This window comes from Apis florea, unplaced genomic scaffold, assembly GCF_048593485.1.
Source record: "Apis florea isolate Af1SG1 unplaced genomic scaffold, ASM4859348v1 contig_3203_pilon, whole genome shotgun sequence".
NCBI classification, from domain to species: domain Eukaryota; kingdom Metazoa; phylum Arthropoda; class Insecta; order Hymenoptera; family Apidae; genus Apis; species Apis florea.
The window spans coordinates 1334097-2460248 of NW_028256723.1; the positions used below are offsets into that span (position 1 = coordinate 1334097).

Below are 1126152 nucleotides of genomic sequence, written 5' to 3' on the forward strand. Positions count from 1 at the left end.
GCCGTATGGATCTCGTCGAACTGGTCAAATTTTCGAGCAGACTTTAGGAAAACGATCGACTCTTTTATGGCTCGTGAACGCCGCAAGACGTTTCAAGAAGATCCGTTTGAACCATTTGCTTTGTGATTCGAGATTTCTCATTTCCTCCGTTCGAGACAGTTGTTTGAGAGAAAAGCGGATGCGCGCTCATTTCTATGGAAGATATTTCAAAGTTTGAATAAAATAATTTAAAAAAGTAAAATAATTATTCCAATGATGAAATTTGAAATATCTATCTCGAATTACTTCGAATATAATTCTTGAAAACTTTTGACTTAATGATTTCAATGATCATATAGTGAATATTCTGCAATCCTTATTACCCAACGTAAAAAAAGAAAACGATTCTTGTCACCGAATTTTTATCAGGACAGGCGTTGCAGCCTATTGTAAACTCGAACACACTTCTCCACAGAATCGTTAATATTTGTTTCTTGATTCGCGCGTAAGCAGGTGTTGGCCACAAGGACGGCATTGTGCCGGATTTAGAATCGCCCACGCGCTAGCCAAATCTACGATCTTACGATTTAACAGAGGGCGATATTCGTGCTTCCGCATCCTGTCCTCGGCTTGGCATAATTTTACGTAATGCCGCGACGCGTTGCAGGATCCTTTGTCGTTATTGCTCGCGTTTTTGATCGCGTTGTCAAAGGTGACGTCTGCATTTGGCAAATTGACAGCTGCCAGCGTTTCCTCCTCCGATTCCTTTATACGTGAAAAAGATCACGGGTCGAGGCGAACCATTTTGGAGACGGGATTTAAATTATTTGATTTCTTTTTTTATGGAAATACGAATTTTCTATTCTTTCATTTTTTTTTTTTATATTTCTCGCGTTTGAGAGAAATATTAATCGTCTTGACGTTACGATATCAATAGATGTAGATAAAATTTGTCTCTTTCAAGTAAGATAAGATATTATATTCTCGTATCTACGTAAAATTTATCTTTTAATATTTTATAATTAATAATGAATGAATATAATTATAAGTGAAAGGTAGTCACAAATATTTTTGAAAGTCACGAAAAGAGAAGAAAAAAGTACAATATTTTTCGATTCGAAGAAAGTCACCGAATCAAACCGTTCCACCTCTCTTCTCCAGATCTTTTCTTAACAATGAAGTCTATTTGCGGCACGCGTTCGGATAGAATGAGAAAAGAGTGGAAAGAAAAGAAAGAAAAAAAAGAACCATCCACAAAGCTCGATCCCCGATACTGTCAAATTTATCCTCGAAGATTCGAAAATCCTTGGATCCAGAGGCCAGATGCCGGCATGCCTCGATGATCAAACTTAATGATATTTATGCAACGTGCGTGTGCCACGTACGTTCCTTCCATCTCGTCCTGGATTTTCAACCTCCTTTATGACGCTATTTTTTTTTTTTTTTTTTTTTTTTTCAATTTTTCTTTGTGGGTGCTACGGTTTCATGGATCGAGGGACGAAAATGAAACTCAAGGATGTTTAAAAGCACAAGTTTAAACTCGTGATTTATTGGCAATGAAAATTTATCGCACCCCGACAACTCAATCTCCATTTCTTAAAATTGATACAAGGATCAAATTTATTGTATTCTATTATTGTAGAGACAAGAAAAATTACCAGTTGTCCGTAATAAACGCTTGATTAGGATTGTATGGTGATTTTATTGTATGTTTGAAGAAAGTCATTTACCGGGACTGTTAACATTCAGATCTGAAATGGGTTTACGATTTAAGAATTGCCATCTAAGCCGGTTTCTGAATTCATCCCGCGAAACAACACTTTTCATCCTAAATATCCTAAATCTTTCCTGATAAAATGTAATTTCCTCTCTTTCTCTCTTTCTTTTTCTCTCTTTATACGCCAAGAATATTTTCTAAGCACTTAGCCATTTAATGGATGGTCGTTAAAAGGGTTAAGCTACGGAGGGACGAAAGGCGCTCTGGTAGAAGGATAGAAGGGGTGAAAGGTACACGCCCCCTTTCCTCCTTTTGACCAATCCAGCGGCGAAAGCTCGGCCGGCATGCATAATTACACGAAAAAAGAAGCAGACTCGACAGATGCTGCAAAGGGTTGGCGAGCCACGGTGAAGTCGGGATCGAGGAAGGGTTAAATGAATCGAGGCGTTTTGATTGGTCGAGTAGGGATAGGGTGGACAAGAGGAAAGGGTTCGGTGAATTGAATCGATGCCGCTTGAATCGGCCATCTTAAAATCGATCCTTTTTATATCAAGTTTCAGCGCAGACACTTTTTTTTTTTCCAATCTCTCTTCAACACCAATACCTCTCTGTTAATATTGATTTTTCGTTCAAATCGAAGAAAAAAGTTTGTCTATTCTTAAATTAAAAAATTGGATTGGATCTTTCTCTATTTTAGGTGGAATTATGTTTCGTCTCGTGATGTGCAGTGTGCAGTTGTGATATGTAAATTGCACGTAAGATAAGTTAATTTTTAAAAATACAGATAAAAAGTATTTTTAGATTCATTTCGTTATAGATAAATATATATATATATTTTTTTTAATTATTATAATCTTGTTCATCTCACGAGAGATAAGTTTTTGGCGGTTTTCTCTTCTCGTGAAAACTACAAAGAAGCCCCATAAAGCGCGCGACCTTACAGAGATCGAGTAAATGGTGCTTTAAAAGTTTTCGGTGCGCGATGGTGCAAAGTTTAAACGCGGGGCACATGATTAATGATGTCTAGATAATCGTAGCTGAGCCACTGGATCCGAGAAAGCCTTTAAAATAATCCCCATAAAATTACACCCTAATGCCGCGCCCATTAATCCTCCATCTTATTTTCCAACAGGCAGCCGTCTCACCGTGGAATTTTCAACCTCGAATTGTTGAAGCCGCGTAACAGTGCCGACGAAACCGAGATTAGTGATTCCCTCCCCTCTCTCCCGTCAACAATTTTCAATTTATTCTCCCTTGCCGATTTTTGGCATCTTTTACTCATTCCATTTCATCATCATTTTGAAAGAAATCGTCTCGTCAAAGAAATTAATAAGTTTAGTTAGAGAATTAAAAGAACGATAATTTTCTTCCTCTATATATTTCTCCGTATTTATTTATCATACATCGATCGATTCGGAAATTTAAAAAAAAGAATTCCCCCCCCCCCCCAATTTGTCGGCTTCATTCTTTTCCATTCCTTTTCCGTTCGAAAAACGCACGAAATTGTGGATAACTCCATGCGACGGATCAGCATTGTTGAAATATTGCTCGATAATGCCCTACGAACAACCATCGATCCAACCAGAATCGAGCGGAGGGTGGTTGAAAGCGGCGATGGCGGTGGTGGTGGAGGATCTCTAGACACGTTCTTGGCATCGAACTTTTCCTCCCCAACGCGTTTAAGCCGGCGGCACTGCCGGAATTAATTATTTAGGGGACAGAAATGGCACCCCTTGTCCACCCCCTCGATTCTTTCCCGCCCGCTGTCTCACCGTCTTCGACCCTCTCCCCCTCCTCCCCTCGAAGATCGAGCCTAACCCGAGGGCGAAGATATAATTATGGGCGGTGGGTGGGCTTCAAGTATTCATGTTTTCATTACGGCATCGGCCTTCTCAGTAGCGTCCAAGAGGAGGAGGAGGAGAGGAGGGGGAAGGAGAAGGGAAGAGATTTCCACCCCAACACCCTGTGTCGCGCTCCTCGTTTTGCGAGGAGAGATTCTCTCTTTCTCTCTCTCTCTCTCCTCTCCTCTCCTCTTTCATCCTTTCGTTCCATTTCTTTCGTGTTGACACGCGTTTAATCTGCCCTTTTGCAATTAATTTCTTCGAGAGTTTGGACTGGGAGGGATCGGTGTACATTACGGCCGAATTGGAGAGAGTAAATTGATTCGGTGTTTAAAATAACTGGGGATCCTGTTTCTCGATAATTTCGATTTCTACGATATGCGCGTGTGTATATTTCGAAAGTGAATGAAGGCAACGAGTTTATCTTTTTAAATTCCCAATTGATCGGAAACAAAAGTATCTACACCATTTTTATTTTAACGTTCAAAAATATATGGTTTTAATTAAGAATATATATATATATATATAATGAAACGTAACTTGTGTTTTCTGGAAAGTAAAAATATATATACCCCATTTGATAAAATTTCCAAATCCCAACGAATGGAAATCATTCGTCAATTTATATTTTCACTGTGCTCCACTTACGAGGCATCACCTTAGTCTAAAAGAAAAAGAAAATATCGAGAATATTCGATCGAGTCGCGAGAAGCTTCGTCTTCGTCCCGCGCGAGGGAGGAGGAAAGAGAGAGAGAGAGAGAGAGAGAGAGAGACGTTGGAAGATGGTTGGCCGGCCACAATTTTTCTCACCAGAGGCGAACGCTTTGACCGAAGGATGGCCGAAGGGGGGTCCTTTTCCATCCCTGCTCCCGGTGTTTTTGCCCGGCTCCGTTATCTCTCCTCTTTGTTCCACCCTGTTCTCGCACCCTTTGTAACTCCCTTTTGTAACTTTCCACATCTTCCGCCCATTGTCTCGGGCCTCGCCGCTTTTTGCAAAACGTCGCTCGGCCCCCCATCTTCCCGGCTAAATTAATCGGCGCCGTTTTCCTTCGCCATGAGAATGCGACCAGGAAAGGGGATCAGCCATTAAAAATTCCTGAATCAGTGCCTGCTTGCCGCTGATTAACGGCCTATCCGACTAGCCAGCCCCTCGCCAACAATTCCGTTGGAAGATGGTGTTGAAGAATTCTTGACAATTTATAGCTCGCCTCGCGCTTTTATTCCATTCTTTTTCGTAGATCGTGGAAAATTCCCTTTCCTTCTCCCCTCTTCGACCCTTCCTTTTTCTTGTTTTTGAAATTTTCCATGATGGTGTACGGTAGTAGTGATCGTGATAGCGTTATTTTTCTCATTTTAGATAGAGGAAATTTTAGTGTAATTTTATTCAATTTAATTTTGGGAGAGTTAAAATTTTTCAGATTCTTCGTAATGATTTTGTAATTGTGTTTTTTCTTTCGTAATGGACGTTTATGAATCCGAAATTAAGTCGTTGTTTAAACTGCAGTTTTTACGGGCAATATTAATTATATCTGAATTTCTTATTTGCCGTCGTCGGCAAAATTCAACGAAGTCCCGGAGTGGGTGGTCCGTTTTAATAGGAAACTTCTATCTCGAGGAAGAAAGCCGGCTGAAAGTGCAACGACGCAAAATGAATATCTTTTTAAAACCGCGTGTTTACTTTTCTTCTCCCTTTTAACTTCGAATTATTTTCCTTGATTAATTGGAAAACTTTTTCGAAATATCCGGGGGAGGGGGAATTCTTACACATCTTTGTTCAATTTTTCAGAAACGAAATTATTAAACATTAAAAAAAAATTAAAAAAAATTGTTAAAGTTACCTCGAAGAGCAAAATTTAAAATAAATTCAAATTTCCTTTGTAATTTTAAAACCTTTTTTTGATATCCTTCTAAAAAATATCGAAATAATATGAACAACTTCCTTTCAACAAAAACAAGTAGAAAAAAAAAAAAAATTTTTTTTCATAAAATTTCCAACATTCTAACAGCTCTTCCAATCGCTCTTCATCGCTCTCACAACTTTCCATAAACCGACAACGGCAATAAAAAAAAAAAAAGACAAACAAGAAAAATCGAATCACGCGAAATACGTGTATTTCTGTGCATCTCTTCTTTTTTCTTTTGCAAAATCCACGTCTACCAACCATCAAGACCCGTTAATATTAGACAAGCGTTGTTCGATGTCGTGACCATCAATCTGTCTCCCGATCCCGAGCGAAACTTTCCTCGAGGAAACGTATCATTTGCGGGTCTCGTGCCGGGAAAGGAAAAGGGGATGAAAGAAAGAAAGAAAGAAAGAAAGGAAGGAAGGGAGGAAGAAAAAAAGAGAAACAAAGATGGATACCGCTATCGATCGCGTAGGCACAGTCACGAGGGGGGTGAAACTTATTGGTCAGTTGCATCGTGCACATCCTCTGACGAGGGGGTTAGCCGCACGGGCTAGATGGGGGAGAAGAGATCGTGGAAGGGGGTTGTAACTCTGTGTAGGTTGTGGGATGTCCCCGCGACGATATTCATTTTCCGGAATATTATGGCTACGGGCTGATGCTACACGATTTCCCCCTCCCCTTCGTCCGTTCGTCACATCGTCCCACCGATGGGAAAAAATTTAATAGCTGTAATAAGCGAATAAAGTTAGTTAAAACGAGTTGTTAATGATAACTTATCGTTCGAAATAATAACAATAATGAAAAGTTAATTATTCAGCTATACGAATATGTTTAATAAGCATTTTAAGCGATTGTTCAACTTCATTCGAAATTTTTGCGACTCACTCACTTTTTGTAACGGCGAGTCATGTAATTGCATGAATTAATAAGAATGTATAATATCTGATATTTTTTAGTAATATTCGTATAATTTCTCCATCCCATCAAATTCTCACTTTAAAAAGGAAACTGGCAAATCGTTAAGAAATATTCGGGAGAAGATGTATTCGTTGAAGAGCGAGGAAGAAGGATCCGGTGAAGACCGCGGTGTAAAGTTGGGCGGTAAAAATTTAATACGGAAATTTTCTCGTTTCCCTTGGCGAGCGTTGGTGGAGCGCACAAAGCCGCCTCTGAATTCATAGAATATTTGATGCCGGTAACCGACGATGGACTCTCGTCGCTGGTTTCTCCAACTTTTTCGAACTTGCCGCCGAAAAAAAAGCAACGGAGAAAGAAACAGAGAGAGAGAGAGAGAGGGAGAGGGAGAATACAGGAGGAAAGAGACAAAAAAAAGGGAGGGGCGAAACTTTGTTGACCCCTGTGTGATACAAAAGTTGCAGAGCTCCATCGTGACCGGTGGATATCTTCGGGATCAAGGGTGTATCTCTGCGTTGCATTATTCCCCGCGAGGGACCCTTCGCGAGAAGATCGATAGGCCACGGTATCGCGAACAACTTTTGCTTCTGTTTCCAACTGCAACCGCGGATAAACCACGGTGTGATGGAATAATGGCGTTTCAACCACCACCACCACCTTTGTCGCCGCGTCACTTTCCGCCATCTTCCTCTGATGGGATTAAACCCTCGCACGCCTCGATCTGACGCGCTGCTGAAAACTTTTTTTCTTCCCCTCTTTGATCTTTCGAGAGTCGATGGAAGGAGTGCCTTGTTCGTGGAATATTTATCGTCTCACTTTGGATCACGAGTATTTTGATGAATGTGTCGAAGCGAATGCTGTATCTATGGAAAGACGATTATTTAGTATGCGTGTATATTTTGAGTATGATGAGCGTATAGTTGAGCTTATGTATGATATATTTGATTTTCAATGCGTTATAAATAAAAATTATCGCGATGAATAAGTCGAAATCTCTCGAAACTTTCGTTCGAAATTTGCGATACGATTTAATTCGGAGGATGGTGGGTGTTTAACGCATCGCGGGGAAATGGGTTCACGCCGATCTTGAAACTAATTAATCTTTCGAGCTTTCCCGTTGTTCCCGCGGAGACGAGAAGTTTCCTTTAAGCAAACCGCCGACGAAAAATCGATTAATCTTCCGAGTTCTTGGAATCACGGAGGAAACACCGGCGTAAAATTAGCTAACACCATCAAGGGAGTCGATCCTTTCGAACGTGATGCTGCAACTATGGGACCGAGATTGTTTCCCAACGGGCTACCAAAACTTCACGCGTCTCCAACCCGCGTTGCGTCCTCGAGCTCTGGAAATGCACACTCATGAACACCTCGAGAAGTTTCGCGCGAAAGTAATCGGTTTAGCCGCCATTTCAAAACTTTTCCTTCTGTTGTAATTGAAATTAATTGAACGAAATATACATCTTGATGTATATTTATTTAAATTACAAACGTAGCAAGTTGTTAAGAACGAGGCATTAAACGTTTTTTAATTGTAATAATTCTTCTCTATATATAATATAGTATGTATGATAATTCTTCCTTATTTCAAGGAAATCAAAATTAGACGGAACAAAGGGAATAAAAAAAATTTTCATCCAAAACTTCTCTCTTATGCAGGTCGAACAGGTCAGAGATTACTCAACGATAAAGGAAAGAAGCTTTGTAATTCAATTTGGGGTTGAAAATCCGAAACAGCGTGGAAGGGGCGGTCCACCAAGGACTAGTTTTACTCGTGCCAAGTCGTTTCTTGTTGACCAGCCGAGGCTTACGTGGTAAGACTTTGAAGTTGGAAAGCTTCGCGAACGAGATTACGCGCGTTGGAAGAAGCTTTTCGACACTTGTGCGGTTTTTTTCCATTCCGTTTTGCCCTTCACCTCTCTCTCTCTTTCCTCTTCTCTCCGCTCCACGCAACTTTACGACCGTCGATTCTTCTTTTACAACGATCATCGTTGCTCTTCCCTTTGCTCTTGTTTTCTTTTTTTCCTTTTTTATTTATATACCGCGACTCGGCTCGAACAGAGCAGTCTGTGAATGACCTTTGCTAATTACGGAAGCGAGTTAAGTTAAGTCCGTGGCGGTTGTCGTGAAATGTCATCGATACGATCGATGGCGAGGAATGTTTAATATGGAAGGGTATAAATCTAAAGTTGGGAATAATTGTCTGATGTTAATTTTTAGAAGTTTCGTTCATTGATTTTTTTTTTTTTTTCTTAAAGGGAATATTTTCTGATAATATTTCGTTGATAATATCGAATAAAGTGAATAAAAAGTTAAATCTTTTTTGAATAAAAGTAAAGAAAATTGTATTTGTTCGCTAATTAGAGAATATTTAAAAAATTCAAAAAACCATTAAACCAAACCTGTTTCGGCGGGCGACATAATTTGATGTTAATTTTGATGTTAATTTTTAAAAGTTTCATTCATTCATTTTTTTTTTCAAAAGGAATATTTTCTAAATTTTAACAATTTTACCTTAGCTTCATCGATTTTATTTCGTTGATCGAACATCGAATAAAACGAGTACTCGTTAATCGAATCTTTTGAATAAAAATAAAAAAAGGACTACATTTGTCCACTGATTAAACCAAACCTCTTTTGGCGGGCAAATAAATGCAGTGAGGCGGAATCCAGATCACGGGTCGTCCAAGATCAATCGGATGACGTCAAAAACTTTGTCAAAGCTCTCTCGATTTCTTCCATCCCTCTCATTCCTTCTCCACTTTTTCCCTTCATCTTTGCTTCAAAAATGATGATGAAGGAACACAGAAGCAGAGAGCACCGGCCTCTCTCATTATCGGTACCGGCTAATTCACGAGTGTGTTCCAGGTTAAACGCACGCCCTTTCATTCACTTTCGTGCGGAACGCCACCTACTTCCGCCGCAACCATCATCGCGTGCACCGATAATTATCGGCTTTTAGCCGCGCTCCTAGTTTTTCTAAAAAAGCGATCAGCCACCCCTCCCTCATTTTCCCAGCCCACGTTTCGATCTCTATTGTTGTTGTCGTTGTTGTTGGACGTCGGTTTTTCAGAATTGCGAAGTTTGGGTTTCGGGAGGATTGTTGAAAGATTGGATCGATCGAAGAGGTGGAGATGTATAGGTATAGAAAAGTCGAGGAAATATGCGTGATTTAGAGCTAGAAATATTATAGGATAGAATATTTGCTTGTTACTGATGTAATGCTGTATTTATGTTAACTAAGTTTTTTATACTTGTATAATTACAATTATATTGTTAAGTAATTCAGAAAGAAATGGAAGAATGATTGTGAGAATACATATAGACTTATGTAAATCTTCGCTTATGATTAATCAATTAAATCCAGCAAGAGTCAAGCTATTTCTTACCACAACCCCGGAAAATCAAAAGCACGGAATACAAAAATGATCAAACTCCGATTACACTTTTGTGAACAAGAAAAAAGTAGAAACTGCATAAAGAGAAGAATCTTCTTCGATCCAATTTGACAATTGATTTGATAAAATTGAATTTATCGATCGCTTTCAACCCATACGTTATATTTCGATGGTTAACCAATCGTGTATACAGACGCCACAAAAAAAAAAAAAAAGAAAAAAAGAAAAGAAAAAAAAAGAAGAGGGTTTGTATAAAGAGAGGAATTTTCTGGGCCACGAGCAACCATTATGAAAGGGGTTAGGAACCGATCCCAACCTGTTCCCTCGAGTTTCCTTTCCCCCTCTTTCGCGGTGGGAGAACGTTTAGCGACATAATGCTGGACCCGGTTGAAAGGGTTGCTTTTCGACGTATTGTGCGATCTCTCGGTCGCAAGGTGCCAGTGTACGTACGTGATCGTATACCTGCGGTTTCATCACGGAGAGAGAGAGAGAGAGAGAGAAAGGGACAAAGAACGAACGGGACAGAAGGGTTACCCAAGGTTCCACTTTGGGTCTCTCACCCTTTCGAACCCTCTCTCTAAACGATTCTGACCCTACGATCCATCCAATGTGCCAATGCGTGTAACCGTAACAGGTGTCGTGCACACGCATGCATCGAAGAGAGAAAGAGAGAAAGATGGCGAGAGGGTTAGAGAGAGCAGCCAAGGATTAGCACCCCTTCGAGACAGGTGAATTTAACCCGGAGACGAAAAAAAAATATAATCTTGAGATGTAATCATACGTGGGTCGAAGGTGGAAATGGAGGAGAATTTCTTGGATCGAGGAAAATTTATTGTTTTGCAAATCGTGCGATTAATTGAAAAATTAAGAAAATTAAGAAAATTCGTCGTTGATCGATTCGTTAATTGTTGTGCAGAAAAAAATTCTCCGCCAACTTAGCTTTATCTCAAATTCCAAGAAATTTCCACAATGATCGAAGCAAAATATTCATTAAGATTATATGTTAAAAATAATTACTACGAAATATTTATATCAATTTGGGCAGCTGAGATCCAAACTCGATCCCATCAATCGACTCAAGACCTTCGAATTCCCATCAATCTAATCCATTGCTTTAATTAAACTCAACGATCCCTGGCTCGATCGACGGAAGCATCGCACTAAACGCGTTAATAACCCACCCACCTCACCTCTTTATTTCGTCGTATACTCGTGGCCTTACTCCGTCGTAAACACCGCCGACGGTGTTTTTATAGCGTTTTTTCCTTTCCCAACCTGTCAGTGTGTCTGTCGCTCGTTCTTCCTGGCTTTTACGGTTCCACGATTTCGAGCCACTTCATAAAGCATCGATTTTCATCGCGCGTGCAACGATATATCGCTTTTCAATTACTGCGGTTTTCGGGGTGCGAGCACGGAAACAGAAAAGGAAGAATAAAAAAGAAAGATCGATAGGGTAGCCAACCCCTTCTTCCATCCCATCTCCACGAACGAATACGAGTTTTCGTGGATAGATTTTTTTCCACGAGCTGAAAATTACGCTCGTATGGTGTCTACGCGTCCCACTGTGAGCAGGTATACATCCGATCATCGAGAGAGGGTTGCGTGAAAAAAACGTAGGGGTAGCCCTTTAGGCTTTAATCCATTACACGACGTATTAATTCATCTCCTGAATGATCCAGGTAGCGGGCCTTTAAAAAAAAAAAAAAAAAAAAAAGAAAAGAAAAGAAGAAAAAAGAGGAGAGGACGGGCCAAAAAGCAGAAACGTGCCACGCACGCGTTCAGGTAGCGCCGAAAGGGGTCCGCCACGAGGCTCTCGTAAAAAAGTCGAGTCGAGAGAGAAGAAGGGAGGAAGGAAGAAGGAAAAGGAGAGAAAGAAGCGGGAGACTTGATGGAGACGCGACGAAATTGTACATCGTAAAGTACCTGCTGCTGAAATTGTTTTTTTTTTTCTTCTTCTTCTTCTTCTTTCTTTCCTTTATGGTTCTTCTTTTTGGGGAGAGGGGAGGGGGACAATGAAAACGTCGGATTGGAATTTTTTTCGTCGTGACAAAAATTACGATTATGGCTGTTATGGCTGTTAATTTGATCATCTCATTAATTTTGATAATCTTGCATATAATTTTTATTATGTAACTGTACGAAAAACTGTGCGATTTGCATTTGTGAGTAATTGAGCATAAAATTTATGAATTCTCTAATCGTAGCGCGGAAACAATATTTAGAAATCTATGGGAAAATATTGGATAATCTGAAAGGGATAAAGATCATTTTCCACCTTCATGAACGAAAGAGAGAAAGGGAAAAGAAAACGAGGAGGAGGGAATGAAATGGCAGAAAAGTTGTTTCCGCCGAGCGTAGATAAGCAGAACAATTCCTTCGAATAACACAGGCGAGAGAAAGCTGTGGAATACAGAAGCGGAAAGATATCTAACGTTAAAACTTTAGAACATGGAGAGAGAGGAGCGTACAGCTGCTCTCCGACTCATTCTGGCAGGCTTCATACCTAAATGACCGCCATTGTGGTTACTTGTTTTATCTGGTGCTTCAACCACTTGCTTCTCCCACGACTAAAAACACGCGATCGTTCTCTTCTTCATCGCTTCTGCTTATTATTCAACCAAAAGAATCTCGTCCATTTGAAATTGATTATAACAATTCAACTACAAAATTTTAAAATTACTTTACCACTACGTTATATTGTTACGAATAATTTTAATACAGAAAAAAAAGAAAAAAAAAAAACGCTCTATCCGAAATTTAAATTTTCTTTAACTTGTATCTAAGGATATATAATCGAAACTGGTGCTGCATACCCCGAACGACACTCACCAGATGCCAAACTCACCCTTCTTTTCACGCAACTCGTTTCACGAGTTTCTTCTCTTTCCTCCACCCTTCTTCTTCGCCCATCCTTCCCCAACTTCTTTCGCGTGTTCCAACGCGATTTAATGGCAGCGCACGTACGGCCGGCCAGTGGCAAAAGTAACGGCTGGATGGACACCTTTTCTTCTTCAACCCTCTTTTTTCGGGTCAGATCGGACCTGGTTACGTATTATAGGCCCTTTACGACTCGGACGTCCACCCTGTCGGGGTCAAGGGGTTGGCCAGCTGGCGTTGGACGGTTGTGCAATCTGCACACGAGGACCCCTCCTTTCTCTGACCATAGACGCAAGCCTAAAGGGGGCTGTTCGATGGATAGATTGATAGAGAGAGAGAGAGGTTGGCAGGCTGTATGATCGGGGGTTGGTTGGCGTCGCCGCTAACGTTGCTCATTGTCCAAGCTCAATGGCCGTCTGTCCACCGCCATTGTTGCGTCTGATTTCGGCCAGGCATGCGAGTTATATCTGCCTGCCCTCCAGATAAACTTATCGCTCACGCTTGCTCGATATGCACGAATGCAACAACACCCGTGATCCGTGATTTATGTGGGAACATTATCGGCGATGTCGAAGACTCGTGACCTGATCCGATGTTATCCGAAAGATCAGAAGTCGGTGTGTAAATGGACGAGTTGATCTGGTCTGATCGATTAATTATTTGTAAATGATCGAGTGATGTGACGATGAATGCATGTCTTTAGATATAATTAAATCATGTTTGTGAAAATGTTATAGAATTTATGTATTAAAAGATGTCATTCGTTTGCTCGAAAATGTTTGCAGGGCAGTTATTTCAGTTTAGAATTTTGATTATTTAAGTCAAGCTTGTCGTTCGTGATCAATTGGTTGAAATATTAATCGATATTTCAAGAATCGATTTATAACAAAATTAGTAAGGTATAAAACTAGAATAAAACTAGAATAGTAGATTCAGTTTGAAGTCGAAATAATTGGACTTGATGTGATTAAATGTGAAAAATGTAACATTAATTTTCTCAATTATAAATACTGAAGAATTTATTTGTAGAAAAATTGTATTGTCGGACTTTCAGAATAAAATATTTAATTGGATTCTGCTATTTTCTTTTTTTTTTTTTTTTATAGATACCCCGTTAATTTCACCGTTGCATCATTAATTAATATTGCCAACAAACTGTTATTATTTTTCCAAAGATATAGAAATTGAGAGATACGCTTTTATCCACAATACCACAATTGTTGATCTTTCAACTATTTCGAGTTGGAGAGGAAAGGTGAAAATTTCGCGTGTCCTTGAGGGATACCGTTATAACGGAAAAGAAAACGTGTGAAACAAAACGATGTCGCGAAAGATTAAAATGCTCGATGCTCGTCGGGAGCATTTTAAGCAGGCCGAGGACTCATTAGGCAGCCAGCTTCGCACCTTTCCTGCGCGGAGATGACGTTTCCGGTGAGTTACGGGATCTGTGCGTTGATATTTCGGAACGTTTTGAAATTTATGCCTCGGCCCACCAACGGATATACGTATTTTTCTAGTGGACAGGAAACAAGTCACGGGCCTCTACCAGGAATATTCATGTTCAGAAGTAGATTGACGAAGCTATTGTTCATAAAGATTGGAGAAGGCAGGAAATGGAAGGAGCTATATGGCGGGAATATTAATCAGGAATATATTTTTCGAAATTTTCCTCCCAATAATTTTAAAACTTCATCGACGAGTTGTTTCTCTTAATTATGTAATTTTTTTTTTTTCTATAATTAGAAACGCGATTATCCTCAATTAGATTATATATGCAAAAATCTTAATTAGATAATTTCTTTCAAAATAAGTTTAAGTAGGTTTATTTTATCGCAATTTTTATAATTACTCTTCAACAAACTACGAAATTAAATTTGTCTTTAATCAAATATTATCTTGAATTCATCAATGGATGAATTTTATTATTAAATTTTAACTTTTGTATTTTTTCTATCTTTCCAAACATTTTATTATAAAAATATTGTCTTGTTTATCCAATGAATTCGTATAATGATAATGATTCGATTCGTTTATTTCAATATATATTATCGCGGACAAATTGATCACGTAACCGTACACCACCATTTTGAAAAGCAACACCGCCATCGCTGTGATTCAACCCTTGCACAACCCTATCCCTGGAAGGGTCTCTCGTGTTCAGCCACGTCCGCTCACCCCTTTATTCGAAGAAAAAGGCCGCTGTTAATTCGTCCCGCTGTCACAACACGGCCATTCTGCCGTGCATCAATCTGCTTCTTTATTGGCTGAAATTTGGATCGATTCCCGATCTAGCTTCGATGTCGTTTGAACGACAGGATTAATTAATTGCAACGCAGCTGTCATACGAAACGAAGATTTAAAAAAAAAAAGAATTACTCTCAAGAATGAAAATTATACGTTCAATAGAATGATAAACCGTTCGATTAAAATGTTTTATCTTTTTTTTTTTTTTTTATTTTTTCAAGACGTATCAAAATATTTGAAACTTTTCACGGAAATTCTAGAATTATATATAATTTATTTTTCCTCGAGAGGAAAATAATAGAAAAAAATGCTAGATCTTACACGCAAAGATGCATCTTTATGTTAGAATGCGTTAATTAAGGCTGAACGATCACACGTTGTAACTGCCGTATGCTACCATAGGAAGCATAGCCGACATCTTATATATTCGAAAAAGTAAGGTGAACTACTAGAAGCAAAAGCCGGTTCTCGATTTTCATATATTACACGAGACACGTGATTCTTACGACAGTTATTCACACGTGTTCTCTTCGAGAATTAATTCTTTGTCGATCTGATTCCGAGCAGGCTGCACCTGAACATTCTTTCGTGCACCTTTCTACCTGTCTGTCGTATATCGAGACATCTAACAGGTTTCGATAACGTTACGAAGGTGCGAAAGAACATCGTTACATTTTTATGGCTCGTAGAAACGGAAAGGTGATCAGTAAGAATTATAGTAGTCACGTAATAACTTAGAACCTGTAAATTAATATATTATCAGTGTATATTTCCGTGTAAACTTTTCCAACGAATATTTATTTATTTTCAATTTAAATTCAAGTTATGCATATTTTTTTTTTCTTCTTTTAACAATTTTTTGGCAATTATAAATTGCAGTCAACGCGAAATGTCAGCCAATTTAATAGTTCGATTGAACTATGAAATCGGATATATATATATATTACATCTTACGCGAGTTGTCATGGAGAAGTGACAATTCTCATTTTATAGGATATAAGGTTGATCGAGTGTTGTTTATATTCTTCGATTGGTTACTTATAACGTCGTTAAGGTAATAACATTCACGATTAACATCGTTTCACGTCAATGTCCTCGATTTTTAACTACATCGATTTTTAAACATCGATCACCGCTCTTTTCCAACTGCCTTGAGCGGAATCAATACACACTTTCTACACACACGTTTTAATCATTTCGAAGCAACAACAAGAAAATACTGAAATTTATATCATAATTTACGATTTATCTGTTATAAAATAAAAAAGAAAATATTTCCTTAAAATTCTAATACTATCAAATATTAATATTAACATGTCATTAATAAGATAAATAATGATACAAACGAATCATTATCCCGAAAATTCGTTGAAAAACTCTCGACGCAGAAAAATATTCGATCGAAAATTCTCCTCCTCCATTTCCCTTATAACTAACCCAATGATCCTCGAAGAAGATCTGAAACGGCGACAAAAACGAGGTAAACCGTCTCATCGGTGCGATTGCCAGCGTGAAGGAGTACGTACATCGTTCACGCGTTTTTATACGCGAGCAACGAATCGAACGATGAAAGGATTCGAGAGTGGATATATATAATATATATATATTCCATCATTGTTCCCGCACGCGCCCAACGTAAAAATAAAAGAGCGCCGTGGCTCGATTCTCTCGAACCACCCCATTCTGCTCTTCCTGCGCCCTCCCTGTTAAATTTTCACTTTTTTTTTTTTTTTTTTTTTTTCAGAAAACAGTTCCCTACATCCTCGCTTCCTCCAAACCATCATCCATACACGCAGATGCGTGGTTTTTCCCTTTTTTCCAACTTTCGATTCTTCGCTCGATAATCCGCCCTCTCTCTCTCTCTCTCTCTCTCTCTCTCTCTCTTTTTCCAGATTTTCAAGCGCCGTTTGCACGCTTCGTGGAACGACCCTCGCGCGTGTAACGAATCCGCGCTTTTTTCGTTCTTTTTTCCTGCCAGAAATATCCAGTTTTTGGGGTGTAGCGTGTGCGCGTGCGCATTGAGACCGTCATACAAGCCGTCGAGGTGGGGCGAAAGAGAGAGACGGATGGAAAAGAGGGAGAGAGAAAGTAGCGCACGAGCGCCGGATTCGAAAGAAAAAAGTGGTTAAAAATATGTAAACCGACGGGATAGATAGCACGTGGAGACGGGAAAATGGGGAGACAATGTGTCATCGGCACGCGCTTGCCTCCTTCTTTCGGGGTTTCAATGATCCAGCGGAGGCTTTTTATGGGATAGTCGAGGGGAGGGGGATCCTTGTGCAGAAACAGGGAAGGTTGGTAAAGTTGACTTTTAATTCCGATTGTTATTTGGAATCTTGCAACCATCTCGCAAGATGGATTCCAAGATGAATTAATCAAGTTCTTTCTCTCAAGTGCACAGTTTTGATTAATTCGAACGAAACGATGGATAATAATAATTTTTGTCAAATGTAATCGATTGACGACCGGTTAAAAAAAAAAAATTACAGTTCGAAATCTGGTAGCTCTTTCATTCTAAGAACAGACGATTAGCAGCAGATGTGGATGAACACCAATTGTAACGGAATTAGTGAACTGTTACTCGTTACACGAAACGCTACTGGTTAAGGATTAGGGAGAGAATACCTTAGATTGCTTTAAGGAGAGACTTTATGGCGGGGGTGTTCCGGTATTTTTAGTTGTTCGACGTGGTGGCACGCGCTTCCTTTTTTCTCTCAATACCGACAAAGCATCATCTGCCCTTAGCTAACGTCTCTCCCTTTTCTCCTCACGCGTACACGTAAACATACTTAGACACACGTGTACAATGCAACGCATGGTGGTTTATTGTCTCGGTTGGGAAATGGGATTAAGTTACTCAAAAGGAGAGAAAGCATAATATGGGCGTACATTTGAGGGAATAAGAAGACTTCGTTCATCGACCTAGTGTTTTCATATTATTTAGTTAGTCTGCAAATTTGATGTGTGCGCGTATTATTGCATCGATTATTATTATTTAAATAAAAAGAAATTGCTCTACTTGGGGCAGTGATTAGACTTACGTATCAACATCATTATTCAGACAGTTATCCGACTAAATTTCCACGAGATAAGAGATCGCATTGGAAACGATCAGGATCGTCCATTAAGGTAACCCTAACCCTCTCGAGTGGGTTCACGGTTGACGATCGTCCATCAGACGTTATCCTCGACCGGTAATTGGCGAACTTCAGACGAATAATTTTTCATTCATCGGTATACCAGCCAGTAATTATATGATACATCGGATTCGGCTAATGGGGAACACTCGAAGTCTCGGAGACTCGGTGTAATCGATGACATCGAGCTAATCGATTCACGATGCAAACCCCTCGACGAAACTCCTCCCGCCCTATTACTATTCCGTTTCTCCTCTTCCTTATTCGATATCGAGATAGAATTATTATTAAAATTTTATTTAGAGAAGAAGAGAAGAACGAAAAAAAAAAAAAAGACCAAGAAGAAGTGAAGATTCGGAAGAAGAAGGAATTAGAAAAATTGAATTGAAAATTTTGCAAAGCTTGAAAATACAATTGAACCAATACGAGGATTAATCCCTCCTCGTCGATCCCTCCTCCTAATATCTCCATTCAAGAAATTTATCTCCTAGAAGCACGTGTCAAACGGGGGGTTGTGGTGTGCAAAAAAGAAAACAGAGAGCCGTGATTCGAGCCAAGATCGTGGGCATATATTACATCGATACTTTTTTCCTCCAAAAGACTTGGTTCACCCTCGTGTATCAAGGTGTGGCCTCGAAGACCCCGTGATGATCATCATCGTCATCTTGCCTCTGTGGCCAGCCATCAACGCGTGCTAAGCACGAGCTCTTTTTTCCTTTTTTTTTTTTTTTTTTTTTTCTATTTTCCACACTCCTTCTCACCGACCATCGTACGCCGTTCTTCTTTCCACGAGGGGATCCCCACAACAACGAGACCGCCCCTTGTTTTATCTAAATTCCCTCCCCTGTTACCCACTCGTGGCTCGCCGATCTTTTCGGTCTATTTGGTAACATTTTTTTCGAAGGGATACGATAATTCGGGTAAAGATGGGCGAGAGAGATGATGTAGAAAGATTTTCCATTACCGTCTATCGGTGCTCCTTTCCTATTGAAACTGCAATTGATGCGTTTATATATTATTCATTCGTCCAATAAAGAGATTGTTATTAAAAATTATATACGAATTGATCGTCTTTACCTCTTCGATTGCCTAACGCATCTTCCAAATAACAAATTTCTTCTTTCTCCGCACGAACAAATCGATTCGAATCCACTCGAAGATAAAAATATACCAACATCGTCGATATCGACTCAACGCGTCCACATCTTCCCGATACCAAAGTCTTCGGGCAAAATATCTGAAATTTCGCATTTCGAGAATTCGACTTTGGCTTTCGTCAAGATTAGGGTCAAAGTGGACCTTGGCAGAAAAATGGCCCCTCCGTACACGCGAGGATAGGGTGTTCCCCGAATATTTTTATTACCGTGATCCGATCTGGATTGGTCGACGAACGCACCCTTGCACCGATCCCAACCTCCAATCGGAATCGAATTCGCGCCAGCGGTGCAATAAATCCCCACGAGTGGATTCTATCGTAGATTTATCATAGTCACGCATTCGCGTCTGCTCGACGATAATTGCAGGATGGTGTCCCTGCATCACACAGATCGTTGGTCGAGGGTGAGAAAAATAATGATTCCTGGCATTTTTTTTTTTCAATAGATCAGGGGAGTGAGAGGGGTTCTTGCGGTTCTTGTGTCGAGAGAGGAAAGGTTTGATTTACGTTCTTTCTCTCTCTCTCTCTCTCGCGACGACACGTACAACCGCGATGCCGCACCTGTTCGAATGAAACTCGAATGGAAACAGACTGAATAGGTCGTACGATACGATAGATTGGAATAGTAATTTTGGGCCTCTCCTTTATTGTTTGTTTTTATTCGAAGCACTTGTACTATCGTGTTGTAAATACACTTTCGTGTTATCGTTTCATTAAAATGATAATAACAAGAGAGTGGATAGAGCGTATTGGATCGAATGTATTGAGGGAAAAATCGCAGGTTTGATAATATTTGAACGTTGCGACAATTTATGCCGAATTAATTATTAATTTCGAGTTAATTTCGATGATCTCGTTTGTATCTCAAATAAATAAGTAAATTTGATTTAATCGTCTCCGATATAAATTTTTGCTCGAAGCGTGGCCAAAATTACGCGAGACGACGAAATTGCAATAAGGCAATAAGATTAAATTAAACTCGCGTCACGGATATATATTTTCATCTGTGTCACGCAGTGGCACGATTCATAGCGTTTTCTATTTACTCGCGGATAGCTCTACTTCCATCGAATTAACTCGCTAAGACTAATAGCCCTGGAAAATAGAGCGTGGACCGTAGATTTTCCCGAATGATGGCTCGGGTGTACCCTCCAGGTTCACGCTGCAATTGTAATGGCTACACCCTCGGTGCAATCAATCGCCAATGTTTCCCGGGGTTGTGGAAAACATCGTCTTTATTTCCACGTGATTCACGTTGATCGCGGGGAACGAAGCGTGAGATTAAACGTTCGAATGCCCCGCGCTTGGCTAAATTTTCCTTTGCCTTCGTTAGAAATTATTCCCCCTTCAATCCAATTCGTCCACATTGATTTATTAATTTGGGGACGTGACTAATTCTGTAACAAAAATAACCTATGTATCTAGATTCGAAGATCTACTTGTAAGCTTAAATATTTTTTAAAAAATTAATAAATTATGAAATTTAAACTATTGTATGTATTGTAAATTATAAATTTCGTATGCGTGCCTAAGATTGAATGTTTACGTATTAAAGAGAAGAATACACGAGGAGTAAGATATATTTTAAAATATGTAAGAGAAAGCTAAGTACTAATTTTAAGAATATTTTATCGTGTTACTTGATATTAAATTCTAAATTCACGACCGACATCCTTAAGTGGATCATCGATTATTTGTAGAGAGTTTCAAAACGAATTTTCTTTTTTTTTTTTTTTTTATACAAACGTTACATAATCATACGCGTATAAAATTGCGAAGGTAAAGAAAGAACATCCGAAGAATGATTGACATTTAACCACGAGCGTGATATTCCCATAACACCTTGCGAAAACTAGTATTCAAGCAGAGAGTACACGATCGAGAGGGCTTCTCGCGCGAATGACGTATCGAATTTTATGCCAACAGAACTTCCGGTGACACTTTTGTGCTCCGACTCTGCCCGGTTATTCGGCCGACCTTGCCGCAGAACGCGGCAAACGGTTCGGCTGTCGAAAAGCTCATGATCCTCCCGCTGCCAGCCCTTTTGTCGTTGACAAAGGAGTTGACAAAACATGACAATCATAACAGCCATAACTTCTCATAACTGACGTGGGTGGAGCGCGTCCCGGCGACGAGCGTCAGACCGACAAAGCTTGCTGCCTTCGCTACCGAGGCTTTCGTGCTAGACAAACATTATTTTGACAAGTCTTTGGAGAGAAACACTCACCCCTCTCTCGGTTTTATCGCGGTATTACGGAAGAATTATGCGTTGGCCGTAGGAATTCTTCGAGATCCTTCTGTTGGAAATGGAAGCTTGAAGAAGGGGAGTTTTCGCGTGAAAAAATTAACGCGATGTTTGTGAATGGATCGTTTGCGATGAGAGATGAATGAGAAATATTTTTTTCCGAGATTATATTCAATATAGCAAACATATATACTTTTCACTTTATGACGTATGAACTTTTGTAAAAGATGAAAAAGAGTTTTCTCACGTATCTGACTTTCCTTTATAAGAAGAGTGTCGTCCTCAGTATGCACAGCCATTTTGGATCTCCGTTCTATTTTTATTCATCGAAAATCAATATCCCATTTTTTGACGCTGCATCAAATGTTAAAAAAATCAATTTACTTTCATGTAAGTTATAAATATATATATACGAATGATCGAAATTTTATTTAAAAAAAATATATTTCACATGCATCGAATAAATAATTCTAGTGTCTTTAAGCTTTCAAACTTAACCTCAAAAATAGACGGATGGCGCGCCATCTACGTGAAGCGTTGATCGAAGCTAGGTCCGAGTGAAAGGTCCGAGTGGACACGTTAAAAGGTTTCTTTACGAGGTCGTAACGAGGATCACGGTGCCTGTTCGTAATCGTAAAGCGCGGTGTTACGTCCTACGAGGAAAAGCGAAAGCCACATATTTCCTCTTCTTCTTCTTCTTCTTTTTTCCTTCCCTCTTAGAATTCGTTCTCTTCTCGTTTCCTCCTCTTTTTGTTCCTACATAAAATATTTTTAATACAATGGATAGGGGGATGGACTCCGCGAAATGGAATCTTCCAATGCTCCTTTTGATACGGAGAGTCATTACTCCTCGATACGGTAACGAGATTCGTGGAACGGTTTGATATTTCCGATCGATGACATAATATCGAGGATATATCTGTGCTACTGCTGTTTTATTGCTGTTGAAACGATCGAAAGGGTGTACGGGGTGAATACTCGCCTTTTTTTTCCTTTTTCTTCGAGACCAGTCGAAGTTTTCGTTCTCCTTCTTTATACGGCGGTGATGATTGGACCATAACAAATGACTCTTCTTCTGTTCTATAGATGTCGAATTGTTATTGCTCATGAACATGTACACACGTATTCTTCTTTGAATTCACTTTTCTTTTTTCTCTTTATCGTATCTCGATGCTTTGTTGTATTTCTTCCTAGTGTGATTAAAATAAAATAGAATAAAGTTCTTAATACATCTTATATATAAATGCACATTTGCTGATCTCTTCCTTAAACCAACCTTAAAAATTCGTCAAGAAATTTCATTCTTCAACATTCACATCGATCAAACGGAACGTTTAACACCGGCCTCATCCCGATTCTTAGGCCCTGTATAAAATTATACAGAGAGCGAAGTTACACCAACTTCTATCTCCTCGTCCTTTGTCCCATCAATCTTTCAAGCACTTTCCATTATGATTCGTTTTCTTAATAACGAGTTTCGCTTCGCATTTTTCCCCCTTCCCTTCTCCCTCCCCTCCGCCACCTTTAGCCCGCCAAGAAGTCGTTTTATCAAAGGATAATGCGATCTGTCCTACACTTTTCGTCGCTTCTTTTTCCTTTCGCATGGAAACTACGCTTTCCAAGGTTCCATACCTAAGCCGGCCACGTTAAAAGTTAACCGTTTTACCAGTCCGTAAGAGGGCCATTTACGGTCTGAATTATATATTTTCGAACGACTCTTCGTCCCTTTGACGAGTCCACCATTTGCATGCTCCTCGTTCGAAGTGTGCGAGCGAAGGGGCCCTACGAACCAAAACTGAAAAATCTTAAAATGCGGTTTATGACTTTATGCTTCTCGTATTTTAGCGATATTTGGAACAATGAGGGACCAATACTGACCTAACTGTCTTTTCGGTACTTGTACTTTCACTTCCTTGTTCAATGCGATTTTGTTCTTTACTGGCAGATTGGCCAGTTTCAAAAATTCGGTGCACGCATAAAATATCTCCTAAAGAAAAAGTTTCTTTTTCCTCGTTTGTTTAACCAAAAACTAGGAAGGACTCGAAATATGGAGAGAGAGAGAGTTTTCAAATATGGTGAAACTTTGGGTTGTTCCAATTTTTAAAAAATTTTTAAATATCTTGTTTCTTTTGTTCCTTTTTTCTTTATTACGATTATTTCTTTGCAAATATCAAAATTGATATCGTGATCAAAATTTATATAGCAATGGTTTCTAGTTTTTAAATCTATCGCGTTATAATTTCTCCAGATTTCTTATCTTAACATTTTATTACGATATCTCCTTTAAATCTTTACAAGATTTAAGATTTACAAAATATTACAAGAATTGTTTTCACAACATTGAGAGGATTGTAGCGATACCGATCAATTCTCGATACAAATCCTATCTTCATTTCGAGTGCCGAAATATGCAAACAAGCGTGGTATCGATGGGTGGTGTTCCATGTTCGTATTCTGTTTTTCGATTTCCACGACAGAAGTAACAAATCACTGGAGTAATTCCCATAGAGATGGACAGAGGTATGCAGAGGGAAAAGAAACGGGACTGCTCCAGATTTTCACGGGTGTTATGGAAAACAGAAAAAGGTTCGCGATGTATCAACTGGTGTCCAGAAAATTGTCGCATGGTTTAACGTTTTTCTGGAGCATGAAGGTCAATTTTAAAAACTGTTGCTTCCATTCTACAGAAAATCTCTTTGTTCTTTCGTAGAAGTTGACGCGATACCAATCTCCGGTTAAACTGAAAAACCAGAAAATAAATTGTAACGATAAATTGAATTTTCGGTAACAATAATTAAATTATTTGTTTGAAAAATATATATTCTATAGATTCTTTCTCAGTGGGCAAAATTTAATAGTTGAATAAGTTACTTCAATAATTTATTGTTCAAAACATAATAATAATTGCAAATAATTGTAATGCCAAATGGTTGAGGTTATATGAGAAACAAATTAACCATAATAGCTACGAATAAATTATTTAAGTTATTTTAATAAGTAATTATTTCAAGTAATTTTTCGAGATTTTTAACTAGTTATTTTTTCAACTTAATGTCCAACTCTGTTCTTTCTTTATTTTTTTATTCTTATTCTTATTCTTTTTTAAACAAAACATCGATTTATTCATTGATTATATTTCGATTTAAAATACAAATTTTTATGAATTATCGAATTGCATATCTCTTTGCCACGAAGATTTCTCTCATTAGACAATTTGAAACGCGAAAAATGCTCGCTATTTTATTTTATTAGCTTTGAATTTTATTAGCTTGATTCTGAGAAGCGCAGAATATTAGTCTGTACAATCATGCGCTTCGAGCATTACTCAGCAAATTTATAAATCTAACCTCGCATTAATTTACAACAAAGAAAAATTACCTCATATTTACTTCGTTTCAAAATTATTGATTTATTGATTGATTATATTTCGATTTTACAAATTTTTATGACTTATCGAATTGCATATCCTTTTGCCACGAGAACGAAAATTTCTCGCATATAATCGTTAGACGATTTAAAATACAAAAATTACTTGCTATTTTATTTTATTATCTTTGAACTTGATCCTGAGAAGCACTGAATAACACAGTCTATACAATTATATATACACAATTCACACAGAAAATTTATCAATTTAACTCCGCATTAATTTACACAAAGAAAAAAATAACCTCGTAGCTACTTCGTTTCGAAGTACACTGCGCATATCTAAAGCGCATCTAACAGAGACGCAAATGTTACTTTGTCTTCTTCTCACGAACGAGCATAGCATTGTACATCTATTCACGAAAGATTCGGTATCTACGTACGGAAGAAGATCAGATCTCGAAATCAGTTGCGAGACTAAAAATACGTGGAACGAGTTCATCCAAAGTATATACACTTCGGATACCTCGCGAGTTTTCTCGATGATCCTATACAAGCAACGCGTGTTCCTGAAGGTGGTGGGATATCTTCGTAAGCCGTAAGCCAAACAGGACTAGCCGGTAAACCACTCGGGGTCGCGCGTTATCTGTTTGCAAGCGGACCCACGAGCACAAAGCGTGGCCCGAGCTGGTGCGTGTGTCTTTTCGAAACGATAATATTGCGACAACGGTGCACAATATTTGCACCCTTCGTCACTTCGCCTTCTCTTCGTCCCTTTCTCGTAGAATATCACCGAGCACACGTCTATCTAGACCGGGTGAAACATTGACAGGAATTACGCGTGTACGTATGAAAATCCCTTAATCTTTGGAGAGTTTTCGGTTGAAGATAGGATTCAGATAGATACTAAGCGTGAAATTCGAGGCGGAAATGGATCGAAAACAATCGAGTGTTATACTGTTGAAGGAAGTTATATTGGAAATGTCAAAGACAGAGATCGATGTGCTGGTTGTCAAAAGATTTTTTGCTAAGTCATCAGGTCAGCTTAGTACTGACCAGGTACTTAAATGCTAGTTCTAATGTTCACTGGTCATAATTTATTATTTATAGGCATATAAAAAGAAACATCTTTGATGTCGACTATTAATGTATAGTTAAATTACTTGGAAGGTAAAAGGTTAACAACTGAGAAACTAGAATTTTTTTTTATTAATAATTAAGTTTTTCCATTAATAATTTGAAAATGCTCGAAAATGTATTTTAAGCCTGTTTCTAAAACTACTCGTTTTAAATTTCGTGTCGATCGATGTCTTTTCGAAGTATAGTTTAAGATCTTATAATAATATCAATTATTATATTTATATATTATATTATTGTTATATTATACCTAATTTCAAATCGTCGTATACAAAAAAATATTGCAGTCTGATATATCTGTATAAAAAAAAAAGTTTACAAAATTAATGGAAATTTAAGTATGAAAAACAATAGAATCGTGCGGTTAATGAAATTTACTTGTTAATTCTATTTTTAGGAAAAGTATACAACATCATATTACAACATAAAAATGACGGTGGCAAAAACATTTTTTCGGTGAACAATAGAAAATCGTAAATCCGATGGAATCCTGTGCTTGATTTTTATGACAAGTTCCTCGAAAGTCATTGAAATAAAGTCAACTTGTTGAAAATTAAAAATGGAATGGTTTTTGCCTCAATCCAACCTAATGTTATTAGAATGAATAGATGTAAAAGTAGGTAGCATTTTTGTTTTATTTTTTTTTATTACATGATTATAAAAATAGGAAAAAATTTAAAAAAAAATAGTAATATATTCATATTATATGTAACGTGTTGTATAAAATAATTATATATATATATATATATATATATATATATATATATATATATATAATTATATATAATTAAATATATATAAAAATCGAAAAAAAATATTTTTTTCATTTGAGATTTTATTTTCGAAAAAATTGAATTAAAAAATTTTTCAAATAATTTATTACGTAATATAAAGTTGAAAAAATTGAAAATATATAGAATAATGTTTTTTTTAATGTTTTTTTTTAATGTTTACAACACAAGAAAATTAAATTTAAAAATTCGTTAAGTATATACTAACTATTGTTCAATTTTGATTTTTTAAAACAAGAATTTGAATAAAGTTTTATTACATATTTTATTATCCGCATGTAGAACAACTTTTTACTAATAATTTCTTTTGAAAAATATTCAATAAAAAATTATTTATTTTTATACATTTAATATTTTTTACGTAATTCTATTTTATTCCATGCATCATTATATTTATTTTCTATGACAATTTAAAATTCATGTTCTTATCTTCATATTCATATTTTATTTCTTTCTTTTTTTAATCCTGTAAATTTCCTGTAAATAATTCTGCTTTTCCTCATTTTTTTTCTTTCATCCTGTAAAATCAATTCGTGTTCATTAATCTTTTATAAAAAAAATTTTAAAATTCAATTCTTGAAATGGCTGGCATTTGTTTCTAATATAATTTTTTTTATTTGAATTTCACTACATAATTACAAGTGAAAATAACCGTAGGAATACTTGTTTTTCTTCATAGTTAGTCAAATAATGCAGTATACCAAACAATATTGCTTCGAATCTTAACTTTAAGTAGTAGATACTTTCACGCAAGGGTTATTTCAGGAACGATACCCTAATAAAATGAATAAAACTGAAATTACTTTGTAAAAGTCATAAATACTTTATTGTCATATTTTGAAAATATTTTTGTGTATTAGTTTTTATTTTCTAGAAATTTAAAATTGTAAAGAGAAAAGTAAAATTTATATGTACTATAAATTTTTATAAATTTATCAAATATTTATACTTATACATTTATTTACTTGAAGATATTTGAAGAGAGATTAAAAATTATTATTATTCGTTAATTTGAAAATTATCTGAAAAATTGAAAAAAATTCTATTAATTTTTTATAGAATTGTTTTGTTCTATTTTTTAAATAAATTATTTTTAAATATTTTGATGAATTTAAAATTATAATAATAAAGAAAATTATTATCATAGTTAATCTAGAAAATCAACTTGGCTTATTGAAATGAAAAATAACAAAAATAACTCAATTAAACTAAAATATCCTATTAAATGATAATCGATGCAATTCATCATTTTGACTTCTGCATATATTATCGAATATTGTTAATTTGAAATTTCTAAGTTTATATTGTAGCTAGCTTGCTTGAATTGTCGATTAAAAAGTAGCCAATTCAGGTTACTTTCGACTCGTATTTAAGTTATAAACATTATTTATACCAGCTTGAATGAGCAACAACTATATATACAATACAATAATATTAGCGTGATCTTTGAGTACAATTTCAATGAGATATTGATATATTATAAGTAATTTCTTCATTGTTAAAATCAAAAATTCATCATTTGGAAAATTCAAAAGAAAATTTACATATTAAGAATTTTATAATGTTAAAGACTTACTTATTAATGATCATTAAAAATATTATTTCAAATATTACAAAAGTTTTCACAAAGGAAATTAATCTTTTAAGAATCCTTGTGTCGGTTACAAAATATCAATATCACTCGAGTTATGACGATCAGTTAGCGATCTCCCTATTGGATAAGCAAAAATGAACAGATTTCCCTGTACGAAGTTGAAACGGTTTAGTAATCCTTTAACATTCCCCGAGTCATGTTCCGGTTTTGTTCGCCGTCTCCGGGGACATGACGCAGTCCCGTGGGAGAGGCTTAAAGAGTTGCAAAGCTCCATTCCTCTCGACACACGGAAAACCATTTCTGAGATCGGATTCTTTCCCTGAAAGATGGTACAAAAATTCGCTGGAATCGAAATTCGTGGATTCACGTAGGATGCTTGTAACTATGTCCTCAAGATTTATTCAGGATATCCTGTTTACGGGAAAATCTTGTGCAAATTTAAAAATACAATTCGTATATAATATGATAAAAATATATTTTCGAACAACGAAATATTTGTGATATGATTATTAGAAGATGGAGAAGATTTTATTCCAGTTTTTCAATTTTATTCCACTATCCAAGTTTTATTTTATTCTTCAACATAATATCACAATTTTCTTATATATTTTCTTACATATCAAAATCATTTTATTTTGCATCATTTTCATTTTTCATTTTTAAGTAAAATGTTATACATTTTTCGATATTTCCCATTTTTGTTGTATGCGTTTAATTTCTCATAGCTGTAAAATTAAACAAAATTTTAAATTATCTATATAAAACTTAAATTAATTTAATTTATAATAATTTATAGAACTTAAAAGCACATAAGAGAACTAGATATAAGAGTAATGTCAGAATTATTGTCATGAAAATTTGAATAGACATTCAAGACCATTAAAGGGATGCAAAAACAAATAAATAACATAGAAGATATGAATTGAAATGAAACGTAAATAATGTTTGTATAGATTTGTTTTCATTTTCAGAATAATAAAAACCTTTCGAATAGGATGTTTGCCTGTCTGCCTAATTACTTCTTCAGACTTTACGATTGGCAATATCGGCTGGTAATGAATAATAACAGGTAAAATGGCAATAATAAATAACAAAGGATGACACGACAATTTTTCCATCAACAACATCGCCCTCATTATGTGGTATAATCACTCTATCTACCCTTTACCTGTGATCAATGGAATTCTACAAGACTTTGTATATACCTGGTCCTCAAAATGTGGACAAAAAACGGGAAAAAAAATGGCAATGGACTAGAACTATGAAAGGATTAGTAGTAAGAAATTTTTGAATAGAAAACAAAGAATTCTTATGCTTAGTTATGAAATGAAAATATTTCTAGTTTGATATTGATGTTGTTAATGCAGATATTTTATTATATTATAAATAAAGTATATCGATTTTTTTTTTAATTTTGTTGTTCATTTACTAAAAATAATAAAAATTTTGGAGTACGAATCAGTAAGTTTAATGGATACATAAAAATGATTTATTTGAATTTATAGGAAAGAATTAACAGACTTTTGGCTCTTTTCTTTAATTCCTTAATTTCAGATTATAATGTTATACAAAAATTATGTAAAATTTTTTAATAATTTTAAAAATCTTGAACCGTTTTATAATCTTAAACATTCCATAACAAGATACAAAAAGAAAAATCGTAAAATCGTTTTAAATCTTAGGATTGGTCGAAATGGAATATAAATTTGAAAATCTTGTCAAATTGGACAAGTTGAATGTTTTTATATTGATAAATATCTTCTTAAACCCGATCCAGCATACTCGTTAACGTTTATGAATTGTTTATTTTAATTTTTAAATCAATCAAAATCCTTTTTATATTTCTACAAATTCATTATGAATAGATAAAAAAAAAAAAAAAAAAGAAAAATGATCATAATAGATCCATTTTGAAATAGCTTTGAATTTAGTTTTTGTACAAGGAGCAGATTTGAAAAAAAAAAATAGCGTATTATTATGCCCACAAACGATTATTCGGACGAGAAACTTGATATTTGGACTTCTTATAGGTGGGCCGACCAGTTTCCCAGTATTTACGCAATCGTTTCCCGGTTTTTACCTCGTCGAAAGGTGAGGGAAAGGCCGGAAAAGCTCGTTTCATTCCGTCACCAAGAAATGGTCAAGTAGGACGTGGGTTGAGTAATATTATATTTGTTAATTGTGAAATACAATCCTGCGGTCCAGCTGAATTCTACCTGTGTGACGTGGGAAGTCGGTCTTCGATTTTCCAGATGTAATCTCGATGCGGATTTTGATCATCGATATTTCTGATAGTATCGTGTCTTGGACAAGGTATTTATAAAAATACTTTACAATAGGAACAAGCAAAGAATTTTGCAAAATTAAAAAATATAAACACTTCTGTCTAACATTATACACATATTTCTTATATATAATTTTATATAAACTATGCATTTTGTACATAGTTATAATGAAACTTGTATAATATAATCAATTACGAGAATATTAGATTCTTATAATTTACGAATCAAAAGAGATTTTCGAATATTTTGTTAATTCTATTTCAAGTTTATATAGAATCTTTAAAAATTTGGAAAAGCTCTTCAAAAGAAACTCTTTAAACAATTCTTAATTTCTTAATAAAAGTATTTCGTGGAAAAATCGAAAACGTGAAAAAGCTCGAACCAGGTGGATACACACATATGTTGCTCAAGTTCGACACTGTGGTCCATAACCGGATATGAGTGGACGGTGCACGCAACAGTTTCCCTTGAAAATAACATGTTCAGGGTGCATCGTTCACCGGCTCATCGATGTTTTGCAACCCGAAGCGTGGGAACATCGATCGCCACGGTTCACCCCCATTTTTACCTGTTCCAGGGATTTGCCAGAAGATGAAATACTATCTAGACACCGAGGGATGAAATTAGGCAGCTTAGCATTCAGAATGGACAGGGGCCTTTCAGCCGGTTTCCAATCATTTTCAAAACGTAATTCTTTCCTCCATCGGACCGGCGATCGTTCCTCCTAACGTTTTCGTAAAGGGTATTTCGAATGGATCGCATTATTACCAAGCTCCTCGATACACAAAACGTTGTCCTGTAATAGGATTTTCATCGATCTTGAAGGGGAAACGGATCTCGAAACACATCGACGGAGATCCGCGATTAATCTGTGAAGTCACTCGCCTGTTCAGAAGTAGCTGGAAAATGGGGAGAACTTGTTATTAAAGATATTATATAGAAGTTTCGTGGAATTTTTTTTTTTGGACAATTGAAATCGATATTGATCATTATTTCATATTCCATGCGTCTAGTCTTGCATGAAACTAATATAATAGATTTATAATAAAAGGTAGAAAATATAAAAATTATTTTATTTTTTGATTCTTAGATAAAGTTTTTATATATTAGTGTAGTGTAGTAATAATCTTAGTTAGAAAAATATGACATTAGAGAATCAATAACATTTCTAAAGATATCACTTTAGAATATAAATCAGATGGTAAAGTACAAACTAAAAAATTTATAAATTAAAATTTCCAATATAAATATACAACATAATTTACCTATTCATTATTGAATTCCAAATAATAGGAATTTGTCACTACACCAGAGATCTATCCATCACAATCTCCATTCCATAGGGATAAAGGGTAATAAAAGATTGGCGTAACCCTTTATCCTATTCTCAGGTAAAGGACAAGCGTAGAGAGATGCGTGGCCTCTTATGTAAACGTCCATTCAAATATCGATTCCGATCGTGTTACCTGGCTCGACCTGGGAAACTGTGAAATGTCCATTGAGGGATGCAATTTTAAGGGGAAAAAGGATGGACCATAGTGTGTGCATACGCGTAAACCGTGGGATCGATCCTCGAACTCACTCCTTTCGGAATGCATGTTGATCGTTGCGCCAAGAATTTCCATCGTCGATATTTGAATAGATGGAAATCCAACCGTGGGAGTGTATAAGTGATCGAGAATTTCGTAACATAGCCGAAAACTGAATCTTCTGGTATTGCAGATCACCTGCGTGGCGAACCAGGTATACATAAGTGCAGGATGACACGGTGAATGTGTCAACCGGACTGTGGGAATCGTATTCCCTTTTTCTGCACTATTATGACCATGATTATATATATCGTTGTATGTGGAAGAGTCTGAATTGATCCAGCTGAAAGTGAAATAACTTTTTCTTTTTCTTTTGAAAGTTGGTGAAAAGGGAAAAGATGGAATGAAGGCGAGTTCTATAATATATATAAATGCGTAGGATGATATTGATGGATTTTAAGTATTGATTTTTGTTATTTCAAAAAGTTTGGATGATTGCAGAAATATGTAAAATACCTGGAATTTTTTTTTTTAATAATACATTTTTCTTGATATTATTCTAAAATTCATCATTAGTGAATTTTCACTGTTTGTAATTGGAATAATTGTATGAAAAGAGTCAATCTATCTACATATTATAAACTCTTTAAAATTTAATCTAAATTAGCACTAATCGTTTTTTTGTTCCAATATCAATCCAATGAAATTTTAATTTTGTTACATCAGTTTTTAACACTGAAGTATCATTCATATTAAAAAAATTGATTAAAAGAAATATATTAAAAGCGCATTTCTTGTATTAATTTCGAAATTTTCATCTGATTATTTATTTTCCTTTCATATTCTCACCTTTCGCAGTGATGCTTTTTCTGTACATTGTCATTCGATATTATTTACATTTGACCACTTAAGGATGGAAGCAATAAACGATCTTCGGCAAATGCTCGAATTAAAATCGAGGGATGTTCCTGATTTTGAAAATAGTATCTACATTCGATCAATCGGACACTGAAAAGTTTCACACGAGGCGTCATGTGGTACAGTATTTGCTTTTACCCTCTCAATGTCCATCCGGTCACTTGTTCTTGTGTCTAAATTTGTATTTTCTCAGGAAAGAAACATATCCATATTCCTTTGAGATTAGATCAATTTTCTTTCCTTTAGAAAACTATAAAAAAAAAAAGAAAATAAAAGAATCTTATTGAATCTTATTGAAGAATTCTAATAATTTCATTTGAAATGAAAATTTTATTTTTACAAGTTCACTAATTAGATACATAAAAACTAAAGAATATATACTTTCATTTATAAAAATGAAGATATACGTTACGCAATCATCATTATGAAATGCACAAGAGAATAAAAAAATGCTTGGCAATTTTCAATATGGGTCAACATCTGAGTTTAAGTATAGAGAGTAAATATCGCTCATGTGAGAAATTACCAATAAACGAGTAATCTTTGTCTCCTTTTTATATTACCTCATTATCGACTCGTGAGATGATAGTCGAAGGATTTTTACAACCTCGGATAGGATAGAGAGATCGTAAGATTTTACGAAGAGGTTTCATCCTCTCTCATGAGGGGAACATGTAGCCTGTCACGGAAGGAACAAACCACATTTCGCCCTAAGTAAACAACTATAGAGGGTTCGCATTATGCAACCTGATGTGACCGGACCATAGATATTTCCTTTCGCTTCTCGAGTACCAATATATTCTTTTTTTTTCTTCTTTCTTTTTTCCTCTCTTCTTTTCTTTACACGAAAATTACGGATATTCATTGGTTACGTCCGGATATGTTTTCCAAGCCTCGTCCTTTCCTTCTGTAACACTATACGAGAAGAAAAGCAAACAAGAGATTATTCGAAAAATCGGGTGAAATCGCGATGATTTTTATTAATATTGATAACCTTGAAAATTTTCAGTTTCATTATTTTATTGAAAGTTTCGTATTTTATTAGAAATTTGAATGTAATCATTTAAATAATTAGTCTTTTTAATAAAATCCAAAAGGTATAAATCCAAATAATTATTTTAATTAAAATTTTGAATCTTGACCAAACATAAAGATCAAACATCAGATCAACAAAACACGTATATCATCATTAATAATACCTTAGGGACATTGACCGGAACTGTTTCGTTTCGCATATCGTGCACGAGGGCGTTTATTTCCGCAAATGGACGATTCATCCCCTCTTCTGTCGACAATACCATATGCATTAGAAAGTACGAATGATATTGTTCGTCCTTCATTAATATTAATACTCTATGATCGCTATTTAAACTCTCACGCCCTCAAAGATGATCAATGATAGACCTGAAATCAAGAGAGGTAAATAATTAAACATATAATGATGTACCTGATGTTATATACTGTGAAGAGGAAATTGTTAATAAGTGTGCTTTCGAATGATTAAAATTAATGTAATTTACGAAAGGAAAAAAAAAAGGGTTCCTTTTGATGGATGATTTTCGACCGTCCAGGTCGTCATCATTAATTCAATCCTTTCTCGACATGCTCGATCGGAAAAGGTCAGACGATTAATACGATACGTCCTAATTAAAATGTAGAGATATATTATGACAAGATGGATAGGTATGCTGATTAACATAGTATAATACGTTTAATGACCGGTAAAGGCAAAACAATCTCATGGATATTATCTATCGTTAAACACGTCAAGTAGATTAATACTGGTCTTTCCATGGTGTATTATAATATTTGTCTTTCCATTATGGTGAATTATTATCTTTATAAATGAATGAGTATACATTTATATTCCTTTTGAAGCATAAATTCATTAGAATCAAAATATATGTATTAATTTTCCTAATTTTTCTAATGAAGTGGCAGAATTATATATTTTTATATAATTATATCAACTCTGAAACAAAATTTTTTTCAATTCTTCCCTTCGCATTCTAAAAATTCCTCAAAGACTGTCCTCGAAATTTCTCACGTGTTACTCAACAATAACGAGTAACTCGTTATCGAAACAGCGCATCCACATTCGAAGAGTTCGCGTACTCCTTTCTTGTAACAAACATTCCCGAAGGAATGTTCCGTTTCTACGATTACCCTTCTAGTTTATGAGCAAGTTACGCTCGAAAATGGTCCGCGTGGCTTTTTCCCCTCCTCTTTTTTGAATGCCTCAAGAGAAGTTGGCGATAGTCGGACGAGCGTGGATAAGGTTTATCGTGGTGTACGGCCGTGTACGGTTGGAAACACGGCGGTTACTCGCGCGCGAGTAACGCGCTGTTACTCACTCCCCTCGTAAAGTATACAGATAACGGGTAACTTTAGTCGCGGCTACAGAGGTGATTTAAATGGCCACTTTGCCTAATTGCGTTATGTTTACGAGCCACGGAAATCGTAGGCCGGCCTGATAGCAGTGTCGCGGAAGCAAGAAAACGCAATGCATGCAGCTCTTGGAGACATTTTATAATGCCGCAGTACTGATGGCCGCAGATTTTGGTATTTTTTTTTTTTTTCCTTTCCAAGAGGAAGTCTTGCTGTGATGTGTTTTTTTAAGATAATGTTGCGTTGACGTTTTATCTGTGAAGAAGTTTTGTTATTTTTAAAAGAAGCTTAGGATATATAGGCTTTGGTGATAGGCTTATGCTACATTGCTGATGATTGCAAATTTTAGTATTTTTTTTTTTTATTTTTGAAGAGAAAATATTATACTAATTTTTCAAGATAAAATTATGCCATTTTTTGTTTATGAATATTTTTTCTAAATTATAAACAATTTTCAATAACTATTCTCATTTTCATTAAAATCTTATATTCATTTAAATATTGAAAAATAATTAACCTGGTTGATTTCTTTTTTTCCATTTTTGTATCTATGTTGTTATTCGCTCGAGGCTGATTTAAACAAGCATTGATGGCATGTGTTCATGGGAATACATTTTAATTATCGCTTCTATCCTTGTTTCAATCTCGTTGAAGAGATATATCGAAAGGCGTATAGGCAAAAGAGGCAGGTGCCGCTTCTTGAATTTTAAGGCGGTCTATTGGCTCTCGATCTGCTTCAACCTGTTATTTTAAAAAAGATAATAGATATTAATTCGATTTAGTTTTCAAGCATATTATTTAATTCTTTAATGAATCAATATATCGCAGTGAATGAATCATTTCATCGTGTATTATATAATTTTATCATATTTCAACATAAATAACAAAATTAATATAGCAATCATTGCAAACATATTTTCTGTATATTCGAATTTTTATTCAAAAATTATCAATCTTTCTTTTCTTTTCTTATTAACATTAAATAATATATATAAGATATAAATTTATTCAAATTTATTAAATTTATTATTACATAAATTATATATATAAGTTTTTAAAAAAAATTTTTTATAAGACAAACAATTTAGACAAGATTAAAAATTTTAAACAAATATGTAACGATCATTCAAAATGGCGTATCGAAATGATAAGATTTGAGAATAAGAAATTGAAAGATCGGTAAAGAGGTGGAAAGAAAAGAGGAAGAAAAAAGCAAAAAAGAAAAGATAATTATAAAGGTTCAGAGGGCTGTAAGGGCAGCTGTGCTTACTCTCACCTGGCTCTCTCTCTGCACCATCGGCGACATCGCAGTCCGGAAGATACGATGAAGAACCAATAACTCGAAGCTTGTTCCAAGAGATACCCGAAGAACACACAAATACTTAACGATGAGATAATTTTCTCAGGTTATTGTTTGTGTTTTTTTTATCATAGCCATAGTTCGTTCACGTATATCTTTGATAAGGGAAACATTCACTCTAGACACTCTTTTATAAGACACTTTTCTTTTTAGACAATACGATCATTTTTTTGCTATTGAATAATAATATATTCTTTCTTTCGTTAAATTCATAACTGCATAAACGAAATTTCTTATAAAAATTTATCATTTCAAATTATATAGAGATCAGGAAATTCTTTTTTTCTAGTTATTTATAGTTTTCTGTGTGGCGTCTACCGAATGTCGGCGTTAACAACGTGGTCAATATAAATCATTGGTTTTTCAGAATTTATCGGTATATACGACAGACGGCGCTGATGCACATCTATCGCCTAATTAATCGGATTATCCGAATGACATGCGCCGGCATTTTAGTGGCGTTGCACATCTGCGAAAGTGAAACAATAGATAGATCGATGCAGCTGTTTCAAAAAAAAAAAAAAAAAAGATAAGAACTACACTTGAAAAAGAAAAAACAATGTATTTATTATTTGATGAAATTACTTTATTATCTTTGTCTTCCTCAAGTGCCAATCAATGCATAATTTAATTCTCTAGCATCGAATGTGAAAATCATATTCCACATATTTTATTAATTTTCATAGACAATATAATCTCATATTGAGTTTTTTTTATATCTAAATATTAAATGCAGATCCAAATTTTACAATAATTCGCTTATTTGTTGAATTTTTTTTATTTATCAGATGTATACTAAATAATATATTTTTTTTATATTACATTTCATAACTAAAAAATTATAACTCAAAAATGAAGTTGCATTTCTCTTGTAAAATCTTCAATTTCATTCGCGATTTTATGAGAAAAATTGCTTGCTAATATAATTTACGTATTACATCTAACATAACCTAATATCTTATTATAGTATCCATCATTTAATGTTACAATCAAATCTGTAACATTATAATTAAAATGATTTCATATTTTTTGTTTTACGATTATGAGAACATGAAAATAGTTTTATCAAAATTTTATATTTTAGTATTATATTTTATCGAGAAATATAGTTACTTACTTATTTTCATGAAATCACTTTAATTAATCATTTATATGTAAAATAGATATTTATTATAGTTCCAGTGTTAAAGATTATATAAGATATTAGTGAAATAAAAATAAAAAAAATGTGTATATATATATATAAATGTTATATACATGTTAAAATCTAACCTGTGGCACCATGTCTTAATAACATATGTAATCATAGGACAAATAGCATACTATACACTTCTTTCAACGGCTAAATACAGTATACGAGAGATATTTAATCGAAAGGGTCTTCTTTATTCATCCTTCGAGTTGTCGGATTACATTTCTTGTAAGGTAGCGATCGTTATCACGGTTTGATACCTCTCTCATGGCAAATTACACGGTTAAACACGGGTTGGCGACGAGAGGGGTAGCAATCGGCGCGCCTTTAAAGATTCCAATCTCATCGGCTGTAACGAGTTGTGACACGCTCCGTTGCCCTCTTCACACTCTCGCCAATCCTTTTGCCCGCGACGACAGCGCCAACGAGGGAAGGATAAGTCGTTGCTTTCGAAATCGTTCACTCGTACGATCCTAACCTTAAAGGATAATGTTTCAACGGGCGTATTATGCGCAATATTTCGAGATTCTTATATATATACGAAAGTTTAAATTGCATGGTTTCGATGTGCATCGAAGTGGATTAATATGAAGATACTTTTTTTCTATCTAAAGGATTCGTAAGGATAGTTAAGGTAATCCACGATTGAGTTCAAAAATTTTCTTCGGAACTAGAAATACGAATAATTAGTTTGACAAAATCTGCTTTTTATGAAAAACAATGATTTTGTGAAGGAATAAATGAAAATTTGATGAGAATTACTTAAAAAAAATTAATTTAGTTTTCAAATTATATAAATAGATACAATATTAAGAAAATATGATTTGATATGAAAATATTGTAATTCTATGTTAAGCAAAACTATCGAATGTTATTATTATTTTTTCTTTTATATAAATTTTCTCAATTAACTAAATGATATACAAAATAAATTAATATATGATTCTATTGGCGGATAGAGATCAAAATAAATACAAAAGTTGTTTGTTCCTGTGTAGTTTATTCCTGAAATTAGCAACAAGTGCGTTAGATGAAGCGAGATAGAATCGATAGAATCAATAAAATCGATAGAATCGATAGGATCGATAAAATCGGTAGAATCGATAGAATCGATAGAATAAAAAATAGAATCGATTAGATTAACGAACAAAGATAGAATTGTCAATTTTAATTACTTATAAATAATAAATAAGTTTCAAATGGCATTTTTATATTAACTTCACTCTCTTACTTTATCGACTATCATCTAAAATAAAAAAATTACATTCAGTGATGCTTCAAAGATTTAAAGAATTAAAAGCTTTTTCAGATTTTATCATTCAATGTGACTGTAGAGGCGAATGTGTACAGATACTATATCGGACAAGACATCTTGCCAAATACAAAGTGTTCTTACCTAATACCTATTCTTATAATTCTAATTCTGAATAAATTCTTTTTTACCAAATATATATCAAGTTGAACTAAACATAAAGTTTCGCAGGTATGAAAAACAATACATTGTATTGCGTCACACGCAATTTACGTTTTATGTTTCCGCCATATTTTTCGTATTTATTTTTCGATTGAAATCTATATCTTTCGAAATGAAATTTAAAACGGGAATCTCATTGCAAAGCTTTAAATTTACTCTTTTCATATTTATAACTAAACATTCTTTAACTCTTTATTTCAAATGTTTTATAGGTTACTTCAATAAATACATTTGATTTTTTCTGTGAAAACAATTTCGCGAAAATAACTCTAAAAATTTTACATGGGCAGATTATGAAAAATGTGATACTTGAAGCGAATATTCCAATAAATATGAAAATAGTCATATAGAAACATTCGAATGATTCATTTAAAAAATATATTTATATATAAAAATTGAAGATATTTGAAATGAAATATTTAAATTAATAAGTAATATATTATAACCTTGAATGTACGTAAAAATTATATCTTTTTAAAAAATTAAATTTAGAATACAGTGGAACACATTTCTTCAAATTTAAAATAATCCTTCCATTTTAGTTTCAAAGGATGCACAACCTTCCCACAGAAAGGATCGCACGTCGACTGTTCCATTTCCGATTGGAAACGCAAGAATGTGTTTTACACGGACGTTACTTTGCGGTAACGACACCGGTTTCTATAACTTATGGTCAGCCTTGACTTTCTAAGCAATCTAAAAAGCGGTAACGATGCAGCATCCGTGAGCTAACGGTCCTGTGTCTGTAAAGAGTTTAACTGGTGGGACGCAATAATTCAGGTCCGTCTATGGTCAGTGTGGAGCCAGCTGAAAGGGCTAAGATATTTATGGGTTGCAGCTGATCTTGGTCCATGTAGAGCTTTTTCATAGTGAGAATAAAACTAGCCTCGATGTCATCCATGAGATCGGTGTCTTTCTCTCATTGATCTATATACTTAGTATTGTTACTATATTTTTTTATAATTTTAATATTAGTTTATGTAAAGGAATCTAATTAAAATTTTTTTATTAACCATGATTTAAATCTGAAAAACTAATTCAAAGAAGAAACCATAGTCACTAGAGCTAACTTTCCAATTCTCTGTTTATCTCAAGAACTGTCTCTGCAGCTCTATATCAACGCATGATCGCATATGAGCACAAAAACGTCCCAAGCCATCGGTAATCCTTGGAAACTCGGTATTGTATGGTATATGTCTCTCGGAAAAACCCTTTCACGGCCAAGAGAATTCTTTCACCGCAAGTATAAGTACAATTCGAGCAAATCTGTTTTGTGGTTCACCTAGTGAAACATACATAATAAATGGCGTATATAAAGGGTGTTTCTGGAATCTAGGCCAAACATAAAACGGCAAAAAACAAATAAAAAATTCATGAAACAAAATTAGGTTCAAAAATTTCAAGGAATTGTATGTTCATCAGAAAATGTGATTCTTATTTTCTTTATAGAAAAAATTTAAAATAGACAAGAGAATAAAACACTATTTATTTCTTATCTTTCTAAATTTTTAAATAACTTTATTTAATAAAATTTCCACTTTTAAATTATTTCAATTATTTAAATTTCAAAATTAAATTTCATCAGTTTCAAGGAATACTTTATATATATATATATATATACACACACAACATTAAGTTTCAGATAAACTACAACATCGAAGCATCGAGTCACGGATCCTTTATCATGCGGTAATGCCACTAGAAGGAAAAAAAAGAAAAACAAGAAACAAGTAACCCCTTTGAGTCGAAGAGGGTACATGCACCGATGGTTAGAGAAGAGAAAAGCGGTGTTTTGACGGGATACGAAACGATACTCTGGTTTCGTCTCTCGGTAGAAAGTTTTCTTTGACCGGATACCGTAGGTAACGCTAATGGAAGTTGGTGCAACATTCGAAGGTGGTAGCTCGTGAAACGCGATCAGGATTTAACCCTCCGCGATTCCCTCCCCGCCAGCTTTGCTATCCGTAATCCGCCTACGTCGAGTGGACACAGTGAGCGCACAATATCGAAGAAATCCCTCACTCGCTTCCCTTGTTACTCACGCCATATGTGGTCCAATTCGAACAGGCTTGTGGCAGTATTACTATTTTCGTCACGTGTCGTTACCTGACGCGAGATCGAGTTTCGCCGTTAGCTAACTTAGATTGTTTCTTTTTCCTCTTCCTTTTTTTCTCTTATTTTCTCTCTTGTTTTGATTTGAAAATATTATAAAACGGTGTTTTCTAACAGTGTTTCCCGAGCCGCGATCCTTTTTTTATAATATTTATAATTTTTTGAGTAACTTGCGTTTTTCTTCTACCAATAGGAAATTGGAAAAATTGATAGTAAGACAATTAGATATTAAAAAAATCATTTTAGTACTTTTGTAGAATATGGAAAATTATATTGAAAGTCATTAAGTAAAAATGAGAATAATGACTTCTTAAAAATACTTTGCGATTAGATTAAAAATTTGCTATGATAGAGATTGCATAAGAAGCACGTGTTTGTTTCTTGTCGATCAAAAAAAGTCGATGTGCAAAGAACTCGCATACAAACTCAAATGTTTATATAATTTTACGTTTATCGTGTTTACATACGAAATATATTTAAAGTGATTTAACATCTAAAGGAAGAAGAGAGCAACATTTCCGCAGTCGTTTATTGAATTTCCGTGTTATTGGTAAGATACGTGTCAAACGAAGCAAAGTTAACACAGATTTAAACTAGTTTGCTCGTTGACCAATGCGTAATCCTCAGGGATTTGACACGTTCGAATCATGTGTTGGGGAAATAACCACCGGTCTGGCAAACGGAGAATCAACTTCCTGTGTTCTCGTCGCATGCGCTCGACCTGACCAGTCGTAACGTATTTAAATGAGATTGATGCATCGTTTCCTCTTAAACGACCACTGATTGAAAGAATGTGAAAAATTGTTTTCACGTCCAGTTATGCCTGCAAACATTCGGTACGTTTACAATTTTTTTTTTTTTAATGAATTTTTTCTAAATCACATCAAACTATTGAAAATTAGATTTTTTAAATCAGATTATATATTTACAAAATAATTTCTAAATTATTATAAAAAAATTTTATCAAATTATAAATTTATCATTTTAAACATATTTTATTTATACAGTATTACATTACATCATAAAGAAAAAAACCAATATCGACCAATCTTTACAAACATGATCCTACACAAAAAAAAAAAAAAAATAAATTAAATTCGTATCTATTATTACAGGTATTATCACAAAAACCAACGAAATAAAAATATCAATGATCGTCCAAACCTGTTAGAAGCTCTAATTAGTAAGAGAGAAAAGTTACGAAATCTTTGCTCATTCATCCGCTTACAAGATACCAAATATCTTTCAACGGTACGTTGTAACACGTGTTTGGTATTTTAACAAGGATCGAATACGTCATCAGGTGACCAGATTTTGTGCGACAAAGAGATCTGGAATTTAGAATTTCAGCAGGCGGACAAACGATACGACCAGTTACAAGATTTCAAGTTAACGCGCATTTGATTTATTAGGGCACTGCAAAAAGTTCACCCTTGACTCGTAACCCTTATTTGACTCACAAGTTTTAACTCAGGTCATCCTTAAAGGAAATCGTGGCTCAGTGGTACCGCAGCCAATAACGAGAACCATTTGAAATGTCTATTGTGTTAAATCAGAAAACGTTTCTTTCGCAACAAGCTTCTATTGCAGCTTCAGTTTTCGGAAAGGAAACCATCATTTTTAACCCAGCATGAAACAGCCTGTGTCCTTTTGTGCACATGGTGAAGGTATTGCATCAATAATAGATCGAGTTCTTGTTTCTAAGTTCGAGAAATCTGGTGTGATCTCGACACAATGTTCCTTATTCTTTTAATAAGTAGCAAGTTGATTGTAAAATATTTTCGTTTTGACTTTATTGGGATAAAGCATACAGTATGATGAGTCTGATGAATTGATCTGTCTTTATTTTATTGTTTATTTTATTTTTGCTATTTTTTAATTGAGATTGGACGAGACGAATGACAAGATAAGATGTTTGAAAAGAGATTATTTATTAATTCTAAATTTGGATGAATAACCTGTTTAAATCTCATTTTCGCTGATAAATATTTTGAACATTTGACTGGATGAATGAAGAAGAGATTTAGATTATTGCAAAAAAATATACCTATGGAGAATAAAAGTATTATAATTAGTGAAATTGGCATAAATAATAAACTTAGATCTTAAATCATGAGAAATTTATATTTCAAACATTGAAAGAATCGACTGTTTTTGGATTAAATATAGATACTTAAAAGAAAAATATAATAATGGGTGCAAAATCGTGAAACAGAAACCATAAATGCTATGCACCGCGATGTGTCGTGCATATAACCAGCATTTCAACATCTGCCATCAGACCACTAACAGGCTGACAGGCTGACCACGCATTTGCGCAACTGTCGCCTCGTCGCTTCTCGGCCTGATCGTTTATAAGCTGTCCAATGACCGATGATAATGATAATTTTCAGCTTCCAAAGAGGTGTCACCCAGATGTTACGCGCTATCGAAGCGCATTATCGGCTGCGTTGGATAGAGGCAACGAGAATTACATATATAGAGCTCGAGTTTGTATAGCTATGAACGTGTGCCAATTGTAAAGCCATAGTTGTAAAGGATGAATTCGATTATTTTGATTTCGCGTGCGTTCGTAATTTTTTTTAGTATAACGATTTGTTTTTAAAAGTGTTTATATCGTGGCGCGTAGAATACATTTGATTTGTTGCAATTTTTCTGGTATTGATTAATTATTTAAATGTCTCGATTCTTTGCAAACGTTCGATCGAAAAATATCGAACAATTCCATTATATTTTTTGTCAAAGAACGTCGTATGACGCGATTTTCATTGAAGACCAGTGCAGTCAATTTGACTTCATGGCATTTCTAGGTTAGCTTATCGGTCCATAGATCGATCACGCTTGTTTGCTTTTCAAATGGTTAACAAGAGACCTATTGAGATATAGAATCGTATTAGAAATGAAATTTCACATTTCTATTCGAAAAATTAGAAACTGTTTTTATCGAACGATAGGGCATTGTCTATCAGAAAAGTTATTAATTGCCATTTCTTTTTATCTTTGCACAAGATTCTTTTGCAGAGGGTGGCAAAGACAAATTTATCCGAGGAAAAGTTAGGTGTATGCGAGACACAAGTTCTCAAGGGGAGATAGCAGCTCGAGGATAGACGCAAAGCTGTCTAATGGTGTCACCTGAGATCATAATGGATGGCGGTCGAGAATAAAGACTTACTTATTCCATCGAAACGACGTGTTCTCGTGCATTTCTTTCAACTCTTGATGAAACAACAAATGGAAAAAAAAAAAAAAAATGAAGATGGTGTTGGTTTTTCGATGCAATTTCATGTTATGACTTATAATGATCAAATGATCTCATAGTCTGTTGAACGAAATAAAAAAATATAGGTGTCCATTGATATATTCTAATATTAATAATACAAATTGAATAATTATAATAATTTTTCGAATTAAGATCGTTCAATTCATTTTTAAATTTTCACTTATATCGATCGTATGCAAGAAATTTTCGTAGAAACTTTCATTTGAATTTCTCTTACCTATGCTTTTTGTCGTTGCAAAACGATGCTACACCGATGTGAGACTCAAAGCTTGACTTATAATTTCCTGTCCTCCCTTTTTTTTTTTTACTACCACCAGTCCCATGGTCAAAGGGTCCGACTTTTCTCCACGCATCTTTGAGCTTTTCTTCCTTTCCCTTCTTTTTTTTTTTTTTTTTTTGTCTTTTTCGAACACTGTCGTCGAAGAAATTAGACCTGTCTCGTGTTTCAGCCATACGAACATCCGGTTCGTACGAGAAGTTACGCCTTCTTGACCTATACCAGCCTTATAATCTCACATTCGTAGGAAGCAACTGCTTTACCTCCATTAGTGAACTTGTTAACTGTATGTTACAAGTTCACACATCTATATGAAAAAGTTTTTCCTGATACGTACTTTATTTTACGCTAGTAAAAAAAAAAAAAATAAAAAAAAAATAAAAATTGTCTAAAGCAACAAGATCAAAAATTAAAAGGTAAGAAGCTAAAATTTAACTCGGTAAGAATCATTATTTCAAATCTTATCCCGTTAATCTATTCAAATTCACAATAATTACGAAGCTAAGCAAACTACACTTGGAGGGTGTAGTTTTCGATTCCCTGGTTGGAAAAGAATCTTTGAATTTTACGATATTATTTCCCGCTAAGACGATGATATTTCACGATGCTCCTGAATAGAATAGGATCCCTCTCCTATCGTAAATGTAAAGATCAAGTGAGCGAGATTCTCCCCCTCTTCTCGCAAATTCTCGCTCTAATCTGTAAGTAATCGTCCTCCACGGCTACAAAAGCGAGAGAATTCTGGCCGAATTCTCCTCGACCCGACAACGCGGACCCTTTTTCTTTCTTTTTTTTTTTTTTCCCTTTCGTTGCATTTTTTTGGCGATCAACCTTGACACCCACACCCACACCGACGATCAATCTTCAATTATGGGGCCGCTGACAGCCGTACTCGTAACACTTTTATAGCCGCCCCTGGAATAGATTTCCCGCACGGATCCACTGAAATTTATCCACCACCATCGTGCACGTACCAAGGTGTTCCGTGGTCGATCCTTCCGGGAAGAGGATCCTTCGTTTCGTTCTTTCGCCACGAGAATTTATTTATCCAAATACATTAAAATATTATTATGCAAATTATTTTTGTGAAAATAGTTCTAATTATTCCTATATTTTTAATCCTTTCGACTATTCATCACTTTGTACACTTAAGCATTGGCCTGTCTTTATATACCGATTTTGTCGATCCTACATAACGATTATTATAAATTTTTAATTTTACCTGCCACGAGCAAGGATTCCTCCTATTTATATCGATATGAATGAATAGACCTTTAATAAAAATCGCGAATATAAAGAAATACCGGATTGCAAGAAACAAATGTGAGACGAACACTGGTCGTCGATACCGGGAAGAATAAATTTTTCTTAAGCTGTTGACCCTTAATCATCTGTTGACATTGTGCAACGAAAAATAGTGTCCTCCTCGTGGGTTAAAGGAAGGGTATTATTTCGGGCGTATATAGAGGAGGAAAAAGAAGAAAGAAAAAAGAAAGAAAAAATCCTAAGGCGATCGGGTCACGGATGATCGAAGGACTGCGGGGCAGGTATTGGTCCTCGAGGTGGCGTCATTTGTATCGGCAAAAATATGTGGCATCCGACGCGAGGATATTGATGCGCATCGGGAGGGGTTGTCATTGTTGCTTAGCCACCCCCTTGAACCGCGCTCCACTCCCTCTTACGCTTCCTGAATCATCTCCTCTTCGTCTCTCCTCGACGGGACGAAAGACTGCACTTGATATATTGGAACTTTTGTAACCTTCCAGCAAAAGGAAGAGGGAAGGAGAGAGAGAGAGAGAGAAAGGTTTTGCGCAACAGCCGGCAACATCCTTTTATAGAAGCCTCGAGGAGGATCCAGACCCGCGGATAACTCACCTGCCCGCTGCTTTTCGTGGAAGTTAATGCACTCTGTCGTGTATCCGTTTCGCGCGAAATCAACCTTTCTGCGATCGAAGAGATAATTCGTCGAGTTCGTCTTACGAATGACGGAAAGGATGGATCGGATAAATATTAATCATAGCTGAAAGAATTCTTATTAATTGAAGTTGACGTAGATTGCACGCTGTTAAATTTTTTTTTTTAATCATTTTCCAACGAATATAGTAAATATATGATAATTTTTAAACTTCAAATAACGCTCAACAATAATCTCGAATAAATGATTTACCCTCGAATCTTCCAATAGAGAAAATTCTTCGAAGGGAAAAGTTTCCATCCGCCATATGGAACTTTCACTTTCAAAAGTTCTGGAAACACCCAAGAATCAGAATCAAATTCGGGGAGGACCACCGTGTTCGCGATTACCAAGAATAAAACGCATCAAAGTAAAGTTTCTATCTTTCTACAATAATGGCTTCCTTTTATAACGTCTTGGCACGATCCATCAATATAGACAATGGGCGAAATCGTTAACACATCGCCGGCCGCTCGAGTTTCATCTTCTTGCGGAGAGGGGAAAGAAGAAAGAAGGAGGGCCGAAACCGCAGAGAAACTGTAAATCATTTCCAAGATCATTACGCTCCTCCCCCCCTTGTTTCCTCCTTTCTTCATCCACGTTCACGCTTTTTGCGAAAAGCGTTTTAACGCCGGCATAAAACGCATCGTTAAGCGAGAAAAAGCGGGATACGTTTCTCGACGAGGGGAGGGGGCGATTTTAGACGGCTCGCCCACGCGTCTGCCCGTCCCGATACCACGCGTAAATGATGAATGCCTTGGCCAAGATCTTCCAGGTTTTGAGGCAGTCGTATCGCGGAAGAAATTTCCAAGTCATTCGCGCACCTTACGGAAGCCACTGCACGAGATTTCACGGTTAACATATGGCGCGTGAGGTTCTTCACTTTTGGAGAATGTGGCCGTTGATTGTTCGAGAAGGTTGTTTCGACAACTTACGAGTCATCGTTGCGAAAATTCTTTTTTCTGAAAATTTCTTCTCGCCCTCCTGACGGAGAAGGAAGGAAGGACGGAGGGAAGATGACGTGGAATTTGGAAATATTTTTATTAAGGTAACTTTCGTTCGTAATAAAAGATTCTAAAATCTACGATTAAATATTTAAAACTTTCTTCGATAAAAATTAAACTCTTGTTGAAACGAATTACGTCGGGATGTAAATTAAATAAAATTAAATTAAGTAATAATATTCAATTTCGTCTGAAGATTTATCTAATACAATTTTCAGAGATTTTACGTCTAATATTTAGAATATATTCCTGAGAAAATATTCGTCCGCAAAGGATTAACGGATTCGTTCCATCTCGAAAATTCACGCATCAAGCGATAAATGTAAAATCTTTAAAAAAAAAAAAAATGCACTTTCATCGATTCCACATCTTTCGGAGTCTCTTTCTCCATCGATTAACGACGCATCATCGTCCGTTTGAAGGACGAAGTTGCAAGTCAGTGTAGTCCCAAGAGTATCGGTTAATTCGTCACCAAAAGCTGCGAAAAAGATCTCCCCGTCGATCTGTCTCGGGAATCGAAGGAAGGATCGAAGGATTTCGAGAGACTCAACAATGAACCGCGTCGTGCAGCTGCCATTGAAATCGCGCGGGTGCATTAAGATCGACGTGTGTGCATTCAGAATAATCGAATAAACAGGAGCGCGTGTCTTAAGATCAATTGTGTCGTGCACAAGGAAAACGCATTGTGGCTCGTGGCCGAATCGTCGTTGATTTTCCTTCGAGAGAAGTGGAGGAACCGACTGGTATCTTATGAATTCAATTCTTTCAAATAATTATTATCATTGAGACTACGTGGATAAAAATTTTAGTATGAAATTTTACAGGATGTTTACTCATTCTCTTCCATTTCTTAAATTCGATAAATAAAGAAAATTGTGCGATATTGTGCCATTTCACGATTGTTAATATTAAAAACTTCATTTTTCTAGTCTAATTTAACATTTTCCATCTTTTCCCAAACGATAGCATTTATATGAAAACTAAAAAAAAAAAAAAAAGGATTCAATCCAAATACGTATCCACAAATAAAAATGATAACAACTGATACTCATATATACATACAATTCTAATCTTTCGACAAGTCGTTCGTCCATATTCAAAAATTCAATTCGAAATAACTTTCTACCCCCGAAAAACGGATACAATACGTATCTCTCTCTCTCTCTTAAACTCTCTTAACACTCACAAAGAGCACCGCGTTCGATCCCTCTCGAACGTTTCATTTTCCGCAACCCCCTCCTCTTCCTTCCGCGTCAAGTCGATCGTTATATATATATATATATACGCGGCGAACTTTCGACGACTCACCATTTCGTTGTTTCGCATTTCCAAGCATTTCCTCGTCCGCCGACGATCCAAAGGCAAATAACTTCACGGTTATTAGTGCAAAATGAATAACTCTACGCACGATGCTCACCATGGTGGTTAGGGTATTTCCCTTTTGTTCCGCAGGAATCAGATCCTTGCCTGGATATTTCCTTGGCCTGTCTCGTCTCTGACTCCTTCCATGCGAAAAAAAAAAAAAAAGAAGAAAAAAAAGAAAAATATCGGTGGAAAGTATCGGTGAGGCGTGCGCCGCAGCTCGTCGTTGCGCGTTGGATAATCCACAGATTGCCTTCTTCCCTTCTGCGTGAGAGAAGAGTTTTTCTTACCTGGGCCCTGATTGACTGACGGATTCGGCCAGGTCGAAGTCATCAGGGCCAGAAGTGAAGAGAATCAGTTATTATCCGACGTGGAATGCGGGCCGCAAGTGTATCCCTATCGACTTCCACGGATGCGGATAGAATGATATAATTGCCGGGTAGTTGTACGACCCTTTTGGACCGCGCCTAGCTCGAGGAGAAAGGAAACGTAATCTTTTCCGAATCCTTTTCCAAGGTTATCGACCACCCTTCGTATAATTTTCGTAATTTGTTTCGCTTCAGCTTCCTCTTTCCCTTAAACTAACTCCTCCAGTTTCTTTGTTTTAGAAAAAAAAGAAAGAAAGAAAAAAGCATTCTCGCACGTCTAGCATGTTTATTTTTAATTTTCGAAGAAATTGTTGATTTTGAAAATTACTTGTTTAGAATGATTGGGATTATTATCGCATAGAAACAAATAATTTTTCCCTCCAAATAAGAATGTTGCAGAGAATTCTTAAAAATTTCTTCTTCCTTTTTATCAATTACGATATTTTCAATTTTCGCAAATATGCAATCGTATGTTATCGTTTCCTTCCTCTTGACCACCGGTTACGTAACCTCTACCTGTTCAACCCTCATTTTTTCAATTTCTCTCGTCTTTGAAATCTCTTTCTTTTTTCTCTCTCTCTGCCGGGATTGCCACATCTTTCAGAAACCATTTGTTAGGAGGGCGAGGAACTCAAGCGAGTATAATGCAAGAACGGCTCGGTTCGCGGAAACCACCCCCGATTTCTCCTCTTATTCAACATCGAGCCGACTCTCTATCCTCCTATTTTGCATTCGATCGTAACTAATTTCATCTTCCGCCAACTTGTTATACAGACGCAATTTTTATTATCTATTTTGTCTTACACGCCCTTCTTCACTCGGAATTTTACAAAGGAAAGCAAGGTATATTTACGTATTAAATTTTCAAAAATTGCCAAGCATTTCTCAACTGCTGTAACTTCAGAGAGAAATATTGTCGAAGGATAAACGTGTTCTACTATTCATTCAAAAGTGATTCAATTAAATCCTCTCCTTTCGCTACGCGTAAACTGTTCGTTCTTCTGAAATGTATTACATACAATTCAATTTCACAGAAATTTTTAAATATCCACGTGATCGACTAAGACCAAGAAACTCGGAATCATTCACATCTCTCGGTTACGTACAACACGCACAACAAGTTACAACTCGAGTGGAAACAGGTACGCTCGGCTACATAAGGGCGCACACCCCCTCCTGTTTCACTTCCTCTCGTTCATCCCGACGCTTTCTCGAAGTGTGCACACACACACACACATACAAGCGTCATAGGATACCTACTAGGAGTTCTGCAATATGTTATTGTTCAGCTTGAGCGAGTATCTTAGAGACCTCGCCTACCCCTCACCCATTGTCCCGGCCCTTACAGATATTGACAACCCGCAGAAGAAATTGGCGGGATATCTCGAATCTCGAATCTTTCCGCATCTGCTCTCGAGATTCCTCGAGCTCCCTTCTCGAGTTCCATAAACGCGGCTGGGATTAAATTCGTTTCTCGTTTCCATGCACCATATCTATCGAGGGACTTTCGCGCGAAAGGGCTTAAATTTATAACGGGATGCACGTTCGAGAGAATTTTTGTTTAGTTTCTGAAGGAGGAGAATATGAAACGAGGTGGCAAACTTAATCGAGAGATTATTGTTTAAATATAGTGTGTTTGGGGATGATGGAACATAAGGATATAATGGAATTCAAACCATTTGGTTTGGTTTAATTTCCTCCTATATTTTGAACTTTGCTTCATTGTTTTTGATCAATGATTCAAATCTTCCTTGTTAAAAGTGAGAGTTAATTGACTTGATTAATTTCAATTACCAAAACGTAGTCAGAAAAAAATATGATTTATACTTTAAGGATTTTCAAGGACGTTTATGGAAGAAGACGCGTGCACAGATTTGGAGGAGAGAATCGTATAAATATATATTAACAGTCAACTTTGATAGAGAACGATCCCAAAAGGATGAGACGTAATTGTAAATGATCGAAGATTTTTGGAGGGGAGGAATTAAATAGCGGATGATATTTCGTTCATAGAAGATATCGTGAGAGACACGAGAACGGTATCGTTAAATTAAAAATTTTCTGGATCTGTTCAAACAGATGTTTATTCAAATCCCATTTTTCTATTTAGTTTTGTTCATAAAAAATTTTGATAAACGCATTCCGATTATAAAAGACGTCCCTCTCTCTAAATCTCTCGTCAATCTGCCAACAAACAAAATTCCCTTTTCCCTCGCAAGAACAATGCTCCGCAACAACCATAAATTCAAAATTTCAATTTGCTTATTACGCCGGAGCGGAAGGAAAATTCTTTCAACCAAGTACGTTGCGTAAAATCCCAAAGTGGACCGAAACTGGACTGGAAAGTACATTTGCCCCGAGACGTTGCGTTTTCGAACACCAGATGCAGATGCCTGGTCAACGATCCCAGTTTGCAAATTGTGCGGCTACGCGGCGATGGTCAGGGTCGTGGGTAAAATGGTTTGCAATTTATCGCGTCGCAACACGGCCATAAACCCATTGTGAACGTTGCTCCAGTTTTAGCTAACTTGTAGATTTACGACGATGCGTCAGGGACGCTGGTTAATTTCCCCGAGAATACCAAGGGTGGAAAGGTTTTTACACGAAATTGCACAGAGTTATTCAAACTCTGGTCCTCCAACTCTCTTGTAAATCAGAAGAAGGCCGAAGAATTTACAGTTTCGATCGAAGAATCGGTCACGGCTCCTTCCTCTCCCTTGGCCTTCGCGTTCCTAATATCGAAAAATGTGTGTGTGTGTGTGTGTGTGTGTGAACCGTCCGAGGAGGAAAAACGAGAAGATGGAAAAGGAGAAAGAAAAGAAAAAGAACAAAAAAATGACCGACTCGTTTCGTTTCGAAATTTCACCAGGATTCTATCTTTAAAAGAAAGCGAATGGTTTACGTTAGATTGTTCGAAATGCTCCTCTCTTTGTTATTTCTCGAAGAAATTTTCATATCCAATATTTCTATAAATATTCGAACTATCTTTCGAAGAATTAACAAAAGATTAGCTCGCAATCTTGCAACTCGTTAACTCTTATCGATACTCGGTTAACAAAGAAAGGAAAACTAGAAAAAAAAAAAAAAAAAAAGAAAAAGAAAAACCGCATCTGTAACTCGAATCGTAACCACACGAATACACACGCCAATAAACGAAAATAACGATTGAAAGCCGTTCCGTCCCGCGGAATATTTTCCAAAGCGGGGGCTGCTCTCGCGTCTCTCCTCTTCTTCCTTTTCAAACGAACTTGTCGACAACAGACGTCTTCTCTTCTCCAGCGAGCAGAGAAAGGAGAGCAGAGAGGAGAAGCGAGCCTTCGACGAATCGTTAAGATTGCGTTCTCGACTTTTTCCTCGCCCTTTTATTTTTATGCACGCCGCGGAGGTAACGAGGGGCTTGTCTGAGGGAGGAGGAAGGCCTCGAAGGGGTGAAGCGCGAGAAAAGGAGACGCGGTAAGATCCGAGCAGAGAGGAGGAGGAGGAGGAGGAGGAGGAGGAAGAAGAAGACTCTTGCGAGCGAAGAAGCCGAGAGTTTAATGATATTCCTGATTACGCCGGCACGTGGAGAGAGAAAAGAGGGAGGGGAGGAGTGGGGTGGATAGCGAGGGAAGGTGGATGGAAGGTTGGTGGGCGAACCAAGAGGGGTGGAGAAGAGGGTAGGTAGCGCAGAGGGGTAGTAGAAGGTTGCACGACGAAGGGGGTGAGAGAGAGAGACTGCTCCACCTCGGCGTGCCTATCCCTCCCTCCCTCCTTCCCTCCCTTCGTACTCATCCGAACGAACCACCCTCTCTCTCACCCTCTCTCTCGTCCCAGCCTCCACCGTCCGTGGTTCTCGCATAAAAAGTATTGATCTGAGAGCTGCTGCTGCTGCTGCTTGGCCCGTGGAGCAACCCCACGAGCAGAGAGGGTTGAATCCACCCTAACTGCTTGCCCTGCCTTTATATTCATCATCCCTCTAGCGCCCTGAGAACCGGCCCTGTCTTCCGAGTCCTCGGTCTTCCGACTTCCTCTCCTCTCCTCTCCTCTCCTTTCCTTTCTCTTCCTTCCTCTCTCTTCCTCCTCCCCCTCCCCTCTTCTTTCTTCTTACCGCGTCGGCCGTGCTCGTCACCCCCTTCGTTCCTCTTCTCGGGGAGAGGCTATTTTTTATGCGGTCCACCCGTCGAATGCCAATGAGCCAACCCTGCCCTGGCCCCCTCCCACCTTATTTCCCCGGGCTTGTATTTCTTTGTTTCTTATTTTCTTTTTCTTTTTTTTTTTCTAAGCTGATTTTTTTACATCTTTGTGAAAAAAATTTTTAACCGCCCGATTGGGGGTTAAGGGAAAGAAGTTTCGGAGGCGAAAGGGGGTTAAAGTTGATTCCTTCTTTTTTTCTCGATTTTATATCGAGAGAGGGGGAGGTTGTATTAAGAGGTGGGGGAAGGGGAAAGGGAAGGGGAGAGGGGAGTTTGATTATGGAAACGATCGAATTCGGAGAAAGAACGAGGAATTCGGATTTATGGTAAAATTCCAGCGACCCTTGAATATCTGCCGTGTTGCCAGAGCAAACAGCAATTAGCATTGGGAGAGAAGAGAGGCATTTGCCTAATTTCTCTTCGCCCCGCCTCGTTAACTTATCGTCGCGACGCGTTGCTTCGGCGAGAATGTAAAATCGAAGAATCGATGTCACTTCCGAGAATCGAGTCAAATTTCGAATCTTTAAATAAGAAATAAGAGAAATAATCGCGTTAATCAAAAAGATAGATAGATAACATTTCGACGATCGAAGAATCTTTTTTTCTTTTCTTTTCTTTTCTTTTTTTTTTTTTTTTTTTTTTTTCGTGAAAGGTTCGGACACAGGCTGGTTCGTCGAGCGTAAAAATAAACCCCATAGCGTTCGAACAATTATCGAAACATTTTCTCCTTTCTGACTGGCGATTTACACGGGCCAGAAATAAGTGGCATCCGATCCTGTACCCTTTTCCAGATTAACGGGGGGAACCCTTTTCGCCCTTCGTCGTTTTCGAGATCTTCGAGGGAAGATCTCTCTGGTTCTGCTATCTCTCCAAACATCGGAGATCCACTTAAATATTTCCAAAACGTGAATCGTCCGGTGATTTCGAATCCTTTCCAAGACGTGGAGTGTTGTGACAGGTCATCTTTGTCGTCCACCTCTCTATCAGATCGTTATTATTTATTTAAATCGTGGCCGAACGATCGGCCACCACCATTGTGCCGTTTAATGCGTCCTCTGTCGAGGATGACAATGAAACGATTTTTTCACAGATCGAGATTGGAGGTGAACGAGGCAACAGGATGGAAATGGGGAAAAAAATACGTGCCGTGGAATTTGTGTTTCGATGGGAATATATTTTATTTCGAATGCAGATACCGGTGAATATTGTGCGCGAACCGTATTTAATTCTACGTTTTCTTTCTTTTTTTTTTTTTTTTGAAAGATTAAAATCCTACTTTTGTATTTCTTGAATTCATCTTTTGGTTATCCGATTTTCAAGAGAAAGAAAAAAATGATTTTTAACTTTTACATTAATGTAATGGTATAAAATATGGAAAAAAAAAAATAAAATACACGACCTTTGAAAAAAATTTCGTTTCGTTACATTTTATTCACATTTTATTCAAAAATATTTTCAACAATAATAAACTTTGGAAACTTTTTCCTAGTGTTTTTTCCAAAATATTTTTTCCAAAACAGGAAAGAAGAAAATTTCCCAAACAACAATTTCGACAACAGCGTGCATAAATACACCGCGTACCAACATTACCATAATTATATTCCAACAGAAGAATAATATATCGTTGTCATCGGTTTTCCACGACAAAAGGAGCTACCACGGGAAATACAGAGTCGTGGTGGTTTATCGCCTTGGGGCGGTAGTCTTGGAGGGTGGCGGAAGAGAAAGGGGAAGAGCGCGAAGGGGTGGAGAAGAAAAAAAAAGGAGCGGACGGTTTTGGGGGCGAAGCAACGTCACCTTTTATTAAAGTTTCGAATGCAAAATGTGTCGCGGCCGAGCGTTGTTTCGAGCCCAGGGACCGACGAGGTTCCCTTATTAACCCTCCTCGTTTCGGCTCTCCTTCGCGAAAGCGCAAAGGAAAACGCCGCTTCGACTTTTAATTTCTTCCCTTTCTTCTTCTTTTCTCCTTTTTTCTTTACAGTCCCTTCGAGTTGCCGTGTATAAATTCCGGGAATTGATCGGCTCGATTAAATCGGACTTCTCGCCTGGAACGAGATTAAATTTCTCTTCCGATTAGGTTAACGATACCCGACTTATGGCTTCCCTCTAATTGCGCGCGGATATTTCGCGGCATTCGATAATTTCATAAGCGTTTCTTTCTTTCGTTTATGCCTGTTTTATCGACCAAGCAAGTCGTCTCGATCGTTTCATTCGTTCGAGATTTATATCAACGAATACGAGATAAATGCGTTAAAAAGATAATTTTCTCATCCAATATCTCTTTTCGAGATTTCATCAATTACGCGAAGACATATTTTTTGAACTTTCTATAAATTGTTATATTTTCAATAACAAGACAAGGAATGAAACGTTAAAAATTTCGTTCGTCACTAATCGAATTTAAATTTCTTCGCAGGTACGAACGTTGTTTTACCGATGTGATCCGAGCCATAACTGCGACGTCACAACGGCACAAAATAAAGGGTTAAATGGCCGAGCATGATACACCTTACGATGGGATCAAGTGTAGCAGGTAAAGCTGTTGCCATTGGACACTGAGGAAGGGGATAGCGAGCGAGGAAAGGAAGGGTTTGCTCGTTGCTATGGCTACCAGGAAGGGTTAGAATTCCGACCCCTTTCTGAATTCCATGTAGTGAAGGGTTAATGAGATTGGACGAGTTCGGTGCGAGCTTCGCCCCTCGTCCGAGCCTTTCTCTTCTTTTTTCTTCTTCCACTTCTTCTTCTTCTTCTTCTTCTTTTTTTTTTTTTATTATTCCAAGCATGGCTGCCAACGAGCTGCTTCGAAAGCTGCCATAAAAAAGGTGGTTATTTATAGATGTATCGAACGATCGAAGTTGTTAAATTTTTATTTCGCGAAGAAAAATCAATGCTTTTTCATCGAATCAGTTGTTAACCGAGAGAAGGAAGAAGTTAAATCAGGAAAAAGTAGCACGCGTGTTCAATTAATTTTCATTTCCTAATGTGTTTCTCCTCCGATCTTTTTCTTTTTTCCTTCTTTTTCGATTCGAACAACAAGACACAATGTGAAAAAAGATAAAGATAAACGTGACAAATTTCTTATTTATTTTTCATACTCTTCTCCCCCAATTTATTATCTTCTTTCGATAGATTAGAAAAAGAAATATTCCATAATTTCCAAAAAAAAAAAAAAATTCCTTCCAACGATACAACACCTTTCTCGACACCTTGATCGTCGAAACATCGTCGAATCGTCGACGATGCAGCGCAACAAAGTCATCCTCCACGTTTCCCGTCCTCTCCACGGACAAAACACAACGCCCCCCGTTTCCTTTTTTTCCCGCGGTTCCTTCCGCCCGAAAAAATATTTTCCTACTCGATTCGAATCATACCTGCTTTCCCCCCTCCCTCCCTCTCTTCCTCTCTCTCTCTCTCCCTCCCTTTTGAAGTTCGCGCACGAATTTATATCGCGCTCGACGGGGTGACGGACACGCAACCCGGGCACGCTGGTGTGCGTGCGCGTGTCTGCGTGGGCTTTACGCTTTGGCGCAGGGAGCATTCTTATTTCCATACAAAGCCGTACGATTTCCAGCGGCTCGACCTTTGAAGAAAACGAGAGAAGGGTCCCCTCCCTCCTTCTCTGCTCCACCCTTCAACCTTCTTCCCCTTCTGCTCGCAGGTTGCTCCAACGTTGCGATTTTTGAATATTCCCACTCTGGGAAAAATTATGTAAACGCATCGATACCGGCCTGGAAAGGTGAGAAAAGATGATCCGTGCAAAAATACGGATCCATCTGAACCAGATCTTTGTCGTGTATCTAAGTATCGATGTCAACGAATCGAGGAAAGGTATACGTAGCTTTTTTTTTTTTTAAGAGATAAATTCTGTTGTTATTTGAAACAATTAGAAATTACCAAATATAACTTTTTATTGCGTAAAAAAAGTTAATGAAAATAATTGAAATCATTTATTTATTTCGTTAACCGATTTATTCTTCGAATCGTTTTTTGAACGATATAACACATTAAAGTAGAAAAGGAATACAACGAATAACGGACAATTTCGCCACTAATCCTAATCGAATACCGTCTCGAAAGAACACGCGAGACTGTATTGTTCACAAACGAGAATTTTACGAGATTGTATACCCAAAAAGCGTTTACAACATAACCGATCCTTTCTTCGCCGATCTTAACAATCCTTTCACGCTTTTCCTATCGATCTTGGTTCACGTGTCCCTAATGAATGGGAGCCCGGCCTTTCTCCAGCCGATCTCGCCTTTTAAATCGCCATTTTTATTTCGAACCGAGTGTTATTATAATACTCCGTCGCGATTCAAGGCCGACACTCAACTCCTTCGCGTGGCCTCGCAATTGTCCAGATCGATCGGAGGAAAACCAGATCTGTGCTGAGGGGAAGGGACGAGCAGTGGTCCTCGCACCGGAAGAGTGGAACAATCGGGGCGGCAGTTGGCCTTTGTCGAAAGAAAACGGAGTCCAGAGGCGTTAACATTATTCGAGGCAGGAAAGGACATCGTGGACGCCGGCTAAATACCCCGCCACGCCCTCCCGACTTTTTTTCCACACCACCCAGTTTCCTTCCACCAGTTCTTGTGGATGCCTCTTGGTCATCTCTTTCGTTTCCTTGGAAAACGAGGCTCCCCTCGTTCTCGACGACCGTTTGTCCGTTTCTAGGGCAAAGCCTTCGAAAGGATTCCTCGTGGCCGAAGAATTTCGTTGGAAAAAGTTGATCATATTTTGGCTCGAGATATTTATATCCATGTTTAATGAATATTACGTCGAACGATTATGTTTATCGAGATTACGTGTTTGGTCGTGTGAAATTTTTCGAAGTATGTGAAATGTAAATCAAGAATTCGTAAATGTCGAGAAAACGAATTTCATCAGTTTTATAATTTTTAAACGTACAAGCATCACGATCCAATAATTTCTTTCTCGAGTCGTAAATTTGAAGCCACTTATTATCCGTTTTAACGTTCTTCGTGCGAACATTCGTGATACAGGGCCCGCATATCTGAAAAAATCATTCTCTCTCCAAGTGAATAACTTATAATTTTCCACGAGAACGATTATTCTTCGTGGCATCAATTACCCTTCCTCTCATCTCTTCATCATTCCATTTCATCGTTTCATGTCCACAATTTTATCATCGTACACACTCCTCGCAAACACATTACATTGGCTTTCTCGCATTGGCGGAAGAGAGCGACAGTTCAGGAAGCGGAGAGAGCTCAAACAAGTTGTTCGTCACCGCCATCTGTCTTCCCCGAAAATTCAGAGACCTCTCGACCTCGCTCGAATCGAGAGAATCACGGAGAGAGAGAGCCAACGGAAATTCTCCTCCCTTCCTTTCCTCGACACGCGTACAACGCCTCGCGAAATATAAGTATTGGCAACAGCCCGTATGAAATATTCGAACGAAATAACGTTCGTGGAAGAAGGGCGTATCGCGTCCCTGACGATTGTCTTTCAATAATACGGGGACAGCCTCTTTGTTTGCCATCCTCTCGATTTATGCCGTTTCTTGTGTGCACGACAGATACACACGCGGAGGGTTGGAATTATTATTACCAAAGAAATTTCGTTCCTCGATATTTGGCATTCGAATCTATGATATGAAAATGTTCGAATAGATTAAACACTTCGTTTAATCTATTAAAATTTTTGCTCGTGCAATTACGTAAGTATTCCACGAATGTATTAACTTGTTAATTTAATAAAGTTATTTAGTCCAATCATACGTTTATACATTTCACGTTATTTCATTTAATGCATTTAACATTTATAGATTTTTTGGATCGTATTATATTACGGTGTTGAATCTGGATATTGTAAAAATATTCACTATAAAAGTAATAAAAGCCCAGTTAATCGGATATTATTAAAACTTTTTGTATTTCAATTCAAAAATATATTAATACTATATAACGAAAAATATTCATACAATATTTATACCTCGTATAATTTAATAAAATTATTTAATCCAATCTTTATAAACTTTACATTATTTTATTTAATGCAAACTATATTCGCCCCCACTATATTTATAGATTTTGCATTTCGCATATTATACTTATTATATGTTGAATCTAGATATTATCAAAACTTTTGCAACAACTTTAAACTTCACTTTATTATTTTATCTAACGCAAACATTTGTTATATTATAATTTATAATCGCGCGAATACCTTCACAGATTTCCAAAACTCGCACAAAAGAGGCACGGTGTACCACGAGAATTGGACCCCGTCCCAAATCCTCGATCACAATCCCACACCACGATTATGCATCGATTCGCCCATCCCGCGCCGCGGGACATTCTATTTTCGAGACGAACATCGTTCCGATCCGGTGCGAATTTTCGTGCCCCAACCCAACACGTTATGTAAAACGAAAATGTCCGGGGAGGGCCCGACTTCTCCGCGCCATTGAGAATCCAACAATGAAGTTTTCTGCATAATACGCGCGCCACCCGAACGTTCGGACCCGAGGCTTGACGAGCACCGATGGGGATCGCGCATATGCCACCCGTTTACTCGATACACCACCAAACTACGAATGGCTTCTCTCCCACGCGTGACATCCGTATTTCGCGATGAGTAAATTAATTCGACATCGCTCCTCCTTTTATTTCCCCTTTTTACCTTTCTCTAACACGAACGAGAGATTTCGTTTCTTGAAAATTTTGGGAACGATTTTCGTTACGATTCGTTACGAAAGTTAATCGTTAAATTTGTATGGAGAGAATATTTGTTGATTGATTTTTTAAGACAACTTTTGAACGAGTAAGTAATTAAAAAGCAGAGGAACATCGTGATATTTTTCGAATTCCGAAGATTTGAGAAACGTCGCTATGTACGTTTCGATGAATGATAAAGTTGGTTGAAAAACGAGCGCAATTAATAAAGGAGGGAAGGAAGATTCGTAATAAAAAAAGATCCATCTCATCACGAGGTCGTAATGGGAGGAGTGAAAGTTAAACGGAGGCGAAGGATCACAGGTACGCGTCGCACACTCGCGTTGGAGGAGGAATAGCCATCCTCTCTGGTGATAAACTACCGCCCTAGGAACAAAGCTACGCTCTCGTAAACATCTTCTCACTCCCTCGACGTTACCTCCATCCGAAGGTCTTGTCTCATCGTTTTTTATCGTGCCACGAACGCCAGCAGCAACAGGCAGCACGTGTCTCTTTCTCTCTTTCCCTTTCCTTCCTCCTCCACTTTTCCACCTCTTGATCGCGAACCACGCGTTTCTTCCTTCCTTCCTTCTGGCTCAGTGAGGCGAGAAAAATAGCTTGGATTACGTATTTCTTTCTACGCCACGTACGTGCACGTAAATAAAAAAAGAAAAAAAAAAGGAGAAGGTATATCGATCGAAATGCGCAATCGAGACGATTACAACGAGGATCATGTATGCTCGAGCGTATGGAGTCGTTCGTCGAATTGTGGAGATTCTTCGTGGATCTTCTTTTTCTTTTCTTTTTTCGCAACTCGACCTGTCTCTACATCTCTTATAGAAGTTGTTTTTTTTTTAAACGAATTTTCGACGAAAATAAAACTCCAATTAAAATCAGGCAGAAAAAATTGGAAAGGAATCGAGGGAAATTGTGAATTAACGAAAACGAAAAGATATATTCGCGTATATAAAAAGAATAAAAAGAAAGAAATTGTATAAATATTTCCACGCGAGACTTGTTGAGGCTAATGATCGGGATGTCGGATTATTGGAATTTTACTCTACTGTCGTTTGGTAAGTGCGATATGTCGGAAAGGAGAACGTGCACACATAAATCAAGCTAATCGCGCAAAGAAAGTGTCGGGCGACATTTAGAATTGAGGAAAGAATGAAGTTCTCGAACAGATGGGTCATCCGGCCGTGAAGAATCGCACGCGCTCGAACTGATTTATATTTCGTCCGCGTGGGTGGGCCCTGCTCGCTTTCGGTAGCGAACAGGAGAAAACTCTTTGATAGTTTCACGCGTGCTGCGGTATCGGTGTCTGGTACACAGAACTACCGACCTGTCAAAAGGGAGGAGAAAAAATAAGTAAATGGTTCTCTAAAATCATTAATCTCGAACGGAAACTAAACTTCCAATTTTTTAAAAGGAATACGAGAGTAATTTTTTCCCTGTTTCTTATTATATTAGATTTGAAATATTCTGTTTTCTATTTCTCTCCTCTCTCTCTCTCTCTCTCCCTTTTTTTTTGAATTTGGAATTTTAACGATAGAAAAATATTAAAAGAGTGCAGATGTTCGATGTTCGATCGGCACGCGTCAGAAAGGTGCAACAGCCACGAAAAAAACATGGATCGAGATTCCGAATAATTTAAATCGACTTACCTGAGATTTCGTCTTCTCCTTTTTTTTTTTTTTTTCTTCTTTTTCCGCCAAACAACTAGCAGATGCGATTTCAACCACGCTTCGATGAACATCTTACTCCCCATTCAGGATGGTCACGTGCTGTTTTGGATTAATTTTTTTCGTCATCCCCTTGGACCTCGTTCAGGAATGCAGGCTAGTGCCAATAATAATGCTCTCCAACATTACCATGTGGATCTTGTAAAAAGCGATTTCAAAAAACTTGACTCGATCTCGGAATCTATGTTCATAAACATATAAATGTGGGTAAAAAAAATCTAACTTAATAATTCATATAATAACAGTATATAATTCATAAAAAATGATACGAGAAAGTGTCGAGTCAAACAACAGATAGACAAGTTTTTATTCCTTCGAATGTTGAACGGCACCAATTAATAAAATAATAGACGAAGAAAATGAAATTGTGGCGAATTTCCAAAAGTTCTCATCATCGTTGGCACTCATCACGGATACAAAACAGCTGGGATTATTGAAAAAGCGATGGCGGTCGGCGCGAGATATATGAAACTGGGGCAGGAAAAGGGGGTTGGTCCGCATTAATTGGCGCTTCACCCACTAAACGAGCAAAGTTTCGAACAACTGATCAAGTTTCCTGCTGGATGACGGTCGCCCACCGACCCTTACAAGCCGTCTAATGAAAGAATAAATACTTGATGCGGCTTGGATCCTAATTACATCGCGACCGGATCAACTTGGAGGCGACCACCGCTACGATGATGAATTCGAAAGCCGTGGAAAGAGGAGGGAAATTCGGAAAAGAGGGATGAGGTAAGAGGGTGAGCGCTTTAAGAGAACCCTTAAGAAGGTTTCACGCTTTCGATCGGTGAATAATTGATCCGAATATCGGGCCTTTTCTTTCCTCGAAAACGTTAGCTGCTTTAATTTTCGCGCCACGAAAAAGAGAGAGCCGATGAGCGGTGAGATTCGAGAGCGTGGTTAATAAGTAAAGAACCGTAAGCGTTGAAATATGTCGAGGAATGGGGAAGGAGGAGGTGGATCTCCAAATGGATACTTTGTTATTAAAATTCGTTTCCAATGAGATAAGTACTTTTTACTAGGGAGAAAATTTTTTTGTTATTATCCAGATCGTAATTTGTATTATTTTCAGATACGCGAATGTTTACTCAAAGCTCGAAGAAAAATATTCGAAGCGAAGAATTCTTTACGTGATATTTAAGGAATGAAACAAATCGTCCGTTGCTCGTCCTCTTTTTTTTTAATCCTGTTCATAAAGATATGTATATTTGCACAACGCATCGAATACGTGTAATAAAAATTGAGTATTAAAGAACAGGGTTGAATTGAATCACAGCTCGAAAAGAGAGTATTTCAAACTCTCTGATAAATAGTTGTAGATCAACGCCGAAGAGAACGGTTGCTGATCTCAAATTCTGATCGAATACACGAAATACAGCTGGAAAATGAACCATTAGACGCAGAAAGAAGGATATTGCTTTACCGACGGAGCAGCGCGAGAACTAATTTCCAGTTTCTCTTCAACGTTACCACACGGCATGATCAAAAGGAATATTAGATTTTCGTCGAAGCTTAAAGGGCACGAGCAATGGCCGCCAAAGCAGGAATATATATATATATATATATATAGAGAGAGAGAGAGAGAGAGATCTTGCACCCTTCATCGTTCCACCATAATTTCCGAGAATGAGATAAGCTACATCTCGCTGGACCCTCTCGTACGATGTTATGGGGGCTGCAACCCCCTCGGTCCTTTGGGCTGGGGTTGTATCCGAAGAGAAGCTTTCGTGCAACTGACCAATGCGCCATTGGCTGGCCCGTACTAATCAATAAATCGTTCTTTGCAGCGACCAAGCGAAAGCGCGCTTAGACACCCTTCGTTCTAACAGTGTCTTTCCGGTTCACCATTATCGCGAACGAGGGAATGGAACCCACCCACCATTTCTATCCCACATACGTTATGCTCTCGTTCGTTTACGACATTATATCTTAATGCGTTGCGTTTTTATCCCACGCTTTGTGTGCGTGCCATTTTTATCAATTTTGAATTCGTCGTTTTTTTTTTTTTTTTTTTTTTTTCATTTCCTTGTAAATTAATCGATTATCTCTTAGAATTATTGTATCTCGTTAATATCTCGAAAATATAGAAAGATTGTTCTCATCTCTGAAATTTTGTTCCATTTATTGTTGAGAATTTCATTATGCAGCTATATATTCGCATAAAAATCAACCAAACTCGACGAAACTTTAAAAAAAATTTTACCGAAAGTAGGAAAAAAAATTAATGTTATTTCGTTGTGATAATTTTTTCTAGATATGGTGAATATCGGGAAATAAACCATCTATCCGGCAAGAAACAATAGGGATAGAGGGGAGAGGGGATGGGAGGAAGGTGGAAATGGTCAAATGGATAAGGAAAAGTATTCGACTTCGTGGAAACATCTCCTTTCCCATCGTCTTTCTTCCGTCTTTACGAAAAGCCCGGGGCCATTGATCGATGGTGATGGAGATGCGAATAAACAAAAGTTCGGTGCAGGAAGAGGGTGGCCAGCATCCATCAGTCATCGGTTTTGTCATGTGTGTTTCTGATCCCGACATTCTATACCACGTCCTTCGTATCGTGGCTTTTTTTCAAACCACGAAGGGTGTAATGGGAAAATATCTACCCGTGTTATCGAACTTTACGTATGCATTTAGAGATGATGTAAATTATCTTTCCTTTCCAATCTTCTCTTTTAATTGTAAAATAATTTTCAAATTTTTTTCTACTTACTAAATTAATTTGTAAATAATTTTTTCTAAACAATGCAACTCTAACTATTTGGCAAAATTTTGCATATTGATGGAGATTTCCTATTGATTGATATCCTTTTCTATCAATTAATTTGAAAATATAGATTTTCTGATAGAAGGAAAGATTTTGAGATCGAATTGATTATGGTCTTTTCCATAAAAATTTTATTAGAGCTTGAGAAAATTGAAGCAATCTGTTTTAAAAATTTTGCTTTCTTCGCCTTGCAAAAGGATCCTTTCTATTATAACAATAATTATAATTTCCATTAAATATTATATCGATACCGATAATAAACGATTGATTACAAAAAAAAAAAAAAGAATAACATTCATACATGGACGGGGACATAAACCTTCTCTCATGGTCCCAGAAATTGAAAGGCGTGTAAGGGATGGTTTCGTCGTATCGCCTCGCAGTTGCACGTGAGCTCAGTTTGCACAATCGGCTGCGTTTTTCTGAAAAGTGGAGGGTCAACAATAGGCTACACCCTGGCCAGGTAAGGCCATTTTGAATACGCATAACGATCGCTCATTGTGATCCCCGGCATAGTAGTCCGTTCCTTTTTCCAAGCTTCTGGAAAATTGCGGGAACATTACGCGATTCCAACGAACGTTTCCGCGATCGTTCTTGGGAAGAATGAGATCGAGAGAGGATAAAAGGGAAGGCGTTGAATTTTTTAACGAAACTTACAAGATGGACGTTTCAAACTTTCCCGCTTGTTTCCCAAATTTTCTTTTTCAAATAAATGGTAAAAAACTTTAGGAAAAGCGATTGTTAAATTAATTTAATTCGATCGAAATCAAATTTAAAGAATTGAAACGATGGATAAGATCGGTTAAGATTGTAATTGGAAAAATTGGCGAATTAACGCGATGCCTTTTAACTCTGTTAATTGAATCACACGGTGGTTAAAAGGCGAAAGGGCAGATTTATATTTAGACAAGGGAAGGGTCGAGGGGTGGGATTCGAGCGAGGAAACAGTAATCCATTCTTGTAAGTAAATTTCTTTCTTCCTGTTTTTTCTTTCGCCTCTCGCGCTCGCCTCCCTTTGGGCATTACACGTTGTTCTACCGACTCGAAGTTTGTTCCGGCAACTTAAGAAGACATCTAGAAACGCTCTTAGGACTCGGGAGGATGAGATAGGGTCCGGTTGCCCCTGGATACCAAGTCGAATTTTCTTCCACGGTTTACTTACCCGTTTACTTCCATGCCGAATATGAAAACTTGCGGTATTATTGCCGTGTAACCAGACGTTCTAATATATTTAAACGTGAGTCGGATGCTCCGATATCCAGATTGAATCGCGATCGTTCGCGATATTTTAAATGTGTTCTCTAAAGATCTTCCTCTAAGAGAGAAAGAGTAGATTGTCGAGTGTAGATTTTCTTTTTTTAATTAATTACACAGAATATTTTATAATATAACAAATTCTTGCGTTCATAAAATTTGAAATAAAATATCCAGATTATTAAATTTATTTCGATTAATAAAAACGATAAAATTTTACGTTTCGAGTTGTAATATTTTAATGAAGTATTGTATATTGCATCTCTCGAAATAGAGACAATTATTTGTATCATCAAAATTGCCATTTTTCCCTTAACGTTTTCCCTGGTATTCACTTCCTCTCCATCCGTCTCTGTTTTAATCGATCCTGTTCTCTGCGACGAAATAGAAGGATACAATTGTTCTTGCCGAAAGACGATCTTTCTATCCGGCGACATTCATCCCGACAAAAGAGAAACGAGGCAGACGCCATTTTCATTATGCCCTTTACACGCGTCCCGTGCTTTCACAGACAGCTTCGATTCGAGTCTTCAAAGACAAACTTTGGAATTTTTTTTCTTTTTTTTTTTTTTTTTTTTGTTTCGTCCTCGGTGAACTTTATCCAAGGAGAGGGCAACTATTCGTATATATCAGCGGTGAATCACACTTTCGAATCGAAAGTAGCCAAGAGTTGTAGTTGAGAAACACTGTCTTAAATATTCCATACGATTTCTTTGCGTAATTTTGATCGAAATCTCCTTAGACACTTTATGGCATATTGAATTGTAGCACCTATATATTTTTACAAATTTTTAATAATTTAATTTCATCCAATCAATTAATTTCCAACATAATTCGATGATTTTAAACGAAATATAATTCCTTAATTTCTTTTTTATTTCATTTTATTGCATAAATGGATGATAATTATTGAAATAGAAAATTGGTATCGATTGAAATTGAACGACATCTATGAAATATTTCGCGTGTATGGATTCCGTTTAGAATTAACACGACACGAAAATTGGAAGCCTGTGCCCTAAATGTGCGGTTAGTATATCACGCGTAACTTTGATAACGATCGGAATAAGTAATTTAGGGGAACACTTTTAAGGATTGCGAGATCGTTCGATTGCATCACGTTTGAAGGGATTCTGAGCGCAAACCCTGCGGCGAATTAAAACTTAAAGAAACACCTTTAAACAAAATCCATTCCCTTTCAGAAGCCCTCCCCCTCCATTTTCAAGCGAAACGACGAAAATAAAAAATTGGAAACACCTTGATTTTGATCGAAATTTTTCTCTCCAATGATCGATTTGCGACAAAATTGCAAATCCTATCCCACTCCATTTATTCTCTTCCCTTAATTTCGCTTAATTTTTTCCATCCTCGAAAAATGAAACTTCGCCGGATCATTATTAAGATATTATCATTTCGCCTGGTTCCTCGAATCTTATCTCGGACGAAAGGCTCGCCGAACGAACAATTAAAATCGCTCGCTTAAGGTGGCCGGGTATAAATTAAAAATAAATTAAATTCTCCTCCCCATCCCCTCTGCCGAGGAAAGAGGCAGGCCGTACACAAAACGTGGCCGAAACACAATTATACGTACGGAACGGTTTTTTCTTTTTTTTTTTTCTTTTTCTTTTTTTCTCTCTCAAGAGGGTAGATTGATAGAAGTTTAATGAAAAAATAACAAAGATAATTACGGGCTACGACTGCGGGGGTAAACAGTCGCACCCACACAACTCACGATCTCGGTACCTCACCTTGATATTCCAACCAAGACGTATATTCCTCCTCACCCGCCCCCTTTATTATTATTACATCGTGCACCTGCATTACTCCTCCACCAACGAGATCATCACTCCGCTTCTTTTAATCGTTGTTCAATTTTCACCGGGAACACAGGTAGTCTTATAAGGGCAGGAGAGTCGTAATTATTTTCAACTCCGATTAAAACGTTCGCCAAACCAGTCACGAGATATAATTCGTGGAAGGGGATCCTTCTTTCCTCTTCCTCTTCTTCTTTTTCCCTTTTTGGTTCGAGGTCTTCCTTCCTCTCCGATTCATCAATTTTGGATTTTGACATCGATGAATCAGAAATTTTTGGGGACAGAATTTCAAGATTTCATCGATTTATGAAATTTAAATTCCAATCGTATATTGCACAGTGGATGCGAATTGAAATTAAATTCGACCGTAATATTTCTACGAAATTATTAATTTTATCTCTCGTGAAAGAATACGAATTTTCTTGAATCGTCTCTGAATTCTAAAAAGTTGGCAAAAGTTTGCGTTTGCTTTGCGGGACCATTAAAATGGCGGTGTTCCGCCATCGTTGCTCTAACGATCCCGCGCGCACGGATTACGTAACAGCGTCGAACAGGGGTTTGTTCCTCTTCTCGTTCCCCTGCTATAGGAGAGCGGTCAGCTCGTAGGGGTGAAAGGTTTCTTGGTCGCGCAGCTGTTAAACCCTTGACCTTCTCGCAGTTGCGTTTTCGTGTAAAGGGGGGCAGTGGGTCCGATGAAAAATTTTGGAAGGTGAAACGCACAGGAAATGGAGAAAACGGACGTTGCCCGACAGAGTCCATCCGGATGACCGATTGTGTTGTTCGGGGATGAATTCGTGATCACGCAGATGCGCGTGATCCTCGTTTCTTCTCTCGCGATTCTTGACCAGTTTTTTCCCTTTTCAAAGCACAATTATAAAAATCACGATTCGAAAATTTTATTTGGAAACTTTTGCTTTTTCCTTTTTAATCTTTATTTCTTGGAATGATCGTAGAACGCTCGAGCTCTTTTTCAAATATTTTAATTAGATTTTTTTATAGATAAATTCTATTGTTATATATCGACCAAGTTTACAACGTGTATTGGTCTTATTCTTTGAAGGATATAGGATGAGTATCACCCTTCTTACATTCAACGGTATAATTATATATTTTTGAGGAATAAACAATAATATTTGAACGATAAACGGATAAGCACCATTTTTTCAATCGTGTTGATGAAAATTTCACATGACAAAATTAAATGATTAAATTAAAAAATTAATTTCACTGTAGAATGAAATCTACAGAATAAAATTTATTTAACTATCTATTCTTTTCTCAAATCTTTTTAAACTACGTTTAATCGAAATAATCGATAATTTAACATGCCTTTAAAATCTCTTTCTCCCTATTAAACCCAATTAAATACCGATCAAAATATAAGCTATAACGCTGCTATGCAAAAACACGAGGCGCAACGATAATTTCGACGATTAACATCCGATTCCCACGAATAAGAAACTTTTCACAGCCATTACCGTGTAATTAGTAACGATGATCGCTTCCTGTTCGCACCCTCCTCTTTATTTTCACTCGCCCCTCAATCGGCGAGGTAAAAAAGAGAACCCACCCCTCGGAGGCAAACATGGTGGCGACAAGCATGGTGTGTCGCGATGGAAAAAAAAAAAAAAAAAAACCAAGAACGGCTGCGTGGCAACAACGATTGTTTCCCTCCTAGACATCAATCCGGCAAAAACCGCAAGAACCGCACCCTCTCACCCTCCTTGACCGCGCGCACGCGCATGCTCCGCGTATTTTTAAACGCGTACTCTCCTTTTTTCCCTCTTTTTTTTTCATTCTTTCCAATCTTTACGTTTGGCACGAGCCAGCCTGTAATAATGCGTATCTCTAGGATTTCATCGAGGGATTTCTTAAGATTCTTTAATCACCTTCTCTTTCTTATCTTGCGTTGTGTTTGATTGAAAATAAACGAATTAATTGAGAAATGATAACGATAAATATATCGAAAATTCTTCTTTCAGAAATTCTTCTTTAATACTTTTTTTCTTCTCTTCTTCTTTCGCTTTAGAAGATATTTTCTGTGTATCAATTTAAACGGACCAAATGGCGCGAATTTTAAACGTTTCGCTTCAAAAAAAATGCATCTAGCGCATCGTTGGGATGTCGACGCCCAAACGGCCAAATGTCACGCGAACTACCACGTGCGAACCATAAATTGTTTCTTGCCTCTCACGCAACATCCCATCGAATAACTATCGAACGATAGGCATCGAGGTACGATATTAACCGATAGACCCCTCTATTGATTATGCGGTGCGTTACGCTGGCAATAAATTACGTTCCTTAATCCATGAAACTGCGCGTGGAATCGACGCGGCTAACACTTTGCCCAGCTCCTTCCCTCGTACAAGATAATCGTCAACGACGAGACGATTCGAGCGAATTTTATTATTCCCTTTTTTATAAATTTTTTTAAATTTATTTAATCCATTCAATTCTTTCGTTATAGATAGAATGGATATGCGCGAAAAGCTGCAAACCGAAGTGACAATTTTTTCGTAGAAATATTCTTTAACGAAGATAAACGAGATATCGAGCGTTCGTCCTAGAGAAGAAAAACAAGATATAAAAAGTGGAGAAGAAGTAGTCGTATTAATCCATTTATCTTACCAACTTACCAAACTTTGTATATTTATGTATACCATTGCTATATTCGATTAGAGAAAACTAAACGAGTCAATCGAAGCAATCCTTCGATACATCCTTCCCAACCAACTTGCCACGATTCGCCTCTGGAAAACTGGAAAGAGAAAGAACTCTCCTCGAGTTGAAAACGCAGTATTACGAAAGTGTGCATCGCCACAAAAGGCCGAAATAAGAGCCGTTTCCTCCTCCACCAATTCCTTGGAATTTTGCATTCTCCGTTATGCGGAGAACTGGACAATGACGGGTTTACGATCTGTTTGCTATAAACAGCTCCATTTCCAGGAGATTAAAGGATTAGGTGTAAGGAGTATACGCCTGGGTTGCTGTCAATAATGGAAGAACAATGGCCGGCCCGGTAGTAAGACGAGCCGCGCTTTCAACGATTGTCTGTTTCCCTAAACAGGCACAGATTCCTCTCCCTGGCAAGGAGCAGAGGGAACAGGAAGAGAAGGCTGAGAGAGATGCCGTGTCCATTCTGCGCGTCCACGCCTTCGAATCCCTCTTCCTCTCTTGGAACTCTCTCGCCACCATCCACCACGCTCCAGTAGCCAAAGGAGAAGGGATTGTGTCGCGGACCTTAATGCTTCTTACTGTCACTGTAATACCGGGCTAATGGGGGAAGGGCAGGGAGAAAGGTATCGACGCAAGGTGATCGGTTCGCGTAATTTTTCTGCCCGACCACAACGCCGTTTGTGCTCCCCCCTCCCCCTTTGTCGTCCCGATACTGGAGTGTAAAATAGGATCTCGCTTCCTCCTCTATATTCTTCTTCTTAACCGCGTTGATGCGCATTATCGAGCCCACGGCGTGTTGGAATGGACGAGAAGGTTTATCAGTTCTTCCCTTCGTTGGAGGAACTCGCCTCTCTTTATTTATTTGGAAAAAAAAAAGAAAAAGAAGGAGCGTTTAAGAACGGGTGGATGATCTTCGCACGAATATTTCTCCTCGTAACTTTGTAATGCCACTTGTCGTCGTTGAGAACGAAATTTTGGACATTTTAAGTTGGGGGTCGTTTTCGGAGGGGGCGACGTAAGGTTTTCTCGTTGAAACAGTTGGGAGCAGGGCGGTTAAGGAGGGCTCGTCTTCGAGTGACGCGTTCTATTTCGGTAACGCAGGTGGGTGGAGCGGAATCATGTGTTGAGTGTGCGTTATGGACCGCAAGTGCCGCGAAAGCCAACCCTTCGGTCGTCAATCATCCCCGCCTTGCCGATACACTTCCTGCACGGAATTGAAAAACGAGCCAGGGACTTGCTTTCGGGACGTATGCCCTCGAAAACGAGTTTAAAAAAAAAAGGAAGATTATTATTCTTTTTTTTTTTTTAATAAATCTCTAAAGAGATCGAGAGAGGTGAAAATATTTTAAGATAATGTCAGGGACAATTTTCGAGTAAATCTCATGATGATCGTCAATTCGATTATTTTTCCTTTCTCCAGTTTCTCGTAATTCTTAAAAAAAAAAATATATATATACAGAGCAACAACGTTTACACACGGAAAGTATCGTATCCGGGGCGAAAGATTGTATTTTTCCAGGACTTGGGCGCGCGTGACTTTTCGATATGTTGATCTTGGATTTGGGTATCTGTCCCACATTGACCACTTGATCCCTTACCGGACGTCCGCTTTCACCGCCGTCGTAACGCCGAGGAAGAGCACATGCAACGACCGGGCCGGAATCGAATTACGAGGAAGATCCACCGTGTTTCCTTCAAGGAGAGAGCATCCTCCTTGTATTCGTAATTTGCCACGTGGTCCACGACGCGGTAACGTGAGAAACTTCTAAAAGGGTGCCTCAGTTTGACGAGGATCAAAATCGATAATTAGTCGAAACGGTTGAAGAAAATAAACTTCTAATGAACGCGAGGTAAAAAAGACGCTCAGTTGGATAATAAACGTTACGATTAATTGCGAATAGAATAACAATATTTCAAAACTTGTTAACTTGATTGATTAGATCGTGGATGTTTAGAAAATTGATTATAAAATTCACGATCTTACGCACCATCTTCGTGTCGAAATCGAAAGGGTTGGAACAACAACAGCATCGAAGAGGACAAGTGACAAATATTCCAGGTTGAATTGTCAATCGTACAATGTTTCGAATCGGTAATTTCGAATGGATCGGCCGTGAACTCTGCCCCAACATTTGGAGATCGCGTTTATACACACGGAAAGGATAGGGAGTCGCAAGGGATTGGAACCGTGGCGGTAGTTTTAGAAGGTGATTTTTCGGGCAAACGGGTCGCCACGAGTGAAGAAACGGCGGCACGCTTGATCGAATCTTTCCTCCCTCTTTCCTCTTTCTTCGTCGCGTATAATGGCGATGTTTGGACACACGGACGAAAAGGCTTGGACTTTTCCCTGGCTCGGGGACAAATAAACAGCCGTTTATCTCATTGGACCGCGAATAAGCCTGGTCGGCCGGCTGCCCATTTTTCCCTATTTTTTTCGCTTGCAACCGCGTGCATCCCGTTTGCAGATCGTTGTTGCCTCCATTCTTAATCCAATATCCAAAGAAACGAGCCTTTAACTGCGAATAAACTCGGGGAATCGTATTTGCTGTTTGGAAACGAAATTGACGATGGGATCGGGGGAACCATCTTTGTCGTCGAGATTTCCCTTTTTCCTGAGTTTTGTAAAAAGGTTCTTCTTCTTCTTCTTCTTTTAAATTTGAAAGGGTTGGAGAATTTTTTTCGCAAACGATTCGATCGTTCAAATTGTAGCTCAATTGGCATTGCAAAGCAAGAAACTCGTTGTACATCGCTTCAGTGATGTGCAAGCGAAGAAATAATTAGACGGGCGATTCATGGAAAATCGTTTCAATTTCTTGTAAATTTGTTGTTTCGAATATATAATATTTTCATAAAAATGCAAAAAAGACATTACACTTTTAAAAAATTCAATTTCTCTCCAGCGAAAGATATTTCATTTTATCGTCGTTTCCCGAAATATCGAGGTAAACAAAATTTTGCACGTAGACTCGTGTGTTTATTTCTAGAATCTAGAATATTCCAAAAGAATATCTCGTATCATTAATACCCTAACATATCGAAAATCCATAGCCAACGATGATGAACCCCAAAAGTAGCTATCTGTATCTGAAAACTGTGAAGAATAAAAGACGGTTACGAATAAAACGACAAAAAAACCGTATTTACGAAGATGATTAATAGGAAGCCTTTTTTCATCGGTCGGTCAGGCGTTCCGTTTTTACGTGAGCGTGGCACACGCCACGAATCTTGGACACGCTTTCGAGGCACGCGCGCCATATGCTCTCCTCGATAACCGCGTGGCCACGATAATTTGCGAAACCGCTCTCGAAAAACGATTCCCGATCCTCCTAATCCACCCTACGAAGTTTCAACGAACCGTCACTCGATTCGACAAGTTCTTCTTTCTCCAATTCGATGGATACGATTGCGAGTTTTCACTTTTACTTTTTAGGGTAATTTCCTAATTTCTTCGCTATTCTAGACACTTTTAGAAACTCAAATTTAAATGTAATCTATTCAAGTCTATTTTTAACAAAATAGATGAAACGTGCCACGCCTCTTCCTTAACCAAACTTCAGCGAATATTTATAATGCTATCAATGTAACATTATCAATATTGATAATCTCTCAACCTAACCTCAAAATAAAACATACCATATCCATTCCTTTCACGAATAAATCCAACGTGGATCGTATCGCGTGTTTCCAGGCACCGACAATTGTAAAATTCTTCGCAATAAAATTAGAGGAAAAAAGAAAAAAAAAAGAAGAAGAAAGACGACCACGAAAACCACGAAAAACCGAGGGAAAAAAATCCACTGGATTTCAAGAGTGGTCCGATTCGGTTCGAAAGAGAGAGAGAGAGAGAGAGAGAGGAATATGTAAAAAAGCATACGCGGAAGCTGTCAAACGTAATCAGCGTCAACGGTATTGGAAATTCCTCTTTCTTTTTTTTCTCTCTCTCCCTTCCCCTCTTCCACCCGATAAAAACCGCCGGCGAGGCGGCGGAAAAAAAGTGGGCGAAGGGTCGATTCGAATCGGCCGCGTTTCCACTTTTCTTTACTTCCTCGTTGCGGTTCGCACGCGGTAACGTTACCCTTGTATCGTGTTACTTTTCGAATCTGCTATGGGCAGGGTTACATAAAGGTTAAGAGAAGTTGGACAAAGTCTCGATCGACTCTCTCTCGAGTGAGAGACGGATGGACGATCCGTATCACGGATTTTTAAGGAAGGATGGTCGGTCGGTGGAAATTTTACGAAAAACCGGGCCACCTGACGACACTCGACGTCCCTTCTCGCCTTACTTTGGAATTTTTCTCGAATCGTTCTTTAACCGTTCGCAGAAACTCGAGCCGCACCGTGTGACGTAACAATGGCGATTGCTCCTTTTTTTTTTTTTCGAGGGGGACAAAACTCCTTCCGCCCACAATACGTGCCGATCTCTTATCTCGATTAGGTATCCTGGATATTCTCCTTTCGATCCTTCCATTATTCCTTGCGTAAAAGTTGCGTCAATGGGATAATTCGTGACAGAATTTTTTTTTTGGTTTCTTTCTTCTAGAAAGAAATTATACACGAAACTCGAGTGAAAATTTTAACATACGCGTGACGTGAATTTTTCTACGCATAAAAAGTATAAAAAGTATGATACGATAGAATCGTTTATATTCGATCGATTTATATCTAAACGAGATGTGATGGAAGGAAAGAAGAAGAGGATAAGGATTTCTCGAAAAGATCTCGAAAATGATCCTCGAGACGACTTCTCGTCATTTGTCCAATCTTTCCCTTTTATCGTCTCGTCAAAATATCGTAAAGACTGTGCTTTGGGGTTAAAAAAAAAAGAAGAAGAAGAAGAAAGAAAGAGAAGAAAAAAAAAACGATCCCCATAAAGTCATCATGGACCGTGGCTACCGTGAATTGGTGAAAAATTCAAAGCCCTGGCTGAGTCGGGTCCAAGAGAAGGATAATAGTAAAACTTTGAAAGAGACATTACGAGCTATTGGTCGGAAAGTTTCTTCTTTTCGGTTCTTCCGATTAAAATCGTACCGCAATGTTCGTTGGGGAGGAAATTTTTATTCAAATTGAGAGATAGATGGAAAGGAAGAAACGATACAAGCGTGTTCAACATTTTATGAGTTGAGGGTGACCACGTAAAAATAAACAGAGACGAACCCTTCCGATATTTACCAAACGACTTCTCCAAAATATCCATATTTTCATCCCTTCATCTTTCATTCGACAAGGAATTCGAGACGAGGAATTCAGATCGCAAATTTAGCCCGCCTCGAAGATTTAGGCAAGCAGTTAAACGATAAACGGACACGACAGCTACCGCAATTTCATTCTTCCTAGAGACACTGTCCCGTGTCCGTTTACCCCGGTGCAGCGTTTCCTTTTTTCCCTTTTTTTTTTTTTCTTTCTTTCTTTCCCCTCCCTCCCTTTTCCTGAAACGCGCCCTTTGTCTAAAGCATTCGAGCGTGCTCTGCCCCGTGAGAAGGATGGAGAGAAAGAAAAAGAGAAAAAAAAAGAAGAAGAAGGAGGAGGAGGAGGAGAAGGAGAAGAGAGAAGAGCGGTTGGTCGCCGCTTGCGACCAACAAAAGGGCCAAGGGCAAGAAAAGGAAAATTTATGTATGTACCGTGGCGTAACAGCGCCATCTGCGTGGAATTCCTTCTGGCCCATCAGCTTTTCGGTTTTCCGAAAGATTTGGGTCAACCGGACAGTTGCGAGAAACCCAGTCGCCCCTTTTCTCCAACTTGGCCTAAGTTCGCCTAATGATCCCCGATTTCTCGCCGAGTTAAGACCCTTTCGAGAAACCCACCCTCTCCTTGTACCGCGAATTCGCCATTAATGTATATAATTAGATCCATGCTTCGAGCCATGATTCGAACAAATAAAACGAAGTGTCGAAGGCAATGAAGAGTTTATATTATATACAAGAATATCTTAGAATCTTTCGAATTTGAGTAAGGGTTTGTATACGAGAACAAAAGAATTTCTCGAGAATCGCTTAAGGGAGTGGAATTGTTGGACAGTCAATGAAAGTGTCCACTTGGGAAAAGTAATTATTCTCGAGGGTTTTCGTATCCTAAAGATAAGAATAATATTTGAGAATAATTTTTTAACGCGGTTGGGAACAATATTTTCGAAAGCAATATTTGAAGGTGTGTACATATACAGTGTAATGAATAAGTTAAATTCAAGGGGTTAATAGAAAGGTTAACTTCCAAATCTTTTGAATAACCTCGACAGACTACTCTCCAACGATCTTCCATAGAAGAATTTCTCATAGGAATGAGATGTGAATCGGCGATATTTATTCGTGGACACGTGGAAAATTTGCGTAAAACTACTATTTTGTTGTAAAATTGACCAGGCCCAGAGAGAAGTAAGAGAGAGAGAGAGAGAGAAAGAGAGAGGACAGTTGGGCCATAACGACGATGGAACATTTATCTCGAGTGTCACTTCACCCAACTTTCACCGGCACAATGTCACTCCGTTCGCTCCTTGCCCTTCTTCCGCCCCCGTTCTTGTCCACGTCGAAGTGGCGGCCCTCCAAAATCGTCGTAATGGAGCTTCATTCAAGCGGTGTAGCAACGTCGTTTGCATTTCTTGTTATTTATCTTCGTCGTTGGTACTCCCTTGAACGGGTGGGGCACTTCTCGGCCCTTTTGTCATAATAGATCCGCGATGATGGTAGCCGGGATCAAAGTGATCATCAAAGTGATCGTCTACGCTTTGAAGGATATATCATGTCGAATATATTTTCGTTGAACGTGTTTACCTCTTCTTCTTCGATAAAAATATCTTGTAATCATGTTTTCGATTAGTTGGATAATTGAAATTTCTTTCAAAGAGAGAGATAGAACAATTTTTATGAAATTTTAAAATATCTTCCATTTCGTTACTTGTTAAATTAATTAATTAATGAATTAAATATCTTATATCATACATTTTTCATTACTTGGATTAGAATAGAATTTCTCAAGTATTTTTTTAATAGAAAGGAAAGTTTGTATGAATTTTAACAATATCTTTATCTATTTCATTATTCAAATTACGCAATTTTTTAAAATTTTCAAATTTATTGCTCAGAATGTAATATGACTAACTATTATTATCCGTATTTATCTATATATTTCTATATATTGTATATTCGTATTATTATTTAAAATATTTTTTTGTTAATCGATAAGAAAATAAGATCTAATATTCAAGGAAATGTATCCATCTTGAAATCGAGCATTTGTGGATCGAACATTTCAATTACTCTGGTCACGGCGTCACTTTAAAGGAAAGAATTATCTTCATCCAATGTCCGCTGGAAAGGATTGCGTTTTACGAAGCCGACGATCTCTGTGGAACGAATTCTTTAATGCGTAACTAACACGAAGCCATGTTGCTCGTGATGACTATATAGAGGGTTAACAATGCCATCCAGGTCGCTTCATGAACGTTCACCCATAAATAATTACAAAAGCTGCGACTAAACTTTGAAAATAACCACTTCTTTCGGGAAAAAGGAAGAGTTACCCTTTATTCATTATCGAGATAAACGTTTGAACATTTCTAGAAAATCAACTTCTATTTTTCGTATATCATAAAATTTAAGTCGAATTTTTTTAGCACAATATGTAAGTATTATTAAAATAATTATATTATTCATCTTATAATATAAAATATTTTTTTTTTTTTGAATTATAAATTGAATACGAAGTTAATTAATTTCGTTATTTTTTTAATTTATGTTATATGAAATTTATCAATAAAATGATTTAAATAATCCCCGTTATGAAGTACAATATTATAAATATAATAAAAGGGATAATAGTTCAAACGAGGGGTGGTGTAGCTGCATTATCTAGCGGGGAAACTTAGAATTAAAAGTGATGATAGTGATTTTACCCATAGAATGAAATGACGAATAATTGTGAACCGAGAAAATTCTTGTTGCTCTTTCCATTTTTGTGTCATTTCTACTTTATCGATTATCACAAATTAAGATCATGATATTAGCAATAGTTGATATAGTTTTTCGTATAAAAAACTGTTTCATTATTATTATTATAGATGGAAAATTGCAGTATCAATATATTATCTACAAATAATAACTATGCATATTTTTTTAAAAGATAAATTAGTTTAGTTCTTTAAAGTTTTACTAAAATTAATTTATATCAATAAATCAAATTCTTATAAAATACTTTAGTTATTAAGATTGCAAGTAAAACACATATATAATATAATATGCATATAATCAATATATAAAAAAAAAATTTATAAAAATATATCCAGAAAAAATCCATCATCACTTCAGTTTTGACTATTTTAAAGAAACGGAAATAAATTTTTTATTCTTACTTTTTCTTATGACTTTTAAAATAACATCTTTAGTGTTCCAGAGATGGCGTTTATGATCAATTCTTATATCTTTATCTCTTTCTAAATTTGAGGCTCTTGTTTTTTATATTCATAATCATTGTTTATAAGAAATTTATGAAACAAGCCAAATTATAAGAGAATCATATCTAATCTGTATTTTGAGATTGCCAGACTTATCAATAGAATCATGTTTGACAATTCCTGCTTTAGATATTGAAAGATATGTTGTTGTATTTAAAGAAATTTTAAGTGACAGATATAAAATAAAAAAATCTGGTATTCATATCTTTCCAAAGCATATCTTAATTATGCAACATTTTATTAACAATATCCTACCAGAAAAATTATATTTTGTTAAGTAATACGAGATACATTTATTTCTTTAAATCATAAAAGATATATTAAATAATATTTTGTATAATATTTTTTTACAAAAAAATTTTATATTTTATAACAAATCTATTCATCTGTTCTATGATTTCTATTAATATCTAAAGTTGATAAATAAAGGAAAAAGTTCTTACCGAAATTTTAATTTCCTTTTTTACCATCATCTCTCGCATGTTCGATATCATGATTAAGTTTCCTCCAATAGATGTCACTCTAATACCATTTAACTATCTCGATATTTCATTTTTATATTAAATTGCAATATTTCATAGGATATCTGTTATCTACGTATAAGTTTGAATCATTTCATATTGTTAAAATTTATTTTTTAAATTATTTTTTAAAGACAAAACAAATTACTTCAAATTATTTTTCTATACACGAGTATTCTTTGTAAGTCTATGTACACTTTATTGTACTATTAATCAAAAGAATAAGCTTAAGATAACCTTTTAAATAATCTTATTACATAACGGCTATCTTTATTCGCTTTTAATCCTTATTCCTTACAAAGGATCTCCTTTCTTTCATCATGATGCTCCACGCGGAACACGAATGTGAAATAGTTGAAGAAGAAGATGATATACTGTTTCTTCCTGGTAGAGGCATATTTGAAAGATTGAGAGACATTTTACGTCTCTCATTGTTACCCTCGCGTAAGAATCCAGCCGCTTTTTATTATTTGCGAAGCAGTGCTGCCATAATCCAAGAGAAACGTCGTCAATGGCGAAATTTCCCGAATGTCATTCATCCATTCAGCTTATTCAGGTATACAATCTAAGATACGTACCTACAAGATACGTGTTATCATCATCATGCCATTTCAATGACATCCATTCAGAAAAAATCTTCTGAAATTTATTAATTTTTAAACGTTACTGAAAATTAAATTAATTATTGCTAACAAGAATTCGAGATGTTAATTTAATTCTAAATGATATTCCTTTCCTTTATTTAATAATCATATGTTGTTATAAAAATTCTTTTTTACAAAAATGTGAATAAAGTTTCGCGTATTTTATTTTTTTCAAAAAATTTTTACATAACAAGAAATAGATATTCAAACGAATATACTTTATATATTAAAAATGAAAAGAACGAAACGAAATGCTAAGTCTGGTTTGAAATATATATATATAAGAATGCAAAAGATAAATCGTCTCAATAATTGTTCGCGCATTCGGTCTATCTAACACGCGCATTATGCTTTGGATCGTTATTACAGGCACGTTTGGGACATCTCGATGATAATCGTAATATCCCTCGTACTGATCATGATCCCCTATCAGGCTTCCATTGGAATAAAGGAAAAGTTAATGACTTGGATCATTATAAAGAACATCATGTTGTTAATCTGTTGCTGCGACATACTAGTTAATCTTAGAACAGGGCAAGTATCTTAGTTATAATTAATCCTCTAGAATCCCAAAAAATTTAAAAATCTATCTCGAGTAAGATAAGATTCTTTTTTTTTTTCTTTTCTTAAATTCCCTCCACCAAGCAAAGATTAATCGCTCGAATAAAATTAACTTGTTAATTTTTTTTCAGCTACTTCGACAAAAACGTGCATTCGACGGAGTTGGATCCAAGGAAAATAGTTGATAATTATCTAAAGCATGGCACATTTATCGTGGATTTCATCGGTTCCTTCCCAACCGATATCTTCTATATAAACATGTTCGAGCTAACAATAGCTCGGAAGTGGACATCCCTATTATGCATCTTTCGTGTTTTCTCTCTCGCTAATTACATCGAGAAGATAATAACCCTCTACGATATACCTCTCGTCTTCAAACTGTTGTTCGTGTTAATCTTCTGGCTGCTGCTGTTCTTCCACTGGCAAACCTGTTTGCAGTGGTTGATACCCATAATAACCAAGTCGCTTTACGAGCCGAAACGTCCCAGTAACACATCGTGGATCGAGGTGGCGAACTTGTGGGACGTTCCAAGGAGAGAGCAGTATCTGGGCAGTTTAATGCGTGCCATAACCACGTTCATGAGAATCGGCCTCGTTTACACATCCCTGGACAACATGGGCGAAGTTTATATGATCATATTGGTCCGAATATTGGGCATGATCTTGCCCTGGTTCATAGTCGCGTCCGTGTTGAACTTTCTCAAGGGTGAGCACAGCTCCCGTTTGAAGTATCAGGGTACCGTGGCCCAGCTGAAACATTTCATGAGGCACAAACAACTGCCCTATCCCAGCCAGAAACGGATCATCCAGTATTACGAGTTCCGTTTCCAATATCGATTCTTCCGCGAGTCCGAAATAATTAACTCGATATCGACCCAGATGCGCCACGAGATAAGGATGCACACGTGCCGGAAACTGGTCGAGAACGTGACGTTCTTCAACAATTTGCCGTTGACGTTGCTCGGCCAAATCGTTGCGTTGTTGAAGTTCGAGATATTCTTGACCAACGACGTGATCGTGCGGGTCAATCAGCCCGGTGATTGTATGTACTTTATAGCCTCGGGCACGGTGGGTATTTACACGGACTCGGGGAAGGAGGTGTGCCATTTGGACGACGGGGCTCACTTCGGCGAGGTCGCCCTCGTCATGCCCAACGAGTTGAGGGTGGCGAGCGTGGTCGCTGTCGAGATATGCGAGTTGTACCGGTTGAATCGTGCCGACTTCATGAGAACGATACACCCCTACCCTATGCTGTGGGAGAGGATCAAGAAGATCGCGATCGAGAGGCACGAGAAGACCATGATACTCACTACATAGCAGATTATCCTTCGTTTAGTTATTTTATAAGAGAAATATTTGCGTGATCGTCGAACATTGGAATCGTGTTATAGAAATAATTTCCGTTGTTATTTAATTTTTTAACAGATTCGAACAACAGATTACCGAGTAGATTCGTATCGGTATTGCTACACGTTAATGATAAGTTGCATAATTTGTTGAAACGTGAGATTGCATTTTCGATTTTTACAATTTCTCCTTGTAATTTGATTAATTGCTTGACCGAGCGTGTATAGAATTATTATGAAAGTGTGCGTGTAAATCTCGATAAACTGTTTGACGTAAAGTTCAAATATAACGATACGTATTCATTTTCTCAATTATCTTAATTTTCCTATGGCGATATTACATGGAATTAAAATTATCATTTTCTTCCTACACAAGATTAACGCCAGAATTATTAAACAGTTATTTCCTTCTTCAATCTTTTAATTAACCTCTCGTCCAGCTTGCCAATGCCTCCAATTTAATAATTTACCTTTCCCGAGAGTCCTAAATTTTTTAATTTCCACTTGTATATTATACATCGCGCTACCTTCTATATATATAAAGATTAAAATCGATCAATTTTTCTAAATCCACCACCATTAACAGAAATCGCTTAACGAACCAAAAGAAACAATATGTCCCATTATACGTCGTAACGAATCGAAATTTTCACCAGAAACAAAGCTATTAACTCTTACCAATGTGAAAAAATTCTAATAATCCGATCCAAGCTTTCTTAACTCTTAACCAACAAATTTCGTCAACTTTGCAATGCAAACGCAACTATCCTCCAACGTGGATGAATCGTATCTTTTCTTCTATCCGTAAACTCGTCCAATACATTCGATATATCGTCAGCGAGGCCAATTCCAGCGAGGATGGAACCCCCGTTATATTCATCGAGAGTGGAGAGCGAATCGTTAATGAGCGGCGAGCATAATAGCCGGGAAATTGTTAAAGGCGCATCGCGTCTCGATCCGATAACTGTTCCTCTCGGGGCTTGGCATTAGCGCGGAAGATTTATTGGCGCAATTGCGACGATTTTTGCGCGGCGTAACAGTAGGCTGAGGCGGCGCGCTCGTGAGGAGGGGGTTGGAGGGATTGCAATTTTCAACGCGAGCGAGCTTAGGGGGAGCCCCGTTAGCTCGAACGAGCATGGGAAGAAAAACGCGCGTTTTTTGATCCACCGGAATGGCCTCTCGAATCTCGACCGATTTGCAAATGTAAAAAAGTGCAAGCGTGCGAATAAAGAATAAACAAAGGAATTGGTCAACGCTGATCTCGAAAAGGACGATGTTTAAAAAAGATTTAGAGATCTTTTGTACATTGTAATAAAATTAGTGAGAATTTTATTTTTCTCCTTTTTTAAATTCATAAAGATCCTCCTAAAGAATCTCGATCGATTTGCAAATGTAAAAAAGTGCAAGCGTGCGAATAAAGAATAAACAAAGGAATTGGTCAATGCTGATCTCGAAAAGGGCGATGTTTAAAAAAGATTAGAGATTAATATTTTTTGTACATTGTAATTGTGCATGTAAATAGATTAATGTCCAGAATGGTCTCTCGATCGATTTGAAAGTGTAAAAAAGTGAAAAGAGGAGAACAAACGAAGGACTTGGTCGATGCTGATCTCGAAAAGGGCGATGTTTAAAAAAGATTTAGAGATTAACATTTTCTTAGACGTTGAACTAATATATATTTATATTACTGTGAGAAATTTTATTTTTCTCCTTTTTTAAATTGATAGAGATTAAACGAAGCAGAGGATGGTTATAATCATTCCAAACGATAAATTTATCTTTGGCTGCGATTTTTCCGAGTTTAAGTTTCAAGTATTCTTATATCCCTTTAGCAAAAGTCAAGAACCACGCCCACCAACCGTTAATTCTAAATTCTCACGAAACGTATCTAAGCTGGACATTATCATTAAACGATCGACTATACACACATATATGTATATACACTCATCGAGTTTACTTTTCTCGGATAAAGTACCGTACAATATTTTACACCGGTTTACCGATTATCGGATTTATAACCGCGTATAAAGTCAAATCGATGCGTGAGATACGCGTTGTTTGCAACGCGTATAACGCGAGCCTACGTGTATCTGAATAACATTTCGCCACGAAGAAAGATTCGATTGTAGGAGAAGGCGAATTTTTATTTACAAGTCGCATTCCAGGACAATAGACTCATTAGCCAGCGGAGAACAAGTTCTGTTCAACCGCGAGAACAGTGGACTGCCTGCCACTTTGTCTTCTATCGTGGAAAATTTTCCACAACAGCGTATAAACAATTTTAACAAGTACAAAAGATTCCAACGAAATTTTTCTTTTTTTCTTCTTACTTTCCCCTTTTTAAACAATTTTCTCTATAACAACGAATGATCGAGACTGTAAAACATTCTCTTAAAAAATTAACTCTCAAAATTTCGAACGATATCAATAGTAATTTTAAATTAAGTTCTTCTTATAATTCACGAATCTCTCTCGTCTCTGTCGCGAACCGATATTCGTTAGCCAAGTTTTGGCGCGACGAATGAAACGATGACGATGAAACAGGATCCACGATTTAACCTGATTCACGATGAAGTCATTTCGGGGAGAGGACACGTTCAACTAGATCCGGTTATTATAAGGTTGATTGTCCGCGGTGTGTCCTCCGTGCATTACATCGAGAATGCACGCTCGCGAGGGGAGAGAACGGATCTGATTTACTTCACGATGCCCCCCGTGCTTATCTGGCGAGATTCGCGTGTCGAGTTATCCACCGGCGACCGGTTCCAACCTCGGCTATCTACGTGCTGCGATCCAACGATACCCGCAAGCCCGTTATTAATGAATACGGTTTTCACTGGGGATTCGTTCGTTTTGTTCCCTCGCCGCGTAACGAGATTTCGTGCCGTGCCGCTGTCGCCCGGCTCCTCCTCGCGCAAAAATCGCGCGCAGACCAGTAATGGATTTCGGATCGCTTTGTCCCGCCAAGGTAAAAATCTTCCTCGCGAAAGGATTTATCGATCGAGTTACGAGTACGAAAGGGGAATACTTTGAAATCTTGGTGGAAATGATCTGGAAACAATGAAATTAGCCGATGCGTTTAAATTGATGCGTTCGTTGTTACGTAGATGAGCGAAGTGGTTTCGTTTCGTCGAACTTTTATCGAATATTGTCATTTAATTGCACGCAACGATTGTGGATCGTTGTGAGTAAAATGTTTAAATTGAAAAAAATTTTGAGAGATTAGTTCATTGTTTAATTATTATAATGTAATGAAAAAAGGTAATTGATCGTTATTATATAGAATATAATAAAAGAGATATAAAAATCCTTGAATAAGGAATTAAAGTTTTGCACACATTTGTACAAAAATTGCGGGGATCATTAATAATAATGAAATATTTGTTTGTAGACGATCGAAGAATAATGGCGTATAGAAGGAGAACGAAAAATGAAATTCGCCCGTTCGCTTGTTTTTATTTACGTTGAATTATTAAATGTTATTTCGCGGCGGAAATGTCGCGCTCGAATGATCAGCCTGTTTACGACGTTCCACCTTTTTACGCGGACCATGTTTTCGATTTAATGCGCGGCGCTTGATCTCCTTTTTTCGATTTTTGTCGCTTGTTTGTTACAACGGTAAAATTGGCACGATGAAATGGGTCCGCATCGAGAGAACGGCGTTGTATAACTGTAAATTGTTACCGATGCATTCGATCCGGTTTTTATAGATTTTTTTTTTTTTTACATTGTGTGCACGAAGTGGCGATCGAAGACGTATCACGTGGCTTTCTTTCCACTTCAACAATTGACAAACCTTGGAATAACGAACGTTTTTTCTCGATCGAACTGTTTTTAAAATTGAATTCGAGAGAAGAGACGACGATTTTTTAAACTCAATTTTTTTAAAACTTTACGCAGAATCTTCAAATACTGTATTATTTTATCCAAACGTTCGAAAGACAAATCGTAAAACCAGTGTCTTCCGTGAATGCGGAGGATGCGCGTAAAGAAAGCTCGTGCTTACGTTACGTTTCATGAAAACGTTCTTTGTGGTTGCTAAAACTAACTTTGTTCAAGGTGTATTTTTAAAAAGTCCGGCGTTCGTATTCGAAAAATGCTCCAAGCCTTAATTCAGAGTTTTCTGTTCTCCTGGTCAAGAACGAGCAAAGTGAAAGTGTCAAAGTAAAAACACGGAAACACTTTGGACCGAAAAAATAAACTTGTTCCCTTCCTTTACTATTTCAGCTAGAGACATTACATACAACAAAGTTTCCGAGTTCAAATTTCAAAACGTAATTGCACAAATGAAAAAGAATTACACGTTTTCCGATTCATTTTTGATCCTCACGGAGATTCATCTCGAAGATTTCTTTTCGACAATTCTACATCGTTCATTATTCCATAATAACAGATGATATACACGCGTTCGAACGAGTATCCTCGACAATTTCGTCGTAATGGGGCGCATAACCAATCATCGCGAAAGATGGAATTTCGATCGAATTTCCATATACATTCCACCGAGCTTTCTCTTAAAACTTTCATAAACCGCCAAATAATAAAATCATAATCACTCCTCGCACGTGATTTAAAAACACTCTCCTCCTCTCCCTCCCCCATCCCTCCCTTTCTAATTGAAAAGAAAACGAGAGGTTCCCATCTCGGGGGGGAAAAGGAACGCGGCAAAACGGCGCGCACGAGCGGGGGAGGCCGATGGCGCAGAGAGGGCCGCCCATTCCGGGCGAAACAATGGTTTGTGCGCATGGACGCATGGGCAGAGTGCGGCACGGCCGATGACAATGAAACGCTTAGGAGGGCCTGGCCATTGTAATAGGTCGGCGATGCGCCTGCTTGGTAGAGTCCCTGGTGCGGTACGCGTTATCCCTACCTATCCTCCTGCGAGCCTCCTCGCGAAATCCACGAGCGGAAAGAGGGACCCGCGCGAGCTCGTGGGAGCGCGATAGCGCGTGACGGAGCGACGGAGAGGGAGAATTCCTATTGTTATCAGAGCGCGTGAACTGTGTGAGAGCGTAGGAAGGAAAAGGAGAGAGACAGAGAGAGGAGGCCGATCGCTGGTGGAGAGGAACGAAGGAAGACGGAGCGAGACAAGGAAGGAGGGAGAGAGAGAGAGAGAGGGAGGGAGGGAAAGAGGAAGCTTGCGGAGAGAGCAGGAAGAGAGAGATGGGTATGGTTGTGTGGCCACACCCCGTGGAGCCAGCCAACGGGCTCTCCGCCGACCGACGACCCATCTGACCCCACAATGGCCAGATCCACGCTCGGTGGATGCATTGTTCTTCCCTCCTCACGGCCACTTGAGCGGCGGACCGAAAGGGGATGCTCGCTCGGGCGGATGGATGGATGCACCGGCTGAAAGAGACGCGAGAGAGGTAAACCGAGGGTGTGTGAAAGGAGGGGGTGGCGAAACAGCACGCGACGGAACGAGCGAACAACGACCGCGAGGAGGACCACCCTGGCTCGTTTTTAACGCGTTTAATGGATCCTTCCGCTTACACATCCGCGTATTTTCGCAGGAGGAGAAATTTCTTGGAATGAAGGGACGAAGAAATTCCGTGGAGATTCCGTAGAGATTGGTCCGGCTGGAAAACTTGTAAACTTTTAGGGGGGAGACGTGGAAAGACGCGGAGGTAATAAGATGTTTTTTTTTTCTTCTTTTAAGAGCAAAGAAACGGGTTCAAACGCTTCGCCGTTTGATAGAATGCGGGTGGCATTTGTATCATATAGCAATGACGGAGAGCGAGAGTTGTGGAGGAAGTTGCGGCATTTCTCGGCCGAGTGTCCGGATCTTCGAAGGTCTTCACGCAGCCTCCTCGTAGACGGGAACGTGGAGCAGAGCTATAGCAACAAAACCCGGCGACGGCGACCCTAGCTACCTTCTCCTCCACGGTGGGTCGATACTCTGCGGGCCACCACCCTCCCCCCGTTCCTGTTCCGTACTCTCTTCCCGTGCACTCTTACCCTCCCTCTCTCTCTCTTCCCCGCCCTCTCCTCCTCGTTCCATCGCAGCAAGCGTGATCTCTCTTCGTTCTCCGTCCTCTTCCCATTCCCACCCCTTCTCCTTTGCTCGGTCTCGCGTACCCATCTTCGCCCGCCGTCCTACCTCTCTCTCTCTCTCTCTCTCTTCCCGTCTCTCCTCCTATCCCCGTTCCTCCTCTTCTTCCACCTCTTCGTCTAATCATCCAACGTCTCCCCGCCGGTCACCACTTTTACCCTTCTCGCTGGCCCGCTCCATAGGTGTACCGGTTGATTGATCGTTTATCGATACGGGGAGAGAGACGGCCACGTCCCCCGCCTCCCTTTCAAGCATACGCATTACACATTTATAAGGGCGTTAAACACGAGCCACGGCATAGAGTGGTGCTGTACGACATACATCTATATACGTATAATACACACACACGCGTGCGCGTATGTATATATATATATATATATATATATTCGTTTTCCTTCTACCAGCCCGCGTAGTCCTTTAGCCCTGGTATACCCCCTCAACCTCTTCCTCTTCCTCTTCCACTACAGACCACCATCCTCCCCCGTCCGTCCGTCTTGCCTCCCTTTCCCTTGCCACCCTTTGAAACCGACCGGCCGCCTAGCTAACGGAGCCCCCTGGATTGGTTTTCTATAGGAAAGGGCATGCTCGATTGGTGTCGGTGTGTTTGTAAGCGCGCCGGGCAACATCAATGTTTCGACTCGGGGCTCGTCCGCCCCCATTATTTCACCCCCGGCCGCGGAACCGCTACCACCCAGCCTGCCTGCCTGCCTGCCTGCCTGCCCATACACCAACCCCCCTACTTCGCGACCACCGTCTCTCCTTCGTTCCCTCTCTGTATCTGTCTCTCGTTCCAGCCCCCCCTCCCGTTTCTCCATCCTTTCCCCGTACAACGCGCAAAGCACGGCGCAGTCTCTGTCTAACTTTCACCCCGTCGTGCCGCTTCGCTACTCCCTTTCTCTCCTTCTCTATCGATCTCGAAACGATACGATCGGTCTGTCGCTATCATCGCGCGCTCCTAACTTTCTCCACGTATGCGCGTACACACATTCCCAACTGTACAAGCGATACTTATCGATATGGGCTTCCGTTTACCGTTGACTACATACGTAACTTAACCCCGTGCACTTCCGAAACTACTGTATCAATTTTTAACTGCGCGCCGGATTTATCGAGGCTTATATTCCGTTTGCTGGGCGGCCGCGATGTCTATTGGATCTTGGGGATATTTCAACCACCGTTTCCCCCTTTCTTCCTTCCGTACGGGTTTTTGCCTGCCTCGTTGTTTTTCCTCCTTTTTTTATTCCCCCTCTCCCCCCCCCCCCGATACTTTTTCTCCTTTTCGGGCGTAGCAATTCTGCGTAATTGGATCGATTCGGATGATCGGGCACAAAGGATTAATTATAATGGATGAATAGTAAATTTGCATCGTGAATAACGTTTGTTAAAAATGTTTGTTATAATTGTGGGTAATTAATTCGGAGATGTTTAACCATTTCGTGAATTAAAATCTAGGGGGGGGGGGGAGGGAGGAGAGGGAAAAAAAAAAAAAAAAAAGAAAGCATTCGTGAAAGAGAGGATTAAACGTTTGAGGAATGTTATGTAAATGTTAGGATAGTAACGATCTTTTATTAACAAATAGGGGGAGAGACTGAAAAGTACCATCGACGATAATATTTGAAAAGAGATCGTTGAGAGAATAAAAGGAACAGGAAGAGAAATAATGTTTCAAATGGAAGTAAGATGCTCGATTATTTGTTGTAAGAATCAAGATGAGTGAGGAAAAAATTGATGATAATTATTATGAAAATATAAAATGAAAAATGAAAGAAGAAACATCAAAGAGAAGGAAGAACTCTAACCCTGGCATCAAGCCAAATAGAAATTCCAAATCTACCCATCATCATCATCCCGTAACAACCTATAAACTCAAATCTGCAAACCTCTATCCCCTGCCATTTCACTTCCCTATTAAACCATTCTCAACCGCACTATACATTACCGCCCTCTCGTTCGTTCATTCCCTCTATCCAATCTCCCCCAAACGCGTAACACGACCTAATCCTTGACAATTATCATCGACGAACAAAGTGCTTCATCGATCAATTAAAAAGCTGATATTTTTTTTATCCAATCTGCCTATAATTATTGACAAACAAAGTAATCCTTCCATTGTTACATTCTTTCTTATCTTCATGCACACAGCCAATTGATTAAATTTTCGAAAATCGCAAAATTAACGAAAAGGACGACATTGTCCTCCATCTTTCTCAACTCTTCTCAACTCTCTTCAACGCGTTATCAACTTTCCTTCGCTAACAGTCAATCCCTCTATTTTCAATTTCTCTACTTTTTCCATCGTCGAATTTTCATCATTCCTCTTGTCTTCGTAACGTAATAAATTAAATAACGGGCGGATAATTATCGGTGGAAACGACGACATCGGCTGGTACAAAAGGAATCGTTTCCATCCCTATATATATATATATATATATATATCGAATCTCGGCTTCCAACCGTGATCACCGGCATCACGGTGTTGACCGTACGTCACACATCCCCGATCTCGAATGACGACGTTTATAAGGTAGTGTCAACAACGGTGGGTAATGATGTGCGGCCCCCACGGCCGGCCAGCATAGGAGGCCGACAGCGGGTGGCCGGGCACCCGCAACGTATCATCTCGTCACGCTACATTGAGCGTCATTGTCCGAACTAAAGTCGCCGTTTATCGCTCAACGGGTGACGGGCTGAGAAAATCGACCGAAGCTTTCGACCTCTTTCCTTTTTTCCAGATTCTTCTTCTTCTTTCTCCTCCTCCTCTTCCTCCTCTTCTTCTTTTATTCGACCGGACAGAAATTGCGGAAGGGAGTAGAATAAGAGGAGAGTTATGGCGCGAGAATTCTTCGTTTCGAGAATTTGTTGGTTCGAGAAGTGCGAAAGATTTTCAGTAAATTTCTTCTTCTTCTTTTTCTTTATTTGATCGAGCAATTGCGGAAGGGAGCAGCCATAGGAAGTAGAATAGGAAAAGAGTTATAACAGGTAGTAGTAGTAGTAGTAGCGGAGGTTCTTCGTTTTGAAAATCTGTCGATTCGAAGCGATGCGAGAAATTTTCCGCGTCGCTTTCTTCTTTTTCCATTCGCTCGGACAAAAATTGCAAAAAAAGAAAAAGGAGCGGTTGGAAAGTGAAGAAAATTGAGAATTTGTCGATTCAAAGAGATTTTCTGCGTTTAATGCGGAGTACAAGTGGAACTAATGGAAAAGGTTGAAGCAATTACCGGGCAAATCAGCACCTGGGAGTGATAGAAATTAATCATGCAATCAGTAGAAAACGTTCACTGGTTCACGCTGATTCACCTGAAACGATGGATAATTGAAAAAGATATTATACGGAATTCGTCGGTAGATTCTGTGTTCTAACAAAGATGAGAACGATGGATGGTAGAAGATCGTTTGATATCGAGTTTTACGAATTTTGCTCGAACTGGCTTCGAGTCGATTCTTCGACCAGATTTAATTCTCGTGTTTGAGAAGATCGATCAAAAGATTATTAGATTGAATTATTCGAAATCAATTTTTTTTCTTTTACTCGATATATATATACATACATATACTCTCCATGGACAAATTATTCCTTTCAGTTCCGATTTGCAAATATCAACGCAACACGAGAAATTAAACTGTCTCTCTTCAAAGCGTCCCCGGTTCGTAACAACGGTTTAAGAGCATCCAGAGTTACGTACTACACGTAATACGTCGAAATCAACATCAACTACTCGGTAGACAAACGTCGTTTGTATCTGGGGACGCGGCGCCCCAAGCCGTGCCAATTGATCTGCATAATTCGAGCCGGGTCCCTCCTTTTGCAGCAACCACCCTCCGCGCTAACGAGACCGCCCCGTCACAGGGACGGGCGGATTTCTGCAATTCACCTTCCGCCCGTGCCGCGCAGCCAACACTCGATTATCTTTCGCGGCTGTTAAAGCATTCACTGCAACTGGTGGGTAAAACGGAAGATATGACCGAGGCATGATTTGCAAGAGGGGGGAATCCGCTTTAAACGGGGCGTCCTCCCCTTGGTGGTCCGTGTAAAAGAAGCGGCGGAGGCTGGGCACAAAAGGGATCGGTTATTAATCTATGTCAAAGTTTTCATGGATCGCGCCACTGGCTCCCGTCCGCCATTCGACCGCTCCAGCTTTTTTTCCGCTCGCGTGAGCGCAGGTTATAATGGGGTCAAATACGAATAATTCGTTGGCTGGTACGCGTTAATGAAGTGCTCCTCCTGTTTGAAACGTCATAATCGAGCCTGTTGAATGAATGAATATTATCGCGACTCGACGGTCAACCATTTCCTCTTTCTCTCTCATTTTTGCTTCTTTTCCTTTTTCTTTCCGCTCCCGAGCTGGAAAAAATCATCTAATTAAAATTGTGTACCGAGTTCCACGCGATAACGAGGCAGTTTGTATAATAGCGCGAATTCCCCCCTTCTTTTTTTAAACCACGAATTTTGCGGTTTACCGTAAATGACGCGATATCGCGAGTTGGTATGTTTGTGAAGATATATTACACGTTTTGTGCGTGTTATATAGAATAAGGTCACGTTCGAGGAGAAGTAGTTAATTTAGTGGTGCGAGAAAACCGTGAACAGTCACGGGATAATTGGATCGACATCGTGATTCGTATAAATTTACAAAACCTTTTTTTTTTTAGGTCGAGAAATAACGTGTAGAATATTTTATAATTGCCGGTGGAAATTTGTTGAATTTGTTTTGGTGGAATATAACGATGTGTTAATTCAATGTGGTATTAATGTCCCGATTTTTTGACTAGAGTCACTTTTGTGTACCGATTCCATCGAGCGTTTCTACGACTGGAAAATCTTGTAATTAAAAAATATTTAAAATAAATATACAAATATAAATAGGTATACGTGACTATGCTGAATTGTTAATTACCGAATTCTTGCGATTATTACTTTGGAATTGTAACAAAACTGTGTATCAAAAATCATATCATCATCAATTATCTAAATGATACTGTATTTGTCACTAACATATTTAATTTTCACATTTACCTTCTCGTTTTTTCGAAGAAATCATTAATCATTATTTCGAATCCTTTTCAAATTATCGATTCGCAACGCAACATTGGCAATATATTATCCGAACCAAATATTCTTCCATTTCATTTCTGCAATTTCCATTTTCCAACTTACAGCGAAGTAGCAATTAAAACGCAAATGCTCTTTGAATACATACTCTCAGAAATTCTCTGGACCCGTCATTCGCCAAGATTAAGTCATAGATTACCATCGATCGGCAATGGAATGCCTATCGACCGTGGAATCGTAAATGAAGTCATTTAATCGACGTATGTGCGCCACGAACGGAACGAGAAAAACCGCGTGATCGACGAGACAACTATCTTCGATCCTGATTACTTTCATCTCACGTAGAGATCGTTTCATTGGGAGCGCGCGACAGAAATTACCGGTGTCGCGGTGATTTTCGTTCTGAATGCCCGCACTCGTATATAAAGGAGGAAGGAACGTCGAGAACGAGGGTTCGCGAGCGTTCGCGAAAATTCATAAACAGACTTTCTCCCCACTTTCTTCCTTCTTCCCCCTCCAACTCTCCCTTCCTTTCTAGTTCCTTTTCTTCGCGTCATAATGAACGCTGACGGATAACCGACCGAGCTCTTTAGAAACTATGACTTGCAGTACCGTAACGCCCTCTGAACGAGTGTAATTCGCCATTACAAATGGCCGAAGTTACGAAGAACTTTCTCTTTCTCCGTCTCTTTCTCTTCGTTCATTTAGTTCATTATCGACTTCTTCGAAAGGAGTTCTTGCCTGCTCGGGATACGAGATCTGTTGCGACGGTTACGGAGAATTCCTTGGGCGAAGCTGCTTGTTTCGGGTCAAGAGATGACGTTTCAAGGAAATCGTGGTGTGTTCGATTGTCGACGGAAACACGGTAATTTCTTGAAGGCTTGGAGAAATATATTCTGTATATGACGTATGCGTGTGTGTATGTATGTATATGTATGCGTGCTTGTTACTCGAGGATCATTATTCAGTTGAAGTTGAATGGTTCGTGGTAAGAGGATTACGCTAAGGAGATAGCTCGCTGTTGGACATGTTTGAGTTTTGGCGGTAAGTTTGAGTGGAGGAGATTACAACGTTCCAACTTTCTTTATTGTATATACTTGAATGATTTTTAAATAGAGCTCGTAATTTTAAAAGACTTAAGCGACCAAATGATGATCACGTAAATTATATAAATAATCCAGAGGAATATCGATATAAGTATGTATCATCACAGAATCATAATAATGGACAGTTTCAAATTAAAAAAAATTACGCACAAAGTTTTCAATAGTTCTAACGTTGCAACAATAACTAAAACTTTATTATTATTATTATTATTGTTCTATTCAATACAATACCTAACCTAACACTTTTAATATCTTTCTTAACTTTTTTCACGCGACACCAATAATCAAATACTTTATACACTGGGATTATTTTGCACACTTTCAAAAGAGAGACGAATTCCTGAGCTGAATATTGGAGCGGACGGTCAATTGCTTTCGGCTTATCCCTCGTCAGACAACGCGCGTTTTCTTTCCCCGCGGTGCTCGAGCGTGTTCCCATAACTCCTTTCGACGGTTCTTCCCCTTATATCGTGCGACTTTATTTCACGAGCATGCATCACCACAGTACATCATCCTGTGCGAATTCGTGGCAGCGACTGCTGTGCGGATAACGATGCCCGAGGTGAAAAGAAGAGTCAAAACCGAATCGTCGCGGAACTCCACTGTTTCTTCATTGCTTGGATACACGAAATCTGGGATTCTCCATTATTCGTAACTAGTAACGATTAATCAATTTTGATTCTAACGAATTATTATTGCGATAAGTCAACGTACAATTTTCAGTTCGTCGATCCTTGAATGAATCTTATAAAAATATGACACGTTCGTAATTAGAAACTGTTTCAAATGTCGCACGCGTATGATTAAAACGGTCAAAACGCTTCCGGCAACGACGTAATAATTAACGTGTAAATTCAATTATCAATGACACCTGTCCGTTTTGTAACGTAGATCATGACCGGATAATTTGATGAACTTTAAAAGGGGAGTCTGTTCTTGTGCCACAAAAGCCTGTTTGACTGGAGGCGATACGACATGCAACTTTGTTCAGATGCGGCTTCAGTCTTATCCGGGCAAACCTGTTTCCAGGCAGGCGCAAAATTTACTTTTTGATGTATATTTTAAGTACGGGTTTAATATCCTTATTACCGTTCAGATTTTAAACGTATTTGATCGCTTTCTTCTTGGACAAGTGACATTTCTCAGATTCAATATTCGAATTTTGTTCGAATTGTTTATCCTCGCACAATGACTTCGACTCAAGTATTTATTTACTTCGCGAATTTAATTGTCCGTGTACATTATTTCTTTAGCACATTTATTTTATTTCGATCACGTAGATTTATAAATATTTTGAAAAAAAAAAAATAATAGTCACAGTTATTAATTGTTTTTTTCAAAAAGTTCACCCTATAATTTCATAAATTACACTCCTTTTAAAGTTTATTGCCAACGACACTATCGATAAAAATATCGCGGTATTTAAAATAATACGTTCACAATAACAGGCCTCTTTAATTCAAAATTAATGTCCATTATAATTCTCTACGTTCCATTACGCAAATAGCAATCAACAGTTATATGCGCGCGCACATTCTCGCCGTATGCGTGCCTACCATTTCTGCCAACAGAAAAAATTCCCCTATTCTATCGAATAATTTTCTCCACGCATTTCCAACATGTAACTCCTTCGGGTATCGACTTTCGCACGTAATGGCGCGTAGCGAGGTTAATCACACGACTCCAAACACCGGCCAACAAATTCGGCTCTTTACAATGCACGTGTTGACCCTAGCCAGGGATATCACGCGGAAGTTCATTCGTTTTCTCGCGTCGTCTACCCGTGAATTTACCACACGGAACACGGTACAATCGAACGATAGATAGGAAAGGTCGTCGACACACGCACCCAAGCTTCCTCGTCGATTCCTACTTTATGTTGAATAGCGTGTACTTATGGAGCCTTGGCTAGGTTAGGGGCAATGGCAGTCACGGACGAGAGTATTCAGTAAGTATATACATCGTTCGTGCTTCAAGCTAATCGGGTGATTCCTCAGAATCGATCGTGTATTGAGTAACGAAACATTTGTGTTCTACGATATAGTTATTATTAGATAGGTTAGGTGGATCGTTTTATATGAATGACTGGTTTCATCGTGCGTACAGGGTGTCCCGCGACGTGTAATGCGTATAGGTTATGATTCTTTGTGAAAAAAAATAAATGGAAGGATAAGAGCAGTTTTTGAACGTGGGTTTGTTTTTAAAATGAACGATTTTCAAAATGTAGTGTACACGTAGGTAGTAAGTATAGCGTACATTTAACTTTCATATCAATAAATCAATGATAGTTCGTATGGATAAGAAACCAGTAGGTAATAAGTAAACTGCAACATAAATCACGTTTACGAACGTATCTATGAATAGAAAGAGATATACGTAGATTAATACAATTTATTAAGTTATTATGTGTTTAACGTGCACCTGGTACAGGTTCAAAGTTGATTTTTTTCGAAGATGAAGACATATTTAAAAATATTCGTACTTCATATTTCATCATGGAAGATCATTTTGTGCTAGATAATATGGACTATACATTACGAGCCATCCTGTATAGCGACGTGCAAAAATCTGTAGTTGGATGAATCTTTCGCTATATTCTCTTCGTGCGTAATTTTCAATAATTTTTTAAATATAATGATAGACGTTATTTTCATTGATGATATCATCTTTTTTTCTGCGCGATATGATAATTCGTACATTGATTAAGGTCTATTTTGAATCAAATTAAGACTTTTACACGCTACTGTAGAACATACACAGTAGAAAATAATTGAAGTTTCTGGGCTGCATAACGTGGATAACTCGATCTGATCGTAAAACTTAATGCGTAATCGATTCCTTTTTGTTTTTTATGTAGAAAGAAATGTTTCGGTTAGAAACAAAGATCATTAAATTAGCCCATATGATGTTATTGTCGAATTAAATTCACAGTATACGAAAGTGTTGATGTTATAAAATAAATAATTGATATCATAAAATGTACCATGTACACCAGTTATAAATGTATTTTATACGTTAAATTGTAATAGTTTAATGAACGAGGAAAGAAAGAATGAAATTAATTTTAGTAAATAATAATAAACTTCTGTATTACGATCCTGATCACTATAATGTTCCGCGTTGTAAGCAGATAACATAATCGTTAAACGATTATTCTGCTTCTGGAATTAAACCATTTATAGTGTGTTTTATCTCTTTTATTTTGAGAATCTTTGAAATTGGTATACCACTTTCTTCCTTATTTTCCTTCTTGTGTATCGATACATGCATTATGAATTCCTTGCCAATTCGTTCCCTATTTTTAACATTGCCTTCTACATTCTTAACATCTTAAAAATAACATGTTATATCAATTATATTAAATTAATTACAAAATTTAGAGCAAAACAAATCTCTGTATACATAATAAATATTAATTACACAATATATACGCGTGTAATATTATAATTAGTTTAAGTTCAATTTTTGCAATGAAATACGTGTCCAAAATTATATCTCGAGTATCGAGAGAAAGAGGTTCTCTCGACGTGGCCTCGCATCAACCCCCGCTGAGGGTCGTAGTGTTAAAGCAGTAGCGTGACTCCGCTTGGCCATCCCCTCTGCTCGATTGCCAGGGACAAACAAAAGCGTCTTGCGGTCTAGCAGCCAGGTTCCGTGACGATGCGGCACAGCCGCGAGACCACAGGACCACCCGATGTGCCGGGCATCCGAATTAATTATTTGTTTTAATATAAGATCCGCGGGGTGTGATTTAGTTGGCCGCCACGGGGCCAAGCGGACGGGTTGCGGGCATAAACAAGCCGGTCTGCAAGTTAAAACCGGCGAACAAAGTGCATGCCGATCGTCTCTTGCTCTGAAACGAGTCACTGGCCTCTGAAACGAGCGCAAGGTGATCGGGGTGCGAGACGTTCAATGGTCCGAATATGGAATTATGATCGAGCCGAGATAAAGTTGGTGTTGGAAGTCAACGGGTTTGATACGGTAAAATTGGCGATCCTCGAGTTGAAAGAAGAAATTTAATTTTAGATTCTGATCTAATTCAATGCGTGTATGCATGTACCGAATGACTGGAAAATTGAGAAAATATCGATTGTAATGTGAACGGTGTAATGTGATTGATGTTTGATTATATTTATGCTTGTTCGATGATCAATTGACGATTGAGATTTGCTGAAATGTGCAAATAACACAGTCGCGACATCTACGATTTTATCGTAGGATCCATTCGGCATGCATGAAAATATCGAAGATGGAATGTTTTGAAGGCGTTTCCAAGATTTCAAGTTTGATTTTATATCTTGGAATATCTTGTTTTAAGGATATTGATTAATGATAATTTATGGAAGTGTAATAAATTATATTTTCTTTTCTAACGGTATAAATTTTTAGATATTCGACGCGTAATTAACTCCTACATTTTTTCTGCGGTATCTTTTTCTCTCTCAAGAACATGTTCAAGTATTTATACTTTATTATTAGTAAAATAATTTTTCTTTTATTATTATTTTTAATGATTGAATACGCTAAAAGAGACACTCATTTGCATATCTGGAATTTTATCCTGCTCTTTTTACCGAGATGTTGCAAAGGATTAATTTATGTAGAAAGTAGGAAGGTAAAAAGATATATTCCTTTAAATCATTCAACTGTTTCCTCTGCTATCTTTTTTTCCTTTTTTCTTTTTCTTTTTTTGTTTTCTTTATGAAGCACAAGGAAGAGACATAACTTGTTCCAGTTGCGTGACTTGTCCTGTGCGTTAAACTCGTTAGTAAAACTGTCTATGTAGCACACCTGTATCAAGAAATATTTGATGTCGGGATAAAAGATTTATTTCGAACCACCGATGACTGAAATTAGGACTTACTATAAAACCTGTCTAGATTTATCATGCAAAACTCAATAATAAACTTTAAAGCCTTCTTATTTAAATCCAGCTACTTCTTTCTTTCTTTTATAAAAATAAAATTCAATACTTTTCGTAAAAAAATTTTCCTTTTAAAAAAACCATTCAGATTCTTCTATCTCCATTCTTTTCATCAGTAAAACAATTGATTTTTTTTTTAATGTTCCAATCTAACAAAATTCCAAATAAAAAATTATAATATAATAAATAATATTGAACACAAAGTTCAAACGTTAAATTCCCCTTTTTGAATGACTTCGTGAAATTTTATAAACTCGACATAATTTTACCCTGAATCATATATAATCCATTTAACATAACCTCGACCGAATATCCAACCCTCAGATAGAATCGTTATCCAAGAAGATCAGACAGAGCTTTCTATCGATTCAAAAGCCAACGATGATGGTCGTCGACAATTACGAGTCAATTAATTAATTACGACGGACACACCGCCGGTTGATCGTACGCGAATATATTCCCGGGTCCAACTAGTCAAGACCATTAAGCGCGTTTATACTGAAAGCGTATAAATTCCACCCTATCGGACGATCGACGCTGAAATCGAGCATAAATAAACGGCAAACTGCCTCACCAGCTGTCCGGCACGACGCGTTAAAAGGCGCTCGTAAATCTCCCACGTAGCTGTCAATAATGTAATTAGCATAAGAAACGTGGACTCTTATCCGCGGACACGATACTCGCTAATACTTATTGGCATTTTTATATTAATGAATATTAATCGTTCTTATATGCGTGACGATCTGATTGCGATATCGCATCTCGATCACTTTTACAATATGATGTAAATCTTCGTTTTGACGGCGGAATTGTTTCACATTTGAAAAACGAAGGGAGAAGATTAGAGATTTATTAAGAAGATGGGGACATTAAATGTAAGTTGAGTTTAATTTATCGAAAGTTATTAAATAAGATTTTCGAATTTTTATTTATGTGATTATTATACTTTTGTCTCAATGTTGTCGAATATAATATATATGTAACGTATATATTGCTCACGTTAATACTATTGTAATAATAAAATAACTTAAAATATTTATAAATTATATTTTTTAAAATCATTAAAAGTATCTTCACCTTCATCTTTGCCCTTCATCTTTTAAATAAATTTTTATGAAAACAAGAGATGAATACTACTTACGGCATAAGGTATCGATATCCTTGTTGAGAAGCAACAGAAAAAGGGGAAAGGCCTAAAATCAGAATCGACCTCGGCCTGGGAAGCTCGTTAATGGAGGAAAGGTCGCGTGTAGAGGAGAGTAACGTTCAGAGCTATTGGCCAGCATCAGGAGGTCGGCAGTCCACTAATCACCGCTAATGTTAATATTATGCAGCGACCACAATGCTCTACGTGGAACCTCGATAAACCACAGGCGGATCTCGTCGAGATGCATGCATCGCTCGCATGCGAGCCCCTTGTTTCAGCCATGGTATATCCGTGATTCTTCTTCCTCTTATTCGGCCGTAACACGATGGACTTGAATCATTCGACGCTTCCGTGTTTCAGTCAGCTTGAAAGAGTTTTTGTTTTCAGTTAATAATTGCAAGTTGCATAGAGATATAATTTCGTTTTGACTGATTTCAAAATAATTATTTAACTTTATGTGTTATGTTACTTTGAACAACGAGATTGAATTTATCTTAATCAACAATCAAAGAAGAAATATTTATTTTTGTCACATTAACAAATTTTGAACTATAAAATAGTTGAATAATAAAATGAATACTGAATACTTGAATAATAAAATGATGGTTATTTAGTTTTAGTAATATTTATTTGCTTAATGTTACTTTGAATAACGAATAAAAGGATTAAAAATTTATCTTTATGAACATTTAAAGAAGAAACGTTTATTTTTATCATATTTATATTTTCTTAATTATGAAAGAATAATAAGATGAAATTAAAATTTTGTATATTTTTGTAACACTTTGATATTACTTTCTTAGATAAATCACTACAAAACGAAAATATTCCTACATCAAACTTTCTGTCATCAAATCCTACCAACATAATGCTCATTCTCATCATACCTTTGTAACTTTCCATCAAGTTTCGCATGTACACTATTATCTCGAAGCGTAACTCTATTACAACATCTCGTCTCGTTATCTGCGGGAAGAATAAAGGGAATCATGGCTTCCGCTTGTACGTTGAAGCTCGGTTCATAGATCAGCTTGCGGTTTCTATAATTTCAGAGATTGAACGCCGCTTATACGCACCCGCATCCACGAAATCGCACTGCTCTTGCAGAGAAGGGAGAAATTAATACCCAGGCGAAATTACCATTTATTTCCACGTCCCCGGCAATCAGGGAATGCGCGGCTAAATGTTAATGGATGACCACTGACAGCAAATTGAATACACGCATCGATTTCAAGGCGATACTCTGCGTGTATACCGCGACGCGCCACTTGATCAACCGTTGACCTATCAACTCGTTCGTTCGTAGCGACATCGCCCGGACAAGAGATAGAATACACATTTCAAAAGAGACTCGCGGGACACCGTATTGCCACGGGTGGCCAATTAGAAATGCGCCAATAGCCGTGGTTGCGCTAGTGTGCGTGTGTGTCGCCGTTCATTGACAAGGAGTGCGGGTTTTATTCGTTCGATGAAGTATCGCGAATCGTCACGCGATTACCGTCTAAAAGGTAATAATAGCGTGCTGCCCGTCACACGTAATCGTGCAAACGTATAATGTTAATTACGCGGTACAGAAGATTAATTCGATTCGCGGCTGCCTTTTCAGTGTGGGAAACAGCAGGCGGAGTGTAATGGCTGCGCGAAGATGTATTTGCATCCTTCGTTAAAGTTTATCCTGATTGCTTGTTACAGTTTTAGTATATCTTTTTTGAAATCGTATTTGTGGGAAAAGAAAATGCAATTGGAATATTTAGATATTCAAGATTGATAATCTGCAAGTAAGTCTAACATAAAATATTTGGATATTTGAGGTTAGGTTAAGTTAGTTGGCTTTTAGAATATTGTGTAAAGGATTTTTTTTAAAAATATCATGTATTTGTATATTTAAGTTATTATTTCAGATAGATCTAATAGAAATAGATATCAATATTTAAGATATATCTCTAAATATCAATAATCTCTAATCTTAAAAAGAAAGTTGTTTCTGCATTGCTTCTTTCTAGACTTGTACTATAATAATTGATCATTCTGTTTTCATTTATGTTGTAATTATTGCCTAAAATTATTTAGCAGATTAAATAATTGAAAATTTTTTACTTTACAAGATATTTAAAATAGAATATTTAAGAAAATAGCTTGTTTAACTTTAAAAAGCTTTACTTTTCTGTAAAGCTAAAATTTTCTTAGAAAGAATATAATTTTGATTTATTGCTTTTAATAGTATCAATGCTAAAATAAACATATTTAGCATAATATAATTATATCATATTTATAAAGTATCATTTTGTAAATATCAATTGTTTCTCCATTGTCTTTGCAGATTTGTACTATAATAATTGATTTTAACATTTTGTGTTCATTTATATTGTAATTATTGTTTCAAATTATTAATTAGATTAACAATTTCTTATCTTATAAGATATTTTTAATAAAAAATGTACATGAATAAATGTACATAAATGTACATGAGTGCTTTATTTTTAATGAAAGATATAATATAATTTTTTTTGAAAGAATATAAATTTGATTTATTATTTCTGATATATAAATTCAATACAAAAACAAGCAATACTTAGGCAATATTTAGGCAATATTAGGCAATATTATCAAATATATCTCATCTATAAATATCAATAAACAAAAGAAGGATACTTCTTATATATATATAATACTTTCCTTATAGTTGTTTCTGTATTACTCCTTTTCATTATAACAATTCATCATTTCACGTTTATCACATACTTGGAAGATTTAATAATTGAAAATTTCTTGAAAATCCTGTTTTCATCTACAATTTTTTCTTCAATTCAATCTGCTGAAGAGAATATACCACCAATTTGTCGCCTTTCCAAAACATCCAATCAACATCCAGTGTTTTCTATAGAGTGTGTTGAAACATACGATGTGTGTTTGAATCTGTCAACAAAAATATCAAAAAGACAGCCATCAACTAGTACAAGCGAACACAATTAGTCATTTGTAATCAAACGACACGCTTCAAAAACATGTTCGCATAATACCACAATATACTCTCTGTTTCTCTTATACGCAGGAATTACGTTTCACAATACTCTTTCGAGTCAAACTGTCGGTTGCGACACATCCTCGCCTGAAATATATTCTCCGTAATATTAATTTATTGTACGTATCGGGCATCTACCGAAACAAGAACGAGTAGCAACTCTGTTGCAATGGAGAAGATAAATCGCGAAAAGATTCAAACTTATACCGTTCCAAGATAGCATTGTGATGTGTAATAAGAAGTTTGACATCAAAGGAAATTGCAAAGGATTTTATAAACGTCATCGCCGCACTTCAACTCTTGTTTGTTTGTTGGATACCTGTTTTGTGTATATCTGAACACATATGTCAGAGAATGTCTGAAAGAGATCTCTTCGTCTACATGAATAATTTCTTCTGGTATCTAAGAATATTCTTCACGTTGATACATCGTGGAATTCTATTTGATTAACACGATTATTGAAATGCATTGATCGGTATCGTGCGTGTTTGGTATTCAAGTTTAAATTTTTTAAAAATTCTTCCAATATCATTTTTTTCTCATGATTAGTTTGTGCAAGACTTAAGAAGCAAGTTAATAATTTTAATAGGTTTTTTTTTTTTCATAAAAGTGTTATTGAAATAAATGCTTTCAGTCATTTTCGTGATTAATAAACATTCAGTATGGCGTAAGAACGAAATATCATTAATGAGAATGCGAACAGTTTCTTCAATAAATATCTTTAAAAAACATTCTGTTTTACTTGATGATATAACTTCGTGATATTAAGTTATGCTGAAAGCAAAAAAATGATGGAATGGAATTTTAAATATTTTTTCATCTTTTTAACAACGATAGGAAGAAAATACGATAAGTTGTACATAATGACAAACAGAGGAGTTTTATATATATATTTTTTTTTTTTCATCAAATTGCACTAAAAAAAATTATAAATAACGATCATTATGAAATTTATTCATATGGTAACAATCTCATGATGTATTAGTTAATGCTTGGTATTCAGCTTTGATTGATTTACTTGCAAATTTCCCCTCTAATAACATCTTACGCGAGTTTAATCGCCATTTCATATACATTTAATTTCCGATTGCTCAAGATGCACTTTTCCAAGTATTTCTCCCTATCCATCATTGCAATTTTCCACGATTCCACTATACACGCCTCAAACATTTACCAAACATTTAATTCGTCGTCAAATATTCGGAACATCCTTTAATGGATCCATTATCCCGTGACTAATGAACTAACCTCGACAATTTATCGTAAGAATAGCAGGTATCACGGTGATCCCCAACGCCATCTATCGAGCCGGCTCGGCGCGCCGATAAATCTAACCTCACCGATCGAACCGGTAGCCTCTTCGAGAGATCGTATCTTCATTTTCTACGTTTCGTCGGGAGCCCGAGAAGAACGGCATAACAAGAAAGAAGAAGAAGAAGTTCTCGGTGACTATGAAAGAAGTTCGGAGAGCCGCGCGCGTCTTAATTAAGGCGGCGCAATGACAAAGCGGTGCGCTTTTTCTCCGTGTCTCGGGCTGAACGTGAACGTCGTGCGTTTCTGTGCGCGCGGAAAAAAGCGGGGGAGGGGTGACGGAGGGGCGCGTAGAGGTATTTCGGAATTGGGCTACCTTAATTGGGGGGGGGGGGACACTCGGTGGGGCGCGGGATGCGCTTTGTCAACGTGGCGCTTCCGTATTCACGTGATCGGGGCGTGAATTCCGCGTATTTAAGTGTCCGCCACGGCGTGCTCGCTTTCTCCTGAACCCGGGTAATGATCCCTTTGTCCGAGCCGAGTTGAACGCGACTTTAACTGAAAACGTCCATTCACCGAACGACAACGACGCTTTGCACCCTGAATATATTGCACCGATTGCGAGGGAAAGATAAGTACCGAAGACTGAGGTCCGTCGGAGCATCTCTCTTCCGGTGACCAGTCTCAGAGGGCCACCTTTTTTCCCACCTATCTCCTACCTTCTCCTACCTCCTGCACTCGTCCTCTTTCTTTCATTACTTTTCTTCTTCTTCCTCTTCTTCTTCTTCTTCTTCGTCGTTGTCGTCGTCGTCTTTCGTCATTCTCGCTTCTTTGGGAAGAAAGGAAGATCTGGAAATGGAAGGGGACAACGAGTTTATTCATCGAGCGTCGAAACGATGGAATACGGTCATAATAAGAACTCGAGGTTGGACGGTGGCGTTCAGTGGCACCACCACGACACGCGTTAAAAGCCGATTATTATTCCAGCTGCCGCGAGATCGCGCGCCACGCGGTTCTTCGATGGCGGACGAGTCACGTGGAAACCGTCAATTGAACGTGGAGAATGTATTATGCGGATGGTAAAATTGTGTTTGCCTCCCGCATGGGGGGATCTTCAATTGATTGTATACCCATGATTCGTTCAAGCATTGTCTTTTGTCTCGGAAATTGGATGGAAAAGTGAATGAAGCGAAGAAGACGTCTCCTGTGTAACGCGGTTTGAATGGAGAGTTTTTATCGATACGAAAGGGAAAATGTTTCTTCAAATGTTTTATTTGTCGAAGAATTTGTTCTGGATCGATACACGAATGGAAGATTGTTGGGAAATCTGATCCGTTCAGAGTGACGGGTGTTATGCACGTAACACTTTCCTTGTCTTTCAACTTTTTCCTTTCGATATTTAGTGAAGTGCATGCGGTTGAATCGAGTGGTCTTTTTATACGGTGAATTGATTTTGCGAGAGTTCCGATTAAAGAATGCTTTGTGAGGGCAATAAAACGCTTCTCTTAACAAGTCGAATGTTTTCTGTTAATTAAAAAGTGGAATCATATATAAGGGAATATCCCACTCATCCTCCTCGTATTATACGTATTCACTTTTGTATACCAAGAGATTTAATTTTTCCTTTTGATAACATATTCCAAGATTTTTTTAACGCGAAGTGAGAATTTTAAACGTCAAACAAAACAAATTAAAAGAAGAAAAAATTCATATATAAGATGTTTAATTAATCAAAATTAAACAAAATGAGGATCTTAATTATCTAAGATAAAACTTTCTTTAAAAGATAGTCTTTTCCTCAAATTTCACGAACCAGCCATTCTCACCCGCCGCGATAATGAAGTGATTTTCGTACTCCATCCAACCAACATTCCCAACTGCTCAATTTATTCACAACTGTTCACATTTCTCTCCCCCGCACATACCGATTCAACGATCCCGTTACTGCACACTGTACCCACTCCTAGAAGGCCGAGCAAAGTACGTGCAAAACGGCCGTGCAAAACAGATCCTTGAAACGACACACCGATCTAACGGCGGTTACTCGACGTTATCAGGCCTCGACCAGACTAAATATCGCGAGGAATTTCGTTCTTTTCACTTCCCTCCCATATAAAACTCGCCTAGATTTACTAACACACCGCGTTATCTCGTGCCGCTGTTTTTGCCGCGCATTTAAGCAACACCGACCTGTCTTCCCAGCCAACGAGAGCCAACGAGAGATCGATTCTCGACGTGTTTATTCGCGGATATGGAGGGAAAAAAATTAATTAACACCCTCCCACGGATAAGCGGCTTATGTTCAGATAATATTGGAAGCGGCCATCACTATTTAATAGACTGGTCGTGGTGGATCTAGGCGGGAACCACGGGTGTAAATAAACGCCTGGCGAGTGGCTCTATTAATAGGATTCCAGAGTGCTTAGCAGCACAGGCTGGAACGCTTTTTTTCCCCCCTCCCTCGTTGGAATCGTGGATAGATAGGGACGTAGTATCGGTGTTCTCGTTGCCGATCGGTCCAGAAGCAGATCTCGCCGCGAGATAATCGCGCGAAGATCTTAAGACTGTTAAGTACGAAGAGGAACACTCGAATGTGCCGTCAACTAGTCAACGACCGAGAAGTCGAGCCGATGGCGATGGACCTGGATACATCTTTCAGATTTCGAATCGAGGTTGCATCGATATGAATTTTAATCTATTTTCCGTGAATGTTGTTCCTGGCTTATCGAGACGCGTCGTGTACAGGGTTAATAATATCAATTTGTTACCAACTTGTTCCAGTTGTATCCGGTGAAGTTTAAAATTTCGTTGAATATAAAAAGATATGGAAGAAATATTTGGATTAAAAATGTGGAGATAATATAATGATGTCAAGAGAGAGAGAGAGAGAGAGAGAAGATGTATTCAAAATATATTCTGGATTTTTAATATTCAAGCTTCATATATAAAGTGAGAGAAGATCAAGAAAAAAGAGAAGGAAATAGATGGAATAAAGATTGAAAGAAATGAAATAAAAGAAATGAAAGTTTCACTGTTCGCATAGAAGTACGAGAAAAAAAAAAATAAAGAAGAATCTTCTATACGTTATGGCAAGAGAAGAACTTTTTGAAATGAAGTACACGTATGGTTTGATGGAACAGTTGAATGGAAAGGGATCCCGAGGTGAGAAGGTTGGAGGTTTTGACCTGGTGAACCAGATGTTTTTACAGTGATGTAATTGCTGGTAATGGAATGGATTTTACACGTTGAAAGATGAATTGTGACGATATCTTTTTTTTTTTTTTTCTTTTGTGAATAAGTCAGCAAAGTAATTTGTACCTGATCACTAGTTAATTGAGGAAATGTCAAAGGATTGTATTGTTAGGAATAAGATTATATAAGCGGGGAATTCTTGTACAAAAAGTTTGTACAAGTTATTATTAACTAATTATTAACTTTTTTGCAGTTGCAAACGTTGAATACGATCTTTAATAATTGCATAAGTGCTTATGATGTTAGAATGAGTTGTAAAATGTTATGTAACCTCACCTGTTAAAAGTTACAAGCTGTTGCAAAGTCATCGCACGTACAAATTATACACGATGTATTAAATATTTCTCCCAAATATCTCAAATTCAAATTTTATATTTCCATTATAATTTTTAATTTCCAATTGTGCTGTCTCTTCATTTCAATGTACACACTACTATAAACCATGAATTATATATCTACAAACTATGCACATTGAATACAAATTCAAATCAAAAAGGAATATCATTCAAAGATACTTGTGCAAGTATACAAGTCCTTCATCATTTCGATAAACATTAACAGTTTCCTAAAATAAATAAATTGTTCTTTCATCAAATCACACCCTCTACATCTTCGAAGCATTAATTTAAAAGGAAAACCAACAAACAAATGAAAACATGGGTCATAAAAACCTCCAATCAAACCCAGACATCAAAGAATCCAATTAATCCGTTTCCTGTCAATTCATCACAACCAAGGTGCACAACATAACACAAGCACCAACGTTCGCCACTAATTCACACCTCGGACACGATTACTGAAACATGTAAAACAACTCTTCACTTATCATAAAAAGAAAAAATAAAAAACAAATAAATAAATAAAAAGAGAAGAGAGAGAGAGAGAGAGAGAGAGAGAGAGAGAAAGAGAGAAATAAACCCAATCAAAGACACCATAATCATCAAGGATACTCCGATAGCCAACCTGTTGAGGCAACCGCGGGAAGCGTTGCATAAATCGCGGATGATAAAGCCAGGACTTGGGACAGAAATGGCCGTTAATTCAAGCATTATACGTTTAACGAAGGACTATTAATAGAGGAGGCCCGGTTGCAAGGGGACAAGCTTTTGAAAAGCGGCCTGCAGCGGCTCGCCACCACATATTTGCACGTAGTCGCAGATACGCGTATACCTGCCGTGACTCTGGCGGTAATTGCGGATTATATTACGGCTTAAAATAATGAAAATCTATTAGTTGGTAGCGGTCTGTTGCAGGAGACCACTCGTTTCGAACGCGTGTGTAATGAAACGGGCAAAAAGAGACAACGTTCTTCGATGGGGACGGGTAGATTCCGTTTCGCATTTAAGTGGACGTTTGTTAAATCGACCAGGGAACTGGAGCGCCCTCTCGAACGGCCATTTTTGTTTTTAGATCTACGAGGGAACACGTTTTCATTAACGCGATCAAACGCGTTTTTCTTTTTTTTGAAATCGCCGCCACCCGTTTCACTTTTTTTCTTTTTCCTTTTCGACGAGTCGATTTTTTCGTTCCGACGTTTAAAATGTGATAACTTCAAACGTTAACTATTTCTTTTTCAATCATTATTCACAACACGTTTAACGCTTGAAAACGCCGAAGAGAAAAGTCGCAAACACCTCTAACCCCATTACCCTTCATCATCAGCACCTCCCTCTTCATCAATCCCTCCCTCTATATAAAACGACCCCCGAACGCTCCCACCCACGCGCCATCCTCTCGAGCCATATATAATCACACGAAGCGTACACAGCGCGTTTACTCTCGTAAAACGGTCTATAGAGAAAATCTCTCGAGTCGAAGATGGAACGTACGTACACTCCGTGCATAGGAAGGAACGGGTGTCCCGCAGGAATGCGCGCACAAAGGAGGAAGAGGAGGCCGTCGTCTCGACGACGACTCTGTCGACGATCACCGAGGCCGGTGGGCCTCGCGGAGGGATCGAGCGAGCGGCGTCTCGGTCGGTCGGGGTCGGTGACTCGAACGGTCGCCGATCCGTCAGTCGATTACTCCGGGGATCTTACGTGAACATGGAAACAGGTTCTTGGAATCCGGTTCTCGATTCTACATACGACTCTAATCAACGCGGCTAGATTGCTGCATCGTATAGGCGGCCTGTTATATACCTGTACGTACGCCGCGTTGCGTTCGTTATTCCCTTCGTTATTCTCCGAGGATCGCCCGTTCGTTTCTTTCTTTCGCCACGAATCGGTTCGTCCGCCATGCTGGAGAGATTAGATTTCGGATACGCAGAAATAGAGAGATCCTCTTTTTTCGGATGGTGACGTTAATCATAATAATGAATTTAATGAATTAAATATACGAAGAAGCATCTTTTATATATATAAAAGTTCTCCAGGTTGCCTCGTCTCAATTTACAATCGTATTATGCATCTTCGGAACCGGTCGATCCCGGTTTCACCCCGAAAAAACACCAACATTGTTGCCAATCTCCCTCTCGATAGGTTTTAAAGGAAATGGCTGTTGTTTGCCGCTGATCGAGCAAACGGATAGCGATTTTATGCGAATGATTCGGCCGGCCACGGTAGCCGCCAATTATCGTTAATTGAGATCCCGAAATTGCAACGCGGAGGCGCAGCTGCCGCGATGGATACCGATCGAGGGATCCAGAGAGACGAGAGAGGATCGAAGCGGTTCTTCAGCCGGGGTAGAAGTGATCGAGCTCTCGTCTCCTCCTGCGTTTGTCTGTGTGGCATCGTAAACGCTAATTTATATCAATCATAGCCTCTGCCTACAACGTTGTCGCCACGGGAGGCTATCGATTTTACTCTTTGCGTACGAGGATACTCGTGCGGTGCGATTATTGTATTGCGCGGTGGATGGGCGAGATAAAGCAGAGGTTTTCGGGTTTCTCGCGGATGTTGGGGGACGTTTAGTAGGTAGGTTTTGAATTTATAGACATAGTTTCGGTTCGTACCTAAGAGGATCGATGATCATGTTGCAACAACTGCTGAGACGAGGATAATATTATTAGCTTAGGAATTTGAAACGAGTAGCTTTTAGGCTGATGAGTTTATCTTATTTGTTGAGGTTTTAATCATCCCGCTTCTATAATTGAACGGTTAATATTGTCGAGGTTTTTTTCTATTTTCTGTTCAACGCGTTGTTTCGTGGAATGCATCTGATCAAGAAGAATTACGGTGAATCTGGCGCGCATATCGAAAGTCCTTATTAGTTATTCGATCGAATGAAAAAGAAACGTTCGCTTCTATTAATGATAAGTGTACACTGTCAGCGTGAAGCATTATTATAATAAGCATGCACAGTGCAAGAGGTGAAACTCTGTCTTGTTGTAACTGTTTCAAGCATAGACAGGGTGAGACCATTGATCGAAAGGGACTATATAATCTCTGACAGAACGAAGGAGTACGTACATTGAACGGTTGTGGAAGAGTTTATCATAGCGCGAGATCATATTTCTTGTCCCAACCCCCCTGTAATTTCTTCTTGTTCTCCATATTTAAACAAGTCGACCGAGAATCCATTGCGTGGACGTAGGATCGATTAAAGAGGAGAATCAGCTTCGAGCAGTGCAAAAGCTACTGCTGCTTATGCTACATAGTGTGCCGGATATCCTTTGATCGTTCAAGGCCACGATGTTTCTCATGGGTTTTCTATGATTCTAGAACAAACAATATAACTCGAAATGTAAAAATATTGGTTTAATTTGATAGGTATGTTTAATCTTCTGATGATATTTTTCGCTTGAAAAAGCAGAATTTTGTAAGTATTTCGTAGTAGAAATATTAATTTTGTATATTTGATTAATTTTACAAACATTTTAAAAGTACGTAACGAATATTTTATAAAAAATAAAAAAAAAAAAAAAAAAAAAGATAATTTCGATTGTAATTTTCGAGTTAAAGATATTCCCAATATTTTAAATTCTGTTGAAGTAAAATAAACATTGACTTTAATTAGATGAAAAACACACACAGTAAATTCAATATAAGTGTACGTAGGTAAACTTTTCGATATATTTTAGAACAGATTTCATCGACGTGTAAAAAACGAAAAACGAATTTGATTCAAGTGTAACACTCGATTAAAAAGATACAAAATATGTTATGAGAACATGGAAATTGCAGCGGTCTTTAATCAATACAGGATATCAAAAATATTTGCCTCCAAGTATTAGTGTATTCAGCTAATGCAATTATTTACACAGTTTGCTTAATATGGATTTTCATAGGTCGTGTAACAAGGTTTACAAGGTTTGTTGAACGTTGTTGTTCAATAAGATATAACAAAGAATTACCTGTTTTAAATAACCTGTTTAGCTTCTATATATAAATATACACACACACATATATATATATATATATGCTATGAGATCGTAAATTAACTAAAATGCATCCCGAACGTAAAAATCATTTATGACTTAATTTATCTGAAATTTTTTTCAAGATATAATCCTCACCGTGTAAAAACAACCGCTTATAGATTCTACTTTCCAGGACCTGTTTCTCCCAAGCCTCTCTGTTTTAAATATAACAAAAAAAAAAAAAAATTCTTATCTACTTGGCTCGATACTTGTTATCTCTCCTTTACACGTTTCAAATTTTCACTTGAAATATGTAAATTTCTTTTCACGATTGATTTCAACGACTTCGTTATTTTATAATTCCACCTGCTTATGCGTCGCGCTGCATTACTTACGAGTACATTTTAAGAGCATGAAATTATTTATCAGTAACAAAGAAATTAACCGGTGATATACAACAAACAAAATATGAAATGTTGCGCACGTACGTGTTCGTCAGGTGTTGGCCGAGGTATATATATACACTTTGTGTTTACCAACCGTATAAATATAATGGTAACGAGCAATTATCGAACGCAGGTCCGATTCCCAGGAAGAAAAGCGGCCCGACAAAGAAGAAAAAAGCGATGGTTTATCGGTGTCAATGAGACGCGTGCGGGCCAGAGTCCTGATCCAAGGTTGTCCACCTGCTGCGCTATCTATCCGATGTACACACAGTGTGTCCAACGCCCCGGCACGGGCGCGACTGCCTCGAGAAGAGACATCTTGTTTGGATGGAGAGTCGTGGGATCTAAGCGGAAATCTGTAACAAGAGGAGAAATCAGATTGTCCTGAACGCGCCGCAAAGATAAGGAAAGTCGAATGTAAAGAGAGAGAAAAACTTATTATATAAATCAACTTGAAATATTTACGAAATACGTATAGCATTAACGGGTCAATGCGCTATATCTTGTTCGGGAAAACATTTCGTTTCCCCCTTTGAGTAATTAATAAGAACAATTTATAATTCCTTCAAAAGAATTTGGAAAGGTTAATCAATTAACTTTTTAACAAGTATAATTTATAACCTGTAAAGGAATTTGGCGAAGTTCGATCGCTTTTAATTTTTTTTATCGAGATGGATTTTCAAGGATATCTTCGCGCGATAATTATTCTTTATTTACTTAACCGTTCACAACCGACGACTTTTATCAATTTCCATTTACATCGTGACACGTCGTAACGATGAAACGATCGATCGGGCGTACGTGTCGCCATCTGTATCGCCGTGACAAATATTTCGTATTTATCGGTGGATTCTTTTAATTTGCAGTCAGGGAACGAGTAGTTTCACCTGTTCGAAACGCTTCCACGCGGCTCACCTGTTGTTTTCGATCCCGAGACCCGTCACGGGATTATTAAGGATTTCGTGGACACGAGAGGGCGCAGCCAGCAAGAAGACCAATTAAATTTCGCCCGTCACGAAGCGAATCCCTCGGTTAAAGAAGCTGCTTGCTTAGGGCCCCCTCGAGAATAATGTACCGCATTCCAAATGAGGAGATTTACACAATCGGGGCGGCGGCGGACCCTCGCCCGAAGCAACAAGTCTTTTTGCCGGAACCGTTCCAGCGATCGTTCTTCCCTGCATTTCTTTTTTCCCACCTGGATCCACCGTCGCGGCAATTAGGAAGTCCCGATTTCTGAATTACGTTCACCCGCCGTTTTTTTATCGCTCCTTAGATCGCTAAAGGCCCGCCAGAGTCGAAACAATCCACTTGTTCGATCACGGAATGGAGAAACGAAGAGGAACAATCGAACGACGGAATCCAACGACAAAGGTTGGTATATTTGTATATTGGAATATTGCGTAGAAATTTTAAATTAATCGTTGCCACGATAGTTAGCGATTATTAGCACTAAAGGAGGGGGGAGGGACTCTGATTATCTTATCTCTTTTGATCTCTTTAAAAATGTTCGCAAGATGTTGTTTGCCAGCCACGGCGGAACAGGTTTGAATATTAAATGTTTGGAAATATCAGTCGCTTTATTCTGCCTGATATTACAGTCAACGTAAATTCACGTATTAAACGTAAAGTGGATTACGATTATCGCGAGCCGCGCTCATGTTCGCGTAAGCGTTCATTGCTTTGGAATGTATATTATATAAAGGCGGATTCTTACTTAATCGAGGTGGAGAGAAATAGATGAGATGCGAATGACACGTTTACTTGGAAATACGTACGATTATTAAAGCCCTCGTGTTTTTTCTTTTTTTTTTTAATTTGAAATTGAAAAATTCTTTCTATCGAGAAAGAAACGAAACAGAAAAAAGTTCAGACTCGCTTGATACATTTGATCGATATCGGTATTCTGAAATATCGTTGAATATTTCATTGAATTTTCCTGTATATTTTATTTTTTCACAAACAACCTGAAACCTGAAACTTGAAGTTGAAGTACGCATTTATAAAGATAATCTTATTGCGCATAAATCGTAAAATGTTAAAAGTCAAGCTGTTATTAGACAAGTTATCGAGTCATATTATCATTTTCTTTTTCTTCTCACATTTAGATCTAGATTTTTCACAGATTGTCATAATTTTTCTTCTGTTCTGTCCAACATCCATCATCGTAACCTGACCGTTCCAGCAAAAGATTGCCTTCTCCCTAGCTATATCGATTATAGCAGCAGGGTCATTCGAAAAGCGGATACGTAATACATCATCGTGGGGGAATTGCAGCGACCCGACGAGATGCAACTCGATTCACGGTACGTGAGGGCAGGTGTTGCCGGTTTATGGCAATTTTGCGAACCGGGTTGCAATTTCGAAAGGCAAATAACCGACACAGGATTCGGTGGGCATGATTGCGATAAGTGCATCGGTACGAAATCCATCGGGACGCCGATCGAGGCCGCATAATCGCGTCGATTCCGAGTACGACATGTCTGTAACACGTTGTTTGCAACACGTTGATGGCATGAGCCGGATGGAGGATCGAGGGCACGAGTGTCGATGGATTCGAAAATATAATTTCCGCGTTGTGATTTATCTTTCCTTCGAAACTTGAAACTTTGGCTGAACGAATTATGCGCAATGATTCGCGATAAGGATTGAGAATAATTATGATTTAGAAATGATTTTGAAGTAAAAAAAAGATACTAAATCTAAATTGAATATTTTAACGATAATTTAAAAGGATATTCATATGTACTGTTGACACGAATATGAAGGTGCTTCAAGCGTTTTAAAGCACTTCCTTAAGTTTTTATCTAAATTTCAACTTATTCCATAACTTATCAATTGAATTAAATCGATATTTTAAGTTGCAATATATCGTGAAAAATATAATTTAGTGTATTTTTAATTTTAAAATTATATACATTTATATGGTAATATTGAAATCGTATGCGTGGGTTATGATAAACGTTATGATATAAACGTTGAAAACTTCCAATCTTTTTTTAAATTGCAGGTAATCATGCGTGAAACTCGACATTCTTGATTTCTTTGATTTCTTTCTGTATCTGCCTCGTTAATTATCCAACATATTGTCGCACATTGTGCCATATGAATGCTGCCTCTAACATACTTTTCATTCAAGTGGAAATCGTATTATCGATTCTTAACGATCCAATTTAAACGATCGAATCAATGGATCGAATCGAATTATTTCTTAAAACGTTCAAGAAATAATTAATAATCCATCGTTAAAAATAAACGATTTGAACGTCGATTAACTTATAAAATTTCTACATGAAAAAAAAAAAAAAAAATTGTGACACGTTTTCTTTCTTTCTTATCCACGTACTTCTTTCAAGTGTATAAACATCGAACAGCTCCATGCATTTCCTATTTTGATTCACAAACGCGCATCGAAATAAGAGTCTCGTTTGCGGTTTATATAACCGAGCCAGGCCGATTCCTTTTCCAGATCAGAGATCGAAAAGGCGCACGACGTTGTTTTTTGCGCGGCTCACCGTCCATCCAGAGGTGTGAAACACGATTACCACGGCGCTTCGCGTCGAATTTGGTATCAATTAACGAGATCATCTAGATACCGTCGTATATGGCCAAGTTATTCGCGATCGGCGCTCTTTTCCGTTTGGAAAAGTTCGACCTCTTCCGCGTTCGACATAATTCTCGTTAAAATGTTTATTTCATACCTGCCTCTACGAGGGATTCAATTAATTTCCTTCTCCTTTTTTCCCCTCTTCTCGCACGCGGCCCAAGTTCCTCGATAAGTCGAGCAGATTTTCAACGAACGAGATAAAAGAGGATCATTAAGAATTTAAAACCGGGTTTCTCCTCTGCCGTTGAAACGTATCCACCTCGACTCGACTTTCTCCGGCTCTGTGTAGTGGATCGCTTTTAAGAAAAATCTTTCGAAACGGATTGTAGTTGCGATGCGGTTGCGGTCATAATAATCGTTTAAATCGGCGTTTCTTTTCTTCCCCTCCCCTCCCCATTCACTAAAAGTGTCTCAATTGCGTGCAAAAATTTGATAGACTTATTTCTCGATATAAAAATATTAACGCGACCACGATACAAGTGACGATTAAAAAATCGTCGTATTAAATTCCAACCGATCTGTTATTAACAACATGGTGGTATTGCACGGCGCCACACCTCCGTTTCATTAGGATCCCCTGTTACGATCCATCCGCTCTACTACCGCCACCATCGTCCATACGGTAAATCATAAAGGACACAGCTCGTCCGGCGCGCGCACGTAAACGCGACGGGAAACGTAAAAGTGAGACAAGCAAGTCGGTCGAACCGAGTGTTAGTTTCATTGTCGTTGACACAGGGACGATCTGTGGAAAACACGTGCACGGTGTTGGCACGTTGGTGTCGATGCATTATTGCATACCTCTGCAACACGGTAGACGGAGACAATAACAGACGTAGCAACGCGGCGTGCACGGTCGAGGATGTGTTCGACGCGCGCGCGCACACACGACGCGCCTTGGTTCGCACGGGGGGCGACGAGGGGTGGAGGAAGACAGGGGAGTGCGAGGCGACACACGGCGGACAGAGGAGAGCAGCACGGTAAACTCGAGACACAACACAAGGAAGAAGAGAAAAGAGAGAAAGAGAGAGAGAGGGAGAAAGAGGGAAGAGAGATACGTTCTCGGTGGGAAAGAAGAGGCCTGTAAGAGTGGATCGAAGATGTAAGGAGGCCCGTGCATCACCTGTGTCGGCCCATGGCTATTGCCGCTGGCGTGCCGATGCAACCTGGCGGCCCGAACGAGGGGTGCAACAAGGGAGAGAGTCCCTGGCGGAGGGAGTGGTGGGGGGTCAGGCTGTCAGCCGGTGGAGGGGAGGTGGACCGCGCTGCGTGTGTGACAAGTGAGGCCCCGGGAGGTATCAGTAACCACCACAATCGCGTACGTGGGGATGTGGACCGACAGAGGAATCAGTTGGAGGATAGAGGAAGAGGCGGCCATCGAGGATAGAGGCGAGGAGGGAGATGGAGTGATCGAGTATTCTCTGTTACCTCTGCTGGGGCAGAGGGTGGAGGAGGGAGTAGCGTTCTGGAAGCGAGAGAGAAAGAGAGAGAGAGGAATCGCGCGCGGCTGCCCTCCGGCGCTCGTCCGACGGCATTCCTTCCACAGACCGAGTCGCCTCTTCATTCTTCTTATCGGCTCCTCTTTCTTTCTCCCCTTTGTATTCTCGGCCGCCTCTCTCTCGTTCCTTGGCGTTCGATAGCTCGGGTCCCAATTTTAACCTCGAAAGACGCCTAAACACCCGACTTTGTCACCTGCCGCCCCTGCTTGACCCTCCTGCGTTCCTTTTTCTCTTTTATCGTTTGTGCTTCACGACCACACCGAGATTTCCATCCTCCACGATGATCTATCGATATCCAGACGATGTTGTTTCAGGCGACGCCATTTTTTGGGGGTATCGTTTGGCTTTGGATAGCATTTTGCATCTGGTATCCCTCTGGCGGTGGAAATTTGAGTCGGGAGTAATGGCACGCGTTCTAAGTAAATACCGAGTTGGTATAGGTGCATCGTGCTTCCGAACACGGTGACCAAAACGCACACTTTTGAAGGAGAAAGTTGGAGGGGAAAAAGAAAAGTTCGATTGTCCAACTGGTTTCACCTATCGGAGAATTTATGCTCGTAACAGCTCATGTTTGGATAGACAAAGACAGGAGATATGTAATCCTAAACTAACGAGATATAGGTTGGAACGGAGTAAACAAATTAAGGCTGACTGGTGAGATTTTCTACGCTACGCCGTGGCTGTAAATGGCTGGTTGTAATGTGTATCTAGATAGATCGATAAAGTAGAAGAATGATTTTCTATTTATTTTATGGAAATATCGAAATGACATTAATATCATCGAATTCGAAATTGGAAAGTAACGGCAAACTATATTTCATTAACGGAATGTTCGATAAAACGCGAAAATATATATATATATAAAATATATAAAAGTTTGTCGAGGTAAGATGATCCAACGTGATAACGCGAGAATCGATCAACATCCGAGTAATAGCTCGTGACAAGAATGATTTCCCGACGATCGCGTAATAGATTCATGGAGGGAGAGACAGAGAGAGGGAGAGAGAGAGAAGAAAAAAAAAGAGAAGCGGACAGGCCAATGAATCTCTTCGGTGTAATTAAAAGTAATTTCCTTAAGCAGCCGGGTATCGGTCCAGGCTGAATTTCAACGCGAGATAACATCAACGACGCGCATAATTTATACGAAGCGCAGAAAAACAAATACATTTCCGACGGTCGGGTCATTATACGTTGCGTTATTTATCCTTGATGATCATGAAATACCGGTTCTCCGCGAGCCGACTTACAGTACAATAATTAACGTACGATAGTAATAACGATAATTTCGAGATCTCGCGCAGCATTCCGCGCTACTGGACGCGGCTGTTGGCACATGACCGCGCGGCCCTTCATTCATCGGTGGATCCTAACCTAGAACGACCGTTCAGCATTTATTGTGCTATTGTCGTGTAAATTTATCCATCGAAAGTATGCGCGACGAAATGAAACGTGACAAGTGTTCTTTCATCGACGAAAGAATCGTTCCGTTGTTGTTAACAACTTTATCCTTAAAAGAACGTTGATGAAACGTTCAACATGGTAATTGTTAACTGAACATTTGTTGGAAGAGCCTGTTTCGCTTTTTTTCAAATTCAGATACAGTTTGCTGCCCCGTGGACGTCCTCGTTTTCTGTGTACAAGAGCTAGAGGCCATAAGGCCCCGGTGATGCCCTGCTATCGTTCTGACGCGTACACCACATGTATATAGCAGGGAGCGTTGCTGGAATGAGCGCCGCGGGTCGTTTCCTCGGCGATTTTTACTCGCGGCAAATAATAAATTATCGGCCGGCCGTGCGTAATCGGGCTTGGAATATAATCTGCGCATGGACAACCGTATCGCGCTGCGGTAGCTACGGAGGCTCCCTCTTAGCCTACAATCTGTCTTACATATTCATTATGGCTGCAGGCTGAGCAGGTATTATCTTAGATGGTCGGTTTGGAACAACGTATAGCTTGTAATTTTCAGGGGGCCCCATGGACTGCCCCTCTTTGCTCTTCCTCCTCTTCGCCCTCCCCTCTTCCTCCCTCCCTTTTCTCCCACACCTTCTAACTTCTAACTTCCCCGCTTCTCAATCTCGTCCCCTTTACCTTCTTTTTTTTTTCCACGTTCTATTTATGGAGATGTATAAATTGTACGTACTGCTATGCTTGGTACAAAGGTATCGAGAAGATATGGAAATTTTGGAATAAGATTGGAATTGCCTGTCCCCCCCTTATTCATCTAATTTACTGTAATCATAAAATTACAAACAATATTACACTTTGATCTTGACTAGTATCAAGATTTTTATTTTTACTCGATCAAGTGATCCACTTGTCGATTAATCAATCGTGACACGAGACGATTTTGTAGTTATGCAATTCAGCCATATGGGTGAAAGAAAGGATCCTTAAAATATTGAAAATATTACCATGGAACCATAAATATAATATGAAAAAACCATAAAATGGTAAATGGCCAACTTCTTGATGACGTTGCATAGGAATTTCTCTTTTCTCTTGATCAAGCTATACGCTTTTTAAGTTGCGGTCGCTGATGTCATTGAGCAAGTAGACTTAACGACCCGTGGATTTCGTGCGTGGTTCAGCGTATACACGCATGCCACCAACACATGATATCGACGGTTAACCGTAATTGCCGACCCTGCGCCCATCGTCTACCTGCTACTCGACGATCCTGGTATTCCCGGAACTCTGAGCGGCGCCTTCTCCGGAGAACAATCACCGTCCACCGGCCTTGCGATCGTATTACCCGCGTCACGGTTACTCGTGACGCGCGCTTTGCATTTAAGAGGCTGGTACCTCGCTTCCAGAACGATCGAGAGGACATCTGGTGTTCTTATTGGCGGTCAAGGATCATTTGCTCGTTTCTTGAAATCATTTCTGTTCTTGTTCAATTTGTTACAAACATTTTCTTTTTCTTTTTTTTTTTTTTTTTAATTGACGGTGGATTTTATCGATAAATTATTAATGTAATTAAATAAGAGAGAAATAATTATAATAAAAGTATTTATTCGAAGATCCGTTTCGATTGAAGCTATCTTCCTTGAATTAGACGAAGAGTATGAGATGGAGAACGGACGTAAAGGATGAAACACTGAACGCTATGATTGGCCCCTCCCTCCTTAATAGCTTTGAACGGCTAATTGATTTCAGACGATCTATAATCTGTACTATAATTAAAGCCGAAGTTTCTGTTCAAGATTATTTCTCTGGCTATAAATCATATCAAATATGATTTCTCTAATCTAATATTAATTGTTTTATCGCATGCTTTTTATTATGCACGTGACACTGAATCTTCTCCTGTACCCCCATATTTTTTCTCTTTTTCGCTTCAAAAAGAAAAAAAAAACTAATTCATCATTTATTAATTAAAAATAGAACTAAAATCAAATTGTTACATTCAAAGACGTGTAGAACGCAACCTAACCTAAAACAGGAATAATTATATACTCATCGGTACAAAGATGATGACTCGATCGATAATGTAGGCTTACCTCTGCTCGTGAGGATTCTTCAGTGATCTGTCGAGCGCGAATTACGCTTCGATTCCTGATAGCGACATCTCTTTTTCTTGACATCTCGCAGCCGCTCGTGACTCTTGCTGGGCGGTTACACGAGCAGACAGGAAGAGAAGGTGTGAAGAGAAAGGAAGACAGAGAAAGGGAGGAAAGATCCGTGGCACAGAGAGCAGGTGGCACGTGAAGTGAATGACTGGAGGGACGATGGTGGTGGCTGTTGGTCCCGAGACGGAGAAGGGGAGAGAAGGTTTACCGTGAGTGAGGTGTGTAACTCGAGTGAGCGGATAACGCGAGTTTGGTGAATGAGGCGAATGAAGTGAAACGCTCCAAGTCGACGGCGCGTGCAACGAGTGGGTGATACGCTTTCTAATTATCGAGATTAATCCGACGGGAAATAGAGACGGCCGTGTGCCAGGTTCGCGCGCTTTGCTCGAACCATGCCGTTCTCTCTCTCTCTCTCTCTTTTTTCTTCCTTTTTTTATCCCCCTTCGGCTGCCACGCGCTTTGCGCCGCCACCAGACTTGACACCGATTCCGTTATTTTCCTGCATGCAACCCCACAACGTAACCCGCATTCGAGCTCCACGTTTATCCACTTTGATGGAAAACTGATAGATACCTTTGGTCCTTGCTACTTTGTCACGCTTCCGTTGGATCAGCGAATCGTCAGAAATGAAGTTTGAAATTTATTTAGGACGAGCAAGATGATATTGATTTCTCAGAAAATTTGATTATTTTGGGAAAAACGAACTTATTGATCTTCTTTTTATAAGATTTTTATAAGAAACACGAAAGAATAAGAAGAATCTGAAACGAACAAATTTTCAAGCAAACGCAATACGGATCCTTTTTAATCCTTTTTAACCAAAATTAGATGCACGTTCCGGATACACAGCGGCATCGAAGAAAAGGCAAGATCGAGGAGACAGACTGGAGGCGCATTAGCATTGTTTTGTAGCTGCGACGGCCTCTTACAAATTTCCTAACATGGAATGTTGCCGGTACGAAACACCTTGCGACTGCCGCCGCCGCCGCCGCCGCCGCTGGCTTGCCTGGGACCTGGAATCAGGGCATACTTGTCGTTCGCCAAAGGCGGGGTAGGAAGTGCACCGGCAACAATAATCAATGGAGTTGCTGCATTGGGGTGTGGCGCGCAGTACCGGCGCCTCCTTGCTGTCCGACGTACTACTTCGATCGTACCCCCTTGCCAGCCAGCCCTGCCTTCTTCCTCTTCCACCTCTCCCCTCGTCCCTCCTTTTCTCGTTCTTCCCCGGCTCCTCGCCCACCCCTCCCCCTCTCCACTATTTTCGCGGATATCGACGAGCCACCTTGTGCCCTTCTTTCTTCCACTTGGACGCTGCCGGATGAAAGTCGGCTAGACGTCTTGGGAAGAGAGATTGATCGACTTTTTCGCGTGTTTCCTGTTTCTTTATTCCTTCCCTTCTCGCGGTTCTCTACGTTTTTTTTTTATGCGATACGATCAACCTAAGTTCTCTAGAGATGTGATACGAGTAATTTCAATTTATACAGTGAAAAATGATTTTTTCTCGTGTATTTTTCTTTCTTTTTTTTTTTTTTAAGGACAAATGCAAGATTTTTCTAAATCTTCTCCTCGATCGGTAAAAATTAGACACATACTTATCATTAGCCGATAAGTATTCTGAACTCTGGAACTTAAAAATTAATTATTTCCGATTAAAAAAAATTACACGTCGATAAACCTCCATCTCTCTCTCTCTCTCTCTTCTCAACGGTTTCCAAAAGCTTACCAATATTCACCACTTTCCCCGGCTATAAATATCTCTCCTGATCACATCTGCATCACACGCTCGATTAATTAAATCTTGGTGATAATTAGCCGCTGACCAATGCCTGAGCCTGAGCGGCGGTTATCAGGCGGTATTAAGACGGTCATAAACACAGGTTGTCGCCGGCCCTATCGACAAATACGTGGTGGTTTCGAGCGGGCCAGGTAAAAGTGGCGGGCGTTTTCTTCGCCCGGATTCGGGACTGGTTCCATCCAACCTGGCACGAGGGGGCACGCGTGGGTGGAAGACCAATCACGGTAGCCGTGGCCGGCGGTGTGCATTGCGGAGCGTGTGCAGGTGCACCGGGACGGAACAGTGGCAAAAGAAGCGCGGCGTTGCGCTGGTCAGCGCTGACACGCCCGGTTGCCCGCGCTTCCGGCGCCACCGTCGAACGAGCCACGCTCCACGGCCTCCCGGCGCCTTACGAATTTGCAATTGCTCCGCCACCAACTGCAAGTCACGTTTCTCCGTCGTGAACACGAACGCGTGTGTGCACGCCTGTCCCCCTCCCCCCAACGTGTGTACTAAACTGTCCATCTTGGATGGAGATTTGTCGAGGGGGAGGAGATTCGGAGAGAAGCGTAACAATCGTGATTCGCGAGTATAATAATCCGTGTTGATTAATGGGTGGAGGAATAGCGAAGAAGAGGGAGAAGGAGATTTGAATAATTGGAATCGCGAGAATTTTTTTTTTTTTTTTGAAACGATACAATCTTTCGTTCATTTCTTTCCATGGCCGATTTTATTTTGTTTTTATCGTTAAAACAAAATCGGTGAACGAAGATTCAAAAGATCGAGCTCGATCGAGGAAAGGAGAAATTTCATTGGGCAACTAATTAAAAACATTCTCGAGCGAGAGAAGAATGATTTTATTTAAGCGGAAATTTGTTCTTCGCTTGAAACGCCACCAAACGGAGAGCGGGATATTTGGACGCGGAGCGCGCGTTTCGTTTCTAAAATGCCGCGGTTAATTAACATAAATAACGCGTGTTATTTAGGAGGAGAGGGGAGGAGATGCAACGCCGTGCCTCGTCTCGGATATGTTATAACGTTTGAAACGACAACGTTTTCTCCGACAATTTATTCGAGAAGCAATTACCGGCTCGGTTAAAGCTATACGTTATTACGGCTAATTGGAAATCGACACTATCTAGAGATGGACAGAAGGCATCGTATCTTATAATTCCTGCGTTAATCACTTTAAGTGGAAGTCGGTAATTAGTACTAAGCGCGGCAATTTCGCCTTCGGATGTATATTTACTACAGCGGCCGCGATTCACTTTGATAAAATTAATCGCGATTACGAGGCTTCTATCCCATTCCCCCTCCCTCCCCCTCTCCCCCTCTCCCTCCTCCCCCGTCGGTTCGATCCTGCGCAAACTCTTTGCTCTTTTCAACCACGGTCGCCATTGTCGATCCGATGCAACGTGAATTTTGCACGGTTCCCTCGTTGCCGTCAATTGAAAATTGTTTCGTTGCGTTCGAAACAACGTTAAGTAAATGCGCGATAATTGACAACCACTAGATTAGTTACGTGCGTGGCGGCGCTAGTGTTTCCTGCTCGATTCGTTTCGGGGAAATTTTTCGAAAGAAGGATGGAAAAAGAAGCCTTTTCAAGGTTATTATGTTTAAATTTTATTCACTGTTCAACGAATTTTCATCAATCAAGTTTGTTTCACGCTAAGCAAAGTTTTATCTTTTTCGTAATAGATATTTCTGTCATTTGTAGCTCTGTCGTTTCGGTTAGAATTTTTATAAATATTCGATCGGCATATAAACTGATAGCAGCCCGTGTCATTTGCATGCCATGCAAATCGATTTTCGATCGATCAACAAGATTGTCGAGATATTCTCGACAATGAACAACGAGACGCAAATTAATATAATATGAAATGACTTTGGAAATGACTTTCTTGTCCGTGACGAGGCAAAGAATGATGATTCCAACGATGCATAGATATTTTTTTTTTTTTTCTTTAAAGAACTAATAGAATCTGTAGTATTTAATCGAAAAATTATCTAAAATTTTTGCCGATTCATCAAAGATCAATGGCACGAAAATATTACACACGCTGTGTGCAGCACACGATACGCTCGCCGATTGAACGCTCGAATGCCTTTAATTTATAATCGATGTTCGTGTTCCGATCTTTTTCCCCGACAAGTCTTTCATTTCGATCGTCCCTTAATATTCCACCATTGTAGAATCTCGAGATAACGTTGCCATTTGGAAAAGAAACACGACACGACATACGTAAACATGGTGGCACTCACGTATTCTGTAACGATTATTGGCTTTAATGATATAGTCGCAGCTTTTTTTTTCGCCGAGCAATGCATATCACACCTCCCTTCTTGTCACAAAATTAGTTCAAAGGAACTAATATTCTTTTACCAAGTAAACGTATCGCCTCTCGATTCTTCTAAAATTAAACTTGCTTAAAATTTTAATAGAAAAAATATCGTGAATTAAATTCTTTTATTAAATTCCTCTATCACAAAAATAGTAAATATTATTGATTAAATATTTATCAATATCTGATAAGTCGTATGTTTTGAAAGAACGATAAACAAATTAAAAAAAAAAAGTTATTTTTACAATTATTACACTGTTATTCTATTATCCGGACCAAAAATATGTTTCACAATAAATTTACATTATTATCGAATAATTATACTTATTTTCTTTTGCCAAGTTCTCGAAGAGGTTGAGCATGAAAAGCACGGAGAAGATACGATAATCCTAAGCTAAAGGTGGTTCGTTCCCACGTACACTCGAAGAGAGTAGTTTTTCCGATTCACGATGAGCTTGCAAAGCTAAATGCTCGGTAGCTCGAAATCCCAGATTGTAACACCGGCCGCGCCATTGTCCGCTCATTGTCCCGTTGAACGAGGAACATTTTTAGACACCACTTAGGCGCTCCTCCATGGGGTGACACGCAACTCATCCTTATCTCCGCGCCGCCTTTTTTCGTTCTCACGCGCCTCGTGCCCATTGTGCCCGACACAGGCTTTTAGAACGGCACGTCATCCGCATTCTAAGCGCGCGTTCATCCGAGGAAAAGTGCAGACAGATTTCAGCTCGTGTTCTATCGTACTTGTCTCGTCTCTGTTTATCGAGATTACAGAAAGTTTAAATCGCAATCGTTTCGATTGTACAGTTTTTTCGAAAAAACAAATTACAAATTGCTGAGAAATTTCATTCTTTCTATCTATCTATCTATCTCAATATGAGAAAGTTTAAAGAGTCAAGTTAGTTAGCAAGGTCGAAATTTTATTTAACACGTTTGTAAAAAAAAAGAAAAAGAAGAAACGAGCTGTAACGAATATATAATAATAATTCCATCACAGGAGCATATATATATATTCGTAATTTTTATTGCCTGTAAGAAAATCACGCGCGGCAGGATGCAAATTACCGATTATCGAAGGTTACGGTAGTTGGACGACTGAGATTCGATGATCGAGGTTCGACGAATCGATAAACAACGAAGAAGGCGGGCGAATACACGGGCGATCCATTAACGATCGATCAAGGGATCAAACAATATGCAACCGAGCGAAGTGGATGGCGGCGTTTACGGTATCAGGCCCCATTTATATCGCGCGCGGTCTACAATTTCGAAACACCTTGCGCGTTTCTTTTCACGAGGGCCCGCGCGTTAATTGCCATGCGCGCCCGTCAAGCTGAATAAAGTAAATTACACGAGGCGATGCTTACGTGTCGTGAATTCCATATAACCGGCTTCACCTCTCGTTATTCCAACGGTACTATTCGGTTACTCTATTGTCCACCCCTCTCCTTCTCTTCGCCAACCAATTTATTTAGCTTTCCTTCCTTCTCAAGGATGATACATATTCAACGAGAAATCCTAATAAACACGATATAAATTCGTCACGATCGAAATTCTTCCTCGTCGACTGCACCGTTGCGTCAATTTCACAGGGCTCTCGAAAGTCTGAACGCAAAGCGGAACGATTCGCGGGTAAAACTTCGTTTAGCATCGCATCGGGGTGAAACAAAACCGGTCGCGTGCGTGTTCGCTGCGTACACGGGCGAGCGCAGAGGGGCCAGAGGGTCAATCTCCTCGCCTCTTCTCATTCTCCTCCTCCTCCTTCCCCTTCCGCGTAACTATCTTCTTGTTTTCCCTTCCTCTCCTCTTCTCCTCACCCCGCTCTTCCTCCCCTCTTTGCACCCGCTTCTACGCTTATTGGCATCGTCCAGCCTTTTCCTCCTCCTCCTTTCCTTACCCATCTTTTTGATTTTCTTCTCGTTCTTCTCCGACCACCCTGTCTCTCGGTTGGACATCACTCCCTCCGCGTGTTCGAAAAGGGAAAGTTGGGGAGGGGAATCGGCTACTTCCGGCTATTGAACGCGCGTTAATTACGATTTTATATATAGAGCGCGCTGGAAATGTATTATTATTTATTTATTTATTATTATTATTATTATGTCTCTATCGACGGATACCGGCTAGGAATTGTGAAAGCAGAACGTGATAAATATCAGATAAATAGGATAGTTGGATGTATTTTTAATTTCCAACGAGGCCAGGGGAATGGTAATCGCGCCGGGTAATTAATTGTTCTCTAGTAGGAGCGATAACGGAATAATTGGATAGATTTTTAAAAACCAAATTGCTTGGATTTACCTGGTTGGATAATAAGCGTTTTGCTTTGGCAGTCATCGATGCGATTAATACCGTTATGAGAAATATATTATAAGAATCGATGATACGATTATGATACGTGGACGATCAATTTTTAAGAAGGAGTTCAGTTTTGTTCGATAGATGTTCGTGAGGTGTCGTTTTCATGGGGACGTGTCAAATGTAGTGCATCAAATACGTAAGCTGTGTGCGCGTAATGATGGAATTATTAATTTTTAAAAATCGGATATTTTGAATTTTTGTCGTGAGTTTTAGTACGCATAATTATCGACATCAACTATCGAATTCGAGCGTAATGATGGAGCGTAGTAATGGGAATGATGTGTTAATTTTTAGAATTCAGATTGCTCACCGATGTGTTGCAGCGAAAATATTAATTCGAACGTACGATGATGGAACAAGATAATGGGGGACTAAGAAGAGCTCTATGATCTTTGGTTTGTGTTTTTTTTTTTTCTTCTTCTTTTTTCTTCTTCTTCGACGATATCTCTAGACCTGATTTAAGAATACGATATCATAATTGGTTTAAGCGATTTGATGTAAACGATGATCGAGCTATGAAATTATAGGGGAGTGTTTATTTTTAGAACGTATATGTGTGTGTATACGTGGATTTGTACGCGTAAATGTACAACTTAACGAAAAGAAGAAAGGAGGGAAAAAAAAAAAAAACTGTTCGATTAAACACAGTTCCCGTGATCATTTTACGCGCATATTTTAATATAATTTTAAACCGATTATAAATCTTCGTTTTCAATTTTTCGGAGGTGAATATTCTCAAGTTTTTTATCGAATTTTCTTAATGTGACATTAAAATATAGCCTATATCGATGTAAATTCTCGTAAATACTTAATACAACTTGGGACATAATTTGTCATAAATACTCTTATAAACGAAAAGATAAAGAGTCATAAATCTTGTTTAATTACTAATAAAATTCTTTACTGTGATTTTCTCACATAATTTGACATGACATATTATAATATAACTACTGCTATAAACTTGGAAAAAATGAAAAAAAATAAATTTTAATTACTAATAACACTGGAAACACGCAAACATTTTGCGTGTTCGGATAATACGTCAAAAAGTAATAAATATAATTGTTATACCTAATCGAAATAAATTAATAGTGATATAACCAACGGTAATATTCAACAGTTTACACTTCACAAATTTATGTATAAAAATCATAAAATAAATAACTACTCGTTTAATATTTTCAGTTTTTGTAAAATTAGCGGTAACAAAGAAGCATAAAATACCGTCAGCTATAAGGTTGCCCGGAATAGCCCATTCAACGTTATTATAGCTTCTCATAAGTCTCTAAAACAAATTCTGCATATCCTCTCCGCTTGCCCTCCCCGTTGCGCGAACGATCATTAAATTAACCTTGAGATTACGCGCTAAATTTCACGGAATACGCTGAACGTTCCCGTCGCCTGGCTAATTCATACTATTATCGCGAATGTATCATCATAAATTTGCATACGCTATTACGACAATCCACAGGCGTCACGCGAAACGAATCTTCTTAGCCCATTAAGGACGATCTTTCCAACATGTTTCCGTCCAAAGAATGGATCGTTCTCAACGAGTGTTGTATAAACGTGTTAATTCCGTTTGTTATATTTATTTTTATACACATTATTAAAAATCTTTTTTTATCGATATTAAAACATATCATTCTTATTATCCATCAAGTTAATTAATCATTGTTCTGTTCAAAATTAATAAAAAATTAATTCTTCTATCGACGGAACAATCTGATTATATAAATCTGGAATTTTCACTTTCAAGAAATTCCTTCCAACCGAAGAAGAAGAAGAAGAAGAAGAAAAAAAAGAAATCTTCTTCCAACAAATCCATTTTTCAGTTTCTCACAGATATAAATATATTGGATCGAGAATACGAGATTGGATGGAAAGAGGAAACGAGGATCCTTCGAATGGATCTCTTTTTCTCCCAGATGCATCGACGAGAAGTGATCGTTGTTACACGCACGTGAACAGAGGAATCGCCGTGAAACGCTAACGTTATAATAACGGTCGTAACAACGGCAAGGAGTCGTAATTTAAATTGAGTTTCTCGGTTGTCTGGCCGTAATAGCTCTATTGCACGCTACTTGAACGGAAACGCGAAGGAAAGACGGACGAGGGTCGAGACGTGGGGAGGGAAAGTGTAAGAAAGAAACAGTGGTTCGAGCCGAGAAAATGAGACGGTGAAGGCGTGTTGTCGAATTACATGGAGAAAGAGAGAGAGAGAGAGAGAGAGAGAGAGAGAGAAGAGAATGAATCGTACTGGGTGGGTGTGAGTGATATCTGAACGATCCAGGTTGGGGTGCGCTGATCTAATTGATGGCCGTGCTGGGGACAGAGCCAGGATATGACGCGAAACCATTGTGGCCCACATTATTATAATACATATATATATATATATATTATATATATATTATGTATATATATATATAATATATATATATTATATACATATCCTCTGCGAGATCGGATACAACGAGCGAGAAACACGACACGGGGAAAGAAAAGAGACAGGGTGACGTGGTCGGCCGGTGTAATAATCCGGCGACATTGTTCGATGCGACAGTTAGGGAGAGAGGACGGTAAGTGTCAGACAGATCGCGCGATATATCGACGATTAGGTGTTGTCTGTGGTTACGCTTCTCGTGAAAAGTGAGACTCGGCGGAAGAGGTTCAATTTGTAAAAAAAATATTATTATTGCGTATCGTATTTTGAGTTAAGTGCGAGGTAATGGAATTAACAGTGCGTAATAAATTCCTTGTAGCAAGAAATTTTTAAGTGAACAACTTTCTTGAGATATCACGTTTGGTCTCGAGTGAAATTTCAGAACGAAAGTTTCGGGGAATTTTAAATTGGAAAAACGAATCAACGCTTTCTATTAACTCTAAAAATTATTGAGAACTCACTTGTGCCAAACTTTTTCGCGCGATAACCATCAATTTGCACCAATTATCAACGAAACAATTTCCTTTCAAAGAAAAGGAAAGTATCAAAGTTTACATCTCTTCGTCGACGCCAATGAAACAACATTCAAGTTGGTCCAGAAAAGAGCAACGATCGTATCCATCTCGCCCTCTTATCGAGCAGGTCGTAGTTGACCCTCGGCGCGCCCTTGGATGTCCCCGAGGGCGGCGCGCGCGGTCGGCGCATCTTCGAGGTGGCAACTGCCGATCCCCGGCCGTGATTCGTTGAAAGACATGCCGGTAAGTCGTAGCATGCCTTTTTCGCGAAGGGAAAATTGAAGCGCAACCACTCGACAACTCGCGCGCGTTTCCTGGAAAGTCTGCGTTTCGACGTCACCCGTTCTCAAACTTATAATGAAGAAAATCCTCGAGACGATCGGATGATACATAGAGTTACTAAAGCGAGAGCAACCGTGGAAACTATCCTCCTCCCCCTCGACCTTCTTCTCCCTTTGGAACCGCGCGCACCCTCCCGTTTCGTGATTCAAAGTGTCCTCGTTATAACCGAGTGGATGTGTCGCTTGGAGCGAGGCCGGCGCGCGCCGCCATCTAACGTTTAATTGCATTGGACTTTAGCACCGGATATAACTTCACTGCCGGAAATTAACAGGCTTTAACTATTGCCCGTGCGCGCGGACACACGCGTATAAATTATAGAAGCGCCAACTCGGTGTGGAGAGAAAGGGAGAGAGAGAGGGAGAGAGAGAGAAGGGAGGGAGGAAGAGAGAGAGAAGGGAGGGAGGAAGAGAGAGAGAGAGAGAGAGAGATTTACAGGGCCGTGGGTAGGTGTGGAGGCATGTAGGTCTGCAATTCGTGGCGGAGGAGGGTTCACACGTGTGAAAATTAGGCTGTGGGAATAAGCGTGCACGTTGTGAATTGGCTTATAAGCGTGTCGTCCGTTCGTGGACGCCTGTTATTAGAAGATCGGCGCGAAATGTCACGGCGCGATAATTAATGTTCCGATACGGTAAGGCGAGTCGATCGGGAGGGGTTATTACCGATTATGCAATATGTGTTTGCGAGCGCATTTCGCCGCGATCATCTTCCCTCCGAGCTTTTGCTCGTTTCAATTAGCTTAATCGGAGGCAGGCGTTCTTCCGTTACAGCAATAAGATTTCGCCACCCATCCCCGTTTATTTCACCCGAATTTGTTGATAAATGCTCGGCAATAAAGGGTGATTTACGACGACGAATCAAGCCCTCGCTCGAGACGAATTTTAAGGTAAAGTGCTAAAGGTGCTCACTTATTCACTTGACGGAGAGTCTACTTATTATTTACGGGCCGTCTCTGCCGACGTTTCGTGGCAATTGTTTAATAATAATGCTCGGTACCGGTTCCTCGTTCTTTCTTTTTTTCACTGCGTTCGTAAAACAAAATCAAAAACAGTCCGACCAAACCAACTGCTCGAACGTCTGTTCTCGATCCACGGGGTTCACGCGTCTCACAAACGACATATATTTGCAAAAATCCTGCTTGAAACTTAGAAACGAGATTTCAGAAAACGACACAACGATTTCGAGCCACCAAGAAAGTCTAAAACGAAGAAATCGTCTCGATCCGTGCACGGGGTTCACACGCGTCCCGCGAAGGACGCGTCGGTTTATCAGATCCTTGTTGCGGAATCAACAGGAGGAGAGCTAGCGGTCTCGATGGTTTCGAACTTATCGGACACCCGATGGGCACGGTCGGGGCCCGAAATAATTGCCCGCAGTGAAATATAAATGATAGCAAGATTGTGGAGCGGGCCGGGGGATGGGTGTCCGTGGCTCCTTTGCCACGTGTGCGTGCGTGGCCCGTCGACTGGCTACTTGGTACGCGAGACGTACGCGCACGTAATTGCGTGCCCGTCCTGAAATTATTCATCTCCCCGGCCACGGCTGATCCCAGCCACCGCACAGACCGGCCAGCCACCACCGGGGCCAGCCCCAGCGGTATGATAATGCATAGAAGTGCCAGTCATTATACTTATACGTAGCCGGTGTATCCGCTCCCCATCCCACCTACTCGCAAGCGTAGATTACACCACCTCGAGACCCCTGCTTCTACATTCTTCTCTTTCTCCATCTTTCTTCCTCGCGATCTCTTTTGCCCGCGATTGTAGACGGCCACGATTGTAGATTGCAACCGTGTTTCGCATTGCATCGATGTTTCGAACGTGTTGTGAACCGTATATAAGCAGTCGAGATAACGTAGAAATGTTTTCCTTATATATATATATTCGAGATAATTGAGAGATAGATAAAAGATGCATTATATATCAAACAAAATACGAAACAAGAAATAGGAAGTATCCTACATTCACGAAAAAGAGCGGGGGCAGCGGCAAAATTCAAGGCGCCAAGTTCGAAGCAACGGTTAGCTTTCGAACAACATTAAACGCCCTTCGTTAACCGTAATCTGTCGATTTCCAGCCGCACTCGTCCACCTAGTTGAGCTTATACTCTTCAACCGGGTTGGTAACGTGCAATTACACGCGAGCGTTTACTTGCGTCACGGGTTGGATGTCGCGTTCCGGGGCACAATGTAATACCCCCCTCCTCCCTCTTTTCCAGAAACTTCAATTACACGCGGAACAGCAGCGTGCAATTACGCATTCTCGCGTGCGCGCACCACCGAGTCGTGTCGTTCCGGACCAGTTTACTCTCTCTCTCTCTCTCTCTCTCTCTCTCTCTCCCTCTCCTTCCTCGCTCTTTTCTCGTTAAAGGTGGACAACCGTACGATTAACCGAATTTCCAACCAAGTTTCTTCGTCGTGTATTCCTCGCGGACACGGTGCCACGCTCTGATTCGAGCCATTAAAACTCACTTAGGATAATGCCAGGGTGATTCGTTTTTAAACGGGACACGCTCTTGCCCTTCGAGGCAATTTTATCCCCCGAAATTTCTCGTCCCCCGTCCTATCCCAAAAAATGATATCGCGCCCGTGGACGGATACGCGGGGAACGGCAATTTTCGAGACCTGGAGAACTCGTAAAGCGGAGGAAAGAAAGGGTTTTATCGCTCGGCCGAAAGATATTCAAACGCTGTTCGAGTTAATGGCGAACTGATTGCGGGAGGGTTAATCGCATTCGGTGAAGCGCGCTGCTTCTGCGGGGGGATAATTCTCTCTCTCTCTCTCTCTCTCTCTCTTCTTCGTTTTTACACCGATAATCTGGTGCAGTACTGTTTGACCCGACAAGAAGTTTCAAAAGGTATACACTTCTTTTGCTCGTCCGTCTATTTCTATGAATGTAGATCAATTTCCATTTCGATCCAATCCCGAAAGGAAGCGAGTAAAGTGAATTCGATACGACACGATAAATACTAAATAATTGTTGCAATTATTAAACGATACAATTACTTTAAAAAAAAAAACAAAAAAAAACTAGGACACACAACTGTTAAATAATTACGGGATCACAGAAGAAACAGAGGCATTCGAAATCTCGAGGCAAGCTTTCCGTGTCCACTGCACCCCGGCGAAACCGAGAGTTTTCCGCTCGCGGCGCCACTGTCCTTCCCTCCGTGGCGTCCCCCTTTTGTTCCAGGGGAGAGAAGGCCTGAAGATAATGAACACAATTACGGCGAGCTTTTTGTTCTAGAAATTACACAGTGGTGCTCGCAGATGCATGTCTGCGGCTGATTGCTATGCCTCGCCATCCTCACGGCGATCGCATCGTGTCCATCGTCGTCGTCCTCCCTCTCGCACACCTCGTACGTATTCCTCGTACGTATATATAACCGCGTCTCCCGCTTTCTATAGAGAGACACGTTTATCCACCACCACCACCGACACGCAACGAGAAAGGGAAACGTTGGTGTTGTGCCTCTCGAAACCGCCTCGCCGCGAGACAAGACGAAGAGGAGGAGGAGGAGGAGGACGAAGGGAGTCGTGCTCGAAAGGGGCGAGGCGGGAGGGGAGGCAGGGACACGGAGTAAGCTCTAATTGCATTCAATAAAGCAAATAATAGCAAGCTCATTAGAGCAGAGAGAGGAGCTGGCGAGTTGACCGCGACTCGTATGCCAACCTGCCTACGCTCTCCCCGGCCGAAGGAAGAAGAAGAAGAAGAGGATGAGGACGAGGAGGAAGGCGGAGGAGCGAGAGAGAGAGAGAGAGAAAGAGAGAGAGACGGGGATCGGAGGCAGAGAAAGGCAGAGAAGCCGGGTAGAGGAACTGGCGGTCGTGCCGTCGTATCGTCGCGAGAACCACGGGTCCAATGTCATTTATTGTCCCTGGTGGACAAGCGCAGTTTGCCAGAGCGCGCACCCCCCTGGCCTGTTCGCGGCAAGGAAAGAGGAGAGAGAGAAAGAAAAAGAGAGAGAGAGAGAGAGAGAGAAAGGCGAGCCGATGGCCAGACGGCCCGGCCTATATGAATGGGCAATAGCCATGCAACCATTCGCGTCCTTCGTTAGCTATTTATCCCCGTTTATTATTATTCGACCGCATCCCATATATACTCGCGATCCGCGCTCAACACCGCGTACACCGCGTAATCGATGAGTAGCTATTCCCAGGGAATGTCTGTCATCCCCTTTCCCTGGCCGTCCGCAGCTTTAAAATTCCCCCGACCGTGAAAGAGTTCGTTCGCGCGTCATTGTTTCTTCTTTATTTATTTATTTTTTTCTTATCAACGTTGTATTATCATGTATTACATTTACACGCGTCTATTAACTCGCTACTTTGGTAATTTTATTGTTCGCGCGAGAGAGCGAACGAGACGATAGCGCGACGATAGACCGGAACCGATGGCGCGAAGATTATTTCTCTAAGAGTTGATAAAAATCTCTTTCTCATTTAAGAATTAAAGAGGGTTAAAAGTTCGAGGTATAAGCGAGAAAACGTATTAGATCGTACTCGATCGTATCTAATCGCGCTCTCCTCCTCCCCTTAACCGAATATGAATCCAATCTCCGTTGAGAGACAAATTAATCTACACGAGAGACACAATAACGAATGCTTAAAGGAAGAAAGGGAATCGGACATTCGGGCTCGGCTCGCTTCGTTTTTTCGTCCTCGGCCATAAAGGACAACACCTGAACCGGATCCTATTTCAGCTTAACAGGGAGCGTACAACGAAGACCGCGGTCGTGCCGTGTCGTTCAGGGACACGAACAATGAACCACGCATGGACAGGAAAGCTCGTTCCGAACAAATCGAAGCGAGGTCCTTCGTGGAAGGAGCGGTGCCGCCTAACGGCGGACAAAGAAACGAAGAGAGAGAGAGAGAGAGAGAGAGAGAGAGACGGCGAGGAGGCGAGGCGATGGAAGGAGACGGGAGGAGAGGGATCGGCCGCTGTCCCCTCCCCCTCCCACTCGCCCCGCGCGGGTAAACGCCGGTAAGAATGGCGATTCGGCTAATGTATTCCGCGGTTGTGCACGCTCATTATTCAGCGATAATTAATTGACGGCTATAAATAAGCTGCGCGTCCCGGCACCGCGTAAATAAATGGTTCGCGCGAACCGGAATGGTAATGGTGACTTTGACGGACCGTTTAAACTGGAATAAAGCTTGGGATATACCTTCTCGTTCCCCCTAACCCCTTGCTTCCTCGAGCAGTTCCACCTAACGAATATAACTCACCTGCCCAAGTACCTGTATCCTGTATGCCCTTCCTGTAATAAGGTGTGTCGTTCGTGTGGCAAAATTGGTGGATATTTTTGCTGCGTAAAAAGTGTAATAAAGTGTGTTTCAACATTTGTGACGTGCGATGGAATTTTCTTCGTTCAATCGGACTCCTGTTATCTCATTTATTACGGCCAAGTGATTTCAGAGTTTTTAAATTTCTCTCGGATGATAATAACGCGTTCTTCTTTCATGTACATTAAAGGAGTAATGTAAAGTAGAAAAATATTACGAGAAATAGTTTGTTTCTTAACTTTTTTGTACGGATATACGTAAATAATAGGCTAATGTGTAATCATCGATTGGAAAAATGCTAAGCTAAATATTCCTGCTAATTCCAACAATTAGAATTAAAATTAATGAGGATAATCTGTTTATTAAACGAAAAGAGATATTTCCAATAAGAGAGAAAAATGAATGATAAGCTTGTTTCCATACCTTAAATCTCTTTGTCTTTCGTGAATATTCACTCGTGAAGCGACAGTTCCTTTAAACTGTCCACCCTTCTGTCTTCGAACTGTCCATCGAAAGAGATTTGCGCCGTTTCTTGGTTCGAGGCTCGGCTTACACCTTCGCGATCCCTGATCGTGTTCCTGGAGAGGACAATGAAACTGCGATGTAATCGGTTGTGATTCTCGTGTTGCATTCGTGAGCGGGGAGGATTGGAAGTGGATGATTGGAAGTGGTCGAGGGAGAATTAGAGAGGATACTGATACCTCGAGAGGCAGATAAACCGATAATTATCCGTAAATGTTATTCGATCCTCGTGATCTGCGATAACGATTTTCGATCTCTTCCTTCGCCGTTTTCCTTTAAATTGTAAATTTTATAATCGATCCATTTGCAATATTCTTTGAAAATGTAATCGCGCAAACAAACCGACGAGAGAAAACATCTCGATTTCCTTCCTTTTTCAACAAGGTACACTTTCTACAGCATCACTTTTAACGCGTAAGAACTGCATTCAGAGAAATTCCAAAGAAGAAAAAAGAAAATAACTCTCCGTGATCGAGGAGAGTCGAGTCGAGGAAATCTTCTCGATTGTTAACGATCCATAACCATAATTAAAACGTTCTCAAACATCCCCCTCCCCGATAAAATCCGAAAAGAGAGAAAAGAAGAAAAAACAATAACACGCGGAGAAGAAGAATCCTCCTCGCAGTTTCCCCGATCCGTCCAGTATCGCGATTACTCGACGAAGTCGTAATTTAGAAAATTGTAGTTATCAAGCAAGTTTCTGGCACTGCAAACAGCGGTTAATTGATCGTTATTATCAACGGATTGCCCCGGGGATGCTGATTACGGGTGGAAACCGTTCCATTCAGCCTCCACTGTTCACCACAGCCGTTGCTGCCTAATTCTATTTGCAACGTGAACGCGGGAAAGAGAGGAGAGGCGCGGTTGCAGGCGCGAGAGGGAAAAGGCGAGGCTGGCTCATGAAAGCGGTACAAGTTATTATGGCCCCGGAGTTCGTAATAACCGGTGGCTTTCCTCCGCTTCCTCGTTCACGCCCACTGTTCTAACGTTGGACAGTGCACAATTAATTTCCAGCGCAACAGTAACTAATCGCGGCTTAATTCCTCCTCATCGCGTACACACACGGCTCGTGAACACGGCGAGAACCTATTCGACCGGTCATCCAACCGACGATTTAAGGGATAGGGTTGAATCGTGCGAATTCGATTGTCGATCGAGCAAGAAATTTTTCACGAAATTTCGAATAACGATGTATGGAATAATTGTACATTATTCTTGGTAGGAAGATTCTTCTGGCTCGAAACAAGACGAAACTGTTAAGTCGTAAGAAGAGTTTCGTTTTCGAGGAGAACAAGTTAATCCTAATATGGAATGAATTCAGAAAATTATTTCAAACGTAAAATACACATTTTATTTTCCATTCCAAAAATTATCACTTTTTAAAAAAAAGATCGATTCCAATTTCACTTCGAAAAATTTCGACTTGCTCGAAAACGAAGCCCTCCCATTCCCATCACTCTCTTATTTTTATCGAGTAAAATTATTATCGCGATCACCATCGATACGTAGAGTACAATTTAAAAGTATCGCCTCGCGAACGATATTATACCTCGAATCCAAAGCTCTCGAGAGCCAAAAAAAAAGAAAAAAGAAAAGAAACAGGGCCCGAAGATATCTCGATATCCTCTCGCCGAAATTCTTCGAGCAACTTCATCGGTCTACTTCTTGCCCAAGGTCGTATCTTATGCTACATTGCTTGAATCCAAATCCCGCGTTCGCTTTCCTCCCCAACGATATTCTCCCCCCTTCCTTCCTTCTTCTTCTTCTTTATCGGTGGCGAAACAACGTCAAGAATGTTCGTTCGGCCCCCTCCTCCTCCCCTCGCTTAACGGAATGGCGGACCAGCGGCGAAGATGCGATATCTTCGAATCGGCGAAAAAAAAAAAAAAAAGATAATGCAACGGAATGGCGAGCGCCCCCCTCCTTTTATCGGGCGCGTAATCTCGAAACGGGACGCGGAATAACTCGCCTAATAACCTTTTCGTCGATCGACATTGTTGTGGGCCGGTCATTAAGGCAAAACCGCCGCCGCAACCCTGTTCGACGGACGCTCTCGCCTCTTCTGCTACGTCGCTTCTGCGTCGGCGATGTGTTGTGTGCAGCCAAAAAACGTGGTGGCGTCGTTTATCGAGGGGAGGGGAGGGGAGGAGGAGGAGGAGGGGACCATGCGCGCCGTTGGCTTTCATCGGCGTGCACTTATCTCAAGGGACTTGAAAATCCGGTCGCATTAAGATATCTATCGGAACAACGGATGTGCGCCATTAAACTTTTACTTTATTTAGCGCTCGGAGCGGCCTCGCGCGCTCTCTCGCCGCGAGTCAAACAGGGGAAAAGAGACAGGTCGAGAGATAGCAAGGAAGAATAAACGGATGGAGGACGGTGGGAATGGGAAAGCGGGAGAGGAGGGGCGGGGGGAGGTGCCCCCGCTCGTGCAATAATTTACTTACAACTATTGAGAGGGGCCGGTTCGGAAATAAATTGATGATTTTTTTTTTCTTCTTCTTTTCTTCTTCTTCTTTTCTTTCTCTCTTATTCGGAACACGCGTAACGCAACTTTGTCGATCAGATTTTTCGATACGGAAAATCCTTTCGTATAACGATGTTGAGCAGAAAGTATAAAGTGGAGTTGCCTCTTTTTCTCACGAAGAATTACGCGCGTAAGATGTATATATGAATATCGATATTGTTGCGCTAGAAGAGAATTTGTAACACTTCGTCTCTCGAATTAATTGATTCAAATTAGAGAGAAGATGAATGTCGAAGAGTTTTTTTTTTTTCTTTATTTGGAACTTTCCATCCGTCAGATTTTTCGATATTCTAAAATCTTCTATTAACGAACGATTATGTTATTAAGTGTAAAACATAAGAGAATCGAGATGCTTCTTTTTTCAAGAATTATAATTAAATACGCGAGACGTATCGGGACGTATTGTTGCGCCGAAGAGAATTCGTTACGATCGTCTCGCAAGAGGGTTAGAAATCAGAAGACGAAACAAGAGGCAAAAGAAAGGAGGAGAGTTGGCATACCTGCATCCTCCGTATGATTGTTCTTCTAGCTTCAGAACGTGTAATTATTATTTACGTTCAGTCTTAATGACCGGCTCTCGCACGACACCATTTAGAATTGCTAATGGCCGCGCATCCGTGCTCCACGGCCACTGTCAATAGGTAAAACTCATTACCCGGCCGGACTAACTAATTGGATACATTTGGATTGACGGAATGCCCGGGCACCAACGATCGGTTATTAAATCGCCGACTCTACCGTCCAAGAGTAGTATCCTTATGTTAATGCAACCGTGCCACCATTACGGAATAGAAGCGTGTATACACACTGTTCCCGAGGATCGTTTACGTTACGGAATGCTTCTTGCCATCGTACGAAGAAGTCGATGGTGGAAGCGAAATAGAAACGGAACGGAAAACGAGGAACGAGAGGCAAGGGGAAAAAAGTAGAGGGAAAATATATACATCTCGTTCGAGTAAGATCAATCTTGCTTCGAATCAATTATTTCCCTTGTTAACGATTCTTCCATCTCTCTCAACTATTCTCTCGATCTCCAACTCTATCTTTTCTCGCAAACTATCCTTTCTCTTCGATTAAGCCTTCAAGGAAAAAAAAAAAAAGATACTGTAAGAGATACTTCAACTTCTTGACTCGTCCTTTTAAAAAGCCAAACAAGAACGAAACCAAAAACACAATTAAGCAAATCGCGTCCATTAGATGATCCACAAGAAACAAGCAGGCTCGAAGCTTCGCTCGGTTTAACCGGAAAGTTACGATCCTCCAACTCGTTACGCATGCATAGGCGCGAGCATATAAAACACTGGAATCGTCCTCTTTCCGCCTTCTTTGCAATTTTTCCAATCTCTTCCTTCCTCCCTCCAACCGCATCGATCCTCGACGCAGAGAGACACCTCGAGAGAGATCTCCTCGTATAGGCGGATTTTTCGTCTGTCCGTGACGCGCCTTCCGGCTATACGAAGGGCGAGGGCGACGACGGGCGTCGTTACTCGCGCTGATTTAGTCGAACGCCGCGAATTTACGGATCCACCCTTTTTTCGCGTGGAACGAACTCTCTCTCTCTCTCTCTCTCTCTCTCCACGGTCCCTTTCTCGTTAGCCGCCTACATTATATTACCGATCGAGGTGCATACATCATTCCCTCTTTATGTAAGTATCTATAACAGGCCGAGAAACATTTGCAGCTCGCGCTCGCGAGGGAGAGACGGCCGCGTGGGCCGGACGCGGCTCGCTTCGAATACGCCGCGGAATTGATGTACTGCGACCGACGAACAATGCCTCGTACCTCGGACGACAGGTAAACCGTTGCCTTGGACCGAGCCCACGTGCCCCTCCCGCCGCCCCGCCAACACAGCCTTCCAGAGACCGCTCGAGACTGGAAATTACAGCTCTTCTTCTTTCCTATCCTTTGGTGGTTGTTCGATCGATGATGCGAGAATCCTTCATTTTTCAACTTTCGAATACGAGAGGATTCGTTTTTGTTTCGTTGTCCGTCACTCGATGCGATAATTTTTAACCCGAGACGCGTAATATTCGATTGGCTAGTGTCGGTATTTTCGTTTTTTGGAAGAGGTCCACGGTGTGGCAGGTTTAATAGTTTGGGACGATCGAGCACGAGGGGACGAAATTCGAATTTCACGATTATTGAAATTGAACGCGCAATACAAAAGAAAAAGAAAGAAACACGAGAGTTTTTCGAAGATCAATAAAATCAGAAACCCGTACTTTTCTAAACAGTGGAAACTCACCCCGTTAAATTTCGCATTTGCAAGTAAATGAAAGTAGGAAACGCGTGATAGAGGTAATTAAGCGTTAAAACGGACTGCTGCTCCGCGATTACGCCCTTCGATTCCATCTCCCGTTCCCGCGTAATCAGCATGCATACAGGAACAACATGCACAATGTTAGCGTCTCGTGTAATTCCCGATAGAGCGACGCGATCGTATCTCCCTTCACGGAGATTCATTGTCGTGAATCCTTACTATCCCGCCCTTTTACAGATTACGCAAGAGCTATAATTATTGCCTCACATCGGCAGAAAAAAACGATAATTACTTTACATGCTTAATTACGCTCTTTCTCTCTACATACCCTCCTCTCTCGCGGAGGGTATGTCCAACAGCCGGTAGGCGCGATAGCGCTTTAATGGCAGAAGAATTAATTATACCCTGCACGCGATATACGAAGAAAGTATCTCGGCCCTTTTTACCCGCGGGGGGAGGGGGCATTAGGGAGCTTAATTGAGCGGACATTGCGTTAACGAAGATCAATGGCGGCCACGCCATCCGCAATCGATTCGGATCGCGTAATAATGGTTCAATTATAATATTATTCCTCGATACGTTTCGCGAATAAACGATCGTTATATATGAAAATTAAAGAGCGCAACGAAAATTTTACGAATATAAATATGCGACTATACGTGTATTCATATATATATGTAAATGAATTTTATATTAAAATTCTCACGAGCTTCTTATGATGGAAGAAATAAGGGAAAAATTTGCTTTGTTCCCGAATCTCTTTATTCAAACGCGTAGATGCTGATCTTTTTTCAAATATTTCCATAACTTTTCGTTCGATCTCGATATAAAGGAGGGACTGTTAGAGAAAATCTCGGCAAAAACGTATCGTGGACGTATGCATCGGGCGGCGCGCATTGTTGCGAGCTGGCCCCGATGCTATCTGGGCCTGTGACGTTGTCGTGAATTGTAAGACACCGGCCGGCCGGCGGACGGAAACGAACGGATCGAAGGAAGCCACGTGAAATATACGTCCACGTTTCGCCTTCTATCCGCCCGATTATCTCGGCCCCGCTGTCGCTCAACCGGTAATTGTCTCTGCCCCGGCGGGGCCCCGCTTCGATACTTAATGAGACGTACGATTGCTCCCAATTTGGTATATACGTAAGATACGAAACGAGGATCCCGTAACCCGGCTGAACCGATCTTACCTCTCTCCAACCACCGTAAATCTTCTCGTCCACGCAACTGTCGCGGCTATTATGTCGGGAAAAATTTACGGTAAATTGGTAGCCGATCCCTTCCGCAGTTTTGGAAGATTTTTTAATGTCTTTGATCATCGGATCCAAAAATTATTTGCGATGTTTCTTCTTGCCTTCGTTTCTTGGCAATGTCGTCGAGATTCAAGTTGGAACAACTTGTTCCGATTCGAGCGGAAGGGTAGAGGAGGAAATCGAAAATTGGTGTTGACAGAGAAAGTTATATATATATATGCATATCCATCGATCGTTTAGAGGAGAGCTCGTCGTTCGTTTTATATAGTGACGAACGTTCGACAACGATTCTTTCGTGGATCCACGATGAACACGCGTTCTAACAATCGGGAAGAAGAATTGGGACGAGGCTTGATTACTCTTCTTGGAGTAATTTTCTTTTAGATATTGGATATTGGTGGTTTTTTTTTTTTAAGAAAACACGCAATGAGAAACGTCTTGTTTCTTGTTTATATTATTACGAACAGGAAGAAACGGGAATCTCGTAGGAAAGAAGAGAGATAATTTTCATAGAAGAAATATGTTGTATATTATAAGTTGGGATTGAGTAAGTAACAGTACAGCAGCGAAAGCAACGGCGTCTATGCTGAACGAATCTTTCCGCGTATTTTATCGAAAATTATTATACAAAGACACGCGTTTGCTTTTTTTCAATTATTACGATGTAAACGATTTGAAATTATGATTTTGAAACTAACAGTCGGCTAATATATTTTTCTTTTATAAGGATAGTTTAAACGAATTCTTCTAATTTAGCATTCTCGTTCGGTAAAGAAATCATCCGGTGGGGCGATGGATTCGTTTCGCAACGCAAATTCTCATAATCTCGAGTGTAGCCTGAAGCTACGAACGATTGAATTCTTTCGACAATTATTTCGAAAAAGTTGTAGTTGTAATTGCAGAGAAGTAAATCAAGAGAGAAAGAGAGAGATTCGAGTCGTGCAATCATTTCTTTTTCGAACGATCTTCCGAAAAATTTGAAATTCTTCTTTCTTTTGGTGTTGATGTCGTCCAAACGATTAATTAATAGCAGAAAGTCAGCAGTTGTATGGAATGGACTGGACTAATCATTTGTATCGTCGATTGCTCAATAAAGCAATTTGTCACTGTTACTCGATTCTTTGCATCTCAAGTTACTCGCGATAAAAAGACAATGTCGAAATGTTAATCTCGCGTGTCAACGTCACTTCAACAAAGACAGAGAGAGAATAGAAAGAAACAAAGAAAGAATAGCAATAAGCGAATCTATGCACGAAGATGTCTGACCGATATCGTTGCCTGCTAGTTGGCTTTAACAAATTAAACGTGATATCTGAGTAAGTGGATTAACACGCAACGTCTCTTTCTCTGTAATTTTTTAACAGGTGTTAAAGGATATATTCGTGTGATTTACGACGTACACACACACATATATATTAACGAATAAATGTATAAATGAGCGCATTCAAATGTAAACGATATAGATCAACATTGCGATAAGAGAAAAAAAAAAAAGAAAAAAAGAAGGAAAACAAACAAATAAAAAATCCAAACTTTATTACACCTCGCAAAATTTCAAGAGAATTTCGCGTAACAGATATTATCCTTCCACGGAAACCTATGATTACCAACGAAAAAACACGTTTCCTCTAAGTGAGTCGCGAGAAGCATATCGCGTTACGACAGGTAACTCTTCGCTCAAAATCAATTAGTATCTTAAACCCGCTCCTCGAGCCAGCCCCACGGGCATCGCGACTCGTTATCTCATCCACGACTTTACTACTATTTTCCCATAAAACATTCGAGATACAAACAAAGATTAAACCAACAAAGTAACCAAACCTCGACCATCGTTTACGACCAAGCGAGACGCTTCGAAACATCGGTTAATTTGCCGCGAAACTTGGAAGAAGAAGAAGAAGAAGAAGAAGAAGAAAAAGCAGGAGGAGGAGAGGGAAAAAAAGAAAAGAAGAAAACGGCTTCAATTACCCACCGTGTACAAATCAGCCGACAGCTCTCGTCACCGAGGGCGCGACACCCAGGATACACGGTCGACCGGTTAAAAGCGTCTTTCGACCGTCCGTTTTATTAAAGGATCGCGGTTTTATGATCAACGCTCGATCGGGGTGACGCGTCGTCCACGCTGTAAAACCCAAGTATTTACGACGAGTGAGCGCGCGAAACGCGTCGCGCGGAATTCGTAATAATTCGAGAGGCGTTCGTTTTTAATGGTTGCTCTCGACCGCCGCTTGTGTATCGGCGCGTATTAAGAGGCGAATGGAATTCGTCGTGGTATCGACGCTAATGCACGCGCGGCGGCGCCTCTGTCGCGCCACGTGTTTCCGGCGGGCGCCATTATTGCGTCAACGCGAAGATATGCGAGAATTATCCAGCCAATCTCGCCAGTTTCTCAGCCTTTCGCCAGTGTGTTTCTCGCGGCAGATAAGGGAACCGGGTGTATATTCCCCTCCCTCCCTCCCTTGACTTCGAGGAGGACCGGGTACAATTATTAAAAACCGGTAGAATCCACGCTTGTTCCAACGGGCGAACATCCCATCGGGCCTAAGTACCTATTTGTTGGTGTCGTGCGTGGAAGTGACTCCGACCGTGGTAACACACGGTCCCTGTGTTCAGTGATAAATTTCATCGGAACGACGAATGGTTGTTCGGGATTTGTACTTCCTGGCTACGGGGAAAAGTCACGGCGAGACGGAATTTACCATACCGCGCGGCTCTTGTGTCGTAGCAGGCGCGCCAATGGTTTAGGTTAGGTTTTACCTTCTCCTCCTCCCACTTCGCTCGAACCGATCATGCGCACGTTCAGACTCGATACGTTGCCCATCATCCTACTACCACTTTTCAGATTCTTCTTTCTTTCAATCTTCAACCACGAAATCTTCGAAAGAACTTCTCTTCTCGTAACTCGAAACGTATCCACTCGAGTAAAAAAAAAAAAAAAAAGAACCATTCATCGTTATTCATATCGAGCGAAAGTTAACAAAAATATATAATCCAGTACGCGTTGCAAACCAGTCGCATATATACGAGACATTATTTTTTCGCGTCATAACGCGTAACACCACCATCCATCCCTTGATTTCTTCTCCTTCGAACAACTTTCGTCAGCGGAACGAACCAGTGCGGCCTGTGAAGGATCACGGAAGGAGCGTGACACCGAAAAGGATCGCAGGAAGGGAGGACAAGAGACGAGAGAGAAAGAGAGAGAGAGTTACGGGAGACTGGAGGGCCGACTGACAGTGAGGTGTCGGGTGGTCGGGGTCCGGCTCGCTGTCAGCTTGTCAACCTGTCAGCCCACGCACGTTGGCACCGCGCCAACCAGACCCAGTGTGGATTCACACCGACTGTGTTCGCGCGGCGCGTGCACACAGCCGCGCACACCGTCTTTGTCTCTTTCTCTCTCTCCCCCCTCTCTCTCTCTCTCTCTCTCTCCTCGACACGCATTGTTCCGGCCGTATAAGTGTAGTATCTGCGCGTAGAGAGGTGGGTGACGGCGTCCGATCCGCGGCTTACATGGCCACGTCATTAGTCGCGGACGTCGTGTCTTCGATCCGCTTTAACGAGCGCTCCTCGAAAATTCCACGCGCGGTTCTCACCCCTAAAGGCAGGATCCCTCCCGATTCCGGATGCGAGCGTGCCGCATCTGGATTCCGACACGGTGCCGATAATATGCCGTGGATTAACCACGTGTGCGTTGCTTGCGAAACGGGCAACCTTTTCTTTTTCTTTCTTTCTTCCTCTCTTTCCAGAGGATTTTCTCGCTTGATCGGATTAAATTTCTCGAATCGATCGCGTTTGGGAAATTACGAAACGAGTTATACGAGGCTGACAGTTGGAGAGGCTTGAGTGGGAAAGAATTTGCACGCGTGTGTTGTTGGTGTGCGTAATTATTCAGCTTGGATCCAAATAAACAAAAGGGAAAACGGCGCGCATGCAACGGAATGCACGTAGCGAGGAGAGAATGGCAAAAATATGTAAACGGGTGAAAAACACGAAGTACGCGAAACGGAAAAATGTATTCGTAGTGATTAATTTAGAGGTAGTTTTATAATTGGCTAATTAAATTTGATGGGTTACAAATATAAATATTATGATGCGTTATCAAGATCTGGTTCCAGAATGGCGAACCAGAAACGAAATTCAATGATTCCAACCATTGAGCGATGAGACTTGAACCACGAATATATATTAAATAAAATTAATAGAATTGGTAATAAAATTCCATCTCTATAAAAGTTAACGTAAATTTAATCGTAATATAAATAATTGGTAGCAATTAATTACGACAATCCGATTGACCGTCCTTTTCTTTAAGAATAATATTTGATTATCGAAATATATCAATTATAATATTTTTATTTATTTTGAGGTATTTGTTATTTTTTTTTTTTTTAAAGCTTCGTTACTTCGTTACCCAGTACATAAAGTTGAACATTAATTAACTCCTCAAAGCCACTTCCTTCATATATCACAATTTACTTCCTCTTTTATAACATTATCACGCACTTCATACAACATTTAAGTTTATTAATTCGTAAGAGAAAACGCGCATTCTCAGACTTGTACAGTAGGATTCGAGGTACACGCTACCTCATAATTGTTAATTACATACCTAGATTCCGAGTGGTTGATACATGAATTAAATTTCAATTTTTAGAGACAAGACTTCTATATATAAAACACCGTTGATTACAACTGATTTATGGATATTCAGATATTCAAATTTCTTAATTAGGAAAACTGGGAGGAGGGAGGTGGAAGTGAGATAATCTCGATGAAAATAGATAAATGGGTAAATCGCGATACATGGAGATGCAAAATTTTTCCACTCGTAAAAACAAACTACTCGAGCAAACTACGTACGACGTTGAAACGACGTTGACGTTCTCGATCAATTAATTTTGACGATCAACATGCGATCGATGATATTTTCCACCGTTATTTCAATCGTTCAATTGACCGCTCACGCAAACAGAAATCGTATCGATGTCACGATGTCGTCAAACTCGAGGCAAAACGATTTGCAACAACACGGCGATCGTAAGTCGTTACGAAACGCAAACTGGCAAAGCTGGAACGCGCCCGCCGATAAGGGACCCTCTCGATCGCCGCGGGCATCTATCAGCTTACTATTGAATTATTTAATTTATATATAAGAGTCCCGTTTCTCAAAGTGCGCCGCGACTCGGCCGCGCGCCAATAAGTCACGGCTGGAGATGATTTACGCGCCGATCCACAATGATAATGCACGCGATAATTAATAAAATTCACGATAATTTACGATCCTGCCCGCTCGCATGAGAGCGTCACGTGTACTTTCGTACCTGCACACACACACGCGCGCGCGCGTATCCATATAGTTATAACCATCGCGAGCAGCAGATTTAGATTTCGATAATTTTAATGGAAATATGATGTATTAATACCACATCATACGCTTTAATAATAATATTGTATACCCGTAAATATCAATCGTTTCGTTTAAAAGAAAAATAAGATAGATTTCTATTTCATACTTTTACAAGTATTTAAAAAAAAAAAATATATATATATATATATAAAATTAACGCGAGAAATAGAGACACACGTTTCACACACGATCCACTTTTCTACCAAAGTATAAAAATAAGAAGAAAAGAAAGTAAGTAGAAAGATTTCGAAGTATTCGCGGCCGTTGATTTCTTCCTTCCCTTCCACGCCGTCCTTCGAGCTCTCTCCATCCCGAGAGTTCACCCCCGAACGTATCATTATCCGGTAAGTCATCTTAATTGACCTCACCCCGTGCGTGGTTGGCCGGTAATCGGCGCGATTAAATCGATCGATCGCAGCCTTGCGTATATATATATATGATAATTCAGTGGGTAACCAAAGGCGGCGGTCAATGGTCGCGCACCTGTTCTCTAAACTCTCTATCCCGTCTCTCTTTCTTGCCGAGCTCCGTTATCCGTCCCTGTCCCTCTTGGCCAGCCTCTCACCACGCTCACCACGCTCTCCCTCTCTTTCTCTCTCTCCTATAGGTCACGACGCGTCTAGGCTGTTGGGAGGCCGTTTACCCCTTGCCACCATGCACAACACACCCGTCCATCTATCCCCCTCTCCTCTCTTCCTCCCTGCTTCTCTTCCCCCCCCCTCCTTTTATCAATTCAAGTCCTTGTTCAACGATTGATTATTTGTATATTTAACGCGAGAAAGGAAAAATCAACAAATTAGAGAATTACAATTATGCAAAAATGGATTCTCTTATTATTCCGGAAAGGGAGGGAAGAGTTGGGAAACGCCACCCAACTTTATCGATATATATATATAATCTAATATAATCTCGTTTCGATCGTTGTTCCGTGGAAAAGATGGGAGCGGATTGGAGGAAGGTTGGCTTTTAGACCGAGTATTAAATGCCTGGATGCGTGAAACGCGCGAACACGGACCGGGCCCGGCTCTCTTCCGGAGATTAATGGCGGCGCGCCGGCCCTCGGTCGCCGTGGAATTTAAATAGCTTCGAATTGATGTTTGCTTTAAGAACTATTGATACGTGGCTCTCTCGTCGTGTAATCGTCGTCCCAGGAATGGGAGGTGACGGTGAAACCGGAATGGAAAATCGGGATGGAGAGTTAGCCGTTACGTAGGGGTGGCTTTTAGGCGGAAGATTTTTTTTCTTTTCGACGCAAATACAAAAGTGGTGCACGCGACAATTGGAATAATCTATCGAAAGGTGTTTCGATCCGACAGTTATTCGTTTCGATTCAACTTCGATTCCGCGTAAACTGAAAAGAAAGAAAAAAAAAAAACTATCGGTATTAATTACGATAGGCAAACAAGTATCCGACGGAATGCGCACTAAAACCTCGGCGCAAATAAAATTTTTACGACTCCGAATATATATATATATATGAATATATGAAAAGTATCGAAGCCTCGATAAACGGGACGTAATATTGCATCGAGGAGGGCTCGAGGGGAGATAAATCTGGCCACGAATAAACAATGGGGGAAGGAAACCAATTATCCGTACATCTTCACGATCCATACGTCATCACGATCGAGAATTCGATTTTTTTAAAACTTTCCAACCTCTCCAAGAAGAGGGGAAGGAGGAGGAAGAAGCATGTAACGATAATAACTCGAGTGAAAATATAGAAAATATCGAATATTACGCGCGTTCCATAAACGCACGCTCCTCCTCACCGTTATTTCCCCTCGATATTTCAAAGGAGACAACGTGCAAAACTTATTACCATCGCCTCTTCCTTTTCTTCTTCTTCTTCTTCTTCTTCTTCTTCTCCTCCACCGATCCGATCTTCGATCCACCAGCGAGGATCGGGTTCTAATGCGCGGGCCTCGCGAGGGATAGCTGGGTGAAAGGTGAATCACTTCAGATGCGGAAATGTGTCGCCGGATCGCAAGGTTCCGGTCATCGTGACACAGTCGTCCTGCTATCTCCTCGACGGACGAGCCTTATGCCTTTCACTGGCCGACGTTCCTCGAGATTTAATAGACAAATAGAAAGACGTTCGCGCGCGTAATATATGATTATCGTCGGATACTTTCCGGCTAAACTGCCGTAATACATGGTTGAATGGTAAATAATTGCGGCGCGCGCGCGAGCGAGCAGAGAATAAAGAGGGAGAAAAATGCGTGGTTGAAGCTCGATGGAGAAACTACAACGGCGCAATGTCGAGTATAATAGTTAATAAATACCTCGGCAGCCTATCGAAGCCGCGCATCGCGTACAGCCGCAATTCTCTCGGCCAGCATCTCCACACGCGATTAATTATCTTTGACGAAAGCTTTTCACCGACAACTGTTCGAAATTAATTGCTTGTTCCCCGATCGGCCGCCCCGACGACAAGGAGTGCAATGTCACTCCGATACAAGGTCATCTTTGAACGGGATGGGAACGTTCGTCGAGCGTTTCTCTCCGAACGAAGAAGAAAGTAACGGGTATCGCGTATATGTACAACGGTGGCGAGTAAGATTCTCGAACGATGTTCCATAATATCCGATTCGATCGATGCGTCCTTTTCTCTACGATCAACCTACGAGTATATATATATATATAGAAGAGAAGAGGAATATACGTAGAGAAAAGGAAAAAGGTATAGGATATTCTCGCGACGACGAATCGCATGAATTTCGCGTATTCGAATTATCCTATTCCCTCGAGGATTCCTTCGAACAGTTACAATTAATACGTCTAATTTTCACTGTTGCTCGGGGATCGAAGCGAATATTTGTTCGGGGGGAGGGGAAGGGAAGATCGCGAAAGCAGGCTGCGCATCGCAGAAACGTAAAAGCGTTAAAGAGATATCGACGAAGAAAATTAATTTCCTGTGGAACGCGCGCTGGCGTTGGTCTCTGTCGGGCGAAAAATAAAAACACGGTTTCCACGTTTTATCCGGGAGCCAGCATGCGGCTACGCACTACCAATTTGTAGACGCGTGCATGCGTGGCGTGGACGGTTCGCAGGTAGACAGAGAGAAGGAGAGAAAGAGGAGGGCAGGAAGGGAGGAAGAGAGATGGAAGGCGGCCTTCGCCACGGTGGTGGTGCGTACGCACGCGAGAACACCTACACGACAACGCCCGGTTGCGCGTATCCCAGGCCCGTTGTAGTCCCCCGATTTCTCTCTCTCTCTCTTCGCGGCATGCGTTATAATCTCGATATCCCATATATCCACGTACAAGACATGCCTCCCATTTTAAATATACCATCGTGTAATTCATAATAAATGACTTATAAATGCAATGTACTTTTTGTAGCGGGGAATCGCGCGCCCGTTGTGCGAGCAACCACGCCGTGGCTCCTCCTTTTCTTGCGGTGCGCGGCGCCGCGCATGCGCGGCAGCGTCCACGCATGCGCCCCAGACACGCTCGCAGCACGGGCGCATGCGTAGCCGCGTGACGCGATCGTTCCTCCGCTTTTTGTTTCTCCCGTTGTGGCGGTCGTGCGCGTGTAGCGGCGCATTTTTATCGCCGCGTAGCGCTTCCCTCTTTTTCTTCCTCCCCCTCCCCGCCTCGTTCCTCTCCTTTCTTTTCTTCTTATGCCCCGATGATTTAGACGAATTAAAAGTGTATCGCGTTTTATTTAAACCTCCGCATTCCAACTCCTTCCCCGACGGTATCGCGCTCGTTTTCTTGTTCCACCGGTTTAATTTCGTTTCTAGAGCAAATTACGAGTCTCGTAACGCGAGGTCTCGTTTAAGCGTCCGTGTTGGCACACGGGATGATATCGTCGCATGAAGAATCAAACATCGAAATCCTTATTTTTCCATTCTTCCGCTTCTATAATAATTCTATCAATCAACGAAGAAACTTATCGTCCTCTTATTGTTTAACGACTCGAGGATCTCTCTCCCTCTCTCTCTCTCTCTCTCTCTCTCTCTCTCTCTCTATCAACGATCGTATACCGTTACGTGGGCGTATTAAAACGAGCACTCGGAAATCCAGACGCGACCATGCGACACAGCGTGCGATTCGAAAAGGAGGAGTAGTGAACACACGGAGGGCGAAACGGAGGAGGGAAACACGCGACAACGGAGGACGAAAAGCCGTCTATCGGGCCGTGATCTATCTCCGCCCAGTTAAACGGTTGTCGCCGATACGAATTACCGGGTAGCCGAGACCCCATGGATCTTTGTGTTTCTCGTGTTATATCGAGTGGGTCGAGAGAGAGAGAGAGAGAGAGAGAGAGCCGTGCTGCGTGACCGCGCGCCTCCTGTAAAAGACACGGGGAAGATTTATCGAAACCCGATGCGCCGCGAATGCGCCGATATATGTGTGTCGAGGGGGGGATTCCGCTCGAAAACGCTCGAAGAATCGTTTCGTCGATACGAAAAATAAAGGATCGTCGCGCCTCGTCGTGGTCGCCCGGCCGTGGGTACCAGCAGGGGTGCGATTAATCGTCGTAAGCAATCGCTTATATTCTGGAATTTTAATTCGCAGTCAGTTAACCGAGCTCGCGGTTGTCTACGGGACGAGCAAAACGTCCACGCGGGTAGTTGCCGAGAGAGAGCCGTGGATTCAAGCGGCGGACGTGTATCTACGCGGCCAACAGCTTGGGATCTAGCCGGAGCCCCGACACCTGCGTCGCACAGGCGGTCCAGGATTCGAATCGACGGTTTCGAGAGCTCGGCTACCACCACCTCTGATGCGGCGAAAATGGAAGGATCTCACGATAGATTGGACGGATGTTGAGTAACGTTGTTATCAATCCGTTGGCGTTAACTTTTGACGAGGAAATTACCGGTCGGACGATTCTCACCGGTGGTGGTCGAGGGGGGAGACCCCTATATCACGCCACTGTATACCATTTCCACCGTGTTGGTCCTCGCAGGGAGGACGACGGGCCATGCCTCTTTTTCGCGTGGAACGGCAGGAAAGTACGCGAGGCATGTGTATTATACTTATAATAGCCAGGTATATACGCCGGTGGTGTACAAAGATGTAAAACGGCGAGGTTGTACCCAAGCCAAGATTCCACGTCCCTCCCCCCAGCGGGGAGCCGCCGCTAAATAATGCAATAACACAAGAATTATGGCAACTTAATGATACTTTATGTATAATTATACGGCTGCGTTACAGGTCGCTCTCGGCCATTCTGTCCTCGGCGGATCGCGGGTGGTTGGACCGCCCCCTATTCCCAATAAATCCCGATTCGCTTTGCGTCGCGTGATTTCCCGCTCGCTCCGCCATTTTGGTATCTATCTACACGCGCATTCCAATTTGTAGGATTGGTAATTCGATCGATCGATCGATTCTAATATCGGTGTTATCGATATAAATTTTTGAAATTTCGTGGCCATTAATTTAGATAGATAGAGGTTTGAAAATCGATGAAAATCTTCTCTCTTCCAATTCCGAAATTATCGAAATTCACTCGAGTTTCTTCTTCACCGATTCGAGGAACGTTTTTAGCATATGTTTCGTTTGTTCGGCCGGGAGAAGAATGTCTTCTTTCTTCTTCTTTTTTTTTTTTTTCCATTCGTCGTATTATTCCAACGTAATAACGTAGCAACATTAACTTGGCGTTTTCGAGTGAAACATGGTTGCCTCGAGTGAGAAGCAAGGATGGGGTACGCGGTTAGACGCCCCACGGCGAGCATAATCGCGGCAATTTGGCCCAAGAATCCCATTCTACATTGTTACCCGACAATGTAGCGAGTGAAACTTAATGGGGAAGCAATTGGGAAATCTCGATCGAGCGTATCTCGATATTTTTCTCACGGAGTCGCGCAACCACCCCGCGTCACCTTCGTCTCGACGCAGCGACACGCGACGAGTTATGACGAGTTACTCTCGCCGATGCGTAACTTTGTACAGGTTTTTAGGTGGCGAGCGGTTAAAAGCGGCACGGACGACGATTCATTTAAAACACGTTATAAGCGGAGTGGTAATGGCCTGTCGACCATAATTGTCGATCCTCTTAAACATCTCCTCGATGCGTGTTCACGAGTTTCGAGAGAGAGAGAGAGAGAGACGTTTTTTACTCGCATTTATTAACTGCAGATATATCGATAAGCGCGTGCAAGCTTCTTTCTCGGTTTTTTAACCGAACACGAGAGGGAGATTCGCCTGGAGATCAAGCCTGGGCGCGAATGCTTCAAGGTTTTGTCGTCATAGTTTTTTTTTTTATCATTGAAACGTGATTGATCGCCGCTTCCGTGACGATTAATCGGAATTTCTGGACTGCGATGTCGGCCATGATTTTAAACGGCTGGAAACAAAAGACGAGGATGAAATATCGGTTCCAACGAATTAAATTTCTTCTCTAAGTTTTGATTATAATAAGAGTAATAAGAGTTTATTTAACTTAGAATTAATCCTATTTCTCCTCGATATTTTCACAATCACGTTCGAGATCCTGTTCACAAGTTACCAGGATTACTACAAAAGATTAAAGTCGACTTATCGAGCGACTACCGTGTTGTCCCCGTTGCAGTTTATCTAAATTATAGCTCAGCGGTTCGTAACAACACGTTAGTTCATTCCTCTCTTCTCTCTCTCTCTCTCTCTCTCGCCAACAAATCCGTAAACATCGATCTAACGTGCGCGGCAGAAAGTTGCAGCCAAGAAGTTCAGCCGATCTTCGATAACGAGGTGTTATTTTCTTAATAGATTTCCATTATATTATTCTGTGAACCGTGCTCTTCGTTCGAGAAAACGAGCACGAGCGAGTAATTAAATCGTGGAAGGCGATCGAGATCAAGGATCGAAAAATAAAAATAAAAAAAAAAAAAAAAACAAGAGGAAGAAGCAGAGAGTAGCAAACTTTTCCAATCTCTCCTCCGATTGCTCTCTCTCTCTCTCTCTCTCTCTCTCTCTCTCGTCTACCTGTGGACAGGGGGAAGAGATAACGAGAGCCGGTGCCCTTCGAAACGTTTGACGAGTGTTTCGTGCGAGGCCACGAGCGAGGAAGGATGCCTCGGCCCTAAAAAGAAAAAGAAAAAAAAAAAAAAAAATCAGCCCACGGAACGATGCAGCCGCCTCGTGTGGGGTGGGACGAACCGTGGAGCAGAAGATCCCAGGGACAGAGAAAGGGGGAGGGAGGGATAGAGAGAGAGGGAGAGAGAGAGAGGGAGACTGGTAATTTATAATGTGTAATATGTAAAGTGGTAATGGACGGCCGGTTGTAGTGGTCGCGTTCGATGCAACCTGGAACTGCAGGTTGAGAGGAGTCTGGAGGCGAGTCGAGAGGCGAGCCAGGCAACCGGCCACGAAGATGTGGCCCCGCGAGGGGAGGGGGAGGCGTCGTATGGGGTACCTGGCCCCGTGAGGGCAACGACGACGAGGGGGATGAGGGAGAGAAAGAGCGAGAGGGAGCGAGAGGAGGAAATCGGACAGGGAGTGAAAGAGAGAGAGAAGAAGGAAGGGAGAGAGAGGTGGTGGTGTGGGCATCGAGGGGAAGAGCGAAGAATACGAAGAAAGAAGAGAGAGAGAGAGAGAGAGAGAGGGAGGGAGAAGATCAACCGCCACTGCTTGCGTGTCGAGGCTTAATGAATGCAAACCACGATCCGGAGGCAGCCCGCTCGACCTGTTGTTTTCCAGTCCAGATAGCCTATAATTTTTATTGTCACGGGAGAAATAGCAGGCTGATGGAGGCACCGGCTTATCTTGCTCCTCGTTTTGCGTCCCGGCGAACCGTGTTCCACGCGTTTTGTTGCCCTCCCTCCAGCCCCTCCCCTCGATTTCTACTTTCTCACCACCCCCCTTCCCTCGGACTAAATCTACCCTCAGCCGATGATCCTCTCGCTTCTCTCGAAATCGAGGGGATCGTCCCACGCGATCCTTGCAAGGATGCCTTGCGAGGAGGAAAGGGAAGAGGGGTAAAAGAGGAAGCTCTCGATAATGGGGAAATCGGCGCAACGATTCCATCTCCTCTCCATTCTAATCCGCGATCAACAATCGTCCATTATTCGATATATCGATTTCGATGCGCATCGAAGAAGCAAGAAGAAGGGAGGAAGAAAGGGGGGGGGGGTATCGCGGAATACAGAAGAATTTCGAGCGTAGCCGGGTGCCGCAGGTGCAGCGCGATCGGCAAAGATCGAAGAAGACTGGTGTAATCGGCTTCGAGGAATCGGATCGTGGAGCGGAATCGATGAAGACACGTCGGATCGCCAATAACGATTATCCCGGCTACGAGAATCAGTGATGGTGGTGGTGGTGGTATCATCGTGCTCCCCGCGTGGTATTCAACGAGCCTTGTTATACGCTCGTTGCGGCGGCGCGCATTGTCGATCGAGCTCGAATGGTTTCGCGGAATCCCGCCACTGCTACCCGCGGTAACATCCGCGACGCTACTAGCGAAATCGATCTGGTACAGCGGCAACCCGTGAAACATTATCCTCGACGCGGGGATTGAATTTGAGGGAAATCGTGTTGCGAGATTCTCGGCTTTTTCTTTCGAATATATATATATATATACATATATATTTTCGTCGTCTCCTCACTTCACTTTTAAAATATAGGCTACGAAAAATTAAACACGAAATTAAAAGGATCGTTGTTATACTCGATTTGTTAATACGCGATTAACATCGTTGTTCGGAATTGTTACCGATTCCGGCCAGGTCCTGAGCGCGTGGAACGGGCGTCATCATCATCATTATTATCAACTTGTGCCTGGGCAAGAAATTCCGAACGGTATAGCGACCGCAGGGCAATCAGCGTTAACAATGTTTTATTGTTACGTCACGGATCGGATCGGATCGGATCGGCGTGCACGTAGCCAGACGGACGGACAGCCGTGCATTAAGCTTATCATAACGGTGTGCCGTTAAGTCGCCGTCAGTCCGAGAACTGCTCGCGCGAGCGAGAGAGGGGAATAAAAGAGCGGCGGCAAGATGGTTGGAGAGTGAAAAGAAAAGGCGCGTCGAAAGAGTATCCGGGCGGGATTCGTGAGCACGAAAATTTCAGACAGGAGAAAGTTCGGTGGCCGTGAAACGATTATTCGACCGAATCTCTCTCTCTCTCTCTCTCTCTTCTCTTCCGATTCGAAGTGCCATTGAAAACGCGACCAAACGCGGCTTTGGCTCATTGGTCGGTTCGTTTCGTCGCGGATGTGAAATTTGTGTAAGCTGTAAGCAAGGTCGACGATGATTGGTTGTAAAAGTGGCGTATTTTAAGCGTGATTTTCTGATTGTGAGAAGAATATTTGGATATTTTTTTTTCCCCCTCTCCTCTTTGAACGAGAGAAAGAGAGAGAGAGAGAAAGAGAAATAGCATTATTTTCCTTCTATTTAATGAACAATAAACAGATAATTATTCATGAGTTGTTTGAGTCGAGTTAAGTACCAATAAATGTTGTACACGCGGACACAGAGCCGAAGTGCACTTAATGTAATGACTGTACGAAAGGTTTCAAATAGAATACTCAGGCGATCATTGGATTGATCGAGGTGAATAACTAAAATGACTAGCTCGTTCCTCGGATCCTATCTTTCGCTTAGATTACACGTGATCACACGTATAGCAGGAAGATATCGTTTCGTATCAGCGACGATCCATAACGTATCTAATAATGCATCGACAAAATAACGAGTTACTTCCTCTTACTTTTTTTTTTTTTTTCCTTCTTTTGGAAAAAATATACTCAAATAAACTCCTAGGATTGTTATCAATTTTCATCATTATCATTCCAATTAAAAGATAATATATCCAGTTAAAAAACATGTAAATGATTCGCCACGTTTCCATTCGAGCTACGATCTTTAAAAAATTGCACGCGCGTGCAAGGGGAAAGGAAGTAACACCTTTGGGCGCTTTAATGCAACCGAACGTTTCAGTTAACTGTACTCCTATATGATAGGTTGTTCGTTCTCTCTTAGATCGACTAATATATGGCGCATGAAATGAGCAAAGCCGTGAGCCGTACCGATGGGATACGTTGTACGGTGGGGGAGTGGATGTTGAAGAGGGGTGAAGGTGTAACGGAACCCCGATGATCCACGTATTCATCATGCGCGACCTTAAGCGAGAAAAAAGTGACAACCAATTTATAACCGAGATAATTACAATATCAAGTGGCTGGCTTTTAATATATGCTTAATAACCAATAATGAGCGTGTCGACCGTGTTCCTTTCTATTTATGAATCCCTTCCTTTCTTTCCTTTTTTTTTTCGTCGACGAGAAAAGCGCGAAGTTTCCACTTGAAAATTGATTTTGAGATTTTTCTTTTCTTTTCTTTTCTTTTCTTTTTTTTTTTTCAAGCAAAGAAAGCCTGAAGATTTTATTCGCCATTGATAGAAATATAATATCGTTTCAACATGGTGTATTTTTATCGAATTTGGAAAATACATATCCACCGTCGAAAGAGTTTAGAAAGTCAAAGAGGCTAAAAACTTTAGGAATATTATTTCTTCTCCCGATAAGAAGTAGGTAATGATTACACTCTTTTATTATGTACAATACATAATTACGCTTTCGACTCGTCAACCAGATGTAGCTTCATCAAATTCCATTAACTTCTTACGATAAATCATTTAAGCTAAACGGGACGTTTTCGAAAAGGAGAGAGAAAAAAAAAAAAAAAGAAAAGAAAGGAAAAAAAAAAACATACGGGTTTGTAATAGAAAGTATCGAGTTAAAAATTGGAGAGAAAGAGAGAGAAAGAGAGAGAGAGAGAGAGAAAAAAAAAGAATTGCAATCCATTCTATTTGTTTTCTTATTACAGAGAATTATGGAAGTTACTCGTAAAATCCATATAAAAATTCATATCTCGTTAGAAAGATATTTTTCAAATTAACGATTGGTAAATCTGTCTCCTTTCCACCTTTGTACAATCCCGATGCTTTCCCCTGGCTGGAAACCAGTATTCCTTAGCTACACGGCTAATATTGAACAAACTACATCCTCCCATTTTTTTTTCTTTTTTTTTCTTTTTCTTTTTTTTTTTTTTTTTTTTTTCTTTTCTTAAACGCAAGGATTTAAAGTAGTTAGTTCTAACGACAGTGTACATTAGAGAGGTTCAATTGCATCATACAACAAACAACATAACATTCTACAAACACAAGGTACAAAGTGTCTTAGCAATAACTTTCTAAGAAAACATTTTCAAACCCGTACTTAAGAGATTGTTTTTTCTCAGAACGGCATTTCCTGTCGCATTCTAAGCAAACGCCTTTGGGTTTGACGACACCTTAACCCAAGTAACCGACCAAGACTGTCTCTTGGCAGTCTGCAAAAAATTTTTTTTACCTCCAATAAAAAAGAATACGAGAATCGCTAGGGAATATTTATGAAACGGAGGGAAAGATATTACTTCACGCGTCAAAATTGTTTGAACTAACTAACTTCGTTTCCAAGTAACCGCGCTTCGATCCACGCAATTTTCGTGTCCACGGAAAACGCGAACATCGCCGCGTCCGTTAAATACAACAAGTGTGTCACCGAAACGAGCGAATCTCGCGGCAGAAGACTAATTGACAAACATTGACGGATCGCCGGTGTAATGGCCGAAGTGGCCTTTGTTGACACGAAGACCTTTACTTCGACAACGCTTCCCACAAAAGCTCTACACCTTCCACTCCATTTGCTCGTGTCGCTTCTCTCGTCGCTCTCTTGCGACACGAAATCTATTTCCTCCACGCGTGAAACGTACCCTTGATCAATCAACCATCTCCTTTACCAACCACCCAATTTGAACCACTGTAATAATTTGAAAAAATTATCTATCTTACGTTTAGGATTCAACGACGTTGGCCACGAAAGAAAAAGAAGAAGAAAAAGAAAAAAAAGAGAATCATGTTTCCAACCTCATTTCTCATTTCTCAAACCTAACTAAGAAGATACAAAAAAAAAAAAAAAAAAAAAATTCTGAAACTTTGAAGAAATTCCGAAACTTTTCAAATAACGATACATCGAGAAGATACATTAAAGAGAGAGAGAGAGAGAGAGAGATTGGCGGGAAATTCAAAGTTATCGAACGATCAGATGGGATCAGAGGCACGGGGAGAGTGCGAAAGGATGTTTATTTGCATGAGGAAGAAGGGGAAGGCGGCCTGGCAAGGATTCGCCGATAATCTCATGCAAATTGTTAAAGTTGTACCATTAGCGGGGAACTAATGTCGCCCTCCGTTGCAGGAGGAGGAGAGGGAGGCGCAGTGTAATATTGATGGGTTTGACATGGGGTTTTGGAAAACGTTCGATTGGCCCGATTGGAGGCGAGGGCTTGCGTGAACCCCTCATTATTTATTAAATCATCGTCGCGAACTCGTGGGCGGCCTCGCGCGAAATTCGTCTCGGTTGAATAAGGCGAGGACGATTTAAAGATTATGGGACGGGAGAGCATTATGCAAAACGATCACCGCGAGAATAATAGGCGCCGCTCTTAGCTCTGAGCGCACCTGTCCTCGCAATGTGAATAGGGGAAAGAAGAGGGGGGGAAAAATGACGTCCCATCGTTTTATTATTAATCGAAGGGATGCGATTCTTTTCTCTCGAAAAAAATATAAATATAATTATTTTTATATATAAATATATCTATCGATCGTGGAAGTGGAGAGTTACAGAGAAATGAATAATTATTTTCAAGATTGTTCGAGGATCACTTCTTTAAGTATTCTTTAAGGTTTAATAATTGGAGCAATAGAAAGAGTATTATTATTATTATTGTATTATAAGAAGAGAGAAAAAAAAAATACTCTTTTTATTAGTAATTATTCCAAATGTTTCTCGAAATGAAACTCTCGCGATAAAACAGATAATTATACATCATTCAAGATCAAGATGATAAAATCATTAATTAAAAAACGGTTTTTAATCATCCGTAACACGTACGAGCGATCGAACGAACAAGCTATGCAGATCACGTTTGTCCAATCTGAAGAAACGAAACTTTTATTTTATTAACCGAGGCTAGCAATCAGCCGAGCATCATCATCATCATCCTCCTCCCCCTCCTCCTCCTCCTCCTCCTCCTCCTCCCGCTTCTCTTCAATCGCGTGATCCAACCGAGCATCCTTTTGCACCCACTTCCTGCTCCTCCTCACGGTCCACACACGTAATCCTGCACACGTCGCGATCCAGATGTTATCAATCATTCGTTTTAATTGCCGGACAAATGGACGTATTAGGCTACGTCCCATGAATATAAATAGTACGCTCGTGCGTTTAATATTCTATCGACTTGGCTCGCTCTTTCTCTCTCTCTCTCTCTCTCTCTCTCTAACGCTTCTTCTCCTTCTCCAACTGTTTTCCATTAGTTCGGTGTTTAAAGGCTGAAAGAGGCGAGCTCGTTGCACAATCTTGGCAATACAATAGTTTCGTTGAAGCTGGAGAGAGCGAGCGAGCGAGCCTCCGTCTTCCCTTCCCATCGTTTTCTCTCGTGGTCTCTTTCCAACGTGGCTGCCTCTCGAATCCGGGAATCTTTATGAAAGGCATAAACGGCCATCTTCGGTAACGGTACCGGGCCGAGAATGGTATTCATAATTATACAGTTGCGACACACGCATTATTTGTTCAGAATTGTAATGGCCACGAAGGTCCCCTTTCATTGAATCGAGCTGAGCGGCCGGTATAAAACGTTAATCGCCGTGCCACGGCAACGATGTCCTTTACGACCGATTATAAATCGTCGCTTTCTCACCGCGTTTACATCCGACTCGATAGAAGAGAATATAATCGGACCGAGATTCGGTTTTAAACGCCTCGGAAATTCACGATTCGATCGATCTTTTAGGCGATCGGGGAGGGTATTATTATCGTTACGCGTTAAGGTATGCGCGTACGAATCGGAATCTCTTCCATTCGCGGTGTTGGAATGTTCGGGTTAAGGAGGTGAGGAGAATCGTGTTAACGACACGCGTGTATTCCTCGATCGTGGAATTTTTTTTCCTTTTCCTTTTTCGATTTTTCGAACTTCGATTTGGAATTTGCGCGGAATGCGATCGATTCGAGATCGAAGCGAGAAACGATTTTTAATTAACGGTTGCTCCTCGATGTAGGATTGTAACGACGTGGAAAAAAATATCTGATAAAGTATATACTTTTGAACTTGTAAAAATTTTCTTCCTTACGTTTCCATGTTTTTCCACAACAAAGTTTCCATCCCGATAATGTAAGAAAATCTTTCTTCGAAGAATTCGTTCGACGAAAAATTAATTTCCAAAATCAATGTTCAATTCCGGTTCATTTCCGTTCGTCTCGATACGAAGGTAAATCGCAAGAAAGAAGAAAAAGAGGGGGGGGGGGGGGAGGAAACGCATCAAAGCGTGTTGTACACACGCGTTGCAAACGTTTCAAAGAAACGGCGATGGCGCGTCGATGGGTTTAATGACAGTGAACGGTTCGTCCCATCTTTTCATCGCCGATAGCAGCGCCACCGTCTTCTCCCGTGTAATCGCGTGCGTGCAAAAATTCGCGTAAATAAAGCGAGGCGGTTTTGAGGCCGTTTCACCTCGGCCGGACAATTTCGTTGCCAATCGAAAGCAATTTGATCGTAGGCAGCCTCCTTGGCCGGCCCACCACCGTGGCGAAAATACACAGCCGGCGCGAAACAGTCGCGCTTCTTCTCCCACAAATGATGCAGGTTCGTTGGCCAGCCGAGCCAACGAACGTTTCTTCTCTTTTCCTCCGTCGCTCGTTCGTTACACCTTCTCTGTTCGCCCGTCCCGCTCCCGCTTAACCCATCGCCCCGCGCTCCCTCTCTCTCTCCGACACGACTTGGCTGGAACGGAGAAGAGCCGAGTTTTTTGTCGCCCCATTGTGTTAGCCAGGGTTGCTGCCACTTCTGCTCTCCTATTGTACGCATTCATCAGCGTATTCATTCATTTCGTTCGCATTGTCTCGTCGACTGTCCTCGCCTAAGGTCCTCCCTCTCTCTCTCTCTCTCTCTCTCTCTCTCTCTCTCCTTTCCTTTCTCCTTCTCTCTCGCCTGCTTTCCCATCCTCATCCTCCTCGACTCATCGGGTCCGGCATTATGCTCCACGTTAACGATGCCCGTACTCGTGAAAGGCGGAGAGGAGCGAGCGACGAGAAACAAATTGCGGCGTGCGTGCAATTTGTATTTTTTTTTTTTCTTCTTTTTTCATGCTAGCTTCCCTTCCTATTTCCCCAGCTTTTCGGATTTCCAACGTTTCTCGCGTTCCAAACGTTATGTGGGTTAGCGATAGCCAGGTTAGGAATGCCAGCCGATACTAGATGCCTCGCCTCAACCAGATATTTATTATTTCGAACTTACGCGGGGGCATAAGTCTTTAGGGAGGTTAAAGCGTAACTCGAGAAATATCGAGTGTATATCGAGGATATATATTTCAAGTTTAAATTAGAAATTCTTAAGGATAATAACACTGCCAATATATATGATATTTCATTTGTTTCCTACATTTTTACCTTCCTTCCTTCGATTCGAGAGTTTAAAATCTCGTCGTCGAAATTAATTCGAACCCCCTCCCTCCTCTTTATCGATCCTTAATCGATTTCCAAACCCAACCCCCGCTACATTGTCGCCGGCTCGATAAACAGTTTACATCCCCCTCTTCCGGAATTCAGCCGTAGGTGTGTAACAACGTCCGCCGTTCAACTTCCTTGGGCGAATCTCGCTCCCCCTCGTGTTCTCTCTCGCGCGAGGGTGAAGTAACAATCGCATTTCCCCCCCGGCGGGAATTATCGAGCCCGTGCAATATAGTTGCGGATATTGTTTCGACTCGAGGCGACGAGAACGACAATGGACCCACACCCCTCCCTTCACTGCGCGATAGGAAGAGGAGGAGGTAAGAACGAAGGGAGGAGGAGAAGAAAACATCGTGGGAGGAGGTTCATTGTCCGTGACCATTTTCCCATCAACGATCGGCACCGCTCACCAGTCAGTCAGTCAGTCAGTCAGTCAGTCATTCAGCGAGGACCTGGTGGTTGCCGAGCTGACTGCCGAGCATGGAAATACAATTACCACAGGCGGTGAACACTATGCCTCGCCGTTGGCACGAGGAATGGCGGCTCCTATTCAGCTCCTGCCTCCGTCCGTAATGACGTTTGATTGTGCGCCACCGACGGATATTCGATTAAATAAACAATATTAGATTCGCAGCCGGAATTCGCGATTCTCGTTGCGGATTTTCGAGGGGAAGGAGGAGGAGTAATTGGAACAATCTTTTAATCTTCGATCGTCTAATTTTTTTCTCCCCCCCCAGATATATGAATGTATCTTGGCTCGTCATTTTCTTAATTCTTATTTTTCCATCGTTTTCGTAGGATGTTGGAGAAAAAGAGTTAGCTACGGTCTGGAATGAGAAAGGATATTTCTAAGGTTTTTAAGGATTTCGCATATAATAGGAATAAGGAACTAACGAGGAACGGCGAGGCGTCGTTGAAGCGCGAGGGGTGGAGCGATGGTGGAGGAGGCAAGGTTGCTCGTCCCGCCGCCAACTAGGGGACCGGCTTGGTGGATAGCACTCGACGTGGTACCGTTATACTCGTTAATGTAATATCACCTTGTAAAAAATATGATGAGTTAATAGCGATGCCGGAGGAAAACTTATGCCCGCGTTGCTTGGACACCGTAATATAAATATACACGCGACGATCCATTGAAGAAACGCGACGTCTCATCTCACACGCGATAATTTCCATCATTTATTCCATTCCCCTCCCCCATTGTCGATATTACTCGTTCCAATCCGATCGTTCGGGAGATCGATTCCCCTTCGAGCTTATCCTTAAGGAAACATTCTTTCGATTAAGTGATATACATTAACAAGCATCAGAGAGGGCGTTTTCGATCGAATTCGAGCTTTTTCACCGGAAAGAAAAGCGGATAATAAAATTTCGTTATCGACCCAATGGTTTATTCTCGAATAGAAAGTATTTCTCGATTTCGAAAGTATCCCGCGGAAATCTGTTTTCAATCTCTCGATCCGAGGAGATTTCATTTTTCAGGGGGGAGGGAAAAGTGCGAGCGACAAGTTTTATCGAATGGCACAAGGATTTGCATCAAGTTTTTATCGGGCGAGAGAACAGAGGAGGAACTGCGGGAAAGTAATCTCAGTTGGTCTCAGAGAGACAGAGATTCTCTCCGCAATCCTTGTTTGATTGAATACAGAACTCGATTTCGTTCGCGGCGCTCGCTCGCGGAAGTTGCTCCTTTGCCGGATTCTGCACCACGCAACCACTGTTCACAGGGCATAAGCGAGGCTAAATTCGTTCCCGAGTCATATCCTGCGAGCAGGATGCCTGCGGACGGGCGGAAATCCCAAGATTGGCCTGTCTCTCGGCCGCGTTTTTCCTCGCTCGATCGCGTTCACAAATATTTTCTTCTGAATCTCTGTTGAGATGGATCGAGCGTGGAGTAGGGAGGAAAGAAGAAAATTCGAAAAGAAAAAATATGTTATCTTACATCCGTGTTCACGGTATTTGTATATGAGTACAAATGAAATTTTGATTACGCGTATATGGGGGAAAGAATTTCGAATTAAAAGGGAAGATTAAGTATATATATATATATATATATATATATATATATATATATATATATATATATATATGCTTTATTTCTTCTTCAAATCGTTGATTAAAAAATGGCGGATAATGTTTTGATATCCTTTCTCTTCTCATTCCTTCGTTATTTGATCGTAACTGTGGAAAGATCGATCTTTTTACAACTTTGATAGGATGGAAGATGGGAAGAAAGAAAACAGAGGGGGGGAAAAAACGGTTAATAGATAAATCATAATTTATGCGTAATCTTCTCGTAAAGATAGAATTGCCCTATCATTCTCCGAATTATACATTAATTAAACGCCCCAGAAGAATATTTTACGCGCATAAAATGCCCGTCCAATGGATTATCAAACGTTTAATTGCTGGCCTGGTACACTGGTTATTCCAGGAAACGTGTCCCTTAAACGTAAAATCCCATAAACGTATTCCTTAAACGTAACAAGTTTCGTATTCCTTATAAGCAGTCCGCGTTAATAAACGGTCGCGAAACGCATTTAACTTGGCCGATAGCTTCGCAAAAGAGAGAGAAAGATGCCGGTTAATGAGCCTTTATTACGTACTCCTTGTGTACATTTTTTCCCTTGTGTACACCCTCCTCCTCTACCACCAATCTGAGATCGCGTGTAATCAATGTAACGTAACATTCAATTTTTCGAGTTTATTATCTTAAATCGAAAACATTCTATTCTCTCTTCATTTCTTTCTTTCATTACATGGAATGTATATTGCATTATCGAAATATAATCGCATTTAATTCCAAATTAACAGAATTGCAATGTTAAATGATCTAAAAATATAATATATAACAGATAAATATTCTAATTCAACCTGAAGAAAAAAATGAGTATATTTTAGTTAAAAACCTTTCACGAATTTATTTCGAAAAAAGATGCTCCCCGATTAAAACTTTTACGTTTAATAAAAAACTTCTACTCTCTCTCTCTCTCTAAACAAATAACCAGATTACAGGTTCTCGAAACGAAAATAATTTGACGGTGGAGGATTTATAGCGCGATATCGATACAATGTTCTCGATCAACGTATCGGCCGCTTTGTGTTTACCAATAAGCACGCCCCGTGTTTTCGTAATTTTAATCCGTAACTACGGGACACAATGTTGTCCAGGAAGATACGGTATTACAGGTATTTACCGTCGTTACTAAGAAAGACGTTCATAATTCAGAAACACGGGCAAAAGTGTGTTATTTGCGCTACCACTGACAGAGGTTGCGATTACATTAAACGAATGCGCGAGGAGGAAACGAAAAGACCTTAGGGGGACCTTAATTTGCTCGTTCGTGAGCATGCATCAAGCTCGATTAAGGTGTGCAAGAGGAAAAAAAATTCATTAGGCGATTGGACGTTTCGGGAGGAAGGGGAGGAGGAACCAGTGACAGCCGTTATTTTCGTCGAACACTTTTCATTCCTCCGATTCGTTTAAGTTCTCGTTATCCGCTTCCGTGAAATTTGGAATTTTTGGGGGGAAATTTTTCGGAGAAAAAGAAAGAAAGGGAAACAGATGTTCAAATTTACGTATCGATCAGAAATTCTCAATTATTTCTTCGGCAAACCTACGATTTACTCGAATCTCATATTCCGTCAAATTAGATCAAATTTATCAGAACATTCACAAGTTTCTAATCTTATGGGAATAGGTTCTTGACAAAACGATGAAGGATCGATACGATCGACCTGACAACGTCCAAGCTCGAAAGCTTAAAATCGACTTATCTTACCGAATAAATATTACATAAATATTAATAAATATTACATAAATAAACAAAAAGAGAAATTCAATTCCACGATTTCAATTCCACGATACTCTCGCCAGTAGCTTCGCCCTTAGCTGGATGAATAATTGAAAAATGAATGGGTCGAAAGTCGCAACCCGAGATGACAGGTTCTTAGACAAGAGGGTCTAATTATTGTCGACATTATTAGCGCTCGCGGTAACAGAAATGTGGTTGGAACGAAGGCTGGTTGAATAGGTGTGTCGAGGGAGGAGGGGTGTGGAAAAGCGATAGATGGGCGATTCTGAGACTCGAGGAACTCTCGAGACGAAGGAAGCCAGGAGCTATATAGACGAGCATTATGTCTTCGTCCGCCTTGCACCGCGCCGTGTGACGTGACGTGAGTGTTCCAGACAACCTAATTACATCACAACGTAGCGCCACGCTGTGGCCCACCCTACACTCTCTCAATACCTATAAACCACCTTTCCCTCCCCCTCTCGCAACCCCCAACCTCTTCCTCGCGTTTGACTGCGTACCCTTTTGGAAATAAGCACGCTCCATTTCTACATTTCTTCTTTTTCTTTTGGTTGTTCGAATAAATGGAGGAGCGTGATCGAGTGGAAAGATTCAATTATTCGAATACAGTTCGTTTTGTTTTACCGTTTAAATGGAGCTTGATGTACACTATTCCCTCGAATTTCTAATTAGAAACTTTGATCAGGTGTGCGCAAATAAGTTTTTTCTCCTTTTTCTCTACGATTGTAATTTCTGACCGAATTACTTTATCGTGGCGCCATCTGAAAGAGTTCTTTCGTTTCTTTTTAAGAATCGCGATAAGCATTCATGAAATCAGCCGTCGAAACTACTGAAATGATTTGACTGGAAGTGACTGAAATGAATCGTGCGAAAAATTGTGCCAAAGATTCAAAATTTTAATTCGTTCAGCCGCACGAGAGAAATTCGACGACGATGAATCAGAGGAATCGAGAGAAAAATCCCAGAATAAAATCTTGAATTTGGAAAAAGAAGAAGGGGAAAGGCACTTATTCGCACACCTAACACGTATTAAACGCGACATTACAATCGTATCGCCGTCTCATCGAAAACTAATCCCAAAAGAAAAAAAAACTTCCACGCGTGCACGGAGCCAACCAGAGCCAGCCACCCACGACAGTCATTCATAAAAGCGGGCGAACGAGAGCGTTCGATGCGCGCCCTTTCGCCCGCTACTTTCACCGGCGCTTGCACGGAGAGTCAAGGGCGCTTGCGGTACGATTTAATCGACGCGTTACGTAGCTCGAAACGATCGCCTCGGCCGATCTCGGGTGGTGGAAGGCAGCCGGTACACCCACCAAGGCTAATCGGCCGGTATCGCTATCGGCGACGCGCGCACGTTTAAACTACTCTCGCCGTTTAAACTAGCGACGTACCAATTAACGGAGGGGACGTTTCAACAGATTGCACGGGAGGAACGACGCGATGCGGCCGTCCGTTACAACATTTTTACCTTCCCGTCCACGATAAATCGGGATCCTTTCGTAACTCGAAAGCTCGTTCCGTGGATAGCGGAATCCGGCCGTTACGAGGAGAGCCCCGATGGGGGATTAACGACGCGAGTTAAGTGGAACACGAACTCGTAATGATTGAAGGTAACCCGAGTTTTCGTAGTGTTTTCGATCAGAGTTTGAATTTTTGACGCGAAAGTTGGAGAGATGTATAGGATAGGAGGATGAATAAATCGTTATTCGAAATCCAGACTCTGAATAAATTGTGAAAACTGTAGGCGAATGCTTTTCTTTTTAAAAAGTATCTTTTGTTCCAACGCGATTGACGGATAGATATCCGTGAGAACGTATATTATTTCTGATGAGAGAATAAACAAAGTTGTTCGAAATCCAGTCTCTGAATAAAGTTATCGTTTTAAGAAACTGAACGAAAAGATAGAGTAAGAATTTATAATTTGCAATACCCATACTTTTCTAATAATTTTTCTCATCGTCCTCCTTCATCGTAAACTTCGAAGATCTAAAAATTCCGAGATCGAACTTATTTCGTCCTTATTCATCGATTATAACAAAAATGAAAAAAACTTCAGACTTTAGGAACGCGTAGTCGCTGAATGCGAGAGATTAAACTTGGAATGATATAAAGGTTAACGATTGAAAACTGACCAGCCAAGCTGGGTATCAATCATTCCCGTCACGTACGCAACGATCGAGGCGGGAGTGAAATTACGAACGAGCGACGATTTTCTGCTCATTTTTCAGATTGATCCACGTTTTTCAGGAATCCCTCGCCCAGCCGAGCATCTTCGATAGGTTTCGCGATTTATCTCATCGACGTTTAATGTTATTTATGGACTGTATGCAATCTCGGCATAATGCCGAGAGAATCTTCTCGTCGCGGATACAAACAAGTTTTGTGGCAAAGTCGCCACCGCTTAACTTGTTGCAGAAACTCGTACAAACACGTGTCACCGGATCTTCTCTCCCACCAGTCTTTGATCAAGCGGAAGATTATCATTCTGGAATTAATTCTAGAATTATTATCCACGCTATCTTTTTCATTGGCGTGGATATCGACCAATTACGACGAGAGAAATTATTAACTTTTTTCAAAGAACATTATTAAAAACATCCGCGCCAACGTAGAATCGTTATAAATAATCGCACGATTTTTACTTTTAAATCGGAAAGGGAAAGGGTTCACGTTGAAGGAATCCTGTTCTTTCGTTCTCCACTTCCCTCGAGCCCCAACTTCACCTCTTAATTAGATAAGCTATCTACCGGAACAAAATATCGGGAAAAGCTTTCATCGTTCGAAGGGGATCCGTATCTAAAGGGGGCGATATCCGATCCACAGAGAGAGAGAGAGAGAACAAGATGTAAAACCTTGGAGAAACATTCGAGATTAACGCGAGGAATCGCGAGGAGGAATCTCTATCGCGACTATAACAAACGGACCTTCCCTCCTCCCGAACAGACGATCGAATCAATTAAGAGAGCGAGTTACACCGGCCACCCCACCCCTCCGGAATCCATTAGACCAATTAGACCTACCAGGTCTACTGCTGTTGCCGCGGATGCCAGCCATCCTGCGCGTATAATTAGAAAAGGAAACGCGGCGGCGCTGCGAGCCACTTCTGGCGATTACCACCATTTTCCTCGGCTCCTCTACTTTTCCCGAAACGGTCTTTGTCGGTGCCCATTACCGTGAAAAACCCCCGACTGTTCAGAGGCCGAGTGAAAAAAAAAGTGAGGAGCGGATAAGTAAGGAACTGTGACTAATAATGAAAGGTGGCCGCCGTTACTCGCTCGCTCCTCCACTCCTTATGCAATGCAAATAAACACCGCCATTTTATTACGAGCGGGATAATATGTATGTATGTATATATGTATATACGTTTGGAAAAGGGGTATTACGAGGAGAGAGATTACGAGGAAGGGGATCGAGTTTTTTTTTTTTTTCGAACGAATTAATAGCGTGAAGTGTTTTAATCTTTTTTTTTTTCTTTTTCTTTCTCTCTCTCTGTATGTGTATGCTTGTTTGCGTTTAGACGTGCGCATTCCATCGACGATTCCTTTCCTGTTTACGTTGTGTGCTAATTGAGATATTCTTTCGGAATGAAATTTATTCGTTGCAATCCGCACAATAATTTTCAAGGCTGTTTTGCAGATATATCGCGTTAATATATTATTACGTTTCCATTAACATTGTATAAAATTTACGAGCAATGCAATTGAAAAATAAATATTTTTTTTTTTTTTTTTTCCTCGACTGCTGCTTGGCACGCTAAAAATAATTACTAGACTTCTTCTTGTTGTGGATGCTTTTATGCATTTATTTGATGAAATTTAAACATTGTAAAATGTATATAGAGAGAGAGTGTTTACGCACGGATACTCGAAGAATAAGGAAATCTCTCTGTTTGAATTTCTATTTAAGCTTCAAGTACAATTTTCATTTTGCGTAGAAATTCGCAATAATTACGAGGTTTAATCTTAAAATCCTATAAATAACACTCGTCTATGAATAAATATCACTTAACGCTAACTACCTTAACCCTTTCGCTACTATAAGAGACTATAATCTGCCGCGTACGAGCGATCGGAGTTATCTTTCTCTGGAAACGATATTTCTTTTCTTTAGCAACTCGAAACGTGATACCGTTGACGATCTTTCTCGAGCGTTGTGCACATTTTTCGTGCGGCGATTCTCATCGATATCCACCGTCCATCTCGATTCATCCGAAACAACACGATCGTTTCCTTTAACTTTTCTCTCGTCGTTAGGTGGAAAACAAACGATCGCATCGTGTCGATCATTTATTTCTCGCCGATCGTTGAGAGAGAAGGCAAGGATACAACGTTTGGACTCGAGAAGAAGGTCTCGTCATTAGGCAACGTGGATATCGCGACCAAGAAATTACATCTTTGTTTCGATTCGGGGAATTGGGGATGGCTCGGGGCGAGGACCCGGCAATTTCGTTTTTCCACGTTTCTCGGCCCCTGAATCTCGGGGCGAGAGGCGGCTTCGTGCCACGCTTTTTTGCTACGCGCAAGGGGGAAGATGAAGGGTGTGCGCGTAAAAATCGCCTCGAACAAGATGATGGTTCGAGGATAACGCGCAATTTTTACGTTAATACGCATGTGGGGCCAAAGTATGTGTACACGTCGAGTGGCAATGAAAAGTTTCGGAGCCACCGATTTTACACGGCTCTTCTTCTTGCGACGCGCGCAGTAAGACGAGCCTCACCGCCAAATTGAATTAATTTTACGAGTCATCGTACGAGAGGGGCCAACAACGGAACGGAACAGAAGTGGAAATTTCGTGAGAGCGAATTTGTAAAGTATAAGTAAACAGGATCGAATACGTTCGCGTATTATACGTTTCCAGCTCCGCGTCCAGATCTCTCTTAGAAAGTCTCTCGAGAAAGCATAAATTTGCATCTCTCGAAACGAATAATTAATTCACGAAACCGATGAATTTAGAGATTAATAAATCTCGAACCTCTATCTATCCATCCAGTATAAATTGGACATCCTTCTTCTTTTCTTTATTATTGCTCGCAACTCGACGATCCTGCCCCCTCCCTCTCTCAAATCATCCTTATTACACCTCTGAAATTAAACAAACGCGTTGAGGAGAGCGAGTTTAGAAACTCAACTCGTCAAACGGTTTTTAAGAGTCCATCGTGGCAGGCTAATAAAACTCACCGCTGAGAGCAACGATTAGTTTACTCGCCGCCGAGCCTGTTTTCCAGCCTCTCCGAGCGGAGCAACGAGACAATCGGTCGGCCGAACGTCGATCGCCGCATAAATTTATAAATAATCGCATAAATTTCACCGGCGTTCGACGGTGCTCTCGTTCCTCTCCTCGCTTCTTACGAGGTCACGCGAACTCGAGGGCTAAGTTGGAGGGAAAATTTCGGCGGACCAGCCGTTCCTTCAACCGGCCGCTCGTTCCTCCAAAAACGGGCAACCGAGCGCAACGTATCGATCGATCGATCGCATTCCACGAGATCGGTGTGCGCGGAATATAATATGTAGCCGCGGCGTATAGTTAGCCAAGCGAGGAGCAAGGGGGAGAGCAGCAAGAAACCGCTGCCATTCCTGAATCAGGCTGCCCGTACGGTAGCCGCACGTCCCGACAGCTTGATTAATAGCCTTAATTAAGATATTTAATTGCTTTTTATTTTTATTTGTGGCCGCCGGAAACTCGGACGACGACACGAGGGTGAGATCGCCTCGAGGGGGATCGAGTGTGCGCGCAGAAGAAGAAGGAGGAAATATTGGAGGAATCGATCCGCTCGATCGAGATTATCCGGTCGTTTCGGGAGAACAGAAGAATCCACGACTCTCTGGAATTTTATATCGGGATTAATCGCGGCCGACCTCGGTATCCAACAACCTCACGCCGGCACGTTGGCGGGGGATTGTCTTGAAAAGGGGACGGCGTGATAAACCGTCGGCCCATTGTCGGGCCGGCGGCGGCAGACAATACGGGCAATCACGTATGAAGGAATCGGTGATTGTTTCGTTTTCGTCTCTGCCGCCAGACGATGGCTGCAGAGAGGGTTGTTAGGTTAGGCGGCCCGCAAAACCGTCACGGAAGCGGACTCGCCACTTCCTCCTCCTCCTCCTCCTCCTCCTCCTCCACGTGTATACGACGCGACACCACGGGGATATGCATATATATGTATATGATGTGTACACGAATCGACGGCGGACACGGATGGACGGATGGTTTTCTCGATGCGCGACTCGAGTGTGGAGGAGACTGGAGGGAGGCGGGGGGAGGGGGTGGTGGAACTCCGAGAATGGAACAATCAGGCTAGAATCAAGCGGCCGCTTGTTCCATATGCGGGGACCTCGCCGCTCCCTCCTCCAAGTGGACGAACAATACAAACCCGCGACAATTATTGCAATTACTCTGCCCGAAACTCGAGAGCGCGCAAGGATACGTTAAGTCGCGGCCATTTCCATGCGAATGCCCGGCTCGCGAGATTCCACGTTTGCCCTGCTTCGTGTGCTCGAAACCACCACCATCACCACGTGTCTGTATGCGGCATGTGTATTTCGTCGAAACTTGCGTCGAGGTTGGCGACGAGGTCTTTGTCTTAGTGGTGAGGAATATATATATATATATATATATGTAAATTAATTCGATGTGGATATACGGCTGAAGGGTGTTTGAATGATGGTATTCGTGGGAGAGAAGGTGGAGGATTCGGAAGTGTTTGTTTGGTCGTGTTCGAAAAGAGATAGAAATCGTCGTTGAATTATTAATATAATAATAAAGTGGGTATGATGTATTCAGAGCAATTTCAATTTTGCGACGATATTGAAACTAAGAAAAGAAATCGTTATGTACTTGCGCTATCTGTATATACGTACGTTTTTAATTTGTAGCTGCTGCGTTCGAAAATGTGCACGTGAGCAATCGTGAAAACGCGAAACCAAACGTCAACCCTTGAGATCAAACCTGTGAAAAGAAAGCAGGTGTGTAGCAGAGCGTTTCGTCGAAACAACGAATCGCAAGATACGGGGGGGAAAAACCATGACCGAGTTCGTAAAAAAAAAAAAAGAAAGAAAAAGAAAGAGACTTGGCAGCGATCGGCGGGAAAATGAACGCGCTCGCTCGCGCCCATTCCCTTCTCTAAGCGTTGTAGCCACGAATGCCATTGTCGAGCCTCGACATCATCCACCCCGGTCGAGAGCGAAGGGTCACGACGAGGCGAACGCTCTTTCTCCTCTTTTCTCCCTCCCCCCTTTTTTATTTTACGTGGCGCGCGGATTACGCGAGCACACGACGAGAACGGACGACGTTCAACGACGTCGACGACGAAAACGATGGCAATGACAACGGACAAAGGGAAGAAAAAAGAGCGTGGCCAGACAAAGAAACAAATTTCTAAAGAGGACGTAGTAGTAGTCGTCGTTTCGTTGCTGGCGTTTCGTCGCACGCACGCGATCGCGACTAACGATGGTTAGGCCGTGGTGGGACAGAGAGGATGCAAGAATAAACGAGAGAGAGAGAGAGAGAGGAAAAAGTCACAAAGGGCGTTGCGCGTATCGCGCATATAAATGACAATGCCGGCTGCCTGTGGAACTGATGAAGTGTCGTGTCTGTGCTTCTCTCACTTGTCCTCCGCCCCCTACGACAACCCCGTGAGACTTTGTCGTGTCGTCGAAGGGGTGTGGTGTAGCTTCTCATCTCGTCGCCTCGCCCTCACACCTCGACGTTCGTGGAGGGTGGCTCCGACCCTCCACGAACCACGGTTATTGTTGCGGTTCGCCAACAGAGAGAGAAGCCCTCCGACGACGGAGTTAATTGGGCGACGATTGTGCCGCCGCCACCGCCGCCGCTTTTCCTTTCTCTCCTCCGTGATACACGCGCGCGTTGACCTCTCGCGCCGACACGACCCTGACCGAGGAGGGGAACAAAGGTTGCGTGGATAGCGCTTCCTTCGAGAAATCACCGAGGTGTGTGTGTGTGTGTGTATCGTGAGTTGAGGTCAATGTTGTTGGTAAGAACGAAGCGTTGTTACTTTTTGTCGTTGGAATTTTGATGAACGTTTGTTGAAACGAGGATTGTTGGAATGGTTTCGAAGGGAAAGCGTTTTATTGTCGCGAGTTTATTTGCAATTTGGAGGAACGAATGATAAATTTTAAATAAAGTGTTCATTTTATACAATATATATATACATATATATTCGCGATCTTTTTTCAACATCATCTTTTTTCAAATTCGAATATAGACGATTTACGTAATACCTTTTTCTTTTTCTTTTTTTCTGAAATAAAGAGGAGATTGTTACCTGCTAATTGATATACATTAGGTAACGAGCTATTATTGAACGAAGAGAAAGAAATATAATGCTCGTTTCAAAACAAAGCTTCGTTTTTCCTATTGTATTCCGATTTAATTGGTATAATCTCGTGATTAAAGAACGGGTCTCGGTGTGTAGTATTTGCTCGAAGAACAGTCGAAACTCCTACGCATTGTCCTTAGAGTGTTACAAACAGTGACGTAACACCGATTAGCAATGCTTCTTTTGTGCTCGATCGGCCAACTCCGATGGAAATAATGGCTTCTATTTTTTTCTTTTTTTTTTCTTCTTTACGATTAACAGAATAATGGCTCAGAAATGAAATGATAAAAAAAGAGTGAGAGAGAATGAAACGTTCACAATCGTTCGACGTAATTAAGATAATTTTTCGAAGCTTCGTCGTTCGATTCCGGGCAAGAGTTTCGCGCGAACAAGGGGAAATGGAATTGAATTTTTGTTCGACAGTTTCTGCAACGGAACTCCTATTACGGCCCATTCAAAATCGACGATAACGGTGGGCCAATAGTCACGTCACGCCGATCAATACTACACGAGCCCTTTCATTGATTTCACCCGTAATTGCATTTACTTGGGCGTTTTCGCCCAGAAACCTAGTGACATTGACGTTCACCTTCAGGCTATTCATCTATCGCCCACCACGCGCCCCTGCCACCCCTGTAAGTGAAGTCAATGAAACTGACCTTTCTCATGTAAATGCGGCGTGATTGGCAGCGCGTGTCCCGTCACCGGAGAATTAAAGCTTTAAAGATAAACGAGACGTGAACCGCATGTATGCATGTACGTGGCATACCCGCCCCGGGGAAAAAAGCCACGGTGATGGAATTTTTTTTTTTCGTCGTATCAAATGGATTAAATGAGATTTTTTTTTTTTTTAATTAAATTAAGCGAGATTTGAAATTAAAAATTATTTAATCTTTTCTTAATTATATAACCTTCGAAGCCGAGGAGTGGAGCATAGGCGAGAATAATTTTTAAAAAGTCGCGTGTATGGAAATGAATTTTGAAGAAGTGATTTTTTTTTTTTTTTATAAAATGTAAAAATGATCGATTTTTCATCATTGATTGATATTTAATCAACACGATGAATACGCTTCAAGAAATTGGATATATATATAATAAGTTGAATATAATATGTGAAGTTTCGTTAAGTGTGTTTTAAATTTCCGCAATATTATATTCAGGTTTTATCTATTTTTTATTCGCGGCCTGTCACAATAAACTTTCAGCGAAAGAATTAATATAATTTATAATATAATTTATATAATTTTATATAATTTGTATAATTGATACAATTATCAATTTATCGAAATCTATCTCGAAAAGGAACTGCACACGAGCTAATAAATTTTCAAGTTTCCAATTCAATGTTCGACATTTATGCTTATATTATCCGGTTATTCGAAAAAAAAAAAAAAAAAAACATATTTTCACTTAATTTCTACATATAACAAGATTATTAACGAGGTGTAAATAAAAAAAAAATTGCAATTATTCAAGTATGCGTGTAATTAAATTAAGTGGAAAAAAAAAAATAAATTAAAACTTTTTTAGATAAATGGAAAGCGATCTTTCGTATTCGGCGCAACTTGAAAAGATGGCTATTAATTTTCTACGATAGTGTGAAATTGTTATCAAGTCAGACAGCTGAAATTCGCATTATGCCTCGTTAATGAAACCAATTATTAAAAATTCTTCGTCGATTTAGATTTAAAAAAGCATCGCTACATCGCACGGAATAATTAATTTAAAATTAATTACCCTTCGAATCGGTGGCAAGCGAAACGTTAGCGAACGAACGAGAGCGGTGAAAGCATCGGCGGTCCGATTTTTCTGCGTATTTCGCCAACGAGCAGGAAGCAATTTCAACGGGGAAATCGTTGATATAATTCCATCAGGAAAAATAATAATGCGAGACAGCCCTGAAACCGTCCGAAACCGGTAATCGCACAAAACGGCCAGTCGCTGCATTTCCGTAGATTCCTTAATTGCGTTTCGCATTATTCCGTTCAACGGCAAATTCAATTTGATCCGTACCGTCCTCCTTAATTATTTCAATTACAAAACCAACACGAGCAACCCCGAAATTACGCAATTAACGATAAGACAAAAATGCCTGACTTTTTTCAACGATTTGTCTTCATTAAACGGACGTCGTACACGAGTTTCAACTTACGAAAAAGAAGAAGAAAGAGTGAAAAGAAAGAAGAGGAATAAAATATCGAAAAAGGAAGAAGAAGAAAAAAAACCAAGCAAAGATACAAATAGCTAGATATCGAACATCGATATCGTATCGGTTCCACGCTATTTCCGTTTCACCACAATGCAATTAATCACGGTTATTCGCGCATTTATACATACATCGATAAAAATCAGACAGATACGGTTTGCACGATGAAAGAGCCGGCCTATTACCGGCAAACACCTGTCCCCTCGATATATAGCGCGATCAAAAATTCAAGTTTCGGAGAGAACGAAAGAGTTGCTACGTCTCTAGAGAACGAAACCAACCTTCGAATCGCGTCATACGTTTCGCGTGCACGTTTATACCTATACACACACACACGTGCGCGTGTGATACACGCATACGAAGGATCGCACACGAGCATGCGCAGCAGAGGGCCGATAATACCTGCGCGGCACGCAACCAGCACACGGACGCTGCGTCCGACGACTGCGCATTGTTCTCCGGGGAGGCGCTCCCGCTAATTGCGCATTGTATACCATTGTTGCTCTCTGCCGGTTAACTCCTATCGACCTGCTATCTTTATATAAAGTAACACAAAACAACGTAATTAATTACCAGTCTTGCGGCCATTGTTAGACGATAAATAACGCGCGGCGGGGCCTACGTCCAATTAAAATATTCAGCAAGACAAACAACAATGGGACGATACTCGGCCGTGCAACTCCACTCGGCCGCCGCTTCCTCTTACGGGGAGGGGGAGCGATCTTGCCGTATACTTGTCTCCTTTTTCTTGCCTCCCTTTTTTCTCTGCCAGTGATCGTGTACGATTCCGCTGTTGCGCGGCTAGATAACGCGGCCTGTGAATGTCTTTGATTGAATGCGGATTAACGCGGAAGGAAGAGGACGGAGAGAGAGCAACAACAGACGGAGTTGAAAAGAGCGTGAGTTAAGAAGAATAGTTTTCGGCTTGGGAGGATATGTATCGTATAATTTGTGATTTTTGAATTTCGTTAAATTCAAAAGTGAATTTAAGGCTCGAATGATGAATAGCAGCATCGTGGTCGGTAAGCGCTAATTATACATCATCCTAGATCGGTGATATTTAATTAACGAGATTCCTGAATAGTTTCCTTTCCAATTATTGTTTTCAAGCTCGGATTGATCTTATCTTGATATAAAACAAAACTCTAATGATGAATAAATAACGGCAAATGAGAGAGTATAAATCCCCGCTACTATTCGTACTTAGATGAATAGTGAATTTCTTCCCCCTTTTCAATTTAATTAATTCCAAGAAGTAGTTCCTTGCATAAACACGATTATAAACACCATTCATACAGAAATCAATGGCTCTAATTCGACTTTTTCCTTTTCTTTCTCTTTTTTTTCTTTTTTGCAACAAATTACACTAAACTAACAAAAACAATTTCCTTATAACTTTAATAATAATACGCGATTCGCACGCGATTTATAATACGAATTTTATATATAGTCCGGTACGGATGAAGTTTCACTCTCTTTAAAAAAAACTCTTTCGACTCGAAAGAGTTCCAACTCTTGGCAATCTCAACATTTCCCGATCGAGGACTATCAATTACGCACAATATTTCAATACTGTCGTCTAACACGGTTATTACGACAACACGCTCGAGCACACCGGTTAAAAGAGAAAAAAATCGTAATAACTTAATGTATAATAATAACACGCAATCTGGAATACTTTAGACTCGACATAAATCCAACTGAAACCGCTTCGACCACCCTGTATACCTTATCTCGGTGCATGGTCAAAGCGGCATCGGCCGGAGGCGATCGCAGAAGACCGCTTCTGGTCACTGACGATCGCCAAGCAACCGTGTTTCGCGGAATACGCGGCACAAAGCGGACAGTAGGGAGAGCTCGACGATCCGATAGAAGAGATCGTTACGCGTGACTCGTAGAAAGCAATCGAACGGCCATTGTGTCCCGAATGGATACGAGTGGAGCTGTGCAACGTATCGTAATTTAAATTGCTGAGAACATCGGGAGAAAGAGAGAGAGAGAGAGAGAGAGAACGAGAGAGACACATTGAAGATCCATAGAAAGAGAAAAAACAGGAGAGAAATATAGATAGGAGAGGTCGGTTAAGCTGAAACGCGCTCTATCTGCAACGACCGATCATGGTGGGTATTTAATAATAATCGGTTGCCAGCCACCGATTATTCCACCAAGTCTATCCGCATGGACACTTTTCCCGCGTCTCTCGATATTCTCGCATTCTAGACGTCTTGATTACAGGTTGCCCGCCACTTTCTAATGCATCGCTGCAACACTTTTTTTCTTTTTCGTTTCCAAGTGAAATCGGCCACACCGATTCGAGCTCGGTAGTTCCTCAACAGTTTCCACCAGTAGTCTACATTTCGAGAGTCTACATTCGAACATTCTTCGTCCGCCTTCCGGCTGTAGTATATCGACCAGGGGCCAGGTAGCGCAGGTAGCCACGCGTCCGTCTCTCCAAAGTGACGGCGATATTTCACAAGGTTGGGCCACAAAGTGACTGATGACCCTGACGAGCGGCGCAGTGCAATGGAAATCACGATCTAGCCCCGAACGACGAGGACGACGCGACACGTTGCTCGGTGGGCTCCGTTCGTAAGAAGCTTGGTGCGCTCGAACTGGACGATGACAAATGCTCGAGGACGCCCCGGACCGGCATTTCTTTCTTCCTCCCTCGAGAAAGACGAATAGAGGTGGCCCTCGAGCCGACTTAATGCCCGTCTAATTTGCCTCGATGACAGTGAGAAAGTAATTCGGGACACGAGCTTCGAATTCCTCTCGCTTTCGACCCCTTCCCGATTTTCCTCTATCGGGGATGGAGTACTCGCGCCGAGCAGAGTAATTGCGGGCAATCGTTCACGCGGTCGTGGCGCGGCAATTCGTTTGTAACCGGCCAGCCAGGGAGAGCCTGTGAGGCGAGTTGAAAGAGAAGAGGAGGGAAACGATTCCATCCGGCACACGAGATGGGATGCTAGTTTCTCTAGTGGTAGTTGCTAGTCCATCGCTTCCCCCGACTTCGACTTATCAGCAAGAAATTGCCTCGGAGAAAACAAGACGTCGCTGCATTCTCGCACGCTCTAACGACGCGGCTCTCTTTCAGGGGAGGGGGAGGGAGAGAGAGAGAAAGAGGGAAGAAAAGGAGTGGCCGCTCGCATATGCACACGTACGTCCATTATTACGCGTTTAAAAGAAGGTGAGACGGATAATGTAAATCCGCTCGGCCATTGTGTAACGCTCGCTTTTAACTGTGTTGCTCTGTCTCTCTCTTTCTCTCTCTTCGGCAAACATCCACGCGTGATACAAATACGCAAATAAAATTCTTCTTCATCTGCCAGCTTCGCTCGGCCACAGCTTCCTATCCGCTCCTGTTCCACGCATCGGTCCTTCGTCGTCCCCTCCTTTTCTCCTCCGCTCTTCTCCTTCTTGCTCGGTCTCCTCCAGTTTCGCTCGATCTCTTCCCTACACGTCCTCTCACTCCTCTTCTCTCTCTCTCTCTCTCTGTCTCTCTGTTTCTCCTTTCTCCGTTCGTCTTCGGCGGCCGACCGCGTTATTTATTGCCAGCAGCGCAACGGCCGCAAAACTTAAACCCCGTACACGCGTGTACACTTTCTGGCCGTGGCGGTTTTTACACCGTGCATTACAATGCGCGCGCATGTACGCATTATACTGTCCGCGTGATTCATTACCGGCCGATCCTCCGGCTGCTTAAGAAAATACGGAAACTATAATTGCGCGAGACTTATGATGCCCCGGCCGTGCGCACCATGGCGACCACTCTCGCTTCGCCTCGCCAACGAACGAGCGGATAAACCGATGAGGAGAGGAGAGTGTGCGAGAGAGGGAGAGAAATGAGGTTCGTATAGGCAGAGAGCGTTTATGATCGCCGAGAAACTTGGCGAGATCATATCGCCGGATCTCTTCATCCGTGGAGCCCCGTTCCCTCTCCATTGAGTCGTCCATTGTCGTTGATCGTGACAGTGCGTAATCGTTGCTGTTTTATTGGCGGTTGTAAAGTAATCAGTCGGATGGAATGTTTAGTATTTAATCCCGTGGACGATGATGTATATACAGGTGTATATACGATTTCACGAGTGTGTATAGACACGGTGTAATGGGTATTGGTATGCTCGCGTGAACGTTCATAGACGATGGTATTTCGTAGGAAAGTTCCTGTTGCCACGGAGGATACTCGTTTGGACGGGAAACGGTGATTATAGATAAATGTGAGTTTAATGGCCGCAATAATTGCGGTTAAACGTAGCCTGTTATTACTGGCAAGAACGTATTTCGGCGCGACAGAAAGAACGGCTGCGTCTTTTATCTTTATATGGGTTGATTGCACTTTTTATCTTTTATTTTTATTTTTATTTTTATTTCCTTTTTTGCTCTCTTTCCTTCCTTCCTTTTGTTAAGCCCCTTTTTCCTTTTACCTTTCGAACGGAAGAAAGGAGACTCGATCGATCGAGTTCACGTGGGAAAGAATGTTCGAGGAATCGTCGATCTTTTTAAGCATCGGTGATCCAATTTCGTTTCAATAGTATCTTCGGTGATCGACGAAAGAAAGAAACCGACGATTCGTACGATCGTTACTGCCGATAACGAAGCATTAATTAACGAAGCGATGCTTCCAAACGCTTGCGAAACAATCGCAACAATCCTAGCTGGACACGAATTCTATCCCTCGACCCATCTTTCTTAACCGTTGGTTTCTTAAGAGTCAATTTCTGCGAATGCAGGAAACGTTCGGTGGGAAAAACGATACGATGGAAATTTTACTTTCAACTTATCTTTGCGAAACAAATTTTCTGAAGCGAACAAAAACTTCATTGCGATATAGAATTATTATCTCTCTCTCTCTCTCTCTCTCTCTCTCTTCCAACAACGAATTCGAACATCGTCACGTCTCGACGCGAGCATTATTATCCGGAACGAGGCAAGGCATATTCAGAGATTCGTCGAGCAATTACGCGACAGATGTTGGCCACCGTACGTTACGCACGAGTACTCATACTTTCCTCTTACCACGTATCTCCATAATACATCTATTAATCAAACTCTTACGACACGCATCCCCGTTTACAATTACTCGACAAGTATCGAATTAAATTGCTTAAAAATCCAAAGCTGGACACGAGACTCCGCGCGGGGAGGTATGGCGCTCGCGGGCCACGGTGGCGACATAACCTCATCTGGCCACGATCTAGCCTGCGGACAAGTCGTAAGCGAGCAGAGAGATCTCTCCGCTCTGTTACGTGGCCACGCACACGCGCGCGCACGCGTATCTCTGGCCGGCTGCTGTCCGTCCAATTCTTTCTCTCCCCTCCTCCTCCCTCTCCCATTACCTCTCGCTCGCTCTTTGTCTCTCTCCCCCCCTCGCCCTTTCTTTCTCCGGCACGTTCGACCAGTGATCAGCATTGCAGTCAGGTGCCGCTACTTGCACAACCTGATGGATTCCATCTCGGGAGCCGGATGGAGAGGAGACCAGAGGGCCTCCTCTGGAACGGTTTCTATTTTCTGCCATCCCGGTGTGTTCGACCGATTTGATCGGCCTCTAAGCCTATGTCGATTTATAGTATCGTGGCCCATTAGAGATAATTGTCGGGGCAATGGCTCGAGCATGGACCAAGATCGGTTTTTCCAACTGTAGCCGAGCTGTGTTTCTTGCACATGCGCGCGTGTTATGGATCGCGTATGCGCACAGGTTTGCTTTATTATGTGCGAAATTTTTCTTCCACCTGTTATCCACGGTTAGGCGCCGGTGCCTAACAGGGCTCCCTGTGACTGACGGAAGAATGCCGCGATTAAACTATTATAAAATGACTCGAGTTTTATTTTATTCGTCGATCTTGCGTTTTCTCCTCGCCGATCGGGAAGAATTTCTTTTTATCTTGATGATTCTTCTTTTTTTTATCTTTTGAAGCGGTCGAACGAAGCGTTTACGCCGATTGGAAAGAGACGAGTGGATTAGTGTTTTAAGAGGATAAGAGAGAAATATTCATAAATTAAACGGTAGAAGAGATATTGAATTCGGTTTTTCGAGGAAAAACTGGAAATCAGAAGTTGGATGCGAGATACTGGTTTATGTCACACGTGAGTTATTTTACGATTTACTGGTAATCATCTTGTTTATTATTTTTCCCCCCTTTCTCCGCCATTTGTCAATTTTAATATGAAAAAGATATGTTATATATATATATAAAGAATTTTTATATCCATTAATTTAAGATTCAAACGATTCAAACGACTTTAATCGAGGTTTCTCTAATCGTAATCTCTAATCGTTGAAACGAGGTATTGATTCATTAGAATCGTGAAATCGAGTTCGCAGAAGTGCATTAATCGATCAGCCGAAACGTCACGATGGCTCTCCGTTGCCTCCTCCTTTATATCTTCCGCATTTGTTAAACGTAATAGAACGTCATAAAATGTCTCGATGACTAATTATCTACTTCCCTCTGTCCAATCCGTAATTCGTTTTTACCAAGATAGTAATGGTAACTGCACCCGACAAATTGGTTTGTCATCGAAACCAGGTGGAAGATGATGCGAAACTGTATGTTCGAAAAATTTTTTCTAAAATCTATCTCGTTTCGATTATTAATGAATTCTCAATTCTAAGTTGGAATATAAGAAACTACAGATTGATCAATCTTTAAATAGAAAATAGCAAGTAAATTTTTGAACAAAATACTAATAAACAAATATAAATGGAGAAATTTAACCTCTTTTCAACAATTCAAAAATTGTATGATTGGAAAACAAATTTTTCAGAAAAGTGATTTACGAATCTTATTCGAGATAATATCGAACAAGATCGATAAAAAGACTCGGCTATCGATCTTACGCAATTCATCGTACGAGGCGATTTTTCCAAGATTCCGTTCCAAACACGAGGAAAGAAACGCGAAGCGAAGAAACGTCTGCAATTCATTTTTTCCCCCAGTCTCGTGGCGTTTCGTATAAATTCCGAACGTAATTTAGATAATTTTCTCGTCCGGTTAATAGGTTGACGACAGGGGAAAAAAAGAGCATCGAAATGTTTCTTAGATATGAATGAAACGAATGAAAATTTTATTTCTTGGAACGAGAGTGACCAAGAAATTTCTCGTAATTTCTTTTCCGTTTAAAAATTCCTGATATTTTTTCGAAGCATTGTTATTTGCTAAGAAACTTACCAAACGTTGATAATTTTAAAATAAATTTCTTAAAGAAAGGAATTTTCGATTCTTATTATTCTTATTTTATATTGAAAAATACTAAAAAATAACGGAACGGAATCCTGAATTAAAGAAAACTTTTTTAATCCTTCGTTGATCCACGAACATGCAAGAACAAATCGCCTTATACAGGATATCCAGAGAGAAGAGGTAAACAAGTAAGATGGACGAGATTGATGAGATGGAAGGTAAGAAAGAAAGAATAAGATCGTAAAACAGGATTTCTTATTAACTTATTACGCGTTGCGTGACTCTTGTATCGCGATCATCGACTTATTCTTGTTAATTCCAGGGAAACTGTATCGACCGAATCAATAAACGATAACGATAACACGCACGTTACGACTTCCCGTTAATCACATTTGAAATCGAAGCAGCTGGTATATATCATTAAGATCGCGATTCTTCTACGTTTCATCGCAAATAATATATAGGCGAGGCGTGCATTTCAATTTTGAATTTCGTGAAAAATGTTCACAACATGAACGTGCTTTTTTTGTCATGAAATATTATATTCTTTTGGAAAAGATATACTCTTAACTTATTATTTTCGATTGAAATTTTATTTCCTCGCAAATATTTCTCCATCCAATTCTTTCACACATCTAAATTCTTTCGCTATACCCATCTATCAATCTACGTAACACACATATTAACTTAACCTATTAAAAAATCTATTAGATCGTGTGAAATGATTCGATTAAAACGAAGATTAAAACACAAGTTAAAAATATTGGTTAAAATACAGTAAAAAAATATATATATATATATTTAATAAAGGAAATAAAAATGAATTACGTGATATAGATGTGAATCGTGCCGATGTCTTCGTTGTACTAAACTACGAACTCTATTATTATTACGTCGCACGCGGTATAACGCGTTCGAAAGGACAAGAAACAAAACAGAATCGAAACGCCGTATCGCCGTGTGTTAATTCTCCGAATTAAACGTGCGCGTAAATATACAATATACGAGTCGCACTTTATAAACTCAACGTAATCTAATCGAACACGTGGAACACATAATTTTTCGCCGATACTTTTTCATCTGTTGCGTCATCTTATCTTTCTTACAAACCAATTACACCACCTAACCTAATCAAACGTGACGCTCTTTCGTTTCATTATCCAATTCTTTCCAACAATCTCACTAATGATACTCGAACGATTCGATCATGCTTCCCTATTTTCCTCCCTGTTCCTACCACTTCAAAAGACGATGTTCTCGAGCACGCACGCACGCACTTGGCCATGTGGTCGCAACTTACTACAACGATTCTCTTAAACCGGGCCGGTTTACGTTCCGTGGCAGCCGCGATGCTCGTAAAGGGGCGACGATTGATTGATATTCCTTCCGCGGTCGTCTTTACCCCCGCACATTTTCACGCAGCTTTGTAACACACAGGGGCGGCCATCGAAATGTGCCGTCTATTCGGCCGACGAGTGATGCACTCCACGCACCCCCCTCCCTCCCCTCTTTCGCCATTCTTCGCGCCCACGTGCGCCTCGGCACAAACACTTCCGTCTTTCCTTTCCACGCACGATGAAAGAACGCGCTCTATCTTTCTTCGTTTCAACCTACAGAGTCTGTCTACAGGAAACAGACACGTCTCTTTTCCAAACCTGAATTCCTCCTCGATCGGATCTGGTTGTTTCTTCTTCTTCTTCCTCCTGCCTCTCGCGAGAGATTTAAAATGCGCTTCTCGAGCTGTTTTTTTTCTCGAGGTTTCGTAAGTGGCCGAGGTATATATATGATGAGGAGAAGGGGAGGAGGATGGCTTTTTGTTTTGAAAACTAGGCGTAGTCGAGAATAGATCGTAATTGATTGGAACGTTGACGCGCCTCTACCCACACTGGTTCGGATCTTTTGTTTACCACTTTGAAAATAGTATTTTCAAACGGTTCGTTTGAAACACAATTTGTTTTTCGTTACCTTTTCACGAACGTGGCGTTCGGGGAAAGGTGTAGTCGAGGCGATTAGAAATTAACGATAACGTTAATGATCGTCATCGTTCAGGTTCGATTTTTCTCGCGGCCATTTCCTTCCCCCTCCGGTAGAGAGGTGGTTCCCCGCATTAATTACATTGGAAATGATATATCGAGTGGAAAGCTTACGCGACAGCCAGCGCAGAAAGGGTTCATTAAATCGGGTATACGATGGAAAAAAGTCATAATTGATTCGCGCGTTTCCCGTGATTTATATGATTTACGCGGTTCATTAAGGAAGCGTCAAATAACTTGGCGCGAGTCGTGGCGATTGTGGTGGTGAGTATTCGCGAGCCGAACGGCCAATCTTGAATACCATTCCAGACAGAGAGATAGGGAGAGAGAGAGAGAGAGAGAGAGGGGGGAGAAAGAGAAAAAGTTTTAAGTTCGTTTTGTCGCGCGAAACGTGTTCCCTCGAACGCTCGTATACACAAGGATTCACATGCAACGGGGCGAACATTGCATCACCGTGGACTCGCCACGGCCTTATACGTTTCTTTGCTTCCACTTGCTTCCTACATCTCGTGATAACGTGCTTATAAGGCTCGATCTTCGAGAAACCCGGCCCGGCCGTGGTGCTCCAGCCGATCCCGGCCAGAAAATCGCTTTCCAACTCGTCCATTCGAACAATTTCAATTCTCCCATTTCTTTCGATTGAATTATTTCGGAAATTTGGATCGAATTTATTCAGAGAGAAAATGTTCGGATTCAATTCAACAGACACTCTTCAATTCAAGTCGAGTCGTCGAAAAATTTATCGAACGATGAAACGAACGAAGATTTTTTTTGGTTATTTGATAATTTTACGCTTCGTTATTCGACGAACACGAACAAACAATGTGTTTCAATCAATTAGATTTAGAAGATAATCAATTTTGCAGAATCAATTTTCTTCTGCTTTGAGGGATTAAATACATTTCCGGTTTTTAATAATCTCTTAATTGTTTACTCGCCAATACCGTATTTCTTCGCTAATGAAGCTGCATTCTCTAAACTCCCCCCTCCGGTTGTTTCGTATTTAATTGCTGTATAGTTAGCATAACGCGTTTCCGACTTGGCGACATTAGGACTGCATGTAACGGTTATGTAAACCGTCCCGCCGTTAGATTCAGAACAGTTGAATCGTGCAGTTGTGTAAACCCGCTTACGTTAACCAACAATTCGGGATCTCTTGTTTAAATCGAAGAGAAAGAAATCAAGAAGAATTGCAATTGTTCGTTATAATAAAAAAAAAAAGGAAGAAAGAAAAAAAAAAGAAGATTCGATTTCCAAAAATAATTCCAAATTTTTCCTTCGATAGAATCCATCTAGAATACAACAACAACAATAAAACGTTGGAACAATAATATTCAAGTAATATTAGGATAAGAGGAGTCGTGTTACTTACACCGGTCGAATCACCAATTAAAAAACCAATTTTGATATTATCAAACGAAACAGTTGCTCGCTTCGAAAGCGGAGGAAACGGCGAATGACAACGCGTGCTCGGTTCGTGGAAGAAACAGTGGGAAAAACAGTTGGAAGAGGAAGAAGGACTCGTAAGAGAGCGCGAAGGATATCTGGCAGACACATTTGTACGGTGGGGCCGTAAAGGCTGCTAACAGTGGCGCAGCAAAGTAAATGTTATAACAAACAAACGGTGAGCCAGAGGCAGCGACGCCCCGCTATTTAACATTATTTAGTTTGCTTTGTGGCACGTTTAAACAGTGCCTGCCTACTTTTTCTATGGATATTTGATGTGGCACGGCCGGCCTCGAACCCGGGTGTATATACAAACGAGGATCGCGTGTTTGTTTTCTAGGAGGCACTCTGGTGAACCAAGGATGCCCGTATACCTCTCTGTCAGAGTTATGTCAAACGTGTACGCGCACGGATCATCGTCATGGCGAAATTGTGTTCCCACGTTTGCTGTTTCAATCGATCTCGGAATAATAACTGTTCTTTCGCTCGTATTCGAAATATTTCACGTACGTTTGGCAAGGCGTTCGATTATTCGATTAGATAAGACGGGACAAATTATCGATCGCAAGACGATATTGACACGATATGGACGACAAGGAGCGAGGTAAATTTGAGTTTGTTAACGAAGCACGGAACAACAGCGAAACAATTACTGTTTTAAATCGAGCTTCTAAAGTGGCTTAAGTGGCGAGCGAAATAATCGCAGCGACAAAGTGGCTGTGAGAGTGTGAATATCGAATCAACTGTGAACTATTATTATTTTAATGAGCATTTTAATATCGAAAACCTTGACGTAAACCTTATTCGATTAATTTTTAATTTTTCAGTTTCAACTTTTCCAACCGTGGCTATACCGGATTTCCAGGTACAAAAAGAATGGCGACCCGTTGCAGAAACGAGGGGGGGGGGGGGAGATTTTTTCGAAAAAACGTTTCGCTGGGAAAGCAGCGGCTCTTCCGATACGAAACGATAGCGATATATTTTTCCCCCGATGTAAAGAACGCGGTTGGCCGTGGCCGGGAGAAGATTTACACGCGTATTAAATTACCCCGCGACTTCGTGACACGCAAAGCGGCCTTTTCTGGGTGGAGCGGCACGACGAGGCGTGTGTTTCGTTGTAAGAGTGCCGCGGCTCGTTGTCCGGGAGAGCATAGAAATCAAGATAGAAAGCTCGTGTATACCTGGAGACGCCGGAGACAAATGGTTGTGACGTACGACGGCGTGGATCTTCTCTCTTTCTCTCTCTTTTTCTCCTTTCTCCGACTCTTCGTTTAAATCACACTCGGAATATTTACGATACGGCGTATCACGTTTCAATATATCTTATTGTAGGTGTCGTGGCCCGCATCCCCCTGTATATGCAAAAAAAAAAAAAATAACGTTTATGTAACGTGTCATATTCGCCATTTTTTTATTTTCAACGGTGGAATTTTTTGGTAACGGGATAAAATTTTGATAGTCGTTTACAAGTTCTTGGAAACGAATTATTCATTAATTATTAATTCTCAAAATCAAAAAATGCTAACGTATCACATTCGCCATTTTTTCATTCGTGTATCAACGGTGCAATTTTTTGACAGTCGTTTACAAGTTCTTGGAAATGGATTTTTCATTCGTTATTAATTCTCAAAATCAAAAATGATAATGTGTCACATTCGTCACATTTTTTTATTTTCCGTGTATTAACAGAAAAAAATTTGATGGTAGTTCACAAGTTCTCGAAATTGGATTTTTTATTAATCCTCAAAATCAAAAATGGTGGAAAGAAAGTCTCCGAAGGTACTTTCTTTATTGCAATAAAAAAAAAAGAAAAAAAAATAGAAAGAAAAAAAGAAAGGGAAGGTGATTTTTGTTTCAATACGTAGTAATTAATTAGCTACGAGACTTTTTTTTAATTATATAGGCATTTATCATTACGACATTATCTCGGATATGCGGCATACTTACGCGCTATACGTTCGATTCGTGTATATAATATATTAAATAAATTTATGCGTTGGATAATTTAGCGAACAAAGCGTAGGTAGGTATTAACTGTCGGTTTTTCACACGCGGCAAAGCAACGCGTTAATTGGTATCTCGCAAGAAAAATTATTTATTTCTATTTAATAATACCTGTCAGATGTTTAACCAGCGAGCGGAATGAATACGCGGTTAATTTCATTAGGCCTGGCTAACGATCGAGGTGACCGTGATAAGATCGGCGTTCGTTATTAACGAGAGGAAAAATGGGCCTCTTGTTGCGCAATGGATCTAAATATGGAGGCGGTGTGTCACGATAGTTGATGCTGGGCCGAACGGGAAATTAACCTTTTGCGGCGTTGTAATTGTACCCCGTTCTTGGATCGCCGCCGCGCCTCTGGATCTGGATCTCGAGAGATTCCTAAAACGAGATTTCGAACGAGCTAACCTTTTCGAAGAGGTTTTCAAAACTATTTTCAAATTGAATTTCAAATTGAATTTCAACAAACGAAAAGGATTACCATTAATTCTAACATTTATTATTCAAGAAGAAAAGAGAGAAAAAAAAAATACCGACCGAATAAATGCTCCTTGTAAGAACGCTAATCAGCCACAAAAATGGAGCTGTTTCCACAAACTGTTGAACCATACCATGAACACGAGTCGGAAATAATAGACAAAAAAGAAAGAAAGAAATTGCCCTCTCGATTCGCCAACTTACGTTTAAAGGCAGGACGTAAATGGAATATTCGAATCGGTTCCGAAAACGTCGAGAAACGAGCATAAGGATAGGCAAGCGCCCGCGCCTTGTCTTACGCGGAAAGTCTGTCAGGAAAGGAGAGGACGTCTTCCGAATCGTGGAAGTTGCGAATGGCGGCAAGAAACGGCGATCCGCGTATGCAGCCGGCGACGTTACGCGGTTCTACCGTAACGGGATTGCAGTTTCCAGAGAGAGAGAGAGAGAGAGAGAGAGGCCATTCTCGCGTTACGCAAACCCTCATTAGACATCCTATTCTCGAGCTCGATTTAATCGAGCCCGTATGCGTGCTCCGCCGTGTCCTTTCAATCCCGTAAACGTTATGTTATGGACGTATTACAGAATGCGATCGGAAAGAATTTGAAAAGAGAATTTTGAAAGAGGAAGCTTAACTTTAATTTTTTGCACGATGAAATAAAATTACAAATTGGATAAAGGAAAATTGTTTCGTGAAAATTCTATATCACTGATCGACCAAGTGTATCGAAATCTTATCAAATTGATATCGAGCAAGAATGTTGTTGCATTTACGCGATTCTTCCAGCTATTTATCAATCAAAGATTTTTTGAGTAATAAGGAATCCACCTGTGTATATCTCATGCGAGTGAATGAGTACACGGGTAAAACATGGGGGAATAGTCGGTTTGAGTAAAGGAGGGACCTACTTTCTATCCCAGTTAGCCTACTCGCTCGAGTATCCGGCAGCGCCCCAAGCGATACTCTCGCTTCCACACTCGAACGAGATCACGATGTTCCGTGTCCATCCGCGTTCAAACTCCTTCTTTCTATGAGATAACTTCTTCGTTGAAGCAAGCAACAATAATAATACCGTGAAATTCTATTTTCTCTACCTTAATAATAAATCGATCGCATAAATCCTAAAAATAGATACACCGTTCTACAACTCAATGAAGAAGTAATTATCGTACTCGACGAATCTACGCCATATACTATGATTGTTATAATAATTTATCGAACATCCTGGATACCAATTATCCTATTTGACGTATAATTGCCAAATTACAAGGGGGGAAAGTCTGTCTTGCAACTTATATCTTGGGACGAATGGGACGAGAGTAAAGATCTCTGGCGGAAGATTAATCGCGCAAGTGGCACGCGTTCCTTATTTCCGATTCACGGTGCGCGCACACCGACCGTGCGTCAGATGGCCGCGTCGACATCGAAGAAGAGTTGCGTAACGGCTTGGATCCACGTGCCGGAGATCACCGGATGCCCTTCGTTGGAAACCTTGCCAAGGGTTATCGCGAGTACTTCGTTGACTGAATGGTTAATTGTCGACGAACGGAGGTACACGATCCTCGGCAGCGATACGGCGTGCACGAGCAATTCGGCCAAGGGATTGATGCGTTTCGCGAACACTTTTTGCCCGAACAATGGAATGCCGGCCGCGGATGGAAACGAATACCTTCCCCACGATTTTGCTACCAAGATACTGTTGTATATACGATTTCACAAAATGGAAAATTATCGTATCTTTGAATTATCACGCTCCATTCAAACCGCTGATTGAAAATTTGCAAATAAATCGGATATTTAATTATATATCGTTCAAGTTTATCAAACGACTGCGTTCGAGGCACTAATAAACTCTGCTTATTGGGATCGAAATTGTTAGATATTAAGGGAAGAAGAAAAGAAAATTCCAATTATATCGGCGAAAAATAAAATGCGTTACAATACCGGTAGCCGGTACGAAACGACATTCCACCGTTCCACGCAATTTCCACTATTAATTAAAAGCTTAAACACCTCGCGATTAACGCCTCGCCGGTTTACTGGTTTCCGACGAGAGGCTGCGTAAATCGAATCGTTTCCACCTGCTCGAAGGCGAAGGCAGATCGTAAAGAAAGGGAGATCAAGGGGGAGGGGGGGGACGCACGAATCGTTAGAATCGCTCGCCGTATTCGCGAAACGGAGCGCTCGCCATCCGCTCTCGCCGTTACAACCGGATCGTTCCCTTCGTTGGCCGAAGTTAATCCAGTTGACGAAACCCGATCCACGGCGTTCCATTTACCGAGCGAACACCGACAATCGATTACGCCAACACATCCACAAATTTCAGAATCGGTCGCGTGTCTACCGATCTACCTGTTTTTCTGGTTCGTGTTTCGTTCACTTGCCCCCTCCCCCCATCCCATTTCTCGGTTAACCCGCTCACGCGTCGTGAACACGCTTCTCGTCTCCGCGCGGAATTCGCCAAGTATCAACGTGTACCAGGCACGTAGACGCGTCACTTGCCTCGAGTGGAGGAGCCAAAGGGTGATAATCGCGGGTGAGCATGGAGGTGTAAATAGGGTTTTAAGATCGACGTGGCTGCGAAGTTCGATCGATGAATGCGCGTTTTATGCGCGTTTTATGCTTGTTCTTTGCAATCCGTATGCTCACACGAATTGTGATACATTTTTCCTGCGTGCACGAGGCTATCTAAAAAAAACGCTCTTCGTAACTCTCACAAAAATTTATTTCAACGACGCAATAATAATACGCGAGAAATTTCAATCGCAGGCGTCTATCGACGTGCAATCCCCTTCTTGTAGCACGGTTTATTCGAAGTTGTTTGAAGAACCACCGTTACTCGTTTTCCACGAGCAAACAAAGTGCGACTGAAACATCCGAAGCCCGCATCGAATCTTAATCGCGGATCGACCGTTGTTGCGCCGATTCGAGATTCGCGTTCGAGCCTCGCTGCATTCCGCGGGACACGAATTCGCGGAATGCGAAAAAGGGGGGAGGGGGGAGGGAGGGAGAGGGAGGGAGGTAAGGCAGTTACGCTGGTAGCAAACAGACGTACGCGTACGCGTCAATGTGTTAACAGAGTTCGGTTGATGGAAAATGGCATGGCATGCCCGGTTGGTATGCCCGCCAGGCCACAAAAGCCATTTCGACGAACCACAATGCTCGCCAAGTTGCTACGATACGCGTGCATGCCCGGCCTCGTCTCGTTTAGATGCGCGCAGCAATATACGCGCCACCGCAAGACCCTAAGGAAAAATCATTCCCCGAGGAAAGTAGCGGAGTAACCGCACTTATTAAGACGTCGTTGCTCGGCCGGAATCTAAAGTGGCTGCCGGTGGTCGAGCACGAGCTGATGGCCTGCCCTCTGGCGGCCGACCGTTTTCACCGTATCGCGTCTCTCTCTCTCTCTCGCCGCTTTGATGCTCGCGAAAGGGATGGAGGGAAAATAAAAAAAAAGAAAAAGAAAAAGAACGAAGGGTCCGATTTACGTGAAAAATTAATGTTCTCATTAGAATCCCGATTATCGGTCGGATGAGTTCGAATGTGAGGGATGGAATCACGAGGTGGCGTTTAATGGTGTCTCCGCTAGTTTTTTGCGCGCGCGTCGCGCGGTTGAAAGGTGGCGCGGCAGGCAACCTGGTTGATTTAACGGTTGTTGAAATCGCGGGGATCACGAGTTGTAAACACGCTGATGACATCGCTCGCTTTTGCATACTTCTTTTTCTTTTTTTTTTTTTTTTTTTTTTTTACGTAGCCGCCTCACGATATATTCCTGATATGTAACGAGATTTTTATATCTCGATACACGCATCTGTATATACATATATTTTTAAGCAAGATTAGAGATCCGTTTCGTCAAAGTTGCTTTCCACATCGAACTTTTTACTTTTGTACAACATTTGCAGAAAAAACAGAGAGAGAAGAATGTAAGAAAAGAGGAGGAAAGGGGCAGGAAAAAACGCGGGAACGAAGAGGAAGAGGAGGAAAGTTTCAGGACCGCCGTTGCGAAGGGGCGACGAGCAAACGCTTCGAGAGGGTGGCCGTTTCCCTCGTTTCATTGGGGGGAGGGGAGCTTGGAGAGTTACTAAATTACTGGAAACAAATAGCGAGAACTCTGGGTGGACCGAGGTATAACGCGAAAAGTGAAAGAGAGGAAGAACCCCTTTCGGGGATGGGGTTACGTGTGCCTCGATCCGGAGGGGAGGGAAGGGAGACAGGAGGAGGAGGAGGAGGAAGCAGGCACACGGTAGACACGGTAGCTCACATCAAAGAGTCGTCTTAATAGAAAGCCTTAGAGGCGTTTGTTCGAGTCTCCTCATCTGACTAAATATTCCTGGCTGACTGAGGAGGAGATATCGGCGGGCCAAGATACACAGAGAGCGCGGATCTTACGTATAGAACAAACAGCCGCGCGCGCGCGCGCCCGTGCCCCGGGATTACGGGCTCCCGTGTGCCTCCTGGGTAACGATCCCTCTCTCTCTCTCTCTCTCTCTCTCTTCTCGCGTAAGTTTCTCCGAGTTTCTGCAATCTACGTGTATACATATCGGGAAGGCGAAATCCCCGATAGCCGTGTTTCGCCGCGGAATAGAGAGAGCGGATCGGGGGAGGCGATCTATATAAGGCGAGTGGTTACGACAAGGGATGGGATGGGATCTCGCGAGATCTCGAGAAGTGTTCGAGAAGCGAAGAATCCAACTTTCGAGCCGAATTCCGGGCTAATTGATATATCGTTCGTCGAACCGCGACATCGATAAACGTACTTGTGGGTGGGGAGAGTTGAGATTCGTTTGGGTTTGGTTGTGTTTATGAGTTGAATGTTTGAGTTATAGTTTTATATATGTATATAGTTGTACAGGAAATTTACGGATTATCGATCGAGTTTCTTTATTTGTAAGGCTTCTCCTTTTTTTTTTTTGTATTCGGTCTGGTTGAAGGGAAGTATCAATAAGTTTAATATTTGGTTTGTTGCGAATGTTAAGGAATCGAATAAATAATTTAATGTGGTGGCGACAATAACGATGGTGTAATAAAAATATTCAGCGTTCGGTGGAAATATACCAGGTAATAACCAAACGTTATAAATTTCTGCGTACTTCTTTACTTGTTCTTAGTGTATTTTGAAAATGTAGTTTATTTACGATTGATAATAACGGTAATTACTTAACAAATATAGCAAGATATGAATGATGGAAAAAGCAAGTGAATAGCTTTAAATGAAATGTAAAGTTCCGCGATGGGAACATAAATAAGGCGAAAAAAAGATGCTGCCTTCTTGTGTGAATGCCAGTCTGAATGACAGACTTGACATTTCTATATATTTACGTTCCTCGCCGGAAAAATTATTGCCCATTAATTTTAATTACAGACTGCTTGATCAACCTTTAATAGAAACATTCCACGTAAAATATCATTTTTTCAATATGCTAATCAGTCACGGCGAATATTTCGCGTTATTATCAAAATTTTCATAATTTAATACACGCATATCCGTTTAAGATTATAGACAAACACGTCTAATATTTACTTACTTTCCTCCAACAAACTGTATATTCGAAATTTTTTAATACCAGAATTCTCTCTTCCTTTCTTATTATTCGCAATCAAAAAAAATCACTTAAATCTCGCTTCCATTCCATCCCAAATCCCCGAAACACGAATTTTTTAAAAACCTTAAAACGCGTAATAAATTCCATCGATCCAACCGAAAGAGAAATATCTCGAAACCAAGATTCCTCCTCCTTCCCTCGAGGATCCTTCCACACGCTTCCTGGTCTTTCACCCACCCACCCACGATTCACAGCACGGTAACACGTCTGCTCCCGTTGCACATTGTCGATTAATACCTGCGGATACGAGCCGCGTTTGATTGATTTAAATAGCCCCCCTTATCCCCTGACAGATATAAATGAATCGGATGCGCCCGTTACTAAGCGCCATACAGATGTAATCCTTTAAAGGGATATTCGGCCTGTGTTTCGCTTCGGTTAAGCTGTACAAATAGACGTGGGATGTTCGCAATCAGCGTTTCCCCCCTCCCCCCCCCTCTCTCTCTTCGGCTACGTATCGTCCGCTATTTATAAATGAATCGTCGCGCGGGACACACCCCTCGGCGAATCGCCATCCTTCCGTTTATTATTCGACCGGTTTCTTCGAGGACTGTTCCCGATTATATATCCTTTCCGCGGCAGCTTTGCCCGCGCGTCTTTCGCCGGGGCTGACGCCGGTCAAAGCGAGGTTTCGGTTCAAAGGACGAATCTTAACGATGGCGATGAAACGAAGGAGGAGGGGAGTGGAGGTTACGTCTTTCTCTCCTCCAAGGTAGAGAAAAATTCGAAGGAACGTCGAGGATCAAAATTTTCGAGGACGAAGAATCTTTGTCTTTGTTCGGATCGCTAAGCGATCGGAAGAAGCTCCTCTTGTTATTTCGATATCGAGCGAGAGAATGATATTCATTCTCCTCCCCTTCCCTGTTGGAACAAGAATACGTATCGATTTCTCGAGAGACAAAGGTATCGTATATATATATATAGGTCAATTTGATCGGGAAACTAAGTAATTTTTCGCGGTCAGAAGCGATTAATTAGATCCGGTAAACGGGAAGGATTTAGGTCTTTAATTCGAGCATCCCCGCATCGAGAGAGGGAGGAACATTACGGTTAACAATTATTCGAGCACGAGGCAAGAGGCGGGACTCGTGAATTTAACAAGATCTATCAGTGCCTCGTTCCTTCCCATCCTCCCTCCCATCCTAAACCCACGGCGCACTCCAGTTCTCGCAAAGATCTTACTGCGAATCATCGTGCCAAACGACCTCGCCGGTAACGACGAAGCTTCCGTCGCTTGTTTGTACGCTTACTTTGCTCCTCTCTCTTCCTTCTCTCTCACTCTCTCTCTCTTTTCCCGCATCTCTCTTTTTACCCTCCCTCCCTCTCTCTCCCTCTCTCGCTCGCTTCGAATCTTCCGCCATTGTTTAAATACAATTTTGTCGTTTACTAATTAATGCGCTGTACATCAAAGAAGATGTTTATTGGTTCATGTGATACTAAAGAGACGGTAACGAAGAGGTAACTCGCTAAGGGAGCGGTTGAAGGAGCGAGGAGGAGGAGGGGGAGGGGGTTGGATCGGTTGGTCGGAGAGACGCGACAAGAGAGAGAGAGAGAGAGAGAGAGAGAACGGCCATGAAAATATCTATATAGAATGTGCAAGTGGTGTTCTCTTACTTCAACCGACGCGCCCCTTGTTCGTCCTTCTTTCGCCTGTCGGTCTGTTCCCAACCTCCCCCTTATCCCTCCTCCGTTCCACCCTGTGTCGCTCTCCGTCCTTTTATCCCCCCGACAAACGACGCCAGCCACCCACAGACTCATCAGCTAACTCTGTTTCAGAGTTACAGGACTTCTCTCTACCCCCCCCCCCTCTCCCCCCTCTCCACCCCCTCTTTCTCGTGTCCCGGCCGTGTCTCGCGCTTCACGGACCTCGCCTCTCGCTCGAAAACCCGGGGGTTGGTATCGTGCCGCCGAATCACCCGTAGTTACCTACGCCAGTTTCTCTCTCTTTTCCCCTCCTCCTCCTCCTCCATCCATCCACCATTTTCCTTTTCCCTTTCTCTTTCTATCTCTCTGTTCCTCTTTCTCTTTTCGTAGTCGAAACGAAAAGCTGAGGAGGTACAAACATCGTCGTAGGCGCTTCGCGAGGAAACCGACCAACTTGTTCGAGCGTGTAATTCGAGCGCGACCTTACCTCACCCCCTCCTCTCGATCCGTTCGATCCGATAATTCAACCCCGAGCTCGTGCTCACTCCCCCAACTTTTGTTTCGTTCGATGGAATCGTTCGGTCTCGGAGGGGTGAGAAGCAGTTTCTTTTTTTTTCTTTTTTTTTTTAACGAAAGGAAAGGGGGAGAGAAAAATAAGCTTCGATATTTTCCCATCGGTTTGTCGTGAGATACGTGTACAGATTCTTTTTTCAATGAATGTCCCACAGGTTGTATCGAGATTAAGTACGGAAATCTCGAGCGATCCGAGAAAATAGGTAGAGATAATCTTAACGTTCGTGATATTTCTTTTTTCTCGTTGCATTCCATTCGTGCTTATCATCCTGCCGATCGATCGCTTTCTTGCACGATGTCTTGCGATATCTGATTCGGTTCGCTCTTCTCACTTAATCACTCATTTAACAATATATAATTACTTAATAATGCAACCCATTGCAGCCGTGTACTCGTCATCCCCTCGTTTCCTTCTCGTAACAATTCTTCTACCTCCTCGCTTTATAGCGGCCTTGTAGATACCGTTTCCGGAAAAGTTGGCGAAAACGAATCAATTATTTACGACACGAACCCCGTACAAATTCAATTTCTCATAAAATAATATAGCTTTCTATTCATCGATTCATTTTTTTTTTTTTTTGGCCGTATAACGAAAGAGTTTGGCCATAATTAAACAAGATCGCGTTGATTTGTTTCTTTTTTTTTTTTTTCTCAAGAATCAATATACACGTACGTAACATACACGTTCGATCGAGTTGACGCGGAATACCGTGGAGCGTCATGTAAATTTCTCGCGTGACGGGGCAACCGGATCGTTACACGCGGCGTGCACTATACGTCTCCGATTCTTCTCCTTTCTCGGCGCGGCCCAGGAATTCCAAATGGACGAGCAGAAGCGCCACGCTCTTTCCCTTCCTTTTCACGCTGATCAATCCTCCCTCCTCCCCCCTCTCTCTCTCCCTCCCTCTCCCTCTCGTCTCGCCTCGTCCCGTCTCGTCTCGTTTCGCTCATTAATTTCCCGTTCGCGCAAGAGAACAGTGAACCGGGTCAACCGCACAATGCGCAACACCTTGCCCGGCATATAATGCAAAGGGGTGGATTAGAAAATGCAATCTTTCCTAATGGATCGGAACGAGAGGGAGGGGAGGAGGACAGAGAGAGAGGGAGGGAGAAAAGGAAAAAAGCGGACGAGCCGGAGGGAGAGGGGACAGGGAGAGCATATAATGAATGCGGGGATCATAGCGGTGGTAACGTGACGATATAAAGGAGGCTTAGAAAGCCCGATGGAACAAAAGAGGCCGGTGATTGATCAGCCCTCTAGATGCAGCCTGTTGATACTACCGTTCGAGAGCCGCCGATCCATAGAATTTCTCGCTCCGTGTTTCGGAGCGGACGCTGCGCGATAAAAGGAGGGCCGAAAAAAGAAAAGGGCGAGAGCGTGGGGGAAGGAAGAAGTCGGGGAATCGAAGAAGGGAAGGCGAGGAAGAGGAGGAAGAAGAGGTAGGGTTGGAGGCTGTTGTAACGCGATGACTTACGTTATTTATCTTACGAAACGCGAAAGGATCCGGAAAAGGGATCGACGCGATGATTTATGTCGTGTACGTGTCATTTTGCCAACCCAAATGATTCGTATAAACGGACCGCGATCGTTTATTCAATCCTCCGATCCTTCTTTCGAATTAGTTTTAAAATTAATTACGATATATCGATTTCGATTATTATTATGGAATTATTCTGGATGGAGCTTTGTTCTATGAACCAGTTTACTCTTGAACGAATAATCTTTGTCGTATAATAAGATATAAATGATGGGCTAAAAGCATAAATTCTTCCCCTAGGTTTTTTTCAATATCGCGAATATCTAGGGCATCCACCAGACTGTCTCTTGTTAAATTATTCGCAAGCCATTTCTCTACGAAATATTCAATATTCTCACACGAGAAATATTCGTGCCCTCCCTCCATCTGTACATTCGTCGGAGGACATAGAACGAAATTTGCGCGAAGAATAATAAAGAGTTACACGTCGAGTTACAGCGGAGAGGAAAATCAATGGTATCCGTACCCCTCGAAAAGAATGAACAGTACGAGCGAGAGAAAGAAAAAAAGAAAGTAAGAGGGTAGGCATAGGTGGACAGACACGGGCTGTGATTTCGGGCTGGATCCACGGCGATAATGTTATGCTCGACGGACCGAACGAAAAACCGAAAAGGGAGCGGTGGGTTTGGGGGATCGTCGAACGGGACGTATTATGCTGGACGGAGAGCGGGCCGAGTCCATCCAGTTGCCCTTCCTGTGTCAATAGGCTCGATTTCCCTTTCAAGTTGTCAACTCTTTTTGTGTGCTCGGCAAATTGTCGCCGCCGGTATATACAGAAGCGGAGGAGAAAGCAGGGATGGAGGGGAGGGGGGGGGAGGGAGAGGAGATGGGGTGGTGGGGTTAAATTAACATTATTGTTGTGACAAAGGGAGGGGGCGGACCCTGGGCCACCCAGGACGCCGCGCGCACCCCGGGGGACTCGTAGCTAGGTAAACAATTCCACTTGATGATCGGCTCGTTTGATGTCGCCTGATTACCCTCCGCAAACAATCGTTGATTCTCCATGGAAAGAAGGATATCTTCTCGTTCGAGAAGAATCCGCTTTCGCTCTCTCGCGAATTGACCATGCCCTTTCTGCATCATTTCTCCCATTTCTTCTCTCCTCTCTTTCCCCTCTCCCTTCTGTGTTTTTCCTTCTCCTTCTTTCCTTTTTTTTTTTTTTTTATTCTGTGAAAGAGATATCGATTCGAGGGCATAAAAGGGAAGCGAGAATCGAAGGGACCTTTTGTGGAAATTCACCTTTGACTGGGGGGGGACTTGAGCTGCTGTTGGAGAGAGCGATCCTCGAGGACCAAGAAAAGGCGGGAGTGGTTTCGCGTCGACCTCTTTGTCGAAGCTCTTTTTTTTTTTTCGCATTGATTTCGCGATGATCAACGATGAATTTGATATTACAAGCATCACACAACAAGGTATAATAGGATGGTAAAATTTTTAGATCGTTCCGTTTTTCATAAATGATTCCTGGATCGGTACGTTAATTATTTACCGATTTATCATTAACGTAAGATAAGAAGATGGAGTGATAAATTTATGATTTTAGAAAATTCGTTTAATAGATACGAATGGTGTAGTAGCACGTTTGTTCAAAGTATGCGTTTCATTCAAATATATTCTAAACTGATAGTCGAAAAATAGTAGCTGTAATAGATACGGGTTTAAAATATAATTACAATTCAACCACTGTGTTGTTGAGGCTAGAATTTAATAGAATTGGTTTTGCCGCTGCGGACACACCTAACTAAACTCTTGAGATTCCAAAAGATGTAATTTTCCAATGGAATTACGTATGATTTTGTTTTTCAAGTTGAGAAAGCGGATTCGGTAACATTTTATTCGCAGTATCGGAACAGGAATTCACAGAACCGGTATAATTAGTTAAAATTCACTGCAATCTTATTTATAATTTAATTTAATATCCGTAACACTATATTCCTACATATATACATTTTTTTTATTCTTTCAAGAGTTTCTTTCTACCAAAGAGTTTGTCGCACGCGTGAGTTAATTAACGATTCGATGATTGAAGCAAAGCTTACTTACGTACATATCTTTATTATCGAAACTATTTTCTTTTCAAATATTTTCGCATATACTTTATACTCGCACCAATAATTAAATAAAATTTCAACGAGACACAACGTTTGATGATTTTATCTCGACACGAGATAAATCACCGTAACATATAAGATATATCTAATATATCCACCGTGTTAACTGTCAATCAACGTTCACACGTCTCGACACGTCGAATCGTTTCAGTCTCGTTTTCGATTCGTTCGAAAACGCGCACGCTCGAAGAGTTGTTCTTGGCCGGACAAACAACCTCGAGGAAGATACGTACACATCTCTGTACTCTTAGACAGCAACCCTATCCGACAAGCCAGCCACTTACATATCGAAACCTGTTCCTACGTTCATACTTCGTTGATCAATCTTATTAATTAACACCCGAGCAGACCGCGTATACGCCGATACCGTACGGAATTTTCATTTCGCCGCCCCATCTTTCATCCATCGTTTGATGGGTTTGGAGGGCCGCCTTCCAAACGCGACTTCTTCCATTCCTCCTCGATACAAAGCGAAAGAAGAAAAGGAAGAAGAAAGAAAGAACCGAGGGAAAATAAAATTGGACAATCCTTCCTTCCTTGCTTGGCAAAGGCAAAGAGGGCAAATAACGTGGAAGTCGGCTGGCAAGATCCTCGGATCGTTAATTAACCTTGTTCGCCCTGTGCCGCCCTTACGTAAGCCCTGTCATCCGGTGACAATAGTCGGCGATTGGCAATCATAAAGAGATTCGCCGTTTTGCGCGAGCGTCGTGCAATCTGAATAAAATATACGATCGAATCGATAGATAAAGGACAATGCTCTTTTGAACGGCGGGTGGAAGGAGAGGACCGCGAGGAGGACTGCTGCGGACGAGCAGAGAGGGTGCACGCGCACGAAGAAACGCGGAAAAGAGAGGGAACGAGCGAGCGAGGAGGCGCTCTCAGCCAGAGTCGACAAAGAGGCTCCTTCTATGCAAATTAAATGCTGTTTCCATAACCATTCGTCCGTTCCATTGAGTGAGGTTCGGTTCGCCCGGTTCTTTGTCATCAAGGTAAAGGGAACTTTCACAAGGGGCCGCTCTTGCTCGCTCGCTCGCTCGCTCGCTCGCCCGACCAACCATCCAACCAACCGACCCAATCCACCCACTACCAGACCACCACCCAACTACCCTCTCTCCATTTCAATAACCGAAAGCACGAATTCTCTCTCTCTCTCTCTCTCTCTCTCTCTCTCTCTCTCTCTCTCTCGCTCTCTCTCTCTCTCTCTCGACTATATATGCTATTAATCAAAAGAACTTCCCCGACTTTTTCGCCCTGTCCCCCCATCACCCTGTGTTTTTCCTCCCTCGTGCGACCGTTTGTCTCTACTTTGCACTCCCTCCCCGCTGGAAAATAAACGTCTCGTTCTTGCTCCTCGAGTTTCGCCGCGATTCCCCTTCACCCCTCTTCATCGTGAACAATGACGAAATTGGATGATTGGACGGCAGAAGATGGATCGATCGGTTGTTTCGTGTTGCAAAGTAATTGTTGAGCGAGGAGAAGAAAAAGTTGCGGAGATTTTTAGATTTAGAAAATTCAGGAATTTATATACAACGATTTCGATGAATATGTATATATATATATATATATATATATTTTTGAAACGATGAGAGAAAGAATCGTTGCGAAGCGATAGAATTAGTTAAGAGGGAAAATCATTGATGAAGGAACATTGGCTACCGGTAATACACATTTCGACAGGTTACTGGAGTTTCCAACGGAGAAATCGATTTCGAAGCGTTTTAGTGGACGTTCATAAACTAGCATTGAGAAACGTACGAGCTTAACGATCCACTAAATTATCGTACGCGCGCTCGTTCGCCATCATAAGTCGCCCCAGCGCTCGTTGCCATTAAATCCAATGTCCGGATTGTTAGCGGTCATTAATGGCGGGTGTCATAACGCCTGGCTCAACGGAGCGGAAGAAAAAAAATGGGGCAGCAGTGTCGATACTCGAACACGGATGCTTATGCAATATAACCTGTCCGCTTTTGCATCCGTGTGTATATATATATATATATACATTTATTTGTTATACGTTTAATATCCTATTTATTTATACACCAACGGATCGACTGCCGTTCAAAGATCATGGACATCTCTAAAAAAAAGCTGTCGTTAAAAGTAATCGACAAAAACGCTATTTTCTAAGTTTACTAGAAAATTTAATAGAGGTGAGGTTATAAAATTATATACGATTTGATATGGAAATAAATATTTTCCTTAAGTGGAATATAATATTATTTCCTCCGCTTTATTAATTAACCAAGTCCTCAACTGAATGGTCAATGCATTATACTCTGTTGATTTCCACACACACACACACACACACATATACGTTAAAAAGATTAAGACTAAAAATTGTACATCGAAACACCGAACATCGTACCAAGATATTTTTATATCCAAATCCATTCCCCCTAATAATAATGACAAACCATCCAATCACCTTCTATCCCAACTAAATTCTATTAAACTCGACTGTGCTAATCCCCTGTCGCGGGCTAATAACGACGAGGCAAAGATTTCCAGCGTCGGCGTATCGGATTTGAGCCGCGCTCTCCTGCACGAGCGAATGCACGCCGATAGCAATGAAATTACGCCCGGCACAAAGAGCGCCGCGGGCGCACCGTCCCGTAATGATGCAGCGCGTTTATGTTAAGAGCACGCCAGTTGCCTCCGAACGGAAGCAGCCACCTCTTACGGCTCATCGGCTCATACACGAGCCGTACGCTTCGTTCGTAGCACGCGTGCACACACGGGGCCGATCCCTCCCGCTTTGCGTGCCAGGCCTTATTCTAATTTGCAAATGTCGTGCGGGCCTGTAGGAAGCTGCCGCCAAGATTGAAAACTATTAGTCTGGCCGAGGAGAGGAGGGCTGCCGTTTTTGCTTCTGCCATCTTGTTCGTAAATACGGTTCGATGTGTGCTTCGATTCTAATTTATTAAATTTCAATTTCGTTCGATTTCATTTAATTTGTAACTTCGATTCGAGAATACGCGGATGTTTATGCGTTTATTATTATATGCAATATTTGTGGATGTAAAAAGATACTCGAGTAGGAATTATGATATTTGAAGAATAGGATGATGCATATGTTTATTGGATTGTGGATTCGACTAAAGGATTATCAAAATTAAATAATTACGGTGTTTTAATAAGAAACTTTGTAAATACGAAGAACATAATTGATTATAGAAAGTGTTGAATAGGAAGGAGGATAAAAAATATAAAGGATGATTCTAGTGACTATAAATAAATACTAAAGTTAATATGCAAAAATTAAGGCTCATTTATTAAATTATAAGTTTATTTTGTGTTAAATGAAGTGAAATGAGAAGAGCGTGACGATGATAGAGTTGTCTGTAAATATGCAAATATTGTCGTAGCGAAATCCACTCCATTTAAGTTTCTAAAAAGTGATTATTTATTCGCTGCTTAAAGCTAAATCCACACTGTGACATTGAATAATCACGAGATATCTTTACACGTCAGGGGCTAAGTATGCTTAGCAATTATTACTACGGTAATGGGAAACTAAATGAACTCTTGACTGGGCATGCAAATTATTGAACGTTGTATCGTAATGTGAAATAAATTCCACACTGTCACCGGTGTTATAATACTTTTTATGAAAATAAACTTTTTTTCGTTTTCAGTAGTAAATATTTTTTACCTCGTCAACGAGGTAGTAATTCAATAAACTTGACACGAGTCAAGATTCGAGGTTATCTAAACGATCGTTCGATTAGTCACGTATGAAATCGCACGCTAAATATCACGATTAAACACGACAGATGAACAGATGACGTATTAATTCGACAAACCCTTTATCTTACCCTTAAATCTCCCCCTTAAATAATTTTTACAAAAAAAAAAAAAAAAAGTAATAATAAATTACTACGGGATTCCTTTAACCCATCCGGCTCTTCAATTAACGGGACTCTACCCGGTTGAACAATACTGACAACAGTCTGTGAGAAAATTCCACTCCTCTCCATCATCCTTGCCAAGCCTCCACCAAGGTTAAACCCTCCCCCCGCCCCACTCCTCGCCCCGAACGCCTCGATCAGAGACAAGTGGTCGATAATTAATGGTCGATTATCGAAAAAGGCTCTGGGAGCGTGAACAAACGAGAAAATGAGAACGGGGGCGCGGGGGGTTGAGGGAAACAGAAGGACGGCTCGTTAAGTTTCTATCAGTAAACGAGGAAAGGAGAGAGAAAGGGGCTATCTTGGAGGGAAGAGCGAGGCGTTGCGAAAGGTCCAAACTACGGGTGAAGCCTTTAACCTATCACCTGGCACGCCACGATACCTCTGTGATAGTATTCTCGAAGCCGAGTACCGTACACCGGTGACGAAAGGTTAACCCGTAATTGGTACGTCCGCGAGTTGCGGATAATTCGCGAGGGCATCTCTTTTCGCGCGTTCCTTCCCTCTCTCGAAGCGATAAGATGGCTCCATTAAATCAGGAACGCCACGATGCGGAACACGATCGCATGGAAATCGAAGGAAATTACAGAAGCCAGCCGGCCGCGTATGATTTATATTCGCGGGTTCGCTCGAGCACGACCCACGGCCCACGAGAAACCACCGTTTCCCTATTTGCCGTCCCTCGCCCCTCGCCCTCCGACTGAATGGGTCCTCCGCGGCCGGTAACGCGGTTGAAAACGTTATTAGACACGCGCCACGTTGTGTGCTCGTCGAATCGTGGCCACCCGTAACCTTCCGCCGTGACGTTATGGCCACTCAACAGAGAGGCAGAATATCGGTTAGTTGGTTCGCTGCACTCGGCTTCTTTATCGTCGAGCATTGTTACGTGCCTGGCAAGTACACTTACTCCTTGCTTCTCGGCTGGCTCGCTAATTGGTGGGAAGTACTATGGTTGATTTAACACGGGAACCACCGAGCTGGATGTAATAAAGGCGGTTTTATCGCTACATGTAAATTATTAAATTGATCAATTTATTTTCCATCCTGTGGCTTTCAAGTGATTACACGGAGTGCTTCGTCTAACTATGTATCAGAGAGACGTATTTCTGTTATATCGAAAGTATTATAAGAACGTTCCCTCGATCGAAAGTTGTATGGTTTTGCGGGGGCTAACGTATGGAGAGAATTTGGGTCAATTTAATTCTTTTCTTTTCTTTTCTCGATGGAATGCTATATTATCTTTCTATCGAATTCACTCGGTAACAACGAATATTTCTGTCTAATTTTCAGGATCATTATTTCTGAATTTATGAATTGAAGTTTGAATGGAATAAGAAAGTATTCGTTAAACTTTTAGAATTAATTTTCTGTATTAATTGCATTTGACTATCACTGATCTAACCATTAACCAAAAATCATTTTCAAACGACTATTAAATCATCAGAACTAACGATATATATTATTTATCCATCTAAATGGTAAACTACGTTTAATTTACCTTTTAATTTTTTTCAAATAGCATGCACGAGGCAATACATTTTCTCGTGACAAAAACCTAACCTTTTTCTACTTGATCTAATCAACCACAAATCTATCGTAATCGATAAAAAATTATAAAAGCTAAGACGTGTCGGGAGATCGGGCATTGTTTCTTCAACGATAAGAAGAAAACAAAGCCGCGGGCGAAAATGAGAATCGAGTCGAAAGAACGAAGAAGAAAAAGAAAAGTTCGTTTATTCTGTTCGTTGCACGATGACTGTCTTGCAGCGAGCATACGGCCTTGCGCGCAGGCGCATTCAACGTTCAACATCCTTGTTTTTATCGCGGTGAAGAGTTGCTCGTCAGCGAACCGCATCATGCAAATCCGGATTTAAGATCAACTACAAATTGAAATGCGATCGACAAAAACTATTATAACAATACCTACATAAGATATATACTACGCAATTAGTTAGTGAAGCGTTTCATTAGACAGATAAGACAATCAAGTGAGAATGTAGTTCGTTGAATTGCGCATGCGCGTTTGCAAACCGACGCGACCATATTTATTTCGCATCCTTAACCTTAACATTACATTAAATATATTACAACTATTTTAATAAGTGTTGCTTATGTTTCTCTATCGAATTGATACGTGATGTATCATTAGAACTTATGAATGTTTCGAAATGCTTAAAGATTATTAAATACAGAAATTGTTCAAGAGACGTGTATCGATGTATCTGTGATTTTATCGAGAATATAGGTAAGTGAAATTTAATAGCATAACGTGAATAATAATAGATTATTGATAAATCTTATTTACGACAAAGTCTATATTCGTTTCTTATTTTTAAATTTTGATTTTTATTAGTGAGAGAGAACGACCAAAAGTACGATCGAAAATACGATCGAAAGATTCTGTGAAATAAGAAGTGAAATAAGAAATAAATTATTACCTTTACTTTTTCGTGACGTTAAAAAAATGCGTAATCCATTTCCTGGAAGAAAGTCTAAGATCTGCTGCACCCACTCTTTCTCACAAACTTTCAAAAACACTTATTCTCACCCACGCACAAGTTGTTAGAAGCGTTAAAGACGCCATACTAATTTCCTCAATTCACGCATGCGCACTTTCGAAAACGTTCAATTTCGTAAAAGATCGTATGTATCGCGAATGAAACAAAGTTGAATTTCGAATATTTATTTACCGCATGAAATCGTATAAGGTTGTATGAGATAAACTTGTTCGACAATGGCAAATCGGTAGCTGACTCGGTTATCCTGTTACACGAAGACACCCCGTGCATCGCAGGATTGTACTGATATCTTAAAGTCGGCCCACGTGCGAGACTGTGTCAGCGTGTTACGCACTTCGAAACGAGCGCGCGGACCGGATATCTCGAACGTCCTACGTGAAAAGTTCGACACGTTATACTATTTACGTATGTATACATTTGTTCGATTTGTTCACTTCCGTGACTGTCACGCGAATATATGATTCGATATGATGTTTGGAAGTAATTAACTCGTCAGATTTAAGTGTGTTTCTCTTAAACTTTGATAAATTTTTTTCCTTCTTTCGTCTTCCTTCCTTTTTTTTTTTAACGATTTAAGATAACGTTTGACTTTAATTTATCTCTAGAACAAAAAATTATATAAACAAACTCGATATTACTTATAAGTAGATTCGAGATGTTATAATCTGATTAAAAATCAATTCCATCTTTTCTTTTAATCCATCGATTATCGATTTACGGTACGTATCATAAATCCATATTAGAACAAGCGTTGCAAATAGTCACATCCAATCATCAAACTCGATAATTGTACCGTTTCGCTTCGTAACCACCGATGATTCTACTTCATGCTCGCCTAGTTTGCACTGACTAATTAGAAAAGCTGGTGCGATTCTAAACGTTGGTCGGTCGCGTCGTCGAATAAATCTTCCGATTGATTACCACCTGTCATTGACGTATATGCGTCCACGCACCTGTTTCGTGCAACGTTCGACCTCGCTAGAATTGCTGAAATGTAGCTGAGCGTAAAAACGTGGCGAAAGGAGAAGAAAACGGACACGATTAAATGCAATAAGTTGTTTTAAACTGTTCGTGCAAATGTATTTTCTTAATATTCCTATTATAATCTACCGATAATTAAAAACAAACGTAAATAACATATAATATTAAATAATATAAATAGAAAGACACCTACAACCTCTATTACGATCTTCAAATAATTACGACTCTCATGCATTAATCTTTATTTGATTTTGAATTGAATAAATGTCGTCTACTTTGGCCTTTAAATAAATTGCAATAAGTCGAATAGTCAATGCTCACACGAGTAAAAATCATACGATATATATATATATATATATACAACGTACAAAAACAACTTTGCCAACCAGTTAATCTTGTAATTCGAGTAACATCTAACATGCAACAAAATCCATTCCCCCTTTCAACACGAAACTTGTAACACGTCCGGTCCATCGAGATCGCTAGTCTTCGATGAAACGAGTCTTTCTAAGACTTAATAAAGCGATTCACTCTCTCGACGCTCCGTCCACCCGTAAGAAGATCGACGAGCAAAACAGAGCGGCGAAGAAACTCGTACAAGCGTGCATACGCACCGGTATCCACAACTCATTTGCGCCCCGTCAAACCAATCACCTGCCTTTTTCCACGAAATTCGCAGCCTGCCTGCACACGCGTATAATTAGACGGCACGGTTATCATCATTTTTGCAGGAAGCAGATATCTCGTGTCGATCGTTCACCGCTCTCGCGTAATAATTACAGCCACGTTGTTGTCTCGGCTCTCTCTCTCTCACTCTCTCTCTCTCTCTCTCTCTCTCTCTCTCTCTCCCCCCTCTCTCTCTCTCCCTCTCTCTCTCTCTCTCTCTCTTGACATCATTATATTATCTCCACATTTTTAATCCAAATATTTCTTCCATATCTTTTTATATTCAACGCCACCGTGAAATTATCGATGTCGATTTTCAGGTTTTTCGAGGAACGCTCGATCCCTTTCACGAATTTTGTCGGCGATCTATCGTGCGTCTATTGTATAGACGAATTTAATTAGAACGATCGACCGTAACGGAACGAAAGTGCGAAAGTCATTGAACGGTGTAACCGTCGGTCGAGTTATCGTCGATCGTAACACGTGATAGGTTTTGGGGATAAATTTGGAAAACGATAATTAAGGGTTGTTATTATTACAAGATGGTGTTAATGGGAAACGTTTCCTCGGCGGATGGTGCGTGGAGATAGCGTGCGTCCGTACATCGCGTATGATGCGGTGCCGAGTGAGAGGTTGGGAAACTGTTAACGCTTGCGTGACGGGTAATAAGTAACCGATCGTTTCGAACCGATGATGACGCCTGCGAACGTGACGCTTTTAATACGACGGATGAAGCGAGGAAAGGTGGACGCTCGTTCCAAAAATTATGTAAAAAGAAAAACAATATCGCTCGATAAATTAAAATAAGAGACAACTTTGGCGCAATTTCTCGAATGAAATTAGAGAATTAGACGCCGCTCGAAAATCTATAAATCTATTCACCGATGTTCTTACTCACGTTGGTCGTGAGAAACGTAACCTCGAACGTTTACGTTTCTCGAATGGAAGGCGCGTGGGCGGCGAAATTTCACAATTGTTTCACTTGCGATCGGATCGATCGCGTGGCGGCCGAGGAGGACGGTTAATCGCGATTTCTTTTCAACACCTGAGAGCGGCTCGGTAAATCACGCCTCGCACACACGTGGGCAATTAACGTGTATCCACGGACGATTAGGCGCGTGTTCAGGATTACAAGCGCCTCCGGGAACGGAGTAGGGTGCGCGTGGGCGTGCAAACGGCCGGCCACTGCTGCCAACGTGGAAAGAAACTCGTCGAACGGTCACGTTTATCGCCCCGGATTAATTCGTGCATCCTCTTTTTCAGCGTTTTCATTCGACCCAGCGTTATTCTATCTCAGCACCTTCGTCCATTTAAAAAAAGGAAAAGGAGATTGTTTAATCGTTTGCAACTGAAAGCAAGGTGGAGGTAATTTTGGAATTGCGCGTGGTCGCGATTGTCGAAACGGTTTATAGCGAATAGAAGAATTTGGTTGGAATTTTTTTTAGAATTGGAATATTTCTTTCGTAATTTTCTTTTTTTAAGGATTTCTCTAATTTCGGAAACGCTCTCGTTCGCCTCGTCCATTTGCTCGGTGCACTTGGAACGCGTTCTCGCGGCGCATTTCACGTTTAACTATCCACCAGCACAGTGGAGCTCGGATCGGTGCAAGAGTCTCATTGGTCGTTTGGCAGAGAGTGAGGACAGCACAAAGCTGAGCGCGAGCGTAAAGGCGCGCGACCTTGCTTCCTTCCAGACTTCGTCCCCGACATCGGGCCACGACGTGCCGCGCACAGGGAGGGAACGCACATATATTTTCTCCTGATCTGGAAAACAATACGCTAAGCGTGGATTTATATGCACCGTGTCCCGAGGCAATAACTTACGCGCGAAACACTGCCTCTTCTTTGGCAGCGTTTCCCCTGCACTACCCCGGACGTGTCCCTTCTCTAAATAAGGAGACGACGGAAATGGCTTCCCATTTCTTTCTCCTCCGCGTCTTCTCGCCGATAATCCACCGTCTCTCTCTCTCCTCGCCGGAACTTCACCACCCTCCTTCCCTTTCAGGGAAGATCATCCGCTTTTCTAAAACTGCTATCATCCCCTCTCCTTTTATCTCTCTTATTTCCGAAATTCTTTCAAACGCGAAAATTTCTCTCTTCCAGCGCTGAGCTGAGATGTTTTGTGTATTTTCAAGGAATTCTCCACGTTCTCGAGTTTCTTCCTCGGGTTTATTTTCCTGTTATTTCGACTCGTTTTGTTATCAACAAGAGGGATAAAGTCGGATTAAAGGTAAAATTTAAAAATGTAACATCCCCGAAATCCGAAGGAAACGCGAGGAAGCGAATGACAAATGAAAGCTATCGAGTCGATCACAATTTTTCCGTGTGTGTATCGCGCGTGTTTCCTGCCGTTTCGAAGGATATAAATTCGGATTATCGGTGATATTCGGGCGGATAGACGGCCGGGCAAACGGGACGCGATAAATCGAAGAGGCGCGCCGGGCCGGCGAAGAATGGAGTTTCCCCGACAAGCGTCGATTTGTCAAGAAGGGCTTCGAACGCCCTCTCAACGAGAAGCGGAAAGCTTCACCCCTCCTCCATTCCACAATGCCTTCTTCAATGCCCTCTTTATCCCGCCCGCGGAAGAAAGCGGCGATCCGGGAATAAATTCGAGCTCTCCTCTCGCCCGATCGGGCCGAGAAGCCTACAAAATTTACTTACCTACGAGGCCCCGCTCTTTCTCCCTATTCAACCCGCCGGATAACTGTATTACGTCTCATTGTGCCTGCCCTCCCACCCTTTCGCCCATTGTCGGCTCCCCTCCCCTCCTTCCTTCTTTCCTTGCCTCCGCGCGTCGATCGTTTGCATTTTTTACCGGTGACCCAGTCAGTTTGCCGCTTCAATTTCATTCTCCTGCTCTCTTTGTGCCCTTTTTCTCTCCCCCTTTTTCTTTTTGCGCGCGACGACAAAGCGAGTGTCCAGTCATCGAGCGAAAACGTGTTTTGTGTTTTTTGGGAAATTGGAATTTTCTTAAGATGAAAAAACAATGTTCAGTTTATCGTTACAATTGCATCAACGAGTTGATTTCGTTTCGCAAGATGAAAGAGAACTTATTATTTTTGTCTCTGATGAATCGTCGCGATGTTCGATTTGTAAATAATAAAAGGGTTGATCTTTGACGATTTATGATTATTCGAAGGCAAAGAATATTGCGTACGTTCGATAAAACGAAAGCAAAATCGAATATGATTAACAAAATTAATCAATTTCTTGTTATTAAAGAGAGAGAAACAAGAATTGCCTGTCGGATCTCGATAAGTAATCTCTCCTCAAACTCGATACGCGGATAATGACATGCGACGAGCCGAGCAATTATTCACCCAACGAGCACGTTCATACTCCTCGCTCAGTATTTCCAGATTCCGGGTGCTCAAAAGCATCGGTAATCCCTTCTGCTACTTTGTCGTTCCGTTCCCGGTACCTGCTTCCTCGAATCAACTTCTACTTTCCTCTCCAACGTACGCATGTTACGAAACACGTCGAACGAAAGACAGGTGACTCTTCGTTTCAAAGCGTATCCTTTCAACCAAACTACTGAAAATCTTAATGAATATATATCTTAAAAGAATATCGATTCCTATCTTAATCCGCTTTCAATCTGCATATTCGAATTACTCTCGAACCGAATATTTGAAATTCTGTATAATAATTACCCAATTCATAAGGATTATTGTAGAAATAACGCTTAAATAAAACATTTTTACACTTTTTGCGATTATTCGTCCACGTCGTATTCTAACAGACAAGATCAGAAATTTCAATTTTCCTCTCTTTCAATTATATACTCTCGAATTGAATATTCGAAATTCTATAATTCATACCCAATTCATAAGAAATAACACGAAACTTTTTTACATTTTTTGCGATTACTCGTGTTCTAAGAGATAAGATCAGAAATTTCAACTTTCCCCTTCCAATTATTTCTCTCGAACTGAATATTTCGAAATCCTATAATTATCCAATTCGTAAACGTTATTGTAGAAATAAAACTATTTTTAAATAAAACTTTTTTACACCTCTTATTATTCCCACAGGTCATATTCCCCTTCCAACTATTTCTACAAATCGTCAAAAATTCCAACAAACACCTCGACGATTTCTCGCTAATCGGCGAATCAGTCGATTCTCGATGCAGGGGCCAACTTATCCCTCTCGACACGAGGCGAACGCGACCAAACGGATCCATTACCAGCCATTGTCCCAGCCTTACCTGTCCCCTGACATTTCCGCGTCGATTGTCGCCTTCGATAGATCGATTTCGCGCCGCGTCCCCCCCCCCCCCCGAGGAGATTTATATCGCGGCTCGGGATCTCGGCAACCTATAATAGGTTGAACGACCTCGACTTTATCTCGCCACTTGAACCTGCGCGAACAATCGATCTCTCCTCCGCGTGATCTCTCTCCTCCACCGCAGAAGGACGTGGCCGGTATCCTCTTCCACACACACACACACACACACACACACACGTATACACACCTCCTCGCGCCTCGTGCGTGCGAAAGGTCAGGGAAGAGCCGCGGAGAGCTCGATGCCCCGACGTTTTTTCCCGCTTTCTAATGCGCCTTTACCACTCGCTCGCCGTGCGGGGTTAACGATAACCACGATTCTCCGCCACGGGCGACGCGACGTCCCCTCTCATTCAACGCGATTACCCGCCGATCGACCGATCATCCAGGCTACCACTACCAGCATCCACCGGTTTCTCCCCCTTCAATCTCTCTCTCTCTCTTTCTCTCTGTTGCCGAGTCACGATACGAAGAAACGGATTACGTGCAGGGAGTCGATGAAGAGGAGACGAAACACATTGTTAATCTTGCCTTGTTTGAAAATCGAAGGTGTTTTTCTTCTTTTTTACTTATTTCTATTAGGCTCGCGTTTTCTCGCGAGATTCGGACGGAAGAAATAACGGATAAACGGAGAGGATTTCGATGAAAGATTTCGAGGATGCGAAAAAAAGACATCGTCGAGAGAGAGAGGATCAAAGGAGATTCACGATTCGGAGGGTAAGGCGCGGCAATAGCGAAGTGAACGGGGATTGAAAGGAAGAGGAGTGTAGCAATGACGACGACAACGACGAGGCTCGATTAATTACGCGAGGCTCGCGACGGAGTTGGAGGCAATTCGTGGCAACAAAGGAGGTTGGAAGAAAGAGGAGGAGAAAGGAGATGCTCCTTTGTGAACGCTAACAAGCGTCGACAATTTAATGGTATAACGTGGTTACAACGACGCGGGGAGGCGTTGCGCCGCGATAGAGATATAATAGGACTGGCGCTAATTAATAATTAATAACCCGGATCCGAATTAAATGGCTGTAAGGGTCGAGGGTGGCCGCCGCTGACACGGGGCAATGAATGCCGCGCGTATCGGAAATAGCGTGTGTATAGGGTGGCCGTGGAAGGCGTGCAGACGTGGAGGGTTGCGACGGGGTGGGTGGCTGGCTGGCAGCTCGAACGGCGTGTTCCAAGGGTTGGCGGCCAGCTCAGAATCGCAACACCGAGGGGTGTTGCATTATTTATGGCCGCCATCGATCATCGTCCAGCTACGGGGAACCGCCGCCGACACCCCACTAATCGCCATATGACAACCGTATTTATTTTAAAGTCGACCTACGATGCATTAATCCTAATTGTTTGATCCTGTTTGACCGAGATCAACCTCCTCTCCTCCTCGTGGAGAGGGGTTGGCGTCCACGTTTATATCCTCGTTAGAAGGGGTTGGGAATTTATTTTTTCGGAGCGGATGCCGAGAGATTTATGGGAATTTCCTCGTTGGGGATTTTACTACTTGGGGACGATCGACGTTGTTCCGTTCCGTTTCGAAACAGTTTCGTTAGATCGAGTGTTCTTTTTCTGAGTATACCTTTTCTTTCCTGGAATATATTATAAAAATTAGAAAATAGCCGTTTCACCGCGAAACTTTACTATACTTTACGCTGCTTAGATATTAAATTTCTCTCGACTGGCGCGTATCGTTATTCGTGTATTTTCGAGATAATTAATTCGAATTAGCTGTAAACACTTTTTCCCCGCTTGACCTTTATCCATCGGAACATTCTAATAAATTCATCTGATAAATTTAATGGCACTTCGATCCACGTGTATAATTTAACAGCAGTTTAAATCGCGAGTAGATTTATGCTAGAACTTCCATCGCATCGTTCCAAGACTTTCAATTATTAAAATTAACTTGGAAGAAAAATCCTCGATCTTCCTCCTTGGAGAAATCTAATTTTACATCCTTCGTCCCTCGTCTTTCTATATCCTTTATAAATAAAACTATATATATACAACCGTGCAATTGTAGAATAAATCTACAATTGGAACAAGGAGAAGGGAAACGTGGAAGAAATTTATAACACGATATACGATCCTTCGAGGCAAGAATTCGTCCTTCTATTCGCGGTAATGAAACGTCAATACCGATATCTCGACGGATCGTCCGGCGCGGGGCGTGCGCTCTTTGACCCGTAGCCAGGGTTAGGAGGTAAGACTCGAAGCGAAGGAGGTCGATGATGCGACAGGGTGTGGAGAAGGGTGTATCGCGAATAGTGCGATGAAATATGCATATAGGGAGAAGAGGTGATACACGGGGTGGAAAAGAAGAAGAAGAAGAAGAGATGTGGTAGTATTCGAACGAATGGACGAATGGACGAGACAAGGAGACATTGGAGGAAGGGTGGGAGGCTAGAATACCGCCTGCAACTAAGGGGGTGGAAAAGGGTTGCCTCGAAACGCGGAGTTGTCGTAGAGTTGTCTGGAGGAAGGAGGGGAGGGCATTTTAACCCATTCCACGGCGTGGGTCGTCCGTTGACCCCGCGAACGAACCTGTGACGCTCCACTGTGATCTCTTGACCGTATATGTTCGCCGTGTATGGCGGAATATGGGTAATGGATGTTCCGTTAATGGGTGGAAATGTATCGATTCTTTTGTTCGTCGATGAATTGTTGCGTTTTTTTTTTGGAGGGGAAAAAAAGTTTCTTAACTACGCGAGTTTTCCTCGGCCACACCGAGTTTGAAATTATGAATTAGCGGCGGTATTTCCGAACTCTCTGCCTACTTATTTTTTGAAACATCTTTCTTCACATCTTAATTGCTGTTGCTCGAATTAAGAAGCGAAAACTTTCTAACTTAACCGCTAGTTTTTTTCCTTTTAAACATCGTCCGCTACTCTTCCTTTCTTTAATTTGTACGTATCGACGCGAAGGGAACTTTTTATTAATGGCATTTATCTACTTTTATTTAACAATTAACAGAAGATTGGATAAATCATGTATATAAACATCTATCTCAACGAATCTACAAAGATACAACGAAAGTCCAGCATTATTTGAAAAATCGAATATTTCCTAGAATTTTCATCGATCATCCATAACTTCATTCACCCGTCCGAATCTCTAAATCCGTAAAACCCTCGAAAAGATACTTAATTAAATAATCCTCGAGATTCGGCAATCCAATTGTTCGAAGGAGAGAGAGAGAGAGAAGAATCCTCCTTCCACTTCTCACCACCCACTCGCCTCCTCCGCTCCCCGTGCAACCTGTTTATATCCACGGTGGCGGATCGGCCTTCGCTACCAGAATGAAATCGATTTCCGCCGTCTTCGATGTGTTTCACGCTCCATCGAGCACCGTGTCTCGACACAACGAGCGAATAAAGGAAAAGGAGGAGGTGGAGGAAAGACGAAAAGGTACGATGGAACACCGATTCTCGGGCAAGAAGGAAGACTCGAGGAGGAGGAGGCGGCTTACGCCGCGATGCGCGAGTCGAGGACCGTGTCGAGGAAGGCCGGCATAACTTGTTCAACACGTTTCTGAACGCGCGATGGGGTCACGAGAGATGCATCGAGCAGCGGGGTCAGCACGGGGTTGCGGTGCACACGTGGCAGCCTGCCGCCGCCGGCCAATTCGGCCCCCGCCAATACCATCCCGGCCGGCCAACTTTTGACCGCCGAGGCGCGCGCCGCTCTCCGCATAAATCACTCGAGATAATCGCGGCCGATGCCCGCTTAATCGTAGGATGTATCACCGGGCCGCGGGATCGAGCGAGAGCTTCGTTCAACCTTCACGCTCGCAATTAGAGCGGGACGAGAGGGATCCCGAGTAAAATTATAAAATCGATATTCCACGGTTATTGGGTTGGTTGCGCGAATTTTTCTTTTTTCTCTTTTTTAAGCAAAGGAATGACGATGGAAAGTCGCGTGGAATATAAACGAGGGGCGGTTGTAATATCGGGCGAAATCTCGTTAAAAGGGTAAACGATTGTGCGGAATGAACGAGCGATGATGGTCTTGCGGGTCTATCGTGGACAGGCCCGGATGAAGATCGCACCGAAATCGTGATTTATTGGCCGGCGCGGAAAGTAAACAGCGAGAGGCGGCGATGACGTTGGAATTGATTCGACGGTTTAAATGGAATTGTCGTTTACTAATGAAACGAGCCGATAGCTCGATACCATCGAGCCGGTTGAAAATTCATTTATAATTCTTTGTGGCGGGATAGAAACGTTATTTATCTCGAATTCGAGGCTTTTTTATTTTTTCGTATTGGCTCGATTCCTCGATCGATACATACACCTACGTGTACGAGTTAATTTTCCATTTACCTTCCTTCTTCCAGTTTTTTTTCTTTCTCTCTTTTTTTTCTATGCATCCACCGCGAGAGAACGGTTAAATTAATTTCGTTCACAAAAATACCTCTCTTATCAGACACCCTCGAAAAAGAAGAAAAAAAAAAATGTATCGATAATTCTCAATGCGTATTCTATCGAGCCCCTTCTCTCTCGTATCTCGCAATTAAGTCCGGTCAACAAGAACGAAGAAGAGGAGGACAAAGATCGCAGAGATGCGCGGAGGTGTCACGGGTAATCGAGTTTTCCAACTTGCTACTTCAGATTCTTTCCAATCTCTCTCCCTCCCTCTCTCTCCTTCCAGATTTGCCCTTTGCGAATCCGGATAATATGAGAGCGGGGAATCCGGAGGGCGGCCGCCTCCGGTTACTTTTCTAATGACAACGGCGCCAATCGGGGCGACCCGCGACAAAAGCAGGGTAATGAGAGCAGAAGTAAATCATGGGCCATTGTGAGGTAATCCTCGGGTATTGTCTGCCGGTACGCGCGTGATGTATTATGTTATCGGGGGTTGGAGAGAGAGAGAAAGAAAGAGAGAGGCCGTGCCCCCGTCACGGAGACGCCGCACGCTCCTCTCCTCCCCCATCTACTCCTCTGTTTCTTTCGTTTCTTCCGATATCCGGGGTATTTATATCGGCCTTCTTTCAAATCCATGGCGGGACATCAACGAGGTTCATCAACCCGCGTGTTTATATTTTTTAAGAAGGTTACAGGAATCGGAGTAACAAGAGAATGCAATTATATTAATGTAAATATATGTATGATAACGAAACGTGGGATGGGGAGGAGTGGTTGGGCAATGATAATAATAAGAGGAAACACGGGAAATATTATACTATCTCGTATTTTAAGATCGTGTAATCGATGTTTCAGGCGTAAACTTAATTAGAAGAAGAATAGGGCGGATTGTTGAATTAAATTTTAAGGTTAAAGAAGCGAGTAAGTAATTCGATCTTGAGATTGCTTACTTTATTGCAATGGCGGTGTTGTTCGATATTTTTTTCCTTTCCTCTTGTTCCGTTTGTTCGATCGGCTAATTGATTTGTCGGTTACGCTTTCGCGAATCGCGAATCGAGTTCGCGGAAGAAGTGATATTCGTGATATATTTTCGTTGGAAGAGAGAGAGAGAGAGAAAAAAAGGTTGCAGTATAAAGAGAAAAGCGATTAACAAGACAATCAAAAAGTCGGGGATATATTAATCCGAGAGTACCGTAACAAATCGATGATCAATATATATAGATGATGTTTCTGTTTTCTCGACCGTATCTAAAAACAGAAAATTAAACTATCAGATACGAAGAATGTTTTTTTTTTTTTATAAAAAATACATTCTCCATTACCTACCACAATCCTCTTTGAGAATTTCACGCGGCCCCGGCCTAACCCCCCACTTCGTCGCAAGTTCATTTCATGCCGATGTCATGGCCGACTGAACAGCAGTCCGTGCCACATCGTTTTTTCTCGGATCAATCATTCCAACGATTACACGGTATCCATTTGTTTCAATCTCGCGGGTGTATCGATATAAATGGCGAAAGCATCGACGGAACAACGTCGTGACCGCCTCAAGGGCTCGTCAAATTGACACAGAGGGGATACTCGCGACTATCCATCTCCGTTCTCGAACGGACAATTCGAAAATTCGAAAATTTCAAAATCGTAGAGAAATTGTATCCCAATGATACCAGTATCAAGGTTAAACCCACGTCGATTGATAGTTGGATAATTAATTGCTCGTTAACACGGCATGTTATCGTATATATATATATATATTTATTTATTAATTAAAGATTCTCTTGAGTTATAATGATCAACAGGCATTATACCGTTTATTAAATAACGAAACAACTTGCTCGCACGAGAACGAATTAATAAATTCGAAAAGCATCGTCCAACGAACCAGCCACGCTGCCGGAAGTCGTCGTCTCGGTTCTGCTCGAAGATTTCAACCGTCTATCGATCAGCCAGGAGAAACATGACCTCTCGGCAGCCGATTCAGACTCGTCAGACACCTACGCGAGCCTCGATTCTTCTCAAACGCGCGTTCACACCACGAACGATATACACCAGACCCGCTTCCGTATCTTGGCCGTGGTAAATCGAAAAGACAACGGCTCGTACGACCGCCATTACCGTGCACACGCCTCGCTCCACAGATTCCACGCGATAACGATCCTCCTCGATCAATCTGAATTTCTCTCCTCCTCCTCGAGGAATCGACCATTTTATTGCGCGGCTAAATTTCTATCCTTCGTTCGTTCTTTTCTTCCTTCCTTCCTTCCTTCCTTCGTTCCTTCCTTCTTTCGTTCTTTCGTTCATTCGTTCTTTCGTTCTTTCGTCCGTTCGTTCATTCGAGAGAGCTTTTAATCGCGGTTTTTCCGTGCACGTGATTTCGCTTCACGCACAGTCGAGGGGATCGAGCGGTGTGCAACGTCGAGATGGACGATGGTGGACGGGATGATCATAACGGGTCTCGGGATTAACAGGTTGGCTTTTCCGCAATCAGGATCCCGGCCAAGTAAAGTATTAAACGCGATACGTTTCTCGAAGGTTGCTTGTTAGTCGGTGAGTCGGTTGGATAAGGATTTTTTTCCAATTCTACGTTCGTGTGCCGATGCGCTCGTTGGCTTCCGGGGGAGTTAAGTGCAGTGTGGGCGAAACGGGTGAAACTTCTGTTCGGGGAGATAGGGGGTTTATTGGTATCATAGAGGGAATTCGAATCGTATTTATAGACCTGTTCGCGGTCTCCGGAGCGAGGCGCGGAAACGGTTTGAATGGCAACCAACCGTCTCGCGAGGATTTGAATACGAATCACGTATTCTCGGCTCGTTGAGTATATTTGTTGGAATGCGCGAATAAGTTTAAATTTTAATTCGAAGATAAGCCGGGTATTTGCCTGGAAGAATTATTTGCGAGAAAAGGAGATCGCGGTTGGAATATTATATTATTTTAATAGACAAGAGTAGAATTAGACCTATCTTTTCCGCTTTTATAAAACCAGAAGAAACGTGTAATATTCCCTTTCTTCGGCTACCACCCCTCGTTATTTTAACTTCCAATTTTCTCTTCTAAAATGAAATACATTTTATATTGCAAAACTTAAGAATCGATCTCTCGAACAAACGAGATTCACCTTTTCTAAATAAACGCAGTTCCATTGAACGCGGCGATCCGATACGCGATTCACAGAGTTTCTTCCCGAAGAAATCGAAACAGCATCCGAACAGCTCGCATCGTTGCTCACATTTCCCGGAGAACATTGACCGAGGCGAGTCGTACCGACAGAAAGCAGCGGCGAGCAAATCTATTACCCCGGGACGCGTATCCCGTTTCGGTTTCTCGAACAATTGACAAGACCTTCAGTGCGTTCCCGTTAGATCGAATTCAAGCATTATGCCCGCCGATCTTTAACGACCGCGAGATAACGATGCACGATATAACGATCCGAAAGATCGATCCCGTTACTGTCTCTCAACCAGCCACGATTGTAGTAAGCCTCTTCTTTGCAAACGTTTCTTGGTGAGTTACTTTTTACTTTTAATTAGAAACAGACAAGAGTTTTTCTTCCTTTTTCTTCTGTGCTTCCATTCGATTCGACGTATCGTGAAATTATAAATCGATCTCGATTTCCGATTTTCGTTATTACAGAGGAATTAATTGGAATTAAAAATCGCGAATAAACGAAATATAAATTTCCTTCTTCCGATTCTTTCTCCACCCAAAATAGAAGGATGTTGGAGCGCCATGAGGCGATCGCCGATCGAGTACCCCCACCGCGTCATCGAGACCAAGATAAATTCGTCCCGTTTATTCACCTCCTTATCCTCGCTCGTTCCGCCCGAGAATTCCAACCCAGGAATCTTCTCCCCTCCCAACAAGGAGATCGAAGCCGGGCCCGATGATTCCATGCAAATGGATCGATTCTTCACGCGGCCGTTTTCCACCTGCGAGTGGCCGGCCACCTCGAACGTGCCCTTAACGAGCCACGAGCGCGTCGCCTCTCGTCGTCCCGAAATGAGATTCGAATCTTGGGGGAGGGGAGGGGAGAGGAAACGACAGAGGGAGAATGGGTCTCCTCTTTCCTTCTGAATCGTCTCTCTCTCTCTCTCTGAACCGAGAGAGAAAGGGAGAGTACAAAGTGCAGGACGCGGTCCGTTAAAGGAGAGGCGAGGAATATCTCGTCTCTCATCTCAGCGCGCCCGTTCCGGGCTATCTTTCGTTTCTTTATCGCGCCCAGCCTCTTTATACCCCTGCTGCTTGTCTGCGTTAATCTAAAAAGTCATACGGGGGAAATGCAAATACGCGCGCCCGTCTTTCACCCCTTTTTCCTTTCTTCGCCTCCACGTTTCTCTTTTCTTTTTTTTTTTTTTTTTTTTTCTTTCCACGTTGGAGAAAAATGTCGGCCGCCCGACAAGCTACAAGGGGTTCAAACGAGCTTTGAGCTTATACGCCTGAGGCTACGTACGAAGAAGCTCTCGATGATCGAGATTAATCCAGCCGAGGTCGATTAAACTCCGGGCGAGCTCTCGTCCGATTGATTGGGTCCGATGATCTAACAAGAGATCTGGAAGCAAAGTATCTATATATTTTCTTTGTAATATCTCTTTTTCTCTTCTTGATCGATACGAAAAATTTCGTCGATCAAGTAGCGAAACACAGCTCTTCTTTGCCTGCTCTTTTCCTTTCTTTTTAATCTTCCTATTATTACGGGAGCACAAAGGGGTCATGAAAGGGCTGACCGGTCCGAAAATCACTTTATTATATACGGCAACGAGAGGAAGGTTTGTCCGAGCTGGGCCCATTAATACCTTGTTTACGAAACGACGGCTCATTTCCAGCGGGGAAAATCCAGCTGTGCGTTTATGTAAATCGAGACAAAGAGTGGCGCGCGCATCGATACGGGTTCTTTGAACGAGAGCGAACGACTGCGCCTCTGAGTGAATGGATGTTTCTGTACGAGGGATATTGGCGCAATAACGGAAGGAGTGATTGAAAAGTTAACGAGGGGATATATTTATGGCGCGTACCGTTATATCGTGTTTAATTGGATTTTTATTTTTATTTTTATTTTCGAGAACGGGACAGAGAGCTATTCGATAAAAAAGTGTTTGAAATTTATGAGAATAGGTGTTCGAGTAGGTGAGATCGCCCTTCTAATGTGAAATTTAATGCTAAAGTTGTAAAGGGATGGATGGATGGATATTTTAGACTGTGTGAAAAATTGTGCGTTCTTTCCTCGACGATATGGACGATAAAAAACGGATTTAATATAAGGGAAACGCGTACGCGATAATTATTCTACGTATGCGGGTATAAATCATTTACGCAGAGACACACAGGCGAGATTTCGAAAGGACTCGCGTTCCTAATTTGCATTTACCAATCAATGACACGATCGATAAATCATTCCGATCATTTGCCCTGTTATTTGTACTCTGTCTCTAGTATTAATTTATCAACCGTGAACGCATTAATAATACACCTCCCCCCATCGAGCCTTCTAAAATTCGAATCGCTACCATTATGCGGCGTTTCTACCAATTTTCTCTTTCGCGCCTTCCGTCCAGTATCAAAAATAGAACGATCACGAAAATACCAATCCTTCGATAAGATCGTGCGTTGCTCTTCGATTCGTCTTGCTATTTAAAACGCGCGCTGCTGAAAAACCGGTCGAACCGATTTTTTCCACGATCACTTCCCACGTGGAAGTGGCGCATCTCCCGATGCGACGGAATCTCGTATCGATAATACGCGCCAGAATCGTCTCGATTTTCAACGCGTTCGTGTGCGCGCAGAGCAGGGAACACAGAAGCGGAGCAGAGGGATCGGGTAAATTTAAACCGATGCACGGATACCGTTACCGCTACCGACCGGCCGATATAGTCGTTGCTACTGAAACCGCACTCGCCTCTTCTCGCTCTCTCGCACCCGTCCACTCTCCGCACCCGTTTTTCTTTTTTCCCCCGAGCCGCGCGCCGTTATCGCCTCCTCCGCCACTTGTAACGTTACAATTTGTCTTCGCCGCGACTCTCTCCTCGCTCTCCCACTCCCACGTGTCTCGCCCGCCCCGCTCGATAATCGAGTATCGACGCGAGTTAATAAATCGTTCTTTCACCGAGGTTGTTGCGAACGAAGGAGGGACGGTCCTCCGCGCTTCGAGAGATGACTTTGGAGAAGTCTCGGACAACGATCTATGGACGCGAAGGAGATGAAATTTTGGATAAAATGGTATTTTTTTCTTTCCATTTCTCGTTGGAGCGCTTCGTATCGGGATGCCGAAGAGGGATATCGAGGGAAAGATGTCGGGTGGGAGGAGGATAAGGAAGAGGAAACGGCGGCGAGGGCAGAGGAAGGCCGGCGGAGGCAGAGAGGCAGGGCAGAGGAACGGTAGACTCGTAACGTGGGCTAAACTACACAGCCTCGGTGGGTATAAGTCGGGCTATTATCGGGCTATGCGCTGAGAGCCCTCCGCTTTCATCCGCTAATGGGCAGCTCTCCGCCCGTCTGCTCCTTTACTGCGTCATTAATACAAGTTGCACATGTCGAGAGTCGGTGCGCTACAATAATTTACATGAATGGAATTGAAAATTTTCTACTTCGCGGAGGAGAAAAAGACACGAAAGAGCGAGAACCGACACCGACCGACAGGCAGAGAGAGAGAGAGAGAGAGAGGGAGGGAGAAAGAGCGGAAGAAGGAGGAAGACGGTCAGAGAAAACGGACATACAGAGAGAGAGGTGGAGACACACAGAGAGGAGAACGACAGGGGCGGAGAGAAATTCAGAGGGGGCGGGGGAGAGGGAAGATGATCGAGAGAGCGCGGGGTTGCGTAGGTGGAAGGGGGAGGAAAGGAGAGGGCGAAAATCTTCTGGCATTTTATGTCAGTAATTACACGAAAGATGGTACGACCTATCCGACCGGCCGATCCTCCCCCCCCCCCTCCCCCACCCCGTCCCGTTCGCAGCCAGCCAACCAGCCAACACGCGACCTCCTCTTTTCAGTAATCCTCCTCGGTTACTCAATCCCTCTTCAACCCCCCTCAGGTCTTCGCTCCTCTTTCCAACTTTGTCCTCTCTCCTCCCTATCCCCCCGCTAACCGGATGGCAAGCAGCTTTTTTATGCTTTAATTTGTGCGCCAAGTGTGTCCGGCTGAGCGGAGGATTTTACCTACGCGGTGTACGCCTGAATACCGCAGTACGAACTCTCCCCCTTTTTTTCAAGACAGCCGCTTCTCGTTTCCACGCTGGCGCCCGCTCCTCGAGCGGAGGATCGGCAAAGCCACCTCCTCCCCCTTCCTCCCCTCCCTTTCCCCCCCCCCCCCCCCGCTATCGTTGACCCCGTGCACTTTATTATGCGCGGTGCCGCGGCTTCGCGGCGCGAATAATGCCGCGCGATCGTGCAACCCCCGGCCATCCCCCATCCCAACGGCTACGCGCCGCGACTCCCAACGCGTGGTCGAAGAGAGGGCACCGCCGAGAGGTGGTGTAAATATCGGGACGCGGCTCGCATATGTTACACGCGCGTACAGCGCGTGAATTAACGACCACCGAGTATCCCTTCCCGGAATAAAACCGCTACGTGAGCGCGTCTACGTGTCCCTCCGATTCTTAACCGGCCGGCTGACGGAGCCAGCTCTTTGAACCTCTTCCGCGCGCCACTGAATCGTGTATAATAATATCTCGAATCGAGTTACGATCTCGAACGCCACCTGTATCGTGCCGACGATGCAGGTAAATACCTGTATGTTCGTGTTCGAGTGAAAATAACGACGATCTTCGATTCTATTCCCTCTATTCCCTCTAACTCTGTTCTATCCGAGTCGAGTTTCGTTCTTCCACGAAAGGAGGAGGGGACGCGTGTCTAAGACCCCTTCGAAAACGATGAACGTCCGAAATTGCAGGGAGGCCGATCGTGTCTAATTTTCACGAAATTACACGCGCATCGAATGATAATCGCATCGCGCATTCGAAATATGGTTTGGACGACGATCCTTCGTTCGTAATTGACTCTCGATCTATCTCGGGAATACGTACTTCGGGCACTCCCTGTACATGGAAGGTCGTTGCCAAGTACTTGCGAGGCATGAGCGGTAGCTGTGCCGGCCATACGTCAACGTCCATTACACTTCCACCCTGGCTTTAATGTTTTCGACTCGGCCACTCTTTATCCCACCTTGCAGCTAATTAGCGAGCCGGATACCGGACACGCGCCCTCCCCATCCTCCCCTTGTTCGTGTGCACGTACGTACGTATACAAAGTCGCGCACTTGCCTTCCTCTCCTCCCTTTCTCCTTTCCCTCCCTCTCCCTCCTCCATCTCGAGGCCCTTTTCCTTCCCCAACCCCTCGGTCACATCTCGGCCATCGCGAGCCGGACCAGACTCCACGATTATTCCAAACTCATTTTAACTCATTACACGGAATGGCGAATGCTGCGCCTTCCTCTCTCTCCCTTCCCCTCGAAACGGGGAAATTCGTAGTTTTTTTCGCTTAAATAATCAGCCGAGCGATTATATTCGACCGATTATAGGGGATTCGACTCTATTCGCTCTTTGATTTACCGATTATATTTGTTTTTGCTCGTTCTTTCGCCCCTTCTCTTCTATATTTCGCCGTTCAGAAGTCAAATCAGTCGAGCGTCGTCCGTTGACGGTTAAAAATTCCGTTCATCCGATTTCATCCCTGTTAACCGCTTTCGGAGGGAATTTCGATTCTTGAGGGATTTCGATTTCAAGTTGGAGTTAAGAAGAGACAGAGAGAGAGAGAGAGAAAGAGATGAATTTCTCTCGGGGGGGTGTGCACGCGGATAAGTTTCGAGGTTGATCATTAGGTAAGTTTAGAAAAAGGGCCAATCCGAGGAGGTTTCATTAGGAAATGGATGAAACAGTGGTGGGATATAGGAGGATTGGAAAGGAGGCGGTTCTGTGTGGAAAGGGAATGAGTAGAGCTTTGAAGCTCTCGCGATGACTCGAACTGATAATCCATTAGGATCCGTCTACTTAGAGTATAACATCTATTTGAATGCAAATCAATAGGGAATGGGAAAGGACGGTAGCCAGTAATTGGTCCGGCTTTATTGGAGCTCTCAGTGTCTCAAAGAGCATCTCGTTCGGTCATCTCCTCTTCGGCTCCGCTTCGGCCTCTCCCCCCTCGCTCCCTTCCTCCCCTTCCTTTCTCGCACTGCGCACAGTCCACCTATCGTTCTCTCTTTCCCGCTTTATATAGTCGGCCCGCTTCTTCCATCCTTTAACTTTAGCGAGCCTCCTAGTCGCTTCCTCCTTCACAGAAGATTCGCCCTTCTTCTGTAAAATGTACTTATGTGTATATATATATATATACACGCGTATAACACACTTACGCTACATTTACAGGCACGCGTGTAAATACATAAGACAGAGGCAAGTAATTAACCAAGAACTTGTCCTGTCTGGCCACTTCGTTCAAGTGGTACGAAACGCGTACGGAACGACTCGAAGGCTACCTTCTCGATGCGGCGGACCTTCGATTCGACTTCGCGTGTTTTCCCTCGAAAAGAACAAACAAAGACACGCTCGTTTGGCGTTTCGTTGGCCACGAAATTTTTAAGCACCCAGTACCGAGTAAGATAGCATCGGTAGTGTAGCTTCTATTAAGGGGGGAATAATTGGACGAGATATAGTTGCGTATGAACCATTTATGAACGGTAGCCGATGAATAGAGAGTACTGTGCAGCTGAATGTAACGTTAGATTTCGGTACTTCCGTGTCGCAATTCTGTACCCTCGTATATATATATATATTCATCATGACTTATCACGTGACCGATCACCTCCGATATCTGATTTTCGAACAGTTTCTTATAAATACGAACCGAAAATAATCCATCCCCACGCGAATCTCCATCTCCATGAATACATGTGCGTGACCGTTAACGAAGCAAATATCCGTCGTATTGCTCCGTTGTTTTGATTGTCCTTTAAGCAGGTTGCGGAAACCATCGATTCGTCGGCAAGAAACGGAATTAATTCCGGCCACGTCCGATCCCCTCTCTTCGACTCTCGTCGACGACGTATCCTCGTTCGGTAATGGCTTGTAAGAGGAAACGGGCGAAGATTTATCGATTCGCGCCGAAAATGTGTGCGAGTCAACAATAAGTCGATACACCGTACGATATATAAGGGGCCGAGAGGGGGTCCGGATGGCGGTCGTTGTTGTTGTGGTTTACGTACACGCGGCGCCAGACCGCGCCGACAAAAAACGCGTTGCGTGCACGCACAATCTCCTTTCTTTCCTTTTTTTTTTTTTTTTTCTCTCCTTTTTTTGCCTTGGCCGCATGATTAACGATCGAACGCACTCGACTTCCGATCCCCGACATCGGTAAGGAACGGCTCGATCCCCGTGTTCGAGTTTTATTTCTCCCCCCTCGCCGCTCTTTGTCCGTTTCGCGCCTTCCACTTCCTTGATTTATCGCCACCCTCGATTCGTAACGATTCCACGCGGAATCGCGACTCTAAGAATTCGATCGGTCGAAAGAATTGTTGGAAAAAGAATTTTGATGAGAATTCTTGATCGTTCGACACTTCGTTCCAAAGGAATCGTTTGACTTGGCAGAAGTGGGGGTTTCTTAATCAAAAATATGCACGGCGCTCGAGAAAGTTGGTTTGACGGTGTTTATTCGACGATAGAAATATCGTTTCCAGGGAAAGACGCTCGTTACAATTCCGATCATATCGTACGATGCAGAGCTATTTACTATAGTTGCAACGAAAGGGTTAAGAACTATGCAACGTATACGCGGCCCGAGTTCAAAGGGCGGAGTGTATCATCGGGGTAACGAGCTTGATATCCTGTTACGTAAGCGATATTAAAAGGAAGAAGAATGGGATCGCTATTAAAAGCCGGGTAATAACGTCTTTATTCTTGGCGTGACGAGCACGCTCGCCGAGTTTTGCGACGTGTAGCGTATTAGTTATGATTTATTAATAGTTTCTAGCGGCTTCGATGCCGCGACAAAATTAGTATTCCCTTCCGATGAGGCGAGCTCCGCGTGTTTCCATATCCGCGTGCACCTGAGAACCCATCCGCAAATTAAACCGTAATTTCTTATGCCGCTCGCTAATCAAAAAGGATACCTAAGAATAGGTTAGTTATAAATCAGAATTTTTAGAGAATCGTGTAATTATTTGTTAACCTTCCAATCGTTCGACTCGGTTCGAGACAATTCGAACGACGACAATATTTATTTACGTTTGATTTCTTTTAAAATATCAAATATATTCTTAAGCTCCTTACGTGTAATCTTGTGTAATAATAAAGGGTAGAATAATGTACCATCGAATGGTTAGATTTATTTATTTCAAATTAGACCGTGATGATAGAAATATTGTTTTCAAAGTTTTCGAGTTTTGTAAGAATACGGAAATGGAATTGGTTCGAGCGAAGATGAGTTTGATTTTTCGTTATTAAATAACGAAGTTATTTCTATTCGTCAAGAAACTGACTGATAGAGGGAAGGAAAATAGCGATGAAAATAGAGATGTAGTATAAGAAGATGGACGTTATTGAGATTGTAAGGTTTATTCTCAATAAAATGAGAAAGATAAAAAACGAAAAATCGAACGACATTTCATTATGATACTTGTCCTGACGAACGAAGGATGCATCTTGATAGTTACTTTATTATTAAAATATCGCACGAAACAACGATATAGACTTTAATATTCGACAAATTTTCTTTCTTTAAGATACGTAAAATGTTAAAATATAAAATTTTATTACGTTAATTTCTGCGTGAATCATTTCAAATTGACTAAGAAATTCACCGAACGGGTGCGGGAAATCGTCTAAAGTTGTTGATTCGACCGAGTGCAAAGAGTTAATATAGCGGGTGTGCAATTCTTTAAGGATCGATGTTTGAATTTAAAAGTATACCAATCTAATTAACGTCTGTGATCGTTTCGTGACGAAACACGTGTGAAACCGTATCGTCACCAGTTTCGAGCTGATACACCAAACGCTTTCCAACAAGCTCGAGTTTCGCGTGTTTCGCAAGAATCGGTCAATCAGCATCCACGGTATCGATCGCGACACGGCTGCAGAATGTTAAATGTTTTAAGCACGAGCGGAGGCTTGATTTAAACGGGCAATAAGATATTAATTGGAGGCTGGATTTCGATAATTCGTACGAGCACGATTTACATAAACAGGGAGGGACAAGCTAGAATATCGGGGAGACGTTCTGGACGTTCAACCAGATGTTGTGCTCAGCTTGCGGTTAAATTATTAGGACGAAAATTCGAATTCTATGAATGGCTATTCAACGAGACCCGTTCGACAGATCGATCCGTGGAATTTCCGCCGCGGGATACGAGCTCGACAAGGCACGGGGGCAATCGTTCAACGTACAATTTAATCTTAAGCGGTTCTTTTCTCGACCATTATGAAATGCTAAAATGTTACCACCATGTATCGAGTCGACTTTGATGTTTTATGCCAAACAGAAAGTTTTCAAAGGGAAAATCAATTCGATTCTCGATTTAATGGTAACGAAATAACATTGACAAGTCGTTCGTTACCGTGAATATAATTAAATAATGCTTCCTTGAACGGAGTAAATACGATATTCAGACTTACGGTAATCGGATTTATTTATCATTACCTTGTATAATTAAAATTTATAGAAGGAAATACAGTTTTTAAAATTTATTCAAATGATTCACCTTTTTTTTTTTTTTCTATTTTCGGAATGGAATATATAACAGATACGAGTTGAATCGAATCTTTTCGTTACTCGAACTCATTGAGTATTGTCGTTCGCAGCATTCCCTGCCAATAACAACGCGAACGATTACGATCGTGAGAAAAATCGGATTTGATAACAATAGCGCGCGATACACTTTCACGACAAAGGTTAATCCGCCACGTAATCTGGCGGACATCGGCGCCATATTGTATCGCGATTAATAAATTACTCTCGTACCCAGTCGCGCACAACGGTTTTTCTCAACAAGCGTGGATCGAGCAACTCGGTCGAATTGAGATATTAATTCTCGAGATGGTTGGCATTTAGCGCGGGAAAATGGGTAATCTTTAAAAGGTATCGCGCTATTATTCCTCCCGAGTAATTAAAATATAAAGCCGTCACGGGTGGGAGAAAAGCGCGTCGAGTGGACGAAAAGTCTGTAAAACGTGGGTATTATTCCCACTGTAAAATAGCATGACGTATGGACGTGCGTTCGTACAAATGAAACGCCATTCAAATTACACTTTGAAACGACAACGGCCTCTGGTAAGTGTCTTTAAGGAGACTGCAAAGAGATCGTTACTTCCACCGTATAATTTGCCGGTTACGCAAACAAGCGTAACTACTTGGAAATCTTGTCATCGCTGACTGTATAAATCACTGCGATTGCGTGCCACGCGCGTTTCCCTCTACGTCGAAAAATGCATGGATTCGCGTGGAAACAAGGAAAAATGAAATATTTTATATATATATATATACACGCGTGCAATCTTTTTTCCGTTCTATTCCTTCGACAATTCGATGAAAATTTTTTTAAACGAGCTGAAATCGATACAACACAGGTCTTTGTATTTTTATAATTATCGATCTCTTTTGAAATGGATCGTCGTTTTCTCCTCTCACGTACGCTATCAATATTTATTAACTTTATTTCTTACAATACTTAGCTAAAATGAAGATCGAGATTATCGAATCTCTTGTTGACGATACGAATAATTCATACTCGTACCGTAAAAGATCAATAATTTACTAAAAGAAATTTGCGGAATTATTCCAGTCCAGGCCGAGAATAATAATAATAATAATAAGAAAAAAAAAGCAAAGCAAACTAAACTAGAAAACTCACCGATCTCCACGCAAAGAATAATCGCTTTCCTTTCCACGGAAATCGACGACGATTGAAAAAGTGAAGGTAAAACGACTCGGCCAATAAAGAATCGCGCGTTATACCTCGACGAGGTTATCTGCTCGTCTGCACTTTGCCGTCTCTCGTAGATTTCCTCGAGGTGTGCGCGACTCGTTCTCGTCGCGTGTGCGCTTATTCCATTCGAGCGCCGAAGTGAAAGTTCCCTTCTGCTAACGTATCTACCTCGTACCCTATTCCTCTCTTTCTCTTTCTTTCTCGATTGTCTCGTCATCGAGACGCGAACAAGGAAACAAGAACCGAAGGAAGAGAGAGAGAATGGAAAACGGCGTCGTTGATCCTGAACGATCTCCCGATCCAGTCTCCGCCGAGACAAATTCTCACGGTACGCTCGCGCGCGCAACAGCCATTATGCAGGTTAATAACGGCCGGCTTCGCATCGTTCGCGATATAAATTAACGCCTGACCCGGACCGAACGATCCTCCTCGATCTTTTACGCGCTCCATAACCGTGTCCTCGATCGCTCGAAGGATTACGCCTTACGTGCGATGATAGTCTTATGCTCGCGGCTGTTGGACGGATGATGACGATGTATCGGTGTGGAAATCGAACAGCACCCGACTTTTGAAGGGATCCTGTTCGTGTTCCTTTCATTTTTACGTGTTGTGAGATTTACGTTTTTTATCTCATCTCTTATCGATGCATTCCTTCGGTATCTAATATAATGTTGTTTCTCCATCCATGAAAGAGGGAAGGAAAGTCGTGGCGTGTCATATGCGCGATTGAATTAATCATCGACTTTCTCCGTTTAATTTAATCGGAAGGTGTTCTCTTTTTTTTTTTTTTTTTTTAGGACAGGTGTAAAACGCATCAACAATGGACGTAAATATGATTGAGACAGGTGGGTGATCATGAATAAAGATGAGCAATATGCGTCTTGAAACGAAACGACCGATTCGAGATAAATAATTTAATGCATTCTTTTTTAAATTTATATTATTATAACGTTAAATCGATTTGAATTATTAAGATACAACGACGTAAGTTTGGAAATTTAAAAAATTTATATCCGTAAATTTCGACTCTTGTAATTATCGTTCATCTTACTTATCATAAAATATCGAGAAATTGTACAAAAATCTTTTGTAAGAAAAAAAAAAAAAAAAAAAGAAAGAAAGAAACTATTATTTATCGGTACAAAATAAACTTACCTCATTACGATTCTAAGCCGAACACGTATCCCGTAATATCTCGTATCCCGTATTTAATTGATTTACATATTTCCTATCGACAAACTAATAAACTATGTAATTAAACTGTGTCTATATGCGGACCGTATCTAATTCCGACTTGACATTTGAAAATATTTGCCGAGTTCCCGTAAAACGACTCGGGACACTAAACTAAAGCAAATCGGCCGTTAATCCCGGCCCTGTAATCAGCGCGCTCGACGTTAGTTAGTGGAAGCAATGCATAATCGAAAGTGTGGAAAAAGAGAAACGTTTGGAGGCGTCGTGGTTGGAGGGGTCTGGGTCACAGCGCGGGCCGGTCGAACGCTAACGATCCACGGCACGCCGATAGATTTTCGTCCCGACCGATTTTTATCTTCCTCGAGCCTCCTCGAGCGGAGGGCAAAGCGAGAATTCCGCAAAACAAGGTTTCGCGAGAGAACAGGTCTCCTCGTTGTGCTCACGGCTCTTACGTGCTTTCTAATGTAAAGTATGCGCCCGGCTAATGGCTCGGAGAGGAGAACAGATATTGCATCGGGACGCCGGAGCCGTGGTAAGGTGCCACGGCAGGCAATTAATTCCTCCGGCAGACTTCCGTATCGGAAAGAGATAAACGTTGGACGCTCTCGGTCGAGACCCTAGGATCGTATATTATGCCGCTGGTTTTGCGAAGAGACTTTTTCCAAGCCGATCCAACGCCGGCCGTGTGTTCAGCTCTGTGAGAGCTTCGTGGCAAGTTCGAGCTCCGTGAAGGAAGAAGCCGCGGAGTTACGCGTCCTCCTCCTCCTCGTTGTCCGTTCGTGCTGCTCTCCGGCCCTCCGTGTTCTGTCCTTTCCCTCTTCGACAACGTATACGAACGTGTCGGGATGGTACGCTTGCAGAACGAGTGGACTGGCGCCAAGTAGATGTCGCCACTACCTATTTGGCCACACAAGGACGCGATGTACACGCACGCGAGCTGCCCCGGCCGTGTCCCGTACCCCCTATTCCCAACTCCCCTTTAATCGGATGCCTTAGATTCCATTCGGCTAATTAACCGAGCGTTATGCTAAATCTCGCTAAATTTAACTCGAGGATCGGTGCGCGGGAACCTGCACCCATTAATTGCACACGACCTATTCTAAACGGAGACACGTCGCTGTTGAAAAATCTAGGGAACTCTTCAGAAATCGTACCGACGCCGTAATTACCGCCGTAATGTCTTAGTTGTCGCGGCGATCTGAATCACCGATCGTTCCAGCTATGCCTCGAAACGTCGTGCGACGAGCAAGTACGTGAATCGATTGAACAAAGTGACGCGGGAAAGTTGTATGAAAAATATTGCGAGAGTATATATATATATAATATATATATATATAATATATAGCACAGAAACGATATTGATGACAATATGGAAGAAAATAACGAGAATTATCTTTCGAAATCTTTGCGTATGTGTGAGTGTTCTCCGTGAAAATCAATGTTTAATATTAATACGTGTATACGTGCCGCCATTCTTAGATGACTCGTTAATTTCAAATGTTAGAAATAATGTATTCGAGTCATGTTTACCCAATATACAATTTCAAATGGTAGAATAGAGAATAAAGTAAAATAAGGAAATAGACATCTTTATTGAAATAGCATACATTACGTTTGCAAACGATGATGATGATTCACCTTTGTAACAAGAAATTATTTCATCTATTTCAACGTCACGTCGCAATAACGCATGCGCTATAATTTCGAATTTTACCGCTAGAGAGATCGGCGCGCGTCACTTGTCAGTTAGTGAACTAATATGGCTGCGTTTTAGTGGTTGCCGCGAGTGTCCGGTCAAAAAAGTTTCGTTTTTTCCATAAATAGTTCTTGTGACGTGCTAAATAACGTGTACGTAGTGACCGAATCAAAGTTACATTCGTACGTTAATAAAATTCGTACGATTCGTTCACGTGAAAGTTATTATTCGTCGTTTATCGATTGCATTCCGAAATGATCTCCGAAGTAGCTAGGGTGAACAATCATCTCAAGGCGCATGCGCGGCACCATGTTCACTGAGTCAGGCACATGCTGTTTACGAACGACGACTGCGAACATTTACAAGAGATTTTCACCGATCAACGACGCTGGTTCGGCACCGGTAAGTTCTCATATTCTTTTACTTTCGAATGAACGATCGTTTTAGACGTTCCATCAGATAATAAGACCGCGGGTTAGTTCTTCTGAAACGCTAACAAAGAAATCAATGGTAAAGAAATATCGTATCGTCTATATTGACGAGCTGACACGTACGACAGTAGAATGCAACGATTGTCTCTAAGGCGAGTGTGAGCCGGCTTTCTCGGCACCGACTTTAACATAATTCAAGTGCTCCGGACAAAAGTCAAGGCGAATCGTGGAACGTTGGCATTCAGGGACGGCGCGTATCTTTACCCAAGGGGGAAAACGTTTTCGCGCCGACATCGCGATAGACTCTCTACTCGAGATTGTGCGATAAACGGCGCGAAGAGAGGCTCGCACGCGTCGATGAATTAGAGAATCGGCGCGGATTCGACGTGGAATATTGTCGAATCGAATGTCGACTGTCGTTTGGCCGTGTATACGAAAATTTTTAAAACTCGCAGTAATGGTCAGGTTTGTGATTAACGAGTTCCATACCGCGACGTATTTTTCAGTGGCAGTCAGTCCTGTTTCGCCATTATGTAACGGGAACGGTGTGCCAACGGTCGCGTGGTGGGGAGGGAAGAAGGGGGGGGGGGGGAAACGACGCGAAACGCTGCGCGCGCGGTCGAATTATCGCGCCTCACTATTCGTTGTATATTACTAGATGCGGAGATAAGGGAACGCGCGTTAAATGTTTCATTACCGGCCGGGCTCGCGCAACGTATGCCGGGATTGAATGTCCGGGACATTGATACAACTTATAGCGCAGATTTCAAGCAATATGCGTGTGCATACGAGCGAGCTAGCGACTTGTCGGTGCACCGTGATTCTGTCTTCTTAATAAGCGTGAAAGTTTAGTGTAACCCTTAACTGGCGAGGTGTATTTAACGGGAAAATTGCGGTTTTCGATTCTGACACGTTCTCCCAGACAGGGGGGACGGCTACATCCTGATGCTAAATGAGGTTTGTTGGTTACTTATTAAAGCAAACGTCAGTGTGAAAAATGACGTCGAGTGAGTAAGTGCAACTCGACGAAATCGTTTATTGTAGCTCAAGGGTCGAGTACATATATATACTTCGTTGCATTTAAAATGATTAGGTTTAGATTAGTTTAGTATTGGCATCTTGAAAATTGGGTATATCGTAGAAACATCTTCAAGAGTTATAGGCAATCAAAAGAATATGTTTGAATTTAATGAAGCGTCAATATTGTAAACTTATTTGAATCAACGATATTTTTGCCATATATTTTTTGCCACTATAGCAAAGAAATAGATATGATAATTTTAATAACATTTTATGTGTAGTAATATAAATGTTAATATAATATATTATTTTTTTTTTAATTAATTTATGCGTCTCGTATACATTAAGTAATACATTAAGATACACAAGAAGGAAAGTAAAAAAGGAATCAAAGAAAAATGTTTTCTAAGATGGAAAACATTCTAGAAATATTGAAATATTCCAATGAATTTTGAAACTAGGAGAATCATAGATATAAGCACGATACTCAAAACACGAAAATAGTGATAAAATCCTTTCAACAATAAAACGAATTATAAACTTCATAATTTCCTCGCGTATATACTATAACGTGCACGCACAAGAAAATCCATTTCCAATGCTTATCGGCGATCAAAGAAGAAAAAAAAAAAAAAAAATACAATTCCCCATTAATTCATTTCATTTGCCTGTCGACCAACCTCCTCCCTTCCTCTTCGTCCACTGTTGTGAAAATAGGAATCAAATCTCGTCCTATAACTCGTTGCAGCGTTAACAATCCGGCATTGCATAAGTACAATAATAAACACCTGTAATCGGCGTGAAACCGGTTCTTTAAAAACAGTTCAACGTTGCAACAGTGTAAAAACCGGCGGACAGGCGTTTCACGCGGTCGCGGTTAAACCCGTTGGAGGAACGATCCCGTGGCGCGATGGTATATTTCGCTTTGTCTTATCCCGCCGGGGTGTAGGGTGTAAAATGCGTGTGGAATACGTGCCAAGACAAGGGTCACCGATACACCTGCCCTGGAGCTTCTAGAGCGCGATAATATAGGATTCTGATCCGACAACTGCGACCGGTATCTTCTTCTCTCTCTCTCTCTCTCTCTCCCTCCTTCCCCTTCGCGCTCGTTCTCTCAACCCATCCAGAGAACATAATGCCGTGTAGAGCAGCCGCTCATAACGCCCGGCGTACCTGTTGAGATATAGCCCGGCTAGTGTTTCAATCGCTAGGCCACGGAACGTCGACAATGATACGTAAGTACGCGCTCGGCCGTATATACCACGTATGCAAAACGTATTACAATATTGGATAGCCGGACCATGCATCACGATAGTCGAAATAAATCAACCGCGAACAAGCACAGACGTGGCCGGCGGAGTCTTAAATAATTTACTAATTTTTCAATGGGCCGACCCTAAAGGTCGAGAGCCCGCGCCGGCCGTATACCGCGTAAATCCCTTTGGCTATGCCTCTCCCGGCGAGCCCTTGCTTGCGCGCCTCGAGTTCAATCCCAACAACCCGTGGAGGAAGCCTCTCTACGAACGAATATATATATATATATATATACACCTCTCTTGGTTGTATACCTGGTCCATCGGAAACCGAGGGAAATCGCGCGTACCGGTTGAAAAAAAAACTCGAGTCTTCGAGTCGCGTATCCCATGCGTGGTGTACTTACGAGGCAGCGATAAAGAGAGGCCCAACCTGTATCCAACCTTCTATCTATCTCGCTAGGGGCCGCGAAATGCTTCCGCAAAGGGACCAACAAAAACTCTTCGCTCTCCCCGAATTCGCCGTGTGGCATTACGACATAATGTAAACATCGAAACGAGGGAAAAATCTTTACTTATTACCTTCTACGCGTTTTCCTGGCCCAGGGTCACGGCTGGCATCCATTTCCAAGAGGAGGTAAGCGACATTAGGTGAATTCGTTCCTCCGGATGGTTTATCGTCCCCTCTTCCCTCTCGCGCGTATACCAGGGAGGCATTTCGAATCGCCGGCTGGCAGCGATGCGCGAGATCTTCTACAAAAGCATCGTCGTGGCCGGACAATGCCACTTGATCCCTCAGCCAGTGGCTCTGCGTCTATTTCCCCACCCTACACGTGTTCCTTTTTGTTCCATCCCCATCTCTCGTTTCGTCTTTGTCCCCCTCCCCTTCTTCCAAACCATATATATATATATATATATATATCTCCCCCCCGTCTCTCTCTCTCTCTCTCTCTCTCTCACCCGTTATAATGGGCAAACACATAATAAAGAGGGTAAGCGCGGAACGCGTACGCGATATGTGGGGCGTTTAACAATGGAGCACACCTGAGCACGGGCCGGTGCGTTTGAGATGGCTTTAGGGAGGCGGAGAAAGAGAGAGAGAGAGCGAAGATACCGCACGGTGCATCGGTATGAAATGTGGTGGGACGAAAAACGAGGGACTCACTCACTGTACGAAGCGGAGGGACGCGGAACAATGCTTTCAACCTCTTCTTCTTCTTCTTGTCGTCGTCGTCGTCCTCGTCGCCGTCGTCGTCGTCGTCGTCGTCTTCTTCGTCGTCTTCTTCTTCTTCTTCTTGGCGGTGGTGCCCCTTTTCCTCCGGCATCTCCTCGCCGCCGAGGCAGGGTGCCGGCACGATGCTCTCCCATTTGTTCGCGAAACACCGAACACAGGCAGTCACCTCGTACGCACGTCGTCGTAGCGCAGCTTGGCATTGTCCGCCACGCTCCCCCTCGACTGTGTGCGCGTGTGTGCGTCACGTATCTCTTTCAACTGCACCGGCTTAGCCGGTGCGCTGGAAAACTGCCACCTTCGAATGTCCAGTGTCCGGTGTAGTCTCCCTTCGTTTTTCTTTCTTTTTTTTTTTTTTCCAACGTCGATTCTTCCCTTCCGTTCCGTTCCGTTTTCTTTTTTTTTTTTTTCATTTTGTCGATGTTTCGCGTGTTTGTAATATTATAAAGAGGAGAATTAGAGTTGTATGTAGAAATAAGAGAACGAACGAGCGATTCAAGATAATGGAATTAATGGGAGGGAGAAATGATCAAGATGGATTAACGTTACGTCGAAAACAGAGCGGAGTATAATTATTATAAATGTAATCAACTTATTAATTATTTATACTTTTATTAATATATTCTGAAATGAAACGATGGATGTCGGTATAAGTGATTTCTTTTTCTTTCTTTCTTTTTTTTCCAACTTCAATTCCAAGGAATTGTAAATAACAAAATATATCACGCAATAGAAATATGAATATTAAAAGGGAGATTAAGAAATATTGGTTTACGAATGATATATTTGTTCGAATTGCTAATAATTGTATACATTTTAGTTATATGTTTACTCGTATCACAGAAAGAGACGTAAATTATTATTATTAATTCATCGAATTATCATATTATATATGTTTATCAAAGCGGCAGAACAACACAAAAAGCAATATTATGAATTTATAATAAAAAGAAAGAAAAAAAAAAATATGAAAAAAAGTAAAATAATCGTGTGACTGTCGTTACTCGTTGTTCGTGACATATTAAGTAATGACATTTTTGATTAGAAAGATCATAAATTATCGCGGAGAGAAGATGATTTATGATTTATATGTATTGAAAAATATTGTTTAAATTAATTTAAAAATCTCACGTATTGTAATAGAAGAATTCGCGAATTTAAAAAAAGATTTTCTCGATATTAGATTTCTCATTGCATAACGACAAATATTTATAACATTTGTAGCACTTTTATTCCAGCAAAAAAGTCATTTAAATATTAACTTGTTTATCAAATAATGTTTTTCGATTTCTAAAAGAACTTTTATCTCGCTAATAACTAATAATAATAATATCAATATTATATATTTTATTACACTTCTTCGATCGATAAATAATAAATAATCATCAGAAATCGATGGTTAATAATATGTTTCTAAACTATCACGAACTGGAACACAAATAGCTTAAATTCAATTCGAAAAATTGAAATCGGAAATCGAATGGAAATGTAGAAAAGCAAAAAAAGGAAAAAAAAAAAAAATTAAGACTAGATCAAACTTCGATTCGTTTATCGAACCTGTATCAACGGCGGAACACGATCATTATTGCTAAATCATGATAACACGTAAAAGTCAGGAACGGCACGCTTACGTTGTTCGTTTCGCGACGTCTTATTAGTCTTATTCGTTACGTAACAATAAATCGAATCGTTGATCGCGTTACACATTAACGGAATGGAAACACACTGCCTCGTCGCTCAAAGGATAATGAACCGTTTCGATCTCGCTCCGTTCCATTTTTCTCTTTTCGTTGTTGGTTACGCCGCCTTTTATTCGCTTTTTCCGCCTAAAAGAATTACCATCGATCGGTTTAGGAACGATTGTTGCGTAAACGCGTGACCGTATTCGTGACAAAAAAATGCGCGTACGATTTTCTATTCGCCGTAAAATAAAGGCGAAATAAAGGAACGGCCAAGATTCGTTTCGTGCGTAATTATATTTTTCTTAATCTTCGGAATAGAATATAAATTAACGCGCGAAATCCTTTTTGAACTTTACTACGTAATAATATCTTTTGAACACGTTTGAACAAGATTATTTAAGAAAGTGCTCGAAATATTTTCTCAAATTTTTTACAAAGCGTATAAGGATTCTTAAACGTTTATTTAAACGTCAGAGAAATATAAGTCGGAGTATATCCGAGCTATCTTGATATTATATATTTAAATTAAAACAAAAAAAGATTTATAAAATGCCGCAAAATTGAAGGACAAAATAACTCTATTATCGGTTATATTCGTTTTACTCGTTACGATGAAACACTGCCTCTCTTCTTCTTCAACCGATCAAAAAAGCGTTATTATATTCACCTTAGATAAACACAAATAAACGTAACGTAACGTCGTCCTCTTTCACGGTAAGATTACCGGGTAACGAGCTGGTTTTCTACCGTTGGATTTCTTCCCTGGGACAACGAATGTTTCTCGTTGTCGAGTTTATTTATATATAACATACACACGCACACACATACGTGTGCACGCGTATATAGGAGGCGAGCTTCTGCTCTCGTTCGAAGCGTATCTTTAACGACGAATATCGCGGCGGCCCGGGTCGTTTCACGTTCGACAAAACCGGTGACGACGTTAAACCGCGTTTCGCTTTGATCTGCTCCACAGGCACTTTCAGCGTTAATTTTTCTCTCTTTCTCCCCTTACGGGAGTCCCCTCGCCCTGTCGCGCTCACCGCTCGTGACGAGAGATCATTAACCGGACTCGCCGCGGTCGGGCATTAGAATTTAAATCGTCGCTGATATAATTACGAGCAAAAGCTGAATATCTCGGCCGCGGAAGGAATTACGGCGGCGATCCGGCCTGGCGAAAAATTAATAAGGAGGTATCCCATGGGGATATTTTACACGGCCACGATGCCAAAACACGGGGATGGTTAACGTCGATATTAACGCGTATTCGATCGCCGTATTTCTCGATTACCCTCTACTCTTCTTCTTATTTTCGCCCGCTCGTTACCTCGCGTCCCTCTCCTTATCTTTAAATGATAATAACAACGATAATCAAAAGCTAACACACGCTCGAGAGCTTCTAAAATCGATCAGTCGAGGATTCGATCGGCGGCTATTATAAATCCAGGCCTAATTAAGGTGGAGCGGTGGAGCGACTCGAAGAGAGAAAGAGTGAGAGGGATCATCTCTCGGGAGGCAAGGATTTTCCACGATTGACAATGTATTCTGGCGCGTTTAACGCATCGTTGCGTTGATTTCAACGACGAGTCCCCCTTTTCCCGTCTTGATCGCGGAATGTTATTTCGTGGACGATGGAAAGGCGTATCGATGTAAGGAATGCGCGTAATCTAACGTCGATTCGAGACGAGATGAAGGATGCAAGCCATTATCGCGCTAATGAACAAGCTCGGCCAAGTATGGAGCGTTTCGGGACGGATTCGAGGGCAATAAATCCCGATATCACGGAATATTTCCGCGGGTCGATCCTTTATTCGGAGATAACATTCACGAGGAATCGTCTAGTCATCGTTTGAAACGATCTGGAAAGTATGAACTAAAGAGATTAATTCGTGAAAATTTTTTTGTCCAATTCAACGTCTGATATTCCAACAGCGAATTCAAAATACGAATTTGAAAATATGAAAAACATATATGTATAACGATATTTGTTACGTGGAAGAATTCGTAAAATTCGAAATGCTTGCGATTTGTTAAATGTTATTTGAGACAACTGATTTCTAGTAAATTTATCGAAGAAATAATGCTTCGATGTTGCAAGTTTCAAAATAATAATTGGATATTATACTTTTGTACTGTATTGTATTTTTTGGAAATACAATCTCAAGTATCGTTCCTGAAAGCAGTCGATCAATTTGTGCACGCTTTCATTTGCCGATGGAATGCTATGTGCTTACTTCTCTCGCCCGTATAAGCGCCCCGTTGAACCGCTCAAGGCCGCAGAGGTGAACGGATGAATGGATTTGTCAGATGAATACCCGCCATATAGGGGCGCATCTTCTTCAATTACCGTTCGCATGTGTCCAATCCGACGTGTGTTTCTTTTCTCGCCGCTACCTATGGGCCAAATGTTTGCCAGATTCGAGATGGACGATCGGCGTTGAGACAGTCGTTTGAGATTTGGGACCTCGATACCTTCGTTTTCTTCTCTCTCATTTCTTTTCTTCTTTCTTCTTTCGATGATAAACACGATCTAGGAGTAAACGTAAACTCTTCGCAATTGGACAAACACTGTAATTCTTTGGAATATTTTTATATTTATAATAAATAAATAAATTTATAAAAATAATAAATAATATTTATAATAAATAAAAATATTCTAAATATATATATTTATATATTTCTTTATATATATATATATTTATACATTTCTTAATATACGTAGAAAGATCTTTCGTGCCTTAAGCAAGTGAGACAACAATTGCAAATGAATCGAGTAAGAATGATGTCATGTCCTGCGATCTGGGGGGGGAGGGGGGAGGGGGGGGAGGGGTAAAAGTTGGAGAGAAAATTTGGATCGAAATTTGAAGAGCGAGATTAAGAATAAGGATAAGCCGCGTCGAGGTGTGTAACTGTGTCGGATAAGCGAAACGACGTTTAGCGTGGATCCGTGAATGTTATGCGGCTCCACGTGCCGTGACCACGTCTTTGAAAGAGAGTGATAATCGTCCTGGCTAGATGAATTAATTCAACGTTTTTGCGCGCGTGTCTGGAAATGTTGCGTGCTGGTCAGATTATTTTTTTTTTCTTTCTTTCTTTTTACAAGAATTATCGTCTTTTCCGCGGCTATTTAATAAGCCGGATTAATTCCACGTGGATCGACATTCGAGAAGATATTCCGCCGCGTGTACACGGTCATTAGCTACTTTGTTAACAGTAAATTAGATTCATCATCGTTAAAGATGGAAATAGAATGTATCTCATGGATTTGAGATATGAAGGTAGGTAATGATATCACGGTTGAAGAGAATATGATAATAATTTATTCGAATGCACGCGTTGGATTCGTCTTCTGCGATCCATTCTTTATCAGATTTTTCCGCATAAATTTTTCACGTTGAATTTTCTTCCAAATATAAGTTATAACAACTTCTCACGAATTTTCGAATTATTGCCGAATTTTTACTCGATTTCGATACCTTACGATGATAATTTATATGATAATTTATGTTATTACAATCTCCTCTTACGAGTCTGTCCAACTCTTCCTTAACTTGTACAACTTGTAATAAACTGTTATTAGATAGTTAATCTTGAAGCGGGTAGATTAACATACCCGACATAGCGATATATCCAATGCCGATAAGCTCAATTTCCAATAAACATTTACAAACGCGCGAAAGCGTCAAGCAACTCTTAATAAACACGCGATCCCCGTACCGCAAATTACCACGATACAAAGAGAAAAAGGAAAAGAAGAAAAATTCTCATCCCCTCCTCCCGAAAAAAATCAAAAATCCCGCACGAACAAGTCCTGTGTTAAAACAGTTCCACCTGTCTCGTCGAAACTTCTGGGACTTCTTCGAACATCTGCCCCCTCCTCCCGATAGAGAAAATCCTGAGAGCAACCTGATCCGTGGGCCTGGCGCATAATGGGGGCGGCTCGACAATCGCGATGGAAAGACGTTTCGGATCGAGGGATATCGGGCCATTGTCGAAGCGGCACCTAGCCCTAGCTGCGTCGACAATGGGAAGCCCGCGTTGTTGATCCCGAGCTGTGGGAATATTTTCGTTTCGGTGGGGGTGAAGGAACTCTCTCTCTTTTTCTTTGTGCAATTCCCCTTGCATTGTTGCATCATCGCCTCTGACGATCCATCCACTTCTTCCAACTTCTTTTTTGTAATTGCCGTGGAGGAAAGAGGACCGAGGCGGCACGCTTGCTGTTCGAAATCGATGAACGAAACGAGGGATCATTTTCCATTTTCACTATCGATCGACTCGCGGCGAGTACGCGCGAGATAGTGGAGGCGCGATAAGGGTCGCGCGAGTCGAGGGGTTACGCTTAGAGGCGTTTCTCACGCGTCTTTTCTTCGCGGATATATATGTGTGTGTGTGTATTTGTGTGTTTGTGTGTGTCTAGGTATAGGAGAAGAGTTAGGCCGAGCAAGAATCGAATCCTGTTAGGCGAGATGGAACCGTTGTTTCTTGGTAAGGAAACGTGTTCCACGGGCTATGGAATTCGGGATGCTGCGTGTGATTTATTTCTAATATCGGCGCGTGGGTGTGGTGCTGGTAGGGTAGAGTTATGCGCACTAATTGAGGTTACTGCTGCTTATAGAGAGAGAGAGAGAGAGAGCTTGATCTTTTATCTTGATTATAAATATAATAGGTAATGCTATATTGGTAAACATGCATAAGAAAATTGATTTCGTCGATTTCCTTACTAGGACTAATTTCCTGCTAGGACAAATTTAAGATTTCGAGCCATTAATATTGTGACAGTATCCGAGGCAACCGTGTATCATGGAAGGAAAGTGGTATATCCAGTAGCAAAATCACTGACACCGAGGTAGTCTGTATAATGTTTCGTGTTCCTCCTCTCGGGATGTTGACTCCTCTTTGGACACCGTGAAATTTGAGAAGAAGGAGGGAATCGATGCCGCCGAAACATCATGATCCTTGCCCCGTAAACGTGGCGATACCTCTTCAAATTTCTAAATAAAATAATTATAATATCGACTCGAATTCTCCGATTCGTAATAAATAAAAACACCGATTATAAAGGATTTAAGATGACGGGGGTTAAAAACGCATTCCGTGTTCAAAAGAAGAAATAAAAAGAAAGAAAAGAAAAGAAAAAAAAAGTAGGCACCGATGACGAAAAGAAAGAAGAAGAAGAAGAAGACTCGCGGCCCCGTTCTGGTAGCAATTTCTGTTTTCTCCTTTCTCGTTCTCGAAGGAGGCGCATGCGGCCATCGCCTCGTATCTCGCCTGCAATTTCATCCTTTCGGTCGAGTGGTTTCGAAATTCCAGCTGTGACGGGCGACGCCAACGACGCCGTTCCGCCCGTTAAGAGTCCCGGCTCTAATCTCGAGAGCCGGATATCGAGCCGGTGTACGGTGTCGTCGGTGATCGGTCAGGGGATCGGTCTCTCGGAAAAGTGGCCGGCCACTTTTGTAGGCGCACTCCGGCGAACGTGGGAATGATTTTGAGAGAAGGGCATGTGCCGTGGCGGGATCGAGATGAACGGAGCTCTCCGGGCGGAGAGGGGAGGATCGAGGAGATAAAGGAAGACGATGAAAAAGAAAGGAAAAAGAGAGAGAGCGTGTGGACGCCTCTTCGAGCCAGTTCCGTGGCGTCTTGGTCCCGAGCCTGTGTGTCCTCCACAGCTTCCATCCGTACGTATATGTACATATATACCTCTGTATGTGCACACCTGAGATGAAGGGAAGGAGAGAGGGTGGAGCGAGGGAGATCGAAGGATGCGGAGGCAACACACGTGTCGTCCCGTGTATGCGCGTTCATGCAGTTTGTAACGCGCGGAACAGGTATTCCCCCATTGAAATAAGGTAACGTCGCGAATATGAAATATACCCCCTTGTACAACTTGATAATCCGTGGTTACCATAAATCCTGAGTGATTATCCGCGTGTCTATTTATAAGCCTCGTGGCGTCGCCCTCGCCCCTCTCCTCCTCCTCGCGCCGTCCGTGTACTACCTCCTCCTCCTCACCCTCTCCCCCTTCCTCCTTTGTTCGGATATTCCGTTCCAACCCTCCCAACCCTCCTCCCCTTCTCTCTCTCTCTCTCTCTCCTCTTCGCGGAGGAGGGCCCCGTTCTCTCTCCGTCGCTATTCTCTCCTTCTTCTACGACCAACTGGGAGGATGATCGCGCCCAAAGGACCCTCTCGCGCGAGAAGAGGTTTCTCCTCTACCTACGTGCGTGTCACGCTCTTCTCTTCCTCTTCGTGTGTCAAGAGAGAGAGAGTCGGTTGGAGATACGCTCGATAGGATTAATCGGCTTACGGCCTCGCTGCCAGTGCCCCGAACAACACGGGAGGATATGATTTGTTGCCGAACATTCGTCCACACCTGCGACAAAAATGGTGTGTCTCCGTTCTCGACGAGGAGGAGGGAAGTGCGTCCTCTTCGGTGGACGACGCGTTCGATTTAAGATCGTTGGTTAATTTGTCGCCGGGAAAAAGATGATTTTGTACGACGAATGCGCCGATAAAATTGACGATTAATAGGGTACCGCGGGCAACGGTAATGAGGGTAATAAATAACGCTAATAATAATAACGATAATGATAAACTTCGTAATCCTCGTCTCGATCGATCTGTAGTAGCCAGTTTCTTCGTAACCCAAAATACTGCGCGTTGCAACGAGGACGAAACTTGCGTAAACATGCATTAACATAAGAAATCGTACCTGTTACCTGTTACAAAAAGGAAAAATTCCCCTTATCTTTGAGAATGAATCAGCATTTACCTTATCGAATATCGATTTTAATACAACGCAACGACAACGATCGATCAACTTTGGTCCAAACGGTTGAAAACATTATTGAAGAAAAAAAGGGGGGGGGGGAAAGTAATAATGACGCGAGAGTACAAGTAATAATAATTCCATTAACCATAACAATCGCGGTTGCCGCGTTTGATCGAATGGCGCGAAACGCGAAATGGACGTGCACGTATGCACGTATATACGCGTGATACGTTGCTCAATATGCCCGCCGCGCGAACGGACAGCCGGAAATGGTCGAAACACGTCTGTGCACTGTCAGATTAATTGCACCCGTTTCTCTCTCGATCGTTCGAACGTTAATGCACGGAACGAATTAACAGTTTGCCATGCGAGAAAGAAAAGAGACAGAGAGAGAGAGAGAGAGATAAAGATCTCTGATTCGAGATCCGCTCGTTTCGATGTCAAACGGAATTCCACGGGCTCGTGTTACGGCGGTGCGAGCAGATGCGCGCCTTTTCGCGATAACAAGTACGCTTCCGGTTTCTCGGCCGTCCGGAAACCGCGTCGGCCGCCGCGTTTCGTTGCAGCGCCGCAGCCGCGTTTCGCGAGATCAGCGCGCCGTTTCTCTTTTGTCAAACAGGAAACGCATTCCGCGAGAAAGGTATAATATTATATCTCGTAGCAGACATCTAATCTTCGTATCGCATCTGTAATATATCATTCCGGACGGGCCATGCCTCGTTGCGTAATTCCGGGTTTTCTTGCGAATGAAATTGCTCGCGATCTTAGCGAACAAGCCCGCTTTCCTATATGCCGTACCTATGGTTACATACGGTGGGCAACGTACGGCTGATTTCTTCATTAACCGCTTTCTTTAAATTCCATCCGTGCTCGAGGATCGTCCAAGTGTGAGACGATGCTTTTGTGTGTGAACCAAGTCGAATGTTTTTTTCTTTTTTTCTTTTTTTTCTGGAAATTCATTTAATCGAATTTGGAGGGAGTGAGTTATTTTGATCGATTATCTTGAGAATTCAATTATCATGGAAGAAGCATTGAAGCATCGGGTCTTCTTTTATTTCGATAGCAAGACTTGCCGCAATTTTTCTTTTTTGATTATTTGGATTATTATCGCGAGGATTAATGAAAATGGATTCGAAGAATTTATAGGGCCGTGAAAATCTTGATAAAGTTTTCAAGTTAGCTGATACACGCGATATTTCGCCTGGTGCACCTGGTGCAATCGATTCGACGTAGGGAGGCTGTATCTCATAACGAGATGTATGTTTTTTGATACGAATCCTGCCTTAGTTCCTTTCGAAGGAAGATTTAACGGAACGGTGTTCAATGTCGGTGCATACGTGTATTATTCGTCATTAAAAGCAAGAGTATTTTAATACATTGGTTTTTGAAGGCTTAATAAATTTTCTTTCGGTTCGAAGGGTGGTTCTATTCGAGGCGAACGTGCTATAACTTTAGTCACGCAATTCATTATTTATGTTCGTTTTATCTTGATACATATATTTCGGAATTACCCAATATTTTTGATCCTTATTTTCGTATCGATTTTGTGAAATCGATTATTAAGATTACAAAACAAGAAATTCAAATGTAAAACATGGTTTGATAACGTTTCTGTACAAAATTATATCATGTACTGTAAATAAAAATCTGTAAAAAAAGTTTAATTTAAAAAAAAAAAATAGTATCTCTTGTAACAATTTTTCTGTGTACATTTTTTTTTCAAAAAGATAAAGATTACTTTTTTTGAAATTGAATAACAACAAACGATAAGGAAAGTTCGAATTTAAAAATTTCGATTAAAGATTTCGTTCGAGATTTCGAAGAATAAAAGGAAAGAGATTCTACAAAGTCGCAAGGACGAAGAAATCGGGGCTATCCTCGAATCAGTCGCCAAAGGCACTGCGCGTTATGCTGCGGCAAGCTATTAAAAACCCAAGTTATGAATGAAAGCCGGGCTGAAATAGAATGGCACGCTGTGCTCCGCCCACAAGAACAGGTACAAACACCACGAACGATAAGCTTAGCTCAAGTCCAATGTCAGAAGATTCTCTAGAGGCCAGGAACGGATAAATCGTTCACAGAAAATTATCGGTTTCGATCAGCTTGACCGGTTGACCACGATTCGCCCATTTTATGCTAGAAAAACGATTAATCAGATGATTATACTTTTGATTTATACTCGATTTTTTTCTTTTTATCTTTCCCATTTAATTCTCTATCGCTCAATCGAATCGTTTTAATTTAATTCATATATAATTTGTTAATCAGAAAGAATTTACGTAATTACAAAAATTTAAATTAATCGTTGTTGCGTTCTAGTTTAATCGAACGCCTGTTCCAAAAATTCCGAACTCTTCCTTTTCAACGAAGAAAGAGCATAATTGATTTACACAAATGGGAAAATAAAAATTTCAATTCTCCTTTGAGATCGAATTTCAAAAATTTCCCTTCGAAAATCTTCAAGTATCTGTTCGCTTTTACGAAAAAGGACGAGGAAAATTAGGAAAGAATATTAGGAAGGATAGGATTTGAAAGATCGGTGAGGTGGTGGCGACACGCCGTTGATTTAACTCGGTTAGAGGGGTCTCGCGCGTCGTAAACCCAAATCACGGCGTAGCAAATTATGCGTAAACGAGGTGGACGGCCAGCGACAGGCAATACATCGGAACGGGTCGTTGGAGGTTCGACGCGGAGGGATCGTGAAAAGGGCACGATGCCCGACTGTCTGTCACATTCTTGATGTCAGCGGGCCGGAGAAGGGCCGGTAGTCGGCCCATCCTGACGATTCAATTAGGATTCAGGCATGCAGCGGAGGCCCCCGGATCCTCTCCACTCCGCGTGTTGTCCCTCCTCGCCGCCTTGCCGCGCCAGCTTCCTTTCCAGACCCTCCAAACGCTATAATCGATCGTCGATTTCACCAGAGATCGCCCGCCTGCTCGTTCGCGTGGCCCCGATCGATGCCGATATAGAAAAATACAGGGAATTCTCTGCCTCGCGGAACGAAACCTTTTACAAATATTACCAATTTTCCACGAATCGAATGAATAAGCGAAATCGTCGATGGAATCGTCTTACGATTCTATTCGTAGCCTAGTCTTTCGATGTTTCTTGTCATTTCTTCCTGCTCAAATCTTCCTCCTTTCGCGAAATTTTACAGAGGGGGATCTACTATAAAAAGGAAGATGCAGGAAGATTCGTATTGGAAGATTCGTTTTTATATTTGACAGGATTCGCATGATTGCTAGGCCAGATTCGAATATTGGAAAATTCACGATTGAAACGGCGAAACACGGCGTTACACACGCTCGACAACGTTATATTTCGAGGATACGTGGGAAGTCGAATCGGTTAGGCTCTTCGAAAATTCAATAGCCCGTTTCGCTATGATCAACGAAGGCTGGGAGGAGTGGATCGATAGATAGAGAACTGCTATCCCTTTTACGTATGGAAATATCGTTATAATCGTGTAGACACACAAACGAGTCCGCCGCGGTGGGGGCCAAGGAAGAGGAAGCAAAGCGTTGAACCAAGGGGGTTGAAAGCTTGGACGAGAGAGGCCCCGAGAAGCGTCGCGGGACAATGGAGCAATCAATAGGGTAATGTGAGGACACTTTATCGAATTATCGATGCGGTCGACACTGGCGTACCTACGGTCAATGGACACGGGTACCCTGCTTTTCGAACCAGACCCTTCCCCCCTCCCACCCCTCCCCATCCCGGGGCCATCTTGCGCCCGTCTTTCTCTCTTACTTCTGGCCCAATCGTTCCTTCTTCTCTCGCCTCGCCTCCCCCTCCCCCCCTCCTGTTAACGTTCCTAACGTAGCCGCCTATCTGCTTTCTATCTGCCTATCCGTCTCTCTCTTTCTCACCGTTTCCCGTCAATGTTCGCCCGCTGATAAAGTGAAGCATCCGCGCCGTAACAAGCTCAGTCGCCCTTGACACTTTGCCCAGTTAATGTCCACCGGGCACGCGATAAATCCGCCCCCGAACGCTTTAATAATCCGTGTCCGTCGTCGTTCTCCGTGTCTACCACTCGTGTGAATGTGTGTCTCTCTCTGTGTGCGCGAGTGTCTCGCCGAATCCATTATCTCCCCATTATTATTGTCTGAAAAGGTCCTCTTCCTCGAATACTTTTCGATCCAAGGATTAAAGTAGAAAAGTTGATCGATCGGAAGTACGATGTTCAATGTTAGTCTGGTTACATGGTTGATGGAGGTGCTTAGAGAATGTCGATCCATCGATGGAAGGATACCGGTGGAACGTTGATCGAGTCGAGGCACACGCGCGCGCGACACGACTCGATCGTTGATTAATCGATCAAAAATGGAATATTAACCGAGTCGAAATCGGATGATTAATCGATGGAGGTAAAACGTCGACCAAAGTATACGATCATCGGATTTTTCGATCGAACCGGAATATTAACTGCATGATCCTTGATTAACCAATAAAAGTAAACGCGAGATATATATATATATATGTAGATCGAGTCGAAGTACGAAGTCCTTAATCGATGGAAGCAGAATGTCGATCGAATTAGAATACGCGGCATTAAGGATTCGATCGATAAAAGTAGAAGTAGTTGGCCAAGTGGAGGCGCACGATCATCGATCAACCCGGTTAAACTCGAGGCGGATACATTGTCGAGGGGGATACGAAACGTGGAAAGTACAATGATCGTTTCACGGAGGAAACGAGTTTTTTGTCCCCGGTGAATCGATCGGGGGATCGGTAAGAGTTCGTGCGCTCTTAGACTCCCCTCCCTCCTCCCCTCTCCTTCCCTTCTCGATGCGGAGGCGATCGCACGCACAGGTTGCACGGATCCTCGCGTGGTGTTCTCGGTTCTCGTTTCACGGATTCTCGATCCGGAGATCATTAATCACGCCGGTTCCCCCGGACGAGCTGAAATCTCTCGGCTCGCGACGCAAAAGACTGCGAAACGCAGCTAGAGGAAACCCGGTCGCGAGTGGGTTTCGCGGACACTTAACAGGGACGATGGTGGGCCGATACTTTTTACGCGAACAGGATCGCATATTTCATGTCACTTTTTCTTTTTTTTTTTTTTTCATACCTTTTTTTTTTTTTTTTTTTTCATCCTTCTGACAGCTCTGCTCCTGTTTCTTCCACAGAGAATTCTCTACAGGATGGAACGAAAGTAAGAACAAACAGGAAACGTTTAGTTCTTTTTTAGTTTTGTGCTTTTTTCTTTTTTTTTTTTGAAAAAGGTATAGTCAGGCGTGAACGAATTTTAACTTCTTTCTCGCTCGAATTGAACCGATTAAACGAATCGAAATGGAAAAGAAAAGAACGCGGTGTATCGTTGACATTTACTCGAAATAACATTCTTTTGGATCAATTTAGATTAGAGTTAGCAATTATTATGCAAATATCTTGATCACAGTTCGCGTATGATTTACGATATTGGATATAATTGGAGCGAAGGAATTATTCACGCGACAAGTTGTAGTCGTGATTTGACCGAATTCAAAAATTTCCTATTCGCTTTCCGTAACGTAGGATAATAAATATCTACCACTTTGTCAACGCGTACAATTTTCCAGGAAATATAATATATTCTATATTCTCCGTCTCGACCGTGCGAGAATTCTTACAACATATAATAAAAATAAAAAAGAAGAATACTTCTTCGATTCTTCGCAAATCTTTCGAAAAATCTTTCCCTTGCTTTCGCGTCATGCGGTATGCGTATATCGGTGGAGCGTGTTGCAGCAAATACACGCAGAAGCGTATGCAGTTGTAATTGCCACGTTCGTTGTTCGGCTGTGTTGTTATCTGGCCGGTTATGTGTCCGGGGCCTAGTCTCGTCGTCGCGGCCGTGTCTCACTCCGTGTCCGATTGACCGCGTGTGAGAACACGATATCGCACGAATGAGTTATGATCCTTATTCGAGGATTTGCATACCGATTCATTATACACCTTGGTGGAAGTCAAAATTGGAACGCGACGTGGCGCAACGCGCCACCTCGAGCCGCGCGGAACGCGACCGGACGATAAATCAAACACCCTCCTCCCCATGGCCCCAATTTTTTCTCTTTTCTCTCTCTCTTTTTTCTCCCCTTTTTCTCATTCCTTTCCATCGAACCAACCATCGCCTTACCATCCTCCTCCTCCTCCTCCTCCTCCTCGTGTCGCGTAGTAGAACGTCGAGTAGAACGATCGGAAAGAAGGAGAGAAATATTTTCAAAGAGCGAAGCGAGCGCGAGTTTTCGAGAACGTCCTTCGCCGAGTGTGTATTATCACGAGCTGTGCCCACGACGAGCTTGACGGCTCGTCAAGGACGTGCGCGCAGATGTTCTAAATTACGCGCAAACAAATCACTTTGGTACCATCGAGGCACGCAAATACAGTTGTGCAATGACTCGGCCTGTTAGGTAATTCGATTTATGTAACGGTGCCGCCGCTATTGTTCACGCGTGTCGCTATTCCACCTCGCGAGGATCTCTCGATTCGACAGTCAAGGAGAGGAGAGAAGAGAGAGAGAGAGAGAGAGGCTGATCTTCTGGTGTTACGTGCCGTGTAGTAGTGCTAGTGTACGCGCTATATATATATACATATATATTTATTTATCCCTTGTGTGCGGGGGGATATCGATCCAATTAATTTCACGATTATTCCATGGATGGACCGGATGACGAGCTGGAACGGAGAAAAACAAGAGCGGCGAACGGTACGAAACGGGTGAGCGTCCTTTCTCTCGGAGGGCGGAGGGAAGGGGGAGGCGAAGAGACGGATGAACGGATTGTCCGAGATAAGAAGAGATGACAGGTAATTCGGCCGATGGAAACGAGAGACAGCACGACAGAGGAGATCGTCCTCTCCGCGCGTCTTAATCCTTGTTGCGCGCCCCGCTTTTATCGATCCTTGCCCGAGATAAAACCGGATACGTCTCGAAACCGGCGACGGATACTGCTATACGCGTCCTCCTCCTCCGATCGATCCGTCCAAGTTTCCAAAAATCCTATCCCGAAAATACGGCCTAAGTGGCGACGAGATATATCTATCCATCCCGTAATCGAAAAGCAAAAAGTGAGCTCTCCATTCTTCCTCGAACAGTTTCGTAGACGTCTTCGCTTTACTACGCCTTGACCGGCCGAACCCCGTAACCGAACCGAATCGAACCGAGCCCGATCAATGAACAGAGGAACACAGGCCCCCGATACAGAGGCGTCCTGCTGGCAGCCGCCAGGGCTTTACCCCACTTTCATCCCCAGAACAGAAGTTCTAGAAGGTTGTTGGCGAGCCGATGGGCGGAGGGAGGAGAAAGAGAGAGAGAGAGAGAGAGACAGGGAGAGATAATACTCGCGCGACTGGCTTAAAGCGTGCGTACTCGCGGCTTTAAACAGCAACAGCAGCACCGACAGCAGCCACCAGCACCAGCAGCAACGGAGCACACACACACACGCGCGCGCACTCACGCACACACATACGCACACCCCTCCACTGGAGTCTCTCCTCCAGAGACCGTCTTTCTTCTCTTCTCTCGTCTCTTCTCTCTGGTCACTCGTCGTCTCCTCTCTTACCTCGCTAGTGGTTAGTCCTCGCTCCCCCTTCTTCTCTCCCTCTACCCTTCTCGCTCCCTCCTGCCCGTGCACGCTTGTCTCTAGCGCTCTCTCCTTCTCCCTCCCTCCCTCCCTTCCCACCTGGCTCAACCTGCGTCTCGGCCCTCTTTCTCCGTCTCTCCTCCGTCACCATCTCGGTCCCGCCACCACGACTTCTCTCCCCGCGAGTCTCTTTAGTTTTGTGCGCTACCTGCCTGCCTGCCTGCCTGCCTGCCTGCCTTGTGGCTCGCTCGTATCGTATCGTATGTAAGCGAGGCGAGGTGCCGTGGCGGGACGAGGCGAGGCTGGCCCGATGCTTGGGTATTATATACCTGTGTGTGGCGCGGTATGGCGTTGTCTCCTCGCGTGTAGGCACACACACTGCCCTCTTTCTCTCTTTTCCTTTCTTCTTCCCTCCTCTCTCTTTCCCTCGCTCGCGTGCGCCCGTACGCGAACGCGGCTACGCATCGACGCGGCTACGCACACCGTCCCTCTCTCTCTCTCTCTCTCGATCCACGTTCGTATTATATCGATATATATATATGTATATATACACGTAAATACGTATCGAGCACAAGAACACGGGCGCGCGTATTATCCCGTTCGTGTGTACAGCGAAGGCACGTTGGCGCGCGCGAGAGAGGCGATCCGCCGCCGATTCGACGCGAGAGAGTACGCTTCGGGCCCCGAGAGCCTTCTCTATGTATGGAGGCGAGACGCGCGATTGTGTGTGGCCGGTGCACAAGAGCGTGCTAGCTCCCCTCCCTCCGGAGCCACACTCCACCTCCTCCTACCTCTCTCAGCCTCTACCTCCTTCTTCTACCTGTCGGCCCGGCCGACACACATGTGTATGTGTACCTTGGTCTTCAGTGTAAGATCTGAACCAGCGGAGAACGCACGCTATTGTTATATCATTATCATTGTCATCGTCCGTGGCGATTCGCGCCGTGTCCCCACCGTGCTCTCTCTCGCTGCCCCCTGTGTGTTTTCGACCGTGTGTTGCCGCCTCCAGGATTCACCCCGCCGGGGGGGGGGAGAAGAACCGTCCGTCCCGCGTCGGAAATTCGGGCCTCGAACGAGCGAGGGCTTCGAGGAAGAAGGATCGGGCGCCAATTCGGTGGACAACGCGTGACAGTCGCCGCCTCAGTCGACGGCTCCTCCGAGATTCCTCCGTGCGCTCGATCGGGGTCAAAGGATGACGGGACGCAGCAGCAGCGCATCGTCGCCGCGCCCTCTGACAGCGAGCCGCGCACGGGGCGGCCCGCCCGTCTGAACACGTGGGAATTCGCCGCCGTCGTCGCAACCACCCTGCCTCTTCTTCGTCCCTCTTTCTCCGTCCCATTTTCGCCCGACGAGTGTCATCCGGTCTCGATAGTTTCTCCAGTGGAATATATACATATATATATATATATATTTATCTTGGATCGTTCGGTGTGTGCTGGGATCGTCGCCGATATATTCGGGATATCTCGCGTACGAGAGAGGGAGGAGAGAAGAAGTTTAAGAGGAGGAAGGGAAGTGGTTGAAAGTATAAACTGGTGATTGGCAAGGGTGATCGATCGATTGGTTTGGCCCCCCCCCCCCTCGGCCGATTCCTTCGTCCCGAAAGAAGACGTCGACCGGTCGATTAGAATCGAGGGGAGCCGATGACGGGGAGGAGGAGGAGGAGGACGTGGACGGGCGAGATGGGCAGGATTGATCGGGAGGAGGCTATGCTTGACGCCTAATTAAATCGATTAGACTTTGGGGTTAATTGTTCTGGAACGTGAGCTCCCCGAGGAACACGCGCGCTGTCTGTCGCCGCTACCGTCATCTTTATTGTTCGCCCTGCTCGTTGGTGTATCGCCAGTGGTGGTGGTGGATCGTGAGAAGACGAACGGAAGGACGGAGGGAGGAAGGAATCGACCGATCGTATCGAAACTATCGCGGAACGGCCCAGCTCGAGAGGCTGGAGTGAGTTTTGGGAAGAAATTTTTGGGTGCTAAGTGACGTCTCGTGTCCTCTCCGCTCTCTCTTTCTTTCTCTCTTTCTCTCCTCTCTTTTTCTTCCCGTCCTACTCTTCGTCTCAATTCCGGTTCCCTTTTTGCTCCGTTCCCCAGGTCAGAGAGAGCATCTAATCGTTCCTTTTCTTCGGGCCCCCCCGCTCCGATTGAACCGTCCACGGCTCTCTGGACGTGGTTGTCATCGGCATGTGAGTCAAAGTGAACAACACCGTGAACAACGACTGGTGTCCATTGTTGCGTTCAGTGCTCCCTCTTCCTCTCTCTCTCTCTCTCTCTCTCTTCGTGTGTCTTGCCTTCGTGACAAACAACACGGATCTTCGTACCCTTCGTGATCGTGGTTCCGAGTGACAGAAGACCGGCTTCGAACGCCGTTTGCCGCTACCGATCTCGATGATCGCTCAATTAGTTCGAAACTCGTGCTCCCACAGTGCAACGATCGCGAAACGATCCGACTTGGTTCGAGGTTGGTAACGCGTCGTGCTCGTCGTGTCAGTGTGAACCGGGATTGTTTCAGGGAGCATTGTCTCTTGTGGTGTCGTCCAAATATATATATATATACGTACGAAATACGTAGCAAAGGTGATTCGAGCAGAGTGGAAACCGATTATGCGGACGAGTAGTCGCGGTGATCGATGATCATCCGCGCGATCCTCCACGCTCCTCGCTCCTCGCGGAAGCAATCAGCTGGGACCGAGTGGTGAGTCCATTAACGATATTTCCACGCATTTTTAACAACCGGCCTTCGAACGCGGTCTCCGTTAGGCAGAAAGAAACTTTCCAGTTTCCTCTCGAAGCGGTAACAACTGGTGTCCCGGGTCTGGTTTAAACGTGGCAAAAAACGTGGCCTGGTGCATCTTCTGTCGAAAGGTATCTCCTAATAAAGCAACGTAGCGATAAGTGAAGAGGAATCGGCACGCCGACACGGGTGCAACGTTCCATCGCGTTGTCGGAGATGCCTCTCTCCCTCTCTCTTTCTCTCGCTCTTTAAGGAGCGTTGCTCCCCTCGGATCTCTCGTTCCCTCTCGCTCGGTTTCGCGAGTCGTGAGCCACCGCGAATTCGACCGGCAAATGGAACGATAAATCCTTCGATTGTCGAACGTCGATAATCGTTCCGCGGCGGCGCTCCGTTGTAGACAAGCCGGGTGAACAAACATCGTCGGATCCGACCTGTTATCGGCCGCACGTGATCGGACCCAGGCCGATTTCTGCCTGGTGAAAATATTGCCCGGCTGCGCTCGGTCACGTTTATAACGCAACACCGTCGACACATAGACAGACACGTTCGGTGAAACTTCTTCGCCGGCGAAATTCGTCGAAAGCAGAAAGCTCGTGTGGAGCGTTTTGCGCGCGGATTACACGGAAAGGTAATCGGTCCAACGATGGAATTTTATTTCGAGGATTCGACAGCGCGATGCTTTCGACGCGAAGGGATCGTTCCGTGGAAAAGTTTGTAATGGGAAACGTCGTCGTGTGGAGAGATAGAGTTTGAGACTGTCGAAGATTCGAGACAAATTGTTACAACGTATCGCGGTGCTTCGACTCATCGAACGAAGGGTCGAAATAAGAATTTTTCCGCGTTAAATGATAAAATCGAGCGAATCGGCCACGTCATTTCCGTTGCAGCGGAAGAAAATTAATTCGAACGGTATGGCCGACAGGATTCACAAATATGCAAACACGCGTCTATTTATTGACGTTCCTTTGACATTTTCCCTGAAATTATCTCGAGATATTATTCGCTGGCGGATGCGATTAAAATACAATGGTACCGGAAAAATAGGAATAGGCGGAGATTCAAACGTAGGCAAATTAATCTTTCTTCTCCTGTCTAATGCACGATGTCACGCTGTCACGCGTTTTTCTATATTTATCTCCGGTTAACATCCAGGGAATATCGTGAATCTATTCACAATGTGTCTACAATCTTCGCACGAGAAGACATATTTTAATTATTTATCCAAGAAATTCCTTTCCGATTAAAATTCAAATCATTTTAGAATATTTATCTCTTTCGATAATTAAAAAATTCTAAAATTCGAACTATTCTTAAAAATAATCGTTTGGGATAAAGAAATTTTTCTCACGCGTCTTATATCAATTATATCAATGCCTGACTTCTAATGTCGAAAATTTATATTCGAGTGGTAGTAGCAAACTCATGAACTGTGTCTTAAGTTGCAATTACACTTCTCTCTCAATTTGTTTCTTTTATCCTTCCAAACGAGCCTTCCTCCGCGCATCTCCGTGAAATATAACGCGACGAAGGAGTTCCTGGGGAGAAAGCATCCGTTCCGCGGGACGAGCCGCGTGGATAGTAAATTATTAATCAGCGCTGCTAATTACACGTTTCCATCGCGAATAGAAATTCCCTATACGCACGAGCAACTTGTTATTGATCTGAGCGAGACACCGACCTTTTCTAATACATTTAATTAATCCAGTTGCGTAAACCGATCGAACCGTTTTCGAAGTCACCGATAGAACCATTCGATCTTTCTTTTTTCGATTCCCGCGCGAGAATCGATGAATTTAGACTTTCTTCTTTTTTTTTTTTATTAATATCCGTCAGAAATTTTCCTCATTTCGATCAATTATTCCGAGAATATTAATTAAACTGCGAGAGTATCGAGCGTGTCAAACGTTTCAGACACTTAAAACTTTTCGACACTTTTTTAATTCTCGCAAACGATGCGCGATTATTAGACTTTGTTTATAAGGGAAAGAAACTGTCGGGTGAACCGAAATTGCTGGAAGGGCGGCTATCACACCTCGGCCAACGGAAATGATATTTTCCGTTCGAACGGTGGCCACGTTTAGTGGCCATATTTCCAACTTAAAAGGAGGTGCTGTCAGCGGTGATTTGGGTGGCGAGTGAAGTGCCGCTTTTATAGTACGCACGGGAGGAGACAGTCCAATTAAGGGCACATTTGTATACTTAAGTGCACCGATATCGATGTATAAATCGGTCCGCGTTCCACGATTTATGGGCAAGCGGCGAGCGTCGTAAAACGTCCGGCAGCCAGATACCGGTGAGGAGTCAGGCCAAGAAAGTCCTGGGGGCCTCCGCGTTCCTGGAACCGTGAACCCACGTCCCGCGAATCTTCCGAACGAACTCCACAATCGACTCTCCTTTCTTTCTTTCTTTCTTTCTTTTTTTTCCCCTCCTTTTTAATTGCTGAAAAAAACCCATTCTCGACCGTCAAACTCGTATCGTTCCGGTCTCTCACTCGTGAATGAAATATCGAGATGAATCGGAAGGGGGACGGGCGACGCGCGACCCTGAGGACCGCTCCTCCTCTCCCTCCTCCTCCTCCTCCTTCCCCTCCTGTCCCATCGATCGCGTAAAACTTCTCACTTTCTCGAACTTTCTCCCTTTCTGCCTTGGATAAATATTTTAATTGAATCGAGCGATATTAAAACCGGCCAAAGTGGCTTCCTGCGAATAACACGTAACACCGTTTATTTATTTTTTTCTTTCGCTTGCCGTCCCCCCTCCCCACTCCCCTTCTTCATTTCCAACCGCGTGGTGCACGCGTTCATGCACCTGCGAGCGTTCTAAAACGGCTGGAGAGGGGAGGGGAGGGAGGGTTAGCAACGTTTCCACGCAACGTGAGTTCTCGAGTCGCTCGAGGAGGAGAGGAAAGAAAACGGGCGAGATTGCTCGAAATCAATTCGTCGGCGCGTCACGTCGTAAAGAGACGGGCTGAGATCCGCCCGGATTTTCTAAATAATAACGAACTAATGATGTTGAGGAGGAGGAGAAGGAGGACGTGGACGGATCTCTGAACAGATGATACTTTCTATCTGCTAAATACGGTTTGGAAAGAATGGAAGTTTGAGATTTGTTAAGTGCGATGGTAATTGTTCTTCTTCGAAGAATTTCACGGTATGAAAAATCACAGTATCCTCGAAGTATGTTCAATCGGATTTTCAGACTTTTGACACTTTTTAAGAATTTTCCATCGCGTTTTTGTCACTGTTTTAACTGTTGGTAATTATAGCTTGGCCGATAAAATATCCATAAACGCTTAATCTTGCTGGCAAATTGCATATATTTCTGTGTCTTCCGTATAAATACATCGCGCGTATAAATATCTTCTTTTATTTTATTTTGTGCGTAGCTGCGTTTAAACCGTACAATTAAGACATAGTAATAAGCGATACGGATTCGAAAGTCGCTCACTTACCACCGTGATAATAATTATGCAAATTTTACAACTTCGATTATTGCTCCAATTAAATCTCCGAGAGATAAGGAAGGGAAAAAAACAAATAAATTTTCTTGAATTGTAAAATTCCACAAAAAAGACTCGTCTGATTGGTGAAAAATCAAAAATGTCCTATCCTTATATTATTATCCCGTCGTTCAAAGTTCAAAAAAACCTACAGAAAACTCATTCTTCTCCGATTCACACCCTCCAAAAATCAAAGATGTCGATCCTCCATAGATACTCTTCCCAAGATTTCAGAGAAGAAATTACCAAACGCAAAATTCGAAGAGACGAACGAAGAAAAACTTGTTCTTCCTTATTCTTCTCATTGTTCGAAATCAAAGATGTTGCGCAAATCGTTTTGGGGAGGATAAGAAGAAGATTGCGGACAAAGAGAGAAGGGAAAAGAGAAAGAAAACTCGTAGTGGGCGAGTGAAAAGTACGCGCGAAGAAGCGTGGTCGTCGTCGTCTGGCGGAATTCGCCGGGCAGAATCGGAGGGTTAAACCCTTTACGCGCTACGTCACAAAGGAGAGCGAGTTTGCATCCCCTGCGACGCAGCCAGCCACGTTCCACGCAGCCGTCTCTCATTCTTCTTGGGACGGAATTCTCTCTTCCTCCTGGTGGCTGGTGCACAGACAGAACCGTGCAGAACCGTGGAAGGTATATATTTTCCCTTGTCGTAAATCTTCTTCGCTTGTTTCTCGCGTGCTCTTCAACGATCGCCGTTGAGTTACGCTCGTCTCGGTGGCTCAAAGCCCCGCCCCCGCAAAATCCCTGTCGCTACGTGTGTTAGCGACTCGTAAACGCTCAAAATGAAATCCTTTAAACCGCCTTATATTCATTTCGCGTCTACCAATTTGCATACAAATCTGACATGTTCGCGAGAGCGGCTATTGACGTTTCGCGCTCCGTTATCGGCACGTATGCTAATTCACTCCTTCGCGATTATTCTTTTCTCTCTCGAGCCTCTCTCTTTCTGATTTTCGTCGCGTTTCGTTTAGAATTTTACCTGCTCCTGCGTATCTTACAATGGTTAGTAATGATGGTCCTTTTTTATAATTCTTATAAAATGGATCGCGAGCGAGATCTCTGGCGATAGTACTCCCTGGCGAAGTGTTTGCATGGAAACGAAATTTTTTCCACGAATGCGTGCGTCGCGCATTAAAGCAATCGCGCAATCGAAGATTGCATGGGTTTATTTGAGAAGAACGCGGAAAAAAACGAATATTTTACAAAAACGTTACGAAACTCGCTATATCATGCTTTATATTGGCGGAATAGTTTAATACTTTTAAATATTCAATAGCGATTGTTAGTACATTTTACTTATCATTTCTTATTCCAACACGCTGCTCAGATTTCTCGGCCGATTTATTGCGCGTTTTACGGCGCAAAAAATTCCACTTAAAACAAGATATTTAGCCATCGTGATAACCTATTAAAACTCTACTTTCTATCCAATATATACATACATACGTATATTCTCTCGATTTTAATTTTTAAACTCTTTCCTATGAACCGCACATTTCATAAATACACGATCATATCTACAATCCAAATACGATCTGAATAATTATTACGTAAAAAACCGTTGCTTGAAGTTTCACCGGTCCGCGAAATGATGCGAAAATCATATGCGCCTTTCGACGATCTCTCGCCCAATCGCCACGCGTAAGCAGCCGTAATTTCTCCCCCGGCGGGAAATGCAAATATTAATTATCTAGGATCGGTCGGGCGCGATCTTGAAAAACGGCCGTGTAGCGGTGGTCGTTGTCGGCATAACTCGGCGGCGATAATCGGATCCGCGCAAAGGGAATGAAAGTTACGTTTCTCCGCTACGTGGTAGTTACACGCTGTATGTACGATAGAACGGATTTGAATATGTTTACATTCTTGTTTTGTTTATCGGGCCTCGATCTCGGGGAAGGGAACGCATCTGGGGAATCGCCGATGGCGTTTGACTTTTGCGAAACAGGTGGTTTTCGCCATATAGGCCGGCCGAACACAATGAGACGTGTCTCTCCGCCGTGGACCATAATCCATCTTGGAAGTCAATCCAGTTAGCCTTGGCATGGAAAATGCCCGGCTATCCCTTTCGACCAAACTCTCTATTGTTGTTCCGAGGATTCTCTCTCTTTCTTTTTACGCGTGTGTGTAGAACAACGTGGTCGACAAGAGCGAAACGGTTGGACGATCATGCTGGCTGCGCCTCGAATCGATCGATCAATCCACCGACTCGAGGACGATCGCAATTTAACCGATTTGCATTGGTCGGATGAGTAAAGATGGGAGATCTTGTTGCGAATCCAACGATCTCGTTGTTGGGGACAGTTTTACACGGGATTGAAAATGTTTGCGTGAAAACTTATTTAAAGAAAATTCGATGAGATAGTTTCTTTTTCTCGATGGCTGTTCGAATAGAAATGCAAGTACTTTGTATTTTCTCAGAATTGAAAATTTCGAATCGCGTAAGAAACGATCGATCAAATGATCCGGAATTTCCTCAAATCAATGGAAGATAATTTCGATGTGTGTAAATATGTAAAAATCGGAATTCGTGTTCTTTTTTTTTTCAAAGCATTTTTAAAAAATACCTTTGCTCCGTTCAAAGATCGCAAAAGTTCAAGACGCGAATAACAATTCGGATAAGATATATTTAAAAAAATTGCGCAGACCTAAATATAGTAAGTGATTTTTCATCGAGTTGAAAGAAAGTTTCAAATTTTAACAGACGCGTAAATCTCTGCTCTCTTTTCTCTTCCAAATCCAAACTCGTCTCTCGTTCCAATCGACTTTTCTCTTTTCCTCGTATCGACTTGAAACACGTTCGCTTTTATCCCCTCGAACGTGAAGAGAAGTCGCACGCGCGTTTATCATTCGCGCCATATGAAACAACACGCGCGCGTTCCCAGAGTCATCTCGACCCGTTCGCCCACTTAATCTCATCGGATCCACGCTTCTACGAACCAAGTATAAAAGATCAAAGCGTTTCGGGGGTTTAATGCTCGCGTAGAGGATTCGGCCCATAAAACGGCCAACAGCTGAGAAATAAAGTAAGGCAGAGACGGCTTCCCGAACCGATTCACCCGAAATTTTTAATTTCGAAGACAACACCGCCCACTCGAACTATTCACGAGATAAACGGCATCATGCGCGACTCAACTCGAATTAACCCTTCGAATAAATTTCTCTCCCTGCATTCGCCGCTCCTTCTTCTCTTTGATCGACCTTCTCCTTTCGATTCGCGAGAAATCGTAAGTTAATTAACTCGAATCCACCGAAGCCCGAAGGAGAGATAAAATATTAACCGGTTGCACGCTCGTATTTATATTTAAAAAGGTTATCAATCAAGAGTCCCTATAATGTAATTATTTGCTAATGTAAATAGTACAAAACGATTATAACGATTATAATCTGAAAATTGTAATAATCGTATAATGATGGTGTGCTAAGCCATCAAACGGTTGAACCCCCACTTTCGAATCGAATTTCTAAAATCGGGGCACATCTACCTGAAGCGAAGCCGAATCGTTTACCGGCAGCTGCCTCGCCGCGTCGATGGAACGGTCATCGACCCCCACGGCCAAACACTTTCGTCCTAACAAGTTTCGACCTCTTAAAGGGCTACGCCACGTCTACGAAGGTGTCCAGGCCAAGGATCGAGCGGTATCGGTATCTTCCTCTAGGATCTACCGCGTCTTGTCCTCCCTTAATTTCTCCACCCTCCCTTTCGATGGACATCGAAAAGGGCTTGGAAAAAAATCGCGGCGCTTCTCCTCCGACAGAGAGAGAGAGAGAGAGAGAGACGAAACTTCTCCGTTTCACGTGAAAGATCGTAAAAGAGCGGAGGAACACGGTGGAGACACGCGTGGATCGTTTTCGTTGAAGAAGAAAAGGGAAGGAGGAGGAGGATGGGCCCTGTGTGCGTGTTTAATCGGGTTCCCTTTTTCGTTTCGGGGTCCCTCGAAACGATCGTTGTTCCACGGATGCACGGGCGACGACGACGACGACGACGACGACGACGACGACGATTTCTTCAAGAAGAAGAAGAAGAAGAAGAAGAAGAAGAAGAAGAAGAGACGAATTCCGATGGGTGGGAGGTCGATATCGTGGCGGAGGGGGAGGGCGCGAGAACGCGAGAGAGAGCCGATTGTGCGGGCAGGGAGGGAGGGGGGGGAGGAGGGAGGGAAGGCGACGGTGGGCCTAATTAGTCAGGGATATATCTGGAATCTCATGGAGGCTGAGTTTTGTAGGCCTCCTTCAGTTTTATGTACGCAGGCGGATTTCTCCCGTGGATTAGCATACAAATCGATTTAAACTCGAGATAAATAGCCACTCAAAGGCTCCTCACACGGAGCCGACTCCGGGCATTATCTTGTCCACCGGTGAGATTAACGCTTAATGCTTTATACTTTACAGCCGGCCAACTCTGCCTCCCCGCGCTGCCTCCCGCGGTTACCGGTATATGCGTGTGCTTCAACTATACGTACAAAGCCGTTTTACCTACCCGCGATCGAGAGGAAACCTTTTATCCTCCCCGTTAACTCTCTCTCTTTCTCTTCTTATTTACCTCTCTCCCCCTGCTTCTCCTCCTCCTCCTTCGTTTAAGAAGAGGTAACGAAGAAGAAGAAGAAGAAGGCAAGGAAGGAGCAGCTCTCTCGATCAAATACCGACTCCGTTTCCGATTAATCGAAACGACCGGTTATCGTTGGCGCGATATCGAGCCGTCGATGCCCGGATCGTTTACACTTTACACCCCCGATGGATTTCACGAGGAGTAGTAGCGCGTATACGGTGGCCAAAGGGAGGCGGATGACTAACCGAGGGCGATAAAATCGCCATCTTTCGTCCTCCCTCCCCTCGAGGCCTGCACACGCGAGAGAGGCTTCTCACAGAGTGTACAACGCGCGTCACAATTAACCTAACGCGCTCACCTTGCCTCTCCCCTCTCGCTTGTTAAAAGGGCGAGGAGGAACCAGTCGTTGCGTACTTTTCTTTAAAAATACGTTTATTATGGGATTTATATATTATATATACGTGGATCCTTCCTTTTCGCGGGATAAAAAACTCGCCTTCTTCTGCGTTCGTGCGAAGCTGGCTTCCGCTGCACACCGCGAATACTCTTTTCGTGGATTATTTCGTTATTATTATTATTATTGGCAAACTTATTGTTTGTGTTTGCGTCGATGACGTAATTAAGGGAGGAGAGGAGTGCGTTGGAGAACTATAAGCGCGAAAAGGATTGTGAAATGACAGTTGTTTAATCCGCCGTTTTAAAACTGGCCTCTTTTGAAAAGAGATTTTAAAGCGATTTTAAAAGATTCGAAGCAACGAGTGGCATCAGCCTAGTTTCTTGCGCGGCAAAGGCGCCACGACGGCGCCAATGTATTTCTTGTACAGTTCATTATTTAGGAGTTTGTGGAGTTGAAAGCGGTTACAAGAATCTTTTCATTTAAGTCTCGTTAATTATCCCGACGCCCGTATGCACACGTTTTCAAAATGGGAAAGAGATTCTTCCCGAAATAAATTCCCGGGTTTGATTAATTATTCACAAAATGTTTACAACGCAAATCCGAATACGATAGAATCGAATTAAGAATCGACAAGCTACTTCTCGAATTTTCGACGATATGATAATTTTTACTTCCTTTTTTATTCAACGCCTCTCTCTCTCTCTCTTTCGCGGAGTATCAATTTTCGCACGAAATCCGCGTGTCCCGTCCGCCGTTTCGCGGTATTTATGGAACACGCGGTGATTACGAAACCGACGATCTCTCGAAACGAGCGAACAATTATGACGGGCTGTAAAGCGAAATTTATAGCGCGCCTATTGTGTTCCGTTCTTTGAATCGCCGAAATCCGAACGCCAAAGGTTTACGATATTCCTTTAGGTCCCGCTAATTTATTCTCCTCTCCTCTCGATCTACGATCGCCACGAGAGACGCGAACCGAACGTTTCGTTTCGCCTACCGAAATCGCCTAGAGAAAACGAGTTTCGGGGGAATCGTTAAATGCACGGCCCTCTCTTAGTTTTATCGAGATATTTCGATTATTCATGATTGCTCAAGGCCCCTCGAGGAGAGCTCGAGAATCCCGGTCATTAAGCCGCGCGGCGAACACGTGGACGACGACGGGGCAGCCGAGTGAAAATCGAGACTCTCCTCGAGATTTGTCCCGTATCGTCTCGTTTGCCGCTCGTTAATCCTTGCCGCGAGTTTTATCCCTAATTTATCCCGTTATTCGTGCCTCGCCGCGTTTAATTGCCTCTCCCGCGTAAGCTCTCGCGTAATTTAACCACGTCGAACGATTTTTTTTTTTTATTTATTCAGCTTGCGAAAACTTTATTATATATCGGAGAAAAGATGTTGTTTTCAATCAATTGTTCAGTTATCGAGAATGAATCAATAATAATTATAATTAAACCGAACGCGATTTTTTCAAAGCTCGAAAAAATTCTGCCAACTTCGTGGTTAAATCGTGGAAGAGAAAGAGAAAGAGAAGTAATACGAAAGAAAGGAAATTAAAAGGAGCAGCTCTCCCCTCGACGTATCGTTCTACGACTCGAAAACCAAGGGAAACGTATCGGGATATCGTTTTCTTCCTCGCGTGTGCATAAAGCCGTTCCGTTGGACTAGACATCCACGACTGAGAAGAGCCATTAGAACAATTAAACGAGACGCGCCGTTAAACGAGAATTATAAATACACGGGAAAGGCCATTACCAACAGCGCTTCGTTCTAAATAAACGGTTAACGACCGACGATTGTAATACCCCGTGTATACCCCGTGAAACGATGTTCGACGAAAGATGGGCGAAAAAGCTCGTTCGAACGAACGAGATTCTAAATAATTACTATTACGAAGACGCTCGTTACCTTGATCGTTCTATCAACCGGCGGATTACGTGTACGTGATAAATCGATAGAAGTCAGGCGATTCGAGTGGAAACATCGTTCCATCGGAGGGGATTGGATGAATGAGAAGAACACTTTGCTCTTTTTCTTTTCTTTTTTTTTTTCCTTCTTCGATCGTCAAGCGTTTGGAAATAGAAATTGTGTATAAACAATAGGACGAGTACCAAGAACACGTTATAATATAAAATTGGCAAAAAAATTCGAACAAACGCGTTTATTTGATAGTTAGATGTTAAAATTGGCGTCTCGGTTAATGGTCGCTCTACAAGAAAATAAGTATGTTACACACGCGGCACGGTAATAATTGCGCGCGTTTTTATAATGCTTAATTTACATTAAGTAAGACATGTGTGTATATATATATATATAAGGAAAGGAACTAAAATTCCCCTCCAACCTCTTTTCGTGGTGACCGTGGCTGTTTTAGCAATTACCATAATTTAGTTAATTAAGATGCATTATCGGAAACTGAAAGGTAGTTTAAAGGGTATCCACGAACAAGAGATGGTATCGTATCGCCATGCTTATCCGCCGTAACGATACCACACTCGTTATTAAGCAGTTATCACTCTAATTACGTATATGTTTAGCAAAAGAGAAATTTTCATTAGCCGGTACTCGTGTATGCACGCCGCCGCCATGTCGCTGGCTTGACCATTGCTGTTCATTCATTTTTATCACCTTTAATGACACACGACGAGGCAGAACACTACGATCGTTGAAATCGTGAATTCCTGAGAAGGGAAAAAAAAAAAAAAAAAAGAAGAAACAGCGTACCTCGCGACATTGTTCTCGTTAACACGTTCCGTTAAAAAAAGCAAACGAGTTTGCGTTTCTTTTTTTTTTTTTTTTTTTTTTTTTGCTTTCAATTTTTGCGCGTAACCGTATCGCGCAAGCGCGCCGCGCATGCGTATAGCGGGAATGTCTCGCACGTGAGAGCACGTGATACAGTTTACAGTATTAGCGGGAGATTAGAAATAAATTCGATGGATCGCTTGATAATATAACAGGTGAAATGATTTTAAAAGTATTTCTTTCTTTCTTTCTTTCTTTTTTTTCTTGTTTGGCTCAATAACAAATGTAAATGTAATTCTACCATCTTATTTTCTTGTAACGTTGAAAATATATCTGATAACGAAATAATAGTAGTGGAATACGTTTAACATTGAAATAATAATGAAGTATACCTATAATTCAAACTAATTATATCCTCAAATGCTTAATAATTTTCCGTTCGAAAAATTCGAAATTATCGGTTTTCGAATAGGATCGTTATAACAGTGATTAATCGCCTCTGTTGTTATTAACGGCATGATAATTTAAAACGAGAGAAAAACAGTGGTGGAATGGAAACACAGCGCGAAGAGATGAAACTATGAACTTTCATTTATGAATCTAATATACTATCCACTCTATTAATTTCGTACGTAGCATCAAGTTTCACGTGGAAGGTAACCACCACGCACTTTCATTTATCAAAACTATAACGTTTAATGTGTGTATTAAAACACAACATATAAATCCCGAAGCATAAATCTGTCACTTTCTCCTTGAAGCTTGAAAATCTTTGCTAGAAATCTTATTATTATTCCATTCTTATCCCCGAAACATCGAAGTAATTCCACTCTCGAGAGACTTTTAACAATTTCTCGCTAATTTTATCTCGTTCTATCCATTCTTTTTCTTCGTTTATTAGTCATCATCGACTGGCTTGGCTCGGATTCCACAAACTTCACAGAATGCAACAAAGTAGAAAGAGAATTCTCGAGTTTTGACGGGAGATTGGGCCAGCTGCGCGGCACTCGGCCAGATTATCCTCCTCGTGTGGACCGCGCGATGAAAACCGTGCCGCTAAAATTTCCCAAAATCCCTTGAATCCCCTGATTTACGAGCGAACTATTGTTACACACAACGCGACAACTTGCCGACAATCGGTTGAATAATAATACCGAGTCCCGATTTTAGAATTACGAATAACGTTTTACTATTTTTAACGCTTCAATTTAATTTCAATCCACCGCTTTCGGGAAGAGATTCGAATTTTCTTTATAAATAATTTTTACAACAGGCCATTAATCGCCTAATCTCTCCAGTTTTATATTTTTTTACACTTTCCACTTCCCTCGAAAATCGACACACAATGGCGCCTATTCCCTCTCCCTCCGTTTCATTTATAGTCAATTACGCATCGCGTAAACGATGCCGTAAATTACAGTTTTGCACGATGTCTTATCAATAGCGCATAACTCTCGTCTCGGGAGCGCATTACAGCCGAGAATGCAACCGCGAGATTTATTAGCCGGGACGGTTCCCGCCTCGATTTAACATCGAGCTTCCCCGATCATTCATTCCCCGTGCAACATTGGCGGGAGAGTAGCCGCCTCTTCTTCCACGGGGGAAGGCAGGGGACGGGACGAAGAAGATCCGGGGAGGTCGATGGTGCCATCGGAATGGATGCACGCGATTTCGAGGTAACGCGAGTAAAACGATATTGTAAAACGACGGAGGATAAAATCACACAAAGCTATTGTGAACGCTATTGTATCTCTCTTGAGAAGTTTGTTTCTCCTTCTTCCATTCTCTTTCTTCCTTCCTCGTTTAAAATTAAAATGAAAGAAAATTTTAGAGTTTCTTCTGCTGAAATTCTGTTTGCTCGAGCTGCTCGAATAGGAAGAACATTATTTAATAATTGGTGGTCACCTCGAGAGCAAGCGAGAATATCATCCTGTTGCGCACAATGTCTAGACAGGAGAAACTGACACTAACGGGGTGTAACGTAATACCTAATCCAGACGTAGCGTGGAATCGTGCTCGTGGATTTATGCTAAATGAAGCATAAGTGATAACGCCGCGGGTATCGAGTGAATATAGGGGATTTGACTAAAATTCAATTCGCCTATATATAATTGAACGCGTGTAATTCACGCGTAATAGTTGGCTCGAAGAGGGCGTCGATGTACAAGTGTTATCTTGTCACCTGTAAAAATAAAGCTATATACACGAGAAAATTGACGCTTAACTCGTGTAACGTAATACTTGATCCGAGCATAAGTCAAACCGAGCAACTGATAGCGTAAGCACGCAGGTATCGTATAGTAGCGAAAATAGTAGCCTAGCTAATGTAATCTAAATGGAAAATTCAGATTTAATTTAGAGCCAGATTAGAGCGAACTTAAACGCGGCGTGATAATACCATTCCAATTAATTAAATCGAACGACTCGAATTAATTTAAATTAATAAAGTCTCGACGATAAACTCTCTCGTGCTTTCTTTAAAAAAAAGAATTCCTCGTCGAACCGACAATCATTTAATTAAACGAACCCTTCGATCTCTCTCTCTCTCTCTCTCTCTCTCATGGCGTTCGAAACAATTCCCGAATTATTTGCGGTGGTGGCACCTTCTCCTTTCTCCGTTCCCTATTGACAGTACAATGTGTGGAAGGAAGGGAGAAAAAGGGGGGGCGGTGTCGGAGGGAGAACATCTTAGCCGGACAAAAGGAGGCAAGCCCTTATAGGCAGAAAATCTCGACGTCGTTTCATAAAGATAGGGATTTATCGCCAGGCAGGCCGAAAGGATTTTGCCGAGGTTCGCGGCGACAAAAATACGAGCCTTTAGCTTCAACACCTTGCCGCGATTCAACGGTGTCACGCATTGCTATACATGGCGGGCCGAGACCGGACACGGCCATTCTAAAATTAAGTTCCATCACGCGAGAGATGCGCCACGCGGGGAGCGTTCGATATAAAAAGTCGCTTCTTTGCAGGGGTTGATCTCCCCTCCTTTCTTTCTTTCTTTCTTTCCTTCTCGACCGAAAATGATTCGAATTGGCTATTTTTTTCGGCTAATTTTCTACGTTATTTCGAAGGGATCTTTTAACGAATTGAAAAGAACGGCTCGAATATCGCAGTGTTGACGCATAGACTCGAATGTTGCAATTCCGATCTCGAAGATCGAATCGAGCGTTCACAGTCGATCCCTGGCGAAAATGGGTATCGTAGGCGAATTCAAATGGCGAATTCGCTATTGAAAAGAAAAGGAAAGGAGGAAAGAAAGAATGATCGAGAAACAAATAGTAGAAGGGAAACAATGGAGGCTCGAGCGTTTATAAACAAAATATTACCGTAATCAGTTGGCGCGAACGAGAATCGAGCCCTCGCCGCGCCGTTCCGACCACCATAAATTTATTCTCATTGGTCACGGTCCAGAACGTCTCGTACAGAAAGGAAACGCATTAACAACGAAGCTATCCCCCTTATTATTGTCTTAAGGTGTCTCGAACGTGATCGGTCGGAAGGGAACCGAGAGTCGAGGCCGCGTACAGAGAGAGAGAGAGAGAGAGAGAGAGATCGACGTCCGCTCGATATCCACAAGTTGGACAGAGACGAGAATCTTGTTTCGCGCGTAGGAGCCAACAATTTATTGCCCATCGGCCGTCGTAGTTGCACAAGGCGATGCGTACGTAGGCTTTAAAGGTCTACGAAACGTCTGGTCATTACTTTCGGTGATTACCGTCATTCTTTGATTAGGAGCCCTTTTCAATCTCTCTTCCATCGCCGCTATCATCGTCCACACACTCCTTTCGAGCATAGTCGTGCTCTCCTCAGGGCTCCACAGCTGATCAGGATGAGTCGAGCTTCGTGGCTACACGTCTCTACCCGTGATTAGTATAGTCTATTTCCATATGGAGTTCTTTTGATGACAACTGAGATGATCAAGATCGCTATACTAATGAATAAAATTCGCTTACATTCCCATTTCTCCACGACGAAGTCTCTGCTCACAGTCGGCCTGATCAGAATTAGTTATAGCCGCGCAATATCCAGAGTCGAATTCCATTCGACACTTTTAGGGAATAGAGCGGTGAAACAAAGAGGAAAAAGAAAGAGGGGTATTTCGAAATTTTCGTGGGGATAATTTATACGAGAGAAAGAGAGAAAGAGAGAGAGGTGGTCCTCAGCAGGGTCTTCGTCACGATAAGATTGGATCGTCAGGGGCCTCTGCACGGGCACAATCGAATACCTAAATACCGGATAACACAAAGGAGGGACGCACAAAGGAATAGAGGAATACTTTATTTCGACGAGGAGGATCGACGTTTCCTTGTAATCTCAAAATTCGATTTACGATCGGCCCGTATCTATTAAAGCAAATCCGCCGGTATATATTATCCATGTGTTTGTAAGTAAGTGTTCACGTTGTTGTCGAGAGTTGAGAAGCTGTTCCCCACGGGGAACGGTTCGTATCAGTGGTTCCCAAAGCCGGGGCTAATGGGGCCCCCTGTTCCAATTTTGACTCTCGATATCGTGCTATTGCTTTTGCTCCTTCCTCGATTTCCCTTTTCCGAACTTGGAAGCAACCGGTTGCTTGCTGCGGAGGAATTTTTATCGTCGGGCAGAGACACGCGAACAAGTTGCATGCCTTGTCTTTTTTAACCAACCATTTCGATAAATGTAAATAAACTGTAAAGTGACGCGTGGCGAATAACGAATTCGAAAAAAGGCGATAGAATTTTTCGTCGAATTCGAGAAAAATATTTCCAATTTAATCGAGATTACTCGAATTTTTTAGTCTTCTGCACACTTTTTGAATATTTTTTAGTCTCGCTTTATTTGGAATATAAAGATCGTTAATTAAATTGTGATATTAAATGGAAATCGTAACAAGATTCTGAATCTGACAAGAAACGTACGTATTTAAAATAGAAGGAGATTTATGCGAAAACGTTAAAAGAATATTGATTAATATCGGTAAAAATTTTTAGTTGCGCGGAAAAATTAGTTGTTAAAGCAAACGTTTCAAGAGTAAAAAAAAAAAACGATAAAATTCTACCCGGTTTGCGATTTATCTTTCGATGATTTTTCGTGACATAATCGGGAAAACAAGTATCGAAAAATGCATTAACGAGAGATCACCTATAATAAATAACACCTATCCCCAAAATATATACAATTTCTACGACTACAATTGAATTTTGAAACTGCGGAAGAACTTAAATTAAGTTACTTGTAGGATTTATTCGCTTATAACAGATAACACGACGTTAGATTCCTTTCCACGCCGACTTGTTTGAAATTAAGCTCGCCATTGAGCCCGTATTCCGGATTATTCGCGCGTATAATTCATTTCCACATTTTCACATGAATGGGGCGCACGTATACATTCTTCGTGGAAACGTTTGTCACAAAGGCGTTCAACTGCACCGATAAATTCGAACAACGAAGCCTCGTTGCGTGACTTATTATCGTCTCGTTCTTAGACCGTTGTTAGACAATGGTGTTTAAAACACAAGTGGAAATTTGAATTTGAATCGGCGCGTCCGTTCGAAAGTTATTTGTAACTGTCGACGACTTTGTTTCGCTCGACGTCCCTCGTCTCGAATTGAGAGGTTTCGCGAATCGCAACGCCGGCCGAGATTATTCTCGTGGTTCTCTCTATCCTCTAACCGCCACGTATTATTGCCCAATCGAGCGGCGGACAAAAGGATCAAAGAGGGATCCTCGTTGAAATACGCGTAGATGCGTAGCGGTGAGAAACGTAGGTTAGATGAAAAGGAAACTTCTTTTCAACGCGAGATGTCGTTCGTGCAATACGTCGTTGGACATCGTGGAGAGCGTTAAAAAGGAACGTTAAAATGCCCCCCTCCCCCCCTTGTTCCATATACACGTAACGCGTGAATCGAAAATGCGTTTCGTTCTTGGGAGCAACAAGAAAATTGATGCCTAGCCTGAATTATTGTGTCCTATAAACCCAAGCAAGACGAGAGCATTCGGTCGAAAGTAAGGGGGATATAATGGAGGCCATTTTCTCCATTTTTGTTTATTCGCTTGTTCCGCACATTTCATATTTCGCTCGACTTTTATTATTATTTTCACACTCGAACGTTTCGTTAAAACTTTCCCCTTTCGATCCCTTTCGATTATTATCCTCATCACCAGATTCGATTTCGAATTCGGATCTTCTCAAGCTTACAAAAATTTCAGTATCATCACAAATTATTAAATATATACTTCGCATCATCCACACCTACTCGCGTGCATTAATATTTTTATCCATTATACGAAACTTTTTCCTTCACTTTGCATCGCGGCCACTTAAGACGCGCAATTATCGGGCTCCCGTCCGCCAGGACGGGATCGATAGAGAAGAAGAATTCGTAAAAGGGGCGCCAGAAGGAACGAGAGAGAAAAAGAGAGAGAGAGAGAGAGAGGGGGGCAACGCAGATGCGACCGATACCGTTACCAGAGTCTGTAATAAAGTAAATAAAGAGCCCGTTCGACAAGTTGACTCGGGCGTTCGGTTCGGCCCCGCACTTTTATTTCCTTCCGCTGGAGCCTCGTGGCTGCGCGGCCCAGGGGAAAAAAGAGGGGGAGGAGAGGAGAGGGAAGGAAGAAAGAAAGAAAGAGGAGAGCACACCCTGGGACCAGTTTCGAGCGCCAACGTACCACGTTGGCCCCGTCCCTCGTTATGCACTATCATCCTCGATATCGTTCGTTGATTATGTAATTGACGTGCGCCAAGGACCTTGATCTATACTAATTCAGCGACACCTGCTGATTCCACCGCGACTGGATTTCTCCTCCCCCTTATCTCTCTCGTCTACTTTATTCCATTTCTCCCTTAATTTTTCTTTCTTTCTTTTTTTTTTTCCTTCTTTTTTCCTTCCTCTCGTTCTTGATGTTCTTCGCTCTGTCCGTTGTTGCTTTCGGTCAGATGATACGTATCGTTCGTTGTATGTACAGGGTGTCTCAGGTTTTAATTCGGCAGATAGTTCGGCTCTAAACGAGAAAATAATTACGAAAATATATATATATAGATCGTTTAAAGTTCTGATTGAAAACGAAGCGAAAGGAAAATTGTGTTTACTAATTATTATTATTATTCGAGATTACGTATAAAATATCGATAAAGTGTTTCAAAAAGTGTTCAACGTTTCTTCGTATATTTCGTATATTTCTCGTCATGTTCTTTCTTTTTTTTTTTTTTTGCAAAGAAAAGCTTTCAACCACCTCAATGCCTCGCAACATTTTCCGCTCGTTTAAGCCTCGTTTAAAATTGTACGCAAAATTTGGCTTTTTTAAAACCTTGGAACACCTTGTATACATGATAAAAGCGATCCCATATTTTATAGATACGCCTCGACCATACATGACACATCCCGAACGAAACGATCCAACCGGTCTGATAATGGCGAGACACGTCCATCCAAAGGTTGACGTTGCTCGAAATTAAGATCGACTCGGGAACGAACGTGGACGTCTTTTTCCAAGAGATCGTTCGCACGCAATTAAGAAAACATTGATGCGATCGTTCTCTTTCCCTCCCCTCCCCTCCTCTTTCGCGCAACCCCAAGTCTTCCCTCTTCCCCCCCCCCCCCCAGATCGCAACAATGCGATCGCGCGCGCCTTCGACTGCACTTTTTCCACTGCCACGATTTTAATTATAAAAGGTAAATACGATTTCACGGCGATAAGATAATCTCTCTCTCTCTCTCTCCCCTGTCCTTTTTCTTTCCCTTCTTTTTTTTTTTTTTCCCTTAACTGTGCGAGCAAGCTGCAATTTATTAATTAGCGCGACGACCGACTTGATAAGTCACGGAATGACCTTCGTTTTTTTTTTTTTTTTTTCGTTGAATCCGTTCCTCTCTTCTTCCTTTAAATGTTAACAGTTAAAACAAGGGTTAAACAGGAAGCGGAAGAAAAATTTTTCACGCTGAACTATCGCGTGTAAAAGTTTTTAATCTTTATAGAAAAGAAAAAAAGAAATAACGACGCTTATTCTTAAAAATTTTCCAATCCCTTTCAAACCGCGTTTCGTGAGCGGCTGCGTACGCGATCAATATCGTTCGAATGTGATATTCAAGCAAGCAACGTTTTCTATATCGGTGTCATTACGGGACCGGGCCCACAAGCTCCCACCACGAGCCCACCGCTCACACAATTTACAACCATGCGGCGAATAGTGTGGACGGTTTCCGGGTGAATAAGTCATTCGGATAAATGTCGTTGCTCGAAATTACAATCTTCACTATCCATCGAGTAATTCTCCTCGTTAACGGTAATGGAGCCAAGACGATCGGCTCTCTATACACACTCCGGATATATTTTATTCTCCGGCGGAGAGAAACGCACGGCCGGATTTTCCTGCGTTAATTAAAACCGACCGATCCTTTCCTATCCCTCTCTTCCTTTATTTCCATCCGACTTCTTTCTTGCAGGGATCTAATTGGCCGGCCGTGTTCAGAAAACGCGCGGAAAACCGAGCCCGCTCGCAGGAAACCGATTGTCCGGCAAACTGAGAGATATCATCGGATCTCTCGGTGAGCAGTTAGACCGTCTCGAATGGCCGGGAATATATCTGATATCCATCGAATACCGACGAGCTCGTTTATTACGAGCATAGGCAGACCACGATGTTTCCGGTGAAAATGGCTTCGCGCGGTTTTATTATCCTTGCTTCGTCTCGATTGACGACTTTTCACTCAAACGTTTACGCGCATTTGATTATTCCAACAAATTCTATTGGATGGAGATCTTTGGTTGGATGCGTGCCTTCGCTTTGGATGGAGATGCAGCTCGACCATTGGCCGGGATACAGATGATATTGTGAGAATTGTTATTCATTTAGAATAAGAAGAATTTAATTTTTCGTTAAAAAAAAAAACTGTTTGATTTATTTGCGAAGTGTTGAAATATTTTGTAACGAAAGATGTTGTAGCTATTTGCAAGAGTGAGTGCGGGTTTTGAGGATGGAGGTAAATATACGATAGCTGATTGCAAAACTCGAATGACCGTATACTATATTCCGTGGCGTGAATGACCATGCACTTTGGATTTATCTTACATCGACAATACAGCTTCTATGTTTCATGCCGGTGGACGATGCAGTGGGTATAATGCACAATGACAAAACTCGGTACGTATCTCGTAGTCTATCTTTGCGCGATAGGACGCGAGTTAAGATTCTATCGTCGAAAACACGAAATTCCGCGTGTATGAGTTTGAGAAATGAAAAATCCACGCACTCTGATAACGCTATCGTTGCATATTTTTCTAAAGATCGAAGATCGAAAAAGTAGAAAAAAAAAAAAAAAAATACGAGCGTACAACCGGATATGTAAAGTTGATTCGACGCATGTTTGCATAAAAAAAAAAAAAAAAAGTAAACGACAGCCAAACTCTGTTCGAAAGTGACGTCTGAAATATATCAATTTCGATCTACTTTTTACTCATTTTACTCTTGCTCTCTATTATTTTCTCGCTTACTATCATAAAGAATATAAAATGCGTACGTAATTAACACCTTAATATCTTCCTTAAGTTAATTAAATTATAATGTCGCTATCGGGATCGATATATAGCCGCGGTAGCACCGCTTTTACCTAATTCCAAACTAGTTTCATCGCCTCGGATACGCGAATTGGCCAGCTGCACGCCAGCTGTCATCGCGGGAATCAGCGATTATTCCCGATTATTGCCGAGCTCTGCCGATTATCCCGCCACCTGTAGGCCACGCGACCGAGCTACGCGTCCTCGAAAGCGCTGTGACGTTCCATTGTTTCGATTTGGAAATAGGGCAAGAAACGGAACAAGTGCACGACGACACAACAACGAGGCGCACAAGGCGGCCGCGATAATCAGCGGCCGAGGCCGAGGCGCGCATCTGCATACAAGCAAAAGGCAGCGGTAGTTTTCGAAGGCAGTGACACAACGGGTAAGGGAATCAGTCCGTAAATGTAAAGTTGAACGAGCGGTGCAAAAACCGCGAGACTCGTGCATCGGCCAAGAGGGCCGTTTGTTTGGCTAGAGGCCGGAACGAGCCGAGCCTTCTACTCTTCGACCGTGTATATACGTATACCCCTGTGTGTTCTTCTTCTGTTCACCGGTGTGCTTTCCGCCGGTTGTGTAGTATGTCTCCTCCTCCTCCTCCTCCTCCTCCTGCTCCTCCGCCTCCTTTGGCATCTCCTGGCCCTCATCCTACCCCCGTCCCGGCCAAGCTGTTCTTGCGCGTACTCTCATCTCCATTCCGTCCACGCTCCCTCTTCTCTTTTTCCTTTGGCCGCGTCCACGATCCCGGAAAACACGCTCGGCTCGGGATCGGCTCGCTTGCTCGTCCGCTCATCCACGCCGCATTATCCTCTCTCGCGTCTGGCGAGACTTTCCCCCGCACACGGGTTTTTCTACCACTTTTTTTTGCTCCCACTTTTTCTTTCTCTCTTCTTTCTCTTGTCTTTCTCTCGCTTTCTTATTTTTTTCTCTTTTTTTTAAAGAGAGAGAGAGAGAGAAATGAAAAGAGCGGAGATAGACAGCGGGAAGGATGATGTTTCGAATGTTTTCACCTCGGTGTTTTCAGTATGTTGTGTTTGTTCCGTTGATCCGAGTATGGTCGCGAGTAGTTTATGGCTACGAGTATGTTATTTATGTTGAGAAATAATTTAAAGTTATCTGTCTAAAGGGAGGAGGTCGTAAATAATCGGTTCCTTTCAAAGACGTTAACAATGATTTTTTCCCTTGTGAGTATCGAGTATCGGGGAAAAATGGAGTTGAAAAGTTAGTTTCACGATGGAATTGATGTATTTTCACGAGTTGTTAAGGGAGAATCGAATGTTTCGACGCGCTCCTTAAGCACGCGTGAATAATTACTCCGGATAAGGAGTGGCACTGTTACCAGCCTTTTCTCTTTACACACTTTATTAACTCTGTAGCCTGAACGTGCGAAGGATCCGAACAGAAGACCGATTGTAAGCCGCGACGCTGTCACTTTTTCTGCATTTGTCGGCTTCCGGTTGGACGGACGGACACCGGCCATTCGTATTAAAGTTACAAAATTGCGATAATTTTTCTCTTTCGTTCTCTACTTATTTGTTGTTTATTTTTTTCGATTTACAAGCATCGCATAATTATTAATTAGAGATTAAATATTCATAAAAAAATCATCGTTATAATTAACACCGTCTCAAGAATTAAAATTGCAAACCACTTTAGGTGTAAATCATATCAGCATAACTTCGAAATAATTAAATTGCGGAATAATCCGAATGTTCTTCATAAAAATTTCTCGGCAGCGATACGGTTTTAATTTTCTCGAACAAGTTTCACGATCGTGGATTCTCAATGGTTAAATTCATTCACGAACACCCTAAGAGGATGATTCTCGTTTCATGGTATTTACAATTCATTCAACTCCGTTCCTTCCTCCCTGCTGAATTTTAATCGAATTCAAATGAACACGGTTATACGATATTACTTCAAATTACCTTTGTTCTCTCCGCTTTCTAATAAGAAACTGATACAAGATTACCGCGACGCGATTCATGTTTTTTTCCTATAATTGCATCATATTCGCATACACGCGGATAGATTCGAGCATGCGATTCTGTCTAATTTATCGGCTCACGTACACGCATACGTACGGTTAAATTAACCGCGATATTCTACTTGACTTACAATCTGTACAATTTTTTTTTCTTTCTCTCCTTTTCTCTTCTTTTCTTTGTACTGTATAATTTATCGATGAACACGGTTAATTATCAATATAGCGCAAACATTTCGATATCTGTTGCACTTCTTGATTTACGCTATACCGACATTCTGCTAACGAGCTATATGGAGATTTTTTTTTCTTTTTCCATTTTATTTTATGAAACCTTGCCGCTTGAAAAAAAAAAAAAAGAAAGAAATTCCTTTTTTTCGGTATTCGTGAAAAGATCGATATTTCGAGTAGAGAATTTTTGTACATACACCCTTTTTTTAATTTTTTCACGTATACCTTCTTTCTTCTTCTCTACGTTTATGAGAATAATTATTATTTTATTTTATTTTTTTTAATGAACGATAATAAGGAATACTTTTGAATAAATTTTCATTAAACTTCATTCATCGTCTCGTAAATATCGATCAGAATTGTTTGCAGAATTAAACTTTTCTTCGCGCTAAAAAAAAGCTTCAAAGTTAATATTAATATTAGATATTAGAATTTATAAATGTGCGATAAAATCTGATGGTTTATTAAAGATCGTGTTATTCTATATAGCCTTGAGTCACGAATAAATTAAAATTTGATTTCTAATATTTATTTAGAAAGAAAAAGAAGAAATTGTATCGCGATTAATATTAATTGTTTACAAATAAAAATGCTAAGCAATGTAAATTACAATATAAAAAAAAAAACGAAAGAAATACAAAAATCACAATATTATGATTACGTAAAACTCTTACGTAAAATAACACTTTGACCATCTTTCTCCATCCATCTCAACTATATCTTGATTTACACGAAAGCAAAGTAATAAATCCAATAACGCAAAACTACGCTCACTTTGTCCAAAACCGGTCATCCGTGGTTTAAATCTTAAAAAAAAGAAAAAAAAAGAAGCAACCCGGAAGCACATCTCGACCCGTCCAAAAATTAAGAATAATCTCCCAATTACCATTAAACCCCAATCCTTTCACCTCCCTACGATCGATCACGGAATAATCACCTGATCATCATAAATTAACTTTCCTCCTCCCATTTTTATAGCAGCATCAAAGATGAAAATTCCACATTAATGAACGTGTTCTTGTAACGAATTCGAATCATTCGCTATGTCTCGACACTTGTTCACATCATATCTACCTGTTAACACCTTCAAATATAAATGAATATAGGGATTCCCTCTATAGCGATTGATACGTCGCATACACTTCCACTTTCTTCAGAAATGCATATAGCATCTTCCATACATTTAGCTTTTCTTTTCTTCACAAATGTAAAGCACGATACAAGAATTTCAACGTTATCCAAAAAACCGAATAATCCGCACTGTCGAGGATCCCCTTCGACTTCTGGCGTTTCTTTCGTCGACGAAAATTTCATTGAACAAAGTCTCGACCGTGTCCAATCGAAAAGGTGGAAGAGAGAGAGAGAGAGAGGAATACAAGGTACAGCGCGCGAATTCTTTCGCTTTATCGTCCGTTGATCCTCGAGCGGCGGATCTTGTTCCGTGGAGAAGGCAGCAAAAGGCGATGCCTCGGCAGAAGGAAGCATTCGGTGAATTGAATTATTTAAAGGCCGCGCAAGAACAGGCGCCTTTTATGAGTTGTCCCGCACAATGGCGGCTTTGTGGCCCTGTTGCGTACACGTGTTGCGTGCACGCGCTCACGTACATGGTCGCAGCGCGTCGGTGGCCACGGTGGCACCGCCGTGAATGTGCTAATAATGAAGGTAAATTTGTCCCGAGGAGTCATTAATTAAAGTATTTTGTAACAGAAGCCGTGGTGGAATGGCGACGCGACCGGCCGTCGACGCACCGTCGACACCTCCTTCACCTCCTGTTTGTCTGCGCGAATTTCACGCGCCTCGACGTGTCTCGCGCCGCGTAATAAACACCGGGCGTTGCTCGGCCACTCTCTTCTCCATACAGCCGTGTAGCGATCCGCGTGTATACCGCGCCCGTCTGCGTACACGGAAGACGGGCGAATAGAGGAGGCGAAGAGCGAGGAGGCAACGAGGCACACGCCATCACCCGACGCAACGCCCGGTATAAATAAAGGTGGCGATCATAGAATTGCTAATGTTTCAAAGAGAGATATTATTCTTTTCAGCGGGATGACAGGGCATGCGACTCGGGGCGTACGAGACCTTTCACAAGAGGGTCGAACAGAAAAGGGGTAGGGGCTCGAGGAGAAGGAAGAAAGAGAATTAGAGAGAGACAGGTAGCTGCCCCTGTGACTGAGCCGGTGGTGGATGACGGTGGCCTCTGTCTCCACGGATAACTCTCTCTGCCGCCTCTTCTTTCTCTTGGCCCGTCGTATATATACATAATACACCCGACTTTGCCGGATTCGCGTGTATATAAGTCCATACAGGCGGACCTCTCTCGCCATACTTACACACATATATATATATATATTACTCGGTGAGACGCGCTCTCTCGCCCCTACCACGCGAACGTTCTACACGCGGAACGACCGTGTCCAGGTCTGCGTGAATACGTATACATTATGAGTCTATACAAAACAAGCAGCCACCAGTAATTCAAAGGCCTCCATTCAAGGCTCCGTCTCTATTCTTGCTCTCTCTCCTACGGTTTGTAAACCGTTTCGTTCGAAGCCCCCCCTCTTCCTCGCCCCTCTGGCCAACGACGCCCGAGCGAGCCGTACTAATAACTAATAAGGAACGGTGGAGGCTCGGACCTTTCGAACCGTTTTCCGCCAACAGCGACCGAGAGTCCCCTGGTCCCTGGAGGAGAGGCTGTGGCCTCATTACCACTCCACACATACAAACGTACACGGGTGTATATATATATATATACGTATAAGGAAGATCTATACAAAGGGAAGAGAAGGCGAATGCGGAAAATAACGGCTTTGATATTGTCTCTCCTCGACTCGGTGGCGGAGTAATGGACAATGAAGATCGCATCAAGGCGATTCAAAGAACGATCCCGAGGAGAGGATATCAGAAGCGCGGAGGACAATGAGGGCGGAATGAAAGCGGAATAATCCGTGAATTAATCTTCATTCCAGGCAGCGCGAGCGTGTAAGCAGCCGCTTGGATATTGGTCACAACGGTCTCGCACAATTGCCGTTTTTCCATCTTTCTTCTCTCCGTCCCATTGTCTCGGGGTTTCAATCCCCCGGGTTTTTCGCGCGGGAACAGGAAAGTGGAAGAAAGGATGGATCGTAATTCGCTCGATTCTCTCTTTAGAATTCTCGTTAAATTCGAAGGAACTGTGACACTTTGAACGGGTCGTCGAGTTCAAGTTGACGCTATACGTTGATCATAATTATTCGTTCGACGGAAAAGAGTTTAGTGTTATTCGTTACAAAGAGGGAAGGAAGGGAAAACGATTGTTTCCGTTCGTTCCCGCGAGAAGGAAACAACAATTGAAGGATGTAATATAATGGAACGTTTTCAGAGATTTTTCTATACTTATACGGATGGATAATTCTCTCTCTATTTTTACAACGATGCCGCTTAAACGCCGCTTTCATTCCCTTTCAACGTGGCTTCTTCGCGAGACAGAACAGTTATCTATTAAAAGTCATCGAAGCTTTGGAAAGGTATAATCAAGCGGCGATAATAATCAACTAATGAATCCATTAGCGGATAGCAGAGAGCCGTGAAAGGTCTTTTTTAATACGCCCTATAATTTGTTTCGGAATAAATTTGAAGGAAGACTTAGGAATAATGAGACGCGGTCACGAGATTACAGTTTATGTAATATTTCTTTTTTTTTTTTTTTTTTTTCATTATCTTCTCTAATACCTCTTCGTCGAGGTTACGATACGAAAGATAATCAGAAAACGATTTCGCACGCTACATTTTCATTCAGACATTATTCATTGATAATCGAAACTTTCGATGACAGAGATATATATACAAACACACACACACATATATATATAATTCATATTTTTTACTTGAGGTTAACTTTCATTAATTCTGAAACGATCATAAACGTTCATAAAATTATTGATGATCGTAAGATTATTAATTTCTCCTTTTTCCGTCGATAAATAACAACGAAAAAAAAAAAAGAAGAAGAAGAAAAAAATTGATTTTGCAGTTGGAGAACGCAACGAACGCATTTCCTTTCACGCAGCGAATATATTCTCAAACGCAATCATCCGACAATCGCCGTGCTTTCCTATGAAATTATAAATCGCAACCGAGATTACCTTAATTACACCTCGAACATCAAATCGCTTAAATTTCCTAGATCCAACGTCTGCAAGAGAACGATGAGTTTCACGTGTACCTTGTATTGCCAATATGGAAAAGAAAAACGTCGCTTACTCAGATCTTTCTTAAAGAAAATTTTTGACGGAGAACAATCCTTATCATCCGTTCAACACTATATCCAGAATGATCTACCAATTTCAACGAGTTTACTCTCGATTGAGTAATCGTGTCACATTCGATCACGACTCGATTCTCGTTAACTCGCGTCCAGATATGATCTACAGGGTGGCCGTGTAGATCTATCGACGCGAACTAAAGAACAGACAAACTACGATCACTCGTTAATTTCTTCTCCACCTCTCGGAGTGCTTTCGTCTCCTCTGATCGGAACCAGGTCGCGTACTCGCGCGCGCGTACGACTTTTTTACGTTCCTCGTTAACGATCCGGTTTAATACTGTTATTAAGTATTTCATTAGGGCCCCGGGACTACAAAGTAATAAAGAAATTTATTCCACGTCGTGGAACGTACGCGCATACGCGCGTCGAACCGGCGGCTCGTAAAACTTGATGAGGGTTGCTCGGCCGAGAGGCAAGCGAGTGGCAACCGTTTTTTCCCCACTCTTCGTTTCACACCATCGATCTTGCTCTCCTTAGATAGATTTCCCTTCCAATGTGGGAAATCCTCTTAACTTTCGTTTTTTCGCGCCTTCCTTCCATCCGCGAAAATTCTTACGTATTTATTGCGATAATAACCTTCGATTCACAAACGCTTTAGAATATTAGAGCGTGCATGATCCGGTTGCTACAGTAATTTCGATATTCGAAATTCTCTGAATACTGAATAGAAGGAAGGGTGGAAAATTGAAGAAAGAAAATGGAAATAGTGGAAGAAGGGATCGACTCATCGCGATAACGTTACGTGAACCAAGATCGTCGTCCGAAGACAAGATCGGTTCCCCTCTCGGGCTGAACGAGGAGGTGTCCTTGGTGGACACCTGTCAACGGTGTCGGTCGACAGAACGATTACCGAGTGACGAACGAGTCTGCGTTACACAACACGGCGTGCAGGAAGAAGGGATCGTGGACGAGGAGAGGAAGAGAGAGAGGCAGTCACCCTCGACTTACACACGGTGGAAGGTCGATGGAATTTCAGAGAGTGTCGGTCGAGAGGAGAAGATCGGCTACTAAATTGGCGAAGGGCGAGCAAGGGCCGGAGGCGTCCACCCTGTTTCTCCCCTTGACACGCCACGGCAACCCCCTTTCTGCACACCCCTTTCTGACGCGGCCAATGCAACGGGGCTTGACGTCAGACAGAGGAAACAGGTTCAGCGTGATTGTCATTTTCCGGCCTGCATCCGGCCCATGTTGCTTTTTCTCCGCCGCCTCTTCTTCTCTCCTACTTTCAATTATTTTTCACGATCAAGTATCATCCTAGCCACCACCTATCTATCCCCCCTCCCAGCCGACGTGATTGCCAGGCCCCGATTATCCATCGGTGGACAAACGATCTGAGGAGGAGGGGGTTAATCTAGTTTCTCCTCTCTTACGAGGATCGTTATCGAGGATTCGTAATTAGACATTCGTGATACGGAAAGTTTTGGAAAGGGTATTCCTTGCTCGTTCGATCGTCGAGATATAAGTGAGTGTAATTTTTTAAAAATTGTGAAAAAAAAGAGGGTGAGGTAGAAGAGAGTCGAAAGGTCGAAGCTTGTACACGTCCTCCTGCTCGTCGATTTTCCGATTCGTTTCTTCGTCCGGTTACGGAGGATGATATTCGAAATATTTTCCGCCGCGTCATCTCTCTCGCCGCCTCGATCATTCGCTGCCTCGTTTGCGTAACAGCGGCGAGGAGGTGGAAAGTTGGCCGGTAGAAAATTTAAAGGAAACACGATCCACACGCTCGAGTCCACGCACAGGTTCCGTTCACCTGTCTCTCCTCTCCCTTCGTCCAACGCTGCATCCGAATGGTCGTCTAACGGTCCAAATTCCAGACAACAGAGAGAGAGAGAAGGTTTGGAACGCGATAATAATGACGGTACTCCTCCTCCTCCTCCTTCCTCTCGATCGGCTGGATCGAGGAAAAGATCGAATATCTCTTTCTCTCGCCTTATCGACGAGAGTTTAATTATAATCGGTAGAGAGAGCCGGTTTAGTTTGTTTGGTTTCGTTGAAAGCGTCTCGAAGACTACAAGGAACCCTTCGAACAAGGGCTAGAGGCTCACCCTTCGTCCGGTTCATTGTAAATTAATTACCTGGAAATGAGAAATCTCCGGTATACGCTCGCTTCCGCAACCGAACGAGCTCAATGGGAGGTAAAAAAGTGTTCTTTAAGCCGCTCCTCGATGCGACTGATTGTCTTCCTCCTCGCCCTTTCACCGCCTATCTCCCCGCTTACGTATTTATACACACCACGAACGAGGGGTTGAACTTGCTTAACTGGAGTAATAGTGCGATGAAAGTGAAGTTGTTTATCGGTGATTTCGAAATGAATAGAGGCGGTGATCGATTTATGGAATCTTACAAATATATATATATATATATATATATATATATATATATATATATATATATATATATATAGCTAAGATAATTATTCGAATATATAATTTTTTTTTTTTTTTTACAAATATCAAAAAGAAATATCATAAATATTTATAAAAGTTGAATTTTTATAGTAATACTTTTTTTTCTTGTATACTTTAAATTCGAGTTTACGCTCGAAATAAAAACTCGTGAACTTTCAAGAACCTTTCATTATTATTGCTCGTGAGAAGAGAATGGTGTAAGTTGAAGCGTTCCATTTATCGTTGTTAAAAAAAAGTGTTTCATGCAAAGATCATGTTAAATTATACCCGTATCCTATGAATGGGTGTAATTTAAACTATCGCAAAAAGGGGAATGTACACAACACTAGCCTCCAAATAGAGCTATCTCTCGTTCGATCTTTCACTTAATGGCCGACTACCGTGACCAATTAATCAAGACACGCGATCGAATCTTCCTGCTCGAATCGAACGTTCAACACCATCGTCTCTTAAAATATCACGGGTATCAAAGCCCACGTAACCATTCCAACGTTCATCGAAAAACGTAAAAACATAATTAATTCGAGAAACGATCCTTTTTTACGATCCTCTGGCATTATACCATTCTTCTTAATTAATCTCACCTTTTTCTTTCTTTCTTTCTTCCTTCCTTCCTTCCTTTCTTTCTTTCTTTCTTCAAAATATAATATAAAAGTAAAATCTATACTTTCTAAATATTTACGACCAATTTATCTAATTTATACCTCCTCGACGAACAAACGCGCCTCGAGAAAGAAAAACAAAGAGATCTCAACAACGCTTTTTTCCTTTTTTTCTACGAATAGATAAACCATATATATAAGTACACAGCAGATCAAGATATCGAGCCAATTATTCGCTAGAACTTACCGGTTCTTGGATAATGTATTCGTGTCCGTTTCGAAATGCTTAAATAAGATATTCGAACCGACAACGGGAAAGTCAATATAATATTTATCCCATTTGAACGGGCGTTCGTTGTTCGAAAGAGTCACGAAAATCGCGTGATGTATACCCCGCGTGAATTTATCTATCACGAGGTCGTTTGCCAGAACACTTGTGACGCCGCGAATAAGTAGACTCAATTTGCAAGTAGCGGCCAAACCGCGAAAGATCGGGCTCGTCTTGGCACATAATAGCTAAGATATCCATATGCATATACCGCAAAAAAAAAAAAAAAAAAAAAAAAAAGAAAAAAGTCTCTCTGTCTCTCCCTCTCTTCCTCTCTCCAGTCCAGAAGTGGAACAGAGGTGGCCGTCCACGGAGAAGCAAACTCTAACGATTTGCTCGGTTAATATTTGTTCAGCTATATGTTCCTTTTCGAGTCGCTTCCTAAATCGAGGTTGACGCATTGTTACCGCCTTCGTTGTGATTAACATAATAATGCAAACACAATGACACGGCGAGGCCGGGCTCTATTTGACCAGGTGAAAATTCTTACGTTGGCGAGGCGGTTCGGTTGCGTGGGTGGCGGGAGGCGGGCGCGGGTGCGTTCGTTGTCCGTCACGGACAACGCGTGACAATTGTTTTCTAATTCAATTAGAAGGGATTCGCGAATTTTCGGTGCCTTTTAGGGATACCACTCTCGCCTCGCCTCGAGGCTGATCCCCCTTCTCTCCACTCTCCACGTATTTTTATACGGCACGGGAAAACATTCTGGCGACTCGTCGGCCACATTCGCTCTTCGCGTGGCTTCTACGCGAGAGGATAAAGAGGACGAAGTTGATTTTTACGTAATACACGCGTGTAAAAATCTATATATATATATATATCCTACGCCTCTTACATTTCATAATTCCAATATTTATAAAACGTCGAAGAATGTACCGTCCGATCCAATCCAAGTTTTTCATTATAAATTCGTGAACCTCGTCGAAGATCTCTCTCTCGAAGTACGCAGGAGCGATGAATTTCGAAGCCTCTCGTCGAGAACGAGAATCGTTCGGACTCTCGAGCGACAAGAGAGTTGGCCGAGAGCTGTGAGAAACCGATCGACTCCACGAAAAACCTCGAATCCGCATGGAACAAAGGGGGATGGATCGTATTATTCGCGGGAGCGTGCTCGATCGAGGAGCGTGCTCGTGCCGCTAATAACGTTAGCGTAGCGCCGCCGCCTCGAGTGGTGGCATCGAGTGGGCGGCCGAGTGGTGGCAGCCCATCGACAACCACCCGCGCGAGAATGTCGCGACACGGCCCCGTTTCCCATCGCCCTTCCTTCCCAACGTAACGCAATCACGATTGTTGTTTGAATGAACAATCAAGCGCCCTCGAGGCGACCGCCTCCCCCGATCATTCAATTTCCGTTCGATCGACTTTGACCGCCCCCTCGAATCGCGCGAGAAGGAACAGCAAAACGCGCAGACTTGGAATGGAACTGGAAGGAACGAAGAGTGGAAAAGTCGAGGCGGCGGTTATTGTTGCCAGCTGACGTACGTGCTCCTTGTCGCCCTGCCAGTGACAGGGCGCGCATTATGGGCGAGGAAGAGGCTAATAACAGCCGGGCGAAACGTTGGTCGGCTACCTGCTTTGACGCGCGCCCCGCAGAAGCCGAGGAGGACAGCGGCGTGGAATCCGGCTTTCTTCGCGCGTGCACGCCCGGACACGCCTCGTGAAACCCGGTTATTAGTTCCCCGCGGGAGGGCTGCTCCCCTTCTCTCTCTCTCTCTGTCTCGATTTCCTCGTCTCGATCTCTCGCGTCGAGGGTCGTTCGTTCAACAACGCGGACAACTGTCGGGGGCCTGTTGTTACTTCACCCGTGACGTCATCCACCGTCACGACGGATTTCACCCCGATTCCACCGTGTGGAATTCGTGCACGCGTGAAACGCCACGGGAGAAAGAATGAAAAAAAGAGAAAGGCTTTCTAATTGGAAAGCTGGGCTTCGGGACACCCGATGGGATCGGGCGATAACTCGTTGCGCTCGAAGACGCGAGGTGGTCTTTGGAGGAAATTTGTATAATCTTCCAGTTGTATAATAAGTATTTTTTCTTTTTCTTTTTTTTTTCTCAATTGGTATTATTACGGTTTTCCTGTTTTTATTTATTTATTTTTTTTTTTATTAAAAATAGAGAAGAGAAGAAAAGAATTTGAACGGTTCGTCTTTCCTCGATTTCGTCCATAAACTCGAAAGCGATACCTAACGGTACATCCAATAATAGCTCGGTCGCTAATAATACCGATCGAATGTTCGATATCTCCGACGCGATGCGCTGACAATAAACTAATAGCCGGGAAAAATTCCTCGGCTAATCCCCGCTCGTGGCAACGGTTAATCGTGGAAATAATGATTATTGATCGGGAAACGAGGGGGCCTTGAAATACGTACGGCCAGCATCGTCGATGGGAGGTCAACTCGAGCAAGGAAGCGTACGAATCGGCAGCAAAATCCGTTTCACGGATCGTTATCGCTCTCCTATTCCACGATTCACGCGAATTTCAGGGGAACACAGGGTTTACTTTATTAACCGACATCGACTCGTTTCCACGATTTACGATACGGTTGAAAATTGCGAAACCAGTTCCTTTCGATCGATGAAATTATCGAATCCTGTCTCTGGAGACGCTTGAACGGCGGATATTTATTGAAAGAGAGGGAGGGGAAGTGTTTCGTCACAAATAGGATCGATTAAATATTGCGATCGATCGAGATTCTTTGTGTCGTTCGACTTAAGTTAAAACTTAACTTTGATGATTTATCGAAATTCGTAACAATTATCGCAAATAATTGCGATGCCAAGCATTTCGAAAAATATTATTCGAAATTTTTAATTACCCACTTCATGTATACTGCCCAGTTCGTCGAGAATCTCGAATCGAATCGAAGATGACGACGATCGAAACACGCTCAACCCTCCGTGTTACCTGGCCGAGCAAAACAACGAAAAAGGACGAGTTTTGCCAGCCGAAACTAATCCGGCCGCGTCATCGGAAAATAAAAGAGACGCTATAACCGCGGTTTTTTTCACGGTTTCCGCGTAACACGCCAATTATCGTGTTTACACGAGCACGAGTGGCCGCCGATCCGATCCAAAGTATAAGTAAATAACGAACAACCGGTGTAACTTAGTTAAGCCTGTGTGCCTGCGCCCAGAAGACAAGAAGGGAGACAAACAGCCCGATGAACCTCTCCCGATCGGCTCGGGAGGAGGGACGAGGAGCAAGAGACACCGGTTTTGTGGGACGAAAAGAGGAAGAGGAATCGTGGAAGAAACAGGTGAAGAAGAGAGTGTGGAAGGGGCAAAGCCGGCGAACAGGAGAGAACCACTAGAGAGGCGAGGTGAGGCGGCGAGGAGAGAGAGAGAGAGAGAGAGAGAAGAGGGGAAGCAGGAGAGGAGGGAACGGGTGAACGGGTGAACGGCCTGCCGCGTCCTTGCGAACCACCTGACCACACCGGCCGTGCCGCCACCACTCGGCCTCTCCAGCATCCTTCCAGCGGTCCAGACTCGCCTTCCAACCGGCAAACGCACTCGGCTCGCCTACCGGACTCCTACCTGACCGATCGCCTGCCTCGATCCGATCCTCGACACCATTGTTCCCGAATCGCTACTCCTTTGCCTCTCCCTTTGTCCACCTCTTTGATCAGCTGTTCATCCGCTGCTCCCCCTGTTGCACAACACGTCCCGACACTCGGCCACCTTCCTTCGGCGATTGCTGAAAAATGGAACGAATGAAAAAGAGATCAATTTTCATCGATCGTCAGCTTGGTTGACTTATTACGCTACAAGAAGAATGGAGCTTTTTATTTTGAACACGAGTTTTTGTTATTGAGCAAGGTTTGAGGAAGGTTTGATCTACAAGAGATAGGTATAATATCGCGTTACGAAGGTGCTGGACGAAACTTGTATTTCTACTATCCTGTTTCCAAACCCGTCCCGTTCAACCATGCAGCAATCCTACACGTCGTCGTGCATAACGTACTACGATCTGTCTCCTTTTAATTTAATTCTGTTGGACGAAATCGGTGGATAATTTCGAAGAACCGAGAGAAGAAGAGGTAGCGTAGTAACTGGAAGAGCGTTGTCACACACACGCGCGCGGCAAGAGGATGTAAGAGAGGATGGAAACGAGGTTGTTCCACGGCTATCAAGCTGTGATGCATGTGGGGCTGGAATATGGAGGTTCGGGCCCCATGCAGGAAACACAAGAGTTTTCGAAGCGTAATGTCACCATCGCGTTTTCGCCCACGCCCGTGGACTACAATAGGCGTAACAATGATCCCATAAATTGCCACGCGTGTGTTCCTCGCGATGTCTAGAAATCGGAGCACACCTGAATTCCTCGGCCCAATCTGTTCGCCCAGATAAATAATGGCGCTTTGTCCCACCGTTTCGTTTATCAACCGGCCATCTGGACACCGGTAACGACCGCTTCCGCTGATAACGCTCGCTCTTGTTGATTGGGAGAGGAAAAACGACGACGAAAATAATCGAAGAGAAAAAGAAAGAAGCCTGCTTCTTCGATCGCGGAAAGGAGACTCGTGTGACGGGGACCAAAAATGGTTGGCCGCTAGATTGTCCACGCGCTTCCTTATTTCTTAACAACGCCCACGCCTTATTAGCATATTAATGCAGTATAGCGGAAACTCGCGGCGACCCGCGCTTTCTGGAAGATCTGAATGGCGAGAACGGTCTTTTCATCGTTGTAGATCAAAAGAGGATTTGTATCTTGATTCCAGGCGAATGGCTCGCTCTTTGTGCGCTTGAAATAATCGATGACGTTGTGAAACGCTTCGTAAATTTCCTTCCTTCCTTTTTTTCAATCTATCCTATATAATAGATTTCTTTTTACTCTGCAATTTTACTTCGAAGGAAAACGAACGATGAGACACAATGATAATTAGACGAACAAGACGCTTCTCTTCTCGTGCAACGCAATGCTATCGAACCTGAAACCGGATTCAAAGTTCAATTCTTTATTCGCAATAAGAAAGAAACGGATAGCCGGCCGATTTCGACGCGCCATTACGCTAAACGTTATTACAACTTCCCTCTTGTTACGACTGCTGCCGGCCAATACGAAACGCGCGCGATCGCGCCAGAAAAACCCGCTGCCCGCATGAAATATGGCCAGAAAATATGATTCTTCCTGCCGGTAATGGCGCGAACGTTACATTTATCAGGAAATAAGATTCGCCTTACGGGACGCGCGCGTGGTGGTGGAAGAGGAGGAGGAGGAGGAGGCGAGGAGGAGAAGAAGAAGAAGAAGAAGAAGGCGGGTGCATTATCGTCGATGCGTTCGCCATTACCGCCGGGCCACTTCTCTTACGTTCAACGAGTTGCAACGTAATACAAGCCGAGTTTCTGCTTGTATTTTTCCCCCGTCGTGCTATGCGTGGCTGACTAACACTTAACCACACCGTCCAGTGTTAATGCCCGAACATCGCTTTCCTAGCAGCTCGAAAGTGGCCGTTTAACGCCTCGTGCCGCCTTCGGCTACCGTGGTGGAAGCCTACCACCAGGCGCCGCGATCGACGAATTTATCGACCGCTCTATTAACGCGGTTACACCGAATCGCATTCCTCGGATAGGATCGTTAGGATTGTTCGCGCTCCGATGCGGTGTTCTTGTTGCGCGCTTCTCTAATGATCTGATGGGGGACTTAATCGAGGGGGATCGGGCTTATTGGAATATTATTACGTTGGAAACAAGAGCAGAGTTGTCTCGAAAGAGAGTTTCGAAAAGTAAGAGGTAAGAAGGAGTGACGCGTAATAGGTGATATTATGTTGTGCGTAAATAATAATGTTTATTTGAACGTACGTACAGTGGTGTTGGGAATTGAAGTGTCTCGCTATGGTCTCTGTGGATTTAAGTGGATTTCTATAGCGATGCGTGATAAACTCGATAGAAAAATTGACCACTATCGGGATTCGTGTTTGTTTAATCTCTACTCTTCCCACGGCTGATCGAAAAGCTACATGTTTATCTCTCTGTTGAGAATAAAGTAGAAAGTTTATCGGAACGTAATCGTAAAGTTACAGATAAGATTTATCGGCGAGGAAGGATCGTGCGTTCGATCGTTCGTTCGTTCATCGCATCTTGGTTGTTCCCCGATTCCTGGACCGTTTGCTTTTCGACAAATCGCAGGTACGCGATGCTCCTCGCCAGGCACAGGAGAATCATTCCTGGCTAATGATCCATCATCTCCTTATTTCAAAATCCGAGGTGGCTACTTAACGACTTTGCGGCTCCCCAGGAACGCCCACGTGCCACAGGTTGAATTGATCGGCTGCTCATTTAAGAGGGCGAATCGCCGTCGTCGAGGATGAACCGAGACGGTATTTCGTTGAAATCTCGGCGAATAATTTTAATCGTATCTTTTAGTGGCGTGATCGCATCTAAAATTTTCGTCGCGTCGAATTTATTGTACAAAATTATATTTCTTGGGAATCAAATCGACCAAACTCGTCGTTTGAACATGCGATTTTAAACGCAAGAACAAAATTGAGATTTCGTGTCGCGCATCGAATCTCTTTTGCACGTAAGAAAATTTCCACTTTCAACACATCCGAACAAGAATCACCCGTCCGTTCCCATCCTCGCGCCCAGTTTCGTTCGTTCCCTTAACGAGAACGAGAAACGAGAAGAAGAATCTCCCCGACAATGTCGCACCTGCTGCCCCTCTCCCCTCCCCGAGGAACGAGTTCTCCCATTCTCGTCACCGCGCTCTTCTCTCACCCCGATCAGTCTCGTCGGCGTCTCTCGTATTCAGGTGATTTCGGCCGGCCGTAAATTAAGGAAGAACGGGGGAAGAATGTTTAGAGGACATTATATTTCCTCGCGGCACGGTTCATTTAACATCGCCGGATTCCATCCGCGGCGGGAGGAATGCCGGGATGTCTCGGGGACGAAAAGAGTGAGAAAGAGAGAGAGAGACAGTGACGTAGTGCCCACCTTCTCGTGGAATCTCGTGTCATCTACCAGGTACTTCTCCCCTTCCCTTCCTCTGAATCATCGTCCTTTGTCTTCGGGCCAGGAGTCCTTCGTATCTGTCGGTCGCGACTCCTCTTCGACCTCCGTGCAAATCCTTCTCCATGGCTGCTGCCGCCGCGTTATCAATTATCGAGGAGGGAGAGGAGGGAGGATAATGGTGTCCGCCATAGGCGACGCGTTGTTTAAAGGGTTGTTTAAAGGGGGAGAAAGAGAGAAGGAATGATGAGCGGATTTCGAGTGGAATGATGAATTTGATACGAGTTGTAATTCTTTCTTGATTACTCGATTTTAAGTTTATCGATTTGGCTTTGAAAAATACGAAAGGGAATATGTATATATATTGATGTGGAAAAATTTTGTTTTGCGCGTGTCTCGCCGATAAATCGAGCGAATATGTTTTATATTCATAAAAGTGAAAGGAATGTTTGTAATTGAAACGGTGAATTGGCTCGATCGTATGATCCTAATCTCTCTGGAAGCATGCATATTAATATTAATGGATATAATGGATTCTTTACGTAACTACGATTAAAAGAGAATAACATGAATGGGACATAGTACACCATCTAAGTCCACTTACTATTCGTGTGTTTGATTTGCAACAAGATATCCTTTCTTCGATAACTCTTCTTATCAATCCTCCAAAGATATCACTTGTTTCAAGGATGGATATATAACCGGTACTACAAACACTTCGACAAACAAAAATTAAATCTATATTATATATTCGTGTGCGCATCGCGTGTTGTAATAAAAATTTTTATTTTATATTTTCGCTTATTTACTTTACTTCTTTTAATTTAATCCTTATTATTATTATTATTATTATTATTATTATTACTACTACTACTACTATTGCTATTATTATTAAAACGATTTTCTTGTGTGCAGAACGGTGTGCTTCCTGATGTTCGCCGTAATTGTTCGACGGTGGATGGGGTCGTCACGGCCATAAAGCCGATCAGCTGGAAGGAGATTCGAAGCCGGTGAGTCGAGCACACTACCAACCTGCTTATTGCCCTCGTCCATTCAGGACGTGGCTGCGTCGGGAGGGGTGCCCAGCCACCTATTCACCTTCCGAAACGCGTCCCTCGACCTCTTCGTCTATCGATACCGATCAAATCGATCACGATCCTTTTCAATTTTCACTTTCGCATCCGTCAGTGAAAAAATTCCACGAAATTATAATAGCAACAACATCGCGTAAAATTGTGCAAGTCCAAGTGTCGTTGTCCAATCGTTCATTTACTTCTCGTAAAAATTCTCTTTCGACAATCGAAACGATTCTGCTCGCGGAGTCAGAGACATCATTTCGAACGTGGATTAATTCGAATTGTTCCAAAATCGATGTTGCTGATGCTTAAAGAATCGATGCCCAATTTCAACTTCGGTCGGAATCACGTTTCTCTAATTTCAATTTTTTTACGTTTGCACGATTTCACGAGGTCGGAGTCGTTTCCGCGACAAGGCACCGCCCCGTTTGATCTGCCCCGTTCCGATTATCCGCTACAAACTCGTACACGGGGACCCAGATCCGCGTTGGACCCAGTCGCGTGGCGGCCAACAATACCCATATTTCTCCATTTCACCGTGTAAACTTCACGTACACGACACGATAATTTGAATCACCTTGAGTCCATTTCCATTGTTTTCAACGGGATAATACAATGGAGGAGACAGTGGCGCAACGATCCTATTGCGAATAACTTTTGTAAAGTTTCAAAATCGGTATCTTCGAAAGGACAATATAACAACAAAGCAACTTTAAAAACTTTCCACTTGTAAAAGAATTCTATTGCGTTTCAACTATACGATTCAAAGTAACAAAGTGGATAAAAGATGTTTCGTTTCAACTGATTCGTCACTATCCACCTATAAAACTTTACCGAATAAAATCCTTTCGTATCTCTGCCAGAGGATAGCAACAAAGTGGACAAAAGGGATCCTTGCCTTTTTCATCTTTTCCATCTGTGAAAGAATTCTAATATTTCGTTTCAACTGTGGTTTATTATTACCATCCACCGTGGAAATTCTCCATCCCATAAAACTTTCCTAAATAAAATCCTTTCTCGTATCTCTCGTGCGAGAGGATAACGAAGAAGACGATACGACGATTCAAAGCGGTGGATCAAAAAGGAACGGATCCTCTTTCATCTTTTCCACCTGAGAGTGTAACCACGATTCAAAGTTACCAAGTGGTGGATCCCGATCGTTTAAAAAAACGCGGGCACGCGTTCGCAATTACACGATTTTACAATAACTCAATTCATTTCTCTCCTTACTACTCGTTCGTTAAGAACGCGGCAAAAAAGCGCGGCTGGATATAGTTATTGCGCGCGAACAACAGGTCGGTCCGATCGAGCCTGTACTGTAACGACGCGTTGCAGTACACAGAGAGAGAGAGAGAGAGAGAGAGAAAAGGGAAGGGCAGAAGAGAAAAAGGAAAGAAACGAGAGAGAGCCGAATGATGGAATCAGGTGGGAATGAAAGAATGCGAATGAACGTGTGGAGGGAAGTGGCGAGGGCGACGAGGTTGTGCAAAGTCGAACGGTCGGAAGGGAGAGATAATGCGGGGAGGGAGAGGAGGAGACAGGGACATAATCGAAGCGTCCACCGCGGTGTTTGCCAAAGCCGAAGATATCTAATCGGCGAAACGCTTGTCGAAAAGTAAACCTATGGAGGAAACAGGGTGGAGCGCTCACATGCCGCGGGTGAAGCAACCTCTTCTCCTCGTACGCGCGCGGTCTCGTCGTTTCTCGCAACGGTAGGCTTCCACGCGCGGCCCAGATCCTTCGAGGAAGGAGAAGACACCTCGACGAGGGCCTTACATATATATATATATATATATATACGCGTACCAAGGGCTTGGCTCGACTCCTCGGTGGTGGACCCTTCGTTCGCGTCTCTCCTCGCGTTTACATTCACACGCGCGCGCGCCACACAAGCTCCCTTCCTCTCCCTCCTACCTTCCTCCCTCTCCCCCCCCTGGTATTGTATAATGCAACCATTGATAGCCGTCCTCTCTTTCACGCACGCGATCTGTTGCAGTCGCTGCAACCCGTGTCCGGTGACAGCGTCCAGTGTCCAGTCTCCCTCCCGGTGAGTGTCCGCAAGATTTATTTTCCCATGCGATATACGGGGTGGCTCGGTGAAAACTCGCCTCGATCCATCTCCTCCCCACCCCTCCCTCCCTTCATTCCTCCTCTCGAGATTCCACTCGTTCGCGTAAAGTGTTTTTTCCGTTCCCAAAGTGTTTTCGAGCTGTGATACCACCTGTGATACCACCTGTTTCGGTGCGGAATCGGAACACGCATCGTCGAAGAGAGCGGAGAAGGAACGTTTCGCATCCTCCTCATGGATCCGATCGGGTACGTAGAGATCGGCCGATCGTTTCGAATCGACGCGATTGTTGTTGCATCGTGTCGCAACCGCTCGCTCGCTCGCGAGCTGGGAACGCGGTGGATCGAGGGGAAAAGGAAACTGGATCGCGGCCGTGCGCGGGATAACGTCTTCCCCTCCTCCCTCCCCCTCCCCGTTAATTGCGACCGCGTCACGTTTTTTTTATCGCGTTATTTTCTTCGATCTCGAGCCGCAGGATCACTTTCCACGCCGCTTAACGAGAGGGGCCGCGATCGATTTTCAAAAGTAGGGGGAAGATTCGAGGAGGGGAGGGGACTTAAAGTTTGGACACCCGTTAAGTGGCGAGGAGGCGAGCCTCGAGTGGAAAACCGCGATTCGACGAAATTGCGTAAAAGGGGATCGAATTACGCGGGGCAAGATTCGTCGGTTAGGGAAGGGGAGAGGGAGGGGGAGGGGAGAGAAGGAATTATCTCGGCTACGGCCACGATTTACGTGTTCCTCGAACCGGTGACTCGTGTCTGCAAGGGGGAATCGATGGGAATAACGTGATCTTGTTCTTGAATGTGAATGCTTTGTTGTTTTGCTTCTCTGCTTTCAATCGACCGACTGATTTTTTTACCGCGATTTTCTTTCCTTTCGCAGAATTTTCTTCTCCTCGCTTTTCAACTCGTCGCCGGGATGATTGTGTGTCAAAATCACGATTGTAGAGAGAGCAATTGCTTAATTATTATCTTTTTGCTCATATATATTTCTTTGTCTCATTTTCATTCCGATATCTGACAATCTAACGTTTGTTTCTTCCTCTACCTTCGAAGAGTAGTAGATACAAAGATATCTTCTTCCCTGTTTCATTGTAATATTATCCTTCCCATGTTTATTTCTTTTTCGATGTTCCGCTGCTATCTGTTTCTTTTTATCGCGTAACATAAATTGGTTTTTAATATTAATCAAGCTAATTTTTGCATCGGTATTTGCACGCGCATTTTTTATGCATATTATAATCGCAGGATAGCAAGCAAATCGTCACTTTGTCGGAGTACACGAGTAAATATGTAATATAAACGAGCGGCATTGTTCAATCAATAATCAATATTCAGTATAGATATAGAAGGAGAAACAATTATTATAATCTGAGACAAATGATCATTCATTCATGTGTTCTTTGTCGCGTACAAATTTTTTTAACAAAAATATCACTGGTATACTGGTATAACAATTTAATTAGAATCTTCGTCAAGATTATAATAACGTTACGCACTTTTGCCAAGAAAAAAAAAAAAAAGAAAGATTCGAAATTCCACAAAACTCCAATATTTACCCGGCCGTCCTAATCTCGCAAACTTTTCCGAGGATTATACGTCCTCGGAACGAAAGCAAACATCTGCAAGATAATTGCACGCCGCCAACCTTCAAAATCAAAAATCGACCGACTCATCGGTATTTCCCTCCTCGTACGCACACATGAAAGAGAATAAAAAAAAAAAAAAAAAAAAAATCTAAATATTACGATATCACTATATCCAAATATATTTCGCATCGAAAGCGTCGACAAACCCCTTCTCCCCCTTGTCTTTTCCCCCAATCTTCGAGAATACGTTATCTCGACTCAGATATCGCGAATCGAAATGACGAAATCCGCGAGCGCGTCCGCGTAATCGCGAATTCCCGAAAACGAGAGAGACTCGTGACTCCCTGTTAGCGTCTTCGTTTTTTTCTTTCTTTCTTTTTTTTTTTTTTTTTTTTATTTACGAAAGGAACATTCTGTGAAGTTTTTCACGCGCGACAAGAACAAAAAAAAAAAAAAAACAAGAAATCCACACGCTTGTTTGCCCTTTCAATTCGAGCGGTGCTAGCGGCGTGCCCCACCCTACCGGAAGTGGAGGAACGATGGAGCGACGATGAGCGAACGTAGCCACAATGATGTAACCGCAAGAGAAGGGATCTCTCGAATCGTCTCTCGAATCGTGCGAGATTGCGTTGTGTTCGTGAAAGATATTGGCACGTTACGAGACTACCAAGAGAGAGAAAGAGAGGGCGGCGCGTGCAAATAATAAGTGCTCGTCTCCTCCTCGCCCTCCTGTCAATAAAATCGCCGTATCGTAACCCGATAAAATGCCCCCGCGAGAGACCGATTTTCGACGGTGGGAAAAGGAGGCTCCTTAATCTTATCTTTGCGCAAACAATCGAACGATGTTCCGCGACCGGTTACCGGTTTCCCGTTGCCCGACCCGCGTTCCGCCGAGTTTTTCGAGAGAGCGGAGCCCGAACGAACGGTTCAATCCCCACCGAATCGGGGGGAATTGGAGTTGGAAGAAAATCGAGAAAGGTTTTTGTTTTTTACTATCTTGCTTGTCTTTTTTTTTTTTTTTTTCTTTTATTCAAAATTATAGAAATCAGGGAAATCAGACGCGTTTATAAATCGTGAATGTCGAAGGAACGGTTCGATTCGAGGAAGCAAATCGAGGAGGAGAGATCGACGAATGAAAATATACACTGTGAGATGAAAGTTAGTTTTTTTGAGGATAATATGAAATATGATTTGATCGAAAATTAAAACCGTACGACTTTCAGTCTCCTGTCACTGTGATCTTGCGATCGATCTTGCGTTGTTTGAGTTGTGTATAAAAGTTCGAGTCCAACTGTATTATTTTCGTCGAGCCAGAAAAACAAACGTTTCGCGATCGCACAAGCAAACGCTCGCCTATTTTCTTCGTATTTCTGTAACGTGTCTATACATCATCGACACGCAACAAGATATTAATAACAACCAGATAAGAAAGAGATTTCGCGTAAAAATATAACTATGGAAAAGCAAGAAACTACGAATGATGGGCACAGTCAGATTTCCACTCGAGAAAAGAAAATCTCGTATCAAGAATTCACCTTCGTAACGGAGTGCAACTCGTAAATAAAGCTCCCTGCTTTATCGAGAAAATTGAGGATGGTGAAAAAAGCGTGGACGAGGAAGAGAAGAGAGAGAAAGGGTGGGCGCTTTTGTCGGTACGTCATTACGACATCCGGTCACCGCCGCGAGAACGGTATTTCGAAAATATCGGATGAAATACGAGGATCGCGGAAAAAGAATAGAGGCAGGTTTCTATTATGCTCGGCCGCGTATTTCATCTTTCGTTTCGTTTCGATTATTTTTGGACGATTCTATATTTTTCTCGACACTTCTTCACGTAAAGGGAGGAGGAGGGAGAGGAACAGGGAGCCGACAGAGGCGGCGAGATCCCTTTCCTTTAGACCATTGTAATTTCGATATTGAACATTGGATTGAATTTTGTCGAATCGAGCCCCGTTCAAAATTGGATGCGTTTGTAGATGCGCAGTTGTTAATTTTAGTTAGAAATCGAAACGATTTCTTCACGCGTGTGAATATTATTGAATTATCTCATTGAATCTTGCGGAGGGATCTTGGTATAGTTTGTATTTGTATTGTGAAGCATACGTTCGTTCCGAGAAAACTTCTTTCCGTTCGATGTTCAGAATGTGAAAAACTTTTAAATATAGTTAGCGTATGAAAGAAATATATTTATAGTTCTATAAATATTCTTCGAACAATTCGTTCTTTGTCCCGGGAATATTTCTCTAATCGGATTGTTAGAAAAAAGCTACACAACTTTTAAAAAAATTACATAAAGCATCCTTATAAATATATGTTTATAGCGCAAACATTGATAAATATAAATATTTGTCGCCGCATTTATGAATTTACTTTTAACGACATGTGTACATTTACATCGCGTTCGTTTTGTATTATCCTTCGCGAAATTGCGTAACAGAAGAATAATCGCAAGGAAGTTATTTAATATTTTATTGTATTTACTTTAAAAATCAACGAACGCTTACTTGTGAACAACCATCGTGCCAAAACAGATTCGACTGTCGATTGACATTTCCCAACGAATTCCGAAAAATGTTATTACTTTTGCGTGATATCTCGCAAAGGACACGCGTTTTATTAATTATCGCAAGACAAAGAGAATCGAATCGAAATAAAAATTTCAAATTTCAAGAAGGACCACATTCGATCGACGCATCTTGGCACGCCAACAAATACATAAAAATTCAAGGAGACGCTTTTTCCATTGTACACGAGAAGTTTAAAATTTCTCGATATCCGATTTCTCTGACTTCGTACAATACACCACGCCTCGCAAAACTTCGCCGTATCTTTCCATCTTTCCTGTCTCCAATTCCAAAAAAAAAAAAAAAAAAGAAAAAAGAAAAAGTCCATAAACAAATCCGCCAATTCTAAAATTTCATCGAGCCGATCATAAAAACCGCGTACACCGGAAACTGCACAATGGAGGAAGGCGGAGAGCCTAATTTATTCGTCATAAGAACGCGTATGCGCGCGCCACGCCAATAGCGCTACCGCCTCCGGTCGAATAACCGCGGATTACCTAGAGATCCTCGGCCCCTCGGAGGATTAAAACGGCGGGATTCTACGGATGCTAAAAGCTTGCCTATTTAATTCAAGGATCTCGATTTATGTGGAACTCGCCGGCCGTTGAATACTCCCTCCCTCCCTCCGCGCAGGCTCCGTGCGAGGTTGTGTGCGAGAGTCGAGAGAGCCGATCGTGAATCTGTCGTTGACACCGAGCAGCCAGGCTTGGTTGACAAAAAAAGTAGGCAGGCATAATCGTAAAGTGCGAATGTTATTCTCTGGGACGATGAGCGAACCTGGGGTTGGGAGGGAGGGGGGGAGGAGAGAGAGAAAGAACGAGGGGACCACTATATACACGGCACCCATACACGCGTGTATTCACACACGTGTGCGTGTGTGTGTGTATAAAGCGCGCGACACCGGTATTATAAGCGTTCCTTTTTCTTCTTTTTTTCTTTTTTCCTCCTTTTTTTTTCTTCTTCTTCTTCTTCTTCTTCTTCTTCTTCTTATTCCTCTTTTATTTTCTCGGTTTTTGCCCGAACCGTATAATGGGACGGCGGATATAAAATAAGAATTCGTAGCGGAGACAAAATTCTTTAACGGTTCAAGCCGAATTAGGACGGTTCAACGTTCCCGCGAAAGCGATATAATTGCGTCATTAGCGAATTTCGCCGGATATGAAACCGGTCCCTCGAGATCGAAAGAAGCGAGGAATGATCCCGAGGAAAGGTGGTATCCTCTTATAAATATATCGATGCTCCTCTCGAGAAGATCGCTCGCCGCCCTTTTGTTTCGCGGATATTGCGGGAATCTCGATCGAGGGAGGATATTGGAAAGGGAAGGGGGAGATATCGGCACCCTTCGATTTCCATCGAAGACGCGAGGAGAGAGGACGTCGATCCGACGTAGCGACGTAGATTCGATGGGAATGGGGCGCAAGGAGACGAAATTCGGTGGCTCGAAATTGTACAAGCGGATTATACGTTTTCCTTCGTATTAAAATACGGCGGGTCTCAAAGGGAAAATAATGTCTCCCTGATTACTCGCTTCGGTTCAACTCGAGCCACCCCTGCGCCTCGTTGCTCTGTCCCGTTCCTACACCCTCCCTCCTCCCTCGGCCTCTGCCCCTTCGTTTCGCTCGATCTTCCATCCCCGTCTGGGTCGAACGCTCCGCACCCAGCCAACTCCTGCTCCGAAACGGGGATTAAAATGATGTTTGCGTGAAAACCAAAAGCATTACCGACTTTATCTTCTGAAGTGCGTCGTATTACTCTCCCTTTTATCCGTCCTCGCTTCCACAATATTTGTTCTCTTAATTTCCAAGAACGCCAGCTTCACGATTTCTTTTCCACTTTTCTTTTTCTTTTTCTTTCTCCCCCCCCCCCCCCCTTTCTCGTTGAGTCGTCTTTTTTAAACGGTTGGTTCGATTACAATTTTTCGTTTTCTTTTTTTTTTTTTCTTTCTCGTAATCCTTTCGCCGATATTTCTTCTTCTTATTTTCTCGATTATTCGAATTTTTCTAAGGGTATAACTTGATTGGAATTCTTACTTTCAATTTCTTTTTTTTTTTTTTTGCTCGTTTCTTTGTTAACTTTTTCTCGTCGAGATTGAAATAAGGTTTGGAATTTATTATACGCCTTTGTTACTTATTTTTCCCTTTATTATTTTTTTTTTTTATCGGCAGTGTTCGTTAGCGTGACAGAATGCGCATGATCGTTAGATAATTTGTTCTTTGGAACGGAGTGTTGTACCGTTTGGCGCAGTGTCAAACGAGTTGCAGCAACATTGGAAAAATATCCGGTATAATGACTCGGGCGGTATCGCGGCCCGCCAGGCCAATTATGATAAACCGGTTCATCGGTGAATGTGAAATGCCACTTTCTAAAGTCGTTGCACCGCTGAAAGGAAGAAACTCTTGTTTCCCTTCCAGTTTTTTTCTTTCTTTCTTTCTTTCTTTCTTTCTTTCTTTCTTTTCTCGATCGATCCGCTCGGTTACGTCGATTTCGACTTCTTACGACTTCATTATACGGGATGAGAAAAAAGGATTGAACATCGAAGCGAATATCGAAGAGCTGAAAGATCCGAATTTTTAATTTGCCGTCACGATTTATAACAACAAACTTATACAAGATCGAAATGTGACAGGGATCAACCCCTCCATTCGATATCGATCGGACTTTGGCTAATCCTGAGATTAGAATGACAAACGACTGGTTCGACATCTCCTTTTTTCCACGAGATTTCGAGAAACGTTTTTTCCATAACTCGAGATCAAATTACAATTCCATCGATATCGATAAATCCCCTCAAGGAACACAAGTTGTTGAGGGAAATACAAAGGGAAAATTGGATTAGCCAAAAATCAGTGATCGAGAGAGGTGGATACGTAGGCGGATACAGATTGAAGCCGGATACCGAACACAAGAAACCGGTAGCTGCTCCTCCATAATATATGGCGGCCGCGCGAACATAAAATTCTCCAATTGCAAAATTGATGCGTCCTCCTCCCCTCCCCTCCCCTCCCCACCTCCCTCGCCTCCTCTTTACGATGTCTCTATCCGTCCATCCAGACGCCACCACCCTCTCCCTCTCCCTTATTTCTCGCAGTGGAGGTGGATCTCCCGGGATCCCCCTCCTCTCTCCTCGTTTTACTGTAAAGCAACTCCTCATATTGTACAGGGACGCGTAATTCATTTTTTACCGGCTCAATTATTTATAAATTGCTGCTCCCTCGGGAGGAGGACACGGCCAACCTGTCATCCTCCCCTCCTCCCCTAGCTCTCTCTCTCTCTCTCTCTGGTTCTCCGATTGGAGAAAAAGGAGAGGGGAAGAAAGAGAGAGAGAGAGAGAGAGAGAAAGAAAAAAGGAGGAACGTGGACAGAGAGATGGATAGCGAGCGAGCACACGGAGGGATGGAGGAGAAATGGGGACGGGGGACGAGAGAGTACTTGACGAGAGCGAAACGTGCACCGCCGAGTACGAGGCACTTTGGACGATCGAGGCAGAGGTACAATTTACCGGTTTGCCTCGCTCTGTTTATTTTGTTAGCGTGCTAATGGAATGGTTACGATTCCGAACGACGAGCGAGGGGCGAGAGAGGAGGGGCAACCCCCCTCCCTTTCCCGCCGATAAGGCGAATTATAAAGATTGTCGTGGAATAAAGTTTGACAGCCGCTAATGGTGATTCGGCCGAAACACGCGGGTCAATTAGGAGGAACCAGGGCTAAACGTTCAACTTGCTAATAGCCGATCTTTCTCCGCACGTTTTCTTCTTTCCCCCCTTTTTTTTCTTTTTTTTCTTTTTTTTCTTTCCCTTTCTTTCTTTCTTCGGATCTTGCGTTGTTGCGGACCGAATGACGGGTGGCATTTCGTGGCCTCCCCCTTCACCGACGGTGATGATTTGTTGCGAACGAGGAACGTTTCGGGAATGCGGCGAAGAAGATTGTGTACGGGGCTTTTTATCGAGTCCTTTGTGGCGCGTTATGAAGGTGATAATGAAGATGAACCGCTGTGTTCAACTGCTGATATTTGGATTGGGAAAAAGTAATTTCTTTGTTTTTGTTCTTTTTTAAATTCTAATCTTCGATCGATCCAACGCTGTCGGCAATTTAAAACGTTTATCTTTTTTAGTATTCAAAAATTCTATCTTCCTAAGTGTAGTAATTCGTTCCTTCGAAAAAATTTAGGAATAGGAATTTCTAAATCGATTAGAGAAAATGATTAATCCAACACTGTCAATAATTTAAAAACGTTCGAGTTAAATGATTTTTTCAATACACAAGAATTCTATTTTTTCTAAATGTAACAAGAGCAACAAGGCAACTTTAAAAAACTCACTCGCGTCGATTCCATCCCTTGTTTCGAATTTCCAATTTCCATATTGTTGAGTATAAAATTTCCAAATAACGAAAAAAAAAAAAAAAAAAGAAAAGAAAAGAAAAGAAAAGAAAAGGGAAAGAAGAATAAATTATCACGCGCGATCTTGCAAATTAATCACGGCAATCCAATTAAGCCGATCGAATATGTCGCCGTCGTCGGAGGCCCCGAGGAGACCATCCTCACGGAAAATCGCGACGAGTCGAGAAATCCAGCGCGTAATCCAGCGGCGGAGCGTATCGCGCGTAATTCGCGATCTTAATGACCCGGCCGGTCTTCATAAATTCGCGTGTAATTGGAGGCTTCTTCGCGGCGGCGCGCAAATTTAAGGCCGACGCGCCTCGTTTCGCTCGCCAGTCTTTGAGAAATTAAAAATCTCGAAATATCGCGCGACGATCCCTCGATCCCCGACCCGTAACCGGCCATCCAAACACATTTCACCTGACGCGTTTAAGGGATCGCGTCCGCTTTGTGCGGCCACGAGTTATGGGCGGATCCGCGAATGCGGTTTTAACAAGGGAGTGGAAGAATAGAGAGGGAGATAAGGTTTCCCCGTCTTTTATTTCTCTTTCTCTTTTCCTTTCTCTTTTTTCCTTTTTCCCTTCCTTCCTCTCTTTCTTTTCTTTTTTTTTTTTTTCTTTGAAGGAGGGAGAGTCACGGAGATGGTGGAAAAGATAATTTACGGTGCTTGAGTTGGTTAGTTATGAGAGATGGAAATGAATGGGTGGGGTGTGCAACGACAGTAAGATTGATTTATTTATGGTAATTCTTGGAAATTGAAATTGAAGAGTAGGTGATGAAAATGAAGATAGAAATTAATAATTTATATAATGAGTTTCGCCTAGTAATAGTTTCGAGGAGAGGGGGGGGGGGGAGGGGGGAGAGAGAGAGAAAAGAAGCTAATGAAATTGTTATTTACGCTTTTTAAGCTTCTTAATAAATATAAACTTAATATAGACATTTATTTCCGCGATGTCTTGATAAATTTTTCTCATATTTATATATGGATTATTTTTATCTCGTGGGTAAAAAAAAAGAGAGAGAGAGAGAGAGAGAGAGAGAAATTACTCGATCGAGATGGAGAAAAAAAACTCAACACTCGAGGAAAAATGAAAGATGTTATTCAAAAAAAAAAAAAAAAACGGATAGAGAAATTCCAATTCGTTCATAGATAGGGTTGCACACGGTTGCATCAATAATTATCTATTTCCCAGGTGCACAATTTTTTAAAAATTATTATTCGTGTACCACTCTGTAGGCTCTCCTTCGTGATTATAAGTTTGCCGCATATATTTAAAGTAAGTAACTAACCGATTAAAATTGCAGAACAAGATAATCTGGCTATCGTGTCTTAATTAGACGTGTAATGCATCCTCGATTTATGTAAGTTTTTTTCATTTTAATTTCGATTAAATGGTGATTAGATTTTTCTGTTATTCCTTACTGTGTGCGGGCACGCAAAACTTTTGATAAACCTTTGATAATTAAAGTATGAGATTTTATGGTTTGCTGCGGAAAAGTGTGTAAACCGGGTTTATTCCATTAATTTTAATGAGATTTCATGCCGGCTGGTCGAGAATCGAAAAGCGTTCAATCATAGTTGATCGTTGTTTACGAACTTTTCGTGATTTTATTTAACAAATTGGGAATCAATTTTTCTTTTCTTAACAAATCTAATCTTCGATAATCTTCGATTGTCTTTTTTCAATTTTTTCTTTTGACGTATCCCTCTTGATCTTTTTCATGATTCAGCTTCGTTAAATTTATTAAACAAATTATTTATAATTCGCAATATTATAATACTTATCTCTCCGGCAAATAAAAGATAAACGCATCCACGTACATTTCTCCAATAAGTCGATAGATATTGATTTCACTATGTATAATTCACAATATTATTCGATGAATCAGAAAAATTACATAATCGAGATGTATTATCCTGCAGCTTCGTGTTTAATTACGAATTAATCAGAATTGATCCGACAATAAGGATAACATCACTTCCACTCAATCACAATATATTATCGTACGACTCTGCCGTAATAAATAAATAAATCCGTAAATAATCAAGGTTTATCAAGCGTAGAAACGTTATTAAGTTTTTAAGTCACATATGTGTCCAATATAATTAATAAAACAAATTGCATCGAGCAAAAAGAAAAAATAAATAAATATCGCTATTCAACTCGGTGTATATAAGTTATTGCAACTTGAATTCACGAGATGAGATGTTAATGCAATGATTCAACCTTCGAACATCATCGTGCGTAATACACTATTCATAAGTATCTGCACATTTCGATCAATTTGCAGTGATAACGAGTCGATAATTGAAAGTCATTATTTTATTATTTCTTCCATGTGACATAATACTATGACAATTCACAAACCAAAAGAATTTCCAAAAAAAAAAAAAAATAACGAATCAATGTAACCATCGATCATGAGTTAGCAAAAAGAGAGTCTAATTTGAATACTAGATATCCAATTATTTGTCTTCCCTTACTCGATCGCAACTAGAAAATCTGAGGATATTCCTTGCCCAAGAATTGCAAGGGAAATCTAAGATATTGATAAAGGGAATCTTTGCTCCTAGACACACTTCGCTCTATCCAAGATCAATCGAACATTTCCTCTTTGTCTTCCCTTATCTAAAATCGCAATCGAGGATGTGCTATAATGCGACAGGCCATGTCGGAGTGGATCAGTTTGTTTGATGCCACCGTACGTCGTGACAAGGGCGACGTTACTTTGACTACTCCCCTGAGAACGAAATCTCCCTTTCTACGCTTATCCCTCTTTCACCCCTCTCTCTCTCTCTTCCTCCTCTTCTTCTTCGCAGTCCATCCTCGACGCCCTCCCGCACGAATTATTCCAATTCGATACGCCTCCCGTTTTGCAAATCGCCTATCGAATCATCGGTTTCTGCCAGGCAGCCGTATGATTTTTGTATAATAAGACCTCGTGGGAGAAAGAAGAAAAGTTTCGAAAGAATCATCGCGTCTATTTGTATTACGAATCGAATCGTTTACACTTAATTCCTTTCCCTTTTTCTCGATCGAGCAGATGTGGAATATTTCGAAAAGATACATGTCGTCTACAACATCGATGTCGTCTAGGAGGAGGGATCGATGGGATGCGCGATGAATTTATGCATCCGATTACATTCTTCAACTCGTCGATGGTGTAAATTCTTAGCTCGAATTGCTGGCAATTTGTTCGATAAGATATCGGGCTAAGTGGTGCGCACCTCGATTAGCGAATTAGAAGGGAGAGAAGGTGCGTCCTGTGAGAAGAATCTCGAAATGCAGGTTTTCGAAAAGAAAGTCGGAGGAAAGGAAATCGTTTTTATTCTTCCCTCTTCTTCTTCTTCTTCTTCTTCTTTTTTTTTTTTTTTTAATCTATCGAGAAGGTTTTCAGATGTTGTAATTTGTCGAATGTCCTGTGATTCTGTGTCGTGTTGTGGTTTCGCTATCTTAATTGTAGTGTTGATGCATGGGCGTACTTAAGTTTCTCAGGTGCAATAAGGAAAATCGAAGTGTATATATATTCTCATTCATTAATTTATCTATTCAACGTATCTACGAAACGAAGATAGAAAGGCCGTGCGATGGTAGGAGGAAATTCCTTACACGTTTGATATATTATCCTACGTGGATTTCGATGTGCTTGGGAAAAATCTTCTAAAATTCTTTATAAATAAATTGCCGTGGATTATTAATTCGTTGAATCTTTCAATTATAAATTATATTTTTCACAACGTAATCGATATTATATACGATTATTATACGCGAGGTTGGCAATCGTATGGAAGTATATTTCTCACGATGATAAGTGTTTGAGAAACGTATCGTTGTACAATTACGTAATTATGCGTGAGATTGTGCGTGGATTCAGAATTTTCGACCCAATAGGTAACATTTAACGAAGAATTAACAGAGGCGTCTTCACCGTGTTTTATATGGTCTATCTATTTCTGAAAATATATACCACGTCATAGAGGCAACACGGACTAAATTTAATGCGGATAATTCATCAGAGAGTAATAGGCACAGCTGCGTGGATAAGTCGGAAATAAATTGAACTTTTGACGTAACAATAATACATAATCTCGAGATCGAATCAATCGATCATAGGGGGCCAATGTAAGTTCGTTACGAACTTACATTCAATATACCGCTTAAAATAATCTAACCGAAATCTCCAATAATCGACAAATACTTCTCAGATACTTACTTACTTACCGATTTACTTGCCAAATTGATTTACGTTCAAAATCCACGAAGATACACGATGATCTGAAAAATACCACCATTTCCACATGTTTCCAAGATGTCCACGTTACGGTCACGTTTCGAAAATATATCAAGACAGCACCGCCTCTACAGCCATCCGAGTCAAAGTCGTTGAATCGCGGATTCCGCCACCGGAGCACGGATCTCGGCCGCCACCCTTCAAAGAACCTTGATATTAACCAGCCGCGCGCGGCCATTGTTGGCCCTCGACCATGGACATTGTGCTCTTTGAGCGTGCCACAAAGAAGAGAGCAGCTCGCACGCTCGGTGTGCGTGCGGCATTCATCCGCATGGATCCTCCGTGGTGGCCGTAGTTAAATCGCCTCCTCGCCACCATTGTGCGTATATACATATATATACCCCTCTCTCGAAAATTCGCCTTGTCTAGAAATTGTGTTGAAGCGTTCCATATCCGTTTAGAAGAGGAAGAAACAATAAGTCGAAAGATGAAAAAGTGAAACGGACGAGGAAATGAACGCGAGCAGAAGGTGGCATGGGACGGCCATTTTTCAAGCGCGTCGTCCGCCCACGCGCGGGAAGAGGGCGCGACAATAGGCCGGAGAAATTTCCTGCGGCGGAGATTAATTGGTCACGAGGATTTCACGGGCCGCTCTGAATTCGAGGCATCCTCTTCGAGGCATCGAGTCGTTGAATAACCGAAGAGAAGGGAAGAGGAGAGGGGGGCGGGGGCGTTGGCGCGACGTTCGCACGAAGCTCACCCTAATGCCTTAAGCTCCTTGGCCGGCGAACGCGGCCACGCATGCGTACGAGAGACTAATGCAACGCCGGTAGCACAATGCCCGTGGTCGTGGACCGCGATGAATGTGGGCATTAAATGATTATAGCCGGGGATTTGTACGAACAAATGGATGACAATGGGGTAGCGGAGAGCTCGTTTGCCGACGCCGCGGCCTTGGCTCCTTCTTTCCGCTCGATCACGCCGCCCCGATCAAGGGTTAGAAGACGCCTCGGTCTAATGATGCCAACAATGCCAACCAGTTGGAACACGGCCAACCGAGAGGCCAACGGCAACGCTTCGACGCTGCGAAGAAAATCGGAAAAACAGAGTTTTTTAACGAGTAATGGAATGATTTTGTTCTCGACGATCGATATTCAACCGTGCTCGAAGGCCTAATTATCCCAACCGTTAAATTCCAACCGTAAATTGATAGAGCTACAATTATACAAATCGGTTATTAGAAATGTGAACGGCAAAAACAATTTTGAATCATGTGTTTTCAAAGGAGAGAGACGCGTTATAAGATGGCTGGCTGTAATAACGAGGAAGAGAAAAGAAAAAGAAAAGAAATGTTTCAAATGGAGTGGAGGACAAAAAAAAAAAAAAGAAAAATATTCACTATCATCAGTTTCTTTTCCACCACATGAACACGATCCACATCTAATAATCAACATCGCATGGACAAACGCTCCTCTCCTCCCGGTTGCTTCCGCGAATAAACGCGACGATAACGACCGGTTCGCAGGAGCAAAAGAAGTGGTGGACTTCGAAGAAAGAGCGGACGTTGGATGGAATCGGTCGGTCGGGACCATCTATCATGCAGCTGTTGCTTCCATTGTGTTGTTAGTCTTACGTTACGACTCTTAAAGAGAGAAACACGGGCGCGGAGGGACAAGGACGTCGAGCAGCAACGGCGGGAGGGGGAGGCCGAGGGTTGTAGAACGAAAGAAGTCAGCAGCTTCCCCAACGAGTGTGCAACATGCGTTTCTCTCCATCCTTCCTTCTCCTTCGTCCTCATCCAATATCCCTGTCCTTCTCCTTCTGCCTCCCTGCCTCTGTTATTCTTCTGGCTAAACGGCTAAGAATAGTAAGAATACACGATGGAGGAACGCTGAAACGCGTCTAACCGATACAATGGACGCCGTATCTCCCATCTTTCGTCCATCCGCGAAAACTCGATGAAAAATTCTCGCCTCGTTCAATTCCTTCCAATCATTTCCACGATTGTCCCTGTGAAACGAATAATTCGAATTACGAATTTACACTTTGCACCATAACTTGTCTCGCCCCTTCTTCTAAAAAAACGATCAATCAGCGACAGTGAGAATGACTCCCTCCAATATTCAATTTCTTTCGACCTTTCGTCATCATCATCAACGCTGCAGGAATTTCCGTGCCCCCTGCGTAACTACATTATTATTATTATTATTATTATTATTATTCTCATCATTACTATTATACAATAAAGAGCCAGGTTCAAATTCAAATCTCTCTCTCTCTCTCGCCTACCATCGCTCCATCCAGAACGCTTGGCTTCCGGCGGCGTTTCCATCGTCACCGGCCGAGTATCGTGGTCAAAGAAAGGCGGCGGCGGCGGCGGCGGCGGCGGAGTAATTTACAAATGGTCATTTCTCGGAAGCCCAAAGCCACGCGCGGAACGGGATCGTTGGCGAGAAGCAAGCCGTGGAGGAAGGAACGAGCGAGGGAGGAAACGTTGGTAGCCCGGAAGGGAGACGCGGGTAAGAGACAGGGTAGGGAGGGAGGGAGGGAGAGAGAGAGAGAGAAGGGAGGGAGGGAGGAGTGGATCCGCTAAAGGCCACGGGAAGAGAAGAAGGAGAGAAAGAGAGGCGAACAGGGAGAAAGATAAGTCTTTGATGTCTAGCGGAGATATGATGATAATCACGATGTAGGCTTCCGCTTGCATGGTACAGCGGAATCCGCGCCTCCTGCTATACCTCCTCCCTCCCTCTCCCTCCTCCTCCTCCCCCTCCCCCCGCCCAGCCATCGCGCGCGCGCGCGCGCGCACACGTGCTTTCATGCCAGGTATATCTTCTGTGTTCTCTCGCAATCAATATAGCGGATGTACCGAGACGTTGATGTATTCGAGGCTGACTTCGTGTCCAAACAGAGCCGCGAGCTCTGGAGGACCGATGAGTCAATTCCGAGAAACTGGCAACTCGTGTTCCGCCGATTGGTGTGTGTATGTATATATATATATATATACAAAATGTGCCTCGTGTCGGAGAATGCGATACTAATCGAGGAGTTATATTCTATAGACCAATAATCTCTCGGTGTTCTTTCGATGTTTACGATGTTTATCGAGGGTGAAATGAGATACGAGGAGGAATAATTTTGTTTAATTTTCATCGCGCCAACTTTCGAAAATTGGAAATCTTTGTTGGAAATATATATATATATATATGTATATGGCATAAATGAAACTTATTTTTCTTAGGAAAATTTGGAGGTTTCTTGGCCTTTCTTAGAGAGATACGGCTGAACGTTTTAAACATCCGCTCGAACTCAAAGCAAAGTGTATCCGCTTATTAAAAAGTTTAAGGCTTGTTCAACGAACAAGTCATACCATACTTTCCCGTCGAGTAAAATTTAAAATCGACCAAGTGACTTTCAGGAACTCCTCCCCCTCCCTTTAAAAGATAAAAAGATATTCTGCGGAAACAAGAAAAAGTACAGGATCCTCGAATCATTTCGATTTTCCAGCTCGAAACTTGATGAAACGCTGATGAATTTCGCGATCCCGTACCATTGCAACTAGAATAATTCACGATGGAAGAAAAGAGATGGAAAAGAGAAGGGAAAGAGAGAGAGAGAGAGACGAGAAGATTGGACGAGATGGCAGCATTATACGGAAGGACATACCGGCAGAAGGCCGCTATCGCGAGCGATAAATTGCTCCGTCCTTTTTTTTCCCCGTCCCTCGGGCTACTTTTTGTCGTCGTTGCGTGCACCGATGTGGACGACGTGTTCGTCTTCCAGCCTAAGAAGACACAACGATGGCCAACACAATAAACACCTATGCGCCCATAACGGTGTGTGCGTGCGCGCGAGCGCACGCAAGAAGAAGAAGTGCGTCCTGCTTTCACGACAATCCAATGCGGGCACGAGAAAGTAGTCGGTCCATCCGCCTTTATACATACCAATGGAATAGAAAGCCGAGATAAGTTTTATAGTCGATCGAAATCGTAAAACGGGCCGAGCGGTTTTAACGAGCGGATCGACGCGGTGTCGCACGAGCGAGATCCCGCTACGCCTACCCTGGCCATCCTCCTCGATCTTCACAACCCGAGTCGAGGCTAGGATTGTGTGGATACGGTGCGAGTCGAGTCGTTACCGTCGAGGTAAAAGATAATTTTAAAGATAAAGGGAAGAATGGAGAAGGAGGGGCGTGAAACGAAAAGAACGAGATCGAATCGCGAATTAAGTGAGCGATCTTCAATTCCTTTAACTGTTATTTTCTGGAATCTGTATAATATAGCCGCGTAAAGGCTTGAGGTGAGAGTAGACTAGAGTCCTCTCTATGAAAATTGCGAACGAAAGAAATGTTGAAAAAAAAAAAAATTATAAACACGAGGCGGATAGATATTTTTAAGTAAAGTGTCCACCATCTCGCGAGAGATTTACGAGAGATTCGTAAATTTTTCAATATATAATATAACATAAAATTTTGTACTATATTTATATATATCTAGAAGTGTACATCACCTTCGAGCAATTATGCAAATATCGTATCACATTTCTCGCCCCTATTTTGAGAACTTCGTTTTCATAATTCAGGCATTAAGAGGATAATGATAAGAGAAGCTTCCAAACTGGTCTTTCGCTTATCTTTTATGTATTTTTTTCTTTTTTTTTTTTTTTTTTCCTTTCCTCTCTCTACTCGTAAACTATCGCTATACATTTCGCGCAAGTAAGTGTAAAAATATTGCGTTTATCGCTCGTTCGACGATGTTTATTAATTAACCGATCGAAATCTGATCGAAACGTCTTATTACAGACTATTTATAATTCGTCCTCCTCTATGCTATGCATCATTCAGAGGCGATTTACAACAATTTACACCCGAGCTTATCTTCCCGAATAAATTATTAACTTTTTTTTTTTCCTTTTCCTTTCCAAATATTTGGCAAAATCGATTTTGGCCAAGGAATCCTTTCCTCTCCGAAAAAGTAACTCGATATCATGGAGCTAGGATCGACACCACTTAGGACATAAATTATTCCCTGGCTAATCTCGTTCTATTATGCAAACTTTGTTCAGGAATGTTTCTTTCATTTTTCTAAATTTCTGTGAAAGAGAAGATGAAGAAGATAATGGATCGGTGACGGACCCAATGGATCGTTATATATTGCAGTCGATGATCGCTTCGAAACCAGCTTGTTCGGGCACGTGTCCTAAGTAGGCAATTAATAAATTGGATATAGAGAAATTTCGTTTGCATAAATATGCCTCTCTTTCTTTTTTTAACGAATTTTTATTCGCAACATGCATTATTAACGCTTCTCCCGGAGTATCGACCTGAAGTTCATTGGCCCACTATTATCGTCTACTATTAAAACGATAATATTCTTCGTAACGATCGTAGTCGATGATCGAAGCGAATGAAAAATAACCGCGTATCGAAATTTTCATTCGTCAATTCGAATTCAAATGTTATTTCGTATCAAAAATATTGTTTATATATCGGAATTTTTGCCGGACTATAATTATTAACGACTCGTAGATAAACCCGTAGAAAACGTGAGATCGATTCGTCACAATTGCCTTTAATCGTCTACTAATTCCAATCGATTGACTTCGCTTTAATTCTCTGTTCAGACCCATCTATAATTATTAATTCAAAACTGGATAAATTTTGATCGATCATTGATATAACCTGATCACCAGAGTTGACAATAATTTAATTATTATATCGTCAGAATTACCTCGCTCGCTATTATTATTTCCCGCCATTACAATTTCTATTTATTGTTTCCTTTATTGATCTAATTCTAAGGTGCGGAACTTAAAACACGATGTACGTGCAAGAATAAATAATTCTCGTGACGAAGTTTCGAGAAGAGAAAAGATAGCAATGGACACGTAACGTACGAGAAAGACACTTTCTTTGAAATGCCGATGACGAAGGCAAACGTTTAAACGAAGCTCGGAGAAGAATTTCTTTCGAGCGGTCATCGCGAGTCGCACGCTTTCATCGAATCGATGCCATGAGCTGGCTAGTTTGAATATCTATAGATAAATGCATATTTTCAAACACGAACAACTCTCGTACACGGGATTATATTGAATCTGTTTCCGGTGATTTCACCTGCGCGGGGATTTCAGCCTGTCCACGTCTCCAATTTTTACGCGCTCCAATCGTTCCGCGAGAGAATAATAGAAAGTGCACTTTCGAGACGAGGAAAATCACGCTCACGCGGAAAAGTCGTGAACCGTGAGACATATGCACGTACGTCTGCCTCTCTTTGTCGATCAGGACTCGAGAGGAAGAATACCCCGTGGAAGAGATATTTGAGAAATTTTGAATTACCTATCGATATTGTTTTCCAGACATTAAATATCTAATCTCATTTAATCGACCCCCTTTTCGGAAATTTGAATTTGTCTTCATTTCAAATTTTTTTTTTTTTTTTTCTTCAACGTAATTGCACTTACGTTGTACATACTTACGTGTATGAATATAAATAGTATTATTAGAAAGTTCGCTTTCGAACGACATGTCGCAAGAAGAAGAATACCATTATCATCAACGTTTTTTATCACGGACAAAAATCTCTCCTCTCAGCTACATTCTCTTCCGTTACATTTTTCATTCGGGAAACTAGATTTTCGGAATAATATTTCTTTTTGTTGACCGGATTCTCTCACGACTCGATATTTCCAAAGGTAAATGCGAATGGCTGTCGCCAATAAATCCAATCGACCAATTCACCCTCCAAAAAAAGAAAAAAGAAAAAAAGGGTTAACGAGAAGCAACATTCTCCTTAAAGGGCGTTTGAACCGCGGATAACAGGAAAGCAGGAGTGGTAGAGGAGGCGCAGGAGAGGGTGGTCCAGGCACGTGCTCCGGACGTCGTTATTAAAACATTAGGCGGCCCCGTATAAATGGCCGCAATAATCCGGGGTGGTGTTCGATTGTAGAGTAAAAAATCGAACTCGAGGCTCGCCCTCCCCTCCTCCGCGCGCCAATAAATGATCGCTCTCTTCTTTCTTGGCCGCGTTTATACTCCACGGGCCGATAAATACGGGTCCGCGGTAGGGCGAAGGCGAGACTCGGCCACGAATTATAGGCGTTTTAAAAATATTGTTCCATTACTTATTCAACGGGCAGGCTAAGGTATCGCTTTCCAATAGTATCCTTCGATCACAATTTCCCACCGCCTGTATTATTGAAGCCTTTGCCCCCGAAACTCGGATACAGGATAGATAGGAGGGGAGGATCGGTTGTACGGCGGCGGTTGGGGCGGCGCTCGACCGGGTAAACGGATGAAATACGTATATACGACTGTGGAGAGAGGGGGAGAGAGAGGGAGATAGAGAGGAGTCGAGGTTCGATTGTTGTCCCGTTTCGAAAGTGCATTTCTTCTTCGATTCGAAGAAGAAAAGAAAAAAAAAAAAGGTCGGTTTTCACGAGAATTCCTCTTCTCGTGGTGGATTTAATATTGATGAGGAAAGGAAATCGTTGGATGAGAAAGATTTATAGGAGGAAGGGTGGAATTTATAGCGATTGTATATTCGGTATCGGGGTATCGGAAGAATAATTTCTTCTCGCGTGAAATTATATTATTATTATTATTATTATTATTATTATTATTATTATTATGGATAAAAATGCGCTATTGAGATGATAAATATATAAGAGAGAGAGAGAGAGAGAGAGAGAGAGAAAATAATGCCGAAGTTTCTTTTTTTTTTATCGAGTTGACGCAGTTTATCAAACAGCTTATTTTTTGCGCATTTTTTACCCCGTTTTTGTACGCTTACATTTGCATATGAAACGGAAAGACCTTCCTCAAAATATTGTTTTAGCTTATTGGAATATTTATAACATTTTCTTCTTCTTCTTCTTCTTCTTCTTCTTCTTCCTCATCCTCCTCCTCCTCCTCTCCCTTTTTTCCAATAAGACACTTATACTTTTAACGAGAAGAGAATAATACTCGGGATCGATTATGTATTATTCATTATTTCTTTTTTTTTTTTTTTACTTCGAAGAAGTCACGGTTCAAACGTGGAATGTCGAAGAATAATAATTCAAACGTTTACGAATTGCATATTTTTATCTAGTAAATATTTTAAATACGCACGATCGTCCGTGAAATAGAAATTATTTCTAATATAAATTATCCGCTGAGCAAACGCTTTTTTTTTTTTGCAAAATCCATCGAATCCGTCCGTTACGTTTCAATTCGACGTATTTCGAGACGGATTATCCGCTTCTAATCTCTCGCGGAACCGAAAGTTTCGATAATTTCATCCGAATTTTGAAATCTATTTGCCGCGTAGATCGATGCAAAATTATCGCGACGAATAATGATCGGATCGTTCGTCGTTCTTTTTTTCTCGGATAATAATACTTCGTGTCAAGAGAGAAACCTTGATTTTTAACGAGCAAGAAGCGCAAGAAAGAAAAGACAATGATCTTATGTATCATTCATCGCGGCAGTGCTGTAACTGTCCAGGCCAGAAGCCTACTTTAACGACTAGTTTTTCTATTTCCCATCCCTGCGATACATAATCGATTTTTCTTCGAAAGGAGAAGAAAAAGGAACTCTTTCCACGCGAATAGAAAATAAGATAATATTTTCGAAAGTAATTAACAACCATTTTAATCTAAAAGCCAATATTTGTCAATTCGCGCCACAAGTTTTCAGAAAAGAAAAACCTGTCTTCCTTTTTTTTTTTTTTTTTTTTTTAATAGATTCCAATTACAAACACAGCCGTTGTGCAACTCCTCCGTCCAACTCCTATCTCCGCAACCTATCTTCCCCTCCCCTCAGATTATCGAGCATCCTCGTCCTTCCATCTCATCCTCCTCCTCCCCCCTCGTTCTTCCCTGCGTTTAAAGAGCGTACGGTCGAAGGACAAACCATGAGGTCTCTATATCGCCGATTCCCCCGGTGCGCGACAGGAAAAGGGCCGCATTCTCGAAACGTAGGACGTATATATACGTGTACACGATCCTTGCTAGACCCGCGTCTCCCTATCCGGGCGTTAATGAGCAGAGGCGGTGTGCACGGCGGCATGCATTAGGATCACGGGAGCTTCTCTCGATCGGATCGAGAGAGGCAGGGAAGGAGGAGGAGGAGGAGGAAGAAGATTCCTCTTCCGTGCAACGATGCGAGCGCCGCCACTGTCGTACGCGGTGGATCCATTCCGATCGTAGTCCCGTGCAGGAAGAGAGGAAGAGGAAGAGGAGAGAGAGAGAGAGGGGTTGGCTACCGGTGGCATCCGCGCAGCAACCGTGGAGGAGCAATATAGCGGCGGCACCAGCCGCCGGGAATGGGAATGAGAAGCTCAAGCGGCGCTTTCAATTATTCCCTTCGAACAATCCCGCCGCTTGTTTCCTTCGCCGATTACATCTCCGAGTATTTATTCGCTGCTGCCTCCCGTTCCAGCCATCCCACACCTCTTCCCGCCCTTCCCTATCTATCCGCTCACCCCCTTTCCACTCCTCCTTTCGGCTGCCACGACTCTCCACAAGCAACGGCTACCGCGCCGGTTTCTTCTTCTTCTTCTTCTTCTTCTTCTTCGATTGTTGGCCTCTCTACTCGATCTGACGCCGCTGCCTCCACCACCACCAGCCTCGTTCAGGAGTCACTGATCCTCGGCCCACGGAATACTCCTTTACTCGCGCTTCCCATCTATCTAATCGAGGTCCGCTCTCCTCGACTCCCTCTAGGGGAGATGCAGGCGGTCTCGAAACCGCGAACATCGTGAAATCGCCTCTTAAAAGGATTACAAGGTTTCTAATTCTTGCGCGTGTGGTGGATGGTGGTTTTTCTTGGGGGAGAGGAGAATCGTCTTGTGTGAATTCTCGTCGAGTTTTGTTTTCTGGGAAGGAAAACAATGGTGGGATCCTCGTCGATTCTCGACGTGAAGTTTCAGTCAATTATAAAGATAGCGTTAATTTTAGAAAAAAACGAAGAACACCGTATCGTTCGGTGAATCGATCACGGTGAGAACAACCACTAGAAAATCCCTCCAAAGTCTCTTCTCGGTTTCCAAGCCGAATTTTTTCCACGACGGATGGCACAATTCTTCCGCCAACCGTGTTCCTAATTTTAATCGCTGCCACGTCCGATGATTTACTTTTTGTTGATGTTGGATGCCTCGATCGGGGGCCTGCAATCTCGCCAGCGGAATAATCAGTCTGTATTTATGTAGCCGGCCGGGCAATTTATAGGGCCGTTACGCGAGATTTACGAGATTCGGTAACAATATGCGCCCAAGTATTAATTGCCACGGTGGATAACGCGGCGTAGAAACGAAGAACCTTAACGAAGTATGCACGTGTACGTACGCGGTTTGATATTGCAAACGAATTGATGTTCCATTAAACGGCCGGCAATAAACCAGCTCGAAAGAAGAATACCACCCTCCTTCCTTCCCCCGTTCGCTTTCAATGCAATCGTTATTCTTTACGCGATTCATTAACGAATTACCCACCCTCGTCCACCGCGCATAATAATCGTTCCTTCGATCGAGAGGCGAACGAGAGGATCGCGAGAGATCCGAACGATCGATAAGAAGCACGCGAATTATTAAGAGTTAATTGCAAACTTAATTAAGGATAAAGGGGAAGGAAAGGTTGACGAATTTCTTGGAACGAGAACGAGTATTCGAGATTTCTTCGGAAATCTTGAGATCTCTCCGGATCTTTGATGGAAGGGTCAAGGTTACGCGATTGATTACCTGGAAAAGGATGAAATTTATTTGTTAAGGTAAGGTATATATAATACGTTCCCATGATTACACGTGTGAAATCGAGTCGTTACGATTTTCAGTAAAAAAAAAAAATTGTTATGATTATACTCTAATTCGTTATGCGGCTACAATGTTATCTAAAAATTATCATATCTCTTTTTTTCTCTTTTTTTTTTGTACAATCTGAGATTTCTCTTAGGATTTCGAATTGCATCGCAAGTTACAAGTCAACATTTTTTATTATTCTTTTTCATTTCCATCTACGATACGTAGCGATACGTTTTTATTACATTCAACGTTATGTGATATATTTATATATATTTTAGTTACAATCGTACGTAAAACTTGTTTGACTTTTTTCCATCTACATCCGCCCCTTTAGAATCAACGACTATTAACCGCTAAAACGATTTAAAACAATCGTAAACGGGGCGGAGAATAAAAACACGGAGATGGAAGAATTGAGATCGAGGAGGCGGAAGTGTCGGCGCGTTTTGGTCTCGTTGATCGAAAACTTGCCGTCAAGTTATACAGCGTTCGTAAGTCGAGCATTAAGGCTGCAGCATAACCGAACGGTAGCCTCGGTACTGAATCCCCGTCGGGTCTATCTATCTGCCGGCCGGCCACGTATGGTCCACACGTGTCTAAATTATTATTGTCTGAAATACGCTCGATGCACGTACAGAGGTGGGCGTCGCGTGTTGGTGTCGAACGCCGTTTAGAACTGGTTACCTTGCTCCGTGGTAGCCATCCATCTCGCGATCCTACAACGATGTTCCATTAAATTATGACATCCTCGATTTATATTTCGCGCGAAGAACAGGGGATCGGTATGGGAGAGGAACGTTAATCATCAACGTGCGATTTTTTGTAGCAAGAGAAAGAGTCATTCTCGTTGTTGTGAATAAAGTTGATTTTTGCAGTTACTCTCTTTTTTCCTCTCCCTTTCTCTCTTACAATTGGTTATTGTGACGTGAATAAAACCACAATGCGTGCATTAATTATTGGTTTGATCTTTGATTTTAGAAAGCGTTTCTTCTTCTTTCTCGATTCTTCTGAAGTGAAATCCTTTTGATTATTAATGATGAATATTTAATACGTATTCTCGAGGAGTAATTTATAAACTTACGTCAAACGCAACATTACGAAAGTTCACAATATTTCCTTCCTACAGGCAATAATCTATTTCTCTCCATCGTATTCAATCCAATCATTGTTTTTTCTCAAATTTTTCTCTACAATTTTTTTTTTTTTTTTTTTTTTTAATTTCAAACAGAATACGTTTGAAAGAAATCTGTCTGCTACTCTCGCCGTAACTATTCTTTGTTTTTCTCAATTTTTAATTCCACACGCGCAATTTCCTCGATCGCAAGTGGAGGGCGCTACTACAGTCTTAGAAACATGGCCGAAATCTGTAAACGTCACTGTGCAACAATAATTAGAGACAAGAGATTTCATCTTTTGGCACGCAATAACGTTGCAAGCGAATGTCGAGCATTCGTACACCCTACTCAAGAAAGGGATTCTCGATTTATTTATTGTGTGCGAGGGGACTAACGCGCGTTTCATGCTGGCAAAGATGCATGCTACTCGTCGCGCGTCGCATGCGCGGCTCTCGTATTATACATCAAAAACATCGACGCGTTGCATCGTTACATCTCTAAATTTACTTACGTTTACATTGTCTCGTCGCTATCCTTCACGCGATTCTTAACAGCGTTGTGTCTCTGCCCGATAATCTCTTGTCCGAGATTAGGATATGCCCGCAGAGTCTATGGGCCGCGAGACACCATTGTTCACGGTCCGAGATTGCGACATCTTTTTCGAACTTGCTTCGTTTCCACACATACACACATACACACACACTGTTTCTAAAAGTGACGTTCGTCTAATCGTGTTAACTACTACGAATCTTGAATAGCAATAGTGTTCATCGGGTATGCACTTTGTTATTGTCGAGAATAATGAGACAATTTCTACATGGTGATATGTTACGTCAAGGTAAGATAAATTTGGCGAAATATTCTAATTGTAAGTTCAAGAGACGGATATGGTAGATGAGATCTTGGTAAAGTTTTACGCGGGTAATTGAGCGTTACATACCGAGACTAATTGTACTAATTAAGTATGCTGATTGTTCGTGAAATATTTGGTGACAAGCGATTACAGGACTTTTTTTCGTCTCTTTTCGAAACTTTGACGATGAAGTAGGAGCAAAGATTTCGATGTTTATTTAAAAAGGGATATTCTTCTTCGATCCCAACTGATCTTGACCGAACAGTCAAGATTTTAATACATAGCATAAATATTCGTAAGAAACTCGATTATGCATTTCATTGACATATAAATTTTTATTAGTCGAACCATAATCGAGAGTTCATCGAGTCAATATCATAGTGCATCGAAGTCACGATTTGCATCGAGGCGAGTGCATTCGTTTTTATGCATCGTGCTGCGACATCATTAATAATGAAAATGTATTTGTATACACAAGGCAATAGTCATACATCATCCTCGTTACCTCTTAATTGCTTTATTTGCTCATTCCTCGATATCACGCTCTACATGTATCTCTACTACCTATATCTCTCTTCTCGATCGTTGAGTAACGCAACATTGTATTAAAGATCTCTCGAATCGCACATTCCACATCACAACTTATAAAACTTTCTTTCTAAAGATTCTAAAAAGAAACAAGATTCACACAAGATTCTAACCTACATTTCCGACAAACAAGTCTTCCATTCGAAATTTAAAAAGTTCTGCATTACGAAATTCGTGTATAACAATCGCTCAATGTCGTTGAAAATTGATATGGAAAATCATTGATATGGAAAAAAGCGATTTTACCGTTACCGATCGCGCACACTTTTTGCAGGTTATAACCGCGCGTAAACTAAACCGTTAAGCGTTTCGATCGCGCGTCAATTTCCCAATTACGCACGCACGTGTTCCACATCGCGGTTATCGAACAACGGTATACCCGGCAGCAATGAGGAAACGTTGTCCGTGTTTCACGAACAACCGGCTATTACACCGGCTCCACGCATCTCCGGCTAATGATTTCCGTCAGCGAAGAAATCCTCGCGGCCGATTGGACAAGAGGATTCTAGGTGGCGCGCGCGACGTCTTACGTTGCAATCGTGACACTGCCAACGGGATATAGGTTAGGAAAAAAAAATATTCACGATGGGTATGATACATTCTTGCTACTTTCCTCCGCCGGATGATTGCTGATTAATCAATTATTGCCACGGTGATCGGGACTTTCGCTCGGACAGAGAAGAATAATGGTAGACGTTATTGGATTTCTGCGTGATCATTTGCATGAATTACTGCGCGATTCAGCGGCGTAAAGAGGAAGAAGACGGTATAAAGGAATGTTTGACCCTCCGCAATATTCATGGATGTATCGATTACTTATTTCGTATTTTATTGACTGGAACTTTCATATTTGTCTGTATAGTAGGATTTTTGGAATGCTACAGCCTCGAAAACAAACAAAATGGATTCAACCGAACAATTATTATTTAATATTTATAATCCTTCAGTAAAGGATTTTCTCTTCAAAGAACTCGATTCAAAGTTTGTTCTCCCGACATCTGAATTGCGAGAACGAGTTTTCTGGTAAAAAATTTCATGCGAGTTCCTAACAAGTACGACGTAACAGGCATTTTCCCAGTCGCGAGGCGTTCCAGGAATGCCGCTTAATCCTGGAAAACGAGAAGAGCGATGAATCAGCGGGAAGGTGCGAGATTTAACGGCCGTTGCTGGCATCTATCCACTTTAACGAGCAATCGTCGAATCGGGCGAAACAACACGCGAATCGTTAAGTTCGCCGCCGGATGCGCCCCGTTAACTCGCGACACAATCGACGTTTTCCGCGCTTCCACGCGCTCGATCCAACTGTCCCTCAATTAGCGACGTCCCGTACGAGGAACTGAGGTAACAAATCACGCTGATTCGTTCAACCGTTGTCACGATCCTCCGATTCTATTAATTCAACCCTGTCCGGGGAAACGCGGTGTAACCGCTTACGACGATATTTATACGCGATAATGTTGGACGTCTAGTAGTTTGTAAATGTCAAACGATACACGCGACGAATGATGAAGATCGTTGAGAAGTTGAATGCTTCTGAACAACCTACGCCTTTCGAATTGAAAAAAATTTAGAAAGTCTTTACAATTTAACAGATTGTCGAGAAAAGAGAAAGAAACAAATTTAATCTTATCTCGCAGGCTCATTAACTCTACCTAATATTTTCCTTATTATTTCGAATACAAATAAATTATTAAAAAAAAGTCTTAGTAATTCCAGTTCACAGAAATCCACCCGATACTTTTATTCGCACTTATAGCGCAAAGTCCAAGTTGAACCGTGAAACGCTTCTCGCTGCGCTTATTAACTTAAAAGAGGGGAAAAAAAAAAAAAAAAAAAAAAAAAAAAGTAGCCAAACGCAAAACCGCGTGAAACCGCGTACAATCATCCCCTCCCACGAGGGTTTCTTTGGCGGCGGCAATTAATAGTAGATTACCGGCTCGTAGGTGGCGCGAGAAGGGCAAACGAGACGCGTCTCGAAGCGAAATCGCAAATCTAACCAGAGACACGGGGAGGGGATAAAGGGAGGAAGGGGTGGAATCGTGCAAGGACCGACGAGAGTTGGTAGGGAGGGAGAGGGGTTGGCAAAGGCGCACGGGATGGAGGAGGGAGGGGGGGGAAGAGACTGAGATTACACACGCCGCCTCGGGGATTACCGCACTCTGATTCTCCGATAAGAATGTCAAAATAAGCTGCCTCCGCCACGTGTAATCCCTCGTGTCTCCCCCCCCCCCTCCTCTCCTTTCCCTTCCTCACGAGCTCACGAGCCGCGTAATTACATTGTCAGCCACGCGTTTTCCAAAGATCGGGCCCCGAAACGATCGACGTCGCGAGAACGAGATTCATCGTCGCGATTCGAAAGTCGTGTGCTCTCTCTCTCTCTCTCTCTCTCTCTCTCTCTCTCTCTCTCAAAAAGGCAGTGCGCGCTGGATGACTCGCGCGTTTCTCTTCCCTGCGGGGGATGGGGGAGGGATTAAAGCGTAAATCACGTTTAACGCCCGCTTCTGTCGCGCGAATAAAGTCAACGGACCTTCGACCTTGCGTTACGCGACCGGAATTCGGAATCCCGAGCGAGTTCGAGCGATGAGAGAGGGAGGGAGGGAGGAAGAGGACGATTGAGAAGAAATGGATTTAGTTTGAAATGCGTTTCCTCGTATTCTGAGAGAACGAGATCATCGAAAGATTTTTGGAAAGATGTGGCTTAATTTTAAAGATGTAGAATATAAATATACGCCTTAACGAATACGTGTCTTGATACAAAAAATGTAATTATTTTAGAATTATTCATATGTAAAATAGACACTCAGATGCTAGCTGTTCTTCCAGTCGATTCTCTACGCGATTCGTTCCACCGGAACAAAATTTTAATCAGCGTTTTCGATTAACGTTAGACCGTCTGTATTAATTGAACGGCACATTTATATCGAAACGAATAACGAAGATACGATCGATGTCGCGTTAAAAGGAAAAATTCTCAACATCTGCTACGATATTTTCTAGGGACAGAGGAGGCGACCCTAAGCGACTCGATCACCGTTCCAATTGCGAGTCGCGGGTCGCCTCATCTCCCCCTCGACAGCCGTGACAAAACTTTTCATTCAGAAACGGTTGTATCAATCGAGGCCGAGATCGCGGCCCCGAACCGGCCGCAATGAATACTTATAATCAGTGGACATGTGCATACAATGCGCGCGCCGATCTTCATCCCCAAAATCGCTCGAGGGTTTTACGAGGAAACGATACAATGCTCGGAGAATGGCGATTATTCGGCTTGGGGTGGATTATGGGACGCTTATTGAGGCTAGCTGCTGTCCCCAAGCGGATCCCGCGCGCCGAGTCGATGTTGACATTGGCAGATCTGCTCGCGGATTAAAGCTTTGTCCCGCACAAAGCTTTGTCACAATGGGCCATTGGGCGCGCGACCTTACGCCCAGACCCCGCCGCCACGTAATAACTCCGTCGATTTCCTATTAAGGATTCAGGCGCACTCGAGATAGCTATCAATCCCTGCCCCCAACGACTCGTGTCTTGTCCTCGGACCCGTCCCGTGCAAATTCTGCTCCGGCCAAATTCTAGTTTGCCACGGGTTTCGATTATGGGCTGGTTCGAATCGATTCATTTTGGCTATTTTTGGATAATCTGGCTATCAATTATACCTCCATCGTCTATTATATCGTCTATTTTCTGTTTCCATCATGGCAATTGCTACGTATACTAATCCAAAACGATGATCTGTATCTAAATGCATTAGACATAGAATCCAGGATATTCTAATTTTGTATCGATACGATACAAAATTCTTTTTATTTCTTATATCAATATGTGCAGGTTAATTACGATTTGTAACAATAGTTTATAATTTAGCATATTGGTTATAACAAAACCAATCGCATAATCTCCTGAACACTGCGTTTTCACAAGGTATATAAGAACGAAATGTAATCCGATCCAATCTCGTTTTTCCTAAATTTTCTAACCATTTCTTCAACCAACACGAATTGAGCTGGCTAATTGCTTCCCTTCCTCGATCTCCTCGATCGTCCATCGAGTTACATCCGAAGGTAACCGACCAAGACGGGCTTTAGTCGCGACCTTCCATCCCCGGTAACCTCTTCAAGGGGAGGGGTGACGAGATGCAACGATCTTTCACAACTCTACCACCACGCTACCGCTAATAACCGCGATGGCCGTTTCTCCCTCTTGTATTTTTAGTGTTCTCCGTTATGATGAAGTTGCGAAAAGTGAGATGGGCGAGGACGCGGACCATCCAGCTCCGTAATATCTCCGTAAGCTCCGTCTTTTATGACAGGGCTAGAGAGAGCGCCTCTCAAGGATATTGGTAATCTTCGGGCTTGCTGTAATATCGGCGGCGCAGTGATCTCTCGCCCCCTCGAACACCTCCTCGCCGTATCCTCTCTGTCGTCGACGTCTCGTAGCTCGCAGCTCGCCACCCCGTCTGCTCGCCAACCCAAGTCCGTTACCCTCTCTCCCACACCCGCCCAAGAACCACCCCATCCAGGCGCGAGCGTAGCAGCCACCCTCTCGCCTGCACATCATCCCCCGCCCCTGGCACAGGCAAGCGTATTGACGCGGCTTTGCAGCCACATTCCGGGCTAAGAACGTGGAACGCGGATGTACGTGGCCCAGGAGAGGAGAGGAGAAACTCCCTCTCCCCGATCTTTGCCCTTTTATCACCGCCAGTCAACGTTTCTTGGATTTCGCCTTTCGTTTTCTTTTCTTTTCTCGTCTATCCCTCGCTAAGACGGCAATTTGTGTTGGATTTCTGTTCGACGGAAGGATAGGATGTGGCCAACGATCGGTTGCTCGGTTCGCTTTGGGATGTATAGTGAGTGGTAATTGTTGTAAATTCGATAAATTCGCGTTCTTTTTTTGGTTTTCGAATTTTGCAGGTATCGTGCAGATTAAAGAGAAATATTCGGGATCGATAATTCGTGGGGAAAAATCAATTTAAATTCTGTGGAATAAATTGCGAAAGGGTTTTCGTGTTCGAGGGATTGTTCGTTCGACGTTTAATTTGGATGAATGATCTAACTGGTATGGGATATTAAAATCTCCTTGGTGGTTCCTTTTACAACTACTGCGAATAAATAATCCTCTTCTTCTCTAATAGCTAATATTTTCTATACCCCGACTTAAGTCGATATCTGAATCGCAAAACTGGCTGGCTCATCCCGAGGTCGTAAAGTTTCACTGAACTTAAGGAAAAGAACGAAAGGCCGTTTACTTTAGCATGGCTACGCCATGGAAAATAAACAAAAAAAAAATATTTATAATCCTCCCGAGGGAACAACAGAAAGATAAACGTGCCATACATCATTGATTTTTGAAAGAAATCTTTAAGAAGTGTCGGTTTACACAACCATTCCACGTTTTAATCTCTCTCGTAAAACATCAAGGTTGGCCACGAAATTTTCTCGCAGCGACATTCTCCGTCTTTCGCGTGTATCGAACAAAATTTATTATCATCGCCTCGAACGCGAAATTTCCAAAACTTTCAATCTTTCGAGTTTTATTATCGCGCGTACTCGAAACGAAATTTCATTATCTTAATTATTATAAAACCTGAATTATTTCCGCTCCCTTTTTTCTTTCTATCTCTTTCTCTCTCTCTCTTTTTCTTTCTTTTTTTTTTTTTTTTATTCTTAAGTACAAAGTAATATCCCGTTCACGCCACTCGTGGTACGCGCTGCCGCTCACTCGGCAATTCATTTCGTCGAGCTTATTGTGGGCAAGAATTATGGCCTCCTCGTCGTAACGGGGCGTCTATCGGTTCGTTATACTGGCTGGCACACCGTCGAAGATAATTGGATAGTACTCGCCGAAGTGCTCGACCAACAATGGAACCGGGAATAAGAAGACTTACGTTCACCGTTCTGTTTTTATTATTATCTCGAGCCTCTAACGTCACTTGCGTGTTCCTTGCGTGAATGTGGCGTGGCCCCTCGACACCGAGCTCGGTGAAACCACTTGCAAAGTAGCGTGAATGGAGGAGCGGTGTGCGCGCGGTGAATCGTCGGGGAGAGAGAGCGAATTGAAATGTTATCGACAATATATTCAAGGAAATAACAGAATTAGAGGGGGCGGAGGTGAGGAAAAGCGCTTTGAAATTTTCCACCGTGTGAAAAACCGCCGCGTGTATACCGCCGTCTAACCATTGCCACGTTCAACCATTCGACTATTCACCAAGGTGGCGACAACATTTGTCGAAAGAAAGAAAAAGAGAAAAAAAAAAATCCAACGTGTAAAGAACACTTCCTTCTTCATAATGGCCGGGGACATGTTGATAAACAAGTTACATCCGCGAACGTTTAAGGCGAAACGCGGGTAAGATCTAGTTATTCAAATAGTCGTTCCGTTCGTTCGTTCATCCATCCGAGCGCGGTTTATTCGCATTAACGCGTCTTCTCCCGGACACCGTGCTTGCACCACGGAGTTACATTATTTAAGCCGCGATTCACCGAACAAGAGGCTTTTTCTTCGCGGCGTCCGCTCGCGCGCGGCAACCGCTGTTGCGACCCTTATTTAGCGCGAGACAGGGAGCCGACGAGGCCGCTTAATTGCAAAAATTAACGCCGCGCGCGCGGCCACGGCCCATTGTTCAAAACTAATTAGGGCCGAGATTTTATTACGCGGGAGCATATAATACGACTTTCCGTTTGATAGCCGCGCTTCATAAAGGTCCAACCCTTGGAAAGGGTGATTTTCGCGTCCTCTCTCTCTCTCTCTCTCTCTCTCTCACCCGCCCCTCATCATTGTCGTCGTGGTCGTCTTTGCCGTCTTTTCTGGACTCTCTTTCTCGTTCCCGGGCCATCTCGTTACGTCCATCCTTTTCCCATCTATTTTTTCCACCCTCTCGCTCCCCCGCACAGGTTGGTTGCGAACGGAGGCGGGCGACAGTGTGTGGTGGATGCCCGGTAAGCCGGGAGCGCAACGTGCGCGAGATTAACACGAGAGTAAAATAAAGGCTATTGAATCCCCCATGGGTCTCTGAACAAAAATAGCCTCCAATGAGAAAAGGAACCTTACAGTTTCTTTTCAACGCTTTCATAAAAATTTCTGAAAACTAATTTTCCTCTTATACGGACGGCGCAGCGGGGTTCTCGTGTATATAAGGAAAGGAAGGAACGGCCTTCGCTTCGTTCAACCCCTCCTCGCTCTTTCTCTCTCCCTTCCCCCTCCCCCGCTGCCTCTTCTTCTTCTTCTTCTTCTTCTTCTCCTTCTTCTCCTTCTTCCTCTTTTTCTTTCGTTCGGTCGGTATTACTCCCACCAAACTCGATACGTCTTTGTCGATCGTTCCCCCTTTCTCTCTCCCTCTCCCACGTTCACCCTTTCTCGCCCCACCACCACCACCACCATCACCACCACCCTTCCTTCCCTCGACAACGTCGCCACCTCCACCACCGACCTCCACCGTGTCGTCGCCACCTTTCCCTCGAGTTTCATTCCCACTACACCACTTTTATACGAGGTGCTAATCTTCCAGACAAGCCCCCAGCATCCCCCTTCCCATCCTCCCTCTCTCTCGCCACGTTTTCCCTCATCCCTCATCCAACGCTTTTTCCATCTCTTTCTCCCCGTCCTTCTTCGAGTTATCGCTGCCTTACCAACAACCTCGCCTCGCCTCGCCTCGCCTCGCCACCCCCGTCCACCCCCTTCTTTCATAGCCTCCACTAAAGTCACTGTCGGGATTATAATATAATATTGCGCTTACAAGGGTGAACGCGAGCTACACGCTGGCTCGGGGGATAGAGGGGGAGGGGGAGGGGGTGATAGGCAATCTGTCGATCGTATCGGATTTGCTAACATTTTGCTTTTGTACTTTGTCACTCTCCCTTGGCAGACGGTGGAGAGAGCGAGGAAAGTGGGAAATGGACGGATTGTTCTTTAATTTGTAATACAAACGAGGCTATTTAGACGAAAGTGGATTACCATGTTGTCGTTCGATACATGCTTTCCTGTTATCAAATTCGAATCTTATATCTTCGTTCGTTTGAATTGTAAAAAAAGAGAGCGGCGATGGATAAAAATTTAATAGTTGAAGCTACGAATAAACAACACGCGAGCAAGTTGATCATATTATTAAAAAGTAACTTTGTTCGAAATTAATTTAATTATTTTTCCAACGAGTTGTCTTGCTGAAAATTTGCAACTTTTCCATACACACTGGGAAAATAAATCGTCATACGCGTAACTATAGTTGCGAATAATGCGTAGGGAATTTCCGTATCACATTTTCACCGAATCCAATTCTTGCTGAAACCCCCTCCATCAGACGAGGTAACGTTTCACATTCAGCACATCGTGTCGAAATGACACAGAAATTTCTCTACCAGCGTGACGGTGTTTCGTCGTCGTTCATTCTCTGGCACGGGTCACATAACTCGTCATTGCTCGAACCGTCCCGTGATCCCACGAGACCCGTCGTATCCACGCCGGCCACGGGAACAATGTAGCCGCCTCCTGAATTATTCCCTTTGATTGCTCGCTTTCGTCTCGGTTCGCTCGACACGACCACTTCTCCTCATCTTTCTCTCTCTCTTTCTCTCTCACTCTCGTTCACGCTGTGAAAAGAGTTTCACCGATACCTCTGCTGCGCGCACAAAGTTCGAGGGATATATATATATATATATTTTTTTTTTTTTGCCCTTTATCGGGAACAACACTGCAACAATTTTCATGCTTTTTCGATATCAAAAAGTAAAAAAAAAACGTTTTACTAAATTTTTGTCTACAATTTTTTTTTTTTCTCCTTTTTTTTCCTATATTGAAAATCCACATCGGATATACTATTTCTACTATTTTCACGAACATGGAAAATAAAGCGGTAATTTTTTTTTGTTTTTCAACATTTTACAACATTGCACGTACATTTTTACTTGCCGTTTTCTCTCTTTTTGCTATATATATATATGTGTGTGTGTGACAAACGCTGCATTTATTTTTTCCCTCGATATCGAAAAACAAAGAGAAACATGAATTTTCGTGAATTTCGATACACGACGACAGGCGACGACATGTGGACATAGAGAGGGGCGCAAAGGGTCACGGATGGACAGGGTTGGCAATCGAGCGAGCCATTAATACGGCTAAATGGACAGGAACCTATGTGCCGCGCGATTCAACCTACGTTTCCTTTTTTTTCCACTCCTCGTGCACGACGAGCAGACGTCGTTGTTGCCACTTGCCTTTCATACTTTGATGTCACCGTACAAATTTCCTGCCGATGTTTCTGATCGCGTTCCACCCGATTTTTCGCGAATGGCGAAATCTCGTTGAGCAGACCGTCCTTCCCGAAACAGGTGCGCCTCGTAACGATTACAAACCTGTGTCTCAAAGGACGTGTAAGCACGCGAACAGACTCGTAACGAATACATTCTGTGTGTACACTTTCGTTGGGAAATTTCGAGTATTCGATACACATCGATTACGTTACGATATTTATTAATCGATACAGGTGGGGCGATTGGGACGATTAAAAACTCGTGACGAATTCTCGGCGTGGAAACGACGGCGGTGCTCTATCATACGGGACACAAAAAGACCTTTTATTGCACGACACTGGACCCATTATGGTAGGCGAACGCGTGATCCATCTCGCAGGGACAGCCGGACAATGGGTCGATAACGCTCGAATGTTTGATCGTTTTAAGCCTGCGGAATTGGGGGAGGTGTTCCTATATGACGAGGAATCTGAGATTAATCATAATAACGACAAGTTGCAAGTATTCGTAAATATTTATATATTTATAATATATCAGGGATTTCTTTGCCGGATGAGAAGATGCTGGACAACTTTACAACTCTCCGTTCAAACGTTTCCCTTCGCTCCCCTTTTCAGCTAATTAAGACGCGACTACTACTACAGAAGTCTTGTTCTTATAATTAGCAGATTGTTGAGAAAGTCCCGCATTTTCCACCTATTTTCCACCTTAATTCCTTCGAGAAACTTCGTTTGATAGACCTGGCCAGCTCGATTAATTGACCCTTTGAGAGAACGTATTCAAATTATTCGAATACATTCGAATGGAAAACTTTTGACGAAATTTTGGGAACGAAATAATGGAAGGTGATGATAAGAATAACGGAGAAGAGGATTTCTCTTCGAAAGTTTTCTCGAGTATGTCTCGTTCAAATTTGTTGCGAGGAAAAATCGTGGGGCGAAGATCGAAACCGACTGGCGGATAGATAAGCGGCTAATAAATAAAAGAGAAATGAGTAAGCTAGAACTAGTGATGGATGAGTCAGCCTTTCGTCGAGCTTCGTGGCGTGGTATTATTCGCGAGTGCTCCTCTCTCGTTCAACGTTTATTAAGAGGAGATCGCGTGAAATCGGATAGAAAGAAGTCGTTTTAACGATTCGATGCCGGAAATATGTTGTGTGTATACGCTTATCGAACCGTTTAATTTTATCTTCGAACGAAGAATAATCGTAGTACGAAACGTTCTAATCTTCGATTCAGGTGAAATCAAATTTTCGAAAACGTACGCGTTGAACAAGAATTCATAAACAAATACAGGATAAACAAATTCGATCAGATTAGTCGAGTTTTTTGAATTTTAATTTTACGACTTCGATTGGCCTATCCTACTCAAAGAAACAATGTAATAAAAACTCATTGATTATTAATGCTAACGATATGAATTACAATTACATTGAAATTCAAGCTGGATATAATATTACCTATAAAAATATCCTTTCCTTCGATATCGGAAGAAAAAGAATTATCACAAACGCACCTTCTCTCTCTTCCATCCATCCAAAATTCTCCCTCTTTGAATCGACCTTTCAACAATTAACCACGGCCAGCACGAAAAGCTTTCGATCCGCGTCTGATTTCGTTCGATGTTGCGATAGCGATCGGTCTGAATCGGTTCAAGGGCCCCGCGCTCTGAAAGCATTTACGCGATATTTATTGAACGTGTTGCGTTGGCATAGCGGTCGGGTCGCGATAGTAGCTCCCCGTGAATGGGGAACGAAGCCAACGGCGCGGAGAAAGATAAAGGTGGCGAAGAACAAGCGGTGGCAGAACAGAGACAGAGGATCGGGTCGAGCGAGAAAGAGATCCGAGTGGATGGGGGCAGCCCTCGGGTGAAAGCACGGCTTTGGCAGTACACGAATAGGCGAATCAATCATCCTGCGACTCATTAGCCCCGCTGGTGTGCCCTCCTCGCACACAGACACCGCTCGCTCCACCTGTTCCTCTTCTTCTTTCTTCTTCTTCTTCTTCTTCTTCAACTTTTTCCCTCCTCGCTCTTTTCCAGGATACCTTCTTCCTTTCGACCGGCTATTTAGCTAGAAGTAGAACAGCTTGCGAAATCGACGATCGTCGACCAACTCTAAATGACCGAAGCACCGAATTTTAAAGGTTCGAGAAGCGACATTATCGAGGATTGTTCGTCGATACGAATGATGAAAGGAAAAACGTATATTATATTATATATGTCGTGTATATATACGAAGATATGGTTTATTTTATTTTATTCGGGAAGACGCCTCTCTGTCCAAGTCATTTCTCGAACGTCAACGTTTTCTTTCGACCGTGTACCTTATGGGGGGATTATTAAAACGTTAATTAAGAGGAGAGTGTGTACGAGGGGAGGGGGAGGGAGGGAGGGAGGGAATAACCTTCGGTCATGCAATTAACGCCACGCTGTACTGGCAACGATACACCTTCCATCCGTGAGAAGGAAGGTGATTACGTAACGCGCTCGTTGGACACGACCCGTTATTCCCCGCCGATTCGTTCACGTTCAGGGAAACCGATAATCCCTTAACCCTGCTCTTTCGTTTCTCGACCAAGCCCCCCTCCCTTTTTTCCCTCACCCTTCTTTTCTCCCTCTCTCTTCCTTTCGAACCGAGTTCGAAATAAACTGAAAGAATCGTGTATCTCATTCGAAGGGACAAAAGTATTCTTTTCACTCTAAAAATCTACTCTGTTCTTTCTTCACGATTTATTCCATCTTGTTATCGTTAACAACAACGTACGATACATTGCTGCGTCCTTCTCTCCCAATGAATCTTCGTTTCCAGATTCGCGTTAACTAAATATAAAAATTACGAAACTCAAGAAACTTAAGAAGAAGACGAGGAAGCGGGACTCGAATCGAGTTGCGAGAAGCATCTCCCCTCTCCCTTACCCAACAATCATTAACGTTGGCGAGTAATTGGCTCGTTAAGTTGGGCGCGATGGACGTCCATATGGCAGAGAGAGAGAAAGGGGAGGGGGTCGATGGACGATAAATTCATCGTACAATAATCACCTTAATGAACTGTGGGAGGAGGGGAGGAGAAGTTCGGCCCCGGCACGCTATGAAATATTCAGCCGGAATCAATCCCTGGCCCGGGACGAACGAACGAACGAACGAACGGGGCCACCGCTGTCGAGAAGGGATGAGGGGTGTCGAAGGTCGAATCGAGGGAGCTGGAAGGACTGCTGGGCGAGGAGGGGCGCGAGGACTCGCGTAAAGCGGGAGGAACGGAGGCTCGCTTAACCCTTGAGTTTGCGGCCGGGGCTAAAGTAGTTATGTTTGTCCTTTGAGTTGACGGGAGAGCCGCTGCGGGGCAACTAGGGCTAATCCTACGGGACTCGATATATCCTGCTAATGGGCTGTACGGCCCCCGCCATGTTCCACGCGACACCGTCGAGTCCTTCCTCTTCCTCCTCATCTTGGCTCGCTTTTTCTTCTTTCTTGGCTTGGATGGAACGTCGTTAACAACGATCAAACGTTCGTACTTGTAGCCTTAACCCTTTCGCTACGGGTTCGAGAAACCGAGTTTCTTTGAAAAGGTGTTTATTGGAAAAAATATCTAAGAGAAAGACACTCGCAATAATTCTGATCGTACAGCATCTTATGCGAAACGAGTATAGTCGCAGCGAAATCGAAATACACCCCCCCCCTCCCCGAATTCGTAGGAGTTTGCAAACCGCAAACCGCCGCGATAAAACACGACTCGTTCGAGTCGTAACACGTGCCATTTAACGTATAAACCATTGACCGGAAACGGCATCATGTCGTTTAGAATAAACCCATTCTGGCCTGGCGTAAATACTGATTAAACGCGGATACGGATATGTAGCGGGCCCTGGTGGATAGCGGAGGGGTGGGTGGCAACGAAACAAAGAGGCGAAATTCGAAAAGCGGTATCGGGCCAGCTCGGCTCGATGGAAAAGGTCGATTATTTGATATCTGTAAGCTTATCGAACCGTGAACGCGCGCGGGGGCAATCTAATCAATAGGACAGGAGGCGGTTGCTAGGGCAATGCGGTGCGCATCGCTGCAATATCGTAATTATAATTATTAGCTAAACACAGTATAGGGAGAGGGTGGTACGCGCGCGTTTCGGTGTACGCGCTCGCGGTGTTCGACTATCTCTCTGCAACCTCCCCCCTTTTCCGCGCTTAGCCGGGGGTTTTACCGTGGGATATGCGCGACTGCGATATATCCTAGGTATGCATTATGCACGGCATCCTCTCATTGGCCCGTGCACCCGGGTGCAGTCGATACACTCTCTCTCTCTCCTCTCTCTCTCTCTCTCTCCGCATTCAATAGCTATCTATAGGCGAAACAGTCTGCCGCCGCTGTTCCGTTTTGTTGCGATCTATTAAGCGGAAATATTTCGGTCCACGGAACTAGATTTTATTTACCGTGAGGTGAATGAGCCGCGGTTTTCGCAGTGAACCGCAAATAGGGGTGGCTTTCTCTCTCTCTCTCTCTTTCTCTCTCTGTTTCTCCTGTGATAGGATGTCGCGAAATACGGTACTCGAAATTATGCGCTAATATTGACGAGAGATTCGAATTATTTGTAAATTTTTTTCGCGCCTCGAGTACAGTCGAATACAGTTCCGTTGAGCGTATTGAAACGTGTGGATGAAATATCGCGAGGATATTGTCGCGTTTCATCAAATGGAAGTAGGCTAGAATGGTCCTCATAATTTCGAGAATGGTAGATTTTATTTAGAAGTCGCGAGTTTACAAATGTCTCGTGATCTTATTATGCGTATATACAAATTGGAGAATAATGATGTTCTAATTTTAAGGAGAAAACGTGATAAATTTACGTTTTGCGGCTCGAGTACAACCCGGTATTCGTATTGAATCACTATGCGTGGATGAAATATTGCGATGACGTTGTTGCGATTTATTATAAGTGGAAATATTCAATCTTATCCGAGTTTACTTTATTTTTCTATATCATTATTCGTGACAACCGGAAGTCGTGAGTTTGATGAGTCACGGTCGGAAATATGGTACAGTTACGCGTTAATTTTAATGAGAGAACGCGATGAATTATAATTTCTCACAGCTCGACCTGCTAAAAATCAAAATTGTATTTCTCGAGCAGAGTCGAAGAAGACAGGTACCATTAGTTTGATAGTTGTGTATTAATCTTAGAATATATATATATATATATAGAAAGAGAGAGAGAGAGAGAGAGAGAGAGAGAGAGAGAGAGAGAGAGAGAAAGCATTGAAGTCTCCGATAAATGGTTGAACGCATACGTAAAAAAAAAAAAAAAAACGTGGTGGTAAATTATTTATAAAGTGGAGATATATATGCGGGATGTTTCACGACTCGTGTTGCAACATTGTGCAACATTTATCACTTCTTGACTATTGAATTTCACACTTAACTCGATACATATGCATGACCATGTACAATATTTTATGCGTGTATTTATCGGTGTGAATTCTGAACAGCTTGCACGTTATGATTAACATTATGATTCATTTTTTTTTTTTTTCTCCAAGAGTAAATAAATGTTCACACCTCTACCTTTTAAGTAACATACCCTAGAATAATGGAATATTTATTCTTTGTGTATATTTCTTTGTGTACACTCGCATCGCAAATCGAAATACTCTAATGAAAAAAAATGCTAATTCTTTTGAAATACTGCTTTCAAAACAAATTGTACAAATAAAGAAACGAATTCCCTACGGATACAACTCTCCAAAGCGATTCGAAAAAAACCCCTGAAGATCGATCGATCGCCGTTCAATCAACCGGTGGGAAATTGCCACTCTGCCGAGCACCGTGGAATCATAGAAAATTACAAAACTCCGTCCGCGTAACGGGAGGAAAAAAAAGAAAAGGAAAAAGAAGGACTCGCGAAAATGGAAAGCGTGGTTAAAAACCGCGGTCAATTTCAGAGACAAGCAGGTTTTTCCTCGATTTCTTCGAGCCTCTCCAAATAGCCGCGCGAGAAAGACACTCAAACCCCCTCACACCCTCCCCGTTTCTCATTAACTTTTTATTTTGAGAACAGGAAAACTTCCTCCCTCCTCGTCCCTTCACCTCTTGCTTGTCCACCATCCACCGCCTTCTTCCACCCTCCTCCACCCCCTCAATTGCCATCCTCAGACGAGCTCCCTTGAAAAATTCGCGAGAGGAGAGGAATCGCAGGGAAACAAACGCGAGATCAAAGCGCGCCACGGCGCTCATTGGACGAAGCTGATTATTTTTATGACGTTACACGACGAGGACGATGAGATGGCTGTCCAGAAGATGAGATGCCTCAGCCCCTCGAAGGGAGGAGGAGGAAGAGGAGGAGGAGGAGGGAGTCCTTTGCTCGAAGGTCGGCCGACCCCTTCGATGCCGTTGACAGCAGTTGCCACCACCACGAAGCCCCGTGACCGGAATACCATCCGCGTCTCCCGCTTCCGCCATGCGCCGCCTTTTATTCCGCGCCTTTCTTACGTTATTATACGTTCGTGGCGGCCTGATGAATTAATGGACATCGGATGGGGATGGGTCGGTTATCGGGAGGGGCGCGTTCTTGGGATCAAAGGGGATTCAACGGGGTCCGGGAGAGAAACTCCCGGCAGATTTGGGGGATGGGGCAAGCTGGCTCAAGAGTTGGTTATTATCGCCTTGGATATTTTTTTTTTTTTTTACAAAAGTTTGGCTGGAAAATTTTGGATCAAAAATTAGTCCCCTTCCTGGCTTTTGATTACGGGGGAAAAAGAAAGGAGGAAAAAGATCGTCACGATAATAGTCCAACGATTCGAAATCAACATCTCCTTTGTACGCTCATAGAAACAACACGGTTCTTCGTATAATTGGAAAAAGGAAAATAGAAAAACAGAGGGAACGAGCGAGTGTATAATCTGGCACGACGATGAAAAATGGTGTTCCAGGTTACGGAAACGTGTCCGGGATTTTTAAGAATGTCGGGAAAAGGCGGAGCGAGAGAGAGAGAGAGAGAGAGAGGTTTGTATTACTCAACCTGTCAGCCGACACACGGTGGTTATAACGGCGGTTTTTGCGTCGATATATTCTCCGCCTCGTTACGTAACAACTAAAAAACTGTGAGGCTTCTGTGTGTTGGGGAATGAAAAAAACGAGGAAGGAAACCCATGTGCGCGTATTATATATTATTATTATTATTATTATCATCGGTTATTGTATCCACGATGCCTTATTATATTCTTAAGCAAATGAACAAGTTGACAAACGGAGGCGGTATCCCGCCTCCGCCTTCTCGAGCCGTATCGAACGGCTCGTGGCGAGCATGCTGGAATAATAATATCGTGCACCCCGATTTGTCTCGAACAACAAACGCGGAAACTGTTGTGCTGAAGATCGGGCTTCGTGGTTCGAGAGAAAGGAGCGGAGGTCGGCATTGTGATCGTTTCGGCGTTTCTCGAACTCTCGTCTCTCGTCCAACCTTGAAATCGGGTGGAAGAATACGCGTTTGGAATATTTAGGATTCTAGCCAAAGCTAGCAACTGTGACGGTATAATCCGGCAACGTGCGGCAATTTAATGTGCAATTTAAATTTTTGCCTGCTTTGCATGAAAGCGCGCGCGCGCGTGTTAATTTTTTCGACTTTTAAACAGATGGATAAGTACATAGATATTGTTTTGCGTTGTAAATCTTTGGTTATGGAGATTGAATTTTTTTTTCTCTCTTTCTCTTTCTCTCTCTCGGGCATTGTTCTTGCGACGAGGTTACATTTGAGAATGTTTTATTGGTTGGAGAACGGTGTTGTACGAGGTCGGTCAAGGTCGTTTCAGTACTTCTCGTGTTTTTCTTTTCCCCCCCCCCCCCCTCTTCTTTATTGGCCAACTTGGAAATTTTTTTTTGGAAATCTCATCGTGTCGTTCTTTAATATTTTCATAGGTTTTTTTATATTTGGAAAAGCTGGCTAGACTTCGATATGAATTATCCATGATACTTGACGATAATTCCGAATATCGAAATTATAGGATTTTTGTTATTTAATTTATACACCAAAATATACTTCAAATATTGGTTACTAATGAATCGAGTATCGGTTTAATCCTTGATTCGAGATCAATACGAGTCAAGAATATTTTCAGACCGAGTTGTGTAACCATTTAAGAACAATTTTACTTGATTTATAATACTCGATTCATAAAACATCGATACATAATCGAAATGTGAAAAAGAGCGAGGGATATCTCTTCGCTTATTTCCATACAAAATGTCACATAGATACGTTTAAGAAGATTAATGGAATAATTATAAACTCGGTGATAAACAACTGTCTTGATGAAAAAGAAGCAATTCATTTATATTTTTACAGATATAAATTAATTTCTATAAATATATTTATACCGTAAAATGTCGCAAAATTTTACACACGAATAAGAAATAAAAAAAAAAAAAAGAAAAAACGTTTATTCCTTAGAATTTCGATTTATCTTCTTGCTGAGGGTGTATATCATTTCTAAAAATGATATCCATGATATTCTTATTTTTTTATTTTTTTTTTTTTTTCACTCCTTCGCACAACGTCAAGATTGAAAAAAATTTTTCCTCAGAACTCAAATTCTACTCTATTCCTCCTCGCCCTAATATTTTTCTTCCAGAAGAAAATGACGATCGCCCAGTAATAATTCCTTTGTCTCGAGTCGCGGTCGAGGGATGCGCGTCTCGAATGGCAAACAGAAGGACAAAGAGTACGTGGAGAGTTGCATAAATTAGCGGGGGAGGGCAGAGGGGGGATGGTCGTTCGAGCCTCCGGGGGTGGAAAGAAATGAATTACGCCTCTCAGCGGCGCGTTTCGTTGCGACTGGGCCGCGTTTATATGCTCGAATGTCTGCCGGTATTTCTTCTTCACGAAAATAACGCGCGGTATTTATAGGCGTGTTTTTATGTGAAAAGCTAAGTGCTAGTCGTAAAGTTACATCAAGAAGCCGTGCACCGTGTATCAACCTCTCCGCCAGATTTCGTTTTCTTCGACCCGTGCAAAATACAATCAACCCTCCTACAACACGAAAACGATCCACGAAACATACATTTTCATATTAGCATGGCTCATCGAACTTGCATGTTTCCATTACAATATCGTTTTTCTAACGACACTTTCAACATTGGTTTTGATAGAGAATTGACTTTGAATAAATATCTTTGCGTGGTAAATAAAAATTGCACGTTTTCGTATCATCGTGTGATCGCGAGTACCGTTAATTGATAGGCTAATCGGCGACATCGGCGTATCGTTTAATGGATACGTCGTTGGCGAAGTTTATTTTGCGAACGCTCGCTCGCTTCGTATCTTTGAGAAACTGGTTCCCTGTTATCGTTCCTGTTCGCGCGGTAAATACTCTGTCATTTGTGGTGGCGATTTCAGATCATTTCCTCGACGGTGGCAATTAACCGCGGTTCGAGGAAAGCGGTGTGTACGGTGAACGCGTGGATAACGAGTGTCCAGTGGTGTTTTCTCGAATCGATAACGAGGCTTCGAGAAATCGATGTCGCGAAACGTTGTTTCAAAGGGTTATTTCTTTTTTTTTCTTCTTCTTTTTTCTTTAAGGTTTTTTACCTGGGAAAACAAGAGAAGGATCGATCGAAAGACGTGACGCGAATAATTATACGCGAATTTATCTTCTCGATAAAAGTGTATACGAATGTTTTTAAGAATTTTGTTATAAATATTGTATTGACGAAATTATACGAATTTAATATATAAAATTTTCTCCTTTGACGTTTAATTTAAAATAGGAAAACGCATGATCCACGTGGAGTATGCATACCTTTCCACGTAATAAATGGATTTAGTTCGCTCTTAATTATCCATCGTGTATTTACGATTAATTAATACTTAAAATTAACTGTAAACAATTAAACGCCATTTTATGACAAATTGTAAAATCGCATAAGTAAATTGCATCGCTTTCCTCTACATCGAACTACCCTAAATAACAAAAATAATAAAAAACTAGCCTCATCATTGATCAAAAATCGATATTCTTGATCCTCTCGATCTCGAGCCGAAAACAGGACCGCTCTCAATTATCACTTATACCCCGCGAATCGCATCGCAACCCTCGTGACATTTTCCACGGATCGTTAACCGATGAGCGGAGAACGATGCATACAACGATTCGTAGTAATTGAGGCTGGTCACTCGAGTCGATCTCTCTCTCTCTCTCTCTCTCTTTCTCTCTGTGTACTCTCGAGCCTTTCCCCCTCCCCTTCCCTTCGTCCAAACCATTATTCGCCTATCCCGCTAATACGGACCACGTGTTTTGAATAGCGCTGCCAGAAGACGAAGGGGGACGGTTCGAGCACGTGCACCGTTCCTCCGACCTTCGACATCCTTTCTCTCCTCCCCCTCCTTCCGTTTCCTCAACCACCTATGGCTGGCCATTAGCCTTTCCACGTCAAACAACCGTTCTGACCGTTTATACACGCGCACTTGTTCCACGATTTCGCGCACGCTTGCCTCCCTGCGACCTGCGTTGCCAAACGCAGATGATAATTGGGATGTTACGATTTATAAAATATAATCCGGGAGTAGTTAAGCTTTTTAAAACTAGAGATTTAAGTTTAAATTTCTTTAATTACTCGAGATAAAAGAAGGAAAAGAGACGAGATTCTCGAGATTCTTCATTCGTTCAACAAATTTTCATCCAACCTTGCCCGATCACCAATGAATTTCAAGCCAAGGTGATCGAGGTGTATATATATATATATACATATAATTATACGGAATATTTAGAAAACTGTCGCGAAGAGTCGCAATTAAACGAGCGGGGGACGAGCGGCAATTTCTCGTTTGAAAGGGAAGATGGGGAGGGAGGGAGGGAGGGAGAAACGTTAAAAGGAGGCCGCGCAACGTTGTAACATTGAACCTTGCCGGTCGATTTCGCAAGAGGGATTTCACATTCGGATGCCCGGGGCGCGCATCCTCGACCTTTATCTACGAAAAGTCGAAGACAGCTGTAAAGGCAGGGGAGGAGGGAGGAGGTCGAGGGAATGATTCCTATAGAAACGTTAATAATAATAATCATAATAATTCCCTTCTCTTTTCACCGATGTCTGTTCGACGCGGCCTTTTCATTCCGGGGCCATGAATGGGCCGAACGAGTTGAGCCACATCCTCCTCCTCCTCCTCCTCCTCCTCGCTTCTCCCCCTTTTTCCAACCTCCATCGCCATCTCTCCCGACAAGGAAGGCATCCACGGGATGCTAGACTGCAAGACCAATTGTACCCCCTCGGCCACCAACCGATCTAGGAGCTCACGTATGAAAAGAGCCCCCGAGTTTCTCTATCTTCTCCCCTCCTCCTCCTCCTCTTCTTCTTCTTCCTATCGTCCCTCTTTCTCGAGTGGCTTCCGCCTTTCTTGGAAATTTCGTGCTAGGAGAAATGCCTTCCTCCCCTCTTTCTCGCGCCCTCCTTTCGATCCAATTTTATCGCGATATTCCGCTTTCAAACGCTCCAACGCTACGCGCGAGAAAGAGAGAGAGAGTCAAGAGCGTTATAGCGTTTCGCGCGCGTGTTTGTTGGTTCTGGCGTTACGATTGGCGGTAGGGTGAGTGATGGAGTTGGATGTTGTTTGGTCAGTGTTCGGGTGTTGCGTGAAGATGTTTGATGTAGTAAGTAGGATTGTTTGATGGGCAGGGGAAGAGGGGAATGGGGGAGTGATTGAAAGGCTTTTTCGGGGAGGAATAATCGTGGACGTTAAAGGGCGTTGAGAATTGGAAATTGTTGGAAAGTTAAATGAGGGAAATTGGACGAAAGTAAGTCGGTTTTCTAAAAAATGGATTTCCAAAAAGAAAAAGATGTCGCTTGCGATTACATCTCGTTACTACGATCGTGAAAATTGCGTCGAGAAACGGTACAATTTTCCTTTATATTCTAGCGTGTCTCTAATGCGTGAGTAAGGACAGCACAATCGGTCGCGGAAATCAAGAATTTCTTGAATTCAAAGAAACTAAAGTCGTTCGAGGAATTGTGCAAGCACCGTGTAACTTGAGCAAAAGAATGTCAACAGGTCTTGCGCGCTTATCTGTTGAAGAAAAGGAAAAAAATCTCCTCAAGGAGTACTACCTCTTTAATCAACCCGATGACGCGTTATAGAACCTTAAACTCGTTTCCATCTATCAACAAGCATCGTGTTATTGATTTATACGATTCTCTTTTTTTGCGAATAAAATGTCTGAAAATCCAATAAATGTCGTTCTACAAAATTATATTATCCATTCAAATTGTTCCATACGATATTTTCAAATTCTATATGCAATCTAATTATCAAGTGATCAAAGTACCGCGAATATTTACATTCAAATAAATCTCGCGTCTAATCTACGCTTATATAGATATATAGCAATGCAGGAATTCGAGTAGTAAATCTGGCTGGCAAAAAGCGGCAAGTTCAGGTTCTACACGGACTGGATAAGGATATCCTAGAGATGCAAATTCAAATCCTCTATAAGATAATGACAAACTTTCACTAACTTTCTTGCTTCGAATGCGCGCAGAAATCACTTCGCGAATCGTAGGACGATAACGACAATCTAATCCGTAATAATCTTTCCACCCAAATTAAAATAAGCAAAGTAAAATCGTAACAAAAAAATCCAAATCGTGGTCAAAAACAACGAAACGAAACGATCGAATCCTAGTGGATTCCAATCTACGTCGAATCCGCGCGAGTTCGCGGCCCTGGAAAAATCCAAATCCAGAAATTCCCTCTTAACTCCCCATCCCCCGAACCTGAGAAATCAATCGAATAGTAATAACGTCACCGCGAGGAGGAACGAAATCCGCGGCGTGGCGGCTGGCACACGTGGTTTGATTCACGAGGCCGAGGGAAAAGAGGCCTCGAAAGGGTACATAAGAGGCAGCGATGCGAGCCGTGGCCGGGAAAAGGAGGAAGAGGAGGAGGCCTCGTATAAAAAGACCCGCTTCTCGAATTCGCCCTCCGCCAACCTCTCTCTCTCTCTCTCTCTCTCCATCCATCCGTGTTTGCGATGCACCAGTCGGTTTCGTTGCACGCCGTTGCACGCCGTTCCTATCCTATGGATATTCGCGCACGCGAATGTCTGCCGCGGAGAAAGAGGGCTTCTGCCGATATCGTTCGCGTATTATACCCGAGAAGCGGCTCTCTCTCTCTCTCTTCTCTCTCTTTACACACGTGTATATACACCAACTGTGGGCACACACATCGGGTAATCCGATCAAATGGCAAAGTGGATCGGAACAAAAAGAGGAAAGGAGAGAGAAAAGAAGCGAAAAAAGAGGAGGTGAAAAAAAGACGATGATCCGTATATCGCTGGCCCGTCGAATATTCAATATGGGCCGGAAGGGGAGGGGAGGGGGGCATGCCCGAATAACCACGTATCCCGCGCGCCAAGGTATATTCGTACCGTGTTACGGTTGAAAGGCGTATCCGGGGAATCCTTTGCGCCGCGGGACGTGAATACGGTCGCGTGCGCGCTCGCACGCGAGACCCGCGCTGGACCCGATACAGAGAGGCCGACAACCCTCTCCGATTGGTCTGCGCCTATACCCCTCCCCCTCGATCCAAGAGTCACATTGACGCGGATAATTATACCGCGCGCGCTCTCTTTCCACCCGCAGGGGTGGAAGGCTTCCTCCATCTCTCGTCGAGGGATTTCGAGGGTTTCCTAATTGCGAAATCGGCAGGATCGCGATTGTTGCGCCGTTGTATCGGGCGCAGAAAATGGATGAATGGGCGGCGAGGTAGGATGGGGTGAGTCGAGGCGTTGTTGTTTCGCGGAATCTATGTACTTGGTCGAGTTGGATGGATATCCTTGCCGGGGAGTTTCGCTTTGATGTGGTCGGCTTTTGTTTCTTGTCGACTTTGTTTATTGTCGATTTACCGTGGATTTTACGTGGATTTGGAAACGCTGTTTGGGTATACTGTTTCGAGATGATCCAGGGAGAGGTGGTTGATTATTGCGAATGCATATGCCATTGAATCATATGGCGTGGAACGGCTAGGTGTTGTTTCGCCTGAACGTCGAATTGGACGAACGTCGATTTACGAGGATTTTACGGATTTATAAGTTTTCGCTTAAATTTGCAATGTAAATAGTTTTTTCTTTTTTTCTTATAATAATATATAATCGGTTTAACACGTTTCAAATACAATTTTATCCTGGAATAATATGAGAAGTAATAATTTGCATGTTGTTACACTCTATTTGCCACGACTGGTAGACTTGTCTTGAAACCAAGTCGATTACTGTGCAGCTCGATCGCAATCAAAAAAAAAATCCTTCCCTCTTTTAATCTTTGTATATATATGTTTGTTATATTATCAAAGATAAATCCAGCTCACAACGACGTATATATATATATATATATATATATATATATATATATATATATTCTACGAAATCGAAAACATACGTCCCATTCAAACACCTTCCTACTCTCTGATTAAATAAATTTCACCTGGAACAAATTTACGCAGCAAGATTCAAGTAAAGCCTAAGCGATCCGTGGTAACAAATTAATCGAACAGCAACGAGGGCGAGGCAACGGAGCATTTTCATTAATGATCCTTCTCTCTCTCTCTCTCTCTTTCTCTTTCTCCCTCTCTTTCTTCTCGACACACACCTCCTTTCGATCTACGCGGGGAGACTCGATTAGCCCGTCTCACAGTGGCAATAAAGATTTCAAACGATTTATCCTCGACGTTAATAAAATCGTTGTAGGTAGGATAATTAATCGAGCTATCCGTGGCCATTAATAACTCGAATTATTTCTTCTCTCTCTCCCTCGATTCTTTTTTTTTTTTTTTTTTTTTTCGTCTCTACATCCAGCGTGGAGTACTTTTCTTAAAGAACGACCGTTCTTTCGTCGTGATAGAGCGATAATAAAGATTGCGCAACATCGATCCGAGGGAAAACGATATCGAAAGGTCAGTTAAGTTTCTTTTTTATCGAAGGCAATTAAGTTTGAAAAGGTGTTCCCGCGTCGATACCCTCTTTGAAAATTCCCCGGTTACGGACAACGTTGTAGAATTTCTTCCCTTCCTCCCTCCTGTTAAATGTCAGTGCCGCGCACCTGCCGTTAATCGTCTCGAGTCGATTCCAATACGATTCGCGCTCATAAACGGCCGACCACGATCTTCTCGCGACGGAATATCTATGATCTCGGGTCAATCGTTGGCTCAGGATGGGACGCGGCGCGTTTTTTGGAGGATAAAAGTACAATCTCTTGATATCCATTTGCGCGTATTCGTTTCGATCTGATTTGGTTTTGCGTGTCATTGACTGAAATATCAATTGCGAATTAATGAAATTTTCGTGCGAACTTGTATCGATGGATCTTATCGACGTAGATCCTTTCTCTACATTTAATTTATCTTACATCTGTATAAAAAAAGAGTGAATTGAAGATACACAGCAGGAAAAAATTTTCCTTTTCCGTTTTCAGAATTTATTGTACGATACATAAAGAATGTATTATCGCAAAATTAATGTGATATTTATGTTAATCGACTTCTTCCTATATATATATATATAAAAAATATTATTTCCACAAACGCGCGTTCTTCTCGGCTAGATTCGAAAGGAAAAGATTAATTCGATATTGATTCGTAGTTAATTCGGTCGTGAGCAAGAATCGGAACAGAAGCTACTAGGTGAAAGTGATTGACGTGGATCGAGATTGATAGACATCTTTGCGCGGGGATTTCCGCGCTGCATTAACATGAGAAAGCTCTAAGCGAATTTGCATTCGATGCGAAAGGAGAAGCAAAAAAAAAAAAAAGGAAGAAGATACTTGTTCTTCGATTGCACGCCGTTCATCGATTTATACATCTTGCAAAGACGCGTGTAAGACCTTTCGCCACAACAAATCCAAAGGACAGTTCGTTCCATCCACGGGAATTTCTTCTTGGTGTTTAAAAACCGATAGCAACCTCTTCGTCGAATATGGGGTGTTGAAATCGGGGGGAGGGAAAAAGAAGAGGGAAAGGAAAGGGCGGTGGAACGAGACAGACACGTAGCACGTTCAGAGTAGCAGGAAGACTAGCTGCTGCTACGTTTTTTGTCGTCGTCGAAAAGGGCGTCGAGATGGCTATTTTCTCTCTCTCTCTCTCTCTCTCTTCTTTCTTTCGTCGAGGCGGCGCATTTAAGAAAGCGGCCCACCCTCCCCCTCGCCTTTCTCTCGTTTCCTTTCGATCTCTCCCCCCTCCTTTCATCGCGGATACGTCTCCTCCCCCTTCCCCTGCTCGTTGACGGGATCGAGGAAGGCGCGAACCGCAGCGAGGGTGGACGACGAGGAGCGTGTTTGTCAATAGCCTGTTAATGCGCTAAGCCATTAATCATTGCGGCCGCTCGCTCCTGTCACCGCGAGAACCTCGACGCCGCCCCTCCTCCCTCCCCTCGTGGCAACGTCCTGGTAGGAAACTGCGAAGAAGAGGTGCGCCTCACCCTCGGATCCGGACGCGTCGTGAGAGCGAAACTGTGCTCGCCCGTGTTCTTTCCTCGGCCGAACACCGTCCCACCGCTCTTTCAAAACATCGCTCGGATTAAACGCCTCGCCGCTTACCATCCTGCGTTCCGTAATTAATTATTGGCGGCGGCTACCTTCGAATCCGATGGATTTTCACCATTGGCAACGGAGAGGTTGGAGCAGAGAATTCGAATCCTATTCTCCTTTTTTTTTTTTTAATAGGTGGATTGGATTTTCGATTAGCTTTAGCTTAGGAAATAAATAATCGATCGTTTCGCGATACGAATTCGTCGGTTGTGATCACTTTTATTGAATCGGGGACGAGCACGCTTTCACTTTCGAAATAAAACGAGTGATTAATATTTATTTACTTTATTTAATTATTGCAGAAAAATTCGTGGAATCGATCACGAGATCCATCGAAAAGATCGGTGGAAAAGCGCGTAATAATATATTCCAGACACGGGTGCGGAAATTCGCTCTCTGAAATAACCGCGCGTTTGCGGGCGCGCGCGTGTAGACGATGATCGGGCCCGTGTCTACTACTACGACGAAGACAAAGCTAGAGAGAGTGGAGTGGCAGGGTGGGAGAGGCGCGCGAGAGAGAGAGAGAGGAACCCGACTATTTATAGCGTTCTATTCGTTTCGGGTGGGTTTCGGTGGCCGTAAGGGATCTGGCATGATGGAAGGCATTATTATGGTAAACCAACGGACGGCGCTTCGTTTATTATCTTCGAGTTTATTGTGCTTCCGTGGCCGATTAACTCGTCTAGTCTCGAGATCGGAACCGCTCGTGATCCCGCGTTTACACACACCGCCTTTCTCTAGCCTTTTGATCTTGTCCCTAGTCGCGTCTCCTCTCGTCCACCTCTAGATCGAGACGAGCTACACGCGCGTGTGTACATTGTGCGAGATAGCGTCCCTTATTTATTTGCAACTTGTATCTATGTAAACTTAAATTTCGTATAATTTACACTCTTAACCTAGTCGATCGTTGAAGAGAGGAAAATTCTTGAATCTTGTACAATCGATATCCTCAAGATACCAGAATCTTCGAATTATTCTGCAAATCGATGTGCAAACCTCTCCCTTCCTCGAAACTTGCTCGTACGCCCCAACCAGACTCCTCCCAAGCATCGAATCCTTCGATTCCCCGTAAACCCGTGTCCGAGAAACAAAAAAAAAAAAAAAAGAAGAAAACAACGAAGAACAAACATCCTACTAACGTTTCCCCTGCCCGTTCCTCTTCACTTCAAACGGTGTCTCGCGCGGGATGAGTTTGCGGAGCGAAAACGAGCGGGATCGCCACAAAGGCGGCGATTCAGGCTCGGATCGACCTCTTCCTTCGACGGAGGGCGCGCGTTCGACAAACTGCTTATTGTTTTTCACGATGATCCACGCTAGCCTGATCCACGAAACGTTCGTACGTTTGCGAAGAAGGAACGTCCGGAGGACGAGAGCCGAGACGATAATAATAGCCGCGGATACGGGGGAGGAGAGCATGAATCTCGTCGAGGGACGAACGGGCCGGTACTCGGCTCGCCTTTATGAAATATCCTCGCCATTCTTTCCGCACTGACTCACCGGCGGCCCGCCGGCTTCATTCATGAGCATCACGCCGCGGAGAACAGTGATCCGCACTGTGCCGCTTTAATTGCGCGTGCACACGCGCGCGTGTGTCGGTAGCGGATACGGCGTTTTTATCGTGCCAACGAACCGATATTTCTTTTGTCTCGGAAAATTTCTTGCAATCTTTTTCTCTTTTTCTTCCTCCTTTTCTTTTTCTTTTTTTTTTTTTTTTTTTTTTTAGGGCCGATTGTATTGTATCACGGATTTGTTCGGTTGGGAAATTTCTTGGAATTTTTCTTTTTTTTTTTTTTTTCGTCGCGCACATATTCGAGCAACTTGTGACGAGAAATCAGCGTCTTCGAATCGGTTAGGGTTCTAGTGTGATGATGTTCCTACGGAATATGGGAATGCAATTGTATTAGAATTAACGAGAAAGATTAACGAGAAGATCTTACGTTACTTCGTAAAAAAGAATTCCACGCGTTAATTGCGAAAAGAAACGTGGATATATAAATCTGTAAATCTCGAAACAGTTGTTTCTTTTTTTCTCAGATATGCCTGTTAGACGCAGTCCACGTTATCAAATATTGGGTTTAGAATGATATGTATACACGTATACATTGGCATTTAAATGATGTTTGAATAGATACTGTTTAATTACGATTACTGGCATTAATATATATATATAGTAGTATATATACGTACCTATTGATTGATCAATGAGGACCTATTGCGTAATTTCAATCCTTTGAATTTCCCCTTGATATATCCGAGATTATTGTAAATATCGCTTCGAACCAACTTTGAATCGACAAGTCAAAATTTTTGTCACGATACGTTGCTTTCTAATACCCTGAAAAAAAGAAGAAACAGAAAAAAGGAGAAGAAAATTATTCTTAAATAAAGAATCCGCTCGATCGATTCTTTCCTAATTACTCGTTGCAATATCGATCGAAAAAGCGATTTTTCCAATCCCTGCGCGCAATGACGTAAATAAAACGCGTATTATCTGGGATAATGGTCGAGCGTCACGGCCAGATAGACGCAGCGTTACAAGAGGACCATCGAGATAAATTCCTTCTACATTCCAACCTCGTATCTCGTAATTTCGGCGAGACGCCATTGTCTGGCCAGAGAAAACGAACAGCAATCATATATAAAAAAGACGACTTCAGAATCGGTAGCGCAAAAAGTTTCTTCAGGGATCGATTCAGATTAATCTCTCATTTCAAAAGAAGAAAGGATACGTTTTCTTTTTCTCTATTCGAAAACTGCGCGCCGTGAACATCTTCCAATTATACCGAACGAATATTTAACCCGCTCGTAAGATTAAATCATAAGTCCAGAGGCTTGTAATGGACGTTTCAAGATGTCTCTCGTGGAACGTCTGCACAAAGTGCCCGTACTATGCTCGAGAAGAAGCGCGCATCTTCTGTTTTGCATCTCGCATTCCGCGAGACCCGTTTTATCTAGCATATGGTCCCGCCGCCGTTGGGACACCGATGTTATTAATAAACGAACAATAAAATCCGCCACTTCAGTATCTAACCCGCGAAAGCGGCGTTTCACTGTCGCTCGAGAGAGAGAGAGAGAGAGATCGGCGACGCGGCCGGCCTGTGAGAACGGATGCGTACGATCGAACAAAGGGTCCAGTCTCCGCACGATCTGATTTTCTGTAAGCGCTACTCTGCGCCGCTGTTCGCTTCGTGTGTCACGATTAAACGAGCCATTGAAGTAGGGGAATGCGTGGCGGCGAAACAATGATACGCATGCACTTCGAGAAGAGTGGAACAGAAGGTTCTTTGCTCTCTCGAACTCGGTGAGAAAGAGAGAGATTTGTTGTCCGTCCTCTGGATATTCGATATTCCTCTGGCGTTGTCGTCCTCTTTGCACGCTGAGTCGAGGAAAGTGGCGAGTGGAGAACACGCGAGGAAAAATACAGAGTTGGAGATTTAGAGGGGAGTAAGAAAATCGAAGGAGAAAATTTATTTGCGAATAATGAGGTGTAATGAGGTGCCGTTGGATACGATACGTTAACGTTGGGAATAAATGATTTATTCGAAGTCCGATTGTGTTATTGTGCAAGAAAAATTGCATATGATAATCGTCAGGAAGGAAGGAGGAGGGAGAGGTAAGAAGGAAAAATAAATAAATAAATAAAAATTAGATAAGAATTCGAATATGTTGATCAATCGCATTATAATATCATTTATCGTCGACACAGGTGCTGGTTTCAGAAGAAACATTCAGCCTTGCATACATGTATATTATCGAACTTCTTATTCTAATAACTCAACGTCACGCGTATTCCGATTTCCAAGCGAATCTCACATGACAGATCGAATCGGGAGCTTACCTCGAACCAGTTTCTAAACACACTTCCCTACATCTATCCGCGATTTCATCAATGATCAAAGAATGATAGCAAGCGAATGACAAAAAAAAAAAGAAAAAAAAAAGAAAGAAAAGAGGAGAAAAATTCTAATAGATGCATATAAACTCTTCTCTCGCGTCCAAAATATACACTTTCGCGAAATTCTGTAACGAAGATTAAGAAAAAAAGAGAGAATAATCCTTAACGAGACAATCCGTATTTTAAACGAGCACTCTCGCCTAATGCGAAACACACGCGACACCGTGGTCGTTGTACTCCAATTAATCCGCTCCGTTCCAGATTCCTTGGAGGCTGGCCGCGTGGTATCTTACGAAATTGCTGTCAATCAAGCGTCAGGTAGTACAACACGCGCCCACCCGATCTCACACCACGCGAATCTCCCGAGTAAGTGATCGATCATCGGCCTTCGAGGGCCGCCAGTCTCTTTTCCGCGATAATGCAGGCGGTCGTGGTCCGCGGGTTGCAGCTATGCAACGCCCACGCGTGCACTCGTCCACCATGAACGCGATTACTACGCTTCGATCTTTATACTTTTCCATCGTCCGTCACCTCGGCGAAATTTCATTTCGCTCGCTGCAGATAAAAAATTTCTTCTTCCTTCTACTTTTAAATTACAAACAGGCGGTAAATTTATCGACAAATTGTAAAACTTTTTCAAATCAGTAGATTTTCATCTCGTTAAATTCCGTTCAAAATGAATATATCGTACGTATAACGAAGGTGGACGCGATGGAGACAACGACGATGAAACGATAGAGGTCCAAAGAAAAGCGTCCGACAAAGGTTACTATTTATAATCAGCGGGACTCGGATCACCGGATGGATGGTCCGGGCGGGGGTGATGCTTGCGCGAAGAAGAAGGCAGGCAGAAACGCAGGGCGTAATAGGAAGAGCACGACTCTCCTCTCTCGACAAGAAGACGACTACGACGACTACGAAGAAGAAGAAGAAGCAAGGTGAAAAAAAGAAAGATTAGAAACGATCCGGCCGGTCACGCGCGGCAACAGCGATATATTAATAATGGGAGCAACAAAGCGGCAAGGAAGAAGAATAAGGGACACCGATGGTGAAAAAAAAAGGAGAGAGAAATAGAATAGAATAAAATAAAATGGGATAAAACAAACGACATAGAGGGGGACTCTCTCAACGTACTCCCCCCCTCCTTCGCTCTCTTTCGGTTCCTGTTCTAAATTCGTCGCAGGCCTCCGTTGCAACCGTTTCGCTTAAGGCTAACGGTCCGTTCCTTCTCTTTCTCTCTCTTTCTCTCTCACTCCCTTCCTCTCACTCCTCGAGATTCCTCTGAACGTGTCCTCTCCTCCTCCTCCTCCTCCTCCTTCTCCGTCGTTGGGATCGCGGCAGAGCCTCGGCGACTCTCATTCATTGAGAACAGCACCAGCGGAGGACGCTAGAGAGAATCCGGCCGAAGAAGGGACGAAGCCGAAGGTGGCCGGACAGAGCGAGACGGAGAGGAGATTACGGGGCCCGAGAGGAAGAGAGAGAGAGAGAGAGAAGGCCGGAAACGGTCGCGAGCCAATGTTCATTCACAAGCGGCCACGACTTGTCGGCCGCCCGTCTTCTTCTTGGTCCTCTTCTTCCTCTTCTTCTTCTTCATCATCGTCATCCACCTCCTCCTCTTCTTCCATCGTTGCACTCCACGGTTCTCCTTCTGCCTGAGTCGTGGTTTTCGTGCTGGTCGTCGTCGACGTCCGGAGCAAAACGTCCCGACGCCACCGCCGCCGCCGACGCCGTTGTCGTCGTCGTCGTCGTCGTCGTCGTCGTTGTCCTCGTCGTCGTGCATAAATCTCGCCCCCTCTCGCTTCTACACCCACTATACAAGTTGGAGGATGCACACCGAACCCTCATTGTTCTTGTCTTCTGCCCGCTCCCGGTTACCGGAATAGAAATGCTATCCCACCGCCTTGGTTAATACGCGTAACGATCGCCCACCCGTCCTCCTCCACGGCGAAACGAATCGTTGCGGAGGATGGTCTAAAACGCAAAACAACGGCCTCGCCTCGATTTCGTTTCCGAGAGGAAATTTAGAGCGCGTTTCCGCTTGAGACAAGTTCGCGCCTGCCACTTTGCCCAGCCTTATTGCGGTGATAATGTCGTCTGGAAGGGAATGGACGTCTTTGTCTGGGGCTGGGAATGATGAACGGGGATCGGCAACGACGAGAGGGGATTAAAATTGGATTGTTGGTGGCCTGTTGATTTATCGCGGACCGGTCGTGTTCCAGACGTGTTGATATCGTGAGAGACGTGGATACGTAACGTATCTGTACACGCGGATAGATAGGTGCAATTTTTATCCTTTTGTTTGTCGTATGGTTGCGTTGGATATCGAGCGAGGAGGGGAAAATCTTAAAACGGAGAAATGGAATTGTGAGTATTTTTAAACGATGTAAATCGTTTAATATTCGGGATATGGGTAATTTGATCGAATTAGCAAGATTTTGCTTATTTATATATTCTCGATTTTCATGTTACAATATTTCGAAAACAAGTATTAATCATGAAACGAATTATAAAGGATAGGCATGAATACTTTCAAATACGCCTTAATTCTGGCAATGAGTTCGCGGAGGCTGGCAATCATTTATCGCGTCGAGTTGTCATCGACGTGAATAATTTTCGAATAAAGTGGATATTTGTTCCACAGACAAAAATTCATGCAAGAGGATACAAAATTTGCAAACGAACAAATATAATTCCTCACTCGCGGAAAGAATATCGTACGAAAATTTTAACAGCCTCACAACAATGATATTTCGAACGAGTTAGAAAATTATTATTCGATCGAATTATTTGCGAGCTACTTTTATTTTCATTTCTAAAATTTGAAGAAGATAGCAATCGTCACACTTCATCATCCTCTCCTTTGGAACGCCAGTTGGCTGACCACTAACTGCATCTAATCTACTTAATATGTTTGCGAAGCGTTACATAGAAATAGAAACCTATTTCTCTTTTTTCTGTCGTTTTATTTATTGGAAAAATTCTCAAAAAAAAAAAAAAAAAAATCCAAAATATCGCGTCCCACGATATCCATTATCTCTCACTACTCAAAATAAATATTATTCGCGCAATCTAAAAATAAGAATCTTAGGAAGAATCTGTTTTCACGATGAAAGAATTTTCAACGAATATTCGATTTAATGAACAGAAGATAAATATAAGAGAGCTGCATTCCTTGGTGTCCATTTCTCCGTTGAACGACGATATAGGTTTCCTTGATGGCCACGCATCGTCCGCTAATCGCAATAAAAATCTCAATTAGATACGTAGAACCGCGTCGCGGAGCATATAAAACGTTCGCGCGCTCCCATCAGAAAAAGATATTTCACGTCGTAAAACGGTTGTCGTGGTAATTAAGTAGGTGGCGCAATCCGGTAAAACGACGATATTCACGTGCAATATCGCAGCACGGAAATAGCAGAGCCTCCATTTAGTAAGTGGAACAGGAAACGGCGATTCTTCCCGGGTTCGGGAAATCGGTTCAAAATCCGCGTTTCCAACGAAAATCGACAAAACGGATGTATTCTTCTCTACTCTTCGAACGAGTTTCCTCGCCAAGCAGCGTTATGAGAGGATCCATCCAGCAACGATTAAGAATTTATTCCCAATTAAAAACCCACGAATAATCCTTCTTCTTCTACTTCTTCTTCTTACGACGTTTTTGCCCGTCTTGCGTGACCGCTCCACCGCCATCACGCGAGAAAAAAAAACACCATTAGCGTAAAAAAAAAGAAAAAGAAAAAAATAGAGTCGGCCCGCTCTTTCACTCACGAGGGAACCGCGTGTATGCGCGTCTCGAGTGCGGCGTTCAGCGCTCTGAATCGGGATAATGTTCGCAAAACGGTTCGAGGACCGCATTTTGGAGGGGGGAGGAGGCGAGTGTGCAGGTAGTGCCCCTGCGGAGGAAAAAGCGCATCGCGGTGTTTTGTGGCCTTCGATAAAAAGGGTGCATCCACGAAGTGGACGACGAACCTTGGTTCTCTTGCACGTGCACGTAGAACGTACAGAGAAAGAGAGAGAGAGAGAGAGAGAGAGAGAGAGAGCAGAGACGGGAGAAAACGCGTAGCATCGCGCGCGAGATTCGCCAATATTTGCAGGGAACGTGTGTGTGCGTTCTCGTGCACACGCGTGTACGTGGCCGCGTTCTGTTTAGCGTGACGGTGGGGGTTGGTAAGGGGCGCAAGTCAAGGGTGCATTGGTGCGGAGGACGAGCAGCAGCTAAGAGAAGGGGAGGGGGGAATGGGTTTTGCGGAGGACATGAAAGGGATGCGCGCCGACGCCATTCTCGTCCATTCCTCTCGCCGCGGTAGGAACAGCGAGGGTGGCACGAGGAGGAGGGTGGGGGAGGGATGGGCGCTCTACGATCTCCTCCGACATGGAACGAGCGGTACATACGAAGAAGAGGGGTGGAGAGGGAGGTGAGGTGTATGTATAATACCTGTGCGTGCGCGATGGAGACGAGACAGGATATTCTATCTGACACGACGAAGGTAAATGCAAGCTGGAGAGGGAGAGGAGAGGATCGAACGAGACTCGGCTGAAACTGAGCGGCGGTGGCGGCGGCGAGAGAACCAAGGAACCCCTCTCTCGCCGTGCTTCTCCTCTTCCTCACGCACGTAGGCTTTGAGCTCGAGGATTTCGTGGACGCGGATTCGAATTGTGGATTTCGGAGGGAATAGACGGGGGAAAATTGATAGATTTTTTTTTTTTTATCGTCGAAGGAGAAGGAGAAGGAGGAGGATTTGAAATTGGCGAAATCGAGATTTTGGATTTTTCTGAAAGTTTTGCCGATTCCTTATTCTCGTCCAGAGGTAGTTAATATCTAAAGTAGATCAATCTTCTACATTACTGCATGTTAATCAACGTCTCGAGAAACAGTAGAATAGAAATAGAATCTTAGTTTTAGAATAAATTGATCCAATTTATTAATCGTACAACTAATTGGAATTCTGTGTATTATGCAAGAGATTGCAGTCGTTCCTCGACGTTCTAACCAGTTGGAAGATTAAATTAATATCCGACTTCCAACCTCGAATATCAAATTGATTATTGATCGATTCTTCGAAATTAATCAACAATTTATACCTCGATAATATTTAGATTAACTGCAAAAACTATTGGCGAATAACAACGACGAATTTTATTAAAAAAAAAAAAAGAAAAGAAAAAAGAATCAGAGTGGCATACGTGATATTACACGTATAGAGCATATCACGTACGAGGAAGGCATAAATAAAAACAATAAACGAAAGAAAAATTTTCTCTACGATTGAAAAAAAATTTGCAAACCAGAATTGACGGATATAGAAACGGAACGGAGCAATGGCGCACCTGCAGAGATTTCTACCTGACCGAGCTGCAGGAGTTGGCGCCGGGCGGAGGTGGAAGAAGCGATCCAGGGATGTGGGCGGACAGCTCGGCGACAACAATAAGCATTGTGATTTGCGCGGGTGTGCCTCGCCTCCCATTGGTCGGCTTCCAACCACCTCCACGTCCCCGTCGTAGACCCGTCGCCGGCGGCCGGGGGTTGTGCCGCGACCGCCGCCTCCGTCCGAAACAATAGACAATGCGCAGCACACCGCACCTGATCCGACGGGATTCGACCGCCAGTCGAATCACCGCGCTCGCATTCGCCGCCCCACGGATGATCGAAGGGGATAACCGATTGATAACTGGCTCCACGATGAACCGGCGATTCGTATCGAGCGCTGGAAATCGTGGACGAGTTATTGGGAAAATTAGTTTTAATATCAATCTATAACGTACGTATCCGCATTTATTTATTTTATTTACGCGTATTATGGTTATTAAGATCGATCAGATATAAAAAGTAAGATTTCGAATGGGCGGTATCCGTTCACTTCGTGCTCACCCAACACGAAACAATATTCGAAACTCAAATATCAAATATCTCTCGTACGATTTAGAGATATTCGAAATGGTCGGCGAAACGTGTACGCTGCAGCCGCGTGTAATAATTTCATCGTGAATCACAAGTGCAACGATATTATCCATCAACCTGGAATAAATAATCAGTCTGACAAATTCCGGTTAAAAGATACCGCGTTGCATCGTCAACTTTCGGTATTCTCGCGCGTCACGTGATTCAGCTCCTCGTCCCTTCCGTTCTCCGCGAAAGCCGGGAGCTCTGAAAGAGAGGAAGACGACGAGAGAAAGAAATAAAGCGAAAAAAAAGGGAATAATAAAAAATAAAAGCGGAAAAAGCAACGTCCAACACGACTGTACACGATGCTGCCCATCCATGTCGCTACTACTACTACTACTACTATTACTACTACTACTACTACTACTACTACTACTACTACTACTACTACTACTACTACTACTACTACTACTATTACTACTACTACTACTACGCCCAACTCGACGACCGTGTCCTCGAAAAGGGGCGGAGGGGATCCTCTCGTTACGCGTCCTAGGTAAGGACAACGGGCAACAAGGTTGGAGGGGGTGGATATCGGCGGGCGTGCACAGGTGAACGGAGCGAGATCCTGGAGCGAAAACACGACGACAACGGCGCAACACGACGAGGACCACGACAACGAAAGCGTACGTCGACGACAGAAACGAAGGCGTAGACGAGGACGAGGACGACGACGACGACGACGACGACGGTGACGACACGACGACGACGACGACGACGACGACGACGACGACACGGTGGTGGTGGCCCTGGCAGTGTCGAGCAGAGCGCGCGCGTTCGCGTGGGTGTCGGAGGAAGAGGGCGGGTCGTACGGCCCGTAAAGGGGCGTGGCGGCCGGGAGAACCCGCCGCCGCCGCCACCGCCGCGGCGGCCGCGCGCCGCACACCGCCGCCGAGAGACCGAGACGCGGAACGAATAACCGGCGGAACGACAGAGAGAGGGAGAAGCGGGCAGAGCGAGAGGCTGGCAACGTGCATCCCGTAGATTGGACGGAGACGGAACGGTACGCGTCGACGAGCGATCGTGAGTAGGTTGGGTGGAAGAAGGAAGGGGGAGCCGAGCGCGACGAGGAGGAAGCGAGGCGGTTAACAAAAGCAAAAGGAAGAGGGAAGGAGCGCGGGAGACCGAGAGAAAAGACTAGCACGGGTGGAACAGTAGCGGGGAGGCGAGAGTGGGTTAGCGCGGGCGCCGAAGCGGCGCGGAGTGGCGCGGCGCGCCGCACCGGCCGCCACCAGAGGCAGCGCCTCCGAATCTCATCCCGTTCGGTCCTCGGGGGCTTCAGTCAGTCAGCCGACGCTCCGAGACGCGGTGATTATTCCCATTGTATGCCCGCTGCTCGAGGGGGGGTTTTCTTCCACCACTGACTCTCGCTCGCCTCCTCTCTCTCTCGCACGCTCACGGCTACGCGATCATCCTCGCGGCCTACTGCTGCTACCGCTACTACGGCTACTGCTACTACTGCTGCTGCTCGTGGTTGCCTACATCGTCGTGTCCACGTCGTCCTCGTCGTCGTCGACGCGTTCTCGCGCGTTCGCGATAGTGTCGTAACCGCGATTACGGAGCGTCGGTGTTTTCGATCGTCGAAAATTTAATCGATACGCGTCGACGATCGTTCGTTATTTCCTCTTCTTCTTTTCTTTTTCTTTTTTCCTCCCCCCTCCCCACTTTCTTCTTCTTCTTCTTCTTCCACTTCCTCTTCCTCCTTCTCCTCTTCCCGCTCCTCCTCGTCTTCCACAAGATCGAAAGATCGGAGGATCTCGGCAACACGGAACAACTGGATTTCCAATCGTGCGTGCATGTGTGCGCGCGCGCTCCCTCCGCAGCTACATCGATCTTGCTGCGAGTGAGATCGGTGACCAACGTCGCGACGGAACATCCGCCGCAGGACCGAGGACCATGACGTGAACCTGGTGTTGGGACGTGAGCCGGTGTACACGATTCTTCCAAGACATCTGGTGTATACATATGTATATATATATATATGTACAACGATTGTTCACGATTGTGTACATCGTGGACGAGTGAAACGTAATAACCGTCCTCCGTATTTCGTCGCATCGAGTGTTCCTTCCTGAACGGTGGATCCGCGTTACGCTCCGACACGCTCGCAAATCTCAAGCCTCGGATCGTTGCTTCTCGTTCAAGTGCCGGTTCTGTGCGGGGGTGTCAAATACACATATAATATTACATATTACGTGACAAGTGCCGCGAGGAAGTCAAAGTTCGGGGTAGTCGAGGCTACCAGCGCGCGAGCAGGATGATATGAGCACGCTTGGCAGGTGAGTGAGACGCACGAGCACGTGACCGACAACCACGTACCGGTATACAGGCGCGACAGTGTTGTTACTTACTCTCTCTCTCTCTCTCTCTCTCCGTTTCTCCTCTATCGACGATTCCAAACAATCGCGTGTCTGTAAACACTCGACCGACACTCGTGTATCATTCCTCCGTTTAGCTTGCCGAGTGAAAAATTCGAACGCGCGATTACAAGGATACGTCGTGGATCGTCGTGAAGCTTAAACCGCAACCGTCGTCGTAACGCCACGTAACGTAATCTGTGCAACGCTCGGGCGATAACGTCAGCGCGTGTTGGCGTGTGTGCTGCCAGACAGGGCCATGTGTTCTTCCCGGCCGTGAAAGAGAAGGAGATCGGCACAGGAGAAAGTGACAGTTCGACGGGGAAAGAGAGAGGATGAACGAGGGAGAGAATCGGAAGGAGGGTGGCAGAGAAAGAGAGGGAAGCGTGCAACGCGTCTCTGACCCAGTGACCCTCCCTTGCTTGCTGTGCGTTTCTCTCTCTCTCTCTCTCTCTCTCATCGTAACCGTACCTACCTACCTACCTACCCTCTTCCTTGAGTTTCCATTTACCACCCGTCTCTTTCCCCGTCCTGTGTATTCCTAAACTTGGACCCTCCTTCGAAAATCTGGAACGGGGATTCGCCTTCGAGCTCGGCCACTTGACGCTTCCTCTCGCCGATCCTCTCTGTCGCCGTCGTTTTCTTCCACTCGCCGCACCTCCACTTGTCCGGAGAGGGAAATTTGCCTGGGAAACAAAGTCGTTCTCTGGAACGTGACCGGATTACGGTTATCCACCCTCGGCCCTGGGAGGGTTGGGAACGGTTTCTTTTGCATGGGAAAGAAACGGTCCCGAGACGGCCTCGTAGACGTAGGGGGTGACGGATACGTGATTGGAAAAGCGAGGATTCGAGGTTAGTTTTCGAGTCGTTTATAATCGGAGGCGAGTGCCATCCGAGCAGAGAAGAGGGGAGGTTCGTTTCAATTTTCCATCTTTTCGGTTAGGCGGGTTGTAAAATAGGTAGGCTCGAGATCGAAAGTGCGCGGCCTGAAAACGCGCAGCAACGTCGACATCAAAGGGTGAAATCGGTGGTTTGCATAAACAGGAACCGTGAGGGGTCGCCGATGGGACAGGGATAAATCTTTCATCGTGTCCTTAATTAAAATCGGCGTAATGGTATTTTTATCGTAGACTCGTTTGGGACAACCCTTCGCGCTCGAGTTTTCGTCGAATATATAGCGCGATGATTCCAAGCCATTTCCTTTTTTCTTTTCTATTCTTTTTTTTTTTGAACCGTTTCAGTGTTTCGTTGTCTTTGATCTTTCCGATATTTCAACTACCATCCTCTTCGAGTAGCATCCGGTGCTCGATTTATTATTGAAATTATTCGTAGGATTTTTTAGTCTCGATATTTCATGGTATTATTATCTTCAATAAGGTGATATTCGATGTGATATTTCTTTTAAATTTTATCATTTTCTACGAATAATTATCCTTAATATTACCACAATTTATTTATTTTTATTTTATACCCGGATTTATACTCGTATCCGTATCAATAAAATTGCATAATAAAAATTATTTTCGAGCTTCCATTTCGCAATTACTGCAAAATATCGTCCAGAGACAATGGAGTGTCTCTACAAAACGCGAAAACTCTGAATAGCATAGAATTTCACGCGAGTTGGATTAACTATCTCCCGAAATAAAACGCGGCTGTCAACGTTACATTGTCTCACCGAGGCCACAATGCCCGTTCTTGTTCTTACATGCGGCCAAATTCCGAGAATTAAACAGCATCCATCTTCCAGAGGATCCGCGCTGTGTTGTTTCACGTGGAATGATATCAGAATAGAGATGGCCAAAGCGTGTTTCACTCTGCGTACTTTGCGCCACGCACAATGTGAGGAGGGAAGCAAAGTTTTCGAGTGCGCGAGGAACAACAGAGATTCGAAAATAGAAATTCCAGGAGAATAAAAAGGAAACGGTCTCGTTATTCGATGGCTCGTGAAACAATTATTTTCGCGCCATTAATCCTTTCTCTACGAGACAATATCGTCGGATATTCTCACCGTGTGAAGAGAAATTTGGCTATTAAAACGTTTCCTTCCTCTTTGGATAGAGAAGAAAACATGAAGAAGCTAGATCGTATATGTCGTTGGTCAAAAGAGAAAGTGGAAACAAAGGAAGTGTATGGAATTATCGTCGTTGAATTATCGGAGATAATTTTCAGATTGAATTTGTCGCTGCGTCTATTCATAGAGTTGTTGGCTCGTTTCTAAATTTTAATATCGAAAATAAATATGAAAATCCAAAGAAGATGAAATTAAACAGAATTCTAGTTATAAGTGGAATTCGTCGATCGAGAAATTTATTTATGTAAAGACAATGATTGACGAGTGAACAAAAGTGACCTCGATGATAGAATAGACTCCAATTTACGCGAAGTGAAAATAATTGGAAAGTTTGAAAGTTTGACGGGAATATTTCTTTATATTATACGTAAAAAAAAAAAAAAAAAAAAAAAAAATATGGAATAAATTTTGTTTATTTTACTCGAAATCGTGAAAATTTAAAGATCATTTTTGATTCGATTATTAAAACGGATAATTTTACTTGCGGATATTTTTATACGTGATTTGTAAATGAAATTCATATTACGTGTATATCATTCGTGAAGTGATTAATGAATTTTTTTCGGATGCTATTGCGATGACAATGGCGGAAATTTATGCGAAAGAGAGAACATTTTCGTGGATTAGTCGACGTGATACATACTACGAGTCGTTTGAAAGTCAAAACTGAGTTGAATAATTACTCGGATAAAAACTTATCTTCCATAAAAATAGCTACACCAAACAAGCTATTAACGCTCAAGTATTTAAGAAACTCGACGGTTCTAAATTCACTGTCGCCCAGGACTCCTTAATCCTTCAATTTTTCCGTGAACCGAAGCAATGAAACAATGTTAATCAAAATTATCCGAGTTTAAAATTAACTCATTAACCGCAACTTAACCTAATACAACTAATAACAAGAATAGTTTCGCATAAACTATTCATTCACGCGACATTCCCCTCTTTCTATGCAGACGGTCATCCACTTTATATATTCCCCTCACTGTAATACCTTCTAATCGCAAAACGAAATAAAACTCTCTCTCTCTCTCTTTCTATCAAAGAGGCTCTAAATATCCCCACAAATCCTCTCCTCGAAATTCCTCGATACGTATTTCATTATATCGATCACGTCTTCCCGATCAATTACACGACCCGTTTCCGCGTTAAATTCCGCTACCAAGAATAATCCGCGGATGCGTGTTGCCATGGCCATACTCCATGGTTCACGCCAAAAATACCTCGATAATCTCGAGAGGAGATAGGATGATAATTAACAGCGGACGCAGCGGTGTCGAGTAACGTTCGAACATACTACGCATTGTTGCACTCACGTGTCGTTGCGTAATTGGGATCCATCGATATCGGCGATCGAGCGAAAATAGCGAGATCCGATTCGAATTGTGTTCCACGACGGTTCGATTTTTATCGAATCTCAGCAAAAAAGAGCGTAAAGGATATCGGTTTATTAAATACCTGAAAGCGACTCTTTGCTTCCAAATAAGAGGTTCAAGTAAAACTGAATTGGGTCAACAATTGGTTCCTGTTAAATCGAGACTCGAGGATACAGATGCTCGTAGCTATAAGCAAGAACTGAGATGAAATCGTGAAAGAAAGAAGAAAAGATTATTTCTTCTTCTTCTTCTTCTTCTTCTTGCTCGATTTTTTGAAGATTGATCCTCGAGAAGCGAGTGACGTTATCCGTTTTTCGATTCTTCTTCACTCTTCCCTTTCTGTTACGCGAAGTTAAAAAAAAAAAAAAAAGGAAGAGAAAAAAAAGATGACACAAAAAAGAACAAAGAGCAACGAGAAAAAAAGTAGAGAGAGAAAGAGAGAAAAGAAAGAACAGACGTTTTCTTTACGTAACAAGCCGCGTTCGTGGCAAGTGCGTTCGTCCCTGCATTTTTCCGCGTCGTTCATCGGAGTAAAAAGGCGGGAAAAAACTCGAATAGAAGAGATCGAATGACTGCACAGAGGCAGACTTTGTTATCGAAACGTTTCTATATTTTCCATCCATATTCATCGACCGCCTTTACATTTCTACGATCTCTCCGCTCCCGGCGCATAATAAATGCCCCGCGTTGCATGGATTATAGTATCTGGGCCTGTAGCCTCTCGCCGTGTATTATACCCTGATCAATAACCAGAAACGAGATAGAACATACCTGTGCAGGCAAGCACACGAGCTTTTCCTCCTCGCCACTGGTAAATAATATCGTAATAATAACGATCGTTCAAAAACCGCGTCTCTAATCGGCCGCGTATATATGATATTGTAATGGCGCCCGTCTTTTAGAAGCTGAACCGCTTTCTGAACACGTGAATGCGTGCGTGGTGCGATGTTGCGATGATAATTGGAAAAAAAAAAAAAAAAATGATAAATAGTATTATTTAGTAAATAATATGGTAATAATGATCATTAGAATCGTATAATAATCGTGTTATATTTTAATGACGTCCGTTTCGCTTTTTCTTCTTGTTTTATTTTCAAATCGATCAAATGAATTAAATTTATATTTTTCAGCAATTTCGTTAATTTTATCATTTATCATTTCTTTCTCTCTTTTTTTTCTCCTTTTTTTTTTCTGTTACTGTCAATTTTTTATTTTGACATTTTCGATAACAGATATATAATAATAAGTAGTACCGATGAATTACTTATATGTCATGCATTGATCGATCGCTCGTTCTTGTCTGTCACGTTTCAAACACGCCGATGTGTATGCCAATATAATGAAGATAGTTTGGAAATTATATAAAGAAAAAAAAAAAAATAAAAAAAAAACGATAGTCTGGATACAGTCATTCTTAACGGCGCAAATGTGACCATTACTTTTTTCGTTGTATTTCAAAATATTGCGTGCAAACGACTTGATAATGCTTTATAAGAGCCATAATCTAATCGGCGGGAGGTTATATAATTATTAGAATGGCATTATTTAGCGTTCCTCTCAGATACGATTCTTCGAGTCCAATAAATTGAGTTGAAGCTTTGATCGAAATAATGCGTTATTCGAATTTCATCTTTATAAGTGCGAAATATAGTCGAATTAATATCCTTAACTCCCTTATATTACGTGTGTATCCTTAGAAATTGAAATTAGATTGAGATAAATTACTTTGTCTCGATGTATCTTAATAAAATTTGAATAAATTGCTTTTTCTCAAATATGGTCAAATATGATCCATTTAAAATTTTAAATTTCAAATATAAATCCAAATAGCAAATTTGTCAAATAACAATGATCCAATTAAATTTTGAAAATTATTAGGATTAGGATAGCTGTCTGATAGTTTCCAAATAGTTTTCATTAGATTTGGAATATGTAATTCGAGGTGATATGTTAATTGCCACTCGATTCATATAATACTGTAATATTATTTGTTCTCGAGGATATGATGATTCATTAGTCAGTGATTAGAATCGTCTTCTTCTTTTTTTTTTGTTTTTTTGTTTTTTTTTGAATTCGAGAAATACTTGTTTTCGAACGCAAAACATGAAAAAAGAGGATCGAGACAAACGTGAAACGAAAGATTCTAAAAATTTAGATAAGGGTAACAATAGTTAAAATTAAAATTGGATTTATTTAGAAGATTCTTGATTAATTTTTTAACGCAAAAGGAACAGATGCGTATTATGATATTTAGAATAAACTAGAAATATATCATGGAAAAAAATCATATTTATTTAAAATTTCAAAGTATAATTTAATATTCATATTTGTATTACAAAATGAAACATAATTTCATTTAAACGAATTCATAAACTGCTGCATCAAAGATCGTCGAATTACGAATTCCGTCGAATTTGCATTGCAAAAGTTACACAGGTCAATTGTTTTGACTTTTAGCAACTTAAATATATATATATACGTTTATTATTCTGATTTTTTTTTTATATTTCTTTAAGCAAAATATAACGTATAATTACATCGATAATCGACAATAATGTTACAATCTAATCACAAACCAGTTGTATAGCGTGATGCGATTATATTATTTAATTATATTCCAATGTTGGAAAATTTTAAATTAAGAATCATCTATTTTTCTAAAGCTTAAAACACACGTATATATTATTAGAAACATAGTTTATTTAATTCGAAATATAATCTATCGAAGATTAAATAATTAATATTTTACATATCGATGCTATCAATTTATTATTTAAATCTCAAACTACTATCTTTTTAATAAATAATAACATTGAATTAAAACTATTGTATTATATATAAATGAATTAAATTGAATGATAATTAAATTATATAAATTAGATAAATGTGCAGAATTCATATATTCATATATTAAATTATAATATTATATGCAATATATTATAAAAATTGCACTATATTATTAATATTTAATTTAATACTATTAATAATTAATATTTGATAATATAATTTAATAATATGATAATTTTCGGAAAAAGTAGCTGAAATAATATTTATTCTAAAATGCATATTTTAAATCTTTGTTGATTATTTCAATGAATTTATTTCAACGAATTATTTCAAGCTCATAATACGTAATTATTATTAATTATTTTCACAATATTCATCTTCATAATGAGAAAATCTTTTTAGAAATTTGAAATGTATATTTCTCCGATGTTCTTTTTTGAAATTAAGATATTGATAATAAGTTATGAGTTTCTCACTGTGTTTCTATATATAAAAATAAAGTAAAAAATCTTCTAAAAAATTTTGTAAAACGTCATGCTTATTGAGAATAAGTGACACAAAACTCGAAGACAAAGTTCACGATATCTATTGAACAATATTGAAACGAGGAATTTTTTTACAGCGAAATATTACTTATTGTAATTGACGCGTTAAAAAATGATAGACTCGTAAAATATTCGTAACATTGAAGCAATAAACGTTTTTTTCGATAAACGATTTTCTTATTCAAATGATATTGAAAATTCCATAAGATGAGATTCTCCATAAAATAAATATGCAATCGTATTATCAGCAATGCTAATTGTCCACTGACGAGCCGCATTATTTTAATCGTAACTTATAAATAAAATACTTATAAATAAAATTTATAAATCTAAAACTCGACTACAAAAATTATGATAATTTAAACTGTATATATGTTTATGCGGTTACAAAAAAGTTAAATGAGTTAAAATGTAAAGAATAATATGCATAATATGCAAAAATATACAAAATGTCTGAAGTGAAACGTTCGTTATAATATTTAAAAGATGAGAAAAAAAAAAAATACATCTCTATTTCTAATTTATCTCGTAAAAAGAAAAAAATATGCTCGTAAAAAGAAAAAAACGAAAAAAAAAAAAAATTCATTTACGTAAACATCAACTAACGATAACGTTCGTAATATCCGCGATGCCGCAGGATCATATACGAATAGTGAAGGGTTCATTCATCAGTCTTCGTGCCGATAAACTCGAAAAAAGGCGTGGGCGGTGAAACGAGAAGTGCTCGACTCGAGACAAGCGGCACGATTCCGGGTGAGATACGTGGACAGGTCTATAATTACGTGTGACACCTCGGTCCACATGAATTCGGAAACGCGTGCGTCTTCTCGACAATGTTTCTCGCGCGATTTCGTCATTGTCGAGCGAACAATGCGCGCACACGATCCCCTCTCCAGCCGAATGTCAAAATGCGCGAGCGTGATGCGCGTTCCAGTGTGAATGGCGGAAAAAATTATCACGATAACGTGGTCCAGACTGTATAATATCGAGAATAACGTATAACGAGTTGTCGTTGCGCAATGGACATATTAACAATATGTATAAACGTAGTAACGACAGTTGTATGAGTGATGATACTTTTGATTTGATGATTGAAATGTGGTACCTTCAATGGATGAAGTAAGTTTAAAAAAGAAATTTTGTTGATCAGTGTGAATAAATGGTGAATCTTTGTCGATGGTAAGATGAATTTAATATGATATCATCCTCGAGAAATATATATTTAACTTTTTAGAGATTAGTAACGTAGAGTAGTAGAATAGAATAGGAATAGGTATGGTTTGTTGAGGTTATGTTTGAGATACAAAACTTTGTCACGTGGATTTAATGTATGTGTTTAGAATTGTATCGATAAATATATTTTTAATATAAGATTATCGCGAGTTGAGGTTTAGAATAATTTATTTCTAGATTTCAACACGTAATTATGTTTTTATCGTTATACATTTTGTATTTATTCAGAATATTGAGAATCAGAAGGAGATATTTTTAACATTTGATATAAATTTTATCTCATAGTTTTAACTTGGATACATTTATGCATTTTTTTTTAAAAAAAGCACTTTTTCTTTTCAAACACCATACACATATAGATACATATAGATGAATTTTACAAGAGGATATTCTTAACACAGGATAGGATAAGATGGATCGAGGTTATCGCAGCGGATTTAATGCGCATGATGCTCGAAAAATAGATGGATAAACTTTAGGCAGATATTCTGCTTTGTTATGAGATGAAGAAAGGTCATACGAATATAGGTCTTGAAATACTTTCTTCGACAGCGATAAACAGCGATCGTGTTTATGAATTTTTATTTGTGGAGACATGTCAAGATTCCCGTTGATGAGTTTTAGTACTGACAAAAATGTTTTGAAATCGTATTATTAAAAAAAATAATAACTTTTTTTTACATTGCGATATCTCTCTAAAAACACTGTCATATTTAAATACTGTTTCAAAACAGATTTCACTAATCTATATTAAATCTATATTAAATAATTATATTTTATATAAATGAAAATTTTCAATATAACTAGTTTATTTTAATTACACGAATATCTTACGAATTAATTTATTTATTAATTTTTCTGATAAAATAGTCTCGAATAATTTTTAAAAGTGAATACAAAATTATAATCTATTCTGAATTAATTATTTTCTCGATCGTCTCTGTAATATTCGTGAACAAAGACGTGTATACATAAAACAACAACGAGTGATACAAACCTTACGATTCTTTCCGCATAGAAATATAAAGAAATAATAATAGTAATAATAAAATTGTCGAATTGCATCTCAGATCTCACGATTCATGGCGATGAATAGTTAATTGATTATAGCCGCGCGCACGATCGAAGCAATTTTTAACATTAATTCACGCGCCGTTTTTCTCTCACGCGCTCGTTAATGAATTACTAAGTAACGCCGATCGTTTTACACGATATGCCTTTAATGTCAGCAATGTGTTAATATGTATATTCCACAAGATACGCGTATGTACCTTACGTGATGTACCATGAATGATAATTAGATCAGATAACGAAACGTGTATGATATTGACATTATCTCGAATAGTTAGCGGAGAGAATGAACGAGAAATTGTGTTTCCTATGAGATATTAATTGTTGCAGTTTAACATCTCTTGACGTAAACAAATTATATCTTATTTAGAATCGAACGATACTCTAATTATCATTTAATTCGTCAATATGAGAATACTTTTGTTTCATTTGAATTCTTGACTGATGATCTCTCTCTCTCTCTCTCTCTCTCTCTCTCTCTCTCTCTCTCTCTCTCTCTCTCTCTCTCTCATTTCATTTGCAATTTTTTTCTTTCCGTGTAAATTATTTAAATATGAATATACTGCGATCAAGATGCGATTAATTGTCATGTGTATTAACTAAACAGCATTTGTGACGTTTTAAAATAAAAAAAAAAAGAGCTCCTTCTTCTCGTTTCGAACAATAATACACTTGTATATTTTCAATATTCCGTTTCGATCATTTATATATCGCTTGCTGCAGTAAATGAAATAATTTAAAAAAGTAAATTTTTACAAAATGCCAAATTAAAAATTCACAATTTGGATATTCACGATATTATAATAATTTATATTTTTCATTTTTTTTTATTCCTCTAATTAAATCCAACAATTAATTTTCTATTAATTCAACGACTTAATTCAGAACAATATTTCACGGTTAATTTTATCCGGCAAATATTTTTACGTAATATGCACGTACATTTACACACGCATCTCAATCGTATACAAATATCCATAGAAAAACATCCTCGCTTCTCCATTTTTTCGATCACGACGAATATCTGGCAGGCAGTTGAAAAAAGTCTCGTCGCACGGCTAATTAGCCCCGAAAACAACGGCAAACTCTCGCAGAGAACCGGAGGAAAAAAATTTGTGCCTCGATTATAACGTTTCCCGTGAGATCGATGGATACGATCGTATTTTTTTTTTTTTTTTACCATGATCCCAAAGGCAAAAATAAAAATGAATAAAAATAAAAGAGAAAGGAAGGAAATGGAAAAAAGAAAGGGGATTTCCAGGCTGCAATCACGGGTTCCGTTTCTGCATCCATCGACGGCGCGTGCGTCGCACGATGGCGAATAATCGTCGATCGTTTAGTGGATACGTAATCCTTATTTATATCGAAATTTTTTTCTTGAAAATTAAAAATTATAGCGAATAATATTCGAATTTTGCTTAGATCTTGGTCATCTTAGAATAATTGATGATCATTTCTTCGATAAAATGGTTTCTTTTGATCACTGATAATTTTCCAATCAACGTTTGAATTATCGACATTCAATTCCCCGATGTAGAACCCTTTCAAAAAGGATAAATAATCTTAAGATTATCAATCCCGATAATTTATTATTCTAATAATTCTAAATTTATGTTTTCCAATCACTTTATGTTTGTAAAATTTTCGTCTCTCCTTTCGTTCTCTATTTAAAATAAAAGATCATCGTTTCGATCCAATTTATTTATCGATACATAAATTTCTCGATATACTATTTACAAATATTTTTTCATACTATAAAATTTTATATATACGTGTTGCATCGTAAATTATTATTCTCCGCGTAAATTGGCTCGGGTGATTGTCGAAACGATTCGTTGGGAGGATGCAGTCACGCTTCATTCCAGTGAAAATCGCACTGTAATGATTTTAATCTTGCTTTTGATAATGCTCGTGTATGGGACAATTGCGCATGGGAACCGGCGAATTGTCATCGAGAAATCGTACGACCTTTTCTCGGAAGGTAATGAGGTAAGAGGCCGATTACGCTATAATCGGCGTGCTCGTTGTGCCGTTACAAACCGCGGCACAATATGCTAGAGTAACAAAGAAATAGAACGAGTTCGTCGGTGTGGGGTGGTGATACCGTTGTTGGGCCTTTTGTGGACGTCGCGTGTTCTCGGTATTCTTTGTGATACCTGATTAGAAACGATCTTAAAACTAATTTTTTCATACGGACGGCGGAACATTCTTATTGTTGGAACGGTTTGAATGGATCTCGAACGTAATTAATCGATCGTAATTAATTAATCGACTTTTGCTCGAAGTCCGTAAGAATAAAACGTTCTCGCGATGCGAGATTTTCTTTTTCCACTTTAACAGAGAGAAATGTTGTAATTTGTATTTTTATATTTATATTCTTATATTATTCGAGGACGATAGGGGAGAAGAATTTTCTGCTTTTTGACCCGGAGAATATCAAAGTAACTGTAGGTAGCTGTAAATAAGAGATTAACGCGAGAAACCTCCGGAAATTTCGTGTGTAATATGCTCCATAAACGGAAAATGTAGAACTCGCACTTTTTAATCTTTTTACGTTTTTTCTTTTTTTCCCCTTCTTTTCTCTTTTTTCTTTTTTTGAAGTAGAAAAAAATCTAATCTCGCTTAAAATGTCTTGGAAATTTTTTGCACACAAATTTTCGTCGCGTGAAATATTTCTCGATCCTAAGTAGATCTTTAATCGATAATTTTTAGAAAATTTTTATAACGAACGATTAGAACAAAATAACGCGAAAATAATAAAGATTCAGAAAGGAGACGAGAAGATTAAAGAAAAAAAAAAAGAAAAAAAAGTGAAACTAATAAGATAAAATATATTAAATATTAATCGTTCGATTTTATTTCCATCAAAGTTCCGCTGATGATTTCGTATCACTATTAATAATTCTCCGTTCGAAGATATCTGCTCATTTCATGCATATTTAAAAAGTCTAAATTACAATCTGCCGATACCTCGGTGTTATATTGCACCGGCACCGCGATTGCTTTCGATTTATCGGCGTAATAACTTTCCAAGACTTGGAAGCACCAGATATTGATTATTCATACGCGCGTGCGGTGTATCGGCTCGCCGAGGAACGATTGATCATCGTAATTAATAGAAAACTTAGGAGATACTGTTCCTATTTTATATCCTCTGATCGTTCTCCGTGGTATCATCGATGTTAATTTCTATTCCTTTATACGAAGGAGTAGAAATATAATTTTGTTGCTATAATTTGTATTCAAGATTTTTAAATTTCTAAAGAAATGATCAAATTATTCTTATTTTTTTTTTCTTTTTTTTTAATTTTCACAAACGAAGCGACAAGATTTTTCTGTATTTTCATCCGTCGATCTCGTCGGTAAATGTATCCTATTAAAGTATTCGAATAAAATGACAATTCCTTTTTTCTGTAATAACAGTAATGATAAAAAGATCGTTGACATTCATTTGTGACAAACGGGATGATATTTCTACATTCGCGGAAAGAAGAAAAAAATTGTTATATTGCACAACATAATTTTACAATGTTTACATTACCAAATTGATTTCAAAAGGATGTGAATACACACACGACGCTAACATCGTGCTAAATTGATTATCTTCGTTACTTTCTCACCAAACACAATAACAAATAAATCTTATTTCCTAAATGTTAAATATACAACAACATTTAATTCATCTTTTCTAAATTCTACAGAAGTCGATACAATACACTTTGAGAATCGAAGAAAAGATTTGGTGGAAAAATTTCTCGATTCACGCTCTGTTTACCCCGCATAAGAAAAAAGATCCGCAGGATCGAGCGGTAAATCGGCCGATAAATTGCCCGTGACTTGTAAATATCCTTTAACGCGGCTTCTGTAAATCCGATTAAATGGCTAAGTGTTTCGGAGTTACGACATACCGGGCCGGTTGTGTGATGTGGAACAACGGGTTAGGTTTAAAAATAAACGAAATAATGTACTGCAACGGGGAAAACAGATGTCGCTTTTCAGCCACCGGAATAGTGACTTCCAAATGCAAGCGGCGAAAGCGGCGCGTAAATATCATTTATCGCCGGCCGTTTTACCAAAAGTCATCTCTAAGACGTAGCTTTTTCACTGTCTTCGTCCCCCTCTCCCCCTCTCCTTGGCGAACAAATCGTTCGTGGGCCGGTTCGGTGTTTTAAAATTGCGCCTCTCTCTCTCTCTGTGTTTGAACACTGAAATAACGTTTCAAAACGTGGGTATTAATACAAAATATTACATTGTTGTTGTTGCCGCGTTCAAAGGAAGGATCGGTGGTTGATTCACGATCAGAGTAATCGAAAAAAAGTCGAGCGAGAGTTAAGAGGGAATTCTTTCTTTTAACGGGATAAACGAAGAAAAAAAATTTGGAACAAATATGAGAATTACAAGAATTATCTTTTTGGTTAATTATTAAACTGACGAGGCAATTGATTAATTTTAATTATCGAGGGTGCGTGATCAAATGTAACACTTTGTAATGCTTGGAAATTTTAAGATATTAATTTTTCAAGAAAAGAAAAAGAAGAGAGAGATCGAAATAAATATCAATATTTATTATTAATTTAAGAATAGGATACTTTTTTCTTAAAAATTTTCAAGAAAGTAGTAGATGTGAACAGACGCGGCACGTCATATCTCACTCAAACAAAAGCTTAGGAAATCAGGGGGGAAAAGTTCTAAGACGGGCTTTATCGGACGAGAGAGAACAGAATTATTAGGGATCGGAACAACACATGGCTCGAAACAAGAAAAAAAAAAAAAAAAGAAAAAAAGAAAAAACGAAAGAAAGAAAGAAGGGCACATTCGACTGGAGTGAAACTATTTCTTAAGATAGATGGTATACTGAAATTTCAATGAAAGCAAGAAACAGGAAGATGCATCTCAATAACGACCCTCGAAAAAACTTTCGAGTCACTGTCTCCACCCCAATCCTTGGCAAGAACAAGGGAACTCCATGCCAAGGGAGACACGCACAGCCGAAGAAACACAGCCTTCCCCTATACACAGCAACCTATATTTACTATATTTCTCGATATCCTTCCTATCTTTCTCCATCTCTTTGCATTTATTCCATTAATCCTCTCATTCTCGAATTCCATTCATATTACACCAATTATCACGCGCCACATGATACACGTACCCACACAGATTATATAGTCACATTCCTTCCTTCCATTCGATCTATCATCATCATCCACCATCCAACGTCCATGTTCCATCACGATAAAAACACTCTCGTCCTCCCTCCCTCCTTCTCTCTCATTCTCCTTCCTTCCTCCTCCTTTTCCTTTCTTTCCTTCCTTCTTTCGAGCAGCACACGCACGTGGCCGTTCCACCCGCGACGACGAATTTTCGGTTCGCGGTCCTTCTAGATCCGTCTCGCGGACACGCGTGCGCGTGTGCGTGCTCTAGAGAGAGAGAGAGAGAGAGAAGGGGGGGGGGACGAGGAGGAGGCCTAAAGACGGGGGCGGTTGGCCGGAGAACACTAACGCGTTCCAGATGCTGCCCGCTTTGTTCCCATCGATGCTTTCTTTCTCGCAATGCCCTCTCGAATTTTCTCCCCTTCCCCCCCCTCGTCCACGCCCAATCATCGACATCCTTCTTCCCGCCTCGCCGTTTCCTCGGCATGTGCAATCCGTTTCACGACCTTAAGTATTTCCGTTCGATTGTTTTTGTATATTTACCCTTCGGTTCGAAAGCCTTTGTTTGGTTACCCGCGGGGAGAATTTCCATATACTGGCAATTCTGGAAACGCGATTCTGTCGTACGATGTCGCGAAGTGATCGTGGTATCGCGTGACACGATAAATGGTTGGGGATGACATGTACATTCGGAGGTAGGACGGTTGTTGTGTGATGTGCAAATTGTGTATTTCTTTGTGATGTATTTAATTTTAGGGACAGAAATTGTTTAATGAGGTTGTATAAAAAATTTGAGGTTATCTCGGTTGTTAAACGTGTATAAAAAAATTAATTAGGTATTTAATTAGGTAATTATAAGATGTTAATTAATAATTTCTTTGTGCAATTAGTTATTTCAGTTTTGCTGTACAAATGTTGTATATTTGATTATCTACGTATCTTCTTTTTTTTTTTTTTTTTTTTAAATTATGATCATATTTTTAATTCTATGAATTAAATTCTATGTCTAAATTCGTCTCTTATTAACGAAAAATGTTTCAACTTTTTTGAAAGAGGAGGGTAAGAATGTGAGGATATAAATAAATTCGTGTCCACAAATCTGAATATTACTCGCTCGATAAATCCACAACGCGAGCCAATTGAAGCTTCTTCTTTGTGAGCGCGTATAAGGCACAGCGTGCGAAGCAGGACGAAGCGGAGGACCGGGCTAAAGATTCGAGCAACTTGACACTGAACACATGGCCCCACTTCTCGAGCCCACACTCAGCCAGAAGACCCTCCGGTCTCTTCTTGCTCTTTCGCCCTTTGCGTCGCCGTTGCGCCGGTTTCCTTCACTTTTGTTCCATGCGATGCACGGCCCCTGTGTCGTGTTCTTCTTTCTTCCACCGATTCCCTCGTGCCCCTGCATACCGATTCCAAGGTTTTTCCACAGCTCTTCTGGGGCTGGATGAGGGAGAAAGGTCGTGCGAAGTGACGATTTCAGTGACACAGATTTCTCGTCCTGTCGTTGGAGAAGGACACGAGTTGGGGTTTGATGACTCGTTTGAGAAAATATAGATGGATTTCAAGCAGAAATTTCTTTTTTTTTTTTTGGAATTTTAAATATTTTAGGTGAGATGAAATAGAAATGAAATAGAATGGGTAAATGTAAGATTTTAGGAGCTAAGAATATTAAAAAATTATTTAGATAGATAAAATGAGGTATTCTGTGTTATTATGGAAGAAACGTGAAAATAGTTAAAAAAGAAAAGAATTTGAAAGGAATAATGTAGAAATAAGTTGTCATTTGAGATATTTCAATTCACCGAGAGAACTGAGAGAATAGAACTTTGTTATAGTTATTCATGAAATTATACACCTGTGAAGAGAAACGCGCTATGGTCACGAATAAATAATATTCGTGCATAATTAAATGATACTCTATCCGTTATGATTATCGTATCGATATATTTCTCATTGTAGATCGTAATCTTTTAATCATTCGTTTCATTCCTTTTCCTTTAGACCGCGTTGACATATGAAACTTCTATCTATTGATACTTATCGCTTTGACATTTTTCGTTCCTCATTATGTCATTTCTATTTAAGAAATCTATTAGGCCCCTTCATGCTTGAACGATCTTTATTAAAACCAAACATTACCGAAATTATCTTTGATTGCGATATTTAAACAGTAATTTAATAAAAATAAAAGTAAGAAACCGTATACGTAAACAGAAAGTTAGCGAAACTTGATTTTAAAAATTATGAAAATTCTTACACATTATATAATACATGTTGTGAAGTACGAAGAAACTAAAAAAAAAAAAAAAAAAAAACAGCTACTTTAAACAATAAAATACATAAATTAAACATTGACGATCACTTCTGAATTTTTTTTCTTCGTCAATGTTGAAAAAAGTCAATCTTTGATGCACGTAGTTGAAGCACGTATCGAAAGAAGCCATGTTTAAAATGCAGATTATATCGCATAAAGAAAGCTGAATAAAAAAGAATTGTTGTTTCTTCCAACGAGAGAGAGAGAGAGAGAGAGAGAGAGAGAAAAAAAACTTAAACACGATATAAATTTTCCGTAAAGTTCCGTAACATAATTTATCACAATGCCCCAGAGCGCATAAGTGTCACGAAGTTGCAGCATCAGCGGCGTTTCTCGGTTACTCGGAAGTCGAAATATACTTCTTGCGTTCCGGAAGACGGTTACATTTCGTTGAGTCGCCAGTTCACTGTGCTTTCCAAAGCGGAAACTCGAGGGTCGCGGCCGTCGAAATCCGATCCCTTGCCCCCCGCGGGAAAAATACGATGATCGTCCACAGCAGAGTTTACCAAAGGTCGGGTCACTCGTTGTTTCTTGTTATTCGCTCGATTAATTGCTCCTTATCGACTTGGTCGCGTTTTTCTTCAAACGATATACAAGCGATATACGAGATATCATTGATATACATATGCATGCATAGGATTGTATGGGATCCATCTTGGAAATTGATGACCGATCTTTAATAATAGTTTGCTATATTTGCTTCTCGAGAATAAAATACGTATATCACGTGATATTTTGTTTGGCTAGTTCATACTTTGAATTATGAAAATAGAAATGTACGATAAATATCTATAGAAAATACGTACAGTTGTTTGCAATAAATGTTGATAACGGTGATTTTTTTCTTTTTTTTTTTTTTAAATGCGATTTAAATAGCGAGTGATGGACAGATATAATCATACATTCGGTCGGTTAGAATTTCTTTGTACGTGTCTTACGAAACGTTAAGCGTTGAAATATAAGAAAAAGAATCTTAAAAAGAATGGGAAAAAAAACTTTCTGTTACTATCGTGAATAAACGATGAATTTTTTATTAATGTTAAAAAAGATAAAAAGCGTAATACTTAGCAAATCTTTCAATTAGCAAAGTCTGAGTTCAAATATAGGTGAACAACAAATCAAATTGTAATCTTACATGTATTAAAAATCACGTGTTTATTAAATCACAATTTATTTATTACTTTAACTTACAATGTGTCAAAGTGTAAAGATTAGATTCTGGAGTAATATCAATTGCAAATTAAACATGTAATTTTTAAAAGTGTTACCAGAATATTAAGATATTCGTTTTGTGAGAGCAAGAGATATTCTATTTCGTAACTTTTAACACGAGTAAATCTTTTTTTTTTTTTTCTCGCGTAATTCCAATTTATCGATTAATCATTATAATAACTTGATTAAACTCGATCGATTAATCATTAAAAAATACACTTAAAAATAAAAATATTTTCTCTCGAACTCGTTGATTCGAAATTCAAAACATACTCGACAAAGCGAGCGAATTATTTGATTTATAATAAACCGACGAAAAAAAGAAAAAAAAAAAAAAAAAAAAAAAATTAACTCCAAAACGATATATACATGCCAATAATTTAGAAGCCAAACTCGGGGATTCGACAAAATCGGCATCCGCAACCGACCCTCGAAACTTGGACCATCGATCAGAAAATCACCCTACACTCGAACGAACGTTAAAAACCTTCCCTCCTTTCATCCCCTCGCACGATCCCCCCCCCGTTTCTGTTTCGCAAATCGAGTTAACCGATCGACAGTGGACGCGAGGCGCGATTTTTTAAACGAATAATCTCGACGTGGCGTCGATGAATCGATCGTTTTCATCGCGGAAGACAAAGAAAAAAAAAAAAAAAAGTATCGAATCGAATCGTGCACTTCGGGTTGAATGAATGTTTCCCGAATCACGACGATGTGCCGCGACGCGCGATTTCAATGCACGTGCTCGCACGACGAATCGTAATCCACACTGCTCCACATACGACGATTATGACGATGAACATGGCGTAGCGACGCTTTTCGAAAAACAGCGCGCGAGATAAGGGAAATTAAAGGAATTAAGTAACTGGAAGATCATTTTTGATTACTCTATATCTGATCGAGCGGTTGAAGAGCGATGTTTCGACACCGAACGAACTATTTGTTTCTTCAGTAAGCTTGATCTCGAGCTTAAATCTTAGATTTTCGACAGAATGTTGGAATCAGATAAAAGCGATATATCACGTGTTTATATAGGCCAGGCCTATATCACGGGGTCCAGATGCAAAGATGCAGAGATACGTATTATTATACGTGTGCAATCTGGTGGAGCGAGTGAGTGAATGAATTTATCATTGATGTATTTAAGGATCTGGAATGTGAAAATTTAAAGTAGAAAAAAAAAAAAACATTTTGCGAAAGAAAACGCGTTTCAACTTAATTTGCATTTTAAAAAAACGCAATTTTAAAGATTATTCTACTCTCTACACGTTAGGAACACGTGTAAAAAAATATCATTTTTCCAATTATATAATACTACCGCAAAATGATAAATTATTCTTAACTTCCTAGATTATTACCAAACAAATATATCATATATATATATATATATACACACACACATAGAAACTAATTTATTACAAACCTCGAAGCGTTTAACCCTTACTGGCCATTAATTACCCCAAAGATAACTCCCGGGTGCTATAAATATGTCGTTCAATCATTTCAATCAGTCTCGCTATTATATCTCTTTCCCATTATACTTCTTCTTCTTTTTTTTTTTTTTTTTTTATTATAAAAAGAAAAAAAACCTAAATAATAATCGTAATTTTATGGTCACGTAAAACGTTAAAATTAACAGTAGGTGAAAAAAGAAAAAAAAAAAAGAAACTTGTCCAGAAACTCTATTATCAAGGAACCAGACTTGGTACCAGACATTCTGTATATACTTACATTTTAACACAATACATGCTCCTAAGCAATGGCCATTACAATAACAAAGGTCTCGTTCGCTGATCGGCGTAACGAGACGGACAAACCGGCTGACCGCGAATATCGAGAGACCGGTGCACAAAAGGCGCGGCAGGCGTCCAAAGGCACGACAATAATAGTTGCCGTATCCGAAACGTCTAAAGGAATACATCAACTGTCTCGCAGGCCGGCTAAACAAAGAACCCCTCTAATCTATCTAAACGTCTCCTCCAAAACCTGACAATTTTTCAAAACCAGCCATCATGCTCTTCAATCTCATTTTAACGTTCCTGTATTAATAGCAGTAAAAAATTTTCAAAAGTCTCGAACGAGATCTTGTCACTGACTACTTATTTTATATTTTCGCAGGATTTTCAGGAAAATTCGAACAGATATTATTCGAAAGGTAATAAGGATTTTTTTTGAAGAATTACGATCTCGTAGCATAACCTGCAAGATTTTCGCGGGAAATTCAAATATTACGAAAGATAATTTTTAAAAATTAGAAGGAAAGATCTCGTTGCAAACGTATGATAAGAGGTTGGAAGAAATGATAAAAAAAAAAATGTTATATAACAATTCGAGAAAGATTTTCACGAACAATTCAAATATTAACAAGGGTGGTGATAAAACGTGAAAATGAATCGCGTAACTTTTGCGGAAAACTCTGTCGCGGAGATGGAGAGCGTGGGAGAGTGGAAAACCGTGTGTGGATAGGGGACGACTGTGGTTCGCTGATAACGTATTCTCGGTACAAGGAGGAAAGACTGACGGAAGATTGCTTTTACAGTGGCGGACACCGTTGTCGGTTCCTGGTGAATGTGCCTGTTCTCGTCGCATTTCTCTGTCGTCGTCGAGTTCGTGAAAACCGACCAAGACTCGTAGAGAACAGCTCCAGGCTTGCCTCGGCCTTTCTATCTCTCTCTCTCTCTCTCTCTCTCTCTCTCTCTCTCTCTCTCTCTCTCTCTCTCTCTCTGTGATAGCGTCGCGACGACGACATGCCTCACGACGACGCCCCGTTCACGTCGTCTGGCCGTGTCGGTGTGGCGCGGGTGTGGTCCGCACCCGCTCATACATAAACAAGAGATCGGTCGACGCGGCTTCAAAAGAAGAGACGCTAGCTGGGACTCCATTATGTAGAGCATATCCCACGGCGGTCCTATAAAGAATACTAACGATATGGCTTTTCTCTACTCGCCAAGGTTTTCCTCCTTCGGTTTACGAGACGACGAGTTTGAGAACCCCTGACTTCTCTTCTCCTCCTGAGAAGAAGAGTTGCCGTTAAGAGAAACATGCTTGTTTTTCTTTTCTTCTTCTTCTTTCGCTTCTGTGAATTTTTGTGATCGCTTTCCTTCTTTCTCTACATAGGATTGTTTTCTTTAAAGGTTATTATGGTTTCTTAATGCGCATCACAATACTTTCGAGATTTTCGATGAAATTGGGGGAGTAGTTAATCGAGTTCCGAGTGAACGGATCACACGTGCGGACCGTTTGTGATTCCTTTGATTTTTGGCAAACATGATATCTCGAGAAACATTTCTAAACTCGTCTCAACACTTCCTCTTGTTCCACGACGACGAATAACAAGTTTTCACAAGAGAGAGAGACGGAAGGGATTCTCCATCGGCCGATCGTTCATCATTCTTTCAACGAACCACGTGTAAACGTTGATTTGCCTCCGCCTCCGTCCGTATTATTATTTCTTCCTATCCTCCCTCCACCGCCGCCGCCTCGAATCGGCGTGGAAGCAAAAGAAGAAGCAATTGAGATAACGAGAACAGAGAAAGTAAATTAATGATCTCTTATCGGTATTGTACGGGCGCCTCGAAGGGCCTTGGAGGCCTTCGACACCGCGAAATTAGTCAATGGCGCATACCTTCGTTCCTCCTACTATATACTATATATATCGGCGTAATCAGCGCCTTGCTTGACTTAATTATAAAGCACTCGGCGTACCGCTTCCATCATCGGTCCACGCGGGATATAATGAATTTAATATTTAAGCCCCGATCGCTTTCCCTCGCTTCCCTCTCGGAAATTAGTTTCGCGCCTCGAACCATTCCGTTCGCATTTATATATTTCTCTCTTTGTTCCCTATCCCTTCTTATTATCTTGGCTTCGATTCTCTTGGAACATGGAGTAAAAATCCTTTTATCGAGGACACACGAGAGTATTCACGGTTAAAGTTTCTATGAGATTTATTTTTTACAGCGGTACGGATGAATAATTAAATTCTTAAATAATTAATTCTTCTTCTCCTTCCTTTTTCTTTTTGTGGCTACGTTTTATCGCGAATGAAGAGTATAATAAATAAAAGTAATAAATCGATCGATCATACACTTTGGAATAAATTTTTTTTCAAACTGAAATTCAACACTATTTTATGTTTGACACACGACACATTATTCCAAATGAAATGCTTAGATGAGACTATTATATTGGAAACAATACTAAATCGGCTTGAAAAGAAAAAAAGATTTAATATCACCTCGATGATTTTTTAATATTTCCTATTTAATCTGCATTTCACGATGCAAAAATTAATAGAATATATCTTTCGACCAACGAACAAAATATCGCGCGATCTATGATTCCATAATTATAAATCAGATCATAAATCAGACCAATTTGAACCTTCGATCTCTTTACGATCTCCAGATTGTTCTTCGACCCGCTCAATTTTCTCTTCCGTTCCCCGAAGGTCCACTTTTCAAGAAACGATACACTCTCCGCGTCCCTTATTAGACGTCCCACGGGACGTATCCGAAGTCGCAAGAAGGACGGAAGTCGATCTCCAAGTCCTTCCTCCCCCACCTTCTTGCCCCAACTGGAACACACCGCCACCCCTGCGCGGCCACTCGAGCCCGAACAGATGCTGCATCCCCAAAAAACCACGCTCCCATTGTGCCACTAATAGAAAGTCAAGCGTCGGCTTGCGCGCCGGTCGCCTCGAAAAATTTCACCGCCAGGCCCTTTAATTGGTCTCGACGACGGGCTAGGGGGCCGAGAAACCGATTGTGAAACACGATTTCACGCGCTCCAGCGTTAACTCGATTGTTTTCGAACGAGAATGACGCTCGTCGTTCACCCGTGGAAAATTCACTGATACGAGTTTGATTTATTCTCGAGAAATTGGTGTTGAATTTTTTTAGATTATTGGTGATCCTCGAAGATACGAAGGCGTTGAAATGTGAAAGTGTTCGAAGTCGCGCGTTAATCGTGAGATTTTGAAGAAATTTGGCAATTGGAAAAAATGGCGTTAAGTGACGTTTTAAAAGTGAAAGCTTTTTTTATCCATTTCTTAATTATTTCGAGGAATCTATGCGTGACGACGGGAGGAAAAGAGAATTGGTAAAGGAGTTTAATGAGTTTAAGAGTGGAATTGTTCTTTTAACTGGTTTGAAAAGGTGAAAGTTTTACCGTTTCTCGTTACTTTTTTTAGGAATTTTCGTGATACGATATGAAGGGATGTGAGGAGAAAGTAAATGAATAAAATACGGAACGAAACGAATATAAGAAATTTGGAAACAATTTTGAGAGATGAATTTTATATTTCTGAATTGGTAAGTTCAAGTTTCGAGTCAATGTTGAAAGTTTGTCAAGCGTCGTTGAGAATCGAAATTAGATGATTAGATTATTAGTTCGAATTGCAAATATGCCCGTGCGAAATGATTTTCAATTTCCTTGAAATTGAATCTAGCTTACTTTATCGAACAACTTTATTAATTAAAATCTTCGATGCTCAGAGTAAGAATCACTTCGATCTAACGATTCGAAGAGTTTTCGATCGAGGAAAATAATCTATCTAATATTTCAATTAAAATTCAAGCTTGAATCTTTTTCCCATTGAAAAAAGAACTTCTCTGCTATCAAAACTACTTTCTACATAATTCTACATAAATTCCATTCTAATCAAACTGTATTATCAACCATCAAATTACACGCTCGAAGCTTCAAGTGTTAAGCAAGCTTAGATAATAATTTCTTTATTATTCTTGAATGATTATCGATGTTCAAAGCACGATCTGCAAAGCGCTTTCTCTGTAAAAAAAAAAAAAAAAAATACATTTTTCCACTCTTCGTTCCGTTTCATCATCATCGATCTTTGAATACGTAGAAATTACAATGCACGGATCACGAGGGAGCCGATAACAATCACATGCCGTCGTAAATGGAAATAGGGAAAAACACGTAATAATACAAATACTCTATCTCTATCCTCTCCTCTCATTAATCTCGATCTCGAAAGAAAGAGATTATTGCACAGTTCCAATACAACGAGTCGATTTTCACTTTTTTTTTTCTTTCTCATCCCGAATGCAGGAAGTAGTTATTATATAGCTCGCGAGCGCCGCAACGATAACAAGGAATTACGGTCGCATCCATCGGTGATAAGAGGCAGGCACAATTTTAAATGCAGCCATAACATTGGTGTACAAAGATAAATTATCTGTGTAATAAATGTAGCCGGGATGTTCGACCTTTCCCGATAAGTCGGCCGAGCATTGTGTTCGCTCGTACGCGGGGAACCAGATAAATGGCGTCTCGAAACCTCTACGATTCTAGAACCGGCCAATTTCATAATGAATCGTTAACGATAGTCGTAATAATACGAGAGATATGAAACCGTAACGCGTTCGAACTCGGCTCACCGCTATCTTCCATCCCATTATATTTCTTCCGTACAATGCAATCGTGCAAACCGTTATTTCTTACCTCCATCTGATGCTCGAAAAAAAAGAGTGGACAGATGGATCGTTTGTGCAAAAGAAATTTTTACGAATGCTCATTTATTTCAAAATCGAACTTGCGTTAAATCGATTTATTCGATTTGTTCCATTAGATGTTATAGATCGTCTGAAAGAATAAAACTTTCTTTCCCATACGAGGTGAGAAGAAAATTTTAAAAATGGACGAGATTGGAATAATACGATAAATATAACGAATTATCTAGTTCTGTGAACGAGAAACTACAGCCCTAGTCGTTCCATCGATTACGTAGATAACCGAACTAACGGTCTCCTCCTTAGAATTTACGATATTGTTGGAAAAAGAGGGAACGATAAAGGAGGAGAGAAGAAACTCGAAGGGGGAGAAGGGTTGAAAAAGGTTGATTTTTAGAAAAAGAAAAGGAAAAAAGAATAACAGGAGGAGGTTTGTTACGGGGCTTTTGTGCAAAGTTTCTCTTTCATCGGGAATAGAACGCGACTGACATTTTCATCGGTTGGAAGATCGAGAGATGGTTGCATGACATGGATAAAGTCGCGGAGGAGAGAAAAAGAGAGAGAGAGAGAGAGAGAGAGAGAGAGAGAGAGAAAAATTACTCGTGTAATTGCTCATTTCAGCAAGTTAATGAATCGGTATCTGAATGAATGGAGATTGCATGGCGGCGAGTGAAAGAGCGGCGCAGAAAGGGGAAAGTGGGAGAGAGAGATGGAGCTGTTGTCGAGCAGAAAAGAGGGGAGGGGAGGATTCGCTGATTTATCTTCGCGTTCGCGATGGATGAGACGGTTTATCGATGTCGGCCCGTTATCAGAAACTCGTAGCTCTGTCGAGGAGCAGAGAGGCACGTTGAAAAGCGCGAACTCTGAACTTCGAGCCGGCTAATTTCTTCGCACCGATTGGCCGGATGTCGACTCACCATCCTACACGTCCCGGAAACTTTGGTTTCAATGTATTCCTCGTCCATTGAAATTCATCTATCATGGATCGATTTGGCATGGGTCGATAGGAGGATATTTTGTAAAATATCGTTTGATTAGTATGTACGCTTATTGTTCGTGTTTTGGGGAGGGGGATATCGAACGTTGGTTATTTTTATCGATATTAATGATATCGTGTCTTTTCTCAGAGAACGATCTTCGAATTGATCTAGTAGTGATTCCGTTACTGAAAAAGAAGAAAGATCGTGATTGAGGAAATTGGTTTTGATTAATGGGATAATTCATTAAGTCTGGTTTTAACGCATTAATCGGTTACTATTTTCAGTTTTCTTGTTGTCTTTTCTTGGATGGAAAGGAACATCGGTTGTGCTATCATAATTAGTATACATTGATACAGAAATAGCAAATTGTATTCATCAAATTTAAATATAATGTGAAAAAGTAAAAAAATGAATGATATTAAAATTACATAGGCTTCGAAGAATTGATTAAAACAATATAATTAGACGAGTTGATGTCTGACTTGGGATAGCTTTATTGTAAGATTTTCCTCATTCTATTTTCATTTTTGTCTGACATACATTCATCATCATTACCGTGTTCCACAAAAAAAATCAACAATTTCCACAGTTCTTAATTTTCACACTCGAACAGGAAATCAATTTTCCTCGTTCTATTATTAGACAAAAAGATTTCCATTTTTCTCATATATCATCACGCATCCATCATTTTATCCTATGTATAAAAATTCAATCTTTCTCCATTCTAAATGTCACGCTCAAATTCCTATTTTTTCTTTTCTTTCTTTCTTTCTTTCTTTTTTTTTTTTTTTTTTTTTTCACTTGTCATCATCATCAATCACTATCCCGTAAAAATTCAATTCCTTTCTCCATTCTTTCAACTTTCACTTCCAAAGATACGTACATACACGTACATACTTATGAAACGAGAGAAAAAAAAAGAAAATATCGACCAGATATCCTTCCACGAAATTCGTCCATCCGAGAGAACACCGACTCTCTCCCTCTATCTCGCGATTTTGGTCCTTGACAGCATCTGGCGGTTAAAAATATTTTTCCCCGTGTTTTCGTTCCGCCTCCTAGACGGCCTAGGCGATCCATGTTTCGCGAAGTAATTACGCGCGTGTCCTCTTCCTCCTCTCTCACTTCTTACCCGCACAAGACAGAAATACACACGCTTCCCTTCTTCTTCTGTTCTGGCGAGCGAGAGAAATCTAAAACGCGCCCTCCACTCGTTCGGACAATGGAAATGCAGAGACGAGCAACGCGACAATGATAGACACCGCCTCCGCGTGAAATTTATCTCCCGATTTCACGCGGTGTGCGACCTGTTTCCCGCCAAACGTCCTCTCCATATTTATATACATATACACGCGACGAAGCATTAATCGCGACATTCTCGTTGTACGCCTCGAATCGAACGGTTCGAAAATATTTTCTCCTCCGTCGAATTTAAAATCGCGAGATTTTAATACACGGATGGACTCGTATTGTGGATTTTTACGATTTTTTTTTTAACCGATCGTATATCCCGATCCGGTGTTGAACCGATTGCGTGTTGGAAAAAGGATGATAACGAGTCACGTAAGGATAAAGATAAGGAAGAAATCATTTTTGGTGTAAAATTATAGAAATCGAAATTTCGGCGCGTACGATTTGATTATTCGAAATCTGAAATTCTGGATAAAAGAAAATTGAAAAATTGGCGAAAGTTATTGGGTCGAACTTAGTTAGAGGAGAGTTCTTAATTATTGTTATTCTTTTCTAAAAATATGCGTTTAAATGACGGCAGTCAGATATATTTCCTTATCCAAACAAATCGCATCTGTTGGCTCGAATAATAGAAATCCTACGAAGAAATGACGAAATTGCGTATAGCGTATAACTATTTTCCTTCCTTTCAGAATGTTTGAAGTAAAAGCATTTCCTGTTCTTAACGAGATAACCTTCGCGATCAAAGTTTCATTCACTGTTGATGCATTCTCACTAATGAGTTCATATACGCTCTCGCTCTTACGTGTATATTTAATAGCTATTTTTTTTTTCCTTTTTTTTGTTTGTCTTCGCAAAAATACTTAGATGCGATAATTTATCAACGATAAAATGATTCTTTTTCTCACTCACTGGTTGAAAAAGATTTGACGATATAAATAGATCCATTGATTTTATCATCATTTTCCATCTTGTGTACGCGGTATACACGATTTTGAACAGCCTATTTGCACTTTTTTAATGCGACGAAATTTTGAGGTCGGTTTTTTTTTTTTTTTTTACGGATTTGAAAGAGTTTATGCTTTGTACGAATGCTATGTTCAAATTATATCTCGGTCTTTCCTCGGTTGCCCATGCTTTAGCCGAAAGAAGTCGAGTTTCCGTGCCATCTTTTTTTTTTCTTCTTCTTTTTTCTTTTTCTTCTTATTATTTTTGCGTTTTACTCTCGGAGATACGGAGAATCGTAACAAAAAAAAATCGTAAGAAATTTTCGTTTCGAGGCAGAAAATCGATAAGATTAGCAATTTGTTCATTCAACAGTAATTTTTCGTTCATCAAAATATACGTATGTAACTGATACCATTATAATTATGCAATGATTCGGAATTATCGAGTTTGCGATACTCGCTTAAAACTTTATATTTTTACTTTCTTTTTTTCTTCTTAATCGAAAATTTAACCATCGTATATACGTTTTATTTTTTTTTTATTATATCTCACTCTTCGTTTCACTCTTTGTAAATATTATTTCATAATGTACAATTGAATTCTTTTCTTTTTACGTTTTCATTATTATAAACATTATTATTATTATTATTTGACCATGTAACTTTTCCATTTAAAACTTTAAAATTTCGGGACGTAATAACGCGTCCCGAAATTTCATTCTCTGACGTAGTGCTACGTCTTTCGCTACGTATATCTTATCTGAAGAGGCAAAGGCTAAAACGAAGGATATTCAAACGAACGAGTGTATACGTGTTTACGCAATCGATTCTCCGCTTCAAGAAGAAGAAAAAAAAAAAGAAAAAGAAAAAGAAAAAAGAAGAATCGGATTCTCGCCAGTGTACTTAACGCAGGCGAATAAGAATGATCGTACGTAAGAATATTCAGAGGTTCGACGCTGAAAACGGATGATCAGCGCAAAAATATCCGCCTCTCTTGTGTCAAACGCCGTCAAAGTACGCACAAACCGAGAAGAAATTCGGCGTCTGTGACCACGATTATCTCGAGTCCGGGATCAATGAGGACACGCTATGGACTTTCGACCGCAATCTCCTCATCCTAAATCTCCTCCAATCGCTCTAAACTTGCTCTAATTGAATCAAGAAGGGAAAGAGATCGTCCTTACTTATTTATTTGCATAAAATTGTTACGATTTCGAACGCAATGAATGATTGTATCGCGATTATATCGAAAAATTATTTTGAATAATTCTATATCTGAATCGCGATTAGGTTCTTCTTTGGTTAGGATTTTGAAAACACGACACACGATGATCCTTTATCCAGTGACATGTGACATTGGCTACGGTGAACTCGCGAGAAAGCACGTGTGGCCAATCATCGCACGAGGCGCGCGTGCATTCGTTAAACGACGAATTTTATCGTTGATGACGCGGTGTCGAGACGATTTTTGTAAAAACGAGGAAATAAAATCTTTTTGAAATGGGATGATAAGATTTTTTTTTTTTTTTTGTTTCTTTCTTTCTGTGTTAATCGGAGCGAATTTTTATTTGAATTTAATTCGTAGCACGTTGCGATTATGCGGATTGAACGTAAACTTTTGTTTCGATACGAGTTTTTTTAAAACAATTCGAATCGAAGAATCCCTTTATTTCGAAGTCGTAACGTTGAAAAAAGGAAGGAAAAAAAAAAAAAGGAAAAAAGAAAAATGTTAAATGATAAAATTATAGACGATGAATTTATATATAAAATAATCTGATGATAATTTGAAAACGAGGTATTAAATTACCGAGTTATTAAACCTTGTTTAAGGTTTTAACTAATGCGTATTGTTGGAAATAACCGGTGAAGACTAACAATAGATTTCTGCGTTTAGATATATATTTATCGCAGTAAAGATGCTAACATGGTAGCACGAGGTTGAAATAGAATATGATACAAAGTAAACTATAGTTAGAGTGGTTGGATTATGAAGTCTCACACAATTGTGCTAAATATATATAGTGTGTATATATAAAATCTTGAAATGTGAAACATGAAATGTAAAGAACAAAATATTATTATTTTCACTTAAATACATTTTTAGATATGTATTATGAGATATAAAAGATTAATCTGATATCACAGATAATACCAATTAGCAGACCAAGTATTTTGCGCGTAAAATAAATGAATTGTATAATTTTCTAATTTGCAACTTTTTTTTTCTTTCTCTTTTCTTTCTTTTTTTTAATCTGAGAAACTGATCTCTTTGAAATCGCTTCATTTCCGGACATATTCGTGATATTTATACCGTGACTGCTTCCTAAAATCAGATATAATTATATATATATTATTCTCCTACTATACAAAAGACAGATAATACTCATAACTATAATTTTTGTTTTCTTTTTGTTTTTATCTGCAAAAAAAAAAAAAAAAAAAAGAAATACTTTTTTCCGCCCCCAGAAATTTTTACTTTCAAAAGAATATGAAGAATATAGAAGGTAACGAATAATATTTCTGTTCTTCTAGAATTCTTCAAATCTATTGCGTCACGATCATTGTTAATCTATAGAGCCTGATCTTAATTCGATCTATCTTCAATCAGTTCCCGATCTTATTCAATTGTTTTATCCGCGTAATAAAAAAAAAAAATTACGCATGTACATATTATTATTTCTATACAAAATATAATAAGAAGATAACAATTAGAAATAACAGCTAGAAAAATTGCAATTACCTCAAACGCTTTATCCAGACTTAATCCCATTCACACTCTTCTACTTTAATTGGAATAATTCTCAACTTCGCGCTATTGCAACCTTTGTTCATAATTGAAGCGATGATTGATCGTTTCCAATTCTTCTTTGACACAAATATAAATATTTATTTGTATCGTTCGATCAAAACGACCACCATCTGGCAGCTCGAACCTCCATGACCTCTACTCGTTTCTCTGAATTAGCAGATTCTTTTTTTTTCTTTTCTTCTTCCCCCCCCCCCTCCCCCCTCCCTCAAGAGAAACGAAGAGTTTCGAATAAAATCAAGCACCACGATACCTCAAAAATTACCTCAAAATGAAAAACAAATACTCCACTTCCATCGACGAGATCCACGAATCCAAACAAAGCGCGACTCTCGATCAAATTTTTCGACAAAAGGCCAATCTCTGGAATATCGTCTGGTGATTTTGGACGCCGCTAGGCGCTGACCTCGCAACGACCTCCGCTTCTTCGCCACGAAGACGAAGATAATCGGAGCTCTTCTTCCCCTCCCCCTTCTCTCTCCTGATTGATGGAATAGAGAGCGTGGCGATTACAACACCCGCGCACACAACAATAATCCACGCTCGATATAATCGCGGCTCGATTATTGCGCCTTATGTTCGATTATGTAATCGGTGACAGAGCGGCGGGTCTCGGCTAAGGTCGATCGCGAGATTTAGATTTAGATTCGGTAATTTGGAGACGGAAATTGGTGGACTGGCCGGGGCCAAATTAGCGACAGATAGAGTTTAGACGGTGAATAGACGCAAGGAGGCGATCTGGAGACCCTTGGACGGTGATGGTAGGTGTAGGTGCCCGTCTGTCTTTGAATTGAGTTTGAGGGGGTGGGCTAGGTGGATCGGTAATAGGGAACGAGGTATTAGAGATTCGACAGAAATTGTTTCGGCAATATACGTTATTTTCACGATTAATGTCTCGAGTAAATTTTTTTTTTCAAGGAGGGGAAGATAAAAAGCGCGGGAATTTTACTTCGATTAAGCGTAATAAAGCGTATAAGGTCACTTGTTGTGAGGGAGAAAAGAAATTGATTAATTAGATGTTTAAAATGAAGTTTAATCCGTTACGTGCCAAACGGATTGGTTGGCTCGGAGATTTAATAACAATAAATAATGGAAAACGAAACGAGAATGAATCGCACAACAAATAAACGATTCCCGGTTCGTGTAACACCGTAATAATTCCATTAAGAAAAAGATCTTTTGACTTTGGATTATTGCAACCTCGTTAAGAAGATATCGTTACAATAAGTGTTGCAATCGTCAGCCTTTGAATTGGACTTGAGAAATAAAAGAGATAAATGATTAATAAATATTAATATAAGAAGGGGAATCCTTAAAGCAGCGAGCATCGTCGTTGCTCTTGAAATCGTTAATGTAATCCCTTCCCAAGACAAAGAAGACGGACGTCCCGACTTCTCTCCGATACGTTACATTCACGCTCGCGCCTTGCCATTCTTCCTCTCCCCCTCTCCCCCCTCTCCCTCCTCCTTCGTTCGAGCCTCGAACGAAGAATAGTCTCTCGCGATCGCTTATCGGCAACACACGTGATAGCGTTACAACCGCGCCGACGGTTACGTTATGAATTATAACGAGATTCGTAACTGCATCCAACAACAGCCGCAGAGATAAATTCCATGACCCGTCGCTCGATGCACTTGCAACTTTGTAATCGTTACGCAACCTGTGTCGCACATGGGTATAAAGTGCTCTCTACGCTTTTTCCTTGATGTTGAAGATCGAAGGGAAAGAGAGAGAGAGGGGGAGGAGGAGAGAGAGAGAACAAAGAAAAAGTTCAGCATTGTCGTACGTATGATGAAATCTCGAACGTGTAGCATCTCTCTATTCGAGGAAATGTGTGGAAAAAATTGTGTTTGCACGTGGAGCAGAGTTTCGATTTAATATACGCGGCTTTACCCGCTTCGAAAAATTTGCATTCACGAATAAATAATTCTGGATAATTCTTTCGATCGGGGTTCAGTTTCTAGAGATCAACTAAAAATTTCATCTCTTCGCGCGATGAAATATTACCACAGATAGGCGATGCACCGTTCGAGAATAATATCTCGGGTTCCGGCAAGAAAGTGCCGCTTCACGCGTCGTGCGCGTGTCCCGCTGAAAAACAGTCGAATGTGTGAAGCGTTAACAAAGAAAACAAACGAACGTATCGACGTTTTTTTTAAAAGCTACGTTAACTTAGATTATTATATTGACAAAACGTATACTCCCGCGATACTTTGCAAGAATTCTACTACTACTGCCATGTCATCGCGTTCAACGAATCGATCGACTAAGGGGAAATCCCCTCCCCCTTCCCCCCTCCTCCTTTCTTTCTTTTAATTACACACACTAGTGACAAAGAATTCGCGAAAGAACAGAGGGGGATACAGAGATCGCTTTTATGCGTTTCAAGCGTTATACATTATAAGCGTTCGAATTTTTGCACGCTCGAACGTTTCCACCAATTTTTACACCATGCATGAACGCGACCCGTTTCCGGCACATGTCGATCCACGCACGTCTCTCGAATCGTGTCATATCGGGGAGCGGAAAAAGAATTAATTCCTAATATCGGTTGCAGATTGAGGATGTCCTCAAAGAGGAAGTCACCACCAACGAAGCTATCGGAGGGCGGGGGCGGCACGGGTACAGTGGCAGGCGCAAACGAGGAGGAGGAGGACACGACCTCGTCGGTGACCGGCGGTCCCGGTGGCGAGGTAGCCGTGGGTGAAGAGGGTCCCACCACCCCCGTCGACATCGAGGACTGTTACCCTCACCAGAGGGGAGGTGACTGCGAGTCGTCCGGCTGCTCGTCGCCGGCGACAACCAGCGAGCCCGATCTCAGGGACTCGCCCTCGCCATCGTCGAATTCCTTGCGGACAAGCAAGCGGCAGAGGATCGTGTTGACCGGGCAGGAGGCCCTGGCCTACCACCACTATCCCCCCCACCACCACCACCACCACCACCACCATCACCACCACCATCACCACACGAACACATCCTCGTCGTCGGGCGGCGTCGTGGAACCGGCCAGCTCCTCCGAGTGCGGCTCGCCCCCCACACCCTTAACCGTCGACCCCTACTACCCGACCCACCCCCATCACAACAACAACAACAACACCGTGACGCAGAATAATAACAACAATAACAACAACGGGGGGAACGCTACCACCGCGACAACCAAGAGATCCATGGACGACGTGCTGAAGAGGTTAACCTTCAAGATGAACAGCGAGTCGCTGTCGCTCCAGGACGACACGAGTAACAACAGGCGGAACAGCCCCCCGCCCACCTCCACGCCGACCGGGCACAACGCGCATTGGTTAGTCTCCTTTTCTTTCTTTCTTTCTTTTTTTAATTGGATTTTTTGAGGGGTTGGCCCGCGATTCCTCGAGAGAACGCAAGTTTTAATAATTTTATCTTCGCGAATAATCGAAAAAACTAAATTTTTATACCTTCGAATTGCCAATAAATTGGCGTTACGCGCGTGAATTATCTTGGCAAAAAAAAAAAAAAAAAAAGTATTCATCGTTCTTCGAGCCACAATGGCGAAATGGAGATTCGAGGGTTTTCGAGCAGCAAATATTCCGGCCATTGGAGAAATAAAGTAGCTGTCCAGCTGTCGCGTTATTCGGCTATTCACAGTTCTCGTTCTCTCCCCGTCTTTCTGCCCGCGATAGTGGACGACATTAATTAAACGGCGCCAGGAAATGGCCGGTCAGCCGGAGGAAATGAGGCCTGGCTCCATTGGCCGAGCCGTTCCTTCCTGTTTTCCCCGAATTCGCGAGATCCACGGTTTATCGCGTTTATTACGATTCGGTTCGTGTTACGTAATCTCTCGTTCTAATTAGCCGATATTGTCCCCTCGAATCCCCCAAACGGAGGCGTACGTTGATTCGTTCCTGTGATGTTGCAATCGCCACGCCTTTTAATCTCCCTGTTGTTTGCCATCGATGCCTTCAATAAGAACGCTTTACATAACCGGTAAATACCGAGTTTAAAAAAATGATCTTTTTTTCTCTTTTTTCTTTAATATCGCTGTGAAACGATTATCTTCCTCCATCCAACGATATTGAATCGATATATAGCGGAACGGAGATCGGAGAATTTTGATGGAATGAATTGCTCTTTTTTCAAAAAACGAATGTTGAACCGGAGTAGAGCGAAGAGTTAGCTTAGGTGGAGATAATTTTTCTTATAATTCTATTGGAATTGTGAAATCAAGGTTTAGGAATTAGTGAGATCTTGGATTGCGGATGTTGCAAGAAGTTTAACAAAAGTATAAAGTGCTGTTTGGTACTCGACAATAATAAAAAATTGTAACGAAAGTTTTTATGCTAACAAAGAGTATTCCCTATATTTTACGCCGAGGTTATCAATTTTTAGATCGCTTAATCGGTTCAATAATATTTTATTCGTACATTTTCGGCATATTTTACTTATTGACAAGACAAAGTTAAAATAAAATTTTCATCTAGCGGTGTTTAAACGTCATTTTTTTTTTTTGAATAGATGTATCGATATACGTATAGATTTTCTTCTCCTCTTCTTTTTTAATTCTGTCCAACAACGCAGAGCCTATTGCTATTCAAACGTAAAAAGTGTCAGGCAGAACGTTGGTCGTTGATTTCCACTTTTGAAATCTGCTTATATCAAAGTTCGATCCGTGTACAGCTCGAAAGAAAACTATGCACACGAAAACGTAAACGGTCCAGAAAAATCAATTTTCAATTCGTATCGAAAGAAAATAAGTACCTACGATTTATGAATCGGAAACGAAATAGAGACGTAAAAATTCTGAAAGATTCAGAAGGAAATATTCCCTGCTCGAATTTCCGAATCGATCGAACGAAATTTCACGCAATATTTACGGGGGATATTTAAATCATGAACGAATCAAAAGAAATATGAAAATTGGTGGACGAGAGAAAAGGTTCGGAGGACGGGTTCGATACGGGACGCGAAGAGTTTAGCAAGCCTCTCCATTCTGCTCCTCGTATCGGCAGCGGTGAATAACAACGCGAACCGCTTAAATTTGGCCCCGCGAGTGGGCCACAAAAGCGACCATTGTTCGTCGGAACGACAAGATCCACAGATTCCAGTCGTAAACCGACTCTTCGTTACCGAACCGAGATCCATCCGTGAAATACAAAGAGGAGCGTGCGTAAAGGAAGTCGTCGGGAGCGAGGGCCGAGGGCAAAAAAACAAGGGGTCCACAGTGAGAGAGCCTGAAAATATCCGACTTCTCGGCTCTGGGACAAAGAAACGCGTCCATGGAGAGGACGATAAGAAATCGGACGAGTCGACGTTTCATCCTTGGACTATGCCTGCGCTCTTCGCCTCCATCTTGGCGCGGTCTAAAAAAAACGAGAGCTCGAGAGGACCGAGTGTCACTGGTTGATTTTAATGAAACGAAACGAAAGATGGATGGACGAGGAATCGAACGTCGTTACGCTATCGATAATCGTGGCTACGAGTGTTAAAGAAGGTTTTTGCTCGTACTTTTTTCCACTCGATTCCAGCTCTTTTTCCTTTGATAAGCCTAGATGGAATAGATGAGATTGATCGATCTTGGCTTAAATTTTGGCGTTTTGCGTCATTCGAGAACAGAATCAGTAAAAATGTTTCTATTATTATTTGTTATTATTAATCGATGAGAAGAAAATCTGATAAAATGTAAAAAGGATACGTAATTTTTGAAAGGCTTAACTCGTCGTTTGAACGTTCCAAATCTTCGTATTTTCATTTTCATTGAAATCACTTGCACACGTTAGATATGCATAAAACAAATACCACAAGAATGATATAATCAACATTCTCTGATCGATTATTTAAAAAGTCTTATTTATAATCTTCCTTTAATTATAAAAAGAATCGAATTTAGCGAGATGAACGATAATTCTAGAAAAACTGTATCTAATCCGTTTTACCTTAACATAAATCACATCTTTCTCATCTTTCCTCTTCTTTTTCTTCAACCACAATCAACTGCATCGCAGACTGAAAAGAAAGAAAAAAAAAAATTTGTCTCGTCGCCAAAATTATTATTCATCCTGTCACGGGGGTGGGAAAAAGCGGGGGAAAAATCGTGGGGAGGAGAGAAAGAGGAGGACAAGTGAAAAGAGCGAAATTTATCGCGGATACGAATAGAAGGATTGTGTATAATTTATCGCGGACAAAGTCGATATCGCACGGTCACGTAATAATAATTGCTCCGTGTAATCAGTCCCAGAACGAATGAATCGATTCTTTGTATCGGCGGTGAGACGCCCGCACGTTTTTCCGTCTCCGTTCAACATCCCCGGGCACAATGTATAATGCAACGTCGGGGATACAAAGTGAAGATTATCCCCGCACGTGGCTAATTACGGATCGCGTGGATCCATCTCGATCGATGATTGCTGCCCGCTGATCTCACCCAACCTTCCTTTAAGAAAGTTATTGTATACGTACTTCTTCTTCTCCTTCATCGAATCCTCTTTATAACGCACGATATCAATAATTTTCACGTTTCTTAAACCGCGTACCGAAGATGGAACACAAGAAGTGTTATTATTATTAATACATTTTCGTTCAAATAATTCTTGCTCTTGATAAATTAATTGAAAGATATCGGCTCTCGTCTTCGAAATCGTGCGAACCGCGTTAAGAAGACCGCTTTTCCGTGCAAGAATTTCCTTGCTGCGATCCTAAAATGTATTCGAAATAAATTCCAAGTCTCGTGAAAAAAGAAAGAGAAAAAGAAATAGCATCGATCGGGGAAAATTGAAATTCAAACTCGCGACCTTTCCGACCGAGAGAGAGAGAGAGAGAGAGAGAGAGAGAGAGAGAGAGAGAGAGAGAGAGAGAGAGAGAATCATCCAAAATATTCGTGTTCTGTAATTTTCACGTTTCTGCCCGAGGCGGAAAATCCGAGGGAACGATTGAAACAAAACTGTCGGGCGGGATGGTTGGTAACATCCGAAGATGTGGAACGTGGTGCAGAATGCGAGGTCCCGGGTTGTAACCATTGAAAGCGAACCGGTGAACTTGGCAAGCGCGCGGCGGGAGCGGACGGAATCGTGCCAGGCTGATGGCCGCTGCCCACACGCCGCGTGCTTATCGGGGCCAAAATTCTTCCAAAATTTCAGCCAACTGTGCGACAACTCGCACTTACGTGACGTTCAACCCGACTTTTTGGAACGCGTTCAATTCTGCACCTGACCCCTTTCCCGCGCGCCCCACCACCCTTGAATAGAAATACACACGCTTGTTTCGATGATCGAGGAGAGGGGCATATTTCGAATCGATTGATTATGACGCATGATGATCTGCAAAGAGTTGATTAATTTTTTTTTCCATGAATTGGCAACCTCGAATTTAATGGCAGCCTCGTTTTTCGAAGATTTTTGAAATTGTTCTCGTTACAGGTTGATTAATAAAAAGAATAGAAAGGTTGGAACGAGGATGTTCGCTTTTTCTGCCACTTCTGGGAGTCTTTGTTCTCGCTTCGATGAAAATATAATTCGCATCGTTAAAAATAGTTACGAATTTTTAGGTCGATCGAAGGCGAGGATTGTAAAAGGGAAGTGTAGATGATCAATGTTCGTTTGTTCGATAACAAGAGCGTTGCTATTTTGTAATCATTCTCTGCTTAGATACTCGGCAATGGCTTTTCAAACTAAATCAAACAACACTGGCATTATTCGCCGGGCGAAGCGGATCGCAGCTGCTATACCGTGAATCATTAAATCGTGAAAAGAAATGAGAGATTGCCAATAGGCAATAAATTCGTTATACTTCCTTTACAATTTAACTTCTCTCACATTTGATATTAAATTCAATGGTTAAAGAAAGTTTGAATGAAATAGTGTGTTATCAACGTGTATATAAAAGCTTCGATATGTAAGTGTTTCAACAAATGGAAGAGAAAAATGTATAGGATGGAAATGGAGGATGGGTACTAGCGAAATGCATAAAATTTATTCAATAACATTATTGAATAATGAAATAAAACTTAATTAATAGTCGGAACGAATGGAACTGTGAGAATATAGAATGACTCGCCTCGCAAGATAAGCGGTAGTGTCTAAAATTGTCTAAAATTGAGCACAAATTGGCAAAGATTAGTTGCTAAAGTTTATCAGACGATGGAATAAAATGCGATAATTTGATAAAAATAGAATTATAAAATAACATCTTAATAATATCTTGATATTAATGTAAATATTAATTTTTTAAAACCGTAAATCGAGAAGAGATTCCTGATTCGATTCAAACGTAACGAGACGTAATTTATAAAGCACGGATATTCTCCAAAAATAGTGACGCGGGTGGGATTAAAACGGGCGCGCCGCGTTTAAAAAATCCGTGCATTATTATTATTACACGCTCCACTTTTGATACTAATACTCTGCTTGCCAACTTCCACCATACGTGTCGCGCGTTTACAAACGTTTAACGATACAAACCGGAGAATACGCTTCGTGGATAAATGTACCGTCAATTTCATAATGAACGTACGTCTCGAGTCCAAAATTACAATTTAGCACACGCGATGAAACAAGAAGAAGAAACACGAGTACGAAGGGGAGCGAAGAAAGAAAGAAAATCGAAAGATACTCAATTTTATTCGTACGTATCTACGAATAATCCTTCGTCCTAACGATAACCGTATCGCGTTGTGGCTCCGTCAAAATTAATTTTTTCAATCGATGAACGGTGTCACAGAACGTGATAATACCTTCTTATTTAAAAAGAAAAAAGATATTAAGAGATATACGATTTATGAAACACGAGATATGAGATAAACACGAACGAGAAAAAACACAAAACGAGAATTCGTGTGAAGAATTGGCGAGGTTAGATAGATATCGCCTAGCTAAGGGTTGAAGAGTTCGACGAATGGCCGATGAAAATTCCACGAACGAAATTAACGCGCCCTCTCCTCTTATCGTTCATTCAGCTCCGTGGATGACCTTATTTTTAACCGCGCGTTCGCCAAAAATAACAGTATGTCGCAAAATTGGCGTGACAAAAGGAGCAACACGGGTAGATACGGTCTATTTTTGGTGAGCCGGAAAGGCTAAATCCTACGTGCACCGTCCACGGAGGTAGGAGAGGAGGGGGGAGGGGAGGGGATGATAATAGGGACAGAATGAGCCTTTTGTTGCCTGATACCGAGGTCAACAGGCGCGAATAGAATCTTGTAGCCGGCCATCGAGCGTTATTATCGGTCGTGAAAGAAAGCTACGCGCAGCAACGGTCTTTCATCTGCCGCGCGAGGATAAAGGGACGTCTCTCTCTCTCTCTCTCTCTTATTTCATTTTCGATCGGCAACGTTTTGGACGACAGTTTCAAATTTCAAATTTTTCTGAATAAACGCGATTATTCCCTTTTCTTCATATTTTTTCCCTTTTATTTCGTCGCAATTTTATTTTCCTTTATTTTATTTTTATTTATTTCGTTCAATCGTTTATTCCTGCTCTGATTCCTGACCAAGATCGTGTTCGATATTATATTATTTTTTCTCTTTTTAGTTTTTTTTTTTTAGTTTTAACGATAACGGAAACGAAGTTGTACGTATATATATACGGCTCGTTTGAAATAAAATTCAAGATTTAAAGGGTAGATAGAGTACCTTGCCACGCGGTAAGAAAATACTTAATACAGTCATATTAAAAATGTTAAACTTCAATTATGGAAGCTTATATCTTACTATGTTTATTAAATATTCTACAACGTCTGTATTTTTAATTATACTTTTGAATTTTAAAATCTCCGGCTCGCCTCCGATATCAGCGCGTATATATATATATATATACACACTTAACGCGCACGTTAATAATTAATTTCGAAATTCTCTCTTCCTCAAAAATCACATCCCATGCGATTATCCTATCATCGTCCTATCATCGTTGATCGGGGCAGGAAAAAACAACAGGAAATTTCTCATCCGACAAATTCTCATCCGCAAACAATAATTAGCGCGTCCAGAACGGGAAACAGAGAAGAAGAAAACCATCATCCCCTTTTTCATCAAAATATATCGCGCTCCATCTGAATTTTCGCCCGGAAAAAAAGAAAAGGTATTTTAAAATTCGACCACCCCTTTAACCGTTGACCCCGTAAGAAACGCCATGCAACGATACACCGGAGAGAAGGAGAGGAGAGAAGCCTCATATTATTGCCCCAGATCCGGAAGCCGCGCTTCTTTCAATCCTCTCTCTCTCTCTCTCTCTCTCGTCCTTATCCTCTCGTTTTCGCGATGTCCTTCACTTCACATCTCGGATGTATTCTCGAGCCCATCGCTCCACCACCGGGTTGTGCGCACAATGGGTCCGGTATCACTTATTCGTGGTCCATTTTCCCCGGTATAAAAGAGGAATGGAACGAGAGCTCCGGGCGTAGACGAGGAGGGCAGTTTTCGGGGAAAGGGAAGAAACCGGTGCGCGAACAGGGACGAGGTGGAAACAGAGAGAGAGAGAGAGAGAAAGAGAGGGGCTGGCTGGAGAAGGGGAAGGAGAAGAGCACCCCATCACGGCGGCAAACACTCGGGCTACCGTGATTGCGCGGCCGCGACCCTATCTATTATTCACCTGGCTCCCGGCCCTATGTACGCGGACCACTATCCCATTCCAGAGGCTGGAGCCACTGGAAACTCTTGCTCGCACGCGAATAGCCATCGTACGTGGTCGATCCGCTCGCCTCCTATTTCTCCCTCTTTCTCTCTACCCATCTCGTTTCCATTCTCCCTCCTTGTCTTCGGTCTATGTTTCTTCTCTCTCCTTTTCCGTTTCTCTCTCTCTCTCTCTCTGTTGAGAGGGAAAGGAGGAGGAGAGGGAAGAAGAGAAACGTGGCTCCCTTGCTACGCGTGTAACGAATAAAGCGTAATTGACCGTGGTCTGTGATGGTGTGCGTTGCAGCGGAGGCGTCGCCAGCGTGGCGAACAGCGTGCCACCCTCGCCCCCGGCATCTGGCAGGATGCAGAACACGGATGGACAAGTGCAGCAGGATGGCGCGTCGGCCTTGCACAGGGTCTTCTGTGCGGAGAGCTTCGCGGAGAAGGAGCGGAGGCTGTCCGAGATGATCCTGCAGCTGCAGCTGCTCAGGGAACAATTGCTGCAACAGCAAGATCAGTCGAAGGTAGGAGATTTTTATTTTTATTCTTTCGAATTTGGTTCGTTTAGAGGCGGATAAGAAGGGACGAGTAAGAAGAAGAGATGCAAGGAGTGTATAACGAATGCTTTTGCCGAGTCTTTATTAAGGGGAGGGTAGTTAGTTATTCGGTTTTGTTTACAGACTTGCCAAGATGATCGTGTGACAGTTTATAGAAATTGAATTTAAGGGAAGAGTAAAATTGTGGTAAAGATTATTACTTAGTTTAATTCAATTCTTCATTATTTTTTGGATATTTTTTGCAATTGTAATATATAAGATAACGGCTTCTTCCCAATTTCGTGCATTCCAAAACGAAACTAATCCCGACCACTCATCGAACCATTGCGTTATATATATATATATATTCTCCTCGAATGTCGAAGACACGAGACACTGCTCGCTTACCTGAATCGCGAGCGCGTACCTGTTTCGAACGGATCGATTTTACGCGGGTCATGGATCTCGGCGTAACTAACCGCCACGGTCTGGGATTATTTTCGTCTTATAATCGAGGCCAGCAGAGAAATTGATTGTCTGAGACACACCGTTTGGCAATCACACGATACAAAATTGAAAACGACACCCGTGATTGGTTAACGATGCTCGCCTAACTCTCTTACGCGAGATTTATCGATCGGGCGAAGAAAGGGGAGAGAGAGAGGGATCCCTCTAAATTTACATATTGGCAGAATTTGCGGAGAATCGGAAATCTGGCTATCAATAGCCGATAATTTGTCTCGTACTATTAAGCCGTTCCACGATCCAACTAACTCGCCATCGTGTTACACGGTGACATTTATTTCTCGCGGGACCCGTTAATCCGTTGCTGATCAATCTAAACGTTTCGCCCGGGCTCGATCGTGGCGCGCTGCTAACGCGGCCTATTTAATTAGCATAAACCGAGTGGCCGTGTTTATCGATGAAAATCGTGAGAGTCGTTGACGAGGGCAGCCGCGTTGAGAACGCGTTCGTGTAGAAAAAAATAATAGAGGACAAGTTATTGGGGAGGAGAAGGTTAAATGGAATAAATCGGTAGTCGTTTCGACGAGCACGAATGAGAAATGTTGTTGTTGCGCGATGACGATAAGCGCGGATACGTTTCGAATTGGTTGGTCGCCACATGGTCGAGGACATATCGAAATGCGATGAAACTTATAGCGTATGATCGAAATGCTCGATACGAGGGCGTGCTGCGGGAATTATTGAGGCGATAAAGTGAATCGTGTTCTTTGATATTATCGCGGTAATAGAAGTCAACGTTTGTCAATGTTTGTAATGGATGCGCACGTTCTAGCCACGGTCAGAGATGTCGCGATTTATTAAAATTTCATCTCGATGAATCGTTTCCGTAATAAATATTACGGAATAGGATCGAAAAAGATATCACGGATCTATTTTTTTTTTTTTATTTTTTTTATCATAGTTGTCCAATATCCCGCGACAAGATTTTATTTGGGATTGAAAACTTTTTTTTATCGAATTGAATGGTACGAATTTTAGAAGAGAATAAAAATTATAATTCATCGGAGTAAGAAAAAATTCGTGATTAACGTAACGGAACAAACATGATAGTTACAAATGAATGTACCTCGTCTAATAATATACCTTGCTTTACACATCTAAAAAAAAAAGAAAAAAGAAAAAAGGAAAAAAGTCACTGACTCGTTTCTACCCTGTTGCGAGGTTAAACAAATATACAAGTTGCGTTACAAGTTGGTCCAATTAAATCTTAGAAAGCGATCGTGTAATTAAATTTAATTATATTCTCTTACTGTTTCGCTAAACGGGATTATTAGTCTCGCGCGACGTGGAAGGATGGACACGTTTCAGTGAACCACTAACGAAAGAAACGAACCGATAAGAATCGGTGGGGATATTTTTAACAACGATTCGCGTGCAGTTGGGCTGGGTTTAATCAGTAATTATATATAGACTAATGCGATATCGGGAGTGAAATCGCTGCCAGCAAAATTGAATTTGAAAAAGGAAAAAAATGGAAAGAATTTTGTTCCACCATAATGAATAGGTGGTGTATCGATCGTTGTTTTGGTTAATTACCCGGTGCTAACGCCGGGATTTATTTATTACCTTCGTGATAAATATAATAAAATTTGGGGAAATGGAGGAGACGGATCGAAAATTTTCTTTACGATTTCTTTTCCAAGAGATATCACTCGTATTCATTTATTTCCAATATCTTTAGAGAATCGTTCGCGTGAAAGTTGCAGGATATTATATCCGAGATACTTCGAATGAAATTTTCCCCCTTTTACACGTTGCCCAGAATATTTATTTAAAAAAAAAAAAAAAAAAAGGATATACATTATATTACGCAAATAAACCTAGATAATTTTCGTTTCTCTTTAATGTGTAAAATAAAATGAGCATGCAACTTCAATGAAAAAAAACTTCTTCAAGCGTAAAAGAAATAATGCAGACGTAACGATCTGACGCGTAATCGATTGATCACTTCAACTTTAACTCTTTTTTTTTTTTTTTTTAATAAAAGAAGTTGAAAAATAACGTGCATAAGTAAATCAGAATAAGATCGTATCGGAATAGAATAATCGCCAATCATGCTAATGTATTTATATTATTCTTCGATAATGCACGTTATTTTTCATTATTTTACATTGGAATAAAATCTCTAACTCACGAACTCTCGTAAGTATCGTTGCAACAACTCAAAGAACGCTGTAACCATATCCGTACGTATCTACGATAAAGTTAATTTTTAAAATCGTCATATAACTGATACATACCCACGTTCCCCTCGCCAATCATAGCCCAGAATTCGTTATTCATCCAATCTCGGAGAACAGCGTCGCACGATCTCGCATAGTCATCCGATGGCAACCTCGAGGACATGAAATTCTCGAGGACAATGCTCGATTCGATCGACGCTATCATCCTATCTACGATGCATCGACGATGACTACTACAGATTGCGCGACCCGAAAAACCGTGGGTCATCGCGTGGAAGAGGGAGATAACAGCTCGCGGGAACAGAGAGCTCGGCGAGAAACCTGTCTGCCCGCAAAAATGCGAGCGCGTGCAGATAATACCCGGACGGTATTACCGTTATTATGCCAGTCATTTACGTGTTGCACACGCACGCACGCCCTCCCTCCCTCCCCTCTTCGCCCCGCTAAATTCACCCCGAGGCGGGATGATGAACACGCTTTTAAGCAAACACGCTCGCTCTGGCGTGGCGTGGTGTGGTGTGGTCCCCACCACTACCTGGACCGGCCTCGTGGGATCACCTGGTAGCTGGAAGCGTGTCGGGAGAGTTGGGTTGATGGGCAGTGATACCGGGGGTCGATGATAGATTTTCAATTGACGGTTGTGGCTGGGGGAGGGGGAGGAGGGGAGAGAGATGATAAGGCTTCTTCGTTACTCGTTGATGACGTTAATGACGCCCATCCGGCGAATCGATCGCGAGTAGATTGGATTCTCCCTCGGCTTTCATTCTTCTTACCGGTTCCGTTGAATTTCTTCTCGGCCGTGTAATCAGCGGGGGGGATCGATTCTTAGATCGGTTTAACGCGATGAACGCGTGCGCTTCCTCGAACGTATATTTCTCTTTCCTCTGCTTTTCGCGAATTTGGTAAAGAAAAAAAAAAAAAAAAGAAACGAAAGAGAAGGAATAATTATGTATAATTAATAATTATATAATAACTCCGTCCATTATCCAATTTTTTCTTTCCCCCTCTCTCTAAACAAGCATCGGTAAAAATTTCTCCCTCGAACAAATCTACTCTGTTTCTCAATAAATCCAGAATAATTATGAAAAGAAGCTCGACGAGACGGGGGCGAAAGATCGAGGATCGCCTGTTAGCCGGAAACCAGGACGAGTCAGAGAGATGTCGCCACGCTCGCTCCGATCCTCCGCTCGGCGACGGTGTCGCGGCGCCTCTCGCAAGGGTGGAGAACGTTTTCTCGTCGGCCATTTCATCGGCACCGAGTGAAAACGGCGGCGTTTGTCGGCGGCGTTTGCGCGGCAGCCGCCCGCCTCGAGAGTTGGCCGACGTTAAAACGGAAGTGCGACCGTGAAGGAAAGGTGGAGGAGAGGAGGTGGCGTTGGGTCGAAGCTGGAGGAGGGAAGGGGACGGGGATGGTACGAAACGAGTGCACGCTAGTAGGAAAGAATGAGATGCCAAGGAGAGAGAGGGAGAGGGGCGTAGGAGAGAGAGAGAACGTAGGAGGAAGGCGGTAGTCTGAGCGTTCTCCTCCTCTCGGGTCCCGGAGGGCGTATAGTAATGTTCGAGTTGGCAGACTCGGGGTCGAGTGGGGATCTCCCTCTCCTCTGTTCCCCTCTCTTGCTCTCTCTCTCTCTCTCCCTCCCTTCCTCCCTCTCTCTCTCACCTTTTCCACCTGTTATGCGACTCTCCTGTGCCATGCTGCATTGGCACAGGTGTGCGGCCACGTAGGTACTCGAAAGCGCGCACACCACCTTCCCAGCGGCTACACCTTTCGACCTTTCTCTTCCTTCTCTGCACACGCCACTCTCTCTCTCTCTCTCTCTCTCTCTATGTGTATCCTCCTCGTCGACTCCTTTCCACAGGAGGTCTCCTCTTCCTTTCCTTTTCTTCTCTTTTCTTCCCTTCCCCTTCGCGTTAAGAATTCCGCGTCTCGCTTCTTCTCGAACGAGCCAGCTCCCTCTCTCTCTCTCTCTCTGGTTCGGGGAACAGGGAGAACGGAGCGATCGCGTGGGCGGCGAGAGCACTTCTCGCTCCTCTTCCCCGAGGCGCCTATCCGCGGACCTCTACCTTTGCCCGTACACCTGTGCAGGAGCATATTGTCACGCCCAGTGGCTCGGGCGTGCGGGCAAGGTGCACCGCTCCCGACGATCGCTACTCTTTTATTTACAACCCCTACGACTCCAAGTGACGCGCGCGACCCTTTGCCACGAATATACATGTATGTGTGTGTGTGGATTGGAACAAAGATGCGGTTGCGTTTATGCACGTTTAAGTTTTCATGGGATGGGAGAGAGGGTGCGACCTGGGAGAGGAAGGGTAGGTGGATTATATTGCATTTATATGATAGGAATAGGATGTTAGGACTGTTTTTTTTTTTTTTTTTTTTACAGGTTCTATAAGGTTTTGAATGGTATTTTGTATTCCTCGTATGGTTGATTCGAAATTGAAGCGGGGGAAAGATCGTTGATTCGGGATTTTAATTTTCCAATCACGTTTTCTTTCGATTTTTCAATATAGACAGATTTACGAATCGATTATGAATAAATGAATGATAAGTAAGTCGCGAATGAAGACTCGAGCGACATTAAGTATATATTTATCAATGAAGGATCTATAATAATATAGTATAAAAACGTATTAGACTGTTATTACATATATATATAGGATATGTAATCTTTGTGTTAAAACGAGTTTGTTATTTTTAACTTTACACGTTATTTTTTTGTAAATAGTTTTAGTAGAAAAAAAAAAAAAAAAAAAGAAACTGAGAATCAAAGAATAATTATCTTCGTGAAATAATTTCCGTGAAAACTTCTCTGTCTACATTTCAGTATATAAAAAATTTAAAGTAACATTTTCCCTTTTATGCCAACGAAAAATTATTTCTCAGAAACGGTTAGAGTTAAAAAAAAAAAAAAAAAAAATACCGAGAAATATAGTATCCCATTATAGTATTCTAGAATTAACTTACATCTCACGTTCAAGTCGTTATCATACACCAAAAAGTACAAACCGATGCAGATTCTTATCGTTCCCGGCGAACCTGTTAAGACCACTAAAACTACCAAACCTGCCGTCAAATCGACAAGTTTCAGATCTTTCGCGTTTTCAATCATTGAAGACACGCAGATGCTCTTAACAAAACAAATAGTAACTTTTATTGGAATGGAAGCATAATTATACGCGTATACCCGACCTAATCTATTTTCATATGGTGTATTCAGATACGCAATTTAAATTTGGTAAATTCTACCGTATTATTAATAATTTCCTTTCTGAGAAAGATGGAATTTGAATCTTGAACGTATCCTCGATAAGGATCCTCGAAACGACGCGATTCATATTCATTCATAGGTGTTCTCATTCAACAATCTCGCGACCTATCTTCTTACAAAAGAAGATCCGGTCGGACACGTACGACCTTCCTCGTATACCGATATTTGATGACTCTCCACGAAATTGCGGCAGGTGAGCGTGAAATTTCTGCGGTGCCATCCGAACGTTCTTCTGTCTGCGGTTAAAATTGACTTCTTCAAACTCGCAAAACCGCACTCGTGCCATTTTTTTTTTTTTTTTTTTTTTACAAAAACATATGACACGTTCGTGCAATAGAAATTTTCCTTGTTTCGTACAAATTAGCAGCGTTTGATTGTTTTCATTTCGAAGTAGAATAAGAAGGATTCGAAATTTTTTTTCGAATCGCGTTCAATAAGAATATTTCGATAATTTTTGATAAAGTTTATAAGTGAATATAAGTATTATATTTTAATCTTTAATATCTCGAGCCATTAAATTATTCCATTTATTATTTTTAACGAAATGCAATTCAATTTTGAATAATTTTATTATAAAAATTCATAGGAAATTAAAAAAAAAAAAAAGAAAAAAGGATAAACCGCTTCGAAAATCGTCGATGTGTAATTTGTGCGAAGCATCCGCATAGGCTATTCTCGTTATTTCGCCTCGAAAAGTTGAGCACTTAGTCGGGGAATAAATGCGATTAATACACGATAGTCGTTGAATCGAATAATCTTGAATGAATTAACGGACTAGAATATTCATCCGATAACTAAAAAAAAAAAAAAAAAACCGCCCATTTAATATCCAGCATAAATTTCGCCATTCCATCACCATCCACCAATTCCTAATCCAAAAAAAAAAAAAAAAAAAAAAGAAATCGCAAACACGGCGAACGAAAACCTTTCGAAACGTGAAAAAAAAAAAATCATCCCTTTATCATTATTTATTCCAATTACACACCCTCTTCCAACCATAATCGCGTTCCGAAAACAAAAAAAAAAAGGAAACCCAAACCTCCTCTCAGTCTCAAGTAGCGAAGAAAAGCTCGAAACGGTGGAACATCACGGCGCATTTTCGCGCGACCGTTCCGTTATTACACGCATAATCTACAAAGACAGAGGCGGGAATCATGAACGAGAACAAACGCGAGATACACGAACAGAGAGAGAGAGAGGGAGAAGGAGAAGCTTGGTCCGCGATATACAAGCTGCGAATGCCGGGTTAGAGAAGAAGAGGGAGGGAGGAGGAGGAGGGGGGGGGGTGTATGGCGTGCGGTGTTTGGCCGGTCAACGAGAGAGGCCAGGGGCGCTTGTGCGTATGTCCATACGTTTGTCCATTTGCGTATCGGTCGGCGCTTTATGGGAATTAGCGGCGTATTGTGGGTCGCCGGTGGGCGGTCTGTGTGCACCGGTGCACGAGAAGCGTCCACGGGAACGGCCACCACTCCCCGACGGGAGTCGGTTGCAGCGGCGCATACACCCGTGGGGGATGACGATCGAGGGGGAGGAGGCAAGGAGGGCTAGTTGGGTTGGAAAGGGAGAGGAAACGCGCGGACGGAGGGTGAAGCGGCGTCCGGGAATGGGGATGATTCTCCATCCCCCTCCTTCCTTTTCTCCGGTTTCCCTTTCTACTCCATCCTCTCTCCTTCTCTCTCTCTCTCTCTCTCTCTCCGTCCATCCGCCTCTGCTTTGTGTATATGGGTGTTTGTATCGCTGTTTGTCAATATACGAGCGATATGATCACCAAGTATAATCACCGGCGGACCGGAGAGCGTCGAGCTCTCTGTCAATAGAATGCTACTTTGTGATCCCCGCACCCCGCCACCGTTCCGACCGCTTATATATTGTATCAAACGTATCCGCGCGTTTCCGCTTCTCTCTTTCTCTGTCTCTCTCTCTCTTTCTCTCTCTCTCTGTGGAAAATGCCGCCGCTCGTGAAATCCGTATCGACCGACAATACAACGTTCGCGGGACGCGTTGGTCAGCCGCGCAAAAATGCTCTATCCCTACCATATCCCTACCTACCTATCTACCTACACAGGTAGTATCTCTCACAGGCTCCACTGTCCTGGTAATATCGAACAAAACCGCCTCCCTTCCTTCCCTCTCTCCCTCTGTCAAGGGGGTGGCGCGTTTTTGTTCTCCGCCAATATGGTGATTCGTCGTCTCGTCCTTTATCATCGATACCTCTATCGGTTTCGCGCGAACCGATGTTGGGAACAGAAAGCTCTCCGCTATCTCGATATTTCCTTTGTTTTCGGATTTTCCCTTTGTTTTAACGGTGAATGGGACGCGCTCTTTGATACGCCCGCGTGGATTACGTTTGACGCATCCGGTGTAATTTTTGTAGTGCAATCGATCGAATCGATGAAGGGGTGGTCGATCCGATAGATGGAGTAACGCGTTTCGCGCTATTTATAATAGTTTTATAAATGGATCAGAGGAGACTGTGAGAAAGAAAATTTTTACCTAGTTCTCGATTGAACAATAACTCTCTTCTTTGTCAAACGTATTATCTCGTAACGTAAGAATCGAAAAGAATCTTTTAAGAGAATGGAGAATTCATTTCAAAAAAAAAAAAAAGAAAAATAGGATAAATCGACGCGTAAAGAAGCGTTCGTTTTCCCGGAACAAAATGGCATTCGTGGCTCTTCGAGGGCCAGCGAAGCGTACGTCGTCGCGTGATTTCGTATCTTGAATTCGTGCGCCTAAACGGGGGGGCTAAATGAACGTACCCGTTCATTTTTTTTCCCTCTCTCTCCCGGTATGCGACCTCCTCCCTTCCTTTTTTTTTTCCCGCGCTTATCCGATTCACCAAGTCTCTCTCTTCCAGATAGGGACGCTCCTCTCTCTTTCTCCTCGCGGTAGAAGAGAGAGAGAGAACGGGGCGGCGGCAGAGAGGGTTGGCTGTGCTCGACGTGTATCTTTTCGAGCGATCAAAGAATTATCGCAGCGGAGCGGCAAGCCGACGGTGTTTGCCGTTTGATCGCGAGGCAACGACGCGTGAGTTTGCGCGTTACCTGCCGCGAGAGACGAGGCGAACCGCTCCGCTCGGCTCCGCTCCGCTCTGTGCCGTACGAATGAGCGCGCGGGCACAGTGAACGGGTAACGCGTTAACGCATTTCGAGGCAACCGTCGTACACCGACGTACAACGTCGTTTCTTCTTCCACTGCTCTTCTCTCTTTTCTTCTCTCCTCCTCGACCCTCCACCCCTCTACCCGCCCTCCTCTCCTCTCTTTGTATCTCCTTTGCACCGTATCGCGGCTCTCTCCACTCGTCCTCCTCCTCGCGTTCCACCCTCTGGCCACCCTTTTGCCAGGCTCATACATCGAATATCTCTTGCAGAGGACCGAGGTCGGGTCCGCTGCCCTCGTCATGTCGTACTAATGCATGTAATTGCAGCTAACCTCATTAAACCCGCCGACTGATGCCACTCGCTCAAATTGCGCCTCCCCACCCCACCCCTCCCCTCCCTATATATCCCGCGTCTGTCGCGTTCGCTCCTTTCCACAATTTATATCCCCCAACTCACTGGATGTCTCTCTGTTTCGACCGACTCTTCGTTTCGTTACCATACCGCACCTCCACGCCGCTTCTCTCCACGTTTTCTCCTCCATGTTTTTATCCCCTGCCCTCCCCCCTCCCCCTCCCCCTCCCCTGTCGTTTTATCCCGTCTGCGTTTCACCGTTTCTGTTTGCTCCCCCTCCCCGCACACCTCCCGGAAACCGAACTCGAACATTTCGAGATATGGCTACGTACTCGGCTACCTTCGAGTTACGTTCGAAACCCACCCACCAATTTCGATTGTTTGGTCAATCGAATGGTGGAATTCGGAATTTTCGGCCCGGCGAGAAGAGAAGATTCCGCGAAATACGAAATTACTCTTACGTACACGTTGTGTTGCACACATTTTAACCGAGATCGCCTTTTAATTAGCGATTCCGTTTCGCGATTAATATCAGTTGGACCGAGTTTAGTCTTTGAAAGTGTAAACACGGCATAATATATAATTTATAATAGAAATGTAACGACGCGTTAAAACCGGAGGATTTCCCGTTAAATAAACGATCGAGTTTCGGGAGTTTGACTAAGCCGCGCGAGTTCAAGCTTTCCGAATAACAGACTAATTTCTTATATACGCGTGTATTAATTATTATTTCCAATTATTGCCCGTTTCAACTATTACCTGAATTCCTTACAATTTTATCAAACTTTAAGTTTGAACGCGATAAAAAGATCCAAAATGTCCAAATATGTTATATTAATTTTCAATGTCGTCAAAAATCACGAACCATACCCTCCTCCCCCTGCCCAAAGTTCGATTTTAAAAACAAAAATCACCGCGGACGGAAAGGAAACGATCCCATCCCCGTCGAGATCCTTGCCCTCCTAGCCTTTCATTTTCAAAAACGGAGAAGGGACAGACATTCCAACGCATCCTCCCCCCTCGTGGAACATCTCTTCTCTAAATAACACTCGCGTACGCAAACACCCGTGGACGGTCGAACGAACACCGGAAACGACCTGTGCGTTTTAATCGGGTAGCGATATCGGGCGGGAGGGGGTGGCTACCCCCATGAAATAGAGTTACTGTGCTTGAAAAACGGTGTACGTATTGATCCGGCACGAAGCCCCCCTCCTGGGGGCAGGGATATCACTTGTAAAATGTACCGAGTCAATTTCGAACATTACGGAATCCAATATATCGGCCGCGATATATTGAAACCGATATGTGCCGTATGCGCGCGCGAGCGATATGTGTATATATTGGCCGGGGCGAAATCTGGCGAGCGCTCGAATTCCCGTCATCGTTCCCTATTCAAAAGCCTCGATCGAATTACTTCTGCGGCCCGTAACCCGTTCATTCTCCGGCCCGGATGCCTCGCCGATACCGCGATGCCTCTGCACGCGCGTCGCGTTTCCTGGCTGGCTGGCAGCCGGAAGTGGCGATTTCGGCTTTCGGCTCACGCAAACGCCGACGTTGCAATTGATGCCCGGTCACGTAGATTTATTTCGTTAGCCCTCCCTTTCTGAACGCGGTAATAGATGACGCGAGTATATGAGTATAATCGGGCTATTCGTCCGCAGAGGAGAAAGTAGCTTGGAGAGGTGGCTTCCCTTCCGTGGACCAGTTCGAGGAATTGAAATCGAAAAGGTTAATTTTACTTTTTGAAAATGTAGAACGATTGTATATATACTTCTTGATATATTTATGAAGATTAGATAGTCTTGCTTTTAAAGCTTGTTGTAATATAAACGGGGGAATTGATCAAGTTGATTTTCTTCCATCTGTCGAGGAAAGGTTCGAAAGTGCGTATAATATTATATTCCTCGGTTTCTCGTTTCTCCTTTGACACGCGCTTATATATATATATATATATACGAGTGCTCCTAATCGCGAGGTAGGAGGAGGACGTTTCCGGCGGGGCAGTATCGCCACGTACAGCGTTAATTACAAAACACTTATGTCGAACGGACGTCTTAACGCGTAGAAGGAGGTGTTCCGCTTGTGTTAAGGGTGAAGGCGTCGCCAGTAGTGCATGCACGACGACGTCTGGACCACTTGGCGCTCGCATTACGGACCCCTTTCTACTCTTGGTACTCTTCCTTCCGTTGGAAGGAAGGCTGCGGGGGTGGCCACCACCACCATCACCATCACCACCTCCTCCTCCTCCTCCTCCACCAGCCTCCGCATCCGATTTTCTGGAGGAAGAAAATGAACTCTCATATAATTATTTTCCTCATTAACATTGTGGCCCATTGTTCCGACCTCGATGAGAGAGGCATAGTCTTGCACCGCGCGGTATTTTAATTACATTCCTATGTGCACCCAGGCCTCAACTCAAAGGCGATCGTTCCGCCATTGTACTCTCTCGCGTACTTTTCCCTCCCTTCTTTATTTCCTCCTCTCTCTACGTCGAAACCGCCGCGGTTATCATCCGATAATAATTTTTTGTTGTCTCGTTAGAGGGACAATCCTTTATTCCTCTTCTTCACCGAGAATTATTTCTCGTTGGAGAGAATGAGCAATGGATCGATCTTTCTCGATTCGAATAATAATAATAATAATAATAATACGATCGATATTTTAAGAAGAATATCAATCGGTTTTCAATTTTATCGCATAATTGCATGGACACGAAACAAAGTGATGATAAAATAATAATATGTTATGCGTGCGATCGAAAACAAGAGATGACGATGATCGATCACCCGTTAAAAATCCACGAATAAAAATTCTCTCGAGGGAATGCCAACTGTCAGACGCATCTTTTTGATCAGGTTCGCGTACCGTTGATAATGAATTCTTTGATACACCGTATTAAGTCGCGGGCGGGGCTGTTAATTTCGATGGGTGCACATTCTTCCAAGTACTCCTTAGATCGTTAGCGTTCGAATACGCGTCAAAAATAATAACACGGCCTTTAAGCTAAATTACACGTGCTTCCAATTACGAGTATTATTCACGCACGACACCCCGCGCCTCTCCTTCTCGCACCCGTCCCCGACCATTCAACGAAACGAAACGAAACGAGCACGGGCCCAAGGATTTTAATAATTTTTTCCCAGGAAAGTATGTTCCGTCTGTCACGCCTCTTAATTATCGACCATCGTGATAAACAAACTATTAAACAACGGCGCGTATGCGATTGCGAGGTAAAAAAAAAAAAAAAAAGAAAGAGGAGATGAAGGGCTGGTCGAAGAGGTTCGTCGTCGTCAATTATAAAATTTTCCACGCTTTCCCCCCTCCCTTCTCTCCTCTGCTCCTTCCTCTTCCTCCTCTCCTCTTCACTCTTCTCCTCCTCTTCCAAAAAAAAGAAAAAGAGAGAAGAATAATCGTTGTATCTGCTCCTCGCGAAATAATGGAACGAAGAGTTCGTGAAAATCTGGTACAATGTGTCCGTGCTTGCGCCATTACCACGCCATTTCCATTATTCCTCTTTCTCCCTCGGTGAATCAATTTTTCTTCTGCGTTTCCTTTCCTTTTCTTCCCTTTTTCTTTCTTTCTTTCTCTCCATCCGATTGAAAAGAAAAGGTTCTCGAAGAGAATATTACGAGGCTGTGCACCGTCTCGACAGTCTTATCTAGCGCGTCCCCATACTCGCGACACGGATTGTTAACTGAATCCGGCAGCCGGCATTGTTTCAACCACCGAGAGTCCCGAGCACAACAGTGCTCCATTGTATTATATCCAGCCTCGTTCATTCAGCTTTTTCTTCCTCTTCGACGCTCGTTTTTTTTTCCCCGTTTTCGTCGTTGTTTTTTTTTTTCTTTTTTTTTTTTACAGCAGGTGGCCTGACACTCGTCGACAAGCGGGATTCTCGGTTCAGTTTTAGGCTTGACAATTTTCTGTCCTTGTAGTAGATGATTCGAATCTAAAGTTAATATCCTCACGTCGAAAAGATCACATGTACATATACAACTTGGAAAACTTCGGTTTTAGAAATTCCTCGATTCGAAAAACTAATCTCAAAAATAATAATTTCAAGTACTCAAGAAAAAGTACATTTTCTTGGAACGACCTTGAAACGAAAATTTCCCAAATTTCGACGAGGAGTTGGTTGCAATCACGCAACCAACCCCTTTGATCAAGACGAAACCATCGCAAGACAGCCTCAGAGCGGCCTCTTCCTCTTTCCAAGTGAATGGGACCGTTGCACGGCGGATATTTTCGTGTCTGGGCATCGTTTATCGAGGATATCGGTCGGTTTCCTTGGATGATGCGGCCTGCTAGCCGCAAGTACACCGTCGTCGTGGCGGCGGCGACGGATAATGCGTGTTTCGGCCGCGGTGCCGAGAATAGTTCAAAGTAAATAGCATGCCGTGAGTGGTGCCCTCTAATCTTCTTCTTCTTCTTCTTCTTCTTCTTCTTCCTCCTCCTCTTCCTCCTCCCCTCCTCTTCTTCTTCTTCTCCTTGCCACAGGGGATATTCTGATTGCATTATGACCCACCACGGCCAGATACCACTTCTCCAAAGGGATATTCGAGCTGATGTAACGTGCTACACGCGCCGTGTACTCCGCGAGGCTACCAAGAACGATGATAGCGGAACCTGGGACGATCGTCCGTTGTGCAATGGAAACGAAGATATTCACGAGATAATCACGTTTTAATTTTTCGAATCGAAAAACGATCCGCGGGTTTTCTTTTTTTTTTTTTTTTTTTCTATTACTTTTGCGATGGAGTAGAGAGTTGCATGGAGTAAACGAAACGAATTTGAATTTTATTTTATATTATTTTTTAGTTATAATTATATCGAACGAAAGTTGGTTATTATTTGTATTGTTTAAGTTGTATTTAATTCGTAAAAATTAATGGTTTTATCTTTCCGTTCTATTTTATCAATCGATATTCTTTCTTATTTTTCTTTTTTTTTGTTCTTCTGTGTGCAACGAACAATGTTTCTCCACTCTGGGAGGAAGAATCGCGCGAAAGATATTTTAAAGATATTATCTCCGGTATGACGAAGCTGAAAGAGTTTGGAGAGGGAAGGATTATATGTAGCATAACGCAAATGATAAATAGGCTAATAATAAAACAGATCCATTTGCTAATGCTCTCTTTAGATCCTAGAAATTCTCTGTCTAAAACTCTCTCTCTTTAGATCCTCGCTCACTCGTCGCTCACTGTTCCTTGAGAACCTCGCGCGTATATTCACAAAGTACCGTAATTTATGCGTTCTTTTAATTAACACATTGATACTCCGCGAACGAGATTCGCAAATTTTTCTCTCTCCATTCGTCACGAATTATGTAATTACACATAATTCTTCTTCATTCTTTAATTATTTACTTACTTTCAAGAAATTCGACGTAACGATTTAAAAAATATAAATTCTTGTACACCCATAAATAATATTAAAATTTGCGTCACGAGATAAAATTTGCAACAACAACAGATTGAAATTCCGCTTCAACGGTTCCGTTAAAAAGTTACGAATAGTTTCTAGAGTTCTATACTTACCCTAGAGATTTCTAAGCCTACTTTCCAAACCTAAATTTCCAAGATGGCCGACACCCACGCCTAATTCTCTCAAGCAGTGCGAATCGCGGAAACGTGTTCATACTCGTGGAAAAAGAAACTTCTCGAATTCTTCTCGAGAAGAAAGAAAAAAAATTAATAAATAACCCGTTGTTTCAAACGCGTTTAATAATATCCTCGCGTGGAAACGAAGACGCAAAAAAGAAAATGAAAAAAAAAAAAAAAAAAAAAAAAAGAAAAATCGGATCCTGTTCGTTAATTAATGCCAGGTTGTTCCAGCGCGAACAGAGAAATCCCGAGTTGAATTTATCGGTTTGCGAGGAAAGAAAAATCACCATCGACGCATAGTACGGATACCTTTATTCGCGTTCAGCTTTACAAGATCCGCGTGCAGACATTTCATACGTTCGTTGCCACGGGATATAATATATCGCGGCTCGGTTGCAAGGTTAACGCGGATGCGATTAAAGTAATCGGCCGTGGAATCGATAAGGCGTGGCTTATTTAGGAAGTGATAATTGCAATATTTATGCGAGGTTGTGCGCGGTCGTTAACGTTCCCGGTTAAATATCACTTAGTTGCTAAACCAGCTCGGCGGGCCCCCCTTATCTCTCCGCCGATAAAAATGTTTCCGGCCCCGCGGAATTATTACTGATCGGGGCAAAAAGTGGAATTCATATCCCGTGAAATTTGGATAAACGGTATTATCCGAGGGAATGACAAAATAGATTATATAATATTGTCAAGCACAATTAGGGGAGATAATAATCACGGGTTTGATAAATGATAAACCTATCATTTATCTGTATATATTTATTCTTTACGATTTGATCGGATAGAGTAAGATTTTCTGATATTGAAATTCATTTGTGGATAAATGAATTTAGAATCTAGATTCTAATGAAAAATTTTTTCTCTTATAAATGAACGATAGCAGCAGAGCGAGAAAGAAAGAAAGTGTGTAGACAAGCGGAAAGTTGTGAGTATTTCAACAGCGTTGAAATTCATAAGCGGTGATAAGCTAATCTGCTACATTGCTTGATTGATTATATATTTTTTTTCTTACTAGTTTCGAGCAGTAAACATGATTTTCTCGCCGTGTCGATACATCATCGCGTATTATTCGTAATTATTCGATATTATCTGTATTAAATATACGCATATACTTTTTTAACAAATACATTATCCATTTCCTTGCACCACCTTTCTCGCCCGATCAACGAATCCACCACTCTTTCTCCACCCCGTATCGAATTCCTTCCTAATCGCGCGACGGATTGGAAACACGTTGTACAAACGTTTGCAAACGTTCTAGAATGAAATGGAAGTAGGTACTGGGCGGGCATTGAGTGCGGTTATACTTGTAACTTGGACGGCGACCCCGGGGGAAACCGCGAGAGAGCGCGGCGCGGTAGTAAGAATTCCAGTGCGCGCGGATGTGAATGAGCCCCGCAGCTGCTACATTCCTGTGTGCCATCGCCGGGACCCGCGCCGTTTTTCTTTTATTTACGTTCCTCCTTCCAATATTTTAGCGCGCGCCACACAGAGAGAGAGAGAGAGAGAGAGAGAGAGAGAGAGAATGGCCGGCGTCAGATTTTTACTCGGCCCGCGTCCAAATCCTCCTCGCTTCCTTCCTCGCCCTCCCCCCCCCCTTGTTGCGAACTCGTCGCCGCGCAAATTTTTCGTCGGCCTCGTTCCTCCGCTCGTCCGTTCGCGGAGGAACAAACACCCTCTCTCCCTCCTCCTCCTCCTCCCCCTTCGCGAAAGGCGGCCACGGCGGAATCGTTGCTAATCGTTTTAAACGTTTTCGCGGGGGCTGGAAAAATATTGGCCGTGGTTGAACGGAGATCGACAGATATTTGTCGAAGAGGGTTCCTCCTCTCGAAACGCTAAAATTACCTGGGATGATGCTCGTACGGGATGGCAGTCGGAGGCGTACGCCGATGCTTTGATTATGAATCGAGGAGATGGCAGTGGGAGGGAAGTAGTGGAGATAATTTGGGGAATTGGTGAGGGATATGGAATAATGGGTCGGGTGATAATGCGTTCCTGGTTAATCGGACGAGAGGATTATTGCGAATAAAATTTAAATGCGTTCCTGGAGGAAGATAAATCGAGAGAACGGATTTAATCCTTTCCACTGCCGCTGAACGAGCCGTCGTATCAAAAATGTGCTCGGTGTTTACCGAAACAAAATATATTTCGAGAGAAAGATACTCGATGAGCAATAACTCCAATCGTCAACTCGTCATATCATATCATATCATCTTGTGCAGAGCGAGTGTAGTAGCGAAAGGGTTAAGATTCCTGGGGCGATCATTCCTCGGATGCACGAATCATTGGAGGATCGAGTTATCGCAAGAATTCGAGCGGGGCCGACGTCTCGAACTCGTTAACCGAGTCACATTGTGTGTCCGAGGGTGGAACGCTTGTCGCGGCTTGTATCGTAAGCCGATATGAGCCAGGCGCGGCGCATCCGTACAGAAATATGCAATATTTATTTCGGCGCACGCGCCTCCACTGGCCGCGGCGAAACGTGAGAACCGAAATAAAGATTCGCGGGACGACACGAGGTATAAACCAGAAATACGCGTGAATCGAAACTCTGCATCCTGGCAGAGGGAACACCGGTGTGTGCTCGTTTTGGAATAGCGCTCGTTAATTGCACCTCGACCTGTTCGAATTACGCTTCGATTATCCAAATGCTGGTCGAGGATCGATCGAGGATTTCCTTCAAAGATCTTCGATTCGTTTTCTTGAATTTCAAGAAAAGAATTCGGATGCTCGCTTCTTTTCTTAGGTCGTGGCATTTTCCAGACGCGGATCTGTCGAAAATTTGGATCTTGATGGATTTTGAAATTCTGATCGCGTCCACTTAATCCACTTTTATGCGGATATTTGAATCCCTTCTGTTGGAACGAATTGGGAAAAAAATACTCGACTTGCTCTATCACCCACACGGTATACTTTCGATCGAAATTCTTTTTGTCATTGACTTGTCCACGAAATAAATTGTGGGAACAAGAAGTTAAATCACTGTCTGCCATCTAATGTGTCGTTACCAAGCAATTCCTTGTTCTTTCACAGTTGTTGTCACTCAGTGACTACTTGATACTCGACGAGATTTATGAGGCAAACGGCCAATGATATATCGCAAATAAGAATGTTGAAGAAACGTTTCAGGCATGCGTCCTATCACGTTGTATCTTTAGCTCATTCTCAAATCGAATATCATATTTAAACTATCGATCCGTGAACGCTATATATTCTATATCTATATTTAAACCACTTACTCGATACTATTAGATATCTCCAAGGGAAATATCCCCTCTTTGAGAACTGTTACGTCAACTGTTTCGAACTGTCGATTAAACAATATTATTATTATTAACCATTACAATTGATAATAATGATTAGAAACTTTGATTAACGAAAGATCAATAAACGGAGAATTCCACGTATCCGATACCTTTCGATTCGCAATTTGCAAAATTCTCATTCTCTCCTTGGAACATCGGAGAAACGATCGTCAACGTACAATCGAATACGTCTCGGAACTCGGTTTAAGTAAAAGCGGGGAGGGAAAAGAAAAAAAAAAAAAAAATAGAAAAGAAATGAAAAGTAGAAAAAACGGAGGGAACGCTTGGCGCATCAATTAAGATCGCGCAGCGCGATAGAATTGAACGAAGGAGGAGCGAGACTCCGCGGCCGATTAACCGATCGCTAGCCTCAATCAGTCGAAAGAAGAAGCATTCCCTCGGAGCAATGTCGCATTCATGCCGGATCTAGCGTACGCATAATTTCCTTTCGAACGTAGCCGTTCCATCGTACTTGATTCTTCGAGACTTCCCTCTTACGCGAATTTTTTTTATCCGGAACGGACACAGCATGTCTACGCAGAATCTAATTAAAACCGGATCGAGCTTGGATCGAGTTCAATCGTGGATGGAAAGATTGTTTCCATTGCAATTGAAAAGAATAATAAAATATCCTCGTATCGATCTGTGCGCAAAGAAAATAAGCGTCTTGAAAAATTCGCTTTGAAAATTTCCATTCATTGAAAATCGCAAAAAAAAAAAAAAAAAAAAAATAAAACACGAAATATTTCGTTTCTCCATTACTTTCCATCCGGAACAAACTAGCCTCGCTCCGTGTACACAAACCTCTCGAGAGCGACGATAGATGATAACCCACGATCGTGCCTGGCCACGCACGATTCACCCGCCCCCTCTGAGGGGAGTTCCAGTTGGAAAAAGTGGCTGGCGCATAAAGAAAATCGCGAGCGTCGCGGAACGATGAATTAGAATCGCGGTTTACCAACGAGGAGGGAGAGGAGGGGTCGAACCGTGGCACGTGCATCCCGAGTATTATTCTCCTTCCTCGAGTGGCGATTCCCCGGAGCGCTCTCTCTCTCTTTTCGCCTGGCGCAGAGCTCACTCGAGGAGGAGAGAATTACAGGGAGAGAAAGGCCGGAGAAGCGACTGTACGGCGTATCGAGGGGGTTGATGGAAGGGGTGGAGAATAATGGAGGAGAGAGAGAGAGAGAGAGAGCGGTGGTGACTTCATTCTCGCGGCCGCGTGGCCGCAACACATATAAAATTAATTAAAGTCGGCGGAACCCAAGGGGCTGTTTATTGTACCTCTCCCCTCGGCAGGAGAAGGAGAAGAAGCCGGCGCGGTGGGCTGCTAGGTGGGCGGCCCGCATTGTAGTGTTTTTACACCGGCCCTCTCGCTCCTTCCTTCCTTCCTTCCTTTCTTCCCGCCATTCTTCGCCCGTTTCCTCTTCGCGCTACCTCTCAACCCCGGCCGTGTGCCGCGGTGGTCGCTCAAGTGGCGAGTGCAAACCTCGCCTTGTTAGGAATTAATCACTTTCTAGGCGGCGGAGACGAGAGGAGACGGAGATCTTCCAGCGTTGTTTTAATTGTAAGCAAATTACCGGGAATCAGACTTGTAGGGGAGGAGGAAGTTGATATATTCGTAGGATGTAAATTAAGAATTTATAGAAGTCGAAGAATTGATTGTTTATCGAATTCGAACCGATATTTTTACGTATCAATTTTTGTTTTTTCCTTTTTAAAATTGATTCTTTGTCTCTCTCTCTCTCTCTCTCTCTCTCTCTCTCTCTCTCTCTCTCTCTCTCTCTCTCTCTCTCTCACGAATATATCAACATTTTGTACACGCTTTCGAGATAATCTCGCGTGGATACGTTTTCTCGCGTGATTCGTTTGCAATAAGTAGTAGCAGGGAGACACGGTTGTATGTACTCATGACTTGCCCACTGATTAATCTCTGGATACCGGCTGGTCGTGGTTGTTATTTGGGGAGGCGCGTACACGATACGAGGCGAGAGTGGAACAATCGAGTTGGATGGAACGTGTAGAATCTAAAACAGTTACTGTTCGTTCTAAGCTCCGGGGCTTAAGAGGCTTCCTCTACTTTGTCTTTGTTGAACGTTAGAACGGTTGATTCCTCGGCAGTGAACGACGTCACAAGTTGAGCCAATCTGTAACGATTTCTGTTCCTGGGACAGCTGTTTTCGAATGCTATTCCGACGTTGGTGAGTGGTAGTAGCAGGTAAATGTGGAACGAAAGAATAAATGGCGTAATGATTCGATAGAAACGAGCGTGTTAATAATCGATTGCCGATCGATTTGATCGAATTATAGTTTTTAAACGACCGATTTTATTTGTATAGATCGAGCCAAAACAATCTCCGTTGTATATCATATTTCCTTCTCAAATAAATATTCGATGAAACGAATAAATTCAAAGGAACGAAATCAATTTACCTAATATTTTATCTTTGTTAACGTGGCAAACAAATTTTTGGCCATGATACGATAGAATTACGATAGAGATGACAAGTACGAATGTGACAAGGTTAATTCGTCGTTCAAATCAACAATCTATAATTATTACCGATATTCACGAATCATTCTCTTCTTTCCTTACTCGTTCTTCCATTACTTTTAAACACAATTTAGGCGAAAGCTATATATCAACGAGCCCCCTCCTCCTCCTCCTCCTCCTCTGAGATAAATGAACGAGAAAGACAACAAACGAAGAATAACCAAGTAGCCAAAATAGTGTCGCGAAATATACTCCTTTATGTCCTTGGATGATTATTTTAGATTCGAAAGATTATTTTCGTCCAATTGGCTATATCACTCGAAACAGCGTATAAAACTATAAGCATAATAATTCGAACCGATGCCAAGTTATACGCGAACAATCCCTCAAAATATGCGAAATACCTTCTCGATAAATCATCAGCTCGCCGCATCAACTCATTATCCCGAATGCGAGAGAAAGAGAGAGAGAGAGAGAGCCACGTTTCGAGTAAATATTTTTTCACAAATCGAGTCACCAGAACTGTCGACACGCTCGCGACCTCCGACGATAGCCGTGACGACAACGAGCCACGTCGCCACGTTCCCATAAACCAATCGAGGTGTCGAAGCGAGGGGTTGACGGGCGGAAGGAAGCGTGTATCGACGAAAGAAGGAATCCTCTCGAAAGAAGAGGCGAAAACGTTGACGGGAGCGACTAGACGGAGAGATAAAGACAAAGACGAGAAAAAAGAAGAAGGAAAAAAAAAAAAGAATCGAGCGGCTGCCCGTTGAAAAGGGGTTGGGCGCGGAAAAGAGTATCTCTGGTAATACGCGTCTGAGATGGATCGCTGTCGAGGCGAGATGGAACGAGAGTAAAAGGCGAGGGAGAAAGAGAAGGAGAAGTGAAAGAAGCGGGAGAAAAAGGATCAACGGAGGAGGATAAGCAAAAAAGGAGAGAGAGAGGAAAAAGTGGCAACGACAGGGAAGGGGAGGAAGGAGCGAGCGATAGGACTGCTCAGTTGCTCGAAGCTGAAGGTGACGGGGTTGGTTTAGTCGCGACCCGACATCCCCCAGTCCCAAGGGAGCCACGTTTCAACGTACGAGGATCTTCCTTGCGGAAAGAGCACGAGAGATAAGAAGCCGAAGACAATAATCCTACTGACAGTCGGGTCATCGCTGCGGATTATTTCGGCCGACACACGCCTCCGGCTTTGAACCGTTAAGAGGAACACGCTCCTCGATGTCCGTGCTGTCATCCGTATACATCATTGCCGTGCGATCTTTAATGCCGTTAATGCAACTCCGCATCAAACCAGCATTGAGCCATTCAGATCCGTGGAAAAAAAAAATTGAGTAAGATAAATGAAACAAGGTGGAAATAAGAATAGAATGTTCTGAAAATTTATGAAATTGTTGTGGACGAATGAATGTTCAGAGATAATCATTGTCAATAGAGAAAATAATTGGAAGGAGATTTTTTTTTAGCAACGTGTGTGTTCATTTTGATGAATGAATATATAAGATTCGTGGAACTTTGGAAGGAAGTTTGGATTAATGTTTTTTTTCTCTCTCTCCCTTCAGTTGCAATTATGTATTAATTTTGTATGTTTATGAAGATTATATCTTGTGACAATTTAAAAAGGAAAAAAAAAAGGATGAAATTATCGTGGTTATGTGTTAAATGTATGTGCTAGTTTAAAAGTTTAAATAGAATGAACATCTGATCAACAAGGATGAAATAACCAAGTGGACGAGTATTTAATTATTCCGAGCAGGATACCATGTATGAAATATTCAATATTTTATCACTGCGCTACAATTTCGCATAAGTAATCTCATTACCTCTAATGTAGACAGAAACTTTATTTACATAAAAATCTTCGACCGTATACCGGCCTGCCGGGATATTCAAACAAGCTTTCCTAATAATATTTTGTTTCTATTGCTTCTCGAATTAAAATTAAATGTTTTCATCTCTAACATATAAACTACTTATCATATAATTTCACTTAATATTAAAGTGTCATTAAACGTTCGTTAATAATTTGCATTGCTTAAAAACAATTAATCTTTCGAGAACGATAAATCTATAATTATGTATTTCGCAAAAGTTATTGCGTTATTGTGGCACGAAAGAGACATCGTATCATAAGTTATTCGATCAGTGTCCACCAGTGAATACAATCTACATGGTCGATGGACACGTATTTGCATATTAAAAGACAACAAATCTAATTTAAATAAAATGATACCATACCTGAAAAATATTAAAAACATCAAGTTAATCTTTTCAATCTTTACTATTTCAAAATTTTTGCCACTGTTCGTTAAATCACGGTCAAAAAATAAGATTCGGTGATAAAAAGTGATACGAGCTTAACCTGTACGCACGCAACACTCGTTACACGATAAAACGTATGTAACAAAACGAAAAATACACTCCCCACGCGAAATTTACAACTTGTAAATCTTTTCCATTGATCGGGTTGTTTAACAATCCACTTCACGATCGAAAATCAAACAGAACGCTTACCTAACCTCACATCGACGTCATCCATTGTTCCACTTGAATGCACGTTTCGCGTAATGTTTACGAGTGGCCGTGCGCGCGCTGACAAACATCGTTTCGTGGTTGACGTCGATTTCGAGAGTGCGAGAACGCCACTCGAACACGGGTCCCTGTCGACCAACGGTATTCGTGCCAGTTCGTGGTGGACGAGGTGGAGAACGCGTGGACAGGGAATCGTAAAAGATAAGAGAACGTGGCATTGGACAGGGAATAAAACGGGGTACGCCGGTTTAAGGCGATGAAACCGGCACGCTTATAAAGTATTCTCGAAGCTGTTAACGTCCAACTCGGTGTTTGCGGTACACGTTGAACACACGATAACTCTATTCGCAAACGCAGTGTGGTCTGGTCGTACAGTACTTGCCATGTTACGCGGTTAAGGAGTTCTTACGAGGAGAGGTTGTGTTTCAGATGGAAACTTGTGCGAGGTTAGGTTAGGTTAGAGGTTGGATAATGGTAACTGTTAAGTTGATCCATGGCAGTGTTTCTCAATCGTTTTTGGACAATCTTTCCGATGTTTCGAAGATTTTGATCCTTATTTTGTAAAATTTCAGTGCGATATATCGGTGATGTGATAAATCGGTTGAAAAAACGATGCTTTAGTGTAATAATTTTTAACGCGTGACGGCGACGAATCATTTTTCAATGTTCCGTAAGATTTTTTTAGAAATTATCCTTTTGTTAGATGTAAAATACCGATTTATAGTTAAAGAGAGATCCTATGTTGAACTGGTTTCATATTATATTATATTTTATTCGATTTTGATTGATAAATAAATCGAGTAACGTTGATATTACTCGATCGAAACGACTCGCTTTAAATAATATGATTTTTTTATAAAAAAAAAAAAATTCGTCCTTTTTTTTGAAGAAATTCAACGATTCATTGATACATTCTGTCGATGAATTATGAGCTTCGTGCTGTACAGACGCCGTACATTTCCGGAAGCGTAAATATTATTTCATGCTATGCCGCCTCATTTAGTTTCCGCGTCACTAGAGAGTTCAGTTTTCATTTAGAATAAATTGGAGAAAGATTTGCTCTATCCTTTTGAGACTGTTTTGCAAAGAGATCGTCGTGTTTATTTTTCGCGAAACGGAATAAATATTCATTATTGTTGTAAAGATATTAATATAATTATTGCAATAAGAATAACATAAACGATGAAACGAGAATTCTACGATTCCTTCGAATTCAAATATTTATCCGAAGATAAATAGTCTCATTGTCAGCACTTTATATACACTTCACTGTAAGTATTTATGACACACTGTTTCTTATAACAGAATAACGTCACTCACTTGTATTAATATTAATTCAACTTGTAGTCATAATACTTCTATATAATTACAATCATAAATCCATTTTTTATTATAACTTTAAATCTCTATTATTTTTTCATATTACTTGTTTAACCAATTAAAAACGCGTTAATAAATAATCTGTCCAACTATATGAAATATAGGTATATAATGTATTTTTTTTGACATTGTTTTGTAATGGCTTTATGAATTATATAGAAAAAAAATTCACAATATCGTACTTGTGTGCAAATGAGAGTTCAAGATTAAATATTGATGTATTATGCATATTGCATAAATTATCTATGTACGATCGGTGAAACAGAGATCTATTAGTAATTACGAACTACCGATCTGTGTTATATAGTCGTGTATCATTTTTCATAATATTTGATATATTATAAAAGATGGCAAAGACAATCGATACTGCACACATGATTCACAATGGATCTATGGATATTTATTTCTCGCGATAGAATAAAATTTAAAAATTATTTATCTATAATAATTTATATATTAAAAATCAGATATTTATACATAATCAAATTTTGTATAAACACGATTATACAGAATAAGAATAATTATTTTAAATAACGATTTTATTATTCTTCAGTTATTGTATATATTTTATCTGTAGATTTTTGCACAAATGTTACTTATTACAAATTTAAAGAAAATTCGTTAGATAAATTAAATTTTTGATTAAAAGGAAGGGAGAATCAAAGAAGAATCATATAGAGAGCAAACACTTCCAGGGTGTACCGCTACACACTTTATTCAACTGTTACCACATTGTATCCATATCTAATCCATCCAAAAGATTCGCCTGTTCTCCAGACACACGATCACAATCGGTCAGTGGCGGCGACGCGCCAGATGAAAACGAGACAAAGTCGTCTTTGTAGACACGTTTGGTTGAAAACCGCTCGTGTATAACGTCGTATACTGCACCAGTATGAAAGACGGGCACGCCTCGTGGTACGCTCGTGTAATATTGTAGTCGATACAGTTGTGCAAAGGGAAAATTATTGATATTATCCCGCTTTCGAGAAGCTGACCCCGGGAAGGTTTCGCAGCACGCCTCGCGGTGATCGGCGCAATTTGTTTATCCGCCGATGGGGAATATCAAAAGGATTAGAGGCGGCGGAATAGATAATAAACATCGGCCAATAAAGTCGCCCGAAAATATCTTTGGTTGCAGCGTATCGGCCAACGTTGGCCTACACGGGGCCGCCTTCTACGTGTGTGCGCGCTCTCTGTGATCTATGATTATGGATTCCGCGATGTCGATACCAAACGTATAGCCTCTGACGCGTGCTCTCTACCGCGTTTCTTGGAACCCAGAAGACTCGACGTTTGTAGTCGAGCGATGCGTTTGCGTTTCTGCGATTCTGGCTTAAACTACATTCTTTGTCCGTTGGATGTTCCCTCAAAGGACGGAGGAGGGAGGGTTTGGAAAATTAATCCTTCGTGACAGTTCTATTGTTGATATAACATTGCGCGCGTCCATCTTTGTGAATATATTTCGCTAGAAAATTTTTTCTCTCTTTCTTCTCTTCGATGAAATTGCACAAATTGAAATTGTATTAAATTCACAATTCGTATACGATAGGATATAATGAAACGCGTTCAACGGAGATTAAATTCTTCGCTCAATTATACAAAAAAGTTACAAATTCTATACGATACAATCTCGGATTAAATAATTCCGACGAATTATTGAAGCGAACTTCCCTTAAAAGCGAGATAAAAATCGGAGAAAGGGAGGAGGCGGAAATGCACGAGCATCTCGACCATCATCGAGATCAACGCGAAGGCTCGGCTTTTCACAATTTTCCCTCGGCGAGGAATTCATCAGGGGTGCTCGATGCCCCGGATGGACCTTCTCGGCAATAACGCAGCGACGATCCGCGGCTCTCCTGTTTCCACGGGTGGAAAAGCCCCGGCCACGAAAATACCGCTTCCGGTTGCCCTAGATTCCGCATTCACAAGTTTCATTGCAGAGGCGCGGCAACGGGTGAGGCAGCGGGCGAATCCCGTTCAAAGCGGTCCATAATTTATGTATCTCCCCCAGGCCACCCCTGCGTGTCGTCGAATTCTGGCTTCGCTCTTTTAAAATTCCATTAAGAGTGCAGGCCAACGGCTCCTCTTTGTCGCCGCCTCTTCTTTCTCTATGTTGGCGCACGTTTGTTTCGCCCTGCATATTTCACGAGGGAATCCGCGCGTTTCGTTCGAGTTTCGTTTTCCGCGCGTTCGATCGATTCCGTGTTTTTCTTTTTCTTTTTTTTTTTTCAAAGCGTGCATGCCAACCAACACCGTCGCGATATCGCGATACAACTCGAGCAGAACGATAGATGGATACTCGAGCGAACTAATACATTACGAAAATTGCATTGTGCATCTCGGGAAACGATGCAAGGGGATGTAAAAATTCGTACGTGTTTGGTATTCGTCTCTCGGAGGTTGATGTAAGAATATTACGAGCGTATTGTCCAATTTATGAAAGTTTGTTTTTAGTAACACGAATATTTTTGTGCATCTGAGTATATTGTTGACGCAGTGTCTGAATGATACAAAGATGTTGTAATAGCGATGGAGAGTTTTATTTAAAAAAGGAAAGGGATTTTTATTTATATTGGAAATCACAGATGTATCATTCAACTCAAACTTGTACTTTTCTATACCCGTCAAAGAGTCGAAGGATAAAGTTGGAGTGGAAGGAAAGGAGAAGGAAATAAAATAATATCGGTATATCGTCCGGCGGACATTGTACCTTCAATCCAGCTTTCGGTAGGCTTGTATTCAAGCCACTGTGTTGGCTGGCCCGTCGTAATTTTAGACAGTGCCACAGTGACAGTCTTTATAACGCACGTGAAGTATGAACCGCTTCCGGTGGATCTACGTCATCCCTGCTGTGCATGTCCCCTTGCACTCCAGTGGCTCCGATTCTAAATCTAGATTCAAATTTCGTGGCCTTTAGCCTTCGTCTTTCGTTACCGGCCGGCCGCGACCAAAGACCAACCGCGACCGCCATACGCGATATTCCCCCCCTCATCGAACTTTTCTCCTCGCCCATCCGACTTTTAATCCGTTCCGTCCAAAGAAATGCTAAATTCAAACGATCGTTCCTTGTGCGCAAAATTAAACGAATCATACGTTTCTCGCTCATCAAGTTTTTTTCAAGTCGGTCGAATCAAATTGATGTTCTTCAAAATTATATCCAAATCGAGATCTTGGTTCAGAGATGAATTCGAATAGTGCAGAAGGATCTGATTCCCTTCGGAAACAAATGAAACGGTGCGGGTATGCAAACGAATCCGCGATAGGCGGTGTGTTGGTCGATGGAAAGAACCGGTGGCAGAGATAACCGGGAGAAGAGCGATTATGGGGGTAGGTATGTTTCGGTAATTGCGCGGCTAAGTTTAGGCGGTGCAGTTGGCGTCAATGCGCGGATGCATATTCAGAACGGGGCTCCTCATATTCTTATGCTCACTTACTGAACCGGCGAGCGAGAGTCGCCTCGTGTGTGGATGTGAATGTGAATGGAACTTGCTGGCACCCCGCCTGTTTATATTTAGCCACTGTGGGCGGTATAGCTGTCATGGATACGTATCATCGGCATAACTGAACTTTGCAAATGAATAATGAAGTTCCATTGGCTGTGGTGCCGGTATGCCGATTATAGCCCCGTCCGTTAGAATGGTTCCTGAAATTGCACAGCCCGTTTATTGTCCGTCGTCGGACATTGTTCGCGTTTACGTATCCGACCACGAGTACCGGCTCGACGAGTCTGTTAATGAACGCTCGCAGACCAAACTTCCAGCAGAATTTATCTTTTCTATCTCGAAACAAATTTAGTTGAACTCGTTTCGATAGGAATATATATTTAATTAATTAATCGTTACGTCAATTTTTGATTTCGATGATTTCTAAATATAAAATAATGGATAGGATATAATAGACGATACGGTTGAAAGAGAAATTTTTAAGGATTAAGTGATTTATTTCTTCGCTTGAAATGAAACTTTTTTCCGCGTGATAATTATCCTCATGATCGAAATTAGATTTGAAACAGGTTAGATCTCTCTCTCGACGGAGGGGAATTAGAAAATTCATTGGAACGAAGCAGGTAAAGTGTCCACGCTGCCGATGACGTATTCAGAATATATCGAAAATGTTCCACGCGGAATGGGCTTCGAATGGAAAAAAACTGATTGTCCAGTCAGTTTTTCTCGTGATCTCCACAATGTTGTTTTTTTACGGCGTACACAACTGGGCAATTAGTTGGTAAGAATAATTAGCGCTAACGAGTGCATTTCCATACAGAGGTTGTTTAATATGCGGATCCGGCCGATAGACGCGAATATCCTACCGTCGATACCAACCGTTGCTGGCAAAACAATGAAGTCTAACACTAAACACGCGCGTGTGCATCTACGTACGCGTCGATGTATTCGATATCTTTTTTCTTCTTCTTCTTCCTCTTCTTTTTTCGTAGATAATTCACAATTATTATTGCGAGTGTAATGTTCACGAACGACCACGTTTTATTGTTTTCCTATATTTAATGACGAAAAATCAATGATCAATGGAAATTACAGGTATTTTTTTTTTTTATGTTTCTTATGATCCTCAACGATGTTAAAAATTTCAGTTCCACCGTATAGGAATAGTCTTAAAAGTATGGAAGATTAATAAAAAAAAAAAAAAAGGAGGAAATTTTAAGAGATTTATCAAGGGTAGATTATGTTCATTAAGCATTCATCAAGAAGCAAGAATGCGAATAGCGATATTTCTTGATCGTTCCACCAGTTTTTCACGGTACGATATTTTTGGAGTTGCACGCCCTTTATGAAGTGGCCCAGCTCGGTTCATTCAAGAACCGTGCCCGAGAAAACTGGTGACTCGTCTTTCAAGCTCTAACAAATAACCGGTATCGCTCAACGCGTTCGTGCTCGCGCAGCGAATAAATCTGCTAATTTCCGTGTCTTGCATTTTTCCCCATTTTCTTCACGTTTCTTCTTTCTTTTTTTTTTCCCTGCGAATCCCTCTCCAAATCCTTAGATATTTCCAATGAAAATATGAAATAAAAAAAAAAAAAAATAGAAAATCCATAATACCCAACCATCGTTTCGTTTTTCAACCATCCATTATAAATAACCCGACCGAAATTACCGCGTTAAATTCTTTTCTTCTCCCCGCGACATGAATCATCAGGCTCTCCCGAAAAAAAGTCACATGGTAACGTTCTCCGAAGGAAAGGCAAACATCGAACGCGTTTCGCCTCTTCCTTTCTTCTTCTCCTCCTCCTCCTCCTCCTCCTCCTCCTCCTTCCTTCTTCCTCCCTTACATCCAAGGGAATATAAAAAAGGGAAAACGGGAGGCGAGGAATAGGTTTATCCTCCGCGTGTGTCCTCCGCACGATCGTAAATCACGTGCCGCGATCTTCCACAATCCGCATCGAGGATTAATAATCGCTCGTCGAAAGGCAAGCGGATAGAGAGAGGGAAATAGGAGAAAAGGAAGAAGAAGAGAAGGCTCGCCTAATATCGTGCATGTGTGACGTTTCAGCTGGTGCCCAGGCTGGATGAATAAACGTCTTCCTTATCGTCCAAAATAGACTTTAAACTTCAAGCATATCTGGACCAAAGCCAGGTCGTAGGAAAATACAATGATATTAACCACGTTGAATTGTTACACTACTGGTTACTATACGGGGGAGAGAGAGAGAGAGAGAGAGCCGCGCTGAAAACCTGTCCCCCGTTTGAATTAATAGCGCCACCTTCGCAACCGGCTCTTGACTAATGGACGCCGCTGGAAAAGAAATAATTCCATCCGGCCACCTTAACCCCTGGCCACCACCACCAGCGTGGCTGGCCGTGTATTTCCGTCCTACATACGCGGGAAAAAGGGTCAACGTGGCCGGTTTCCGATTCTTGAAAACCGTCCAGAGATGATTGGTCCACTCTTCACGGAGGGCGGCTATCTGTTCTCGTTGTCCAAATTTGTGTTTAGCAGAGAGTATTAAAAGATCGAGAGAAAAGTGTGAAGAAGCAAGAACGTATACTTATTTTAATACGATCTTTTTTAGCAGAGATTGTGCAAAGATTTAAAAATAGTCTTCTTTTTTTTCTTTTTTCGAAAGAGACGCGTAGAAAGAGACGCGACGAAACTTTCCGCGAAACTCGAAAAAAAAAAAAAAAAAGAAACGAGTCGTATTTGTAAGATAACGACGGAACAATCGAAAACATCGATTACACGATTTCAAGATCGCTCGTTACGCGTTTTCACGCGCATTCAATGCAAATCGGCGGAACAATGCGTCGAAACGAATCGTCGCGGCGGCGAGCACATCAGGGACGCGCGAAAAAAGGAAAGAAAAAGAAGAAGGAAAAGGAAAGAGAGAGAGAAAAAAAAGGAGAGAAAGAAAGGGTACGTTACGAGCTCTCGGGATTAATAATGCGCATAATACACGGAATTTTCATGAAGCAACGCGCAAAACCGTAAAAACGGTTCCGCGCTATCTGCGTTTCATAAGCGGAGTCGGAAGTTTCGCGAGAAATAAACCGTGAATATCGGCTCGAGTCGAAAAACTGTTCGATCGAATCGGCCTCTCGCGGCCAGACATCTAACGACCGTCATCTGTGCTGGCCGAGCAGGTTTATTAGCGATCTAATTACACGAAAAGAGCGAGGAGCCACCGAGACGGTTGAGGAGGTCCCGTGGTTAAAACAGAGGCGTTAAACACGTTAAAAGGGATACGATGTGTCGTGTTATCGCGACACTTCGTGGCAATAACGTTCCCTTCTTTTTCTTTTTTTTTTTCTATCGCGCTCTCTTTGCTCGCCAGCTCCGTGCCAGCTTCCGTTTCACGCGGCCGATAACCGGCAATTAAAGTTGGTATCACGCCCGATCCCGCGTCTTTTATTACGTTTTCTGGGAAAGCTCGGCGTTGAACTGGTTCTAGCCGCGTCGTCGAAGAAAAAAAAAAAAATAAAGAAAAAAAAGGTGTTCGAGTCACGATTGGAAAACGTGCGTAGAACGTAGCAGGTATTCGATATTCTATCCATGGTAGCTCTGGTAATGATAGATGAAGATTCGATGGTAACGAGATTAAATTATAGTTTAGATATACATATATATATATATGTTGGGGAGGCGAGTTTAGGCGAGCGCGTAACGTTTTATCGGCTGTTACAGAAAGAAAATTATATAGATGATATAAATAATAAGGCGAATACTTGTGTATATATCAAGAAAAAAACTCGATGATTCTTCTATAATTCGTATTTGCCAGTTTAGAGGTTATGTTCGTTTAAATCGTTCTCGCGTATACGTACATTCGTTTCTGGATATTAATATAATATCGGGCTCCGTATCTTTATCATTTGTTTTTGTATTCTTTTTTTTTTATTACATATGGAAGGAAAAAGTGATGGAGTTTGTGTACACGCTTCTTCAATTAGCGGTTTCCCTGGAAGCTGTAAAATCCTGGAAGAAATGAGTTCGTAAATGGGAAATTTGATATATTTTAAGATCCAGCTAACGTTACGTATTTTCTCGCGATAATGATATAATTATAACTTCGGATATTTAAGTATGCATAAAGTGTACGTAAATATATCTTATGCTTATCATCGAGTTGTACTTCGAGTTGTGTATCTATTTGATTTAAATTTTTATCAAAATACTACACACATATTTCCGGGAATTACTTCCAGAAATAATCTAATCTCTAATTTTTTTAATAAGTACGTACATAAAACTCCATCATTTTCTAGCAAAACTTCTTCTAGAAAAGGAAATAAAAAAAAAAGCAGGAAATGGGGAGGGAAGATAGTCATTCGAAATGTCAAACCATCTATGGATCTAACAATTTTCCCACATTACGTTTTCATCATTCTTCTCGTTCCAACTGAAAAGCAGAAAATGAATATCCGAGCCGAGCCAACAATGGCTGGCTTTCGTTCCGTTGGAAAGAAAGAAAGAAAAAAGAGAGAGAGAATAGGGGAGGGGTAAATTTCATTCTCTGTTTTTTTCCCGCGACAACGGGGTTCATCATCCCTCTAATTGCTCGTCCCATGGCTTTGCAGTCGTATCCTGCGCACATGACCGTCGACTCGCAGAAGCAAATCGAGATGCAGCGGCTGCAAACGGAGCACTTGAAGCGGCAGCAAGAGCACATCATGCAGCACAACATCCAGGAGCTACAGGCTCAGATGACAAAGAACCAGCTGAGCATGTCGGGGCCGCAATCCTTGATGTTCCTACCGTTTCTCGAACAGCTCAGAGGGTTGCCGGTGCAATCGCCTATGCCGCCACCGCCGGTTACGTCGACGTCAACAACCACCAACAAACATATCAATTCGATCGCTAACGTACGTAAACCCAACCAACGCAAATCCCAATTTCCCCGTTCGTTTCCGCGCTCCACTTTGATTAACGCTTATAAACGTTGCTCGCAACCAAGCACGCGGCGGGAGCGTTGAAACTTTTAAAAGGGAGACAACCTCGTTTCGAGATGAAAAATTCAGACGCGTAGGTGGCGCCACCGACAAGGAAGGATTGATAACCGCGTGAAAAAAAAAAGAAGTCGAAAAAGCGGGAAAAACGCGACGAGTTATTGGCTCTCGAGGAGATGAAGATCCTCCTGTCATCCCCCTCGGATGAAACGTCACTTTGACGATGTCTCCTTTCCTTTTGGGGGAGAAATTATTTATTTACCGAAAACTTGGATCTCGGCGAAGGCGATCCAAAGTCGGATATAGCGAACAGACTCGTTGCTTGCGAATGGTAGATCCACGAATTGCATTGGCAACAGTTAGTGTATGCGTAGTTTTGATTTAGATTGGTATTTTAAGCATTCGATCATGGTCCCTCGAAACTGTATTAATTCATGGATCATCGGGGGAACATCGCTCCCTTTTCGAAACTCGAATTTTCTTTCTCGAAAGGAAGGACAATTTCTCCATTTTCGACTTGTTTTTTCATCAAGTATCGCGCCATATATCGTTTCGATCCATATCGGAAACATATGTCGCATTAAAATTAGCGTCACAATTCCATATCCGTCACAGGGCTATTTATCTACCCGCAATCGAATTCTTTCCCATTCGATCCAATTATTTTTCCAAGTAAAAAATTCGACCGAGTAGTAAAGATCGAAACGAATAGAGATCGTTACGAACCCGTTTACGATTTCATTGGCTGTAAAAGAAAAAATGAGAGAGAGAGAGAGAAAGGAATATTTTTTTAAGTATTTCGAGAATGATGCAAAACGCGTATTATTGTTAAACGACGCACGTATTGTCATTACAGATGATCAGCAGCCACAGGGAAGGGCCAAGCTGGGCGACGGCGCATCTCGCGCAGATGACCACGCAGATGGAGAAGGAAGCGTCGCCGACGCCGATCTCTTCCGCCGTGGCGCCGACCGCAGCCCCTTTGCAGGATCTCGACGCGCCCCTCAACCTCACCAAGCCCAAGTCCTCGTCGTCGGGGGCCACGGCGTCCTCCTCGTCGCCCGGAAGCGACTCCCACTCGACCGGGGCCGGAAGCAGCGGCCAGCAGGAGCAGCCGCTCGCGGCCACCGCGCCCAAGCTCTTCCCGCCAGGCCTACCGATGCCTCGAAATTATCTCACCACCCTTCCTTACGCGGGTCTTCCGCCTCACCTCAGCTCCATCTCCTCCCCGAGTAAGTGGACCAACCAAGTAATTTTTGGAAAGTAGGAATTTTAAGTTTTGACTTTTTTCTTCGAAGAAAAAGGATATGATAGGGGAGGATAGGATTTTTTTTTAATAGTAACATCTCGTACCAGTATCTCGTCTCTTCTCTTTTCTCTTTGCAAAAGGAAGAAGCAAAAAAAGAAACAAAACGAAATAACTCAATCAGCAATGGATCTAAAAATGTAGCAGATACGCGCCGATATTTAAACATCTGTTGCCTTTATCTGTTGCCGTCTCGATGGCCGCTCTAACGAGGCAAAAGCCGCGTGGAATCGCGATGAATTTCATCATTAAACGTGTGTACGCGTGTACTGATAGAAATTCCGATCGGGGAGAGGGACGGAAAGTAGAATATCGATGTTCGATCGAGATCGGTTCACGAACGCAATTCACCGATCTGTAACTGCCCGTTTGTTTGAACGGGCGACAAGGTGTACCCTTTTCGGGGGACAGACGGGGCCAGGCTGGAAAAAATTCGATCAATACCCCATAGAATACGCGGCCGGATCAGAAACGCACGGTTAATTATCCTCGGGTATGCGCGCGCGTTTTACCTGATTGTTCGGCTTTTTCCTTCTCCCCCCCCTTTCCTCCTTGCCCGAAGTAAACCTGTTTCCTTTCGCGGCCGGTTTTTGCTTTCGGTTTAAAGCACAATCAACGACGCGTAACGTGATTCTAAGATAAGAGCCGGTGCACCTCGTATCCTCGAGGGGGAAAAGACGATGGGGATAGAGGGAAAGGAAAGGGGAGAAAAGAAAGAAATAAATAAGTGAATAAAAAAAGAAATGGAAAAAAGATTGACGGCAGAGAAGAAGAGAGACGAAGAAGGAACGAGGAGGAGTTGCGCGATTCCAGGAGCTGTCATATTAGCGATATTAGATTGCCCCGGAAAAATTCCTCTCCTCGATTTCCCGAATCACGAAGAAAACAGTGTTGAATTGTTTTCGTAACGTTGTTCAGTTGATTCGGTAATTGGCACAGAGAATGAGAGTAAGAAGCGTGAGGTATGATGTGAAGTATACGAGATGTTGGAAGAAAAATATTTGACTAGAGATGATAAAATGAAAAGAAAGTAAAAAAAAAAAAAAAAAAAAAAAAAAAATGTTAAAAAATGGAATGAAATGCATATAGGTCAAAGACGAAAAACAAATTCTTATAGTGGGAAACAAAATTCGTATAAATATTCATTCGTTATCACGAACAAAGGTGTAAATTTACATGTAGTCGTGAAATGTATTGCTTGAAAATCAAATTAGATTAATTGCAGGTTTTCAGAAATATAATTGTAGGTTTATAAAATGAGATTTTCATGTAATCATTATCAGATCATGAACAATCAGCTCGTCAAGATCTCGAAATGAATACCGGGTAATACGCGGTATAATAAACTCATTTATTTTTGTCGAGATCGTTTCCAATAACTCTTCAATTATTTTTTTTCTTTTTTTTATCAAACTTCTATCAATCAATTCATTCTTAATTATTATAATTTGGAAAAGATATATCTTCAGGAGCTGACGATATATTTTATTATACGAATTATATACCTGAAACATAAAAAGACAAAGCTAGCCAAGATAAATTTTTAAACTTTTGAATATTGAATTATTTGTAAAACGTTTTCTCTTACGCAATGTTTCAAACACGGCATTGGAGAAGCAACCAGTGATATTTTTTGCAATATATCATTGCTGCTCTTTGCACGATGAGACGATATTATTAGCTCGATGCGTTGATTTCCATAATTTTTTTCCCCCCTTACTTATCTCTTTGGCACTTATCATTGCAGTGGGCAAGGTAATGGCCAAAGAGGAGGCGGCTGGACCTGGAGGTGCCGTGGCAGCAGCCGCGGTCGCCGCCATGGAGAAGCACATTGCAATGCACAGCATTTACGCGATACCACCGAGTGCTGGTGCGATGCCTCCATCGCCGCAGACTCAACGACCCGGCGGTCTCAAGCACTCCAGTTCTCGGGAAGAGGCTGCACAGGAGGAACAGGACTATCTGTCGACACCTCACAGTAAATATTTCTTCTCTAAAAATTTATTTCATCGTCGATGATGGTTCGGATATCACATAATTAATGCAATAGAACGAATATTTTTTCGAGAAATTTGTGTAACGCAGGATGGATCGAAAATCTGAAAGCATCGTTTGTCTATTGATAAAAAAAAAATGTTAGGAATTTTTTCTTCTTTAAAAAAAAGGGGGAAAATTCTACGTATAAAGATAGGAGATTTAAAACGAAATGTGGATTGGGTTTTTATTATTGTTGCATGTGTTGGCAATACTTCAGTGTGACGCACGATGCATCTCATGAAGACAAGGGAAACAATTAAAGATTATTAATGTTCCGCTTGGTAGCCGATTAACATGAACTCTAATGATTCTCTAATGACTATGTAATTATGAGTAATAGAAAATACGTACGGACGATATTTTTTAATATTCAAGTTATTATTTATCAATTATCAATCTGTGCGATCAAAATTTAACGTAAACTACGAAATAATTTCGATTATTCTTTCAAACACCAATGATTAATCACCTTTAAGATTCTTCTTTTCTTCCAAATACAATTTTAATTCGCTCACGTTTTTTTCATTCGCATTCTTTAAATAATTCATTCATTAGATTTGTTGAAAAACGCGAAGACGCGCGTTCACATCGATAATAAATGTGATTAAAAATAGATGCTATTATTAAACTCTTGATTAAAATTTTATAATGCCTTTTTATAACTTAGGATAGAATAAAATTGAACGTTTCTATTTCTTTCGCGCGATTCTTGATCCGTTCCCTCTATTATATTTATATCGTATAAACTTTTCATTCTCTTACACGGGGAGAGATTATAAACTAAAGATGAAAGAAACATTTTTTTTTCTGATAAGCATATATTCATCCTCCACTTTATTTGTACGTAACGAAGCGTTTAAAATATAGGTCTCGGACGCCTGTCGACGAGCAACTCGACCATACAACCGACCTGCCTAATATCATTAATTATTGCTGAAATACAAATTACGCGGATGAAATACAGTTTATGCACAAATGTTTACGGAGAAACAGAGATTTATACGAATAATATGAATAAAAGATGTTCTCTCTCTCTCTCTCTCTCCTCCTCAATCCCCTCCCCCCCTCTCTCCTCGTTCAATTATTTATCTATTTTTTTTATCAACCTATTACGTATCCGAATGATAATTCTATATTTTTTTATAATAATAACAAAAAAAAAAAAGAATAAAATCACGAATGCATCCGCATTCGATAAATGGTGTCGCACGATTTCTCATAATCTGCTCGAACTTGCTGTTGCAAATTATAACATGCACGATGTTCTGAAATTACAGTGTGGCGGGAGCCGGGTTACAAGGTACCGGAAGACATAACGGAAAAAGGTAAGCAGTCTTTTGACGAGCCACGAGGCTGACGTTTACGCTTTTGTTTCGAGAGCGCCAGGTGATGCTCACGAAATCAGATTCGCTTCTCACGGGAGGGAGGCAAGCACCGGCTCGTCGACATCTAACACGTCTTCTCTCTGTCCAGCTAAAATGGTGAGACAGCAGAAGAGGGAGGGTGAGAACAAGCCACATATCAAGCGGCCTATGAACGCGTTCATGGTGTGGGCCAAGGACGAGCGTAGGAAAATTTTGAAAGCCTGCCCGGACATGCACAATTCGAACATATCCAAGATACTCGGTGAGTCGTTCGAGCAAATCCTCCTCTCTCTTTCATCTCTCTTTTTTATATTATATCAATAATAATAACGATAACCGCGCAAAGTTTATCGCCTCCTTTCTTTCCTTTTCTTTTACAAATTGTCTGGGAACAGGAGCTCGATGGAAAGCGATGTCGAATTCCGAGAAACAGCCATACTACGAGGAGCAATCGCGATTGTCGAAGCTGCACATGGAGAAACACCCCGACTACAGGTACAGGCCGCGGCCCAAGCGCACCTGCATAGTGGACGGGAAGAAGATGCGCATATCCGAGTACAAGTCGCTGATGCGGCAACGGCGGCAGGAAATGAGGCAGCTGTGGTGCCGTGACAGCGGGCCAGAGATGAGCTTCTTGTCCCCGGTCGGCTCGGACCTGGCCACGCAACACCATCCGGGCACGGGGGCCGGGCCATCGGCGAGGCCCAGCGTGTCGCCACCTGCGACCATGTTGAACGGCGGCGCGGCCGGGCCCAGCTCCGACCATCCATCCTTCTATTACCCGCAGGACAGCCTGTCGCCCACGGATATGATGAACTTCTCGCCGGAAAACTCGGGATCGATCGGTGGCTACGACGCGAGTCCCCGGCACCACGACGAGGATTGAACCGCGGCTCCGGGTCAGCCGCCATGGCCGCCCGGAGCGTCATCGTCGTCGTCAACAGCAGCAGCAGCAGCAGCAGCGTCCACCAGACTCGGCCACGAGTTGTTCTGGTAAAGCAGAAGGAAAAAGAAAAACGAAAGAAACTTGCGTGAAATACAGATACGATGATATATGAAATGATAGTAGGCCGGATGTATCGAGACGGATAGGAAAGCGAACAATCGGAGGGACGAACGTTCTCGAAAAGGTGACTGAGCGTTTCGAAGCCTCGCCCTTGGAGGTTGTGATATAATAATAAAAAAAAAAAAAACGATTCGATTTATTCTGTGCCATCGTACGACGCGTGGAGGCCCTCCCGCGGATTCGAGCGGCGAGTCCATGCCTTCTTCCTTCGATTAGCCGTCGTCGTGTCGTCGTTCGCGAGGGCCACTTCGTTGCAGCGAGAGATAGTAGTAGTAGTTGTGCAATCGCGCCGCGCCTCTTCTTCGCTTTGGGACAATGCAGAGTCACGCGAGCCCAATGTCCGGGCCAACCGACCCCTCCCCCCCCGTTATCTGTCGAACGAGATTCACGAGACACCGGTGAATGAACGTGAGCTCTGACGAAGGATAAACGCGAGGAGCTTATTATACCGTTACTGCTGGGGGGAGGGGGAGAAGTAGGCGACGGTTGGTCCACGCAGGGGGCTTAAGAACGGGCACGACGGCGGCACGAGGAGTACTATGTGGTGTATTCCGTTGGTGTAATCAAAAGGCGCAAATCTTCGAACGATAAGGCCTGATCGTCGTTAGGTAACGTTCTAGGTAACGAGATTATGCGCGTGAGTAGAATTCTCGAACGTGGGTAACGAACGTCGATTCGCGTCGTGTCAACGTATATATATATATATATGTCGGTATCCATCTCGCGGGTGTTTTCCGTTTTCACGCGGGAGCGCAGAGCAACAAACATATGAAAGCTAGAATTATACATAAAATAAAATAAAATAAATATAAATATAAAAAAAAAAATATATATATATATATATACACACAATTATATATATATACATACCTGATTTTTCGTAAGACTGCCATGTGTCACGTGTGTGCGCGCGTATCAGAAGGTATCGATCCGATGCAATCTCCCGCCGATGCTCGACGATCGAACTCGTTTCTATCGCGTTTCGTGTTATGAACCGCGTTTCAACACACCGCGAGACGATCGCGACACGTATTTCAGTGTGCACGTGCGTGAGTGTGTGTGTACGAAGATACGGTGAGCGGCCAAAAAGAAAAAAAAAAAAAAAGTCTTGTTCCTATTCCTTCTAGTGTGTGTGTGTGTGGTCTAATAGCGATACGCCATTCCGGTCGGCCGTGTCGATACGTGAGAAACGATGATAGAAGTGACGTTTAATTAAAAGAAAAAGAAAAGAGAAGAGAAGAAAGTAAAGAAAGAAATTGAACGTAAAAAGGGAAGAATGAGAAAGAAAGAGAAAAAACTGTGTGGTCCGTTGATTATCGCGTCATTATTAGATCGTGTAATATTCCAGGTTTCACGGCGGACGCTCCTTTTTTTCCGTATTCGCATGCGATCACTGTTATCCGGTATGTCGCACGAGGGCCGGGACAGAGGATGAAAGAAAGATGTGAAATCTCGTATTCCGTCACACGCGATTTGCACCCGCTCGAGTCACAGGGATATGTGGCCACTTCGTTTCGCGTCTTTAAAAAAAAAAAAAAAAAATGGAAAAAAAAAACACTTATAGTACTTATAGTATTTTTCGCAATTAATTTATGGACCGTGACGTTAATCGACGATTAATCAGGGCAGGGAGAATGAGAAGATGAGGGTATGGATCGACGGTTGAGCGAAAGAGAGAAGAGCGTGAAGCGCAAGACACGATAAAGAGAATGTTCTTGTTTTGTTTTTTTTTTTTTTTTTTTTTTTTTTATAATAAAGAGAAATATCGAATAATCTAAAAAAAAAAAAAAAAAAAGAGAAATAATCGAAGCGTATTATTATAGAAGGAAAGGAGGTGTGTGTATGCATAGGAGGAATGAATAGCGAGAAAATGAGAGAAGGACACGCGCGACGTCAATTTTAGTACAATGTTACAAATGTGTAAATTACGGACGGGGAAAATTAGCGTTATTTATTGTAAACGATGTAAACGAACGAATAATCAAATTCTAATACGACGTTGTGTGTTTTTGTTTTTCGATGTTTCCGGACACACGCTGTTACGTTTTTTTCTCCGTTTTTTCAATTTCCTTGTGAATTTGTGCGAGTTCGTGAAAGCACGATAAACCTGACGATCGAGGGGGTCGATCGAAAGAGTAATCTAAAGATCGTTGATTTACCGTGGTGTTGATGAATGTTACAGAAAAAAAAAAAAAAAAAAAGGAAAAAAGAACGAAAACGAGCAGCGTTTTATAATGGGCAAAAAGAAAAAGAAAGAAAGAAAAAAAGAAGAAGTATTAAAATCTGTAGGGCGTAACATTTTGTTCGGGGAAAACGAATTGTACCGAAACATGGAAAAATCGGGAGCTCGATGTGATAATATTTATGTGCCAAATAACGTTTTCGCGGGCCGGAAGTAGAGGGCGACATGGTGCCCCTTTCGGTTCCCGGGTCGGCAGAGTTGGCTCGACATGAAAAACTCGATAATTTCTACGTCTCCTTTTTCATCATATTTTCTTTTCTCTTTTTTTTTTTTTTTTTTTTTTTTGTTATTTATAATCAGTGCAATTCTATACAAGGTACCTAATATAATTTTATAAAGAGAGCCAGTATCCTCGATATATCTGCGCCCGTGTTTCGTCGGGTGCTTTTCGAATACCGCGGCCGGCGGCAGATAGGATAGCTTAATGTTGATAATAATTTATTTTATGTATATACATGGATTTGTACAACTGCGTCGGCGGTGTGTTCGACAACCGAAAGAGACAGAAAAAGAGAGAGAAAGAGAGAGAAAGTGAAAGAGCGAGAGAAAGGGAGTATGAATGAAGATGAGAGAGAGAGAGAAAGAATGAAATCGACCGACGCAAAAAAAAAAAGTGTCAATACTATTGAATGTACAGTGTAACTATATTGTGATGTATCTTGCATAGCGCTACATATATGTAATTTACTCGAGAACACGTAGATTTAACGAAATGTTAAAAATGCGATGCATATCCTTATTTTCATTTGGTCATTATTATGTTTATTATTATCCTTAATATTATTATTGTCACATCAGTTTTATTTAGTACTATTATTATTATTATTATTATTATTATTATTATTATTATTATTATTATTGATTATTATTATTGATTATTATTATGATTATTATTAATATTATTATATTATTTCTCTCTTCTTTTTTTTTTTTAATAATTATCCTTATTACGCAGTAGCAATAGAGGTTGTACGTGCCAGTTCAAGATGACAACGATGACGACAACACGAAGATCGTGATCGTTTGCGTGCTCGAATAACTCAAAAATTTTCGATGTCGTATCGTTCACACAACACAATTAGATGCTTTTTCTTTTTTACATATACACCGAAACGTATTCTTTTTCTTCTTCTTGTCACATTCTGAAAAATTTAAATATTATACTTTCTTTAAAGCTATTCACATTTTCCTCCATTTTCGTTTTTCTGCTTCCTCTTTCTTCGCCAGTTTGATCTCCAAAGACCGATATTTCAACCTTATTCATCTTGTTCACTGAATCATTCGACAAATTAATTCATTATTCAATGCGGAAGATATAAACGCGCCTTGTATGTTATTTTCTATTGTGCCATATCTTTATAATCTTTCTTAAAAATAACTTGATTTTCCTAATTTTTTCCTTTCCTCGATTTCTTTTAATCTCATCTTTATTTTAATCAAGAAGGCATTTTCGAATCGCGTATAATTAAGCTCGGCTCGTATCTTCCTCGTCCAATTTTCATCAATTTCGATTAAATCTTATACATCGTTTGTTTTAGCAGTTAATTTTAGTTCCATTTATTTCATGGATTACAACTACAAAAATCGAAATAACGCATGAATTTTCCTTGGATCTTAGTAAAAAAAAATTTGATATTTGATATTAAGTATAGACGTAATTCTAATTTTTTCATTTTTTTTCTTTTTTTTTTTTTTGTTTGTATACCTGTAAACGAAACTTTTTCACGATAATCCCGATGCACTCGCTGTAAATTCATCGAATTTCAAAAGAAAACAAAAAAAAAAAAAAAGAAAAGAAATGCAATCAGTGCAAATGCAAGGTGTAAGAATAGTAAATTGTAAAACGAATACATTACTAATACTATAGTGTATCTAACGTAACGAAGAAAAAAGTGAACACTAACATCCAATTTCAATATTCCAACAATTCACTTCATTTACATGTACGTTGTTGTTAATGGTATGAAAAAAAAAAAATATATATATATATATATATATATATATATATATATATTAAAATAACGCTTTACCGAAATTCAATCTTAGTTTTAGGTATACAACGTTATTTCTAGCAGAAACTTGTATGTACGTGCAGTGTACATAGTCTATGCAGAACCGTGTAAATGAGAGAGAAGGGAAAAAGTTTGAATGTGTGTATGTATGTGTATATGTGTCGAAAGAAAGAGAGAAAGAAAAGTATAAAATCAGTCAAATGCATGTTTGGATGCGATTACACGCTTACGATCATCTTATCACTATTTGCGATTGGCTGTACACATTAATTGGTGTCAATAGCATACAATCAAAATATGTATATTTAAAATCGGTGAACTGTTCACTGTTAGACCAAGACTATTTGTTTTAAATTTTCATTACCAATAAGTAATTTAGAACCGAAGAAAATCGTTTCCATCGCGGTAGTGTTGAGATGAACGTACAAAGCATATAATAGGAATTAAGGGAAAATCATACTTGGAAGTAAAACGTACGTTAATAGCGACACACTAAAAATGATGGTCTCCAATCTTTACATAAGATAATGAAATTACGTTTTTAGCTAATTATAAATAGCATTTGCAGCGTTCGATTTATTTACTGATCCATAATGGCACCTTGAGCTGGCTGTGATTCATAACTCTAATAATTTGTTTTTAATCAACTAACATACATTTATATCGCATCAAAAGATATAATTACACGAAGTTTGTCAATGGTAGAACATTTAAAGGTGTGTACTCCAAGATCATTTTCCCTGACAGATAGTGACATCAAATGCACTGTATCACATAGAGAGCAGCACTATTATAAACATAGACATATGATTATATTTATTACAATAATTTGAAAGTTAGGTATTCTTTGTTGTTTGTATTTTACAAGCGTAACCATTATTATACATAAATAAATAACTATATAAATGAATGAAATTTTATGTATTTGTTTTTTGATGGATTTACGCATTGACTGCGTACTTGAATAAAAATGAACAGCGTTATTATAATATAATAATCATGATAATGTCATATTTTTACAAAATATGCCTTCATTTAATGATAACGTAAATACATCGTCAACAGAAATAGAGTATCATCAATCTGTAATTCAGTGATACCCAATTTCTTAATTGTATTTTGGACTTTTTCTAATTGTTGTTTCTCAGTTGGAGTCATCATTTCTGCAATCTGTAAATGATTTTGACATAATTATTTTATTATATAGTTAAAAATAATATAATATTATATGAGTATTATATGCACCTCTGCTAACTGTTCTTCGGGAGCACCATGTTCTTTTAAATTACTTGTTAATGTTTGCATTCGCAATTGTTTATCAATCATACGCTTATTACTATTTACTTCATATTCTCGTCTTTGCATTATATTGTATAATGCATGATAACAGTGTTCGATTTCCATACGAACCACCAAATTTATATCAATATGAAATAAAAAAAATGTTTTTATTGGTGCAGCTGATACTCCACTTTTTTTTATTTCCTGCATTTGTAAATAATTTTCTTGCAGTAGAGTATATGTCAAATGTTTTGCTTCTTTTGCTGGAATCATAGCTAATTGTTGAATTTGTTCTTGTTCAATGTACTTTCTAGCACGCACTAACCTATTTAGTAAAATGAATATAATTAAATTATCAATATTAAATATTATAAAATATTAAATTTTGTATTACCTAAAAATTCTAGCAGCTTTTGAACCAAATCGTTCCATTACAATATTTTCTAAAGATGCCCATGCCAATTGATTAAATGCTTCTTTCATATTAACACTATATTGACCACCTCCAGAATCTCCAACTCGTTTTAAAAATTGACTACTATCTTCCTCTGTAATAATATATTAATTGAGTTTTATGCAATATTATTTACAGTAGTTAAACATTTTACAAAACCTTTTTATGTACACCTATTATCCATACCAATGAGACGTAAATATTGATCAAGATGCTGAGTAAGTAATGGATAATTGAGTTTTTTAACTGCATCTTTTATTTCCGCAAACGGTATTGGATTGGACGTATCTTCCCATGATGCTGTTCTTAGATACATAAGAAATAATAATCGCCTCATCAATTCCCCTGCATTTTTATCAAGTCTTTTGCTTATAGACGATACAATAATTTGATCCCTATAGATCGCAAATTTCTTATCTGCTTTATGATATTCATAATATTTTTTATAATATTTATATGAATCTTACCTAAAATCTTGAGTAAAACGATCAATATTGATTTCCCAATAAATTTTATCTTTAAGATTACAATTGTCTCCTTCCAAGTATTTTGCAATAGCAGCTAAATCCAAATCTGGTAATGTAAAATCACATTTTGAATTTCCTTCTTCTTCACTTTTGTTTGTACTACGCATTAAAAATTGATATTTGATAAGCAACTCAAACTTCTCTTTCAAAACTGGAATTGATGGCTGTATACTAGCTAAAAAATATGAATAAATAATTGATAGAAATTTTCTTAAAATTATCGTAATATAATTATTTTTAAAGCAAAAGTTCAGAATATATACATACAAGGTAATTGTTCCATTCTTTTATATGTTTTTATAATCACTTCAGAAGCTGTTATATATCCATTTTTTAATACTTGTTCTAACATCATTTCAGCTTCATTTCCACAATTTGTTTTTACAAAAAACATATACCTATTAAAATTAAAATATTTTTTTAAAACTCTTATTTTTATTCATACATATGTAAAATAAAAATTAGATATAAAAAATTTTATATGAAATTATATATTACTTTGGATAACGAAGAATATTTAAGACTCTTTCATAAATTAAAATATATTCCATTCCCTTTTCTGTTTGACGATATTTTACAAGACCATATTTTATTAAAACACATAATGCTTCTTTGATCTAAAATAGTATTAAAAATTTGTTAATTGTTAGAGCACATGTTCATTGCCATGTTACCCATATTTGGGTGATGAGAATGTATTCGTAGGTGCTCCAGTTGAGAAACTCAACTGAATCATGCTGGGCGACGTGTTATTTTACAATATTATTTTGGCAATAATTTTTAAATAAAAATTACAAAGAATAAATTAAAAAAAAATATTAAAAACAAATTGTTACCTTTGTTACAGGAAGATGTGTTGTATGTCGAATTAATACTAATGGTTTAGCACCATATTTAAATAAATCTTCACCTACACATTGTACAATCTGTCCAAAATGTTCAAATAAAATAAAAGAACATAGTTTTCGACATATTAACGACATATTGTCATTTGACGTTCACAAAATCTGATAAATATATATAATTCAATTATATATAAATTAATCTATTATCTCTAAATTTTTAAATCTGAAATATATTTTAAATAATTTAAATAATTTATAATTATTCAAAAAAATTGTCTACATAACCTTTAGTATATACATAATTACGAAATAAAATCTGAAATCATACCTAAATTGTATAAATATTGCTTATATTTAATAAAACTATGCTTAAGAAATATAAATTATTTTCTTCTTAACTTTATATTTCATATTTTTGTATATTACATTATTTTGAAACATTTATAAATCTACTTAATTAAAATCCATGTGCTTATACAAATAAAGGATTTGTTTCTAAAAACAGACAAATCATGGTGTACTGTGATTTATAAATAAGACTTAAGATTATTAAAAAAATTTGAAGGATATGTATAATTTTTAATAATAAATATATAATATATAAAGTATATTTAAAATAGATAAATTAATCATATACATATTATAATAATAAGTATTTTTTCCTGTATAATTTAAAGAATATCATATTTTGTGTAATTTTTATAATTTCATAGAAATGCTCCTTAAATATCGTTAGTTATCATTACTTGCAATTACGTATTTCATGCAATTCCGAAAAAGGTAAAATCATCGAATGCATCAAAGAGAACGTAATATAAACGTCAACGTAAAGGAATAAAAGACTATTATTGTTAATAAATTTGTAAAATTCATAAAATTTATTAAAGTGTGCGGCACCGTGAATGTAGAACTTCCGGCGGAACAGCATTGTCGCAGATGATCACGTGATCGAAGATCGACTTCTTCGTTTGTGGCCACGAGGTTTTGTGGTGAAAATTAAGTTTACCGGGTGGAAAAGGCCCTATATTTTTGTATTTATACAAAAATGCCCTCCAGCAATCCCTTACCACCCAAAGAAAATGCCTTGTTTAAACGAATTCTGGTGAGTAATATGCAATCAAAATACTCTGTTTTGGACCCCACTCTCCGGCTAATAGAAGTATTCATCATGCTCTAATGATGAAGCACTCTTTGAAAAATTACAAAAAATTCACTGACAATCACAGATCATAAAAATTTTATCAATGTTATGAATGAAAACGTGATTTCTTGTTTGCCTTTCACGATATTCTATAATGCCAGTTTATTCAAATACATAGTATTGAAATCATGAAAACGTTTTATTCCATGAAACGTATTTATGTTTCTTACAGAGGTGTTACGAACATAAACAATATAAAAATGGGATAAAGTTTGCAAAGCAAATTTTATCAAACCCTAAATTTAGTGAACATGGAGAGACCTTGGCAATGAAAGGTCTCACTCTGAACTGCTTAGGTCGCAAGGAAGAAGCATATGATCATGTCCGGAGAGGTCTTAGGAATGATTTGCAATCTCATGTTTGCTGGCACGTTTATGGACTTTTACAACGCTCGGATAAGAAATATGATGAAGCTATTAAGTGTTATAGAAATGCCCTTAAATGGGATAAGGATAATATTCAAATTCTTAGGGACTTATCGCTGCTTCAAATTCAAATGAGGGATCTGGAGGGTTATAAGGTAAATCTTTAATATGAAAATCTATTTCTTGTTTATTATTTACACATAATTTGATTAATCCTTATATTAATTTCTTATAAGTTTGTATTGCTAACCTAATTTTCACTTCATCCAATATATATAATATTTATATATTAATAATATATGTGATGTATAATTTATATTAAAAACATTAATAAAGATATAAATAAATTTAAAAAAAAATTAAGCAATACAATACATTGCGTGTATTATGAGTATACATAATTTAAATTTAGTTTTAAAAGTTTTAAAAATAAAGTTTATTATTTTGATTAATATATTATTAATATATGATACTTTATATTTTATATTTAATGTTCATATTCATATTTTTTTTTAGGATACAAGATATCAATTGTTTATGTTGCGTCCTACACAGCGTGCTTCGTGGATTGGTTTTGCTATCTCATATCATTTATTAAAGGACTATGAAACAGCTCTTAAAATTTTAGATACATTTCGAAATTCTCCCATGGTATGTATTTCAATATTATATATCTTTTATTGTTTTTCTTTTAATGTAAAGAAAAAAAAAATATTTAAATAATACATTATGTAGATTTATTTTTCTCATAATGGTATATATTTTAATTAAGTATTAGATATGAATCTATAATCTAGAAACTTTTTTTAAATTTATAGATTTGTTACGATTATGAGCACAGTGAATTGTTATTATATCAAAATATGGTTATCCAAGAATCAGGAGAATGCGAACAGGCATTAAAACATCTTGACAAATATAGTGATCAAATTTGTGATAAAGTTACTGTAAAAGAAACATATGGTAAGTTATAATTTCTCTATAAACTTATTCTGAAAAATATTAAATATTTTATAAAAATATCTTTCTATTAATTTCATTATTTATAGGTAAATTAAGATTACAATTAAAACAATATGCAGAAGCAGCACAAGTTTATAAGGAACTTTTAAATATAAATCCAGAAAATACAACTTATTACGCTAGGCTAGCAGAGGCTGAAAGACATACTAAACCTGAAGAAACATTAGCTATGCTCCAAAGATACGAAGAATTATTTCCTCGAGCGTTAGCACCGCGTCGCTTACAATTAAATTATGCTGTAGGAGATGAATTTAAAACATTAGTAGATCGATACTTACGAAGAGGTTCGATATGATTATTTCGTTCAAAAATAAAAAAAAAAAAAAGTTTTTAAATTTGATTTAACTATATCTTATTTATTATAGGTCTCCATAAAGGTGTACCACCTTTGTTTGTAAATCTTCGTTCCTTATATACAGATCAACAAAAGGTTGATATTATACAGTCTTTGGTTTTGGAATACAAAGAAGCATTAAAAGCTCATGGGCATTTTAATGATCAAGAGAAAGATAATCCGCGAGAACCTGCTTCGGCATTGTTATGGACTTATTATTATTTAGCACAACACTATGATCATCTTGGACTTACAGAAAAAGCACTAAATGAAATTGATGCTGCCATAGAACATACACCTACACTTATAGAACTTTTTGTTACCAAAGGTCGCATTTATAAGGTAAGTTTTGTTTTTGTAATGTATATATATATGCTTTTAATAATATAATTATGATATATTTTATCCTTAGCATGCCGGTAATGTTCAAGAGGCTTATAAATGGTTGGACGAAGCACAAGGATTAGATACTGCAGATCGATATATCAATTCCAAATGTGCCAAGTACATGTTGCGAGCGAATCTCATTAAAGAAGCGGAAGAAACGTGTAGCAAGTTTACCAGGGAAGGAGTTTTAGCTATGGAGAATTTAAATGAAATGCAGTGTATGTGGATTCAAACAGAAGCAGCCAACGCTTATAAACGTCTTGGAAAATATGGGGAGGCATTAAAAAAATGTCACGAAGTTGACAGGGTAAGGATTCATGACATGTTTGCAAATAATAATTCACTATTATGTACTCGCTCATATACGAATTGTATCGATTATAGCATTTTTCTGAAATCATAGAAGATCAATTCGACTTCCATACCTACTGTATGAGAAAAATGACTTTGAGGTCTTACGTGGGTCTTCTAAGGTTAGAAGATGTGCTTCGAGCTCATCCATTTTATTTTAAAGCAGCGAAATGTGCAATGGAGGTTTATTTACGACTACACGATGAACCGTTACCCGATCCAACGCAGGCGCAAGAAATCGACACCGGTAAGTTTGCATTCCTTGCTTCATTTATTTTTATCAATCAATTACTAAATATAAATAACTTTAACCGTTGTAGAGTTATTTATATTTAATATCTGTTCGTTAACAATATAAAGAATATAATACTCGTAATTTATTTTTATCGCGACTTCAAATAGAAGAAAGTTTCATTCATAAAGTTTCATTTGTACGAATTTTTTGGTTTTAAACGTTACATTTTATTTTTAAGTCCAAATAATCGATTTTAAAAAAATTCATTTGTCACTACATTGACACGTATCGTTTAAAAAAGTACTTTACAATCTAATCCTACAATAATAATATCATTTATTAAACGTATCTCGTTAAATATTTACATATACGATAAATCTTTTGATCGATTCATAAAGCATCGTATAAGAAATACAAAAGAATAAAAATCAATGTCAACTAATCGATACTGTCCGTAGAAACTATCGTATACGTTGATTATCGATATGTAATATTTTTATTGATATTTTTTCTTCTACACAAGGAAGGAAACTTGGTGATACAAACAAAGTTTATTCCATGCATGCATCGGTTATTAACATATTCTGTTTAACGATTTATAAAAATGCACTCTGTGCGCTCTACGACAGAATCTAAATATCGTCAATCATAATTATATGTACACAATAACGCGTTTACTATCGATCATTAATCACAGACAAGGCGCGAGTACACGACTGTCTTTCAAAAGGACCCGCGCTTACCTATCGTCGCACACGAGCGGCGTTTATACACACGCGCACGCACACACACACACACCACACACACACACATACATACAACACATGCATATATATATATATATATCGTATCTAAAGCAGGGATAGAGTTAGATCGCATAAATTAAGCATTTAATATAGCATAGACGAGGCGTCGATAATCATCTATCTTAATCATACATACAATAGATACACGTTATATATATTTACACGTACAATAAATATCCTAGTAACGGTACAGAAACGTTTCGTCGTCGTTCGATTCACGCGTTGCGTTCTATATGACACGCATTTCCATCGTGCGTCCTCGACGATTGGTATATGGCATTACGTTGGCTGCCTCGCCGCGTACAAAGTATCACACGTTGCCCGGCCTCCGTCGACGTCTAGGCAGCCTCGTTCCCACTCTCGAGTAGAGGTGGCCGGCGCTACGCTGCTCCGGCCTCTGCGTGATCGCCTGCGGCGTTAGGAAGTAAAAGTGACCGCCATCGCCTGGCAATCGGTACGCGAAATAGGCCTTCGGTTTTTCCGGCTGGTTCTCGCGCGCAGGGAGGATCGGCTCGATGAATTCGGCGTCCGGGTTTAGGGTAGGTCGCGGATCCCGATAGTTCACTTTTATATCGTCCCCCAGATCGATGAGCTCTGCGTCCGGATTTATCGTGGGTCGTGGATCCCGATAGTTCACTTTGATGTCGTCTTCCAGTGATATGGGTAGTTGGGGATAGGCCACGTCGTCCAATTCTTCGGGAGACTCGACGACCGGTACGTAGTTGTTGTTGGGTGGGCCGATCCTTTGACTCACGAGCGGCTGGGACGGATAGGCGCGAATCGGTGCCAGCGCTTGATTGTCCCTAGATTGGTCGTGTATACCATAGTTGGAGGGTTGTCGCTGGTGGTCGACCACGGTGATAAACTCGCTGTCGGGATTGATCGGGGGCAGAGGTTGCCTTTCGTTGACGAGAATGTCCTCTTTGAGGGAGTACGGCTTTTGAGACTGATCCCCGTAGTGCACTTTGACATTGGGTATCTTGTACGACTGTTCGGGGCTCTTGAAATTCTCCGCGTAACTATTCACGTTGTAACTCGGTGTTTCGGTGACGCTCTTCAATTTGGAGTACAAGGGTGTGGTGCTCGGTACATTCTTCCCGATCTTCTTTCCAAAGATCGTGAAGTACTCTTTCGTGACATCGTCCAGCAACTTCTCCTCCTGGCGAGTGTAATAACGTTGTTGAGGATTTTCCGTAGTGCTTATCACCGAGTGAGCGGTGCTCGATTGAAAGATCGGATGCTGATTCTTGTACACCTCCGTCCTGATTCTCTTTTGGGGAACCGATTCCTCGTAGTCGTATCTAGGCCCATTGTTATAATTCCCCCCAATTTGAACGTTTTGATAATCGTTCCGGTATGCAGCGTTGCCCTGCTGCCTCCGGTTACCGCCTCGCTTCGAATAATCGGCCGCTTCGAAACTGTACTGATAAATCGGCTTCGGTTTCGCCTCCTGCCTGTAATAAGCCTGTACCGGCTTCGAGGTGGTGTAATAAGGCTGAACGGGTGGTGGCCGGGCGGATACGGTCTGATAGTAGAGAGGCGCGTGATCAGGTAACATGCGTTGACCGTGAGCTCTCGCCGAGCTGCTCTCGTACTTGGACGAACTTTGCGCGATCGTCGACTCGCCGTAGCGAATGGGTCCCGAATTTTTCACCGGCGAGCCTGAAAACCTGACATCGTCCTCTCGCGACGGAATCGCCTCTACCCTGTAATATTGCTTCCTCCTCTCCTCGATACCGTGTGGTCGAGTCTCGTAAAACGGCGACTCCGTCGTAGTTTCGTAATAAACCGGATTCGGGGGGGTGGTGCGGAGGGGTTGCTCGTTCGACTCCTCGTAAAAATAGTACGATGCTTGGCTGTGCGATCGTTGCGGATTGCCGGTAGTAATGATACTCTTTATCGAGGCCGGCGTCACTTCCACGGGTCTCTCCAAGGTGGACTGCGTCGACGTGGCGTAGTAGGCCATTACAGGAATCGTTTTACTCGTTACCAGGCCCGACCAAGCTTCCTTCTTCCCCTCCACGCCCTCCCCCCCACTCGTTACCTGATTCCCCGCCAACGGGCCAATATTGAAGAATTCCGGATTCTCGAGCGTGGTAGATTTATCGGGCGTCGATGTCGTAACTTCCACGTACGGGACCGTTCTTAATTCGGTCCTTGGGCCGGCAGACGGTTTCGTATCCGTATAGTTCTTTCTCGAGATTATCCTACCGAACACTTTCGTCACACCCGACGCACGATGATCGACGATTGGCACCGCGGTCGTCGTGGTCGTCGTACTCTTGTACCGTTTCGTGGTGAGTTTTCTGGGTGGCAGGTAAGTGGGCCTGGGCCTGGGCGAGGGAGTGGTTTCGGGTCGTTTCGTGTACTTCTTCGTCGTGGTCTTCTTGCTCTCCTCGAGAGCTGAGAAGAAGTCTGGCGGGGGCGGCAGAATGATTCCAGGGACCAAAGGGCCCGGCGGTACCGCGGTCGCGTTGTCTTGCTGATAATGGAAGCTGTAGGGCGGTGGATAGTAAACGGATTGATCCTCCTCGTCGTAATCCGACTGATTGTTGCTAGGCGGCGGTACGAAGACCGCGCCGGGCGGTATCGCGTGATAAAAAGGTGGGAAACCAGGTGGCGACGCGTCGGGCAACCCCTCCTTTTCGCTCAGATTTCCATCCTCGGACGACGCGTTCCTCGAGTCGGACGTCACGACACTCCCGTTGGCAACGATCGTGAAAAACGGCCCATCCTCCGACAATAGGCCCTTGGTGAGAAACGAGTCCCTGTAGTCGACGGTCCCGTTCCCCACGTCCTTGGTCCCGTTCGGGCCGATGATCTGTACGGGCCCGCCTTCCGAGAGTTGTACCGGAAACGGTGGCGGAACCTTCGGTTTGGAGGGTATCTTGACCTGTCTCCTGGGCGCCTTGTAATCGTCGATCGGTGGCCAGGTAGGCGCATTGTCCCCGCCGTTGCTTTGCGTGGCCTCGTGGCCGGGAAATTTCCCTCCCCTCAACACGAGCACGTGGTTCTCGGCCAACCAGATCTCTTCCTCGTCGAGACCGCCCAGATTCTCTATCGTGTCCTTGGGCACCTCGGGATTACCCAAATAGCTGATTATCCCCGGCCGTTTCGGGGATCCGTAGATCTCGTTCTGGATCAGCCCGTATTTCCCCTCTTTCACCTGTTGGGAGAGCGACTTCTTCTCGTCGTCCTCGTCTTTGCGGCCGGGCCTCGTCTCCTTCCCGTTTCCAGAGGACGAGGAGAGGATATCGTCGTCCCAGAACGCTTCTTGCGTTCTCGTCTTCTCCTCCCCCCTCAAGTGGCCCCCGATCAGTCTGTGCGACACTTTCCTTCCGACTTCCGTGGTTATCTCGTTGTCCCTGCCGGTCGATGACTTGAAACTATCGCTGTCGCCGGCCAACGTCCTCCCCGCTCGATGAACGGCCTCTTCCACGCCGACGTGCCGCCTTTCCCTGCTCGTCGATGATGCGACGATCGAGATGCTGCACGTCGCCGCTAATATCATTAAGAGGAGCTTTCGCGCGGCCACTCTTTTTTGCATCATCTGGAACAGGAAATGGAACGATTCTTTACTTCTTATATTGTATTTTCATCTTTCTCTCTCTCTCTTTCTTATATATATATACATGTTCTTTGAATATTTTCGATATTCAACCTCGAAGAAGAGAAAAAATTGATAACTGCGCGTGTGTCGATTATTTAACGAGATTTAATAATACCATTCGGCCTGGCAATCATCGGCTCGTGCTTCTTTTCAAAGCAAACTCGTATCGAGTTGTTCGTCGCGAGACGTACGGTGACTGCCACCTCGGCTCGAGGAAAGTATAAGTTTATTCTGCGGAGGTGTTTCCGTTCCACGAGAGTGGAACTTTGCTTTCCCCATTGAAACGGCAACATTTTCTCAACTATTGCATGGAAATAATAATTCCCGTTATTAGAAACTGATATATCGGAGATACGAGTAATTTTTTCCCGGACAAATTTCAATTTATACATATATATATATATATATATATCGAAACTTTGGAATTGGAATCGATGAAGTTTTGTTGTTTCCTTCGAAGCTGTTTTACTTTTCGAACGGAAAAATGCTCGCGTTACCTTTCTTCTTTCTATCTCTCGAGAATAAACTCAGCAGAAACGATGGAATTTTATGGATGAGGAAGAAAAATAATTTCCAATTAATTTTCGAAGAGGAAAATTCGTTAAAAAAAATTTCACGGATGGCGGGTGAAATTTCGCGAGTTTAACGTTGGAAAATAATATAAGAATGCAGGTCCGGAGGGGAGGGAGGGCCACGCCTTTCCCTCGTGAACAGCTGGTGAACGGTGGTCGACAAACATTCACGGGTCACTGGAGTACCCAGGTCTTTGCAACGACTTGCAACCGAGTAAAACGAACCTAAGCCCGATCGTTTCGCCGGTGCACGATGCATTAGCCTCGAAATCCGCGACCGAGTCGTCGATCTCGCGGAAGTAACTCCGCTTCGTGACACGTTTCCGACAAGAATCTGAATTTACTGCCTTTATCTCCGCCTTTTACCTCTCGTCAGAAGGAAGGATGTTTGAAACAAAGATAATTGAGCCTCGTAATTTATCACCGGCGGAAAGGATAACGAAGTTGTTGTACTTGATTTTGTTAGATGGATGTGTGGCAATGATAATAATCACTAGTCGTTTCTAAATCGAATATCGAGTAAATTGTTGAACGAGCACGTATAACAGGATTTTATAGCGTTTTCCAAATTATTTTCAATGGCTCTTCGAAAATAATTTAAAATAATAACGACACTTGGAATTACCGTGATAAATCGCTCGAAATTAAAACGAAGCGTTTGTTTTAAAAATTGTTGGAAAGATCGCGGAAAACAAAGTTTTGAAACGGAAACGTCTGTTTAACCCAACAAACATACCGATATAATACGTCGTTGAGGAATGAAAGAGTACCTTTCTCTCGATTTCCGGGGCAGCCAGCCGCGATCGCTCGGCGTATAATCGTTGAGCACAGGACGTCGTCGAATGGCCTGTAATCGAGTTGGCACACGCAATAATGCGCTTCTTCCGAGGGGAACGTCGAGTTTGCGCTCAGCGGTTCACGACGATATTCCACCGCGACGAGTGGCAACGATTTCTCTCCGCGTGCGGCTTTTTAATCCTGCCCAGGCGAAAACGTGACGGAATCGTGAAATTCCTTCTCGAATATCGACCATCGGTTACGCTCAATCCCGCTTCCTATCTTCCGCTCGGATCGTCTTCATCGCCGCGAGAATGATTCGCGTTTTCGCCAGCCGATAACACTTAATCTAATCCGCGTTGATAGATCGGTGGTAATCGCACGTAACAACCGCGTATACTTGGCTTTCTCCTGCTTCGAAGCAATGACTTTGAAAATAATCGTCCACGAATGCACGCGTCCATCGATTTAAAAAGCATTAGCCGGCCGTTCCAACGTGTCAGGTGTTCGCTTTCCTCCCGATCCCACGAGGAAGAAGATCCTCCTCGCGCGAGCAACACGAAGGTCAGTCACGTCTGCGTCTCTTTTTCCTTGAGAGACACTTTCCACGAACTAACACGCTGATTGCATTCTGAAACATCCGTTTTTCACCGGTTATTCGAGAAAGGAGTTTATCGAGTTTGCTGCTCTTTTTTTTCTTCCCCCCCCCCCCCCCCGCCCAACTTGTCGAGGAACGAGATTATCGAGAACTATAAGCTATAATTATTCGAGTATCTTTTAAAGAAATCTTTTAAAGAGGACAAAAATTTAATTTTGAACTGTTTAATTTTATATACCCGAAATATATCGAAGCTCCGCTTTCTGTCTTTTCGTTATTTTAGAAAGTTCATACGTAATTTGTCAGAGGTCTGGAAGTAGCGTAACGTGTTTGTCTTGGAACGGGAAAAAGAGCACGATAAAACCTCAGCGTTTCTCGAACGTTTCGAAACGCTAGATAAAACGTTACAATTTAAAGGGAGCAGAAAATGAGTAGTAACCTAAAATCCTCACCAAGTTAGCCACAAAAGACGCGAGAAGAACGAGACGGTTTCGATATTTGTCCTATTGGCACTCGATTGACTTTTTTAACACGCGATCGAACGAAATTGAATGAAAATTGAACGTACACAGCGTTTAATTCCTCGAGAGATGAACGACAAAAATTCTTGGATGCACTTTTAACACGGTTTATAGACGCTTGTAGGCAGGGCGAAGATCGGTGAGAAAATCACTGAAACGCGCGACGAGAGGGCGAAGCTGGCGCGAACAACCGCTCGCGTTGGCATGGTACACGTGACTGGCCGGTTTTCATCGCCTTTCCCGGTGCACCGGTTCCTCCAAGGACGCTCGTTTGGAAAGGTGGAGCCATTTCCACCGGGCGACACGTCCACCTGGAAGCGAGGAAGTCGTTGTTCTTGATTAAGATTCGCACGCGATTCCCCGCGACTATAATTCGCACAATGCGCGATGAATCGTCTCGATCGGTTTTGCAGGCGGCACGAATTCGCTTTGGCTCGCGTTGGCGAAAGAAGAAAAAAGAAGAAGAAAAAAAAAAAGATTTCGAAACGAAGGCTTTCACTTTCGTGCACAGCGTTTGTGGACTTTTTACTCGATAAGGGATTTGAAATGACAAAAACCGGATCAAGAGGACTTTTTTTTGTCGTTGACACGATGAGTGTCGATCTTTGAATATTTGTAGTTTTGCAGAGAAATATGGTATAATAATCAATTTGTGGGCTTATTTTAAAGAGTAAAACAGGGTAGGAAAGTAAGGATAATTTTTTCGTAAAATATATTTCATAAATTCAAGTTACGATTAAATTTTATAGAGCCGAGAAATTAGATGATTATCTGGTATTAATAATTTCCTTTGAATTTGGCAAGATTCTAAAAATATCTACCGTAACGAATTGAATTTATTGTTGTTCAAACAATTCTAGAATTTCGTGACATGACACCATCATCACGAGTTGTAGAAAAACAAATTTAAAAGAATGTCGAAACGAATGACGAATGGTACAGAAAATTTAAATTCTTCTCAACCGTAATAACAACTATAATATCAAATCATATGATACCTTTCGTTATACACATATAATCCAACTTTCTCATATTTCATCCAAAGTCTAACGAGCGAGTCTTGAATCAAGACGCGCGTAAAATCTCAAACGAATAATTAGCACAACCGTTCATTCGATATGACTGATTTCAAACCGTAAAAGTGATTCGAATTCTCTCACCCTGTTAAACGAAGAGCCTTGGTTGCTCTTCTCTTTGTATTTTCGCGCGCGTGAAGGGTTAGACAGGCTCGGAGGAGGAGATATTGCAAAAGGAGGAACGTGATTCCGCAACGCGAATCGCCGATTTTTCGCGACGTGACGTAAGAAGAGCGATACCCATGGCGTGGCAGGTGCCGTTACGCTATCGTTACGATCCAGGGCCTGCCGTAATATCGTTCCTCGAAGCCAGATTTTCTTTTTAATCGCGTGAGACTGCGTTAGATCTGACCGATTTCGTTTGGAACGAGAGCAATAAAACCACACGATTCAATCTCTGGCGTAACGGTACTTACGTAGGTGTAAATAGCTAAATGAAAGAAAATCGAAGGTTAAAGATGACTGACCGACTGCTCCTTCTTCGAATCCACGCGGCTCTATTCTGCAAATTAGCAAGGTTAAATTTTTGTTCCATCAAAATTTCTACTGCGGGGTAAAATTAAATTACGACGTAGAAATCGAGAAAAAAATTTTCTATGCCCTCCAATGAAAATGATATGTTCGGGTATCCATCTTGGTTCTATAACCCTGCAATGGTATCAACGCGCTATTTTTACCTCGACCCACAATTTTATAAAGATAAGCTCTTAACGCGTTTTTAATATTCTTATCCCGAAATTTCGTGATTCGAGCGATTTTCGTTACGATTATATGCGCGCGCGAGCACGCGGCCTTGAATGCAGGTCATCAAAAGCGCGCGGCGACGAAATGGCATTGAATCGAGGCGAGGGAACGGCGGTTCCCTCGAGAAAAGAGGCGGTGAAAGGCTGAGCGCCGAGTTCGAAGTGCCGATTTATCGGTTGAATATCGATTCGATCGAAAACACTCTCGGAAACACTCTCTTCGGGGAGAGAGAGAGAAAGAGAAACAAGGAGAAAGAGGCATTTTTTTCGAGGCAACACGTTGCACAGCTCGTGCGACGTACGTACGCGCGTGCCTCGCGTAAAGGCCCCCGTGGCGAGTTATCCAATTCGGTTTACGCTTTCAGCTACTTTCCTTTTTGTTTCGCGTCGTGCTCGGTGAGCAGCATTAATTCCTTAACGCCTCTCAGCCAACTTTCGGCGCGTCCCTAGTTTTATTATGCTTCCTGTTATGACAGAGACACCTGCCCTCCTTTGTGTGCCCTCATTGCCACGGTGTTGGTAACCTCTTGCGCTCTGGTGCAAGAGTAGAATGTATAAGTCCTTTGCTTCGGGGAGTGTCAGGCATAGGAGTGTAATAGATTTCTTTACAATTTCATTGCTTCCATAGCGTTTAACCTTTTCGATCTTTGCTTTGATTTTTTGCTCGAGCAGCGTTTTTTTCGCATTTTCGTGAAGAAACACGAAAGAAGAGAGATTAAAAGGGAAGAAATCACGTCACGAACAAATCGTACACGTCTGATTGTTAATTGTTTTCGATAAAACATTTAGATTCGATTCCAGTGTGTTCCCTATTATAATCGTAATCGTGCAATCGTTTTTTTAAAATGGAATTTTATGATACAATTGTACGTGAGTTCTTCGTGTCATGAATGCAAGCCATTTTTCTTTTTATTATTATCGTTATCGAAACGAGCGTGCGATTCGATGTTAAAAAGGTTATTTAAATAATTGGATGTTGAATTGTGTAAGTGGCGGGCGCCGACTGAATTGAAACGATTCCAATGAAGTACAGATCTGCGTGCGATTTGTGGGTCATTGACTCACGAAGTCTGCTTTTTTTAGTCGCAATGATCCAAGATCAATTAGACGTGTCGCAAAGCATTTTTTCATTCTTGCGCTTGTAATTTTAGTTTTTGACTTCTTTCATCATTTATCCTCGTGACTAATTTCATGCTTGGGATACAGAATAGTTACTTCCTCTTTTCTTACATTACGCGCTTTTTCTTTTATCTTTTAGTTTTTGTAATTTTGCATTCTATTCTTTTTTTTTTTTTTTTTTTTTTTGGTTTACTTTCACTCTTCTTTCTGCCCGTAGCAATATAGTTGTCATATTTGTGTTTCGTGTTTAACATTGTTCGTGTCTAAATTGATAAAAATTTTGTTTCTAGTTTATCTCCTAATTTCGTTTGCTTCGAAGTAACAAAAGACTCGGTGGACAGAAATTTCGTAAATTCCCAAATTTTCAGACCATTCACGTTGCTCGTAGCTTCGCGTTTACGTAACGCAGAGGTGAAAGCTGAAACGTAGAGTTCAACGCTTATCTTTGTCGTTTAAAACTAAACTCGGTTATCTGATCCTCGAATCGAGAAACCTTTTGCCACTTTGCCATCGTTAGAAAGAAAAAAAATTACATGCAACGATGCAACGAAGATTTGAAAACGTTCTCATTTTCATCCTTCTCCCAAAGTATACTCTTCAAAAACAAGAAGATTAAAAAAAAAAATTATCTTCTTATCGAATAATAAATAATTGCGGTGCCAATTTTAGCCAAATTTCTAATTCAAACGTTTCAAATAATTATTTGCCGCTCGTTCGAGCAATTATAACGTAACACGAGTGTTACACATCTGATTGTTAAAAATCAGATTAAAACGTTTGCCCAACGAAACAGTGATGATGAGCAGATGCATCACGTCTCCGCGTGTAATACTACCGTTAAAGGAGTGCACAGGTGGCGCGAAGAGAGGAGAGAAATAATCGAGCCGCGGGATGAACGAGACGAGCATATTATGCAAGCGAGTTGCCTTGCAGAGCAAGCAAGCCGGTCAATGCCAAGGTGTACCACTACGGTCGCCGATACTCGTCTCCGTGAGTTGAGCCTCGAGCCGGCAACCTCATCACTGATAATTTCGCCTCGCGGCGAACATGGGCCTCTATCTCGATTCTTCGTTCACGCGAAGGCGAATCAACGGCGGCGATTCAAGAGCGGTTTGATTTTTGATGGATTTGGTGGTAGGAAGATTTCGAGTCACAGGATTATTAGAATCGATATCCTCGAATTGATCGCTTGTGAAGAAAAATTGGGATTTTCATCTTGGGACGAAGTTTGTGTATTTTTTCGAATATTTTTGATTATCCAGCGAATGATTATTTATTGTTTGTTTGGTGTAAAGTTTGTGCACCGTATAGGATCGTAAAGTATAGCAATCGTTCTTCTTTCGTAAAATTTAGTGGAATGATGAGATTTAATTAGGAATTTCAAAATGAAATGTTGTCATGTTGTCTGTTGAGTTAGAAGATAAGATTCGAAATTTAAAAAGAAAGAAATTTTTTAATGAATTAAGAAATTCGAAGCATTGATGATGTTACATGTTGGAAATTAATAAAAGTTTTAATAATTCGAGTAATTTAGCGATATTTTTCGTAGGCAAATGTTTTGTTCACATTTTCATTAAACGATCAATCCTATGAATAATTAATAGAGCGGTCAATAAAAATCATTAGCTAAATCTTTGGAATTTCATTTTCGCATATTTATTCGAGAATTAATGAAGTAATATAAATTTTTCAAAAGGCAAATGATGTCAGCCTATATATCTTCTAAGAAAGTAAATCATAGGCGACCTAAAAACCGAAAGTGTTTCTGAAGGTTTTGAAGAGCTGTTTTCGATTATTTTTCAAAACCTTGACGATTATTTCAAAAATTAAACAGATATTGTGCAATTTTTTAAATGTCTCGAAAAAATTTTCAATTAGAGATTATGAACGATCTCCTTAAACTTTAAAATTGACTTGTGTGTGATGTATGAAATTTAAAAATATATCTTTGCAATCTTTCGTCGAAAACAAAAAAAAAAAAATAAATAAATGAAATTTTCTCAACAATACGATTAATCAAAAAAAAAAAAAAAAAAAAAAAATCTTATTGAGCCACGATTGTCGTTTCGTCAAAGATATTCCGACAAGCATTATACAAAGCTATCGCAACGCATATGGCGTGTTCCATCAATACCGGTTTACATTTTTGTCGCGACTATAAAAGCCGGTACCGGTCAGACAAGGTTAACGGCCCAATTTTTTTTTCATCGCGCGAACATCGTCATTTTTTCGATTTTTACCCCCTCCTGTATTTATTGTTACAAACAAATGACGAAATTTTTCGTGCCGCAAGGATATGCAAATTTCTCCTACCTTGAATTATATCTGTGACGTCTATTTCAATATACATATATACTCTTCGAAAATATTAGATGAACGGTCAAAAGTATTTATACGATGAATGTAATTCTTCTTGAAATTGGTTTAAAATTTTACCACGTTATACGTTTTTTCAAAAATGTATAATAAAAATCACGATCAAAAAGAATTCGATCGACCCCCCCCGAAAGAACATTTCTCGTTTTGAAGCAATAATTCAATGATTAAATTTATTCGTTTCTTCGATCGATCTTGGCTTATAGAAAAAATATTTTCGAACCTCGATGCCGAACCTTTGCTCGACACTGGCTCGTGAGCGAAGCACAGTTAAACCATGGACTTATAGGTATAGGTATAATAATTCGTATGATAAATACAGCATCGCTAATTTCATAAGCACGTTCGCGATTTTTCTTTGTTCGCTCACCTGTTCGTCTTCGTATGACGAACGTATCGTGAAATCAGTGCCATATTTTAAGAAAATACCTCGATTCGACGTGACCTTTCGTCGTTCAGCAACATCTGAAATAGATGTCCCGGTTAAAGCATCCCGTTTTAGGAAAAAATCGAATCCCAAGGACTGTTGTGTCCACCAATTAACCGCCAGTTTCCAATTAGTCACCGATTAGTCGGCTGTTCAACAGAATTTTTAACATTTAATAAGCCTCGTTTCGACTCCAAGGACTCCGTAAGGCCGCATAAGTTGAAAATACAGTTTCAGAGTGTTATAATTCAATTGATCACAGTTGGAAAACGCGATTATTCCTCACCTGGCTTCATCAACGAATCATAAACTTGGATTTGGTGCCAACGATTCATTTTACACGTCCGACCATAATATTAGAGAACTGACCTATTAAAACAACACGATAAAACTTGTGATGTTTCATTATGCAATTTCGTCATCGTAACATTTACATAATAATTGTATATTCAATCTTTTCAAATTGTTTAATCCTTCCACGTGATTTGAAAGTTACGCTAGTGGATAGTTAGGCACATGTATATTTTTAAAATTTTATTATTTTACCATTGTATACGATTTATTTCGCGACAATTTATTTTTTTCTCGCGAGAGAAAAAAGAAAAGAAAAGAAAATTTCATTTATTCATCGATACGCACCGATACTTTGTAATCATGACTCTTTCAATAATTATTTATATTAATATTAACAAATATCAAATATTTTCGTGTTTAATAAAAATCTTCTCGTGCCCGAAACATTATCACGATGCGTCGACGATGATGACACATCAGTTAGGAAATTTTAGACGACAGTGTCACCTTTTATTCGATCTTGCCTATCATTCAACCGCGAATTTTTTTTTTTTTTTCACACGTCGAACAAGTTTAGTCTCTAGATGAATCATCATCGTCATCATCGAGATGACGAAGTAAGTTAACTTCGAAATTCGCGTTTCGTTTATATATGACGTTTCTCCCATCCGTATTATTCCCGTTTTATTCCCACACTCGACTCTCTCGACCCTCCTTATCACGCCCGCAACTTTTGATAAACGCAATTAAGGATCGGTGGAGGGAAAGCGCGAGCCAAGGTTAAGCCAAGGCCCCCGTGCATTCGTATTTTTACTACCCATCCAACGTGCTCCTCTTCCCTCTCGCTACTCCAGATCGCGAGTAAAAATTTATCGCCGACACGATGCGCCTCGTGGTCGTCGTTCGCTCCGTAATTTATTAACCGACGGGACGAGTTTTATTCCAAGCATTTTTTATCTGATAACAATTCTCCCCCCAAGATGAATGTAACACGTGAAACTTATTTAAAGCCGTTCAGTGATTCAATGTTGATGTCGCACAACCTCTCGGTTCTGTAAATAATTGTAAAGCGACGTTAAGTGCAAGTCCGCTTCGTGTAACTAGTATCGAAAAATCTTTATGGCGTTTCGTCCAAGTGGGTCTTCATTTTTTTTTTCTCTCTTTATCAAGGAATTCAAAATTTATCGTTTTATACGGATATAAGTGTTAATATAATACGATGCATCTTTTCTTATTGAAACAACGTAAACAACACATGCTTGTGTTGTCGAAATTGCGTTGAAATTACCGAGAGTGTGGACAATTTCCTTCTAAAATCCGTTCAAATCGTAATGTAGAATTTATCGAAAGTTATACTTTCCCTGTTTTAATTATCATTTTTTTTTTTTTTTTTTTTTTACAACTTCCTTCATAAATAGCGAATTGCGCAAGTTGATAAGTAGTTTGCGGTTCCGGTGCTCCGATCGACTGTGATCGCCGCGCTTGCGACAGTGCGACGAGATCGTTACGAGTCTATCGATCTCGTGGACCTGATTTCTTTCTCTCTCTCACTCTCTCTCCGTATCCCACAATATGGGATAAATATCCGAGAAATAACCGATGGAAATCAGATTTCTAGATCGTAACTCGCCCCGCCTCGCTGCGCCTATCTCTGGACGATTAGACACACGTCGAAGAAACAAGGACGCGTTGCTCAACCGATGTTTGCCCGTCCTCACGACGGTGATAATGGCGAAACGAGCAACGATCGTTTGTCACAATTTCATTTAATTGCTCGACGATCGGCAAACGGGACGATCATCATCATCATTATCATCATCCGTTGACACGCTTAATTCGAGTCCAATCCAGTTATATCCTTCTGGCTAGGTATTTAAAGTTTAATAACGTTGATAATCACGAGATCCTTCTTCGTCAAGGAAAGCAAACTTTTTTTTTTTTTCGTTCTGTATCCTCCTTCAATAGAGAGATGGAGAGTCTGGTCGTAGAGAAACTCGATTATAAAATCCCGTGGGAGGCGCGAATTTCTTCTTCCAATCTAATCTTGGAAGCAACCAACCATTCCCGCCAAATGCTTCGTTTCCATTCATCCCGCGATCCGCCCACTCAGTGGATCGTTCAATGCTTCTTTCTTCGATGGTTGTTCTCTTCAATCGATCCCTCTCATGAGAAAACGGAAGAAGAGCGAGCAGAGACGAAGGAATATATCCGGGTTAAGAAAAAGATATCGCGGTGAATATTCCCGCGTTATCGTTATCCGTTCTACTCCGATCCCTCGAGCTAGACCCGGTTATCTCGACACGTTTCGAAAACGTGTCCCCGCTTTTTGCCTTCGTTTTCATCGATGCGGTTATGTCAAAGTGAAAGCCTCGAGTAGGAAGCACGCCGATCCCCTCCCCTCTCCCTCCCTCCCCGCGTCAACGACGAATCCGCGGTGTAATTAAGCGGACACGTGAACACCGGCCTCACGGTTTATTACACCGCACGCATCGATCACGCCGGAAATCTTAACTTTCGCGGGTTGACCGGATACGAGAACTCGAGGATCTCGTTCTGGAACGAATTCTTTTCCCCTTTTTACTCGTTTCAAGAGTCTTAGAGGAGTAGAATTTTTTCGATACGATATGTATCTTTTATTATCTTATTCTTTCGAGTTTTGGGGAAGAGAAAAAAAAGTGGCTCCCTGTTCGAACGAGCAATAATAATCTACATCCAGTCTAGGAGATAGTAGGAGGAACGTGTTCCTCAGAAGTGTCATGATATTTCTGGACGTCGAAACCATTTGTTTCAGATATATAATTTTATACCGTACATTCGTCGCACGATGTTTCGAGGAAAAGATTTTATCCGCGAAAGAGCAGCGTTTATTTCATGCATCGTGTATTAGAAATTTGATAAATCGGCAGCAACAGTTTTCTTATCGCTACGCGCGTCTAAATGTCACGAGTTGCACGAGAATATTTTCTCCCGTGAAAGCACTCCAGTTTGCTCGAGTAATCTTGGTCGGAGCAGCCCGATCGTTGGTTGCTACCACGAGTCTCACGATCCCTCCCATCAACCGTGCGTTGGCACGCGTTTCGATCGAGCGAAATGGCTGATCACACTTCGTTTTCCCATCCATTCGATTTTTATCCCTTCTTTGTCGACCGACGATTATCGCGTGCATCCGCTCGATAAAACAGAGAGAGAGAGAGAGGAAAAAAAGTCGATAAATATTCATGCCGGAAAACGCAAGGACTCCCCGATCCTTTACCTGGCCTCTTGGCACGACACGTGAACCGCTATTCGACGATGATTCACGGGAAGCTATGCCGCGATCGTGTCTCCGTTATATAAATTTCCTGAACGCCGTGCATTCGCAAGAAAACGTGCGAAAGAACGGAGAGTAAACCGATTCGATTATCTGGAAACGAACGCTGCCTTCCGCAGCTCTACCCGTTCCTTATCTCAATTGTCGTAATTGAATATCGTGAAAGTACAACCTCTTACCACGAACCACCAAGCTCACGTCACTCCAATTCCCTTAATCGAAATCGAAAATTCATTACATACGTCTTGCATTAGCCGCATATGCAATCAGCACACATCCATCCGTTCGAAATTCACTCGAAATGATAATTTGAAATGGAACTCACTATTCTCTCTTCTATCCTCCGATCCGAACGTGATCCAAGAGTTAACAAAAAATCTCTCTCTTCCCCTCTTTCGTTTCGTTTCTAATCACCGTCTCATCTACGCGACACCACGCGACACCACGCGTGCTCCTTCGAGGTCTCCCCTCGATGAAAAAAAAAAAAGAAATCCTCCGATCGATCGAACGACACAACTATGCGATCCAACCGTGCGTTTATCACCGACGACACGAGCCGACATAACACGAGATCAGAGCTGCTGGAGTATTACCACTCACTGTGCGTCCCTCCCGTTGCACTTGGACGGCGATGAAGAAACGAGTAACCTCCCGGCCAGCGCGACCGCAGATCTTTATATCGGTGGATCCTACTGGCCCTGCGCCAGTCTGTCCCTCCACTCTCTCCCGCGCGAGAGACAACAGGAGGAGGCCCAACGCTTCTCTGCATACACGCTTCGATGTATTCGGATTCGTCGCGAATCACCGCGAGCAAGAACAGGCCGTGATATCTCTCGCGGCGAAAAAGCGCACCAACTGGATCGTGTGCGTCACGAGGCTCTCCTACGACTGGCCGCGGCCAGCCGGACGATCACGCTTGCACGCCTCTTCCTTTTTTTTTTCCTTTTTTTTTTCTTTTTCTTTTTCTTTTTTTTTTTTTTTTTTTTTTGCACCCGATACACGCTCTCCCCTCTCGAAATCGGTCCCCAACGGGACGAGGAAAACGCGCTTTCCACCTCTCCGTGCACTTACTCCTACTTGTTGAGACTTTGTGCCCGAAGCGATTCGAATTTCTCATTCGCCGAGATGGATGGATCGAGAGTTGTGTCGTTGTCGAGGAATATATATATGTTTTGTTCGATGGGTATTTTAGGGTGATTTCTTTTTTTCTTCTTTTTTACGATGCGGTGGTGGTAAGTTGAAATCTTACGAATTTAATCTGATGATTTTGATACGTAACTCGTATGGAGCATCAATTTTTACGAAATTCCTTCGCAAGAGTTGTTCCTTAATTTTTTTAATTATCGCGTCGTTAACGATATTATCGTGACAAAATAAATTCAGGTAATATTTCATACCTGTAAAAGAAAAAAAAAAAAAAGAAAGAAAAAAACGTCAGACTGGCTGGAAAGGTTAATCATTCCTGATACGAGTGTAAAAACAGGCGTCGAAACAGGATCCTAAACCGAGAATTCTCTCATTGCCGGCCGATATTTCCATCGACACGTCCAATTAAATAATTTTTCCGTAATACCCACTGATGCAACACCGATACAATCGCGCGCGCTTGTCGTAAACGGAAACGAGCTTGGGAAAACCTGCTTTTTATCCCGATCCGATTCCGCGCGGTGACTCCATGAAAAAGGTATTCGCGACAAATCTCCTCTTTCCACCAGATTTTTCGTTCGCCTCTACTCGAAAATAAATCCTGTTATGCTACGAAGACTCTTATGCGCGCGTTTACGTAAATCCTTACGTGTCCCCTCGTTAGGCCGAGCTCCATCATGCGTGGCGATTCAACGTCTCAATCGAGGCAAAGGGATTCTTTCGAGAATAAAAGGCGTAAAATGTTGGAACGTTGGCCGCGAGCTTGTTGGCTGAGTGATCGTGTCACCCGGGTAACCAGCACTGGAACGGATACTGTCGAGCTCGTGGAACAAACGTGCCACTCAGGAATCACCTTGCGTGAACGCGAACAGGCCTGTTGCATGTTAATTGACGTGGCCGCTGATCTCGGTTAATAACTATCGTGTGTTTACACCTTTTTTTCTTCTTCTTCTTCTTTTTATCCTCACCCGTTTCATCGCCTTATTTATTCGAACAATGAAAGCTGAATACATCGTCGGATGACAATTTAAGGTTTAAGAATTGGAGATCGAGTGATTTGCTTGGAATTATGTATTGGAATTTTGATAAAAATGATTAATCTTAAGGATTTATTCTTTTATTTTAATAATTGCCGAGAGAAAAAAGCAAATCGAAATTTATTCTCCCTCGAAACTCTCACGATAATTGTATGTAAGAATTTTGAAAGAGGATCTAACATTGTGAGAACGTATAAAAAGTATTAATGGTGTCAATGGAAAGATGATGTGTAATAATCATTCCTATACATCCTATATAATTGAGTAATTGAAACTGTCGTCCATCTCTGAGTGACGGGCCCTTGCGGAAGTTCGGCGGCGAATGTGACGGACGTGATGGTCAAAATGTCAAAAGATCCTCCGAAATGTCCATTATCTTTCTTACCTTCGTTATTGTGAAATAAAAAAGGAAAAAGAAATTGTCAAAATTATTAACTTCGTAATTAAAACAAATTAAAATTGCGCGTTGATCAATTTACTCATCAATTTGTTAACTTATTCGAAGTGCAATTCGAAGATAAATTATTCCGCGACCGTTGATTAAAAACAAACAACATAAAATTTTGCAAATTTTCTCTTCTTTACTTTCGCGTGGCGGAACGAACTTTTGAGGCACGCGCGTGCAAATCTGTATCGGCGCAAAAATGTTTCGCGATGCTGGTCACGTGCAATAAACACGAACGTGCGCGGAAGTTTGGCCCACTTGTCGGGTTCACGAAATTTCCATCGACATCGTTGATAAGCATCGTTGCTATCGTGGCGATTCGACGCGAGGTCGGTTTCTTTTTTTATATTTCGGGCCAGTTTCTCTGGCTCGGGATTCGCGAAATTACGTGTTTTTAATACTTTATGCACCAAATCTTTCGAAGTTTTTTTTTTTTTTTTTTTTTTTTTTTAAAGAAATGAAGGAGAACTAGAGGAGGAAAAAGAAAAAAGGAGAAAGTGTAGTAATGTTTTTTATACGTTTTAAAAAGAAAGTTTTATTTTTTTCGTTAAATTGTATTACTGTTGGAGGATCGTTTAATAGTATTCTAGTTTGTGGGATTTTATAAAAAATTATCACGCAAAAAAAAGAAAAAAATCTTATATCTGCTATTTTGTAATTGAAATTTGACCGTAATGAGACCGAACTCTCGTATAATATCTTTATTGCGTATAAATATTCAACTTTATTTTCATCCATTTATTCATGTATTTATTATACATACGTGACACTTTGTGTGAAATATAGATAAAAAAAAGAGATATAAAAAATTTATCAAAGGAAAAATGTCAGACTTGAACTTGAAGATCAAACCTGTCGCATAAAACGTGATCTTTGATTATATTACAACTCGTTTGTCTACTTCCGTTCGTCTTGCGTTCGTACAGAAGATTAAGAACATAAAATTGTTTTCCTTCTCCTCACCTTCGTCTGCATAAAAAATAATTTTAATGCATACATATATATCTTTTTTTAACAAAATAAAAATTTCCAATGCGCGAGATATGATAATTTATTAACATCTTCGATTCGACGAAATTTATTAATCCCAACAACGGAAAGCCCGTTTCCTTTATTAAAAAAAAAAAAAGAAGAAAAAACATCGCGAGCAAAAACAAACGGGAAGGAAAAAACTCATTCCCGATGCCACGAACCAAAAACTGCATCCCAATCAAACGCACAACAAATCCTACTCGCCAACGCTCCTCATACATTAACATTTTCTGCTCACCTGAGATAACCCCAAAAACATAACAACATTCCATCGCCGTCTTATTTAGCATATCGCCCAATAATCGTGCATCGTCCCCAAATAAGATCGAAACCGGTCGAATTTCTGCCATCGTTCAAAATTCCCCCCTCCCTCCCCCTCTCCTTCTAATCTCGATATCTCGTTAATCCTGCGTTAAACCGATCGCGTAACCATATTTGGCCGAAGCTCGGATACGATGACCCATTCTCTCTTAACCGTTCGTTTCTTCGTCTCCGTCGTCACATCCCGAACGCTATGCACTTCTCCGATGACCACGGTATTCTTAGCCGTCTGACGACACCTTGGTCGTTGAATAGTGACGAACAATCGCGTGACGCACATCCTGGCGCACAGTATCCACGTAGTGTCGGAAGATGGAACGGTCACGGAGGAGATATTTTTAAGGATTTCGATCGTTTCATTCACGTTTTTCCCAAGAACCATTTATTGAATCATCGCGCAACGCGAAACTCAGGCACGTCTCCTCACGAGAGAGAGAGAGAGAGAGAGAAAAGAAAGAAGAAGAATTCGACGTTCGATCGAGAAGATCGCCGGCCGCATGAGGATGCGTGTTTATTTCGAACTGGCGCGGCGTGTCTTCTAGCGTGCGTGAGTCATCGGAAGAGATTCCCGCCGCTATCAAGGTCGTGGATGGCCGCGACCTTCGCGGCCACACGTCGTCGTTACCGATTTTCTGGCGCCAACTCGAAATATTTTTGACTACTTTTTTTTTTTTTTTTGCACGATCGAGGATAGAGTCGGTTTAGAAAGGATTGTTGTTTGTTCGAAGAATTTCTTTTTTTTTTTTTTAGGGATTATTAGGTAAGGGAGAAAGTGGTTATTAAATTGACGTGTCGCAAATTCAAGGGTTCGAATGGTTACAGGCAATTTGTTTTGGATTAAAATGTGATTTTTGAAAGTGCTATATATTTTCTGCCATTGATTTGGACTGGTTGAAATATTTCAAAACTACTGGGAATATTTTTTCGAATTTTTTAAAACGTAGAAAGAAATGTTCTGATTTTAGATATTTATATATTTTTTTTAATAAGGTGATAAGCAAGCGTCCAATACAGGAAACAGGAAACATGTTTATCAATTTATCACTTGCTACACCATATAATCATATCTGTTATAATCAATTCTGCAGAAATTCTATATTTACAACATTGTTAAGATCCGTATCGAATCCTTTTAATTACGTCTAATTATCGAAGTGTGTCTCGAACTTCACGCGTTCGAGCGAGGAAAGAACAATTTTACGAATAATGCACTTCTTCCTGATTTTTTTCTCCCGTCAGAGAATAATGCTAAAAGGGAAACTCGAGAAATTTTCTTCGTTGTAATTCCGTGAGAAACGTGAGCCATACACACTCGAAATCGATCCTCTCATTAAAACGTTCTCGCATGATCCCTCGATTTATCCACTCGCGAAGATCAGACAAAACGCTATCACGATTTGACTGACTGTTCAACAATGAAACGACGAACTATTAAATAAACTTGTCCAATATTCTCGTCGTTTGAATATATATATATATTTCTTTTTTCTTTTTCGTTTCCTTTCCCCACGACACGCGTCCATTGTCATCGAGCTCGCAAAGCGCGAGCGTATTTTCCCGCAATTTCGCACAAGAATCGAGAATGCAGTTTCTCACGGATGGCTTATCGTTATGAATCTTGAGAACCGGGACAGGTTAGTTAATTTCAAGATCACGGCGAAAAGGTTGTTCGCCGGTGGCGTATGGCGCGATGTCATGGTCTTCAGTAGTCGACTAATGGTGGAAAGCGAAAACAGGGACGTAATTAATCGTTAACTGGAATAATTGAATTGAATTGAAGTATCAGTTGAAAATTCTATCATATTTAATTTTATTCTATATATATTTTATTTAAATTATTAGAATTTTATCATTAAAATGCTTATTGAATTGTTTGAATTTACTATTTATACACAAATTGTTGAACTCTGTAATGTATAGATATTATAGAGATTTAAAAAAAAATTTTAAATTTAAAGAATATAAAAATCCAGATCCAGACACAGTCGTGAAAAGTCATAGAGAAACGTAATTTAATAAAACTTGAGAGGAAATTGAAATAATTTTAAATCGAAAAAGATAAGTCAAATATACTTGACTTCTATAAATATTGTTGGATATTATATTTTAATCTATCGTGATCATGCGTGATATAGATTACGATCAAAGATTCCCGTATTCTCTCTTTTTCGCTCAAATTTTGGACGTCGAAATTTCTCGTCCCTTCCCTTTCCTTATTTTTTTCGTTTTATGAAACGTTTGTACCGGTACAATCGTCCACAACGTGAACCTGACCGGAATAAAGATGAACAGTTGCATTCTTTTTCTCGGAATTCCCCTCGTCTGTTCCGGTGATTTTAACGATGGGATAGAAGCGAATCTGAGATTCTCGTACGGTTTCTCATTCAATGAGCATTGTACGAAACGGTATACAATAGTGTATAAACATTTATTAAATCTTTTTTTCCATCGATGAGAAAGAAATTCAAGTTAATAAGTTTCGGCCTTGATTATTTATTTTTTTTTCTCTCTCTCTTTGCATTTCAATTGGACGAGTGAAAAAGTGGTTATCAATGTAAACTGGTCGATGCAATTTAATGGATATATATTCTTAGAAGGAAAGAAAATCTTACAGCAGTTGTTACGATGTAGGTCTCTGATGATGATTGTCGGTAGTTGAATGGTAAGTACAAAATTCATGGTTCGTTAGTCTGCAATTAGAACCAATCCATTTAACGTGGTTGTAATTGAGTCAACGACAATGGAACAGCATGAAAGATCTTGATACGAGCGCAATTTGCTGATTGCATACGGTTGAGGACACTGTTTCCTTTATAATAAATCCTTCCGCCTACTAATTCTTCTTTTTCTCTCTCTCTTTTTTAATATCTTTATTTTCTTTCAGACAAATTTTATTCACTTTTATATTTCCAAATTTTATATAAGTAAGTTTGCCGAACATTATTAAAAAGATAATGGAGTAAAAAATGACGAGTTTTATTAGCTTATGACAAATCTTCGAGGAAAGGCGCGATGAAATACAGCTATTGTAAAAACTAGGATTTAAAAAATGTGAGTTCGATAACGAAATGGGAAGCAAAGCAAAGCAAGTTCGTAGAGTAAACAAGAATTAACGAAAATAGTTTTATAGCGTTCCTCGGGCCGTGTTAATGCAAATTCGGGGATTCTTTGGTAAAATGAAAGATTGCTCGAATATTCGTCGTCTAGAATCGAACGTTGTTGGCATCATGAAGTTTTTAACTTCAATTGTTGCTCTCGAGGAGAGAAGCTTCTGCTCTATTTTTAAGAATAGATCATTTATTCTATTATAGAGAGTTTTGCTATCTCGAGACTCGTTATTGCTAACTTCTTTTTGCCTCGACGTAACGAAGCAAGGACGTCTACTTAATGATATACCACAGTGCTTACAAGGCGTGCACTGATGAAGGATGCAAATTGCAAATTAACTTATCACATATCTCCAATGTATAACAAAGTTTACAATGTGATTTAATTATTGATCAATTACTTGTATTCGTTAACACGGGTATCAATGTAATAATACAATACCAAAGATACCGACAGAATGTTGTAAAAATTGTTGTAAAATTTTAATTCATTGTGCATGAATTGTGTATGACACGTATTTTCACAGGAATTTATGTAAAGTATTGCGATATATAAATAGATTTTGTGAAAGTTAATATTTAGAATAACGGTAAGTTTCATACTTTTTGATCGCTCGTAAAATAGTTGATTTTCAATTTACTTTTTTTATGATATTTCTTAACTCCTGAATTTCGTACGAATCATAAATTAATATATTATGTTATATCTTAGTTAGATACACGTCTGAATGTACAATTATGTACATAAAAATCTTAACGCTTCTATCTTTTCCTATGTTCTAATCTTATCAGTCGAAGTTTACAAATTAATTTAACAATTTCACAGATTCATTTGATTTCTCAAGCACCATAAATCCAACTGATTGTAACTATCTCTATACATTCTTCTAACTAAAAACGTATATGAAAATATATATTTTCAGTGCAAAGATATATATACCAATAATTTTCAAAAGATTTCGAATCGACTCGATTTTATTTTCGACAAAAAAATTATTCACATCTCGAGCGCATCATCCATTCAATTAATTCTCTGCCTTCACGGACAATTAACATTGAAGAATCATTGTCCTCGTTCCAATTAACTGGGACGCAGAACAAGAAAGTAAACGCCTGATTCGACTTCCCGGCATCTTCGTTATCCCGAACAAATCTCGCGGAGTTCGACGTTCATTTGCTTAATAATGAAAGGACGCCATCTGCGTCCGTTTCGCGATTCGATCGACATCGCGAGCGGGAATTTTCTCCGGCCGATTTTCCCTTTCGCTCGCGGAATTAGAAATTCGACTTAAATACGGCCGCTTGTTACGAATTCTCTCGACGTTTTGTCTTTATTCTCTTTCTTTCTTTCTTTCTTTTTTCTTTTGCACGTGCAATGACATTCCATAGAAGAAGAAGAAGAAGAAGAAGAAGATCGAGCAGCGAAAGTGTTCGTTGCTCGTCGCCACAAATTAGCGCCAACATCCGTCACTTTCGCCGCCATTCCGAGCCAGGACGCGTGTCCCTTTTCTTCCCGTGTTTTTCATGCCCGTTCACGCTTGATTTTCACACTTCAATCGTCCCATTGTCTTTGCGCGTTGCGAGTTGACATGCGGCTGAATATGGGGACTGTCGACAGAGAAGAAATAGAAAGATTGGATTCTTTAAAAGACGAATAACGTTGCAACGTCCACTTCCTCCACTCTCTTTCAGGATTCAGTTTTATTATTTGTGAAAGATGGTTATTCAATTAGCAGTGTTTTCAATAAGACGTGTATTGAGGAAACGAAATGTTACGTTGCTTTTATTGATCGAGGAATGGATCATTTGATATAAATCGGATAACAGAGATAGGCTGTGGATATTTATGCGAAATTTGTGTGTACAAAATATTTGATTATATTTATTTAAACTACATTTCTTTACTGAAAAATTTGATTTTCTGCGAAATCTAGTAAATTCAAATTTCAAAGTATAGGAAAGTGTTGTTTTTCTTCTGATTATTCGATTTATTACTTCGCGATTTCTCGTGTTTCAATAATTTCATTATTAGAAAAATTCTAGACCATAAGATCTAACAAGACCACCAGTCTTTTTCAGTCAGTTTCTCAGTCATTTCTTATTAACTATTCCAACTTATGGCGAAGCGATACAGCATAAATCTCTGTATTATCATTTCCACTTTAGCAATTAGCGTTCAACAAAAGTTTCTTTTCATTCTCCACTTATGACGTTACGATTCCTAAAATTATTTCCAATATCTCGAGTTAATTATCATTGGATAAATCGAAATCGTTTCTACCCTATATAAAGGAAATTCGTTGTGCTCTGGTAAAAATCCAATTTACAGAAATACTTTTCAACATGGGAAACACGATATATCGGATTCGCGTCACAACCTCGAAGTGGAACGAAAGAAAAGAAAAAAAAAAATGAAAAAATGCAGAATGTTGATTATCGACGAACATATCCTTAATTGTTCGATCGATTATATACGTGAAATATCCGTATTTAGCTCATTTCCCATTCGCGGAATTTATCTATTCATGATAGATACCTGTGTAACATTCTCGTGTTGAACATGGCAGAGAAACCGCCATGAGTTTGTCCATACATTATTGGGAAAAAAGATGGCATGAAAAATTAAGCAGTATAGGCAGATATAATACAATATCCTCAATTTACTTTTTCCAACAATTTATTTATATTTTTCTAGAATTAATTTCCTTTCCTTTTTTTAATAATATTTGCATAAGTTGTTAATTTTATAGATTCTATGAAATTATGCATCATTATCCATGTATATATTATCCAATACTATTCACGTATATATAATACATCGTTATCATTAAAAAGGGAAAAAATAGAAATACTTCCTCACTTTCTTCGAAGTTACTTCACACGAAAGTCACCCATAGAAGAAATTATTTCACTTTTAAAAGAATACATGCATACTCGTAACCATCATTTCCACAAAACATTTTCTTTCCCCATTTGCAACGCTTTCACGGATAGTAGCACGTAGAATAAGATCGTATTCTCATAATCGAGCTTCCCAATCAAGAGATCCTTATTTTTAGAGAATCGAAGAAACGTTACTTTGCATTTTTCCTTTTCTCAGATATTTGCTCGCTCTCCTTCGTATGCTCGCACGTAAACATCGATGGAAAAGGCGTATCGATTCATGATATCGTTTACGTAAGGATGTCCGAGTTTTCGTCCAAAATGAAACTGATTCGGACGAAATGCGTTTTGCATTCTCCTCTTGATTATAATGCAGGTTGAGCCACGGGCAATGAACATTAATATTCTACCGCGGTTTCGTCATTCAATTTCTCGTATTCGCGTTCCTTTGTAGCGAAAATGCCTAGGGAACTGTTACGTGGTGGCGGTAATTCATGGCGCGAGCCATGAATACTGCGATTATATCGGCCAGAACGATTCGCTCGGTTCATGTATTCTCGTTCGAATTTTTTTTATAAAAGTTAAATTCTATCATTCGATCTCCATTTTTCCGCGATTTGATAAACATAGATACTTCAGTTTCTCAGGATTGATACTGAGAATGATTTGAGAATGAAGGAGAAATTATTTTTTAGAAAGATGAAAAAAATTAATTGTGTTCAATCATATTTTTAATTGAATAACGAACGAAATGGAGGATATTAAGAAAAAAGGAATTTTAATATCTTATAATGTATTTATTAATTTTGTGAACTAGAATTATGTAATTGAAACATATTGAGATATTTTATTTTAATATTTACAATTTCGGAATAAATAATTCACCTCGTAATGATCACAGTGTGATTAAAGTCTGATTTAAAACAGTATGCTTAAAAAATATGGAATAATATGGTGAAATAAAGTATTCAGAAATATTAATGGAAATTCAGGAAAGGAAAATATAAAACAGAGATTATCACATATTTTATTTCCATATAAATGAAAATACTTTCCATATAAATGGAAATAGTTTCCATTTATTTTCTAAATAGAATTAAATTTATCGCTACCTCGGTTATTACACAATTACCGCATAACGATTTACCTCACTTATCAAAATATTGCTAATGAATCTTATAAGTATGCGGAACAAATTCAATTTTACAATAGTGAAATACAGGGTGCAAATCGTTGAAAACAAACGATTTTGCAACAAACGACTTCTTCTTTTATAGATATTTCAACAATATCTTTTTCTACTTTCTCAATTCTTTTCGACTCGTAAACAAAATTGAAAAGCCTTGCACTCTGTTTACGAATTTATAATCGCGTCTAATTTATTACACATATTTCTTTTTCTCATAACTAACCGTAACTTTTCGTGCTTTCACACAAATTCCACGACTAACCAACTAACTAACCAACAAAAAAAAACGTAAAAATTGTATTCTTTCTAAACCTTCCAAATCTCTCCTCTCATCTTCTGTACGATCAAGCTCAAAAATAACGAACAAGTCACGTTCGTTCAAAGAGGAAGGGTGTCAAATAAGAAGCAAACGAAGAAATACTTTGGCAGGAGGAGGAGGAAAGAAGAGAAAAAAGAAGAAGAGCATCGGTCGAAAAAGCATCATCCCGCCGATAGAATTTCAAAAAAGGATCGCCGATGCAGAGTTTCTGGTTAAGGATCACGACCTTGCCGTCACGAATCCGGGATTCGATCACGCTCGCTTTGCCCGGTCGAAACTGGCCTTTTCTTTTCGTGCGTCGATCACGAACCCCGCCATGGGAAGTTAACATTCCGGTGGCGTCGATCCCGACTTTTAAGGCCTTTCCAGCTGATATAGACCGGCTGTGAGATACCGTGTTGTGAGATACCCTTTCTTATTTCTTCCACGAGCCACGCCTACCACTTGCCCCGTGGTACCATTCGCGCACACCCTTCACCACATATAGAACGCCGTTAGGAAACGTTAAGGAGAGGTATCTGCGATGTATCTCGATCGATGATATCGTTATCGGGAACCAAGAGAATGAAATCGATGATGCGTGCACGTCATTTGTTTGAATGGAAGAAAACGGATCGATTTGCATGTTGAAGAGGATTGTTTTCGGTGATTATAATCGAAATAATAGGATGGTTACGTAGAGTTAAGTTGAATAAAGAGAAAAGTTATTTAAGTTTTATCATTTGTTTCGATAGTTGTTTTATTAATCTTTCGTGTATCGTGTGATTGGTCTTGGAAAATACTTTGAGAAAATACCTTTATGTATCGTAACGAAAGGTCATTATTTTTCTACAAGTTATGTGCTTATTTTATGATTTCTCATTAGAAGTGGAACCGCCTTCTTATTGCTGCAATCCTTTCAACTGATGTTTGATCATTAAGTGGTCTTAACCGTTTCGAAGTCATGGAATACTTTTGATTATAAGAACGATTTACGGAACGCCGAGATATCATCAAGGTAATATAAACATATTTTTTTATTAAAAATTGTAAAAAAAAGAAAAATAGCTAGTGCACCGCTTTCATAATTTCTCGTAGAATGTTAATAATCTTTCATCTATTCTTACCTCTTAAGTTTTTAAAATTGGATGATATTAATCCTCTTGTGAAATCTAAAAAACTAAATATGAAAATATCTGGATTCAAATTATGAATATAATTTTTAAAAATATCTTGAGTACTTACACAATAAATACTAAACAATTCAAGACTCTCATCGATGATGGTATCAACTTTATTTAAGCCTCGGATATTCGCTTCACGAATCTTGTATCCGTTCCAGCAATTGGTATCTGGCGTTATTATTTCTTACTATTTAGAAAATCTGATGCAATTTAGAGACTGCTAGTCACTGAACACGTTTCTATTTCAAATCTATTTTTCCATCACTTTGCATTCGCTTCATTATGAAATGAATCGGTCGAAGCGAAGAATCAGAATCGATTCGAAGAAAAGCGGATGAATTCAATCTCGATTTGCGTCATAGAGGGGAGTGGATCGATGCACTTGGAGGTGATCACTATAGGAAGATTTCTTTGGGAAGATACTTTTCGTTTTTTCTTCGTTAAACCTGGATTATTCTTTTTTTAGATTTCACGTGGGTTTTATATATTTTTTTCTTCTCTTAAGTTTATATTTGAAATTCGATATATAGGATATGGATAAGAAAGAAAACATTGAATCGATTTTACGAGAATAAAATTTATAAAAACAGAATTTTAAAACAATTGTGAGTTTGATTGGTGCGAAAATTTTTACGTTTGAGCAAGAATATGTAAATTTATGTTAAAATTTGTCTTAGAAAGTTTTTTTATAAATTAGGGTAAAAAATTGAATTTGAAGATATAGTGTGATACTTTATGTGTGTTAATGGTCACAGTGCTCTCGATAAATATCGTTAATTGTACTTCAACTGGAAAGAAACCTTGAAAATCTTTCTAACATTGATAAGTACAAATACTAATGGAAACTTTCACTTTTAAGAGTTAAGAACATTTGAAATTTACCGACATTTGGTCGTATTGGTTTCTATTTTTAATGCTTTCAATCAGAACTTTCCAAATTGTATTTCATTTTGTAGTAACTGATTGGTAAAAAAAAAAAAAAAAAAACCTTTGTATGTACTTACTCTATTATTCTTTTGAAGACGGTCGAACAATTGGTCCGAATTGAAATCACAATAGAAATCTAGATCCACTGTTGACATTTTGCCTAAAGTTTATAACAATGTACTTCCTCCTTGTGCATGACAATTTTTCTTTACAATAGTTCCCTAACTTTCTACAAGCCACCATATATATCCTTATTTATATTATTCACGTTTTAATCTATTACATAATCATATGCACGAAAAAACACGTCACAACTTCCTTTCTTCGCAACATCGTTCCCGATTGTTATAAATTCATTCATATTCAACCTGTTGTCACGATTCTCGTTTCAATGCAATCGTATAAAAATTTTATACGAAATAACTTACGGATTAATACTTATCCACAAACGCGTACTCTTTCGACTCTTCTCACAAAAAACATAATCATCTTCCTCTTCACGAATTTCAATAATCGAAGGAAGGAACGCCTTATATATTTACCACCCGATCGGCGCTTATCGATCTCCGTGACGCTTGGACCAATTATAAATCATTTAAACGTCATCGTCGAACAGCAACGCCGGTATCGTATGCATGTCGAACGATCGGGCGAAGTCGGCACGAAGGCGTGTGCCGGGCAAAACACCGGTCGAAACCAACGATCGAGCCGATCGATGATGAATCACGATTCTTGACCGATCCGTGAATAATCGATCGCCGCTTTCTCAGCGTGGACAGCAAACGAACGAATACACACGGCCATTGGAACCCTCGAGTGGTGGCCACACGTCGATCGTTGTTGCGTCCGGTTAACAATACATTCGTCACCGGTGCGTTCGCACTGTTAGCCGCCTCATACACGCCATTACGGTCACGATACTCTTCGAATATGTAATTTACGACTGAACCGAGAATACCGCTCGTGTTCTTCGATCTGCATACAATAACCCGGCGAGATACGAAAGAACATTGTTGTCACAATTATTATCGGCGCGCGTGCATCGGTTTCGATTTTTAAATATTTCGTATCGGGATTTTATTCCTTTTTTTTCTTTCTTTCTTTCTTTCTTCTTTTTGTTTGTTACATGTGTATAACAAACGCTTGTTGCGACGAGGAATTTAACCTTTTCCTATTCTTCTCGAAAGCTTGTACTTGTACTTTGGATTTGTAAAAATGGACGATCGCGATGAACGAGGATCGTAGTTAATGATAGAGGAACAAAAGGGTGGAGGACAGTAGAGAATTAAAAAGTTTTTTGATTATTAAGATCATAGGTATCGAAGAATCACAAATTCTTGGAAATTAGTGGGACGATTAGAAACAATTTCAAGTATTAATTCGCTCTAATAATTGCGGATGTTTAATAAAAAAAAAAGAAAAATTTCCCGTGGGAAGTGAAAGCTTAATGAAATGGTGCGATGCTATTGGTTATTAGCAAACGCGTCAGATAGCCTTTTAAAGTTACATCAATGCGATAGATCGAGTATAAATCTTCGAACGTCATCGCGATTATCATCATGCTTTAAAAAGTCAATCTGTTTCTGTATTCATTGTTCCTTCCCATATACTTTATATACTTTTGGTATGGATTTCAATGTCTCGTTTGAGGAATTCTTTTGTTCTCTTATAGACATTTCTTTTTATTAAAGGCCCGTTTATTATTCACGTATCAATAAAAGAAGACATTTAGAAATTACCTATAAAGAATTCAGCTGTCTACAATTAAAACTTTTTTCCACTTTTAAATATCTTTGTTTTTTTATCGCATATATTTATTTATTTTTGATTGCTCGTTAAAACCCGTCAGAAATTTAAAATCTAACACAAGTTACACGATATTACCAATGGCAAATAACGTTCACAAACACCACCTTGATGAATCTATCACCTTGCTCGTGTATACGTATATCGGATCAGGATCATCCCAAAGTGTCAAGAAGAAAGCTAAAAACCCTAAAAACATTTTTACATCTCAAGATCAGATAGGATAATTTCTGTCAAGCTCGATCAGACAGCCTTAGTATCTCATAAATATCTGTCAACACGAGGACGAGATGGTATACCACTGCACCACCGCTTATATAATATGTTTTCGCATAAATAAACAGAGCTCGCAATTACTCAGACTCGAATGAATGAGAAAGCATCCCGTTTATCTTATAACTCAATAAAGTAGCGACATTGAAATAACATTAAATGTAAAGTGCAGCTGATCCACCTGCCAAGAGTTCCATGCCGAAAAAAACAACGACGTCATCGAACGCATAGTTTGACTCCCTTCGAGTCTTATTCCCGTTACACAAACATCGTTGTTAACGAGCGAGTGATAATTTTTCCACGAATATTTCTGGCTAATATATTGAACGAAGATAATTCCTTGACATCGATTTATTTCTCTTTATTCCGATGATTCTTTTATTCGAATGGAAAGACGATGATCGATTTAGTTTGTTTTATTCTTATTCTTCAGATCAAATATTTTGATGACGAATCTTTCTATATTTAGTAGATATAGGAAAAATTTTAACGTCCAATCTCGACGAATTATTAAATTATAACGTGATAAATAAATTTGTTTTTTTTTTAAATATAAAAATAGTTAATTTATAAATATTAAAAATTCATATTTGACGCAAAAGTCATTTTTCTTGCGATAAAGGAAATTTATCGTGCCCATGGATCAAATTTAGATTATTACACGCTTGTTCTTCAAAAGGAGTACCATACATTATGTCATTGCATTAATAAAACTCTGTCATAACTCGTCATACTTCATAACTACGCGTTATTACAAAAGAAAAACATGGATTACAAAATGAAAAAAACATGGAGGGCGGATCTAGGATCGCCAAGAACGATCATAGAGAGGCGACTTTTTCTCTATGATTACCAGTCATTTCGATGGCACGCTCCTCGTAATCGCGAAACCCGCTCAAAGATTCCTATGTCATCCATCACTAATGCACGGTCTCTTGTCACTCGGTGTATGAATGTGTATCGTATATTATGAAAACTGGATGGAGGAAATATCGTTGGGCGGTGTTTCTAGGACGATATTGTGTAATCTGTAAGTGGCCTCTAATCGTCATTTAAGTTTTATTTTGATTTTGTGTAATTGCGTTGTTAATAAACATTTGTAATGTCCCGAGGTTGAAGATATATTGCATTATAATTGAAATTCCTTGTTTATTGCTCATTAAATTTTTATGACATGTTTTTTTTTCCCTTCTTTTTTTGTCAGAATCTATCAATTGTTCTTATGTTGCATGATTATACGTTTATAACGATTTGAGGCTAAAAAAAAAATTATTATATGGAATTAGAATTCCCTATTATTTGTTTTTCCTTGCTTTTTAGTTGTGGTTGATCAATCGTACTTTTGTACATACGATTAATATTACGGCTGTTAGGTTTCTGAATATCACGTATCATAGAAAGTATGACGTGATCTAGAGGTTGCTTCTAAGATAACATTGCGTAACCTTACTGTGATAACTTAAGTGATTAGATTTAATTTAATTATTATCGTTTTATCATTTAAGCAATTTCGCGTGAAATATCGATGTTACTTTTTAAATGAATCCATTAAAATACTTTTGAAATATAAATAATTAATTTTTAACATTATTCGTTACAAATCATTTTAATCTCAAACTTCTAAGATATACTATTAATATACTACGTGCTGTTATTATTATGTTTCTAAGTATCGTAAATGATTCAAGACGTGTATGAATGATCTCGAATGTTTCTTTAGAATTTCATGAACTCAGTGTTCATGAAAATAGATTTCAAAATATAACTTATGATATCAGTAATTATTTAAATCGATTCGAACTAAAATATAATTTTAGATTTTCTCTCTTTCGTAACCAATTCAATTTTTTAAACAATTCATAATATAGATGATAATCAATATAACCTCATATATAACCATTTGCTGGTAACGTAATCATATGGAAATGTCGATGGCTATTGTATCTGGTACAATATCGTGTAATTCGAAGAAATATTATTGCCTGTAATCATCAGTCATTTTAATGTTCCCCTTGGAGCCATACATAATTAATATCTCCAATTCTTTCAATGATATATAAAATATTGAAAAGTTTAACATCTTTACACAAGATATTCACTTTAAACAGTATTTTTTTTTTTCTTTGATAGCCTATGCAATCGATTCTAACGATAAATAGCAAGTAATTTTTCTTTATTATATCGTCTATTAAATAATATCAGTCTTTCAATTATTACTGTGACTATTTACATATAAAAAATTAGAAATTGTTTATGATTTATTCATGATACGATCAGAATTGTACCGTGTATAATAAATCTTTAGAATCTGTATTCTTTTTCTTGCATGATCGATATTGTTTACGCTTTTTTTTAGAGATGCATACTCTTATGTAATACAATTGTGTAATTGTAATAAATTTTGTCATTAAATTTCATTTACACGTTTTTCCACTTTCAGTTTCATATAATCAATAATTCCGGTATTATCTCGTAACGTCCAATATTCCGTATCATTAGATTTCATTAGCGTTCATTAAAACGCTAGAGAGACAGGAAATAACCGTTCAATTCTTAATTCTCGTAGAACTTCATATAGCATTTTTATTTATACCTCTGAGGTATATAATTTAAACATGCATTTTCATTTTTAGCTATAAATCATATTTTCACTGTGTATTTTCGTTTCTTAGAATTCAACGTTGAAGAAATTTTAAACGAAAGTCCCTCGATTTGAATTAATTCAATAAAAATTTATAATAAAATTTAATTCAATATAAAATTTTATATCCAAAGATATTTCTATATTGAAAGTGACAGATTACGCATAAAAGAATGGAAATTATTTTTAAATTATTCGGAAAAAAAAAAAAAATTCTCTCTGAAAGAAAGAGAACGGTCAAACAGAGAAAAAAAAGAAAAAGTTTTACATCATAAGAAATTTTTAGGCTTCCTTGCAAAATTTATTCGAAATAAACCAAAGAAACAGAAATTCGATTGTTTCGATGTAAAGTGGTAAAAGTGGCCAGGAACAGTTACGAAATGTGTGCTCGTTTTCAATTCACTTGAATTTCTATCAAGCGAGTGCCTCGAAACTGACAAACACGCGCATCGTTCCATGCATTCCGTCTCCTTGGCCATATGTGCGTTCTTGAACTTCCGCTTTTCTATCTGCACCTTATATTTATATCCCACATATATTGCGATTAACTCGTTTTATATTTCTAAAGCGAAAATTATCTGCTCGATTTAAAATTAATAATTTTTATTTTTATTTTTATTTATTTATTTTTTTTTTTTTCTAATTCTAATATACGATCGCGAAATACCTCACATTTCTTCCACTAAACTTCCAATTATGAATACCTGGAAGAAAAACTGCACGGTTATTAACCATTGAGCGGGTAGAGCAAAGTATTTGTTACATAACTTATTACGGTAAATTTAATTTAATGAACGAGTGTCTCTATAAATATAGAACAAATCAATTAACGTTTTTCTTAACATATATTCAATTTTCAAGACTATATTTCCCTATTAACCTATTGTTAATTTCTTTTTCCATTTCTATTTTCTTTTGAAAAAAAAAAAAAAGTAATAGAAAAAATGGTGAAATTAAAATTATCAATTTTCGGCAAAGCTGTTTGTCCAATATCGTCGATGAAAAATCAATCACGATAAGATTTTCTTACGTATTTAATTTCCAGGATTTAAATTTACTCTTTCAAATGGCGCACCTTGACACGCTTCACGACACTATTAATCACTTGTTGTCGTATACAGTACTCGGTTTAAAAAAGAAAGAAAGAAAAAATCAAATTTAATTCTTCACCCACTACTTGTTACGTTAACAGCGCGATCCTTTTATCGGCTATTAAGTAACGGATTACACCGGTATCATTTATCCATTTCCGTGTTCGACTTTCACGAACGAAGGAAAACACGATTGCGGCATAAGACGTACAAGGGCGCGAGGGAATGAATGAATGAATGCAGCGACGCGTCTTCCCGCGGCAAAAAAATTAATTATTTATTGCCTCGTTATCCGCCGGACTCTTTTAATGCGCCGCAGCTAGCGGTATCGTCAACGTGCGAATTAAAATTCAATCGGTAATTTTATCGTCGTTTATGTCGATTTTCTTAGAAGTGTCGCGAATAATTTCAATTCCAATTTGTTTGCTCTTGCGACACGATTAACAAAGTTGTTTGACAATTCGTCGAACACGATCGATTTTATTAAATGTTCGTCAATGGACACTGTTAAGATATTTGAAACGTAATTTTTTAATTTTCTTATCGTCAGTTCTTCCCCCTGAAAAAAATTATGGAAAAAATGGAAAATTCGTTTCAGGAAACGTTTTCTAAGGTTTTTTTCTTTGGAGATTCGATATATTTTGAAATAGAATTGGAATTTTATTAGATAATGCAATTAATAAATAACGTGTTACTTCTTTCAATGATTACTTCTTTTTACGTTCATCGATACATATAAGTTTTTGAAAAATTTATCGTCTTTTATGGTAATTTTCTATGGAATTCCTCTTCGGATAGCTTTCAAGGTATTCAATTTCTTGTTATTGAAAAAGTCGTATAATGATAGCATACCAGAGAACGGAAATTAATTTTATGATGATTAAAATGACGTCAGAAATTCGACATCTACTACGGACGATGACAAAAACTACATCTATCTTTATTGGTTCAAGTCAAAAGAATGTTTGAATTGATCAACAAATCTTTCTACGAGAATATATCATGATTGTATTTGCAAAATTTTAACGTAAATTTTGAATATTATGCATTCATTAACGTGGTCAATGACGTGAGAAAAATTTTCATTTAAAAAAAAAAAAATTCAATTTATTACTCATAATTGGCAAATGACGTATTTCCAAATATTAATAAACAAAATCTATCAAAAAATCTTTATATAAATTATCATATTCAAATTGTTTTATAAATTAGTATCCGTCTTGAATATCTTGAATTAATATCTTTGTACACGAAACGTATAAACAAACCGATATTTATAAAAATAAGTTATATCAAAAGAAGTTTACAAATCTTGCAATATAAAGTGCATCGTTGCATTAAAAAAAAGAAAGAAAGAAATAACAATTTGTCATAAATATGTTTCAAAATCGTTCAACCATATTTAACCTTTTCCTCTTTCAAATGAAAAACATCGTTTATTTCATGTCTCGTAAAAATCATTAAATTTCATTAATTAATTTATATTAGATTGGTTTGCGCTCGCGATAATCTGGTAAACCGGAGACAGAAACAGAAAGATCTTGAAGACGCCACGAGGATGTGGGCGAATGTTTGCAACAGCGTGTTGCTAGTTAAATCGGAATAACAACTGGCTCTTCTGCGTACTCGATTATAAAGATAAAAGCGTCATTTAAAACATTATTCTCCTTATTCTCGCTATTCTTTTTTTTTCCCCTCCCAGCCGTCTTAATGGCTGTGATTTAAGCGAGACGCGCTGGCTTTTTACATCCATCGACCTTGCCGCCCCCATCATTTGCACTACTTGGAGCGTTTTACCTAACCGCAATTATTTCACCCAGGGAATGTGGATCCGTTGCACGCGTCGGGCGCGTTTTATACAAAGCGAGGATTCCGATATTTTTAAAACGCTGACGACCGTGTTCGCCGATGGCGAAAGAGGAACGTAAAACGATGATAGATAGTTGGATTGATCGGTGGCCTATTTCCCAGATGTAATCGAGATGCGTTGCTTTATTGAAGTGACCTGATTCAGAAATAAATCAAGTATACTTTGAAACAGAATTTTTAGAATTGAAAAGAAAGAAATAAAGAAAGAAAGTTCGAAGTGTCACGTTGAACATGTTACATCGAAAGATTGAATCCAAAGTAAGTAGGGCAAAGGCTTTTACAAGAAATTTGTTTCTTATTTGTCCAATTCCGATACTACAGTACTACTAACGTTCATGCTACAAAGATGGAGAGAGTTCAAGAACTTCGATCCAATCGAATCGTGTCGATCCAATTCCTTCAAACTTGATCTTACGATCAATCAGGTTACATGCTCACGTACTGTCCACTCGCATGCTTCTCGATCGATCCTTTGCAGAAAAAAAAAAAAAAGAAAGAAAGAAAGAGCAACATTTAAGACCACGATAAAAATACCGAACATATCTTCTTAAAAATGAAAGAACACGATCACGTAGCAAATGCGATCGTGTTTACCAACGTTCCAAGATTGTACATCGTGGCAAGCAGTGCACGTTGGGAGCCGAAGGGCGTGACGGAGCTGCTGCAAAATCGGCGAACCAACCCGTGCCACTTTCCAACCAACCGTTACCAGAATCGTGTGAAATTCGTCGAACGCGATCCAAATAGAAATCATCGATCCGCGATCGAGAGGCGATTCGGCCGTACTTTTTTTGCATCGGAATTCGACGCGAAATCGAATGCAACCGCGTACGACGTCGCCACTTTCGCAACGGAAGGGGGAGGAGGAGGATCCTCCTCGACACGATCGAATCTTCTTTGAAAGGAAATCGGGAGTGGAAACGAGATTTCCTCGCGGCGTATTAAACGATCACAGATGCGATTTGCATAAACGGTGCCGGTAACGCCTGTTGCTCCACATTCCGGAGCGCGGTCGTAATGCGGCAAGGTCCACCTTTTGTCAAGGATGAAAAATACTGCTAGCCACGTGCAGCCTCCTAATTATCCACGATATTTTTCCGCGTCACTCGGGTCAATTAAAATCGACGGATACGCGTCTTCCGTAACGAGTTAGGTGATTGATCGTTTGAAATAGATGAACCTTGCGTTTGTGGAATCGCGAGTGATGAATCATTAAATATGAGGTTTGAAAAAATTAGGTTAAATTGGAGTAGAAACGAGTTATCGTAGGCAAAAACCGATTTGATTAATTCCATGTTTGGTGGTTCTTGAAAGATTAAGTAGTTTAATATTAAAATTATATTTTGAGGAATACGAAATTGATCACTTCTTAGAAATAAATTCTAATCCAAATTCTTAGTTATATAAATAATTAGGTAATAGAGGATTTCGATTTTAATTGATTCATAGTCAAATATATATTCACGAATTTTTATGACTTTATTCATTGGCTATTTCCACAAGATAATAATTACATCAAAATATTTGATTATCGTCTTCATTATCTCTGTTTTCGTCCATGTTTTCGTATATCAATATTTTATCGTCGTGTGTGATTATGCAATGTTTAGTGTAATATTGTTTTAAATATACAGTCAATGATAACCTTCATTTTTGCATGCTCAATATATATAATCGTATAAGGAAGGAATCAAATTACAATCTAATTAAAATCTAAATAAAAGTGAATAAATTAAACATCTATTATCACATGCAAAATATTATCATCAATTCTTATTCTTTGATTTTTTCTTCGATTATTTCATATGATATTTGCAAGTTCTTAATGAAAGGAAATATAAAACATGATTCTCCAAGAATAATTACAAAACAAATTGCGTAAATGTTAATACATTTCTATTTTGATACTTCAGATAATCGAATATTCTTCTTTTCTATAAATTCTTCTCTTCTTTATTCAACAATTTAAGTAATTAAAATTAATTATGATAACAATTAATTTACGACTTTAATTATTGATTAAATTAAGTTTGTCCAATGTGGTAAAGAAAAAAAAAAAAAAAAGAAAATCGTTCAGAGAAATATTCACGAATTTATAAAGCAGAGGACAGAGTCTCTTTCTCTATCATGTTTTAATTAAAAAATGCATTGACTATTCCTTACATAATTGGAAAGCGTGATTTTTCGTGTTATAAAACTGCATTAATAGGACTGTAATTAAAATGTTGATGCCCACTGAGCAAGTTAAGTGTTGAAGAATTAGCGCAATAAACTCGAATTTCTTCGACCACCTCGAACAGTACTTTCCACGATTAATTATAAATCAACGTGATCGATGGTAGGACTCGTTGCAAATTTTCATCTAATTAAAAAAAGAAAAGTTTTCGTCAGAAGCATTCCTGTTACGTGGTGTAGATTTTATTGATAAAAAAACGCTGTTGTAACAATCTCTTCTGGCATTCTCATTTGAATACTTTGAGCCAAACTATTTTCCTTAAGTAATTACTTAATTCTTTACATCATTATAGAACATTTTGATTATTTTAAAATTATATATTCTTCCAATTTTTAAAAGATACAATAAATATTAAATATTAACTTTTGTTAATATTGTTAAACTATAATTATTTTTTAGAATTTACAAGACTCAAAAATAATCATCTATTCTTTTTTTTTTTATCTATTATAAAAATAACTTACATTTAAATTATATTTAACTATTAAAAAAAATTCAAAATTAATACTAATTTTGATCTTTAAATAAATTTCACAAATTTGATTTTACAATCGATATTATGTCCAATCAAGATTGATCAAGATGGCGATACCGACAGGTATCACCTTTTCCTTCGGTCGATCGCCGTCTCTCTAAAGCCGGTGCGGCTGCACGTGACTGTGGTGCACGCGTGACACGTGCATGCATGCCAGACCTACAAACAACTGTCAGTAGGTCTGGTCAGAACCAGAGGCAAGGAAAAGTTAGAAAAGGCTTTGCGAAACTGGGCGGAATCGCTTTTACCACCCAACTGCGGCATAAATGTTTGACCTTGCTCGATGCAGCGCGCGTGCGCGCAAGCACAAGTCGGTAAAAGTTTCGTGCCTGTCGAAATCACTTTGGGGACAGTTCTCGTTTACTATTGCCACAATTACAATGATATTACGGTGGTTGAAAATTCAGGACAACGCAGAATTCATGCTGGTTAGAGCGCAATTTACTTGCGCTCGGTGGAAAACGGCGGTTTGTTAATTCATTAACCCTTTCTGGAACTGAAATTTGTTGTTCTTCCTGTTTTCGTTCATACGAACGATATTTTATGGAGATTTACAATTCCTAAAGAAAAAATTGTATTAGTAAATTTATTTAATAAAAAAGTGAGAAAAATACGGTTAGCGATGATCATTCTTAAGTATTCGAAAAGTATTATGGATTTATTATTTTATCGTTAAATAAAATTTTACGATAAAATAATAAATAGGAATAAATCTTAACCTATATTTATATGAAAAATAATACGAATTTTTATATTAATTTTTATATATTTTATATTTTTATATTATATATTTTAGATTTGTAAATGTAGATATATACGATGCATTTTAATTCTGAACAAAAAAAAAATAAAATTTATGATGATAGAGTAAAGGTAAAGTGAAACTGGGGCTTGGATTCTAAAATATTAACATAATTTCTTATATCCATATATCTTATATACATGCATGTATTTCTTTTTTTATTATGATTATGACTAATATTCCGTTTTTATTTTCGTTTACAGAAAATTTAGCGCCATCGGAATTAAAAAAATTGAGAAACAAGCAGAGGAAACAACGTAGAAAGGCTGAATTGGAAAGACAACAAGCTGCTCAAGCTCAAGAAAAGAGAGAACAGCACAATAAATCACGACAACAGACCGATCCTGATTTAGAACAACCTACGCTAGATGAACTTATACCGGAGAAACTGGAGAGGGTTAGTAGACGTATTAATCGGTTGAATTAATTGTTCGAAATAATACGGAATTTGATTCAAACTAAATGATTATTTTTTAGGTCGAGGACCCGTTAGAGCAGGCAATCAAATTTTTACAACCATTACAAGATTTGGCATCGAATAGAATAGAGACGCATCTTATGGCATTTGAAATATACATTCGTAAAGGTACGTAAATCATCTTCGAATAATTATTTCGAAGAAAAGGAGGTTATCTTTGATAAGAGGAGTTATTTAAATAATTTGCTATTTATTACATTATGTATAATAATCAAAAACATTGTAATATTTAATATATTAACAATTATTTTTAAATGATTAATCATGATTTTAAAATATAATACTATAATTTCAAAATTTAACTCCATTAATCAATTTTTAATGCAAATTTTAATAATCAAATGCTTCTTTCAGGTCGTACGTTGTTAATGTTAAGGTCGATAAAACGTGCACACGGTTTAGATCCTAATAATCCAGATCTTCATACATGTCTGGTACGTTTCATGTTATACATTAACCGTTCACCGTTGGAAGGACCCGTAGGCGAAGTAGTGAAACGGCAAACAGCAGGAATTTATTCAGCTTCAACGGCTACTCAATTGAATGCTGAATTCCTAAAAAAGAATCGAAACTCACTGCCGCATCTACTTCAGGGTGCGAGGATGTTATATGTCCTGGATCCCTCTGCTCAAACAAAAGCTCTCTCACTTATCACAAACATTGATGGTCTTGAAAGTGTAACACTCCAGAATTGTACAAAAGTATTGGAGTCATTATGCAACGGTGATTTTGGCCATTGCGATTCGACGATCACTGATTATATGGTGAAATGTCATAAATACTTCCCGTACGCGACCGCTTTTCGACCGCCAGAAACGAAAGTGACGGTAACAATCAAACATCAAGAAAAAGAGAATTCCATCAAGAACTGATCCAGGCACGCGCTGTCCAGCGTTACTGAATCGTTATGTAGTTAGACGACGAGGCAAGTGAAGGAGTATGCTAAGATATGTTTCGATCTACGTTGAAGAAACAAAAGAAAAAAAAAAAAAAGAAAAGAAAGAACGAAATTAAATTAAATAAAAAAAAAAAAAAAAACGAACTTGAACGATGAACATATATAGTGAAAGAAGAAACGAAATTGGCGGATTTAATATTAATAATTATTAAACATGTATTATACACGAACTGTTCCTGGAACGTTTCATGTAGTGTGAACAGTGCTGGATAAACAGTCTTTAATAATAAATTATAACATGATGGGGCACAAGAGACAAACGCCTCTGAAGCGGTCCCGAATTTTAGGTGAACGAAGAAAAGAATGGCTTTAGCTAAATATTAATTAACAATTGGTACAGAACGAATTAAATGAGCGTTCTATCGACAGAATGTTCACGTTAAGAAGGATTGACAAAGTGTGAAAATGTTTAGTGCACGGATGGGATTGGGGCAGGGTGGTGAGGAATGGGGTGGAGTACAGTGTGTAAAATATATGACGTGCGTAAACTAACACATTGGTACAAAATACAAGACTTGTATACATTCATATGCGCGCTCTATGAATATTTCTACTTGATGTTAAGGTGTACTATTTTCAGCGATGTCTACATAAAATACTCTACTATGTAGAGTTTGAAAACTAGACGATCATTGAGCACCGATAATTGTACCACATATGTTCGACGCTACTTTTTGAGAATAGACTTTGTTCCAAGTCACGTAATTTGTCTGGTTCACTTCATTCGTAAAAACCGTTCAAATTTGTCAAGTGAACAAATACAATCTACCGTTTTCCTTCTAGAAATATCATTTTATTCCTATGTTTAAAACCAGGGTAATAATCTACGTTTGGATTGGAGCCCTGATATTCCATCGAGAGAACAGTCAATATGGAAGTAATGTCCATTTGCGAAAGTCTCTGTACGAAACTTATTATAAGAACGATAAAAGTGCGTATTGTATACGCAAATTACCAAAGTATATGATAAATTGAAAAATAAGTGTCAATAGCAAAACAAACAAACAGAATAAAAAAACATATATCTGTATGTGATCAGATACACAAAAATTTTAATAAAAGATAATGTTTAAATTTACAGATATAAATCGAATGATGTTATGATTGCCTTGTTTATTTTTCAAAATGCCAATATATACTTATAAGTTGTGAGTTTCCTTGAATGAAAATGAAAAAAGTTCAACAAAATGCAGATATTACAAACTAGTGATAATGTTTGTATATATTTCAACTATTACGTTAACAATATATATATATAAATATACATACCACACTTCCTATTTTATTTAAGTCATAGAATATAATTTTGCGATTAGTTAATATAATAATATGGCAGTGTTGAAAGCTCACTAAATATCATCTTAATGGTAATCATAAAAATAAGATATTTGCATCAAGCGATATTCATAGTAATATATATTTAATATTTCAATTTGCTCCTAAAACATGCCGAATAAAATTTCACTACATGCAAAATTAATCGATGGAATAATCTTCTATCAAAGTATAATGAACATGATTATATTGTTTAAATTCATACCTTCTGTAAATGCATGGAATGTTTCTCAGGGCTACGTAAATAATATCGTAACATAAGCGATAATGTAGATGTTTTATTCATTCACTTTGCCATTAGTCATTTAATTATTGTACAATGCAAATAAAATATATGATTACTATACTAGTCTATCGATATACGAAATGTAAACAATTTACATTAGAAAAAATAATGCACATTATCATACATCACTCTATCATACATTACAACTTTTTGACCATGCATCTACCGAAGCGTTTTTATCTTTTAATACTATTTTTTTTTTTTTAAATATATTATTTACATTTTACGCTTAAATTCATGCATAATTACTAAATTTTGGAAAGATAATGTGTATATATATATATTAGTTGCTCCAATCTTTACCGGAGGTTGTTACCTCGATATAAAAATTTCTATTTCGCTCGTAAAACTAATTATCAAATCTTTAAGAAATAAATAATGTTGATTAAGGATGGTATATCAATCTTTAAAAGGTTTCAGTTCAAATTTGCCTTTAAGTCCTTTATTTAATCAAACGAGCAAATAATAAGTGCATGGATACCTCAACTCACATCCTCTTCCATCTCCTCATGTAAATGAATTCATCATATAGATTTTATATAAAGTTTATAACATATACGTAACTTCTAAGATGACCTGTTACTAATTAAAAGGATTTGAAAATCGAGCAAATTAATAATAACATATAAATTGCGATTATTTATTATTTTAATCATTGTACATTTACTAATATAATACTGCCATTTGCAATAAGCTATTACAGTAAACTTCCGTATAACGCGATTGTATAAATTTGCGTTATAAAAAATCGTGCTATACAAGAATTTGTCTCGTATAATACGAATAATATAAAGTAACATATTTAGAATGATTATTGTCATATCAATCTTTATTTTCTATATTCTTTTTATTTTCTCTTTTATCAAATAGTTTTAATGAATAGTATATATATGCTATTGATTAAAAAAAACATGTACATATCGCATTGTACGAGGAATCGCGTTATATGAAAATAGTAATCGTAATATCTTTGATATATTATGGTACCTCGCATTATACGGAAATTTACTATTATATTTTCTGCAATTGCTATTTATACACTGTATAATTCATTGAGTAATATATGCGAAAGAAGCTCAAATAATATATTCCTAAAAGATAATACATATAATGTTAAATATGTTTTTTACAAATATTAATATTTTTGTCTCTTTATAAAATTTCTATACATTTTCATAATATTAATTAAATATTTTTCTATATGATGAATTCAATCACCATGTATAATTACTTTCTTTATGTAATTTTACTCCATAGTTGTGACTACAAACGTAAGTGAAATAATATTTTAAAGACAAAAACATGGATATGTATAGTATGTACATAGACGTATTATCATTATCATATATGTCAAAACTCTATGTTCAATTTCTGTTTGTTGTTATATTAATAACGAGTCAACAAAAAAATATTATCAACAATCGCCCTTCCTTCAGTTGTTTTGTAAAGAATATTGAGATCATTTTATCATTTCAAAGAAATGATAGATACTTGTTACATGTTTTTATCATGCCATACTTTATCGTATCACTGTTTACACTTGTACAGTATATTGTTTGCAATATAGTTGCAAATAATATTATCTTGATAACACTGCATAGTATCTTTGTATTATTGCTAAAGTTCTTTCACTTTCTGTACATTGTTTTATTTATTTTCCATAATATTATATAATTAATGTTAAAGGTAAAAATAGACTTGTAAAAATTTAAAATAAGTAGAGATATTCTTACTTTCCGTCTGTACCTAATTCAATTTTATTTGTAAATATTGGTAACCATAATTTTTCAGTAAAAATATTCAGTAAAACTATGCCATGTTTGTGTTACCAAACAATTAATATTGTTTACAAATTTAAACCTGCAAAATGTCATGAAAAAAATAAAATAAAACATAAATACATATATAAAAAAATTTTTCATTATAGACTTTATCATTACTATACATATTATACTATACTTACATTATTTTCATGAAAATTTGTTAATTATTTTCATTGTTACTATCTATTTCAGTGAAATCAATTATTATCTGTTTGTTTTTTGGACAATATTGGCTTAAAAAAGAAAATTTATATTGTTAATAAATTTAAAGACGCATAATAGAAAACATATGCTAAATATTGTCAAAGACTAAAAATTTTAATTTTAGGAAATACAAATTTAAAAAAATAAATTACTTTAAGTATCAGTAAATTCTTATATGGTTTCTTATATTTTTGACAAGTTCAATATAAATATAAAAATAAATATATAATCCAAATATCTAAAATACCTGTATGTAATACCTGCTGCATCAAACATTTTTTTTGCAGCAATAGTTTTTTTCTTTGTTGCATGTTTATCCGAAACATATTTAACTAATTTTATTCCAGATTGTATTATTACTTTAGCACATTCATTACATGGAAACAGTGCAACATAAATGGTACAATTTTTAACACTGCTACAATTCTTATTTAAAATAGCATTAACTTCAGCATGACATACTGCAAATTTCATATTATCATTATCATACAATATTAAATTATATAGACATATATAACAATAAATTACAAAGTGTTATCATGATACCATATAAAGATTTATTTTTTAATGAATCATCATTGGAATTTTTGCACCAAGAAAATTCATCATCATTACAACCTTTAGGCATTCCATTATATCCAATACCTACAATTTGTTTGTCTTCATTCACAATACATGCACCAACCTGAGTACGAGGATCTTTGCTACGTTTTGCACTTAAAAAAGCTATAGCCATAAAATAATCTTCCCAATCTATATAATTTTCTCTTTTACCACTATCTTTATTTAAACTATGAAGGTATGAAATTATATGTTATATGAAGATATTATGTTATGTTATATTGATTAAATAATTATTTAATTTAAATTAGTAAATGTTAAAATAGTTCAAACGTTCTTACCATTTAGAATTGATTTCCGAATTATTAGTATCATTTAGTGCCATTTTTATAAATTTTTTATTGATATAATATGACATAAATAAAAAAGTTAGAATTAACATAAAGAACTTAAATTTTTATTTAAAAATTTAAATAAAATTTATAACTTTAGCTAAAATAGCACGTGTGCAAATTTTTCTAACCTTAATATATTATTAAAAAAAATTAAATATTTATAAAAGATAAAATTGTAAAAGTGATTATTAAAATTATGTTTTTATAATTCTGTGATATATTAAATTTATTTTACACAAATTTTATATATTTAATAAAATTATCCGTAAGTACGCGCCAAAAGTATAAACAAGGAAAATAAATAATGGAGAAAGATAAAGATAAGCTAAAAATTAGGAAATTAGTGCCATCTAGAGTATTGTTGATAAAACATATAGACAAAGAGAAGGAATAATAAAGAAGGAAACAAGATAAAATAAGAATTTACCATCAGTGCCATCTCTCTTAAAAAAAAAGGACTAGTCTTTGTCTGTGATAAAAATATTTAAAAAATAGCTCGCAAGATGGCAGCATCAGTCAATTCTAATTCTATTTCTATCCTTTTCGTATTATTTACTCTCTTTGTCTATATATATTTCATCTGCGACACTCTAGAGATGGCACTGATTCCCTAATTTTTACCTTATTTTTATTCTTTTTCTGCTATTTGTTCTTTTTATATTTATTATAAAAATTTATCTTTTTAAAAGAGAATTTTGATTAACTTTTATTGACATTTTTGCATATTTTTTTGTTGATTTCAATAAAGTACATTTAATCCAATTTTTATTTATCATAGTTATATTATTCGTATTAATTATAAATATTCATTTTATTCGATTCGTATATATTAGTCATATTAAAGACTTCTACAAAATCATTCCTAAATTCATTTCTATTAGAATAATTTTTGCAATCCATAATTATTATGCAATCTATAATTATTATAGATATGCTTTTGTCCCGATTTTTTTTTTTTAAATTCGGAATAGATTTTTTTTAATCCATTCCAAAGTTCGTGATTTTGAATAATCAAATAATATTGTACCTATCAAATATTTTTTTTGCATTGAAATAAAATATATATGATTCTATTTATGTAAAGTGTACAATATTAAATGAAATTGTTATATTGGATAAATTTAACAATCTTACATTTCAAATGTAAGATGATATGTGTATTTTATATATATTTTATATATATTTAAATATAAACTCCATAAGAAATATTGAAAATAAATTGTTATGTAATAGATAACAATATCTTACAAATATCAGAATAGGGCAATCATATTATAAGTATAATTTAAATTTTGAATTGAAAAAAAAAATAAATAAAATAATAATAATAAAATAAAAACTAATTTATTAAGATTAGAATGAAATTGATCTCAAGAATAATATGTCGAAAATATATTCTGAAATATGATCGATAAATGTAATAATCGGTGCACGATGGAGCTTAGGACAAACTTCTTAGACACGGCAATAGTGGTTCCTGGTACCGATAAATCATTTCTTCAATTTTAAATGTATTTATTACAAAAATCTTTTGTCGTTATCCATAAAAAAATATATATAAAAAATATATATATCCTAATATTTTAATTTTTCTCTAGAATCATATTTATATATTATTTTGCATGGGAATTTCATTTAAGATATTATATTTCTTTGGATAATATATTATCGTGAAAAGCTAAACAAGTAAAATATAGATACGGATAATAAAAGCGAGTTACACGCGAAATTGGTAAAGACGTCTGTATTCCGTGACATATTTCGTGATTTCGATGGTTAAATTGAACTTACGAGATAAAAATAATATCTTCCAGTGTGAAATTATCATCGTAAAACGTGACATGAATTTATCGACATTTATTGATAATCTCTCTTATTAAATTAGAAATTTAAAGATTAGAAATTTAATTTGTTTAATAATATAGGAAATACAAATTTTTTTTCAACATTAATTTATAAATGGTTTTTCAATTATAATAAATATTACATATATGTGTAAAATTTATTCAAAAAGATATTTGCTTCTTGTAATTTAATAAAATTTCAATTACCACATTTTAGACCAAGGATTTATTTCTATATATAAAATTGAAGATTTATCGTCGATAATAAATGATAAACGAGGTAAACCGCTCGAAATCCTAAGCTGAAAGCTTTTTTAAACGCTTGCTACACAAATGAGTATACTTGGGCGCGGCACTGTAGACACGTTTTTCAACCCCCAAGTATACTTAGCACTCTCTGTAAAAAGGGCTAATAATTCGTGGATTACGGCACCCTTTGCGTAATCAGGATATTACGATTAATTTTTATATTAAATGAAATTACACATATATGATTTTTAAAATTATAAATTTTCAATATTTTCCATTTTAAAGAGAATAATCTTTTTCGATGATAAATTGTTATATATCGAACGATATACATTTAAATCTAAATTTCAATGAGAAAAATTTACATATTAAAATATTCTAACTGTATCCTATATCTGGTAATGAAAGTATTGTTTTCATTGCACGCTTATTCTAGTCTCGAATACGCCATAATATTTTACGATACATCTGTGCGAGTAAGAGTACAGCTGCTGAATGAAAAGAGGTTTCTTCCGCCAAGCAACGTGGCTAATAAAATAATTCGTAGGATTGTGGCGTTAGTCCTCGGGGAACCATCGCGCCCTCGGAATTATCTTCACGCACACTGCATTATCGTTTAATTGTAACTCCCCACATCCCTGCTGCGAGCATTGCATTTCCCTCATCCATTCGCTTCGTAAAAAAATTAATAAACCATTATATAAAATTCCATCAACTAGAACGATTGATTGTTCGCAAGATTCTGCGAAAAGCGAGTAAAAAAATTTTCTAACGATTTCATTTACGTTATACATTTATCGATGATCTTCGTTTTTCCAAAAAAAAAAAAAAAAAAAAAAGAAAAAATTAAAGTTCTCATCGTGCAATATTCGTGCATCGTGAACAATGGGCGAGCAAAGCGAAGAATCGAATTTATCTCACCGCTACGAAGCGCAACGATAAACGCCGTGGACGATGCCGAAAATTGGTCCAGGGAGGAGGACACGAAGGATGGTATTCCTGGCCGGCAGAGAACGGCGAGTATTGATTAAGGGGTTCGCCGGGAGGTATCCTCGTAGTCGAGGGGATTTGCTCTGTGAATGTGGAGCTGAATGGAGGGGGATTGTCGTGGGGGGTTGAAGAACGCCGACACAGGCCGAGGGTGGTGTTTGTACTTGCTCTGGGGATTGCACGCAATGGGTGCGTGTGCCGCGCATGCGTGCCGCGCCTTCGCTCTTGCACGCATGCACATTTTTGCGTGTATTTACAGTGCACGGTTGCCGAGCCGGTATACGCATTGGCGATTTGCACGTGGCGTTCCCGGTGATTGACGAACAAAAGAGAAGGGAATCGGGTTGTGAAAACTACGAAAATAAAGGAAAAAAGAAAGAAAGAATATACGATTCGAAGAAAGATAACCTCCCTCGCAACGTATGTAATCTTTCGTAAGATAATATATCTTCGTAAATTCGAACTCACGTGAGAAAGATCTTTCGTCTCTGTTCAATTTGTAGTTCGTAACGAGAGTGATCTTCGTCAAACTCGCGTCTCGTGTGGCGTTTAGTGTATTATACGCCGGTATACACGAAGTATATACAATAGTGGTCGTCAGTTCGGAGTGGCCGACTGGAGAAACAGCAACGGGAGGCTCGTCCGTCTCGATAACACCTCCTTCTCGCTCTCTTTTTTTTTTCACATCCGTCCGTCTTGCTTTCTCGCGGTGTGGCTTCCCTCCCTCTCTTTCTCTCAGCCAGCAGCAACAGAACCGGCACTGGCACCGAAGGGCTGCAGTTGCGATCGGATGATCGACGAGTACGCGTCTGTTGTGCGCATCGTTGTGTGTTCGCCCGGAATGTCAGGTGTCTTTTCGATTCTCATTATCGCCTATCCTCGATGAATCGAAGCAATAGCGAGGCTGAAGCTCTGGATCAAAAAACGAGAGTGAGCAATGTTCACGAAGATTCGTGAGGTAAGGCAATTTTTTATGAATTGTACATGTACACAGTGATTAGCATATGTCGGTCGATTCGGTAGACGCGAACGATGCGTGACGGGATTAGTTTACGTTTATTCCCGAGAAAATAATCGAAGTGGGAAAAACAGTTGGTAAAATGATATCATTATATTATTATCGATTGTATTCTTATCTTAATTTTGTCACGTGTAATTGTGATTAAGATGAAGTTAATATTTCATCGCGAATCTGAGAATGTTCTCTTTCGACCGTTGGAATCGTTGTCATATACGAGATGTAACACGAATCGCGAGATTCTCGATTCTTTCCGACTCGATCGATATTCGCGTCTGAGTCGTAAGTAATTAATCGATTAATGATATAATAACATATTTCATATCGTGAAAGTGCAACAATAAGTAAGAATTATCTTATTGACAATCACTCTTTTTATTTGCGTGATAAAATGTTTAAAATTGAATGCAATGAAGACGAATTACGAAGAGTTACCAACTGAACGGGATTAATGAAAAATCGTACGTATATAAAATAAATTATCCGTATATTTCAATTGATACGACAAGTGTCGTTCTTTATGCTTGTATTAGCTTGTTTATTCTAACTGTTTGACGATGATTGTAATGAACAGAAGTAGTAGTCTCGTCCCCACGTGTTTATCCGTTATTTGAATTGAAGCCTTACGTACACTTTATTAACACTCATTGTTGGCAAGTATTTACCTCTTTAAATGTGAAAATTACTCATTGATTGATATTAATTATCATCGGTTCGTGGCTTATTATACGTTTCGATACGATTTGTCAACTTTAAGTAACACAGTTTAGATAAGATTAAAAAAAAAGAAAAAACAATTAATTCAAGCTTCGGCTTTAATTTTTTAAGCATTTCGACTTGATTCTATGTAATCTGAATGCTTTGTTTACATTCGAATTTACATACACGAAATTTGTATAAATAGAAATATCTATTTCTATCCTTTTTCACAAGGAAAAGGAAGTCAATACCTACCGAATACAATATTTACATTTTTATCCTCAATATTCTTTCTTCACTATATTTTCGATAATTTCATACGAATTATAAAATCTCGAGTCAACTGCTACAATTCTTTATCGAATTTTTTTATCGATAGTAATTTTTTCATAAAAATTTTCAAAGGTCGGATAAAAAGATTCCTCGCGACACAGATGCACGATCAGGTTATAATTCGAAGGTAACATCCATGCCGGTTCCCACAGCGGGGCGATCAGCTTTCCTTCGACCGTGAACATGCCGCGCCGTGGCGCGGCAAGATCGTGAAAAGACGACAGTCGAGAATACGGAGATACAAAGCTTAAACTGCGTTTATTCGTATGTGTCGTGCGACATAAAGTCATTAAAGAATTTCTAAGGCGTCGGACAACGGCCTGCCTTCGTGAACTTCATTACACGCTATAGACGACTGTACAGTACACGATGTAACAAGAATTCACACATATTTTGTCTCCTGTAATTAGATGTTTACACCTAACCTTCATTTGTCAATTGGACGTAACACGTTTAATATCGTTGTCAATGATTTCACACTAGGTTTTTTCGAAAACGATGCATTAAATGACAAGATTTTTTTTCAATTTTACATTTAATTTTGTAAAATAGTGTCTAATTGCCAATCACGATACTCTGTAGAGAAATCCGTATAATTGAAATTTATTATTGAAATTGAAACAAAAAAATTATTTTTTAATCTGGTCTCGAAAAAAAATTTTTTTATTAGTTAATTGATTAAATTTCGTTTTTAACATTTTTTATGATGCTTTGTTATATGATTATCTTCTTATAACGGATTTTAATTTGCTTACGGGAATGTAATTGCAGTTGATTACGGTTTCTTATTTTAAAGCGTGGAATAGATATTAATTAATAAGTGGTATATATTAAAAAATAACGAAAAATAAAATGCTTGATAATAAAACAATTGCGTAAGCATAATAAAATAAAATAGGACTTGAAATACAAATTAATATTAATTATGAAATAAAATAAATTTATTAATATATGTATTATTACGTAATGTTATGAAGTTGATATGAATAATTAATTTTTAGTATTTAATGATTAAGAGGTCAATTCTCACATTTACTGTTATAATATGCAAAAAAGCAGTAATAGGATTAAGAAAATGGTTTACTGGTTCAGATCAGGCAAATTTCATCATTAATATTTACATGATAGTAAATGAATAAAACGTATAATCGTATCGTATTTGTTTCTTTTATTATTACCAGAAAAAATTGAAAGAAAGATGATCAGTAGTATATTATAATATAACTATATCAAAAAAAAAAAAAAAATTGAAAGTTTGACAATAAAAAAGAATTAAAAATAATTCGAAACTATCGTTATGATGAGAACAATTCGATTATAGCGAATTTTTTTTTACATTTCTAATCATCTCATTACTTCTTTCTCCGTCTTCTTTCGAAAGCTATTCAATAGTTGCATTGCATATGCATACAATTGCTGTTTTCGATGATTCACAGAAGTTACATTTTCATTAGCGTGTATAACTAAACACATGATCTGTTGAAATCGGTGTTCTCGGAATCGATGTAATTACTCAATCGAAGGCTTTCGATTTATCGATTGCATAATATTTTCTCTGAAATCGTCAACTTTGCCATATAAGCGCGAATCTACATATCTAAATTGGAAACTAGACTGGTGAAAGAAATTTTCTCTTTTTCTTCTCTCCTTTTCGTGATTTTTTTTTTCATCAAGTTTGAAATACTATTTAAATTGGTTAAAATTTTAGGGGTTGAACGTGTATTTACAATGAAAGTACCATGTATAGTAACGAAGTCACGACTTTGAATCTACACGTTCCAGGAATGCCTGCTGCATACAAAGCACTGCAAATAATAATAAACAGGTTTACAGTGAAAATCGATAAAGCATTCGATTGTTGGGAATACACTCAGTCAGTCTGTATTTAACGAAACGATAGATAAGAATTATCTTCGAAACTTAAATGTCTTTTAAATTAGATTTATTATTTTAAAAGAAAAAAAGTTCTACTTATCCATATTATTTTCTTGGATTGTCCTCTTTGTTCATCGGATAGTTTAATTAGATTAGAATGTCTTCATCTTTTAGTAAAATGTTTGATACAATATATACATTTGAAAAAAAAAGAAAAAATTGAAAAAAATTAGAAAAATCAAAATTTATTTATAAATTGAAGAATATAAGAGTATGATGAAATAAATAATGATAGAATATTGTATGAGATCTCAGGTGTAACAATGAACGAATCTCTTTAAGGTTAATTTTTAACCTGTGAATCATACAGTTCATATTTAATTGACCTTACTTTTTTCAATTTATAATCGCATTTAATCTTTACACTTTAACAACATGAAAAAAAGAACTGTAAAATTATATCGAATATAATTAATAATATATAATTTATTGTATATAATTTCGATACATTATATAATTTTGACAATATTAATTATATCAATCAAGTTCTGTAAGAAACTTAAGAAGATCTTTAAAACACACGAATTTTCGTAATTTTGCATCTCGCGAGAATACCTCTACTGCACTAACTCTCTGATTAGTAGAACGTTCTGTAGCACATCACACGTAAGTAACTTACCTACACACGTTTGTAATGGTCACGCTCCAAAACTGTTACTCATTACTTCCATCTTATTACCGCTAACGGAGCATTACCGCACTTTAGAGTTATATGTATCTCTTTAAATCCTCTCTAACTTCGACCAGTTATGTATATATTTCTGTATTGAAAAAAAATCTTAAATTTATCGAATCCTTTTCAAAATGATGGCTTATTTCTATTGTGTCAACGATCATCTTTTAATATATCGCAAGAAGATCTATTAAGTAGGGATTAATGGAACCAGTCGCAATCGAGAGGGTTAAAAGCTTTTAATCAACGGGTCGGTCACGTTATTGTGAACTTTAATTTTCGTCTCGTCTGTTTTCTCTGATCTTTGCCAGACCCTTTCTCGTTCGATGGACTTTAAAGGGTGTTACAGTTGGTTTGCATTAGGGCTATTATTTCGAATGCTCATCAAATGGACAAAAATTATTCTAATACACGATGATATGTGTATTCGATAATTAATGATACAATTTTTTTTTTAATAATTTTCGAACAATTAATTAATTAAAAAGAATTAAATTGATCGATCTTATTTTTTTTTTTAAATAATTTGTTCTTTATTCCAATATCGAAATCTATAATTAGTTTTCCAATCTTCTCGAATCATATCAATTAGATGGAAATGATTAATCATTAACTTCTATCTAGTAAATTTTTCATTCTAATCGAATTAATAATCCTTAATTTATTACGCATTGTATTAAGTCAACGACCAAAATATCTTCGTTTCTTTTTTTTTTTCTCTCTCATCGTTGTACAGGAACGATCTGAATAATTCTAGGCGTCAAACGGCGACCACGATGCCTCAAACCACGCAGAAACGTATGGCCTCGTGGAACAGATTGGACAGGCACGCTCTGTTTATGCGATTTAATTAGGCCCCTAGTGCCGCTTCCAATCGTAATCTGGAATTCCTTCGATCTCTTTTCTCACTGACTGACATTGAAATAAAAAGTGCGGCGTGTACGTGTTCTGGAGCGTCACCGGTACTTATACCGGCTTTCTACGCTTCTGAAATCGAACTCGATCGGAAACCGATGGCGGAAACTGTGATGAGTCTTCCAGGTCGATCGATAAATCGATATTCCATTCATCAGCCTCGAGGATGATTAATTGTTTTATTCTATCGCGGCTGAGGGAATTGGAGGGATTATTTCCTTACGTGTATTTTTAATATTTGGATAATAATTCATGTTTTTTTTCTTTTTCAAATTTGTAGAGAAAATTTTCTGAAATTTATTTTAAATGTATAAAATTAGGATTATTAAACTGAATGCTTCGTGTGTAAACAATTTAATTTCTTAATTGCAGATTTAATTATTTATAAAGGAGTTGATAGTGAATCTTAAAGATTTATTTTTTTCATCTTAAAGAGACATCTTGAATCAACGTCGTACTTTGTAACTTCATTTAACTTTTATTCATCGGATATGCAGCAGAGTTCTTCTTTTGTGTTATGAAGAGATTCCCCAGATCTTTAGAAGGTGAATATATTAAGAATCGAGTTAGCAACCAGTCAACATGCTTAAAACATTAACTCCTACGATCGGATGTTTTATAAGTAATTCTTTTATTATTCAAATCACATTTTCTTTGGATCGTTTCTTAGCAAATTTTTATCACAGCTTTTAGATTTTGATAATTCTTAATATTTTACGAGTAACAATGAAATTCATTATAATTTTCAATTATTATTGTTATTAAAATTAATATTTAACGAAAAGTTAAAATTAACGAAATACTTTTCTTTTGAAAAATAAAAGTTAAAAATGGCTTACGCCATAATTGTCGCCACACTGAACACTTACGTGTTTTAAAATTTTCATATTTGACCTGCACATTCATCACTGTAAGTTTACTTTATATCCTCTGTGTAGAAGAAGTTTCTTGTATGAAAGTCGGCACAAAGCCGGGAATTTCAACAAGGAAACGTTTCGTTGATGCGGTCCAGTTCGCTCGTTGCATTCACCGTGCTGATTTTTTAAAAGCATCTTTTCACTACCCTTGCGAAGAAGGAAAACCCTTAATTAGAGCAGGCGTGTAATTCTTCAAGAAGCTTGCCTTCCCAACCGACACTGAAACGATATTGAAACATCGTGTTAAACAGACGATGAAATGAATATCGTGTTTCCAATTTTAGAGGAACATTGAATGATGATACAAATTGTGCAATATTTTTTTCTTCGATCACTTAATTTTTTTCTCCCTTAATAACAATGCTGTGCTTCGATATTCCAATATTTGAATTTTCAATCTTTCAATTTTAATATTTGGAAATTTAAATAATTGAGAAATTTTAGAGAAATACATAAATTTAAGAATTTAAAAATTTTATAACAATAATGATTGATTATTGCACATGAGAGAATCATAGTTGATTGTTAATTGCGAAAGATATGATTAAAAAATCGGAAAAGCTTTAAAAAAATATCATAATATTATTTCAAGCATAATCAAGATTTCTTTCAGAAGTTTCACAATAAAAAATTTTTCACGATAAAGTTTATTATTACAGAGACAGAACTCGTCCTGCCTTGCAACTACAGGAAAATATCTAGGAAAATATCTAAATAAGGAAATAAATCATAGCACAATTTCTATTCATACTTGAATCTATATTGATAGTAATAGGAGTAGCATCAAATAACATTCTTGTAATATATATAATCATTTAAGATACTTGTATTAGTTTCATAGATCATTAATCACCTTACCTTTCGTAATTACCCGATCGATCGATCTCAATGACACAATACTTCAGATCATTATTATATCATTACATAAAACTAAATGGCACTGAAACGAAAAATTTATTAATATTTTGAAGATTGAATCATATGAAGTATTCCTTTTATATTTTATTATTTCATACTTATTCCACTTCCTGCCTGTAAATTAATTCGGCCACATACTTCGCGTCTATATCAACAATGAAATATGAATCGAGTATTTGCTGAATTTTCTATCCACCTACGAATACTCTTTGAAATTTATCAATGACATTCCTCACGGCCATTTAATATAATGATTTCAATCTGCTTCATCTTATGAGGTCATACCTTATCTCTTATTTTGCAATTTGAATTTCTGAAACGAAATTAAGTAATAAGATTGCAAATAGCATTAATGAATGGGAAAGGAATTCCGTCTCATTATGACAATGCCCCGTTGCACAAAAGCGAAAACGATATTATATAAAATGTAAGAGTACATATCTAATTAGAAATATTGCATTTACTATATCTTTCTTTAAATTTCCTTTTAATGCAAAACACGAATCTTGATTTATTTTGATATTTTATCATTGCTATCAAATATAATTATAAAGATCAAATAATTTAAACGAAAGATCCGAAGAAAGTAAGAAAACTTATCGAATCGAAATGATCCAATCTTATCCAAAAATTAAAATTAATACTTAACCAAAGTTCTTTCTATCGGTATCCCTCGAACAATGATCCGAACAAAACACTCGATCAAAATCTCCTCCATCGAAAAGAAAAAAAAAAAAATTTGACTCGATAAGATCACTTTTCGAAATGACATTATTCTTCGTGTAACTCAATATTACCCAAAATTAAAATCATTGAATCACATCTCTTCCACCATAGAGAAAAGACACAAATACCACTTTTTCAAAGTTACATTATTCCTCGAGTGAAATGACTTGGATATTATCCTTGGAAACAGAATTAAAACCAGACACCCGACCAAAGTCTTTTCCATCAAAGAACTTTAGACTTAACAAAAACTCGGTACACTCTTTTACCGTTCTTTATTCCCACAAGCCATCTCTATATCTCCTCCGCATCGTCTTGTTTTTACCCGCGGTCACAGATTCGCCAGACACAGGAGAACAACAGAAGGCGAAGTGGCGCGCTTCCGCCGGATCCACCCGTATCGCTTTCATCACGTTTCTCCCGGGCACGCGACTTTGTCGGCGCCTTTTACGGATCACCACGACGCTATCTTCCCGCCTAATCCGCCACCCACGTGTACAGAGAGAATTTACCGCGCGAACGTAAACACCCAATGTGGATCCATCGATTCGATTATCCTCTATTTTCCGCATAAAAGTCTTAACGAGTCTTTAAGAGTCTTTGAGGGGATATTTGTCCCGATAACAATTCGTTCGATGGCTGACAAGGAATCGATATCGATATATTGTGTATTTCAATAAATGAGAAACACGAAAAAAAAAAAAAAAAGAAAAATATGTTTGTGAGATTATGAACGAAGAAGAGACGTTAACGAAGGAAAATTAGGACAAATTTTTCCCCTGTTTAAGAAGTTAAGATGTTATTGGCTTAATGCAAAAATGTTGTGTACCACTTTTTTGTTAGAACGAGGAATTTATGATATAAATGTTTATACTCATTTTTCACAAGTAAAAAGATTAAGAGTTTTGCGCAAAAGTGTAGCTAAATGTATACTTATAATTATGTTAATTCTTGATGTGCAATTAAGTCTTCGTTAACATGATATTATAGTATAATATTCTTTCATGACTTGCAAATGACTCACCACTGACGCAAATTTAAATTTTTTTTTTCTTCTTATGATTTATAATTGATTTGCAACCTAAATTATAGATGAAGCGTGAGGTAGATTTAATAATACGCAATTTGTGATTGTTGTATCGATATTGCTAATTTATAATAGAATATAAAATTGTGTAGTTGCGTGTATATTTGAATTTTTTAACAAGATTATTTCAATTAAAATTAAAATCAATTAATATTTTTGGAAAGTACGCATATATATTATTAACGTGAAATTAATTAATTAAATAACACTCATTAAATATAAATATTTATGGAATGGCGTGTCTTCCTCACGTTTATCGCTTATATACGTTACATTTTTTTATTCAAATATACAGTTTTAACCTATATAATTACATATTCAAAAAAAAAAAAGATTATACAATTTTTACAACCCCAATATTGATATCATTGAAAGATTCGCTACAAATTTCGCCCCATTTCAATAACACAACAATCAACCAAATTTTAAAAATTCTAAAAATGATGATGACTTATAATTTACCTTTAAAATCCATTTTTTTTTTTTTTTTTTGCGTCAAAATAACAGTAACAAAGATCCTCCCTGATAATCAAGAACCCCTATATAGAATTTAATTTTCGTTAAACGAGCATCTTACTGAAATAATCAAGCGTGTTACTATGTTACACAGTTAATGCCGTACCATTGTAGAATCGCGTACCCTGTGTCAATGTGTTAGACACGTGGTCCGATCATCCACGCGTGAGCGTGATTACTTAGAGTAGTTGCTACGTACCGGACGTGCACACGCCGAGGTTATTGGTACGATGCGTTTTCGCCGGTTGAACGAGCAGTCGAGTTTTCTGAGAAGCGTCCGGGAAGCCCGACGACCGATCGACGATCCAATTCAACGATTATCCGAGCCGCGGGTATGATTGTTAACCGGTCGTTGCTCTCTGTGCATACACCAACTTTGATGCGGTTTTCTATGATTGAATAACGAGCCGTTTGTCAGCTTGATTCCAATGTTGATAGACTATACTACGATAGAACTTGTTTAATTTCGCTCTTAACGCGGGGGTAATTCGCTTCAAGCCGTGATGGATTATTGGAACGCTATGCCAATATTTATTCGATGTTATCGTTTATCATCGAATCCGTACACCTACCTGCTCCTTCCATATTGTACTTACGGTGTATCGTGAGATCAGCGATTTGTATCGGTTTGCCGACTTGAATCGGTGTGCATTCACTCGTGTTCACTTTGAAGTGAATGAGCATGAATGGTCGTCGTTGAACGAACGAGAGATTGAAATAAAAAAAAAAAAAAAAGAATGTGACTATCGAATGTTTACAACGAGTAGTCGTTGTAAAAATGTTGATGATAATTGGAGAATATTCATTGAGTTATTATTTGGATTTTTATTTTCATTTTGATCATTTTTAGGAAGGAACAATTGCTTTATTGGACGAAACGAGAAAGTGAAAAGAATTCGATGAAATTACGTGTTTTGTTATTAACGAATGCACACAGCGATTTTTTCTGAGGTATACTTTGAATTTTTTGCAAAGAAAAAAAAAGAAAAAAAAAAGAAAAATTAAGTTACGATGATATTTGAAAAGTTGGGTTATAAAGGAGGAGTGGAGAAGTTTAATTTCGAATTCTGGTCGAAAGTGATTTTCTAACTGTGTGTACGCACACGATTCAGCACTTTCGAATCGCGAACCAACGTGATTGAAGTATCTTAAACGTATCGCGTTGGAAGCAATTAAAACTAATTTGTCGAGATGCGTGTAGTAATTACGCGTTAAATTTCATATTCGATATCAATTTATTTCCAGTCTGTTTGTAAAAGTGTATCACGTTGCAATTACGAGTTCAAAGATAAGACTTGAGTAGTGAAACAATTTTTTTCCTTAAATGAAATTTTATAATCCACGAGACCTATTTGCGGAATAAATTTAGATTTTGTATTTTTTTATTTACAATGTAAATTTTTCGAATTCTCCTATTCTCCTATAATTTTCCAAGGAATGAAAACCATTGTTCTACAACAATTTCTTTCGTCAAACCAATTTTATAGGAATTTCGATGCATCGTAACGTTTACCCATTTTGTTACATCATTTACTTTAACAAAAAAACGAAATGTTAATGGAAGAATGTTTGCAGAAATTTTTCCCCTTTCCCACAATACTTCCCTTTCGATCCTGTGTAAGCTACATCCGTTCTTCGAATATTTAACTGCGTTTTAAATTCAACGAGAATTTAAATTTACGCGAATAATAACTTTATTAATTAAACAAATTAAAATTATCAGATTGTATCTAGACACATAATTACACGTATGATCATATATTTATAATAATTTAATATTAAAAAAAATATATATATATATAAACAAAGCTAACATCACAAATTCAAATATAAGAATACGATAAAATTCTCACGAGTTGCTCCCAATAACAACTCTACTTTAATAACAAAATTATATTTAAAAGTAAAAACTCTCAATAGTTACTCTCATTCTTATATTTCTTTAATCCAATCATTATTAAATTAATATAGGTTAGAAATACAATCATTCAGGTTACAATTACTCTTCACTCTCGAGAATTTCCTCTACAAATATATATTTTTCGCAAGAAGAAGACGCAATTTCGTTTGAAAATCGACCCGAGAATTTAACGATCAAAACGATCGAGTAGCGAAAAGTGAAAATTCGAAAATTTAGTTGCAAGAGAGACGTCACTCGATACAACAACAATAAGCCGCGTTTCCAATTCAGCGCGGTTCCGCTCGCGTTAAAGCTTTAATTAAAACCGGCATAATTTACTAGATAGCGTGGGTTGTGTCGTCTCGCGACGACAGTGCTTCGAAGATTCGAGCAATCGACGATTATCCCTCGGAACACGGTAAACATACGGTTGCCGCGAATCGTTCAGCTTTGTGTCACTCTGTGGGCGAGGATCACGTGCGTCCCGTGCTAAATTGATTGGCCACGTCGCGAGAACGAATTGCATCGGGGGGGGAGGGGATCGAAATCGTTTTACGGGCACTCGATCGTTTCGTGGTTATTCCTTTGATTGAACTTGGGAATCGACGGATGTGATCCCCAGCGACACGGGTGTTGGATCGTAGGACGTGAGTGCAACGGATCGGGTAAAAGAATATGTGGTTCCGCGCGGGATAGAGTTCCTGTCTCACGGTGATTAAAGAGGTATAAGGAAGGTTGTGAATTATATATTTGTTGTTGGGTTTGAGGGGATTGTGGTGGATACACTGGCGATCAAGTCGTTCGGGAAGTTTGGAAAAGTTTGAAAAAGTGTAAGAGGTATGGAATCAGATCGGAAGTTTCTTTTTTTTCGTTAAATTATCGTACATCGGTATAAATTCTGGAAGCATTAGATTTTGATTTAATTGTTTATTCGTAAATTGTATTAAATAAATTGAATTACTTTCGTTGATAAATGTTTATGGAATATAATTCTGTACAAAATTTGAGTCTTTAAAATTATTATGTATTGGCTGGTAGTTGTTTGTTACACGTTATCAGATGACTGATGTCATGAAAACTTACGTTATATCGGTATAATTAGTGAATAGCCTTCAAATAGAGTTTGAGCATAGATTATTTCCATCTGCAAATTAGACTATTATCAAGATCGGTCGCAATACCACGCAATTCAATATAACTTTCGTAAAGAATTTATCTATTTTTTGTAAATTTTTTTTAACTTTATAATTTCTCAAGAACAAATAAATGTTATTCATTCAAATATTTAAAAATTTAACATATTTGCAATAACTTTGCTCAATCTTTAGATAAATAACTAATTAATTTTAAAATATTTCCAAGCAAAAAAATTATCTTCCCCGATTAATCGTAATATGCTATGAAAATTTCACAACGAAATTATAAACAGCATATCTATCGTCCCATTTATACAATGTAAAAGGAGGGATTTCCGATTTCCAATTTCTCCCGTGTGTTATTCTCGATAGAATTTTCTTAAAAGAAGAACACCGACACGGCGGATGTACGCATAAATTAAGAGGCAAAGTAAATACAGCGAACTCGATTCGATTCCTGTTGCATCGACTTACCTTGAAGCCGACATGTTCGCTTTTCTGCTCCATTTGTCACGATAACGCGAAAACGCTATTAATTGGCCAGCTGTCGCCGGTAATAATCGATCACCAGCTGCTTGATTTACGAACAACTCTATCACGAGACTCGAGCTGATATCTGCCGCCCACGTTCTCGTGTCACCTATGAGAGAACTCGATAATAATTAACCAAGAATTCTCTCTGTCCATAAAATAAGTGCATTAAAACGTATTTTATATGGAAGTATCAATATCGTTCAGATTTCTCATTTACTTCGTGATTCGTACGAATATTAATTTCTTAAATGTTAAACCGTTGATAATATATAGAGGTATCGAGAAAGATTAACATTTATTGTACATTTTTTCATTTCGTTATAAATGATTTTTTTTTTGAAATTGCGTAAATTTCACTATCACTTTTATCTATATATTTTGTCTAGGTTATCAGTAAATTTTATTATCAGAATACATTATCGAAACGACCCCAGTTTATCCGAATAATCGATGTTCCACTGTCGTCGTAAACTGCAATTCGGTATTTTCGTGGGGATTTCCGTGGTTTGTTTCTGTGAAAAAGTTGCTCACCTTGTTTCGATCATTTCGAACTGCAACATTGAATTGCTGCTATTGATAAATACAAGGTGAAACTTAATCATTCAATATTTAACTGAAAAAATAATTAATAATTCGTGAATACTTAATCACGTAACTTTATAACAAAATTCAATTCTCTAGATTTATTCAACGTCATTATCATTAATAATCATTTATATATATATTTGCAAGATTAATATTCACATAAAATAAAATAAAAAAAAAGAAATATTAATTTTTTCTCAATAAAACAAATCGACGTGTTTACAAATTCTACTCGATATCGCACTCGTCATTTACAATTCTCGCTTTTCCAAATACCAGAAACGACACACGCGACACCACGTGACCCGTCCGCAATTGCGTTAACGAATCACGTATATCCACGCAAAAGTGGAAAAGAAATGTGCAAAAGAAACGAATAATGTTACCTGGACACGCGGTCGAGTCGTCACCTGTTTACAACGGATTGCATTACGTCGAACAGCCAACGACAGAGCGTTAATAGATCGACGTCGAAGGACACACGTAGGTTTGTACGTCGATCGCCAGACTATTATTCGGATTTTCATTTCATCGATTCGTATGTATCCGCTAACCTCCATTGCACGCTTGCATCAGACCATGTTTGTTGCATTTGCGTCACCAAGAGGCGACAGTGTCCTCCGTGGAAAATCGAAAGGATTTATGAAGATTTAGCTTTATTTCTCTCTCTCTCTCTTTCTCTTTTTCTCTTTCCTTTTACTTCGATCTCTTACTCTTGTATTTTTCTATGGTCGATCGTTCGAATCCCACGCGGATTCAGCAAAATCGCGATGCTTCTGCGTAAGACGCGTCTCTCTCGCGTTCCTTGGGGGCTGCCGATGAATGTTAATAGCGGCAAATGTCGTTTAAATACAGAGGCGTTTGTGAACATTGAGAGAACACGAGCCTCGTGGAAATTTATGTCCACTCCTCGAATCGCGATCTAACAATTACGCTTACTATTTTTATCGTTTCGATTCTTCTCAAATATTTTGCACGAAATTTTTATTTGTCTGTCCTGCCTGTTATTTTTGCCAGTGATATTTATTTAATATTTATTTAATAACATTAAAAATAAAATAATGATTATTTGTCAAATAACTTTTATTTTGAATTCAATATTGAATTTTTTTTTTTTTTTAATTTTTTCTCTAAAGGATAAGATAAATAATAATATCAGACATACGTTATAAATGAGACATTCTGTATAAGACGTACAATCGTACAAACGATATAAACCACGCTATTTATCGAACCCGCAGCATCGCATTATTAAATCGAGAAGTCTCATCCCTCTCAAGGTTATTACGAAACATTGTCTGGCTGGATCCTATAAACAGCTTCTAACATAAAATCCATTCATTCCCGAAAACACCACTCGAGGCTCGTTTTCCTTGCTGCCAGTCATTCGTGTCGGAAATCTCTCGACCAACATCTCTTATCCCGTTTATGGTTACTGTTCGCGTAAGTACACGCGTCTTCCGGCATCGTTCCTCTATCCCTTTGATCCCTCCAATTATTTATACCATATTAAACCCACTATAACATGCGAAAATAGTTTGATTCCATACTTTTTTTTTTTGCGATATATACTTAATGATTTAGCAATGTCATAATCTTTTTTATATTTTGAATACTTTTTGATTCGAGGAAAAATCACTTTTTGAATATTTTTTTTTTTTTTTCCTTACAGGTAAAACAATTATTCCAATCTTTTTACATACAAAAGATATATAATATAATAATACGAATAAGCATCGTGATATACGTAAATCTCGCTTTAACCCTTTAACTCCACATACCTTGTATGGCATACGTTCCCTATTATTCTTTATGATTATAAGAGAAAGTGGACCTTATTACACAGCGTACGATCTCTTGCTAGAGAGACTCAAAGGGAGTGCCGCCGATCTCGTTTAAATTTCGTGCAGCCTCGTACAATCGTCTCGACAATGACCTCTCGTATCACCTCACGAAAAATTCTCTAAATCACGAAAACGTACGAAACAAAAATGTAAGAACGACAACAACCGACCTCCCTTTTCCCTCTCATCCCTCGTTTTACATACCCGAAAGACTTTCACGGTCTCGTCAAGATCGTTTGCGATCCACAGCGGAGGCCATATTAAGACGAGGCACGATAAGACCAAGAGAGGATTTTGCTTTTCAGGCTCGCGTAATCGACAGACGTGCCGGATCGCGCGGCGTCGCCGGGGCTCTTCAGTAGCAGTCGAGAGGATCCTGCGGTGAGGAATCTGCGGCGTAAAAAGAAAAAAAAAAAAAAAGAGAGAAAGAAAAAGGGGGAAGGCGATAAAGGAGAGGATTTGGCGGAGGATCGACGAGAGGAAGTGGGGCGCCGGTGCTGGCCACCGGGACCGATCATCCTTTCCTTCCTCCAGGATGTCGTACGCCAATCGATTCCCGTCTTCGCAGCACACCCGTTATCGAAGCAGCTGGGGACCCTCCTCGGTCACCGTGTTCAATCGAGCCGACGTGCCCAGGCCCTCGCCGGAAGAGGAAGAGTACGCCGAGTTCTATCACGAGCGTCTGCACTCGGCACAGAGCAGACAGTTGCTGCCGTTGCAGGAGGACCTGGCCGATTGGATCAATAAAACGTTGAGTGAGTAGCTGTCTGATTTTATATCGGGAGGTTTTGCTGGATTTTAGGGGTGTGAGAGATTTGGAAGGGATGCGTGTGCGTGTGCGTGTATGCTTTGATAATTGAGAGAGATAAGACGGAGTGGCGTGTTCCTATAACGTTTTTGACATGGAATTCTTCCGTTTGAGGATATACGGGGTGGGTATCGTGTTTTTGCTTCCACTCGAGATATTTGAATAGATTTGAGGGGATGGATTGATGTGAAGACAAAGTACAAAGTTTGAGAATATGGTTGTGTTATTTGAATAAATGATTTAATTGGGGTATATTGTAATTTGTGTTACGATATACAATGATGAAATGGTTTGTAATATATAAGAAATTAATTATTGGGAAAGGAACAGTGAAATTTCTGAAAGGGATTGTAGCTTCTTTTTTTTTTTTTTGTTTGCTTTTTATGGGATTTTGTTCGTAAACCGTGAATCTTTGCAATTATGTTCGCGGACCGTGAAGAATTAAAAGTAGGAAATACTGTTTTAGGATTTTGAAGTAATTGTGTTTCTAATTAATATATAAGGTAATTTAATTGAAATAGTTTCATCGAATTTCACCTTTCGTTATAGATAAGAGAAAATAAAATATCTGACGTAACTGTTGGATCACCCCGTGTATTCAAATGAAATTTTTGATCGATAAACCTCGTTTACTGTCGACGACTGTTATTCACACACTTTCCGTGCAAATTTCCGATAACCATCAACCAATAATTTTCTTGACTTATGAGATGTTGACGCGGAAATTCGCCGCATCCGCTTCGAATAATAACATAAATATACTTTTACCGATCAATCAATCAGCCTTTTAATCCGTTTACAGAACTTTCTTACGATCTTACGAATACTTCAGAAAATAGTTCAGAATTTATATATCGCGTTTTTTTCTCGTGAAATTTACACTTCATTTGTTTGAAAATTTATCGTTCAAATTCTCAATATTCCATGTTTAAATTTAGGAAAAAAAAAAATATCCAACTCAGAATAAATACGGATCTTTCAAAATTAATAAATTAAAATTAAATCTTCTAAAATACGATACTAGTTAAAATAGAAAGCGTTTTCGAGTTTTTTTCTTAAAACTCTATAATATTCGTTAAAAATCAAATTAAGAAAAATCTTCAATCGAATAGCAATCTTTCTCGATCGATCTCGATGAATATTCGACAAAAGGAAAAAGTCAAGTCGACAATTTAACTGTTCAAAACTTTTCCTCGTTCTAATGAGTAAAGTTCTATTTTTATCGCGTTCCTCGTTGCGAAAGTTTACGAGGTGCAGAAAGGAATCGCCGTGATGTAATGAGGATTGGAGTTCCGCACGTGTACTCGGCTGTCTTTTTTTTTTTTTATTTTTCCGTGGCCGCGTGTTCCCTTCGCGATGTGGATTCGCCTTAAAGGGACGAAGGAAAGAGCTGGTCACGCTGGTGTTCATGCCGTGCGTACACGACTCTTTCGTACCGCACAAAAGGTTCGCATCTGGCACGACGTGGGAAAGGATATTCGTAACATTTGGCCTTTCGTTTAGTCATGTTTTTGACGGATGTTGCGGCGATAAAAAAAAAACCGTGTCCGTTTTGTTTCTTTCTCGATTCACGAAAATTATTGATTTAATCGTAGAGGATGATTTTAAGAGCAGAGCATTTGTTCGATGGAATAAAAATTAAATAGATTTTTGAAAAGTATTAAGAAGGAATGTATTCTGAATTTTCTCGTTTATATTTATAAAAATAATTCGCACGAAGAGACTGATTTCCTTTCTGAATTCGTGGAATTTATTTTTCTTTGGAACTGCGTGTGTGGTATGAATTGGGTTTGATTAATAATGCCGATGGATAAAATGTGCATCAACAGGCATGGATTTATTGTCGAATAATTTGCATTGGTAAAAAGGAATTCATTATGGATTCGTTTTGCATTGATTGCGATCCTTGGGCGTATGCATGATTCAAGAAATCATGTGAGAATTGATGATCAATGTCGTGCCATATGTCAAATTTATATTATAATTTATAACATGGAATAATGGAGATATACGATGATTTTTTAAAATCTAGAAATGTGACGAATTTTTAAAATTAGAGATGTGAATAAAACATTGCTGGAATAATCAATGTGATAAATATACGAATCATCTTCTACTAATATCAGATCTAATAAACTTTTTTGAATAATTTTGCACATTCTATCTTTTGTCTTTTTTTTTTTTTTATTAGAATTTTATTTCTTTCCTTTATTTCTTAAATTTATAGTTTCATAGTTTCTCCATAGTTTCATAGATCAAACTGCGGCATGAACAGCCATCGACAGGTAATTCGCGAGATAGCACGATACGACAAAGTTCAACGAACTTCAAAGTTCTTTCCATTAACCGAATTACACGCGAAGACTTCTCAGAATCAAGATATGTATAGCCAACATTCGAACTTTAACACTCTTTTCTCGATTTCGTTCTTTTCTTATGACACTTGTTTTATGAAACTGTAACTTCGAATTTTACTTTTCTAGAATTCTTCTGTTTCTTTTCTTTCAATCTCCTTAAAATTAGAAAAAAATTGTAAGATTAAAGGAAAAATAATTATTCTTTGAAGCAAATAAAAATCGTGCAACTATTGGAGGTTGATTTAATTAATTTTTCACGAAAGGATCAATCCAAGAAATATTCTTTATCGTAGAAATTTCTATTTTTTTTTTTTTTTATGAACCGACAGTTCATAGAAAGTCTAAGACCTTTTTCGTTTCTTCTTAGTAGTACGACCGCCTTTCTGAACTACTACTTTCCAAATACGGTGACGATACGGTAAGATAGAATCGATGCGTAAAATAGAACCGTCCCGATCCATCAAACGTCGTCGCTAAAGTATATTCTAATCTTACGTATTCTACTTTTACATTCAAGAATACATGAAAAATTTATAGAATATCTAAAACGAAATTTTAAACGAAGAAATTTTATTCCACATTTCCATCTATCTTTACATATGGAAAAAACTTCAAATCCCGTTTTATCGATAAGGACACCTTGTGATATACGAATTTTGTCCAAATATTAACTCGAATCACCAATATTCCCAATAATCGATTTCAATCTGATTCCATGTACAAACAATGATTCCACTTTTAACATAAATTCGTTTATCTAATTGGTGATCCGTGTAATGTTTCTTCGTGCAATGCCGATTCATCCTGATCAAGGATGAATCTCGAAGCGAAACGGTTACAAGCAACCGTTTCGACTTTAATCTTCGATTACCGGATACGTTGTTATCGATGTCAAGGAAGGTTGTTACCGTACGAAATATCTGTAACGCGTGGCCATATATTTTTTGGTGAACGGTGCGCCCGTTGACGATCGCGGTTTCATGCGACCTCGAAGAATCCAGCCGCAAGATCTGGACCACCATGAAGGATTACGACACGAGGCGGTCTCTTGGAGAGAAACGAGTGATACGAGAACCGACGTGTCGTCTTTCTGGGATGCAAACAGATTGCTTTGAATTACGCGAAATATGGTCGCTCGAGATTTATCGAGGATGTCGCCTTGTTAACAGTTCGACGACGAACTTGTGTACGCTTTTCGTGTACGTAATTTGAATTTTTGGCTTTATGGAAATTAACTGTTGATTTCTCATTTTATTAAAACGAATTATTAATCGGCAAATCTTGTTTTAACTACTTATTTTTTTGAACATGTACAGGTACAGGATGTATTAAATTGCTATTGCCAGCTGATGCTATTATTCCTTCCCTTCGTGGAAGCATTGATATTGCGTGTAGGAAGTTAGTACTGATTTCAAAAGTAGTTTGATAAATATTTGCGCTCTTACGTGGTCGTGCAGATACGCTTGTGTACTCATAAAACATCGTGCACTTATGGAAGTAGGCAAAAAAAATGATCAATACAAATCCACGTAGAAATCACTGTGACAGAAATATTCAGTCCTTCGAATTAATAATTCAAAAATGACTTGTGTTATAAAATAAGCAATATATAGATAAAAGTTTCTTCGAAACAAATCGCAAACTCGAATTGAAATATGAATAAAAAAAAAAAAACCTTAATCTTAAAGAAAATTCTTCTACTTCGAAGCACAACAATATAATTTTCTTAAGAGTAACGATAATATCATTAACATCGCAATAACCCATCTCATCTATTTTAATTAATAATTCAAAAACGATAGATAAAAGTTTCTTCGAAACAATTACAAATCGCAAACTCGAATTGAAATGAATAAAAAAAAAACCTTAATCTTAGAAGAAAATTCTTCTACTTCGAAGACAATACAATATAATTTTCTGAAGAGTAACGATAATATCATTAATATCGCAATAATCCATCTATTTCTATTTTATCCCGATATTTACCGATTTTATTATATTTATATGCGGCACGTAATATCCGACCATCGAAAACCAAAACAAATCCGATATTTCTCCGTTATGTCGATGTTGACGACTATACGGCTCTAATTATATCGGCGTGTAATATCACATGGCCGGTCTCCGTCCCAGCTTCAAAGCTGCGGAGCAACGGGACGAGAGATAGGTCGGCACCCTTTGCCCGTGGAATCGTGTGTGGGTACCTCTGCCGTGTAGTTACTATTCTCGTTCCGCCCGGTGTGTACGATTGAAGCGTGCACACCCACACCCACGCGAGCGTTAACGCTGGGGAGGAGGAGGAGGAGAGCCGCTTGAAATGCAGCGTGGCGGTCAACTCTCCCGTCTGCATTCAATCGTGGAGGGGGGAAGTTAATGCGCGAGGGTGAGCGACAACCGGGGTGTTTGCGCCCGGGGAAAAAATAACCGATGACGTTTCGCTGTTTGAACTGAATTATTTCGAGTGTGTCCACGAACGTTGCTCCAATTTGGCGTCTCTCGTTCGAAATGTAAAAGTGTCGATTGCGGTTCGAATATGATCCCAAAGTGATATTCGATGGTCGGCGATACGATAGTTGATACGGAGTCGGTTTAAGAACGAAATAAAACGTGGATTTTTTTGTGTGGGTAATTTTTTTTACCTCGTGGTGATTGGGTTTTTTTTTCGGTTGAAATTTCGAGTTAAAGTTTCGTAAACGAGAACTCTTTTTTTTTTTTTTTTTTTTTTTTCGGTCGAGAAAAGGAAATTGGAATTCGTTACATTTCGGCGATCGATTTCTTGTATAAAATAGACTGTGGTTAGTTAATAGTACGCGATTATTCTGTGCATTTTGATGCTCGTACGAAGTGATATAGATTTATTTGTTAATTATGTTACATCCTGTTAAGAGGAAGCGAGTAATGTCCAGACACTTCTCTGCAATAGCATTACTTAGGGGAGTGTCGTAATTGATTGATTGGATATGGAAGAGGGTTGTTTGAATATCGATGTTTTGTAATCGAAGGTTTTTTCTACTCATGGATACATCTCTGTCAATTTAAAAGATTCTCAGATTAACATTTTCAAATTTTGCAAAAGTCAAGGAAAATCCTTTGCTCCGCGTAAAGGATATAAAAAGAATCGATTTGATCCTATTTATAGTTTGAATGATGTACACGCGATGCAATTCGAAAGTGATTTGTCCTAACCGATGCGAACATCTAAACGATCTTAGAAACGATTCTCGATTTGGTCATTCAAGATTAACGACATCGTTTCGCATCGTGTTGCACCGGAGGAAGAGGCAACGTTTTCCAACTGTACAAAGATACAGGCTCTGCAAAGCTATTTAAACTATGTACCTCGAACAACTATCCCTATGTTAAATCCAACAATCCTGAATAACTTATCCGCGAAACAATCATCCTCTCTGTCCCACACGATTTCAATCATCCACTGTTTAACACGTGTCAGCCTTTCGTGAATCATCAAAGATCCCATTAAATCCTCGCAAAAACCTCGTAAGTAACCAACCTACGCTTTGGATTCCCGTACTTGTGGATCTCGACCCTCGAATAGGATCTCGAATATGTTTTTCTTTTTTTGAACACAATTCTTCTGATTAACTCTTATGAAAAAAAAGTGTATCGTATTAAGATAATCCAATATTTGGAATTGAAAGGAAGGGGCGATCGATTTATCTCAACCTTACTTCTTACTACAAAACAAAAGGGTCGCGATTCTAAAACTGTTTGATAGACATCTCAATGGAACGATTCAGTCTAGCATCCGGCACTTGAAAGAAAAATCAACCGAATTATTTCCTCTATTAGCCACGATTATTAAAATAATGCGAAAAGATAGGAGCTTTCGACCCACACCCTGTGTCTGGGCCGGCTGCAGCCGGGTGTCTGACTCAACCGGAAGTTGGCCGGGCACCCCTCTTCCTTCGTGCCACTTCTTCTCTCCCTGCATCGCGGCTACCTGAAGCCGCATTACGCATAATGGGCGTACAGTGTATATACGCATAGACGAATATGCTTGCGCTTATGGGAGGGCTCGGTTGGGATCGTGGATGAAAGAACGAGGGACGTTTGCGAATGGGTCGCTCGTTCGGCACGGGCCATGGATCGCCACCGAACCGTGAATCGCACGAGTCAGATCTCCGAGTTCATCTACGGTGCGCGAAATTAAGCACGAAACGATTCAGATATATACGATTTTTTCTTTTCTTTTCTTTTTTTTTTTTTTATGTTTTGTACATTAGGAAATTTCTAAAAATTTGTTTTCGATTCCTTTGATTGTCCATTTATAATGAAATGGATACAAAATAGAGGTTTTTACTTGAATATACGGATAGAAATCGCTGTATATTGTACGTGTGTAACTAATCGTTGTGATTCTCATAATTGACAAATTTCCATATCTGGTATGTACGATTTTGTTTTACAATAGTGGCACTTATTAAGGATCGTGATTTATAAGAAATCTCTTTGAAGGAATGAATCATGATTAGCTATTAAATATCAATTTAAGAACGACTGGAAAACGTCATTTCTTAAAAAAAAAGCGTGCAAACCTCTCTCAAGAAATTACTTCAAATCTCATCAATCTTAAACCTGTTATATTCGTTCCATCTTATTTTTCATATCCCTACGAACATTTCACAATATACGTTACGTTCACACCGAGCGTTTTCGATTGAGCAACAATATAAAAGACCCGTGCTTTCCTTGCTTCACGAGCAATTCTGATCAACGCGATGAATGCAGCCTAATAACGAATCACCCCGTGAAAAATGCGGGGAATAAAACCGCTCTCACACCAGAAGAACCATAATAGAACTCTTCCGAACGATAACAACCTGTCTACGTAAGTATAATAATCCATCCAATGGATTTTATTTCGCTTCGAGAAATGACAAATTCTAGGATATCTCGTTCTCAGAGAAGAAATGACACAACATATTTCCAAGATGCGAGCGGGTGAATGAATTTTTCCCGCTGTGGTCTCTGTGGATTCTTTTCATTTTCATCTCTCCGCTCGGGGACAAAGTGTGTGGGGTCCGATAATGATGAAATAAAAGTTGTCGCGGCATGTTTTATGGCAACTGGTTATTGGCGGTGATGTATCGTGTTCGAATTAATGCATCGATCGAACAATGCCAAGGACGACATCTGCGGCGTATTCTGAAAAAGGATCGGGATAAAGAGGTCGAATGTTAAAATCGAAGGGTAGCGTATCAAGGATGAAAGAAGAAAATGGAGGCCACGCTTGTTATCGTTATGCATAATCATCGTGTTATTAAAGACCATCCAGGGGAAGAAGGATGGATGAATTTGTCGGAAGCGTTTACTTTTTACAACAAGGTCATAAAATTATCCCACCATATAAGTTATCCATCCTTGCTCAATTTTCATTCCAGATCGAGCACATATATGCAACATTGAAAGTATATACAACATTGTTATTGGTGCATAATAATTTCCAAGTCGATTGCATCAACCACTGGTATATTATGATATATCAAATATGGGTCATTGTGTAAAAAGGCGCGCCCAAGTTTATGATATCTAATAACTTTTACGAGATACTTGAGCAACGTTTAAAGTACAAGATGGATTTTTGTACTTTTCGTCAAAAAAATATTTTCAATCACTCGATCACGGATCACAATTCTTATAATATTTATACATCAACAACAATTTACCAACAAATCAAAATTAATAAAAACCACACCTATCAATTTATATTCATTTTTTCCACCACTATATCTATCTACACATCACCGAATGTAAATTACATTTACAAAAAAAAAAAAAAACAAAACACAAAAACTTTATAATAAATTCTCCTACTGTATCCAGCCAGAATTTATCCCGCATCGAAATTCACACGGAATTTCTATATACCCTAATTATCGAATACCCTCCGCGCAGCACCTTTTCCTTAAACGGCGCCGCCGCGTTATTGGGCCCCCTCCTCCCCTCCCCATATATAACGTCGAACATAAATTAGATCCGCGCCACCCGGTTCCGGGTGATCGAGCCGCCTATTGATCGTCGCAAATACGCCTCGTGATCTTTCGCAAGGGATTAGACATCCCGCGAGAGCGAAACGAAAGCGTCGTTATCACGAGCTCGCTTGTCCCGGCGGCCATATTCGAACGATATTCGCCAGCCAGATCCTACATAACCGTCCTCGTCCCCGTGCCAACGTGTTGTGTACGTACGTGTTACACGTATACGCGCGGTAAACACACGACCGAGTTGGGGAGGGGGAAAGAGACACACGGAAAGCGCACGTGTGTCTCCCGTACACAAGGAGCAACGTGTGATGGACTTTACTACTCCGCAAGCCTGCCCGTTAACAGTCTTTTTTTTTTTTTTTTCCCTTCGTTCTGCCCCGGGTGCAACCCTATTGTTACCGGGTCGAGTCACGAGCAACGACGCTGGTTCTCATTACCATCCGTATCTACGAGGCTTTATCGCTCCGTCAGCCCAACCTAGTTCCTATTTCCCATCGTATCCAGCCTATATCTATATGTATATATACGTGGCACGGAATACGTGTCGCGGCCCGATCGCGGCTTTTCCTTAGATTCCCTGCCCGTCTCTCGATCTATAACAACAGCGTGGGAGAAACGTGGGTGCATTTTACGTATTGTTTCTCTGTCAAAGTGCGCGCCCTGTATTTATACAGGGTGAGTCGTTCCCGTTTTTGTTGCGATTATGCGGTTATGTCATACGTCACTTTTGCTTTGAAATATTTTCTCTACTGCTGCGAGTAATTAGGTGATGCGTGTAGATAAAGATATGAGTAGAATTTTGAATTTATCAGAACTAGTTAATTTTTTACCCCAATTTTGCTTCTCGAATATTCTTAAAACTCGAGGCTTGTAGAAAATTAGTGGAATTTGCATGCTCCAAGTCTTTATTAACTTCGACCAATGTTTCATTATTTCCATTAAGAAAAATAACAGTAGTTATCTTCTCTATCCTTGATAAATTCATCTCTGTTTACTGAATCATTCGAAATGGCCAAGTCAGGAGGTTCACCCTGTACATATTCATCAGATTGCTCCAGCTACCGTTTCGAAAAATCTCATCCTTGATCCTTACATTTTACAAGCCGGCGAACGAAATTGAAATGATTTCATTCAGTCACGCACGAGTTGGCCTATCGTGAGAGTGTCTCGGCTAGATCGTTTCTCGGTTGACCGAGCATACCGGCACCGCGAACATACCGGCATGTTCGATTTTTCGTGGACCAATATATAATGATGTACGTGTACGCGAGAAGGTGTGCTAGTGGAAAAGATCGAACGAGGAATCGAGCTCTTACCACAGATAAATCTGAAGTGGTCGATCGAAAGGTTTCTCACGTCCCCTGATGGTCGTGTGTCATCTCGAAGACCTCTGTCGCCTTCGATGAGCCGCGATAGCGCGTCAACACGCCTTTCGAGGATTAATTTGCTTTCCCTTCCGCGCGATAATGACGTTAAAGTGGTTTTTCAGCACTGCGATGGAAACTTTTCAAATTTATAATTGGAAGAAACCGGTGGTAACGGATTGACGATACAGCAAAGATAGATGGCGCAATCGTCGTCGGAGTAGCATTTGGATTTAATTCGAGTTTCGAGCGATTTGTGTGATTTATGCGAGAGTTAAAGTGATATCTATTACAATTTTGTAATTAAAAAATAAATAGGATTTTATCAATTATTAAAAATTGTTGACAAGTTTTCACGAGTTCCATGCCTTCTAAAATTCTTCCCTTGAGAACCTGTACGCGATAAATTCCGCGACAAAGCGAAGAGAATTCACCCTCGTTTCGTCGAAAAGAATTCGACTTCGGAGAACTAAAAGGGGGATCGCCCCATTGTTCCCAACAATGACGCCACTTCGTCGATGCTCTTGACTGCTTTCGAGTGACCGTTTACGCAATACCGTTGAGCAGACGCGAAGATTAATACGTCGTTCCGCGGGAACGTGTTTCGAGAGCCACGAGAAGAACAACAAAAATTTGCATTCGTGCGGTGAAAGACTTACGATCGTTTTTTTTTTTCCCCCTTCTTTTTTTCCACGTTTCAGACTCTGAAATTGTATCGGGAGACAACTTCTTCGACGCTTTGGACAATGGCGTGGTGGTGTGTCGACTGGCGAGGGTTATACAGGAAAAGGCGAGGACGGCGATCGACGCTGGAAGAGCGAAAGGGGTGAGTAATTCTCTCGTTAAGTGAGCTCTCTCGACAATCGAAAATTGGATACGAATGTGAATTGGTATTGGATCGAAATGTAGTGCGATTTTATTCGATCTCTTTTTTTTGTCTATTTTTTGACTTGTTCTCTTGTATAGTTGCATTTTCTTTTAAATTTAATCATCGTAATTAATTCCATTGAAATTCCATTCTCTTTTTATATTTTTATTTTATAGAAAAAGAATTACTTTAGTTATTAGCATCGTTCAGAAACATAGATACGTTCCATACATTATCAATATTAAACTTTAAATTTTTCATTATAAAAAGTTTATAATGTTAATGGAGTATTCAATGATTTATGATCCACAGCTGTGTGCATTAATAACAAAAAGATCGGATTAGATTCTCTGTTCTATCATTCTTATCACATATAGATTAATTTTTTTCTTCAACTTTCCAGCCCCTACCGGTGATAAAAGGTCGTTGCTGGGAGAACGCAGCGCGTCGCAGTTTCTTCTCCCGCGACAACATGGAGAACTTCATACAATTCTGCAGGCGTCTGGGCGTGCACGAGAATCTTCTATTCGAGAGCGACGATCTCGGTAAGGAAGATCCGCCTAATCAATCTTAATTCCCTCGCATATCAACACCCGTTCCCTCGCCACGAACCATATTCAGTGCATATTCGACCATGTTCGAGCCGATTAAAAGCGAAATCCTGTCAATTACGCCAGCTCACTGCCGCGCGTCGCTTATGCAAATTCAAATCGGCCGCTAAGGGAGAGCAATCGGCGCGAATTAACCGTGTCTCGCGGTTTTCTTTTCTTTTCTTTCCATCGAGTTCGAACGAAACGAAAAAGCGAAATAAGTGTTTGTGATGCAACTCCACCGGAAGCGGAGGAGTTTCGGGGTTGCGTAAAAATCGGCTCGAAGAAAATGGATCGTGGGCGTGAAAAAATGTTTGGAAAAAGTATGAAAAGGGCATGGATCGATGTGAAGATAGCAGATTTCTTTGTTAGAATTTGTATTTTATGTCGAGTGTTTTTTGTGCAGTGTTGAATATGTTGGTTAGTGAATATGACTAGGAAATATAAAGGCATTCTTATATTTAGAAATTAGAATTTTTACAGAAGTTTGTTGTATTTTTTTTTTTATTTTTGATGTCAATTTTTTTGGAAAATTTTTCTTTCGACCACTTTTGTGCTTAATTTTGTGTGTCGTGAATGTTTGTGCAGGATTGTGGAGAATAAGTTCACTTTATTTCGAAATTTACTTTCTTCTGCTTTATGATAAATTCGAATTTTCGAAGCTAGATGATCTGTGTATTCCTTTGTAGATATCTTTCCTCTTCGATAGTCGTATTGTATATAATCACCACGAAAGTGACTTTTTTCAACGATAATTATATTTATTTCAATCATTAATATTAAGCAGGATTTTAAATGATGTTACGTATGTTAATGTGTATTTTGTACGAAGAAACACACATGGCGTGTCAAGAGTTAATTTAATAGATTCTATTAATAACACACGTTTCTCACATGTGGCGGACTGAGAATCGTAGAAGTGTAAGTGTCATATCATTGCATGTATACATTATTATGAAAATTTCATTATATCTTTTCATATTATGAAGAAAGTGAAGAATATAATATCAAATGGATGATAAACATATTAATTCAACTCACTATTTTTTTTTTTTTTTCTTATTGAAATAGATATTTTATACTATTAATACAATGAAAAAGATTTCTAATTTTTAACTCGATACATATTCATCAATTCAATACATTCATATGATATGATACCTGAAATAGAATGTCGTGGTATTATTCAATCTGGACATAAAATTCAGCAGCTCGATACATTTGGACAAATATAATGGCGGAGCTTCTCTTTTTCGTCTTTGTTTCGTTTTGTAGAACACGTCGTGTTTGAAATTCTTCTCCATTAGAACATGAAACCGTGAATCTAGATTTTCGTGTCAGCTCGCCTCGTCGTCGAGCTAGAAACATAAAATCATCAGAAACGTACTTTTATCGTGGAACAAAACTTTTTTTCGTCACTTTACAAATCCGTGGATCACAAAAAAAAAAACAAATGGCTCGAGGGAGTAATTGAAATGGATTTAAAAAGCCTTGATAATCTATCATTCTCTCAAGAATGAATTTGTTTGAATCTCCATTAAAAACAGAGAGTTTTTTTTTTTTTTTTTTTTAATTTTGATTTACTTTTTAATTAAGAAAGAAAATATTCTCTTCGATTATTTGAACGTTCATCCCCATTTTCCTGGAACAGATGTAGTTAAAATTTTATTATGACGAATATAAAGACTCTTTAGTTTGGTTAAAGTGATCTACTTGAACGAATAAATGAGATGTACCACGAAATGTAGGCTGAATTGATCAATTACAATTGGAGTTGAAGAAGGTCGAGGGTGTCACCGCTTATGTTCTGTAAATAGAATCTACATTTTTTTCTCCCTAGGGTAGATGAGACGGTCGTAAATTCTACTAGGTTTCTAGGCTGACTTGCGATTTTATTCCGTGAATAGCGTATTAAATAATATTCTGTAAATAGTGTAACAGCGATACATCGATTTTCAAATAAGATATTCTAAATGATAAATTTAAAATAGAAATTTTTTCTCAACCTGTACGTTTCACCTGACTTTGAATGCGAATTGTAACGATTTTTATGCTCCAATAATCTCTCTCGTTTCTTATAAATAAATATGTAACCGGTTACTGTATAAACCGTTTTTTGATACATTCTAAATCAGTGTATCGTAAATAAATATCTAATTTGATAAATAATATGCATCAAAGTTAAATGCATTTTAATTCCTTTTTTAATTAGCGATTTTAATTTAATTCCAATTTAAAATCAAAAATGTAGAAATTACGTGTACCGTGTTATTATTACCAATTTAGTAATATCATTTATTACATAAATTTGTTATTTAAGCTCATTTTTTGAGGAAAAATAGTTAAAAGAAAATCGATTCTCCATCTTCTTCCGAGTTCTTCCCATATGTTTCAACCGCTTATCGTACGATGCTGCAAAACACTCGAGGGATACGATAAGCTAAGAGGGATGCTCTTTGAGAGCAATAGCTCTGATAAGTAATAGTAATACCCTCCTCATATTGATATAAATTTCCATAGAGTGAAAGAAAACTTAATAACATGTGATTTTAACAAGGATTACTTTTCACATTAAAAATATCCCATCGAATAAAACTTTCTATTTGACGTTCCATTTTTATTTATCCACATTAAAATAAAATTAAAAATATGGTGTCATAGATGGTATGCTATATTGTGCCATCATTTTATTTTTGTTTAATTTTAAAGTTCTACACGGGCAGCCGAGAAACGTTGTGCTGTGCCTGTTGGAAGTGGCCCGACTGGCGTCGAGGTATTCCGTCGAACCACCAGGACTCGTGCAGCTCGAGAGGGAAATCGCCGCCGAACAAGAGCGGGATCTTCACTGTCTGTCCGATAGCGGTATATCCCGCAGCAGTCTGGTTTCTTGGCAATTTCAATCACCGTCACCGACCGCAACGCCCAGACCTCCTTCAGAGAAGATCAAACACAGCAGGTACGTGCGTTTTGATTTCCCTATTTCCATTTATATCCTCTGCTCTTGACAAGGTTGTTACCGTGCAATCGATACTTCCAATCGATACATTTATCTTTGGATACGAGATTACACAATTAGCGACAACGCGATGTTTGTCTAAATAAACGTTAAAAAGTTTCCATACGAATCGACGTATGCACAGATTCGGTTAAAATGTAAAAAATAAGAAAAAGTAAGATTTTATTCGAATTTATATAGATCGAACGACAAAATCGTTATTCTAATAATAATAATCTTGAGAAGAGACGTGACGCGTATATGAGGCAAACGTGTGAAAAGAAACGAAAAATCTGGTGACAAAAGAGTTTCTCGAGAGTGATCGATATCTCGATTCATTCAGAGTCTCTAGCGGTTGAAATTTAGGTAACGAGACAAAAGAATCCCTCTTCGATCGCTGTTCAACCCAATTTCGGGGTATATTTTTGCAGTTCAGCATCAGAAGTCGCGTTGACGGCGACAGGATGGCTGGATCCGAGCAACGGTGTGACGCACGAGCCCGAAATGAGAAGATCGATGAGCGATAATGGGCCGCCAAAAGGTAGCGATGGGGAACCGAGCGACACGACCGAGGATGACTGGTCACGTGGAAGCGCGGAGGATCCGGACGAGCTTCCATCGCCGACTAGTTCACCTTTGCCCTCGCCGGCCGAGCCACCGGAGCACACTGGTCCAATAACGGAACTCGATCGCAAGGTACGCTGCATTTCGAAGCATTTTTTTTTTTTTTTCGTTCGATAACAATGATTCATTGTAAGCTTGGAAAATGTAAATCGAGAAATCTTGATTTAAAAAGGAAAAAAAAAAAAAAAAACTAAGTAAATTCTTTCATTTTTTTCTCGTAGTAATTATACCGATACGTATCTAGAATCGTAAATTTTACGATGAATGAATTAAATTGCAACACATATTTTATTATACTTTATCAATGGTATAGCATAACAGCATATGAATATTTTTTTTTAACGGGGGTTTTAAATTATTAATGACGAATTTCAATTAAACTTTTTGTTTATCATCTTCTACCATTATTGATTCAACTATTCATGCAGCAATTTAAACTTTCTATTAATTCTTATATTAAAAGCTATAAATAAAACAGCAATTTATTTATATCTCGAGTACACGTAATCCAATTTCAATAATCTCGAGACAGATTTGAAAGTACTTTTCAGTATTAAAGGTCGTTCAAATACCAGAAATTAAATCAAGGGAAAATCAAAATCAAAATAAATTCAGTTGAAATTCATCCTTCTATTGCATTCTTCTTTTTATCTTACATAATATATAAAAAATTGCATTCGTCATTGTTCTAACGCAAAACCCTTCTCTTATCCAACGAACAATGGTCGCCATTTTTTTCTTACCTGTAATTTAATTGACACACAATACCAAGCATTTTATCTCAAGTGTTAAAATTAGTGTTCTACATCCTTCGAAAAAATTAATTGCATTTCTTACGTAAGAAATACAGGTAACATTGACCACGAGCGTGCAATTTACTGCACACGAGCATCGTGTCACGTTCACCGTGAATGCCGGCCACGAAGAGAGGGAAAGAAACAATGGAGGCGAACGATCGCTTTAAGCTTTTTCACGTATGCGTTTGCACGCTCGTGGTGGATCCTCGGATTCCTACATGCAACGGAGCGGATGTTCCGAATGGTCTTTGCATCCACTTTCCCCGCGACACGCCGAACCGATTTATCTCACGGTGACAGACGATCACTCTTCTTCGTCTGTCAGAACGTAGAAATATATCGCCTCGATTCCGTGGCCAACTTTTACATCGTGATACGGCATGCTCCCTGTTTTCAGGTAAGAAGAGCTACAGAGGCCGTGCAGAGACTTTGCCAGTGCCCCTCCGAGAGATGCTCCAAACTGAAGGTGCGAAAGGTTGGCGAAGGACGGTATCATATCGCTGGACGAAATGTCTTCATCAGGGTACGTAATACAATATACGTTCGTTTAAATAAATAAATAAAGTTTAAAAAATTGCGAACGGACAAAAAAAATTTCGTTCGAACCAGAAGAAACTTCTTGAATTCTTTTAACTCGGAATTAGAATTGAAAGCGCGTCTCTAATTACTAATAACAAATATCCGACTTGTTGGCAGCTTTTGAAGGGGAGACACATGATGGTCAGAGTAGGCGGGGGCTGGGACACCTTGGAACATTTCTTGGCGAGGCACGACCCTTGTCAGGTGAGGACTCTCAACGCGAGCACGCCGCCTTCTCCTCACGGCAACAAGCACACCAACTTTCTTCCCATTCGCGCCAAGTATCGCAGTCCTCCGCCGGAATCCGTCTCAGCCCGCTAGCCTAAAAGCACAGTGCCTGTTACAAATCCACGCTACTTCACGTTCATATTGCTGTTGGTTCGTTTCGTACAAGTAGAGAAACAACACGTTCGACAGGGTCAACTCTCGTTCCGCGTTTCTGTTTCTGAAATGATATATAAGAGGTTGCAAGGATACCAAGCTGATAGATCAATCATATGCGAAAACCATATGCATGCTTGAATTCTTTATGGAATGCATAAAGGTCAATAGCATTTTTGATGAAAATGATATCTTCCTTCTTTCCAACCACTGTTTATAGCGTGTTGACGATATCGAGGGTTTTTTCGGATATCATTTGAAAAACTATCAGCCAATGTATCTATGTGCTACTCTCATGATTTATATATATATACTATATATATTATAGTATATTATAGTATATATATTATATATATATATATATACTAGATTTGTGTACACACCGCTATCTGTCACATATGTATAAATTATACAGAGGATGGCACTATTTTTTCTTACATTTAATACGCCTGGGAAGCACTAACATTTCACGTATATTCTAACAAGCGTGTTAATATGTTATCTTTCTTTTTAATATCGAGGAAACGATATTCCTTGATATCTTCATTTTCATATCTGTATAAAACTTGACGAATATGTATATTGTATAGATTTATTTACGTTCACTCGTTTTTTTTTTTATACACTCATATAAGGTTATATTTTGTGTTTATATTACAAGCTATGTACTATACATGTACGTATAAAAATATGATTTGCGTTTATTTATACTTCCTTATGTATTCGTGTAAGTTGTTCATTTAGGAATACAAAGACTTGCCTTTCAATTCGTAAACGTTTAAGTGTCACGCATTCCACGGATGATAGGCATATTAACGCTTGATTTGAAAATTATCTAACAGAAATAGATGGGAGGGCAATGCACATGGTAGAGATAGTCGTAATACCGCAATGACCAAAGTTTGTAATGGTATACATACATATATGTCGAAACGACCACGGGCAATAATAGTTTATCGGAATATCGAAGGTAATGATCCGTTCATTGCGAACAACTTGCCTCAATTTCGAAGTCGATCTATGCGTATAATTAGAAGAAAGTGCAATTAAGGACTCAGGTAATGTTTTAAATCGATGTTTATCAGGCTAAATAGAATTACAGAAAATTGTGCTTTTTGATCGAACGACTCCGTCTTTTATAAAAATGCAAACTTTAAGGGATAGATAATCGTTTAAGAGATTGCAGGATTTCTGCCTATTTTATGGACAAACGAGAAAAAAGGTAAAAGGAATACGCGATAATAATAATAATTACTTATTTGTACTTGGTCATTGCTGCGGCCCATATGCGGGTGAATCTCGTAGTGCACTTAAATATTTTTCGCAATAAGCAATGTAAGGCACATAGATTATAATGAATAAAAAACAGGGTCGGTTAAATCGATTAATCGCACGCTTAAAATATTTAAGTATTTATCGTTAGATTATTATAAAATAGTGTCAAGAAATTGACACGAAATATCATTATGCTTCATGTTCAAAGAATATCTTTGAACTTTTTTCATTATTAAAATAAAAATCTAACTTTTTACATTATTCTTATAATTACCGACCCTGATGATAATTCTTACACTTTGGCACATAATCGATACATATTAAATCGGCTAACATGCAAAATGCTTTACGATAACTGCCATAATATATTTTGTACTTTTATAATAAATATGTAGGATAAGGAGTAACAAAGGACGTATTGTATCGAAATTACAAGGCGACATGTATTTATTCGGTTTACAGAAATGCAAGGACACAGTGTGCAAAGGAATACCAAAGCAAAGAAATATACGACGAGCAATGTCGGCACGTTGAGGCTATTAACGTTGTCGTTCAGAGCTTTTTGTTTTGTTAGACCTTTTCCTTTCTCTCGTCTAAATTGATTTTGTACCATAGTGTTATTTTTTTTTTTTAAATTATTATTCGACGCGTAGTCTGTAATCGTTCTCTACATACTTGTTTCGTTCTTTACATATTTTATTTGCAAAGTGTATTTATTTGTAAATTATAATAGAATCAATTGCAAATGTAATCATAAAAGAAAATTTATTTCATAGTGTCATTATTACTACGCGCGAATGAAACTATTCCGCCATACTATATTATTATTATCATAAATGCGTTATTTGATAAGTATATATATATATATGCTATGGTTAAGTTGTATGTACCTGTTTAATTCGACGCAGAATATTTTAAAATATTTTTCGTCAAACGAAATTTTATATTTGTGGATATAATATGCGTTTTGTTTATATTAGTTGCTATCGTGTAAATTTATTTATATAATGCTACAAGTTTCGCAAATTTTTTTTGTTGGAAAGTAAAATGAAGTTTAATTATGAATGAAATTATAAATATTTCATTGCACGATAGGTATCTTTGACACTATCCACTATCCAAAATCATATCTTGTTTATTTTCTCGTGATTCATAATGTGATATGGTTATATCATATATTCCATTTTTTTACTTAACGTTAGTAATCAAAACATGTTTTTGTGAAAGTAGCTCATAATCAGTTCGTATATTTCATATAACGTACCTACATATGTCACTAATAATGTTAGTTTTATTTAAGTATGATGATACTATTATGTTAATTGTTATATTTTGTTGAACAATAAAATATTTAATTACGAATCTTTTAGATATTTATATTGTAATTAAAATAATAATTAAAATAGCAAAAAATGAATGTATTTGTAAGTAACAAATATATCTTTATTTTTTTAAAGTGCACATGTTAATACAAAAAATTAAATTTGGTAAAAATTATTTCTTATGATAATCAGTCTGATATCTAATCTATAAGTAAAGAAATGCGTAAAAATACAATAAAAATTATAATGTTTGGGCATGTTGAATAATTTAATTTCAATTTTAGGTAATTGATTGTTACGTGATTAAAATAATAATAGTCATATGTATAGAGATGTCACAAAATGTCGCATTTATTTATAGTAATATCAATTTTTATTTTTTTTTGCTTTTACCTAGTGTTAACGTGTGATGCTGGGGTTGTTGAGCGAATTGAGTTTTTCGCCTATTGAATTCTAAAATATCATCCTCGAGTTTCTTTCTACTTTCTTCCAGCTTTTTCTTTTCCTCTGTATGATCTTTTTTCAGTTTATCGAATTTATTATGAAGCTAAAAATATATAAATAAGATTATATTATAGAATAGATATATTAAAAAAAAAAAAAAAAATTAAATAGTTACCTCTTTTTCCGCTTCTTTTAATTCAGCTTCTTTTTCTTTTACTCGGGCCACGAACATCTGCCGCATTTCATCTTCTTTTTGTTGAAGTTCTTGCAAATGGATGGATCTTTTTGCTTCACAGGTTTGTTGAAAACTAACTGGTTTATTTTCACTATCAACATCGCTAAAACCCATCTGTAAATCATAATTATAAATAATTGTATATTAAATCGCTTATAGAAATATTTAATGTATGCAACGAAACCTGTTCTAATCGCTTTCTACGATATAATTCGTAATGACGGCAATGCGTTTTTTCTCTCATATCTTCCATATTTGTCCTTATCAACATTTCGCGCAACTTAACGAAGTCACAATGGGATTCATTTTCCACTATGAAAAGAATGAATTTTATGAATAGATAATTCATATATTTTAATAATAAAAAATAAAATGAACAATATTTAATTCTACCTTGTACCGTGCCCCATGGATATTGACGAGAACGCATCATTTTATTTCCAACCCGAACAAAATCTGTGCTACCAACTACTGCAAAAGGTACATGAGCATTCATACTAGTATTTACTTCTGCGACGCTTTCGTCGTCAGTAGGAAATTGATAAATATGAACACCATTATTTTGTAATTCAGATATAATTTTTGTCTGAAACAAATAATAGAATATAAAATCTGTAATGTATAAATATATTTATATATTTCTATCATTTCTGTACATACCTTAAACTTTTGTAATTCTGTTTTTGATATTGTATCAGCTTTAGCAATAATTGGTATAATATTAACTTTTGTGTCAAGTTTCTTCATACAGACTAGATCAATTGATTTTAAACTACAATTATATTAATAAAAATTATATATTTAAGTATTAAAAAAAAATAAATTTTATACAAGAAATATTTTATATCATTTTATATATCTCACCCATGTCCAGTTGGACAAATGAAATATAAGCAAACATGAATACGACTATCATGATAAGTTGCCAAAGATCGTTTTATCTTTAATTCTTCTTGTAAATATGCTTCAAATTGAGCATCTATATAATCAACAACAGCTTTAAAACTGTCTTCTTTGTTAATTTGATCACCATATCCAACTGTATCAACAATAGTAAGTTTCAATCTAACATTGCTCTCTTGCAATTCGTATGTATGGGCTTTAAGTTTTACAGCAGGAAGATTGTGTGAACTTGGAGTAGATTCAAAACTTGTGTTAAAAAGAGAATCCATAAGGGTAGATTTTCCAAGACCAGTTTCACCTATTAAAAGAACAATTATAAACATTAATTATAAAAATTTTCATTATTCATATTAAATTATTATATAATATTTTGCCTACCGATACAGAGGATATTAAAGACAAATCCATTCTGAACTGATTTATTCACCAATTGATCCGGAAGACTATCAAATCCAACATGACCAGATAATTTTAAATTACGTATGGTAGATTCCATCTGAAAATACATGGTGAAAAGTATTAACGATAATAAGTTGACCGGAAATTAGCAGTACAATCCATATACGGAATACTTCATTAAGAATACTGTTGTTATGACAGAGAACCAACGCCCTATAAACTATAAACATTAAATATATGTCATTGAAGGAGTGGCTTTATGTTTATATATAAAAAAAGATCACTTAAATGTGATTCCTTTCAGTAGAAATAATAGCTAAATAAGATATAATATTGGCGCAAAATTTTTAAAAAATGAGACTTACCTTGGCACGCTCAACGTCTGCCGACGCCATTTTTACTACTAATGACGCGTGCGTTACTCAATCTATATACTTCCCTGTAATAACGTAACATATACATTATTATTCATCGTAATCTACAGTCCTTATTCATGAGAGATAAAATCAATTCAAAGAATCAATTATTATTTTGCAATTATTTTTTTATATATAAGAATGATTTTATAAATATGTAATACAAATACTTTTAAAATTTTTCATATGTATTTAATCAATATTACTTGAGATTATTCTCAACTAGCCAACAATTTTACTGATAGACATTTAAATTAACCAATAAATTAAATAATGTAAAATAAACTGACAGATATAAATTGACAGTTAATTTGACATAAATAATTCATAATTATTTAGCGTTGAAATTTACATTCTGTTTCTGTGTGATATTATCAATATCTTTCAATAAATAAATTTTTCTATAATATTTATTCATACAATTTCAAATTTGTATTAAGTAGTTTATAAATCCCGCCATCTCCCCACCATAGTAGCGCACGCAGCTCAGGTAGGAATTTACAAGCTCAGTTAGTGTTGGTACTGCGACCGCGTCGCTAGGGTGTTTCGCGTTGCCGTACTGGCAGGCTCCTCATAACAGTGTCTACTTTCTAACATGGCAGATCAATTTGTGTTGTATTATCATGTGACGAGGAAAAGCTCTCGTTTATAAGACGGTTTCTGTGTAAACTATCGTAGATTTTCCTCGCGAGGAAAACGTGTTGTCAGCTTAAATAACCGTCGCGATGGCGGACATGAAAAGTCCACCGTTCAGTGACATTAAACGGCCCGAGGAGGTGGTGGCGATGGCGATGAACGACAGCTTGAAATTCGCCGTGCTGATCGGGCTGATCGAAGTGGGACAGGTGTCGAATCGGGAAGTTGTCAACACCGTGCTTCATCTGGTGAGTAACAATAAAATTTTATAAATCTATTCGGCGTGCCGGCTGTCTATTTCACGGTCATTCCCGCCGATTTCGCGACATCCGATGAAATCTGTCAACCCGACCTGTCAAACTGTACGCGACAATCAGTACGGTGCACGATTGTCGCATTCTGTGAAATATTTCATCGTTTAATGAAAATGGATAGTAATACGACGCGAGTCAATTAAGAGAGGACACGAAGCGAATCAGTAACGCTTCTTTTTCGTATGATTATATTCAATGTTAACCTGAAAACCTTGCTCAAATGTCATGCTACTTTTACCGTAAACAAGACCTTGCTTACATATTTTTTTTCCCCCGTTCAATTCGGACCATATGTTTCGTTACATTTTAAATTTGAAATCTATCGTCATTCAATTTTATCAATTCTCTTTATTCGAATAAATTTATCGACTAATACTTTCTTTATCTTTTTTTTCGGAATCTATCTTCTTATCACAATCGAAATTTAATTTCAATTTTCATCGATTCACGCGTGTCGCGACTAATTCTATCATTAGGGGCTTATAAATTAAGGAGAAAAAAGTGTAACGCGATAATCGTAGATTCGTAGCGGCAGCAAGTTTATGGTTGCGCTTTTATTACTTTCAATCACGCATTTCATAGTTGCTGTGCTAGGAAGTGATGTTTATACGTCAGCTTGTCGCGTTCTCGATACCATTTTTATTTCTCGAGGGAATTCGGCTCGCGCGAAGTGTCCGTCGCGCGCCACGTAGAAAAACACGCTTATCACCATGATCTTGTTGCGCACACTGTTCCCGCGTGGGTCGCTCGTTAAAATTTCCGTCGATCGCGTGGCAAACCGATCGAGCATTCGTTTGTTAATCAACTTTCGATTGTACGATTAAACATATGAAAAATATTCACATCATAGAAATTTTGGAGTGATGGTAAATAAATTTTAGAAAAAGAATTTTGATTCGTTCATGGTAGTTATTTCAATTATTCGAAATATTAAGAATTGAGCATAGTCAAGGACAAATATCAATAGATTTATTGATATTAGATTATTGATATATAAATATTAGGTATTAATATTAGGTATAATAGGTAATAAATATATTTTTTTCATTAATTACAAACATTAATTATAATGTGTAAATTTGGAATCGAAATTATTTAAAGGAATTTAGATTATAAACACTAGAGTTTAACCTATGATATAAAAAAAAAAAAATAGTTTTTTCGAAGAAAGAATATTATTAGATAAATTTACAAAAGTTTCACGATCAATTTCGTAAAATTTCTGTAATCAAATCATCGATGTTACTATTTTAGATGAAGTATAACTTCTCAAGGACGTGTGCCCGAATAAGTGTTTGTATAATCTTTAGGACTTTCGAGATTTTGTTCAAATAGCCTAAAGCTAATCGAGCAAATATAGATAAGCATAAATCTTGGCAAAATTCTTCGTGTAGAAACTATGAACTATTGAACATCTTTGCAAATATTATAACTGAATGAAATTACTCAGATTCTATCTCAAAGTATCTGTAGCTCAAAGTTATTTTGAGTCTAAACATAGACAGCAAAAGAAAAAAAAAAAAAAGAAATTCTTTGCTAAAAATAAACTTTATTTTTAAACTTTATTGAATTTATAGATATATAAGTAAGAGTAAAATTTTGAAATATAAAAATTGATTAAACGAGTGTTTCCGTTGAGACTTGATAAACTTTGTTCTACGATAGCCTCGGATTTCTTGTTCATTAGTCAAATTATTCTTAAGTGGAAAAAAGTAATTAGAAAGGTAATTAGTGAAAAAGTCTTTTAGTGATCACTTTTTGAAGAAAATTCAAGATAATATCGATGGCTTGTAGTTGTTAATGAGTATACGTTGATTTATGATATTAAGGAAATTCTAATATGCTTATTCTTAGAAATTAAAAAATTCTTCAAGTTATAAACCAGGCATAAATTGGATTTGTGATACCTAAAGTATTTAAGTAGAAATTTCTTCTTAGAGATCATCTGATATCAGGAACAACACTATACATTTTCTATTAATCTATCTTTCCACGTCTTATTATTTATAAAGATGAATATTAAATATAACATTTAAAATATAAAACATAATTTAATTTGGGATTTAATTTCCTTAAAAATATCATGAATTTTTGAAAATTCTAATCGAGTCAATATAAAAAGTATATTTAAAAATTTATATAATAGTCGCTAAACGATTAAAATTTTCCAAGAAACATCTCATAATTACCTTAACAAAGCACTTCGAAACGAAGAACGTGAAAAATTCCTTCATACCGCGATCGGTAAATCCGTGGTCCAACAACTCCACTCGTATACCAGATACAAACAACCTCGTTAAGATTTCGTTGAAACATGGAGCAACCATAGAAACACGGTATATAGGCAGACGTGGCCTGTGCCGAAGACAAATAGGTAGCACGTGGCAGCGATTAATGTCTCGCGTCACGGTTGCACGGAGTTACGATCGCGCCGCTTTTCCGATTCCATCTCTCTCAACCGGTTGGTTCACAGAGTTACCTATCTGTATCGCCGATTTCTCCTCTTTTCCATTGATCTTCTCTCGTGAGGTTGCCACGCTCTACGAGACGCACGGACGCACAGACAAACGTTTGCCACGGGTTCGCCTCGACCCTGAATCGATTAGCGTCATCGGCGATCCTGGCGCGGCTTTGGGAGGACGAACGTGACTGAAGGAGAGGATCGGGAATGGGCTTCATTTTCTGGAGAACGGGCCCTCTAATAAAGTGAAAGCGTGGAGGTGAAGCGATCATGCGTGGATATAGTTGATATAGGTGGATACACCTATATAGGTGGAAGAGATTTTCGTAACGATGGAGATTGATCTTGAGGATGAAGGTGGGGGGGTAGTGTGTGAAGAGAATTTGTGCGTGTAGGTAGATCGATATACTTTTATTTATGGGTGTACTTATGGAAAAATATGGATAGAAGATTAGTAAAAGATCGTTAAATTATCGATCTCGTTGGGTTGGAAAGAAATGGAAAGGTAAAAAATTTCGGTGATGCGCATTATATAATATCGAGGGAGATTTAATCGATGCTTGTAAATATTGTTAGGAAATTCGTATTGAAATAAAAAGCGAAAGATCGTTCTATAAGTATCTTGTCGTTTAATTATCCCTTGTCGTTAGTTCACATCGTTATAATTTATGTAGTTATCGTTATTATTTATAGTAGATTTTTATCCTGCGTAGAGAATATGCGTTATTTGAATTAAAATATTTTGTTGACCGAAGTATTTGATTTCCTGTTCGTCTTCTTTTCGGATCTTCGACTTTGTTTTCACATCGTTCAAAAGAAAACTCTTTCTAGAAACTCCTGTTTTCCGAGAGAAAAGATCTTTCGCATGTAAAAATTATAAAAAATTTTTATCTTGCAATTTATTTGTCAATTGTGGATAATATTCAGATATCATTATTTAATCCTTATTTAATTCTTCACTGAAAATGAAAATGAAAAATTTCATTTATATTTCAACTATAACATTTCAATTGAGTATAATTTAATATTATGATGCAAGAAGGAAAGAATTATTCAATGTTTTAATTGCGCTTAGGTTAAATCGGTAATTATTTGGATGATTGTGTTATTTAAAGTCTTTATATGTTATATTTAAGTATAATTGTTTCTAGACTTTTAAAAAAAATTAAAAAAATTGTGGAATATTTTCTACTATCTTCTAAACATTATCACAATTCGTTTAATTCTTCAAAGTAAAATTCTTCAAGGTAAAATTTCAAGGTTTGAGACTTTACTAAAAGTAAAAAAGTTGGGAGAAAAAAAAGTCACAACATCAACGACCCCATTTAGCAAAAAGTTACACCGGTAAAATGTAAAATTTAATTCCTTGTTTGTCCATAAACTTAGATCTTTCCACATGTTATTTATTTGTTTTTTATTCTCAGCGGATAATAGAAATTTACACACACTACAACTAACTAAATTTAAAAGTAACAGTGGATATTAATTATTAAAATATGGATAAACTAGAAACTACAAGTGTTAATTAGTTATACGTAGCAGTTTAGTTATACGCGCACGCAGTTTGATTATATCCAACCAAAATTCAAAATCGAATATCGAATTAAAATTTGATTTTTAAAAGCGAAATAGAATGAAAAAAAAAAAAAATATTCGCTACACAAAGTTTCAAGTATTTCGAGTGATTAAAAAATTCTTATCATAAGAGGAATTATTAGTTTTCTAAATTAATCTAGAAAACATTGATACATAAACGATACATAAATCCATAATAATTATTTCAGCAGATTATCGCGTAACGAATCCTAATCTCACGTATGTAGAACAATTGATAATAAAAACCACCTTGCAGATAAACACGTTCGACCGAATTTATCGTCTAATTATTTCAAAGTGCCATACTTCCGCGAACACGTCTACAACTATCAACAATACGTACTCTTATCCACGAGTAAACACAACCGGAAGCGTTTAATAGAAAGAAATTTTCGCAAGTTTCAAATTGATCGCCAAATCTTCCTTTTCCCCGGTGCAAAACAGCAAGCATATAAGATTTTGGAGCAAGTGTGGCAATCTTGCCTCGAATGCAATGTTTGACGGGTAAATTTGCATAAGTAACTGATAAAGTGGAAGCAGTTTCGAGTTTTTCCATCCGCAGGATTATTCGTTTATCTTCCGTGAGCGCGACGCAACGAAATTGGCTAATTAGTCGGGTAACTCGTTAGTCTCTTCTCTGTCTATCTGTCTCTCTCTTTCCCTTTCTCCCCTCCCCTTTCTCTTTTTTTCCCCTCTCTTTCTCTCTTTCTCCTTTAAACTCGTGCTCTGATTATCGAATTGAAAGTTAGGAGGCAACGATGACACGTTTTTCGAAGCGTTGGAACGAAACGTGTGTTCCGCCGGGTGAATAGATATTTGAAGAAGTTGAAGCGAGATTAGATTAAGTTCTTTGGGTAGCTGCAAGATAATTCGATTTTCTCTCTCGCGGAGTTGTAATCTCGCGCATATTGTCTCCGCGCACTTGTCCCTCGCTTTTATTGTGTTTCCGTTTTCGAGGGAATGTTTCACCTGATCTTTTGGAATATGAGAGCATGGCGTTTCGAAAACGTGGCGTGAATTTTGAAAATTTTTTCAAAATTGAATTGAGATTGCGAGAAAGAAGAAATGAAAGAAAATGGAAAAATATAGCAGCACCGATAAAATAATTATTTCATTCCATCTTAATGTTCAATTTTCGTGCTTTAACGTATTATATAACCCGTTAATACGTTGTAAAATTATTAATGGAGACTTCATTATTTTTATTATTATTATTATTATTACATACGTTATAGAATAATATACATAGATATTGATATACGGTAATATCGCGATGAAATTAATTTTTAAATAATATTGCAATAGCAAGAATTATTATGATTATATCAAAATGTTCGAATTTTCGTGACTAGTAGAACACATTTATCACGATAAATTATTTAAAAGTAAGTGAAAATAACGATTAAAACTTGGCGATATTTTTCACGATACATAATAATATCATATCATATGTTTTATATATATATAAATTAAATGATTTTATCGTTGAAAAGGAATCGAGTTAGATAAAAATACGGGTATATTAGAATCTGTTTCAAATCTTAACATACGTATAAAATATTTCATTATAGTATTCTGCTATCGATATCGAATCGGGTCAACTGCTTCGTATATTACACAGATATTTACTTCCTGCTAAACTTTCAAATCGACAGAACGCTATATCCCGCTCTACAAGACAATATTTACAAGAATTGTAGAATTTGTATTTATAATTTTCGACTTGTGCATATCGAACAGATCCCATTACAAAATTTCGAAAAAATTAATTCTCGATTTCTTCAATCGATTCCCTTATCCGCTCGTTGTTCCATTCGCGTCGAGAATTTTCATCGCAAAAGGTTAAACTTCCAATTCGAGTGACTCCAACTTTCACTTGGTTCGTCAATCGGCTCGCACGATTCCCGCGCGACGAACGAAAATCTCTTCAATCATCCTATCCAGGCCATCGACACCTCCTCCCCAATTTCGTATCTTCGCGGAACCTGCTCCTAGCTTCCACCTACAACACCCTTGTCATCCATCCCGCTTATGCTACCGAGTCGGTATGAATCGGCTTTTGTTACGTTTCACGCACAATTAATCACGCGGACAATGGCACGAGCTGTATGCACCGCCCTCATACAAAGGGTGGATACGATAGCGAGGGGCGGTTTTTAGCAATTGATAATTAATGTAAACGAGAAACGCGTTCTATCCACGTTGTATCCATTGACGCGTATTTCGACGTGTTGCGTTCTGCTCAACACGACTGATTTTACACCCGATACATATCGGATGAAACGAGATTCTCTGTTCGAGGCTGGGCCGATCGTTACTCTTCCATTCTCCGTATTGTTGCCGAATCGGACAACCGGTTCGATCTCCCTTTTAATCAATTTCCCCAAAGCCACGTGTTTGGTTTTATGCGCTCAGCTCAGAGGGGGATATCTCGAATCTTGGTTTAGCCAAAACTGTTGACCAGTTTTTTGGTTTATCGATGTGTCGTCGGGATGGGTTTGATTCAACCCCCCCCCTCCCCTTCTCTTTTTTTTTTAACGCACCTGCGGTCGTGTTATCAAGCGGTGGTATCTCTTAAAAGCAATACGCTTTGGATATCTCGAATATGTCGTTGAAGGAATGCGATGAAGGAGGAAATGGAAATGGCTTGTTTCTGAAACGATTATGCATTGTGTATGTTCATATGCGATCAAGCGATGTTTGGATTTTTACTTCGAATTTTTTCTCGCAAGTTTTAATCACTTTTGGGATGAATCTTATCAAGGAAAAGGAAATTCATTTTTTTTTTCTTTTTTGAATTTTTCTATTAAGTAGTAGTTAAAAAGATAGGATAGAAATGGTGTCTTCTGGAAGTAAGAATGTACACGCGTGTTCCAATATTTCTTTTAATGGGAAAACATCGCGAGACATCTGGTTCAAACTATTGCATCAACACGTCGCCGAGTATTTCGTATTCCATAAATGTAAAGACTTTAGCTTCTCGTAGAATTTGATTTCTGCATCGATTCCAAGTTAATTCTCGAGAAGGAATTTTAATTCGTTGAAAATTAAAATATTCCACGTGTATATTTTGACGAAGCGATAAATTTAATAATAATAGATTATTAAATTCAGAAGAAATTTCGACAATATTAATTTTCTTGAGAACACGCGACTTTCTATATTTTAACGAAATATATAATTTTCTTTCAATTTATTTTTATCTTTATTGTTGTACATTGCTTTTACGCGATAAATAAAATATTCTTCTCTATTGTGTTTAAACAATTTAAATTGAATATATTTTTCAAAAAGTAATATGTAAAAAAAAAAGGAAAAAAGAAAGAAAGACAAATGTCGAATGATTTTCTCGAATATTGAATTCTGAGAGAAAGATTGGATACGGATATAGATTGAAAACACATTTATCGAAAAATGTATAGCAAATATATATTGGATATCGCCAAATAAAGTTAGTAAACGTTTCAATATTCAAGTCTGGCACAAGAAATATTTTATAACCTGCGCAAAATTAGTATCATCAGCATGAGTTGCATATAAAATAATAAGGTATCGGCTGCTTATTAATGCAGACCACGATATTGTAATTTGGTGACCTTTGTACATTGCATTTAATATCGTATGATATTACCTTCTCAAAGGTCCATTCAAGAGACAATGGCTTGGGATATAAATATAGCAATATTTGATGTTTAAAAAAGATTCTTCATAAAATTCTTTTTGCTCTTTATTTAATTTAATTATGTTATATGACTCTTGACTGTAATTTTGTGATTATTTTTCTTTCTCCACCAAGATAAAAACTAAGATCCACCTTTACATTACATAATGCCTCTAGCACGAATGTCTGAATTATTTTGTATATAAAAAGTATAAGAAGAAATTTCTGCGACAAATTGAAGAAGAAATTTTTAGAGAAGATCTAAAAAAAATTTTGTCCATGGAAGCTCGAAAATAGGCAATAATTGAAGACCAAGAAATTATACTCGTTGTCTAATATTTATCAAATTATATATTTAAATTTGACTATTGGTATCCAGATGGAGAAAATTTTTTTTCAAAAAATTCAAAAAAATCCTTTTAATCGTATAAATATATCAGCCGTTGAAATTGTCGATATTTAGAGGTTACTTTTCTCTACGAACCTTCGAATTATTCAAAGTTCCTACGAATGTCTATAAAAGCAAAAAAAAAAATCTTCAACTCTCTTCATTTTTCCCTAAAAAAAAAATATCCATTATTTCGTAATTACAACTTGATCCATTCAAAAAAAAAAAATCCCTCTCCTCCACGAAATAACTCTCCAAACTTGGCCAAACAAACGCATCCCGGATCGCCCAGCTTTGAAATTTTTCTTCGTCCACGTTTGAAAGCTGGAGAAAAACCACACCGAACTCGGCTTCGAAACTAATTTTCAAAGTGCGATTCGTTACATCTGTCGGCGCTAGCGACTTGGCTCCTTCCGCCGATACCTTCGCGCACGACCGGTCAACGAATTCCCCTCGTAAAACAACGTCATCGTCTCCTTCGCGGAGGAGATCGATCCCCGTTAATTGATTGGACAAACGTGCGATTCCGTAATTTCCATATAAATGGGAATGCAGATTCGACGTGTTGCAAGATCGACCGTGGTGGAATTCATGGCCTATTGTCATCGTTCGTTTCTATTCGCGCGGAGGACGGCCAGCCGTGTGTTCATCGATCGGCGCGCGCCCACAGCTGGAAATCGATTGTCCCCCCCCGTATCGCTTGACCACGAAACTTTTAAATTCGCGCGACGATCACGCGAAAAAAAGGGGGAGGGAGAAAAAAAGAAAATAGGCGAAATACGAGGTTGGACGAGGTGGTTGGAGAGAAAGTTTTGGAGGGGACGTTTTCTTAGATTGAGATTAGATCGTGGAATTTGATTTCGGAATTCTTTTGTGTTGGTTTATGATCGTGCGTTTTTTTTTTTTTTGGGTAGATAAAGCAGACTTATCAGATTTTTGTGGTTGAATTTTTTTTTTTTTCTAGAGTTTTTTAATTTTTGCGATGGAAGAAAGTTGAGATGGTATTGAAGGAAATTTATTAGTCAGGCTGTCTGTCAGTGGTATCGTAAATTTTCTTATCTTAAATAGATACGCGGGATTTCATATCAGCATTTGAAAATTGTACTACGTGTACAAATCAAGAATATCTGTTATTTACAGAGATTTGTAAATAAAGTAAGAAATAAAATTTTGATTAGAGAGAAAGTTAAAAGTTACGTATTCGTTGTTCCATTGTAATTAATCAAATTATTTATTTCGCGAATCATGAATTTATTTATGCAGATTTAGGCAATGTCCGATGGACAGATCGTCAGCGATTTCTATGTTTTACTTCTCTTAGCTGTGAATATGAACGATATCGTTTAGATATCTTATCGTAGAAAAACATATCTCACATTATAAGTATTCTTGGAAATCGTATCGATAAATAAGCATCGATAATTATACTCATTTCTATTGGATGAACGAAATATTTTTAAATCGTTTTTTCCTTTAGAAATCTATAATTAATATGTAATAATATAAACAACATTGAGAATAATATTGTCGATACGCTCTTACATTAATCTTTCCAATTCATTTTTCACGCGAGACTGCACGTGATCACTGAATATTTCCAATATTCATTGATATCGTTACATTTATATATATCTTATGTTTTAAGAATTGAAAAAAGAAAATAACGTGTTATTAATTATTATATTATTTGTTATATTAAAAAACGATAATAAAAAAGAAAAAAATAAATGTGATGTAAATTCACTGAAATCAAGGATTAGCGACAGTACAAACTGTCGTTATGCGTATTCGTGTATTGGCACGTTTCGGCGAGTAATCAGTGAGCGCAATTTCCGTAACTCGAACGACTATCTCGTTGACAGTCATTTGGGTAGGCGGAACAATTTTATGCCCGCAACGCGGACGAAAGCCTGGCCAGTAATTAATTCGTCTATCGGATTCGTATTATTTGGTTACATACGCGACGGAACGTATTTGTTTCGATAGGTATTCGGTCATCGTCCAAGATAATTGTCGAAGGGAATGGATGTAGATGGAATCAAGATTACGTCCTCTTTCGTAACTATACCGGTTGGTGGTCGATGTAATTTGTCTTATCGCCGAGACCACGGATTATTTCGAAAGTTGCACCTGCATTCGATGCATTTTGAGACTTCGAGACTTTTTATTTGTTCGATTCGTGATTGTATATTTGAGATAAAATACAGATTGAAATTAACGACAGTATGTTAAATAAAATTATCATTTTCTTTAACATTATGCCTCACTCTTTTGTTGCAACATCTTTTGTTCGAGCTATTTGAAATTTTCTTTATCACCAAACGATTGTCACGGTGATAATTTTTTTTAAAATGCATCTTAAATTCTACATTTTTCCCCCGCATTTTGGTAATCCTGATTCTTGCGGTATTGTACAAATATTGCACATTGCAAATATCGTCATAAATAAAACTATTAATTCTGATAACACGGGGGGGGGGGGGCATGCACGATTCGATGGTTGGTTTAAATGCAAAACCAAAAATCGATTCGACAACGTGTTAAGGATGATACAGGTATTAACGGATTATCAATGATCGTGCAAATTTATACAGATATGATGTTTTGAATCGTAGAATAAGGAACAATGTGAAATATTAACAATCGAAATCTCGAAAACGGAAACAGCAAAAGCCCAATTTCCAATTTCAAATAATTTTTTACGATAAAGATGGATCCCAGTCTTACAAGTGGAGCATCTATTCGAATATAGTTCGCCTCTCAACCGGTCGCATATTAATTACCCGTATATAACGTAACGAGGGCTCTCCTCTTAATTCAAATCGCTGTGAGATTACAAACAATGAAAGCACGCAGTCATTAGAATGAGGACTAATTAGTAGGTAGGTGTACGCTGGATTATTATTACGCATTAGGGTAATTAATCATCGTTTATTCCGACACTAACGATCATTCTTCACGAATGATCCCTTCGAATTGAATTCGTCCACGTAATCGAAATGGAGAATATTTCTTAGAGAATATTTAATTTGAATTTTTCTTATCAATATTTATTTTTATAGACGCGGTGTTCCATTCTTCAATTATTTTTCTTTTCACTTACTTCTTTTTCAGATATACCACTGTGATGACACTTGATTTTCTTTTTTTTTTATGTCATTTCTTTCTTCAATTTTCCCCGTTAATCAAGTCTTCGATCTTTTTCTTATTTCAATTCCACAGCAAAATTTTATTTTTCTTTCCTAGTTATATTCATTCTCTCTATATAGAAATTCGAAACAAGACGATGAAAATTGTCTTTCCCTTTTTCCTTCCTCTTTTTTCAATTGAATATTATTGAATTTTATTTTAACGATTCCAATCTCGAAACACTTTCCAAAGATTTGTTATAATAAAGTTGCAATACAAATTTCTCGTATCCAAACTTTTTTAAAACGTCTCGTGCACCACGTCTCGATCCAGTCAGGATAAAGCGAAAATTAAAATAAAACAGAACGAAAGCTGGAAGGAGGAGGGAAAAAAAAAAAATGGTCGCGCGAGCGGAATAAAACATAAATGCGAGCGCACACGAACGTTACGCGATTTCTATTTATTCGGTTATATATATATATATATATATTTTTTTTTCGCGACACGTGTTACAGTTAGCAAATATTTTCGTAGCACTTCTGTTAGCGAGCGTTCGATGCTTCGAAACGGGGCGGGCGAATCCGAAAACTTGATGATCAAATACGCGAAAGACAGGCCTCGCACACACACGCACCACACTCTCGTGTGCACCAAGCCTATAAATATCGGGGTAAATGTGGCTGGAGAATGTTGGTTGATACCTATCTCTATCTTGCGTTACGATCGATGAATTTTCCTGATTTCTCTCTCTCTCTCTCTCTCTCTCTCTCTCTCTCTCTCTCTTTTTCAGTTTTAAATCGGTACTCGCATGGATGGAAACCGGTTGCGACTAATTACGAGGATTACTCGTATACCTAAGCTTCCTCGACGACTTTATATCGCTAATTAATTGGAAGAGAGAGAGAGAGAGGAATTTTTGATTGCGTAGTTTTGTTTGCGAACGTTTTAGAGATATCGTTGGATAGTTGGTTGGGTGTATGTTGAATGGAGTAGTAATTCGTGGGATATTTACTTTTAGATTATTAGAAGATATATGCTTTTGTAGATTAATATTGTACTTGGTAAGGTTTGGAAATTTTGTTTGGAAAAGTATATTTTATTGTGAACGAACTGTTATTAAATTATTCTTGTATTTTTCATTATATAATAGACATTATGTAATCGTTATATAATTATCGCTTTTTTACATTATTATACTTTATATCTGTAACTCATCGTTATAGATAAATCATGTTTATTTATACGTTGATTAATCGATTTAATTACAAATCGTGTATTTTTAATAATTGTTCGAAATTTTTCCAAAGGCAATTTATATTTATTTGATTAATAAAATTCGAAATATTCCATGTATAATAATTAAACTTTATTTTCTAGATGCTTTTTTTTTTTACGTCATCATACTCGTTCATGTAGATTTTTATAAATCCAAATTTTCCATAAATACATAAATGCATGGTTGTGGTCATATTTTTCTACATTATTTAAACTTTTCCATTTAAATTTTCACAACGGAAGGAAATTCTTGTCAATCCTCTTCGGATTTTTCCGAAGAAGACAAAGTATATTTGTCAAATATACGTAATAAAAGAATCGAGAGATGTTATTTTAAAATACACATGGATCGGATTTAAGAGGTACAGATCAATCAAAGCTCGAGCTCATTCGTTCCCTCGGTCGAAACGCTCTTCGTTTCAATTAGAAAATTGCTCTCGACTGATAACATTAGCATATCATCCAGAGAAGCGAAACGCGGCACGTATGCGTTCGGTTGTCTGCGACAGTAATGGCATAACTACATCTTAACTCGATAAGTACGTTGCGGTTTATAATATAACAGGTTTGCCGGCGAACTACGGATTACACACTCGCGTTATCAAATTGTATTCGAAGTAATTTGGAGGTCAGCAAGCTTATCGTGATAATAATATCGCGGCTCGAGATCGCGAGCAGAGTTTCTCGACGGAAATATACTCAATTGAAATTACAACGGTGACACATGGTTTGGTTTCATAAAGATTCTTAGTTGGCGATGGATGTAAATGAAAGTGGAGAGATCGTGGTGCGGGTTAAATTAATTGATTAAAAGGGGTTAGCTTAGAATTTTCTTCAGCGAATCGAAAGGGTATTTGTGTTATATCGACAGTTGAAAAGAGTAGAATAATTTTGTCACACGGAATTGGGAGAATTTTTATTCTAAATGTACTCGTAATGTTTTTATTCTTAATTTTTACATTAAATTTTGAAAAATCACGTATTAAAATTTGTTGTTGTCAACATGAATGCGAGAAATATTCCATTAAAAGTTAAAAATTCTGCACTCATTATTTCCCCTGACGAGAGATAAACAGATATTTGAATTATTCATATTCGATTATCGACTAGCTTATTCTTTTTTTTTTTCTTTTTTCTTTCTTTGGATCCAAACAATTCTCGGCAATATGTTTTATAAAACAAGTTAATCCGAAGTTTTAATTGACGTTGGAACAAAACACGGATAATTAATTGATAATTGAAAATCAATTAAAAACAAAAGTTGGTAAAAACTTCTTCCTCTTCTTCTTATTATTATTATACTTTCATTATAAATTAAAAATAAAATGAAACGAGCGTGCATTTCCATCTTTAAATCTCGATCCATCCATTATACTCCATTGTTAACGCGATCCATCATTATCTCCGTGTTTATTAAAACTTCCTTATATCAGCTTTATTCCGCACATATTTTTTTCGCAACGTTAATAAAAATCGATTTAAAAACGAAGCCAACGTAACAATACGTCAAAACTTATTGAAATACTCGTTGGGACATTATACTTTATTACAATTTCAAACGAAATTCAATGGACAAAGGCACGGTGATAATAAGCTCCATTGTCGATCGATCAATACCCACTCTTTTTTCACTTTCACGTTTTAATATTTCACTTACCCTCTGAGTTTCTCATCTTTTTTTTTTCCTCCGTTCTTTTCTCCCTTTTTTCCCTACCTTTTTTCCCTTCCTTTTTTTAATCGAACAGGCAAGCGCAGCATGGCGCTCTCGTATTGTAACCGAGAAAAAAATTGCCGCGATAAGCGAAATTGTTATCGATACGACATGCTTAATCGCGTTAATCTCCCTGTGCAAATAGTATGGTATCTCTTGATTTGGTGCATAGCTGCTAGCCAGGGTTCGAGCGTGATCTCATTAAACCGTGAATTTTGCCGTGTAAAGTAACTATATTTTGTTATGTGATTCGATTCTTTATCATAATGGAAATAGAATAGAGAAATAGAAATGGTATTTCAGTCCTTCTTTTCATTTCTTTTTTGGTAAAAAAATGGAATTCTCGATAAAATGGAATATATATTATAACGAAGTAACAATTTATTCGATATTTTGAAATAGCTATTTGACGTTTTAATCCGTGTAGGTTGTTAATTGTCGCGAAAGTTTCAAGGAATTTTGTGACGTCTGAGGAGCATTGGAATGGAAATCTGTTTCAGAGATGAGAGAAAATTGCTGAGAAGTTGTAAATAGTAATTTATCGTTATCAAACTAGAACACAATTGATATACTCGCGAAAGTATATGAATAGATGCTGAAACTTTAACCACTGAAAGAATTCTGTAATTTTCTATAATTAATTATCCGTATAATTAGTTGATTTATGGAAATCGTTGGACAGGAGATTAAACGTCACAGCATGTTGATATATCATCCTTCATTTATTCATCCATTAAAATTGTCATCTAAACGTCACATTGCGTTAATAAATTTTTAATCGATTTCTATAATATCTCCATAATATTATTATCCATCGATCAATTTACTTTATCTTTCTACAAAAAAAAAAAAAAAAAGAAAAATAGGAATTAAAAGATGAGAATAATTTCCTTAACACTCATCCCCAATCATCGAATAAGATTCTCACGCAACGCGTCATTAAATCTTCTAAATTTCTCAATCTAATAATAATAACAATAATAATAACAATAATTGTAATAATCCATTTCATCGTCCCTCACCTCGAAGAAGGAACAAAAAAATGAAGTGAAAAGAGAGAGAGAGAAAAAGAAAAAGATTTTTCTCTCATTGGTTTCCATCGATCGAAACGACTCGGTTGAATTGTAAATGGCGACAGATACCTGCAACTATTCCGTGGTCACGGGGCTCTTCTCGCTCGGTGGAGAAGCACGTTGAGTAATAGCGCTATAACGATCGAAATTTTTTGGCAACGGTCCACGTTTACGAGAATTTTTCTACCGCTTAGGGGCAACGACTCGGGGGACAAATTTTTCGACCGCATTTTACCGAGCCGCCACCCGAGAACGCCACCCGTAGTAAAAATACTCGTTCTAGCTACACGTTTCCACCCCCCCTTGCTCTCTTTCTCTCTCTCTCTCTCTCTCTCTTCGAAGATGAAATTACCTGTTTATTCGACTGTTCCACGCGACTTATTGGGGTGACGTTTCGAGAGGCTCGGCGCGTTACGCTTTTATTACGAGCATAGAGAGGTCGATATCGGTGCATCGATAGAAGTGGCTGGCTTTGATCCAGCTCGGTCTACACCGCGTCAATGTTTCTTTTTCCCCCTGATAAAATAGCGCAGGAACCTCGTCCCTTTGAGATTCTCTCGATCGAGGATCGAGGCTCTTTTTTTCTCACCCGCTTTTCTTCCCTTCTTTCTCTTTTCTTTTCTTTTCACTTCTTTTCTTTTCGGGTTGACTATTTTACGCGAGATGGGTGGTGGAAAGAAAGTGTTCCTCGATCGGTACAAACGAAGTGGTGTAAGCTAACTCTTGAAACTGATTCTCCGATTTCGATTGAATGTACGATTTTCATATTTTTTTTTTTTGCTACTTTATATTTATGTTTTACTTTGTTAGAAAAAAAAATCTTCGTGCATTTTCAGATAACAGAGATCAGCTTCACGATTTTGTAATTGTTTGTTCAATTATTAAATATAATTGAACCGCGTATTGCTCATCGAGTAGATTTGTCAATTGATCGGATTAAAAGGAAGAAAAGTTTAAAATGTTTTATTGGATAACATTGTTCGAGTTAATAGAAGAAGTTATTCACTTATGGTATCACCAGAGGGGAAACAAGGGGTGGAGAATCGAGTGAAGTTCCACAAGGGATACAGTCGGATGGATTGATACAACGGCGGTAGAGGTGGAAATTTTCTAAAGTTCGTTTCTTCTCGAAAGCACTGGTTCCACTGGTTTCCTAACTGGTCACAAAGTGGAGGACTCGACTTTCAAACCACCTGAGACCCGTTAAACGTTACTCCTTATCACCGAAGTGCTTCTCCAAACGATAAATTTCCACTTTTGATAAAAAAATATTCCATCAGAATGAAATATACGCTCCGTTTTTTTTTTTTTCTTAAGCTGCGAGATAACGATAGACAATGCGTTCACGGCAGCATCACTCCCTCCCAACTTTTTCATTATTTTTAAACTCTTGCTTCTTACGCGTACATACACGTGGCTCGTCATCCCAGGATGATAGAGGGGTGCAAAACTCGCGAGAACTAAACACATCCTTTTCTTATACCTACTACTACTACTACTACTACCATTACTTCCATTTTCTCGTGGAACGCAAAGTTTTACACCTTCATTGAAATTTACCTCCCACCTTCGACTCCGTTTCTCGCTCGTTTTTTCCTTTCCTACGTTTAAACGAAATGAACGACTTCGAAAATTTTATTCCCCTCGTTGCTCGACACTTTGCTCGAACAATGAAATTCCCCCCCCTATTCGAAACCATATGATTGACCAGTCAGGCAGGTAAAATTTGATTAATTATTATTCAGGCGGAGAGAGAGAGAGAGAAAAAGAAAAAGAAAAACAAATCACCCATTTTACGAGCAATAAAAATTCTTCGATCCCGAACGAACTTCGGAGATAGATTAAACGTTTGCCGGCCGGTGTATACGTTGCCTGATGAAAACTAATCTCGGTGAGTAATTGCATCGCATACTCAAATATGTCAACGAACGCGAGCCAAACCCGTGAGTCAGCTCGGTTTATAAACGGTCGTCAAAATCAATAAGCGCATACCTGCTGTTAAATTTGATTAAAATTATCCTCGTTGCTTATGCGAAACACTGCTCGTTTCGAAGCTCCACGATTTATCGCTTGTTTTTTCGAGGCTTCGACACTTCGTTCCTGATCCCTGTAAAATTTTTTCTTTTTTCCTTTTGTTTTTTATTTTCACGGTAAGAGGGAAACTCGTTAACTCGAGCGGGGTATGAAGGGGGGGGGGCAGAGATAAAGGGAGGAGGAGGAGGAGGGGAAGAGAGAAGTTGGTCGTATTAGCGAGAGCTGCTCGGTCAATAAGAGGCGCCTCTACCACTTGCACTGGATTTTTGCTGACGTAGCCTCTCTCCATTTTCCTTGCGAATCTTGGAATAGGATTTGCACGTGTCTCGAGGTACGTACCGTTTCGAGGGGTTGGCGGGATGCTAATTGCACCTTTCGGGTTGTAAACACGCTAACGAGACGCGTGTGTCTCTCGTTCGTTTGTTGCGATGAGTACAGATCGGTGAAAGGATCGGTGAGGATTTAACCGAGCAATCAGCGCTTGATCTTTCATTCGCCACGTGTATTCGACGTTTATGTTGATAGCTGAATGAAGAGAAATTTTGTCAGGAAATCGATGATAATAGATGAGGGAGGAATCAAAAAATTGTTCCGATCTTGGAAGTAGTTATATGTTGTATAAGGTGTTATAAGAAATTGAAAATCAGAAAACAGATTGGTAATGGTGGATGATAGATCAAATATCTGAGATATCGAAGAACTAGGAAACTTATAGCAAATTTGCAAGAAAATTTTTCGATCGATTGACAAAATGGATGTGTAATTTGAGATATTTACGTTTGATTATTAAATGTAAACGATAGAATACAGACGGCAGACAGTTGTAATTTAGAAAAGAAAAAAAAACGTTTACGCAGTTTAGCTCTGTGATTGCGTGGTGGGAGGTAAAGTAGGTGGTAAGTAATTTTTTTCAAGTGGTAAACGCAGACAGAGATTTCCGGGAAAATAAGGATCCTGGTAATGTATAAGTTTCAGAGGGTTGGTGCAACGAACGCGTACAGGTGGGGAATCTGTTGTTAAGCGGGTGGTTAGAGCCTTCACGCTCTAGGTGGAGTGGAGTGAATGTAACGAGTGGGGCGGCCATCGAAGGCTTTTAGAGGCGGGTGTTATTTTAGGAGAGCGTGATGAGGGTGTTGCCGAAAATATTTCAATCTAAAGGGAGCGGCAACTCTATTCGATATAATCTCATTGTAATTACGTTCTTGCGATTAGGCGAGGAAAATTTATTTTTCTAAATCATGTTATTACGATAACAATATTACAAAGGTGTGGAAGAAATATCGTAAGATGTGTTGTTTAATTCATACACGAGTAAGAGGGATATTTGATTTAATGTATATTAAAGTGTTGTTTTTTTTTTTTTAATTAATTTTGTAATAGCGAACTCGTCGAATTCGTTCCACCTTTGAAGAATTTAATTGCAAGTTTCCGCTTGTAACGTGGCCTCAAAGCCTTCATTATATGAAGATTAATAGAATTTCTTACCGACTCTGTCCCATATGTTACGTATGCTTGAACTTGGACAGGCAAGTGAATGGGCAAAGATTAATACGGCGGGATAGAGGTACCACGAATTGTATTAGCTATTGTACTTACTCTTGATTACTTTAGATTATTAATCGTTACGAGAATTAATATAATGATTAATTAGAAAAATAATATCTGGTAAATATGAACGTGTAGTTATAAATTTTATCATTCATCTTTATTTATAACAATTAAAAAAAAAAAAAAAAAAACAAGAACTATCAATGCCCGCGCGTGTGACAGCGTGCGAAAATAGACGACACAATTCTCTCCTGGAGCGTCTCCTGTCTCGAATAAAACGAGTAAAAATTAAAAGCGTCTAGGTGTATATTAAATACACGCGTATCATCGCGTGTTAGGAAACAGTTTAGCGCACACTTCGAACCGAAAGACAATTTTGTTAATAGATAACGAGAAGCTTTTAAACACGGCGCACAGATAATCCCCCCCTCCTCCTCTAGGGTGTTATCTAATTTACTGTCGCCATTTCGCGTAATAAGTGTCTCGACGAAATTAAAATTCTCGACGTCTCGAGTCAACAACGGTGTTTGTCGCGAGAAGTTTTGCCACGTCAAACGTTCCCGCCTTTTGTGATTTCCTCCCGTTGTATGGCGGCCGTATTAATAACGTAATGCCATGCAGACGTTTGCGCCGGGCAAGATCGGCCAGGTTGAATCGATGAGAATGCTGGGAAAAGCGAGCTCGTCGGTTGCCTGGATACTATTCACCGTGGATCAAGTTTTGCTTCTCTGCCTCCCTTTTTTTTTTTTTTTGCACGATAATTTAATAATAACAATATTTGCGAATCGAGAAGCGATAAGTTGTAAGTGGATTAAATAGATTTCGATGCATTTACGGGGAATTTCAGTGTGCCAGTGTGAGGATGTAAAATATCCGAAATATTAAATTTTATTTTCTCATTGTGAAAATAAATCTTTATCGAGGTTTTATTTTGTTTAAAATATAAAATACGTTATGAAATATTCGTAATCTAGTTCTAATAATTTTTACAGTTTTACAATAATATTTGTAAGATTCCTTTGTAGAATTTGTTACTGTATTACAAAGAATTGTTAAAATAGGGGAAGGAGAAATTATCATTGATTTATCGCGAATATCGATTTGCTAGTAAGTTGAAAAAATATGTTTGTTACGTTTCAAAAAATATGCAATACATATTTCTTTCGAAATTTCAATCGCCATTCTTCCTATGGTAAACAATATTGCTTTCGAAAATTTTCCGAAAAATAAATACATTCCATATACACTCCATATATTTCTTTTTTTTTCAGCGAATAAAAATTCTTCCTTTTATCGTAAACGAAAAGAAACGACCATTCATTCCTTTATACTTCTTTCAAACTGGTTTCAATCACTCGTCGATCAATCCATGATTTATTCAATCATCGTCAGTCGATCGAGGACAATATTTTTAATCGAACGATTTCATCCCTCCCTTTTCCTATTCGCTCCTACAATTTTTAGAATAAACCTTCGAATCCTGATTAATCCTGCGCGATATTCAGACTACCAACTCGGCAGTAGCTTTTTCCATTCACCGGTAGAGACAATTCGCAGCTAATTATTGATCGTAGCTGCGAGTAACGTCGGAAACGAAAGTTGTGTGGTTGGAGCGCGTTGTAGGTCTGCCTTTATGCGCATCGCGGAGAGAAACGGAAAAGGAGAGATGGAGAAGGGTGGAGGGGAGAAAAAAAAAAGAAAGAAAATACAAAGGAACTCCTTACGCGAGTAATTTATCGCGCATTGATGACGGAGTGCAACTTTACCACGCCTATCAACTAAAAATAGGATTACGGTGATTTACGGCCGAGTCGTAAAACCAATATTTCATACGGCCGCTTGTCCATAACCTAACTTTGACTCGAGTGAGCCGGACCGGATATCGGGGATGATCGATCCCAGCGAATGAAAATATATTCCGCGTTCCGCGTTTCATTCCGCGCCGCGCGGAACAATTTACATGCGCACCGTGATCCGATAAAAATGGATTACCTTTGCGTTTTCTCCTTCCCCCCCCTGTCTGAAGGGGGAGAGAGAGACGGAAAAATTAATAGAAAGAGAAGAATTCAATTATTTTCTTGGCCATCCAAGCGTGTTTGATATTGTGCATTTAATATTCCGATTAATACGGCGGAAATTTGGTTTCGAGTTTATTCAAAGTTGCGCGGTATAATTGACTTTTGAGATCTTTGTCATCCTCCCATTATTTCGCCGTATGGACGATGATCAGTGATGATTTTTATGACGAGCGAAATTATTGTTGCTCGTGCAAAGTTTGCGAAAGAAGAGACTATTTTTTGCGACCTTTCTTTCTTTTTTTTTTTTTTCTTCTTCTTCTTTTTACAGCTGGTTCGGCAATTTCGATCAATTTTTGCACGCATTATTAGAAGGGCAAATACACAATTTTCCAGAGGTTTAACTCCGCCCATTTTTATGCGATATAAATAACACAATTTTTCCAATTTAACCTCGTTTAATTGCATCTCGCCGTTGATTTGAGAACTTTCGCATGTTCCTGTTAATTGATTCGTTTCCCTTTGCCATTGTATCGTCAATTTTCAACAACGAACATTCGTGGAAACACACGTCCAATGTGATATTTTTTTCTTTCTTTTTTTCCTTCTTTTTTTTTTTATCCCATCTATGACACCGTTTATTACATATTGATTTTTCGTTAATAACTTTTTTATTAACATTGGTCCATCAACGAAACCTATATCAATACTCTGGACTCTCTGCAATGGATCCATCCTCCATGTATTTTCGTGCAAGTTCGAACATCGATATCCACTATCAGGGTAATTGCTCATCGGTCGTCCAAGTTTTTCCATGTAACACTTAACAAATAGCATACCGTCCAATTCTCGTCTCCCATCGGTAATTTGTTTACAACTGGTAAATTAATTTTATAATAAATTCCTCTTTGTGAACGCGAACCCTCTGATGATTGAAAATATTGATTCTAATTAATATATTCATACAACAGCGAAATTATATACATTAGTGAATTTATAATTGTGTTTGATGATAACGCGTAGAATAATTAATTTTTAATCCATTTGCTTTTGATGCCCATTTGAATATTATAGATGAAAATTGTTAAATATAAAATTCACAAGTTCAAAAATTCGTTTATTTGCCGCAATAAATGGCACGTACGCGAATACAGCGAATCAGCGATTTTTCAGGGGGAAACAAATATGAATATTTCGAATTCTCATAAAAACGCACGAGGATATCACATTAAAATTTTAAATGGAAAGTTTCATATTTGAAAGTTCGTTTAACATTAAAAAATAAACAGAAAAAAGAGAAAACAAATAATTTCTATGCATATATTGATAATGAAAAAAATTTTTTGAATTAAATTATTATTATTATTATTATGATTATTATTATGGCAAATGAGTACGATATATTTGATTTTATAAAAATATGTAGAACTATGAGAATGAAAAAAATTTATTCAAAAGGAATTACATTTATTCAAACTGTCGCGAATTGTAACGAGCAGTTATCGGGATCACATACAGGTAGAAATAAAAAAAAAAAAAAAAAGAAAAAAAGGAGAAAGAAAAAAAAGAGGATTCGTGCAAACACACACTCGTTATCTCTTCGTTTTTTTTGAAATGTAACGATGCGAGGTTGTGTGCCACCGTTAAAGTGCATCGCTTGAAAAATCAAATCAAATTGAACGATTGCAGATTTTCAAAGCGGGAGAAATGTTTCCATGTAACTATTATCGAATTACAAATAGCCAGCTCAACAAGTTTCTCGATGTTGAAACCATTATGTTGTATACATAACTCGTTGTTTCCTCGTCGATCGCTACTTCTGACTATATTCTATATTCTTTTTCGTATTCAGTGGTTTTCATGTCTTGAAGAAGTAATTCTTCTAATTTTGGAACTTTTGAAATTGAAACGAAACGACGAACAAAATAACTTTCTAATTTACATTGCAATATTACTATCTGGAATGGAATATTAAAGAAAGGGAAATTATTCTGATAGAATCGATAAGGATCTCAATCAAGAGTTGATTCTTTCGATTATTTTCGACTAATATAATCGGACAGCTGATCGTGTAAATTAGTCGAACGTAATTAATCAATCAAATGACAATCAAGACTCTTTTATTGGCTCAAGGATGGTCTCATAAGATATTTAAATTTAACACAGATATGAATCTCTGAATATCCTTTGACACTTGATTAATAATTAACAATTCTAATGGAAAGATGATTCGTCGTGGTGAAAAATATATTTCAATTTTATCAAACAAACTTTTTCTTAATTCTATTTTCCTTCTTATATTCTGTCTCATTTAGAAACTGCTTCTTTAATTTTTTAACATCAACCTTTTTTCTTTACTTTCGAGTTTCGTTATTCCACCTTGAAAAAACCAATTTTCCCCTTATTCCATTTTCTTTCTCATTCTCGATATTTCGTCTTATCTAATTGAAGAACCAATTTTCAAATATTTATACACCTATCCTCCATCCAACTCTTTCCCTTTATTTCTTCTCTTACGTTTCTCATTCGTTTTCATCCTACCTTAAAGAATCATCTCTCGAATTTTTAACCAACCTTCCGCCGAATATTCTCGTACGTACGCTGATGGTACGCTGGATGCATCGAACGGATAAATCCCGCGTTAACGCGTTCAATTTTCCCGCCAACAACGCCTTTGGAACAACACCAAGGAGCGGAACGAGTGCATTATACGGCGGTGAACCGTTCGTTAAGCTCCTCGCCCGGTGTTACATCGAGTTTAGCCGAGAGTAGCGGGGGAGAGAACTTATTAAGAGGCTGAAACATTACGGCCTTCTTCGAGGCGAGTTCGCGGCGAGGTTATCCTTGTCCAGCCGTTTCTTCATCGCGCCTCTCAAATTAAATCCCGACGAAGGGAGCTTTGCCCTCCAAGCGAAACTTTAAAGCTGCGAAATCTCTGGCAAACGAAATTCCTCCTCCACGACGAGGGTGAGACACGAGGGAGGGGTGGGGGCGAGTCTGTCCTTATCGAGCACGGTGTTATCGACAGGTGTGTCGATAATTTTATGCACGGCTTAAGTCCCCTCCCCTCCTCCTGCGCAGGTCGAACGTCGTTCATGCTCGTTTCCGAGATCGAAACATTCCACGGTTGTATTAACAAGCAGCCATTGCTTGTTTACCGGATTGACCATTGAACGAAACGATGAAAGATCGACGAGAGGGAATAACGTAATAGGCGAAGGATAGTCGAGCAAGTTGATAGCGATGCGACTTTTATGCGAAACAAAGAAATGGATTTTATTTTTTTTTTTTTTAAATTTTTGCGATGAATTTGTGCTAAAGAAAAAAAAGAAACGAAATAGCAACGATTTATTTATTTATACACAATCGATATCGAATTGTAACTCGATTCAAACGAGGATAAATTTGGAGAATAATAATAAGATCAATTTAATTCGTTTAAAGTTTTACAAATTTAGTAGGATGTATTATTTCTAGTATATATTTTATGAATGAATAAAGTTCGTATGCTTCGAGCATGAATGGCAAAGTTTTGGAGAAGTACAAAACGGTTCGAGTGGCTGTTCGGCGCATGAAGTTTGCTTTCGTGTAAGATATGCGTCTGAATAGTTTCTGGAAATGCTCGTAAAGTTTTGCTTGTAAATGCAAACGCACGACTCTCTATTCTCATTGTACGCACAATTTAAAACCACTTTTGTCAAGGTTAAGCGACTTTATCGTTGAAAAAAAAGAAGGAAAAATTTATCCAAAAATTTTATTTATATTTCTTTAATACAATTTTAATTCAATTTTTAACTCGCACGTTAGACAGATCGATTTTTTCGCGCGTCGTCTTTCTTCAACGCGATTCGCTGTAACAAGCAAAACGTGGTTTCGATCAAGAATTCAAACGAGGAACCTTCTCTTGGCGAGAAATTAATTTAATCAATTACGAATCGACGAATTCTTCTTCTTGTTGGAGATTAATAAATCCGAAATGATTGGCAATCACAGATCCTAGAGATTGCTATCAATTAGAAATCTCGAAAACAATACTTCCTTTGCATTTCTTCGATCATCGAGCCGCATAAATCATTGCCACCTCGCGCTTCGGCGGAAATGCATTGCTTACAGATATTGCATTTCCTGGAATGTCAATTCACGATCGATACGTTCTATTGGATTAAATTAAATTGTTCCGCCGGAATTGATGAAGCTTCGTGTAAATGAAAAGGTTGAAACAGTGATTTACAGTGATTTTTTTTTAATTTTGTCGTAAATCAATATGATATAAAAAATAACAGATCGACAGAATAAAAATTTCCCGCGATTCTTTTTAATAATTCTCAATCGATGTAATTGATTACGCAAATAACTTTTTTTTTTTATATAAACGATCGAAACTCGAAACGAAAATCGCTTTTATTATATACTTTTTTTTTTTCCATCATTATAATATACATTTTATAAAATCGATCTTTACTTATAACCTTTCATCCAAGATTTAATCCGAATTATAATCGTTTCATTTAAAATTTTATTTCACCTATTAAACTTCTACCTCTCATTCATATGTCGTTTTGCTATTCCTTCCGATCGATCCCACGTTAATCCATGTTACGTTCGTACGCATTCGTAGACAAGATGATCTTCTCACAATTTCACAACTCTTAGCATAATTTTACCATATATGATAGAATTAAAGACACTACGCGTACAATGTCCATCGTTAAATATTCACCTGAAGTTTAGAGGGTTAACCGTTACATTTCCAGTGATTAATATCGCACGAAAATACGACGAATGGAGTCGTTCTAACTTCAAACACAGCGAAAATTGAACGTCGATTAACTTCGATGTTTCCATTTTCGCAGTAGCGACGGACGAAGTAACATCCATCCCTCTTCCGATCGCACTTGTCAATTAAATCGGCACGGTCGATCGATCTTTTTTTTTCGCGCGAGAACAAGCGAAATTTCTTTGCGATTTTTTTTTTTTTCGACCGATGGGGAAAGATCGCGTGTTTAAATCGTTTTTCATCCGGCGCAAGAACGTCGGATGTTAGCCGAAATCGAGCATTTAAAAACTGATGGACAGCCGCGGGGACTATTAGTTTTAGGATGTGTCGTCGGATGTCACGAAATCCGTGACGCAAATTGACGATGATTTATTTCGATCGGTCGATCATTAGAGAACATTGGCTGAATAGACTTTTTCTGCATGAACGATGAAATATCTCGAACGATTTCGCTGAAATTCTTCCGTTAGAGAATATTGTCCTGAGAATATATTAATCAAACAATTTTCTACGGAGCTCGTTCTGGAAATAGATCGGATATTCGCGTTTCGAAACGTGAGAAACATTTATACGAAATTTCCCAAATAAAGTGCTCTTCCTTTACATTTAAATTTCATTCCAACAATATTCATGTTTTTTACATTCTACGCAGATATACAAATATTATACACACTTAAACACTTTCGAGATATACGAAAAATATTATACACACACACGTGTGTTCCCCTATACAAAATTTGTATTATCGCATCTGTTTCGAAACATCTATCCACAATATTTATCGCTGTCTCCTATATCTCCTATGTACCCCGCCTCTTGTCCTCCCCTCAATCGATAGACAACAAGCATCCGCAAATACCTTAATTGTCCGCTTCTCGATCCATTCGAAAACAAGCTCGAGTACCGCGACGTTGAAGAAACGCGTCAACGTTTATTCAAGAATTCTCTCTTTCCTTCCTCGAAATCGCTCGAAACGACCCCCAGTGTGCGCGCGCTCGAAAATAAAATTACCACCGGCTCGGCGTGAGTCATAAGAAGAGGGTAAACACGAGGTAACGCCGCGCGCCCTTTCGGCCGAGAAAGGGGCCCGATCGATCGATCGACGCGTGCAACCCTCGTTCACCACTGGGTTAATGACTCGAATTGTGAATGACAAGACGCGCGCGAGATCCAATCGTGTGATTGTGATTGTTGGGCGGGGGTGGAGAGAGAGAGAGAGCTCGAGTCTCTTTTGAGAGGCGGAAACTTCAATTTCACGGCGGGGGAGCACGAATCGCGCTGGAAATTGACGCCTCTCTCCCTCCTCCCTCTCCTCTTCCATCGTTTTAAACGACGCGAACGATGTTGAAAAGATTGTCACCTTTCTTCTTTCGTCGATTTCCAAGGTCGAGGATGGGATTTTTGGTGGGGAGCCATCACAGAGATTGACTTGTCATGTTGGCATTCCCGTGCCATCGATGATAACGTAAGGATTGTTGAACGATTCGTAGAGAGGATTGTATTATGTTTATGTTGTTTTGCGGATATTGCTTCGAAATCATGATACGAAGAATGAATTAAACAGATTGAATTTAGATATTGCGTACATTTCTTTGTACATTGTTCTTTTTTTATAGGAAAAATATATATTAATAATCGTATTCAAAATATGAAACTCTCTTGCGTATCCATTTTGCAAAAAAGTTAATCAAGAATCGTATTCCTCTCGTTCGATTCTTTGTTTTTTCGGTATTACCCATTTTCGAAAACGAACGAGATTATTTCCAAACGCGTGTGATAATAGAACTAGCAAAAAAAAAAAAAAAAAAAACCATCAATTCCGAATTACTCGATCACGAAAACTCGACACAAAAATTGCTTCAATTATTCTTCAATTATCGTTTGAGGCGGCAAAAATATATATTTTCTTTTTGGCGCAAACTTCTTGGCGCAACTTCTTTCAATCCCCTCGAGAAGAAAATTCGACCTGTGCGAAATCGAGGGGCAGAAAAAAGGAGAAAAAAATTCGCACAGCTCGGCGAAAATAAAGGGACATCGCGGGGTTGTCGGATATGCATATCGAGGAGTACGAAGGTAATTGTGGCCCCGGCTATCGGAAAACGAACTGGTTCGCTTTTTAACCAGGGTCCTGCGGGCCGAGAGGACGGTTCTAACGGGCGCCAGATGCAGCTCCTGGCAAAAAGCGAGCCGCATAATGCGGAGGGAAGGACCGGTGGATTTCATTCGGAGTTGCACGCGATCGCGAAAATATTTTTATCCTCGGCCCTTTCCCTATAATCCCTTCTCGATATCCGTAATTCTTTGCTCTTACGAAATACGGGAATAATTAGAATCGAGAGAAGTTTCATGAAAGAGGGGAGGGGAGGGGGTGAAGTAAGGTTTATCCGTTTTGGGGGAAAGGATTTTCGAAGGAAGAGGTAAAATTATTCTCGGTAAAGCAAGGTGAAATAACAGGGTTTCTTTTCTTTTCGAGAATCTGATTTTATTTCGGTGAATAGAGTAGTTGGTTAAAATTTTTAGAAACGATGGTTTTGTTTTGGGATAGAAGGTAGACAGAATCAAATTGAACGTGAAAATTGAGAGATTGTCTATTTTAGTGGAAATATATTATGTGGAAGGGTCGTATGTATCAGTGTAAAGCCTGAAGTTCTTTGAATACCAGAGAATGATACCTTGGCTTTAGTAAGTTGAAAAATGTTAATCCTTTCTTGAAATATTCGACGTAGGTATTAAATGTAGCGACGTTCATTTTAGACCGGGTAAAATGTGGGGGAGCATATGAATGTAAATTAATTCTAGAGATTTTCAGCTGTAATCACGCTGGTTTGTTCGTAAAAATGTTTTAATCGGGTTTGAATAGAACGAGGAGGATGGATTAAACATCGTGAAATTGGAGAAAAAAGAAAAACTTTTAACAGAGAAATTTTGTCGATAATTATGAATTTGTATTTGCTTTTGAATAATCAATCATTTTAATATAGAAATCAATAAATCTTTATCGTATGTAATTAATCGTTCGATAGAAATTCAGATTCTCGATTATATTGAAAATTTGTATAATTTTCAATTTGTTTTTTTTTTTTTTTTTGTTTGCAGAGAATCATTCGAATTAAAAAATTAATCTTCGCTTTATTTTTTCCCGATCATCTTTCTCATTTGGACTTCAATGTGTTTCAATGAACAAGGATGGATGGTTTAATTAAATCGCGAAAGAATTTTGGAATTTACGCCGGTGATGGAACGCTTTTTCACAAAATGGAATATTCCAATTTTGATTTTTAGCGAAGGAATTTGTTGTATCGATGATTGGGAGAAATTAAAAAAAAAATAATCTCTTTTAATGTTAATTTATAATTGTTGAACGATTTACTTTTCAAATCAATAGTAAAATCTTGAATAAAATTTTCATTTTACGATTTATATTACACGCTCGAAATTAAATTAAGAATAGAGCAAAAGAGAATTTCAATGAAGATGTTTATATTTTTATATATATAAAACCGTGAGTTCGTGCATAATATTCCCTAGATAATGTGTACCGCATAGGAAATACAGGTGTGCAATGCGGAAACAGTGCACACGTCCTCCCCCAAGCTGTAGAGGAAACCTTTGTAAAGACCTCAGTCACGTGCTTTGGAAATCTGGCGTCCTCATGGATCGACAGGCAATACGATACGTCAGTCGCTATTCACAGCCGAGTCGAATTCTCCATATTTTATTTAAACTTCCCAAATTTCTCCAGATAACTAACACAAACTAATCTCAAATACAAATGGAATTTATTAATTCCACAGCGATGCAACTTATCTCGATAAACGTGTTCGTTTCTCTTTGACGCGATTAACAGTTGGATATAATTAATTGAAACTTTGATCGATTACTTCCTAGTTACTAGATACTTTCTAGCTATTTTCATTTAAACACGTAAAACGTGGAAAGAGTCACTGCTCAAATTCAAAACAAGAAAATTGTAAAATCACCTCAGAATTTTCTTCTCGCTCTTCTCACTTCCACTTTATCGCTGTTCTCGAATTATCTCGCGTTTCATATACGTACGATTATTAACCGCCATATGTACCCGATATAATAAAACCATAAAGTTAAAAAAAAAAACTAAAAGAATCATCACTTGTTCCAGGCTGAACTTTTACGATTATGTTTCTGATTGTAAATCATTCAATGATAAATACTTATCCGTTATTTATGCCCATCCTATCGCCCGACTGATTTTGCCTTATTATTTATATCGCTGATTTTGACGTGTTCTGCGTTGTTAAACGGTGCAATATGGACGACTAGCAGGGCGCGCCACAAACCTTATTGATTTTGTCCGAAACCGGTCAATCAGCGCCGATATATATATTTCTTTCCCGCGAAACAAGCCTTTTTTTTTTTATCCCTCACCAGCCGCGATTTTGGACTGAAATTGAAACCGAAGGATTATACCCTTTCTACCTTTGGATAAAAACGATTGTCGATGAATACGTTTTCGTCCATCCAGTTACATAATTGCGCTTAACTTGTTTAAGCGAGAAGCAAACTTTTTTTTAATGTTGCTCTCAAGGACGTGTGATAAGTACTTAAGTTATTGCATATCTTAACGCATTATTCATGTTCTTCTGGCGAGACAAGGATAAGTGACAAATGGAAGGTTTGAAAATTGTCATATATATATACGTAGGAAAGTGTTATTTGCAGATTGATGCAAATTAATTTTTTTTTTACGAAATTGTACAAATATTCCGCACGGTAGTGAAAAGAAGAACGGCCTGTTTAAACATTGCACAATCGTTAAAGCGCACTTTGAAAACCTCGAGTTTTTATTCGATTTTTGCGTTTGACGTTTCACAATTCAAACGCAAGAGCAGGAGAATTCTCATTAATTTTAATCACACGTATAACAACGATCTTTTCATTATCAAATATCCTTCAGTTTCATATAATTTTAATAATCTCATCGGTATATATATATATATCTTGGAATTGTGAATACGTTGCAAACGATACTATCGCGGATGAATCGTTCCCATCGAGTGGATACTTACGCAAAAATCGTAATCCTCTTCCTTCCTTACAGCGTCGTAAATTTAAACGTGGCATTCTAAAGAAATCGATCTCGAGCACGAGCACAAGGTGAAACGTAAGAGGTTATTCCTTCTTTATTAGCTGACTTTTCATATTTTTATTCGTCGTTATTTTTACGGTTGATCACGCCGGGTCAGCGAATTAAACGATTCGATCCCTTAACGTTCCATGTATCTTCGATGTATATCTGCTCTTTTTTTCTTTTTCTTTTTTTTTTTAATTTGTCGACATTTCTTTCGCTTCATTTCGCACGTCCGTTGTCGAATTTATTTATTTTTTTTCCTCGAATCGATTCGGGTCAAGCTTTCGATTGATTCCCGATGAATCGAGGCCATCTTCTGTCAGATAATACTCGACGGAATAAACGAGAGAAAGGGTGCGAAAATTCTCCTTTAAGAATAAATAATTATCTAAATCTTAATATCTCTCGAGTCGAATAATCGAGAGACGAGTCGAGGAAATTTTCTGGATACGCGGATCGAAACGAAAGCGAAACAAGGCAGTGGACTTAAATCAACTTCGTTCTTTAAAAATGTACCGTATCAAGCGTAAAGCTCATTTCTTAGTTCCTCTCTGAATTCTTTTTTCTCGAATATTCGCCCCGAAAACTCTCGTCTCCGGAGAATATTTATCTTCTCATAGTAGAAACGAACACATTGTTTCACTGTACTGTCGAGACGCTTCTCTCGGACGTTTATTTTTTATTAATTCGCATGGAAAGTTCAATTGATCATCTTCCTACTGGGATTGAGAGAAGTAATTAACGTTTTCGAGATAAGATAAGTTTAAATTCGAAAATCTTCCGCTTAATCATTTAACACATTGGAAATGGGATATCTCACGTTTATCTGTGAAATTAATAGAAGCAACTTCTGTCAAACAAATGCAATGTAATTAACGCGATATTTGCGTTTTCTCTTATTGGCCGAGATTACGAGCCCAGATTATCCGTAATTTATTTCGTTTCCATTTTAACGAGTCGCGTTCCTAAAATACGTTTTATTAAAAGTTTTATATAAAAAAAGAAGGAGACTAGTTTTATTTTTAAAAATGATTTTTAAATAATTCGAGTTGTAATGAGAATCGACGATACGTTATTCATTATATGTAAATGTAACGATAGCGTGTGTATAATAGACATTGTGGATTGTTAGCAATTTAGAACTTTGCTGCTGAAAATATATGAAATATATGAAAATATATATCCTTATCGTTAAATTTGTCCTCCTATTATATTCACAACATATATTTTCAACATAAACGTTCTTTCACACCTCGTGCATATTGAAAAAAAAAAATCGAATATCTAATTTGATATCGATAAAAATTCAATAAAAAATAATTCCAATCGTTATAATTATAATTAAATCGAACTCTTTGTAATTACAATTTTCCACTTTCATTTTCCTCCCCGAAAAGTGGGAAAAGCAGCGAGGGATCTCGTTATTGGCCGCGATTCTGGTTAAAAAAAAGGAAAAGAAAAAAAAAAAATCGATCGAAAAGTGCAAGGCCGTTTCCATCATCCGAAAACGTTCATTTCGGGATTCTGGATCGAGATTCAGATCGTCGATGCGCATTAATAACGCGGCCAGGGAAGAGAACAAATGAGAAACGTGGATGTTGTTCTCCTCGAATTCTCACGCCGTGTTCCCCCTCCACCGCCTTGGGTGTTGCGGTCGAGTTAGTATTCACTACTTCCTGACCTGACCCACATTCATTCACCCATTCATTGCGCCGCGAATCTTTCGGTTACCGAGAGCTGTGTGTCGGGTCGAGCTTCCCTGACTTTTCTTAATCTCGTTGAGGATAGCGGTGTCGAGACTTCTCTTTATTTTTCTCTTTCTTTCTTTCTTTCGAAACGAGAAAATAAAAAAGAACAATTTTCTCGCGCGGAGAACAGTGCTTGTTCCTTCTAATCCAAAACTTTGGAAATGTGTGGAAATTTCGAAATTTTTGTCAACGTTCTTGATATGATTCTTGTTTTGCGATACTGCGTGCCACGATTGAGAGGGAAAAGAATTTTTGAAATATTTTTCGATCATCATTTTTGCATAATCTTCACTTTGAACTTTACACTTTACATGTGCGAAGATGATCGAGAAACACTTCTTTTCATCGATTATTCTCGTTAAACCTTGCTTCGTGTAAAAATGTGCAATATTTAGAATTAGTTGTAAAGAAAATTAAAATTAGATATCGCTTGAACTTTGACAAAATTGTACGCAAATAGAATATTCGTGATGTAATGTAAATAATCGTATATATCGGTTGTAAATATGTTGATTAATTTTATCTTGTTACCGACATTGATTTTCATTATACAATCTTACAGTACAGTTACGCAAGTTGTTCATAAAAGGATGTTTTAATTAACGACAGTCGAAACGATCGAAATTGATTTTCTGACGGATGTCAACGCATTCTACATTCTTTCCTCCTCTCAAAATGTCATTAATGTAACATTTGTTATTTTCTTGAAGCCAATTTCGTAACACACCACGGAAATTCTTGTTAAATTAGCAAATTTGTTGGGCGTGCAATTAATACGACTCCGCTGCACATTACACTAATACCAACATCGTACATATTGTGTTGTGTGTATTATATCGTAGCTCTATTGAATCGATCATATTGCAAACTCGATTCCTTCCACTGTAATATCGAGTTACACTCGTGACACAGATTAGAGAAGAGGACGAAACGTACGTGGGAATTACGTTTGGGGGCGTTAATTTTAATTCTAACAAGAACAATTATTCCTGCTCGAACGTGATTATCGTCTTAATTTTGATTTTATCGTGATCGTATTATCGAATTCTCGAGCGTCAATTCTATCATCACTATAACTCTATTAGATATAATTCTATAAATTATCCAATTCCAAAATCTATTATCATGATCATTAAAACGTTATTTCCTTTCTTAGAAAAGATATTAAATCTTCACGCTTCTTAAATATTCCTACTAATTAATTAATATGTGTAATTATGTGTTAATTTTATATAATTAATATTTAAAAAAGAAAATTGAGCTCCTTGAACGAATAATTAAAATATTAAATGTTTAACAATTTCTAAATTCTATATTCAGATGGACATTAAACGTGTTTACATTCGCGCTCTCCCTTCGAATTTATTCAGACGTTTCTTCCGCCTCGACTAACTCGCGATATTCCAATAAAGAAGCGATCGATGTACAACAAGGCTAAATGAACGTTAACTGCGTTCAACGAATAACAAATGTTCCGTACAATTGTGTCGAAATGCGTGAATCTGAATAGGTTCTAGGAATGTGGAAGGAATTTCGGGCGTAAGGAGTTGCGTATTGAGGCATTGTGTGTACGTGTACGCGTATATAATAGTCGCGCGAGTCGGGGTCGAGAAGAGCGAGTTTGGTCCGATTTAGCACGAGCATGAATAGAGATGGGAATTCAACCGCGCGCACAATGGAAGAATTAGCGGGAAAAAATTAAGGGTTCAAGGTAGATAGCGCGGGAAAAATGAATAATAGGGAAGGAGGGGGTGGAATGTGGTTTTAGGCGTCGTTTTTGAAGTTTCTCTACCTTTCGAATAAATTTCGTTTTTTCGCGATGGCGTTGGCGCGATGAAAGGTTGTAACATTTTTCGAGACGAGGGAAATTGACGCGTTGAAACGAATATTTTAATGCGCCAAGTTTTAACGGAAGATAACGTGTATAATTTAAATATAAATAGATTTAGATTTAATTTTTTCATAGCGGTTTGTCGACGCGCTACGTAACTAACGAAATTTCTCGCGATTTTTAAATAACTCGAGAGTGTAATAAATTAGCGTAGTAGCGTAAATTCATTCATTTTGTAATCGTAGAAGAAATTTGAAAAGGATTTTTGTTTGAAAGAATTTGAGAAAATATTTAAATATTTAATTACGAATAGAATAATTCTATATAGAAGATTATTTTTCGAATATTCAATCGTAAATAATTAAATGGATAGAGGGAAAATATATATATATAATTTGTGAGAAATACTTGTTATTTTCCATAACATTGCATTATTGTTTTCTATCGTTCTACCTACTTTCCTTAGATTGTATGGAAATACGTGTTTACATTAAACATGAAATCACCATGAAATGTCTCGACATGATTTATCGTGACAATGCACACAGTAATTTCAAAATTGAGGAGTCTCTGCACGTGATCAGTATGCATAGACACGCTTAAGTAGAGGATAGAAGCTGCTAGATTGACTCGTAGGTTAAGCTGCGACAGAAAATAATAGGCAGAGTCTGTCGTACGGAATCCTTGGTTTTTGTATCTCGATTGCATAATCAAAGTTTTCAAAAGAGAAAAGTTTTCTTCTAGACTTGATATCAATAATTAAGATAAAAGAATTATCGTTTTTTAATTCACTTACGCATTATCATTTCTGCTGTTCATGCTTCTACAAACTTTTTATTTCATTAAACTCATTATCTTGTTAACAAAGATCGAACAATATTATTAAATTATTAATCAACGTTAAGTTATCCATGCAAAATCTTAGAAAAAAAGTTTTAAAAAAGAAACGACATTTAACCTTCGATTATTACCAGACACACAATCGTTTTCGATCTTAATTCAAGTATACTCGAACAAATATGGATAATTCAAACGAATTTATTACACGTTCGCATGAAAACGCATTAAAATTGTAATATCATCGGTCGCATTTCCTCCCATTTAAATTTCCCCCCGGCATGCAACACACACCGTGCATCCATAAACTAAATATTTCATTCGAAAGTGTTTGGTTCGCAGGGGAGGAGCCTCCGCTTTTATTTTTATCCGAACCACTCGATCTTTTATCGACAAATTTCAGTGTCGATCCAATCCACCCGGATTCACCCTCCTCCTACCTAACAGAGAAAGATATGTTACTCATACGTGTGGCGCGCGTTGTTGCACGCTAAGATATTTACTCGACGGGCCGCGTCCTTGCAACGACGCTATAAATTTCACGGAAGCGTCCCGGGGCTCGTAAAGTGGGCTTCTGGGTGACGGTTTTCGCCTGTAAATCGAAGAAAACGCGGCGGCAATCTGGTTCGTCGATATTCGCGCCGCTCTTGCCTCCTTCGCTTCCGGTCCACGATCCTACTACCGGCGGCGACCGAGATTTAAATGGCAGACTGGTAATTGCGTTCGTGGAACGAGATAGGCCGCGAGAGAGCTTTATCGATGAAACTTCTCTCCCTCTCTCTCTCTCTCTATGATTTTAATAACCGTCTTTCCACGAAATTTCTGTGTTCCTTGTACGGTACAGATGATTTTTCTTCTTGCTTTATGATTTGCATTATTTTGAAGATGAATTTGAAACGAGACGATTCTGTCGTGTATACTAATGTATACTTTTGTCTCGTTTTATATAAATCAGTTAAACTTAAAATAATTTAATGAGTGTCGTTTTTGTTAGATCGATGTTTCGATCTTTAGAATCGAATTGCGATATTGGGTAGTATTGTGTTTGAATGAAAATAAATAAATATGAAATTGGTGGAAAGGAAAGTGATAATGGGTGTAATTGATAAATTATTGTAAACAGGATGTAATGATGTTGTACAAGTATATATTTATCGTGTAAAATACTGAAATATATGCAACACGCGGATATTAACGTTATAATCGTTACACATATAACGTGTGTGACGAACGTCGCTTTTCCCATCTTATTTTTTTTTTTACTTATTTTAAGATCATTAAACATGCAACAACTGTTTCCGTTTAGGTATTGTTCCACGTATAATTTATAGTCCATTATACTGTCCAGTGTAAATTTTCTACAATAAAGAATTTTAATTATAAACCTGCAGTTAATGGCGCGTTACGGTGTCAGGTGCATGCAAAAAATATATATTACGTCGGTAGTGACGTTTCAATGACTTAATTTGCGTACGAATCGTCTTCCAGTTTCCAGAACGGAAGTTTTCAGAAGCACGCTAAACACGTTTACCCGTTCATCTGTTATATATTCGAAAATTTCGTGCAATTTCTTCATTTGTGGAAATATATCATCATTTTTCATTTTTCATTTACGTCGAACGATTTTTCTTTTTTTTTTTTTCTTTTTATCTTCGAACATTTATGTCACGATTTAAAAATATCGGATGCACGCCTAGCAAATATTTATTTTTAAATTTCTAAATACGCGATGCAATCGTATTTTTATATATATCATACACGTAAGCGACAACAGGTGACGCAAAAGTTGTTCATAATAATAGCATTTATGAAAAAAAAAAAAAAAAGAAGAAAAGATAGAAAGAAAATAAAGAGGGGACGAAAATAAAGGGAAATAAAGAGAGATAATTCGCGAATTTCACCATCCATTGTGCAGAAACAATAAAAAAAAAAAAAAAAAAAAAAGGAATATCAACGATACTTTGAAACAAGAAATTTCATTGAGCGTATATCTTATTCCATTTCGCGAACATTTTCATTATATTTCCTCCCTTAACAACTACTTTCCCACGATGCAAAAAACCGCAACCTCGTCATCCGCCAAGATAAAAGCTGCTCTCCTTTGTCCTCCCCCGAGTGATTTATATTTATACATCTTTTTAATAGGAATTTATGAAACACTTATTTCCCTTGTTCGTCGTTTACGCGGAGGATATAACGATAGAAGAGGATAGAAACGACGACGTGTTTTTTTTTTTTTTTTTTTTTCCCCCTTTCACGAACACGCCGCGATTATTAGACGAACGAGGGGAGGGTGGAGGGGGAGATACCCGCAATAACAATCGAGCAACCGACAGTGGATTTATTACGTTTGTTCATCAGGGGATTTCGATGAATTTCGAGTAAATGATTAGAGGTGAAGTCGCCGTGAAATTTGTGGGCCGTGCACGCGCATTGTGACGTAATTACCAGGAGCGGTGTTCCGTTTGCATCGAAATATTCGCGGCTTACGCGGGATTGTTCCGTGGCTGGGAATAAACGGACGTCGATGTTGCAATATGGAACGGGATTTCTTCTTGTTTGTTTGGTTTCCTTTTTTTTTTCCCCTCCCTCTTTTCCTCATTTCGTCGGAATAAAAGAATACCACGGGAAGGATGGTTTAAAAATGCAGGAATCACGCGAGTGGGAGGGCAAACTGTTTTCGCGCACGCGAAACAACGCGTTGATTTTGAGGAATATTTGAATTTGTTCTCCATTCTTCTTTGTTGATATTATATTATACAGTGTGTGTGTGTGTGTGTGTTATTTTCAGACGAGGGTGTTGAATTTTTGAAGAGATTTTTTTTTTTTAATTGATTTATTCATTACACGATAAAAACGTTAAGAGGGTTGAATAATATATTATTGTCTCGTTTCTTCTCACGATTCTCAATGTTCGTTTCTCTCGAAGAAGACGAATTAAAGCACGAGGACGAGTTTATTAAATTTCCAAAAAGCTAATTAAAATCGATCTCCCCTTATCTATTCTGAAAATCCATAGTTACAGTTACTAGTTTTACATTTATTAAACAACTCGTTCGACAAGCTTATTAAGAAACTTATTTAATTAAAACAAGATTGTAAGGAGAATTTATTCAAGTGGAAATAGTAGATTGAAAAATGAAATTAACGGAGGCACAATTTACGATTCGCTAATGAATAACGTCCAATACCGGAAATCCAATCTGTGGAATAAAATCGCCGGTTAATATTTCAAAATATTTCCGTTGAACATCCCAACATTTCGCCAATACAAATTCGCCGATACTTGTCAAATTTTCTCGTTCAATTTCTTTCTCAAAACCATCCTCGAAACTTTCGTCTCGCATCGAAATAATAATTTCAAATGAAATACTAAACTCCACAAACCATGCATTTTTGTATTCGACTCATTTTGATTATTGTCACTGTATCGTTGTTGAATGCTATGAAATATATCCAGACCAGAATATTTATTAGTGACAACAACACCCTTATTTTTCAGAAAATCCATTTTCTACTTATCAGAAATAATTTAATTTTATTTAATCGATCGTAACACACCCGTCATATTCTAAAAAAAAAAAAAAGATAGAAAGAAAATAAAGGGAAATAAAGAGAGATAATTCGCGAATTTCGAACGTTACGGTATCTTCATCTTTCCGAATTCACAATTCGAATTCGACTGTGATCCTTGACTCACAGTCATTCTCCCTGTTGCAAAGGGTAAAACACAATTCGCAAAGCACGCAACACAGAAAAAAAAAAAAAAGAAAGATTCGTATTCAGTGATTCGGTGATAGTTGCGAACAAAAGGAGAATTCTCACCGCAGCTCTCGAAGAAAGCTAGTAGTCCAGCAGAAGCGCACAAAAACACGTGTATGTAGTCAGTCATACAAACCTCAAAGGGGCGCGAAAGAATGCGGGATGCGCGAAGAGTAGGATAGACAGACAGAGGATCGTGAAAGCTTTTCTCTTTCTTCCTGAATTCACGTTCACTCGCAAACCACGACTTTCGCGTTCACTCATCGCGACAAAGTGATGTGCCTCGAAACGAGGCGCAATTCGTGCGCAATTCTCGACGAAAAATAAATAAACAAAAAGTCACGGTAGTCGAGTCACGTGACGGAATCTCAAGGATACGAAAGCTGAACGATCGTCAAACAGATCGCCCCTCCCTGTAACAACGCGTGGTCGATCAAACAGCGCGCGCGAATATTACACAGAGAGACGGGCAACTGGAGCGAACGAAAACGCGATAAGCGGCGGCGTCGATACGCTCTTTGTTGCCTCTTAATCGTCGCCATGTAATCGAGCGTGCACGAGCGACGGTGGTTGGATTACCGCCGTGAAAGATAGGACAGGAAACACGAGGGTAAGAGGGCAGAGAGAGGGAGGGGGGGGGATGGGTGAAAAAGAAACGCGAAAACTTCGGGCCGGCCGGCCGAGGTCGGGTTATTTCATTCGAGAGGGATGGAGGCGACCTTCTCCTCTCCCTCCCCCTCCGTCTCTTACACGACATTTCCATTTTCGTTAATGCAAACGGACTACGTAATTTCGCGGTTCATCCAGGTGGCCACCAGGTTTGCGTGTTTGTTTTCTTTTTTTCCCCCTTCCTTTTTTTCCGCTCCCCCTTCCCCCTCTCTTCTTCTATTTCTTCGTCGTCGTCGGATCGTAACGCGGCTTCGTTTTGCTTCGGGAAATTAATTCAACCGGATTCACCCGCGGCGTTTAACCAGCGACGATTTACGATTTTTTCGCTGCGGTTGCTCTCCGTGAATTTTATTTTACCTCTCCTCCCCCAACTTTTATACCCCTGTGCTTCTGTTGTGCGGTGTTGTGTTCCGTGTTCGTTTTATCGTGGCCTCGTACTCGTTTGAAAGAGGGAGGGAGAAGAGGGAGGAGGGGGGGGGGTAAGAGAAGGTTTAACGAGGGTTGGGATTGTTGTTGGTGTTCGAGTTCAGGTACAATTTATTTTAATGATATGTGCGTGTGCGTGTTTCTATGGTGATTGATCGGTGAGGAAAGGAAATTGAAAATATCGAACGTTACGATGACGTAACGTAATTGTGTTTGTTTTTTTCTTCTTCTTCGAATTTGTCGAGATTGATCGAAGAGCGGCATACATGATGACGATTCTTCGTAGAATTGTTTTTGAAATTTGTTCAGTTAAAATTAATTCAACCGCACAAAGAGGGGAGAAACGAGAAGAGGAACTTGCTTGAGAACGAGTTTCGTTAATTGCAACTTAATTACGCGAAACTTGTATACACTTCTTTGGCGATTTTAACTTCGAGAGTATAATAAGTTTGCAGTTCGAATAAGTGCGATTCGATTGACAACGATTTATCAAGCGATGGAAATTATTTTAGACGAATTTATATTATTTAAAAATAATATAAGGATTAAGAAAGAAAAATTGGAGTTCGCGAGGTCGTGTTATTATTATTCTGGTTGTAATGATAGCGATTGAAGAGACGACTTACTCGCTGATAACTCGCTGTTCGTTTCAACAATGTTCGGTCGTAAAATCCTGGAGATAACATTTCTCGACTATTGGTCACTTTTATAACTCTGACAAACGCTATCGTCCGATTTTCCCTAGACAAAGTTTATTTTTTCGAAGTTGCAACGTATGCGGAAAATTTCCAGGTTACGTGATCGCCAATTTTACAACGATTATTTATCATGTTTTTTTTTTTTTTAGTAAAAATCTAAAATTTATATCATCGTCTTTGAAACGATTCATGCGAAGAAATTTGTCGAAATAAAAGTATCGAGCATGTAAATATTAATGATAAAAAGATAATTAGCGAATAAAAGGATTAAAAATATATTAAGGATATCTATCTGTTTCATCATGAGAACTTGATAATTTTTCTGGTTTTTTGATGAACTCAACGTTTAATCAATAAAAATAATTAATTCTTAACATTTTCCATTACTAATTTCTTCTATAAATTCGTCGGATATCTTATTACTATCCTTGACATTTTCTTCAACTTTCTATAACAAATTCCACGTCACTCTCCTGGCGTTCTGATATTCGGATCATCTCTGGATAGTAAAACTTCGAATTCCACAACTTTGAAGTCGTGAAATCAGTTCTTAACCATCTCTGGAAGTAAGGAATCTCAATTTCCATGTCACGGGAGCTAAGGATGGATACAAAGTACCAGATCTCGTAAGTTCCATCTATCTTCGAATCAAACCTAATATGATTACTCATGATCACATTGCTCACCGGTAACATAACAGAATACGTAACAATTATAATAATTGATATCTTAGAAATTTCTCAAAACGACAAATTATATCTCAATTATATACCCTTTGATCCTTTTTATTATACACTTTCTATTATATTTATAGATTTTAATCATTGTATGAATGATACTCATTACTGTGCAAAGATACATCACAAATATAGACTCATCTTAAGAATTCCTCACGAAGGATGAGATACGAGACGTAATTATATTTCAACGCTTTCTATCGTAACATTTGTTGCTCAATGTGGTACGAGAATGCATAAAAAGTGTCATCTTAAAAATTCCTCAAAATAACGGATACGAGAAATCAATATTGATTATCACGTCTTTTTATTTTCCTTCTTAATTATTTTATATTATTATCTGTCGTCCTTTCACACAATTCAAACGAACGCGTTGCACTCTAAAAATAATAATCATCCTAACTCTCGGTCGCGTTTCTGTATCGTTCTCCGTGCGGTTTTGTAATCAGGCCACGCAACGTGACCAGTTTTCCACCGGTTTACCACTTCCACTCGCCTCCCTATTGTTTTCCTCGCATCTTTCTTCCCTCGTTTACTTTTGTGCCTTCATGCCGGCCACCGAGCAGGACGTGACACTTAATTTCGTCCGCGCTCGTTCTTTATCCACCATCCTTATGGCGCAACGAGACGACGCAACGAAGAAGAGTAAGTTCACGTGGTGGCGCGGCTCGACAAGTTTTTAATAAAAGCGGGCCCGCGCAAAATACGATCGCAGCTGCCTCGTGACGCGTTTGTCTATCGAATATACTGTTTCTAACCTTACTCTCTCGCGTTGAGATACGAGGGACTCTCGGCGAAAATTGTTTTCCCAAGCTCTTCCTTCCTCCTTTTATTTCGTACTTTTCTCTTTCTTTTTTTTTTTTTTTTTTTATTTATTTTTCATCCGTCAAGGCCTTATCGTCTCATTTATTTTCGATATTCCTTTTCTGCATCTGCGAAAAAATAGAATCAACGAACAGTTGATCCGCGTAATATGAAATATATAGGAATTTTGGATTTTTGTTAACGTGTCGCGAGATTTTTAGTCGTAAAATTGGACTCGATGTAGGATTGCTACGATCGAAAAGCAATAATTATGATATGTAAGTGTATTTTCCCCTCTTTAGTTGATTTATTGCATCATTGTCCGTAATAAAACTTTTTTATATCGTGGCAATAAATGCCGAGTTATAATTATATTTAGGATTAAACGACAATTGAGCTAAGATATTTATCATTGATCAAGTATTATTCGCGAATTATCAATGATTTCATTATGATTAGTTTTATGAATAAAGTAAGATATTTTAATATTATTTCAATGTTAATACTCTATAATATAAAATATATTCTTAAGAGTGGCGAGTCTCGTAAAAGATCCAAACGTATTTCTTATTATATCTTTACGACAAAAATTATGAAATTATCCCTTCTGGTACTTTCTTAAAATTATTCATTCTTTGAAGTCGTCTTGGAGACAAGGGTCTTAATTCATGCTAAAAATTCTTCCTTCTCGAATGGGTTCTTGTTTAAGAAAGGCTGTAATCTCTCAATTAATTTCTCAATTATCGTTAAATTTTTTAAATTTCTCTTTTCAAGCCATAATGAGGAAAGAAAATAGCTTCTTGAGGAGTTAATTACGATTAATTTTTCCTTTCTTACGAATTAAAGAAAAATGTCGAAAAGTAATTGTAAGGAGAAAAATTATCGTCAAACTTCCTCTTTTCCTCTCAAATATCAAACCTATTAAATTTCCTATAAAATTTCTAAAAAAATAATTACAGAAATTAATTATGATTAATTCATTTTCTACAACAAACTAAAAAAGGATCAAAAGAATCACAAATCACCATCAAATTTTCTAAACTTCCCTTTCCCAAATATTATAATAAAACAAAAGAAAGAACGTAAGTTTCTTCCTTTTTCACATCTTCTTCAAGCGTCAAAAAGCTTCGAAAAAAAAAAGACGTAAGGCGGATAAAAATGTATCGCGTCGATCACTCGAGGAACCGTCTCTCTTCCAGAACGAATGGTCACCGAGAAAGCAAAAACAATATCCGTGAAGGCGACGAGGTTGCCTTAAGTGAAATGAACTCTCGCCTCTTGGCGGATAATATAAGGTATAATATAAGATCTCGAAACGTCTCTCGACTCTTGTTTGCTCGTGATTAATAGTTTTACGTCAAATGATCCCGGATTTCCAAGCCGCTTCACAAATTCGTGACGTCCACGATACAATTAATTCGAACTCCAGAGTTTGCTTGGCTATGATTATTATTCCCCTCGGTGTTTTTTCTATGAAAAGAAGCAAACGAAAGGAAGTCGACGATTTTTGTAATGTAATTTTATCTTTGGAATGACATCATCGTAGAAGAAGTTTCCACTCCTTTTATCGCGTATTTTATGCTAGGATGGAAATTGATGGAAATCCATATGTTGGATGAAGTTTGAATATTTTATCGCTTGCAATTTTATGGAAATTCCATAGGTATTACGTAATATATCATGTAAGGACATGCCAAGGATCTGTTATTTTTTTTTTCACGATGCAATTATTTCAATGCAATCGTTATAATTTCTATAAATATGGACAATCTATTAATAGATTGAATTTTTGAATTGCGTATTTATTAATTTGCGAAATTGAATTTTTGACTTTGAGTTTCAAGAAAGAAAGGAAGATAAAGAGAAGATAAATATACAAAGTAATTATTCATCGCTTGTAATCAAATGGATATCATTTTAAAATTTCTTATTATAAATGTAGAGTTAAATAAATTAACGAAATTTCAAGAGCATCTGGTTTGATAATTTTCCATCTATTTCCCGGTTCTTTCTCTCAGAAGGTTTCCTCTTTAGTAATATGGGCCGTTTGCTACCGGCAATCTCTTTGTTTAATGGCAGAGAATTGTGAGTGGGCACCGGTCCTTTTATTTTCTTGTCATCCGTTTGCTTAACGAGTAAACAGGGCATAGAAAGAAGATAGAAATCTCTTTTAGATTATTAATTTTCAAATCGTTTCACTCCCAGCTCCCAGCGATGATTGTTAAACCTTCTTAACGAAGATTATTTGCCCTGCGTTAAACCTTTCGCTTTTAATAGGTAATTTGATCGTATCATTTTATAATTCTGGTTAATGAAGTTTGCAAAAGGTGACAATGCGCATTAATATCGTAGATTCGAAATATAGAATCACGAGGTAATTAATATTTAACTTTGAATTTGAAATTATTAATTATTTCAATGATATTAAATTTGTTTACGTGTAAAACTTAATATGTATATATATATATGTATATATTTTTAAATTGCTATCATTTAAAGTTGTAACACGTCAGAAACCAGATACGAAATACTGCAAGCTTGCAAGTAAGTTTCAATTAAACTTTAAACTTTTTAAACTATCCTGAAGCAAGTAAACTGAGAAGAGTGGCGGAGAAATCGAAATAAAAGAAAATGTTGAACAAAACGTCAGTTTAATCCTAATTGTCTAATGCATTTATGGCATCAAAATGAAAACGAATTTCCAATTTTTGAAATTCTAGAATCTTTAATTCGCCGTTACCGTTATATTTCGAATTTCTAATTTTCCAATCTCTACATCTTCCAATTTAGACGTTTACAAATATTACATTGTGACACATCGTTAAATATCCAATTTTTAATCTTTCTAAATTCTATTTCTATAAATATACATTTTTATATACATTTAAAGCTTGAAATATTTCCAAACGCTAATTCAAATTATCCAACGAATTAATTTTCATCACCAGTGATTCCTTACATTACGAATATTGATTGAAATTTCCTCGAGATTATGAAAAATCTAATTGAACACTCAAAATCACTCATGAAAAGATCTCGATCATTTCTCTCATGAATAATTAATAAGAAAGAATTTTTCCTTCGCCTCTGCAAAAATTCCTTCCTTCCAGAAGTAATAATTTTTACACGCCTATTGATTAAAATTTCGTAAATGGATGGATACGATTGGACGAAAAACTCAAAATTTCTTTCTCCATAAATAATTAACGAATTTTAAGAGAAATTCTCTCTCTAAAAAAAAAAAAGAAAAATTCCTCCCTCCCCAAGAGGGAGTTGAAACAACTCCTTTCTCCGGATCTCGAGTTGCTTTTTATGCAACGAAAATTTGTTCCCTGTCCGAGTGTATTAAACCGATTCCGTCTGGCCGGAAGATTTATTCTGGCCTCTTTCAAGCGGAACGCCGACGAAACTCGCGATGGATTCCGTATGAATTTAAATGGATTTGATTCGCGGGGAGGGGAATCGGCTCGCGTCAAAGGATTTGACGGAAACTAAATTTCGTTCCAAGTTTTGAAATCTTTCGCCTGCGCACGTGTCATTGTAAAAAGATGGCGGAAGACGAGATTGAAGCCCCATATATATGTGTATACATATACATGTATATACACGTGTATATATTCCAGATGATGGTCGATGGAAAGGTGGGGAAGAATAACGGTTAAAAATGGGACCGTATGAAAGGTGGAAAGCATCGCCTTGGGGTAAGGGAAAACGTAAAGTATACAGAGGAAGATATACAGAGGCCAGACGGAAGGGTGACATTGCGTACGTCAACCCTTACAAGTGGTTGCCGGGATATATGTCGGCCGCCACGCTTTCTCATATTTCCGATTTCTTCTTAGTCATCGTCTACGCTCTGATTTCGATATCGTACGTTGTATTTATTACATCGAGTAATTTTTAAGAATCTATAATCTGATGATGATGATTTTAAATGTTTCTTAGATGGATGGAAAATTTAAATCGTTCTTATCAGTCAGAGTTTAAGTAAACTTTTTTAAGTAAGCTGTGGTTCGGCTTCGAGGAAGGAACTTTCAATTTTACCAGATTTGAATAAAATTGTATTTTTGTTCTTTTTGTTTAGATATAATTAGATAATAATTAGATAATGTTTCTTAGATGGATGGAAAATTTGTATATTTCTTTCAAATCATTCTTATAAGTCAAAGTTTAAGTAAGCTTTTTTAAGTAAGCTCGTCGCTGCGGTTCGGCTTCAAGGAACTTCAAATTTTTACTTCTTTTTCCTTTCATTTCAAATTTTCAATTTTATTACCAGATTTGAATAAAATTGTATTTTGTTCTTTTTGTTTAGATATACTTAGATAATGTTTCTTAGATGGATGGAAAATTTAAATACTTCTTTCAAATCGTTCTTATCAAATCAAAGTAAGCTCGTCGCTGCGGTTCGGCTTCAAGGAACTTCAAATTTTTACTTCTTTTTCCTTTCATTTCAAATTTTTTCAATTTTACCAGATTTGAATAAAATTGTATTTTGTTCTTTTTGTTTAGATATCCTTCTCTTTAATTTTTCCCCGTTTCTTTATTAATTTTCGAGGCGTTACTGAATTTCGTGCAAGGTTAATACAGCAAAAAAAAGACGATCATGATCGACACCTTATAAAATACTGTTCGGTTTTTCTTCGAGATCGAGTTTGTCGTGCAAACTCATTGAACTTGTCGGCAAGGTGCGCGAAGAAACGTGATATATGACTCGTACGAGTGTCAAGCATTTTACAGGCAAGTGGCAAAAACGGTTGCTAGAGCCTGGATCTTTTAGCGTTCTTTATAACCGAGCCAAGTGAATCAGGAGGGGAAAAACTGGAAATGATAAACGATTCCTCCCTCGATCCTCGAATAACCTTTTATCCGATCGAAATTCTAGAATTTTTATCCGATATCGGTGAAGAGATCGTTTGAAATGTTGAAAAATTTGATTCTTTCCCCCCCCATTTCATTTCATTTCATAATCAAATTACGCGAAAATTGTGATATTCGATTTATGAATTGAGGTATTATTTTATTAGAGAATATTACGCATGTTTGTAATTAAAATGAATATAAATGAAAATTAATTCGTTTAGTAAGTTCGAATAATATCTATCCAATTTATTTTCAATGTATGTATTTATGGGATATGGTAATTAAATCGTTAAATGCATAATAATTCTCTATTTGTACGAACAAAATGCTCGGATTTGTTTGAAAAGTTATTCCATATTTTTATACGAGGGAAGGAAAATGGAATCGAAGATATAATTATTCACAATAACGATTAATAAAATTCAATAATTCAATAAATGATCGCTAACGTTCCAATTATTAAATAATCTATTCATCGTCTTTTAATAAGTTTTATCACATCTTTGCACGAATCAATTCACATTCACACGCATCAACGAATAAAAATCTAAAGGAAGATAAAAAGATAAATAAATAAAGAAATAATTTAAACAATCAATCTAGAGGAATAAATCTATAATGAATAACAAAATACAAGGGAGAGGCAATAAACGTCCAGAAAACGTCCAGAAAATGTAAAGTAATTATTATAAAACACAATTATAACTTGAAACTCAAGAAAACGAAAAATCCTGAACAATTTTTACAAAAAGTTAATCCCAATTTTAATCGTAAAATTAATTAATATCCAATCGTTTATTTCAACTCTCTCCCTAATTCTTCCTTCAATCACACATTTTCTAAAAAATTATATCGATCGAAGATGACCAACCTTGATCTTAATTCGGTATTCCACGATACCGATATCGTCCAAACAAAGCGCAACCGTGCTTCGTAAACATCGTAACACATTGTGCAAACGCGTTAGCCAGAGATTCGAGGAGACATCAATCGACATAAGGAGGGGAGAGAAAGAGACAGAGAGAGTGTTTCGCCATGCTCCACGCTCGTGGATACCTTGGATAGCTCGGAGGCGGCTTCGCTCTGAATTATATGCATTCATCTTTTGAAAAGATAAAGGGGTATTTCCGTTTCGCCCGGGGTATTTCCCAGTTGCTTCGTGTTTGTCGGCCATCTCTCCATCGGAACTGCTCTTAAGCGTGCGCGTGCATGTGTGTGCACATCCAGTGTAAAAGAGAGACAAAAGGCATTTTGCGAGGGCATCTTTAAGAGAGCGAAACATACGAAACGTGTTTCAATTTTCTTTTACTACAATTTTCCGCGCTTATTGAGATCCCGGCCCGGGGAGGGAGGTCTGCCTCACCGCTTTTCCACAACGTTTCACGAGAAGAGATGTCGCGTTTTTTTTACCCCTTTGAAGGAGAAATGTAATATATTGAAGCCGGATGATGGTGAAATTTGGGAAACTATGTGGCGAAACGAGGGGACGATGCAGAAATTTTGCACGTGGATATATCGTTTTATGAACGGAGAGATTTGGAAATTCGATTGAAAAATTTTTACCTGGATTTTATACTTTTTTTAAACGATATCAGGGATAATATTCGAAATTTTTTTTCTTTAGCGTTGATTGTGAACTGATTGAAAAATCAAAAGTATTAGGAATTTCGATTCTGAAAATTATACTTTTCGTGAATTATGGCATTGAGGAATATGTTATATGACCTTTTTTTTTTCGAATCTTTGCTGCCTGTGTATTTTTTTTTTTTTTACAACAATTCTTGATAACATATTCCAATATTCGAGAAAAATAAATTTTTCTTTAACGTTGATTATGGATTGATTGAAAAATCAAAAAGAATTTTAGGAATTTCGATTCTGAAAATTATATTTTTTGCGTATCATGGCATTGAGAAATATGTTATAAGATCTTTTATCATTTTTTTTCGAATTCTTGTGTGTGTGTGTGTGTGTGTGTGTGTGTGTGTATTTTTTTTTACAACAATTCTTGATATTCAAATATTCGAGAAAAATAAATTTTTCTTTAGCGTTGATTATGGACTGATTGAAAAATCAAAAGTATTAGGAATTTCGAGTCCGAAAATTATATTTTTCGTGAATTATGACATTAAGGAATATGTTATATGCCCTTTTACCATTTTTTTTCGAATCTTTGCTGTCTGTGTATTTTTTTTTTTTTTTTACAACAAAAAATTTCTTGATAACATATTCCAATATTCGAGAAAAATAAATTTTTCTTTAGCGTTGATTATGGACTGATTGAAAAATCAAAAAGAATTTTAGGAATTTCGATTCTGAAAATTATATTTTTTATGTATTATGGCATTGTTGAAATATGTTATAAGATCTTTTACCATTTTTTTTCGAATCCTTGTTGTGTGCGTGTGTGTATTTTTTTTTTTACAACAATTCTTGATAACATATTCCAACATTCGAAAAAAATAAATTCCATTGTGTGTACGTTTGACTTTTAAATGATGCGAACTGCGCAAAACATGTTTTATATTTAAGAGGAAAATTTTCTAACAAACGTAGGCTCTCGAGCTTGTTGTTTCAAAAATACAACCGGCTCAATTCAACGAATTCAACAATTTTGAACACAAGTACTTTACATATGTACATATTGTGCCCTGTTTAAAACGTTTGCCCGACACCAAAAAATACGTTTATCATTATCTATATCCGGTGAAAATAATGGGAAAAACGGTGTATTACGTTTGTACGATTTAACAAGAGAAATATATTTCAGGGATATCGTTGATCGCGATACTAAAATTTAATTATCGTCTGTTTAGAGGTCATTTAAAGTCCTTGATCTATTTTACTTCGGTACAAACTTTCCGAGAATTGAAGGAATGCATAAGTAACGCAAGCGATTCAGTTAGAAGATTTCTGATGGAGGCCACATGAACATCTATCATAAAATCCATCATAAAATAGCTTAAAGTGACTGTATCTTTAAGTCAAAAGATCCGTGACACATGGAAATACTTGAAAAATCAATCTTCTGTATCCGAAAAATAGTGAACACTAAATATTTATTTCCCTGGAATAATTAAGTATATTAAAATAATGTTTGTAGGAATTAAACAATTTTTTTATTATCCAAGAAGAGTCTCATCCGATAAATTGTGCAATAGTGACGATATTCATACTCAAAGACTAAAAATAACAAAAAAAAAAAAAAAAAAAAAAAAACGATGACTCTAAACGTTATATAACACGCTATTTTACCGATCTTTCTTCGTCAACACCTGTTGTAACATATCACAAGTTCTTCAAACTTGTTAAACCAATCACGTGTACCTGTCATACACGAATGTATTGCTGTTTCACTGTAAAGTGTCGGTTACATAATTTCCAACGACACGAATGTTATACATATGTACATAAATTTTTTAAAATTCATTTTTACATTTATTGGCATATCAATTCGGTATTTCGCTGCGTCTATTGCATAATTACACGAGTCATTATACATGTGTATATAAATTATCAATCCTTACTTTATCATAAAATATTGTGCATGATAGTTAGAAAAAAGAATTTCCATTTTTTTCTTTAATGAATTCTTTTTATCCTTCTTTCTATCATCTCTCTGTACATAATTTTTGAAAAATCTCGTTGCACAAGAATTACGCGTCACACGCGTGACGACAATAATCATTTTCAAAGATTTCCTTTCTTATTCAATTTTCGTCCCATCTCCTATAACAACAACAACAATAATAATAAAATATGCCTCATTGATGATGACAACTTCAACTGAAATTTCAATCGTTGTAATTCGCGGTAGCACAACACGCGAGTACCAATAAGAAGAAGAAAAAAACACAGGCGAGGAGAACTCGTTCTTACCTTTTCCGGCAAACAAATCCGCGACGCCTTAGAAATTCAATATTCATCGCGTGGCGCAAATCTCGAGGCGGTCGATAGGCGGTTCCGGAAGTGTATCGCGACCGGTGTACCCACCCAGTCTATTTTTCAACTATTTGTCGCTTGATCTCGAACCCGTCCCCTCCACTTGTCCGAAACAACACAGCTCGGGAAACTTATCGCGAAGCCGTTTAAGTCGCGGCTATGATTCGCGAGGCGGTGTCGACGCCACACGCTTGAAAGGGCGTTGTTGTTTCTTCGAGGACAAAGAAACCGAAATCATCTTCCACGATTCCTCTTCTGAGAGAATTTTATCCGATTAGAGAGAGGCGCACCTCCAGACTTTCCCCCTCCCTTCTCGTTCGAACCTCGAGGGTTTTCGACGATAGTCGAGTCGGCTTCGAATATTTCCAGGCATGGATCGAGGTATGGATAGTTTCTTCTGAGTCGTGTTGACGATGCTTTGCGAGGGGAGAGAGAGAGAGAGAGAGAGAGAGAGAAGAAGAAGAAAGTTTTGCTTTTCCAAATGGCGTGCTTGAGGGATTATTTCGTGTTAAGAAGATTACACGGAGGGTAATTTAGAACGCGGAGGAATGATTTAGGATTGGATCGACGTAGTTGAGGATTCGTATGAATATTGTACTTGCATATTATTGGAAATTAGTTTGCGGATTTTGGGATTTGGTTGGTGGATAGATAGTTGAGAAAATTAAGAGAAAATTAAGAAAAGGAATTAGCAAAGGAACGTTTTTTTGCTTTTCTGTGGCATACTACTCGAAAGATTATTTGATTATTGTGCGTTGAAAAGATTACGCGAGATCGTAATTTAGAATGGGTTTAGAATAGAGTTTGACATATGTAGTTAAAAAACTTTTTTTTTTTTTGGAAATCTTTTGAAATAAAATTAAGTAACAATAAAGTAATAATAATAAACTGTTAAATTTTTGATGAGTTTCAGATTTAATTAAGAGTAACACGATCTGTCCATGATTTTTAAATTTATTTCTGGCAAGTTATACGTATAAGACTTTAATATTTGAACGAGATAAAAGTATTCGGATTCTGAATTTAATATGTGAAATTCAATCAATCGTGGAACCTACTTTCGTTTTAACTTCTTTGTATTATTTTCTACGAGTATAGAGTTTCTTTACCCACTGAATTTTTTCTGATGAATTTTTATTCGAAAAAAAAAAAAAAAAAGGAAATGAAGAAAAGGGAATAAAAATAATTATTTCTAACATCATAATCTGTAAGATTGCATTAACAACTTTTTTCTTTCAAAGCTAAAAAGTTTTTTTTTAAAATAGGTTAAATATTTTTAATCCGTAAAATTTAAATAACTTATTCATCATCATAATTTCAATTTGCAAAATAAAAGAAGAAATGCAATTATATCATTCATAATCAATTGATGTTATCATTATTAAGCTATTTTAATTCATGAAAATTGCACAATTTAAAATATTACAAAATAAAGAAACGCAACATAAGGCATTCGCATTATACAATTTTGCACACGTATTCATATTCAATCGTATTCAAAGATGTAATTTTATCGTATCGTAATATTAAAGAATATTTCAAAATAACTACCATTGCACAATTACAATATTCTACCTTACAAACAATATCATTTTTCTCGATTAATTTTTTTACCCACCAATTTAATTTAATTTCTAATTTAACGAAACATAAGTTTCTTAGAAAAAAATCATCACCAAGATTTCTTTAACTTATAAAAGCAAACAAGAAAAGAAAAAAAAAATCCCATCTCAATCAATCAATCAATCAATCACTATTTTTTTATTTCCACAAACTCACGTAACTCGTGTAAAATTTACGTAATTACAACGACATAAAAGAAAAGAGTCGAGCAATACCAACCAGCACAACTGGTTTACTACCAGATAGATAGATACGAACATTTTTCTTATTAATACATTTTCATTAAAAAAAATAAACAAATAAATAAAACTATCAATATCTAATAGAAAAACCAACATTGATACTCTCTCTCTCTCCCCCCCCCCCTCTCCCCTCTTTACAAAAAATTGCCCAATACAAAATCACATCACATAGCGCGTACTCTCACAAACGTATCCATACCCGCGCGCTCGATCCGCAACAAGCGTTGCATAACCCATTACTGGACTTCTGTTGCAATGCGATATAACGTGTACAGCGAGAGGAGTGTGTGGCCTGTCTCTCTCTCTCTCTCTTTCTCTCTCCTCCTTTATATCCTATACGCGGGGGCTTAATTAAACGCGGCGCTAATTCACCGAGGCACGCGTAATAATTGATGCACACCCGACTCTGGCGTCTAGACGGAACTTATACTTTCGTCCCTGACCTCGCTACGTTGTTTTCACCGGCCATGTAAATTTGTAATTCATAAGCAGGCGCGCATGACCGCAACGAGCGAGTTTACGCGGATCATACGCGGTAAACACATCTTCTTGTGTACGAATCGAACGGTGTTACGGTGGAAACGAGTGTATCTCGACCGGTTAACGTGAATGGAACGAAGCCATCACGCTTGTTGCTCGTGGAATCGTGGTATACGTTGCTCGACGAGGTGTGTTTGACGGGGATACGCGGTGGGAGTTGGCGAGCCCGATTGTTCGAGTTCTGTGCAGATTGTGGAGAGGATCGCAGAGCTTTATCCAAGTTGTCGAGAGGGATATTGCAGAGGGATTCTGCAGCTTTGACAAGAATTTTGTACAAGACCTGTATCTTACGTTATTATGAGTATATACGTATTTAAAATGATCGTTGAATGGATAGGATATGTATACATGTATATGATATATGGTAATAGATAGTGTGATAGAGCATCTGACAAGATTTATTAGAATTACGAAGCATTATTTTATTAGAATTAGGTAATCATGAATTTTACGTAAGATGTATTTGTATGTACAATGTATATATTTTTTTGTGTAGAAGTATTGGGATATTTGATTGAAATTAATTGGGAATAGATGATATTTCTTTCGTATTTGGCTTCGTTTTTTTTTTTTTTTTTTTTTTTGAGGAAAATCAATATCGAATTTATTTTTTTCGATTCGTGAATTTGATTAATTCTTAGTCTCCGGATGAAAGCATCGGTAGAAAGTTATTTTACGCGCAGAAAGCAAGTAGAATGGAGTTTAACGAAAAACCTGATTGCTATGATTGACGTTGATCGAAATATTAGGAGATTTATTATGACGTTCGACGAAAGTTTGAACGTTATAGCTGTCATAGGTACACTTCGATGCTTTGTGCTTAATTAATTAACATAAACGTGTTTTGTACTGTACAACAGTTGGAAAGTTTGCAAAGTTGAAGAAAACAGCTTTAATAATTTGACTAAAACACTTTGAAAACAAAAAGTGAGCAATTTTATATTTTTGTGCAACTAAAAACAATTATTTGATTACAATTATTAGCCTAAAAGCATTTTTTAATTTCATAAAATCTAATCTATTAATTATCATAATTTCTCATTTTACGTTCCCAAACATTAGCTTCGTTTTACTTTTCGAATATTCCATTTATTAACTATTATCTAAAATTATATCTCTCATAATTTGCTCATTTTTCGCTTATTTTTCAATATTTGTCTCGCAAATTGTCATGTTAATTCACGTTCAAATATTATTACGAAACCAACGATAATATACCGATAAAATTTAAAAATATTATCGCGTCGTTGAACGCAGAAAACGATATATTCGCCATTTTTTCTTTCGTTTATCGAATGAAACTGAATGCGGCACGTTTATTTCTCGATTGTCCACGCATCGTTGGAAATTAAAGATCGTCGAGGAATATCAGCCTAAGAGTGAAACGTGTTTCATTTTCAGACGTTTCCCTCCGTGGAAATATAAGGGATGGGGAGAAGAGAGAGACGTTAGAATACGACGAAAGTTTCGAGTTAAAGTTTCGTTGACGAAGATGAAGATTCTCAGACCGTCTCCAATTAGCGCCCTATAATTACGATCCCCGAGAGTCACGAGGAGCCGAGTGCAGTTCTGTCGACAAAGAATTATTTGTTTTTCTTTACTCTTCTCTTTTTCTTGCTTCGTTCCTTCATATATATATATATATATTCTTTTGTCATAAAAGAACATAAAATTGTTATATATATATATATATATTTTTCTCCTCTTTTTATTATTTAATAAATTGTTTTTGTCGAATCGTTTACATTCAAAATGCATCAATGAATTTGTAAAGTATGTTTTGAAACATCTTTGATAAATTTGTTTTTCTTTGAAACGTTCTTCTTTTTCTAGTTGTTATTTATACACCCTTTAAATACGTCGACGTATAAACAAGTGTTGAAACGTACGTAAGAGAAAAGGTGTACGAATTTTTGGCAACGTTTCCTAATGGCGTCGTCGACGTCCTGTCTACAGTCGCTGTCCAATTAAGGGAAGACTGGTACGGCTATATACATTTCCATAAATTAGAGACAAACACACGAGAGATCATATATAAAATCCCAGCCGTCATTCATTATTCACTATTTTCCGCCATCCACATTTTTTTTAAACATCTCGAAGATTCGTCAAGCGAAACAATTTACACCAATCGACCTAAATTTCGACCTCTGAAATCCTGTTTCGAAATTTAGAAGCTCCGCTTTTCGACTATTAATATTCCAAATTTCGACGAAACTTCCTTCCCTCGTAAATCTTTCAAAATAATTCCTGATTTTCGTAAATCATCTCCAAAAAAAAAAAAAAAAAGGATATTCCATATCGTGAAATTCGGAGACGACGATTTCTTATTCTCAAGGAAGGCCGGTCGCTTTAATTCTTTCGCACAAAGAAACGAGCTCGGTACACGCGAGCTACACTCGCGATCTTGTCTCCTTAAAACTCTTCCTCCAGCGCGTTTATTCGTCGCGCGTTGCACACTATTACACGGGGCAATGCACAAGATATGAGAGAAGGAGAGGAGAGAGAGAGAGTACGCGCCCGCGAAATGAACTCGTCGGGTGAATACAGCAGAGCTACCCCGTCGAGGCAGGTTTTAATAAATAAACACACGGTGACAGCCGATACAGTTCGACTCGAATGCGGGGACAAAGGAAATCGAGTTGGACGTGTTTCCTTTGAAATGTCAGAAAACGCTCGCGGCTCTCGAGCGTATAAATTGTATAAAATCAAGGGATGTCCGCCGTGGATCGCCTCCTCCTTCTGGCGGATGCGTGGCGATTGTATCGGTTGCGAGTTTGCGAGTGAGTTTCGAATCGGGTTTGCATAGTGGCGGGATAATGCACCACTTGGCCACTCTCGAAAATGTTTTTGGGAAACGAGGCCGCACATGTGCTCGTTGATACACTCGCTCGAATTTTGGAGATGAAATTTTGGGATTGCATCCTCTCCCGTGCATGGAATCGTGTTCGATATTTCGTCTCAGTTGATTTGTAATCGAGGAGTAGAAAGAGGGATGTATTTGGTGGAAATAAAATTTTAATTACGAGATATGTAATCGTTCTTTGTGTAATTTGTAAAAGTTTGTATTTCGAACGTAAAATACAAAAAGTGGATTTTATCGAGATCAATATTTTTGATATTAAGAATTTAATTGGAGTATAAACGAACGTGCTGTGCTTTATACTGTGTTGTATTCTTGTTGTGCCTCTGATATGAAGATATGTATTTTAAAATATTTTGTTGTAATATAATAGAAAAAGAATTTTTAAAACTCGGATATAATCGTGTAAATGTATAAAAGAGAAAGAAAGGAGAGAAGAAAAATCTTTTCGACTCGTCTCTCACTGTTATATTATATTAAAATAAAAGATGGAAGATTCATTCCAATTTTTCGCGTCGCGATTTTCTCTTAAGCCTTGAAAGATAGTAGATCGATCGGAAGAAATTCGATCTTTTATAAATTATAGATTCGAAAAGAATGTGTTCAGCCTCGGTATTCAATTCGCTCTGATATCGAGGGTGAAAGAGTACAAAAGGAGGGCGAACAATTTCGAGAAAGGAAGACAGAGAGGGAGAGAAAGAAAAAGAGAAAAAAATAAAAAGAGAGAGAAATTTACCTTGGAACGAGCTTTCGCAGTCAAAGCTTTCATTTAGAGCACTTCCCATTGGGAAATCAAAATGGGCGGAGATTTACTGGTTGATCGGTATCAATGAAAAATGACGAGCGTCTCTAGATCTTTGTCTCATCACAGTTCGCTGCCCTTTCGTACCGATATTTCCATAAGATTAAATCCATCCCATCGTGATCGATGGAAAAAAGAATAAAAATGACGCCGTTCTGTCCTATGCAAATAAGATTACCCGATACTGATAAGGTCCGATAAACCCGATGTCCCAGATACGATACATCTGCCATCCGCGTTGATAAAAATTGAGATGTTCGACAACCTACATTGCGTTATCCTTTCCTCCGCTTTCGAGCCTTTTTATTCTCCTCTATACCTTTTCTTCTCATTCCCGCGCTTTCCTATACCTCGACTTCCAACGTTTTATTTCTCCCAGTTCGAAGTTCAATCTCTTCGTCCTGCAATTTCTTCCCTTCATCGAATCAGCGTCCTGTTATTACATGTTGCACGAGAGAAATGGCGCCTGTTTATTTTTGACATTTTTTTGGAGGGGTTGAAAAATTTTAAAATAAGAAAAAATTGGAGAATCGTTTTTTCTTTCTTCTAATACTGAATATTGAGAATATAACGTAATTTGTTTGCTACATTGTACTTTTTCTTCTCTATTGATTACTTCTATTGTTCCTTTCTTTTCTTTCTTTTTTGTTCTCGAATATGTATTGCAGTCGAGTTTGGAAAAATTAATGTCAATCCAGAATCCAAAAAGAAATATTCAACAATATATGATATTTATATGATCTTATATATATATTATTTCCAAACATTTCTTCATTGTTAATCTCTCGTATATTTGACTCGCAAATCCAGTTCGTCCAGAAATCCAGTTACGTATTAATTGTTTCGGCTAGTTTATCTTCGTGCGTTTACCATTCTATCCCAGTTTCAACAACATAAACTACGACAAAGCACACGCTCAATTTTACCACGCGATATGCATCACCGACGAATTTCGCACTCTGTTTAACCGGCTAGTAAAACTCAAATTAATCCTCGGTTGGGTTAACTGTCGGTCGCCATTGCGCCACCGCCATTTCGTGGCGCGCGCCAAGATGGCCGCCGCGGTCAAGGCGGCCCGTTTGAATCACATTTCACCCGATATCGACATCTTGCACACTTTATAGCATCACTGTTTCTATCCAGTGAAAAAGTTTGCTCTCTTTCCATTTTGGAACGCTAGAGTAAAGCTTTCATGATTACTGCCCCATGTTAACGTCCATTTTACGAGTTCTCGATTTCTTTATTGCCGTTCCCCTCGTGCACTCCCAGGCGGGGCAAAATGAATATTTATCGTGAACATCTTTGAAGCGGCCTATATCGGAAGGGAAGTAGGAAATTCACGATTCTCCCGCAGAAACTTACCACGTATAAACTTACGAATTTACAATATGGCCGATCCTGTTGGAGTTGCGGAGTAGAGCAATTGCGAGTAGACTCTATGGATGTGTTCCGTGCGCACGAACCTCGTATTTCCACAAGAGAAAAACATATACTTCCCTCTACCAACAATTTCGAGCAGCTTGAGAGTTTATCGGAATCCAGTATTTGTTTTTCAAGTTATTTATTATGGAAACTATCTCGGACAGATCTTGGTCGACTGTTATTAATAATCCTAATTTATTTAGGCTCGTAATATAATATTTGCACATAATTTTTGAATATGAGCGAACATTTTACATTGAATCAACGAGGATAGAGAATTTTATGAATTTTATGAATTTAATAAAGGCAGTGAAACCGAGATGGAAGGTGTACAATTTTATTAGCATAAAAATTGTAATCCAAATTGTGTCTGTAAAGGTAGGAAGATAGGTGTCGTAGAACCCAAGTGATCTTAACGCGTTGTGCTTCAAAGGAATGTGTCTTGTCAGACTAGTAGAGAAGAAAGAAATAAAGTCGTGTAAAGATATCACATGTGAACAGTATTAGTCTAGGAGAGGACAAAAGCTTCTTGCTTCGGATACTACAATACTCTTGTCAATGCAGGAGTGGAGTCTTACGTGGCATTGTCCACTTCTGTGCCCAGTGGGCAAATCTAGAACGAGAATTGACACTTCTCTCTACAAAGAAGAAATAATATTCACCGAATAACGTATCCTCTTTCCTATCCTCATATAGTTTCAATTAAAAAAAAAAAAAAAAAAGAAAAGGAATAAAATTAAACAAATAACAATCAGAAAACAACGAAAACCAACCAACATAGAAAAGATGTAAACGAATTCTTTCTAGAAAGGAATAAATAACTCGTTTGTTAAAACTTTACAAAATCGTATCTCGAAAATGTATAATTTTGCTTCTTTTTGTACACCACCGACGAATTAACCGAGCGAATCACGCTTCCCATGAAAAATTGTAAACTTCCAAAGAGAGAGAGAAAAAAAAAAAAGGCAAAGGATGAACGTTCAAACTCTCAAACGCCGTCCAACGATCGAGATTAAAAAGAAAAAGAGCGGTTCGGAAAATTAAACCATCAAACTTCGTACTAAAATTCTTTTCATACATAAAGCGTGAAATGAACTTTTCTGTTCTGGGTCGAAAATAACTCGATCGTTAAATCACGTCCACACACCTCCTCCCCTCTTATTCCCCGCTCTTCGACTCGTCTTCGCTCCCTGGAAAACCCGCGTATGCGCTCTCCCCGGGATCGGATATTGTTCGGGATCGCCAATGTTTTCCTTACGAGTTTTTACCCGGACAGCGGGGATTTACTTTATTGGTTGTCGGTAGTGCATGCATTTTGCCACGAACCCTCTCCATGCACCGCTTTTAATACTTGGCCTGTTCAAAGGGCGAGGAGAAATACGATTCCCCTTTACGCCCGCCATGCTCTAAGAGGCATCGAACGGCTACGTTTGTACCAATAAGTGGCGGACCATATCACCCATTTTTCGATCATGTAAATATATCGAAGTTGCAGATCGGTGTCGTTTTTCTGCAATATTCCAGTTCAATCTGTTTTAACGTTGAAACAATCGGACTTTTAGTTTTGAGTTAAAAGAAAATTAATAATAAAAGATTGTTGGAAATTGTTTAAAAATGCATCGATCTTCATAAGAAATCATCTAATTGTGATTTGAATGTGAAAGTGTTTTGTGTTTGGGAGTTCATGGAGCAATTTTTTCAATCAATGTTCTCATACTCTTTCATGCTTCGAGTTCATTCTTGTCTAAGGATTCTTTTTACAACGAACACATTTAAAAAAATTATTTCGTGTCTTTATTTTACGTTCTGCACAAATATCATTAATTAACATTTTGTTTAAACCACATTACGACTCGAATATATCATCAAATACATTTCGAGGGCATGGTAAAGTCCAGCCAACCATCCTCCCCGTACAAAATCACCCCATCCCAACGTTTCACGGTTGAAAAATCCTCGCCACTATTTAACCACGAACCCCCGACTCGCAAAATCCCTGAAAAATTCTGTCCCCTCTTGAAGAAGAGAGATCGGTGTTTACTCTAGTCTTATTCCACCACGAATTAACGATATCCCGCGGGAAATACGCGCGCGAGAAAGTTTCGTAGAGCTGCGCGTTCCTGTTGGCCGGTTATTAGCGCGGGCAAACAGACGGCGAAGGTCCGAGCGGAAACGCGCGGCGGTGCGTGCGGTGGCGCGCCGAATTTCCGGCGCGCCCGGAACACGTCCCGTCTCTGTTCCTCGAGCCGGTTCGTTTGCAGCGCGCCTCTCTCGATGCCGAGGCGTTTTGATTGGACCCTCCTGCTGCGGTTCCAATATCATGGATGCCGAAAGAGAGGATGGGATATCGAAGAGAAAGCAGGAGTTTATTGTTTTGTATGCTCGATTCGCTTTGTTTCCACGGATAAGTTTCCTTCAATGGTTGATCGAGAGTGCGTATAATCGTTGTTGCGAGAGAAGGAAAGGGGAAATTTAAGGAGAGGAATAAAGGGCGGGTTAAGTGGAAGAAAGTTAACACGGAAATGAAGGCGTCGGAGAGAGAAGTAGCAAAAGAATAAAGAGAGGAAAACGAATAAGACGGAGGAAAAGGAAGAGAAATAAGGAAGAAAAATAGAGCGTGAAGCGAAGTAAAGGACAAGGAGCGAAGGCGAAAGCGAGAGTGAAAGAGGAAACACGTACACACGGGGGAAGGAGGGAGATAGAGCGGAGAGAAAAAAGGAAGGTGGGTTGCCTGTAATAGCATCGCCACTGTGTGTCCGTGCGTGTTGGTACGTATGAACGGTAGGACAGACAGGGTAGCAGAGGGGCAGACGGCACGAGTGGGTCGATACGCGCCCCTTTGGCGACGTACCGTGGCCCATCCTCGTGCTTCCCTTCGGCCGGGTACAACACCCTCCGAGCATTCTTCCTCCGCCGCATCATCGTTCTCGTCGTCAACGTCGCCGATGTCACCTTGTTGTTGTTCCCATAAGCGTCCAACACCGAGAGAACCTTCGTCTCTCTTTCTCTTCCTCGTCGCTTCTGTCGTCCCTGATCGGCGTTATTAAACATTCAAACGTCTGGGCCGACCGTCTAGCGGTGACTCTATACGCGGATATTTGCATGAGGGTTTCCAAGGGTGGATTTCACGTTCGATGAAACTTGGTTAACGAACGGATAAAGGAGGATACTATATTTATTCCGACCACTTAAGAGTCGTTGCGGTCGTTTTGACGGATTCAAGGCAAGTTTCCCCGGTTGTTCGTATTGTTTCTTCGCCTTGGATGCTGCCAGTTCGTTGCAGGATGGTTATGTAATTGGTTGGCCAAGTGTTTTCGGCTGGTTTCGGGCTGGATGCGGTCGAGTGGGGGATTTCGAACGTTGGTTATAATTGGAGAATCGGTTGCTTGGCTGTTTATCGATTCGGGCAAGTTCAGTCGAAGATACGAGTGGTGATTTCGTCGTTGTTGTTGTTTGGATGTTTCGCGAGTTGGGTGTTATTCTGCGCGGAATTAAAATTCTTTGTTAGCGTTGAATTCAACATACATTATGTATCAATTTTTTTTCGATTAAAAATGTTATCTTTTTTTTTTTTTGTATTTCTTTCACGAAATTGTTTTTCCAAGTGTGATAGACGTTTTACATATTATCTCTGTATCCATACTGTTGAAACAATTTGTCGAAAAATGGAAGACGGGGGAAATGTTTATCCAACGATAATCGAACTTCTTTCACATTTTGTTTAAGACGAGTTTCAGGTAGAGTTCAGTTGGAAAGTTTCGAGTAGTCGATTCGAAATAACCAATTGCATCGGTCGCTTTGAAAAGAGAGAACACTGACGCGATCCGTTTTAACTTGCTCTTTCTATAACTCTGCCGGAGTTATCGTGATTACTCTCAAAGTATTTTTATTTATAAGCGCAAATATTCATTTCGCCGGATTTCGAATCGAGAATATTGCGTTTGTGCAAGATTCATATTTATGCCATGTAATATCTAAATCTTATTAAAATGCATAAATTACCGAGAAATTGATATAAATAAGAATAGTATTGATTAGTCTTTGTATTCAATAAATTTGAATTGTTTATTCGAATATTTATCAGTTTTTATTAAAATATTCTAAAGTTACTGCTTGAACAAGTAATAATATTTTTTCTATTTATTTAACAAAATTTAACAGAATTTTAATCCACAATTTAAAAATTAACGTGTCTGAAGATAAATGATATTGTAAAGCTATGATTAATTTTACACTTTTAAAAATTAATTTGATTCTATTGTAATGTTCATTGTACATTGATTACAATGAAAAAATTGATGAATTACTAATTTCGGTTATTATTATTTATCGTTTTGTAATTAAGCTGTATTGCGTCCAAGCTAGTTTTGAGCGTATTATTATACATCTGCCCACATCGTCCTCCGCTATTCCTTCATTTCATAGGTGAATGAGAAATGCCATTTATGCCATGCAGACGCTCATTATCGAGCAATTACTATGTTGGTATACACGTACCAACCCCTCTGACGTCTAATAAATCTGAGGAATGTTGTTGTGTATCTGGTTGATAATGAGTAGGATATCAGATGAATTGAACCAGTCCAATATTATTCGGAATAGAAATAATTTGATAAATCTTGCCCAACTTTTCTATCTTATTTCTTCTTTGATCTTCCAACGATATTAAAATATCACTTTTCACATAAAAATTCGAGAAGATATCATTATTTGTGTAAAATCTTAATGAAAAAAATTTCTTACAAGATATATATTTCTCGTCATCTTTCGAAACTAATCTCCCTTTTAAAGAGTCTATCTTCTTCGCACGAAATTAAACCTATTCGCTAGGTAGGCAATCCGGAACAACACCTCGTTCTCTAAATCTCCTAATTTACACTTTAAACGATCAAAGTTCTATTCTATTCTCAGAACCGTTTCGTATCGTTAATTCCGGAACTCGATCCGGTCTTCAAACTTTATATCGCTTTTCAACTCCCGATAAGAAACTGTATGCTACGTTTATCCGTATGTAATAAACCCGATCGTCCACTATCTCATCCAGTTCGTAAAAACATCCAGCTTCCTTCCTGTTGCCATCCAGTTTTTTTTTGCGCCAGCTTTTTCTCGCTCGAGGCTTCAGACCCTCTCAAAACGCACGGGTCAATCAATCCTTCATTAAATCATGTTCTCAGACATTTGCTGGAAAATCATTATCACAGCGTCACAATATCGATCAATTAATTACGTGTAATACCAGTTCAACGAGTTTGGTCACATTCGTGTCCCGTTTCTGGACGCGATACACGTAACTTGTTTCGCGTAATCGTTTTTTTCATATAAAATTATTCTGTGCCATATTTGTAAAATGTATCGTATTTGTGAAATAAAATATAATTAAAACCGTTTATTCGTGATCAACTTCTCATTATTCGTTATTGAATTCAACACGATAATTTTATTCGTTGATCGAAACAAATTTTTGTCAATCAATGCTGTAAACACTATTTATTTTGCAATGCGATGAATATGACTTTGAGTTTGAAAATTTAAATAGGATAGGTATTTAAATAGTTGCGAGAAAATAAGAATTGATGAGACATCTGGTGTCCAACCGGTAGAACCAATAAGATATTACATATGGAGAATTTAACAAGCAATATTTAACTCTAAATCACGTTACGCAGTTATAAGAAGCCTTATCGCGATTTCATAACGAAAATTCGATCGATCGATCGTGACCTTCGTTATTCTTTGTCGAGCGAATGTTAATCGACGAGAATTCTTTAGTTTAATTATTATTATATCGTATATACGATAAATTTTAATTGGATGTTCTATTATAGATTTGAAACATATTGTTTTTCGGTTGATCGCACGAGAGATATTAATTTATTTAATACGTTGATAGATTAATAACAATCAATATTGTAGAAAAGATTGATTCTTCTATAAACGTAGAAGATTCGTAGACTTTGAAAATGATTCATTCCAATCCCCCACTCTTATCACAGATATAATTATTCACGAAGTGTTTAGTTATTCAACACGTTTCTTCTTTCGATCCGATTTCAACTGGCTATACACAAAAATTGAATTTTCTTCTCAAATTTTTGCAATAAGTTACGTATTGTTAGAAATAATAAAAAATAAAACAGACAACATAAAACATGGATAAAATTATTTACGTACGAATGTTTATATAATATATATTTCTCATTCGATTCAACGACCTATGCAAATATCAAGAGTATTTCCCTCATCTGTATGCACATTATCAAGAAAATTACGAGTTACCTGTCCGGTATCCTTTCGAGGCAGCGACGTGGCGTGTATCGATCGTTATCTCGATATGTACTTAACACGATTTCTCCATCTTATCCTCTGAATGGCTTCCTAAATCTTAAGAGGACGATGCAGGAAGGAGATGCGATTTTTACGATATTCTTAGCTCACCTTATCCACCTCGAGAGCGGGGGAGGACACGAGATGGCGATAATAAGACGATGAATGGACGCCATCGCGTGATGATTTGCATTTAGAGAGTGTCGTCTAAGTTTCGCCTCTTGTTCGCCTAACTGACGCTGTTCAATCTTTTTTCATTTGCGGTTGCAACGAGATGCACGAGGTGTATTAACAGTTCATATTTCACTTGTCTCGCCAGTCTTATCTCGTTGAATAATAATTATTGGTTTAAGGTGGTAAAGGAGGAAGTAAAATATTAGCTGAGAAGAAATCGTTTGAGATCTGTTACCGAGATAATTCTGATTGGATATAAATTTTCGGGAGGAGAGTGAAAATTAAACGTATACGTATAAAAGTATAATTTTTTTTTTAATCTAACGAACAATTGTGCAAAAGGCAGAGCTGTCTTAATTTTTCGTTTGAACGATCCGTTTGAGGGATCGATCGATCAAGAAAAAAAACAGAAAAATCATTAAACCGTGCACGAATTGATAATCAAGTTCCGCTTGATCGAATCAACTCCAATCGCTCAAAGTGGAATTTATCCAAGCCTGATTACGTCAACAACATTCGAATATTCTTTCTCAGTAAGTGTATTCACGGTTGCAATGTGTTCTTTGTAAATAGAGAGACAAGAGTAGCTTTATTGCCTCTCTTGACTGTCCATTATTCCTCGGTGTCGTGCATCCGAACCTTCAAAGAATGATAGATAACTCGCAAGACTCGTTCTTCCCACCATAATACATACGTCCCATTTTTTTTTTATTTTTATACGACAAGAGAAAATTTGCATAAAAGACCTCGATCAAAAACTACGTTAATCTCGAAAAATTCAATATTTTTGAAAGTTCGAGGTTTTATCCAAGTTTTTGCAATTGAAATCAAAAAATTACTCGCTCGTTTCCATTTTTACACATTTTCTTTCCATTGTTCTCGCAGTGGGATCACTCTTGTAAAGAATGGAAAATCTGTGTCTCTTGTGCGAAAGCGATACACGGTCTCACGCGCGGTAATATGTTGCGAGTTGACAAGAAAGAGAGACGCATAAAGGGCATAAAATACGGCGTATGACAGGATGCAGGATTCATGCTTCTTGCTCATTATAAATGAGAAGCGTAATCTCGAAAGCCTTAAGCGTGCAATAAGGTCGCGCGAAACGTATACATGTTCATAGCTGCTTTGAACGATGCAAGATTACTAATTAAACGTAAGTACCGGTGAAAGGATCGCGTGTCATCGTGGAAAGAAGATTGGCACAGGATGAACGAAGCGACAAAGTTTGTTCGAAGAACGTACGAGACGTGCGTTGATGATTCGTCGTTTTTTTTTTCTTTTATTAAAATTTATTGACTCGTAACTTGCGCCATTAAATGTTTCCGAGAAATTTTTGCAACGTGTGTTTCTTCAGTTCATGGAGAAAAGATGCGCAAATATTCATTATTCATGACTAATGACGATAACGTATTTTAGTATTTGTAAGTTTCGTTTACGTTCGATAGCGAACACAGCTACGAAGTTTCTTCTATTTTTTTAATAATAATTTGACACAGGATGATAACAAATAACAGAATTTAACGGATGGCCAATTTTGAGCCTCGATGATTCCATGTGTATCGATCTAAAATATATTCCACGAAATTATCAGGATAATGAGAAACGCAATGGTGTCAATATCAAGTTCAAAGAATATGTTGAATTATTGTAGATTGTCGCATTTTCGATTCGAATATTTGCTCTTTGAAATCCATTTGTTGGTATTGTAACATTGGTTCGATATTATTTGACAACTTAAATGAGGATATTAAAATCAGTGATGCAAGGGTACTGATGATGATGACTTTATCGGTATTATGTCAATTTAACCTCGATCGGATTTTTCCATAAGAAAATTATATCAAACTTTCGTACAATTTCTGATTACACGCAAGATGAATGTTCGTTTAATCGTTTAAAGGAGAAAAATTAAAGTAAGGAAAGTAAGCTTCTCACAAAATTTTCAGCAAATTGATTTGTCAGGGATTGAAGAAACTTGTCAGTTAAACTTTTAAGCTACGGGAAGTTGGTAAACCTTGTCGTGTTCTCTTTTGTAGAAACTTGAGAGATACGGGTATCATTAACACCTAACACGAATTTAAGTAAGTGTAAAGATTTAAATGTTATAGTATACAGACTTTGAGAATGATGAGGATCAGATGTATTAGAGATTCAAGTAGCTCCAATGACCTATCACGTCCGATATACTTGTATTATGATCTAAATTTTGTATTTTCAGCGAATAAAATAATTAAATTTATACATCAAAGCAGCACAGAAACACCTATCCATATCTAATTTTCATATTACACGAATTTCTTATGAATGTCAGCGGATATCATTTTGTCTACTGATAACTTTAAATTTAGAAAATTCTTTTTACATTTTCTAAATTTCCAATAGAATAAAAGTAAACAAAATCCAAAAGGTTTCAAAGACCATTATCGTAAAGGAGTTCGACTCGAATTGATTAAATTGATCACACGTGGAAAGTAACCTATTTTCTTTCATCAAGATTTCAAGAATCAGTGAGAATAGTGCGATCAAGGAAAATAGGAAACGATCAAGTTCTGCGAAGAGATTCTGTTTTATATTCGGATTCCAGGTGACCGTAACTTCGTATCGATTTCTTCCTCCTCTCTCGTGACTCTACCCACTCAGGTCAGGTCTCTTCCTCTTCTTCATTCATGTCTTGTCTTAGAGTAGGTGTAGAACTCAATACAGATTAGAGCCTATCGGTCGATTATCATCGTGTCGAGGGTTGGTGGAAGCTTTGGACACCCTATATCTTCGAACTTAGAGACCAAGTAGAGAGGTGTTAAGTATGATTATCAGGGTGTACGTTCACTTGTTGTGAGGTTAATGAGCCAGAAAAGTTTTCGAGAAATTTGAAAATATTTTTATTCGACGAATCGAGAATATTTCGACACTTCTTTAATGGATTTCTTATTTATTTATAAATTGCACATAACTTTTGAAAGCTTACATTAGCATAATCGAATTAGCATATTCGATCTTTTATTTGACATTACGTACGGATAAAAGCAGAAGCATTAAAAATTTTTAATGGAATATTCAGGAATTTTTAATTTTCTTTCTCTCTCTCTTTTTTTTTTTGTAATATAAGAGATATTAGATCTTAAAGGTAATACAGTGACGAGAATGGTGGAAATTACGTCGTAAACGGGAGAATTCCGGTCAATGAGAAGGGAGTTCCTTTTGCCCCGCAAATACCTCCTGTTTACGATCTCTTAATCGCCTCTCGATAAGAACTCATTTAAACGGTGGAAACGGTTTGCTCTCGCAAAATTGATCGCAATTGTATTGCTATTTCGGTAAGATGGTTAATTTATATGTCCCTTTCTCGTTACATGTCTTTTTGCCATAATTATTTCGATACCTCAGAAAAATTTTTTTAACAATATTTCAATGCGCGAACGAACATTTAACAGAATCGAACAATAAAAGCTTGACAATTTTGCCTTCGATTCAACGACATTGCCTAATATTGAAAATTAAATTTATTCGTAATTCATGTATTTTAAATTATTCATATAATTCGTATTAATTTATTCATATCCGTTCATGTATATTTACGAGACATCCAATTTGTTAAAAAAAAAAAAAACGATAAAATTACATGGCCACGTGTTATCGTCGTTATCGTGGCAAGCATGCCGTTCCATCTTCCCCTTCAATTAGTCTGAAAATGCGAATGTCACAGGCCAACATAGTTGAACGGAACTCCTCTTGATACGAATTGTATAGAAACGCGAGTTCCTTTCCTTTTCCGCCACTGAATATCCTTTCATCCACCATTCTTATGCTAACTTATTTCCAATGAATAGTTGATGCTGATTTTTCAGTATACACGCGTACGATTCTACGATTTTTGAAATGTTCACAATGACGATACAAAAAACATTTACAACTTAATAAATTTTATTATACGAATATTTTTAATTACTCTTACGCGATCATCTTTTCCTCTATCTTTGCATTACCAACTGTAAAGTAAACAACATAATAAACAATAAATAAATACCATCGATTCTAATTATCCAACGTTCGAACACAAAGTGGATAAATCACGATAAACCGGGGGGGGCGAAGTATCGGCAATCCGATCATAGAGTCGGCGATCTCATCCATCCCACTTAACTTAAAGGGAAACTGGGATGCCAGTGGCGCAAAATTAACAGCCGGCGTCGTGTAACTGGTAAATAATTTCACTCGCTGTGATTCCCATTGCGCCTCGCCCGTTTCCACCATCGGTGCAAAAATCGGCTCTCGTTAAAGGCTCTCTCTCTCTCTCTCTCTTTCTCTCCGTTGTTTAAACTCCGGCTTTCGAGGCACGGGGGATTTTTCTCTACGGTGACCAAGCTCCGGCTTCGTTAAGCCGGTTCGATTCCTTTTATCCGCATAAATATTTACCCACCTCTATTCCCCGTGGCTCGTTACTTCGTTAACGGGGGGAATCTGTCTCCTCTCTCCCTCGCTGCGCGGGGGAACGGTTTCGACAGTTCTCTTCCTCGCCTCCACAGGGCGACGTTTTCGCGCAGCGTCTCGAAATGGATGTTAAATTACATTCAGAAAGGATAATGGCTCGTGGACGGTGTCGAAACGTCGAAGACCGCGCCGTTTCTCGAGCATCCACTCCGACCACTTCGTTTCTCTCTCCTCTCCTCTCCATCTCTCTGTCATATTGAAACGGAGGAAGAAATTAATTAGTCCGAGGGGGGGGCCGATCGTTACGATTCCAAGATTCGATTTAACGTTTCTTTATTTCTCTGTCTCGTCCTCCTCCTTAATGATCCAACCACCCAACCCCCCCCTCCGATATTTCAATATCCATCGCGTTCTTTCTCGAGCCAAACTTCTCGTCGCTCGAAGCTTGCTGTATTATGCGCGATACTCGAGCGATAAATAATCGGCGAGTTAATTAAAAAGAATTCGAAGCTTTTCCGGTGCATCGGATCGGATTAATCGGATTAAAGGGATCGACGAGACGATTTGGAACGGTGAAATTCGAGAGTTTTGCGGAGGCCGCCAATGTTTCTCGCTCGTCCATTAATTTTTACGCTTTTTCGAGGTATTCTGTAGGTACGTCTGTAGTATCTCAGAACGAGATGAAATTGAATTATAATACGAAAGAGAATTAGATTCCAACCGGAAAAATTGTGGATCCAACGTAGGATAGAATTTGAGATCGAAAGTAACACTCGAGAAACTCAATGAGATTCAAAATGGAGGGAAATTAAGGATCCAAGTAAATTGGAAGCTTAAAATTACAAAATTAGTGATTCAATGTAGAGGAAAAAAGAAAAAAAAAAGGAAAAAAAAAAATCATGGACTCAAAATGGAAAAGCGACAAAAGGAGAGAGAGAGAGAGAGAAATAGAGTAAAGTATGGTTGAGCACGTAAAATGAAGTAGAATTAGGGATCAAAGTAGAGTAGAAAAGGGATCCAAGTAGAATATAAGTGAAGACCTAGAATTAGATAAAGCTAGGATCCCAAAGGAGTTTAAAGTGAATAACAGTGAGGATCTAAAACAAGGTAGAACTGGGCGGCATACGAGAAGTTCAAATTGGAGTACTAGAAATTTAAAATCTAATAAAAACTCAAAATGATCAAATCATTTGACGTACCGCGTTAATTTGCAATAATATTCCAATAATTTTTCGATATCGATTTTCGTTTGATCGAGATACGTTAAAGAAATTCGTAGATATTCATTCATGCGCGTGGAACAACTCGGTGCTCGAACTCGGTTTACGACTCGGTTACAGTCACGTCCGCACGTATTATGATTTATGCTCGGGATGAATTTATACAACAGCTCGAAGCAAATTCCTCGACTCCGACGAGTACCGGACGCGTAAAACTAGGTCGATCGATGAAGTATAAGATCTTGATAGGTTTAAGACTTCCGCTGCTTCCGGCCGATAGATTGGAGAATTCTAAGAAGTCTGACTTTTCAATTTTTTTTTTAAAAACTTATTAAATCCCGTGGACCCTGCCTCCCGGATATTGATAAGAGTGCGTGATCATTATTTACATACATCTCGATACTCTTTTATTTTCCCCTTCAGACTCACTTCTTCTTCTACATCTTGCAAAGATGCAAAGAAACAGAAGATGAGATATTTATACAATAAATGTATCAATATCGTTCAGTATTGATTTTTCGAGTACAATTTTTTTCGAATAGTACTCTAGAGGAATTGAAAAGAAGTCTATTATTTTTTATATATAACTTAGTAGATGTATCGATAGACAAAAATTATGTTTTGGATCAACGTTTAAATATTTAATAATGAAGCTTTTTTTGCTGATAAAATAATGGATTTCTTTCTAGCTTCTTTGATATTAATCGTTTCAATAATCTTCAACAACTGTGTGGACCCCGAAAATCTAAAAAGACCACGTAGAACCAATAATTTCAAAACCTGTTATCAAGCCGATCTCTTACAATCTATGAATAATTACACACACACACATACACACACACACACACACACAAAAAGAAAATGTCATATTTTGTGGACATAACCTCTCTGAAACCGTTCTTCCACTTTACCACGAAGGTCCCCTATATTACGTAGCCATCCCCATTAATCCTTTCTGCAAACGTTCTCCGCCGCTTCCTATATCGCGACGGTTATTCGAGAATAATTATTCCACGAGGGGGGAACAGACGTTCCCCGACGATAAACTAATTTCGTTTTCGAATCTCGACGATTTCGCGGGGGGACAGCAGAATCGGTTGATTCCTATCCCCGTGGTACGTTTGGATTGGATGGCAATCGACGTGGACGTCACGAGGTGAAGGGGAGGGGGAGGAAAAAAAAATGGCAAAGGGAAGGTGGAAACGGGGGAAAGGGTTTTCGAGGGGATTTCGCGGGCTGGCACGGTGGCTGGTTTTGATGGAATAAATTGTACGGCACCGACGACTTTTCCATTTCCTTCGCCGCAGGAAATCGAAGAGTTCGGTTAAATGTTATCGATGTGTATCGAATTGCTTGAATATTACGACGCCAGTTTTCGTGCGGTGTCGCGCAACTCTGACTCTCCCCATCTCCCCTTTCTCCACCGTTTCCGGAACGAACTGTGCAGCCGCGGTATCGTTGTTCGATCGTGCCGAGAGATGGCGCACTCGATTTTTCCGATCAAACTTAAAATGTAAAATCGTTTGATTATTATGCGACGAAAGTAATATGTAAATATCGGTGTCTACATTTAAACGATTGTTTAATTGTTGATTAACGGCGGAAGATGAAAATTAATCTTATTAGCCTGCTAAGTTTATTCTAAAATTCGTTTCTTTTATTGTTAAGTTTTTATTCCGTAACTTTAAATTCGTTGATGACCAAGTTTAAACTGTAAACGAAACGTCTCGAATATTCAAACAATTGTAAAGTTTTAAAGTTTCATGATGTCCTAGTTTCACCATTTTTTTATTTCTCCTCCAAGAAAAGTTCTCCTCCAAGAATTTACTATCGAGGATATATATCAAGTATTCAGTGGAATTCCGGAATAGTTTCTCTTTGTTCTTTGTGTGTACGTTTATCAAAATATCGTTAAATTTAGACGATTTCTTCACCATTTGTATTCGGAATTTGATTTCATTTATCGAAACTTTGGAATTTAAATAAATAACGAGAAATTTTTTTCTTTAAATAACGATTCACTGTTTTTTTTTATCTCGATTTCGTCTCTCGAAACATGTCATCGATTTTAAATCGATTCTGTTGGAAAGGTTCGAAATATTCCAAGTTTTCGTACGCGCTTTGGTAGATATAGTAACGTGCATAGTGGCGCTAGTATCGTAAATGGTCGGTAGAATCGGTGTTTCATGTAAATTTATTGTCTCCACAAACGGCGTAAATGGTCGAGTTTCTATGGAAAATGGAAAAAGATAAAAATTTCTTTCGCATACGCAGTTCGGCGAAGTCACTAGTTTACGATTACTCCTTCTTTTTACGATCTAAAGATAGAGCCTAGTTTATGGAAAATAGTTTCGAGTTTCGTCGAATAAATATTTTTTGGCGTTTCGATATAATTGCGTTTCAAATTTCGATTTTCTAGCAGGGACAGGAACCATAATGATGGTTTCATGTACATTATTCCCCCCCTCCGTCGTAAACTACATACGACGTCCTGTAATTTGATAATAACGATAAAACAGTGACCGTACCGGCAGTGTGCGGTTCCCATTAATGGGATAGCCACGGAACACGTGTATTTGCTATGTTATCTTTGAACAATGATAAATTTTGATATTCCTGCAATTCGTAGTTTATTGGAACCGAATAATTATAGATTAATATTTGTGTATTTATCTTTCCTGAATTCTATCAACTTGTCCTTTTTAGTACTTTTTACATTAATTTTTCGATACGATAAAGAAATAATTTAAGTAATTCTAATAACGATCCGTTTATAAAAGAATTTTCATTTTTCTGTCCATATTTACCGTGGAAAAAAAAATAGAAAGAAAGAAAAAAAAAAAAGAAATTAAATTCGAAATTATATTTCGTTCAATACCCTACAAGTTGGCCTATTTCCATGATATTTCCATCATAGAATTATATATATGTATATATATATTGCAGAAATAATATTTTCAAAGCAGGTTCTGCGAATTTAAGATCTTCGAAATAAAGATTACGATTTTCACGTTGCACGTTCGAGAAATTCTCTTATCTGGGGATGCGAATTCCCGCTTTGTTGTAATTTTCATTCGAAGAGGGCGGAGCAGGGTCGCCTCCACGAGGCTTTGTGCGCGCAAAGCGGTTAAGTATACAAGAAACGCGAGCACGTGGACGAATTTTGTGAATCCCCTTGACAAACAGCGCCCTTAGCCCGAACTCAAACAAACGTGGCCGTGGATACAAACTCCGCAGCGCCATCTTCAACGTGACCGATAGCTTTTCGGCTCGCTTCGTTTCGTCTCCAAAAAAAAAAAAAAAAAAAAAGAAGAAGAAGAAGAAAAGAAGAAGAAGAAGAAGATCTTTTCACCCTAGAAAGTTTATTAAAGCCGTGGAGAAGACCTCGATGATTCCTCTCTCTCCATCTCCCCGAGGGTGTAAATTATGCGCAGTCAGGGCGCGAGGTTTTGAATTTCGAACCTTGTGATGTAAGTTTGGATGCAAATAAGGGGAGGAAGGGGAGTTCACTTTGCTCCTTTCCTGGATGTGTAACATGGCGGCACACGTTTCTCCTCCTCGTTCGATGCACTCTTTACAGCTGGGAAATGTGATTCTTCGGAGACCGATAAAATCTCCCCGACATGACGTGGGAGAACATGAAAATATTTGAGGGATTTTATCGGGCGTCTGGGATCCCGTCGAATCTGTTCCGTGAATTATTTGAAGAATTCCTGATGGTTTCTAAATGGGTACTCGAATTTTGAAAATTATATTATATTTATAGATAAATATAATTCACTCTTTATCGGGATTGAAATTAATTATTGATAATATTAAGGATTAACATTATAACGTGTGATTTTAATGGATTTAATGTTGTTGATATTGGAAAATTAATTAATATGTCAGAATCATTATAATTGTACAATTTAATATAATTATATAATGACGATGTGTCGTGTGATTAAAATTGAGAGATGAATGGAAAATGAATTTATTTTATTAATCCAGAGTAAGATTTATTATTCGTATTTTTTCGCTTCTTTTTTTTTTTTTTACAAAGATACAACAAGATTTCATTACGTCCACGATGATGGATTAGATTTTAGAATTTTTAACGAGCGAAGCACTTATTGCAAATACGATATTGCGATACAGAGTTAAGGAGTTGAAGTTGGAAAGAGCACTTAATACCAGTCGAAATAGTTATCGGTTGGTTCTGTACGCCTAATTAGTTGGATTTGTTAGACTAATTAGTCAGAATCTGCTTAAATTATTATAGAAACAATAAGGAGATCTGAAATTATACGGAGAACAATTTCTCCGGCACGTGATTTAATTTCAAGAACAATGCAATGCAATGAATCATAGGAGTAGCTTATTTAATCTATATGTTATTCTATAATTTACCAATAATAAAATTCATATTTCTTACGAAATATAATTCAAACTCAGTGTTGAAACTTCTTCCACGTTACATCATGAATTGATAACAAAATAAAAAAAAAACAAACCTAACAAAAGATTAAACGATTGATTAAAATTCCTTCGACGATCTTTCTCAAACGTTCAAACTTCATAAATTCAACTCGAGCGATTAAAACCACGAGAACCGCTTCAACTTCGACCTCGATCCTTCTTCTTCCTTTCTTTCCCAAACCGGCTAACCTTTCACCGTGCACACGCGCCCATCTCCTCATCCCCATCCCTCGAAACTTGGTCTTTGACGAATTAGCATTTACCATGCACCCGGTAGAGCCCGGTCTAACAATTCCAACGCAGTACAGAATCCGCCCACCAAACCCCCGAGAATTTACGATCCACCCCTCCCCCTCTTTTTCTTCTTCACCTCCATAAAACCACCCCTGAACCGATAAAAACCTCAACCGAACATTTCAACCAGGATCTTCCACGGATCTTTAAGAAATCGACACCCGACAGTATCTCGAAGATGGTGCCACTCGATAGAAGAGGGTGGAGGAAGGAAACTCGAGGGGGTTCGCCGATTGCGTTACAACGGGGAGGGGGAGGTGTCCAACTCCGTGGCAATCTCGACTTCCACCCCCGAAATCTCTGCCTTTCGTAACTTCCTAGACGAGATTAATGAAAGTTCCCCATTAAAAGAATGCCCTCTGTGCTCCGGGTTAAAAAGCCTGCTCCGGTTATATGGCCGTATTAACGTTGGAAGAGTAATGCCGCAACTCTGAAAAGTCTGCGAGCTTACATTGAATGGCTAGACGGCCGGCACGAGGGTGCTCTTGAACTCTATTCATGCGTTTCGCTCTTTTCACCGGTCCTCCCTTTCCTCTCTCTTTCTCTCTCTCTCCGTTCTCTCGTTCTCCCTCGAGCGTTGCGTTTACGCGGCCCACTCACTTTTTTGCCTTCTCTCTTTTTCTCCGTGTTCCTCTGACCCTTATCCATCATACTTCTCGTTATCATAACCGTGGCGCACACAGGGTTGTAGCAAAGTGCGGCTACGGGATTAGCCTCGCTCGATTATCCATCGGTGTCACGCTCGAAGATTTTAACGTGGTTGCTTCGGCTAATGGAATAATCGTTAGGCCCCTAAGTTTGTTTGACAAGTTTGGTGTTATTATTTAATGATAAAGCTCTTCGATCTTCGTGCTAAATTATACAGTTGGGTTCAAAGTTCTCTGCTCTTAAATTTTTTAAAAATCGTTTAAAAATCGAAAGGAAAGTTTATTATTGAATATTGATCATTGAGAGCGATATTTATCGCGTGAAGAGGACGTCGTTCGTCCCAATAAAAATAATAATTAAGAATTATTATTTTTCGTTCAAGAATCGTACGTATATATTTTCAGAAATCAAATCGATTCGTTTCAAAATATTTCTATATAATATATTTTTTAATCGTAATATTATAAACACGCATTGTATTTAACTCTTCAACGATAATGCACCGTGTAATGCGTTTTGCAAATAACATATATAATTCCGCTTAAATGGAATTATCTCTTTATCTCTTCTAACGAACAATAGAGAATCAGATCCATAGAAATTGGCAAACGCCCCGAAAACTGAACTTTCCTGCAACTCGCTAATCATCGCAATTCGAGCAGCACTAATTACGAACACGATTGATCGGGAAAGCTTGTAGAATCCTATCGAGCGGACGGCCATCACGAATCAAGTTTCAACTCTCTACGCCTATTCTGTTCAAGACATCTCCCTCTTCTCCCTCTCCCCCCTCCGCAGTGCTCTTCGCGTCGTCCGGTTGGAAACCAATGCATGATAACTCGAGACCGTGAACATTCCCAGATGGTATCGATAACTTCTGTTTAACGAGGCGGCGCATTGACCAGCTGGAAATTGGTGCGTATACATCACGAGGTGGATCGTGTAACGTGGCCATCTCAATTATTCCCTTTATTGATGAATCAAAAATTTTCGTTTGAATTTTCGATTATGAAATGAAGTAATACTTGAATATATTAGGAATAAATTATATCTACACAAAGTCAGAAGACTTTTTATATAAAAGAAAGAAAAATGAAAAGAAATTTAAAATTTTGTCATCAAAAATTAAATAAAAAAAATATATGCATTTGCATAAAAATTCGCAGTCTTTTCTCTTTTCAATAAATTTATTCACTTTGCAATTGTCTTCTGTATACAGTGTCGGTGAAAAGTATTGGAACAATTTTATTTGATCGTCAAAAAATTTCTCGCGTTTCAATAATCGAGTTTCCTCCTACGTTGCTAATAACAAAAGTAATTAGCATAATCATATCACGGTAGCTGTGCATATTCTTGTCGTAAATTTTCGCGAATCCCCCGGCTATTAACTCGAAACGTGCATCGATACGCGCCCTCTCTGCCTCGAAATAATTTGCTCGTTTTGTTACGTAAGATGCGGTAAATAAACCGTGGAAATTCAGGAAGAGAGGCAGAACAGCCGGAGAAATCGGGGAAAGACAAAGAAGGAAAAAAACAGGAGGAGGAGGGAAGAAAGAAGGAGGAAACGAGGGGCTGCGTGGCCACTCGTGCCACCGCTGAAAGCCAATACGATTCTCCGCTTCAGAGGAGGGAAGGAGGGAATAAAGAGGGCGAGTGAGAAATGAAGTAATAGCGTGGGTGTTGCCACGGAAGAAGAGGACTGAAAGAGAGGGCGAGATAGACGCGAGGAAGCAGTGAGAGTGGCCGAGGATTGAACGATCGGGATCACCAAGTCCAGCGAGCTTGGAGCCAGCCAAGTTCGTCAGTCTGGTTTGAGAATTACGAAAATTCAAAAAAGAAAAGGGGAGAGAAGAGAGGAAGGAAAGAAGGAAAGGTTGGCTGGGCCACTGTTTAAACCGAGTACGATTCTCTCTGTCTCGAGTTAAGAAATGGAGAAAAGAAAGATAAAAAACTCGAGTAAGAAACGAAGTAATCCTGGCTGTTCCCGTTGCCATGGAGAAAGAGGGACGAAGAAGAAGAGAGTGAAAAGGAATTAGTAACGCCGAGGATTGAATGGATTCCTCGCGTTTAAAATCACAATCGAGCGAAGCTTGGAGCCAGTTCGTCAGTCTTGTCACGATGGATTTGAAAATTGCAAAGAATCAAAAGCAAAGAGGGAAAAAAGGGGGGAAGAAAGAAAGGAAGAAAGGAAGAAACGAGGGATTGGAACGTTCGTGCCAATACGAACGTTCTTCGGGTTGGAAGTAGAGGAAGAAAAAGGGAAATAAAGGGAACGAAGTAATCCTGGATGCTGCCTCGGAAAAAAGAAGAGGAGAATGAAAAAGTCACGAAGAAGTAACAGTGGTCGAGGGTTGAATGGGTGGTTGGTTGGTCGCATCTAGGAGTCGCGATCGAGCAAAGGCTGAAACCAGCGTTCGTCATCCTTGTCACGGTTTGAAAATTTTTTTAAGCTCTCCTGGCTTAACGTTTTCTAATCCCTCCGCTGTTTTCCATCCAATGTTCCAATGTTCATTGGAATTGGCGGGCCCTTTAATTGCCACCAGGACGAATTGTTCCATTCGCGGATAGGTTAATCGTTGTTTCATCCGCGAAGGTTAATTGGTTCGATCCACGTGGGTGGAGGATATGTGCACTGACGCTTTCGTACATGCCCCATATAGAGGTTGGAGGGATTGGGGCGAGGGTCAATGAATGAGATAGAATTTTGTTGAGATAGTTGACGAGAGTGGTTCGGATTAATTGTTTCGCGAATTTGGGTTAATGGAATGTTATGGAGTGTTTTATTCATTTGTTATTGATTTTAACACGATGCACGAGGTTATTGGGATATTTTGGTTGATTCGGCACGTATATTTGTGACGGTGAAATTAGTTTTGTGGAATCGAATGGATTGAAATTTGAATTTATTAAGAAAGTTATTGATATGTTGCGGAATAAAGGATAAATATACGCCAACTTTTTAATTTTGAAGAAGTTTCGTTGATTCGTAGTTATTAAAATTAAATAATTCGGGCACGAAGAACTTTTCAAATAAAGGTAAAGATTTCGTAAGATTTGAGTTGGAATTTCTATTTCGTTATTAATACAGCATATTAATTTTTAAAAGTTGATTCCGTTTATTAAGGAATCATGAAAAATGTCAAAAATAGTAATTAAAAGTTTCACATTTTGAATTTTATTGCACGTAAAACGCAATAGTAAAAATTTATTGATCGATAAAACCTGGAAATATTTATTTCTCATAACTCTGACGTGTCACGATCGTCAAAGGTTTCTCGATTATTTTATAAGTTTAAATTCTTCGTAAATTTATTATTATCGCGAAATGGTTAAAAGTATTTCAAAACGATTAACATTGTAACGCGAATTTCTATCTACAACTTGACGAGAAAAATCAAAATTGCACGCGCCAAAATTGAGCGAGTTTAATATTCTATTCCGTTTGAAAAATCGGTCGTTTTAATATTCAAACGATTCGGCCCACATTTTCAACTGCAAAATTGAACAACAATATATAACCGTGTATTTTTAAAATATCCTTTACAAAAAACCCGTTTAAGGAGATTCATAAAATTTGCATCGGGCTATTTTTCCCGTTAACCGTTTCGTCGACTCGATACACACTCGACCGATTAATTTAATTTCTCTCTCTCTGCAAATTTTTAAAGATAACTTCATTCCTCTACACGCCTCATCGTCGTAATCTCTAAAAAGTAAACCTGCATCACAATCGCACACACACCTACAAAATCTCAATTTGAACCAACCCAAAATTCCTCAAGAAAGACGAGTATAGTGGACCACGTGTACCTTCCATCGTTTGTATTGTTCATTCAACGCTGCTCGTCATAAACAACGCGCGTGCCGGAGTGGGTGGCGAGCCTCCTCACGGTTGGAAAAACGATTTGATCGATTCGATGGCGATTTTACGAGCAACGTGTACGAAATGAAGCGTCGCGTGGACAATGGGCCGGCACTCGTTTCATTAATCAACGCATCTCCCGCAGCGCGATAGTTTTGCGGCCGGGTTATCGGCCGCCGGGATCTATCGCCCGGTTTCCAGATTAACTTTCCCGACTCATCGGGCCCAGAACTGAACAGAAGGGGGGCGGTGGCCCCGTTTTCATCGTTCTTCCACTCGCGCGTGCAACATTTCGTTATTCACGTACCGTTGCCTCGATATTGTCGGCCGTATTCCACCCGTTCGTCACTGGATCTACTATTCTGCTCGGCGATGCGTGGATGACGTATGCTCCGCTTCGCTCGTTTCGCGGCCAATCACCATGTTTTTCGCCAAGGTAGAATTATGAGGGGGATCGACGGATCGAGCGCACGTACGTTATTTTAAACACGAAACGCAGGACGGGGAAATTGAACGCGTACTCGCCGATTATTCACGAGCAAATTCGGAAATTTTAACGAAAGCTTGTCTTTTATTATCGGGTAACAACAGGTTGTACAACATTTCTCTCACGATGGAGAATCGAAGCCGGGATACAATTTTATCTATGATCCACAATTGTTATCTTAAAAATTCATCAAATCGCAAGAAAAATACGTTCAGATATGTAACATCCCCATATCCAATCGTAATTTTCCAAATGCATCCCTTCGAAGTTCGCCCGTTTTAATTGATTCTCCGCGCCCCGAACGCGTTTACTTATTTATCGCGTGTCAAGCCCTCCTCGAGAAGGGTTACACGAGACAGCCCCCCCATTATCTAGCCAAGAAATGACGAGGCTACAGCGGGGATAGGCGTGTTTGTGAATTAATCGCGACACAGAAGACGCATCTTCTTGGTCACTGAACCTATCCTCTCGCTCCTTAATCCGATATCTAATCCAGTCTATTCTTCTTCCATCCTCTTCTTCGTTCGCGCTCGCATCAGCTCTGTTTTCACGCGAAATTTCACACGCGCGCAACAAGAAGAAAATTCTCCTACCGTACACCTTTCTAACAATTCTGTAATTTCCATCGTGTATCGCGATATTACGATCTCGTATTACGCTTTACACGTGAAAGAGGGTGGATGACGATTTCTCTCGTCATTTCCCCCCCTCGACGAAATTTTGCCGGCGTTACTTTTAATTAGAGGATTCACAAAGCTTCTTGCTTCCTCCCGGAAAGCGGGGGAATCGCCAACCGTGAATATTAACATCGGCGAGCGTTCAACAATTCGCGCAATGAATTAACTTCGTCGCCGAATTGAATTAATTGAGTTGCGGGGAGGATTAAAATGTGCAGAAGCGCAGTTATGTATTATTGGGGAGGGCGAGAGAACGGAGAGGGTGGTGTGTGTATCGATGTAGATTGATGGATGAATTGTGAATGAATAACGAGATTAGAACATTAAATTTTAATGGTTGTATGTGCGGCGAGTTCACTTTTCTATACGGTTCTTTCGCATTATCTTGATAAATTGGAGAAAGTAATTGTTGCGCGCGTTGAAAAACGGTGAATCGGGTTTGATTTCTATTCCTTTTTCATGTAAAAATAACGAGAATAATCTTTTTCGGTAAAATGAGATACAATCGACGTCCAGTTTTCGTGAAAATTCGATAGGATCCAGCTGCTGTTGCTACGTGGTTGTCGATAAATTCTTTCGAAATCGATATTTCCCAAAATAGGAAATTCGAAAATTCTATGTTTTCGATATTATTTGTACAATAATCTATCGCTCTGAAATTAAATAAAATAGAATTTTAGAAGCTTTTTACACATCAATCGAATTTTGCGTATTCACGAATAAAACAAAAGTGTGAAAATAAACGAAATGGAAAAGATGAAAACAAGATTAAATCAAGTTTCTTGTCAGTATTACTAAAATCACGATCGAGAATCAGCGTGTCAGATATCAAAGGATCCTGGGCGCAAACTAGAGAAAATTTGACCGGATATGACGATGGATGTTAAACGCGCAGACGGGATTACGCATCGATTTATCGGTGACGGTGAATTAATGTCCAGTCTGATAATCCGTTAATGGTGACCGATTATAATCTGACGCGACATTAGCAACACTGCCAACACGAGGACGTTTGTCAATAGATCGTATCGAGAAAAGAATTGCCAGCAGATTGCGTGCGCCGATTTACAACCGGATGAAAATAAACGATTAAATCGTTTAAATCGGTTTCCAACTTTTCGACTCGTTTGCGGAATTGATCGTGTTATTTCGAGATTATTATTATTTGTTAATTGTATTCATCGCCGGTTGAAACGATAAATCGATAAATTATTAAAAAAATTAGCTTTCGTTAAGTTGGTTTCGTACGTGAATAAATAAATGTGAATAGATATAAATTTTTGTAGATCGTAGACAGTTATTTATTAACGAATAATTCTTATTTTCGTTTAAAATAAGGAATAATTATGATTTTATAATTTCATAACTCATTTACGTATTTTGTTAATGATGAAATTAAAATTGTGGCTTGGCAATATATACGTATATAAATTTATCAGATGTTCGGGATTGACCCGGATATTTCTGGATTCGTAATTACTTACGCTTTGTACATTGGGAAGAAAGTCGGAATTTTTAAATGAACGATAATTAAAGTTGGAGGAAAATAAATAATTAATTTGTGTGGCGAGAAATAGTAAATGCTTTCACCGGAATGAAGAATATTTTATGGTAAATTTAGAGAAGTAAAATTGTATTTTCTTTCATTTCATTCGCATTAACTTTTACATACATATGCGCAAAAATATATATAACTTATCGTAGACTCTTTTTTACTTGGAATTAATTTTTTACAAATCATCCTGCATCTTTCTTTAACATATGGCGATCCTAAATATTCATCGTTAATAATAGTGGAAAAATCCAGTTGAAAGAAAAGATTAGGAATAATCTTATAATTTTTCACATTGTTCATTCAGTCTTTAATATCATAATTTATATTTGCTTATTAACATGGACAAAAGATAATAATGGATCTGTTCCAAAATTATCCTCATAAATAACTCGAAACCAAACAATATGACACGAATATCCCCCATATAACACAGTTCCATCCTGATATCAATTCCACGATTAATTTTCCTTATTCCTTCGGCGTTAATTCCTCCAGTTGCCTAATTAATCTCGCCTCTGTGCTAATTGACCGATTGTTTGCATTGTCCGGTCGAGGGTTTGCATTGAATCTTAAGCGCGGGCCCGCTAATTCCCGCGCCATCGTACAATAAGATCGATTCAGGCCACGTGACCGTTCCGCGGGACGTTCGAGTGAAATAGCTCGCGGTGAGCCGCAAACGGTTTAGTTAAAAGCAACAACGCATTGTTCGCTCTTTCTTGTTCTTTTTCACCTTTCCCTCCCCTCGAATTGAAAACAGACCAAACCACCGTGTGCAAAACACGTTCGTTCCTCCGATACGATTCATTGGAGGTTGTTGAAATCGTGGAGGATGAAATCGAATGATTCCCCCCCCCCCCCCCCTCCCATTCCTGATGTAACCTGATACCAATTTCTGATTATCCGATATCGATCTTGGAAGAGTATTTCTGATATCGAGCTCTCGAGGGGAATTTTTACGAACTTTTCGAGAGGTTTGATTAATTAAAACGGGGAAAGCGCGGCTAATTCTTTTATCGCGAGTACGGGATGGGTTATTAGGTTTGATTAAAGTGCTTTTACTGGTGTGAAACGGAGAAGGGGAAAATTGAGGCGCTGAATGGGTTTTATGGATTCGAAGAATTTTATGGTGGTGTTGGAGAGAAGCGAGGTATATTTTATAGTTGGTTTTTTGGTAAATTTTCTTTAGTGAAGCGAACGTTTTTAAAAAGGGATTAAAGAGAGTGGATAATCAATCACAATTTTTATGTACGCAAGAAAATTAATTTTTCGAATTAACGTTAAACTGTCATTGCAATTAAAAAGAAACGTATTGTGATAACGTTGTGCAGCCAGAAGCCAGTCCTAGGATGATAAAATAAATTGACGCGAGCCGGCATCTTGAAGAAACTAGCGAAAAATAAATTTTCGACGAGAGAAACGGAACAATACGTCTCTCAACACAATGAGAAATCGCTAAATATTATCTACGTGGAAAGTATCTTTCTCGACAATGGGATGAAGTTGAAAAAGGATTTTTAAGTTCAAATGTCTCGAAGATCTTTGTTCCAAAGATTCGATTGCAAAGTGTTCATCGTCTTATCTCCAAGAGAACGTTTCTAATACTTTCATTTCAAAAAAGAGGAAAACGAGAGAATGGAAAGAAAGAAGGAAAAGAAGAAATTGTACCTTATATATATATATATATATATATATATATATATATGAAAGTATCAAAGAAATAGTGGAATGACCCAGAAAGGGAAGGAAAGATGAAGAAGATATCGAGGGAACGATTTCCATAAAAAAAAAAAAATAGAATACGTAGAGATATCTTTCAAGTTACGTTTTAATTCGATTCGTGGAGGTGAGCTAATTGTTAAACTATTTTTCCCGGATGTGATTAAAGTCGGTCGTTGGAAAGATGTTCCCTCGTAATTCGTTTTATACCGAGGGAATTGCTGCGAGGTGGCTGTGTAATCAGGTTCATTTAAATCTAGTTTACGATAAGGCTAGTTAACACTTAATGTTCCGTATAATGAGGGGCTATTCTTTATTGTAAACGTATTAAGAGTGTTGCCATTTAAGTAGTAAAAGATGGCCAAATTGAACTTTCAATGGAATCGCAGCTTCTATGCTTTCAAATTCTAATTCATAATTATTTGAATAAATAATCTCGATATTAAATATCTAGTTATTTTTTTTCTCTAGTAAATAAATGTTAATTGCAATGTTCGTTGAACGAGACAAAGTTGATTTATTATATTTCAATGATCAAAACTCATACAAGAGCGCGATAATATTAAGTTAAATATCTTTGGATTGTGATCCCAGCATTTTAATTCAAGTGAATTCAGAATCAAAAAACTGTGTTCAACTATTATATACTATTATAATCGGAAAAACATCTGTGTGTTTCTTTTAATGATCGTTAAAATATAAATTATGTTAATTTTAATAATGTTGAGATATCAAAATATCCAAATACAGCTGTACTTCATTCTTTTCGCTTTGTCGAGTATAATAAATGATTAATTACTTTTTTCTGATATATATAAATTTTTTAATATAATTTAATTTACATATTTTAAATTTATTCTTCATATTTTGCAATTTAAATTTGATATAAAACACGTTCACCTGGAATTATGATAAATTTATGTCGACGTGTTGCAATAATGAATATTTCTGCCGTGAACATGCAAATATTTGATTCTCTCTCTCTCCCTCTCTCTTTCTCCTTCCCCCCCCTCTTTTTCTCTTTTTTCTCTAAAAAAAGTATTTTACTCGGCGCAACTAATTAATTATGTGCAGCAGTAAGAACCTGTTAATATCAGGGACGAAAACAATCATGAATCAGTAAACAGACGCAGTGTCAACTGGTACAAAGTCTAATTACTGTTGACCTGATCAACGCAATAATCTGGCCAAGTTGAAGTTGTCTATCGGCTAGCTGTTTAACTATAGAAGTTGGCCGTGTTCACCGGTGATTTAATACCGTCTAAAGGATAGTTTTAGCGCTAACCGAGAGCGCAAAGTTGTAGAGAAAAATGAAAGTAAGTGAATTCCCCCTGGAAACATCGATCGTAGTTGTTCCTCAAGAGAGCTCTAAACCCATAATGCGAACGATAAATTCTCCTAGCGATAAATTTTACGCCTATCGACGGTATATAACTACTCGTGTAAAACAATTAAAAGATTATACATGTTGAAAAAAAAAAAAACGTTATATCAATTCTCTCCTTTAATTAAATTAATATCGCGCAGATAAAACTTTACAAATTATGAATTAATATCAATTTATATATCGAGAATAATAAAAATTGTAATAATTCCAAGACACCTGATTAATTAATTGCTCTTTCATTAATTGCGTGTGTACTTCCTTTTCTGGCCGCCAGATGTCTCACTCACTTTCTTGTTTTATTCTTACGATATTTAATTTAATCAAAGATAAGATTTATTCAAAGATAAATTTATTTCGTCATTGTTTCCAAGTTCACATTCCATTTTGAATAATTAAATAAATTTTCAATTCAAAATACAATTCGGCGAAGCCCAATTACACGCAATGCATAACTCGATACAATTCCTTCCCCAACGCGCCAAAACCATTACAAAACTACCTCTGTAAACGTCCGTCAAAATATTTCCCCCTGATAAAATTCAGAGCGACAGCTTCCGCGCGTTTTCAACGATAACGCGTTAACGTTGAGGGAGGGGTTCAATTCAACCTATCTCTCCATTTCGAGGGAAAAAAAAAAAAAAAAAAAAAGAATGCGCATCCCTGACGGACTTTAAAGTTTTTGAAAAAAGCTGCTTCGAAGCCTGTTCGCGTTTGTCGTGCTCGCGAGAGATTAGGTTGGCGGTTCGTCTGACGAGAGCAACTCAAACACGTACTTTTTAATGAGAGCGTCGGCTGCGTGTTCGACGAGGGCGGAAATGAGATCATACGGAGGATGTTTGATACTTTTCGTTTTCATCCTTCTCCATCATCTACTTTCCCTCGAGTTCATCCCCTCTCTTCGCTCGGCAACCAGAATTGAATGGCGTTTCAATGGTTCTCCGCCAAATGGTTTTCTGCATTCCAACGTGGATACGTTGATACGGAACAATTACTCGTTCGAACGTGTTGTCCCGCATAATTCTGCCGAAATTTCGAAATTCTACGCCAATATGCGAATACCTCGAATTCAGGAATAACGTTTAAAAAAATCATTTGCCCGTGATTCGGACTCTTGATCGTTACGCCATTAAGCGTTAACGAGTCCTATTGGTGATTTAACGCGATACATCGTGTTTGGTATCGGTGGTGAAAGATTGATGAGAAATAAATGACGATTAATGCGCGCGTCCTGTGATTCGCTATTCCGATGGCATTCGTATCTTTCGTTGATTTTTTATTGTATAGGTTGGATTTTATAGCATAATTTAGTTTAAAGTTTCGACGATATCGAATTAGTAATGAAGATTTGTTAATTGTTACTAAAAATGTTATAAAATCTATAATACACTATGATATCTGTCTATCTATAATTAGTTTAATATTTCAAAACGTAGATATCATGGTAGAAATAGAAAATTTGTGGTTGGTTGTATGAAAAAACATAGATACAAGATATTAAATAAAATTAAATGGATTCAAACGATTCTCATATGAATCACGGTAATCCAGAGATTCGAATTTGTTACGCATAAAGGTAGTGCGATTAACCAAATGAGAAAATTAAATGAGACAAATAATGGGATTTCTATGTGGGTTTCTTATTGCGAAATAGAGATGATGAGTTTAATGTTCGTGGTTGTTGTTGGTTAAATCGCAATCTATTAACTTATGTATACATTTTTACCGAGAAATGCTAGATTTCTTAAATCCTTTATTTATTAGACCGGGTGTTGCTGGATTAAGCAAATTGTTTGGGCTACTAAATAGATGGTGATCTCTGGGATAAAGATTCTGGAATAAAATGAACCAGTAAGAGCTTTGCAGTTAGGGAGTAGTTTTTCTTCGTTCTGTGATTTTGCCTTCCATTTACTTTTTAAATATTCCAACTTCTTTTTTCCATCCAGCTGACAATAATAAAAATCTTAAAAATATTTAATGAAGGAAAAATTATTCTTAAAAATATTATCGTAAAAGAGTGAGACAAGATAGAATTAATTGAATTGATATTTATATAATTTTGATAAATTTTACTTTATTATTTATAAATTTTAAAAATTTATAAATGCATCTGTTTATCATTGAATTTTTATTAGAAATTTTTGGAACGGATGAAATAAAATTTTTGTTACAATGTTCAATATTTAAAATAGAGTTCACGACGTTACAAATTCGTTTCTCGATACAGCGAAAATAATAAGGAATGACAATAAAATAACAGGATGCAGAGAAAAACAAATTCTCACTGAAACGTAGACGATATAACAAAATTATAGAGGTATATAGGAATATGTAATATTCAGATCTTCATAAAAAAAAATTTTACATTGGCAATTCTACGCCTTCGCATCCACGATCTTTCATGAATATCTTACAACGTGTAAATCTGAATTTGAAAATATCTTTTCTAAAATATGTACATATCTTTGGCTGGTATATTTTGAATTTTTATAAATATTTTTTCAAATTCACCGAATTTTTAAATCTTCTAAATTTAAATATTTCAATTATCTCGTGATTGAATTATCATCAGATATGGAATCTAACGCTTCTCTCGTTATTATAATTTTCAGATTCAGAAGTGAAGACGAGCGTCGAGGCAAATATTTCAGCAGAACTAATTTCACGCGTATAATTGAGAGCTAATGAATAAACTTATCGTGGCGTAAACCAGAAAGTCACTTTCGTTGTGAAGTTTAAGAAACGTAGAAACTCTACAGATTATGCAGAATGAGAAACACGTTCACCGCTCAAAAACTTTGAAACTTGTCTGTTTTCTTAACTGTGGAAATATCATTATCTTAGTCGAGAAACACGAGACATTCCATAATTTTGATCGAAATGCTTTTATCCGGATTTGTTGCTACATCTTTTTTAAAACTTACTCGTAATAAAAAATTGCTGCGTTTTCACTTCACGTGATTTTCAAATTAAAAAAAAAAAAAAAAAAAAAAACAAAAACAAAAGAGATACTTATATTTGATCCTTGAATTTCCGTAATTTATATACGATTCAAATTTCGAAATTTCTATTATTGTCCGGATATAACAAATTTATACAAGAATAATATTTTTACATCAGAAATAATTCCTGAACGTGTACGAAGAGTCAGAAAGTCGAACAAATCCTCATCCTCGTCAAAAATATCCACAAAATGCAAAGACAAGTAACATACAGAGTAACCGTACCGTACAATTTCAAGGAATATACCTCGCCCCTCAGATTCGTCACGCGAAATATTACGAAATATTTTTGCACACTTGCACGATAATTAAACTGTTACTCGCAGCGAGGATTGTAGAGAAACAAATTAATTAAGCCGGAAAACTTTCCTTTCGTACCCGGACAATTTAATCCCGTACTCGAGTGGGTGGACAATCCGCGTTTGTCGAGGCACAGGTCGCCGTTTTTGTGGGCTAATCGTTGGAAAATGGAAAATCGATTCCTCGGCGGGAGGAGGAAGAGGAAGAGGAAGAGTGAAAGAGAGTGAGAGAGAGGGGGGAGGGAGGAAAGAACGAGCGCGCCTTGAATCACAATGCGCCTCTCGCGTTTATTACACCGCCATAATTACGATTCGATTCCAATCGCGGATTCGTCGTATAGCGGCCTGATTTTTAAATCCCTTTACCATTTCCTATTGTTACTCTCTCTGTCTCGATGGATGAGCTCACTGTTCACGGGGCCCGTGTTGCTCGATTCAATTTTCATTTTGGAAGTGAAAAAAAAAAAAAGAACGTTTTATTTATTTATATTCTTTTTTCTTATTGGAATTCAATTCCTTTTTTCGTTTGTTTGTTACCTTTGCACTTCTTATTTTTAATTCATTCAAGTTCGTAATTAGATTTTGTTATCTTTAGAGAATATTCGTGATTCTAAATGTCAGAAGTGGAAAAATTCTGGTATGCAAAAATACTTTGGGATTAGGGTTTATTTATTAAGTTATACGTAATTTAAGTTTGCGTTAGATAAAGTGAGATAATAATGGAGGGGAACATTTTATTCTGTTTCGTCTCAAATTGCTCGTAATTCAATGAATTACGATTGATATTTTCGTCATCACCTTCTCTATTCGTTTTTGATTTCTAGATTCGAAATATACGAAATATATATTAATATTCTATTAAAAAAAAGTTTTTTAAAAAATCTGCAGATACAGATACATAAATTTTTCCAAACCTTATTAGAAATTTTCAAACGGAAGGAAAATTCACAAATTATGCAATATACAGAAGGGATGAAAAATCATAATACAGGAAATCATAAAACTTTCGAAATGAATACTTTCCAATTCCAGACGTATCTAATGATACACGTTGGTGCACGTGTTCGATCAGGTCGGCTCGATGGACAGGAATGATTCATGAATTTCGATTTCGCCATCGTTGGTACGTGTCCACGCGAGGAGACCATCTTCAAAGCGGCACGCCATAATAGTCCCATAGACTTCGTAATAGCTTCTAGATTGTTACCGTCTATGAAATTTCCGCGGAAGTGGAGTGTGCACTTAAGCAGCGAGCGAAGAACAGAAGGTAGAACCGAGCGAATTTTCAGCCGCGGTTAAGAGAATTTTCTACCCTCGATTCGCACGGGTGAAAGAAGAATTCTCTCCCAGGTTTTTCCTATTCCCCATCGTATCTCCTCTAATTTCGCGTCTTTTCTACGTCTATATAACCAACGAACCATCGTCGAGAAACGAAGAATGCGTGGACAATGTTGTTACGATCGATCGATTTTTACGTGTTTTATTGTTTGTTACGAAAAAAATTTTTTTTAATGTACGATGACTCGTGTCATCTCTTCGTTTTCACGAAGACACAGTTTAGAACGTTTTAAAATAGGGCAACGCGGTTTTAAAATTTTACTACTAGTAAAGTAAAAATATTCAACAATTTTAAGATGATCCATTTTTATCCAGTTCAATCTGAATCTTAAAATAATCGTTGCTAATCGAAAAAAGATTGAGAGACACTGGTCTGAAACAAAAAATTGAGAACTACGTTGAAAGCTTAATTTTGTCCAAAAAGGAAATCTTTCGTAATAACTTTCATCGCGCTTTGCGAATCTAAAAAACTATGCGTCACTCCAGAAAGAAGTCGTATATTGCCCGGAAGTCTACTTAAAAGAATCCTGCAGAGAGCCGAATAAATGAGCGTCCTTAGAAATCGTTTCATCTCGCTTCAAGGGAATCTCGGTGTAAATGGCGGTGTGCGTTTCCCAATGCACCTTGTATTTTTTCTTTTACAATGAGAAATAATCGTGGGGGATTGTTTCGAATCGAGGCGAGGCGAAGAATTAAAATGCGAAAAATTTCGTTCCTCGTGTAAAATATTGCGATCTCCAAGTGGTGGTTCTTCTCAAGCACATCATTTCCCTGATATCGATTCCTCCAAATAGTCTGCTCCTTAACCGTAATACATCCGCTTTTAACCGCTAAAACGGGCCGAAATCGGGTCACTGCTCGACCGATATCTCTTTTCTCCTTCCCATTATCCCGGTCCCATCAATTATTTGTAATTGTTCCTCTCCACCCCCATGCGAATATAGATCCGGTTTTTGAATCATTTATCAATCGATGGTAAGCTATAAGTTTCTTACGTTGGGAATTTTGGAAAAGTTTGTTGCATTCAAACAACGAAACACCGATAATATCGCTCCATCAGAGAAAATGGCCAGAAAATTTCATCTAATAACGAGAATGAAAGCGTATTGCCATTTCTTCAAATTGGTTTCTGATCAATGGATACAGGATTGAAGTTTTCTTATTATTTGTACGGTATTTTTGTCCAGCTGTTGTTGAAACTATGGATTCGAAGTTTGACTGTGGTTGAAGTTGATGTATGACAATCGAACTATAGTCCGAGCATAGTCATATCAATTTATCAATTTTTGTAATTACTTTCCACCAAGTTTTACTTTAATATATCATTCGATCGATGATGCTCCTGTACGAAAAGTTTGGAAATGTTTTATTCATATATGTCGTTAGTTCATTGCACCCATGTGGCAGGAACATAATATCAAAAAAATATTTTCCTCTAAAACAAAAACGGAAACAATCCGGAAAATTTTATCCAATAACAGCAATAAAAAGCGTGCTGTCGTTTCTTTAAAGAAGAAAAAGTCAAACAATAGTTCAGAATTATCTATAAAATATTATTTAATAAAGAAAAATTTAACCACCGCAATTTTGGGTTTGTTTTCGAACGAAAAGAAGAGGGATAAAAAAGACAAATAACAGTACAGCGAACGCCTCGAGATTTTTGATATTTAATTCGAAGGAACGGCGCGCCTCGAGGAACCGGAAGTCGTTCGTAAATCATCGCCGTTTCATTACCGCTCTTGGAAGAGAAACGCTTTATTTCTCGAGATACCGTGCCAGGTGGAAAATAATTTCATCGCGACCAAACAATATCTGGCTGCCAAACTTGCCGCTTTTGAATTTCAACTCGGGCATAGTCGTTACGCTGCCATGGAGGGGATCTCCGTACTTTCCTTTTTTTTTTTTTCACTCTCTTCCTCTGTCTCTCTCCCTTTCGTTTCCTTTGGTCACGGCATCCGTCCCTCCGTCCGTGCTACGTGACTGCCTCTGGAAAATGTTCTTCAATTTTAACCGCGACACGGTTAACAGCGGGAAAAGATAAATAACCTCTTGCCTTGGTATCCTCTTCATTTCCAAAATGGTTGGAATGATCTATTCTCGTGGTCTAGGTGAATTTTTAAAAGTTTCCTGGGGAGTATCATTTTTGAAGGAGGGCGGTTAGGAAGGTGGAGTTCGCGCAGAATGAAACGATTAATGTCTCGAGGACGAGGAATTTTATTCCTCGCGATGAAATATGGCGGATATGGAATCTTTTAGAAAAAAGATAGTTTGAATATATTTTCAGATCGATCAGATTTATTATATTTCGTCGGGATATAAATAAAAATATTTTATAGATTAAATGGATGAAATTTATAATTATTTATAATTATATAATATATTTTTTTTTTAAATAAAATGAAACGTGTAGTACGAAATTACAATTGTATGAATTTACATTGTTGTTCAATTTTTGGAAAAAAGCGAATACTTGTTGCTATCTATATATCTATTATATATTTTGTTAATCGTGTTAATTTTAATATGTTTCAGGTAAGTTGGCAGAATCCAGAAAATTTTATTCGGAGATTATTTGTTTTAATAAGGTAAGATATAATATGTAAAGTCTTATGTCGTGATTAAGTTTACAAAGAAATTGTACACGAATCTTATTAGAGTGAAAATTATGATTATTTATTATTATGATTACGTGCAAAGATTGTTGAGAAATTGCAATTTTTGCTAAATTGAAAAATGTTGCTAAACAGACAAACTGGATAATTAATTAGAGAAGATAATTTGAAGATTGGTCGATTCGGATAATTAACGAATAAAATATTCTTGATATTTATTTAAAGAGTTTCAAAGCGTTATGTAAATTATATAAATATTCGACAGAAATACAGTGCATTAAACGCACTACAGAGCTTCATTCATCGCAGTCAACCGATTCATTTCCACGGACCATCCATAAACGAAATGTCCTATTTTCCTTAAATGGTGTGTTTACTCGATGGCTTTTGCATAAAATCTTATTCACTCGATTTTCTTTATTTTTCTTTTTCCACTTATTTCATTTTCAATAATTTTTTTTTTCACGTTAAATTATTTACACGAATTTGCTTGCTTTATCATGAACTATTTTTTTTTATTCAATTTCAATTTAATAATTTTCTAATTAGACTGTTCGTTTAATTCAACAAGATTGTGACAAGATTGTACAACACTGGAACAACAAATTTTCATAAGCCAACAAACAGAAGCGGAGCTGGAAACGAGGCGTTAAAAGTCGGAATATTCGGCCACGCGCAGTTTTACTTTCATCAGCGAATGTCATCGCGTATAATCGGGATTATCTAACGGCAACTGCACGTGAAAGTATTGATTATGCTTCACGTAGCTTCGTCGCGTTTCACGTGTCTCGTCTTCCCTTTTTCTTCTCTTTTTTTTTTTTTTTTTTTATTCTCTTTTTCCTTTTTCACGTCCACGTTTCACCAGCAACGTAAACTGTCGCGACGGCATCGCGTTTTGCGCCCGTCCACAATTTTTCTCCCGTCAAGAGCCACATTAATTATTAATCATTCCAGTTGAATTATAAAATTCGCGTTAAACGATCGCTTTGGTATATGGATGAAAAAACTTTATCCATGATTATTTATATACGAAAACAGGAATATTGCCTCGAACGAATAAAAATATAAATTAATGAATAATAGTTGTCGAATTTGAATGAGAATTTTAATTTTTATTTTTTTAAATTTTTTCTTCTTCGATTATTAAAGAGGAATTTTTCTATATCTCGATAAAATGTTAAAAAAAAGTGGAATGAATAAGTAAAAAAATAATGAATTAATAAGCTCGGTAAATGATAGTTTTTTAGCGATTAAGTTTCAATTTTTGATATTACAATTTTTTTCTTTTCGATTATTAAAGAAGAATCTTCTCTCTGAATTAAATTTTAAAAATCTTTTTAGCGGACAAGTATAAAGTATTATTAATAAACTCACTAAACTAGCTTGATGATCAATTTTTAATTTTTGATTACAATTTTTCATCTTCGAGATCTTTAATTTTACAATTTTTTTTTTTTTTTTTTTTGGAGAAAACTATTCGAGAAAATTATTTTCTTGTACATTTTTGGAATCATGCATAACTGAACCGTATCGTGCCGCATTCGTTTAAGAATGGAATTCCATATGCATCTCGTTCCAAGATTTATAAGTAGCCGTTCTACCTTCAAGTCTACAGGAAATACTTGTTATGCGTACCCGGCGAGAAATTCATTCATAGCCCATATTCGTGAAGTTCATTCGCCTCTGCTCGTTTAACTCGAATACTTATCCCTTATGTGAGAAATTTATCCTGGATTGTGCACTAACGTCTAACGAGGTCTTCTGGGTTTATAGTTGCCCGGCCATTATAATCGTTACTCGCTGCTGTTTCACATATGTTACTTCTTGCGAGAAACGGAAAGTAACTAAAACTATAGATTTTACCTTGCCTAATTTTAAATGCAACTATGTTCTTTTCGATGTCTTCATTTCTAAAGCAAATATCCTATATTTTGGACAATCTTTCATTAATGATATTTGTTCTTTTTCCTCCCTCTTTTCATATCAAAATTTGTTTCAATTTGTTTATTTTTTTTTTTTTTTGAAATACAAAGAAGATTTTGTTAATATATTTGTCTCTTCCTTCTCTTTTTAAAATCAACGTTATATTAAAATTTATTTTTTTCTTTATATTTGAATTCAAAATATTTTAAAGATTATAGGAGTAAAATCATATACGTATAAGGATTTTTTAAATCTTTCATGAATATATGTATGTTACAAAATTTTATTAAAAAGAATGTAAAAGAACGAAGTTTATTTATTTTATTCACGTAGATTGTATAGAGCCATTGTACCAGAGAAATGTTGTACAATGTTCTTGAAATATCATACTGTTATATTAAAGAGCACCACTGCTTAGTAATTCACTGTACATTACCTGCATTACAAATACGCGAATTTAAAACAACAGAATAAAAAATATTACGTGAAGCAAAAAGCAAAATGCGAAGAATGTATCTTTTTTTAAAATTAATAATTATACAGTATTTAATTACTATTTCACATAATATTTACATTATCACAGACAAAAAGAAAAATATAAATATTACGTACATTACATTACCACAATATATCTAATATATATTTAATACGTATATGCAAAATATGCCGTCCAAATATTAATTTCAACTTTCTCTAATACCTCTGTTACTCAATTTATCAATCAACTTCTTAAGTAATACAATCACTATAGTAAAAATAATGGAATACATATATTATAGAAAAAACTTTAAGATGATCTTGGACTTAAGATTTTACATTAGAATATCTTCAATATAATGCATAAACTTTAAATATATTTATTAAAAAAAAAATTGTATAAATAATATAAACCGTTAAAATTATATTAAAAGAGTAAATCTGAAATTCTACAAAATGTACCATTTTACACGCCTCAAATACCAAGAGAAAGATCCGTATCACGATGACCTTAGGATCAATGATTCACTTCACCGTGACATTCGTCAACGTTCAACGGCTCTAATATCGCGTTCAAGCCCTGGGGTCTGATCGAGAGGATTCATTGAACATCCGTATCGTCATGGGATAACAACGATATGCCGGCAATAATCACGGTAATTGAAGGCAATGCGCGGTCTCTCCTATCCAGAATCGAAGTCGTTCCACGATAATTGTCGAATATCAATCGAGGTGGGGGCATCATTCTGGGTTCCCAAATCCTCTCCATCCGTCGGATGCTCTAATATTTACACTGCTCGCGAGTAAAGATTTAAAGTAGAGGTTATGGTTCGTGCTCCATGATTGATCTCCATCGATTTCTTTTTTAACGAGTAGATGGATCTTCAATCTTTTAACCCTTTGATTTTTTTTGCATTAGATCATACCAGTATGATCAATAAATAGTGTAGTGGTTACGAAAAAATTAAAAGTATTTGTTGTGGTTATTTACATATTAATTAATTAATTTCAACATGATTATAAAAATTTTATTTTTACGAAAATTAAAATGGAACTTGATTCAAAAATATCAATGTTTATTAATAGTTGAAAAATAAAGACATACGCGTCTCTCTATCCATTGGATTCTATATTTTATACAAAAAATTCAAAATTATACGATTTAATTCTATTTCACTTTACGCAAGTTTCATTATATCGAGAATAATTCGAGGAAAATTTCAAAAATTGTAATTTAATCTTGATCCACACAATAATCAACACAACAAATTTGATCAATCGTTAATTACTCGATATTCAATCGATTATCATAAATTCAATTCAAACTATTTGGGAAGGTTGATGACGACAAACAACTCCTTCGAAAGATCGTCTCGTTAATCACCACCAGCATTCGGAACAAGCCGCATACCCGAACGAATCTGCTAATTAACTCCGCCTAATGTTCCCGTCGATGGCGGGTGATTAATCGTTCCTTCAGGAACATCCTACTTCAACCTCAGTCGCCGCACGTCTGAACAACATCCGCGATTACATTTCCGCCGCGGATCGTCGATCGAAAGTAGGCAGCGATTCGATGGAATTCGGTGGCGCAAACGTGCCTCTCTATATTGCACAGGGGACTCCCCCGCGATTTCATTTTCGGCCTCTTCGATACCGATGCGTGCGCCCGTTTCTCTATTTCCCTCTGGGGTTAACTTAATGCCGCCTCGTCAGTGGCAACCGCTGCCCATTAAATAGAGATGAAAAACTCTCTTCAAAGATGTCTAAACATCGATATGGAAATAGAACAGTTTGCGCCAATAAGAACAGCATTATTTACGTTAGGCATCTTCTCGATCATTGGGTGTATTCCAGGAAAAAAGGGAAAAATTTTAGTGAGATTTTAGTTGGTTAAAAAATCATCTTGTTTCAGCGATGCGATAAAAATTTTGGAAAGGTTTGAGTATGTTAATGGAAGTGAATATCGAAAGAAAAATATTATTATTGACAAAAGTTAAGAAATTTGCTAATTTATTCATAATTTTTGTTTTTACTTAATACTTGTGCAAGTTGAAAGGAATGTTATCGTTTTTTTTTTTTTTTTTTTTTTTTTTGATATATGGAGTGTTATTTTCCTATGTTAATTTTAGTTCCAATCTATTCGTGTTGGAGGCTAAAAAATGTAAAGAAATTCGTAGGTGATTAGTTTGTTTCTCTATTTTTCTCGATAATTATATGCCATTCACACTGTATATTTTACAGAAATTATTCATTTGTGTTCCGCGTTATAATATATTCCACGTTGTTTATTCTAAATATACGTGCTCTATGAATATTACATGCCTCTGGATTTGAATATATTTATTTAAATACAAAATTACGCGAGTTAAACGTGATAAAATATCCTAAAATTAAACATACAGATATTTTTTGATAACATATATATATATATATATATATATATATATATTTCGAGATAAATTTTTATATCCAAACTCGTATCGATAATTCGCTATAATCATTTCTCCCATTTCACCAACCCGAAAGATATTGAAAATATTTCAACGAGTTTACCGATTTACCATCAAATTATTTCGTTCTCGACGTAAAGGTTGATGAAAAAAAAATAAAATAAAACGAGATTCGACGAAGGATACAGAAGATGGGGAATAAATTCGCGGAATTATTTATATAAGGTATAATTGGTGTTTGCACTCGAGCGGTGATCGCTGAAAAGTTCAGTGATGTTTCCGATATTACGTTAAAATTCCGTTTTATTTGCATATTGCACTTGTATTCAGTTTGTGCCGCGTAATTAGATATTAAACCGACATTGAAATATTCCCAGGCCGGGATGGCGAAATCTCACACAGAGCATGAGGGGGGGGAGTCGTGATAATTTTAATCCTATCGTCATGGAACCGGTGTATTGTAAATTAAACATCGCGAAATTCGTGTTGCTCCAGCTTTTATGAACGCCATCTCTGAAATTTATCCTCTCGTTCGAATCGTTGGAAGCTCGATTGCAATTTTTGGCGATCATCGATCGTTAAATATACGTTTTTACGAGGACGTTTAATTTTTATTCTATTTATTTCAACATTTTAATCGATCAATGAATCTTTATAAGATTCCATATGCGCGTAATTGTTTCCATATTATTGCTTCATGGAGAGAAAGTTGATATAAACGAAAATTTGTTGAAATATTGATTAGTGTGAAGAATAAATAAATCGTTGTGTCGATACAGCTATATGTTTGAATTGCCTCATTTCGTATTGTCTCATCTCATAAATACATTTTCAATTTTCGTAATATTTTTATATTATTATATAAACATTTATAAATACTTTATAAATATCAAGTCGATTAAATATCGATACGCAAGTAAATAAAATTACAATCTATGTTACAAGTATTGATTTTAGAAGCCATGCTAATTTTAGTAGATATATGTATTATTGGATTACACAAAGCACACGATAATTTAGATTAATATTATAGTTCTTATTCATCTCGATCTTCAATGTCGATCCTTTATTTTATTTCCAATCCTTTCTTTCAATCCTTTCTTTTCAACTTTTGCAAATCTTAAAAAACTCTTCAAACCTTCGTGTTTATAACATCCTTGTCTATCTATTCTATATACGGACAGAACAACAATAAAGAACAAGAAAGAAACATAAATCTTTTATCTTTGGAGTAAAGTCTTCACAATCCACCGAACAACTGACAACTCAATCAAACAATAGGATAACATCGAGTGAAAACACGAATAGAAACTAACATTCTCGTGGTCGTTTGATCTTCGACCGGGCAGAATAGGATACACTTCCGGTTGACCTGTTGTCGTTCGATTCGACCGTTACGTCTATCCAACTCTTCCTTCTCGCTTTGCTTTTCAACGAAGAAATTAACATCTGTGCAATATTTCTTATAACGTGAATTGTTTCGCGCGTAATTGAAAGTTACACGCACAAGTTGAAGCCACGATCTTTTTTTTTTTTTTATTTTTTGGCAGCTGCGAACAACAGATTAAATTGTTATTGATCGATCAATGAATAATTATCTCTACCGAGTGACCATTAGTTGATCAATGAATGATTATTATTGAATGACTATTGAGTGTGACCGTGGAATGTTAAGCGATTTACCTTACCACCAATTCATCGATCAACTGACAGGTCATTGAATAACTACTGAGATGCACCGAGTGACCACTAACCCACCACAAATTGACCAATAACTGAGTAAACCGTTAACCTAACGACCGCCATGAGTGATCGTTCGTCGCAATCAACGAAACCTTCCACCTGAAAATAATTTTCACATTGATAAGTTTTCAAGATTATAAATGAAATAACTTCTTGGAAAGTTTTGGAATGAAATTTTCACGTGAAAATATGTCGTTCGAATGGCGAGTCCTCTGCCCCCTAGATTTTCTAGGGTTAAGGGCGAGGTTTGCAAAAGTGGGGCCAAGGCTGTTCGTGGGAAACGACGCGAAGTAATTAAAAGTCGATAGAACCCAGTGCCCTGCTCCCGCGTACTTTCTTTCATTCCGTGTCCCATTCACCAAGGGTTGTTTCGGTACGCGAACTCCACTCGGTGAGGATCTTCCTCAAGTTTGAGGGGCTCGAAGCTGGTTCCGCTTCTTTTGATGAACGCCGCTCTCTGGACCTCGAATCGAGGCATCCAGATGGATTTACGTTTATAAGCGCATTTTCGACGTACACTGTGAGATTCATTGTTTTAGAGACCGTAGTTTGCTTCCGTTGGAAGTTATTGGGAGAATAGATGACTGTTTGATGAAGTAATTTTGGTAAAATTTTCTCTAGATTTAATGATCGTTTTTTCTCGGTTATCAGTGTTATTACCAACTCGTGTATGTGTTAACAAAGTATCATTGAATATTTTGAGTATCCATATTGTGTGAAATTTTGTATAAATGATTTTCTAAAAAGTTTTCTGAAAATTTGTATATTTTTGAATTTAACTTTCTTTTAACTTCAATTAAGTGATATAAAAATGAACGTATTTATGCCATGTAGTTTTCAAATAATTTCCAAATCATGAATACTATATACTGATGAATATTCAGTTAGAATAGATTCAAGGGAATTTTTCATAAAATGTTGTTTAACACAATTATCAGTGAAAAAATATATTTAAAACAGCCAATATATTTTCGAATATAAAAAGATAAATACAACTTTTCAAAACTCACTTCGAAAAATCGGCGTGAATACAAAATGAACGCAATATCATAAAAAAATCACGATTTTTTTTTTTCATTCCTCTCGTGTTAATAAAAAGAGTATACAATCGCAGCTATTGCTGCGAAGTATATTGGTCTATCCTATTCATTTTTATTAGAATGCATGGTTCATTGTTCGAAAAAGAATTCAATGTGATAGAATCCAATCCTTAAAAAATGTCGACGAAAAACTCGAATCACACAAGAACATTATTTAAAAAAATTTTATACACTTTCCTTTTAATTATATAACACAAAAATTCATTTCATCTAAAGCATATTTAAATGAATTAAAAAATTAACGAATGACGACCTAATTTTAATTTTAATGTTTTTTAAATTATATTTCAAAAACGTATTTAAAAAAAGAAAATAAAATAACATGAATTGCTTTAAAAATTTTTAATATTTTATTTTTTAAAAAAAAAAAGGAATAAGCGAAATAATGATAATTTTCACTGCATGAAACACAACGATTTTTACTTGATATGTCGTGTTAAATGGAGAGTAGACCTCTAGCGACGCCTAGCGCTAACGGTAGAGGGTTGCCGCTTTATAAAAAGCGTTCTTCTTCCGCTGCAAAATCGATACTGGCCTGTTTTTATATACTTGAACACTGGACTTTGCCCCGGCAGAAAACACGGAGGGAAACCCTTTGATTCCGGTTATTTTCGTCATTAGAAAATAGGGCCATGTGTTTCAGGATCGGTGCAACGTGGCGGGGGTCGTTTTGGGGCGCGAAGGAACACAAAGTCACGCATTTAACGGATGGGAAAAACTGGGAAGTTGTTGTTTGAGTTTCCAGTACGACTAAAGGCCAAACTCTGTCGAAAACGCAAAAGCATGTAATTTCTCCCAGTTTTTAATTAATTTTTTCTCCTTTTTTAATAAGTAATGTCCACCATGTTTATTTTGCAATATTTTATAATTGCCTTGTTTAATTCCTTTGTGTTTTCCACACCTGTAATTTGGAAATTTATATGGAGAATTCAAAAATTAAGTTTTCTTGAACAATATAAGTCATTTTCTATTGGCTTTGTATACAAAATTTTTTTTTTATATTTATGTATTAATTTGAAATTTAACATAATTTTATATACTTTTAAGAATTTTTTTTTTATATTTATGTTTGTTATCAGATGGCTTGTCTTTACCCAAGATAATGTTGACTCGGTTTAAGCTTCAAAGAGTTATTCGTATTCTAGGTTAATTGTAGCGTATGAATTCTGACTGACATGACGTCACACAATACGAGAGGTTATGCATGTGTTAGTGAATACGATTACATCCCCACGAGAATGTGTTCGTTTCGTTCTTTCTGACTGACAGCGTGGGGACGAAATCATATATCAAGGGGTACCAGCCATGAACAATATTAGTTTTGAACGTCGAAATTTGTTATTTCTGACAGTCGAACGGAACATTTATTATCCATGGAAACATTTGTTTTCTGCGAAATATGAATTTATCACTGGAACAAATTTTCCAAAACTTTAATTGATATTCTGAAATTATTTCTTCGAATTGGCATCGTTTCCGCATAATTATCTAGAAGCCACTAGTTTCCCAAAGTCGTTATTTTCGTTTTTTTTTTTTTTAATTTTCCATAAAATTTAATTCCCATTAATTCGTGCGTGCAAGCATTTTTAAATCAATTATTCATCGTTGCGTCGTCTCTTCTTTCAAGATAAGGAAAAAAGAAAGATGGAAAAAAGATTAGAAAGAATTCCATTTGTGATTGATATCTTTCCTCTTTCTTTTTTATCCTCACAGTTTCCCTCGGGAATTTCCCTCCTGTTTTGCTATTTCGTACGCGGATACACATACATCTCGATCGTCTTAACAAAAAGAAGAACTGGAAAGAAGAAGAAAGGCAAGGTTGGAATTTTTCTCACGACCCTTGAATAGCCAAATCTCGTTCGAGGTTTACTACTTTTGGATCATAATATCGCGTGGCAAGGACCTCGATACAAATCTGTAACTATCGAACACTTTCATGCCCCCTACATAAGAATGTTACCCTCGAGAAATAGGCGGAGGAAATGTCACGTTGCCAATATCGTCGTGAAAAGTTGAGGAAAGCAGTATTTTATGACGTTCAAATTTTAGCCTCCTCCTCGAATCTTTTTCTTCTTCTTCATTTTTTTTTATTTTTTATTTCTCAAGTTTGAATTAATAATTTTTATTATTCATCTTAACAAATAACTGGGATATAATGATCCCAGTAAAATTTCAAGTTTACTCTCTAACACGTTTTTCATTATTCAAAGAAAATTCAACGTACACGTTTCTTTTCGTGAAACACAATTCATCGAACGTCGCTTCATCATAAAGTTCGAGCAAGAATTCAAGGTCGGAATGAAAAATGTCGCTGCTTATTTAGATTAGATTATTCGACGCGAGAATAAATTAGGCTAAATTAAGAAAGAAACTTTCCCTTCGACCGAATCTTAAGAAGGGAGCGAGAAAGTCCTTCGACAGATTAAGACACGCCACATTTGAACGACATAATTTCACGAAATTATTCGACGGTCACTCATCGTTCTGGTCGCGGAACGTTATCGATTGCACGGTGTGTAAAACGTCCAAGGTCCCTGCATGTGGCTATATACGTCAGAGGAAAGAGGGTCGTAGCGCATAATCGATATTTATTCCCGACGTGCTTAATAGCGTCTAATTACTTTACTGGCGCGTGTCAGCGTCGTTGGTCGATACACATGGGCGTGATGCTAGAGAGTGGCGCGTTTTTCGATCAATCTACCAAATTGAAGAAGAATCTTATCTTTACAATTTCTCTATTTGATATGCAATTTGATACATTTGATTATTGATGAGTTCTGTTACACGAAAGAGGAAAGTTTTGTAATCGAAAGATGATAATGTACGTTACGTTTTCTAATTTTTGTAAGATAGGGCTGAAATTGTCGAGTTATTTTTTTATTATATCGAGGAATTTATTTGTCACTTTTTTTTTTAATTTTGGTGGTGTTGAAGTATTTTTTTTTTTTTTTAGATTATCCTAATGTACTTCGATACTTTTCGATCGTAACGGTTTAATAATTCCATTAATTAACAGAGGGAGATCCTTTTTACACGCAATTTCCATTTTATAAGCAAACTCCTCGATAATTCCTGTTTGGAATTTATCGAGGACGCAATTCCACTGATTTGAAACGAGAATTTATCCAAGAACCAAATCTCTGTCACTCGTATTCCGTTGTTCCGTTGAATTTATCGCCACGTGAAACAGGTTGAACAGATTGAAACAATCGAGCCCGGTGAGATTACTTCGCGTTAATGGACCGTTCCCGTCGCGATCTTCGAAACGATTTTTCCCTCGTTCCCCGAAAGCATCCCTGTATTCCGAGAACGAAAATTGGGTCTTTCTGCGAAGGAGTTAGCTATTTTACGCTGTTGATCCTTCACAAATTGTTATTGGAAAAATTTTAAATTTTAGAAACTTTTATCATTAATTGTAAAAATAAAAGGAGACGCAAAATACAACGTATTAATTTGAATACGTTGTAAATTAACACTACTTGTCAGAAAGACGTGTTTTCATCACAATTTTACACCAAGATACAATTTTAAAAATTAAGAAATTCCAAATTTATCATACGATCATATTTCCATTCCTTGATCATCATAAATATTTATACGATATTCCAAAATTTTCGCTACTCTTTCGCTAATTTTCTCATTTTTCCAATTCAAATTTAAACATATCTCTATTAAACGATATAATATAAGGGTAAGTTTCTGAGTGAAGGAGTAGCGGTGATGCGTGATCGAATTCTTTCAACGAATGTCTACGCGTGATTTCCAAGCCAAGGGCGAAATTCGGGTGAAATCAGGGCGGAATTGGTTCGTTAGAGTGGGCTGGTTATCACGCTAGACGGTTTTCGCACGAGCATCGATGGATATAGAGGGCTCGATTGCGTGTGCATCTCGTTTGTTTCGCGGGATCGATGATTCGTTCACGGATTGAACAACTCTCTTCGATGTGCGGAACGAGTATCTCGTGAAAGGGCTCGGCTTGCTTTTGGAACGATTTCCAATGGGTTTAATGCCCGGAATTTCCTTTGAGACTCGTGAGAACTTGGATTTCGCCTCGTTTCATTTCAACGCTGTTCAAACTTGAAATCTTTGATTGATTTTGATTTGGAATTCGGTGTTTATCTTTCCTGTCGATGTGTCGAGACTGTCGTAGTTGTGAAATCAGAAAACAGTGGAATTTAAAGATTTGCATAAATTAATCATTATCGATATTTACACCGAGTTAAAAATACATGGGGGTTTGAGTTATATAAAAGGAGATTGTTATGAAATCAGAAAAATACGATGAAATTAAAAGATTTTAATAGAGTAATTATTAACCATTTTTATTTGTTGAAATATGGATCAAGTCGTACGAAGGAAGACAAATATTTTTGGATATGTTAATAGATGAAATTGAAGTATTTTGGACAGCTTTTTGGCTTCGTTCCTTCTTTTTATACTGCATTAAAAGTAACCTTGAATGAACGTGGCCCACCCAATTTGTTCGAATTTATGCATATTTATGAATATACTGTTCCATTTAAAAAGTTGGTTAATTATTTTTAAATATTCGCGATATTTTATACTTACAAAAAGAAAAAAAAAATTGAGTTAAAAATGTCTTCAAACAATTTTTCAATGTTGTGTAAAATAAGATGATTTAATTTATAAAATATAATTTAATAAATTAATTAGATAAATATATAAAGTTCCATTTTTATTATTCTTCTCTTCTTTTGTTTTATTAATAAGCAGAATAATTTATTAATATTGATTACTAGATAATTTGTAATTTATAAAATATCATTAATATTACTAGTTATTTTCAAGGTATTTTAATATTGAATATTTTACATTATCGATATTAATTTCAACCCGTACAAAATAGCTACGATAATTACGAAAGAGTCGATACTCTTCATCTCGATTATCTTTACGTATACTATATTTTATTGATTGTCGATGCTTAAAATATATTGTCTCTTCTATTTTGAAACGATTTTATAGCGTAGATTTTAGTATTGGGGTTTCGAGGGTTATAAACAAAGGCAGAACAAATATATCGATTTATATGAAAGCAGTAGCTTTTTCCATGAAGAAAGGCATGGCATAACTTTTATTGGACAATTGCGATTGTTTGTTTGTCCCGTATCATAAAACATTGTATCGATTTCACTGCTGATCATCAACATTTTATTTTATTGAATATTTCTTTCCGATCTCTACATAGAATCTTCCGAATCTGTATATAGAAAATATAGAAAAATTCTACAATAATAGTTCATATTCTTTTCATTCACGTGTACAACTTATGCGTATTTAAAATTATAGTCGGAGAGTCATATGTGTGACATTACTTTTCCGTATGTTCCTGATGTCCTCCATTCCCCATCTTTCCTTCCCCACACTTTTGCATTTAAATCACGCAGTTTCAACCATTAAATAAAATTATTAAATAAAAAATATTTTAGAAGATATTCTTTCTTAAATTCATTTCTTAAAAAGTAAAAAAAAAAAAGAAAGAAACTGATGGAAATTTACTTTGCATGTACGCGTGTAAAAAAAAAAAAAAAAAAAAGAAAGAAAGAAAAAAAGGAAGAAAGAAGAAAAAAGCGAGGTCATAGAAAAATAGACCAAGTTGCTTCGGCAAAATAGAAACTAGAGCCCGTGCCACCGGCGTGACACGCCCTATACAATTAAAGAAAAAAACTGGCTCAACGATATATATATATATATGCATATAATGAACGAAAAGAGCGCAAAAAGGAATCCCATGAAACAACCTCGTTTGCATTACACATTCTATATTATTATATCCGTTCCCTCTCGAAAGAGGAAGGTGAATATAATCGGGGCAATCGAGACGAGTTTAGAAACGATTCTGTAACATCGGCACGAACCGATGGTCCGGAAGCTCTGGTCAGTGTTAAGCGTTCGCCTAATCGAGGATTGCCACCCTTTCCATGCGCAATTTACCCGTGAAGGACATAACCTGGCTATTAATGCGGCGAACGGCAATGCAAAGCCATCGATTTGCTTGTCCGGTTACAGGCTCGCGTAACACAGAGTCCAAGTCGAATCCGTGTCCAGCGTGAATTACGTGTTGAATAATCCCGTTTTCTCGATTTCTTTCCTTTCTATCGTGAGTTATGAAATCACGGAAGCCTGTTTAAATGAAATGGCTGTGTACGCGCGCGCAGCAGCGTCCATGAAAGGGATGAAGAGGACCCGATGAATACCGTTTCTACTTTACGAAACTCAATAGCTCGTCGAAGCGGATAAAAGCGAGCAAAAATTCCGTCGTTCGATCCCTCTCTGGCTATGTTATATAGTATATAGTTCAAATTGGCCAACTTCGAAATATCGACACGTTACGCTGTGATCAAAAGCACCCACACTACGTTTTTTTGTCTATTTGATGCGGTATCGCTATCATATTTTCTCATTTTGTTTCCGTGCTATATTCTCTCTCGATTCGTTTATTTTATCTTTGTGTAAAGTTAAATGTATCGTTTATATCGTTTTCGAGATCACAGTTTTCAATATTTATATAAATACAAAAGGATATGTCAAATTGTTTTTTTTCCTCTTTTTTTTTTCTTTTTTTTTTTTTTAAGTTTCATGATTGCACGTCGAATGACGAAACGCGTTACGTCAGATTGCCGCGATATTCGCAAGCGCACGTGGTACGTTGATCCGAATAATTCCCTATAATCTTCTATTGGATGGTTTTGTTGCGATTCTTGCGCTCTCTATCCGTGGAAATTAGCTTTATCCCTAGTTTAGTGGTAAAAGAGAATGTTGGTACGGTAGGGATCTGCTTTCTACTCTATCCAAAGAAATATCGTGAAAATTGTCTACTGGCAGTCGATTCGTTCATTTTCCTTCTTTTCCAATTTATGCAATGTTAATATTTAAATTTATTTTATTTTTTAGTAAATGATTATTATTATGTAATAATTTTATTCAAACATTTATTGTATATTTTCTATAATATAATATGGACTGTAGGTAACTTCAAAATATTTTATATCGATTGATGGTACGAACCATTTCTACTTACCGACTAGTAACTTTTCTATTTTCTCCATTGGCAGCACTGTTCATAGGACTTATTTTCAAGCACGCTCGATATTAAATTTAATTTTATTAAATTCGCGCTAGATGGTGGGCTAAGTTTTATAAATGGTCTAAATCAATAATTCTTTATTTTATTTTTTTATATTTTCCAACTTTTAATCAACAGAACGTCTATACAACGCAAATCTAAAAAATTAGATCAAATATATATTGTTATTATTCTTTTAATACATTCTTTTATAAGTGCAATCAGTCCTATAATCTTTTAAAAAATAAAACCAAAACAATTTCCTTTTCTTCTCAAACTTTATTATTAAAGATACAAAATCATTTCAATTTCAACCGTTTTTTTAAACATATTTCAATAATGCTAACAAATTCTGTTGCTCAACGAAATTAAGTGTAATAAACATTCGTTAACTATTGCTAACGAACCTGATGAAAATCGATACCTCTCTATCAACCGCTAAAAGACATAAAACCATTGCGACTTGACGTCACGCCAAATTACAAGTTACGCGTTTAACAGCGCATGTTGTTAATGGAAACTCGATACGAAGCTAACGCCCTAATATTTATCGTGTTCTCGACTCGACACTATGAATTGATCATGGAAAATACTCGGCGAATAATGACGTCGCCAACACAAATCGATAACCTCTAATTAAAATCAATCAATCATAACTATACGACTCTCGTGAACTTTTTCCCTCTCGTTCATCCGCTTTAAATATTAATGCGAAGATATTCTGGACACTGCAGAGAATCCCAGTAGATCCCTAATTAACGTAGTCTCCGAACAGGGAATTCGAACAACCCTTTACCTCACCTCGGCCGCTTTAAATACGTGATATGCTCAGTAAAACGTTCTGTGACGCAATAATACGAATAGAAACCACGTTTTTTTCATCTTGTCATAAGTTCATTTTTCACTCTCCTCTCTCTCTTTTTTATTTTCAAATTTCTAATATTACTATTCCTTTTCTTTTCTTTTTTTTTTTTTTTCTACGTTCGAGGATACGTTCCAATCTTTTTTTCATCTTTTTTTAAAACTTTTTTTATTCCTTTTTGCTTCTACTTGTCCTTTCCCTCTTTTCATTTATTTCGTTTTATGACCGTGGTTCAATATAGTTCACAAAGTTCGCTCGGCTCCCCGTTGGTTTCGAGAGATGGCTTCCTGTTACGCCACCCCCGAAGCATTGTTCTGGAATTCTTGCGACGCGCGCACTGAAACACGAGCAAAAAAATAAATCTTACGAGAATGCAACGGATTCGTCTCATTCAAGAGATCCAGCGTAAAAAATATATGCCTCTGACTTTTACAATTGTATCCGGCGTATGTTATATCATTATATTAGGAAAGTAAGGCAAGTAAATGTTAAGATTCAGGTCCATGTGGGATTTCTTAGCGTTGGTTATTTATTAAAATTGGAGACTGCCAGGTTGAATACTTATTTGCAGGGATTGTTGCATGAAATGTGTTCCGAATAATAATAAACTTTGGTGTCTATCGATCTAGAGAAATCTTTGGAATCTTGGAATATTTCAGATTTGCACAAATATTTCGAAGATTTTTCGTGGTAAATTTTCTTTCGTTTTAGTGAAGATTAGTTGGTGTTTAAATTTTGAAAGAGAATGATAATTTTATTTTATTATCGTCATATTTTTTTATTAATGTGGAAAGTTTTTTAATATTCGCATATTAAAATTATTTAGTTATATTACTTTAATTATTATGTTATCATTTATTTCTTTCTTATTTTTTTTTATTAAAAAATATTCTCTATTGTAGAATATGAATCTGTAATATTCTAATTTCATTCTATATGAAAATTTTTGCAGTATCTTTTCAGTGTCAACATTTTTATTTCCGTAAAGTTGAAAAAATTTTTAATGAAAGGGATAAAAATATTTTATGACACGATGTTACAGTGGCGTTTTCCAACTACTTTTCAAAAGTCTTTTAAAATGTATAATACGAATCTTCACGAGAACGAGAATGAGCAATTTTGAAACGAGACCGAGTTTGGAACATGGAAAGTAATAAGTATGAATAAATTCTATAATATTATAATAGCTGTTTCATTAAATTGAATTCACTTAAAAAGTACTTATATTTTTGTAAATATTTCTTTGAAATGTTCATAAGTTTAATTACTACGAATTTTCATTAATCCATTCAATACTCTATTGTTATAAATATTTTAAAAACTTAATGCCCATACAAAGGATAATAATATTTCGTAATAATCGATCGATAGAAATAAAAATTTCCATTCCTAATTTAATTTGTTTTTTCATGTTTGCAAAAGTGAAGTAACAGTCTATTCAAACGTAATCGATAAATATATTACATAAAATGCACTCGTGCGTTACATATGAATCACACAGAATGTTCCGTCATAATTTTCCAACCATAGAATTAAAGGATTAATTAAAATTTTTCTATTTTAAATGGATAATAAATATTTCAAATATAGTTTTTTTTTATCACAATGAGCTTCATTTCACTTTGAATTTTTTAATTGAAACAATTAAAAATTTTTTTTAATTAAATTACTTTGAACATTCTTTACAATATAGTACGAAAATAATTCTTAAAAAGTAAAAATAATTTTAATGAAAATACAAATTTCAAAATTTTTATTATCTATCTGTGATATACTATCTAATCAATCATAAATTTTAATTAATAATTTTTCTATCACATCGTCACAATCAAAATAAATTCTATGTATATTGTAAATGTATATATATTGTATTATAGTATATAAAAAATTCAATAAAGAATATACATTCTGTATATTAGAATACCATCTATCAGAGAAAAATTCGCTTGAAGGATATATAACTTTCACAATTACAAAGCGAAAAAAATTCGAGGAGAAAAATAAAAAAAAAAAAAAAAAAAAAAAAAATAAAGAAAAAAAAAATTATAAATCCCAAAAGTAACGCGTCAAATATCAAATACGAGCGTTTTAATATTTTTGTAATTTTCCTAAACGTAGATTCTTATTTACTTCTAAATAATCTACGGAGGGTGCATTTCTTTGTTGTCGCGTTATTCGGTGCTCCAATTCGCCTCCACGATACCACTTTGTCCTTCTCCACTGGCCTTTTTCTCCTCCTTCTTTCTAATTTCTCTCTTCCTTCTTTTTTTTCTTCCTAATTTTTTCATTTCTTTTTTTCTTTTTTTTTTTTTATCTTTTTATATTTTCTTTCGTTTGCTCGCCTGGCTAACGATGCTAATGAGCAACAACCACTCTGAGAAGTGGCGGCCCGTATTAACACACGCCCCCTTTCCCGCCAAAACTAGCTTCGTAATAATTACATGCAAATACAAACAATTAGGCAACAGAGCAAAGAGGGTACGGGATCTGTATACAGAGTGACAAGTGGATATCCTCGCGTTTGCTTGTTTTGGCTCGGCCGTTCCTTCAACCACCGCTTCTCCTGTTTCGTTAAGGAAATCTTCATTTTGGAATTTGTGGTTTGGAAAAGTGTACGTGTATTTATATGTGTATATAATCGAAAGATTTTTGGATTTGATAGGGATTATTGAGAGAAGTTTAGCTTTTCGAAGTGGATTAATAATAAAAAAAATAGGATTATTTATAGTAATTTCGATTTGAGATAATTTGGAATTTCGTGTTTTATTAAAGATAGTTTTATTCAGATCTGCATTGGAATTTGCAGTTAACAGAGATGCATGTGTATTGTTTGAAAATTTTTTGGATTTTAGAATTTTTAAAATTTTTGGATTTGATGGAGATGTTATTGAAAGGAATTTAATTTTTCGTCAATAATGCGTGGATTGTGATCAGATTGTAATTTTCGATGTTATATTCGATTTTTAGATAATATTTGGGATGTTTATCTTACATACGTAAAATTTTCTTTCAAATTGCAATTGCATCTCACGAAACGTAAGATTAAACACATTGATTTAAACTTTTTAAAACAACGAATATTATTTCAAATTTTGAATAGAGAAATTGAAAGGAAAAAATCTATGTTGTAAATTCTTCGGTGAATATTTTTTAATAGCTTGAGCGGTGGAGAGCAGTGCCTTCAATTTGTTCGGAAATTCCACCAGCTTAATTCACGCTTAATGGAGGAACAAAACGAAAGTAAAGCGTTGAATTAAACAGGTGATCCGGTGGAAACCAGACAGTGGAAATAGGGGAGCGAAGGAGAAAATTTCCTAGAGGAGAATGGAAATTTTAATTAACACGTGAATTCGTTGGCTAGGATAAATCTTGCGAAGGATATCGTAAATATTTTATGATTATTATCTCAAAATTGCGTTAGTTCATTAAAAAAAAGAATACATAAAATTTTTATTATTTAATTGTTTTGGAAATTTTAAAACCAATTTTTAAATAAGAATAATAATAACAATTAAACATTACACATTTTTTGTATTTTGTTCATTTTCTATCTACAAATTCTTTATCATGAGATTGAAAAAAAATATCTCTAAATGTTTTATCAAATTTTATAACTAAATTATAAATTTATAACACAATTTCTGGACACTTATTCAAATATTCAAACAATGATTACTATAGATTTATCAAGAATATAACAACGTAACACTTTTGAATTGAATTTTTGTCCTGTATGCATTTCGAAATATTTTATGATCGAAAGTTTTGGGTCAAGTGTATATCATATATAAGCTTTTTGTAAATAAATTCTTCACATAGCACGATCGTAGAAAAGCCGTGCATCTAGCAGGATTACATGTTTCCATGCCGCATCTAAAATGTGCAATTGCACAACTTGGAAATGAGTTCTGTCCAATACGCATGTTGGTACACATCGTGTTTATAACGTGTATATCCCCCCATCCACGTCGCTTCTTTGAAATGAAACCGACCATCCACGAGGACTATCTTCATTTAAATCGAAAAAAAAAGAAGAAGAAAAATGAAACGTTTGATGCGTTCGTGTTTCTGTTACATCTGGAATTCAGAAAAATATAAACTTTGATATTTCGATATTAATTATTCTAGTGTTAATTTGAACACGAGCGAAATTTTATTTTTGAATATCTTCTTTTATATTATAAAAATTAATTTAAAAATCTAGCGAATAATAAAGTAGAGATGAAAATAAAATATCAGCGAATAAACTTAAATTTTTTTAATATTTTTACAAATCTATAATATTGAAAAAATTATGAACAAAGTAAACTCAAAAATAATACGATACTACAGCAATTTAATTCAGTATTTAAATCAATACAAAAGTGAATAAAATAATAAAACTGTCTATACCTTTCTGAAAAAAATAACTGCAATAAATTAATACTAGCATTTTGTCCCATATTAATACGCGGGTCTGTTCAAAGCAGCAAATATAACGAGAATCAGAAAAATAGTTTTCATTTGGCAAAATGTTGACAACTGTCGTGACCTGTCGAAATAATCTCGCTCTATCGATCAAAGTTTGTGTCACCGACAATATATCCATGAGTCAATGCTGGGATTCTCTCCATAGTTTCAATGGTGCAGAGTACATCGAGTTGCTTGACATTTTCGAATGCACATTGCAAACCTAAATGCAGATTAGAGATGAACACATTGTTCCTTGATAATCTATTGTTTAACAGATCAATTCTGGCTGGGTTATACATGTTTATCGGTCCGAGTACGATCAAATGGCCCGATCCATTCATGCGTATATATTTTGTTCACGATTTAGTAATTTTAATCCAGACTTTGGTATATGGATATTATTTTTTTTAATATAAACGAAATATTTTATATTTATTAGTTTCAAATGATATCGAGCGTATTAATGATTCATTGTCATTCAAATGATCTTATTATAATCATGATATTCATAATATTACGATCCTAATGATCTCTCTATGATTTTGAACGAAACAATGTTATTTATTTCATTTACTTTTAAATGACCGAATACCATCGATGTGATTTAAATAATTCTTTTCGTGCGAATAGTAATATCTTGAATAACTTTAAAGTAATTGAATTAATGATTTTTCTTGACATTTAAATGATCCTTAATGAAAATCAAATGATCCTCATTATTTATTTCTCATGATTTTCAAATATCGTTGTGATAACGAATATGGATGAATCAATGGAATACCACACTTTGACTTTTGTTGAATGTTAATGATAATTTTGATGAAATTATTGATAAAACTTTAAAACAATTAATGGTAGTCTTCTAAATAATTATTTAATATAATAGAAGTTAAGAAAAAATGATAATATTATAACGAGGATTCGAACTTGCGATCTTTGCGTTATGAAACCAAGAGTCTACATTCTTTGCTAAAGCAAGTTCTTCGTTTTTCGATGTTATTATTAATATTTATTTGATATATATTATTTTATATTATTTTCAAGATATAACAAGACATTACATTAATTTTGATGCAATATTAAATGATTATTCCATTTTTTATCAACAATGAATCAGTTTATTTTTAACTATTTTCTTCTATTCTTTTTTAACTATTTCTTTAAAGGAAAAATTTTGTGAAAATTGTAATCGTATTCAAGCACAACAATATTCCTTAAATTGGATAAAAATACTTAGTTCCAGAAATAGTATTTCTTTTAATATATTATTCTTTACAATGTAAACGCCACTATGCGATTCTTTTTCTTCATTTACATCATTCTTCAATAAGTATATCGAATTTCGATTCTGAAACTAACAATTGCTGGAAAGAGAAACTCGATAGAGATTCTTTGAATCGATATGGATACTATTGAAATCAATCTTGTGTCCGTTTATACTCCCTGTAACAAATAGAATATTTATAAATCAATTTGAATCTAACAACTGCAACGATACATCAATATGAATCATGATATTAAGGAAAGAGGGAGAAAAAAAAAAAGAATACAACAAATTTCTGAAAATATATACGTATATTTATAAAACGTTTTAAAAACTTTTTAATAATACTCTCGACACGAAAATTAAAAAAACTCATCCCTTTCACATTTTCTATTGAAAAGCACACGATCACAATCGAATCGCATTTCGCAAAATCCCCAGGTTGAAACGTAATCCTATCCTTGCCCGGCATCGACGTCTATTTTCATAGAAATGGAAATCCTCTTCTTTTCGAGGCCATCGTTGACCAACTTCTGATTCGCGACCAGTGAGACCTGTAGTACATTCCGTAATGCGTTCCCCTGAACACATTCCCACACTTACAGGTGAAGATAGAATTTTCCCATTACGGTCTCCTTTGGGATAAGGTATCATTCGACGACGTGTAATCGGAGCAAAGGGAACGACGCGTGGAAAGTGAACGCTTTGAAAAACAGAAGAGGAGAGGGAAAGAAAAAAAAAAAGAAAGGAAGAACTCGGTATGGAATCAAGAGAATGAAGAGCGTTGGGAGCGATAAGAGGAGGAAGGAGAGTCGATTCGAGGCTTTTTTTTTTTCACCGAGGAATAGGGTGTGGGGGTGGTAGTCGATTGAAAAAGAAGAGAGAGAAAAAGAATGAGGGAGGATGTGGAATGGGAGGGTGGCGTTCGGTTGTCGATACCAGATGCACGCTAACTGGAAGTATCGACCCAGTTTAAATATTCTCAACAGCCGCGGTGTCCTCTTCAATAATTCATTTGGAAAACGTCGTCGTATCGGCCATTTATAATGAGGGCGACGAAACCCAGTGCGCCCAGTCTCGAAATCGTGTCAATCCTGTCTGGTTCCTGGAATTTCTATCGCCCTGGGATAGTCGCGAAGGAAGGAAGAGCTTTGTTGCTCTTTTAAGTATATTTCACACGGTTGTGTATAGTGGACGTATTGCACAAAGTTGAATGAAGTGAAAATGATTTTTCAGACGTCGATCTATTTTTTTCGAATTTCTTATAGTATCTGATGTGAAAAAAACCTTGTCTTTCGAATTTCATATCGTCAAGAATTTATCGACGATTATCGTCCGAAAGAGGTTTTATTGTTTTTAGAATCTCTCGTAGAATCTCTTAGACGATCATCGTGTTTGTGAAAAGGTTTTAATCTGTTTTTCGAATTTCTTATCGAACGAGCGAACTTTAAATCAAGATTCGACGATTTGTACTCTCGTATTTTTAATTCTAGTAAAGTTTCGTTAAGTTTATGTTTATCGTGCAAGTTTTAACCCTTTCAAGGAACTGTGGTAGAGGTTTCTAAGATGTTTCATAGTATTTTACATCGCAACATTTGGATAGATTATGTTATTTCCCGTTCTGAAAAGTCAAATGTTTCAAGAAGAGTTTATTGTGATTTGTAATTTTGTATTTTAAATATTAATAATTTTATATTAATATATTTTATATTTAATAAGAAATATTATTTTATATCAATAATAATTAATTATTTTGTTTTGAACAATTTTATTGAAACAAATACGCGAAAGTCGATGAAATTTACACAGATACTTAAAATCTGAATAATAATAATCCCTCTACAGAATAAATTAACATTTGTTTGTTGTGTACGGAAGGGTCAATAGCCAATTGATACGCTCATGAAAATATAAAACTAATTAACAAGTAATTTTCGAATCAAAATATCTATATAAATAAAATATTTGTATATTGTATTAAAATATTATTCAATTTATTATTATTCGTATTGACAATACACTGTTAAAAAAAAAAGGATTAATGGAAAAATTTTAAACACATTTCTTCTACACCAAAATATTTTACACAATTTTCGTTTTAATAAAATTTATTATCCTTTAACCTAATCATCCTGAAATTCAGAAACCCTCATTGGAGTACTTATCAAACAAAAATCACAAACTCTCTATAAACATACGTCTCGACAACTCGACACGCAAATCTCGCGACTACCATAAAATTCACTCGCAAACGGTGATTCCGAACTTTTTGAAGAGTGCTCGAAAGTTTGCAGAAACTTTTCGAGCTGGAAACGTTGACCGATTGAAACCGGACAAAACTGTCGTCTGATCGAGTTCGATCGGCGAGCAAAATAGAATCAAAAGTAATTAAGACCACGAAGACCGGTCGCAGGAATGGTCCCTTCTTCACTTCTTTCTTCCGACTATCGTTTTCTCTCGGTGAACGATCCCACGATTCTCGAAATCTTCACTCGAGATCTCTCCGTTAGGCTACCAAGCGAGAGGAATCGTCGAACGAGGCATTGTTTTCGTCCACTTGGCGAGAAACTCGAGGAATCGAAGGATCTTCGAGCACCGAAGAAACGGTTCCGTTCTTCATGGCCGAACGACGCCATGAAGAAAATAAGAAAGGTTGTATTGGTGAATTTGTTGGCCATAACTGGAATCGCAATTGGTCCATGAGAAATATAATCTTATAGTTAGAGAGCACAATTTTCGATCATAGGTTTTCAACTTTTTGTTATAGCAAACGTAACAAAAAATCTTTCGTAGCTCTCATAAATATTATATAATTTACGATTATCTCTTTTATTATTATAAGTATATATTCTTAAAGAAATATAAACAAACTGTAGAATATTCATTATTTGATCAGAAAAATATTTAAAAGGTTTATTAACAAAAATGAAAATTTCTTTGAAATTAATGGCAACTTGATTTTAAAAATTCAGATAAAAATAAAGAAGATTTAAATCATCAGCAGACACATTGCAAATGCTGTTGTTAATTGAATTTGCAAAATTAAAGATGTGGCTAATAGGCTTAAAAAAAAATAATCGTTTCAATATCGTATCATAAAACTCTCGTAATGTTCTTCTTTCATTTAATATTTTTGAAATTTTTAACGAGATCAATAAAATATGATCTCGGACATTATAATTTTATTTTTTATCTATATTTAAAGAATTGTCACGATATAAAATAAAACTCATAAATATTTGGTTAAAATTGAATATCAATTGTAATAATCGTGAATGAAAACTTTATCTTCGATACGAAGGACATCTCACGAAGGCTATACGAACGATTTGATCGAAATTATCAGAGATACTGAACTGTACGAAATGGTTTTCGTTCGAAACATAGAGATTTGTAATTGCTCAGGGAGAGTTATTGTTTTTGGGAAGGGGATAGAGATACGACAGTGATGATGTTTATGTGGTTGTCGTGATATTAATTGTCGTTTCGTAGAGACATGTGTCTTAACTTTGAACAGTTGAGAGTTTGTAGCTGCGAGGAAGGCGAGAAGGGCTAGAGAATCATGGTTGAACGCCATCTTTGAAAAGTTTGTAGTTCAAGATATTTTATGGATACGCACGATTTTGCGAAAATTTTATCAATATCTTGCAATAATCTTATTAATAATTATAATAATTTTGTACGATAGATTTTATTTTATAAATATTCATAAATACTGTTTCGAGTGATTTTCATTAGAAGTTTGAGACGATATATTCATGAAAATTTCTTAAAGTACGAGACTACTTTTAATGCTGAAGATTAAATGTTTGTTCTAGGGAGTTTCTAACTTTCAAGCGAGCATAAAATCTTGCTAAGAGGTAAGTAATATCTCAGAAATTGCTGTGGCGTCTTGATAAAAATTCCTAAGCAGGTAGTAACTATCAATCACTAAAAACACAACATTGTTCAGTTGTAACAACTCTGTAACAAGATAGAAATCATGTTCCAACTCGAAATATCTCGAGCAGCTCTCTCGAAATCGTTAAAAGCAAAAACAATTTACGTTTTATTCTATTCGTTACCATATTTATTTAACAATTCGAATTCATCAATTTATTATTGCCCACGCGTACAATAAATCACGAACATTCAAAAAAATTGTAAGAACGAACACTATTTACACTATCATCCATCTTCCAAAATAAATCCAATTTCAAAATAATTCGTCTCCATAATCGTTTTCATTCTCGATCCCTCCGAAACAAAATTCCTCCTGCAAAACCAACGATTGTTAATTGGGATTACGCAAATTGCCGTATCGAGTAAATCCGCGACTGGAAACATCTTCTCCGAGTATCCACGCGTATCTCTAATGAACATCACGAGCGTAATTATTACTCGCGGACGCTCGAATAATTCAGGAATCCGAGGAAAAATCCTATTTTTTTTTTTCCTTCCCCTTTCTTCGAATGAATTCGATCCGATACACAGGGTCCAGATATCCTTTCCATAGAATTTTTTTCTCGCGATATATCCTCCGTATTATTCCGTTAGCAACGGTCCGAGTTCCACGGACGTTAATTACGTTCCTGCATTCGTGGACGAGCAAAATTTAATACGGAATCACGATTAACGCGGTATTATGCGAGAATTTTGCACGAAATGAATTCAACGGATTTTCGAACGGACGTCCACCGACGACTTTAATTAAAGTTCATCGCGAACCGACGGTTTTCAAGCGGCCCTTCGATAGATAGTTTGATACCATTGCTTTGTGCCCGGCCGCCATTGAAAATGGATCTAGATGGCGCTACGGTCTGTTGTCCTTTTTTTTTGTTTTTTCGACATTAATCCGCGTCATTTCCAACTTTCCATTGAGTTGTTTCAATGGATTTTGTTCTTGGTTAATTAAACGCAATTTTGAATTTATGGGGAGTTAGTGATTTATTTGGGTGAGAATTTTTGTAAGATTTTTTTCTAGTATTTTGTCGATGCTAATCAAAATTATTTTAATAACAACGAGAATCGTAATTTAAATTTTTGGAATTCGTAAATTGAGTTATGAGTTGAAAAAAAAAAAACCAATAATAGGTCGGCATATCCAGCATAGACAAAGATTTATTAATTACCGATCCGAAATGGAAATAAAATTATGAATTGAACATAAAATGAAATAAAAGTAGTTAAAATAAAAAAAAATAAAATAAAATAAAAAATAAAGTATTAATAAAATACGAATTGCTGAATAACGATGAGAAGAAATGATGATTAAATTTTTAATCCTATTAAAACCAATTGAATCAATCTGCGATTCGTCCATCCTCGATATTCCCTTTACCAAAATTCACAAAGCTTCCTAAATATTTAAACAGTGCTGAGCCAATGTCGGGTACAATTTGCTCTTACGGAACATTTGTCTCTTAGCAACGAGGCCGTGGTCACCGTCGAAAAGCTGCATTATTAACATCTATACGGTCCCCGTTGTCTGTTTCATCTCTTCGTACCTATGGATAATGCATTCCAAACCGAATGCCTTGCCAAACCACCGAAGAGAATAAGGATACACCTTTTGTGGCAATTTTATCTTGGAAATTGATTGCACGGTTTTTGCAATATCATCGAAAATTTTTGATATACAATTACTTTTAGTGAAGAAGAAGAATAATAAAATATATAACTAGTTTAATTCTAATGAGAATGATATAATTGATATTGAAGTAAATTGTATGTTGCACGAATGGGGAATGAATATTAAGTGAAAAAGTAGCTATTTCAAATTTAGCTAGACAGGATATAGTGAAGTATGGGCTAAAAAATGGAAATATTGGAGATGTAATTTGATGAAGTGTTGCAAATTTAAAGCTAAAAGTGCACTTTAATATATTCGTTGATAGCAAGCAAAATATCTAAAATTTTAAAATATATTTTTATAGATCCTCGAATAGATTTGAAAATTAATCTTTTCAATTTTATCACAAATATCGCATTCGATCATTATAACTTTCATATCATCTTTTTATAATTAAAGCAGATTAACTATTTGATTATAGCAAATTCTTTATTTTTTTTTTTTTCGATAACATTTGAATTATTCGTGCAATCATATTTTTGTTTACTAAATCACTACTATAATAGAGTCCAATCCACTGGCTGCTATCTCTCATTTCTAAATCTAATATTCGAAATGGCTACTGTCCAGAGTACCTTCCCGTATTTGCATACGAATGTTGATACAGTCGATGCGGATCTGTTAATCTTGCTCGAGTCGAAATACATGAAATATGTTGTAAACACACATAATTGGCAATATGGATGTATTATTTTGATTTCCATGATTTCATGGACCAATTTTTTTTATTATCTCTAATTCACCGGTTTGTCACTTATTCTTATTAAGATTTTCATCTTAATCAGCTATTCATTCTTTAATTTCATCTAAATAGTAACAATGAACATGTTTTCTCATTATTAAATAGTTTCTACTTAAAAATGTAAACTTTTAATCAAATCTGTACAAATAATTTTCTTTTATATCATTTCTGATTTCTTTACCAATTACTCTAATGATTATTGATGAATCATACGTTGATGTAGATTGTTATTATTTCTTCAAATATCTTATACGAGATATGATGTAATAATATTTCTTATAATATTATTTATGATAAGAAATTTTTCGTTGAGAAAACGAAATCAATCATCACGTCCAGGAATGAAAAATGTTGTTCACTGAAATTTCATATTAGCCACGATTTAAAACGTTGCGAACATAGAAAAAGAACAATTGGCAATGATTAATCGATCATCATTTTTTTTTATTAATTCGTAATTTCAAATATATTTTCATAAATGTAACTTTGATAAGTTAGCTCAATAATTTATTATTCAAAATATATAATAATAATCGCAAATAACATCAAAAGCGAGTCTATTAAATAGCTACATTTAATAGAATAAATTCAAATATTTTAATAAGTAATTAATTTATTTAATTATTCTTCGAAATTTTTAACTAATTATTTTTCTCAAAGAAACGACAACTCAAGACAGCGACACTATTTTATTTCACACAATTTTATCTCTTATTCTCTACTTGGCCATGATCGTCTTATTCCGCTTGTCGAGCCACAACTATTTTATTCTACTTTCCTGATCACAGCTGTCTCGTTCCACTTGTCTTGTCCGGCCACTTGCCCCTTTTCTTCCACTTTTATTTATTCATTCGGAAACATGATTGAAACCGAATTTAATTAAAAACTCTTTAATAAATATCAACCTCGTGTCCTCGTGTAGAAGAGAATGGCAATAATTAGCTTCATTCCCGGTGTAATCTGTCCAAAGTTCAATGGAACAAGCCACTCGTTCCCCTCCCCCGATAGCAACGCTGAAATTAATTAAGACGTTCGCGAGCGGTCTCATTCGTGGCTGGTCTATCGTGCCGAGGATCGTTTAGACGAAAGCTTGAGCGCGCGCAATATACTAGTCGCGTAACCGGAAGCGGCGCCTGCGGAAATCTCGATCCGAATTATTTGCCGCTGGGGCGAGAGAAAGCGAGGGGAAAGGGTTTCTCTCAAACTCGAGAGAATCTCGAGCACGTCATCCGGATAATTATTCTGTCGACGGTGGAAACTACGATCGGTCCGCGTGTCTCGGCGCAGGGAGAAATATGCGGAAATGCATCGGCGATTCTCGGCTCGAAAGAATGGATTTGGATCGTGTTGTTTTGAAGGCAACCAGATCGAAGGACGAAATTTTTCGAATTTTTCATTAATATTTAAGGGAGAAAAATTAGGTGATTAACTTGAAACAATTTCATTCGAAATTCGATTCGAAGTATGAAAATGTGAAAGTTCGATGCAATGAATAATTTTTAAAGGTATGGTAAAATAAAAAATATGAGATGTTTAACTTTAATCGACTCTTCTCCTTGCCATGTTTGTTGTGAAAGATAAATTGTGTATTTAAATTTCGTGTTGGTATAAAATATCTATGGGAAGAGGGGATTAAATTGTGAACGATGGTGGCGTTTAAGAGTTCGTCGATCAAGAAAAATTCATATCTCGTGCAAATAGCGAAGAAAATATTGGAAATACACGGAATTTCGAGCAAATAGTTCTTACGCAATCTGGACGAAATATCAAGATCCATCCGGAACAAAGGAAACACCTTTTCCGCTTCGCTATTTGCGAGCGCGGAAACGCGATATCGAGAAACGTCTGTCGGGATCAAATTTATATCTCGTCAATAGCGTAAAATTCCAACTTACATTTCCAACTGTAAAATCAAGCTCGTGTATCCATTTTATGTATCCTTCTTTGCTTTGTTTTTCTCTTATCGAATATCGCAAAATTGATATTATATACGTTGGCTGAGAACAAAATGGATTCACGACATTATTTGTAGAAATTGTATATTTTATTATTGTCAAAATTCATTAAAAAGAAATTAAGATATTGAATCGAGAAAATTTGTTCTCGAAAATAGGCTTATACAGAAATGTAAATTTTTTTATGATAATAGTAATAATTTCTCTTTTATACGAATGAGAAATATATAAAAGATTAATAATACGAATTCTCAAGTTTCATTTATATTTTTCTATGATAAGGAACGCGTTGACGTAAAATATGAATTTTTATCCCATTAAGCAGAATTTATTCCAAAGCATGAAAAAGCGAGAGCTAAGATTGCCATTATAGTCGTGCAATAATGCAACAAAGAGACATCCATTAATCAATACGACAAGACTGACCACTTCGCTTTGGTCCGCTTTGGTCCGCTCTTTGGATCACATGTCTGACTTCTCGTGACGTTTTACAAAATGGGCGCTCTCTGTCAAAGAGAGCAATCACCGATACGCCTTGTTCCTTTTTATCCTCCATTATTAGGTCAGTAATTCTTTTCGTTTCAATACGTTCTTCTCGTTCCCTTCGTTTTATCTTCTTCTTTCCTCTTTATCTGTATCTGTACAGCAGAGATATATGATAAACGTTGGATACATTATTCGAATCGCGCGCCACTATCCTCTAATGAAGTTCATTAGCGGTCTTTGTAATCGTGGCTAATTACACGGCGATCATCTATCTGCTGCTAAGGGAAGTCTAATCATCGGATCAGACGACTCTTTCGCCTTATCTCATTTGAAAAGAACGTTTCTTGCGTTTCTGGAGGGCGGAAAATGATTTGTAGATAAAATAGATGTCCAAGTTTACGTGCGTTATCGTTTTGAATTAAATTCTATATTGGAGAAATTAATAACAGCGAATTTAATCACGTTCTACATTTAACAGAACCACAGGAATCTAATGTTCTTGTGATATAATCGCAGAAATCAATTAAAATATTCTATTTGAATTACACGCCACTTCGAGAAAATAAAGAAAAAGAGGAACAAGGAAAGAAACAAAATAGATTTTAAAAATTCTATTCAAAAATTGGTTGTGCCCTGTTTCGTTGGCACGCTTCAATCAAATGAAACTCTAGTTTTATTCCGGTTTAATCGTACCGATACTCGCTGCAATTAATCGTAATTCAAAATTTGCGAGTAATCTCCGAGTGGCGCAGTTTAATTAATTAGACGCATAGCGTTTCAAAAGTCGAATGGAATTTAATTATTGCACCGAACTGCAAGGATGTCTCGTTCTTCTTTTTTTTTTTCTTTCACAACATTTGCATTTTACACGTCAGAATTTTATTGTATCCAATAATAATTAATTTTCTAGCACTTTAATAAACCAAAAATAATTTTGTCGATCGAATTGTCGACCTGTTGACATTGTCGCCGACATTCGATTGCAAATTTCAATAAAATTGAACGAACCTCGTTAACCTTTGAACGAGTTTTCCCGACCTTTGAACTTCCTCGTCTCGAAACATTTAACTATTATTCGACAGTGACCTTTCTAGCGATTTTCTCCTCCCCCCACATCGGTTCTTCGAATCGGTCAATTAGCAAGATCAAAGTTCAGCTCTGCGTTAAACTCGCAATACTCGACAGTACAATCGCAAATTCGAAGGAGAGGAAAATTCACGACAGATAATCGAGGTATTGTTTCACGGGGGCGCGGTCACGATGGAAACCCCTTTGTGCGTAAATTCAATTCCAGGCCTAGCTCGAATCACGGAGCGTGGTTTCTGAACCGTGTTACTCCTCTAAGAATAGAAATCCCTGTTACCCTCGGTATTTTGTTCTAATTCCACGCTCGCGACTCGCTTATTTCGCTAATACATTCACAATGATCTGTTCATTTCCAATTACAGAGCGAGATCTTGAGAATTAACACATTCGACAAATATTATAGATATTATATTTTTATATATTAATTATTAAGTATACGAATTAATGACTTTTATCGAATATTGGTAGATAAAATGGGCAATACCGATAATAAATTTTATATTTCTCGTATCAGCAATGATAAATTTGTTGAATAAGACTTCTGTCGCATTCTCATTGTATTAATTTTTAGGAGAACTAACCGTTTTTCCGGTGAAAAATTATTCGGCACAGTTAACGGTGAAAGGAGAACGGCAGAACAAAAGGTCTTGATTATTGACGGCGATTGTTGTCCGAAGCTGTTCGACTACTCGAAACGTTCGAGTGGGTTGAGTGGGGCTCTCGCGAATAAAACTCGTTGCGTTGGATCCGGTCGAGTGTTCGAATGTTTGAGAAATAGTCGGGGTGTGGATAGAAAGAGCGTTTGAGTAGGTTGGCTGGACTCGACGGGCCAGGGATTCGCTTGAAAATGATTTTTCAGATAAATACGTATGATTTATTATTGATCGATATATTGCAATTGTAAAATATAAAAAGAAACAGTTTTTTTTTTTTTTTTGAATAATGCACTCGTTCGTAATTTTCAAATGTTTGTTGAAATTAAATATAATGAAACGTTAAAATGTTGAAAATTTTCAAGGAAAAACTTAAATTTCGATCGAGAAGGGAAGAGAGGAAATTTAATTTGGGAATAATAAGAAATTAACATTATAGGGAGAATGTGCTTCCGGGAACATTGGAAATTTGGGTTAACTACTAGTTAGTAGGACAACTTAGTTCACCTAGTAGCTGAACTTTGTTTTGCACTTGTGAGATGAACCTGGTGTTTAAACTGTACACATTATAAAGATAATTAATTTCGATCGTTCGAAAGATTGTATAAGAAAGTTTTATCGAGCCAAGAAAGAATATAGGAATTAATTTTTTCCAAAAGATCAAAGAGAAATATATTTGAATAAATATTTCGAAATACATTCACTCGTATTGATTAATATGACGGCTTACACACAAAGTATTAAAACAAACTTATAATACAATTTAAATTTAACTTTTCAAATATAATACCTGCCCGATAAGTCGAACTGACGCGAATAAACGCTCAAAGGGAAATAAGCATGATTATATAGAAGCTTAAATCAATAATTATTATACCATTCTCCATCACCAATATTCCCGAAATAACATAGTAACGATAATCCTGGGACGCAGTGCGTGCACGTGGTGCACTTTGAGATACACATGGCATTAAACTTATTGATAAACAAGCGTGACGTGTCATTCGAAATTAATTCGAGTGTTAGCCGATTGTGTTCACGGATATATCTTAAATATAACAAATGGGCAACGTGGTAATCGCGTCCAGCTTTTACACAAACAAGCGAGCATCAAATTCAAATCGATGTCCTCTTAAATAATTCCATTTCATTGACGGAGAAATTGGATAAAGAGCAAACAATTCGTCGTCTCGATGTGTCTGAAAAAAAAAATATTTTTCATTTTTTTTTCCTCTTTTTCCTCTTCTTTCCACAGCTTTGTCTACGACGCAAATCCAATCACTTTAATACACGTGGAATTGTATCGCAATTCGTTGGATGTAAATTTAATCTCCATAACGACGGCAAATGCGAGGAGTTTAATCGTTCGTTTGTTGAGAGAGAACGAAACGATACCGCAAGCACGACGCAGCAACGCGCTCGTTAGGCGGGGATTTGCGTTTCGCAATTGCTAATTACTTTCTGATTCTTACACCAACTTCTCATCCGGATGTTGCATCGTTCCATTCCCCCCTCCAGATATTCGATTCGCTCGGTTTGCGTAACGATATCTGAATCCGTGAGCACCGATTTTCGTGCAATTAGCTTCGTGACCAATTATCGATGAATCAATATTGGGAATATCGAGGTATCTTTCTATTATTACTAATCAATACTACTAAACATATTTAATAATAGGATCGAAAATGGAGAAACGATGCGAGAAAATAATTTTAAAAGGAATAATGTAACGAAATGGCTGATGACGATACAAAGAAAGAATACATGGAATTATTATTCAACTCTTATGCTGTCGACTCTAAAATCGATGCGAGATTCTTTTTTTCATCTTTCGCGAATTTCATGGCGAAAATTCACGACGCGAGCGTCAACCGCCATAGAATAAAAAAACCTCTATGACGCATTCACGTCACCGATATTGAACGTGTTGGCAATACCTGAACAGACATCTCATTTCACATTTTTTTTTTTTCTTTCTTCTACGCTATAATCGATCGCTCTATCGCGTTAGAACACGTTGTGAAACGATAATCCAGTAAACGAAAAAAATTGAATTTATCGCCGCGTCGCTCTTACAATCACTCTCGAGAATATTAGCAGTGTACACTGTTCTCCAATTATTTACAACGATATACAACGACGTAGCAAACCGAAAGGGATTCTTGAAAAGAGAGGGGGAGGGAAGAGAGGGAGGCGGTTTAGTAATAAATCCCGCCATTTAAATCTGCAGGGCGCAGCGATAACGTCAACTTGTTAATGGCGACGTAATAAAATTTTACAGTCCATTACGGGGGAACTATCAAATCGCTACGGTTATAGGGAAATTAAGAGGCGTCGGCTACAGTTTATTAGATTCGATGATGCGCGATTCCATCCCCCGCATACACGTTGTAACCGGCCAACTCGTTTAACCCCGGGCTGCATTATTTCCAAACAAATAACGAATGCTGATCGAGTTTGAAATCCGATAGAAGAAGATCGTTTAAACTGCGAAAGACTCCGCGAATAATATTCCGTCGCCATTATCGATTATGATATCAGGTTCGATATGAGTGACATTTTTTTTTTTTTTATTAGAAATTTTTCGATTTTATTAAAAGTTCGAATCGAATATCACTTTCAATAAATTTTAATTAAAAGTGAATTAAAATTAACGGAGAATTGAATTAGAGTGTAATTTTGATTTTTAGATATTTTGGATATTTAATAAAAGCATCGGTGTAAAAATTAATACGATTTTCCCTTCAAATATTTAACCAATCAAAGTACAAATCTTTCTTTTTATTAAATTTAAATTTCACTCGAAATTATCCAGATCGCGATTAAAACACAATTTATCTTCAACGATTGATTACTAATTACATAAAAGAAACGGAGGGAGGGAAAAGAAACGAAAACATTAAGAAAGAAGCAGCACAGGAAGAAAGAAAGCAAGAGACAAACGATCATCCGATAAAACTCGAAATCGGAGATTAATCACCGTCTTCGCATAGTTCCAGCCGGTTCATTAGCCGCTAAGTAACCTCCTCCGACTTCCGTCTCGTTCATTTGTTCGTTGCCTCCGTGCCTGGCTTGGTTTTGCATATCGAACGAGCTTTAACTTTTATTCACGGCATGCCACCGACAAAATGGCGGTAGAAAGAGAGGAAAACAGGACACTTTCCCAAGTAAAAATCAGCGACTTTCGTGAATCAACTACGCGACGTTACTATTCATGGGAAAAGTTTTTAATTTGCGTGTGGTTATCGTGCCGCCCGGCATTCCGAGTTCGCGTGTGCATCTGCAAAGTTTCGTGGGAAACGACGGAGAAAGCTTCTTCCGGTCGGCCATTGACTGCTGAGTTAAATCACTTTGACGATGTTAATTCGCGCGATTAATTGTCTTTGATTTTGAGAGAGAGAGAGAGAGAGAGAGAGAGAGAGAGAGAGAGAGAGAGAGAGAGAGAGAATCGTCTGGGTGGTTTTATGAGAAATTTTATTTTTATTTTGTATTTTTCTCTTGCGCCTTTCCTTTATTTCGTGTTGAAAAATTTAGTATCGATAATAAAACGAATAAGTTTATAATTTATTCGAGTTTATTTATTGGAGTTTGAATAAATGATTGAATAATGATATGTATATTTAGATAAATTGATTAAGCGTTGCTTAAACGCCTTGTCGATTGAACGAGACACGCATCTCACACGTGGAAATAAGTTTATGTGTTTGTGTTCGTTTCTCTGGAATTATTCGCAAGAATCGACGAAAACTTTTCTGGAATTAACGAGTCCACTTCACAGTAACCTACTCTACTATCGTCGATTATACATGATTTACACAATTTAATTAGGCTCATTATATTTATTCGAACACAAATTAATGGATATAGGTCAAACAAGGCAGTTGATATAGAAATTTAATTGGTTGATTAATTAATAGAGTGAATTAGCAATTTAAATTTAGCTAATAAAATTGAATAAAAAATTGAACATCACCGAGGAGAGAAAACTTTCGCATGGCCGAAAAATCTTTTTCTAATTGAAAATTGGAGTAAAGAATTTTTCAAAAATTGCCCAAAGTATGTAGAGAAAAATCGCAAAATCGGCCAATTCGTTCTCGTCCTATCCCGGCAATATCTATTCGTTCAAACGAAAAACGAGTTTGGAAAGATATCAGCTCGCTTGATATTAGTATGCATAGAAAAAGTTTTAATTTCTGGTCAAGGTTCCCGGTGAACGTTTGCGGACGGCATTCAAAATGGGCTCGCGATCGATCCCTCGAAATTCTCGCGTTACAAAATCTGCCTCATTTTTCCACGGTCTCAACAGCTTCGAAAATTGAACCGGGTTTCGACGTTCGCGGCTATTTTTTTTAACGAGGATGAAAGGATTAAATTTCCTCCAATCGTGGTTCACTTCTCCTTTAGTTACGAGAGACGGAAACTACGATCAAGAATTTCAACGTTTAAATACGACAACTTTGTACGATACATTTTTAAATTATTTTCTATCTTGCGTTCAGATTCAGTTCCAGGAAAATAAAGTTGGTCAAAATTTTAATTTCTATAACGTGAAATTTGATCTAAATGATTCTTCTCTATTCTCTAGTTACGAGTTCAACTCGTGTGAAAAAGTTTTAAACGTGTGATACACTCTTTAAACTCTTCTCTCAAAATTATTCGAAAAAATAAAATTCCATGAAGAAATCGACCCCAATTCCAACCGTGAAACCGGATGATTCAGCGTACAATTGCTCGCAACAACTGATCCAATTACATCCCAGCGTCTTCCATAATTCGCCCTGTTGACTCCGCGAATCGACGAGACAAGAGTCGTTCATCGTTCCTCGTTCACCAAGATCTCCTTCTTCTCGTCGAATCGCAAGTGGGCCCTTGCCGATCATTCGCAAAATATGGCGAAGAAAGGAAAAAAAAAAGAGAAAGAAAGAGAGAGATCGAAGGGAAAGAAAATAAAGGAAAAAAGAGAAAGAAAGGAACTGATTAGCTGACTGCGTGCTCTCGATACTGGCAACTCGATACTGTTCAAGAGCTTTTCCAGCCAGGTTTTTTGTTCGTCGAAACGTCGAACGGAAGCGGCTTGTTAAAGGGGTCGGTGGCACGCGCGGATCACGGGGGAAAAAGCGGCCAGGCGTCGGTTAATGCGCCACTAAAAGTGTTGCACGTCGCATCCAGGGCTGCTTTGAAATTTATGGACGATACACGGGGCCGGGAACGGAAAATCCGCAGACTCTGCAGAGATGGTTGGATGGAAGGGTGGCGGATTTCAAAGCGACTTCACGCATGCCAATGAAGATTAAGGGACGCGCGCGGCATAGAACGACGCGACTCGACCATCGAGGAAAACTTCACTCTGTTTGCCAATTACGCCTTCCACTATGGGCTAATCTAATAAGTTGTCGTTGACGAGTTTCGTTTTTTTTTTTTTTTCCTTCTTTTTTTGATCATTTGTGAATTGTTTCCAATTATTCTCGAAAGGAGCTAAGGAAGGCAAGAGTGATATTAGGAAGATCTGTAATCTGTAATAAATAAATTCGAGAATTATCGGAGCAATTAATGTAGAGCTAATTAATGTAGAGATATTATTAATACATAGAGTATTGATATGGGGAATTTTTATATTCAGAACAAAATTTTTATTTTTGTATTTGGTATATTTTTCACTGAATGATTGTATTGTATTGTAAAGATTTAATAGAGTAATAATAAAGGTATCAATTGAATATTCAATCATATTTTTTTCCGATTTTTTGAAAGCCTAGATAAGTGAAAAAAAAATATAGTTGGGACGAAAAATATGTTTGTCGATGAAAGCTTAAATAAACGAGTATCATATGGTCTATCTACAACTGAGAATGTAAATTTTACACTAGGGAAGAATAAAATTTGCATTGTAATCTTTTATTATACGAAAATATTATACTAGTTTCAGCTTTTAAAGTTTTATCGAAATTTGTTATTTTCCAACGCTACTGTACGCACTCTCGAATTTCCCATTTTTATCATCGTGTATTCGATAAAAATGCAAAATCACGAATCATTCCAATGTTAATGATTCAAAATCATCACGAACGATCGATACAAACGATATTCGAAAATAATAATTCTTGGGATGGATCAAAACATTGCAATTCGTTCATTCGTCTTTTGTGAATTCAAGTTCGAGGAATTAACACTCTGTAAGAATAAATCACTGATGACAAAATTTTTAAGAGTACATCTATGAAAAAATTGAGGGCATCAGAATGTAGCCCTTTCAAAACCATTCAACTTACATTCGAAGCATTTTTCCGTATTATGAAGATATAAACGAGATATTCAATAAAAAAGATTAAGATCGAAATTCCCGGAGCGGTAGGAAAATTTTTGTCCAAAAATTCGATTTTGTATCAGGAGAATATGATACGACAGGAGGTCGATCGAAAAATTTTTCCGAGAAATGATGTCAAATTCTCGGAATCTCTGAAATTCCTGGAAATGACGTCAAATTCTCGGAATTTCTGAAATTTTTGGAAATGACGTCAAATTCCTGGAAATTTCCGAATGCTCGAACAATAGAACGAAACTTTTGGCTAAAAATTCGATTTTCCATTAAGAGAGTATAATTCAACAGTAGTTTTTTTCATATATATCGTACATTTACCGTTCTCCTATTTACTTTTTTACCATTTTTCCAAAAAATTTGTTATTTTTTTAAATTTTTAACACATTTTTTTTCACATTTTATATAAATTTAGATATTTACTTTTTGCACACCTATTTTTTTTACCATGAATGCTGTCATTTTTTGTGCGTTTTTTATCGTTTTTTTAATTTTTAAAAATTCAAGCATTGCATTTTTTTTATTTGAAATATCTCGATTGTTTTTAATAACCGATTGCATAATGTATTATATCGGGTGTCCAAATAATATTATGTGGTGTATCTCTGTTGTTTTTGGAAATATTAAAAAATGTTTTAAATAAAAGTTAAACGGTTTCGAGGTGGGCACATCCTGCTGTGATTTATTTTTTTATACACAAAAGCGTTAAGGATTTATAAATACGAATATTGTTTTTTTAAAGAACTGTATATATTTGAATACACCAGTTGATGCCTTTTAGCATTTTGCACAAAAAAGTGAGCCATATATGGCAAAAAACTTGTAGTTTAAAAAGTAATTAAATTTTTTTAAATATCTCCTAAACTAATAATTTTTTACTATAAATGCCCCTATTCACTTTTATAGAGAATGCCAGGATGCATAGATTGGGGTATGAAAAAATATATAGTGCTATTTAAAGAAATAAAGATGACCTTGATAACTTTTTTATAAGTTGATTTACGAAAAAATTGACGGCACAGGAATATAGCTCTATCGAAACCATTCAACTTTTATTCGAAGCATTTTTTCGTATTTTGAAGAATAAACGAGATATTTATTAAAAAAGATTAAGATCGAAATTCCCGGAGCGATAGAAAAATTTTTGTCCAAAAATTCGATTTTGTATCAGGAGAACATGATGCGACAGGAGGTCGATCGAAAAATTTTTCCGAGAAATGACGTCAAATTCTCGGAATCTCTAAAATTCTTGGAAATGACGTCAAATTCCTGGAAATTTCCGAATGCTCGAACAATAGAACGAAACTTTTGGCTAAAAATTCGATTTTCTATTAGGAGAATATAATTTAAGGGGAGTTTTTTTCGCATTTATCGTACATTTACCGTTCTCCTTCTTACTTTTTTATCATTTTCCCAAATGTTGCCATTTTTTTTAAAGCTTTAACACATTTTTTTTTCACATTTTAAATATTTACATAAATTTAAATATTTACTTTTTGCACACCTATTTTTTTACCATGAATGCTGTCATTTTTTGTGCGCTTTTTATCGTTTTTTTAATTTTTAAAGAATTCAGGCACTGTATTTTTTTTATTTGAAATATCTTGATTGTTTTTAACCGATTGCATAATATATTATACCGGGTGTCCGAGTAACATTATGTAATGTATCTCGTTTGGAAATATTAAAAAATGTGTCAAATAAAAATTAAATAGTTTCAAAAGGGGCGTAATTCTGTGTAATTACTTTTCTTCTCAGACAGCATAGAGATGTTTTGCTAAAGTTTATTTGTTTTTTTCAATTGATTCATATGTATTTTAATATGTAAGTAAAAACAGCATGTTATTCTTCATGATGAACTACTAAGTTATTTATAGCCAAGATTTATTATATATGATATTGTATCATCTGTAAATTCCATTTTTTAAAAGACATTCTGTTCGCCGTTATACTTGTTTCCCCCCCTCCCCCCCTTTTTTTAGTTCGTGGCACGATTTTCTTGATCTTGATGAACAAAGACACTGTCCCATTTTTTTAAATTCTTGAAAGAATAGATACAGGCCATTGTCCTGTGATCTACTCGAGGAACTTTTTCTCTTAAACTCAATGAATTCTTCATATTACATCGCTAGATTAAAAATACTTTAAAATTTTTTCAATTAATGGAAAACTCTTTTATGTATTAAATTATTTGAAAATTGTGTTAAATATTAATTAACTTTGTGATATAAGATTATAAAAAAGAATCTTGATAATTCATATTTTACAAACAGTCTTTTCAACTTTAATATATTAAAACAGTTTTCTTTACTATTTGATGATATGAAAGATAAAAAATTAAAAAAAAAATTTATCAAATATCATTCCTGCCAACTTTCAAAATTAATAAAACTATTTTGAAATTATAGTTATTCTTGAATGATTTGAATAATTTGAATATCATTAAAATCATTAAAATTTAATTACAAGATTGTATTTAGATAATAATATAGTAAATAATAATAATTATACAACAAAATTGATTGTACAATTTGTCAATCGATACAAATTGAAATTTAAGATGTAATTTATTGATCTGTATGGATTTTATCTTTCTCTTGACACAGTTCGATTACATTTGTGATTAATAGTGAATTGTTCATAATAAATTGAAATATAATTGATAATAGACAAATTTCGATTGTTATTCTATCTGATTGAATCATGCTTTCCAATTGATATACAAAATTTGCCAATGAAATATAGAGTGCACGTGTTCACCGTGAATGTTTCTCTGTAAAAATATTTAGTAGAATTAAAGAGATTTCGTAATTGTCCGAATGAAACAAAGGAAAGATATGAAACGAATGAAATCTCTTATTTAAACAATGTATGAACTCATATTTCTAAGGTAAACTTCCTTATATTCTTTCTTTCTTTCACAGTAGACTCTTGGCTGACCCGTTTTTTAAAACATACTTTTACTTACGGTGCTTTTATGGAGCATATCCATACTCACGAACTTTACTGTCTGTTAACACGATGCTAATTATAATTTTTCGATATGGAAATAGTAAGGCAAAAAATAACAAGTCAAATTTTATAAGAAGTATTTTATATACAAAATGAAAAAGCAAATTTTATTTTTTTATTCTTTTATACAAAAAATTTCAGAAAGTATTATTAAATATTGCATCGTTATTAAATTTTCCTGTTACACATTTCGTTTTTCTTCTTTTACAATAAATCTCAGAATACGTTTATCGCTGCAAATTTTAATACCTTCAAATTTCACTTACAATAACAGGAATAAATAAATCACCAAAACTTTATAAGATTCGAATTTTAATAAATTCAATTCATTTCTCTTCATTAAATTTCAAAAATTATCAGAAAACATAATTAACATACAATTAATTTTGATATTTCTATTTCATTTCTTCTTTTTTACGATAAATTCTATTTCAAATACCATTACAAACAATAATCAATCGTTACAAAATTACAGGAAAATTTATTCAATAGAAAAAAATAAAAAAAAAAGGAAAGGAGAAATTACAAAGCAATCAATGTAAACATCGACCACATTGATAGCTCTCTCTCTCTCTCTCTCTCTCTCTCATTATTCCTCCAACAAAGTATCCCTCGGTATTCCACTAATAGAGTCATCAACTCCTGTGTTACTATCCACTTCCGTTCATTAGGGAACTTTTTCCGGTCAAACAACGTCGTTGAAGCCAAGCGTCTCGATTCTTTCGATCCTCTTCCACGTTTATGTTTCCTTTCTGCCGATTCAATCCGGGCAACGATTCCTCCCTTACATTCAATTGCTAATGAGGCCGAAGCCGGGATAGGAGGGTGAGGAGGGGGGGAAAAAAGAAGAAACGCGACCATAACGAGCAATAAGCCGAGATAATGGCTTCTCCGAAATTTCCAGCTGGTGCAACGCGCGCAACTGAATGCAATGATTTTGTCGATAATTTGCGAGAGCCGGCCGAGTGAATGCCGTGGTCAAGCTATCAGCCACGCCCATTTATTATACATACGGCCAGACAAATGAAGGACTGTTTTCGACTTGATCGAATAGAAATTCGTGACAAATTTGCGTATGGAATTTTGATAACGAATTTCTGATAGGTAGTTTATACGTGCAAAACGAAAAATTTATTCGTTTATAATAATTGGAATAAACTTTCGTTTATTGTCTCTAATAATCAAACATTAGATTATTTATTATTATTAAATTTCTTTATTTTAAAGAATCAAATCAATTTCGAATCGTTTATATTGATGAATTTGAACATTGAACGTAAGTATGATCCATTTCGATCATAAGTTCCAGAAAAAATGAAATCACAATGAAGGTATTAAAAAGATAAACTTTCATAATATAATCTAACATACATTGAATACAATAATAAGGATTGAAAAAAAATTATAGGAAATATTCGTTCTCAAAAATAATTCAAAAGTGAAGATGAAAAAGTTTTCCATAAACGAAACATGAAATTATTTCTTCGTTAAAATTATTCGATCGCATTACGTATTATGAAATAACGAAAGCGACGAGTTGGAGAAGCAAATCTTCATCCCCTTATCCGGATGCCCGTCAAGTGTAACACATTCCCTCAAGTATCGACATTTCCACGTTGAAGTCAAGAAGTTTCAAGGTCCCTTTGATTTAACACGTTATCTTCAGAGGAAAACATGCCACGGTTGCGCAAAGATTTGGCTTCGTTCGAAGATTTGACCGACGGATTGAACGAAAATTTTTGCAAAATTCGCGGAAACACCGATCGAGCATCCCTCGGCGAGGATGATCGTCAAGCCTGACAAAAGCACTCGATCGTTAATGCCTGGTAATTTTCATCGAAGGTCACGTCACTCTGTCCAAGGCGTATCAATTTGATCTCGCGATAACCACCAGCCGGGGATCGGTCGGCGATCAATCATTCGTTAACGAGTGACGCGACGCTTGCATAATGACGCGGTACACGCGAATCGGTTAACGGCCATTGAAGCCGTATTTGTGCATTGATGTCAAATACCGGATACATTTGTTTTCGTCAAAACGAGCGGCTGGAAAAATTTCACCAACGATGAAGAAGAAGAAGAAGAAGAACTAGATGGAATGATGAATGAGAGCGTCGATTTTTTCTAATTATTACTCGATGTATGCTTGGCACTAAAAAACCTGATCGACGATTAGATGTTTTATTTTTGGATTCGATGGAGAATGTGTAAATTTCATCATCATCTAGAAAAAAATTTATGACAACGAAGAATGAGGAAGATACGAATGAGAGTGTCGATTGGAGTTTTTTGTGATTAATTATTACTCGACGTGTGCTTGATATTAAAAACGGTGTCAAACTGGTCTGATATTTTGTTTTTAGAGCCAATTGTGCAAGAATGTGCAAGTGAGAATTTGAAAAAAAATTGATATAAGCATTAGCTAAAATTCATATCGAAATGTATCAACGTAACAGAAATAATAACAGTAATGCAGAATTCGTGTTGTTTTCGCGTTTGCATAATCGAATATACGTATCACTTCAGATCGATCAAGTTTAAAACTTATTCCACTTGTACGACGTCCCGTTGCATCTCTGTAAGAACTTTCCCTCCTCGAATTACTTTCATTCGTCGCATTTAAATTTTTATATGCAATGCAATCTCTCGAAGTCGAATCTACGAAATTCGAGATTGGAAATTTTCAAGTTCGATATATTTTTTAATACATTAAAAATGAACGATATTGTTGCATAAAGCGAAGTATCTTTTATTATATTAAATTTTCTTTTTTTTTTATCGTAATTAATCTCTTAATTAAGAATTTATTACGTTATTTCCAATACGATTCATTTAAACTTACAGACGTCCTCTCCTCTTTTTCCCTTTTGTCGTGATTAGTTCTTCGATTACGAATTTTTTTTATTATTCGATTCATCTTATTTCCAATTCGCTTAAATTTAAATGAATGTTCTTCAACAAATTCTTCTTCAATTGATTCTTGATTTTTTTTCGATAACTAGTCGCGGATTTGTCGTCGAACGATTGAATCGATCGAATGAATTCGAACGCGAATTCCCCAACTTGAAACTGTTTTCGAACTGGCAAAAAAAAAAAAAAAAAAAAGGAACACGAGCTTGTTCCATCGATCACGCGGCCCTTCTCGCCCATCCTCGAGCTCTCGAACGGTCTGGAAATCGATCACGAGCGGCGGGGTGTTTCCGTTCGAATGCATCGCGATCCCATGAGGTCGATCTTCTTTGGGACCCGTCTCAACTTGGAAACTTCGAACTCTTTTACTCCGCTGAAACCAGATATGCTGGTCCTTGCGATGAAATCATTCCTGAAGAAGGATTAATTATTAATTTCAACCGATTGAGAAGCGTTTATTTTAAGACTGCTCTTTGTTTGATCGTAATTTTATTTATATGTAATATAAAATATGTTCAATATATAGTTTTTTTTTTGTGAATTTTAATGATTAAATTTTTCACGTTTTCTTTTTTTTTTTTTTTCATTTATTATAACGAAAATTTATATCGAATCTCTCATCTCTACGATGTGTAACATTTAACGTTATTAATATATTTGATTACTCTATCCTGGTTGATGTATCGAATTATTAATAAATTTATTCTCTGAAAATTGTGATATCGTAGTTAAATTATTGAATTAAAATTCAACCTTCATTAATTCTAATGGAAACTAACTTTAATTTGAAATACGTATCTGTCGCTTTTAACAAAGTAGGGAAAATATATTCCAAGGTTAACACGAGTACACGTGCGCATACAGCTGTGCACTGGTCTAATGTTGCCAGCAGACCAAGTTTTATGGCTGCTGTTGCAGAGAAACATTTATTTATTTAGATAGTCCTGTTCGCGACGCGAACTATTTAGTTTTTCAAGTAATTTTAATTTACGGTAATCGTGGAAAAGAATTCAATTCTATTTGAAAAGTAATTTTCTACTCTAATTTTTTATGGTGAACAGGTTATTTGTTTTTTATATGTTAAAACTTTTAAGTTATCTATTATACTAAATAAGTAATTGAGATAGAATCAACAAATACAATAAAATATGGAATGGTAGAATTTACAGAATAGATAAACGATAGAAAATTCAATTATTCGATTAATAAACGAACGATCTAAATTTTATTATATTCACTCAACTAAGATTATAATTTATTCGATGTGTAAAATAATTCTAATTCGAACAATATTCTGAATTTTCAACGCTACCAGAATTGAAATATAAAAAATCAAGTCAGTTATCAACACAATACTAGCTTGAAAATGACGGCAATATATTGATCCACGCAAACTGTTTATCCGTTTCAACCGTGCAATTCAAACGTACAATTCATACATTCCCTAATTATATAATGACAATTTAATTGGTATATCCATGATATTCGTATTCGCGATAATTTATTAAATTCGTACAATTTTAAAAATTATTTTGTTCTATCGTTTTATTATCGTTTTATTATATTTATTTATCCCATTGATACGTTTAAATTACCTTCTCCTCTTATTTATTTATTTTGAAGAACAAATTATAAATATTATTATCTATAAATTGCAATGAAAACAGATTTATCATACGATAATGACTTCTACGATTGTTTTTCACCCATTGTTTATTCCCAGTTACGTGGAAAATTCGACGCTCCTTTCTGCGTATTTCACAATCAACGATCTAGGCGCAGTTTCGTACATTGAGATTTAGTTTCCGCTGTTGGATTTATATCGCGTCGCGGTACACATAAAATGGAAAAATTTATGATTCTCCACTAAAATCCCCCCCTCCCTCCCTCTTGTTTCAGCTTCCTTTTGTAACAACGCGTAAATATCACAGGCATTGTATCACGATTAACATAAAATAATCTCCGTGATTCAAATTCGTAGAAACGAATGGCATTAAAATTTCGACGATTTTTTTTCAAATAATATCATGCATCATATAAAACGTAAAGTTCAAAATATTGCTGCGTTTATATCATTCATATAAATATTTGCACGAAAAGCGTAACAGTTATAAATGTTATACATTTTTTAATAAATTTTTAATAAATTATTAAGCAAAAATAAAAGGCAAAAATATGTTTCGCCTCTGGTAAATAAAAACTGATAATGGAAATGACAAGAGTCAATAAATGTGTAATATATATTTTGGATTTATTCGCAAAAATACAAAAATATTTTTTTTTTTTTTTTTATTCCATCCTTTAGAAACTTTTCGTTTCGTCGATTTCTTTTCTTATTTTATTATTGTCATAACTGTGATTATTCGTCGAATAAAAATATATTTGCGATTTTTATTTAAAACGTATTCAAATATTCAACTAATATATAAAAAATATGTTACTTCGTGTAAAACTTTAAATTATCGAATCATTGCATTCGAAAACGTGAAATCATAATTAAATTTCGATTTATAAAAAAATATGAGAAGGAATTAAAAATTTTTTTGTCAAAATATACGCAGAAAATAGAGAAATAAACCATATCATTTAAGTCTCTTTTTCTTTTATTCCGATATCTCAATCGCGATGTCAAAGTTTCCATAGCATTTAAGATGGTGTGAAGATTATTAATGTCCTGCATTTTTCCTGAAAATGTTTTTCCAGGGATTACATCTGTCTGAAGATAAGGGTGGGTCAATGAGCCGAGGCGCGGACGAGAGCTCCAAATAAATGACAAAGATGCGGATATTGAACGAGTAAAAATTACCCTTATCTTTACACGATGATATTTCGGGAACCGGAAGTCGTATCGGAATAAATCAAAAAGCGTTTTAAAAAGGAAGATTTCACGCTTCTAACGATATTTCACTCGTTGACCGAAATTCATTATCTTCGAAGTTATAGCGGTTCAAAATTTTCCTAATTTTAATACGGTTTTATTTAAATTGGATTTAAATTGGTTCAATGATTGAAATAAAAAATTTAATTCTGTTGATTGATGGATGAAACGCATTGCGTAGTCAGTTCCATAATTTTTATCATTGATTATCTACACAAAAGAACATCGAAATAAAAAAGTAAAAGTTGTATACTCGTGCTATAGTTTTGTGCACTAGCCTGGAAAAATATAACCCTAAAGCCATTCTAATACTCTCAAGTTTCTGCCCCTATTTCCTTCAATAAATTGAACCGATTTCTCTGTACACGATAAATACAAACAAAGGATATTTCTAATAGCTAAATATCCCCCTGATTGTATTAACTGTTTGCGAAGTGCTTTCGCTCCGAAGTTTGAATTTAACGGGCGAATGCTATTCATTAAATTTTGGTTCGTTATTACTATCAATCATAAGTGATGTGTATTGAAAACTAACAAGATGTAATAACATCGCATACGATGTAATTCGAGATCAATTTATTATCATAATGTAATATAATAAATATACATGTTCATTCATAATATATAATCCTTAATTATAATATAATTATCGTATGTGGATAAATAGATAACGAAAATAAATAGAAATATTAATGTTATCAAAAGTATAAGGGAAACAAAATTTTTTTCTCAGCTTGAGAAAAATTACAAATTATTTTAAAAATATCGTCGTTCGAATATATATATTTTTTTTTAAATTATACGAGAAGAAATTTTTATTAAAACGAAACTTCACGCTTATTATTATCCCAATATTTCCCATCGTTTACATTATGCGTCGCATTATATCATTCATCCCTTTTAGCTTTAGGTGTATGCAAATGGGTGTTTCATTAAAGCCGGACCGGGTAGACTGCCTAGTAAAATGGTTTATTGGCGACGGGAGATACCTCCAAATCATGTAAACAAAAGCTCGAGTGTTCGGTTTTACGTAACGCGATCCGGAAAATGGATCGTTCGATAAGTTGTGGCGGCATCGAACGCTCGTGCGCCTGTGGTGCCGCGCATAATTCATTACTTTAATTCTATCCTTGCTTTTCATGTTGCTTGTTAATGTTGCGCTCCGATTTATGCGCGACAAACGTTAAATCACAGCTCTTGAGCTTTGATCGGCGACGAGCATTCAATGATAATACACCGTTGAAATGTTATTAATTTTCCAGCGTTTCTAATGGAGGGGGTGAACGTTTCCACGAACGTTATACGAAACATCGATTTCGAGATTCGATTCGAAGGCGGTTGGTTTTTGATTGCGGTCATTTTGGCTGGATTTACATTTCAAAGGGGTGGAAGAGTTGGTATCGAACGATAATTAACCGGTTTAATCGTCAGTTGATAAATACTGTTACCGCCAAAACTACCACCAACCAGAGAAAGAGAATCCAAAAATCTAAACTTAAAAAGGAAAGAATCTATTAATCCGATCGATCCGCTCTCTCCATCAGAAATAATTCTTCCCTAAAGCGAATAATTCAACAGCTTCCAAGAGCAGCTTCTCGAACGAATCTGCACAACCTCCTCGCCCAAGCTTAATCTTTCAGCAACCTCCAATTTATGTGCTCTTGCTTGCTGTTAACCAGACACCGCTGGTATCATCCCGCTAATTCCTTTATTAAATTCTACGTTCAGATTTCCGAATTCGCAGCTGCGTGCTCGCAGACGCCACTCTTAAAGGGTGGTAATCCGCGGGATGGAAACGAGCGAGTGTCTCTGCGGGGAAAAGTGCATCCGAGCATGGTCTCAATGGCGATTGCGAGGCCATTGTTTCTCGTTTTTTTCCTTCGCTATTCACTGGATCTTCTTTCCATCCCTCCACCCCTAGTTTTCACGCGCGCGTAACGAGGCCTGGACAGGATGATTTTTCCGAGTTTGCGCCTGGTTTCGACCTTTTTTTTTTTTTTTCTCGCGCCATTCAACGCGTTTCCACGATGGATGGACTCGAATAAACGATGCACGTGGCCACGCACAATGCATTTTCGTTACCCTCCGCTTCACCCTTATCGGTCGCTCTCGACGATCCTTTATGGGAAATTTTTCGCGTTTCCTTGAAGAATTTCCTGACAACGGATGGAACAATAAATGGAGTATGAACAGGGGAAGGAAATGGATCGCGAGAAAGATGAAGGAAAATCATTAAGGATTGGATCGAGGATTATCAGAGATATCCAATTGGTGTTTATTCGAAGCGTACGATGTTTGCTCGATTATTTGGCGGATTGTTCGAGTAAAAGTGAATTCTCGGTTGCAATTGCATCCGTTCGATACGCGCGATTGCAGTAAACACGATTATTATTTACACATTCGTGGAATATGTATTGCGGAGGGATCATTTTCGAATCATTTCTCAACTTCAACGTATAAATTGAAATAAATTCGGACAAATCACTTTCAGGGGGAATTAGACGAGACTCTTGTAACTCTATTTAAATATAATATAATCTAAACTGTGTAAATAAATAATATATACTGTTTCGACGCTTTTACAAAGTGCACGTTCGTGTAAAATTTGTTTAATAGTCCACGTCTAACGACCACGGTCCAACGTTTAGACCATTCCAAGGTGTAAGAAGGCGAGCCAGAGATTCGCACGGAAATTCTCGGATGGGAAAACAACGCACGATTTTCCTATGGCATGCGCGATCGTCACGTATTACTCGCCGGATCTTGGCGCGCGGCAAGTGCATCCGTGGCGGATAGAACGACGGAAGCAGTATGCATCGATCTCTTTAACAAGGAGCATTGTCGACGATATAAACCCAACCCTTCGCCGTTGGGACGTTTTCATCCTGGCTGCTCTCGTTCTCGATTAATTTCCATTTATATTCGCCCGACCACGACGTGTTTACAAGAGACTGTAATTGCGCGGCCCGTGTATAGATCGTTCGTTCGTTCGGGCAGACGTTGTAAGTTTCAATCGTGGACTCCGTTATTCCACGCGTCGTCGAACGAGCACTGAATCGTTCACACTGTTGTTGCGTGGACGAGAACCATTCAGATCGATTTTAATCATCGTGATTAAACGCAGGATCGATGCTTATAATCTTTAGAAATGTGTGTGTGTTCGTGTTAAACGATGATTTTCGGAATGTTTCCGAAGGTTTGAAACAAATTTGACTCGTTTCGCGATCGATTTTTGCCTTTTGCTGCAAGATGTGAAATTAATCAAAGCGCGAAAAAATTGTAGAGCGTGTTCTAATGAAAATTTAAAAAATCCTGGAATATTTAATATTGGAAGAAACGAGGACGAATATTGAACAATCGTATTAAATTTAATTAGCATGGAAGAATAAGGTTGATTCGATTTTACGTAATTTGTTTGTTGATCAATCAAGCAGTGGATGAAGATGAACGAGGAAAGTTTCGATAGATCGATGAAATTTTGTTATGTTCCCGATGTTTGGGCCAGGAGAATTGATTACTCGGTACACAGGGTTCTAATTTTGTCGTGTTTGTTACTTCGTTGGATCTTCGAGTGGACTGTTGATGTTTTGTTCAATACGACGAAGTTTATATGCCGCGATGGGTAATATATATCGTTTGGAGGGTTTTCACGAGAATTGATGAGATTATCGAAGTTTTGATGAGATTGATTGATAACATAATTAGCTGAAATGAAAATATTAATTTCTACTGTGCCGTGTGATACAATTTGCGATAACATTCAGAAATTGATCTTTATTCATTTATATGTTCGATTTCTTTATCGATCTTTCGTATTTATTGTTTAAATGAAGAACGGAGTCGTGGAATAAAACAAGGAAAATAAAGAATTAAGTTGTAGTACAATTTACTATTTAGACTAATTATAATATGCGAATGCAGCATATGCTACACTCTTAATAAATTCAATTACGACAACATCATTCTAATTAATGTTAATAGTATCGTTTCGAGTAGTATAGCACGAAATGCAAAGTCGTAGTCTACAATGTTAGAGCGAAATTTTCCATTATCCAGACAAACTCGAAATTATCTTCATCAACTTATGATGATAGAAAATTACTGAAAATACTGGAATTGAATATGTTTGCCAATTAATATTGAAACGATCATTTTAAAAATTTCTATCGTGATTCGAATTGAACGTTGAACGTGATGTTAAATAGAAAATTAGGCTCGAAAATCACTTTCGAAACTGTCTAATAAACGGTCGAGCATTCATGATCTCTTATTAATTTCTATGAGAATGCACGCACAGCAAGTAAAAGATCTATATTCGCTACAACGAAGCGTAACGAACGCGACTATTAAATTATTCACGACACGGATGTGAAACCGTGATTTTTATCACTTTCGATGCATCGCGCTGCTATCCATTATACGAAACGAGAAAACAAAACCTAGTCTAACAACGGGAGAAACCGTTTCGTATTATTACCCAAAACGTGCTCGCAAATAATATTTCACCACGAAATCGATCGTGCATAAACCGAGAATTTGCAGAAAAATGTGTACATTGATCGATCTTATATACACGTGTCGATATATAATATTATTCGTTGAATGATTCATTGTGAAAGTGTTTCGAATTTGTAAGGATCCCTTCTATTTATTCCCTTGCCTCTTGTATGATTGTATGAATCAAGAAACTTTTAATTTCAAAACTTAATGTACGATAAAATAAAATTGTAAAAGAATAAAAAAAGAAATTACTCGGAATTATATAAAATATTTTCGTAGAGTATAATAAAATTTGTGACAAATAACTTTTCTAACAAGTTATTTCTGAAAGAATATCACAAAAGACAAAAGAATAGAAATTAGAATTACGATAAAAGGTAATTTTTCTTTATTTTCTAATTCTCTTTATAGTTGAAGAACACTTATATCATCGATGTGACCGTTCACTCGAGCGGCTTTATGTATTTATAGTCAGCATTGTATTAATTTCGTAAACCCAATCGATTAATCGATAAACTCAAATATGATTTCCTTGACACGATACTAATCCAGTAAATCAAATTTTTTGACAAATTTCCCGACGTTCCCTCGTTTCTTTTAATATATCTTTGGTACACACATCGCCACCCGTTATATTTCACGCTTATGCAATCCATTTCCTCGGACACGAGCGTTGCTGGATCACCGCATACCGGCAATCGATCGTTTGCGTGAAAGCACGCGCCACGGGGCGAACAAAAAAGGGGTGGAAAAGCGGTCGTCGAACGAAAGGAACTACGTGCATGATTGCATCAACGATGGAGGAATGCCTGTGCATTGCATAACGTCACCTAGAAATCCTTGGATCGAGGCAACTGATGCATGATCGATGTTTATAATGCGGAAATTTTAGTCGTCTATCGGGCTGACAATTAAACGGGCCGTTCTTTGGTTGCAGAATAAATGTTAGAAGATTTTAGAGTTACAGATTCATATGCTTTTTTTGAAAAATTTTTCATCATCCGGTTGTCAATATTCAATTGATACAGAATTTTAATCTTTGCCGAGTTTCTCTTGAAATTTTTTCCAATTGATACTTTCAGTTGATTTTTCCACAAAATATATCTTCCTGTATATCCTTTCCTATTGAATTATTTTTTCAAAAAATATCGCATTGAAGACACAATGGAACCGTGGGTTATTAAATATTTTCAGATAATAAGAAAACTTTTAATAGAATCAAAATTAAGATAATCGAACTTAAAAACAATTAAGATTATTTTGAATACAAACAATAATATATATGAAATCAATTAAATCACTATCAATTCTTCCTTAAATCAATAATGATTCATAGGAGCCACCAATTGTGCAATACATACAATTGACAATTTATTAATATCGTGATGATAATATATCAATTACATGAATATTAATTATTTTGCTTTCTTCATATGATTCGACTTGAATTTGAAAATAATTCGACAAGATTTGATAATTACGAAAGCCCATTTTGTTATTGCGTATTGGCTACGATTGATTGTTGAAAGTGAGTTATTTTTAAGATTAAGTTTGAATGATTGCTGATAGGCATTAGCTTATGTTGTTCCATTTTGATTAGTTCGAATTCGCATTGTCCCATTCCATTTCACCACAACTGGCATTGTTCAGCCTCAGTTCGTTCCAACTTGCGTGGTTTCGCTCCAACTATCACCAATTTGTCCCGATTCGCTCCAGGTGTAGCTGTATATATATGTCTACCATTAGTCACAAATGGATAAGTGTTTTGGCTAATGAAATCCTTGTAATTCAATTCGATACAAAATTTAAAATTATCAAAATAAAGAAATATTTTTGCACAAATAATTAGGAAACGAGTCAGTTAATATGATTTATTTGGCAGATAGATTCTGTTTGATATTGCAAATTTTCTTTACATCGAAAGTATTTTTATGTGGAGAATTTCTATTGGTTATTCTGAAATTATTAAAATTAAGAAGCAATGGAAATTTTAAAAGAAAATTTACTGGGATTTACTCGGTTTGAAAATGAAAAATTCTTTATTGCAGAATGCAGTACAGATTTTTTTTTTTTTTTTACCAGTTTTACGATGTTTAACATATGTAATCGTTTCATTAAAAAAGTTCAAAATTAACGTTCGAAGAAACTAGAAAAACCTGGAATAAAATTAGTTGAAATAAAGCTAGTTAAAATTCCAAGGGTTTCAATTAAATTAGTTCGATTCGCTCAAGAATTTTAAATAGTTCAAACGAATCGAAATTTCGCGACCAGAATTTGACTTCTTACAACTTAATTTCATTCATCAGGCTAAGCTGCAAACTTTTTTCTTTCGTTTCAATTACGAAAATTTTTTCTACGAAAAATATTTTACATTATGGAAAGTTAAATTATGGAACTAGAATTTAGAGAAGATGATCTCATTAACGATCTTCTTGAATTTTCGAAATTATACAATAGTTACTTCGAGAATGATGGTCTTTAAATCGACCAAGTCTAAAGCGTAAAACTTGATGTATAAAGTTAAGGAGAGCCGGGATCGGGAATTCGATAGAAATTGACTCTGATTCGCGAGAGAACTTCGATAAGCGAGAAATTCTGATCCTTTTGAAATTTCGTTACCTTGCTGAACAGGATTGATAGAAACGTCGAATAAATTCTGGGATTCGACTTGATCCCAACTTTTAGATCCCAACAAGATTTAAACTGCTTTTGGATTTTTTATGAAAAATATGAGAAAGGGCCTTAAATAATATTGAACAAAAATTGAAAGAGATTGTTGTTGTTATTTTTTAGAAATAATGTAATATTTTAATAATAATATATACGATATAATAAACGAATATATTTTATCACAATATCTGGTCGAAAGCTAGAACGTGAAACCTCTTTTTTCAATTTCAAATACAAGCTATTCAAGAGAATATAGACGTCGCAGGTTAATAAATTCGATAACAAAATAGCAAATTCGAACTTGTTTTTCGACTATCTTCGATCGACGAAAATCGTATTTTTCATTCCGGTTCAATGTACTTTTATTAAAAAACCAATATTTTTCTATTTCATAACAGAGACCGGTTGCGATTCGTAAATAACACGCGGCTTCCACGTTGCAGCAGAAAGTCCACCATTGCAACGGTTGCATGGTGAAAGATGAAAAAGAAACCGAGGTTATAGGTTCTTTGAACCGTTCTCCAATCGACCTGTTTTGTGCTCCCCATTCAGCTTTAGTACAATTTCAGAGATATTAAAGATCATTTTTCGCTTTGCTTTTAACATTTTCTTTATGTGACACAAGATTCAACAAAGTTACAAACATAACATTCTTTTAGATTCAAAAGAATAGCTAATAATTCTAAAAAATCTATCTCTTATTCCAGTCCTTTAAATAGATAAATTTATCACTCGATATCGGTCGATTTTATATGATAGCTTGGTTATACTACTTGTCCAACTATAACACACTTACACTACTTGATTACGTAATATATATTAAATATGTTTTATCACTACTATGATTATTTATTTCAATTACAATTGGTCTACTTTGATCGTCTGATCATAATTATTTAAGCCTGTTTGTCAATAACACCTTCTGAATGACTTTGATTCTCTATTTAAATCTTCAAATGATCTTAAATCTTTGATCTGTTGAAATTTAAACAACTTCAAATTTTCAAATAACTTTATTTGTCTGATTATAACTGTGCTATTCTATTTATTTCCAATAATATAACTTTTGATCCAACTTTGCAATCAAATTCTGTATCATCTTATATCAATTATGTAATATTGTGCTTTCGTACACGAGAAACTTTTATTGAAGAGTACATATTTACAGAGGTATAAATAATTTTCACGAATACATTTACCTCTTCGATTCGTAGCATTCCATAAAATATATTCGCTCGACATTCTACAACTGTGGAGCGTCTCCAAGTTCTTCAACTTGGAGAGAAGTTCTACGTCTTAGTAATGCTGAAGTTCGTAGCAGTTCCTTGGCTACGATTGGTGATCAAAGATTTTCGCATCTTCCTTGTCACCGTTCAACTTGTATTTTTACGATCTTTGCATTATTTTGAACGTTTGCTGAAATAAATTTGTTTTCACTAACTTTAATCGTAATCATTTTATTACTTACATCTGCTTCTATAATATCTTTATCGCACCCTGCACGAATATAATGTTTCCACGTGTTTTCTTTAGTTATTTTCTGTTTCTAGTTAGTTTTTCTCTTTCAAATTAAATACGCGCATGTATTTAATATATAACGAGCTGAAATAATTAATACACCACTGTCCAATTATTTAATCCTAAAAAGTTTAATTACCAGTTCCTGTTGTTCATTATAAAATATGTGCACAATTATATTACTTCAACGTGGTAGAAAACACATCAAAAGATACCTCTAGGAATTAGAATACATTAGTAGAATATAAAATGTCATCTTTCTAAACGATTGTTATGAAAATTTGAACAAGTTTGTAGCACGGTACACGTGATGATAAAAGGTTTTAGTTTGGTGCCAAACAAACACGCTTCCGTATAGTTTCATTTAGTTATTTAAATACATTTGTATTAATTCGAGAAATCTGTGCTAGCTAAATAAATCAACGTAAACAACGAAAACCAAACTCACCACTCAAACAACACAACCAACAAACTATGAAATATCTTGCAATTCTAATGCATTGCATGTATATATTACAACGTGATATTACAATTCACGGAATATGAAAAAGTCAAATCGAAATCATTGAACTTTTTCATCGCATTCACAAAATTTCGAAACAAATGATAGTTAATGTGTACAAGAGATATCAAATCTTCGTCTCTCGTTAACGCGTAATAAATGCCATCGATTTATTCACGGGATGAATAATTAAAGAGAAAATTAGTCGATAAATCGTTGAATAAAAATTGAATCCGTTGTAAATCGTTTGGCGTTGGAAACACGCGCCGTTTCTATTTCACCATGCTTATTCACCGATATGTATACACGTGTATGTTTGTAAAGCTCAAACATCCTTCGATACAACCAGGATCGATGAATGTTTAATTTCTGCCACGCTTCCCTCTTTTCTCTTTCTTTTCATTTTTTTTTTTTTTTTGAAAAATAGATGCACGTTTTAATATATTTTATTTATTTTATCGAACAAATTTGATCTTCTTCTTCTTCTTCTTCTTCTTTCATTTTCGATATTAAAATCGAAATGGACAGTTGAACAAACGCAGTAAATTTATACAGAGAAGATTGGAATCATCCTATTACTCGAATTATCATTGTCTTGATTCATTAGATTCAGAAAAAAAAAAAAAAAATCTTCATTCTCGAATCTTCGAAAAATCTTCTTTCAAGATGAATATTAAATTGGCGTAGTTAATGCCTCTGTGAATTCTGTGAAACGTAATTTCTTTCCTATCGAAGAATATAGAAAAGAAAGAAAGACAGAGGCGAAGAGTAATACGCACAGAAGGATGAACGTTCCGCTCGATTAACACTGGAGAACAATTCCGAGCCTTCGGTTGAACAATCGAGTTAATTAAAGCCAGACCTTCGTTAGCCGTTGGCGTGGCTCGTTTCGCTCGTTCCAATGCGCGGATCGAAGATTAAATGATAAAACAGAATTACTTGAAACCATTCAGTTGTCCCGAGCCCGACGATGCGAACGAAGCTTGAAACGTGTGGCCGACAATAAGGCGGATTTTATATTCATTTGTACTCGTTTGAATATATTTCACACACAACGTGGAAAGTAATGTGAAAGAATAATATTACAAAGATATATTATTATTTAGTAATTTGTATTATATGTTTAAACGAAAAATGAAAAAGAATAGAAATTAATGGAAATATTATATCGCTTAGTTGAGAAGAATTATTCTATATCTGAAAATTCTTCTCTCTAATCCAACCTTTCGATCGGAGAAATACAACACGAAAGATATAAATGCAAAAGATAAATACAATATCTTCTCGTGTTCATAGATTTTTTAACTCTAACGGTATCCATCCAACGAAAGATTACCAAATCTCTACTAATCTCGATAAGTAACCATAGGAAAAAAAGAAAAGACGATAATTCACGGATGCGTTGATATCTTTGACTATAATATCCATCGACCGGGCCGAAGAGGCGCATTGGCGCGCGCGCGAATATTGAAATTTTTAATTTGAATTTAAAATATGGAACAAGAGGAATGTATAAAGAAGGAGGCGCTCGAACGACAAAGCGGCAGAATGTAAATTACGGAAGAGAAAGAAGAGGAGGGGGAGAAGGAGAAGAAAAAGAGAACGAAAGTCGAGAAGAAGGAGTTGGAAGAGGTAACGTCCTTGAGTTGACGCAGATCTCCTAATAGAGTGGAAATTTTAGAGAGGGGAAAAAAAAAACTTCGCGAAAAGTGTGACCCCTGTAACGTTAAATCGAAAAAGCAACCGGGTGTAAACCTTGCAATCGTGCACCTTTAATTGCTACCTTCCTTTTAAAAACCTTTCTTCTTCTACACGAGACCAGTAATTGAAACTTCGCTCGAGTTACCCAAAATTGCACAGTGAATCTCATCTTCCTTCTTCTTCTTTTTTTTTTTTTGTTTTTTTTTTCGCGATTGTTTCTACTTGTTTTTCTTCCTCTAAAAAAATACGTTAAAGTCTGCGATGGCAACCTCGAGGAAAAATAACATGTATTTCGGAATGTTGTACTTCGTTTAATTTTCGTGTAAGCGATACCAGGGTATCTGTTCTCATATATATTTTACTTTATAATATTTTTGTAAGTTTTTCGACGAAAGTTTTTCAAAATAGTCACCGAATTATTGTTTGGAAATTTTTACATTGGTTCGTGTTTTGCAACTTTGAGATATTTAATTTGGAATATGGAAAATTATAAAGAATATCCGGATATTTTTACTTTGACAATTGTTTAAATCTGTTCATGGAATTTTGTTTACATCGATTCATGTTTCGCAATTTTGCGACATTTAATATATACGATTAACTTCATATCCGGTTGTCCATATAAATTTTAATTACACTTTGTATTTCAAGGGAATTAACAATGACGAGGCGTTGCATAAATGATCTCTTCTCATTTCCCTGAAAATGGACTTACCGCGAATTATTAGTTGAACTTGGGACAGGATAGTTAGAGGCTTGAGCAGAATTTTGGCCCATAAGGTGGATTAGAGTTTCGGGATTCGGACGGATTCTTGTTGCGCTTGTGGACAATGTACGGGGGAGTAATTCGTGGAAAGTTCGTTCGAATAATTATCGCTCGTGGCGATACAGCTATGCATGAATAATGTAACGAGACGTTTCGTAAAACGAATCCAGAGAAGAATAGAAGAGATTATAGGAGGGAAAGAATATTTTATGAACTATTTTATATACGATCACGCGTATATATATGGGGCTACGGGTTTTTAAATGTTCGACGTGAAATGCTCGATGTAGAAATTTTTCACGTGCTGTGCACGCTTCTTTTCATAAAGAAGTCTTTGTTCCACGCTGGTTCCACGGCTCATTTTAATGAGCACTTTTTTAAATTTCACCGGCTATTTAAAGGCACAAAGGGTGCCGGTTGGAAATCAAAGGAGAAATTTATAATTTCACGCGAGTAAGTAAAACGGAAGGAAATGATACGGGGAACGAGCGAGACAGATTTTTTTTACCTCGAATCTCGCGGAAGAAAACTTTTCGTCCAGGAGAAAGGAACAAGTTGTTTCGAGAAATCGAGATTCGAGAAGCATTGCTATTTTCTTTTCGAAGTTTAATTGAAGTCGTCGGTATCGGTGACTTTATCTTGAAAAAGAAATCTTTCGTCGATTTTACTCCGGCTTCCTTTTGTTTAATTAATTCCGGCTCGACAAACTCTCTCTCTCTCTCTCTGTTCTCTTTTCGCTCTGTTTTTTCGATAACTAAAGTTTTTCTTTTTTCTTTTCAAAGTCGATGGAAAAATTCAATAGTTCGATGTATAATAATAATAATTGGGAACGTGATTCAGACCACGTTTTCCAACGTTTTGGAATTTAAATCGTTACCTTTCGAGTTTACCCTTACTGCCTTAGAAACGATTCGAGTTCGAAGAAATTCCGAATACGAATGTATAAAAGGAGAAACCAAAGACTCCAAGTTTTTCTCTTTGTTATTCCAATCTTTGTATGCTTTTCTGACGTTAGCTGGTTATGCAAAGTCGTTGGATAACTTTGTCGATTTCCTCTTCGGAATAATTTCCTTAGTAGCTGCTTTAAATTTTCTACAGCATTTTACTCGGTTTTTATTCACCGTCTTTTTTCAGACGATTGGGATAATTGCCCTTTATCCTCTTCTCCCGTTTGTGCCACGAATACTGGCTCAGTTACGAGGCAGAGTAATATTATAATTAAATATAATTATTTCGGAAAAAACCTCGAAATTCTCGAAAGAAAAAATGAAAATTGAAAGAAATTTTCTTCTTCTCATTAGAAGAATTTAAAACAAAGAATACCAAAATAATAGAAATTAGCGATAGAATAAATAAATTGATTCCACGCTATTTCAAGAATAAACAATCTTTTGATCACCAAAATGTTATTAATTTAGCATAATTATATATCGAGATCTAAACATTTTTCGTTATAATATTTCTATCTTAATAATTTCCAAGATATTGTCAATAAATAAAGTTTTCCATCGAAACGATTTTTCCTTGAAAAAAACAACGTCAATTTTCCTTGAAAAAAAAAAGAAGAAGAAAGCGAAACAATTTTTCCAATTAATACATATTGTATAATAAATTAAACCGTCAAAATATGTCTTGATTCGTTCCATTCTTCCGCGAGATTCGATAATTTGCGGCTGGGTAAAATGAAATGTGTGCACGGATCGAACGTTGTTCGTGGAGAGCTCGCTCCCCGCGTAATTTTCAATTATATTTCAATGTGACGGGAAAGCCCGCCAATAAAAGGCGTAAAGTTTTTTAATTAGAGACCTGTCCCCCGAGTTTTAAATGAGTCGGTGTCGGTGACGGGTGGCGGACCGGAAGTTGAGGGGGAGACGGGCTGGAAGGATGGGAAGAAAAACTGGGAATAAGGGAGATCGCGGTTCATGATGAAAGGATTAAAGTTAATGTGATCCGCAAGAATTGGGAAATCGTTGACCGGACATTGGTATTTTTTATTTTGATTGAAAGAACAAGTAGAAAGGAGGGGGAAGGGGGAAGAAGTAAACAATATGTTCGTTGATAAAATTATATAATATGTTTTGAATTTTAAACGTTGGAATATTGAAATGAGAACTATTTTTTTTTTTTTTTTTAAGTTTGTTGAAGAATCGTGTGCTTTTGTTAAATTAGATTTAATTTTCGTTGCGAGAATATCGATTAATCGCGAGATATTTTCGCGAGCTCGAATGAGAAATATTTTCAAGCGAAAATTGAATTATTGTTTGTTCTTTATACAAGTATTTCTTTTTTGTTTTTTTTTTTTTGTTAAAACTTTTTTTTTTTCCTCCTTTTTAATCAGTTGTTCCAATATTTCCAATTTTGAAATATCGAAAATATGAAGATAGAAAAAGACTTATGCTATGTAACGAGTTATATTTCTAAGAAAAATTCTATAATAAAAATCTTTCTACGTTTTATCTCAATCAACTATAATTTTATTTTAATTTATAATTATTTATTATTAAAAAATTGATCCTCAAATCTAAAAATTCTGATATCGTACATTCACAATATACCATTCTCGAGGTAATTTCCTATATGAAATTCACACAATTCGTTGCCATGAACTCTTCGAGTCATATCCATTCTCCCTATGCTCCATTTACTCTGCAATGTGTACGCGAAATCTTATTCACCAAAACTTGGAAATTTCGTTCCTAAAGTCGAGAGTCGTTTGTGTTTCCGCGCGGTATCTAAAAGTGAGCCAGAACTCGTCGAACTCGTCCTCTACTTACATCACGAATCACCGCTTGGGGCCGTTAGTTTCACGCTAATACTACTCGATAAAATTCGTCACAGAAAATATTAGAACTTACGTATCTTTTTTATCATTCGATTCTTGATGATTTTTAAAATGTGTAAATGTAAATGAATCATTACCAACCTAATCTGATCTACGAATTAAATTTTTTTTATAGATTCAGTCTTTATTCCTTCCATTAAAAAAGAAGAAAAAAGAAGAAGAAGAAGAAAAGAGAATTGAAATTTAAAAATTTTATATTTACAATCTATATCTGGCAGTAATTCGATATCAATGACATATATATATATATGTCTGCATATCACATGATTGTGATCTCAAGATCTTGTTCGCTATTCTACAGTCAGGAATTCCCAGATGAAAGTAAATGGAAAAAGTTTCGTGTAATTCTTGTTTCGCATAATTGGTTTTTAATCGATGTTCAATTATCAATTAGTTGGGCGGCTAGTGAATTCCACGATGGAATCGAATCGAGTCGCGCTTCTTTTTCAATAACAAAACGGTCTATCGCGGTAATTTTATCACGGATCAATGGATTTGTCGATGGTATATCAAAATTGGAACAAAAATTCACTTTCGATAAACTTCGGCTAAAATATAATTGTAAACCGATTAAACGTCGATCAGGTTCCTGCTCAAATCGCACAATGATGTTAACGCATTTCGAATAATCTAAACTCTGAAAGTACAGTTTTATTCTTCTACCCTCCTTTTATTTTTCGATTTATCGTTGCGTTAATGCGATTTGAATTTCGCTGTGGTATAATTTTGAATAATTTTCGAATTTGAGGAAGAGGCTTAAAGAAAAAGGACTTAAAATAAATGAAATCATGATTGATGATTGTACATTCATAATTTTCGTCGTTGTAAATTGAATTTTTATTCCTTTGAATGATGTGCAATTTCCATCTTGAATGAAAATGATGGTAGTCGAATAAAAAAAGTGCTTGGTAATTTTAATGGAACGCGAGAGAAAGTTTTAAAGTTTCACCATTTTCACCTTTTTTGAATTTCAAACTTTCATTTTTCAAATATACTTGTTTTTGTAATACGTTTTGAAAATTGGATAAATGAATACGTTAAATTAGATGTTTCTCTCGAGACGTTTTAAGGTTTTATTTCGAAAACGAATATTAAATCATGCGATACGAGGGAGATATACCTGTCGACATTTGTTGGTAAACGGATTTGAACACATGGACGATGGCTGGAATCGCGGCACGATGATTCAATTTATCGCTGGCGGGCATTGATATCGCAATGGTATCGCGTCGTTTGACATTTCGCGTGTACTATCTTATCGAGCTCGTGATCCACCATGATTTCGTTTTCAATAATTCGACTCGTCCTGTATTAATTTACAGGTTTCCTACTAATTTTACCGACCCTTAATTGATCATTATCGTGTCAATTTCGAATTTTAATTATCGTCAATTAATTTGTTTAAAAAGATGATCGAAATAATTAATTCCATCATTTCAATATTTCTTTTATCCTCTCCTACTCCAAATTCCCTTATTCTATTTTAAGTTAACTCAAGTTCTCCATTACAAATTATTTAACTTATTAAAAAAGATATTTTATAAAAAATTATGACACGTAACAATTGTGCCATCAATCCAGTAAAAATTTAAAACCACTATTCCGCGATGAAAATATATCTTCAAACCTCATAAATCCCACGTCTTACGATTTACGACATCTGTCTATTTAAGACCCAGCCCCACGAAGCTTTTCACCCCCTTTAAACCGGCTTGAGAAAGCATCAAAAGCTCGAAAAATAAAACGGAAAAACCGAAAGATTCTCCCACGTCAAAATAAATATATATATGTATATTAAAAAGGGGAAAAAAAAAAAAAAAAAAAAAAAAAAGAATTCTTCACGTTTAACTCCATTTCGTTTCACTCGCCGTCTCATTCACTCGAAAGAAAATCCAAAGGCAACAGTAATTTCTATAACTTTGAATGCGTGCCTCGTTAGCCAGGAAAATATGACATTTGTATCACCGTGTTTCATTAACCGTTCTTCCCTCCCAGGGTTAAACTCCGGCCATTTGAGAAAAGGTTGTACAAAAGGGTTGTGCCCCCTCCTCTTTATGCTCCTCTAAATTGCGGGGCGTTAATGCAATCTCGGCTCTCCCCGACACAGGGTTGCAGGGTGACACAGAGGTGACCTCGGACCATCTCGCCTACGTAAAATAATGTCGCTAATTTAGAGGGTGCCGGCACGCGACGATAAATCCCTCTTCCCCCCCCCCCCCCCACGAAAGATGTTCCAGATCGTTTTCCGCTCGAGGAATGCGGTATCGCATATGATTTGTCGCCAATCAATATCTTGATGGATCATCCACCGATAAATCTTTCTTGATCTTCGTCAAGTAATCGTCGTTGTGGCTTCTTCAAGCTTCGTTCGTTTCTTTTGTTGTTGCTGATGTTGAGCTTTTTCTAACGAGACTAGCATTAAGAATAATTTTTGAAGTGTGAATTTGAAAATTGTATGTTGAGTGTTTCTGAGTGGAAGAAATCATATTGATTTCTTTGAATTGTAGAAAGCTTTTCTTACTTGGGAAAATAAAAAATTGAAAGTAAACAAAATGATTTATTGTTATAAATATTTATATGTTTAAAATACATCGAGAAATATTGTTAACAGTTGTTCTTTTAAAATGACAGTTGAAAAAAATTCCTAAATTTTCAGTGGCACTTTAATATTTTAAAAAAGCATGGAAAGTCAGTTTTTTCCTAAATATTTCATCCCTTTCGCATTTGAGTATTTTAATAATGAAAGGGCAAAACGTTTTTGAAGCGAAAAAAATATTAAAGTGGACTTTGTGCGATCTTATCGGTCAGTTATTAAAGTTATTAAAAAAAATTGTTGAAAAAAAGTGGCCATTTTATCGTTCATAAAAAATAAAGAATAATGCATGAGAGAGTTTGCAAAAAAAAAAAAAAGGAAAAATACGATACGTTATAAATAAATTTTTGAAAATATTTGCTGTACTCGTAAAAATGATGCAAAAAAAAAAAAAAATGATCTTTTCACGATACCAATGATCGTCTACAGATAAAACCACATATTCAGTTTCCAACAAAGTTTTACGATATAACATCGGATAATGTGAAACCCCCGATAGAAATGTCATGTGTATTGGTTCGACAATCGATCCACCGATTGTTAGTCTTTCTGGTAAATGTCAAAGGATTCTACTCGACCAAGTTGTCCACTCTATGCAGATATCTTGAATGCGTATATCAGTTTTTGTTCTTGACAAAGCTCGTTTTGAATGAGACTTCCTTTTCTCTATGCTGCACATCATTCTCTATTCTCGATCAAGTAGCAGCAAGATGAAATTTCTGATTCAATTATAAATGTATTAAAAAAAATTTTTTAAAGAGAAGTTTATATATTTTTTTTTATGGTACAATTATTTTAAAATTACTCTACGTTCGTTTTAGAATTTTAGAATTTTTTAAATTTATACTTTACAAAAATTATACGAAATTTGTAGATAAATGTATTAAATTTTCAGAACTACTCGGAAAAAACTGAGTTCCTGTCACGTAAATATTTCCTTTCCATCTCTTGGGAGTGATCTTTTTTTCAATTCTCACACCGTTCTCAATATTACATCTATATCGTACACGTTTACATCACTTCGGGGACCAGCAAAGTTTTCTCGTACGAGGGAAAAGAAATTTCAAAAGGACCTTAATCCCAACCCGGCAAGAAGATCCTCTTATAAGAAAAATCGTGTTATGTAAAGTATCTGAATATCGTTTTAATAAATACTACTTTCTTTATAAATAAATATCTTTTTATCATTACTTTTTTTTTGTCATTATTCTTCGGTTCGTTGAAAAGTTGTAAACACAGAATTGTAAAAAAGAGAAATCACGTCTTCTCCCTCCATCGTAAAATATAGAATCAATGTTCGAATTTTCAAAAGAAAATAATAATAATAATAATAATAATCAGCTTCGATCGAAATTACACCGTTTAAAATATTTTTTTATCCATATCTTTCGTTAATTTCACATATAATCACCAAAAACCAAATGATTCTCTCGTATCGAAACTAACGTCAAAATCTGTTCAGAAATCTACATTAATCCTCCAGTTACTTTTATATCCCTCTAATATTCTCGCGCATCGGTTCAAGAACCTTCAAGCGTGATCTCAACTTCTTCTCGCACGTAGCAAGAAACGGATAGGGGCTAAAAGGAACTTGTGTGAATCGGGAGAGTCGAGGAAGGTTTTTCGTCCGGAATCCGGTCGAACAACCCGATCCCAGTTCGAACACGTTCCAAGAAACCGTATTCGGATCGTGTAGTCGCAGCCGGTGCGCGATTCGCAGCTATCCCATGGTTGTCCAAGGACTCGCCCCGGTGGATCCTCGAGGAAATCCTTGGAAATAGGTTGAACCGATGCAATCACCGGTATGAAAGTTAACCGTCTTCGTGAAACTTAGTTGTCCATTCCGGAAGTGCCTATTGCCTTGAGCCACTTACGAACTTGCCCGGCCGAAAATTGAAGATGAAACTGTCGTCTGTCGCTGTCAGGTTTCGTGTTTCGCGTGGGTCGAGATGATCGTGGTGCATCGATCAAGGGGGGATGTGCTCCATTTCGCGGACGGGGCTAATCGTGCATCGATCAAGGTATCGATGGTAATCAGGATCAGTCGTCGTGGTTCGATGGATCGGCCGGTGTATAGATTCTGCTCTAATTGCATCGTTCAATGAGATGGTTGGATCGGATTAAATGTACTCTTGGATTGTGGATGTAATGAACTCTAAACCCTGATGAACTTTTAGAAAGATTCTTTAGGATTGTTTTAAGAGTATTCCAACTCTTCGACGCGCTTCGGTTGGCTTCGGACGCGATTAGGTATGCTCTAGATTGGATCCAATGAATTCTAAAGAACTCTAATTAACTTTGGGGGATTCTAAAAGAATTCTGAAAAAGCCTTCTAAATTCTTTATTTCTCTAGCTTCGATGCTCTGGATTCGATGTAACGAACTCTAAAGAATTCTAAAGAATTTTAAATTATCTTTCAGATTTTTTTTTAAGAGTTTTAAGAGTTAGCAGTGTGTTTGTACACTCATGTCGAGATTTAATGTCTCGAAATCTGTGAAAAATATCTCTGAATATTATTTCAGGAGTGGAGATGAATTATATTTTAGAGTGAGAGTGTGAATGTGTTTTGAAAAGTGAAGAGAGTGGAAATGTTTTCTACATTCGAAATATGATAGTAAGTGAAAGAATTAAAAATAAATGGGTGGATATATAATATTACGATTCGGTTTTATCTTTGACGTTTGGTTTTATACTTCATTGAAAAACAAAATGTGTGTCCAGTGTGCAGTCGATGAAAAAGAACAACGAGAGTTCGGTTTTTATATACTGGAGTTCTCGAAACTTTCAACGGGATTGTTTCTCTCGTTGAATTTACTTTCGAGCGACTTTTGTTCGCTCGAATTTACGACTATAGGCGTGTAAACCGCGGTCGAGCACCAAAAGGAACAGAAAATCAAGTTTCGTGAATTGTACAAATGACCAGAGACCTGGAATTGGTACAAAAAGTTGTCAAATCTCATGACAATGTAGAATTAAACAAATTTTATTTTTCTACAATTTTTTATTTTTCCAATAATTTTCGGTCTTCCATTTCACTCTTTTTGAAAAATTATTCTTTTTAGAGAAAACAATCATATTTCAATAATCAATAGTCTCTCATTCCGATAATTTATTAATTAGTCTGTTCAACATTAAATTTTATATTCAAATATTGGAATTCAACAAGAAGACATCGTAAATATTGCGATACGAAGAACAAATAATAATTAAAACGATAAATAATTGTTCTAATTCAGAATTCTAATCGGGTTAATAGATTCTCAATGATCACGTTATTGAGATAATCTCTCTATTAACAGGTTTCTATTAACAGATTCTTTATCGAAATCCAATCTCTAATTGTCACCAGCTGGAGACTAGGAATATATATTTAGATCTTGGTTAATCTGACAATATTCAATTCCATGTTTAGTGAAATTATCTCGATTTGCATAAAAAATTTTTTAAGTGAAACGTTTCAATTAGAAAATATAATATATTTTACTATCAGAAGTATAATATTACAACAATCTGATATATTGCATTCAGTAACTTAAGTACTTAATATATCAGACGTAACGAGACTATCCAGGAATCCACTAGATATCAAAACAATCCTAGGGATCACTAGATCTCGAGTATTCACATTAGAACCGTGCGTTCCTCAAGTTTAATATTTTAGAAGCTTATCAATTATCACTTTTTAAATTATGTTTACATTTCAGATATGGAATATTAAACTATTTCTTATCAAAAAAAGAATTTTATACAATAGAAACAATTTTTTATTTCATAAATCAATATTATTAGTACTCTATGATAAACTTTGATAAAATTGATTATGTAAGGAAAATTGATAACACAGATACAAATTTTACATTTTGTTATTATGTTCTAATCCAATTTAACTCGACTTCACTTTATCACTTATCGTTTGAGGAGCTCTTATATCATTATAATTATTAATTTCAGTTCTCGCTCTATTTTCTAATGGCGATAAAGATAGCAAACAGCTGTCTCTTTGAGGCTTTCTAACAGTTTTGTAACAAAGTTGGACGCGCGTGTCGACAAAATGTCGATGATCGTTCACACGACTACGCGAGAAGGATAATGCAACCAGTTTGGAAAGGAGCATCTGATATCCCGGTTTTATAGGATTTCGTGGCGCTATAAATCGTTGAATCGCTTGAGATCTCTACATAACAGGTGGCAACGCGCATCCCTCTGTATTTTCCATAGTATCTCCCTTTCTGTGCCTATCTTGTCGAAGAATTCTGCCTCTTTTTGTATCTTTCTCTCTCGGGAAGCTGGAAGAAATTTAATAATGGTTGAATTCAAGCATTTAGAATGTGATATAAATTCGAAGGATTGTAGATTTTCTCTTCTGAGAGAATCAAAGAAATTTATAATACGATTGTTATGCAACGATTCGATATTTTGAATAGCAAGTTTTATAAATGATTTTGTGTGAAATAATTGTTTTGATTTCGCGTTCATCATTGATACAAATTTTTAGGTTAAAATATAGCGGTATTAAAATTTTTGACATTTTTAAAGTATTGTTAATTTGAATTTATTACAAAAAATTGTTTGATAAATATACCTTAAATGACGTAGATATTAAGTTAAGGGAGAGACTGAATGATAATATATTGGGTACAAAAAACATCTTTTCACAACAAATTTTTCAAATTGCTTTTTAAATTTAATATCCAAACTTTCCTTGGGTATCGTGTTCGCTATTATCTAACCCTCACTTCTCTACGCTCGTGTTATACGAACTTTGTAACGCAAAACTCAGAATTCTCAAACTTGAAATTGTATTATGGAAATCTTAAAATCGCGCCAATTTAGTTTTAACTAAAATCTCTCATTACTCGCAAGAGTAATTAGAGATTAATAAATTGTGAATTTTTACGCAATATCAAATTTGCTAGGAACCTATAGCATAATGAAATATTAGAAAAATAATTATTATTTTCCAAGTTCCTTATCTTAAAATCCTCGTAATATTATTACAAGAAATTGAATAATAATAATTATTGATTGAGAAATTAAAAAAAAAATACACACGATATTTCTTCAAAAAACGATATTCCATCAATCTGATACAATTTTCACCTAATACTTCCTTCCCTTTGTTTCAGGTATGTACATCTATGATATCCAGAGATCTATGATATCGAAGAACAAATTTCGCCTGCATGCGTGAGTACACGTTCGTATCGAGAACGCTTTCGAGAGCTTCTTACATGCCGCTTCGATACATTTCTTCCGCTCGACCTCAAGCGTCGTCGAATTTTTCCACGGATATATCCCGCGTGCCACGATCGCTCAAATCGACCCCTTCTTGCTCTTCGTTTTATCGCTCTTTCCACACCCTTATCGGCGTATTGTCTCGATTCGCTCCGCGATCAGATAGACGACAATTAAAGCGAAGTTACCGACCTCTGCAGAGGAAAGCCGCATTGTACTCACGGTTACCCGTGAAAGGATCCATTTCGCGTCTCTTTCGAAATAAAAGTAGAGCGAATCGTGAAATTCATCGCTGAGCTAATATCTCGAGCAGTATTATCTCGCGACAGAACGTTCCCTCACCGAGAACCTTCTTGGAACCTTCCCATTACGCGGAATTTTTTTATCGTAGATTCTCGACTTACGATGAATCATGAAAATTCTTCTTTTTTTTTTTTAGAATCTTTCTTTTTTAAGTAAAAGTTTCTCGAATGTTTTTAATGAATGAAGGTTAATTTAAAAACAGAGAATAAAGGTAAGTAAATCGAAACTATATATTCACGTGTAAATATTCGTAGTTACCAATCACGCTGATCGATCTACGAATTTCGTTTCTTCGATATAGATTCAATATAATTAAATCGTGTATTATTAAGCGACGTAAGAGAGAACTTAATTAACCGTCACAGAGAGAAATGGGCAAGCATTTCTTGGCAAATATTTTAAGCTCGAATCACTTTGCAAAATTCATCCTACACTTTACGAAGTTTACAATGAAACCTTCTCGGAAGCCGGTGGATGCCATAACAACCGCATTCCATGCTCCACTGGTTTAAAAATCTACTTTACCAAGTGTAGATTGCATACGTTTCGCGAAACTGTTTTATACTTTACACTTGGAAACGAGAAACATTCTGACGGATGTTGCACGTGTTAACGGAAGGAAACGCGTAATAAATTTTCCAACTTCTTCGCGAGTGATGGCCATCGAGTTCTTGGAGCCTCGCGCTCGTGGAGAATGAGATTTCTCGCGTGTTCAAAATTCAAAAGCCGCTATTTCGCGCGAGCTCGAAAAAAGAGAAGCGGAGGAAGAAATGTAAGGAAAGAAGGAGAGGAGGGAATCAAATCAGTTTCCCTTAAGGGGCGAAAATCGAAACGAATTCGCACCTTCGTTGTCTTCGTTTCTATTCCAGAAACGAGAAATTCCAGGATTTCTTGTCCTGCATCTCTTCGACGTTATTTCCAGTTGTCTAATGTTGGACAAAAAATAATTTTTTTTTTTTTGTAGAAGGGTTTTCGAATAATAGCAACTTGATGGTGTTTTATTTCTGTTTCCTTTGAAATTTACTTGCGACATTAGATCATTAATTTATTAGCAATAATTTTTTAAGATTGTATGAATGATATTTTATACATGATTCGTATTAAAATATATTATTATTGTTAAAATTATTGTAATATAAATGAATTTTTTTTATTTAAATATACGTAATAGATATTGAAATGATCTTTAAAAAAAAAGTCAAATGTAAAATTTATGTCTATTGAAACTTTTGTCGAAAAATCTATATTTAAATTTTATGTAAAAGGTTTTATATAAAAATCACTTTCTATAAGAATCTTCTTACGAAAAAAATCTCATCGTGATTTTTTTTCATAAATTGGATAAACATTATTTGTTGAGAAAGGAATGAAAGGAAGAATAAAAGAAATCTTGTGCACAACGATGTGACGTACGGGCACGTTCGAGCGCAAGAATATACAAGACACGTACGTACAAAAATGTAAAATGTAACGAAAACAAAATAGAAATGGAGTAAGGGGAAGCAATGGTGGGAACGGATGATAAAGACAATTTTTACCTGCCTCGCATTCGAGATTCAAGCCACGTTATCGAGTGTGACAGAATGTCCAATGCAACCAATTTGCTGAATCTCGTTTTCTAGTCAAAGATACCAGATAGAGTGTATCGATACAATGGTATGCTTATTCGGACAATTTTTTATCTTAATTTATTTCTCTTAAACAATTTTTTTATTATTATTTATCGATATAAGTTTATGCATTATTTAAAAAATATATTTGAAAATGAAATGAAGATGAATTAAAATCTGTCCTAATATCTCCATTCATTAAATCGTGATTTATTAAATTGTATAATAGATTCAATGTATGTTAATTTTATTTAATTTTTCTCTCTTAATCTCTTTCTATCGATTTATTCCAAAATCGATAGAAAAAGATAATTCTAAAACTCGATACTCAAACAAGCTAATAAATTAAATATTTTTTGTAATATTGAGAACAATAATTTTTAATTCGTTTCCAAAAAAAAAAAATCTTTGTAAAGAGAGGAAACTCGAATCTTCAAATCTATTATGAATTCAATCAGTTTGAAGTAAATTTTTCAAAATTCCCGGAAGAAAAATACTTCTTTACTTCTCTTATTTTTCCTGATATAAAAATATCTTCGAGACAAACGAACTGTCGTTCGACTGTAAAAGTAGAAAGAAGAGAACTCTTGAAAATGATATTCTTCGAACTGATTGTTGACCAATTTTTTTTCCCACGAAATTATTTAAAACACCCACAATTTTTCTTCGAATATACTCTTCATTATACAATGCTCTCAAACGAAACAAGCGCGTATCGCATCACAATTCGTATCTTCGAAACGTCAATCGAAACGTCCTCCCTTTCGAAGGGGTCGCGTAGTGGACGAGTGTGACCAAATAAATGTGTAGGAACGAGCCAAGTTGTCGAGAATTATTGGACAGAGAAGCGACACGGATGTTATAACGTGTCTCGTATCAGGAGCGACAGTGTCGAATTGAAAAGCCAGGATATTTCGTATTTTTCGTGGACGCGGGTGGATTAACGTCGAGTGGCAACGGCCGACACGAAGAGGAAACGGTATCCCCTGCTGTGCTCCTCCTCCTCGAGACGATAAACAAGAAGCAAGCGGCCAGAGATTGTTCCAGATGAACGAGACGAGGCCGATGTCGGCGCCAGTTCACCCCGTAATTCATCTTATCACTTAGCTAAGGAGGTTTAAATAGAGACACGCCTCGTTCCCTCCGGCTTTTTCTTCCATTTTATTTCATTAGCCAGGGCTTCCACACGATTTTCCACGGTGAGCGATGAGTCTGGCGCGGACCTTTTCCCGCGAGTTTTATTGTGCCGGATCGCGGGGTATCTTCTCGAAGATTGAAAGATTGAAATTTTTTTGAAACGATAGAAATGTCGAGGTTTTTGAACCTTTTTGAAAAATTGTCGTTGAAAATGAAAAGAGGAATTCTGAAAAATGAAAGAGGAATTGAAAGATGAACGCAGTTGATTTGAATGTATTATAAATTGTATTATAAATTGTTGCTCCTTTCTGAATAAATAAGAGAGTCTTATTCAATTCTCTCTATTAAATTAGGCAAATGTTTCGAGTGAAACGATATCGACACGTAGCATACATATACATATATATACATATATACTATTTTACTTCCCCTCCCCCCGTCTCGAAAAGATCATACGAATTTCAGAATTTTTTAAAAGTAATTTCGTCGTTCACCGTGGCGCACGAAAGAAGCAAACGAAATTCAACATGGGAACGAGGGCTTTCCTCCCTTCTCCCCTCCTTCTTCCTTTTTTCCCGCGCAAACCTTACAAAGCACCGGTGAAATTTAATTTCGGTGGCAGTAATTGAGTTTGCACCCGGTCGCCCTGTTTTCACGCATGGTAACGGTTTTTTTTTTTTTGCCCCTTTTCGTCTTTTTCTTTTTTTTTTCATGGTTCAACATCAACTATATTGTTTATTTATTATATAGAGATCCGATACACGGGTAATGTCGCTGTTTTTATTTCGCCTCGGTTAAAGAGAAACACGACGTAATTGAGCGCGCGTTTGCACAATGCTACGCGAATTGTTTCGAGATTCGTTTATTCGATGAATCTAGATTGCAGAGGGAGGATAAGGAACATTTTGCTGCATAAACGTAGGTCGCGTATGAAACGCTTTTGATTGTTATTGTTTTATGTTATTCCGGATCCAAAACCGCTATGCTATTGCAGGTGATGTCGTTCGAAAGCTTGGGGGAGGGAGTAGTATGACGGATTATGTGTGTGAGTTGTGTGATTGTATAAACGATTATTATTACGGTAACCTCAGAAACAATGATATTTTGAGAATACGAAAGTAATATAATTATAAAGAATGAAATGTAAAATGTGACAGAACGAAAGAGAGAAAAGAAGAATCTGGTGAATCTGCCTTTTTTATAGAACTTTAAACTTTACGGAAGCTATAGAATTCCATTTGTACCATTCCAAGATTGTTGCGCGTCGAATTCGATCACAAAGTTCATCTTGACTTCGTGGAATTTCAAATTCTATCCTACGGAATTTCAAACTTGAAATTTCTTGAATTTGTTTAAATTCTAGACACTGAATTCCAGGTTAGTAGAAATTATTTTTTTTTTCTCTTCGTCGTAATTGAAATATATCGAAAATTGCAAAATCAATTGCAAATCAATGGCGTAATTATATAAATCTTATTTCTATCATTTCGAGAAAAGAGATATTCTCAATACGTCATCGATATTTCCTTTTTCAAGCATCTCTTTTCCTATATTTTCCATCAGCAAAAGAATTTAAATTAATTTTTTCGAGCAATATTCAGCCGTATATCTCTAATATCTCTTTGAATCTTTTGTAGTTTACTTAATACTTTTATTTACGAATACGCGAAAATTTTTATATTTTTCATAAATTTGTAATTATATATCAGAAATTACTGATCTATATTTCTTTCGCAAAATTTCTGAATATCAAATATCATTCGCGTTTACAATTTAATCGAATAAGAAAAAAGGGAGAGAGAGATAAACATTTATCCAAAATACAAAAGAGAAACAGGACAAAGGAAAACAAAACGTTTTCATCGTTATTATTCTTGTTATTGTCTCGTTTCAAAGTACGAAAAGTCTTGTGCAATTATTATCTCGAACGCTGAACTCGTTCGAAAAAGTACACGGTTTGCCTCCCTTCATTCTCCTTTTGCCGCCCTATCTTAATTACTTAAAGAAGCTTTCATCATAAATTACCAACGAGACAGCTTTCTTCCCGGCGTGGAACATCTTTAAAATTATAACAATCGTCGGCCAACTTCGACAGAAGTACTTTGCTGAACGTTTTTACGTTCGTTTTTCAATGCAGTCGCCTTTCGGATAATTTCTCTAATGAGTTTTATTCTAATTAGGATCAAAAAGGGTCCACGTTTCTATAATCTTCTTTGGATCCTTCTGTAATCCTGCTAGTTTTGATCGCTTTTGTGATAGAAAATCGCTCTTGCGTAAAGGAGAAATGTCTCTCGAAAAATTGCCTTTCCAATATTTCATTCTGCACTTTTTTGATTAAATGAAAATCCTATTCTATTTTATCCTATTCGTTTATTTTTGTTACGTTATGTGAAATGTTATGTAAAATAATAATATGAAAGTATTTAATCTTTATTATAATATATGAAACGTAAATGTAAATTTTATTACATTACATTACAGGGTTAAGAATTTCTCTTATATATATATCCATATATATATATATCTGGAATATCTTTTCTAATGAAGATTACAAATTGAACATTAATAATGTAAACTCAAGCAAAAGTATTTACATTTAAATTATTTAGTCTGGAATCTTCTTCTGGAACCTGAAAAAAATGATTAATTAATTAAAATCATTATAAATTAAAATATAGAATTTAGAATAAAAAATTTGTTAACAGATTGATTGATTCTAAAAAAGCGAATTAATTATTTCTTTTCTTCTTTTTTTCATATAATAGTGATAAAATTACGAGTAACAGAGTTGGAGAAGTAGAGATAATAAGTAAAACAAAAGTAGAAGAACCACGACTACGATTTCATCAATTAAATTTGTGATTCTTAAAGCAAGCAGTGTAATCAATTTTGGATGGGAATCATTCTATTTCTTTCCTTAATGCGAAGCTGTAAGATAATCACGAATATGTCCGTGAAATATCAGTTTAGATAGAGTTTCATTTATTTTGTTTTATTCTTACTTTATTAATTTTTTTTGTGCCTTCAGTCATAATTTTACATTGATAAAATTATAAGTTTAAGAATCATTAAGAATTTATTGTGGTTATTTCTGGACATATACCAAAGAAACAAAAATCCAGAAATTCATTATCTATTTTCCCAGCCTATTGATATTTTCGTTATATTTCCAAATACTTTCAAAAAAAACTTGTATTAAATTTTCATCTCATTAAATTTAATTATTATTGCGATCACGCGTGTTCAATCTTCTCTTACTTTTCTCAATGTATTAAATATCAATAATTTTATTTTATCATACGTATCTGATATAACAATATCATTACACGCAAGATCGCACAAGATTTACACAAGAAAGCGAAACGCGTAACGAATGAAAATCCAGCCGCCATTTACTTGAAAATCGCATTTACTTCTCGCGCGAGGGTCTCTGGTTCCTTAAATCCTCCACCCCCTGAACCCTGTTCCTTCAATCGTTTCCCACGCGACCTGTAAAATTCCTTCGGCGGCTCCAGCATTATCCAACCCAGGGGAATCATGGCCAGGGATGGAACCATGGTTCGAAAATATTCGGTGGTGGGAAATTTGGGGCGAAATACGGAGGGTGGATGATAGCTGGAACGACCCTCCTCCACCTTCTCCTCCCAATCCTCCATCCCCTCCTCTGGCAGTTTAGGGAGTAAATACAAGAGTGAGGGGGAGGGTCATAGAGAATGGTTTGGAACGGGTACATATTCGGAAGTGAGGAAATTTACAGTCCAAGTCTAGCCATATATTAGGGAAAGTTACTTCGAGTCGTAAATGTCGAAATATATCAATAGTGGAACAGGACGACGTACCGTGGTAATAGCGATGCTGGAATTTTGCGCGTGTTTGTGCACGCGTGTGTCCGTGTGTGTGTATGTTCCGCGATGCACGATCGTGCGCGCAGATGAGTTAGTATGCGTTAAATATCCCACCTCCGGCTGCCACCAGCCTTGGGTACAGTTATCGACGAGACTGTTTAGTCGGCGAAACTGACCCGATTCCATCGGCTTTCGATGAATTCGCCAGCTTCAATCGCCAGCCTAGAATTAACTAATTTCAATTAACCACCGATTTGTTTTTCTTTTCGAAATTCGTCTCGCTTCGATAATAATCGAATTGACCTTAGGATTTTTAGAGATGAAGAAGGATGCGCAGATGTTAGAATAAGTGTTAAATGTTACGATAATTGCGATTTTAGAATAAACAGGTAAGTATAATTTATCTATTATAGCGTGAAGAAATTGTAGGAAATAGTATTTTTCTTGCAAGTTTGTTTTGCCTAATCATTTAGAATCCTTTAGATTTCCAGAGATGAAAATATGTAGATTTTAGAGTGATACACAGGTAAGTGTTGTAACTATTTACTTCGTAAAGATCATGAAACGTAAGAAGGAACAATATTTTTCTTTGGATAATCCTTAGAACCCTTTTAATTTGAAATTCCTGATATACGTGCAAACACGAAAATAGATATTATTATCTAGTATAAAGAATCTAGTATAAAGAATTTACATGATTGATTGTGAATATAGATTACGAAACGTAGTAAATGATTTGCGAATCAGATCGATCCGTCTCTGTTTCAAATGCAATAATTTCTGGAAGAAGCAGATGATCGAGCACGAGAATGATCGACTTTCTGATCCAAATTAATTAATGTCGATTGCAAAATTACTGTACACCCAGGAATTGAAGGGCATGCTCGATCGGATCGGTTCTCTTTGTAGCACGCTCGAGACCATTGCAAATCTTTGCCACTTGCCCTCGCAATTCTCTTAGTGTAGTGGCCGCTGAAACTCTGCCGGTTAAACAAGAGAATGAGTTTGTTAATTTCATTCTGTCCTATTCGATTCGAAACTCTTTTAACTCTAACCTTTGTAATTATCGAAACATCTCCTATTCGATTTCTTTTTGTTTCGCTTATTAGCAACTAAAATTACATTTAAAGCTTAATAAAAAATATGATAAAAAATTGGATATATAATTTTTGTCGGAAATTTGTCTTCAATAAATTGTAAATATTCACCAATTTTTCTTAAGAGACTTTTTATGTTTTCAATAACTAACGTCACGTTCGTCACATTGATTATATTAAATTGTTTCCTAAATTAAGTTGGATTTTAAAATTAAGAAGACTTTTTTGATAGATTTTTGATAGAGTAAAATTACTAATAAAATCCAATGTTAGCAGGATAAATTATTAGAATTATGTATTTCCTTTTTAAGAATATTTTTGTGAATAAACAAGAAAAAGATAACTTTATCGCTGGTGAACGTACAGAAATGAAAACATGTTCAGAGAATTCGTGTAATTATTTCGCAACTCGTATCATTTTCTTTCTTCGCGAAAACTTTCAAGTTCGTTATATGTATATTACATCATTCATAGCAGATTAAATTTCTTATAAATTTTACAAATTTTAAAGAATTAAAATACAAAAATTGTCGAATCATTTCTTTCAAAGATAAAAAAGATTCAAAGGAACAAATCTTATCCCAGTAAGTTCATCTTGGTCTTTGAAAAACCGTTGCAAAATAAATTTTCTCATCCTGAACGATATTTCTATTTCTTTACCACTAACCAGGTCAGCTTTGTTCCAAAGCCATGTCATGACATGTTGGCCTATCCTTACAAAGTAGACTCGTTTGCCCGTTGTCGTCACACAAGATTTTTTCACTCGATTAATCGCTAATCCCCTGACCGTGTTATTTAATAGTTATCGTTCGTCCAACCTTCCCTGTTAAAATACACTTTTCAGTACGAGTCGATTGGCACGCGTCATGTTTCTCTCGCTGGACCGCGAATTCGATTTCAACCTCGGTTCCGTTTCGATCCTATGGAACAGTATATATGGAACAGTCGCGAAATTGATTTATTTTTTTTTTTCCCTCTCTTAACGATCTTGTAAAATCGACAAGTGAGCGACAGGTGCAAACTAGAAAGGGGGAAAAAAAAAATCCGCTGGAAATATCATCGAAAGGTCAACGTGTATTTTTCAAATAAAATTTTTTTCACGTATAAATTTGGAAAAAAAGAAAATAGAAGAAAGAAAGAAAGGAGGAATAACGAACTGTTACAATTATCATTGAACGAAAGATTAATGATTACAAGTGTCGGTGGAAGAGATTAAGTTACCAGATTTTGAAGGATCAAACGTTAACTTTTTTTCGCGTGTATTTTGAAAAAAAATTTTGGAAAAGAGAAATACGAAACGATTAAATGGAAATATGGCTGGCAGACTTTCAAAGTGTATTTTTCGAACAAAATTTTTTTTCACGCGTGTTTCGCACAAATTTTGAAAACAAATTCGAAACAAAAAAAAAAAAAGAGAGAAAAAGTATGATTAAATATCATTTAAGATTTTTGGAACGAAGATTTAATGGTCGTATTGGCGGAATTGCGAAGCGATTAAATGGAAGTTGGTAGGCTTTAGGAATGTGTCGATGAGACGGTGACCTTATCTTAGTCGAACAGGCACCAATTATCGGCTTACCAGAAACCTCTGCTCCCAGTGCCTACCTGTAATTATCTCGAGCTTATTGTAATTCGAACCCAAGACGGAATCCTTATGCATGTGCACGTCACAACGTCTCAAGGTGGATATCGTGCGCATAGGATGTTGTTTCGCGTGATGTTATGGCTGCGTGACTTGGGAAGATATTTCGAAGATTGATCGAGAAATAAATGTTTATTTTGAGAATTTTTATATATATATAATAAATAGGATCGAGAGAATTTTATTTTAAACCAAATAATTGCTTATTTCATCAGTAATGAAATACAACGATAAAATTTTTTATCTGTCTATTTATCTATTTTTTTCCATCATTTTTCTTCGTTAACGATACAATTATTTTATTTGTAATTTTCCAATAACGTTTCCCTTCTTGTAACATCAGCGAGAATCAAAGTAGACGGTTAATACCGATGCACAAAGATTTCGCGATAATGTATGAGCAAGATAGTACGATTTACGGATGAAAGAAAAAGCGAATGCGAGAAATGTGACAGAATACAAATGGAATTCTGCTAATACGATACGTGACGATTTTTTATCATGAACAAAGCGGATTTTCCTTCAAATAATATATAAGATTGCTGGAAATTCTTTCGACGTATCCCCAAGTATTCGTTGTATCTCAAGTAGAATAATGGAATAACGAAACAGAATGTTCTACGTTTTTTTATATTACTTCGTTTCCTCACGACAATCGTGCATTTTTCGCCCACATAGAACGGAAAAATGGAAATTAATCGCCGATTAACAGAATTTGAAACGGCGTGTACTTTTCATCTTTTTTTAGAAGATTTGATTTAAAATCGTGAAAGGTACTGCAAAGTGTCTTTCTTTCTCTTTTTTTTTTTTCTTCGACGATTTTTTGCTTCGGGGAAAATGTGCAGAATGTGAAACATCGTTTGAATTTCGTTGTTAAAGGGAAAATGTATGATACCTTGGATTTTAATGGAGTGGGACCTAACCTAACTAAGTCCGGCAAAGTGCTTTTTCCCTCGTGTCCTACATTTTGTACACAAAAAAGCCTAAAATAGTAGGGTAATTTAATCCACGTATTTTTCTTTCTATTTTTAATCCAGTATCAAGTATTCTTATTCATAATTGTGAGATTTATATATTTCGTTGTTATATTTTTTTTTTTTTTTGAGGATTATTATTTGTATCTTTTCCATTAGTAAAAATTTTATCTATTATAAGTTTACGAAATTTAATATAATATATAAATCTTTTGAAACTTTTTTTCTCGCGAATAGATTAAATTTATAAGAAGAGATAAATAAAGAGATTTATGAAAAAAAAATCTTCTGTGTAAAATTCAAAAGAGAAATTTCAAGCATGTTATAAAAAGAAATTAAAAAAATTTACATACTTGTTGTTGATATTAAAAAATTGTTTTTTTTTTTTTTAATCAAGCGAAGCACTTTGTTAATTCACAAAGCATATTTTTTTATTTATAACTTTGACAATCTTTTAAATGTAGGATCCTCATTAAAAAAAATATATATCGAATAATTTCTTTTTCAAACTACTAATATTTCAAAGTTTCATCAAAAAACGATCTCAATAAATTCATATTTTATCTCAATTAAATTCATATCAAACGCACTAAACTATATCTTGCTTCGTTTTTCGGACAAAAATAAAATTCCACTTTATTCATAAATCAATCACAGACACCGAACCTGTCAGTCTCTTCCAACGTTTCCATCGATTTCCCCTCGACCAATCGATTCATCGATCGACACAATACGGAATTAATTCACGGATCTGTCCCAATGTCTCACGAATTGTTTCACGTAGTCGACGTAGTTCCGGGGAGGGAAAAATCCGTAGGCCATTAGGATAATTGAAAAGGAAAACTCGATGAAGTACGGTCGAAGTACGATCGCTCTTGCTCCGGCTTGTTCTCAATTATACCGACCAGAACCACTCACGAAATTAGATCTCTGTGAGTAATGTTGACCGTGTGACGCACAGCTCTTTCTGTCGTGTTTCACGGTGTTTGCCCTGCGTTCGAGGGCAAAGGTCGTCTTAATCTTCGAAACGACTCGCTGATACAGGCACATTGAGAAAGAGAGAGAGAGAGAGATGGAGAAAGTTGGGGAAGAGAAGTTTTCTCGGTGACTTGCTAGTTCATTAAGGTGCAATTAAACTCGTGTAAAACACGATGGAAACTGTTCGTGCGCCAATGTAAATCTTGAATCTTAATCGACTGACTGATCACGATCTGTTGAAAATTAGCCTTCTGTTTATTGGACTGTTCCTTGTTATTGTTTCAGATAATGTGAATAACGATGAAATATAATACGTAAAAATAAGTGGATTGGAATGTTCAGATTCGAGTTCTTTAAATACATAGAAAGAAAGATACTTTTAGAGTAGAATTTTAAGGTAACAGATTATGATTTTTTTTTTTTTTTTTTTTTTTCTCGTGAGAAGGGGAAAATGCTTTATGCATACCCATCGGCCCGTACCGATGGATTATGTGGGACTGTCAAAGTTTAGAGTGACTACCCACTAAAAACCCCTCCTCCTCAAATGATCGCAAAGTATAGCACAAGAGTGTATCAGTGAAATCAGTATTTATGAAATTATTTTGAATACTTAAAGAATAGTGAAATCTCCTCTTCAAATGATCGCGAATTACAGCTCAAGAATGTATTGGTGAAATCAGTATTTATGAGAATATTTTGAATGCTTGAAGAATAGTGAAACCTTCTTTTGACATGATAACAAACTTAGACCATGGTAAAATTATAGTAGATTTACTTTATAAATCCCCTTCTTTGAAATAAATCGATACCATGCTTAAAATTAATTAAAATGTTGCCAATGTTGTTGTTAATCGTTTTGTAAGAACAGTATGATCAATATTGCTTGATATTTGAAGAAAAAATTGAATTTCCTTTTATTCAATCTTATTGAATTATCTATTTGTGCAACATTCTAATTCTTTGATTATGTAAACATCCCTTAAATTTCTGTGTCGTTCCAGTCCATATGCAAATCCAGTATCATTTAGAAATCAATTTTCATATTCATGACCAAAGATGTCAAAATTAAATCATATCAATAAAGAATATATACTTGAAAGTACAAATGTTTATATATAAGGAAAGATATGTTTGCAAAACACTCGGTTGTAGAACCGGTGAAAAAGATGACACAATAAGAAAAGCAAAATTGATTCTCTAAATTACAGCACCAAACAAAAAAGAATTGCCAATGCAGAAGAATAATAATCAATAATGATTTAAAAAAGATGACACAATAAGAAAAGTAAAATTGATTCTCTAAATTACAGCACCAAACAAAAAAGAATTGCCAATGCAGAACAATAGTAATCAATAATGATTTAAAAAAGGTGACACAATAAGAAAAGCAAAATTGATTCTCTAAATTACAGCAGTAAACAAAAAAAAAAATTGCCAATGCAGAACAATAGTAATCAATAATGATTTAAAAAAGGTAACACAATAAGAAAAGCAAAATTGATTCTCTAAATTACAGCAGTAAACAAAAAAAAATTGCCAATGTAGAAGAATAGTAATCAATAATCAAAGTGATTTAAAAAAGATGACACAATAAAAAAATTGATTCTCTAAATTACAACAGTAAACAAAAAAAAAAATTGCCAATGCAGAAAAATAGTAATCAATAATCAAATTAATTTAAACAAAAAATTAAATAATAAAATATAAAAATTAAATAATAAAAGATTAAAAACAAATAAATCGAATCTTTTCCCTTCCCCATATTAGTAAAAAAAAGAGACATCCTTCTTGTTAAGAATTATTTTGCAAACCGCCTGATTAGTTATGAAACAATTCACAGCGATGTAACAATGGATTTGTTAGATCTGCAAGATTATTACCATTATAGTGATAACATAACAAAGATCAGAAAAAAATTTATATATGTAAAAGAATTTTCATGAGAACAGTATAATCGATATCGTTTAAAAATAAAGATAAAAATATGTATAAGTCCTTCCTTCATATTTTTATCCAAAAAACAAATCACACGTAATTACCCTCTCCATCGAAGAAAATCATCGTTCATCATCACTGATCATCGAAGAAAAAACTCTCCAAATTATATATCAAATTATCAGTGCAGTTCCGCGAAAATAATATCGTTTAAGAATGAGACGAATAACGAAGTGAATCGAATCTTTCATTTCTTCGCGTGAAAAAGAAAAAAAAAAAATTAGGTCTCAGATCCTCAAGGAAAAGAAATCACGGAAAAAGCAAATCATATTCTCCAAATTATATATCAAATCATATATTTCATGAGAACAGTATAATCAATATCGTTTAAGAATAAAGGGAATAAAGATAAAGGTAAAATAAAGGAAAAATAAATTGAATCTCTCTTTTTTTTCGCGTTTTAAAAAAAACTCGGTCCCAGATCATAAAAGAAAAGATGGCAACAGAGAGAGAAAAATCATACTCTCTAAATTACACACTAAATTATCAATGAAATTCCATGAGAACAGTATAATCAACATTGTTTAAATTAATCAACATTGTTAAAAATAAGACGAATAAAGATAAAGAAAAAAAAGTAAATCAAATCTCTCCTTTTCTCGCGTTTTAAAAAAAACTCGGTCCCAGATCATAAAGGAAAAGATGACAACAGAAAGAGAAAAATCATACTTTCTAAATTACACATCAAATTATCAATGAAATTCCATGAGAACAGTATAATTAATATTGTTTAAAAATATGACGAATAAAGATAACAAAAAAAAAGTAAATCGAATCTCTCCTTTTCTCGCGTTTTAAAAAAAACTCGGTCTCAGATCATAAAGGAAAAGATGACAACAGAAAGAGAAAAATCATACTTTCTAAATTACACATCAAATTATCAATGAAATTCCATGAGAACAGTATAATTAACATTGTTTAAAAATAAGACGAATAAAGATAACAAAAAAAAAGTAAATCGAATCTCTCCTTTTTTCGCGTTTTAAAAAAAACTCGGTCCCAGATCATAAAGGAAAAGATGACAACAGAGATAGAAAAATCATACTCTCTAAATTACACATCAAATTATCAATGAAATTCCATGAGAACAGTATAATCAATATTGCTTAAAAATAAAACGAACAAAAATAAAAAAAGAAAAAGTAAATCGAATCTCTCTTTTTTTCGCGTTTTAAAAAAAACTCGGTCCCAGATCATAAAGAAAAAGATGACAACAGAGATAGAAAAATCATACTCTCTAAATTACACATCAAATTATCAATGAAATTCCATGAGAACAGTATAATCAATATTGTTTAAAAATAAGACGAATAAAGATAACGAATAAAGATAACAAAAAAAAAAGTAAATCGAATCTCTCCTTTTTTCGCGTTTTAAAAAAAACTCGGTCCCAGATCATAAAAGAAAAGATGACAACAGAGATAGAAAAATCATATTCTCTAAATTACACATCAAATTATCAATGAAATTCCATGAGAACAGTATAATCAATATTGCTTAAAAATAAGACATATAATATAATATAATATATAAATATTCATATAAAATATATAAATAACATAAATAACATATATAAATAAGGTAAATTAAATCTTTCTTTTTTTTTTCATATAAAAAAATCTCGGTCCCAGATCATGAAAGAAAAGAAACTACAGGAAAAGTAAATCATTTTTCTTTAAATTTATATAGTCAAATTACCAATGCTAGAACATTATAATTAATATCGTTTTAAAGTAAAGAGAAATAAATCGAATCTTTTGCGTTTTCTCTCATATTAGAAACATAAACTCAATCGAAAAATCGATATCCTCCTTTTTATCGAAAATTTAGTTTCCCAAACCGCCTTATAAGTTATGAAATAATTTTAAAGAATCTAAGATTCGCTGTCATGCGACAAAATTAATTTTCGTATCGATAATAACGAGATATAATAGATCATAAAATTTATTACAATTAAAAATTATTTATTAAAAAAATTGATTTTCATAAATATGATTCACGAAGAATTCGTGATTGATCCCATGCGAAGGAATTAATTTTTGTGTGCTAGGGGAAAACTGGAACTTTTGATTCTTGAATTTACTTGCACACAGATAGTGGTAATAATAATAAAATTTTTTAATTGGATTTTTAAAAACGAGAATTCAGTTCTTGTGATTATGATTATGAAATTTAAGATTTAAATTTAATTCAAGATTGAGATTTAAATTTGAAAAATTTTACTTGTATAAATTCAAAAAGAAAAGATAGATTCGTTCAAATTAAATAGATGGAGATGTTATGCATTGTTGAATTAAAAGATTTTATTTATTTACATTATATCACCCTCCTTTTCTATAATTTTTTTTAATAAAAAAATAATTTAACGACAAATTAAAGTTTATATTATAATATATTATATATATATATAATATTAATATCGAAGATCTTCGATCTACTAATATTTTTTTTTCTTTATTTAAATTTATTTCTTTATTTTATGCAAAACACCGTGAAGATTTTTTTGTAAGTCTCTTTTATAATATTACAATATAAACTTTAAACTTTCGTTAAATTATTTTTTTTTACGTATCATTTATTCTACATTTCTATGAAATTTCTTCAACAAAAAAATGCAGCAAAACACGAGCTATAATAAAGAAAAATCTCGAAAACGAGATAAACGATAAAATCGTTGTTGTTTGCAAGTTTAAGACGTTCGTTATACAACTTTCTAGTTGCCGCGTAACTTTACAACATCGTCTACTTATCGTTACAGGACTTTCCACTTTGGTTGATACTTTATTAATACTAAGGTACGTAATAGTGAGAGCTAAGTAATGCAAAAAATAATTGGCAAACGTTTATTCACGATGCTGCGTGGCGCCGCGAATGTTTGTTCTATGAAACTGGGACGTGCCGAGTATACTTTTACTCTCCCTTAAATGAAAAAGTAAGAAGTTGTGGTGAACTGGGGATGCAGTAAAGTTTCCTTCGGTTCGAGTGGAATAGAAAATAGGCGAGGATGTAGTTTGTGAAAATATTATATTAAAGTAAAAATCTTCGATTTTCGATACACCGAATCGATATTCCTACCAACTTAAGAAATCTTATTTGAAATTTCTCTGCATCTCAATATAGTTCTCTATTTTTTTTTTTTCTATTTTTTTATGAAACATTAAATATGTCTTTTCATTTTGGAAGAAAAAAAAAATCTGAAACTTTTCGAACGAAGTTGAAAATTATTGAAAATTCTAAACTTCATTTTTTTTATCTTTTTATTTTATTTACATATCACTTCTCTACATTTTTATCCACGTTTCATGGCTCTTCGAGATCTTTCCCTTTTTCATGTTTATGCCTAGCCAAAAAGAAAACTGTACTATTTTTTTTGTCCTTTGTCTACGAATCCCGTTTCGTTCTTTCCGATTTTTACTCATTTTAATCCATTTTAACCATTTTTCTTCCATCTTCCTTTTTCTTCTCTTTGATCCGCAAGGAAATACAAGAAATCATCGATAGTTAAAATTTTTTTCATTGTTTTACAAAATGTGGAAAAATTCGCAAATAAATTATACACATTTTCGTGAATTTAACGCGTATCACAAAATTTAATACCGCGTTTCGAAATATTTAATACCCATAGGAGAGAACCTGGTATACGTGTTTGAAATGCAACAATATTGCAAACCAATATTATATCAGTATTACAAAATATTGCATATAGTTATTTCATGCGCATAATAAGTATAGATATCTGTTAAATCGATAAGTATTCCCATAAATTTATTATCCGTGCTAGTGATCCTAATGTATGCATTCAGAAATTTATTATTCATAATTCTATTTATAAATTCGAAAATGATGTTTTTGAAAAAAATATGATCGAATTTTCTTCAACTTTATCGAGTGTATTATAAATAAAAAAAAAATTGTGAATATATTTTTTATTATATGTTAAAAAGACGTGCTGCGACAAAAATATGCGGCCGAAATAGTAATAATTAAATTAATAATATTTCATGTGATGTTAAATTTCTACTCGAATGTGATACAAAGATCGTAGATAAAATTTAAATTATTGACAGAAGACATCAAAGCAATCCTTGGAAATATATGATATTTGAAAAATAAATATCGATTGATAATTGAATTAAAATAATTAGTAACGTCTCGTAGAATATTAAGTTTCTACTTGAATACGATAAAAATCGTGATAAAATTTTCAGCAGAGAATTTCAAAGAAATCCTTAGAAATATATTATGAATATATGTTTGAAGTATTGATATATCGAAATGATAAAAATTTTGAGGAAAGTGTAATTAAAATGGCAGAAAAAAAGTAGCATGAATTTGAACAAAAATATCGACTATTAAGCCGAAATATTAATTAAAAATGTGCTCGATCATTTAATCAGCGGTGAATATACATCGAATACCGATGAAATTCTAAAAAATTCAAATAAATTTTTTTCTTTATTAAATTTGAAAATTATGAATAGTAAGTATTAATCAATTAGTGAAAAAAGAATTTAAACATCGAAAAATATCGGCGAGAACAAGCCAGGAACAAGGATCCTGTTCAATAACACCGTCAATACCAACGTCAGCAAGATCGCATTCAGTTCTCGGGAAGCGTAGCAAATGTAAAAAAAAAAAAAAAAAGTGTGCAGTGTACGTCAGCAAGAATTGTTAGGCAGCATCGAGATCACGATCAATCGTGAGCACGTATTTTATAGTACCACGTTCTATGCTATAAGGTTCGCCATTTTATATATAAAATACACTTCTAGTGTCCACGAAAAACGTAGCTTTTGTTCTTTAACATCGATTGAGAGTAGAAAGAGTAGAAAAAAACAAAATATTATTCAAGCTACTCGTATAATTTCGTCATTATGGAATTTTAATTCCTATTCAAAAAATGTATGTAAAGATATCGAAAAGTACAGAAAAGAAAAATTATATAAATTGGAAATTAAATTTGATTTTCAAATTCAATTTATGGTAATATTTAAATGACTTATACATTGCTGTAACATTACATTAAGAAATTATTTTATTCCTTATGATATCTTTATCAAAGAATTTAGACATTTTGGATATATAAATTGTAAATTTAAATTTTTTCTTTATAACATATATTATTATCATTTATATTTGGTATTCAATTCGTACGTACTAATTTATTTAACTCCGACCGTGAAAATTAAGAACTGACTTTACAAATTTCATAAATCATCGACTTTTGCTTGGAAAATTGGAGGTACGAAATGAAGATTATATTATAAATCAAAGAATACAACAAAACCATTAAAAACCAAATCTACTAAAAACTATCCTCCATCTCTCTCTCTCTCTCTCCAAAATTCGTCTGACCAGCCATAAAGATTCCGTTACGCAACTTTCCAGCCAAACATCGTTACGACAGCAGCCTAGTACACGTCTAACCACCGACGATATTAATTCCCCTCGAGAGCGTGGAGCGCCTCCTCTCCGACAGATCGAGCGTACCACTCGTCGCGTGCAAAGTCACAAAATTTAGAACATAGTGCGAGCAGAGAGAAAAAAAAGGACGCGCTACATTCGACCGAAAGATAGATAAAGACACAGAGGGAAGGCAGAACAGCCGTTGTAAAAAAAAGAAGGGAGGAGGAGGAAAGAGACAAAAACTTGTCGAGAAGTGGAAAGCGGAGTAGGACAAAGGAGACAAAAAGCGAGAGAGGGAAGAGGGAGAGAAGAGCATCCCAGGGGAGGAAGAGAATGGACGAGGAGAGGGGAAGAGGAGCGGAGAGGGAGTGGATTTTGCGAGAGCAGAGGGGGTGGCGCCGCGGGCCGCGCCGTCGCCCAGCATCCACCTCGCTTCCACCCGCCCACCCTCGCAAAGGCGCACCCTCGCGCCGCGAGAGTATCTGGTTAGTAGTCATACGCTGGCCCGTTGCGAGGCTGCCGATATTGCCGTGCCTCTGTCGCTCGCCCATCCTCACGCTCCATCCGACGTTGCATCGCGTTTAACATCTGTGCGTGTCGGTGACCCAGTTCGAGCGCGCGGAGCATATCCGCGGCGGTGATTCGTCGGCGCGTGTCCGCGGGTAAACACGGGGAAGGAAGAACGTGGCAACGGTGGTGCGACAGAAGTGTACGGTGATTGAAAGCACGGGAGGAGAAAGAAACCAAGGTACGAAAAGCTTAATCGTTGGGATTAAGGACGCGCAACGATCTTTCACGCTCCTCGAGTAAAACCCACATGGTACGTGTTTTGCTTCTCCGCTATCCACGCCACCCCTACGTGGCTCCCTCTCCACTAGATTCGCGTGTGACGGGGACACGCGTTGCCCGATCCTAGTTGGAGGTGGTGCGCTTTCGATGAGAGCGAAGGTCTGGTGCGTTGCTTAACCCTAGCAGGATTAGACTACAGTCATCGTGTAACGCTGTGTTGTTGTTCCGCTCTCGTTGACGAATGTTGATGTTGGATGGCTACCACGCTTGTACGGAAATAAGAGGAGAGATCTTTCCATTCTTCCAAGATCGTCGCGAGATAAGTGGTACGCCGTTGGATTACGTCGTTTTAAGAGGCGACCACATGATTTCGAGCGGAATTGAATCGAGGAGAGAGAGTTCTCATATACTTTGGTATCGGTGGTAATTCAAGAAAGAGGAAATGTTGCTTTGTAACAGGATAAAACAGGATGATATAGGCAAGAACGTTTATCCCTTGTTCTAACTTTGTCACGAGTGAGACAAAGTTGCTCTTAAAGAGAGCAGCGTAAAGAGAATCACATTTTCGTATTTGTTTTTTGCAACGAAAAGTTGCAGGCGGGAAACAATTATTTCCCTTATTTTAATTTCGTTGATAATGGGAAAAAAATGAAATGCAACACTACAGAATAAAAGGATATAAAGAGAAGAACATATCTATTCCTTGCTCTAAGCACGACTAAGAGATGCCATTGAAGAAGTAGAAGCTAAAGTATCACATTTTCTAGAAGATTTTAAGCTTTCCAAGTGGGAAATCTTACGAAAAGCTCAATTGACAAGAACTTATTCCTTCATCGTTTTTTACAATGAGAAATTCATCGATGCATGATGCAATGAAGCACAACGAGAAATAGTATAAAATAACAGGATACATAGAAAGGAGAAACATAGGGGATAATATCGTTAGATGGACATAACGGCATTTCCATTCCCAGTGGACTAATCTATTCCGTGTCTCGGAGGAAACGGTAATCGATACAATGGAAACGTTCATGATAATAGGTATCTGCTTCCTATGCTACGAGATGTGCGATTTGATCAGACGTTACGCCACACCGCAAACCGCCGAGCCTAGACGCTCGTTTCAAGCTTCAACTCGCACACAACGTATATTTTCGATTTCTCACAGGATGCAGAGTCGGCCAGCTTGTTGCCCTCAGTAAGCTTCGCATCTTCTTTCACCTTCCTACTTATATGACAGGTTTTGAAGGTATCGGTCAACAATTGCGAGGAAATCGGAACAGAGCAACAGTTTTGTTTATCTGAATTTCGAAGAAATTCTAAAAAGCCACGTTCCTCGTGCAATTGTTTCACTCTCTCTCTCTCTCGTGAAAAGTGAGTCATTTCTTTGTTCTTTGACTGTTGTTGTTTAGAGACTACGTTGCAGTCTACACGTGTGATTTTCGAAGAAACTTTCAAAGAAGTCTATACATATGGGTATCATCAATTATACGATTTCTGAAAAAAAGGGGAGAGAAAATTGTGGAATTTTTTAGTGGTTAGTATCGAGGAAGTTATAATAAATACAAAATTGTGAAAGTGATAAAAGCGAAATAAAGATATGATAGTTTTCTATTCTTATTCGGTGGCTAATGTTCGGACATCGTGACAGAACTAATCTTAAAAGAAAAAAAAGGAAAAAAAAGAAAAAAAGGAAAGGATAATAATGCAAGATATAGAATGTTTATCCTTTACACATGAACTATTCACACGTGTGATTTTATCCGAGCCGCTCGAAGTGGAGGAAAAATATTGTTTGCCTGTCTCGAATCGACATCGCAAGAGTTCTTTGTAGTTGCCAAACGTCACAAGTTAACTAACTCTTGGAAAAGACAGCAAGTGTTTAAGATCATTTAAAAAACGGAACAGAAAATAATAATAATGTTAAACATTTTTGTTAGAGGGTTCTTGCCCTTCGAATTTTAAATGAAGTAAAAGATGTAGATCTGAATATGATCGCGTCGACTTGTCAAAACGACACTCTTGGAGGACGGGGCTAATCGAGGCGGAATCCATGCCGCCTTGACAAATGCATTTGCACATGATGATGGAGCGTATTATTCCGCCATCAATCGATACGGGAATAGACACGTGGATCGTCTATTATTGCGCTGTTGATAGATGAAATCTCCGATTTATCGATCACGATTTAATGGCTAGCTAAAGCGACAGAAATCGCTGTTGTTAAAAATGCGTGGACAACGAACGTTCTCCCCTTAAAAGTGTTTTTTGACGAATCGACAAAGCCTACACTGTTCACTCCTACGCATGTTAAATTGTTAAATGCTGTGAGAATTTGAATTAAGTCGGCCGATGGAAAATCGCCGTTTCACTGCCTGTCTTCGAGGATCGAATTTTCGAAGAAATTTCTACCAAAGTGGAATAGGTACAGTCGGCTGTAAACTGTCGTGCGAGAAAAAAATGAAACGTATCGACTATATATTCGAGAATTGGATGAATATATACGAGAATAAGACGAAATTACAAGAACGATTTTTGTCGATTCAAGTTTGCGAATAATTTGTGATCGGGATCATGAAACTCGATATATTAGTAAAAACAACATTCGCAATGTGTGATTTTTTTTTTTTGCTATTTTACCCCAAAATGACAGAATATTTCAATTAATATTTTTTTTTTTTTCGTTTTGACCTATTGCCATTATTTTTTCCTCAAACAATAAAACAACAAATTCAGTTGTACTCGTTATTGTTTGACGTAGAGCTACTTTTCCCAGACAACGAAACAACGATTGTATTCAAGTTGTATTGACATTGACATCCTCCTTGTCCAAGACAATAAAACAAAAATTCAATTATTACAACGTTCTGCTATTTTTGCTGGACGATTAAATAACAATTGTACTCGAGTTATTTCACATCCTGCTATTTCTCCAAACAACGAAATAAGTTCGATTGTATTCGAGTTGTTTTGTTTGACGCATCGCCATTTTTCCTAGACGACATTTCCAATATTCAATTATACGACGTCTTTGCTATTTTTCCCGAACAATATTTCCCAACAATACTTCAATTGTATTCGAGTCGTTTGACATAAAGTTATTTTCCTAGACAATAAAAGAAGAATTCAATTGTACGACGTCCTGCTGTTTTTCAGATAGTAAAGTAACAGTTCAGTTTTTAGTAAGACAGTTTTTATTTGACGTATATAGCTACTTTTCCCAAGCAATGAAACAACAATTCGGTTGTATGACATTGACGTATCGCCATTTATCCCAGACAATGAAACACCGATTCGATTAATACTTCAGTTGTTTGACGTATTGCTACTTTTCCCAGACAAAAGAAAGAACAGTTCAATCGTACTCGACGTTCGTATTGATTGTCCATCCACTTTTCCATCCAGAGAATGGCAGAACGACTCGAGTTGTACTCGAGTTGTTTGACATTCACGCAACAATTACTTTTTCCCAAAGAATGACAGATCGAGTTGTCTGGCATTCACGTATCTATTTCTTTTTCCCAGAGAATGGCAGAGATCGATTCCCCTACATTCGAGTTGTCATATCGAACTGTATCGACAATATATGTACAGTTTTGAGTGTACTAGTTACATGTTAAAAGAAGAACAATTGGATACAGTGTCTTCTCATTGAAGGCCTGGAGTTTGAGGCTGAGACTAGCTCGTTGAACATTGGGTCTTGAACAGAGGGACACGATATACAGGATCACGAAGAGGAGAGATGGACTCGCTGGAGCGGTTGATAAGCTCCGGATCGCACCAGCCAGCCCTGACGGCAGCCACGCGGTCACAGAACGCCTTCGTCCAGGCCAACCTTTGCTCTGTGATCGGACGTAAAGGCCGTCACCTGACTGGCACGTTTTGCTTAACGGGGGACACGATGGAGGGCATCATACAGTGTCTGGTGTTCCTGAAAGCGTTTTCGGTAAGAGATTCAATGATTTTGTATGAATATATCTCGATATTTTATTCGTATCAATATCATATCATATGTATTTGAATATTATAAATTGATGATTTGTTCATTGGTCAATTTTTATGTATGATCTTTCGTACAAGCAAATATAAATTACAATTCTCATACTTTATTGAAGAATCATTTATATAATTGAAATTGAACAATTCTGTATAATTATTATTTTATTATGATTGACGTTAAAAAATTAACGAAAGAATCTTTTTTTAAACATATTATTGTTAAATATTATTTTAATATTATAATATATTATTCTATTTTGTGAAGATGATTGATGATGATTAAATAATTTTTATAAAATAAATGATCGATCGATCTTTGATCGATTGTTTCCATTTGGTCCGTATCTTCCAGGTTAAACTTTTTTTTAAGTAAAAGAAAAGAAAAAAAAAGGAAATGGAATAACTCTAAAATTCAACTCTTATTTAAACTTTGTTTAAAAAAAAAAATTACGATTATTGCCAAAATTGATTAATCAATCTTTGGACAAATTTTTATTAACATTAAAATTTTATTAATGTTAAAATACTTATTGAAGAATCATTGTTCGCGAAAAAGAAATATACGAAATATTAATACCGAAAACTGTCCATTTAACGAAACGTTAACCGAAGCAACGATATTGAAATTGTTTAACCGGATATTCATGGAACGTCGGTTGGAACACGTTGTTACGGAATGCGATAATGAGCATGAACGATCAACTGACACATATGTATATATGTGCGTATATTTTTGTATCCAAATTTCTGATAATGATAACGATACAATTATTCCTATTAAATTTTGGAATAGTGAAAGAAGTTTCAAAGCTTCGATCATCGAATCACCTATTATATAGTCTGCTGGAAGAATATCAGATTTGAGCCACGTATGATTTTTTGAAAAAGCAGAGAATTCTTTTGTAAAAGGAATTTAGTTTAGATCAATGAAGGAATGAAAAATTAATAAAAAAATGAAATCGTGCAAGACACAGTTACAATCTCTATTTTCATTTAATGGAACTAATAACATAACAAAATTAATCGCAGAAAAAATGATATCAATAAAATGAATTAAATTACATGAGATTGCTGATAAAAATTTATGAAAATAAAAATTAATAAAAATATTAAAATCGTAAAATAATTAAAAAAAAAGGAAAAGAAAATTGTATATAACCCATTTTTATTTGGCTAATGCTAGAAATTAGTGACTTAACAGAACTAATCGTAAAAAAAAAAAAATTAATAAAATAAAGAGACAGCTGTGGACTAATGGGAGACAATTCTTTTCACTATCATAAAACAATTAATCGTAAAAAAAAAGAGAAAAAAAATAGAAAGGCACACAAAACTTAATGGCCGATGTTGAACAGGACTAATCTTAAAAAAAAAAAAAAAAAAAAAAAAAGAATGATGCAGAATGCAAATGGAATACCTGCTCGTTCCTTTTCATGAAGTAACAATTGAGAAAATAATCTTTCAATTCTAAGACGCATCACAAGAATGTAGTGTGAAATGTAAATGGGAAAGAAATTATCCAGTTAGATATAGACATATAACATAATCTAGAATTCTTCATATTCTAGACTTTCGTCCAAGTAAAGTATTGGTTATTATAAATTTTCGGAGGAAATAATGCGAAACGAGTACGCAACAAATAAAAGAAAAATCTTCAAATCCTTGCAGAATCTTTTCCAGTTTTCTATTCATGTATGTAATTTTTTTTTTTTTTTTTTTTTTTTAAATCTATTAACATCTGGGCAAAGAAAATCTAAAAAGATTCCACAAGGATTCTTTTTGGGCAAAAGGAATCACTTGTTTGTTTGGAAATTGAATGACACGATTCTTAAAAAATGAAAAACAAAATGTGAAATTTAATGGGCAATAGAAAGTGAAAATTATCTACTGATTTTTGAAAGAAAACAGCAATGTAATAAATACAAAATAGATGTTGAAAAAAGAATCATTTAGTGCAAGAGAAAATGACAATGATATCATTAATATTTCTATTAGAGGATTTTTGTCCAATTTTTAAATAGATGTGATATATAGATATAGATAAACATGATTGCATGATTTGATAAAGCGTGAAACAATCGTATGAGACGTATACGTGTTCATGTGTGCTCAATTATATCTTATATGATTATTGAAAAAAAAAAAAAAAGATATTTGATAAATTAAAAATTTTTGAATTTAAAGAGAAAAATAAATTGTGGTTAACGTCGAAGAAACTAACATTAGCAACGACTAAAAAAAGAAAATCAAGCAAAATGCGATTGCAATTTTTGCTTATTTTTTATTTAACGATTAATATTGGAGCATTGTAACATAATCGTAAAATAAATAAATAAATAATGCAAAAAATATATAGAATTTTTATCCCATTTTTTCTATATGTCATATATGTAACTTTAGGACAATGAATTGAAAAATAATGAGCCATTTGATCAAAGAACAACGTAGAAAAAAGGAGAATCGATATTATATAATTAGCCTTGAATCGTGCTTGCCAAGTATGATTCATGTACAAATTCTTGACAAAGTAGCAATGTAACAAATACAAAATAAGCATTGAAAAAGAAATCATTAAATGGATGCAAAGAAAAGAAAAAATTTAACAATGATATCGAAACAGACAATATCCTATTAGAGAGTTCCTAAATTTTAAATAGGTATAAAACATGATTGAGGGACTTATCAAAGCGTCAAGGAATTTCGTACTTTATATTTTGTAAAATCGGAATAATCAAGGCGGAATTTACTGCCTTGAGAAATGAATTTACACATAATAGAGCGTATTCCGTGGTCAATCAATGACAAATCAATATATTGAATAGATTTTATTTATTATTATTACTTTGTTGATTAATGGAATTTTATTTATTATATTAATCACCTAAAACGTTAAAAATCGCAGTCGTATCATCGTTACAATATATATATTATTATAATAATAATACTTGTATGAATTCGATTGAAACTCCTTTACAACGAATGGATAACGAATCTTTTCTTTTCAATGTTTTCTTGAACATTTCTTGGACTTGAATTATTTGTACGTATCTTTAAGAAAAGCAATTCGCCTGTCTTGAATCGACATCATAATACAATCGAATACTTCTAAAATTCTTGTACAAGATAAATATTTGAAGGAAAATAATTCATTCATAATGTCAAGAGATTTTTTAACCAAATTTTAAATAAATTTGGCGGAATTGAATATAATTGATTTGACAAGAATGCGTTGCTTTTGTGCAAAACGTTTATCTTGTTCAATCAACTATATCTTGTTTGTTGGGAAATTGAATTTTTCCATTTTTATTCGATAGTTAATGTTGGATCAATAGAAAAATTGATTTTTCAACAGAACAGCAAAAATGGAAGATAATTGCAGATTTTTGCTCGTTTTTATTTAACGGTTACAATACGGAACGGAATTAATCCTAAATTCTTGTTACAAAGTTTTGTATCATCTTTTAGAGAGGAGAAGCAATGAATATGTAAGAAATACAGATTCGTACTCGCGTATATATGGGACATAATTTTAAAACTCAATAATCTTAAAAGAACCTGAAGAAACAGAAGAGATTCTGAAAGATATTCCTTGTTTTTATTTATCTGAATTTTGAAGAAATCTAAAAGTTAAATTCTTAGAAGAAATGTAATTAGAGAATCCTAAAAAAAAGTGATATAAGAAAGAATTTAATATAAGAAGTCAATATAAGAGAAAATACTAGAAATGAAGATAATAAAACTAATTAATAAAAAATTAGTTAATTAATAAAACTAACTAAAAAAAAATATGATGCATGACATAGATTAGAATATTTTTATAGATATCACATTGTTGCAAAATGTATTATTGATAATGATTTTTGTTATGAACGGACAGCTGGTGTATATACATATATATATACACTACTATATATATCTCACTACTCTATATATATATCTATACACAAATATATACATATATATTTATAATAAATATTCGAATTTAATTTGAATATGAATCTAATATGATGAATTAATTGGAAACCAAAATATTCACGCTACTACATATATATCTTACTACTCTATATATATCTATATATATATGATATACATATATATTTATCATAAATATTCAAATTTAATTTGAATATTAATTGATTAATATGATGAAATAATTAGAAACTAAAATATTCACGCTACTATATATATCTTTTACTCTATATATATCTATGTATATATCATATATCATATATCATATATTATATAAATATATTATATATTTATTATAAATATTCAAATTTAATTTAATATGAATCGATTATTATGATGAACTAATTAGAAACCAAAATACTCACACTACTATATTCTCTAAAAATTAAATTTCAAAATCGCAATAATCGCATGATAAGAAAATTCTGCCTTCAAAAAATTGCAATGTCTCATTGCTGCAACAATGTCTTTCAAAATCACTATTTAAAATCTTATAATAGTTTTCATAGCTATTCAATTCCTCCTTATTTTTAAACGAGAAATCCAAAAATAATAACATCGTATATAACATCACACTCGACCGGTTAAATCCAATCGAACTGCATCTGGGATCTGGAGGAGTCTGGCTACGTTCATGTTATAGTACATAGTCAAAGGACAATTGGAGGCGGTTTCACAAGTCCAGTGTGCACACTTTCACGGACAAAGACGGCCAGAGATCCACAAAGATCGACTGCAAGTTTCGTTTGCAGGACATTTCAATCTCCTGCCCTTTGAGAATCCCTTTTAGATCGTTCAGCCACCTCGAAACAACGTCGTTGCTTTGAGAATACGAACGATGACTATCCCTGACTGAAATAAAGAGAGCATATCATGCCTCGATATTTTATGAATGGAAATATGTGTTATTTATAAATGAATAAATGGTTGATATCACGTGAAATTATTTCAAATATAATTATTAATTATTCCAGTTATTGTAATTTAACAAATTTATAACAGGATTAAAAACTTGAGAAATTGTATTTAGAATTATCGTAATTATCCCGAAAAAAAGTTAATTTAGATTTAATTTTACGAGCGATGATATGAGAAACATTCTACGCAACAACATTTCTAAAGATAAAATTTGTGAAATTTGCTGAAATTTATTAAGTGAAGATTTATATTTTTATTGAAAATAATAAAAAAAAATCCCCTAAATATTATAAATATTTTAAACATCCCTAAAACAATAATTCTTAGCACCAAATTTGATCTCTATGCGTGTATTTTTTTATTGATATAGATCTTACATTCTATAAAAAAAAAAAAAAAGAATATAAAGATTCAAGAAACAGACTTCAAAGAATCATTTTAAAATATCATCGATATCTGAGCAATTATTTTTCATTCAAAAATTTCGATCTTCGAGAAATTAAAAAGATTGCATCGAATTCTTTTCATTTAAAATTGAATCCTTCTTAAAAATTCTCGCGAAGTATTCGATAGGTGCCTTCAAAAAAAATTTTCTATCTATTTGTCCATTCTGCATCTGAGAGATCCATCTGGATCAAAGAATTGGAATCACGTCGCAGTGATGCAAATTGCAAGCAATTTTTTGCATGGAATAATTGTCGGGCAAAAGAGCTGACCGAATTAATCTGGCCGGATAACGGGCTAGAACTAGCTGTGCTCTTCTTGGGAATCTACGTTTCCGGTATCCGTTCGCCGGTTCCGCGTACTTTTCATTCGCGGCAATTATTTCGAACAGGAGGATTCACAAGGAAAAACTTGCAAGCAGAGAAATTTATAATTAATCGATCGATGATATTTTTATCGTTCAATGAATTTAAACGGATTAAATTTTATGTAACTGTACAATCATAAATTTAAATATTACATTTATTATTCTATATCGATAATGCATTAATATTTTATGCTCTTATTATTATCCGATTGTAATTTATCGTCAATGAATCATAAAACATTTTAATTATTGATATAACATTGATATCGATGATGATGATAATTATATTACGAATGAAAGTTGTTCGTTCGTGTGCATAAATTTTAAAGGAGGAAGTTCACATCCGTGTCCTGCTAATTTTCTGAACTGTTTTTGATTTCGATCAAAATCATATGTGACCATGTATGTAAATTGATATTATTATAAGCGAATTTACTTACTTCAATTATATTTTCAAATATTTTTAAAAATTTATTATGTTAGATGGAAGCATTTAATCAAAATGTAAGATAAAATGTTCGCATTATATAGAACGTCTAGCTAGAAATACTGAAACGGGAAAAAGAAATGGAGAAGGACATGATTTAAACACTCTCTTCGACCCTCTGTTTCCAACTCGTTAATTTCTCGATTCTCACTTTTCAACGTTTTAACTCTGATTGCACACTTTTTCACGACTTTCATTACTTTTCCCCTTGTGAAAGTAAAATAAAATGTATACATCTCTCTTTATCTTCATTTTAATTTACCCATCTTTTTGCGGATAGTGCAATATTTTCGATGATTTTATTCATAATACGAAATAATAACCAGCATCCTAATTTCTTTTTAATTTATTCACCTTTTGTTAACGCATTAATAACAAATGCAAATATTTTACTATAAAGAAAAGCGTCTTAAAAATTTTGATTTCTAACTAATTTTATATAATCTTCCTAAATAAAATAAAATATCAAATAAGAATCAATAATAAGATGCGTCTTAAAAATTTTGATTTCTAACTAATTTTATATAATCTTCCTAAATAAAATAAAATATCAAATAAGAATCAAAGAGATAAAATGTGAAAAATCTTATTCCTCTTCTCCGATTCGCTTCAAAAATCCAACTCAATCTCTCCTATATAACTATGACTTTGCTAAACTTTGCTTAATTATGAAGCTCCGTTTCTCGAAGACTTTTAAAAATATATATATATATACACATAGCCACTGTATATTTCTTATACCGTCCCATGAACGACGTCGTTGACGATGGTTCCTCCCCGAGTGGCTGGCATTCTTCGTTTTCCTTCGACCGACCAAGGCGAAGGGTGCGAGGAAGGTGACGATAACATCTCGAGGAGAGGAGGTTGCCTATGAATTTTTATCCGTTCTGGCCCCGGGCTACGGCCGGTTGAAACGAACGAATCGCGATGCGCCTCCTTATCAAGAAAAAACCACTTACCCTGGCGAGCTCGTTTGACGATCAAAATTATTGGCGTGGTGACGTAACGAGGGTTGGATGCGCCTCAATGGAAAAGAGAGAGAGAGGTTTGAGATCGTGTAGCAAAAATCGAGCCTCTCTATACTTTTGGTTAAATATTCTACAAGAGAAGTAAACTGCGCGCGCAAGTTTTTTTCTTGAAGTTGGTAGAATAAATCGTAGCAATATCAAAACGTATTAATTTGTTAAAGAAAAGATACAGAGAATAAGGTTTGTATCATATTTTATATAAAGGAAGAATTGGCGAGAGACATGTAGATCGGATTAAGAGCTTTAATCAGCTATAGATTTGAATCGTCGATTTTGTTAATTAGAAATAAAAATAATGTTCGTGAAATAAAATTATCGTGCAATAGAATTAAATTTTGTAATATTTAATACATTAATAATATCAGGTTTTTTATGCACGAATTTTTTAAAGAAATGAACACAACTTTGCTCGTTTATTAGAGTTTTGATAGGTGTTATGGATCACCGATAATTCACGGGCCACTAAATAAGATTAAGGAATCACGTTCAAACTTGAACTTTCCACGTGAATATCTTTCATCAATCAAGAAAATTTCACGTACAATTACAAATTATAAAGTTTCTATCGAACTAAGCTTCTAATAATATCATGAAGTAAATTTTTTCTTGAAATTGTTTTTCCATTACTCTATATTCTGTTACGCGCAAGTTCGTATTGATGAAATTCTCACCAGAGCCATCCTTTTGAATATCGATGAGATATTGAATTAAGAATAAAACGATGCACGAGATTGTTTTTAAATATATAAATATTCTAGGACATGATATATATATAATATATAAATTTTCATAAACGTGGAAAAATTATATTAATAAATGGATGCAAAGAAAATTTATTTTCGAAAAAAAAAAAGTGTCTTTTGTAACATCCACAAAACGAGCATCAATCCACGTTTGATAAAATCACCATTCATACCCTTTTAGCACGGATACGCTTGTATTGTTGCTCGTAGTAATCCAGGGTATCGAATGATTAAATTTCCATGAAACGCGAATTTGATTTTCCAAATGTAAATAGGCGAGAGGGTAGGTTGGGGATGGTCGACCGCGATTTTGAAACGCGGTTCAATGGGAGGGTGGCTCGTATATTTTCGGGCGGCACCAAATTTTAAATAAACAACGATCGAGCTCGTGAAACTCGACATTGGGGATTTTCCCGGAGGATAATTCGATTTTGCTCCGGGAAAAGCGGGATACGATATCGTTCGATAATAGCTGTGCGAATTATTTTTTTGTTTGTTTTTTTTTTTTTTTTTTTTTAATTTCATACATCGTTTTATTTCCAGGTTTATATGAAAATTAATCGATTATTTCGCTTAATTTCGTTCCACTTCATCTAATTTTCGATCAGAATTTTTTTAACGAGAAATAAGTTCGATATTTTGCTATTAAATTTTTCCAAAAGTGGAAAATATTCTAGAAATAACGAAAATAATTTATATGGAAATAATCAATTCTTAATTATCTTTTTTTTAATTAATTAATTTCTCTTGTTACATAATCCTTCATCACTTCTCGCGATCGATTTATTTCTTATCTTTTAACTTTACCCATACCAGAGAGTTACACGATACACGTAACAACCATAATAAAAAAGAATGAAACTGAACATCCAAGTCATGAAAACTCATAGACTCATTTTCCAATCAATCCAACAGAATGTTGGAGTTCATCATTGCAACAACATATACAACTGACTTGTTGTTATACCTTTTAACTTTACTCGTACTAGAGCGAATAACAACACATTTTTGCTATAAACAAAAATGAAACTGAACATCCAAGTCATGGAATCTCGTAAATAAATGACTCGTAAATGGAGTCAAAGGGGCGCGCAACAACCACGTCGTTGTAGAAATTTTCGAGCACGCGTGTAAATTTACCCCGTATTATGATCCAACCCCGTTAATTACCCCGGCCATTGGGCCAACTCTACCGCTCTTTTGGTTCAAGATAATTAGAAGAGGCGCACCTTTGTACACCGCTTTGGTCCGCTCTTTCCTTCGGGGTTCGACCTTTCCGTCACGCTCGACTACGCGATACGAAACTTCCCCGATATTTCAACCACGAAGAGCAGAGGAAGACAGTCCTCCGCTTCACATGTCTCCCGCACAAAGAGAGCGAAAGAGACGGATATGCGCATCTGCGACACAGCCGCCTCGTGCCTCGTGGAGGAACACGCTGTTCGAGACTTGACCCCGTTCCAGGTGTTCCGCCAGTCTATCTTCCTCCCTCCTTCCAGCCCCGTCTTACACGAGGACCCGTATCCTCTGCGGGGCGTTCTCGTAATAATAGATTTATATGCATAGGTTTCCGCGAGCGGTACAGGTGGTTCCACGTAACTACCACAAACGGCGTTCACGATTCTGGTAACGCGGCGAGGCAATAATTGTACTTTAAATGGTGGCGCGATTCAACTTTGCCGAGATTCCTGCCAAAGAGCTTTTCGCTCTTTTGACGCCCGGTTTCTGCTGCTATCTTTTGACGTTCGAGAAGGATGGCGAGATTTATCGTTTATGATGTGAAGTTCAATAGGAAGGGAATTTTGTTTTTTAGGATTATTGTGAATTTTGTGATTCGAAAATGTGATTTTGAACGAAGGAGAAGAGAAATGATAACGATGGATGTGGGAAAGATTGTTGATAATTATTGCGGTTAATTAATATTTTTTTTCTTGGAGGGAATTTTAGAAAAGGCGATTATAGTCCGGTATAAACTCGCAAGCCTATTCATCCAGAAGAGTTTTCTAACAATGCTCTCCTCCTCCATCGTATCCACGATGAGAAAATCATCATAGGCCAGTGAGCTAGAAAATTTGCTTTTCGTCACTCCCCGGACTCGCCTCTTATTCCTGTCTTATTCCTGTCGTATTAAATCAAAACACGGTAGATTTCTCAAGTGGATCGTTTCGAATAGTGTCTTCGTTTTTATTGGAAATCTTGGAAAGTCTCTCTGTCTTTATATACTTGTACAAACATTATTTAATTTTTATTTCATATAAGAACAATTCTATCGCGCTTATCCATTTCTCATTATCGTTAAAAAAGAATTATTTTTCAACTACATTTGTCGAGGCTTGAAAGTTTGCTAGCTTCGTTTAAAAAAGAGCGAAGAGTAACTTGCAGAATGTTGATTTCAAAAAATATTGAAAAATTGAAAATTAAATTGTACAGGAAATATCATTGCGTTTTCGAATAACGACAATTCCTGTTTAAACGTAATTGATATCAAGATTTTTCGCGGTTGGGATCTTTTTATGGATTACGTGTCGAGAGTACCGATATCTCGATTCAAGTACGGTCGATGGAAGAAATATACGCGAGCTCGATATTAGATATATAATTTAATAACGTAAGGGTACATATATAGGTCAAACGTTCTTCCGCAGTCCCCTTCTTCTCCATCCTCGCGTTCCTTGACTTTGGAGTGTGACGTATTCCGCGCGAATATCGAGGGTCGTGTGTGCTCGATAAACCAAATATTTTCAGGGTATTTATCGAGGATAGGGAGAAGAGAATTTAATTGGACGATTCGAATCGTTGTTAACCTTTTCCGTATGACTGAATTTCATATTTGTTGAAAATGAATTGTTTAATTTTAATCGTGTCAACGATTCGATCGATCCTGTAAAATACAGAATTTTGAAACGATCAAATTTTAAATTATTTGTCAATTTTTCTTCAATTTTTCAAATTTTTTTTATTTTTCCTAAATTTCTCTTAAAATTTTGAAAATTTTAAACAAAAGGTGAGCACGAAAAGAGAACAGTCTTTATGCAACGAACGAATAATTAACATCTTTACGTCTTAATTTATTTGCTGGGTAAATTTATTTCCATTAAATGCAGAATCATCGCAACGATATAGATACATCAATTCCTTTCTTTAAGTTTTCTATACATACACGCACGCTACGAGGATTCTTTTTCTCCGGTATTCTTTCTTTGTTATACCATGCTCCCTTGAACTTTACTTTAAACTCCAGCTGCCATGGCACGCTGACCGCCCTCAGGATACTCAAACTCTTACTCGTACGAGCACAAATGAGAACATCCGCACAAAAACTCGTTGCCGTCCTTTAGCCGTGTATACGACTCGCGGATCTTTGCTTTCTAAACATCGCAGACATTTTAAGTACTACAATGTCTCTGACTTCTATAGTGCCCGTGTCTGAGGTTCGACTGAATACGTTGTATGAATGTCTGCCGCTTGAACCGCAGAGAGGAGAGAGACAAAGGGGAGAAAACGGCGGATGGACTATATCGCGGAATTTAATCCATAATAACGTTGAAAGATCCATTAATTCGTTTAACGTGGAATGGAAAACATGATCCGATTCTTTTGATATTAAATTATTACACAATTGTTCAGATTCGATTTCCTGCACAAATTTATTTATCAAACAATTGAAATGGAATTTCGTGCAAAATTAATTAATCGATCTAAGAGGAATTATAAATAAAAATAATCAAGATTCAAGACATTTTTCTTTTATCGTTCGCTTTGTAGTAAGGAAAAATTTCGAATAAAAATACCACGAAACGAGAAAATTACATTCCCTCTAAATTTCTTTAATCCTCGTTCACAGACCTTTTCTCTTCGCCTCTTCGCCCCTGAATTCAGAATTTTCGATTGGATAGATTTGGATGGACTTTTTTAAAAATCGATCGCGAAGACCGACGGGTGAATGAAAGCGGTCGGGGATGGGTCGCGATGGGGTCGATGGCGCAGGGCAAATAGAAATGAGCGTGGAAATTTCAGGCAGCGTGAATTCAGAAGCGGTGGCGGTGTTGTTTTTGCTGGGTAAACGACGACGAACGACATCGACGGTTTCATTTAGCGGATGCGCAAACACCGATCCGCTGCCAATAAACACGGCCGACTCTTGGTGGCTGGCCACTTAAGTATTCAAAGCCCGTTCGAATTCCGCGAACCTTTCAATCTGGCTTGTTTGCAGCTCTGGAATGCCATCAGCTTCGTGTTCACTCGAGAACTTGTCTATCGTCAAGTGTACGAGGATGGTTACGTCGAGTATATTGTTCAACATCGTATTTGTAGGTCTTAACGTTTCAAGTGGAAGTTAAATAATATTGTACAATTTTGTAATTTAGGTAGAAAAGTGTTGGACGCGAGTTATCGGTATATAAGTTTGTGTAATTTATTGTGCGTTTAATTCTCGCCTTTTTTTGATAATAATGCAATTAGTTTTTGTGATCAAGCTTGATTTTTTTAATTCCCAGATATGTTAAAAAAATTTGGCGTTGATTTTAAATCTTATAGAATAGATATGTGTGAACACTGATCTGTGTTATAGAGAAATTTGCGTAACAAGATTGTAATGATTGATACGGTTTGTAACGACAATAATAAATATATGAACTTTAAGTTTCGTGTAAATCAATTATATTTATTAACCGTTGTTTCAATTTTTCTAATCGCAAATTGTTTCATTCCTCTAAGCATTTGGCTCATTCCACTTGACTTTCGTAATTATTTAATATTATTCAATATTACTTCTCCGATCATAATTATTTTATTCTATTTCTCTTCGTATTCTCACTGTGAACATTAATGATTCATTCTACTCGTCTAAGATAACGATTATCTTATTCTTATCTTATTCTTGACTTTAAGATCTCTACACTGTAATGTACTACTAAATTCTATTGGTCTCTCGATTCCACTTTTCTAATCATGATTCTATATCTTCGCTTGATTTTCGCAAAAAATATTCATACATCCATCTTCAAATCATTTGATCTTCCATCCAAAACATTTGAACAGTATCAGAAACGAGGGAAATAAAATATCCATAATATCCCAAATAATCAAATTATTTTGTTCACTCTGTTCACATAAATCCTCGAAACAGGAATTAAAATGAGACTCAAAGATTCCGGATGGGCGTTAAAAATTAATTTCGCGGGATAATTTCCGTCTCTCGCGCGGCTCAAATGGCCGGGCAAAGAAGCGTGAAACGCGTTCGACGCTGAAGAAGCCGATACGGCTCGTCGAGCGTGAAAAGCCAGGCCTAGATTCAACCCTTCTCTCTCTCTCTCTCTCTCTCTCTCTCTCTCTCTCTCGAAGCATTCGCCACGATCGAAGGATTCATTAAAAGCGAGAGAGGAGATCTCGATTTCGCGTTTGCGCGCGCTAAAATTAAGATGAAGCCACCCCCTCGATCCGTGGAAACGAACTTTAATTACTCGCTCGCGTGTCCGTTTCAACGTGGTCCGAGTGGAGTTGCCATCTATTAAAGGCGAGACGAAGTTTCCCATTCGATTTAAAATATATTCTCTTACGAAGAATATCGGAATTTCTTTTCAAGGTCGTTCTCGAGGGGAGACTCGTGGTGACACGGTTCGAGAAAGGTGGCACGAAATCGATCGACCGTGAGAGCGTTCCGCGTAGATTCTTTTGTTCCTCGTCATTCCCGTGTTAATTAGGGAGGAGAGGTTAGGTTAAAGTGGGCGACTGTTGGGTGAAGATGATGAGGGTTGATGGCGAGGGTGTCGTGTTTTTAATTTCTGAGGTAAATTTGAAGATGAAAATCGAAGATTGGTTTTTTTTTTAGGGGAGGATTTAGTGAGTGAAATTTGAGTGGAGTGAAAATAGAGTGTGGAGAGCAGGTTTTGGAATAATATTTTGCGTCAAAGTGATTTCGAAATCGATAAACGAAATTTTATTTATAAATTTTTATAGTATCGCTTTTATAGAATTCTAGGCACATTGATATCTTTTCTAATGATAAGAAAAATCTATCTGCAAAATCTATTAATTATTAATTTGAAAAAATATTTTATCGATAGAATATATTTTTATATTGTTTTTTTCTTTAATTGAGATTAGATATATTTTTTGATCAAATCAAAGAGGAAAAAACAAATATATCTTTTTTTAGAGGCAGTTTCCTCTTTTGGATTTAAGCCATTGTAATTTTCAGCGGCGCTTATTTCTATAATCCGCTTCATGCTGTTGTAAAATTTTCGAGTTGCGAGCCATCACAACGTAATACAATTAATGAAGTTATAAGTTTGAAAATTTCAAAGTTCTAGATTACAGAGTTTTAATAATTTCAGAGTTTAAGCACAATTCGGTTTGGTAAGCTTGGTAAAAAAAAAAATTTGTAATATCTCAGAGATAATAACTCACAAAAAATTCTTTCACGCGTAATTACTTCTCTTACTTTATATATACGCACTATCAACTTAATAATATCTAGTATTGTATTTTAAATTATGAAAAAAAATTCTCGATTTTTAATTTAATCCAAATTTTAATTCAAATATATATATATATATATATTATAATTTATATTATAACATATTCTAAAAGCATTGAATTAAATAATACATAGCCTCAAATAATATTAAATTGAATATCTATGTATATATCTAATAAATACACGTGATATCCATTCAAACTCGTCCATTCGAAACAAATCGATTCGCTGATAAACTTTTGTTCAAACATGATTAAGCCTTCGCGACTAATTAATAGCGACACGCAAAGCTTCACACGTTTATTCAAAATTGATTGCTCCTCTATATTTGTCACTACCACGTTCTCACTTTGATACATACACATTGTTCTTCGATATATCTAATATTTGGAAAATTGATTCCTTTATTATTATATATTCCTTTGCACTAGCCTTCGTAATAAAGTCCAAACGAGCGAAAAGAAATTTGTTGCTCATTTTTAAATTATCGTACTTCAACGAAGCTCTATTACTTTTTTGAAAAGAATATAAATCGAGAATCAATTACAAAAATTTACTTACCTCATCAAGATATCTTACATTCTTTCTCTCTCCCCCCCCCCCTCCCCCCAACATCCATTCCAAAAAAAAAAAAGAAGTCCAAAAGCCAAGAAAAAAGAAAGGAATACAAATTCATTTAATCTTCATTCATCAAATTAAACCTACATTCGTATGAAAAATTTAGTTTTTCCTATCGTTCAACCCAACTCACACAACCCATTTCCAACCCATTTCCCAACTCTCTCTCTCTCTCTCTCTCTCTCTCTCTTCGTCCCTCCTCGCAATTTCACTTCATTTAACAAAAAGTTAAATTACAACATCCCCCTCCCCTCCTCCCATACCACATTTTCTCCTTGCTCGCGAAACTCTCTCGTCTCGCCCCAATAGGAAAATTCTCGTAAACCAACGCTCCAACCCCCCTCTCCCCCTCCCCCCGTGACTTCACCGCAGATTTATTCGTCCCCAACCGGGGTTGGGAAAAATTCGGCCCCGACCCCGAAACCCCGTCGTACCGGATGATTTTTCATCTCGCGAAACGGACGGCCCCGTTCTCCGCAGAAAGAGAGAACGACTCGCCGTTTCCGCAACGGATCGCCCGTTCCTCCGACCGCCGTTCGCGGTCGGCTGCCACTCGCAACGAGCGCTTTTCATCCTCGCGGGCGCAAACAAACCGCGGCGACCAACCGCGTTATTAATCTCTGGATTATCAAGTAGGCCGCCGCCCAACCAAATTCCCCTCGTATTTCTCCCCCGACATAGAGCGACTCGTGAAAAATACTGCAACACGCACGTCCCATTATTTTTTTCGAACAAAGGTGGGCCAACTTGTTGATCATGCATAATGAGGAAGAAGTTACGCGCGATGGAGGAAATTTGTGCGTGTTTGTACGACTTTGAATATTGCACGAGTGGGATGGCTAAACTAATAGGAACTGTATAATCGTTTATCTTATCAGATCTGAGCGAATTTTGATACTTTAACTCTTTGTGGCTAACTGTGTGATTCTAACTGTGCTTTCATGTAAACTGTATCGTCGCTGAAATCTATCTATCCGTCTTCTATGCCTGTTCTAATTAAAGACGAGTCTTGGCTTTTCCTCCAATCCTTGCATTTCCTGTGAAAATGTACACAGAGAGGGGTTAGAGGAACCGATCATCGCGTCGAAGGACGGTTTCGATTCGTGGGAATCTTTGCTTCTATCGCATGGCGTGCAAACGCAGCTTGTGAAGTGGTTTAAACTAAGATCTGGAAAACGTTACGAAAACCATGCCCGCTCATAAATTATTGCTAGACTGTTGGCAGCTATTCGAACTGTTGAAGATAAAGCAGGACCCGATCATTTCATCTCGAAGCGATTTCGTGGAGCGGGTTTAAGCGTGGAGGGATAAGGGAAAGTGACGAATGGTTGACGAGATTCGTGACGAGGAGGAATTGAATTCGAAGCGGGGAACCTCTGCTCGTGGAGGAGCAAGTGGGAGGGGAGTATCTGGTTGGATTTTTGGAACGAATCTGTTTCTGAATCTGGATATCAGCTTGAACGGAGCCAACTTGTAGATCGATGATTTTTTACTTATTGCGAGATACTCGAATACAACAGAGTGGGGAAAGAAATATTGTAATTTAATTTCTATCTTTTTTGAGGAGGATTATAGATCTATAACACGTGTTAATTCAAATTTTCATTCGAATCTTAATTAACCCCTTCACGTATCATTTAACTCGACGAAATCCGGGCCCAAGCTGTAGGGCACTTTGCAACGTAGATTACAAGAATCGTGATTTTCTCGTGGCATACTGGTAAAAATGAAATCTCGATTGAAAAAATTCCACGAGTTCCACTCGTGCTATTCATGTTTGAGCCGAAATCAGTCAGTCAGACTCGTGATAATACGGGAAGGGGTTAATTAAGATTGATTAAAATGTCACAAATGTTCGTTCATTAAACACGTCTACGCGTATATAATAAAAGAGTCTCGTGTAATTATTAATTTCTACTTCCTATAAAGCAACGTTACAACCGATACAACGACCTGGAAAAAACGGAAATATATCATCCTTGAATGAGAGCACACCTTAATTGCAGCCTGAACCTCGACACTCATGGCTCCATATAATTCTTGGCGCTGAGCAAACCGCAATCCTCCATCGAGTTCGATTTCTTCGCAACGAGGACAAGGAACTGCATCGTTATCCACGATTGCTTCGCGCGAAATACGAGCCGTGATTATCGTAGATACGGGTTTAATCGTCCCTTCGAACTAGGTCGGACAAAAGTATCGCATCATCAATCGACACCGTCCCGCGGAGATTTCCACCAGCCGGACTTAATTACGGGGCGTTAGATTAAACGCGGGATCGTAAATATATCGCGCCACCACGCGCCATTATTAATGCACGATGAAATACGCGTTCATTAGCGAACGCTTTTGGAATCGCGTTCTTCCGGTTAATATCATTTTCGTGCCTCTCGATGTCACGGACGCTTTCGAGTATCGGATTATGATGATGCGTGTACTGTAAAGTATCGAACGAGAGAATAGAAATCATCGTTTTCGTTAATTAGACGTATTAGTTGTACTCGAGCTTTCAACTTTCGGAGGCGGATTATTTCCTAACCCGTGGAAAGTTGAAACGTGCAGTTGTTAACGGATATGCGTTGCGGCCTGCGTTGCGCCACGAACATATAACAAACAACAGCGATTACGCGTTTATCAACCGGGTGCACGCGGGTTAATGCACGTCGTTATAATACGCGGTGGGCGTGAACCCGATTATATCCCTGTTGGATATCTGTAATAATAGTAAAACTGGGAAAAGCTGGTGGCGATGTTGAAAATGAGATCGGTAGAATTGACGAGCATGCGATTGATTAGACGCGAAGAGATAATGCGCGGAAGTGGGAAGGAAGGGAAGTTTAATGCCTTGGATACGTATAAGTTATTAATTTTCTCGCTACTTATTCATTCGAAGATCTCTAAAAATTTTAACCCTTTCGCTACGGGCGACTTCTCCGCCGCGCGTGCTCGAGAAAGATCGTCAGGGACCGCTTCATAATTCGAGTTGTTTTGATGGTGTTTATGAATATGAAAAAAAAAAAAAATTGATGATAAAAACGAATATTGATGCTACATTTCCGTCATATCGTACGATACGCGGCATATTTTATGCAGAGCGATATATAGTAGGGGTGAAAGGGTTAAGAGCACGATATAATTTTCTAATTCTACGTCTTTGATTCGAAGATGCGATTGAATCCTTTGCCGATTAAGTGAAAAGCGAAGGTGTACAACAAGCAAAATAATTTCGGAATGTTGGTCCGCATGAAAACGTTTGTTTGTACTTTCTTGAGCGTATTTACCAACTTGTACGCGGTCTCCGTTTAATTATGGCACTTTGTGAGTGCGCGTAAACATCCCGTGCAACGAACGTTCATTTCCTTAACGTGTCTGGTGCGGTGTCTTTGATCGTTTGGAACGTTCAAATCGTTTTTCGAAAAAAAAATATTCCTCGTAAGTAACCGATCATGGTGATTTAACGCTTGAGTTGAGAATGTTTGGAGAAGATTAGGGCGACATCTGGTGCCTCAATTTAAAAAGATTCTGAATGAATCGTAAATATCGCGATTGACTTTACAAGTTTGCAAAGAAAATCACTGTATTTCTCCAAATTGTGTTAAAGTTTATTGTTGAATTTCGTAAAAAGAGAGAGAGAAGGATGAAGAAAAAGTGAAAGAACGAAATGAACAAACGGTTTTTGGAAGGCGAACGCAATAACCATGTTGGCATTAGACTCAGAGTGGAACAGCACACGCGTAGTCTCGATTTACGAAACAGGAATGAGCCAAGGAATTTTATGATTCAGTAATTTGAATAGCCTATGTACGTGATCGCGAGGTAAGGTTAAATTTAACCTCAATCTTGTTTGAAAGGTCTTTGGTTAGGATTCCTCGAAGCGAAATATGTCAAATAAAAAGATCCTGTGCACATAAGATATTACTTAAAATATTACTTAAAATGTTACTCAAAATAATTATTTTCGGAATGGATTCGAATAGTCGATGGAATAAGTATAAATATATAGATTGATATTCTTTTTGTTAGAAGAATTTCCAGAATAATTGAGATTTTCGTATCTCCGTGTTTATATTCTTTTGTAATTCTTTTTGTTTCCTTGTATAAATTTTACACGACGAATGACGATATATAAGTGCATAAGTAAATATGTAAATAAACAGATGGGGCAAAAGAAGCGAAATAAAAAGATAGAAAAGTTATTTCCTCAATTCAGGAATTTAAATAAATAATTAAATCTGTTTATATCTATTAATTGGCTTGGATAAAAATATACATACGATTTTAGAAATATTAGAAATTTATATCAAATTTCTTTTTTTGAATTTAATTATTCTCTTATTAATTTGATGAAAAGATATATGTAAACGATTCATGTAATGGAATACGGGCGTAAAATAGTCGGATAATCTACGAGTTTAACGAAAATAATGAAAATTGATGCAGAAATTGATACACAATTTCGATATACAATTGATTCATTAGAGCGAATTCAATTTGATAAGACAAAAATATAGAAGCACGAACGTATTGCGTTAATAATATCTGTTTTCATGGTTCGTTTACAAAAACGAGGTCACGCAAGAAAAATAACCCTCAATTCCCTCCGACATTACAATCAGCAGAAATCATCCCCATTCATTTAAATAATCTCTGCTCAATCTTCGCTCACACAACCTTCCCCCTCTATTTTCAAATTGCAAACATCCATGAAAATCATTCGAAATAGCTCGTGTTTCGATTGTTCGTCACAAATAAACGTGTCAGGTCCCCCGGCACGAGCGACTGCAAATGGTGCCTGGATTTCTTGCGAGATGAAGAATAATACGGGAAAAAAAAAAAAAATGAAAAAATGAAAAAACGAGAACGAACTAGTACAAAACATTGTCAAATAAAGACGAGTCGCCTCGAAACATCTCGCGGGCCATTTTATTAATGAAAAACGTGCTGCTTCGTTTTGTTCAATGTCCTCTTAACGCGTTCCTCCATCGTTTCTCCTTCGCGTGGATGACGATGATGCGGCCATACTCGTTCGGACAATTGGGCTGAGAATTGCAATGATGCAAGTCATATACGAAATATTTTAAGAAAGTATATTTTCTTCGTCATATTTTTTATTCCCATTCTCCAACATTGAATCGAGAAAATTTCAAGCCTCGAACGAATTCGTATTTACGAGTATTGAAAAAAGAACGGAAGCTCATACTTTTTGTATCGAAAAGAACTTCAAATTCTAGACGAGTCATACTGGGATAATTTTGCAGTTATCCAATTTCTGTCTTATCTTGTGAAATAATTTATATCGAGGTAATTTAAGTGAAATTATAACATCCGTTCCATTTTCCATCGATTGGATTTTAATCATGACGATTCTCAGCCCGTCAATTATCCTTTGTTCCGCTTCTCGCGAAACTGGAACGATGAACAGGCGTCGGTTTCGCCCATCCCGGCCAATCTCGGCTAAATTGCATTGATAAAGACAGACGTCGGCTGAAATTGCGTGAGGAATGCGGTTGCTCGATCGACGAGATACACGTCCACCGATTTCCCTGACCAGTTTGTGCTGTGTCTGAGGAAATCAAGATTGCACGTGGCCCATCGAAACTTGGAGACATTGTTGGGATTGACAGGGTTCGATAATGTTCATTTTCGCGGATTGGAGACAATCGATCGTTTATATTTAATTTCTTTGTTGTTCAGTGATTTTGATAATTTTTTTTAAAAAAAATTTATATAGAATTTTGTTTCGTAGCAGTTATTTCAATATATTAATTTATAATTTTTAATTTTTTTTTTTTTACTTAACAATATTATATATTAGTAAATATGAAAATAAAATATTTGTCTAATAAGATTGAAATAAAATTTGGATTTTAAGAATTAATTCGACACAGGAGTACAATTTAAATTTCTATTTTAAAACTTTCTCAAATATAAAATTGGACACGAATTGAACCCGATTTTAGAAGCGGCCAAGACAAGCATTGTAAAGTTAATCTTTACGGTTGTTCTTGCACTAATTTCAATGTAAATTTCATTCTCTAATTAATATGCACCGCCGTATACTCTGCATATTCGATGTATTCGATGGCTTCACTTTATCTATCGAATCACTTACCCTCCAAGTTTAATTAACTACTAACTTATACTGTGCTAATAGAAAGATCATCTATCACGTTCTACCGGTGATAATAGTTATAAAAGAAGAAAACTTGTCGAAAAAATATTTTACAAATTTAAATAATGTACAATTCAAATTAATTCTCCACCCTTTTCCTTTTATCATTTCTTTCTTATTCGCTCAACTTCCATTTGTTCGATTCACATGTAATACAATATCCAGATTCTTTTGTAAAATCTATACCTAATAATATAATACTTCAACCTCGTGGAAACAACCTCACCTGACATTGTTTCAACATGATTACATCTCCATAGAATCTGCAAGATCTCTTAGTCTTGTTACGGAGGTGCGATCGATCCAGAAGCTCATCAGCCCCTTAATAACTTCCTTTAAAACGCGGCTCTTTTAAGAGAGGCCGACATTATCGTCGAACGAACGAAATTCGATGGATCTCCCCTACAAAGGATCCTCTTTTATCCCCACTTTTCTCACCCCCTCTCCACTTTTCTTCCTTTGGCGGTATAAATTTAAATGGCTCCATTGGAACGTTATCATTCGAGAAGTGGTGTTTCGTTGCACGCAATCGACCGATAAAAGGCGATTTTTCTTTCTTTCTTTTTTTCAGAAAAGAAGAGATTAACGCGCGCAGCGAACGACTCGAGCGAAAAATTTCATCGACATCCTACTTCTCGAATATAAGTATCCTATATAAAGGAAAATTATATCTCTTTTTCATTTGTGGAGAAACGAGATGGCCAATAAATTATATTGCACGGAATGAAACGATTCTATCGAGATATCAATGAATTTCATTTCGAGGGAATGAAAGTTGCGTTTGCTTTTCACGAAATTTTTACGATTATTTTCGAATATATAACTCCACCAGTTTCCAGAAAATATATTATACGAAGAAATTCATCGTGGAACGAAAAAGGATTTTTTTTGCAAAAAATAATTATACGAACTTTTATGATTTTAATTCAATATTTACAGTAATTAATCAACAATTTTATAATTTGTGAAATTGGAGAGATCGAAAATGGCGATTAGTTAAATACTATGTATCAGATGAAGATAGGTAATATGATAGATAAACGTTTGAGACAAATCCTCAAATTAAAATTATTCGTCGAGATAACTAAAAATTATCTTCTTTACTCTTATCTTATATCTATAGAAACGAAGGAGGATTATTATTGCTATTTCTTATTTGCTATTTCTACTCGAACACTTTCGATACACTCTTTATTTCTACATTCTCTGTTAAACGTAAAATTGTCGGAATAGAATCCCTTTTGTTTCTCACTCCTTCGTGGAAATTCGCTCGCAAATTGCTCGACATGTAGATTGTAAGACACAATGTTCAGTCTCTCGGGAGGGAGCACAATAGCCAACATTCGATGCGTATCTTCTACAACGAAAGGGCACATTGAACACAAAAGCTCCATGTTACGTAGACAACATGGCTTGTTGCAAGAGTCGGTGTGCGTGTAGAACCGTGAACAATATGCGAGGTAAACAATGAGTTGGATCGTGAAAAAAGCACGGATGTTTAATGGCGACGTGGACATACGTGTCATCGGTTTGAAAAATCGATATCCCACTATTTTCCATGTTTTTTTTCTTCCTTTCTCCTCCTAACCTCGATACCGTTGTATCATAGAAAGTGTAAACATTTTACGATGCTTGAATGTATAATATAGCCCATATAATAAAGCGGTTTTTATTTTATAACGCATAAATTAATATCATTTAATAAAATTCGCTAAGTATAAAATATGAAAAATCAAATGTATAAATAAATTTCTCCCTTTATCCTAATTTCACGTAATGCCACGTAGTGATAAATTAATTATTAATTTGTAATTGTTGTATAGGCTACAGTTTCGTTAAAAACGATGTGAAAGATATAACAAAATTTAAATAATCGGAAAAATTTCTATACACTTTATATTTCACGAAAATATAAACTTAAATGCGCGTAAAGAAATAAAATAAAGATAAAAGAAATATCGTTCCATTCCGTTACCATTTTATATCTCACTTTTATATCTCTCGTAACGTTTGAAATACAGTATTGTGAGGAGATAGCGAAAGATTGGATCACAAGATCATCCGAATATTTCCGTCATAATATAATATCTGATTCGATTCCGTGGCATGCAAAACCGATACATTTAAGTAAAACACCAATTGTTATCCTCGTTTCCCCGATCGTGAACGAGAAATCCGGCTGTTATCTTCTCATTTCTTTTCCTTTCTCTCCCATTTAAATGGAGATTTTAATTGGTTCACTGTTAACGCTCCAAGCTCGTTATAGCTTTTCGAATCGATCCCCCCGCATTTCGTCCCGGCGCAATGGTTTTTTCGCGAATTACACGAGCACAAGTGTCACGTCCATGGTCGAATCGGTGAGAAGGGATCAAGCTTTTATCGAGATTATTTGTAACGCTCCAGTCGGCCAGGATTGTATGAAAGATAATCCCTTTTCGCGCGAACAATAGGAATTGCTTTTCAAAGAAAAATCCTGCTTTGGAGTTTTTGTTCCTTCAAATTCAATATTGTCTCTTCCTTTTTTTTTTTTTCCTTTTTGTCTCTCAGTTTATCAACATTCCTCTTTTTTCAGAAATATTTTTGCCGTATCTTTCTTGCAATTTGTGCGTTTTAAAGGGATCCGTAATGATTTTATTTCTCTGCAGCCATTGCACGTATTTTCTCTCGTGTTCTACTAACATGAAAAATGTTCCACTTCGATAATTTTTATTGAAATCGTTTCATATATTTTTCGAGAAACGTTATTCGAGAAATATGATTTAATTTTTAATTATATTTATATATTTATTGGAATGTATTATCTTTAATAAATAATTTAAATTTATATTAACTCCGAAGAGAAATAATAAATAATGTTTCGTCTTTTTGTTTTTAATTTATCGATTGTTTATAAATTTAAAAAAAAATACAAATACTATTGCTAAAAATTAATTAAAATGTTCTTGTAAGAAATGATTGGTAAATTTTGATACAATATCGAGATCCTGAGATGAATTTATCGGGTCATAAACTTGAACATGTGACGTCAAACGTAGGTTGCGAATCAATAAAATGTAGCCATTTAATTAATGGCTTTAATATTTATTCGCATATATATATAACTTTCAGGAAAACTCGTATAATGCATCAATCCCTATTCTCCGAATACCATTGTTTTGTATATATTTGTACCTTTGATATAAATATATTCCGCTTGCAATATCCCATTTAGTTAGTTAAAACTTCAATTAATACCTTTGTTTTTCAAATACATCTTAACGATAAAAACATTTTTTAAAAATTGAAATATCAAATTGTATCTACTTGTTCGAACGATGTTACAACAATTTTTTGTTAAATATTATTTAAACAAGCTAAAATCAAATACCAGCAAAAGCTAATTGAATAAATTGAATATATGTACAAAATATAAAATGATATATAGATACGTTTAATTAACTCATTCTATTCAAAGCATTATAGCACTTCGTTGTTTACTTCAATAATATTTTAAATTAGCAATGCGATCCCTTTATAATTTGCAGTTCATTCAAAATTACTTAAACAATTGCTTGTTCATTAAATTCATCGGAATCGCGTGTCTGAATCAACGAAAAAAATTCAAAGAGTGCTACAACGTGCAAAAATATCTCAACCATTTATCCATCGAGGCCATAATTTACAGGACAACCAGTCCCAGTCCCAACAGGAAAAATTTACAACAACAACAATCCTTGAAAAAAACCACCCCTGGGATGCACCATCCTTCTCGAAAAACTTCAACTCTCTCTCTCCTCTCTCTCTCTCTCTTCAAATGGAATCTCGAATGGAAATGAACGTGTCTCTCGAGCGGATCGATTATCGCCTTAACCGTGGAAAGAGCCGTGTCCGAAACTCGGCATTAAGACAAATTAGACACGTAGAATCAATCGTTGGCCGCAATTCCCAGCCAGTGTCGCGCGCAGCGATGGAAAACGGTTGGCCACCGAATCCCTTCGGCTGCTTAATTGCTCCTCGTGCCGTCCCTCGCGTCGTAATTGGAATCGAAACACGTGGACACGTAGGTGCGAAAGAAATCGCTGACGAACCCTCCCTCCATTCATGGGGGATGAAAACAATCCATTGGTGGACGTGAGGCGAAAAAGCATCGGTGGATTTCTCGGTTTGCCTCGAATTCGAAGATATATCGAAGAGGAAAGCGGTCACGAGCCGGTTGTTAATTGCGTTTCTCCGGCCTGTTTTTATTGAGGTTAGAGAGATAGGGGATGATAGGGGAAGATAAGTGGATTTTTGGAGAAGGACGGATTGATCGCTCGTGGTTGATTAGATTCGTGAACTCCTCTCCTTTCGGAGAGAATTGTAACGCGGAGAACGAAATTAATATTTACGAGGAAAAGGGGTTGAATTTATTAATGTTTTTGCTGTTCGTATCGCGGGAGCGTAAACGGAAGTAAGGAAAAAAAAAAATCGTCGGTTAGCAAAGTGATAAGGGGAGAAATTAATATTTATGAAGCTTGGGGATGGTTCAAATTGTTAACCTTTTCAATTCCGTTTCGAATGAATTCTTTTTATCCTCCCCCCACCAAGTTTCTCTTTCTTAACGATTCTCCGACGATTATTAATTACACGAAACAAAAATATGAAATTTCGAACTACAACCGTATTACAAATACCGATCGAGGATTCTCGGAATCGAAACGATTCCCAAAGAGAGAGAGAGAGAGGGAGAATCGTGGAAACGTGAAAAATTGAGAGCTCCTTCCCTTAACCAACAACCCCACCCTAATCACGAATCCTATCAATCGTCGATCGCGAATTTCCATATCTTACCGTCCTCTGCCTGTTCCAATCCTGCCTCCATCCCGGATTCCTTTGATCATTGGCGAAAGGGACAGGAGGATTGTTCGTTGGCGGGAAATCGGATTCCGGTTGCATCATCGATATCGGGTTGCGCGGCCCGAGCCCTCGTTTCCTCCCCCCCCGAGTCTCGCGGAGAATTCGGCTCGGTGGCCTGGTTTGGAGGCGGGTGGGGAGGAACGTGGCGCGTGATCGGAGGGGTGCGAGCGCGTTTCAACCCCCGCCGCAAATTTTCACGGGCTATGAGCTCGGAAATCGACTCGCGGCCGCAATTACCGGACAAATCTGATATAAACGTGGAATCGCGCGGCCTCGTTTAATCGTTTCATACCCCGCTTCCTGCGATTCCCTTAATTATCGGGAAGGAAGGGAAAAATAAGAAGGAAGAATGCCGAGAAAGAATGACTGATTTGCTTTCGAGAAATTCGAGGTTATTTTTTTTAAATTTCTTTTAGAAGAAATGGAGATTTCGATTATTCTGTTATAACTTTGGAAAATTGTGAAGTTTATAATGTGTATATAATTCGTCAATTTTTCTGACATTGTTAATTCCAAGTTTTTAATCGAAAGAAGAAGTTTCTTCTTATTCTATTTCTGTTATTGCAAATTTTCTTACATTCGTTATTGCTCGCAAAATATTTTTATCTCCCGTTTCGATCATTCGAATAATTTTAACCAAAAGGATTAGAGGAGAGTAGAGTTGTAAAGTGGAAAGAAGGATAGAACTGTAATCAATTACAGGTCGAATCGAACGAATTTATTCTCCGCAATTTTACCCGCTCGTGGACGATACTTCTGCCAATCCAGTGTCGCTGGAGGACAGATTGGACGGAGACACGGAGTGAGAGCCACGAAATCAATTGTCAGCCGCAATTTCCTGCTGGCAACACTGTTAAACGATTAAGACCCGGGAAGATACGATTCGGGGAACATGAATCGTTACGTTCCCTTCGATCGGTCGTAAGGGCCTCTTAATTGCTCGCCACTGTCCCTCCACGCGATCCAACTCAACCATACGAGATCGTAAATCGTTTGCATTCTGTTCCTCCTCTTTGTTCAGGATAATCCCTTTTTCCAAATTTATTTCTCCATTTTGTTTCTCGATGGTGAGCGGAGATTAATTGTGAAAGTCAAGTTCGAACTTGAGACAAATCGAATCGATGGTAAATTGATTTTATTATTGGTCTTGTTTCTTTGAATTATGTTTATATTAAATTATGTAAATCGTGAGATATATGAGTAATATTCATTCGTGAAAATCTGACGAATTTTCGTTAAAGAATTATCACTACTTATTCAAAGTATTATATATAACATTCGTAGAAAATTTCCATTTTTTGATTTTTATTTTTTAAAATGTCAGCGACGATTTCGTCAAGCAACTCTCTTACAATTTCATGCGAAGCAAAACAATACCGATGCTCCAATTAGATCCTCGTTCACTCGTCATAATTCACATCTCCGTCATAATTCAACCAAGATCCAACCAAGATCGACGGTATGATCGAAAAACTGGATGCACGAACGAATGATCGAAGCTCCGCGAAGAGCAATATGTCATCGATGACAGGACGCGAGAGAGAAAGAGAGACATCTTCTCGTCTGAGAAGATTTTATAGAACGATTCGCGATAAATCTCGCGCGGTGAATCCCTCCTGTCCTTTGATTCACCCGTGTCAATCACGGGGGATAAAACTTCATTACCGGATAATAATGGAGGAATGGATGGATTTTCCTCGTCCATAACGGCGCTTCGTTTACAATGACACGCATAAATATTGGCCGGTGAATTTATGGGCGGCGGTAGATGACGGTATGTACGGCCGTTGAGCGACAGTTTGCTTTTGTTTTGCTGTGATTCGGTGGGATGGTTGAGGGAGTTGATGAAGGTTGGAATGGGTCGAGGGTTGGATATCGAGAGGGAAGGTTATCTTAGAAGGGTCGGTTATAGAGACAAGGGATGTATGTGCCGTGGGTATTGTTGGACGAGGGAAATTGTGTGGATAATAATAAAGAAATTGTGGTTTATCTACGGCGTAATTGGAGGATTTACAAGGAAAGTGGTGAGAAACAGGCGAGACATTTTGTTTCGAACAATTATGTCTTAGATTGTGCGATAAAAGGATTAAATCGAAGAGAAAGTCGATGTAAAATCTTTAAGTATAATTCTTCCATCGAATCCATAAAATGCAATATATCATCTTGGTTCGTTTAGTTTTCATTATTTCAACGTAGGGAGCAGTTTCATTATCCAGAGTGGAAAAAGGGATGTTTTTAATTTTTTCCTTCGAATTTATTGCCTCGATATTCCGTCGAAGATAAAATTCTCTCTGAAAATTTTACCTTCGTGTAATATTTTATCAAATATTAAAAATACAATAATAATAAACATAATGACATAAACTCGAACGGAATAATTTCAATAAAACGTCATCAAAAAAGAAAATATTTCTTTCACATCTCTTTCTTATCTTCTAAGAAAACGATCACGTTATTTACATTTCCATCCCCGAAATACATGCCAGAATCGAAGAACTTTTCCCTTTCAACAAATTTACTATATATCCCTGTTCGAATCATCCGAAAAGTTTCACGGTCATAATCTCGGAACGACGACAAAAATCCTCCTGACGACCATATCCTCTGACTATAATAAATTCCAGCCCCGTACTATGGCTCCATTTATTTGGCCGGGCCAATATTCTGTCCCCCCTCGCGGTTCAATTTCGCCCATTCAGCCGTGGTCGAAGTAGGTCGTAGCGTCGCGGCGATACGTAAAAAACTTGTAAGCACGTGCTTGAAAAATAGTTACGGCGAATTTATACGTGGACTTATTCGTGGAACTTGTGCTCACGCATCAAAGGGACGCGATGGTTCCGTCACGAGGGTTGAAACCTGTTTCCGCCCCAGTGAATAATTCGCTCGTAAAGACGCAGGTGGAACGATGCTTTCGCCCGCGCTTTATCATCGCGCCAGGTGATAATCCCGCGGCCAGGTTTCCGCGATTCTATTGCCACGCGCGAAATGAAATCCGCATCAGACTCTGCTTCGCTCGCAATTAACATTCGGTGTCTGTTGTAACTCGAGATATTGCTGGAATAGGTTGGAAGTTTCGTTTTGAATGGAGGTCGAACGGAGATAAGATACATTCGTGTTCAGAAATTCATTTCTTCGAGTTTCTTTACGATAGGAGAGGAGAGAGAGGTTCGAAAGGAAATGATACTTTTTAAAAAGGAATCGAGATTACGATTGAAACTTAATGTTATTATTATTACGAACGATGATTTAATTTTTGATTGTCTGATCAAGATCGTCTTGTTATATTTGCGTTGACAAATGATAAGTCTTACGTTACTAATATATTGTAATTGATGATTAAGCGATTTACTTATACTATTTAGAAAATGACAAAATTTTTGAAGAATAAATTATTTCAATAATTTAAACTGTTCAATGGTTCGAGGTTACATTACGAAAACATTTTAAATAAACTTATTATTTGTAATCCAACTTCGATACAACTTATTAACATATCAATCGTAACTATCTTACTACACTTCATCAACGAATCTGTACTATTCCACTTCTCACCTAGCCACAGAACAGATTTTAACGATGTCCTTTTTTCCTCTCTGTTTCAGGTACGTATGCAACACCAAGAGCAATCACGAGAGGGCCCGTAGACGCGACCCGTTTCGTGCTGAATGTGGTGAGATGCCGCCCAAGCACGTAACAAAGGCTCGGCTAACGCCTCTGTAAACGACCGTAGAAACGCAAATAAATCGTTCACCGTATCATTCTCTTTCACTCTGTCACTTTGCGCTTTCACGAGCGTCCGTGCGGTGATCATCAGCGAATGTGATTCTGCGATCGATCGTTTCTTTCTTTTCTTCTCTTTTTTTTTCCCTCCCTCCCTTTCCTTTCCCACTGATTCATCGCCGTTAACGGAAGCGTCGATCGAAATCCATCGTCGATTCGTTTTAATTGGCCGAGCAAAACTCACGAATTACGTAAACTTTGTACGGAATTTAACGACCGTCCCCCGCTCGTCCGAGCTCAGATCCCGACCAAGATACGACAGATACTGCTCCGTTATTCGCTCGTGTCCCCTCCCCCTCGTTAACGAGTGAGTTGTTAGGTAACTTGATTAACGCTTGAACCTCGTAATGGGTGCATCGATTCCAGCGGAATTTGGATGGGAAGGATTGTAAACCGATCATCGTTTTTTTTTCTTTTTTTTTTTTTTTTTTACGGGTTTTATTTTCTTCTTGTTTGTTAATATACAAACGTGTGGGAGAGACGGTGTAGGGTGAGTTGTAAATTTGGTTCGAGAATCGAGTTAAATTGGAGAAAATTTTTTAATGATTCGAGATAGTGAATTTTTGATAAGAGGAAATATGAGATTGAAATTTTGAAATATGGAAGAAAAGAATATTCATTATATCGTTATCGATAGGTGAGAAAAATTTGATGAGAGAAAGAGAGAGAGATTGAGATTTTGAAACGTGAAGAAAAGAGTACCTTTTCCATCGTAGTTTTTTTTCTTTTTTTTTTTTTTTTTACGACAAAATTTGGGAAATTTCATTTTTTATGCTTCGGCGATATATATTAGCTCTCGAGCATTGTAATCTTCAATAGTTTTTATCCTCGAGGGACCAGTTCGTTCGAAAATACGAGATCCAAATTTCGGGTTAATCCTCCGTTACGAGACATGCAAATTACCTATCCACGTGTATCCGTATCTTTGAAATTTTTATTCGCTTATCTCTGTGAAATTTATTTTAATGTATCATTTTACTGGAATCGAAAATAATTCTTTTAATAGGAATTATCATCATTATTATTATTCGAATTTTAAACAGAAGTTAAAAATCTATTGATTATGAATAATTCGTAAGTTCAGAATTATCACGGTTATTAAATCAGTTAGATTAGCTATCAAATTTATAACTCATTTTATACCTCTTCCTTCGTCAACAATACACATCGATCGATTAACACACGATACAAGCATATATCATACATGTTGCTATCAATATTATATGCGAGTATATTATACAATGTTGTTCCTAAAGTATTTATTCGATTGTTGTAAAAGTCGCGCATGTAGACGCGTTTGACGCACAATGATCTTGTTGATGGAATATAAATAAAACGAAGTTCGATGTACGTATATTTGGCTTTCTGACTCATTCCATCGAAGCCTCTGTTTACGATACGTGTCTCGTTGATCTCATTATTTTTACGTACATTCGAAATTTTTCTTAATCGAACAATTATTTGAAATTTCGAAATATGTAATGATCGTAGCGCAGAAATTCGATTAAAAGAATTAAAAAAAAAATATTTCAACTCTTTATATCACATATTTTAAAAGAATGACGTCCACAAAAAATAACGAATACTTTTTTATAATTTTAATTAATTTTAAGTCCGAAGTCATATTGGCTTCTTTCTCGAAATTTTTTTTATGCTTCCATCACTTAAAAAGTAATCGTATTTTATCATAAATTAATTACTCTATTTTAAACGAAAGAATAATCCAAAGTTTAATATCGAGCAAAAATTAAAAATTTTACAACGATAATAAAAAATTCATATTTTTTTAATATAATAATAATTCACGTTGTCGAGTTGAAAATTATTCGTTTCGTTTATTAATCATTCATCTCTCGTGCATTGCACGTAATATTCCCTGCAATGGCCGACACGATATTTCAAGTCGATTAACATTTCACGAGCTAGGTAAGTTCAATTATTCTCATTATTTACAGCCATTCTATTCACCGAGGGGGCTTTATGCTTTCCACCGCTTCTGTGTCATTCGTTAACGCGATGCTGTGTGATTCCGAAATCTTAATGCAAATATTTGCTGGACACTTTGAACATGTACTCGCGCTGCTTGTTTATTCTCGTCAGAATACCGCGTTTCTTCTCAAAAAAAAAAAAAAAAAAGAAAGAAAGAAAGAAAGAAAAAAGATAGGAGGGAAAAAAACATTTTTTTCTTTTTTTTTTTTTATACATTCTATATACACTTTCAACGTGCTTCTACTTTTCCATCTCATTATTTTCGGCATCTGTCGTTAAACAATTGATATGTATTATCTAAGAAAAATTAATATTAACCGTGAAATTTCTTTATAATTTAATTAATTAATAGAAAAAAAAAAGTAAGAGGACAATTTTTTGATTCGAATTCTTCTTCGTGATTATTAATCGATTAGCATGTGTTAGTTTCAATTTTCTCAATCAAAATCTTATGTCAAGATCAATTATTGAAATATATATTTTTATCAACTAGATCACGATAGCATAGAACGTCATTGTTTCTCCAAAACGAAAATGGTTCTATCCACGGGTTATTTATTCACGCAAAACGTTAATACTTTATGATCCATTTCGATTTTTATTCCACAGTTCGTAAAACGTAGCCAACGATGTGAATTTTTGAGAATTACGTGACTTTTTTTTTTTTTTTTTTATTTTTCGTTCAGGGTATATCGCGTAGTTTATGTTGACTCTGGTTTGCAATGAATAATCAAACGAGCATGACTCCGCATGTAAATCCATTTTCACTGTGCACCATGACGTCAGAATAAGATTATTTTGATAAAAAAAAGACCTATCTTTTCCTATTCATATCCAATATTTTTTTTATTTCATTTTTTATTACTTTAAAACATTCAAAATCGAAACGCGATATTTTATTTCGTATTTTTATTTTAAATTTTATTTTCCATAAAAATTTCTCGTCCCATGATTCGTGATTCGAAGTAATTATGATATTCAGAAAAGAAAAAACGATAACTCGAGAGCACCGTAATTATTAGACGATTATTCGCATCGCTTTTAATCTCCGTGACATAAATTTCTAGCAAATCAAGTGAGATTTATAATTACACGAAATTATTGAAATCCGGCAATTTTCTTCTCTTTGTTGCGTAGAAGAATTATTGGAGCGCGTTCTAATTTCTTCCAATTGTGAAAGTATCGAATAATGGAGAGGTTTAGAATCGCACAATTTCAAGATTGAAATCGAAGGCATAAATTTCAATAGTTCGCGATCGATAAAAATATTTATGTACGTTACATGTAAAAGTACGTGCACGTATATTTATTTCAAAAATATGCACTTGTATTCTCGTCTACAATTTTCAATTTATGGAATGCCGGTTGTACGGGAGTGAAATAACGCATACGATGTTTCGATTTTCGAAAATCGTTTTGAAAGTCGTGAAAATTGCCAGTTATTTATGATCGAGAAAATTCGTAAATATTGAACACGTGTGAACGATAAAAATTGTTTGGAAAATATGATAAATTTTGTAAAAAAAAAAAAAAAAAAAAAAATGAAAAATCGTCGTAAATCGTCGGATTTTTAATTGTTTAATTTTTAGTATTGGCTAAATATTCGAAGCATTTGAAATATCTCTGAATTTCCATCAGCCATTTCCATTTGCCCTCGTATCGCTTCGATTTTCCATTCAATCGTATTCTGTTCACTAAACATCGATTCGATTCGTCAATGAAGACTTCAACAATAAAAGTTGAAGAAAAGTCTCGAATTAATCTGCTTTGCAACGAAATTGAAATCACCAAATTCACACTTTCCAACTATTGCAAAAAAGAAAAAAAAAAAAAAATCCAACATCATCGTTAACTAAAATTCACTTAACCTCTTTTCTCAATCCCTAAAATTCTCGACAAGGTTACATTTTTCTCTGTGCTTCTCAACAATTTCACCGCAACCGTTTTCCGCAAGGATAGAACTTCGCAATATTTTCTCACCTATGCACACGCATAATAGATGGACGAGTTTATTTGTTCCACGATGATGCAAAAGGCGTACACTTTTTTTTTTAGCGGGAGACCGAGTTAGGGTGCGCGAAAAATAGAAAAATGTTCGAACCTTTCGACGAACCGTGCACGGTCCTTGGATAAATAGAGCGAAGGGTGGTGGAGAATCAAGTGGAAAACAGAATCTTGGTTCAAGGAGATGAAAAAAAAAAAAAGAGGAAAAGAGACGATTCGACAGATTTGATAGCCTGGAATGAACCGTGGTTCCGACTCTGGTTGAAAAGTTGATCGGATATCGATTGTATCGATATGGATTGCCTATTTTTCTTCGATGTAATGTCACTTCCGGCTTCTTCATTATATCTCTAGATAGAGATATTTTGTCCACGAATGGGGCGTGAATCATCATTGATGGAACAATTGCATCGTTTCTTTTTTCTTTTTTTTTTTTTTTTTTGTCTTGAAGAATTGATATTTTTGGAATTGAATAATAATATTGACGGCTCGAAAGTTGTATTATGAATAGAATATGGAGTGAAGACAATTTTAGAGAGAGATTTCTAATTTTTTTTTTAAAAAACAGAAATATCTGTTAAAACAAACACGATATTCCTATTACTATAAATATAAATATGAGAATTAGGAATTATAATACCTTCTTATAATATTTTTAATTAGACAAAATTATCATAATTGAATTATTTTATAGAAATATTATTCCTTTTTTAATGTAATATATTTTTATATATATCGTATCACTCAATTTATTTCTATACCAAGCTTCCAAACTTTTAATGAAATTCTCACATATACACGTTCATAAATTCCTGAATAAAATACTAACACATGATTGAACCGGCGTTCAAATCGCACGAAACGTTCTTTAAAAATTTTTTTATTAAAATCTGATTGAAATATGAACGAAAAATTCTTGCCACGTTCGAACAATACCTTCATTCATCATACCTGTGCCGATAACATTCCCTACATTATTCATCCTACATTATTCCATCCCTTCCTGCTTTATATTCTAAATTTCGACACACGATTAAACATTAAATCTTTCATTATCCGTTTAGACGAAGTTTTTAATTTAATACCATGATTATTTGCAAACAGTTCACGCACACTGTTCAAAATTCTTGAAATATTAAAATCATATCTCATGAAATTTTGAAAAACAAGATCTTTCTTGTTCTATTCATTTCATATATATCTAAAAGGAAATTGCATTATAAAATTTCAATTCCGCTTAATTTTGAGAATATTCATTCTTGCTGAAACGCGCCACTTAAGAAGAAATCGATTGTCAAAGAAGCGATTTACTACGAAAAGACTAGGTAGTTTCAAAGCAAATTCCTCAACCTTCTTAAGCCACGATGCTCGCTACTATGATAAGTAGGAAAGATTAGGATTTAGAGACTAGTTATAGCTCCCTCTAAGTCGATCTTGGCTCTGTACGCGAATGAAGGCAGGATTATAAGTCCATAATGGAAAAACTTTGCCCCTAAAGCACGTCGAGGTCGTCGATTCTTTCGCGAGAACTGGCTCCCGTTCTTTTGTTTATCTTTCCTACCAGTTGAACCTAACAAACGCGTTCTATTTGATGAAAAGAAACGCCTTTGTCGAACTGCTTCATCAAATTAAACGGTATTTCGGTATTCATAAATCTTGCAAAACTATCACGAAAACGAGAGATATTGAATAAAGTTGTTCAAATTGATTACGCGGTGATAAAAGTTTGGACGGAATATTTTAATTATTAAATTTTTAATATATCTTCTCAAAATGATGAAACTTCGATAACGATGTAGAATTTCTTGGCTTCTAATTCTTAATAAACTTCGAGCAATTAGCTTCTCGGAAATCGTTTACTCCCAGTTTCTGCTTTACTTCTTTCATAAACTTGGACTTTCATCTCATATTGCATCTTCGAAACGAGAGATCCTCCCAGGTCTGATAAAACGGATACCAGTTCTCTCGTTATTAAAACGGTATATATAGACTAAACGAGTAGAACGTTTTCTTATAGATGGAAAATTTATTATCGCTTCGATCCAATCGATCTACGAAAAACCGTTTGTTTAACCGTTGAATAATTAATAATCTTAAGTAACGATTTTCCCTATCGATTCAGTCCAACCAATTTACATAACTTTCTATCTAATCCAAAAATATAATATTTGTTGATAACAGTGCAAATAGTTGTAAGGAAAAATTTATAAGCATGAAAACAAGTAGAAATATCCATTAGGGTGAAAATATATTAACCAAGTTGGCCAATTAAGCGTTGAGCTTTAGTCGAGGAACGGTTTTTAATTTCACGATCATTACTATCGACAAGTATTAATCATCCTCTCGATCGCTCTTTCCACGAGCCACAAATTCGTGAAGGCTTCGAAGTAATGGCCGACGTGCACCTTTTTTTTGCGATCGCAGCAAGTATACGTCGGCTATTAATCGAAAAGCTTGCTAAACTCGAGCAAAAAGAGAAAGTATAAACTCTCCGGCCATCGAAGCGAGTGTTGCTGAACGTTAGTCGATTAAATATCGTTTCTCTCGTTAAACTCGGATTACCATTACCCTAGCCCGAGCTTTTCACCCCTTTTTATGGAAATATTTTTCTGCCAAACGATATATAATAAATATAGCTCAAAGAAAATATCATATTTTGTTTTTTTTTTTTCTAATTTTGTATCTCATTGTTGCGAATTTTGGTAAAAAAAAAAAAAAAAAGTTTAACTCTTTGGGTTATCCATCCTATTTTTATTTCTTGTTTTTATATCTTGTTTTTATTATTTATACTTATTCGATCATAATGATCATGCTAGACCATAAAGATTTTATACTATTTTTCTCTTGATTCGATTTTCAGAGATGTGAGGAAAATATTTTTCAACGAATTGCAATTAAATAACATAACGTAACAAGCATCACTACGAGAAAGTGAATATGTAAAGAATGTATCGATTACAAAAATTCATGGAATTTTTATTTTTAAATCTTGTCGTGAGAAAATATTCATTCGATTTCAATGTTCGTGTGATGTGTAACATTTTTCATCGATATTTCACGACATGGTTGGAATCATGGACGTGTACACACTTCTGTTCTGATTAATATTCATTAATCGAAGCGAGCATGCTTCGATTTCAAACATGACGATTCTCCTCCAATTAAATTCTGTTTTTCGCGAATTTTCCTATTTTTATTTCGTTTTATTTATTATTATTTTCTTTTTTTTCTTCATTTTCACATTCGATTTGTTGTTATTGTCGACGTAGCAAATAATAAAAAGATCACGAATGAAAAAGTTCTTAAATATTTTTCCTCGGTTAAGAACGATTGCTCTCGCTCGTTTGAGATTATTGTTTCCTCTTCTTGAAACGATTGAAAGAAACTCGAGCAGCAAAATGAAGGACGATCTCGTTAGAAGGAAGCTGGCAAGTTAATGTCGCGTTCACAATTTTATTTTCTTCGTCGTTTCTCGACTTGATACTCACTAATGACGAGCCAGAAATGGATTATTTTTCAGAGATCAAACTTTTGTTTGAAATATTTGTTACATCGTTAAAAGAATTCTCATTGGAAGAGAACGATTTTCCATTTCTATTTCATTTCTCGTTCTAATAAATAGCACAACAATAATTGTCGTAAAATGATGGAATTAATAGGATTTTTATTTTTCTAATTTTAATAAACATTTTTCGTATTTATTAATAACACCGTTAAGAAGAATATTGATATAATATTCGATTTATCAGTGATTTTTTCCACAACGGATTTCTCGATAAAACAAAGATTTTATCTGATCCAATTTGACCGTAGAATGCTAGGTTCAAAATCAGGATTCATTATCCACATGTTGGAATCAATGGCCATTGAGATTGGAATCTATTGGGAAGCTTTTCAATGGTGAACGTAAGAAATATTATCAAAGTTCTTATTACGTTCGCGTATTATGCGATTGCTGACACTTTCTCATTTCTAGACAATCGCATTACGATGTATTTTATTAAAATTTATGGTACAAATCTGCCCCTTCTATTCTAAAAATTGATTCTAAACTCGAGCAAGGAAAACTATTAAATTTTTATTTCAATAATTCAAGGAATAATATTGCAAAAAAAAGAAACAAGAATTTTATCGCGTTTTGCTATCACAATTGAGCTTCTCTTACAAAATATCGTTACAAATTTGTACATAAAACTACATCTAAATCTTTGCTCTGTCGCATAAATTCAAGAAACTCTAAAAATAGAAGACGAATAGAAACTTCTTTAAAACATCTCTCCAAGATAAATCACATTGAAGAATTCTCCTGCAAAAGGGGATACTTTTGATCGCAATTTATGTGGCGCCACCACTGCCTTCTTGGCGCGAATTTCGAGCGCGTAGAATATTTTCCACCCAAAACGCGAGTATTTATGCGAATTCTTGGTGTTGAGAAAATAAAGACTGCTTTTCATGGAATGAAATGTCCATTCCTTTCCTCTGATCGAAATGAAACAATAATAAATCGATTTCAAAACTTTATTCAAATATTCCGATAGACAATTCAAGTTCATTCAAGTATTTTTAAAATTAAAAAATTTAAGATTTTATTAAGCACAATTGTAATTGATTTCAAGAGGTGATCGACTAATTTGCAACGTCGATCTTTTATAGAAAACAGAGAAAAGAATGATCGATCAAAAGATTAGAGTTTCGTCTAATTTTGTTCAACAAGCTGAAAAAACCCAAAGAAACATTAAGTCTCAGTAACGAAGTACTACAAAGGGGAATAGGAGATTAATTATTGGGATGGAATGAAAGCCAAGTTAAACCGATAAATCAGAGTTACAGTAGTTGTTCGATTATTCGAGACCCAGTTTCCCAGTATCTCAGTTACGAAAATTTACGTTTATATTGTATGCATATCTCGCTGTTGTAGGATCAGCATTCCAATGATTAATACGAAGATGAACAACAAATTTAATCGCGTTTCGCGATTAAAGAATAGAACTACTTTCGTCCACGGATGATAACAGTTATCAAGAATACGTATCATTTTCAAAAGTTTTCAATCTTTAATTTTAATGTTAAATATACCAACTTGATACACAGTTCATCGATGTTTTGTTGCAAAAGTATAAGAAGATTCACTATATAGAGCTATATTATATACATAAAATTATTTTATACCAAATTGAACGAAAGTTTGCCCCCTCTTTTCGCGGTTTCCTCAAAAGCAAACACATCTCCTTGGAGACCGATCGTAAATCCTGAATTCGTTCGGATCACCGAACGAGTTCGTCCAGAACTATAAATTTCAGTATCGAGGATCGCATCGCGCGAAATTGCCACTAAAACCGTATCAGTCAACGAGGGTGGCTAATACGACGATTCTTCTTCCCTCGAATTCATGCGAAATCCTTATAAAAAAATTTATAAAATGTAGAAAAAAAAAAAAAAGAAATAGATAAATCCAAGTTTTCAATTGATATAAAAAGAAGGAATAGGTGATTAGAGACACGATGAACGAATCTAACGTCACGATTAATTTTCATCCGGTTTAAAATTACAATACAACAAACGTGACATGGATCGTGACTCGAAACCAGCACGAATAATTTTCGATCGAAAATTAAAATGCAAGCGTATTGCACAACTTTAAACGTTATAAATAATTTCCATCCCTAAAATTAAATGACGGAGCAACAAACGTTGCAAGTTTAAACATCGCATCCGCGAAACCGCGAGTAATTTCCTTCCTCCACCCTTACTTAAATCGAAACGCAAACAAACACAACGACGCGTTTACACGAGAAAAATATTGCTCGCGAGTTCCGCTTTCGAGGCTTTCTTTCATCATCGGTGCTCCATTCCGATTCGACCGGATGTGACACGGCACGTGACGCCGCCTCGTGTCGCTCGAAAGGAGGGGTAAAAAAGCGTTTCACGACCTCGTTTCGACGCGACCCTCTCGCTGCTATACCTGTACACCGCGATACGTGCCTCGAATTGCACGAGCCCGTTTTCGTTTTCGCTCCCTTCTCGCGAGAGCACAGCCGATTCGAGGAAGACGCGAATTGCCGAGATCAGCCGTGGGCCAAACTATTATTCGAAAGACCTGCGCCTCTCTTTTCGATCGATTCCTCCGATGAATTTTAAGAGGAAGAAGAGTTAGAAAATTGTGATTTTGTCGCTCGATGGCTAGCTATATTCCCTTAGATCGAATTTGTCTCACTTCGATGAATGATTTCGCGGATTTCGATATTGGCTATTGGTGTTAAAAAAAAATCGAAACGATTTAGTTTTTCCATCGCGTGTGTAGACAGTTTTGTAACAGAACGCGAGTAAATTGAAAAGAAATACGTTATTCGTGGAATTTTCAGCTTTTCGTTCTTTCGATTTAGCTTTTCAATTTGTTTAGAATCGTAATAAAATTATTTAACTTTTTTTTTTTGTTAATTGTCATGTATTTTTCAACTTATCTAGAATTTTGAAAAGTCGATCGATTTTTTAGTACAATAAAAATGTTTTCTTCGTCATAATGTGTACGCATTTTTGTAATTATAACACGACTAATCCATAAGAACTTATATACAAATTTCAAAACTTCTGGGAATTTTTGGCATGCTGCAGTTGGCTTTACTACTAAAATCACGCGAATATAAAGTATTTACAACCGAATTCAATTTAAAAATTGACTTCGAGTCTGGCTAAGATTTATCGTGACTATTGGTGCACAATACATTGCTCTCGCTACGTGTCCGATTATATAAATATAAACGTGATCATTGGATTGCTTGCGTACCGATTTGTAACTTCCAAATACATTTTCATTACTTAATGCATTCGGTAACATGGTTTTAGCGTAGCGACGAAATCGGAAATCTTCCATTGAAATTGAATACGTACGTCATCAGCGGTGTGTGTTTTAAGGTCGTTTCGACACGCCTCGATAATTTTCATTAGAAATTTCGAACGGCGAGATTTCAATAGCAAGATCGTTAATGAGTATCGAGCAACGAACATCGCGATCGCGATCTTTCTCAAACTTTTCAACACGCGTTTCAAACATTTGTTATAAAATTATATCTGATATTGAATTAACATTTGTAATATCCACGCACTTTACTTTCCACTTCCTCGAAGCAAACGTGTTTCCAACTACGACCATTCTAATCGATCAACTCCTAAATAGATAAAAATTTTCAAATTTTTCGCCAATTCGATCGAATCGCGAAAGTTTCCTTCGCACAAAATTAATTTCCTCTTCAAATTTGTCGTGCAAAATACCGCGAGCATAAAGAACGCAATCGTCGTGCAGCAAAGACTTTAACAGCTCCGGCAAAGCATCCTCTCGCGATAAGACGAAGAAATGGAGGAGTAATTTTTCCTGTAGCGTCGCGCGAAAAGAGTCGCAAGTGTGAAAGCGAGGGGAAAGACTAGCCTTTCCCCACCAGTCTCGCGATATTAAAACTCGTCTAAAGTTCGGGCACAAAAGGGAAGGGAATCTCGCGCGAGATAGCGACCGAGCTAAGACGTCTCGTCTTTCCACGTACGTATATTTTCGTGAAACGTGTGGATTCTTTTTTCCCTTTCTTCTCTTATTTCGTCGGTGTTTATCTAAAAACTTGATCTTTTATATTCTCGCGAATTATTTATCGCGGTGAGGTCGGCTTTGCGACAAGCTCGAAAACTCAAACGCACGTCGTCTCGCCCGCCACGCGTAAATCTGCGCCCACAGGAAACGGAAGAAGAAGCGTAATGCACGCTGTGATCCTCTTTTTTGCGGCTGTGTTTCCTGGGCGTGAATTTTCAGAGGATATTCCCCGCGCGAACGCGACTGTTTCATGCCCGCGTTTGATTAATTAAGAGCTATTAGGAGCAAACTTATTAAGGCAACGTTTCGTTTGTAATTCTACTTCTTGGTTAATTTATCCTACTTATGGAAATTTGTTTCTTGAAATGCTCGAATTTTTCGTATGTTGTTTCAACAGTTTCAGAGAGATTTCTTTTTTATTTTTTTTTTTTTTTTCAATTTCAAATAATTTTAAAAGTCCGTTAGAGGAGCCTCGATAACGATTCAAATTTACAGAGTTTGTGTAAAAAAGAATCTCGTAAAATCTAATTAAGTATTTTAATTCGAGAAAAAGAAATATGAAAGAAGAAGAATTCATCCAATAATTTGATGAGTTATCGATGATTATTAAATCTTGAATAAATTTCCAAAATAGATATTCGATATTCTATTTTTCTTTCAATTTCATTATACATTATTTGTCCAATAAACTCATTATTAATTTTTATAACATTAATTGTATTTATTAGAGATATACTAATTTTATTTTCATATTTTATTTCACTATTAAATAAACCAATTAAAATTAAAATTAAATTTATTATTTTATCTATTATATTAACATTATTAATTATTAAATTATCAAGAAAATATTCTATTAATAATTTATATATAAGATCAATATTTAAAAATTTAAATTTAATATCATCATTATATATAAATCCTAATATTATTTTATTTCTATTAATAATTTTTATATTAATTATTACTTTATTATTAAATTCTATAATTTTATAAAGTTATATCGTTATAATACAAGCTATTGTTACATTTCTATATTAATTATCAATCCATCTAAACGTATAAAAATTGCTACGAGCATCGTCGAGAGAGTGTTCATCGTTTTAAGATAGAATTGATTTATTTTATGTTATAACAGGGGTTAATACGAATATTATATTACATATAAATCTCACGCGAATTTCAGATCAAATTTTCTCCCATGCCGATTAACTGGAATATATAGAAAGCGATTGCAAGATCCGCTTTTGAGCCGGGATTTAATTAAAAAATATAAAGGTGGACTTGCGAGCTTCGTTAAATCGTCGCAACTGGTTCAATCATTTTCCATCGAACGATTCGAACATTTTTTCCTTCCTAATTAAAATGCGCGCAACGATACTATCCTGTTTGTCCTGAAAAATTTGCATCGATCCACCTTTAATCCGGAATTTTGTTGGTTAAAAATTCATAGAAATTCTCCGTTTGTCTCTTCCTATTCTTATTGATCGAAGAAACGATTGATTTATTATACTTTAAAACGAAGCGAAAATAAGAAGGTTAAATTAATCGAGTTTCAATGTGATATTAAATGTATATATACGATTACGCGTTGGTTGTTATGCTAAAACAGCACAATTATCGATTAAGTATCGAAGATTTCTCTTCTTCATGGATTGCGCGCGAATATCAAATATGCATTAATTTATTCGATGTAAAAGTTGCAAGCCATTAAAAGCAGTTATTTGCGCTTTATTATCCTTAATAATTATGCGTCGTATTGATGAAAAAACAATTCTCTCGAACAACGAGCGTGAAATTATGCTTGAAATTTGAAATTTGCCCATGTAAACGTAGAAGCTGGATGGTTTTACCCCCTGGATGGGAAACACATTTAACGCCTTTGAGCGTTTTACAACTCTTTGGGGCCGAATATTGTGTAACGCTGGAAACACAGGATATTATACAGGAATAAAATTAATACGATTTATGCTTCGTTTACATTCAACATTCCTGATCTGGCATCGACGATAATTCTCATTTTTCCCCTTTATTTCACTTCGTTTATCTAATGATACGAATGCCAAACACCTCGATTAAATATCATCCGCTTTGTTGCGATTATTAACAAAGAGACTTTAAATTCTATTTTCACAAGAATTTTTCCCACTAGAAACGATAGGAACGATATTCGCGCATCAGTCTTTTTTCTTCTTTTCGTTTCTTTGATAAATCGTTCGAAAATCAACATCTCGGGGATCAAGAAACTCTCTAAAACTCTCCAAACGAAGAAAGTTCCTACGCACCTTTTTCCGAAGAAACCAAGAAATACTTTCCACGCTTGGTCTTGGAAAATTTTTTCCATTCTCCTTCCGAAAACAAACCTACCTGCTGTCGCGGCCAAAACAATTTTCCACGAAATTTTCCGATTTCACAGGGGGATGCTCGAGAGACGTTCGAGACTTTATTTACCGCGTCGAGTCCTGTTTGAAATTCAATATAACACGCTTGGTAACTGGTGTTACCGCGATGACACGAGGGGAGAATAGGTCGGGAACAGGGGATTGGAAAGGGGAGGGGAGAGGGATTGGTCGGCGTCCTCGTGGCGATGCTTTGCATACATTTTCGATCGAAAATCCTCGCGTCGGGAATCGTAGCGCCGCCCTCGAGTTTACAATTTGCTCGAGCTGTGCAATTACTCTCGTTAAACTTGCCTCGGTTAGGTCATCCGCGGTTGGAAGTTCGCGACTGGAGAGGCGGAGGAGGAGGATTGGTTATTGCGTCTGGACGCCTTATCGGTCGTTCGTGGCGTTGCCTCGTGATAATGCCGAAGGGATAGCTTGGAAGGGGATGCGTTCGATTAAACTGCGGGGGCGGTGAAAGGCGAAGATGATGAGGTGAGGTGTTTGGATTAAACGTTTGGATGGGATGGGTTTCGGATCGATTCTGCGTAATGGGGGGAGATTTAGTTTGATATCACGATGCAGTGTTAGTCGTTCGAATTTAGAAGGTTGGTGGAATTTTTTTTTTTTTTTTTTTTTTTACGATGTCGAATATTTGGAACGCGTGTGTGTGAGTTTTAGATGTTGCGTGTCGCGTTTCGACGATGAGATATAATAATATAATATAATAATATAAATTGGCAAGCACTGGAAAGCTTTGAATCTTTTTCTCTTATCGCGTAAGGAATTTGATCAGCAGTAAAGTTACGAGAGATAAATATTATTACAGCGAATATGTATGAATATCGTCGAGAGTGAATTTCTTCTCGATAGATATTAAACATTTTTTAAACTGCTTCGGTTGTGTACGGATAATATACGGTGCTGAAGCACTTCCATCATTGTGTCTAGTGTTATGAAATATACGTGCCATCTATCTTCTTAACCCAAGCAACAAAGTATGTAGTCTAACGTTCATAACTCAGATCAAGCCACGACCATTAAACGTACCCTCTCTTCAAGAAAATCGCCTCCTCTAGAGAGAAGGAAGTAAATAATTATAAATATCTCTCAACTTAATTTTTTTCTAAATCCTATATTCCAGAAGAATTGAGAAAAATTGTATTTCAAAATTCAACAATGATTCTTGCATCTTTCAATCAACAAATATATATAAGAGTTTCGAGAAATATATTAGTCAAGGGTGAAACGACTTCGTAGCAGCTTGTGGCCGACTCGGAAACTTCACGACAGGAAAAGGTTCCGGAGATAAAAAAAAAAAAAAAAAAAAGCGGGCCGTGTATCTCTATGTACATACATTTGCCAGCCGAGGTTGAAAGCACAGCTGGCAGGCTCCGTTGGAACGAGCAGCTAAGACGGATTACTCAGCCTCCTATTGGCAGATCGGATGGTTAACTTATTCTCTCCCATTCATCGTGATGGAGTTTCGTTTTTCGACTCTATTCTTCCAATTTTTCTCTTCTCTACGTTTAAATACCTTCTCTACGAATCATATAATCTCTCCTCTTTTTCTTCTTCGAATAAACGAATGATCATTCTTCTTGCGACGAATTAAGAAAATTTTTTTCCTTTTTCCTTTGGATCAGATTCAAAACGTAAGTAATTTTTTTTTTAATATTACGATAATATTACAATAAGAATTGATTACAGTAGAAAAATAATATCACCAATTACATAAATTAACGATAAAAATTTATCGTTGTATTAATTGTTTGATTTTTAAATAAAATCTTCGATTTTCGAACTAGGAATAAAAAAGATGTAAATCCTAAAAAATTTATCATTACGAATTGTTGAAATTATAAATTTAATTTATACATTTATATCTAGAGAGAAACGTTCGACCGGGCAAATTGTTATTCGCCTCGACAATATTCTTTTGTTTACGAGACGTCGAGCGCGTACGCAGTCGAACGAGAGACGTGCGCGAACGCGCGTCGAGGGAAAAGTTCGCGTTCTAGATATTAGAATTTTACAAAGCTTCGAAAGGGAGGAGGGAAAAAAGTATAAAACGTATAAAACGACCATGGACGACGTAATGGACACAACATCATGGTGAAGTTTTTACCCACGAGGGCACTTCCTCCCCTCTGATTTACCATTCGTGAGCCAACAAATAAAAAAAAAAAAACTACTTGATATCGGATTCGAGGCATATACGGATAAATAAAGATTTCTTTTATCGTTGATTGGAAAAATTTTCCATTTAATTTTATTCGCAATATTCGAAATTATGGACGGTGTTTAATTATGTGATCTTGAAATTTTGATATTATAAAGTGGATTTGGGAGTGTGAGAATCATAGTGGCATTAATCACATGGAAATTATTTTGAAGAAAGAAATATTTCAAAGAAGGATGCGCTTTCTTATTTTTATATCCTTCGGTTTCGATATTGGAAAAGTAATGAAATTATAGTTATATTTTCTATCAATTTTCGAAATTTAATTCGTAAAAAGAAACAATGTTTAATGAAACGATTTAATAGATGAGATTTACATACACTAAGTGCATTTTTCTTCGAATAATATGATAATAGGTAATATTGCGTATATAAAAAATTCCCAAATTTATTTTAACGAATTTGAAAGACAGAATCTTTTTCACTCGTAAAACATTCATTTAATCTCAAGCAAGTGATACGAATCAACGTTTAAACGCACAGTACATGCTCGAGCAACTTAATTATATGCAACTTTCTAATCCAGTGGGCAAATTAGTTTCTAAGTAGAGACACTTCGGATAGAAATAAAAAAGGGAGAGGAACGAAACACATGCAGAAAAAAAGCTAGTTAACCTCCTTTTCAGAGGACAATTATGTCCTTTGCGCCACTTGGGCGCGGCGATACGCGAAAAGTTGCATAAAAATAGATGAAACGATCCGTCAAAGCGAAATTTTCCACAGGATTGAGACAAACAAGTGAGCGGTCGTCGTTCTATTATATTTTTTTAATTTTGCGAAATTGCGGAAGAAAGCAGGATGAAAGGTCAAACGATTGATCAATGCGAGAAATTGTATTTCTGACGATTGAATTTAGAAATCCCATTCGAAGTAAATTCGAATCGTTCTCGACAGATTTACGTGTTCAGCAATCTTTTATCGTTCGAAATTTTTATTTCATTTTATCGAAACGATACGATATAGATATTATACGCGGAATATGAATTGTATTTTTTTATTTATTTTTTTTTTTTGTTTTATTTTATCGTCGATATTTTACAGGGCACGAATTGAGACGAAATTAATTTAGATTTAGAGAGAGTGCATTGTTTCTTTTTTATCTGGAATAACAATGCAACTGCGATACGTAGTTTGTTTATTTTTATAACAAATATATTCTATTGTCGATCGTTTGTTTTTTTCTTTTTTTTTTTTTCATTCCATTGTGCGAATGTTTGATATTTTCTTTTCGTTGATTAAAAATCAATCTCGCAACACAACATTCTCAAGTTTATTTTTCCAAAAGCAATTCAACTTTGGCATCGCGATTTTAATTTTGAAAACAGCGAGTTAAATATATCGAACGCAACAAACGAAACTATTCCTCGTTACTCGTCTCTATTAAAAAATATTAAAATTTTAATACACTATTCACCTTTCTATTCTTCGTCTCCAATCGCGAATCCAAAAGAATTTCATTCGAATATTCGAATATTACTTTCCCCAACTGATCGATTAAACGTTCCTTTTTCTAAATTCTCTCTCCCCCCCCCTCCCCCCTTCCTAATAAATAAACGCATTTCACACGAGATAAAACTCGAGAGAACGCACACACGCGCGCACACCTCGAGCACAAATCTCTCCTCCTCGAAGCACGAGCCCGCAATTTATCCGTGCGCGTCAATCCATATTCGCACAAATTTCCGCATGAATTCGATCTTCTCTCTCCCTTTGAGCTCGGGCAAAATCGAAGCGAGACACGTCCATGAATATTTCATCGACAACATCGGCCAAGCACGAACCAGGCGAGATTTCAAACTTGTCCCCTCCCTCACGAATCGTTCGAGTTATTTATCCCGGATTCCGGATAATATTTCCAAAGGTTGTGTCGAACGTTGCACGCGACTCGAAACGCCGTTTGTACGCGTGTAAGTGCATTAATCCTCGGGAAATAGATACGGTTAATGAAAACGCGCGGTTCGTAGAGGCTCGTGCGCACTCGCTCCCCGTAACTCGATTTATACCACTGCGGTAACCCCGCGCTCTGCAGTGCGTACACCGTGCCAGCGATAAACGCGTTACCATATTTCCCACATGATAAACCACGAAAAGCCCTCGTCGAACACACCGTCGCTCCCCCACCACCGTCTCTCTCGATCTTGATTTCTTTTTTCGCTCGCCTCTGTTCTCGCGTGCGCTGTAATTTTCCTTCCTTCCTTTCGTTGTATCGGGCCGTGTTGTATCACGTGATGAATAGTGGCAAAAAGAAGAAAAGAAAAAAAAATAAAGTGGAAATAGAGGTTTAGAGAATTTTTTTTTTTGGGGGGGGGGGGTAATTTCAGTGTTATGACGCTTGGAAAGAAATATGGATGTATACTGGTGAATATAATAATAATAATTTTGTAGCGAATAATAATAACGGTTTGAAGAAATTTTGTCTGTATGTATTTTTTCGATTGTTCGTATGTTTACTATCGGAGTGATAAAAGTAGTGGATGAGAAACGATGGAAACTTCGTACAAAGTTTATACTTGTTTTTGCATTACCTATCTGAACGACAGGTGGAAATAGAATGGAAAAACCATAACGATGATTGGGGAAAATTTTATATTTATCGTTTCTTTACACTCCATCAAAGGGCAACAACTGGGATTGCTTAACTCGGGACGATTTCTGCAAATTTTTTCGAATAAAGAGGCATAATCCTCGAGAAGTAAATTCTTGGTCGAGAGTCGACAGGAAATCGATGGAATGCGCGGGATCACGGGGCGGAAGTTGAAATTTCTCTTTTAGACCCGACGATCACGGAAAATCGCTATCCTTTTGCTGCTTCCTTCGAATCCTCTGAATCGAAATTGTGGAAGAGAGCAACTCGACGAGACGAGAAACTCGGTTAAGAGAAGTGAAAATAAGCGGATAATGGTAATAGTTCCCCCTCCTCTGTAGATTTTCAACGTTGGATTAGGGATTGCGGGACGGGTGATGGCAACTTCCGGCAACTTTGGACGCGGGGAGGGTAACGACATCCGATCGACTTCTGGCGCAGTTTCGATCCGAAGTAATTTCGATGTTTATCCGCGGACTCATTACCACTCGTTACCAACTCCGTGGCCCAACTTTAATGATCTTAATGTTATTAAAGCGGCGTCAACGTTGAATTTGACAACAATAACTTTGGGACCGGGGGTTCGAAGTTTGTCGGTCGTTCTTACCACGCCAGTTGAAATTTCGGTCGATAAAGTGATAATTAATGTCTTAAATCGACCGGTAGAGAATTTCTAAGGAAGATTTCAAGTAATAAGAGTTAAATAAGAATTATAAATTTATAAGAAGTAAATAATGCACTTTATTTATTTTAACGTTAGAACGAACGAAAATTTCATTGACGAAATTAATAATTGTAATTTATCGAGATAGAAATGTAATGCACTTATTTTATTATAAAATAAATATCCTTGGATACTGCGAGTGGACAGTTTTAGCGTTTCAAATTCGATCACGAAGGAATAACGCGACATCCTCAAAAATCAAATTTATGATACAAAATAATCAAAATCTATTTATACACGCATCCATTATCCACATTATATATAATATTCGAATAATCCTCGATCATTTACTTACTCCCTGACCACAATCGAAACCGATCTCGAGATCAAGCTTTTCTTTCCTCAATAAAGTCGTCCAATTCCTAATTTCGAGGATGGAGAAGTTATTACCGTTATTACAAGCTTCCAATTGAATTCATGCCCCCTCCACGGGCAAAGTATTCTTCTATCCACCCTCTCTTTCTTCGTGGAACGCGTTATGATTCGCCTAGACACGGCCCTCCGCGCTGCGTTCCAAATAAGAACAAAAGATAAGTAGCCGAGGACGGTGTCGACGTTCCTTCCCGAGAGCTTCCTGCGCCATTGTAAACGCCGTTCCCCCGCGCACAGAAACAAGAGGCGACACTTTGCGCCGCAATGGCTGGCATGATGGCATCCTTCGACTCGCTTCGCCGATTCAGCGAATCGCTCGAAATGGAGAAACAGAGGAATAGACCTTAACAGCGCTGCGTTAGATATATATATATAGGGGGAAAGGGGAGAGAGTTCGATTCTCAGAGCGCTCGAATACACCTCTGTTGAAAAGTATAGGGATCATAAATTGAATTGGCTAGGAAAAAATTATATCGTTATATTTTATTCAGCAAATTTTATATATTTATATTTATTATATTAGATATAGGTTTATAAATAATTTCCACGAATTCGATTATTTTTGGTATTTAGGAAAAATGATTGTGTCTATTATATGTAAAGACTGATTGAACTATATTTGCTGGTCGTACTTTTATTTCTATTCTTCTGGTATTTCGTAAAATGATAATACAATTTACGTTTATTTCTCTTTAAATGATAGAAGTGAATACTTGACAATTGACGTCAATTGGAAAACGAAATACGAAAGATGAAAAAAAAAAAAAAAAAAATCGATTGTCTCCCAACTTTTGAACATCGGTGTACAACGTTGGAGACGAAGATACACGGAGGGAGTAGCAAACATAGAGTGGAGAATAGCGAAGAAATAAACTCGACGTAAGAGAAGAATAAAGAGAAATTCGAAGGAAACGGATAAAAGATCGGATGGAAGAGGAAAGAAGGTGGAAGAAACTCTCTCCTTGATTCACTCGAGACTCTTATTGCAGATATATACGCAGGCGAAAAAGACGGGCAAACAGGTTAGAGTCCAGGATTATCTATAGAAAGGGGAGTGGATGGCACGTGACGTGAATGCACTGGCCATCGTCCCACGTTTTTCCTCCTATCCTTTCTTGTTCCTTTCATTTTTTCCCCCTCTCCTCTTCCTTTCCTCCTTCACGTTGAAAGAATGTCTGTGACGCTGATACCAACGACGTTCGTCGCGATCAAACTCGGACATCCGATATTTCCAACCGTATTCGATCTAACTCCAACTCCTTCTGGCCCCCCTTCGACGCCGCAATGCGCTCTTTCACTGAGCTAACCTAAGACCCATAATGCGAGTTTATGTTCTCTGTATCGAGTTTTCCGAGTTTTTGCACGTAAGTTCCTCGTCCGTTCCTTTCGGTTATGTTTTTAGTATCCGTGTAGGGAGTTTGTTTTGTCTTTAAACCGTGATCCTTCGTGTTCGATAGAAAAATTGTCGAAATTTTTCTGCGTTGTACACGTTTCGAGAAACATTCTTAAAGATATTTCGTTATTATTCTTTTGTATAACTTTACAGAAAATTTTTTAATTTTTAAATATTTCATTCTGTGCTATTTCCACGCTTTAAACATCTCATTTTCGTTAAAACTCCACGAAATTTTAATGAATCGAATAATGAAAACAATCTTGTGCAATGATTGCGCGTATCGATATCTTTCGAAAAGTGTCGCGTTATTGGCGTTCAACGTTTAACGACAGATTTCGCCGATTTTGAAAGAAAGAATCCGCGAAATATATGCGATCCGTTTACGCGCGCCACAAAGATGAAATATCCGCTGTTCCTGACACGAGTTTTCTTCGACCTTTTCACACGCGAGATATAAAAGAGATGGAGATTGAAAAGTGTGTTCCATTTATATGACGCACGGTCCAAGCATGGCAAATGCACGACGACTACACGTTTACCAAATCTTACGAATATTCGAATATCTGGTTTAAATAGATTCGACGATGCTTCGTTTTAAAGGATTTCTGTCTCGTGTGACTCGTTGAAAAGTTTTCTTTTTTTTTTTTTTTTTTTTTTTTTTGCGTATGTAAATTGAATCTCGTGGATTTATTTTTCGATGGCTTAACAACTTCCAATTTTACTTTACACTTGCCACTTGTTTAATTAATTTTAATTGCTTTATTTTATCAAGTAAAAAATATTTCTATTTATGAAAATTTTCAATATTTCGACTGCTATTAAACTGCTATATATTGAAAAGAATAGGTTGATTAAATTAACGCATTTAATGCTTTGTAGGCTTTTTTCCAAGAAATACAAACATAAAAGTGAAAAAATTTTAATTTGTATATTCACTGCTACCATGAGTGTATACAATTATTTTGGATACAATTAATTTGGATTTGTTGCATGCAATGTTTAAATTCACAATTTTTTCTTTATACTATCAAAAAATCGATAATAAACTGAAAACTCTTCGTTCGATTGCAACTGTTTTTAAATCTAATTGAAATCTAATCTCTATGTACTTGAGACAAATGGAAAACCTTCGTTTCACAGATCACATTAAGAAAAGAAACTTTTAAAACTTGCTTGTAATCTTTTTTTGTCACCACATCTATACTTGACAACTTATTTCACGCTTCTCTAACGAAATATCCGTAACGAATAAAAGTCAACCAAGTCAAGAACCATCATATATTATGTATTATATAATGAAAAAAGGAATATTCGAAATTTTACACGATTCAAACTTATCCATAATCAAAAAACCTCTCTACAATTTCATTAAAACATCCTGGCTCGTTTATCAATCCTCCTTTATCTAATCTAGAGATTGTCACTTCTCGAGATTTCCATCGGACGTAAAAAAAAAAAAAAAAAAAAAGTACGAAGTCGAACGAGATCGCGATCCTTGATCACCGAAAACATTTCAACGGATGGAAAAAAGTTGCTGCTGTCGTTCGTTCAATTTATATATCAGCAATTGGAAAAGACGGTGGGGGAAGCGTTTCTCGTAAGGATTTTACGGGTGACAAGGCAGGCTTAAGTGGAACGTGAAATTCGCCTCGCATTTACATTCGTCCTCGGAGGAAAAAATCTGAAAACAGTAGCCGACGGAGTTCACGGAGGCAACTTTTTATTATACGCCCCGAGAAGTTCGATGCGACGATCTATAATTTCGACGAGAGGGAGAAGTTTGGAGGAGAAGGGCCACCAAGGGAGGAGAGGGTCCCTGGATATTGAAAGCCTTCTCTTTCGTGTAATAAAGATCGAGTTTTCCTCGTGTATCGAGTTGCGTGGAATGGATGGCTCGATTTTCTCAAGCTTGATTGAATTATCGTGTAAAATTATTGGTGACTAAAATTAGGAATGACATGCGTATTTTAGATACAGTTCATTTTTTGGAGAATTTATTTTTTATATTGTTACTTCGCATTAATAATCAATGTGGTCAGAATATATCGATCGAAACAACATCGCTTCTCCATCCTTTTATAAATTTAATTTGGAGATCAAACTTCGAACGATGTCCAGATCGAATCGACACGAGCGCCATTTTAATTTCTCCACTTGCATTCGACGAATACACCTCTCCTTTTATTATGTTTCATTTACATACACGACGGATCGCAATCTGGCAAATTTGTATCTTTAAACATTATCCAAATTCGATCCGAGCACCGTTTTCAAATTCGATGCACGATCCGAATGGATATTGCCTGGAGGCAAAACGTCAAACAAATTTAATCAGAGGTATCAGCCCGATAGTTACGAAATTGTCCACGTCCCCGTTTTCCTTGCTACGCTATAATTCACGTTCACACTTCCCACCCTAATTCTGTTTCTGACCCTTGAACGAGTAGCTTCTTCGGATGTCTCGCGAGTTGCACGAGTGTGCAACTAATTGCTATTCGCCCTTCTCTTGGTCAACTTCGAGTTATAGCGAAAGATACGTGAAGATTCTTTCTTCTTTTTTTTTTTTTTTTGTTCTCTTCTCTTCACAGCATAGTTGAGAGCATGGTCGCGCTTTTGCGTAAAGATTTTGGTGCAAATATTTCTATGCACACTTTCAAGTAGAATTCAGAAGAAGGAAATAGATGAATGTTATATAATAATATAAATTATTGGAATTAATATATTGGATACTGTTTCTGTTAATTTGAATTGTTTAATAAATGAGCTTTAATTTATAAGTATACGTTTGTTTTGATTATTAGAATCGGTTTTTCCAAAAGTGTTGTGTATAAATATCGGTTTTGGTAATGGTAGTGATTAAATAAAGAGGAAATTATTTGTGGTAAACAAATAAAAGGTATTTGATTTTAAAGATTGTCTATTTTCAAATTAACGTTAAAAGCAAAATATTTATGCTCCTATATAAAATTACCGAATGAAGAAAAATATACAGTGTATGTAATGGTTACAAATGGAAGTTGGCATATCCTGTTAAAAATATGAATATATGGATATTACAATTAAAATTCAATTTCTATTTGCACAAAAATAAATAAATGAATAAATAAATACGAAGGGAAAACGTGAGAAGTAAAAAATGAAATTTTAATACGCGTAAATCGTTGTAAATGGATAATTCTTTTAAAAAAAAAAGCTCTGATGTTAAATATAAAATAACGTAATGCATAGAAAATCTGTATATCAAAGAACTTCTAATATTAACTTATTAAAAGATTTTTATGAATTTTAAACATTCTACGCTACGATTCTGAATCGCTTTAGTAGGGGATGATTAAGTACCTGGAAAGCAAATAAAGAATTAAATTATATTCTCTCGTACTTCTGCCTCTGTACATTCGGTATGTAAGCTCGGTACAAAGCTCTACGTTCCACAGGGGCTTGTAGTAAAATCCATCAAGACGAAGCACGTGCACATGCTACTCTGGATTATCTTTTCCAAAGAAATAAAGAAAAGAGAAAAAAAATTTCGAGATATTAATTTTTAAACGTAAATGGATTATGAAACAGATTTCAATTTTTACGATAACACGGAATAATAATACTTTTAATAAAAATAAATACTAAAAGAAACTGAAAGTTAAAATTCGATTCGATCAGTCTTCCATGTTTGAATAATTTATTATGAAACTCTTCTCTCAATTCTGATGAAAAAAATCAAAATTTCGTCGTAATATCGAAATTAATCGAGTCAATGCAAAATTTGCTCCTTGAATTTCGACAAAAATTTCATCATATTACTTGAGTCAATACGGAATCTATTCTCCAAATTTTAAAATTAGTCACATCGGGATTGAATTGAATCAATAAAGAACGTATTTCGAGACAGCAGTAAAAATATCGTATTTGGAAAAAAATATACAAACGTACGCGATTTAAAAATATCTCTCTACAAATCTTTATGAATCTGTTTTTCCGTGAGATTTGCAATGCGACGTCCACTTCACTGTCGAGCAAATACATCTGGAAAAAGAATAGGGGGAGCGCGCTATCAGGATTTTCATCCGCCATTATAGTCAGATTCGTGCCGACTCTTTAAGCCTCTTTAACCAAGCATCTCATTTTAAATCTTTTGACAATGAGTTGAAATAATAAGATATTACTCTCTCCATTCATCCCCCGGAATCTTCTCTCTCTCTCCTCGTCGTTAATAAACGAAAACGTTTCGAAGACAAAAAGGAAGTGACACGGTTTCGTGGAATGATTTCCGCTCGAAACCTCGATGATCATATCTCGATTTTTACGTGATTGAAATAATTATTGAGCAAAAAGGAATATTAATTAAATTAATCCTCGCGATATTACGGATCTAAGAGAGTTCTTCACGATCAAAGATTTATTATCAGATCGATTGATTAATAATTGGATAAGCCCTTACTTTCTTGCGAAAGAAAGGAATTATCGAAACGTGGAAATTCTTTTCCGGCTTTTTATCTGACATTGCATCACATACGTGTGCATAACGGATGGAAATTGATTCTCTCCTCTTCTTCTTTACAACAAGTATAACATTTAATAAAATTCCCTTCAAAGAGTAAGCAGAGATATGCAGAAAATTAAAATTACCAATTAATATTTCCTATATTTCTATTATATTTACATTGCAACGAGAATTAAATAATTCAACGAATTTCGAGATATGCTAAATCTGCGACGAATTAAAAATCACTGGAGGAAGAAAAGGATCGAAAGAACCGTTCCTCTATTCGATGCGGATTCCATTAAAGGAATCGTCGGATAAATGGCGCATTGCGAGACGCGCTTTACAATTAAATCGTTCCCCGATAATTTGCAACCCGGGTAGAAACGAAAAAAGGAATGAAATAAATGCATACAGCGGGGGAGGGGGGGGGGGGGGAGGCCCAAGGAACTTTACCCGGATGAAATAAAATAGGAGGCACACCGTTCGATGCTCTCAATTTATATCGGGCTGTCGATAAAGCGTAAATAAATTTCCGCTGTTTACCAGAGTTAATGCATCTCATTTCTGCCGCTTTGCATTCTTCCGCGTGTTTAAACGCCCTTCGCCACCCCCCCCCCTCCCTCCCTCGAACTGTTCACCCTTTTTCTTAAGTCGCGAGTAATCGCGCAAATCTGGGTGAACGAGGTGAATAATTAATTGAAAAGGACCTCGAAGATTTTTCCCCCCATCGTTTTTATTTTTACACAATAGGAATTTTTACAGTTTCCGTAATAACGAGAAAAGATTTTCGGAATCTTGGTGGTGAATGGTGAAGAGAAATGGCCGAGGGAGGGAGGGGGAAAAAAAAAGTGTAATTTATATCCTTGGAACGGTACAAAGGAGACACATAAATATCACCAGTTTCAACGCGAGATTTTAGGGGTGTGTCATTGATTTTTCTTAGCTTCCTTCGAACCGTCGTGGAAAACCTATTCGTTTCCCTGAACGTCATATCTGTGCCAACGTCTTTTTCAATCTCCTCCAATTTCTCAACTGATTTGCCGTGGCTCAGCATTCTTCGAATTCCATTACAACTCCGATATTGCGCCAATAACGATCGAATAATCTTTCTCATTATTATAACGAATCTGTTACCGCGCTTAACTCTCCGTTTATTAAAACAGCGAGCGAAATTTTAAGAAATGGTACGTTTCTAAAAAATCAATCGTTATCGAGAATAAAAAGAAATTATACGAATTGAAAAAAATCTATTTTCAAAAGAAACTTTTCAAAAAAATTCCATCTCCACACGCGCACCAACAATTGCCGATCCGAATGGTTTATCGTTCCGTATTTTTCCATTCAATTTTCTCTATAATGATGAACACGAAATTCACTATCCAAGGGAACGACCGTAATAAACTTGCGCGCAAAGCAGGATCGTCGAATTAGAAACTTCTCTTCGCGCGATTGAACGCGACTTAACGATGTTCCAATCCTCCGTATCACGATAAAATCGATTCGATTCGGAAAGAGGAACATCTGTTGGGGACGAATTCCACCGGAAGCTCAAAATTCCTCTTCCCCCTCTCTCTCTCGCCCCCCTCTACTCCTCTAGATCGGTGTTGTTCTCCGACAGGCATGCTAATTCAATTCACCCCTACCACACCCCTATTACGAATGCCTCTCCTCGTTTGTAAGTCTGCGCTTTTCGGGGCAGAAGTTCGCTGCAAATTAGCGGGAGTGTCGACAAGCAATTAATCTCGAAAGGGAAGAGGGCGAACAGGGCTGACTGATTCGTTTGATTTCACGAGACACCGGATGCAATTAATTCGATTCAATTTTTTTTTAATTACACGGCAAAGAAGTGGGGGGAGGATGCTTAAGAAAGAAATTATTAAGAGTGAAATTTGGAAGGAGAATTTGATGAGGAGATAGAGTTATTAGGAGGGGGAGGTTGAATTTATTAATGTTTGAATTAATGTTTATTTACTAACGGATAATTTTGCAAATTTAACACCAATTCGCATTATATTTATATACCTTGAGAAATCACGTTTAATTATCGCGTAATTACACGTATATTGCAATTTATTTAAAATATAATTGCACAATATAACTTGATGAATTATATATTTAATTGTATCATATAACTTTATATAATTGTTGTTTGTTGGAATGTTTGTTGCGTGATGTTACATCTATATCGCGATAAATTCATTCATTCACAGTAGTATCATCGCATGATGCGAATAGGTTAATAAAAATGTCAATTCTGAGTTTTATTGAGATCGAAATAATGATATACAGTAACTAACAATTTCAGTGTAAAATAAAATTTGAGATAAAAATTGAATCTTTCAAGAAAGATCGTGCTCTTCTAATATTCTTATTTCAACAAAGAAAAAGTTACAAATTTAAATTCTTCCTAAGATATTTTTCAAAATATACTTAACAAAGAAATAATTTATCCAAAAGTAATAAATTAAAAATATCGACGAACCTCATTTATGGAATTTGATTCCAAATTTGATAATCTGAGATTCCAGATCGTGGATAAAGATAAATGGATCGTTTCCTCGATTCTCCCTTATTTGAATTTTACCGCGTAAAATTTTCCGTGCCGTTACTTCCGATTTCGCGACTCGAGCCGTATGTTCCTTCTGCATACCGAAACCTCCAAGTTTACCCAAAACTTTGCGACTACCTGTGGTACTTTGTCTTCGAAAATACGACTTCCTCGCATTACCGTTAATAAGAAAGCGTTCCGTGCTCCACGGTAAATTCTATTATACCCGATTTCCATATTGTGGCGCCCATCGTTGCGAAGATTGTGCGATTAATGGGTTAATCTCTGGTAGATAATAGTTCTTGCAAGTTCGCGCAAAATTTTAACGAGATTTTATAGGCCACGTATAATGTAATATTAAGATACACGTTATTTAGAAGATGTTAATTGTAACTACGAGATAAAAATTGTATATCGATTTTTAAAATGGAGAAACCCACGATAGAGTAATGATTGTAATATTTGTATGAAACAACACTTAAGGGATAAATGATATCATGTAACGTAGAAAAATCGTACTCGGCTTCTCGAAATAGTTTCAAGACAAAAATATACCTTTATTATTAAACTTATGGTGTCGTAACTCACTACGATTCTCTCTCTATCTCTCTCAGAATAATAAATCTCGCGATATACGAGTTTCATAAAACAGAGACGAATTATGGCTTTAATGAGCCGAGAATTTTTCAACAATTTCACTTCATTCCGATTGAAAAAGAAGCGAAAACCAAGGGAAAAAGAAGGGAGAGGGAACAAGATGGGAAAAGTATAACGCGAAAAGCAAACGAAACGAAAAAAGGGAAATGGTGGAAACAACAAGTCGAAGGGAAAAGTTGCAGCAACTTATCGATCGCATTCATCCCTCGCATTTCCTCCCCTTCTTTCATGCAACTCGTAGTAACTTTGATAAACGCAACCGCGGAATTTACCGTCTGATTCAAAGCTCTCGAAGAGTTTATCGAGTTAAGCTTAGGTCGAATCACGATCTCTCTCTCTCTCTCTTTCTCTTTCTCTCTCTTTCCTCTCGTAGAAAACTAACTTGAGGGAGGAGAAGAAGAAGAAGAAGAAGAAAACGGGTAGAGGATATATTTCGAGTGGAAATATTCGCCAATTCTGGATGGGAAGAGAATTCGGTCCTGGCTCTTGGCTAAGTTGATAGATAATGAAGATAAAAGCGCGAGAGATAGGAAAGACGAAAAGAGAAGAGGGTGGTCCACGGTAGACATTACTACTGGGAATTCCGCAATTAAATCCCCGCCTATTCTTTTCCTTTTCCATCCTTCGTTTCGTTCATCCCCTTCATCCTTCACCCCCTCCCTCTGTACACCATCCTCCCCCTCTTTCTCTCCTTGTTGCATTACCGCCTACGACAGACATCCTAAATCCTGCCGGTGGAACAGTTACCCGCTCCAAGTAATTCCGGATTTGTAAACCGTTTCACGTGAAATCTTCTCTTTTTTTCAATCTCCCCCCTCTTCACCTTCTTTTCCACTCTTTACTCTTTCGATCCTCTCACTCTCCCTCCTTCCATTCCTTTTGCTCGGTGGCGAGGAGTAAATTACACTCCGCCCACTGCTATTCGAATAAAACAACCGTTTGAAAATTCGAGTCGCAAGCCTCGTTGGCGAGCTAACCCGCCAAGTATTTAGCGATAGCGGGGATCGAGTTATTCCAGGAAAAGCGCTCTCGCGAAGAGGTTTACGCGTCGAAATGGATGCGTCGTTTAGTCTTGGTCTCGTCAAAGGGATAATGAGGGTCCAGCAGCGTTAACCTTGTGAAATAGGAATGATAGGACGTGAGAGTGGTAGGGGAGCTGGTGGTAGTTTCACGTCGAGTGCTTTGTCGAGGTTTGTTGTATTAAAATTTGGCTTGCGTGTCGTTGTGGAGGGGAAAAAAAAATAGGTTGAAACTTTAAATCGCCACGCGATTTCAGGGGTAGAGGGAGAGGTAAATTGGAGCGAAGGATTAGAGTAATTCGTGAAATTCACGATTGCATTTTAATTCTTGACTAAACTGAATGTTAATTTAAGATTGAAAATTAACTAGAAATAATAAATCGAAAAGTTGAATCGAATCTTGATAAGTAATCTTAATCGTAATCTTAATCGTTAATTTGTATAGAATATCTTCATGTATCGTGAGAATACATCCGTATTAATTTCTATCTCAGAAATTTACCCGAATTTTTCCTTTTTTCCCCCGACATTCTATGAAATTACGTAAACAAGACAACGATTTCATTTCGGAAGAAGTGTCTGTGAAATAGAATAGCCGGGCAGAAGTTCAACGAAATTTCGCTGCACGACGCTTGAACTCGTACGATCCTCGATACCGCATGCTCTTCACGAAGGATTCCGCGTTTTGTCGCACATTCTTGGAATCCACTCGGCCACTGTGTGACATGCAATAAACTTGGGTCCCCGAGTTAAACTCCTCGCTGCCTCGGCATGCAACTTGAAACACGCTTTTGACGCGATGGGCTACAATTTCAGAAAAGTGTCTTTCCTCCCTGCGCATCGACCGCGCGGTTTTACGGGAGACGTCATATGAAATTTCCATTGTAAACGTTCCAGACCCTTGGTATCCCTTTGTATCCTTATTTCCCCGTTTTACTCGTTGGATGAATATTAAAAGTAATGGATACGAGCTGCTTGAAAAAAATGTATTTTGAAATTTGTCGAGTTTTATTCAACCTGTTGTATATTCGACGCGTTTGGAATTAATTTTTCACTTTATTAGAATTCTTCGCGCATAAGAATTTCCTTTCTCGTGGCGAAAGATAGGTTGAATGAAAATTTTCGTATGGAAGATATGGAGGAATTGAAGAGGATCGAAGAAGAGGATCTATTTAAAATGCAACTTTAATTACGAATAATTAGGCTTGTGACATTTCGAGTATAAAGTATTTTATTCTACCATATCGCGTTAACTATTTGCACTAAAAACTCGAACGATCCTCTCCAATCTTGAAAAAGCAGTAGACAAAAAACCAGCTCTCCATTTCTCGAAACGTGGAACGCCCATTTCCCAGAGATAGAATTCCATACGTGAAAGTCGTCAAAAAGTTGGACGCTTTTTCCACATCATAGAGCAAAACAAAGTATAGTGAAAAGATGGAAAATGGAAAAAGGAGAAAAAGAAAAAGAATGTTATCAAAGAGAGACGCTCTAGCACTTTGCCCGTCACAAGATATATAGGAAGAGAGGAAACGTCGTTTCATCCCTTCTGTAACGATAGAAACAAACGCAGGCTTCCGTTTCAAAGTTCGGATCACCCGTAACCCGATACCTTGGCCCCTTCCTGAAATGAAAAACTGCGCGAGAATTAACGGACGGATCCATCGGGTGTCGCGAAAGTTATTTAAAAAATGCGATTATTAACTCGGGTCAAAGGAGAAACTGGACGAGGAAGAGGAGTATTTCAGAGGGCAAAGCGTTTACCTCTGAAATACTTGGCCAAGAATTCTGGGAGGGAGTGAAAGAATCCTATCGGGGCTCTCACAATTAACGAATTCTTCCGGAGACTTTGTAGTCTTGTTGTTTCTCTCGAATGGAATTCAGGATGGTTCGATCGATGTGGAACAGGGGTGAGTTCGATCAGGTTTATGATAGGGTGGCAATCGAAGATAGTAGTTTTGGAAATTGAGCGAAGTTTTGACGTGGAAATAAAAATTTTGATAAAACCCGATCCCGAGATATTTATTCGATTTGAATATTTTATTTTATCGTTTATGGTTATTCGAGATTCAATTGTGCATTTACGAATTTCTATCGAAATAAAAGGATAGCTAATTTTATTGTAAAGTTCTACGCAAATCAAGTGGAATTTCCGTGAATGTGATTATTTTTTGTATCTTTGCATCCTTAAAACGTAACGCAAAAGTAGATTCTTCGAGTTAATTAACCTTTAATAATATCAAATCATTTTATTCACAAAAGTAGATAAAGGAAAGCAGGATCGAATAATTGATTTTACGCGGGAAAAATAACGTTTTATTTAACAGCACGGAGGAAATAGTAAATAATAAGTGGCACAAAGAAGTACAATCTCTTTCTTGGTTGAACGTTGAAAGGAATAATTTATTCATTAAATAGAGTACTTCGTCATATCAAAATTTACGAGATGAAATCACATTTTAAGATATTACATCCTTTAAAATAATTATCTTCTAGTACATTTTAATATTATAACCAAGAACATTGAACAATCGATCTTCACGTTATTGTTCAATATCAATATAATAAGCGATCATTTTTCGTATCAATTTTTTCACAGCTTTTATCTACATCTTCCATAACCAATCAATTCAAATAATCAACGTTCGATTTCACTCACTCCCCTCCCCTCTCAAATAACAACAAAGCAAGAAATTCGCGAAAGCAAAATCTAGAAATCTCATCTTCATCTTCAAAAAATTCATCTTCGACGCATCGCCTTAACCTCGAACGCAGCCTGCCTCCTCTCCTCGGATGAACCCATTTCCGGTGCAACGAGCGCGCGACACCGTGAAGAGGGGGAGGGGAAAAACGCGGAGGAGGAAGGAAACGGAGGAAAAAGGAACGGGGGGGAGTTGCAGCAGCGTGGAATAGAAGGTGGGTGGGATAGAACGTGATTAATCGATGCTAGGGAGCAGACGAAGCGAAAGAGGGCGCCGTGACAAAGGGCGACTTCGCGATGGCGCCTGCACGAGTAGCGCCATCGGATTACCGGGGGAGGTAACGAGTTAACGACGGAGGCCAACTCCCGTCGACACAACGCGGCCCATTAACCGTGACAAATACCGCCACGTTGACTTTTCCATAAACGGGTCGTGACCCTATCCTTTCACGTCTCGCGTCGCTACGGTTTTCGCTGGTCTCTGAACTCGATTTTTTTCCCTCCCCCAGCGAACAAGAAAAGAATCGAATCCTTGGAATTCTTTTTCTTTTTTGGAATTGTTCTTGGCGTGACGTTGGTAACGTTCTTTGGTAACGCGAATACGACGATCTCTTGGGTCGAAAATGATCGGGGTTGGATCGAGTCATCGCGTGATCGATGAGGGTTTTTTTGCGGCAATGTATATCCATCCGATGAATTTTGAGCTGGAGTGTGATTAATGGATTTGGCGTGAAAGATTTGTAGGGTTGGTAGTAGATTTGTGGAAAAGGAGAATGGAAATTATATTTTATATATGTAGTTTGGATGTATAACGTAGAATTTTAGTTAATCTCGGTATATATTACAATCCTTCTACATTCGCCAGCAAAGAGATTCTAGTCTCCAAGGAAATTCTGGAGAGTCTACCCCCCTCCCCCCTCCCCAAGTATCCTTTTCATACAAATATATATCCTTTGAGGCTGGTCCATCTCGACATCTAAGGCGCTACTAGGATTTACTTCTGTATGAATCTCAGAACGGAATTAAACGCATCTCCTTTTCTTACGTCCTAATCTTTCTTTATCCTCTCTCCTCCTTTATCTCGCACAAAACCGTACTATATATAGTACGAATGATTAAAAATGTTTTACAATTAAAAATGTCTTAAAAATTTATTAAAAAAGGAATTAGAAAATATCGAAATGAACTTTTGCCAACATTCACACGCCTCGAAGAGAGTTTCATTGATACGAAGAATTATGTTTTTCGATATGGCGAGTTCGCCAAGCAGGTAGGCGAAATAAATTATCAAAATCGCGCAATACACCACGTTCGTAAATTTCCAACCAACCTTACATTTCTCCGCATACCTTTTGTCACGCGCTTCTACCGTTTGTATCACCAAGGATTCCAGTGTACACGTGTCCGAAATTGGACCCAGGAGAGAACGTTGCCGGTTAAAAGATAACAAACGGTCCCGTTGAAAATTCGTCATGGTATCCCCTACAATTGGTTGCACGTTCTCGGTTGGACGAATCATCGTTAGCCGAGAGAGCGAGCAGGCGTGCATAATTAACGCGAGCCTCGTCGTCGAGGTCGTTAATCCGCATCTAACCCAAGGAGGCCGCGTGCTGAACACGCAATTTCTTTTCATCGCGCACAATGGACACCGGATAATAGCGTCGCGAGAAGCCTCGAGCTGGACGAGAGAGAGAAAGAGAGACGAGAAGCGAGGAAAGATGTAAACTGAATAGCGTGGAAACCGGATGTCTGATTTTACATTATCATCCTGGGGGCGTAATTGAAAATACGGAAGCACGCTTGAGATGTCAATAGATCTACGACCAAACATTTCTTCATTTTATATACCTTTGCTCTACGAGAGCGAGAGACTTCTTACTTCTTATTCTACGAACGAGTCGTTTCACGAGTTTCATTCGTTGAACGAGAAGTTGGTGGAGAAAATTGAATGGAGATTGTAAGAGTTACTTCAGGAAAGTAGCGGGAGCGAGATGAAGAATGTGAGTTTTGAAGGATCTCATTTAAAACGTGTGGTAAAATGCAGTATAAATTTTGATCATTTGAAATTCGATCTCGAATTTTTATATAGGGGAATTATAAAGTGGATTTGAAAATGAGATAGAATCGAAAGAGGGTAAAATTTTATGTAAAAGTGATTAATAAAACTCTTAAATAAATGATATTGATCGATCATAAATTCGTCGAAGATATGAAATGCACGTTTCACGTATTATATCCACAATCGTATTAGAAACGCAGTACAAATTATCCATATCCAAAGTGCATTATGAATTGAATCTAGCAAACGATGCATGTATCTAATAACGATGACTATTAATGCGGAATAGTGATTAGTAATCACGTTGATAAGGGAGTCGGTCGTTTATTCAGTCGTATAACTCAAGCGCGCCACGCAGCGAGCAAACCGCAAACTAACGAAACCACGAGCTAACGAAACACGCGGAGGCTTTTCAAAGAGAGGGTTGGAAGTCGGCTTTCCCTTCTATACACCGACCAATTCGAATTTCTCGTCCTTTTCCTCCCTGTCTAGCTGCCAATAATATGAATTGGGTTGCGGTCAATCGAAATTGCTACATATTAACGAAACCATTAATCGTATCGGCAATTCTCGATCCACGTTTCCATTTAGTTTCTCGTTTCCACTTTGCTTTGACAGGAAAGTGAACGGTTTGAGGACAAGGAACTGAAAGATGGAGAAAAATCTGCTCAGGGAGATTTCTACGTTTATCCTCGGAATCCCTTTGTTCCCTCTTGTCCTTTTTATCACCGCGAGTAAACGACCTTTGATTCCCTCTGTCGCTGGGGATGTTCTTCTTTGAATCGATACCGTTTGCAAGCAGTTGGTTTAAGGATAAAATGGAGGAGTTGTTTGATGATTTGTTGTATTTTTCTTCCGAACGTGAAACGTAATATCGGTGTATTTTCTTTATTTTAAATCTCCATTGCAATAAAGAGAGAGAAATATAAATGATTGTTTTATAACTTTGGTTTCGTTCAATTTGCAGTTTTATGTCAGTATTCCCAGATAAATTATCTATTAGTTCTTTTAATCTTTTTTTCCGGTTTTCTCTAAAAAGATTGATGACAATTTGCTTCGCTTGGTTGAAAAATATCCTTCTTATTGAATTCCCTTGGAATATCCATCATTCTCTGACATCACATCCGTAATTATTTTTAATTTTCTTTTCATAATTTTTATATATATATAATTAAAATGTTTAATGCATGCGAATTGTACAATGCAATATTGAAAATATTTATTAATGTTCAACATTATTATTTATGACATAAATTATAAATATACACGATGCGAAATGTTCTGCAATCGATTTTTCTATTTACGTAATCTTAAAATGATAGCTTGAAAACAAAAGTTTAATCCGCAAATTCAATAAAGCACAGAACAGCTTATGTATCGATTCCGCTGAGTATTTGCCTGAGCAAATTTACTTGAATCTCGATTTAAATACTCGATAAACAAATGTCTCTTTGACTTTGAGCTCAAAACGTTGATTAAAATAAACGACTTTTTAATTAAACATTTTAATAAAACTTATATCATCTTTCTGCAAAATATCGAAATACTTTAACCTACCCCATTTTTGTTTCAATTATTATTCTGTCATCGGAGACATCAAATAAATTCCATTGGCAATAAAACGAGAAAATATTAAACAATGAAAATAAGAGAATTCTTCTCCACTATAAAGCACCGATGAATTTATGGAGTTCAGTGAAATGAATAAATTATACCATTCAAAATTTATGGAGTATAGTAAATGCTCGCGTGCTCGCCGCCCATCGAATCATTGATCTCTTTCCCTGGAGATTTTCCTACTGTCGCGCAACAACATGTCGAAATATTTCACGATAATAATACCAAGTACATCATAATTCGAAACCATACTTATACTATTATTACAGTAAATCATTCGCCTGAAATGATTTACTTTTGTAAAAAAATATGTAAATACAATTCTATCTCTATTAAAAATTCGATGATATATAAAATAATTACTATTAGAATTTAGAAAATTAATGAAAAAATAAAAAGAAAGAGATGTAGTAGCATTTGATAGGTATTATTTGTACCATTATTATATCTTGTTGATTAAATAAAGTTTTGAATTTTTAAAATCAAATTAATATTTGTCATTACAAAATCGAATTGTCTAATAATATGTAAAAAAAATATCAAAAATAGAAGCAATAAAAATTAATTTCTGTAGAAGCAGATCAAAAGTTCACCAAATTTAATGTATTAGTATTTATAGTTTGATTTCAAATTTCGCGAATTTTGCGAAAATATGCAAACTTTTTTGTTTTTATGAACTACAAATAACACGTACAGATTAGAGACAAGCATTTCGATCGAGAAGAATATAACGTTCCGCGCTATTTCCGGTCACACGGTACGCATTCTCTTCCTTTAACACCGTTCTCCACTTTTCTGATTGACGTTGACGCGACACACTCGCAATGACGCGCAATATACCCTTTCTCCCTCTCGTTTTCTGCGTCAAATGGAACAAAGAGAAGAACGCGTGCACGGCGCGCGTGCAACTCGGTATGTAGTTTATTGGAACGCCGTAATTTTCACTGAAATCACGTTCATTACTTAAATTCCTCGTTAAACTTATACTAAATAGAGATTAGATCAAAATTAAAATTAAAAAAAAAAAAAAAAGACTACATTTTACTCCACTTTTTACCATCGTCCATAAATTCTAATAATATCTTGCACAATTTAGAATCAATCGTTAATCCTCTCTACTCGCAAATCAGAATAAAAACCTCCGTTCATTCGACATTATCCTATCACCGATGAAACACGAGAAAAAAACGAAGGGGTGTGGAATAGAAACGAAAGGAAGATGGAAGAAACGAGCGAAAGTGAATAGGAAAGAAAGGAAGGAAGGAAGGAAAGGGCGATTTCTCGGGTTGAATGCAACGTTTCAACCCTCCTCCGTTTCGTTTGATCCTATCTAGTAGAAGGAAACGTTCGTCCCGAAGCGTTTCTCCGGCTCGCCGTCAGCCAGCCTCTTCCTATTCCCGCGAACTTATCGTCGCGCATCCGCGCCACCACCCTCCCCTCTCCCGCCCCTTTTGGCGTCTTCTCGGTCTTTCTTTTTATCACGAGCCACCAGCCAACTGAGAACTCTTCCGGAAGAGAGGCCACCATCTAGAAACGTATTATTATCGCTTACGCAACTCGTATATTTGAGACAAGGATCAAAATTAGAATCGGTTTCTAAAAGTACTTCCAATGCTCTCTTTCTCTTTCTCTCTGCTCGATTCTATCTCTATCGTTTTTTTTTATCCTCTTTGCACGAGAAGGGGAAAAATGGAAAGCCAGGGGTTGTTGTATCGAGCGTGTGGAACGAATATCTTTAATAGTCGTCGCGCCTGGGCACTTTTGTGCCGCCTCTGGCGTCGAGATTATTGGTTGTCGATAATATGGAAATGATGTTTGGGGATTTTTTTAATACTTTGGTATTCCAGAATTTCTGACGTTGGCTCAGGTGTTGGAAGGATATTATTGAATTAGACGGTAGCTTCGACGTAAGTTTTGGTAAGATTAGGTATATATAGATGGAGTGTAATACGCATTGGAAAATTTTTGCAACGATATTTCGAGGTTCTATATATCTCGAATCGGTATTGGTAATATTCGTAACAATTGAATAAAAGCTTTTGAAGCTAAAGATAAAAGTCGGGGAGGAAGATTTAATAATTGGATATTTGCTTTACGAGGGCAGATATTTTTATTTCGAGGCCGTGTAACGTGTTTCGTCATCTGGATTTATGAAGAGGGGATCGTAAAAGTGCTTAGACAGGTTTACTATCCTGTTATCCTTTCTCGTGGATGGACGGGTCAACGTCCTAAAAGGAACGACACCAGAAGTCACTCGGTAAACTGAGAGTGAAAAGCTCCGTAAATCTCACGTCACTTACATAAAAACACAAGAGGAAAAGAATGGGAAATATATCCAATAACATAATACAATATATAATCACATTGTATCCAGTATTTTCTCTTCTTTTCTTAATTAATACAGAATATTTACACAACAATTCTCGCGAATAATTAAATACATACATATATATCTTTTAACATTCAACGATCCTCGACAAGATAAATCAATATTATCTTACATTAAACACATCGTTCGTATTCTTCTTTCATCTCTTTTCTCATCTGGCAAATGCCCATATATCGACTTCATAGAAAACAAGATCCAAATTTTTTTCAAACTATAATTAGCGTATCCTTGTATTTGCCATCATGGTACACGCGATAATTAAAAGTATCGATCGTATCGAATCGCGATCGACAGATTTTCATCGACACGACATGGATAAATGGGTAAATCGATATGGCCTGAATTCAAAAGCAAACTGTGAATAGTTGTGCTGGAAATTGATTACTGAATTGCGTAGAAATGTGCCTCGCGATAAGAAGCTTGCCTGTTTATTGTTTATGAATTGATGGTCGTGCGTTTCAAGATGTTTATATGATTCGTATCGATATTATATACAATGTATGAAATTTTATATATATAATGTATAGCCAATCCTTTTATATAATTAATTTTTTTTGTATCAAAATCGTATTATTTATATTATTTATATCATGATGAATCTCTGATGTTTGATGTTGAAATTACATTAGCTGTCGAAACTGTGATGTCTTGTCCATTAATGATACTTCAATACAAGGAATGAACGTGTCGAGAAGCATCTTTTCGCAAGTAATGATAATTCGATGCGTACGTTAAGTCGACAATATATGATAGCGAATGTATTGAACGAAATTAAAAAATGAAAATCAAATAAGAATAGTGGAATGATAGAAATATTTGTGCCTTAAAAAGAAGTATATTTTGTATCGTGACAAAACTACACTTTCAAAGATTTTGTTATGATTATATGCTCCAAAATATCGAATCGGCTTCTTCCACGTATAACGTATCCACGAAATAGGAAAATGAAAATGAAAAGTTTGATAAATAGATAAATCATGAGCTGTTATAGTGATTCGTCTTAAAACAGAGACGTAAACCGGTACATCAATCTTGCTTGGTGATCATACAAGCCCGAAACATCGATCATTTTTCAAGAAACTTCTCTGTATTAACTTGCTACCTGTCCGTCTGATTCTGACTTTTCCAATCAATTTATTTCGCATGCAAACTCATATTTCATATGACCTCGCACAGTTTGAGAAATACTTTTCTTTCAGGAAATTCAAATAGAGAAAAATATTCAATCATTCATATTCAAGGAATAAACAAGGAAAAATATTCGGAAGCTTACGTAACATCTCCTCTCTCTTCGTCGAATATTTAATTTCCTTTTAGATACGCAACACTTCTCGTTAATTAATTTTCATTAGGTAAAAAATAAATTTGGAAATAATTCGCTTTTCACCCCGAGAACTTCAAAGAACACCGAAGTAATAGTCTGGAGAAAAAGGTCGTGCAATGGTTCGCTTCTGCGCCTCGAATGGCTTTTCGTAACTTCCGTTATAGAAGATTGAATGTCACCGCGTGCGTGAAACTGTGTAATTATAAAAATATACACGTGAAAAGCAAGCTTTTTCATCTCAAATTTCTGAATTTTTACGTACGTTATTAGCGCCGGCGATATTAAATGAAACGAAAAATGTTAATAACATCGGTCCCTGAACTACTACTCTACTCGCACGCGAGAAATACAAAGCATCTTCACCAGAAATGAATCATCGTCCGTTATGACGAAGGAGTAAACAGAAATAAATCTTTATCGATAATCCGCAATGTATTCACGAATTATTTTTGCTGTTGGCGTGTACTCGTGCGGAAAAGAATATAACTTGAGAATTTTCAACAGGGAACAAATATAACGAAATTTGAAAGCAAGAAATTGCAAAGGAATTACTTTCGAGATGGAGAGTCGATGTTGGATTGATATGAATTTGTAATTTCAATATTTTAAAGGTTTCTTGAATTCGAAGAAAGATTCGTTTCGATACGATGAAGTTTTAATTTTTTTTTCTCTTGGAATATTGTTGTAAAATGTTTGTGTCGTATTCGTGGTAATTTTTTTTATTATTATTATTAATATGGTATGTTGTAGAAAAAAGTTTTAACGAAGAATAAAAGTCCGATAAAATATAAATTTTAACGTTACTTATGAGTTGGAATAAAATGAAATTCATACGCTACATAAATAAAAAGTTAGCATCATCGTGATATTTTTATTATTTTCAGAAATAGACGTGTAATTTGGAATATAAAAAAATATGAGTAAATTAAACAAAATAAAGAACCGATGAAATTAATTTACAGATGATAAAACCATGTTTTTAATTTAAAAGTTGTTTTCATATTAAGTTATAATTTTACGGGATGAAAATTATGAATGAATGAATGGATATTTTTATATGAAATATTCAAACGACTGATAAAAAAAATTAATATGTTGTTTAATATCAATTTCATGATCAGATTATTTTCCTTTCTCCACGTTTCCCATTTTTATAATTGTTTATCAATTGATTAAAAAATGGAACTAATTTTCAAAAATAAATTCTCGTGTTTTTAGTTAAAATCAAGTGGAAATCTGATTGAAAATTTTCACTTCTAAACAGCAAGAAAAGAGCAAGAAGTCTGTCTCATCTACGAGTCAAAGATCGTCAACTCGGTTATCTCTTTTAAACTGTCTAAACTTTTAACGAAAATTTTATTTTTCTCATTTTTATAATTGATTAGATTAAAAAAATACCGCGAATCCATTTTTCTTAATCAATCGAAGATAGACAAATTTTTATCTTTAGAATTCATTGAAACGATTTATCCCAAGTTTTCCAAGAAAAATCTCTAAAAATTAATTCTTCTAATACTCCTTATTTTTATAATTATTACTCATTAATCGAGACAATATAAATCACGAATCGAAGACTATCGATTACTCCTCGAATACTCCTTCTGTGATCTCGAAATTCTTTCATTGTTCTTTTCTTCACTCGTATTAAAAACCAAACGCGCCATAGATATTCCAACTCTTTCAAGAAATTTATAAAATACCTTACTGTTATCCCGAAGAAAGAGAGCAACAACCGCGGCTCAAAGAATGGCAATCGAAAAACGTTGGTTATGCAACGCCACGCACGACCCCCTCCCCGTTAATATCCAGATCCCAATCTGTCAGAGAGGCGGTAGTCGGTGCCTGAGCATACGGATTACAAATTACTGGCGCCTGGCCACCGGTGCCCTCGCGTCGCGACGTGAAATTACGAGCCTCCTCTCGTCCCCAATTAAGCCGAGCTTCCCCTCTCTCGCCCTATCTTTCTCCCCGTCGTACACACACTCGACCTTCGTGGCGGGTGAAGCACGATGGGCGCCCTCGTGACGTTCAGGCGCCCCTCGTCCTGTCTCGTTCGCGCCTCCGCTATCTCTTCACCGACCACGCTGCTTCTACACGCTGGTATCTCGACAGGGCCAAGTGGCGCGGTGCTTTTCCCTCTTTCCACCTCGTGTCACGCGGAGATACTCACTCGGCAGGATACGAATCTGGTTAATTGACCCATTTCGTTGTAATGGGCTCCTTTGTGGCTCCGCCACATCCCCCCGAATCGCTCGACCGGCGTATTTTAACCGGCGAGGAAAGAAAGGAGCGTTGCTGGAAGGACGATCGATCACGTCGCGGTTTTTCTTCGGGTTTTTTTTTTTTTTTTATTTGGGGGGGAAGTTCGTCATCCCCAGAGAGAAATATGATTAAAGGGAAGAGGCGTGGTTGAGAGGGGATGAGGCTTTATCTTTGGTGGAATTTGAGTGGTGGAAGGTTTCTTTAATTATTTTTCTTTGGTATTTTGGTATTCGTGGTGATGACGATGGATTGAGCATCGTGTGTCTCTTGGCTCTTTGAAGAAAATATTGTAGTTACGGATTATCGATCAAGATTATCGATTTGATTTTTTGAAGAATTTATAAATTTACAAGAAAAATTGGATAAAACAGCTGTTGTTTTCATTTTCATGTCTCAAAAAATATCAAGGAACGAATAATACGATTGGAAGGGAAAAGAGAACAAGGGAAAATCGTTCGTAAATCCTTTGAATACAGCGACAAACTCCGCCAATTGAATAGGGGTCGTAGGTAACTGGGCAAAAGATTATTCTATAGAAATATATGTCAAAAATGTACAATAAAATTTTGAAATCCCGTTTCCGGGAAAATCGAGTTTGAAGTAGAAGTCATCGGTACTCTGTCAACAGGCCACTCTGAACCCGTTTGCTCCGATATTCATTGTGAGTGCACGTGTATTCGACAAATTTTCAAACTCGATTTCCTCGAAAACGAAGCATCGAACGAAACGACTTTATTTTTCATCCTTTTTCTTGTTTTTTTTTTTTTATAAACTCTTCACTTTCCGCGCTCTTTTGCGTGCAAAAAATTATAAACAATCTTTTATCAATTCACTTTAAATAACACGTAATTACGCGCAAAATTTTTTCTCAAAATTATCGAGCTCGTGTACAAATCCGAGGTACAAACACGATCGAATGCGAACAACCTCTGCGGCTGGCCAGTGCCTACAGATCCACAACCACTAGATTTCATTGCGTCGAGATGAAACACTCGAAGCACGAGCCCACTCGTCCCGATTAGAAGCCAGTGGCTCGCGCGACTCGTGTTTTTTTCTTTTTTTTTTTTTTTTTATTATATACCCGCCGCTAACGAGACCCTCTTGCTCGCGAAAAAAACGGAAGCAACGTGGCACAAAGGGATGGAGAGGCTCGATCATCGCGTTTGTTGTTATTCCACGTGGTATCTGATGGATACTGTTTGCACGGGTCAGTGGAACATTCGTCAACTAGGTCGCTTTTTGATCAAAAAAAAGCATAGATATCATTATACCTTGATGGAGAGGAATTAAAGTTTGCTTGTTGTTTGCCGATTTTAATTCGTGCGAATTATCTGTTTTTTTTTTTTTTTTAATATAAAAATTTCTTGATAAGGATTTCTCGATAAAGAAATTACTATTTATAATACGAAAGAGGGTGTATTTTAAAGACAATGTTAAGAGTTGTTTTTTAATATAGGATTAATTGATGAAGTAATTTTATGAATCAGGAAAACATAGACGATAAGTTTGAATAAATGTTGAAAATTAAAATTATGAAGCAGAGTATAAAATTTTTAATATCGCCAACATCCCATATTTCCAATATCTAAATCGAAAATTCTTCTGCAATTCTTTGACAAATTGAAAACAAAAATTCCGCCCCGAATTTCAAACAATTTTTTTTGTTCTTTTTTTTTCCCCCTCTCTCCAACAAGAATCGAACCTTTTAACTAAAAGCATCACGCGAATGGGTTCGAAAAGCTCTTTGGCCATCTGTTGCCACGCTAATTGCGAATGGCTGTTGACGCGAAATGTCCACGCGGAATGAAATATGAGCCATCGTTTCAGTAAAGAAAAGGCACGCGTTAATTATTTTTCGTCAGTTATTCATCGACTCGATTGTCGACTAAGTCTTTGGCAAACAGAGCGAAAAACACTTCCCCATTTGTTCTCCAATTATCGCGATTGATTTGCTTCCATTAGTATAGCCCTGCTAAAACGAATAAAACTTTGAACACATTACGAGATAATTTATACAAATGATCGAGATGCTCGTTGACAAATTACGGAAACACATGTTGGTATTGGTCGAGTGTTTACATTTCACGATATATTCCATTTAACAAATTGTCATTTAGCTGTGTCACGAATTTATCGTCGCTCCACTCGCGTGCACCATTGTATAAATTCGTCGTTTTTGAATGTAGCTGCGATTCAACAAAACGATGTACAGAGGAGGCTGACTTGTGTTGTCACTCCGATCTAATCATTCAACTCTTCTGCTCAAAATTTGTATTGAAACATTTGAGCTGAGAAATTTTACAACTAACAATAACAAATCGATATACTTTAATATGATCATCGTTGAACTATAAATTTATCAAAAATTTTATAGAATATTTTAAAAAAAATATCAGTCACTTTTTTCCTCAAATCGAGCGAGAGAACGAGAATTCTTGGGAAACGAATCGAAATCGAGTCTCGAAACTATGAGAACATCCACGATCGATTCGAATCAATTGTATTTTCACAAGCGACGTGTTCCCACGTGTTCGATGACAGTAACAATCTTTCGTACATTTGTTATTCCAAAGAGGGATCAGTTGGCAAACAACGGTCTCTCCCGTGAAATCCGAGTTTGAATTAATATCGCGGATATATCGAATGATATTAATGCATTCAGCGTTGCCTATCCAATATCCGCGTCGATTTCTACGTTGTCATTATTTTTAAAAAGATAATAGACTCCTGTCGATCGAGACCAAGTAACGAAAATTCGTGTATATCGATTATTCAGTTCGAGTGTATTCAAGCAATTTCTCCGCATCCAATTTCAATTCAAAAACGGAGTATTTGAAATTATTTCTCGAAACAGAATATTCCGCACGGAATGACAAACAGATAGATAAAGCATTTCCTTTTTTTCTCTCTTTTTCTCTTGTACAATTTCAGCAGAAAGAATTGAAAAAATTTTTATAAATATCACGCAAAGATTGAGCGAATATGATACCCAGTAATGAGAAACGAGAGTTAGGTGTCGATCGTCACGAAGCCTATTAATTGCGGCCCATTAGAGGCTGACAGCTCAGTTTCGAGTTCGCCGATGCTTACAGCTCATCACGAAACGGAGTAACCGCTGTGTCTCTAGTTTTCTTTTTTCTTTTTTCCACCTGATATCGACCGGAGCTTGTTAATTTTAAAACAACGTGTAACGTTAAGAAATATTTACACGAATCACGTTGGAAAAAGTTTCAATCTAACCCATTACTCGCAATGTGTACAAAATTATTCAATTAATTAGACAAATTTCCAATCGATTTGGTTTAAAAATGGGAAATCTTTATCCAGGTGAAATATAGGTTTCAAGATCGGATGACGATAAAGTTACGATAAAGAAAAGTGGTGAAAATGACAGGTTTAATGGCGCCAGAGTAATTTCCACGCGATTTAGCAGCGCCTGTTTTCATCATCAGAATCGATCGATTTCTTCTCTCAGAAATTTCAGAATTTCGCTTCGAGAGAAAAATCGATCGAGAGAATACGAGTTTCTTTATGAACGATTTGAAATTTTTGCAACTAAAAAGAAAAAAAATGATTCTATCGTGGAAACAGCAACAAGACTATCAGGAAACTCGCTACGACACCGAAGCTTTATTAATTAAGCCAGAGTTACGTTCGAGCGAGAACGAGTGGCAATGCAAGATGTTGCGAGGGAGGAAGTAAAGTAGAAGTAATGGTAGAGAAAGTAATATTTCGAGGATGACGTAGTAGCATTTCGTCCAAGTTTCGAAGTCAGAGACACGCACCACTTACCGACCCTTTTATCATTAACAAGCCCTTATTACGGTGTCTGCGTACGCCAGCCACTTCTTCCTTCCTATCAATTACTCACCGTAATGACTGGCATTGTGCTCCTCGTGCAAGGAGGGATCACCAATTTTTCGGATATTTTGTTCAAAAAGCGTTCGTTTATTAAGATGACGCGAATAAAATATTTTGTAGCTTTTTTAAATATTTCATTTCGTCTCTCGTTAATTTTCTCTCTGCAGCTTGAAAAATGAAACGAATTGGAAAATTATACACGATGACTGGGATCCTCCTCCTCGCGTAAATGAGAAACTTTTGGGCATTTTTGTTAAAAGCATTTCATTTCTTTCCTTCTTAATTTTGTCTTACTAGTGAATTTGAATTAAAAAATGAAATGTAGAAAATTATATTAGAAGTAATATTCATTGCTTTATCAAAAATTTCTTTTTAAATAGTTTAACCTGTTTCTCGTCTTGTTATTGTTTTTCCAAGTGAATTAAAAAATGAATAAGAATATAAAGAATACAAATTCTACTATAATTTACGGTTAAATATTGCCAAATGTTATCCAATAATGCGAATAAATCAAACTTCAAATTTCTCGTTTAATAATTCAAAGAATTATATATTCTCTTTACTCGCGAAGACAACAAAATAACAATAAAACTCAACGATTAAATTATCACCTTTATTGTAAACGCATTTCCCTTCAAAAAAAAGGAGCAACAATTTATTAAATTCTCTTCCTATCAATCTTTCTATAAACAATCCTAGGATACACATAAACACATATTTCGCAATCGAAACTGTCCAGCAAAATTTATTCGTTCGCCGGAAAGACGGAGCTCGGCCGCCCCTCGAGGATGATAACCCGGCGCGCAATTTGCAAACCTCCGTGAATCGTTCAATAATACAGAGAGAGAGAGAGAGAGAGAGTGCAGTGAGCAAGCACCGGGGGGATAAGTTGGAGCGTTTCGCAAATACGAGGGGGGGACGGACGAGAGGTCGTGGGATCGCGTTTCCCGACACGTGGAAGCACAGGGCAGCCGGATTGGGCCGAACATTGTTCCCGAATGCAAATCGTAGTTTACACCGAGTCTCGGCCGGTCCTGATCATACTCCCTGATGCAGCCTCGAGGACGTCAGCCGGCATCCCGATGCCAGCCATCGACTATTATTCCGGTTGTTGGAAGCCGGCGGAACGCTTGCGTGGCAGACTCTCGCGGTCCAATTCCGCTCTCGAGGAGATCTCCCCTCCCTCCCGATATCTCGACGAGCCGCGACGCATACGAATTTGGCAGCTGGTAATTTCTTTCCTCGGTTGTTCTCGAGACGGGAGAAATGTGGTGGATCTCGTTTTTGGACGAGGTCGCTGCCTCTTTTGCGGGGGTAAAAGTTCGAAGATCGAGAAGAAGAATCATGCACGTCAAGATCTCGCTGCTTTCTTTACAATCTCGACGAGGGGATTTCTTCCTCTGGATCGAGATTATTGGTGTTCGTTCGTCGTGCGTGGATCGGAGGATCGATTTCAGAGTGATTATTCGAATTACGTTTATTCGTTTCGTTTTTAGAAATTCGATGCTTAATTTTATAATGATAAAGGTGATGTAGATCCTGGAAGGTGGAATGATACGATGGATACGTAAAGCCGATGCACCATACGCGATACTCGAAGAACTAATTTCTGTTTGAAACAGTTGTTGGCTAATTAAAAAGGAAAAAAGAAGGCTGTACAAAGAAGAAAGTTACATCGAGACAGATTAATGTTCTCGTTTTTACGCGTTGAAATAGACGAGTTCATCACGAGCGATGCAAAGAAACATTACGGTTCTTTGAAATATTCCATCAGCTGGGAGTTTCAGTCTGGGAGAACGTCGATAGGATGATTTTCATTTTCTTCCTCGACATGGCTGCGCTTAACGACGAAAACCATTAACAAGCATTCACACTGGAGCATCGTTGCGCAACGTCGTTAACTCTTAGTGGATACACACCGAGAAAGACGGTTAAAGTGTCCATGCTTTCGAGATCTCATTACCTATTCCGCTTAACAATCGCTTAACAAGTTCATGAACGTCTCTGGGAGTTATGAAAAATATCATTCGAAATTATGTTAAACGGAAAAAGAGAGGAAAAAAAGAGAAGAAAAGAAATACTGAAATTCAAGATTATCTTACGTTAGTTGAATTATCTTTTCCAGTCAAATGTACATTTTTTTTAAAATTATTCCAAAATGAAAATTCTCGATATTCCAATCGATTAGTTTTTCATACAAAAAAAATTCCTCCGCAACGTGCAAAATTACAGAATTCTTTTTAAATTTCCAAACACGAGATCCACACGAATTTTCACTCAACGATGCATCGAAAACGGAATGTCTATATTCTACGTTCTACCTATTCCAAAGTAAAAATTTAATATTTTCCAACCAATTAACTTCCCGCACCAAAAAAAAAAGGAAAAAATATCCTACAAAAATTACATCGATTCTCTTGAAATTTCCTCCAAAATTCCTACCGAAATTCCAGCAATTCGGTCTCCTCTCCAACAAACAACGTTGAAAACAGAAACACTAGCTTTTAGTCGAGCGAAACGTGACAGGTAAAAGAGAACAATGTGGTTTTTCTCGCTCGATATTAACGGGTAAAGGCGGGAATATTCAGCGGCCATTCGTCGACAGAGGCAGCGAAAGCATGACTCGGCTCGGCCAGAACAATGCTTGTGAATTTAGAGCTTGTCAAGATGGCGGCCTAATTAGGAGGAACGCGGCTTAAATATGAATGTCGGGCGGAGAGAGAGAGAGAGAGAGGGATGGACACGTGGGTTAGGGAAAAGAAGGAGACGAGCAAAAGAGATGCCAAGGGTTGCGTGGCACCGCGGCCAATGAGCTACCCTCGCGTTTCTCTTCATCTTCATCTTCCCTCCATCAGAAAAAAAGGCACGGCTGTTCCACTGTGCATAATGCACCGTATCTAATAGATAATTTATGTGCCAGCTCGTATGCGCTTTTGTGACGGTGCGCTTTTATATGGGGTGTATCGAGAGGGGGATTCTTTCGTCGAAGAAACGAATCGCGATGCACTCGAAGTAATGAGAACGTGGAAAGATATTCGAAAATGTGGAAAATTTGATAATCATCTCGACTCGATATTTTAATATTAGAAATAATTTTTTTTTTTTCTATATTTCTTATACATATTTTAAGCTTGACTATCGACTCTGATTAAAGTTTTCTCCTTTTATTCTTTCCTTGTCGTCTAAGCGACATTTTATCACGTTTGTACGATTCGATTTCTATATTTACAATGTACAACGAATCGATTATTCAAAGTGTGCCGGAATGTTGGCTGATTAAATGATGAGTTATCAAGACACACCGTGAAATCCAATAAAATCTAGTTGGTAGCCACGGTGGAGGCCTAGCACCGCGACGAGCACTAATTGCTCTCGAGAATGAAGATTGATCCCGGTCTGACATCTCATGGGTTTCATCAAATTGGTCACCCATCAACTGGCTAGTGGCTGTCTGCCAATTCGAGGAACGATTAGGGATTAACGCAAGTAAATAGACGCCAGTGTTAAAATCATCGTGAATTATTTATCCCAAGTACTTTAAACTAGATTTAATGTCAATTTCTATTCTTTCGTCTTTGCGTCGATCAGATACATTCCCTTCTGTCGATACGTTTGCATTTAAAATTCTTTGCGATGATTGATTCAATATTACTGTAATCTATAAGTGAATTTTTTTTTTCAAACGGCATTGAATTAATTTACGTATCTAATATTAATTAAAATATAAATTAACGTACAGATATTGGAGAATTTTGAAATGACGAGATTGAATGAATGAATTAATTCGATATATATATATATATATTTGTGATGTAAATCATTTGTTTATTTTTATTCTCAATATTTTCATAATATAACGAAAGAGAGTAACATTCTATATAAAATGATCAAAATTGTTCAACTAATTTACACAAAAATTTTAGATTCTAATAAAATAATCTCTTACAACAAATATTTGGATAATAATCTTATTTAAATTTAATTTTTTCTCAAAGCATTCTTTAAAACGATACAATTCGAAACGTACATCGATACAGAAGCAAAAGAAAACAAAAAGATTAGTTTTTTTCTTCTTTCTTTTTTTTTTTTTTTTTTTTTTACAGATAGAAAAAAAGAATCTGACATAAATAACGAACTAGTTGGCGCAGTTTGTCGTATAGAAAATGCAAAAATCGAGAGCGAAAGAGAAAGAGAAAGGAAACGAAAAAGAAGAAAAGAAAGAACGATGATAACAGGCTGCTCGACTACTAAAATTCTCTTTGCAAATGTTCCATCGAAATAACCTCTGGCTTGTAGGAGAATTTACTTTGGCCAGGTCAAGCGGTTTTCGAGCCACAGAAAAAAATTGCTCGCGGATATCTCGATCGAATAAGACCTATTGAGAAATTAAGCGTATAAACCGTTTTACGTTTGATACACGAGACGATCTCTCTTTCTCGTGACACGTTTCATTGAGAATTTCGAGAGAAATAGAAATTCAAATATTTTTAAATTCAAATTGAATTAAAAATACATCAAAGAAGAATCGAATTTTAAATTTATTTCTTTCAATTTCGAATTTCTTGCAATTATTTCTCGCATTATTTTCTTAAAAATTCTTGCGTTACGTTGCATAGCAAGATTGTTAATTCGACTCAATATCGATTTCTTTTGATATAAAATCTTTCGCATAATATGAAACGATCGACAAAATCGCTATCACGTTACAACAATCTAACGTGACGCATCATTCACGAATACTCGATCGATACAGGAATCCAAGCTTCAAAAAACGGGAAAGTACGGAATTGGATCATATCCATTCTTCAACAACGCGCTCGTCGAGGATCGTCGACAGTTTGAAACACGATTTCGCGATCGGTGGTGGTATTGTTTTTATATCGCGATTACAACGCGGCAGGGCGAAAGAATCCCCTCGACGTAATGCATTCTTGAGTGGCAATTGAGCGAAAACCTTTCGAAACCGTGCCCAAACAAGGGAGCTGCTTTCGCGTTAACTCGATCAAGATCTCTCGCGTGTGAAAACTGTGAATCTCGGCCTGAAAATATCCGCCGAATATAAACGATCATCGATCTTGACAGAGAGAATTTATTCGACTTGGTGGATCGGTACGGATTGCTTAATAAATTCTACCTCGATAAAGTGCAAACGTTCGAGATTAAGTATCGGCTTTCAATAACGACCAGTTATTAAGTAAATTATTGAAATTGTTTCGTCTAAACAACGTAGCAATAGCAGTCGAGGCAGCTAATATTAGAAGTTTCAAGGTGGATCGTCGATAAGAATTATTCGTTTAGAATTTATGCACGAGATAACGAGTAAAAATAGATATAATAAAATTTAAATAAATAGACTTGATACGAATTTTATTTTGGAACGGTTTTATCGCGAAACCGAACGTAAAACGATATGTAAAATTTTGTAAGTATAAATATAAACAAAAGATACTTCTTTCAACGAGTCACATCGATTCTCGAAAACGCAGCCCCGAATTCTCTTAATAGAATTATATTTCACTATTTTCCTTGCCGAATAAGCAAATTTGGCACGTACCCGGTGGGGCTCGCTGGCCATTTTCGGCTGACAGAAACATAGAAGGTGTAAAAGCCGGTGGTGTCCAATTAGCGGTCTGCACCGTTGCCCGGCCCTAATTCACCGAATCCCATTCTATCTCCGTTTGGGCGTCCATTTCTCGGTGAATTCGCGCGCAAACGGCCTCGAACGGCCCTGTTATACCATCGAAACGAGGGACCGTCGTCGAAAATCGTAAGTCACCCATAATCTTTCTTCTCGCTCTTTCTCCCTTTTTTTCTCCCCTTTCGATTTTTGTTGCAGAGAAAAATTCAACAGAGGAAAGTAAACAGTTAGTTATTCCGACAAGCGATCCTTTGCTGCGGTATGTAGACGAATGTTGTTTATGGAAATTTCGCTCGCGAGTATTTGCGTAGAAAAACAATTCAATCGATCGGGAGGGGGGGAGGTCTGTTTGCTTTGGCGCAATCAATTTGATGGGATGTGTTACCCATCGAGTGTCGGGCCACGATACTCGAGGTGGAAGTTGGAACTTTATTTTTAGGAGGACGAATATTTGCTCGAAGCTGTTACACATTGGATATTTTTTTCTTCCTTCTTTTTTTTTATTGAGAAAAGAAAAAATTGTTCGAAGCTTTTTCTCATAGAAAATATTATATTGCAAATCTTCGAGATCGAAGCGTTATTTCGAGCTTGGAGGTAAAAATCGGTTTCGTTATCATAGATATGAATAAAATCTTTTAAATAATTCATAACATTTTATGAGAATTTGAAATTCGTTTATTTCTTACGCGGATTTTTATAAAAAGCAAATATTTCGTTATGATATAGAAAAAAAAAAAAAGAAAAAAACGCGCGGCGAAATCATACTTCACCCCGTCGAATACTTGGCAAAATCTCGTTTCACCAACGTTTCACGAATCGCCAACGTTTTGGCAAACGCTGGAGATCGATATTTCCGACAACCCTTCTATTTTTCAACGCCCTACCAAGCAACCTCCCCGATACGAGCACTCGGAATTTCGGATAACGACGCGGATGGCCCGTAAAAAGATGGCCACGGCATCGAACCCGTTCCACCATCTCTCTCTCTCTCTCTCTCGTGACGATAACCCTTAGCTTCTTGCCACGAAATTTATTTTTCTCGTGGAGGATGGGGTGACCGTGAACGGCGAATACGTGACGGCTCTTGCTTGGGAATAGAGAGAAAACAGCGTGGCAATATAAGCATCGTTCGCATTTCAAACGAATCATCGGCGGAACGAGGGTCAATGTCTAAACCCCCCTTATTGAGCTCGTCTCTTGCGAACCAGCTTGGCAGTTTCATAAAAAGAAATGTTACTTTCGAGGATATTGATATCGGACAATAAAGAATTTTATAGTGGGTGGATTTGATATCGAAAGGTTAGATTATTGGGTTAATAAAAGAAACGAAGGATTGCAAATATTTATTTGCTTCGTTGATCATCGACAAGTGAATAATTTCATTGCGTGAAATGTCAATTATTCCAATCTCGAAAATTGGTGAGAGAGAATCAAGGAATTTATCGAGTATTAAGAAATATTGTAAAATTGTTAGAACTGTAATAATATTAACTCTTCTACTGTTAATATTTTTACAAAAATTATTAAGGAACGATCACGATGAACATCTAATCCATCTTTTATATAAATAGAAGAAATCAGGCAGGATAGAAAGAGATACTTGACCGGAAATTACGTTCTCGTGGAGAGACAAGTTCAATATATACGTAAGTCATCTCTCTGTGTAAGAAGATACCAATAGAAAGCCAATATATATGTAGAGCCAGTAAATCGGAAAGATTTGTTATTGCCACCAGAGTAGAGCATCCAATCCATTTTTATGATTTAATATGGAATAAAATTCGAAGATTGCTAAGAACATTAAACATGGAATAATACTAACTTATATATAATGTTAAATATTATCCTATTTACATCTCCACGATCAGCCCGATCAATTTCTCGGTCTGTTAGACCGATATTAATAAATAAAATCCTACAGTGAATTTGTGAAGCTCATAAACAATGATTTCCTATTCTCGGGAATTTTACAGAAACTCTTGATCTCTACTGATATCGCAATGATTCACTGTTCTGCTAATTCCTAATAAATTTATTCTTACAATTCATATTATAATTTGTAATACTTTAATTACAAATTCATATCAATTAGAAATCTAATAAATTTTACAATTCTTTATTTAGTATTAATTTTTAATTCTATGTATTCTACTTTTAAGATAAAGTAATTTGTGCTCATCATTCATTCATAAATCATGTAAAAACCTCTGACTATCTCTCTTTTTTTTTTATACAATCATTTCAGTTTTAGCATAGCTTTAAATCCATCGGTCCGAGCCGCGAGTATTTCCCCTCAAGTTCACTGTACTCCATAACTTTCAGTGTCGATAAGTCATCGTTTCCCCTGATCGAACGAGAAAACTCATAAATTGTTCGCTGCATCAGCCTCGTGAATGTTTCACGACCGGAAATTCATTGCCAGCGCGAGTCCGGTTAAATATATCGGTCTTTCCCCATCGAAAACGTATACGTATATGTATGCTATTATATCGACAAACCAAGTTCGATTCGACGAGCATTAACTCTTTCGTTATGAATTTAAATGGAACGGGAGGGAAAGTAAGATTGATTTAAACGAAATTGGCTTAAACACTGGTGGAACATTGCTCGAAATTGTAAATGAAATCGACGATGTAGATTAATGGAAATATCGACTTTGAGTCATTTTACAAAAGATAAGCAGCGACTGCTGCCAATATTAGATAAATCACTTGTATAATTGAAAGAAAAAGAGGAAATAACAAAAATATGTAATATTACAAAATTACAAGTCGTTCGACTTATTTTTTATACCATATTTCATCGTTTCGTCTTGGAGAAACTTTTCGATCGAAGATTTAGAAAAAAAAAAAAAAATCCCGTTCCCCTTGTATTTGTACAATTTCTTTCCCCGTGCAAGAATTACAGAAATCAAAAATGAGAACATCTGGAATGACTTTCTAATTGAACGTTTCCCCCTTTCTAATGCACAATTTTTTGCACAATCTAATGACGATCTTTATTCGTTTCTGATTGCAGCTGGTGGGCGGCGAATTCGACATGGAACTGAACTTCGTGATTCAGGACGCACAGAACATCAGGCATATGCTGGAATTGCTCGATCATTGCCCGCCCAATCTCCAGGTAAGCAAAGGGTGTTACGTCCGCCCTGATCAAACTAATTATCCAAGGGGGTTGGGGTGTTATATCAGGCCGCAAATTTGATTCTACGAAGGAGAACACGATCACTGCGATCAATACGTTTAAACGTAGTCGTAATTAATTTCTTGCTCGACCGGTTAACGGTAATGTAACCTTTTATTCGCCTTCCATAGTTCTCGTTCTCAACATTCAACCGATATTCGAACCGAACAAATTAATTTCACGTGATTTGAGATTCATATTCATATTCATTACAACTGATTTTGGATAAAGTTTGACCGAGGCATTAATACTAAAGAAGGAAAGAGTAGACGTTTGAAGTGAAATATACACGTTACGATCTGTTACGATCTGAAAATCGAACAACACGAGACGTTGATCTAGAAAGTTTTTGTTGTGTCGTTTCATCTGGAAAGTTTGTTTCGTCGCAAAAATACATCAAGAATTCAAGTTCTCGCGTGTAATTATCTCTGTGCAAAATCTGTCTACAAACATTTGCTACGCGAAAAACAATCATCATCCGCAACACACGATGGAAGAAATGCGATTCTCATCCGAATTCGAAATCATGAGAAACGCGATCACGAGATCTTCGAACTCGTTTTTTGTAAAGGAAGCAAAGGATATACAACAAGACAAGAAAGTTTAATTCACAAAGAAAAAGCCATTTTCCCTTTCCTCGGCGGACCGGTAAACTTGCACGGGTTGTTCGCGTCGCGGCCAGGAAGTTTTCGTGTAAAAGTAAATAGAAATTTAAACTGTGTACACGGAACAAGTTATGAGAAGCTTGTTCACTCGTTTCTAGCATCCTTTGATCGCGTGTTCGCGTTAAACGCCGGTGGAAAATGTTGTTCGACAAAGTTCACAATAGAGGCTAATTTCGTTGCTCGCGAGACGGGGGGGGGGGGGGGAAGGGGGGCGAGTTTTAAAAACGAGCAATTAAGCCAACGTTTGAAATAATTGTATATAAGTTAAATTTTTCTTTCTAATTATTACGAATTTCTTGCTTTTTTTTTTTTTTTTTTTTGGAATGTTTACGATGATTATTTATAGCTCAGAATATATTTCGTACTAATATTTCAGCATCGAGGAGCTTTCTCGGATAAAGGGATGGAAATTTCAGCTTTCACAAGATGGAAATTTTTTTATTTAAAAAAGAGAGGATTAGTTTGATGTCTACGCTGCTTGCCTGACCATGACGGGCCAATATAATGTTTCTCTCGTCATGCTTTACACTAAACACATTTGAATACAACGGTTCTATTCTTCTTTTCCTGTCCGACGGGCATATACCACTTGTCTCGTCATGGCTGTCTTACTCCAGTTGCCTGACTCTACTAAGCTAACCACGATTGCATTGTGCTACTACTTGCCCGATTATAACGATCACGTTCTACTCGCCTCGCCATGACGGCCAACTATACTCTTGTCACGCCATGGCTGTATTATTCTATTTATCCGAACATAATGGCCCTATTGTATTTATCCAATCATGACGGGCATATATTATTTGTTCGCCATAACTGATTTATCGCATTTGCTTAATTGCGACTCTAATTGATAATTGACTACGACCGTGTATCTTTATCTACAATTTGTAATCATTGGTACATCATTATTGTTGAATTAAAAATATTCTGATTAATCTACGCGTGAATAAGATACGGATATTAAAATAATTATAATTGAAGTAATTTAATAATTCGAATTATTAAATGTTCGATATATCGAGATTAATTAAGGATCACTTATCGAGAAATGATTTATAAAGAGAGATTCTTCCAGATATTTTTCCAGAAAACTTCTCAATGGGATTTTTAAAATTATACATTATACTCGATGATTTAATTCGAATAGAAGTTAAACCAAAAAAGAAACGTCGTATTTTTATACTTCGTTTCTAACAACCGATATCGCCCATTAGCACGAGCAATAATACTTGCTTTTACACCATTTGACACGATTTGGCATTTCAATCTACATAAATCGATAATCAGAGAATCGCTTTCCGTGTAATTTATGTACGACAGATAGACTTGTTTAATTGATATTTTACAATACAATTGAATGTATTATATAGAATACATGTTTCTAATGGCCGATCCATTTTTCTTATTTTATTTACTTCGCATTAATTTTAATGCATAATTCATTCATTCGTTAAATTTTATTAAACGTGTATATTTCATCCATCCGTGTGTCATTAACTTCAGAATACATTAATAAAAGACAAAAGACAAAATATTCGTGGTATTATCACATGCTAGTAGAATTCAATTTTAATAGATTATTTTAATTTTTAAAAAACATCCTAAAACATTCTATTAACTTGTTGCTACGAATAATGCGTCAATAGAAAGATGATAGCTTGCTAATACGAAGCCACAATATGAATTTGCCGTATCATCTTGATAGGATAGCCTGTGGCTGATATAATCTGTTGGAGATTGGTTTCTGGTGTCCTCAGAATCCGGTTCGAGCACATCTCTGAAATGTTAATACGGTTAAAGGAGTTTCCACGTCGATGTCCCCAACCATACATGCTTACTTCCTACATATATCTTATATGTATACGCAGAAAATAAGAGAAACACGTATATACGAACAAGCAGAAAGCTTATCCACTCATTGAAATCTAAATCGCACACTGTGGAATGCATAATTATCTTAATAGAATATACTCTCTTTTTTTTTAAATAATTTAAGGATAATGTGAATTTGCAAATTTTTAATTTTTCGTAAATGATCCTCTATGAAAAATACGCAATATGGGAAATAATTGAAAATTTCAATATTTCTCGCTGAATTTTGAACAAGACACGTTCTTCTTCTTTATATAATTGTAATTCTTTGAATTTATATGTAAAAAATTTTAGGAAAAAATTTTAAATCAGTTTCAAAAATTTTTTCAACGTCAAACTCTATGAAATCCTGAGAAAATTGGTATTAATTTCAAAAGGAACTTGATAGGAGGTTTAATATTAGCATATTACATGACTAGACGAATTTTAATATTGACATATAGTACAACCATAGAAAGTTTATTTATCTTTTTTAATTCTTTCCCAATGCACGATTTACAAATAAAACGAATATTTTTGGAATATTTTCTTTCTCTCTTTTTCTACCAAACAACAATAACTAGTGAAAGATGAAACCCTTTAACAAAATCAATGCTAAACTTTCCAGATAAAGAATAAATTGACAATAAACAAGCAACAATAAGTCTTTGCGCAGCTCGAATATCGAGGAAGAAGAGGAATAAATCGTTTCAATAATTTCTATTCGAAGTTTCCTTGCCTCTTTGTGCCAATTTACGGTCAACCATTCTTTACCTCAGACACAGACGTTGAACGTTCCTCGAAAAGAGATACGGGCCCGATTGAGAAATACACAATTAAATCTCGAGTATATTTCTTCGTTATTTACCTCGCGCTAGCCTCGTGGCGATATTTTCAAAGAGGCAATTAAAATGGATGAGACATCTTCGAGCTCGAAGAAATTCTTCTCAGAGTAGAAGAAAATATCAGTGGAAGCCGAAAAAAAAATCAACAAAAATAAACAATTGAAATATCGCATTGAATCTTTTCATAATCTGATAAAATTCCAATCGAATTCGCTCTGCCCGTTATCACGTGATTGCCTACCTCAGAATTGATGTAAATGCATGCAACTCGTATTACAAAACTTATCCCAGTTTTAACATGCATTACCTCTTTATACGATGTTACAATATATATATATTGGATTGGAAATTTTCTGGTCTTAGTTGGATAGCGTTAAGGTCTCACTGAAGTTTTGATATCGAGGTTTTTAAAGGTTGGTTTAAATTGCATTAGTTATACATGTATCAAAACATGCGTTTCGATGTTGGATACAACGAATTGCATACATTTGGAATTTAGTTTATATGCATAAAACAACAGAATATTCGAATTTAAAATTATTCTATTGTTAAGATAAAGTATTCGAATAATTTTAATCGATTAAAATTCAATCAAATCCAACATTCGAATTTTTCAAGTACAAGTTCAAATCGAAATTCAAAATTTTAAATCGAATTCAAATTTCCCAAAATACAGACTTTCTATTTCAATTTCTCAAATTCCTTACTCGACATTCATATTCTTTCGTTTAAATTCAAATTTTTCGATTCAAATTTAAATTTTCCCATTCGAATTCAGATTTTTAAATTGAAATTCAAATTTTCCATTCAAACTTAAATTCTTTTTTTTTTCCAATTCATAATTTTCAATAAATTTTACATGTTTTCCAAGCTTAAACTACGCTCTAATCATTCACCAAGTCAAATAATACAGTTCTAACGATTTTAGGATTTTTTTAATATACACACGTGCATTACAACAAATTTCATATTTTGCAAAAAAACCCAAATAACAAAAAAATTCGTAACAAATTTCCACCTATAATATCAATCCTAAGGAAGGAACGATATTCCACAAATATCAACTTCAGTATCATACTTCATATACGAAAAAAATTGCAGGGAGATAACACAGAGGATTGTCATTCTCGTTATTCTATATAAGTCGATCTCAATTAATTATCATGTCTGGCAACATTGATACAGCTCGTGGTTAACCGTATTTCCGGAGGAACTACTTCAGATACAGCGAGTTACCGGTGTCGTATCGATGAAATGTAAATTTGGATAACTGCTTGCAAACGTCATTCACGCTGGTGCAACGTGCACACCGCTCGCCTATCTCATGCATATGCCTCTGGTAAACTATGCTATCGCTTTCTCCCGCTATATTCCGCTTTTAAGGAATAAATGTAACACGTGTTTGCGAGCCCGGGGCACGAAACGGGGCGAGTTGTAGCGAATTTACAAGTGTGTATCAGATACACGCAAATTTTGCGTGCCACGACACGGGTTATGGCGTGGCTGGAACGACATGAACTGTTTTTAATGGGCCATAGTATTATGAATGATATTATGGCAGCATTATTGTAAGATGTTAAAGTAAATTTCTATTGCTTGGATATTTAGAATATCAAAAATATCGGTATATAAATATATTTATCAATGTATAACTTTTTGAATATTTTTCGATTGTTGTATTTCTCTACTCTTTTTACTCTAAAAAATATATATCACTTATTTAAATATCAATCAAACACGATTCCATTTACCTGTTGTATTATTAACAAAATTATTATTAAGTATTACATTATTAACATCGTATCGTATCAACGGAGGCACAGATTAAATTCATATTTTGATAAATATCGCACGATAATTCTCCCAATTCAAACATTTGCATACTAATTTAAAACAAGAAACATATCATTCCAAACGACCTTATTCACCTGGTCGCCCCATTATTACAAAATTATTCCAAATTTATATCCAACTCGAAAACTTCGACAGTGGCGGCGCAACCGTGTTTTCGATCCACGATTGTTACGTCCATAACTCAGGCTGAAATTTATGAAAGCCGGCATCACCGGTAATCCCACGATATCCGAGTTATAAAGCTTAAATCATGACCGATTGTTCGCGAGTGTTATTCATGGACTTGGCGAGCCATTCGAGAACTTGTTAAATCTGTCCGGGTGCAACGATCTACGTCAAATTTGTTCGGACAAACGGCGGCTAACATTGCACAAACTCTGACATTCGATTGTCTGGAATGGATTTAATAGTTTATCGTCGAATCGGTGTATAAATTCGCTCGCTCGATCGTTGCTAGAAAACAAAACGGGGGAGAAAGAGTGATTTTTATCACTTTTCGAGTTCGCGCCAGTAGTAGCTCGTCGTAGTACCTTGTGCTTCGGTTCCCGGTCATTCCGCGCGATTGCTCTTTACCCGTTGTCGCGATTTGTCCGACTTAACTGGTTATTCGTTTGATAAATGGTGTCGAACTTGCCGATCTTATGATTTATTGAAAATTTTGGGAAAATTGATCGTAATTGATCGTGGAAGGGGATCTTATCAAAAAGCTTTTCTTGAATTTTATAAAATCCATTAACGAAACGTTTAAATTTCCGATTTTAACGATAAAATTATCGAAATATATTTAAATTAAAAAAATTTAAACAAAAGAAGAACGTTTATACCAAAGCTAAAAAATATTATATTCGTCCCTTGCACGAAGATCGCTAATTGTGTATTTTCCTCGAGTTTATCCAAATTATTTGCATTCTTGTGGTTTACAGTATTATTCTGTGATTTACATATTCATGAATGCGCACAATTATTGAATAAATTATACGTCTTTCGCGTATTCACAACCCCCTCTCAATTTTCGTTTCACACAAAATAACATCTTGCGAGAGTACGTTGCTTTAACAAAGAGTGAAGAGGAGGAAAAAGTGATGAAATACAAAGACAGATTGTATCCACGTTCATCGAATAACCATTTATCAGAATTTCGAACTAGACTAACAAAATACATACGTGGCCTGTACCGCCATTGTACAAATCTGCAATGTTGCGACGCTTGTTGAAATTGGACGATTTCCAAACGCTTTGAACAAACAGCGAAATAAATATGACCGGCGTACGTACGATTTTACACGATAAAATTTTCCGATGAATTATTACACGATCGTGTAAATAATCGATAAAAGTAATATTGGACAAATGAAATTTTCTCCAAATCTATAACCATTTTTATCATCTACACGTGGCATATTGTTTGATAAAAAAGAACAACAATGATAATAAAATTTTCTTTATATAAGAAAAAACGAGATGGAATTCGTAATTTTAAATAAAATTTTTTTATTCGACGAATTTTTATAAATCTAAATAAGTTTAATAATATAAGAATCAACACCGTGCATGCACATCGTTCTGCATAACGATAAAAATGTTTCTTCACTCGTTAAATGTACCTTGTTCCCAAACAATTACGAAAGTTTACTCTACACGTAACGAAATTTTCCTTCTCTCTAGCCACATTTCGAAAAACATTTCTGATTAAATTATATTCACCTCGAACTTCGCTCTCTTTTCAATTTCCACTCATCAAAATTCATTTTCACCGTCAATTTTCAATTTTCACGACCAACAAGTATCGTAACGCGTATCAAATTAAAAATTCAAGACGCATTGTCATTTCATACGATGCTCGAACAACTCTATACTGCGTGACAAACGAATGAAACAACGTAATTATTGGTGCAATGGAACAATATCGATCGAGCGTGTTGTGTGTATTCCAAAGTGAATTCTCGCGGAAAAGAAAATGGACGTGTAACGCTCGCATCGTGAGTTATGCACGGTGGTGCACGCGTATGCAAATATAGATCAGATCCGAAATGGAACGTCGAAGGTGAAATCTATTAGCGTGGAAACGGTGTAGCGCGATTAAATAACAAAGGTGTGGGACCTTAGCTTTCGCGAGGCGCATTAATTCCAGTCCGTAAATTACGTTCTGTCGAATGCAACGCGTATTTCATTTACTCCGATGAGAAATTAATAGCACGAGAGTTCGGACACATTTCGATCGTTTGACTCGTCGAGCATTGTCACTAACGGTGATGCAAACACGCAACTACAATTTAGTTTATCAGTTTTGCCAAGGAAAATCCAATATTAATTTCTATATTTCGTTTTTTCTTTTTAATATGACGTGTCAAATTAATTTATAAATATTTTCGAGAAGCTGATCGCGTTTGATCAAGAATAGAATATTAATTTCGAACAAGACAAAGAAAAATGTTGTGATTCGTATTATCTTTTTTATTCTTCTAAAGAATTATCTGATAACGTATCCAAGAAATAATAATATTAAGGAAATGATTATTTTAACGAATGAAATATTGATTTCTTGATAATAGTTGTTGATCATTCTAAAAGAAAAAATTTATTTTATCACTATCAGTTTCGAATAAACGACTCTACATTCGATTCAATATATCTGGACACGAGAGAAACAATTCCCCATCAATTTAAAAAACTCGATATCCTGGATAATCTTGTGGACTTCGCGTAATAGGTACAAACGATCTTGTACACGATACATCATTCTAAACCCGAAGGATTTAATACAGCGAGCTCCAGTGCCAAGGAAGTCAATTTAGGATCATTCCTGAACCTGAAGGGATTCGATGTGGATGACCTGAATCCAGGAACGTGCATACATCATCTCAAGATCCAAGGATCCGGTCGATTCCTTCAAATATTTCGAGATGTTGGTTGAGTATCCTACCTTTGCCCTCCTCACCCACCCACATTATTTGTGTTCCTTCGGTGTAATGTCTACATACTGTTTGATTTAGAGTTAATTGTACTAGTGTTCGCTCGTGTCACGTATTATCTGTTCCAATCCCTTTGAATCAAAGCTGTCCTATTCCCCGTCTAGTCTATCTTTGATCTTAAGTTGTCCGTGTTGGCCACGGACGATTTGAATCGATTAATCATTTTGACACAAAGATCTATTTAATCGCTTTCTTCTAAATTTACTCACACATCAACCTCTTTAAAATCACTTATCTTAAATTTTTTTGTTCATTTCAATCTAACTTGTTCGCGTTGAGTTTATATAACTTAAAGTTATATAATTTGAAATTATTTGCAATCTCTTAAAGTAATTTATTAATGAATATCAAATTTTCCTAATTTCATAAATTCTAAATATATTCTCTGTGAAAGTGTATCACAAATCTATGCTCCACGTTTAATTTCTATTCCTCGAATTTCTTGGCCCTGCAAACCACCCTATATTCCAAGACCGCAAGTATTACAATAATCTCAAATAATCCATGACCCAACATCCAAGATAACGAACGTTTAGGTTCTACGAAACTTCGCTTGACTTCGTTACAAAATCATTAATCACACGATTTACCAGATGTTCGAGGCGTACTCAACCCAATATCTTTCATGTACGCCAAGCGTAAAATATTTCACGCGACCTAGTATTAATGCCACGCATCGTCAACGTTATTCGTGCGTATAATACGGAATATAAACAAGCATGTACATGGCGCATTATAGTGTTGTGCTGCATAAGTGAAGCTGAAAGCGCAACCTCGGCTGCGAAATATCGGGTCAAGTTTAATGACTCAACTTTACTATGCTCGTCTCAGAAACATGATGAAACATGGATGGTCTTAGTCAACAAGATTTGCCGCCTCTCACCGGAAGCAAAGGAACAGCACTCATTATGAGTCTGTATACCTTCTAAAGATCTCGGCGTAACGTTTAAATTTATTCGATGAACGTGTTTTTGCGATATAACGAGTTTTTGTATAGCAACGGACTGCTCATGTTTGTATGTTTATAAGTAATTTAAAAATTCAAAAGTAAACACGAAAAGCGTTTAAAAATATTAAGATTAGTAAATATTTAAGATACCTTATCTTTCATTGTTTTATTATTCATGAAAACATATAAAGTTGCACGAACATCTGCGGCTTATTTTTATCAAATATCGTTTAAAATATATCGCTTATCGATACATAAAGGAAAGATTTAAAAAGGAGGAAAAAGATTGATAGAAGAAATAAAAGAATAATCGTGTTAAAAGAAATAAATATCTTACCTTTTATTAGCAAAACTGGATTAGCTACAAATATTAAATAAGAAAACATATTTCGAGTTAAATTTAAAAATTCTAATAAATTAGTGAATCGCTGTTTAAATCATTCGAAATTAAACATTCACACTCTCAATAATATTACATCGAAATATCATTCAATTATATTCATCAAATTGAACATCATACTTCGATACAAATTTCGCGACTTCCATCCCATCAACCATTCACGAATCGAGGGTATAGCATCATCGAAACTCGAATCAAAATATTACAATTCCTCTCGAGCACTCTAAAAAATCGTTATACTTTCCCAATTTAAGCGCTTTATTTGCACGCATCGCGCGTACAAATTCCAGAGTCGGCAGTTCCCGCGCGACGAATGCAACGCGAATGTCTTTGGTTATTAGCCCGGCTGGAATATTAATCCCGGTTAGTGGCAAGTGGCGCGATAATAGCGACACTTGCGTTGCGGTCAACCCGAATTTATGTCGGCCGAGTTCTCGTTGTCGCGGCCTCTGTCGGAGGCGGAGTCATTGTTGGAGGCATCAGAGGATCGGCGATAACCTCCTCCCCCCGGGCCGCAGATGCTCCCTGCACCGCAGACAGAAACTGCGGGGACCACTGCGTTGCAGTTAATTGCTCGCGGATCGAAGCGATGGGAATTACCGGCGAAATTAAAACACCGAATGGGGGAGAGCTCGATAACATATTTTTCGTCGTTAGCGTGGCCGGTCGTTAAAATTTCGTATAGCGACCGCGGAAAACGTAATCACGGTGTACCGATTCGCTGGAACACGTGGATCGGAATAACATCGTTTCGTGTATAGTATATCGACGAGATATACTGCGAGAAAATCGTGGAAATTTTCGCGATATTTTTTTTTTCATCCGTGTTTTGTTGTACATTAGATTTTCGAAATTATGTTTGAAAATTTAGTTATCTCGAATATTGTCGAAATAGAGGTGATCAAGAGTGATATATAGTTAAAATTTAAAATGATGTTAGGACTAATGGTTGATGAGTTGGATATATCGATTTCTTTTCGCGACTTTTTTTTTGTGGTATTCGCATTCATTTTTAAAAATTGACTTTAATTTTAGGATGTGCAAAAGACGCAATGTTTGAATAAATTGTCGATGATTTTTCCGGTTGGTTGTAAATTTAGATACAATTTTATTGGTCACTTATTGGTTATAAATATTTCGTATTTTTCGACTCGTTTTTTATGAATCGTACATATTTTAAAAGTGCGAGGAGAACTACATTTTTTAAAATGTGTGCACAAATTCAAATTTTAATTTGAATTGTAGAATAGACGATAACAATATTTACGTGAATAATAATTAAATGTACATATCAAATGCATTCGTGATGAAGAACAGAGAACAGAGAGAATATATTTTTAATACTCGATAAAGAATCTCGAATGAAAATTAATATTAAAATATATAAAATGTAAATATACGTAAAAAATGTACGTAATAATTTTCAAATATATAAATGTATATATATGTATAATATAAATAAAAAGTTTTAAAATGGTACGATATTTTCTGAAAATTTTGTTTAAAAATTAAAAGATTTAATTTTTAAATATAATTTGAAAGAATTAAAATAACAGGAAAAATCATGTTACAATTATTAATTTGTGAAAATTGTCCAAGAAAGAATTTATTTTTGGATATGTATACGTATCGATATTATTATACATAGTTTAAAAGAGAAAAGAATATTACGTGAAATGTTAAAAAATGGCTCGAAAAGTAAATTAATAAATTTAAACTTCAAAGACAATGTACATTGTGTAAATCTCATCGAGAGTTTTTGAACTTAAAAAAAAATCTCGTTAACAAATTTGGTAACATTGAAATCTGAATTTTCGCTTCGATGCTACTTCGATGATAAGTAAAATGAATACTACAGTTAGAAATGGAATATTTATTAAGGCATTATAAAAACATTTTTATTTAACGCTTTGTTTTTTTCAATTCGAAATTCATTTTTTTTTCTTTACATTTATATAATATTTATATGTAAATACGTTCAATGCGCGCAAACTAGAAAGAACAAATTATTAAGTTCTTCCTCGCAACATTGAAACTTTATTATAAATGTATGGAAATATATTTGAATAATTTTTTATTCATCTCAAATATATTTAGACCGCGAAAGTATTTTCTCTTTCGTATTATTTTCTTATTTCAATGAAAAATTCTTTTCTCTCTTTCTACGATTTATTTGCCAACAGTCAAATATTTTTTATTAACGCTTGATTAAACGGACTAAGTTTATAAACGAGTTAATAACTTTCGTAAAATTTTTATAAACTTACCGATGCTGCATTTATTATCGTAGATATCGCCATTGTTCACGAGCTCTGTTGAAAACTTGCTGTAAATCACGTTGCACGAGAGCAGAGAGAAAGAGAGAGAGAGAGAGAGAGAGAGCACATCTTCTCCATAGAAAAATTTTGTGCAGATAAATACAGTCCATCGTCTTTAAGATCGATCTATGAAAACAGAGGAAGCAATTTTTAAAAAGAAAGAATGATCGAATGATGAATATTTGTACATAAATGTGAAGAAAAAAGATAAAATATGTTATTATTTGAGAATTCATATATAATTTCCATTGATTTTATATAATTAAGAGAGAGAAAAGCAATTTTTTATTTGACTTTAAAAATGTAAATTTTTGAAATTTCAAATATAAAAAATAACTTTGAAATATATTAGAATTTAAAAATTTGAATTGATTTGAATTTTTAAAATTCAAATATTGAATATTCATATGTAATAAGAATATGAAAATTCGCAATTTGATAATATAAAAATAAAGTTAAAAAATTATGAAATATTAATTAAAATATTTAAAATATAAAGTAAAAATTTAAATTTTTTAAGAATTCTGTTTAATATCATATTAAAATTTATTACATTAAAATTAAATTAGTAAATTAATATTATAAAGTGCTTACATTTTACGGTACTTTTGTCCATAACCATATAACCTCACTATATGCCGAAAAATATCACGCTTGCTAGTTATATACTTGCGCTATCGGTCACTTTCAAATTGTTTATAAAGTATGTATATGTATAAACCATAAGAATAACGTATTTATTCGATGTTTTGAAAAAGTGAGATACAAAAGGACACGAAATGTTTTCAAAATCATCCGGATTATATGATCCGGAATGTACTAGCATATTAGACGCGTAACATACATACTGTGTGTGAAAAGCGCATATGTTCTGCGCATAGAACAAAATGGATATCAATCGTTCGTTATAGACGGTTCGATCTATTCATACTTCGATTATGTTTAACGATCAGACTCTAATAGATCTCTACCATATATTTCATTGTTTATTATCTTACCTTATTATCGCCAAATGTTTACTCGTTTACTTCTTTCTTCTAATTTTAACTGTCCTTTTTTTTCTTTCTTCTTATTTTTCGCAAACAAATGTATGGATTCCGAAAGAATTTCTTATTTAAAATACATGTAATAGTATTATATATGTCATTCTTATTATTTTTAAAATATTAATAACAATTTCTTGATGTATTTCAAATGATATAAAATTCATATCCGTCACATTACGAACACCATTCTCACACACTTTTCTAACCTCAGTATCACTAAGCTTGACAAAATACCACTTAAAATAAAATTTAAATCACTATTCACATACTACAATAGTCTCTTGAAGAATGTAATATTAAAAGGTAAATCTTTGAAGACAAACTAAAGATTGATCTTGTTTTTTTAGAATAAATACGTCAAAAATTTTTAGAAAGTTTTACGAAACGACCGAAGAAAATTAATTATGGCTATACTTTATATTCTTGCCTGCAGTGGCGCTGCCTTCCTAAACGTTACTAACAATGCAATTTCGTAACGACAATGTTAATTTTCCGCGGCATTTTTGAATTTACTTTTTTAATTAGTTCAATTTTGTCACACGAATCATGGCTTGAATATCAAAGAAAAGAATCACTGAAAAATTCCGCGAATGCTCGTTTCTCGAATTTCCGTGCAATTACAAGTCTAGAGTTCAAATAAAAGAGATTTCATGAATTAAATCATTTCGAACTGGAGGAGTGTTTTTATTAGTGCGAGGATGCAACTTGGTAAATAAAAATCTTTGATGAATTTATATGAATTTATATAAAACATATTTTAAATATTAAAAATATTAAAATGATATGGAATAATTAATAATTCCTGCATTTGATATTTAAAAAAAAAATTATATTAAAAAACGAACAACAGTATTATTTGAAAATAAAATGGAATAATATAAATTTATTAATATAAATGAAAAGAAAGTATTCGCTTAACGAATAAATATTTTGTAGCATAATATTTTGTATCCTGCTATCTTTCTATATTACTTTTCAATTTTTTCTAAAATTAAAAAATTCATTCTTCTAAATCAAGCTCAAAAGCGAAATCCATTCGTTGTTCAAAGCTATCTACGGATCTCCCTTATATCGAATCGAGACACGAGGAGTCAAATGATCCTGCGTTCACCACAGAATCCGCTTTTCTCTTTCACTCAGCACGCTGTCGCTAACAATTTCGCAGAACCGCGCGTTGCAACGGGAGTTATCGTGAAGAGGTCTATTCAAACAGCACGTACTCCTGGAGCCCCCGTTCCTGGGACGTAATCTAGTCAACGGTGCACGATTGTACATACGTAGAACGGTGCCATGGAAATCGTTCGTGGGACAACGCCCTGCGTTGGCGTCGCGTCGCCTTCTGTCCCTGCAGAATAATCAACGGGGATGAAAGAACGGTCGGGGAAAAAGTACTTCCGGTATCCTGCCGAGGAAACATTAATTTTTCGAATTATTACTGCGAGCGTGCTGCATCGTATCTTTGTGAGTTTTGTGTATGGAGAGATAGATGGCTCGATGAATTTTCATTCACTGTGAAATTAAGTATGTTTTTTATGTATATTGGTAAAGATGTAAGTATTTATAGAAGCATCAATGAGTTTTACGATGATGGTAAGAGATGTATAGATAAATTTGAAAAGGGAAATTTTAAATTTGTAAAGAGAAAAAATTAAATTTAATATATTTGAAGTCTGAGTGATTGAATAAATTACTTTTAATAGAATTAAATTGTTTGATTCTTTAATTATTTTGGATAATTTTTTCATTGTTTTATTTGTAAAAATATACTTTTCTCGGAGAATATTAATTATCGTTCTCTAGATTCGAATTAATAGATCACATATCCATGCGAGATATTTAGGATCCAATAGGATCATTATCGATAAACAAACTTAACGAAAAGATTGATCGTCGGCAACGAAATTAATCGAAAAGTAGAAATGTCATTCGTTGGTATCGGTATTCAGTGATTTACGCGATACTATGCCGTTTCAGCATACAGAAAGGTTCATTTATTCGTGACGTTTTCATCACCGATAGAACCATCGCAAGTTCGATATTGCTTTTCGGATTAACGGAAAAACGGGCTATCTTTCTTTCGTTCATCTGTCAGGACATTCATTGACTTTATCCGGGGAACATTAGCATGCAGTCAGCATAAACTGACTAATAGCTTTCGTTCGATCGAAATATCAAAGTTACGCTTTGAAATAATAGATATATTCGATGCTTCTCACATCTCGATTAAACTGTCAAAATTTTCTTCGAGAATATTAAATGTGTGTGTGTGAATTAAATATTAAATATTTTAAAATAAATATTACAAAAATATAATAGTATTTGATAAATATGAAAAGATTTTAATTATTTAAGGATTTCATTCATTAATATGATATATATAAAACTTTTCAATATAAATTAAATTTTTTTCAATACGAAAATGAAATCCATCCTTCATTCAATGATCTATTGAATTTCTATTTTATCGATCCTCAGAAGAAGAAGATCCTCTGAGACAGAATTCGCTGTCTCACCAGAGACACCCATGTAAAACAGCCAAATCATGACGAACGAGTTTCCATGATACCGTATCAGGGAAGGAACACCCAGCTTTTATTAGATACTCCCGATCTATTACAAGAAAAGTAAGACAAATCGTTCTTAATGAGCGGTGATTTGTTACGAGATATAGGAAGGAAAGAAAATGTTCAATCACGAGAACGTTTTTTGGTATCGGTCTACGTGAACAATTCAGTCGTGCCAAAAAAGGGAGAAAAACGATAAAAATTGCAACATTATATAAACAATGTTGCAAACGTCGTAGAATTCTAGTTCTGGAATAACGTTTCCGATTGGGATAGTCATACGTTTTTCGAGTAAATAAGAAAGAGAAGAGTGCTGTAAGCGAGGTAAAGTAAAGTATGGACTTCCTGCAGAGATGACTTTGTTTTTCTTCTTTTTTCTTTTACCGTACGTTAAGTATGGGAAGAGTATTTAGTAGAGTCTTGCATTAAAAGCATTAAAAATTGTTTCATTTAAGTATTTATTTTAAAGTAAAATGTTTTTATAAAAAGCTTCGAAGGAAAAAGAACGAATATTTTTATTGTTTTAGCGAGAATGGATAGTATTTTCAAGTATTATTGTTTTAAGTTAATATACAGATAGATTTATATAACTCGAAATGTTTGATAACTGTAAATTTCTATATTATTATACAATTGAGTGAAATGTATTTTTGAAAAATTTTCTGCTTTTATATATGCTTCTATAAATAATAGAAATGAAACTCCATTAAAGGATTATGATTTGTTACCACTGAATGTAGTAACAGAATTTAAAAGAGATCAAAACAGTGCAAATGTACGATAAAATACATTGCATTAAAATTGCGAATTCTCTCTAGCAAAAATTTCAGTAAAAATTCACATTTTTCATTCTGATAAAAAAGTTATGATATACCACACAATTCTATTTTCCTTATTTCCATTTAATCTACTCGTGAGATTGAAAAATTTATAATACAGATTTATATATAGTATATTTATAACATTCGAAAATTATCTTTAAATAACAATCAATTTTTCAAATTAGTCAAATAACAATAAATTCCAAAACATTCATACGACAATTCGAAGATCAATATATCACTCACATATCACACAAAATTATAATAAACAAACTACGCATATATATATAATTCTAATTCAACAGCTTCAAAGGCTTCACAATTTAATATTCCCAACATTCCAATGACCAAAAATAATCGCGCACGAATTAACCGTCCACCACTTAATCACGTGCATTTGCAAACTATCAGGCCCATCTCGTATCTCTTTCCTTCGCCAGCAGTTTTTTTTTTTCCTGTATCATTTAGGATACAGAGAGACGAACGCTTGATTAACTCCAACCCCCCATTAAACGCGCAAAGCTCCGCGTTCTTCCGGTCCGCTGGGTTCCGGCTCCACGGAGCAGCCGGAAATTTCTGAGTTATCGAGAGCGTGACGTCATCGCGCTGTTATCGCTCAGCCGATTTCGACTCGACTTCGTCTCCGTGTGGCGTTTCGTGTCAAAGGCCGAATCCCTTTCGGCGGGATAATTTTCCGGAAGGATGGATTCGCGCGGATCGAATACGCTGCGATCGTGGTGAGCATCGTCTAAGACAAAGGGAGGGAAAGGGAGGATCGAGGAGAAGGGCTAAGGCTTAAGGCTTAAGTTAGCTTCTTAGGGAAGGTACACAAGTCTTTGTGGAAATGAAGAAATCGATAGGTGAATTTAAAAAGGATGTATGTATCGTTGTTGCAAGGATTTAAATTTTGTAGGATTAAAGGAGAATAATTGGAACGAATGGAAATAAATGGGATTGTTTGAATATTTGTAAGATGTAGAGAGTTGAGATGAAGTTTCACGGTTTCTGAGTGACATTGGTTAATGAGTATAAACGAACTGAGAGTAAACTAGTAGTTTCTAAATAATCGTTTTTACAGATATAGTTATGAAGGTTGAATGATTAAAAATTGATATTGTTTTTCGCATAAGTTGAAATAAGTAAATAGATATTAATTCTAGAATAAGAGTACGAATTAATTGGCAAGAAATTAATTTTCACTTAAATTTTCGTTTTATCTCCGTGAAGTGAGAATGGAATAGAGTGGAAATAAATTCTCATCGGTATATCGAGACGATCTTTCGCTCGGAAAATGGATTGCATTCCGCCAACTCTCGATGATCACTCCTGTTGTGTGTAATTACGTTATTCCGGTGTAAATCATTGTCTCCATGGGATTCGAGGAAGCGAATAGATAGAATAAAGTGGAAAAGTTTCAAGTAAGATGATATAAAAGAAGAATATCTTGATTAACAAACGATCTCTTAATAAACGACTTAGATAATTGAGATAAATTAAGACTAAGATTAATATATAATTTATTTCATCTGAAAATATAATATAATTTTGTATTCTTATATTTTCTTCTAACATGACGTAACTAACATGAACTACAAATTAATTTTGTTCTTGGATTCTGTTCTTCTAATCCATCGATCAAGTGTATCTTTATACCAGAAATTCTATGTAGACTTTATCCGTACAATCGATTCAAAGCTGTGTCTCATCTGAAATCCAACTCGATTTCTTCCGTACTTTCCTAACCACTTGTCATTTGCAGCAATTCGACAAGATTTTCATTCACGTCCAACATTTGAGAAGTTCATTCGCCTTTACAATGGCAAGCATAGACGTTGTACATGGTCACTTCACTATTGTGGACTTTTAGCTTCGTGCTCTGGATTCTGTCTCCACTTTCCTTTGTAAACTTGAATAAATAAATTTCTTGGAAATGTTTCTACTGAATTAATTTTTAATTTTTCTTCTTTGACGGACAAAAGGAAAAGGAACGTTTCGAGCATGAAATACAATAATGCAAATTAATTACGACTGTTGAAAATAAAAATAGAAATATTTGTAGAAATTTTATATAAATTTATACTCGTATTTTATATTAAAGAAGATTTTTAGAAATCCAGAATAGTTTTGGTTCTTTTTGGTTGGAATAAATTCGTTTTAATCCAAATTTGATGTAACTGCGATAGACAATAATTCCGCGAATTAATTATCCAGCTAATGAATTTCATTAATTATTACCATCGTTTCTGATGATAATTACATTTTAATGCGAAAATACTATTGAAAATCATGTGTGCATGTCTGGTCTTTTCAATAAAATCTATAAAGCAAACGAACAATAGTTTAGCAACAACCAACATAAACCAACATACGTGTAAATCGTAAACAAATCTGCCAACTTTGAAAATCCGTTATAGTGTTTCCGTTGTAGAACGCTAATTAATAACAAGCAATGAACAAACGTTGTTTGGCATTGCAAGAGCTGCAAAAAAAGAAAAATAAAATAATATCGCGTGAATAAAATTTGTTAACAATTTTCCGCGTAAAGTTTCTTTGTCCACCGACCTGATTCGCTCAAAAATTAATAATCACCGCTATAATAAAAAATTTGATTACGTTCCAAAGCTTTATGTCCAAAAAATTAATTTTCTATTTATTTCCAACTGTTCTGTCTATTCAAAATTTTAATGATCGAAAAAAGACTAGCAATAAAAGACTCTTTTCTATCAGATCAATATTTACAATCGATATTACGGAAAAGAAATTTGATGTCACTTTCACTAAAAATTTTAAAATTAGCATTCGAAAGGTGACTTTAAGATTCGACGACTCGGTTTTTACAACGAAAACAAAATGTGCTCTTCATTTACTCGTTCTTTATCGATGTCTTAGTCCAGGTCAATCGTGGTTTATTGCCAATTCACGACGAAGAGCAATGCTCGTGAATTTACAAGTGGAAACGGAAATTCCGCCATCATCTTTGAACAAAGAACCCAACTCAGGTTGTATCCACTGTCATAAACCATGAATTTCAATTAATCATTTGATTTCTCTTTTCTTTAATAGGAATCTATTTCATTTTGTATCTCGTGTCAAGGAGGGATTTTCTTTGAGAAGAAATAAGATTTTTTTTTTTGAAGTTTGATATGTGAAAGAATTTTCTATAATGTTTTTTCTTGCTACATTTTCATAAATCACTCACGGTGAGTGGAGACTGTAAAGGAAATTGCCACCTTGTCTATAAAGATCGAGCCGCGCGATGAAATACGGCCGGCGAGACATGGTCGAGTTCAAGTTAAAAGGATTTTCAAGAGTAAGTTTCTTGTAAGAGCCTTGGCCAAGTTGATAGCTTCTGTGCAAGAGGGTGAATGGAGAGTATCGCAGAATTTTTTTCTTTTTTTTTTTTTTAATTATCGGATAGTTTATTTTTATAGGATTTTGATGGAATGTTTCAATACGATTTATTTAAAAATTTTTGAATATATATTTTATTATGATTTATTTAAAGACTGATACTGTTTTACCGATATTTTAATTATTCTGCGTATAAAATCTAAAACTATTTGAACTAAGGAAAAAGGAAATATCGATCACTTTAATTAACGATTAATGTATCTACCATTTTTTAAGTGCAAATGATTTTTATTCTTTAAAACGATATTTACGCTCAATCGAATTCAATATCGTGTTTGAACTGTAAAGCATCGCTAGAAAAGAAATTTCTCCGTACAAAAATATCAAAGACTCAACAATTTCAATCATTTGTACCAACTAATCTTCCCAGATTTTTCAATACGCTTCGTTTCCAAATCGAATCCATAGATTCAAATGTATAACAGACCAGTTCGAAAACCGGTTGTTTCCGGTGAATTCAATTAAATTTTCTGGAAGCTGCGCGTTTGATAACCGTCTGTACGGTCCTATTATCGCATTCTCTCGTCTATTTCCGATGTTCCGGGCTTAATTAATGTTATTTCATCTTCGCCACGGCCGATGAATACGTTTCGTGGCGCGAGCCCGCTCGGTTCCTTTAATTTAATGCATTGTCTCGATGGACCAGCGCTTCTGGAATAATAATTCATTACTGAACTGAGCCAGGCATCCTGGTTATGTGAGATGCCCTCTCCGGGATACCAAGAAGAAACTTTTCCTTCCTATTTCTCCAGAGATCGTATTTCCCTCTTGTTTGCCGCCTGTTTATTCGTCTGCGGTCCTTCTCTCTTTCGTCAGAGCGAGAAATTCTGTCTGGCAAGTTTGCGATTAACCAAAAATTTTGTCAGCCGCTTTGGAAATCGATGAGGATAAGATGATGGTGATGCATTGAATTTTATATAAATTTTTGTTTATATAAAATTTGCGATTAATTAAGAAGTGGACATTTTTTAATCCATTTGTATAATTTATGAAAATTTCATCTTGTTCCGTTATATAAAATATAACGAAGTGTAAATCTAATAATTTCTTGCTCGCATCATTCGAATCAGACAAACATTTACATTATCGCATTTCCTCGAAAAATATATCAACAAGCAAGTCGATCATCGCTCACGAAATTTCCACGAAATCTTCCAACCGAAGTTATTTACCTTTCATCTCTCTTAAACTATAAACATTCCTTTAAATACGATCACACGAGATCCATCCTCTCGAGACAATAACTCGAAAATAAGACTAGCAGCATAGATAGATTTGTTCGCAAATATATATCCTGCATTTGTTCACGCTCAACGCTTATAACGTTGCGTCTCAAATCCAAAGAGTCGAAAAGGAAAACGGAAAACGAAGACGAGAACAGGAGGACGATGCGAAATATCCGGAATATTGAACGGCGTTCAATCTTGTATTTCGGTTTATCTTTATAAATCCCCGTTAAAAATTGAGGGAAACGTGGTTGGCCGATCCATGCCACGATCGATCGCCGCGAAAATTTCCATCTTTCGCCGAAATTGAGTTGAGGATACGGTCGAGGAAGGAGACCGTCAGAAGAAAATCTTGAAACGGGGAAGGAAAGCCGCGAGGATATATATTTCGACGTTGAAGCCGCGAGGGTTGTTATTCTGGTCGCGTTTGTGGACACCCTCTTCTCTCGATTATAATTTCAAATCAACCGCTTCTTGAAAACTTCCTACAAGATTATTACGTTTTCGAGAGCGCTACGTTGTCTCAACCGCTATCTCGCGAAATTGTGGATGAGCATTATGACGTTTCCCTGCCGACTTGGTATTTAAATTAGCTTCGACGATGCAGCGTTAATATCTGGGAACTGATAGATGTAAATGACACGGAATTTTTAGATGTTGTTGGAACATCTTTTGGTATTTACCTCGACCGTGATTCGTCAGGTGCGTGTATTTAACAATAGTTATCACTTTATTTTTTGTAAATTAATATCGAAGTAATTGACACAGTTGATTTCCATTGATAATTATTAAATTAAATTTAAATGCGTGTAGAATTATCGAGGTTAAAATGAAAAGTTCGCTTGCAATTACATCGATACCGACTTAAAATCTTTTCAATAGAATGTGGAATTATTAATTTTGAAAATTAATACTTCGACCACTGCTTTTTCTTGATATGAAATTAAACATTCTATCTCGTATCAAAGCGATGAAACAAATCTATCTGCAAATATAAGTTTATACATGCGCTTTAATTATAATTCGTTGAAAGCAAATGGTTATTATTGTAAAAATATATAAAGAAACGTTTGAAACGATGTTTCTTTTAAATTTGTAGGAGAAAGGAATAGTAGATTCATCTCTGTTAACGTTAACGTTCCTACCTCTTGACCTGTTTGATTAAACAGCGAGATAAAAAGAGACTTTCTTTACTAACTTATCTTCACCGCAGAAAATCGCCAGCATATTTATACGATTTTCCTTTCACAGTTCCTTTATCTCCTTCTACGCCATGAACACCATGATTCAATCTTTGACATTACGTAAGTCTTGTGTCATTTTTATTACGTAAGAAGGATACTCCGATTTTCGTTTCTTTGTATTTATCCAAACGTTGTAACGTTTTTATTCGCTTCTTGTGTCTTCTTTGAGAAATAAATCTCTTAACATCTTGCCACAGCCCAATTCGATTTGGCAAATTTCTCAAGATGCACGAAAATATTCGAACATCGTAGCTGGACGTATCGAAAGTATGTATATCATCTTTCATTTGTGTATTTTTTTACGTGGATAAGGATCAAAGGAAAATTTAGAGCCCGAGAAAAATTGGGGAGAGGAAAATTTCTCAAGAGAAATATAACGAAACTTCTGCCACTACTTCCAAATGTTCACGAAGATAGCTCGACTTGACCTCCGCTTTCTCACCCTCGTCCACGTGAAAAATTGGCCCGTTTCAGTTCTCGAAATTTTCCTTTTCTTACGGCAAAGTGGAAATTCTTTGCGGCAATCTTGCTTCCTTATATATATATATATATATCTTCCTTCAAGGACGATCAATCTTTCTTTACCGGTGCTCGTTGAGAAGCGCATTATCTATCTCGTGGAAGATAACGCTTTTAACTTAATTGATATGTTTATTAGAAACGAATTTTTCGATAAAATTTCCGTACATTTTTTCTTTTTTTTTTTTTTTTTTTTTTTTGGGCAATCTCTCGTTTCGACGAACAAACGTTTACACAATAATATTATCTACGGGCTGGTGAATCGCGGATATCTGAACGATTTGACACAGTAGGATCGTTCATATAAATATTAAACTGATGATAGTATTTGTGGAACGTGTGTTGTGAGACCGATAGGTGGAATAGGTTCGTGGAAAATCATTTTATCCACGGCTGATTCATGACTGATCGAAAGTGTTTAATTTGTGGTGTTCCATCATTTCAACGAACGGATGCACACACCGAATGCGATTCGATAGCTTTAAAATCGGCTATTTGTCCAATCTGGCGAATGTTTGACCGAGCCTAAATTATTTTAGAATGTGTTCATATATTCGTGGAACACTCTTTTTCAATTGACACATTCAATTCTAGAGACAGGGACAAAATTATCGATCGATGTATTCATTTTAAACGAATAAAGCTAGCAAAAACGAGACAGATATATCTATCAATTTACAATTACTTGTAATTATAACTTTATAACTTAACTAATAAACTTCGATCAATTCGACATTTTTATCAACTTTGACGTCTGTTTTGACAACTCTCGCGAATACATTCCTTATTGGAGAGTAAAAATAGAAACAGAAAAATGTAGAAAACGAATAAATATAATCAATTATTTATAATTTTACATTATCATCCTCGTTGATATATATATACATATAATTTCAGGATACATTACGTTCACATTATTCCATTATTCCTTGACTAATTATCTCTATCCAATAATTTCTGTGCTACGCAATAAGTTGGGAATCGTTTAAACTTTCCAAAAAGCGAAGGGGCCGGAAGGATCTCGAAGGGATTAGAACTGGAGCCACGAAAGCCTCTCTCACCTCGATCCTAAAATCCTCGTTTAACCTCACGACTCGTAAATCGAGGCGAGATCCAATCTCGGTAACGGTATTGCTATTATTTCTCAAACAGTCGGTCGCAGAACTTCGCAGGGACAATAACAGCGGGCAAAGACGCGTCCCCGAGAGGTTTATTATCGAAAACAATTCCCCTCGGTTGGCCTCGATAACTTGCTCTTCTTTCGATCAGGATCAAAATATAGAGAGGATCGTCTGTCCACCAGATTCCACCGCCATTTCATGAATCTAAACGCGGATCAACCCGCGTATATATACTCTCCACGGAAGATAGGAAGAAGCGAAGGTCAAGATACGGTTGGAATAAATCCCTTTGATACACGGATAAGGCCACGATGAAGACGATGAAGTTAGAAGTTGGCCAGCGCTGCGTGCGATAGCCTTTCGCCCCATTGCATTCTGATCGAGCCAATTCCGCCGCTATAACCGCGAAAACTTCCCAGAATATCCAACGTTTCTCCCTATCTTATTAAAACACGATCGCTTCCCCCTCGTGATTTTCGTGCGGATTAACTCGAGTCGAGAACGATCTATGTATTTATAACAATTTATCTTTTTAAATGTATTTAACACGATGTAACACAATTTTTCGTCCACGCGACGAAACGAAGGAAAGAAATAATTGTTTCGATCGGAGAAAAGATGAAGGTACGTAAATTTTAAAGGATGGATAACTTCGAGATATCGTACAAATAATAGAGAATGATGGTCGATTAGAGAAGGATTGGTCGATGTCGAAAGTAAATAGTACAAGTTATATATGTATGTTTATACGGATGAGAGGGGTGCTGAAACACAAGGGGGAACACACGAATGAGTTCTCTCTCGTTAATTTAACTTTCCTCTATCGAGAGACCGGTGACAATCTTCGATGGAAGGGGGGGAAAGCAGCATCGAAATTCAACTCTCGAATGTAATCATGGAAACGCGTAACGTCGCGGCAGTTTGAATCGTCGAAATTACAACTCGCCTCGTTTCAAAATCTCGCCGCTTAGTTGCTCGACTTTATTCACACCTTGTGTGTCCCCCTCCCCTCCTTATGGATATTAATCTTTCGAGATGAACGTGTCGAGGGCCACAGGGCAATAGTTAATCTTCCGAATCGCGTTTAACACGTACTCCAACTTCAACATCATCATAATGGATTTATCGTCGTATCACGTAGACGAGAACTCGTCGAGAATATAATGATTTCTCGATTCTCTTTCGTATTTCGACTACTCCACTCTATATCTATCTTGAATCTTGAGGGGCTGTGACGACGAGGTTGAGCCAGGGAAGCCATGTGGCGTTCGATAATCCACGAAATCGCTGATCCCACGGTGCTAAATATCGGTATGAAAATAGAATGGAATCGTGGAATTGTGTGAAAGATATCGGTATAAATTCACGTCAAAACCCAGGATTAATAGAGGATGATACTTTGCGTATAGATAAATTAAAAAATAGGTCTATTATTTCATAGATTACAAGAAAGATTAAAGATTTTGTTCTATGATAAATTTAACAATTCGTATGGAAATTGCATTACAAACAAGAAAAGATATACAAAATTTTTTCATATTCAATTGCCATCAATATGAGTATACACGTTTTAGATCTCTCTGTTTCGTCATTGTTTCTCTTATTGAAATTGATACCAGCATAATCGGGGAACCGATTTCTCGATTCGATTCCATCGAATTTCTTTTATCCTTGGTATATTTCTCGAAATCCACGGATTGCTCACGATTTGAAATAGATTTTGCAAAACACGGTATCGCAATTTTAGGAGGCCATGTAGGTGGAATTACAACGAGAATTCGATCGATTTAGGAAGCACACGGCACAGATCCAATATCTTCCGATCCGAACCGCATCATTAGGTTACGTTCGCACGGTAATTAACAATTCCACGTGCAATTTCCCGTTCACGTCAATCCACTCCACCCGCTTTATTATCGAATCGCGTGTATCACGGTCGCGTTTCGTCCTACTTTTCGCCAAATCGTCGCCGAATTACACCGAATTGCCCCGTGATAATCCTTTAGATAAATCGATACCCCTTTTGTCCATCCTCCAACCTGGCGTTACTTCGATTGAAACACCGATGTTATAGGGTATAAAATTCACTGAAATTTTATCTATAATTTTATTATTGCTAGCAGTGTTACTATTCTGTAGTTGGTATCCTTTTGTTTATCTTCAGTTGTTCAGTTTCTGTAGCCCGACGCGTGCACTCGCGTATAACCAAAATATATCCATTCAAATCCGTATATTTCTTATTTAATGTTCACCACTGCACAACCAACCAACAACCGAGCCCCGTATCATCGACGGGAACGAAATTATGACGCTTACCACGAAGGAGGGAAACGTGGCGCGTTACGACTAATTGGTTTGCTTTTCCACTCGTGGCGTAAGTTCAAACACACGTGGAGGGAGAGGGTAAACAGGATAAACTGTTAAAACGTTGCTCCAAACAAACGGTGCGTACGCGTGCTAGTTGAAACGAATGCAAGTTCGACGATCCTTTTCTTCCTTCTTTTTCTATCGCTTTCCCGATAACGCGGTGAATTATAATTCCGGTAAATCGGTCTCGATTCTGTTTTCCGCGGAACCTGGAGATTAACTCGTTACCGTAAGCGGGTTACAAACGAGCTGCAATTTCCTTCTCCCCGATTCGAGAACTTTCCTCTCTCGATACCGGTATTCTTCAATCGGGCTAGTTATACGCGTTCGAAAATGAAACTTGCCGCGTTCTTCCGCTGACGCGATTAAAAAGTTAGGAGGAAGGATCGAACGATGAAACGAAAGTTTCGTTCGAAAGATTGTTCTGCGAATTCCGTACGAATCGATAGACTTTTAATACGATGGCAAAGATAATTGTCTCTGGAAAATGGATATTTTCAACTGTTGACAAAAGTAAAATGTATTTCTTACGACGATTCTTTTATTCTTATTTTTTATATATATATACTTTTTATGTAATACAATAATAAAATTCGTACTTGGAGAGGAATGGACAATGTATTTCGTCGAAAGAACATTTGTTGAACAGTCATTAAAAGAATTTCGATTCACGTGTTCGTGGAACGATCTCGTTCGCGCAGAAACGCTTTATCTCGCGAATCTTTGAAAAGAAAGAGTCGAGGAGAGGAGTATAACGAGACACCTTTGTGAGGATCGAAACCCTCGAACGAGTCAAACAACGAGAGATTCTCAGAGATGACAAATGCAATCTGATATCGGACGTCTAGAGAGGATAAAGATATTGATTGACGAGTCAGTGGGAAAGTAGCGTCATTAATCCACGGCACGATTCCATTTCCTCCGGAACCTTTTCCTCGCCGGTCTTCATTTTACATGAACGTTGCTGACGGAAGCGTTTCTATTTTCTTTCGAGTTATCTCGTTATCTCCCTGTGACGCGACGGTAATTGTACCCTCGCACGTTTGTATCCCAGGAAACAGTTGCGAATACTTCTGTTCGAAAGAAGACGATCGATCTCGAAATACATTTGGATGAAAGTAAGAGGTTCCTTTGGACGATATAAAGAAATAAATAGAATTCGGGTGGAACGTATTTTCGGATCATGGTTTTGAAATAGGTGGAGGAACGCGTAATGATAAATGAAAATGGAAATAGAATTCTTTTAGAGCGGTTTCGAGAATAAATAGAATTTGGAAGATAAATGATAATAGAATGATAAATGAAAATAGGATAGAATTCTATTAGAATTCCTTTCTAAGGAATAAGTGGAATTTAGAGGAGGAGAAAGATACTTTCGGATCATGATTTTGGAACAAGTGGAGTGGAACACTGGTGAAATGAAATACGTAGACGAGAATAGGATATCTTTTAGACAGTGGGTTTAAAAATAAACGGATACAAGAAATATATGGTTTCAAATCATCGAGTTTTCGAAATATTGTTTCAAATGTGAAAGGTATCGATAAAATATACACGGATGAAAATAGAAATTCTTTTAATAGACGATGATTTTTTGAAGGAATAAAGTAAATTTGGATGGAAGAATGTGGATTGAAAATATGAAAGTAAAAATTTATTTAAATGTGTACACATGTTAAATTGTTGATTTTAAGTGGTTGCCTCAGACCTTCTTATTCGAGTTTTAAAAATTTTTTTTACCAACTCTCTCGCTGAAGGATCTCGTCGTTCAACTATCATCTCGTTCACTTCTCACTCTTAAGACCCACCCTTATTTAGACACTTGGAGCTAGCTCTCTTGATCTCTTGGAAATGCACAACTACATCATCTCGTTTGAAAATTCTCTTTCTGCACGAATTAATATCGAAGAAGCAACACTTTATCGAGTTATGTTATTTTTATCAATTCAAACTTATATAATGGAAACGCTAAATTTAAGTATTTTACAACTCGATCCTTAGCAATCGCGATTCTTCATAGAAACTAATTTAAACCTATTGCAGAATTTCCATTTCTCCGACTATGCTACTCTTAGAAGATTGTGAATAGAAGATTGTGAAGAGCGTGAAAATGGCAATGAAGATCCTTTCTTTGAATGGGATTCTCTCCATTTTACTTGAGTGCAACGCAACCTTTTGGAAATTACAATTTCCCGTAATCTCTGAAATCTTATAATGGCCGCGATAATTCGATTACCGTTCGAAAAGGAGAAGAAAACAAGCTTGTCAAACTATTACTCGAATCTTCATCGAATATCGTGTAAGAATGAAATTTTTCATAATCGTATTACATCATTTCGTCTCATTCTATCTCGGTTTAATAGTTAAGCTTATCAGACCCGCGATATCGGCTAGAATTCTTTGCATTACGTTTTACATAATTTTGTTGGAATAACGGTTCCATAAATAGAAGTCTGATAAATTTAAATTCATAATTGCGATAGATAAGAATGCTCGTTAATTCAACTGGGGCAAACGTGTACGTAAGCTTTCAGTTATGTTCCGTCGTAAAATTTATCAGAAAATTTATTACACGGGATACTAAATAAACTTACGAACGAAATTACGGATTCAATCGTTTTTTAATAATATCCATAAATAACACTGACCTGTACCGCCATCTACTTTATCATTTTACACGCGTTCCGGTGTGGAGCTTGAAAATTTTACAAAAAACTTTTCTTCTATATCCACCTTTCTATGAAAAATTATCAAAAATAATCAATCAAAATTAATTAAATTTCAAAAATATGGATTACCTTTCAGCCTTATTATTATCAAGCCTTGTTATTAATCGATATTCGAGCAAAATTAATTCGCTGTATACCAAAACAAACCGAGTTCCCATTAAGAATCATAATCGTAGCAAACGTAATAATCACAAATCCACATTCATATATATATATATATACACACGGAAAGTTTCAATCTTGGCGTTCATTCAGAATTTCGCACGCGCGACTACGAACCGTGAAAGAGCCTCGTACGGATACGAGGTCGAGGAGTAAAATGGAGTTATATGGTACAGTTACGTTTCAATTACCCCGGCGGTTCGTCTCCCGTGGAAACTCAGCTAAACCGATATGCGGAATTTGCCTAAGCCCGCGGTTGTGGGCCAGCTTGTCGCTTGTAGGCTAGATAAATATGACGATGGATGCAACGACCGTTCCCCTCCCCCGTTGCTTGGAACGCAATTTAGATTCTATCTCATCAGCTCGAATCTTTTCGTCCGGATTGCGTTTTTCACCCTCTCTCGCCCCGCCTCGCCACTTTTTTCGAATACACGATTTTCGTTTCTCCTCCCGGCCCTGGATTTCCAATCTCCGTGAATTGGAGCTTCGGCTAAAAGCGCGGGCGTACATTGATTTGGTTAAATAAGAAAAAAAAAAAAAAAAAGGAAAAGGAGAGGAGAAAAAGAAAAAGTTGGTCGTGGTGGTATACGGCTGTTAGACTCGAGGCTTCGATTGCCTCGTAATTATTATTTTTCCAATCGTCGCCAATTTGTCTCGCGTGCGGGATCGTCCAATTTTGCGAAACGTCACATGCAAACGTGTTTCGTGGGGAAAATATTGAGGAAAGGGATTTGTTTCTTTTTTTTTTTTTTTTTTCTATTTAGATTACGTGTTTATGTATTTATCTTACATAAACGTATTTACGTGTTTATCGGCAGATGAAACGTCACGGACAAACCTGTTTCTTGTAGAAGAAATTTTAAGATTGAAGTTGAGAATAAAGTTATTTGAGCGAGTTAGTTATTTAGAATATATAAATAATCAGTACCACTGAAAAAGTGCTTAACTGTACAAGTAAATATTATTCGAGCATTTTAAACTTTTAATTAATAATCTCAGCTCGTTAGTATCTGCATCTTTTATACACTTCGCTGAATCGAAAACTTTTTTTTTTTTCTTTTTAATCCAATTATTATCGAAAGAAACTCGATCATTGATTCACAAATCAATCTCAATCTTGGAAGTCATGTAAATTTACTTAATTCTGCGATATCTGCCAGTTTAGAGAAATCCTGTTACAATTTCTCGTGGCGCAATTTCAAATGCACACGATTATTGGTCCTGTCGGGAACAATTCTCGCGCGAAGAAACAGCAAGTCGAATTTGGAGCAAAGTTCTCGCGGCGACGTTCATCAGGATGGATGAACAGAGGAATTCGTGGCACGCTCGGGCCAATTCCTCGTTGTTCCAAGAAATTCCGCAAACCTCCGCGCGATCGTTAAGTTATGACGTCTATAACACTGGTATTTCATTGCTGCCAAACGTTACAAAACGACCGTTGCTCCTCACTTTTCTAATTACCGAAATATTTGCTATGCTTTTTTGCCCGAGTTTCGAGTTATGGTTCCCTGGCTCCACTGGTAATTTCTTTCCAAAATTGACAATTATCGTAACCGTATAGAAAAAAATCATTTTCAGAAGGAATCGTATGTTGACTAATGAGAAAATTTAATTGAAATATTGAATGATTCCGTTAGTAGAAAGTAATCATTCAAAATGTACGCCAAAATTTTTTTATTTTTTCATAAATTGATATTGTTTATTTAAAAATATCTCTAATATTAGGATTCTTATTCACAATTTTTATAAACCATTTAGGATATCACAATAACAATATTCAATTAACAATAACAGTAAATAAAAGCATAAGATAAATACACAAAATATTCAATTATATCGCTATTCGCTAAAATATATATTTTAAAATCCGCAGTTGAATGATTGATAAAATACTCGTGTCTATACGATAGCCTGACGAAGACAACTAAAATCGTAGAAAATTAAGTACAATTAATTTCTTACAACACAAAATATCCTAAACTTCCCGAATCATTCGAATTGCCATAAGTAAATTCATCATCTCGTTCAAACTTATTTCAAGAAATGCCATAAACGATTTTCCAGATCGTTGAAACGCGATCTTCCCGCCCAAAGTGTTTAGTTGTAGCGCAATTATCCTTACCATCGCTTCCATTTCCATTCAGTGGCAACGATGCTCGTAAATATCGATCTCTAGCGAGATCAGGAGGCGGGCGGAAGGAGGAACGAGCTATAACACGAAAGTAAAGCCCGTACAGGAAATGCAAATGGAAGTCGTGCATGGCAATGCTTGCGCTACTTGTTCCAACCATCCGGCTCTTTGGCCCATCACCTAAGGTAATACTGGCTATCTCGCCTCGATTTAACCCGCGATACATACGTAAACACGGATGCAAGGAGGAGACAGGCGTCATCTCGTGCACATAAATTGGATACCTTTGATTTTTCTCACCTACACCCAGAATTTCCTCGCAATTTCGGTATTTTCTTCCTTTGTTGCTGGAACGAAAGTGTATCGCGCGACTTGGCGTTACGTGAAACCAGATGGAATGTTGATAACGTGGGAGAAAAATATTGTGCTGTTATATGTTGAATTTTAATAAGGTTTATGTTAAATTTGCTCCACTTCATTTGCGTGATTTTCGTAAATGCTTTTTAGTTTGTCCGGTTGTTACAAATCTAGCTACATGTAATAAACGAGATTTAGATATAACATGTGATGATGAAAATGGTTATTGGTAATGTTTCCCGTAATTAATTTTAAATTATTCTAATTCTCATATAAATTAATTATCAAAATATATTAATCGTGTATATTATTATGATCAAAGTTGAAAAGGAATATCCTTTATTTAAATCAAAATTTCAATTTCAAGGAATAATAACAACATGTTGTTTCGTGTTACAAAATGTTTTATGTACAATGAAAAAATATTTTATAGCGATTTTCCATTCCATCCAAATTTCCATGTATAGAAAATAATGAGAATTAATTAATTCTTTTTAATCCTTTTAATTAATTAAAACAAGAACGTGTAATTTTATTCAAAATTAAATAATTGTAATAAATATGCTATAATTCTACTTCTTCTCGACACATAAAATCGACACTTGATAGTTTAGATGATCTTTTAAATTTTAAACCCATTATTGCTTTTTAAACCAATTAATTGCTTCCAATTAAGGAGAAACATAAAGAAATGTTTCGTAAGGTCATTTTAATAATTGGTATTTTTTTTTTTTTCAATGGCAGGAAGATAATTGCCGCCTTCGTTATTAGAAGGAGCAGCGTAAGGAGATACGATGAAAAATAAATGAATTCCATTGTTACTTTGACATCACATTCGCAAAAGAAAAGAGAGTAAAGGGAAATTATGCCATCATTACGCTATCCTTTAAGTCGTTCCTTCTAATCTTTCTTTATCCGATAACTGTTTCCTGTAAGGAAACAATGTCGCGTCAAAGAATAATTGAACTACAAATTATATATGAATAAACGTGCAATTAAAATATTTGAATTACAATACAATTGATACAAAATATCCATTAATATTGTTATCAATATTATAAACAATTTTACAATCTTTTTCTTTTTTATTCCCTTTGTAATTAACCATAAAAATATTTACTTTTTCATTCGTCTTATTAAATTATACGATATTTAAAATCTAATGAAATAAAATGTGAAAGAAACAGAATTCCGAACGATGTGAAAATCAATAAATATTCCAAAAAAAAGTTTGTTGGAGAAAAAAAAAAATGTTTCAAAGAAATGAAAAATTTGTCAACGACGGAAAGACTATTCTTTCAAAACATCGAGATTCGCGTATTAGTGTAACATTATACTTTCGCTAATTAATCCTTAGACGCAGATATCGTATATGAAAGTTTGCTTGTTTTGTTTCCGAAACAAGGTTTCCGAGGTGTTACTCGGATATAAACGCGGAAATATATACATTACGTTTACTTCACGTGTTTATCTTTATCAGAACATTGTAAACTTGTTGATTAAACGCTCTCTCCCTCACTCGTTTCGCTATTATTAACACAAATAATTACCTTTCCAATTATCCGCCCGTCACAAGGGTATCAACGCGTGAGATTCTCATCATCTATCGTGAAAATGTCGATAGCTAGTTAGGAATCAATAGTAAGAAAGGATATTTTATTGTTGGAAACTCTATTAAATTTGTGAAACCGTTCACTTGTTATTAATCCTGTAATGATTTAAAAACATTATTTTTTCGATCAATTGAATAAATGCAATTAAATTAAAAGAAATTATACGTGTTCTATATCCGTAATAAATAATTTTGCAATAAATGCAAATAAGATTACAAATGTTTGAAGGCAAAAGATAAATAATATAGAAAAAGTAATAAAGTAATAATTATAAAATAATATCGTGCATCATAGATTTTAACCAAATTAATATATCATCAACTTTAACCAGTCAATTAATTTTGTAAAAAACCTTTCGTTTTTACAAAAAAAAAAGGTTTTAGTTGTTTGAGGCGTGGAAAAACGGTATCTTAGCTAAGTCAATTAAAGTCGAAAAGTTGATTAAAACAAACCTTGACAATTGTCCGTATAGTACGAGATAAAATTCAGATTGTTTGTTCGTTTCTTCAAACGAGCCGGTGCAATGGTCTGTCCTCTTTGTTTATCCTCTTCTCTCCTAACTTCTCACTCACTTTTTCCCTTTTCCATCGAAAATTCACTTCCTTGTAATCATCTATTTATCGTGATTATGAGATTTATCGTGGAAGTATAGCTATAAGAGCGTTTTGATAAGACACGTATGTATTAATATTAAAGAATTCCGTGGAAAGGAATCTAATTCAAATAGAGCCCGAACGAATCAAGAAAGGAAAATATTTCTAGAATTTGAAATTCTAATAATAATTTTTATATATCATTTTTATCTACCATATTCAATAAAAAATTCTTCGCTATTTTATCACAATTAAGATCATTAAAATATATCTTCACTTCACTATCATATTTCCATATTATTCTAGCCTCAAACATCTCGAATAAAATTTCGTTATCGTTTCTTCACGATTACTTCGCAAGCACTAAATAATAAACAGATATTAAAAAATTCTAAATACCTACTTATACAAAAAAAAAAAAAAAAAAATAAAAGAAAAACACGATAATTCTATCAGAATATAAAAATATTTTCGCAGCCCTGATCCAAAATGATTAGTCGGCGAGCATTTCTCGATTCGGCCGGAAACCACTTCAAACAGCCGCGTGCTCGAAAACCGAGCGAACCGAAAACGAATTTGCAAGAAGATTAGTCCGAGGTCGTCCGCAAGGAAGCTTTGTGACTGATAGAATTCGCAAGAGCGATCTTCAGACAGTCGAAGAGGGGGTGGGGATCGGTTTTCTCGTGAAGAAAGGAGAACAAGAGAGAGAGAGAGAGCTCGTCTTCTTCGTACAGCGTATATAGATTTATGCCTGTGTGCCGGCTCGCGTTCCCTTTGATGTCGAACCCTCGTGGCTCTATCTAATCTAAAGTATGCCATGCATAGGTCTGGAGAGAGTACATTGGAAGGATGTCGTAAAGGGTGCACGGTGTTCACGGTTCGCCTGTGTCGAGTTTGAATGTTCCCCGCGGAAGTTAATCGTTTATCACGCGAACTGTGAACGTATCCCCCTTGCCGGCAAACATTCCGACAACATATTTGATTTTGCACGGGCTCTACGCGCGATCGATTGTGCTCGAAGGGTGGGACGAAGGTGATGGAAGGGATATAAGTAAGTGGGTCAACGGCTCCGTCGCGCGGAAAGCTTCTTTGATTAGCGGTGTCGAGCCGTGCGCGATGGCCTTTCGTGAAGGCTCTTCCACGTATTATACGATAAATTTTTCTCGATGCGAGAAAAATCGTCGAGGGTGTATTCTTCGAAATTAATCTCGAACGGATTACACGTGAATAATTTTGAACAATTTATGGGGTAACGTTATTGCGAATAATCGATTTTAATTGTATTATAATTTGGAATTGTTTTTTACAGAAATTTATCGTGATGAAAAGTTTCAAATCGATATTCAATGATAAAGCGAACATATGAAAAGGGATAAATTTGGAGGAAGAATTCGATCGGATGGAGAATCTTTTTCCATTTGTTCCGCCCATTGAAAGCCGGTTAAATTGGCAGTGACGAATAGGAAGCATTCGGTCCAAGTAATCGGGCTCGATTATCAGAGGAGGGGGGAAACGAAATATCGAGATTCGGAACCGACAGAGGTAGAATGAGATTCAAATAAGATGTCAACAATATCCGTCCTTGATTCAATTCATCAATGGATGGCGAAGGGAATATCGACGAGGGGAGATCGAGGAGATCGAGAAAGAGGAGAATTTGATTAAAGGCAGGCCACGGTGGAAGCTTCTTCGATCGAAGATTGCTGATTTCATAACGATATAATTAACGGGGGAAACGGGGGAAAGAGAAAGGGATGGACGATTCCTCGATACTTCCGCGATTTTCATTATTCCGATACAACCGCATCACGAGGTTATCAACTCGAGCTTAATTAACGGCCATGTTTAAATATGCAAACGACGAAAGCGTGCAACGTAGCTGGAATAATTGAAAAATATTCGCGATAATACGAACTGGTTTTTTTTTTTTTTTAAATCGGAACAAAGAAACAAGTTTAAAGCTTTAATAATATCGGTTACATTGATATCTCGTGAATTCTTCTCATTGGACTGTCGTTAAAAATGTGAAGCGGTAATTCTTGTAAAGAAAGTGCAATCGAGGTCGGTTCTTCAACCATAGTTCTCCCTCTAAATTCCTCGTGGATTTTAAATCTTTTTAACGACGAAATCGGTACGATTTCTTTTTTCTTTCTTTTTTTTTTCTTTCCTCCTTCATCTTCCCTTTCCCTTCTTCTTTTTCGTGCTTTTCCACTCGAGCACTGTATTTTCTCTGTTTTGAAAAGAGAGTACCCGTAAATAGAGTTCCGATTTCGCTTCCCGATATCACCGGAAGATTACGTCGCGAACGTCACTTCCCTTATCGTAATTCATCCGGAGACGTATTGAGATTAAAATCGTTGGCGAAATATAGGGCACGTTAATATCTTTCCTTGGATTGATGCTAGGGAAAAATACGGGGAAATAATGGTCGAAATAAAAGATGGATAGTTTCGAAGGATAAACGCGACGTAACGAAATATACCGGAATTCCAGTCTTTTTCCATTGGGATTTTCTGGAGATAATAATAAATAATCGAGGCACGATCTCTCGTGAGAATTAGAAGATGATGAAAGAAAGAAAGATTGGAAAATTAAGTTTACCCTCAATTCGTTTAAATTCCCTTGAAATTGAATTTAACGATATTATCTTTTTATATTGCAAAGTGTGTTGTAATTAAATTAAATATTTGTACTCGATATAAAACTGAACTTGCCACGATATTTAATCGAAGAAGTGGTAATCAATTGATCGTTTAAGTGAATTAATAACCCATGGAATATTATTATAACTTCTTGTGTTGAATTAACGAGTACAATCTTCGTTAACTTCTCTTCTCTGCATTAATTAAACTTTGGCCTGTCCGTAAATTTGAAATATTTTAAAATTGTTTTAAAATTTCTCGAATAAAATTTAAATTATTTAATACGGTGAGTACGTCGGATTAAATAATTTTTTGAAACTTTTGAAACGATATTACATTCTCTATGTGATATTTATATTATTACTTGTCTTATCAATTTTACTCTTTATCAACTTTTTTACTGAATCATTTTCTCTGAATTCTGATCTGATTCCAGTAAATTATTCCAATTTGTATAAAAATCGTGTAAGACGTGTTCTCTTCTAATTTCTTCAAAATATGGAGAAATTACGTGAACTGATATATGAATAAATCGACCTTGCAATTGGAAAAATTTCTGAAGGTAAAAAAAAGGAATGACGTCCATCAAACATGGTAATGTTATCGAAAGAATAGCACTCTTTGGTGTCGCAATCAGCTTTAAAAGCCGTACACGGGTGGTAGCTTTTAGCGTGGCACGGTTGTTGAAAAGTAGGTGGCAGTCCCGCAAGTACGATTTAATGCACCAAGCGAAATGGAGGGAGTCCCAGAGACGAAATTGAACGATCCCATGAAAAACATGATTGCCAAGAAATCGGCTGCGATCCTCGCGACATATATGCTTTCAACGATATATGTTACTTTCCGCAAAAATAGCGAGAGAATACCGAAGAAATTTCTGAAAATGTAAATTGAAATCGATACTTGAACTTTTTTTAGGTAGAACATTTAACTGATTAAATATAATATTTATATCGAGATCAAGATTAACGAAAGTTTAATTCAAATTTGAATTTAAATTCCAATCAATAAATAACGCTATAATACACAATTTAAAATCGACGCACAATAAAACGATAATCGAAAAAAATATACAAGGAGAATTGTTTTTTAAACATCAACTTATTTATGATTACCAATTCAATAATTAATATTAATATATTTCGAATTTATTATAGAAAATCAATGGTAAATAACAAATTGAATTAAATTTTAATTAAACACTTATATATTCCGCGATTAATCGAAAAATAAATCACGCGAAATCAATGAAAATTCGACAGGGAATTTATACAAATCTACGATAACCGAGGGAAAAATTTAATTTCGCCGGGACACGTGTAATCGCGTGTTCGATCAAAAGATATATCGTCACGATAAATCTTGAATCACCATTAACGATCCACGGTGAATTCGGTGTTACCCGAGCGACATCTCATTTAGGTTATGTTTTATTGTCCATGCGCGTTACGGCATCGATGCACTTCGTCTGAACGCGAAACGATAACGATATCGTTGGAAAACAATATCGCGTTATTACAGGAAGACATCCATTGAATAAATTCGATATCAAAAATAACAACGTTAGCCCGTAAATTCTTTCCATGTCTTTTTTAACACTTTCGTTAAACGAGACGAACGTGCTCTCTGATTTCTAGATGTCGCTAGTAGTAGTTCGATATTTTGAATATACGAAATATATAAGATTAACGAAATATGATTCTATTATTTTAAACATAATTTTATCGAAAAACTTTACTGATGTTTGTGAATTTTTTTTTTTTTTTTGAAAAGATATAGATTGACATAATCGCAAAGAATTTTGAAGGAAAATTTGAAAATATTAACGAAACATTGTTTGACGATGGCTTTTTTATTTTCCTTTTTTCAAGGAATAAATATAATCTTATATTTTTAGATATTATAATTATAATGTGTTCTGATGCATTTAATGTAAAACAAATATGGAATATATATTTGTATAATGCATATCCATGTTGAATATTATTTCTCATTGGCAATTAAAAGAGGAAATTCCAATTTAATAAGTTGATTAACTACTCTTGTACGTCGTATTCCTTACACGTATGTACATAGTATTCTACGCCGCGAGCTATAGAACGTAATTTAGGCTATAAACTTCGATATATAATTTCTAATGAAAGCTTTGCTTGCGATATGTACCACTTTTAACCATTTAATTACGAAATGCACTCAATGAATTAAATCGGTGTAATAAATGTTATTACATATTTTGAAGAATTGAAAAATCAAAAGCATAGAAGCAAAAATTATAATTTTAAAAATCTAGCTAAACGATAAAAAATATAAAACGAAGATTATATAACGATTTAAAATAAATATTTGAAAATAGAAAATCTCGATTCTTATTGCTGATAATTAATAAATAAAAATTTCGTCGTTTTCAATTTTCAAGATATACGATTTATAAAACTAAAATTAAAATTTGTGTAAAAAATAAGGATAAAAAATATTTTTCTGCAACACCTGTGAAAATAAATATAATAATTGTGCCCATGTATTAAGCACAAACGTGTCAGAAGATATATCAAAGGAAGGCAAAAGTTCAAAGAGATTAAATTTGTTTTTAATTAAACTATACGAAGCCCGCTACATAGCTTATCGAACTACTAATTAGAAATTTTTCCGATCTTCGAAGCGCATAGATCAAAAACTTAATATTAATTTACAACTTCATTTTTCTTTTTACTACGTAAACATATAAAATTTACAAAATAACAATTTATAAAATATCAAATTTGTATGTACGTAAGTAAATACAAAAAAGAAAAAAGATATTACTCACAACATTTTCCAATTAAAAGCTCTTTTTTAAAAATATTTGATTTACGAGAATCGATCTGCATCCAAATCTTAACAAACAACATATAAAAATATCAGCAAATTCTTACTATATTTTTAATTATCGCTAAGATAGCAAAATATATAACACTGCTTTCTATTCCAAACCCTTCTTTCCACACGATCCCGATTCAATTCTCCTTAATTATTCAGGAACAATTACTCGATTTCCCATCCCATGGATCCGGTTTATCGACGAGATTGTTACAGTTCCCTGGAGAGAGGGCTCGTCCCTACTCGTCGTTTCCACGCGCTTCTCCCTCGGAGGATTAACTCGCGGCGTCCCTGTAATTCCATCCGCGTACGAAAAACCACGGTATCACCGTTATCCGATATATGGAACACTCTTAAACTCCAGTATCCCCGTTGAAACTTCAGGAATTCCAAGCCGGCGAAATTTCCCGCGGCATTTTCAGGATTTCGACGCTGGGCTCGTTTTGCCTCGGTTTTGGGTGCGCCCGCGATTATGTCGTCCCGACTTCGCTTCATCGTATTAGCGAACGGATTACGAGAGTTCGTTGCCTGGTTCACTTTTGATCTCCGATCGGGTGTTGGCGGATAACTTTATCAGCCTCTGTTGTGCAATAGTTCGAGCATTACGTAAACCACGGCAGACAACTTACGGTTGTCAGTGCATATGGGCGCTAATGCCTCGATTAATGCGACTTATAATGCGGGCCAATTAAAGTTAAAGTTAGGCCTCGAAAGAGTCTCGGTGGAGAGAGATCGGTGGGGTAAGGGAATTGATTGCTTTCGAGTTTTATTAATAAATTGCGTATTAATTATTTTATCGATTGTTCGAACGATATAATCGAATTTGCTCCCGTTTCTATGCGAGATTGTTATTAATCAGATACAGATATCCAATATATAATTCAGTTATATATTTAGTCTGAATTATCTATAAATCAATGCGTGTGTGCATTTGATAAATTTGATACAAATATAGAGCGGGAAATGGAACTAACTGTTTGTTTGCGAATTATTAATTAGTCTTAATTATTTACTAGATATTCGATAATCGTTTTATCCAAAAGTGGGGCAAAAGCTCGCGACCTGAATCCACCATTTTATTGGGATAGAAAGATAAATTTCTCTGAAAGCAAAAAGTTCTACGATGATATTTCGTGGAAATAGCAAAGGAATTTGTTCTTTATTTATATAGCTGGAACCAACTTTGAATATATATATATTTATATTTAAATTCTCTTTGATACACAAATTTTTCTCACGAATGTTCGTTTCCAGGCCGAGATATGGAGCGTGTTCATCGCCATTTTGAGGAAGAGCGTGCGGAATCTACAAGCGTGTACAGACGTAAGCCTGATCGAACACGTGCTGCTTCGATTGTCCCGCGCGGAAACTGTCGTCGCAGGTAAATCCTTATCGTTCTAATCCTATTTCCGGGAATATAACGTACGAATACGCGCGACTCACCCAATTTTCGTGTGTTCGATAGATCTATTAATCGACATGCTTGGGGTGTTGGCCAGCTACAGCATAACGGTGAAGGAGCTGAAACTTTTATTCGGTGCTATGAAAGCTGTAAAAGGGAAATGGGTAAGAATCTATGAAAAAGAAAAGGAAGAAGAAAAGGAAGAAAAACTTTCCGTCGAGAGAAAACTTATTCCTGAATCAGAAGTGAACGAAACTCTTAACTTTCCGACGCAGCTTTGCAATTTTCAACTCATTCCTTCTTCCTTTTATTTCCTATATCTATTATGTATAATGTACAGTAGAATCTCTAGCCATTCGAACATTCTTTTCACGATTTTTAAAATAAATCAAGAATAGAAATATATTTAGTTCTTGTTTTTTTTTTCTAGTTTTGCTGTTGTAGGAATGAACGTGATTTAAAATAAAAATAATGAAAAGAAAGTAAAAATTTCGTCATCAAAAATAGGAGAAGGAAATAAACCGAACTATATATATTGATATAATCGTTCATTCATCGATTAAATGTTACTATCTTCGAAATTATAATAGTTTAAACTTTTTAATAAAATTTCAGTAAAATTGAATCGAGTTTAAATCGAATCATACGATGGATATATTTCTTTCCTTCTAGACGATCATCATATATTTCATTCTAGATTTTCGTTTTTACTTTGACTTCAAGAATCATCCCTCCGATTTTTAAATTTTCCTGCAATCAATAACTTGTAATTTTATGATACAAAAATTACCATTAATCAAAAATTTATTAATTCTCTTTCTATAATAATAGAATAAATCTCTATTACGGAATAAACGAACTTAGAAATAAATTTGGATATAAAATTTTTTAATAAATTAAATTTTATATTAAAAATTTATTTTCAGAATCTAATCGTAATATTTTGTTTGTGCCACAGCCACGACATTCGGCGAAACTGTTAAACGTGCTCCGTCAGATGCCGCAACGGAACGGACCCGACGTGTTTTTTAGTTTCCCCGGTAGAAAGGGATCGGTAAGTCGATTTCCATCCTTCTTCAAACCGTTCTCTCACCCTTCGCCGGATATCCTTGTTACGGCCACGTCGAAGATGGCCTACGATTCTGAACTCCATTAAACTTTCGATAAGAAAATTCGCCTTGTTTCACTTCTGCAACCTCTGCTCGAGCTTAATCCGTCGAGTCAAATGACGTATTGATTCTTCAACTTCACACGGTCTGGTTCGGATGGAAAATGATTGCTCGAATCGTCTTGGAACAGGATCAAGATTGAACATGTGTCTCTTTAACGTTAAAGAGACAGTGTTTAGAATATAGCTCGCGTTGATTTGAAACAATTTTGAATATGGAAAAAATATTTAATATTCTAAACAATTTGTTTTATTTTATGCTTCAATCCTTTGTACTGAAATTAAATTTATTAATATCCAGTATTTGATATTTTTTTTATTTTTAAAAATAACAGTCTATGATATATATTTCTGAAAAATTCCATTTTATATATAACGCAACCAGATGTTGAAATTGTTGGAGTTTTACTTACTTTTAAACGTGTAAAGAAAGTATAAATCATTTATTTCAAAGTTAAATAAAATCTTCTCGAGTTATGCATCTGTTTCCATCAAAGAAAAATATATAAATATATATATATATATACCTTATTTTTAACATAGAAGCTATTCATTTTTATAAAATGAATAAAAAGAATAAAAAGATGAAGATGGCGTAGAAACGCGGAATCTTTACAAAAACTGATCGAAACAGATGTCGCCCAATGCGGGGTACGTTGCTAGATATTCAATGAGTTTCTCGTCGAGATGGAAACTTTTCGATATGACAGAGGACGTTAAGCAAAAGAAGTTTCTTATTCGAAGGGAACTGTTTCGAACGTTTCCTTTAATGTACAATTTTGAAAGAGTATGAATCAAAGAAGAAGCGGCTGTTTGAACCAAGTTCAGGCAAAGTTACAGAAGAAGGCGTATATTCAATGCAAAAATTTATGAAATAGAAACTTCATTGCTTTCTTTTAAAGAACTATTTAAATATACCTTCAATTTGCGAAGATGATAAATTGTTTCTTTTTTTATTGAATTATTTAAGAAAGAATTGCCTTTGATCGATAATAAATTGAATTTTATCCTGAAAAATTCTTTTCTCTTCTTCACATAACAAAAATTGTTACAAAAATAAAAATGTAATACTCTCTTCGAGAGAAATTGCATAACTATTTATAATTTCCTTTTTATTTCTCTATAATTTCTATACTGACATAAATTTATGTAATATCATTGTATCATTTGAAAAAACACATAAAACACATATTCTCAAAAATAAAACGACTTACATATTCCAATTAAAATTTGAAACACAAAACAAATAATTATCACAAATCCATCTCGCGATAGACCTTCATCTTTCTTCGAGTTTTGTTTAATTAATCTCAACGACAATTTTCAGGCAATCGTTCTGCCGCCGCTCGCAAAATGGCCACACGAGAATGGTTTCACGTTTACCACATGGTTCCGTCTGGACCCCATCAACTCCGTTAATATCGAACGAGAAAAGCCGTACCTCTACTGGTAAGTGCTCTTACATCAAGCCCTCTTGCGGGAACACACTCTTGAATCGGAAGTGGCCGGCTACCTTAAAGAATCGTTTACGTTTCTGACCTTCGAGACCCGCGCGAAAAAAGAAACGAGAAGAGGAATGAAAGGCGAACGAGTTGAAGAATGGAAAATAAATAAAAGAGAGAGAGAGAGAGAGAGAGAGAGAGAGAGAGAGAGAGAGAGAAAATTGCATCGATAAAATTCCTTCGTTTCGAACATTCGAAAATTTGATTAAACGCAGCTCCGTTTGAGTTGGCGCGAAAAAAGAGGATTCCCATTGGAGCGTCGCGTCGTGCAGCAATTTGATCGCATTCCTTCACGCGGAAACGATTCGATTTCCATACAACCGTTGTTCCCGTCTACAAAATACATGGTTATTTTCGAAACGAAATGAAGAGAGGTGGAGAAATGTCGTTTTAAAAATATATGAAAACAGTATTTATTAAAATTCTTTTAAACGTTAAATCGATAGACGTGTAAAATTTTGTTTTTCAAGATTTGTGATATGTTGATTAATTGAGTGGATAACGTGTGTTTGCAGTTTCAAAACTAGCAAGGGAGTAGGATACTCTGCGCATTTCGTAGGGAACTGCTTGGTCCTCACCTCCATGAAAGTGAAGGGCAAGGGCTTCCAGCATTGTGTCAAATATGAATTTCAACCACGAAAGGTATTATTTGTGTGATAATTGATTTTTTTTTTTCCTTTTTTTGGTACGTTCTTCTAAGAGGAAATGTATGATGGCTTTGAATTTGAAAGGGCTAGATGGAAAAGTGATACAGATGAGAAAAATCTTTAATTTTTGAGAAAATTGCGAGGAAACGAATTTAGAGAATAGAGAATATTGGAAGATATTTGATTATAAAATAATTTTCTTGTATTTTATAGAATATACTTAAATTAACAAAAACCTGTATGGTTATTCAAGAAACGAAGAAATATTTTAACATTTGAAAATAAAAATTTATAATGAAATATTTTTAAAGAAATAAAATAAAATGGTATATATCGTTTTCTCTATTTTCTTTTTAAAATAAAGTACACTGAGCACCATATAGCCTTTCATTCGATCGTATAGAAATAACAATTGTACGGAAATCTACTATTTATTTTTCCTTTTTTTCTTCTCTCTATCTTCTTTCATATATATATATTTCACTAAAAAAAAAAAAAAATATCAAATGAAAATTGTTCAGATAAGAAATTGTTAAAATAAAATTCTTGATAAGAAATATATTTTCAACAAGCATCGATAACGTTTATTTTCGCAGTGGTATATGATCGCCGTAGTGTACATATATAATAGGTGGACGAAGAGCGAAATTAAATGTTTGGTCAACGGTCAATTGGCTTCGAGTACCGAAATGGCATGGTTCGTTTCGACAAACGACGTAAGTGAATTTGCAATATTTCGATATTTCGATATACGTCTATTTAATTCATCGATATTAAAACCCGGGTGAAAAATACCCCTTAATCGAAAGTGAATATCGTTCGAATCATTCTTTCAGCCGTTTGACAAATGTTACATCGGGGCTACACCGGAACTGGATGAAGAGCGCGTGTTTTGCGGACAAATGAGCGCTATTTATCTGTTCAGCGAAGCTCTGACGACGCATCAGATATGCGCTATGCATAGACTGGGGCCTGGATATAAGGTACGCGAAATTAAAAAGAAAAAGAATAAATAAAATAAAATAGAGTTTGAATTTTTTAAATTACAATTTTAAAAAAATTTCTTAGTCCTTCTTTCTTTGTTTAGTATAAATTAGATTTCCATTAAAAATTCATAATAATTAGGGCGAAAAGTACTTTCAAATCTTAATCTTTTCTTCCTCTTACATATTCATTGAATTAAAGATCTTTTATGATATAAAAATTCCAATATAAAAAGAGGATGAGAATTTTTAAAAAACCTCAGATAATCATTCTGTGTTTATTCTTATAATAATTATAATTATAATATAGCTTCCATCTACATATTTATTAAATTAAAAAAAAAAAGAAAAAAGAAAATGTAGTTTATATCTTACAAAAATTTCAAATATAAATATAAAAATATGTAAAAGAGATATTACAATTTGAAAAAAAAAAAGTTCTCCTTCGATAAAAAGAGGCTTTAATTTTTCCATTTTCTTGGCAAAGCTCTCGCCTCGAATTCATCGTAGATTCATTACGTATTCAATACCCTATGTTTCCATTCCCATTCTGTTCGCAGAGTCAGTTTCGTTTTGACAACGAGTGTTACCTGAATCTGCCTGACAATCACAAAAGGGTGAGTGATGAGCCGGAGCTCACGAGCATGGTGGACCAAAGTATGCAAACTGTAAGCATTTTTATTTTCATTTTATCCCATTTACATTTGATTTGCACATTGTTTAATCACTCTGTTACTGCGTTCGAGTACGTCAGAGGTAATTAAACCCGAAATTATCGATCATCACTAATCATTATCCCAGAAAATGACGTTCCATCCAGGACGTTACTTCGATACACAACGTTTGTATCCATCGTTACTCGCTTATTTTTTAAATTGAACAACAATTTAATTTCTTTTTTTTTTTTTTTATTTTCTGTAATACACAATTTACCTGTACACCCGAGCTACCTGTTTTTATTTTTTGCCTGATGCTTTTTTGATGAGTCGTAGTTGTGCAACAATACCCTGATTAGTTTATAATTCATTGAATATTTAGTAGATGAATTCTTTGAATGATTTGTCTTTGTTTGATGATTGTGCTGTGTGATAAGTGTATTATTTTAAAGCAAAGATTTTCTTCGTAGTTAATATGATATACCTCATTGTACTTTGGATATAGATTTATTGGTAATTGATTGACTGGTAGAGTTTGGTGAAAAAAAAGAAGATGTTGAACGTCCCTCCGAAGATTTATTACAATCTGTTTGAATTAATATCACGTTTTATTTCGTTTGTGGTATTACAGCACGTTTGTCGTCTCAATTTTTCATGTAATCCATTTAGATAGTTATGAGTCAACTTTGAAAATTTCCCTTTAAATTTTACATACGTATTATCTTCCATAAAGAAATAATTCTTCTAATATTTTCCAAGATTGGCAAATTTTCAAAGATTAATCGTGACTCGACTCGTAGCGGAATGAATTTTAACAGATTATAATTAACTCGTGAACGATATTAACAACGATAATTTTATAGGTGCTCTACGATGGAAAGCTGTCGAATGCGATTGTGTTCATGTACAACCCGGTAGCAACGGATTCTCAACTTTGCTTGCAAAGCGCACCGAAAGGCAACGTCTCCTATTTTGTACATACACCACACGCCCTTATGCTACAGGTACGAGCATCGAATATTACTGGTAATTGGACGTAACGATAAATGGAACGCTCGGGAAATTTATGTAATATTCCAAAAATTTCAAAAAGTTGTTTTAAAAAATATTTCTATGTACACAATATATTCGTATTATTAAATTTTATTATATTGAAAAGAATTTATTTTTAAATATTGTAACGACAAGCAAAAAGAAACAAATTTTTCTTCAATTGAAAACCTGAATTTCGATATATAAAATAAATCGAGGAATACTTTTTTTTTTTTCGAATACTCAAGCGAATTCCAAAAAACACATACGAATCCGACCGATTTGCATTCGAATGCACACTCCCTTTGACACAAGAGTCAAAAAATCGCGTTTATCTCGAAGCGTTCCAATTGTTTTTCTTTTTTTTTTTTTTTCTTTACACCCGAATATAGAACACTGCAGAACACTTGGAAATCCAGCTATCGAACATTTTTTTACTGTCTATTTGTAGGATGTTAAAGCTGTCATCACGCATTCCATTCATAGCACGTTAAATTCCATTGGTGGCATTCAAGTGTTGTTCCCTTTGTTCTCGCAACTAGATATGCCTTACGATTGTATAGCTCCCAACGATGTTAAACGAGATCCAACGTTATGGTAAATATCTGGCCAAAGCAATTAAATCGTCGAAATAATGAATGAAATATTCTCCCATCGTCTCGATTTGAATTTCAGCTCGAAATTGTTGGGGTTTATTTGCGATCTTGTCGAGAGTTCGCAAACGGTGCAGCAACACATGGTGCAAAACCGTGGGTTCTTGGTGATCAGTTACATGCTGCAGAGAGCGAGCAGAGACCATCTCACTACGGAAGTTCTCGCGTCCTTCTTGGAGCTGACGAAACATCTGGTCACTTGTCTTAGCGCGAACAGCGACTTGTTATTGAAACAGGTATCGATTTAGTCATTAGTTTGATCCTTCGTACGGATTTAGAGTTTAAATTAGCGTTTAATTGATAATTAGCGTGTAAGTTAATTTAGACGAGAGATAGAAGTGGAGGTTGAAGTGGTAGAAGTTTCGACGGAGAATTCGACTGGAATTCTCGAGTCGAGTAAGTGTAGATTCGAAGGAAGTAAGAACGGGACAGATTAGTTTGCACGAAAGTAGTGGTTCAAGATAAATAAAGTATATATAATCGTATATATATAAGCATTGTTCGTGATAGGTGGTAAGAAATAATTCATCAACGTGATGTCAGAAATTAAAATGATATATAATAACATGACATAGAAATAATTTTTTTTTCTCTCTCAAATTCAACGAAAGATTTATTAATATCAAGCGTTTGTTAAAATTGCACGCGATGAATTATTTTAACCACAATGTATCGTAAGAATATTCGACATAAATCTCTAATCAAACTACTTATACTAACAACTCTATACTACGAGACAATCTCTCATAAATTGGAAAACTCTCTCATTAAATCATATTAGGGTTTGTATCCACGACATATATAATCTCCTAACTGTTTTCAATCAACATTTAAATTCCTTCCTGGCAATATAATATTTTCATCATCAAACATTTTAACGAGTCTACCGTGAAAACTCCCGTGTGCATTCACTCAACCCCTCATTCTCCATCCACCCCTTTTCGTTTCCATCCAATATATACATTATTATTACAACAGCATGAACATGAAAGATTATTTATCAAGAGCAATTGTATTCTTACTCTTCACTCTTCACACCTACCTGTTCCGTACGATATATATATATGTATATATTTGTTGCAACGCTTGTACGATAAAGAAAAAAGAAGAAAAAAAAAAAAAGAAGAAGAAGAAAATGCTAAGTAGATGCTCGGTATGCTGTTATTTATAGTGTATGTGTACATTTTTCGTTGATACGATCACGATGCATCAATGACTTCAAAGCATGAATTGTATTATACTTTCCCTCAATGAAATGACATTATGCTATGAACTCGAATCTTTGGATCGCATGCAATCTACCGACTTTTAGGCTTCCTGATTTCATAATATGGCTACGCAAAATATATTTTTCGTTCACACTAAATTTTGCTTCCATACCGAACAAACCTTTCTCTCTCTCTCTCTCTCTCTCTCTCTCTCTCTCTCTCTCTCTCTCTCTCTCTCTCTCTCTCTATCGTTTACTGCAACGCTGAAAAAAAAAATTATCACTACCTTTGCTGTGACCGAACTTGTCTGAATTTTTTTTTTTTTTTTTTCGAAAAGGTGCTACACGAGAACGTACTTTTACGACAATTTTACTTACGTCTTTTGTTCGAAATCTGTGATACTTTGCTTCATATTCTTTTTCTCGAGGATGCCTATCGCCTTCAAGAAAGCTGTTGTCTTTTTCATTATTTTCTTTCTATGCGCACAGTTCAAATATTGGGACACTCTTTTTTTTTTTTTTCTCGCGGTGAACAGCTAAATCATGAGAAAAAGGAAGATATTCTCAGTACTTTTTATTTTTTTTCTTTTTAGAATTGAAACTTGAATTCGATGTAACACTCACTGCGATATCGATTCTGTGTAAGTTTCCGCGTTGTTTTCAAAGAACAAATATGATAGAGATTGGCCAAATTTTGAATTTGATTTCTTTTAAACATCGATCGAGTCCAAAAGTGACCAATTTCTACTAGATCTTCGTCTCAATATTGCCACAAGAAGCTACCAAATTCTGATTATTCATTTTTCGGTGCATGAATGTTCATGAAGTGTCACTCTATTCTCTCCTCAATCTTGATTGTGATAACTGTCGTGAACTGAATTTATCGGCACTCTCAATTTTCTATCTCTCTTCTTCAAATTCCTCCCTGTACCCTTTTTATTATCTTTACATACATATATGTACATACCCTGTTGCACATTTTTAAATTCCTTCTTCGAAAATTCCTCAATGAAAAAAAAAAAAAAAAAGAAAGAAAGAAACAAGAAACAATCGGTGTATTATTTTTTTTTTCTTCTTTCTCTCCACCCCTTGTGTCCTTATGAAATAGTAACGAGGAACGTACCTGATTGTGAGAAGCAGGAATGTAATTAATTACCTGAATAGGAAAGACAAGAATTAAAAAAAGTCGGCTAGATTGGTGTGTCCGAAGAACAGGCAGATCCATGGTGATGTAGTTGTTTTACTTTTCATTCCTAACATGGCAGCTATTGGACCACGTCCTTTTTAATCCCGCTCTGTGGATATATACGCCGGCTCCGGTGCAAACCCGGCTTTATTCGTACTTGGCCACAGAGTTCCTCAGTGACACGCAAATATATTCTAACGTAAGGAGAGTCTCCACAGTATTGCAAACGGTGCACACGCTCAAGTACTATTACTGGGTCGCCAATCCTCGAGCGAAGAGTGGAATCACTCCCAAGGGACTTGGTGAGTAAACTCGATCGGAACAATCGAACGCGTGTATCCATTTGCGATTTCGATCGATCGAGGGAGATACATTTTTTCACTGGTTGCAGACGGACCGAGGCCGCAGCAGAAGGACATTTTGACAATACGTTCTTACATTTTGTTATTTCTGAAGCAATTGATCATGATAGGGAATGGGGTGAAGGATGACGAGCTGCAGAGTATTTTGAATTATTTGACGACAATACACGAGGTAATTGGATGAAAATAAAAATCTCGAATTAAGTAAGAGATTGTAATGGAAATTTTTTAATATCGACATAGGATGAAAATTTACACGACGTTCTGCAAATGCTTATATCTTTAATGTCGGAGCATCCCTCGTCCATGGTGCCTGCTTTCGACGCGAAACAAGGCGTGAGGACGATTTTTAAGTTGTTAGCTGCGGAGAGCCAATTAATACGTTTACAAGCCTTGAAATTGTTGGGATTCTTTTTAAGCCGCAGTACACACAAGTAAGTGAAATAAACGAAACGTAATTGAAAGAACATATGTTATCGATAATGGTTGTTCGAATTCGCAGAAGAAAATATGACGTGATGAGCCCTCACAATCTCTACACGTTATTGGCCGAAAGATTATTGTTGAACGAGGAAACATTGTCATTGCCTACCTACAACGTTTTGTACGAGGTATACCGTATTAAAATACAAAAATTTCAAATTCTTCTACGTTATATTCTATCTAATATTACCCTAACCCGAGATGTCTTCTCATCAGATCATGACGGAGCACATTAGCCAACAGATCCTGTATGCAAGGCATCCCGAACCAGAATCCCATTATCGGTTAGAAAATCCAAGTAAGATCCCAATCAATGTAACAATCGTTATTATACAAATACATCGACGTAATAATAATAATTGAATTCGCTTCAGTGATCCTTAAGGTAGTAGCGACTCTGATTCGACAATCAAAACAAACGGAACAATTGCTCGAAGTGAAGAAGCTGTTCCTCTCGGATATGACATTGTTGTGCAACAACAATCGAGAAAATCGTCGAACTGTTCTACAGATGTCTGTATGGCAGGAGTGGCTTATAGCCATGGCGTACATTCATCCGAAGAACACGGAAGAGCAAAAAATCTCGGACATGGTGTACTCGTTGTTTCGTATGCTTCTTCATCATGCCATCAAACACGAGTACGGTGGATGGCGCGTATGGGTGGACACGCTGGCCATCGTGCACTCCAAGGTAAATATAACGAATGATTGATCGTTGAAAATTAGAGAACTATTAGATTGAAAAGAAATTAGAGTGTTCGTCGATGATCGAAGGCCGATCCAAGAAAAATTAAAGCGATTTATCCTGATGATACTTCGTTTCAGGTATCCTACGAGGAATTTAAGCTTCAATTTGCTCAGATGTACGAGCATTACGAAAGGCAAAGATCGGATAACATCACGGATCCCGAGCTGAGACAGCAAAGGCCGATCAGTACCATTTCTGGCTGGGATCAGCAGCATTCAGGGAATAACGGTTACAACAAACCGTCACCCTGGAGCAATCAACAGACTCACGATGTACAACACGTGGAGAGGAATTACAAGGTTGAATATATCGAACATAATTGACGATATTCCTCGATTTCAAAGTGACAAGACATCGAAAAATCACGATACTATGTTACACTATCCACTACTTTTTGAATTGGTGAGTACAATGGTTGGATATTTCCAGGAGTTCGACACAACGGAAGGTAACGACAGGCTGGAGGAGTCGTGCAGCTGCGACTTGAACTCGATAGACAACACGGAGAGCGACGGGAGCCCGGCGATCGTGAAGTCGCGAAGCGAGACGTTGGACACAGCGCAGTCGAGCGAGGCGATATCCCTGGACTCGAGGCTGAGCGACAAACCAGAGACACCGACGACAGCCCGAGAAATTCACACGGACACGCCTACGATCCTCGAGGAAGGGAACAGCGAGGCCGCCTCCATCCCGACCACCCAAGAAACCAGCGAGGCGATATCGATCGAGAGCTCGAGCGACTTCTACAGCGAGGTTCACAAGATCGAGGGCTCGAGCCCGGATTCCATGGTGGTGCAAGACGTTCTGAAGAAAGACGACGATCCTTCGGAGTCTAAGTCGCGCGACTTGGAACCTGTCTCTCGCCGACCGTCCCCCTCAGCTGAGAAGAAAGCGGAGGAGAGCGCGCAGCCGAAACAGGAGGAAGAGCGGTCGAAGGAAACGGCGGACGAATCGAATATTGTTGCGACGTGTTCCGACGCGCAAAAGGATCACGAAACCGAGGAAGCTGGAAAAGAGGAAGCTGAAGCGGAGCGGGTCGAAGGTGAAACGGTTGAGGCAAACGTCGACCGAGCTGGGACCGAGGTGGAAGCGGATGGCGAGACGGAAGTCGAGGCTCCCTCGAGGGAGAGCTTGGAGGAGATGTCGAGTTCGAAGGACGAGCTCGTCGAAGAGACTTCGACGGAGATCGTTCTCGAGAAGGAAGAACAGGGAAGGGAGAAAAGCGTGGGGGAGGTTGCCGCTTCGACGGAGCGAGTGCACGATTCGGAGCACGCGGCGTCATCCGTTCCCTCGAGCGGGACGCCGGAGCCATTGATCATCAAGGATATCGAGAAGCTGCAATTGGAGAACGATCGCGAGGTGATCGACAGCGACACCTCGGAGGCGTATTTAACACCGACCGAGAATCAAGATAATCTGGGCGATATGAAGGCGAAGGAGGCGGAGAGGATGGAGGAGAGCGGGGAGAAGGGGGCGGGGGAGAACGTCGAGGTGGAGGAGAAGAGCGGAAACGGGGACAGCGAGGTGAAAAATTCCAATTGCTCAACTAGCGTAATAGAAAGTGACGTGAGAGCCGAGGAGGAGAAGAAGGTAGACGTAGAGGAGGAGGAGGATACGGTGGATACAGTAGTGACTAGTGAGTTAAGTAGTGAGAAATGCGCCGTGGACTCTGTGAAAGAGGAGAAAAGTGCCGTTGTTAACGTTGATGATGATGATGATGATGATGTTAACGGGGTGAAGGTTACTGACAAACATTCAACAAGGGAGCCGTCCACTATTTCTACTAACGTAAGTGATAATCAGTCAGACATTCCAGTGAGAACCGAGAACGAGGTAGAAGTAATAACAGATAGTGTTTGTAGTAATAGCGATATTCAAAGTTCTGTAGATAATGTGACGCAAGTGCCAAATCCTAAACAGCAAATTCCAACAATATCTACGGTCTGTGATGCAAATAAAAATATGCCCGACGGTGTGCCTCAAATCGTTAGTTCTACGGTGGTTGCGAGGGATAATTCTTTGTTGAATGAGTTAACTTCGGATCACGTAGATGCTCATCGCAGATCCAGCTTGCCGGCTGTGTCCTCCGAGACGACCACCGACGATAACGTAAACGAACCTCCCTCCTTACCTGTCCCCTTGCGGAAAACATCGTCACCTCAGAAACGACCAAGGAGTGCCTCAACGTCCACGCAAGTGGACCCCAATCATTTCGGTAAGGAATCGTATCTCTAGTTTTTTTCTCGTTCCTCTCGTTTTTTTCTTTTTTATGCGATATTTCGCAAAAGAAACAAAAAAACAGAAAAGAAAAAAAAAAAGAAAGAAATAAGTGAGAAAAAGAAAAATTACCCGAAATTTCACTCACGAATAGAATCAAAACGATCGAAGCAAGGTAATCCTTCTACGAGACCAATGTTCAGTCCAGGGCCGACTCGTCCTCCTTTCAGAATACCAGAGTTCAAATGGTCTTACATACATCAAAGATTACTCTCGGATGTTCTCTTTTCGTTAGAGACGGACATTCAAGTTTGGAGAAGGTATGGATGAACGCGTACTTTTATCACTTTAATCTTGAACAATGTTGAGACACTGATTCGATTGAAATTCAATTGATGATACGCCGATCGATGATGTGTTCCAGCCATTCAACCAAGTCGGTGCTGGATTTCGTGAACAGCAGCGAAAACGCAATTTTTGTTGTTAATACCGTTCACCTAATTTCCCAACTGGCCGACAATCTTATTATCGCCTGTGGAGGATTGTTGCCGCTTCTAGCTTCGGCGACCTCGCCAAATGTACGTATAAACACGTCGCTTCACCCACTTTTGATCTTCACGATAGAACAGCGTATAGCGGGCGAAAAACGTTCATTTTCACGGATTACTTTTTTTTAATTGGTGCTTGGATATTCATAGAGCGAATTGGATGTAATTGAACCAACTCAGGGGATGCCAATTGAGGTAGCAGTTTCTTTTCTGCAAAGACTAGTCAACATGGCTGATGTACTTATCTTCGCCAGCTCTTTAAATTTCGGTGAACTGGAGGCTGAGAAGAATATGTCTAGTGGCGGTATTCTAAGGCAGTGTTTAAGACTGGTTTGTATTATCGTCCACGTAGCAAATTTTATTCCTCCAACACGTACATCCATTATTGTCACGTCGTGTAATAATTCGAATTTCATTTCAAAGAGAGAGAGAAAAAAAAAAGAAAGGAAAAGTAAAAAAGAAAGAGAGAAAGAAAATCATTTGATATTGACCATAGTTGGCCCGATTTAATCTTTTTTGCGAATCATTGTAGTATGTCGATAGAACAGAAAGATGAAGTAAGATTGTTGTAAAAATTCATATTAAATGTTTGTAATGCACAATTAATTAGATTCGATGTTTCGAACGTGCATTCTGATAAACAAAATTTGTTACATGATTAATATACACAAGACACTAGATGAACTTCGTTTTTCGGAATTTTTAATATGATTTCTTTTTTTTTTTTTTCTTTCTAATATTTTTGGTTCCATTTCATATATGCGAAATTTAACTTTAGTAATGATAAATTTTTTTTCAAAATTTTCGAAAACCTATATTGAATATTGAATGTTCAAATAAATTCAAGCAATTCTATCAAGCTTTATTATTAATTTTCCACGAAAGACGAAGTAGATCTAAATTAGGATATTACAATAGAATATTTATATAGTATGCTTCGTGTTAATTCTTTTTTTTTTTTTTTTTCTTTTGGTATATAATTTGGTATATTGATGTTTTTCATAGTGTCATAGCACATAAACTAATCTATATAAAATCATACTTAAAATTACCGGATATAATAAAAATATTGAAAATAACAAAATTGCATATCTCATGTGAGAAAAGTTAAAGAGAACGCACACTTTAACACTATTGTAGTTTAACACAAACAATTAATCTTCATTATTCAATAGAAATAGTTTTATTATTAAATCAGTGTGTTAAATTAGTCGTAATATTCTTAGCTCTCGTATTATGTATAACATAGAACTTCGGAAACATGTATGTTTTTTTTTTTTTTTACACTATATTTTTTTGTTATATTCATCTGATGAAATGCTTCTATAGGTCTGTACATGTGCCGTTAGAAACTGCTTAGAGTGTAAAGAACGTGGCAGATCGTACAGCATGTTAGGTCGGCAGATTGGTTCTAGTAATAAATCACAGCACATACAGTCTCTTATACGTGGAGCTCAAACATCACCCAAGGTATGTCTCATCTGATCGAACTTAATTTATATATATATACATATATATATATATAGAGATGTGTTATTGTCATTTGTCATCTCACCATTGACAAATTACATATCATATACTATATACTTATTCAAAGCCATGTCGTATAGAGAATAGAATTTACAGTGATCGTTAACATCATTTAATGACGGTTTAGCATAATAAAGTTTCTATTTTTATAGAACATAGTGGATAATCTGGCACATCAGTTAAGCCCTGTCAAAGATCCTGAGAAATTGCTGCAAGATATGGACGTGAACCGCTTAAGAGCTGTGATATACAGAGATGTTGTAAGTAATAATAATTAATAACGATGCATAGCACACTTGAAAATTTAATTTAAAATTTTGATTTTCGAAAGTATCTCACGACTCGATTCAACTCGACATACAGATAATATATCATATTATGTAAAAAAAAAATACGCTAAATTATATCGTTCTACACTTTACATTATAATTAACTGCATTTTCGAAAAGTTACAAATAAAACTTTTACTTTTCGTATAAAAAACTTCAGAAGAAATTAAAAATTTTCTCGTCAAAATCCACTCGAAATATAGAGAAAACTATGCCATTGAAAACCCTTTTTGTTTTATCCCGATATCTCAATCAGTTGTTGAGTTATAAGGATTCAAAGTTTCCCCATAGTAGTTAAAACTGTGCGAAGATTATGAATGGCTCCGCGATCCAGTAATCTACATTTTTTTCCTGGAAATGCGTACTACGTTTTACTAGGAATCGTGTCTGTCACTTGTCTGGAGTTTGTGATAGGTCAGCGAAACAAGTGCGAGCAAGAGGTCTGAGCAGGAGAAAAGAACGGAAATAATAAATGAATAAAAATTACGCTTTTCTTTACACGATGATATCTCGGGAACCGGAAGTCGTATCGAGATAAAACAAAAAGCATTTTAAAGGGGAAGATTTTGCGCTTCCTATGATCTTTCTTTCATCGATCTAAAGTTAATACTTTCGGAGTTATAGCGGTTTAAAGTTTTCCTAATTTTAATAGAGTTGAATCACATTTAACTAAATGAATAAAAATTACGCTTCTCTTTACACGATGATATCTCGAGAACCGGAAGTCGTATCGAGATAAATCAAAAAGCATGTTAAAGGGGAAGATTTTGCGCTTCCTATGATCTTCTTTCATCGACCTAAAGTTAATACTTTCGGAGTTATAGCGGTTCAAAGTTTTCCTAATTTTAATAGAGTTGAATCACATTTAACTAAATGAATAAAAATTACGCTTCTCTTTACACGATGATATCTCGAGAACCGGAAGTCGTATCGAGATAAAACAAAAAGCATTTTAAAGGGGAAGATTTTGCGCTTCCTGTGATCTTCTTTTCGTCGATCTAAAGTTAATACTTTCGGAGTTATAGCGATTCAAAGTTTTTCTAATTTTAATAGAGTGAATCAGAATTAAATATTAAATCAGATTTAAGTAAATGATTAAAAAAAATGATTAAATTACACTTTTTAAAAGGAAGTTTCGCGCTTTTAATAATCTTTAGTTCAGAGACAGGAAATTATTATCTTTAAAGTTATAACGGTTTGAATTTTTTCTTATTTCAATCGAATCTTAAGCTAAATTAATAATATGTATTTACATGAAAATCTATTTTTTTCATTTTAGGAAGAAACCAAGCAGGCCCAGTTTCTGTCCCTCGCTATAGTTTACTTCATCTCTGTACTGATGGTATCAAAATATCGTGATATATTGGAACCACCAATATCCCAACGTCCACCAAGTCCAATTCAAACAATACAGACTAATGGTGCTAGTTTAAGACCAGGTAGCCCTTCAGGTAAGATATTCATTATATTAAATAATTTTTTCACACTATAAATTGATACAAAATCTAATGAAATTCAATTGATATAAATGATTGGTTAATATTCAATAAGAAAGGAATTCTGTCTTAATATCATTTTATCCAGGAGCATTGTTTTCATGATAAGTTTTTAATGTAATGTTCATTGTACAATTTATTTGATCTGAATATTAAAATAATTAATATTTATGTAACCAGATTACACAGCAAATATCATAATAACTTCAATTTGTGGAGATGAATGTATTCGCGGACATTTACAGGGATTTTAAAGAAATAATCATTCAAATTTATGATATTTTATTATATGTATGTTTAGATTTTCAAAAATACGTATTCGTTAATTCTCAATTTTGTATGGAAAATATTGTTTGTTTAAAAATAATAATATCAAATCATTACTTCAAAACTCTTACATGTCAGATATGCATTATCATATTTCTCTGAATATTGTGCTCACATTTTATCAAATATCAAAATTAATTTTTTTCTGTATAGTAAACAAGATACAACATTAGAGCATGATTATCAACAATTAAAGGAGCATGTTTCTTACATACATACAATGCAAAAGAAAAAAAAAATTGTATAAAATTCATTTAAATTAAAAAGAAAAACATTCAATAGAAACGAAGCTATGCGAAAACTTAATATTGATAATAATTTTAGCAAATATTTTACAATTTGAAATTGATGTGATTGGACCGTTAGAAGATTAAATGATAATCTTACGACATGACACGTATATACCTTAGCTGCTATGGAACACTATGCACTTTAACTGTGTAGCGACAAATCGAATAGCACATTTACACTGAATAGAAAGCATGTCCAATTGCACCGTGTGAATTATTTTTCTATGTATCTGACAGTGAGAGTTTTGATGTTTGTCGAATGCATTAGCACTACTTTTTTTTTGTTCTTTAATTTAGACATATATTTTGTAAATGTTACAATTATATTATGTTATAAAACAAACAAAAAAAAAAAAAAGAAAAAGAAAAAGAATGTTGACCACAAAAGACTATAACGAAACAGAACAACGTACAAGCAACCATGTACTCTCTACGTATATCTCTTCTTTAAATCATACGATGCTCCTAAATTTAATATTTTCAATTTTCTTCCACTTATTTAGTTGTTCTTTCTAAAAAAATATATATATATATATATATTTTTAGTTTCGCGCCGTAATCTTTGTCGAGTTTTACTGGCAAGAGAAATTTACAAAAAAAAAAAAAAAAAAGAAAAGAAAAAAGAAAGAAATAGGACACAGACGGTCGAGAATCGTGGTAACGTGGTAAAATGTGGTTCCTCAGCAGATGGGAATGGTGGTGGAGGAGGGCGGCCCCTGTTTCCACAGTGGTCTCACCACGTGTACCCACAGTTCCTCCCGGGATCTCACCCTAACGCCAATGCGAATGCCAATGCCAATGCCAACCACCACATGAACCAGCACCACCACCAGCACCCGCTACCGGCTGCCAGGCACTCTAATCGCCAGCCCCCCTCCAACTATTACCTCCCGAATCACCACAGTAATCATTACAACCATCATCCGAATAACCATAACTACCATCGTCATCATCATTACCATCATCACAATAACAACAATCATCATCATACGCTTCAAAAACATATCGATCAGCCCCGAAATCTCTGTCATAGAAACTCCGGTGTTGGTCTGCAAGGTAACTCGATTGCCCTTGAACGATTGTGTACCACATGGAATGCTCGAGTTTCGTTTTTTCGTTTTTATACGCCTGCTCGAATACTTTTTGCCCGATTTGATGAATTATCGACACATTTCTCTTTTCGTAAAACTCCTTCCCACGATTCTTATTCTTCTCGAATTATTGTTCCACTCGATTGTGCTCTCTCTCTCTCTCTCTCTCTCTCTCTCTCTCTCTCTTCTCTTTCTCTTTTTTTCTTCGTTTTTACTCGGTATTTATCCACGTGTCGATATTTCTGTCTGCATGTTTGCCGTTCACCAGCCAATTTTGAGCCAACCTCAGGTTTGACGTATACATTGACATACACGTGCACGCATGTACACGCGCATAAGCGTTTCGTTTCTCTCTCTTTTGTTGTCTCGTTATATATATATGAATATACGATGTTTTGGATCTTATGGTACGATTTTTTTCGTTCTTCTTCTTCTTTTTTATTTTTTCTTTTTTTTTTCTTTTTTTTTTTTCCTATACTTTGCTATACTTTTGTCGTTGATTATTTTCAAGGAGGAAGGAAGGTGAAAAAAATGAGGAAATATTTTCGATTTCCAATAATTTCGTTTGCATAAGATATCGTTGATCGTTATACATTGAATTACATCAATGTTGGTTGGTTGATTGGAAGCTTGGAGCACAAGCTGTGAATGAAACTTGCACCATTTGCATACGACTTGAGTAAACGAAAAGTTTGCATGTCGGTTACGGATTGCAAGAACACGTGATGATGTTGATTCTGATGAACACTGAATGCAGGAGTATTCTGTTTACCGATCAATAAAAGTTAATCTATCAATGAATGATATTATTGTTAAATTTATTCTTTGACAGTTGCACGTTAGTTGTATAAACTTATACAATATTATAATGTACAATGTCTGTTATTTTATCGAGATTAAAACTTTTCGAAAAACAAATTTGCAAATTGCAAATTTTTCCTGTTATGAAAAGAGACTCTTTAGCCTGGAATTAGCCTGGAAATTTTCGCTGCTGTTGAAAATATTTGCAATAATTTTCTTGCGTTTATTACAATTATATCGAAAACAATTGTTTTATTTATTTTGAAGAAGAAGGAAATTTAAGAGTCGAATTGGTGAAACGTGATGAATACAATGAAAATGAATACAATTTTATTATTTAGAAAAAGAAACGCGGAATCACCCTTCTCCTTCAAATTATTTGAATGCTTTAATTAAAATTCCTGAATTGACGCTTCGTTTTTCTTTTCTTTCTTTTTTTTTTTTTTTTTCCCCTCTCTGTTTTTGAGTTCCTGCATTATAATGCATCTTCTCTCCTCTGCAATGCGATCGACGTTCGAAATCCCAATTTTCAAATGTTAACATCCAACGGATCCTAAATCAAAGATCGAAGAAACAATGTGAACCGTTAACGATTAACAAAATATCGTCGATCGCATGATCGTTCATGTCAGCCTGCTTTGCAAGACGAAATTATATATTCCCAACGTGCACGTTTCAAACACCGATCATCACAATGATAAAAATATGTTCTCAGGAAGCGGAGGTATTATGAGCCAAGCCGGTTCACAAGACGACGGTGAATACGAGGTGATAATCGTGGACGAGAACAACTCGTCGATCCTGGCGGATCACGACGTTACATCGTCGGGACCCCCATCGACCAAGGTAAGTAAACATCCTCCAACATTTCCTCGATCCAATTATTATACTTACTGTTATTCCGTTTACAAAACACCTTGAAACGTACCTTGTCCGTGCGAAAGATGCGTACATCGAGATTAATTGATCCGTTGTTCTCAGGTAAAAAGAAAAAAAAAAAAAAAAGAGAAAAGAAAAAGAAAAAGTAAATAAAATCTCTCCTCGACGATGAGTGAAAGTAATACGAAGCTAAGAAAAATTTAGATATATTCGTTATCTTCGTCGGTATATCATATTTTATTTATCAAAATATTTGACTCCTCGATGCTCGAGAAGATTTGTGACAACCTTACTTGAGATTGCATGCTTTTGATGAGATACAGTCGTGTTATCTTCGTTGTGTATCCATTGAACTCGATTATTTGATCAAACGATGCAATGATCGTTCCTAAATCATGATCTTGATTATATATATATATATATATATATATATATATATATACTGTGTTATATATTTTAGTACTTTACGATATTTTGATATTTGAATAGAGAATATTTACTATATTGCACCTTTCTTATCACGCACGATCTACCGTTAACGTGGAATTGGCACTCTACGCCCACGCGATGCGCTTTGCATTCGTTTATTCGACTATTTCCCGATTCTTCTGATCGTAGAATTCTTGTGAACTTAAATTCTGCGTATCTCTGTTTCAATCTCTGTAACCTCGATGAACGAATAAACTGCATGCATAAACTGAGTGTTTAATAGTGTGATAACAAACAGTAGATCTTTAAATTCGTAAATTCAATGGTAAAAAAAAAAAAAAAAAAAAGGAGAGGAGAAAAATTGCGTTTGAAAAATTATTCGATATCGAAATTTCCCTTCCAACTCGTTTCTCTTAGAAGTAGAAGTCTTTGTGAGAAGCTGAGACAGAGAGAAGATGTTACAAGTGAAAAGAAATATTCGATTTGAGAAAAATATAATTTGTCAATGCAAAAAAAAAAGAAAAAAAAATTAAAGATCGAGGAGGACAACTTTATGATGACAAATTTGAGTTTGATTTTATAAAAAGAATTCACTTGTAACGTCCTTCTCGATTATACCCTTGTAGTTACCAGTTATATAGTCAACCTGATTATCTAATTTGAAAGTGTAACAGTTAAATCTACATCCAGCACGTAGTGTTCACTTTTTACAATTAGCCAGATACTTCTTGCTCCTTTGCACTCACGTAGTCAAGAAATAATAGTGTCGACTAATTACACACAAATTTCGTTCTGGCACGTAAAATTCGCATAAAGTTTCCAATAATTGCGACGATACTACGAGAGTAACTCACCCTTAAAGCTCGATTCGAATGGATACCACACATCCCACACGATGATTTCTATCTGATTCTCGTATCTCTAATTCTTTCGAGCATGCGATACTTCTTTTTTTTTTTCTTTTTTTTTTACTCTTTAATTTTTCTCAACGTTAACTTCCTCTGCTTGCATTGCTATGCGTACTAACTACTGGTTCTGAAGGGAGGTCACAGTGGCGTACCTCGGCCACGGACAATTCTCGAGGATTACACCTCGTCAGAACCAACGCTTGGCTCTTCGACAAGATCCACTGAACCACTGCCACGAAATGTCCAGGTAAAAGTTTGACTTTGAGTCACAGGGCTCGGAACAGAATGACTTTAAAGCGGAAAGAAATTTCGAAAAATTGACAGTGAAATAATCTAAACGATCGTCTAAATGATCGTCCTTCATCGTTTTGGAAAGAGGAAATATATAAATATAAAATATCGTATCTGTACACTTATCCCTCGATTTACACCAGGTATATTTTGTCTCACAACATTTTATCCCTTTTTAATTGTGTAAATAGAGTTTATCGGAGGGAGATAGCGAAGTGGGTGTATTTCATATAAATATTTATTTATTTCGCACAAGTCCACGCAAAAGTAAAATAAAAAACTTTTTTAAAAAAAGCAAAACGCCAAAAATTTGAATCGTATGCGGAAAAAACATTCGTCCAAACATCGAATGGAAAATTATATCGTCTATAATTTGAATGAACTTTTTTTCACTACTTTAACATGTGTAAAATCATCCGTGTAAATTTGTGCAAATCAAGGGATGAGCGAAACATAAAAATTTGTTTTCATCCGTCTAAAGCAAGAAGTGACGCAACGACGAACGAATGCCCACTCGACGGGTACGCAATGACTATAGAAGATAGTAGGGGAATAAAATCCGATTTCTGTTTCTGTATCGTGGCTTATCCACGATAATAATAATAATAATAATAATCTCTCTCGTACGTAACTATATTTGTTGTTACGGTTATATGGAGAGTAATCGAGCGTAGTTATGATATTACGTTCACTGTGATTAGCTTGAAAATCTCTAGGAGGCTTTTAATTTTACTTGTTTACACGTTATATTTAGATGACTGCGTATTAGTGTTGTTACGATTAACTGCATGTCGTCGAATAAATGCATAGCACGCGAGACTTAATCGCAGGATATACCGTTTGACTCTCTTCTTCAAGTAAACGTTCTTAAGATTGTTACATATATACATAGATATTTACGATATTATTAAATAGTGTGTTCTACGGAAGCTAGGCTTTCGTTAGAAATATACAGTATTCAGTATAATTAAGTAGAGAAGTAGACGTAGTGTTGTTTAAAAATTGAAAGTAATGTTGTTGTTAAATACATTTTTTATTTTTCACGATGTATCTATTTACAGAGACATTGTTCGAACAAATATCGAAAGATTATAAGAAGGATTTTCTTAAAATTCAATATACATATACATATATACATATGATCGTACTGAATCGAAGTATATTTTTTGTTTCTCTATTTTTTTTTTTTTTTTAACTATACTGTGCAATAAGTTTAATTATTTTTTTCTTTTTTTTTTTTGTGGAAAGTTTTTGGAAAGGATTTGTGAACACGCCTGTTACACGTGTGTTAATTTCATCCCTTTTAGAGTAACGACTCGAGCGAAGAAACGGTGCATCGTAGCAATATTACCGCGGATGTCAGTCCTTCCGAGGTTGCAACGGATAACGAGAATAAGCATAATTCCTCCGAGGAAGCATGGACCGACGTAAATCTGAACGAAGACGGGGACACGATCCCGATCACGAACCAAAGGGAAGACCCGCGAAACATTCACAACATGGCGCACTCTCGCGGTAAGTTCCGGAATTTCCATTTGTTCCATGTTCTTTCTTATATATCTTCCCTATTATCTTCCCTATCCTGGGATAACTAAATTCTACTCTGGAACAACGTTCAACCTGTTAAGATCAAAGATAAGTATCTATAAACTACCTGTCCAACGGCAGTTTTTCTCAGAATATTTAGTTCCAAATTCCAAACTGGCGATACCATCGCCAACTCTTTCCTTCTCTACGGATTTAAAAAAATTCAGGGCCCGCTCCTATCTTCTCGTTTAATTCCTCCCGATTTTTAATTCTCGACGCGGAGTTAATAAATATCGAACGTTCCATTAGGATCTTTAATTTGAAAGTTTTTGAATTTCGAACGCTCTATTCCCTCTATTTTTCTTAACTTGTTTGGCGAAGTTATTAAAAATCGAGATTCAAAATTTTTTAATTTTTTTGAATGTCCCATTAAGGTCTTTAATTTTTTTGGCAGAGAATTTGAAATTTTCTAAATTTCGAAATTTACTCTATTCCCTAATTTTATTCATAAATCTTTAACTTTTTTTGACAGAATCACTGAGATTCGAAATTTTTTGATTTTCGAACGTTCCATTGGGATCTTTAATTTTTTTGACGAAGGATTTGAAATTTTCTGAATTTCGAACGTTGCATTCCCAATTTTATTCTTTAATCCTTAACTTTTTTGGCAAAGTCAAATTGAGATTCGAAATTTTTTGATTTTCGAACGTTCCATTAAGATCCTTAATTTTTTTGGCAGAGAATTTGAAATTTTCTGAACTTCGAACGCTTCATTCCCAATTTTATTCCTAAATCCTTAACTTCTTTTGGCAGAGTCATTAAAAATCTAACATTCGAAAATTTGCAATTTTGAGATTTAAAATTGCGAATTTGTTTGAGAAACAGGTGAAATTCAAGACAGCGAAGGGAACGTTCTGGAGCAAGGGATGATGGGGAACGCGGAACGCGGTGAGAAACCTTCCGGTGAGATCTCGGTGGTTCGCGTGTCGGACAGATTGGTGATGACTTCCGCGTCGCCACGACCCGATGAGTTACCGATCAAGGGACTGGTCGATCATCTTCCGGTCCCGACACCCTCGCGCGAGGCCTCGCTCACGCAGAAACTGGAAATGGCGCTTGGCTCCGTTTGCCCGCTTCTGCGCGAGATCATGGTCGATTTTGCCCCTTTCCTCTCGAAAACGCTCGTCGGCTCTCATGGGCAGGAATTGCTGATGGAAGGCAAAGGTAGGACTCGTAAGTGCAATCTGATCGACTGATATACTTATATATGTTTATCGTGAGTATGTCCTTTTTTCTTTTCAACTTTTAATACTTGTAATATATATATATATATTTTATTATTATTATTATTTATTCGGAGTAGTATCTATTTTGTCCCTTCTTAAATATTTTAGGCTTTCGAGAATTGTATATCATTTCAATAGATCTCTAAATTAATTGGAAAAACGTTTCTTCCAAAGAAATTTGTACAATGGAATTTTTGTTCGATTTCGAATAGACTGAAAGATACTACGAAGGATTAATATGGCTAGAATATTGCTTTATTATTTGTATTTATTAATTGTATTGTTGCTTTTATCTTTAGCGTGATAAGTATTCACATTATTATTTTGCACGAATTATTATTTATTAACCTCTCGATGCTGGACGACAAATCACGTTAGATGTAATCAATTTACGCTCAATAACGATAATGTTTCAATCAATTATCTAATTGTTTATAATTATTACGGATTTCTATTATGTTAAATTTCTTTGTTGCATTGACCAGTACATCAAGAGATTAATAAGACCCGGCAAAAATACAAGGTGTTGAAAAAAAGCAAGTTTCCATCTGTCTAACCAAAATTAATTCAACGAAAATTACTCCCAAAAAAAAAAAAAATAATCCTTTCTAACGAATCCTTCGTTTTCAGAATAGCAACGCGTAACACCGTCTGAACAAACGGACGTTAAACGAACTTTTATCAATCTACTCGCGATGCAGATTCCTAAGCCGCTTTTTATCAACACCCAACGCGTATACACCTCTCGTTTTATCCGTTGATCGCGGTGAATGTATTCAAATTAGTCGGTTTATGGTTTCGCTTAGAAAGATGGAACGCGTATACCGGGATAATCGTCGGGCATTTGTATTCACGCGACAGTGCCGCGTTCCGTGGCACTTCGCGAGGAATTTTATATTCGTGGAACGTCGCGGATGACGGCCGTGCCATGTATCGATGCACTTTTATTTTATGTTCTTTTTTTTTTTTTTAAAAGAAAACAACGACTCGAAGCGATACATCCATCGTCGTTTATAAATCACCAAGCCGTCTATTCCTTTTCTATTCCATCTTTTTACAGTCTGTCGATGTCCCGTGGTATTTTACTTTCCAAACGAGTTTCTAAATCTAACCGTTTCTTTCGTTCTAAATCACTCGTACCATTGATTCGAGCCATGGTGTTGAGTTAAGAAGCGAATAAAAAAAAGTTCGAGTTAATTATTCGTTTTAGAAATTTTCAAATTTATGGAATCGAAAATTTAATCGATCGATAAAATCTGATAAATATATATAATGATGTTTTTGTGAATTGAAAATCATAAGAATCTGAACGATGAAAGCGTATATGTAAAAAAAAAAAAAAAAAATATATCTTTCTAAACGTTAATATTAATCGATGTCATTTCACTTTGTTCGAAAAGAAATAAATGAATACGAGGATAATAATAATTCTTAACGATTCTATTTCCCTCAGGCCTAACCACGTTCAAAAACAGCAACTCGGTGGTGGAATTGGTGATGTTACTCTGCTCCCAAGAATGGCAGAACTCGTTGCAGAAGCACGCGGGCCTTGCCTTCATCGAGCTCATTAACGAGGGAAGGTAAGAAGGGCTTGTTACGATGATCGTTAGAACGACAGAGTTATAGTTGAAGTTAACAGTAAACGTCAACGCGAAAATTAAACGCAAAAATCGTAAAAAAAAATTTTCGTTTACGCCACGCACAGGTTACTGTCTCACGCGATGAAGGATCATATCGTAAGAGTGGCCAACGAGGCTGAATTTATCCTCAATCGTATGAGAGCGGACGATGTGCTCAAACATGCCGACTTCGAGGTATCTGCCTTTTCTTAATTTTATATATATATACTTTTTTTTTTTTACTTTTTTAAATTAATTTACGATCGATGCATTGGATGGAGCTTTGTCATAACGATCGTACAAATTTGTTGGCTCAGTCGCAATGCGCGCAAACATTGCTCGACCGACGGGAAGAGGAAAGGATGTGCGATCATCTGATCACAGCCGCACGAAGACGGGATAACGTTATTGCTAGTAGATTATTGGAGAAGGTCCGTAATATTCTGTCCAACAAACATGGCGCTTGGGGATACATGGATCCAATGGCTGCAAAGTGAGTGTTGTTCTTTTCTCGTTTAGAAAAAAAAAAAAATAGGAAGATATTAATCTCCTTGAGATCAAATTTTTCTTGTGTTCATACGGAAAGATATACTTGGAATAACGATAATAATAATGATAAATTATAAGACATTATTAGATTTATTACGTTGAATTTCCCAAGATTTACGATGCAAATTGTGATTAACCGAATTTCGAAAGCTAGATGATAATAATGATAATACATATATCAATGCATCGTTTTTATAAATAATAATAAATTACAATAATGAATTACAAAGGAAGCCTTGATATCTCGAAATTTTTCAAAATCTACAGCGCAAGAAAAGATTTGTATTATAGATATTTAAAAAAGAGATTGCATCGGGGTTAGGTTGGCCGAATACTGGAAGCTAGATGCTTGGGAGGATGATGCACGTAGACGTAAGCGTTTCGTGCACAATCCACTAGGCTCGAGCCATCCCGAAGCTACACTGAAGGCGGCCCTCGAACACGGTGCACCCGAGGATGCGATCCTTCAAGCGCGTGAAGAGTTTCACGCGCATCTCGCAGCCTCGCGTGCACACCAGCAGCAATTGCAGTCGGCGGATCTGATGGACGACAGTGAGCTGTTGTCGGACGACAGAGACCTCGATAACGATCTGACAGGTTAGACTCTCCTCCTCCCATTTCGTTTCATTTCTCTCCGTCTCGTTTCGTTTCCTTCTCGGCTGTTGCACGCACGGAGCGGAACGGTGCCACCGTTCCCTATCGTTTAAATTACGTAACACGTGTGCGCGTTTATTTGCACGTGTGCATTGCACGTGTGTACGTGGTGCATACTCGGTACAACGAGATTGTATTCCTCCAGGCCCGGTGAACATCAGCACGAAAGGAAAATTGATCGCGCCCGGTATCGTGGCTCCTGGTATTATCTCTGTCACGTCCACGGAACTTTACTTCGAGGTGGACGAGGACGACCCAGAGTTCAAGAAGATCGACAGCGAGGTAAGTTTCTTTCCTTTCGTTAACCTTGAATTTTTTCATTACGAGTAATGAAGTTTTAATTATTTTTACACGTTCTATTAAATTATTCTCTAAACAAAATTGCAGTATAGTTTTTGAAAAAATGGAATAAATCGAATGGAATTTTAGACTGTGGAGAGAATTTAAATAGATACTTTTTCTTTTATTCTTCAAATATAATGCTTACTCTATTTTGAATATTTTGAGTCTGTGCAACCTGATTTAGATTTTTAGATTTTTACACAAGGAATAATACGTAGTCTGGTTGTTACGTATTATTAATTTTTAAAGAGAAAGAAAATACAGAATTGAAAGTGTACTTTCACTGAGCGTTAATTATACATAGGTCGGTCTTGACTGTAGAAATATACAGTGCTGCCACCAGAGCGCCATTTAAGGAGGACACACGTGATTGGATACGATTCCATACTTTATCGAGAATATTAAAGAGAGAAATGTTGAAACAAAAGATATCGATCTCGTGTGTTTTCCTTATTTTCTTCTTTTTGGATTACGAAATACAAACTAAAGTTCGAACAGTCATTAAGTTTGTCACTTTTCGCGTTATATATTATACTTGTATCCTTGCTACATTTATCACTTGTCACACGCAATCTTAATGATTAATCATTGTGTCAGTTTCTCCGCGTTAAGATATCGTCTATTACATGCATTTGGAGCAACTTGTTGCGTTTGCGAAGCTATCTCTTTGAAATATGGTTACCGGTCGCTTGTGCAGATAACGTTCCCAGCGCTCTGAAAACTAGGACCACGCGCAGACCCCGCGCATTGCTCCCCAAACCGAGTCTTTTTCCAATTTTTCAAACTTTGCATATATCATTGAAGTATTATTGAAATCTTCCCAATTTTATCACAATTATACTCGCCCAAAATCATACTTTGAGTCGAAATTTTTTTGAAAATTGAACGAAACATAAATTGAAAATCGATTTATCTAAATTACATAACTCTCATATATTGGATTCTACGATCCTTAGACAAAGACAATTTCAAATAATACCAATTATATCTCAGTCTTTGACTCCAGTCTTTAAAGAGCCACTGTCGCAAATTATTTTTCATCAACGAAATCAATCAGATCACCGCAACGTTCATTTGTGATATACATCAAAACGTAATTCCACGATCCCCCACGAGAGAATCAATTTCACGATAAACAAACTTCGTACCTTTTTTTCGATCCTGCATCCTGCACTGGGAGCGTGGCCGATGTTAATCACATCTCGTGGAATAAATGCGAATTGTAAATGAAGAGACGTGGCGAAAGCTTCCACTTCTATGCCGTGGCTCGAATTGGTTCGGACGTGTCCCTGTCTATCAGGCTGCATAATGTAGTCACGTTCCGCGACGGTGGTCAACCGAGTGCAGAAATCGGGGGGGGGGGGGGGGGAGGAAGAAAGGCGGGAGAAGAAATGGAGGGAAAGAGATAAGGAGAGTCGGGCCCTGGAGAGAGAACTAGAGGCCGATTATCATATATCGGTCGTAGATCTCGCGTTTGTATAACTAGGGAATAAAACAAACAGAGGAGGGGCCCCATGGGGTCGGCCGATCTTCAGGGTCGGCAATTATGAGCCTCCCGCGGGGCCTCTACCTTGCCTGCTCTCCACTGTCTCTCCTTCTCTCGAAAGAGAGAGAGAAAGAGAGAGAGAGAGCTTCGTTCAAGCTGCATCCACGTACTAAGCATACGCATAGGTGAGCATACGGATCCCCAGGAATGCATACCACCACCGCTCTCTATCCACCGCCTATCTAGTAACTATTGCACGTCTGCCGCAGACATCCTGTTTATGCGATCCCTCCTCGCGATCCGATTGGAATCGATGGGATCGAGGAATCTATCTGGTCCGCGTTTATTTATTGGAAACGAATTTTGCCAATGTATTTATGGCGAAAAAATTGGAGGAATAATAATTCTTTTTTTTTTTTTTCGAGCTTGGAACGTGGAACGAAGATGATAACGAAATAAAAAAGGGAACAATGATAAGAGAAGATGATATTATATGTGTCTTTTAGAAAAAAGGAAAAGGCTTTTTCATTCATTTGTTTTTAAAGCGTAGTCTTGATCCATGGTAGAGATAATTTTTTCGCGTCCACTTGTCGTCTCCGATATATCTCGGCGAGAGGACGAGCGGAGCCACCTCAACCACGAATAGAAACCCAATCTTTCGGAATCCTTTCCAATTAGAATCCTGTTTAAACGAGAGACACCGTACATCTGTATATAACGAAAAACCAACGACTTCTGCAAACGTTAAAATCGAGAGGAAGAAGAACAAAAGGAAAAGAAAAGTAAGAAACTTGTACAAAAATCAAAATCTCCGTCCTCTAACCCAATCTAATCGAAATTGAAAACTTCGTTTTATAAATCACGCGGAAAAAAATACTCGGATAAATAACAGTTTCAATAATAGTATCGATAAAATGATTTCAAGTTACACGACTCCGGTCGCGAGTAAAAAAAAAAAATCGAAAATTGAAAAGAGGCGGCCGAAGAAGGGAGAAGAAGAAGAGAGCGGAAACGGAGAGAAGGGAAGAGGGATAGAGAGAGAGAGAATTGGCGATCGAGACACGCTCATTAGTCGAGGATGTCCCGAGGGTAGGCGGGAGGCTTCGTCGAATTCGTAGGCGATGGATCACTCGATAGTCGAGTCGAGACTTAAGCGATCGTAATGCGCGGCCGTGTGGGATAGGCTGGATCGGGAGTGGCCCCGGGAAAGGGGGGGCCTTTATATCGGTGAACTCTCGATGGTTGAAGCAAGGCTCGTTTCTACCTCACCTTGTTCGCCGATCGTGCCGATTCCCCTCCGCCGCCGAGCTTTTATAATGGTCCCGGCCAAACGTATTTATCGTGATTTATTGTTTACACGGGTCTCCTTTCTCCTCGGCTACCTCCGTCCTCTTCCGTCCCGCGTGCATCGCCTCTCTTTCAACGGGTCCCGCGCTAGAGATAGAGGATGCACACCGTGCGATTACGTCCGATGTAAATTATTGATCGTCCACGGGGGAACATTAATATCTAAAACAAATAATGGACCGTTACACCCTGAACCCTTTTGAGCACTGCGCGCCATCTTTTTTTCTCTCTCTCTCTCTCTCTCTTTACTTTTTCTTCGAGTCCAACTATCCATTGCATCCGAGTGCATCAGTCTTGTTCTTGTTGTTGCTTTCTTCTTTCAATGATTTTTATCGATCTTGTATTTCTTTTGTCTTTTTTCTTCGAAATTGATTGACCGTGCGGTTCGGGAGTTCAGTTCGAGCAATTAGACGGGGTAATTAAAGGTAAGGAGGGAAGTTTCTGTTCGATCTGAAGGTACGTTTCGAACGGTGTGCAACAGGATTTTATCTAAATTATTCAATCGAAATTCAGGGAGAGTCGGCGAAGGATACGATTGTGTGCGCTTAAAATTCTACTTTTACACGGTTATTACGTCTATTTACCGTGTTTGTACAGCGATGCGCGGCTCGCGTGTGCTCCGCTGGAAAGAGGAGGCAGCTCGGTAATTGCCGTACTTTCAGGCACGCACTCTCGTTATGCCATACCTTCTCCTCTGTTTTTGCTCGAATATAACTTTTTACAGATATAACAATTTGGAAAATATAGAAATCATACTGTTTCAAATCGTTCTCTTGGAAAGATCGTACGTGTGCTTTCTATAGAAATTTATTTATTAAATTACGTTTACAATTCGCAATTATAACTCTCGATAATCAACACGTTCGTCTCATCCAACGAAGATATTTCAAAATCTTCCAAAGATACCTCATTGAATGCATCAACACTCTATACAGAACACCTCTCCCCCACTAAATATATATATCGCAAAACTTTTTTCTCTGTTATTCGTCACGAAAACCGGAAGGAAGGGTATGGCGCCTAAGCTAAAGCTCGACGAGGCTGCGCCACACGGTGATTGCAGTCGCACGCTGCGAGTATCCCCCGTGGGGATACTTGCGCGATACACGGGGCACGAAACAGTAGGGGAAAGAGAGGGGACAGACCCACCTGACAGGTGGTCCGTCCGTGCGCGTTGCTCATTGGCAAGTGAGATGCCATTAACGGGAGTACAATATCGGGAAAAATTCGAGGAAGAAACCCATCGGATCGTTTATCAGTGTACGCGTTGTAGCTGCGGTCATATATCATGCACCGGGGGAAAAGATTTCTCGATTTATGGACAGGGAATATACCGTGGATAGGAAAAATCGTTTCTTGATGGCGAGGATGGAGAACGTGGTTTGACGAGGATTGAGGAATCCTTGAGGAGTTAATGGTTTTATAGGTGTCCGTGTCCGGGATCGAAGATATTAATTGTTCGTCTAATTTATGGATATATGGGAAAATGCTGCGAGTTCGAATTATCGAGAGGCATGCAGCCGACGTTTATTGTCGGCAAGCGAGGGCCGGGATTGAAGGAGGTTTCGCGTCCATCGATGAGGTTTTTCATCCATTGTCAGGTGAAATTGATCGTTGCTCGAAACTATGAGACTTTGTGTGATTTACGTGACGTGTGGATGGAAGGGATATTGTTCCCTGTGAACGTTCTGTTCTTAGAGGTGAATACGAGATACTCGTGTGTATCATTTGGATTAGATAAAAAAAAAAATGTTAAAGACCGTAAAATCCGCTATGAATCTATCGGATTTTTATTCGCGAGAATGTTAAATATTCTGCATCATCTTGTTGTGCAGAATATACGAATGTTTATGTACGCAAGAATTCTGGAATTCGCCAGTTTCGCTATATCTTCTTTTTTTTTTTTTTTTTGTTTTTGCGTAAAACAAAATTGATTGTTAATTAAACGTGCAGGTTAGTGCGGCTATGGAAAATACGACAGTTTACGACGGCCGTCTCGAGTGGAAAATTGGCGAAGAGAATGCACGCATAATCCAACCGACGTACTTATTAGGAAATTCCAAGAGTCTCGCAGTTGTAAAAATCTTTTCTTTTCTTTTCCTTTTTTTTTTTTTTTATCTTTTTATTTTTCCTACAAGGAACAAGGTTAATTGTTAATTGAAACGTATGCGTTGCGACGTTTATCTTTTTTAGATAAAGACAAGCGTTTATCGGGTGTGGTTTGACCAGTTCCTACGATTATTCATCGATGTATGCAAAACGTCTCATTGCCTCTTAGAATTTTTATCAAATTAATAAGTTGTTCTGGCATCGTGTATTCATCGGCGGAATAATTTACGGTGACTGACGGACCGGTTAATATTAATGGCTAATTTTCGCTAGAAATACACGCGTAAAAAGCGAATTAAATGCATATTTCTCTTTCTTATCTAAGAAAAAAAAAAAAAAGAAAAGAAAACTATTCGAAGAACTTGTTCAATTCATCTTCTTTAAAAAATTAATTTGCTTTTATTGTTTCTTTCTTTTTTTTTTTTTTTTTTACTAGATTTATTTATCATTATTATCATTACTGGAGATTCGCATAAGCAAAGGACACAATTGTCGATCGACAATTATTTCCTTCTTGAATCTAAAAGGCTACTACAATTATAACATAACAACCGAGATCAATTAAAAATGAGATCAATAGACTGTTCGAGAGATCCAAGGGCGAATTCGTTTATGGGCAAACGAAATACAGACGTAAGAAAGAATGATCGCGGAGGGCGTGCACCGGACGTGGAAAGGGCGAAGAGAAATGGCAGGAAGGCGGGAAAGTAACTGTGAACGAGCGCCGATTTAACGTTATGCGATTACGCGTTGCATATGCATGAAATCCTTGTGATATATCGCGAAGGACGTTGGCCAATAATGCAACTATAATTATCCCGTGCCTCGATTCGAACCGATTTAAAAAAGGAACGCGCCTATTCGTAAAATACGCATCGTGAATGCCATACCATTTCGTTCTGCTGTGCACAGATCTCTGGAGAGTCTCTCTGGTTGGTTCGTTTGATAAATAATAAATTGTTATCTACTCGATTTTTAACGTCGAGCATTGATTAATACGTTCTTAATACATGGAAGACCGATTCGTTGAATCGTTGAGTGAACGTGGCACCGTGCCATAATCACTGCAGATCACGAAGGATACTTGGAGTTAATTATTCCGATTGCATGCTGCTCTCGCTCTAAACTGTCGTGACTTGTAAGGATTGTACAACTTGTTGTCTTCTTGGAGACAAAAAAAAAAAAAAAGAACGTTATTTTGTTGTTGTCGTTTAACTCGTTATTACGGAATTCCATCGTTACCATTTTTTGAAACTCAATGATTCAAACGTTTCCATTTTTTTTTTTTCTTTTTTTGCAATATCCGTGTCGATTGTGAGACATTTTTTTTCAGTTGATTCGTCGTCAATAACACCTTTCGAAACAATATTATACACGAGTATATTTGGAATGTAGACGCGCGTAATTGCTCGTTGACCAATATTACGCTTATTTATGATCGTTTAGAATAGTAAAAAATTTTTATAGCCTTTTTTCTTTCTTTACGATTCCGTGCAATGTATGAAACGCGGCAGATGCATACGGTAAAAGATAAATCAACGCGAGAGAATGAAATAAAGCACGAATACCCGATTAATTATTAGCTTTTACGAAGAAAAATGCAATTTCTTTTCTTTTTTAATGGAATATCTTGGATCAACAATCTGTCGTATTATATCTGTACCGTAATACAAGGACGTATCTCTCTCTCTCTATATCTATATAATCATTGTTGAACCAATATTCGCGTTTCAATTTGATCCGAAGATTTCGATGGAATTCGACGTTATAGTAGCTCACAGCCTCCGGTTGCGGGGCTGCACGACGAGCAGGCAGTTAGTTTTGGTAAACATCCATCAATTCGTGGGCAGGGCACCGTAAGGCAAAAGGGGGTAGAGGCTGAACAACAACAGGCAGTCTGGAAGGAGAGCGGGCGGATTCATTCTGAACAAGGCAGGGTAATCACTGCTATTAGCGCGGACATTACTCCGGTGGTCCGCCAATCTCCTTAGCACTCCATCATATCGCTACCTCGAGGGCCTTCTCTTGCTTCAGCGCGTGGAAAATAGATTGTACGACTTTTTGCCGAGCAATAAGTCTACGCTTGATCCGTCTCGATCGAAAAGACGCGAACTTTCAAACAGGAAAGGAAAAGGGAAAAGTTGGGAACGACAAGACTTGTTAGGAAGATGCGCGATGATTGGAAGTGAGTTGTTCCGCCCGACAGCGTTGACAACCGAGACATTATTCGATGGTACAGGATTTCTTTTCGTACCACGATATCCTTCGCCGGCTATTAGAGGCGTGACCAACGATTATCCTCGAAAGGAAGCGATGATGGATATCATAGGCAACTGTCCCGCGCCCCATCAGCGTTGTCAGCAACTGCAGGTAGGCGGAAAGGTTGTGGGTGTGCCCGTGGATGCATCGTGTAAAGTGATTGCTTCGAGGCGCAGATGCGTACATCCCGTTTCGATTCCACGTTGCGAATTATCTTCTGTCTTTTTTATTTGCGTTTATTCTCTCGAATAAACATATTCGCTCCTCGACTGTTTTCTTCTTCAAGAAAAAGAATAATAGACCGATCACGAATTGAGAAGAATGAAACTTTCATTCCAGCTGATCTCATCTCATTTTATAAAAGACACTATATCACAATCAGTTTATCACAATATCAGTTTATTATCATCTTATAATTTCACCTGATCAGAAAGTGATATTCGTAGAAATGAATTTCGCTCGATCGAGAAAAATGATTCATCCGTGTAACGTATAATACTAAATTTAATGATAATCGATCGATTGAATCGCCACGAGAGAGAGACGGCGTATTGGTGTATCGCGGGGCGCCAGGTTACCCTTTCGAGACGAGCCTGGTGTGGAAGAATGCTAGTCGGTGAATAGGCGGAGCCGGCCAGGCTGGATCCGATTCAGAGTGTGACGGATGGCGCCCACCTGTGGATTCATTCACTAATCTGCTCGCTAAGCAAACAGCCCGAACACACCCCATCATTATCGCTGACGGCGTAAGTAGCGCCCGATCTCGTCCTTACCCGATATTTATTATGCCCCCCGGCCCTCCCTATCCCTCTGCCCCTTTATATACGGTTTTTAAGGGGGCCACGGATCGAACGTCCAGTCTATTTTCGCGTCACCCCGCTTCCACCGGATATCGATGCCTCGCGAACACCGGTCATTATCCAAACTGGATATACCAAAGCTGTACACTCGCTGGTCGCGTGTGCCATATGGATTCGAGTCGGATTTTTGCTCGTTTCAGAATTCAACTCCTATGGAAGATTTTTTTTTTTTCTTTTTTTTTTGAGATTTAAGAGTGGTTATCGTGAGTGGAAATGTTTGTGACTTTTTGCAATTTGTAGTATCCCGAGATATCGATATGATCGCGAAGAAGATTTTATTTTGTTGCAGCTTTGAGATGTGATAGGTAAAAGTGTTAAGTTTTCGAAATTTTGTTATGGGATATAAGTTATGAAAATATAAATATAATGTAATGTAAAAAATGTAAATATAATAGCGTTGAAGAAAGACAAGTAAAACAACTTTCACTTCGAATAAGGAGGGGGAAAAATTGAAATTTACATGTCTGATAAGTACGATTGCGCTTATCGTTTATTAAATATAATATTACGCATACTATTTTGAAATTGGCTTGTAAATAGAAAGGAATTGTACAAGATCGCAGGAAACATATCGCGGTATCTATCCTGCTTATGATCATGCTTATCCTGTTTATGCTCCATAATGCGTATAGTATCACGCATGACTGAAGATCAACAAGAATCTTTGAATATTTGTTACAATGAATATTCGAATCATTTTTTTAACTTCGCATCGCGAAATGTGCATACGTAATTTTCTAACAGAGCTTCGAGTTCTGATAATTCTCTATCAGAAACTAATCTCTAAACCTACGAATATTGGAATAGATCTCGAGAAGGATATAAATCCATCTTAAATTATTCCAAATTTATTCTATTCGAAACATCGCTTATCCTCATCTTTTGCGCACATATTCGTTTTCAAGTGTAATTATTATCATCATTGTAACAAATCTGCAATCTGCGAAAAACACTTTCACTCTCGCGAGAGATATCGTATCGAAACCATTCAGACACTCCATCCATTACATTTACCGGTGAAGAAATAATAAAACAGCTTGCTGACAAGTGTAAAAATGAAGCGATCAGATAATCATAGGGAAGCGAATATATTCGAATTTTTCTAGTTTTTCTCTAGTAATGTCGTAAACGTCTGGTCGAACGAGACGGTGATCTTCTGCTCGGTGTGCAATTACTTTTATCCGCGCGATTACGCGACGAACAGAGACGAGAGATGCGGAGGAGAGAGGAGGAAGGTTTCGCCACGACGAGGGGAAAAAAGAAAGACGAACGGATCCAAAATGGTGAACAAACGAAGCGCGGATAAATAAGGGAAAATATACCGAAAGCCCACCTTTCCCGCCTTTTCTGTCCATTAATCATCGGCGGTGTGTTGCGTGCAGACACACACGACGCTCGAGGCGTGTTTTCAAACCGTTGCGAAACGGCCACGTGACAACGTGTGTATCGATTAATATTAATGAACGTATCGCCACGCGGAATGGATCTCATATTTTTATTTCGCTAAGTTGACATAATATTAAACCGTGTAATTTTCCTCGCGTGTGCGTCATTCATCGTTGATACTTTACTCGAGAGACGAAGATTATGCCTAAATTTCGTACGTGTTCCTTGCGAAATTTTTTAAAAAGATAGAAATCTTAAATATCGTGAACGGATATAATTTCGAATATGTTCCATCCATTTTTTTGTTTTTTTGTTACGTACTTTAAACTTTTGTTATAACGTGATTTTCCATCGTAAATTTAGAAGGAAGAAACAAATACGCGTATAAAGTATATATGAATAGGTTATTCATTTCACGCTATTCCGATATATTTGCGGAATCGTCGATATTCCATGGAGCGTGACGAACAGGTTTGGATCGGATCGATAAATCCGTGAAACGAGTCCCGATCGACACGTTCGAGCCTATTATCGAGCGTGAACTCTTGTTAAAACGTTTCCTGTTTTAAATATAAATCGGGATTCACGAGGAGCGGCCTTTTTCCTCGGAGGAGTGCGGGCAAACAGGAATGTCCGGTTAAACAGGGAGGAAATTAAAAGGTAACAAAGTACATCGAAAAATGAGGATCTGTTGGCGGTTTTACGAGTCGCTGGCCTCAAGGAGTCTTGTAATTTACCGGCCGCGCGCCGAGATTGATTTTATTTTGCCCGCTAAACGTTATTTGTCCACAAGAAAGTATAAAATTATACGACGACATAATTGCCTCCGATCAAAAATACCGCTCGGTTACGTCAATAGTGGTCTCTTTTACGACTTTTCGTTTTCTCTTCTGTCTCTCCGTGTGCCTGCCTCGAGATCGTTAACCTTTATAAATAGAATTGCAACAACCTATCTTCTGTATGACTCAATAACGCAATAATACGCGTGCAATATTTCTTGTACGATGAATGTTTGAAAAATATCGAATCGAAGGTATACGTCCTATTTAATTTCCAATAAACTGTTTCTTATCCTATCTTATTGAACGAGGATTTAAAATACGTCTCGTTTCATACGTATTCATATCGAATATATGTCTTTAAAGTATATTTTCTTCCATACATTTCTACAATTAATTATAAATTTGCTTTCCTTTCCTCTCTCTCTCTCTTTTTTTTTTTTTTTTTTGCCTTCATTATTTCTTTAAAATCGATGCGCCCAAAGATAAAATTGTAGTAGAATCGTCAACCATTTTCCCCTCGGATCCTAACCTATCCATCTATCACGAATATTTTCAAGAAATTCGGCAGTGTCCCTCGGTACGAACGTCGCCTCGGTTGATGAAAATTAATGACCTGGAGCGTCCGATACGAGTCCTCTTCTCGAGATCTTTCTCGAAAGAAAAAAGAAAAGACACGAATAAAATAACAATTATACACGCTCTCGACCGCATTCGCCGATATTTCCAGGTGAATTTTATTGTCCCATTAATCATCGTTGGACCCGATAATGTATCCGACCAAATGTCTCGTACAATGTTTGTTGGTGGAATGATTAACACAGGCGTCGATATCCAAAACCTACCTGTAAAAAAAAGGGAAGCAAGAAGCAAGTAGCGAGCGGAAGAGAGGGGGAAAAACTTGAAAGGGAGAAAGAGAGAGGGAGAGAGGGAGAGACAGAAACGAAGGAAGTTGGCAGGTATCGGAGATGGACCAAGAGGATAGGCAGAAAACGGGAATGTCGGGCGAAAGAGCCGGAGGAAACGGGCTGGTAGTTAAAACTGTACAACGCATCCCATAATTTAGCGATTATTTTGACAAGGGTATGATCTCTTGACAGGTTGTTGGCCTTACGGCTATACTCTGAAATATAGCTATTTAAATGGGCACTTAGGTGTTCCGTAATGAATACATACTTTGGACTGCACCGTTGCATCACGATTTTTCGCCTGTGAAACGTGTGCGATTTCGATCGAAACTTTCTCCATCGTGTCATAAGGGAAGTATATCATAAGGAGAGTCTAAAGAGTAACGCACGATATTCATAATCCATTGGTGTTAATCATTTGATTTCTGAAAAGTTAAATAAAACTGTAATGATTGTGTTTTATTGGATTGGATACGATTAAATTCAACAATTTTTAGAAAATGGAATTGATCATCGCTCGATTATTGACAAGCTGTCGTTCACTCGATGAACGAATCGACGATGAAGAGGAAAAGTAATTGAGAGCAAAAATAAAGTGACTCGATCCGTTTAAATAAAATAAAAAAAAAAAAAAAAAAAAAAAACAGAAAAAGTGACAAATTTATAAATTATAATTTAGTTAAAAGTCACGAATACATAGTTTAGCAATGATCATACGTTTGCGTATTAATTCCATATAATATCGCGATATTGATTATGATAGATCAACCGCGACTCGATTATATCCCATATAATTTTCACAATTTTCTCGAGAACTCGTTCCTTTCTTCTAATTACGTTCGTGGTACTGGCAGATTTACTCTTTACTTTATTCCAAAGATACAAGATACCATCCAGGCAGAAAAGATACGCGGTCTCGTACCTTTTAATTTATTAGCCAAGGATACCTCGAATAACCGATTTACCTTGGATAATGGTCACCGGAGTGTTTCGATTAATCCTCGTTAAAGGTTGATAATTTGCGATCTGAATCGAAAGAACAAACGGAATGAACGGTTGAATAAAATGGCAAATAGGATACTTAACACGCGATATCTTGGACATTTTGAATTCTTGTGTCGCTCCCTCGTTCGCCAGCCAGAGAAGGTATAATGTAAATTTTTAAAAGATGGGTAACAAGGTTGAATCTGGCGCGATTTGTAGCGGCGCCGTTTAGTGCAGAACTGTGTAAGTTGGTCGTTTTGTTGGCCTTTTCACAGGGATGCCCGGTTACACGAGGCAGCCTGCCAGCTCTCGCCCGGACGATTATCCGGTTGTTAGTTAGCCCCTGGAATCGACGGTAGGTGGAGCCGCTTTCAATTTCGCCCGTGGTGGTTCGCATAATCCGTGATTTACATTTTCACGATAATCACGATAATATTCGAGCAAATATCGATCTCGATCCTCCCTTTGATCTAGCAAAATCTTCTAGAATTTCTTCTACGATTCAAAATTTGAAATTTGAGATATTATTTCGAGCGTTCTAACTGCGAATATGGAACGTTCAACTTTGAGATTTAAAATTTAAATGCTCGCGTTGGCTAACCGGCGATCTTCCCTATCTCTTCGATCTCGATTCCTTGGATGTTAATCAAATTCATTCGCGCAAAAAATAGCTTGAAATATACCGAGAAAGGAACCTAAGGCACGACAACTTTCATCGAGATAAATATCCACCGTTCACCGACGTTTTCCCAACCAATTATCCCGATCTTTATTCCCCGTGTACCAAGTACCCGTGTAGCAACGTCGCGGATAAGCGAATCCGTGAATACACAAATATCTCGTTTGAAAGAAGGTGCGTGCATCGAGGAGGAGGAGGAGGAGGGGAAGGGGGACGCCTGCCCCCGGCTGGAGGCGCGACGTAGCTTGAGTTATGGCGCAGGTTAATTATACAAAACATTCAATTATACCTCCCCGTGTACGCACACGTATCCACGCTTGTTTGCACGTACACGTTCACGCATACACGGTTTGGTTGGGGAAAGAAGAGGAAAGATTCGAGCCGGGAGGATGTTGGATGTTGCGAACACGAGATCGGTTGGGAAGAATGATCCCGTTTGTTTGAGGGGAAAAAAAAAAAGCTCGCGCTTTATAAGTTGTTGACTTTTCTTCTTTTTCTTTTTTTTTTTTTCTTTTCTTCTGTTCTCAATGGTCGAATAAAACAGATGTTACCGTTCATGGAAATCGGTCGGACTACGTGGAAGCGGAGGTGAAATCGATTATGATGATACATCGATGGAGAAATGCGGGGAGAAGCGAGTAATTACGACGAGGAACGAATTAGAGGAACGCGTATGAAATATGAGAAAAGGAAGGAAGGAATTAAAAAAGAAAAGGTTTGCGAGATTACTTTACGTAGGAGGGGAGTGATTTTGTTCCAATCGGGATAATATTTCTGTAATTGCGAGACGTACTTTCCAATTTGTTTTTGTCCGTACCATTTATATCATTTCCATTATTCTTCTGGTCACTTTTATTCATCGCGTTAGAATGTAATTGAACGTCAAAAGAAGAAGGAAATTATTAAAAGAACTCGTGATCGATCACGAAAGTGCCAGTAAACCCTCCCCTCCAAAAAAAAGAAAATTATCGAATCCATAAACAATTCTCAATTCTTCAAGAAGAAAACGAAAAAGAAGAAGAGGCGCGATCTCATCTCGCGTGCACGCGCGCGCAAAAAAAAAAAAGGCAAAGAAAGAAATGCCCGAAATCGACGAAAAAATCATTTCTGGAGGAGACGTTGAAATTCGTGTCCCCTTTGTCATCTCGTCGATCTCCTCTCCATTCCTCTCGAAGCGAATAGTCGCGGCTGGCGTGTCACCACGGCATAGTCGCACGTGAAGTTCCCGATCGGCCCCGGCCGGCAAGGGTACCATTTATCACGTCCGAGGGATCCTTGGGATGCCTTCTTAAAACAAAAGGTCCATGGAAAGAGGCGAAAGAGGAACGGAGCTAACGCACGGATCGAAAGAACGACGGGGAGAAAGACGAAGAGAGAGAGATAGAAGGAGATGGGCGAAAGGGAGAGAGAGAGAGAGAGAGATTGGTGCTCGGTGAACGGCGTGGGGCCGGTGTATATAGTCGGGGACAGGTGGTGGTGGGGACGAGAGGGTACTCATAAGGCAGAGATTTTACGCGCCGGCGCCGGCGCCCCCCGCGGTCTCAGACGCCGCAACCATAATGCCGAGCGAAGCTGAGCGGAGACTATCTCTCCGGGACTATCACCTCCGGATCCTCCTACCTCTCCTCCTCCCCTCTCCTTTCGAAACGGTTTTTATCCATATCCTCATTACGTAACGGAATCCAACGGAGATTACTCCACTCCTTTCTTCTCTCTTTTTCTCCATCTTGCCATATTCCCTTGAGTCCATCGCGTCACGACATCTCGCGATGGGGGGACGCGATCCGGGAAATATTCTCCTTGATTAATGGTGATGTTTAAGATTGTTTCGCGGCGCGAAACCGGCGCCACGGTTATAAAACGATTGAACCGCGGCACGGTTGCGTTTTCGAGCGGCGACGAACGATCGGCGCCGAGGTTAAAAGGCGGTTGTTACATCTCTGTATCGATCATGTCGATCGTGCGGCCGATCTATGTGGCGAGGAGAGTAACAGGCAAAGAGAGACCCGCGCGGTCTCTCGCGTGGTGCCTCGTTTCAGAGCGGATCCGCGACCGGTCATTAATTATCGCGGGGGTTATTAATCGAGGCGCGGGGAGGTATCATTGCGGACGACCGGTTCCCTCCGCTGAACCGATTGATTTATACCCTGACCTTGAACTTTCGTTTACACGCAACGAGCAAAAAGAAGCGCGGGACAAGAAGCGCGAGTTTGGTCGTTGTTGCCGTGGCTACCGATTCGGATATACCTCGGCCGAGGATATATCCGTCCGTTTGCGTGTAATAATCTTACGGTAAAAAGTTGTTTTCTCCATTTTTACCCGAGTCTATTCCTCTCGCTGTGAATAAAATTACGTTCGTCGAATATAACAACGAGTCGAAATTAACGAATTATTCTTTCACTTTCGCTGATCAAAAAACTGAATTAGTACGATCACATTTTCGACATCTCGTCGTTGCAAAAAAATGACTCGATTCGAATCAAGTAAAGTAGAAGGAATCTAATTTAAAAGGTTAGAAAACTCGTCGAACTTTAAAATTTAGTAGACATTACGCGCATATTCGATCTCGGCTTTCCGCCTCGATTTGCACGCGCGTTCTCCTCGATTCCGCCGCAAAGCCCATTACCGTGAAACATCGGCCGCCGTTGGAAACAGGTACAACACGCGAACGGCGTGGAACGAGGCGGTGGAAAGGGCCACCTCCTTGTTAGCCCCGTGGCATCTCGGATTTCTGGAGTCCTTGAATACCTTCGAGAGGCATCCACAGTCGTATTATATATCGCTTGTTGTCCGAGAGATCGGCCCGATCTCTTAAGGATCTTCTCACGAATCAACGCGTGGACTTGACCGTGGAGACACCGTAAACATGATATACATGGCATTCAACGGCGGCGACAACGGCGGGCCCATCCACTTTCTATCAGCGGCCCCCATCCTCCCCCCTCGTCGTATTCGTATTCCTGACCTGTTCATTGTTTTATAGGGGCCGTAAAGATGTCAGGCAATTAAAAGGTTCGGTTGATTTGTTGCGTGGGTGGCGTTCGCGGGTATGGAGAGGCGGGTTTGGCCCACAACAAGTGGGTGGAAGACGACGGTGTCGCGAGATGGCGACGTGCAACGGTACGTGCCCACGTGAGGGGACACCTGACATTGTAGTATCATCGCTGTCCTACAAAACCTATGCTCGTAAACGTCCAACCACCGCGATCGTGATATACAATAAGCTGTATATTACGCTTGTAAATGCGTCCTCCACTTTGCCCGAAACTGTCCCCCGTTTCCCTTCCTTTAAAAAAAGTCGAACGACGATTGGATCGAGTGGAAATTAATTCGAAATATCGTTTCATGGAGAAAAAGGAATTGCAATTTTAAAATCCCTTTATTACTTCTCCCTTTTACTTCTTCTAATTCCCAACTAAGTTCCACGAGCCTTCTTCCGTACACAAGTCAGCTCCGCATAGTTAGCCGGTGAAATATTCACAGCGTATTTCGCGCGGCAAAAACGGAAGATGCGCCGTAAAAGCGTGCAAACCATCCTCGTTCCACGTAATCTCCGCATCATCCGTAACTCAACCAACAATCGCGAGTGATGAATTAGAGCAGAGTAGGTTATTCTCCGTTTACTCCCCGTAAAAATGGCACCACACCACCACCACCGCTTAACTCTCGAACCACTCGCGTGTACGAACGTCCGTCCGTGTTTAACCGAAATTGCGCTCCGACTCGAGCGCGGTTTCGACCTCGAGATTTCCGCTCGAATTGCCGGTTTCGCCTGAGAAGAACAAGATGATGAAGAAGAAGAAGAAGAAGAAGGAAGCCTTCTCCCGTGTCTGTCCGTACCAACTCGACGACGACAGACGGGGCAACCGCAAGCAATCGCGTGGCTTGGTTGCCTCTCTCGGCGAAACGACAGCGTGATCAATCTCGGCGGCAAACGGCGCGGCGGCTCGTATCTTTGCTCGCCACCTATGTTTCTGGCCAGAAACCGGCGCAACGTAGATCGTATCTTCTATACGAGAGGAGAGAGAGAGAGAGAGAGAGGGAGAAAGAGAGAGAGATCGCGCTGTTGCGGCATACGACCACGAGCTGAGGACTCGTTCGGGGGTCGTGGGTTAGTCGTGTTGGAAACAGGCCATCGGGAACCAGTAATACGAAAGGAGGGAAAGACGAGGGAAGCATGGTTGGGTGTGCGCTCGTGCTTTGTGGGGGAAGGAAAAGGGGGAGGGAAAAGGAAAGAGAAGGAAGGAAGGAAGGACTGTTTCGGTGGGAGATTAAAACAATGCGGCTGGTCAGATAACGCGGGTGTGACAGGTCTTCGTATCCAGAGAGCGGAGACCCGGCTATGCGGATGGACCTTAACGAGGTCCTCTAATAAATAACCGCCAAGCTCGAGCCTCTCTTTCCCACTTTCGTTGCCGAGGTGGCCCTCCACTCCGAGGCCTCTCCTCGTGTTTCAAAAGCCGCACGAGGATGGAAGACCGTAGGGATGGACCTGAACAGGCCCCGAACGCAAGAAGATGGATGCGCTGCGAGGCGCCGCCGTCACCTGATCGCCCCTTCCACCACGATGCTTTCCCAAGAAGCCCGGGAATTCGAATGGGTATCGAGGTCAACCGCGACACCTCGATTCCTGGGCAATTGGCAAATCAGTAAAGTCGAGTAAAGTTGCGAAATGTGAAGAGCTGTCAATGGTTGAATATATATATAGAAGAATATAGGATATTTAATTGAGAAACAAGCAGTCAACCGCGACACCTCGATTCCTGGGCAATTGGCAAATCAGTAAAGTCGAGTAAAGTTGCGAATTGTGAAGAGCTATCAATGGTTGAATATATATATATAGAGATATAGGACATTTAATTGAGAAATGAGCTTTAAATCACCATATCTTTTTAACGAGATTAATATTTCTAGATATTTTAATTTTTATTTTATTCTATAACAAATTTTCTTCCTCCGTCTTTGTAATTTTATTTCATACGATTTTCTTATTAATTAAGCATCTGCCTTTCGCAATTCTGCGAACGAAGAATGCACGCTCATATTGCTACAATATCCCGTGTAACGTCTCGTGTGTTCGTCGAATCATTTCGATCATGGTGGACGAAACGTGACTCGTGGAGAAGAAAAAAAAGTGAGAAGCGCGAGGAGAACGAATAAGACGTTCCACCGAGGCAACAAACAACGCGCGCACCTATCAAATACCGATCTGCTGCGGCTGGAACCGCGTTCCGTGTCGTTTATGCCCGTATTGATAAGAGGCTGTAACCTACGCCCATGGCGAATTTATCTGGCTCATATTTCACGTCATCCATCCAGGTACCCCTGTGTTTCGTGTCGTCGCGAGTGGCACGATAAAACAGAAATCGATGGCTCGGGATTGGAAATGTTCGCGGGGCCATTAGCGATAAGGAAGTCGATAAGACGACGACGCGGATGACTCGTTGGGGAAAATGCAAATGGCCCACGCTCGCACAACAGGTGTCTCGCCGCATGCGCGCGTGCATCGAGAATTTCACGTTTAACTTCAGAAGCCGGTTGTACGTACGATTTATTGCAAACGGATCTTTGAAACGTTTGACATTTCGATCGTCGTGAATATTCCGTGAATTACGATTCGCTGCTTTCCGAGAGAACAAGCGGAAATTAGCCAATGAGATGAAATTACGCGTGTCGTTACGTTAAATATCGAAGATTTACACATCTAACAAGGTATCTACGAGATTCGAGGAAAATTGGACGAGGAAGTTTTATGATCTTATAATTTTTGCTTACGACGGATGATGGATGATCTTTGGGATATTCGTACCGGTACTTGGAATATATATATATATTTTTAGATTTGAAGATTTTAAGATTTATCGATACCGTTTTGAAAATAATTTTACACTCGTTTGTGATCAATTTTATTCGTCGTATAATATATTATATATTATCGACTATATCACCGATTTCGAAGCGTTCATAAAAGTCGACGCCACGATTCGAAAAAAAGAATTATATAAAAAAGAATCCAGCTAGAATCACAGAGCGTAGTTGTTTATTTTCATGGCTCGAGTATAGTATAAAGATTCCCGGTTCCTGGCTACCGATAATACACGCACTTCAGATTCTATTAGGTCGCCGGTAGATCCTCGATATACCTGCGCCTGACTCGGTAACCCAAGGGTTTCACTTATCGCGCAGCCGATCTTCTTCACGCATATTATACTCCGGGGAAAACAGTGAGGGTAAAAAAAAAACAAGAAAAAAAGAAAAAAAAGAAAAAGGAAAAAGGAAAAAAGAAAGGAAAGAAAGAAATGGAGGGCGGGTAACAGTAGAACAGTAGACTCGAGCTCCGCCGCGCGAATAACAGGATCAGGTTACTCTTTTGGAAAAAGGAAAAGGGACGAGCGGTGGTATTTCTTTCGAGAATCACCGCGGCCATTGGCGGTCTGTTTGAGAAAGCAGCATGTAACGGGGTGACCGATCTTCTTCCGCAGCGTTGCACGCGAGAACTTTGCTATTTACTTTTTTCCCTTCTCTTCTTTTTTTTTTTTTTTTTTTTTTTGGAGCTGGAACAATCGCTGTGCTCTTTTTAAGCATACGATAGAAAAGATTATTGTATCGTTATTATTCGATGAATGAAAAATCGTGGAGATATTTTAAGCGAGGATCATATCATGTGACGCATGTAGTCGCATCATAAATCTTTCGAAAAAAAAAAAAGATGTAAAAAGATGGAAAGGCATTTTCAAATATTCCATTTGCATACGTGTGAGTGTGTTAATATACCTGTATTGGATTTTGTATTTTTTATCGTGCTTCTTGCTATTTTGTATAATTATTTTTTTGTAGATAAAAAAAAGATCTTTGCTACTGGGAATCCTGTTCGATTTTTCGATTTGCCGCGAAACGAACGTGTTGTAAGAATAGGATACGATATTTTTAGCGGGATGGTTTAAGGTTGTAGATGAGAATTTTTGATAGAGAAGAATATTTATAAATTAAGTTGTGTTAGTTGTCTTTTAGCTGAATTCTCATTTGCATGTTTGTTAACACGTTCCCCGCTGCGTGCGTGGATCGTGTATGCTACGAAATAAATTACGGGAAACTGTAAAATAGCGTTAAACGAAATCACATGATAAATTTACGCGATAAAAGTAATTGCACGGTTCAGGCCGAGTAATCATCAACTTTCATGAGACGTAATTTTACGCGACTAATTATCAATGCTTTAATGGGTAGTCTCATATGCATATATAACGCAAGAGTAAGAAATTGAATTACAAAGTGAATAAGATATTGTATATACGCTGCAAGAAACCGGTTTCGTTAAAATTCTATAGATCGATGGGAAATTAAAAACTATTTGCTTGATATTATTAGTTTGTATAGTTAATATATCGTTACGTATATGAAATTTAAAATTTAAAATTTGCTCCATTTGTTGTACAATTTGTCACTGCTTTGCGAAAAAATTTCTTGGGATGATGCATAAAATATTAATGATAAAATATTGATTCATAATTATTCAAGAATCCACTGTTCGTAAAACGTTAGCTTGCATGAAAAAATTTTATACGTAAATTTTAAATATAACTATGTCACTTCTCAGAAAAGAAAAGAGGTTGAGAATCAGATCACCAATCAGAGAATCAAAATCAATGCAATCCTTATATATATTTTAAAGTATAAAATTTAAATAAAGTTCCATATGTTTCGTTATAAAATTGATTTCCTATTGCTCTACAATACAATTATTTAATATTATTATTCAAATAATTTTCGACACGATAAATGCATCTACGAAAATTTCATAATTACTTCCCAAAAAAAAAAAAAAAAAAAAAAGAAGGAACAAAGAATTAGATCATCAGAATAAATACATCTTTACACATATCTATATTAAAGTATATTAAAATTTAAAATTCCATACGCTTCGTTATAAAAATCGATTTCCCATTGCTCAACAACAGAATTACTTAACGCATCGTTTCACTCGTTATTATTCAAATCATCGGCACGAAATTTTATAATTACTTCTTTCAGAAAAAAGAAAGAGAGAGAGAATCAGACCATCAGAATCGCGCGGTTATTAAAAATTGTGTCCCTCTCGGAAGGGCCACCCCGACGTTCGGTGGGAAGCATAAATCTTGGCCGGATCGTATGATTGACGTCTATTTAATAGAAACGCAACTATACATGGATGGCGCGGAATAACATTAACTCGTCCGGGAGTCGAGGGGGCTGGTTTCGCCGCGGCGGGTGGCCATTGTACCCTGTGGACCCCTGCAAGCCACGGCCTTTCTCCCATTCTCGTGGCTGCCAGCTCCCTCGTAAAGTCAAACGTTGACACTAGCCGCGGGACACCGGCTCCGGGGCCCCCTTTTCTCTCCCTCCCCCCTCCTCCCTTCTACCCGCCCCTTTTTCACCTGAAACGGACTTTCTCGTGCGTCGTTATGTTATTATTACAGGGGCCCCCCCGATATAATATCAAGTGGGCGTCGTGTCATCGACCTAAAGCTCGAAATTGACGGTCACCGACAAATTTTTGCCAACCCTTTGATTTTCTGCGTGTTGATGAATAGATACCATTAATTCGAGAAAATTGTGAGCGATTTGGAATTTTGGACTAATTTTTTGGATATAATAATGATATTTGGGTTAAACGTAAATTGGATAGAAACGTTGATATTGATTTAAGAAAATTGTAAATGACGTTAGTTCTCGAAATTATTCAATATCACTTAATTATTGTTCGTAATTTTTTGGGAATAACAATATTTCGAAGTAATTGGATCGCAGAAATGTAAACGACAGAATTTTAAAAAATTATCTCTGTGATAGAAAAGTATATAGTATAAAGAATCGTTTGAATTTGTAAGTATAGCTACACAAGTGAAATAGCTCTTTAAATTAAGGACTTTATGATCGCATTAATCGGGTCTAACGACCTAATCAAAAAAGGCACGGCATCAGAGGAGCCGGGATGGATTGATGCGATCGTGCTGACACGAGCTCGACGCCTCGAGCCATTACGCAAACCATGCTTCTAGAATCCTAAAATTTGAACGAAACTTCGCTCAGTGAAGATCTATTAAACAAACTTCTGTAGATCAACTCGTGAACACGAATTCCTGCTTGAATCAATTAGAAATCAATCTCAATTGTAATTCCTAAATCCTTCAACGATTCGACGATATTAAATTATCCCCTTTTACAATCTTATAATATTTACATCCAATTTCAACTTGTGACACTTCCATTAATATCTCCTCTCGATCCAATAATCCTCTTATCCCCCTATATACGATAAATCCAACGAATCCAAATTGTGAACCGAAAAAGATTCAAAGCTCGTATCGAAATACGACTTTTGGGGAAAGGAAACTTTTTCAAAAACTTCTCCGCGTTTCCCACGCTTTCGAAAGCTCGCGCGATTCGAGGAAAACGGCGGAACGAAGAAACGGGTTCGTGGAACGTGGTAACGCGATAGCACACGGCTCGATCTTCCGGAGATCGAGGTCGGCGCTGAGGATCGTCGATGACCGGCTGGTGAACTGGTCGTGGATCGCGAGGAGTGGGAGCGATCCTGCTCGTGCAACAACAAGAGGAACACGAGAGAAAAAGAGAGAGAGAGAGAGATTCGGATAAAAGGAGAAAGAAAGAAAAAAAGAAAGAAAGAAAAAAGAAAATAAAGCAGAAGAATGGGCAGCGGAGAGGTTTGCTTTGCGCTTCGTCGGCGAGATCAAGGTGGCGCCACGCCTCCGGACCGCCTCCTCTAATCATCGGCTCATTACTCATTAGTACTAATGAGCCACGCGCGCCATCTATACCTCTGCCTATACGACGATACGCAACACCTAGAAAACTGAGTGAATATATACCTGGCCACAATGGCCCCCGCCTGACTACCGGTTATATGAGCGCGCGGTAAAAGTGTGCGCCAGCCACGATACCGTGCACGCAACCAGTTGTCCAGTCACGTAGATCCTAGCTGTTTGGTAGAGGGAGAGGGAGAGGGTGGTCGATAAGGCTGTTCTTCTAAAGTATATAAAGTGGAATGGAACCGTTTAACGGGAAGATTGGGTGGATGATGATTAACGATCCATCTAACGGAGAACGTCTCCAGCAGCCGGGTTTACCACGTAAGTTGTAATCGGTTGTTGTTGTTGCGTTTGAATATTTGGCGGGCTGTTTGAAGATGTATATTTGCATATTTTTGATGTTGCAATTGATGGTGCTTGGAATTGATGGATTTGGAGAGAGAGATTACTTTGCTTTTGATAAAGTTATTGTGAACGATGAAAAATAAAAGAGTTGATTGAATACTAACAAAAAACAGGATTACACTGAGCCAAGTATCAAGATTTCAGAAACAGTATAGAATTTTATGAGTAAAATCAGAGTATATTTATCTTGACTTTTTTACTGCCCTTGCGTAGTAAAGTTGCATATATTATAAAAACTGTGCGAGGGAACAGTTTATAGGCCAGTAGATCAACAACTGACGTCCCATTTCTGAGCTCCAGCGGGATATTGGTTACCGATTACACAAACTCCGGACAATCAGCTACGTGAACACTAATTTTTTACCCAGTTGCATCATTTAGGTCACTTATGAAAATCACCACTGAAAATTCTTATATACATTTGATTCATAATTTTTATTGAATTAAATCAAATTATTATTCGATCAATGATCTCAAGAAACAAACGTGTCTTACGAGTGATGGAATAATTGATTCCAAGTATTCAACGCATTTGAATATTTCCTCGGTTTCCAAGGGGATGATTTTTGATCTCGCGGACGTAGCATCCCTCCGTTTCCCATAAAACCATCCATGACATCGTGCCCAGCGAAGCGACCACGTGTGACGAACTCTCGCGCAGAACTGCGTCTCGTTACATCCGTCACAGCCGTCGGCCCGTAAAATTGGCGCCACCTGCCACCCTCCCGAAATCCCACTTCCCGTTGCCTTCGACTCTGACTCATCCCATCGCCTCCGAGTATTTAATGCATTTATAATACCGGACTTAATGATCCCTGGCCCGTCTTCTCTCTGGCCTGGAATTTATTACAAATTGAACACTCGCCAATATTCATGGAATAAGTCAGTCGCGTGGTGTCGCGTTGAGATTTTACGACTCGATCGTGTTTTAATTTCAAGAAATTGTGGAATTTGTGGTTTAAATATTTTTTTTTTCTTCAAACGATATTATGTTTCATTGCAATTATATGATATTCATTATATCTCGAGAAATATAAATTATCCGAATTTGTAGAATTTCTAGAGAGTGTTAGAAATTGAAAAAAAAAAAGGTAAAAAAAAGAAATTTAAGAAGGAAATATTTAAATATCTCCACGTAATTTTTACGTAATTTCTGATCAGTAAAAAATTTTTTTCCTATCCCAAACACAAAGAAGCGATTAATATCTTCCACCTAGTGTAATATCTTCCAGACAAAGATGACTTAATTAATGCATTAAGGGTCCTCCAGTCGTTAGTTCTTTCAGCTTAAAGGAATAAAGAATCATTACATTACGTTGGTCCACCCCGAAAGAGGGACGTGTATCGTGTATAGGGGAAGAGCTCGGTGTACAAAGTATAATGTGATTGTTTCCGAGCCAACAGCCCTGCCGGGGCTGCTGTTTCGCTCCACCGGCGATGACTTCATCCCCATCTGATCCCGATTTTCTCTCCGTTTTAGAGACTCCTACAAAACCATTCGACATTCGTTCTCGAATAAAACGTCGCTTGCCCTCTTCCCCTATCGTGTAACTCGAGTGCGCTAAAAACAACCCCCTTATTGACACGCAAAAAAGTAGTAATCTCTGTTATACCAAACAAATCGATTGATCGTTATCCAAACTGTATGTTCAAGTAAATATATAACCGCATTTGTTTATCTTTGATTTTTAATCTTTTATTCTAACATGACACTAAAATTTTCCTACTATTATTATATTCGAACGTTAAGTATTCTATTAAATTTTCGTTACATTTTCTATTACTCTTAATATATATTATATAATTTCGCATTAAAACATACGATTTTTTTATTGAAAATTATAAATCGTTCACTTCGTGTCTTCATTACCCAAATATCGATCTTTCTTTCCAAACCATTATTATCGATATTAAAAGTACACGCGATCCACGATTATTGAAAATTATAAATCGTTCACTTCGTGTCTTCTTCCAATCCGACCCATTACTAAATATCGATTTTTCAAACGAACGTTGATTAATAAAAACAAAATCTATCCTACACCATTATTATCGATATTAAAAGTACACGCGATCCACGATAGCACGATGATCGTGGCCTTGATGGCGGAAGGTTTGGAAACGATGGCAGGGCCAGGCAGTGGCCGATCGGGAGGAACAAAGCTCGCAGATACAATCCGCTCGTATTGTCCCGCGGCTGTTTGCGCCCGTTTTACTGTCCTACTGTACACTGCTCTTTGTGCCTCTTGGTGTTTTCGCCATCGTGCAAGCATCCAAGGGCCGAGGGATTACCAGAGAAATCCTTTAATGGCATTGTTGGCATTTGAATAACACGAAATACGATACGAGATCAGAACCTAGTCGCCCCCCCCCCCCCTCTTCCCTTCCGCCACCCTTTCTTGGCTGCTTCATCTCTAAGCTCGAATTTGGGGGGGAGGGGGGAGGGAAGGTCCACGTTTGGTATAGAGTTACGGTCCCGTTCCACGCCGTTGTCCGCCCGGATTAATTGTTGGCAGCTCGTCGATCCGCGTTCGAGATATTGCCGCAAAAATATCCACCCCTTTTCTCTTTTTTTTTTTTATTCTTCTTCCCTTCGCGTGACGAACTTTCTCGGGACGATTACACATTCAACGCGGTGTCGGAAGAAGATTCCTAGAAGAAGATATCAACTCATATCGAAAGATAATTCTTTCTTACGTTCTTATGTTTCTTGGATGATACGTTCGTCATTGGGCGACACCCTCCCCCCTATGACATAAATTTCCACATCACCCGTATCGAATGTTAAACGTTGCGAATTTTTGAGTAGTTTTTTGGACATTCTATCGCACCGTGTTTTGGAATAATGATCAGAATCATTTACTTTTTAACATACAACCCTTGAGATTAAAATAATAATCGGATATCTTCGCTCGCCCAATCAATTAAATCCTCGATTTAAATATTTCTCTCCGCCAAATCTATTCTCTATCCTCACGACATATATTTATAATTCACGACAGACACAATTCGTTCATTACACCAACAACACGATTCTATTTTCATTGAAATCGAAGACACTTTCTTCCAACTTCTTTCGTGACCGTGGACTATTACTCGATATCGTTTCCACGATTGATCGGGCCAGGGAAGCACGAAGGGATTCCGTGCTCGGCAGCGTTTCGAAAACGGTTAAGAGGAACGCGGATCACGCGGCGTTAGGCGAGAGGCGAATGAGAAAGGACGCGGTGCCACGTCCAGAGCGCGATGATAGGCCGGGCACGAAACGGGCCTGGAAAAAAAATCGAACGCCTGAAACGCGGTTTAAGTTATTACCGCCCGTGGATCAACTTGTTAACGTCATTTCGAGCGACTACCGGTCACCACGCCGATTCACCACCGGGCTGCTATTCCTTGCCGTGGAACGTCCATAAACCGGACACTTTAGACGTACAGCGACCGAGGCAACGATCCGTTTAACATTCACGCGCGACGCCGTGGACGGCCAACGAATACGCGAGTGCCCCTCTCGCCATCTCTCTCTCCCGCTTTCCGCGCCTTTGTCGCGGACCCACAGTTTATTTTTACCCAGTTCCAGACCGGAGGAATCGATGAGATAACTAAGGTAACCAGCCGGTGCCGTGCTCTTGAGGAGGAGGAGGAGGAGGAGGGGGGAAGAAAGAAAAAAGTAAAAAGTAAAAATATAGGGGGGGGGGGGGGGAAGTTATTAACAAGGACTGATACGCGAGCCGAATTCGATAATGCGACACGGAAACGCATTTACCTGCATTAACGTAATCACGCGTGTGGCCACCGATATCGACTCGTTAATAAACTCCTGACGTGTTTATTTATCGGCCGTAGGTATGTATTTATGTTAACGCTTTTCTCACGGATACTCCCCGTTTCCTGCGGGGAGTATCTTTGAGATAATTGCGCGCGATGGTTCACGATTTTTAAACGACACGGGACTTTTTTCGGAATTTGAATTTTTTTATTTATATATCAATTAAGCAAACGTTAAGTTAAACTTGATCGACGCTTTAAACTTTGTTCTTAATTGTACGGACTTTGTAATTTCTTTTTAAAAGAAAAATGGAACGGAGGAAGGGGAGGAAATTAACGAGGCCTGATACGAGGCCGAGTATCGAATTTACGATAATGCGACACGGAACGGAAATTTTATTCGGAACGTTGTATCGCTCTAAGTTAATTACGCTACGCGTATCGCGCAACGACACGTCGACAATCTTCTCGAATATGCGCACATTTTCTGCTCTCTCCCTCTCTCTCTTCGACGCTTTTGTCTTTATTTTGATTTCAGGTGAGTAATCGGCCAACACTCGGTATCTTGCCTCAATTTGTCACGATTACGAGCTAGATCGGTAGTTGAACCGGTGTCGGTGAGTAAATCACATTGTTCTACCCCGAGGCGTGTATAATAGGATGTCTCGCGAAATTAGACTTGAGAATTCACGCGTGCGAGAAACTCAACGGCGATGAAATAGCCGCGAAGTTACGAGCATAAATAGCCGATTCGCGGGAATTAAGGAAGATCGAGTAGAATCTCGAATGTTTGTGAGAACAGGAGCAGCGGCGGTAGGAGAGAAAAAAGAGTAGTGGAAAGTGGATGGAGAGAGAGAGAGAGAGAGAGAGAAAAAGGAGGAAGGGAACGGTAGGACCCGGTAATAATTCAAGCAAAAGGACGCATCAATCCTGATGGCCCCTCCGCCCCTCCTGTTCCTCGAGGATGGCTCGGCCAGAAATAGAGCGATGCTCGTAACGTTGTTTTTTCGCTGTCCTCCTTCCGTCACCGTTCCCAACAACCCATGCCCGTTTCATCCCTGGGGAAAAGCTGGATGACTACCGATTTTCCCTTATTGCCGCTTGCCACGCGACACCCCCGCCTCGCACTTTTGCCACATAAATCTCCGCTCTTGTTCGAACGCGCAGCTAGCGCCACCCCCTCGAACTAATCGGGTTCTCGACTGGGCACTTGACCGATTTCCAATTGGAGACGCGAAAGGGATCGATGGTTGAATATTTAAAATTTCGAGGGAAATTGCGTTGTGTATTTTTGATCCGTTATTGATCGTAAGATATTGATAGAAAGGTATTTTAGAAAAATTGTGAACTTTCGTCGGACAGGTTTTGTTAGTTGCGATTATTAGTTGTGGATAAATTTTTTGAAGCGATAGAGAAAAACTTTCAGAGTGAACTTTTCTAGAGTAGTTCGTTGGGAATTTAATGATATGATTAAATGATCTCGGGTAGAAGATCAGTTTTGTTAGTTTGAGAAAAGAGGTGAAGAAAATCGTCTCTGTTCGTTTCTCTCATCGGTGACAAATTATATTTAGACAGCACTTAGCTTGTCCTTTACCCCTTTCTCTGGTAACGATGTTACATAGGTTGTCGCCGGGAGGATGATTCAATTTATTTACACCCTTCAATGACAAAGAAAGTTGCTCGCGTGTGAAAGTAATTTATTGATAAATTCGTACTTTCTAACATTCTTTTTTTATATATATATATTTTTTAATTAAGGAGATTGAAATCTTCTTTCATCGTAAAAATATAGTCTAGTCGTCGATCGAACGATCAAGAAGCGACCATTTATATCAATTTACAAAATCTGCCACCGTGAAATATAACTCCCGCGAGCCAACCTTTCTCTCAAGATGGTGTTCAAAAAATAATGCAGCCACGTGGCATGTTCCTACGCTTTAATAACCAAGAGTGTTTCTCGTCATAAAGGAAATTCTTACGCTCGCATCTTTATTGCCTTTGAATTATTCAATCGACTTTAATTTTTCATCTTCGAAACATTTTTCGCGCCATCTCGTCCGACAATGATACATTCGAGAAAGAATTATCCGTTAAATTCCAAACACATTTCGTTCCTTAAAAACATTTGAGACGATTAATCACATCTCTTTCTCAATATTCTCAAAATCGTTCAAGATCGTGATGTTACTACTTTTTCTTACTATTCCAAATTTCTTAAAAGCTCTCCATCTCGTTACAACAAGAAAAATCGTCGCGATACATACAAGAGCAATCTAAATTCCAACTTTCTGTTTCCCTGAAACTCTCGATCCCATCACGCGCGACAATAAACAGCTTTACTTGCGCCACTTTCTGATCGATGAGAGTACGCCACTAGCCGAAAGAAATCATCGTGATATCGGCTTTAAACGCGTTACCTCACTTAAATTCCAACATTTCGTTTCTCTGAAACTCTCGATCGCAACAATTAAGAGCTTTACTTGCGCCACTCTCTGATCGATGAGATGATCGGCTTTCTAACACGTTACCTCATTCCAAACACGTAAATTCCAACATTCCGCTCCATTAAAACTCTCGATCGCATCGCAGCAATTAAGAGGTTTACCTTCTGATCGATGAGAGTCGCGCCACTAACCGGAAGGGATGGTGGTGATATATAGGAGCGCGTTTTCAACGCATTCGTCCTTAATACGTTTCCGAATGGGCGCGTAGGAGGAGCCCGTGCATGAGCGGTGTTTAGACGCGGCGAGAACAAAGAGCGCCGCCTGTTTTCGGCTCCGGAGCCACTCTCGGCTTCGCCATCACCGGCAACATTAGCCAGATCACCGGATGCCCGTGACACTTTTCTCACCCACTTGGCCGTCGTTATCTTCGCCGTAAAACCAGCCTCCCCCTCCTCTTTCTCTCTATCTCTCTCTCTCTCTCTGTGCCTCTCGTTTCTTATTAAAAAAAAAAAAAACTCGACCGCGTTGATTTCGCGTCTGTGGTGTGCTCGAACGATGTGCGTGGCGATAAAAAAAAAAAATAAGAAAAAGAAAAAGAAGAAGAAGCAAATCGGGAGGGATTCCTCCGGTTATCTGGCACGAGATCGTCGAAGGGCATTTCGGGAGTTATACTTTCGGCGGAACGTGTACGCAGATAAGTTGGAACGAGTTGGGAAAACCATCGAGTTGTGGTATCGTTAATTGTCGTTACTTTGTTGTTGTGTCGCTTATCTTGGCCGTGGAATGGACGATACTCGGTATTAATATCATCGCGATCGGGATAACTACTTCTCGAGTTTCATTCAAACGAGAGGAGGATTACTGGGATGGGGCCATCATCTTGTTAAGTACGTATCGGTATCGTCACGTTTATGGAAAAAGTATGAGAATCGTTATGCGAATTTTGTGATACGATGCATCTCCCTTTCCTTTAATTTCATCTCGGTGTTTACGTATTTTGAATTACTATCAGAAGCAAGTGTAATCTCTTTTTAACATTCACAGATGTGAAGAGTTGATACAAGAATTATAAACTCCTCCAGTGTGCGATTCTTCGAAAAAAAGATACGTAAGCGAATAAAATAGAGGGAACGAGACAACGACATGCTCTCAATGAAAGTCAATCTTCGACTCGCTTGTTGTCGAGCATTTTGTTTCGAACAGAGACACGATTCATGGTTGATTCGATATTCGTGACACGATATTTTCATGAGTCGAAGACGAGTCGCGTTTCACCCCGGCCACGTCCTCATCAATGTTTCATACGCATGCGATGACCCCCAACCCCTCGCGATACACTAAGTGGTTTTGCTCATAAAACTGTGACGGTTCGTAGGGTAATGTCGTTGGTAAGTGGTTCTCGAGTAGCGTGTTGGCGAGAACGCACATGTGACCAAGGAAGCGCCACTTGACGGACGTTTTCGTTCCTATTTCGTAGTAGAGTTCTTAGCGATTTAATCCTGTTCGATTGATCGCTGAGAAAATCTCGCGTCTCTTCTTTCTCTTTTTCCAACTTTGATTGACTGATTAATAATTATCGTTCGAAAATTGTATCTTCTAGAGATACAAATTCCTTTCCAAGTTCCAATTTTGATGTCTACTTAAGAAGATTGTTTAAAAAGATCGAAGACTAAATAATATTTCTTAATTGTGAGTCTCTTTCGAATTCGAACGGTAAAGTTTTTCAGAATCATAACTGATGAATATATATATATATGTTATTTTCTAAAAATCTCGTTGCGTTTCTTTCATTGAAGCAAGGCTCACAGAAGCTCTTTTGCAAGTGCATCATCGATAAGTATTTGATAAAAGAGAAGAATCTATTTCGATATTCTATGTCTTCTGTGAAAAGCAATAAATACTAATGCGTGTATTCAATCCTTTCGAAGGAAAGACTCAGCTCTGCTATATACAAGAAACAGTAGTTTTTCATTAGTATCCAATCGCTATCTCTAAAACCTCATTATCTTAAAAAATGTATGTAAATACGTGAATGCTAAACACGCATCGATGTCTCTGTGCAAATAAAGAATCATCTATAGAAACGTAACCGTTTCTATACAATTTATACCTCGAAGATCTATTAGATATTTTGTTACGTGCAAGCATACTGATGAGCAAGAATTAAAACTATGCAATTAGCATTGAAATTTGCATTATGAATAGGTATTAGTGTTATAAAAATGAATAAATTGTAAAGACACGATATGCAGAATGAATAGAACCGTTAGATCGGTGAATAAACAATTGGAAATGTTGGCTAATCTATTAAAAGGAAACGATCGAATGAACACTGACTGTTATTCCTTTCAAAGTGTACATGTCTTTTATAACTTTTATCTCGAAATTTCAATAACGTTACTTTGAATTTAAATAACAAATCAATTTTTTATCCGGTTTTAGTGTATATATATATATAAAAACTTATATATGTGTTCATTTTGCAACTTTATATAATGTGTATCAACAGCTAATATTATTCCATATCATAAAATTTCAAACGATATTAACTTCCATCTTATTTGTTAATTAAGCAACGTTAATTAAGCAAGAAGAAAATGATATCTCCAGTTCGCCCGATCGATTTACGCCATCGGTTTTTATGCTCGATTGCAACGAAACCACCAGAGTGCATAAGAGGATAAATATGTCTACCCGACTCGCGGCTCAACTTCGTAGATCAAGCTGTTTTTGTTCGAATTAGCAGAAAATTGCTATTCGCTTTATAATTACGTTCGATGGTTAATGGAACGAGCTTTAAGGAGAAAGAAAGGAAAAGGAAAAATGAGGGAAACACGATTTACACGATTTTTCATTCTCTCGGAAAAATCATAATTTTTATTTAAATTTTTTTAAATATATTAACGCGAAATTTCAATGTAGATGATGTCTCAGAAAGACCAAGAGGAATGTGCATAAAACACTATGCTATATGATATCGAAAGGAAATCTTTCAAACACGATTTCAATTATACACAAAACAATTTTAATTATTTCTTTAATCACGTTGGTAAAAATTTGATTTACTTAAATGACAACTATTGTTATTTCAATTATTCTCGTTTAAATAATCAGCCGAAAATATTAGATCTATCATCCCCGGGAAAAAAATTCCGCGAAATTAGCGTGTATTTATTAACGCGTGTGCGAGAACCTGTTCGACCTGATTCATCTCCGATCCCCGTATCCGCCGTGCTTATATTTCCCTCTCTGAAACGCTGCACTCTAAAAAAGTTTCGAATTTCAAAGCCTATATTTTCCCCCTGTTTTCGACATGATTTGAAGCCGCGACTGGAAACAGGGATGCGCGAGCGGGGACAACCGCGTTATTTTTATAATCCCGTGCTTTGCCGGCCTCGAGCAAAGCACGGGAGAGCGTGTCGCTGCTCGTTCTTACGCGCGTGCATCGCAGAAGACAAAAAGGAGGAGAGGGAAGGGGAGGGGAAAAAAGAAAGGAATCGCGTTGGGTATCGCGTTACCGATCGGTAGGTAAGGCCCTTGTCTCCTCTCCTTTCTCTATCTTTCTCTCTCTCTCTCTCTCTTCTTTCTCTCTTCCCTCCTCTTTACCGAGAAAGGGGTGAGAAGGGTGGTGGTTGGAGGAGCGTGCTCGTCTCAGGGACCGTCGATAAAACTCGGGGATGTCGGAAAACGCGACACGTTGGACAATGAAACGAATGGACAGGCCATGTTCAAATAATTATGCCATGGATCTGAAAAAATATTCGCCTCCCCTCGATCCCTTCCACGGTATCTCTGTCTTTCTTCGAGCGAAACGTTATTCGTCGAATAAAGGGGGATTTATGGATTCGAGATAATTTTTGACGAGGAACATTGGAACCCTTTTTGAAAAAGTGTATTTTTCTTTTTTTTTTTTTATGGTGGAATTCAAGGTGGAAACGATTGTGCGAAATCAAATGGAAGGATTTTGCGAAGGACGAAGTTTAAATGGAATAATTTTACTTACGTTCCATACGTGCATATCGTAATTTTATTTTCCAATTTTCGTCACGCATTAGTTTCGTCACCAATGATGAGAGCAAAATTGTTTAAAATTGGTCATTTTCAAAGAGCGTGGCATGCTCCTCGAACGCAATTGCTTCGATGTTCGTCAAACGGGTGCACAGGCTCTCGTCAACGACCGTCGGCATTCACGCGTGATCCATGCACGATCGATGCAACGATCCTCGATGAAGCCACGCGGAGAGAGTTTAATGAGAGTCGGAGCTTCGTGAAAGATAAGGCTCGCCAGCCTCTGCAGCGTGGCGCATTCATCCGTGCATTCCTGTCCGGTTTCCTTCTTTTCTGTTCAACCATCCCCCACCCCCTCGATCCTCTCTGATACTGCCTGCCTTTGCAGCATTTCTTCCTGCGCGATCTCCTCTTCCTTCCTTTCGTTTTCTTTCTTTCCACGTTCGAGGCTAATGATATTTTTAAAGGAAAAAAGGAAACGGGTGAAGGTAAATTCGATTTCGGTCGGTATTATTTACGAGTAATAGCAAATAATTTGAAAATTACATCTGGGTATGTTTTCTAATACGATTGCGAAAATGTTGATTATTGATTTGTCGAATGCGTTTCCACTTTCACAACAAGTTTTAAGAAGTTTTAAGTTTGATTTATTTAACAAAATTTTGCAAATTAATTGTTACGTCACTTTTTTTTTTTTTACATAAGAAATATGCATCTATTTGTGTTTTTAAAAAGAAATCCATAATTGTTATTCGTGGAAACGAATTGAAATTTGTCCAGTTCTATCGACCCGTTCAGTTGAATCAATTCGAGTTTTATCACGTGAAATTTTTAAAAACGATGAAGACGATTGAATTTCCAACAACGAACGGCTAACAATTCTTTATTACCAGCTTAAAACAACTATTACTATACAACGATTTGATAATACCCGTATAAAACACGAATATTTATTCTCATACAGATTTTCAAAAATTCAGAGTTTAGCTCAATTTTCATAAACATCGACGACGGATATTTCCCCCCAAAAAAGCTTGGGTTTCCATTGGAAAAAATCCAAATGTTCCAAGAGCAAACAGATTAAACAACAACGCGAGATGGAGCAACAAAGATAAGAAATAAACGAATGCACAACTCTCTATCGTTCCACCTCTTGTTCGTCCCCTCGTAACCGCGAGTCTCCTTCCCCCCTCTTCCTACTTGCCGTCCACCCCCGGCTTTTGTCTTATTATTTGGTCGGCCAGGTATATCTTTCCCTTTACACGCCACTCCTCTCTCCGCTGCGATCCACGCATATAAACATCGCGGCTTTATCTGAGCGTTTTATAGCGTCCCACCAACCGAGGGCCCTCTCTGCCTACGCTCCTCTTCCCTCTTCCCCCGCGCTTCTCCTTTCTTGTGTACCCTCCTCCCTGCCCCTCTCTCTCGTGTATCGAAAACGTGTATTTCCTGGATCGTGTTTCCTCGCACGGATGTCATTTATTCTTTTTTTTTTTTTTTCGTTGCCTTGGCTTGGAGAAGCTTTTTTTCGAAATTAGCCGCGCGCATTTTCCCGCAATCGTAAGAATTATCGAGCGGATTTACAATGTAAGGATAAATCGGTAATAAAAGCGCGGAACGATCGTGATAGCGTTAATGCGCATTTTCGAACACGCACGGGGATGATTATGGGTTCGTAAGTTATTGTCGACACGTTTTCCTCGCGATTGGATACTGGGGAGGAGAGTTTTAGGATAAAGTTTTTTTTCAATATTCGTAAGAAGAAAAAAAAGAAGCGGTTGGGCTAATTCTATGGAATATTCGATCTATCGTTTTTAAATGTCTTTCGAAACTTTTTAAATTTTTCATTTTGAAGAAGTTCTATTAGCGATCAGATGAACGTTAACAAGGATAGATTTTTTTAAAATTGTTGTTCTTGTCACGTTCGAGGTGTTAATTAAGTGATTAAAAAAAGAAATCTTGGAATGGAGTGCTATTCTTCAGTCGGGAAGTAAATTTTTTCTTTGCTTAAAAGGAAATCACGATTCCAAGCGATATGAAAGTAGAATGGAATAAAGTGATAGTTGAGAACATGGATACATAGGCACTTCCACCGTGTTAAACAGTCGACTCCTCTTTTTTAGTGTCACGATAGCTTGCTACTTCGGTAAAGCTAATAGAAAGCGGGATAAATAGGCTGCCAGTCAATAAGCGCTACTGAAAAGCGGCCTGTTAATGGGTTTTCAGGTAGAAAACTGTTTTAAGAATCCATTTTAACCGGAAATTATTGTATTATGTTTCTGAAAAATAAAAGTAGCAGAGAAGATAGTAGATATTTTACGTGATAAATTAATGATCGAGTATTATGAATATCGTTGCGGATATTGCAAATTCTTGCAAATTTAAACTCGCCACGATTAACTTTTATTTTCGATGATAATCTCGGCTCTCCAGACGTTCTTTCTAATGGCTAGAACATAGAAGATATTCATTTTGTTCGCTTTTGCAAATAAATCTGTTACATTCGAGTACAAATAAGAGCAATGCTAAAATTCATTGACTCCAGTAGATTAGCAATGATAGTTATAAAAATTATCGTATGCAAATTTTTCGAAAACGAAGTACTTCCATGTATCCTTCTTTAATTAATTTGATACATCCAGAATGGATTAATAATAGAAATACTAAAAAATGCACGCACGATCCACAATTCATTCCAAACAGCAAAGCTTCGTTAAAGAATAAGATTTTTTAATTTACAATTCGAAAACATAATTTCGAAATTCCCTCGCAATTGAAAAAGTTAAAAATAATTTTTTTCTGACACACTCATTTCGCGAAGATGCGAAGAATAATCGAAACCATAAAAAAAAAAAAGAAAAAAAAGAAACACTCCAATACCATAATGCAGAGACATCCGCTTTCAAGCTTCTGTAAATCAGATGTGCAGATTATCGCTGTATCCTTTCCTCGAATTCGAACGAAGAGAAAGAAGCATGGTGGACGATTGGACGAACGTTCATCGTCGCGAAAAGAAGGGGACATTTATCCGTGGAATACCACATGTTGCCCCGTCTCGGTTTCTCTCCGGTTATCTTTGAGAATCGATACCGCCAATCGAGGAACCCGTTTCCACATATCTCGGGGACCGTGTTTTCACGGGGGTCCAAGATCGATCTCGAGATCGCCCATCGTGGATCGTGAGAGGCGGTTCGACGCGCAGAATCTGTTACAGGGTTCGCAAGAACGTCGCAGCAAAAAACGAGAAAAGCGGCTGGCCTCATTAGCATATCGTGTCTCGACTTCCCTTTTTTTCTTCTTTTTTTTTCTTTTATTTATTTCCATTTGTTCTTCTCGTGGGGGAACCCTGTTTCTCGCGATTGCCGCCACTTTGATAGTTTCAAGGATCTCGTGGTTGCGATTTCTCTTTAGTTTTCCTTTTTTCTTTTTTTTTTTTTGCCGAATCGCTTTTATCGGATTTATCGAATTTTTTGTAAATCGTGTCCGCTTTATTCGTCGAGAGAAAAAAAGGAAGAAAGTAAGAAAGAAGGTAGGAATGAATGTCCGTTTAAAGAAAAAAAAAAAAAGAAAAATGAAAACTCATGCGAATTATTCCATTTGAATTATTCGTCTTATTCGATTCTTCTTGCCTCGCTCTATATGAAGCAAGTGAATTGAAGAACACACCGAATTCAATAAATTAAAATAATCTTCCATGCAATAATTCCGAACAGTCTAGACGCGACACGAGTTTATAATAAATTTTTTCGAAAGGCAGTTAGAAAATTCTCTAACAGGCGATCGAACAAATTTGACGAGGTCGTAAAAGGCTTATCAATTTAAACCCATTGTACATTCGAAATAACACATTATATGCAACGTGGAACGTAGGTCGCGTCGTTTTTTCACGAATTTTTTTTTCTTTTTTTTTTCTTCCAACATGCTTAACGTTCAACTTTTGTTTTCGTTCTGTTGAAAGTCGCGGTAATAACCAGATAAATATGTAAATTTATTCACCGTGGTAATTTGTCGCACGCATGACTGCTTAATATTTAATCCACGAACGCGACCATGACGATAGTGTTCACGCTACGAAATTGTAAATTCGGCAAAGGAGTTTGGTAATACACGTACACGCGTCTCGTGCGTCTTTTATTTTCACCTTTAATTAAAATAATTTAAATATTCTTTTCTCTTCCTCTCTCCGTGGAATTTCTCTCCTTCCCTTTTCTCTCTCTCTCTCTCTCTCTTCTTTTTTTGCGCCAAATTAAAAAAAAAAAAAAAAAGAAAAATCGACGATCTCGTTGCACGCTTTATTTATTATTCTAAAAGATCGCGTTTTATTATTCGATTGCTGGTCGAGCGGAATGTTGATCATCGAGATTAAATCGATCGCGTACAATTAAACAGCCAACGGCACGCGAATTTTTTCGCGAAAAATTTCAAATTTGCACGCGACGTAAAGTTATTACTTGTGTCTTTATTTAATGGAAAACTTCTCCTTTCTAAGTTGCAATTATTTTTATCTCTTTTAACAATAAAAAAATTTCATGAAAAACCAATCTCGAACGATGAATCTACAAATATTGGTAAATATCTAACTTTTAGAAATAAATTAATCATTATGAACATATTAATATAATTAATCATAATTGCAAAGATCGATTCGATTAATTTTCTCAACATCTATTTATATTTTAAGCTCGACATATATTAATCTAAAATCTAACTAGATAGAAAATTTACGTTCGATGAGAGAAGAAATCGATAAAACAGTTAATTCTCTTGCACGAAAGAAACATACTTAAATAATAGGTAATAATTTTCATAAGTATGTATCTATCGAATAAAAATACAAAAATAAATTTAAACTTATACATCCAATCATATATATATATATATATGTACAATCTTTTATCAGCTAATGAACACATTTCAATTTGCATAAATGTTTCGGGAATTAACATAGATCAAAGAGAGCGAATCGAATCAAATATAAAATGAAAAATTTCGAAATATGACACGTAATAATAATAAATAAATAATTAATGACATTAACACTTTTTTTCCCCTCAAATTTTACTCATTTCGCTGACGAAAATTTCTCGACTCGTTAATAATCACGATGTATATTCATCACGTTTACTAGATAGAAATATTAATTAATATCAATATCTCGATAAATAATCAATATCGGTTGGACGTTTATTGATGCAGATTATAATTCTCACGCGAGAATATATTAAAACGCGTGGACTATTTGAAATTTCCTTGATGCACGCGTGGTAAACACGAATATCAACTATTGTTGTTTGAACTTCTGCCAGTTTTCAGCTCGTTCCCGTCACTCGCATTAGCAAATCGATTATACGCGCATATCCGCTTTTTACATTAGTCTTAGATATTCCGAGATCTTTGTTTTTGCTAATTTAGAGATCAGTTTTTATAAGTGTTTATCGTTATAGAGTCGTCTCTTTCTTTTTTTTTTTATTTTAAATTGCGTTGTAGATTAGAAAATGTAAATTAGAAAATATTCGTTGGCGTGATAGCGTAGCTATTGCACGATAATCGACGATAATCTGGTTGATTTCTATAATTTTCCATATCTTTTGTTAAATTATAACATCAAATATAATATATTATGTGAATTCTTTGATTCAAAGAATTTCGAAATTTCAATAACATTCTGTTGTTGTTTTATTCTATAATATTATCTGTGGATTTGTGCAATTTTTAAAAAGTCTATCAAAAATTGTATTGCAATTTTTCATCAATCGTAACATTTTGAATTAGCACAAAAATCATAATCTTATCATTCGCGATGATGTTTTGTGATTATTACATGACAAATAATTCTCATACTCTACAAAACATAATAAGCATTCTATCTTTAAAAAAGCAGTATACAATTTGAACGTATAAATAACGAGCAAAGTTTCCTCGTGCCGATAAAATGCAATTTACTTATCAACGAACAAAACCAAACGAGAAAAACCGGAAACCGAATCTTCGCTAAAAATAACTAAAAGTAAAATACATTTACAATCGTCAAGACTAATGAAAATTCAATATGTCACACTTGAAACTTGGTCTTCGTTTAATTTTATATATCGAAGACAAACAAAAATGGAGGATCCTTTTTGGCGACAAAGATTTCTTCGAAACCGAAGAAACGAAATACAAACTTGTCAGAGGGCTACTTTATCGGGTCGTTCTTTTTTTCTCGAACACTATTTAAGCTCGAACTAACAACGTGGAATTTTTATTCGATCTCGAGAGTCTCGATATTTAGTGGCAAAAAGGCGCGAAAACAAAATTTACGAGACCTAACCAAGCAAGTTTAATGCTCGAGAAACCGTTTAACGATACGTCCAAACAATATTTACGACAGTTAGACTTCCATGTGAATTTCGAGTAGGTGAGGAGTGGGTGTGTGTTGCCCTCGACGGACGAAAATGACGACTCCAGCTACGGTTCCATATAAATAGCATTGTATTTCACATATCTCGTGTACACTTTCAATAAATATCTTTGCAAGTAGTATGTACATAGTGACAGAGGAAAAGAGACAGGATGAATCAAGCATAACCCACCCAACCGGTGAGTCTAAAACGCGATTCTTCACTCATTCTCGTCCATACTTCTCTAACTATTCATCGTTTCTCTCACGTATAATATTCATCTCGATCTCGAATTTCTTCATCGAGCAACAATCACAATCGTATCGATATGATATCTCTATCGAAGTCTCTTAATTGGTACCAGTATATATATGTATATAACGTAGCGACGAAATCGAGTAACACCGGTTAAGAGTTAAGTATCGTTGGGGTATCGTGATCCGATTGCCGTCGGCGATTCGAAACTGAAACAGAGACTGTCAACATCGACGTATTTATGGCACTGGTTCGATCGTCCTCGGCCTCCACAAAATCACACGCGCGCGATTATTCCCCTTGCGGGCACACACTGCGCGACTTCGAAACGAGATTCTTCGACGAACGACGGTTAATCATGGTCGAGCAGCTTGCTCGAAGATTCTTCGAGAAGAGTAGGCCCCTGATTTCAGGTATCCATAACTCCTTCTTCGAGCACAGACACGGAAGAGATTCTTCCTCATCCTCGATATTCTCGTGCAGATCGGGAATTTCTTCTTCGCTCATAGCTTCTCGAGAGCACGACTGTTAGTCAACAACTCCCTGGTGAGTCTCCACACTTGCTTAGCCGCGTTCTCCAAACCGCTAGGCGACTTGCCCTTGAACAGATCCAGGTTAGGCAAGAAATAGTGCGGACACCTGCGGCACTGGAGGCAAGAGATCAATTGCAAAAGGATCCCGTTGATACGATCCGCGATACACGTTTCGTCCCATTCAGCTTCGTGCGGGTGTTTCTCGCATTCGTAGAGCAACAAGGTTTTCATGTGATAGCTGGTGACCGGATTCCCGGGAAGATCGAGGTGTCTGTCCCTGAGAGTTTTCAAAATGCTGAGGCAACGTTTCCTGCTACCACCCTGAAGCAAACGGTTCTCGGCGTCTATGAAGGATAACGCCCAGGCGTCGCCCTCCATCGCGGATTGTTTGCCCTGCAAACCGATGCACTCCTTCGACAACATGTCGAAACCCTCCGTTTTCACCTCGGCCACGATATTAGGATGCGGCCAAGGTATGTGCGCGATGGGCCAGTGGGAGGCCGATCTCGGCCAGAGACCGGCGCACTTGAACGCCGGCGTGATTTGCACCACGTATCTCTCCCGAATTCGGAGTTTCACTTCTGTCGTGTCCGCTATCATCTTCACGGAGTCCCTATAGGCACATTTGTCGCATGCCTGCGCCACCAACGTTTGAAATCGCGAGCGAATTTTCCGGGCGGACAGGTAACCAGACGCGGTGATGAACTCCACCCAAAGGGACATGGATCTCTTTCGTCCGTCGCTAAGCTTCAGCACCGCGCATCCGGGCAATGTTCCGTCGTCCACGAAATTCAGAACCCCCATTTGATTCAGGTAAATCACGATTTCGAATTCCGTCGGCGAGATCACGTCGAGGCCGTCGAAACGGCCGTTGTAATCGGTCAACGAGGAGATGAACCTTGGCTCCTGTACCTCGACCTCCTTCAGCACATCCTGAACCACGCGACACACCTCTTGGATTGTCTTCATCACCTGACTCTTCCTTGTCATCACACGCTCCCCGAAATACTTGTTGATCTGGTACACCATCTTGGATTGAGCCGCCAGCATATCGGCCGGCAACAGCATGGTTGCCGCGGCCTGAAGCCTTTCGAAGGCTTCTTTATCACGTTTATTACTCTCGATCACCGCATTCTGCCTCCACACTTCCCGATCGACCAATCTTCTTACGATGTTAGATCAATCGTTCCTTGTCCTCGTTTTCCCATCTGTTTCTCTCTCCCTTCTTCCTCGATTAACTTACTCCTCGCTTCGGATCGGACTCCGATCCCGATGGAAAAACGGGTCGAGAATGAGGAATTGGTTGTTGAAAAAAGTTCGTTCCTCGCGCCGTTGCTTCGCCGGTCACGGAGACACGAGCGAGAAGCGGGAGGTAAAGGTGTACGAGCGACTCCGTCCCAGAGCAGATAGTCGACTGCGCTGTCGTTCACCTCCTCCGCGCCTCCGCTCTTCGAACCTAACGGAGGCGTACGGTTGCCTAGCTCCGCCCCCTCGAACAGGCCACGCCTCCGTGCCGCGCGGTTCCACGAATCGCGCGCCGCGTGAACCGCGCAGGCGTGGCCTGTCGCGGTGAACCGACTCGATCGATCCGCACGAACCTCTCTACCTATACGTTACAAACGCCACGCTGAAGGACGAACGCCGCGGCGGCGGCGGCGGCGGCGGCTAACCCCAAAACGGCGATCCCTTTTTCCCCCCATGAATTATGCAGATCTTCGACTCGTTTTATTTCGTGCCCATGGATACCGTGTCCTGCTCGGCCATTCCTCCGCAACCCCATCGAACCCCGAAATTTTCGTCATAGTCGTGGATTCCGCCGTTACCTAGGAGGAGAAAGGGCAATCGTGGAGGAGGATTTTTAGTCGTTTCCGATTCCTCGATTCCCGATCTTCGGCGGAGTGGATACAAAACTCGTTCGATGTTTTTCGAAGGAATATACGTTGCGGCTATCTATATGGCCTCGTCTCGCGAAGAGGTGATTCGATTGAAATAAGAAATTCGCAAGGCGACACTGACGAGATCCGGTCGAGTTGAACTATCGGATTTAACAGAGGAGAGGGCTTCGTTTACGATCGTTTTTATCGAGAACCGGACGCACGCCGCGGGAAAAGAACTCGGTATAAAATTTTACGTTTAACGACGACAACGATAACTCTACCATTAAGGCTTGTAAATCGCGGGTGAACGATACGGCGCGCGTAAAGTGTGACCGTGCGCGAGCGAGCGAACGAGCAATTGGCCGTTGGGAAACGCTTTTTTCCTCTCACTTTGTTTTTACGGGGCAATAATAATAACGTAAATTCCTGAACGATCGGCGCGCGGAGAGTGAGTGGCCATCGGTTAACGAATGTCATTGCGCCGAGGAGATAAGGATGGGAATTTCTGGAAGGAATTAAGATAAGGGGTACGACTTGGAGTCGTCGTAGGCGTACAGCGACCATGAAACGCTCGGTAGCGATGCATTTGACGAGGCCGTTACGGTATCCCGCCAGCGCGTGCACACAAGTGTTAATATCGTAGATAATAATTATTCCATAGTGGTTTTTATGATATCGTTTGGAACTGACCGGGATGAAAATTGAATGGCAAATTATTTCGGGTCTTGGTTATTAAGATACAAATTTTATGGTTGGTGGGTATCTCCTTTGCGGGAAGAAAAGTTGTGAAAGCGATTGGAAATCGAGGACGAAATGTTGTTGACTTTAATTATATGGTTGTTTTTCTTTTTTTTTTTTTTTTTTTAATAATTTCGGTAAGAAAGAATATTCTGAATTTACAAATTTCATTTCATGTCTATTTACTTAGAATTTTTTGTTCTTCTGATATATTAATAGAGTTTGAAAAAAATAATCCGCGTCATTGATTCTTAAGATCATCTACATAATAATTGTTTTAAAATTAAAATCTCTAAAGAAATAGATTATCTTTAAATAATTATCTTAAATAAAAATGTTTAATATTTAATTGTTTAATTTTTTTCAAATTAAATCACAAGTTTTAAAGAGTTTATGAAATTTTGTAATTTTTTGATTTAAAAGAGTTTAGTTAGTTAATCTCTATGCGTTTTTGCGGAATAAGGGATCCTTGGAATATTCGCTACGATCACAATAATGAATGAATTTGTTTCGTTTCAAAAAAATATCAAAAATATTAGTAACATTAATTAACAAAGGATTCGGATTTTTATGATTCACAATTTAACTCATAAAATGTTTCATCGCAATTAACTATTCCTCTTATGAGACGAAATGTATTTATTAATTATTTACATCGTGTATGTTCGAACAATGATTCGAGTAGAAATAAATATCGTTTAAATAATATAAAAAAGTATTTACATACAACAATATGGTGAGCTACCGACGGCAGCTCAATCGCTAACTGATCATAAACATTAATTATTAATTTAACGAGAATGGATCGCTCAACGTTTCGCATCAGCCATAAGTCGAGTAAGAGCAACTAATCGGGTACTTCATTAAATCGCTTTCGTATCGCAACTCTACGCGGAGAAATCGCTTCGTTAAATAAGCGAGAGATTCCATTCGCTCCAAGCGAAAGCTTCGGTCGTGTATAAAAAAAAATGCGGTAATGATATCCTTTAAAGTACGCGTATCCAGTCGATTTCGGACGTCTCGATTAACGTAGAAAGTTTTAACGTGCCTTCCTTGAAATGTTTATATATAAATTAACGAGTTAAACTTAACAATTACTTTCGCGCGAAACGAAACATTGGAAAAGTAGGATATTGCACTGGAACGAAACGCTTGCACCGATAATAACCAACGTTCGACTCGCATTAATCGTGTCATGGAATTATACGGAAAATTTACGGAACCGTGAAACAAAAAGAAGAAAAAAAAAAAAAGAAAAGAAAAAGAAAAGGGAAAGGAAAGAAGGGAAGGAAAAAAATAAGGGGGTAAGGTGAATAGACAGATTCGTTACACCATCCCCGATACCCTGGCACGCTGAATCTTGTGCAAGAAGATATATCGAGTGAAAGTAAGACTTCCCGCGTCTGCGAGGGTAAAAAGCAGGCAAAGAACCGTCGCGAAAGCAGCAGATTCTGAAAGTCGTGATTCACGCGAGTCACCGAGTATCTCCAAAGCGGAACTCTCTGTCTCTCTCTCTCTCTCTCTCTCTCTCTCTTTCTCTGTCTCTTTATTATACACTTCTCCTTAGCTGGAAGTTTTTGAAAGCAAAAATTATCAGCTAAAGCTTTTCGAGGGCACGGCTGTTGGTCAACAGCTCTCTCGTCAGTCTCCACACTTGTTTAGCCGCGTTCTCCAAGCCGCTAGGCGATTTCCCTTTGAACAGATCCAAATTAGGCAAGAAATAGTGAGGACATCTTCGACACTGGAGGCAGGATATCAGCTGCAGGAAAATTCCATTAATGCGATCTGCTATACACCCCTCGTCCCATTCGGTCTCCAGAGGGTGCTTCTCGCATTCGTAGAGCAACAACGTCTTCATGTGATAGCTGGTGACCGGATTTCCGGGAAGGTCAAGGTGTCTGTCCCTCAGAGTCTTGAGAATGCTCAGGCACCGCCTGCGGCAGCCACCTTGCAACAATCTCGTCTCGGCTTCCGTGAAGGAGAGAACCCAGGCGTCACCCTCCATGGCCGATTGCTTTCCTTGAAGAGCCACGCTTTCCTTCGACAGCAGATCGAAACCCTCGGTCTTCACCTCGGCCACGAGGTTAGGGTGCGGCCAAGGTATGTGAGGGATCGGCCAATGGGCCGCCGATCTCGGCCACACGCCCGAACATTTGAACGCCGGCGTGATCTGCACCACGTATCTCTCCCTGATCCTGAGCTTCACCTCGGTCGTGTCCGCTATCATCTTCACCGAATCCCTGTAGGCGCACTTGTCGCATGCCTGCGCCACCAACGTTTGAAATCTCGAGCGGATCTTCCGCGCGGACAGATAGCCGGAGGCGGTGATAAACTCGACCCAGAGCGACATGGACCTTTTCCGCCCGTCGCTGAGCTTCAGCACCGCGCAACCCGGCAGGGTGCCGTCGTCGACGAAGTTGAACACTCCCATCTGGTTCAGGTAGAGGACCACCTCGAATTCGCCTGGCGAGATCACCTCGAGGCCCTCGTACCGGCCGTTGCACTCCGTCAAAGAGGAGATGAACCGTGGCTCCTGCACCTCCACCTCCTTCAATACCTCCTGCACCACCTTGCACACTTCCCTGATGGTCTTCTGTACCTGGCCCATACGAGCCTGAACCCGCTCGCCGTAATACTTGTTCATCTGATAGAGCATCTTCGACTGGGCTGCCATCATGTCTTGAGGCAGCAACATGTTGTCGCGGTGTCCTGTAACGGTGAAGATTCCTGGTAAACTGTCCCCTGGAACCGACGAGGTCTCATTCTTTCGCGTGGACACGCGTCATCCCGTTCAATTTCGTTTTACTGTCCATGCTCTCCGGAGTTGTTTTCCCTGAAATCCGGCCCGGTCTCGGATTCGACGTACGACGATTATCGCGACTATAATTGGTGGAAATCACTTTCGAGAAGGAGTCCACGGAACGAAGGAAACGTGGCGAAAAACGAGAGTAGTAGCTGGATCGGGCGTCGGCAGGTGTTGTACGAGCGCGACTCGAGGTGCTCCGCGCGCGCGACGACAGAGAGAGCACCGGTGGTGACCACCAACCCGTTCCACTGACGTTGTAGTTGTGTGCCGGTTTCCAAAGTCCCGCCTTCAGCAACGACAGGGTCACGTGGAGCGTGCGCGGTCTCGCCACGCCCCCTGTCGTCCCTCCCCTCTTGGCACGGCACCGCGCGCACCGTCACACGGGCCTCTCACACCCTTTCGACCCGCTCCTCGTATTTTTCATCCCGCTTTAGTTATTTAGCGCGGTTCCTTTCGTCGTGAACGGGGGATGGTGGATACTGGATCTTATCCGTAGGGTAAGTTGCGTAGCATCGAGGATAGAATTGCGCGAGTTGTGAATGAGACGTGTTGTATCGACACGTTGTTGGGTTGTTGGGTGGAGGGATGAATTTGGATATTAATAGGCAAGAATAGTTTATGGCAGAAGAGATTTTCGAGGAACAGTGAATAAGTTTCGAATGTAACTTAGTCAAGAGTATGCTTAGTGGAATCGATAAATATAAATGATAAAAATGTAGTTGGTAGTTTCTACTTGAAAATTTGGTTAGCTTGGTTTCCATCCGATGTAAAAATCTATCGGTCAATTTATAAGGATTTTTTTAAGCTACATTTGCTTATAATAGATTGGCTGGAGGCAATTATGTTCTTTTTTTGTTTTTAGAAATGTTCACTCATTAATATAGAATGAAATTACAATTGATTTATATTCCTATTCATAATACATTCAACAATAAACAATAGTGATTGAGTATAAAAAGAAATTTTCTTTCTGTCTGTTCAAGTATCTTTATCGCATTTCTGTTTAAAATGCAGTCTATAAATACCAAGTACTCAATCCTCATTTACACTATTCGATTCAACTATTATACTTACTTTAGGAAAAGTCTGCACATAAGAACGCGCATAAAGTACAAATTAAAAAATTCGACGCCAGACATACAAATGCCAACGAAAGCCAATATAATTTTCCTCCAATTGTTCTCCCGTTTCTAACAGCGTCAAAGAGACATCAATTGCGCCTTCCTGCGGCGTATCGATCCATCGATTGTTCCGTAAATAAATTCCTAGGGTGAAGGCAAATGCATTGTCCAGACGATGGGGTCGCGAGAGGATTCCACGCACGATCGTTCGAGCCGATAATTCCATCGCGAGGGTCATTTGAATATTCGACGTTCGACGAATAAAAAGCAGAAGGCTCGTGACAACGAGTTTCCTGTTCCATCGCGAGTGAGAAACAGCCCTTACGGGTCGCAATATGGCCGGCCAAGCGTTGGCAGATGTTCCAACGAACGGGAGTAACGATATGCCAATGTTTGCGGGATGGACCCGGTTTCCCAGTTTCCTTTTTCGACCGTAAGAAATCTGTGACGCGAAATACCTGTGTTCGAGAAATACGAGATAACAGAACGAGATATCCCATACGTTGAATGAGATAGGCCGTATAAGATTCTTGAGATTACAGCCTCCGAATGAGGATGTTCACGGTCCCATGTTCTTCTTCTTTGACCTCCTCAACCCTTCTGTTATCGGGGAAATCTAGCGTAGGCGCGTTTCATTCGATGAATAGAAATGGACGTATACGTTCGATGCTGTTGAAAGGGCATTTATGGATGTAGAATAGTGCTAAGAAGTATTTAAGCTTATTGTGGATCTTGGAACAGCTGCTGTTTTTTCTTTTTTTTTTTTGATGTTTTGAACGTGAATTTTCAATCTTTGTGTTTCTATGGTAAAAAAGTATTTCTTCGTATCGTTTAAATATTTTTTTCAAATTCGAAACAAACGTGATAAAGTAATAACGATACTCGTATAATGATACTCAATACCAATCAAAGTGATAAATCTTCGAAAGATAAAAAAGTAAATATTCATTCTGCATCAACGAAATTAATTTCAATCAGAGTATCCATTACCATTGATTATTTTTCTCGCACGAAAGAAATACAAGACGAGCGTTCAGACATAATTCGTGAAAAACTCTCAATGTTCTATTCGTCTCGGATCCGCTTCGTTGCCGGGTAATTGAATAAAGTTCAGAAATCCAATCTACTCGAAGTTGGAGTGGTAGATTGGTGGCCACCATGCCTCGCTAATGCGACTTGATTCATGAGACGAGCACGTGCATCTCTTTCTCCCTCTCGAACACTCCACCCTCCCATCTCCTTCTCGTGATGCTGTTTTCGCGCAAGGGACGAAGGGTCAAACGTTCTGCTACGTCAGCCCTCGCATTAATGCGGAAGCTGGTGTCTCGTTGTGCCCTAAACGCGCCTTTCATCATCTCGTTTCGACATAATTCGTTTATCATCTGAATTATTTGTACACCAACGAGATAACCTGGGGTTCGCCTTCGAAATGGCGCTACCATTGTGCAGCCTATCTTTCATTTGTTGCAGAAAAAGTTTCTTAGCTCGATGGAAAGATACTATATTGATCATTTTGTGAAAGGAAAACGAAAAGCAATTATCAGTTTTTAAAAATTTTTTTTCTTCTTTTCATATTTATAATCGTGATTCACACCTATTCTCTTATAAAGTTTTCAAATCTATTTATCGATATAGAATAGTATTTAAACATATATTATACAAATGCAAGATATTTCACATTCTAATTAACAATTAATCATTAATAAGAAATTATTAATTAGAAGAGTATTATACGTTACACGAATAATTTTTATTTAAATCGACTTTCGAAGGATTACTATACTCTCTACTATACGATACTCTCGTCACTCGTCATAATTTATTTTATACAACTTTCGATATTCTCCTCGATTCACGTGAACAATCCCAACACACGATACTTTCCACGTTTATAGAACTCGCCTCTATATCTTTATCTTCGACACCGCCTTCGATATTTATAAAACCCCCGAGTAAAATTTCCAAGGGGATCGTTTCCACCGACTGGCCGTCCACTCGATCGTATCTAACATCGTCCCGAACAGCGCGGTACCAGAAAGATCAAAGTCCTCTGAAAAGAGCAATCCCGAATGCAGTTTGCCGAAACATCTCGGTATGGAGTCTCGTTTCACGCGGGCAGGTATAAGAGCCTCGGTCTCTTATTGCGTGGCTCGCTCATTGTGCAAGAAACGACGACGACGACAAGGCCTCTCCTCGCGGCCCTTTTGGCGTATTCGACGGACGGGCAGCCTTGTAAATCAGCTCGAATGAACATCCTCGCGTAATCCCCCGAATAATCCGTGGGGCTCGGTCGTTGAGCTTCAGGGACGGAAAGATGCGGAACCGGTGAGGCGCATTGGTCCGCGTTTCACGGTCTCTTTGCTTAATGACACGAGTGCGTCGAGATCGTTTCTCGATTCGACCTGGATGAACGGAACTGAGCCGATTCGTTGCGAAATCACGCGGTTGCTTACGAACGCTTGCATAAGATAGGAAATTCGAGAACGAGCGTTTCAGCGTGAAATTACCGTGAAGAGGAAGCGGAATTCCGTTCGGTGTTGGAAGTTTCTTTCAACTGTGAGAAATTGAAATTGTAATTCTTATTTTTTTCTTTGTAACGTTTTGATAGATTTAGATTGGAGTTTGAAGATTCGTAGATGTGCATGCTTTTCTGAAGGGAATGTTCTGTGATATATTATATAGCGAGGGTTGGAACGTTTTTCTTTATAAATGGAAATTGTAATTCCCTCTTTATAATATTTTTGTGATATTTTAATATTTAGATCAGAATTTGGAGATTTTTTTTAGATGTATATAATTTCTTTTACATGATAACGTGACTTTGAAGAAAAAGTAAAAGTGTAGATGAAAAGTTTCCAAGTCCAAATGACATGTGATTAGACATTTTTAAATCGTTGGAATTGTATCTAATAGTGAGAATATCAAAGATTTTTTTTTTAAATAAAGGATCTATCTATTATCTTTATCGATAATAAAATCTTTTGAAATAATAATTTTAACGAAATTCAATCATTTTCTGATGCGCGTATAATCATTCTATAAAAGCCAAGATCGACGCGTTGACGATCGTTCTCCCTCGGCACCAATGAAAGCATTGGTCTAAAACGGGTGATCGCATCTGTCAATCGAAATGGGTTTCGTTGTTTCGTAATATCCTCACGCTTCCACATATAGATCGACGAAGAAATGTTGTTCACCGTATTCGAGCGTCATTAGCTTGACTCGTTCCGTCCAATTATTTTCATCGAAGCTAACAACGAGGCAAGGATCCGCATTCCGTCTCCAATACTCGGAAAAATTCTCACGAATCAAGCTTCTTCAATAAACTATCGATAAATTAATGTATTTTCATTGAAAATAATTAGATTTACTGTCCACATGTCATGTTAATTGATCGTTTTGTTATTCGATAACCTTCTTCAAATGAAGGTTTGCTTTGCTTTTTACAATTTCATTGAAATTCTCCGACTGTCGATTAAAGTAGATGTATAAATTTTATTACGTATATAATTTTCTGAGAAATCGCAACAATCATTCATTAGTCATAGCAAATAAAACGTTTCGAAAGTTGTAAATTATAATAAGTTTAAATTTTTTATTAGTCTTTCACATACAATTCAAAAACCAATAACAATAGTAAGAAAATCCAATTGGAAAATTCAATTTGTCCTTTTGCACAAATGATTGAAAGATTCGAGTAAGTACTTTTTCCCTTCGAGAATTGTATTCGCGGTTGCTATAGTCCGACTGGTAGCAATTCTAGGTTTATTAGGGGCAGGAAGACTGGTTGCATCACCCTTGGAGCCCTTTGCCCGCAGGATGCCGCGCGATGCGTTATCTCGTGCGAGATACGGTAATAAAGGTATGAGAACACGCACGTGGCGCGCATAACTCATTGCGGATCGTCTTGATGCTTCTCGAACGTTTTCGACGCATCATCCGGCGCGTTCACGAAACGAGGGTCGAAGGGAGACAACGTTTTTTCGAAATTTCACGACACGAAATAGTTATTGCCGTGTTATTGAATAATTTTCATATTTCGTGAATTAATCTAATATATATATATATTAGAATAAATAATAAATCGAACACAGACACAATTAATCATAGAAAAAATAAAATTGGAATAAAATTACTTTAAATAATTTAGCTAGTTAATATTAGCTAGCTATTACAATTGATCCATTCTTCATGTAAGGCCGTTTGTAGTTATTCAATTATTAAATCTTGTCCATCCACAGTTCCAATTAAAAAATAAATAAAAGTCGTTAAGTATCAGGCTTGAAATCTGAAATCTCTTGTTTCCTATAATACGGATTTAACATCTCTTACAAAATACCAAACAAGAGTAAATAAACAACATGGAACAACCACGGATTCCGATCCAAATCCACGAATCCAAACACACACCCCTCGCCCTCAAATCTTTCTAAACCCGATCCAAGCCCGAAATTTCTCTTCCCAAAACAAAAACATATCCATCCCCGAAGTGATAACTTTTCAAAACGAGGTCCAAACAAAACGCACTCTATCCAACCCTCGTCTCCCCCCCACCGGTGCGGATAATTAATGATCGAGCCACTCGGGCTCCTTCCTTCACCGAGAATCGAATAAACCACCATCCACTCCTCTCGAGCTACTACTACTAGGTATCGTGATTTCTCGAGTGGTTCTCGCGCCACGAGGATCACGGGAGGGTGCTCGAGAGCCCACGATACCCGAGGAGGACGGGGGGTCTATTATTGTCCGCTGCTTAATCTGTTTGTTGTATAGCGGCGGCCTGCTAAGTGGTAGCCCCCATTCTATATAGCGGTGCCCTATGGCGTACGTGGAGGAGGGGAGGGGTGCCTTGTGAACGCGACACATGTCGTTACATCACCGAGCCCATTGTCGCTGGCGTACGATTTCGTTGAGAGATGAACGCCGCACAGGGAACGCTAATCGGCGCGCACCACTTGACACTCTGCCAGAGATGCACAGCTCTTTTTAACCATTCCCTTCTCTCTCTTTCTTCTCTCCCTTTTTCTCGAATGGACGCATCATCGAACGTGTAAACATATTAGTCTTTGCGAGCGAGACTGGTATAACACTCCGTTGAGGAGGGGTGTCTGTGTTATTTTAACGACTCGCCTTTTGGTCAAATTTTGGGAGAGAGAGAGTGGTTTAGATGGATGATAGTTTTTTGAGAGGAGGGGGGCCTTTTTGCTTACTTTTGGTAGGTGTTTGGAGAAGGTGCGATGGGAGGGAGGTTCATAGGAGGTTGATTTTGTCACTTTGATCCATTTGATGAAATTTTCGCGAAGCTATTCGTTTGAATTTTGGTTATTTGAATGAATGAAGAAGAAGAAATTGAAGTGAATATTTATTAACGAATTTATCCAATTATAGAGAGTGTTTGTTCGTTGTCAAGTTTATGTAAATGCAATTCTATTAGCGACTTTTTATCTCTAAGTTTTCTTGTAAATCAGTGCAGATTTTGATATAGTTTGTTAGAATTTTAATTGTGAACTTAATTGTTCATAGAATTTGTGGAATGTTATATCGTGTAAATGAAAATGAATTAAGATTCGTCCAAGGAATGATATAATAGGATGTGTGCGTGTATTCAGATTGCGATCATCCGAATAATGAATTCCGTATCACGACACACCTTATCGGTTTCAGACAGTGTTTACGAAGAGCGTGCGCAATCGTTCTTAGGGGTTGGCTCTGTGCAACCACCCCCCGACTCTCCTTTTTTCCAATCTCGCGCATGGAATCGAGTGGATTCCGCTGCGATGCAATTTCTACCTATCTATGATATTTAACTTAAAATTTAGTTGAATCGACATATCGTAAATTTCTTATAATATTTATTTTATAATAAAATTGCGGTGTCATAATAATTATCGTAACGATTTTTCCATTTCCATTTCGCGAAAAATATTTGAAAAATACTTGAATGATCCTTGAATACAAATGATTCATTATTTTTTAAAAATTGTCACCATGATAATCCATGATAAGAATATTACGAGGAAAGAGAAAATTATGAAGTCTTTTTTGATGATTTATTAATACAAACAGGACGCGATGTTTATGATCCCCAGAGGTTTTTCAAGCTGCTTATACGCTTGTAATTAGATTTTGATGCGCGTGTCCTGCACCCTAATGCCATTTCGTCTCGTAGGGACGATTCTTCTCCGCTCGTCGTAGAAATTTATTTGCTTGCTTAATACGTTTCACTTATTAAAATACTGGTATTAATATCTAGATGCTATTTAATCCTTGAAAATTCTGGAATCGATATTTAGTTTCTAATAATCGCTAACTTTATTTTCGAAGAATTTACATTATTATTTCTGTATCAACTACTTTCAATTTCTTCATTTATATTTAAGAAATTTCTTTAATCTCAACAAATCATCCACACATATTAAAATCTTCCAATCATCCAATAATTCGTCCCAAAAATTCCCTCTCAAACTTAAACTATCAGCAAATCTTTCAATATCCATCATACGATATCTTCCGATTCTCAGCATTAATTTTAATCACCAGCCGATAATTTATTCCAAATTTACTTCGACTTTCAGTTAAACTTAAACTCTTACACAAAAAAATCTTGCAATTTTTTCAACGTTAATTTTCAACTTGGCGATATTCCTTTCTTATATAATCGAAAAACAAGGAACGTCGAATCATCCAACGACGACGATACGATCTCCTCCTCGCTATGGAGCGGTTGACCGCGAAGCGTTGTATCGAGGATAATTTCATTTGCCGCGCGTGAGGACATAGTGGCGGCGCTCGTTAAAGCGGGAAAAATTGAAAGACGGCCGTTAGCCGTGGCCAGAGGTAAATTGCTTTTTCTCTCTGTCCACCTTTGGGCTCCGTCACAAGGAGACCCTCCTTTCTTTCTCTCCCCTCCTCCCTCTGTTTTTTTTTTTTTCGCCCACGAGACTTGTTCACGACTCGTTCGAGAGCGCAAGCCCGCGAAGTCCTGGATCGATTCTCGGCTCAGCAGGAGGCTCCTCCTACTATGACGGCCATCTTGCGACCGGCACCGGTCTCACTATATCACATCACACTTCACTGAATCCAGCTTGCATACTTACGGTCAGCCATGCGATCGCACCCCGGCTTTTGTCCCTCTTCGATGCGAGTATAACGATGATGAGTATTTTGGGGAGGGGAGAGATTTAGGCTTGGAGATTCTCGTTTAATTGGAAAAATTTTGGATCGTGCGATGACGCGGTATGATGGGATTTAGATGATTTCTGAAGAAATTTAATGATGATGGTGATGGTGGTGGTGGTGGTGGTGGTTAAAGGATTTTTGATGATGAGATTTGGTGATTGATTTTCGGTTTCGTTTGGAGAATTGCAGAGGGTTGACGATGAGAAATTTTGGGGAGGAATGTTTTTCGATTTGCAAAGAAAGTAACGATCGATCGATAACGTATGCATGGAATTATTATAATCGAGATTCAAGGTATTGTAGAGAGTTGTTGATTCGTCATGTTTTAAATTAAATTAACGTTGTAATTATCGAAAGAAATCTTCTGTGAGAATTTGAAGAAAGAAAAGAAATTAAAGTATAATTTATTTATGTTCTCATTAGAGGATTTACGGTTGAGATAATTTCATAAAAAATAGCTTCCTTTGATGAATATTTTTCGTATAGATAGAACCGGCTCTTGAAACATGAGCACTAAACTGCTTATCTTTGCAGCGAATTATAACACGAGTATATATGTTAAAAATGATTCATTATTTCGTTCAATCCCCTAATAAGATGTATAAATTTAATAAAAATATTCAAACACGTATCTTTACCCTTTTAAGTAAACAATAAATTATGCAAATATTATTTGAACTGTTTGAAAAGAAAAGTACACATATTATTAGCACTCTAATAGCATTTAAGAAAAAAATAACAATTCATTCGTTCGTCCATTTTCCATTTACTCAAACTTATTTCAAACAAATGTCATGATCATCCTTTCGATAATTCTAATTTATAGTTTAAAATATCTGACAATATCATTCGCATTTCAAATAATTCCAACTCCAATCTTTGTCTCTCAAATAACATTATGTATTAATACAATTCTTACATCGAACTTCACTGATCTGATAAAAATTTCTTTATTTTTGTTCCAGGTGCTCAAGTACTGCGATCATCTGCACGGAAAATGGTACTTCTCGGAGGTGCGCGCGATATTCTCGAGGCGATATCTGCTCCAGAACGTCGCCATCGAGATATTCCTGGCCAGCCGAAGTAAGTCGTGCGATTCGCCTCGTTCGTTCTCTCAAAGGGGGCGGCGGCCCCTTTGCAGAAAAGGGGCGCGCATTCCGTTTCTTGCTTCTTCCTCACGGCCGACCCGTGCGTTATTTCACACGGCGTGATCTAATCCGGCAAAATGGAAATGGAATCCGGAGCTCGTCGCGAGGTGTGCGACCCCCTCTGCTTTTTTACGCGATAAATATTTGGACCGGCGTTACGGTATCCGTTTTTTCACCGCCGATTTATCAACCAATCCCTGCGTGCCACCTGCTGCCCCTTTCCATTCTCTTCAATACTCTTCCTCGAGATGAAAATGCATAAAATCTCTCGAGTTTGTTACGGCGCTGCAGTAGTCAGTTTTTCGAAGATTTTTAAAAAATTCACGATAATCTCACTTATCGAGTTCATCATTTAATAGAAAATATTCGGATAGAATTTATCGAAGCTTATTAAGCTTAGAAATAATTAAAATTCTTTAGCCAGGTTGTTCACGTGAGAAAGCAAATCCGGCATCTGAGAAACAAAAGGAGAAATATCACACGCGCGGGATAGGAGAGGCCTTCGTTATCTCGATTTCATAGCGAGGTGTTAAAACATTCCACGAGGATGGCGTAACATCGTGGCGTTCCCCTTGAAATATAGTTGTCGTTCCCTGGAATCGTAGGGCTCGTTGGTTGGTAATGCGCGTATTTCGAACAAACGCGCTGTAGGAAATTGTCCGTATACCTGAGACCTCGGCCGGGCCCGCAATCCCGCTGATTATTTTTCTCCTGGCCGCAGATAAATTTCATCTCTGGACATCCTCCGATTCTAATCTGATATCCCCCCAACCCTTTAACTTTCGATCAACCGACGGAATATCATTCGTGTGCTGGTTCACACAGTCGTAGTTCGTTAGAAAAATGAGCGGAAACTTACTCACATGTACGTTAACGAATCTGAGATTGGATCGTGTCGCGCCATTTATTATTAACATCATCTACAATTTTCAATTAATTATTATATTATTAAATTTTCACTTTCGTTTCAAAAGTTCATACTTTTATTTCAAAAGTATTTCTACTCGTCTCATTGGATGTTGGAAATTCGAAAGAAAGGGTTGCAATCCGATTTAGTAAAATTAATTTTAATTAATCCACCGTAAGGATAACATTCGCATTAATAACATTCATGTCATCGTAAAAAACGTGCCGTTTAATAAACGCGTTCAACGTTTTGAATACACCTTTCGTATACACCGTATATATTCCACTTAACAACAACCATCGTGTAAATTTCTCTCCATTCACTATTTTCCTTTACGAGAGGAGGAGACGCACGCCTCGAGACGTATCCATTTGTCGGAACACGTTAATTCGCGGAACGACCGCGTACCGAGAACCAGAAGTTGGAAGACCCACGAAAGGAGCCCCGGCTATTCATATATAACCAAGAAACGGGGTCAGGGAATTCTTTGATTTCGCGCTTCTCTCCGCGTGATCGTGCCTTTTATTATACTTCTTCGTTGATTAAGACCGACTCCGTGTAACCCCCGGTCCTTTATATTCGAAGTTACATAAATTACCGGCAAGTATTTATGGTAACTGTCTCTTCGCACGCCACCCTTTGAACTCTCGAGGGAGTCTCGGCGATGCTATTAAAGCCGTGAAATTAAGTCCATCGCGTTACCCCCTCCCGCCCCTTTTCATATTTTCACATCGAGCCCAACCACGTTTCTAAATGCGTTCTAAACCGTGCTCCACGTTTCGATGAATTATTCTCTGCGATTCGACAGAAATATAGTATGCAACGTATAGTATACCCACGTAAGTGGATTTGTCCAATTTATGACACGGTGAAATAGGATCTTTTCGACCGAAGGAAACAAGCACACCTATGAATATTCTTTGTCATTCGTTTGAAAAGGAATTAAACATTTTGTACGTTCGTACGATTTTATAATTTCTATTACACTTCGCCAACGAAGTGATAAATATATTCCATATATTATCAATATAGAGAAATCTTACCCGATAATTAATACGAATATTTTATACAATGAGAGACAATAGAACTCTTAGACTTTTAATCTAGTCTTAGAAGTAATATTGAACTCGCGGTTTTCAGAAACACATCGAAATAATACTTAAAGTGATACATGTGCAATAACGAAATAAATTTCGCGTTCTTTCCTTTTCCAATCCCACTATGACTCGCTCCACTCTCTCCTTAACTCTTTCGCTACCAAAAATGCGCTCGAGAAAGATCGTCAGCGGCCGCGTTTATGCTTCACGATTCGAGTTGCCCTGTTCATTGAAGAAAGAAAATATCGATGCTACGTTTCCAGAGAAAGATGTGCAATAACTCGAATAATGCAGACTATAGTAGTAGCAAAAGGGTTAGCTCCAAAGATCCATCACTGCCTCGTTTCACCAGAAAGCAATCAGCCAACGACACTCGGCGGACCGAGTTCCTTATGACCATCCCCCTCCTTGAACACAAGAACGATCCCCGCCAGAGCGATGCGTGCAAGAAACGGCGTCCTTGCCCGCCATCCTTCCACGATTGACACACGGCCCGTCAACCGTGGATTGGCACCGCTTATAATCCGCACTTTAACGCCTTTTTGCCCGCAGCCTCGATCCTGTTCGCGTTCCCGGACCAGGCGACGGTGAAAAAGGTGATCAAGGCGCTACCGCGGGTCGGCGTTGGCATCAAATACGGGATTCCGCAGACTAGGTAAGGAAACGGGCGGAGAGACGACAACTCGGAGGAGCGGAGGGCACGCTCTTATTTCTTTGTGCCGGGATTCCGCTCGCGATCCGTGCCCTCAGGATCTTTACGATCCTTTCTTCTCGACGAAATGCTCGGGATGAATGCGAGTGGATGATCGGTGGATAAGAATATTGAGAAATCTTTGATCTAGACCGGATATCGATTGAATCGACGTCCCCAGATGTCAATGGTTTCTTCTATTTTATTTTAAGAAACGAAGCTTTGCCTTAATCGTTGAAATACTCGATCTTTCTATTCTATTCGTATTCACTTATGCTATTTCACTATTGCAGAAATATTTCCAATTTTTCAACCGATAGAATGTTCCGCGTCAGACGAAACGAATTTGGTTAAATAAAGCGAGTATTCGAACATTCAGGTGGCTAACTGGTAACGTTTCAATCCAATACTCGTTGTAAATTTTGTTATAACCAACAACTGGAACGGTTGATTAAAATCGACAGAGCGAGGTCGATTCGTCGAAGTGGTCACGGATTCTGGGATTCTCATCGAGCGTCTCTCACGGGAGCGAAGAATGGTAGAGCATCCACTCCCGATACCAATACCCTCGCAAGTTTCGAGAGGAGGACAGGGCGGCGAGAACAGAGGTTCGCGTATCCGCGCTTCGATCCATCCATTAAAATGTTCCTATACACAGAGGGCAGAGTGAAATAGGGAGGAGGGAAAGAGAGCCGACGAGAAGGATACGACGGCCATAAATATACGGAGGCCGAGTCGGACGTCTGATCCGAGGGAGATTCCTGACCAACAAAAATAATCCGCCGGTATATAAGACGCGCATTCGCGTCGTGACGCTGTACCACGCTCGAGTTCTCGAGAAATAAATGCGTTTTCCATTCGAAAAATCGCGTGACGAAGAAAAAGGAGAGAGAGAGAGAGAGAGAGAGATCGTGAGAGAAAAGATAGATGAGAATTTTTATTTTTGGATAATCGGAATTCTTTTAGTTCGAAAGTTGTTGATTGAAAAATTAGAACTGAAAAACGCGTTTCCATGATCGAAAATAAGAAGAAAATTTTTATTCGCAATACGAGTAATTGGAATTTTCTTAATTTGAGAAATTGTAAGTAGAGCTGATAGATTTTTGAGAAAGTAGATTTTTGAAATTTTTTGATTAAGCGATGCGATTCATTATTCTACGTTAGATGAAGAAAAATTTTCATGGTTCCGCGAGATTTGTTGACGATGCACGCAACGCCAGAATTTATACATCCGGCTACGGTCAGATGGTTTCCTCCTTTAATGTCATCCACTGTATATCGTCCATTAATGTCTCTCGTATAAATCCTAAATCAGCGATGCCCGTGTTCGTAAAACGCGCTCCCTGAATTTTATGGCGCGAACGTAAAGCAGCAGGCCTGATGTAACAGCTTTCGTTGAATTGATATCGATTTTCCTCACAATTGCTTCATAAGACTTGATTGCAATTATCGATATCACCGTGTCTTTGTATCGATACGAATAATTTAGAAAGAAATTGTGGATTGTATGAAACTAAAAATACGCATATGAAACATTGAAAATGTGAATAAACGAAACGAGAGATTATTAAATTTTAAATAAGGGAAAAAATTTAAATGTACATTCGTAATCCAAATTTATGAAGATTATTTACAAATAATTCTTGAGAAGCTAAAATTCATTCTTGTTAATATGCATCTTTAATGATATCGTGATTACAATCAACACTCGATATTTACTCGTGTTAAACGATATGATTTATGAATAAATTGATCATAAAAAATATTTATTAATAGATATAATAATTCCCAAATCGAATATTGAGAAACGAGTGAATAGTGTCAATCGTATATTTGCAATTTCGATGAATCGATGAAATCCTATATAAGAACAGATATTAATTTATCCGTCGTATCAACGTTGAAATCGTAAGTAAATTGTTATATATCGATCTTGACATCATTTGCAATGATGACTAGATGAATAACAATTGCCAGGACAATAACGCGTCGTTGATGATTTGATTCAAAATTATTGTTAGTAGAATTAATCGCAAGAATTGGCACGATCAACACATGACTCTTTTAATAAGATGAATCGACATAAACGTTATTCTTGCAGGAGAGCGTCAATGATGTCGCCCAGACAATTAATGAGAAGCTCCAATATGACGCAGAAATGGCAGCGAAGAGAAATATCGAATTTCGAGTATCTCATGTTCTTGAATACCATTGCTGGTAAGTAAAAATTCGTTTCAATCTTTTTCACTTATCGATTTTAAATCAAGAGATTAGATTTAAGATAAAAAAAATTCGTATTCCATATATCTCTTATCGTGAAAGCAAAACTAATTTCTTTACAAAGAATTTTATAATATAATATATCATTCAAAGCATATTCATTTCCAAATTTATTTATCAATATCATACACTCCCATCTATAATCCTATATTCTTTATTATAAAATCATCGCAATTTCCACCAATATTCAATATCTTATATAGGCATATCCTCTTCCTATTAATAACAAAAAGAAACAACTTATAAATATTTAACCACCCCATTCGATAGCTTCAAAATGGTACCTTCCATATTTTCTCTTCGACCCAATAACGATGTTCAAAAGGGGAACGTACGTAAAAAATCATATCGGCTTACGATTTGCGGAAAGAAAATGCGATGTCTGCGGATGGTCGATCGTCGCCGCGTTACGAAGCGAGCTAAAACGAGACAGACGATGGCCGAAGACGGGGCAGAGCGAGAGGGGAACATCTATGGCCGCACACGGCCGGATGGAATCTGTCGCGGCGTATTAGGGATGTTCTCAATCAGCTCGGTGTTCCGTTAGCCACCCCATACGTAGTAATCCCCGTCTCGTGGGCCCCGGTAATCCTCTCCCGAGGGACCGTCCTCGTTCCTCGCTCTCTTCCCCACGCGGAATGAGAGTCCGTACCTTTGTTTCTTCGTCGGTTTAATATCGACCGCCCCTTTTGTGCGCTCGAATCGCGGCCTAAATCACGAAACTCGAGACGTTGGACCCCCTCACCTTCTTTTCTTTACTTTCTTTCTTTTTTTTTTTTTTTTTTTTTTATTATTGGATCACATTGATCGGCCGTTTCGATGGATTATAGAAACGTTGCAGAGGGCGTGATGCGGTGTTTGGTGTTTCGACAAGGGTGGAATAGCCTGAGGATATTGTTGTCGTATTTAGGGATGAAAAAGTATCCGTATATAATTGGAGGAATTGGATTTCTGTGCAATTAATTAATTGGTTAAAGAAAAGGAAGAGATGATTTATCCAATTCTCTACTAAATACTTTCGAATTTATTTACAAATTATACAATAGTTTAAAAAAAAGTTTCAAATTCCAGGATACCGATTTTATCCTCGTACATGCATAGGAAGATCTTCCAAATATTCTTATTTCCAAATCCATTCCAATCTCGCCTCAAAAAAAAAAAATGATCCCTGATAAACTAATCTCCATAATCTCGATCACGAATTATCGCATACAGAAATACAGTGACCTCGGATCCACGATTGCAAAATTGTGTAAGACACGTAATTATTCGCATGGATCGACGAGAGGCACCGCTATATACGCCTCCGGCGTGTATATATCCAGGTGTATTTACGAGCGTTATATATTAATTGGGGGAATAAATAGATCGTGGACGGGGTGCAGCGATGAGGACGAGGAGGAGGCGGAGGAGGACGCAATTGGGCAAGGCCCGGCGGGGGTACACGTTGCGAAAACGAACCGGTCCTCAGGCTCCCGCATCGCTTGTTTATTTGCTCTCGGTCGCATCGGTTTATTAAAAATTAATGACAGTAGGGCCGATGTAAATATGATAGGCTGCGTGTCCTGATGCGAGCCGGTTCGCGTGGGTGTACGCAACGCCGCCACCGGGTCCATCGGCGTTCTTTCCGATGGGGAGAGTTTCTTTAATTAATTGTTTTCGCTTCAGAATTTTTTTTTTTCTCCTTTCTTTCTTTCTTTCTTTTTTTAATCGTGCAGATGAGAAGAGAGTTAATAAGGGCGTTGGATAATACGAGGTTAGGCGGAGGTATTGCGGGGGATCTTGAAGTGGGAGGGGCTTTTGGGAGAAAAGGTAGTGAAGAAGTTTTTAGTTTCTGAGATTTACGAGTGATATAGCGAAAGGTTTGAATTATTTTGATTGATATATTTCTGTATGAGCAGAATTTTTGATGATACGATTCTGTAAAGAAGAATTTCTAGTTTTCGAGATTTAAATTATTTTGACTGATTTTTGTACGCGACAAACGAAGGAAAAGAAAGTTTTTTTTATCGAAGGAATATATTTTATATTTCTAATTCATATATTCATACTTTAGAAAATAAATAAGTACGTAAAGTATTTTCTTTATTTTTTTCCATCGGTCTGAGAATATATATTCCTTGGGTCTCGATCGAACAATAGGCAGTTACGATTGTATCGTTTAAATTTTGCATTGGAAGTAAGGAACGTTCACGTTGGTGGAATGCATGTTCGAAGGTTTCAGGTTTCTCGAGGATTGTACCTACTTTCCGTTTATGTTCACGGTATTTATACTTGTTTTAATCGCCGATTTGTTGTCCGCCGACGAGAGAACGTTCTTCGAATAACCGCAATGTACCGATTCTTATAGTTATTGAATTGCAGTATTGCAATTCCTTACAAAGATTCTCGTGTTCTGGTAAAGTAAACGAATAAAAATATTTACGATCTACACATAATTACACATAATTAAAAAGCATACTTTTTGCTTACTTGTACTCTTACATCTCAATTTCTATACTATTCTACGATATTTAAAAAAAAAATTAATAAACAATCTCCATGATGAAGGAGCCGAACTATACGCCAATATTTGTAGTATCATTCTGCAAGAAAATCAGAAATATTTACTCGCTCCACGAATCGAATCTTAAATACTTCCTAAATAAAAGACTCGACCTCGGACGCAAATCAGACGCAACGAGTCGAGTAGTTTTAAGATTGGAAAACATTTCGCAAGACTTCCTGCCAATTTTTCTCCCGGGGATCCGCGCGCCCCTTTAAATCACGCGACGAGTGGCGAGTTAAAAACGAGGCACTCTCGTCGCCGCGGCCACCACTTATTATAACGTTGTCCCGTTGGCGGAGGGTTAGGTAAAAAAGCAAGGGCTAAGGGCGGCGGGGAGGAGGAGGGCGCGCGTGTCGCGGGCATTCCGGTGTCGGGAAGAGTTCTGAGAGCGCTCACTCACCGCGACGCTACCATTAATAATCACTTTGATGCATAACGGCCTTACTATTATTTACGTCCGACCGACGGTCGTGCAGCGTCACGATTTACGACGCATTGTAGCCGAGGCTTGTGCGCGCCGACTCCGCCGACGAGTCTCTCTCCTTCCTTCCTTCCTTCCTTCCACTTTTCGTTCCTTTTGCTCTCGAGCACTCGCGATGGAGCTCTTAGGAATTCTCTCTTTGAATTCTAATTATTCTTGTATATCGTTGGAATGACGCGTTTGAGATAATCCCACAGATTAAGATTATTCTTTTCACTTGAGTTGAATTAAAAGAAAAAAGTATCAATCCTCGATTGATTGGAAGAGATTGGAAACGAATGGAGCAATGTTCAACTGTAAATTTAGATTCGAAGTTTTCTTTTCTGTATCTTTATCGTACGTAAAAACTTTAGTTAATTGCAGTTATTCGATGCTTTACAACAATATTATTCAACTAAACTTATTGAAGTAATTTTAGCTTTAATCCCTACAATTTCGCCTATATCCTCGATCTATAGTACACATGTATTATACTATATTTCTCTTTATACTTCCGAAAACATGCGTATTAAATGGAAAGAAGAGAAGTAATAACAAAAAAATTCTGATCGACGAGGAAGGTAATCTTGACGCCGCGGATGTCGACAAGCCAAGACCAAGACCAAGACCAAAAAAAAAGAAAAAAAGGACGAAGTAGCGCGAATTAAACGTTTGTAAACGATCCGACACGAAGAGGCGAGGGGGTGATAGTAGACCTCGCCTGACAAACTTGCTGACGGGTTTTAATTAGCGACAGGGGAGGAGATTAGACGAAGTCAAGCTTGCAGCCGCGCTGCCGTCACTAATGCATCTTGGAACGGGATTCTAAGAGGAGGGGGTGGAAGAGCGAGGCCTCTCCAGAAGTGACAATTTCAGGAACGATTAGCCGTCACGGCCTGAGTTATGCGCTTACTAAACGGAGCACCTCCTACCCCAATGAGCCGAACCGTCGTCCCATGCATTTCGTAAAAATAGAATTAGAGAGGGAGAATGTATGCATCCATTCTACTCCATCCTTCTCTTTTTATCGTTCGTTATGGCGCGAGGGTGGCGCTCGAGGAAAGAAGAGTGACCGAGACAAAAAAATTAGGCCGGTGATTATGCGCGTTAAAAGGAAGGGACCAACGACGCCTTGTTTATTTTTGGCACCGTTTAAACGAGGAATTTCGGTTTTTGCCGAATGGGGTGGATCTCTGTGATCGTGAATCGATGTTTAAATCATTTAGCAGCAGGTTTATTATTATCGTTTCCTTAGCGTTTGGATTTGTATTAGCTTGTTTATTATGTGAAGGCAGGAAAAATGGTGGTTCGATGTTACAACACGCATCTTTTCTATTTATCAATTTTTCACTTTAAGATCGCTTTTGTAGGAAAATTTTGGTACGGTTAGATTAATTTAGTAATTAATTTGGAGCAAGGGGATAGATAAGTTAAATACGAGTTTTACGTTTCAGGACGAACTTACAACGATTTGAACCAGTATCCGGTGTTCCCTTGGGTGTTGACTAATTACGAGACGAAGGAGCTCGATCTCAGTCTGCCTAGCAACTATCGTGATTTATCAAAGGTACGAAACACACACATATTATGGGGATATATGATGCCTGCAATCGTGAATTAAATTTTCTCGTATTTTTTTTTTTTCCAGCCAATTGGCGCGTTGAACCCAAGCAGAAGAGCTTACTTCGAGGAACGCTTTCAAAGTTGGGAGCACGACAGTATACCGCCGTTCCACTACGGCACGCATTATTCTACAGCTGCTTTTGTCCTGAACTGGATGATACGCGTGGTAAGTTGTTATAATATATTATTTTTAGTCCTACTGTTATCATCATTTCTCACCACTACTGTTTCTCACACTAACGCCTATTTTAAACGACACTTATCCTACACGTGTAAAATTCTCTTAACAAATCTCATAAAGTTACAGCTTTAATTCGATATTTTGTAAATAGATCTCGAGTTTACCCGATCGAACAAACATTCAACACACAAGATATCTCAACGAGATCATCGATTCTCGTATTCTATTTCGGAAACTTATCCAGTCCGGAATCGTAAATTTCCAACCACGCGCGTCCAGTAGCACATCCACACACTAATTTGGAGGCGTTGGAACGCCCTCTAGCCCGCCTCCCGGTTAAATATACGTATATATCTTCTCTTTCGAAAATTCATTCAAAAATATTATCCCTTACTAATTTATCCCCTTAATTTTTCTCCAAACCAATTACAACCAAAAAAGTAAAACAACTTCTTTATTATTATAATGACCTCGAGTGGTATAAGCAGTAAAATAAGAAAAAAAAAAAAATAAATAAATAAATGAAAGAAACAAATGAAAATATCCATATTTACCATCGTAATTTCGTTTATAGCTATTTCCAGTGTTCTATACATACAATCCACTTCGTGTGATAGTTATTGCGCGCGTTAGCTCGCGACATACTCGACAGCGATCAAATCTCGCGTAAATGACGAAGGTCCGCGCAGGCAACCACGATTTCCAACCATTTACATACAAATCGTCGATAAGCGATTTTACTGTTGTTTCACTGGCGAGGCGCCCTGCTGTTCCATCCAAGGATACACCGCATCGTAAACAATTTATTGCTTTATAACTGCATCGCTTCTTGTCGGTTCGGGGCCTCGGTTTCCACGAGCATCGAGATGCAGCCACAGCTTTCGAGGCTGGAACCGCTCGTTTCTTCGATCATTGTAAACGTTGGAGGCAAAACTTGTCGAAAATCTCGCTCGTCGACAACAGCTGTAAATCACAGCCCGTATCTTCGACGCCTACGCGTGAATCTCGCGGCGTCCTCGCAGGGGGGTCCTCTGTTAACATTCATCAGGCTGTCAGTGTGAATGGACGACTGACGGATAGGACTTTGGGCGCGAAACCATATAACAACATAGGCAACCTCTCATTGACGGTAGTCTATCCGGCGCGATGGTTTAAGCATTTTTTGTTTTGCCGCGCGTTTTGGAAAGATATTTGGAATTTTTTGCGTTTTTCAGAAATTTTCTTTATTTATCTCGAAAAAATTTTTGATCGAATAAAGTTTTTGCTGCGTTTGATATTCGATTAAAATTTAAATATCCGAGTGGAATTTTGGATATCATCGTTAATAAAAATATATTATTACGATGAGTATTTTTTAACGTTTCAGGAGCCGATGACAACGATGTTCCTCGCGCTCCAAGGCGGGAAATTCGATCATCCGAATCGATTGTTCTCCTCGATCGCTCTCTCCTGGAAGAATTGCCAACGCGACACCTCGGACGTCAAGGTTTGTTTCTCTTCTCACGACGTAAATACGAATTTTTCTAATAAAACGTTTTCAATCAGAATTCTATTTCAATAATTTGGAATTACTTTTACAGGAGCTGATTCCAGAGTTCTTCTTCCTACCGGAGATGCTGGTGAACAGCAATCGATATCGCTTGGGCAGACAAGAAGATGGCAGCGTGGTCGGCGACGTTGAGTTACCCCCGTGGGCGTCGTCCCCGGAAGAATTTATACGAATTAATCGAATGGTAATCATCGTATCTCGTACAAACACATTTTCAACGATTTCTTTTACAACTCTAATTTATATAGGCTCTCGAGTCGGAGTTCGTGTCCTGTCAATTACACCAATGGATCGATTTAATATTTGGCTACAAACAAAAAGGTAAAGATCCAAGATCCAAATTTTTACAATGCTAAATAATAATAAACTTTTCCACACAAACTTTCTTCGTGCTTAGACTACTTAAATGACTTAATCACAGATTTATCTTCAAATATTCCTCAAATATCGTAACGTTTTCCACTTTTTTTCTTTTTACATCGTATCCTACAGATTTTCCTACGCTCAAAATTTTCAATAAATACACAAACATTCTCCCTCTGATGTTTCAATTACTCTAAAACCGAACGTTACGAAGGTTGCTATAAATTCAAAAGTAATAACTTCAAGCATATATATATATATTCGAACGAAGAAAAAGAAAAGAAGATGGATAAGACGTAGAACATAATTCAAATCTCTACAAAGCCGCAGAAAATCCCGCAGTGACATTAATCTTGCCGCGTAAAGCTGTGCGGCCGAATCGACACGGCATCCGCACAATGGAGCGAAGGGTAGGCCAGGGCCGGGTGTTGGGACATGCGTGGTCGAGTCAAATTAGATTTCCACCGATGGTAATTGCCGGTGGCGCCTCTATATCCGGCGCTTCCCCGAACACGGCAAGGAGGCGGTGAGCGGCGCTCGCCGCGCGTATGGAAGAAATTAGTTTTTAGTTAGCTTCCTCCCGGTCTTGTCCCAACCAATTAGGCACGTGTGCACGCCGCGACAATGCGCGCCACCCCTAATACGCAACACGTTTACAGTTGGCCAACCGGAAATACCGGCCACGAGCAATCGGCAGCGCCTCTCAGGGATCGAGCGTCTTGCGACAATCGTTAAAAATTAAATTTAACGAATCTTACGCCCGAATTGATTTCGAATTTGATTTTTGTTTCGCAAATTTTGACGAATAAGTCGAATTAAATTGCATCTTGATCGATTTAGCGAAGGGATATTTGCTGCTTATATCCAAATTATTAATCAAGCCTCGAGTTGTTTTTAAGTTTTGTCCAGAAATGGGAGATTGTAATATAAATTGATTCGAGAAATTTGTTGTTATGATAAAAAATTTTCAGGTCCGGAAGCGGTTCGTGCAACGAATGTATTCTACTACTTAACTTACGAGGGTAGCGTGGATTTGGATACGATAACTGATCCAGTTATGAGGGAAGCCATAGAAAATCAAATACGCAACTTCGGTCAAACACCCTCGCAACTTTTGATGGAACCACACCCCCCGCGAAGCTCGGCGATGCATTTGGTAAATAATAATGTTCACGTCACGATACATCATGCTTTTCGATAGTTAAATCATGGTTTTTAGCGTCTCGTAGAGCTGTGTAATACGAAGAGTGTGCAATGTATCCGTAGGTAATCCGTTTAGAAAAAGGAGGGAAGGGAGATGTACATGGGTTGGATTAACAAATTAATAAGGATGCGAATACTTAAAAATATTCTGTTAGCTCTAGATACGATAGATACTAATCCATAGAACGAGTCATCGAGTTAGATCTTTTATAATTTTACGTATCACATCATACTAATCTTCATATATAATTAATTGCCTTGGTGATTTTTATTTTTTTGTTATAAATAACACTTTGCATCGATGCACATATTTTTCATTTCAGATATGTCTCACGATCATCTAATATTTTAATGTTATTTTCGTTAGTTTAAACTTAAATTTAGACACGCTTTGTTTCATTATGTGTCAATTACACTCATGGCTTTTACTAAAAAAACAAATCATCAATCTAGAAATTTAAGAATGTAAGAATAAAAGGAATCACAGTATTTTGCTTCGATGTCTGTAAAATACAATTGTTTAATATCTAGAATTATTAATTATATATATTAATTTACCTGTTGTAACGAACTTCTCACGTTAAGGAACTTTTCATGTTTATGAACAGTGATCAAAGAAAGCAAACACACCGTATTTAACAGAATAATTAAATTCCATCCTTTTCTACATTTCTAACCAAGCCAAACCTGAAATCATCGAACGAGTTACCATAATATTTACCTACAGAGAAATACAATGCACGCTTTTCTTTCTGTTCAATCTATTCCGAACGAGAAGATTACCCCAAAGTTTGACAAGACGTTGCCACCCGTTTTGCAGTCGCCGATGATGTTCTCGAGTATCCCAGACGACATCTGCATGACCATCAAGTTCCCATCCAACTCGCCGATTTGTCACATATCGGCAAACACTTATCCTCAACTACCTTTACCATCCGTCGTTACAGTCACAACTGGACAGCAATTCGCTGTCAACAGATGGAACACGAATTACGCGGGTATTTAATATAATAATTTAATTTTATTCTCGTTCGAAAATAACGATCTGATCGATTGACACGAAGATATGACTTGTAGCATCTGTACAATCGCCGAGTTACGCGGATACTCCACAAGCGCAAGCTGCTAATCAGCCATTGTCTATGGATCCAGTTCTGTGTAAGTAAGAATAATGGGAGGAGTGTTTCTTTTCTTTTGTGAGTTTGTCACAAGTAGATCATCACGGTTAATGATTATTGTAGCTCAAGCAGCGAATAGTTCGAACCCCACCCTACGTCGCCACTTGGGCGACAATTTCAGTCAGAAGCTCAAGATACGAAGTAATTGCTTCGTCACCACTGTGGATAGTAGATTCTTGGTTGCCTGCGGTTTCTGGGACAACAGTTTCCGTGTATTCTCCACCGAAACCGGTAACGAGATTTGCAGACTTGAAAATAAAAATTACGAAGAGAATTACGTTTAACATCACCTTTCTCTTTTTAGCAAAAATTGTACAAATAGTGTTCGGCCATTACGGAGTCGTTACGTGTTTGTCACGCAGCGAGTGCAACATCACTTCTGATTGTTACATAGCGTCGGGAAGTGCCGATTGCACCGTTTTGTTGTGGCACTGGAATGCCAGAACGCAGACGATTGTCGGCGAGGGTGAAGCACCAGCGCCTAGAGCAACCCTTACAGGGCACGAGCAACCTGTAACCGCAGTTGTCATTTCCGCTGAACTGGGCTTGGTCGTTTCTGGATCCTATTGTACGTAATTAACTTAATTGTTTTTTTTTTAATAGAAATATTATTTATTTTCCATCTACATTTTCTTCCCAGATGGGCCAGTTCTCGTGCACACGACCTTTGGCGATCTTCTGAGATCGTTGGAAGCGCCGAATGGATTTTCCTCGCCGGAAAATATCGCCATGTCAAGAGAAGGTGTTATCGTCGTGAATTACGAGCGTGGACACATAGCGGCGTTCACTATAAACGGGAAACGGCTTCGCCACGAGTCTCATAACGATAATCTTCAAGTAAATCCCTATAGTATCACCTGAAGACAAATACTATTCTTCTTTTTCAAATTCGAAGTAATATTAATTATCGTGTGTTTTCATTTCTTTTTCAGTGTCTACTTCTAAGCAGGGACGGCGAGTACTTAATGACAGGTGGTGATAAACGAATCGTCGAAGTTTGGAGGACGTTCAATCTTGCTCTCCTCTATGCGTTCCCAGCTTGCGAAAGCAGTGTCCGTTCTCTGGCACTTTCGCACGATCAAAAGTAAGAGTAATTAAATACCCGATTCGTCTTTCATAAATCGAAGAAACATACTTCAAAAGTTTGTTCCGGTATCTTTCGTTACCACGAGTTGATAAAACAAACCGACTGTCAATCACAAACATATTGTTCAACACGTCATGTCGTTACAGATTCTTGTTGGCTGGCTTGGCAAACGGATCGATCGTGATCTTCCATATCGATTTCAACAGATGGCACCACGAATTCCAGCAACGCTACTGAGACTGCTTCGCGTACGTCTAGCAGAGTCGAACGAGGCACGAACGCTGTTCACCTGTCGTTCGTCTTCCTTGCGCAACATCGACAGATTTCTCTCGGTCATGGACGCGTCGTAACGGTAACATCCATTTAAAAGTCAGGTCTCGCAACATCCGATCGCGTGTACAATATCATTCAAACAGATCTACGATTCGATCGTGACGTGTCGAAGAAAGGGAAAAAAAAAAAAAAAAGAACGCACCGAACGCAATGAACAGCGAGGAGTGGACGCGCAAAAGCGTTTCTTTCGAATGAGAGGCGATGACGAACGGTCCGCTCTCGACGAGCGTTTACAGATAGGAGCAACGAGCAACGACGCTTTCGTAATCGTTTATAACAATCAAGTAGTGGGCGCAGAGAACAGTAGTCGCCGGTATGCAGCAGGTATACTCACTCAGATATAATATAATAAATATTCAGCGTTTTAGCAATAAAAACGGGGGAAAAAAAAATAAAAATAAAAATAATAATAATAATAATAATTAATAATTCGCTTTCTCGCGACTCTATGGAGAGAATATTCGAGTGCTTCCGTGAGCGATGACGCGCGATGCAAGCGCGCTTGAAGGTAGAACGAAGTTTCGGGGGAACTGGCCAAGATCCGCTCGTTCATTGAGCGCGATTCGATGCTCGAGCTTTCTAGCGAAAATGCGAGAAAACCGAGAGAGAGAAAGAGAGAGAGAGAGAGAGAGAGAAAGAGAAAGAAGAAAGAATTCTAAAGAAAAGAGAGGAAAAGAAAATTCGCAAGAACTATAAAATAAAAATAAAAATCGCCGATCATTCTCCACCTCTCTCTCTCTCTCTCTCTCTCTCTATCTGTCTCTCGAACCGCTAGTCAATTACGAACACACAATTCGAATCTATCTGTACGCTTGCGAATACTCGAAGGCCGATTCTCTCGACTCGTCCCGTCTCGAGGAACGAGCGAATCTTCTTGAATCGATTGATCCTCGAAAAAAGCGATCGAATCAGCGACGAAGAATATCGCGAATAATCTCTTTGCGTGATATGCCGTGGCCATGTTATTTAAATTTCCTCCAATCCCGGGGAAATTCACGCGTGCGGTTTGTGTGGGGCCCGGTGACTCGTGTCTAGCGCTAGCAACGTCCCGTGTGTAAATACGAAATTATCTCTACGGCGTATAATAAATATACAAAAACAAAAAAAATTATGCACGCATAATTTCGTGCTAGAGTATCGAGCGAATGAGCGACAGATGAGAGAGAGAGAGAGAGAGAGAGAGAGAGAGAGAGAGAGAGAGAGAGAGAGAATTTCCGCGCTAATAACGTCGTAAATTGCTGCTCGTGATAAATGAGACACTTTTTGGCTAAGCACACTTTAGTAAGTATCGGTTTTATCGAGATGTAAGAGCGTAAACGACACACACGTACACACACTTTGATCACACAGATCCACGTATATACACAAATTTTTTTCTCTCCACGAAGTATTAATATTTAACCGTACACTTGGACAAGGAGTACACAAGTTTGCACAAAAGAAAAAAGAAAAGAAAAAAAAAAAAAAAAAGAGGCATTATTGTCGCGAAGGGGGTGGGCGATCGAAGCTTTCTTTTTTTTTTTTTCGCCTCGTGTACGCTGAATCGTGTATACCCTGAATCTCGAGGAAACGTCTCACACGTATTTTATTATCAACGATCATGTACACACAATCATCACCCGCAAACACTTCCTATTCTCCCGATAATCACGTCCTTCGAAAGAGATCCTAATTTTTGATCAAAGCCGTCCAGCTTAACTTTTTGCGAGGATATTTCTTGGTATTTTCGCACGCGATGTATAATTAATCAGAGCAGAGAACGAAAGAATTATTAAATAGGCTTTAAAAAAAAGAAAAAAGAAAAAAAAAAAACGAAAAACGAGTCTGAGTCTGAATCACGTGGATTTATCCGAATTCGTTGGGATCGACGTTATGGTCGTGTGTGAGCGTGTCGCCGCGTATGATGATTCGAACGAGGAAGGGGGAGGGAAGGTTCTTCGTTTCTTGAGAAAAAAGAGAAGAAAAATATCATGAACGAGAAGAAGGAATCGTAGAAAGATCAAGATCGAATCGAAACAAACCGTCAAAAGAAGAAAAGAAATGTGAGGAAGGATTGTTCGAGAAATGATAATACGATCCATGCGACTCTCGTCTATACTCGTCGTTTCGTTGTATCACGAAATGCTAGTCGCTCTTTCTTTTTTTTTTTTTTTTGAAACAACACCGGTATACATCGCTGTATACCGGGATTAAAGAGGAACGCGCGCGTGCACAGCTGCTTTCAATTGATTCGATCGACGCGAATATCGTCGTTGGTGTCGTTGATCACGTAGCGATCATGCCAGTTTCGCAAGTGAAGCGAATCAACGACGATGAGTCCTTCCTTTCACGCGCACGCTTGTTAGACAAAACTCTCGATAGATCTCGATGTGTTTCCCTTCGAATGAGAAAAATCGATCGGTATTCTTTCGATCAGATTGACCTTCGTGGGCGAAAGAATGAATGGCAAGGGGGGAGAGGGGACGAGAAAGAATAGGAGAGGACGAAGTGTAAGTGTAAATGGGGGCGCGCTGTGTAAATGAGAATAACTAAATGAGCGAGAGTTTCTGCGGTTACGTCGTTAATCCGGCCACGTCGACATATCTCGCGAGTTCGATACTTAATTTTTACACAATTCTTCTGCCATTTTCTGTCCGGGAAAACGTACTTAATAATCAACAATAATCAAAAAAAAAAAAAAAAAAAGAAAAAAAAACGGATCGAGATAGGAGTAGAGAAGTTTTCTACGTCTCAGGATGCTTCTAGTCAAGAATCGTGGCGAAAACAACGTGGCGGATTATCGACGAAATCCCCGAATTCCTTAGATGTCACTGTGAATTTAACACTTAAAATGAAAAAAAAAAAAAAAAAGGAAAAAGAAAGAGAAAAAAAACAAAAAGAAATCATGTTACGATACTGTCTACGTGGTAGGTGTAAAGTAATAAGTGCATGATGCCGTCGTTCTAGCGATCAATCACTCTTGCGAAACAAGCAAACAAACAAACAAACAAACAAACAAAGGAGGAAAAAACAAAAAGAAGATGTGCCGCGACATGTATAACGTTGTAATAAGGGATTTATTATGAACGTTTCTTCAGTGTCGGTTCTCGTATCGTGCACGCCGTGGCTCGTTAATCGTACAATTTATACACGCATAGAACAATGTTACGTGTGCAACAACGTGTTAAAAACAATGATGGTATTATTATATCGCTACTATTCGTTATGAGCGTGCTTATTTGCATGGTTGTTCGTGTCGTTTCGTTCGTGTGTCAAGGGGGAGAAAAATTTGCCTCGTCGAGGCGAACAGAAATGGAGGATAAGAGGAAGAAGGAAAGGGACGTGGATGGAAAAGTGTGAAAGACCGAGAGAGAGAGAGAGAGAGAAGAATCAATGTGGACGCGTTTGCTACATGCGTGCGTGTATGTATGAGCGTGTGTACGAGGAAGAGGATCGTGCCTGGTGCTTTGGATAATGTTAATTTTTCCACGCACGCGTGGAGATAGCTTGTCACGCGTGCAACCTGTTCACGCATTGTACTTAATGTACAGTCCGAGTATTATCGACACCTTATTTTCACTACGATGGAGTTAGGAAAAGGAAAAGGAAAATAGATGAAAAGATTAATAATAATAAAGATAATAAAAAAAAAAAAGAAAAAAAGGGAGAAAACAGAAAGTGACATATAAGCACGGCATATTTACGTGTGACATTTCGACTGTATTCTGCTTTTTTCCAATATATACGATGTCCTTTCTTTGTCAAATTTGAGTCTTTTAAAGAGCACGAGAAGAAGCGGGAGATTCGAACGGATATTTTGGATCATTCGCGATTCAAACGTGTAAAATTAACATCCCTAACAACAAACATCAAAGCAGAAGAGTAATCCTGGTTGAAATGTACCACGATGAACGAAAGAGGAATGACAAAATGGGAAAAAAGGGGGAGGGGGGAGAGGAGAGCGAGAAGAAGATGAAAGAAAAAACGAAAAAAAAAAAAAAGGAACAAAAAGATTTTAAAAAGAGGAGATTTTTTATATTTGTTTATAGGTTCGTGAGAATGCTGCACTTTTCGAGCAAGTTGTTAGTAAATTCCCTCCATATTACTATATATATATATATAATATATATATAAAAATATATATATATATAAAGGAAGTTAACAAACAAAAAAAAAAAAATCAATTTTCTGTCCGTACTCGGTACACGTAAGAGTAACGCTACTATTTTAAATAACGCTAAGTACAACGCTACAACAAAGGTTTGCCTATATATAATTATTATTACAACTACATTTTATTCTCATTATTAATTCATATAATTATTATTATTAATTACCATTACTATGATTACGAGGTATATACATATAAATTGATTAGTGCTCTCGACATCACACGCGTAAGTGGGTGCATTTTGGCACGTGTACTTATTAATGAATAATGTAATAAACTAATCGCTCAATATGCGAACGACACGTTAGTAAGAAGAAAGCGAAGAAGAAGAAAGAAAAAAAAAAGTGAGAAAATAAAAAAAAAAATAAATAAATAAATAAAGAAACAGAGATTTGTACAATTGCAAAACGAGTTAGGGTTCGTCCGATGATTTCCGTGTCTAGCCAAAAAATAAAAAAAAAATAAAAAAAAAATAGAAAAAAAAAAGGAAAAGAAAAAGAAAACACGACGTTCTTCACCCGTGAATCGTAAGAAAGCGCGAGGTAATTGCGAGCCGTATGCAACTGTGTTAAAAAAAAAAAACAAGCACACACAAAACAGATAAAAAAAAAAAAGAAAGAAAGAAAGAGGGGGGGAAAAACGAAAGAAACGAAATAGATAGGCAAAAACGTAAAAGAAGATTAAATGATTCGTGTGAAACTGCTGCCCTTGCATACAGATTTCAAATCAAACGTTTTACGTTTTTTAAGCGTAACCATGGGCGGATGAGAGAGGAAAGCGCATAAATGTCGCGGTATAACATTTACTCGGACGCTTAGTCGTTAGAATCGTAACCTGTTCAGTATTTAACTGCGCTGCGACCGAAGAAGAAAATCGCGACGATGACGTAGGATCGATTCGAGATCGATTCGAGATGGATGAGAGATCGAGACGAGAATCGATCGATTGTAAATTCGAAAATCTTAATCTCGTGAATATCGTTCGCGTTTAATAAAGGAAATTTCCTCATCGTCGCGAACTTCTTCTTACACGCGAGATAATTTTCCAATCAATCGATAAAAGTCAATATATGCGAGATTGTAGAGAGCGAAAGAGAGGGAGAGAGAGAGAGAGAGATAGAAAGAAAGAAAGAGAGAAAGAGAGCGAGAGAGAGAGAGAGAGAAGAAATAATAATAAAGCAGAGATAAAAAAAAAACGACGATGAAGAAGAAACACATACACACAGAGAATAATAAGAACTATAATGTAGAGAAATCATGTAGAGCTGCGATTGTTTAAACGAAATCATCGAGTTTCATCTGCGTCAAAATAGCGTTTTATAATCGTGAATCCGTTTCTTATGGTAAGCGATACGATTTAAATAATTGTACAGCATTTGTAATGCTACACGAGCCATCCGCTCTGGATTAAGCTTAAGCCCATCCGGTTTTACACACACACACACACACAAACAAACACGCATACACACATGCATACATACGTATATACATACAGACACATATACAAAACAGATCAATTTAATCGCTGCAGTTACATTTCTTCAAAGACTGAACATCGTTCCGCGGCATATTGTTTTCTATATATACATAATGTATATTTCACCACCATGTCATTGTTGATCGTAATTTCAAGCTACTATTTAGAAACCGCGTATTCAAATCAATGAAACAATGAGAATTTTCGATTTTAGCGCGCTGAAATGGGAAGAAAAATTATTTAAAGGGGATTGGAGAAAAAGCGGATTGAGAAAAAAGAAAATGTAATTGGGACACGAAAAGAAGAAATATGCAATATGGCCTAATAACTTTTTTCACAATTGACGACGCGATTTAGATGATACGTAGAACGCTTGAGAAAGTGAAGTGAAGAAAAAAAAAGGAAAAAGAAAAAGGGAAAAGAAAAAGGGAAAAGAAACAAACATGGATCGATGTTCGATCGACGAACAAATGACTGCAAAGTTAATTAACGTTTTAAAAATGAAACCTCGATGCTTGTCTAAATATGATTTCCGATCGAAAGCCAAAACTTGTAACTGCGACACCGCACGTCGATCACAGTCTCGTCGGAGACACGGACGACGCAGGTTAAATTCCCGGCACTTTTAACAAAGTACTATTAAGTAGAGGTACTTAAGTCGTTGCTACATACCAATATAAGCTCTATTGCTTATTTTATACTTAGTATTATCGTAACGTTTCGATTAGAGGTAACATAATGGGAAAGTTGTATCTTAGCATAAGGTAGACTAATCTGTAAAGATAAGTAGTCAAATAAATGAAAAGTACATTTGATGTTGCAGTTCCGTTTTTCATTTAACTCGTTATTTATCAATATACTCGATAATCGATGATTTCATTTCTAAATGATCTTGATCTTTACCACTTCGACTTTTAAATCCCAAATAACGATCTTATAGAATAGATTTTTAACCCTTAAATCTTCTTTACGTGTTATTTCACAACACGGTGTACAGCTCACAAATTTTAATAAAAGAAAAAGGAATTGGGGATAAATCGAGGATTTCTAAAGTTAAACAACAGATGTTCTATATGGTACCGATTTATTTATTTCATTCACAATCGCAAGAGGCACCTGGGTGCCCGAATATACAGTATATAGATTATACACACTCGTTAGAAAATACGTGCTTCTAGCGGTACCGGGTTACTTATTGTTTACTCGCCTGCGTATTCGGTTAAATATACGATTATTTTATATCACTTTCATGAACAGAGTAGACTAGTAAACAGTGGTTTCGTTTCTCTTTGGTTGCTCTTCTCTCGCTCAACGAGAAAAAAAAAAAAACCTCTTATCTGTAATTTGTTTGTTAATCAACGCTCGTCTGTCCGTTCGTACGCCTCGTCGTATGATATGCATGCGCGCCCCATAAATATCGTTCATCCACGATCGATATTTGTGGGAATATTACTTCGAAGATAACTCACTCACTGGCTTGACAAACGGCCAATGGAACGATGCGAAGTGAACCGCCTTTACAAAAAGAAAAAAAGTAACCCGCTAACTTCGAACATCGACGCACATTAATAGTACATGGGTGTGAATAGAAAAATGTGAAATTGAAAAGAAGTGACGATGACAGGTTGATGACGTATAGCTAATTCTCGTTTGTATCCAAAGTGTTGGCTGCTGAAAGATATTCCCGGCTTAAAATTAACGCTTCATCCAATTTCCTTCTCGTTTAAAAAATTGTCGACAGAGAAATCAAGATATAATTGCGATTATTTTTTCACTCTCCTATTACGTTTTCGAAAGCTTATTCTAATTGTACAATTTTTTAAATTTGGTAGAAAATTTATTCGTAACGTGTGAATCCAAATGTAATAGGAGAATTAAAAAAATCGAACGTAGAATTTGGAATTAGAGAATATCGATAATGTTGAACGGTATCAATAAATACGTGGAACATCTTATTGGCAAAGAATACTACCACAAAGCCATCGAAAGAAGTTCTGGCTAATAGCATTGATAATAGAGAATTTGTAATTCTTGATAACTTCTTTCCCTTGTTTTTTTTATTTATTTATTTATTTTTTTTTATTCCAGTAACATATAAATCTAGAGACATTCTTCTTCAATAGATCAATCAATAGAACCGCTAGACCAATCACAAATCAAGCGCATCAGCATCGATTCTTGCATGCATAGAAAAACGTTCCTCAGTCTCAGCTCGTTCTAATATTCTACTGCAAGCATCATTTCTAAAATGATGCGACCATCACGATTATGTGATATAATTATGTCGCGAAATTGACTTCAGTCTGTGATACAATGCTCGTGGATCGTGCGAGAAAAAAAACGTTATAATTTGTTTCTTTATTTATTTTACGTCGTTTACGTGATCAATGATGGGCGTCGCTGGAATTTCGAAGGATCTCTCGAAAGAATCACGGGCAGCCAATGACCAAATTGACCAGGATACGTGTATCGGTACGAGAATTATACAAATATACGTATATGGGTATATACATTTCAAAGGATTAACTACTAAAAAGCTTTTGAAGTTTTGCACTACTGTCTACGGTGCTATGCTATTTCAGACTTGACACATTTCATATCGTACTCCTACTTACGCGCTTATAATTCGCCATAGTTTGTTTTTCAGATAATTCGAAGGATACTTCTTTTTATGGTCATCATATAGCACATAGCAATCTATGCTTCGATATTTAAATAAGTTTATATTTTATTATTCATTTCAGCTACATGAAACACAGAGAAATGAAATATCGCTTGATTTTTGACGATCGATCTTTAGAGACCAGACACATGATCACAAAATTATAACGGTGTACGAGATAATTTTTCGAAAAAATAAATAATACATTAAGTAACAATTCATATCAGAATTAATGAGAATCGAGTTGAAGATATGTAAAAGATATTCGAATCTGGTATCTGAGGATCATGCAACAATTCCATTTTGCGTAGATTGTTCTCCTTCATCCATCTATTTTCCAAAGACGCCCATGCGTATCCAGAATTGCAGCCTCAGTATTTCTCATGACTGATCGTTGATCGATATGAAATACGAGCCATCGCGATTGACCGATCCTATCGTTAGACGCCGAAACAATTATCGGTGCCATTTTACGCATTTTCTCGAATTTTACAATTATACACGTGAGTACGTTTTTTTTTTTAATTTTTTTTTTATTTTTTTTCTTTTTTTGATATACATTTTGTAATTTATTAATTGTGCGATATCGTACACGCTCCGCATCGTTCGCATCGATTCACTCTTCTCTACGAAGCAGCCCTTCGCACGTGCACACATTTTCATATTCAATATACACACAAACTCCTATTATACAATAATAATCGATATAATCTTGGATAAATGTTCGAAATATTTCTTTCAATTATCGTTACACAATCGTTTTCTTTCGAATCATTATTGAAATAATTGTAAATGTAACTTGTTACTTCAAATTACTTATTATTCAAGTTTTATTTTATAACACTTTTCTCAAAAGTATTCCGACTAATAGCTTATAAATTTCAGCAAACATCGTCAAGTAATCGACTCTTACCTTCTAAAAGTTATATCTTCCTTCAGAAATCCTTCCTTCCTTTTCGCAAGAAAGGGATAGATGATGAGGTAGACAAACGCTATAATAGAAATTACCTCCAACGTTCATACCTTAAATAAATAAGTAGAGGCATTCTCGTCCCCGGCATTGTGTCTCAATTTCTCGTGAATGCACGTACTTCGGGTGCGTTATTACAACGTCGGTGTCCACACATCGACGAGCTTTTACGTCGAAACACTTATCGCGTTGAATAAGAATATTTGCGCGAACAATTGGCGTAAGAGCGTGAATTAGTAAACGTTGTCTTCCTCTACATCTACATCACTTACTTTTTTCTATGTTTTTTTCTTTTTTCTTTTTTTTTCTTTTACTTTTTTCTCTCTCTCTCTCTCTCTCTTTTCCTTCCTTTTTTTTTCTTTTTTTTTTTTTTTCTTTTTCGCTGTTGTTGTGCTCGCGTTGCACGATTTCAACACGGAGCAACGGTTACACGTTGGATGTTTTCACGGATACGGTTTAGGAATATATTGCTCTATTCGAAGTCTACGTCGAGGAGAATCTATCCTGTTAAATGGTTATTGTCCTTAGAACGTTTTTCTTCGCGAATTTTCATGCATAAATTGATCGAGAGAAACAATTAACCTCGGAAGCACGAAAGAGGTGTTTGATTAACACGGTTGAATCTAACCGCGGTCGTGACCACCATTGAAAGCGATTATTGTTATACGCACTATATTTATTTATTTCACGTATCGAAAGCTAATAGCTGCTCTATAATAACATCACACATGTACATGGGTAATAGGCAACCGCATATGTTTCACGTCGCGTTAAATTAAGTTTATGCGATGGTGAATACCGGTGTTTGCGGAACATGGCGACTTTAAATATTCGTAATGCACGTTTTCGTGGCCGTGACAAGGTAAACGACCCGATTGTATCATTCCATCATTTATAACGGATTATTCCAATAAATTGTTTCAGCGATGATCAGCTTAAATTATTTATTCCTCGTTATTTCAAGAATGGAAATTTCAAGAAAACTTTTAAACTCTACTTTAACTAGTTTTATCAAAGAATTAATTTAAGAAATAATTTTATTAAAATAAAAAAAAAAAAAGAAAAGAATAGAATCATTTGCTCGAAACATAGAATTTAAATTCTATGTTTTATGAATTTAATTATATCAAAGGATGTGTTAAAAGTGTAAAAATAAATTTGAAAATAAACGAGGAGCATTACGAGGGATTGTGAAGCAATTTCGTTCGGAAATCACGCGCATTCTATAGATATTCGTATTAGATCGCCCGATGATCCTTTTGTTCGCGCCTCGCTGATTTATTTCGAAACGAGGATCTTTTCTTCAGTTTTCGACTCACTGTTCCGCCAGACAATTATTTTCCAATATACGTAGGTAGAAATTTGAACGCGTCTATAGTCTATCCCTGCATCGTGCTGGTATTGTTCGAGCGGAAACAAGGGATGCGAGAGATATTCAATCCGCGGGATCGAAAACAGCGCTCCGCTATTTTGATTTGTAAAAATTCTAGACTTCGTTCACAACCATCTATTGGGTAATAGTCAATGTAACTCTTTATTCTCGTTGATAAAATATATATATATATATTTATGTATGTATGTATGTATGCTCGTATGGTATAATAATTGATAAACTATATTTCGTATTTATGTGTACGCTTGAATGCACAGGGCCAGCCTGGATTCGTTCTCAAAAAATAAACTATTCTATTTTTTTTTTATTTTCTATCTTCTTCTTCTTCTTCATTATCTCTAACTCTTGTTTACTCTCTCTTTCCCTCTCTGTTTTTCTTTTTTTTTCTTTTTTTGTTTTTACTTTTTCTTTTTATTCATCTATACGCGTATATTTTATATTCTGTTATTCTCCCTCTCTCTCTCTCTCTCTCTCTCTCTCTCTCTCTCTCTCTCTCTTTGTCTTTTTCAAAGATAAAGTTTTGAGCAGCCTCCCCTCTCTTTCATCCCCTCTCTTCAATCGTATTAAGCTTTTTAAGAAACATTCCACGACGATCTATTCGCTCGTTTACTATTTCACGCTCTCGCCACGTATATATTCCAAAAAGCACAGAGTTTGTGTTTTTTTTTCTTTATTTTTTTTTTATTTGTTTTCATTCTCCTTTTTTTTTTTTTTTTTTTTTTTTTTTTTTTTTTTAATATTTTTAAACTTTTGGATTTTTGTGTGTTTCTTCCGAGCTCTCTTCCATTTTTTTCTTTTTTTTTCTTTTTCTTTTTTTTTTGATGAGATAGAAATTGTACTTAAGTCAGTCAAGCGGTGTGCATTAAATGACGACAGAAGGAAACAACGCCCAAGCCGACATCCGGCAAGAACTGCGACTTCTCGCGATACCTATCCCGACCGTGCTGTTTTCATCTGTAAAAAGTTTTCTCCGTTCCATATCGACGTTTCGTTCAATCCCATAAATATTCATTTCCCAAAGTGGAACGATAGAAGAAATAAATTTATAATAAAAAAAATTAACAAACACATCTTGTTTCCTATCACTTCAAAAAAGTATCTTCGAAAATGAAAATGAAAAAAGAAGATATTTGACCCAATCTCCCAAATCTCTGTCAGAATTCTACTTTTTTTTTATTCGTATTCATATTTAACTTCCAAAGTTAAATCAAAGATATCGTACTCACTGATCTCTCTAAAGCAAAAACCTACTCACCTGCTGTTCAAGCAGCTCAAACTCACTGGAAGTGGTTCCGAACTCACGGATGGGATGTGTCCAGGGATGGTTTCCATGAGCGGGTACCATTGCGTCACCGGTTTCCTCGGGTTCTCCAACATCTTGAGCCATTGTTCGCGTCCGATACCGATGAAATCTGCGCCGATCGCCGTGCAACCCATCAATTCGTTCGAGCCGATCCTACGAAGGAAAAGTCAGACCGATCGATGATCAGAGATCTGGATTATCCTTCGGTCTTGTCGCCCACGTACCTGTCGTAATCGATTACTTTTACTATCAGGCTCACGTCCTCGATGTTCTCCGCGGGCACGTCGAACACCAGGATCTCGTTGTACACCGGGAACAGAGTGTTCTTCTTCACAGAGGTCTTCTTCTTTTTGATCCGTCTGTCTTGGCACAGCAGGTACACTTTCACGTACGGATCTGCAAATAGACGTTTCTTAGATGTTTTCCTGTGTTATTGAGAGACGGAATATGATATGTCGAAGGATCGGTCGTGCTGTGTGTGTGTTTATACAAGTTTCTCTTTGACAGGTGGAAAGTGAGAATGGATGATATTCGCAAGATGCGCAGTTTTTGGAAGGAAAGTGTGAATCGGATATTTTTGAAATATTGAAGGCAAAAGTTGGAATATTGAAAATGGAATTGGAGTATTGAAATTGATAAAGACATTCTTTTGTATATTAAAGAAAAGAAGGATATTCTTTTGTATACTGTACTGTTTGAAGTGTTAGAATTTTAATAAGCGCTATTTTTTTTAAATCAAAAATTCAATTTTGAAAAGTACTATTAACGTAAAAATAAAATTTATTAGCGGTTATTTTGTGAATTTTCCTTTTGATATTCCAGCTTCGTAAAAGAAGTGTTATTATAACAATTTATTTACGCAAAGCTAAAGTCTTTAAAGCAGAGAATTATTTAATTATTTAAATAATAAAATTATGAATTGTAATTTAATATGTATTTAACGAATATATCAAATTAAATTGTATGTCGGATAAATAACGTTATTAATGGATAAATCTAGAACAAGAAGTTGTGGAGTAACAATTCGACGATTAAATGGATGTCGCTTGTGGATACACTGTTTGTTTGTTTGAAAATTTTCGCCTTGTTTTATTATATTTTATTGTTGAACAAATTCGGGGAACAGTTTCGTGCAAATTTACCTGATGATCCTGTTATATCCATGGCTTTCAAGTTTCTCGCTTTAATTACAGTCACTGTTAGCCGACCAGCAGTTGGCAGATAGCAAAGAGACAGCATCAATTTTCCTAGGTCAACCTTGTCCTAAAGGAACGAAGTGAAACCGATTCAGTTTCTAAAGTGGAGGAAGCTAAGCCGTCGATGAAAATCGAGATTAAAATAGAAGATTTCCTTGATATTTTTCTTGACATTCAATGCAAATTTTTGTTTTTTGAAAAATATTTTTCAAAAATAAAAATTAAAGCGACGACTGTATTTTTATATTTTGTATTCTATTTTTTTTCTATACTTATACTTTCTTATAGTTAGATATTTTGACTTTTTTTTTTTGCAAAAATTTTGTGCCAAGTTTTTTAAATTTTCCATAACACAATTATAATTAATACAAATATAAATATAACATAAATAATACAATCCAATCAATTCGAAATATCAATTTTACTTTTCTATTTTCACAATGATTTATCTGCTGCATTATGCTATTTTTAAATGAAACTTGAAATCGAAATGAAATAAAGAAATTTTGCACAATGATGCGAATGAAAGGATCGAATCGAATGACGAAAGTTCATATTCGTTACCTGCATGGCGCACAGAATTTCCATTGTATATTCGATCTCCTGTTCGGTGCAGTCCAGCAATTCTTTGAGCACCACTTGTCCGATTAAATCGTTTCGGGAGAATCGATCAAAGTCGTAGACAGAAAATTGGAGATACTGCTCCTTCAATTCCTCATACGACATGCTGGTGACAGATATCAATTCATAAAACGCGTGCATAAAATTACAAACATTGTTTGCAGACACATATACATATACGCATATTTATGAATAATATTCATAAACGCTTGCAGATAGTTTATGGAATTTGGCAAAATAGACACTCGACAAATTCTCTGCATACTCTACATTTTTCCGCGAATTTTATATAACAAACTGTTATATCCTGTACACAACATAAATGCGCCACATATGTACATAGAAGATAAAAAATCTTTATCCATAAATTTTTATTCATTCAATGATAAAATTGCTTATTTTATTTATATCGAAATGCGATATACTGTCCATTTATACAATTTTCCAAATTCATAATCCATAAATTCAGAAATGTATAGTATATAAGTTTATAGAGTATTTCGTTTAATTTAAAAAAAGAAAAAATTCGAATATATTTGTCTATTATGTGCTAACCTGAATATGAAGGTTTCGTTGAATACGGGGTTCAGATTCTTTCGATGCACTTTAGTTTGGTATTTCTTCTTTCGATCTGGCAAAAGGTATACCTTCACATAGGGATCGCTGCTGCCTGTCACATCCTTCACCGGCAATTCTCGAGCCTCTAAGATCTAAAAGAAATATAATTTTTGTAATTTATAGTGATCAAGAAAGACATTCTCAGATCTTCTTTCATCGACATTCTAATTAATAATCGTGTCCAAATGTAGAATATTAAAAAGATTTTGTAATGCGAATGGAACAAACAAATATCAACGAAATTAACAAAATGTTTCATTAAGAAACATGGGTGCATGCAAATAATTTTTTTGCTCTTCACAGGCAACAAGAGATTCTGATTTGTATTGACTGTTGGATAATAAACTAATTTGTAAGAATGTAATTCGAGTCGAATCGTGTAACGTAGAGTATATCTTTATAATTTTTATGAGAATTTTTTTTCTTTTATGAATAGATTACATCTATTGTAGGAAGGTTGATCCATTTATCTGGAATCTCGAAGCTGTTTTGTATGCGAAAACTGCGAAACCGATTCGTTCGAGGGGAAAGTATATTGTGGAATATGGAAATGTGACAGATTGATGTTTCGTATCCGTCTTGCTTCGAATAAAAATTTAAATAAACAAAATTCGTGGTTCTGTCTGAAATTTTGTTAATAATTGTATTATCGCGTAAATATTAGTTTAAAATAAGTGTTGTTAAATATCAGATAAATCGGAATATTTGATAGATTGGGATGATCGAGGAAACAAGCTTGTAAATAGATTGTTTTCCGTGGGAAATTTTAAAGACGAAGTTTTCAAGGGCGCAAATCGAAAGTTAAAGTGCCTTGGAGAAAAAAAAAAAAATACTCAACACTTCATTAAACACGCTTTGTAAACGTTACGTACGCGTTATTTTTAAAAACATAAAGTTCACGATTAATTTAACGATTAATCATATTTGTAAGATCAAAAATAAAGATTTCTATTCTAAAAATAAAGGAAAAACAAACGTTTCACGAAACGTATCAAAAGTATATAATTTTAAAATCCATTGAAGAATGAAAAGTGAAAAAGATAAAAAAAAAAAAAAAAAAAAATGAAAATAACACAAAATATTAAATTCCTTTATTTTATAAAAATTAAATTACAAATACTTTCGTACGAATTCCTCCAATTTTAAAATTTTAAAAAATTAAATTCGAAAATACTGATATTTCACGAGATCCGAATAGAACGAAAAACAAAACAATGCGCGGTAATAAATTTCTCCAAATGATAAATAAAAAATATTCCTAATCCTTCTTCCACTGAATGCAACATCATTTAATCCCTATTATTACCATAATCACGCGGCGGACAAAGAATTGATGAAAGAGAAAAAAAAAAAAGAAAAAAAAAAGAAGAAGGGGGAAAGAATTCAAATATTGATGATTGATTTTAACCGCGTTCTTTCATACTTCTGCGCCCTATATAAAATATAGATTTATGAATAAAAACGCGATCATCCGATCGCTATTTACATATCTGTGTCACGAAACGTGGGTTCCGCCCTGTTTAGAACGAAACTCCATCACCCTTGATTCCATTCCGCACCGACACATTGCTTATTAGCGAATCGAGGGCGACAATTGCGCCATCACCATGTTGGAGATAATCTAGCCGAGTGGTTGCCGTCATAGTGTACGTCCATGTATTTATGCACTTTATTATCGTTATCCAATAGCTCGAGCTAAATATGGCGACTGGTGTAATTAGCTCGATCGAATGCAGCCGCGAGATGAATTTGCCTACGCGCGTGAAACGTTGCGAGAAACGTTCTCGCCAGTAGCTGATGGATCTCGGCCAGTAGAATGGAATCGGTCTAACTGCGATAACGATCGTCCTATTCTCGTCGTTATAACCGCAGAGGTGGTTAAAATGGTGCGTCAATGGAGGGCATTTGCGCATTGTGAAATGGTTAAAACATGAGAACGGGAGGAAGATACGGGACAAAATTTTATTGCACAATAGGAATTTCAATTTTAATGATTGATGGATTGTGATTTTCAGTGTATAAATGTATTTTATAAATGGTAAAAACAGGTATTATAAAAGATAAGATAAGGGATCGAACAGAACGAGTAATAAATTTAAACAAGAACGAGTTCTTTTTTTAAAAAATAAATAATTTAAAAATATCTATTCTAGGTTTATTTACTTAGAATAATTAAGCGCAATTATCAGAAGAACATAATTTAAGAGGAATAATTACGCGATAAATGTGTAAAGAAAGAAAGTGTTAGGAGAAACAGATTTTATTACGTGTACGTAAATATAAATTAACGATAAAGCAGAGAAAATCCGTATCCCCTTTCACCTAATCTCCAAAATTGTTTAACAACAACATTTCCATAAACAAAACAATTATTACCGATATTCCGAACTTGGTAACGAATCCCTAATGGGCATTCCCCCACTCAAATATAAGTTCTTGGATAACGTGGTTTCCAACCACGAGCATTCACACGAGGATTAGCTACCAGAATCCAGCCATGAATTATCGCGTTTATTAACGAAACTGATCGATAACTCGAAATAAACGGTTGATAAAGAATTCGAATCGCGCGACGACGAAAATACCGAAAATTAATTTCTCCTCGAGCGGGGATTAGTCCGCTTTTTATCCGCTTTTATGCATTTTTCTCGACGGATTCTTTCTCTCGCCACGACGACCTTGAACGAGAATCAATCCGAGGCGATTGAACGTATCGAGAGCTATGCGATTTTGAGGGAAACGATGGAACTGGAGCGCGAATGTCGGCCATCGTTTTCGTGGAAAGAATTCCTCTTGTCCTACGTTGATTTCGCGGGCTACGTGCACCGCGTTGGAAAAAAGCTTTCCAGGGAATAAGAGCGTGACTGCTGTGCACGTACAAAGGCTTTCGATACAAGGGTAATCGCGTTCGTGGTCGGATTCGTAGCCATCTTTTAATTCTCCTGTATTGCCGAGGACTTCCCTTCCAGGACTAATGGTTTAAAAAATGGTTTAATTCTCCAAGGTTTGAATAAATTTCCTCTGTTCGTATTGGAATTGGATATTGCTGAGAGGTGTAAAATATTTTTTCTTTTATTTTATATATAATTTTGAACGAATAATTGGATACTGTCGTGAAAAGGATTTTCTACCGATTTATATATTTTTCTGAAATACTTAATTGGTGCGATTTTGCGACATTAATAAACGATTTTGCTGAAAGGTTCAATTTATAAAATATTTTATAGATCGAAAGGCGTATTGAACAGAGTTTTAAAATTTTTTTTTTTTTTTTTTAATAATTTTGTACATAGTTAGACCGCCCATTAATTTTATCGGATATCGTTAAAAAAGGATTTCCTACCGATTTTGAGATTTAACGAGTATTGTGCACTTTTCTGAAATACTCTTGAATACTTCTTCAAGCTTTGTAATTTTATCGCGTATACCATTCGAAACGATTGCAATAATATTTTTTACGAAGGCAGAAAATATTGACACATGTTTCCGCGATATATATATATATATCTTGGCTATTTATATCGCGTGCAAAGGAAAAGAAGTAACGTGAGGATTTATTTGAGAAATTGCGACACTCACTTTGACCACCAACCCCTCCATCTCCTTGTCGTAGCGCAGAGCAAAACGCAGCTTGCCGGCATACTCCATTTCCGTGATGCTCGCGCTCTCAGCATCGTCTCCCAATTCCTTTTTGTAAAGTTCCGGCTGGAAAAGCAAAGTCGCACGTTTGAAACTTTCTGGCCAAAGTGAATTTCCTAGTTTGTTTCATTGTCTGAACTCCACGGGGACGAATTCTTCGGGAAATTTGAATGGGAAAGTTTCATTAAATCGTTTAGTTTATTTGACTCGTACTCTTTTTGCTTTCTCCCTGGATTCGATTATTTTGAGAGTCGATTGTTTCCTCCGGTTTCTTTATTTTTATTTACTTTTCCTTTTTTTTTCGAGACATTCAATTTCTTTCAGAATTATTCTATTCAATGTTATCCACTTTATTCTGGGAGACAGACAATGTTATTAACGAGGATTTTTATATTAAATCAAATTTTTACAAATAATTAGTTTAGAAGAAAAGGAAATGAAATTTTAGCTATAATTTTGTTCAATTTCAAATTTTGCATAAATATTCGCAAGTCTAATTATTTATTATTTTTAAAAATTCCTTAGATATTAAACTTTTATCAAAATTATTTTCGAAACTATTTTTTCGAAATCTTCTTCTTGAAGATCTGCTTATAGAACGAAATATAGAGAAATTTTTGAGTTTCGAGGCGTACCTTGATTAAACCAAGGTTGGAATCGCTACGTTTATCCAGACTATAGATGCTGAATTTGATGGGTAGATCGAGACGATGGGAGAGCTGCCTCTGAAAGCTCTGGTGCCTCATCGGGACAATGGGCAAAGTTGTTTGGCGCAATACCTAGAAAAAAATCGTTGCTTGATACGTCCAAGATCTCTCAATATTTCACAAGTTTATCCCGGAAGTCGACCGCCCCTTCGTTAGCTCGTTGACTACCGACTTTCCTCCATAATGTTTCATGGATATACATGAAATTTTCATTTACTCATTTGGGAACTGTTATGCGAGAATTTGCGAAGAACAAGCTGGATGAAGAAAAGAATAATCTCTTTGATGCTATTTTTGCAAGGGAAATAAGGAAGTGAGGTAATTAGTTGAATGCTTTAAATTGCTATTATTAAATAACTTTTAATTATTTCCTTTAAGTATTCTTTTCTCCCCCTTGTTTTTTTTTTTTTTTTTTTTTTTAATTTTTAATTTGAACTCTTTCGAGAGTAGAATTTGGGTGCAAAAGTTCATTTATCACGCTACTCATTATTAAATTAAAAATTTATTTTTTAATTTAAACAGAGAAATTTTTCTACACTTGAGTGCTAATGTGAAATAATACTCAAGCAATATTTTTGCATCTTTCCAAGATCTTTATTAATTTATTCACTAATTTTTTCTTACGCACAATATTTTGTACTCTTGTTAAGAGATTTATTAACGTTAAGATTTCTTAATTTTTTTATTGCAACATGATATTGATGATGGATGGTGGATGGTAAATGGGATCAGTAAACACGTTATCGAGTGAAAAATAGACTGCTGTATACATAGTGCTCTTAGATGTTGCACATCTCTTAAAAGTATAAGGAAATGTTTCAAAGTAAAGCATAAATATTAAACATGGAAAAATATAAAAAAAGGAAAAAATCTTTGAGAAAGTCATTAATTTCTTTGGATTGAAATTTACAATCATAAATCGTTTAAAGTTTCAAAATTTAGAAATCTAGAATCTTTTTAGCGAAGAGTCTTAATAAATCTTAATAATTAAAACGAAAATTTCTCTCGACGAATAATTGATTAATCAATATTTAAAACACTTCATGCATATTCAAACTTCCACGAAAATTCTTAAACATTATTCACGCCTACGTCATATATTCAAAATTATATCTTCAATTACTTAATACCTTTAAAAAAAAATATCAAATATATTTATATTTACAAACTCCAACCATCGAATTTACCATCGATCGAAATTTCCAAAATTTTAATCTCATTATCGCACACGGAGTGTTTACATTTACAAAGGTAATATTCTTGACGGCGCTAATTAAACAACAATTTTTTCATACCTTTTTGCTATCCTTTTGCTCCTGGACGTACTCATGAGTGATCGGCTCAGATTGGAGATCCGGCAGAGAATGACTGATACGTATGGCGTTCTGTTGCGATAAGTCGCTCTCGGCGTCCTCCTCCTTCATGTGCCGTCTCACCCTCATTAACCATTGCCAGGTCGAAGAACATTGAAAACTCACGGCGGCCAGCAGTAATAGAGCCATCAACGCCACTCCTGTTCCGACCAGCAGCTGATACGGGAACGTTTCCGTCCATTCTTCTGCGAGAAAATTCACAGAACATTAACACGAGGAATGTATTTTCTACAAAAGAGAAATGAGTAACGATCCTGTTCTTTTTCTCTCTTTTTTTTTTCTTTCCCTCGTTTCATTCTCCCTTTTTACTTATGTTTTCAATCATATCGTATATAGATCGTATCGATTAAAGTACAATTCATTGTCAAAGGATCGATGAAAACTTGGGGATAAAAAAGCGTTTCGATATTGATTAGGGATGATTCCTCGTTCGAGGAGCTAAGCTCAAGATTAATTAAGCTGGAGGAGCGAAGAGATAAGCTCGTCCAACCGAGCTAAAAATTTTAATCAAGGAAAGCAGTATCTTTTTTTTTCCCTTTTGCCTCGAAATTAGAAGACACGTGGATAATGGCATGCCGTTACATCGTTCACGATCGATAAAAATAAAGATATACATATATTTGCCAGCTATGTATATTGTATAACTCGAGACGCGTATTGAAAGATTTGTTCGCGGGAAAATATGAAATTGTTTTGAAATTGTACTCGAATAATCTTGATTTATAGGGGATAACAATTAATAAAATTATTCTTATTAACGATCTCTTAATAATGATTAAAGATATTAGATGATTGGATAAATTACTGTTAAAACATAATAGAAATATGGGGATATAAATTGATAATGAAAGAATAAAATTGCATTATGATATTTTTACATGTTTTAACTCTTAATTTGAGGTAGTTAACGTTGAGCATAAATTATATATACATAAAATTTACAATACAATGTGACAACAAACAGAAATGTTATTTTTCAAGGAAATGTCATGACTGTAACAGAACTTCTTCAAAAGTTGCTTGTCTCTGCTAACAAGCGCCTTCACCTACCTATTCAACGAAAAGAAAAGATGAAGAAAAATTTAAAAGAAAGAAAAAAAAAAAAGCGTAGAATGTTTATTGTCCGTCCTTTTAGGGACGCACAATACGTCATGTGGTGAGTCATTTCAACTCGCTGGCTGGCGCAACGTCGTTTAACGTCAGCTAAAAATCATAGGCGATTTGCACAACGTTGGAAGAGGACGATATAAATGAAGAATAAGGATTCGTTTAAAGCACAATGATTAATGTGATATTCAGTATTGAACTGTGAGAAAGGAAAAGCTGAATAGATCCTCATATTTTTACGGTTAAAATTTATATTATGAGCAATATCTTATGAGCAATAATTTTCGTAAAAATTTTAAAATAAAAGGTAAACAAGAAATGGTTCATGGACAGAGAAGAGATAAATTTTTCTAATGCTTTTTACTGATATAAATTTTCTTGTACTTCTACACCATGTGTATATGTAATTTTGCTTTATATTTATATTTATTTTATTTTATTTTATACTTTTTTTTTTCAGAATATATAGACGCGAATGGCTCGTGTCTCTCTATCCTAGTACTATGTTGACATAGATGCATTTCGAGTAGGAGACCTTTTTGTTCTGCCGTCTTATTAATCAGTGTCTTCAACGCACTTCGACAGGAACTCGTTAGAGCCAGCTGCATCATGTAATAACATATTTCAAGTAATGCAAATAAGACAAGTTGCTTCATTATTCACAGGCGTTTCCATGTTTGCATCCTCTCGATGCATACAATGATTTTCCCACTGCATCCTTAATTATCGACGCCTTCGTGATTTTTCTCGATTTTTTATAATCTATAGAATTTATATCCTCTTATATCTTTGATTTTAAATAACAACTATTCGTATTTTTGTACGTAACTTATATGGCATTCGAAAAATTTGCGTGACTAATAATATAATCTTGAATTAATTTCGAGTATTAATTATGTTAATTATTACGATTTTATTATTATACTTTATATTTCATTCTTTTCTTATTATTTTGTTCTTATAATTGTCGAGATTTTCCGATAGCTTTAAACTTTGAATTGTAATTGAAAAACGTCTTTTTGATACATTGCGTGCAATACCAAAATATTTGACTCGCACATAACTATCTAATATTAATTTTTAAGTTAATTTCTTAACTTTTTATTTTGTTGTTAAAGTATCATTAGGAAATTAAAAAAAAATTGAAAAAGAATCAAGATAATAATAATAATAAAAAAAAGTAAGATTATAATTCAGATTATATAGGATTAAGTGATTTAATTAAATTGCAATCAACTTGGAGCTACGAAAACTTCATTAATGTAAAAATAATAACACGTTAAATTCGAGAACACCTATTACTCGTAGATTGTAGATTAAAAACGATTGACCAAATTATCACGATTGATTTCGACAATGGAACGAGTAAGTTCTTCTATTCGTTAAATATTCTAGTTAAAAATAATTAAACATAAGGATTATTGGAAATACTTGAGAAAGATGAAAATACGATCGATCAGATTAAAACCATTAAACCGATATTGCGAACTCATCATCATTCTTTGTTCCATAGATATTCGTTCTAATTATTCCATCTTCGTTATTCGAAGGATTCTTGATCGAATTGATGAAATCGATCAGGTAGATTCCATCAATCGAATATAAAAAATCGTGATTCGTATTAGAGATTTACAATTTAGAAAGGATGAAACTTTTTCTTTGCAGAATTTAACGGAGTAAAAAATATATTTTTCCTTTTCATTTTTAATCATTTAATCTATTTCAAAGACGCAATTTAATAGAAATAAACAAATTTTGTTACGTAGAATTTAGCAGATTGCAAAATAGTAAAAGAGACGATATAAATTATTCTTTCGTTCTTCAATATCTCTCTTTTTATTTTTATTTTTTTAATCTCGCGAATTTATTTTAGGTAGACAGTTATTATTAACGTATACAAATATTTTCACATAAGAAATTTTAAACACGAAACATCTTAAATTATCGTAGCTACAAAGGTTAAAAAAATTATTTCCAGTTTTTGAAACTGGAAATAGAATCGGATAAAAATTTGATTACATTCCACAGTGTGTGATTTACAAGGATCAAAATCTTTTTGTTCAAATGTTCTCATAATCTTTCACGGGAAATTCTTTTATATACGGAATTTTTACCATTCCAGATCGGTATTTTTTTTTTTTTTTTCTAAATTTCATTGTAAATTCACGATAAATCCGCACACACGCGATAAATAATGCAAAAGTAATACCCCGCTATATCGTATATCTATTGGAAACAACGAATCTGTGTAACAATAGAGGGGCAAACGTATAAAACCATCGAATAAAAATATCGCTTTAGAAAATGGCGACGAGACTATAACCCAATTGATCGGATTAAAATGATTGAATCGATACGTGAATCCGACTTTTTCGTTTGTTTAGCGTGTGTTCTAAATGGATAGACGATCTGGGACATCGGCTTTTCAACTTTGATGCGCGAGAAGGGTTGTTTTAGAGAAAATCGGTTATGAATCATGCAGACTTAAAATTTTGGGGAGCATGAAATATTAAGCGAGGAAGATTCCACGCCTAAGAATTTCAAGGATCGAAGGAGTGGCAGATTGATTGAAGTAGATTGTGATTTAAGTATCAAATTTATAGTATACTCTTAGCTTAATGTACCTAGTTTCTAGAACATGGATGCTTATGTATCAATATTTTTTTGAGGCGCTTGAATGTAAAAAATTTTTTAAATCAAACGGGAATTGTTATAATAATTGTATATACGACAAATTATATTTACATTTAATGATTGAAAATTTAAATTCGATTCTGTTTTCTTTGAATTATTCATCAATATTGATAAGTTATTATTAATTATTACATGGTTGATAATTATTAATAGTCTCTATATATTACACGATAACAAATTATTAATAATTTAAATTTATTAATGTGGAATAATCGAAACAGTAATAATTCGATAATCAATAAAAATGTTTGAGTCTATAATTAAAATTTAATACATTAGCTCTAAACAATTACATCTTGCACAATAAGAAACAAACTTGCATTCCAACTTGTTTCAAACAATATAAACATTTAAATAAAGGATCCTTTAATTATCTAGCACGTATACGATTAAAAATAACCACCGCCTACAAGATCCGATATTGCGAATAACGCATACAACCGCGTTTGTTTCACGTATTTATAATGATTGTAAATTTATGTGTCACTGAATATATAAATACGTATAGATTTGCAATCATCACGTTCATACAGCCATTATAAACCCAGACGATCATAAATACTTTAACAAGGATCTCCCCCCTCCGAGAATATCCCATGAGATACCGTTGAATATTCCTCACCAAATGACACTTTCGTTTTTTCTCTCTAACGAGCACGCCATTCTAAGATCAATTTACACTTTTATATCGAAATTGAATATTCATGAAAATCTCGTAAAAATTATCTTCGACTTCGAAAAGTAATATATGTCAATATATATATATATTTTTAATTATGTTTTATTATATTTTATTCGAGAAGAGTTCGAAAAGAGTTTCAAAGGAACCGTAATTACGAAGAATAAATTCGGGAGCAATTTCAAAAATTTCATTTCACTGGATACCACGTTGACAGCAAAAATTACTATCAGACTACTACTCTGTCGTAACCTAGAGTTCATTTGCGACCCTCGTGAGCGAATAATATATTCAGAGAATCAAATACTCACCCCTCAATGCAATGTTAATCTCAATGTTGATTTTAGAATCACCCTCAACGCAATATCGACTTCTATCTCAATGTTATCCTCAACTCTTTGCCAAAGGCACTTACTCAACATTTCAACTCTCAAGAATTTCGTTCGAAAATACACCGATCTCCTTATTCTCTTTCCAGATCCCTTCTTCCCTTATTATTATTACTTCTCCACCGGCGTAACGATGGGACGAACAGATTGCAAAAAGGGTCTGGGTCAGTCGAGGTCGTTTTCATCGTTTTCAATCGTCGAGCAGATAACAGTCGACGATCGCGTGACAGAGGTGATAACACGCGGAACGTTCAAGCGTAAACTCGATTTATGACTTACTCGGTCGCGGGCTCGAACCGCATAATGCCCCTCCGCTTTCACGGCTAAGTAATTGATGGCGGCCAGCGAGTTAGCCCGCTTTCACCCGCCTCTTAATATTCCTTCCCCGCAAACATGACCCAGCTTGAATTTTTCACCGCCCATTTTCTCACCCTCCTCGATCCTCCACCATCTTGATGTCACAAGCGCGATATACAAAGCGCAACAACAGTTGTGAGGCGAACGTTGTACGAGGTCACAGTTGCGAAAGGATGAGCATAATTCGATGGAAGGGAAACGGAGATGAGAGGAGAAGAATGTGGTGGGTGTGGTTATTGAGATGTGATTGATGCTAATTAGTTTGGAAATTCTTGACTATTTTTCTTACTCTGTGCGAATTTTTGAAATTTTTGAGCGATTAGGAAGAAGAGAAGCAGGGAGAAATGACGATTCTTGGTATTTGTGAAGGGAGGAAGGGAAGGAGAAGAACAGAGCGAAACTTTTAGAAAGAAGGAGTTTGGGTTCTTTTATTTGTTTTTTTTATTTGTTTTTTATTTTGATTAATTGTTGTTTTTCCAACCTTCTTAACCGTATCTGCAACTTCACTTATATAAAATTGGAACTTTGCTGGTTTAATTACTCGTTCAGATTAAAGATATTAAATTGTGAATTAGAAGAAAGTTTTATTTTCAGGGAATCTCGTTACTGTAGACGTCGAGATAATAGAGGAGGACCGAGGATCAGAGACCAAAGGATATATTTTCATAAAGAAATAGATAAACAACTTTCTTTCAAGAATAATTATATCCCTAATGTGTCTCAATCTCGTCACAAAATACGAAAACGAGATAATTTACTCATCTCGATAAAATTTATTACTTTATATCTTTATATTTCCGCTTATTAAACTTAAGATAAAATTAATTTATATTCGATTTATATATCTACATATTATTTTCTTCTCTTCTTTCACGAATTTCCTAAATTATATCCAAATTTATATCCGTATCGTTAAAATATTTCATATAATAACAACGTGATCCTCCGATACTTTATGACCCACCAATATTTTTCATTATCTCTAAAATTTCCACGAAACATCCTTTACACTTTGATTTTCCCAATAACGTTGTAACACACCTTCTATAACTTCAATTTAATCGAAAACGAAAATTTCTCGATTATCGTGTAAAACGTAAACAGAGATAGAGAAAGAAGAAAGCAATATATTATAATGTATTGTAATATAAATAATTACGTTTGAAAACGAATTTTATTATTTCAATCAAGTTAATAGATATTAAATGTAACGCAATACGAGCACTGATCTCATTGTTATCGACTCGAAACGTCGTTACAAAGAGCTCGAAATCCCGGAAGTCATTAAACACTCGGATAACGCGTCGCTTGGCTTTCAAACGATATTTCAAATTGCCTCGCGTGATACAGGCCAACCTTCCATTTGCAGAGTTCGCAAATTCCCCGTCCACCATTCGTTCAATTATCGATTGTGCTTTTTTCATCTTTCCGCGTGGATTGTGCACCGGCCTTGACCCTCGAATCCCGTGGTTGCGTGGGAGGCAAGATTGGTCCCGGCTGTTGCACACGCTCGTTCCTCGCGACATGCGAGTTTTTACCTTCTTCTGCTTCTGTTTCCAATTAAGCGGAACGCCATGGGATGGAACGAACGTTGGGACGTTGGAAGAAAATGTGATATGCGTGGAAAAGAAAAAAGAAGAAGAAAAAAAAAAAAAAAGATTGAACTTCGTGATGTAATATCACGAAGGAAGAAAGTTATTCTCGAGAGATATGATATTTTGAGAGAAATTTTGCCCGGCCAATTGACGAATCTTTTGTATTTCTTCTTGCTCGAAATTGGAGGATACTTCGTCGAGATGAATTATACGAATATACGTAACGAATGGGATAATATTTAAGAGAAATGTGAAATTAATCCAATCGACATACAAGTCATTGTTTACTTCGTCGAGAGAAAGACAAAGGCGAATATATTTTTCGATTAATTTGATTGACTGATATTCTCTGTAAAAATTTCTTTATTTAGCACGAGAAATAAAATAAAATCCAATTAATAACATCTATTCCTCTTTCAATGATTAAATTATTTCCCAATAAATTGCATAATCTACTTCAATCAACTGTGCCTCTTTATTTCCACCGATAATTCTTACACGACGTTTTATATCTACACGATCCGCTTAAAAATCTAAAACGAAATCACGATTGATTAAGGAGGAGCGAAAATGAAGCTACCCTTTTTTCGATTCTTAAAAAAGAGAGAGAGAGAGAGAGAGAGAAAAGAAGGACGATATTAGCTAATTGAGTGATAAATCTTGATTAGAAGCTGTGTGTGTTAAAATACGAGGTTAATTCATTCGTGATCGATTTTTCACGATCGTGTGGTTACGTGACGCAATGGTCACGACGGCGTGACGAAATATCCACGGCCTTGACCTTATCTTTCTAACGCGCGATGTAATCTCGAAGAGGCTAGCTGGACTGTCACGTTTCGCCTGCATTATTCGATATGATAATTTGATCGCGATTTTTCTCTCGAATTTCTCTTATTCTTTTTCTTCTTTCTCACTGACATTTTGAGATTTCGCAACAAAATTAAAAATTTTATGAATTGGTTAATGGATTATTTATGGAAATTGTATGATTTGAAAATGTATATATTCTTGTTGAACGATTTGTTGACATTTCACAACGAGGTTAGAAATTGTACGAAAATATTGTAGATTACAAATTGATTGAAATTTTATAGAAATTTTATAGATGATTTGAGAATGGATATATAAATATCTTATTCGAATTAATTTGATAATTTGAAGAATTTAGGGAAATTGAGGAACCTTTGATAATATTTACATTTGCATTTATAAAATATAAATTTCATTATCTAAACTTATTCTGGAGAAATAAACGATTCGGTTTATATGCATATGCAGATAGTAATTTCTCTCACCATTTATGATTTCACGTTCGAATAATAGAGATTTACACGATGAATGGATTTAATTGGCAGAAGTTCATTTAAATCGAGTATTAATTAAAATTTCATTCCAACGATCGAAATTCAGATAAATGATAGTTTCATCTGTTAATTATGTATATAATATTATGTATTTAATTATGAAAAATATTTCGATCGCATCACCAGATCCAAAATCTGTGCGATTCGAAAAAGAGGAAAGACACGTGGTGCAATCGAATTACTAAAAATGGCGGATCCAAATTCATGTTTTGTTCTTTTTTCCTTAGATGAGGAAAATCAGTTTCAATTATGAAGAAGTTTACGCCATCGAATATCGAGGAGATAGATGATAATTTTCCATTCGTTGATTTCGAACATCCAAATCCAAAAGCCTCAAAATTTAAGGAAGAATCTTTGAAAGAGGAATCTGAAAAATTCAAGCCATGGCGTGTATTTATTAATCATCTTGACAGTTATCATGGACAAAAAATTGTCAATGTAAGTGTAATTATATTGTTAATAAAAAAAAACGATTTCTTGATTTTCATTAAAATTTTTAAGAATATTTGAACACATTTAGCGAAACATTATGATTTTATAAATAGAGAATTTAGATGGAAGAATGGTGAATGAAAATAATAGGTTATTATGTACGTTCGTAACTTGTGCTTTTAATTTTTAGAAATTTGAATTTTATTTTTCATCTCAGGAATCTAAATGAACGTACATATGGTGAATAATAATGCACGAATTAGAAAAATTCGAAAATTTGTATACAGATTAAAAATTACTCATGTATAAAAACTAGTGTATATTAATCAAATATTAATTTCATTTTTATTTTACTCTAATGTGATCGATTTTACTCTTATATGTTGTTCATTTAAAATATTTAACATTGCATATTTAAATTTTAATTGAAAAATGTATGTTTATTTTACTTTAATTTCGATTCTTATGATACTTACAAAATATTGACACGATAATGTGTTAAATTTTTAATAAAAATAGACTTTCATGTATGAAAAAATAATAATAACTATAATGAGGTGGAAAATGTGCTATAAAATAGTTCATGTATAAAAAGTATGCCGTAAAAATATACTACGAAGAACTTTTCTTTTACACGTAATAAAAAATTGCTCATCTAAAAATTTCTATTCTTTTGCATTCAATTGTATACATGCATATGGCATACAAGGAGATCCACTTAATCTTAATAATCATAATAATCGTATAGTATTTTAGCATTAATTACACTGAGAAATAAATTTAGCTCAAAATTGGAAATAAATTGTAAAATTACAAATTAATTTCCAAAAATTTTACACTTTTTTACTATTTTTCTATAATCTTTTACAAATTTTTTTTCCACTTATATACAATCCATTGGATTCACCACAAATAACAAAAATATAGAAATAAGTAAAAACTATTTTTACAAGTAAAAGCAATTCATATTATCTATATGTTACATATTAAATAAAAAATTTATCTTAAAGTCACACAAAAAAAAAGGAAAGAAAAGTATGCACAAGATATCATACTAATTACTTGAAGTTAAAAAAATTCGAAGAATAGTTCGAACACTCTAGGCAGAAAAGGCAGAAAAGCGGGGGTTAAGGTCTCGGACTTTCCTTTCCAACACTTGGTATGCACACATCCCATGGTATCGATTTCAAATTAGTTCCAGCACATCCTCTTTAAGCATCCTTTGGGTTGAATCTTTTTTTAACAATCGAGTGCAACATTGTTGAGTGTAAATTACAGAGTGTTATTACAGGCGAATTATTAAATTCGCGGTCACGTTGATCGATAGTCGAAGAGTAGATTCGAACTTACTTTCAGTAACTGGAGGAGATATCGTGTAATTAAGTTGTGACTTTGAACAAGAATGTGATGTGCATTTTAGACTAAATCGCGTCTTCAATTAAACGTCGGATTACGGTTTAATATTTTGTCACGAGTGTAAATATTTCATCAAGGAATTGCGAGAGTTGTATTCCAGAAGTGAATTGAAGATTGTACACTTGGAATTCGATGTGTAAAGGCTTGAAGCGTGAATTTGAGGATCAACTAATTTGAAACGAAATCAAATGGGGAAATTTCGTATGTATCTAATCTATATTTATTACGTTTTAACGACAATAAGTTGATCATAACGTTTATATATATATTTGCATTGTAGAAAGTGATTGTTTAACGATACAATAAAATTAGAATTCAAATGGAAGCCGTAAAATTTGTATTCTGTAATGTTAAATTTAAATTTCTACAGGAAAGGAGATCATGGAAATATTATTTTAACCTCGATATGTGATAATTAGCTGAGATCAGGTGGTCCACGCACATTGGATTATTCATAGAGCCACGTGAGAAACTCGTAAATGAATTTTCAATGTCGACAATATTGGAACGAACAATTGGAACGAACAATATTATTTTATTTTCTATAAATTTATTTCAATGAATTTGCTAGAATACGTTATAAACATATTGCATAAATATTTTATGGAAGAAATGTATTCAAGGCTTCAATACGAGTAAAATTTTCGATGGACTCTTTTATAAATACATTTCCTTACCACGTTTATTATTCTTAGTGACACGAAAAATTTGGAACAAAAAAAGAAAAAACAAGATACTCGTTATTTGAATTTTGAAAGCATGCATAATTATAACTTTACGGTCAACAAAGGGGAAAGAGAAAGAAGAGAAAAAGTGATTATAGACCTCATTTCAAACTTTTAAATATGTTCCACAGTAGATAAGCAGAGAGAAGAAAGTAACTGTTTGGAGGAAAATTCATTACAAGAAAATAGTCTCAATTACATCCTCGTTCGTATCCTCCGTAGAGGATATAAAAGTCACCGATACAACCGCAATATCCTTAATGAAGTTATTACTCGCATTAAATTACGATTCCACGATCTAAACAAGATCGCCCTACGCACCCCCCACTGAAAATAAACCAATCAATTATCCCATATGCATGTAGATCCCATCAAATGCACTATAATTACTTTTAATGATAGGAAGCAACAAAAAGATACATTCCCATTCAATTAATTTATCGCGAGGCAGGAAGCCTAAGTTTCCGACCTAAGTTTCACACCGAGCCTACTTAATTGCTCGCCGTGTACTCGCCTGCATAATTCAATTTCAATGCGAATTACGCTTCATAGAATAAATTATTCGCCCCCTTTTAAAGGGAACGATCGATCCACCATTATTCTATACTATTACACAACCTCAATTTATCCCCTCCCCTGTGATATAATTCGATTCTGTAACGTTCGACTGGCGGCTGGCCAACAAGTCGTACGGCACAGCTATAAATCGAATTTCCCGCGCCAAAAATGCCATGGCCACGATCGTACGTCGGAATGTCGTCTCTAAAATTGAACGATGTTAATTAAACAGCCCTTTGATCGATTAAAATTTTAATCGTGTCAGATAGCTCGCCTAAAGGAAATTAGGGACCATTTCATTTAGCGAAAAATGGCCTTTTTTGCTTCGCCATCGTCGAAACTATGCGAATCATCGTCTTTCTATCGGCGTGATAAAGTTCTTCGATAAAAGTTTCTTCATCGAAATTGCGCGATATCGATGATATATAAGACGGGATCGAATATGAAAAAAAGGATTATTTCTGAAAAGAACGAGTTGAAATCGTAATGCAAGGATTCGTGATAGGAGGTTCGATTGTCAGATTGATAAATCGATGTTGTGAAATTGTATTATACGTTAAAATATCGACGCTTTGCACGTTTTTAGGATATTATTATGTATACTGGTCGTATGGAAATTTGAACGAAATAGAGCAGAACCAAATGTCGTTGTTTAATTTAGTGAGTATTACGTACTTTATGGAGTTGCCAGGCGCTCAAAACTCGTGCTCTTGTGAAACTTTACTTTTGTAAAACGAGATGCACACATTCATGTTCGCTAGATAAAAGATATTTCTTATTTTTTCTTTAAATCACGTAGATTTTGTTCGTTGTTTCTCTTTCAATATGCTACGACTACGTAGACTTAACAAGTAAGAAAAAGAAAATAAAAGAGAGGGGAAAAAGAAATAAATTATTACTTTATATGTATCTTTCATGTACTTTTTCATATAAAATATTCGTGCTGTATATTTCTTTGTACATCGATACTCTTTTTTCCAACACGACCGATACATAACAATTAAAATCTCCTGCTTCAGCTTTTATCGGAACGTTTCTACGTTAATCCTCAAGCAGAGGAGGTCGAAGAAGAAGAAGAAGTGGAAGAGGAAGAAGAAGAAAGAAGAAGAGGATTCGATGAAGAGGAAGAGGAAACGACAATAGCAGACGAGGAAAAATTGAAGCTTAAAAAGGTGACAAGAAAGTATGAAATCATTGGAACAACGTTGGATCCAGAGGTAAACTCGCGATTTCCTTTTAGCGTGATTAACGCCTCGCTACATTTCTCTCACGACTCATCATCACGTCCATCGTTTTCCTTCTTTTTCTACCCATCGTTGGCAAAGAATCTCATCTATCGTTCATCTCTTGAGTCGATAACCTGTCTCTCGTGGTGAAACGACGTTTAAACTATCAATTTTTGCCATTTTCCTCTCATTTTCCTTCCTCTTTTTTTTTTTCATTCGTGAGAATTCAACGCTGCGCACCCCTGCCAGACACATTTTTCTTTCTTTCTCTCCGGTTGTTTATGAAGTTTTCCTTTCAACCCCATTACAATCCTTGAAAGAACGTGAACCGACCCCTCGAACACAATTCAATTCGCCTTCATTACATTGAATTTCATCTTTTCTCTCCCTACAGCATCCAATGCCCGAGGACGTATTAATGGTTATAAGGGACACGAGGAATCGGGATGCTCTTCTTGAGGAGCTAATGAAGTGCGGCATCGTGATATACGATATCACGCAAGATCAAAGCCAGATAAAGGAGGCCCAATGGGCATTGAAATGTTAGTTGATCCGTTACGGTATTCCAAAACGGTTGTTTGCTCGCCAACAATTATATTTCATATAAATTATTTATAAATTCGAAATATTTGAAGCTGAAAAATGAAACAATTGATTACTTTTGCATATATCTTATTATCGTTTATAAGAAGAGAATTCGTTTGGCTAAAAATGGCGATGATTAGAAGATTCTGTGTAAAAATATTATCCTGTTAAAATAGAATTTAAATGGTAATTTAACATTTTGAATATGGATGCTGTAGATTTTTTATACATAAATACATAAACATTTTGCATCCCGATTTAATCTTTCCACGACCAGATACCCGTTTCGGAATATCATTGCATTTCCAACACCGTTTGTTTCATCGCGTGATTAATCGAAACTACGAAATTTTCTCCCAATTTTCGTAATGCGAATCATTTTTATTTCGCGAGAAAATTTTCATTCGAGCTCTGATCTGATTTGAAACCATAAATTCTGAATTATTAATTATTCGCGTGACTGGAAATGCGAGAGGAAAAAAAGAATTCTCTCCATAGACTAATCCGCGTTTGGAAAGAAAGAGGAGGTGGATCGTTCTAATTCCTTTTAAAAACAAAGAGGAGACGTGAAAAGCGGATCTTAAAGAACGTTACGTTAAAAAGATGGGATTGTTCGACATTTATCCTTGAATTCACCTCCTCTTTCTCATTATTATATCAGGGATGACGTCTTTTTTTATTAGAATCGTGTGTAGATAACGGGATATATGTACAGATAGATGTATCGTTATCAATGGCGAATTCAGAGCATATGATATCTGAATTATGGTGTTGGAAGGCACGTTTCTGAAAGGTCGAGGTTTGCAGAAAAATTAAAATGTTTAAGATAATGCAAGCTTTCTAAGTCGTATAATTTGAATTTTACGATGTGGAAGAAGCTTTTATACGTTATGTATTTTTAAGAAAGTGAAAGGTAATAATAATCTTTTCTTAACTCTCCTATATTAAATATAATTTATTTTTTCTTCTGCCATTTTCTTTTCTCTAAAATGAATTCTCTAAAACATTAAACTTTTCAATTTTAACTTTCAAATTAAATATAATTTTTCGTCACGTGCGATAAAATAAATAAATTTTGAACATTTTCTACGATCATTACCAGAATATCTCTACTATTTCTCGATATAACACAAACGGTCAAACTAGCTTCCAATACCACGAAAACTCGATCTCTCTCTCTCGACATCCTCCAAGTGTATATATACTTGGCGAAATTCTTCAACTTCAAGAACGAGAAACGTCGTTATACTTTTCAACTCCATCGTTTTCAGCCATCGTTCAGAGGCTCGAAAATGCGCAGCAAGTATCGCCGAAAGCTTTCAAACGTAGCGAGGAGGTGCGATACTTCATTCTGATATCCACTATAATGACCTGGGCAAACACGAAACCGTTGAATCCGGACGAGCCGGATTTGCCATTCACGGAGGAGGATTATAGAAAACGAAGGCCTCATCCGAACTTCAAGAACCACATCCAATGCGAGAAGGACGTGGTGGTGACGAGGAAGAAGATCAAACTGAAGGACAAACTGAAAACGTTGGTGATTTGTTGCGGGGTGACTTACGGTGACGAGCAGGGCCCTCTCCATCATTTGTTCAAGATGGCGTGGCTGAACGCCTCCTTCCTCCCGATTTTCGGCAGGGGGAACAATAGGATCCCGTTGTTACACGTCCGTGACATGACCAAGTGAAGTGTGGAATGATTTGTACGAATGCGGTCTCGTTAATGGCTTCGATAATTCTAATTCCGGTTAAGCACTCAATGATTTTCGACATAGGATTTGCCGGGATTTGGCAAATCGCGCGATTAAAGTGGCCTTCGTGTTGTGTACCTCGTTTCGAAATTACCTTGACTGAATTTGTTTTAATTAATTTAACAAGCTGAAACGTAATCTTGATGAATATCCTTGTTAGTAATTAAGCAGTTTTTCGAAAAGTTATAGCAAGTTATTTTTATTTTTTTTCTTGGTCTAAATTTTAAAAGGTTAACAAGTTGAATTTTTCTTTTTTTTTTTTTTTTTTTTCTTAAAGAATCAAACGATGAAAAATTATAATATTTATATACACGTGTATTTATATATGTTTTGTGATACAATAAAATATTCATGATATATTTCTGCATTGGTACACAGTGTAATATTGGACGTGTTGCAAAATTGGCCTCAATTGCAATACATCGTGGCTGTGGAACAGGAATCGGTCTCGCAGGCTGCTATTGTCAAGGTATTACAAAAGAAACGTCTTTGTTACGTGTACATTTTTCACGCTTTATCATTATTTGAACTTGCTTTCTACAAATTTTCTTTTTGATCTTCTGATACTTCTCTTTTCAGTTATTTCGTTGTCGCTTTTTACATTTTTTTTTCATTCTCTTTCCATGCAAACATATGCTTGGAATATATGTTTCCATTGTAAGAATAATTATAATATTTCTGGACAAGAATCAAGTTAGTTCAATGATTTCATTTCTATTGACAATTATCGATTTATCCTTCGTTATTCTTCTATTTCAAAAAGTTGAAATTTTGAAAATTATTTATTCGGTCGAAAAAATTTGACAAGCGATCACAGAAATAGTTATCACACTTTATCACATAAATCGTATATGGAATGGAATGACAGATAGCTCGAACGATCCCCGGAATGGATATATCTATGTTACATAAATTAATTTTACTCTCGAATAACGATATTCTATATTACAATTGTCGTGAAAAAGATTTACACACAACACATTAGGAAAAAAACTTAATTTCAATTCGATACAAAATATTATTATATTCTAATCTACTCTCGAACGATAACGTCCATCGAATGAAATCATCCGAAACACTCGATATTTTTTCAACGAAACATCATTTAACAAAAAAGAATAGAATAAGAATAATCGAAAGACGCACGAACTTGTTTCACAGGCCATCAGCAAAGTGCTAACCACCGGCAGGGTGAAAAGGATTGAAATGGAGGAAGCTTTCTTATTGCCGGAGATCACGCAACAAATATACGACGTGATGACGATAAATTTAAACATCGATCCTGTGTACATCACAGACAGGATATCTTGGCACGTCGGCGCATCGTTTCCCGACAGCATCAACCTCATAGTGAAGGAATATAAAACGGCGCGAAATTTGAACCCGATAAGAATAATCGTCCTTGGACCCCCGGCATCTGGGAAGACAAGAGTGGCGCGATACCTCGTCGATCATTACGAGATTCATTATATCCACGTTAAATCGTTGATCGAGGACACGATCGCGGAATTGGTTAGTATGATCTCTAGAGGAAAAACGAATAAAATAACAAAATGAGAAAGAGAAGAAAAATATACGGAGAATATAGTATTCTCTCGGAAATATGAAAATGCGAACTTCCGTTTCATCGAAAAATGTGATTTGATATTCGATTCGAGCAGACGAAGGAAATCGACGAAGAGACGATGTTAAGAGAGAAAGGCGAGCTTGAACAAACGATGGAAGACATGGACGAAGAGGAGGAGGATTTATTGGAGGACAGAACCGCAAAACTCGAGGAGCAGCAAGAATTGTTGGATGAAATACAACGAAATAGACAAAGAACCAATGGTTATCTCGACGATGATCTTCTAAACAGGTCAGTGTTCTCCTCGTTCTTCAATTTTTTCTTCATCCTAAAAACGTCACGAATGGCACCGACACACTTTCCATTATCCTTTGTACAATAACGACCAATCGTTCGTTAGGAATGTCGTTCGAATTTGGAATTCTATCTCCAAATATTTACAAACGTTTGAAGTGATTTCACGCGATCATATAGATGTTTGCTCGAACTTCAACTGTGCAGTATACGTAAGTGACTCACATTATCGATATCGATCGTGCGCATGGCAAATAACACGGCATGCTAAACGAATTGGATGTTAAGCCATGTACGTGCGTGTATGCGTCGAGAAAACCGCGTGTTCATTCAGTTAACCGTTTCGATCGCCCTTTGTCTTTCGCTGCGTTGGTCCGAATTTGATTTGTCGATCAAAGCCCGCGATAATCGTGTCATAGATCGGGCGCCGCTTTGAAGAATGCTTTTCCAACTATCGGTATTTCCCCATCGAGAAATTCCGTTCCCAAAGAATTCTGACTCTTGTATACCTACGAGATACACCTGCAGGCTGTTTTCGTAGTTGGTCTGGAATTTCTCAGGCGGAAGGAATGGAATAGTTTAACAAGACATAACAAACGGTTGTTGTTAAAAATTTGTTGCTTGCAAAAAAGAAAGAAATTTATAACGAGCCGCAACCGCAATGCAACTTTCAAAAGCCGAGAGTCGATCTCGTTTTTACCCAAAAATTATTCTTAAGAGCGTTAAATCCGGTAAAATTCAAGAATAGAAAAAAGAAAAATAGCGAAACGTATTCCTGTTGCACATATTTCGTACGTAATTCACGAGAGGCAGGTCGAATAATAGCGAAACATCTGTGTACGTGATATCAGCGTTAAACGGGATCACGCTATTGACCTATTCGGCGTGGCTGTAAAGGCGTGTTTTCAACGCGCCGCATGGAAAGCACGCGACCCATTTCTGCCCAATTTCGCGTCCCTTATACGCGCATATTATGCGCTCCATGTTTCTTCAGAGGAGGAACACACCTCTGTGCAACACGTGAGATACATAATGGGCTTTGAAAATATATTGGGTTAAAATTTTATTTATGGGGTTAAAATCGGTGATAAGCGTCCCCGTTATATTTGCGTCAAATTGGATTAGATTAGATATTAACGTGATACACGATGTCAGCCGTATATTATTAATGTCTCTGTCGCAATTTGACGCAATAATGCGGGAGGAATCGTGTTATAAACGTATTACGATCTTCGCTTTATTGGAATTTATTGTGAAATTTTTCTCACCGCAATATTTATATTTCCAATATTTTCGATCGAATAGGAAATTTATCGTATTCGTGAACGAAAGAGAACACGAACGTTATTTTTAGAAGAACGTTTTTATAAAAATTATATAATACGAAGAATATAAGATATTTAGTTATATACTTGATAAAATTCTATTCGGATTAATTGTACTTTAATTGATCGTGTACGTATTATGGATCACGCGCAAGGATCATTTTGCGAATGATCTGGATATCAAGTATGCTTCACGTATCGCGCAAGGGCACGTATAATGATATTTCTTGGAAATGGGGCATGATTGTTGCACATGTGCGTTGTAATCGCTTTGTTGTATGCGGCATATACAACAAGTTGTATGCTTTGGATGCTTTCAAGCAAATGCGGTGGCATTCATACGTGCCTTGTGATGGTCCATCAGTGTTTCAATGCAACTTCAGTCCTATTGGAAATGTTTGTTCTTTAAAATATCGTATTTTTATGCGACATGATTTATGGGGAACGAATAACAGTTACAAATAAAATAGAAAGGAAATATAAATTCTTTAAAAAATAAATCGATATATTTTGTAACTTAATTCTCAAAAAAACTTGCAAAATTATTCAATTTCCTTTTCAATCTATCGAGTTAATCAGTAAATTTAAGTTTTGAAATTAAATTAAATTCTCTCTTTTTCTTTTAAAGATGAATTCAATAACAAGAGTAAAATAACGAGTCGAATATCAAGTTTTTTTTAAATATAATTTGAATATAGTGATACTACTCGTAACGATATTCGATTACATGAACACGCATCTTAACAACCTACGATTTAAATGATTATATTCTAGTAAAGACACATGTAAAAATAATAAATTTTCAAGATCGTAATAATTTTAAATGAAAAATATCGTATCGTCAATTGTAAGAAGATCGAAAGGTAATAACGAACGAGAGAGAAATGTGTATTTTATTAATTTCACGATTCCTTTATCTAATTCACGAATCCTTTCGAGATGCTTATTATGAATACGCATGAAACGTTCTTGAATCAACCGGTGAAAATGAGATACAATGAGAAACGGTGTAACAGGAGCGGAAGGCTGTCAAGTCTTTGTCATGCTTTCCAACAAGACCTTCCTCTTTTTCCTTTTTGAGTTCAGTGGTACGGGTTTAATTGGTAGAAAATCGTGGAATGCGAATTTCTGCGCTCGCTCGAACGACGCGCAAACAGTCGAACGACGTTTAAAAAAGAGCATTGCTTTTCAACGAGTCTCTTTTCCTCTTTCTCTTTCTTTCCCCTTCTTTCCTTCTTTCTTTTTTTTTTTTTTCCTTTCATTTGTCGTATTTGGATTTAAGTGGTCTGAAAATCGAGCAACGATGTCGAAGTATTCTTCTTGTGTTTGATGGGGTTGGGACGACGTTGAAAAAGAGTGTCGCTTCCATAGCGACTAAAAAAACTTAAGCAGCTGATGGGAGGTTTTTCGAAAGGGAAATAAAATGAATAAAATAATATAAATGAGAAAGGTAGAAATGAAAATCTTGTTAAAAATTATTTTAGAATATTGTTATGAGGGAGAAAATGATATATTCGTTCTTTATAGAACGTATAAGGATATAAGGATAAGGGGAGTGATGAAAGAAATAGCAATGAAAAAAAAAAAATTAAATGATGGAAATTTTTTTTTCATAAATACAAAGTTAAAAACAGAATTGAAAATAAATCGACTGAATAAAAATTAATAAATGAAGTGTTTTGCGATGTTAACGCAATGTTGAACTTCAGTAGGTTAAAAATAAAATGAGAATTATCCACGTGTGAAAGGTACGGCATAATTTACGACAAAATTGATTGGTAAACGTAAGAATGATAAAATTATTTTAAATATTGATTTTACAGATCAATCGTCAATTTCAATTTATACTTTTTTCTTTAGCCTTCTAGAATCAACTTTCCAGAAATATTAACATAATTTCTTGAAACGTTGTCACAGATTGTTTCAGAGGAAGTTGCGCTCGAAAGAATGTCAGAATCAAGGCTACGTGATGGACGGTTACCCAAAGACGTTGGAACAAGCGCAAATGTTGTTCAGCGGTGAACGCGTGGACGAAGTCGAGGAGGAGATGGAGGAGGAGGCAGAACCGGCCGAAATAGCGACTACGATTCTACCCGAGTTGGTGGTGTCGTTGGAGGCGAGCGACGATTTTCTGAAGGAAAGGATTATCCAACAACCCGAGAAACAGATACAGAGCACCCATTACACCGAGGAGCACATGATAAGACGTTTGAAGGAGTACAGGTGATGCGCGTTATCTTTCGTATCTCTTAATTAATTAACTAAGAGACGAATTTATCACAATGCTTTTCAGAATTCTCAGAATTACACGGGTGGAATTTAATTAGTTTAAGGTTGACGACGATGGAACGATTTGTTAGGACTTTTAGAATCTTTAGGTTTACGAGATTTTTTTCATAGAATTTAAACTATGAGGAAATGATTCGAATTATGCGGAAGTGATTCTGATTTTATGTTATGATTGTTAAAAAAATAAACGAGGGAATATGAGTTCATTTTAGAACGAGTGACAGGCGAGGTAATTAAATCTACGAATACAATGTAGTTAATATCTGTAATTTAAAAAAAAAAAAAATGCAATATAATTTAAGCTAGTCAATGAAGTTTTTAAACGATCGAGAATGGAAATATTATTCACGCGACGTTTATCGTGGCACGTGTTTCGAATATCGATTAAACAACGCACAGCATACTTATCACGAAATTTATAGCGATGCAATAAAAAATATTATCAAATCGATGACAAGAGACCGATTATTAACAATTTGTCGTTTATTCGAATATAAAAATTGATTGCAACCGCTCGTCTGTGTAATTTTTGACATTTTCATGAACATTTTCATCCAAATTGAATCGACATGATAATAAAGTATACAAAAATCGTTGTCGTTTCGTTACCCTAGGAAGAGAAACACGGACGAAAACACACCCTTGCAGTTTTTCGACGAGATTGAAATTCATCCGTTCATCCTGGACGTGGAGGAGGACAACTGTCCAGACATGTTCCCCACGGTTTATCAATGTTTCCAGAGAATCGGCCCACCGAGAAACTACGGTAAGAAATGGTGTTAGACGCTGTGAAATTCGTCGTTTATCACCTCTTTTCGTCGACGAGACGATTCTTCGTAAAAAGGAGAGACGGGTAACGTATATCGGGCTAACCTTTTTCTACACAGGATTTTTACGAGGATTTCGCACAATTTTTCTGTGCCTTTAGATGTATTAGCCCTGTTCCTTTTTTTTGCGTGCACAGAGTCGTTCATTCACCTGATGCAAGAGAAGATGACACGTGTCTCGAGTTGAGTTGAAATTCAATAAAAAATACGGAGATTGTGTTAAATGTCGCGATGAAATGTGCAAAAACAATAGTTTTTGTACCTTATAAAGTATAGCATTTATATCAATTTCTCAATTTTCAAATAATAAATATTTTATTATGTATTCTCGTTGATTCAATTTTTACTTCGATCGAGCTAAAAGATTGATTAATTAAAATCATTTCCATTTTCGCATAATACAAATTATAACGCTTTTAAATTTTTATTTTTCAAGGATACATTAGGATAAATTTCTATCGTATTTCTATTCCATTAGGAATAAGCGCAGAGGAAGCGAGAAACGCGCGGAAACGCGCCGAGGTGGAAGCGCTTGAAGCGGAAGCCGCCGCAAAATTGCAAGAAAAGAAAGAATACTTGGAACTCAAGCGACTACGTGAGGAGAAAATGGAAGAATGGGTTGGTGTTTATTGTTTCGACTTAACAATAGTTGTATTCAATCGAAAATCGATTATTCAGATTGCGAAAAATCCAATTTTTCTTTAATAATTTTACAGCGGGGAATTTATTAAGCGAGTTGTTCCGTTATTAGTAAATTATCAAATTGTGATTGTAGGGAAACTCTAAGTCTTAAGAACGATAATTGGTAAATCATTGTCAGACATTTGATTGATAAAAATGATTGATATCGATTAGAATTTATATTTCTTAAAATAAGTGTCATCCTCATCCGGATTATCTGTAGAATATTTTAATAGTGTTGCATGCTTGACTCTGTACCTCTCAAACGTAATTAATCATGCTTTATCCAATGTGGATAGATAAAGATCAATTTGGAAGTTTCGATGGAACAGATATTCAGTGTGCATAATCCGAAATTCCGAAACTCGAGTCGGGCAAAGTTTTATCTGACAAGTAACATTCCTATCGAAACTTGCGATCGATTAAAATTTCACTCGATGGCTTTGCTCCTAATTATTTAGAAAAACCAAAATCTTGATTGATTATCGATTTGCTTTTTTAAAATTTCTTACATTTAATGACAAAAATCTACAAATTCGATTATTCTATCGAAGAAATAATTAATCTATTTGCATTATATTGATAGGAAACGATAATGGATTTAAATATTTGGATAAATATACGCGTTGGAATGTTATATTTATTAGATATATTAATAAAATTAATCTTGATGGTTGGAGCTCGTTTAACAAGTTCAAGAATTTATTCGATCGATTAATTGAATCGAAAAAATTATTTTACCAATTCAAAATGAAGATGAAAATGATTCACGTTTGCATAGAAATAATTTGACATTCGCGAAACTAGTCAACCTTTGATTTATTTCGACATACGATGCAAATGAATTAATAAAAGAAATTCGTCACGGAAAGAAAACCGTGAAAACATGAAAATTGTTAAAAACATTCGCACAAAGGATTACATTCGACACGATTTTTCGCGTTCTTTGTTTCATTCTCATCTCTCTCCTCGCATATCTTTTTATCGCGAAAATAAAAAAGGAACTAAAAGAGCATAAGAAACCAGGAGCAGAGTAACATTTTAATAACCTCGAATAAAAATGAGGAAAACAAAAAATCTGGATACAATAGATAGAATAGAATTGTTTATATCCATTCTTTGTCTTGTCTCGTTTTTTTGCAGTTTTGTATTAAGCAAACTGATAGGGATTATTGAGTTGCATTTTACACGATATGAAAATTGACTGTTGACCGATGGTTTCTTTCATATATGTCGTAATGATATCGTTTCAACATCGAAATGTCAAATGTTTTTTTTAATTTTATTTGTTCTAAACATCGTGGTAACGAGATTTGTCGCCACTCAATTCTACCATGAATTGGGATTTCTTTCATTTCGAGAATAACTTTCACTTTCGTGAAACATTTAATTTCATGAATAATATAATTTTTCTCTTAAAAATAATAATAATCCATCGAATAATAAATTTATTTAATTTATAAATCAAACTAATTCAATTTTACATATTCCTCCGGAGTTGAAAAATCATTATCTTGAAAGTATTTATTAGAAATTGCTTTTTTTTTTGAAATTATTGCTTTTCAAAGAAATAGGAAAGAATGTATAGAAAGTATTTAAAATAAATGAAAGTGTTTCAAATAGATACTTATCAATGAGTTGTATTAGTACAATTAAATCGAATAATAATTTATTTCATCATATTTATGAACTGTATTTTACTTTTCATCTTCGTAATTTTTTTGCAATTTGGCACGACGTATACATATATTTATAACATTTTTTGCACGACAAATCAACGAGCTTTTTGCATATATACACGCATAGTACATCTATTTATCTTAGTTTCATAGATATACGTTATCGTTCCTCGACTCATGAAATTTTCAACATTCAAAAATTTACTTTTGCTCGTGATAAAGTGACTCGTGACATCAAATTTCTGAGCCTTACGAAAAAAACTCCATAAAGTCCATTTGTAATTCTAATTCAGTTTTTTTCTCGTTAAAATATTACGATAATAAATAGCCGTCCATTACGTAAAATTTAAACGAACATGTACTTTCTTTCTTTCATTCTTTTCTTTCTTTCTTCGTGTGAGAAGTTCTTTCCATAAGTATACGGTTAACCGCACGTTTTTTAATATTTCGATAACCCTTCTAAACGAAGTTTAATATCCTCGTAATATTCTTTAGATTAAATATTTTTTTTTACTATTTATCGTCAATAACTTCTTTACTGTATCGACAAAAAGATAAATTTTATTGGTTCTTAAATTATTAAAAATACGAGAAAATGGTTCACTTTTAAAGAGAAAAAGTCGAGAAAAAGTGGAATTTACTTTGATCATTAATTACAAGAAAGTGGAATATTGTTTTCGAACATATTTGGGGTAATGGTTAGTGGTTTGGTGAAGAGATATTTATCGTTAAAGTTTTCTAAAAATATCAGAGACGAATAATAATAAATAAAAGAGAAAATTGTTGAAGGAGATCCTTTTTTGGTGTTGCTCTACGTAGTTTATTACCGTAATAAGAGTTGCACCATGTAAAATATGCAGTGAAAGTGTTATCGAAAACCTAAGTTTATTATCGCAAAAATATTTAAAAATTTATATCCTCTACGATATTAAAATCGTTTCATGGTAAATGGTTCTACTGAAAGTGTACAGTTGTTTTGTTTACGATATTAATCGATATCTAAATTTAACTAGTGTTTAAAATTCAAATTATTATTCCGCTTCTTTGTAATATTCTTTCTCTGATATTAAAAAAAAAAAACTCTGGCATTGATATTAAATAAGTTCAAAGTCATCTCGAGCAAAATATTATTGCTGTGGTAATTAGTCTCGAACAAACAGCAATATCAGGTTAATAAAAAAAAAGAAAAAAGAAATTAAAAATATCATATCATATCAAAACGAATTAATAAAAAATTAAAAGTATTGTTCTTTATTTAAAAATATTTGCATCGTAATATATCTTTCATTCATATTATAATAATCATTCAAATCATATTCGTACCATTAATAATACAAACTTAGTCACGCATAAAAACAATAAAATTTCTATTCATCGTCAATTTTTAAATATATCACGAAGAATAATTTTCTTTTATGTTTTTTTAATAATAATTTTTTCTGATTAAATTCAGTCACATGCAATAAACAATAAAAATTTTTTATCACAAATTACGATTTTTAAATTAACTTATCACGAAGAATAATTTCCCCTTGAAGAATAAAAATCTCTTCGTATCCGTAGACGAATCTGATGGAAAAACTGACAGAGGAACATGAAGAGAAACTCTGCCTGGCTAGCCTTCCTTTGCGCAACTATTTGATGAAATACGTGTTGCCAACCTTGACGCAAGGACTCATCGAAGTTGCAAATTTGCGTCCAGACGACCCGGTTGATTTTCTCGTAAGTCGAAAAAGCAATCCACCTTACCGCTTAAGAACGCGTTTGATACCGCGGAAATTAGCTACGAAACTTTTCCTCCCTCCTTCGTCCTTTTCTTAACGTGACTTCGTTTCCCTCTTGTTGAGTTTGAAGTTTAAAAAAAAGATATATAAAAGAATGTTATATTCATAATAAAGTTTTTAATCTAACGAGATTAAAAAATTTAAAGATTATTAATTTAAATTTTATTTTATTTCCTTTCTTTTTTCTCTTTCGATGATTTAAATAAAAGTATATATTTTTCTTTCATTACATGAAAATTTACAATGAATTTATCTGAAAGTCAACATTTTTTTTAAAATAATTTCATCAATTTTTCTTACCTCTTTTTAAGACTCTATTATCTAATGAAAATTTCACGTTGAAATTTAGATCAATATTGAAAGTTTTTCCATAAAGTGCATTCTATATTGGTTTCGTATCAATTTTATAAAATCTATCTCCTATATTTCATTATCGTATAATTTATATAGAATAATATATATATATATAGAATAAATAATGGAAAAAAAAATGAAAAAAATTGGAATTTGTAGATCAGTGTCACTTTAAAAAAAATACGAAGTTTGAATTTTATTATTTATCAAATGCGCAGATATTTCTAACAAGATTTTACAACGTGTTAACGAGGTGATAACAATGTTAAAACTCACTCGTCGCTCGAGTATGTAATAAAACAGTTTCCGTTTTGTTGGATTTATCACGAATATTTCGAAATAATAAACGATCATTTCAAGTATCGAATCTATATATATATTAATCGTGTATTGGATTAAATTGAACATTTTTTTTTTTTTTTTTGCAACGATTCGCTCTGGATAAACCGAGATGCTATCCAGAAGGGAAGCATTTTGTTTTAAAAAGGCGAGATCTTACGCCATAGTTATTTCATTTAAAAACAACTGTCGTTAAGTTGTTGACTTACCTTAATCGAATTATCTTCTCCACAATTTCGCTTGAATTTTTCATTCATTTGTAATTTTCCTCCTCGACAATTTTCCGTCAATTCTAGTGACTGGTATTTATCCTTTCAAGAAATTTGAGAATCTTATTAACCGCAAAGCAATTTTATTTAAAAATGAAATGTTTATTTTGTTACCGTGTTTTGTACCATAATTAATAATATTTTTAATGAAACACAAGAAAAATACGAAAAAACGAGCATCGAAATATTATAAAAACTAGCAGTACAACTACTTCCAATTACACGAAATATTATAAAAAAATTCTCCAATCGATTCAACGACGACGAATACATTAAAGATTAAAGCTAAATCGTCATTTAGTTTCGATTTTAAGTCGTAAGCAAGCTTCATCTCGACCACGAACGACTCGATTCAAAGAAAGAATTATCCAGATAAAAAATTCAATAACGATAGATAACGTAGCAATAACAAACAAAACACTCTGTTTTGTATAAATCCATTACAAATCCATCGACGATAAATCGAAGAAATCCCGCCGTCAAACCCATCATCCCTCTCCCTCCCAATACAACAATAACTCGCAGCAACCACGACCCCAATGATTGACGTATCGACGTTTCTTGATCCGCTTCTTACGATTAGCCAACGATCCACGTGGAGCGTGACGGATTAATTCTGACGGTCGATCACCCTTCATGCAATCCTCCCTTTCCCCCTCTCTTTAATTCGCTCGTACGAAGGACGTTCGAGAAACGGCGAACTCGAGGTCGAAACACGAGGCATATCCGTCTGCATCACGAGACACATCGATCCGCTCCATTCCTTTATGTAAGGTGAACGAGACGGTCTAAGGGGAAGGAAGAGCGAAATAACGGCGAGGTAAATTTCTATTACGCTCGGTGGCCCCAGTCCCGGCGGGCCTTCCACCATTCGTATCTCGCGTTTTCGCTCGCGACCTTCCAACGTCCCTCGTTCAAGGGTCGCTTCGTGTATCGGCTGTTTCGTTACGCGAACCGTTACGCCGCTATAAGTTGTGCGTTTTACGACTAACGCCATCCTCGAGCAACCATCCACAACCTTTCTCTTTCCCCTCGAATCTCGGCGATCTTTGAAAAGGTTATCTCGTAGGGAGACTTTCTGGCAGACTTTTTTAGGTTTTAGAGTGGTTTGTCGGGTTGTATTGCAATGATTCAGTGGGATCTAGCGTAGGTCAAGATTGGAAAATTATCGTTATTAGATTGCGTGAGGGGTGGTTCGTGATTAGAGTTTACGTTCTTCGAGCAGATGATATTTTTCAAAGAGGAAAGGATAAATTGATTAAAAGTTGATAGAATTGAGAGATCTCTACGTGTTACTCTCGTCACGCGATCGAATTATATTACGTGCTTTTATTTTCTAAATTTTTAAATGTATAAATATCGAATAACAAGAGAATGAATACTCGTAATTAACCAAAACTGAGCAAATAACAGAAAGGATTCAAAATTCAAGTTCGAGGCAAGAAGTGAATGGCATAATTGAAAATGAACATTTGTTGCAACCCGTCGAGGCCTCGATAGATCGGAAATAGGCGTAGAAACGAGCCAATGCCTTTTTATAAAATGGAATCCAAACAAGAATTTACTCAATTGCGGGTCTTCGAAGCTTTTTCAATCTTCTTCAAGCGATATTATATGTTGACTCGATACGTTCATCGTCGTAATGCGAGCAGGAACTCACCACTGATTTTATTCGTTTTCTAGAAAACGTTTCTTCGTATTTTCCTTCTGAAAGAAGAATTTCATACATCACGTAGCGTGAATTGATACATCATATTGAAATATCAATTTGTTCTTTTAAACGCGATCAAGTGGTAATAAATTGACAAATCTGTCTTTTAGAAAAATGGTACGAAATTAATCGGGAAAACGGATTTGATCAATTTTATCCAAGACGAATAAGAAATTTGAGAGTTCTCGTTAATCGTTAAAAGATAATTGCTTTCGATTTTATATCTTTTCCGTATATATTCTATGCGTAAAAATAAAATTTCGAGAATAAAAAAAGAAAAATTATACCTATATAATTTCTTTTGAGCATCATCTTATCAATTCTATTCCTTATACAAGTGGTGAAACGTTTTAACATAAGTTTTATATCGTTGTTCCATCAACTTCTTAATTGAATAATTAAATTGTACATTAGTGCTCGCAAGTGCAAAGTTCAAAACTGTAAAATCTGAAGTTATGTTCCTAAAGTTGCTTTAAAAGGATCATTATAGTGTTGTTATATTACTCTTTTCCTTATATTTTTAAATTTGTTTCCACCCAAGAAATCTTCATTCCAACGATCGTAATTTGCAATAGCCACTTGATTCCTTTTAACTTTGACGGCCAGCAAAGCGCAATGAATCCTAATTACCACTTAAATTCTAATTCCTTCAAATATTGACTGATCTATGATATTACAGTGCTAAGAGTTTAACTGGCTAAATTTCCTTAATTAGTCCTTGAGATTAATTATTTTTCGTAATGCTAGTATATATTTTCTTGAAAGAAAATCCGATTGTCTCGCGTTTTAATTAAATTTCTATATTATCCCTTAATAATGATACATTAGCACCACCATTATTATCCACCATTATTCAAATATAACATCTATCTACCATACAAATATTATTCCTCTATTGTTCTACTATTCAAATAGAATATATCCTTAATAATATTAATATGAAATTGGAATTAAATATATATCAAAATTTTATCTGGATTAAAATCTGTAACGAAGAAGTATACTCTGATTAATCCTTAACGAAACGAAAAACACTTTTCAAAATGATAATACACAGAATATCATAGCAAATATACAATATTAATATTACGAAAACGAAAGCTACGTAACAAACCAACTACTTTATAATCCAAAAATGTTTTAAGAAACAAAAAAGAGTCGCAACAATTCTTTTCTACGTCACCGAATATCATCCGATGCCATCGACATTTCTGGACAATCCAACACTTGCAATACTATAAAACTCCCCATCGTGGTAAATCATAATAAACTCTCGCAATATCGCGCGATTATTCACGAAATGCGAACACCTGGGACGCAAAATCCACGATCCTCTCCAGTGTTATTACATTTAACGTTGGCGTGGCTGTAACGACCGCGAAAACTTTCACCGTTATCGTGAAATTCCACGCGGCAGAGCGTACGTTGAACCTCTCGTGCTCACGTGTAACCTCTCTCCTCGATTCGTTTCGATACTCTCCGCCCTTATTTCTCTTTCTCTTTCCAACTTTTTTTTATACGGACGAATATAAGAGAGGTTTTTAAATCGATCAAGTGGATAAAAAAGATATGGAAGAAATATTTCTTTACTTTTCTTTTTGGACTTCTGGTGCTTGGTAAAGCAATTGAGATATGATACAGGATGTTGTTGTGGTTTCGGTCAGAATAAATTGAGACAAGTATTGGGACAACTTTAGGTAATTTTTAATTTGCCTATATAAATAAATAATGTGAAATAATATATAAGAAAGAATAATTGGGAATGTTATATTGAGTGTTAATTTTTGGAAAGCTGAAACATACGTCGATTGGTATATAAAAGTATCAGTTGACGAAGATGAAATGAATCGTCTTCAAAACAAATTTCAATTATTTCCAACATATTGTAGATCAATAGTTTTGACCCAATGATCAGATACATCTCCATATAAATACTTTATTGTCGATAATAAAAACCCGAGAATTCTTGCCTGCATCAGCATAAAAAGTATGAGAATTATTGATCCATCCAACTGATAAATAAATTTCAATTTTTTCAAGTTTTATATACGTTTTTGGAGTTAATCTTCCAGGAATATTCTACGAATATATTAACACTACGTGTTGATTTGACCCTGACTCTGTTCATATTGACAGATGAAGATAGGGAATACATTTGAGAATGAAACTTTCGCAATTTGCTCCGCAAGGATAGTAGTTTTCGCGAGTGGATATTGTGTCGAGAGTAACCGACACAGTAAAGTTATGGTAAAACTAGTATTAGCCAGCTGAAATTATTGCACAAGTAATAATAATATTGCATTATTGTAACTTTTGTAGTAATTTTATTGCCGGATAGTCAATCTCGATGCAGAGTGCACTTACGAAAATTACTTTCGAGAGCATTCGAATAAATCGTTCGATGAAAATGTATCTATCTATAAGCATATTATAAATTTAATTATATTAAATTTGCATTTGCCACGTGAAAAATAAAGGGCTTACAGATATAAATGAAAGCTTGAAAGTCGATAAATGCAATTTAAAAAAGTCCACTTATTCTTAAGAACATTCGAATAGAAGCATTCGTTAAAAGTGTCTCTTCCTCTCATTTACGTATCCAGCTATTTGAAATAAATGAAAAATAAAGAGTTCGCAAATATAAAAGCAGTGTCTCTCACTTACTTGAAAAATATTTTCAAGAATATTCGAATAAAAGTTTGCATTAAATATATACACGTTTTGTCGTAATTTATCGAGATTCTAAATAAGTTTCGAATAAAACTTGAAAGCTTGGAAATCGATAATTTTAGAATGAGCATTCTTTTCCTCGCGTTTGTTCGCCATTTTTTGGAATCTTTCGCCGATAACAAACGATAAAAGGTTCGTTCGATGAGGATAGAGTTTAACAATTGTTGTTGAACGAATATCGGATGCGAGAAATGAGAGATTTTTATGAACCAGGAGGAAAGTTTAAGGAGAAATTGATGCAGAGACTCAAAGTTTTAATGGTGCATAGAATTCAAAAGAGAACGTTAAAGCTAATGCTCTGCTGAAATTTAATTTTGATCCTTGAATATTGAAACGCGGGAGTTTGTAGTTTGGTCTAGCGGGATGCAACGCGTAGTGTAATCCGAGTTTGAATTTATCGTTTGGATTTTATGGAGCATCGATCTTCTTCATTAATCATCAATTCACGATAATGGAACAATTTTGATGTCGTTCATCTCTATTGATATCAAATCATTGGATGCAATGTAGGATAAAATTGCTTCGAGAAAGGTGAAGCTAAGTATTGTGAAATTTGTGAAATTTTTATGCTCATTGAAGCTTGTTCAATCGTTTAAATAGAAAGTATTGGCTCGAATTTTAAACGTATATTTCACGATTAATGTATGTATATTATTACTTCGATCATTTTGATTGAACATGATAACAAGATAATATAAAAGATAAAAAAAGTTACATTAATTAAATATAGGAAACACTTTAACTTTAATCTTGATTTGATATTCGTTTAATTCTTATTTGATCTTATCTTTCTTTTGACGAAATTGGACATATTAAGACATTAATAACGTGAAGTTGTAGCGGAAATAGATTTATATTCCAGTATATAAAAGTAGTGTAAAAAATTTAAAGAATAATATTTTTTTATTTTGAAAATATGTCTTTGCGTCTAATAATACGCGAAGTGAATGTAATAGGCAATATTTTGAGAACGATGTCGCCAATTTATAATACAAGGCAAACTTGTCATTGTTGCGCACAATGAACGACATACTTGCGAACTGATTTTCTTGTACAATACGTGTCGTCTTTTGTTAGATCCCATAGAAGCTAGAATTGCATTTATTTTATAAGGAGAAAAAGAATTTCTCGATCAGACTGCTAAGACGGATCTCAAACCCATATTTTTCTCACTCGACATGCGATTGATGTTGCCAATTAATTCAAAAATCGTCGAACGAATTTTTTATTGAAAATTATAAAAAAAAACCTACAAAAATGTCTGCATTGACACATTATTACATTCTGATGAATACGTAATTTCCAAAATTTTCAATTTTGGTTTTTACGGTAAAATTAAAATATATTTCTGACTCAATTTGATCGATGAAATAATTAATAAGACAAAGATATTAATTATTGTGGAATTCGATATTATATAGTTCCTCGTTTTAATGGACAAGTTTGCAAAATATTTAAAACATTCATTATTATGCGACAATAGTTTGTATTACGGTATTCTAAATTAGAAGTGTTTGAAACTGAGTTGAAGAATTTTATATTCTCAAGTAACTTTGTACATATAATTATTACTTTATTATTTTATTACATCAGTTATACCGATTTCAACTATTCTAAATTATTAATTTAATATTAATATTGATTAATGAATAATTTCAACAGATTAATCTTTAAACGAAATTACTTGTTCTACTGCAAAATTCCAAAAGATAAATTTTTTCTTTTCCTTTCTTGAAGATTCTTATTAACCAAAATACTTCACTGAACCATTTATTAAACTCTTAATTGCTAATAAAATTTATTTAAATAATAAAATTTTAATTACGTCGCTAATTAAAATTTTTCTCAATTTATATATACGAACCAAACCATCCAAGTATCCTCTTGTGCTTATCCATTATGGAACAATATTTCCATGCGAAATTTTCTTAGTTAAACAGCACATTACTTGCGAGATAAATAAACATTGGAGAAATTTGAGAGAAATAGTAAATATCGATCGAGGAGACAACTGTATTCTACAATAACGAGATGCCACGCGCGTCGGTGAGCTTTAATAAATAAACTTCTTGTTCAACGTAACTTGGAAATTCAACCCTTGAAACAGGGAGGGGAATGGGAATAAATGATGAGACTTCTAGACGTATTGCCGTATACGATACGCGAAATAAATAAATTCGAATTACAAATGTACACGTAACGACGTGACAGCCATTGAAATTTTGGGATATCAATCTTACTCGAGATTTAATGAAAAATATCATTTCATCCTCGATGAAACTACTAAAAAGTGTTTATAAAGTACCAACAAAACATGGTTGTTCATTTCAGTAGGATGTATTGCAGAATTATTCGTTCATTAAAACGAGATTAAGTGAAAATTATGCCATTTTTTTTTCAACGAAATTATTAAAGAATATTTAAAGCATCGATAAATTGTAAGATATTTATACTTTGTTCCACGTGGATCACGTTGATGTATAATGATTTGTGGGAGTATTTGATAGACAATATTTGCCTTTGAAGAAAATTTTTTTGTAAATATTTAATAATAATATATAATAGAATAATATAAAGTATGTATACATATATATTAATATATTTAATAAGCTTATTTTTAATTGTTAATTATAATTCTTCTATGTATTTCTTTCATTTGTTTCTGTTTATTCAATGTTTATTTTAAATAAGAATATTCTCGCGATTGTACATAAAATACTTACGTCATTGATACGAATTTAATCGAATTGATATATTTTAATCCACCGGAATTGTTGGTTTATCGTCGATTTACTGGTTTAAATAATAGAGCGACGAGATCGAAGCACATCTGTGCATTCGAATTAAGTTTCCGGGAATTGGTAGACATTATAATTCGTTTGCTCGTTCAATTACGCAAGACTAACGAGGATTGTCTTCGAAAGAGGAAATATACTCTTTTAATGAGGAAATCGATTTAATGGGGATCTGATAACGAATCGTTTGATTCTCTTGTTTGGATGATACTGAATTCTTCGGTGAGATAGAGTTTTATTAGGGATGGAAAATAAAAAAATGGAGGTAATAAGGAGTTAATAAAATATTTTTAATCAATAGAATGTCCTATTCAATGGATTTTTTAAAAAAAAATAATTTTGATAAAAATAATTGAATTATATGTTTAAAAATTTTTGAACAAATAATTGAACGATAATTTGTATGTGCATTGATAATTTTTATAAAATAATCTTGCTGAAGTTGTTTTAGCTTTCATTCATTTTCTCAAACGAATATTTTTACTGAAAATTTTTAATTATATTTCTAATTTTTAAATCCAGAAAGAACAGTTTTCCCCCTAAAAGTTAGTAAAAACATAAGAAACTGCTACTAAGTCTTTCACCTTTCCATACTTAGTTCTGTACTAGACTTCGAAAAAGATTTTACACTTTGTATTCGTCTTTAACTTTAACGGCTTTGAAAAGTTTTTTTTTTTTTTTTTAGACAAAATTACATTTTTCAAGCAGACAGTGTGCAAACTTCGAACGCGGTCTGTAAATAAACTGCGAACATTATGTACCAGACATATCGATTCTTGTCTGTTCAAACAACTCTTACTCCCCTGTGACCTTGAATTATTCGAAGGTCGCATCATAGGGATTCATTGAATTCGCTTTCTTTATCGAAGTTTTTATAAAATAAAGATAATGTATTTTATATCTTTATAAAGAAACTTTATAAAAAAAAAAATAAAATTATACAATATTTTTTATCTCTATACAATATTAGAATTTTAAAAAAAAAGCTATGATTAACTTTATATTCATAAGATTCTTATTCTTCCATCTTTCAATAATTATTTTATGAAATAATTATCTTTCAAAATTTATATGTTTGTTCATAAATTATTGCGTGTAATTTTTCAAACATAAATTGCAGAAATTAAAAAAAAAATAAAAATTAATTATTCAATACAGAAAAAAATCTACTAAATATGCAATTTTTTTTATCTTTCTAAACATAGTTTTCCTTTCGTAATATAATTAAAAAAAATAATTGGAATAGCGGTTCAAACTCTGTTTAAACTTAGATTAAACCGTATTAATTACACACATATAGGTTGCTTCTCGACCCAAGCACGCCACCTATTACATTCAACAAATTAACAAGCACATATTCGCTCACGAAATAACTCTTTCAACCGTTTCACGTTTCATCAAAATTTCATCATATCATTAAATTCCATCGACAATATCATCAAATCAAAATTCTCTCTTCGTATCTCTTCGAACAATTAAAACTTCGATATTCGAAAAAATTCTAACACGATGAAAACAATTCGCCAATCAATATTTCAGAATTTTCCAATTACTTTACTCTCTTATTGGATTTTTCGCGAAAGTTTCCAGAAGTAAAATCGAGCCTATTTTGTTTTTTCTTTCCCTTTCATTCGCACGAAATCCACGTGGCAACATCAAAGAAACGGGAAAGGCGATAATCGTTATTCGTTAAATAGCGAAATGGAGAGCAATCGAGATTAAGAGAGGAAGTGGGTCAAAGAATGGCTAACCAAAGAACGACCCATTTTCAAACGGAATGCATGTACGCTGGAAATGGCGTCACGAACGCATCAAGCTTCCAGAAAGAATAACGAGACGCGTGTTATGCGTGTTTCGTTTTGATGGCATTGCGTATTTCAAGTGCGTGTTAATAAAAATTGCATCGAGCAATTTTTCACAATCGTTTTTAGTTAGAAGTTACAACTATCTATGTACGCCTTTATTTCGCTACGAATGAAATGGAGAACCGTGAGTGTCTTTTACTTGACGTTTCTAGGATTTTTGAAGTATATATTCTTACATGATGAAAGGAACAATAAAATACGGATAAAATAGAGTGATTTTATTTGGAAATTTTTTCGTTTCTTCCTTTTTCTTTTTCTTACTTTTATTGTAACGATTCGAGGTGATATTTGAACGAATATATTATCTTCTATCTTTTATTAAATTATCGTACTGAATTCAAAACTACTTTCTTAACTCATTTATAACATAGTAACAATATTCATGATGTGCAAGAATCGAACTGAACGTTGGGAAGAAAAAAAGCGCAAGATCATCGCTTTCAACGAAACTTTCACTTTCGATCTTTTCATTTCAACAGATTTTCAAACAGAAACAAATTTCTTGTGAAACGGCCATCGATAAAATATTATCAACATCCTTGAAATTTCTAATTCCAACCCCTGTTTTCCAGGCTGAATATCTGTTCAGAGAAAATCCAGAGGGCAAGATGTTCGAGCCGGAGCACACGAATGCGTTGGTCTCGATTCTGAACATGATCGACAAATTCAATACCTTCTTGCTTCCCGAGGAGGAGGTGAGCAGCCAAGTATTACAACTGTTGAAACGGAAATCGCCAACGGAGGAAACGGAATCCAGCAAATCGGACGTGTGCGATGTTCAGAAGACTTATGTCACACCGTGTTTCACTTATGACGACGGGGACACGTGCGTGGATGAAGAGAATGACACGGCCTCCGAGCTGACCGGAGCCGACGACGAGGATTGACGAAACTCGAAGACAGGAAGATGCAGGTCCCGGAGGATTTGCATGTTTGGCCAAACATGGATTGATAATTAATTAATCTGCACGTGACACGATAATGGCAGTATTTGGTTTGGCAATGTTACCCGGAATTCCTGTAATTTGTTGAGCTGTGCATACTAATGAATCCTTGCAAACCGATGTTTGCATAATGTATCGATTGTTCGATGCCACGGTCTCTTTGTCTTTTTCCGATTCGACTTATTTTGTATTTCGAAATTACAAGTTTTACTTGGGAAAATTGTTATTCGGTTTAATCGATACTTATATTTGCGTATAAGATGTAAAATGTATTGATACGTTTTTTAAGAAGATTGATAAGAAAGATTGATCCATAAATGTTTGATAATTTTCGTTTTGGATATTTGGATCCGGAAGAAAAATGTAACGAATGACGAAATATTTGTGCGAATAAAAGTTAAAGATTGTAGAATTATACAGGATTTGGAAATTTAATAATTATAAAAATTTTCTGGAGAAATTATAGAAAAAAATTTATTTCTTTCATTCTTTGCGTGTATTGTTGAAATTATATTGATTTGATAGTATTTTCAATTATAATTTTGATTCGAGTGATGAATATCAAAATTTTCAAAATAATCCTTTTAATAATTTAATAAATTATTTAAATTTATATATGTATCGAAATTTTGTACAATTTCTAAAGAAAATGAAATAAAAACTTTTTTTATCGATCATTTTAATTTTAAAAAGATAAAAATAATCTTAAAATTAGTAATTGTTTTATTCAATGACATAATTTGTCAATTATTTCGTTTTATCGAATTAATATCTTAGAAAAGCTTCTCTTAAACCCTTACAGCGTGCAACAGATGTCCCTTTAGAGGATAGTTTAAGCGATTAAATGAAACTATGTGTGGAGATGGAATAAATCAAATAATTGGATCTAATTACAGGATATTTAAAACTTTAAAGCTTTATATCCTCGTTTTTATAATCATAACGATTCTTTAAAATGTAATTACTTTTTTATAAAGCTAAATAATCTCTTATTTCAAAACGTATCGTAATACGTAGATAAAGTGGACATTTTACGAGACGTTTAATCCAAGGTTTATTTCACAGATAAAATCGCCTTCGCTTCTTAATTCGAAAGATTTAAGAGATGGAAACAAAATAAATTATCTATGATGTAGAAACGTATAATGTAGGATTTGTGAAAAATGTTTAAAGTAAATTCACTTCGATTTCTCGAATATTTAATTTTATTTGATTTATGTATATTTAAAAATAAACTTTGTTTAATGTTCTATTGTATTTGATGATAAAAATATATAAATTCCTTGGGGCAATATGGTGTAATTTAATTAAATTTGATCAACAAAGTAGAATTGAAAAATTTTCTTTTATTTAATTTTATTATGATTTTAAAGATTTTTATAGATTGTTATTACAAAGACAATTTTTCTCTTTTCGTATAAAAATACAAAAATATCTCAATACAATTTTCACATTATACTATAGAAACATTCTACACAGCAAACGCAGGAAAATTTCATATTGTAAATCGAGCGAAAGTTCTTCAAACTCAAATACAATGACAACCTTTCTGTATCTTCATAGAAATAAAACGATGTAAACGTTAAAAAATGCTATTTAACTTGTTAATCGAATCGTTCTTTCTGCCAGAAAGTTCTTTTGGTTAAATTAATATCAGTACCTTTAATTTTTAATTTTTATCAAAATAACTATAACGCGATGTATACATACTTAATAGACTTTAATTGAAGAAGAATAAGTTGATTAAAAAGGAACAAATTATTGAATTATTAAAATTATTATTTCCAGAAACGATAAAATAAAATAAAAAATTATTTGATAAGATAAAAAGTTTATACGAGATTATTCAATTTTGTTTCAATTTATACAGATGTAAATATCTCGATATATATTTAATAATTACATGTTCCACTTCCATAGATTCATTTTCGAATCAATGATATATTTCAACGAACTAGAATAAAACGAAGTAAAAAAAAAAAAAAAATTACTCGAACCGATATTTAAATAACAAATATTTCATTTCATAATTTCTACGAATGTAAATACAACAATTTATATTTAATAGTCGTATCCTCCTACGAAACCTCTAAAACCTCTAAAACCTCTAAAATCTCTATCCTGCCGTCAATAATTCCAATATCCCGACCCGATAATCGAAGATCCGCTGTTCGATCTTGTTTGTTGATCGTTGCATCGATAGAAATAGGATGTTCCGCGTCATTTATTAGCGTCAAGAGACGAATCGTTTAATCGAAACGCATTTCGAGAACTTCCATATGTCGAGATATGACATATATATAGACTGCAGAACCCATGAATTCTCTATTCGAAACGTTACAGACCTTGACCGATTCACGGCCGTATATTCGAAAATTCGAGAGTTAAAACTATTATGAGATCACTATTAACTGCGACCGTCCGACAAAGAGTTAATTCGATAACAATGGTTTCGTTCTAGGAACCAATTGTTGCAGAATCTTTTGTGAGATAAAAATATTTTTTTTTTTTTTTATAATAGCCTTCGGGCGTAGAAAAAAATATGTCGTTCTACAAATGAAACAGGGAAAAATGTTGGAAAGTAGCCAACTGCGTTGAAAACAATGTATATTTGTTTTTTTGAATTTGGTGAATTTAAATATTTGAAGTATTTGATTGAAGTGAAGTACGATGTATATCTCTAAAAATATAATATTTCCTTTTTATTGAAAATGCATGGAAATATGAAATGATATAATAATTAATATAATTGGAATAAACAAGATGATCTTAAACAGAGAGCAAAAGTGTGAAAATTAATTTAAAAGAGTCGCGCATTAGAGAAAGAATTTGTAATTATGCAATAGCAATCACAATTAATTGAATTTAAATCTCATCAGGAAAAATGGAATGAAATAATTAGAAAAGTGGAAATGATTAAAATTAGAGAAAGCAATGTGATTATAAAAATTCAAAAATTACAAAAAGTATTCGATAATTTATTTAAAAAATCTTATTTATTTATCACGTGATTCTAATATTCTCTATTTTCTAATCCGCCAATAATATAAATTGATTATTAATTTAAATATGATAATTTCAATATGATTCGATACGATCAAATGGCCAATACATATAGCCGACGTAATAAATATATAGAATGTTTGCATCGAAAAGCAACAGGCATCGAAAAATGTTCACAATGATTCGTAAAAATACATAGGCATTTCAAATTCTTTTGGCTGACATTCATTTATTAGTTCGTTCGAGAATTTCTTCGTTACTTCAAGTGAAAAATCGCGTTGAAAAAAGAAAAAAGAAAAGGAAAAGGAAGCAAAAAATAGAAGAAACGGAAAAAGAGGAGAAAAACGAAGAAAACAACGGCGTTCGTTAAATTCGATATTTTAAGCGGAATCAGAATCTCTTCGATAATGGAATTTGTTGATTTTCTGTCGCACAAGGTATTATAATATTTCCTGAGGATGCACACCGCGAGCTTAAAATTCAGAAGACTATGAACACTTTATCGAGCCATAGGCGATCTCACGAGGCCAAGGACAATGCACATTGTTCCGCGTCTCTAATATGACGTAGGTCTGCTCCTTTTGCCGTGAACATTTCTAGTATCTATGCTTTTCCCTGTTTCCTTTGAAAACAAGCGATAAATTGTTCTACATCGGGAAAATATCGATAAATGTACATTTTCTTTACAATTATCATCTTTCCCATTTTAAATCTAGAATCTATTCGTGAAATGTTTCGACCACGATCGAATCGTGCATGGCGAATAATATACTACGAATTTTCTAATTTTTATAAGAGATATATTTTAATTTTTAAAAATGTGCAGTGTAATTCAAGTGATTTTTCGGATAAAAGATTTTTTTCACCGATACCATTTTTTCTCTCGATCCTCGTACACGTAATAAATCACTTCATCACGTTATCGTTCATATCTGATATTTTTATAACATCCATCACGTTCTTTTTCTCTCTCTCTCTCTCTCTCTCTCTCTCTTCTTCTACTTTTTATCGGATAGTTAAGGTTATAATTGTTTCTTTTAACTTTCACAACGGACCATTATCGATCCCTCATAAATATAAATAGAGTCAATGTGTGCCAAGTTCAAAACGATACGCAACACCTACACGATCGTTGTGTATCGTCTGCTGAAAATATGCCACGATAATAAATCCCGGCACGCGAGACGACGCGTCAAAACATTGAAAAAAATTCCACGGAACAGAGATTTTGTTTATTCCCTCGAACTTTCGAACTTTTATCCTTCTAATTAAATAAAGAGACAAGATAAAACAAATACAATTATTCGACGATTTTCAGGAAACTCTTGATAAATATCCTATAAAATGAAAGAATTTTTAATTACGCGTCAGAAACGATCCATAATTCGTTACATGCTATAGCATACTCTTCGCTTCAACAGGTAAAACGTTCCTATATCTCGTCACTTCCTTATTCCGTTCTCCTTAACATCGTGATATCGATTCAAAATTATCGGTCGAAAACAAAAGTCACCCCCTCCCCCTAAACGCACCCTCCCTAATTACGATCATCTCGAAACAAAAATTGATCGATTTTACCCGAAAGATCCAATTTTATTCGGGATCAATCATACTCGATCGTGAATTTTCGAAGGGAATCCAATGCGAAATAGATACCAATAGGAGAAACGACGAACGATTCACGGAATATCAAACATCACCTCGATGCTTACTCGACTACGCGGCGAGTAACGTATATAGGCAGAGCGCGGCCAGTATATCTGTATCTTCAAACACCTGTTAGCAACTCGTGTGGGCGGCTCGCCACATCGCCTTTAAATTCTCGCCGTGATTAAGCGGCTTCCTCTCGTCCACGATTCAATCGTATCCGCGCTATCCCGTTCACGGTTTATCGTGTCCACGCCGGACACGCGGTTTCCTTTCGACTCATTATTCTTTCCTCACTCCTCACTTCGTTATCGCTCGCGTGGCGACGATATCACTCACGCGCGCGAACAGGCCACACGAAACTCCCGCTCAGCATCGCGGGAAACAGGAACGAAAATTAGAAAAAAAAAAAAAAAAAAAGAAAGAAAGAAAGAAAAAGGGGGAGAAAAATGAAGAAGAAAAGACGTAAAAAGACGCAAAAGGAGAAAAACTTACCGGCATGACCTTGCACGGAATAATTCGCCTCCTCGCTGGGGACCACGTTGTCCTCGAGGACGCTCTCCGAGGCGGTCTTAACGACACCCATATCCTTGCCTCCTCTCCTGTGTCTACACGCTATAAGAGTATACGACGAAGTAAGGCGATGCTCGACGATGGATTACACCTCGGCTTGATCGTGCCGCGTTGTCTGCCGTTGCCGGAATGCTCGGCGCCGTTTCGTCCACTTATTGCGTCTGCGTCCGCGCCTGCGTTTTCCCACTCTCCCTTGAGCCCTCCATCCTTCTTCCCCCCCTCTCACTCCTCCCCCTCCTTGACCCCTCGCGTGCGTATACATCCCCCTATCCCCCCTCCTCTTCTCTCTTCTCTTCCTTCACCCCCGTGCACATCCGTTCCTTGGCCAGGAGAACACGTCACAGGAGAACAAGGCAATCTCTAGGCCAGGGTGAACACGCACACCTACTGAAGGAGAATTGAACTGGGGGGGAAGGTGAGGAGGAAGGGGTGAAGGGGACGGTGGCAAGGCAAGGGAGTATCATGACGATGTGTTTGTGTATGTATATATATATATATATATATATATATATACATGGTATAGGGTGCCGATCTAGGCTGCCGTGCCTCGACACGTTCAATTGCTACGGTGTGTAGGGGGTTGGTTGGACCGTTTTTGCCGCTTCTGCCGCTTGCGAAGAGCGGAAGAGCGGGGTGCGGCAGTGATACAGCAGGGGCAATGTCGAGCAACTGGGTCTCGGTGAAGGTCTCGGCTGAAGCCGAGCTACTCGTGCCCGATAATGCATCCTTCTTCCTCTTCGCCGCGCGTTTCATCCTCCTCCTCTTCTCTTCCTCTTTCTCTTGCTCTCGCTCTACCATATCCTGGCGGATTGCAGACGGGAGGATCGCAGATTTGCCTCGACGTCTGTCATTTTTGCGTGTACGATTGATTGTTGCGTTTTATGAAACATTTAGCTGGGAGCGGTGAAAGGAGATATATGTGGAGCGCGTGGAAGTGTGTATAGGTGCAGGCTCGCGTGGATGTGTTTGTAGGTGGAAGGATGGCTCTATGTAAGGTATATGTGATTTCGTGGAAAAACAGGTGAACAGGTGTAACTTTTGTGAATTTTTATGAGCAGGGTTATCGGATTTACAACACGTGCACGTCCTTGAAAGCGTGCGTGGATATAGATAGATATAGGGTGCATGAACCACGCGCAACCCTCAAATTGTTGCGTTTTATTTACGTTTTTCGACAAAAGTTCTCGATACTACCCCCTTTAAGCGTTAACTAATCGTTTCTATGGTTGAAAATTAAGCTTTGCGCGAAGTGTTTCGAGACAGGAAAAACGCAAAACTGAATTCTAAAATTTTAGAAGCAGAAAATTCTTTCAAAACGAATTTTTGAATTTTTTCAAAAAGTAGTCATCCAAAAAATATTTTAAATTGCATTTTCGGCTATTGATTATTTGTTCGATCTAAAACTAGCTAAAATATTCTCAATTTGATTTAATTTTCTCGAAATCTCAAAAGCATAGAAAAAAACTTTTCCTCCCTTTTCTCGTCTCATTTTTGCGTAGAATCCAACTTTCATGCCCCGAATCGTCTCGCACAACCTGACCCGTATTAGAAACACAAGAGAAGCAATATACAAGTTGCTCGAATCCAACGATTAATAAAAGCCTCCAGTTTTTTTGCTCAAACATTTCTCGAACAGAAGAATTTCCAGGCATCATAAAGTTCTTCTCCAAGGTTTCGTGTAAATAGCACTCCAAGGATAAGAAGCCTGATAAATTTATTAATCGAGACATATCTCGCGAGACTTCCTTTCCTTCCTTCCTTTTTTTCTTTTCTTTTTTTTTTTTTTCTAAAAATCCCTCGATATCAATCCTTCGATCCAAAGAATCTCATTCTCATTATCCACAGCCACCTCATCGGCAATCTCCACCCTATGGACATTTACTTACGTCACGTGGCGCGAGGTCGCGCGCTCTCCCGTTCAACCGTGCAGCGAAACTTGTTGCACGCGACCGACGATTAAGCCTCGCCACCGAGCAACGTGTCATTTAACCAAGCCTCGGATCTCTCTCGCTTATCCAGTCCCTTCTGATCGGCAACGGACACGTGGATTCGACACAGGTCCACAAATGCAAAGGCTTCAAGGACCGCGCCACTTCGATCGTGGTTCAACCAAGGTCAACCTGGTGGTTTCTCCTCCCAACTCTTTCCATCTCTTTCCCTCTCCGTCCGTCGAAACAGAGAGAGGGAGAGTGAATAAGAGAGAGAGAGAAACCTCTATTCCTCTGATTTTCGACACTACCCCTCCACCATCCCTCCACCCACCCCTGTCGCTCCACAGCTCTTCCGTAACGACGTCCTCCTTCTCCACCCCCTAGCCAACCTCTCTGTTCTTCGCTCTCTGCCATCGGTTATCATCGATCGACCGATCTGCCTGTCGTCGCAAGCCCAGATTGCGTGGTGCGTGTCTACAATGTGTCGTGTGTAACGTCACACGTACACGTACACGGGTTGCATCGGCGCAACTGGTGTAACAACGATCGATTTGAGTTCATTGTATCCACTTACTTTTTTCCCCTCTCGGCTCGGCTGGGAACGGTACGCTCGATACGAACGTGTGCACGCGTTTCTGCGTCTCGAGGCCACGTGTCTCGCCCTCTCTTCTGGCGCGAAACTGATCGCGAATACAACGCGTTACGTTGCCGTTGAATCGATGAAAAGTAAGAATCGCGAGACGATTGGTTGAAAAATCTGATTTTGTTCAATGATACGTGTGATGGATCTTGATATCCTTCGATCAATATCGATCGTTAGCGACTGAAGAATTGTTCAGAGATTATGAACAATTCGAGTTTATTATTGTTTAAATTTTTAATTGATGTGTATATTAAATTATAATTACTTCAGTAATTCGATAGTGGCTTAATAAGGAGATTCGTGAAGTATATAACGTGATATATATTGGTTTTTGAATTCTTAAACGAGATTTCAAATTATGATATTCTTATAGCAATTTGAATTATTCTGTTTTCTAATAAAGATGTTACATGTATAATTTTAAGACTTCGATTTTTTACTTGTCAACTTCTATTCATTTAAAAATTCCTATATAATCGATTTTGGGTAGCAATTTTTTTGATGTATCATGAAATTAGTATTCAATTGTTTGAAAATCATCAAAGACTGGTGTCATATTTATTGGTGTCAGTAGTAAACAAGAATGTCGTTTTAGTTTCAGATATTTGTAGATAATTGATATTGGCCGAAGCTTTGAAATTGAAAATGAGAAATTTTTATGTTTAGTGAGTAAGATGGATACTTTACGATATGCTTTGTCAAATGATAAAAAAAAAGAATTTAAAGAATTCCATGAAAAATATAACAAGCGTTATTTCGATGTAATTCTAATAAAATATTCGTTTTATAATCACTTTTCTAAATATTATTTTTCGATTATTTAAAGAAAGTAGACGAGAAATAAATAATAAATAACGAAGAGCAAATACACTTTATAATATTTAATTACAAAATTCACTTTATAATTTCGTATTTTCGCATATGTTTTTATATTTTCGTTTGCGAACGAAAAAAGTAAATACTATTACTTGCTAAATCTGTAAAATCTGCGCTTTCCTTTTAGATGGAAAATGAAAATAAATCAAATATTATATTATGCTTTCAAAGAGTTGGAAATTATAAAGAAATTGGTCGATAATTAAATGATATTTGCGATAATGTTACAGTGTGCAAAAAAATTAAGAAATTCAAAAATTAAAAAAAATATAAATAACGAAACCATTTGTTACTTGTTGCAAAAAAGAAAATAAACCATAATTTATAAGAGTGAAAATATCTTTAAATGAAATCGCAAGTTTCATCATGGATATTTATGAAACCATATTTATAGGAGGAAAAATGTTATGTGGGTGAAACAGATTCTATTTATTTCTGAGGTGATTGAGGCATTAACTTTTCTCTATTTAATAAACGATAACTGTAAATGTCATGACAAACTGTCGATAATGGAGCGTATTTAATAAGCAAGCCTATATAGAGAAACGCGTTCTACCGTGTGTCATGAAAATAGACTAAAGTTTTTAATAGAATAAAGGAAAGGCAGTATACCCGCCTAATAGTTAACCATCGTGTAGTTCACGTGAACGAGCGAGATTAAAATTGTTTAATAGTTGGGAATGTCAATCGATATTGATGAACAAAGTTAAACGAATACCAAATTTCTGTTACGTCGAATTACAGCCTTGATGTGAATTGAATCTTCTTAGAAATTTTATGACAATGATGTATCTGCATTTCTGATAAAATTATTAAATGTAAACGAATGTAAGAACATACAAAATCTCCAATTTAAAATACTGATTATAATATTTAATATTTAAAAAATTTAGATAAATAATAAAATTTTAAATTAATTCATAAAATTAACTTATATTTATTCGCGTGTAATTTTGTTCGTTATTCTAGTCCAAAATGCAAGATTATTCCTTATGAAATTAGGAATTAATAAATATAAATTTTTTTTTTCAGTTTCTTTTAAACGGTAGAATTAATTATTATTAAAATTAAAATAATTACAATTGATTAATAAAAATCGAAATAATTATTATTTTCACAGAAATGCAACAGATGCATGTGAGATAATTTTTTCTTTAAAAAGTAAATCAAACAAATATATTATATATAATGTTTAATAATTCGTTAAGTTATTCAAATACAGATTCTTCAAAGTTTCTTTAGTTTAAAAATATTTCTATCTGGAATATATTATAATTTATATAATCATATCAAGAAATTTTCACTGACAATGAATTTCTCTGAAAATGAAACATTGCACGTTCGAAATAATAATTCTTTCTGCTTTTATTTCTTCTCCATTCAATAAAAAAAAAAAAAAAAAAAGAAGAAAGGAATCACCGTTTCCCACGATATTCCATGCACAATTGTATGCAATTTCGATCGAGTATTTTTAAGATTTATTCCATTTCACGATTTCGAGAGCAGCTGTCGCGTGCAGATGAATTTTTCACGTTTTAAAAATACGAATGATTATTTTTAACATATCATTACGGAGGTATTAAAAGTCAATAAGAAGTCGTTCCATCGATGCATGGAACATTGTACGTGACGTTTTATTGACAACACGAAGGCGTGCCAATATAACGAAGCCGACTGTTAATAAATGGAATTTAAATAGAACTGTTGATCCGTCACTAACGAACTTGCATAACTGGCATGGCTCCCAATGGAACGTGTTCGACCATCGACCATCCATGATTTTTGTTCTACGTTTGTTTATAATGCCGGGGGGTTACGTAAGTGATTGATTTTTGTAAATACACAATGAAACGAAACGCTATATATACTTTTTTCAGCTTGATAACTGGAACGATTTGTTTATCTTGGAAAGATTATTTTTAAAAGAAATTTTTTTGAGACTGATATTGTGATATTTTTCATTCTATGTATTTTATTTTATTTTTTTTTAGAGAGAGAAACAAGAAAGAAAGTGGAAAGCGTAATTTTTCTATTGATGAATTAAATATAATTGGTAAAATAATTTTAGAGAGAAAAAATAAAGATAATTGCAGAGAAGAAATTTTTGAGTAATTATAATTTTAAAATTATGATTTTCCTTTCTTCCTGTAAAAGAATAATAAAAGTGTATATTTCTTTAATTCGATAAATGATAAAATAATGTTTACAATATATGAAAGAAATTTGGAAAAATAAAATTATATAATTATAGAAACACAGCAAGGATAATTATCTTTGTTTTTGAATGTAAGAAAATAACAAGAGATCGTTTGTTTTTCATTAAATCGAATCATAAAAAATAATTCTAATTTAAAATTTTAAAAACACACGTTTACAATTAAAGAAATGCATCAAATTTGTTTGCAGGTTAAAAGAGAAATAAAAAAAAGACATCGTAACGTTTCAGAAGAAATAAGACATTTTTAGAAGTGTTTCAAAGTTGCAGGGAGGCTTTATAGCAAATTCGTTTCGAGCAAATGTGTGTGCAGGATTGAGGATTTTCTAGGGCGAGCGGAGAGCTTTGAGAAGAATTTAAAGAAGAATTCAGAGGGGAAAACCGATAAGGGTAACTTACAGTAATTTACAGCAAATCTTTATTACATTTTATCAGATTCTATCTTATGTTTGCATCGAAACATTCATTGTTCAATATCCACTGTTTAGAGATAAAAAATTTAATTCCATAATTTCGTGTCGCGAACAAGATTTGATTAAGAAATGAAAATCCGTATTGCATCGTTCTATTTTAAAACATACAACGAGATACAAAAGCAAATCAAAAATAGCATGCGGATGCAAAACAAGAAACACTATCAGAACGAACAAATGCTCAATTAACGTAGATTTCGAAACCAATTTTGTCGAAGTAAATCGCCACTGTTTCGATATTGCAAGAGACGAGCCAATTTCCATTCACAACGTGTCGCGTGCAACGAATAAAAGGGATCAGGGACGACTTGTTACTCTTGATATTGCACTTACGCGATAACAAAAGACTACTATGCAAGTGAATGACTTTGGTTCTTTAATATTTGCACTGTTTAGTGAGCTTAATAAACGCGCGGTTCATAATCGTGGATTTATTGTTTGCTAGATTTTATGTTAATCACTCGTTTGTTTGAACTATTGTTGAATGCGTCCGCTTGTTCGTACAAAATGCTTCAGAACAAAATGAAACTCCGAATAACTCATTATATATGGAATTAGACAAGAAATGACAAGAAAAATAATTATGTATTTACTATTTATTAAAGAAATAATTTTGATGTATTGATTAATATTTTTTAACATTTATCGTGGATAAATAATAATAACATTTAAATGTTAAACAATTTTTAAACAGAATGTGCTATAGGATAAATATTCTTACTTTAATTTTGAACTAATTGTATAATTTAATACTTTCTTCGAAATACGACACAACAATTTATTACATTCACATAATCTATCAATATTATACAATCCAATTATTATTCAATATCTTTATAAAAAGAAAAACATTTTCCATCTTTTTAATTAGTATCCTCAGTTCCATTCTTCGACTGGTGAAAAATCCTAAATCAAAATTCCCTAAACCATTATTCCTTTAAATGATGCCAGTGATAATAAGCTCAATAATTAACTCAATAATTAAATCTTTCATATTATTAAGATTAAAAGTAAAAATAGATAATCAGGAGCGATACGAAGCGTCGATAGTGATGATAAATTAAACGAATGGAGAATTCATTACAGAAATAACACGGTTCAATGAGAGATGGGTCGCGTGCAACGATCCGATGGTTAACACTCCGTGGTAAATCACCGCTGACGCAACGGAAATGGCGGTTAATTGCTCCACGTGCATTGTAAATGCAGTTTTTGAACCGCATAGGGCGGTGCACATCGGTGTGACTTGTTGCGCACATGCGATCAATAGCGCATCGATCGCGGTGACACGCGACCGCGTTAAACATTAAACCGATTACCGCGTTCTACCTGGTTAATTAAACCTTTATTACGTCTGTTATTATCCCCGACAATAGAAAATAACCGTATGAAAATATTCATCGCCCTCCCTCTCCATTGTTTCGCATCTCGATTGTATTAATCGTAAAATGTATACGCGATTTGTTATCACTCAGATAGCTCTGTCTATTTATTATATTTTATTCGTAATTTATGGTAATTTACTTTCGTATTTACGGATTGTTGCGGATCAAAGGATGTTTCGAGCACAATAATATCATTTCAGTGTGGATACAGAGTATTGAAACGTGACAAAAGTGATTTTCTTTTTTTTTATAATGTGTGTATTAATAAAAAAAAATTGATGTTGCAGATATGAATAGTAAAGTAATTTGAAATATGACGAAAGTGATTTTTTTAGAGATACAATGCTAAAAAAAATTGACGTTTTGTTTATTATTTAAACTTTGTGGAATTGTATTTCAATATATTATATTTCTTTAATAAGAAGATCTCCTTGTATTCGAGCTGTTTTATTTATAAATTATAATAAATTATGTAAAGAGAGCGGAGTTCAATCAATCTGAACAAAATTGAATATGTCGAAATGGATCGTATTTAATTGTGATATATTACCACTTAGACTTTCATGAGTAATTTAAATGTGTAATTTGTAAATTTCATAAATTCAAGAGAATCATAAATTTTATATTAATAATTTGTATGTCGTAACAAAAGTCTATATAACGATGTTACATACATAGAGGAGAAAGAAATCAAATATTTACACACGTCTCACTTAATTTAGACTTATTCTACTTAGTAGAGCTAACGGGTTTACAGTGAAGTGAGATCGAAGACAATTTAACCAATTTATTGAAAGAATATTTTTCTTTTTTCATATTATACAATTTTTAAATAAACTTTTCAAAATAAGTTTATCTCGATGCAAGATATTTAATTTGCATATCTTGAGATAATTTTACAATTATGAATGCAATTACGAAATAATAAAATGACTTTATTTAGTCATCGAGCTAATCAAAATAATCCTCCTTCGCGTTCCTTAATCTGTAATTCTCTTCTCCTCGATATCTTACTTTTCCTAACTTTTACATCTCGCATTTCCAATTTAAATGTAAACATTAAATGAAAACATCTTCCTTATCTTTATCCATTAAATTGCTACGAGAAACGCATTTATTATTATTATCATTATTATTATCACTACATTTTCAGCAAGAAATTAAAAAAAAGAAAAAGTATATTAATAAATCTGAAATGGAATCATAACCTTTAAAAAAAAAATTTCATCGAACACGATCTGTCGTCTGTAAAAACACGACAGATATTCTTGGAGTGTTTGCCAGTCCAGATCAAATAAACCCCCTCTGATATTTCCTCGTATGAATTCACGAAAAGAAGAAAAACGAAGATTTCTCAGGAGAAGATCCCCATTGTCCCACGCTACGCGTATCCCGCGTGTGTACAAACAAGCCTCACACGCGTGAGAGAATCGCGAATCCTTAACACGCCATTATGTCACGGGTTCCGCAATTAAAGGCGGCGAGTCAACAAACAGGAAGTACGTACTTCCTGAACGCTAGCTGCGACAAACCTTTATATAATGTTCTGCCCTATATTTTTTTTCAGAGCAGCCTGGTAAAACCTACTTTATAAACCGCCGCGGTTCAGCCTTTGCAATTAAATGCGGCCGAGTATGAAACCATTGTGCCGTTGTTGTGTCGTCCCTTCTCTTTTCATTCTTCCATTATTATTATTATTGTGTGTGTGTGTGTGTGTGTCTGTGTGTAGAAATAACCTTCGAAATCTTCCTTTCTTTGAGAAATGGAAATAGGTAATCGTGAACCAGTTCTCTCGGTGCTCGTCGCTTTTAAAAATTTTTCTCTGATCGATGAAAAAGAAAGATTTATGAAATTGATGAAATTAATAATATTGTGAAATATGAATATACATAAGAAGATTATCGAATTTTCTTTCGCGATTTCGCAAAAAATGAAGCTGTTTTTATTTCCTGAATAATTATATGTGTAGAATGTCAAAGTTATCTTTAACCATTTTATCGGAGTTAAGGAGAAAAAAAAAAAATATGCTTAAACTCGTTTAAAGTTTTTTACAACTTCCTTAATTAGTTTGTACCTCGATAAAGACCAAGTTTTAATGATCGTTAATTTTATGTGAATAACAGTATCCATTGAATAGAAAGATATTCGCGTATTACATTTTTTCCCCCGGAATGTATAATTGAAATGATTCGATGCATACAGTGTATTTCAATATTCATAACGATTCTAATGCAGAAAACAAGTATATAAAATATCGAATGGAACGGTAATTGAATTAAAATGAAATCTTTTATCTGATTACTTTCTTTAACACAGTTAATACATTATAATATAAAAAAGATATAAAACTTCGAAGAGAACTTGGATTATTATGGTTTTTTTCACCTGACACCTACACTTTTTCCTTAATATAGTCGAATATAATAATAATAATAAAAGAGAATTATAACGTTAAAAACGTAATAAATACATTATCGATGTATCTCACGTTGACAATTAAAAAGAAATTTTGCTGTTTGCTCGAATATTATTTCATTATGAATTTTTATTATTTAACCACGCGATCAATAGTAAAAATATTCGTTGAATTAATTACTCCAAAAAGAAATTGTTTTTTGATACGACATATAATTTTTTATGACGATATACACACATCCTTGATACCAACAGAAATTATTATATTTGAATGTTTCGATTGATTTATTAAATCTTTACTTCTTTCAATGATGAATGTTTCAGGAATCATCGATGAATAATATTTTAACATATTTTATGGTAATTAAAAATAAAAATGAAAAGTTTCATAGGGGAAGAATATTTAAATTACACGTATGATTAAACGTGTCAAATGAAATTGAAATTTAAATTTCAGTCACGGGTAATTCATATATCATAAATCTACATAAAATTCAAAACATTATCTCTATCTAGTAAAATCTAGCTAAATACTAAATACTATAAAGGAACAAAACCCATTCTTTCAATTTTGCAATTTTTAAACATTTTTAACTCGTGATAAATTTTCGAATGTTTGATCATCGACACAATGTTTGTAAACAGGGGGAAAACAAAATTAAAGTAGATGAACCAACACAATGGATGGAATACCAACGCGGCAGAAATGAAAGTATTGATTAAGTCACGGACAAGCTGATGACGTTGAGAATAAAGTTTATCTGGAGACTGAGGATTAAGCGAGTTTGTAATCCACTGAGTTAAACCGCTTGGTTAAGGGTGGCTGGAAAGTGGATTCCGGCGTGACATCTTTCTTCCCCTCTCCCCCTCCCCCTCCCTCTCTTCTGGAATTATTCCGTGCTCATCGTTAATTAATTAATTAGAATGCGTTAACGCACAAATGGATCCCCTTTCTATTTTTGAACGCATTATCTGCGTGCCGCGAAATAAGCTTCATTTCTAAATTTAATTCTGGTCGATAAATTACGAATGATTATGCCATAAAGTGATTTTACCTAACCTGATAATTATTCATATTATTACAAAAGAGGATAAAATATATATATATATTTATTGTTTTTCTAGATTCTTCATCGTTTACGATGTTAGGAATATTGTAATGAGATTTTTGAAAATTTATTTTTTGACACGTTGACAGAGAAAAATATCGATTTTACTATCGTTAAATTTTACATTTCTTTTTCTTCTTTTCAAATAATCTATTATTGCATGTTATTCCTTTCTATCCTTGTTTCTTTATCTCGTATTATCAAGTATCCCGTTCTCCTCGATTAATCAAATATTACGAGTTATTATTTTCTTTTATTCTTTCATCCCCGGTATGTTTAATTTTTTTCGTGATAAGCTATTTTTTAAATTATCTCACAGATAGCGAAGATTAGAATGTAATTATCGGGAAAGGATAAAATTAGAAAAATTATTTGTAATTCATCAAAACATAATTAAAGGTTGTTAAGCGAATTCGCAAAATTTTCTCGACAAGAAAATTTTAAAAAATCAGTGGAACAGTTGTATCTTAACTTAGCTCAACGGAGCGCGAATAAGAATGAAACTCGACAACGAATTAAATGCTTCGTCTAGCGTTAATTACGAAGCTTCTTCTCGCATAGTAATCAGATCACGTATAAAACGAAAGTGCGCTAATTATCCCGCGTAATTCTTTGCATCTCTATCAACTGTATACACACATAACTCCGAAAGAAACCGATTAACATGAATTTCGTTTACCTCTTTCAAATTTTCATCCGTTTTGGCTTGGAAGTGAATAATAGCTTCGAGGAGTTTAGGGCAAATTGTTACGCGCACGTATGAATGCGAATTTATTATTATTGTTATCACCGTGTCACCGAGATGGGTGTACGTAACGTTATATTCTACGTGTTGATAACAAAATGGAGGAATTTAGGAACGTGTATTCTCCGCGTTTATTCCATTTTCAAACGATGTGGTTCCAAGCTGTGTGTGATTTGACTTTATAGTCGTGAACAAAAGTCGTTTGAACGTAGTTGAAACGAGGATGAAAGGATGGAGAAAGGAAATTTAGTGATTTAACGCTGGCTTTATTTCCATTTCAGACACAATCATGATAAAATTAATTTCAAAGAGGAGGAGAATGAAACATGGGTAGGCAGTTTTCCTGTGAAAACGGATCGAATCGTAATTTCGATTAGACGATAGATTCGTGTGTTTAAAAAATTTCCAGGTCACTTCTTTAGTTTATTAAAATAAATATACGTCGAGAAAGATACAATAATTCTTCTTTATTAATTACATTAAGAATCGAATCCTTAAATCAATTATCTAAACATCTTTACAATCATAATCACTCTTTCAAATTCACTTATTCACAAAAATCGGCCGCAGAATTTAAATTCCAAAATGGGAAAGGAGAAATGTCGGGTCTGCGATAATAAAATAAAATAAAAAAAAAAAAAAAAGAAACAAAAAAACAAACTCACGAAATTACATGTTACAAAACATTATAGATAAGTTTTATTAGTCGATTATTTTACAATTCACATGGCGAGAGATCTCGCGATCGGCGTCGCTCGATATTCAAAATGCGCGCGTGCGAGCGCCATTTTACCTCGTAAATCTTCCTTCCACCAAATCTTCCCTTCCACGATTCGTCTCCAACTTCGTCTTTAAACGAAAAGAGGGAGAGAGAGAGAGAGAGAAATTGAAGGCAGCGTTTGCACGCCGATCTCGAATAATCGTGATCTCTCGCGAGAACCCATAGTGACGTGTTCATTCAACACGCGATATACTTCTCGTAGCACCTTAGTCTTAAATAGAGAGAGCAACGGATTCTTCTCGATGCCAATTGGCAGGGATGACGATGTTTTATTTTTTTTCCTTTTTTCTTCTCTTTTCTTTTTTTTTTTTTTTTTTTTGCTCAACAATGGGGACATCGAATGAGACCGTTCACGTCGCATTTCGCGCATTTCAAGGCGACGAATTCCGCGGTGAAGTCGTTGCGGTGAACGGATCTCTTGCTTCCGTTGCAAACAGGACACAGCTGCCACTGGTAACCTCCGCAGAACAGGCAGACTGTGCAGGCGTCCTCGCTCTGGAATAAAGATCAATGATGCGATTTTAAATTTTGCGGATAATTTGTCAGAGAGAAATATCAGGATTTGGAATCGAGGATTTTCGTTTTCCACGATATTTTGTGTCTTTGGAATTGAATTTTTAATAGAATTTTTTTTTTCTTTTTATGATGAATGAGATGATTGGTTTAGATCGACGCGCAATTTTTGCATCCTATTTTATTTCGAGTTTTCAACGTAGTTTGAAGTTACATTTTTTTATTAATAAAATTTCCATCTAATTTCCATATTCTTGCAATGCTTACGTATTCGTGTGTAACAATCTAGACATTCGACACGATTGTAAAGAAGTCAATGACAGTATTGAGAAACTATAATCGAGTACTATGAATACTTCCGGTGGTAAAACAATAGTGGGCTAACAATAGGTGTATAATTATGGGAGGAGAGTATTTCGAACATATTACGATAGTTGAAAATTATCTTTCATAAACAGATCACACCAGATCACACCTCGCGAGAAGATTGCCTCAAGTTTGAGTCGAAGCATGCATCCATTTTCTGAATGGATTCCAAATATGTGCATACACTGTACGTGAGATAAGTTCAAGAATCCATTCAAAGCGAATTTTAATTAACCTTGAAAAAATACACGACGACGGAAATTGGAAATTGAACAACAGGTTCAAATTGAAAAATCATTTAATTCTAACTTCGTATCGATGTGATCGCAATTGGTGAGAAAATGACGATAAAGTGTAATCAGAAGCTCGATGAGCTGATATCCAGAAATATCATTCGTGATTCCCAGTCCCACGATTATTCGAACCAATTCCATTCACATAATATCATCTCATCTACTTAATGCCCGCGACTTAATGGACGAATGATTGCCGGACTCAATCGTTTAACGATTATAAAATAAGCGTGACGATCCTTATTCCTGCATTAGTTTCCAGTACGCGCGGTGTTGCTCAACAACGCTTTCACTTTTACTTATTTTCGATTGCATTCTTCTAGCAAAAAAAAAAAAAAAAAGGAAAAAGAAGAGGAGTAATATAGGAAACGAAATCATTTGTTCGACTTCCTTAAATTGAAACGCAATTTCGAAATATTTCGCGACTTCTATCTTTTTTGTTGTAATTCTTTTTTTTTTTCCTCTTACGTGCTTGCTTAATCAAATGATCAATCGAAACGAGACTTTTTCTGCGAGGAAAATCTAACATCTTAATAAATTACACTGTCGCACAATATTATTCAATCAAACGATTATTACTTGTCTGAGATTAAGAATTTCGAATGATTAATCATAAATATCTTCTTCGAATACGAACTCAGAACAGTGTAGTTCAAGATTTTCTTCAAAGAATCAAGAAAGAGATTTTAAAAGGGAATGAAACCGATATCCATTGCTGGTCGCATCCACACTTTTCGAATCCAAACGAAAACGAAAATAGGTTGAAAATCTAGGTGGAATATCGATGTAATACGCGTAATTTTATCCATAGTCGATGACAAGATTGGTATTCAATTTGTTAGCGAAATAATAAAATCTTCCTACGTGTGTTAAATCTTTACGCGTTGCATGCATAAAGTGCATGCTTATCGTGTTTAAGAAAGATCAGAATATCGATGATACATTATGCAAGTATTGCGTAAAGAGGCAAGGTGAAAAAGGACGGCGTGGGTATGTCGTTTAATTACAAGCCTTTCTGCACGTGAAACAAATCGATAATTAACTTTCGTCCGGCAGAGATAAAATAATTTTACGATTTTTTTCTCTTTGAGAAACTTTTTTCGTTTTTCCGAGAGACAGGATTTGGATAATTTTCTACGCGCCTTCTCTATTGTGTATTTCATTGTGCCGTGACGCTGGTCAAAAATTTAAGATCTTCGAGTTATTAACTCGAGGCGAGAAAATTTTGTGAAAAGGACACCGAGCCCACGCTATGCGTGTTTTGTAATTATCTTGCAATAAGAATGAGGCTGGAGAGATGAGTGTTGTTGCGCAACCGGTTGGAATGGATTGATTAAACTGAAAGAAACGAACGATACGTTTTATGTAATTTTCGTTTATAATCGTGCCTCTTATAGGCTGTGCAATTAATACAAAACAATTGCTTGTAAAGAAATAAAAATTTCAGAGTAATGGTCGAGGATAGTTTCTCTAGTAGTAAATAATTGAAAACCAGAAATTTCGTAAGCGATACATCTACTCGAATCATAAAGTTATAGATTTAACAACACGAAATTGAACAAAACTCATTTTCATCGTGAAATCTCCACAATCTCCTATTACACATCACAATATCTAATCACAAACTCGGATATAACTCGCCATTCGAATTTCAAACAACTTTGAAAACCGAACGATCAAATAATTTCATATACATAAGTGTCTCGAATTTTCTATAATTATTAACATTCGAAGGATTCGAATTTCAGATTCGAGTCGATATTTCGATTTTGAAATGAGCAATCCACCGACATTACATTCCGAAAGAATCATTTTCAAAGAAAGGAATATATTTTGTATAATACCATCCACTCTTAATAAAATTCACCTCCGTTTCAAAACACCTTCAAAATTATCGAATCCAACAACGGATCAAGCGCACAAACTTTCCCGAATTTGATCATTTAATCGACAAAAGGGATGAATGTCCTTGCGCGTGAGGATCGACGCAAACGGGACACGAGAAAGGAGACACGGAGAATAATAGTCTAAGGGGAGAGGGATAGGGATAGAAATAATATGAGGAGAGTGACAGTGGTCGTGGAAACGAGGTGTAAACGACCTTTCCTCGCTGCAAGGTAAACCTCAATCGTACGACATCGAAATTTATGAACGTGATGGAAAAGGAAGGTGGAAGGCAGATATCGGCGGATAAAAGTGAAAGGATCGTTACAACCTTGTGCCCGCGACGGATTACGCGTCCGCCGCCAACACGATCCCCACGAGTTCCTTTCTGGCTGCTCGTTGTGTGTATAAGCACACAACCGTCCCATTCTTCTAAGCGGCATAAATATCCCAAAGACACGGGGAGTTACGTGGCGAATTCTTGGAACCGGGATTCCTGAAGGGTCGAGTAAATTCTTCGGGGGAATATTGACAGGATCCTCCGTAATTCTTGCGAGGATTACACGTTCAGATTGCGGTAAATCCTTGGTGTCCGGTGGTGAATGTACGAGGAGGAAAGTGGAGAATTCTTTTGAGTTAGGAACGTTCGCGAGGAAATATTTGTTACGAGGGTTTGTTTTTTAGGGAAATTTTGGAAACTTGGATCTTGGAATAGAATAGGGATTTCATTTAATTATGTTTGATTATGTTTCGATGTTTCTATCTATGTTGTTTATAAATATTTTTGCGGATACGGAAAGTGAGTCTTATTTTCATTCGATTAATACGAATTTTAAGTTTCGTTTAGAGAAACTGGAGGATTTTGGATAGGATTGATCCGTTGATTTTGAATTAATCTGATTAATCGTGAAATAGAGAAGAACTGATGATTTTGAGTCAGTTTCGTCACAGGTGTCGAATGGAGGAATGGACTCTCGTCCTAATCTCTAATTACCTGGTACGGCTTGAGCATCTCTCTCAGCTCTCCAGATTCGTTGAGTCGTTCCACGGTGTCGAATCCCTGTAAAGAGAAAAGAGTTATTTTAACGAATATCAAAAGAGATATCATTCGCGATGTAGATTAAAATTTCCATACTGTTTTTTTTTTTTTTTTCAATTAATCCCGAAAAATGCAGTCCAACGAGTTGATCATGATTTCAAATACGCGATAATCGATTACTATGCATACTATACTAACCGACGAGAGCTCGTATTAGCATGTATAAACAAACAGGATCTATCAAAATATTTATGACACGGCTAACAGATGCGTTATAATCACTTTCGTTTTGCTATGAATTTCCTTATTTTATGGTATTTTTATCGTTGACCATTTACCAGTATCACGTTATCATGTACAGTATATACTGACGACAGCTACTAGTAATGAACATTTTATGAAGATTTATTGTTTAAACACATTTGAGTGATTTTTAATGATGTTTCTTCAATTAATTTTTAAAATAAACTCTACATGTGCTCGTTTCTTTCATTTTTGGATTTTTTTTATTTCTTTTCTTTTTTTTTTTTTTTTAGGAAAAATGTAAATAATTTGGTTTCTAGTAGGAAGGAACTTGCAAGTGAAGCAAAAGTGATCTGTAAAAACGCGTCTCAATTTTTAATTCGACTCGTGGAAATGTTTCGACATTAAACGGTGAGACGAGAACCAGTATAAAATAGAACCAACTCTTAAAGGTTTCTGACACGATTACGTCGATGATATTTTCTAAATTTCGAGCTGCTCGAGCACTTTTACTTTTTAATTTTCAATTGAATTAGATATCAAAAAAAGATATTCATAATTTTTAATATAAAAAAAAGAATCTAAAGTTAGCGAACCAAAAGTTTACTATGTAAAAAAGATTTAATAATTAAAATTTTTATATACAGATATCGTTGAATTGTTAACATTCTTCAAGAAAAATCCAGCAATTTTCAATTAATCATTTCCATTGCTAATCAAAGATCTCTCTTCAATCGAAGAGAATGCCATTTTTATCTACGGATCAATTAACGATATAATCAACAATTCATCACTATATTACATTACGTATACTTCATCAAACTTCTCGATCGCTATTCATTCCTAATCTAAACCCGATCCATTCCCCTTTCAAAAGTCTAAACACAGAGAATCAAATCATTTGAAGAAAGCCTATTTTTTTCTTTTTTCTTCACTCACACTTGTCACTAATCCATTACGAAAAAAAATCGAACGATTGATACCTTTCATCGACGTTGATCCTAAAATGATCCTAAAAATGAAATCATAAAAAAAAAAAAAATATTCTAAAGAAATCAAACTGCAAACGATACAAATTACACGTCGAGCATCGATTTAGCATGATTTTCGAGACTAGTCCACGATCGAGCACGGGTATCACGTGGCGTGGTCGATCAGGAATGCGGTTGGAGCGCGGTTGTGTTTCGTTTATACACGTTCGCCCGAGAGGACCGTGCGGTGCCTTATAACGCAAGCCACTTCACCTTTCGTTCTCTCTTTCGCGCCTTCCCCCTTCTCTTTCTTTCGCCAGGCCTTGGATCGAGCGGTTTGACATTTCGCCGCCGCGTTTATTCGCTCGGCCATCGACTGTGGCCCCTCTGTCCATGAAGTGTCGCGCAAACGAGACACGTGAACGTGGCTACGCACACTTGTCGCACAGCCCTCGAATCTTATCGATCGTTCGTTGATCTTGCACTCGTGTCAATATTTATTTCATTTTATATCGTCATCATACGGTGGAAAGAAGAATAGGATTTATTAATAACACGAGAAAGATATTTCTTCGATTCATATCAGCATCCAGTATCTTGCAGATTGATTTTATTCTATTTTGTATCTTTATAACAGATTCTGAAAACAGGATCTGACGAAATATAAAGAAATATTTATAAATTTATTTCATATTATTGTCATATCCATCTGGATATCTTTTAATAAAGAGCAGGATATCCTGATGATGTAATATAGAAAAATATTTTATTTATATAGATAGAGATAGTAAACGAGCAGTGAGTCAATGCAACAGTTCGAACTATGTTCAAACTAGTTGAATGTCATGACGATGAAAAGCCGGCTGAATGATGGATCGATTCCAATATTTTGACGTATTTATTTTTATTAGATGTATCGTGACACGTAAAATACGTAACAAGTATAGACCAACCTTTAGAATTTCTTCATTCAACAACGTATAATTGAATGCATATCGAATGATCGATCGTATCATGAATATCGATCGTACATTTCAGACCAGATTTCAAGTGATATACTTGATACATCGAAGGAAAATGGAAACTGGTGCACGGAGCCAATGTCGCACGATCTGGATTCAAGCCAAAATTCGTTTGGCGTATAAAGTAAATAAAATTTAACCATAGAATTGAGAGAATATAATTAAAGGATGTATTGTTATTAACAAAAGTAACTACGTGATGCATTCGGCCACGTGCACAACAACATACACGCTTGGAATTGATAATGTTGATTCAGCAGATTCTAATGCACACGATGATATGATCGTGTTATTGAAAATACAAATGTGTAGAATTGCAACTTGCGTTTCTTCTCAAGTTTTCTTGTATGGCGCCTTGAGAAATTGGGCAATTGATCTGATCGACGTCAATGTTTTCACATCTTTGGATTTTTATTGATAGATTCTTGTTAAATTCTTTTGGTGTTGCGTGTCATAGTGATTTTTTTATTTCGCTAAATTTTTCCAAAAGTAATCGAAATATTTTTACGAGATTTTCAATTTTAATGTTGTATACTTTTCATTTTCTAATTTTTATTTTTAATTTAGTTATTCGTTTATTTGTTGTTTGACGTGAAATAATAATATTTTTAACATTCTCTTGAGTTTTAAAACATTGACCATAAAATCAGAGACGTGTCATTGGTTATTTTTATAAAATCTTTATGGATTTATCCTTTGATCAATTTCCTTTGATACCTTCTTTATCGCGTGAAAGAAGAATAATTTAATTTTAAGACCGTAAGAATAGAAAATTGTCGTCGAAATATTAAATTTGATAGTTCATAGAAATAATAAGGAAAGGAAAGCGTAGAAAGGTGTAACAATTTTTGTCGTATTATTTTAAGAATTGTTTCGAGCGAAAGCTGTTCGCATTAGAGAAGACATTAAACCGCAGTTACGTTTAATAACTTCTTTCCATTTCTAACTACGCCACGGTGAAATGATACAAAATGTGAAATGAACAGCAAAATGTCATAATGCTGGAAAAGGTGAGGGTCAACTTAGTTGTTATTAAGCGCGAGGTAATTCCATTTTATGATTCTTAAGTTGCATTCCATTTGCACTTTCACTTTCTTCGCTTTCTTTCTCCGCTTTGCAAAATTATTATTAATGTTGACATTGTAAATAAATAGAAAGCATTCGTTACACAAATATTATTAATATTATTATGAATCATTTTGAAATGATTATATATACATGATAATGTACATGATATACGCATAAATCTTATATACACGTAAATAATATTACAAAATAGAGATATAAAACACTTAATGTTTAAATAAATTTGTTTAAGAGATATTTGAGAGATCAAATATTTGTTAAGAGATTTTTCTTTTATAAGTTTAATGTTAAGCATAAATTGCACATTTATGTTTATATAAGTGTTCGTTAACGATTAAGTTATAATATGGGAAAAGCTATATAATTCTTAATAATAATGCAAAATAATAATGAGAAAAAAAATCGTGAGAAGATACCCTTAAGTAAACGAACAATTTCACAAATAAGAAAAAATAATTTTAATAATTTATTAATATATTAATATCTCCTTATATCTTTCTAAATCATTTTCATATTTAATTTATGAAACCGTTAACTTTCAGATGCACTTAATATCTTTCTTTTCTTTCCCCTATGAATCATTCAACTTATACAATTTCAAGTCACTTTATCCAAGAATCTTCGTTCAATTTCATCTTTAGAAATTTCATCGTTGAAAGGTTCAAAAAATATGTCGTACAAAAGAAAAGATGTACAAAGTAATTTAACTTTTCCTCATCTGATGAAAAATCTCTATTCGACCAATACTCTGCAATTCGTGTAATTGTGTCGTATTTCTATTATAATGTTTCTCGCGAAAATCCTTTTTTTTTTCGAATTATTCCTAAAATTATTCGTACAAATATTCTTTGACATTGTAATGAACATAATATGTTTCCATTAATGTTATTTGTTTCCATTAATATATACATGACATAGAATGTGTCCTCATTTACTCTGTAATATTTCATTCGTCACGTACTTAAAATTCCAATTGGTAACACTTCATGCCCAATTAAAATTCCGTAATTTTATGTTCGATAACAGCATAAATAGAATAAACAACAAAAATAGATCTTATTTTATATTTATTGCATTGGATGTGTAATTGTCAATAACAAATAAAAGTTTAAGAACAAATAGCTTTTTGCATTAAAAGATTTTTGCATTGTATCATAAATATTCAAGAATGCGAGGAAAAAAGAGATTCCTCGCGAGATTCGAATCTGTGGATGGCGACCCCTGACGGGGTTTACACATCTTTCGTCAAGGCGCTTTCTTCAATTCTCGACATTTTTACTTTTGTCCGATGTGATTTCAATCCCGTATTGAACAGCAAAAAATTCTTAATATAAATAGCAGTATATAGATGGAGTTCAAATATACGTATAATTGTAAGACTAATTATTTATTGGCTGACTATTTAATATCTATTTATAATAAATGAATATAATAAGAAATGTTAATAATAAATGCATCGAACCATTGTAGACTTTCCATCATTTGAAAAAATGAATCATGTTTATACATCAATTTTTTTGATTTGATATAATATAATATGGCTACAATTTTGATTCAATATGAAAATTTATTGCATCGTTAAAGAGGTTAATTAAATGCGTTCCATTACGAGATATTAATTGGAGCAAGGTAACGTATAAAATTTCGAATCCGATTACGGTTTTCAATAATGGCCATGATATAACGCATAAGTTTCCTCGAAATTGCATAACTTTTCGGCAAAGATTGATACTCGTCCACGAGCAATCGAGAACGTTCGTAATTTCTTTGAAATTTCTCCAGCCTCCCTATGATGCAATTTATTAGCCGGCGTGTTGCGACGTAATTGCACTCGGCACCGATATCGAATGTGCGTCTAATTGCACGACATATAATTGCGCGTTTGTTTGTTTCGACTGGCATTATACATTTCAAAGGTTTGCATCGCAATATCGATGCCTCGAATATATATATATATATATCTTTTAAAGAATTTCAATCAGAAAAGTAAGTTCTTTTTCGAAAAAGGAAATTAAATGAAATTATGAATCGAGATCAACGTTGTCATAATTTCTATTCTTTTATCCCTTAATCTTTGTTACTTGAATGCAAATGACAGTGAACGAATGTGTATATAATTTTTAATATCTATTTGAATGTATTTTTGTAAATTTGCACATTTGAACAGGTGGATGATATTTTGATGTAAAATTTATTACATATGCAATTGTATGTAATTAAGCAATTTGATACAAATATTAATTGTCGAGATGTATGTGTGATTCAAAAATATACTAAAATTTATACACGATCAGATATAATGATGGTAATAAGATGATTGAAATAGATTAAAAAAAAATTTCTTAATAATTCTGGAACAATGTAGTATAGGTTAAGATAATGGCAAGATAATTAATCAGTAATTATATCTGGGCAATGTTATTTTGAGCTGAATTTAAACGCGACTCAATGTATGAATGTAAAAGTTCAATTCCTATATTCTTCCCAACATAATTTATTGTATTCCTGAGAAATATTTCAGATTCTAGTCTTAATTGATTAATTGTAGAGTACAGAAGTTGTAATTACAGAAATATTCAAGAATTCGTTATTACAATAATGTAACACTTTTCAATCTTAATCATCTATATACAAAAATATGTAGCAAGAAAGTAATAAAAATTACGCATAATAATAAATTTGCAATTACAATCATATTTGCACATTTTACCTCATTCTTTCTTTATTTGACACGTTTCTGTCGTAAAAGATCAAAAAATTTAACATTTTCCCATAGCATCCTTTGATTAACTTCTTCTTTTTCAAAAGAATTTGTTTAATATTCTACATTCTAAAAAAATATTAAAAATTATCAAGATTAATATAAATTTTAAATAATAATATTAAATAATGTTAAATATTCAAGTAAATCTTTCAGAAATATTTCAGAGAATTTAAATTTACTTTAAATTGTACCTAAAAATAGCAATTTTTTTCATTGAAAAATCGAGGTGGAAAGTAGTTTAGTGGATGTGAAACTTTCCCCGCGCATTTGACTGGTAAAGCGAGTAAAAGTATCGTCGCAAGCGTAGTAGAAAAGTAGCGTATATTTATAATAACCGGTAGTGGCGAACAAGAGCACTATCACGACAGAAGAAAAATGGCCAACATGCAAAATCATCTGTTCCGCTAGAGGCAACACCGAAATCGAAAACCTATTCTTGTCATATCCACGATATAACGTTACGCAATCTAGGAATTCTATTACAATTTTATTTTTGTCAAAAATCAATATTGAATTGCGTACACTTGTAATTGTACTACGAACATACTGCGTTGGAATTGTAACTTTCTAGAAATATAACTTTTAAATTTTTAAGAATATTTAAAAAATAAATTTTTACTTTATTTCTACTTTCTACTTCTAAAATTTAAAAAATAAGTCTCGATCGTCACTTTTTCAAGTAAAAATGCACCCTTACATTAAGACATCTTTTTCATTTCCCAATATATTATATTTTTCCCCCACGATCTTCGCATCCTTTAACATTCAGTTCACATTTTCCCCCTATCCCATACGAATTTAATCCAATATTCTTTTCTCTGAAATCCCAAATGATTACCACAGAACCTCTTGATCAATAGCGGAAATCATCAAACAATACATCGAATCACAACTATGGAACAAAATCTAAACAAGAAAAAAATAGCGATTGTGAAATCGTTGTAAATCGATACCGCAGTAACAGAGTTGTTCCCGCTACAGCAAAGAACCTCGAAACTTTTTGAAATCTTATGATCGATGAACAACTGATATAAAATCGTGTGCCGCGTGTACAAATGACTTTCTCGTGTTTGTATCGGTTACGCAATCGTGTATCGTCCACACAGATTTCCGGTTACAAACCCATTTGAAGTGCGCGAACTAGCGCTCGTCGGTCATCTTTGACATTTCGCGTTGATTTCTCCATAGCGTCTTCGCCGCTTTCACAAACCGTGAAAGAACATACATTCGTTGCATAATGTAACATCGGCCTTGCGAGAAATTCGCATGAGCGCGAACAAAAGTTCGGAAAAAAAAAAAAAAAAGAAACGATCGTGTGACAGCCATTGTAAATTCTGTAAATGAAGTATCACGAAAGTTTTTTCATTTTCTGATAAAACTCGTCGATCATGTTCCACTAGAAAAATAACTGCGGAATCGAAGAAAAATTAGAACACTTCACGGGATTCCACGAACTTCGCAATCCGTGGCTGTGAACCCCTCAAATCGGGGTTTCCATACCTTCCGCCACGGAGTTCCTTTCGGTTCCACGATGTTACACCAGATGTCTTCTTCCCTATGAATTCTTCCGTATGAAATTCTGATCGATCAAAGCTCGTTTCTGATAAGTGTCTGCGATTATAGTTATTCGTAGAATGCACGCGTTTATTGCGGAAAGAAACGATTATGGATTCTCATAGGCGAGAAAATCGATAAAGAAGAGGCATGTTTGTCGAGCACAGAAACGATCACTAACAGATGCATACGTTTCATCATTCAATATCGTTCTCGTTGATAACCGTGGAACGTGTATCTTATCGCAAACAGACCGGACACGTGCCGGCAAAAACCGATCTTTCGCGTATACTCAAGTTTTATGCTAATAATTACACGGGTGTATTAGTTGCTCGTCTTAATGAGCAGCCTCGATAAGCATCAATAATTATCCACCACGATATTAACGGGAGTAACGAGCGAGTAGATTTAACCTTGGTAGTCTGCCAAGGTATGTGCATCCGGCTACAAATTATCCGCGTGTAATTTAAGAAAGTTAGATTTAGATGGAAATTTTATGGAGTTTTCGTGGAGATTTCGGCATTCTAGTAGAGATGAACTTTTTTCCTAAGAATTTATCTTTTATCTTTCAATATATAACATTTTGGTAATTTTAGGCGATGGATGTTTATTTTAATATTTGCGTATGACTGATAAGAATGATAATACAGATTATTCTTAGAAGGATTATATTTAACGTTTATATTGATTTCTCTTGAATTATATAATATTATAACCTTGTTTCAAATTTAAATTTATAGAACGTAATTTAGTCTATAATATATCATCATGTTTGTGTAACATCAGAGGAAAGCTATATCCGATACATTTGACCTTATCTGTCACTTACAAGTGCTTTTGCAATACATCGATCATCCATGTTTCTATGAAAGACATTTGTAAAAAATTTATAGAAAATTTTGTAATATTATACTAATCTTTTACTATTTCAATTGAAATATAAGCACAATCTAAATCGTTTAGGTAATATATTTATAGATAATAACATTTATAAGAAGTTATAGAAATTAGATAATAAATTATTACAAATATTTTACAAAATAATTTCCAGCACATTTCTTTTATTAATAAATTTGACTTTCAAGAATTTAACACTTAACACTTTATTACCTACTTCTAATCTTACGCTTCTCTAATTTTTTTTCTTCATATTTCATTCCCTATTTCCCTATAACCTTTATAAATAAAATATTTATAAAAATATATAAATATTTATTTCGGTGCAACCTGCAACAGCTTCATTACGAAAATAATATTCTATTTCCTTTAATGATTCAAGCTAACATCTGCATTTCAAAGTTGCACGAATTTTCCATAACTATTATTACATTATTCAAATAAAAATTTAAATTAAATAACATATCTCTCACGAGTCACGTTATTTTTAAGTCTACGGAAATAAATGGCATGAATAAATAAAAAAACCACCATACGATACACGTTAAATAATAACTATAAATACACATTATAAATTTACTTACCCCGATATGTTGGCCATCGATGAAAAGCTGGGGCAACTGTATCACCGTGGAGCCCAAGCGATCTCTCAGCTCTGTTTGCAGCTCAGCGTCCCCAAACAAATCCAACTCGTCGTATTTGACCATGTGCGTCCTCAGGATTTGCTTCACCTTCTTGCAATTGTAAAACGTTTTCCTCACGATACCAGAAGTCGTCGTGTACACTACCACTTTACCCAATTCCTTCTTTATGTACGCCTGCAACCAACCATGTAACGATCCCTATTAAAAATCGTGACAACGTGAAAATTTGCATGGAAGTAAGCATTTCGTGTCGTTCTGTATACACCCTGTTCTTAGCCGCAACAATTCCGACTTCCGTCCTCGAAATTTTGTACGTGATTATTAAACAAATTTATCTGCGCCGAGGAATGGAAACCTTTTGCGACTGATTTAATATCGAGTTACGCTCAGCCGCGTTCTGCTTCGCAACTTTCGACTGAATCACCTCGTCTCAAGGTATTATTTACGTATATACACAACGAGAAAGTACGGGTTTCGATGGTTTCGTACAAAATGTAGAAAACGAACAGGAAATTAAGGTTGAAAAATGAATGTGAATGTATTGTTGATTTTTTTATGTAAGAAACTGTTATAGAAATTTGAAGGATTGATTGAAACTATGAGATAGAATTTTAATTCCTTATAAATTAATTCTTACGTTTGCCAGAGTTTCTCTTATATATATATACTTTAAACGAAAAAGAGAATAACATTTTTTGTTTTTTTAAAATCTTTATTACAAAATTACGAATTCTGAAGATTTCCCTCTCTTTCTTTCTCTCTTACTTTATATCGAATAATATGGTGGATGAAAACATGGAAGCAAGGACGTAAAAGTAATCACGGCAAAGTTTCTTAATGCTTTCTCCCTTGTAATTAGTCTTCGAGGAATAATATTGGCCAAAGAGTATTGTAATCATTTGCCAGAAAATAATATTAAAATGTTACCAACGAGTGAATTTAAAGCGAAGTTACACGCTGTAATTACATTCGTCTTATGTAAAAAGGCTTCACTTCGCTAAAATTAAAAGATCCAAGATTCAAACCTCGCTCCAGCGATCATTTAAGCATAAAGCACGTTAATCCTTGATCAAAGTCTTCTTTGTCATAGTCGTAATTTTCCAATTAAAAAGGGGGAAATACATTAAATCATTTTGATTCATGAATATTATAAAAATAATAAAAATGCGTATTATTTACCGTATAGATTACATCAATACCAGAATATGTTGCAATACGACGATATCCACGCGTGTTTACGTAACGTGGAAGATGCTGTATTTGGCGCGCAATTCAAACTTATAACTGCGTTCGATCCGTCAAGATTACGTAGGCCTGTTCTATCGTACAATTCATCCCATTAACCCCGTAAATGTTAACCATCCGCGCGTTCCATTCCACAACCTTGCCTGGAATCGCGTATATACCTACTTTATTTACATATGCCGCGTTCACAATGCACGAACGTTCGGGTGAAGGTAATGGATTCCACGTAGGCACGAAACGAAGATACGTGGGTGTTACGAGATAATGACACTCGCCTCGATATGTGTGTACAGAAGGAATGATTGGATTTAAATATGTTGAATATATATATATACGCACAAGTGTTACGTAAGTGTGGAATGAAAGACTCGTTCTCTAACGAGCCGACAGGTGGACGATTTATGGGAAATCGTGGAACGATTCTTGTTATATCGCAGATTTTATTATGCATTTCGAATATCGCGCTCCTTTTAATGCTTGTTGTGTCTTTGATGTGAGTGACAAACTTGATCCGTGTCAAGTTTTCTCGATACTTTTACTGAATAAATAGAAAATTGCGGAAGTTTATATATGGAGATACAAAAATTTTTTAAATTTATTGAGGTAAGTGAAAAAGATTACATTTTTTTCTTCAATTTGTTTTTTTTTCCTTCTTCTTCTTCTTCTTTATGGTTGTTGAATTTCTTTTAACGTCGAGGAAACGAGAATTAAATTTTAACGCCGATGAAAGAAAAGAGAAGTAACGGGATAAATCTTTAACCGAAACGAGAACGTGATCGGGATAAGGAAGAACAAGGGTGTAGGAAGATTAATATTCTCTCAGTATATGTAAATATGATTTTCTAACCAGGAATATTAACTTAAAGGTTATCCCCTCGCAAAGTAGGTACATTGACTTTCGTGATAGTGATTTCAAACTTATCCAAAGAAAAAAATATATCTTCTTTCTTATAAAAAAAAAAGTTAGATTATATTATCATGGATTATATATTATCATATATTAAAATTGAAATCGAAGTAACAGTAGTTTATAAATTGCAATAAAAATTAAGGACAGCGTAATTCGATAATTCAAAAACATTTCGATGAATGAACAGGATATCTATTTGTCAATGTCCACTTCTTGCAATCATAGGCATAAATTGTAACTGCACTCGCCATTCCATTAATCACGAGTAAAAATTCACATTGACGCGCTTTTATATTTAAAGGATTTATTTTATTTATTTTACGGATTTTGTACTATTAAAAAAATAAAGATTATCGAAATCCTTTTTCTTTTCTTTTCTTTTTTTTTTTTGGAATATTACTTAACTCTGATTTGTATAAAAAATTAATCAAATTTTTATATCATTTTAATTTGTTGATGGCGATAGAAAGAAAGAAAGAAAGATGCTTCAAGGAACAACACGGAGCTGGTGATATCGTTAAATTAAACCTTTCACTTGGCAAAACAACATATAATAATTCAGCCAAAGTGCAACGTCTGAAACGATTTTCTGCGCTCTTCGATTTTACTTGTAACCCCAACTATAATCACGTTTCTGGTGTGGTGGATGAAACATACATTTATGATTTATATTCACAATAAATATAGCAATTTACTGATTTATATAATAATTGCAGTTTATTAACTGCAATGATGTAAAATGAATTTCAAATATTTTTCAGCATTTGCATTATAAAAATCTTGATTTCTTTCGTTGAAGTGATCAAATAATTCTTTTATTATTATACAGAAAAATGTTAAAATTCATTTATCCAATATTTTTGATATCTTGTAATAACATTTTTTGATTTAAATTTATTAAAATCACAATTTCCTTATCAATGTATTGAGTATTCAATTTATATATTAGAAAAATAAATAATAAGAGTTTACATCATGTTACATATTTCGTCACAAATGAGTATACGATGAAAAGTTTATCAAATTGCCACAAATTACTTTATTACCTATTTCCTGTTCTTTTTTACTTCAATTTTTTCTGAATTATTCGCCAATTGATTCACTTCGCTAACAAGCAATTGCAACATAGTACCGGTTCACTGTGCCATAATTCTTAATAAAGTTACCCTCATATTCCATTGCAATTTAATTCAATCCAAAAACACGTATATATCGCGATATATGCAGGTATTTCGAATATCGAAAATAGCACGTTTAGCAGAATCGTGTATCATTTGGACTCGCGGGTCAATTTTCGCGAAATATTCGTTGCAAAAGAATGAGCATAAATTGAATTTACCAATTTACCAATTATCCAAAGAATTTTATTTATATGTGGAAAAAAATAATGGTTATTTTAAAAACTGGAAATAAATAAACTCGACGCTAAAGTGATGGTAATAAATTCATGAAATGCAATACACACAATGAAATTGTTGCAACAAAAAGGAAACTTGGAATAAACTAAGCGAATCGGATTATAATGATATGGAATTATTACGACATGATTTATATAGCTTCATAAATTTATATAATAATTGTTTATACAGTTTTATTGCATTTGTATTCTGTTTTATTAATACCAAAGCTATCCTTTCATTTCAAATTTTTTTCATATTATTCGTGAAATAGATAAATTGATATTTTTCTTTTTCAAAGTCTCCTTTTTCAATCTCATTAATATTTAATCAATTGCTTATCATTGAGCTATCAGCTTTCTCGTATCGTTCTTCATCATCGGTTTTCGCTTGATCGAAAACAAATATCATTATCCTTTCTTTTATTAATTATTCTCTATAACTTTCTCTATTTTTTCTTTCATTCATGCCATATATTTTTTCCGCCACTCGATTACACACCATGTTACAATCGTCACCCCGTTGCTCATCCGCACGAACAACATACAAAGATCTTGTTATCGAGAAAAATGACAATCGTATAAAAGAAAGATCAAAGATCGATCATATATATATAATGTTATAATAAACTCAAATCGTATAACGTTAAACGTTTAATTCGTTAAATGCTTAAACGAGAACGTGTAAACAAACATAGCTCTCGCAACTTTCCGCCGCTGTTGTTGAGAAATAACTCAAAATAATTCAATCGAAATTCTCTCGATTCACGCCCGTTTGTATATCGTCATCGATGCCTGTACAGGCAAATCGATCCGTGTGAATATTATGGATCCTCGCGTGGCCACTTTCAACGGGACCGCTAATGAACGCGCATTACGCATTCGTTTCTCGGTGTAAAACCGGATCCCTCGATCCACGTTCTGTACGATCAACGCGATAAAAGGAAACTATAATTGCATAGGAATGCTAGGTAGGCAGGATTCTGCCATCGAGTTCTCTCTCTCTCTCTCTCTCTCTCTCTTTTTTCTAAGATCTCGTAGCTAGGACGACCACTATTACGCCACGCAAATCGCGCGAGCCTCTCTAATTATATGATTTTAACACCGATGAATCGTTAGAACGTGCTAAGGCAGCAAACAACATTTGTATATATTTCTAAAACTGGCGGTGATCAAGCTTGGATATAAGCCAGGCATAAGGAGATTTATTATCTGGGTTGGGTTTTGGCGAAGGATGGGAGAATGATTTTCGAAGGGAATTTAGAGAGATTATTTTTTTTTGAAAAGAATATTTTTTTCTAGGTAATAAAGAATTGATTAGACGATTTGTAATTTTGAGGGATCGTCGCTTATACGTGTATCATAGAAATTTTAATTCTATGTGTTGATATCTATTACGATATAGTCAAATTTTCTCAATCACAGAGATTATTATTATTATTATTTGCTTATCTTTCGGAATTTCTTCAAAGCGTTTTATCAATTCTGGAATTTTCGAATTCTTAGAGAAAAGCGTGTTATATATATATCGATTCTTAATGGAAATTTCTTCTATGTATGTATGCAAGTTGCCGTGAACCTCGCGCAATATCGAGATATTGAACGCAATTTTGACGAAGGTTGCTGCAGTAATATCTATAAAAATCATAATGCAACGGCAGATGAATCGTTAAAAAACAAAGTGGAGGACGCATGGAGCGGAATAACTATTAATCGGAAATTAAATATTTCTGTATGATTTAAAGATTAATTCATTATTTGTTGCATAAAATTGCTTTTATTAAGGATAGATTAAAGAATAGGATAGGAAACGTAATAAGAAAGCGATATGAAAAATTAATATTGAGCGATAACGAGTGTCCTTCGATAGTTTCTTCTTTTTTTTTCTTTAAACCTCAAAGTTCTCGATCATTCGAAAATTCTCCAAGATAGAGATGTTGAATAAAACAAAAAATCGAAAACATTGAATTCAATTTTAACGATAGTAATTAATAAGGGAATATCAAACATGGCGTATTTTAAATAAAAGTGACCTAATTAACCAAACGTTACAGAATATTTCAAGAACAAGCTTTATCTTCGATCGAACGGTAAATACACACAGTGGTAATTGCACTACACAGCGTGAATATTTTTACCCTCAATGCAAACAAAAATCACGAGAACCATATGATTACACAGTTCGCTCTGTTCGTCGCCCTGTTTGTCCTTTTAATTACATTAAAACATAGCGTTGCGTAAATGAAATAATAACAATGGAGGAAAAAGTGATAGAAAGAAGAAGAAAAAAAAAAAGAGCTTCGCGACAATCGACGAATAAAAGGATACGCGTTTTATTGTATTAAACCGAAATTTTGAAGTTGCCACGTATCGCGAAGAAAATCGAAATTCGCGTCGAATATCTCGAAATGTAGAATTACGAAAGCAGCAGAATTCCAATCTTGGCCAACCTTCGAGGCAACCTCTCCATTCTCGTATTATTAATGTCGATGAACTGCACCCACAGGAATGCGTGAAAACCTCTGCAAGGATATCTACTTCTGTTCCATCGTCCTTCGTCCTTTTCGCGATCGATTCGCTCGTGGCCGGCACTCGACCAAACAGCCAGCAATTCCACGAAGAGGAATTACCTCTGAGTAATTCCTTGAACAGAAAACTTGAATATTTTTTTCTCCTCCCCTTGTATAATAATTCGTTTAAACGAAAATAAAGGTCCGCCCTGTATAGAAGAAAAAAAAGAAAAAACTTCGAACACGAGTCTGCAATTACGAAATTTGTATGCAATGACGTTATTGGGGGAGTTTTTTTTTTTTTTTTCGTTAACTCGTTGAACGACATTGCCATGATACAGTATGATCGAATACATTAATTTTTTAACGTCTCCTTAGAGTTTTTCTTTTTTTTTTTTTTTTTTTCCTTTTGAACGATTCACGATGAAATCACGAAAGAACTCGTCTCGAGGTCTTGATCGGTAAGTTGAACACGAGCTGCGTAATTCGATCATTCTTTCCCCGTCTTTCTTCCCCCCAACCGTTTCTCGAGGAGCGTGTACGCGATCCTTGGATACTTTGTTGAAATCGTTTTTTCTTTTTAACGTATAAAAGTATGAGAGTAACATATATGTATGTGTATTTTTAATCTTTTGTAATTGGATTCTTCTTAATTACAAAGTGTCGTCGCATCTTGAGAAACAGGAACTAATAATTGTTGCAAACAGACTTAGTTAGTAGTATAATGATATGAGGTAATAAACAGAAAAATAAGATTTGAAAGGTGTAAATGCATAATACAACGCGTATACCGAACAGTCTATTTGTATTGTCTTTTATCTGAATGGAAACCTTGCCTAGTACTCGTATAGTCCTGGTCAAAAATGAATGTGTATTCGTGAATCGTCGAAATGAAAAATCAAATGCGACATTACATCATCGATAATTTTAAAAAAGAACTATCTAACTATTTAAACGATATTGGATTCTAATTTTACTCAAAATTAATCTTTTCCAATATAACGTGTACATCCAATAGGAGAGCAATATTATATTTTGAAAAATAATTTTACGTTCATTTATCACCCATGTGAATAAAAAAAAAAAGAATCGGAATTTTAAAAAGTTTAAAATTTTAAAAATAATATAAGATCGCACGATTTTCATTCGAAGCAAAACTAAACAAAATTAATGTAAAACCTGTACAGAACTTTCTAATCCAGTAATAGAAAAATAAAATAAAATACGCGTGTACATTTCACTCTTGATTTCGAGTGTACTCGAAACGTGCACAAAGAATTAAACGAACAAGAATCAATCGCATCTTTAACTTCGTCGCAATAAATCGAGGAAAGCGATAAAAACAACCGCATCTCTGACTTTATGCCTTGGCGAGAATCAAACAGAGGAACGGACAAAGCGTATTTCTACCACGGAACAAAGATCGAGGTAGGATCGTCGATTAATTATGCGGCAGGATTGCCGACTCGGACAAATGACATCAGCGACGATTTCTCCACGAGTATTGGATATACTTAAACTCGTATTCGCGAGAACGAGTGGCGACTGAGGAATTTTCTGCGAAGGCAAAACGATCACCGAGACGTTCCGCCATATCGTTTGATTCGCGTTTAATGGATCGAAGATTGGATTATCGATCGTGCAATTTTACATTTTGAAAAAAGAAAACGGAATAAATTTCGAGTGGTAACAAAATTGCACTGCCCTCGAGTGCGCCCTCTCGTTTTGATTGACCTGATAAATCGTTCGTTCCATTTTAATTAGAAATCGAATTTAATTTACATTTGTTCGTTCCACGATGAACCGAAATTAACACGATTATCTTCATTTTATATATAATTTAAAACAAATAGTTATGAATATTTTAAATTCGTGTCGCGTGAAACATAGTAAATTTTAATTTTCTTTCTAGTTTCTTTGTTGATTCGATTAACAATGCATAGAGTATCTCAATAACAGTTGAGGAATTTTGTACGTCAATAATTAATCGGCTACAAATAATAATATTAAAGAGATTTCGTAAAAACACTGAGCACAATGTTACTCGATGATTGCGATAATAAAATCATTTCGATTTGCATATATTTTCGAGCATATTTCGATACACAGAACGCATACAGAAAGTAGCAGCTCTCTACGTTTCGCGTTTCTTTTTTCCACCTGACAGAGCTATGCGACACAGTTCGTTCGGCGGAAATGCACATCAGGACTTCGTAATTTAATACGGAGCAGCGAGCGTGTGCATAGTGTTCTGAGAACACTGTCATTTCTCTAATAACAGTTTAGCGTTTGTTCCTCTACTTTCGCCTGGAAGCGAAAAAAAAATTAGCCAAACTGCGTCGTTCGAAAAATAAGCAGCTACGAGGAGGAGTTGGACCAGGACCTCGATCCTGGTTAAATAATTCATTTCGGAAATGTTTCATGAAGAGGTCGCCGACAAGTTGACAACGCGGAACTTGGTAACAGGAATTTTTTATTTTTCTTTTTTTTTTTTAAAAAAAAACTCTTATATTGTAAGAACGAATTTTGTTTTATTGAAAATTCTGAATGAAACAGGAATAGTATTTTTTGGGAATGGAAATTTAACATTTTGAAAAGTGATTTATCACGAATTAAAATATGGATATCGAAAGATCATATGACAAAGATTAATTCTATATGGAATGATGATGAACCAAGAGTTAAGAGAAAAAAGAAAATTTTAGTCAAATTCGAGGTCATTGATTCGAGAAGAAATCTTTAATTCTTCAAAAATTAAACGATATGATATATCAACAAACAAGAAATATGAAATTTAATCACGAATTCTATAAAATTAATAAATATATACATCTTCACCACGAATATTTTATTTACATTATTGTCTGAATTTCGGAGTAAGTATTTTTATATTTTTAAATATCGACCGATTCCTCTTCTAAAGCAAGCAATAAATGACAATAAATATTTAAAATCAACAAGAAAAATAACGAATTTTCCTCATTCGATCCTCGGTATATTGACATTTCCTCTGCCCTGAATATTTGACAACGTTTAAAATACATTTCAATTATCATCCTACCCATATTGATCGACAAGTATCGATAAGTTGTCACGCTCGTGTATCGAGCTAAATTTAACTAACACGATTACAATGAATTCCTTCGATTGATATCATCTCAGATAATTAACCTAAATACGCTTTGACAGATACTCGTCTCATCACGGATGAATGTAATTCGCGTGAGAGATCGCAACGAGAGAAAGAGAATTGGACGAAGGAATTGGTCGAAATGAACGATCTTGAATGAACAGTGTCTCACCATTTCGAAGGTTTAATTTCTTAGCACCGTGACGCACAGGGTTAGGTGTTCGCTCGACGAAGATCAGTTTTTTTCACATTCCCCGTGAAAGGACTCGTTCCCATCTTTCCCTTATGACTTTCGGAAAGTTGTCAGACGCCGCGACACAGTGCATTCCTTTACGATTCACAGAGTGTCGTTATCTCTTTATTCGTGGACGAGGAATTTTGCATCTCTCGCGTGACCGAAGACATCATCACGCCGACTAAGATGCTCTACGCTCGTTTCGTGTTGATGAAAAAAGAAAAGAAAAGGAGAAGGAAAAACAAACAAACAAACTAGAATGTGTTGCTAGATTGTGTTGAAGTTGAATGGACTTTTCTATCTGTGGCAACAAACAAAAAGAATCTATTTTTGTCCTTTTTCGTGTTTTTTTTTTGTGAAAAGGAAAAGGAAAGAAAGTATACAGTGAGTTTTCTGCTTTGAAAAATTATTTCAAACACGTGACGATGATGATATTTTTGGAAATAATATTTTAATCTTTAATACTTGTGACAACATATATACGAAGAGTGAAGAAAGTGGAAATTACTTTAAGAAGTCAAGAAGAAATTTTAACATATTTCTTCGTATATTTTTATATTCTTGCGTATCAATATTGGACTAGCTATATTTTACATTTATAAACACTTTATACAAGCTGACTTAAAGTAATGTGAAATTAAAAAACACAGTTCCACTTTTTATATCGATCAAAACTTGCATTACAGATACACATACTCGTGTCTCTAAGAAGAACAATATTAAAGCAAGCTACTAAATTATACATACAAAAAAGAAAATTAATATCACTTTCATTAGAAAGCTCTCGCAAAGTATACTCGTTACAGAAGAAAAAATTTATTTTCACATCCCAAGAAATTTCACGATACACTTTCGACGATACATTTCTCTCTCGCGCTTTGAAATCAGAAAAAAAAAAAAAAAAGAAACACAGAGAATATTTTTGGAAGCAGGATTCCACGATCGAAATTCGCTCGAGTGTCCCCTCGATTAACGATTCCGCGCAATAGCCGCGACACGATACCTATTTCACTTACAACGAATTAATATACATGAAGCCGATCTTTCCGTTTCGTTTCGCTTAACGAACCCTGCCTCGTTTTGATGAATTTCCAACGACAGGCTTTCACTGCTCATTATTCTCGGCGTAGATGGCCACGCCGTGCTAATTCCCGAATCGGTCAAAAGCATCGATTTCTCGCAACCGCGAGTCCCGCGATCGCGTACAAAGCAGTTCATTGAACCGAGGATTCGCGTAAGCAAAGGTTAACGAACCGGACTAATTAAAAACATTTGATTCTTCTGCTCGAAATAATTGAAGAATCAGCGAAATATGAATTCTTCGCTCGCATAATGTTGTTCTGGAAAGTGCTCGTGCGTGATACGCACTAAGTATATTTATTCCGTTGTGGAATCGAATTGTAAGAAGGAACGTGAAAATGGAAAAAAAGGAAATAATATTACGAAAGGTTATTTTATGAACCGTGTATTGAAAAGAATTGATCGAATTTGGATAATTATAAAAATTGGCGAGAAAAAAGAAAATGAATTTGTATATTTGGATTTCATTTTAAAATAATTAAAAGGAGAGAGAGAGAGAGAGAGAGAGAGAGAGAGAGAGAGAGAGAGAGAGAGAGAGAGAGAGAGGAAAGGGGGAAAGATCGTGATAAAAATTCGATATACAGTGGTAAAAGATTTTTTAAAAGTTTTTTTAGAACATCGGATAATCTTTTTGACCTAAAAATTCGCTTTTGAAATCTAACTTGCAATTCTCTGAATAAACTATTAATTAATACTATAAATAAAAGATTTAAAGCGAAATAAGAGAAAGTCGTAAAATCTTGTGATTAGGAAAAAAAAAAATCACACAAATCAAACGAAGAAATTGAATAAAATTTCTCTTTCGTTGAAAAATTCTTTAAAAATAATATAACGCACCTAATACGTCGAGAGTAATCAAATAATCTTTGTGTTCCACGATTTTAATCACAGCGCATTTTAACAATCAGCAATTCTTGAAGAGAGAAGAAAAAAGGAAGAAAGAAAACAAGCAATTCCATCCTATTTAACCTTTAACCTTAATCCTCGATCGAATGCAGATTTTATTCGCATTATTTCGAAACGTTGTTCAAGGATTCCCATGAGCGCCGTTTAATTGGATGCGCGGATACTTTGGAATGCCGAATTCCGAGAAGAAAGTACGCTTTCGTGGACGCGGTTAATTATCCATGCTCGATCGACAACGGTGAACAACATGCCGCAGAAATGTCAACGACGCCGCGAATGGAAAGTGCCAATAGAGTCCATTGTCAACGCAACGCACAACGCCACCGATATTTTCTTTCTCACGAGTCAACCAAACTCTTCTTCCATGCAAATGTTAGCAAATATTGGGTCGTTGCGAGTAAAACAATGGAATTCTTAATAAACCTCTCGTTAAATCTCTTGTCTTTTTTTTAATACACCAGATACAGGAATCAAATTCACTTATGAATTATTTTCTGCAAGCACTTTCTACCAAAATTTATATATTATCTTTGCTCTTGGATAAAAAAACGTAATTATACACGTATATCCATTGTTTTCTATTTCTAACCTTTTTATAATGATAATTTAAGCGTAGCCATCAGTGCATCGCATTTTTAGATAAATATATAAGTAATATTGAAACAAAAATATCAATTAAAGTATTTACAATATTTATGATTCTTTTAATATTCGTTTCAAAAAAAAAAAACGACAAGTGCTAACCGCGTGATTTATATTTTCACGTTCAATGTATTTTTAACTGATCGTATGACTTATTCCTCGATGTTTGATTTTCGTATCTCGTTACGACACCGTTGCATCGACAAAATATCGAAAAAATATCAGATTCCTCTTCTCCTATCCCGATATGAGATCCGGATTTTTCCTCTCTCTCTCGTGAAAGGCTGACGATTACTCGCGACTGATTACCGCGGGAATGCTAAATTAATCGCCGGACGAATTTGCATTCCCGCTAAAGTCACGGTCTCGTGGGAAGCGGCTGCGAAGCGCGCCATGGTTCCTAGAAATGACGTAAGGGTAATGATGTAGCGCGGTCTGAAGAACTGCATCGTTAACCGCGCGTTGAGGAAACCGAGAATCTTCAAACCTTTCTGGAAACATCGGTCAAACGAGAAACGGTGGAAAGATTTTAAATAAGACGCGTGGAGAGAGATTTGAAAATTGTACAAATTTTGAAGAAGGCTCGCGATTCGAGAACGAGATTCTTGATTTCTCTTGATTATATTTAAATTATATTAAATTTTTTTTTTTTTTTCAAAAGGAGAAATTCAATTTCCAAAGTCTCTTTCTGCCGTGACCGAGGAAGGATCGTTGGGAATGTACAACATTGAGAAATGCGCGATACGAACGTGCAATCAGTATGCAGATATTGATGACACGGGGAAGATACTATTGTTTCTAAAACAGTCGTGAGTTTCTCCGGTGGCAATAAATTTTAAGATAGATATACGAGCGTCTCGTTGTTACATAGAAAGGATTAATTGCGTTTTGTTTCTCTAGAATTTCTATCTATCTTCTGGAATTTGGTAAACGTAATTGTTAGTTATGTTAGCCATGATAAAAAAAAATATATATATATACTACGACGATACTAAGAGAGATGGAAGTAATAATAAACGTTAGTTACAATATTCAACAGATTTGAATAAACACTTCTTACTTGTGATATTGTTCAGGTTCACGACTTCATCACAACCGTAACGTCGTAAATTATATTAATGGTTAATCTAAACTGGAGGGTCACGAGAGGCTTGTTCGCAATGTGATATTATATTTAGAATTTCTTCTAAACGTACAGTCAGATTTATAGCCGTTTACTTCTAAAAGCGAGTATAGAGGCACGTGTGCGGTGTGCAACGGAGAGTGCCTGAAGGAAAAGCGTGCTCGAATCTTGCGAGCCACGAGAGAGTGAAAAACGAGCGTCGACCAGCGGGTTACGGTCTACAAATTTCCTACCATTTTTTCCCTCATTTCCCATTCCATTAAATATTTAAACGTAAAAAAAAAAAAAATAAATAAATAAATGAATAAAAATAAAAAGGAAACACTTGAATTATACATTACATTCACGTGGAACATTCCTAACCTAATTCGTCACTGTAGCAACGACCATTAAATTATCAAAGATTACTAAAATCTCTTATGATCCTAAATTCTAAGGATATTTCCATATAATGACCATTATTTCTTCGTTTCAACGCAGCATCCACTATTCACATTTGCCATTCCTCGCTCATCATCTGCATTACTCAATCATATCTTAACCATGAAACGTCTTATAATCTTCAAATTCTCAACATTTTCGTGCAACCGTCTATTCTGCACTCGTTCACCGTTTATCTCAACCTGACCATCTCCTCTGTCATGTGTACAATCACATGTTAAGCATCTATAAAATCTCTTATGATCTTAAATTCTAAGAATGTAATTATTGTTTCTTCCTGCTCATCCCCTACCCTAAATTCCACCGCACAATCATCATTTCCACATTCTCCTTCCCAATCTTTCGTCCCACACAACATCTGCCACCGTTCTCCGCTCCCAATCCGCTCACAATCATCCATAAACTTTCCCCCACCTCTCGTTCAGAAACCTGGCCATCAAATCGCGCTACCCGTATGCCTCCTCTCGAGATTTGCGGGGGGAGGGAAGGGGAGGGGAGGGGAAATTTCACAAGCCGACTTTACGACTTTCGTTGCCTGCGTTTCCACGAGATTTCGATTTCCCCCTCCACCCCGATTGATCCCGTTACGACTTTTCGAATATCGCCAACGTTTCCGTTATAGATTTGATAAACCGGTTCCTCCGGCCTCGAAGCCAGATTCCCGAAATTTTGGGTTACCAGTGCGACAGGCGCACACACGCGTTATGTAAAGCTCGTCATCGGTTAACGGTACACGAACGAAACCGCGCTTTCTCGCCGATCTTCTCGTCGTCGAATGGCCCGATATTCGCGAGGAATTTTCCCCGCCGGGACGTGTGATGATCGGAAGCCGCGATTACGCCTCCGTGAAGCGCGAGCTCCTCCGCCTCGCGATACCGTTACGCTCGAGGACTTCGAAACGAAGCGCTTTTTGCGAACGCTGCTCTTACGCCACGATGCGCCAGCTGTTCCGCGAAACGTGTCATGGATCTATCCGAACGGCGTTTCCTTTGAATTTTTTCTTTTTCTTTTTTTTTTTTTTTTTCGCGTATTTTATGAGCAGATCGCTGATCTTTTATATCACAGCTGGAGCGTGTGATACAAAAAATACGAGGTTTAAAAAAAAAAAAAAAAAGATGAGAGTAAGTGAGTAAAGTAAGTGAGATGTTTACGGAAAATCAAATTTTTTATGAATGAATTTTATGGTTCGAAAGGATGGAATTTAAATGGAGTTTGAATTTTGAAAATTTCGGTCAACGCCGAAGGAAGGGAATTTTTCTATGTAGTCGAATATCCGACCGAATATTAATTAAAGAAATAAAGGACGTGTGTTTAAGATGTACGAACGGCGATTAAAGAAAAATGGAATTTGAGTGGAATTTGAATTTTGCATAGTTTCTCGACGAATTCTCGACCACTGTATCAGTCATGAGAAAGGAAGAGAAATTTTTTAAACGCGTGAATTGTGGATGTTGCGAGTAAACGGACATTGGGTTGCGTGGAGAGTAAGAATGCGATCGATATCGATTGGTTTGAGGTGTGGTGGAAATATGGTGGGTTTGGTTTAGATATGCGAAGAATGTGGAAGCGTTTGATTTAAGATACACTCCTGTTTGTAAGATATGTCTACATATCTCTTTAATTATAACGATTACCTATAGAAAGTTGAAAAATCTTGGTGAATTTCGTTAAATTTTACAGTGCACTTTAATTTACACTGTATCGAAGAATATATTTTATCGATAATACATTTAATAATATATTAATAATATTAAGGAATAATTAAAGATTCTTTTAGTAATAAGAACTTAATTAAAGATAAAAATGTGCGTTATGATGCGTTGTAGATTTCTAACGAATATTATAAACGTACCAGTGTAACTCGTTATTTATACGAATAAAAAATTAGAGAAAAATAATATGAAACATTATAAGTTGATATTATTCTGACAGTTATGTAATCTATGCTACGAAAACATTTATTTTTAAATGTTATTATTAACAACAAGATAATTATATTCATTTATAAATATTTCACATGGCAAAGAGATTCAAGAGAAGCTATTATAAACTCCAACTCCTTTCGATACGTCTGAATTACGAATTATCGAAACAAAACCTTTCTACTATAACATTTTATCTTTTCGTTTCCAAAACTTTACCATTCTGTCTGTCAACCCATTGCTGCAACTTCGAAGCATGCTCTATGTATTCAATCAACGTCGTATTTTTAACGACTTCTAAATTCTATCAAAATACTTTACAAACTGAAAAATCTCTTTCCACAATATTTGCCATATCCTCCATTTCCGCAATTCACTTAAATCTATTCCACCAATTTCAAAGCATTCTTTGCATTCGACCAACGTCAGAATTTTCCACGAAATCCTGGCACGATTCGATCATTATCCGAACGACAAACAAACAAAGACAAACTCACGAACGAGTTCTCGAATCGATGCACGACCACGAGAGATGAGCAAAATTTTAATCATCCAAGCTAAGAATAAACTCGATACTTTGATTAAAATTGCTCGAATAATTTATACACATAGAATAACCACAGCTCGAAATTCCACCATCGAATCGCCACTCTCAAAAGTAGAGCCTCGTTCGAAATTTTGCCCAATTAAATTTTCTTTTCTCAGCCCAATTCGATCTCCACTCGACGAAGCAAGAGAGAGAGAGAGAGAGAGAGAGAGAGAGAGAGAGAAGGTTGAACGAATCGAAGAGGAGGTTAAAACCGGCGGTCGCCGTGGCTGTCGCCACGGTGGCCTCTTTGACCCGCTTTCTCTTTTCCCACCCGATTTGTCTCATGGACATGCCTACCGCGTTTTCTTTAACCGGGAAATTCACGATCCTCGCCACCTGCCTTGCCTCGCCATCCACCACCACGCTCGATCGACCGCCCGTTTCTGCCAACGTCCTCGAGGAGCAGGCGCAAGAACGAAAAACCGGAAGTCGAACGGGCGGCAAGTGGGTCGAACGTAGTAGGCTCGCGCGGATTCCGATTATCGGCTAGGCGGTTCGTTCAACCTTTACGCGAGCGGTGTTTCGTTACATCGCGCTGCCCACTTTCGAAAATTGACGGCACGATCGATTTCTGCAATATTGTGGAGGGGGGGAAATTCCTTTTGTGTGTACAGTCGGATCGAGATTCGAAGATGGAAATTATGGATTTTTTGAGGGGGGAATACAGGATCGTGTTTTGGTAGGGAATATAAGTGGAAACAGTTTTTAATTTATTGGTTTAATTAGTTGAATTGGAAAGAATCCTATTCGAAGAATAGTTTATTTGAAAGAATCGAATGTAGGTAAATGATATGGTAATTTTTAGGACGGAGTGAGAAGTTTATGTGCGTTCTTGAGAAATTTACTTTGAATATGAATTATGACTCATTATGGAAATATTTGTTCCTATTTGTGGTTTCTTCCTTTTCGATGGAGTATTTAAAATCGAAGTTTGAGAATTTTGTTGATAGCTCAAATATTACGTATTTTACATAAAACTACTTGTGTGAATAGCATAAAAAGGAAGGTAACAATATTGATTTTAACTTCGTAGAAAATTTTCCTAATTGTGGAAATATAATTTATCGTATTTCATATTATCTCATAATTTACAGTAATCTGTCATGCAAACGTTGTAACAGTTGGCAATAATTTTTCTCGAAAATGTTTCCCGGTTTTGATTTATTTACGAGGAAAATTTATTTAAAAACAAGAAACTCTGAAAGATTAATGATATTTATATGGAATATTTTCTTATCCCAATCTACTTTTAACACAAAGAATCATCTATTTCTTTCGACAAGAAAGGTCGCTAAAAGGTTTCATCTACTTAATTGTACATCAGCTTGTAATTTTAACTCCTTTGAAACAAAAACTCGTTCCTTTCCTTACGCAATACGTTCGCTACTTTTGTCCAGAAATATTTTTTTCACAAGCTACGTTTTATTTCTTCCTACATTTTTTTTTCTTTTTAACAAACTTCTGAGACACGTTTCAATATCCTTATTTTACCCATTTCGTAATCCTAATCGTCAAATAATTAATTTAAATATTTGAAACATTTTTTTAATGAAAATTCTTCAAAACAAGAATCGAAACGATAAGATTAAGATATCTAATTCGGATTATAATAAATGAATCACTCCGAAAGATAACATATCTATAATAATTAATTGCATAAAAAATCGTGTAAAAAAATTCAATGCAGCATTATCAATCCGATCATTCATTTTGAAATCTAATCTAAGTAAGAAGAGATTTGTTATCTCGTGATGTAAATCTCCGTTCACAGGCACCGTTCCTTAAGAGCACGATTCGAGAAGAACCGATCGAAAATTACAGCTGTTCGATTTACGATTTTCATCGACCCGGTTTCTTCAATTTCCAATTGGAAGTCGCACTCCACCACGATCGTTCGAATGTTTATTTGCGTGCAGGCCAAATAAGCATCGAGGTGAAATAGAACATGAAGCGTGACATAGCCGCCTGACCATAAGTGTCGATTTCGAGCGGCTTCGACCCAACAGATCGGGAAGAAAGTCGGTGTACTCGGCACCGATGAAGTGGGTCGTGTTCCTTGCCGCGTTTATCATCGATCATTTCACCTTCTTCGTCAGGAGGTCGTCAGAGAGTCGTCGAAGTAGGTTGCCTGGCACGAGCGCGTGTGCCTACGCTTTCATTAATTTTCGCGAGAATTGTTTGCCGAATTGATTAAAACTCCACGTGTTCGATATTACGTTTCGTTAACTATCGTCAATATTCTTTTCTATGGGGGAAATCGCAGAAGAAAATGATTGAGGATTATTAAATTTTACTAGAAAATGACGAATTTTTATATAAATTTATAATTATACCTTATTATGCATATATTATAAGTATAATATTGGAATAACTTGACCCTAGGTATAGATATAAGTATAGTACTTATAGGTATAAGATATAAAAAAAGGTACACGTATAAAGTAAGTTAAAAATAATTACACGATATATGATGATACTTCTTTGAATGTGATCATCAGGTGATCTACCCAGATTAGGAGCCATATTTGTGTCCTATATATATGTATAATTTCATTTAAAATTGATCCTCTACATAAACAGATTATTCCCAAAATAATTATTAACAATAAATAATAAATTAAGTTTATTTAGTACTCCTATTAATTAAAGCTTGAAATATCGTTTGTAATATATAGTTCAACCTAACCTCTCGATCCTTTCCCGCCAATTTTACGGAGATCGCGAAAATCATAGCGCGCGATTCGATCGATCCGATGGAAACGCAAGATTTCGAATCGATAATTAATCGTTTCGAGCCGATTCAAGAAACTGTTGAAGCTTCTACTGTCAATTACGCTACGTTACAAATTACGTTTAATTGACGTTCGATCCCAGATACGATCGGATACGCGCGATTCTTTTCTTCCTTCGACGGCAGATTTTTTTCATCGTTAAACGAGCCGTCCACGATTTTCTGCGCCGAAGGAGTTGAAATTAATGTAATTAATTTAGTGAACGCATTCGACCAGATTTAATGTTGTTTGACTTGGTTGAAAAAATTCTGAGTGCGATATTAAATCATATGCCATCGTATATTCCTTAATCTTCGATAAAAGGCCAATTGAACGTAGAGTTATGAAATTATATAAGAGAAGTAGAATTTTGGATTTTTATTTTGAATTGAAAATTGGAAAGTTGGAAATTTAGATTATAGATTAGTAAGAGATGAATTTTGATTTGTATTTAATTGAGTTACAAATATGAGATTTAGATCATAAATGCTATCGAAAGAGAAATTTAATAGAAGATCAATTGATCAGGTTTGTTCTTGGTAAATAAAATATTAAAAGAGAGAATTAAATAAAATATCTATTAATTTGAGATATTTATTTTTGATACAGTGTCAAGAAAATACCAATTCGATTATCCATGCTTCATATATTTTGCATTTCGAATATTTCGCGTTAAACCATCATTAAATGTTAAAGCATAAACGTACAGTTAATTCTGGAGTAATTAATAATCTCGGTATTGCGCTTCGTGTTATAAATAATTCTTGGGAATGCTGTCAAGGTATGTATTATTTGTAGCTGTGAAATAATATATCGAGATTTCAAATATACGATATACTCTGGATGATTCATTTCTATAAATTGTATAAAATTTATCAATAAAACGCTTTTTTTTGATCGATTAATAAACGTAACATTAAGTTTCAAAAAATGAAAAAGGAAAGTTTATAAAATTTGCGTAATGTTACATCTTATGTTACTTTAATATCATATATTTAACGCGTGAAACTAACTTTACTAAAATGAACTCTAGGAACAAAAATATTTTTCCAAATGCAAAAGCAAGTTTTACTTTCGCTAAAAATCAAAAAAACACATGCATCCTGTTTACGACTTTGTAGTACATTTACAAATGGCGAACAAAAACTTTACTTATTTACACATTTATCGATAATGATTGTATTAAAAATAATTTATTTACACAGCCAATCAAACATTTCAAAATTTTTTAAACAAGATCACAAACCTTTCCATTCGTGAAATATTAATAATTTGAAAAAAAATCGATGCAATTAAACGATAAGATAAATAGCAGAGATAAATAATTTTAATCGCTGCCAATAATATAATCCTTCTGAAACGGTGCAAACGGCTTGGAAAAGTTGTATTTTCATTCCGCAGCCTACTGGTCTAGAATAGAACTCGATTCAACTTTCTAACCTCGATAAGTTCGCGTGAAACTCGCCATAAAGGCGAGAATTACGCGAGAATCATAACGAATGCAGCTTCTCGTATTACGTGAACGATAATACATCGATAACGAATGATACGAGAAATTAAAAAAGAAGAATCGATCGATGCATCTTGATGCACAACGTCGCTTCGTGCATTATACCAGGAAATTACGACATCTGCTTCCCGCCTGTACCTGTGCGTTTCTGTTATGTCAGCATTCCACTGTGCGATATCTAACGTTAGTTTCATATTGTTCCAACTACGCGGAAGTAACCACGTGACTTCCTATCCCGCGTTTTCTCATCGCGGCGATGCGCCGGTTTCAAGTGGAATCCTCGCGTTCTTGGATTCGTTCGTATCGAGAAATATGGAGGTGTGTGATTTGTTAGAAGATCGATGCTATTACGAGTCGTGAACAATGGTAGCAATTAAATTAACGAATGGTGTGTGACGTATGAGGAAGAATATAATATAACTTCTTTTTTTTTTTACATTGGAAAACGAAAAACAGTTATCGTGATAATGATTAAAAAGTGAAAGTGGATTAAAAATCGATCATAACCTTTTTTTTTTCTTCATCATAAATGTATTATATAATGAATATGAGAGATATTTATGTATATTTTTGATTTGATTGGTAATGGAATTTTGTTTGCGTCCCTTTTTTTATTTAGATCAAAGAATATAGGATACGATGATATAATTGAAAGGTCATAGTAAATTCATAGAGAATAAAAGGAACGTTGTGAATAACGTAATATAAGAATATTGCTAAGAGCTAAATTTTATCTAGAATTAGATGGACAAAGGGAAAGAAAATTTATTCCATTTATTACAAACAAAATATCCTGGATATTTATTTCTCTTTTTGATGTCTTACATCACACTTATATACACTTTGATCAACGAAAAAAAAAGTACAAACTTAACTTGTTTAACACATGTTCGTCAAAGGATCCAGCTATTTCGTCTAATTTTTGTTTAATGCAATCATTTCCAAGCATAAGAGCACGAAGTTAGCACTAATTCACTTTAAAGATCAAACATGTTCAGTTAAAATTTTCCTACTCTTTCTCCTTTTTTTTTCAAGTCTATTATAACAAACTTCAAGGATGGTAATCGCAATCACAGGGAGATCATCAATAACACGAAAAAAAAAAAAAGAATTCCACGTTGCAAAGAAAAACAGGCTAATGAAACTAATCCAAGTTTAAATTATACCCAAACGTCGGAATCAAAGAGGAATAAATATTTCAAACGCATAGGATCGCATAAATCAAGGTGGAACGATTCGATAATAGAGACATTCAACAGTCTTAGAACTTGGCATCAGGAGATATCACCAATTATCCACCTGCTCCCGTAATTAATATACCTGCTCGCCACACGTGATTCATTCATAATGGAGCAAATCAAGAGGTTGTAAGACGTTTCCAACGTAACCGCGACACGGATTCGCGCTGTACCAGTTGATGAAACGAATTGCATACCCGGCGATCTCATTTTTGCGCGGCAAGAAAAGCGGCACAGTTACGACACCATCACGCAGATTACCTTACGACGAATAATCTTCTCTTCTCGAGGGAGAAGAGAATTCTGTTGGCTGGTTGTTGTAGTTGTCGTGTCGGAATATTGACCGTAACTTGGTATTCCCTTTTTTCGATTTTTCTTTCTCTTTTTTTTTCTTCCCCCCTCCCTCTCTCTCACTAATGAAACGCGTTAAGAAACCAAGCAAAATTGTCGTTAAGTAAATGACTCCCGTAAATGTACCTGTTGCGAGGAGGCTTTAAGAAACGCATTGCGAAACGCGGCCATTACGCTGCTTTACTGGCGGCAAACATTGTCACACTGTGGCAGGCTCTCTCTTGCATTAAGGGTTTAAGCGTTTCCACGTTGTTGGGAGAAACGTGTAAAATTTAATATATATAACAACATCGCGCGATAAAAAAAATGACATGATAAATTTCCAATTGAATTTTATTATTATTGGTACGTGATATATTATTGAAATCATTGTTGCTTCAAATTTTTACTAAAATTTTTGTAAATGAGTATTCAATTTGACTCGATATGACATTCTTCAAAATTTTCTTCTTCTGTTGTTTCTTTTTTTTTTTTTTTTTTTTTTTGTATCAGGACAATCTTAAATTAATCACAAAGTGATATCCAATATATTTCTCCTCTTTTTTTCCGCGTCATAATTTGATGGAATATCTGTAACCTTGGGTTATTATAGTTATTACATAAGATGAGTGATATAATATAAAAGTATTAAGAAACTACGTAATAGGAGTAACAGTTGCACGGAAAAATGAGGTTTCTGTGGTTTCTAATGCTTCTTGGAAAAGGACAATGAACGAAGGTAGCACTGTAGAGCGTTATACTGGAATCAGTTCTATTAATTATTCCATTTTATTCCGTTATTACGTTACTTCTAATAATTATTTTTTTCACTTTATTATCAATCAACTCGATCATCATCCTCCCGTATTCTTAATTTTCTCTCCTAATTAATTTAACTTTCTACCGTATATCTTATTGCTTATTCGAAATCACATAAAATATAACGCATCTTCGTACGTATTTATTCGATCTAGTCGACGCAAAAGTCGATCGCGTAAATTAGCTCATGCACGATTGTAAATAAACTCTCGCGGCAGAAAGTGGAACATCGGCCACCATTGAATATTCCCAACCAACTTTACGTCCGATTGTTCCCATCCTGCTCGTATAGAACTATCTCGAACCGAACTATTCAATAAATACCTTGCCTTTGCGTGTAATCTTTATACGATCGGCACAGATTTGTGCGTTTTAACGAAACTCAATCGTAGAACAAAATCGTAGGATCATCGATTTCGCTCCTACCATTTCTGGTAAATTCGAAGCGAACATCAACATATCTAAAATGTTCCCGCAAACATACGTATTTGCAATGTTATTTACGACGTTGTATTCGTAATAAACGAAGAACACGTATACGTTATTGTTGCTATAAACACAAAAATCTATATAACATTGCTCGATTCTACTCGGTTCGTGTATTCTTTGGCAGATTAACAATATTTCTTTCCTCGATACAATGATTATTTTTATAACATTTCCATTACGAATCAATGAGTTATAATAAGTTAAAAATCATTCATCAATCATTCTTGTCAATATCCTATTCAAACTGAAATTGTTTTCTACATAAACTATATCTCGAATTAACTCGTTATACCAGATATTATAGAAAAACAAGACTAGTAACAAATTTTTCCAACTCAGCTCGTTCACAATGAACCAATGAACCAGCAACAGGTATATTCTGAAAGAAAATTCGATCGAATTTCAAAAGAATTTCTAAATTCGCATCCAAGTGACAAACAATCAAATATATCAACGCATGAACTACGCAAGATAAATAAGATCTATGCAAACAAAGGATCCTAAGTTGAAGCTTCGATAGAGGAGAAGATCGTGGAAGACGAAAAGAAAGAGAGAGAGAAAAAAAGAGGAGGAATACCGGTTTACAACTAGGGACAACGAGCACGATCCTCGTGCACGTTGCCGTAATATCGCTTTATCGGATCTACCGTTATGTCGATCCGTTCTGCATCGACGTATATATACGTTTCTCGACGTTCTATGCACGCGGCTCGCATGGCAACACCGGAAACCTTGCATCAGGACCACATGGGACGCCGTCTACGTCATCGATCGATGCCAGTCAACTGGTCGATCCAAACTGGTCAACGATAGAGGTGATCTAACTGTAAATCTAACGCTTTTCGCTCGACGACTCGCGTTCTACCTGATAGATCCAGTATATCGCTCGAAAGACGTAAATAGATAGAGGGGTCGACGAGGTGGAGTTCGAGTTTGGCCCATTCGATACCGTTCGATTGGACAGTGTTGAAACATGGTGTGGTATCAGAGGCTGATTTGCATAACAAATCGTCGCGTTGTTTATTGGAAGTTGGATATTTAAGACACGTCACATCCTTTCACGTTTCGATACCTTTTGACGCGATTTTTGACATTTCGGGAATTGGAGACGAACATTGGAGATGATATCCTCTTTTTATTTCGCTCCGAAATGGGAAAAATTGTAACGAAAAATTGTGTGCAAAAGCGACGATTTTTGAAAAGAATAGACGATCATCCATGCTTGTGACAGATGATCACGTTTTCTTAACAACGTTTTGAAATCGATCAAGTTTCTTGTTTTAACTCGTGTCGAGATATAGGATCTCGATGTTAAAACAATTTTCGATTTACAAGATCTCTGAAGGGATTTACTCTTGGACACGTCATTAGAAAGATCTTTGTGACATGTTTGCATCATCGGGTAGTGCAAAAAGCGATGACGGAACAGCAACAGATCGCGGTCACGAGGAGTCAAAGATTCCACGTGTCGGCGGTATTCGGTGAAATCTAGACCAACGCAAAATTTTTCGACAGCCTGTGACCTTCGAATACGCCTTTCACCGTGCATCTTCATTTTTCCAACGACCCAAAAGTTCATCAAACTTCTCGAAAGCCAAGAAACAACTATTTCAAGCTGCATCCACGAATATTTATCCGTAAATATTTTCCAACCATAAAAAAATATACGCCTGTACCAGGTTTTCGACGAGTAAGATAAAGTTTCGCCTCGGGCGTCGATAAACGTCGTTTAATTTAAAAGTCTTCGTTCGCTTATACGTTTAGCATTCCGATTGGCACGCAACAAAAATTGTCTTCGATCTTGGAACAAATTGCGTATATCATACACGATGGACATATACGATACACGATATACGAACCTGAGAAGAGGGTTTCTGAAGGAACGTCGCGATCCCAGCGCGAACCCTGTTTTTGACACCGCGCACAGTTCCCTTGGCACTGCGTATGGCTTCCTTCTCGAGGATCTTGTAACCGGCGAAACACTCGTCGGTGTCCTTATCGCCTAACACCACACCCCTACTACCACTGTCTTTGTTCCCCTTCAGTTCGTTTATGTGAAACTTGTAGAACCTGTCGTACTCGTACACGTATTTCTTCCCGGTCAAAGGGTTGACGCCTGTGTCCACGTCGCCCGACTCTTGCTCCAACCTCTCCTGCTCCTGCTTCCTCTCCTCGTAAGTGCACTCCTTCACGACCGGGGACGATAGCCTGCCGTTCTGCTCGGTGGCCAGGACCGGACTCCTGATCCTCGGAGTGGAGGAGGCTTTCGACAACGAGGAAGTCCCAGACGGCGAGGGGGACACGCTGGGGGAGGCTCTGGTCGAGCAAGAACTCGAGTCGATCTCCGGGCTCGAGGCGGCCGCGCTCGATTCGTGGCTTCGATTCTCCTCGTGATCGGTGGACAGGTCGAGCCGGTTCAGCGCCAAGATGGTGCCCGTTTCCCTGTACTTCTCACGATCCACCCCGTTCTTCAGGCGGCAATTCTCCGAGCGTTCTGGAAATTCCAAGGATGGCCTGCCAGCCTCGTTCCCGTTAATGCCTCCGTTCGCTATTCTCTCGGTCAACTCGCCACCGTTCAACGAATCGCAGCTGATGTTGCTCTCGTTGTCGTCGCTGTCCACTTCCGCTCCGCTGCTGGTCAAACTGCCGGTACGATTGTGCTGATCGGTGGCCAGGATAACCGTACTGGCGTTCTTCTTCTTAGGAAGAGGCGGCGGCGTTCCGTCCAGATCGCTGCAGGTGCCGCTGTCCAGCGTGTCGCTGGGGGAGCATTGGCCGCTGGACATCACCATCCCGTTCAATTGGCCGGGATACGAGTTGTAATAGAAGCAGGCGGTCGAACGATTGTTGGGCGAGGAGGAGGCGTTCACAGGTTCGACGGACGTTTCGCGGTGAAGCACCATATCTTTCTCGGTGTTGTCGTGCTTCCGATCGTGCAAATTACTATTATCGTGATTGTTGTTGTTGCGTTCGAAGGCGTTCGAGCCGACACTGATCCTCACACAGCCGTCACCGACACCGCCACTTCCACAACGCTGCTCGTTCACCAGATTCGTCGCACTCACGACCACACCACCGTCACGCTTGCTCGAACGTTCGCACGCGATCCCGTTCTCCTTCTCGGCTTCGTGCCCGACCACCGTCTCGTCCAGCGTCAATCGTACGGTCGATATCACCCTTCCGTTCTTCTCACCATCGGGATTGATCTTGATTTTCACCACATGGGCCGCCTGCTGCTGCTGTTGATAATGATTGTTGTAATGGTGTTGCTGTTGCTGCTGTTGCGCGTGGTGCTGCGTCTGAGAGCTCTGCGCCGACTTCACGCCACTCTGCCTACCGTACCCGTTCGCGGCTTGCACTTCCGGGATTCTTCTTCTGCAGGCTGCCGAGGAATCGACGCCAGGAGCGGCCAGACCGACGAATACCGTTGCTCCGGCCCCTGTGCTCAGAGGAGCTGTGGGGGGATTGGAAACAGTCCGGATTGACACAGTCTGTCGGGCAACCTGACTCGGGGGCTGAGTCTTGGCCGGCAGTGTCGGTGGAACGGTCATCGTGGCGACCTCGTCCATATACACATTCGAGGACACTGTCACTACGTCGACGAGATACACCTGGTCATCAACCGAACCGATCCTCTGCTTTCTCCCGTTTCTTTTCGTACGCGCGTCTCTCTTCCCTTCGTTCTTTCTCTCTCTCTCTCTCTCTCTCTCTCTCTCTCTCTCTTTTCCTTTCTCTGCCTGCGGAAATCAGATTTTTGTATATATGACGCGTTTGGAATCTTGGATTAATTAATTGGAATAATTTTTTTTAATATGATTGGAGGAAATACGTTGGAATTGGAATCGGTATTTTAAGTAAGTAAACGCGTTGATGACACGGATGGGTGATTCGAATTACTAGAATGAAATCAAGTTAATTGCCACGCGAGATGAGCTTTTTCTTAGACGAGATTTAATAATTTTCCTACGTAACGAGTCACGTAAACGTAATTTCACAACGAGGAACGCAACATATGGCGCGACATATTGCACATTTCCACTGAATCGCGAAATCATCGACAAGTGTCAGTACTTTATTCCCGTACCCAGATCCAAGGTGTACGAGACTTTCAATCACCACTTCGTTTTTACTTCGAATCTGGCTCACAAAAAGACAGAAAGTGTTTTCCTGACTTCCGATGCTCGTCAACCGATCGAACGTAATCTGCCACACTGGGAATAGTTATCGCGAGACAAATCGCGATTAGTCGGCACTCGAAAAACGTTGGAGAAGAGCGATTGCGTACTACGAGACGTAGAGAAAATTTGTCTCCTTGGAAACGCAGAAGGAGACCGTGGAGGAGAGAAGAGAACGCGAGAACGAAGAGAGAAAGAGAGAGAAAGAGATAGATAGAGAGAGTAACCGCCACTTACTAACCGCATACGTTTATCAAGAGCAGCGCATGGTAAAACCGCGACTCTATTCGACGACGACACGGTGACAACGGTCGACGACGGCGATCGTTCACGGTACGGGCCGTCAGTAACTGTACTGAGTGCCTCTGACACTTACTCATGCAGTTTCGTTGGCCGGAGTGGGGGGCCAAGTTGGGACTCGCGACGGGGCACAGCGAAACGCGGGAGTGGGGGGACGTCGGCTGGTTCTCTGTCGCAGGAGTGGGGGTAGTACTGGGCCAGACGGCGAGCGTGCGCACGCATACGAACGAACGTAGCGACGTGTGGAGGCTTTTGGAACGGGCGAAAAAGGAAAAAGAACGAGAAGGCTCGTGGACGAAGTAAGAGAGAGAAGAAGTAAGGGAGAGATGGGTTTGGAATACGGAGTGAATGAGCGAGCGAATGAAAGACTTGATATTCGACTGTGTGTGGGTAGGTAAATAAGCGGTTAGGTGGGACGTGCGAGTGAACAAGCGAGCGCGTTAACGGGCGATCGAGCGAGTGAAAGGACGAGCGCGAGCGTGTGTATCGATGAATAAGCGAGAAAGAGGCGCGAGAGTGGAAGAAGGGTGGACGAGAACGGGTCTCCGTTGGAAGTCGTCTGGCACGTAAGCACTTGCTCGAGGAGGACGTGGCGTCCTCTACCGAGCCAGGCAGAATCGACTATCCGGTTTCTCATTTAAATACCTGTTCTTTACCGTTCACCGGCTTTCTCGTGTATGCGTGCGCACACACTTCGTGCGAGCTTTGTGGGCACAGGTTGCGCGAGATAGGTTGTGCGAGCATATATGGATACATACCTGATCGAATGGGTACACCTGCTAAAATTTTATTGATACCGTTGAGCGTTCTTTGGAGCGGGATGAAAGATCGATCATCCAGCTATGTCTATCTCGTCAAGATTGTATGCGTAGATATGTGTACATATACACGCGGATGAAGTGCGTGAATGGAAAGTAAACGAGAGAATAACAGCGAGAATGGCGAATTTTCTCGATACGGAAATGTTTCCCGTGACGAAAGAACGTATCGAGCGACTTACGCAACGATTGTTCCTTTTGTTTGCCCCTATTAACCGTAAGCGTTGCAAACGACCGTGTAATTACTTTTACACGAGAGCAAAACGGTTGTAATTCTTCGATAATTCGCGTCGCATTGTGGAAATGATGAATGGATTTCTCTGCACGATGGTGGCACCAACTTTTGTCAACAATATTCGAATATTGACATGGAGACGATTTTTTTTTTTTTTTCTTTTTTTTCTCGTCTTTAATAGAGATTGATCAGTGCGGTCATCGCGGTTACGATTCGATATTAGCAATAGGGTAATTACAGTCGATATTAGCAAAAGGGTAATTATCGATGTCGACTCGTTATTTAGCTATGTGAGTCATACTATTGGCATTGTGATTTCAAACGGGTTACGTATCTTTGCGTGGTGTAACATTGTGGGAGAGAAATTTACATTTCTTTAAAAAAATATTATGAGTTACGTTTATTTTTATTGTTGCAGTATTGCATCAAGTATTAATATCTTTTGCATATTATGAATATTAATCGTGAAAAATATATTTAAAAAATATTAAATGTTAAAATTGTAGGAATTTTTATGGTGCTCATGGAGGATATAATATAATATCCTCCAATAAAAAATTCTTGTATGTAGAATTATAGGAGGAATAATATGCGTGAATTATGGATCGATATGTATTCAAATTTCCAGACTCTGTTGCAAAATGTTCGACACAAATGACTACATCCGCTCATTTTTTCAACTTATATTTATCGTTGACAAATAAATTAAGCATATTGATCCTTTTTAATCTTGGATCTATAATACGAATACGATTAAAATTTTAAATATCTTGTTATTTCAATGATTATATAAAAAAATCACTTAATGATTAATTTAAAAAGCTACTTAGATAATGAAGTAGAAATGAAATTTTCAAAAAACTTTCAAGAACAAGTAAAATATTATCGAAAAAATATCTCATTACTACTAGAAAAAAATAATTTATCCAATTTTCTCTCGCGCAAAGTATTTAAAACGTTAACAAATGACAAGTTAAATTTCCATAGGATAAGAGATAACGTTATAGACAAACGCGCGTCACATTCGAGAAAGTGAAAAACACCTAAGAAAACTCAGAATAAATTTGTCTCGCTTTACTTTGTCATCTTGAACAGGTAGGTGCTTGGCAACCCAGTCGAAACTGATCTTGAGTCGAAGTGAAAAAAGAGCAGGTTGAGTTCTTCTTCTCGTCGCGACGAAACAACCTGTTCTCCAGGAGGATCGATTTAAAGTACAAACAAGAGAAGAAAAATCTGGATAAGAGAAAAAAATGTTACATATATCTACGTATAAATATAATTAATACATATTCAGAAGATAACTTTTAACGTGATTCAACTTCTCTTGTTAGCTCTGTTAAATAGATATATAACAATACATTATTATTTCAAATCTACTATTTTTATTTCAAATTTCTTGCAAATCTTTCACTCCTTACTTAAATTATCGTTTGACTAAAAACTCTGTTTTAAAGTTTATAATTATATTTTTCACTTTTTATTCTCTAAACTTATAATTTACCAACTTATATCTCTTTAACAAGATCATCGTTAATAAAAGCCACTTAATAACGTTTCATCAATTTGCTCGTTAATTGTTAATATTATTTTAACGACGTTTCGAGTTAATTTATTATAATTTTTAAACGGTTGGTACATGATCATCATGTTAAATTTTACGCCATTTAGAGAGAATCGTGAGTACTTTGTGGAGAGATTGTTATAGGTTCGACGCATTTAATCTCATTTACCGAGACGTGTGTGGCATAATGAATAAGGAACTGAGTTATCAGGGTTTAATCTCGTTTATTACGAACTTTGTTAGACTAAAGTGTCGGCTTATTTCCACGAAAGTTCGTTTACCCCCTATCTGGGAAAATTCGATCGATATTCTCTAATCGTCGTATAAATTTCCAACTCACGCAATTGATATTTAATACGTTTATTTGTCCTGTTGTCGTTTCAAATTTGAGAGAGATTTACGCGTATTTTATGATAAAATTGATCAAACTTTGCCGCACGTATTCCCATCCCTATTGTAAAAGTGACGATGAAACGTCGTAGACACCTACCGGGTAAAATGTAACGCTTTATGGTCTATAACCTATGCAATAAAATATTTTATCGTGATAAAAAAAGAAAGGGGGGAGAAAAAAATGTTATTTTTTGAAACAATATGCATTATTATACGGGTTTCCCTTTAATACATTCTTATGGATTCAATGGCTGCAGTAATTCATATTTTTCAAATAATGGTATCTTACAGACTTCTGCCCAAGTCTGATAAAAGTTTGACTTTATCATTTTATACTTTATTATACTTCCATATTTAAACCGTCCAATTAATAAAATTTAAATTTAAAATTTTCCAATGGATCATAAATTAATGAAATTTAAAAAACTCCCATCGAATTTGTAGAAAGTAGTAAAAAATTTCCACGTTTAAGGTCACCACGATCAATTGACAAATGTTGGAACGATGGATGGTAATTTTTCTCCAGAGAAATCAACCAAAGATATCTATTAAAATAATGATGATCCCAAGCGAAAAAACAGCAAGTAAATGCCATTATAATTCTCTCGTTGATAACAAATCTAACATCTCACGACCTACGCTTACCTCGACACCGTTATCATTATCTAGGTTAATTTTATACGTTATTATATACTTAATATATATATATATATCTCTCTCTCTCTTGCTTTCTTCGCAAACTTATTTCTCCACGAGTTATTCTTCCACGATTTATCTACCTACCCGATAAGTAACAGTTATCCGAGAAAGCGAAATAATGTCACGTTAATTCACCTTCCCGTAGCAAACCCGAATATCTGTATATTCAAATGAGTAGAAATCGATCCTTGAACTATCGCTTTTCGAGAAAAGAAAGGAAGGAAGGAAGGAAGGAAAAGTATCCTCGGTGGATGGACAGGCAACCCCTCGAACCATGCGGCGATCACGTATCGACCGTCGATACACATTTTTCCTATATTTTCCCTCCACGAGTCAAATTCACACACAAATTTACCTTTGGCTCTCGCGATACAACGTTTTTCACACGTTTCGTGAAAAATTTACGATCGATTATACGCGTTACCGGGCGAGAAGGAAAGAAGAACGAGTTACAAGGTTGATTTGTGGCTTGGAAAATTCCCAGAACTGTAAATATCAATGTTTTTCTTTTTTTTTTTTTTTTCCTCCGTTTAAATCACGATTTCGTTCGAGATCGGCGGGTATCGGCGATCGGTTAATCCCATAACGTCGGATGGTTTTCTTTTTTATTTCCTTTATTATTTGGCCTTATTTTCCACATACCTCACCCGGTAAACCAGTTGGGTTGAGTGTTCGCCTTTCTTTCCACCTCGCGAAACCTGTATTCTGCATACCACTTACCGCGGCATGCGATTGAATAAGCGACTTTATAAACAGTTAAAATAACATGAAACCGGCGTGTCTAGGAAACCATAATCCGCTTCCTTTTTTCCTTCTCCACCTGTTTTTTTATTTTTATTTTTATTTTTATTTTTATTCTCCTTAATCCTATGCTTGCATGCAGGTTCGAATGATGCTGTTGGAAATTGTACGGATATAGTGGTATACAATTTGTGGTATCACGTGTGTTTTTTGCGCGAAGTATGCGAAGCGTACTATGAAACGAAAATATTTATAAAAGTAAAGTATAACGTAGGTAAAAGAAAGTAATGGTATGCGAGATACGAAAAAAAAGGAAAGGTAGTAAAATTGTTTTTCATACCGAAAGAAAAATTTATTTAGATATAGCTTTATAATAATACATCAATATGAATTTTTATTTCCAATTAATTCATCGAGTAAAATTATAGTTTTTCTGTAATTAAAAGTAATTTCTTTTGTATTTCCTGTATATATTAATCCAATTGCTTGCACATTAGAATTCTTCAATTATTATTGAATATTGTTCATCATTGTGAAATTACTTATCATTGGAAGGGAATTGGTGAAAGAGTTAATATAATATTATACATGTACGTGCTTTGTATGCATAAAACTGCTTTTTAAGTTATTAAACGAAATGTTCGCATAAAGCTTGTTTGAGAATGGAATCAATGTATTTAATATAATTTAATTCTCTCTCGCAAGTTTCCAGTATTCGTATTTATTATTTGTACGAAGATATATTAATCAAATCGGACAAAGAATATTTACCCAATAAATATCAAGTTCACTTCTCGACATATGCTTGCAGGTTATAATGTAATTATTATGACGTAGTTGTTTCACAAAAATTTAACATTAATAAATAGATATACAGATATTCTTAATTGGTCAGAGATGTTACCATTATTATTATCATTACTTAACACGTCAATAGTCACAAGATATAACTGACAAATCTTGGTAAACACGTGTAACCTATATGTACTTCTAATAACGTTATAAATAATTACACGTGTAATTTCGAATTTACCATTTACACGTATACGTGTAAATAAGAAACAATAATAAAAGTGTCGTAAAATCAACGAAACAAATTGCAATTAACTTGATTATCTTTCGTTCGACAATATTTTCAAACAATATGTAACAAAACACAAATACAAAATAAAATGTTATCCACACGATATACATACAGTCATCCGAGGAGACATTCGTGCAAACTTGAAAGTTGTTGTTAAAATTTCACTTTGGAATTAATTACATTCCATAACAAAAAAAAAAAAAATAACAAAAAAGAAAACCAAAGAAAAAAGAAAGAAGATAACAAAAATTAAATCGATTCATCATTGGTTTACGCGTGTTCAAAAATCGAAGAAACGTCGAAATAAAAATTAACTTTTCACAGTGTTTCTTTACTTTTCACCCAAGATTTTTGTAGATGATTGTATAACACAGGGGAATGCAACTCGTAAATATATAAAAGAATCAAGACGCCTTGTCCGGTTCCTAACAAGCATGATATATTACTTTCGCGGCACGAAACGTTGTATTGAGATATTCCTCGTCACCAGGAAAAATGATTGTTGGAATCTGTGTCGCATCTTTGATCGTGTTCAGCGTTGAGATATCTGTGTATTGACCTTGCGTGGGACGTGTTGGATAGCAGAACAGGTTCCGTTACACCTTCCAGCTTGGAAACATTCCATCGAGCTACCTCTCTCTCCCTCTCTCTACTCGTCTCCTTCCCCTCTCCGCCCCTTTTTTATTTTTTTTTTTTTATTTCCTCGTTTAAGGGTGAGGTCATCTTACACCAGGCGACCTCTGAATGTGGCATCGATGACGGATGACAACCTGTACGAGCGAGAAATGGGAAAAGAAATTTCGCATATCGTCGATGGACATGTTATACGGTATCGATGACATTTATATTTAATTGCCTCTTACATTTACAACTGGTAAACACTGGTCGTTAAGTTGGTAACTGGACATTCGTGTTCGCGAATCGTGTGGACGTTGATATATATTTGACGAGGAACCGTATTTAGCACGAATTAAACCTAGAATGACTTCTTATTATATATATATGATAGATTTTGTTTCCTTCTTTTTCTTTCCTTCTCTCTCTCTCTCTCTCTTTTTCTTCTTGATTGAAGAATTGAACGTGTTGGTAACGCGTGAATAGAAATGCAAATATTATATATATATATGAGTGTTGTAACGTTTTAGGATCGAATGTTGCCTAACGAGTCGACGAATTCGTAGAAAACGTTCTTCGTTTAAATTTTATTCCTTCGAGGCCATTTGTTACTGTTGAAATTTCTCTTTCTTCTTATTCTTATATTTCTCAACGCAATATATTTCTACTGAAACGCACGATTACTTTTGTATCGTGCGGTTTACTCGTGTATCGTGGTGGTTATTATAATTCTTCGAATTGTAATTCGCGAGTAATGTACATTGTTATGACAGAATTTTCTCTTTTTATGATTGCAGAAATTATTATTCTCGATAAAACTATTGATTTCTGTCTAACGTTTAAGCCTGGCTTGGTACGATCTAAATATTACGTAAATATATATTCTTCGCAAAGTATAAAGATGTACGTAAAATACGATCACGTATTTTTAATAATCAAAAATAATTTTCATAGCCAAACCACCTTTGAATCAAAGGAGAAGCAAATTACATTTTAATAATTACAAAAAAAAAAAAATAAACAGAAGAATCTATGAATAATTCTCTTCGAAGTCATCCTAGGATTAAATATCGTATTTTACAAAGACATTTTCATCGAAGATCACATGGAATATTAGCATTGTAAAAATCGTTTTCCTATAGAACGCGCTAAAACGAATAAAGAGTTCGAGCCGAAAAATATTGCTAAAATGGCGGCCGCCACAGTGATTGCGAATTTACGCGGACAGCTCCCTTTCCCTTGACAGGAACCAAACGTTCATCGGTTCCGATTTGCCTTTCATAGTCACGGGTCCTCTGTATTCAAGCAGAAATTGAGAATCCTGGTTCTCTGGCATGCACAGGTACCTGTAATGATAACATTATGGTTATCTGATGCATAACAAATCGATAATGAATATTAAATTCAACGGTATGGAAATTGATTATTGATTATTATTATAAAATACAATATTTCGTTATCTGAAAAGTATCTAGATAAACCTTGATAAATGTAGCGATTTGTATCAATTTATATCGATATTAATTTGCAAACTAGTACATACAACTGCACGAATCTAAAATTATCATTGTAAAATATAATATATTCTCCGATATTAAAATTGATGTACATCTAAATCATTCGTAATCGTAAATTTTATATCGATAGTAATTTTCATACTCTCAATTTGTGAAATAATTACAAACTAAAATTTGTGTAATTGTACACGATAATAAAAATTTTTAAGAATTCGTAAAAAAAAAAAAAAAAAAAGAAAAAAGAGAGAAAATTTTCTCGAATAAATATCATTATACTTATAAATATCCGAATGTTGAAGGAAGACGTCGATACGAGCGCGAGTTAAGAGTTAAAGAGGAATTAAATAAAAAGAATTAACATCCGTTTAAAATCTTCGAACGTCCGATAACTGTCCCGTAGCTTTCGTTCCACGGACGTTCCACGCGTTGAGCGTGGAAAATAAAAAAAAAAAAGCCAACTTCCCTCTTCCCTCCCCCCTCCCACCCTCCCTTCCTCCCGTAATTCGGGACAAAACCATTAAACGGTGTTAGGATCATAAAGCTGACGGTGCGTATCTCTTTTCAAACAATTTAAAAACATTTGCCATAATCGTACACAGCCGAGGGAAATTTATCGCGCGCCTATCCCAACTTCAAGCAACATGTCACGTCAATTTATTCCCGTAAGCGCATTACCATAACCTCATCCTCATTTTTTAAAAAAAAATCGTTAATTACCAGTAATACGCCAAGCGTTGACGAGCGTTCAACATTGAGAAGAAACATTTTACACGGGCGAGTTCCACGAGTAGCCCACCACCCTTCACGGGTCGAACGAGGATGAAGCCCTTGGAATATACTTATTTAACGTCTAATCGAATTAACCCTCTCCCCATCTCTCTCTCTCTCGTTCCCGCGGCTCAGTGGCCATCATTCACAAGTGGACAATGGTCACGGACGTAGTTGTGCCTTCAAATCTGGAACGTTGACAGAGGATCGTTGCATGTCGTTTGACGAGACTTGCGATCATCAAACAGAGGCGATGGAAGTGTTGATCGACTGCTACTTCGACAGGCTGTTCTCGGAAATGGATCGCAGTTGCCTGGCCTCTCGATACAAACGTCGCGAGATGGTCGGCTACTTCTCGGACGTGATTAATAGCTGTTCCCAAGGTAAATCTAAAACGGTTTATTGAAACGATGGTTTCGATCGGCTCGGGAATCGAGATCGGTTAGAAAATTGGGGGCCGAGGGAACGATTTTAAATCGCGAATTTACCGTACGCCTAACGGGGAAGGGAATCGATTCGAGACCGTGTCAACGCACTTGGACGAACCGATTCACCAGCTCGGTCTGTTCGTCCACCACCTCCTAGAAAACTGTATTGTGCGACCATGAAAGTGGTTCGATCGAGGAATGCCGGAAAGAAAGTGATACCGGTGTAATGTTATATGCACGGGAGAAACTCGTGCATCGTGCTTGTGCCACCATATGATTTTACTTTCCTCGAAAAATTATGCAAATCCGCGAATCGTTTATCCGTGAAAACATGGTTTCGACGATTCGCGTGGCGAGTAGAAATAATTGTTCGAATAGAAGTAAAGCTAGGTTGATATCGGTTATGGAAATTATTAATCGGTTACGGAAAAGTCGAGAGGTTTTTATTTGGATTGCTTTGTTTCATCCTTTATTAGCCCAAGTATATCGACGATGTGCTTTAGAAAGCATCGTGTTCCTCGAGTGTTAGATCTTCTCGAGAAAGACTTACGTTTCCAAGGAAGTGAAACATTGTGCAGTCATCGTGAAAGAGTGACGTTAAGTGTTAAACTTGTTACTTTCACCGCGATAACTATCTCTCACGTGATCATCCACGGGATCATCAATTAACAGGAATATCTTTCGAACCGTAATTCACCGATTACCCGGTTAACGTCTATCCTCTCTTACGCGTATTAACCTGATAATGCGAATCTAACCTAGAACCAACTAATATGCGGCAACCCATATTTAAAGAAATAACGTTTCATCGATATTTCGTTGCTCGATTCACACATTATCAAACTTCTCCCTCTTTTACACAATTTAATTTAACGAGTACATTTTCTCAATTAATTCTTCCCCAAATAATAATTTCCAGCCGAGAACCTAGACAAGCAAGACGTGTGCGAGAGGATAGTGATGTCCGCCCTCCGCTACCACAACATAGCAATGATGGAGAACGGATACGTGTGCCTTCTAGGCAAGTTCCACAACGTGCTCTACGTGGCGGCCAAGCTCTGCTTCGATTGGGACCTGGACAACAACGAGATCGTGTCCCGCCTGCTCAACGACATCTTCTACTGCGAGAAAACGTTCGAGCGTATCCTGGTGGGTGCCATTTTCGGCACCCGGGTCACCCACTTCCTGTCAGGGTGGAAGAGCGACTTCGAGGACCGCGAGGAGAACCTACGCGCCCTGATGTACTTCTTGCGCCACGCGACCCTCGGCAAATTGGAGTATCGCTGCGCCTGTTCCCCCGTCAAACAACGATTCATCGACGTTCCCATGGAATCTTACGGCCAGGTGTCGCCTTTCAGAGTTGCCATCCAACACGGCTCGCCGGACATCCTTTTGATCATGCTCCGTTACGGCGCCTCGGTCCAATGCGACAAACTCGCGCCGACCCCCCTCGAGATACTGCTGAGCAAGCTGAGCGAGTACGACTCCCAACCGGGCCAGGAGCGGATCGTGTACCCGGAACATTTGCTTCTCTGCCTGAGATTAGTGCTGAGAACCGTGACGACCGGTTTCGTGAAGACGCCTGAGTACATCGCCGAGCAGAGCGGGGTGTTGAGCGTTTCCCTATACGAACAGTATCCGAGTTTGGTCGAGCAGAAGCTTGTGCCGCCCGAGAGGAGCGGCCTCTGCCCCCCTGAATTGAGACATCTTTGCCGGTGCCGGATCAGGGAGGCCTTGTTCGAGAACTGGGCGTTGCCGCACGGGATACAGCAACTTCAGATCCCGGAGTCGTTGAGGAGTTATTTGGATCTGCTTCGAGATTGAGAACTTTCATTCAGGGATTTCAATTTTGAATCGTGTATCGGGATATTGCGCTCGAATCGAACGCTATTTTTTGGAGAGAGAATTTCTTTGAGAGACGAAAGGTGAAAGTTTGGGAGGAATAGATTATGGAACAACACGTGAAATATTGTACGAGTGTTGAATTAGGGGCCTTAAATAAATATTGCGTATACACTTCTTCGAATTCATCGAGGAAATTGATTAGATGTTTGTAAAGCGTCTCGTGTTTTTATTATATTTACAGATCGATCAATGTATATTTGTACGTGTATAAATATTTCGTTTAACGTTGTATGTATAACGCGATGGAAATTATCTATACACATATATTATATTATAATGTATATTATATGCTATTATTTTAATGCGTGATTTATTACAGTTAGATCTTATAATTTATAAATGACATTATCTATCATTCTCTTTTCCTTTTTCATCTCTTTCAATATTAATATTAATTTTATTAATGTAACGTGAAATTTTATTAAATCAGGATCCTTTTTAAGAAGGAAACTTTCTTCGAGTTCTTCAAGAACAAAAATTTAATCACGGCGTAAGAATCTAAGAAATAGTTTTACTTGGAGAGAAAAAAAATAATACGTATAGCCACAGTTAGACAGTTTCCACGAACACGTTCAAAGTTTGAAGATGAAATCAAACGAATCAAGGAAGTAGTCTAAATGTATGTTAAAACGTAAAGTTGTTCGTAACTTTGGATGCAATTTCTTTTAGACAACGTTTGAATTATTATATATCAGTTATCAACTTGCTGATTGAAATAGTTCCATATAATAGAGTGGCCGTATAAATTTCGATATTGAATAGAGTTTTACACGTGATATTTTATACTGGATAGAACATGGACCTACGATAAAACATAGATTCACGTTCATGATAACGCAAAGCGTTCAATCATTCAAATCGATCGAATTGTACCAATATGGACAGAAATAGAAATAATGTAAATAATGTAAATGTAAATTGAAAAATGTTTTTATTGAAAATTGTGTAGGAATAATATTTTCTTTATTTTGATATTGTTTTTTTTATTATTAGTTTTACGATTATAAATTAATACCTTTGTGCTATTAACAATTTTTTGACAAATTTTTGCTGAATATTGATTTCAGATGGATATTTGATTACATCAAATTTGTTTATTTATTTTTTTAAATTGTGTCATTTTTTTTAGTTTTTATCCAGTATTTAACGATTGTAAATTACTGTTAAATCGTTCCAAAGATTCGTTGCGCTTTTGACGTACGATATTAAGTTCCGTTCAGTATTTCACGGTATTGGGAAAGGATTATCTGTTACGAATGTTGCCAAAGAAATGAAATGCTGGATTTAAACAAATACCTGGGAACAGTTAAATATAGTAATTCAAGAGAAGAATTTAGGCCAGCTCAATAAATAGCCAGAAAAATAAATTCTTTAATGAGACGTTAAGCGGGAATCGATAGAACAGAAACAAAAAATCGGATCCCCTCCGTTTGTATTGATTTTATAAAATCGTAGATAGATAGATTCGTCCATCATTTATTCTGATTTTCGTAAAATAATCTCAAGGAAGAAAATATATTAAGATTGAAGAAATTACCTCATGTAGATCATCGATCGAAAGGTATTAAAAACTTTTCGACGAAACGAGAGTAGCCAATATAAGACGAAAAGCTATCGAAAGAAATTGCGTACCGATTGTATATAATATCTACTTTAAATTCTGTGGAAGATACGTAGAATCGCTTCCTTAAATTCTTCCTCAAACTTTCGAATCCAACGTAACAAATACAATTTCGTTAAACGAATTGAATTATTCATTCATTCTAATTTTTAACTCGTTTCCAACTTGTTATTACTTATTTTGATAAAAATAAATAGGCGAAGAAATAATGAAATCCGACAAGTGAAATTCATTCGACACATCGGGCACACATTCGAAAATACGAGGGAAACACGAAAACAATTTTAACGTCAATCAAAGAAGATAAACGTTTTCACCCGGATTTAATAGCCGCCGTTTAATTTAAACACACGAGACACAGAGATTTGAAACGTTAGGAAAGTTAGGTTCAATAGGTCGTGGATAATTGTACAATGTAATATCCCGAGGTTAAAAGCCGAGAATCGAAAAGATTCTCTATCCGAACTGCGAGAAACTGTGCCCGTTCGCCACTTTTATTTCTGCCACGCGGCGCGTAAAGAAATACCGCCGTTTATGAATTTTGAACTTCGTTCCGGGTATAAATATGAGCGGCGTGTTTTGCGCTTGTGGAAGTTTGGTTTACCGGTGGATTTTAAATTTTTCATAAGGAGCTTATCTGTGTTAAGTGTTATGCCATCGGAGTTTACGATCGTTATAAAATATTGCGGAGAAGTTTGAGCGGAATGTGTTAGCCGGGATTAAAGCGTTTACAGGTGAAAATAAATCATTCGGCTTAAGTTTCGTTCGATTGGCAATAAAATTCAGTAATAAAATTGATGGCCAATGATTTGTAGTATTGTAATAGTGGTTTTCACGAACCAACTATATTCACCGTCCAACAATGATGATGATATTGATATTTAAAATAAATACCCGGGGGAACAAACTGACAGACGTGTAACGGTTTCGATTGGCGTTTTGCATTAAATTTTACACCAATCGTATCGAGCGTGATAATTCACAAAGCCCACGTCTAGATTTTCCCGAGTTCCCGTAATTCAATTACCATCTAAACAATTCATCGTCGCGATAATGTCGCCGGATATTGTTACCGGATCGTCCATCAATATGTAATTCGAGTCGGGCTCTCGATATTCAGGATAGACGAGTAGTAGGTGTGCGCGAAATCGATGAAATTTAATTTTTTTAATACGGAATAGAAACGTTTCTGGGTAAAATGGGGAATAAATTTCGAAAATCTTGCCGTCAGAAAATTTTTCCATACATTATCCACACTTTGATCCGTCGATTTTAACTTCAGATGCTTGATAGAAAGAGGAACCGAAGGTGTTATTAGAATATCAGAGAGAGAGAGAGAGAGAGAGAGAGAGAAAAGAGTCGATAGATCGAGATGTCGAAAGCATTTTAAAATGTTCAAGTTCATTTCCATGTATATTAGCGTTGTATAGAAAAAATAACCTTGACGTCTATCTACGCATTTTTTTCTCGCAAAGCTAACGATCGTTCTCATCTTTTCAATATGTATATACATTTTTTGCTATCTTGAGTTTCATATTATAATGTATTTGCTCGCTTGTAAAATGAGAATGAGAAACGTCAGAATATTTCTTTATAAATGAAATATGTCTTTGAAGTAATTGAATATTATAAAATGTGTCGTTTAAAATAATTTTATTAATTAATACGTGTTTTATTAATCTCTTTGTTTCTAACAGCAGTGGACAGTTAAACTTTGACTACTCGTTCGTAAATTATCCTGTCATTATTACCGAAAAAACAAATTTATTTCTCACGTTATCTACACACACTTTCTCTCGATGGAAAACTTTTCCATCAAATTTCCCACTTATCGCAATTTTATCGATTTAATCTTTCCCAATCCCTCCGCGATTTACCGGATAATTTACAAAAAATCAACTCGATATAATCCTACAAATACTTCTACAAATTACCCCACGAGATAAATCCCATCTTCCTCTTCCACACTTTTGAGAAAGGAAAAAAAGAAAAAAGCAAACAAATCAAATCCCGTGCCAGCTCAAAAGTTTGTTTGCCTCGCGTAAAATAAACCGCTTACGATTCGAAGCGAGGCATTCCTGCGCTTCTCCTCCAATCTTCTTCGCTTTTTTCGATATATATATATATATATACATGCTTCGAAAATAGCCTCTAATTATCATAAATCAAGGTAGTCAACAGTCAACTTCGTTACCTGTACGCGTCCTCGGAGACGTTTATTTTGCCGGGCTCGCCGGTTGTCTCGGTTCGGCTGGTCAGATTCACGGTGTTTCCAAACAGGCAATAACGGGGCATACGATGGCCAATTACACCGGTGACGACCTCCCCGCTGTGGATCCCGATGGTGATTTTCTGCGGGACAATCGTCACGTTTCGTGAAACGGAGGGAGAGGACTCCTCTTATTAAAAGAGGCGATGAGGATTCGCGTCACGTATCGCGCGCGGCGGAAGCTTTCGCGCAGGAACAGGAAGGAGACGGTATTCAGGAAGGAGAGACAAGAGTCTTTCTACGGGTATAAGTAATCGAATGTGAGAAGAGATCTGGGCAAGTCCCCTGTGCCGAGTTCCTTCTTAGGAACGCGATTGAAAAGTCAACTCGATAGAAGTGTCTTCTGGCGTGTAATCGGTCTGTTGACCGGGGACAAACATGTTGGAGATATGATGAGTGAATTATGGGTGCCGCGTTTGATGTGGAAAGCGTTGGAATGAGGAAGCGTTCGGTTTGATGAATGAATAAAACGAATTGCTTTTAACTGGTGTTTCGCCAGGTTTTTTCTCCTTTTTCTTTCCTTTTTTTCTATTCAGAAATATTATCGTAAGGTAAGTAAGTAAGTAAGTAAGGAAACGGAAAATAAATAGCGATGATGATTAAGGTGGGTAAATCGCACAAATCGTACGGGATCACAAGAGTTTATGATAGATTTGAATGAGGTTACTCAATTTTAAGATACTTTAATCAACGGTACTGTTAGACAGGTTAGCTTTCATGTCAATAGTCTATAAAATATGTTTGCATGTTTCTTATCTTTAGTAGAAAAATACAATGACACGAAAATTTTGAGGAGTAAACGATTTTAAAAAATTCATAAAGAAATGTGTAAACGTATTATTGTAGATGTAGTTAATAATCGTGTGGCGCTAGTGTTGCATCATCGTGCAATATGGCGTTTATTTGTACTCGTATAACAAACCTTTGTTCTACAAAATCTAAAATACAATGAAATTAAATATTTTAAAGTTAACTTAACTTAAACGCTTCTTGATTATCTATGATCCAATTGAATTAATATAAAAAAACGTTAACAATTTGATAAAAACTTCGTCAAGTTTTAAACATAAATTGCTCGTCAATGAGAAGTATCCAAAGATTTGAAAAATTTTAACGAGAAATATCCACGTTCAACAGATACCTGTTAATCACTATTATTTCGCAATCATCGTATCGACTAACGTTTCGAAATTGTATCATGTGAAAAGAGAAATAAGTTATTCGTTTCATTTTCGAATTCAGAAATATTTAAATTAATATCGGTCGTAAAGTTGGAAACACGAGGATGATAAACGTTTCCCGTGCAGGATGATCATTCGAGTGGATGGAAGTGGAATAAAAATTGAAGGCCGCAAAGCGGGTGCATAAAAAAAAATATGGAGGCTTACCACTGGCTCGCCATCGATCTGCACTTCGTCCGCGGCTAGATCCATCATATCCAAAGCGAGACGAGCGATGCACCGTGCATGGCAACGACATGGTTCCGGTAATCCGCTCACGGCCATGTATTTGTCACCAACAGTTTCGACCTAGTCCGACCAAAGTGGATCAGTGCTAACAAGCCTTCTCGTAAATTCAAATATATCTGTTGTCGCGTGTATAATGGTTATACGTGAATCTTGGTTTCAACGGAGTCCTTGCCAAAATAAAATTCATAGAAATATTTATTAAAGAGAAGAAATAGATCGGTGTATCAATGAACATCCATTTTAAATTCAGATAGACGATTAATTATATATTGTTGTGATTTTTAGATTACTGAGTTTTAGGATCTGCTCTTTAATTTTCCAGAAATCGTACGATCCTAAATGGATTTCTGCGTAGCAAAAATATAAACATCTTGAAAATTTCGTTGCGAATTATTCGAAGAAAAGGAAAAAGGAATTCTTAGGGATCAGATTCAGGTACATATTCTGCAATGTATACAATGGATAATTTTGCATACTGTAATACAGTTTTGAATTTCACGACCAAACAGTCAAGTTCGCCGTATAAAAGGAAGTCCTAAGGGACGTATAAAAGTTTTCTCTCGTTCCAGTATGCGTTATTATTTAAAACAACCGATATTTCTAACAACGGGTATCGTTCGTATTTTCTACCCGCTTACCAGCTCCCAACCTCTTATTAATGCATTTTAAACGGCACGCGTTACGAGGGAACTTTCTTTCCAACGCGAGAACGCCTTTCAAAAATATATACGTCGCCATAAGCGTTTTACGTTACACCGTACAAATGCACTTTCCATATTATTACCTCCAGCGAATCGAGCCATATTTCAATGGACTCCATTTCAATGGATCTACAAGCATTGTTAATCGCTTCGAAGTTTACTTTAAATTTACACATCGGCCAAAAGAACCAAAATTGTCTTTCCCATTATTTGTTGAATGTAGAGAAACAAAAATTTTTATAGGGAGATCTTCCAATATTTTAATAACACGTGCATGTATATATATATATATACATATATATTTTAACTCGATATTTTATATTGTCAAAAATAAACGAATATATCGGGTGCAAGTAAATGCTTACCTTGTACACGTTCGGATTTTTCTTCGGATCAGTGAGCACGTCGAACGCGGTGTACAGCTGATTAAGCATGTTGACGATTTTCATCGCACCGCTGGAGTCCGTGTGAGCGGCGCAGTAGGCCCCGAAGCCCACGATTCCAGAGAACAACAGGGTCACGCAGTCGTACTTCTTCGCCGGAACTGGCCTCGAGTGCCTGAGCTCGTTCGCCACGGAAATGGGTAGCACCGAGTACAACAACCTGTGAAGCGCGGGAACAACTTTTAAATCAGCAGCTCCTTTCAATCAAGTTCTCTTAAAATTATTGTTACAGAGAGGAATTGGTTTAACAAAACGAAGTAACTACCTCTGTTTCTTTCTCTTTTGTATCTGACGATTTTTTCTTTCAAGATGTGAGTAATCTTTGAGAACTTTTTAATGTGAAATTTATTTTATGGCTTGTAATACGTTGTATTTGTATACGCATGTATAAAATGTTGAAATATGTAATCGGTGAAATTAAGAGAAAATTTGTGGAAGTTATGTAAAAGAAAGATTCGTGCATTTTTAGTTTTGATTCCTCGTTTGTTCGTTCATCGTCGATTATGAATCTTAAAACGAAGTTGAACGAAATATTCGAATGTTAGAGGAAAGGAAAATGTATTGTTTCGTATTGCGTGTTAAACCTATCATACGTGAAGAGAGATATTGAAGGCACTGATAAACTTGTCGTGTTCATTTAATACGAATGTTGGAAAGCCATTCGTCTGTACAATATTTATCATATAATGCTTCTTTTGTAAATTAGATTAATGTAATTTATATCAAAACGTCTTTAATATAATTGTTATGATAGTTAATTAATAGTAAAATTAAATAGAATATGTATAAAAATTTTTAAAATTGAAATATATAATTTTTTCTTTTGGCAAATAGGCGATTTTTAATACAATTTTCTTTTTGATATGATTGCGTAGCAGATATATTCGATTATATACGGGAAATTCTTTGTGCAGAATGACCTGGTTTCAACGCACGCAATGCATCACAAGGCAACAGGTGGAAAAATGCAACTGCGATTCAATATTAATCCACATTTTGTATCTGATCCCGATATTGAAACAAAAAAATTCGATCAGAAACTAAAAACAATTCTCGAAATATTAATATATCTTTGAAGATATTAAAAACACTTTCTTTTCATTTTCGTAATGCAAAAATATTGACGATACGAGGAAAATCACGATAAAAATACATTTGCATGTCGCTTTAAAAAAAATATCAGACTTTCTCTCTCTTGATAGCTTTCTACAGAAACATTTAATAAACTGTATTATTATATACGTATATCACGCATATATTTATTCATTCGAATAAAAATTCATTCCACCGAATTCTACCAAATTCTTTCATTTCAACCCTCTTTTCGTTCGCCCCCTTTCACTCCCGAATCTATTCATTCTCCCGGACAATTTCAATTTCCGCACCTACAATCGCTTTAAATTCATCGTACACACCGTCCAAGATAAATTCGTTCCCGGATTAGAGGGCGTCCGAGTGGGACGATCGTCTGTCAACGACACTTTTATATGTAGATGTCGAAACACAGACGGAGGTTTAAAAAGAAAGAAAGATACAAAAAAAAAAAAAAAAAAGGGGGAAAAAACATATCATAATTTCTCGATAAAGGTGAGAAAAAAAGAGAGAGATAGAGAGGGGGGGGGGGAGGGATCCAATTTCCGGTGGGAAAGAGTATCCTGTCAAGAAAGCAACTCCAACGACGGAAAACTCGATTCCGGGAGAATTGCGTCAGGATAAATGGCAAACGAGGCCAATGGGGATTTCCTTAATCAGAAAATTACACGGACGGAAATCCTTACCTGTCGGTTTTCTGCTTCTCGCCGTCGAGCTCGCGATACGTCTGTTGCAATTTATCGGTAAGCAATTCCAAGTTTCTCGTTAATTTGTAATCAGCCTCGAATTGCTCCGACATCAGTACGAGATCTCTGGTGGCGTCGTGAAGGGGGATGTCGCTCAGGTACAAGCTCCGCCTGACAATTAGAGGAAAGTAAAAAGTAGAATTACAGGGAAGCATTGTTTCGTGTGAAAATATAATAAGGAATCGTTCAGGAACAGTGGCGAGTGAAAAAAATGTCGTACTCGGAGAAGTGAAAAATTGGATGATCAGAAGAAATTTGGAAATAACGTAAGTAATGGAATATTACAGTGATGAGAGAAAAAGTAAAGCTAATGGATCACAGAAAAGGATTGATTTGTATGAAAATATAAAGGAATATTTGGAAACATTGTTAAATTGAAGTTAGATTTAATGATATATAAAAGTAATATTAATTCTTTGCAATAGAATCTTTTTGTTCTGGGCCAATTTTATTCTTATTTTTAATCTTATTTTTCTATTAATCATATGAAATATTAATCTTAACTCAAGAGTCTTTTTCCAGAAGTAATTTCATACAGAGATTTTATTAATAATTTTTGAATTCAATAAATAAATGCAAATATTTTTGATTTCAATATCAGAATAATCTAAACAATTTTCCATAAGAAATCTCAACTTTGTTGATCAATAAAAATTTGAATAATATCAAATTTTAACAACAATTTCAAAACATAATAAAAACTTTTAAATTTCTCGCATAAGAGAAAAAGTTAAATGATCAAATTCGAAAAATAAATTCTAATAAAAATTATACGATAAAACTGCATTCAACGCGATCTTCCCCGCGTTAAACAATACGACATTTATCCTTGAGGAACGACAGCTTCAAATTTAACGCAATTTCTCATCTCTCCGACGCTTTTAATCATTTTCATTCGAGATTCAGCATTCAATCATCCCCGATGTATAATTCATCATTCTTCTCTTACCCGCGATAATGGCGAGTACAGGCTACGCGACAAAAGAATCCACCCTTGAGATTCGTTTGAAACGAATACGTACGTTCCGTGTAATCAAAGAAAATTTTCCCAAAGAAAATTTATTCCCTCATGTGTATGCAATTTTTCCCATGGAGCACGAATGTAATCCATCCGGTGTAACGTAATTCTTCGCCTAATCTAATCGCCCTAAGGGCCAAGTCACTCGCCCTTTTACGAATGAAAGTTGACGCTAAATAAAAGGAAGTAAACTCGATTACGCTTTATTTCTATTTTCTGAATACATATTTTAAAGACGGATCTTTAAATTCAAACATGTTGGAAATTATTTGGATCATAAGAAGGATGAAAAATTGCGAGGATGTAATTTCGAGTCGATCAAAATGGCGCAGCAGAGCACCATCAGAACTTATGTGACCCTCGATTTATTCCGCGAAATTCGATTTCCAGAAAACGCGGCCATCTTTTCCTGTAATACCTTAGCAATTAGTAATATTAGTGAATTTAAACATTATTGATTAATAGTAACAATTAGCATCAAAAGTTTATCGACGTGTAAATAAAAATTATTAAAAGAGATCTCTATCTATTATAATTATAATGTATATATATAGATCTCTATCTATTATAATTATAATAATCCAAAATTTCGTTGGATGACTTTATTGCATAAAAGGGTCCAAATGTTATAAATAAGAGAGAGGTACCCTCGGTCGGAATGTACGACGACAGACAGACGATGGTCTCGTGCATTTTCTTCCTTTGCCGAAATGGAGCAAAATGAAGGAGGAGATGAGAAGTAGAAGATGACGAAGTGGAGGGTACTCGAGTGGAAGAAAGATGGAGAATCGGGAGAATAACAAGGGTGAAGATTATTCGAACAGAGGCAATTCGGTGGCGGCGTGACGGGAATTTATGTGACTAATAGGATTCCGGCAGACACTGGAATGGGTGTAATTATGCGAGTCATCGATTCGATATCTATCGAATAGCCTGTGTGTATATCCGTTATTTCATCCCGAGACAAATATTTTCCACGCAAAGATAGGGGAATTTGCGTTACAATGAATTAACAGGGAAACTCCGCTAGCGATCAAATATGTCTATTTACGATAACGACAATACCGTGTTCTGTCTTCGACGGCTATTAGATCCATTAGGTTAAGCTTTATATATTTCTTGCTACTGGAAAGAAGATACCTATTACCATTGTCTTATTCCAGGATATATAACAAGAGCTGTTACGTAAGTACTTGTATTTCGCGAGGAGATGTTCTTTCAATTCTATATTTCATGCTGTGTACGTGGATAGGTATAATATAAATCTCTTGGTAGAAAGAATCGTCTCTTCTATGAAATTAAAGTATCTAAGAAATATTATGATATTATTCAAAATCTGGGAAATAATAAAAAGTGATAATAAAAATATTGTGTATAATTTGACAATACTGTAATAATATTTATATTTACAGATTAAAGATTATTTATATATAAACGATATTAATAAACATGAGATTTCGCACTCGTCTATATTTTATATCATAGAGAATTCTTTTCTATTTGTGAATGTTTCAGAAGATTGAGAGATGAGATACGTTAGTGTACGTCAAATGAGATGAAGTATCAAGATATCCAATTAACGAAGACGAGAGGTGAGATTTCAAGGGGAACAAGATCAAGGATAGATGAAAAATCTAAATTCCTTTCCAAAATCACAGTATTAAATTCAAAAAAGAAAAAAAAGGAACAGAAAAATATAAAATTTTCACACAAAATTTCAAGCAAAATAATAAAAAAAAAAAAATTACGTATTATAATTTTCACATTTCTCTCATAGGCCATTAATCTTGCCATTTGTACTGACAAACGTGTCGTGTTATCGCGCGTTTTACAAATTTTCAAACATTTGTCATCAAACGCAACACCGACGCACGGAATGGTCCACCACCACCAGTTTATTGATCACATATTCGCACAGCTGTGTTATCCGGTTTGATTGAAATTCAATTTAGGAACTATTCGATAATTGCAACGCGGTGGGGATCAACGTGGCCCCGCGAATAGCGATATCAATCCACGCGATATAATTATCGGCGGTGATCGAGACGGCGAATTTTCGCATTACCGGCCGTTTAATGGAATCGTGGAATGCGAACGATCGTGCCTCTTCGATTTCTAATAAATCGAGGTCGCGCTAACGTGTCCAAGAGAAACGAGTCTCGTTAATCGGCCCGAGTTTGATGCGTTTAAACGCGTGAAATCGACTCCTGCACACAGAGCCACTTCAACGTTTGATTTCGCAGTTTGATTGAATTAAATTCGTCGAGTTAATGATCGATCATTCCACGAATTTTATCTCGAATCAATTATTTGTAATTCGTAGTTCAGCTCAAATTTTCGAACGAGTTCACTCGAATCTTGGCATTTGAATTTAACGAATCAGGATCGTTGTAAACTTTTTACCTGGTTAAGTCGTCCAAGTTCATCACGCTGGGATAACAAAGGAAGGTGACGAGGTCTGACTCTGGTATGTACAACATTTGCCCCTGGAAAAGTAACAATCTTGCATGAAAGATATCGAAATTGATATACTTTCAAATTTTAATCGATATACGCTCTCGATATTTCTCTACTAAATTGAATAATTTTCGAATAATTTATATACGTCCATTAAAAATATATACTGACTTTCAAACGTAGATACGAATATTCTTCCGAAGCGTCGACTCGCATCACGCCCTTCTTCGTTCGCAACACATAAACCGTGTTTATGTGCGACAGAATGTTCTCGAATGTCAATTCTAAATGTGGCCTGACCTACGGCAACAAAACTGCAAATTTATTTCACGATATATCAAATATATTCGAAATATTTTCGGATTAAAAACTTTCATAACAAATCACGTAAATTCATTTTACGTATCAAAAATTATTGATTCAAACGACAGAAATTCTCAAATTAACACAAATTTTATACGAAAAATGATTTTGTCAGAGTGTATTCTAATTAACAGATTTTCAATTCCCTTCGAGTCATAGTACTAGGATAATGGCGACCGCGCGCATGTAAACACGTATTTAGATCAATCAATCGATCAAGAATCTCGAACGGTTTTATCCCATGCATACGTATCGATGCACGTGCAACGGGATTTCGTTTCGATTTCTCAAGGTATCGTCCAGGAATACCAACGACGATCGAGAACTAATGATGAACGGATAATTGATCATGGGCGCGGGCTTAGACGCGTGCTGGCAAATGCAAATGAAGTTAAACGGTACTGTTCGAGTGGCGCGCGTATCCAATATGTCGCTCGAAACAAACCGCATTTGAAAGATATACGATTACGGGTGCATGAATCCGCGCAAATTATATCGTTGGTGGGCGGCGATAATGCAATTTCATGGTCCTAATGCGATGCTTCGAGGATAAAAGCAGAGGCCGGCGCGTTGTCGCCTAGTGAAACGAAACTCGCGATGTTGGGATTGAAGTGACATCTCGTGACGTTTCGTTTACATATCGTATATTTTTGAGACGAATTTTATTATATATATTTTGATATTTTTCAAGAGTGGAAATTATATTTTTTAAATTTGGAAGTGTTGGTTAAAGGTTGCGTGCAGCATGTAGACTTTGGATGTTACATCGTGAATTGATTCTTTTATTTTATCGCTTTAGTACTAAAAATGGAGAGCTAAAAAAGGGAGAAATCGTATAAATCTGATAGCGTAAGACATGGCTCTTTTATTACGTCAAATTTATTTCAAATTTATTACTCGAGATAAAAGAAATGGGTCAATTGCAGAAGATATCAGTAATATCTCTTCTCGTGTTTTTTAGAAAAGAATCTGTAATTCTTGATTCCCAAATTTATATCACTTAATGTAATAAAATCCAATTATTGGGATAAAATTGTTTATAAAATTATATAGTATAATGTCATGCAAATATAAAAGCTATTAATAATAATAAATAACAATAATATTAGAGATATTAGAGATATAGAGATAAGAGATAATTTTCAAATTTTTTCGAGCCATTTTCTCCTTTTTTCAATTAGATTTCTAAAATTCGAATCGCACGAAAAAATAAATACAATAATTACGAGTTGAAGAAATTAATTATTACAATAACTATATCATATAATATAGACAAAATGTTATTAGACATTCAACGTGTTCTCCATCAATGTCCAAATATTTATACATTCCGGGTGAAACGGATAGTTGGGCCGAAGTTAATATCCGTAACACAATTTGTGTTTACGAATATTATCCTACAGTATGGTTACAAACGCTCTGCATACATATTTGAAGATACTTTGAACAAGATTTGATAAATGTCAATTTACATCGTTGAAGTGGTACAGATATTGGCAGCGCTTCATGCATCCTTGATACAAGTTATAATTGTTCAAACTTACGGTAAGAAGGATGTCGTTCAACTTGCAATTACCGGAGCATACTTGAGGTATAACTCGTGTTATAGTGCACCCAGTTTGAACGATGATGAGATCCCGGTTGAACATCAGATGGAATGGAAAAACTCGGCAGAACGTCATTGGACTCACTTTCGGCTCTGTAATATTTAACGATATTTTTAATAAGCTTACACCGCTTTGAAACAAGTCTATCTAGTTCTACGGTGTAAATATTGTACGCTTTATTTTTCTTCTTTCTTCGATAAAAAATATTTTCTCAAATCAAAAAAGGAAAATTGATTAATATAAATATAAAAATCACTTTGTTCTTCAAAGATCCTCAGAGTAAATATTATATCATTTTATTTTAATTTATTTTATAAAAAATATTTCGCCTAGTCAAATTATGATAAAAAAAAATTTTTCAATATTCGCAAAAAGAAAATTGATATAATATAAAAATCACTTTCCAATTTTGAAAAATGTTCGAATATTATACATTTTTCATTTTTTTTTTTTTTTTAATAAAAAATCTCTTGCCTCGGATTGTAATCAAATTTTTTTTTTTTTTTTTTTTTTACTTTTAGAGAGAAAATTGATACACATATAAAAATGTATTACTCACCAACAGATAAAGTCTCGAGTTCTGCGATCATGGGGTTTGAAACGACCCCAGGGCCGGACGTGTTCGTGATCAAAAATTGCACGTGATCACATTCGTTTTTTGTCTTCAATATTCGCATCTCTATATCCGTGCCGTGAAGCTTTTTCGCCACGGTCTACGGCCGATAAAAGTTATAACTCGTTTAATCATGCTTCGTTACAACCTGAACGAATTTGTTAGATTGAAAATTAAATAGCACAAGTTGAGATCGGCTTAACACCCGCTTAACTTTGACCGATAAAAATAATACACCGTGACTGGTATTATACGTAGTGATGAAAGTTAGCATCTTGTTTCTATCTATAAATAGCAAAGCTTTGAGCGGATCGTTGCTATAGTATCTGATTATCATCAACAATATATTTTCACACTTTTCTCTCTCTCTCTCTCTCTCTCTCTCTCTCTCTCAATTTTAATAAACTTCTTTCCCCTTAAATATTAATAATAACAGAAACCACGGTAATAAAGAGAGTAGAATTTTATGATGCGGCTTGTCTTTGCCATTTTTGAAAATGTACAAAATTGATAATTCGAAACTGTTACTGAAACAAATTGGGAACAATTTGAATAAATTAGAACGTATCCACGTTACAAAATCTATCGGTAACTATTTTTCCAAATATCTCCCTTTCGCAATCAACGTCATTGTGTATTTATGAGACATACGTTTCATAACCAAGAAAGGAAAATTACATTTTTCAAACAACACTCGACTCCCGAAAATTCTCATTCTCCTTCCGTTATCGTGCCTTTTTTTGCTTTTCACTTCAAACTTCTTGTCCAATCTTAAAAATACCTTAACTATGCCGATCACGATATGCTCCAATCCAGGTCGATCGGAGTAATAATGTAATATGAGCGCGCCATCCTCGGGCCTCTCGGTGCATCGAAAAGAGGGCGCCCTCATCCCCGGATACAAGGTGCCCAAATGATCGTGAAGGGCGTCCAAGTTCTGTAATTAAACGTTGCACAACCCCCTCTCAATTTATCCGTACACTCACAATTATCCAGCCAGGGTGAAACAAGATCCCGCGCCCCTAATTTGTTTTCGATCGCCACTTTGCGTTTCGATCATGCCCACACCTGATCAATGCCCGCCGTTTCGCTCGTTACGCGCGTTTCCAATTCAATTTCTCCCGCTAATTTCGCTCGTCGATGCGTCTGCCGCGATATTTCGAGGGCGGCGGGTGGGGGAGGGGAGTTACGATACAAGAAACGTGAAATTTCGAGGGGAACGAGGCGACGTGACGAGAACAAACTGTTCGTACGTGACGCTCGAAAGAGAGAGAACCGGAAATGAAACCCCGCGAAGGAAAAACGATAATAATCTCGTTCCACGGTGACATTCCGCTTGCTAATCGCGCCGCGCTCGTTCATCGTGAACCGAGTTTCTTACCGCTTGGAATACGATACGATAATGAGAATTGCGGTGGTTGGGATGATTTTAATCGATCGACGATAGAAAATTTATTAGCGTTCAATATTAAAATTGAATCGTGATAAATGTATTAATTGTAGTAATAATAATAACTAGATACGATAATTTATATGGTAAAAATAAATAACAATCGGGTGTTAATTGTAAATTAACGTGAATGTAATATTTTAAATATGAAAATTCGATTCGAAAGAAGGATAAAAAAAATTGGACAATGTATAATTTAATAGAATTGATGGAAATTGAACAAAATTATATTTATTTTTTCCAATGCATCGATGGATGTGGCGAAATTATCTTCCTGCAGAGTTTTGTTTTAAAGTATATCGGTTGGGGAAACGATACGCACGCGTATGATCAAATAGAGATTCTGTATCATTGGGTGGCGCGTGTATATATGTGCCTTTCGTAATTATATGAAAACAAAACCGTATGTTTATCATGGCGAAGGCAGCTGCTTTGATGTGAATATCTAAACACGGTGAAGATATTAACCAGAATCCGTGAATCTATATAATTAATACAAACGAGACGATCGATTGCCTTTTCGAACTTGAATAAACTTTTCATTCTAATATAAATATATATTAACTTCTGAAATACATATTTTTGTATATCTTCGACTACTCGAAAGAAAGAAGAAAATGGTAATGAATTTTTTAAAAAAAAAAGAGTAAGCAATCACCGTTGCTTTTTCTCCCTACGTTTATATGTACATACATCATTTGCTAAGAATTAATTTATAGAATTATAACCTAGTTTTCGTATTGCAAATTATATCAAGCAAGAAAACGAGTAAATCTAAACATCTTAACTCATAATACAAATCTAAATTCCTTTTTATCATCTATAGAAACAAAGGAATAGAATAGAAATAGAAAGAAGAAGAAGAAGAAGAAATAATTTTATCTATTTTTACTTAAAATTTTTACTTGAAAAAATAAATAATTTTCTCTCACTTATGAGACAATCTAAATTCCAACGTACAAATACATAGATCGATTATCTGCAAGGAAAAAATCCTAGAGTAGAAAGAAAAAAAAAAAAAAAGAAAAGGAAAAGAAGAGATAATTTTATGCACACAATTTTTTTCATTTAATGCAAGCATCATTTATCGCCCTGTTCCATATACTTAACCTCGATGGATTCCAGCTGGCATAGCTCGGTGAAAAACAAGTCGATCATTCACCAAGCTGAAACGCCATAAAGAAATCACAATAATTCATCGAGCAGGCGCGACAAAAACATTTTCCACGACCGAGCCTTCGCAATAATCCGCCGTTTCGTATTCCGACCACACGAACGAGTTTACGCGCTTTTTGTTTGTTCATTCAACCAGAGGTTGCCGCAATCAGTGGGGCGACGCGTTTCCCTCGAACGAATCGTGCGTCGGATTCTGAAATGCGCCGCCATACGATCGCGAACACTGACCGTGCGCGTTGCACGGATGCAAATCGTTCGATTGGCACGCTTGCCGTCTGAAAGCTTGCGATCCTCCCTCGAATCGAAGATCGAGAAGAAAAAGAAAACGACGAAGAATTTTTATAACCATTTTCAATCTTGACTGTGAGAAAATGAAAATGTGATTCTGCACATGTGATTTGTGATTCGTTTGGGCTACGTCGTACTATTTATAATAATTGGAGGAAGAGATGAAAATTCATTGTCGATCTGCGTTATTTTACGCGTTCTAGATTTCGATAATGGCAAAGAGATAGGCAGATTAGGGCAGTCACATCAAGATGCTTGGATTGTAATTATTTTTCAAATTTTTAATCAATTGTAATATTGTAATATTTAACGAGGAATATTTATTACGTTTTTTTAATTTCTTTTTTCATATTCTATAAAATTGATATTATCAATGTATTTCTCTTTAAATGACAGTCTATTTTCAAACGATTATAAGAATTATTTCTTAACCAGCTTAATTCGAAGTTCTCGTTTTTAAAGAAGAGATTCAATATAGAGAAATCAAATAATCTCTGAAATTCCTTTCTGAAAATAAAAAAAGAAGAAAAGAAAAATCTATAATCCTTAACATAAGTGAAACAACGTATCACTTTAATACTTTAATACCTTCATTCAAAACTTCTTTCTTTCGAAAATTTAAAAAAAAATTAAAAAACGAGAAGAAAGAAAAGAACAATCGCACAGCGGCAAATTTCATCCCGTTCACAATTTCCATCTAATTTTTTATTTATTTATTTATTTATTTTTTTTTTTTTTGCGCAATCCATCGCTCATTGCATAACAGAACATCCACACCATACGTACGTAACACGAACGAGTGACGACGCAGATCTACCTACGTGTCATCTTTCTAGAAAACTTTCACCGCGATCCGAATGGAATCGCGGGAATCCCGGACACGGTCTACCAGGTGGCCAATTATCTTATTCCGTAAGAAAGTGAATGGTCGCGGCTCGCGTCGAGTCAGATTTACCTGTAAAAAGTCCCTGGGCGTAGCCCCGAGCACCTGAAGAATCTTGTCGTAGCCCGAGTCCTGGCAGAACTCGAAGAACATCCGGCCGAACAGCTCGAGGATCTCGTTCGCCGGTATATCTGGGAAATTTTCGAAAATTAAAGAGTGACTGGAGAAAGAAACGGGTGAACTCTCTTCGAATAGGACCATATACAGATTCTACGTTCTTTTTTAATATAGATGTGTATCTTAAAAATTAATGTTTTGTAATGTTTTTGGCAAACGAAGTTTCATTTCTCTTTTCAAAGATACAGAAATTGAGGATCGTCATTGAGACGATCAAATCGAAAAGGGGATCTCGCGTGTAAAAATTCGATTTTGAGATCTGAGCGTTAAACGGTTGTCAAAGACATCCACATCACAGGTGTTGATCGAGGAAATTACAATTTTTGAGAAATATAGCGTATCCGAGGAGGAATGACGATTTTCTCGTACAGAAAAGAGATTACCCGAGATGACGTCGATGTCTCGCGACAAATTGCTCGTCGGGAGAGATTATTGGGGTGAAGGTTTCCTGGGGATTGCCTCTCTTTTTTTTTTTTTTTTTCTTTTTTTCTTTTCTTCTAGTCAACGATTTATGGCCCAATATCGAAGGATGTAGTTATTATTATTACTGCTACTTTGTGTTTTTTTTCCTTCTTTCTTTTTTTTTTTTTTTTTTTGTTGAGATGGAGATTCAGCGAAATTTTCCATTTTTGTAGTTGAGATTGAATACGATGATACTTTGGAGATAATAGTATCGATTTGTATATCGTTCGATATATTTCTTTTTCAACTTGTCAAAAAGAATTGTATTTGTTTGATGATACATAAATCAATTTTAGAATAATAAAATAATAATTTGAATTTAAAATGTATAAAAATAATTGATATAAATGGAATACGAAATTGTGTTTAATAAATCAAAGAAATATTTGTTTAATAATTGTGTAATTATAATATCTATTACAAGTGATAATATCTGTTTTCATGCTGTTCATTATGATTGCACATTTAACTTTATTAAATGTCTCATCTCATTTTCACTAATATTAAAACAAAATTGTTCTTGAAAATTAAACTACGTTAAGGAAACATTTTCCTTTAATCTGGTATTCATGAATATTACACTATAATGTAATTAATGTAGATGAAGATAAAGAAGAATATTTAAGAATTTAATCGAATTAAACGTTGGAAAGAAAATTTGAACAACAATAATAAATCACAAAGAAAGCTTGAAAGACTTTCATAACGTTAATTAATAAATAAAAAATATAATAAAAAATAAATATTGTTGAAAATTTAGTTGATCATAAGAAAAAAAAATTGATAAAAATGGGATAAAAGCAATTGTTTGGATAAACAAGAGAATTTTAATAGAATTAAGAGAGATTTTTATGAAAAGATTTAACATCGAATAAAAAATTATTATTGAGATATTTCATATTTTCATTTGTATTTTTTTTTTATTTATAATTTTTGATAAATGAATTTTTAATTCTAGATATATATATACGTTTATATAATAATACGTACTGAGCCGATTGACAGCTGCCGATATAATGTTATACGTAATTTCATCATCATATATCTGGCGAACCAGAAACTGTCCTTCCATATTAACGGCGGCATCTTTTCTGCACAAACAGAATATAAATGAAAATTAATCCTTATTTCAAATTATTAACGATGACCATTTATCATGCATGCATAATATCTATTTTCTTAACCTAATCTTTTTTTATACATAATGTTCTTATAATTCTTTAATTTATATTCTTTAAACTTTCTTGCACAATTGAATTAAATATTAAGTGAAACTTTTTAGCCAATAAATTGGTTAATTAAAAACTATCTTTGTTTTTCAAACTCAATCTAAGTTAATTTCATGATTAATAGTTATATTTTTAATTACAGGTAACATTTATTGAAATATTAAAAAGAAATTAAAATCCATAAGATGAAAATTAAAATTATTTTTTTTCTTTCCTGAAAAAAAATGAAAATCAACAAGGATAGATTTATTTTTAACTTGTATGAAAAGAAGTTTTGAAAATTAATTTGTTGATTTACTACGACGTAGTCGGTTGCTAGAAAAATATAAGTATAAATATACAGAATTTTTTTTTAGAGATATTTTTCTTCGGATATTAAAAAATTAACGATGCAATGAAATATTAATTGACAGTTTTCAAGCAAAAACAAAATATCAGCAATCAAGTATCGATATTATAAAAGTTTCGAAAGCTTGATTAACCAAACCTTTTTATTTTCTATCGATTGAGTGCGATCTTCTAAAATTAAAAAAAAAAAAAAAAAAAAAAAAAAAAAAGAAATATCATAATCTAGTAAAAGTTTATTTTTCTTTTTATTCTTTCACCTCGAGACGCTTCAACTTGGGAATGGGGTATAACAGGAAATTAATTAGTTTCGCGTTGGACAAAGTAAATACTTCTTAACAGCTAAAAGCCAAGCATTTTAATAGGTTGCCTGACGCTCGTGGTGGTTTCCATTTAAATTTACAAAGTGCAGTCTAAAGGCACTTCGTCGTTTGACATGGATATGAGCTGTCACTCGGCGCAGCATTTTCATATAACTTGCTGATGCTCGTAACCATCGACGAAAATTATTAATTCGTCTCGAATAATTACACTAAATATTATATTGTTATGTTAATAATAAATTCGTTTAATAATTTATTAATTTAATATCTTTTCTCTCTTTTTTCACGATACGATATTATAATCTTTTAATCTTGAAATGAAAAAAATATAACGATATAAATGAAACGTTCTGTTTCGTCAATATTTTATTTCATTGTTCATATCATTTTATACTATCTGTATTCAAATATGCTGAATTAATTACAAAGTGACTTTTTATAAAGAGTAGATAATTAAATCGAAAAAGAGATGATACAGAAATAATTTCGAAGTCTCGTGTTTTTTTTTTTTTTGTAATAAAGAATAAGTCTTTGTCATTTCTTTGATAACGTTTGCTAATAATCGATCGAAATTTTGCATTTTGCACCGCTTTGCACGTGAAAAAAGCTCGATCGTAATTTTCGAAACGCAACGGGATCTTGGAAATTCACACACAATTTACAAACACTGTGACAACGAAACGTCATTTAGGGCAACCAAAGTGACCCCTTTTCCGTTTTAAGAGTCATCGTGGTATCTTATGTACCTACTCGGATTTAACCCACATTTTTGTATCTCTCGTATTATTTCAAACGTTATTACGAGACATTGTCGTACAATGTACTTCATTTTATTTAAAAGAAAAACTGTATTGATTATACGCATCTATTTTTAAAACTTTAATAAAAGAATATTTTGTTCGTTTTTATAGAAAAAAAATTATTTTTATTTCAAACCATTATTTTATTCTTATTCTTTTTCTTTTAAATTGCGAAAATTGCCCATATTAAATCATTGCATTAAAATATAAAGGATGAAATGGAAATTATAATTTAAATATTTAATAAAGATTACAAAAGATAAAATAACTTTACTTTTATCGTTAAAAATAAAATATTACATTTAATGATAAATAATTGCATGATATATTATATGATCAATCGTCACTATTAATGTACATATTAATAATAATCCCAATTGCATATTAATAATAATCCCGTATCGTTAAATGGCAAAGAATTATTATCATTATTTCTTCTTCATCATTCAGAATTAAGCAAGAACGAATAAATTATTAAACGCGTTGTGTATATATATTTCAACATAACGAAATTTTATTCACTCATCGTTATCGTTCTCAATTATAATAGCTGATAATAAACGAAATAAACCTGAAATATGGTTCGTACAATAAAAATGCGCCAATAAATGGTAACGAACACAACCGCGCACAGCCGATCTTGGCTAATAATAATTATCCTGATAGCAGCTCGCTAATGTACACGCCCATTCCCATGAAAGCACGGAAGCCAAACATTCAGCATACAACGTTGCATAATCAAACGATAATCTTGACTCAACGATAAATTCTTGGACATTAAGTTTCCTCGATCGGTTCAATTAAATCTCAGCAAATGGATAGTTGACCAATCGCATTATTTCTCGATTATATGTATCGAAACACAAACCGTGAAACAAAAATAATTATACACTTCAAAACCAAGCAAATATAATCGTTGTAATTAGATTGATACGTGTGAAACAATTTTATATAAGATGTATGAGTTTGAGAGAAAAATATTATTCCTTTGATTGATCGTGGATTGTGTATCGTTGTGAGAGTTGAAATTAGTTTTGCGAAACTCAAAGTTGGCCATTCTTCGTTAAGAAAAAAAAAAAAAAAAGAAAAAAATGAATCGAATGGAGAGTCGGAAAATAGTATCGATGATTTAGTTTGAGAAGAAATGTTGATACAATTTCACGAGAACAAGAGAAATGGTAGTTCGAATGAAAGTACGACATTCCACTATTATTCATCACTTAAATGGAAAAAGTAAAGAAAGTTGACAAATAGGTTCCGCGTGAGTTAAAACAGATGGAAACAGTTATTTCGTTACTTTAAAAGAAAAAGAAAAAAAAAAAAGATAAGCAGAATCCATTTTTAAAATGTATCATTGAAGAACGAATCTTAAAGTATGTAAAATATGTTACGTTTTATATAAATACAGGGGATAGATTCGCATAGAAATTATTATTTTAATAAAATATATACGGAATGTTTCAAAGAAGGCTATTGCTGGAAACATTTCGCAATAACGAAACTTCCTCAAACTTCGAAATCGCGCGGATACCGCGAAGGAAGGTCATACTTCCGGAAACGGTTAAGAATTTCGCATACTTTGTCGAGTCATGTTCACGGTGTATAAACCTGTCCAAGCAGTCTTCTTGTTTTCTTTCGTTATTTTTCTCTCCTTATAAATTTCTCGAGGCGATTCACGGGAATGTTCTTCGCGAGAGAGAAGAAAAAAAAGGAAGAAAAAGAAAAAGACGAGAAGGAAAAAGTTAAAAAGGGATCCATTTTTCTTTTTAAAATGATCAGAAAAAGGAATTCCAGCGTTACGAGCGTGAAAAAAGAAAGTTCAGTTCTTCGTGGATCTTCGTATTCTTTTTTATATTCCGGACTTCCTTGATCCATAAACTTCGAACGTTCTAGGTTAGGTAGATGGCGTTGCTGAGTTCTTGGCAAATAAATAAAGCGTATCAAATGATTCTTCGAGGGGATGTTTGGTCGACAAACAACGAAATATTTATGCAATCACTACGATCGAGTATTTAAGGATTTGGCCCTGGACTACGGCAATCACACGGCAAACCGTGCCAATATTTCGTGGGTTGAATCAATAGACCTCGAGGATCGGGTAAACAAAAGTGTATTAGGCAAACTTGTTGATCCAATGAGAGAAACGAAAGAATTTTTCAAGGCTTCTTCTCTTTCATGAGAAAATGGACCACTCGCTATCTTTACGAGTCAGAATAAGCAGGCATACTTATTATGTTGTGTTTTTTACGAGAGAATTTTTTTTGTTCGGTATAATATATCAGAGTATACTAATTTTATAGGCAGAATTTATTTTGTGGGTGAATGGGATGGTTAAGGGCGATAAAAAAAGATTTATGTAAGTATAGGTGCGAGGACGTGATTGATATTCTCGAAGCGTAAAAATAGTAGCGTTGAGTGCATTTGAATGGGAAAAAAAGGATTTGAGGGGGATGCTTGGGTAAGATTCTTAATGGCGGTTAGAGTAGCGATAGTATATGTCATAGAATAACGAGATCGTTTATTGGATGGGATAAAAGCGTTAATAACTTTATAAACGCATCTGATTTCATTGATTGGAGCCAATTTCGAGTTTGATTAGCCGTATTCGAGATAAATACTTGAACGAGTCATTGTGTATTCAACCTTCATTTAGCTCATTGTCTCAATTTAATTTGAGCCATTGAATTAATGACAAAAATAGATAACGAGATTAACAATGATGAGTAGTTAAATTTGCAAAAAAAAAAGAAACGAAATTTTTGTATACTTATAAAATATCATTTACATCAAAGAATAGAAAAAAATTTTCAAAATTTACTAATTTTTCAAAATTCGCCAAACGCAAATTTCCTCCAAGAATCCGTATTCGAATCTTGATCGAACTCTTCCAAGTCAAAAATTCAATCATCTCATCGATTTGTATAGGATCACGTTGTACAGAAAATTCAATATGAATTTCGAGATCGATACTGCGAGGGGAAAAGCGTCCTTCGTAACTGTTAATTTTCAATTAAAGAATCGAGGGATTCGGATACACCGAACCCTGCTACACACATATACACACACACACATATATATATATACATCAGAACGCTAGAGCAAAATAAAGTTGGACAAGCATGGAGACATACCACGTGGTCTGGCAAAGCATCTTCTCGCCTCTCAACTTTTGATCTCTTCTACAGATGGCGACAAGATTAATCGAAATCTCCAACCCATCCAGATTACACTCCTTACATACTGTTTACGATCATTTATTCTATTCATAGGGAAGCAGAAAAAAGGAGAGAAACGTTGGATCGTGCAATAACTAGCGTAGAGCAGCGGCAGGTATGAAATACATCGAAGAAGACAGTGCAAAGGAAGAAGAGACGAGGCAGTCGCTCGTCGTTTTACCTACTTTATCGCCTCCCACGTCTCGCTGTCAAAGGTCTTCACAACCAGCAGCTCGAGGGCGTAATTCACAAAACCGTACTGCACATGTAATACATAAAAGAAACCATAGTTTTTTTGATCATTCGAACGAACATCATTAATATCGTCGACTATAAACCTCTATGATTTACGAGTGAACGAATCAATTTTTAATTTCACTGTGGTGTACACGCGAATCGCAACCGATATCCACCGATCGTCAACGTGTCTCGTTGTCGTTTCGTCCACGAGTCACAGTCAAACCTCCTCCTTTGTCCTCGATACGAGCGGTCCATACAGTTTCTCTCTCTTTGCGTGAACGTACCATGATGATTGGGACTGGTCGACGCTTCTCCACGTATCATTCCATTCTAATTGTCATGGGAGCCGTGTTTACCTCGTGCACACGAGCCGCGTACTGGAAAGTTGGCCTCCCGTTTGTCGGACACGATAAGTATCGATTTTCTACAACTGCGCCACCTAGATACAACCCTGTTACCCGACTTCGGCTCGCCCTCCATCAACCCTCCTACACTCTTCCGCTGCCAATCCGCTTCCCTCCTATCCTCGGCCTGGCATCGACGCCGATATTAGTCATACGATGAATACTCTCAAGACTTGGAACACTGGCTTCCAAGAAAATCGAAACCTTTGAACTAGACATTTACGATTTTTCTTTTTTTCCCCTATTCTTTTTTTTTTATTCTTCAGCTTCTTATTCTCCTGATCGTAGATTTGAAGCGGTTACAGTCTTCGATCATCGATTACGTAGAATGTAAGGAGAGAATATTGTTGTATTTACGTGTACATTGGTCGCTAGAAGGTTTTATTTCATCTTCTTTTTTTTTTATATTCATATTGTAATATTTATTACAAGTTATACCAAATATGAAACAAATTTTCATTTCTAAATCTGGAAAATAAGATAGATATTCCTCGGTTAAAATTTATATACATATTAGCTTTTATAAGTATGATTCATTTCTAATCTCTATCTCGAAACTCGATAAACATATTTACAGACATTCTACTTCTTCTAACCAATACTTTACGATTCTTCTGAAAATTCTAAAAAGATACTACAAATATACATTCGATTCCAAGTTAAAGTCAAAAATCGACTCTTCCGAATTCCAAGTATCGGCCGAAAAATTCAACGATATACTTCCTCTCGAATTGCCAAAATTTCCTCGAAGAAAATCTCCTTCCGTTTAAACGTTACCGTCGACGTGTTTCCTGGAACTTCGTTGCATCGAGCGTCTTCGAGTAAAACGCTTGACCTCGAAGAGATGCTTCGACTATCGAACGCCAAGCTATCGAAGCTTCGACAAAAATCTATCAGCTTCGAACACGTCGACTTGGTCAGACTTGGCAACAGGTTCAAACGGGTTAATCTTGCGTTCATTCGGGTAGAAAAGAAGAGGTGAAGAGGAGTATGAAGGAAATTGGAGCGCGATATGATATTCCGTATAGTCGGACGATTCCGGAAACAACAACTTTGGTTAGGAAGGGAGAGGAGGAGGAGCAGGAGGGTAAGCTGACGGGCTTAAATTATAATTAGAGACGAAGGTGAGAATCTGTAGCCCTTCAACGCTCGCCTTCCACGAATGGATTTTACTTTCGCGCATCATCGTCGTTCGGATCCGAAGGAACCGGAAATTATCTCCTCGCCGGTACGGCTTCGTTAGCCGGATCACTCTCTTGTCGTCCTATGCTCTTCATATGCATCTACATTAATATTCGTGATGGAGATTCGTGGATTTTAGGATTTGGATTGGGGTTGGGGTTAATTCTTTCAATCTCGAAAAATTGAAAATTGTCTGTTCTTGCGAAATTTTTAATGAATCTATCTTCCACTCTGCATATATCTGTAATTTTATCAGAGATTTTTCATATATGTTTAAAAATCTTTGTTTAATTCTTAGAGTTAGTGTTACGATTAGGTATTAACTATATATATATATTGTTCTCTGGTTGTTATAATCTCGAAGATTATATATCGATAGATAGACGATACATTTGAAAACTCACTAGCTTTTGAGAGACAAGATATCCCTGATGTTACATATAACGTCTCTTATAACATCTTCTACAAAGTTAAGGAAACATCTTATATTCTTCGTACTTTTGAAACAAGAGCAGGATATAAATATCGAAAATATAAAGGAAAAAAAAAATCTTCCTTTCAAGAGTTACCTTTTATTTCAATTTCTTTCTTTGACATTAAAAATTCTTTTAAATAAGTACACGCGTACCCAATACCACAAACGACTCATAAATCCTTCTCTGAATTATTTAATTTTTCCATCAACCTTATCTTTCACGGGCCTCAAGGGATTAAGACCCATGCACTATGTGCATTTCCCTTCCTGCGTCCACAACATTCGCAAAATCCCTCACAAATTATACCCAGGAAAAAGATCTTGAAAGTAGCTTCCGCGAGACTTCGAATCCCCAACACATACACACACACGTGTATCAACGAACGAATTAACTCGTCTAAAATTATTTTCTTCGAGCATCGTAACTATGTCTAATTCAATATTCCAACGAAATATTCGTTAAATTCGAATCATTCGAAGAGCACTCACAAACTCGTCGAATTGGCAACAAGATGATTGCTATATCCACATCCGCCAATGGATTAAATACAAAGGCTCGAATTCAAAATTCTCTTGAATGCCTCAGAGATGAGAATTTTCGATTCACGCGTTCGATCCTCTTCGTTGGTTTCACAACGTCGATACTCGAGACGAAAGACAAAGAGACAAAAGAAATCGACGCGGCGAGAAGGTGAAATGATTAAGGTGAAATGAAAGTTTAAACGGAGCGGATCGTCCGACTTCCTTTTCTCGAAGACAAAGAACTTGAAAATTTCAACACGACGAGGGACGCAATACATATTTAAGATCAGGGAATCGAGTCTAAGTTGGCCGAGAATTCGATCGTTCCTCGAATCGACTGTTTAACGCTGACCTCTTTTCGAGAAACATGCCGCCTCGAGAAACTTCTTCAAGCAAAGGATGGTTCATGATTATTGAGGCGTCTAGAATGGAAGTTTGTTCAAGGAAGTAAATAAAATTTGAAATCTTATCTTCGAGAAAGTTAAACGTTCGAAAACTTATCGAATAAAACCGCTACGAGATGAAATTTTCAATTCTGGTATTTAAAATTCGACGTTCTATTATTATTTTTTTTTGAGTAATTGTACGAGAACTTTTGAATTTCTCCGAAGAGATCGATAATAAAAAAATCTTACATAATTAAATCCCTTGTAAAATAATGTTCAATGTTACTTTCACGAGTCACTACTATGTTCTATCATTTTCAATTTTCTCGAAGAACGCAATAAAATAAAATCACTGAAAAACAACCTCTTATCGTACACTCGTATCAGACTTCCACTTTGATCAACTCGAAAACAAGGATTCGAAGGAGAGAAATGTTTTGTTCTTACTTTTCTTACCTTTCTTTTACCCGTAAAATCATTTTCCTCGGCTGAATTGTATCAGCCTGTACGTACACGTCATTTTGCAGAGCAATAACGTCCGATAACCATTTCCAACGTGGTTGTTCACGTGGAAACGGGTTCGGGTTTTACGCGTCAATTCCCTTTATAATCCTCGCGACGAATTTTCGTTCGTTTTTCCTTCCGCCCCTTTCGTTGTTTTCAAGCAATTGCCCCTGTATCGGCGACCTGCACGACACAATTTCACGCGAAAAACTGCCAGATGTTTACTTTCGCAGCTGTCGCGCGGCTTCAAAGATGAACAAGCTTATATCGAAGCTGCAATATCGGTATATAGGGCAAAACTGGTAGTAGGATCACGGAGACCTCGTCCCCATTGCGAAAGGCCAAAAGGGCATGGTACAGCGTCGCATGGTTTCGCGGCCAATACGCTGAAACATCGTGGAAGAGTAATTGGCGTCATTTTCGAACGATAATTATATACATTCGGCGCTAATTTAATACGAATTTGATGAAGCATATTTTTCGATTTAATAGAGAGAGAGAGAGAGAGACTTTTCGTGAATTTTTGAATTTTTGTAAGAGGGAGGAGTCGATCCTCGAGGAAATTGACTGCCATTTCCGATGTTTCGTACGTGGTTGAGCGTTTATCGCTTAGGACTTAGTTCCGAAGGGTACGAAGAGATAAGGAGAATATTTCTCGACCTGATAAGGGAGTTAACACATTTACAACCCTTGATATAGAGTGACGTAGTCTTATATTTTCGAACAATGTGTACGTGTGTATGATAATTCGAAAGATAGAATTAAAAAAGAGGGAGGAAGAAATAATTTAGGAATAGAATTTTGATCATTTTGTAATCTATTCGTTGAACTTAAATAAAGTCTTATGTTATATAAATTTTAAAGAGAATAATAGAGAGGGAAAAAAGTAACGCGAAATCTGCAATTTAAAATTTTCTTGAAATCTCTTGGAAGATTATTCTTGATTGATCCACGATAAAAATTGTTAAAAAATACGCACTCACAAACGGGATATAAAAAATAAAGTTTCAATTGATACAAGAAGAGATCAAAATGCACAATTAACGTAAATTCTAAAATCGATATATTCCATTAAGTAAGTGTAATTTATTCAATATAATTTGCTCGTCTAATTAGCCGTTCTTTAAATAATGTAATTTAATCACGATAATAAATACACGCCAAGAATGAAAGTCACATATCAAGATCAAACGAACGATAAACACGTTCTTTTCCACCCTTTAAAATCTCGAACGTTCGCTGGACATCTCTTAAATTAAAAATTAATTAAAATTAGTGATGAAACAAATTCAACGATATTATCACTTAATCTCGTTGCCCGAATCCAACTTCATTTGCACGATTACAATACGAAATGCAAATCCCTATGTAATACCGCATACGATCTTTCGAATGGAAAAACCTTCTGGCACCCACCACCACCTCCATTTCGTTCTCGAAATCGATGCAACCGTCCAAGATTTACGAGGCTCGCGGGTTACGAGTTAAGATACAGTCGAGATTCCCATCGAGGCCAAATGTTTGCTCGTAAAACGTATGAAAATAACAGGGAGTTGTATAATTACTGGAACATTTACGAGCGCAGAGAGAGGTTTACGAGTAGCGGAGGAGCAATCGAGCTTGTACGGTGTCAAACGGAACGCGTGGCCATCGAGGATTAAATCCTGAGAGAGTGATTCTGGAGGGGAATGGCAGAGCTCGATAATCAAGGCCGTCGACAATCGTGCGAGCTCTCTCCTAAATACCTGCGCGCGATGAAGAAGTATTGCTGAACGAGGGATGGAAAAAGTTGAAGATCTCTCTCGTAGATCTCTAATACGTCATCGTGATATCGCGATATGGGAGGAGAATGGGTGAGACGAGAAACGCAAAAAAAAAAAAACGCATCTCCAACGATGTCGTGACGATGGCCGAACGTTAACCCGAGCGGCAGTAATTGAGAATGAGTCGTTAGCGAGAGACGAGTTGAACAGAGGAGATGCACGAGGTTTTATCGGTGCTTGTAGATTTCTAGAACCGGTGGCCAGTTGTAATGGAAAATAAAGAAGGATTGGTACTCGGAATGCTGGTATTATCAGACATTTACGTTCGATGTTTTCGCGTAGTTAGAAGAGTAGGTTGAACACAATGGGGCAGATATACGGTTTTATCGAATGGAAGTTGTAAATTGCGACGGCCAGTTTTAATGGAGAATAGAAAAAGGAAGAATTAATATTTGGAATGTCGACTACTGATCTAATTAATATTTATCGGTGCATAGTTAAGTCAACAAAAGTATTCGTATAATTTTAATCAAATTTTTCAATCGAGCTTGTAATATACAACATCGATTTCTGATTCGAACAATTAATAGAAAAAAATAATTTAATCCCAACCCATCGAATCATCGACCAACTTTCATTACATCCAATTACAGATGGCAAAATTACTCCGATAATTCTACCTTTAATTGAACGACTCGAAGGAAAAATTCATGGACATGTTCGATATCATAACTCATGCGGCCTCGATCTCCCACTATTCTAACTCGAATCGAAAATCAAACAATAGAGGAGTGGATAAGCGATTCGAAAGCGTTATCCCCTTCATGAAGCATCGATGTGCAAATATTGGAGGAACCTTGCAGCCAATTACGAGCCTCCTCCGTTCCGTGTTCGCGGGATGATTTATTTACGAATAAATCTCATTCCCGTCCCGTAAAACCGGCGACGGTCAGAAATCGAACGTGAAATCCTTCCGGTCCCATGCAAATTTACCCGCCACTTTACCCGACGCACTTCCCAGAATGGCAACGATACACGATACACACCGACCCTTTTTTTCCAGGCCAAGTATGGAAATTTAATATTTTTAGGCGAGCAGTTGAGCGAGGTTCGCACGACGATGTAACGAGGACGTATGGGAAAACACGTACGGCGACGCGCGTGGAATTTCGAAGGGAAAGGGAAATTTTGTTATACTCCAGGTTTCCAGGTTTATGGGTTTCAGTGGAATAGGGCAGGTCGTGCTTGTGTACAATTTTTAAATTGAAATTAAAATTCTTTTTTCTTCCCTTTCTCTCTCGTTTTTTTTTTTTTTACATTTCCTTCCGGTTTTCGTGCTCGTTTCTTTTTAAAATTCTTCGATTAAAATTTATATCGTTTCATTGGGATCTCTGCTTTTTGTACGGAAATTAATTAATAATAATCGGGAAATTTTCTGCACGTGGATAAATTTAAGACAGTTCGCGAGAAAGGATGAAGAAGGAAGAAAGAAGGCGAAGACATTAATCTTTTTCGGAAGCGATTTAAGAAACATGTGTAAACATCGGCTCCGCAGATTTTATTGCTGGCCAAGTGAGTAAAATATCCAATACGATATCTGGCGATAAAACGTGATTATGCTTCGCGTGGATATAAAATATCTCGAAGTGATCGTAACTGCTGATTTTATTCGAGAAGCTATAATTTTCTAATTTTATACAACCGTTTTAAAAGATACTTTATTATTCCAATATTCTTATTCCATCTTCTTATCTGTATTATTTTAAAAACAAAACAAGCACACACACACAACGATTTATCAATCTATTTATACGATATGATAAGTTCGACGACGAATAAAAACGAAGAAAGGATCGCGCTTTTAAATCTTTCTTGTCTTCCAATATAAAACCCATTATTTCAAAATTTACTCTCCTCACTTTTTAAATATCGTTTTCCAAGAATCCTCGGATCGATCCAAGACTACCATTTCTTCCGCTCCAATCCTCATCAATCCCAACAAACGAATTCTCTATCAATTTCAACACTCCTACTTTCACACACACACACACAACACGCAACGCCCGTCCCTACCTATTTTCACCTGAAACGTGTTGGCAACAAGATAATCAATAAAAGTCGAGGAGTACTCGTTAAGTGGACATTAGTGTTAGAGGTTAAGAGGTATACAATAACGAATTGCAGATGGCACAAACGCGTGAAAGCACAATTGAAAGTTGCAAAATTGAATGGCCGGTTCCATTCGATCGATTTCGTTTCAAGTCGAGCGTAACAAAATTATCCGCCTCCTTTGCATGTCCCCCTCCCCTCGAATTAATTAGTCAAGGACGTCCTTCGTAATTCAACCCTCCCCCCCCCTCCCCCGATAGATAGATGATGAATAGCGTTCCGAAGTTAATTAAAAATACCGTCACGCATCGAATATCGATGATTCCTCTACGTGCTCGCCCCATTACCCTGCCTCCACGATCCACTTTTCGTCTCGTTTCCTAGCATAGAAACCCAACTGCACGCGGAACGTACGCGGATAATAACGATGAAATGACCGACGTCATTCGATCCTCGTCCACGCAGCCTTCCTACAAATAAAATTCAGGATATATAATTTTGAGTAGAAGAATATAAGGAAGAAGAATATATGAGGAATAAGGAATAAGATAAGATTTATTTACAGGTACATATATGGAGAAACATTATTTGAATAGTGTCGATAATTAAAATTAAAATAAGATTATTTCTAAAAAAAAAAATTTAAATTGGTTTCCATTTCTAATTTATTATAATATAAATTCGAAGAAAGGAATTGCACATTATACATTTTTGTGAATGATTTTGACAGAGTAATATTCTATATCGCTCAATATGCTTGTTATTCCGTATATTGTTTTCATTAATCATTTATTACCGTATGTCGTTTAATTTTTAAAATATCCTAAAATTTTCAAGCGTGTGTACGTACACAATGATTAATCGAACAATTTCATCGTTCAATCATTCACAAGTATTCCCCTCATCGATGAATCATACAAAACACTGACTGACGTAATTCCACCGATCTCAATTTATTCCATCCATTTATCTATTCATAGTTCTTGTTACGATGTAATTGTTCGATGCATCTGGGATGGATTCAATGATGATAACGTCTCGACCAACTTCGATACTTTTAACAATATATAATAACAATAATGATTATAATACACGAATAATCGATGGAACGAAGATCCATCGTTTGGATCATTCCAAAGGATAAATGATGCCTGTCTTATATTTTATATCGGCCAGAACCTAGATTCCTAGAGGCTGTTGTCAATTTTTATAATGAAACGACGTCGTGATTGCGTTAGGCCATTCCAGAACGATCATCAATTTTCCTCATCTATGATCCTCATCCTCGTCCGACGAGGTGAAGATTAATGTCGACTTTCGCGGTTTTTTCGATCCTCCCTGGACGAGAGGAGAACGTCCCCATTCACGTCCCAGATTCTACGCTGGTTTGCCCGAGACGATTAGGCTCGCAACTCGATTGAAGTTCAATGTAAATGGATCGATCTCTCGACACCGGTTTAATGCTGTTGTTCGGTGTACTCGTTCCATCGTGGTTGTACGTTTTATTTCCGCTCGATCGAAAAAGATTTAGAAGAGGAGGAGTTCGCGGTTTTTTTTTTACGGAGGAAAAGAGAATCGTTCTTTGAAAAATTAATTACACGAAAAATCATTCGTGAGTAAAATTTTAATGCTTACGAAAGAAGAGAGTTTTTGTTAAAAATATTTTCCTTTATAATTAATATATAATTTCATTTTTGAGTTTTTGAGTCTGTAAAATTATCATTTGTGGGGAAAATTAGTAAATTTCTTTTCAAGGAAATCCAAAATATTTTTAATATACTTTTAATAATTAATTCATGATAATTTATTGTAAGATAAAGTTGAAAAGTTAAGAATGTTTCATAACACGATAGAACGTAAAGTAGAGATGGCGATTACCATAATCTTCCACATGCGATCGTTCTGAAGAAAATATTGTTTCATTTTTGTCGATCATATCTTGTTTAAAATTCTTGCGTGGCATTCTACTATTAGTATATTATTACCAGCTAGCAAAACTGATCAACTGATTGTAATAAATTCGAGATGGAATGGATCCCCGCCATTTTGAAATGTCATGACACCATTAAAAACTAACCTAAAAGGCGAAAACTTCTTGGAGATTGTGAAATGTTTTCTAATATGGCCATGTACAAATAAGTAATCGATCGTGTCAATTAGAGTTTTACACGTACATATTTCTTTATTAAAAATTTGTAGGTTAATTGGTGCTGAAACGTCGATTTGAGTTTCCAATTCAGTGAGATATCGCGAAACGATAATTTACGTCGCAATTATACAAAAAAAGGATATTGTAACTTTTTCTTAATTCGAACAAATAAAATATATTTTATTCTTCATAAATTTTTTCGCGTTGCAATAATTAAGAGATTCAATCTCGTGAATTACAATATCTATCTCTTTATTAATTTTATAACAGTAATATTCCAGAATAATAACGATAAAAAAAATTCTTTAATTGAAATAAATAAATTTTTACAACAAAAAACACTAAAATTAAAAAAAATCTAAATCGTCAAAATATTTTGCAAATAATAATTAATCGAAAAAAAAAAATAAAAAATAATTCTCTGACGTAAATCCAGCAAACGCAAACCTCTCATAAATCATTCGAAATCCATTCGAAATTAAACGATAATCGATAATCGCGAAAAATTTTCAACATCGTTTCATTCAACAACAAATCCAACAAATCACGTATTGGAATCGATCGAATAAAATCGATGATCGGCAAAAATCTTTTCGGCCGAAGAAAACATCCTTCGGATACGATTTAAAAAACTCATCTTATTGTCTCGCGATTTAATTCGAGTGAAAATATTTTAGAGATTGTCGTTGTCTATCGCGAAAGAAATACTTTGCACGAGCATTTGTCTCGTGAAATCGACCGCGATGAAGCTTTTATTTCCGCCCGATAAAGCCGAACGACGAAATTTTCAAACAGCGAAATTCCATCACGGCGAAACTTCTTTGAGGCGGATTTCACGGAATATCGTTTGATCGTCGAGAAACTGTGATTGATAAATAATTGTCGCATAATTGAGAGCGTTGAAAGCGAAAAGTCGATCGATTTTTCGTTCCGATTTTCTTGTGCAAAACGATGGGAAAAAAGAAGGGAGAAAAGTTATGTCGATTGTTTTCTAATTCGCGATTAATCGACGAGGGGGCGCTGATTATCGAGTCGCAGAGGGCGCAGCGTCATTTCTTTCACACCTCGTTGGGTGCAGCGTCCTCGAGAATCGGAATTGCAATGGAATAAAACGAGGGAATATATTTTAATATATTCCATTAATGAAATGGGATAAAAAGGGAGAAACGTATCGAGAGAATTGCTAGGAATATAATAGCTGTGTATAAACGAGGCAAGGAAAATGTGATGAAGATTTCGTTTCGTTTCTCGCGTGTACGTGAAAATTAAAAACTTTTTAGTAACGTAACAACGAAGTACAAAGTGCAACGTGGATCCAATAACGTTTTTTCTTTTATCTCCTGTGTCTCTTTTTCACTCATTTCGCAAAATCGCTTATATACACTTAACCTAATCTTATTCTGGAAATATTTTTTCAAATAATTCGTAAGTTTCCAATTACTACAAAAGACTCTGCATAAACAATAATGTACGAGTGTAAAACAGTCGTGTTAATTACGCTTTGTTTACCACTACGTGCACAAACAAACAATACGTTGTCGAATAAAACTTCGCGCAATTTAAACGGGAAAAGTTGAAAGGGAAAGAAATTGGAAGTTGTTGGAGGAAAGTCGGCGGCGACAATACTGAAACATACTTTATAAAGCTTCCGTGCATCGAACGACTTTAGATTCCATGCTGCTATTTCCCATTTGAAAAGATTCTTCTTCTCCCATTCTCATGCGCTGGTTATTATCTTCGACGAATATCGGATATCTTGGAACGATGATTTACGATATCGTACCCCTTCGTTTTTTCGATGGAACGGTATTGGCGGTGGGGCGATTGAAACACCGCCAACATCGACTTATCATACCGGCTGGAAATCGCATTTTCGCGATACGTTGTCGTTGGGTAAGCGAATCACGCGATTTCCGTGATCGATATCCCCGAGGGGTGGCCGCCAAGCAGAAGCGGCGCGATAAAAATGCGAAATATCGTGTCATTTGCACGCGACTGAGAAATTGTTTCCACGAAATATGAAAGTCTGATGCGGGTGAAAATGTAGACATCTGTTCGATGTAGCGTTACTTGGTGTTTCCACTATGTAATGTTTGTTGCGTTTGTTGCGAAACAGAGAGAACGGAATTCGCGTTGTTACTGTGATTTTTCACTCGGAAAATCTGAGTTTTAATGAGAATCTGGTTTCACGTTTTATTCGAAGCGTTTTCCTTTTTACGATGAAAAAACATTGTTCGTATAAACAATTTTTCGAGGAGAAAAAGACATATTAATCTTAAAAGTATTAAAAGAGAACGTTTCCTTTACGTTATGTTATTTCCACTCTTTTTTCTCTGATTCTCAATCTTATCCACTCATCGATCAATAAAAGAATCATCGAATAATTAAAGAGTATTAAAAAATTAACGAGGAAGAGATTGTAAAAAGATTGACTTGATTTAAAATTAATCACTTTACAGATACGATATAAATATTCATATTCATATTCTAATTGACGTCAAAATAGAGAATCAAAGAATGCATCAATTTTTCGAACACGAATAGCGATATCTCAACTTATTTCGACGATATTTTCCAATTCAAAACATGGAATTTCATTACACTACATTCATTCCTTTACAAATAGGGAATAATTGTGAAACATGAATTCAGGAATTCAGTATTGGCCTCATCCAATCTTTGCTCAACAACAAGCTCGAACGATTGGAGTAGGACTCGTAGTACGAATACGAAGTACGTGCCGGCTGTTCATTTGCTTCTTACGGGGTTAAGTCTATACAGTGTTCGATAATGTCAAGGAGGTCGTTCACGGCAATAGGAAATAAGTGGCGCGACAACCTTTGCTAAACCTCTGATATCCAATGGGAAATCTTGCACGTTCCTCCATAAGTCTTTCTCGTCTCTCCATTGGGAGACATTTTTCAATACTGTCTCCCATGAACGGCTCGCACGATTCCTTGGAAAAAATACCACTGCAATCGTGCTGTATCTTCGATGTAAAAACCGCTGTTTAAACGATTTGTTTCGTAAGTTATAAAATCCGGAGCTATCAGGGAAATTAATGTTGTCGAGAAGAAATGGTTGCGGGATTTGTGAACTTGTAATAAGCGGAAGTTTAATAGGAAAAGTACAGATAGATGTATTTATAAAACGATCATCTTATATAAAATAGAATTAATCCTGTAATACGTATAGCGTGTTATAGATAGATTTTTTTCATATTTTTTTACGTTATATACATTCTGCACGTTTTAAAAGATATAAACCTATATCTTTTATCCCATAAAACACGTTCGATTAATTTTATATAACTGAACTCGAATCAATCGATCGAATAAAGATCCGATTTGCTTCAAGCAAAGAATATTTTAAATCAATTTAAAATCCAACATACATACGATTAGTAAGATTTACCTTAAAACTCGATTAAACGCTATTAAAATTAGAAAAAATTTAAACCGCTATAACTTCGAATGTAATTATTTCCCAATGATTGAAAGATTATTAAAAGCACAGAAGCTTATCCTTTAAAACGTAGGTTCGTTTAATTAGATACGACTTCCGGTTTCCGAGATATTATCGTGCAAAGAAAAGATGATTTTTAATCGTTTACCTTAAACCTGATTAAACTCTATCGAAATTAAAAAAAGTTTGGACCATTGTAACTTCGAAGATAATTATTTTAGATCAACGGATGAAAGATCGTTAGAAGCACGGGATCTTCCTCTTTGAAACGCTTTTTCGTTTATCTCGATACGACTTCTGGTTCCCGAGATATCGCCGTGTAAAGAAAAGGGTAATTTTTAATCTATTTACTATTTCTATCTTTATTGCTTACACGGATCTCTCGCTTATACCTCGTCTCGCTGACCTATTCCAAATTCCAAACAGCAATAGACACGATTCCTGGAAAAATATATCCGCGATTCTTGGAAGAGCGTACACGTGCACATTTCCAAGAAAAAGTATAGATCACTGGCCCATTCATAATCGTCTTATAAATATCATAGAAACTTTGAATCTTTATATCTCGACGCTCGATCGAGATGAATCGAAAAATAGTTTCAATTGGCGTGCTTTTCTCTATTCTCTGAATGGATTTTGGATGAAAAAATTTTTTATATTTTTTTTTTTTTTGAAGAAATTAAAAATTCCGTCTGTGACTTTGTGAATACAATAGTTTGTATAATAGCGATAAAAATATTTAAACTATATTTTTCACATAATATGACATATATTTTCTGTATAATATAATATGACGTAATACACAGTGTGAAAAAATATAGAAAATCACGAAGAGCATATTTATGCAGAAAGTTACAAAATAATGATACAATACACAATGTATATAGTAATTTCTGTGTACCGAGAGTAAAATATCAAAAGTTAGAAGTTATATAAACTGTATATAACTGTATATAACCGCAAAACCTATGTTGGATCAAAAGGTGATGCTTACTTCGAACTATTTCGGAAACTATGAAACCAGTCCTGAGAGCATGACCCCGGAAAATCTCTATGTCTGTTACGGAACTACCATTGTCGTTTCAACTCGAAAAAATTTTTTCTATTTAATTTTTTATCTCTCGTACTTTTATCTCTTTTGAATTTATTTGAAAGTTATTCCGGATGAGTAATGCGAATTCTACGAATGTTTTAAAACTCATTTAAAACTTATTATTAAAAAATGGAAATAAAGATTAAACTTTTTCAGATTTTTCTATCTGATTAATGCAAAATAGATGAAATTAAATATTTAAGATAACCAAATACATTGAGATCAATTATACATATTTAACTCAAGAATTAAATGAATTTCAATTATGTAGTTATAAGTCGAAAAAAATTAAAAGAAAGAGAACAATACATGATCAATCCAACTATACAAATTTATCTTCTGATCTGATTTTCATTACTCAAACATCTAACATCTGTCAGAAAATGTTAATATCTCTCCCTCTCTTCTCTCTCTCTCTCTCTATCATTACACAATATATACACGTTATATAATGCAAAGTTTGTACAGATCTCAATCTCGATCTCATCCTTCCAATGTCACTGACTGTTCATTCATAGTCTGGAAATGTTGGTTATCTCTGTGGTTTCTGTGGTTCTACCTATCCAGTAGAAATACATGGATAGTTTCCACACGGAGTCAAGATAGTTCTGGTTTATGAAACCGTTTATGCACTTCGCGTGGTGAAATTTTTTACATCCGTAATCATGGATATAATTGGTAGATTCGGTGCAGGATCCTTTCAAAATGGATTATTAATTAATTTTGCAAATTTGAGAAATATCTTTTTAAAAGTGCCTTTCTTTTCTAACTCAATTTGGACAAGTATCTCTATCTTTGGTGATCTTGCAACACATATGCAAAATAGCAACCGTTCATTAGTCATTTGCACAGGATATTATATGTACACGTAATAACGTTTCCATGTCACGTTCCAATAAATTCACGCAATTATTCGGAATCCTAAATGTGTGATGTGTTCGAGAGGCATGAACACAAGTACGTGATTCAATTCGCTCGATCTCAACGAATCTTGATTCTAAGATTTCTTGCAAGCTAACATTTTAGTATCTCGTAGTATCTGGTTTGCGATGCAAATATGAAAAAGCACGTGATACTATTACAGGACAAAGTAAACAAGGATAAATCGGATTCATAGTTCATTTGTAAATAAGGTATAACCAATATTAGCTGAACGGTTGTTTGCCATAATGCAAACATAAGAGGTTTTTCCACATTTGTTTGCCACGTTCGATCGCAATACAAATAGCAAAATGAAGGAATTGGAACTTACGAAATATTAAAACGCAAATTTACTAATCCAAACGATGTTAAAACTTATTTGACGCGTAATTATGAATTGCATTATAAAGCGTAATACATAATAAATTTAGCACACGTCATAAATTTTTCCAAGGAACGTGAAAGGTGAAAAAGAATTTTCCACATATTCGACTTTCCTTTACGTTTCGTTGTACGCGTTCAATATAAATGTTGCCATCAATATGCACAACCATTTTGAATTTCGTTGCATTTTCTCCGTTTTACAATTGCCTTTTGTACTCATGAAAAATTTATGCCAGCAAAGACTCGCTTCGATTTTTGATGTCGTATTGAATACGTTAAAGCAAAATGTTCTAAAGTTGAAGTCATTTGTATTCAATTGCCATTTTAGCAACTAGCACGATTTACTGCAACTGGCGGATGGAGCGCAAAGTAGATCGAATCGGTCTTAACATGTTGGAAACTATTTCAATGGCCAAAAGCCGCTTTTAACCGAAACCTAGACCGAAGTTCCCTAGAATTTCCAGTACCATTACTTGTTGGAATTTCACCTATTTTTTTTTTCTGTGGCACACAGACAATCTTTGCTACAATTAACATTACATTTACATAAGAATTCGTATTTGTTTTAACTTGGATCAATTTCCATTCATCTTCAATGTTCTATTCGATATTCATCGTATTTGTTCCTCACAGTTTATAGAAAAAATATTATAAAATTATAAAATTTGTTGCCAATTTGTTTCTAAATTTCCTTGCAAACGCTCGGCCTCTAATTAGATTTCTATGCTTGATGAAATTAGAATTAGACGATTCGAGTGGTGAATTTTCCGGTGTTGAACGGAATTTTAGTAAGAGGTTGGATTTCAATCTTGACTCGATTCAAACAATTTGAAACAACTGAGCGGAGGATGTGAGAAATATCGCAAACTTTGTGATTGAATTTCGTGACACGATTAGATTTCCCTCTACTTTGACCAGATTTCGGTCAGGTTGGCCAACTTATGTGTAAATTTCTTCAATTGGGCGTAATCTCTTGCAATTCTCGTTAATTTTAATTAATTACAACCTGTTTTGGTTTAACTTGTTGGTGTATACGCTGATTCTACTTCAAACTCCCTTCCGTAATCTAATTTCGTTTGATATTCTTGTTTACGAATTAAATTAACTGGAGTTGTTCCTCTCGGGAGAATTAACAAAAGAAATAGTTAAATTTTTACTGTTCTGTTTACGAGGATGTTATTTAAATTATCAGAATATAGAAAATATCAGAAAAATAGAAAAGTTAGGTATATTTTTTTAAGAAAATATTTCCTCAAATGTTTTTTTTAATTTCATTAGTTTTATTGACAATAATTGTCAATTGTGATTTTGGTTCAAGAAATCGTAAAAAAAAATAATTACGAATTATCGAAGTTATTTTTCTGGAATTAGGTTAATTTAAAATATTCAAATTTAAAATACCTAATTGAAATATTAAATTATTTGTATGAATATTTAACAGTTTAATTAAAACATTTAGTACAAAATAATTAATTTATCGAGAAAAACTTTCGCGTCTCTGCATATCCATTCACGTGTATGTGATACAGAAATGTTGACAAAGAAAGATATAAAGCTCGATTACACGATGACATTGTGAAAATGACAAATAAGCATCATCCTTACCTTTTCGTTCTCTATTTAATTTTATTATCCCATAAATATGCGCTCATAGCTCACAATACGCACAATTTACGTACATATATTATCAACATGCCATTAATAAATCATAAATTATATTTTCTGATTTTAAAATCGTAAAATCGTGCATATATATAAATAATAAAATCTTGCAGAATTTTAATGGAAAATAAAGAATATCCTGAAATTTAAGAGAAATTCAAAGGAGCTAAGAAAATTCGAACAGAACAATTGAAGTTGAAGGCACGTTTGTTTGAGACGACAACCTATGTAAATCAAACTTAAACAAACGTGAACTTAACATCTGGTCTTGTTCGGATGAGACAAGTGTTGAAAAAGATCGAGGCAAATCGGATTAATTGGGAGGAATTCCGAAGGAAAAAAAAAAGAAGAAAAATAAAAGAGAAAGAAAGGAAGTTAAATAGAAAATTCACGATAAGAGGGAAGGCGAATTAAAAGGTATCGAGAAAAGTTTCGAAGTCGGAAGAATTAGCCATGTGAAAGGAATAACGTTTAAGTGAATGAAAAGAAAGAAGCTTACCATTTGTGTATTCGAGTATCTTGTATCTTTCTAAAAGGGACAAATAAATTTTATCCTTTTATCGATGATTTGGTAATGGTATCACGGTTTCACTTAAATAAACACGATCGTCTCTTACATACTTATGTATGCAAATTTATACATGCGTGAGCGTATATTTTAATTTGCAATGAAAGTTTTTAATACACTCTACCTATATTTCGAATAACATAAAATAATATAAAATTTTTAGAACGTTATCTAAAGTTTCCAAGTCACACGTTAAAACTCGTTTTTTTATTGCGACTTCAACAGTTACAGCCGTATGACTATAATTGTACAAAGCGCTGTTAATTGTGAGACACGAATGAAAAGAGAATATTGGAAAAACTGGATTAATAAAATTTGCGTTTATCGTTAAAAAATATCTCTAATTTATACGTCAAATAAAGAACATTAACATATTAAAAATCTGAATATCCATCCAATATTAATCCTGATTAATAAAATCCCCATCCCTAATCCACCAACCGCAAATAACAAAATCGAGATTGCATTAAATTTCTCTCCACTATATCCAATTACTTCGATAATTTCGATTAAATTAAACCGCAGAAAATATAAACGTGAATTCGCACGCCGCAAACCATTCAAGAAATCCAAGAAACTAGTCCAACTAAATCGAGGGAAACGCGTTAAAGCGTTTCGACAGGCCGGCTGTCGACAGACACAGGGAGGATCGAATTTCCTTCAGATTTATCAGAGATCGGTTGAGACGGGGTCGAAGCTAATCAGGGAGAGTCCCGGAAGTATATATAGGTGGAAAGTTCGCGTAACCGTTCCAGATGGATCTGGGTTGGCTCGAAATGGCTCGAACCGTGTTCTGTCGAATCGACTCACTCGATCGAACGAATTCGAACAAATGTGCCGCCTCTTCTCGACAAATATACAATTTCCAGCCCGCATGAATGTTTATACGAAGTTGGAATAATTCGTTGCTTGAATACGAGAAGTTGGAACGTGTAAAACGATTTAACTTAAAATGAACGGTAAAGCTGTTAAATGTCTCTGTTATTTAAACCGTTTTATAACGTAAAAATAATAAATTGTTTTAAAAAGTTTATTTTCATCTGTCTTTTATCTCATATATGTTCACAAGTGCTTACACCCACTCGTTTAAAAACTAATCGATACAAATACAGCCCACATTTAACTCCAGATTAAAAATAAATCACGTCTGTGCTTAAAAAAAAAAAAAAATGATCAAGCATGCGATACACTGTGATCGTTAATCGTGGATCCTTCTACGTGATTATAAACTAATATTACTTATCACGTTCTACAAATTACAAATTACCAATATTGAATTCATTCGTTGAGTAATTTTTTTAAAAACTCTTTAGTGTCGTTTGATTTCATAAAATTTCCGAGAAAAATCTCCCACCCCGTTTATTTTATTCTATTCTCCAATAAAAACTCAAAACTAATTTTTCCACGAACACTCGTGCATATCGTATTGTCTTCATTAACCGAGCGAACAAAAAAAAAAAAAAAATCCAGCTATCTGTCATTTCGACAATATTTCCAGATCCCAGTTCGTTTAAAAAGAACGGAAAAACGAAACAAGCAATTCATTTGTCCCCACACACACAAACCCCCACTTCACCGTCGCAATATCGAATATCTGCCTCGTTCTGCCCATATCATCCACCGTCGATTCTCCCATTGTGCCCAACGATTTAAATCCAGATCGATAATCCGCTCCAGCCATTCGTTACTCGATCGAAGGAGCCGAAAATCCCTCCCTCTGTATCTCGCGAGCAAAAGCAATTGTCCATTATTTAAGTTTCCCTCTTCACAGAGCGAAGGAAGCCTCGAAGCATCGAGGTTTGATTCGTGAAACTGTCGTCGAAGTTGCACGTCGTCGTGAGCAATCGGCAACGATTCCCATTGTCAGGGATGGCAGGGGCAGGGCTGAAGTTTGGCCTGGATCCAGCCGGATCGAATTCAAAGTTTCGACACGTGACGTGTGCAAGCGGTAGATTCGAGAAAGTTTCCAATCCTTCTCTCGCTTCACGAGAGCGTTTGAAGGCTTTCGCGCTATTCCAACGCCATCTGGATGAACGATGAAAGAAGCAAACTGGCTACCGGAAATGGAGCTCTTTCGCTACGTGCCTGTTCAGAACGCGGCTGATTAGAGTTTTCGAGCTCGTCTCCCGCGTAACGCAACGAGTTAATTTCCCGGACGAGGACTAGTTACTCATGGGAAACCGTGTCATTTCTTGGAACAGAGATGTTCCTTTTAGGTTGGTTGAAATGGAGTTTTTTGTTAGAAGCGAGTAATTTTGATGCGCTCGTTCGTCGGAGGGATTTTTCGACGAGAGAATTCTCTTTTTTTATTTCTCGTTATCTCGTGAGAAAAGGGTGTTCCTCTTTCAAGTTTGCTTGAAATTGCGTTGAATTGTAGGAGAAATTGAGAGATTATTTCACTTGTGTATTTCGAATCTCTCTAGATTATGGAATTAGAGTTTTCGAGGAGAAGGATAAAATACGAATGGACGGCGATAATCTTTGCAGAGTAATGAATTCACTAAGTATAATTGCGTCTGAGAAAATTGGGAGGAATTATCCTTAGGGAAATTTCATTTTTTGAGTGTTATATTTGTTATGAAAAAATTGAGCAAGATTATAAATT

At 37.8% G+C, this 1126152-nt stretch overlaps 16 protein-coding genes, 14 long non-coding RNA genes and 1 pseudogene across 53 annotated transcripts; 12 read left to right on the forward strand and 19 right to left on the reverse strand.

Annotated features, from left to right (window-relative positions):
• Positions 1-18874: 18874 nt before the first annotated feature.
• LOC147657131 (uncharacterized) lies at positions 18875-19501 on the reverse strand. Its single transcript, XR_015292949.1, has 3 exons — positions 19376-19501; positions 19090-19249; positions 18875-19005 (listed from the first exon to the last, which is right to left on the reverse strand). It is a non-coding gene; the product is annotated as an uncharacterized LOC147657131 (long non-coding RNA).
• Positions 19502-21565: 2064 nt separating this feature from the next.
• LOC105735503 (uncharacterized) lies at positions 21566-23217 on the reverse strand. The gene is made up of 4 exons (XR_015292962.1): positions 22690-23217; positions 22396-22603; positions 21912-22169; positions 21566-21767 (listed from the first exon to the last, which is right to left on the reverse strand). It is a non-coding gene; the product is annotated as an uncharacterized LOC105735503 (long non-coding RNA).
• Positions 23218-23536: 319 nt separating this feature from the next.
• On the reverse strand, positions 23537-25119 carry LOC147657132 (uncharacterized). Its single transcript, XR_015292963.1, has 2 exons — positions 24792-25119; positions 23537-24153 (listed from the first exon to the last, which is right to left on the reverse strand). It is a non-coding gene; the product is annotated as an uncharacterized LOC147657132 (long non-coding RNA).
• Positions 25120-25420: 301 nt separating this feature from the next.
• Positions 25421-26476, forward strand: LOC147657133 (uncharacterized). Its single transcript, XR_015292964.1, has 2 exons — positions 25421-25949; positions 26314-26476. It is a non-coding gene; the product is annotated as an uncharacterized LOC147657133 (long non-coding RNA).
• Positions 26477-32914: 6438 nt separating this feature from the next.
• LOC100863849 (uncharacterized) lies at positions 32915-37260 on the reverse strand. Its single transcript, XR_015292933.1, has 4 exons — positions 36698-37260; positions 35939-36162; positions 34233-34437; positions 32915-33948 (listed from the first exon to the last, which is right to left on the reverse strand). It is a non-coding gene; the product is annotated as an uncharacterized LOC100863849 (long non-coding RNA).
• LOC147657134 (uncharacterized) lies at positions 36531-37529 on the forward strand. The gene is made up of 2 exons (XR_015292932.1): positions 36531-36827; positions 37149-37529. It is a non-coding gene; the product is annotated as an uncharacterized LOC147657134 (long non-coding RNA).
• Positions 37530-39105: 1576 nt separating this feature from the next.
• LOC147657135 (uncharacterized) lies at positions 39106-39887 on the forward strand. Its single transcript, XR_015292965.1, has 2 exons — positions 39106-39456; positions 39660-39887. It is a non-coding gene; the product is annotated as an uncharacterized LOC147657135 (long non-coding RNA).
• Positions 39888-41973: 2086 nt separating this feature from the next.
• LOC147657136 (uncharacterized) lies at positions 41974-44814 on the reverse strand. The gene is made up of 2 exons (XR_015292945.1): positions 44732-44814; positions 41974-42382 (listed from the first exon to the last, which is right to left on the reverse strand). It is a non-coding gene; the product is annotated as an uncharacterized LOC147657136 (long non-coding RNA).
• Positions 44815-79861: 35047 nt separating this feature from the next.
• LOC100863728 (potassium/sodium hyperpolarization-activated cyclic nucleotide-gated channel 1) lies at positions 79862-83756 on the forward strand. Its single transcript, XM_086911107.1, has 4 exons — positions 79862-80054; positions 80176-80429; positions 80887-81051; positions 81210-83756. The coding sequence occupies exons 2-4, from the start codon at positions 80194-80196 to the stop codon at positions 82393-82395; spliced, it is 1587 nt and encodes a 528-aa protein (XP_086767233.1). The 5' UTR covers positions 79862-80054; positions 80176-80193; the 3' UTR covers positions 82396-83756.
• An 18358-nt stretch (positions 83757-102114) lies between these two features.
• LOC147657137 (uncharacterized) lies at positions 102115-113435 on the forward strand. Its single transcript, XR_015292961.1, has 2 exons — positions 102115-102478; positions 113105-113435. It is a non-coding gene; the product is annotated as an uncharacterized LOC147657137 (long non-coding RNA).
• Positions 103202-233806, reverse strand: LOC147657138 (uncharacterized). The gene is made up of 5 exons (XR_015292960.1): positions 233645-233806; positions 190339-190509; positions 137122-137276; positions 105613-105822; positions 103202-103616 (listed from the first exon to the last, which is right to left on the reverse strand). It is a non-coding gene; the product is annotated as an uncharacterized LOC147657138 (long non-coding RNA).
• LOC147657139 (uncharacterized) lies at positions 111587-113797 on the reverse strand. The gene is made up of 3 exons (XR_015292959.1): positions 113593-113797; positions 113066-113327; positions 111587-111883 (listed from the first exon to the last, which is right to left on the reverse strand). It is a non-coding gene; the product is annotated as an uncharacterized LOC147657139 (long non-coding RNA).
• A 2901-nt stretch (positions 233807-236707) lies between the features above and the next one.
• On the forward strand, positions 236708-447393 carry Sox102F (transcription factor Sox102F). Of its 6 annotated transcripts, none has more exons than XM_003693834.4 (10): positions 236708-237011; positions 297728-297822; positions 396753-397493; positions 405076-405295; positions 438090-438374; positions 439315-439690; positions 441512-441742; positions 443079-443126; positions 443275-443427; positions 443561-447393. In XM_003693834.4, the coding sequence occupies exons 1-10, from the start codon at positions 236907-236909 to the stop codon at positions 444049-444051; spliced, it is 2745 nt and encodes a 914-aa protein (XP_003693882.2). In that variant the 5' UTR covers positions 236708-236906; the 3' UTR covers positions 444052-447393. The 6 variants fall into 6 exon arrangements, with proteins under 6 accessions (XP_003693882.2, XP_086766903.1, XP_086766901.1 ...); XM_086910775.1 differs by lacking the exon at positions 236708-237011 and adding an exon at positions 257493-259248; XM_086910777.1 differs by lacking the exon at positions 438090-438374.
• A 1882-nt stretch (positions 447394-449275) lies between these two features.
• Polr3C (RNA polymerase III subunit C) lies at positions 449276-452381 on the reverse strand. Its single transcript, XM_012487034.3, has 9 exons — positions 451921-452381; positions 451584-451815; positions 451246-451364; positions 451015-451145; positions 450688-450922; positions 450407-450615; positions 450161-450314; positions 449731-450091; positions 449276-449655 (listed from the first exon to the last, which is right to left on the reverse strand). Exons 2-9 carry the CDS (start codon positions 451728-451730, stop codon positions 449521-449523), a joined length of 1491 nt encoding a protein of 496 aa, XP_012342488.2. The 5' UTR covers positions 451731-451815; positions 451921-452381; the 3' UTR covers positions 449276-449520.
• Positions 452382-452551: 170 nt separating this feature from the next.
• On the forward strand, positions 452552-499063 carry Naa15-16 (N-alpha-acetyltransferase 15/16). Its single transcript, XM_003693833.4, has 11 exons — positions 452552-452694; positions 452966-453313; positions 453675-453809; positions 453977-454121; positions 454208-454465; positions 454547-454857; positions 454928-455209; positions 455287-455500; positions 496743-496936; positions 497017-497125; positions 497372-499063. The coding sequence occupies exons 1-11, from the start codon at positions 452638-452640 to the stop codon at positions 497887-497889; spliced, it is 2571 nt and encodes an 856-aa protein (XP_003693881.1). The 5' UTR covers positions 452552-452637; the 3' UTR covers positions 497890-499063.
• On the reverse strand, positions 455506-472594 carry LOC105735571 (uncharacterized). 5 transcript variants are annotated; one of them, XM_012486959.3, is made up of 2 exons: positions 472318-472594; positions 455506-459844 (listed from the first exon to the last, which is right to left on the reverse strand). In XM_012486959.3, the coding sequence occupies exon 2, from the start codon at positions 459842-459844 to the stop codon at positions 456605-456607; it is 3240 nt and encodes a 1079-aa protein (XP_012342413.2). In that variant the 5' UTR covers positions 472318-472594; the 3' UTR covers positions 455506-456604. The 5 variants fall into 5 exon arrangements, with proteins under 5 accessions (XP_012342413.2, XP_086766897.1, XP_086766896.1 ...); XM_086910771.1 differs by having other exon boundaries at positions 472311-472594; XM_086910770.1 differs by having other exon boundaries at positions 472043-472594.
• Positions 499064-500222: 1159 nt separating the features above from the next.
• On the reverse strand, positions 500223-502921 carry LOC100863370 (deoxycytidylate deaminase). The gene is made up of 5 exons (XM_012487017.3): positions 502526-502921; positions 502170-502414; positions 501871-502084; positions 501560-501652; positions 500223-501456 (listed from the first exon to the last, which is right to left on the reverse strand). The coding sequence occupies exons 1-4, from the start codon at positions 502624-502626 to the stop codon at positions 501580-501582; spliced, it is 633 nt and encodes a 210-aa protein (XP_012342471.2). The 5' UTR covers positions 502627-502921; the 3' UTR covers positions 500223-501456; positions 501560-501579.
• Positions 502922-506438: 3517 nt separating this feature from the next.
• LOC100872887 (growth arrest-specific protein 2) lies at positions 506439-541400 on the forward strand. 2 transcript variants are annotated; one of them, XM_086910783.1, is made up of 9 exons: positions 506439-506620; positions 521704-522153; positions 532634-532758; positions 533204-533345; positions 536100-536346; positions 536817-537081; positions 538204-538329; positions 538503-538589; positions 540504-541400. In XM_086910783.1, the coding sequence occupies exons 2-9, from the start codon at positions 521934-521936 to the stop codon at positions 540573-540575; spliced, it is 1284 nt and encodes a 427-aa protein (XP_086766909.1). In that variant the 5' UTR covers positions 506439-506620; positions 521704-521933; the 3' UTR covers positions 540576-541400. The 2 variants fall into 2 exon arrangements, with proteins under 2 accessions (XP_086766909.1, XP_031772554.2); XM_031916694.2 differs by lacking the exon at positions 540504-541400 and having other exon boundaries at positions 538503-539541.
• Positions 511574-516118, reverse strand: LOC147657140 (uncharacterized). The gene is made up of 5 exons (XR_015292757.1): positions 515996-516118; positions 515599-515788; positions 513169-513383; positions 513011-513092; positions 511574-512371 (listed from the first exon to the last, which is right to left on the reverse strand). It is a non-coding gene; the product is annotated as an uncharacterized LOC147657140 (long non-coding RNA).
• LOC147657141 (uncharacterized) lies at positions 518212-519448 on the reverse strand. Of its 2 annotated transcripts, none has more exons than XR_015292756.1 (3): positions 519187-519448; positions 518910-519075; positions 518212-518443 (listed from the first exon to the last, which is right to left on the reverse strand). It is a non-coding gene; the product is annotated as an uncharacterized LOC147657141 (long non-coding RNA). The 2 variants fall into 2 exon arrangements; XR_015292755.1 differs by having other exon boundaries at positions 518910-519114; positions 519187-519444.
• Positions 541401-541462: 62 nt separating the features above from the next.
• Positions 541463-544272, reverse strand: Septin2 (septin 2). 2 transcript variants are annotated; one of them, XM_012486779.2, is made up of 9 exons: positions 544113-544272; positions 543710-543783; positions 543324-543441; positions 542907-543243; positions 542703-542814; positions 542436-542628; positions 542227-542354; positions 541983-542156; positions 541463-541910 (listed from the first exon to the last, which is right to left on the reverse strand). In XM_012486779.2, exons 2-9 carry the CDS (start codon positions 543737-543739, stop codon positions 541737-541739), a joined length of 1266 nt encoding a protein of 421 aa, XP_012342233.1. In that variant the 5' UTR covers positions 543740-543783; positions 544113-544272; the 3' UTR covers positions 541463-541736. The 2 variants fall into 2 exon arrangements, with proteins under 2 accessions (XP_012342233.1, XP_086766910.1); XM_086910784.1 differs by lacking the exon at positions 544113-544272 and adding an exon at positions 543931-544047.
• A 61-nt stretch (positions 544273-544333) lies between these two features.
• Positions 544334-955077, forward strand: LOC100863256 (rugose). Of its 3 annotated transcripts, XM_086910779.1 has the most exons (53): positions 544334-544644; positions 815605-815709; positions 856283-856409; positions 856494-856594; positions 857389-857484; positions 858926-859047; positions 859616-859742; positions 860344-860463; positions 860584-860730; positions 861291-861398; positions 862250-862390; positions 862870-863015; positions 863094-863307; positions 865544-865766; positions 865856-865998; positions 866070-866260; positions 866329-866437; positions 866526-866607; positions 866684-867000; positions 867135-867356; positions 867487-869272; positions 869429-869594; positions 869699-869852; positions 869973-870152; positions 871152-871292; positions 871505-871612; positions 872961-873132; positions 874482-874850; positions 876402-876532; positions 878036-878149; positions 879501-879708; positions 880606-880953; positions 882460-882586; positions 882712-882820; positions 882943-883118; positions 883497-883771; positions 883974-884110; positions 939253-939370; positions 941992-942094; positions 944232-944347; positions 948873-948985; positions 949067-949207; positions 950589-950708; positions 950803-950955; positions 951020-951092; positions 952106-952290; positions 953116-953335; positions 953415-953495; positions 953579-953746; positions 953820-954083; positions 954156-954352; positions 954448-954599; positions 954749-955077. In XM_086910779.1, the coding sequence occupies exons 1-53, from the start codon at positions 544486-544488 to the stop codon at positions 954837-954839; spliced, it is 9996 nt and encodes a 3331-aa protein (XP_086766905.1). In that variant the 5' UTR covers positions 544334-544485; the 3' UTR covers positions 954840-955077. The 3 variants fall into 3 exon arrangements, with proteins under 3 accessions (XP_086766905.1, XP_086766906.1, XP_086766907.1); XM_086910780.1 differs by lacking the exon at positions 874482-874850 and having other exon boundaries at positions 865514-865766; XM_086910781.1 differs by lacking the exons at positions 874482-874850; positions 878036-878149 and having other exon boundaries at positions 865514-865766; positions 880606-880944.
• Positions 730526-760738, forward strand: LOC100863059 (uncharacterized). Its single transcript, XM_086910785.1, has 2 exons — positions 730526-730831; positions 760586-760738. Exons 1-2 carry the CDS (start codon positions 730628-730630, stop codon positions 760625-760627), a joined length of 246 nt encoding a protein of 81 aa, XP_086766911.1. The 5' UTR covers positions 730526-730627; the 3' UTR covers positions 760628-760738.
• Positions 883246-885482, reverse strand: LOC147657142 (uncharacterized). The gene is made up of 2 exons (XR_015292758.1): positions 885319-885482; positions 883246-884134 (listed from the first exon to the last, which is right to left on the reverse strand). It is a non-coding gene; the product is annotated as an uncharacterized LOC147657142 (long non-coding RNA).
• On the reverse strand, positions 923852-926005 carry LOC100873006 (protein mab-21). Its single transcript, XM_003693830.4, has one exon. The coding sequence runs from the start codon at positions 925632-925634 to the stop codon at positions 924537-924539; it is 1098 nt and encodes a 365-aa protein (XP_003693878.1). The 5' UTR covers positions 925635-926005; the 3' UTR covers positions 923852-924536.
• On the reverse strand, positions 927803-930247 carry LOC105735520 (protein mab-21 pseudogene; annotated as a pseudogene). Its single transcript, XR_015293065.1, has one exon. The product of XR_015293065.1 is annotated as a protein mab-21 pseudogene (transcript).
• Positions 955078-966239: 11162 nt separating the features above from the next.
• On the reverse strand, positions 966240-1016737 carry LOC100872645 (synaptotagmin-10). Of its 2 annotated transcripts, XM_003693828.4 has the most exons (10): positions 1016522-1016736; positions 974966-975228; positions 973599-973742; positions 972904-973029; positions 969262-969416; positions 968650-968812; positions 968032-968152; positions 967114-967285; positions 966842-967042; positions 966240-966540 (listed from the first exon to the last, which is right to left on the reverse strand). In XM_003693828.4, the coding sequence occupies exons 1-10, from the start codon at positions 1016610-1016612 to the stop codon at positions 966537-966539; spliced, it is 1440 nt and encodes a 479-aa protein (XP_003693876.2). In that variant the 5' UTR covers positions 1016613-1016736; the 3' UTR covers positions 966240-966536. The 2 variants fall into 2 exon arrangements, with proteins under 2 accessions (XP_003693876.2, XP_012342232.2); XM_012486778.3 differs by lacking the exon at positions 966240-966540 and having other exon boundaries at positions 966737-967042; positions 1016522-1016737.
• Positions 983185-1012626, forward strand: LOC105735521 (adenylate kinase 7). 2 transcript variants are annotated; one of them, XM_086910782.1, is made up of 13 exons: positions 983185-983302; positions 983456-983666; positions 987379-987576; positions 987980-988127; positions 989442-989856; positions 990302-990392; positions 991085-991435; positions 991585-991781; positions 995027-995332; positions 996013-996164; positions 996704-996843; positions 1000149-1000307; positions 1011005-1012626. In XM_086910782.1, the coding sequence occupies exons 2-13, from the start codon at positions 983478-983480 to the stop codon at positions 1011317-1011319; spliced, it is 2661 nt and encodes an 886-aa protein (XP_086766908.1). In that variant the 5' UTR covers positions 983185-983302; positions 983456-983477; the 3' UTR covers positions 1011320-1012626. The 2 variants fall into 2 exon arrangements, with proteins under 2 accessions (XP_086766908.1, XP_012342241.2); XM_012486787.3 differs by lacking the exon at positions 983185-983302 and having other exon boundaries at positions 983364-983666.
• A 12101-nt stretch (positions 1016738-1028838) lies between the features above and the next one.
• Positions 1028839-1070289, reverse strand: LOC100872529 (uncharacterized). 3 transcript variants are annotated; one of them, XM_086910788.1, is made up of 5 exons: positions 1070151-1070289; positions 1067594-1069461; positions 1042389-1042622; positions 1033223-1033288; positions 1028839-1029667 (listed from the first exon to the last, which is right to left on the reverse strand). In XM_086910788.1, exons 1-5 carry the CDS (start codon positions 1070287-1070289, stop codon positions 1029494-1029496), a joined length of 2481 nt encoding a protein of 826 aa, XP_086766914.1. In that variant the 3' UTR covers positions 1028839-1029493. The 3 variants fall into 3 exon arrangements, with proteins under 3 accessions (XP_086766914.1, XP_086766913.1, XP_086766912.1); XM_086910787.1 differs by having other exon boundaries at positions 1067594-1069471; positions 1070147-1070185; XM_086910786.1 differs by lacking the exon at positions 1070151-1070289 and having other exon boundaries at positions 1067594-1069471.
• A 5072-nt stretch (positions 1070290-1075361) lies between these two features.
• Positions 1075362-1106347, reverse strand: Gycbeta100B (guanylate cyclase soluble subunit beta-1-like). 5 transcript variants are annotated; one of them, XR_015292950.1, is made up of 15 exons: positions 1106245-1106347; positions 1105906-1105979; positions 1100799-1100899; positions 1099242-1099360; positions 1096154-1096309; positions 1095319-1095472; positions 1094697-1094851; positions 1092961-1093089; positions 1092736-1092818; positions 1089255-1089425; positions 1087399-1087636; positions 1086252-1086392; positions 1084789-1084946; positions 1076604-1077701; positions 1075362-1076510 (listed from the first exon to the last, which is right to left on the reverse strand). XR_015292950.1 is itself a non-coding variant. In XM_003693826.4 (14 exons), the coding sequence occupies exons 1-14, from the start codon at positions 1106245-1106247 to the stop codon at positions 1077572-1077574; spliced, it is 1812 nt and encodes a 603-aa protein (XP_003693874.2). In that variant the 5' UTR covers positions 1106248-1106347; the 3' UTR covers positions 1076550-1077571. The 5 variants fall into 5 exon arrangements, 3 of the variants coding, with proteins under 3 accessions (XP_003693874.2, XP_012342437.2, XP_086767229.1); XM_003693826.4 differs by lacking the exon at positions 1075362-1076510 and having other exon boundaries at positions 1076550-1077701; XR_015292951.1 differs by lacking the exons at positions 1084789-1084946; positions 1086252-1086392.
• Positions 1078341-1081328, forward strand: stops (SOCS domain-containing protein stops). Its single transcript, XM_086911104.1, has 3 exons — positions 1078341-1078534; positions 1078605-1079023; positions 1079988-1081328. Exons 2-3 carry the CDS (start codon positions 1078855-1078857, stop codon positions 1080890-1080892), a joined length of 1074 nt encoding a protein of 357 aa, XP_086767230.1. The 5' UTR covers positions 1078341-1078534; positions 1078605-1078854; the 3' UTR covers positions 1080893-1081328.
• Positions 1106348-1126152: the final 19805 nt, after the last annotated feature.

Coding starts and splice junctions, on each gene's coding strand:
- LOC100863728 (XM_086911107.1), top strand. CDS start 80,194: ATGATGCTCCACGCGGAACACGAATGTGAAATAGTTGAAGAAGAAGAT. Junction 80,430..80,886: donor CATCCATTCAGCTTATTCAG/GTATACAATCTA, acceptor TCGTTATTACAG/GCACGTTTGGGACATCTCGA. Junction 81,052..81,209: donor CTAGTTAATCTTAGAACAGG/GCAAGTATCTTA, acceptor ATTTTTTTTCAG/CTACTTCGACAAAAACGTGC.
- Sox102F (XM_003693834.4), top strand. CDS start 236,907: ATGCGCGGCACCATGTTCACTGAGTCAGGCACATGCTGTTTACGAACG. Junction 405,296..438,089: donor AACAGCAAGATCAGTCGAAG/GTAGGAGATTTT, acceptor ATGGCTTTGCAG/TCGTATCCTGCGCACATGAC. Junction 438,375..439,314: donor ATATCAATTCGATCGCTAAC/GTACGTAAACCC, acceptor TTGTCATTACAG/ATGATCAGCAGCCACAGGGA.
- Polr3C (XM_012487034.3), bottom strand. CDS start 451,730: ATGTCGTTAATATGTCGAAAACTATGTTCTTTTATTTTATTTGAACAT. Junction 451,365..451,583: donor CACATCTTCCTGTAACAAAG/GTAACAATTTGT, acceptor ATACTATTTTAG/ATCAAAGAAGCATTATGTGT. Junction 451,146..451,245: donor AATATTCTTCGTTATCCAAA/GTAATATATAAT, acceptor TAATTTTAATAG/GTATATGTTTTTTGTAAAAA.
- Naa15-16 (XM_003693833.4), top strand. CDS start 452,638: ATGCCCTCCAGCAATCCCTTACCACCCAAAGAAAATGCCTTGTTTAAA. Junction 454,858..454,927: donor CCAAAGGTCGCATTTATAAG/GTAAGTTTTGTT, acceptor TTTTATCCTTAG/CATGCCGGTAATGTTCAAGA. Junction 455,501..496,742: donor GGCGCAAGAAATCGACACCG/GTAAGTTTGCAT, acceptor TTTCGTTTACAG/AAAATTTAGCGCCATCGGAA.
- LOC105735571 (XM_012486959.3), bottom strand. CDS start 459,844: ATGATGCAAAAAAGAGTGGCCGCGCGAAAGCTCCTCTTAATGATATTA.
- LOC100863370 (XM_012487017.3), bottom strand. CDS start 502,626: ATGTTAATTCTAACTTTTTTATTTATGTCATATTATATCAATAAAAAA. Junction 502,085..502,169: donor AAAAAATAAATCTTTATATG/GTATCATGATAA, acceptor TGAAATTTGCAG/TATGTCATGCTGAAGTTAAT. Junction 501,653..501,870: donor GCAGCAGGTATTACATACAG/GTATTTTAGATA, acceptor TTCTTTTTTAAG/CCAATATTGTCCAAAAAACA.
- LOC100872887 (XM_031916694.2), top strand. CDS start 521,934: ATGTCGTACGCCAATCGATTCCCGTCTTCGCAGCACACCCGTTATCGA. Junction 522,154..532,633: donor TTGGATCAATAAAACGTTGA/GTGAGTAGCTGT, acceptor TCCACGTTTCAG/ACTCTGAAATTGTATCGGGA. Junction 538,330..538,502: donor GACGAAATGTCTTCATCAGG/GTACGTAATACA, acceptor ACTTGTTGGCAG/CTTTTGAAGGGGAGACACAT.
- Septin2 (XM_012486779.2), bottom strand. CDS start 543,739: ATGGCGTCGGCAGACGTTGAGCGTGCCAAG. Junction 542,815..542,906: donor ATTTGTCCAACTGGACATGG/GTGAGATATATA, acceptor ATATAATTGTAG/TTTAAAATCAATTGATCTAG. Junction 542,157..542,226: donor GTAGAAAGCGATTAGAACAG/GTTTCGTTGCAT, acceptor TATGATTTACAG/ATGGGTTTTAGCGATGTTGA.
- LOC100863256 (XM_086910779.1), top strand. CDS start 544,486: ATGGCGGACATGAAAAGTCCACCGTTCAGTGACATTAAACGGCCCGAG. Junction 870,153..871,151: donor TAAGGCAGTGTTTAAGACTG/GTTTGTATTATC, acceptor ATGCTTCTATAG/GTCTGTACATGTGCCGTTAG. Junction 954,600..954,748: donor GCACTTTCGCACGATCAAAA/GTAAGAGTAATT, acceptor ATGTCGTTACAG/ATTCTTGTTGGCTGGCTTGG.
- LOC100863059 (XM_086910785.1), top strand. CDS start 730,628: ATGGACTCGCTGGAGCGGTTGATAAGCTCCGGATCGCACCAGCCAGCC. Junction 730,832..760,585: donor TGTTCCTGAAAGCGTTTTCG/GTAAGAGATTCA, acceptor TCTCTGTTTCAG/GTACGTATGCAACACCAAGA.
- LOC100873006 (XM_003693830.4), bottom strand. CDS start 925,634: ATGCTGTTGCCGGCCGATATGCTGGCGGCTCAATCCAAGATGGTGTAC.
- LOC105735521 (XM_086910782.1), top strand. CDS start 983,478: ATGAAGAAGTTTACGCCATCGAATATCGAGGAGATAGATGATAATTTT. Junction 991,782..995,026: donor GACGATGATCTTCTAAACAG/GTCAGTGTTCTC, acceptor ACGTTGTCACAG/ATTGTTTCAGAGGAAGTTGC. Junction 996,844..1,000,148: donor AGGAGAAAATGGAAGAATGG/GTTGGTGTTTAT, acceptor TCGTATCCGTAG/ACGAATCTGATGGAAAAACT.
- LOC100872645 (XM_003693828.4), bottom strand. CDS start 1,016,612: ATGGGTGTCGTTAAGACCGCCTCGGAGAGCGTCCTCGAGGACAACGTG. Junction 968,813..969,261: donor AACGAAACCTTCATATTCAG/GTTAGCACATAA, acceptor ATCTGTCACCAG/CATGTCGTATGAGGAATTGA. Junction 968,153..968,649: donor AAATTCTGTGCGCCATGCAG/GTAACGAATATG, acceptor TCGTTCCTTTAG/GACAAGGTTGACCTAGGAAA.
- LOC100872529 (XM_086910788.1), bottom strand. CDS start 1,070,289: ATGAGTAAGTGTCAGAGGCACTCAGTACAGTTACTGACGGCCCGTACC. Junction 1,033,289..1,042,388: donor TCGATGGCCAACATATCGGG/GTAAGTAAATTT, acceptor TTCTCTTTACAG/GGATTCGACACCGTGGAACG. Junction 1,029,668..1,033,222: donor AGATGCTCAAGCCGTACCAG/GTAATTAGAGAT, acceptor TCTTTATTCCAG/AGCGAGGACGCCTGCACAGT.
- stops (XM_086911104.1), top strand. CDS start 1,078,855: ATGTCGTTTGACGAGACTTGCGATCATCAAACAGAGGCGATGGAAGTG. Junction 1,079,024..1,079,987: donor GATTAATAGCTGTTCCCAAG/GTAAATCTAAAA, acceptor AATAATTTCCAG/CCGAGAACCTAGACAAGCAA.
- Gycbeta100B (XM_003693826.4), bottom strand. Junction 1,099,361..1,100,798: donor GGCAGCTGTCAATCGGCTCA/GTACGTATTATT, acceptor AAAATTTCCCAG/ATATACCGGCGAACGAGATC. Junction 1,086,393..1,087,398: donor AAAATCCGAACGTGTACAAG/GTAAGCATTTAC, acceptor TGGTCGGACTAG/GTCGAAACTGTTGGTGACAA.